General features: G+C 42.0%; 5 protein-coding genes across 21 annotated transcripts in view; 2 read left to right on the plus strand and 3 right to left on the minus strand.

Moving 5' to 3' along the window:
- Window positions 1-11,387: 11,387 nt before the first annotated feature.
- On the minus strand, window positions 11,388-326,167 carry c5h8orf34 (chromosome 5 C8orf34 homolog). 2 transcript variants are annotated; one of them, XM_048529761.2, is made up of 14 exons: window positions 325,715-326,167; window positions 218,359-218,497; window positions 215,546-215,677; window positions 210,726-210,854; window positions 188,333-188,358; window positions 154,222-154,379; window positions 150,915-151,081; window positions 90,439-90,574; window positions 70,468-70,559; window positions 49,266-49,339; window positions 43,288-43,408; window positions 40,203-40,678; window positions 26,606-26,681; window positions 11,388-11,780 (listed from the first exon to the last, which is right to left on the minus strand). In XM_048529761.2, the coding sequence occupies exons 1-14, from the start codon at window positions 325,778-325,780 to the stop codon at window positions 11,761-11,763; spliced, it is 1,812 nt and encodes a 603-aa protein (XP_048385718.2). In that variant the 5' UTR covers window positions 325,781-326,167; the 3' UTR covers window positions 11,388-11,760. The 2 variants fall into 2 exon arrangements, with proteins under 2 accessions (XP_048385718.2, XP_048385717.2); XM_048529760.2 differs by lacking the exon at window positions 49,266-49,339 and adding an exon at window positions 61,696-61,916 and having other exon boundaries at window positions 11,388-12,178.
- Window positions 326,168-340,025: 13,858 nt separating this feature from the next.
- On the minus strand, window positions 340,026-656,812 carry prex2 (phosphatidylinositol-3,4,5-trisphosphate-dependent Rac exchange factor 2). Of its 3 annotated transcripts, none has more exons than XM_048529759.2 (40): window positions 656,215-656,812; window positions 602,315-602,386; window positions 600,483-600,605; window positions 596,215-596,319; window positions 592,484-592,585; window positions 590,169-590,330; window positions 577,098-577,231; window positions 574,658-574,770; window positions 569,575-569,724; window positions 566,809-566,953; window positions 562,909-563,009; window positions 555,488-555,591; window positions 549,156-549,205; window positions 543,779-543,854; window positions 539,616-539,688; window positions 539,083-539,225; window positions 534,887-534,979; window positions 532,678-532,826; window positions 527,394-527,479; window positions 516,562-516,698; window positions 512,570-512,687; window positions 502,985-503,169; window positions 495,847-496,008; window positions 489,531-489,753; window positions 482,702-482,909; window positions 478,828-479,007; window positions 478,071-478,165; window positions 474,316-474,398; window positions 470,185-470,275; window positions 451,696-451,824; window positions 443,682-443,723; window positions 429,234-429,451; window positions 414,702-414,804; window positions 406,814-406,957; window positions 406,595-406,709; window positions 399,942-400,005; window positions 399,443-399,633; window positions 368,330-368,432; window positions 353,113-353,180; window positions 340,026-340,767 (listed from the first exon to the last, which is right to left on the minus strand). In XM_048529759.2, the coding sequence occupies exons 1-40, from the start codon at window positions 656,353-656,355 to the stop codon at window positions 340,725-340,727; spliced, it is 4,824 nt and encodes a 1,607-aa protein (XP_048385716.1). In that variant the 5' UTR covers window positions 656,356-656,812; the 3' UTR covers window positions 340,026-340,724. The 3 variants fall into 3 exon arrangements, with proteins under 3 accessions (XP_048385716.1, XP_059501867.1, XP_059501869.1); XM_059645884.1 differs by lacking the exon at window positions 656,215-656,812 and adding an exon at window positions 649,413-649,497; XM_059645886.1 differs by lacking the exon at window positions 602,315-602,386.
- A 39,787-nt stretch (window positions 656,813-696,599) lies between these two features.
- Window positions 696,600-772,032, plus strand: cpa6 (carboxypeptidase A6). 3 transcript variants are annotated; one of them, XM_048529645.2, is made up of 11 exons: window positions 696,600-696,932; window positions 705,222-705,297; window positions 715,819-715,943; window positions 729,528-729,639; window positions 732,909-733,010; window positions 733,091-733,195; window positions 741,513-741,623; window positions 741,942-742,032; window positions 749,864-750,066; window positions 763,158-763,242; window positions 771,592-772,032. In XM_048529645.2, the coding sequence occupies exons 1-11, from the start codon at window positions 696,826-696,828 to the stop codon at window positions 771,783-771,785; spliced, it is 1,311 nt and encodes a 436-aa protein (XP_048385602.1). In that variant the 5' UTR covers window positions 696,600-696,825; the 3' UTR covers window positions 771,786-772,032. The 3 variants fall into 3 exon arrangements, 2 of the variants coding, with proteins under 2 accessions (XP_048385602.1, XP_048385603.1); XM_048529646.2 differs by having other exon boundaries at window positions 696,600-696,923; XR_007247415.2 differs by lacking the exon at window positions 749,864-750,066 and having other exon boundaries at window positions 771,592-771,706.
- Window positions 772,033-781,013: 8,981 nt separating this feature from the next.
- On the plus strand, window positions 781,014-949,722 carry arfgef1 (ADP-ribosylation factor guanine nucleotide-exchange factor 1 (brefeldin A-inhibited)). 4 transcript variants are annotated; one of them, XM_048528690.2, is made up of 40 exons: window positions 781,014-781,448; window positions 817,244-817,274; window positions 826,754-826,910; window positions 832,812-832,958; window positions 841,172-841,351; window positions 845,463-845,736; window positions 852,186-852,299; window positions 861,894-862,001; window positions 862,448-862,629; window positions 865,417-865,550; window positions 876,116-876,350; window positions 876,667-876,766; window positions 876,866-877,005; window positions 880,404-880,512; window positions 890,075-890,276; window positions 893,844-893,955; window positions 897,934-898,139; window positions 898,250-898,334; window positions 899,889-900,054; window positions 905,239-905,390; window positions 906,566-906,694; window positions 910,092-910,250; window positions 914,727-914,877; window positions 916,737-916,836; window positions 920,380-920,420; window positions 920,514-920,683; window positions 922,071-922,222; window positions 922,682-922,854; window positions 925,686-925,846; window positions 926,200-926,330; window positions 928,504-928,633; window positions 928,850-928,985; window positions 932,059-932,197; window positions 935,474-935,546; window positions 939,878-940,034; window positions 940,888-941,027; window positions 943,758-943,926; window positions 944,399-944,537; window positions 947,215-947,332; window positions 948,202-949,722. In XM_048528690.2, exons 1-40 carry the CDS (start codon window positions 781,325-781,327, stop codon window positions 948,367-948,369), a joined length of 5,694 nt encoding a protein of 1,897 aa, XP_048384647.1. In that variant the 5' UTR covers window positions 781,014-781,324; the 3' UTR covers window positions 948,370-949,722. The 4 variants fall into 4 exon arrangements, with proteins under 4 accessions (XP_048384647.1, XP_048384649.1, XP_048384650.1 ...); XM_048528692.2 differs by lacking the exon at window positions 861,894-862,001; XM_048528693.2 differs by lacking the exon at window positions 852,186-852,299.
- Window positions 949,723-953,041: 3,319 nt separating this feature from the next.
- LOC125451959 (centrosome and spindle pole-associated protein 1-like) overlaps window positions 953,042-970,000 on the minus strand; it is a 179,300-nt gene continuing 162,341 nt past the window's right edge. For all 9 annotated transcript variants that reach the window (XM_048529772.2, XM_048529765.2, XM_048529764.2 and 6 more), the window contains 7 exons: window positions 968,855-968,994; window positions 964,426-964,560; window positions 960,093-960,124; window positions 959,389-959,446; window positions 959,191-959,300; window positions 958,212-958,335; window positions 953,042-953,633 (listed from right to left, as the gene is read on the minus strand). In XM_048529772.2, the coding sequence (XP_048385729.1) occupies window positions 953,470-953,633; window positions 958,212-958,335; window positions 959,191-959,300; window positions 959,389-959,446; window positions 960,093-960,124; window positions 964,426-964,560; window positions 968,855-968,994 (763 nt within the window). In that variant the 3' untranslated portion in view covers window positions 953,042-953,469. The remainder of the gene's footprint in view (window positions 953,634-958,211; window positions 958,336-959,190; window positions 959,301-959,388; window positions 959,447-960,092; window positions 960,125-964,425; window positions 964,561-968,854; window positions 968,995-970,000) is intronic.

Here is a 970,000-nt window from a genome sequence, read left to right on the forward strand (position 1 = left end):
TACCACACTTAACCAAGTCTAAGAGAGTTTCAGTGCAGCTTTGCTAGTGTGTACAGGCAGAGCTACAATTGTCATAGGTATGTCCATACAGTTTACCAGTTGGTCACTTCCATGAATTTACTGCATCAATCTGTAGCCAATAAGTTTCCTTCAGCCAGGATCACCTTACCAATTAGAGCAATGTTGTAGGTTCACCTGGAGCTACATTAGAAAAATCCAAACTCCAGCATCAAGTCTATTTGTCCAGATGATTCTTGTTTCCCAGACTAACTGGTCTTTCATTAACAGCGCTCTAAAGTATTGTGAATCTAACAAGCTTGGATTTCCGAACATTTAATCTGTATTGGATGGCTGATAGAGTTCTGTTCTTCCATCTCGTGTCATGTGGCATAGAAATCTCACTGACTTAAATTTCCAGAAGAAAGAATTTAGATTCATGCAGCTCCATACTGATGCCCCAAGCACTTGATAAACAATGATTTCATTTGAGCAAGCATGTGACAAATGAACAGCTGATCAGATATTCGATATTTGGTGGTATTGATTGAGGGAGAAATGCTGATTGATTGATTGGTTTATTGTTGTCCCACGTACTGAGGTGCAATGAAAAGTGGAGCAAAAACAAAGTCGCTGGAGAAACTCAGCAGGTCTGGCAGCATCTGTGAAGGAAAAAAACAGAGTTAACGTTTCGGGTTGGGTTCTGAGGAAGGGTCACTGGACCCAAAACATTAACACTGATTTTTCCTTCACAGATGCTGCCAGACCTGCTGAGCTTTTCCAGCAACTCTGTTTTTGTTCCTGATTTACAGCACCTGCTGTTCTTTTGGTTTTTATTTGGTACAGTGAAAAGTGTTGTTTTGTGTGCTTATACAGGCAGATTGTACCATACAAAGTGTATCAGGGTAGCAGAACAGAGTGCAGAATACGGTGTTACAGCCACAGGGAAGGTACAGAGAGAGAGAGAGAGAGAGAGAGAGAGAGAGGGATCAAAATTAACATTTGAAACATCCATTCAAAAGTCTGGTAACAGCAGCGAAGAAACTGTTCTTGAATCTATTCATACGTATTTTCAAACTTTTATATCTTCTGCCTGACAGAAGAGGGCAGAAGAGAGTATAACTGGGCTGTGAGGGGCTTTTGATCATGTGGTTCCTTTCCCGAGGCAGTGGGAAGATTAAGTCAATGGATGGAAGGTTGGTTTGCGTGATGGGCTGGGCTGTGTTCACAACTCTCTGTAGTTTCTTGCACTCCCAACTCTTTCCTATCCTTTTTTCCAGAAGCTTTGATGTGTACCAGCGAAAGCATCTGTGACCTTACCTGAATGGCTCATCTAAATGAAAGCACTTCCCACAGCACAGCACTACCCTGCTACTGGTTCCAGCTGAGACTGAATCTGCTGAAATCCAGAGCAGGCCACAACGATCTAACTCAGAGGCGGAAGGGCTATCAACTCAGCCAAACTGACAACAAAAAGAACACAACAGAGACCCGTTGTGGTATTGATTGAGGGATTGAGAGAACTGGAGAAATTTAGTAAAAGCTCAGCAGGTCTGACAGCATCTGTGGAGAGAAATCAGAGCTAGCCTTTCAGGTCCAGTAACCCTGCTTCAGAAGAAACATTAACACTGATTTCTCTCCAACGATGCTGCCAGACCTGCTGAGCTTTTTCCAACAATTTGTGCTTTTGCTTCTGATTTGCAGCATTTGCAGTTCTTTGAGTTTGTTTTAATCGAGTGGAATAATCATTGTTTGCACATTAGACACATCAGTAGCAAATATTTCAACTTTTGACCAGCAAACAGATCTCTTACACAAGCGTAACAAGCAGTACAACAGTTTATAGAACAGTTGAAGATACTGTCACTACCCTACTGACCATAACACATACATATCATATAACATTCCATTAGACCATAAGGTATAAGAGCAGAATTAGGCCACAATCCATGGCGGCACCTTGTCCCTAATATTATGGGCTCTTATATTATTCAGCAGCGTCCTGTGTGGCTCCTTGTCAAAGGCCTTCTGGAAATCTAAATCCATTAAGTTCCCCCTTGTCTAATTTGTTTATTGTCCCTCCAGAGAATTCTAACAGATGTGTCAGGCACAACGTCCCCTTGACAAAACCATGCTGACTCAGCCCTATTTGCCATGCACTCCCAAGTACTCCGCAATCTCACCCATAATCATGGATTCCAAAATCTTATCAATAACCAATGTCAGGCTAACTGATCTTGCTCCCTTCTTCAGCAGGTGCATTACATTAGTCACTTTCCAGTTCTCTGGGCACCTCTCTGACCCAGTCATTCCCAAAAATCACCACTAATGCCTGTACAATCTCCTCAGATGTCTCCTTCAGGACTTTGGTGTGCAGTCCATCTGGTCCAGGTGATTTTTCCGCTTTCAGACCTTTCAGCTTCTCAGCACCTTCTCCTTAGTGATAACTACTACACTCACCTCTGCCCCTGGATCTGTTGAAGTTCTGGTATGCTCCAAGTGTCTTCCAATGTGAAAACTGTTGCAAAGTGCCTACTCAACTCCTCTGCCATTTCTTTGTTCCCCATTACTGCTTCTTCAGCCTCATTTTCTAATGTTCCAATGTCCACTCTTGCCTCTCTCTTACGTTATAGATATCTAAAAAATACTCTGGAAATCTTCTTTTATATTGCTAGCTAACTTTCCCTCATATTTCATCTTCTCCCCAACGCCCCTTATTACATTTAATTATTGCTCTCTACTTCTTTTTACCACATTATATGCTTTTGCTTTTGCTTTTATGCTGTCCCTGACTTCCCTTATCAGCCAGGGTTGCCTCAGGCTCCCCTAAATGTGTTTGTTCTTCCTTGGGATGAATTTCTGCTGTGCCTCCCAAATTATCCCTAGATATTCCTGCCATTGCTGCTCCACCGTCTTCCCTGCGAGGCTCCCCTTCTGATCAGCTCTGGTCAGATCCTGCCTCATGCCTTTTTAGTTATCTTTACTGAATTGTAATACGATCACGTCTGATGCCAGTTTCTCTTTCTCAACCTGCAGAGTGAATTCTATCAGATTATGGTCACTGCCCCCTAGGAGTCCCTTCACTAAGGGTTTAATTCATTCCATAGGAGGTTTCTAAAGAGGACTGGGATATATATTTGAATGTGATGAATTTAGAGGACTACAGAGAAAGGGCTGAAGAATGGGACTAGCAGGGTTAGCACTTTTGGGAGTTGGTACAGATATGATGGATAGAATGGCCTCATCCTGTACTTTAAAATTCTATGATTCTACAGTTTGAAATTATTCCTCTCGATTAAAAGAAACCCAAAGAACACCGAATGCTGGAAATCAGAAACAAAAATACAATTTGGTGGAAAAAGCTCAGCAGGTCTGACAGCATCTGTGGTAGCTGTGCTGTTAAGTTCCAGTCCTAATTTTTTGCTGAAAAGTTGAATCACCAATTAATGTGTGCTGGTAGCAACCGTTTAAAGTTGTCAGGAGTTTGAAAGTGAACAGCTGTTTTCATTGAGACTAAAGACAGAGCCACCCAGCTCATGCAACAACTCACAGGCTCTCTCTTTTCCTTAACATTAACTTCTGGACATTTCATACTTTAATAACTAACATTATTTTGACCCCAATCTTTGAACCAATGACAAATATTTATAATGTCAGAATTGGAAGATAGCTCATACTGAGTTGCTAAGAGCATTTGAGAGAAAATTAAGAAGAACAGAGAATGTTGGAAATGACAGTTCCTAATATATTGCATGATACATAAAATACATAAAATGACCTTGCTGGATCAAAACTGGAGCCAGCTTTCTTTATGTTTGACTATTCAAAAGGTTTCCATTTCAAAATATCCCACCCATTCTAAAATAACATCTTCTGTACTTTGCTTTAGCATTGATTCAATCTATTGCACCGTCAAGTTTATATATTGTTCAAGCAATCTTAAGGGTACTTGTCACTCATACCTCAATGCTTTTCAGGGTAAGTCTCAGGGTTACTTATCTTTTACATTGGTCTGTCTTGGTTCAATCGGTCTCATTATTGTTAAATCTGCACCTTCCTTTTTGAAGTAAAATTGGTACTATTCAAGTAAGTAGTACAATGGTTAATCTTTGCTAAGCCATAGCCTGCAATCTTTTGCTATGCAAATTCATACAGCCGGTATTTTAGCAAAGCTTTAGGTCATCTGATCTAATAGCTTTATGTTATGGTAAGACTGAGCCAGCATAGTTCTGGGAAACCTCTCTCCTACCTACTTTTTCATATACTGTAAATATTAATGAAGGTTCCCATTCACTTATATGAAGACAAAGTCAAAAATCACACAACACCAGGTTATAGCCCAACAGGTTTATTTGAAATCACGAGCTTTCGGAGCGCAGCCCCGCATCAGGTGCACTATCAAGTGCCTCCACATCATGTATGAAGACAGACTTGTCTGCAGCCTTGGTATGTTATTATAGTGACATAGTTTAGTTTGTAATACCCCTGTGAAACATGCTGGGGCATTTTATCACATTATAGGTGCTATATAAATATAAGGTGTTGTTGTTCATGTTTACTAGCCAGCTGCTACAGCCCATATGACACTATTACTGTGGTGATGGCATTAAGAATCCTTCTGAGGCTAGGATTACAATTATTGAACCAAATATGAGTAGATGCACATGAATTGTATTGTTTAATTCCTTTTCACTCATGCAAAGAAAATCTATTTCTACACTGAATTTAGTTTAATTAGTTAGCTATAAACATAAGTAATGACAATCTGTGGACTCAAAAGGGCTGGTTTTAACTGTCAGACCTGATTGATTTAAGTTTTTACTATCACGTGTGCTCAAGAACAGAAGTACAGGGGTACAGTGAAAAGTATACAATGTCACCATACACAGTGCCATCTTAGATACAAAGGTACCAAAGTACAAAAAATCAATACAAGAAGTAGCACAGAGCAACAAAGTTAAAAGTGAAGCATTACTGTTGTTTTCAATATAAGTAGAAAAGTAAAGAAATAAAATGAAAATCTAATGTTTCAGTCCTTCATAGAAAGTGGAAAAGTGAGTTATAAAAGTTCAATGATTAGAGTGAGGGAGAAAGTCAATGCATCAGAAAGCTGGAACTTTCAGTAATGCCCTTATCGCTGAATGATTAATCCAACTCCTTGTGATTGCATCTGAATTCTAGTTCCCCAGCTACTTAAACCAGGTGACATTATGATAATCTGCAGCAATTTATGTTAGCTCCAGCATTTAAATGAGCTCTGTAAAAGACTGGATGAAATTATTCTTGAAATTTCAAAACAGTCATTGAATTAACAGGTAGGGTATTGACCTGGAAAGATTACACCATGTTCTTCTGATGGTGTGGACAGTAAATAGATACTTTGTCCCTGTGGATGGATGAGATAAAGCAGGTATGACTGGAAGATGCTGAGGAGCTTGGCCACAAGAATAATACAGTGTCAGCAGGTCCAAAGAGACGAAATACTGAGGCTCTGATGGCTGGAAAAAAGTACTAAGATTTATGAAATAACTCCAGAGAGGCTAGTATCCAGGCACCAAGTCACCCTTCATTTACAAGTGGGAAGATCTGACTCTAGTACAACCTCTTCAGAGCCAGGTCTCAGTGTGCCAGCAATCTCTGGCACTCCTCTTTTTATCTGCCAGCCAGGGCTCCCTGATTGGGCCAAATTAGCAGCACCATGAAAGAACTCATATTCTATGAGGTCCAACTGCCTGACCTCATTGCAGTCATTACATCACCCTCCCCCCACCTCATGCTGAGTCTGCAGACATGGGCTGTTCCTCTGTCTTGGAAATCCCCCTGGGGTATTTTAAGTACTGGGTCAAGCTCATCCAACTCGTTGTCCAATACATGCGGCATGTAACACACAGTATCATAGAATCCCTACAGTGTAGAAACAGGCCCTTCAGCCCAACAAGTCCATGCCGGCCCTCAGAGCATCTCACCCCCTCCCCCAGTCCCATGCCCCCCATGACCCTCCCAACTACACATCCCTGAACACTGTGGGCGATTTAGCATGGCCAATCCACCTAGCCTGCACATCTTTGGACTGTGGGAGGAAACTGGAACACCTGAAAGAAACCCATGCAGACATGGGGAGAATGTGCAAACTCCACCCAGACAGTCGCCCGAGGGTAGAATCGAACCCAGGTCCCTGGCGCTGTGAGGCAGCAGTGCTGACCACTGAACCATCATGCCGTGGAACACCTCATTTGAATTTCATTGTCTTCTTCTGGCAGCAAAAGCATCGAGGTGGCTACATCCATCCTGTCCATCTCTGATTTTGAGGGCTCTTCAATTCTTGGCAGAGAGGGTGAACCCATGAGCTCTGGCAGCCTTTCTGATTATTCTGAGTGGCAGGGCACATTTTGCCCCACACTGTTTGCAAATTTGCAGTACCTGCCCAAACGTTGTACATCACTGGTTCTGATTTTATGTTAACTATGCTTCTTACCCAAGCAGGGTTTGTGGTTCTTACATCAAATTTTGTCCCTTGAAGCTAACTGTGACTCTCTTGACAGAGTCTTGTGTCTGGCGTTAATTTTTCTGATGCCACTTCACCTCCCCCCCACACCCACCCACCCCAACTGCACCCCCAAACAAGGTCTGGGAAGATTAGACTTGACCTGGTGTGGAATCTTATCCCCATTAGCAACTCTGCTGGAGATATCCCTGTAAATCAAATAGGAACCAGGACCGTGTAGTATCTAGTGAAGCTGTGGACTGTTTTTTTTAAAATCTGATTTCAAAGTTTGGACTGCTGTTTGTGCCAAGCCATTGGATGATTGGTAGTACAGAGCTGGACATATATGACAAATACCATTTTACTTTAGGAAGCACCCAAATTCCCAGTTGGCAAGCATAGATCATAGAACATTGAACATAGAACATCGAATATGGAACATAGAACATGGAACATAGAACATAAATATAGAACATAGAACAGTACAGCACAGTAAAGGCCCTTCAGCCCACAATGTTGTGCTGACCTATTATCCTGCTAAGATCAATCTTCCCTGCATACCCTACATTTTACTACCCTTCATGTGCTTATCTAAGAGTCACTTAAAAAGTCTATAAAGTATCTGACAAACGATGGCCTGTTATCTGTGACTAATACTTCCAGGAGTCCGTGCATTACAAAAGATGCACACTGTTATTCTGCCATCCCCGTGTTTGACAAATGAACTCATGTACAGTCACTTTGAGTGGGTGCCTACAATGACTAAGAAATTGAACCCATGAAAGGACCTGCATAGTGGACATATGGAAATGTAACTGACATCAGGGATTACAGGGCCATTGCCACAAATGTGGGGGAGCTGCTGGCGGTAATCTTTGCCCTTGTTGGCACACTGGGCACTGCCCAACCAATGTGGCTATGTCTGCATCTAGTCCTGGCCACCGTTAGCCAAAGTCTTGGGTGCATACACTATTGGGCATTCTTCTCCACTTTGCCACTTTTGAACTAATACCACCCCAATGCCCTACGGGGAGGCATTGCATGTCAATACCAGATCTCACCCGGGATCATGGTGTACTTCCCTGAAAGCTGTGCAATCATTTCTGAGGCTGACCCTTTTCTAAGAGTTGATGCAAAGGTGCCAGGATGGAGCCCAGATTATGAATGAACTTCCCATAATAATTCACCAGCCCAAGGAAAGGCCTAAGTTGCATAGATGTGGAATCTGGGGCACCTTTGATCACCCTCACTCTATTTTCTAACAAGTGTAACCCAGTCTTGTTGACTCTGTAGCCCAAATGAGTCACTTGGTGTGCTTGGAAGACACATTTTTCCCTTTTAAGGCATATGCCCGCCTGGGAGTAACATCTAAGGACTATGTCCAAATCCTCTCAGTGCTCCTCAGTTCCCTGCTATTAGCAGGTCATCCAGGTAAATTGTGACCTGAGGCAGACCTTGCAAAATGTTCTCCAACATCCGCTGAAAAATTGCACAGGCTGACGATACCCACAACAGCAGTCTCATTATTTGATAAAAACCCTTGTAGGTACTAATTGCAGCATACCTCTGGGAAACCTGATCTAAACACAATTGCAATTAAGCGTGGCTCATGTCCAGCTTTGTGAAAGACGGCACCCCCCAGCCAGGGCTGCTCATAAATTCTCTGTGTGAGAGGTTGGGTATTTATCTGGCTGCGTAAAGCTGTTTCCATTGGTTTGAAATTCCTACAAAGGAGGACCAACCTGTTGGGCTTCTCAAGCAGTATGACCGGTGCTTCCCATTCGAAAATTGGGCTGATTTTGATGAGTTCTTCACTTTGCAGCATCCTGATTTCGGCCCCTACTTTTGCCTGCAAGGCCAATGGCACTGGACAAGAATTGCTTCTTGATCAACATGTAAGGTGGCTTTGGCTCCTTTGATGGTCTTAGACCTTCTTGAAAAACTGCTTCAGTCATTCCCCATATGTCCTGCAAGTGTTTCCCAGGAGCTAAGTTGGTAGCAGGATAAAGCCTCCTTAGAGGAGGACACTAACTCTCAGGATACACTGTCAGAAGGCCCGTGAGCACTCTCCATCAGCACAGACATGCTCCATGGAGCTGCCAAGTTAATACTACATGTCATGTTAGAAATGAATACATGTGGATGTTGGAAGGAATTACTACAGTATGGATACCCCATCAAAGGTCTCAGGGTCCTCCTAAGGAGTTCCAACTTAGGGGTGAGTGACCAGGCCCCTACAAAATTACACGGGTTTTACCGGAGCACTGAGTCGGGGAGCACAGAGATTTCAGTGCAATGACGTATGTGTGCTTGCTTGGGTTATTGGTGAAGTTGGGAATTAAATGCGTGGTTCTGGTTTCACAGCACTCCTGTTCTGAAGAAGAGTCACTGGACCCGAAACATTTTTCCCTCTGGTTTCATTCCACAGATGCTGCCTGACCTGCTGAATTTTTCCAGCAATTTCTGATTTTGTTTCCAGTTTTACATTCTTTTTCAGCTTCTGAGAGCGAATGAATGTTCAAGGCTTTAATGAGCAAGCAGGTGATTGTTCAGAGAGTTTTTAAGATGCTATCTGTCCAAATTCAGAAATTTAATGCACTATCAGCACATAAAAATACCACAGTAAATATGTAGTTTAATTCATTAAACTATTTGTTAAGATCTGAATATTCTTCCTGTAATATAATATAATAAACAGGAATTTAATGTTTCGAGTTGAAGTACTAGCTATCGTTATTCAGCTCTTCTGAAGCTTTGCTTGTTGAGATGTCACATTTTCTGAATCTTGTAGCCTGCCTTGTATGGATTATAATACCAAATTATTGGGCACAGTTGGATTGCCAAACTGCAAGAATGCAATTCTTGCTGAAGCACAGTTGATAAAACTGTTGCTTCTGGGTATGGTTGGATTGCACCATTGGATAATTGGACAAGGAGCTGTCAGCCATTAGTCCCTAGACATGGCCCCTTCTGCTGCAGGACAGTATGTTTAGGCTGGGTAGAGTTTATACATGAAACAAAGCCCTTCAGAAAATGCCAGCTCATTCCAAAGAATGTGGGATTGCCATAACATTCTTGACAGATCACAATAGGAGAGGACTGGTATCTCATATATGTTTGAGCCTCCTGTATTTAACATATGGAACGTATTGGACTAAAGCACTTGCAAAAACATGTTGTCTAAATATATTTTTGGCGACTGCACATCTCTGGTTATGGATTATTGGGAAAAAAGGAAGAGATTGGGAAACGCTAAATAGGCTGGGGTTATTTTCCCTGGCATTGCAGGCTGATGAGTGACCTGACAGAAGTTTGTAAATTCATGAGGGGCATGGATAGGGTGAATAATCAAGGTCTTTTCCCCAAGGTAGGGGAGTCCAAAAATAGAGGGCATAGGTTTAAAGTGAGAGGGGAAAGATCTTAAAAGGGCCGAAGGGGCAACTTTTCCATGCAGAGGGTGGTGCATGTACGGAATGAACGGCCGGGGAAATGGAGGTTGGTACAGTTACAACATTTAAGACATCCAGGTAGTTATATGAGTAAGGGTTTAGAGGCATTATGAGACAATGCTGGCAAATGGAAGTAAATTAATTTAGGATATCTGGCTGGCATGCATGAGTTGGACCGAGAGGTTGGTTTCTATGCTGTACATCTCTGTGACACTGTGACATTGGATTGTTCAGATGTATTTCCCTGGAGCCTCAGAGGTTGAGGTTCGTAAAATCACAAGGGCCATGGTCAGGGTGAATAGACAAGATCTTTTCCCAGGGGTACGGGAGTCCAAAACTACAGGGTATATGTTTAAGGTGAGAGGAGAAAGATTTAAAAGTGACCTAAGGGGTAGCTTTTGCACAGAGCGAGTAGTGCATGTATGGAATGACCTGCCAAAGGAAACGGTGGAGGCTTTTACAATTACAACAGTTAAAAGGCATCTGGATAGGTATATGAATAGGAACGGTTTCGAGGGATATGGGCCAAATGCTGGCAAATGCGACTAGTCGGCATGGACAAGTTGAACCAAAGGATCTGTTTCTACAGTGTACATCTCTATGAGTTTATGATCCTATGTGACAATAAATCTAAATCTAATTTGTGAAGCCCTGCAAGTTATCTGACATAAACCATTAATAAATGCGCTGCCAGGATTGCGGTTTCAACAGGGAAGGATATAACTTTGGAGTCAGATACCAGGGTGATTACATCTAATGCATGGAGCAGATTGACCAACCCACACAAAAAGCAGAATATCCCTCCTGCTCTAGATGTGGATGCTCCAGATTCATAGAGTCATACAGCATGGTACAGACATTCTGGCCCAACTCATCCACACAGACCAGGTTTCCTAAACCAAACTAGTCCCCTTTGTCTGCATTTGGCCCATATCCCTGATATTAACAGCAATTAGCCGGTTAATCTCTAAAGTCCAAGAAAAGTGTTGAATTTCATCAGATTTCAGGTAGTTACTCTTTAAACTATCTATTTACTTCCAAGACAGAGTAGATTTCAGTCTGAGGGATAATTAATCAATATTTCTACCTGAATACGAAGCTTAAGCCATTCATGTTACTTGAAATATATTTAATTCAATAGAACGAAAACTATTAAATGTACAATATCATTCAAATTTGTGTTAAAGCAAGTTAATAGAAAGGAATTTTCAATATTTAGCATCTCCAAGTTTCCGAAATTATTTCAAACAAACCCAGAAGGAAAGATACAACAATATTCAATAGAGCTTCACATCATTGATCTTAGTAATTTGCTTTCAATCCCGTTATGTAATTCTGAGTAACCAGAGAAACCACAATAAATGTCAACACATTTAAGTCCGTTTTTCTTTTGTTCTGAAGTTTTATTTAATCTTTACAAAAAAATTACAAATCTATTTCTTTAATTGATTCGATCTACTTTCCAATGTATACTTCCAATTATAGTCAAACAAGATCCCAACACATCATTTTAGCTGCAGTAAGTTCTAATTTGCAGATAGATCTGTTGCTTGAACATTTCTGTAAACTCCTGAAAGCAAGGATCTTCCACTACACTTGACAAAGATATATCAGTTTGATACTGATATTCATTTGCACAAAATTTTAAAATATATGTGTGATTGTACAATTAATATTTGTGACAAAATGCATTGAAACCTCATAGAGTCGCTACAGTTCAGTAAGATGCCACTCAGCCCATTGAGTCTGCACCCTCCCATTGCACTGCATCCCAGATAGCCAGACTCCTACCCTCTCGCCGTAACTCTGCATTTCGCATCGGCAATTCACTTAACTGGCATATCTTTGGACTGTGGAGGACACAGAGAGAATGTGTAAACTCCACACAGACATTTATCTATCGCTGGAATTGAACCCATATCGCTGCTTCAGAGCAGCAGTGCTAACCACTGTGCCACCCAAACTAAATGTTCAAATTTCCCCAAAGTAGATACATGGCCTTTCTAACACAATTTTAGACTGTATTATTTGATTGAATGATTTACCGCAACAGGTCATAATAAGTGCAAAGTAATATTCTATTATATTTATTATGCAATTTCTCAATATCAGTGGCTGTGATTACAAAAATATAAAAATTCTGTAGCTTTAATTCAGTGTACAGAAGCTATTAAAATCATCCCTTTGTCTCCAATTGCATAATCAGGTGTTGAGTCTATCTTGGATGTCTCTGCTTTAGGTTATAAACCTTGAAGAAACAGAAAACACAGATTATTTGTACTATACTAAATGTAGAATTCTGGGCAATTGTTGTGAAACTGCAAATTCATAGACACAAGTGCAGTGGTTACAACAGGATCAAACCAACTGGTATCTGATATCCCCGACCTAGCTGCTATCATTGCATAAGGCTGATAGCAGCTGGGCATATTTCATGTATCTGTCAGAGCTATTCTGATGCATCACAGTGTGGTATGGCAACGGCTCTCCCCAAAACTGAGAGAAAATAAAGAGAGTTGTGAACATAACCCAGTCCATCATGCAAACCAACCTTCTATCCATTGACTCCAACTACATTTCCCGCAAACTCAGGAAAGCAACCAACATAATGAAAGACCCCTCCCACGCAGCATCCTCTGTTGGGCGGAAGATATAAAAGTTTGAAAAAATGTACTAATAGTTTCAAGAACAGCTTCTTCCCCGCTGTTACAAGACTTCTGAATGGACCTCTCATATTTTAATTCTGATCTCTCTCTCTCTGTGACACTGTATTCTGCGCTCTGTTTTACTACCCTGATGCACTTTATATGGTACAACCTGCCTGTGTAGTGCAAAACAACACTTTTCACTGTACCTTATTATCTGTGACAACAATAAATCAAGTAAATCACCCACACCCCACACCTGTAGAACTCTACCACACTTAACTTCACATCAAATGTCCTCCCTGCCCTCTGAGCTCTGATGTTACAGCGTAATGATGCTCCCCGAGTCATCTAAGATCCCCAGTGGTGTACATGGTAGTTGTCACTGGCAATACCATCCTTCCTGTACCTCACTACACCCTCCAATGTGACTCCGCCAACCTCCTTACATAGAAATAGAGAACCATCAAAATTAGGTGCAGGAGTAGGCCATTCAGCCCTTGAGCCTGCCCCACTATTTAATATGATCACAGGCGATTTTTCATCTCAATGTCATGTTCCTGCTTTTTTCCCATGCCTTACTAATGTCTGTGAGATCAGAAAATCTACGTCTTTCTTGAAAATATTTACTGACTTTAAATCTGCAGCCTTCAGTGGTAGAGAATTCCTCAGGTTCATTACCGTTTAGTGAAGAAATGTTTTCTCACCTAAGTCCTAAATGTCCTACCCATTATTCTGAGATTGGGTCTCCTGATTTGGATTCCCAACCAGCAAAAATAACCTATTTGCATATAGTCTATCCAGCCCTGTTAGAAATTTCACCATTTCAATCAGATCCCCTCTCTTTCGGCTAAACTCTAGTGAATACAAACCCAATGGAACCGACCTCTCCTCATAGGACAGCCTTGCAATCCCTTGTATCAGCCTACTGACTTCCTGCTGCACTCCCTCTCTGGCAAATGTATCCTTTCTTAGGTAAGTATACTAAAACTGCAAGCAATGCTCAATTTGTGATCCTACAGAGACTCTGCGTTACTGCAGCAAAAGATCCCTACTTCTGAACTTCTATCTTCTTGCAATGAAGACCAATATACCACTCAGTAATTGCCTTCCTTGTTTGCTAATTGTTTGCTGCACTTACCTGTCTACTTACGCAGACTAAAACAGAAGGTGCTGGAAAAACTCAGCGAGCCTGGCAGCATCTGTGAAGAAAAAAGCAGAGTTATTGCTTCGGGTCCAGTGACCCTTCCACAGAACTCTGGTCTTCTTCAGTCCCCGAATCCGAGCAGAGAGAACGGACAAAGGAACATGGCCAAGCCACTGAACCAGTTCATAGTTATACTTGGAGGAATAGGAGCATGAGGGGTAGCAAGAGAGGGCAGCGGGGGTGCAGGGAATGATTAAGAGTTGGAGGTGAAGGGTTGGGTTGCCTGTGAAAGACTCGTAGTAATTGTATCTCCAATTTTGCATTTTACCGATAGTGTGACACTACTGAAAACAACAAATGCTGGAGATCACAGTCGGTCAGGTAGCTGCCATGGAGAGAGAGAGCGAGCTAATGTTTTGAGTCTAGATAACTCTTCATCAGAGTCATCTAGACTTGAAATGTTCGCGTGATCTCTCTCCATGGATGCTGGCTGACCCACTGTGATCTCCAGCATTTGCTGTTTTCAGTACAGATTCCAGCATCTGCAGTAATTTGCTCCTGTTTTCAGTCTGACACTTTATGTCTGCAGCCGGTCATTGCAGTGTCCACCTGACCATAGTAAAACAATAAAAACCTCCATGAAATAAACTTTCAAAAATTTTTTTTTAAATTGAAATCATGCCTTGTGCTTTTTCCTTTTTGCCATGAGCTTTAGCTGGATTGGTGCTACATAACAGTAGAATAGAATAGAACAGTAATTTATTCTCGTACGTACTTCTACAAAAAACATACAGTGAAAAGCTTTATACGTTGGCACATCACGGTACCTAATTAGTGACACAAGTCATAACGTAGCAGAGGAAAAATAGCAAAAGGTCATCACCATTCGTTTAATGGGTCCTGGGTTCGGGGTACACTGGAAAACTGGGTTAAAACTGCCACACCAGGCTAAAACCTCCACACCGGGCCAAAACCTCCACACTGGGCCAAAACCTCCACACTGGGCTAAAACCTCCACACTGGGCTAAAACCTCCACACTAGGCCAAAACCTCCACACTGGGCCAAAACTGCCACACTGGGCCAAAACTGCCACACTGGGCCGAGACTGTCATGCCATGCTGAGACCACCCCGCTGGAACTAGACCTTCACAGCAGGCTGACGAAATACCCAAAAGCTGCTGAAGAAGCTCCTCCTGGACAAGACTACCACACTAGCAGACTATCCTGCCACGCCTATACCGCAGGTCTGGGCCATTGGAAGCCACCTCATTGCTGGTCCAGGGCTGGGAAAAGATACCTTTCACCAAAGTGGTTAAAAAGTAGGCCGCACATTGAAAGGCTCCCGACATTCACTGGGTGCAAAGTAAATGCTCTCACATCAGGGTAATGGTGAGCTGCTCTGGGCCTCTGCTTTGGACTGTGCTATGTTTGTATCAAGGCTGTACTGAGGTCTACGGTTGGGTAATCAGATTGGGCATTGATTAAGAGCTTGCAGGAAAGTGCATGCTTCAGTAATACAGCTGGACGTTGTCAGGATCCACTGCATTTGCTATATCCACAGTCCTTCATGACTGATAGCAATAACTGGATTAATAGCTGGTTTATAAATGCTGGAAATATCAGGAAGAAGCTAACTTGCATCATTCACTTTAGTAGATCTGGCTGCCATTGGTTGCAAACATGTCGACCTTGAATCCTGCATTCACAAACTGCACACAGTCACATTTGCAGCTTGGAACACTCATGGAACATCATCGTCTGGTTAAATGTTTAATTACTCGTGGCTGCAAGTTTGGCATGTATGGAATAAATGGTTAACCATTAACTCTAATAATAACACGTGAACATGTGCGTAAGGAGGTCTGTCATTATCATGTCAGATCATGTGACCTTAAGGCATAAGCTTCTCAAACTTTATGTTTCCTCAGATCATGGTACTCTATAGGAAGCTTGCTTCTCTTGTTGTAAACTACTAGTTTAATAATAGCCCAGGCAGTATGGGCCTGAGGGCTGTCATTTTTGCATAGAATTGTTGTAATGCATGTATGTTACATTCTTCAATACTACGATATTCTCAGCTCTGAAGAAGGATTCACCCTGCTTTCTCTCCATTGATGCTGCCAGACCTGCTGAGTTTCTCCAGCAATTTCCGTTTTTGTTTCAGATCTTCAGTATTTGTGTTTTAATTTGTTTTATAATAATATTCCCAACCAGTTTCTTATACTATGGGAAATAATGTAAGTATTGTAATTAATTAATTAATGTAAGTAATTGCATTTGGACAGATGCCTCAAAATTCTTCGCTGAGGAGGGATCGGGGTGTCATTGTACGTGAGTCACAGAAAGCAGCATATGGGAGTATGGGTCTTACTGGCAGAGAAGCTTTGGTGGGTTAGTCAGCCGCTCCATATCAATTCAAGCCTTTAGGAAGGATCTCTTTGGCAAAAAAAAACAGCTGAACCGTAGATGTATGACTTTAGGATGGCCATGTGTAGTTGGCCATAATGTCAGGCCAATAGTAATTTTGTTCTGGTTGCAGACAACACTAATGTCAACAAAATACAACAAACCAAAAACAAAACGTGTAAGATATATTGTTTCCTGCACCTTCCTAAAATTGTCCAGCTTTTCTTAAAATCTGTAAAAATGTAGAACCAATGGAAATTGGACACAAGTGCAGGAAATTGGATAACACAGTTGCCTGGACATTGCCATAAAGAAAGGGGGAAGCAATGACCTGGTGATATAATTACTAGACTATTAATCCAGAAACTCAACTGATGATCTGGGGACCTGGGTTCAAATCCCACCACCACAGATGGTAGAATGTGAATTCAATTAAAAGGCACCTAGAATTAAGAACCTACTGATGACCATAAAACCATTGCTGATTGTCCATAAAGTTCATCTGGCTCATTAATGTCCTCAGGGAAGGTAATTTGACAACGTTACCTAGTCTGGTCTACATGTGACTCGAAAGCCATATCAATGTGGCTAGCTTGCAACTGCCCTTTGAAATGACCTAGTATTCATAGAATCCCTATAGTGTGGAAACAGGCACATCGGCCCAACAAGTCCACAATGACCCTTGGAACATCCCATCCAGACCCAACCCCTATAACCCTCACACCCCTGAACACTGTGAGCAATTTAGCATGGCCAATCCACCTAGCCTACACATCTTTGGACTATGGGAGGAAAGCGGAGCACTCAGAGGAAACCCACACAGACACGGGGAGAACGTGCAAACTCCACACAGACAGTCGCCTGAGGGTGGAATTGAATCTGGGTCTCTGGTGCTGTGAGGCAGCAGTGTTAACCACTGAGGCACCGTGCCACCCCTAGTAAACCACTAAGTTCAAGGGCTGCGAGGGACATGCAATAAAAGCTGGCCTGCCAGCAATGCCCATGAGTAAACGTGAAAAAAAATTCCTTCTCAATCTCTTCCCTCACCTGAGGCATGGTGACCCTCAGATTAAACCATCACCAATCATCCTTCTCTAATGGGAGAACAGCCTTATGGTCTGTTAGGGCAAAGGCCAATTTACCTTCAGTGCTGCCCTGTTGATTCCCCAGGTTCGGTACTCATTCTTAACCTGATGCTGCTTTTGGCACACTCTGCTATAGTCTTCAACAGAACCATGCTGGAGAGCCTAGAGTAATGGGAATGGGAATGAATATGTTGGGTTATAGCGTGTGGTTAAATATAACTCTGTTGCCAGTTGTTGTTTCAGCCAGAGGGTGGTAACTCTGTGGAACTCATTGCCACAGAGGGTTGTGGAGGCCAAGTCATAGAGTCATAAAGTCAATCAGCACAGAAACAGACCCCTCGGTCCAACCAGTCCATGCCGAACATAATCCAAAACTAAACTAGTCCCATTTGCCTCCCCCTCACCCATATCCCTCCAAACCTTTCCTATTCATATATCCATCCAAATGTCTTTTAAACATTGTAATTGTGCCCACATCCACTACATCATCAGGAAGTTATTCCACACACAAACCACCCTCTGTGTGAAAAAAATGGCCTCTTATGTCTCTTCTAAATTTCTCAAATCTTATCTTAAAAATGTGTCCCCTAGTCTTGAAATTCCCCATCTTAGGGAAAAGGCAACTACCGTACCTTTCATTACTTTATAAACTTCTTTCAGGTCACCTCTCAACCTCCTACACTCCACTGAGAAAAGTCTCAGCTTATCAGGCTTTTCCCAACAACTAAAACCTTCCATACCCGGCAACAGCCTGGTAAATCTCTTCTGAAACCTCTCCGGCTTGACAATATCCTTCTTATAACTGCATGGCCAGAACTGGACACAATATTCCAGACAGCAAGTGCATTTAAGACAGAGACAGTTAAACTCTTGATGAGGAAGGGGATCAAGGGTTACAGGGAGAAGGCAGAAGAATGGGGTTGAAAAACATATCATCCACGATCGAATGTTGGAGCAGACTCAATGGGCTGAATGGCCTAATTCATCTTGGTGATGGCCAACAGTGGTCAGTCCAGGTTTGAGCTGCTAAATCTATTCTGAATCTATATATTTAGCATAGTGGAAGTGCCACATAATATGATAAATGTTTTCTTCCATGTGAATGTAGGTCCACAGGTTGATATTGTGATTAGCTATCAATGTTGTCAGGGACAGTACAGAGAATCCCCAATTTATGAATGCTCGACTTATGAACACAGTCCCATGCAGGGGTGTAATTTCAATGAGCCAATGTATGAGCATTTACTTAGGGGCAGCTGCTTTATATTGTGCTGCTTTGTATTCTGACGTGCGAAGGGATTCAGGAATGGCATCCACTTAGAGCCTGGGGACTGCCTGTAATATGTTCTTAAAAGTAGTCCTTTCTTTGCCCTAATGAAATATGGTGGCAGCCATTTATAAAATGGTACAACTCCAATGTGGTATTGTAAGGTCCCTGGAAAGTAAGCATTAAGCTACTAGAAGCAACATGAATTATTGCAAAAATGAGTCATGTAAAGGAATACATGATGATGAATGCACCAGGGGCCAATGGTGCAGACTGTTGACCCAGCAATTCACCTGGAAACAGGAAGACCATCATTTCTGGTTAAGTTCCACTGATCCATGGAGAGTATTTGATGATGGGTTGACCTATTGGTGTTAAGATATTATGTCTTACCCACAGTTCAGGTGTGGGAAGGGATATTTACAATACCTGTTTTGATCTTTGTGTTATGAGTGAAGCTGACAGAACTCACAATGGGCCACTTGTTGCCAATATGCTACAAGCCCCTTTAATACAAATATTGAAACTAAACTGCCACCTTCTGTCACATCATTGCTGCAAAACCATTGCTTTTTCTGCTGCTTGGAAGTGTCGGTTCCACTTAGTACAACTGATTTGTGTAGAACTGTATTTTCAGCAAAAATAAATCATTAGTAAAAGGGAAAGGCCAGAGTAAACACAAGTCATTGAGTTTGTGTTTATTGATGATACCTTCATATCTTAACAGAATTGCCTAGCACTCAGACTAAACTTTACAACAAGAAAATGGTATAACATAATCATTACTGTTTGTTAAAGGGTATGACTACAGCTCATATAGAAAAATACGTGTTACAGCAATTTCTTTTAACAGACTGTGCGAAGCAGCCGTCAAAAGCAAAACGTCTAAAAACCTCTGGCAGAAAGAAGCAGATGAGGTTTTGTGATAATCCAGTTATTTCATTGTCAACATTACTGACGGTTACTTCATTCTTTTCCAGGTTTAGTTAATTGACTGATTTAGATGTTACCTAACTGCAACGGTAGGGTTTACACAGTAATTCAGTCTGCTAGATTACTAGTGCAGTAGCATAACCCCAGATGTTCTCCCCATTCTTTGATGGTCTACTTTGATACAACTTAGTGATTTGTTTGGCCATTTCAGAGGACAGTTTAAAAGCGCCACTTGTTTGACAGGAAGCCACTTATCAGTCAGACCAGGTGCGGCAAATGCTTTCCCTCCTATAATACATTAGTGAACTTACTGTGTTTTTCTTACATCAGTCCTTTATTTTAACTGATGCTGGCTTACTTTCTTGTTTGTTTTAACGGAATTCAAATTTTCACACCCATTAGGGCAGGATTTTAAAACACATTCTCTGCAGGATTGGTCACAGTGTGCTCTTTCTCTCCCCAACCGCTTCCATATGTGATATTGATCATAAGAATTTCTGCAACTGACTTTAGTTTTGTGCTCCTGAGATGCTGCTTGGCCTGCTGTGTTCATCCAGCTTCACACTTTGTTATCTTAGTTTTCCTTAAAGCTGTCTTTAAAAGGACTGCTGCAGGTGACAAAATAATCAATAACATTTTACTTTGGAAATTTATGCAGAGCCGAGGCAAGCCTGGACACCTGTTGCATATCACAGGCACTGCTATTTTCAAATTACCTCCTCTCTCTTTCATTCCCGAACCCTAACTCAGTTCCACATTGGAGGCTTCATATTCTACAACACCCTTCCCAGTTGCTTCTTTCTGCAAAATAGAGCCACAGAGTTGTACAAAATGAAAGCAGACCCTTCGGTCTAACTCGTCCATGCTGGCCAGATATCCTAAATTAATCTAGTCTCATTTGCCAGCAGATAGCCCGTATCCCTCTAAATTCTTCATATCCATCCACCACAAAACCCAGGCTTGTCTCTTACTGCCAGTTCTAAAGTTTCAACTCGCCCTTTGTCTGCGATCAGGCCTCAAAATGGATTGGGCCTCCCAGCAAAAGCATTGGTTAGGCAGTGCAAGAGTTGCTCATGTGTCCAAATTCCATGCAAAGTGAAAATCACTCTCAGTGCATGAGGAAGTGGGCTTATACCATATTTGTTAGCTCTTGGTACATGCCCATTACTATTGAGTTGGTTGCAATTATTGCAATATTATTCACTGTCACAATTTTCAGTGCTTTGATTGACGATAGCACATTTCTCTTGATGACTCATTCCTTTTAGAAACCTCTGCTCCAGCTACAGAGGATTTTAGTTCCCTTTTATTTCTCTGAAATCCTAATCATTTGGACTCTGCTGTCTTTTCTGTATTTGCCAAATATGATACTTATTGAATTCATTCCAATCTGATGGGTAGAACCATAATTCCCACAATCCATATGACATTTTGGCACTGATTCTCCTGGCATCCATCTACTTGGTGCAGGACAGGCACATGTTGTGTTAACTGGATCATGGGCACTACTGCCATAGGCCTGCCCCAGTATTTCCCCAATGCAGCAAAACAAGATGGAGCACATCTATATCTCCATTTACAGGACTAAGGTTTGACTCCAGAACCTGACACACCCCGAAGCCAAACTATTCCAGTTTAAATACCACACTTATATCCACCCTGGAATGTGGAAAAATGCCCAACTGTGTTGCTTTCACAAAAAGCAGGACTAATCGAACCCAACTAATTGCTGTCCCATCAGTCTACACTTGATTATTCCCAAAGGTATCACTGACAGTGCTATCAAGTGGTATTTCCTTGACATTAACCCACTCAATTTGGCTATTTCTTTCAAGTCCTGACTTCATTACTGTCCAAATATAGGCTGAAGAGAGGAAATAAAACTGACTGCACTTGTCATCAAGGCAACATTTCACCCAGAGTGGTATCAAGGAGCTGCAGCATAACTGGAGTCAATGGCACAGGGTGGGAGTGTGGGCCATTGGGGTGTTGGGGGAAGGTGGGGAGGGAGCTCTCAACTGCTTGGAGTCATATCTCCCACAAATATAAATTGTTTTGATCCTTGGATGTCAATCACTACAGGGTAGTGTCCTCGGCCCAACCATCTTCAGCTGCTCCATCAAATGATTTTCTCTCCATCATGAGGTCAGAAGTAGGGACTGAGGATTGCACAATGTTCTGTACCATTCGTGACTCCTCAAATACTGAAGCTGTCTCTATCCAAATCCAGCATCATCTGGACTACCTCCTGGATTGGGCTGATAAATAAAAGATTAAGATTTGCACCACACAAATGCCAGGCATTGATCATCTCCAGCAGCAGAAAATCTAATCATTTCTCCTTCGCATTCAACAATGTTGCTTGCAGTGAATCTCCCATTATAATCAGCCTAGGGGTTACTGTCGAGTAGAAACTGAACTGAACTAGCCACATGAGTACTGTGGATAGAAGAGCAGGTAAGGGCTAAGAATTATGCAGTGAGTATCACACATCCTGACTTCCTAAAGCCTGTCCCTTAGCTACAAGGCACAAGTCTGGGCTATCATGGAATATATGCCCAACTTGCCTGAATGACTGTAACTCTAAGAAAACAGATGAGCCTCAAAACCATCCACTTGACTGACATCTTCAAAATTCACTCAGTCCATTGCAGCTCTTTCTAAACCCAGGTCTTCTATCATCTAGAGTTATCAGGAACTGCAGATGCTGGAGAATCTGAGATAACAAAGCGTAGAGCTGGATGAACACAGCAGGCCAAGCAGCATCAGAGGAGCAGGAAAGTTGACGTTTCGGACCTAGACCCTTCTTCAGAGAAAGTCTTTCTTTTCTGAAGAAGGGTCTAGGCCCAAAACACCAGCCTTCCTGCTCCTCTGATGCTGCTTGGCCTGCTGTGTTCATCCAGCCTTACATCTTCTGTCATCTAGGTCCCTTTACCAACAAGAGCTATACCTACGTCCTTCTTGAACACACAATGTTTTGGCCTCACCACTTTCTGTGGTAGTGGAATTCCTCAGGCTCACCGCACTCTCTTTACCTCAGTCCTAATAGGTTTACCCCTTAACTTTAAACTATGTCTCCTAGTTCAGGACTCCCCAATCATTGGGACCATCCTTCCTGTATCTCACCTGTTTTGCACTCCCTCCATAGCATGAACATCCTTCCTCAGATAAGGAGACCCAAACTGGACACATTATTCGAGGTGGGGCCTCGCCAATGCTCTGTGTAATTGCAGCAAGACGTCTTTGTTCCTGTCCTTGAATCTCCTCGCTGTGAAGAACAGCATAGGGATTGCTTACTTGACTGCCTGCTGCACCTATGAGCTTGCGTTCAGTGGCTGGTGCATGGGCACATCCAGGTCTCATTGAACATTCCCCCGCTCTGCTACTGTCAGTCATTTGTGCTCCCTAAGCTAATTGCTCCAACATCTCCTTCAGTTCTAATGACATTCCTTGGCTGAAGTGTCAGTAGTAACAAGTTTCCTCCCCACCTCTAACTCTCAAAAAACCTTCATTTTTCCATTACCCAGAACTTGTGCTTCTGGCCCAATATGATTAGTCGACCAATTCATTGGTGATCAGGAATCCTCTTTCTCCACGGTTACTTCAGATATAAGGAATATGAACTGTGCTGAATGCCCTGGGGACTTGAGAAGCCTATAGATCCCCATTGTCTGGGATGATTCCCAAGAGGAAACAATTAGAATCAATTTGTCAACCAATCACAGGCTGGAAAAATCTGAATTGTTTTTACGAAAGTGTTGGAGGCTGAGTGGTGACATCATAGAAGCATCTAAAATAATGAGGGGCACAGATTGGTGAATAATCAGAGTCTGTTCTCCAGGGTGGAAATGTCAAATACTAGTGGTTGTAGGTTTACGATGGAGGGGAAAGGTTTAAAGGAGATGTATGAGGCAAGTTTTTACACAGAGTGTGACAGGTGCCTGGAATGCACAGCTAAGGGAGGTGGCAGAAACAGATACATTAGGAATGTTTAGACATTTAAACAGACACATGAACAGGCAGGGAATACAGGGATACGGACTACATACAGGCAGATGGGATTAGTTTGGAATAGCCTCATAGTCAGCACAGACATGTTGGATCAAATGGCTTGTTCCTGTGTAGTGCTGTTCTATGTTGCATTTTGGAAAGTAAAATCTAGGTAGGAGTTTCATGGTGAATGGTAGGGCCTTAAGGAGTGTAGTGGAACAGAGGGACCTTTCAGTTCAAGTGCACAGGTCTCTGAAACTGGAGTCACAGGTAGACAGGGTAATGAAGATGTCTTTTGGCACACTGGCCTTCATCAGTCTGGGTACTGAGGATAGAAATTGGCAAGCTATGTTGTGGTTGTGCAGGATGTTGGTGAGGCCACAGATCAGTTTTGGTCACCTTGCTACAGGAAGGTCGTTATTAAACTAGAAAGAATGTAGAAGAAATTTGCAAGGATGTTGCCAGGACTCAAGGGACTGAGTTATAGGGAGAGGTTGGAAAAACTAGGACTTTTCTCTTTAGAGCAGAGGAAACTGAGGGGGTCGTTTTACAGAAGTGTATAAGATCACGAGTTGCATGGATGGGGTAAATGCACTCAGTCTTTTTCCCGGCGTTGGGGAATTGAGGACTAAAGGGCATCAGATTAAGGTAAGAGGGAAAGAATTCATGGGACCCTGAGGGGCAACATTTTTACACAGAAGGTGATACGCATACGGAATGAACTGCCACAGAAGTGATTGAGGCGGGTGCATTAACAACATTTAAAAGGCATTTGGACAAATACATATTTAGGAAAAGTTTAGAAGGATATGGACCAAGTGCAGGGAAATGGGATTAGCATGGATCCATTAGGGCTGAAGGGCCGGTCTCCATGCTATAGCACTCTTTGCTCTACAGGCTGCCCCTCTGTGCAGGTTAGCCCTTTTGCCCCTGGCTGTCTTCCTATTCCCCCTATCACATTCCCACCTCATTATTCCCTCGCTGGTCCCTTCACTCCTCCCTTGCTCCCTCCTCCCTAACACCTCCTCACTCTTCCTCTACTACATCCCCAGTTTGCCTCTCACCTCCTCGCTGCCTCCTACTATCCCCTTCACTTCCCCTCACTCCCCTCCCTCACCCTCTCACATTCCCCCTCCGTGCCCTCCCTCTGGTCTCCTCCCTCCTCCCTTTCTCCTTCATCTCTCACTCCCCATCCTCCTCCCAAACTTACCGCTCCACTTTGCCTCTCATCCCCCCTGCTGCCTCCTACTCCCCCTTCACTTCCCTCTTACTCTCCCCTCACTCCCGTCCCTCATTCACTCCTCACCCCCTGCCTCACTCTTCTCTCACTCCCCCTTCACTCCCCTCTCTCAATACTGATTACTCCCCTCCCCCTCCCCTTATTACCTCCCCCACTGCCAATCTCACCATGTCATTGGGCACTGAGGCAGCAGATGATGTGCTGAGAGCTTTTTCTGAGCACACCCTGTGGTAAATGTTCTCTCATTCATTTCTGGGGCACCAAGCAACACAATGAAATAAACCTGAATTACTCAGTCGCTGTGTCATTGCTCGCAGTGACATCAAAGGGACTGCAGCTACCTGGTCTGAGTCCCACACAGACACATGATGGTGATAAAGCCACATTGAGGACTGTTAACCTATTGCACACAAATAATATTGGCCTCAGTAAAGCTTTATAGATCATACAGTACACCACACAGAAAATGTTAAGGCATAAATATTTTGAAACCGTGACATACATTTTATGAATTTTCTCAGTCTAATCACAAAACTACTCCAATATGAAGTGGTTAGCAATCCACAGAATCAATTCCTGGTCTGGAATCTGCTGACAATGTGAAGTGGGCTCCACAGTATGAGTTAATAAAATGTGAGGCTGGATGAACACAGCAGGCCAAGCAGCATCTCAGGAGCACAAAAGCTGACGTTTCGGGCCTAGACCCTTCATCAGAAAGGGGGATGGGGGGAGGGAACTGGAATAAATAGGGAGAGAGGGGGAGGCGGACCGAAGATGGAGAGTAAAGAAGATAGGTGGAGAGAGTGTAGGTGGGGAGGTAGGGAGGGGATAGGTCAGTCCAGGGAAGACGGACAGATCAAGGAGGTGGGATGAGGTTAGTAGGTAGCGGGGGGTGCGGCTTGGGGTGGGAGGAAGGGATGGGTGAGGGGAAGAACAGGTTAGGGAGGCAGAGACAGGTTGGGCTGGTTTTGGGATGCAGTGGGTGGGGGGGAAGAGCTGGGCTGGTTGTGTGGTGCAGTGGGGGGGAGGGGATGAACTGGGCTGGTTTAGGGATGCAGTAGGGGAAGGGGAGATTTTGAAACTGGTGAAGTCCACATTGATACCATATGGCTGCAGGGTTCCCAGGCAGAATATGAGTTGCTGTTCCTGCAACCTTCGGGTGGCATCATTGTGGCAGTGCAGGAGGCCCATGATGGACATGTCATCAAGAGAATGGGAGGGGGAGTGGAAATGGTTTGCGACTGGGAGGTGCAGTTGTTTGTTGCGAACTGAGCGGAGGTGTTCTGCAAAGCGGTCCCCAAGCCTCCGCTTGGTTTCCCCAATGTAGAGGAAGCCGCACCGGGTACAGTGGATGCAGTATACCACATTGGCAGATGTGCAGGTGAACCTCTGCTTAATGTGGAATGTCATCTTGGGGCCTGGGATAGGGGTGAGGGAGGAGGTGTGGGGACAAGTGTAGCATTTCCTGCGGTTGCAGGGGAAGGTGCCGGGTGTGGTGGGGTTGGAGGGCAGTGTGGAGCGAACAAGGGAGTCACGGAGAGAGTGGTCTCTCCGGAAAGCAGACAGGGGAGGGGATGGAAAAATGTCTTGGGTGGTGGGGTCGGATTGTAAATGGCGGAAGTTACCGTCCACAGTATGAGTAACTGCTTGGCAGTTTCATTATCTGACTGCAAAATCTGCCAGTACCTCAACAGCTTATTACAGGCCAGCAATGAGAGACTTGGGTTCCAATGAAATTTGACCTAAATTGTCCCTATAAGGGAGCAGGGGTGAACCAGCCACACTGTCCCTCTGGTAGTAAACAAAAATATCACTTCTTCACGTGGTGTTCCAACCTGCCAGATGCATGTGTGCTGCATCGCTTTTATTACACAGCTGCCATTAAAGATGGGACTAGCATCGACTATAATATAGAAGCACATATGTTCTTTGTGTGCCAGATTTCTGTTAACCATACTCACCTTTGTCCTGACCTAAATCCACACCTTCACTCTCAGTGTCACTTGGTACAGTCCATGGTTGGTGTGTAACTAACAGCTGTGGGAAAGATGCATCCAAAAGAAAAAGTTAAAATATATCTCAGAACTAATATTAAAACCAATCAAAATGATAAGACCATCTTTTCAAATTAAACAATTGCAGCCCATGGGAAATTTATACAAACAACTGTTAAATTTCAGAGATTTGCACAGAATAAATAGATGCTGCCAGACCTGTTAAGTTTCTCCAGCAATTTCTGACAGCTAGCAAGAACTGCCGATGCTGGAGTCAGAGATAACACAGTGTGGAACTGGAGGAACACAGCAGGCCAAGCAGCATCAGAGGAGCCAGAAAGCTGATGTTTCGGGCCAGGACCCTTCTCCTGAAATGGGGGAGGGGGAAGGGAGTTCAGAAATAAATAGTTGGGGGAGGGTGTCGGGCTGGGGAGGATAGGTGGGATGGTGATAGGTGAGCAAAGGCAGGCAGTGGTGGGGATTGGTCAATGGGATGGATGGGGTGGATAGGTGGGAGAGAAGATGGACAGGTTGTGCCAGGTCAGGGAGGTGGGGATTCGAAGGAGGGTTAGTCAGGGGGTGAGGCTGGGGATGGTGAGATTTTGAAACTGGTAAAGTCCACATTTAGGCCATCGGGCTATAGGATCCCGAGGCAGAATATGAGGTGCTGCTCCAGCAGTTTCTAGGTGGCGTCATTGTGACACTGGAGGAGGCCCAGGATGGACATGTCACCCAGGGAGGGGTAAGGGGAGTTAGAATGGTTGATGACTGGAAGGTGTTGTCTTTTATTGCATACAGAGTGCAGATGCTCTACGAAGTGGTCTCCAAGCCTCCGCTTGATCTCACTGTTGTAGAGGAGACCACATCGGGAGCAGTGGGTGCAATAGACCACATTGATGGATGTGCAGGTGCACCCCTGTCTAATGTGCAAGGTTTGATTTGGGCCTCCATTCAAGGCACAAAGCGAACCTGCCACATTAGTGAAACTGCAGGAAGTGCTACACCTGCCCCATATCTCCCCCCTCACCTCCAAAACAAACCATTTTCATCAGATAGAGGTTCACCTGCACACCCGCTAATGCGGTCTACTGCATCCGCTGCTCCCAATGTGTCCTTCTCTATTTAAATGAGGCCAAACAGAGGCTCGGAGGCTGCTTTGTAGAGCACCAGTACTCTGTTCATGACAAACGACAACACTTTCCGGTGTTTAACTCCCCCTCCCACTCCCTGGGTGACACATCCAACCTGTGCCTCCTCCAGCGTCACAATGACACCACCTGCAAACTGGAGGAGCAACACCTCATATTCCACTCGGGACGCTACAGCCCGATGACCTAAACACGGAATTCACCTGTTTTAAAATCTCCCCACTCCCACCCTCATCCCATGACTAACTCTCCCTCTCATCCCTGCCTCCTTGACCCGACAAAACCTGTCCATCTTCTCTCCCACCTATCCACCCCTCCCACCTTACAGCTCAATCCCCACCACTCCCTACCAAAGCTCACCTATCACCGTCCCACCTAACTGTCCCAACCCCACCCTTCCTCTCTCTATTTATTTCCAAATTCCATTCCTGCTCCCCTATTTCAGAAGAAGGTTCCTGACCCGAAATGTCAACTTGCTTGCTCCTCTGATGCTGCCTGGCCTGCTGCGTTCCTCCAGCTCCACACCGTCTTATCTCCAGCGATTTCTGTTTTTGTTTCAGATCTTTGGCATCTGCAGTTCTTTGCTTTATTATAAAACAAATATATTGTTACTTGCATTCTCAAGGCATGAAGGATTTTAGATACAGGAAAAGATTAGAGAGGTTGGACTTATTCTCCTCGGAATGGAGAAGATTAAGAAGTGATCTTATTGAGATGCTTAAAATGATGAACATTTTGACAGGGTAAAGAAGGGTATTCTGTTTCCGCTTGTTTGTACGACAGTAACTAGGGGTCATAATTTCTAGATTGTCAGCAGGAAAGCTAGGAGCGCGATAAGGAGAAACTTCTTTACTCAGAGAGGTGTTAGGATTTGGAATGCACGACCTCGGAGAGTGGTGCTGGTGGATCCCATGGGAAGTTTCAAAGGAGAGTTGGATACATATTTGAGAGTGATGAATTTAGTGGGCTATAGAGATTGGGCTGGAGAATGGGACTAGATCTTTCAGGAGCTGGTACAGACACAATGGGCCAAATGGACTCCTGTAATGTATGATCCTCAAAAATTCAGTTAATTTATTTCAGTTTATTTATTATAGACAATGATAAGAAATAACTTGATTTTTAAATTAATGAAGAAATAAAAGTATGACATTTACCTCAAAGTAAATGTTATACTTTTATATTTACCCCAATGTACTTTGCAATAAATGAAAAATACCTACAATGCAAAGATTCCACAACAGTAATGAGGCGAGTGTGTGATTAATGTTTCTCTGCTGCTACAGTTTGACAGATATATGTAAAAACCGAAACAACTGTGTACATGGAAATCAGAAAAAAAAACAGAAATTTCTGGAAAATCTCAGCAGGTCTGGCAGCATCTGTGGAGAGAAATCAGAGTTAATGTTTCAGGTTGAGTTCTGAGGAAGGGTCACTGGCCCAAAACATTAACTGATTTCTTTCCACAGATGCTGCCAGACCCCTGCTGAGATTTTCCAGAAATTTCCATTTTTGTTTTTGACAGAGAATTGTTGGCCAGCAAACTTTCCTACACATCTTTTAATAATATTGTGCAATCAGCCTCAGAGGACAGGCAGGGACTCAGTTTAGCATCTCATCTGAAAGACTGCACCTTTGATAATGCTTCAGCATTTAAGAGAAGTTCCAGCCTAAATTTGGTGCTCACATTTTGGAACAGAAATGAAACAAAATCTTATGAAGCCACGTCAGATACATTACCTTGAAGTATTATTTTTAAAATCTTCCAGACCCTTGCTGGAACTATGTTGACATCATTGCATTTGAATTATAATATTTTGGCAAAAAGAATATGGCAGTCATTAATTCCTTATCATAAATATGAGCGATATATAATTTTACATCTTATTTCAAACTGTGTTTCACAACTCATACAGGAAACAGACTCTTCAGACCAACCAGTTCATGCTGACCATTTTCCCAAAGTAAACTGGTCCCACCTGCCCATGCTTGGCCCATATCCCTTCAAAACCTTTCTATTCATGTACTTCACAAAATGTCGGAAAATCTTGTATTTGCTGAATGAAAAATCATACTACAAACATACAACGTAAGGGCAGAAGCAGGCCACTCAGCCCCTTGAACCTGCTGTGTATTTCATATGATCATGGCTGATCTGTTTGTGACCTCAACTCTATTTTCCATGTTTGACTTCCGATTGAGTTAAGAATCGACCACACTCAGCTTTATAAATGTTCAATGGGCCTACCAGTACTACTCTCTGGGGATGAGAATTCCTGAAATTCATGAAAAAGTAGGATCTGAAAGGAGAAAATTCACACATACCATCTGAAATACAAGAGCATCTTATTTTTAAACTACATTGCTTCGTTCTAATCTCTACGCTAGAGATAAATATCTTCTCAGCACTGACTGTCGAATCTCCTCAAGGGAAAGTGATGGCCTAGTGGGTACTCTGGCCAGACACCCAGGGAATATTCTGGGGACCTGGGTTCGAATCTGGCAATAGCGGATGATGGAATTTGAATTCAATAAGAATGTGGAGTTAAGAGCCTAATGACAATCATGAATCCATTCCCATTGATTGTTACGGGAAAAGCTCGTCTGATTCACTAATGTCTGTAAGGAAAGGGAACTGCCATCCTTACCTCATCTGGACAACATGTGACTCCAGACCCACAGCAAATATGGTTGAGTCTTAACTACCAGCTGTTTTGGGCAATAGGTGCTGGCCTAGCCCGGCAATGCCTCATCCGCAAATGAATTAAAAAATTGATCTTTTATGTTTCAATATGGTAGAGTCATAGAGATCTACAGCACAGAAAAAGACCCTTTGGCCCATCATATCCACACCAGTCGAAAAACAACCAACTAACTATTCCAATTGCATCATCTCTCGTTCTCCAAACCCCAATGGATACAGATCCAAGGTGTCCAAGGTTTCTACCTAAAGTAACTCCCTCATCCTAGGAATCAGTGGAATGAATCTTTTCTAAACTGCCGCTAACGCAATTATGTATTTTCTTGAGTGGGGAGACCACTTGCTTTAGTAATCGGTTGCTTGGCCATGCATATCAACTGTTTATGATTCATGTACATGGATACCCAAATTCTTATATACTGCAGAGTTCTATGATTCTCTTTCTGTTTAAATACTGCATTACTATTCTATTCTTCCTGCCAAAGCGAACAAGTTCACATATTTCCATGTTATGCTCCATCTGCCAAATTTTTGCCCTCACTTAACCTATCTATATTCTTTTGCAACTCCTGATGTTGTCTCTAGAACATACTGCTCAAACCATCTTTGTATTACTAGCCCATTTAGTAACTGCACACATGGTCCCTTCATCTCAGATATTGACAAAGATTGCAAATAATTAAGATTCCAATACCAACCCCTGTGACAATCCACAAGTTACAACTTGCCAATGTGAAAATGACCCATTTATCCTACTGCCTGCTTTCCTGTTTGTAATCCTCTATCCCTGTGAATATGTGTCCCTTAAATCATGAGCACTCAGTCTTTGATGTGGCATGGATAGGGGATTGTCTGATGGGCAGAGGGAAAAGAGCGGGGGTTAAAGGGGTCTTTTTCAGGATGGCAACTGGTGACTAGTGGAGTTCCCCAGAAGTCTGTGTTGGGGCCACAACTATTCAAGCTTCCTATTAAAGATCTAGATGGATGAACTAAGGGCATGTGTTAAGTTTGCAGATGACACTAAGATAGGTGGAGGGATAGATAGTGTTGAAGAAACAGGGAGGCTGCAGAAGGTCTTGGAAAGGCTAAGAGAATGCACAAAAATGTGGCAGATGGAATACAATGTGGGAAAGTGTGAGTTTATGCATTTAGGTCGGAAGAATAGAGGCACAAACTGTTTTCTATATGGAGAGAGGCTTTGGAAATCTGAAGCACAAAGGGGCTTAGGAGTCCTAGTTCAGGATTCTCGCAAGGTTAACATGCAGGTTCAGTTGGCAGTCAGGAAGGCAAATGCAACGTGTACATTTAATTTAAGAGGGCTAGAATACAAGTGCAGAGATGTACTGCTGAGGCTGTATAAGACTGTGGCAAAACCACATTTGGAATGTTGTGAGCAGTTTTGGGATCCATATCAAAGGGACATGTGCTGGTGCTGGAAGAGCTCCAGAGAGGTTTACAAGAATGATCCCAGGAATGAAGGCCATGTTATATGAGGAATGGTTGAGTACTCTGGGTATGTACTCTAGTACTGCACTGAAACGTTCGCTTAAATTTTATGCTTACAGTTTTGGAGTGGAACTGGAACTTTGACCCCTTGAACCTGTGGTCTGCCGATTCAGAGACGAGAATGCAAAGGCATGTGGTAACTCAGTTGTATGCTTACCACTCAGTACAAATCACTATCATGCAAACCAATAGCCAGGACAAAGTCTGCCTGCACTGGGTGCAGGTTAATTCCCATCTGTCCCCATTTTTATGTTCCTGTCCGATTTTGCAGTGTAGACGCAGTCTCCGGCTTGTGAATGTGCAATTTACAGACGCTAATACTTATGAATGCGATCGCATACAGGCATGTAATTTTAAATGGAAAACAAAAAATGCTGGAGATCACAGTGGATCAGGCAACATCCATGGAGAGAGAGCAAGCTCATGTTCTGAGCCGAGATGAATCTTCATCAGAGCTGAAGTGAAGTGTGGAGGGGACAGCATTTATGCTATAGCTGGGGTGGTGTTGGAGTACTGGGGGAGAAAGGATCTTGACAGTTCAGATTAAGTGATCAGAATATGAAAATGGCAGAACACTGGCGCGTATAACTGCCAGACTGGAAAGGACAGTCCCACTGGAGTAGGGGGAAGGGGAGGGAGGACAGACACAGAGACAGAGAATACAACCAGTAAAAAGAATGGGAAGGAATGGGAATGAGTTCACGATCTGAAGATGTTGAAATCAATATTAAGTCCAGAAGGCTGTAAAGTGCGGATCTGAAGATCTGAAGATGTTGTTCTTCCAGTTTGCGCTGTGTTTCACTGGAGCACTGCAGCATGCCAAGGGCAGACATGTGGGCGCGCGAGCAGGATGCAGCATTAAAATGCTGACTAAGGGAAAATCAGGGTCATGCTTGTGCACGGACCAGAGGCGTGCTGCAAAGCAGTCACCCAGCCTGTGTTTAGTTTCTCCAAGGTAGAGGAGGCCACATTGGGACTTGACATTTGATCATTTCCTGTACTTACAAACAGCTCTTTTTTATTGTAGTGCATTGTATTCCAACTTGTGTACAATTCCATTTGTGAAACAGATTCCAGATTGGAACATGTTTGCAACCCAGCGATTGGCCTCTATAGTCTGTTGTTGGTATTCTGACCAACTGGCTTCTTTTGCATTATGAAGCCAAATTGATTTGTCCAACCTATTTTTTTTTTGGTCAATGTGTAAATTGTTCGGCATCATTCTCAATGGGTTAAAGCATCAAAAGGTTTCCAAGTAAAATTGAAAACAGACACTGACGTGACTCAAACTTTACTTCGGGATATCACATCTGACTGCTTTTTCCCTCCGTACAAATTAACACACATGTTTCTGTTTTAAATAAAATCGCAAAGTCCTATCCCACATTAAATAACGCATGGGAAGTTTGCCTGTGAATGTTTGCTGAAGTTCTCTGCTGGAGTTAATAACACCAAGGAACCCACTGCCAAGACTACACTGAACTCTCTTTTAAAATTAAAAAAACAAAATAAAGAACTGCCCTCAGCGAAAATACAAATCAAATAACCAGCCTAAACAATGCATCAGTTATGAAGGGATCGGTACATGCAATCTTACATATGCAAAAATGAATGTTCCTAATACTGACTGCTCCAGAATCAATTATTTTCCTCATTAGGTTGTAATTTCAGTAAATTGCATTCAGTTTTCTATTTAATACATTGTTTCTTTCACAAACATTAAATCTACTCTCTTCTGTATACATTGCTACAATTATTTATCTGCTTGATTTAAAATAAATGTTGATTCTTAAGACCTGGAGTTACACACATCTTTCTTATTAAATTCAAATTCAAATTGTGGTAAACTGCCAACTATGAGAATAATTATTGATTATTTGACTGACATAATGGACAGCTTTTACGTATCATTGTACTGTTTATGGAAGTACTGCACAGAAACAGATTTATTTCCTACGCCCTCCATAATGTTTTATAGAAACTGATTTTTTTTGCTTCATAGACACAATTTTTGACCAGCAACAAAACTGAATTACTTAAATTTTTTAAAAAATCAACAGGAAATTCCATTTGAAACAGGTGAATGTTACTTTGCAGAATGGGATTGAAAATTGACAGCATCTATATTTTGGAATCAGTAACAGGAAGCATATAGTCAAAGCTCCAAAGTCTGTGAGGTCAAGAGGACATCCTTTCATTTTCTATAGCTTTACTGGGCACCTACACCACTCGGAGTCTATCTGGAGCAGATGCCTATCCACATGTTGAAGAGGACATGGTATTTTCACAGAATTTGGCAGCCATATATTTTGGTCATATACTCCATCTAAACTTCCTGCTGCTTCAGGAAAGCAGCCAACATAATCAAAGACCCCTCCCACCCCAATTATACTTTCTTCCACCCTCTTCCATTAGGCAGACGACACAAAAGTTTGAAAACACGTACCAACAGATTTATGAACAGCTTCTTCCCTGCTGTTATCAGCCTTTTGAACAAACGTCCCATATATTGGTAGTTGGTAGTAGATTCGCCAACTTTAGGTACATTTAAGTCGTCATTGGATAAGCATATGGACGTAAATGGAATAGTGTAGGTTAGATGGGCTTCAGATCGATATGACGGGTCGGCACAACATCGATGGCCAAGGGCCTGTACTGTGCTGTAATGTTCTATGTTCTATATCTTTAAGTTGATCTCTCTCTGCACCTTCTCTGTAGCTGTAACACTATATTCGCCATTCTGTTCTATTAGCCCGATGTATTTAAGTAATATGATTTGCCTGGTTAGCACATTAAAAATACTTTTCACCGTGTCGCAGTATGTGTGATAATGATAAATCAAATCAAATCAAATCATCCTAAAAGCAGCTGAAGCCCTCCTTGCTCCTCTTTTCTCTGTGTTAACAACAATATCCTCAAGATCCACACAGTTCCCCAAACCTGGACCTCAAAATACCGATTTCTATTCTGTCGTTACAGCGAGACTTCAGCAAGGCGTTCCACAAGGTTCCACTGGGTATGCTGGTTAGCAAGATTAGATCACATAGGATCCAGGGAGAGCTAGCCAATTGGATACAGAACTGGCTTGATGGTAGGAGACAGAGGGTGGTGGTTGTGGGTTGCTTTTTAGACTTGAAGCCTATGATCTTGTGCGCTACAAGGATCAATGCTGGGTCCACTGATTTTTGTCATTTATATAAATGGTTTGGACGTGAATATAGGATGCACATGTGCCGTTAATATCAAAACTGGTGGTGTAGTGGATAGTGAAGAAGGTTACCTCAGAGTACAATGGGATCTTGATCGGATGGTTCGATGGGCTGGGAAGTGGCAGATGGAGTTTAATACAGATAATTTCATTTGGATAGGAAAGATAGATGAGGTATTGCATTTTGGTGAGGCAAATCAGGATAGAATTTATATACTTAATGGTAGTATCCTGGAGAGTGTTGCCAAACAAAGAGACCTTGGGACGCAGATTCATATTTCCTTAGAAGTTCACTTGGAGCTTGACAGGGTAGTGTAGAATGTGTTTGATATGTTTGCCGTTATTGGTCCATGCATTGAATATAGGAGTTGGGGTTTTTTTTTGTTGCAACTGTACAGGACGTTGGTAGGCCACTTTTGGAGTACCATGTTCACTTCTGGTTTCCCTGCTATAGGAAGGATGTTGTGAAGCTTGAAAGTGTTCATAAAAGGGTTTACAAGGGTGTTTCCAGGGTTCGAGTGTCTGAGCTGTAGAGAGAAGCTCAATAGGCTGGGGTTATTTTCCCTGGGGCATTGAGGCTGAGGGTTGACTTTATAGAGGCTTATAAAATCATGAACGGCATGGATGGGGTGAATAGCCAAGGTTTTTTCCCCACAGTAGTGGAGCCCAAAACTAGAGGGCATAGGTTTAAAGTAGGAGGGGAAATATTGAAAGAAAACTTCGGGGCAACTTTTTCACACAGAAGCTGGTACATGTATGGAATGAGCTGCCACAGTAAGTGGTGGAGGCTGGTACAATTACAATAGTTAAAAGGCATCTGGATGAGTATATAAATAGGAAGCATGAAAAAGGATGTGGGCCAAAAGCCAGCAAATGGGGCTAGGTTAATTCAGGATATCACTAGCATGGACTAGTTGGATCAAAACATCCATTTCTTTGCTGTACAACTCTACTATTCTATTAGAGATAGTAAGAACTGTCAATGCTGGAGTCTGAGGTAACACAGTGTAGAGCTGGAGGAATACACCAGGCTAGGGAGCATCAGAGGAGCAGGAAACCCGGCTTTTCGGGACAAGACCCTTCTTCAGAAATACAATTCTATCTGCACTCAAGTAAAAATGGATGTCAAACCAAAGGGATGATACGTAGAAGTTTACTCAAAAGCCTATGCGTTAATGAGGGTCTTAAAAATGTTAAGGTAAAGTAAGATGTTTACAGAAGAAATTACAGAGGGTGGGGCCTAAATGATGAGAAGGATAAACACCAATGAGAGGCTTGAGTCGAAGAACAAAAGTCCTCGGCGTGGAGGAGTATAATGAGAGGGGCAAGACCGAGAAGAAATTTTAAAACAGGAATGAGAACTATAAATTGAAAGAATTGCAGGATTGGCTGCCCATGCTGCTCAGCAAGTCTAGCTGTGATGGGTGACTATTGCCCAATTTGTCACTGATTTTGGGGAAATATGTTGGAAGAGACAAAAACCCTTCACTTCATTTAGATGAAAGTTTTATTTGTCCGTATTGAGGCGAAGGTAAAACGCAATAGTTTGGAGAATTGCAGGACCCCGCAACACAGGGCAAGAAAATAAGGCAAATTGACTAGTGTTGACACAATGTGGGATGCATAGTCAGTGTCTGTTTCCCAAAGTGGAGAAGGGTGGGGGTGGGGAGATTTTGAAACTGGTAAAGTCCATATTTGGGCCATTGGGCTGTCGGCTCCTGAGGCAGAATATGTGGTGCTGCTCCTCCAGTTTCCAGGTGGTGTCATTGTGACACTGGTGGAGGCCCAGGGTGGACATGTCGCCCAGGGAGTGGGAAGGGGAGTTAAAATGGTTGGTTACCAGAGGTGGTGTCATTTGGTTGGCAATCGGAAGGTGTTTATCCAATATAATTTTGTGTGAAATAACAGAATTGCTACACAGGAAAAGTTGGGAAATAACAGACAATTCAGATTAGCAGCAACTTGCTCCCGTGAACACGAATTAAATTTCCAACCTGAAATGTCTTCCATGAACCAAGTCAACTCCATCCACGGCAGTAACAAAAAGGGACCCATGGACCCAACGCCTCCTCAGGCCATCTACTGCTGGAAAGCTCATCCACACTTTTATTACTTATTGCTTCCATGGTCTCCGAGCTGGTTACACATCTTACAAACTCATTGACTTCATCCAAAACTCTGCTGCCTGTAATCTAACTTGCACTAAGTTCCATTGACCATTACCTCTATGCTCATTGGATCTCAATTTTAAAATGTTCCTCCTAACTCCAAATCTTTCCATGGCATTGTCCCTTCCTGTCTCTAAAATCTCCTCCAGTCTTACTACAATGCCTTGCATTTATATAGCATCTGACGACATGTGTTTAGATTATGGTTGCCAAGGGACCCCACACAGATGACCAAGAGGAGGCAGCCAAGGCTAGAGTCGCATGGAAACCAGTGGAAACAGTGCAAAAGCCAGTAGAGAAGCCAACAACCTTTGTGCTCCTGAGATGCTGCTTGGCCTGCTGTGTTCATCCAGCTCCACACTTTGTTACCTTGGATTCCCCAGCATCTGTAGTTCCCATTATCACTGACGCCAAACCAACAGGATTCCCTGGTTACAATTAACAAGATCAGAAATGAAAGCAGGGAGCTGGTCGATAATGAAGAAGCATTGGAGGAGGATGGTGTCATCAACAATTTTAAAGGCCGCAGACAGGCCGAGAAAGATAGAGAAGGATAACTTATCACTGTTACAAAGAACAATTTTAGTGACTTTGATACAGGTGCTCAGTACAGAGACGGGGAGAAAAGTCTGACTGAATGATGAGGCATGAAAAAGTTGATAAATTATTTAAAAAAAAAATACTTTCTTGTATATTTAAAGTTAAACCACCACACTTGCAGATTTTCACACCAAGGATTGATTGTATGAACACTGTAAAATAGTGAGACAATAAGGGCGTAGAACTTCTGCCTCTGAACATGAACTGGTAACAAAGGGTCAGCTATCTACCCACATTATGCTTGCAGGAAGCTGATAGCTCCATCAATCTCTGAAGGTAGACAATGGATCCGAGTTCATTGAAAACCTAGAAACCTTATAATCGAATTGATACGTTGACCTTAACTCTTTAATGGGGCTAGCCCATGAAAACTCTGCGGGTCTTTGGAAAGTTTGATTATACATGTCTGACCATTTAGCTTAGTCTGATAAGAAACTGACCTGCGGCTCATACTATAGGCAAACTCAAGGCTAATAATAAGTTTGACCATGTTTTTAACATAAAAACAGAGAACAGTGAGTGACACCCACATCCAAATGTGGCAAGATCTGGACAATATCCAGGCTTGGCTGACACGTAACATTCATGTCATGCAAATTCCATGAAGTGACTATCCCTAATAAGAGACCATCCAGCCACTGCCCATTGGCCAGAAACCCACTGGATTTGCCACACAAACATAGTGGCTACAACAGCAGATCAGAGGCTAGGAATACTGAAGCAAATTCACCTCCTGATTCCCCAGAGCCTGCCAATCATCTACAAGGCAGGTGTCAGGAGTGCGATGGAATGCTGCCCACTTGCCCCGATGGATACAGATCAATAACACTCAAGAAGACTGACACAATCCAGGACCAAGCAACCCCTTTGATTGGCACCACATCGATATGTATCCACTCCCTCCACCACCAACGTTCAGTAGCGGCAGTGTGTACCATCTATAAGATGCAAAAATTTACCAAAGATCCTCAGACAATACCTTCCAAATATGCACCCCTCTACTATCTAATAGGTCAAGGATAGCATTTACATGGGAGCATCATCATTTGCAAGGTTCTCTTCAATCCACTCACGATCCTGACTTGGAAATACAGCACCATTCCCTCAGTGTTGCTGGTTCAAAATACGGGAACATTTCCCCTAACAGCATTGTGGGGTGTACCTGCACTCCAAGGACTGCAGTGATTCAAGAAGGCAGCTCACCACTACCTTCTCAAGGGAAGTTAGGGATGGTTAATAAATGCTGGCCCAGTCAGTGATGCTCACATCCACTAAATGAATAGAAGGAACTTAGAATGACAGTACTTTCCTCAATTGAATGCCGACTGCAATATAGAACATTAGAAACAGACTACAAGCTGTGCTATTTAAGGGCAGCTGATGGCTTAGTGGGATTATCTATTAATTCAGAGAACCAGGTAACGTTCCAGAGACCAGGGTACAAATCCTGCCACAGCAGATAGTGAAATTTGAATTTAATAAATATCTGGAAATAGAAGCCTAATGGTGATGACGAAACCATTGTTGATTGTCAGGAAACTCATTTGGCCCTTTGGGGAGGGAAACTGTCATCCTTAGCTGATCCCATCCTCATGTGACTCTACACTTAACTGCCCTCTTGGCTAAAAATGCTGGCCTAGTCAGCAACACCCTCAACCCAAGAATGGGCATTAATTTCCCACTTAAAGAGCACAATCGGCAGCAGGGTGGAAAGGGTGTAGGTACAAGATTCCTCCCTTTATGGTGATGATGCAAGTGTTGCATTTATGATCAAGTACAACAACACCAAGAAGGAAAGTAGCTCAATGAAGATTAAAGGTAAAGCAATTTATACTGATATTTATCATATTCCATTTGAAAATAAATACTCAGATTGTGTTTTCTTGAACCACTTTCTTTTATTGGAAATATTTTCTTCATTCAAGCGATCTGGGTGTTGCTGACTAGATCATCTACTCATCCCTTGTTGCCCTTCCTACAATGGCATTAGGGAGAGAGTTCAAGGACTTTTTTTGTAGGAAGATAACGCTTCTCATTAATATCAATTTAACCTAATTTCTTTTATATGAAAATACGATTTATCCAATTTTCCTGAATCTTCAATTATTTGCTGACAGTTTTCTCTGAAGTTAGTTTGTGTGGCAGAAAATTTAATTTTCAAATACATTTTGCAGATTTTCTTCATTTTTAAGTAAGTTACTACCAGAGATCCAAGTGATCTATATATTCTCACCTCAGACAAATGGCTCCGTTGCAAAGGATTGTCAGCATTTTTGCCAGCCTGTTTAGCTGGAGAACAATGTTGTCTTCCAGCATGACTGATCGGCAAAGCCATCCTATTTGAATTGTTGAAGATTTCTACTTTATTGCCAGGGTTGTTAGAAGGTGCAGTTTGAAGTAATTGACTGTTAGGAGTTGCAGGTCGGCTTCCTTGAGTTAATGGTGTTTGAGGCCTGTTATACTGGTTGCTGGGGAACTCCTCTCTCCTGTTCTGATGACTGAAGCTCAGTGATAATTTACCTCTTTGGCTCCAAGGTGGAATCTCTTTCCCAAAAAGACTTGGCGGTGTCTGAGGTCTTGAATTTTGACCCAGAGCTTGGGAAAGATCTCCACGGTAATTTGACATGGGTAACTTATTTTGCATATCCAAACCGCTTTGCATTTCAGAATCCGTTGCTAATGTCTTTGCAGCAAGATCCTTGTCAGGTTCTATAATAGAAAATTGAGTTCTATTTAGTTATCGCACCGGAAAACAGTAAATTTCAAAAAATACACAATGTGATGAAAATCTTCCAATTAAAATTGTTAGCAATGGGAGACAGATAAATAGAGAAAGGGGGTTCACATAAAAGAAGACACAGAAATAAATGTTGTCCTGAGTGATTCCAGTAGAGTTTAGTTAGTGTTTTAACAAATGTCACGTCTAGGATGTGCAGAATCCCAGCATATCATAAGATTTATTTTATTGGGCCACTGTTTTTGATAATTACCTTTACTTGGAATAATATATGATTTTGATGGAGTCTGCCTGCATGAACTGGGGTTAGTTTCCACCATTGAAAGCATTCTATCTGGATGCATCACAGCTTGTATGGCAACTGCTCTGCCCAGGACTATAAGAAATTACAGAGAGTTGTGAACACAGACTATCATGGAAGCCAACTTTCCATCCATTGAGTCCATCTACACCTCTCACTGCTCCATAAAAGCAGCCAACATAATCAAAGACCCCTTACACCCCAGTTATAATCTCTTCCAACCTCTTCCATCAGGCAGAAGATACAAAAGCTAAAACATGTACCAACAGATTCAATAACAACTTCTTCCCTGCAGTTATTACACTTCTGAACAGACTTCTCAAATTGTAAACTTAATGTTGATCATGCTCTTGGAGCATCTTCTCTGCAGGCATAACATTGTATTCCACGCTCTGTTCTATTACCCTAATGCATTTTGTATGATATGATCTGCCCTACTGCACGCAAAACAAAACCTTTCGCTGTACCTAGATATATGTGATAATAATAAATCAAATCAAATATGTAACTGGAGTTATCTGGAAACCTAAGGTAGTAACATTGTTGGATAGGGGTTCCCCAATTTATGAACTTTAGATTTACAAATTCTTGGATTTATAGGTATGATTACATAGAGGAGTACGATTTTAAGGATATGACACATAAACATTTTCTTGAACTTGCACCTGGCTACTTTACATTATACGGCATTGTGTTCCAATTTGCATACAACTCAACTTGTAGACAACTCCAAAATGGAACCTGTTCACAACCCAGGGACTGTATGCATATTCAAGTTCCATTTACAAACCACTTCCTTATTTTTCCAAACCAGCAATTCTGGAGTTCTTGATATAGATAGTTTAAGCAGTGTGAAACAGAGGTCAGAGTGTCAGAGTTGTCAGACAGGTAAGGGCTCAGGTGTTTCACAAGACTAATGGATTTCTGAGCTCTCAGAAGCTTGGTTGATAGCCCAGAAATCTATTCAGGGAAGGTCACTCATGAAGATGGTTGGACCTGGGACAGGACCCTGAAGATCATATGCACTGCTGTTCTAGGACTGAGATGATTGATATACAACAACTACTCTGGGATAGGCCATTGTCAATGCTAGCCATTGAAGAGTTTCCCTATGATTCCTATTGACTTCATTTGTCATAAGAATGCTTTGATGCCACATCCAGTCAAACACAGTAAGGGAGGGTGATGGTATTGCGACAATTTCACTGAACTAGCAATCAAGAGGCCAAGGTTATTGCTCTGAGGACATGAGCTCAATTCTCATGATGTTATCTGGTAGAATTTGAACTCAATTAATAAGTCTGGAATTTTTTTAAAAATTGCCACACGGTAATGGTGATCATGAAGCTATAATTGATTACCATAAAAACCTATTTGGTTCACTGATGTCTTTTCAAGAAGGAAATCTGCTGTCCTTACTGGCTCTGGCCTGAATGTGACTTTATGTTCACAGTAAATATGGCTGTCATCACCAGCTACAGAGGCCAATGCTCACTCTGAACCACTTCCAATTCAAACCTCCACAATCGATAAACCATTCTCACCTTTCATGGGTCACATGATTTTCCTACTTATCTAGTTTATGAATCATTTTCAAACTGCAGTTTCCCAATAATTATTTTAAAATCTTGTGTAAGATTGCTTCTTTGCGATAATCTGAGACTGCTAAATTCAAATATTTCTGCCATCCTCATGTATATTAATGTATTAACACCAAATTGACAATAATTGGCAGCACGGTGGTTCAGTGGTTACCACTGCTGCCTCACAGCTCCAGGAACCTGAGTTCGATTCCACTCTTGGGAGACTGTGTGGAGTTTGCACATTCTCCCCATTTCTGCGTGGGTTTTCCTCCAGGTGCTCCAGTTTCCACCCACAGTCCAAAAATGTGCAGACTAGGTGGATTAGTCATGCTAAATGGCCCCATTGTGGTCAGGGATGTGTAGATTAGGTGGGGATGGGTCTGGGTGGAATGTTCTGAAGGTCGGTGTGGACTTGTTGGGCCGAGGGGCCTGTTTCCACACTGTAGGGATTCTATTCTGTTCTAGTACTGCGGCAGGGTAAGCAGCAGCAACGGTCTCGTAGATAGGTAACTAAGATTTCTCAGAGTCAATCTCTTTACAAATGGATACAATCCCAATACTGTCTTTATGTAATAGTTCATAATTTACACATGCACATTTTTTCACAGTTATTAAAGCACTGATAGGTAAATATTACGAAAATTTTACCAGTGTATTTTATTGAATAACACTGTAAAGAGGTGGAATTTGTACATACTAGTGAGACGTTTCTCCACTGCTGACTGTTCTTTTGAGGCCATGAAATCTTTTGGCTGTTTCTGACTCAAAGATTCTCCACTTTGGTTAGGAGGCAGACATGTTTCCCAGAACGGCCGCCGCTGTATGTACAGAAAATGAGGTTATACATCTTACAATTCACTTTCACGCGTTCATTTAAATGCACCGTTTGCTGAAATAATCAAAATGGTCTTGAGAGGAACAGAAGGCAACGTGCAGAAGTTATGCTTCAATTGTACAAAGCCCTGGTTAGACCAGACCTGGAATGCAGACCACAGTGCTAGGTGTCATGTCTAGGAGAGGAAAAAATGGAATTGAGAGAATGCAACATAGATTTCCTAGAATGGTACCTGGAGACCAATGGTTGAACTACGAGGAGAGATAAACAAATTAGAATTTAGTAGATTAAGGGGTGATTTAATGGAAGGTTTAAAAATACAGAAGGGAACACATCGAGCAGTAACACAGAAACAGGAGTAAGCCATTCAGCCCCTTGAGTCTGTTCTGCCATTCAATGAGATCATGGTTGATCTGTATTTTAACTATATAGATCTGCTTGTGGCCATTTCCCTTTTTATGCTTGCAGGATGTATTCGGTTAGATTTAAAATTAACAACTAAATCTGCATCTACTGCTGATAGTGGAAACGGTTTGGTAAGCAAAAGTTGTTTTGTCTGTTTGGGAAATGTCACAGCAGCAGGGTATCATCTAAAAATTGAAGTCAGTCTTTTTGTGAGTGAAATTAGGAATAATTTATTCATATGAACATGAATTGTGTCAGACTAATTATTGAATTTAAAACTAAAATTGCTAGACTTTTGTCACTGAAAGATACTAAGGAATATGAGCAATGGCAGATATAAGACATTGGGTCACAGATCAACCAAGATCTCATTGAATAGTCTGAAAAGGATCAAGAACCTATTCCTACATTCCCTTCCTCTCAAGATGGGCACTGATTTATATTGAAGTACAATTCCACAAATGTCCATTCATTGATATTTGACTAATAGGTGAACCTACAGAGTGGGATTCTGAAATTTTATAGGCTTTTAATTAGTTTTCCATGTAACTCAGATGAGGGATAATTGAATACACAGGGAAATCAAATAAAGAATGCCTCCAGTGTGGAAGCAGGCAATTCAGCCTATTGAGTCCACACTAATCCTTCAAAAAGCATTCCACCCAGACCCAGGGCCCCAACCCTGCACATCCTATCGCAAATCCACCTAGCCTGAACATCCCTATTGCACACTGTGGGTAATTTATCAGGGCCAATCCACCCAAACTGCATATCTTTGAACTGCAGGAGGAAACTGGAGCACCTGGAGGAAACCCACGCTGACACAGGGAGAATGTACCAATTCCATCAGGGTGGAATTGAACCCAGGTTGCTGGTGCTGTGAGGCAGCAGTGCTGATCCCTGAGCCACCAAGCCACTCTCCAGCTTGCATGTTTGTAAACTGGGAATGCCAAAAGGCTATTTGACCATGTAATTGGAACTGAGGGAGGGTCACTTGACCCGAAACGTTAACTCTGATTTCGCTCCACAGATGCTTCCAGACTTGTGAGCTTTTCTGTTTTTCTTTCTGATTTACAGCATCCACAGTTATTCCAGTTTTTAATGATGACTGAGCTGATTTCTGGCCTTACATGTTGTCTTTCATAGATGAACATGACCTCGCTGGAGTCTTTCCCAAACATTGACTCCATTTGATCTGCAGCTTCCACCAATTTCATACCAGGGTTAAGGTGGGGAGCTAAGGGAACCTCTGGCCTAATTTTAAGGGATCTGCATTTTTCTGCAGGTAGCAAATAGGAAATGGTGTTTGCCCTTTGTCAATTTTGTTCCAGTTTTCTTATTCATCCTCCAAATCTTACATTAGAAAGCTACCATCAAATATCAGAAATAATACTATGGTAGGTTAATGAGAATACAACCAGTCTTCAACCAGTGTTTGCTTGGGACAGTGATCAGAGTATGTCCAGTTATATTACTGACATTTCATAAAGGTGCAGATTTGAAGAGATGCTAGCAACACCGTGTTACATGCAGTGGAAAATGATTCTAATGAAAACCGATAATTTGAAATTTATAATGAAGAAAAATGTGACGATTGAAATTCATTAATCAAGTAACTGGGTGAATAACAGAAGGAAAATTCTTATCAGTTTATTTTACAGAATGTTGGCCAAAAATATCCATCATTAATACACAACAGGCAAGTTCAAATTACAAATAAAAACAGAAATTGCTGGAACTGGTTCCAAAGGAGGATTTGAAATATTGACTCTTTCTCTTTCCACTCATGCTGCCAGGCCTCCTGAGTTTCTCCAGAATTTTCTGTTTCTCTTTCAGATTTTCAGCATCTGCACTTGGAGTCATTGGGGCACACAGCACAGAAACAGACCCTTCATTCCAACTTATCCATGCCAACCAGGCATCTCAAATGACCTAGTCCCATTGGCCCGCATTTGACCTATACTTCCCTAAACCCTTCCTATTCAGATACCATCCAGATGTATTTTACATGTTGTAATTGTACCAGGCTCCACCACTTCCTCTGGCAGCTCATTCCGTACACACACCACTCCATGCATGATAATACTATCGCACATCTTTTTTAAAGCTTTCCCCTCTCATTTTAAACCTATGCTCTCCAGTTTTGGACTCGCTGACTGTAGGAAACAGACCTTGGCTATTCACTCAATCGATGCTCCTCACGACGTTATTAAACTCTTCAGTCACCTTTCAGTCTCCGACACTCAAGAGAACACAGCCCCAGCCCGTTCGGCCTCTCTCTATAACTCTAACCCTTCAGTCCCAGCAACATCCTGGTAAATCTTTTCTGCACCTTCACAAGTTCAACAACATGCTGCCGACAGAAGTGTAACCAGAACTGAAAGCAGTAATCTAAAAAGGCTCTCTGATGAAGGGTCTAGGCCCGAAACGTCAGCTTTTGTGCTCCTGAGATGCTGCTGGGTCTGCTGTGTTCATCCAGCCTCACATTTTATTATCTCAGATTCTCCAGCATCTACAGTTCCCATTATCACGAATCTAAAAAGGGACCTCACCAATATCTTGTACAACCTCAACATGACAACTCCACTCTTATATTCAATAATGACTAATGAAGGCAAGTGCGCCATATGCCCTCTTCACAACCTTGTCTCCCTATCCACTCTCAAGTAACTATGCACCTGCATCCCTAAGTCTCTTTGTCCAGCCACACACCCTAGGACCCTACCAATTACTGTATAAGTCCATCCCTGGTTTGCCTTACCAAAATGCAATACCTCACATTTATTTAACTTAAACTCCATCTGCCACACCTTAGACCATTGGCCCATCTGATCAAAGATTAAATGCATTCCGAGATAATCTTCTTTATTGTCCATGATGCCACCAGTTTTGGTGTCATCAGATACTAACGATACATCCCATGCTCGCATCTAAACCATTTATCTTCTTTATGTTATCAAATTACAAGCAGCTTGACAAAGTTGGCATTCATATTGCTTTGAATATTTGGAATGATGAAGCAATTTAAAAAAATCAAAGAGAGTGTTGGGGTATATTGTCGGAGGAAAAGAATATAAAAGCGATATCCTCCTACAGACAGTAGGAAATTGTGAGTTGCTGAACAGGGTAAAATAGGGCGGTAGAACATTTTGCCAGAAACTTGTCGCAAACAAATTGGAACCATAATTTACCCAACATGTCAGAGCACACTAATGCCATTTAAACTAAACTTAGTCTGCTCCATATGAATAGATGTGAATGACCGTGGATATACTTTGAGATAGATGCTGTTATTTCATGGTCATACTTCAGTTTTTTTTTACCCAGGTTAGCTGAATGTTGGAAATGGGGTTTCATAAGGCTGCTATCTACATGAAAGACTTTGACTCAGAAAAAGATGCATAATTACAATATTTTGGGCTGAAATTCAACCGAATAGTTAATGCTGAGAAAGTCTGCAACAAAATGCAAGATGGTGTTGATAAACTTGCAGAATGGGCAGGGAAATTGAACATTAATTGATATGATGCTTTTTTATAGGAGTCAGACTGCAACCTACTTTCTGGGAGACAAGAGTCTGAACTGGGCGCAGAAACTGAGGTACCGAGGTATACAGTTCCACAGATAATGAAACACAGATTACTAAATTATTAAAAACATAAGCAAAACACTGGGGTTCGTATCTAGAGGGAGAGAATTGAAAATCAGTTATGTCAGACTTGTACAGAACTTGATTAGAGCACACACTCTGCCCAGTCTACATTTAATGGTGTACGTTTAACAGCCTGGATAATATCCTGGCTTGGGCCGACAAGTGGAAAGTAACATTCATACCACACAAGTGCCAGTCTATGACCATCGCAATAGGAAACTATTTAACCACTGCCCCTTGACATTCAATAGTGTTACCATCACTGAATCCCCCACTGAATGCCAAAAAAGATTTGATGGGCTAGATGGCCATTTTCTGCTTCTACGTCTTATGGTCTTACAGATCAAAATTTGGATTCTCCTGATGATCTCGCTGACATTTTTCCCCTCAGCCTACAACATTAGATTCTCAATCAAAGTATTTTTAATTAACATTTTCCTGAAGGGAATGGTAATTTAGCGATACTATCCACCGCAGCGATTGGTGGAACTTAAGTGCAAATTAATATCTGGTTCTTGCAATGCAAAGGCAGTGCTTGTATTTCTGGGTTCAAGCCCCACTTCCACTGAGGTGTGTCACAACATGGTATTGGGTTTATTATTCTTTTGTGGCATCTGGGCATCTGAACAACGCCTGTAATTGTTGCTCCTTCCAAATTACGCTGGAATTGAGTAACCTGATGGCCACTTAAGAGTGCAGTTCAGAACCAAACACATTTCTGTGGTCCTTGAGTCCAGGTAGTCTAGACCAGGTAAGGAAAGCAGCTTCCTTCCAAAATAAAAACATGAATGAGCCAACTGGTGTTTGATGGTCACCAATACTGAAATTAGTTTTCAACTTGAGATTTGTATTAATTTGATTTAAACTCAATCAGCTGACCTGATGGGATTTGAATCTATGTCCCCAGCACGTAAGCAAAAACAGAAATTGCTAGAGAAACTCAACAAGTCTGATGGCATCTGTGGAGAGAAAGCAAAGTTAACAATTTATTCCCTGAACATTACCATGGGCCTGTGGCTTGCTTCATGGGACTTCAATTCTAGTTATTCCTAATTAACCCATTCAGACACATGGTGTCACCTCTGAAGTAGATGGGGCCTGGATATTGATGTTTTATGTCAGAGGTAGGAACAATATCACTGTGTCACACGAGCATCTTTTAATTGAGTTTCTAAATTGTCCATTTTTTCCATGCCACGTTAACTATATAATTGCTGTTTGCACACCATTGCTGTTAATTGATGTTATATTTGCCAACAGTTCAACACAGACAACACTAAAAAGTACTTAACTGCCTGTGAGAACTTCGGAGGGTCCTCAGGAAATTAAAGGTGCCATATAAATGAAAGCTTTCTTTCATGTTCGTTTAGTTTTAAACACACATAAACAAAATTGTGAAAATGTTAGCCAAGATATCCACTTAGAATCGCAATAACTGAGGATACAACATTCGCTTGAAAAATTGCCCCACTTTTCTGTTGACAAAATAAACCGCAAAGGCAGAAAAGTACTCATTCTGCAAAACAAAAATATTTATTCTTCAATGATTCTGGAGATTCTCTATCAATTTCCTGTAAGTAAGCTGCTTCCAGCAAGTTGTTGTATCTGGGTGTTATTGATTTTATCATGCAAAAATAGGCTTGTATAATACCGGGGGTAATAACATTTAACCAAATATTCAATTCAAACAAAACTTCACGCTGGTAACGGATTTGGTAAGTAGGTTTATCATGACTGATCATCCATCACAATAGACAAGCCACCTGTAATTCAATCTACTTACAGGGCCTGACACTTGAGAAGCACTCTCAAATTCTTCTTCATCTTGCATCACTCTTTCCACCCCAAGCAATGGAGCTGTTCCAAAAGAATACATAACTCATTCTGAAACACTCATATCTTCTTTAAGCAATAATTAATCTCAAACAGCACATTCATATACATGTGTGTTAAATAAACAAGACTCACGTGTGTGTGCGCGTGTGTATTAGAGGAGATTTCAGTGCCAGCATCAGTCTCTCATGTCCTAGGTATGAGCACAAAAAGGCTGCAGGGGAGGGGACAACTGATCAATTTTGAGATGGATATATACCTACACTCCAAGCCAAAGCCTTCTGGAGCGATTTGCCACAGGTGTTGGAAGCTCCCACCAGAATCTGGCAGGAGTGTTTTTTTTAAAATATTATTTGTATAATGTTTAGGTAGTGATCCTAATGTTCTTTATGGTTTTTTTCTTGAGAATATGTTAATGAGAACCACATATAATGGGGATCCAAAGGTGCTGGAGTAAATGATAAGGGCTGAGTAAAATGATTCATTGAGCCTCCAAGGGCAATTTGGGTTGCATTTCTTTTTTCTTGGATTTTTAAGGATGATTTTCTGCTTCCGGCTAAACTCTCAGAATTCATTGATTGATTGATCGTCTTCTTCAGTTCCACTGGCACCAGCCCTCGACATTCCAACGGAACGCAATCATTTCCATCATATTTTTATTTACGAATGGGATGAGGGCAAGGCTGGCTAGGGCAGCATTTTATTGCCCAGAGGGCAGTTAAGAGTGAACCATATTACTGTAGGTCTGGCATCATATGTAGGCCAGACTGGGCGAGGATGGCAATTTCCTTCCCTAAATGACTTCAGCAAACCAGATGGGTTTTACTGACAATGGATTCATGTCATCATTAGATTCTTAATTCCATATTTTTTTCATTAAATTCAAATTCCACCATCTGCCATGGTGGAACCCAGGTCCCCAGAACATTTCCTGGGTCTCTCAAATAACTGTCCAGCAATAATACTACTAGGCCGTTGCCTCCCCATTTCCCTATCATTGATTAGATGCCTCACAGTCTCTTACTTCCCAGGAAAGCTGAAGACATAAGCAAGGTGAATGAAGGCCTGACAATGTGATGGATGCCTACTAGGGCAGCACAGTGGCTCAGTGATTAGCACAGCTGCCCCACAGCACCAGGGACCCGGGTTTGATTCCACCCTCGGGTGACTGTCTGTGTGGAGTTTGCACATTCTCTCTGTGTCTGTGCAGGGTTTCCCCAGGTGCTCGGGTTTCCTCCCACAGTCCAAAGATGTGCAGGTTAGGTGGATTGGCCGTGCTAAATTGCCCCATTGTGTCCAGGGACGCGTAGACCAGATGGATTAGCCATGGGAACATGCAGGGCTACAGGGATGGGTGGGATGCTCTTCAGAGGGATTGGGGTGGACTTGATAGGCCAAATTGCCTGCTCCCACACTGTAGGGATTATATTTCATGCATCCACCTCAATTCTGGAATAATAGGACCAATTGAAGTCAGCTGTACTAGACAAATATGCCTGAGCATTTGTTTTGTGCATCACTGTAGCCAAGGCTTTCACTGATGAAAATGGCGCTGGCATACATGACCTCCCAGAACAAATAAAAAATGAGCAGTCTTCATTGTCTGGCAGAAGACGCAATGACATGCGTCAAGAAGGCAGCATTTATAGAATCATACAGTACAGAAAAGGCCCTTCAACCCATTAAGTATGTTCGTCCAAAAAATAAACAACAGCAAACTCTTTACTAACAGGCACCTGTGGGACCAGGAGAATACCCATTGATCAAATATTCTAGTTGATCATGAGGTTCACATGATCAATGTAAAAGCACACACTAAGTAATAGAAATGTAATGCAGACTTACAGCATAAATCACTTATTTACAGTATAAATCACTTTAATAATAGTACAAGTTTGCCTTAAATAAAACCTACAGCTGAGAGCCTTCCCATTTACTAGGATACTGTGGAGATCACAATAATACAGTAAACGTATGATATTTGAGGTATATAACCTTTGCTGGTTTATCAAGAGTTTTGGTTCATAAAGTATCGGTTCAATTAAAAGTTTGCGATATTAACTGCACTAGTCCCACTTTCATGCACTAAGCCCATAGCCTTAAATGTTAGGACACGTCAGGTGATTATTCAAGTGCTTTTTAAAGGTTGTGTGGTTTCCCACCTCAATGATCCTCCCAGTCAGCCCATTCTAGGCTCTCACCACACTCCGGGTGTAAAGCGTTTTCCTCAAATGCCCTCTAAACCACCTTCCATTCACTTTGATGTTAAGCCTCCTTGTCATTGGCCCTTCAATCAAGAGGAAAAGTTGTTTTCTATTCACCTTGTCCATGCCTCTCACCTTTGCTTGATAGAGGTATGTTAGATTAAGCTAAGACCCATGAGATTGGTGGGAACGTATTAGCTTGGACTGGCAATTGGTTTAGGGACAGAAAATGGAAGTAGAAATAACCAGCCAATTTTTAAGTTTTCAGATTGCAAGCAGTAGACTGGCACAAGGATCAGTGCCTGATCCTCAGACACTTCCAAATTATATCAATGATTTCAATAAGGGGACTGGGTAATGCATACATGGTTGCCAATAATATAAAGCTGTGCAAGAGAATGAGCAGAAAGGTGGACAGACAGATGTTGTAATGGGATAGACATAAGAAAAGTAGACTGACAAGCATATGCCAAATACACTCCACTGCTATCCACTTTGATAGGGAAAGTAGAAATGCAGAATCATTCTAAATATAAAGGATGTGACAATGTTGGAACTCAGATTTTGCCATTGATGTGTGTGCTTTTTTTAATTCATTCATGGAATGAGGGCCTGGTTGGCTGAGCCAGCACGTATTGTCCTGTGGGCAGGTAAGAGTCAACCACATTTCTGACGGTCTGGAGTCACATCCGGTAAGGATGGCAGTTTCCTTTCCTGACGGACATTAATGAACCTGATGGGTTTCTGCCCTATCAGAGTTGACAATGGGTTCATTGCCATTGTTAGACTTGTAATTGTACATTTTAAATTAAATCAGACTCCACCATCTGCTGTGGCTGGGTTTGAACCTGGATCCCTAGCAAATTACTTGGGTCTCAGGACCAAGCCCAGAATCACAGCTCAGTGATAATGCCAGGTGTAATAATCACCTTCCCAAAATCACAAGGTGTTAACATGCATGGGCAGCAATCAATCTGGAATTCATATGGTGCATGAGCATTTATTTCAAAGGGATTAGTGAGTAAGACTAAGGAAGCTTTACTAAAGATATATATTGCATCGTAGGAACGAAGCACAAGTTATATTGAAATGATGGAAATTTTTGCAGAGGCTGTGAGAAGGACATGGTTGGTAGACCTTACTCCTTTGAGATCCTGTGCTGTCTCCCACCCTGTCCTTAACACATGATCATAGTGGGTGATACTTAATACACTCCTCAGATTACCCCTTTCAGGTCCATAACGCTTTATACAACAGAAAGAGATTGTGTAGACTGAGCTGATATTCTCTGGATTTTGGGGGACAAAGAAATGTACAAAATTCTTGAGAAGAAAGAAACCAAAACAAAAGACTTTGAAAAAGTCTTACAGGTGCAGAATATTGGAAAAGCACATATTGAGTACATTAGAAAAAGAAACGTCTTATACACATATATATAATGTTTACAGTACATAAGCTATCAAAAATCATGAAAGCTACAGTCTGCGTGAATGAATGTTGTACACAAATGTTCCACCTACATCACAAGGACTGCAGAGGCTCTAGAAGACAGCTCAGCACCATCCTCTCAACGACAAATAGAAACAGGCAATAAATACTGGGATAGCAAGGTGTGGAGCTGGAAGAACACAGCAGGCCAAGCAGCATCTGGCCAGCCAGTGACACCCATGTCTCATTATTATTGATTCGTTATTGATTCACTTATTGGTGCAGGTATTGTAATTCTCCTCTTGCACCAGGATTAATCTTCTTTCAGTTATAGATCCAGTCAGACTAATTAAACATGTTCCCAATGAATTTTCAGCCTGATTGAATAACAGATAAATCGCATATTTCATAGCCCTCTGATTGTAGATTTACTCCACCATTTAAATCATGGCTGATGGGCATTTCAACTCCACTTACCCGCACTCTCCCCGTAGCCCTTGATTCCTTATGAGATCAAGAATTTGTCGATCTCTGCCTTGAAAGCATCTAACATCCCGGCCTCCACTGCACTCCGTGGCAGTGAATTCCACAAGCCCACCACTCTCTGGCTGAAGAAATGTCTCCTCATTTCTGTTTTAAATTTACCCCCTGTAATTCTAAGGCTGTGCCCACGGGCCCTAGTCTCCCCGCCTAATGGAAACAACTTTCCAGCGTCTACCCTTTCTAAGCCATACATTATCTTATAAGTTTCTATTAGATCTCCCCTCAACCTTCTAAACTCTAATGAGTACAATCCCAGGATCCTTAGCTCATCTACCAGGGATCATCCGTGGGAATCTCTGCTGGACACGCTCCAGGGCTAGTATGTCCTTGAGGTGTGGGGCTCAAAATTAGACACAGTATTCTAAATGGGGCCTAACTAAAGCTTTATAAAGCCTCAGAAGCACATCACTGCTTTTATATTCCAACCCTCTTGAGATAAATGACAACATTACATTCACTTTCTTAATCGCGGACTCTACCTGCATATTAACTTTCAGAGAATCCTGGACCAGCACTCCCAGATCCCTTTGTACTTCTGCTTTACGAGTTTTCTCACCGTTTAGGAAATAGTCCATGCCTGTATTCTTTTTTCCAAGTGCAAAACCTCTCATTTGCTCACGTGGAATTTCATCCGCCATTTCCTGGACCACTCTCCTAAACTGTCTAAATCTTTCTGCAGATAATAAAATGTGAGGCTGGATGAACACAGCAGGCCCAGCAGCATCTCAGGAGCACAAAAGCTGACGTTTTGGGCCTAGACCCTTCATCAAAAAGGGAGATGGGGTGAGGGTTCTGGAATAAATAGGGAGAGAGGGGGAGGCAGACCGAAGATGGAGGGAAAAGAAGATAGGTGGAGAGGAGAGTATAAGTGGGGAGGTAGGGAGGGGATAGGTCAGTCCAGGGATGACGGACAGGTATCCACTCCCTACCTCCCCATCTATACTCTCCCCTCCACCTATCTTCTTTTCTCTCCATCTTCGGTCCGCCTCCCCCCTCTCCCTATTTATTCCAGAACCCTCACCCCATCCCCCTCTCTGATGAAGGGTCTAGGTCTGAAACGTCAACTTTTGTGCTCCTGAGATGCTGCTGGGCCTGCTGTGTTCATCCAACCTCACATTTATTATCTTGGATTCTCCAGCATCTGCAGTTCCCATTATCACTAAATCTTTCTGCAGCCTCCCCATCTCCTCAGTACTACCTGCCTGTCCACCTTTCTTCGTGTCATTGGCAAACTTCGCCAGAATGCCCCAGTCCCTTCATCCAGATCATTAATATATAAGGTGAACAACTGCGGCCCCAACACTGAACCCTGCAGGACACCACTTGTCACCGGTTGCCATTCCGAAAAAGAGCCTTTTATCCCAACTCTCTGCCTTCTGTCAGACAGCCAATCCTCAATCCAAGCCAGTAGCTCACCTCGAACACTTTGCTCAGCAGCCTCCCGTGAGGCCCCGTATCAAAGGCCTTTTGGAAGTCTAGATAGATAACATCTTGAGTGAACCCTTAATTACTTTAAACACAGGATCTGGCATAGGAATTGGCAGCTCCTGAATCAGTGAACATGACTTCGATAAGGTAGGCTCAGTGGCGAAAGCTGGCGTCAAGGGATCAGCAACTTCAACATTGTTTGGTAGGTGGCAGAGAAGCAGTGGAGGAAGGATGGCAGTGCAGGTATCATTAGTGATGAGCTGGTTCAGACCGATGGCCACTCTTTGAGTTGTATCTTTCTTTTTTTAATCCTTATTTTAAAATTATTCAAAATGATGCCAGATCATGGCAACAATTGGAAGCTTCTCATTGTATTTTGTTTTATTTATACTGTAAAATATGCAAAAGTAATATGATTTATTAATAAATATAAAATTCCCGGCAAAGTGATCCACTCATGGCTAACAAAAGAGGGAAAGGAATCATTTAAAAGAAGACAATGGTTATCAATTCTTATTGAAAAGATTTTCAGGCTAAAAACTATAACATTTGCCAAGTTGCCAAATAACTTCCCTGCAGCAAAAGAATTTGGTCACTTTGATAGAGCTACAATCCTGATAAGGGTTCTTAACATTTAAAGAAGAAATGTAAATGACAGAACTAAGCCACAAGATTTTACATTTCTTTGACAAAAATAAACTTTACCGTAAATAAAAAATTATTAAACAAAGGTAGGACTATTAACAATACAGCTGATCAACGTTTATGCTCTGAACCCAGTACCACTTTCTATTTCCTGCCAAGGACTTCTCTGTCTTAAATATTTAATGTTTGATGACTTTTTCTGGGCCCTGTGCTGAAAAGTGGCAGATGGAGTTCAATCTGGATAAATGTGAAGTATTGCATTTTGGTACAACAAACAAGGACTTATACAGTTAATGGTAGGGCCTAGTAGGGTAGTGTTGTAGAACAGAGGGAGCTAGGTGCAGATATGTGATTCTTTGAAGTTTGCATCACATATGGCTAAAAAGGCATTTGGCACATTTGCCTTTATGGCTCAGTCCTTTGAGTATAGCAGATGGGAAGTCATGTTGACGTAGTACAGGACATCGATGAGGCCTCTTTTAGAGTAGCGTCAAGTTCTGGTCACCTTATTATAGGAAGGATATTGTCAAGCTGGAGAGCATTCAGAAGAGATTTGTCAGGATGTTGCTGGGTATGGAGGATTTGAGTTATAAAGAAAGGTTGGATAGGATAACATTTTTCACTGGAGCGTAGGAGGTTGAGGCGGCCTGATAGAATTTTATAAAATAATGAGAGATATAGACAGAGTTAGTGGTAGTGTCGTTTCCTTAGAATTGGGGATTTCAAGATTAGAGGGTACGTTTTAAAGGTGAGAGGAGAGAGATTTAAAAAAGACTTACGAGGCGATTTTTTTTTTTACACAGAGGGTGGTTTGCATGTGGAATGTACTTCCTAAGGAAGTGGTATGACTACAATGTTTAAAAGACATTTGGATAAACACATGAATAGGAAAGGTTTGGAGGGGTATGGGCTAGGAGCAGGCAAGTGGGGCTAGATTAGTTTGGGATTACGTTTGGCATGGACTGAAGTGTCAGTTTCTGTGCTGTCTGACTCCATGGCTCTGCTGCTCCCCTGAATTCATTCTGGTTTCTCTTCAATATTCACTGAAGTACAAGATTTAACTGGGGTCCTTCCATTAACTTTGGACTAAGAATTCCTCCAATCTCTGTATGACCACACAACTCTTGCCTCCACAGCTTTAGCAAAGACCCCTTGTGTTGTGAGCGAAACATCAGAAAACCCTTGATTTACAGCATTCTACTGCTATGGTTCCAACCTGCAGCCCAGATGATTATTTCTACAATTCCAATGGCAATGAGGTTAACTGATGTTTATTGGGGATTAGTGTTAATTTCTTCCTCTAGTTTCTAGCTGAACAGTTCTTCCAATCATCTGTTTCCTTTCCAATATTGCCTTATTCTGAATACCAGCTCTTTATCTCAGTGTGTGTGTGTGTCGTAGACAATAGATCTAGTGCGTGCTGTATATCAGGTTTTGTTTTTATTTGTTTGTGGGATGTGGGCATCGCTGGTTGACCAGCACTTCTTGCCCATCCCTAGTTGCCCTTGAAGGTGACTTTAACTCTTAACTTCCAAGAGTTACAAGCTACACAAGACACAGAATTGACATAGTCTGTTCTCTTCCTATCCTAGCCTACTGGCTAAATCTAACTGCATTCACAATGGTTACTTAAAACAGAAATCTCACTAAGCTCCACCCATCTCTATGGCAATGTTACACACATGGTCTGTTCCCAAGCAGCAATGTAAATGAACTCTCTTCTGTTTCCAAAGCTTTCCCTAATTATGGAAAACCACATGAAATAACTGTACGTAGGCTGATATCCTGTGAGCAAGTCATGCATTATTTACAAGTGCACCGCACGTTGGCTGTAACCAGGCAGCTCGGAGTCAGTCCCTGAAGTAAGGAGATTCCCAATCCCCTGTTTCTATCTGTCATCCAGGGCTCCTTGATTGGCCCAGGTTAACAGCCCCAATCAGAAAACTCATAAACTATGAGATCCACCCAGCTACCAGTGTTCCAATCACTACACAATATGAATACATTGTATTTTTTGACACAAATAACGGCAGACATTATGTCCCCAGCTCTTTAGCAAAGTAGAACAGCCTGCTGTATTAAGCCTTTCACTCATATAGTCTACTATTGTCTGGTAAACATGAACTACCTTTTGAATTGATATTATCATTGAATCTCTGTGCTTTTTCTGTCTCTAGGTGTTCATCATGGTTTTATTCCCCCACCAATATTACATATACATTTCAATTATTAAAACTAAAACTAAAAGTTATACCTCTAAAACCTATGAACCTGGTCAGAAGTCACATGACGTCAAGTTATAGTCCAATAGGTTTATTTGAAATCACAAGCTTTTGAAGTGCTGCTCCTTCGTCAGGTGAAGTGCTCAGTAGTGTCTCATAGCTGGTCAGCTGTTTTCTGCGTGCAAGCTGAGAATATGGACTCTATTTTGATTTCAAAGTCATAGCAGCTACTGTAGAGCTGGCATACAAGATGGTTAGGGAGCATGCAAGATGTGTGATGGCACAGCCTCTCGGTGTAGTCAGTGTTATGGGTTGACTTGAGTAGGTTTGTGATCTGTAGTTTCCTTCAGGACCTTGCCTGTTCTCTTGCATCTCTGTAGAAACTTGACATCTATGTCTATGCGTGATCTTCTTGGAGATCCTCTCCACTTTGAGTTGGCAGTTTGCAGTGTCGATGGTAGCCACGAGGTTGGGTGACTTCACCAGACAAAGGAGCAGCACTCTGAAAGCTTCTGATTTCAAATAAACCTGGTGGACTATAACCTGGTATCAAGTGACTTCTGACTTTGTCCACCCTGGTCTAACACTGGTACCTCCACATCATGACTCATGAACATGAGAATTGCTGATAAAAGGACACGCTTTTGAAAGCTTTCATTTTGCACTCGTCAGAACAAAAGCAGGAACGTCAAATTTCGAAAGGAACAACAATTTATATTCAACGATCAAAGGGTGTCAACTGGTGGGTAAGTTGACTCCAAATGGTCAAGGTGTTACCATGAAAATACACCAGGCCACTAAGACCCCATGTGTTTGTTCAATTTAAAAAAAACACCCAGAAGTCCCTGCAAATATGAATATATGCAGCTTCTTGCAAGCATAAGTGATCTGCATTGCAAATCTCATTAGGAATCTAAAATTTGTTGTTGGTCTAATTCCTAGCAGACTCAGGATTATTTAGGATCATGGGTATATCAGAAACACATAAAGAGACATGAGAGTATTGTTGAATGGGGAATTAAAGGTCACAGTCTCATTTCTTCCTCCTGAAATGAGGCTACAATTTAACTTTTATGAAAATTTGTCAATAAAGCTACCTTTGCTTACAAGTCTAATGTTTACACCTATAGAATCCCTAAAGTGTAGAAGCAGGCCATTTGGCCCATCAGGTTGGCACCACCCTCCAAACAGCATCCCATTCGCTATCCCTGTATTTTGCATGGATAACCCACCTTACCTGCACATCCCTGGACACTATGAGCAATTTAGCATGGCCTATCCACCTGGCTGCACATCTTTGGACTGTGGAAGGAAACCAGCGCACCTGGAGGAAACCCACACAGATGGCCGCCCAAGGGTAGAATTGAACCCAGGTTCTCTGGTGCTGTAAGGCAGCAATGTCACAATACCAGGAAAATACTCTGATATACTGATGAACCAGAGCTATATGAACAGGGATATAGAAAATTGGACCTCAGATATGATCCCATATTTATTATGAGTTCAGTCAAAATAAAAGATCCAAATGAAACAGATAAGTTTGCCATAAAGAGAGTTGCTGACTCAGCATTCTAGAAGCCAGCACTTCTTTCCCAAGGAAGAAGAGAGATTAGATTAATCGCATCACTGGTAGTGAGGATTGTGTAAAGTCAGAGCATTCTAAAACAGACAGGCAGGGTTGGGCTATTTGGTAGACTGGTTATTCAAGGCTGTTAATTGTCAGCTATCTAAGGAATTACTCTTGAAACAATCTCACCAATTTACAGTCTCAGATGGTGCTGTGGTTAATGCTTACCATCTGCTAGTGTTGATTAACAGTGAACCACTGAATTTCCTGCCTGAATGTTGTTGCTTGTTTTGTTCAATCACGCTGCCCATTAATATCCTGCCACTCAACTACCAGTTAACTTTGATTGCATTTACGCATATCTAATAAATACTCACAATCACACCAGCTTTTAGTTATCGCTTGTAATTAATATGTAACATTTACTGAAAGAACTTGTGGTCTGGCTTTTATTTCTGATGCTCTAAGAGGAAGCGTCATATACTCACTCATCATCTTGACGGTAATAAAATTAATGGTTAATTAATTAACTTATCAAAATACACCACCAAAATACTTATCAAATATGTGGATAGGAGGGGTTTAGGAGGATATGGGCCAAGTGCATGGAAGTGGAATTAAAATGGATGGACATTTTGGTGGCATGGTCCAGTTTGGGCTGAAGGGCCTGTCTCCATACTGTAGGACTCTATGACTCTAAAATGAGCAGTAAAAGATATCTAGACATTGAGTCAGATGTCATCATCCCTAGGCCCTGGGAGCTAGATTCTCATATGTACTTTCATAAGGTGTTAAACAAGGGAATGAGGATTTATTTGATGCTTTGGGAAGTCATAAAACTCCAACCCATTCTTTTTTGACAGGTAAGAGTGATGAAGAGGTTCTGAGACTTATGCAGCCAATCAGAAGAAACTCAGAGCACAAGACAATCAGAATGCAATGTCAGCCATTTACATCAGTATTGCTACAAGGTTCAACAAAATCACTTCAGTCTCACTATGGGCTGCATTTTCAGGAGGAATAAAATTGAAGCTAGCCATACACTCCATTGTTCAAGTTTTAATTGGACCACATCTTATGGTGACTGCACATGCACAGTTTTACACACATTGTAGGAAGTTGTACTGTGGTAACCTGTACCTCTAAAACTTCACGACAATAACTTAGCAAACACAGTCAGCATTTATGGACATGGAAGGGCACAGAATTGCTGTAGTTGCAATATAGGTTCCCACTAACTTCACCAGAAAGTCTTACATCTTGTCCATTGTGAGGCAAATATTGTTGTAATGTGTTGATGGCTTGATATGATTTGATTATGGCCAAACAAAACTTTAAGTACCAAAAATTAACATTTGATTTGACTTGATTTGATTTATTATTGTCACATCTACCAAGAAACAGTGAAAAGTGTTGTATTGTATGCTATATAAGCAGATCGTACCATGCACAGTGCATCAGGGTAGCAGAGTGCAGAGTACAGTGCTACAGCCACAGAGAAGGTGCAGAGAGAGAAGGATTAACATTAACATTTTAGAGGTCCAGTCAAAAGTCTGGCAACAGTGGGAAAGAAGGTGTTCCTCAATCTTTTGGTATGTGTTTTCAACCTTTTATATCTTCTGCTTGACAGAAGAGGGTGGAACAGAGGGTAACCAAGCTGTGAGGGGCCTTTGATTATGTTGGTTGCTTTACCGAGGCAGCAGGAAGTATAGGTGGAGTCAATGGTTGGAAGGCTGGTTTGTTTGATGGACTGGGCTGTGTTCACAACTCAGTGTAGTTTCTTGTGGTCTTGGGAAAAGCAGTTGCCACTGTCAAGTTGCTATGCATCCAGGTTGGATCCTTTCTATGCATCTGTAAAAATTGTTACAAATTTTTATGGGCATGCTGAATTTCCGTAGCCTCCTACAAACAGAGACACTGTTTGTGCTTTCTTGTCTGGCGTATCGACATTGGGGGGTCCAAGACGGATTGTTGATGATCGATACTCCCAGGAACCTAACACTCTTGACCATCTCTACTTCAGCGCCATTGATACAGACTGGCACATGCCCTCCACTCCGCTTCCTGAAGTCAATAACCCTCTCCCTCATTTTGCTGACATTGATGGAGAGATTGTTGTTTTTAGACCATGCCATTAAACTCTCTATCTCTTTCTTGTACTCTATCTTGTTGTTGTTTCGGATCCAACCTACAACATCAGCAAACTTGTAAATGGAGTAGGTGTGGAATTTAGTTACAGAGTTGTGTGTATATAAGGAGTACAGTAGGGGGGCTGAGTACACAGCTTTACAGGGCACCGGTGTTGAGGCTTATTGCAGAGGAAGTGTTGCCGTTCATCCTTACTGACTGCGATCTGTGGGTCAGGAAGTCAAGGATCCAGTTACAGTGGGGCGAGCAGAGGTTTCGGTCCCAGAGTTTGAAGATGGATTTGTTTGGATTTATGGTGTTGAAGGCAGAACTGTAGTCAATAAGTTGGAGCCTGACATAGGTATCTGTGTGATCCGGATGTTCCAGGGATGACTGTAGGGTCAGGGAGGTAGCGTCTGTTGTGGATCTGTTGCAGCCTGGTGAAAAGCAAAGGATCAAATCAGGCTAGGAGCGTGGAGTTGATATGAATCATCACTAACCTCTTTAAGCACTCCACAGTTACGGAGGTCACAGCCACCAGGCTGTAGGCAATGAGGCATGTTGCATGTGTTTTCTCTGGCACTTTTAAAAGTGTGGAATCTTATTCCTTTAGGTTTCAAATATTGTTGAAATTTTACCTTTCAAAAATGTTGACTTTTCATGTATATATATTTGATTACTCTCTTTTCATCTCACTTTACTTCCTACTCTTTATTTCACTTCTGAACCTGATTTGGTATTGAATTAAGAATCTAATTGGCATTTCCTGATTCAGTCTCTGCACAGCTCACTAGTGATTCTTCGATCTGATTAATTGAAGGTAACTCTATAACTTGCCATATTTAGATCCTCTGCTAAGCATGCCGCGCTAATTTACAGTAACTTCCAGTATCACAGAATCATGGAATCCTTACATTATGGAAGCAGGCCAGTAGAAAGTAGAAAGGCTGCAAGCACAGCCAAGTGTAAGGAATGACTAATATCATTCATTCACCACAGAGAACACAATAATGCCCCCTAATGTTCTATTATTTCATAGCACAGAAAGTCAAGAACACTGCATCCATTATAAAGCCATAAAACAAGCAATGAAGTGTTCAATATGCCAAGTAATGTGTAAACATGCTTATTCTGTGCCAAAACCACACTGCACTATATATTAATGTAGGCATCAGATGAATTCCAGATGGTGCATACAAAACATTCCCGCCACATTAGCGCAAGACAATTATCGGCTCTAACAAGAGAGAATTGAACAATCGCTCTTTGATGATCAGTGTCATTGTCATCACTAGGTCTCCCACTATCACCATCCTAGGGATTACCAATGGTGAGAAACGGAGCTGGGCCAGCAATATAAATACTGTAGCTACAAGAACAGGTCAGAGAGGAACTAGGAATTCTGTGGGGAGTGACTCACATCCTGTCTCATCAAAGCCTGTCTGCCATGTACAAGGCACAAGTCAGGAGTGGGATAGAATAGTCTCCACTTAGAGTCATAGGGTCATATAGCATGAAAACAGACCCTTAGGCCCAACTAGTCCATTCCAAACATAATCGCAAACTAAACTAGTCCCACCTGCCAGCTCCTGGTACATATCCCTCCAAACATTTCCTATTCATATATCCATTAAAATGTCTTTTATAATTATACCCGCATGGGTGTCATTATAATTATACCCGCATCCATCACTTCCTCAGGAAGTTCATTCCACACATGAAACACGCTATGTCTAAAAAAATTGCTTCTTCTGTCTTTTTTAAATCTCTCTACTCTCACCTTAAAACTTGTCCCCTAGTCTCGAAATTCCCCATCTTTGGAGAAAGACAACTATCATTAACTCTCTCTGTGCCTCTCATTATTTTATAAACTTCTGTCAGGTCACCTCTCAACTTCCTACACTCCACTAAAAAATGTCCCAACCAATCCAGCCTTGCTTAAAAATTCAGACCTTCTATACCCAACAACATCCTGATAAATCTCTTCTGAACCCTCTTCAGCTTGATAATATTCTTCCCATGACTGGGTGATCAGAACTGGACACTGTATTCCAGAAATAGTAAGAACTGCCAATGCTGGAGTCAGGGATAACACAGTGCCAAGCTGGAGGGACACAGCAGGCCAGGCAGCATCAGGGGAGCAGGAAAGCTGACATTTCGGGCCTGGATTTTTCTTCCAAAATTCAGAAATTTCTGAAGAAGAGTCCCACCGCAAAACATCAGTTTTCCTGCTCCTCTCTTGCTGCTTGGCCTGCTGTGTTCCTCCAGCTCCACACTGTGTTATCACTGTATTCTAGAAGAGGCTTCACCAATGTCCTGTACAATCTCAACATAACATTGCAACTCCTATACTTAAAGGATTGAGCAATGAATACAAGCGGCCAAATGCCTCTTTAACCATGCTCTCTGTATGCGACACAAATTTGTCTGGATGGGCGTGGTTACAGTGAAGAAGTTTGACACCATGAATGACAAAGCAGCCTGCTTGATTAGCACTGCATCTACCACCTTCAACATTCACTCCGCTCACTACTAATGCACAGTGGCGGCAATATTTACCACCCATGTTTTTGCCTCAGATCAGGTCAAGAAAACTCTTTCTGAAGAACTTTGCACAGCAAAAAATTGGCATAAAACAGTCCTCAATGTTTGAGCTAATCACATATAAAGGAGGGCAGTGTTCCCACTTAAAAACGGGAATTAACAGCACAACAGGAAATGTGCCTTTCTTTCCAAGTGTGGTAGAATCTGACTATATTGAGTAGGGTGTTATCAATGTTGTGCTCAGTGTTTCAATGTGAATCATGTGGTCCTTCTGAATTAATATCCTTTAGGATTGCTTGAAAGTGGGGTATTTGCAGTCTAGTTGAATCAGTTTCACACAGGATCTTTCACCTGATGTACTACTTTAGATAAGTGGCATAATTTTAGTCATCGAATTCTTTGTTGATTTTGAATGGAAGATTTTACAAATGTGCTAAAATATGAAATGATGTGAATCACTTATTTGAAAGAGTACAGCACCCCTCCTTATAACTTGGAGTTGTTCGAACCTTACAGCTATTTGCTAACATTTGATCTTTAGAGTTAAGATGACCTCTGTATTAATCCCCAGGGGTTATAAGTAATCGGAGAAGCAGGCGTTCATTTTTTCAACATGCTTTATCATTCAATAAGATCATGACTCAGCTTCTCTCGCATTATTCGCTGTCCCTATAATGCTTGATCCGCTTAATATTAGACTCATTGAGCTCAGTTTTGATGATACTCAATGACTGAGCATTCACAGCTCTCTAGGGAAGAGAACTCAAAGATGCAGAGCGTTCTCATTCAGGAAATCTCTTCTCAGTTCAGCTCCAAATGGCCAACCCCTTATTCTGAAAGTGTGGCCTTAAGTTCTACACTCCCTAGCCAAGAGAAATATTTAAACTTTCAAGCCCCTTAAGAATTTCTAATGTTCCCATGATATCACCTCATTCTCCTAAACTGTGTGGAATAAAGGGCTAGGCTACATTCCTCGTCTTAGGAGAGCCTGCCATTCCCAGATTTCAGTCTTTTTGCACTCTCTAAGTAAATAATGTCCTCCCTTAGGTAAGGAAATCAAAGCTGCCTATGGTACCACACTGGTGGTCTCAACAAGATCTCTGTAATGTCTCATTCCCTTTGTAACTAAGGTGACAACAGCATTTGTTTTCCTAATGATGACCAGATATATTCAGTTGGCAGATCAAAGCTTTAAGAAATTGTGAACGTATCCTCAACCCACCCTGGAAATATTTGTTAACATTTTAATGGCAGAAGGTTTTGTAGCATACAGCTGTCTGAGTGCAGAGAGATGGGACACAGCATTAAGATATTTCAATCAGACCTGCATTACGTAGTTGAGAGTCTGATTAAAACCTGATCATTGCTGCAGAATTTCCCGGAGCTCAGGAGGTCTGAAAAGAGGGATAGAAAATATGAGTTTATGGTGATATGTGCTTCACAGGTCACTTGATTTGAGCAAGGAGCAACAAGAGTACTTTCACGTACCCTTAAGGTCACCTTTGGCTTCTTCTCCGCTTGTAGCAGCTTCTCTCTCCATTCTCGCATAATTGTCTAGCTCTTTTCCATTCGCGAAAGGCTCCTACTACCTCCTGTCAATTTCCCATGTCTCACTCCTTCCTCCCTCAAATTTCCAGCATCTATTCTCGAGGTTTCCTGCTACCAGTTTCCTTCTATGAACTGAAGCCAATGTGTCTGTCTGCTCAGCTGCTGTTTGGGAAATGGAAGAGGAAGTGTAGAATGGGGTCCTCCCATTAAATTCAGTGCGACTTCGATATTTGTCCTTTTTATTTTCCAAATGCTCCCCTCTCTCCCTCCTGCCCATTACACTCCTCACATTCCTAAAGTATCAAGGCTATAAAATCTGAGCTTACCTGAGTATCTCCTCCTTTCAGATATTAAGTCTAGACCTGTTTAAACTTTCCTAAAAACATAAGAAGAATGAAATAGGGACAGGAGTAGGCCATTTGGCCCATTGAGCCCAGCACAGTATTCAATATGATCATGACTGATCCTCTAGCCCAATGCTATATTCTCATGCTCTCCCAATTTCTGATTACCAATAGTGTAAAGGGTGATGGGGATATTGTGGATAAAAGGCATTGAAGTGTTCAATCAGCCATGATCGTGTTAAATGGAGGAACAGGCTCAAAAGGCTGAATGGCCTACTCCTATTCCTATGTTTCATGCCCCTTGACACTTCTGGCCTCTGAAAATCTACTTTACTAGTTCTCAAACATTTTCAGTGACTCCTCAATCATCTGTGGTAAAGGATTTCACAGGCTTATCCACTTTCCGGGTGAAAGTTTTTCTACTCATCCGTCTGAAATGGCCTGAGTCCTTGTTTTGGAACTCTCAGCCAGGGATAGCTTCATCCTCACATTTCATCTGTCCAGCCCTGACAAAATTGCATTGACGTGGATTTAAAGTCAGACCAAAAATAGAATACAGCGTTGGTCCCTTTATCTAAGAAAAGATGTATTGCAATTGGAGGTTGGGCAGAGAAGATTCATTAGGTCTATCCCAGGTGTGGAGGGAGTTTCTTAAGAGGAGAGTGAGTAGGTTGTGTCTGTACTGATTGGTGCTTAAAGTTGACCTGATTAAAGCATGTAAGATACTTAGTGGGCTTGACAAGGTAAAAGCTGCTTCCCCCTGCAGAACCAGGGGCCCTAATCTCAGAGCAAAGAGTTGCCCGTCTTAGACAGAGATGAGGAGGAACATCTTATTTTAACAGGTATTGAGTCTATGAAATTCCATGCTGCAGAGAGCTGTACAGGCTGGGTCGTTAACTATCTTCATATTATTAAGCTGGAGAAGGTTCATAACAGGTTTACCAGGATGTTGCTCGGAATGGAGGATTTGAGTAATAAGGAGAGGCTGGATAAGCTGGGACCTTTTTTCACTGGAACGTCAGAGGTTGCGAGGTGACCTTATTGAGGTTTATAAAATCATGAAAGGTATTGATAACGTCAATGGCGGGTGTATTTTTCCATAGGGTGGGGGATTTCAAAACTTTGGGGAGCACAATTTTTAGGTGAGAGGAGAATGATTTAAAAGGGGCTTGAAGGGCAACTTTTTTTACACACGTGTGGAATGAACTACCAGAGGAAGTGGGAGATGCATGTGCAGTTACAATATTTAAAAGACATTTGGATAAGTACATGAATAGGAAATGTTTGCAGGGATATGAACCAGGAGCAGGCAAGTAGGACTAGTTTGGGATTATGGCCGGCATGGGCTAGTTGAGCCAAAGGGCATGTTTCCGAGACGTCTGACTCTATGAGATAATCAGGTTTTTAATCAGCAAGGGAATTAACAGTTCCGAGCTTAAAGCAGGAAGGTGGAGCTGAGGATTATCAGATCAGTTCTCAAAAGGGAAAGGTCGAAGGTTCAGAAAGGGGGTGACAAAGCAAGTATGAGAAGTAAAGCAGAATAATGGAAAAAAGAAGGGATTGACAGCTAATGTCAAAGGAAATTTCAAAGTTATCTATATGCTTACATTTAGTGAAAGAATGGTAATAGGAGAAATTGAGCCAATTAGGGTTCAAACAGGGGATTTACACATAGATGCAAGAAACATTACTGAGGTGTTCAAGTGAAACACTGCGTTTGACTTTACTTACAAGGCAAATATTGCACAAGCAATGGGAACAGAAAAGAAAACTGTTACATGAAGGGTTTAAAATTGATAAGGACAAGTCAGATTGGGTCAACTGTCAGTATCCCAGGATACTGAAGTGAGTGAGTGTGGAAATTGTAACAGCCCCGGCAATAATCCTTTACTCTTCTCCAAAGTTGGAGTTTGTACTGGAGGACTGGAGAATTGCAAACATTAGGCCCTTTCTCAATAAAAGTTGTCAAATTAGGCCCAGCAATTACAGATCAGTCCATTTAACTTCAGCATTAGGGAATAATTATTCAAAATAGAATTGGTAGTCACGAGGAAAAATTGGAATAACTCACAAGAGCTAGTACAAATTTGTTTAGGGAAAGTCATGGCTAACTTGATAAGAGGAAACAGAGAAGGTCAATGAGGGCAAAGCTGTTGATGTTGTCTACATGGACTTCCAAGAGACATTCAATATAATGTCATCCAAGAGACTTGTGAGGGAAGTTATAGGTCATGGAATAAAATGGACAGTAGTCACATGGATACAAGATTGGTTGAGAGGTAAAATAAAGAAAGTTATTGTTCATGTGTCTACTTGGACTAAAGAAGGTTTCTATTGGAGTCCTCCATGGTTTGGGATTGCTTTTCTTGACATATAAATGATTCAGAGCATCGTGTTTACAGGACAGTTTCAAAGTTTATGGATCATGCAAAGCTTGCGAGAAGTGTAAACTGTGAGGCAGAGAGTGGATAACTTCAAAAGAACATTGGCAAATTGGTAGTTTGAGTGGCTAGGTGGCAACAAAATACAAAAGGTGGATGCAATACAGAACGCTAGTATACAGGTACTGCCTGTAGTTAGTATTGTGTACAGTTCTGCATGAGGATGTAAATGCACCAGAGAGAGGGCAGAAGACCTATTACAACAATGCTACCGGGAATAAGAAACGTTAGCATATGAATAAAGATTGGAGAAGTATTTTTCTCCCCTCTAAGGCTAAGAAGAGATTGGATAGAAATTTACAAAATCACAAAGAGTCTGGACAGAGTAAATAGGGAGAAACTGCACCCACTTGTAAATGGATTGAGAACCAGAGAGCACAGTTGTGAAATGATTTGCAAAAGAAGTAAATGCAAGATGAGAAAAGAACCTTTTCACACTGTAAGTACAGTGTGGAAATGAACTTCCTAAAGTGTAATGTACTGCATGAATCGAGGCATTTAAGAGGGTATTGGATGATTATTTAAATAAAAACAGTGCAAATGGTAACAGGAAATAGGCAGGAGATTAACACTAAGGTAAAACGTGAAGATACAGTGGGCCGCAAGTCTTTCTTCTGTACCTTAACAATTCCATAATCATTCTTTTGCCTCCAAAAATATTTAAAATTTAAGAGTGGCTTTGCTACTAGACATCAATGAAATTTGCATATATATTTCAGATTTCAGATTTCCCCATATCTCTTCATTGAATCCCCACTGTTCAACCCATTGAGTCCACACAGACCCTCCAAACAGCCTCCCTCCCAGACCCATTCCCCTACTCTCTACCTGTAACCCTGCAATTCCCATGGTTAATTCACCTAACCAGGCTATCCCTGGACACAATGGGCAATTTAGTATAGCCAGTCGACACAACCTGTGCATCTTTGGACTGTGGGAGGAAACTAGAGCACTAGGGGAACCCTGCTACCGGCACAGGAACAATGTGCAAACTCCACACAAATACTCACCTAAGGCTTGAATTGAATCCATGATAATGGGAACTGCAGATCCTGGAGAATCCAAGATAACAAAGTGTGGAGCTGGATGAACACAGCAGGCCAAGCAGCATCTCAGGATCACAAAAGCTGAAGTTTCGGGCCTAGACCCTTCATCAGAGAAGGGGATGGGGAGAGGGAACTGGAATAAATAGGGAGAGAGGGGGAGTATCTCCTCTCTACCTATCTTGTTTTCTCTCCATCTTCGGTCCGCCTCCCCCTCGCTCCCTATTTATTTCAGAGCCCTCTCCCCATCCCCCTCTCTGATGAAGGGTCTAGGCCCGAAACGTCAGCTTTTGTGCTCCTGAGATGCTGCTGGGCCTGCCGTGTTCATCCAGCTCCACACTTTGTTATCTTGGAATTGAATCCAGTTCTCTTGAATTGTGAGGCAGCAGTGTTAATCACTGAGCCACTATGACTCTTTGGAGAGACTAGCCCACTGATTTTAAAAGTTAAGGGTTGATGTCACCATAGCAGATGCACAGACATGGATTATGTAATCCAACTGTTAGTGTTGAGTTGCCTTAGTATAAAAGAATTTTAGGGCACATTCATCGTGTAGAACCTAATATTTGCGAAAGCACAAGAGTATTGTCACTAGCCTAGCAACCCAGAGATCCAGGAGACAGAGGCCTGGATCCCACCGCATGATGATCCTTGAATTCAATTAACAAAAGGCTAAAAACAGAAAAGTTAACTGATGTTTAGCACAAAAACATTGTTGTAAAATCTCAGCTGTATTACGAATATTCTTGAGGGAAAGAAATTGGCTAACCTCACCATGCTTGGCCCACTTACGACTCCAAACCCATGGTCATTTGGCTGAATCTACACTGCCCTCTGAAATGACCTAGCAAGCCATTTCAAAGGTAATTAGGTTTTACATGACCTGCTGGACTTGTCAACGATGCTCACATCCCATGCAACAATTGAAAAAGTTTTGAGGCTTAATTCTATCTCAGCAACAGCTTCTGGATGATTAGCATTGTAAGCTTGTAACTCACCTGTCAATCCAGAAAAACTTAATCGGAAAATTACTCACTTTTTCTTTGCAATACAAACATTCTTACTCACACACTGCGCGGGACTCAGGAACTGCTTGCTCATGGGGGTGTGATACTTGTGATCCATTGTCAGATTCTTCATTTAAACTATTTCCCTGGAATCTAGGCAAAGCAATATAAACATGTATTAATCATTTAGTGCCCAATTTAATGTGCTTTGGTAAGCCATAAGTACCAGCAAGTTAAAACCTATTGCGTTAATAGAACAGATCATGTAGATTGAATAACAATGGATTATGAGCGATACAAGAATACGAACACTTCCAAACTATTTTCACAATGAATTTTTTTTAAAAATCAGATAACAACGTTGCATGAAGAAAGCTTGTATACAAGTGGGCTGATACATTATCACTGCAGCAGTCTAAATTCAGGCAAGATTTGCATATAATGGTGATGTACATATTTTGGTTTGATTACCATCACTTTCTCAAAGAACATTAGGATTAACAATGAATATTGGGCAATCCGGATGCACCCACATCCCATGAATGGATAAAACAAGGATACTGCAGCTTATTGAAAGTCTTTTGATTGAAATCAAATACTCTAAACCCTCAGCAATGTGAGTGACTCGTAACTGCTCTCAAGGCAATTATGGATGAGTAATAAACACTGCCTAGCCACTGACACCCATATCCTATAAACAATTCTGAAAGAAAGATAAAAAATACCTTTCCTCTGTTATTTTCTCATTTTCTATTATTTATATCCGCATCCCACCTCAGGGATGCTTATGTCAACCACTTGGTTCTTTGTTATATACTTGTCAAAGCTTTTACTGTTCCATTTTATGCACCATATTAGTTTAGATTAGATTAGATTAGATTCCCTACAGTGTGAAAACAGGCCGTTCGGCCCAACAAGTCCACACCGCCCCTTGAAGCATCCCCCTATAACCTACACACCCCTGAACACTATGGGCAATTTAGCATGGCCAATCCACCTAACCTGCACATCTTTGGACTGTGGGAGGAAACCGGAGCTCCCGGAGGAAACCCACGCAGACACGGGAAGAATGTGCAAACTCCACACAGACAGTCGCCCGAAGCGGGAATTGAACATGGGTCCGTGGCACTGTGAGGCTGTAGTGTTAATCACTGAGCCACCGTGCTGCCCTATAATCTCATTGACTCCTCCTCTTTGTTACTCTTTTAGTTATCCTAGTTTCTAATGATCTTCTCATTTACCGCCAGAGTTTGCAGCATTGTAAATATTTTTATTTTGACTCAATACCATTCCTAACTTGTGATAATGGGAACTGCAGATGCTGGAGAATCCAAGATAACAAAGTGTGGAGCTGGATGAACACGGCAGGCCAAGCAGCATCTCAGGAGCACAAAAGCTGACGTTTCCGGCCTAGACCCTTCACCCTCTGATGAAGGGTCTAGGCCCGAAACGTCAGCTTTTGTGCTCCTGAGATGCTGCTGGGCCTGCTGTGTTCATCCAGCCTCACATTTCATTATCTACCATTCCTAACTTCCTTAGTTACCCATAGATGGCTCATCATAGATTCATAGAGGTTTACAGCATGGAAACAGGCCCTTTGGCCTAACTTGTTCACACAGTCCAGTTTTCACAATTAAACTAGTCCCATTTGGCCATGTTTTTGGTCCATATCCCCTCATACCTATCCCATCCATGTACCTGTCTAAATGTTTCATCAATGACAAAATTGTATTCACCTCCACCACTACCTCTGACAGCCTATTCCAGCCACTCACTACCCTCTGTGTGAAAAAAATTGTCACTTAGGGCTCTTTTGTATTTCTCCCCCCTCAAGGTAAACAGACGCCCTCTAATTTTAGACCCTACCATGGGGCAAAGCCGCTGGCTGTCTACCTTATCTATGCTGCTGGTGACTTTATAGACCTCTATAAGGTTACCCCTCAGACTCCTAAACTCCAGAGAGAAAAGTCAAGCCTACCCAGCCTGCCTTTATAACTCAAGCCTTCCAATCTAGGTGCACTTTTCTGCCTTTTTCTAGTTTAATCGTATTCTTTCTTTAGTAGGGCAACCATCTTGCTTGTCAAGCCATTCTTTCTAAATGGAGGATGCTGCCAGGGTCAAGATGACGAGCTGTGCCAGTCTGGATTCATAGAGGGTGAAGGAGTCATGGTGGCTGGCAGAAAAGTGAGTGCCCACATGAAGGTTGTGGTCCCAGTACAATTGGACAAAGGGAGACTGGAAACTTTTGCTGCTTATGAGTCTAACTGTACAGTTGCTCAATGATGCTCTGCGACCGGGTAAAACCAGTGATGGGCATGAAACCACATGTCCCTGGAATATCCCGTCTGCCTGGAATGTGTGGGAAATGAACAGCAGATCGTTGGAATGAGCCTGAATTGAACATCTTCAGGATCACAGTGAATTTGATGGTTACTGCTAAGGAATGGTAAGTAATACAGAAGCCAACCAGGGAACAAAAGAAGCAAAATTTACCAGGAGAGTCACAATCTCCAGCAGTGCAGGTTCCCAGTCACCTCCAGTTAGCTTTATCTCCACCGGTAGATTCTATAATCCTCTGTGTCCGTCCTGTCCTGATCCCTCTTTTCAGCTGTCCTGATGTCTAGGTCTCTGACCTTCCAGCAGAGGGATTCACCTCTGGGATTCTCGCATTCCCAGCTCCCATTTTCTTTGCACTGAGGTAGTTCCCACATTATATTCTGCCCCACAATGGCAAGAGTCTCACAATGCTCCAGCGCTTACCACCTGCTGTCTGTGAAAGAGGCTCTCTGCACCATTCACTCTCCATCGAGGGATCCACTTAACTGCCTGGCCCGCCTCATCTGGTTCCCATCTGTGTGGCTGCCTCCATTCAGCTGGTCCAGCCCCCATGATAGGGGAGCACATAACTGCATGCACTATCAAAATCAGAACTTGCATTTTCAAAAAAAGCTTTTTAACAATGTTTATTGGTTTTTTTAATGGATCAATGGGACTTGGGCGTCACACTCTCCAACCCCAGTGAATCTTCCCAGTGCCAGGAATGATGTTAGGAAATCAACATACCAACCAAAATTATCATTCCCTGCTTGCCTTTGTGCCTTTACCCAAACCAGTGAGTCCCAAAATTCAACTCTACAGCTTTAGCTTTCTTCTGCTGAAGGAAAAAGCATCGAAAAGCTTCAATACCTGGCCCTGTGGCATTTAACTTGCAAAATGGGTTACTGAGAAATGGTCAGTATGGACATTAAAGTCACCGTTTTCTACTCATTTGGGTTAAGGAGTTTGTTGCTTTGACATGTAAAAATAAATCCCAATATAAAGTTGAGTTCAATGTTGCACTCAAATACCTGCTTTCTCAAAACAACTTTCTGCTGTTTATATGCAACTATCATAGAATCCCTAGAGCGTGGAAACAGGCCCTTTGGCCCAATAAGTCTACACTGACCCTCAAAGCATCTCACCCAGAGCAATTCCACATAATGCGCCTAATCAATGCATCCCTGAACACTATGGGTAATTTTGCACGGCCAATCCACCTAGCCTGCACATCTTCCTGGACTGATGGAGGAAACCAGAGCACCCGGAGGAAACTCACACAGACACAGGGAGAGTGTGCAAACTCTGCACAGAGAGTTGCCAGAGGGTGGAATCAAACCTGGGTGTCTGACGCTGTGAGGCAGCAGTGCTAACCACTGAGCCACCGCGCTGCCCTACTACCTCGGGGAACTGGTGGCCAGGTGGTATTATTGCCAGAGTATTAATCCAAAGACCCAGGTGATGTTCTGAGGACCCAGCTCCAAATCTCACCTTGGCAGATGGTGCAATTTGAATTCAATAAAAATCCAGAATTAAGAGTCTAAAAATGACCTTGGTTCCATTGTTGGAAAAACATATCTGATTTACTAATGTCCTTTAGGGAAGGAAACTGCCATCCTTATCTGATCTGGCCTACACGTGATTCCAGACCCACAGCAATGGGGTTGGCATGTGGTTAACCCCTGGGCAATTAGGGTTGGGCAATAAATGCTGCCTAGCCAGCATCACCCTCATCCAATGAATAAATATTTAAATCTCGAATCACAGCTTTGAAAATCTTTATTCATTCTTGTGGAAACTGTCTTGCAAGTGGTGCGATTAAATCCAACCTAAGTGCACAAAACAAGAACCTTTCTGAATGAAATCAAACTACAGGAGAAACTGACTTTACTTCATGTTCTTTAAGATAGTGTCTGTAAACAGAATTCGAGGATTGCTCTGAAGATAAATGCTTTTCTACTGTCTGAGTAATGAATGGGAATGTGGCTGACTGCTTACAATCGATCTGCATCTCCGACACAGACTATCAAACTCTGGAATCAAATATTCAACTGAGCATGAACTAAGAGAACTGAACAGTATAGTGAATTGAAACTCAAATCTGTTTGCTACTGTATAAAGCAGGAAGCATCAGCAGTCAACCAAGGATCATTGATAGAGATAAAAGCAAAGTCTTACAGGAAACTGAGGAATAAATAACATTTCAAAACTGATTTTGACGAGGTACACCACAGGATGTCTTGTATGCAAAATGGGGAATTTTGTGAACTCTGTAAAACAACTGAGTAACAGGAGAAGAGAAATATTTATGACAACTAGGAGTAGGCACATGGGGTTAGTTTGGCTTGGGATTATGTTTGGTGTGGGCTGGTCAGACCAAAGGGTCTGTTTTCATGCTGTGTGGTTTTATGACTATTTAAAAATAATCTCGACAGCTGCTGGAGATGGAGTTTTACCTGAACAGGCCCACATGAAGAAGGCAGGCCAGTATTGGTCATGAACTCATATCTAAGTGAAGAGCGCTTTGCCACAGTTCTTTGACATTAACATCCTATTTCCCATTTTCCCAAACAAAAAAGGCAGGCAAGATAATGCACCAAATCTGTCAATGGAAACATTTGTATTTAAATTTATCCCAGCTGACTAAGAGAGACTCTCAGAGTAACTGCTGTTAGCACAAACCCTTCACAGAAGTTCTGCAATCTCAATCTTTAAAGATTTCCCAGCCACTCACAGCCCGCTCCACAAGCCACACCACCTTCATGACTTCCTACCATTGCAAATCCTACACAAAATTCACCAAAGATCCTTAGGTCTCACCTTCCAAACCCACAACCACTTCCATCTAAACGGACAAGGGCAGCACATACATGGGGACACCATCACCTGCAATTTTCACACCAAGCCACTCAGCATCCTGACTTGGAAATATATCGCCATTCCTTCACTGTCACTTGGTCAAAATCCTGGAATTCCCTCTGCAGGGGCAATGTGGGCCAATCTACCGCAGGTAGACTGCAGTTCAAGAAGACAGCTCACCACCACTTTCTCAAGGCACCTTGGGAACAGGCAATAAATGCTGTCCTGCCAGTGATGCCCATGTCTCACAAGTGAATTAAATAAAAATCCTGACCTAATCCCTTGGTAGTTAAACTTGTGACCTTGGTGATGATTTAATGGAAAGTTCTTTCACATTTTGCAACAACCTCAAACTGAATTTTCACAGCTTCACCATTCAAAATCACCATTTCATTTATCACCAGATAAAACAACCTTATAATCTGGTCTAACTGAATTATTATCAGCTTAACCAAAACATTATGTTTAATGTATGAACCTGATTTTTGAATTTAACATTTGAGGTGGCTATTTATCTTTCAACGTGTATCTAAAGTACTTTATTCTGCTTAATTAGTTAATAATCCAAAAGCAATTTGACACCTCTACCAATAAATATCAATTTCTTACTTTTTTTGGTCTAACTTGTTTTTATTAATGCACAGTAAGCTACTGGATAATCCTTAAATATTAATTTAAGTTTCCCCAAATTCCTTTGGATGCAAGGACAGGTCACATACCTTAATATCTTTACATTTAAATTCCTGCAAGACGTTTATCTTCTCTGTGTCTGTAACTATTTCCAGCCACACAATCTGTTTTCTCAAGGCTTTTCTCAAACCCACTGTAGATCACAGTTCCCAATATTTTCACTCATTGTCAATTGCTTGCTTTAGTGAATGTAAAACAACATTTGATGTTAATTTTCTCTGATAAAGACATCTGTTATGATGGTGCTACCAAGCGAGTCCGATCTCACAATGAAATCTGGCTTGAAAGATCAATTTTTAAATTTTAGTCATCTTGGTGGTTATTCACAGAAACACAGACATGCAAGGTTGGATAATCACGTTAGCAACAGAAAAGGCAAAAGCAAAAAACGAATAAATCAAGTATAGCTTGAACGATCTTAAAATATACACAAACTGAAGTCTCATCTCTTTTTTTTTCCATACTATCTATCGCAAAAATTCAACTCTAACTCATCTAAATCAGATCCTTGACTTCAAATAACTGATTATCCTCAGTTCTCTGGTCAACATGTCCACACAGGAGCAAAGTTCTAATGGCACACATCAGCCTGATAATTAACATCAAAGCAGATGAGCTATAATTAATACCTCCTCTGGATATTACTCCTACGTACCAATGACTCATGCAAACTGTGAAGTGCTCTTCCAGGACCACTCATAAAACTGATAGCTTAAACATTCTCAGCTTTGAAAAATGGACGAATTTCTAATAAAATACTGCTGGTCTGAAAGTTTCACAAATGAAACTTTTACACTGAAGTAACTGTACATCCTCAGGGCTATCTTGAGCTCCTTTCTAGCAGGCAAACTGGACTTTCTTCTGATTCCAGTCAGTTCTCCTCCAATCAGTCTGAAATGGTAAACCTTGGGGTTCCCTAAGCTAAAATAAATCCTTGATTATCCTGATCCAAGAACAAGCTAATGGCCTACAGTATTTACACTCCCAGTCATAAACCAGCACCTTTAAACTAATCTTCCATTAACACTCTGGGGGGGTCCTCACTCTCGAACATATATTGGGTTAGGTCATTATTCCCAAAGAACTATCTAACAGCACTTTGTCTGTTTTTTTTGGAAGGGATTGACAATTGAAATCAGGAGTGAATGCATTGGCATGCCAATCAGCATGTGTGGAAATTCAGAGGAATATTACAGTGCTGTGTAGCTATGCAACTTAGATGGGGCATTTCTGTCTGGCCTAGTTTCTTTATAGAACAACAGAGCAATAGAACAATACCGCGCAGAACAGGCCCTTCGGCCCTCGATGTTGCGCCGACGTGTGAACTAATCTAAAAACTCTTCAAAGCGGTAACCAAACCTGTGTGCCACTACTTTAAAATCTATACGTATCAGAGACTTCTGATCATACCTCCCACAAGGAAGAATGAAATCATCAAGAGGCTTTTTTTTTATTCATTCATGGGATGTGGGTGTCACCTGCTAGGCAGCATTTATTGCCCATCCCTAATTGTCCAGAGGGCAGTTAATCATCAACCACATGTAGGTCTGACCAGGTAAGGATGGAAGTTTCCTTCCTCAAAGAACATTAGTGAACCAGGTGAGTGTCTCCTGACATTCGACTATGGATTCATGTTCATCATTAGATACTTATTTCCGAATAATGTTTTGAATTCAAATTCCAAGTGCCATGGTGGGGTCCGAAGCTGGGTCCCCAGAACATTTGGCTCTCTGGATTAACAGTCCAGCGATAATACCAATAGACCATCACCTCCCCAGTTTGGAAAAAAAACTACTTCCAAATTAAGTTAACAGTAATAATATATTGGCATTAAACATTCAATGAGTTTCTTTTCAACCTTTTTATATACAAACCCACTTGCATCATAGCACTCATTTCCCTTCATGTGTGCTCTTGACAAAGCATCAGCTACAGCATTGGCTTTTGTTCCAGGCATATGAATGTTTGTTAAATTGTTTGGCAACAGGATTAAAACCAAAAAGAAAATCAAAGGTTTGTGGTCTGTGTACATAACAACTTCTTCTGCATTGCTGTGGTTTGGATTTCAAACTGATGCCCAGCCAATGTAAAACACAATGTCTCTTTCCCCAGCATTGATTATTTCTGATGACATGCATTAGTTCTTCAAAAGAAAAGGCCAAAAGTCTGCATGAGCTGGCACCTACATCAAACAGGTTGAATAGCTACTCAGAATTTGACGCTGCTAAGACTGCTGTGATTGTAGGTGCAGCTTGCAAGTTGTCATTCAGACATTCAGGTACACATTCAAATGTTCTACCTTTCTTTAGCAAAGGAGCCACTACAGATGCTCGCAACAAACATTCGGTAATAATCAACTCAAGCCAACGCATCACAAAACGCTCTGTTTCATCTCAGGCCTGGGAAAATCTAAAGTGGTCCTTTTTTTCATTTTCTAGGTGCTACTGGGTCTTGTCATACATTGTGGCCAAATAAGTCACTGTTGCTTTGGTAAATGAGCTTTAAACCAGATTTAGACCCGAACTGACTCTTTGGAGCCTATCAAAAAATTCAGTCAAGTGGTGAAATGTCCTTACGAGTTTGGCTAAGCAAGACAAGCTGTCAATGTAGACCACAGTTCTATATTGCTTCAATGGCTTTAATAGTTCATCAATGGAATATCACTCATCAATTTTTCATTCAGAGTGGCTTTGCATTGTTGACATCCATCTGTTTTACAAAACCTGATATTTCACTCGGTCAATCACTTAATGGAACTCGCAAATGTCCTTTTAGCCAGTTGACTTTGGTGACAAATCATGTATGTCCAATTCACTCAATGCAGTTGTTCACTCTTGGAATAGGATACAAGTCCACTTTTGTTCCTACATTGATGTTACCATAATAAATGCAGAATTGTTGTGATCCATCCAGTTTCAGCACCATCATAACAGATTAGTATGTTCAATAATGTCAATTCCCCCACAAACTGAATCCTTTTGTTCACTAGTGCTAATTCTTCAGGATTGAATCTTTGCAGATGTAATTTCATAGGTATCACATTCCCTACAATTGTATTAATAATAACCAAAGGTGTTCATCCTGGTCTATTTACAAAAATCAATTTCTGAATATGTAGTAGCCTTTCTAGAAGATGAAACAACATGCTACCCATCTTTGAAGAACTTCCTTAACATCCAGACTGATTTCTGATGTATCACCTTTTAAATTTTCAATTTTTGATTCATTCTCCATTTTTATCAATATTTCATTTCACTCCCCTTTTCTTTCATTGCAATAAATACACTTTTCTCCCAACTATCTCCCATTGTAAATAATTGTTTAACATATTACCTTTGCACATTTGCTGGCTTTACCACCTGTCTGAAATGCTTTCTACATAATTTATATCATTGAGTTCCTTTTTAATGATAAAGTCCAATAAATATTGATTTTAATGACTTTCCCTGACAGAGGTAACATAGTTTTCAGACGTTTCATCACCATTCTAGGTAACATCATCAGTGAGCCTCCGACGAAGCGCTGGTGTTGTGTCCCGCTTTCTATTTATCTGGTTAGGTTTCCTTGGGTTGGTGATGTCATTTCCTGCATTGGTGATGTCATTTCCAGTTCTTTTTCTCAGGGGATGGTAGATTGGCTCCAAATCAATGTGTTTGTTGATGGAGTTCCGGTTGGAATGCCATGCTTCTAGGAATTCTCGTGCGTAACTCTGTTTGGCTTGTCCTAGGATGGATGTGTTGTCCCAATCAAAGTGGTGTCCTTCCTCATCTGTGTGTGCTTCTAGGAATTCTTGTGCGTGTCTCTGTTTGGATTGTCCTAGGATGGATGTGTTGTCCCAATCAAAGTGGTGTCCTTCCTCATCTGTGTTGTCACTGATGATGTTACCTAGAATGGTGATGAAACGTCTGAAAACTAACCTTCCAGCTCAGCGAGCAAACTCACATCCAGAACCTCAACCTGAGCTACAAATCTTCTCAAAACTCGCTAGAGGTAACATAGTTAAGATGTCATCTCGAGCATCAACATTTTGAACCGTGGCATTCTTACCTGCACTAGTTTCTATGTTTGTTAATTTCAGTTCAGAATCTATTTGTTGAGGTTTTATTAAAGAAGATGTGCTCAGCATGTTAGCCTCACTCACTTCACATTTCATCCACTTTATTTAAATTTTCTAAAATAGCATCCAATACCTGAATTTCGAAGTCATCTCCATTTTTGAAAGAACCTTGCTCTTCCTGTCTAATTTTATGCTTCTGAGATCTCATTGAATTGCTACAGTGTGGAAGCATTTAGCCCATCGAGTCCACACAGACCTTCAAAACAGCATCCCTCCCAGATACCAATCCCCACCCTTTTCCAGTAACCCTGCATTTCCCATGGCCAACCCACACTATGGGGCAATTTAGCACGGCCAATCCACATAGCCTGCACATCTTTGGATTGTGGGAGGAAACCGGAGCACCCGGAGAAAATCCATGCAGACACCGGGAGAATGGGCAAACACCACACAGACAGTCACCCCAGGTTAGAATCAAACTCAGGTCCCTGGCGCTGTGAGGTAGCTGTGCAAATGACTGTGCCACTGTGCCGCCCTAGCCATAACACATTTAGGAAACAATCCAGATTTGATTTTTTATGCTTTTAGTGGTCATTCAACAACTCTGGGTATGGCCAATATTTTTGAACTAAAACAGTTATTTCCACGAGATAAAATCAATTTCTTCAGGATATATTTCACTATTCTAACTGCAATCTCTCTGCTTCCTAAATCACTCGGTAGTACAACGAGACTAATGTGTAACTTCCTTTTATACCTCCAATCTGTAACTTCTCCTTCACTACATCCTTTGTCAGACATTAGTATTATCAGGCAGCATTCCAACCTTTTATTCTTATAAGATCAATCTACCCGGCATATTTTACATTTTACTATCCTCCATGTGCCTATCCAAGAGTTGCTTAAAAGTCTCTAAAGTATCTAACTCCACGACCACTGCTGGCAGTGCATTCCACACACCCACCACTCTCTGTGTGAAAATCGTTCCTCTGACATCTCGCCAATACCTTCCTCCAATCACCTTAAACATTTTCCTTTGTACCAATGCCACAATCACCCTTCATCACATACTATATAAGTGCAAATTATATGATATGATTTGATTTATTACTGTCACATGAACCTAAGTACAGTGAAAAGTTTCATTTTGTATGCAGTTCAGGCAGATCATACCAAACAATGTACATTAGGATAACAGAACAGAGCGACAGATTCTATGTTACAGCTGCAGGGAAAGTACACAAAGAGCAAGATCGATATTAAATTTAAAGTTAAAATTGTTGTATGACTGGAAGATATTTAATGGATTTTTAAGGGTTATATTATCAAAGATTCACTCTAGAGACTGACTAATGCAGTTCTAACCAAAATTGAATCCATCTTAATAACCTGACCTCAACGCTACAATTATTTCCCACTGATCCATCCAAACCTGACCAGATAGGCTTTTTTAAAAGTGATTCATTTATGGCTTTAATGGCTAGATGTGCATGAATTGCCTATCCACTTCGCTCTTGAAAAGATGATGATGACCTGCCTTCTTGAACCGCTGCAGTCCACATGGTTCAGATATACTCTCAGTACTGTCAGGAAGGGAGTTCCAAGAGGTTGAGCCAAAGATAGTGAACGATTGTCAATTTAGAGAGAGTTCAGTTTAACCTTTCCCCCGGGTGTTGTTTCGCTTTAACATTATCAACGTATGAGGACCAGAAATCCCACTGATTGTCATGAGATTTATTACAGTATTGTTTTATTTGATACAATATCCAGCGTGATTGGCACCTTTTTATAGGAAGCTGTTTCTCTCAGACATGAGGCCATTTCTCATGTCACGCTGCTGCCTCAAGTCTTCACTGAGGGGTCTCCACCCACCCTTCCCCAAAGCTGTTGCTTATGTGCTTTCACTGAAGATGTCTCCTGATAGTATCCACCCAACCACCAACAACGCCAAGACCACTCGCTGACTCAAAACATTTCCACTCCCATCATATTTACTTCCTTTGGAAAATACCTTTAGGTTTGTGCCCTCTTGTTCTTCATTCATTTATGAGCAGGACTAGCTTCTCCATGTCTACTCAGTCCAGACCTCTCATGATTTTGAAAACTTCAATTAAATCTTCTCTTAGAATTCTCCTTTCTGAAAAAAAAATTGCTCCAACTTCTAAAATCTATCTGGAAACTCATACTACCAACTTACCAACTTATCAACTTCCTCAAAGTTCTGAGCAAGTGTCACCGCACCCAAAATGTTAACTCTGGTTTCTCTTCACAGATGCTGCCAGACCTGCTGAGCTTTTCCAGCAATTTCTGTTTCTGTTCCTCAAAGTTCTGCACTGTCCTCCTCACGGTTAACAATGTTCCAGATAGCTTAAAATTTATTTTGTTTGAACAGTTATTTCATTTACTTACGCAGGAATTTAGTCATTGATGCACAAGTTATTCTGTACAGCTATCAAATTAAAGGGCACTGGTTACATACTGTAATGGTTACATACTTGCTTGGCTAAGGGTAGCACTTCTGAACCTAAATCTACTTTCCAATCACTGTTTGTGCAGATATGTGGAATGCTCCTGAAATCCGACAGTGTCGTCACAAATGCAAGATGGTTGGGGGAAGACAAACCATGAAGCTGTTTCATGACAGTATTTGTTATATTCTATGATTTAAATGTCCAACACCATGAACAGCTACTTTACCATTCCTTTGAAAGGATAAGTATGTAAGGTAAATGAGGGATTAGGGAGCCAAATGGGTGTGGCACTGGAGAGCAGGGTTCCTGGGTACCAGGTGAATGGGGTGCAAGGTAAACCATTGAATATTTCTAGTAGGTCAAGAAGACCAGAATACCATAAGATATAGGAACAGAATTGGCCATTTAACACATTGAGTCTGCCCCACTATTCCATCATGGCTAACACATTTCTCAACACCCTTCTCCTGCCTCCTCCCCATAACACTCGATGATCCTTACTAATCGAGAACCTATCTACCTTAGTCTTAAAGACACTCAATGACTCAGCCTTGAAGTGTTGTCTAGGGATCTTTGGTGAATTTCTGCAGTGCATCTTGTAGATAGTACACACTGCTACTGAGCATTTTTGTATGATTTCAGGTGTGGTGCCAATCAAGCAGGCTGATTTGTCCTGGATGGTGTCAAGCCTCATGAATGTTTTTGGGGCCGCACCCATCCAGGCAACTGGGGAGTATTCCATCACACTCCTGACTTGTGACTTGTGGACAGTCTTTGGGGTAGTCAGGTGACATGAACGTGACTAGGCCTGGGTGGGGGTGGGGGGAGGAAAGTGGAGAAGAGGGCATCTGATACCAGGTTGTGGATAAATGTGAGGTATTGCATTTTGGTAAAACAAACAAGAACAGGACTGATGCAATTAATGGTAAGACCCTGGGTAGTGTTGTAGAAGAGAAAGACCTGGGGGTTCAAGTACATTGTTCTTTGAAATCTGTAGACAGATTTCTACAGAAGGCATTTAGCATGATTACCTTGGTTTCTAAGGCCATTGAGTGCAGGAGTTGGGGTGTCATGTTAAGATTGTACAGGATGTTGATAAAGCCTCTTCTAGAGTACAGTTCTGGTTGTCTTGCTAGAGGAAGGATATTACTTACTTAAAGAGTATTTACAAAAGATTTACCAGGATGTTGCCAGGAATGGAGGGTTTGAGTTATTAGGGGAGGCTGCATAGGCTGAGACTTATTTCACTGGAGTGTGGGAGGTTGAAGGGTGACTTATGGAGGGTTATAAAATGATGAGCAGCATGGATAGGGTGTATAGCAAATGGTTTATTTTGACTGAAAACAAAGATGCTGGAAATCACAGTGGGTCAGGCAGCATCCATGGAGAGAAAACAAGCTGAAGTTTCGAGTCTAGACGACTATTCATCGGAGTAATGGTGGAGTGGAGTTGGGGGTTGCAGGGATGTTGATAGTTTGGTTTAAGTGATTGGAATGAGAGAATGGCAGAACAATAGTGTGTCTAACTGCCAGACTGGGAAGAACAGACAGTCCCACTGGGAAGGGGGAGCAGGAGAGACGACATGGTGACAGAGGGTGTAACAAGTAAAGCTAAAAGAAAGAGAAAGAAGGGAGTGGGTTCACAATTTGAAGGCGTTGAACTCAACATTAAGTCCATAAGGCTGTAAAGAGTCTAGTCTGAAGATGAAATGTTGTTCTTCCAGTTTTCGCTGTGATTTGCTGGACCACTGCAGCATGCTGAGGACAGACACATGGGCATGTGAGCAGGGCAGTCAGCTACAGGAAGGTCAGGGTCATGCATGCACATAGACTGGAGGTGTTCTACAAAGTGGTCACCCAGTCTCCGTTTGGTTTTTCCAATGGACACGAGGCCACATCGGGTGCAGCAAATACAATAGATCAGATTGGAGGAGGTACAGGTGAAATGCTGCTTCACCTGGAAAGACTGTTTAGACCCTTGGATAGTCAGCAGGGAGGAGGTGAAGGGGCAGGTGTTGCACCTTCTGCAGTTACATAGGAAGGTGCAATTGGAAGGGGGATATGGTATCAGTGATTGAGGAATGGACAAGGTTGTCTCAGAGGGAAGAATCCCTGCGAAATGCAAACTGGGGGAGTGAGGGGAAGATGTGTTTGGTGGCGGCGGTCTGCTGGAGTTGCCTGAAATGGCAGAGGAAGATCCTTTGAAAGTGAAGGCTGGTGGGATGAAAAGTGAGGACAAAGGGGGATCCGATCACGCTGTTGTGAGTGATGGGAAAGGGCAAAGGTGGCAGCACGGATGATAGATGAGATGCAGTACAGGGTCCTGTCAATCACAGTGGGTAGGAAACCACGGTGTTGGAAGAAGGAGGCCAAGTCGGCAGCACTGTTTTGGAACGTGGCATCATCTGAACAGATACGATGGAGGTGAAGGAAATGGGAGAATGTGATGGAGTACTTGCAGGACATGGGGTGTGAAGAGCTGGAGTGAAGGTAGCCATGGGAGTTATTGGCTTTTAATGGATAGCAGAGGACAGTTTATTCTCCGAAGTAGAGACGAAGTGGTCAAGGAAAGGAAGTGAAGTGTTGAAAGTGGACAATGTGAAATTTCTCTATTTCTGGTCTAGACCTTTGCATTATGGGAGATTTTAATGGGTAAAAATACATACAAATACCAAAGTTCAAATTCAACATTTCCAACCAAAATGCACTAAAGTTGGAAATGCAAGGTCCTACAATATAACCTACAGACATGGCATTCATTTGTACTTATTGGGAAACAGTCCAAGTAAACAATGCTTGACTATTCAGTTATTAAAATAGAAGGATTAAATTTCGGGTCTTCATGCCTCGGTTTATCTGAATGACAAATGAAAAGTTTCTGTTTTCTTTTTATGAATGGTGTAAAGCTCCCTGGCCCTCTTCTTCCATAAGGAAACATGAATCCTGTTGTAGAACAGGGAACACAGAACAGTACAGCACAGTAAAGGCCCTTCGGCCCACGATGTTGTGCTGAAATTTTAACCTAAATCTAAGGTCTATCTAACCTCCACTGCTACCTTATACTATCATCCATATGCGTATCTAATAGCTGCTTAAATGCCCCTAATTAGGCCGACTCCACTACCCTCTTTGGCAATACATTCCACGCGCTGACCATTCTCTGAGTAAAGAACCTACCTATGATGTCTCCCCTATATCTACCTTCTTTCACTTTAAAACTATGACCCCTTGTAAAAGCTACCTCCACCCTAGGAAAAAGTCTCTGGCTGTCTATCTATACCTCTGATCATTTTGTACACCTCTATCAAGTCACCTCTCATCCTTCGTTGTTCCAAAGAGAAAAGCCCTAGCGCTCTCAGCCTTTCCTCATAAGACCTTCCTTCCATTCCAGGCAGCATCCTGGTAAATCTCCTCTGTACCTTTTCCAACGCTTCCACATCTTTCCTATAATGAGGTGACCAGAACTGGACACAATACTCCATATGTGGCTGAACCAGGCTTTTGTATAGCTGTAGCATAACTTCACTGCTCTTGAACTCAATCCCTCTATTAATGAAAGCTAACACTCCATACGTCTTCTTAACAACTCTATCCACCTGGGCGGCAGCTTTCAGGGAACTGTCGAGATGAACCGCAAGATCTCTCTGCTTCTCCACACTGCCAAAAATCTTTCCCTTAACCCTGTATTCTGCTTTCAAGTTTGTCCTTCCAAAATGAATCACTTCACACTTTTCAGGGTTAAACTCCATCTGCCACTTCTTAACCCAGGTCTGCATTGTATCAATGATAATGGGAACTGCAGATACTGGAGAATCCAAGATAGTGAAATGTGAGGCTGGATGGACACAGCAGGCCCAGCAGCATCTCAGGAGCACAAAAGCTGACGTTTCGGGCCTAGACCTTCATCAGAGAGGGGGATGGGGTGGGGGTTCTGGAATAAATAGGGAGAGAGGGGGAGGCGGACCGAAGATGGAGAGAAAAGAAGATAGGTGGAGAGGAGAGTATAGGTGGGGAGGTAGGGAGGGGATAGGTCAGTCCAGTGAAGACAGACAGGTCAAGGAAGTGGGATGAGGTCAGTAGGTAGGAGATGGAGGTACGGCTTGGGGTGGGAGGAAGGGATGGGTGAGAGGAAGAACAGGTTAGGGAGGCGGAGACAGGTTGGACTGGTTTTGTGATGCAGTGGGTGGAGGGGAAGAGCTGGGCTGGTTGTGTTGTGCAGTAGGGGGAGGGGACGAACTGGGCTGGTTTTGGGATGCGGCGGGGGAAGGGGAGATTTTGAAGCTGGTGAAGTCCACATTGATACCATTGGGCTGCAGGGTTCCCAAGCGGAATATGAGTTGCTGTTCCTGCAACCTTCGGGTGGCATCATTGTGGCACTGCAGGAGGCCCATGATGGACATGTCATCTAAAGAATGGGAGGGGGAGTGGAAATGGTTTGCGACTGGGAGGTGCAATTGTTTATTGCGAACCAAGCGGAGGTGTTCTGCAAAGCGGACCCCAAGCCTCCGCTTGGTTTCCCCAATGTAGAGGAAGCCACACCAGGTACAGTGGATGCAGTATACCACATTGGCAGATGTGCAGGTGAACCTCTGCTTAATGTGGAATGTCATCTTGGGACCTGGGATAGGGGTGAGGGAGGAGGTGTGGGGGCAAGTGTAGCATTTCCTGCGGTTGCAGGGGAAGGTGCCGGGTGTGGTGGGGTTGGAGGGCAGTGTGGAATGAACAAGGGAGTCACGGAGAGAGTGGTCTCTCTGGAAAGCAGACAGGGGTGGGGATGGGAAAATGTCTTGGGTGGTGGTGTCGGATTGCAGATGGCGGAAGTGTTGGAGGATGATGCGTTGTATCCGGAGGTTGGTGGGGTGGTGTGTGAGAACGAGGGGGATCCTCTTTGGGCGGTTGTGGCGGGGGCGGGGTGTGAGGGATATGTTGTGGGAAATGCGGGAGACGCGGTCAAGGGCGTTTTCGACTACTGTGGGGGGAAAGTTGCGGTCCTTGAAGAACTTGGACATCTGGGATGTGCGGGAGTGGAATGCCTCATCGTGGGAGCAGATGCGGCGGAGGTGGAGGAATTGGGAATAGGGGATGGAATTTTTGCAGGAGGGTGGGTGGGAGGAGGTGCATTCTAGGTAGCTGTGGGAGTCGGTGGGCTTGAAATGGACATCAGTTACAAGCTGGTCACCTGTATTCCGCATGCAGATGGCCTCAAGGCCCTCCGCTTCTTCCTGTCTCGCAGGCCCGACCAGTCCCCCTCCACCGACACCTTCATCCGCCTAGACGATCAACAACTTCTCTTTCGATTCCTCCCACTTCCTACAGACTAAGGGGGTGGCCATGGGCACCCGCATGGGCCCCAGCTATGCCTGCCTCTTTGTAGGTTACGTGGAACAGTCCCTCTTCCGTACCTACACAGGCCCCAAACCCCACCTCTTCCTCTGTTACATTGATGACTGTATCGGCGCCGCCTCTTGCTCCCCACAGGAGCTCGAACAGTTCATCCACTTCACCAACACCTCCCACCCCAAACTTCAGTTCACCTGGGCCATCTCCAGCACATCCCTCACCTTCCTGGGCCTCTCAGTCTCCATCTCAGGCAACCAGCTTGTAACTGATTCCATTTCAAGCCCACCGACACCCACAGCTACCTAGAATACACCTCCTCCCACCCACCCACCCTCTTGCAAAAATTCCATCCCCTATTCCCAATTCCTCCGCCTCCACCGCAACTGCTCCCACGATGAGGCATTCCAGTCCCGCACATCCCAGATGTCCAAGTTCTTCAAGGACCGCAACTTTCCCCCCACAGTGGTCGAGAACGCCCCTGACCGCGTCTTCCGCATTTCCCGCAACACATCCCTCACACCCCGCCCCCGCCACAACCGCCCCAAGAGGATCCCCCTCGTTCTCACACACCACCCCACCAACCTCCGGATACAACGCATCATCCTCCAACACTTCCGCCATCTACAGTCCGACACCACCACCCAAGACATTTTCCCAACCCCACCCCTGTCTGCTTTCTGGAGAGATCACTCTCTCCGTGACTCCCTTGTTCGCTCCACACTGCCATCCAACCCCACCACACCTGGCACCTTTCCCTGCAACCGCAGGAATGCTACACTTGCCCCCCACACCTCCTCCCTCACCCCTATCCCAGGCCCCAAGATGACTTTCCATATTAAGCAGAGGTTCACCTGCACATCTGCCAATGTGGTATACTGCATCCACTGTACCCGGTGTGGCTTCATCTACATTGGAGAAACCAAGCGGAGGCTTGGGGACCGCTTTGCAGAACACCTCCGCTCGGTTCGCAATAAACAATTGCACCTCCCAGTCGCAAACCATTTCCACTCCCCCTCCCATTCTTTAGATGACATGTCCATCATGGGCCTCCTGCAGTGCCACAATGATGCCACCCGAAGGTTGCAGGAACAGCAACTCATATTCCGCTTGGGAACCCTGCAGCCCAATGGTATCAATGTGGACTTCACCAGTTTCAAAATCTCCCCTTCCCCCACCGCATCCCTAAACCAGCCCAGTTCGTCCCCTCCCCCCACTGCACCACACAACCAGCCCAGCTCTTCCCCTCCACCCACTGCATCCAAAAACCAGTCCAACCTGTCTCTGCCTCGCTAACCTGTTCTTCCTCTCACCCATCCCTTCCTCCCACCCCAAGCCGCACCTCCATCTCCTACCTACTAACCTCATCCCACCTCCTTGACCTGTCTGTCTTCCCTGGACTGACCTATCCTCTCCCTACCTCCCCACCTATACTCTCCTCTCCACCTATCTTCTTTTCCCTCCATCTTCGGTCCACCTCCCCCCTCTCCCTATTTATTCCAGAACCCCCACCCCATCCCCCTCTCTGATGAAGTGTCTAGGCCCGAAACGTCAGCTTTTGTGCTCCTGAGGTGCTGCTGGGCCTGCCGTGTTCATCCAGCCTCACATTTCATTATCTGCATTCTATCAATGTCCCTTTGTAACCTAGAACAGCTCTCTGCACTGTCCACAACGTGGCCCACCTTCATATCATCCGCAAACTTACTAATCCACCCTTCCACTCCTTCATCCAAATCATTTCAGACTGGGGAAATAAATATGTATATGTGTAAAGTGATGTGAACAGGTACTCACGATGGCTTGGGAGAAGACAGCTGATGCACTGAATGAAATGGGATGATGTTTAGAAAAGAATTAGGAGTTAGATTGCTGATGATCCTCAACACCGAAAGGGATCAATTGAAAAGGGCTAAGATGGTCTCCTCAAAGAATTTTAGAACTGCATTTAGCCAAATTAAAAATGGTCAGTATCTGAAAGTTTATAACAGTCCACTGTTTGGAATTATTTCGATATGAATGTCTCTGCAATATTTGCTCACTGTAACATCTGAAATTAGTCCTTCAAGGATTCCTGAAAGGCTAACACTATAGAAATAAGACTGCAAAACAACACTCAGTGGCTGGGTCTTTTGACAGTTACTACAGAGCCATGTATGGGTAAAGATATCTTGTTTAAAAATAAAACTTGAAATGATTCCAGTGGAGCGTCAAAGCTCTATGGCTCCAAGTACAGAAAACAGAATGACTTCCATGTTTAGATTGCAAAGAGAATAGAGTCATAACATTTTTGGCAGTGACATTACCTGGCACACCTTGAGCAGATATTGAGTATAACTTTAGCTTGAGGTTCTGCAGAATACAAACTTCGACCTTGGCTAAACCTGCTACCTGAAGGCACATGGTCAGTGATGCCCTCCATCCTCAAGTCATCCAGGTCTTCTGCAATTCAAAGAGAATTTGATGATGCATCTTTCTAAAATAAATGTATCCGATTAAAATAAATTGCAACTTACCCAGCAAAGACACATCATTATATTTCTAACTCGTAGGATTCAAACCTTATTGGGACAGTCGTAGAGTTGTACAGCATGGAAACAGATCCTTTGGTCCAACTTGTCCATGTCGACAAGATATCCTAAATTAATTTCGTCCCATTTGCCAGCATTTGGCCCATATCCCTCTAAACCCTTCCTGTTCATATACCCATCCAGGTGACTTTTAAATGCTATATTGGTACCTACCTCCACCCTTCCTCTGGCAGCTCATTCCATACACCTTCCACCCTCTGCATGAAAATGTTGCTCCTTGGGTTCCTTTTAAATCTTTCCCCTCTCACAGTAAACCTACGCCCTCTAAGTTTGGACTGCATTACTCTAGGAAAAGCCCTTGGCCGTTCACCTTATTCATGCCCCTTACGATTTTACAAACCTCAGCCTCCAATTCTCCAGGGAAAATAGCCCCAGCCTATTCAGCCCCTCCCTATCACTCAAACCTTCCAACCCTGGTAACCTACTTGAAAGTCTTTTCTGAACCTGTTCAAGTTTCACTACATCCTTCCTATAGCAGGGAGACCAGGATTGAACACAGCATTCCAGTGGCCTAAATAACATCCATAGCAACACATGACACCCCCCCCCCCCACCCCCCACCACCAAATCCTATACTCAATACACTGACCAATAAAGGCAAGCATACCAAATGTCCTCTTCACTGCCTTGTCCACCTGGCACTCCACTTTTAAGGAAATATGAGCCTGCACTCTAAGATCTCTGTTCAGCAACACTCCCCAGGACCTTACCATTAAGTTTATAAGTCCTGCCCTAACTTGCCTTCCCGAAATGCAGCACCTCACACTGATCTAAATTAAACTCCACCTGCCACTCCCTAGCCCACCGGCCCATCTGATCATGGTCCTGTTGTACTCTGAGATAACCATCTTGGCTGTCCACCATACCCCCAATTTTGGTGTCATCTGAAAACTGACCAACCATATCTCTTAAGTTCAAATCCAACTCAACTAGAACTTTTTGGGATCAATTTCTGGGTTTTTTCGAATCAATTGTAAACTGCTGCAAAAATGGCCCCAAAAAAGGTGTAATGAATTTAAGTCATTTCAGCACAAATGACTAACTCACGTCTCTAGCATGTCATTAAAACATAAATGTTTATAGGTGGAGGGCTACCAATTCAAAAGACATTCAGAATGTCAGACCGCTTGCTGTATTTACAATTTCTGTTGCCTGTGTATTTATCGAAACTCAAATTTAATGGCTTACCGTCTGTAGATGTGAACTTAAAATGTAGAGGTGTGAAGGAACAATTTATCACAAGCAGGGGTGAGTGGTAGCCACTCGTTGTCCTTTGTGTAGCAAGGGCTTCAAACATTGTATCATCCGTGTCGATAATAAAAATATTGATTATAAGAATAAAATGATTGTGATGAGCAACATTTTAAACTAAGTGGGTCATTATCTTTGCACACTGCACTGTAAAGAGAAATTAAGGGAACTTCACAAACAAGACTCATGCTCATTCAAGTCTGTAGGCGCGATGTCACAGCTTGCATCAAGTGTTTAATTTCTTGATTTGTGTAAATTAGAATATTATCCTCAAATATTTCCAGTACAGACCTTTGCCCTACGGGAAATTTTAATGGGTAGAACCTACATAATTACTACCAAGTTCAAATTCAACATTTCTAACCCAGTTGCAAGAAAGCTGGAAATGCAATGTCCTACAATATACACCACGCTACCCTTCATTCGTGGTGTTTATTTATACTTGTTTGGAAACAGTCCCAGTAAACAATGGTTGAATATAAAGTTATTAAAATGTAAGGGTTAGCTTTGGGTTCTTCATGCCTGCCTTTATCCAAATGTTTTATCATATGTTAGAAACTGAGTAGAACCAACATAACTTTTTATTCCAAGGACCAGCTAGAGGCAAGTGAGTCTGGAGACCAACAGGACATCAGCAGGTCATCCTCCATTGCCAAGAAAGGGACACTGTCAACCCATCAGATTCAATGGGTGTCACCTTCTTCAGAAAGTTGGCCACCAATTCATATGGAATCCAGAAATTTTCAACCTTAGTTTTTAGTTTTAAGGTACCACAAAATCAAACTCATTAAACCTGCAAAGCTCACAGAATAAAGGACTAACTTAAACCTGTGATTTTCTCCTCGCCATTCTGTTATAACCTAAGTGCATGCTTTCTCTCCTGAATTCTTCTTTATTGGTGTTTTGGGAAGTGAATGTTTTCATTGGATTTCCACAGAGGAGGTGATGGCCTAGTAGTATTGTTGCTGGTCTGTTAAGCCAGAGACCCAGGTAATGGCCTGGGTTTGAATCCTGTCATGGTAGGTGGTAGAATTTGAATTCAATAAAAAATCTAGAATTAAGGGTCTAATGATGACCATGAATCAATTGCTTGGGAAAAACCAATCAGGTTCACAAATACCATTTAGGGAAGTAAGCTGCCATCTACACCTGGTCTGGCCTACATGTGACTCCGGACCCACAGCAATGTGGTTGACTTTTAACTGCTGTCCGGGCAACAAATGCTGCTCTAACCAGTGACGCCCTCATTCTGTGAAAAATAAAACTTCCGGGTGTCATACAAATAAGTATCAATTTTTTTCTTCTGACTTAAACTTACTGAAAAGGCTATGCTGTGTCTAATCTGTAAAGTCACAGTACTCAAGTGAAGTTTAAATACTTCTTGAACAAACATATACCCTGCTGTAAACAAACAAGAAGTGAGGAAAAAGGGGATAATTAAACCCACCACACTGCTCCGACCATAACAAATTGTGGCTCACTTTGGATTGGAAACCATTGTATGAGTATAAAATGTTGTGTATTTGTTGATGTTCAGCTAAAAAAGGACGCAGAACAGAAAGTGAAAGATCTGCTTGCTCCCGCGAGTCTGTGTGCATGGGTACGTTTGTGTCACTTTGTGCTTGTGTGTGTATGTGTGTGTGTGTGTGTGTGTGTGTGTGTGTGTGTGTGTGTGTGTGTGTGTGTGTGTGTGTGTGTGTGCGTGTTTGCACGTGCACATCAGTGTCTGTGTCTGCATGAGGTTTGCAATAAATCCACCAGTAAGCTTATCTTCAAGCATGCAGAACCTGTGGGACATCAGTAGTAATAGAAAAGCAGGCCAAAAGTTCACAAACCTGTACAACATCCCCGCAAGTAACATCACCAGATTACTTTACACTCAAAGTGGAAATACAATGAACAGTGTCAAATATAAGTCTGCATAATATCAATTATAACATGTTCTCAATAGTATTCAAGCTTCATGCAGGTTTTACAGTATTCACTATAAAGTATTTGATATGATTCTTAAATAATTTATCACTGTATTTGTTTCATTTTTGGGAAATGGTTTGTTATAAAGATAGTAACATTTACATTTCACTGTCTTCAATTTATGGGCCACACACAGGCAAGTGAGACTAGTTTAGTTTCGGAAACTTGGTTGGCGTGGATAAGCTGGACTGAAGGGTCTGTTTCTGTGTTGTATGACTCTAAGACTGCTACAAATGAGACAGGAAATCTCATGCTAAAGGAGTTAACAAAATAAACATAGAAAAAGTGTTTCCTCATGTGGAACAATCTAGAGCGAGGGGCCATTATTTTATGATAAGGGATTGCAGACATGAGAAGGAAGTATTTCTCTCAAAAGGCCCCGAATCTGCGAGATTCATGACCCTAGAGGGTTATTTTTTATTCATTCACTCATGGGATCAGGCTGTTTCTGGCCAGGCAGCATATATTGCCCATCCCTAATGGCACAGAGGGCAGCTATGAGTCAACCACATTGCCATGGGTCTGGAGTCACATGTAAGTCAGACCAGCTAAGGATGGCAGTTTCCTTCCCTAGAGGACATTAGTGAACCAGATAAGATTTGCAATAATCAATTTATGATCATCATTAGACTCTTAATTCTAGATTATTTTTTTCATTGGATTGAAATTCCAAGATCTGCTGTGGTGGGATTTAAACCCAGATCCCCAGAACATTACCTGGGTCTCTGGATTAACAGCCCAGCGATAATACCACTACGCCATCACCACCCCTATGAATGCTGGGATATTGGGTATATTTAAGGGGGAGATAGACGGAATTTTAATGGATTGAAGGTTATGGAAAGTGGCAGGAAATTGGAATTGAGGCTGAGATGAGATTAGCCATGATCCTATTGAATGACAGAGCAGATTTGAGGGGCTGAATAGCCTGTCCCTTTCCTAGTTCTGATGTTTTAATGATCTTGAACAGGTGCGAAAAACCCATGTTTAATTTCAACAGCTGTGAACGATCAGACAGCTGAAGGTGAAAGTGCCTGAAGAGAAGGATATTTATCTTTTTCCAGCTGTTACTCCTGTGGTATGCTTTCCCACATAGTTTAGTAGTTTTTCATCCTCAGTCAGGTTTGAAGGGGATGTAACAGTCATCTTATTAGCTCTTCTATTTGTGATACATGTAGTTACTCTACTGTGTAGTTCGGCTGGCAGTAAAATACTCCAATAAAACTAAGACATGGATCGAACAGGAAGCAAGAGTTAGAAACTATTTAATAGTGGCTGTTTAAAAAGGTCTGAAAATGATTAAAATCTACTGACATCCCCATTTATGCTTGAGAATAAAAGACATTGTCTGAATGTTACTTTTTTGACTAAATGTGAGTTGCATTGTGCTTTTTTAGACAGAATCTCACCATGAGACTCAATAAGATCTCTCACCGTATCTGAACAAATGTTCCTTATTAACATCCGAGTTCCTGTGGTCTCCCATATGTCCAATTTTCATCCCACCATACCATGCACTATTCCCTGCACTACTCGCTGCTCAGCGAAAAGCTGCCAAAAAACTTCCTTCACTGACATTCAGATATGCACGGGCATTCCTAAACTGCCCAGTTCAATGATGGATAGAATCTAAAATGTCAGAGATGGGCAAGATGGCACCACAGAGACCTGGGGGTTCTGCTGGTGGTACAAAGGACAGGCATCCTCTACTTGAAAGCCCAACAGTGAAGACCATGCCACCAGACCCTGGCAGCTGGGGCTGAGATTGGCACCCAGATCAGTGCTATCTCAAATGTTTGGAGGTATGGCCAGCAATACCACGAGGTCAATGACCTTCTACACAGGGTAAGTGCCACACTCTGCTACCTCATGCTCACTCTCTCTGCTCCTGCACAGACCTCTCACCAAGACTTACTTATGCCACCCTCATGATTGTCTGCAATATCTTTCCTCACCTGCTCTCACCCTTGCGTAGCTGCTCAATTCTGAACCACCATTCATGACTGCATATGGCAGCATTAGATCTGCTTAGATCTGTTCCAATATTTGTGGGATTGCTTAGTCTTACCTATCACATGTTGTTTCTTCTGTTTAACCTGAAAGTAGTCAATTTTGGTAGCTTCACCAGGTTGATATGTTTTTTTTATGTGGCTGGTGCTCTGCTTGCATGCCCTCCTGCACTTTCCATTTCTATTGGACCACAGTGCCTCGTGTATGCCCAGTTCTGAGTTGCTCAATCTGATTAGAGGCCATTCCATTATATAGGGTGGTGGTATCATACAACATGATGGAAGACATGATCAGTGTGAAAAATGAGATTTTGTCTTCACAAAGTCTGTGTATTGGTTCCTCCTGCCTATATATGCACAGGCAGATACAACTGCAACAGATAGATGGGAGGATACCAGACCTAATAATTTTCTCTCTCTGGTTCCTTCACCAAAGCTGCAGGTCCAGACTAGCAGATATGTTTCTCAGGACTTGGTAGCTTAGTCAACTTGGTACCTCAGTCAATATTGAGCTACTAAGCTCTCCTTGATGACTGACAATGAAGTCCCTACCCCAAATACATTCTGTGACTCTGCCACTTCCTCCAAGTGCTGTCGACATTACACATTCCTGATACATCAGTTGAAGGAGGGTGATATGAGAAAATCAGCAGCAAGTTTCCTTGCCCATGTTTGACCTGACACCATGACATTCAAATGGGCTCTGAAGTCAATGTCGAGGAGTCTCTAAGTAGCTCTTTGTAACTCTGGAGGCCAATGAGATAGGACATAGCTAGGGAACGGTGATGGCGGTGTCAGGGACATTGGCTATAAGATATGTTATTGTGTGCAGGATTATGTTAGGCTATATTTTGACAAGACTGTGGTGCAATTTTGGTGCAATCCCCCAGAGAGTAGTAAGGAGGGCTTGGTAGTGCTGGGTGTGCCAAAGTCATTTTCTGTGCCTAAGCTGTTGCCTGCCCAGTTTGATCCTTTTTATGACATTTCTGCATGTTTTGTACAACCGGGAGTCTTGCTGGTCCTCTTCAGTGGGTAAGAGTCGAGCACGTCATGGTTTCCAAGTCTGGCTTTCATGTCACGTGCACGCCAGACTAGGTAAGGATTTTGGATTCCTCCCTTAAAGGATATTTGTGAAGCAGACATGTTTTTACAACAACCTATGATAGATTCCTGGCACCACGATGAGATGAATTTTCAATTCCAGATTTTTGTTTAAGTTAAAAGTCATAATGAGATGTGTAGCCGGGATATTGGCAAAAGCCTCGGAATAAGTAACCAACTGACACTACCACTACTCTGCTACATCCCTTCATTATTTATACTATTGCTATTAGCTATTGCTGTGAAACTTCATGTACCACTCACCCTGACCTTACCAAAATTACCACACTGTTCTATTGCATTGACTTCTTTCATGATTTTGAAATCTTCTTTCATTGAACCTTCCAAACCCCAGCTCTTATTTATTTCCAAACAGCCCTAGTTTTACAACATATAGTCCATCTGACAAGAACATTTTTTAATGTAGCAGAGCAAAACTTGTGGGTACATATCTAAAGGATCATTTTGCTCTATATATGCCCTCTTCAATGGTGATTCATTGTGAAATCTCAGCATACAGACAACATTGAACAAAGAAATTTCTCTCAACCCAGTTGGCATGAAAAGTAATCTAACTACCTTTCAATGTTTTTACCAGGGTGCTGATCCCAGTCCAGTTTAAGCAGAGCCCATCCCAACAGGACAGCTCCCTCTTTTCGCTGAGTAATGATGCCGAGGGCCCCATGAATTGAACCCCTTCTTCCCATATTATTCTTTGTGCTATACAATTCTCTAAATTGCTTTTCCCTTAACCATTTGGGACATGGATCAGGTAACAGCCTGGAGATAATAATCTTTGGAACAAGAGTTATATCTTTAACTGCTCAATGGGAACCCTACTGGCTAAGGCGCCAGCACGCAAAGTTTGCTGGAACACGGTCATTTATCAAGAACAAGAATTTTGTGAAGTTTGTGGCTGTTACGATCGCATTGACTGAAAACATCTAGGCAGCACTGCATTAGTGAGCAATTCAACTAAGAACAGAGCTTGGAGTAAAACCGTAAAGATTTAAAATAACAAGTAATGTTTAACAGACCAGTTGGGTTTGCAAAACTTAAAATATACTCTTGAACGATTACAAAGTGACCTTTGCGCAATTAAACAACTAGAAATGTGTTAAAACATTAATAAAATGAAAATAAAATAGAAGACAAAAAATCTATCTTCCTTTAAATGAGGAAGTTTGGAACTAAAACAAGAAATGGACAATGAAGGTCAGGAGGGAGAGAAAGTAATGATTTAGGTGCAGTGACCCTTCCTCAGAACTCCACTTTAAAGGAAATTTGGGATGATTACTGTCATGCAACATTTAATTGCACCAGCTCTTCCTGGAACAGAAAGTTATGTGGACAAGTAAGAAGGCCATCTAATGGAATGTAGTGAACTAATGTCACTTCTTGGTATTAATTGCACTTTTCACTACACCAGCATTCATGAGTTCCCCAAACATGTAAATCTAAAGTAAGGTAACTATACAAAACCATTTTAAACACGCCAGGAGAGAGATGCTTTCAAAAAAAAGTGCATCTGACGAGAAAATATTTTTCAGGCTAAAACTTGTCTAAAAGGATCTTCTTTCTCAATATATGCCCACTTCAATGGTGATTCATTGTGAAATCTCAGCACAAAAAAATTTCTCTCAACCCAGTTGGCATGAAAAGAAGTCTAACCACCTTTCAATTTTTTTTACCCATTTTTATTTCTACAAAGCAGATTTTGCAGGTGTCTCCAATAGAGACAAATATATTTCATGAAAATCTTTGAAGTTCTGTCCTTACAGTGAGCTTCTAACAAAGGGTAGATGGACAGTGTGTATCCAATAGCTCACAAACAAATTAGAATGCATGCGCTTGAATGCCAATGTGTGGCCTGTTAACCCTCAAAGTTTCATCATGTCACATCACTGAGGCAGTCCAGAATCAACAGAAATAACAAGAACAACAGCAATATGGGTGGCATGGTGGCACAATGGTTAGCACTGCTACCTCACAGCACCAGGAACCCGGGTTTGATTCCACCCTGAGGCGACACTCTCTGTGGAGTCTGCACATTCTCCCTGTGTCTGTGTGGGTTTCTTCCCACAGTCCCAAGATGTGCAGGTCAGGTGGATTGGCCAGGCTAAATTGCCCACAGTGTTCAGGGATGTGTAGATTAGGTGGGTTATAGAAGGGTGGGTCTAGGTGGGATGTCTGAAGGTCAGTGTGGACTTATGGGGCCGAAGGGCCTGTTTCCATACTGTAAGGTTTCTATGAATATGAAAATAAGTGCTAACAATGAGGTGATAGCTCAAAATGTCCTGCCCTTGGATGGATAATTGAGGGGTTTGGAATTATTTCACTCTTCAGTACAAATTACAGCTAACCCTAACAGGTTTATCTGTTCCATTTGTCTTTTCATCTGTCTTCAATATTTTTTTCTGCCCTGGGAATCTTCCTGGTCCATTGATGCTGGTCTGGGAGGTAAAAACTCTGGCAAAGTGCCAGGGTAGAAAGTAAGGAGGGGTGCCCACCATTTTCCAACCCCATGGACAATGGCCAGCAGTGAGCATCTCAGGAGACCAGCTGAAGCCAGGCTGCCAGCCGAGGAACCGGAGGAGTAAATTAAGGGTCCTTACCTGGCCCTCTGGCATTTTGTGGTCTCCCAGCAGATTTCAGAAAGGAACCCTCCTCGATGGGCATGCCATCATCCACTGATGGGGCACAATTGTGGCAATGGACATACCTGCAGGTACATGCTGTCAATAATGTAACAACCATCTCACCCCACCACCACCCCAGCCCACACACTGAGCCTGAGCCTCCCACATAATCCTGCCCACCCTTCAACGACGTCGCTCCACTGAGGCACCTCATCCTGAGTCGTAATGTGACCATATTGGCTGTCACTGAGGCCACAGCCCTGTTTTCAGTGGTACTGGTGATACTCCAGCTAACCTATTGCAGAGTCATTCAGAGCCCTGCCCCAATTTGTCACAAGAATCAGCTGAGGATGACAATGAATATTTTTATTCTTTTATATCTAGAAGTGCTCTTACACAAAAGTGAATGCTTTTTTACTTCCCATCACCAAATCACCCATTTATCGCAACGAATGTCTTTTATTTATTAGCACTGTAACTTCACTCAACTGGTCACATTACAGTTATCAAATAACTAGGTGTTAGAAAGTAAATAAAAATCGTAAGAACTGCGGATGCTGTAAATCAGGAACAAAAACAAAGTTGCTGAGAAAACCCAGTTCTGAGGGAGGGTCAGCGGACCTGAAACGTTAACTCTGTTTTTTCCTTCACAGATGCTGCCAGACCCGCTGAGCTTTTCCAGCAACTTTGTTTGTGTTTGAAAGTAAATCTTTACTCAGCAACCAAAGTCACGATATTGAATAATCTGCATTATAATTCCTCTGATTTTTCCCATTTAGGCGTAGAAAACAAATTCCTGAGAAAAGATTTAATGGTTAGGAAATTCCTTGAAGGCGCTTTGACTACACCAGCATGACATCAGTGCAAGAGTAGCAATATCTGTGGATGAAGAGGCTTAGCTTTTCTTTCTCAACCTATAATGATGTGGTCACTTTAAAATGTTATTCTGTCATAGATTTTTTTTAAAGAGTCTGTACGACAGAGGAGTTGAACTGACTACTGAAGACAACTTAAGCAAACAACTTGTGAGGCCTTGAGGTGTTTTATTTTAAAGTTGGACAATGGAAGCAGCCAGAGTATGGCTAGCTCTCGAGGCTGGAGAGATGAAGCTATCTAGTTTTCATTAGCACCAGAAGCTATTTGGACTCTCAGAAAAGTTGGGAGCTTCAGTGAATGATTTCTAGCTGCCACACTCTCTGAATTTTCTCTTGATGCTGCTTCCTCCTGGATTGGAGAACTGCACGTATGAATCTGTGTCTGAATTTGTCTTTTTGCCAAAGGGTGTGTTTATGGGATGTTACTATATTGAAACAGTTAATTAGTGAAATGGTACTGTATCTATTATTTGGTTAATAGTTAAGACATTCTAATAGTTGTTATTCTAAATTCCTCTTTCTTTTGCTTGTATTTCAATGATTGTGTTTAAATAAATTGAGCTTTGCTTAATGTCAAGTAGTTTGACCAGTCACATCGCATCTGTAATACTTGCTTCAACATCTACCTTTAAAATAAGAAAAAGTTAAGTTCTAGGCTACTTTCTTAAAATATTTTGAAGGGGTCTGGTCTGGTACATAACAGCCTATAGCATCAGAAGCAGATGAACTAGATCATTTCTAAATGTCTGCAAATAGCTGTGATTTAGCCGATGCAAATATAATCACTGGAAATTAGATAAAATTAAGATGATTTGGTTACATAAGCTTTTTTTAACTTACAAATGCAAACGTCACTGACCTACAGGTCAGCTGTTTTGTTTTTAAGCCCACAATCATTTTGTAACTTGAATTTTTCTGACATTTTTTGATAACTCTGCTTTGGGAATGGAACAATATTCCAAATAAGCAGTGTTAGTTTTAAATTTGAAATAGACAATTTGTTTTTTTGTTAAGCAAAGTACTAAGGTTATGGGCCAAAGGCAAGTATATGGAGTTAGGCCACTGATCAACCATGATCTTATTGAATGGTGGAATGGACTTGAGGGGCTAAATGGCCTCCTCCTGTTCCAAAATGCATGTTGCCGTAGCAACTCGGTTTCCTTTGGGGTTCCTGTGCTCCCACGTGTCACTATGTGGCAAAACCCTCAACATCCCTGTGCGCTGAGCATCAAAAATAGTGCATGCACAGGATCTTCAAAGATTTGAAAGCTGTTTTCAATCAGATAAGGTTTGGTTTGACCATTTTTAATTCATTGTTCAACTAATTTATCAACATTAAATGTATTTTCTTTTCTATCGACACCTGGTGAACAGAATTTGTGTCGCGAGTTTCAAATTTCCAGAACATAAGTCCGGTTTGATCTGTAAAGAAAATTCAAACATCTCCATTATTTTGTTTAGTGGTATGCAAAAATAATAATTTGCAGAAAACTGTAGTTTCAAATGTCACAAGAAGGTGAACATTGGGATATTTTGAAAGCAGTCAGATAGTTAATGACACTGAGATGTGGACAAACTCATTTACATGCTGCAATTCATGGAAAAGCTCCATTCTCCCCACTCATATTCCTCAGTTCTAGGTCTTCCCTGATATAATTAGAAGGTTTAAATCTATGCAATGAACTCCTGCCTGTGGAAGTACTTAAAGTCCTGGAGATCTATAACATGGAAGGAGGCTTTTGGCCCAATTTGTCCATGTCGCCCAGTTATCACAATTAAACTAGTCCCATTTGGCCATGTTTTTGGTCCATATCTCCCCATACTCATCCCATCCATGTACCTGTCTAAATGTTTCATAATAGGAAAATCGTACTCACTTCCACCACTACCTGTTTCACCCTTTGTGTGAAAAACATTGCTTCTCTGCACTCATTTTTATCTCTCTCCTCTCATCTTAAACTGGTGCCCTCTAGTTTTAGACCCCCCTACCCTAGGGAAAAGCTTTTTGCTATGTCTTATATCTATGCCAGTCATGGTTTTATAGACCTCTGTAAGGTCACCACTTAGTCTCCTATGCTCCAAGGAAAATATGACCCAACCTATTTAACCTCTCCATATTACTCAAACCTTCCGGTCTGCGTAGAATCCTAGCAAATCTTTTCTGCACTGTTTCTAGTTTAATAACATCCTTTCTATAGTAGGGCTTGTTAAAGAATTGATTTTAAAAGTAAAAGAGTAACATCTCAATCCAAATCCTGAAATTTACTTGACTTCTTTCTGATGCAGCCTACAAGTACCAAGAGAACAAAGTTCTCAGTACAATGAGGCAAAACTAGCTACACTAACACACCTCCTCTGTAAGCCTCCTTCATCTTCAGTTCCCTACCTAAAGACAGATGTGTCCCACATCACCATTACTGTCCCCACAGCTAGGGAGAGGACACAAATTCTGAATCCAGCGCGGTCAGAATAGGATTGACCATTGTGCTTTTGGTATCAATCTGATCCCAACCAACTGAGCCAACCAACCACTCCACCAAACCCTGAAAGAAAACTGAGCCGTTGTGGCATCATGCATTTTTATACGCATGTTGTAGAATAGAATCACTACAGTGTGGAAGGAATCCATTTGGCCCATCGAGTCCACACAGACCCTCTGGAAAGAAACCCACCACCTACCCTATCTCCATGGGACTGCATTTCCCTTGGTCAATCCACTTAACTTGCACATCTTTGGACTGTGGAAGGAAACTGGAGCACCCAGAGGAAAGTCATGCAAACACAGGGGGAATGGGCAAACTCCACACAGACAGTCACCTGACACTGTGAGGCAGCAGTGCTAACAACTGAGCCACAGTGCCACCCCTATAGTTCAGAACAATGGGTAGTGAAGGCAGAAATGCCAATTTCTATATCAGCTTGTGGACTTGCAGGAATTTCTCCTGATCTTACTGTATGCTTTTGTTGTCAGGAGGATTTACAGGTTAACATACATCAGGTCTTAAGGTATGGCATGAACCTGAAGCTTCTGGCTTGAGGCAGTGGGGCCAGCAGTGCTACAAGACCTCACATGCTCTAGAGGAACTGTACACATTTAACACTATCTACAGTCCGCCCAAGCTGCAGAGTTCAAATGAAAAGTTAGGTGGAGCACAGCTCAAGGCAAAACTTTTTTATTTGAAAAGAAGTGTCGAAGAAAATACATTGCTTCAACCTGCCCTGGAGCAACAATTAAGACCATCAATTCTGGTCTGAAATGTATATTAGTGAAACTGGTCTTCTGTTGAGACCGTACATGTTGTTTCCTTGCTAATATATAATATAATAACATAACAGAGACAGGCATCAGTAATAATAAAGTCAGAGAGGTGTGGAGCTTCAGGACACTACTTCCATTTATGTTTTATTAATGTTCTGGCATGTTACTGTACAATGATTTTTGAATTCCAGCTGTCCAAATTTCATCACTAGCAGACCTTCTTTCAACTCATTAGGTGCCATAAACAATTCCCTACAGCTACCATCATTCCTTCAGCCAAGTTAGATAAACAGAAAAAAACACAAAATGACTCATCCTCCTCAAAAAAAATTCTCTTCACTTCATATATACTCGGATGATTGATTCCCCCCATTTCAACAACATGCTTTTGACGTCAATTTTTGATATTATTTAGTTTTGCCTTGTCTAAAAACTGGAGGCCAGATGAAGAAGATAAACTTTATTTGGACAATTCACAAGGAAACGGAGATGTTTTCTGGATCCCGCACAACAAGGGCTGGCATCAAACCCTGTGACTTTGCCAACTTTCCTGTTTCTTCTGTGGGAAGAGAAATAGCATTTGGTAAGGCCAACAGTGCTCTTCTTTATGATTAAACAATAGCCATTTTCAATAAGTCTGCTAAATTATACTTAAACAGGGGAGAATCTCTTCTAATATCATTTGTTCAGCAGAAATAGTTAAAGCAGGGATGTTAAGATCACACAACACACAGACTGAGATTTTGTTTTTGTTTATCGTAAAACCTTCTGCTCAAGTTAAATCTTTATTTGTAAAGTGTCTGTTTTAAAATATGCTGGGTAGTCTTACACTATATTCACTGCACAGTTTTCAGGTTTCTGAATAAAAGATACGCTGTGCTTATTATTTGAAATAACAATATTTTAGCACTAATCTCCCTGTCTCTACAATATTGCCTTTAAGTAAACTTTCTTCTCCTCCCAGAGAGGAAGTTGGCACGGTGGCTCAGTGGTTAGCACTGCTGCCTCATGGCACTTGGGACCTGGGTTTGATCCCAGCCTCAGGTAACTGTCTGCGTGGAGTTTGCACGTTCTCTCGGTGTCTGCGCAGGTTTCTTCTGGGTGCTCTGGTTTCCTCCCACAGTTCAAAGAAGTGCTGGTTAGGCTGCATTGACCATGTTAAGTTACACACAGCGTCGAGGTATGTGCAGGATAAGTGGATTAGCCACGGGAAATGCAGGGTTAGAGGGGAGAGGGTTGGGATCCTCTTCAGAGGGATCAGCATGGGCTCCATGGCCTATTTCCACATGAGAAGGATTCTACAGTTCCCTTCCTACTCCTTAAATCTACAGCCTCAGGTTGCCTGGGGCCCGTTTTTATATGGACCTAAAATTAGCCAGGACACCTAGAGACAGGGGCTATAAATGAGCATTGGAACCAACATGAGTGTAAGGTGAGTGGTTGACTGGAATGCAGTGTACTGTGACTGTGTGATTGCTTTGTGGCTGCTCATTGAAAATCTCCAACAGTCCTGTGTGGTTTTCTCAGGTAGCAGTAGTGCACCTTCAGAGATCAGTATTAAGTCATCTACCCAATGATTTTGTGGCAATATTTCTACCTTGCTGACTACTTTAAGTCAGTAAAGAAGATTGCTACAAATAAAACCATTGTGGAAGACCAGCCATGTGATAAGTCCAGACACCATTTGGCAACCACTTAGAGGAGGCTTCTATGGAATATACCAGAGCTGTCAGATTTCCAGAGGGAAGTAGTTACAGGCAGTCAGTGTCTGGAAAGTCACAAAGGAACTTACAGCTTTGCAGTGAATTCCATCACATTAATAAAGTGTTATCCAGAGTGAGGATGCAGCGAAACTAGAAACCATGCCATAGTATAAAGCCTGAATTCCTTTTACCCAAAAGTGACTGTACACACCAAAGTTTCATTCAGACAGAAGCACTGAATTCAGGCTACATTTATATAAATTCCAATCAATTTTCTGCTTCCTGGTTTGACATCAGACATTAATTTGATGACAACTTCTACTCTGCCTAGCAGACAAAGTGAAATTAATTTAAGCAATTTTCACTTGGCTTTTCTGTTTTCTTCTTTGTACTTTATGCATTTAGAATTTTGAATTCAACTAGAATAGCTGCAAATTGTGAAGAAAGGTGAACCAAAGTATAAACAAACAAAAAAAATGGCAGATCAACTCAAGCACTCAGTGAATGAAAATTAAGATGTGGAGGTGCCAGTGTTGGTTTGGGGTGGACAAGGTCAGAAGTCACACGACGCCAGGTTATAGCCCAACAGGTTTATTTGAAATCACAAACTTTCAGGGCACCCGAGCAAACCTGTTGAACTTCTGTGTGTTATGTGACTTCCGATAATAAATATTAGACTATTTGTAACACAAAAATCTTATGCATCTGGAATCAAATGACTGAGGCAGGATTAACCAATCAGACAATGAACAGCTGACAGTATTAACAATGATTAAGGCATAGAAAGATGTGAAAGACCAATTTCAGCAGAACTTTCACAGAAGCAGTGAGGACCAGGGCTCCAACTCATAGAATTTAGACATTAGATTTAGATTTTATTGTGACTCAAGTACAGAAGTACAGGAGTACAGTGAAAAGCGTATAATGTTGCCACACATGGTGCCATCTTAGGTACCAAGGTAACCAGGTACAAAAAAATCTTAGGTACCAGTAGTGAGAGAAACAGGAGTGAAAAACTGAAGCACTACTTCATAAAATAGTAGAAAAATACAGAAATGAGGTGATAGTTAATATTAGAGATAATGGGAACTGCAGATGCTGGAGAATTCCAAGATAATAAAATGTGAGGCTGGATGAACACAGCAGGCCAAGTAGCATCTCAGGAGCACAAAAGCTGACGTTTCGGGTCTAGACCCTTCATCAGAGAGGGGGATGGGGAGAGGGAACTGGAATAAATAGGGAGAGAGGGGGAGGCGGACCGAAGATGGAGAGTAAAGAAGATAGGTGGAGAGAGTGTAGGTGGGGAGGTAGGGAGGGGATAGGTCAGTCCAGGGAAGACGGACAGGTCAAGGAGGTGGGATGAGGTTAGTAGGTAGCTGGGGGTGCGGCTTGGGGTGGGAGGAAGGGATGGGTGAGAGGAAGAACCGGTTAGGGAGGCAGAGACAGGTTGGACTGGTTTTGGGATGCAGTGGGTGGGGGGAAGAGCTGGGCTGGTTGTGTTGTGCAGTGGGGGGAGGGGACGAACTGGGCTGGTTTAGGGATGCAGTAGGGGTAGGGGAGATTTTGAAACTGGTGAAGTCCACATTGATACCATATGGCTGCAGGGTTCCCAGGCGGAATATGAGTTGCTGTTCCTGCAACCTTTGGGTGGCATCATTGTGGCAGTGCAGGAGGCCCATGATGGACATGTCATCAAGAGAATGGGAGGGGGAGTGGAAATGGTTTGCGACTGGGAGGTGCAGTTGTTTGTTGCGAACTGAGCGGAGGTGTTCTGCAAAGCGGTCCCCAAGCCTCCGCTTGGTTTCCCCAATGTAGAGGAAGCCGCACCGGGTACAGTGGATGCAGTATACCACATTGGCAGATGTGCAGGTGAACCTCTGCTTAATGTGGAATGTCATCTTGGGGCCTGGGATGGGGGTGAGGGAGGAGGTGTGGGGACAGGTGTAGCATTTCCTGCGGTTGCAGGGGAAGGTGCCGGGTGTGGTGGGGTTGGAGGGCAGTGTGGAGCGAACAAGGGAGTCACGGAGAGAGTGGTCTCTCCGGAAAGCTGACAGGGGAGGGGATGGAAAAATGTCTTGGGTGGTGGGGTCGGATTGTAAATGGCGGAAGTGTCGGAGGATAATGCGTTGTATCCAGAGGTTGGTAGGGTGGTGTGTGAGAACGAGGGGGATCCTCTTGGGGCGGTTGTGGCGGGGGCAGGGTGTGAGGGATGTGTTGCGGGAAATACGGGAGACGCGGTCAAGGGCGTTCTCGATCACTGTGGGGGAAAAGTTGCGGTCCTTAAAGAACTTGGACAGCTGGGATGTGCGGGAGTGGAATGTCTTATCGTGGGAACAGATGCGGCGGAGGCGGAGGAATTGGGAATAGGGGATGGAATTTTTGCAGGAGGGTGGGTGGGAGGAGGTGTATTCTAGGTAGCTGTGGGAGTCGGTGGGCTTGAAATGGACATCAGTTTCAAGCTGGTTGCCTGAGATGGAGACTGAGAGGTCCAGGAAGGTGAGGGATGTGCTGGAGATGGCCCAGGTGAACTGAAGGTTGTGGTGGAAGGTGTTGGTGAAGTGGATGAACTGTTCGAGCTCCTCTGGGGAGCAAGAGGCGGCGCTGATACAGTCATCAATGTACCGGAGGAAGAGGTGGGGTTTGGGGCCTGTGTAGGTGCGGAAGAGGGACTGTTTATTTATTTATTCCAGTTCCCTCTCCCCATCCCCCTCTCTGATGAAGGGTCTAGGCCCGAAACGTCAGCTTTTGTGCTCCTGAGATGCTACTTGGCCTGCTGTGTTCATCCAGCCTCACATTTTATTATCTTGATAGTTAATATTAACTTGGTGAGTGTTCAGGGGAAGCAGTGATTTTTAGACAACTGAAAAACAAGCCCAGCCAAACAGAATGGGTATTAAGATTAATCTGTAAGGTAAACAGTAGAACAAGTTCGGAAAACAATGGAAAGTTCTGTACTAGTGTATTTGCCAAGTCAGGATCACCTTTCATCTGTATATTGAGATAAACAAAAGAGAAGGCGGCACGGTGGCTCAGTGGTTACGATTGCAGCCTCACAGCGCCAGGGACCCGGGTTCGATTCCCACCTCGGGCGACTGTCTGTGTGGTGTTTGCAGATTCTTCCCGCGTCTGCGTGGGTTTCCTCCGGGTGCTCCGGTTTCCTCCCACAGTCCAAAGATGTGCTGGCTGGGTGGATCGGCCATGCTAAATTGCCCGTATTGTTCAGGGGTGTGTGGGTTTTAGGGGGATGGGTCTGATTGGGATGCTTCAAGGGGCGGTGTGGACTTGTTGGGCCGAAGGGCCTGTTTCCACACTGTAGGGAATCTAATCCATTCCACCATTTCAGGAATACCCAAGTGAAAATTGGAATCCGATTCCAGCAAGTCTGAGTTACAGAAAGCGCAAAGTATTACAGTGAGGCACCAGGAGAGTCAAATTGACTATTTTCCAGACAACTGTTCAGGTGGAGGATTTTGCTGAAATCCCCAAACACATTAGGAGTGCAATAGACATTATTTATTTAAACAAAAACCATTGCAACCGTGCATTGAGGTGCAGTAATCCTTTGCTCTCAAATTCTAAATCTCTCCTATTGTCTCTACATTTCCTCTGCTTCAAGATGCTGCTTATGGCCCGTCTCTTCAAACAAAAGCTTTAAGTCATCTGTCCTCGTATATACTTCGGTGGTTCAGTGTCAAAAACTGTTCCTTTGATAGCAACTTTGGTCAGAGTTTGGGTTGTTTTCTTCATTGCAGGCAAAATGGGTGCAATTTTCACGTTTTTACAACTAAGCGTGGGGATGCAGTAGAAGTTGACCAACATACTAAGCCGAGGGCAAAGAATTTTTAATCATGCACCAACTTGTTAATAGCAGTCTGGTGGGCTTGGGTTAGTTTCTCAGCCAATATAGGCCTCATCAAAGATCAGCAAAAGCCAGTCAGAGGCCAACAGTATATTGGTCCTAAAGATTATCAGTCAAGGCCTACACCTCAGGGGATCCAACAGCAAGAATTTAAGTGTTTCTTTGATCTTCTTGTTGTGGGGTGGGGCTCATAGTGAGAAAGGGGGTTTTGGTGGGGGTGCACAGAGGTTGGCATTTAGATGTTACTGTCTTGACTCATGCCATCCAATATGGGGCAACTGGAAACTACCCCCTTAGCTGACAGGCAGACCGCCTGAGTTTCCAAGTTGGGAACCTAGTCACCTTCCCTCATTGCCAGGAAGACAGGTAATTGTAGTGGTCATGAGTTGAGGTCCTTACACTGCCTTTAAATTGACTACATAAGGTTTTTAACAGGTGATAAATCAAGCAAGTCCCCTTCTTGCCCAGAACCTAATCGATGAGGAGGAGAGTAAGGGATGACTATCTTTCCTGGACAGCTTGTCATCTCTCTCCATATCCAAGGAGGGGAAAATTCAACCTTTATAAATAAAGGCTGTTGTCATTCGGCAGGCTGTTGAGAAGTTAAAGTAAACCCCTAAAAAGGTTTTTGGTACCATATGCCTCTGAGGTTGACTGTGTACATTTGTGCCTGTTGGTATGAATTACCAAATGCTTTGCAAGCCCCTAACTGGGGCTTTGCAATGCTCAGTTTAAGAAGCCCAGTTTAATCTATAGTCATCACATTGCAATTTCAAAGATCTTTTCCAATCATTTTTTCCAGAGATAAGCAAGGAAAATACAAATTCTACATTCACTGGAATTGTGAGAACTACCACTGAAGGGCAATTATCTCTAGAGCTGGTGCAGTGACACTTGCTACAGGGAAAAACTCATTGGTGGCCTAGAACATCGTCATCCATTCGATCCCAGAGCCATCCAATCATCTTTGAGTATGCAATCACACTTGGACTTCAGAATTCCAGTGATTTTAGTCCTTCGCAGACAAGGCTACAGGCCCGGTGCAGAAAAGGGAGCTCATGTATGTAGTACAGTTGACAGTATGGAACTGATGGATGGAAGGGCCTCTCCTGGACTGTATGATTCTAGAATTTTTCTGAGGTCTGTCCAAGGGTCATTTTGAAATGCATTGGCCTATCCTTTCTGCCAGCTTCACTTCATTTAAACTCTTAAAGAAGGAAAGAGTTCAGAGTTTGCCTTGTTTTCATTGTCATTAATATTATTTCAATGTAATCTAAGTTACTGGCAACTGGTGTGAAACAATTGAAACCACCTCCAATAGACTTCAGCATTGTTCACCTTAAAAACACATACTTTCTGGAATGTTTTCGGGTTGTAATCTTACCTTAGAGTTCAGATGACAGTTGTAAATCACAATAGCTCTGGCACATTGTGACAGGTGGTTATTAGTTTGTAAGTAATTTGGACACTTTTATTCACAGCGAAAAGAAAAGCTTGTAAGTTACAAATTCCGGTTATCACTGACAATCAAGTGCATACAAACCAATTTATAAATCACACATTATTGGCAAGTATTAAGAGAGAATTTCATCACCTTTGCCAGAAGAATCAGAACATCAAATGAGCCAAGGAACAGCAAAGTTTCAGCAGTTGACAAGCAGCCAGCTGAACTGCTGAAGGCAGGAGCTGTGTAGCCATCAGTCTAATGTACTAGGTAGATCATAAAGCATAGGTGACCTCAATCCCAAAATCCAGCAGCTACTGCCCACTCAGCTCATATCGTGCCACTGATTTTTTGGCTCAGAAAAATAAACAATGAATGTCAAGATTTTCAAAGTTTTCACAAATTAAACACAATAGTCTTAAATGTTTCACCGAGTGGAATCTTTACAGAGAGGGGAATTTGAACGATAAAGCAGGTAATAAGTTATTTTAAAATAAACTTATGTAGTTTCTCGCAGTTTAATGAAGATGTGATGTGTAGTGATTGTAACAAGGTCAGCCAGGTAGACCTCATGGAATATGAGTTCCCTGATTGGGCCTGTAATCCTGGTCCAATCAGGGAGCCTGGGCTGACAGATATAAACAGGAATGTCAGAGATTCTGCTGTCTGAGAGCTGACTCTGAGGAAACAGGGTCAGTGTCACGTACCATGCATGTATAAATAAAGGGTAACTTGGAGATGGGATACCAGCCTCTGTGGAGTTATCTCTGGGTGCAGAACAAACAAAAAGAAGAAAGAGACACATGGATTGTGTGAAGAAGAATCCAAACATTGAACCCCCATCCAATGTCAAAGTTCTCCTACCTGCTCTCCTTATCAACCTCTATTCGAAGGGAATGGAGTATAGATAGTGGGGAATCTTACTAAAAATGTACAAGGCTTGAGTCAGAACACAGCTGGAATACTGTGATTAGTTTTGAGCCCCTTGTTTAAGGAAAGATGTCTTCTAGCTTGATATTCACAATTCAGACTTAAGACCATGAAACCATAACCCATAGGAGCTGAATTAAGTTGTTCGGTTCATCAAGTGTACTCCATCTTTCAATCGTGGCTGATATGTTTCTCAACCCCATTCTCCTGCCTTCTCCCTATAACCTTTGATCAACTGACCAATCAAGAACCTGTCTGTCTCTGCCTTAAATACATTCAATGACTTGGTCTCCACAGCCCTCTAAGGCAATGAGTTCTACAGATTCAATACCCTTTGGCTGAAGAAACCGCTCCTTGTCTCAGTAAAGACAAATAAACTACTAACATGGCTCAATATTTTCAAGGCCATAACCATGCATGCTCTCAAAATCCTTTCTCCAATGAAAGCTAGCCCAGCATTTTGAGTATTTTCTTCATAACTCCAGTCTCCAAGATGAAAAGAAAGAATGTTGTCCTCACGGTAAATCAATTCAATATATAGAGTCATACAGCATGGGGGGCATCAGTCCCTTCTGTCTGACCAGTCCATGCCAACTATAATCTCAAACTAAACTAGTGCAACATGCCTGCATTTGGCCCATATCCTTTCCTATCCATGTACTTAATCAAATGTCCTTTAAACATTGTACCTGCACCCACATCCACCACTTCCTCAGCAAGTACATTCCATGCATGAACCACTCTGTGTAGAAAGATTGTCCCTCATATCCTTGATATAACATGGTGTAGAGATGGATGAACATAGCAGGCCAAGCAGCATCATTGGAGCAGGAAAACTGACATTTCGGGCCTAGACCCTTCTTCAGAGAAATCATATCCTTTTTGCTTTTGAAGTTGACGTATTCACAATTGTCTAAAAGTTCCAAAGCATGGAGCTGATGGGGGGGTAGTTTGTGAAAGCAGGCGTAGCAGGGTGGGAGGTGTTGGGGAAATGCCTGCTGGCTGGACCATTGATGAGAGATCCACAGTGTCTCTATCAGCATTAAGTACCTTAGCCTCTTAAGTGGCCACCAGCATCCCTTCCACAGGATAAAAGAGGCAGAAATCTCACTGTCTGAGAACTGCTGCTCATTCAGTAGCTCATTTGCTCACTAGCATCACCCAGGCAGGTGATGGTCACTGTAGGAATGACAGCAGTTTGAGGTCAGGAATGAGCAGTTAACTCAGGTCACAGCCCAGGGTCATGACAGGAAGGGTTTCACACGGTCAGAGTCACAAGGTATAGATGGTTTTAAATGGTTTAGGAGTTCAGCAGCAAAGGTGGAGAAGTGAGATTCAGCCACACACGACACACACACTCACCATCTCCCAAACAAGGATTCCTGACCCTCAGGTGTGGCAGATCACAGGAACAAGGCCGGTCAGAAGGCAAGGCTGAAGGCTTCCAAGAAGGCCACTAAGAAAATAATCAAGAATGCACCGGCAAAGAGTGGCAAGAAGGGGATAAAGTAAGCCGTGCCAACTACATCTACAAAGTGCTGAAGCAGGTTCATCCAAATTCATCCATCAACAATATTTTCGAGCACATCACAAGGGAGGCTTCCGGTCTACCCTGTTACAACAAGTGCAGCACCATCATTTCCGGGAGATCAAGAGTACTGTGTGTCCGCTGTTGCCAAGGGATCTGGCCAAGAATGCCATGTTGGAAGGCACAAAGGTGGTGACTGAATACATCAGCTCCAAGCGAAACTCCATATTGAACTGAAAATACAAGATTGGTGAATTGATGACACAGATGGAAGTAAACAGTAAAGATTTTATTGTTATCATGGACACATGGCTGGGAAATGAGTAGTCAAGAGTGTTCAACATTCATGTAAAGATGTAATGCAGGTGGGATAACGCTGACATTCAGGGATGGGAATTAGTGAGAGAAGATCCTTGGCGAGCCCATACTTGGGTGGAGTTTTCATCCCAAGGAAGCATTAGTCTTCCATTGAGGGAGAGCAGTGGAGGTTCACCAGACTAATTCCTGAGGCAGCAGGATCGTCCTTTGAGGCGACTGGGCCTATAGTCCCCACAGTTTCAAATACTGACAGGCCACGTCATTGAAATGGATACAACTCTAATAGGAGCAGACAGGATGGATGCAGAAAGGAGTTTTCTCAGCTGAGAGAATCCAGGATGAGGAGATATAATCTCAGAATAACATACAAATCATTTAGGACTGAGATGCTGAGGAGCTTGTTCACTCAGAGGACAGTGAAGTTTCAGAATTCCTTATGCCAGAGAGTTATGGAATCTCAGACACTGAATACATTCCAGACAAAGACCAATAGAAAGTCAGAAAATAGGAGAACTTAGCAGTTTGGCATATTGAGCCCATTTCATCATTCCTCATGATCATGGCTGGTCCCTTACCTTAACATCATACCCTCATTCTCTCCCTACACCCTTTGATACCTTTAGTATCTAGAAAACTATCTCCTTCTTAAACATATTATAGGACTTTGCTTCCAGGGGTAGAGAGTTTCATTGGTTCATTACCCTCTGAGTATAGAATTCTCTCCTCATCGCTGTTCTCAAAGGCCCACAGCATCTCCTGAGAATATGACCCCTTGTTTCGAATCCTTGGCTTGGGAAAACATCATACCTGCATCCTATCTGTGCAATACTGCATGGAAGTTCATACATTTCAATGTAATGTTGACTTATTCTCTTGCTGTCAGTGAGTACAGGCCCAGTCAACCCAATCTCTCCTCATATGCCAAAGGTGTCATTCCAGGAATCAGTCTTGTGAATCTTTGCTACATTCCTTCTAAGCATATAGTTTCTCATGTAAGAATATGAGTACTGCACACAATACTCCAGGTGTGGTCTGACCAATGCCCTGTAGTAAATATCCTCAGGTAGTTAATGGTTAATGCCCTCACTGGTCATTAATTGCCCTACTTAAGCATCTCAATTGGCAGCTGGATAGCAGTCAGTAATGTCCCTTCCCAACTGGAACCTAATTTTGGAAAAGGCAGGAAGGTGCTAATACCCTCCTAACTGATTAAACATCTTCTATGAGAGAGAACATCTTACCCCAAGCCCCACTCCCACACAAGATCGACTGTCACTGCACAACTCAATCTGTCCAATATGGCTTAACAATACTGCATTATAGGCAACACCTGGAAAATTAATGAGCATTCTTAAAATATAAAAATGATACAATAGACGTCATTAGTGCTGGTACATTAGGTAGCTAACCGATACACCCAAGACTGCAGTCAGGTTTTTGCTTATTCCACACATCACCTGAACATTTAAAGGAGGATTTGTCCTTATGTAAGACATTTCACATTTCGAAAGCATTTCAGTGCGTTTTTTTTTCGAAAAAGGAAGTGCAATTAATGTCAATTCAAAGGGAATTATAAGTAAGCCAAAGTCACATTGGCAAACAACTTTTCTTTAAAAATCGGAGATTATTTGAATGAAATAATTAAATTGAACAAACGGAAAAAATAAAAATAGATTGCTGGAGAAACTCAGCAGGTCTGGTAGCATCAGTGGAAAGTAAAGCAGAGTTATTATTTCAAGTGAAGTGACCCTTCTTCAGAGCTGAAAAATACACCATTTCAATGTAAAAAGTGCCGACGTAATGACAAATTTGCTCAGAATTTGTTTTCGATATGAACTTTCCAAAATATGCTGACAAGATGTTTCATGTTGCATGAACATGCTCGTGATCTTACAACCTATTGGGCCTTAAAATGATGCCATGAAATATCAGTAACAAATGTATTCACGTCAATTCTCTCTTCACTACTTTAATGAGGGCATTCATTTGTTACAACAACAGGTTTGCTTTGCAAAATAATTTCATCACTCCCTCTTGTGGTAATATTGTGCAGTTATAAAGTTGAGCATTGAACATTATAATTCGCCAAGTGGCTGCATACACAGCAGAGAGCCCAGGTCTGCATGGACCAAGTGCAGATTATGCTTTAAATCAACATATGCCTCTAATGGGAGGCGCATACAAGTTGTGGCAACTGCTACTTTTCAGGATCCCATGGATTTCAGACAATGCTACCGACTGGGCAGCATCCCTGAAATAGGACTCAAAACAAATGCTCAGAATGCTGGAAGAACTCAGAAGGTCTGGAAGTATCTGTGGACAGAAACAGAATCAATATTTCAAGTCCAGTCACCCTTCTTCAGAACTGAGTTACTGCAGTATTTTTGATTTCAGGGGCCAAACTGTCCACTGGTTGGAGACATATCTGACACACAGGAAGATGGTTGTGGATGTTGGAGCTGCAGGACATCTCTGTAGGAGTTCGTCATGGTAGTGTTCTTAACCCAACCATCTTCAGCTGCTTCATTAATGACCGTCCCTCCATCGTAAGGTTGGAAATGAGCAAGTTTGCCAATGATTGCTCAATGTTTAGATCTGTTCATGGCTCCTCAGATACTGAAGAAGTCCAAGTTCTAATGCACAAGATCTGGACAACATCCAGGCTTGGGCTAACAAGTAGCAAGAAGCATTCTTGCCACACAAGTGCCAGGCTATGGCCATCTCCAATAAGAAACAATCCAACCGCTACTCCTTGAAATTCAATGGTGTTATCATTACTGAATATTCCACTACCAATATCCTTTGCATTACCACTGACCAGAAATTCAGTTAGCATAAACACAGTGGCTACAACAGCAGGTCAGAGGCTAGGAATACTGCAGTGAATAACTCACCTCCTGACTCCCAAAGCCTATCCACCTTCTACAAGGCACAAGTCAGGAGTGTGATGGAATACTCCCCACTTGTCTGGATGTATGCAGCCCCAACAACACTCAAGAAGCTTGACACTATCCAAGACAAAGCAGCTGCTTGATTGGCATGAAATCCACAAGCATCCATTCCCTTCGCTGCCAAAATCTTGTAACTTGTTCCCTAATGGCATTGTGGGCCAACCTACAGCACATTGACTGCAATGGTTCAAGAAGGCAGCTCACCCCCACCTTCTCAAGGGTAACTAGGGATGGGCCATAAATGCTGGCCCAGCCAGCTATGCACATGTCTCATGAGTAAATGAAACAAAAAACATACCAGATAAAAACCAAAAGAACTACAGATGCTGCGAATCAGGAGCAAAAACAAAGTTGCTGGACAAGCTCAGCAGGTCTGGCAGCATCTGTGAGAAAAAAAACAGAGTTAATTTTCTGGGCCTGGCTCGGTGAGGAAGGGTCACTGGCCCCAAAACATTAATTTTGTTTTTTCCTTCACAGATGCTGCCAGAGCTGCTGAGCTTTTCGGGCAACTTTGTTTTTGTTTTAAAAACATACCAGCCTCAGATTATTTCAGCCTTGTCTTGCTATTTAGTACCTACTCGAAGGCAGGAGGCTTGCCATGGCTGTCTGCTATCCTCAATCCAATACTAAGGGGACAGCCTTCACTCAGAGGGTCCGAGCACAGTCAGTCAAGGGCAGCACCCAATGCCAATCCAGGGTTTTGGCCACGGTCAGGCAGCCACACACAATGCTCAGAGTCAGGATGGTCTCTACATAAGGGTTGAGGAGCCAAATGCTGGGCATCCTAGCATTGGTCTTGCCTCTTTCTGCCGTACTGGGAACTGCTTTGCTCCTAGAGAGAGAGAGGCAGTTTGTACAGAAGGTGAACGTGGTTGGCGCTGCTATTATGGATGGTACAGGTGGGAGGATGTTCTGAACGAGGGAGTAAGCAGCACAGCGGGCACGCAGGGTTAGTGCTTTCGTGCTTTTGGGGGTGGGATGGGTGAAGGTGAGGGTAACTGGGTGAAGATGTTACAGGTTATGGTGATAGTGGTGGAGCATTAGCCTCGGTAGGAGGTGGGTCCAGTAGCAGATAGAAAGAAGATAGAGGCATGTTCACTGGCAGAGTGGAGAAGAACTTTGGCCCTTTCCTGACAAAGCAGGGCATTGGTCAGGCAGCTGCGACTGCTTCAACCTGGGGTGCGAGGGGGGTGATGGGGGGGATACCCGGGCCAGGCTGGGCATGGTCTGGTGAAGGAGGAAGTCCGACATTAGCACCACCCCCATCCAGCAGGAACTCCAGGTCGCTGCCCACAAAGTGGGACACCGATATCCCCCTGTCTGTCATGTCAGGAAGCAGATGGGGCAGCTCTGGACTGTCACGGCTTGTCCAAATGCACAATGGGACTTGTAAAGATGGGATATCTAGTGAGCGGGGAGTTGTCCTGGGAATGCCGTGTGGTGTAACAGGGTTAGAATCAGAGTAATGGGTGCCTCAGCATGAGTTTCTTTCTCATTCCTCCTCCTCCTTATTCATTCAAAGATGAGAACGTCACTGGCCAAGCAGCATTTAGCATCCATCCCTAATTGGCCCACATTGCTGTGGGTCTGGAGTCACATGTAAGTTAAGCCAGGTGAGGATGGCAGTTTCCTTCCCTAAAGGGCATTAATGAACCAGATGGGTTTTTCCCCAACAATTGGCAATGGGTTCACAGCTATCGTTGGACTCTTAATTTCAGGTTTTTATTCATTTCAAATTCCAGCACCTGCTATGGTGGGATTCAAAACCAGGTGCCCAGAACATTATCTGAATCTGTGGGTTAACAGTCCAGCAACAATACCACTAGGCCATTGCATTCCCATTAGATGAGAAAGTAGTAAATGAAGTCAGTTTGGTAAGATTGGGTGAGAAAACACATTTTCATGCACGGCAAAACAAAAACCCTAAAATAAATTCCAAGCAACACACATTTAGGTTCAAAAACATAAATTCATCTCCTCATGTCACACACTGCCCATTCTTTCAAATTTATCTCTTCCAGTTATTGGCACTACTGTCTTTGGAAACAATTTCTCATTATTTGCTGTATCATTTTCAAAAACCAATCTTGCACACATCCAGCAAATTCCCTTCCCAAAATCCCAGTTTCTACAATCAGGCCACATAAATGTGACTCTGCATTGCTACCACCATTCTAACGAATTTTAACTTCATCCTCTAGAATCTCCAATTTGTCCAGTCACCTTCAAAAATATTCCCATGTGTAAACCCAGAAGTTTCACTATTCCTGGGACACCACTAAAAATTGTATCCTTTGCTTTATATTGCATCCATCTGTTCTTACAACCAACGAGTCCTTCCACAGTGCTTTGTTTTACCAATGCTTCACTCTCTTCCTCCTTGTTTGCTAATGTCGAGAGTATCATGTCATTTGCACGTGTTGAAATGATGTTCTAAATAACCCAAATGACCCAAAAGATACCCTTCCAAAGCCTTCTTCTAATCTGAACAGCCGTTAGATTAACCGACATTAGTTGTCTTTTCCCTAGGATCGGGAATTTCAAGGCTAGGAGGCATTGTTAAGTGAGAGGAGAGAGATTTTAAAATGACATATATGGCAAATGTTTTACACAGAAGGTGGTTCGTGCGTAGAATATACTTCCTAAAGAAGTGGTGGATGTGGATACAACTACAACATTTAAAAACATTTGGATAAGTACATGAATAGGAAAGATTTGAAGGGATATAGGTCAGGAGCAGGCAGGTGGGACTAATTTAGTTTGGGATTATGGTTGGCATGAACTGGTTGAACTAAGGGGTCTGTTTCCATGCTGTATGACTCTATGACTCAGTAGCACGAGTGTGCGCGCTATCTACAAGATGCACTGCAGAAATTCACCAAAAATCCTAGGTTGCACATTCTAAACTCACAACCACTTCCATCTGGAAGGGCAAGAACAGCAGATAAGTGGGAACAGCACCCCCTGCAAGTTCCCCTCCAAGACACTCACCATCCTGACGTGGAAATATATCGCCATTCCTTCAATGTCGCCGGGTCAAAATCCTGGAATTCCCTCCCTCAGGACATTGTGGGACAACCTGTAGCACATGGACTGCACTGGTTCAAGAAGGCGGCTCACCACGACCTTCTCAAGGGCAACTGGGGATGGGCATTAAATGTTGGCCCAGCCAACGACACCCACATCCCACAAGAGAATGAAAAAAAACTCTTGCTTTCTGTCCAGTAGCAATTTTTCTAATGGAGCTATTGTCCCTTTCATCTCACAAATTCAAATTCTATGTGATAAGATTTCGTCATGTGCCTTTTAAAAGTCTATTAGCACAAGAAGAACCACACCAACCTGATTTAAACTCTCCACTCTTACAAAGTCTTCAATCAAGTTCATCAAAACAGTTTTCTTGTGTAGCAAATCTATTTTGGCTCTCATTCATCAAGCCTTATTTTTCAAAATGGTAATTAATTGTGACCTGTTCAAGTTCACCTATGCAACTAAGATAGGACATCTAATGGTTCTCATCATCAGTAATTATCTCTGATCAGAAAAATTCAGGTTCGAGGCATGTAGTCTTGGAGTGCTTTGACGAAGTTAAATGCTGTTGTTAATCCACCAGAGGGAGGTACTTCACTGCTGATTTAACAAACCATGAACCCAGTTTGATTCAGCCAATTTGAAAACTTCCATCAAATAGATTCCAAACAATTGTTTGTGTCAGGTTCCAGGAACTAATTTCTGGATCAGAGCATTAGTTCCTGACAGGTCAGTAACATGAAGATCTGCCACAATCTTGTACAACTAAATGAAACAAGGAAATGTAGGACTTTTAGCTGTGTGCTTAGTTGAGGTATAAAATACATCAAAGTTAGGGCTGTAGATGAACGTTTATGATGTGGAATAGATGTTAGAAGTTTTAAATTAGTATGCATAATTACGTTATACATTTTAGTAGACATTCTTCTAGATAATAACATTTTAGAGAACATAAAATTCATGGTGCAATTTCAGCTGTTTTTACTTGTAAGGGTACCCGAAACAACTTGTCAGCAACAGAACTTTCCATTGTGCAAGAGTCTTAGATTTATACAGCACGGAAGCAGACCCTTTGGGCCAACTCATCCAGGCTGACCAGGTTTCCAAAACTGAAATTGTCCCATCTGCCCGTGTGTGGCTCATATCCCCCAAAAACATTCCTATCCATGCACCTGTTGAAATGTCTTTTAAATTATTATTAATTGCTACTACCTCTGGCAGCTTGTTTCACATAAGCTTCAGCTTCTATGTGAAAAAGTTGCCCCTCAGATCCCATCTAAATCTTTCCTCTCTTACCTTCAACCTTTGCTCCTAGTTTTGGAATCACCTAACCTGGGAATAAAAAAGGCCTTTGGCTATTCCCCCTCCATGATTTTATAAACATTTATAAGGCCTCCAACATTCCATGGTTAAAAGTCACAACCTATCCAGCATTTTCTTGGAACTCAAACCCTCCAGTCCTGGCAACAGCCTTGTAAATTTTTTTCTACACCTTTTCCAGCAGGCAACCAGAACTGAATACAGTATTCTCATAGTGGCCTCACTAATGTCTTGTATAGCCGCAACACAGCATCCCAACAACTATAGTCAATGTTCTGCCCAATGACGGCAATTGTGCCAAATGCCTTCTTCACCATCCTGTCTACCTGCAATGCCACTTTCAAGAAACGATGTACCTGTACCCCTGGGGCTGTCTGTTCAACAATGCTTGCCAGGGTCCTACCATTAAATGTGTAAGTCCTGCCCTGCTTTACCTTACCCAAATGCAACACCTTATATTTACCTGAATTAAACTCCACCTGCCACTCCTCAACCCATTGAGCCAGCTAATCAAGATCATGTTGTACTCTCAGATAACTTTCCTCACTATCGACATTCCCACCAATTTTTTGCTTTTGAGCTTATTGGAAAATTAAAGTCATTTTTGAATATTGGATAGTTGTTCAAATATGATAATAAGCCTAATATGTTTTAATATCAATAAGTTACAGGCAGCCCCGGGGTTACAAACAGGCTCTATTCTGGAGCCCATTCACATGTTGAATTTTATGTAAGTCAGACCGCAATGCAGGACAATAATAGTAGCTGTCCATAAGTAAAATGAAATGCTCGTATGTCAGATCTTTAAAACGAATCCACACTTTGAGATCATGTATGTAAATCAGGGACCTCCCCATATCCTAAGTGATTACAATGGAGATCACTGATCAGGTGCTGAATAAGGATGCAAGGGCCATCCATTCGATTAGACCCTTTTGTCCTTAGATCCTTCGCACCTGTGAAATAGACAATGACTGTTACAAGAGCAAGAAGCTTTGAGTGAATTCCCTGCTCAAAGTTATTGTTTTTTCAAGTGACTAAATGTTCAATCAAAATTTCCTATCTGTAATCTATATTCAGTGAGCTTACATTAAAACAATCATCGGGATTATAAATGATAAAGCACTTTTTGATTTGATTTACTATTGTCACATGCACCCAGATACAGTGAAAAGTGTTGGTTTGCATGCAATACAGGGAGATCGTACCATACAAAGTGCATCAGGGTAGCTGAGCGGAGCACAGTGTTACAGCCACAGAGAAGGTGCAGAGAGAGAGAGGGCGATCAAAATTAACATTTGTGAGGTCCATTCAAAAGTCAAAAACAGTGGGGAAGAAGCTGTTCTTGAATCTATTCATATGTGTATTCAAACTTTTATATCTTCTGCCTGAAGGAAGAGGATGGGAAGGGTCTTTGATGATGTTGGTTGCTTTCCCAAGGCAGCGGAGTATAAATGGAGTTAATGGATGGAAGACTGGTTTGTGCAATGGACCGGGTTGTGTTCACAACTTCCTGTAATTTCTTGCTGAATTGGGAAGAGCAGTTGCCATACCACACTGTGATGCATCCAGACTGGAAGATTTCTGTAGTGCGTCTATAAAAATCAGTAAGAGTCCTTGTGAACATGACAAATTTCCTTAGCTTCCCGAGGAAGTAGAAGCGTTGTTGTGCTTTCTTGACTATTGCATCAATGTGGGTAGATGAGGACAGATTGTTGGTGACCGTCACTCCCAAGGACATGATGCTCTCGGCCTCAGCACGACTGACACAGACATAAGACAGTAGGAACTGCAGATGCTGGAGAATCTGAGATAACAAGATGTAGACCTGGATGAACACAGCAGGCCGAGCAGCGTCAGTGGAGCAGGAAAGCTGACGTTTCGGGCCTGAACATTTTTTCAGAAAAGGGTTAGAGGAGAAGATAGGTGGAGAGGACACAGACGGGTCAAAGAGGTGGGGATGGAGCCAGTAAAGGTGAGTGTAGGTGGGGAGTTAGGGAGGGGATAGGTCAGTCCAGAGAGGACAGACAGGTCAAGGGGGCAGGATGATGCTAGTAGGTAGGAGATGGGGATAGGTGGGAAGAAGGACAGGTTAGGGAGGCGGAGACAAGCTTGGCTGGTTTTGGGATGCGGTAGGGGGAGGGGAGATTTTGAAGCTTGTGAAGTCCACATTGATACCATTGGGCTACAGGGTTGCCAAGCGAAATATGAAATGCTGCTCCTGCAACCTACGGGCGGCATCGTTGTGGCACTGCAGGAGGCTCAGGATGCACATGTTGTCTGAGGAATGGGAGAAGAAGTTGAAATGGTTCACGACTGGGAGGTGCAGTTGTTTATTGCGAACTGAGCGGAGGTGTTCTGCAAAGCGGTCTCCAAGCCTCCGCTTGGTTTCCCCAATTTAGAGGAAGCCACACCGTGTATAGCAGATGCAGTATACCACATTGGCAGATGTGCAGGTGAACATCTGCTTCATGTGGAAAGTCATCTTGGGGCCTGGGATGGGGGTGAGGGGGGAGGTGTAGGGGCAGGTGTAGCACTTCCTGCGGTTAGGCAAAAGTGCTGGGTGTGGTGGGGCTGGAGGGGAGTGTGGAGCGGACAAGGGAGTCCCGGACCGAGTGGTCTCTCCGGAAAGCAGACAAGGGTGGGGAGGGAAAAATGTCTTTGGTGGTGGGGTTGGATTGCAGATGGCGGAAGTGTCGGAGGATGATGCGTTAGATCCGGAGGTTGGTGGGGTGGTATGTCAGGATGAGGGGGATTCTGTTTTGATTGTTATTGTGGGGAGGAGGTGTGAGGGATGAGATGCGGGAAATGCAGGAGACACAGTCGAGAGCATTCTCGACCACTGTGGGGGGAAGTTGTGATCCTTGAAAAATGAGGACATCTGAGATGTTCGGGAGTGGAATGTCTCATCCTGGGAGCAGATGCGGCGGAGGTGGAGGAATTGAGAATAGGGGATGGCAATTTTTGCAGGAGGGTGGGTGGGAGGAGGTGTATTCTAGGTAGCTGTGGGAGTCGGTGGGCTTGAAATGGATATTGGTTTCCAGGTGGTTGCCAGAGATGGAAACAGAAAGGTCCAGGAAGGAGAGAGAGGTATCATAGAGGGTCCAGGTGAACTTACGGTTCGGAAGGAAGGTGTTGGTGAAGTGGGCAAACTGTTCGAGTTCCTCGTGGGAGCATGAGACGGCGCTGTTACAGTCATCAATGTAACGGAGGAAGAGGTGGGGTTTGGGGCCAGTGTAGCTACGGAAGAGGGACTGTTCCATGTAGCCTACAAAGAGGCAGGCATAGCTTGGGCCCATGTGGGTACCCATGGCCACCCCCTTAGTCCGTAGGAAGTGGGAGGAATCGAAAGAGAAGTTGTTGAGGATGAGGACGAGTTCGGCCAGGCGGATGAGAGTGTCGGTGGAGGGGGACTGGTCAGGCCTGCGGGACAGGAAGAAGTGGAGGGCCTTTAGGCCATCTGCATGGGGAATGCAGGTGTATAGGGACTGGATGTCCATGGTAAAGATGAGATTTTTGGGACCAAGGAATTGGCAGTTTTCGAGGAGGTGGAGGGCGTGGGTGGTGTCACACACATAGGTGGGGAGTTGCCGGGCCAAGGGGGAGAAAATGGAGTTGAGATAAGAAGAGATAAGTTTGGTGGGGCAGGAGCAGGCAGAGACAATGGATAACCAGGGCAGGCGGGTTTGTGGATTTTGGGAAGGAGGTAGAAACGGATGGCGCAGGGTTGGGGAAGGATGAGGTTGGAGGCTGTGGGTGTGAGGTCACCTGAAGTGATGAGGTTGTGGATGGCTTGGGAGATGATGTTCTGGTGGGCAGGGGTGGGGTCACGATCAAAGAGGCAGTAGGGCGAGGTGTCGGAGAGTTGGCAGCTATCCTCGGCAATGTAGAGGTCAGTGCACCATATTACAACTGTGCCTCCCTTGTCCCGGGTTTTATGGCGAGGTTGGGATTAGAGCGGAGGGCTCCCCTTTCTGTGGGAGAGAGGTTGGAGTGGGTGAGAAGAGTGGGGAGGTTGAGGAAATTAATGTCGCGATGGCAGTTGGAGATGAAGAGGTCAGGGGAGGGTAGGAAGCCTTGGGGTGGTGTCCAGGAGGAGGGGTGTGTTTTGGAGGCGGGAGAAGGGGTTAGCTGGGGGAGGGCTAGGCTCACGGCTAAAGAAGTAAGTGCGGAGGCAGCAGAAAAACTGTTCAATGTCCAAGTGTGAGTGGTATTCTTTGAGGTTCGGGTCAAGGGGGTCAAAGGTGAGCCCTTTACTGAAACAGACATGGGCTTGTCCTCCACTCTACTTCTTGAAGTCAGTAACCAGTGCCTGCATTTCGCTGAAGTTGGTGGAGAGATTGTTGACCTTACAATGTGCTGCTTAGCACTCACTCTCTTTCCTGTATTGTGTCTCATCATTGTTTGAAATCCAACCTAAGACAATGAGTGTCATCAGCAAACTTGTAAATGGAGTTGGTGTGGAATTTGGCTACACAGCTGTGAGACTATAAGGAGTATAGTACGGGGCTAAGTACACAGCCTTGCGGGACACTGGTGTTGAGGATTATAGTGGAGGAGGTGTTGTCACCATTCTTAGCGATTCAAGTCTGTGGATCAGGACATTGAAGATCCAATTACAGAAGCAGGAGCCAAGACCTAGGTCTCAGAGTTGGAAATCAGTTTGTTTGGAATTAGGGTGTTGAAAGCAGAGCTAGAGTCAATAAATAGGAGTTCGACATAGGTATCCCAGTTGTCCAGATGTCCCAAGGATGAGTGTAGGGGCAGGGAGATGGTAAATTCCATGGACCTGTTGCGATGGAAGGCATATTGTAGTGGAACAAGGCAATGTGGGAGATGGAGCTGATGTGAGCCATGACTAACCTCACAAAGCACTTCATAATGATATTTGTCAGGACCATTGGGCAGTAATCATTGAGGCATCAGAGATAATGGGAACTGCAGATGCTGGAGAATTCCAAGATAATAAAATGTGAGGCTGGATGAACACAGCAGGCCAAGCAGCATCTCAGGAGCACAAAAGCTGACGTTTCGGGCCTAGACCCTTCATCAGAGAGGGGGATGGGGAGAGGGAACTGGAATAAATAGGGAGAGAGGGGGAGGCGGACCGAAGATGGAGAGTAAAGAAGATAGGTGGAGGGAGTGTAGGTGGGGAGGTAGGGAGGGGATAGGTCAGTCCAGGGAAGACGGACAGGTCAAGGAGGTGGGATGAGGTTAGTAGGTAGCTGGGGGTGCGGCTTGGGGTGGGAGGAAGGGATGGGTGAGAGGAAGAACCGGTTAGGGAGGCAGAGACAGGTTGGACTGGTTTTGGGATGCAGTGGGTGGGGGGGAAGAGCTGGGCTGGTTGTGTGGTGCAGTGGGGGGAGGGGACGAACTAGGCTGGTTTAGGGATGCAGTAGGGGTAGGGGAGATTTTGAAACTGGTGAAGTCCACATTGATACCATATGGCTGCAGGGTTCCCAAGCGGAATATGAGTTGCTGTTCCTGCAACCTTTGGGTGGCATCATTGTGGCAGTGCAGGAGGCCCATGATGGACATGTCATCTAGAGAATGGGAGGGGGAGTGGAAATGGTTTGCGACTGGGAGGTGCAGTTGTTTGTTGCGAACTGAGCGGAGGTGTTCTGCAAAGCGGTCCCCAAGCCTCCGCTTGGTTTCCCTAATGTAGAGGAAGCCGCACCGGGTACAGTGGATGCAGTATACCACATTGGCAGATGTGCAGGTGAACCTCTGCTTAATGTGGAATGTCATCTTGGGGCCTGGGATGGGGGTGAGGGAGGAGGTGTGGGGACAGGTGTAGCATTTCCTGCGGTTGCAGGGGAAGGTGCCGGGTGTGGTGGGGTTGGAGGGCAGTGTGGAGCGAACAAGGGAGTCACGGAGAGAGTGGTCTCTCCGGAAAGCAGACAGGTGAGGGGATGGAAAAATGTCTTGGGTGGTGGGGTCGGATTGTAAATGGCGGAAGTGTTGGAGGATGATGCGTTGTATCCGGAGGTTGGTAGGGTGGTTTGTGAGAACGAGGGGGATCCTCTTGAGGCGGTTGTGGCGGGGGCGGGGTGTGAGGGATGTGTTGCGGGAAATGCGGGAGACGCGGTCGAGGGCGTTCTCGATCACTGTGGGGGAAAAGTTGCGGTTCTTAAAGAACTTGGACATCTGGGATGTGCGGGAGTGGAATGTCTTATCGTGGGAGCAGATGCGGCGGAGGCGGAGGAATTGGGAATAGGGGATGGAATTTTTGCAGGAGGGTGGGTGGGAGGAGGTGTATTCTAGGTAGCTGTGGGAGTCGGTGGGCTTGAAATGGACATCAGTTACAAGCTGGTTGCCTGAGATGGAGACTGAGAGGTCCAGGAAGGTGAGGGATGTGCTGGAGATGGCCCAGGTGAACTGAAGGTTGGGGTGGAAGGTGTTGGTGAAGTGGATGAACTGTTCGAGCTCCTCTGGGGAGCAAGAGGCGGCGCCGATACAGTCATCAATGTACCGGAGGAAGAGGTGGGGTTTGGGGCCTGTGTAGGTGAGGAAGAGGGACTGTTCCACGTAACCTACAGAGAGGCAGGCATAGCTGGGGCCCATGCGGGTGCATTGAGGCATGTTGCATGATCTTTCTTTGACTCTGGGAAAATGGTGGTCTTCTTAAAGCGGATGAGGACTTCAGATCGTAGTAATGAGAGGTTGAACATATCTGCGGATACTGCCGCCAGTTGGTCCGCATGGGATCTGTGCGCAAGGTTGGGGTCTCCATTTGGGCAGGTTGCTTTCTGTGGGGTCCCCCTTAATTAGGTCGATCAAATGTCTATGGCAGTGACTATGGCTAAAGGTGTACCTAAGGTGGACGGGACAGATGATATTGTTTGACTGCCCTTCTGTACCAAGAAAGCGTAGAATGCATTGAGCTCATCAGGTAGGGACATACTGCTGCCCATGATTCTGTTCCACTTCGCTTAGTAGCTCATTATGTCTTGTAAGGCTTGCTATAAACAACAGGTATCCATGAGGGCCCAGCAGCATCTCAGGAGCAGTGGTCCTGAGATGCTGCTGGGCCTGCTGTGTTCATCCAGCCTCACATTTTATTATCTTGGATTCTCCAGCATCTGCAGTTCCCTTATCACAGGTATCCATGTGGGTAGTCTGAGTCTCAAGCTAAAGTGCTGTCTCTTGGCATCCCTGATGGTATCATCATCAACAATACTTCACCAAAATCATTACTTTGATTGGTTAAAATACAAGGCTCTCTGCCTGTAAGGCTGCGAAAGCCAGAAACATCAAAGAAGTATTTAGATATGCTCTTGCAATGCCAAACTAGACAAGGCTATGGGCCAAGTGCTAGGAAATGGGATTAGAATAGTCAGCTGGTTGTTTTTGACAAGTCTGGACTTGATGGGCTGAAGGACCATTTTCTGTGCAGTACCTTCTCTATGACTCTAAGACTATTTACACTGAACAACACTTAAAATAAAGGAAATGCTGCTCTTTCTCTCGTCCAGACTCTGTACACCTGAAAGACTTCAATGATGTGCACATAACCTTCTCTGAAAAATGTCCTACTGTGCCTCCTAATCACACGTCAGGAATGCAAAATTTGATCAAATAAAAGAATTAATATGTACCTTCGAGCACTAAATTATTTTCTTTCATGTTAATTGAATTTGTAAATGTAACATGACTATTGTCCAACCAGATCATAGGACTGCACTCTCATTAGAAAAAGATGACCAGCATGGTTTAACCTAAGGGTCACCATGTCTCAAGCAAGGGCCCTTCACAGTAACTTCAGCCGGAGCCAGGTTTGAACTCATACTGTTAGCAGCACTCCCTATCACAGATCAGTCACTCAGCCACCTAAGCTAATTGTAGGTGCAGATTACACAGATCTCCTCAGGCTGTTCATGCACAAGAGGGAAGGAGACATTCATGCAAAACATTTGAATGTTAACTGTAATGTCACTGGGGTTCACTCCCAACATCACGCTGCCTGCTGCCACCATTGCCTGAGCTCCATGGCACACAGAAGGTGTATCACCTGCCCGTTTACTTCCTCCCTCCTCACTATCCAAGGCCCAGGACACACCTTCCAGGTGAAGCAGCACTCTACCTGCACTACACTCGATCTAGTCTACTGTATTCACTGCTCACAGTGTGATCTCCTCTGCAATGGGAAGATGAAGTGCACACTGGGTGACTGCTCTGCAGAACATTGGGTTCTGTCTGCCAAAATGACCCTGACTTTCTGGTTGTCTGCCATTTCAATACACAACCATGTTCCCTGGCCAACACTTGTTTCTCAGGCTTGCTGTATCAATATTGAGTTCAATAACTTTAGAGCCTGAGCACCTTCTCCCATATCATTACTCCAACGCCAACACACCAGGCCTTGTCATCACCTGGGCCACTACCACAAACCACCCAGTGTTAGCTACTAATGCTCCCCATTAGCAGCAATTCATTCTCCTGGGATGACCTTTACCCATTCTTTTGTTTGGCCAAATAAAAACAGAAATTGCTGTAAAACCTCAGCAGGTCAGCAGCTGTGGAGAAAAATCAGAGTTGATGTCCAGTGACCCTTCCTCAGAAATTTATTCACCTAACTGCTTTTGTCTTTCTCTCTCCACTCCATTTTCAAACATCTTCCTGATCCCCTCACTCCTTCTCTAGTGTTTACATCAACCTTTTCTCACCTACTATCAGTTCTGAAGAAGGATCACTGGACCCAAAATGTTAACTCTGCTTTCTCTACCCACAGGTGCTGCCAGGCCTGCTGAGTTTCTCCAGCAATCTCTGTTTTTGTTTCTGATTTCCAGCATTTGCGGTTCTTTGGGTGTTTTTTTTTCAGTTGACGCTGTTCCTAGTTTTGTCACCTCTTGCAGGTGTTGCTTCACTGACTTGATGAGGTCTTTTCAGAAATTAACGTTTATGGATGAGAAGAGAAATATTATAAACCAATTACTGTCGCTGCCAATGCTTATTATCCTCAAAGAACTTGGCTGGAATACTGATTCTGGCCACTTGCGTTTATCGTAAAGCAAAGCAAACTTTTTTGCTCACTGTAGTTGTTCTTTTCTGCATTTTCATTATAAAGTGTACAGAGTGAATGGCACTGTGCGCTGTCTTCACCATTGGCAGTTCACTGTCAGCACAGACAGGGATTGGACACAAGAGCAGCTCTTTAAAACAGGAACAAAACCTAAGATTTGCAGATGCCGGGGATCCGAACCAAAGCAGAAGTCGTTGGGCAAAGGTTTCAATCGGCATCTGTCTATGACTCCATACGGCTTTTGTTCAGAATTGTGGAAGACCTGGAGCCCAGAGCTGTGAAATGAACTAATATGGCTTTCTTAAAATTTCTTTTCTTTTTCATTATAGTTCACAGATGGTTTGTTATTCTGAAAATGTTATTTGTGTATTTTTTCTCATTTACTACTGAGATTTTGTACTTCTGAAGGTCTGTAATGCTGAACTTTATTTTTCTACATTTCTCCAGAAGAATTTCTACCAAGAATCTGTACCTGCATACTTTTGTGCCTAAGATGGTACCATAAATGGTGACTTGTAAACTTTTCACTGTACTCATGTAAGTTAATGTGACAATAACGCTAATTCAATTCAATTCTGTTCTGAGGAAGGATGTCTCGATCCAAAACATTAACCCTGATTCCTCTCCACAGATGCTGCCAGACCTGCTGAGCTTTCCAGCAATTTCTGTTTTTGTTTCATTTCAATTCTTGTCTGGCAGCATCTAGAGAGAGAAAACAGAGTCAACATTTCAGGTTCAGTGGCACTTCTTCAGAATGGGAGAGTTTTGTCTGTTTTCTCTCCACAGATGACGCTAGACCTGCTGACTTCCTCTAGTGATTTCTGTTTTTGCCTGGAGCTGTTTCAATCTGGCTGACACCCAGGAAATAAAAATGCAACTTCTTGTCCTGAGCAGAATTCAATAAGTAATCTTCCTTGTGAGAATCTGAAACTTGGATACAGGATCAAGATGGCTTCTCGGTGCAAGTTAGCAACAAAATGGCTTCTAGCCTGGGAACTGTAAATTCTGCTAGAGCTGCTCTTTTAGCCTGGGAACGTTGAGTTTTGCTGGAGCTGCATAAATAACGCAGTAAGATAAGATAATGCAGTTCTAACCATTCTAGCTGACCTTCAGTAACAAATGTTATGGCGCTATATGGCGAGACAAAAAGTAACCTAAACATTGTGACATAAGTTGTTTACCAGTTAATAGTATTGGATTACGTAACTGTCAATGAAGCAATATCATGTATTGATTGGTAATTGTTTGAATGCACTATGCAATCACGCCATGTACCCTGCTTTAAGAAAAGTATAAAACCGTCTTCATATTAAGTTCTGTGTGCAGCTCCTCCGAGGAATACGGAAGTGCTCAACTTCTGTGTTTTCCGAATGATCTGTACCCGGCCGATTGAAGAAATATAGAGTACAGTCTTAAACAGCCGGACCGACTGTGAGTGTTCATTGACTGAGTGCGGAATCGAGAAACCCCACAGGGGGTCGAGATTTACACTTGCTGCTAAGGTTTATACTCATTACTGTATGAGGTATCCTCAAACTGTATTCCAGTCTGTTACATCAGGAATGTTCACCTACATGTTTGCCTGGTTCCCAATTAATTAATGGGGATTGACATTGTTTTCCCAGCACAGGCTTCAGGACCTTTGACACAACCTGCTTACATACATGGCTATAGAATGTGTACATAGAATTCTCATTCATGAAAGCTCAATATCCTAGAAATCAACAAGGCAACAGGCTATTAGTCATTGCCAACAAGCAGTTTCTAGTCTCTGTTAAAAGACTTGTCGATACAGGTTATCATGTTGCCACAATACTTGCGGTATGGTGCACATTTCCAACAATTCCTCTCTTTTTCATTCAGAAGATGACAGTGCTGCTTGCAAGGCCAGTAATATTATCCATCCTCAATTGTGCTGGGAAAGGTGAGAAGCAACTTTCTTGAACCAGTTCAATCTTTGCAAATAAAGAACTCCAGATGCTGGAAATCAGAAACAATAACAGGAATTGCTCAGAAAACTCACCAGGTCTGGCACCATCTGTGGAGACAAAGCAGAGTTAACATTCTGGTTGGAGAAACCCGACAGAGAAGGGTCTCTGGACCCAATATGTTAAAGCTTCAATCTTTGCAGTCGAGCAATACTCACAGTGCTGTGAGGTAGACAGTTGTAGGATTTTGTCTCCCTGACAGTGAACAAATGCAATATATTTCCAATTCAGGATGTCATGGTCCAGAGACCCTTCTCTGTCGGGTTTCTCCAGCCAGAACATCAACTCTGCTTTGTCTCCACAGATGGTGCCAGACCTGGTGAGTTTTCCGAGCAATTCCTGTTATTGTTTCTGATTTCCAGCATCTGGAGTTCTTTATTTGCAAAGATTGAACCAGTTCAAGAAAGTTTCTTACCACCTTCTCCAGTGTCATGCAATATATTTCCAATTTGGGATGCCATTTGGTCTAGAGAGGAACTTGCAAGTGATGGTGTTCCCCTGTATCTGTTGACCTACTCTTTTGGGTTCAGACGATCCTGTTGAAGGAAGCTTTGGGAGTTATAGCAATTCATTTTGCAGATAGTCCACAGTGCCTGTATCAGAGGTGACAAGAGTCAATGTTGAAGGTGGTGGATGGTGCAAGATTTGTCCTGGATGGTGTCAAGCTTCTTGAATGTTGTAGCTGCTTTCATTCAGGCAAGTGGGGAGTATTCCATTACACTCCTGACATGTGCCTTGCAGACGTCAGACAGGTGCTGTGTTGGAGGATAACTAGTCAGTTATCTACCTCAGAATTCCTAATCTCTATTTTCTAAGTGACATCACATAACCCCCTCAAAGTTTCATCCCATCACCTCCCTATCTTTTGATTTGAATTGATTTATTGTTGTCACATGTACTGAGATACAGTGAAAAGTGTTGGTTTGCGTGTCAACAGGTAAATCATACCGTATGCAAGTACATCAGGGTAAAAGAACAGAAGGCAAATTACAGTGTTACGATTACAGAGAAGGTGCAGAGAAAGATCAACACTAAAATGAGACCTCTGTTCAAAGTCTGATAACAGCAGGGAATAAACTGCTCTTGAATTTGTTGGTACATATTTTCAAACTTTCATATCTTCTGCCTGATAGAAGAGACTATGACCAGGGTGGGAGGGGTCTTGGAGTGTATTTTTTTTTCCCCAAGGCAAGGAAGGAAGGAGGGCTGATTTGTGAGATGGACTGGGCTATGCTCAAAGCTCTCTGCACTTTCTTCAATCTTGGGCAGAGCAGTTGCCATATCAAGCTGTGATGCATCTGGACAGGATGCTTTCAATGGTGCATCTATAAAAATTGGTAAGAGTCATTGTGGACTTGCTGCATTTCCTTAGCCCCTACTTCTTCAGGAGGCTATATCAGATGTTACATTAACTGGCCTATAGCTTTCTGTCATCTGCCTTCCTTGAAGATGAGCAACATTGGCCAATTTTAAATCTTATGGCACCTTTCCAGAATCTAAGAAATTTTGGAAATTGAAAGCCAATCCATCTGTTCCCTCAGCAAACACTTCATTTCAGACTCTAGCAGGAGGTCCATTAGACCCTAGGGTCTTGAGGGCTTTTAATTCTAAAAATTTCCTCAGTACCTTTCCCTGCTGATCCACAATTAATTTTAGGATGTTATTCGCATCCTTTGTGGTGAAAACAGATGCAAAGTATTTATTCAACTCACGCATCATTGATTGATTTTTTCATTGTAAGTTCCTGAAACTCATTCTCTCGCAGACCAACACAAACTTCACTTGTATCCTTCTGTTGAAATCTTTCTTTCCTACTGGATCATAGCTCTGCAATAAAGTTATGAAATATATCCCTAAATGTTTGCCATTACATCTCTATCAGTTCATGCCTTCACCTAATTTCCAAGTTCACCTTTGTCAGCTCTATCTTCATAATCTTAAAATTGCCATTTTTAAAACTCAATTCACAGTCTAAGACGTATTGTTCTCTTTCTATCTGAATTTGAAATTCAATCATGTTATGATCACTGTTACCTAAGGGTGCCTTTACTATGAAGTCATTAATTCCTCCTATTCTAAAAGTTACAAACAGATCTGGAGTAGCTTGTGGTCTTGTTGGCTTTACAATGGATTGCTGCAAGGAAATGTTCCCAAAACACTATGAACTCATCTTCCAGGGTGTTTCCAGTCTACACATAGATTAAAATCACTCATGGTTGTTTCAGTTTTTCTTTTAAGCCTTCATTATTTCTTCCTGTGTGCTTCATCTCACCATATGGCTACTGTTAGTAGACAGTCAAGGGTTAATTATATTTTTTACAGACAGGGTTGGGGGCAAATTGGACTTCCATTCTTCTCAGCTTCTCTCTGTAAACATTATGTTATAATTTTAAAAACGTTTGGAGTCATCTCCGAACCCCTTTTGTGAAGTGAATTCTTAAAAAAAAGACTCTCACAGGAAATTCTTGCTCATGTTTAAAGGGAAGGTGTCAATTGAAACCTAAGGTGGCCTTCTCATCTTCACACATGCACACAATGGGTTAAAAACAGAAAAGAAAGCACTTTCACAACTGGGAATGGATTAAAACAAAATGTATAAAGATTATATCATGTGAATCAAAGTCCAGTGAGGGTTCCTTTACCCATAAGTAAAATGATCTGGTGATTCCTGTTATATAAATTTTTCTAAAACTTTATGACAATATAGCAAAATGCTTCCCACAGACTTCCCAAAGGAAAATATAGGATTCTTTCTGGAAGTCAGGTTTGAGAGAGACTTTGGCTTAAAGCAGGTTTAGCTATTAGCCTGGCATTCCATTTGCTGTCCTCCGTTCTGGTGTTAAAAGCAGATTCAGATTTGAGGCAGGCTTAGTGTGAGCCTGACATTGTCTATTAAATTACCAGCATGTTAGATTCTTGACAGACTAGGACAAGACCTCAGAATGGATAATTAGAAATGTTTCAAAGACTAAAAGGATTTTTGTTTGTGACTGCTTGAACTTGCCAATTAGATTCTCTCTCTCTGCTCGAACATATTTTGTTGATCTTCAGAAGTAAATAGGGCTATTAACATCTTCTCAAGCATGTGCCCAGTAGCAGAGATAGCTATGAGTTTGGATAAGAGCTACAATCAAGCATACTGGGAATTTTGGCCAAGCTAGTTTAAACTTTGACCTCAGATAAAACTGCAGCCAGGACCTGTTGCAATCTGTCCTGTAAGCTGTGACTTTCAGGTTCCTGTCTGGACCAAATAAAGGAGGTTTCATGGTGGTCTGCTTGACATCCTGATACCATATTACCTTATATGGAGCTTGGAATGTGGTTATTTATGACTTGGTGAAAACATTTCAGAATTGTTTACTAGTAAACTCCATTGGCTGGGATTGAGCAGTCTGTTCAGGTCTGGTCAATTCATTGGCTGAGTGCCAGAGAAGTTTCTGGTGGAATGAGTACATTTTGGGACAAAAATTAGCAGCACAAAGAATTTCTCAGGAGGGACCAGAGACCAATATTTGAGAAAGATGTGCCCTGATGTTATCTTCAGGGAAGACAAAGAACTACGAGGCAAAATCTACGCTGAGAGCAAAGTTGCCTTTTCATTCAAATTGAGGTTGTAATTGCTTCAAGCCAAAAACTTATTGAGTTAGATTTAGGGTCAAACATGAACTATGTTAAAGGAAGTGAGTTAAAGTCAAAGTTAAGTTAGACGAAGAGGTAAATGTCACAGCAATAGATGTTTTATATTGAGTATTACTACTTAATAGACTAAGTAAAGAAGGAGGAACACAGCAGGCCAGGCAGCATCAGAGGAACAGAAAAGCAGATGTTTCAGGTTAGGGCCTTTTCTGAAGAAGGGTTCTGACCCGAAACATCAACTTTCCTGCTCCTCTGATGCTACTTGGTCTGCTGTGTTATTTCTGACTCCAGCATCCGTAGTTCTTGCTATCTCTCTAAATAAAAAAGGGTTTGTTTAATTAAAGTCTGAATCAATTTGCTGTCATACAAGGGACAAATACCGGGGTAAAAGGCTGGTTTAATCCTTTCGGGTAACACAAGGTTTCAAAATGTCTCACTTGTTGTTAGTTCAAGGTCGGCAACAGGAGATCTGTGCTTTCACTGTCTCCCTGTGGTTACAGTGACCACTCTATTATCGACACAGCATTTCACAATGCATTGTTTAGCTCTGTCTTCTGGAACTTCTACAACTGCAGACAACCATTGATTGTGTTATCTGTAATGGCTACTTTAGTCCAACAAAGTCATTTTTAAAATTGAATAAGAAATTATAATTATTTCAAACAACTTATGATCTTTCATGTTTTGGCATGACATCTTTGATCTTAAGAATGGCATATGTAAACTAAACAATGTCATAATGACCTCAAATCATAAAGTTTTGAAGAATAAGATGATTTGGCTAATTGTTCAAAAGGAACCTTTTATATATAGAGGATATGAAATTGAATAAAACGCGTGATCCTAAGTACATGCCACGGATAGGGGCAATTATAAATCTTGCCGTCAGAAATCTCTGCCAATAGATAAGCTGCTCTCAAGAAACATAGAAAAAGATCAGATCCATAGAAACAAAGGAAAAACCACTCATTACTCTAAAGAACATAAATAAAGGGCACTAATCGAAGACTGAGATGAGGATCAATTTCTTCGCTCAGAGAGATTTGGAACTCCTTGCCACAGACAGCTGTGGGGGCAGAGTCCCTGTGAATATTTAAGGCTGAAATAGATTGATTCTTGATCAGTAAAGGAATCAAAAATTACCAGGAAAGGGAAGAAAAGTGGATGTGAGGAATGTCGAAACAGCCATCATCCTATTGAATGGCAGACAGGCTTGAGGGGCTGAATGGCCTCTTCCTGTTCCTATTTCTTCTGGTTTTATTTCTGTTGAGCCATTTTTAAACATGAATTGTCAATGTACAACCTGCCTTTTCTGTTAAAATAAGTAAAGCATGTATGCTGTGCATCACTGTCAAGACCTATTAAGGAACACAGTATTAAGGAATCATGTCTATCCTCAGTTCCATTTCTTTACATTATTCCAGTCAAATCTTTTGTAATTTGAACACTTTCTACAGACAAGAACCACAGCACACCCTCCAGAATAATTGTACACAAGGCTCACAATTAAGAGCCCCTTCCCGTGGGATTGCCAATCAATTAGAGACAGCAGGTCGGTTCCAAAGATGGGAAGTGGATCCCAAGCCGTGTTTTCTGTCATGTCACAGTAAGAATTGATGGACAGGCTGGAGCAGCACAGAGCTGGTAAAGCAGCCTGATAAAGAGAGAAGTGCAACTGCATTTAGTGCCAGCACCATTAGAAACATCAATCTCCAGTCTCTTCTGGCAGGCTCTCTGACATGCGAATGCATCGATCACCGGCTCTCATCAGGAAACAATAAAAAAGACTTGAAATCTCACACAATTCAGACTTTCTGTTGTCCAGGTGCCTCTTTGGATTTGCTTGTTTGCTGACACAACAGGAGACCTGTGTTACACTGGCAAAATTGACGTACGCAGAGAAGAATTGATCTCGGGACCACCTTAATTGGCTTCCTGCAGCAGACAAAGTTTTGACCCTGGATAAGGTGGGAGCAAATCAGCAAACAAGCATGGCACATTTTCTCTGGACTGCCTTGAAACCAGTAGCTCCCTTACCCATTATAACAATCATTGATTTTAAGAAATGGGTGACCTACATTAACAAGCTCAATATTTGCATAAAGACAATTTTATCTATCAAACAGCTGCATGTGCTTTGTAGGTTAGGATTGGTCCTGAAACAGTGTTACAAACTCGGTTCGCAATAAACAACTGCACCTCCCAGTCGCAAACCATTTCAACTCTCCCTCCCATTCCTCAGACACCAGGTCCATCATGGGGCTCCTGCAGTGCCATAATAATGCCACCCGTAGGTTGCAGGAACAGCAACTCATATTCCGCTTGGGAACCCTGCAACCCAATGGTATCAATGTGGATTTCACAAGCTTCAAAATCTCCCCTCCCCCTACTGCATCCCAAAACCAGCCCAGCTCGTCCTCGCCTCCCTAGCCTGTTCTTCCTCTCACCTATCCCGTCCTCCCAACTCAAGCTACACCTCCATTTCCTACCTACTAACCTCATTCCGCCCCCTTGACCTGTCTGTCCTCCCTGGACTGACCTATCCCCTCCCTACCTCCCCACCTATACTGTCCTCTCCACCTATTTTCTCCTCTATCCATTTTTGGTCTGCCTCCCCCTCTCTCCCTATTTATTTCAGAATCCTCTCCCTATCCTCCTTTTCTGATGAAGGGTCTAGGCCCGAAACGCCAGCTTCTGTGCTCCTAAGATGCTGCCTGGCCTGCTGTGTTAATCCAGCTCCACACTTTGTTATCTTACATTGGTGAATCTTCACTGTCAACAGCTCAGCAGGGCTTGAGGTCATTATGCTTAGAAATGTCATTTGCTGTTTGCAAATGTATTTGCAACACATGGCATTCAGTTGCAGTATTAGAGTCCCGAGTTAAATGATATATAATATGGGTTCCTTTCACATTATATATGGAACATTGTTTTTATCCACTCATCGGACATGAGCCAGCATTTCTGCTTGTCTCTGGTTGCCCTTGAGATGATAGTGCTGAGCTGCCTTCTTGAACCGCTGCAGTCCATTTCATGTAGATACATCCACAATATTGAATGGAATTACACATGACACAAACCTCTGAAATTCCACTCAGAACCAAGGTTCTTTTAAAGTAATCTGCCACCCACTCTTGCCTTCCGGTTCCATAAGGAAAGAGCTCAAATTATCGTCAATTTCAGTAATTTCGGACAGACACACAATAACCCCCCACCCCCCCAACTCAACCTTCTATACTCCAATGAGTTTAGCTAGTTTGCTAGCATCCCCTCCTACGATGACAGTGATTTCTTGATGCAGCTACCCAGAGTACTGGCAGAAACTTTCCCCTCTTTAGAAAAGAGCTCCAATGCTGGCTCCATCTCAGGATCCATTACCTTAAGGACTCAGGACAATAATAGGTGATGTTTCCCAACAGCTGAGTGAATCTTCTTTGCCTGGGCCAGCTGCCCAGAGAGCCGCTTTATTATTAATCATACCAAAAGCCTCAAAGGTTCCTTTCCAGCAGCAGGAAATGCAGTCCCTGTGTTTCATATGTTGATCATTACAGAGCTGCAATGGATTTTTATCAGTGTCTACACAGAGATTAGTTTAAACCCCAATAGCATTCTAAAATAGTAATTAACCTATAAATAAATGTAAACTAAATAAATTCCCAACAAACATGCCTATTCACTTCTGTTAGGTTATTTTTTTGAAATGCCTAAAATGAAATTCCAGTAATAAAATACCTTAAGCTATCTTTAATCAGCCTTTTACCTGAATAGTGGAATCATCAGTAGCAATGTTATCCATACATCATGTGAATTGGCCACTGAAAGAATTCTGGTTCAAGTAAACCGCCTGAATGTTGTATCTCTGTTACTTAATGGCTATAATAACCCCTTAAGTTATTACACTATTGCTAAAAGTAATTCTGACTTTGATACCATCGTTACTAATTAAATAAGAAGGGGGCCGCTATTTGAAGGTATACTAAGAGCTGCTCCATGAAGTCGAAAAGTAAGTTAACTTCAGTGCAAATCTGCAACTTAAGAAGCCAAAAGATAATCTGACTTTCTTTTTATTTAGCATTTGAAACCTATTGAGCTAGAAGCTCCCTACCTCCTTCATAAAAAGATAAAAAACAAAGTTTCAGCCTGCTTCCTGGCATAAGAGTTAGAGATACAGCAGTCAAAATTCATAGAATGTGTAAGCAGGCCATTTGGCCCATCAAGTCCACACCGATCCACCAAGCAGCACCCCACCTGGACTCACACCCTTATCCCATCCCTGTAACCCTTCATTTTCCACAGTCAATCCACCAAACCCTGAATATCTTTGGGCACTATGGGGAAATTTAGCTTGGTCAATCCACATAAGCTGCGCATCTTTTGACTGAGAGGAAACCGGAGCACCCAGAGGAAACCCACGCAGGCACGGGGAGAATGTTCAAACTCCACACAGACAGTCATCGAGTCTGGAATTAAATCCGGGCGCTGTGAGGCAGCAATGCTAACCCCTGAGCCAATGTGCTTTCCTAAATTCTTACAAGCTTTAAAGTAAAATCAACAACAAAAATCAAAAATTGCTGGAGAAACTCAGCGGATATGGCAGCAGCTGTAGAGGCAAAGCAGAGTTTCGAGTCCAGTTACTCTTCTTCAATACTGGACATTAAAATCTCCACAGATGCTGCTAGACCTGCTGAGTTTCCCCTGCAATTTCTGTTTTTGTTTCAGATTTCCAGCACCCACTGTTCTTTGTTTTATTCCAATAACTAAAAAGGTTCTACAAGCTTATAACAAACATTGACGTTCAAAGGATGCTGTCATTTTGACTGTACGGCCTTCCTGTACAGAATATATTGCATTAAGCACTCAAATAAAGAGATTTAAAACCTAAAAATTCTGGTGTGACACTTTCATTGGGTATAAATTCCTTCTAGTGGCTGAAACCTGCTACTACAGGCATTCATCTTTTAAAGAAACACTCGGCAAAATTTCTTAAAGTGGACACAATTGTAGAAAATAAAGTAAAATAGAATCAAAAGAAGGAAAAATACAAGAATAAGGGGCAAAAGTTTTAGAGTAGAAGTGAGGAACATCTTTTTCTCACCCAGAGGGTGATGAGAATCTAAGACTCAACACTTGCAAGGGTGTTAGAGGCAGGAACACTCATCGTATTGAAGAAGTATTTAGATGTGCACTTGCAATGTCAAAGCTATCAGCCAAGTTTTGGAAAATGGGATTAGAATAGTTAGGTGGTTCTTTTCTTTTTGAGTGACACAGAGTCAATGGGCCGAAGGGCATTTTTCTACATTGTATGTCTCTTTGACTTTATGAGAGCAGTGAACCAGATAAAAAAAACAAACAAATAAGTCCTGCACTCTGCTGCAGTGAAACAAAATGCCACAGACTTTCAACATAAGAATGGAAGATAAACAGTTGACCATGGATTAGGCAGTGAGCGACACCTTATCTGAATTACAACTGTTTGGACAGCGCTTGACAGATTTAATAATCAATAACAGATCTTGGTGGCTATAGTATTGTCTGCACCTAAAATTTATAGCTGATGTTGGCCTGCCACAATAGCCTCAAGTCACTGGTATGACCCTTTGCCTTGTCCAAAAGATCTTTCTGGATGGTTTTGATCAGGATAGAGGTAACGGCCAACTCAACTAACCTCCCCAATTTCTTCTTCAGAAAGATCATGCCCATGTCCCTTTCTGTGGCATCGGGCAATAGGGTCTTCAATAGACTCTTGGTGTTTCTGTCATTATGATGCAAGCTGGCATTCATCTGTCTGGAAATTGGTTCTTACCTTGAGCTAGCCATTAGGCACTCTCCAGATCATCTCTGGCTCTTTTTAATCATCTTCAGAAGACAGGCTACAGATGTTAAAGTGATGCCCATCCCTCAGGATAAAGAGGAATTGGCAATATTACCTCGGATTTTTCGACTTCCTGTCATAATGTATTCCTAACTTTGGAGAGTTGCTCAATACAATGCTCCCTGTGTAAGACAAGATAATCACCAATGCGTCTTTGCTTTCCTCAAGCGACCTCTATTGACGAAGTTTTGCATTTTGCAATACTGCAACCATAGAAAAGATTTATAGCTTTAAATTGAGGGGTGAAAGATATAGGACAGATGTCAGAGGTAGTTTCTTTACTCAGAGAGTAGTAAGGGAATGGAACGCTTTGCCTGCAACAGTAGTAGATTCGCCAACTTTAGGTACATTTAAGTCGTCATTGGATAAGCATATGGACGTACATGGAATAGTGTAGGTTAGATGGGCTTGAGATTGGTATGACAGGTCGGCACAACATCGAGAGCCGAAGGGCCTGTACTGTGCTGTAATGTTCTATGTTCTATGTTCTATAAAAGACATGAACCTGGAAGGGGAAGCATTGCGAAAGTCTCAGGTACCTACTTTTTACAAGTTAAAAAAAAAACCTACTGTGTCTTCTCAAAGGCTCTATCATCTGCACAAATTAGCCATTTCACCGCAGTGTGAGACTTAGCTCTGGTATTGACAACATGCAATTATACACCTACTTATTCAGCAAGAAATTCACAGTTGACTTGGACCTTAAGGTCTTAGAAATGATCTGCCACAAACCACTAACAAATGCATTGCCAGGATTACAGTGCTAAGAGGGAAGGATATGATGTTAAAATCTGATTCATGCCAGATACCAGGATGATTGTATCTAATGGACAGACCAGAATATCCCTCCTGCTCTAGATGTGGATCTCTAGACTGTGAGATTGAAGATGTTCTCAAGATAGATCCGATAAATACTGGTCAATATGAACACTTAAAATCAGCAACTGCTGGAGGTCAGCAACAGCAATAGTTGCAAAAGATTATTTGGCCTGATGGCAACAAGGAAGTTCCAGTGAACTTGTACACATTTTGGCTGTATAGCGATGAACTCGGTGTATCACAGTAATTCATTTTCGAGGGCAAGCATTTCTAATGCTAAAAATACTACACCAAGATATCTTGCCTGTGTTACATCAATGACACAAGACTAACATGTAAATCCAACGACTTGTCACGATAAGTTTGATATCTGGTGACACGTGAATGATTGTGGGGCAGCAGAGGTAACATCTACATTCATACGATTTTCCCTCAATTGTTTGGACAAAGGACGCAATGAACTTACTCATGGTGAATGTAGAAAATTACATCCTTATAAAAGATTACCTCTCCATATTTCCCGTTGCTTGATAGTTTAGCGACATAATTGCAACCATCACCTAAACAACAATCATTACTTTCAGCTTATTCTGTGTACCAGAGTGAATAGTATCTGTCAATGGACTGCAGTTCACAAGACAAATGTGATCCATTTAATCATTCTGTTACACATATCTAGAAAAACTATGGCTATGTACCATCAAATCCAAGCTCATCATGTGCTGAGCAACAACAATTTTACATTACATTGCTATATTTTCATGCAATACCAATGGAGAAGGAATTACCATCCCCAGCAGAATTTATGCTCAGAAGGCAAGTGGAAACGATTCTGCCTAGAAAGCAATTGCAAATTATTTCAACACACAAGATATTCTTCTTCAATGCCAAAGGAGAACAAAAGACATATGTGACCTTTGTACAGTTACGGAACTACCACAACTGCGCACTGGGTAGACAGCACAAGTCAGGAATCCAGTCACAAAGATTGGGACCCCCGTGAAGGATTCAAAGTTGGGCAATCAGCCCAGGCCATGTGAGATAGTTGCCAATCACGGAGCTACATTGCCTAGGAAGAGAAGACAGCTCAGGCCAACGTATGTGATACCAAATATGGGTGATGAGAGTGAGGAAGAAAGCTCCAAAGCTGACTGTGGGATGAAAGTAAGTGACAGCAGCCAGCAACAAAAGAACTAAATTGTTAGCCAAGCGCCGCTGAAAATAAGACACATCTCTCCAGCTGAATGTAAAATCACCAGGTCAGGATGAGTTGCCAAACGCCTGACATGTTATATGAACATTTAAATTGTTAGTCCTGTTAACTTAGTTTTTATATGTTTGTATAATTGTTGAAATGACAGTGCACGCTTAGGTACAATGATGTATACCTGTTTGGGATTTCTTTGCATAAAGCGGATGTTACAGCAGAAAGGCCTTGGCCTTGCACAATAACCCTGATAAAGCATCTGCTTGGCTTAGAAGTCTTGGCTTTACACTGCAGCAGCTAGGGATCGGCAATGAGATGCTGGCATTGATGGCTAACAGCCAGACAAGAGCAAGGCTGACAGGCAACAGTGAGACATGAATATTGAATCTTGAGCAAAGATGGCATTGTTTGAGCTCTACTTCTCTCTCTCCTATTCTCATGGAATGCAACTCACCAATCCTAGTAATGAATTGATGGCCAGATTGTTGTAATATCCTGGAAAACCACTGAAAATGTATAATGGCAGAATCATAGAATCTCTGCAGTGTGGAAGCAGGCCATTTGGTCCATCAAATCCACACCAACCCACCAAACAGCATCCCAATCAGACCCACCCCATCTCTGTAACCCCACATTTCCCACCGTTAACCCATCCAGCCTGCGCATCCCTCGACTCTATGGGCAATTTACCACAGCCAGTCCACCTAACCTGTACATCTTTGGACTGTGGGAGGAAACCCACACAGACATGAGGAGAACATGCAAACCCCACACAGAAAGTCGCCTCAGTGTGAAATCAAACCTGGGTCCTTGGTGCTGTGAGACAGCAGTGTTAACCACTGAGTCACCCTGCTGTCCAAAATCTGAGGCTTATTGACAGCAGATTGAATTTGCATGAGAGCATTCTGAGTTCTTGTGATGGGGATGTCTGCTGGCTTTAAATGGCGCGGACATGCTTACCTGTCACTATTTTGCAATCCCTGTCTAGGCATGTAACCTTCCTAAGCTCAATGCACAGCTCAATCTTGAATGAACAGGCAGCCCAAAGTGTATGCACTCTGAGCATTTGAAACAATGAACATGGCATCAAGTACCATAATCCTGCCTCCAGGTCATATTGAATTTTGAGACCTTTACCTCAATTCTATGGACTGTTCAATTTTATTCAATGCAGCAATTTATAGACCACTTTGATTGAGGCCTTTAAAGAAATAGAACAAGATGAGCTGCAAACACTGAGGAAAAAGTCAGAACAGGGAAGTTAAACTGTATCCAACAATGTTAAACGTTATCTCTGATATTTTCTTCACAGAAGCTGCCAGACCCGCTGGGCTTTTCCAACAACTTCTGTTTTTGTTCCTGATTTACAGCATCTGCAGTTCTTTTGATCTTTAATTTGTTAATCTAGAGACCCAGGTAATGTTCTGGGGACCTGGGTATGAATCTCGCCACAACATTTGATAAAGATTGGAATTAGGAGTCTGATGATAGCCATGAACCCATTGTCAATTTTACACAATGAAACGTTTTGTGTGTAAAGTATCTTGCATTCAACTGTGCACAGCATCTTTGATGTCTTCATATAGCTAATTTTGAATGCCTCGATGCTGCTATCCCTTTAAGGTACTGTCTCCTAATGTAGCTGCCAGCTGGATTCAACATGCAATGCCTGCCTACTGGAGTCATGATGTGGAGGTGCCGGTGTTGGACTGGGATAGCCAAGGTCAGGAATCATACAACACCCGGTTGTAGTCCAACAAGCTTGTGTTTTCAAATAAACCTGTTGGACTGTAACCTGGTATCAGAGATAATGGGAACTGCAGATGCTGGAGAATTCCAAGATAATAAAATGTGAGGCTGGATGAACACAGCAGGCCAAGCAGCATCTCAGGAGCACAAAAGCTGACGTTTCGGGCCTAGACCCTTCATCAGAGAGGGGGATGGGGAGAGGGAACTGGAATAAATAGGGAGAGAGGGGGAGGCGGACCGAAGATGGAGAGTAAAGAAGATAGGTGGAGGGAGTATAGGTGGGGAGGTAGGGAGGGGATAGGTCAGTCCAGGGAAAACGGACAGGTCAAGGAGGTGGGATGAGGTTAGTAGGTAGCTGGGGGTGCGGCTTGGAGTGGGAGGAAGGGATGGGTGAGAGGAAGAACCGGTTAGGGAGGCAGAGACAGGTTGGACTGGTTTTGGGATGCAGTGGGTGGGGGGGAAGAGCTGGGCTGGTTGTGTGGTGCAGTGGGGGGAGGGGACGAACTGGGCTGGTTTAGGGATGCAGTAGGGGAAGGGGAGATTTTGAAACTGGTGAAGTCCACATTGATACCATATGGCTGCAGGGTTCCCAGGCGGAATATGAGTTGCTGTTCCTGCAACCTTTGGGTGGCATCATTGTGGCAGTGCAGGAGGCCCATGATGGACATGTCATCTAGAGAATGGGAAGGGGAGTGGAAATGGTTTGCGACTGGGAGGTGCAGTTGTTTGTTGCGAACTGAGCGGAGGTGTTCTGCAAAGCGGTCCCCAAGCCTCCGCTTGGTTTCCCCAATGTAGAGGAAGCCGCATCGGGTACAGTGGATGCAGTATACCACATTGGCAGATGTGCAGGTGAACCTCTGCTTAATGTGGAATGTCATCTTGGGGCCTGGGATAGGGGTGAGGGAGGAGGTGTGGGGACAAGTGTAGCATTTCCTGCGGTTGCTGGGGAAGGTGCCGGGTGTGGTGGGGTTGGAGGGCAGTGTGGAGCGAACAAGGGAGTCACGGAGAGAGTGGTCTCTCCGGAAAGCTGACAGGGGAGGGGATGGAAAAATGTCTTGGGTGGTGGGGTCGGATTGTAAATGGCGGAAGTGTCGAAGGATGATGCGTTGTATTCGGAGGTTGGTAGGGTGGTGTGTGAGAACGAGGGGGATCCTCTTAGGGCGGTTGTGGTGGGGGCGGGGTGTGAGGGATGTGTTGCGGGAAATACGGGAGACGCGGTCAAGGGCGTTCTCGATCACTGTGGGGGGAAAGTTGCGGTCCTTAAAGAACTTGGACATCTGGGATGTGCAGGAGTGGAATGTCTTATCGTGGGAGCAGATGCGGCGGAGGCGGAGGAATTGGGAATAGGGGATGGAATTTTTGCAGGAGATTGGGTGGGAGGAGGTGTATTCTAGGTAGCTGTGGGTGTCGGTGGGCTTGAAATGGACATCAGTTACAAGCTGGTTGCCTGAGATGGAGACTGAGAGGTCCAGGAAGGTGAGGGATGTGCTGGAGATGGCCCAGGTGAACTGAAGGTTGGGGTGGAAGGTGTTGGTGAAGTGGATGAACTGTTCGAGCTCCTGTGGGGAGCAAGAGGCGGCGCCGATACAGTCATCAATGTACCAGAGGAAGAGGTGGGGTTTGGGGCCTGTGTAGGTATGGAAGAGGGACTGTTCCACGTAATCTACAAAGAGGCAGGCATAGCTGGGGCCCATGCAGGTGCCCATGGCCACCCCCTTAGGTCCCCTGAGGTGATGAGGTCGTGGCTCATCTTGGTCCCCCTACAACCACACATCAACGAATACCAGTCACGGTTGGACATAGAGCAGTTTTTCCGCCGTCTTCGCCTCCATGCCTACTTCTTCAACCGGGAACCTAGCCCTCCTTCCACTGACCCCTTCACCCGCTTCCAACACAAGTCCTCCTCCTGGACACCACCCCCAGGCCTCCTACCCTCCCTCCACCTCTTCATCTCCAACTGCCGTCGAGGCATTAACCGCCTCAACCTCTCCACCCCTCTCACCCACTCCAACCTTTCCCCCGCAGAACGGGCAGCCCTCCGCTCCCTCCGCTCCAACCCCAACCTCACCATCAAACCCGCAGACAAGGGTGGCACAGTGGTAGTATGGCGCACTGACCTCTACATCGCCGAGGCCAGACACCAACTCTCCGACACCACCTCCTACCGCCTCCTCGATCATGGCCCCACACCCGAGCACCAAACCATCATCTCCAACACCATTCACGACCTCATCACCTCAGGGGACCTCCCACCCACAGCCTCCAACCTCATTGTTCCCCAACACCGCACGGCCCGTTTCTATCTCCTTCCCAAAATCCACAAACCTGCCTGCCCTGGTCGACCCATCGTCTCAGCCTGCTCCTGCCCCACCGAACTCATCTCCACCTATCTGGACTCCATTTTCTCCCCTTTGGTCCAGGAACTCCCCACCTACGTCCGTGACACCACCCACGCCCTCCACCTCCTCCAGGACTTCCAATTCACTGGCCCCCAACACCTCATATTCACCATGGACGTCCAGTCCCTGTACACCTGCATTCCGCATGGAGATGGCCTCAAGGCCCTCCGCTTCTTCCTGTCCCGCAGGCCCGACCAGTCCCCCTCCACCGACACACTCATCCGCCTAGCTGAACTCGTCCTCACACTCAACAACTTCTCTTTTGACTCCTCCCACTTCCTACAGACTAAGGGGGTGGCCATGGGCACCCGCATGGGCCCCAGCTATGCCTGCCTCTTTGTAGGTTACGTGGAACAGTCCCTCTTCCGCACCGGCACAGGCCCCAAAACCCCACCTCTTCCTCTGTTACATTGATGACTGTATCGGCGCCGCCTCTTGCTCCCCACAGGAGCTCGAACAGTTCATCCACTTCACCAACACCTTCCACCACAACCTTCAGTTCACCTGGGCCATCTCCAGCACATCCCTCACCTTCCTGGACCTCTCAGTCTCCATCTCAGGCAACCAGCTTGTAACTGATGTCCATTTCAAGCCCACCGACTCCCACAGCTACCTAGAATACACTTCCTCCCACCCACCCTCCTGCAAAAATTCCATCCCCTATTCCCAATTCCTCCGCCTCCGCCGCATCTGCTCCCACGATAAGACATTCCACTCCCGCACATCCCAGATGTCCAAGTTCTTTAAGGACCGCAACTTTCCCCCCACTGTGATCAAGAACGCCCTTGACCGCGTCTCCCGTATTTCCCGCAACACATCCCTCACACCCTGCCCCCGCCACAACCGCCCTAAGAGGATCCCCCTCGTTCTCACAAACCACCCTACCAACCTCCGAATACAACGCATCATCCTCCGACACTTCCGCCATTTACAATCCGACCCCACCACCCAAGACATTTTTCCATCCCCTCCCCTGTCTGCTTTCCGGAGAGACCACTCTCTCCGTGACTCCCTTGTTCGCTCCACACTGCCCTCCAACCCCACCACACCCGGCACCTTCCCCAGCAACCGCAGGAAATGCTATACTTGTCCCCACACCTCCTCCCTCACCCCTATCCCAGGCCCCAAGATGACATTCCACATTAAGCAGAGGTTCACCTGCACATCTGCCAATGTGGTATACTGCATCCACTGTACCCGGTGCGGCTTCCTCTACATTGGGGAAACCAAGCGGAGGCTTGGGGACCGCTTTGCAGAACACCTCCGCTCAGTTCGCAACAAACAACTGCACCTCCCAGTCACAAACCATTTCCACTCCCCCTCCCATTCTCTAGATGACATGTCCATCATGGGCCTCCTGCACTGCCACAATGATGCCACCCAAAGGTTGCAGGAACAGCAGCTAATATTCCGCCTGGGAACCCTGCAGCCATATGGTATCAATGTGGACTTCACCAGTTTCAAAATCTCCCCTTCCCCTACTGCATCCCTAAACCAGCCCAGTTCGTCCCCTCCCCCCACTGCACCACACAACCACCCCAGCTCTTCCCCCCCACCCACTGCATCCCAAAACCAGTCCAACCTGTCTCTGCCTCCCTAACCGGTTCTTCCTCTCACCCATCCCTTCCTCCCACCCCAAGCCGCACCCCCAGCTACCTACTAACCTCATCCCACCTCCTTGACCTGTCCGTCTTCCCTGGACTGACCTATCCCCTCCCTACCTCCCCACCTATACTCCCTCCACCTATCTTCTTTACTCTCCATCTTCGGTCCGCCTCCCCCTCTCTCCCTATTTATTCCAGTTCCCTCTCCCCATCCCCCTCTCTGATGAAGGGTCTAGGCCCGAAACGTCAGCTTTTGTGCTCCTGAGATGCTGCTTGGCCTGCTGTGTTCATCCAGCCTCACATTTTATTATCTTGGACTGTAACCTGGTGTTGTGTGACTTCTGACCTTGTCACCTCCTGGAGTGGCACGGCACTGCGAACTGGCATCCCCATTTCAGGGTAGCCTTGCGCATGTAATGCAGTTGCAGCGTGGTGATGGAAACCTGGACTTACTGGGGGAACAGGGTTCCCAACTGCATTTTGAAAATCTGACCCATTGTCCCTGCAGTCTGATATGCTTCTTATCACTTTTCTTTGCAGTCTTTATCTTTCTCAAACAGCAGGCAACAAAATAAGTAGGGTGGGAGTTCCAAAATTCTAATTGCAGTCGCTAAAAAATACTTCCAGTCCAAACTGTTCACAAACAACTTCAAATGCAAACCAACAAAACCAGCACTCAAAATATCATCGACAGAATATCTAACGCAATTAGGAAGTAAACTGCCCAGTGTGGAGCCTGTCTCAAAATGGCCCTTATTAAATACTGGCTTCCTTTCAAACCCAGAAGAACATGGGATGTCAATGAGCTGTGAACGTTTGTTTGATTTCAAGGTTCACGTGGGAAATTAAACATTTGGAAAGGTACTTTAAATTGTTTTGCATAAATGCTAGGCATGGAGAAACATTCTGCTAATTATGGCACTTGCACATGAATTACAGGAGCTGTTAACCAGCTGTTCCTGTCAATTTTAACCACTTTCCTCCCTGCTTTACTTCACCAAAGCTCTTAAATGCGTCCCCTTTCTGCAAGATTTCTAATGAAAACACCTTCATCAAAAATGTTGATCTGTATTTTTCAATTCCCAATGCAGGCAAAATGTTTTGAATTTCTTGTAAACTCTGAAGTAATCCGAGGCCATAGATGATACATAGAAGGCTGTAAAGAGGCTGGGTTGCACCATACTGCATGGCTTCATGTTGGGATGAAATTGGGTTTTTACAGACGAGTAAGAATGTGGTACCTGTGGAGCATACCCCTCACCTTTTTAGAGTCAATTACATGGGATACTTAAGGCCTAGTGGTATTATCAGTTGACTATTAACACAGAGACCCAGGTAATGTTCTGGGGACCCAGCTTCCAATCTTGTCATGGTTGAATTTGAATTGAATAAAAACTGGAGGATTAGGAATCTAACGACGACCATGAAAGCATTTCCAATTGTCATGTTAAACCTATCTGGTTCACTAATGCCCTTTAGGAAAGAAAATCTCCCATCTTTACCTGGTCTGACCTCCATGTAAGTCCAGACCCACTGCAAGGTGGTTGACTCTTCACCACCCTCTGGGTAATTATGGCTAGGTAGTAAGTCTGGGCCTGGACAGAAACATCTATGGCCCAAGAATGAATGGGAAAAAACACATTGAATAAAATCTGAATTTTGATGCTTGTGACTGCATTCCTATGTCACCATTCAGTGCCTTACCCAGCAATTCCATGGCATCGTCCTCATCCTCAATGTCTTCATCTGCCACAGATGGCACTGTGCTGTGCACAAAATCAAAGGGTTCCTGGGACAGCATTGCAGCGAGGAGTTTCTTGTGCTGCTGCTGTTGTTGTCTCAAGCCTTTACTCTTCTGCTCAAGTCTAGGGCTGCAAGAACATTTTAAAATAGCTTGTTAAATTTGAATAATCGAGCAAAACCCCCTGCCACAGATAATCCAAATCACCCGCCTCACAAAACTCACTTCTTAAAATTCTGAATCATTTGAATGAACGTATGAGAATGATTTAGTGCCCATTCAAATAGAATAGAGACACAGGGCTTCTCTTGAATCTGTGCACATTTCCCATATCTCCAGATGTCCATCTAGCTAATTCTGATGTTGTGTTAGCACCAAGCTACCTGGGGATGTGCCAATGGAAATTAGTGCCCAATCGAGACATCGAGGGTCAGGAAGTGGGAGAACACTGAGCATACCTCACTATCCTTGCATCTGAAGCCTCCCTTCCCTTTCCGCTTGTCAGAGACAATCCTATCCGCAGTCCCCTGGAAACTCCAAAGAAACCCAGCCCCCTCACCGCTTCTCTTTCTAGGGTCCCATGATTATTTCTGAATGACTCCCTGTGGTACAAGCTGGTAATGGGAAGCAAAATTCCAGGCAATGTCCAAACCCTGCCAGCTAGATGTCTGTTCAGTTTTTGAGGTGCACTTTTTCATTTTAAACCCTCCTCCACCATTGCAGGGATGGTGGTTTCTCATTGATTTGCCAACCAATGGGCAATGCCCACAATGGCTTTTTGGTAGTTTTTAAAATGTCAACATGGAGACAACATTCCAAGTGAAAACATATTAAACAGAATAAAGTTTTGAACAAAATTTGAACTTTCAAGTGATTGCTTGTGACATTAGATTGACGAGGAGGCTAGAATCTCAGGAGTGACTGTTAGTCCAGGACGGGAGCAGGGACAGGAATCAGTAACCTCAGTACCGCTCCAGCCCCTCCCCACCAGCCCCATCACCTCTGACCCCTGAACCCAGTACTGTAGCCACCGGCCATCAGGCACTGACACAGCCTCCTGCCCATGACACAAAGTTTGAGAGGATTCTGTTCCAGCACACATCAACACTGATCAAGACCTCCTCAAGAGAAGCATGCATAGACTTGTTGTGTAGGATCCTGGTTCTGAAAGGGTTACTGGTTGAGTAGTGCTTTGCTGTACCCAGAGGTAATGGGAACTGCAGATGCTGGAGAATCCAAGATAACAAAGTGTGAAGCTGGATGAACACAGCAGGCCAAGCAGCATCTTAGGGCTGTGCCCAGTTAGATGATGTCACACAGCCTCCAGGCGAAGAATCACTTGCACAGTTTGCTAAAAGAGACACACATACCTTCTCTGGTTTTGGGTGAGTTTTATTACATTTTATTATCTTGGAATCTCCAGCATCTGCAGTTCCCATTATCTCTCATACCTTCTCTACCTCTGGCTAGGAATTGTTGACATGCCTAATGTTGATGTAATCTAAGTACAGTTACTGAGAAATTATAAACTACATCTTATTATGAAACATTATAAGATGTATCCATGATAATAAAGTGTGAAGCTGGATGAACACAGGAGGCCAAGCAGCATCTCAGGAGCACAAAAGCTGACGATTCGGGCCTAGACCCTTCATCAGAGAGCATGTATCCATGGTCCATTCCTCCACCACAGACTACTGATGAATGCCTTAATCACACATAGGAAGGATTTATGGCTGCATTGTAAATCAACCACAAGCCACCAGTGGTTAGTATCTGAGCTTCACAGTGGGCTAATACATGGTATCAGAAATGTGCATCGTTGAATCTCTACAGTGTGCAAGCAGACTATTCAGCCCAAACAGACTGACTCTGTCCCATCCCCGAAACCTTTCATTTCCCATGGCCAACTCACCCAGCCTGCACATCCCTGGAAATTATGGACAATTTAGCATGGTCAATCCACCTAAACTGCACATCTTTGAACTGTGGGAGGAAACACGCGCAGACATAGGGAGAATGTGCAAACTCCAGACAGACAGTTGCCCGAGGGTGGAATCGAACCTGAGTCCTTGGTGCTGTGAGGCAACAGTGCTAATCACTGAGCCACTGTGCTGCTCCATAATTTAATTATATAATATCGCAAGATTAGCAGCCTGCAGTGCCGTCTGTCACTATTTCCCAGGACGTGCAGGGTGCTCGCAGAATGCCACTCTAAGGTGTCCTTCACAATTAAGTGATATTTTAGAAACCGTTTACAAAGAGAGTAACTTCTATTTCAAATCTCAGAAAAATTCTTCAGGGTTTGAAGATGAAATTTCTTTGCTCATGTTATACTGTTTCCCTGATTCAGACTTCCTTGGCCACTCCAATGTGTATATACTATAAACATTAGGAACAGAAGGAAAGCTGTACAGTCCTTTGAGTTTGATCTGCCATTCAATGAGATTGTAGCTAATCATTCACTTGACCATCATTCTACATTATCCACTCCAAGCTACAACCTGCATGCCGAGAAAGTTCAGTAAACTTAGGAGCTGAGATTCCTGCTAGAGACCCAGCTTTGTAGCCACTGTATTTAGATACTTTTACAATTGTGTACAAATCACTGGCAATCCTTAGGGGCTTCAGCAATGATACTTATGTTAAATTGTTAAGGGGAGATGGTCAGATCCTCATTTGATGGAGATGCTAACTGCACGGCATGACTGTAACTAGCTAATTTTCATCCCAAGCCCCAATTCTGTTCCAATCTTGCCCGGTGCATTGGTACCTTCAGTACCTGAGTGATTATAAATATTGAGATTGATAATTTGTTTGTTAAACAAAGGTATTAAGGCATATGGGCCAAATGCAGATATATGGAGTCAAGTCACAGATCGGCCATTATCTCATTGAATGCGTCAGAACAGGCTTAAGGGGCTGAATGGCCCAATCCTGCTCCTTCATACACACAAATATTTTGATCATATGCTAAAATAAAAGTCCACAACATACTCAAATTTCTGGAAAACATTTGTGTTTGGTAAATAATCTATTGTAGCTTGTTACATTTCATGTTATTTATTAGTGTTATGATTATGAAGTAATGTCGGTTTCATGACACGATAAGATTGAAACCTGAAAGGGCAATAGGGCATTTTAATGTAAAACCAAGAACTGTGGACGACCGAAATCTGAAACAAAAACAGAAATTGGTTTCTTTTTCTAGACCCTTGTTCAGAACAGAATAGAAAGTAGCTCAAACCCCTGGGTGTTCCTCATGTTTACCTGACTGGGATCGGGCTGTCTTCATTTGCATCTTGAATTCTGGGTACTGGAGGTTGCAACATCTCGGCAGCCAATGGATCGGCATCAGTTTCCTCACGACCAACCCACTCTCCAACCACTTTAGGTCTGACAAGTGATGAGCTATAAGCCCGTAGATCCTTAAACAAAAGGATTCAAATGTTATACTGTCAATGGCAGAGCCCTTTGTAGCATCAGCAAACAGAAGGATCCAGGCATACAGGTCCAGAGTTCCCTGAAAGTGGCAACACAAGTGGATAAGATGGTCAAGAACGCATATGAAGTGCTTACCTTTACTGGTTGGGGCATAGAGTGTAAAAATTGGCAAATCATACTGCTAATGTCAACTTTAGTTAGGCCAGATTTTGAATATTGCATACAGAGGGTTGTGAACACAGCCCAGTCCATCACGCAAACCAACCTTCCTTCCATTGACTCCATCTATACTTCCTGCTGCCTCGGGAAAGCAACCAACATAATCAAAGGCCCCTCACAGCTTCGTTACCCTCTGTTCCACCCTCTTCTGTCAGGCAGAAGATATAAAAGCTTGAATACACATACAAATAGATGCAAGAACAGCTTGTTCCCTACTATTATCAGGGTTTTGAATGGACCTCTCAAACGTTAATGTAGATCTCTCTCTGCACCTTCTCTGCAGCTGTGACACTGTATTCTGCACTACATTCTGCTACCCTGATGCACTTTATATGGTACAATCTGCTTGTCGAGCACACAAAACAACCCTTTTCACTGCAGAGAACAAGGCGTAGACCTGGATGAACACAGAAGACCAAACAGCATCAGAGGAGCAGGAAAGCTGACGCTTGGTCTTAGGCACTTCTTCAGAAATGTGGGAGGGGAAGGGGGTTCTGAAATAAATGGGGGGCGGATGGAAGATGGATAAAGGAGTAGATAGGTGGAGAGGAGACAGACAGGTCAAAGAGGCGTGGGTGGAGTCAGTAAAGGTGAGTGTAGATGGGAGTTAGGGAGGACATAGGTCAATCCAAGTTCAAGGGGGCAGGATGAGGCTAGCAGGTAGGAAGTGGGGGTGGGGCTTGAGGTGGGAGGAGGGGATAGTGACAGGAAGAACAGGTTTGGGAGGTGGGGATGAGCTGGGCTGGTTTTGGGATGCAGTGGGGGGAGGGGAAGAACTGGGCTGGTTGTGTGGTGCAGTGGGGGGAGGGGACGAGCTGGGCTGGTTTTGGGATGCAGTGGGGGGAGGGGAGATTTTGAAGCTTGTGAAGTCCACATTGATACCATTGGGCTGCAGGGTTCCCAAGCGGAATATGAGTTGTTGTTCCTGCAACCTTTGGGTGGCATCGTTGTGGCACTGCAGGAGGCCCAGGATGGGCATGTCGTCTCAGGAATGGGAGGGGAGGTTGAAATGGTTCCCGACTGGGAGGTGCAGTGTTGCGAACTGAGCGTAGGTGTTCTGCAAAGCGGTTCCCAAGCCTCCGCATGGTTTCCCCAATGTAGAGGAAGCCACACCGGGTACAGCAGACACAGTATACCACATTGGCAGATGTGCAGGTGAACATCTGCTTGATGTGGCAAGTCATCTTGGAGCCTGGGATGGGGGTGAGGGGGACGGTGCAGGGGCAGGTGTAGCTCTTCCAGTGGCTGCAGGGAAAAGTGCCGGGTGTGATGGGGTTGGAGGGGAGTGTGAAGCGGACAGGGGAGTCACGGAGAGAGAGGTCCCTCCGGAAGACAGATATGGGTGAGAAGGGAAAAGTTTTTGGTGGTGGGGTTGGATTGCTGGTGGCAGAAGTGTCGGAGGATGATGCTTTGGAGCCAGAGGGTGGTGGGGTGGTATGTGAGAACGAGGGGGATCCTGTTTTGATTGTTATTGCGGGGAGGGGGTGTGAGGGATGAGTTGCAGGAAATGTGGGAGACACGATCAAGGGGGTTCTCGACTACTGAGGGGGGGGAATGTTGGGATCCTTGAAAAATGAGGACATCTGAGATGTTTGGGAGTGGAATGCCTCATCCTGGGACCAGATGCGTTAGAGGCGAAGGGATTGGGAATAGGGGATTTTTTCAGGAAGGTGGGTGGGAGGAGGTGTATTCTAGGTAGCTGTGGGACTCAGTGGGCTTGAAATGGATATCCATTTCCAGGTGGTTGCCAGAGATGGTTACAAAGAGGTCCAGGAAGAAAAGAGAGGTATTAGAGATGGTCCGGGTGAACATAAGGTTGGAATGGAAGGTGTTGGTGAAGTGGACGAACTGTTTGAGTTCCTCATGGGTGCATGAGGCGGTGCCGATACAGTCATCAATGTAACGGAGGAAGAGGTGGGGTTTAGGGCCAGCCTAGCTACAGTAGAGGGACTGTTCCACATACCCTACAAACAGGCAGGCATAGCTTGGGCCCATGTGTGTACCTATGGCCACCCCCTTTGTCTGTAGGAAGTGGGAGGAATTGAAAGAGAGGTTGTTGAGAGTGAGAAAAAGTTCGGCAAAGCGGATGAGGGTGTCAGTGCAGTGTCAGGCCTGTGGGACAGGAAGAAGCGGACGGCCTTTAAGCCATCTGCATGGGGAATGCAGTATATAAGGACTGGACGTCCATAGTGAAGATGAGGTGTTGGGGACCAGGGAATCAGACGTTTTGGACGATTTGGAGGGTGTGGGTGGTGTCACGGATGTAGGTGGGGAGTTGCTGGACCAAGGGGGAGCAAATGGAGTCAAGATAAGTAGAGATAAGTTCAGCAGGGCAGGAGCAGGCGGGGTCAATGGGTCGACCAGTGCAGTCAGGTTTGTGGATTTTGGGAAGGAGATAGAAGCGGGTGGAGTGGGGTTGGGGAACAATGAGGTTGGAGGCTGTGGGTGAGAGGTAACCTGAAGTGATGAGGTTGTGGATGGTTTGGGAGATGATGGTTTTGTGCTCGGGGATGGGGTCATTATCAAGGGGGCAGTAGGAGGAGGTGCCAGAGAGCTGGCGTCTGGCCTCAGCGATGTCGAGGTCAGTGTCCGCGGGCTTTGTATCTGTGTACACATGACAACAATCAACCAATCAGTATTTCTGGTCACTGCACTATCAGAAGGGGGTGGAGGCTTTGGAGAGGGTTTTGAAATGGTTTGCCAGCATGTTACCTGTTTTAGAGGGTATTAGCTCCAAGGAGAGATTGCACAAACTTGATTTGTTTGCATTTGAACATCAGAGACTGAGGAGAAACCTGATAGAAATTTTAAAAATTCTGAGAGGCAATGGATAGAAGGTGTCGTCAGAGTCAATTTAGGAGACAAAAGTTCAAGGTAAAAGGTAGAAATTTTAAGGAGATGTGAGAGGCATGTTTTTCCTGCAGAGGGTAGTAAGTGCCTGGAATGCACTACCAGAGGAGCTGGTACAAACGGATACAACAGTAATGTGGTAAGGGGCAAGGGCCTAGTGGTATATTTGCTGGACTGTTAATCCAGAGTCCAAGGTAATGTTCTGGGGACCTGGGTTTCAATCCTACCACAGCAGATGGTAGCAGGAAGAAGTGCTCTTGAACTTCTCAGTGAAAGTGCCAATTTATAATTGCAAAGTTCTTTCTCTTGTTCTAGTGCACCACCAGAGGAAAGGTTTTGCTTTACCTATCCAATCCAATCAATTTATTCATTGCAGCAGATCACCTTGTAATCTTTAAGATTCAAGGGACTGCATGACTTGCTTGTGTAGTTCCTCATCCAAATTTAACCCCGTATTCTTATAAATGCACAGAACATATCCATAAGGTATAGGAGCAGAATTAGACCATTTGGACCATTTAGGCCCTGTATCATTCAATTGGGGATGATCTGTTTTTACCCCCATTCTCCTGCCTTCTCCACGTAACCTTTGATCCCTTTACTAACCAAGAGCTTGTCTATCTCTGTCTTAAACTGAATGATCAGGCCTCCACAGCCCTCTGTGGCAATGAGTTCCACAGATTCACCAGCCTCTGGCTGAAGAAATTCCTCCACATCTCAGTTCTAAATAATTGTCCCTTCACTTTGATGCTGAGTCTTCAGGTCCTCATCTCTCCTACTAGTAGAAACATCTTCTTTATAACCACTCTATCCAGGCCGTTCTGCATTCTATAAGTTTCAATAAGACTTCCCCCCTCATTCTTCCAAACTCTATCAAATACAGACCCAGAATCCTCAAGCCCTCCTCATTTGGCATGACCTTCACCCATGAAGCATTCTTGTAAGCCTCTTCTGGACCTTCTCTAATGCTAGTACATCCTTCTTCAAATACAGGGCCAAAACCGCTCACAATATTCCAAACACAATCTAACGAGAGCTTTATGCAGCCTCACCAGTACAACCCCTGCTCTTGTATTCTCGTCTTCTTGAAATGATACCTAATATTGCATTTGCCTTCCTAACTCCCAACTAAGCTTGCATGTTAACCTTAGGAGAATCAAGAACTAGGACTCCAAAGTCCCTTTGCGCTTCAGAATTCTGAAGCCTTTACCCATTGAGAAAATATTCTATGCCTCTATTCTTCCTACCAAAACGCATAGCATCACACTTCCCTGTGTTGTATTCCATCTGCCACTGCTTTGCCCACTCTCCTAGTCTGTCAAGGTACTTCTGTAACTTCCCCACTTCCTCAATACTACCTGTTCCCCCACCTTTATTTGTGTCACCTGCAAAAGTGGCAACAATATCCTTAGTTCCTTTGTCCAGGTCCAGTGGAACTCGACTAATCACCGGCTGCTATCCTGAGAAAAGTGCCCTTTATCCCCACTTTCTGCCTTCTGCTAGTTGGACAATCCCCTATCCATGCCAGTCCATTGTCCCTGACACCATGTGGCTCTTATCTTATTAAGTGACCTCCTGTGCAGCACCTTTTCAGCATTACATCCCCCCAAGGCCAAAATTTTGCTTCATGATTGTACATAGGACTGAATAGAATAGTCCAAATGAGGTCTTTACAGAACTTCACGTAATTTTTTATTATTAATTCAGGAATGTGCAAGTCTCCAGCTGGGACAACATTTACAGCCTGTCCCTAATTAGACTGAAGGCAGTTAAGAATCAATCACATTCCTCAGGGTTTGGAGTCACACACAGGCCAGACTCAGTAAAGATGGCAGATTCCAATCCCTAAAGGACATGAGTGAACTAGGTTGGCTTTTATGACTATCAAAACCATTACAGTATCATAGAATCCCTAAAGTGTGGAACCAGGCCATTCAGCCCATCAAGTTCCACACTGATCCTCCGAACAGCATCCCACCCAGCCCCACCCTATCCCTGTAACCCTGCATGTTCGCATGGCTAACTGACCCAGCCTGCACATCCCTGGACACAACTGGCAATTTCCCATGGCCAATCCACCTAACCTGCACATCTTTGGACTGTGGGAGGAAACCACAGCGCCCGGAAGAAACCCATGCAGACACAGGGAGAATGTTCAACTCCCACAGAGATACTCGCCATCCCCTTGATTTTTATTCCAGATTCTTTATGGAATTCAAATGCCATCGCCTGCCATGGTAGGATCCAGGCCTATGGCCCAGAACACTTGCCTGAGGTGACCGAATTACTAGCCCAGTGATAGTACAATGACACCTTCATCCCTTAAATGTAACTTCAATAAGAGTCCAGCATTTGTATTCCAGCCCTATTGAGGAACAATTTTCTACCAGCATTTTAAACCACATAGGTCTGAATCTGATAATTCGTTATTAATGATTCCTTGCTCGAACTCTGAAGTCTCCATACTCCCCTGCAGTTCTTAGCTTCTCATCAGTTGAGAAGTACTTTAATCTATATAAGGCTCAAAGTGAATAATCTCTCACAGCCCTACAATGAGCTCTATCTCTCAGAATTCAATTAACCTATTATCAACTCATGCCGAACTGGGAGGGGATCTCCCAGCCTGAAACCTAAAAACACATTCTAACTCATTTTAATCATCTTTGCATTCGCGTACACAAATTATATTTGGCATTCGTTATGACTGAACAGAGACAAACTAAGAGGGGTTACTGATATCAGTGAGGAGGAAATTGAACATCGGAGCATGTACAGTCATTAACTCAAGCTATTTTAGTAGCAATTATTTCACTCATGGTTGTTAATTCAGCACCTTTGATAGAGATGAATTAGCATACAGGCAAAATGTCAAGACCACTGAAATATTCTCAATAAATGATATATATTTATCTTTCTTCCAGATTGGTTCAGTAACTCTTTCCAGTCAGTCTTCACTCATTGAATAAATGCATCTCAAATTAGTAAAGAAAGTCAAATTATTAAAATTAATTTCTAAATGTTTAACTGGGTTATGAAAATTACATCATTAAAGTGTTGACAGGGTTGAAAATTAAATTGTACAAATATTGTAAAAACATATGCACACAGTTCATGCTGCAACAGAAGAAAACTTGTTTGAAGCTTATCAATGTGGCTGGCGAATGTTAATACTGGTTACACTATCCTTTCCAGGTACTCAAAAATACCACGGTTTAGGTATAGCCCAACCTGACAACTGAGAACTGGGCTTTTGCCATCAGACAGCCACTAGCGAACGGTGAAGATTACAGATGAACCTAGAAACTGTAATTCCTGCCCTCTGAGTATAATGTTTCCCTTATTCATGGAAGCACAAACAAGTGTTCGGATTGTGCATGTGGTCTTCATGAAATCTGCTGGTTGGGTGAGCCATCAGCTGTCTCCATGCATTTTGGAGACATTATTTAAAATATTCACTGATGGGATGTGGACTTCCCTGGTTGGACCAACATTTATTGCCCATCCCTGGTTGCCCTTCAGAAAGAGGTGGTGAGCTGTTATCTTGAACCACTGTAGCCCATGTGCTGTCAGTAGACCCACAATGCCTTTGGGGGGATGGGTTAACTTTAGGATGTTAAGCCAGCTACAGTGAAGGGACTTAGAAATATTTCCAAGTCAGAATGCAGGTGGTGCTGTTCTCATATATCTGCTGTTCTTCCTTGTTCAGGCGAAAGCATGCTGTCTCAGTGACCTTGGAGAATTTCTGCTGAGCATCATGTAATGGTACACATTGTTACTGAAAGTCAGGGGTGGAGGGAGTGGATGTGGTGCCAGTCATGTGGGCTGCTTTGTCAAGGTTCGTGAGGCTGCTGGAACTGCACTCATCCAGGCAAATGGGGATCACTCCATCATCCTTCTGACATGTGCCTTGTAAATGATGAACAGGCTTTGGGGAGTCAGGAAGTGAGTTATTTGTGACAGTATTCCTACCTTTGACCTGCTCTTACAACCATGTATTTATATTATTAGTACAGTTTGGTGCGGTCAACAGTAATTCCCAGGATATTGATAGTGGGAGATTCAGTGATGGTAGTGCCATTAAATGTCAAGGAGTGGTGGTTAGAATCTCTTTTGTTGGAGATGGTCATTGCCTGGTATTTGTATGACAAAAATGGTATTTTCCACTTCTTAGCCCAAGCCTGAATATTGTCAATGTCTAGCTGCATTTCAACAAGGACTTCTTCAGTCTTTGAGGAGTCACAAATGTTGCAATTATTGGTAAACATCCCCACTTCTGGCCTTATATTGGAGGGAATGTCATTGATGAAGCAGGTGAAGATGGTTGGGCCTAGGGCACTATCCTGAGGAACTCATTCAGAGATGTTCTAGACCTGAAATGACTGACCTCCAACAACCAACAACCTTTCTAAGTGTCAAGTATGCCATTAACCACCAGAGAGATTTCCCCCTGATACCCACTGATTCCAGTTTTGATAAGGCTTCTTGACGTCACAATCAGTCAAATGCAGCCTCAATGTCAAGGTCTGTCACTTTCATCTGACCTCTGGAATTCAGCTCTTTTGTCCATGTTTAAACCAAGACTGTAATGAGGTCAGGAGCTGAGTGGCCATAGTGGAACGCAAACTGGGCATCAGTGAGCAGGTCATTGCTGGGCAGGTACTGTTTGATCTCAACGTTGATGACACCATCCATCACTTTAATGATGGTCATGACTAGACTGGTGAGGTGGTAATTGGCAGATAATTGGTTTCTGTGTACAGGACATATTTGGGCGATTTTCCACATTGTTGGGTAGATGTCAGTGTTGTAACTGAGACAGCTTAGCTAGGGACAGCTAGTTCTAGGGCACAAGTCTTCTGTACTATTAACAGAATATTGTCAGGGCCAGTACCCTTTGCAGTATCCAGCATCTCGAGCCATTTTGTGATATCATATGAAGTGAGTTGAATTGGCTACGATGCTGAAGAACTCTGGTGGAGGTTGAGATTGACCATCCATTTGGTACATCAAGCTGAAGGTTGTTGAGAGCTGTTTAACCTTATCTTTTGTGCTGATGTGCTGGAGTTGGGAATTTTTGTGGAACACAGGAGCAGGAGTAGGCCATTCAACCCTCAAGCCTGTTCTGTCAATCAATGAGATCATGGCTGACCTGTAGCCTAACGCCATATGGTCATTGATCAGGATGCAGATTTTATGCTACAGTTATACAAAACCCTGGCTAGACTCCAGTTGGAGCACTGTGAGCAGATCTAGGCACCACACTTCAGGAAGGACAGATTGGCCTTGGAGGGAGTGCAATGTAGGGTTACAAGAATGATACCTTAACTTAAGGGGTTAAATTATGAGGACAGATTGTACAAATTAGGGCCTGTTTCTCCAGAATTTGGAAGGTTAAGGTTTAATCTGATGGAATTCTTCAATATATTAACAGGAAAAGACAGCATAGATAAACTATTTCCGCTGGTTGGGGATTCTAGAATTAGAGCTTTGAGAATTAGGGCCAGACCATTCAGGAGAGATGTTAAGAAGCACTTCTACACACAAAAGGCAGTAGATGTTTGGAACTCTCTTCTCCAAATGGCACTGGATGCTGGATCAGTTGTTAGTTTTAAATCAGAGGTAGACACATTTTCATTAAGTAAAGGTACTAAGGGATATGGGCCAATCTAACCTTCCTAAGGTGTGGCGCCCATATCTGCTCACAGTGCTCCCAATAGGATCCAATCATGGTTTTGTACAACCGCAGCATAACGTCAGCATCCTGATCATTGGTTGTGGAGTCACTTAACTCTATTTAACCCATAGTGCTCTTGCTGCTTGTTATGGATCAGACCAAATTCCCTCAAAACGTGTCAAGGAGACAGCCTGAGCCTTAACTTTTTCTTATTTTAAAAGCAAGTGTAATTCGATTGGTCAAACTACCAGGCCTGAAGTAAAGCACACTCTGTTCATGCACTATAGTTAAAATACAGCAATAATATGATTGCCCCCCTCAATGCCAATGTGAAAAGCGCAGTGTGCAGAGCATACTGTTTAAGAACAGATCTGTTTCTTTGCATAGCCATGATATTCTATTGGAGAGGTAAGGTACGCCATTGGATATAATCCTGGGACACCTTTCAAGGAAGGGTCAGGTCAGCTTTGGGGATATTGGTTGTCCTTTGGTAGAGATTAGACACCCTTTAGAATGGGAAAAAGTAGGTATGGGTTATATAAAGTGCATAAACACACTTTTTACCTTCTCTATCACTTTCTCAAAGACAACTGGAATTGATAATAAATGTTGGCTCAGCCAGAAACACCCACATCCCAATAAAAATCTAAAAAGCTGATTGGAACTGTCAACAGACCTGCCAGAATCAACTATCAAAAGTGTTTAAAAACAATTGCAAGAATGTCTGGTGAAAGGCAAATATCAAGGAGAGTGTGGTAACGCCTTTAAGGCCCATGGGGAATCACTAATTAATCTCATTACAGAGCTTGTTGAGTATAATTTCCCTTGGAAACAGGCAATTGCCTGCCCAACAGGAACTCATCACCTGAACCCTTTATGAAGCAGACCTAGGGATGAGTTCACAGAACTGTTTCTCTGGGGTAGGGACTAGCCCATGCGTGATTTTGGCATTTTACTGCTGGATTGACAACACCAAGAGATTATCGATTCTTTCGAGCGGGAATACAATTGAATCCCACTGAACGTTGTTATGAGGGATTGTGTACTTGAATAAAATTTTTGTTTCTATAAAACATCTTTGAATTAAAGGAATGAAGCAATTGAATCTTTAATGAATCTGTGTTTCTTTCAATATAGTGAAGCTTGCAATGCCCACTTATAACTTTATTGAATAGAATTTTATTTAATCTCATTCCTGCATGGCTAACAAAGGCTGCCCATGGTGGACATTCAATAAGTTGGCATGGTAGGTGTAAGGGCAAAGGGCAATGGGAGGGCAGTATGGAATGGCATGAGTTAACTCTGCATTGGCATCGGGGCTACATGGCTGTGGTGGTGGGCCAGGGGCACAAGTCATTATGGAGGGTATTGGAAATGTGGGAGCGCGGCACAGGAATCTTTGTTGGCGCTGAAGGGAATGAAAGTAGGTACATGGGGATAGAACAGAATGGAGGTTATGAGGAGACAGGGAGAAAGCAAGTTGTCTCAACATGCTTCTGAGGAGCTTTGTGAAACAACACTTAACTATAAATCACAGAGGAAGAAACAGGGCAAACGATCAAAAGATTGACCAGAGATGTCGGATTTGGATTGCAGTTTAAAACAGAAAAAGTATGATTAAACTGAAAAGTGATTGCTCTTAAAAGGTTTTGCATGTAAATCAATGGAAAAACATACGTGATTTACTGGTGGTGACGGTTAATGGATGATAGACTTTCCACGGATGATTTGGTGCTGGGTAAATAAAAAAAAAGAAAAAAGAAAAGAGAAACAAAAACTTCTGGATATGAGAAAAGAGATGATGAAGCTGCAAAGTGAATTAGTGAAGGAATGCTAGAACATGGAGCCTTCACAGCTGAAGGTGCTATGATCAAAAGTTGACTAATTATTTCAAATATATTTTTAGGGCAACAAGTAGAGGGGCAGATAACTTGGACGATAGGAAAGATGTTGTGAAATTTGAAAGGGCTCAGAAAAGATTTACAAGTATGTTGCCAGAGTTGGAGGGTTTGAGCTTTAGGGAGAAGCTGAGTCGGCTACGGCTATTTTCCCTGGAACATCGGAGGCAGAGGGATGACCTGAGAGATTTGTAAAATCATAAGGGACATGGATAGGGTGAACAGCCACGGTCTTTTCTCCAAGTTGGGGGAGTCCAAAACTAGACAGCACAGATTTAAAGTGAGAGAGAAAAGATTTAACAGGGGCCTGAGGGTCAACTTTTTCACACAGAGGGTGGTATATGTTTGGAATGAACTGCCAGAGGAAGTAGTGGAGGCTAGTACAATTACAGCATTTAAATGGCATCTGGCTTGGTACATTAATTGGAAGGGCTGAGAGTGACATGGGCCAAATACTGGCAATGGAACTAAATTACTTCAGGATATCTGGCTGGCATAGACAAGTTGGACTGTTTCCGTGACTATAAATGATTGACGTCGATCACAGGGATAGTGAGGTACGTATCCCAGAAGCACCAGTAACACCCCTCACATCTTCTCCTGATTTCAGAACCTACAATCATTAGATCTCAGTGTTCCTGTATAATCTTTCAAATCGTACCATGAATTTCATATTGCAGCCTTCCTTTCTTCCTACTAAAATGTGTCATGTCACACTGCTCTGTGATAAATCTTGGCGGTATTGTTTGAGATCATTGCATTCTGCCAAAGCCTTTTCAGAGTCTTTTATTATCCTTCTGACAGTTACGTATATTGCCAAATTTCATTTTATTTGAAAATCTTGAAAATACACTTTGGACACTCAAGGCCAGGTTGTTAATGTATATTTAAAAAGCGCAGCGTGGAACAGCATTATATAATTACCACCAGTCTGTAAAAAAGCACTGCTCTCTGCTTCTGTCCTCAGCCATTTTATGAAGTCTTTGTCCCATTAATTCCATAAGCATTTCATTTTGTCAAGAAGTCTTTTGTGTTAGTTTGTGAAAATAAATTTCGAAACTCCACATAAGTGTATACAGGCAGGATTACAATGTCCAGAAATCACTCAACACCTAATTCCTAACTCCAAGGTGAAAACCCAGTCTCATGTGTATCTAACTACACAACTGAATTTGGCTGCAGTTACAAAAGGAATGTACGGTTCTCAGGATCACATTGTTTTCAGAGTTGAAGGATGGTGACTAATATGCTTTACCTAACACTAAGTCACAGTCCAATACTGGATACTATTTTGAATTGTGGGAACTTGCCGGCTGGATATAAAATCTATGTTGGAGCCAAGTTGAGTAAATATAAGCAAGGAGATACAATTGTGCTTCGAGCTTTTCAAATAAAACTAACGACTAAATTAAGAAAGAGCTGTATATTTCAGCTGGGCTTGGTAACTCACACGAGACAACTAGCCTCGCCACCATTAGTGCCAATACAGATGATAAAAAAGCTCTATTTTCATCTGAAGGCAAATAAATCACCTTGACTTTTGAGGGAAATCATGACGAGTTTGAAAAAATCTCAGAATAAATTTAATATTTTTTGATCATTTTGGGCTGAAAAATTTTAGATTTTGACTTTAGCAATATTCACTTATCTCCATTACTGACACAGCTTAGTAAACAAATAATGGTGAGATTGTTTTCTTTTATAACATAGGCATATAATGTAAATATATTCTTCATAAAAGCAATTACAGCTGTATTCCAGCTCATTGCATGAATTAGAGTTCTGGTTTCTGAAAATGTGTTTCTTAATGCACTGCAAGGGTGGAAAGAAAGATTGCTGTTGGGTGGGTTTTAATTTGTTTTGATTGAAGCTGGAAGAAAAAAGAACACTTTTCAACTAATCAAGTACTGCCATGAGAATTCCAGGCTATCTGTAATAAGCTGCTTGTGTATTTTGTGAAATGTAATTATATTGAAACAGTAGAAATATTTGTTTATGCATCAGGTTTGGATGATTTGAAATGAGCTGCATGAAAAGTAGATGGAAATAAATTAATACCAACTTTCAAAAGTGAATTTAGTATACATATGCAAGGGAAACATTTTGGTGGCACAGTGGTTAACTATGCTGCCTCACAGTGCTAGGGACTTGGGTACAATCCCACCCTCAAATGACTGTCTGCATGGATTTCCTCTGGGTGCGTGAGTTTCTTCCCACAGTCCAAAGGTGTGTAGGTTAGGTCATGCTACATTGCCCATAGTGTCTGGGGATGTGCAGCTAGATGGATTAGCCATGAGAAATGTGGGGTCATGCAGAAAGGGAGGGACTGGTTAGGATGCTTTTGCAGGGATGATGTGGACTAGATGGGCTGAATGGCCTTCTTCCACGCTGTAGGGATTCTATATTCTATGATATGCAGGTCAATGGTGTAAGAGCAGAGGAGTGAGATTGTTTGGAAAACCATTTCAAAAATTCAAGCCCAGATGATTGAGGAGAATGGCCTCCTCCTGTGTTGTGTGATCATGTGTAGCTCAAAATTTGGCTCTGAAATCAAATAACGGGCCTTAGGAAATCTACTGGCTTGCGCATCTGTCTTAGGAACAGCTCATCCAAATGGTGCATCTTTGCCGTGGAGGGAACAGATGTGGGATAAACTGAAAACAACTAATGCTGAAGATCATAGTGGGTCAGTTAACATCCATAGAGAGAGAGCAAGCTAATATTTCGAATCTAGACGACTCTTCATAGCCTTTGATGAAGTCTCATATAGACTCAAAACGTTAGCTTGTTCTCTCTCCATGGATGCTGTCTGATCTGCTGTGATCTCCAGCATTTGTTGTTTTCAGTACAGATTCCAGCATCTACAGCAATTTGTTCCATCTAGATAGAGGACGGAGTCTGGCTGTATGACCTAGGACTCAGTTAGAGGTAGCCACAGGGGCTGTCGAGTGTCAAGGTAAGCTGTTAAAAGGTTTTGGGTTCTTTATGGCTTCAGCCAGTTCTTTTGTTAAACATTAGGCTCTCTATTCCTCACCTCTCCATATACACATCCAAGCCAAAGCATGCCCCCATCCACTCCCTGACCCCTCATACTCTAAGTCAAACCATTCCTATAAATGCACCACCATTTGCCCTGATGCTTCCATTGTCAACTCTCATAGTTGGGAAGACCTCAGGAATCATGAATCATGAATTTAAAGTTCTAAGAATTGATTATAGTCTTGAAGATATAAAAACTCCCATTAAAGAAAAGCCTATATAAACCATTCAATCACATCAAGTATTTAACCCCTTGTTAAAACAAACATATTCACAGCTTTGTATCAAAAACAGTTAATACTTTAATGGCTTGTTTGAGCTGTCAATTAAGCTATCAGCATAGGATGCTCTACCAAGATAAAATGGCAATTCAGAAAGTAGATAAAAATTGTTAACATAATGATCACTTTCGAATGAACATCAACAACAGCTATTATAAGTGCTATGACAAATATTTTTCCACTCTCCTTGGCACAGGCAGCCTACACTTTTTTTTCAACATCTATAGGGGTGATTATTTAAATATCTTTACAGACTGATAGTTCTAAAGATATTATCCATTGTCTAAAAATATTATGATTACTCCAAGAAGATTGTAGTTTAAAGCCTTTGTTACAGTGAAAATAGAATCTATTTGAACGCTGAGCTGCATTCAGACCCTGCTGAATTCTGCTTTCTTTAGTGTGAGTTAAACTGTGCTCCCTTTCCCTTACCAGCAATCACGTCATCTGCTAGAAGTGGGTGTGCAACATCTCCATGCAATGGCTACTCATTTTGGAGTTTCATCAGTGTACCCAGAGCCCACTAAAATCCAAGCCAATAATTCAGAAGCATGATTTATTTATTATTTTAGTATGAAGAAAATATCACAGAATCGTAAGATTTGATCATTTTGATGCATTTGGTAGAACCTAACAAACTCTTTGCACACTGCATTTGCATTATTGTACCCAAGTGAAAAAAAAGTAAATGTATGTAATGTGATGAAAGATGTATGCTATTGGATTTTTAAGTAGTTGCATTTGGAATTTGGGTGCTTTTGAATTTTTTTTGAACTATAATAGACAGTCCTTCTAGAATAGAGTCTTCATTCCATTTGAGTCAGAGAGCAAATGGCTCCAAATGCCTGGACTGTTAAAGGGGAATTACCTGTACTGTGCTGTTTTATGACAAATGGGCAAACATTGTAAGGAAATAATTTGTTCACATTCCATTCTAAATCGAGGACTGATTTGGGTTTAGAACACTCAGAGGTTAAAACTGTCAGGCAGTTCAGAGGAGAACTGACTAAGATCAGAAGCAATTTTAGTTTTCTGTCCTTATAGAAGTTTAAGGTTATTCAGAGAAAACATAGTCACTTCAGTAGAAAGGTTTAGCTTGTGCAATATTTTTAGCATTAATTTATGGGATGTAGACGTTGCAGGTTAGGCCCACAGTTATTGCCAATCCTGAATTTCCCAGAGGGTAGTTAAGAGTCAACACATTCCTGTGGTGATGGAGCCACATGTAGGTCAGACCAGATAAAAGATTCTTTTCCCTACAAGACATTTGTGACCTAGACTCTTGCCGACAGCTGCACAATCACCAATAGACAAGCTTTCTCCAAAATTCTGGATTTATTTCATTGAGTTCAAAATTTGCCATCAACTATGGTCTGAAAAGAGATGTTTCTTCATTACATTTATCTTAAAAATAACCTAAAATATCCCTGTTTGAACAAGAGACACACCGACAAGCTACAATTATTATGTGGACTCCTTTTTCTTCCTGTTGCTTATTGTCCAGACAACAGGATCACCTGATTACCACTTCACCAGAAGCCAGGTATTTTATCATATCATAGAATCCCTACAGTGTGGATTTGGCCCAACAAGTCCACACCAACTCTCCAAAGAACTTTCCAACCAGAGACACCCTCTCCCCATGGCTAACTGACCTAGCCTACACATCTCTGGACACTATGGGCCATTTAATATGGCCAAACCACCTAATCTGCACTTCTTTGGGTGGAAACTGGAGCACCCAGAGGTAACACAGACAGACATGGCGGAGAAAGTACAAACTCCACACAGGCAAATGCCTGAGGGTGGAATCAAACCTGAGTCCCTGGCACTGCAAGGCAGCAGTGCTAATCACTGAACTAATGTGCCATATGAGTATACCTATATATACTTTCAGAGAAAACTTGTTTTATAAAGAAACAACACCCCACCAAAAATAGAGGCTCTTTCTTCCAAAGTGCATGGGCAATTATTGTGAACATGTGCATGAAGTACAATCAAGATTGAATTATCAAATCTACTTGTGCCATTCTCCAGAAATAGCAAATCACCAGCACTCAAGACACCTTTTCCAGTTGAGCACATCCTCCACTGTACAATCCCATCTTGCTCATTCCTTTCTCCCTATTACCAAGCTGTCCCATTCTTGCTCAACCCTTAGCGAGTGCTGGCTCTCTATGTCAACCAATGATGTGGAGGTGCCAGCGTTGGACTGGAAGGACAAGGTCAGAAGTCACATAACACCAGGTTATAGTCCAACAGGGGCTTATTTGAAATCACAAGCTTTCAGAGGTGTACTCACTTCACCTGATAAAGGAGCAGCACTCCAAAAGTTTGTTATTCAAGGACTTTGACTCAGGTACAATGAAGGAATGGTTATAGAGTTCAAACTCAGGAATATTTGTGGCCTGGGTGGCTGTGCACTTCACTTCACTTAACCTGCCAAAGGAGCAGTGTTCCAAATGCTTACAATTTCAAATAAACCTTTTGGACTTCAACCTGGTGTTGTGTGACTTCCGACAATAAGGGCAGTAGATAGTGTTCAAGATATCATTGAATAGTGGAAGTGGTGTTTATCTTCCACTGAGAAACTGTGACAGGGAAATCCACACCCAATTCTGTGTGGTTCATCAGTCACATGGATAAAACTTTTTTTATGAGCTAGGCATTTGACAACCAGAGCTAAACTGGCATTTGCTGGACTTATTAATGAATGCACCAGCTGATCCCAAAAGCAGTGTGATCTGTTTAGACATGGGCTGCACTGACAGCTGATAGTACAGTGCTAAAGAGAGAGATCAACCAACAGAAAATCACTGCTTCATTTTGATAAGCTGATCTAGATGTTGCAATTTTCTGGCTTGAAAATGCTGTCCTCCAAGATGTCAGCGCCAGCTATGGAAAGATAAAAGCAACAATTTAAGTTCATAATTTCTTGACTGACTTGATTTAACATCCAGCTGACAGTGATGTGTGGAATATCTGTATGTGCGCTGAGCATGAAACAGCTACCGATAATCATGGAAGTAGCCATTTCTAACAAGGCAGCATTCCCAATATGCTTACAAATTCGCTCATGCTATCTACGCACAAAAGAAAACCTTTTATTGTATCTTTGACCTATGCCAAACACTTAAGAGCCATAGAGTGACAGAGATGTACAGGATGGAAACAGACCGTTCAGTCCCACTCATCCATGCTGGCCAGACATCCTAAATTAATCTAGTCCCATCTACCAGCATTCAGCCCATTTCCCTCTAAACCCCTCATATTCATATACCCATCCAGGTGCATTTTAAACGTTATAATTGTACCAGCCTCCATCACTTCCTCTGGCAGCTCATTCCACACATGCACCACTCTCTGCGTGTAAAAGTTACCCCCACATCCCTTTTAAATCTTTCCACTCTCACTTTAAATCTATGCCGCCTGGTTTTGGACTCTCCTACCCTGGGGAAAGCACCTTGTCTAATAGAAATGGCTACTTCCATGATTATCGGTAGCTGTTTCATGCCCCTATCCATGCCCCTCGTGATTTTATAAACTTCTATGAGAACACCCCTCAGCCTCTGGTGCTCCAGGGAAAATAGCCCTGAACTATTCAGTCTCTCCCCATAGCACAAACCCTCCAACCCTGGCAACTTTCCTGTACGATCTTTACTGAACCCTTTCAAGTTAGCAACATCTTTCCTGTAAGAGGGAGATCAGAACGGAGTTCAGTAAATTCAGTAAATTTAGAGGAAGCAACATGGAAAAATTGGCGAGGGGAGCAGTTTCAAAACCAGACCAAACAAAGATGTGTTCAGAGGAAAATACTGTAACAGGCCTAAAAGTATGAAAAAATAAACTATATTGTGGCATCAATAGATTACATTGATGAACAGCTTTAAGTTATAGGCTTCCTTGAGAAAAGCTAATGTGATGACTATTCACAATCTAAACAAAATCAATCAGTGAAAGTTAGCCCATAGTACATACTCTGCAACTGTAAGATCTACAGGTCACCACAAAAAATGATTTGTGGGTAAATCATACAAAACTGAAACACTACAGCAGAGAATCACCACCATCTGCAAGTTCTCATTCAGGCCACAAACGTTCCTGATTTTGAATTCTATAACCATTCCTTCACCATATGTGGGTCAAAATCCTTAAATAATAAGCTTTCGGAGTGCTGCACCTTCGTCGGGTGAAGACACTTCACCTGATGACACAGCAGCATTCTAAAAGCTTGTGGTTTCAAATAAATCTGCTGGACAATAACGTGGTGCTGTCTGATTTCTGACTTTGCCCACCCCAGTCCAACACTGGCACCTCCACAGCAAAATTCTGACCTTCCTTGCTAACAGCACTGTGGATGTACCTATGCCCAACTGAACTGAAGCAATTCAAAAATGCAGTTCCCTACACCTTGTCAAGGATATGCATTTGTTCAAAATGTCTTTGGCTGTTGATCTCTTTATGGACTCCATACTCTCTTAGATCTCTGGGCATTGGATATCCTTAATTACCATTGGGTAGTTCTTTGAGGCTGTTGTGCTTTTAATAAACTGCTGCTATTCTTAATTCCTACCATCCCAAAATTCATCCTAATCCTGTCTTACATTTTCCAGTATCGTAACACTCTATTTACAGACACATATTGGATATATAATAACATATATAGAGAGAGAGAGGTGAAATGATTTATTTTTACTGTTCTCCTCACCTCTCTATAACAGAGAGGGATTTGAATTTTCTCTTCCTTTCTAAAAACAAATTGTGCTGTGTTTCTCCAAAGCTCGTTTGTGAAGTGTAATTTAAAAATGACCCACAGCAAATTCTTTACTTATAGGGTTAATTGCTTGATTCAAAACCTGGGTGAATGCATTGAAGAAAGAAAAATGAAATTCAAAAAGGTGACACATTTCTAAAAATTGCAGATATCAGAACTGGTTCAAGTTTCTATGATCACTGTTGATATAAATACTGGGCAAAAGCAAAAATGCTGGGGAAACGCAGCAGGTCTGGTGGCATCTATGCAGAGAAGCAGAATTAACATTTTGGGTACAGTGACTTACCAGTGATAATAACAAACCAAAGGGAAAGGAAATCTTACAATGGGGACCATAAGTAGGTAAAAATAGGTTGACTTTGCTGAAAACAGCCCATATCATGACAGGATATGGAGTAGTGGAGTGGGTAAGGGACATAGAGGAAAGTGCTCAAGCCCTAAAATTGTTGGACTCGATATTGGGTCCAGAAGGCTGTAGAATTCCCAAGTGGAAAATGAGGTGCTGTTTCTCCAGCTCGCACTGAGCTTCACTAGAGACTGGAACAAGCTTGAGACAGAGACATTGGCCAGGGAACTGGGTGTCGGGTTGAACTGGCAGGCAACTTGAAACTCAGCGTCTTGTTTGCAGACAGAACATAATTGTTCTGTAAAACATTGTGAGCAGCGAATATATTAGACTAGATTGAGTGATGGACAGGTAAATCACTATATACCGAGAAGGCATGTCTGAAGGTTGGGAGGGAGGAAGTAAACAGGCAAATGTTACACCTTTAGCAATTGCAGAACTGGGAATGTCAGATCACACAGTGAAGGCTGACTTGTTAAACCCTAACTTTGTTCATTTTTAACTGGAGGTGGTCAGTTACTAAACACATCTATCAATAACTGCCAATGTACCTGTAATGCAAAGAATAAAACGTTTATCAAAAAAATTTCTTTTAAAAAATATATGGATTCTATTACACTAGACAAAAAAAGTTGGAAAGAGAATGAAGTGGCCATAGAGACACCCAAACACACTGTATACCGATAGCAACACCCTGACCAACCATATCTACGTGCCTAGGCTGATATATAAGATTGGCAGTTAACTGCTTTTGCTGCATCTTTGATTTGATTTTGATTTGATTTGATTTATTACAATCATGAGTACCTAAGTACAGTGAAAAGCTTTGTTTTGTGAGCAGTACAGGCATATCATAGCAAACAAGGATATACAGATCATAGGGTGCTTAGACAGACCGAGGCATATAAGGTTACACTACACAGGAGGTGCACAAAGAAAGATCAACATTATTGAAATTAGAGAGGTCCATTCATCAGTCTCATGATGGCAGGGAAGAAGCTGTTCTTGAACTTGTTGGTGCTTGTGTTCAAGCTTCTGTATCTTCCACCTGACGGAAGAGCATTACCTGGTAGAAAGGGTCTTTGATGATGTTGGCAGCCTTTCTGCAGCAATGAGCAGTGTAAATGAGGCCCATGGGTGGGAGGTTAGCTACCGTGATGCTCTGGCCTATGCACACAACTTTCTGTAGTTTCTAACAGTGCTGAGCAGTGCAGTTGTCATACCAGGCTGTTATGCACCCGGACAGTATGTTTTCAATGGTGCATCTGTAGAAGTTGATGAGGCACCTTATGGACATGCTGTACTTCCTTAGCCACCTGAGGAAGAAGATGCATTGTGAGGTATTGTTGTGCTTTCTTGGCTGTTGCATCTACATTGGAAGTCGAGGGCAGGATATCGGTTATCGTCATTCCCAGGGACTTGACAATTTCCACTCAACCTCTGCTCCACTAATGTCGATGAGGGTGTATTCTCTGCCTTTCTTTCTAAAGTCAATGATCATTGTTTTATCTTGCCTACATTGAGAGAGAAGTTGTTACTATCGCACCACAATACTAAGCCTTCTGTCTCCTTCCTGTATTCGGACATGTTGTTGTTTGATAACTGTCCTACCATGGTGGTGTCATCAGCGAACTTGTTGATGGCATTCATTCAGAATTTGGCAACACAGTTGTGGGCATACAGGGAGAGCAGCAGGGGGGTGAGAACACATCCTTAGGAATATTCAGTGTTGAGTGTTATTGTGGAGGAGGTGCAGTTACCTATCCTCACTGATTGCAGACTGTGGGCCAGGAAGCTAAGGGTCCCAATGCAGAGAGTGGAGCTGAGGCCAAGGTCTTGGGGTTTTGAAATCATTCTGGAGAGGCTAATGGTGCTAAAGGCGAAGCTGTAGTCGATGAGTAAGAGTCTGATACAGGTGACCTTGTTGTCCAGATATTCCAGGGCTGAGTGTAGGGCTAGGGAAATGGCATCCACTATATACCTGATACTTTGGCTGGCAAATTGTAGGGGATCGAGGTGAAGACTGGAGTTGATGTGGGCCATGACCAGTCTCTCGAAGAACTTCACAATTATTGAGGTCAGAGCCACTAGGTGGTAGTCACTAAGATACATTGCATGTGTTTTTTTAGCTACTGGGATGATGGTGGTCTTCTTGAAGCAGATGGGGACTTTGGTTTGTAGGTGGGAGAGATTGGAGATGTCAGTGAATACCTCCACCAGCTGGGTCTGCACAGGGTCTAAGTGCGTGGCCAGGGACTCTGTCCAGGCCGGTTACTTTCCTTGGGTTAATGCCTGCAGTAGTGACAGAGGGAACAGGTGTATCCAGGACTGTCGGGTTTAGGTAACATCGTGCTGTTGGGATTCTGCTCAAATTGAGCATAGAAAGCATCGAGCACAGGTAAGCATGTGTTTTTGTCCACTCTCTTGTTCTGCTTCATTTTATATCCTGTTATAGTATTTAGGCCTTGTCACAGGTGGCAGGTGTCCACATGGTTGGTTTGGGCCTCGACCTGGCCCGGCACTGCCTCGGTATTTCTGATGGCCTTGTGGAGGTCATATCTGAATTTTCTCTATGGGTCTGGGTCGGCCGACTTGAATGCTGCTAATGGTTCAACCAATTAGCACCCTTGCCTCATGCCATATAAAATGGTGCCTTGATTCATAGTTCTGAGGAGAATCCTTTAGGGAAGGAAACTGGCATCCTTACTTGGCCTGGACTATATGTGACTCCAGACCCACAGCAATGTGGCTGATTCTTAACTGCCCTCTGGGCAATTAGAGATGGGTAATAAATGCTGGCCCAGCCTGTGACACCTGCATCCCTTGAGTGAACTAAAAAAAACGGAAAGCTTCAATTTCTTGCCTCTGTTTAGCAACGTTTAAGTTGGAAATAACTCAGCATAAACTCTAGAAAAGGATTCAAGCACACATTACCCTTTTATCCCCACAATATCCTTACAAACACAAAAAACTCCAGTGATGAGTTGCCACAATTTGCAAATAGAATCACCTTATCTTTCTGCTTCCTCATGTGCTTTCCGAGCTGCCCAAGTTTCTCAGAGGTTCATCTATGTGCTTGTGGTAGACTGGTAACTGCAGTAGACTGTGATCTATCTCCTCTTTGCCACCCTGATCCACTCTTGTCCTGAAAGTGCATTAACCTATGCCTTGCACAGCACACAGGCGGTAAAGCAGCCATGTCACAATTTTCTGAGCCTAAATCTTCTATTCTCAAACATATTTTCTCATTTTAATTTGTTGAAATTCATGTGACTAATGCCTCACTGTCTGCTCTGACCTGGAATCTCGACTGCCATGAAATAATCCACAAGATTGTGATTCACAGGAGAGGAAGCAAAGGAGATTCACCCAGGGGTTGCCTGGGATGGAGCATTTTAGCAATGAAGATGAGACTGGATCAACTCGGGTTGTTTTGTTTGGAGTAGTGAAGGTTGAGGCGGAACCTGTATAAGATTATGAGGGGCATGGACAGGGAGGCTAGGAAGTAGCTGTTCTCCGTAGTCAAAGGGTTATTAACAAGGCATAACATTTATAAAGTGAAAGGCAAGAGGGTCTAGTGGGGGTTTGAGGAAGGCTTTTTCTTCACTCAAAGGCTGGTGGATGCACCATATGGCAGGGTAATTGACATTTAAAACTAACATTTAAGAAGTACTTGGATGAGCATTTGAAATGTCATAACATTCAAAGCTATGGGCCTAGTGTGGGAAAGTGGGACAAGTGGAGGTAGTCATGTCTTCTTGGTATAGACTTGATTGGCTAAAGGGTTCTGCCGTATAAAATGATTCTATGAAGGCTTTTACACCCCATTTAATGGCCAGAGCTTCTTTTTCATTTTTATCAAATATCTGTTGAGTTTTTGACATTGCTTTTGATATCAGGTTAATGGCTTTCCCTTTCCATCGTTCTACACGAAAAAAAGCTGCCAATGTATTCATAACACGAAGAGTAAAATACTTCATGAAAACGAATGTAAACAGATAAACCATTCTGGTAAATTAACAGGGGTTAGAATGAATTAGTATGCCTGATGAGAGAAGCTTTTCTTTAATCATCCAATCTTACAGTACAGAAGAGGTCCATTGAGTCTGCACCATCAGACGACAAACTACCCTGATTCGCACCATCCTTTCCAACACTACTTCTGAAAATATGTTGTTCATTCCTGACTTCAGTGGCATTGTTGGGCTCTCTTTAAAAGCTACCCTATGGGTTTGAGTGAGACTGGCTCAGCAAGGATTAAACTTCTCCATTTGGTTCACGTTTGTCATTGGCACGATTCCATAGTCAAAACAAAACTGCAAGTGTATCTGTTCAGGAAAGGAGGGAGACGGGAAATAGGAGTCAAAGGAGAGTTTGTCAAATTCTGTCATTGACCAAAGGCTGAGGTAGGAGGAGAGCATTTTAAAAATCATGATTGGCAGATTTATTAGAGCTTAGTAATCAGAGAATCCCTACAGTGTGGAAGCAGGCCATTTGGCCCATCGCGTCCATACCAGCCCTCTGAAGAGTATTCCTTCCAGATCCACACTCCCCCTATCCCTGTAACCCTGCATTTCCCATCTAGTCTGCACATCCATGGACACCATGTGCAATTTGGCATGGCCAATCCACCTAAACATGCACATCTTTGGACTTTGGGAGGAAACCGGAGCACCTGGAGGACCACGTAGACACGGGGAGAATGTGCAAACTCCACACAGACAGTTGTCTGAGGGTGGAAGTGAACCTGGGTCCCTGGTGCTGAGAGGCAGCAGCATTAACCATTGAGCCACCATGCCACCCCTAAAATGTTCAATACTCTCGAGTGGGGAACTGAACCCCAGATATAATAGGTAGAGATACTAACCCCTATCCGACCAAGTTCTTTGAGAATGTAATGGACAAATGGGACCCAGTAGCTACAGAGTACTCGAATTTGCAAAAGGCATGCTATGAGATGACATATAAATGCTTACTACATTAAATAAGAGCTCATGCTTTTTCTCCACAGATATTTGCCAGACCTGCTGAGCTTCTCCAGCTATTTCTAGTTTTGTTTATGCAATTCTTGGTTTTTATGCAAGAGCTCACGGGGTCAGGGTTAATATATTAGTATAGATACAGGACAGGCTAACAAACAGGACACAGAGATTTGGGATAAATGGAAAGATTGGAGTGTCACAGTGATCAGTGCTGGACCACACAACTATTGATATTAATAAAATGTGAGGCTGGATGAACACAGCAGGCTCAACAGCATCTCAGGAGCACAAAAGCTGACGTTTCGGGCCTAGACCCTTCATCAGAGGAAGGGTCTAGGCCCGAAACGTCAGCTTTTGTGCTCCTGAGATGCTGCTGGGCCTGCTGTGTTCATCCAGCCTCACATTTTATTATCTTGAATTCTCCAGCATCTGCAGTTCCCATTATCACTTATTGATATTAATGGCTTGGATGGAGACACTGATTGTACTATCACCAAATCTGCTGTCTGAAACATAGATAGGAAATCAACTTGAGAAGAGGGTGTGAACAGTCTGAAATAGGATAAAGAAATCTTTAGTCAGTGGACAATAACATGGAAGATAAACTATAAGATGGGAAAAATTTAAGGTCATCCATTTAGCAGGAAGGAGAACAAAGCAGAATATTAGTTTAACAGAAAGACACCGCAGGATGCTGCAGTACAGAGCGATCAGAGGCCTCTTATGCATCCATCACAAAACCATGCAGATTTTTTTCATTGGTGGGATATGGGTATTACTAGACAGCCCAGTATTTATTGCAAATCCTTGATTGCCCTGGAAAAGGTGGCAATGAGCTGCTGTCGTAAACAACAGCAATCCTAAGGGTGCTGGTAGGAGGTGCTCCCAGATACCTGCAGTTCTTGTCCTTCTAGGTAGTACAGGACTTGGAAGCTGCTACAGATAAAACCTGGATGGGATACTGCATGCATCTCGCATGTGGTACACATTGCCAATGCTGTGCATTGGTGGTGAAGGGAGTGAATTTTGAAGGTGGTGGCTGGGGCACTCATCAAATGGGCTGCCTTGTCCTCAACTGTACTGAGCTTCTAGAGAGTTGCTGGAATTGCACCCCTGGACGCAAGTGGAGAATATTCCATTATAATCCTGACCTGTGCCTTGTAGATAGTGGACAAGCACTGGAGAGGCAAGAAGTATGTTACTCACTGCAAAATTCCTAATTTCTAATCTCATTGTGCAGTCACAACACTTATGGGGCTGGTCCAGTTCGGTTTCCAGATGTTAATAGTGGTTGATTCGATATTATTAACGCTATTGAACATCATGGGGGGAGCCAGGAAAGTGGAGTTGAGGATTATCAGATCAGCCAAGATTCCAATGAATGACAGGGCAGACTTAATGGGCTGAATAGCCTATTTCTGTAATAATGGCAAGGGGTCTTTTTGTTGGAGGTAGTCATTACCTGATCTTTGTGTAGCATGAATGCTAATTGCCTCTTATCAGTTTACGCCTTGATGTTATCTAGAGCTTTCTGCAAATGGATACAAATTGCTTTAGTATCTGAGGAGTCAGAAATTGTGCAATCATTGTGGGGAGCAAGCCCACTTCTGACCTTATGACGAATGGGGAGTACGCTAGTCAGGCAGTAATTGGCCCTGAAGAAGGATAATACAAGAAACGGTGACTTCTCCTTTGCTCCAGATGCTGTCTGAGATTTGCTGTGTTCTTCCTGTCCTGTTTGTCTACCTTGGATTCCAGCATCTGCAGTTTTTGTCTCTCTCGTAGCTGGCCCTGTTGGTTGGTCCCATCTTTCATGTACAGGACATACCTGGTCAATTTCCACATTGTCAGATAGATACCAGTGTTGCAACTGCACTGGCACAGCTTGGCCGGGGATACAGTTAGTTCTGGAGCACTATTGTCAGGATGTTGTCAGGATTCACAGCCTCTGCAGTGCCCACTGTCTTCATTTTTTTTGACATCGTATGAAGTGCCCTGAACTGGAATTAGCCTGGTATCGGTGATGCTAGCAATCTTAGCAGGAGACTGAGATGGATCATCGACTTGGCACTTCGGACTGATTACAGGTATAATTCTTCGGCGATAGTTGGAACTGCCGATGCTGGAGAATCGGAGATAACACGGTGTGGAGCTGGACGAACACAGCAGGCCAAGCAGCATCAGAGGAGCAGGAAAGTTTGACGTTTCAGGTCGGGGCCCTTCTTCAGAAAATGGTCTCAATAATTCTTCAGCCTTGCTTTTTGCATTGTTGTGTTAGACACCTCTTCCATCGGGGAGAGTATTTCTGAGGGGTTTTGACAGGATATTGAAATGCTGAAAGAATGCTTTCTTTCTTGGGGGGGTGAGGATCAGGAACTTGGGGTCACAGTTTAAGAATAGGTTTCCCATTTAAGGCTGGATGAAAAAGAATTTCTTCTCTCAGGCAGTTGCTTGTGTTTGGAACTTTTTTTTTCTCCTGGTGTGCAGTAGGGGTTGTTTCACTGAGCGTAATCCAGAATGATCATCCTTCAGACAACTGCTTTGCAGAGCAAATGAAATACAAACAGGTGATTTGAAAATCTTTTATATCTAATTAACTTAAATATGATTCTAAATACAGAATGTATTCATGACACAGCATCTATATCATTCAAAATTAACATGTACAAATTAGGGGTGGCACGGTGTCTCAGTGGTTAGCACTGTTGCCTCACAGCGCCAGGGACCTACATTTGATTCCATCTTCGGGCGACTGTCTGTGTGTGGAGTTTGCACATTCTCCCCGTGTCTGCGTGGGTTTTATCCAGGTGCTCCGGTTTCCTCCCACAGTCCAAAGACTTGGTGGATTGGCCATGCTAAATTGCCCGTAGTGTTCAGGGATGTGTAGATTAGGTGGGTTATCGGGGAATGGGTCTGGGTGGGATGCGCTGAGGGTCAGCATGGACTTGTTGGGCCAAAGGGCCTGTTTCCACACCGTAAGGACTCTGTCATCTTCTTTTCTATGAGCTTTGACAAAAAAAATCATAATTCCTTCAGTAACAGTATGTGGGAAATATACTGTAAACAGATCTTTCCACACCAGCAGTAATTATCCATTCTGTATATCTACTAGAATATCAATAGGACGACCTTCAGGGGAACAACATTCCCTCTGTGTAAAAAACAAAATCTAATGCTCTTTGTTCTAAATCTCTGATTTTTAATATTTCATCTGTTTTACTGGAAACAGCAGGTAAAGTTAGTGTTGTATTAAATTGGGATGCCCGTTTAAAACAGTGTGTTTTTTTGTACTCATTTAACTGTTACACTAGTAACATTAGTAGCCTTCTGCAAGCAGAAACAAAATATTTCAGGTGCCGTATTGCCTATTATGTTTGCAGTGTTTTCAAAAATAAATGGTTTTGTTCTTAGAAGGAATGAAAACTAACTTTCAAATGGAAACCAAAAGTACTGCGGATGCTGTAAATCAGGAACCAAAACAGAAGTCGCTGCGAAAGCTCAGCAGGTCTGGCAGCATCTGTGAAGAGAAATCAGAGTTAACGTCTCGGGTCTGGTTCTGATGAAGGGTCACCGGACCCGAAACGTTAACTCTGATTTTCCTTCATAGATGCTGCCAGACCTGCTGAGCTTTTACAGCAACAACTTTCCAATGGAAGTGGGCAAGGGGTCAATGGGTCAAAGCCAATGTCACAAGAAGATGCCCCATGGTCATTGCCAAAAGGTCTCAGACAATTGGTCAGCACATTGTAAGCGTTCTGCTCCAAGAAATAGGGGATATCAACAAGAACAGAGTGCTTTCCTCATCAGGCAGCCTATTTAGGCAGCTATCCACATCAGGGGGGTCCTTGGCAGGCAGTGCTCATCAGACAGTTGTCAAAGAGTGGTCTTTTCCAGATGGAGGATAGATCAGAAAAGTAAGAACAGGGGATCATTTCCTAACAGCTTAGGTAGAAAGCAGGACACTGCTTTCATAACTTTAACAAAACCAACACACTCCACGCCAACAGCCCGTCTGTCCTGCGGTATCAATGAACCATCCCCAGTTGTCACGGTTACATACTTTACTTGATCTCATTCAGTAATGTATCTAAATTGCTGCTTCTTATCAGGCTCAATTAAATATTAGACAATTGATACAAATCATTGATTGTCTATGATAACTGTGTTCACCAAAGTCCCCAAAGTCAACAATATTTGTCATATTGCATGGGTCGCTCTCTAGCTGGAAATTGGGAACTCTGCGTCCTTCCTCTCCAAGTGGTCTTCTATCAATTTTTTGCAGATAACATTCATCAGGAGGTCTTCTGAGTTCGACCTGGCTAGTTTCCCAAATTAAAACCAGAAGAAATGAGGATGCTGGAAATTAGAAACAGAAGCAGAAATTTCTGGAAAAGGTCAGCAGGTCTGGCAGCATCTGTGAAGGGAATTCAGAGTTAATGTTTCATTCCAGTGACCCTTCTTCTAAACATCTGAACATCCCCTAATCTTCTAAATTCTACATAAAACAGGCCTAAAGTGTATAATATCTCCTCATAACCTATAAATAAACTTGTTGGACTATAATCTGGTGTTGTGTGATTTTTGGCCTTGTCCACCTCAGACCAACATCGGTATCTCCACATCATAGGAGGACAAGGGCAGCAGTTACATGGGAACACATCACCTTCGAGTCCCCTTCAAGCCACTCACCTCTCAGACAGGTCAGTACAGTCATAGAGGCATAGTTTCCTACAACCCTTCGGCCCAAATGGGTCCACGCCAACTAAAATGCCTATCCACACTAACCCCATTACCCTGCACTTGGCCCGTATCCTTCTAAACCGTTCCTAACCATATATTCATCCAAATGCCTTTTAAATGTTGTTAGTGTATGCCAGGACTCAAGGGATGGAGTTTTAGGCAGAGGTTGGACAAGCCAGGACTTTTTTCTTTGGAGCAGGTGGCTGAGGGGGAATTTTACTAAAGTGTATAAGGTCATGAGAGGCATGGATAGGGTGAATGCACTCAGCCTTTTTCCCCGGGTTGGGGAATAAGGACTAGAGGTATTAGATTAAAGTAAGAGAAAGAATACACGGGAACCTGAGGGGCAACTGTTTTACACAGAGGGTGATACGCATAACGAATAAGCTGCCAGCGGAAGTGGCTGAGGTGGGTACATTATGTGATGGAAATGTTGTATTTTATAAGCCACCCACAAAGCTTCAAACTTTCTGGTGTGGGGATGTAAAATCCCAGCATTACAGGTTCACAACTTCTCATCAGAATTGTTTTCTCAAAACTTGCTTTTAATATATATCATGTTCTAGAACTGTTGGCGTGGCAGGGTGTCATGACGTCATGGTGGCTCAGTGGTTAGCACTGCTGCTTCACAGTGTCAGGGACCTGGGTTCAATTCCACACTTGGGTTACCCTCTGTGTGGAACTTGAACATTCTCCATGCGTCTATGTGGGCTTCCTCCGGGTGCTCCGGTTTCCTCCCACAGTCCAAGGTTAGGTGGATTGGCCATGCTAAATTGCCCTATAGCGCCTAGGAATACTAGTGGGGTGAGATGTTCTTTGGAGGCTTGGTATTTGATGGATTGAATGGTATCCATCTGCACTGTAGGGATTCTTATGAACTAGCTGTGGCTCCCAGACAAGCTGCCCCAGTAAGTACAAGATTGGCACTAATTGGCAACATTATACATTGGTGAATTGTGTAGAGTCTACAAATAGCAGGGCAAATCACACTGGCTGATTATTGCACTCACAGTCTATTTGCATTCTTCTGCAAAGGAATGGAATGTTCATTAATAGTGCTATTGAGTGACACTTTCACATCAGTAACCTGCTCACTGACAATAAGTTTGTATTCTGCAAGGATTCTCCTTACAGTCCTCATTACAGCCTCAATCTAAACATGGACAAATGAGATGAACTTCAAAGGAGCTACGTTTTCCACTGGCTGGAGTCTTCCCTGGCACAAAGACAGATAGTTAGGGTTGTTGGAGGTCAATTATCTCAGGCTCCAGGATATCTATACAGGGTTTACTAGGCCCAACCATCTTCAGATGCTTCAGCGATGACCATCGCTTCATCATAAGATCAGAACTGGGGATTTTTCTTGATGATTTTGCAACGTTTAGCATCATTCACATCTCCTCATATACTGAAACGGTCTATGTGTCCTGTTCATGTTTAGCTAGATCAGACAGTATGCAGACTTGGGCTGCTAAGTGGCAAGTAGCTTTCATGCTACAAGTGCCAGGCATTAAATATCTTACTCAAGACAGAATATAACCATTGCCCCTTGATATTCAATGGCATATCATCACTGAATCTGCCTTTGCCCACATCTTGGGCATTACAATTGACCAAAATCTGGGCTAGAACAGTCCTGTCAATATTGTCAGTTAGAAGCTATGAATTCTGCTCCAAATAACTCACCTCCTGTATTCCCATTGCAATTTCAAAAACACTTGAAAAGCTCAACACTGTCTAGGATAAAGCAGACTGCTTGGTTGGCACTGAATCCATTGCCTTCAATTTTCACTCCGTCCACCATTGACATACAGCGGCAGCTATGAGTACCATCTATAAGATGTACTGCTGTTACTCACCCAGGGTTCCCTTAATAGCACCTTCCAAAACCACAGTCTCTACCAGCTAAAAGGACAAGGGCAACGGATGAATGGAAACGCCATTGAATGCAAGTTCCCTTCCAAGGCTGCACGCCATGTGACTTGGAACACTATCCCTGTTCCCTCACTGTGTCTGGGTCAGATATCTGAAAATTCCTTCCTAACAGAACTGTGGGTGCCCGTATACCACAAGGCCTGCAGCTGTTAAAGGTGGTAGCTCACTCCCACCGTAACAAGAGTGAAGGCATAACAAGCAGAGATAGTGGTGGCGTGGTAATGTTGTGTACCCTAATCCAGAGAGCCAGGCTAATAAACCGCTGACATAGGTTCAATTCTTAACTGATGCTGTTAAAAGGAAAATGTGATTGTTTTTAATTCATTTATGGGTTGATGAATATCACTGGCTGGGCCAGCATTTATTGCCTAGAGGACACTTAATAATAATACACATTGCTGGGGCTCTGGTATCACATGTAGGCTAGTTAAGAATTGCAGATTTCCCTCCCCAAAGATAATTAGCGAACACAATGCTTTCTCTTAAATGGTAATCAACAAATGATTACACAGTCACAAGTAAGCCAACTTCTTATCTCATGGTGGGTTTTGAACCCATGTCCCGTGAAATACTAGTTCAGAGATATCACCATGGCACCATGTCCTACTGTAAGTTGGGTACTAGAACACATTGTTTCACACATTGCTTAAGACTGTAGCCAGGACCTCAGGTTTTCACGTAGCACGTTGAAGATTCTTACAGAACAAGTCAGCAGCAGAAAGGAGATTGCGCTCTCCAGAGCTGGCTGCTCTGTGGGAATGAGGAGCAGTTGCAAAATACTAAATCCCAGAAGCTTTGCTGCTACAAGCTGGTAGGAATGCAGTAAGAAATCTCAGAAAGACTGCTAACGTTGGACTTCTTTTGTTTGCTGAGCAGTCCTGTACTACCTTGCTTTATTCCCAGCACTGTCGATTTGACCATCGTCTCCAACTTTTGATCTGTAAGCAGCAAGCTACTTCTCTGCACATCCTTTCACAGGGTTTCATATCTCGCACATCTTCTTCCACAGTTTCCCCATAGCAGTCGCTTCTTCCTCTGAATGAGCATACCGTGATAAGCTGCCTCACAGATCTTAACAGCAATTCAACAGAGCACACTCTCAAAATTGTTGGAAAGCAATTTACTCAACAAGGGAGAGTATTGTGTAAGGAATACGGCTTCCATTGATGCATTTGCTCACATCAAGGAAGTGGCATAATGAATATTATTTTCAGTTCAGTTCTGCGCAATACAAACCGTCATATCTGATCACATTTCATTTTTAAAATCTTAAATGATTATAATAATTTTAACAAACATTCAAATAAAATACAGTGGAAGACAATTATTCCAGTCAATAATATTAACAAAGCTCATTTTAAACTTACCTGTGCTTATCTCTCTCTAATGAGAAAGCAGCCCTATGGTCCTCTGCAATTATGCTGACTTCACTGATCTAATCATCGCTAAACTAACCACCGACTGATTTATTTAAAATGATAAAATGGTCAAACGCAAAACAAGTTATGAAGCAGATATTACAGCAAAGCAAGTGTGCGGCTAGCAAGCACAAAGCAGACTAAAGGCCAGGCAGAGTCACAACACTGTGTACACACAGCACATGGAGCTCATGGAGGTGAGTTTTTGTAAAGGTAAGGCAGACACCTGAGAGGTCCTTTTGCATCTTAATATTTGTGGGTTCTTTAGACCATAAAACCATAAGATATAGGAACAAAGTTAGACTGTTTGATCCATCAAGTCTGCTCTGCCATTCAGTCATAGATGATATGTTTCTCAACCCCATTTTTCTACATTTTCCCTGTAACCCTTGATCCTTCTGACTTATAAAGAACCTATCTATCTCTGTATTAAAAACACTCAATGATCTGGCCTTCACATCCTTCTCCAGCAACGTGTTCCACAGATTAACCACTGTCTGGCTGAAGAAATTCCTCCTCATCTCAGTTCTGAAGGGTTAGCCTCAGAGTGAAGGCTGGTGTCTTCAGGTCCCAGTCTCACCTACTAGTAGGAACATCTTCTCCACACCCAGTCTATCCAGGCCTCACAACATTCGGTAAGTTTCAAGTCGTTACCCCCCTCATCCTTCTAAGCTCTTTGAAATACATACCCAGAGTCCTCAGATTGACAAAGCCTTCATCCCCAGGATCATTCTTGTAAACCTCCTCTGGGCCATCTCAATTGTGAGGACTCCTTCCTTAGATATGGGTCCAAAGCTGTTCACGGTATTCTAAATGCAGTCCAACCAGAGCCTTACACAGTCTCAGCAGTAGCTCTCTGCTCTTGTATATGAGCCCTCTTGAAATGAAAACTAACATTGCATGTGCCCTGCTAACTGCCAAATGAGCCTGCATGTCAACCTTAAGAGAATCCTGAACTAGGACCCCCAAGTCCCTTTGTATTTCAGATTTCCAATGCCTTTCCCCATTTAGATAATAGTCTATGGCTTTATTCTTCCTACCTAAATGCAGAGCATCACATTCCCCACATTGTATTTCATCTACCACTTCTTTGCTCACTCTCCTAGCCTGTCCAGGTCCTTCTGCCTCCCATTTCACAAAGTTCTGGTATGCTGTTAGTGTTTTCCACTGTGAAAACTGATGCAAAATATCTATTCAGTTCCTTTGTTCCTCATTCGGACTTGGCCCATTAACACAGGCAAAACCTCAGTTACAATATGAGACCCCAGCATTCTGGCCAACCTGGAGTTTCTTTCGCAGCTAAGTATTTATGGGTTATTTTCTTAAACCATTTAAGGAAACTTAACAATCAAAGACTTGTTGAGAAAAATATTCAGTTATACCATTTAGATGGCAATAAAGTTGCTTGAGATGAATGAGGCGATCATTGATACATGTTTACAATGGTAATAATAACAGTTCTCTCTGATTCCTGTATCCGAGTTTAAGTTGGACAAAATAGCTAATGTAAAATTTGAAGCAGTAACCATTAATGCTGCTGTTATATGAACACAAGTATCATCAATCAGTTCCTTCCACAAAATAATTCGCTGCAATAATTAAAAGTATTATGCTTACAGTTCACAAAGGTTGTAGAGGATCAAAGCACAATCTTGTGTTTGAAACAGTTAGTCACCATGCTCCATGCTTATAAATTTAACAGAACTAGATCGAACCAGTGGAAATAATATATTCATGACAAAATGTCATCCCTGATGAAAGCAAGATGCAAAAATGCTTACCTGATCAAATTCATCAGTCGCAATACCTGAAAAAAAAAGGCAGGATTAAATAAAGAGTTGTGAGAGCATGGAATGCGTTGCCAGCAGCAGTTGTGGAAGCAAGGTCATTGGGGTCATTTAAGAGACTGCTGGACATGCATATGGTCACAGAAATTTGAGGGTGCATACATGAGGATCAATGGTTGGCACAACATCGTGGGCTGAAGGGCCTGTTCTGTGCTGTACTGTTCTATGTTCTATGTTCTACGTTCTATGTTTTAACAAGCAATATTGCATTACTCTGGATTCCAGATTATACGTAACTTCCTATTTATGTTAAACAAATGGGAACAAACTGTTACCGATTTCATTGGAATTTGTATTAATCCTATCAGAAAAAAATCTGTGATAAGTATGAATTACAAGTCCCAGAGCATGCAAAAGTTACTCTGCTTTTTATTTCAACATTTTGCTTTCCATGGACCTAGTTATTGGAATATTGAGAAGAAACTTCATACACACAAAAGGCAAAATTTAACTGCAAAACCAACTACTCATTTCTCGCCATTTGATTCAAGCCATTTTGCAACTTAAAATGACTTTAATGACTACAAATCCAAAACGACTATAATGTTTTTGATATTCATTCAGGAATGATTTATTTTCCCAGCATCTCTCTCCAACAATCCAGAGACCTTTTTTGGCTGTTTTCAGAAGCTCACAAACCATTAAATTAGACAGACTGCAACAGGAAGCTTTGAAAAGATGTTTACAGTAAGGCAGCTGGCGCTGTTCCCTTCAGGGAAGGCAAGGTTGAGAGAACATTTGAGAAGAGTATTCTGAGCAGAAGAGGTAGAGAGCATCCGTTCCCATTGGTAGAAGGGTCAAGATTCAGAGGACATCAAATTACGGTGATTGGCATGAAGAGATGACGTGAGGCAATACATGAGGGACCATCAGTTTGTGGTTAGGATCTGAAACTCACTGCCTGAGGGTGTGCCCCATAGGCAGATTCAATCGCTAATAGAAATTGAAACTGAATAATTATCTGGGCAGGATAAAATTTCATGGCAACAGGGAAAAGGGAAGTGAGTGCTGGAAGGCCTCCTTCTGGGTTGTTACCCAATCTATTACGTCTTTGTTTTATTATGGAATTTCACAGGATAATGGAAAGTCAATGAAGTGGATCTTGTTGTTTTGTTTACCTAGTAATTGCAGTTTTCCTTTGTAATGAATGTGATGACCATGAATTTTGTAAGAACAACAGTTTAACAGTTTTCAAAGCAGATGAAGAGTTTGCTCAGTACTAATGCTTATCTGTTCAATGACAACATAAAATGGAATGTAAGATGCCTGACAAAGAGCGTGCCAGGTCATTTTGAAGATGGTGATTATGAAGATTCAATTTAATCTCTTATGAGTAACCGTGATATTGCTGATCAACCTCAAGTTCCCGGATCTTAGAGCCATCATCAAACATCTTTTACATCTCACAGGTTAATTTGGTCCTGTCAGGAAATGTAGACATTTAACTCTAAGATCTAACCTTATTATTCCCGAACCCTGCACGTCCCATTTCTATCTCCTTCCCAAAATCCACAAACCTGCCTGCCTTGGTCGACCCATTGTCTCAGCCTGTTCCTGCCCCACCGAGCTCATCTCCACCTATCTGGACTCCATTTTCTCCCCTTTGGTTCAGCAACTCCCTACCTACATCCATGACACCACCCATGCCCTCCACCTCCTCCAGAACTTCCAATTCCCTGGCACCCAACACCTCATTTTCACCATGGACGTCCAGTACCTATATACCTGTATTCTGCATGCAGATGGCCTCAAGGCCCTCTGCTTCTTCCTGTCCCGCAGGCCCGACCAGTCCCCCTCCACCGACACCCTCATCCGCCTAGCCGAACTCATCCTCACCCTCAACAACTTCTCTTTTGATTCCTCCCACTTCCTACAGACAAAGGGGGTGGCCATGGGCACCCGCACGGGCCCCAGCTATGCCTGACTCTTTGTAGGTTACGTGGAACAGCCTCTCTTCTGCACCTACACAGGCCCCAAACCCCACGTCTTCCTCCGTTACATTGATGACTGTACCGGCACCACCTCTTGCTCCCCAGAGGAGCTCGAACAGTTCATCCACTTCACCAACACCTTCCACCCCAACCTCAAGTTCACCTGGGCCATCTCCAGGACATCCCTCACCTTCCTGGACCTCTCAGTCTCCATCTCAGGCAACCAGCTTGTAACTGATGTCCATTTCAAGCCCACCAAATCCCACAGCTACCTAGAATACACCTCCTCCCACCCACCCTCCTGCAAAAATTCCATCCCCTATTCCCAATTCCTCCGCCGCATCTGCTCCCAGGATGAGGCATTCCACTCCCGCACATCCCAGATGTCCAAGTTCTTCAAGGACTGCAACTTTCCCCCCACAGTGGTCGAGAACGTTCTTGACCGCATCTCCCGCGTTTCCCGCAACACATCCCTCACATCCCGCCTCCACCACAACCGCCCTAAGAGGATCCCCCTCGTTCTCACACACCACCCTACCAACCTCCAGAGACAACGCATCATCCTCCGACACTTCCGCCATCTACAAGCCGACCCCACCACCCAAGCTATTTTTCCATCTCCACCCTTGTCGGCTTTCCGGAGAGACCACTCTCTCCGTGACTCCCTTGTTCGCTCCACACTGCCCTCCAACCCCACCATACCCGGCACTTTCCCCTGCAACCGCTGGAAGTGCTACACTTGCCCCCACATCTCCTCCCTCACCCCTATCCCAGGCCCCAAGATGACTTTCCATTATTAAGCAGAGGTTCACCTGCACAACTGCCAATGTGGAATATTGTATCCATTGTACCCGGTGTGGCTTCCTCTACATTGGGGAAACCAAGCGGAGGCTTGGGGACCACTTTGCAGAGCACCTACGTTCGGTTCGCAATAAACAACTGCACCTCCCAGTCGCAAACCATTTCAACTCCCCCTCCCATTCTTTAGATGACATGTCCATCATGGGCCTCCTGCAGTGCCACAATGATGCCACCTGAAGGTTGCAGGAACAGCAACTCATATTCCGCCTGGGAACCCTGAAGCCCAATGGTATCAATGTGGACTTCACCAGCTTCAAAATCTCCGCTTCCCCCACCGCATCCCAAAACCAGGCCAGTTCGTCCCCTCCCCCACTGCACCACACAACCAGCCCAGCTCTTCCCCTCCCCCCACTGCATCCCATAACCAGTCCAACCTGTCTCTGCCTCCCTAACCTGTTCTTCCTCTCACCCATCCCTTCTTCCCACCCCAAGCCGCATCTCCATTTCCTACCTACTAACCTCATCCCACCTCCTTGACCTGTCCGTCTTCCCTGGACTGACCTATCCCCTCCCTACCTACCCACCTATACTCTCCTCCCCACCTATCTTCTTTTCTCTCCATCTTCGGTCCGCCTCCCCCTCTCTCCCTATTTATTCCAGAGCCCTCACCCCATCCCCCTCTCTGATGAAGGGTCTAGGCCTGAAACATCAGCTTTTGTTCTCCTGAGATGCTGCTTGGCCTGCTGTGTTCATCCAGCCTCACACTTTATTATCTTGGATTCTCCAGCATCTGCAGTTCCCATTATCTCCACTTAATGTACATATGTTTGTTGTTTAGAATGGTTATTTTAAAATAATGTTTTGTGTAGTGTTCAGTTGTTTAATGTTTGATTCTCTGTGTTATTGACTTTTGTCTTTTTTTGTGGCTCAGTGGTTAGCACTGCTGCCTCAAGCGCCAGGAACCTGGGTTTGATTCCACCCTCAGGCAACTGTCTGTGTGGAGTTTGCACATTCTGCCCGTGTTTGCGTGGGTTTCCTCCTAGTGATCTGGTTTCCTCTCACAGTCCAAAGATTGGGTGGATTGGCTATGCTAAATTACCCAAAGTGTCCATAGTGCAGGCTAAGTGGACTAGCCATGGATTTACAGGGAGTTACAGGGATGGGATGAATCTGGGTGGAATGCTCTTCTGAGGGTCAGTGTGGGCTCGATGTGCTGAATGGCCTGCTTCCACATTACAGGGATTCTATGATTCATTCATGGGATGAGGGCATCTCTGGCATTTATTGCTGGTCCCTAATTGCCCATAGGGCAGTTAAGAGTCAACCTCATTGCTGATTCTTAACTGCCCTTTGGGCAATTAGAAATGAGCAATAAATGATAGCCTAGCCAGCGATGCCCTCATCCCATGAATGAATTAAAAAAAATTCTGTGCCAAGGTAATCAAGGCACAGTGTGGTTACTGAGAAAGGAGAAGCAAGAAGCTGTAAGCATGAAAGCATTATTAAAACATTTAATACACTCCAGTAAAGAGATGGTCTGAATTTTTGGACAGATCGAAAGGGTCTCAACTTGGCCAAAATGCACCAATGCCAAAAAGGTCTTGCCTGAAAACCCAGCGCACACCACTTTTGCTGGGGATGGGATGTTTTTCTTTTATTCATTTGTGGGATGTGGGTGTCGCTAGCTGCGCCAGCATTTATTGCCTGTCTCTAGGTGCCCTTGAGAAGGTGGTGATGAGGTGCCTTCTTAAGCCTCCTGCTATGGTTTGACCCACAATACCATTAGGGAGGAAATTCCAGAATTTGACCCAGCAACAGTGAAGGAATGGTGAGCCAAGTCAGGATTGTGAGTGGCTTGGAGGAGAACTTGAAGGCAGTGGTGTTCCGATGTATCTGCTGCCCTTGTTTTTCTAGATGGAAGTCATCATGGGTTTTGCAGGGGCTGTCTGAGGATCTTTGGTGAATTTCTGCAGTACACCTTGTAGAAAGCAAATGCCATTGAGCATTGGTGGTGGAGGGAGTAGATGCTTGTGGATGTAGTGGCAATCTAACAGGCTGCTTTATCCTGGATGGTGTCAAGCTTCTTGAATGTTGTTGGAGCTGCAGCCATCCAGGCAAATGGGGAGTACTCCATCTCACTCCTCATTTGTGCCTTGTTAATTGACTGTTTGATTGATTGATTGATTTATTGTCACCTGTGCTGAAATACAGTGAAAAGTTTTGTTTATGAGCAGTACAGGCAGATCATAGTATGTAAGGATGCACAGGTCAAAAAGACTTAAAGACAGAGGCATACAGGTTACATTGCACAGAGAATGCATTCAGCCAAATCAACATTAACAAAATCAGGATAATAAAATGTGAGGCTGGATGAACACAGCAGGCCCAGCAGCATCTCAGGAGCACAAAAGTTGACGTTTCGGGCCTAGACCCTTCATTGGCCCCTCTGATGAAGGGTCTAGGCCCGAAACATCAGCTTTTGTGCTCCTGAGATGCTGCTGGGACTGCTGTGTTCATCCAGCCTCACATTTTATTATCTTGGATTCTCCAGCATCTGCAGTTCCCATTATCATTAACAAAATCGGTGTTATTTGAACTGGGCAGCCCATTTGTCAGTCTGATAACAGCCGGGAACGAGCTGTTCTTGAACCTGTTGTGTGTTCAGGCTTCTGTATCTTCTGCCTGACGGAAGAAGTTGTATGATGAGCTCATTACCGGGATGTGATGAATCTTTGATGATATTGGCCGCCTTACCACAGCAGTGAGCCGTGTAAATGGAATCCACGGATGGAAGGCTGACTGCTGTGGTAAGGCGGCCAATATCATCAAAGATGCGGTGCACACCACTTTTTGTCATTTTTTACGTTCCTGGGCAGAGCAGTTGCTGTACCAGGCCATTGTGCCCCTGGCCAGTTTGCTTTCTATGGTGCATCTGTAGAAGTTGGTGAGGGTCCTCACAAACATGCCAAGTTTCCTGAGCCACCTGAGGAAGTGGAGGTGCTGTTGCGCCTTCTTGGCTGTCACATTTACATGGGGAGCCCAAGACAGGTCATCAGTTATCATCACTCCATTTTATGGTCATCAATAGATTCTTAATTCCTGATTTTCTGAAGAAAGGGATGACCTTATTGTAATTTCTACAACAATATTTTACAGACTGGAAAACATAGCTGCCATCAATCATACCAACAACAAAAACAGAAGTTCCTTCAAAAGCTCAGCAGATTTGGCAGCATCTGTGAAGACAAATTCAGAGTTAACGTTTCAGGTCCAGTGACCCTTCCTCAGAACGTTCCTGCTCTGAGGAAGGGTCACCAGACCCGAAAGGTTAACTCTAATTTTCTCTTCACAGTTGCTGCCAAATCTGCTGAGCTTTCGAAGCAACTTCTGTTTTTGTTCCTGATTTATAGCATCTGAAGTTCATTTGATTTTTATTTAAACATACTAATTTCAATAGCAGGTTAGCCAAAACAAGATTCATGTGCTTCGGAAAGTTGAAGTAAAGTCAAAATTTGTCAGAATAATTTGAAGAGTTTTGTTATCCTTTTGGATTGGTTCAGGTAGCCCTTTGGAAGAGATAACATGCCCTTTAGAATTGGGAAGTGTAGGCATGAGTATGCATAAAATGTAGGCATGCTCTGTGAATCTGTTAAGTTTTTGATGTGTTTGAATATCTCACTCTTTAAATTTAACAAGTTTGCAATAACCAAGGAACAGAATCTAAAATTCCACTGTCTGTTGATTTAAGCCAGGGAACCATGATTAATGGAGTTGTACTGAATGAATGTCTCTAAAACTTATCATTGTTCAGTAAGATAGCCATCAGTTCACAGTCTAACTGACAGTGCCAAGTGTTTATAAAGTCTATGATGTAGGTCAATGAATACAAATACTTGCTTTAATTAGGTATTTGCTACTTGAAATTTGCTATTTGTTTTTTAAGGGATTAAGTTTACGAAGGAGCTTAGATGCAGTGAATTTGTTTTTCCTGAGTAAAATTTAAAAGATAAAATCTGCAACAGATGCATAAAACTTGAACTTATTTAATTTCAGTGAGGCTCCCGAATTACACCATTCTAGGCACTGGGTGAGCTGATGTGGCCAAGGTAAGGGTAAAGCCAATGATGGGAGCATGGTTATTGGGAACTGACAGTAGAAGCCATAATAGTGTATAATTTTATACAAATGGCGTGTGGGGCAATTGTGGATATGTAGACGGGCACAGGTTGCTATGGAGGTTATAAGAGTCTATGAGGGTGTGTGGGGCACACATTGCCATGGACAGAGCATTGTGAGTGAGTGCAGATGTAAGGGGACATGGTCGGGGGGAGGGAGGATGAGGGTAGATGGCTATTTTTGAACCAATAGAATCATGAGACTGACCTTTCTCATAGCTGACCTCAGTGGCCAATAGCTGGCTCGCACCTAATTCTGTGGAGTGAGGTCCTAGCTCCCACTAACACATTGAGAAATGTGGGAAGAGGGAGGGCGTAGTGACACTTCAATTTTTCCTTTCGAGTATCGACACAGGCAAGATGGGCTGAGTGGCCTTCTTTGGCGTTGCAACAATCTATGAACATTACACCAGACAAAATTGGAAATTAAAATTTTACCATCTTCTTTGGAGTTTGGTTTGTAGGGTCGGGATTATCCTTGATTCTGCACTTTCCACGCAAGAAAGAACAACTGGTTGTGCCATTTTTGCCCATTCACAAGATACAAGGCACAACACAATCTAGTTTTCAGTGGCCTTTCAAAGCCATTGTGAAGAGAAACCAGAGGCAGTGACATTTTGCAGTGATAGTGTGCCTTTAACAAGCTAAAATATCCTGAGGCACTACACAGGAGCATTATCATAACAGAGAAAATCTGCATCAAACATAAAAACTGACTGCAAAAGCTTCTAAAGATATGTGAAGTGAAAATGATTGGTGAAGATAAGCATAGGCTCCACACAGTCAGAAACTGGGGAATTTGTAACAGGAATAAAGAAGTGGGTGACTAACAGTGGGTGACAACTAAATACCTACTTTAGTTCTGTGTTCACAAAGGAGGAGACAAACAAGATACTAGAAATGTTCGGGAAAACAGAGTTTAGTGGGAAGGAAGGAACTGGAAGAAATCAGCATTCATCAGGAAATGGTATTGGGGAAATTTGATGGGATTGTAGGCCAATAAATCTGCAGGGCTTGATTGTCTACATTCTATTGTACTTAGGGAAGTGGCCTCCCCCTGCTGTTCTTATTTTCTATATTTCTATTTGACATACTGCATTGCATAATTTGGAATTAAAACAGGTTTTCAAAAAGAATTGTAGGATCAAAAGCCACCATTTCCACCACCTCCAGAGGGATGCCATCACCAGACCCTTCCTTTGTAAGCCTTCCGCATGTTCCGTTCCCTCCAGGATACCTTGGTCTATTCCTCCTTCACTCCCAACACATCCCCATAGCCCCATGGCACTTTCTATGCCATCACAGAAGATGTAACACCTGCCCATTTACTTCCTCCCATCTCGCTATCCAAGGCCCCAGATATACGATCTGGGTGAAGCAGTAATTAATCTGAACTTCACTCATTCTAGCCTACTGTAATTGCTGCTCACTATGTGGTCTCCTCTACAATAGGTAGACGAAGTGCAGACGAGGCGACTGCTTTGCAGAACAGCTACATGCTGTTCTTAAAATTGACCCTGAGCTTCCAGCTACCTGCCACTTCAACACACCAGTATGTTCCCTGGCCAACATCTGTCTCAGGCTTGCTGCAGTGTTCTAGCAAAGCCCAGTGCAAGCTGGAAAAACAGCCTCTCATCTTCTGTTTGGGTACCCTACAACTTTCAGGACTCAATAAGTGTAATTCATTAATTTTAGACCCTGATCACCTTCTTCTATATCCTTTCACAGCCCCACACCTATGTCCCTGTCATGACATGGGTTGCTTACAGTATAGTCAACACACTTATGGTCACTATTATGAGCTTTCCTTTCTCCCTGGCTACCATTACCAATCCCTTTGTCTGTCTGAGTTTCTTTCTCACCCCCTGGGCTCCTTCTACAATCTATTACTTACTTCTTCAGCCTCTCCCCACCTCACCAGCCGGCACACATAGAACCATTGCCCAGCTACTATCAGTTTGGAAGAAGCATAACTTGACTCAAAATGTTAACTCTGCATTATCTCCACTGATGCTGCAAGACCAGCTGGAGAAATTTGGGAGGCAATTACGATCTTTCGCACCAAGGTACCTGAAGGATGCAATAGAATTATGAAGAGGTGACAATGAGGCCATCATTGAATTGAAACACAATAATGGCATTGTTGAATTTTAGGTGTTACTGGTCTGGGAACCAGTGTTGGTCAGCAAACAAATTGGTATGTGAATGAGGATAACATAAGAGCATAAGAAATAGGAACAGTAGGAGACCATCTGGCCCATCAAGTGTGCTCCACCATTAATAGGGTCATGACTGATCTTTCCATGAATTCAGTTCCACTTACCCGCGCTCTCACTTTAACCCTTAATTCCTTCACTGTTCAAAAAGCTATCTATCTTTGCCTTAAGAAAAACAACATTCAACAAGGTAGCCTCAACTGCTTCTATGAGCAGGGAATTCCACAGACTCACAACCTTTGGGTGAAGAAGTTCCTCCTCAATTCAGTCCTAAATCTGCTTCCCCTTATTTTAAGGCTATGCCCCCTAATTCTAGTTTCACCTGCTAGCAGAAAGAAACCTTCATGCTTCTATCTTATCTATTACCTTCATAAATTTCTATAAGATCCCCTGCATGGTAGCTCAGTGGTTAGCACCACTGTTTCACAGCACTGGGGGCACAGGTTCAATTCCACTCTTGGGCGACTGTCTGTGTGGAGTTTGCACATTCTACCTGTGTCTGCATGGGTTTTCTCTGGATACTCTGGTTTCCTTCCACAGTCCAAAGATGTACAGGCTAGGTAGATTGGCCATGCTAAATTGCCCATAGTGCTCAGGGATGTTTAGGTTAGATGGATTACACATGAGGAAATGCAGGGGTAGGGGAATGAGTCAGAGTGGGCCGGTGTGGATCTGTTGTGCTGAAAGGCCTGGTTCCACACTGTAGGGATTCTATGATGCTTCTAAATTTCAATTAGTATAGTCCCAGTCTATTCAGGCTCTCCTCATAAGCCGACACTTTCAATTCCAGAATCAACCTAGTGAACCTCTACACCTCCTCCAGTGCCAGTACATCCTTTCTCAAGTAAAGAGACCAAAACTGTACACAGTACTCACCAACACCCTATCCAGCGGCAGCATAAACTCCCTAATTGTTAAACTCCATCCCTTCAGGCAATGAAAGACAATATTCCATTTGCCTTCTTAATTACCTACTGCACTCGCAAATCAATCTTTTGTAATTCATGCACAAGGACACCCAGATCCCTCTGCACAGCAACATGCTGCCATTTTTCACCATTTAAATAATAGTCCATTTTATAGTTATTCCTACCAAAATGGTTGGCCTCACATTTACCTACATTGTATTCCATCCGCCAGACCCTTGCCCACTCACTTAACCTGTCTATATGCTTCTGCAGACTTTCGGTGTCCTCTGCACACTTTGCTCGACAACTCATTTAGTGTCATCTGTGAACTTTGACGCACTACACTCGGTCCCCAACTCTAAATCATCTATGAAAATTGTAAGCAACTGCAGTCCCAATATTGGCCAATGATCGCCAGCCATTGTGAATTGGGCATAACACAAATTTGGATCTGGATTAAATCGCTTTACCTAAGAACGTTGAACAAGTTACACACAATCAGGTGGCATTAGTTTCCATGAGCTTCCCAAACATTATACACAAACAGTCTGTCAGAGGCGTGGAAGAATGAAGTGGAAAATAGAGCACAAAGAATAATTATGCGATGGAAGACTGGTCCCTTAGTGAGAGGGTCAATAACAAGAGATATAATTTTAAAGTGAAAGGCAGGAGGTTTCGGGGGATTTCAAGAAAACCATTTTCACCCAGAGGGTGGTGGGAATCTGGAATGCACTGCCTGGGAGGGTAACTGAGGTAGGAATCCTCACTATCTTTAAAAGGTATTTGGATCAGCACTTGAAATAACATAACATTCAAAGCTATGGGCTTAGCGCAGGAAAGTAGAGTAGTAGATAGTAGCATATGTTTGGCAGTATTGACTCAATGGGCTGAAGGGTCTCTTCTGTGCTGTAGGGTTTGATGATGGGAAAACATGAGGGCTAATCTGAGGTGATGGTATGGCTAATATGGCCACATCTTTTGTTCGTTGTGTGTGATTTCACATCAGGAGAGGAAAAAAAAGTGACATTTTGTCTGCTACAATGAACAGACACATAATTACATATGATTGCTCTCCAGTCTATCTTTCCCCTACCCCCCTTTTTTCACATCTGCTAGGTGATCAGAAATGAACACTTACATAAGGTCAATACATCTGGTTCATTGGCAAAGTACTGAACAGATGCTAAAAGAAATGGAATGACTTTGGAAGATCTATTCAGAGACAAATTGAATTTTCATATCCATCATGTGACGTCTGGCATAAAGTGAAAAACAGAAGGAATCCATCAAACATTATTCCATTTACCATTTTAAATCAAAAGGATACCTACTGCAATGTTTTCAGCTAATAGACAGGATGACCAAATGATTGCACGCACCTACTCCAGCAAATGCACCTCAAAAAGATCTGCTGAATGCCAAAACTGCTGACATTGATCAGTCACTCAATGCCAACTGGCAAGCTTCACAGATTTTGTGTGCCACCCCAACTGTTGATAGCGATGAGTGTAGTGACCGACAGGTCGATGAGAGATGCTGATTTCAGCATGCACTTGAAAAGGTGCCTGGTATTTCATGATTTCTGCAAGTCGTGTGTCAGAGTCACTGAGAACAGCAAAGCAAAAAGCTAAAGGCTGAAGAAGCTACAAGGAGTTGTGCATCGGCTCATGTCGATTGTATGCAGGCAATATCTTGAAGCAGCGACATTGCCAAGATCTCATAAGAAAAGCATACAAACAGTAATAGCCAAAGCAAACAGCAACAATGATTATCAGGTGGTTCAAGCTACAGTGAGCATATTCCACACTAATCATAACTACAGAAACATAATGTGCAACTTATCATATATTCCACAATGTATTTCATGAGCAGAAGTGAGTAAACTCTCAGTACTATCACAAATAGATAAGTACTAAAACACAGCTTTGGAGAATTCTGCAGAAGTGGAAGGTCAAATTGTACTAATGTGAAGCTTTAGACAAATAACGGCTCAGTAATGTGTGTTGGATTCATCATGCTAAAGTGTAAATACAACCAGGCAACCCCAATGTCACATTCATTCTCTGTGGTAGAAAGACAAAAAGCCCAGTGATTACAGGTCCATAACATCTTAAGGCATAGGAGCAGAAGTGGGCCACTTGGTCCAGCAGGTCTGCTAAATTTAAACTCCATTTTCCAGTGTATCCCTATAGCCCTTGATTGCTCTACCATTAAAAATCTATCTTGGCTCAAATATGCCTAATGACAAGGCTGTCCCATAAAAGAAAACAAGTTATTTGCAAGATAATAAAATGTGAGGCTGGATGAACACAGCAGGCCAAGCAGCATCTCAGGAGCACAAGTTATTTGCATCTACCTAGATAAGCTCTTGAAATTTTTTAAATGTATCACAAATGCCAATTCGTATTCATCTAAACTCCAACAAGTCCAAATAGGCTCAAATCACTCAACCTCATGTCATAAGAAAATCCCTTTGCACCTGGGATTAGCTTAATGAACCTTTTCCACATTTCCCTCAATTGCAGCATATCTTTCCTTAGATAAGGAACCAACACTGTTCACAGTATTCTGGGTAAGGTCTAACTCATGCCTTGTATAAGCAAGATTTCCCTACTTCTATATTTCTTTCCCTTTGAAATAAAATCCACTTGCCTTCCTTATTACCCGCTGAATTTATATGCTACTTTTTTTTGATTTATGCACAAGGTTCACAAATCCTTCTGTGCTGCAGCTTTCTGCAGTCTTTCTCCATTGAAGCAATATTCAGTTCCTCTATTGGCAAGTGCAAGTCCTCATGTTTTTCCACTTTATTTTGAAAACACATACCAACAGATTCAAGAACAGCTTTGTCCCTGTTGTCAACAGACCTTTGAATGGGCTTCTCAAATATTAAAGTAATATCTCTCTCTGCACCTTCTTTGTGGCTGTAACACTATATTCGGCATTCTGTTGTGTTAACCTGATGTACTTATGTACGGTACGATATGCCTGGATATCATGCAAAATGCTACTTTTCACTGTATCTTAGTATAATACAATACTACACCAAATCTGCCAAGTTTTTGCCCACTAACCTAACCTGCTTATATTGTTCTGCAAACTCTCTGTCATCCTCACTATTTGTCTTCTCACTTATGCTTGTGTACCTGTGTAAACTTGTCTACAGTACATTAACTTGCCTCATCTAAACAATTAATCTATGTTGCAAATAATTGTGGCCCCAGAATTGATCCGTGCAGCACATCACTAGTTACAGGCTACCATCCTGAAAATGACCCCTTAATCCTAACTCTCCAGTTAGTAGTCCTCTATTCCTGATATTATATGGCCTCTAATATCATGGGTTCTTATCTTCTTAAGCAGTTTATCATATGGTACATTATCAAATACCCTCTGAAAATCCAAATATATTGTATCTACTACTTCCCCTTTATCTATCCTACTCATTTCCTTTCCAAGATTTAAATAAATTTTTCAAGCATGATTTCTTTCCATTCAGTAAACCATCCTGAAGTTGCTTGATCAAATTATATATTTCTAAATGCTGTGCTATTATGTCCTTAATGATAAATTTTAGAACATTTTTCCAATAACACAGGGGACAGCAAAAGATCCTACAATGTAGTAACTATGGAAATTGCTTATAGGAAGGTGGCAAGGCACCATTCAGGATGTCCATGAGAACTTGAAACATGTTTAGGCTTATCAAAATAAACTATCCAAATCTTGGGGAGCCATCTTCCAAGGCAAGCATGCCAACAAACCAGAATCAACATAATGTTACAAACTTTGAAAATCTTCATCAGTTTACATATGGACATAGATATTTTAAGGAGATACGAGAGGAACAGCCAACTGACCAGATATGATTAATGAATTGCAGCCTCAGTTGTCAATATTTTGCCCTGAAGTTGGTAATATTGATTTTCATGGCAACAATAAATCTAGTGAGATTCTTTCCTTGCATCTGTGTACTGATGTGCATGACAGTTTTATTCATGAAGGAATTGTTGAAGGTATCTGTCATTGTACAGGACACATATCAAAAAACAAGTTCAAAACTGTTGTTAAATTAAAGAACCAGCTGAAAACTCTAAGGCTCATGGCATTTGCCTCAGCAACATGCAGTTTTATTGGCTCTGTAAATCTTGACTTATTGAATAAAAACCCAAGTGACTGCAACAGTGCACCAGCTGTTTACTGGGACAGCCAATTTGCGTGTGTCCCAGTTGGAAGCAGGTTATTAAAACCGTAGATGCTGAACCGGAGGGCACAAATAGAGAATTCTCTCTCGAGTTAAATGAGAGATTAGAAGCAATGTTATTATGGACTCCCAGCAAAACTAATTAATATAATGTTGATTTGGCTTTGAGGAAAAAGCTAGCATACAGTTTAAAGGGTGTTGGCATAACTAGAAACATAGACAAGAAAGTGCTCTATCATGGAAATGCATTTGTGGAGTATAGGTGGGCCAGTTGAAAAGAAATAATTTGTCTTAATAGATTATCATTGAGAAGATTTGTAGCTCAGGTTGAGGTTCTGGATGTGAGTTTGCTCGCTGAGCTGGAAGGTTCGTTTTCAGACGTTTCGTCACCATACTAGGTAACATCATCAGTGAGCCTCCGACGAAGCGCTGGTGTTATGTCCCGCTTTCTATTTATCTGGTTAGGTTTCCTTGGGTTGATGATGTCATTTCCTGCGTTTGGTGATGAAAGAACAGGAAATGACATCACCAACACAGGAAATGACATCATCAACCCAAGGAAACCTAACCAGATAAATAGAAAGCGGGACATAACACCAGCGCTTTGTTGGAGGCTCACTGATGATGTTACCTAGAATGGTGACAAAACATCTGGGAACAAACCTTACAGCTCAGTGAACCAGCTTACATCTCAAACACAATAAAGACCCACTCTCTTGTGGACTGAGAGGACGAGAGTGCTATCTTGGAGGTGAAAGGAGGATGTCGGGTTGGCTGTGCACCCTTGCGACCAGTGGATCTTAATGCTGGCTTCGGCCTAACGCTGGTTCAGGGGAGCAGCCAACCTGCAACGATGGCTGCGGCAAGTGCTCGTGCCCCAGGTCAGGGGGTCCGGAACACCATCCGTGTTTCTGTAAAGAAGGTGGATGAGGGTGCACCTGTGGACCGCACCTTCTTCGTGAAGAGGGTCCTGTTGGACTGTTGTGAGTTTGCTGCTGCGGATATTTACTGCCTGCAGGATTTCCCCGGAGGGGGTTTTTACGATGTGACCTTCCGGAGTGCCAAGCTTTGCGAGCGCTTCCTGGAGGTTTTCAAGGAGAAAGGAGGTGAGGGCCCCCTCTCTGTATTGACCGCTGTCCCACTGTTTGTGATGCCAGCGCAGAGGAGCCGTATGGTGACTGTACACATGTACAACCCGCATGTGCCAGCAGTTGATGTCCTGACCTTCCTCGGAAGGTACGTGAAGGTGGAAGGGGACCTAACTGACATGGTGGACCCCTTTGGCATCTGGACGAGTAAGAGGCAGGTCAAGGTGACGCTGAAGATGGGCGCAGACGGGAACGTCGCACACCCACCGTCCAGCTTCGCGATCGGCGGGAGCAGGGGCTACCTGACCTATGCAGGGCAACCTAAAGTCTGCCATGCCTGTGATAGGTCAGGTCACATGGCGGCCGACTGCAAAGTCACCATCTGCAGGAACTGCAGGGAGGAGGGACACCTTGCAAAGGATTGCCCACGAGAGAGAAGCTGCAACCTTTGCGGGGAAGCGGGCCACTTCTATAGGGCATGCCCGTGGCGGGGTACCACCTACGCCCAGGTTGCCGGCAGGGGAAATGCGGGGCCAGCCCCCCCGGAGGAGAGGAAGGCACCAGGCCCCAGCAAGGACCCCACTAATGTGCAGGAGGGCCAGGCCGTGCAGGAGGGCCCAGACCTGCAGGATGCGCCCGAGGCCAGTAAAGCACCCCTGCAGGCTCCGATCCCCCCCGACAAACCGGAGCCAATGGAGGCGGCGACAGGCAACCCAGGGGAGTGGACTACAGTCCGGAAAGCGAGGAGGAAGGTGCGTCGACGGGCCCAGGAACCGCAACAATCAGGAGGGAAGAGGCAGCTACAGGGGGGCTATAAGAGCTCCTCTGACGAGGAGGATTCGGAGAGGGCCCACCCGAAGCAGAAGTTAAAGGTCTCGAGGGGGAAGGAAAGCAGCACCCCGCTTCCAGGTGACGGGAGGCGTCCTGAGGCTCACTCCGACACCCAGTCAAGTGCCGCTGGAGCACTGGAGGGCCCCCCGGACCTTCCAGGCGGGAAGGAGGAAACAGCACGTCCCCAGCCTGATCCGGAGCCGGACCCTCCTGCCTCCGCACCCCTGGCGGGGGGATGCCACCCGGAAGGCAGCACAGACGGTTTCCTGAGCCCAGAGAGCGTCCAGCAGTTAGCCCGGGCAATGGGCATGAAGGGACAGATGGAGGGGCTGAACCTTGGACTTGGGGAGGGTACTGCGGTCACTGCCCAAAATGGGGGTACGAATTGCGAGCATTAATGTGCGCAGCGTCAAGTCAACCGCGAGATGTGTGTCCACGTTGGCCTACCTGACCACCATCAAGGCGGACCTCCTGTTTCTGCAGGAGTGCGGGATACCGCACCTCGGCAGGTACGGGAAATGGTCCGGCGCCTGGACCCGTGGGCCTTCGATCTGGTCGGGGGGTAACGACTGTCGCTCCTCGGGCCTGGCTATTCTGCTGCGGGGGCACAACTTCACCATCTCTCAAGTTCAGGAGGTGGTGGGGGGGCGCCTCCTAGTGGCTGACATCACCTACAGGAATGCTCCCCTGAGGCTGATCAACGTGTATGCCCCAGTGGTACGGAGTGAGCGGTTGGACGTCCTGCAGCGGCTTCCACCCCTGCTGGCTACGTCCAGGCCGGTCATCCTAGGCAGAGACTTCAACTGCATCATTGATGCAGATGGAAGATCCGGCGTGGGGACAGCGGGTGGGGGGATTCAACTGGACGTCACGTCCAGATTCCTGATGGGCACGGTGAAGGACGCCAAGCTGCTCGACGTCTTCAGCACCCCTGCAGACGGAGCGCAGCAGAGGTACACCTGGTCGCGGCCAGACGGGTCTATCCGCTCAAGGATAGATTTCCTGTTTGTGTCACGGACGTTCTCGGTCAGATCCACTGGTGTCGAGCCGGTGTTCTTCTCTGACCACTGCCTCCTGTTGGCCGACTGTCACTTACAGGACGACCAGCCGGCCGGCAAGGGGACGTGGAAGCTCAACACGACTCTGTTGACCCCAGAGAACGTCGAGGAGCTTAAGAGGGAGTACACCGGTTGGAGAACCGTGAAACCCCTCTTTGAGTCTCCAGGCGACTGGTGGGAGACGGTGAAGGAGAACATCAAGAGGTTCTTTGTCCTCAAGGGTGTTCAGAAGGCAAGAGAGAGGCGGGGAAAGCTGTCGCGACTCCAGAAAAGGGTGCAGAACCTGCTCCTTCTGCAGTTGATGGGGGTCGATGTCACGGAGGACCTCCGCGAGGTGAGGGGCCAGCAAGCCTCGCTCTTCGCCGCGGAGGCCTCCAGGATAATCTTCCGGTCCAGGGTCCGCTCTGTGGAGCAGGACGAGACGTGCTCGCGTTTCTTCTTTCAGAAGGTGCACAAAGAGAGCTCTGTGCTTAGCCGGCTGAAGGAGGACGACGGCTCGGTGACGTCGTCTCGGCCCGACGTTTTGAGGATCAGCAGATCCTTCTATGCCGGACTGTACGACACGAAGCCCACGGACAGCACGGCCTCCGAGTCGTTCCTGTCGTCTATCACGGAGGTCTTAGACGACGGCACGAGGGAGTGGCTGGACCGGCCGATATCCCTGGACGAGCTGGCCAGAGCCCTCAAGTCCTTGCAGAGGAATAGGACTCCCGGAAGTGATGGCTTACCGGTCGAGCTGTATTCTGCTCTGTGGGGCCTGGTCGGCCAGGACCTGCTGGAGGTGTACGATAGTGCGCTTCGGGCAGGGGAAATGTGCAAGTCCATGAGGAAGGGCATCATCACCCTCATTTACAAGAGGAAGGGGGAGAGGGAAGAAATTAAGAATTGGCGTCCCATTTCACTTTTGAACGTGGACTACAAAATCCTGGACAAGGTCATTGCCAACCGGGTCAGGTCTGTCCTGGAGTCGGTGATTCACCCTGACCAAACCTGTGCTGTGCCGGGCAGGAAGATCGCTGAGAGCCTCGCGCTCATCAGGGATACGATCGCCTACGTACAGGACAGGCGGGTGGACACCTGCCTCGTCAGCCTGGACCAGGAGAAGGCCTTCGACAGGGTCTCTCATGCTTGCATGAGGGACGTCCTCTCCAAATTGGGGTTCGGGGAGGGCATCCGCAATTGGATCCGGCTGCTCTACGCCAACATCGTTAGCGCAGTCTCGATCTACGGGTGGGAATCAGACAGTTTTCCTGTTAGATCTGGAGTCAGGCAGGGCTGCCCGCTCTCTCCTGCCTTGTTCGTGTGCTGTGTGGAGCCCTTCGCCGCCTCCATCAGGAAGGACGTGAGCCTGAAGGGCGTGGCTATCCCAGGCAGCGGAGGCCTTCAGGTCAAGACCTCCCTGTACATGGATGATGTCGCCGTCTTCTGCACCGATCGTCGGTCGGTGAGTCGGCTGTTGGACATCTGCGGCCAGTTTGAACTGGCCTCGGGTGCCAAAGTCAATAGGGGTAAGAGCGAGGTCATGTTCTTCGGGAACTGGGACGACCGCTCCTTCATCCCCTTCACCGTCAGGACAGACTACCTGAAGGTGCTGGGTGTTTGGTTTGGTGGAGCTGGGGCATGCACTAAGACTTGGGAGGAGCGTATCTCCAAATTTCAGCAGAAGCTGGGCAGGTGGACGCTCCGGTCCCTCTCCATCGCGGGTAAGAACCTGGTTGTCAGGTGCGAGGGGCTTTCGGTACTGTTGTATGTGGCGCAGGCCTGGCCTATTACCTGGACCTGCGCCACTGCGGTCACCCGGGCCATCTTCCACTTCATTTGGGGGTCGAGGATGGACCGGGTCCGCAGAGATACCATGTACAAAGACCTAGGAAATGGGGGAAAGGGCGTACCGAACGCCACCCTCGCCCTGACGGCTACCTTTGTGTGTGGCTGCATCAAGCTGTGCATAGATCCTCAGTACGCAAACACCAAGTGTCACTACTTACTGAGGTTCTACCTGTCCCCGGTGTTGCGAAGGATGGGCCTGGCCTCGTTGCCGCGGAACGCTCCAAGTAGTTGGACCGTTCCGTACCACCTGTCCTTCGTGGAGAAATTTTTGAAAGGAAACACCTTTGACCACAAGGCCGTCAGGCAGTGGTCAGCACGTAGTATCCTCAGGACCCTTCGGGAAAAGGAGAGGGTGGATCCCGTCGTGTGGTTCCCCACGCAGACTGCCAAAGTCGTTTGGCAGAATGCCTCATCGCCAGAACTTTCAAACAAGCACAAGGACATTGCTTGGCTGGTGGTGAGAGGGGCTCTGCCAGTGAGATCCTTTATGCATGCCCGGAATCTCTGCACCACCGCACGCTGCCCTCGAGGTGGCTGCGGGGGGGACGAGACTGTCGATCACCTCCTTCTGGAGTGTGCCTATGCGCAGGAGGTCTGGAGGGGGATGCAGTGGTATTTGTCGAGGTTCGTCCCGAGCAGCTCCGTGACGCGGGACTCCGTGCTCTACGGGCTGTTTCCGGGGACGCACACAGAGACCAACATCAACTGCGCCTGGAGGACCATCAATGCGGTGAAAGACGCTCTTTGGTCTGCCCGCAACTTGCTGGTCTGCCAGCTGAAAGAACTGACCCCGACCGAGTGTTGCAGACTGGCGCACTCCAAGGTCCAGGGCTACGTGCTGAGGGACGCGCTAAAGCTTGGGGCAGCCGCCGCCAAGGCGCGGTGGGGAAAGACCACCGTATGAGCCCCCTCGTCCAGAAAAGGGAAAAGAATACTATCTGGTAACTGGGCCCAGCTGGCGCCTTCCCCAACTGGTCAGGGGGCCAACTGGGACTGTGCGGGGTGACGACTGCCGGGGCGGTTTCTTTGCTTTGTTTTTTTTTTCTCTCTGTTTTGTTTTTTTTTCCCTTTAGTTGGTGTACGTACCCCCGGGTAACCTGGAGTGGCTTGCATGACTTGGTAGGTGTATAAATGTTTTATTTTTTGTACATTCTATGAATAAAGCATATTTTTTCAAATCAAAAAAAAGTGACGAAACGTCTGAAAATGAACCTTCCAGCTCAGCGAGCAAACTCACATCCAGATTATCATTGAGACTACCCGGAAGTAAGGGAGGCAATTCTCACTCTGCAAACGCATGTTATTGTGAGTAGAATGAACTGCCAAATGAAGTGATGGAGGTTGGTACAATTACAACATTTAAAAGGCATCTGGAAGGGTTTACGAATAAAGGGATACAAGCCAAATGCTGGAAAATGGGACTAGGTTAATTTAGGATATCTGGTCGGCATGGACGAGTTGGGCCAAAGGGTTTGCTTCTGTGCTGTAAAACTCTATGACTCTAGTCCATTCAATGTAAGTCATGCATAGGTATGCAGGATCACATTTACAGCTGAAGTATGTTGGCCAGTCACTGAAAATCCTCTATTAGTTTACAATATTCAAAACTGCTTTATCTCCTTGAATGACCTGATGGCACACGTTAAACACTAATGCTTAAAAATGACAAGATCTCGGTTTCATCTTGGAAATCCTACCTGGTAGGTTATAAAGGAAATGGGAAAGGAGAAGCTGGGATTCAGTGCCAAGCCAAGGTTCAATACCATATCCTTTCTGAAGTTGGCCTAGTGGCAGGATGTAGAGCAGGAATAGTGGGCTATTAGACTAACTGGCATGTAGTGGCTATAATGACCCTTGTTGGGATCTCATCAATTCACTACCTTTATTATCTACTTATTGGATGTGATAAAAAGGTATATACCCAAATTTACTAATTATACAATGGTAGGTGGCAGTCTAAGTAGGGGGGATGGGAAAGACTCATTACATAGAGATATGGATTGCTTGTATAAATGAACAGAGCTGTGGCAAATGGATCTCAATCTAGGCAAAAACATGCTTCTGTTGTAAAAGGAAAAGATAGGAAAGGGTAATTTCTGCAGGAAAAGTAGAGGGGCAAAAGAGGATTTGAGGATAAGTATACATATCATTAAAGATTCAAGAACAAGAACAAAAAACATTCCAAAAGGTGAATGGAATGCTGGCCTTTGTGTCCAGATGATTGAAATATAAGGGGTAGAAGTAATTCTGGGCATCACATCTTTGGAAGGATATTATGTCATTAGAGGGAACAGCACACAGATTGATAGCAATAATTTTAGATTCCAGGTCTGAAGACATACCTTTGCACTGTAGATAGGCAAAGAATGATTTTATGGACTATTTCAAGATACTAAGGGGAACAGGTAAAGATAAATAAAGAGGAGCCACTTTCACAGGTTCAGGAGAGTGGGGCCAGATGACATAGTCTAAAAATTAGAACCAGACTTTTAGAATGAAATTCAGCAATTTTTCAATACGGAACAGTGGTAAAAATTGGGAATTCTTCTCCACAAAAAGGCAACTGAATCTACTTCAAATGGTAATTTTAAATTGAGATTAACAGACAAAGATATGAAGAGATATGAGAAAAAGGCAGGTCTACATAGTGAGGCATACAACGGCCATGATCTCTTTTCACAGTATGGTTTGAGAAGCCAAGTGGGTTCTACTCCTGTTCTAACAAAGAGCTCTGAGATGTACTCTGCACCAACATATGAGATGGGTGCCAGTCAAAGTGGCCTGGCAGCAGCATTCAATTTGCAAGGTGTTGGTATAGTCCAAAGTGCAGCAATTTTGTGGGTAATTGTACTCTAGGTGAGTTGGAAACATGGTGAGGCTTGGAGCGTGTCCAGCACCAACCTCCATCAATAGGGGCACAGGGCTGTTGGCACCAGTGGAGTGTACCCTGAGATGTCATAGACTGCTGGCCAAGATGAGGGTTCATAGGAGCCAGCAGCCTGGTATCGACTCTGACTTAATGGCAGGAATTGTTGCTGTCGGTTTCTCACTGCCACATGGCAGATTAGCAAACCGCACACAGATGAGGAAAGAATAGGTCGTAATGCCATGCTAATGCGTGCAAATGGGCTTCTTGTCACACACCAGCAAGTTTCTCATCGCGAGGTTCAAATCTCGGCGGAAAATCAGAACTGGGAAAGTTTCGCCTCAATGATTTTAATTTCACTTTAAAAAGGTTGATCGAGACTTCCTGTCACAAAGCAAAGGATAATAAATCATACTCACTCCGAGACAGGGTCTCCAGGGCCTTGCCTAATTTCTTGCTTTCCTGAAGGATGTGATTCAATTCATCGAAGTTCTGACTTTCAGGTTTTGTTCGCCACTCCCATGTAACCTGTTCTATTGACCTTGGCACTGCAAAGATTAACGGAAATGTAATTTCAATTGAGCTGCCATTTGGCACTGAATCTCAAACATATTTTCTGATTTAAAGAGGGTTAACTTTGTATGAAACCATCCAAGACATAATTTAACTCAATCATGAGTAACCTGAAACATCAATCTCAATTGGAAAGATCTGTTTTTTAAATACATTTTGCCTATCTGTATGTATTTGCATGAAATCTGTCAATATTTACTTCATGATGTAAATAAGAAAGGATATAAGGGATTGCCTGCATTATTTTATCTGTTTGAATTGCTTTCATTTTATTTCAAGCACTGGAATGCTAGTTGTAATATTCTCATAAGTTTTATATAGAAGTCACTTTTGTTAGTTTTCAGACATCAACAATATAACTCAATTTTAACAGTAAATGATGGCTCATACATTGACTAATTGATTCAATTTTGGTATCATCATCATTATTAGTAATTTCAAGCCATCTCACATCATTATATTGTTCTGGAATAAAGCCAGAAAAGAGCCTACTGAATAATTGACAGTGAGAGACATAAGGCATGTTGAAATATTACATTGGATATCAAGAGATTGTCCAAATTGTCACAGGGACACGCAAATAAGGGAAGTAAACATGTGGCTAAAAGCGTGGTGCAGGAAAGAGAGGCTCCTCTTCATGGGGCATTGGCATCAGTATTTGAACAGGAGGGATCTGTAGCACTGGGACAGTCTCCACCTGAACTGAGCTGGAACCAATGTTCCAGTGAAAAGGGTAAATGAGCTGGTCAACAGGACTTTTAAGCGAAGGGCAAAACACTAAGCAGTATAATGGCTAATGGGAAACAAAGCAGCAGGTTAACATCTGTGGGAGCGGATTCAACTGTATGGAAAAGTATTTAAAAAATGAAAAGAAAGGAGAGATCAGAAGCGGTTATTAAAGTCTCCAGCACACAAAATAGGACCAAGTCTTTGAAAGGTTAGGAGTCAAACTTCAAGCACCACTGGATAAAGGGGTGACAGTGAGAAGAAGGACAGTAAATACAGGAGTGAAGGCATTCTATCTGAATGCACGCAGAATATGAAGTAAGGTAAATGAGCTTGTGGTGCAGATCGAAATTGGCAGGTATGATTTGATGGAGACGTGGCTGCAAGGGGATCAGGATTGGATGCTGAATATCCAAGGCTTTCCATCTTATCAAAAAGACAAGCAGGTGGGCAGAGCGGGTGGGGTTGCTTTATTGGTGAGAAATGAAATTAAATCAACAGCAAGATGTAATGTAGGATCAGATGATGTAGAATATTTGTGGGTACAATTGAGGAATCACAAAGATATAAAAACCATGATGGGAGTAATGTACAGGCCTCCAAGCAGTAGTTAGGAGCTGGGGTGCAAGATACACCAGGAGATAGAAAAGATGTGGAAGAAAGGCAAGGTTACAGCGATCATGGGGAGTTTCAATATGCAGGTGGCCTGGGAAAAAGGTCGATAGTGCATTGCAAGAAAAGTAATTTGTGGAATGTCTGCGAGATGGCTTTTTGGAGCAACTTGTGGTGGAGCCCACAAGGGAATTCTGGATTTGGCACTGTGCAATGAGGTAGGCTTGATAAGGGAGCTGAAGGTGAAGGAGCCCTTAGGTGGCCATAATCTGATAGAATTTACTCTGCAGTTTGAGAGGGAGAAGGTAGAATCAAATGTAACGGTATTACAGTTGAATGAAGGCAATTACAGAAGTATGAGGGAGGAGTCTAACTGAGAGAGGAGCCTCATAGGAAAGACAGGGGAAAATGCAATGGCAGGAGTTTCTGGGAATAATTCGGGAGACACAGCAGAAATTCATCCCTAGGAAAAAGAAGCACACTAAAGGCAGGACAAGGCAATAATGGCTGACAAGGGAAGTCAGGAACAGCATAAAAGCAAAAGAGGAAGCGTTTAATGTGGTGAATTCAGTGGGGAGCCAGTGGATTGGAAAGCCTGTAAGGCCAACAAAGGTCAACAAGAAAAGAAATAAGCACAGAAAAGATAAAATGTGACGGTAAGCTAGCCAGTAATATAAAGAAAGATTGTAATAGTTTCTTTAGATATATAAAGGGCCAAAGAGAGGCAAAGTGGATATTAGACCACTGGAAAATGATACTAGAGAAGTAATAATGGGGAACAAAAAAATGGCAGAGGAACTGAACAAGAACTTTGTGTCAGTCTTCATAGTGGAAGACACAAGTTATATCCCAAATATTCAAGAGAGTCAGCGGGGGGGGGGGGGGGGGGGGCGCAGAGGGGGATATGGTGGCCATCGCCAAGGAGAAGGTGCTAGGAAAACAGAAAGGTCTGACAATGGTCAAATCACCTGGACCAGATGGACTACATCCCAGAGTTCTGAAGGAGATGGCTGAATAGATGGTGGAGGCGTTAATGGTGATCTTTCAGGACTCACTGGAGTCAGGGAAGGTCCCAAAGGACTGGAAGATTTCTAATGTAACCCCTCCTGCCCCCATTTAAGAAAGGAGTAAGGCAAAAGAAGGGAAATTACAGGCCAATTAGCCTGACCTCAGTCATTGGCACAATTATAGAGTCCATCGTGAAGGATGAGATTTCTGAATACAGGTAATTCTGCAGAAATGCATGTTTCGTTAACGTGAATTGGCTGTAATGCTATTGATGAATAGTAGAAGCTGTTCTGGGTAACACGAACTTTCTGCTGTACAGGTATAGCATGAGAATGGTCCCAGGAATGAACGGCTTAACATCAGCCAGAGAGTGGTGAATCTATGGAATTCATTGCCACATAAGGTTCTTCATTGTCATGGGGACCAAAGGTTATGGGGAGAAAGTGGGAAAATGGGGTTGAGAAACTTTTCAGCCGAGATTGAATGGCGGAGTGGATCGGTGGACCAAATGGCCTACTTTCTGCTTCTCTGTCTTTTGTCTTATTGCAGAGCTGTGAAATTCATTTCTGAAACTAAGGATCAATTTTTTACTCCCAACTGAAAAGTACAGAATCAGTGCCACTGCCCACAGAAAAGGTAAGGAGACACCCCCACAAGGAGTGAAATGCGGATATCAGTGTTATAGAACATAGAACATTACAGCACAGTACAGGCCCTTCAGCCCTCCATGTTGTGCCGACCTGTCATACCGATCTGAAGCCCATCTAACCTACACTATTCCATGTACGCCCATATGCTTATCCAATGACAACTTAAACGTACCTAAAGTTGGCGAATCTACTACCGTTGCAGGCAAAGCATTCCATTCCCTTACTACTCTCTGAGTAAAGAAACTACCTCTGACATCTGTCCTATATCTTTCACCCCTCAATTTAAAGCTATGCCCCCTCGTGCCGTCACCATCCTAGGAAAAAGGCTTTCCCTATCCACCCTATCTAACCCTCTGATTATTTTATATGTTTCAATTAAGTCACTTCTCAACCTTCTTGTCTCTAATGAAAACAGCCTCAAGTCCCTCAGCCTTTCCTCGTAAGACCTTCCCTCCATACCAGGCAACATCCTAGTAAATCTCCTCTGCACCCTTTCCAAAGCTTCCACATCCTTCTTATAATGTGGTGACCAGAACTGTACACATTACTCCAAGTGCAGCCGCATCAGAGTTTTGTACAGCTTCACCATAACCTCTTGGTTCCGGAACTCGATCCCTCTATTAATAAAAGCTAAAACACTGTATGCCTTCTTAACAGCCCTGTCAACCTGGGTGGCAACTTTCAAGGATCTGTGTAAATGGACACCGAGATCTCTCTGCTCATCTACACTACTAAGAATCTTACCATTAGCCCTGTACTTTGCCTTCCAGTTACTCCTACCAAAGTGCATCACCTCACACTTGTTCTCCCCTCCCACCCCATAGTGAACAGATGAATACACTCAAAGCCCTTTAGTCCTCACCCTATGTCCTTTCATTCCTTACACGCTCCCCCATCATCTATCCATGCCTCCTCATGACTCATGCCCACCTTGCCAATTTGTGCCCCTCTCCCAACCCCATGTCCCTTTGTAGTCCCTTTAACAACTTACTGTAAATCAATCACAGACCATGACCCTTCCCTCATCCCTGCGGCTCTACAGCCTCTATGCTAAAGTAGTGCCAACTCATGCCAATCCATGAACCCGCAACCACCAATTTTTCCTCTCGTACCCTCCAAACCTGCATGCCATTCTCCACCATAGGCAGACTTCAAGAGTGATATTGAGATTAAATAAAGTGTAACATTTCGATTGATGACTTCACTATTTAAAAAACATATTGACGAAATGTTCTTTCCATACTTTTTAAATTCTATAATTATTTAATCCTGTATTTTTTGAAAAAAAGTATTCTTTGCCCCATGTCAAAAATCATAAATAATTTGGAGCTGTCAATGAAATTTTGAACTTATATGCCCTTCCTAACTGTAATAATGATTGGCTGTGGAATCATAAAGTTACACAAATGGATAAGGATCGCACTCAGTTTTCGACACAAGCCTAGCTATTAAGATTGCAAGCTCAAATGTCTAAAATTCATAAGGCATGTTTCGCATATCCACTAAAACAAATAAAACTAGCTTGAAGACAGTTTTAATATCTGCTGTGCTCAAGGTTGGGTTTCCCAAATCAGAAGCTCTAGCATCATTTTGATCTCTTTTATCTTCTCAAAAATTTGAGGAAAAGTAAACAGTTCAAAAGAAATGCATGTGAAAGAAATGGTGCTTACAGGACTTTGATTCTGGTGTTGGTGGTGATATGTTGGAGACAGCAAGGTCGCTCTTAGACTTCTTTGGTTTTTTGGCATTTGTGAGCCACGGCTTATCGTAACTTCTACAATCTCGTCGTGACCCTTTGTTTTCTGCAAGAAAGGCAAACGTTAAATCAACAAGAAGCAGTTGTAATCCAGGTCAATAAATATGTCATTTATTAACAAAACTGTGGCTATTTGTACATGCTTAATAAATTCTGAGGTTTTGGCATTAAATTCTTTAATGGGCCAACTGTATCCACAAACTAAATTAAAACTGAAAGAATGCAGATACTGTAAATCAGGAATAGAAACAGAAGTTGATGGTCTGACAGCGTCTGTGAAGAACAATCAGAGTTAACATTTCAGGTTTCGGATACTCGAAACAGTATCCACAAACTGTTCACTGTTCCAGCCACGTGTCACAAGAAAAGTTCTTTCTTACTTCAGATAACTTCAGCATATATGCCTGGATTCTACACCACTTGCTTGAGACATCTACCTGTACTTTTGAAACTGTCCCTGAGCCATTCTCAGGGGTTGTAGATGATTAAAAATGTGCAACAGAAACTGAGGGAAACTGGTAACGGGTGGCTGCAAAACATTTTGCCCTTTAAATGCCACTTATGCAGCACTGGAAGAGTTGATTCTTCATTTAAGAGGGACAGAAGAATTTTTAAGGCTATTAATTTCGTGACTTGAAGCCCTCAGTGGAGGCCAAGAACCAGAAAAGGTAAGTAGGAACAGGGGTGAATGGAGAGGGGATTTCTGCACATCATTCTTTCCCCTCTGAGGGATCTCAAACTGTTTCTGCCCCGTCCCAAGGTTAATGTCAGCCTCCTCCTAAGGTCCCCAGCATTTAATGTAATTGTTGATACATTTCTCTTCTTCATTTACACATTAACTTCTGGGCCCCTTACCCAGATGTAGAGGGTCAGCCATTATGTGAATGCTGAATGCCTCACTCGCCCTGGTTCCATCCCACTCCTGACTGTCATCTCTAATCAGGTGTAACATTGGGAAACTACATTGTCCCAAGCTAAGCTTTTTGGGTCAATCAACTCCTTCAGCACTGCGCCTCAACACTGCCCATGCCTCTCAACTCTGCTACACACATATTAAACCTTTTGTTTAAATCAGTAATGCTCTCTCTCCCGGTCTCCTTGCTTCAAAGTGATAAAAGAAAGTGTATTCGTACACAGTAGGGACAGTATTGCTATCATTATATCAAGCTTCACTGGCTTTCTGGATCACACAGACTCAACTTTAACAATCTTTGTCACTGAAACAGCCTTCCATCCCTTCTCCAATAAAGTCCAACCCAACTGACAGACCTGCTCAAAGTTCCAGAAGGATAAACCAAAACGAGTGTTCCAACTCATCTCCAATATGGAGGGCTAGTTTGGGATTCATAGAATGTGGGCATCACTGGCTAGGCTGGCCCTTTATCACCCATCCATAATTGATGTCAACTGATGCCCCAGAGGGTATTTAAGAGATAACATCATTGCTATGGGTCTGGAGTCAGCAGTTTGTTTCCTTAAATGACAGCAGTAAACCAAATGGGTTTTCCCCAACAATGGTAATCACTAGACTCTTAATTCCAGATATTTTATTCAATACAAATTCCATCAAGGTGGGATCCAAGCCCAGGCCTCTAGAACATTGCCTGGGTCTCTGGAGTAATTGTCTAGAGGTAATATCACTGCACCATCACCTGTCCATAAATCCCATGAATCATATAAAATAACAGTTCCACCCTGGGAGCTGTAATCACCACATCCCATTGCTTAACCCTCCAATAAGGACCAAATCAAAATGCACTTGCTCCTCAAGTGAAGTCATTAAACTATGCTTGATGGTGAACATTATCTATTTACTAAAAAACCCAGTATACTCATTTCCAAGTACTACTGTTTGTGTTTTGGTGCTTTTTCTATCTGGGATAATGAAATTTAAATTGCTTTGCATAGGGTGTTACGAGATCGATAATGTGGAGGATCTAAATAGCAACATTTAAAAGGCACCTGCATGGGTATATGATGAGGAAGGGTTTGGAGGAATATGGGCTAAATGCTGGCAAAAGGAATTAGATCAGTTTAGGAAAACTGGTCGGCACAGGCTAGTTGGGCCAAAGGTCTCTTTCTATGCTGTCCAAAAACAAAAAGGGTGGAGGAAATAGCCAGCCACTGTTTCAGACAAATGTTTACATGGGTGCAACAAAGTGCAGAAATAGAAGCTCTACAGAATGGAAGGCTCTATTCGGCCCCTACCAACCCACCAAAGAGTATCCCACTGAGACCCACCGCCTGCCCCCTCCCTGTAACCCTGTGTTTCCCTTGGTTAATCCACTTAATCTGCACATCCCTGAACACAATGGACAATGTAGCATGGCCAATCTGCCTAACCTGTACATCTTTGGACTGTGGCAGGAAACCAAAGCACCAGGAGAAAATCCAAGCAGACACAGGGAGAACATGCAAACTCTACACAAACAATCGCCTGAGATGGGAATTGAAGCCTTTGGTGCTGTGAGGCGGCAGAGCTAACCACTGAAGTACAACATATATTCCTGTTCTTCCAACAGCAGTACAAGAGATGTAATCATTATGACAATGTGAAATTTCAAGTCTAATGTTCCATTACAGAATGTAACTTTGCACTGAAGTCAAAAGATAGTAAGCCTGTTACACATGAACTAAACTGTTCTCTTCAGCAAAGGAAGGCATTTGAGAGTTACTATAATTAAGACTCGACTGAAAGACTGTACGGGAAACAATTTCTGCCATTACCTGTTTCAGCCCACAGTGCAGCTGAGCCTGACAGTGTTCTTTGGAGCTGGCTGCAACTTCCTTGCTTGTTTTGTAAGTGGCTTATTAAAAATGGAATTGGATGGTCTGGCGTCTCCGTTATCAGTTTTGTCATCATTTCCTGAGTGAACAAATAAAAAGGAGAAATGACTTCTGAAATATTCAGTATTGTACCATCACCCATATACATCTTTATCCACGTCATTAATTACTGAACATGAAAATTGCATCTATTGTTCAATAAACCCAGTAGCAATGCTGACCAATAAAATATGCTCACCAATATATTATCTTGACTACATTACTGCATGAACATTACTTATGTTAGCTCATAATGGAGGTTGTGCAATTACAATGAACACAATAGATGAAGAATCCAGTTGGGATCAGGGTAAATAAAAACCAGATTAATTGGAATCATAATTTAAAGTTGCAGTAACAGCACTGATCAGATTTATATGCAGCTGACATATTAATTGTTCCTTTATGAGAAATGCGGAAGAAAATATGGCACAAATATTTGTAATGTTTGAAGCTACTTCAGGGGCATCTATCCTCCCAGTGGCGCCAGTTGAGGGCTTATCTATAATTTAGATGGTAAAATGAAATGGCTCCTTCCTTGCAATGCCATATAATTGATTACTTTAAGACTGCACTTGCCAGACTCTAATCTGTATTACAGAACTGTACCTTGGGATGCTCGATGGGTTGATTTTGATAGTTGTATTGGTGGTGGTTTTGTTCTACAGATAAACTCATCACAACCTATTTCAGAAGTCCCTGAGGAGTTTGAAGTGATCAGGGCAGTTAACTGCCTGCAATTGAGGCTTAAAAAATAGAAAAAACTTAGAATATAGAAAGTAGGAACAGGAGCAGGCCATTCAGCCCAACAACTTTGCATTGCTGTTCTATAAGATCATGGCTGATCTGCCCAAAGTCTCAACTCCTCTTTCATGTCAGCTCCTCAAAGTCCTCAACTCCCTAATATTCCAAAACTTTCTCTTCTTCTCTTTAAATACCTTCAGTGATCTATCACTATAACTCCCTGGAGTAGGGATTTCCAGGTTTTAACTATCATCCGGGAGAAAATATTATTTGCATCAGCTTACCACCTTAACATAGAATAAAAATGATCATATTCTCTTGGAAATCATGGAATGACTAGCTATCTGGTGTGGCTTAGGAAAAAACCTGTTTTTGAAGTTTCAGTTGATTCCACTATCTGGAATGGTAAGCATTTGTTTTGAAAGTTGAGATAATTACGACTACTTGGCTGGGTGTCAAAGATTTTGGAACCACATAGCGCAGTTGTAGGGGATTGCACACAGTTTGATTGACAGTTTTTATAAGTCATTGATGAATTATTTATGCATGATGTGGTTTCTGAATAGATAATTGCTTTTACAACTGAACACCCCTTGAGGAATGTTTTCCACGTTTCTGGAGTTTGCTTTTCAGTGGGAAAAACTGTGTGTTTGAGTGACAGCTTTATTAGATTGTTATAGGTTTAATCATTTTTCATGGATATTTCAAACATTTCCTATTGCAATTAAATGGTTTTGATGTCTATCATTGTCTGGATAAGCAGGGTACATGGGAGTGGGAAGGGCATGATTCCTTGACATGAGAGGACTTAAGCACAATTTAGAGCTGAAATGATGTGCATAAGAACTGAGGCAGGTCTTCTAACCAATCCTTGTGCATCTGTTTTCCTCTGATGCTGTCTCAGGCCTACCTAGAGAAGAACAGATCCAAACCTTACCCACTCACATCTCTAAGAGATGAAAATATGGTGGGTATGGCAAGAAGGTGATGTATTCATGATGAAATGTCACAAACTCATGTTTTCTGAACCAGAGATAAAAGTTCAGCCTGTAACCTCATCAATAACTCAGAACATTCAGCAAAAGGTAGTACTTCACTGAAATGTGCCAGGGGTGTTAATTCAGAGTCACAGTTGCTACCAATGGAGCTGACTGGATGCCTTTTCTCACATTGAATTCATTCCTATAGATCAGTAATCCCTGAGTAATGTGTGAAAAGTGGGGATTTTTAGGCTGACCTATGGCACAACACAAATCTCTACATTGTTATTCAAAAAGAATAATGTTTGCCCAGTTTTATCCACAGCAATGTGTATTCCTATAAATCTCATGTTCCAATGCTCTACCTTCTTTTCTCAAAGTCAACATATTTTTCTCATATATCTTTCTTATTAATCTGTTTACCTCCACCTATTTGATTTTTCTTTTCAGCTCTTTACTCCAATATTTTCTTCTTGACCATATCATAGATTTCCCAATGAGATATTTCTTCTCCTTTTCCACGATGTTCTCTAAAAAATAATCACCTCTCTAAGTGCTCCCAATCACTGACAAAACGTGCCTGAATAAAAGGTTAACTCTCCTCAGGAAGGGTCACTGGACCTGAAATATTAACTTTGATTTCTCTACACAGATGCTGCCGCACTTGCTGAGATTTTCCAGCAATTTCTGTTTTCTTTTCTGATTTCCAACATATGCATCCATTTCGGATCTTAAAGGTTAATTCCATTTCTTTTACTATCCTCAGCATTTTCGGTTTTTAATTTAGACTTCTGAAGTTCACAGTGCTTTGTTTTTGCCTCAGTGTTATTGGCAGCTTCTCTCGTCCTGATGCCTATGTTGACTTTTCTCCCATTTTCCATTGTCTGCGTTCTAATTTGGCTCAATCTGATTCCCTGTTGTCTGCTATCTTCACCATGTGAGAATAGATAATGCTGCTTTCACATTTCAGGAGTAAATGGAAAAGGAGAGAAAAAAAAGCAGAAACAAGTAGCTGCTGAACGCGAGCAATAAGAAAACAAGAGCTGGCCACGCACACAAAGAATATTTATTTCAAACACTGCATCAACAATCTTTTCTCCCCAAGGGCAATCTCATAATGGAACAAGCTGCCAAATGAAAACGTCACATCAATTGAAATCTTTAGGGCCAATCTTTAGATAGTTCCAATTTAAATTATTCAATCGTCATCATCAGGACTACAATTTTAGCCAGTCATTCCTAGTTTAGCTAGCGTGACCCATACAAATATTGACTGCATGTGAATATTAAGCTGTGATACCAACATAACTAAATTAGAAGCAGAAACTGAAAATAAGACAGCAGACAAAAAAAAGTATGTAAAACATACCAGGCCATAAAGTCAGTGAATTTTAATTTATCATTAATCAAGAATCCATTTTTTATACCAACTTATTTAATATAGTTCAAGAGTACTGGTTAAATTGCATCTAATTCTCTGGAGTGGCTGAGGCTGAGGGGTGACCTTATAGAAGTTTACAAATTCATGAGGAGCATGGATAGAGTGAATAGCTAAGGTCGTTCTCCCAAGATAAGAGTCCAAAACTAGCAGGCATAGGTTTAAGGTGAGATGGGGAAGATATAAAAGGGACCTGACGGGTAACTTTTTCACGCAGAGGGTGGTTCGTGTTTGGAATGAGCTGCCAGAGGAAGTGATGGAGGTTGGTACAATTACAACATTTAAAAGGCATCTGGATGGGTAGATGAATAGGGAGGGTTTAGGGTGACAAGGGCCAAATGCTGGCGAATGGGAATAGATTAATTCAGGATATCTGGACGAGTTGGATCAAAGGGTCTGTTTCTGTGCTGTGTAATTCAAAGATTCGATGCACCATCAGATCAGAAAACGTCGACATTTGTTATTTAATTTGAATTAAACAAAAGCATCTTATTTTATAGTTTATAAGCAACATTCTATTAAATAAAATGAAGGTATTTGTATTGAATATAATGCTAAGCATTCAATGCCAACACAGTGAGACCGTCACAAATGTACAGTTACATGCTACTTAACCAACACAGCTTATTTTCCAGGTTGATAACTGAGACTTGCTGCTCAGTTGATTTGAAAACGTAAAGATGCAACTAGAAGTAGAACTAATCAGGTAATGTGTTTAATTAGAGCAACAGCAACTATAGCTTTTTTCTAAAGAAAATTTGAACAGTTACTGACTTGTCTCATTGGTAATTTATTAGAGTAACTAAAACAGATGCCATCCCCAAATCAGGATTGGCCATGATAAATAATTTCTTTATTTTGCACTGTGCTGAGCCTGTGAGGCCCAGTGAGTTATGCACATCTTGATGAAAACAGACAGTGTGTTTTTACAGCCTGCAATCATACAGTCCAAAACCTACATAATCTGTTGCAGCAAAATCTCTAACACTTACCGATAAACGGCAAAGGTAGCAAATCAGATTTCTGGTCTCTCAAGCCAATTTGCTCCCCTTCCATTTATTGTTTTTAAAGGAGATAACATGGTTATACATTTCCCACTGGAAGTAATTTATAAGAACCATGATTTCATACAGGCCAAAGGGTATTGTTAATGTTCAGGTTGTGCATCAGCTAACTTATCTAAAATAGCGACAGCTAAGCACTAAATCAGCAGTTCTTTAGCCAGGGAAATGGAGGTGTGTTCTTCCTTGAGTGGGATAGAGGAAGGAAGGACACAAGAAGGTTATTAGGCGGGGATGTGACATTAGGAGGATATGAGTCATTGACCCACTCTATCAAAAGAAATAACAACCTAACAAATTTTGACTTCAGGAAGAGATGTAGCAAATGTACTTACATGCAGTCAAAGTGCTGCAGTCACCTCCTGGGGTCTGGAAACTCATCAAGTTACTTGGAGTGAGGATAACTGACAACCTGTCCTGGACTTCTCACATAAATGCAACAGTCAAGAAAGCACAACAACGCCTCTTCTTCCTCAGGCAGCTCAGGAAATTTGGCATGTCCTTAAGGTCCCTCTCAAACGTCTACAGATATGCCACTGAAAGCAAACAGTCCAGGTGCATAACGGCCTGGTACGGCAACTGCTCTGCTCAGGGCCATAAGAAACTACAGAAGGTGCTGTGTACAGCCCAGTCCATCACAGAAGCCAACCTTCCATTCACAGACTCTATTTACACGGCCCACTGCCACAGAAAGGCAGCCAACATCATCAAAGACCCATCGTACCCTGGTAATGACGTCCTACAACCTCTTCCATCAAGCAGAAGATACAGAAATCTGAACAAATGCACGAACAGGTTCAGGAACAGCTTCTTCTCAGCTATTATTTGACTGATGAATGGACTCTCGACCTTCAAATAGTTCTGATCTTGTAATGTTGATCTCACCTAGCGCACGCCCTGTGCAATGGAACTTGTGTTTCTCCGTCTGAAGCTTGTTGACCTGTGCATCCTTGCTTACTATGATCTACCTGTATTTCTCATAAACAAAGCTTTTCACTGTACTTCAGTACACATGACAATGAATGAATGAAATAATCAAATTCTTAGAGTCTTGCAGTAGCAAAGATAGGGATGAACGAAGCTCACAGGCAAAGTTTTGCTTGTTATAGCAGTAGATGTTGTTTATTTGGATTTTAGTAGAGCCTTTTACAAGGTTCTGCATGGAAGACTAATTAGTAAAGTTAGGTCACATGGGAGTCAGGGTGAGCTTGCCAATTGGATACATAATTGGCTTAAAGGTAGGATACAGAGAGTAATGGTGGAGGGTTGCTTTTCGGACTGGAAGCCTGTGACTGGAGGTGTTCCAGAGAGTTCTGGGTCCTCTTTTGAACGTCATTGGTATAAATGATTTGGACAAGAATGTAGAAGGCACGGTTAGTGAGTTTGGGGATGACATCAAAATTGGTAGCACAATAAACAGTGATGGAGTTTTTCTAAGATTACAAAGAGATCTTGATCAAATGGGGCAATGGGCTGAAAAATGGCAGATGGAGTTCAACCTGGATAAATGTGAGGTATAGCATTTTGGTACAACAAACAAGGATAGGGCTGAAACAGTTAATGGTAGGGCCTTGGGTAGAACAGAGGGACCTAAAGGTGCAGGCACATAATTCTTTGAAGTTTGCGATATGTATAGTCAGGTTGGTTAAAAAGGTGTTTGGCATGCTTGCCTTCTTCGCTCAGTCCTTTTAACACAGGAGTTGGGAAGTCATGTCGAGGTTGTACAGGACATTAGTGAGGCCTCTTCTGGAATACTGTGTCCAATTCCAGTTGCCCAGTTAAAAGAAGGATATTATCCAGCTGGAAAGGGTTCAGAAGGGATTTATCAGGACGTTGCTTTGAGTTATAAAGGAAGGCTGGTTAGGTTGGGACTTCTTTCACTGGAGTGTAAGAGGTTGAGAGGCGACCTGACAGAAGTTTATAAAATAATGAGAAGTTTACGTGTGGAATGCACTTCCTGTGGAAGTGGTAGATGCAGGTGCAGTTGCAACGTTTAAAAGACATTTAGATAAGTACATGAATAGGAAAGGGATATGGGTCGGGAGCAGGCAAATGGGACTAGTTTGTTTTGTAATTATGTTCAGCATGGACTGGTTGGACCAAACGATCTGTTTCTATGTCATATGAATCTATGACTTTATAAGTGAAGCAGTGCACTAATCACCAAATAAAGTTTGCAAAGTCTAACTAGTGTGTAAAATAAAATACAATGACCCTAATCCTGGGGTTCCCAAATGTCCCTCACCCCTAATCCCAACCAATGGGGTGAGACAGAATGCATTACAGCTAGCCTCCCTTCATGCACTGTATGGACTGATAGATCGGAGTCACGGTGGCTCAGTGTTTAGCGTGCCTGCCTCACAGCACCAGGGACCCACGTTTGATTCTGCCTACCTGTGACTGTCTTTGTGGAGTTTGCACATTCTCTCTGTGTTGGTGTGGGTTTTCTCCAGGTGTTCTAGTTTCCTCCCACAGAGATGTGCCGGTTAGGTGGATTTACCATGCTAAATTGCCCATAGTGTCCATGGGTGTGTAGGTTAAGTGAATTTGATGTGGGAAATGCTGGGTTAGAGGGATAGGTTAGGGGAGTGGGTCTGAGTGGCACGCTCTTCGGTGGGTCCATGTGGACTTAGGCCAAATGGCCTGCTTCCCTACTATAGTGATTGTAAGAATCTGTGTGAGTATGAGGGGTGGGTACCATGTGTGAGTGTGTAATGATAATTTGGGAAGGACTACTACTGATCTCTGCATTCTTCTCATGGCAGATGCTGGTTAAGAGGAGGAAGGTCACTGTACCGCTGCAGTGCTGGGAGCAGGAGTTCCTGGCCTTGGAGCAGTGGAATGAGTCCTGGAAGAAGGGACAACAGCATTTCAATTACTGCCTTCACCCAAAATGAACTTGGGAAGACAGCAATGCAGTGAGAACAGAATTTAAATTAAGACAATAGAAAATGTGCATGTCTGAAGCTCATGAAAGAGAACAGATTTAATAACATTCTTGGAATTAAGATGGGAAGTTTTGGGGCAATAATTTTGAGAAAATACTGTTGGAGAGTATAAGGACAAAGGGTCTTAAACAAATCAATTCAGAGATAGTAGGAGCTGCAGATGCTGGAGGATCTGAGATAACAAGGTGTAGAGCTGGATGAACACAGGAAGCCAAGCAGCATCAAAGGAATTTTCTGAGGAAGGGTTCAGACCTGAAACATCAGCATTCCTGCTCCTCTGGTGCTGCTTGGCCTGCTATGTTCATCCAGCTCTACACCTTGTTCTCTCTTAGACAAATCAAGTTCTTTTTCCCAGATTTTTCTCAAAAGGAACTATTAGCAAAAACTCAAGCTAAGATTAACTACGATTGTATAAGGCATTCAAAACAAAATAGTTAGAAACAACAACTAAGCAGAGGTAAGACATAGTGATAATAATGGAGATAAGGCTGAGGTTTTGCCATGACTGGAAAATCACACTTCTAATTAAAACATTCTGAGAAGACTTGAAGTAGGGTTGATGCATTGACGAAAGATTCTAACACCTGGAACATTCAGGGGCTTTTTCTTCGTCTAATGGATTAGAATGATCTTGCATTTTAGCTTTTTACAATTTAACTGTCAACTGCTTGAAGTACAAATGGTAACACTCCATGCTGGTGGCTTAGTGGTTAGCACTGCAGCCTCACAGCACTAGGGGCCTGGGTTCAATTCCAGCCTCGGGTAACTATCCGTGCGGAGTTTGCACATTCTCCCTGTGTCTGCGTGGGTTTCCTCTGGATGCTCCGGTTTCCTCCCACAGTCCAAAGATGTGCAGGCTAGGTGGATCAGCCATGCTAAATTGTCCATAGTGTTCAGGGGTGTGTGGGTTATAGGGGAATGGGTCTAGGTGGGATGCTTCAACGGGTGGTGTGGACTTGTTGGGCTGAAGGGCCTGTTTCCACACTGTAGGGAATCTAATCTAATCTAATCTAAACATTACTGCAAGGGAGAAAGCAGGAACTGCAGACGCTGGAGTCAGAATCGATACAGTGTGGAGCTGGAAGAACACAGCAGGTCAGGCAGCATTAGAGGTGCAGGAGAGTCGATGTTTCAGGCTGCCAGCTCCACAATGTATCGACATCACTGCAAGGGAACTGGCCTCAGGACCTGTGTGAGCTGAGCGAAGAACTAAGAATTTGGCTGTACAAGGACAGAAATAGATGCCTTAACTGCTATGGATCAATTCAATGCCAAATCACTTCTAGAAAGACAGAGATTAGGAAAGGGGAACAAAGATCAATGTAAGAGACAAAAAACAAAGAGACAGAAAGTAAAATAATTGAAAATCTTGTACTTCCAACATCTCCAACAATTAAAGCTGAAGGAATGAGAGTTTACATGTCGATGAATTAATTTTTAATCACTGTGTTTGGCAGAAATTAATAAAAAGGTAGCTAGAATTCAATGATTAAGACTTAAATTTCCATGGTGAGTTTAGTTCAGGTCTACCATGCAAGGGCAGCAAATTCACACACTAATTGCATTCCAGTGGCAAGACAGAAAGTGCGGTTCTGTTTCTGCAAACCAAACAAAACAACTTGAAGATTAGCCTCTGCTGATTTGAGGTGGACTGTGCCTGAAGTTGCTGCACTATTGGTGCATAATCAACAGCATTACATCACCAAGGCTACGGGCTGCTTCCCAATTCTGTACATCTCCGATCCAGTAAGAAGCAATGCTTGGTTTAATTCTTGTAGCTTAAATGAGGCATATAATAAATGATAGTGTTGGTGAACAATTGGCAACCGTGACCACTGCATAGTTGGGTTCAGTCTAAGAATACAAAACACCAAAGAGTCAAATGGTAACTGGTGACCTGCACAAGATAATGCTCTGTAAAGTCAAATTTCACTTTATTATGTGTTAGCACATAAATCAGTGGGATAGCTGTAGACACTTTGAAATAGCAAAATAAATATTTTACAGAGAAAACAAGGTTTGTATCAAAGCAGAGAGTTTTCTGAATAAATAGCAATTAAACATAAACAGCAAATCAATAGAGAACACATGATATAATTTACAGTCCATAAACAATGGAGAATTCAGAAGAATATCGAAATATAGGAGGGAAATGAGAACAGAGATTAGAGAGGCTGAGAGAAAATTTTGAAGGAGTGTGCGAGGCTTTTTGTAAGTGCATTAAAAAAATTCAAAAGACTATTTAAAGAAGTGGTATGGCAGCACAGGACTGAACGATGAAGTAGGTTGAAGGTTGGTGGCAGCAATTTTCCTTAAGAAGTAAGGTGAGAATTAAGTAGAAACTGGAGGAACAAAAATTGGATGGAAAGGACACAAACCAATTCCATCTATTCAGTCTCCATTTCTTTATCGAATTAATTTGCAGCTGCCCTAATCCATCCCCACAGTCCTACTGCGTCTACTGAGGATACACTTGCTTAATTAACTGATAGCTTTGTTGATACCTGCCAAAATTTAACCTGATTTGTTCTGCATTTATTCAGAGCATATCTAACTCTTTAAATTCTAGCTGGCTTGTTCACCCAGTATCCTATTTGCATCCCACTGCACTTAACTGAATTTGTAAATGGTCTATTCTATATGAAGCCCAGTTACAACAGGTGCATTTACTTATTTAATTCAAGCTTGGTTGACTGACACCCAAAAGATTAGTTCTACCCATTCAAGAAATACTTCATTACCTTATAGCTTGCTTATTCCTTTGAAGTCCAGTATCGAATTGAGCATAAGATGTTTGCTTACAGACTATGTTCCAGATGTCACATATTTCACCTTAAAGAGGCCCAGTTCCAAAGCACATTTATTTACTTGCAATAAGCCCAACTCAGCTGAAATCTGATTCTCTAGTTCAAGGTGTGGAGCAGGATGAACACAGCAGGCCAAGCAGCATCTCAGGAGCACAAAAGCTGACGTTTCAGGCCTAGACCCTTCATCAGATGAAGGGTCTAGGCCCGAAACGTCAGCTTTTATGCTCCTGAGATGCTGCTTGGCCTGCTGTGTTCATCCAGCTCCACACTTTGTTATCTTGGATTCTCCAGCATCTGCAGTTCCCATTATCTCTAGTTCAAGGTTGTTTCACAAATTTGTGACCTCCCCCAGTCAACCTTTCACAGGCACACCGTAGAAAGTGTTCTATCTGGGTGCATAATGGCTTGACACAGCAAATGCTCTGCCCACGACCGTAAGACACTATAGTAAAGTATGGGCATAGCCCAGACCATCATGAAAGCTAACCTCCTGTCCATAGACTCCACCTACATTTCTCATTGACACAGAAAGGGAACAACATTATCAAAGGCCCTGCCCACCCCAGTAGTACTTTCTTCCAACCTCTTCCATCAGGCAGAAGTTACAGAAGCTTGAACATACGCACCAACATATTCAAGAACAGCTTCTTCCCTGCACTTGTTAGACTTCTGAATGGACCCCTCTAATTTCAAGTTTAACAATGACCTTGTTTTTGTGCATCTCCTGTGTAGTTGTAATCTTGTATACCTCGCTCTATTCAAGCACCTATAATCTGCATGTCCTTGTATATTATGATCTGTCTGTACTGCTCACAAAACAAAACTTTTCACTGTACTTAGGTAAATGTGACAACAGCAAATCAAATCAACATAATATCATCATACTGACAGTGCTCAATGCACTCTCCAGTATTAACTCTTCCAAATGCTTGTACATCATTGTCCCAGAGCTTTTTTTTCCAATGAGAATATTTCAATATTTGTCTATACAAGTACTTTTAACATTATCCCATCTCCCCAAGTCTTTGAGTTACAAGTTTAGGCAGCATGGAGCTTTTACTATTCTCCAAGAAAGTCTTTTCTCCTGACTTTGAAGATTGTAGATCACTTGAAGGTTGAACATGATTGACTTTGGAAGTTTTTTGATTTGATTTGATTTGATTTATTGTTGTCAAATGTGCCTTGCTGCAGGAAAGGTTTTGTTTTGTTGGCAGTACGGGCAGATCATAACATAGAAAGTGCATTAGGGTAATAGAATGGAGCAAAGAATACAATGTTACAGTTATAGACAAAGTGCACAAACAGTGAGATCAACATTAAATTTAAAATTTGAGACTTCCATTCAGAAGTCTAATTCCTTTACTGAGAATATATTTCTAAATAGAGCATGCAGTTGCTCCATTACAATATACAGAGGATCTTTATCACATAAAGATAGGTACTGAATTGAAGTAAGCATTTTCCTTTCTACAGGATCCTGGATCTCCAAACCAGGCTGCATCTTCTTGACTGTGTCCTGAATCTATTGGACATTGTTCTCCCAGCACAGCTGTGGCCTGCTAGATTAGCAAATTTTTATTTTGAACCTGCCATTAAATCCATGCTGAAGTGTACAGTCTCTTTAATAGCTCATCGCTCAACTTAGACGCATTCATTCACTCTTGGCAGTTGTGATATTAGTGCAACCACTTTCTCAGCCATGTTATTTGAAAATTGCTTCTTGCTTGGAATTATCTCAATCACTGGTACTGGTAATTCTTCCTAGAAAGATAACGAAATTAAATGAAATGTTCTGCTTGAAATTACGTCTAATATTGTGCTCAAATCTGTGTTCACTATCTCTTCATCAAGTCATGTTGAATTTACAGATTCGTCAATGAGTTTAAGTGAAATATGCTGCACACTGACAATCTGCTTGTGTTTCATTACAAATGTTGCTGCTTCTTGTAATCTGCACTCACTTCAGTGTATGTGGCTTTGGAAAATACTTCTGCCAAACCTGCACAGTTGCAGGTTTCACAATGCGTGTTTCAATCTTCGATATCCTTGGCGATTCCAAGCCACCATGTTGTCAACTGAGCTCTGGCCTTGCACCTGGTGAGCCATAATCTCAGAAACATTTCCCAAAGGGATGCTGGAATAATCAGTTTTCCATTATATACCACTTTGATTGTGAACTCATGTCACTGCTCAAAACACGTGATCATTTTCAACTGACTGGATCTAGCCATCCTTCTACACAAACTGAGGCACAAATTGTCACTCCCTTGCTTCTATCATATTTGGAGGAGCCATTGACATTCAATTGCCATTGTCTTTCATTTACAGCATCAAGCAATTTCGAACATGGCTCATTTCAATGGATTATGTTTTCCGTTTCGTTTCATTCAGGAGTCGAGAGTCATAACAACTGGCTGTTCGGCAACTGAATATTCTTTGACTTGTTGTTCCTTGACCAGTAGCTTCTTAAATGTAACTAATTTGACTCTTTCAGCCATTTGAAGATGATTCAGTTCAAAACATGCATTCATGCTCAAGAATCAAAACGCTTGATTGAGAAGTACATTTCAGCTTTTTACTGTTGGGTATTCTCGTTTTGTAGAGTTGCTTCGAGAAAAGCTGTAATATTATGTTCTATACCTCCTGGAAATTACAATTGCAGTGTTTGGTAAAGAAGTGTATCAATCATCATATGCTGTCGGATATTTCCGCAACACTCACCCCCGTATCAAGCTTAGACTTCGTGAGATGGCCATTGATGTAGGAGCGTTGGAGCAGCAGTAGGTCATACAGCCTGTCAAACCTGCTCTGCCAATCACAACTGATCACCCACTTCAAAGACCTTTTCACACCTATCCCCATATTCATTTATGTAAATTGGTATTTAAAAATCTGTATATCTCTGCTTTAAACATATCAGTGACTGAGCTCTGTGCGAGCGAATTCCAAAGAGTTCTTGGGGTAAAAATATTTGACCTCTTTGAAATCCCACATGGCTTCCCCTTATTCTGAAGTTATCTCTCCTGCTTCTAGGCTCCCCAGCCCGAAAAACATCTTACTTGCATCCACCATACCTATTTGCTTATGCATTTTTTAGGTTTCAATGAGACCATCTCTTGTTCTTCACACAGCAGTCTCACCATTCCAGGAACATGACTGGGTAAACCTTTTGTTTTACTCCTCCTTCAGTGGCAATAATATCCTCTTACAAAAGGGCCAGGACTGGATCACCTATTTACCTTAGGAATACATTTGGTTTTTCCTCTATGAGAGTCTTTTCTACCACGTGAGCCTCTTTGTGTAAATACTAATTTGATGACTTCTTTCCCCATGACTGTGATCTATAGAATAGAATCCCTACAATGTGGAAACAGGCCATTCGGCTCAACAAGCCCACATCGCCCCTCTGAAGAGCATCCATCCAGATCCATTCCCCTGCCCCTGCATTTTTGTCATGTCTAACCCACCTAACTCAAACATCTCTGGGCACTATGGGCAATTTAGCATGGCCAATCCACCTAGCCTGCACCTCTTTGAGTTTTTTTCTAAAAGTGACATTCTTTTTATGGATAAAATATTATTTTTACACCTGGGCACTGCTTGTGCCTGTGAGGTTTCCTTGTTCCGCAGTGTTGCCAACAACTGTTAGTGGACCTGGTGTCTGTCTGCCCTACTCCTATATCAGGCTCTCATGCGTTACTTAAGAGTTCAAGTACTCCTTACTACCAACCTGTAAACTGTGCTGTTTTAGAGTTTTCACCAGGGGTCTCAACTTTTTTCATGGAGTCTCTGATCTCCTTCACTCTTTGAACAAACTCAATTCAGGTCACTTCTGCCAACGGTCAAAACTTGACGCAATCTAACTTGGAGTCACTGATATTCCAGCTACAAGAAGTTTCAACGACTCCAAACACATCTCTGCCCAGGTCTGAAATGCTGTTTATTATTGATTGTAGGGTCTACAGTGTTGAATCTAGCCATGAGATCCTTATGTGTCAGGTTTTTGAAGATTCATCCCTTCTAACGGCTGACTTTCCCACACCACTATCCTCCTCAATGTTGTGACTGAAGAAATCATCAGGTCTCTAACCATTATCTGCCTTGTTCATGCTGGTGAATGGAGTCTGTTGTTATATGAATCTTTACCACTGCTCAGAATGTTGTTGGATAGACCTGCCCCAATCATTATTCTTTTCAGCAGAGAGCCACAGAGTCTAATGTAGTAGAGAGAATCACTTGCTAATCTAACAAGAGGTAGGCCCTGTTTTAAACACAACGTACCTTACTGTTCAATGGCAAGTATGTACAAGATACATTGGTATGGAATTCATTATTAATATGAAACATACTATTTTGCAACAACGCTTCCCAAGACCACAAGAAACTACAGAGAATCGTGAACCCAGTTCAGTCTATCATGTAAACCAGCCTCCCATCCATTGACTCTATCTACACATCCTGCTGCCTCAGGAAAGCAACCAACATAATCAAAGACCCCTCGTTCACCCTCTTCCATCTGGCAGAAGACATAAAAGTTTGAGGACATGATAATACAGCAACACTCTCCCCCGGACATGACTGCGGCATTTCAGTTGTTTCAGCAGCAGGAGTCCGGGAGGAAGCACGAGGGCAGCCTGGGAAGGTAAGGTTCCACCCAATAAATTTGGGAGTTAACTAATACCTGAGACACTGCATGCATGGTGTGGTGAGCAGGTAAGCTTTCTGCGTTGTTTCCCTCATCTCTTTGTTATCTTTCGGGGTGGTCACCTAGCCACCAAATCCTCTCAGAGCGGGTCGGAAGGCAAAGCCGGAGTCTGTTTGAGTATGTAACGGAGTAAACTTACTGGTGCAGTGAACACTGCGAAACTAAAGTAAAACTAATTAATTTTAAATAATTAACGAAGTAGAGATGGCAGGCCAGGTAATGTGTTGTAGCTGTATGATGTGGGAGCTAGACAATCCCATTGAGAACGGCAGTGACCACATCTGCAGCAAGTGTTGGCTGCTTGAGGAGCTCAGGCTCAAAGTTGACGAGCTGGAATCCGAACTCCAAACACTGCGGCACATCCGGGAGGGGGAGAAATACCTGGATCCTACCAGGCAGCCACACCTGGTAGGTTAACTAATGTTAATTCGATCGGTGGCAGGGACAGCAGTGCGTGACTGCGAGTGAGGCAGGTAGAGGGACCCTGCAGACAGGAACACAGGAGCTGCAGCCCTTGACATTGTCCCACAGGTATGAGGCACTTGCTCCCTGCGTGGATGAGGAACAGGGTTGCAGGAATGATGAGTCAACTGACCATGGCACCATGGTCAGGGGGCCATTCAAGAGTGAGGAGCAAAAAGACAGATTGTAGTTGTAGGGGATTCCATCATCAGGGGGATAGACAGTGTCCTTTGCAAGCAGGATAGAGAATCCCGCGTGGTGTGTTGCCTTCCTGGTGACAGGGTGCGAGACATCTCTGACCAGCTTGAGAGGATACTAGAGAGGGAAGGGGAGGATCCAGTTCTTATGGTCCACGTGGGCACCAACAACATAGGCAGGACTAGGAAAGAAGACCTGTTTCGGGATTATGAAAAGCTAGGAACAAAATTAAAAAACAGGCCTTCAAGGGTCATAATCTCTGGATTGCTGCCCAAGCCACGTGCAAATTGGCACAGGGAGGTGAGGATCAGGGAAGTAAACACGTGGCTAAAAGAGTGGTGTGGGAAAGAGGGTTTCCTTTTCATGGGGCACTGGCATCAGTTCTGGGGCAGGAGGGATCTATGTTGTTGGGATGGACTCCACCCGAACAGGGCCGAGTCCAGTGTTCTGGCGAAAAGGGTAAATAGGATGGTTAATAGGACTTTAAACTAGTAAGTAGGGGGGAAGGGAGAAGTGAGTGTAGATGGAGAATAACAATTAATGTGAGGCAAAGCAGCAGGTTAGCAGGTGACGAGGAAGCTTCAACTCCATTGAAAATTAGGAAAAACGTTAAAGGGAAGGAGAACTCAAGTGCTGTTAGTAATAGAGGTAATAGGGCCCAAAAAGAAGGTGCTAAAAATGGCTTAAGGGCATATGCTTGGAGCATTCAAAACAAGGTGGATGAGTTGACGGAGCAAATCATGTTAAATGCGTATGATTTAGCAGCCATTACAGAGACATGGTTACAGGATGGTGATGACTGGGAGTTAAATATCCAGGGGTATCAAACTGTTCGGAAGGACAGACTGGGAGGTGCGGTTGTTTATTGCGAACTCCCCACACTCCCCTCCAACCTCACCACTCCCGGCACCTTCCCCTGCAACCGCAGGAAATGCTACACTTGCCCCCACACCTCCTCCCTCACCCCCATCCCAGGCCCCAAGATGACCTTCCATATTAAGCAGAGGTTCACCTGCACATCTGCCAATGTGGTATACTGCATCCACTGTACCCAGTGTGGCTTCCTCTACATTGGAGAAACTAAGCGGAGGCTTGGGGACCGCTTTGCACAACACTTACGCTCGGTTCGCAATAAACAACCGCACCTCCCAGTCGCGAACCATTTTAACTTCCCCTCCCATTCCTTAGACGACATGTCCATCATGGGCCTCCTGCAGTGCCACAATGATGCCACCTGAAGGTTGCAGGAACAATAACTCATATTCTGCTTAGGAACCCTGCAGCCCAATGGTATCAATGTGGACTTCACAATCTTCAAAATCTCCCCTCCCCCCACTGCATCCCAAAACCAGTCCAGCTCATCCCCGCCTCCCTAAACCGTTCTTCCTCTCACCTATCCCCTCCCCCCATCTCAAGCCGCACCTCCATTTCCTACCTACTAAACTCATCCCACCTCCTTGACCTGTCCGTCCTCCCGGGCTGACCTATCCCCTCCCCACCTCCCCACCTATACTCTCCTCTCCACCTATCTTCTCCTCTATCCATCTTCAGTCCGCCTCCCCCTCTCTCCCTATTTATTTCAGAACCCCCTCCCCTTCCCCCTCTCTGATGAAGGGTCTAGGCCCAAAACGTCAGCTTTTGCACTCCTGAGATGTTCCTTGGTCTGCAGTGTTCATCCAGCTTCACACTTTGTTAACTATAGGTATCAATATGGATTTCACCAGCTTCAAAATCTCCCCTCCCCCCCACAGCAGCCCAAAACCAGCCCAGCTCGTCCCTGCCTCCCTAACCTGTTCTTCATCTCACCTATCCCCTCCTTCCACTTCACGTCGTACCTCCATTTCCTACCCACTAACCTCATCCTGCCTCCTTGACCTGCCCGTCCTCCTCGAACTGACCTATCCCCTCCCCACCTCCCCACCCATACTCTCCTCTCCACCTATCTTCTCCCCTATCCATCTTCAGTCTGCCTCCCCCTCTCTCCCTATTTATTTCAGAACGCTCTCCCCATCCCCCTTTCTGATGAAGGGTCTAGGCCTGAAACGTCAGCTTTTGAGTTCCTAAGATGCTGCTTGGCCTGCTCTGTTCATCCAGCCCCACACTTTGTTATCTTGGATTCTCCAGCATCTGCAGTTCCCATTATCTCTGGTAACTATAGGCCAGTTAGCTTAAATTCAGTAGTGAGGAAAATGCTTGAATCTATCATTAAGGAAGAAATAGCAAGACATCTGGATATAAATTGTCCCATTGGGATCACGCAGCTTGGGTTCATCAAAGGTAAGTCATGTTTGACTAATTTGATGGAATTCTTTGAGGACATTACTTGCATGGTGGACAATGGGAAACCTATGGATGTGGCATATCTGGATTTCCAGAAGGCATTTGACAAGATGCCACACCAAAGGCTGCTACATAAGATAAAGTTGCACGGTATTACAGGTAATGTATTAGCATGGATAGAGGATCGGTTGACCAGTAGAAAGCAAAGAGTAGGGGTAAGTGGGTGTTTTTCTGGTTGGCGGTCAGTGGCTAGTGGTGTGCCTCAGGGATCAGTGTTGTTTACAATTTATACAGGTTATTTGGAGTTGGGGACTAAGTGTGGTTCGTCAAAATTTGCAGATGACACTGAAAGAGCAAACTGTGCAGAAGACACTGAAAGTCTGCAGAGGGATATAGATAGTCTAAGTGAGTGGGCAAAGGTCTGGCAGATGGAGTACAATGTTGATATGTGTGAGGTCATCCATTTTGGTAGGAATAACAGCAAAATGTACTATATTTTAAATGGTAAAAAATTGCAGCACACTGCTGTGCAGAGGGACATTGGTGTCCTTGTGCATGAAGCCTAAAAGTAGGATTGCAGGTGCAGCAGGTAATTAAAAAGGCAAATGGAATTTTGTCTGCCAATTCTCGAGGGATGGAGTCTAAAAACAAGGAGGCTATGCTGCAGCTGTATAGGGTCCTGGTGAGGTCACAGCTGGAGTACTGTGTGCAGTTTTGGTCTCCTTACTTGAGAAGAGATATACTAGCACTGGAGGGGGTGCAGAGGAGATTCACTCAGTTGATACCAGAGTTGAAAGGGTTGGGATATGAGGAGAGACTGAGTAGACTGGGATTATACTCATTGGAATTCAGAAGAATGAGGGGAGATCTTGTAGAAACATATAAAATTATGAAGGGAATAGATAAGGTGGAGGCAGGGAGGTTGCTTCCGCTCGCAGGTGAAATGAGGACTAGAGGCCATCACCTCAAAATATAGGGAAGCAGATGTAGGACTGAGGTCAGGAGGAACTTCTTCACCCAAAGGGTTGTGAAACTGTGGAATTCCCTGCCCAGTGAAGCAGTTGAAGCTACCTTGCTGAATGTTTTTAAGGCAAGGCTAGATAAATTTTTGAACAGTAAAGGAATTAAGGGTTATGGTGAGTGGGTGGGTAGCTGGAGCTGAGTCTCAAAAAGATTAGCCATGATCTTATTAAATGGCACGGCAGGCTCGAAGGGCCGGATGGCCTACTCCTGCTCCTAATTCTTACATTCTTATGTTCTTATGCCAAAACAGGTTTAAGAACAACTTCTTCCCCACTGTTATCAGATTTTTGAATGCACCTCTCAAATATTAATTCTGATCTCTCTCTCTCTCTGCACCTTCTCTGCACCTATAACACTATATTCTGTGCTCTGTGATAATGGGAACTGCAGATGCTGGAGAATCCAAGATAACATTGTGAAGCTGGATGAACACAGCAGGCCAAGTAGCATCTCAGGAGCACAAAAGCTGATGTTTCGGGCCTAGACCCTTCATCTGTGCTCTGTTCAGCTACTCAGATGTACTTTGTATGGTACGATCTGCCTGTACAGCTTACAAAACAGCCCTTTTCATTGTATCTCGGCACATGTGACAACAATCAATCAATTATTACAAATACAGGGTGGCATGGTAGTCCAATGGGTAGCACTGCTGCTCCACAGCACCAGGGACCTGGGTTCAATTACACCCTCAGGCAACAGTCCGCCTGGGGTTTGCATATTCTCCCTGTATCTGCACAGGTTTCCTCCAGGTAATCGTCCCAGGATGTGCAGGTGAGGTGGGTTAGTCATGGGGAATGCAGGGATAGGGTAAGGGACTGGGTTTGGATGGGATGCTCTTCAGAGGGTTGGATGATGGGCTGAAGGACGTCTTTCTGTACTGTAGTGATTCTATAATTATTAGGGATTATGAAGAGGAGCCAAGTGGCAGGTCTTAATCTGTAGTTCAGCCCCAGCCAAGTGCACATGCCCTGACTGTATTGAACAGTGCTACTTTCATATTATCATTTCACAACATCTCCACTTTTAGGGTGTAATCCATGTTTAAAATACCCACTTATCTTGATTCTACTTCCTCATCAATTAAGAGGCAGATTCTTATGCAAGAGGTTTGCTACCCATGTGTTGTTAGTTTCTCAAATATAAACCAGTCTCAATAGACAGTTGGTTTATAAATCCCCTTAGTGGCTAATCTCTCCAACAGGCCAAAGTAGTTTTTTGAAAAAAAGGTTTTGCAGCATGTGAAAATAATTCACAAAACAGGCTTTAGAAATTCTGCTATTAATGGTGTATCCTGCGTCAATAGGTAGTCACACATTTACTAACCTAATACCCATGAATAGTGGAGGTGTTGAATGGGACAGGTATGTGGGGATATTGTTCTGTAGTTAAAGGTCTCCCGGAAACTGGACATGATATACTTCTGCTATCCTTCCTGCAGTCCTGCAATAGGTTCATGAATTAACTCTTTGGAAGTTGGCATCCCAATCACCCTTAGTTAACAAATGCATAACCTTTGACAATAGCACTGCTTCTCATTGAGTCAGGCATCCAGGAGGCTCAATATCCCTGACACTCATCCTTTTCTGTCAGCCAGGACTCTCTGATTGGATCAGATCAACAGCCCCAAAAGCAGAACTCATACTCTATGACATTCAGCTGACTGATCTCATTACAATCGCTACAGTTCACTGAATACCTTTAAAGGGAGAAAACTAATTTGGTCTACCCCTCATGAATCCAGTCCCACACGATGCGGTTGACTCATTGCATTCAGCAGAACAAGGTATGGAAAATCAATACTGGCAAAATCATTGAATTATTCATCCCATTCTGTGCCAGCAGTTTACTACAATTAAGCTGCAAGATTCAACTTTAAAAGCAAAGAAAATAACAGCTAAATTTGTTAAGCAAATCCTCCAATTATTTTTGGCTCCCCCAGCAGTAGTTAGTGCAGGAGGTTGCTGTTTTAATCATGTGGATCGATTGTTAAGTCATAGTAATGCTACTGGAAATCAATCGTTGTGCTTATATTGAGGATTGATTACAACTGTTATCACGTAATGCAGCTATTTGGGGCCTCAAATCACTACGATGATTAAAGCAGTAAACAATCCACAATCACCTCTCGTGCAGTACCACAGATTGAAAGCAAACAACTCACTAGCAGCTACACAGAAGATTAGAAACACAATGCATGACAAAGGACACCATCACACCACCCAGCCCCACACTTGTGCAGACTCAAAATGGTCTTTGGGTTTCACGCTTCTTTGCTGTTTTGTAGTACAGAATATACCATTTCAACAATTTTCCGGTATGTTCTTTCCCGCAAACTAGCAAAAAAAAAGTGAAACAAAACCCCACTGCAATTATAGTTTTATTTACCCTTTGCATCTTAGCTATTTATCCTCATGGCCACCCCAAGTCCCGTGCACCATTCTGGAATTTAATATCTTAATACAATGCCATTCAGTCCTCCACACAACACTACCCAGCTCAGGTTTTTTTTCAAGTTGCGCCAAAAGAAAATGCAAGCTTTCCTTAAGCAAATGTGTCATCACCATCTTTACATGTCCACACTAAATGAATGAATGGTACATTTTTAATGAACAAACTCTGCATTTACAAGAGTTTTCAATCACGTGTGCGTGCAATGGATTTAGACATAATCATTTGCTTTCTCCATTTTCTATCCTCATTCAAGAAAGCAAGCAAAAAAGCTCTGTTTGAATGGAACAGTTTCCTGTTGTGCTATTATCCTATTGTCCTAATATCCATAGTGCTGTTTCCTATTGCTAAAGTCCACTAGACTGTCTACCAGTTGAAGATATGCATCTTGACATTGTCAGAAGTCCCTTACAACACCAAGTTATAGTCCAACAGGTTTATTTGAAATTACAAGTTTTCAGAGCCCTGGTCCTTCAAGCTTTAAGTGAAGGTTGTAATTTCAAATAAATCTGTTGGACTATAACCAGGTGTCATGTGGCTTCTGATATTGTCGACCCCAGCTCAGCACCAACACCTGGGTAGTTAGTCGCAGTTGTACATTTTAAAAACGTCCTTAACAATAATTGTATCCTTGCTTGAATAAGTTTGGACTATTTACTACTTAAAGAACCCGACTGTCTTGATTCTGCTCCAAGCTACATCCAGTCTGAAATGCAATGTAACTTCTTTAATAAGAGTAAGCAGGCTGATTCAGTGGGAATCATTGCTGCAATAATCCTCCAAGCAGCTGTTTCTGGCACAAGCTTCAACTTGTTTAGCATCGCATGACACATTTGGGCTAAACTGATATTTTATCTTAAAATGCAATATAGCCTTCTCAGAGATTCTCTTATGTGTAAGTTATCAGAGAATATTCACCTTCACATGCCCTCTGGTGGAGGATGGGAGGAGATGAGCAGACAGGACACTCTATGGTCTCCTGCTTCTCCAATGAGATGATGTGAAGTGTCAGTCCTTCGGACTGATTGGCTGGTTGCTCTTGTCTATAACCTGCAGGTGAGGTGGGGATGATGGGGGAGCAGTACATTTTCTAGAATGTGTTACTGGTTCCACAGTACCTGGAGCAAGATATGAGCTGTGCACACAATGATTTGTACTAATCAAACGATGAGAAGCACACGTCATCCTCCTCCTTGACTCCACACACATCTTTCCATGTTAACCCTGCCTCCAGTCCAACGAGCTCCAGCACTTCTATCTCCATAAAAAATGGAAGCAGAATTAGGCCATTCAGCCCACTGAGTCTGCTCCACCCTTCAGAAATGACTGACGTGATTTTCAGTCTCATTTTCCTGCCCCTTCTCCCCTTACCCTTGATCCCCTTACTAATCAATAACCTATCTCTGTCTTAAATACAATTCCACAGCTTTCTGTGGCAATGAGCTCCACTGGTTCACCTTCCTCTGCTGAAGAAATTCCTCCTCATCTCAGCTCTATAGGGTCATCCCTTCACTCTCAGGCTGTGCCCCTGGATCCTGATCTTTCCTACGAGTAGAAAAATTGTCTCCATATCCACTCTATCCAGACCTCTCAGTATTTTATAAATTTCAATCAGAACTCCCCCATCATCCTCCTAAATTCCATCGAGTACAGACCTAGAATGTCCTCAACTGTTCCTCACATGACAAACCCTTCACCCCTAGGATCAGCCTTGTAAACCTCCTCTAGAACCCTGCCAATGCCAACACATACTTCCTTAGATACAGGGCCGAGAACCTCTCACAATGGATGGCCTTATACGGCACACTGCCTTAAATTCTCTACATTTCTCTTGTATTGTGAACTCTTTTCTCCCTCAGGCACACATTATTCCAATGACAGTTATCCAACATCTGGACACAATATTTTAGGAGCAGCTGACTCCATTCCAAATCTGTATCCACTATTACCTCAGAGGACAACAGAAGCTGACGCACAGAAATACCATCACTTGGCAAGTTATACGTTATCCTGTTTCAGAATTATAATTAAAATTCCTTCACTGTCGCTGGGTCAAAATACTGGACATCCTTTCTTAACAGCCCAGTGGGTGTCCTGAAGACAGTAGAAATCCTAGTCGGCTCACTACCACTTTTTCCAGAGCAATTATGGATGGGCAATAAATGCTGGTCTAGCCAGTGATGCCAACATCCCATGAACTGTTAGAAAAACAACCTCCTTGCTGTGCAGAAAAAATCAAGGTCAATAACAGGCAAAAATCCTGTAAAATGTTATGCAATGGACATAAGAGGCTGAGGGGTGAGCTGATAGAGATCTATAAAAGCATGAGGGGCATAGACAAGATGAATAGTGAAGGTCTTTTCCTCAGGTTAGGGGAGTCCAAAACTATAGGTTTAAGGCAAAAAGGGAAATATTTAAAAGGGACCTAAGGGGCAACGTTTTCATGTTGGGGGTGGTACGTGTATAGAAGGAGCTGCCAGAGAAAGTGGTTGAGACTGGTACAATTACGACATTTAAAAGACATTTGGACAGGTATATGAACAGGAAAGGTTTAGAGGGATATGGGCAAAATGCAGGCAAATGGATCTCATTCAGTTTAGGAAAGCTGGTTGGCATGGACAAGTTGGGCCACGGCAGCTGTTTCCATGCTGTCTATGACTGTCCAGCGTGGTGCCTTCTGCAAATGTCCAATCATCGTTGGCTGTGCAAGAGTTACCTCTGGTATACCTGTGGCCCGCATTGAGAAATGAACATGTGTCTGACAGTTAATGCTGATGGCCATGCACTTCCACTCTCAAGGTCAGCACCTCCTCCTATCTTTTCTCTTTTCACCTTCAGTCACATTTCATGCTTCCGGTTATGAGCTGTATCAACTTTGCCAGAGGTAGTGGTGTCCTATTTCAGCCCTGCAGCCAAGGCACCAGGTATTGGCATGATGGACTATGGGCATGATCCTCTGCAACCTCTATTCTCCTACTAGGAGACAGCAAGGACTGCAGATGCTGGAAGCCAGAGTCAATAAATGTGGAGCTGGACAAGCACAGCAAGTTAGACAGCACCAGAGGAGCGGGAAAGTCAATGTTTCAAGCTAAAACCTGGACGAATCGTTGACTCTTCATCCTCCTACTGTTCTGGGGACACAGAGAGTCCCCCCACCCCCATGTAGTCTGGAGGAGCATCTTCAAGAAGGCACTACTCAATCTTGAGACTACATTCAGTTGAAAGTAAGTTGGTGTACTAGCTGCTAAGGGCCATAAAATACTTCAGTCAGGACTGCTGCAATATCCTGTGTGCTTTTTATAGACAACAGCAGCAATTGACTATCTGGAAGATCCTGCCTCGTGTCTGTGTTAGTCGGCCCTAGTAATATTGTGTGGAAGATCCCAGGGACAGGAAAAAATATAGTGGGAATTCCACGAGCAGAGATTTACATGTCTGACTGCCTCCCAGGGCACCAGTGTGGAGGGAGTCGTAAAGTCAAGCCCAGTGGTAAGCAACAGCACAAAAGAGATTTGGATGTAAAGTCAACAATGGACAGATTAATTTCTAACAGAACGCAGCTCATCCTCGGCTGAAAACAAAGGATGACAGACTTCACCCTGTAAGAGGCAGCAATAAACAGAAATGGATTTATTTGTAGAGATGACGAAAATAAAACCTTTCCTCTTCATGCTGGCACTCATTGGAAACCGTCTAAAGCAAATATTTGGACTGTATAAAAACCAAATACTTAAAAATAAATTGTGAGTACCTTCAATAACTTGTTTCTCTGTTCAAAAGTAATTGAATGGAATGGATTTGGAGAAAGTATGGAAGAAGAATCCATCAATACAGGAAGACAAAAATACAGGAGAAAGTAATTTAAGTATTATGTGGTGTAAACAAAATTATGGAAGCCTCTTGTATTGGTTTAATGTTACATAAATTCCCTCACATTCTTGGATTAAGAAGTCATTTCCTTATATGAGGTAACTGACTACAAGCTACACAAACAAACAAAGAACAACAAATAAAAAAAGCCCTAAAGCAATTGACAGTAAAGCATATTAAATTGCTAATGGAGTTCATGCAACTACCAACGCATTAAGCAAGCATACATTGTATTTTCAGATGAAGGTTTTGATCAGAAGGTATTTTTGAGAAAAGCCATTCATTTATTCATTCAAGGCATACATGCCAAGTAATTTGAGGCATTGATTATTTGTTGTTATTGAAGAAAGCTAAAGCAATCATTTTAGAACCGTATGCTTACCGAGTCATCTCAAAGTGATCCGGAGAGTTATTGTGATGCAATTGAGAACATATTGAAGCGAGGATTGATAAAACAGAGTCTGGATGTAAACTTGGGAGTTGGAATGAGAGGGGATGTTAAGCCAAAGACAATCTTTGATAAATATCTAGAAGTAAACAGGAATATTTATAATCACAGTGACATGTTGATAGAGTTGTTAAGAAGGCGTATGGCATGTTAGGTTTTATTGGTAGAGGGATTGAGTTTCGGAGCCATGAGGCCATGTTGCAGCTGTACAAAACTCTGGTGCAGCCACACTTGGAGTATTGCATACAGTTCTGGTCGCCGCATTACAGGAAGGATGTGGAAGCATTGGAAAGGGTGTAGAGGAGATGTACCAGGATGTTGCCTGGTATGGAGGGAAGGTCTTACGAGGAAAGGCTGAGGGACTTGAGGCTGTTTTCGCTAGAGAGAAGGTGGTTAAGAGGTGACTTAATAGAGACATACAAGATGATCAGAGGATTAGACAGGGTGGACAGTGAGAGCCTTTTTCCTTGGATGGTGATGGCTAGCACGAGGAGACATAGCTTTAAATTGATGCGAGATAGATGTAGGAGAGATGTCAGAGGTAGGTTCTTTACTGAGAGAGTAGTAAGGGCATGGAAGGCCCTGCCTGCAACAGTAGTAGACTCGCCAACTTTAAGGGCATTTAAGTGGTCATTGGACAAACAAATGGATGATAATGGAATAGTATAGGTTACATGGGCTTCAGATTGGTTTTGACAGGTCTGCGCAACATCGAGGGCCAAAGGGCCTATACTGCGCTGTAATGTTCTATGTTCTATGTTCTATGGAGGTCTACAGCACAGAAAAAGATCCTTCAGCCCATCATGTCCATGTTGGTTAAAAAAAGACAAATACATAACTTGGCCCTTAGCCTTGAATGAATTTACCTATGTTTCCAAGACTAGGAAAAAGTATTCAATTATCTTCATTCCCAAAATTTAAAGGATGCATTGTTGAAATGCGACATTGACACTGAAGATGTAAGATTATTATAAAAGCTAACTACCGTAGCTGCTGGAAAACTACATAAAAAAGATACACCAGAGAAACTCAGCAGGTCTGGCAGGATTGCGAGAGAAAGAAATAGAGTAAACATTGAGCCTAGTATGGCTCTTGTTCCAAACTGAAAGGAGATGACTTTTTATACTGTTGACGAAGGGGAGGAGGCAGGTTATGAGGCGTCCAGAGCAAAAGACAAAGGCAGATATTGGTGGTGAATGTGAGATAGAGAAGCAAAACAGCGGTAAATATCAGATGTCAAAAGGAGGAAATGGCTCTGCTCTGTTGAGAACAAGGCCAACAAGACACAGTGTGGGGAGGGTGGAAGGTGTAAGAAAAATGGAGTACATAGATCATTCCCTGAAGTCATGGAACTCAATACTGAGTCTTAGAAGCTGTGAAGTCCCTAAGCCGAAAATAAGGTTACACTGAGTTTTGTTGGAACACTGTGCTCAAAAGGTGTGCAATCTGTGTGGGTAGAGTTGAGGAACCACAAAGGAAAAAAAACCCTGATGGGATTTATATACAGTCCCCCCAGCAGTAGCAAGATGTGGGGCAGGAAATAAATCAGGAGGCAGAAAAGGCATATAACAATGATGGGGAGTTTCAATATGAAGGTAGGCTGTGAAAATTCCGGTTGGTAGTGGATCCCAAGGAAAGGAATCTGTGCAATGTCTACAATGGGCTGCAAAGTAGCTCAGTGGTTAACACTGCTGCTTCACAGCACCAGGCCCTCCAGTTTCCTCCCACAGCCCAAAGATGCGCAGGTTAGGTGGATTGGCCATGCCAAATTGCCCTATTGTGTCCAGGGACGTGCAGGAAAGTGAAGCTGACAGTTATCAGGCTAACTATGATCTCACTGAATGGTGCAGCAGACTCAACCAAGTGGCCATCTTCGGCTCCTACATCTTATGATCATACTATAACAGCAAAAAGGACTAATGGAAGTGACATCCAGAAATGAAAATGCCAGTACTTTGGGTATTTGATCATTGCTGGAAAGCGTTAGGGATGTTTTTTGTTCGAAGAACTGGAAAGCAGTAGAAGGTGGCATCAACATTGGCATTGTAGGATAGTGGATGTCTTGTGCATGTCATGGTAGGATAATGAATGTCATTGGACATGTCACTGTAGGATAGTGGATGTCATTGGACATTCACAGTAGGACAGTGGATGTCATTGGACATGTCACAGTAGGATAGTGGATGTCATTGGGCATGTCACGGTAGGATAGTGGATGTCATTGGGCATGTCACTCTTGGATAGTGGATGTCATTGGGCATGTCACTCTTGGATAGTGGATGTCATTGGGCATGTCACTATTGGTTAGTGGATGACACTGGGCATGTCACTGTTGGACAGTGGATGTCACTGGAGTTGCATTCAAGCTACAATGGTTTGTGAGGATGATATAAAAGAGATGACATAAGAGGTGATGTATGGTAAATTATGACAGATTTCTCAGCACAGTTATGTAGGTATAAACAGCAACATTTATGAAGCTATAAAATTATGTGAAGTGCTTTCATGAGCAATAGCAAATATCTCATTGAGACTTTTGATAGACAGTGTTATATTAATCACTGTTATATTAATCTGAGGAAGTATGGCCTTGTGGTATTATTGCTGGGCTCTTAATCTAGAGAGCCAGGTAATGTTCTGGGGATCTTGGTTCAAATCCCATATGGCAAATGTTGGCATTTTAATTCAGTAAAAAAGACAGGAATTAAAAGTCTAATGGTGACCATGAATGAGATTGTAGACATGCTCACTGAGCCAGTGGCAACAAAATGTGAGGATGGATGAACACAGCAGGCCAAGCAGCATCTCAGGAGCACAAAAGCTGACGTTTCGGGCCTAGACCCTTCATCAGAGAGGGGGATGGGGTGAGAGTTCTGGAATAAATAGGGAGAGAGGGGGAGGCGGACCGAAGATGGAGAGAAAAAAAGATAGGTGGAGAGAGTATAGGTGGGGAGGTAGGGAGGGGATAGGTCAGTCCAGGGAAGACGGACAGGTCAAGGAGGTGGGATGAGGTTAGTAGGTAGCTGGGGGTGCGGCTTGGGGTGGGAGGAAGGGATGGGTGAGAGGAAGAACCGGTTAGGGAGGCGGAGACAGGTTGGACTGGTTTTGGGATGCAGTGGGTGGAGTGGAGGAGCTGGGCTGGTTGTGTGGTGCAGTGGGGGGAGGGGACGAACTGGGCTGGTTTAGGGATGCAGTTGGGGAAGGGGAGATTTTGAAACTGGTGAAGTCCACATTGATACCATTAGGCTGCAGGGTTCCCAAGCGGAATATGAGTTGCTGTTCCTGCAACCTTCGGGTGGCATCATTGTGGCACTGCAGGAGGCCCATGATGGACATGTCATCTAAAGAATGGGAGGGGGAGTGGAAATGGTTTGCGACTGGGAGGTGCAGTAGTTTGTTGCAAACTGAGCGGAGGTGTTCTGCAAAGCGGTCTCCAAGCCTCCGCTTGGTTTCCCCAATGTAGAGGAAGCCACACCGGGTACAGTGGATGCAGTATACCACATTGGCAGATGTGCAGGTGAACCTCTGCTTAATGTGGAATGTCATCTTGGGGCCTGGGATAGGGGTGAGGGGGGAGGTGTGGGGGCAAGTGGAGCATTTCCTGCGGTTGCAGGGGAAGGTGCCGGGTGTGGTGGGGTTGGAGGGCAGTGTGGAGCGAACAAGGGAGTCACGGAGAGAGTGGTCTCTCCGGAAAGCAGACAGGGGTGGGGATGGAAAAATGTCTTGGGTGGTGAGGTCGGATTGTAGATGGCGGAAGTGTCGGAGGATGATGCGTTGTATCCGGAGGTTGGTGGGGTGGTGTGTGAGAACGAGGGGGATCCTCTTTGGGCGGTTGTGGCGGGGTGGGGTGTGAGAGATGTGTTGCGGGAAATACGGGAGACGCGGTCGAGGGTGTTCTCGACTCCCTCGACCGCGTCTCCCGAACACCCTCGACCACGTCTCCCGTATTTCCCGCAACACGTCTCTCACACCCCACCCCGCCACAACTGCCCAAAGAGGATCCCCCTCGTTCTCACACACCACCCCACCAACCTCCGGATACAACGCATCATCCTCCGACACTTCCGCCATCTACAATCCGACCCCACCACCCAAGACATTTTTCCATCCCCACCCCTGTCTGCTTTCCGGAGAGACCACTCTCTCCGTGACTCCCTTGTTCGCTCCACACTGCCCTCCAACCCCACCACACCCGGCACCTTCCCCTGCAACCGCAGGAAATGCTCCACTTGCCCCCACACCTCCCCCCTCACCCCTATCCCAGGCCCCAAGATGACATTCCACATTAAGCAGAGGTTCACCTGCACATCTGCCAATGTGGTATACTGCATCCACTGTACCCGGTGTGGCTTCCTCTACATTGGGGAAACCAAGCGGAGGCTTGGAGACCGCTTTGCAGAACACCTCCGCTCAGTTTGCAACAAACTACTGCACCTCCCAGTCGCAAACCATTTCCACTCCCCCTCCCATTCTTTAGATGACATGTCCATCATGGGCCTCCTGTAGTGCCACAATGATGCCACCCGAAGGTTGCAGGAACAGCAACTCATATTCCGCTTGGGAACCCTGTAGCCTAATGGTATCAATGTGGACTTCACCAGTTTCAAAATCTCCCCTTCCCCTACTGCATCCCTAAACCAGCCCAGTTCGTCCCCTCCCCCCACTGCACCACACAACCAGCCCAGCTCCTCCACTCCACCCACTGCATCCCAAAACCAGTCAAACCTGTCTCCACCTCCCTAACCTGTTCTTCCTCTCACCCATCCCTTCCTCACACCCCAAGCCGCACCCCCATCTACCTACTAACCTCATCCCACCTCCTTGACCTGTCCGTCTTCCCTGGACTGACCTTTCCCCTCCCTACCTCCCCACCTATACTCTCTCCACCTATCTTTTTTTCTCTCCATCTTCGGTCCGCCTCCCCCTCTCTCCCTATTTATTCCAGAACTCTCACCCCATCCCCCTCTCTGATGAAGGGTCTAGGCCCGAAACGTCAGCTTTTGTGCTCCTGAGATGCTGCTTGGCCTGCTGTGTTCATCCAGCCTCACATTTTGTTGTCTTGGATTCTCCAGCATCTGCAGTTCCCATTATCACTGAGCCAGTGGGTTTGGTTGTAAACGTTTCATCGCCCGGCAAGGCAACATGGTCAGTGAGCCTTCAGTGAAATGTTGCTGTTCTGTCCTGCTTGTTATTTTTATGCCTCGGTTTGCTCAGGTGGTTGGTATCACTTCTGGCTCTGTTTTTCAGTGGTTTCTATACCGGGTCCAGTTCAATGTGTTTGTTGATGGAGTTCCACTTCACCGAATAGCTCCAGGAGCACAGTGTTTGATTAAAGCTGAGTTCGATAGATCCTTGATCAAGGGTTATGAGGAAAGCACAGGAAAATGGACACGAGGAATGTCGGATCAACCATGATCCTAATGAATGGCTCACTCCTGTTCCTATTTCTTATGGTCCTATGGTCTACAAGGTACACAAATATCTCTGTCCTTTACTATCAGTAAGTACCTGACTGATTGCCAAAATCAAAGACATCCTTTTGATGTCATGCAACATGGCAACCAAAAGGTTATCAGCTGGCATTCCAAATGAAATAGCCACTTATTTGATTCCAATCCTCTTTCTCCAGCTTTATCAAGTGTTCCTTGTACATAGGTCATCCACTTATTCTAAAAGTTAATCTTTACTATCACTATTGTCTTCCGTTTCAAAGATTTATCTGAGACCACAAGCTTTTGGAGCGCTGCTCCTTCGTCAGGTGGCCTCAGCTTTGAACAAATGATTTCTTAACCTTTAAATAGTAGGAGTCCAGTTGCTTTAGTTAGTTGATATAAAAGTCAAGTTTCTCAACCCTGATTGTTATCTTAGCGGATATCCCTTTCATGGTCCAACAGGTTAGAACATCCTGATATAATTCCTAAAGTAGGGTGACCCAAAACTGGGCACAGAATCAATAACCAAGTTCTTATCAAATCTGTACACTCAGCGCTCTCTCTCTGACTCCGATGACTGAGCAATTGTTCAAAAATGTGTCTCACCAATGGCAGGTCTACTAATCGCGGACAATTCAGCAGATAATATTGTTCTGTGTTCTACCTCTAAGAAGATCAGATCAGAAATGTATATTTCCATTCCACCTGGGTGCACTGACATGCTTTCATTACTAAGATGACCATGAATACATCTCATAATCTGCCATAAATTTCCAAATTCAGTCTCTAGGGCTATAATAACACAGGTGGGGGTCTTAGACAGCATCTGCAGATCAGATTTTGACACTGCTACATCCAATTCATTCTGCTGACTGCATCTTACTACAGGCTGAATTGATCTTGACGCATCTTGTATGCTTGGATATATACATAGAACACCACTGGGTTAGTCATTCTGCATATTATGAGAAAAGTGTGACAGAATGTTTGTTCTTTCAAAGTGTCTCCCATATTACAAATATTACAAATATATCATAATATAAATACTCATCATTGATTTCTTCCAACACAGATCAATCCATTTTATCATATTTAAATTATAATTTAATTTATAATTTAAATAAAAGATGCATGGCCCAAGAAAAGTGCAATACACATAATACAGGGTGTAATTTTTGGGTTATCTAAAAAATCTTTCCATAAACTATGCAGCATGTCACAACTTGTACAAACATTCTTTTAATGCAGAAGTTCAATGTAGGGGTGTTCCTGGTGGTGTCAATCACTGTGGTCAAGGTCTATCATGTCACCTCTTAAGGCACCCTGTCCTTGTCAGGCCTTGCGAACCTCAATAAAACTGACCAGCTTCCTCTTCAACTTCCAGCAGTCAGCTTTCAAGTTGCTGCAGTGAAAACACAAGGGTCTCCATCATCATTCCTCCAATCTGCACCTTCTTTCTTAAAGTCAGGAGAATTTCTTGTGCTCTCAGTTTTATTTCTCAGTCACCACGCCACATTGTCTAAAACTCTCCCATGTTCTGCCCTTTCTGCACCACTGGACATTATTAGGGAAGTGTTTATAAATAAGGTAATGGCTGTAAAGAGATAATGTTGGAGATAGCATAAAGCCATACCTGATCTGATGATGGCCTGCTAATTATAGGAGGGAAGATGATTTCTCAGGATCTCATGCAATGCAGAGCAATATTCATAGGTTTCCTCAGTCTCAGTAACAATGTCTAATAGATTAATGGAACATGCATCTTATTGCATGTGAGTGATTAGATGCAAATGAAGACAAGAGACTGCTCTTGGTAAGAGTCAGCAGATGTCAATCCTCGACCATCATAAAGCATTTAGATCCCTAGACCCAGTCAATGGAAAGATGATGAGAGGTAGCGCCCACAAATACCAAATATGATCAGTGTTGTCCATAGTTGCTGAAAACACCAAGATACATGAGTGAGAAAAGCCCACTGGGCCCAGGAGAAGCATTTTCTAGAAAACTGAAGGAGTTTACAACATTAAGGACTTTGCAGCTTTAAGAACCTCTCACAAAGACAGTGAGCAGTTGCAAGCAATCAGCAGGAACTCAGTGAAAGGCCAACAAGTGAGAAACAGCATGTCAGGCTAAAGCCTTGGGCTTTAAACCTCTCCTTACTGTGATGTGAGGTTCCTACCTTCTTCAAGGCAACCACTATCATCCTGGTGCCAAAGGTAAATCAGGCAGCACGCCTCAATGATTACCACCCAGTGGCTCTGACATCCGTTATTATGAAGTGCTTTGAGGGACTGGTAATGGCCCACATAAACTCCAGCCTCCCAGACTGCCTTGATCCGCTACAATTCATGTATCATTACAATAAATCCTTGGCAGACATCATCTCCCTGGCCCTGCACTCATCCCTGGAACACCTGGATAACAAGGACACCTCTCCAAATTATTGACTTTAGCTCTGCCTTGAACACCATAATTCCAAAAAAACGCATCTCAAACTCTGAGGCCCAGGACTCTGCTCCTCTGCCTGCAACTGGATCCTTGCCTTCGTGCTGGCAGATTGCAATCAATAAGGATAGGTGACATCACCTCCTCCACAATAATTCTCAACACTGGTGCCTCGCAAGGCTGTGCACTCAGCCCTTCGCTATGCTCCTGGTGCATTCACAACTGTGTGGCCACATTCCACACCAACTCCATTTTCAAGTTTGCTGATAACACCACCATAGTGGGTCAGATCTCAAACAATACTTTAAGGTTATAATTTCCACAGTATTAATAATTTACATTTATTTATTTAATCCAAGACTATAATTTTAGGAAAATGCACCAGGTAAAATAGTAATATCTGAAAACTTCAATGGCAAAGATAAGTTTTAAAAATAGGATTGAGCATCTTGGAGAAAACAGTTCCTAAGATATAGCAGGCATGTTCACTAGTTAAAAATATACTGTTGTATTTAACAGAACCTACAGTTGATAACACTGTAAATTGTCAAAAAAAAAGGGAAAACAGATAATTTCATTTTAAAGGACAGGCCGTTCAACCTGAAACGTTACCTCTGATTTCTCTGCACAGATGTTGACACACCTGCTGAGCTTTCCCAGCAACTTCCATTTTTGTTACTGATAATTTTGAAGGAGTTCTGCAGCGTCTATAATAATTGATAATTACGTTAACCTGAGAAAAAAAAAATTCTTCTAATAGCATGACTTCACTGAAACATTCCAGGTGAATTCATAAGTAACTTAATGAATGATCTCACCAGTTTAATGGAAAACTGCAACAATGGAGCTTTGAAATCAGAGTTCATTTGAGGCAGAAATGTTGTTAGAATTAATGATGACACTTCGTCAGAGTTATCACAGTCCAAAGAAGATCAGACTTCAGAGGAAGCTATTCAAAATGTGCTGGAAGCAGACACCAGGAAGAATCAGAAAGAAGTTGATGTGACAGAGCTACCAGTATTATAAAAATGTCCAGCGCATGGCTGCTAGAAATTGGTGATTAAAATGACTTGAGTTTGACAGAACCTGCTTATGTCAGTGGACATCTCATTGACTATAAGCTTGGTACAGCAGGAGTGTTATTGTCTTGTCAGATGGAATAACTCAGCTGAACAAACAGAAGTTCCATGCTACAAAGGTGAAATCACATGGCCCAGCACTAAACATAAGTTACAAGTAAAGAGTGAGAGAGTCACTTCATACTTTTGATACTACACACATGTCTAGACCTCACTATCCTTGTGGTAACAGAAGGTGTTCAACAAGTTACAACAGGTAAATAGATCAAAGAAAACCATTCAAACAAAGAGAAGTAAGTCGATGAACAACTGATCCAGGGACCATTTACTGTTGTCCAATTGATTAAGGGGCAACTATTGAGTTGCCTAAACTCCTGACAAAATCCAAAACATAGAAAGAATCTACTGGGTTAGCTATGATAGCATATCAGGGATATGGCAAGAAGTACTGGCAACCAGCAAATAAAATAGGGTTAAGCAAATTCAACAAGAAGAGGAATGGAATGTGCGAGCACTTACTGTTATTGTGTTGGAGAATAAGCCAAACCAAATCTATTGAGAGATTTCTGAGAATGTGTTATTTGAGAACCAACAGCATTTTACAGTCATAAATGACTTACCAGTGGATGATGGAAGATTAATTATTCCTGATTCCTATTCAATATGATGTCCTGAGAAACTCTTAGGTATCACAAGTAGAGCCAGGCTGAGCAAGTGGTGTGTTTGCTGAATATCTTATAAGTCATTGTGAATTCTGTGGTTATACAGGATTTTCAGAAGTGGAAACACTTCTAACATCCATGGAGAAAATCCAGATGATAAGCTGAGTTCAAAAGGAAAATGTCAATTCTTCATTTCCCAAGAAAGATTTACCAGTAGCAGTGGTAGAGCAGCAGCAATCCCCAAGTGGTATGACTGAGGATGTGAACATGTTAGGGTCACCAGTCAGGCAACACAGAGGATCAATAAAGAGTTGAAGTAGAGCATTTGTACCTTTCAAAACAGACAAATCTACAGATTGACAGTACAGAAAATTGTTCTCATAGATTTAACAGGACACCATGGGAGCTAATTTGGAATTGGGATAAACAACCTCCACAAATTCAGGATACAGAATCCTTACAATGTGGAAGCATGCCACTTGGCCCACAAATCGAGTCCACACCAACCCTCTGAGGAGCATCCCACCTAGACTCACCCCATCCATTTCATCCTGCATTTCCTATGGCTAATCAATCTAACTTGCATATCATTGGAGTGTAGGAGGAAAACTATGCAGATAAGGGGAGAATGCACCAACTCAACACAGACAGTCACCCGAGGGCTGTAGTCAAACCCAAGGCCCCAGCACTGTGAGGTAACAGTGCTAACCACTCAGCTACAATGCTGCCTACAAGCAAGAACTAGTTTCTGGTTCAGAAATCCAGGAATATTGCAATAAAGGATAAGACATGCTTCACCAGAACAGTCATATTCTATGAAAGGAACTTCATAGAAGACAAATGATCCTTCAGGTTATGTTATAGGGAAACTACCTGCTTCAACAGGGAAGAATTCCTCTGCAAAAGAAATTCAGGAAATTAAGGACCTTGCAGGTAAAGTAATGAAGCGTCTTCTTGTTTTAGCCAGAGCACCAGGTCAATATTCTGGGGACACAAGTTCAAATCCCACCTTAGCACATGGTAAAATTTGAATTCAATAAATATCTGGAAATATAAAGAGCTGGCCTAAGGCTAACTGTGTCACCGCTGTGAATTACCTTAAAAACCCACCTTGTTCACTTCTGGCCTTTATAGGCCAATCTTATGTATGAATCCAGACCCACAGTAATATGGGTGACCACCCACTAATCAATTAGGGAGGTAGGGCAATAAAAACTTGTCCAGTCCTTTAATAACAAATGCAATGGACAAATACAAAAAATAACCTTCAGATATCTCACTGGAGATCAAAAGTCACCTGCTTAATAGAGATAGCAGGAACTGCGGATGCTGGAGAATCTGAGATAACAAGGTGTGAAGCTGGATGAACACAGCAGGCCAAACAGTATCAGAGGAGCAGGGAAGCTTGACACTTCTTAAGGGTCCCGACCCGAAACGTCAAGCCTTCCTGCTCCTCTGATGCTGCGTGGCCTGCTGTGTTCTTCCAGTTTCACACCATGTCACCTGTTTAATGTTCAAACTCAAAGTAGATTTGAACAAGTGATAATGGGAACTGCAGATGCTGGAGAATCCAAGATAATAAAATGTGAGGCTGAATGAACACAGCAGGCCCAGCAGCATCTCAGGAGCACAAAAGCTGACGATCAAAAGATTTGAACAAGTTTCTGTTTTCAGTAGCCCTGAGTTTTTGACTGAGATGTTAACTCATATTTGTTTAGACTGATAATTTTAATTTTTTTCATAATCTTCACAGCTGTCTGCTGATATGGAATAAGCTTCATGGACTTGCTGCTAATTGGTCTTGCAAAATGAGGGTCAAGAACCTCTTTTGGCCATTGACGCAATTAACAATTTTGTCAAATAAGAAAGGCACTAGTCATGACTCTTTTAGACAGTGAAAGCTTTGCTCTGAATTAGAATGAGGATTTGAATTGCCTGTGGTATCTGTAATATTCACATGGAGTTTTTCCCTTTCTAGTTTAAATTGCTTGATCTCTTCCTTGTTTTGCATTTCTCATTCTCTTTTTTTCTATAAGGAACTCAAATTCATTTTCTGCATGGCAATTTCTTCATCCATTTAACATTATCTTATCAGTTTCTGGTTCCACGCTATTAATGCATCAATATTAAAATGACTAGGGAGAAGAATAACCATCTTGCATTTTCTTGCTTTCAGCCTTGCATTTACTGCTCGCCATTTGACAACAGCTTTTGGTTACTGAACAGGTAATGGATTTAATGCATTTCACATTACCTCACCTTTTTCTGGAAATGCTTATGAACTGGATTATGGCCATAAGTATTTAACACAGAGTCATCACAAACAAACTTGCTGACTGATTTTTTTTTCAGTGCTCAATTATGTCCTACACTTCTCTTTGCTGCAGAAAGGCTAGCAACATCATCATAGACCCCTCCCACCCAGTAACGATCTCTTCCGACATCTTCCGTCAGGCAGAAGACAGAGAACCTTGAACACACAAACCAACAGGTTCGAGAACAGCTTCTTCCCTACCGTTATTAGACTGCTGAATGGACCTCTCTAACTTCAAAATAATGTTGATCATGTTTTGTGCACCTCCTGTGCAGCTATAACCTTGTGTGCCTCACTCTGTTCAATCACCCTATGATCTGTATGTCCTTATTCGCTATGTTTTCCTGCACTGCTCACAAAACAAAGCTTTTCACTGCACTTAGGTATACATGACTACAATAAATCAAATCAAATCAAACAAGTGGTCATTATGTAATGTCTCAAATCAAAGACACAAGATCGCAGTCTCGTATAGACAGGGGAGATGTTGGAATTAAAACAGAAATTGCTGCAAGAGCTCAGTAAGTCTGGCAGCATTCGTGGAGAGAAATCAGGACTGAGGAAGGGTTACTGGCCCTGAAACGTTAACTCTGCTTCTCTCCCAACAGATGCTGCCAGACCTGCTGAGCTTTTCCACCAATTTCGGTTTTTGTTTCTGATTTCTAGCATCCGGAATTCTTTTGAGACAGTGGAAATCTTTCCCCTTTTTACACCTCCCATCTGATTGAAGACCCATGTATTTTGAAAGAAAAGTTTTAATCCCCACTGCTCTAAATCTAAAGGAACAGACGATCCCAGGTTTTCTCTATAGAATTTTAAAAAGGATAAGTATTTATTAGTCAACAAAAGAAATGCAAATGCAATAGGATCCACACATACAGTCATACAGTGTCACACAAGATAGCTTGCACCAAGGTCTTACAAGCCCAGGAATTTGTTATTATACTTGTCTATTTTGAGACTAAGACCTCAAAGTTTGCAGATCTGAGGTTCGCTTCTTGGTCCACTGATTTTGTAAGTTTACAAAGACATATTTGCCGCACATTATATTTTTCCAGCAGATTTCTCTTTCCCTCTGTCTTTATTCTAATAAAGGTGCAGTCAAACCCCTGCAGTAAAAGTCTGTTTTGACTCTTGAAGTAGATGAGTAAATGGCCATCTGAATTTTCTGCCTCAGCATGGATTTTAGTATGGCCTTTCGTTCTTTGCTGGTCTGGAACCCTCTTTCTACATGTTGCTGTCCAAAGTGTATTTCTGATTCTTTGTCTGTTCTCAGAAACATGATTTCAGTCACAGAGCAACAGCATCTGCGTTCCACTCAACACACAAGTTGTCTCTAATGGCTGGGCCATCAACATATAACAGTGTTTGACCTACACCCATGTAAATATCGCTGTGATAGGGTGGGGGTGGCCTCACTCTTATCCTTACTTTCTTACACAACCCTGCCATGGCAACTGCTGGAAGACATGTCAGATCATCGACATGGACGCTACCATCACACGTGGGAACACCACGTGTGTACTGTATGTACAGTACATGCTCATGTGAGTCGGCCAATATTGTCTACCTCACAGGCTGAGGCACAGTATGTTGGTGAGACCATGCAGACGCTATGGTAATGGATGAATGGACACTGCGTAACAATCACCAAACAGGAACATTCCCTCTCAGTTTGGGAACACTTCAGTAGTCAAGGACATTTAGCCTCCAATATTCAGGTAAGTGTCCTCCAAGGCAGCCTTTGAGTTACACAACAACACAGAATTGCCGAGCAGAAGCTGATAGCCAAGTTCCGTACCTGTGAAGACTGCTTTAACTGTGATCTTTGGTTCATGTTGCACTACATGTAGCCCCACCATACTGTTCTGTATCTGTAAAATCTTCCTTACTGTCCTGTTTTAACATCATCATCTTGATAAATTGTTGTAATCTCTCTACCTTAACTAATTTGTATAGTTCTGAATTATTTATTACTTTGGTTAGACCCTCAGCATGTGACTCTTATACCAACCATATTATTTCAGTCATTTGGTTTGTCTCCAGCACCGCCTTATTTTTAATTTTTTGTAATTATCTCTCTGCCCGATTTAATCAGATTATACCTCATTCCGTCATTTGTTATGCAGATGTTGACACTTTACTCACACTGACTGACACTCTTGATCACCTGCATGATTATTATTCAGCACTCCACTCACACCATTTGTATGACCTTTTGATCTCTCTGCTCATTGATCTCTCTGCCTCTAAATTCTGTGCCTGTGTGTCTCTCTCACTTCACCTGACCAAGGGGCAACACTTTGAAAGCCTGTGATTTCAAATAAACCTGTTGGACTATAACATGGTGCTGTCTGACTTCTGACCTTGTCCACCCCAGTCTAACACCGGCACCTCCACATCATCACGCTTACTTTGAAATTCCACTCCAGAGCCAAGACATCAGCAAATCTGTTACAAATGTGCTGCTGTAAATTTAGGGCCCTGTTGTGGCATTGTTGTCATGTCCCTATTCCCTGGCACAGGAGATACAAGCTCAAGTCCCAGTTTTTCTAGAAGTGTGTGTGATAGCAAATCTAAACAGGTTGATGAAAATACTTTCTTTTAGCTTTTGGAAAGGTCTGCTGCTTTTTAATATCTTCACGTAAACTACCCAAACTTTTGTGTTTTAATACCCTTTATATTTTAGCATCATGCGGGCTCATTTCCTGGTCCTAGTGTTCCACACAGAGTAAGAGAAAAGTTCAATTGACCTCCAAACTCCATTCTGATTCAAAATCAGTCCTGATTCTCCATTTGTTTTAAGGTAAATATTAATTTTGAATAGGTCCATGAGCACATAGTGTGGGAGCTTGAGAGCCAGTGAGAAACTCTGCTATTGGCTGCTCACTGTGCCAGAATTAAAACAGTCTTGCTCAACACAGTAATAAATCAATGAACTGTGGATGCTGAAGATCTGTCTGAGAACTCTCAGTTTTGAGAATGACTGGGCTCAAAATGTTAACTCTGCTTTCTCTCTCCAGAGGTGCTTCCAGACCTGCTGGGTTTCTCCAGCAAATTTCTGTTTTTTGTTCTTTGTCAACGTGGCTCATTTCCTACTCCAAGCAACAGCAAGAAGAAACAAAAAACGGAAAGGGATCTGTGGAGAGAAATCAGAGTTAACATTTTGGGTTTGGTGACTCTTCCTCAGGACAGTTATGAGGAAGGGTCACCAGACCCGAAACGTCAACACTGATTTCTCTTCATAGATCCTGTCAGACCTGCTGAGCTTTTCCAGCACCTTCTGCTTTTATTTCTGATTTACAGCACCCGCAGTTCTCACTGGGTTTTTTTTTAGAGCGGAAAGAAATTGGACAAGTTTAATGCAAACCTTCTAGGCCTAGAAAATAAGGCAGGAGCCCAATTCTACAGCTGAGCCCAGTGGCTACATGGACTGAGTGCCATTCTTACAGTCACTCCACGTGAACGGCCATATTGTCCCTCGGAATTCAGAGCTGGCAGGAGAAAGCAGTGGGACAGAAACTACTGGGCCGTACTTCCTGCTGCACAGAGCAAGGAGCATATCTCCAAATATTGGCAAGAATGTCCTGATATGGAACTAACAAAAAAATAATTCCAGTGTTTGACTTCGGCAGAGAAACTTCGGTTTATCTTCCCCAAAATACACTCTCATGGAAAGCATCACCTCCCAAAATAGAGGATTGTTTTTTTAATTGTTCATGGGATGTGGGCTAGGCCAGCATTTATTAACCATCCTTAATCACCCAGAGGGCAGCTGAGAGTGAACCATGTTAGCGAGTTTTGAGAAGGTTTGTAGCTCAGGTTGAGGTTCTGGATGTGAGTTTGCTAGCTGAGCTGGAAGGTTAGTTTTCAGACGTTTCGTCACCATTCTAGGTAACATCATCAGTGAGCCTCCGACGAAGCGCTGGTGTTATGTCCCGCTTTCTATTTATCTGGTTAGGTTTCCTTGGGTTGGTGATGTCATTTCCTGCATTGGTGATGTCATTTCCTGTTCTTTTTCTCAGGGGATGGTTGATTGGCTCCAAATCAATGTGTTTGTTGATGGAGTTCCGGTTGGAATGCCATCCTTCTCGGAATTCTTGTGCGTGTCTCTGTTTGGCCTGTCCTAGGATGGATGAGTTGTCCCAATCAAAGTGGTGTCCTTCCTCATCTGTGTGTAAGGATACGAGTGATAGTGGGTCATGTCGTTTTGTGGCTAGTTGATGTTCATGTATCCTGGTGGCTAGCTTTCTGCCTGTTTGTCCAATGTAATGTTTGTCACAGTTCTTGCAAGGTATTTTGTAGATGATGTTCGTTTTGTTTGTTGTCTGTATAGGGTCTTTTAAGTTCATTAGTTGCTGTTTTAGTGTGTTGGTGGGTTTGTGAACCATGTTGCTATGAGTCTGGAGTCACATGTAGGCCAGACCAGGTGAGGTTGGCAGTTTCCTTCCGTAAAGGACATTAATGAACCAGATGGGTTTTTCCACAACAATTGACAATGGATTCACAGTCATCATTAGATTCTTCGTTCCAGATTGTATTGAATACAACATCTGCCATGGCATGATTTGAACCCGGGTCCCCAAAACACTACCTGGGTCTCTGGATTAACAGTCCAGCAATAATACCACTAGGCCATCACCTCCCCTAAATATAAGTATATAGGGTAATCATATCAATTCATCATATCATTGAATATGTGGCTTTTTAAGATGGTTATGATTTACAGAACATAAACCTGGCTGAGAATCATAGAATCCTTACAGTGCGGGTACAGGCCTTTAGGCACATTGAGTCCACACCCCCACCCAAACAGTATCCCGTGTAGACCCCAACCCTGTAAACCTACACTTTCCATGTCTACTCCACCCAAAATACATTTCCCTGGACACTACGGGGCAATTGAGCAAGGCCAATCCACCTAACCTGCACATCTTTGGGCTCTGGGAGGAAACCAGTGCAAACCCACACAGGCAGAGGGAGAATGCACAAACTCTGCACAGACAGTCACCACAGGCTGGAATCAAATCTGGGTCCCTGGCACTGTCAGACAGCAGGGATAACCACTGAGCCATGATGCAGTACAGAACTATCTGAGAACCTTCGGCTTATAGCATTTCCCTAAATCAATTATTTTCTACACTGTAATAGAAAAAAATTGTACCAGCTCAACTGCAACTTTTTAGACAACATCTGCATCAAACAATGGCACAGCATGTTTGTAACTAGTGTGACATACTTTTTACCATTAATTATGCCACTCATAATACAAGCTCAGCTGGTATTGCTCCTTACTTGCTTGACATTAGCTACTGCTGAATAATGTCATCAATATTTATACAGAACGAATAAAAACAAAGAATGTAGGAAATATTCAGCAGAACAGGCAGCTTCTGAAAAGAAAAATGTGATAGTCGTTCAACAGTGTAACCTTTCATCAGAAGTGGAAGTAGTTAGTAATTTTAAATAGAACAAGAAACTGGTGTCATGTGACTTTTGTCTTGATTAATAAAACTTTGATTTTCAAATTTGCATTCCAATTACAATTCCCTCCATGGACTTGTCCCCTCCCCATCTCCAACCTACAGCTTCCAAGATTTCCATTCGCCTCAAATCCTGGCTTCTGAAGTATCCTCAATACTAACTGCTCCACCAGAAACAAGAAGTGAAATTGCAGGAGAAATTCAGCAGGTCTGGCAGCACGTGTGGAAAGAGAAAGCAGAGGTTGTGTTTGAGTGCGTTTTTTCGGAGTTCTGACGAAAGATCCACAAAAATAATGTTTCCACCGCAGTTAATTCTGAGACCCTACTGTTCAGGGTCGGTAAACCTTACTGTTTAAGGTGAGCACAGTAGGCAGTTTGCCCAGTAGCACATAAACATTTCTTCAGAGTACCCCATGTGGATAGTAAAATCCTGAATTAAATATGTTCATGAGATTCGCACCTGAATTAGGCAGCTGCTTCAGCTGCCATTGTACATGTAGAATGAAGACAGCATTGTGCCAAATAACTAACACCAGGTCCAACGCTCTGATTTTAACTCAGGCATTGCCTGGTTTCCACAAGGTAGAGTGAGTTAAAGCCCTCTATATGCCTTACACATCAGATGTCCTCAAGAAATTTCAAGTTCACTTGCTAATTGACAAAATCTCTTTGTATTGAAGACACATCAGCTTATATTTAAATGATGAAGGTTTGAAACCAATTAACATAATGAATCTTGAGTGCAGTGGGCTTTTGTTGCAATAAATCAAATGACGTTTCGAGACATGCTGCAACTATTCTTCTGCATCTGCTGTGCAGCATTTACCAGTTTCCTCTGTTCCAAACACATGGAAATACACCTCATTGCTTTCAGAAGTGTTAGTGATAACATATTTCACTTTATCTAAATGTTTCAACCATTTAATCCAAAAGTATTGTCTGTTACAATACTTTGGTCTGGATGTTATGGTGCACTGGGGCTAAAACTTTGGCTGGGGAGGGAAATTACCCATGATCCTAAATTCCAATGGCTGCCCATTGCTGGGAGTGCTTCAAGGTGAGATGGCTGTCCCTTTCTCAGATCAAGAGGCCAAGAGTTTAGAAGAGGGGCTTGTGATTCTGATGGAATGAAGGAAGGGGTGGGAGGGATCTGTAAAGGTGACCCCTTCCAACCTTGGTCCTACTGTGACCCAATGCTGACCTGCCATGTTTCATGCTTGGCATGAGTCAGCCCTCTGCTGTGGGTATAATTTCAGTGCAGGTTGGCAGTAAGTGGAAAATGCACCCATTGGGTTTTAGGTTTTTCTCTGCTTTCAAACACACAGCTGTTTCTTTTAGTATGTAATTTCAGCTCTCTCATTTAGATGATATGTTAATATGAATTAAAAGTAGGCTTTTACACTGCAAAAAAAAAGGTATCTGATGTGCTTTAAAGAAGTTTATGAAATGGTGGATACACACAGAGTTAGTAGTTGGTAACTTCTTCCTAGGATGGGCAACTTGAAGACCAGGGGGCACATTAGGAGCAGGCAGGTTGGACTAATTTAGCAGGAAATAACGTTTGGCATGGACTGGTTGGACCAAAGGGTCTGTTTCTGTGCTGCATGACTCCATGTCAGTGTTTCATTCAGACTGAGAAGCTCTGTTGATATTGCTGCTGATAGCAGTAAATCACATTCCAATTTCAAACATCAACAGCTTCACCTTTCACTTCCCTCATTCAAAACTATTTCACAAAAGGGCAGCTACATTAATTTTGGAAATAATGCCACTGTGACCTATGTACACTTTATTCACATTAAGCTACAGCAAAATAGCCAGGAAAGATTTGAATTACTCCCTGGAGTCATGTTTTTTTTTAAACAGTATAGTGTGCTGACATGACAGATTCTGACTTTGAAGGGTCTACAGCACTGACCCTCCAAGGACAAAATCCACATTTTTACATGTAGTTCAAAGAAATGCATACAGTTACACAATTCTGAATTATTTAAAAAGCAGTAAAAGTAGAAATTATGAAATATTATAAATCAGAATGAAGTTATCATACTGTCAGTAACTAAAATCAATATCATTGTCTGTGTGATTTTTTACATTAATTTATAATATTCAGAAAGCATTCTCATATACAGCAATTGCATTTAGTTTTTCTGTAAAATATGTTGAAACAAATCAATTTGCCACTATCACTACTCATTTAAAATATTGTCAGAATTATGAACATTTAAAATCTCTTTCTCTGGCCCATCATTAGTATAACGATTGTTTCAGAGATAGTGGGAACTACAGATGCTGGAGAATCTGAGATAACAAGGTGTAGAGCTGGATGAACACAGCAGGCCGAGCAGCATCAGAGGAGCAGGAAAGCTGACATTTCGGGCCGGGACCCTTCTTCAGAAGAAGGTCTGAAGATGTGTCTAGGCTGGAAACGTCAGCCTTTCTGCTCCTCTGATGCTGCTTGGCCTGCTGTGTTCATCCAGCTCTACACCTTGTACTCTCTATTGGTATAATGATGTTAGAATTACTGTTTATATAAATCATATATCCAGCCAATTTTGTCACTGGGAATCTTGTGAGGGAGATTAAGTAACACGAACAGAGTCACTCCAACTGAGGCAACTCAAACCTGTTTACCTGCCCAAGGCTCATCAACTCTTGCAAACTAATTTTTTAAAAGTCCCTCAGGGGTTCTGGTTGTTTCCTGGCTGGGGCAGCATTTATTGCCCACCCTTAGTTGCCATTGAGAATATAGTGATGACCTGCCTTCTTGAGCCACTGCAGTTCATGTGCTGTGGATTGACACACAATACTGTTAGGGAGGTAATTTTAGGTCCTTTAACATTGTTATCAACAAACATTTAAACAAAAAGACAAAATTATATGCATTAACAGTTGACTTGAGGTTTCAAGTTCACTTAAAAATATAAACATTAGACTTGAAATAACTCCACAGAGGCCAGTATCCCATCACCAAGTCGCCCTTTATTTACACATAAACAATCCTTGACTATAGTACTGCCTCATACAGAGTCAGGCACCAGAGTATCAGTGTCTCCATCAGCTAAAAATAAAAACCGAAAGAACTGTGGATGATCTAAATAAAGAACAAAAACAAAGTTGCTGAAAAAACTCAGCATCTGTGAAGGAGTTACGAGGAAGGGTCACCGGACCCAAAATGTTAACTCTGTTTTTATGCCCACACAGATGCTGCCAGACCCGCTGAGCTTTTCCAGCAACTTTGCTTTTGTTCCTCTATCAGGACTCCCTGATTGGATCAGATTAACAGCCTCAATCAGGTAACTCACATCCTATAAGGTCCAGATGGTTGACCTTGTTACTATTGCTACAATACTTACACATTTTCTCCCTCCCTGTTCATGATAGCATACTTGAAAAGCTGAATATGACTGCAATTTGGGTCAAGTTCATCCTAAGGGCACTTCAATTCCATCTAATCAGTTTTAAACATAATTGAAACCATTGGTTTTCAGTTTTCACTACACACTGACCTGAACTGTGGGAAGAGATCCCAAAAATCAAATGAAATTCTTTAAATCTGTTATATGCATGCAATTTATGCAGGGGTCAGTTAGCTGAGATGACTAGATGGCTGGTATGCATGCAGAATAATGCTAATAGTGTAGGTTCATTTCTCACACTGGCTAAGGTTACCATAAGGAATCACAGAATCCCTACAGTGTGTAAAGAGGCGAATCAGCCCTCGAAGCCCACATTGACCGTCTAAACAGCACCCCACCCAGACCCACTCCTGCACCTCCCATGGCCAAACCACCTCACCTACATATCCCTGGACACTACTGGCAATTTAGCATGGCCAATCTATCTAACCTGCGCATCTCTGGACTGTGAGAAGAAACCCACACAGCCACAGGGAGAATGTGTAAATTCCACACAGACAGTTGCCCAATGGTGGAATCGAACTCAGGTCCTGCACGCGGTGAGGCAGCAGTGCTAGCCACTGTGCACATCAATAGAAACTAAGTGCTAACTCTTTTATCGTGTGATTCGATGTCACATGGGGACCAGGTTCGAGATAGACCAGTCAGATAGACAAAATCAAGAACTGTCTACAGGCTGAGACTTCAAAGTAACAAAATTTATTGCATATTTTTAATAAATACTGCTACAGGTAATAAATATATCAGGCACTGACCATAGTTTCATGAGGTAAAAACTAATCTATCTTCTTTGTGTGTTCATATGAATGTGTTCTCAGGATGGTCTCATTTTAGAATGTTCTAGCGCTGCCCACATTGTGGTATTTAGTGATGTGCGCCTCCCAAATATCAACACAACACTGTTCCAGGGTCCCAAAGCCCTAACATAACAAACCTCCCACAAACTTCCTTCAAGGCCAAAGAAACAAGCATATCATAAGCACTTGTCTTTTCTGGGTCTGAGGTACTTTTGTGCCTAAGTTGACAAGATGAGATTAGATTTATGTTCTTTGTCTTCATCCAAGTTTTCATATTTTAATCAATAGAAATGCTAAATTCTTGAATAAAACTTTAACTTGTTGTTTAAGCTATTGAAATAGGAAATACCTCACTCCCTTTACTGTGAGAGCTCTGATGACTTCCCACTAAGTAACCTAACGGAGAAGTTTACAAATGGAATGAAAAATGCAAGCATATCAATAACTTGCCCTGATCTTTCAAAGTCACCCAAGAATTGCCAGAAATACTAGAAAAATAAAATCACGACCTTCCAGAATATAACAGGCAAGGAAATTAATAATGTTCTTTAACTGAATTGTGCATCAAGTTATGTTTATAGAATGGGATCCAGAAAAAGTGTCAATGAATTGTTAATCATCTATTCTATTGCCGAGTTCATAATTCTGAAGTATAACATACATTAATCATCAACATTCAACCCAGGTTAGCAATTTATTCCCCTAAAGTATACTTTGTCAATAAGTGCCAGGCCATAACATCTACTCACAATGAAATCTTCAGTGGGTCGTGTCTGGGCACAGTTGATACATCAGATTGCTTTTTCAAGAGCACTGTTGTTCTGCAGATAAAGCTTTTTTTTTCTTTATATTTCCTATTCTCCTCTGGATTGACATAATTTTAATGAAATCTTTTGGCAACTTTTGCTTTCATGATGTTTATTATTAATTTTATAGAAGGCAGTTTCATCATCATCGTTATTAATACTGCTAAATGTGCCACTTTGCTGTAGTTTCATAACTGACCAGAAGTGTCATTGTTGAGTCAGTGTTGGACAGATGACAGCCTGATAAGTTCGACACAAGTGGCTATTATTGTGATCAGGTCAAATGTTTGCAAATAATCAATTTATTCCAGTTGTGTTGCGCTTAAAATATACTGTGCTCTTCTATCACTAAAATAGGAAAACGTAAAATTGAAAGTTTGGCATTCAAAAACATTTCAAAGAGTTAAGAACTTGAAGGTTTGACAATACAGAAATAATGGGAACTGCAGATGCTGGAGAATCCAAGATAACAAAGTGTGAAGCTGGATTGACACAGCTGGCCCAGCAGTATCTCAGGAGCACAGCTTCACACTTTGTTATCTTAGGTTTGACAATACAGCTGGTTTTGGTACTAGTTTGTTTCACAGGCTATTCTTTAGGTTTGGGACTGTTTCAGGAACGTGGGAGTTCAATTATAAGGGTAAATTGAAGAAGTTGAGTTTGTCACCTATCGAATCTCTTCTCAACCTTTGTCTAAGACATGTTCAAACTCATGGGCGGTTTTGACAGAATTGATAATTAGACCTGTGTCCCAGCACTGGTACTGTCGTGAAACAGGTGGCACCAATTTAAGGTGAATGACAAAAGAACTAAAAGGTGACATAAGAAAACACTTATTTTTAAATGTTTATAAGTGTGGATAAGACCTGGGATGCACTGCCTGAGAGTGTGGTGCGAGCAGATTTAATTGTGGTTTTGGAATTAGACAAGCAGCAAAAGAGAGAGAAGTATGTACTGTTACTGGGGTAAGGTCATGGGAGTGGAATTTGACAAAGTGCTCCAGCAGTGAGTCAGAATAGACTTCACTGTCTGATTGTCCTGTTTGTTTTTTTGATGTAACCATTCTAGGATTAGATTTTAGATTTGGATTTTATTGTCATGTGTTCTAATGTACAGAAGTATAAGGACACAGTGAAAAATGTCTAATGTTGCCACACCCTGCGCCATCTTAGGAACAAAGGTACCTGCTTACAAAAAACTCAGGTACAAAGCAGTAAAAGACACAGAATCTAAAAGTTAAGCTTTGCAGACCTTCATAGAATAAGTAGAAAAATAAAGAAATAAGGTAATAACACGTCACTAAATTGAATGACTTCTTAAGGGCTTAGGGATAAGACTTTGTGACAAGCTTCATGGATAATTAATTCACAAAAATAGGGTTTCTGAAAGCAAATTGAGAGGTTAAGTGCAGGATGTAATTTTCATGAAGCTGATAGCAAAGTGGAAAGGTCAGTTATTCACATTTAGCTGTTAGACTGTTCGTTGTGTTTGCTGCTGCTCTATTCATCCAATAGCAATGATGAGTACTATTAGCTGTGCCAGTCCTGACTACTCAAAGTCATAGTGAACATTTTATGATTGTACGCAAGTGAAGGCATATGAACAAGTCCAAAAAGTTTAATGTTTATCTCCATTATCCAGTTCACCCCTGAGCCACAGAATGTCTTCTTGGTGCCTGGTCTGTTCAGAAAGATGTGAGCCCAGTTCAGTCACCGTTAGGGAAGTACACTAATCCTCAGTGCACCTGATCCATGAAGAGCAAAGATCAGCTAAAGATTAGTCTCCTTATGGTAACCATTCACTGACTTCTTTGAAAAGGCAGGTGAATGATTTTCTTCAAATGGTGACATTCTATTCTTTAATCAGTATTTCCAATGACATTATAAATATATTTTCTTCATTGGAGAAACAGGATCTAGAAATTGAAAAACAAAACAGAAAGGACAATTTCTATTGAACTTATGCTAGCTTAAAGCTGTTTTTGAAAAGTCCTCATCCCTTTTGCCAAAGCTCGTAGTGCATTATTAGCATAGAATCCAGGCATTTATTAGCCTGTTGAGACAGTTGCACCTAAAGGAAAATGACTAATCTTTCTTTACAATTTATTCTGCGTATTACATGTAAATTTTTAAACACAAAATAAAAGCGTCAACAGCTTATATTTTTCACATTAAAACTTTAAAGATCTGAAATATTAACATTTTTATAGGACTGAATTGCAAGGAGTTTTACAAAAGTCAAAAGTTTTGGAGGGATGACTAGGCTTTTGTTAGGCTTTCTCTAAACATGGAATCATCATGATGGATTCTTTAGTTTTATACAGAGGCAACAGCATGTGAATGGCCCAGGGAGTGCCTTGGATTAGCGTGGAGGGTACAGAGAACCATTATGGGGGTAGTATTGTTTGGTATAGGTTCTGAAGAGTCATCCCAGCATTGGTAAATACTTGCGCCTCTGGTGAGAGAGATGATAGGAAAGATGCCTCTACCAGTAGGAGAGACTCTGGCTCCTTTGATAGTGGCCAGGGAGTGGGGGCATGGCAGTACAGTGTGACAGTTAGTCTGGTCAAACTGTTGGCCACACTTGATATTGCAGGGAAAGAGGGGCACTCCATTGGTCAGAGTTCTAAAATGGCATGACACTAAGGATGGGTAGTATGTGTGTTCTTAAAAACCAATTCATTTATAAATTTGCACTTAAATTTATAACTAAGTGTCAGCCATGCCCCAAGAAGCATTTCTGTTTGGTTCCCCTCCCACTATGGGCATGGTGAAGCGTGATTCCAGCTGGCAAAGCTTGAAGGGGTATGGCTGGCCTTTAACAAAAACACGATACACGCTCCAGGGACCTGGAAACATCCTAGATATGCTGAATACTTCTGTCTATGGTGAGAGGGATGATAGGAAATATGTTTCAACCAGTAGGAAAGAATAGGACTCTAGCACATAGCCTCAGAGTGAATGGATGTCTCTTTATAACTGAGATGAGGAGAAATTTCTTCAGCCAGAGCACAGGGAATCTGTGGAACTCATTGCCACAGAAAGCTGTGGATACCAGTCACTGAATGCTTTTCAGACAGAGACAGATAGGTTATTGATTGGTAAAGGGATCAAGGGTTATGGGGAGAAGGCAGGAGAATGGTGTTGAGAGACATATCAGCCATGAACAAATGGTGGACTGCATGTGATGGGTCAAATGGCCTAATTGTGCTCCTAGGTCTCATGGTCTTATGGACAGGATGAGCAAGATGCTAGTACAGGCATGATGCATATGGTAATCAGATGAGTTTTAAAAAACAGTGCAAGAAATCTTGCTGAGGCTCACAGACAGAAACCCTTCACAAAACTCACCAAAATTGACACATCACCTATTTTTGTTAAAATTCAGCCCAGTCTCAGAGCGGGCCAGGTGTGCAGCTGAGGGTCATACAGTTCATGTCATTTACATGGATTTCAGAAAAACCTCTGACAACATCCCACATGAGAGAATGATAAAGAATGCAAAACCAGCAACTGCAAGGTATATGATGTATCTTCCAGAGAAACAGAGAGAAAAAAATGATAAAATATTGGTCTGCAGGGGTTAGAAAAAAAGTTGAGAAATATATACCCCAATCAGGCTCAATTTCAGTACAACAGTATAAGCACCAAAAACTGATGAGGCAGTTTTGAAGCTGGAATGTGTGTGTTAAAAATTTTCCAGAAATTTGCAATGAATCAGAGGATCAGTGGCACTATAAATCCTGTTTGTTCTGAAATCCTATAAAGTCAACAGTGATCAATTCAGTATAAAGTTAGTCATGCGAAAAGTGAACTACGTGTAACATTTAAATCTCACTGAAGCATTGTAGTGAAATTTTCAAGCATACTGTATCTTAACTCACTTTAGAAATGATTGAAATTATGATCTGTGAAGAGAACACAATTTTTCATTCTCCTTATTCCTTTGAAAGGCAAATGTATATAGATATAGGTTTTATTTTAATTTTATTTCTAATTTGGTGCTTTATTAACACCTTTTTTTGCCTCTGATTATTTGTACTGAAATTTACATTTTATGAATGCCTACAGTCCATCCGACTTTGTCCAAGTAATGCTCATGTTTTTGTTTAGTTAGCTCAGTTGGTTGGATGGATAGTTTGCAATGCAGAGTGACTCCAACCACATGGGTTCAGTTCCAACACCAACTGAGGTTACCATGAAGGGCTCTCCTTCTCAACCTCTCCCCTCATCTGAGGCAGAGTGAACCCCAGGTTAAGGAGTGGTCTCTCTTTAATGACAGCACTGCCCTATGGTCCTCTCAGACTATGTCAACTTTTAATAATTTTCATATTGCTGTACAACTCTCAAAATATAAGGGTCCAAAAAGCAGGTAGCTAATTAGAATCCCTTCAGTGTGGAAGCAGACCCATTGAGTTCATACCGATAGCCCAAAGAGCATCCCACGCAGGCCCCACACTCTACTCTATCCCTGTAACCCTGCATTTTCCATGGCTAATCCACCTAACCTGCACATTCCTGGATACCATGAGCAACTTACGATGGCCAATCCACCTAATGTGCACATCTTTGGACTGTGGGAGGAAACAGGAGCACCTGGAAGAAACCCACACAGACACGGGGAGAATGCGCAGACTTCACACAGTCACCCGAGACTGGTTCCCTGGCACTGTGAGGGAGCAGTGCCAATCACCGAGCCACTATGCCACCCCGCTTTAATTAGGCAAAATGAAAAAGGGCAACCAAGATTACACTGCTAGAAATGTTTGCAATTTTTAGTTGGAATGCAGGCCCTTGTAAAGTCTAGGAGTGAACATTGTCCAGAAACAGATTGAAATCACACCATTCCATCCATCACAGTCAAAAAAATGCTAAAGCTGCAATCACTGCTCCACTATGATAATCTATAATAGCTACACGGTCATGGTGTTTGTGTGCTGTGAAGTTTTGCAAAGGGCTTCAGAGGAAACTGCCATTCTTATAGGCACCCCTGATGATGGCAAAGGTGGTCTTTCAGGGCTTGAGGATCTCTTGTAGACCCTCAATCTCACAGAGTCGCCATTCTCAATGGATATAGCTCCTGGAGGTAGCCACTTTGATTAGATTCCCTACAGTGTGGAAACAGGCCCTTTGGCCCAACAAGTCCACACTGCCCCTTGAAGCATCCCACCCAGGCCCATCCCCCTATAACCCATACAACCCTGAACACTACGAGCAATTTAGCATGGCCAATCCACCTAAACTGCACATCTTTGGACTGTGGGAGGAAACCGGAGCACGCGGAGGAAACCCACACAGGCACGGGGAGAATGTGCAAACTCCACACAGTCGTCCGAGGTGGGAATCGAACCCGGGTCCCTGGCGCTGTGAGGCTGCAGTGCTAACCACTGAGCCACTGTGCCGCCCCGACTTAATTGGCCTCCTCCTGGACAATCACCTGCAAGTGATTGCCTGGCATCTCCAGGCTCCTAACGAGCTTTGGAATCAGGACAATGGAACAAAAATATAGCCAATAGCTTCTCTTTTCATTTTGGGCAAATTAAGTTTCCATCCTTCTTTGTGGATGCTGACCAGGCCACAAATGATTTGCAGCAACTGATTGACAGTTGCCTTGCTGATATTCCATTGGTCACCTCAGTCATCCCAATTCAACGTTTTCTGTTGAAAATCTACCTGCACAGATGTGAGGAGCGATCAAAGAATATTTTCCACTGAGCTCCACCAGGGAGCAGCAAGAAGAAACATAGCAACATGTTATTTTTAAAAGATTGCAAGTGATCGAAAGTATAAAACACAGGCTCAGTTTTATTTATTTAAAAATGTGCTCCACATTTTTCTATTAAGTTGAAGCTTTTCAGGGATTTACAGGGATACTCTCAATATTTTGTGTGTGAAAGAAAATTATTTTATTGAAGACCGTTTGACTCAAAGCATATATTCTCCAGGGACTTGCTTCAAAAGGGGCAAATAATATTAGACAGGAATAAATAGTGATTAATTAATACCTAGAAGGTCCAACTCAGTATTGTGATGGAGCGACTTCTGCCACAAGGTTAAGGAAAACAGGCCACTATCACCTTTCCATATGAAGCAGGCAGGACAGTGACACTGGCCTAGGTCAACCCAACCCCAACTTAAGAGAAAATGAAAACATAAGTTGAAAATATTACACAAGGAATTGAATTATGTAGCAGATGACAGCAAACAGCAGAGAACCAAGACATTAGAATTCACAATTCTAATGAGAGCATTATTTCTGCAGAACTGGTGAGTAGTTAGTGTAAAACTTATTCTTAATGACAGGTGTAATATCTAACCTAAGTATTAACAGACACATTTTTAATATCTGTGGTTGGAGACATTTTAGAATGCGTAATGTGACAATGTAAATTTCAGAACTTTAGTAACTTCATAGATTGAAAGAATCAGAATAACTGTCTGGAATAAACTATTTCTCGAGATGAAAGGGACAGGGAGAAGCTTTTATAAAGAAATTAAAAGCAATTTGCTCATTAGCCGTCCTTGGAAAGAAGTTGAAGCAACATAGATTTGCTGTTTCCTCAGAGAGAGGAGATAACACGACTTGATAATTTGGTGCTTCATGACAAATGGACAATTAAGACTGCCGGCAGAAGGAATGTCCTGAAATAAAGGGGTTAATTGCGGGAAAATCTGTATTTTAAACAGACAGCTAACCTCAAATGTAACAGGGAACAGGGGAGCTACTTCTGCTAAGAAGGCAAGCTACAGAGTTGAGGTCTCCAGGAAAGTAATTAATGTTGGGGATGAAAGGATCTAAAGGACAACAATAAAGTCACATCACAAACTTGAAAGAGAGAAAATTATACAAGGATCCAACACCACAACAAGTCAGCAACAAAACTTCAAAGAGCAACACCGCAAAAGGACTGAACGCCAGACACATCCAGAAACAGACACAGTTAGTTAGAATCTTAGCTAAATTCCACCATTAATCATGGAAAAGCCAAGTTGGGTTGAGAGGGTTAACTTGGCTATTCGAGGGGTTTTATTTTGAATGCTACATGCAATGAAGTTTAAATCATTGTTTCAGTGTATGATTGTCCGTGAGACTTCTCAATAAGCAGCTGAATTCGAGGTAACTTTTGGTAATTTACCCACAACAACACTTCAAGCTAAAAGTATTAACAAAAGGGACAGATAATAATTAGAAGTAAACAACATGGAATTCAGAAAGGAGTTCTCAGCAAATCTGATAAGAGTTCTTGGATGAAATGAAAGATAGACGGGGAAAATGCAGTGGCTGCTGTGTATATGGACATTCAGTAAGTCTTTGAAACAATGTTCACACTTGACACTACTGGAGAAAAAAGCAAGGGTATAAAATCCCATTTGTTTGGATAGGATGAAATAGGATGACAAGTTGTAGCAGGAAGGAATCAGAGGGTAGGAGCTGTACATAGTTTTTCAAAGTCTTTAGAATCTCCTGGCATTTTTTCACAGGGTTCTGTTCTTGGGCCTCCTCCATTCATGTATGCATCAATGAAAGACACAGACCAATATATTTTACAGTAATGTCCATATTTGTAGATGTTACTACACTCGGAGGTATGCTAAATAACTGAGTACTGTAGGAAACTACAATGGTACTAGCAAGACTGTGAAATGGGCAAAGCTTTAGCCACAATTAATTTGAAATGGTAAGTCTATTACGACAAAGTGAAAATAGGGGACATCTGTGCCACTGTGATAGTGCCCATATGTCTAACCTAGACTTTCTAGGTTTGAGTCCTACTTGCCATGTTTGAACAGGTTGTTTTTTTGAAATAACATAGTGTGCAGTTGGAGGAACACAGCATCAGAAGAGCAGGAAAGCTGATGTTTCGGGTCAGGACCCTTCTTCAGAATTTGACCCAAAACATCCGTTTTCCTGCTCTTCTGATGCTGCCTGGCCTGCTGTGTTCCTCCAGCTCTACACCTTGTTATCTCTGACTCCAGCATCTGCAGTTCTTACTATCTCTGAGCTTTTTTTAAAAACAGTTATAAATAGAATTTGTATGTTATACCAGGCTAATCTCCACGAAAGTAAAGAAGGCTTCAGGATTAATTTCTTTAACTGGTGACTAACTATCCCTCCGACAGTTCGCTATAGCAGTTTGCAAAATCAAGTAGTCTTTACTCCCTACTGACCACATGGAATTTCTGCTGTCAGTGTCCAATATTTGTTCATTTGTAGAGAAGCTTGTGACCACATCTCAAAAACTGCTGATTCTACCATTTTTTTCCAATGGGAACGAGATACACAAGTGCATACACACAGATAGGAATGCTAACCTTTGATCCTACTGTTTCATCTGAGATAAAAAGGTGTACTTTATATCACATTTGTTCACAACCCATTCCCTGCAACACTTCTGACATGTTGGGAGACCACACATTGTAAAACTCAAGTCTGTTAAAATTGTCTCCAAGTATAAGTACTTGCTTCAGGAAAATAGCCTCAGCTTTCCTTTGATCTCTAACAATATATAAAAAAACACCCAGGCTGACTGTCAGGCAGGTCTTAATGATTCCCTTCATTTTCTTAAATTCAAAGTTACAGTCTCAAACCATAATCTAATGCATAATTCTGACAGGAAAGATGAAACATTATTACCTTCCACACAGGGTAATAGAAACAGATTTTACACCACAATAATATTGCAAATAACAACTTAAAGTGAATAACGGGAATGTCTGGAGTGAGGTTTTTTTTCCAATTTTAGGTTACAGAGGGTGAACTTCCTTAAAAATGAATTACAAAATGGCCATGTATATATGTACACACACACACATATATATAGTTTGAGGTCAATGGAGAAAGATACCTTTTATAACTGACTTCATGGCTTGCCCAAGGGGAAGGAGGTGGTGGCACTGTAGTAACATCGTTGCACTAGTAATCTATAAACCCTGCTCGCGTCCTGAGGATAAAGGTTCAAATACCACCATCACAAATGGTGAAATATCAATTCAATATAAGTTTTGAATTTAAAAGCTAATCTCATAGCAACGACAATTGAATGTTACAAACACCCATCTGGTTCATTTGTCTTCTTTGAGGAAGGAAGCCTGCCAACCTTCCGATGGGGAGGCAATGGCCTAGTGGTATTATTGCTAGACTGTTAATCCAGAGACCCAGATAATGTTCCAGGGACAGGGGTTCGAATTCTGCTACAGCAGATCGTGGAATTTGAATTCATTAAAATATCTGGAGATATGAATCTAATGATGATTATGGATTTGTTGTCAATGTGGAGAGGGAAGCCATCTGGTTCACTAGAGTCGTATATAGGTCTGACCTCCATGTGACTCCAGTCCCACAGCAATGTGGTTGACTCTTAACTGGGGATGGGCAATAAATGCTGCCTAGCCAGTGACACCCTCAGCCCATGAATGAATAAAGGAAAAGAAATCCTTACCCCGTCTGGCCAACATGAGACTCCAGACCCATAGCAAATGAGGTTGACTCTCAACTGTCCCCTCAGCAAAATGAGACAGAGAGTGAATGCTGGCCTAGTCAGTGATATACACAAAAAGAAAAAAAAACCTTCATTGGCCTTAAAGTATTTTTCAGTGTGTACTGATCATTTGTAACACATGGTTTAAAGTTGTTGCATCTATCACGGATGGGTTTCAAGATGGAGGGTTGGTACATCCAGCAGGCAGTAATGTCCACTGTCTAGCTGCCATACCAGCAGGTTTTGTTTCCTGCACAGGAAGACAGGGTGCAGAGAAATCCTTTCTTCACAGGCTCTGTTGCTCTGACTTCAATAATCATGAAGTGACTCAACAGGATGGTTATGGTCCACATCGACTTCAATCTCCGAGCCCATCCTGATCCCCTGCAATTTGCCTACTGACATAACAGATCTATAGCAGATGCCATTTCCCTTTGCCCTGCACTCAACCCTGAAACGTCGGGACAACAAAGACAACTACAGCAGACCCCTGCTCATTGACTACAGCTCCGCCTTCAACACCATTGTCCCCTCCAGACTGATCTCAAAACTGAGTGACTTTGGTCTCAGGTCTGTCCTCTACAACGAGATCCTCAGCTTCCTGACCCACAGACTGTAATCAGTGAGGATAGGTAACTGCACCTCCTGCACAATAGCACTCAACGCTGGACTCCCCCACAAGGATGGGTCCTCAGCCGCCTACTGTACTCCCTGTGCACCTAAAACCGTGTTGTCAAATTCCAAACAAACGTCATCTACAAATTTGCTGACAACACCACCATAGTGGGACAGATATCTAACAATGACGAGTCAAAATACAGAAGGGAGATAGAGGGCTTGGTGATTTGGTGCAATGAAAACAAACTGCCTCTCAACGTCAGCAAAACGAAAGAACTGATCATTGGCTTCAGAAAGAAAGGAGGAGAACACACCCCCATCTACATTAATGGAACTGAGGTTGAGAGCGCAAAGAGCATCAAATTCCCTGGACTGACGATAACCGATGACCCGCCCTGGACTCTTCACGTAAATGTGACAGTCAAGAAGGCACAACAACATCTCTTCTTTCTCAGGCGGCTCAGGAAATGAGGCATGTCGCTAAGGTTCCTCATCAACTTCCACAGATGCACCACTGAAAGCAAACTGTCCAGGTGCATAATGGCCTGGTACGGCAACTGCTCTGCCCAGGAACATACGAAACTACAGACGGTGTTGTGCATAGAAGCCAACCTTCCACCTATGGACTCCATTTACACAGCTCACTGCCAACGTCATCAAAGATTCATCACACCCTGGTAATGATCTCAGAAAATCTCTTCCATCAGGCAGAAGATACAGAACCCTGAACACATACATGAGCAGGTTTAAGGACAGCTTCTTCCCAGCCATTATCAGCCAGATGAATGGACTCTAGTCACCGATATAACCTGTAATGTAACCTGTATGCCTCGTCTTTTTTGATCTGTACATCTTTGTTTGCTTGATCAGCACGTATCGCTCATAAACATAGCTTTTTACCGTATTTCGTTACATGTTACAATAAAACCAATCCCGTCCAATTGGTGTCCTCCTTCCAAAAGACATGCAGCAGATTTCTATCCTTGCTTCCAGTACCCCCACCTACAATCCCCCTTGCAGAGTGCTCAGCTTGGCAACCAAAGGGAAAAATTTGGTTATCTGTCCCAATATCTGAGAGAGCTGTCAGCCCCAAATTGGCAACGGTTTACCTAGAAGACCAGTGTAATAGCAACCATTTGGTTGTTAAGTAACTGCAAACAACACTGTCCGAATGAGGCACAGTCCCTGACTGGACAGCATTTGCAAACTAGTTCTGAGCATGCAAAGGAAAACACTGACAATAAATCTACGATTTCCAGTTGGGATTTCAGTATGTATGCTTATACACATTTAAAGCTACATATATTAAGAAACACAGTCTATTCATTGTAGACGCTGGAAACTAGAGTACACCTGTATCCCTCACACAGTGGGCCTCAAACCCTCCGCTTCTTCCTGTCCCGTAGGCCCACCCAGTCCCCTTCCACCAACACGCTCATCCCTTTGACGGAACTGGTCCTCATCCTAATATTTTTCCTTTGATTTCTACCACTTCCCTCCTCAATAACTACACCTGCACCATCCCTCACCTCTTTCTCCACCATGTTGATAACTGTATCGGTGCTGCCTCGCGCTCCCGCGAGTAACTCGAACCGTTCATCAACTTCACCAACATCTTCCACTGCGTCACCTTTCACCTGGTCCATTTCTGACACGTCCCTCCCCTTCCTAGACCTATCTGTCTCCATCTCTGGTAACCCACTCATCATTGATTTCCATTTCAAACCCACTGACCCCCACAGTTACCTCGACTACACCTCCTCTCGCCTAGCCACTTGCGAAAATTCTATCCCATAGTCATAATTCCTCTGTCACTGCCACATCTGCTCCCAGGTTGAGGTGTTCAATCTGGGACATCCCAGATATCCTCCTACTTTAGGGACCAGAGTTTCCCCTTCTCTGTAAATTAGGATGCCCTCAACTACATTCCCCCATTTCCTGTGCTTCTGCCCTCAAACCGCACCCCCCTAACAGCCATAAGGATATGCCCCCTTGGTCCTCACATCCACACCGCCAACCTCCAAACACAAAGCATTATCCTCTTACATTTCAACTGCATACAATCAGACTCCACCACCAAAAAGATATTTCCCTCCCCACATCTGTCTGCTTTCTGCAGGGACCTTCACTCCGCGACTCCCTCATCAGCTCGACACTCCCCAACAACCCCTCCACTACACCTGATACCTTTCCCTGAAACCCCAGGAGATGCTACACCTGCCCTTACACCTCCTCTCTCACTTCCATCCGAGGCCCCAGATAATCCTTCCACATTCGGGAGAGATTCACCAGCACCTCGTCTAACCTGATCTACTGTACCTGTTGCTCCCGATGTGGTCTCCTCTACGTAGGGGAGACCTAACACAGACTCGGGGACCGGTTTGTGGAACTTCTGTACTCTGCACACACCAGCCAACATGACCTTCTGGGTACCACCCACTTTACCTCTCCCAGTAACATGTCCATCCTCAGCCTCCTCCACTGTTAGAGAGTGAGGCCAATCAGAAACTGGAGGAACAGGTTCTCATTTTGATTTGGGAGCTTACAGCCCAGTAATCTGAAAATTGAGATAATAGGAACTGCAGATGCTGAAGAATCCGAGATAGTAAAGTGTGGAGCTGGATGACCACAGCACGCCAAGCAGCATCTTAGGAGCAGAAAAGCTGACGTTTCAGACCTAGACCTTTCATCAGAAATGGGGGAGGGGAGAGGGTTCTGAAATAAATAGGGAGAGAGGGGAGGTGGATCAAAGATGGATAGAGGAGAAGATAGGTGGAGAGGAGACAGACAAGTTAAAGAGGCGGAGAGTAAGGGAGTTAAGGAGTCAGTAGAGGTGAGTGTAGGTGGGGAGGTAGGGAGGGGATAGGTCAGTCCAGGGAGGTCAAGGGGGCGGGATGACGTTAGTAGGTAGGAGATGGGTTTGCAGCTAGAGGTGAGGGGAAGAACAGGTTAGGGAGGCGGGGACAAGTTGGGCTGGTTTTGGGATGCAGTGGGGGGAGGGCAGATTTTGAAGCTGGTGAAATCCACATTGATACGCGACTGGGAGGTGCAGTTGTTTATTGCGAACTGAGCGGAGGTGTTCTGCAAAGCGGCCTCCAAGCCTCCGCTTGGTTTCCCCAATGTACAGGAAGCCACAACGGGTACAGTGGATGCAGTATACCACATTGGCAGGTGTGCAGGTGAACCGCTGCTTGATATGGAAAGTCATCTTGGGGCCTGGGATGGGGGTGAGGGAGGAGGTGGAGGTGCAGGTGTAGCACTTCCTGCGGTTACAGGAGAAAAGTGGCAGGTGTGGGGGGGCTGGAGGGGAATGTGGAGCAGACAAGGGTGTCACGGAGAGAGTGGTCCCACCGGAAAGCAGACAAGGGTGGGGAGGGAAAAATGTTTTTGGTGGTGGGGTCGGATTGCAGATGGCGGAATTGTCAGAGGATGATGCGTTGGATCCGGAGGTTGGTGGGGTGGTATGTGAGGATGAGGGGGAATCTCTTTTGGTGGTTATTGCTGGGACGGGGTGTGAGGGATCAGTTGTGGGAAATGCAGGACATACGGTCGAGGGCGTTCTCGACCACTGTGGTGGGAGGGAACGTTGCAGTCCTTGAAATTGAGGACATCTGAGATGTGCAGGAGTGGAATGCTTCATCCTGGGAGCAGATGTGGCGAAGGTGAAGGAATTGGGAATAGGGGATGGAATTTTTGCAGGAGGGTGGGTGGAAGGAGGTGTATTCTAGGTAGCTGTGGGAGTCGGGCGGCTTGAAATGGATGTCGGTTTCTTGGTTATTACTCGAGATGGAGGCAGAGAGATTCAGGAAGGCGGTGTTAGAGGTAGTCCCGGTGAACTTGAGGTTGGGATGGAAGGTGTTGGTGAATTTGACGTCTGCTGTACCCGTTGTGGTCTCCCCTACATCAGGGAAACCAAATGGAGGCTTGGGGCCCACTTTGCAGAACACCTCCGCTCAGTTCGCAATAAACAACTGCACCTCCCAGTCGCGAGCCATTTCAGCTCCCCATTCCTTAGACAACATGTCCATCCTTGGCCTCCTGCAGTGCCACAATGATGCCAGCTGAAGGTTGCAGGAACAGCAACTCATATTCCACTTGGGAACACTGCAGCCCAATGGTATCAATGTGCATTTCACCAGCTTCAAAATCTCCCTTCTCCCAACTCTATCCCAAAACCAGCCTAACTTGTCCCGCCTCCCTAACCTGTTCTTCCTCTCACCTATCCCCTCCTCCCACCTCTAGCCACACCCCCATTTCCTACCTACTAACCTCATCCCGCCCCCTAGACCTGTCCATCCTCCCTGGACTGACCTATCTTCTCCCTACCTCCCTACCTACACTCACCTCTACTAGCTCCATCCCCACCTCTTTAACTTGTCTGACTCCCCTCCACCTATCTTCTCCTCTATCCATCTTCGATCCGCCTCCCCCTCTCTCCCTATTTATTTCAGAACCCTCCACCCATCCCCCATTTCTGATGAAGGGTCTTGGCCTGCAACGTCAGCTTTTCAGCTCCTAAGATGCTGCTTGGCCTGCTGTGTTCAACCAGCTCTACACTTTGTTAATCCAAATATTGACTTCACCAGTTTCAAAATTTCTACTCCCCCAACCTGTCCAGCTTCCTACTCACCTTTCCACTGTCCAACCACCGTAATCCTCTACCTGCATCCCCCTGTCTCCATGTCACCTACCCTTCCCAGCTCCACCGCTCCCCCCAATTTATTTCTGGGCTCCCCTCCCCAGTCCTGACAAAGGGTTTCGCTCTGAAACATTGACTTTCCTGCTCCTCGGATACTGTCTGACCTATTGTGCTTTTTCAGCTTCACATTTATTGACTGTATTCTTTGCATACCGAAAATCATGGATATATGTTGTGCTTGTTTAAATTTAACAATTTTTTTTCATTCATTATTCACAGGATGTAAGCATCACCATTAAGTCATCGTTTAAAGCCAATCCCTCATCAGTATTTGAGATCGTTTTCGGCCAGTATACCAAACTGGGTAAAGATGACCGTTTCCTTCCCTCAGAGATATTAGTGAACCAGATGGGACTTTCCCCCCTCTCCTGACAATTGGCAATGGCTTCATGAAATGCCTAACTCTGGATTTTTGATGAATTCAAAATCCTACTCCTGCCATGACAGGATTTGAACCCAGATTCCCAGAACAAGTACCCGCTCTCTAGATTAATAGCCGACATTAATGCCACTAGGTCACAATGTTTCCACGTTTTCTGGTTGATTTCTTAGGGTAAAGCCTTCACTGATCAGCATCAATCTGCCTGGTTTAAATTTAAACAAAGTTTGACAGTTAACTGTCAGACTGCATTTAAGTAGTCCATTCTCTAGCTTTATAAATCATTGTCCACTTATCAACCAATCAGCACTCCTTTGAGAGTGTAAAATGTTGTTCTCCTTTAACATTTTTATTCTTGTGAATGTCCTGATAACTACGAAACAAAACACTCATTAAAATGTTTCTTTTTTCAGCACAGGGACAGGAATACTCCATTCAGCCCTTCAAGCCTGTTCTGTCATTCAGTGAGATCATGGCTGGTTTATGGCTCAATTCCATATACCTGCTTTTCATCCAGATCCCTATATTCAAGTAGTCTTGATTTTGATTTGTTTTTGAAAACAAAAATTCTTCAAAATTGAAATGTGTCCAGATCTTAAGCACTAGGCACGAACAATCCTGAAAAATTAGCTGAAATTTTTCTAATCATTCTGGGCAAATAGCAATAAAATTCTATTTTGGTTCATTCAGTGTTCTCATTCAGCATTTTGAACGATTTTATGAATTTCCAGTGACCTAATTTTGTGGAGGTAGCTTTTCTCAGTGGTCACAGTTTCTGTCTAGATAACAAACTACATAGGCATGTAGATTGTAATCGGTGCTGGGCCCGCTTTCTTTAAAAGAAGTGCTGTTTTCTGGTACAATAATTCAAAGGACTATTTTAAAAACTAATTTGAAAGAGCAGTCTACCAGTAGAACATGTGTATTTTACCAGGGTGATTGCATAAAAGAAGATTTTGATTGAACAAATTTTCCAACAGCTGAAGAATTTGCACATCCACAGGCATTCTGCTATAAAAGGATTTCCAGGTCCTATAAGGTTATGTAAACTTATCTGTGGCTATCAACCTAGTCAGCCTAATTCAGGTTCCCCTGATCATTTTTTGTTTTGGCTATTCATAGTATAGGCTGGAGGACACATCTGACATCTCTTGACAGAAAGATGTCTGAATAGCACCCTATCACATTGTCCATGAGTCTCTCCAACTGCTAGAACCTTCCTCTTTTACCAACTACCATAGCAGTGGGCTCTGTAATTGTTGTTCCTGCAAAGAAGCTTCTTGTTCACTAACTGCTACAGAGGTGTACAAAAGCAAGATCAACATTACATTTGAAATTCGAAGGGTCCATTCAGCAGTCTAATATCAGCGGGGAAGAAGCTGCTGTTGAACCTGCTGCGTATCTTCTGCCTGAGGGAAGCATTTGGAAGAGATTATTACCAGAGTCGGAGGGGTCTTTGGTGATGATTATCTGCTTCTCCCCAGCAGAGAGCCAGTCTTGCTTAGGAGTGTCCAAAACTGACAGACCATGTGAGACTGAGGGAAGGAAAAGAGATGGCTGGAATAACATGATCGATATAAGAGTCACATACCGAGGGCCTAACCAAAGTAATAAGTAATTCAAAACTTTACATACTAATTAGGGTACGGAGATCATAACAATTTATCAAGGTGATGGTGTTAAAACAGGACATAAGGAAGATTTTACAGATACAGAACTGTATGGTGGGGCTACATCTAGTGCAACATGTTGTGTATTTCAAAGGCCGCCTGGAGGGTGCTTCCCTGAAGACCTGAAAGGAGCCTCCAAGCTTCGGGTAAGCGTCCTCCAAGGCGGTCTTCAAGATACACAACAATGCAGAATCACCAAGCAGAAACCGATAGCCAAGTTCCGTACCCATGAAGACAGCCTCAACCATGATCTTGGGTTCATGTCACGCTACACGTGTCCCCCCACCATACTGTTCTGTATCTGTAAAATCGCTCTTACTGTCCTGTTTTGACACCATCACCTTGATAAATTGTTATGATCTCACTATCTTAATTAGTTTTTACAGTTTGGAATTACTTATTACTTTGGTTCGACTTTTGGCATGTAACTCTTATACCCATCATGTTACTCCAGTCATTTGGTTTGTCTCCAGCACCACTTTATTTTTCATTTTTTGCAATTATCTCTCTGCCCTATTTAATCAGATTATAGGCCAGCCCTTCACTTGTTATTCAGACGTTGACACTTTACACACACTGACACTCTTGATCACCTGCAGGGACCCACTCACATCATTTGTATGGTCTTTTGATCTCTTGCCCATTGTTCTCTCTGCCTGTAAACTCTATGTCCTGTGTGCCTCCCTCTCACCTCACCTGACAAAGGGGCAACGCTCCAATATGTTGTGATTTCAAATAGGCCTGTCGGATTATACCCTGGTATTGTCTGATTTCTGACCTTGCTCACCCTAGTCCAACATTGGCACCTCCACATCTGTAATCTCAAGTATCATAACTGTTTATATCTATTTGTGCTTCAGGAAGATGGATGATTAGCAAACATTCTGCGCATTAAGATACAAAGCCTTTAGACTTGTCTTTTTCACTTTGTTAGTTGTCTTAGCTTTATTTTACATTATAGCCCTATTTGCTCTTTTGCCCTTGTTTTCTCTGCCTTTTGCTTTTGCTTCTTATTTTTTACTTGTTGATTTTTTTTTGTTGTTTCTCACTCCTCTGACTTCATACTTAGGTTCCCATCCCCATGTCATTCTAGTTTAAACCCTCCCCAACAACACTACCACACATACCCTCCCCTAAACAAACACATTGGTGTTGGTTCTGCTCAGACTCTTTCATTCCAATTTGTAGCTGTCCCACCCCTCTCAGAACTAGTCCCAATGTCCCAGGAGTGGAATTTCTTCCCTTCTACACCTTATCTCCAGTCATGTGTTCATCTGAGCCATCCTATTGTTAGCTCATATTCTCAAGCATGTGGCACTGGTGTGAATCCTGAGATTACCTTTCAAGTCTGGCATTTTAGATTTATGTCCTAACATGCTACATTCTGCCAGTAGAACTTCATTCCCCTTTTTAAAACCAGTGTCATTGGCTCTGACAGGTATCACAACTCTGCTTCACTCTCCTGCTTCAGAATACCCTGTAACTATTCCAAGAAATCATTGACCCTGGCACCAGAAAAGCTACATACTATCCGAGGGTCTGTCCTTCTTACTACTGAATCTCCTACGCCTATAACACTATAACCATACTTCTTTCTCATCCATTGTGAACCAGAGCAACCCAGGGTGCAATGGAATTGCACCCGCTGATATCCTGAGAATTATCCAAAACTGTACATGGGACAGCAGCAGGCCACCCCTGCCCTCCCTGCCTCTCTCTACTCTGCTTCGTGGTCACCCATTTCAGTCTTTACTGAACATGCATTATCTCCTTCTCTAATTGTTTCATTGAATGTGGGTAACTTATTTGGCCAGCATTTGTTGCTCACCCTGAAATGCTCTTGAACTGAGAGTGTTTTGCCAAGCCATTACAAACAGCAGTTAAGAGTCAACCACATCACTGTGGCCTGCAGTCACATAGATCTGAGCAGGTAGATATTGCCAGTTACAAGTGAAACACTGTGGGATTCTCTTTTACAACAAACGATTGCTTCCTGGTCACGATCACAGACTAGCGTTCAATTCCAGATTTATTCATTGAATGTATATCCTATTGCTAGCACCATGGTGGGGTTTTAAACTGCGTCCACACAGTATTGGCAACAAGAAACAAAGTGCTGCGGATGCTGGAAGTCAGGAACAAAAACTGAAATTGCTGGAAAAACTCAGCAGGTCTGGCAGCATCTGCGGGGAGAAGGCAGAGTTAATGTTTCAGTGAACCTTCTTCAGAACAGTTCCTTACAACCTTCCAAACCCTCAACCCTTACAGCAAGAAGGATAAGGGCAGATGTTGCATGCGAGCACCACCAATTGCAAGATCCCCTCCAAATCTCACGTCATATCGATTTTGAACTATTCTTTTGTTTCTTCCTGTTCTTTTTCAAAAATCCGGACCTGCCTCCATAACAAAACTTTATATGGACTACAACAGTTCAAGGAGGTCACTCATTAACAATTTACCAGGGACATTTAGGGTTGGGCAGTAAATCTGGCCTAGCCAGGGACAGTCGGATTCACAAAAGCAGAAAAATGAAAGAAAACAATAAAACCTCAGGTGAGCGTTAAAGCTACTATTCTTTAGAAAGACAGTTCAAAATATTCCTTCCTTTCTCACATAGAAGTGACTGCTTCTGAGAAAATCACAGAAATAAAGGATCAGAAAACTTGATGCTCTTTGCTGCTTTGCAATTTCAAAAGCATTTTTCACTTCATGTAATAGAAGCTGAAATGATTTTATTATGGGATGCACACACCAAACGACAGTGCAAATGATCAGTATGCCTTTTACAAATTTCACAAAATAGATGGGATAATGAGCAAATGCGATATGTTTGATTGTTTTTCTGGCACTTTCCAAAAATATATTCACTCATATTATTTATCACTTTATACTCTGAGTTTTTAATAGGATATACAGAAAATCACTTTGAGCCTACATTAGCTTTGCTGAATTGTACTTTAGTTTATTTGCAACCTTGTCACCAGCGCATTACTGCAGCAGAATATTTTTTGAGAAAATGATCTCTGGTGGGTTCCTGTATGCTTCTCCCTTACTTCTATTTTACAATTCCCTTCTCTCCTCTGCCAAATGGAGGAACTCATGCTGAATTAGGACTGGCCTTTGAGCATTAGATGCCTCAAGAATCTTACTCAAGTGGCAATTCTTCACAGTCACAAAGAGTTAGCAAGCTGGTAGTTAACAAGGGGAACTCTCTCTGAAGTCCAGCAGCTCGCTGTATAATTCAAGAATTCTTTATGATCTTGTGGCATCATTCAGCAGGTAGTGAATTCACACAAAGCTAATGGTGTAGCTCTCTGTTAGTTATTAATTCTATGTAGTTCCAAAGTTGAGTCACAGAAACTGGCAAAACAAAGCATTTCTTAACTCTAATATAATAAAATGCTTTGTTCTTTGAAATACACTATCGTTATAGAGCCATAAAGATAAAGAGCATGGAAACAGACTCTTTTAGTCCAACTCGCCCATGCTGACCAGATTCCTAAATTAATGTAATCCCATTCGCCAGCATTTGGCCCATGTCCCTCTAAACCTTTCCTATTCATGTAGCCATCAAGGTGCCCTTTAAATGTTAGAATTGTAACAGCCTCCAACATTTCCTCTGACAGTTCATTCCATGCACATACCACCCTCTGTGTGAAAACATTTCAACTTAGGTCCATTTATATCTTTCCCCTCTCACCTTCAACCTATTCCCTCTAGTTTAGGACTCCCCTACCCTGGGGAAAAGACCTTGGCTGTTCACCCTATCCATGCTCTATGATTTAATAAACCTCTGTAAGGTCACCCTTCAGCCTTTGAGGAAAATAGTCCTAGCCTATTCAGCTCAAACCCTTCAACGTCAGCAATATCCCTGTAAATCTTTTTCAAACCCTTTCAAGTTTAACAACATCTTTCCTGTAGCAGGGAGAGCAGAATTGAATGCAATATTCCAAAAGTGGAGTGACCAATGTCCTGTACAGCTGCAACATGACCCTCCAACTCCCATATTCAATCCACTGATCAATAAAGGCAAGCATACCAAAAATCTTCTCCACTACCTGTCCACCTGTGACTCCACCTTCAAGGAACAATGAAACTGCACTCCACAGTCTCTTTGTTTGGCAACACTCCCCAGGACATAGAACATAGAACATTACAGCTCAGTATAAGCCCTTCGGCCCTCGATGTTGTGCTGACCTGTCAAACTGATCTCAAACCCATCTAACCTACACTATTCCATGTACATCCATAGGCTTGTCCAATGACAACTTAAATGTACCTAAAGTTGGCGAATCTACAACTGTTGCAGGCAAAGCGTTCCATTCCCTTACTACTCTGAGTAAAGAAACTACCTCTGACATCTGTCCTATATCTTTCACCCCTCAGTTTAAAGCTATGCCCCCTCGTGCTCGCCGTCACTATCCTAGGAAAAAGGCTCTCCCGATCCACCTTATCTAACCCTCTGATTATTTTATATGTTTCAATTAAGTCACCTCTCAACCTTCTTCTCTCTAATGAAAACAGCCTCAAGTCCCTCAGCATTTCCTTGTAAGACTTTCCCTCCATACCAGGCAACATCCTAGTAAATCTCCTCTGCACCCTTTCCAAAGCTTCCACATCCTTCTTATAATGCGGTGACCAGAACCGTCCACAATACCCCAAGTGCGGTCGCACCAGAGTTTTGTACAGCTTCACCATAACCTCTTGGTTCCGGAACTCGATCCCTCTATTAATAAAAGCTTACCATTAAGTGCATAAGTCCTGCTCTGATTTGCCTTCCCAAAATGCAGCACCTCACGTTTATCTAAATTAAACTGCATCTGCCACTCCTCAGCCCATTGGCCCATTTGTTCAAGGTTTCATTGTACTTTAAGGTCACCTTCTTCGCTGTCCATTACACCACTAGTTTTGGTGTTAATTGCAAACTTACTAACCCTTCCTTTTATATTCACATCAGTTCTTGAAAATATTTCAATACATTTTGTTTATGAATACCATAGTGAAAATTTTGAAATATCCCAGAGCAAACAATAAATGGTATAGACTTACCTTGTAATTGTGTTTCTCTCTGACGCTCATCACTTCTGCGATACATATGAGATGCTCAATTAGTTTCTGTCAATTGGCATTTACATTTCTCGAATTTCTCTGAATTTCATAACGGAATCAGGCATATTTATTGCAGCCACAAGTTGTTAAATTTCATTTTGAAGCCAAGATATTTAATCTATAGTTTGGAGGTATGAAATTACCTTACAATCTCCAAGTATTGTTTTTATTTTTTTTTGCAGAATTGTTGCTGACAAAGAGGAACAATGTTTTGCAAGGCTTGGTGTTCAAACGCCACTCACAATAGTGACAGTCCTAATATTAGATTCGATTAGATGCCCTACAGTGTGGAAACAGGCCCTTTGGCCCAACAAGTCCACACTGCCCCTTGAAGCATCCCACCCAGGCCCATCCCCCTATAACCCATACAACCCTGAACACTACGAGCAATTTAGCATGGCCAATCCACCTAAACTGCACATCTTTGGACTGTGGGAGGAAACCGGAGCACGCGGAGGAAACCCACACAGGCACAGGGAGAATGTGCAAACTCCACACAGTCGTCCGAGGCGGGAATCGAACCCGGGTCCCTGGCGCTGTGAAGCTGCAGTGCTAACCACTGAGCCACCGTGCCGCCCTATGTTGCATGGAATGTGATATGTGCAGACAGCTATATCTGCTGAACTGTAAATAGTTACTTTTTAAATGTGTTCCTGGAGTGTGGGTAACACTGGCATTTATCACCATTGTTCAGCTTATTAAAATTGTTTTTTGTTGACAGATTCCTTGAACTGCTGCAGTCCTGCATTAATGGTGATTATGGTTTGGTTTTCACATAATTACATAACTGTTAAAACGGCAGAGGGAGACCATTCAAACCATTGTTCCTGCCCTAGATCCATTGCCTGGTGTACACTGTTGCTACTGAATATTGATGCAGGGCATGAATGTCGTGCCAGTCAAGTGGACTGCTTTGTTCTGGATGGTGTTAAGCTTCTTGAGTGTTGTTGGGGCTGCACCCATCGAGGCAAACAGGAAGTATTCCATCACACTCCTGACTTGTGTCTTGTAGATGGTGGTCAGGCTTATGAAAGGCAGTTGAGCTTCTCACAGCTGGATTCCTAACCTCTGACCTACTCCTAGGGTATCTATATGCAGTATTTATATGATCTGTCTCATTCAGTTAATGATCAATGGCAACCCTGCCCAGGATTTTAACACTGGGGGATGCAGCAATTGGAATGCTATAGATGGTGATTTGCTTCTTTCGTTGGAGATATTCATGGTCTGGTATTTTTGTGGCACAAATATTATTTGCCACTTGTCAACGCCAATCTGGATATTGTTCAGGTCTTGCTGTATTTGGATCGTGGGCGGTTTCATTATCTGAAGAGTCACACGTGCTAATGGCCGCACGGTGGCTCAGTGGTTAGCACTGCAGCCTCACAGCGCCAGGGACCCGCGTTCGATTCCCGCCTCGGGTGACTGTCTGTGTGGAGTTTACACGTTCTCCCTGTGTCTGCGTGGGTTTTCTCCGGGTGCTCCGGTTTCCTCCCACAGTCCAAAGATGTGCAGGTTAGGGGGATTGGCCATGCTAAATTGCCTGTAGTGTGTGTTCAGGGGTATGTGGGTTATGGGGGGATGGATCTGGGTGGGATGCTTCAAGGGGCGGTGTGGACTTGTTGGGCTGAAGAGCCTGTTTTCACACTGTAGGGAATCTAACCTAATGTAAAAAGTAATACAAATCTAATGTAAGTGGTGAACATTGCACATTCCCACTTCTAACCTTCCAATGCAGGGAAGGCCATTGAAGCAGTTGAAGACGGTTGGACCTAAGACATTAGTCTGACAAACACCTCCAGAGATGTCTTGGAGATGAGATGACTAATCCCCAACCGACACAACCATCTTCCTCCAACTAGCCAATCAGGATCTTTTCCTTTTGATGCCCACCAACTGTTGTCTTGCTCGTGTTCCTTTACACTACACTTCGTTTTATTAATTCATTCACAGGATGAGGGTGTCACTGACCAGGCAGCATTTCTTGCCCATCCCTAGTTAAGAGTCAACCACATTGTTGGGGTCTGGAGTCACATGTTGGCCAGACCAGGTGAGGATGACAGTTTTCTTCCCTCAAGGACATTAGTGAACCAGATGGGTATTTCCCAACAATCAACATAGTCATCATTAGGTTCTTAATTCCAGCTATTTATTGAATTCAAATTCCACCATCTGCCATGGCAGGATTCAAATCCAGGTCCCCAGAATGTTATTTGCATCTCTAGATTAACATTCCAATTCCACTAGACCATCACCTTCCCTGTTAAACATGTTATTGATGTAAATGATAGTGAATCTCCCTTAGCCTCTGGAATTGAGCTCTTTTATCCATGTTTGAACCAAGGCTGTAATGATGTCTGGAGCTGAGTGGCCCTGGTAGAACCCAAACTGGGCATCACTGAGCAGGCTATTGCTGAGCAGGTGCTGCTTGATAGCACTGTTGATGACACATCCCATCACTTTACTGATGATAGGGTGTAGATTCACAGGGTAGTGACTGGCTGGGTTGGACTTGTCCTGCATTTTGTGTACAGGACATAGCTGGGCAATTTTCCACAGTTTCAAATAGATAGCAGCATTATCGCTTGGCTAGGGCAGCTGCAGTTTCTGGACCACAAGTCTTCAGTGCTATTGCCAGGAGATTATCAGGGCCCATAGCCCTTGCAGTGTCCGGTAGCTCCGGCCATTACCTCGTACAACCTGTAGTGAAATAGTATTAGCTGAAGATTTCCCTCTCTGATCCTGGGGCTTTAGAGGACTTCCTCAATGTGAGGAGAGGACTTCATCTCCATGAGGATCACCCTCACCCATACTGTCATTAACAGATGGATCTGTGACAGAAAAATTGGTGAGAATGAAGTCAAGACTTTTTTTGGTTCTTGTTGAGTCCTGTCACCAATGATGCACAGTTCCGGTCTAGCGACCATGTTGTTTCAGGCTTTACCAGCTCGGTCACTAGCGCTGCTGATGACCCACTTTTGTTATGGGCATTCAAGCCTCTCGGCTACATTACATTCAGTGCACCAGCCACTCAATACTTCCTCAAAGCAATGCTCAACATAGAGCACCCTGATTCATCAGCACTGTGTGATCATCAGCAGGAAGTTTCCTTGCCCATGTTTGACTTCATGCTATGAAATTTCCGAGGGTCTGGAGTTGACCCTATTTGATGGTGATGCAACAGTAGTTAACACGGTAGTTTGTAATCTGAGAGTTTTAAGTATTTGTCAAAAAGCCCAAAATACACACACAGGCATATACAGGGCAAAGGAAAAATGGAGTTCTCTTGGCACAGATTCAGTTTGGTAACAATAAAACACTTTTGACCAATAAGACTTAGTTGTTGAAAGGAACCTGATAATTGTTAACCCTGGTAGGAGCCTACAGTAAACAAACACTTTATACAAAACATGTAGAGCCATCTCACCTAGACCCTCTCCCCTACCCTATTCCTGTAACCCCTACATTTCTGAACTAATGATATGGGTAGAATAATAACCCATGAGTTCAAAGCGTGTTACCTCAGTTCGTAAGGGTGATTCCAGTCTGATGAATAAATTGGGCTGCACATTCCAGTGGCAATCATACAAAGGAAAATGCCAGTAACCAGATCATGTTGCCTACTTGGAACCTGGGCAAAAAGGGATTGGGACCACAAATGGATACATAATGGATTAGCAATGCTGAAACCTGGCTAAACGAAGAGTTAATAGCAAGTAATAAAGAAATGACAGAATGTCTAAATGATTTGCTTCTGCCTTGACTATAGAAGATAGAAGGACCTTCCCAGTATCAGGAGGTTGAGGGAAACGAAGCACTTTGTGAAATTATAATCATTAGCTGAGTGGAATCATTTGGAAAGTTATGGTACTGTGGGTTAATAAACCTCTAAGCCCTGCTAGATTTCATCATCAGGCATTAAAAGAAGCAGCCTAATGAGATGGTTGATGCACTGGTTCATTTTCCAAAATTCATTTAATACTGGAAAGACCCCATTTGACTGGAAAGTAACAAATATAATGCCTCTATTCAAGGAAACTATAAAGCAGTTTCATCTCTGTCATGTGTAGAATCGATCAGTAAAGAAGGTTATAGCTGGGCATTTGGAAAAACTCAAGATAATTAGGAGGAATCAGTATAGTTTTGTCAAAGGGAAACCATATTGAACCAATTTAATGGAATTCCTTGGAGGAATAACATGCGATGTGGATAACACTTGAACCTGATGTACTGTACTTGAATGTCCAGAAGGCATTTAAAACGGTGCCATACGAAAGGTTATTGCACAAAAAAGGAACTCATGGCATTGGGGTAATAACTTTGATTAATAAAAGATTGGTTGGCTGTAAATTAAAATATTTACAGATGGGTTTTTTCCAGATCGGCAGAATGTGACAGGGAGGTCCTGCAGGCTTCTGTGCTGGGCACTCAACTTGTTACAATTTATACCAGTCAGATATCTGAGGGAATGGAAGGCATGGTGGCCAAGTTTGCAGATGACACAAAGACAGGTTGGAAAGAATGGTCCGAAGATGACAAAACAAGAATGTAAACCAAAGAAAAAAATGAGTGTGCAAAAAAATCTGACAAGTCGAGCATTTATTATGGGAAAGGTGAAATTTCTCGCTTTGGCTTGCGGAATTTAAAATAAAAAGCAGACTATTACTCAGAAAGAAAATGACTGCAGACTTCAACAGTGCACGTGGATCTGTGTGTTCTAGCTCACAAATCACAAAAGGCTAGTATGCAGACACAGCAAGTGATCAAGTCAGCTAATTGGATACCGGCCTTTTTAATAAGGGGAGTTGAATACTAGTGTAAGGATAATATACCTCTGTTATTCAGGATATTAGGGAGATCACATCTTGATGGCAAAATGCTCTCTTCATTCAAGGAAGGATGTAAATATGTTGGAAGTGATTACGAGGTGATTTACAAGATGGAATGAAGGCATTATCTTGGAAAGAAAGATTGGCCGGACGCCGTTTGTCTTCCCTGAAGTTTGGAAGAGTAAGAAATGATGTGATAAAGTTTTAAAAGATTCTGAAAGCTACTGACAAGTAGGATGAAATAACTCCACTGAGGCCAGTATCCCATCACAATCTCATCCAATATTTACGTGTGGAGAGTCCCTGACACTGGTCCAGCTCCCTCAAAGCCAGTTCTCAGAGCGAGCAGACACTCTGACACTCCTGTCTATATCTGTTAGCCCAGGCTCCCTGATTGGGGCTATTCATCTGGTCCAATCAGGGAAGTCATGTTCCATGAGGTCCATTTGGCTATGTTACAACCATTACAGTGTACATTGAAAGAATGTTTTCTCATTGGTGAGTCCAGCATTAGGGGCCACTATTTTAAGAATTGGGCTGACTCTTTTGAGACAGAGAGGAGGAGAATTCTTTTTTCTCCGAGGTGATTGAGCAAATTTCGAACTCTCTGCCTCAGACTGAAGTTGGGAGCAGGGCCATTGAATTTTTTTTAATTTAGAGGTGGATGGGGAATGATATCAAAGCTTGTCATTGGCAACATTAAAGTCAAAACACAAACTGAGCAGCCATGACCTCATTCAGTAGTGGAGCAGGCTTATATGGCGAAATTTTAAACTTTACATTTGGCTGCTATTGGAGCCAGAATGGAAACTGGGCACTCTTGGTATTATTCTGGACCACCTAAGCCCATCCAAGCACTCTTTTATATTTTTGTATTTGGAACTCGAGGCAAGATACAGAAAAGGAGATAATGGGAACTGCAGATGCTGGAGAATCCAAGATAACAAAGTGTGGAGCTGAATGAACATAGCAGGCCAAGCAGCATCTCACAAGCACAAAAGCTGACGTTTCGGACCTAGACCCTGGAGGATAGATTGCTCCCAAATCCACTCTCCCAAAATAGTCTTCAGTGACAGCAATCACTTGCACAGTGTGAGCAGTCCCTGCTTCTCTCGTGAGGCTGTCAAAGATTTGTCACACACAGCCAGCTTCTAAGCAAACCTGGTAAAGCCTGCTGCCAGAAAGGTGACTGGATTTCTGCTTCCTGAATGAGAGGGAAGGCATCGCTAATATCTTTTGCTGCAGTCACTCGAGCACCTGAACATTCATCCAAAAACCAAAACGCCAGACAGCAGCTTTGAATTTATGTTTAGCTGCAGTAAAAGTGATTTGTTGATGAACAAAACAGTCTGGTATATGAATGGGTTTCTGAAAGTCAATGATCTGTGGTCCATTGCTGTACATAATGTATGATCTTTGCTGACCTGTCATTCATTCATTCAGATGTGCTCTGTCCAAAGGTCCCAGGCTCATTGCCCGCTGATGCTCCCTTCTGAGCCATTACATTCACAGCCTTTTACCACTGATGATTCAGTCTCTTCTGCACTCAGGGGAAGAGAACGAAGCGACATCCCAAGACCTCAACAGCCAGAAGTGATATCAACCCCATTATGTGAGTTCTATTCTGAACCATGCTCTAGCCATCTAGTCCAATGTGAGGAAAAGCAGAAATGAGATGAGAAGGCATGAGATCAACCAACAGAATCCTCAAGGAAATGGTGGTTTAGGAAGAAGTCTTGTCCTATACAGATTAAACAACTATGTGCTTAACATTAAAAGAAACTGTTGGAAAGCCTTTGGTCAGGGAACATCTGTGAAGAAAGAAAGAGTTAACTGCTCACATATTGCTTCCCTAGACCTGCACACATGCTGGGTTCACTTTGATGTTGGAAGTACAGACACTGCAGGAATGAACCTTCCAGCTCAATCTTCCCAAAGGGAATCTGCCAGTTTGGATGACAGTGCAATGAAGGATGATGAGTCAGTCATACACATTAACATGCTAGTTACATGCTAACAGCGGCCTTCACAGTGGGGACAGTAAGATTTCTACAGAATTGGAAAGGAACCTTATGCTAGAAACAGAAACAAGAGTAGGAAGGGCTCCATCAGGTTTCAGAGTTGTCTGTCTGGAAGTCATAATGCAGGTGGTGAAGGTGTGGAGCCAATAGAACATAGAACATTACAGCACAGTACAGGCCCTTCAGCCCTCGATGTTGTGCCGACCTGTCATACCGATCTGAAGCCCATCTAACCTACACTATTCCATGTACATCCATAGGCTTGTCCAATGACGACTTAAATGTACCTAAAGTTGGCGAATCTACTACCGTTGCAGGCAAAGCGTTCCATTCCCTTACTACTCTCTGCTATTTATTGAGATGAAGATGAGCAGGAAAGTCAGTTAGTAGTCCTGGGTGAAGGGAGAGGGTGAGGTAAACATAACCTGGGTATATTCCATGGAGCACTTCAACAATATTGAGGGTTAGGAACAGCTGTCTGATTGCACTCAGCTTATAGGCATGACCATCCCACCTTCTTAGCACCTACAAAGGCTGAAAAACACACAGTTTTCACCAACATATGTATCTTTTCTGACAAGATACCCTCAACATTTATTCATTCCTGGGATACAGACACTGCTATGATGGCCAGAACCTTTTGCTGATCCCTCGTCACCTTTGAATCAAATTACTTGCTGGGCCATTTCGGAGTCAACTATATTGTTGTGAGTCTGAAGTTAGACTGTAGGGCAAACCACTGGGCAAGGATGGCAGATTTCCTTCTTTAACAGGTATTAGTCAACCAGATGGGGTTTTACAATAGTCAATGGTGATGGGTGGGGTCACCATTACTGAGATTAGCTTTATCTCCCAGATTTCATCATGGAGTTTAAATTCCATGAGCTGCCATGGTGGGGTTTGATCCCATGTCCCTATTGCATTGGTCTCTGGATTACTGGTCTAATGGCATTACCACTTTAGTAGCATCATATATATTCACTCTTAGACTTGGCAAAGGCCTCATTACTGTCACCATCTTATAATGTTAGACTTGTTCTGGGCAATTTTGGATAGATTCTCCTCCAACAATCTTGTTGATATTAATCTCAGCTGTCACTGTCATGTGGGGAAGAATGTTCACATGATATCATAGGCACAAAATAGGTCAAACTTGGTGAACAATAGATAGGCCAAAGATAATGGGAACTGCAGACGCTGGAGACTCCAAGATAACAAAGTGTGGAGCTGGATGAACACAGCAGGCCAAGCAGCATCTTAGGAGCACAAAAGCTGACGTTTCGGGCCTAGACCCTTTCTAGGCCCGAAACGTCAGCTTTTGTGCTCAACAGATAGGCCAAACATTGGTAACAAGTATTAAGGTGAGAAGGGAAAGATTTAAAAGGAACCTAAGGTGCATTTTTTTTTCACACAGAGGGTGGTATGTGAATGGATTGAGCTGCCAGAGGAAGTGGTGGAGACTGGTGTAATTCAAACATTTAAAAGGCATCTGGATGAGTATAGTAATAGGAAGAGTTTAGAGGGATATGGGCCAAATGCTGGCAAACTGGGCTAGATTAATTTGGGATATCTGGTCGGCATGGATGTGTTAAACCAGAGACTCTGTTTCTGTGCTTTAGAGCTGTATGATCCTAGAAAATACAGAACAAGAAGCAGAATCTATTTAGGGCAATGGTTGGATCCTCACTTTGTATCCTGATATGCCTAGAGTATCTGGAGTTATGAGTAAAAAGCTTCAGGTACTAACTTCCTTGTACGATATCTTGCTAAAGCTTTTAAATCCATTACCATTTTAGAAAAATTGCAGCATGTGGGTTAATCTATTTTCTGCCTCCCCAGAAGTCTCTGGTTTTCTAAAATGATCAATGAATTGGTTGGTTTGAAAGTCTGAAGTTTAAGAATGAAAAATTCAGGTACAGTTTCCTGGAATCTTGACAGGTGACCGACCTCCCAAATGCTATTCACTGATGATATCCTCTATCATTGATGTCACATTTGACAGTTTGCTTCCCTTGTGGGGTCCTGAGATTTGATCCCAGGTTAGAGAAAATAGTTATGCTTCAGAAAAAAATTCTCCTCCTTACGACCCTTAGAAAATAACTTTGCGTGACAGTCTTCCATACTCATTTAATTTTTTTTTGATCCCATCATTGTCTTATCAGGTTTCATTACGGACAATAAGGCTGACTGAGCTATTTTAGTACTGCTTTTTCTAACCAGCTAAATTGACTGTATTGAGAGTCTCCTGTTATTTTTGCACTGTTTAGTGTTGAAAACACTGGCTTCTCATTGATCTCACATCTTAGAAACAATTTCATTTGAACAATAAAATTATTTGCCCTTCAAAACTGAAATACTCTTCTGCATAGCAAATATATAGTCATAGAGATGTACAGCATAGAAACAGACTCTTCAGTCCAACTCTTCGATGGCAATCAGATATCCTAAATTAATCTAGTCCCAGTTGCCAGCATTTGGCACACATGCTGCTGAACCCTTCCTATGCATATACCTATCCTGATGTTTTTAAAATGTTGTCATTGTACCAGTCTCCACAGCTTCCTCTGGCAACTTGTTCCATATATGCACCACCCTCTGTGTGGAAAAGTTGATCTTTAGGTCCCTTTTCAAATCTTTCCCCTTTAGCTTAAACTTAGACCCTCTAGTTTTGGATTCCTCCACCATGGGGAAAAGACCTTGGCTATTCACCCTATTTATGCCCTTCATGGTTTTATTAGCACCAAGGAAAATAGCCCCAGCCTATTCAGTTTCTGCCCATCGTTCGAATCCTCCAATGGAAAAATAAATCTTTTCCGCAACTTTTTAAATTTCACATCTTTCTGAAAGCAGAGAGAGCAGAATTGAACTCTTAACTTGCCTCTGGGTAATTAGGGATAAATGCTGCCCTGGCCAGCAATGCCCACTTGCCTTGAAAAGACCAAGCTGGGAAGTGTAGGGAATGCTGGATGACTAGAGAAATTGAGATAATGGGCAAAAGAAAGAAGGAAGCTAATGTCAGGTATAGACAGCAGAGATCGAGTGAATCCCTAGAAGAGTACAAAGGTATTAAGAGTATACCTAAGAGGGAAATCAGGAGGGCAAAATAGAGATGTGAGACAGCTTTAGCAAATAGGGTTAAAGAACAATTCAAAGGAATTCTGCAAATACACCAAGGACAAAAGAATCACTGGGGAGAGAGTAGGGCCACCTATGTGTGGAACAGCAGGAGATGGGGGAGATGCAGAATGCTCATGTTGTATCGGTGTTTACAGTGGAGAAGGCTATAGAAAATAAAGAACGTGGGGAAATAAATAGTGACATCTTGAAAAACGTCCATATTACAGAGGAGGAGGTGCTGGATGTCTTAAAACATATAAAGGTGGATTAGTTCCTGGGACCTGGTCAGGGGAACCCTAGAACTCCGTGGGAAGTGAGGGGAGAGATTGCTGGGCCCATCATTGTGGTACTTGTCTCAACGATAGCCACAGGTGAGGTACCAGAAGACTGGAGGTTGGCAAACATGGTGCCACTATTTAAGAAAGATGGTAAAGAAAAACCGAGGAACTCTAGACCGGTGAGCCTGGCATCGGTGGTGAGCAAGTTGATAGAGGGAATCCTGAGGGACAGGATTTACATGTATTTGGAAAGGCAAGGACTGATCAGAGATTGTCAATATGACTTTTGCGTGGGAAATCGTGTATCACTAACTTGAGTATTTTGAAGAAGTAAGAAAGAGGATTGATGAGGGCAGAGCAATGGACATGATGTATATGGACTTCAGTAAGGTGTTCAACAAGGGTCCTCATTGTATGCTGGTTAGCAAGGTTAGATCACATGGAATACAGGGAGAACTAGCCATTTGGAAATAGGACTACTCAAAGGTAGAAGACAGAGGATGGTGGTGGAGGGTTACTTTTCGGATTGGAGATCTGTGACCAGCAGTGTGTTGTGCCACTACGATCAGCGCTGAGTCCACTGCTTTTGTCACTGATATAAATGTTTGGATATGAACAAAGAAATTGTGGGTAGTAAGGTAGCAAGAAGTGCAGGTGTTGGAGTCAGAGATAACAGACTGTGGAGCTGGAGGAACACAGCAGGCCAGGCAGCATCAGAAGAGCAGGAAAACTGATGCTTCGGGTCGGGACCCTTTTTCAGAAATGGCCCGTTTCTGAAGAAGGATCCCGTCCCGAAATGTCAGTTTTCCTGCTCTTCTGATGCTGCCTGGCCTGCTGTGTTCCTCCAGCTCCACACTTTGTTATCTTAGATGTGGTTAGTAAGCTTGCAGATGACACCACAATTGGGGGCGTAGTGGACAGCAAAGAAGGTTACCTCAGAGTACAACAGGATTTTGATCAAATGGGCCAATGGACTGAGGAGTGGGAGATGGAGTTTAATTTAGATAAATGTAGAGTGCTGCATTTTGGGAAGGCAAATCAGGGCGGGACTTGTACACTTAATGGTGAGGTCCTGGGGAGTGCTATTGTATAAAAAGAGACATTGGAGTGCAGGTTCATGGTTCCAGGAAAGTAGAGTCCCAGGTAGACAGGATAGTGAAGGAGGTGTTTGGCACGCTTGACGTTATTGATCAGTGCATTGAGTTTAGGATTTAGGTGGTCATGTTGTGGCTGTACAGGACAATTAGTTAGGCACTTTTGGAAACTACGTTCAATTCTGGTCTGCCTGCAATAGAAAGGATGTTGTGAAACTTGAAAAGGGTTCTAAAAAGATTCACAAGGATGTTACCAGGGTTGGCGAGTTTGAACTATAGAGAGAGGCTGAATAAGTTGGACTATTTTCCCAGAGTATTGGAGGCTAAGGGGCAACCTTATAGAGGTTTATCAAATCATGAGGGGCATAGATAGGGTGAATAGCCAAGGTCTTTTCCCCGGGGCAGGGGAGTCAAAAACTAGAAGGCATACGTTTAAGTTGAGAGGAGAAGGATTTAAAAGGGGCCTAAGGGACAAGGTTTTTCCTGAAGAGGACGGTGCATGTATGGAATGAGCTGCCAGAGGAAAAGGTAGAAGATGGTAAAATTATAACATTTAAAGGCACCTGGATGGCTACATGAATAGGAAGGGTTTAGAGGGATATGAGCCAAATGCTGACAAATGGAACTAGATTAATTTAAGATATCTGGTCAGCCTAGACAAGTTGGACCGAAGGGTCTGTTTCCATGCTGTACATCTCAGTGACTCTAAGAGTAAATGAAAGCTTTTCTTACATTGATTAATCAATGTATCTACAATTTTCACAATTTTTTGTTCACAAAGATTTGTTTCATGGCTTTTCCCAATATTTTAAACAATTGTAGCAGTATGCATTCACTAAAATAATATATTGTTTAAAGTCTTTTTTAGCTCCTCAGAATTTCCCTGATAAAACTAGAAAATTTTTTACCCTTCTGCGGAAGGACTTAACTCACATCAGGTATCCAATATCGACTGCTATATTTCAGGATTACAATTAGAATTTTTCTCTATGCAGCTTTAGTGACAGATTGAAAAAGCTGTGAGGAAAAGCAATGTTCTTTACAGTTTCCAGCTGATTTAGAGGCAGGTGTGGAGCTGCTATGACTCCTGCAGTTTTTACTGCTGACTGATATTTGCACAGAAAATCGACAAGCTTTGTGTTCTTTTAAGCTGCTGGAGATTTAAAGGTGCACGCTATTTTCTGACTGGAATTTTTTTTTTCTGATTTCAGCTACTTTGCCACTTAGGACAAAAATCATGCCTGATCAGATTATGGCCTTGACTCCACTATTCTGCCTAGACTTAGTAATCAATCAAAAATCTGAATACATTCAAGCTTGGAGATACACAATGATATAGCCATCACTGCTGTCTGCAGGCAAGAGGTTCAAGAAATAATGTGTGAAGAAATTTCTTTGCATTGCATCCTGATTGAATGAGGGTCCAGGGAGTGTTTAGTCTTGTTTTCCTTGTATTTTTTCTCCCAGTGAAAGTGCTCACTTTAAGCTCCTCACTTCATTCACGAATAGCTATTCCACAATTCCTGGAATGCTGTGTTTTCTACTCTGAAGTCAGATTCTCTATCATTTCCTGATCTCACTACAAAAGCAACTGTGTAATTCTTGGAAGAAACATTGGGTTTTTGCAAATCTAAATAATAATGGTGAAAGATAAATTGGACTTTAAGCATCAAGACAATCGTGGTCGTGGGCCAAAGCATTGTATTTAAATATTCCTGATCACATAAAGTAGCACCCTAATGCAAGTGATCAGCAAATTCTGCTATTTTGGGCGTGTATGTAAGACAATCAGTCGCTTGATATAGAGCTTGATACACAAGTACAGAAAGCAATTACTACCATTGCCCAACTTGTGAAATTCAAATGGGACAACACCAAATTGACACTTGGACTTTATAAACCATCAATTTGTTCTTACATTCCCAGCATCTTGCTGCATTGTTGTGAAATTATGGATGGCTTAGCAGGAAAAGCAGCTTAATAGTTTGGGGAAACCAAGCGGAGGCTTGGGGACCGCTTTGCAGAACACCTCCGCTCAGTTCGCAACAAACAACTGCACCTCCCAGTCGCAAACCATTTCCACTCCCCCTCCCATTCTCTTGATGACATGTCCATCATGGGCCTCCTGCACTGCCACAATGATGCCACCCGAAGGTTGCAGGAACAGCAACTCATATTCCGCCTGGGAACCCTGCAGCCATATGGTATCAATGTGGACTTCACCAGTTTCAAAATCTCCCCTTCCCCCACTGCATCCCTAAACCAGCCCAGTTCATCCCCTCCCCCCACTGCACCACACAACCAGCCCAGCTCTTCCCCCCCACCCACTGCATCCCAAAACCAGTCCAACCTGTCTCTGCCTCCCTAACCGGTTCTTCCTCTCACCCATCCCTTCCTCCCACCCCAAGCCGCACCCCCAGCTACCTACTAACCTCATCCCACCTCCTTGACCTGTCCGTCTTCCCTGGACTGACCTATCCCCTCCCTACCTCCCCACCCACACCTTCTCCACCTATCTTCTTTACTCTCCATCTTCGGTCCGCCTCCCCCTCTCTCCCTATTTATTCCAGTTCCCTCCCCCCATCCCCCTCTCTGATGAAGGGTCTAGGCCCGAAACGTCAGCTTTTGTGCTCCTGAGATGCTGCTTGGCCTGCTGTGTTCATCCAGCCTCACATTTTATTATCTTAATAGTTTGCAGTTCTGCAGCCCAGGGCACGTTATTGGTATATTTTGGGAGGGACAAAAATCGCACATGACACTGTCCTCACAAAAAGGCAGAGCTCCCAACTTTGAGAGTTCTAACCAAACCAAATTGTCTTTGGAAGATTGGGATGGTTCGAAAACAATCATGTATCCAACAATCTTCTATACAATGGAGGTAGCTGCTGCCAACAAACCCACTGGTGGAGCGTCCAATGATGCTTGGAACCCCTCAACATTGACCATCTAACTACCAAGAGGGAAATGACAACACTTCATTAGCAAGAACACACTCCCATGAGGACCAATGGCTAATGTAGCTTGGCAACAAGGATGAAAGTTGAATCCCACAACAACCTCACATAGGCAGTACCTGTGGTAGAAAGATGGGTAGGGAGGTAAGGGAACATTAGTAGATAATAAATTAACATTGTTTGGTGAAATGACTATGCAGAGATGTGACAAATGGAACATCATAACATCAGGTGGGAAGGCGAATGAGGCTGCTATTTGATCAGCTCGGTTTTTAATTCAGGTATTGGTGAGCCAAGTAAAGCTCAGGATGCTTCTGACCACACAGTGCTCTCCGTGGCAATGAATTCCACAGGCCCACCACTCTCTGGCTGAAGAAATGTCTCTTCATTTCCATTCTAAATTGATGCCCTCTAATTCTAAGGCTATGCCCACAGGTCCTAGTCTCCCCACCTAACGAAAACAACATTCCAGTGTCCACCCTTTCTAAGCCATGCATTATTTTGTAAGTTTCTATTAGATCTCCCCTCAATCTTCTAAACTCCTATAAATACAATCCCAGGATCCTCAGTCGTTCGTTGTATGTTAGGCCTATCATTCCAGGGATCATCCGTGTGAATCTCCGCTGGACATGCTCCAGTGCCAGTATGTCCTTCCAGAGGTGTGGGGCCCAAAATTGAACACAGTATTCTAAATTGAACTAATTGACTTAAGCCTTCTGTTAAACCCCAACTTGATACTCTAACCTCTTTTAATGATGGAACAAAAAAGTTAGCACTTTTATTCTTATCATTCAACTGGATCAATGGTTTTCATGCCATGAACCCATCGCTATTTAATAATTCAGTGGCATTATAAAATGACAGACATTTTTTTTGTCTCCAGATTCCTGGTGACATTCTACAAGCAAAAGAGAATATTCAATTAACTCAACAGCTTATGTACATCTTTTCATTGTCCGCTTAGTAAGTAATATGTGTCATGTCAGGGATTTTTAAAAATATTGTACAGGAAAATGCCAATTATTAGAATGACCCCTGGAATTTTAAAAATTCTGATAAATAATGTGTGGGAATTGATTACATCCATTAGCTGAGTTCTACACTATGGTTTGCACTTGGCTATCAGATGTGATTTAATTAATTGGATTACATTTCCTAGTAATTCAATAAAGCAATGGCCAAAACTTGTTTCAGCTTAGATAGTCTGGAAACATTTGCTTTCAGCAGAACATGATATTTCCCACAAATGATTTTTTTTAAAAGTCATAAATCTGCAAAGAATCCCTTTATTAATTTCTGCAGCGGTCTGGTTCCAAATGAAATCTCACAAGATTATGCAAGTTACTTACTAGGAAGCGAATAGTTGAGGCAATTTCATGTTGCTTTCCTCATCGCCCTCAAGGCTAATGTGCTAAATACAGCGTCCACTGGAGTTGGGTCAAAAAAAATTGGGTACCAAATGTTACTCTTCTGATACCTTCCTCATTACTTAGAGGTCATGCTCTAGTCTCCATCAGGATACTGATGCTCATACAAATTAGTTTTTGACACAAATAGTAGGCCAGTACCAAGTCAAGGCTCACGTGCGTATAATACACAACTATAGAATCACTCGCTAATGAGCTTGATTGTCTACCTCGGAAATTCCATGTCACTGGTCCTGGGTTCTGTTGGTCCTCAAGTGGCTGATGAGCCTGATCTGAGAGCCATATCTGCAACCATATACTGGGTTGGTGCTTCCACGTAATGGAAGTGATCCTTGGCCTTGAGATCATGCCATTCCTCCTTCAAAGAAAAGTGCCCTTTCACACGGGTCCTTCCTCCAAGTCAATTTCTTCTGAACAAGGGTCTCCCCCATATTGACATCTATCCTGCATTTCTTGGGGGAAGCCTTCAGGGAGCCTTGAAATTTTCTTTGTCCTCCTCTCATTCAAGAGTAGCATCAGAGAAAAGGAAAAGTTCCTTATAGAATCCCTACAGTGTGGGAGCAGGCCCTTCAGCCCAACAAGTCCACACCAACCCTCAGAGCATCCCTACCCAGGCCACCACAGGCAATTTAGCACGGTCAATCCATCTAGCCTGTATTTCTTTGAATGTGGGAGGAAACCAGAGCACCTGGAGAAAGCCCACACAGGCATGGGGAGAACGTGCAAACGCCATACAGCCCAAGGGTGGAATTGAACCTGGGTCCCTGGTGCTGTGAGGCAGCAGTGCTAATCACTGAGCCACTGTGCCACCCCATTTGAAGCAACACATCACAACTCATGCACCGAGCTCCACAAACAATTTTAAGCTCACCATTTTTTAGGCCTCTTCTACTGTACCTGCAGCATTGACCGGGCTATACACCAGTGGTGTAGGTATATTCTTATTGTCCTGTTCAGACATTACACACTTCTGGAGCAAGTGGACCTGGCTCAGAGACAGGGACACTACTATTGCACACAGGATTCCGGAGCATACAGTGTGTGCTGCCAGTAGGTCCCTAAACATGCATGTGGATCTCACTGAAAACAAACTGCCCCGATTTCCAAAATTAATCCACCTCCCATCTGATTCAAGAGGGTTCCTTTATTTATTGTATGTTGCTAACAGTTACTGACATGCAGATGAGAGACATTTCTTGAAGTTGAGCATAATGAGGGTTCTTGTGGCTGCGGCAGTGTACCTATCTCTGTATCAGGAGGGAAGCATCCAAGTCCCACCTGTTCCAGTCGTATGCTATGATACCATCAAATAGATTGATTGGAGAATATCTCTTGAGCACAATGAGGTTCAGAAGAATTGAAGAAGCTGTTTGCTTTATATGTTTGCAGATCCCTCTGAAGCATGTGCCTCAGATGAGCTAGTGGAAGGAAAATTACAGACCAACACTAACGCTGACATGCAGGCAATCTCCTTGAGCCAGAATGTAAAGATACTTTTTAATAACTAAAAACTCACGCATTGCCATTTGTTCCAAAACAAGCTGCTGGTTTTCCTGCTGTTTTATGCACTCTTCAGCTGACAAGCAGCAGATAGCTTTCATGCCACACAAGCATCAAGCAACAACCATCTTCATCAAGAGAGAGAGAGAGAGACAGGGAGAGAGAATCTAACCATTACTCCTCAGCGTTCAATGGCATTACCACTGCTGAACTCCCCACCATCAACATCCTGGGGCATACCATGGACCAGGCAGTTATTGCAGATTGCATTAGGAAATATTAATTTTATTATGCAAAAAAATTCCAGTTTTGTCCATGACTTTTGAACTGAATTTTAAGAGCTTTGTCCTACAGCTCCACATACTGAATTGAAACTGGACCAGCATTACACATACTATGGATACAAGAGCAGGTCAGAGGTTAGAACATCTGTGGTGACTAACTCACTTCCTGTGTTCCCTATGGAAGTCCATCATCCATAAGGCACAAGTCAGGAACATGAAGGAATATCTCCCACTTGCCTGGACGAGCTCCAACAACATTCAAGAAGCTTGACACCATCCAAGGAAAAGCAGCTCGCTTGATTGGAACCACATTCGCCATTTTCAACATTCGCTCCCTGCACCACTGATGCATGGTGGCAGCAATGTGTACCATTTATAAGGTGCATTGCAGTATCATACCAAGTTTCTGTAGACAACACCTTTCAAGCCCATAGCCTCCACCTCAAAGGACAAGAGCAACATCACCATTTACAAGTTCTGCTCCAAGCTACACATTATCCTGACTTGGAACTATAATCGCCTTTCCTTCACTATTGCTGGGGTAAAATTCTGAAACTCCCTTCCTAACAGCACTTTGGGTGTTCCTATAGCACAAGCACTGCAGCAGTCCAAGAAGACAGCCCACCATCACCAGAGCAATTAGGATGAGTTATAAATCCTGGCCTAGGCAGTGATGCATTTCCTTGGTGGTGCAAAAAATTGCAAAAAACCTGAAAGTGCTGCGAATGCCGGAAATCAGAAACTAAAACAGAAATGGCTAGGAAAGCTGAACAGGTCTGGCAGCAGCGGTGGAAAGAAATCAAAGTAAATGTTTTGGATCCAGAGGCCCTTCTTCAGAACTGGAAATCACATTAACTTTGTTGATCGTATATATTCAATTTCAGCTTAAAATCTCTGCTGTTAGAATTCAGTAAATCTGCATATATAAATGAAAACAGACCACGCATTTCTTTATCCTAAAGAAGCATATCTTACAATTGATTACTGAGTGCTGAGCTGACATAATGTTCCTAATTGTCTTAATATCCTCTGATGTCTGACCCACTCTCTCTTGAAACCAAGTGATTGTTCTACTTATGGCCCTTAGATTTATTGAACTATAATTATTTTAGTTAGAAACCATGAGAATTATGTAATACTCAATTTAATCATTTGCAGCACTTTAATATTTTGAAATATGTAATTTATAACTAATAATCGCACATCAAGTTCTTAAATGAGCACTTGTAAGAATTGCTTGGAAATATTTACATTTCACACTCCAGGAGATCTGAATTAAACCCTGCAGCATCTGTCTTACATTGGCACCCACACATGGGATCCAACACAAAAACATACAATTTAAAAAATAATCTGAACTGTTCTCGCTCTGAAACTTAGAAAACAGCTTGATTGGTGGCATCAGAGATACTGGGAACTGCAGATGCTGGAGAATCCAAGATAATAAAGTGTGAAGCTGGATGAACACAGCAGGCCAAGCAGCATCTCAGGAGCACAAAAGCTGACGTTTCGGGCCTAGACGCTTCATCGTCAGCTTTTGTGCTCCTGAGATGCTGGTTGGCCTGCTGTGTTCATCCAGCTTCACACTTTATTATCATTGATTGGTGGCATGGTGGAGTAGTATCATGGCTGCCACACAGCACCAGGGACCCAAGTTCGATTCTAGCCCTGGATGACTGTCTGTGTGGAGTTTGCCCATTCACCCTGTGTCAGGGAGATTGAATTAATTTAAACACATTAAATTGCAGAAAACCACTTGCAGAAACTTTCTTAGACTGACTCTCAAACAACAATACACTTCTGGAGAAAGGGATTAAAGGAAATGATGTCAAACTGAATGAATTTTGTTTAAAAAGGATGATATTGGATTAAAAAGACTCTTTTTACTATTGAAATTTTCTATGTTTCTAGCCCTCATTATGCCTTCAGGCAGTAGTACGCATGTACTTACTCAGCCGTATCACCATTCTAAACTATTATGCATGTCTTTTACCAATGTAAGGCACTATTGCTTCAGCATAATCTGAATGACTTTTCTTTTCACATCATTCAAAAACTACAATGTATCAAAAGCTATGTTGCAGGCATTGGACTGGGTAGACTGGCGCAGCTCCCAAAGCTTGGGGTTTCAAACAAACCTGTTGGACTATAACCTGGTGTCATGTGACTTCTGACTTTGTCCTAAACTGTACACTGAATACACAACCCCACTGTATTACTGATTGTATCAGAGATAATGGGAACTGCAGATGCTGGAGAATCCAAGATAACAAAGTGTGAAGCTGGATGAACACAGCAGGCCAAGCAGCATCTCAGGAGCACAAAAACTGACGTTTCGGGCCTAGACCCTTGGGACCCTTTCTATGAGTACAGAATAATTTCCTCCTTCTGGGCATGTTCCAGTCACCTCCACTTTAAGATGCACATGCTCGCTTTGTGTAGTACTAGGCTTGTCTTTGAGCCCTGCCCATACATGCAGCCGATGGACCCTGTTAGTGCTTTCTGCAAGGAGAAATCAATGATGTGTGGGCAGCATAAAGCTGAGCTTCTTGCCTGTATCATGATCAGTTCATGATCTTCACACTTGGGTTTTCCAGCGTTGTTCAAGTTTTGAACATCAAACTTTCCACCTTTCCTTTTGATTTTGTCTCAATATTCCCATTCAGATCTAAAACGTCATTCAACATTTACACATTCAAGTATATCAGTGCAAATTTTGAAGAAATATAATTGGGGATTAATATTCCGTGGCTGTGTATACTTGTCAGATTACCAAGAGACTTAGAAAGAACCAAACATTGGAACTATGCACTTCCATAGTCATCCTATGGCTGGCTGTTATGGAAAAGGATGCCTTACAACACCATGTTTAAATTATATAAAACCTCCAAAAAGTAGTCAGGTTTCAGACATGTGGCAACACATTGTGAAAGTGAGAGACCATTTCTAGTTTTCAGATGTGAACCTGTATATTTTTACCAGACGTTCCTGATATCCGTAGAAAGCAGATTTGTACCATCCTACACTCACTGCAAGAGAGTGTGTTCAAATGTATTGTGGACTGCGGAGAGTTACAACAGGATTAGCATGTGGCTACCTACTTTGAGACTGGGACTGTTCAATTTATTTTGTAACGAAAACAGAAATTGCTACGGAAACTCGGCAGGTTTGGTAGCATCAGTGGAGAGAGAAAGAGAGTTAACACGCTCAGTCAAATGGCCCTCCTTCAAAACTGACAGTAGCTGGCAATGTGGTACATATGCTGATGCAGGGAGGCTGTGTTTTGGAACAAGCGAGTGGGCAGGTGGGGACACAGCCCAGAGAGACGGAGACAAAGAAGCACAGACATAGAAGCAGGAAGGAAGAAAGTTTAAACAGATAAAGAGATGGCTAATGTAAGTCAGGAAGGAAGAAAAGCATGTTCTTATGAAAATGGGTTGGCTATGCTGAAAGCAGCCTGCATTATGGAAGGAGCAAGGGTCACCGGAGGCAAAACGTTAACTCTGTTTTTGTCCTTCACAGATGCTGCTAGATCTGCTGAGCTTTTCCAGCAACTTCGGTTTTTGTTGTTGAGGTTACGACAGAGCCTGGGTGTGGGGCTGGATAAAGGACATGGAGAGGGGTGTTCAGCTCTATATTTTGCACTCCAATTACATTGCATTTTAATAAACTAAAAATAAATGTTTTTTTTAAATGCTTGCACTTCAGATTGAATACTTATTTCCAAATCAAGTACGTTCACAAACATTTAAAAATTAGTTTGTGTGGGCATTATTAGGAAAATATACAGCACAGGTTGTCTTTCAGTTTCTGTGAAATAATGCCATTGCATTGCTTCTGTATTGACATCATCTGCATGTGTAAAGCAGATATAACAAATTTGTGTCAAATGTGGTTTGCGATGGGACTAAGGTGATCATGCAAATGTCAGAGGGTGATGATTTATTGCAGAGGGAAAGCGCAGAAGACAGGAGTGAAATGGAACATTCTTGATAAAAGTTGAATTGATGTTCTGAAATCAACATCTGGCAAATAGATTTGTGGTTCCTCAGAATTGTCCTCCCACTTACAATTAATTCAGAAGTTTAGAACAGAGAGTGAGTTTTGGCACTATCAATTTTGGCTGTAACTTGCAATGCAGCAGCACATGGTAAAAAAAAAATTGCAGTTGATTAACGTTTGCAGAACAGTGTTGTAAAACAAAGAAATACAGAAAATGATAAATGGTCGGCTAGTGCAACACCAGGAAAAACAATGTGGCTTTCACAATTGTGCATTATTATGGCTTTCAGTTGTTCAGGAATGAGCTTTAGCATCTGAATAATGATAGAATTTACACTGTGTAACCTTGTCAGCAGTTTTGCTTCTTTTACCCCAAACAACTTACACATTGCAACATTCAACACTGCAATTTTGTGGCCTGCATCTGCCAATTGATTGGCATCATAAATCAGGGATAGAAAAACTGTTGGAGAAACTCATCAGGTCTGGCAGCATCTGTTCACGAGAAGGCAGAGTTAGCTGTTTAAGCCCAGTGCAGGGCCAGACTAGCTGAGTTTCATAATATCGTACAGTACAGCTGTGACCCATCAACTCTGTACCGTGAAACATATTCTCCCAGCAATTTCTGCTTTTGCTTGTTTCAGATCTCCAGCATCTGCAGTTACTTGTTTCACACAATCAGGAATACTATTTTGGAATATGAATGCCACAAACATTGTTTATTGAATTTATTTCGAATGTAAAAGCTCTGAATGCTTTTGTTTTGTATTGTTAACGTAACGTGATATGGAAATGTATCATTCCAATTCAAGATCACTTTATAAGTATTTTTTAAAAAAACACACGAAACCTGGAAAGCATTGTGCTGGTAAATTCGAAGATTTATTTTAAAAAAGAAGTGAATAGCCACTTAGAATGCAACCTTAGAATGTCTGAGAAAGAACCTGGAACTTAATGAAGAGTGATGTCTAGCAGCTTCATAAATGTTTTCGTGAAGAGAGAAATTCAAGTGATTTAACATCAAATAAAGAGCTTCAGGCAATGGAGAGAAATGCATTGAATAATCGGGCAGGCTGTCAATTGAATGAGCAAACACATGACAGACATTTGCCTTTTCTGTATCACTGTAGGAATCCATATGTGAAGGAAATAATTAGAAGAGCTGTATTCTATCTGGCTGAATCAAATTATCCATTTTAATCACATTAGCAAACTAACATTTACTGCATACACACACTCACAGCCTAAGGAAGATCAGGTTGGGGTTGGATAGCATTTTTCCAAGAAAATGTGGAACTGAAATCAATCCTCTACTAGTTGAGGGCTTTTCCTGAAACATTCATGAACCATTTTCTTATTATGTTCAAAAATGAAACTCTCCCACGAGTGATAGTCATACAGCATAGAGTCATACAGCTAGGAAACAGTTCCACCAATCCATGCTGAGCATCATCCCAAAACTAAACTAGTCCCACCTGCTTGCTCCTGGTCCATTTCCCTCGAAACATTTCCTACTCATGTACTTATCCAAGTGCTTTTTAAATGCTGTAAGTGTACTCACATGCGGAACTTCCTCAAGAAGTTCATTCCATGTGGATGTCTCTGTGTGAAAAATTTGCCCCTCATATCTTTTCAAAACCTCTCTCCTCCCACCTTAAAAACATGGCCCGTGGTCTTGAAATCCCCTATCCCAGGGAAAAGACAACTATGATCGACGAATTTGATGTAAAAGTGTACTACTTTCAAGTAAATTAACAGCTTTCCAGAAACTTCAGTTATTGCTGGGAATTTACCCCATTTCCAAGGGTGCTTTTATACTCCATACTGATGTTTTGTAACAAAATTGAAGATGAAGACTAGCCTGAGCTATAGTATTCCATTTTTAAGCACTGATTTCCTGAGATTATCAAAATTATTCACTAAAGGCTGGATCACTGGGGAAGGAAATCTGCTCCTTTGACCGGGTCTGACCCACATGTGACTCCAAAGCTACAGCAACATGATTCACTGTCAGCTGCCCGCTAAACTGAAAGCCACTGATAAATTAGATCTTAGTATCTAACTGCTACAAAGCCCAGAAATAAATTGGAAGTAATGGTCTACCCAGCATTAACCTAGACAGACCAATCCAACAGTTCAAAGTTGCCCTTGTTAACATCTGAGGAACAGAAACAGAATGTAGAAGCAAATTATGCAGATGCCAGAATCTGTACTGAAAACAAAAAGTGCTGGAGACCACAGCAGGTCAGGCAGCATCAATCGATGCTTCCTGGCCTGCTCTGATCTCCATCATTTTTGTTATCACATCAAAGTCAGAAATCATTAGAAAAACTCAGCAGAGTCTGGCAGTGTCTCTGGTGACAGACACAGAGTTGATGTTTTGGATCCTTCTAAAGATCCTTCTTTGGAAGCAAAGGAGGCAGACGTAACACATGGGATAGGTCTTCCTATTTGGTTAGGGACAGGAGGCTATGATTAGGAGTGAGACAGGTTAAGAGGCCCAGAGTGCAGGAGTATCAGCCTCTGCAATTGTCCAATAGGTTAGAGGTTCTCTCATCTTGTTTGGATGCAAGTAAGTATAACACAGTGGAAGAGTAAATTGACCATGGCACTGTGGTACTGGAGGCCATTCAAAAGGGTGGAACAATAAGGAATGCAGCACTAATTTATGATAGTATCATGAGAGGGATGGACACTAAACTCTGCCTGGCGCCAAGGTTTAGAAATGCTGGAAAGGAACGTGTGGTGGGAGGGGAAGAATCCAGTGGTCATGGTCCATGTGGGTATCTAGGACAACTGTACGACTAGGATGTGGTTCTGAATGGAGGGTGTGGTGGGAATCATAGAATCCCTACAGCGTGGAAGCAGACCATTCAGCCCATCGAATCTGCACCGATCCTCCAAAGAGCATCCCACCCAGACGCAGACCCCCACCCTATCCCTATAACCCCACATTTCCAATGATCAATCTAGCTGGACACTATGGGCAATTTAGCATGTCCAATCCATCTTAACCTGCACATCTTTGGACTGTGGAAGAAAACCCACGCAGACACGGGGTGAATGTGCAAGCTCCTCACAGACAGTTGTCCGAGGCAGGAATCAAACCCAGGTCCCTGGTGGTTGAAGTAGCTGTGCTAACCACTGAGTCACCATTCCTGCACCACTCACCCAGCCCTACCACCTGCCCAAGGAGCTAGGCGCTAACATTTTTTTAAAAAAGCTATCAAATTGGAGACATTAATGTGTGCCTCAAAGACTTGTGTGGGTTTAATTCCAGGGGCACTGGGACCAGGACTGGGTCAATTGGGGGCAATACTGTTGGACCAAAAGGGGAAAACAGGAACACAGGAAAAGAGGGTCAGAGAATGGCAGGAAGTGGCAGAGAGAAAACAAGATGGAATACACCAAACAAAAACAGACTAGATGTAACAAAGAGATGAAAATAAAAACTCTATCTGAATGTGCAGAGCATTCACGAAGTAATAGAATTGATAACATATTAAAGTAAATAAATAAACAAATCAAATAGTTAATACAGACATTTGGCTGCTCTATGACCTGGATTGGGTCCTGACAATTGAGGGGCATTAAGTCATTGTAGTGCAACTGGGCCACAGCGCGACTCTCCCATGAGAGAGAGACGACTGGTTCACATCAGGTGAGGGGAGATGTTGAGAAGACTGTCCTTCATTGTAACCTCAACCAGTGTGGAAATGAAACATTTCATTCAAAATAAACAGGAAATTAGGTAAAGATGGATAGATGCTATCAAATTCCAACAGTTCACGCTGCTCTGAGTGGATAAAAAAGGGTTCTAAATGGTACCTCCTTAATTTCCAGTCTTCCCAAACACAGAAAACTTCCTACCTGGATCTACCCTATCCACTCCTTCAAGTATTTTGCAAGTTTCAATGGGATCAATGATCATTCATCAAAGCTCTAGGAAATATAGGCCCAGCTTGCCCAATTTCCCTTGATAGGGCAGTCTCACCAGCCTGGGAACAAATGAACCTTTGTCGCACTCCCTCATGGCCATAATATTCCTTAAGAAAAAGTGACGAAAACTCCACTCCACACAATACACCCAGTCACCAAACTTTCATACGGAAGTTAGACATCACCATTCATGTTATAGACTAACATTCCATTCGCTTTCCTAATGGCTTGCAGCAGCTGCACATTAGCCTTCAATGAGGACATGGAGGTTCTTTTGTACGTCTATACTTTCCAACTTCTTACCATTTAAAAAGCACTCTGCATTTCTGTTCCACATTCCAAAGCGGATAACCTCAAATCTCAAATTAACCTAATCTTGTTATCCCAGAGGAAAAGTTGATACAGGTGAGATGGAAAGTGTTTGAAGGTTTGTGCTTTTGCTCAGATTTTATTTTGAAAGAGAATGGGAGCTGTGAAATCAGCATATATTTACATTCCCATTTTGTGTTAAGGGGAAATACATAGACATTAGTTAAATTTTAGATTTATTCTGAGAATGGTATGGGATTTCTGGAGATTTGTTGTGTCATCAATGTAGTTAAGTCAACCACATTAGGGGCATTTAAACAGTCCTTGGATAAGCACATGGATGATGATGGGTTAGTGTAGGGGGATGGGCTTAGATTAGTTCACAGGTCGGCGCAACATCGAGGGCCGAAGGGCCTGTTCTGCGCTGTACTGTTCTATGTTCTGTGTTCTAAATCTTTCTACTTTGTACTCCATCTGCCGCGTACTTCTTAAAACTTCATGATGGCAGTTTACATTTTCCTCATGACACACATTCTGCACCCAACCTTGCATAATCCAGAGCTTCAGAATTATTGTTTTTGTTCCATCCCAAAAGAATTGATGTCTTTTGTGACCATCTGGAGTCCAAGTCCAGATCGTTGCAGTTCCCCACTGGTTGCAGCTTGCCAATGTGAGAATGAATAATTTCTTCCTGTTGTCTGTGTGTCAGCCAATCATTAATGCCTGACTTGAGATAACCTCCTTTGCTTTAACTTTTCTAATCAGCCTTGTATTGGACTGAGTAAGAAGTATTCTGGAAATCTAAGTCAGTTCTTTCACTGGATCTCCTGTTTGTCAATAGGGGCTTCAAAACAACTCCAAAAAACTTACAATAAAATGACTGAATTCCATGGTGAAGTGGGAATTAAGTGTTAGCTACAAGAATTACAAAACGTGCACCTTAAACAACACGTGACCAGGACAGGACGGCTAATGGGACACTATCACTCTTGACAAGCTTTATCTTATGTAGCCAGGGCCACAGTCCAGAGGGTTTTTCAATAGCAAATTCGCCGCCCTCCAACCCAGCCCTGACCTGTCATCAGCAAGGTCTAATGTGGGACCACCCACAATTACTCCACTTCCCTCAAGAGCTGCCTGGCACCTAGCCTCAAATTTGCAGGGCTGGACATCTGGGCAAATCACTCTGTTTGGGCTTTGGGCAGGAATGATGGATTCTTTCTTTAAAAAGTTCCCTTTCCACATCAGGTGTTGCTCTCAGCAAGGGCTGCCCCTGGCTGCTGCTCCCCGACATAGCCATCTGCCAACTCCCAAATGTCCCCTCCACGAGGCCGCACCAACTCCTTCTGATGCCCCCCATATTTACCTGGTCTCAGACTCCACAATTCAGAATTGGAGGCCCTCATTGTCTGAGTCTTGGCCACTGCTGCAGTTGATGCCAAGCTAATTGGCTGACAGCTTTTCAAGGCAAGGAATCCACCCCAGTATACAGCTTAAGCTTTGGCTCCAGCAATTAAACCCTCTTTCCAAGAATTAAATAGTAGTGAAGCTACTGATATCACCATGGATGTATTTCCTACTTAGCCCTTCCAGTAGCAGAGCATTCAATCCCACCTTCTATAAAATGCTGGCTTACCAGAAGGTAGAAAATATTACATAATACAAGTAAAATTTCTTAAATACAATGAAAATGAGTTTAAAGTTCCATGTTCAAATATCCGCCTGTATTAAATTCCTCAGAATGATTTTGCTGACAGTGAGATTTCTTTTCCATTGAATGACTTTGAGCAGTACCCTTCAACTCCTATTGGGACTAAATCTCCCAGTCAGAATTGCATCAAGTTCAGCTCAACTTGATCATCTCCGCAAGATTCATACAGGGTGTAATGACCTCTACTTTATATCTCCCTAGGATATTGGATTTCTTAGCATCAGTACCCCTCATTTGAAGATAAAATGTTTCAGCTTTATACCAGCTACAAATTAGCTCAAAACTAGAGATCAAGAAAATATTTTGGTGGCTGCATCTTGATTGGTGACTCTCACTTTTCGTTTACAGTTCCAGAAAGGCTGCTATCTCATGAGAAAAGGGATGAATGTTGGTGATTTAATCTGTAGACCACTGCACCTCAGGTAAGGAGCCAGGTCAAGAGAGTAGGGTATTTACGGTGAGTTCAGTCACTGCAGGAATTGGACCCCCCCCCCCCCCTTGTTGGCATCGCTCTGTATTGAAAAGCAGCTATCTAGCCAACTTTTTTGAAATTTGTTCAGGGAATGTGGGCATTGGTGGCTGGGCTGGCATTTATTGCCCATCCCTAATTACCCAGAGGACAGCTTAGACATAGCTGTGTGTCTGGAGTCACATGTAGGCCAGACCAGGTAAGGATGGCAGTTTCCTTCCCTAAAGGACATCAATGAGCCGGATGGGTTTTCCAAACAAATAGTCAGTGGATTCTTGGTCACCATCAGAATTGAAACCCCACCAAATCTGAAGTGGTGGGATTCAAACTCGCGTCCCTAGAACATTATCTGGGAATCTGGATTAATAGTCAAGCACTGAGCCCCCTAAATTATCAGCTAATTCTGTTGTTAAATTATTTACACTGTATTTTCCACTACGGCTGAGAATTGTCAGATCCAATTAAGTGCCTTCAGGATAAGTGCAGCCAGAGAACAGTAGATTTTCCAGGTGATAGAAAAAAAATTGGTGGTTATGGCAGAAGTGAAGCTCTATCCTACTGAAGATTATAAAAGTGTGAAATGTTAAGCTTTTATGAAATATACTAAGAGGGAGAAATAAGGATGGATAAGGAATTGCATTTCCTCATAAAAGCATCAGTCGGGAGAGGTCCTGACAACCTTAGGGAAAACAAAAAAGAGTTTGAACAGTTTATCAGAAAAAAAGGGGCACTCATTAACTCTATTGAGTAATCTATCGAGGGGCAGCCTGAAGGCAAAATCGTGGCATGTCAGGGATAACATTTTCAATCCTTGGGAAGCCAGGTTTATGTTCTTCAATTCATATCCATCTTAAAAAGCCAACATTCTTAAAAGTTAGCTCGAACTGTTTACTTTAAAGTAAAATGGAGGAGTGGAAAGAGAGAATTCCACTAATTCGATACAGAGACAAATATCATGCGCCATGCTGATGGAGAAAGAGGCTCTAACCCAGAATGAGCCTTAGCATTTGGACACAACAAAAAAAGGCACCTACTCTGTATTGCTGAAGATATTTAAACAACAACAGATGTTGCTTTGCCAACCAGAATAACAGAACTGTTTATCGGTTAATCACCAAATGAAAGGGTTAGAAGGATGGAACCTTTCCTTGAGAAATATTAGAGACCAAAGATTCTAGACAGAACCTTACAATGGTGGTGGTGGGCGGGGGGGGGGGGGGGGGGGGGGTGTCATACAGCATGGAAACAGACCCCTTGGTCCAACTAGTCCACACCGATCATGTTTCCAAACTATACTAGTTCGATTTGCTTGCAATTGGCCCATATCCCTCCAAACCTTTCCTATTCACGTATCTATCCAAACGTCTTTCAAATGTTGTATCTGTATCTGCATCCACCACTTTCTCTGGCAGCTCATTCCACACACTAACCACTCTATGTAAAAGAAAAGTTGGCCTCTCATGTCCTTTTTAAATCTTTCTCATCTTAAATCTATGCCCTCTACTTCTGAACTCATCCACCCGAGGGAAAAGATCTTTGCCATTCACTTTATCTATGCCCCTCATGATTTTGTCAACCTCTATGAGGTCACCCCTCAATCTCCCACATCCAGTGAAAGAAGTCCCAGCCTATCCAGACCACTTTTATAAATCAAAGCTTTCATTCTTGGAACATCCTGATAGTTCTTTTCCAAACCCTCTCCAACAGGGTGACCGGAATTGCACACCTTACTCCAAAACAGGCTTCACTGTCATCCTGTGCAACCTCAAAGTATACTCAAAAGGTCTCAGCAATGAAGGCAAGTGCACGAAATGCCTTCTGGGCCATCCTGTCGACCTGTGATGCACATTATGGTGATTTCTTTCCCTTGAGTGATCAGCACCATACCAAGCATTATTGTGTCTGATAAGTGCCAAGGTATATTTCCTTTCATTACAGACATATTCAAATTGTGCTTTACAAGAAAAGGCCTATAAAAGCTATTGTATCGCATTAAACACCTGAGATTGGTGGTCAATTGTCCGATCACACTAAAGGCCAACAGGAAATAGCAAACATGTGGTTTCCCATGATTTTCACAGTAAACGCCGTAAAATTGCATAACATGCCATCTACATAGAAACAGATCGATCCAAGTTCAAGGAAATCTCTGGTATTTCTATTGTGAAAACACTTATACAACAATCAGAAAATCCTTTGACCCCAAGATGATAACCCCAGTAAAAACATTCTTTTAAATATTATTGATTATTGTTCAAGTGTAAACCTTTTCAACCACAGATTGTAAAACGTACATCTAAAGGGAAATCACAGACTTTTGTTTGGATGATTAGCAGCTTTATAAAATATGCTTATTTTAAATATAATAGATAGTCTACTGTGGAAAGGAAAAACAACGATACTGTTTTGATTCTGTTACAGGCCATTGAAGTTTTAACAGGAAATGCAAGCACTAAGGAGTTAAATGAAAGGACTACATCACAAGATTTCACATCATTAAAAAATCTATGCTCTATATAAAAACAATTTAAAGAAAGCAAGCATCTACCTTACCATTACAATTTCTATAGACCTGTACCATTAACACAGTTTTAGATTCGATTAGATTACCTACAGTGTGGAAACAGGCCCTTTGGCCCAACAAGTCCACACCGCCCCATGAAGCATCCCACACAGACCCATCCCCCTATAACCCACACACCCCTGACACTATGGGCAATTTAGCATGGCCGATCCACCTAACCTGCACATCTTTGGACTGTGGGAGGAAGCCAGAGCACTCAGAGGAAACCCACATAGACACAGGGAGAATGTGCAAACTCCACCTGGAACCTGGATCCTTGGCACTGTTAGGCTGCAGTGCTAACCACTGAGCCACCATGCCGCCCTAATTGTTAGTTCTAATTGTTAGTTCACAAAATCTCTCCCCAAGTATCCCCTTACCTAACCAAACCTTGAAGGCGCATTGAGTTCTTTAGGGAACTACCAAAACATGTCCAAGTTTTGGGGAAGTCACTTTCATTGTGCCATTGTGCTCCAATTATTCTCAGAGGTAAGATTCTGTGGGTGTCCTTCCATTATCAATTTAATAATGCAACCTTTTTTTGTTTCCAGAGCTCAGGTATAGATGCTACAGCTCCTTGTTCATGTTACTGGCAATATCCAATGCTCTCCTACCGTTTTCCAAGCTAACGCAGTCTGCTTTCTGCCAGAAGACTCTGTGAGGAGCACTGAGCATTTCTTCCACTAGCTGAAAGCTAGATGAACTATTTCAGCTTCCTTTCCCCTCAAATTCCAAACCCTGCTCAAACCTCACTTGCATTTGTTGAATTGGATTAGTTTTATTGTCACATGTACTCAAATGAATACAGTGAAAAGTCTGTAAGTTGGCACTCACACTGCCATCTTAGGTACAAAGGTACCTCGGTACATTTCTTAGTCACAGATACAAACGTTATCTTACAGCTATACGCAGTGTAACCATAAGTCAGAAAAAGAAAGAAGCAAAGTTAAAACGACAAACATCACAGTCCCTCCAAAGGCCCTCTGCAGCAGACTGACACAGGAAGCTTCTATGTGGTCTGACTGTTTGCTGCTGCCGTGGTCCACACCATTCCAATACCCCTACTCCCGCTCTGGGTCACTGCTCACTGGTGTCCTCTGGTGGCCACTGGTGTCTCCTCCGATCCACCTTGGAGGTCGGGGCTGCTTGTCTGAGGCTGAGAGAACAATAAGAAGGGAGGAGAGAGGGAGAAAACAAAGAAAAAGAAGGAAAAGAACAGGCAGAGCAGATGAGTTCCAGCTAGAGTGTTCTACTCCACTGCAATCTTACTGGCAGTATGCAGTGGCAGGCAAAATTAGTATTTTCTCCACTTGAAATGCATGCCTGACCAACATTTGTTTCTTTTTGGCTCTCCCAACTCAGTGAACTGGAGGCTACCCTCTAGGTTAAAGCTGCAAATGCATTAGATATTTTTGCCTCAAAAACTGAACTGGTTGCTTCTGTCGGCAAACAACGCTATGGACCAGAGCAGACTCCTTCAATATATTTTAAGAAGGTAGCCAAAACCTTAAATTCTTCCTCTTTCTTAAAGGCAAATATGAAGTGCATATTCCAGATGCAATGCGGCTAGCCAAACCACTTGCCGTAAGTCAAACACAATTTATGTAAACACTGCAGTTAAAATAAACCAAAGAAAGAGGAATTTAGAATAACTTAACTCTGTTGGAAACTTAACACAATAATAGATTAGGTGCCCATTGCTAATTAACTGTTCCAATGTAGTAACATCCCATAAAAACACCCCTTGACATAAAAGGAAAATTCAAACACAGATTTTCACATGCAGTTCTCCAATCAAAGAGGGAAAACAAATCAAGAGAAAATTCAGAGAGAGTAGCAGCCAGGGCACACTGACTGAAGCTTCCAACTCTGTTGAGACCCCGATAGCTTCTGCTGCTAATGAAAAACCAAAACGCAAAACTCCTGATCTGTGAGAGCTGTCCACACCCATTCAAGCTGTTCAATTAAACAACTTAAGGCCTTCCAAACTGTTTATTGAAGTGGTCTTAACCAGCCAGAACTAACCTTTCATTCAATCTGTCTTTCATAAGATATAACCTCTTAAAGCTACTGCATCATCACACCGAACGTAGATAAATTCACCAAAGGAACTTTCTGCAATGTCCAGGAGATAGAGAGTGGCAATGTGCTGTGCTCATAAATGAATGTAATTTAATTATTTTATCTTTCATGCTCCTCTTTGATTTGGTTACCTGTATGAATAATATACATTATTAATTGAGTTTATGACAGATTTCCTGGGTCCAAAAAGATAATTCACATTTGCAAAGCTGTTTAGAGCTTCTTTTTATCTGACTGAATATACATCATTTAAATAGTCTGTTGAGAAAGGGCAAACCTTCTGTCTTTTATAAATTAAAATGGAAGACCTTCTATAGTTTACTACTTTTGCAGCTCTACCCTTTACTACCCTCACCAACTTTTACAAATGCGCCACAGAAAGCATTCTGTCTGGGTGCATAATAGTTTTGTACAGCAACTGCTCTGTGCAGGACTGTAAGAAACTACAGAAGGTTGTGTGCATAGCCCGGAGCATCACAGAAGCCAAACACCCATCCATAGACTCCATTTACACTTCTATGTTGCCACAGAAGGGCTGCCAACAGCATCAAAGACCCCTCCTAGCCCAATAATGCTCTCCTGCAACCTCTTCTGCCAGGCGGAAGATACAGAAACATGAACACATGCACCAACAGGTTCAAGAATCTTCCCTGCCGTTATAAGGGTGCCGAATGGACCTCTCTAACTTCAGGTAATGTTGGTCTTGCTAACATTGATCTTGTTGCGTGCACCGCTTGTGCAGCTATAACTCTGTATGCCTGGCCATGTCCAAGCACCCAATGACCTGTATGAGATAACAAGGTGTAGAGCTCGAAGAACACAGCAGGCCAAGCAGCATCAGAGGGCAGGAATGCTGACATTTCGGGTCTGGACACTTCTTCAGAAAATGCAATACATTCATTTTTCAAGTTTTACTGGTTTCCTTCTGCCTATCATCATGATGAATATATTTGAAACATTACAAATATATATTCAGCACCGTAGAAATTTAAAGTTTTAAAGTAGTAAAGAAGAGTTTTTGGAGAGTGGCGAAAGCAGTCGTTTAACTTGTGAATTTTGTTTCATGAAATGTTATCCGAATGGTTATATTTCTAGTTGTTTTAATATAATGTTAATGTTTTCATGTTTATCGATTAATATTATGAATGATAAACCAGATCAGTGCAGATGGATAGCACAAAGAACTTCAGATGCTGAAGATCTGAAATGAAAGCAGAAATTGGGGGCATTTACCTTTAAAGTAAATATAATTCAAACAAGCTTAGAATTAATTACACTCACAAGAATTAATTACGTTCAAAAATTGAAGTTTCTGTAAAATAGTAATTTTCTTAGATTTATTGTAGTCACGTGTAACTACATTCAGTGGAAAGCTTTGTTTTGTGAGAAGTAAAGGCAGAACTGTGGATGCTGTAAATCTGAAACAAAAGCAGAAGTTGCTGGAGAAAATGAGCAGGTCTGGCAGAAAGAGTTAATGTTTTGAGTTCAGTGATTGTTCTTTAGAATGTTCAGAGAAAGGGTCAGTGGACTCAAATGTTAACTCTTTTTCTCTGTTTGCAGATGCTGTCAGATCTGTTGAGTTTCTCCAGCATTTTCACTAGCATGTTTACCGTTAAGATTGGCAAGAAATCTTTTTTTTAATTGAGTCTCCAAGCATTTTACAACCAATAATTTGCCCCGAAGTACAACCCTTGCCTTTTACAGGCAAATAAAACAACCAATTTGGAAATTGCAAAGCATTGCAAGCAGTAATTGACCAGAAAATAAATATTTTTTAGTGAGAATGGCTGAGCCCAAAAGGCTTCTGCTAAAATAAAGTACTATTTAAACCACAACATAATATAGAAAATTTATTCAGCTTTTAAAACTACTTCAAAAGCTGAGTCGTGGTCCCGCAATGCATTTTCACAATATTGTTGCAAAAGCGTGCTTCATGATTTGGTGTTTCATGATTTCATACTTTAGGAATTAAACTTTAAAATGTAGAAATATGGGGGCATTTACCTGAAAAGCTGATGGGTAACTCTAAAGTAAATGCAATTCAAACAAGCTTGGAATTAATTACACTTAAAAGAAAAAAGGGAAGTTTCTGTGAAATGGTAATTTGCTTTGATTTATTGTAGTCATATGTAACTACTCACAGTGAAAAGTTTTCTTTTGCGAGCAGTTTAAGCAGAACATAGCAAACAACGATATATTGATGATAGATAGCAAGAACTGCCGATGCTGGAGAATCTGAGATAACATGGTGTAGAGCTGGATGAACACAGCAGGCCAAGCAGCATCAGAGAAGCAGGAAAGCTGATGTTTCGGGTCGAGACCCTTCGTCAGAAATGGGGGAGGGGAAGGGGATTCTGAAATAAATAGGGAGAGAGGGGGAGGTGGATAGAAGATGGATAAAGGAGAAGATGGGTGGAGGGGAGCCAGACAGATCAAAGAAGCAGGGATGCAGCCACTTATTTTACTGCTTGTTTTTCTCCATCACTGTAGATGACATTACTTTGATACAATGTGCAACTGCACATTAACTAGAAGTTCACTTTTATTGTGACTATGATTGATTATGATTAACTGTGTGTGTGTGTGTGTGTGTGTGTGTGTGTGTGTGTGTGTGTGTGTATGTTATTTACCAGTGACCCCAACATTGTAGAAGGCACAACAAAGGCTCTTTGTAATAAAGCACAGAACATTGCTGCAGACACAAAAATTTGATCATTGATTCATGAGCAAGCAAAGCATATTTCAATCTTTTCCAGAGGGCAATATGTCTACATTTTTATTGTACTCTCTTCACTCATAATTGTATACAATTTTATAATATTGATTGTCTTGCCATCATTTCCAAAAATATGCAATCATTCAATTCCCAAAAACTAAAATTGCTTTTCAAATTTATTGAGCTATAAAACTGAAAATTAGACAATTAACAATTTCAACCTCTAACTCCCACATTTTTGTTTCAGTTCCACAATACATGAAAATCTATTCCTTAAAAAAGCTCAGGCTGTGGGTGGCATGCTGGCTCAGCGGTCAGCACTGCTGCCTCACAGCACCAGGGACCCTGATTCGATTACACCCTTGGGGTGAATATCTGTGTGGAGTTTGCACATTCTCCCCGTGTCTGCGTGGGTTTCCTCCAAGTGCTCCAGTTTCTCCCCACGTTCCAAAGATGTGCAGGTTACCCATACTAAATTGTACATAGTGTCCAGAGATGTGCAGGCTAGGTGGATTTACCATGGGGAAATGTGAGAGTACAAGGATGAGGTGGGTCTGGGTGTGTTGCTCTTTGGAGGTTGGTGTGGCCTCGAGGGCCAAATGGCCTGCTTCGACACTGTAGGGATTCAATCATTCAACAAGGAAAAAGGGCGATATTGAGTAACTTTAAGTAAAACCTAAGATAACCAAGTGTGAAGCTGGATGAACACAGCAGGCCAAGCAGCACCTCTGATGAAGGGTCTAGGCCCGAAACGTCAGCTTTTGTGCTCCTGAGATGCTGCTTGGCCTGCTGTGTTCATCCAGCCTCACACTTTGTTATCTTGGATTCTCCAGCATCTGCAGTTCCCATTATCTCTGATTTCAGTAAAACCTATTTTCGTTACTAATATAAATTAACTTGGAGAGATTAAAAAAATCTGAGAAGAAAGTAGAAGCAAGGGAGAGAGGTCACTATGGGATTCAATATTTTTAATGGCAGTTTCGCTTCATCGCTTCTACAAATGACCGTGTCTGAACGTTTTCATTAATAAAATAGCACGTTCACACTGTGCTGTAACTTTTTCCTCGACATTCTGCCATTCTGAAAATACTCTCGAATACAGCCGGATGCATGGAGATTAAAGGACGTCGTTTTCATTCAGAAACGTCTGGCAAACCTTTTGTCAAAGGTATGCGTTTTCATTTCATTGGGATGACATTCGGCTTTGGAGAACAGTCCACTCTGGCAGGTTGTGCAATGGCAAGCCCGAAGAAACAACCGTGCAGTTATTTCAGCATAGCAGTGTCCCTTTAAGAGTGTGTGCCAGCCCAGAGCGGTGCCGCTGCTGAAGCACGCGTGTGCGCTTACACACAGCCACATCCTTCACTGTATTAGTGCTGGCTTCAGGTACACACGTTACCTGTTATATTCATGCTTAAAACAAAAAATGAAGGGCGCCGTGGTAGTGTCTCTAGACCAGGAGGCCCACTCCGTCCGGAGGCGTGACATAACATTACTGATCAGGTTGGTTACAATTTTGTTTTAGAAATGATTCATTGAGGGTTTTTTTTAAAGCACAAATGAAAACCACGGGAGTCGAAAAGATAGTTGATTGTCGAGAAATAATAGCAACTTGTAAAAAAAGGAGAGCCACTGGTTTTACTCAGAATTCCAGTCTCAGTCCTGCTGAGGTGTCTAACACTTGACCAGACAGCAAATTTACACCTGACCTATGTGGAAAGCGAATTTTGCATCAGTTCCTTTCGGAAGTTTAACATGACAGCCTGGGGGAGGGAGAGAGAAACTTAACCGCTGCACGATGTATTCACCATGAGTTATTTTAAAATGTCACAACCCGTAAAAGAACCATGACCAGTTTCCAAGCCAGGTTCTACAAATTAAAAAAAACCACCAGTCGAAACAGTCCCCTGGTATGGTGTCACCAGAAAGGTACTTTGCGAGACAGTGCACCTCATTTCAACACATCAACTATTTCCTAATAAAGATTCCCTTGGGAATCCGTTACATCTTGTATGGAAAGAGCTCCAACAGTCCTCACTGGTTTCACTTATTTCGTTACCTTTTTTTTAAAATTTGATACCTCTAGTAAACTCCAGCTGTCAGCTCTGTTCCCCCGCTCTCTCATGTGCCATTTCAGATTTGATTCGAAAACAGTCTCACCTCGAACAGAGAACCGATCTTGTTTTTCTCCAGGTAGGTTTGAATCCGAGATTGCTGAGACGCCATCAATAAAAAAAAGCCTCCTGTCTCGGTGCAACAATTTTTTTTTGATTTGTAGCAAACGAAATTGTCAAGAAGGGGAGAAGAGATAACTTTCTGGACAGCTGATGTTCCTGGAATGTAACTTGCAGAGGATAGACTTTGTGGTCTGCTAATGATGTGATGGTGTTGAAGTTAGAGGCAGCCGAGGAGCGGTCCCTCTCTCGAACACACAAACACACACTCACAGCCTTAAGTTGTTACTTGCTGTTTCCTAGCAAACACAGGGGCGTTGCGTCTCTCGATTACACCCTGGCGACAGGTTTCAGACAATGGAGACAGGGCATCTCGCCCGTTGGCCAGGGACCTGGTAAATCCACAGACAGCTTTCACTGGCCAATCTCCTCCCCATTCCTTCCTGGCCCTTTCTCTCCCCCCACCCCCGCCCCAATCTGATCCCACGCTGAGAATAAGGCAGACCCGCCTCCTGAATGTGTCCACTGGCCGCAATACAAACAGCGCCGCCGCTGTGCCCGCTCCCTCGCTCTGAAGTGAATGGAAAAAAAAATCCACATGCAGGGCAAACTGGGTACTAGAGAAGTGAACAATCCGTCACATTTATTTTCGAACTGCTTTCATTAAATTGTATGTGTTGCCCGCCCCTATCGGTGACATTAATTACCTCTAAACTGCATCATACACATGATTTCTCAGTAAAAATATTGAAGTGAAAAGGAAAAATTGACAACAGTTTTAAAAATATGTGGGGGAAAACTGGCTAATCCCCGTTCCGCACGGATTATCTGCAGTTTCTTACTTCGCTGAGCAATTGGTCCCGACCACCACAGTGGTGCTAACTTCGCGTAGAGTTTCACAAACAAAATCCGTAAAATCTTTAATTTTAACTTTATGGTACTTTTTAATATCAATTACTTCATTATAATAGTTTATTGGCGGTAGTTCTCACAGGGAAAACTCTGTAAAGGATTAGGGCTGATGATAATGAGGATGGTGATTTTGGTCTGCAGTTTCAGGAAAAAAGCCAAGGTTCAGAGGTGTTGGAGCTTTAGAAACATAGAAAATAGTAGCAGGATTAGGCTATTTGACCCCCTCTAGCCTGTTCCTCCATTCGATATGATCATGGCTGATCATTGAGTTTAATACCTTAATCCCACCCTCACCCCATGTCCGTTAATCCCTTAAACCACAAGAGCTATGTGCACCTCCTTCATGAAAACATACAATGTTTTGACCTTAGCCACTTTTTGTGGTAGTGAATACCACAGGCTCACCACTCTCTAGTGGAGAAATTTCTCCTCAATTGTAAAAGGTTTTCCCCTTATCTTTAAATTATAATCCCTGGTTCTGAACTCCCCCAACATCCTTCCTGTGTCTAACTTATCTAGCTCTGGTCAAATTTTATAAATTTCTATGAGATCTGGCTTATTCTTCTAAAGTCCAGGGAATACAATCCTAATCAACTCAACTTCTCCTCAGACATTAGTCCTGCTATCCGAAGAATCGATGTGGTAAACCCTCGCTGCACGCTGTCTATAGCAAGAGCATCCTTCCTCAGATAAGGAGACCGACACTGCACACAATATTCCAGGCATGGCCTTACCAATGCCCTGTATAATTGCAACAAGACATCCTCATTCCTGTACTTGAGCTATGTCAAAAACAGTGATTTAATAGCCATGATCTAAATTTTAATCTTCAGCGACAAATGCAGAACAGAACTGGTTGCAGTGTTGTAACTGAGATGAAAATGGAAAATATTAACTACTTTCAGAAAATGTCTCAAATGTCCAAAGAGTGTATATCTGATTGTATAGCCGTAATATGTGAAATCACTTTTTTTATACTGACTAGAATTCCTACCTCAGAGCTGCTCTTGTAGCCATAGAAATGAAAGCAGAAATTGCTGGAGAAGCTCAGCAGGTTTGGTGTCATCTAGGAGAGAAAAACAGTGTTAGTGTTTCCAGTCTGCTGACTCTTCATCAGTCTTCTTGTGGCTAGTCCATTTCAGTTTCTGGTCAATGATAAGCCCTAGAATGCTAATTGTAGGGATTCACCCCTCAAGCTGTGACACTCCAGTGAAAAAGTCCCAGTCTATCCAGCTTATTTTTATAACTCAAATACTCCATTCCGAACAACATCCTAATAAACCTTTTGTGAATCCTCTTCAGTTTAATAACGTCCTTTCTATAGCATGGCAGTCAGAACTGCACCCAGTACTCCAGAAGAGGCCTAACCACCATCCCGTACAACTTCAACATGACACCCCAACTCCTCTACTCAAAAAGTCTAAGCAATGAAGGCTAAAGTGCTAACTGCCTTCTTAACCACCCTTTCTACCCATTGCACAAATTTCAAAGTAAAATGTACCTGAACACCTGGGTCTCTCTGTTCTCCCACACCCTTTATACTCTTCAAGGAATTCATTTGATCCCAGTTGGCAATATCTAATATGAGTCTTTTTTTATTCGTGACCACTACCTCAATATCTTTATTCGTCTAATATTCCCCATCCTTACCAGCCATACCTTCAGTCTGACACAATCAACAAGGCATAAGTCAGAAGTGTGATGGCCTGGATGAGCACAGCTCCAAGAACACGTCTGATTGGCACCACAGTACAACTTCCTACACTCACTCCCTCTGTCACCAAAGAACAGTGATAACAGTGTGTATCATTTACAAATGCACCGTGGTAGTTCGCCAATGTCCCTCTCCCAACACCTTTCACGCTCAAAGCCTCAGAAGGATAAGTGCAGCAGATACATGGGAACACCACCACCTGGAAGTCTCCCTCCAATGTCATACACACCCTGGCTCAGAACTATCCTGTTTGTCCTTCATTGCTACTGGATCAAAATTCTAAAACTCCTTCCTTAACAACACTCTGGGAATTCCTATACCCAAGAATTGCAGCAATTTAAGAAGCTAGTTCACCACCACCTTCTCAAGGGCAATCAGGTATGGACAAGAAATCCTGGCCTAGATAGATCACTCTGTGTGCATTCTCAATGCCTCCGTGATGGAAATCAGATGGTTACTTCCCTCCTACTGCAAGTCCGCAGTCCTCCACGGGGACTGTTAAGGTCCTGCCTATGAATTTGAATTTGTATTATGTTTTATTATCACGTGTACTCAAGTTCGGAGATGCAGAAATACAGTGAAACATGTACAATATCGCCACTCACAGCACAGTCTCAGGCATAAGGTACCTAGATACAAAATCTTAGGTAAAGAATAGAAAAATAAAGAAATAGTTAAAAGTTCTAAATTCCAGTTCTTGTCAGAACAAAGTAGTAGATAAGAAATAAAGTTAAAAGTTCCAAATTACAGCCTTTCTTTAGCCATAGGCCTTCAGTTGCTCCATGCTGGGCATACCCAACGAGAGTTCGATCTCTGTCCGAAGCTGGGCTCGATTTCTCTCACGGACTGGGCTTGGCCCTCCTATCCCCATGCCTCCGCGCTCTGTCTTGTGTCAACGGCCAGACCACCAGAGTCCTACACTGATGCCACTATGGACCCCTACCTGACCCCACTGTGCTGCTGCCTCCAAGACCGAGCTCCCTTCAGAATGTAAGTAGAGAGAAAAAAAAACTAAAAGTCAACTTAGAAAACAGCGAGAAGCAAAAACAGTCGGAGCGGAGGAGCTCTGGCTCAGGAGCCTCACTGTCTCACAAGAGCCTTCGGAGTAATAAATTATTTTAAATTAGTCAGTCATATAACAGATAATATAATAATGACATAAGCTGAGCAGTCAGATTGAGATGGAGACTGAGATAGAAGCAAAACTGTGCACTAGACCGTAGTCGTGTGTGCTGTGAAAATAAAGAGGAATGACTTCACCACGCGACCATGTATATAACTGGTGGAGTAAATCCGATAAAGAGCACCAATCAAATCAGTACTAAGGGGACTGTGACAAGCCAAGATAAAAGGAAGGCTGCACTATGAAATAAAGGTTCCTTCTATGTACAACCATCATTCCAAACCTTGGGTGGCAAAAAAGCGACAGCAGTTAGAAGTATCGGATGCCAAGCAGTGAAAAATTGACAGTTGATAATCTGCAATTTAAAATAGCTGCTGTGATCCCCTGACCATGGATTTAGTCCAGGTTTAGCAAAATGCAGGGGATGGGGACAATCGAAATGTGGAGCTATTGCGTGTCCTTGACAGGTATGTCCCTGCCAGGCAGGGAGGAAGCGATGAGGTAAGGGAACCGTGGCTTACTAAAGAAATTGTATCTCGAGTTTAGCGGAAGAGGGAGGCTTATGTGACGATGAGACAAGATGGTTCAGATGAGGCAATGGAGAGTTACAGATTTGCGAGGTAGATTTAAAGAGAGAGTTAAGAAGAGCAAGGAGTGGACATGAGCAGACATTAGCGGTAGAATAAAGGAGAACCCTAAGCTTTCGATAGGTATGTGAGGAATAAGAGGATGACTAGGGTAGGAATAGGGCCAGTCAAAGACAGTAGTGGGAAGTTGTGTGTGGACCCTGTGGAGATTGGAGAGGTACTAAATGAATATTTCTCATCTGTATTCACTCAGGAAAAGGAGACTATTGTAGAGGAGAAGACTGAGTTATGGGCTACTAGAATTGAAAGGATTGGGGTTAGTAAGGAGGAGGTATTATCAATTCTAGAAGGTGTGGAGGTAGATAAATCCCCTGGGCCAGATAGGATTTTTCCGATGACTCTGTGGGAAGCTAGGGAGGAGGTGGTGGAGACCTTGGCCTTGATCTTTGAGTCTTCGTTGTCTATAGGCTTAGTACCAAAGGACTGAAGGATTGCAAATGTTGTGCCCTTGTTGAAGACGGGCAGTAGAGATGACCCAGGTAATTATAGACCTGTGAGCCTTACGTCTGTTGTAGGAAAAGTTTTGGAAAGGATTATAAGAGATAGGATTTATAATCATCTAGCAACCAACAATTTGATTGGAGGTAGTCAACATGGATTCGTCAAGGGCAGGTCGTGTCTCACAAACCCCATTGAGTTTTTTGAGAAGGTGACCAAGCATGGAGATGAGGGTAGGGCAGTTGACGTGATGTACATGGACTTCAGTAAAGCCTTTGATAAGGTTCCACATGGTAGGCTATTGGAGAAAATAGGGAAGCATGGGATTGAGGGAGATTTAGCAGTTTGGATTAGAAACTGGCTTTCTGTAAGAAGGCAACGAGTGGTGGGTGATGAAAAATATTCAGCCTGGAGTCCAGTTACTAGTGGTGTGCCTCAAGGATCTGTTTTGGGACCACTGTTGTTTGTCATTTTTATAAACGACTTGGACGCAGGCATAGGTGGATGGGTTAATAAGTTTGCAGATGACACCAAAGTCGGTGGAGTGGTGGACAGTGTGGAAGAATGTTACAGGTTGCAGGGAGACTTGGATAAACTGCAGAATTGGGCTGAAAGGTGGCAAATGGAGTTCAATGCGGATAAATGTGAGGTGATTCACTTTGGGAAGAATAATAGGAAGGCAGAATACTGGGTCAATGGAAAGATTCTTGCTAGTGTGGATGTGCAGAGGGATCTTGGTGTCCATGTACATAGATCCCTGAAAGTTGCCACCCAGGTTGATAGTGCTGTTAAGAAGGCCTACGGTATGCTAGGTTTTATTGGCAGAGGGATTGCGTTCCGCAGTCGTGATGTCATTCCGCAACTGTACAAAACTCTAGTGCAGCCTCACCTGGAATATCGCGTGCGGTTCTGGTCGCTTCATTACAGGAAGGATGTGGAAGCATTGGAAAAGGTGCAGAGGAGATTTACTAGGATGTTGCCTGGTCTGGAGTGCAGGCTCTATGAAGAAAGGCTGAGGGACTTGGGTCTGTTCTCATTGGAGAGAAGAAGGCTAAGAGGGGATATAGTAGAGACAGACAAGATGATCAGAGGATTAGATAGGGTGGACAGTGAGGGTCTTTTTCCAAGGATGATGATCTCAGCTTGTGCAAGGGGGCATAGCTACAAATTGAGGGGTGATAGATTTAAGACAGATGTCAGAGGCAGGTTCTTTGTTCAGAGAGTGGTAAGGGCGTGGAATGCCCTGCCTGCCAATGTAGTTAACTCAGCCACATTAGGGGCATTTAAACAGTCCTTGGATAAGCAATATGGATGATGATGGGATAGTGTAGGGGCATGGGCTTAGATTAGCTCACAGGTCGGCGCAACATTGAGGGCCAAAGGGCCTGTTCTGCGCTGTATTGTTCTAGGTTCTAGGTTCTATACAGAACTGACTCAATCAGCTGCATTGAAATTATCATTTCATGCAAAGAATGTGAAAGCCAACAGCTAAGTCAGTACCAAGGTTGCCTTTTATTTTATTCATTTGTGAGATGTGGGGGTTCTTGGCTGCACCAGCATTTATTGCCCATCCCTAATTGCCCCTTGAGAAGCAGGTGGTGAGCTGCCTTCTTGAATTGCTGCAGTCTATTTGATGTAGATTGGCCCATAATGCCCTTAGGGAGGGATTCCAGGGCCCAGCAACAGATTACTCCTGCAGAATATTCAGTTTGGGATGACAATGGAACCAGATTAGATAATATGCAAACAAACCATATTTTAGTAGCTTTCTTGGCAGTGCGGAGAGGCAAAAAGAAAATGGATTCATAACATCAGGATCTGAAAGGCTTGCATGCTCTCTCTGTCTCTCTGTCTCTCTCTCCCTCCCTCCACAAGAACTTGGCTAGCAGGCCCTGTCAAGGGAACTGAGAGACATCTAATGAGTCTACAGGATTCACAAAGGAATCTGCCCACCTTACCAAATACCAACTGAAGCCGTCAGGCTACCATCTGCAGTGTACCTCCCCCAGACCATTGGATAAAATAGAAGCACGAATGGATGGTCCTTTCAATTTCCCATCAGTTAGCCATTTGAGGGCTTCAGTGCTGACGGAGTGGGGCAGGGTGAGTTGGTGAGGGTTAGCTGTTGAGATGGCACGGTGGTTCAGTAGTTAGCACTGCTGCCTCACAGCGCCAGGGATCTGGGTCCTTTTCCAGCCCTGGGTCACTCTGTCGGGTTTGCACATTCTCCCCACGTCTGTGTGGATTTCCTCCAGTTGCTCCGGTTTCCTCTCACGGACCAGAGATGTGCAGGTGAGGTGGATTGGCTATGCTTTATTGCCCCGTCGTGCAGGCTAGGTGGATTAGCCATGGGAAATGCAGGGTTACAGGAATAGGGTAGGAGGACCAGTGTGAACTCAATGGGCTCAATGGCCTATTTCCCCAATGTAGGGATTCTATGATTCTAAAAGGAGGTAAGAAAGCATGGATTTACAACCTCTCTGCCTTCAACACTGCAGGGTTTTTTTGTATTTGGCAAGAGAAGGAGTATAAAATCTAATCCATTGGGCATTCCCTCTAAATATGTAACATAAATTATTATTTGCTTCTTTCATCTTTTCTCCAACTTGATGTCGATTTAAGAATTCAGAACAGAGACTACAAGTACAGACCAGTCAGTTTAACTTTAGCAGTGGGGAAGCTTCTAGAAACCATTATTCAAATAGAATAAATAGGCACATGGAAAAGGTGGGTTGATTAGGGAGAGTAAGAATGGAATTCTGAAGGGGTACTATATTTATCTATCTTGCTGGAGGTCTTGAAAATGTAACAGAAAAGCTTAATGAGAGCAATGCTGTGATGTGGTGTTCATAGAATCACAGATTTGCACAGATTATCCATGCCAACCAAGTTTCCCAAGCTAAACTAGTCCCATTTGCCTGCATTTGGCCCATATCCCTCTCAACCTTTCCCATCCCTGAACCTGTCTAAATGTCTTTTGAATGTTGTAACTGTACCTACATCAACCACTTCTTCTGGCAGTTCATTCCACACATGAACCACTCACTGTGTGAAAAAGTTGCCCCTTAGGTCCCTTTTAAATCTTCCTCCTCTCACCTTAAAAAGATGCCGTCTAGTTTTGAACTCACCCACCCTTGTGAAAAGACCTTTGCTACTCACCTTATCTATACTCCTCATTATTTTATAAACCTCTAGAAGGTCACCCTCAACCTCATATGCTCCAGTGAAAAGAGACCCAGCCTATCCAACCTCTCTTTATAACTCAAACCTTCCAGTTCAGGCAACATCCTGGTCAAATCTTTTCTAAACCTTTTCCAATTTAATAATATCCTTCCTATAGCAAAAGACCAGATTACGCATAATTACTCCAAAAGTGGTCTCATCAATGTTCTACACAACCTCAACATGATGTCCCAACTCCTATACTCAATGGAGTGAACAATGAAGGCAAGCGTGCTAAACTCCTTCTTAACCACCCTGTCTACCTGTGATGCAACTTTCAAAGAATTATATACCTGAACCTCTCAGCCTCTGTTCAACAACACTACCCAAGCCCCTATCATGAACAAGGACAGAACTTACACTGTTTATTTTACCAAAGTGCAATGTCACGTTTATCCAAATTGAAATTCTAAAAGGTGTTAGATACAAGATCACATAACAGACTTGTGAGATCGGTGGAATTATAGGTGGAATGAAAGGATCATGGAAACAAATTCAACTGAGTGACAAGAAACAGAGAAGTAGTAGTGAATGGATATTTTCAGGTGGAAGGCAGCTTTGTCGAGGAGCTCCCCAGGAGTTAGCATTGGGAATTTTGCATTTCCTTATCTTTAGTGATGATTTAGATCTACATTTTGGTGTCCAGAGGACAATTTCAAAGTTTTTGGATGACACAAAATGTAGGAGTGAAGAGGACAGTTTAGAACTTCGTAAGGACGTAGACAAGTTGGTGGAGAAGGCAGGAAGGTGGCAAACAAAGTTCTAAGATGAGAGGTTGATTTTGGTAGAAAAAACATGAACTGACAATACTAAATAAAATATATAATTCTGAAGGGGTTGCAGGGTCAAATGGACCTGTGACTGGGCACAGGTGATTGCAGGAGGGCAGCAGAGAGTGCAGAATACAGTGCCCTTGGCTTTATTAATAAGGGATTAAACTACAAGAGCGAGGAGGTAATGTTGAAATTGTGCAAGACACTCGTTAGGTGTCAGCTTGAGCATTGTGTACAGTTTCGGGCCGTGCAGAATAGGAAGACATTAGAGACAATGTGGGGAATTTACAAGAATGATTCTAAGGATGAGAAACTTCAGTCAGGACAATAGATTGGGACTGTTCTCCTTGGTGAGAAGAGGAGATCTAGTCAACATTTTCAAAATCATGAGGGGGCTGGATAGAGTAGATTGTGAAAAAATGTTCCCATGCGTAAAAGGGTCAAGAAGTAGAGGGCATAGATTTAACTGTTCCAAACCAGATGTAGGTGAACTTTCCATAGTGTGCACTCTCCTGGATAACAACCTGTGAGTTCTTTTATTCAATTCAGGTCCAGTGGGATTCTTTGAATGTCCCATGTCCACATACTAGCAGCAGCTGCAGAGGCCTGCCAGCTCAGATCAAGAAGAAAACTTTATCTGTTTCGCTGAGGGTTGGCTTTGTCTTTGTGTTTTGCTGTGCGCTGATCTAAAGTTCCTCTATTCAGGATATGTCCTGAGTGAGGCTCCATAATTGACTGAATTCAAGTGGTGTTCCCCAAACTCATTCGACCTGGTAAGAGTGTCCACTTCCATTGGAATACCCTGTAACTCATATGCTCCACTTGCTGCATTTTCCAATGTTAAAGACAGTTATTGTGTTTGTTTGAAGTCCAGTTGGGCTTCAGCTAACTGGTGCTTTTGCATGGTTATGTCATCAACCCCACACACCAAAAGGCCTCTCAGCATCTCAGTCAGGGTTAAACCAGAATCACTTGCCTCTGCCAATTATCTTAACCAAGTCAACAGTCCTGATATGGATTCCCCTGCTTTTTGAATTGCTGAGTAAAACTGATAGCATTTCAGAATAAGAGGAGGCTTAGAGTCATAAAATTCCTTAACTAAATCCGTCAACCCTTGAAAAGATTTAGTATCTGGTGCCTCAAGGAATGTTAGGCTCTGAATAATCAAAAAAGCTGAGAGTCCAGAAGCTGTCAGGAGAATTACTCATTGTTTTTCATCTGCCTCAATATTATTTGCCTGGAAGAGATCATGCATCTTTGTTACAGTCACTACAAATAGTGATGAACTTCAAGCTTTTGGAGGATTTTACTTACAAAATTTACAAAGAGGATTTGAAGGGTGTAGTACATTTAGGTTTTCAGAAGGCTTTTGATAAGGTCCCCATAGGAGGGTGGTCAGCAAAATTAAACTACATGAGCTGGGTGGCAATGTACTAGCATAAGTTAAGAATTGGCTTACAGGCATAAAAGAAAGTACGAATAAAACAGGTCATTCTCACATTGGCAGGCTTTGATAAGTGGCGTACTGAGTGGATCTGGGTCACAGCGGTTCATTATATAAATAAACCATTTGGGTGTGGTGGCCAAAAATAATATTTCCACATATGCAGATGAAACAAAGCTAAAGAAGAATCTGCATTGTGAGGAAGATGTAAAGCAAGTTTAGCAGGATTTGAAGAAGCTTAGTGAATGGGCAAGAACGTGGCAGATGGAATATAACATGGAAAAATGTGATGTCCATTTCAATCGAAGAAACAGATGTGTAGAGTATTTCTTAAATGGGAAGCAGTTGAAAAGTGTAGATATACAAACAGACTTAGGTGTCCTGGTCAATAATCCACTAAAGGCTAACATGCAGATGTAGCAATCTATTAGGAACGCTTATGGAATGTTAACCTTTATTTTAAGAGAATTTGAGTAAAGGAGTAGTGAAGTCTTTTGTTTCAATTGCATAAGAAATGGTCAGACCTGGAGTGCTGTGTGCAGTTTTGGTCTCTATTCCAAGAAAGATATTGTTGCCATAGAGCAGGTGCCATGAAGTTTCATCAGACTTCTTCCCAGAATGGTGAGACTGTCTTGCGAAGAGAGATTGGGAAAATTTGGCCTATATTCGCTAGAGTTTTGAGGAATGACAGATGATCTCATTGAAACCTGCAAAATACTTAAAGTACAAACAGGGTAGATGCAAATCAGATGTTTTCCCTGCTTGGGAGACTAGATCCAGGGGGATCCATTTACAATATGACAAAAAATTATTGGAGGGTTGCAAACATTTGGTATTGTCTACCCCAGAGGGCTGTGGAATCTCAGTCTTTGAGTCTGTGTGAAGTAGAGATTGATTGATCAATTTCTGATTACTGGTGGTAAAAGGGGTTATGGGGATAGTGTGGATGAAATGCATTGAAGTGTTTGAATATATGGGCAGAATGGCCTACTCCTGTTCCTAGGTTCCTATGCCCACATATCTCCTTCAAAGTCACTCACCTAAAATGCAATGTACAGTTCTCACAAGCCATTCAATATCAATGGGAATTGGAAAACTGTTAAACTCTTAATCATCTAAGAAGACCCTGAATTCAAATTCACTGTCATTAACTCAGAATTGAAAGATCCGAGGGGCAGAAAAATGAAAAGTTGGAATCCTTTAAGTGCCTATTAGGTCTGTAAACAAATAAGCCAGAAAGTGATAGGGCTGTGCAGCATGGAAACAGTTCCTTCTGTCCAACTTGTCCATGCCATAGATATTCTAATTTAATCTAGTAAAATCACATTGATAATAAATGTTATTCTAGGCTCAGTTTTAGAGTCCGTAAAACAACCTGCTGAGCTGTAAAATCTGAAGCCTAACCGAGCATTCACAATAGGGCAACTCTCGTAACAAGTGTTTCCAGCCGCACTGACAGCACAGAAATCTAAGCAGAATGCTTTTCAATTCATGGGAGGGGAATGGGTGCAGACCATTCTTTGCATTGATACTTTTTTAAAGAAAGGAAGTCAGATTTGCCAGTCCGATTAAATCAGAGCACAAATATATGGCAGCAGAGGACATTTTATTTTTGCACTTTTTAATCAAGAACTGTGAATTGTGAATGCAGTTATACAAATGCCAACATATCTTCATAAGCATCTCTATGATAAATCACTGCATGAAAATGCATCTAAATTAAAGTACAACACTTAAAAATATGACATTTGAAGATGTGAAAACATTGCACTTACCTTTCGGAACGTTTGACTCCTTTCAGACCTTTCATATTCTCCAGGAACTCTCAAACCTGACATTCTTTTCGTGGACTTCCAAAACCCTCCATTTGATGAAAATGTTGTGTTGTCAGGAAATCTGATTTTATCCTCCATACCATTTAAGATGGGGAGGTTTTGATGCATTTGCATTTTGCACACTCCTGAAGTGGAAAACGGACAAAGGAAAATGGTGCCGGGGTCAGGAGTACAGAGAAAAATCAGATTTCCTCCCAAAGAAATCAACGGGCAGCTTCATGTGCAATGACTTGGGCCATTGCACCCAAACAAAATGTGCCCCTTCACATATTCAAAGAAAACAAAACCATATGCTGTTCCACAAACACTTCAGACCCAACAAATGATACAAACAAAAAATGAGAAGGCTCCAGTCACAAGGAAGTACCAACTAATGATTATTCTTTTCATGCAAAACAAAAAGTACCTTCTCATGGCCCATCTGTAAACTTCCTAACACCTAGTCATTGTGGGGAGACAATGGATTAGTGGTATCACTGTTGGACAGTTACTCCAGAGACAGAGATAATGGACTGGGGACCTGGGTTCAAATCCTGCACCTCATAGACAGTGAAATTTGAACTCAGTAAAAAAAAAGTGGTATTAACAGTCCAATGATGACCATGAAACCATTGTTGATTGCTGGGGAAAAACCCATCTGGTTCACTGATACCCTTTCAGGAAGGAAACTGCCATCCTTACCTGGTCTGGCCTACATGTGACTCCAGACCCACAGCAATACAGTTGACTCTTAGCTACCCTTTGGGCAATTAGGGACGGGCAGTAAATTCTTGCCTGGACAGTGATGCCCCCATCCCATGAATTAATTTTTAAAAAACACCAGGAAAGGTTTTGTGCAGGTTCTGTCTTCCTTGTAGGAGATAGAATATCTTGCAGAAACTAAACTAGAGTTAAAAAGATCTGAAGATATTCAATTAATTCTATTTATGGCATTAAACCTTCCCTTTGTGATTCCATAAATCCCATGAAGAACAAAATGTTTAAGAGTGAAAGGTAAAGTACATAGATGGTTTAAGTAAGATAATATGATATAGCGTGTGATGAGTTACACACGATCACTCAGGTGACTCACTCATACCTGAGGGGAAATATAGTTTATTTATAACAATAATTTCCATAGAATGAAGAATATCTCAGTGGAACATAAAATTGTGTATTGGCATTTGCTTAAATATTGTTGGACAATTTTGGAAATGAACAGGAACTGGATTGAACTGGTCGGCTCTTGCAGAAAACTTATCACTAATGGAACGCAGACTTGATGAATCAAACATTTTGAACATTCACTGATTTGGAAATTGGCAATGGGTTTGACTGAACATCAGGATATATTATCAGATTATTTGAGTCTCTGTGCTTCTACGTTTGTGTGCGTATATTGGTAGAATCATAGACTCCCTACAGTGTGGAAGCAGGCCATTCATAGTAGAAATGTGGAAGCAAGCATTGGGCCCATAGAGTCCACACCAACGCTCCAGAGAGCATCCCATCCAGACCCAACCCTTACCCTGTAACCCTGCATTTCCCAAAGCTAATCAACCAACCTGTACATCTTTGAACGGTGAGAGAGAACTGGAGCGCCCGGAGGAAACTCACACAGATACAGGGACAATGTACAAACTTCACACAGTCACCCAAGGGTTGAATTGAACCCAGGTTCCTGGTGCTGTGAGGCAGCAGTGCTAATCACTGAGCCAGCATGCCGTCCCAATCATCCAGCTTCACACTTTGTTTCTCAGCTTGTCTGGTTAGCTATTCAGTTCAGAGTATTGTCTTATTGCAAAGTATTAAAGCGTTCTTTCCGAACAGGAGGGCAAAACAGTTTGAGCACATGATCAAGAAACTTAATATTAATAAGACATTCATCGTGTGTTTGCATATGCTTGTTATATGTGAATAAAAGTACTGAAAAAATATTATCCAATATTTCTGTTATTTATACAAATGTAAATGCTTACTCAATATAATCTAAAGAAAAGGCATAAGGAGAGTCTGCTTTAATTACATTCACATATAAAATTTATATCATTATAGGTGTATGAAAAGATGTCCATCTTTTCTCTGTTTAACGTCCAATAAAAATTATATCAAGATCTGTATTATGCTGAGATACTGATGCCATTTTTACTTTGCCTCTTTCCTATCACACATCACAAATACTGCCATTGAAGATTCCATACACAAAGGAGGAAACAGCAAGGCAGAAATCATTTATTGTGGTAAAGACAAATCAAACTTTATAGCATATACAAAACAACATATGATGGCGAATGCATGAAAGGTTATAATACAGTCACAGCCTTAGTACAGCAAGATTTAACAATGTTTGTGCTATATAAAATATTGTCTCAACTCCTTGGTTATATTACAGTTTTGTTGTATGCTCTTAATAGTAAACTGCTTAGGGCATCTTCTTACTGTGATATGCATTTGTAAATGTGCCTATATATGATAACAGTCAGCAAAAATGTAGGATATCATCTTAAATAGTGAGCAATTCAAATTTACAAAATAGTATCAACAAATTATACTTTAATAATGTAAGAAGTAAAGATTAAATATTTGTAATAATTGAGAGTAACTTCTTAAATTCATAGTTAATTAAATATTATGCTTCATAAATTTACATTAATTTTTAATTAATTTTATAAACAGCAACCCTAGCTTGAATCCATTCAATGTAACAAAAAAAAACAAATTCCAGTTGTGTCAGTGGTCAAGGTTTATATTGGTGTAGTTCATAAAGGCAAACACTTCATTTTACCAGCACTTCAAACACCTTGTGAACAAACCAGGAATATTCTGCTGTCAGCAACAGAAATGCTGTTTCAGTTGTTATTGAAGAGACTGCCACAAGATATCCCAGGGTTAAATGCTAGCAGGAATCTTCATGCATCTCCATCAGGGGGTGGCTGACATAGTTTGTACAATCTAGCAGAAACACATGGTAGATATGAGATTGAGTGGACAAAATGCATATGCAATTATCAGGTTTGTTAAGCATTCACAATGGAATATTAAAATGAAATAACAATAACTATATCACTGAAAGGTTTGCCAACAGTAAATAGCTCAGTGTACTTTACTATATTATATTACTAACAAGCTTTGTAAACTATATTATTGGATTTAAAACTAATGAACATCAGTGAATATTTGTTTCATGTAAATATTATTGTGGAAAATGCAACTTACGTAGGCCATGAAAATAAATGAGCTCTTGGAAAATTAACAAACTTCCTATTATTTTGCCCGACAGCCTAACAGATGTCTGACTGTCATTATTCTCATCGAATTCCTTGACCCTTGCTCACAACACAGTCAATTAAAGAGACGTTACTAGAAGTTACAAAGGGAGGCCCATTTTTAAAAAGATTTAATATATTTTCATGTAAGCAGCCTTCATTTGAACTAAAATGAAATACTAAGAAGTGTAATAGATTCTTGAGTGTTGAGTTATGTATTTAAAGGAGTACACAAGGGAATGAAATAGTGTCCACAGATGCTCTAAGTTACTCCCACAACTACATGAGTCACATCACCTTTCATTTACCATGTCTGTTTGACAAAGAAACCAGTAATTTTGAAATAAAGTAGTTGAAACTAAATTGAAGAGACACAATTAAACTGACTTCTGTGAAACTCAGTGCATAGCTGTTTTACACAGTATATTAAATTGAATTGAGTTAATTGAATTTAGCTTTATTGTCACGTGCACTCAAATGTGCGCAGTGATAAGCCTACAGTCACTACCATCTTCGAGGTACAAAAACTAGGTACAGAGATTTAAGATAAAATTCTTAAGAAACAAAAGAAATTAGAAAAGTAATGAAATAAATAAAAACCAAAAGAACTGCAGGTGCTGTAATCAGGAACAAAAACAGAAGTTGCTGGAAATGCTCAGCAAGTCTGGCAGCATCTGTGAAGGAAAGAACAGAATTAATGTTTCAGGTCCAGTGACCCTTCCTCAGAACTGGAGCTGAAATGTTAGCGAGATAGTAGGAACTGCCGATGCTGGAGAATCTGAGATAACACGGTGTGAAGCTGGATGAACACAGCGGGCCAAGTAGCATCAGAGGAGCGGGAAAGTTTGACGTTTCATGGTGGGACCCTTCTTCAGAAAAAGGGTCCCGACCTGAAATGTCAAACTATCCTGCTCCTCTGATGCCGTGTGGCCTGCTGTGTTCATCCAGCTTCGCACCGTGTTATCTCAGATTCTCCAGCATCGGCAGTTCCTATTATCTCGCTAACATTTCAGCTCCAGTTCTGAGGAAGGGTCACTGGACCTGAAACATTAATTCTGTTCTTTCCTTCACAGATGCTGCCAGACTTGCTGAGCTTTTCCAGCAACTTTGTTAGTGAAATAAATAGTCCAGCATTATAGGTCATAGGAATAAATTAGAAAATCAAAGGAGTAAAAACTTCGGAATATCACTCTTTCTGACCCAGTCCATGCCAACACCTAATCTTAAGGGAGACCTCCACTGCTTTGCCACTGCCCCCCAATGCAGGAGTCACCACACGTCGGGGACCATCTTTTTGCTGCTGGGCCCACTGCATGAATGCCACGTATATTAGTTGCAGCTGTTGATTTACAATATTTGTCATCAGTATGGGCTTAACTACTGTAACCTCATAAATGCAAGAGAAAAAATTAATGGAGATCAGTACATATTGGGAAAGGGACAAGTAGTGACTGAAAGTTGGCTTGAAAATAAGAACATAGAAAACAGATCCAGTAATAGAGCACAGGGTCACTCAACATTGTTCCACTTCACCCCACTTTTCTCCCACTCCCCACATGCCTTGATTCCTTTGATCACAAAAACCACTCTCACAACCTTAAATATATTGAACAATCTAACATCCATACCCTTTAGGGTAGAGAATTTCAATGCTTCACAAACCTTGAAGAACAAATTTATCTAAATCTCACTCTCAAATGATTAATTCCTTAACTGAGACTTTGTCCTTGCGAGTCGCCAGCCAGGGGAAAACAAGCTGAGAGTACCTAAGCTGTTCATGCTCTTCAGGTTGAAGTATTTTTCAATGAGATCATCTTTCATTCTCCTAAACTCTAGAGAGAGAAGTCAAATATCCTCAATCTATCATTTCAGGACAATCCTCTCATCTGAGGAACTAATCTTGTGAACCTTAGCTGTACAACTTCTGCGCAAGAAAATCTATCTTTAAATACAGAGGCCAAAACTGGACACGGTACTCCAGGTGTAGCAGAGGTAGCAGGAACTGCAGATGCTGGAGAATCACAAGCTTCAAAATCTCCCCTCCCCATACCGCATCCCAAAACCAGCGAATCCTGTCCCTGCCTCCCTAACCTGTCCTTCCTCCCACCCCAAGCCCCACCCCCATCTCCTACCCACTAACTTCATCCCGCCCCCTTGACCTATCCCGTCCCTCCCTCCCTCCCTCCCCACCTACACTCACCGGTACTGGCTCCATCCCCACTTTTTTAACCTGTCTCCTCTCCACCTATCTTCTCCTCTATTCATCTTCTATCCGCCTCTCCTTCTCTCCCTATTTATTTCAGAACTCCCTTCCCCTTCTCTGTTTCTGAAGGAGGGTCTAGGCCCAAAATGTCAGCCTTCCTGCTCCTCTGATGCTGCTTGGCCTGCTGTGTTCATCCAGCTCTACACCTTGTTATCACAGTTCTCCAGGTGCTGTCTCACCAAATTGTAGCAAGATTTCCTCATTGCTATATTCCAGTCCCCCTGCAATAAAGGCCAAATGCTATTTGTCTTCCTAATTGCTTGCCATACCTGCCTGGTAACTTGCAGTCTTCCTTATTCAATCACACCCAGGTTTCTTTGAACATGAACATTTTTAAATTTCCCACCTTTCAAAAAAATTCTACTTTTCTCTTCTTTCATTGGGTGCACCTGATGAAGGGGCTGCACTCTGAAATCTTGTGATTTCAAATAAGCCTGTAGGACTATAACCTGGTGTCATGTGATTTTTGACTTTATCCAGCCTAACCCAACACCTCCACATCATTTTCTGATCCTGCCACTTGCTCACCTTCTGTGTGAGCAAATCTGGGTGTGAAGCAGTAACTTGGGTAAGTGGTGCAGGTGGGAATCTTTCTGGTAGGTTTTTCATGAGCTATAATTTAGTTGGAAGACTCTAGTTCAGAACTTTAAAATTTCAGGCTAGTTAAGGAACTCAGTAAGCAGAAATTGTCTGACAATGCTAGTTACCTGTCAATCAATTGAAAGTGACCAGGTATTAATCACTGTCACTGGAGGTTTTCATTTGATTGGAAGTCACCAACTCTCTATAAATGTAAGCATGGTAAGAGGGGCTCTTGTAGTGTCCCTACCTCTGACCCAAAAGTCCTGGGTTCAAGTCCTACCTGCTCCAGAGATGTGTTGTAACATCTGTAATGGGTTGATTAGAAAATGTCTATAAAAATATAGACACAGTGAGGTTCTTGTAGTGGAGTGGTGGTGCCTCTACCTCTGAACCAGGAGGCCTGGGTTCAAGCCACACCTGCTCCAGAGGCATAGCATGTCCATGAACAGGCTAGTTAGAAAATTCTAGAAATGGAGACAGATTTTACCATCGCAGAGTATGACAAGGCCTGTGTATGAGTGCTATGCAGTGCTAATATTTCAATGTAAAGAGATGCTGCTTTTTATCGCTTACAGCCGCCAGTAACTGGTGAGTGTTCAAGTCTTTAATTGAGTGAGAACGTAGGTGATTGATTTGTGAGTTTTAAAGATTTTATCACTTTAAATGCAGGCAGTTGTTTAAAGCAGTACTAGAGAGCTAAGCATTACTTGAAATTTATAGATTAACTAATTAAAATAACTGCTTGATAGGACAACACTTTAAAACTGCCAAAAAGGAATACGAGCTTGAAGCTTTTCTTCACACCTTTAGAGAAGTAGCAACAGTATATGTTACATGAGAAAAGCATACTGATTGCCTGGCATATGAATATAGCAGGAATTGGTAACTGCTGACAGAATCACGGAAGGAGGCCATTCGGCCCATTCTCACTCTCGTTCTTTGAATGAGCATCATTGCCTAGTGCGAGAACCTTTGCTGGTTTTTCTTTATTCTCTCTTTATCAATCTTTGGGTCGGAGCAGGGAGCTGAAAGGTGACCTTTGGATTGTGAGCAGCAGTTTGTGTTAAAGAAGGAGAACAATCAAGTGGTTACTTATTTTTGATGCTAGGCCTAAAAGTTAATTGCAGGCTGGTGCTTGATCTAACTTTCAGCCCTGGAGTGGCAATTTGCTTAACCAGATAGCAGATGTCTGTCTGTCAGAGATCAGGACCTGGGAACTGATTCCAGCAAGTTTGGAAGAGAACATGATGATCAAACAGGGGGAGAGCCCGAAGGTCTTCAAACTGCTTGGAACTGGGTGTTTCCAAGAGAAGGAATTTGGCTATTGATGCTGTAGCATGAAAATTTAAAAGTTCCCTGCCTAACCTCCCAATATTGGCTGTTGAAAGTTCAGAGAATAGAATCTCTGTTATAAGAAGTTACATTAATACTTCTTGGGGTCTACTGGAAGTTATGCACAACTGTCATCAGAACCTAAGCAAGAAAAATCCCAAATGCCGGTGATGTTACGGATCGTGGAGGCTGCATAAATAAATTGGCCAGTTACATCTCATTTGTTTACCATTCTAATTATCCTTTTTAATTGTGTCTGTTTGCCTGTCAGTTTGTGTGTCTTTGTGTGAGAGAGGAAACTGAAATTAGAGGATTAGATTTAAATCTCAGACATTAATTAAATTAACTTGTTGTTTAACATAGCTCTGCTGAAATTACCATATTTCAAATTAGTAAATTGTTGACTCTTTTGATTGAGCTATAAAGCTGGTGGCTAACATTGATTATTCACAAAGTGGCAGCGGTTACACAAAAACATCTGGTTAAGAGCCATTGGAATCCATTTTGACAGTCAGTGAGTACAGTCATTTTATTGTGTTGTGAATATAGAGACAGAGAGGTTGATTTGATTCATTTGTCTGTCTCTGTGTCAGAACACTAGTGCCAATCTCCTGTGTTTTCCCCATATGTTTGCACATTGTTTTTGACCATTGTAAACATCAACCACCAACCTCACCACACCCTTCCCCACCACACCATCCATTTATTAATGTTCTGTTCATGTTCTAAATGTCCTCCTCACAGTTTACAATTTTTCCCAGTTTGTATCATCTGTAAACATTGCAGTTGAACCCTGCATAGCAAGATGCAAATCATTAATATATAGTCAGGGAAAGCAAGGGACCCAATACTGACATCTGGGTAACTCCTCCTTCCTGAAAATGTCGATTGGTCGTTATCTGTTGCCCATCAGTCGTGCAATTTTGTATCCACATTGCCACTGGCCCTTTTATTCCATGACCTATAACTTTCCTCTCAGGCCTGTTGTGTGATACTGAGTCAGACATCTTCTGAAAGTCCACACACATCACAGGTTTGTTTCAACCAAATTAGCAATCGGGAGGGGAATGCAATCAGTATTAATACAATGCATGATGGTGATGGGGACCAAAAACGAAGGTGTCAGTCTACCTAGGACAGGAAATCTTTACTCATTCGTGACTTCATGTGTCAAACTGGTAGTATTGAAAATTTGTAAATAACTTGATAACAGTCATACATGCGTGGCTGAGGAGATCATGCCATGAAGAGTGTACAGGGCATCATTGATTAAATCACGAACCATTTCAATGTAAGGCCTCTGCTGAGGTGAAATATTCCCATCCAGAAATTGAAATACCAGTGTGTGATTACCATTCAGTCGGTTAAGTATCAAATGAAAGAAAGCAACTGACAGATGTAATACAAATTATCAAACTGGGCTTCTGTTATGGACCAGACCAAGCGTCCTCAAAATACACTAAATTAGCTAAGACCCTAACTTCTTCTAATTGTAAAGGTAACTGTAAGGCGTTGCATCCAGATGCAATGTCTTTGGCCAAACTACTCACCTTTAAGCAAAACACACTTTATTTTTACACTACAGTTAAAATGCAGATTTCAAAAAAAGAATTGGCTTAACTATAACTCTACTGAAGTGCTTAACAACATAATACACATATAAACTACCTCTAATGAACTGTTCCAAAATAGTAACATCCCATAAACACACCTTGGCAAAAGAAAATTGTTTCACATGCAATTCTAGCAGCAGGAAGAGAACCCCAGCTTTTAGCTGTAATAGAGAGAGGAGTAAGTGCTTCCACAACTGGCTTCAAAACCCCAGCGACTGCAGAAAGCTAAAACTAAAAATCCTGCTTCTCTGGCAGCTTGGCCTCACCCATTCAGGCTGCTTCTATCGTTACAACTTATAAACTTAAGGCCTCACAAGATTTTCACTTTATTGGCTTTGAGCAGACTGCCCAATACCTCTGTTTCAACCTTTCTTCATAAAAAAAGAAGACAATACAAAGTCATAGTATCATTACATTTTTAATCCTTACTGAAAAATTGTGTTGTGAAATATTGCATTAGGATTATTGCATTTGGATGTGCTGTCTAAAAGGCATGAAAACCCCTCTTCCCATCATTTTAAAACAGGGGGAATGTTTTAAGTTTGGAATATGTAAAACATTGATTATTCGTGCATTCGTTATTGTCAAAAATAAATCATGGCTTGCACTAATTAAACTCCTACATATTCTAATTAATTTTAAAACAAACTCTTCTTTCATTAATACTGGAAGAATTATCATTTCACAATTCATTTTGTAAAACAAAGATCCTGATTTAGAAACATTTCCACTGAGGATGGAATGGCTCTTTATATTTTTAAGAGCTATTCAAAGGGGCAGCCATTCAGTCTCCATCCATGATGGGGTGTTCAGTGCAACCTCTATTAAAAAGTGTCTGATACTGAAAAATTGTATTCGGTGCTTGTTTCCTACGCTGTATGGAATCAAAAAGTCTCCTGTCATTCAATTCCTCATCCTAGATGGAAAATCTAGGTCTGAGTAATTGCTGTATTACACCATCATATGAGATAGAATTTTATAACACAGACACAGGCCTGTATTAGTGCAAATGCTCCAGGTGAATCACTTTCCATCTTTGCTCTCATGTCTCTTTTTTTTCTCTTCACTTGTGGGATCATGGCATAAACTGCTAGACGAGCATTTCGTGCCCGTCCCCAATTGCCCTTGAAAATGTGGTAAGCTGGAACTGCTGCAGACCATGTGCTATCAGCCCATCCACAATACCCTTAAGGAGGAACTTCCAGGATTTTAGCCCAGTGACAGTGAAGGAATGGCGATATTTTCCAAGTCAGGATGGTAGGTGGCTTGGGAGGGAGCTTTCACAGGATGATGTTCCCATGTATCCGCTGCCTTTGTGCTTTGAGATGGAAGTGGTTGTGGTCAAAAATGCTGTTTAAGAATCTTTAGCCATCTGCATCAATTTACTCTGTTATTGGTCAGATGGGTTCTTCCTCAAAAGTGGATCAATGGTCATCATTAGACTCTTAATTCCAGATTTTTATTGAATTCAAATTCAACCAGTTTCTACTGTTGGATTTGAACCCAAGTCCCCAGATTAACTGTCCAGCAATAATACCATTAGGCCACCACCTGCCCAAATATATGAGCTATTTCACTGGAATATACCATGTCATCCTTCCAGCTGTTGATTCATGTTCATGTTTGATGAATATGAACTGCACTCTCAACATGTTTTGTTACTGCCCTGAAAAGAAAGAAGTTTATATGATCTTCTCTCATTGATGTTGGCAATAAACAGCCAACGCAGTTCAAGCTTATATGATATAAAACAGAACTAATGGGGGATTTCTATCATCCCCTTGCAAGTGAGAGAAGGTCAGTTGTAAATGTAAGAAATCTGGACTGAGACCACTGCAAAGTGTTTTAAATAACAAGGGTCTCAGTGTATCAATGTAACCTATTCTGGAGAGGTGGGCCGGTAATGACAGTATAACAATGAAATAAGGGGTCAGTTTATTTCCGGTTCAGAGTGATGTTAACAGTGTAGGCTCAATTCCTATGCAGGCTGAGCAACTCGCTGGCCTGAAGGACTCTGCTCAATCCCTCCCCTCATCTGAGGCATGGTGACCCTCATGTTAAACCACCACCAGTCATCTCTCTCTAATGAGAGATCAACCCTATTCTCTGGTAAGACTATAGTGCCTTTACCTTTAATTATAGTATACACTGGGAACCCCATTCCTGATTGTTGGCATAAATTTGAATTTTAACCTCTAACAGATGGAAATCGATTTTGTGGATAGGTCATCAGTATTTTAGGGGAGTATTGATGATTAATCATTCATTATGTTCATTGATAAGACGGGAGATGCAGATTGGTCACTGGGTGCTGGGAATTTTCTGTTTAGCTCCAAAGAACTCTGCAACCCATTGCTTTAATAGATGGGTGGGTCTGATAGGTTTCCTATTGGTTACCCAATCTATTCTCCATTTTGGAAAGTTGTATAATATTAAAAGGCTGAGATCTTGAAGTTCAATAACAAAGTAATAGACAGAATCAATTGGGTGGCACAGCGCTCAGTGGTTAGCACTGCTGACTCTCAGCGCCAGGGACCCAGGTTTGACTCTACCCTCGGGCGACTGTCTGTGTGGAGTTTACACATTGTCTGCGTGGGATTCCTCTGGGTTCCCTGGTTTCCAATCAGTAATGGTTCCCTCTCTCAGCCCAAAGATATGCAGGTTAGATGGATTGGTCATGCTGAATTGCCCATTGCATCTAGAGATGTGCAGGCTCGGTGGATTAGCAATGGGAAATGTGGGCTTACAGGGATAAGGTAGTGTAATGCCCTTTGGAGAGGTGGTGTGGACATGATGGGCCGAGTGACCTGCTTCCACACAAAATGGATTCTATGAATGTAGGTGGTGTTGTCCACATGGTATTTCAAAGGGGATTTCTCCAAGTACCACATAATGGACTCATCATTAAAGTTAAAGCCATGGAATTAAAGGGCAACGACAAAATTGGCAAAGACGCATTGTAGAGAGGGTCGGTGAATCAATGTTTTTCAGCCTGGTGTCTAACAATGTTCCTGCTCCTCTAAATGGACATGTAGCAGCACAGCAACCTAAAAAGAGTCATGATGCCATGATAACTAATGCATCTGCACTTCTCTGCAAAATAAATTCAAGGTACTGTAACCTGGAAAAATGGATTCTCATGGGAATATTGTGGTCAATTAACTTACTGGAAAGAGATAACTGTGAGGGTTAGGGCTGCTGTGATACAATGTACATGGACTGCTAAAAGGCATTTGATTAATGATTTGCAACAGACTTGTGAGCAAAGTTAGAACTTGGGGAATAAAACAGGCAGCAGCAACATGAATAAAAAATTGGCTGAGTGATATGAGACTAAGAATAATGGATTATGGATACTTTTCAGACTGGAGGAAGGTTTGTTGTGGAGTTCCCCAGGAGACTGTATTGAGATGGTTGCTTTTCCTGATATGTATAAATGATCTAAACCTTGGCGTACGTGGAACATTTTCAAAAGTTAGGGACAATGCCACATTTAGAAGTTTTGGAAACCATGCCAGAATGGGTGCAGATGTTCAAAAGGACAATGGTAAGCTGGTCAATGGGCAAATAAATGGCAAAAGCAAAGTCATTATGGAGAAATGTGAGGGGATACATTTTAATGGAAAAAAACATGAACAGACAGTACATATTAAAGGATGCAAAAGCAGAGAGATGTGGGTTCATATGTGTGTAAGTCATTGAAGGTCATAGGACAGGTGGTGAGACCAGTTAATAAAGCATATAGTATCATAGGTCTTATTAATCAGAGCATAGAGTACAACAGCAAGGAGTTAGTGCTGAACTTGTACAAGACCTCAGCTGGGTCACTGTGTACATTTTCCGTGCCGCATTTCAAGAAGGATGTGAAAGTATTTGGGGGAAGAGTCAAGAGAGATTTACAAGAATGGTTCCAGGGTTGAGAAAACGCAGTTATAAAGATACATTGAAGAAGTTAAAACTGTTCTCCTTGGAGGAGAGAAAGCTGAGAGGAGATCTGACATAATTTTGCACATCATGAGATGTCTGGGGGAGAGAAAATGTTCCCACTCATAAAGTGGATGGAGAACAAAAGGATGTAAGGTCATTTGCAAATGAAGCAATTGAAAGATGAGCTTAAAAAAATTCACGCAGCATGTCATTAGGGTGTAGAATATAATAACTGAAAGTGTGGTCTAGACAGATTCAGTGAGATATTCAAGAGGGCACTAGCTGATTATTTGAATAGGATGTATGTGCAGGGAATTGGCACTAAATCATATTATTCATTTAGGCATGGTAGGATTGGAAGTCTCCTTCTCCACCATAACGAGTGTGGTTCTATGAAAAACTAAATTCTAAAGTAAACATTTGAGGTTTAGAATTTATTTTTCCCCTGGAGATATTGTGGGAATCAGTTCTTTTGATACATATTAAATTCCAAGATTTGATTCACTCTGTGTGATATCAAGAATTGGCAGAAGACACTGGATGTTGCAAAGGCTATGGGCCCTGTCCATATTCCAGCAACAGCACTGAAGACTTGTGCTCCAGGCTAGCCATATCGGTAGCTAAGCTGTTCCAGGACTACTATAACATTGGCATCTCACTGGCAATGTGGAAACTTGTCCAGGGGTGTCCTATCCACAGAAAGCAGGATAAATTCGACATGGCCAATTCAGCTCTAGTAGTGTACTCTTGATCACGGCAAAGTGCTGGAAGGGATCAGCAACAGTACTAACAAGGGTTATTTTCTCAGGATGAACCTGATCACTCACTGACGCACAGTTTGTGTGTAGATTGCATGCTCTGACCTCATTACAGACTTGATGCAAATATAGTCAAAAGAACTGCATTCCAGAGGTGAGGGGAGAGTGAAAGCCCTTGACATCATGGCCTCAATCAACTGAGTGTGATATCAAGGAGCCCTACCAAAACTGGAAGCAGGCCAAGGCTGATAAATGGGAGTTACTATTCGTGCTGCACAGCATCAATAGCCATCTCCAACGAAAGAAAAGTTAATCATTTCCCCATGACATTCAATGGCACGGCGATGCTGAATCTTGCACTATCAACATCTGGGTAAATTGCCATTGACCAAAAGCTGAAGTGCTAGTCAATTAATGTTGCGGCTACAAGATCAGCTTGGAGCCTAGGAATGTACCCAAAGCATATCCATTGTCTATGGAGCAGAAATTGGTAACATATTAGAATTCTCTCCACCTCCACCTCCACAACGGACAGAGCTTGATGCTATCTGGAACAAGTAGCCTGCTTGATTGGCACCACATCCACCAATCTTACATCTTCAACACTCCACCATTGATGGACAATAACAGCAGTGGGTACCATCTACAAGAGGCAGTGCAGCAACTCATCTTCCACGCAACTAACCTCACTGACTTAAAAAGATCAAGGGGAAGCTCCCGGCCAAGCTACACACAATCCTGACTTGGATCTATATCACCTTGACAGTTGTTGTATCCTCCTTTCCCACCAGCTCTGCATAACTACAGATGATCACTATAGTGGTTCAAGAAGGCAGCTCCTGAGGGCAATAAGTACTAAACTTCCCAGTGATGCTCTGTCCTGCAAATGAACTTTAAAAACATTTTATTACAAACTGTCTAGTCGTGCCACTTCAGGGCACTCTACCAACAACATGGTATTGTACTGATGATATGTATGGGCCAAATCATAGATAAATGTTACGTTTCCTTCCAAAGGGACATTAGCACATGGTCCAAGGCTTCAGTAATTATTCTGAAGTTTGCATGAGATTTAAAGTCCTAAGGTGAGAGTCACAAGTGCAATATCAGAATCACTCTGCACTGGGATGCTAATCAAACTAATAGTGCCCATTTACTCACAGTTATGTCAATAAGTGTGTGACAAATGGTACATATCACAATCAGACAGTAAGCATATTGTCACAGAGATAGTAAGAACTGACGATGCTAGAGAATCTGAGATAACACGGTGTGAAGCTGGACGAACACAGCAGGCCAAGCAGCATCAGAGGAGCAGGAAAATTGACGTTTCAGGTCGAGACCCTTCTTCAGAAAAATTTTTGTGAAGAAGGTTCTTAACCCGAAATGTCAACTTTCCTGCTGCCCTGGAGCTGCTTGGCTTGCTGTGTTCATCTAGCTTCACACCATGTCATCTCAGCAAGCATATGTTCTAGCTTAAAGGCTGCAGTTGTCAGACAGGAATAGAGAACACACTAATATGACATTTCATTACATTAGTTATGTAAAGCAGTTACCTTGGGGCTGACTGTGGTGTTCGGTCCCTCACTCCAAGATTCTTAGCTGAGTTCTGCACTCTTGCTCCCTGAAATAAGGCAAACACTTTCTCATTGACAGTAAAGCTAATCCAATTATTTTAATGCATAACTTGGAAGAAACTGCAATAATAAAAATGCCTCGTCAAATTTGTTACTCATTCATGACATGTAGGTTCTGCAGCATAGAGCTCATTGGACATCAACTTATTCCAACAGGGAAATTGTAACTTTACTTTGAAGAGGATACACTGCTGAATGTTAATGTGTCAAAAGAAAGAACATATTCATGTGAATCCACTTTATCATAAATGTCATAAACATTTGAAAGCCCTTAACCTGCAATTAATTACTTTTATATGCAATGACCATTGCCAAAACATGACAGATACTTTTCAGAGAATAAGATTACAATGACAATAATGAAATAAATGAGCAGTTTGTTTGTTTCTGACACAGTTTGAGAATGCTGGCCTTGGCACAGAAAGAGCTTAACAAGAAACAGAAAACATGACCTAGCAGCATTGGTAGATAAAAAGTGAATTCAGATTCAGAGCTGGAAAAGGTTGGAGATTAATAAGTTTAAATTGAGTACAGGGGCAGGAAAAGGAAAGAGAGAAGGCAAGAACAAAGGGAGAATATCTCTGATGATGGGCTGGGACATTGAAAAAGCAGAGAGTATGAATGAGTAAAACGTTGGTTTTGCAAGTCAAATGGAGATTATGGAGAAACTAGTAAAGAAACCAATAAAAAATGGATGCAGAAATGTAAATTGAATCAAGGATCATCACCAATGGTTCCTTTACAAAAGTGGAATGAATATAAAATCATGAGGGGCATAGATAAGATGAATAGTTCCCTTCCCTAGGGTTGGGATTTCAAAACTGGGGGCATATTTTTAAGACAAAAGGAGGAAGATTTTAAAAAGACATGAGAGGCAACATTTTCTTTCACACAGTGAGTGGTTCACACGTGGAATGAACTGCCAGAGGAAGTGATAGATGCAGGTGCAATTACATTATTTAAAAGACATTTGGATAAGTACATGAATAGGAAAGGTTTGGATGGATATGGGCCAAATGCAGGCAAGTGGGACAGGTAAATTGGGAGAGGGAAGTGTGCAACTAGTCCTGGGTGTCCTTATGCCCCAGTCCCTGAAGGTAAGCATGTAGGTGCAGCAGGCAGTAATGAAGGCAGATGGGATATTGGCCTTCATTGCGAGACGTTTCAAGTACAGGAGCAGGGTGTATTGTTGCAATTATACAGGGCCTTGATGAGACCTCATCTAGAATATTGTGTGCAGTTTTGGTCTCCTTTTCTGAGGAAGGATGCTCTTGCTGTTGAGGGAGTGCAGCGAAGATTTACCTGGCTGATTCCAGGGATGGCGGGTTTGATGTATGAGGACAGATTGATTAGGTTGGGATTGTTTTCGCTGGAGTTTCGACGAATGAGCGGGGTTCCCATTGAGACTTACCAAATTCTGACAGGACCGGACAGGGTAGATGCAGAGAGGATGTTCCAGAATCAGGGGTCACAGAATGAGGATTCGGGGTAGACCATATCGGGCAGAGATGAGGAAACATTTCTTCACCCAAAGAGTGGTGACCCTGTGGAATTCATTGCCACAGGAAATAGTTGATGCCAAAACATTGAGTCTGTGCAAGAGGTGGCTAGATATAGCACTTGGGGAAAATGGGATCAAAGGTTATGGGGAGAAAGCAGGATTAGGGTCCTGAGTTGGATGATCAGCCATGATCGTTATGAACAGTGAAGCAGGCTTGAAGGGCCGAATGGCTTACTCCAGCTCATATCTTCTATGTTTCTGTGTTTGGTTTGGGAACATGGACTGGTTGGATCTAAGAGATAATGGGAACTGCAGATGCTGGAGAATCCGAGATAACACAATGTGGAGCTGGATGAACACAGCAGGCCAAGCAACATCAGATGAAGGGTCCAGGCCCGAAACGTCAGCTTTTGTGTTCCTAAGATGCTGCTTGGCTTGCTGTGTTCATCCAGCTCCACGCTTTGTTACCTTGGTTGGACCGAAGGGTCTTTTTCCATGCTGTACAACTCTGAACACAAAAATTAAATTAATACAGTGGGGTGGAATAAACATTCTGAGGTTGTGAAATTTAACATTGAGTCTGAGAGACTGTATAAGTTTGTCATTAAAAGATGAGATGGTTTTTCCAAGCTAAGGTTCAGCTACCTAAAAAACCATGTCAGAAACTGATGGTGAAGAGCTCAAAGTGGAAATGGGCACAGCATTAAAATCAAAGGTGAGTATAAGCTCAAGGTCACATTTGCAGAGGGTCCAGAACTCATTTCCTTTGCTTGTATTCTTGCTTCAAATCTGTTAGCTGTTTTTAACATCTTTCCAATTATGTAGAAAGATCATCAGTCTGAAATATTAACTCCATTTCTCCACAGATGCAGCTAGCTATATTTTGAATTTATGTTTTCTAACTTTTATTTCAGATTTCCAGTTCCTACAATGTATTTTTTTTTGTGCAGGGAGAAGTGTTGTTCATCAGATATTCTTTTGAGTTTATGAAGACCACCATACCAGGCAAATGGAAACTTGGCTTTGCATTTGACCCAAAAGTTGGCACCTTCAATGTGTTCCTCCACCTTCATACTGTGTTATCTCTAACTCCAACATTAGCAGTTCTTAGCAGAGAAAGTGGAAACTGCCGATGCTGGAGAGTCTGAAATAACAAGGTGTAGAGCTGGATGAACACACCATTCTCCATTTCTGAAGAAGGGTCCAGACCCGATACGTCAGCTCTCCTGCTCCTCTGATGCTGCTTGGCCTGCTGTGTTCATCCAGCTCTTATACCTTTTATCTCAGCAGTTCTTACTATCTCACTTGTAATGTACTGGAGTTCAAAACTCAAGCTGTGTGCTTTTCCTGGTACAATTGGTGTGATTCTCTTGAAATATTTCCCCCTCAAGCTGAGAGAAGGTTCATTAATTTGATCCATGAGATAAGGAGGCTTGACAAGAGGCTGACTAAATTGGGTGTATATGTTCTGAAGTTTCAAAGATCGAAAATAATATGATTGAGACATACATGATTCTGGAGGGGCTTGCTAGAGCAGGTTTTGAGAAATTGTTTGTTTCTGCTTGTTGGGAAATCTCAAACATGGGCACAGTCTTAGGCTGACAGACTGCTGATGTAGGACTGAGATCAGAGAAATTACTGCAATTGAAGGGCTGAATCTTTGCAAATACTCATCCCAGACAGTTCTGGATGCTTCATTGTTGAATACATTTAAGGTCAGGTTAGACAGACATTTGGTGTCTTGGGGAGTTGGGGGAAGACTGTGACTGTTTGGGAAAGTAGTATTGAAGACCAAGATTAGTCATGATCATATTAAATTGGAGAGCAGGGTCTTAAAGTGCAAGTCACTTTAATCAAGAGGACCACTAACCTGTGCTTTCTTTAGAGTGGGATACAGCTGGTGTTGAGGTTAACCAGTGGGTAACCATGTCTCAGAAGGTGGAGTCTTCATGGTGACATCAGTCGTATAAGAATTGAACCCTCAATTGTAGCATCATGCTGTATGATAAACCAGCCAATCGGCAGGCCTGATTTTCCATATGATCTACTCCTGCACCTAATCCTTGTGTTCTTCCACACAGCTTTGAATGTTTTCAAGAATATCTCAGTCAATATGGTTTTGTAAAAGGAAACTTAACATTCCCAGCATAACAGTCAAATATATGGTTATAAAGAGACAAAATATTAGGAGCAAAATTGACAGTCAGCTTTGAAAGGTTTGTCAGAAATTTCATTTTTGCAACTCCTATATATTTGCACGCATAAAACCAGAAAAACTTACTGGATAATTTTTTAAAATTTTAAACAAAATAAGATTTTGATTAGTTTGTTTAAAACATGGGGCTAATGGAGAGTTACTGATTAACATTGAATTCAGCAGCAACAGTCCATTCAGTTTAAATGTATGAATGTCATTGTGAGATATTTTTGTTCTAACCTGATTTTTCACAAGTTTGCAAATTAAATAAGCTAATTATGGTAATGTACTCAACATATCATGAGAGCAGTAATTGAAATATTCATGACTATATTACATTTTCATCAAAAAAATTTCCAAATTTTTCATGTCCTAGACATTGAAAGTTAATTTGAGTAACAAAATGATTTTTAAAAATGTACTCATGACACAAGCAAGGCTTCATCTTGCCCTCCAACAATTTATATTTCTGGAGTCTATACCTGGCATCACTCTTTGCCTTTGGTTAATATTAAGTAATGAAAAGGGATTCTTAATTAAATAATGTGTTACAGTGTCCTGCCAAGAAACATTTTTCTAAAGATTATATACAAAGTACTTGCGGAAATGTAATCAATGTATCTGCAGTAATGATTAATTATTTGCAGCAAAGTATTCTTTGTAATAGCCATAAATAGATCATTATGGCATTAATAATCTTTCATAAAATTGAAAAACTGACAGGCCTATTCCTCTTCTATGCAAAATCATTACATGTTCATGTCTAACTTGTAAGAAAATAAATGTTTTCTTGATCTTCTGGGCTGCCTTTGAGTATACCCAATGTGGTCAGAGCGCTTTGAAGTGATCCTTTTAACCCTTTTACAACATCCACTGTTCATTTGTAAATTGAACATTCTTTTTACTATTATTTCAAACTTTACAAGCATTAGGAACCCATAGTTGTCCAAATTTGTTGATAAATTCATAGATTGAGAGAATGATCCCACCTATGCATGAGTTGAAACATTGCTTCTTAATAAAACTGTGAAAAAGAGCCAACCAAGGATCAAAATATGAATTTTACACCATTCTTTTCAGATCAGGGTAACAATTTTGTTTGCTCAGATTAAAACGAGCAGTGGTCTGAAAGCTTGTGATTTCAAATAAACCTGTTGGACTATAACACCTGCACCTCCACAGATGATTAGAATCATAAAAACCAAAAGAACTGAGGATGCTGTAAATCAGGAACAAAAACAGTAGTTGCTGGAAAAGGTCAGCAGGTCTGGCAGTATCTGTGAAGAAAAAAATCAGAGTTAACGTTTCAGGGCTGATGGCTCTTCTTCAGCATTGAGGTTTTGAGGAAGGGTCACTGGATACAAAACGTTAACTCTGATTTTACTTCGCAGATGCTGCCAGACTTGATTAGAATCATCACTGGTTTCAATTGTCAACAAGATTGGCACAATGGTTCAGTGGTTAGCACTGCTGCCTCAGTGCTTAGGGCCCGGGTTTGATTCCACCCTCAGGTGACTGCCTATGTAGCGTTTGCATTATCCCCAAGTGTCTGCCTGGGTTTCCTCTGGGTGCTCCAGTTTCCTGCCACAGTCCAAAGATCTGCAGGCTGGGTGGATTGCCCATAGTGTCCAGGGATGTGCAGGTTAGGTGGATGAGCCATGGGAAGTGCAGAGTTACAGCGATTGGGTGGGTATGCTCTTCAGAGTGCCAGCATGGGCCAAATGGCCTGCTTCCACACTGTACGGACTGTATGAATTGTGACATTAAATGCATCTTCTCCACGATTGCACTGGAATTTGGTTTTCATTTGGCTATAGTTGGTGTATATGCCAATTTGCCAGTAGGCACAAACAAAATAATTTTTGTCATTAATAATCATTTTAGGGTATACTACTGTTCCATGCTACATCGTGACAAAGTCCGAACTGTTTGCTTGAAGATCCAATGGATCACATCCACCCCAAAGTCTTAGGAACTGTAACCAAATCAATCAGTTAAATGTTTATAGTAAGCGCAATCATTTCTCTCTCTCCTACTTTTGTCAGAACTATTAAACACTTAATATCAGGACAACTATCTAGGATTTTAACATCGTATTTTGGTGCTACACCCTTTTCAAATCTAATCTATTTTTCCAAAACTTAAGGCTTGGTTTAAATCAATAAATGTTTTAATACTGCTATTTGCTATGATTAATGACCTCTATTTATGTAGTTTCTCCCAACTCAAGGGGAACTGGAATTTACAGAAAACCATCAAATCTTTGTGCTGGCATCTAGCTCACCCAGAGAGGCATTTGCGGTGTTGTAGTAGTGTTCCTTCCTCTGGGCCAGGAGGCCGAGGTTTAGGTCCCACCTACTCCAAAGTTTTGTCATAACATGTCTGCAAAGGTTGATCAGAAATGTCCACCTGTAACTTAAGCTGACGTATAAGACAACTCCATAGGTTTTTCATAGATTCAATGTGTACGTTGATCCTACTTTTCAGCCATGATAAATCACCGTAATGGCAATCTCTGCTTTACGAGAATGATTGTCCTCATAGGAAATTCTCTGTTACTGGTCCTGGGTTCTCTGTGTCCTCTGTGATTGATGAGCCCAATCCTACAGCCGCAAATCTGACCAGAGGTTTGGCAGGTGTTTCTGAGAGGTTGACGTGGTCCTTGGTCTGGAGATCATTGGCAATCCTTTCTCCAGTTCCTTTCCCCTACTTCCTCTTCCCAATGGTGTTCTCAAAGAATTGTGTCCCTTCGTACAGGAGTTTCCTCCAAATCTGTTTCTTTTGAATGAGGGTCTCCCATACCGCATTCTCTACTCCCCTTTGGGCGGCACGGTGGCTCAGTGATTAACACTGCTGCCTCAAGGCACTAGGGACCTGGGTTCGAATCCACCCTCGGGTGACTGTCTGTGTGGAGTTTGCACATTCTTCCTGTGGCTGTGAGGGTTTCCTCTGGGTGCACCGGTTTCCTCCCACAGTCCAAAGATGCGCAGGCTAGATGGATTGGCCATATTCTTCAGCGATGTGCACATGAGGGGGTTGGGTCTGAGGAGGGATGCTCCAAAGGTTGGTGTGGCCTTGTCAGGCCAAAGGGCCTGTTTCCACACTGTAGGGATTCTATGTTGATTCATGGACATCCATGTTGCATTTGCTGGCGGAAGCCTTGAGGGAGTCTTTGAAATACTACCTTTGCCCACCTCTTATTCACATGCCTTCCTTCTTGAAGAATAAGATTTGCTTTGGTAGTTGGAACTTGGGTATTATTCTCACAGTAGTCAGCCTCAGTGTCTTTGCCAACAAATACAGCCCCACATTTCTGAAGAAGGGTCCCGACTCCTCTGGTGCCACCTGGCCTGCTGTATTCCTCCGGCTCTACACTGTGTTATCTCTGATTCCAGCATCAGCAGTCCCGACTCTCTCTTAAATATAAGTTCTACTTATTTCATAACTGGGCACAAGTCATCAAGCAGGTGATGTAGGTAATGATGCTGGTGAGACCTTGTCTGGCGTACAGTGTCCAATTCAGGTCACCTGATATAGGAAGGATATTATTAAACTGGTGAGGGTTCAGAAAAGATTTAGCAGGATGTTAAAGGGAATGAAGGGTTTGAGATTTTAAAATAGACTAGAAAGACTGGGACATTTTCCGCAGCAGCATAAGATGATGAAGGGTGACTTTACTGAGGTTTATAAAATCATGAGGGGCATAGACAAGATGAATGACAAGGGTCTTTTCCCTAGGGTGGGGAGTTCAAATCTAGGGGCCATATTTTTAAGTGAGAGGAGAAAAATTTATAAAGGACATGAGGGGCAACTTTTTTACCCAGACTGCAGTTCATGTGTGGAATGAACTGCCAAAGAATGTTTGGGTGCAGGTACAGTTCCAACATTTAAAAGACATTTGGATGAGTACATAAATAGGAAGGGTTTGGAGGGATTTGGGCCAAATGCAGGACTGGTTTTGTCTGGGAACACGGTCAGCGAGAACTGGTTTGACTGGAGGGTCTGTTTCTATGACTCTGTGACTCTATGAGTGGGAATCTAAGATATGCCCACAAAAATCAGACACTGCACAGCAAGCAACTAAGAGAAATGAGTCTGTTTGAAAAACTAGAGAAGCACAATGCTGCTTTCAAGTTAAAGTTGTAGCCCTTGCTAATTTATCAAATAACTAAGCTTTAGTGAAGGAAAATAACTGTGATTTCTTTGGAATTACTCAATAAGTTATCCGAAAATTATTGAATAATTTTTTTTTCTGACAGCGTAATAGTTTTGGTATCCAGCTAATGAAATGTGGGTTGTATTATGAGCGAAGCATTTCTGGTTAATGCCTCACCCATTCGAAACATGTTGTTTCCACAGTAGACCAGGCACACACATTCTAAATTGCCTATAATGTAATTAGGGAAGAACTCATTGTCTTTGAGTTGGCTATGAGTATGAAATAATTAATAATTAAGCTTAGTAATTGGTCACTTGATGACAGGCATCATGAATTTCTATTAATCTACTTACTGAGGATTTCTTGAAATTTCAATAACAGCGCTGATGACTTCACATTATTTCATAAAGAATGGATCTGAGTATTAAAAAATCAATTGCCATATTCATTATCAGACAGATATAGAATGGAGAAAAGAGACAAGGAGTAAAATGTACTTACAGAGAGACAATCTGAGAAAAAGGGTCACAAATAAGTGGCTATGTAAGAGAATTTATGAGGGCGTAGAGAGCAAGGTTTATCATGAAACACCTCTGTCTGAAAAATACTTCCAAGATATTTTACTCAGTGCTCCTCCTATTCTGTCCACTTTCACAGTGATCATTTCCAACATAATTTTTGCACAGAATTTAAAATGTAAATTCCCGACGGGAGAAACGTCCTGGGAATTATCAAGACCCCAGCAAATACACAGATAATTACAATTCAAAAGGCAGCTTGTTTTCACTGAATAAAATCAGAATGACAAGGGTGAGAATCACAAAATGTCAGATGGCCTTATTTAGGTCATTCAAATGGTTTCCATTTGTTAATCTGTGTTTCCACCTAAGTACAAGCCATTTGTGTCATGTCACCATGGAGATGTCCAACAGGTTTGTGATTCTTTCTGCTTGTTCTGACGGCGGTGAGTACTGCAGGGTGGCTCAGCCGATTAACCGTGGCACCATGGTGTAAATCATTCAGCTGGTCGAGGTGGGGGGCAGCGAAAAGGACAGCAGTGATAGAATGGTGATGAGGATAACACTGGTCAGTGCAACCAAGAGACTGAGGTTGTGTCACCTACCTGGTGCCTGGGTTCAGGACAGATGCTCAAAGCGAGACCAGGAACTTGGAGCAGTAGGAGAATGATCCAGTTGTTGTGTCCCCGTGTAGGTACTGATGACGAGGAAAGAGGTTCTGCTTACAAAATATGAGTGGTGGGCACCAAATTGAAGAGCAGAGCCTTGAGAGTAATTGTGCCAAGTGTCTATTGGCTCATAGTCCGTAAGATTATGGGCGGCACGGTGGCTCAGTGGTTAGCACTGCAGCTGCACAGCACCAGGGACCTGGGTTCAATTCCAGCCTCGGGCAACTGTCTGTGTGGAGTTTGCACATTCTCCCCGTGTCTGCGTGGGTTTCCTCCGGGTGCTCCGGTTTCCTCCCACAGTCCAAAGATGTGCAGGCTAGTTGGATCGGCCATGCTAAATTGCCCGTAATGTTCAGGGGTGTGTGAGTTACAGAGGGATGGGTCTGGGTGGGATGCTGCAAAGGGCGGTGTGGACTTGTTGGGCCGAAGGGCCTGTTTCCACACTGTTGGGAATCTAATTAGTAAAATGTACATATAGCTTAAAAACTGGTGTGGGAGATGTGAGTACTAGTTCGTGAGCCATTGGTATCACAATTGGGAAAAAGTGGAGGATGTATCTTTGAGACAGTGTACACCTGAACTATGCTGGGACCAGTGTTCTGACAAATTATATAATTAAGGAAGGAGAGAAGGCTTTAAATTAACCAATGAGGTGGAGGGGTCCAGTGCAGGTGGATGTAACCAATCAGACGGTAAAGATGAGTCAGGAGAGCAGAATAGTAAAATGGAGAATCAATGTCAGAGAATGACAAAGGGACGGAGGAAATCAACCCAAGAACACACCAAAGGACTAAAGAAAGTGTTTCAAAGATAACAAAAAAGAAACAAAATTAATGTTATTGTTTCTGAACATACATAGCGTTTGTAACCAATTAATCATTAATAGTGCATGTTGAAGTACATAAAATAATGGGGGAACCAACACCTTAAAAAGTTTCCATTAATTAGGGAAAGCTAGCATGGATTCATGACAGGCAGCTCATGTCTGACAAACCTCATTCAATTTTTCAAGAGGTGACTGAGGTAGCCAGCAGGGGAACTGCCATGGATATAGCTTATATGGACTTCCAGAAGGCTTTTGATAATCATATGTAACAGAATGTTGACCAAGGTAGACGCCCATGGAACTGAGGGAAGATTACTGACATGGCTGAGAAATTAGTTGAGTGGCAGGTGAGTGAAAGTGGGGATAACGGATGGGTACTCAAATTGGCTGGATGTGACCAGTGGGTGTCCCACAAGATCTGTGTTAGGGCCTCAATTATCCACATTATTTCTTTAAAGGCTTGAATAATGGCATAGAAATCACATTTGCTGATGACACAAAGTTAGGCATCATTGTAGATGGTGTAGATGACAGCATGAAATTACACAAGGATATTGACAGACTAAGTGAATGGGCAAAACTGTGGCAGATGGAAGCAAATGTAAGATTATCCATTTTGGACTGAAAAAGGATAGATCGGGGCACTTTCTAGATGGTATGAAGTTAGTGGATGTCCAAAGAAGCTTTGGGAGTTAGGTATATAGATCTTATAAGTAGCACAAAAAAGTGCAGAAAATAAGTAATAAAGCGAATGCAATGCTGACATTTATATCTAGATGGCTGCAGTACAAGGATGCAGACATTGTGCTGCAGTTGTACAAAACCGTGATTATATCCCACTTGGAATACTGTAAGCAAATCTGGGCACCACACCGTCAGAAGGATATATTGACCCTGGAGATATTTACAAGAATAACACTGGACTTTAGGGGTTAAATTATAAAGAGAGATTATACAAATTAGCCATGACTTTCCATATTAAGCAGATGTTCACCTGCACATCTGCCAATGTGGTATACTGTATCCACTGTACCCGGTGTGGCTTCCTCTACATTGGGGAAACCAAGCGGAGGCTTGAGGACCGCTTTGCAGAACACCTCCGCTCGGTTCACAATAAACAACTGCACCTCCCAGTCATGAACCATTTCAACTCCCCCTCCCATTCCTTAGACGACATGTCTATCATGGGCCTCCTGCAGTGCCACAATGATGCCACCCGAAGGTTGCAGGAACAGCAACTTATATTCTGCTTGGGAACCCTGCAGCCCAATGGTATCAATGTGGACTTCACCAGCTTCAAAATCTCCCCTTCCCCCACCTCATCCCAAAACCAGGCCAGTTCTTCCCCTCCCCCCACTGCATCACAAAACCAGCCCAGCTCATCCCCTCCCCCCATTGCATCCCAAAACCAGCCCAGCCTGTCTCTGCCTCCCTAACCCTGTTCTTCCTCTCACCCATCCCTTCCTCCCATCCCAAGCCGCACCTCCATTTCTTACCTATTAACCTCATCCCACCTCCTTGACCTGTCCGTCTTCCCTGGACTGACCTATCACCTCCCCACCTATACTCTCCTCTCCACTTATCTTCTTTTCTCTCCATCTTCGGTCCGCCTCCCCCTCTCTCCCTATTTATTCAAGAACCCTCACCCCATTCCCCCTCTCTGATGAAGGGTCTAGGCCCGAAACGTCAGCTTTTGTGCTCCTGAGATGCTGCTTGGCCTGCTGTGTTCACCCAGCTTCACACTTTATTATCTTGGATTCTCCAGCATCTGCAGTTCCCATTATCTCTGATACAAATTAGGCCTGTACTCTTTATAATTTAGAAGATTGAATGTTGATCTATTTCCACTGATTGGAGATTAGGGCCAGACTGTTCAGGAAAGTTGTTCAGAAGCAATTCTACGCATGAAGGGTGGTAGAGTTTTGGAACTTTCTTCCATACCATAAATGACAGTAGATGCTAGATCAGTTGTAAATTGTACATCAGCTATAGATAAATTTATGTTAAGCATATGTACTGAGGGATAGGGCCAAAGACAAGTATATGGAGTTGGCCACAGATCAATTGTGATCTTATTGCATGGTGGAACAGGCTCAAGGGGCTGAATGGCCTACTCCTGTCCCCATGATTTGATAGTCATTATGGAGACACAGCTGAATGATGGCAGGGAATAGCACTTGAAGATTGAACAATACACATCACTGAAGGAGGATTGGAAGTTAGATAAGGGTGAAGGCGTGGCATCCTTAACCAAGGATGGCACTGGTGCAGTACAGAGCACTTGGTTCGGGAGTTCAGGATGTAGCATTACTTTGGATGCAGAAAAGGAATAGCAAGGTTAAGTTGTCAACGAGCTCCTTATAAGTAACCACAATGCAGGGCAAAGTATGTGATGGTGGATTATAATTTAGTAATTTTGAAAAGAGGTACAATCAAGATAATTTCTTGTTGCCTGAAAAATGCAACAAGCATGGCTGGTGCATCATCATTTGTGATGGAAGCCGGTTCCCAGATTAGAATGTTTTTCTCAAGCGCACATCTTTTGAATTCATCATAGGTATCGTCACCCCCTGTTCTCTCTTTAAGGGGCAGAAAGGTGAGAAGATCTCTTTAGTTATCATATCCTTAATAGCCATGTGCACATTAACAATCAGCATGGCTGTATTGGCCATGTAGATAGACTAATTTAGTTGCAATGTGAAGAATCATAGTCCATCAGGTCCTGCTGCAGGTAGTGAAAGACATATTTGAAGAAAGTTCTTCTTTGTTCTTAAAGTCTTTGAATATAGGGACACAGTCATTGCTTCTAGAACAAAGAACATAGAACATTACAGCGCAGTACAGGCCCTTTGGCCCTCGATGTTGCGCCGACCTGTGAAAACAATCTGAAGCCCATCAAACCTACACTATTCCATTATCATTCATATGTTTATCCAATGATCATTTAAATGCCCTTAAACTTGGCGAGTCTACTACTGTTGCAGGCAAGGCATTCCACACCCTTACTACTCTCTGAGTAAAGAATTCATTTGGCTACTGGCTTAGAACAAAATGACTTATCAGTTTTCCAAATGGCCTGAAGCTCATCAACTTCCTTTACCTGAAGTATGTTGCTCAAGGGTGAGCTGCCGTTCAATTGACTATGCCTTGTCATGTTCAGAGACAATGGGAACTGCAGATGCTGGAGAATCCAAGATAACAAAGTGTGAAGTTGGATGAACGCAGCAGGCCAAGCAGCATCTCAGGAGAACAAAAGCTGACGTTTTGGGCCTAGGAAGGGTCTAGGCCTGAAATGTCAGCTTTTGTGCTCCTGAGATGCTGCTTGGCTTGCTGTGTTCATCCAGCTCCACACTTTGTTATCTCTGCCTCGTTGTGTGCTGTCTTTTCCAAACTACCCTTTTTACTTACTTGATATCTTTTGTGACATACATGGAAACAGTTTCAAACAGAAATTCATTTTCTCATTCCACATGGAAGATGAACATTTTTGGTTTCTTTTCAGTTGGCCCAGGTCCATCACTCATCATTACTGCCTCACCTTGTAGTTCGTCATGTCAGCTTCCTGTTGGTCACATTTTAGGTATGCCTCTGAGATATTCAGAATGACACTGGGTGCTATCGAGGGTGGAGGCACAGGAGGTCACTTGCAGCATTTCCCATAATGTTTCTTTGTGCTGTGCAAACCTGAAAGGTAAGATCACTGCAGTCCTACCAGACCATAGGGCTGCTCTTCCATTAGAGGAAGAGACAACCCATGGTGGTTTAACCTGACAGTCAGCATGTCTCTGGTGAGAGGAGAGGTTGAGAAGGAGAGTCCTTCATTGTAATCTCACCTAGTGCAGGAATTGAGCCTATGTTGCTGGTTTCACTCTGCATCATAAACCAGCCACCCTGCCAACTGAGCTGACTAATTCGCACAGCCTTCCTATCCTGTTTCCCCATGAGAAAGAGCTGCAGGATAAAACACTGTAGGTCGATAGTGAATGGGAGGAGAAGCAGGACTAGCTGAGCTGTGAGTCCACATGGATATGATGGACTGAACAGCTTCCTATATTTCTAGTGTTCCAATATATTGTCCTCACACATTAATCCTTAGTATATTTCTTGTTTATTTCTCTGCAATGCCACCTCAGAACTTACATTATTCTGCAGCATTAATCTATTTGGACCAAACTGAAAAATGATACAACAAGCTACAAATCAATGAAAGTCATGCAGTTTTCTCAAGTTTCTGGAAGAGGAGGTCATGCAGTAGTACAGTGATCCATATGCATGGGGTGACAGAATATGATCATTTGGCTAGATTGATTGCCAGAGACTCTGCAAACCTGCCAATTAATCCTTATCTACACGTTGGAGACCATGTTGTTTGAGAAAATTTGGAGAGTCACCTCCCTAACACTAAAGGAAGGACCACCATGAAATCTTGTATCTCGGAGAACCACTGAGACATTGAAGAGTAATTAGAATAAATTCCAGAGGACTGTGATCGATGCAGGGAAAAAGTGAATTGATTTTCAAGATTTTCTTAAGGTAGGAGAACTCTTGACAGGGAAGTGAGTTCACAGCACAAGTTTATATAAAATAATGCTATATCACAGTGCTTGCTTTCTTTAATTTCTCTTCATGTTGACAATAAAGCTTTTTTAAAATAAAAGCCTGAAATCTCATGCTGTAGTTCTACCCATTAATTGTTGGGTGTTCAGACATTTTCTTTAAATATTAAATATCTGTGACAGAGTTGTAACAATCTGTTTCTCCTCACCAATGCAACCAATTGCTTTCATAATAACTAGAACAGAAGTGTTAATTTTGCCAAGAGAATTTTTGCCCTTTCAGAGGCAGGCAGCAAATCAAATTTTCCATTCTGCTCTACTGAGCAAAATCATAATAATTTACAAAAAGTGGACCACAGCAATATTGTAGGATCATCGACTGTAATTTCATATATTTAAAACATACATTGCTTCAACCAACTACAGTTTGAAAGCCTCAGAGCTAATTTGATATGTGCAACTTGGCGTTGTGAAACTATACGATAAATGGTGCGGTAGTAAACAGAACCGAATCAAGTCCCACATGGGGGCTCAGCTGGTGAGTCCGTTGCTTTTTGTGGAACAAATTTAAGAAGAAACAACTCAGATTCTTCAAACTCATTAGGATAAACCATTACATTTTGTCTGAAGGGATAAGTGATCTGCCAACACAATGCAAAATTTTGAATTTCAAAATATCTTGAAAAGCAGGACATTTTTCATTCAGTATACCTGTTTCCTCATCATGTCAGTAGCCTGCATTATGTACCGTGGAGGTAGTCCATGGCTTCTTGCAAGAACAATTGCTTGTTCTAAAGTGACACTTAGTGTACATCTGCAAGAGAAGAGATATATTAAGTCAAAGGTTCATTTGATGCATTTTCAGACAATTAGTTAGAAATGTTTTTACAATATTAGCAAACTACAGTTCTTCAGAGATTGCAATCTTAAAAAGGTATTCTGGAATTTGGAGTTCTTTCTCGTTTTTAAAATAATTTCTTTGCCATACTGAAATCACAATCACTGTGTAGAATATGTTCACCTTCAACTGGAAGAGTGTCAACCATTTTGTTGGACTTCTGAAGAACTGACTTGAATGTCCATTGCATTTAGCAGACATGTACTTACTAGCGAGTACCTTAAATGAAGACTATGGTCTAGATTTTCCATTGAGATAATAATGATGCTTCACTGCTCACTTTTGAATAAGAGTAAATCAGACAGCAACCTCTTGTGACCACTCTTTTGCAGTTGTATATGGACAGTAGGAAGCTGCTGTCCAAGATGTCTGCTTCTTCAGAAGTTGCATTATAACAGTATCTCAACCCAGATACTCAGCACTTGAATATCTGTGGGGTTTGACATTAGGTCTTTCACCAAAAAATTGAACAATTGAGTATTGAACGCATCAAATAAAGCATTATAAGTAATTTTCCCTGTAACAGCATTCAATGATCATTAGTGTGGAACAAACTGTCTGATATTGAAAATTAATTTTAAGTGTGGAGTCTCACTCCTTCAAATTACAATTTATTATTGAAAATGTAAAATCTAACTTAAAATCTTAACTAAAATTCTCTTTTACTTTTACTATATTTCTGTCTCTCTAAAGCCCAGCTTCTTTTCCTCCTGCTTAGCTTTAGCACAGGTTTTGGCAATGCACGAAATTCTGGGTTCTAATTTATAACTCAGCAAAACCAATATTCAATAGTCTCTAAAAATGCTGCAGCAACTGTGGTGTGTGACTGATTTATGCCTTTTGATTCTGAAGAGCAGTACCTTTTTGCTGCTTGCTGACAGGCACTATTGCTTCATGAGGTCAGTGATAAAAATGCTGGCAAATGGTTGGACCTCAGCATGGGACCTGAGTTTGTGCAAACCCAGCATCACTTTAAAACTATTTCAGAGATAGTAGGGACTGCAGTTGCTGGAGAATCTAAGATAACAAGGTGTAGAGCTGGATGAACACAGCAGGCCAAGCAGCATCAGAGGAGCAGGAAGGCCGACACTTCAGGCCTAGACCCTTCTAGGCCCGAAAGGTCAGCTTTCCTGCTCCTTTGATGCTGCTTGGCCTGTTGTGTTCATCCAGCTCTACACCATCTTGTTTCACTTTAAAACTAGCCTGCAGTGGTAAAGCTAGACTGTGATCTTTAAAAGGGGAGGTGCTTGAAGTAGGTGCTGGAACTGGTTGTGAAAGAGATGGCATGGTGGCTCAGTGGTTAGCTCTGTCACCTCACAGCACCAAGGACCTGAGTTCAATTGCAGCCTCAGGCAATTGTCTGTGTGGAGTTTATACATTCTCCTTGTGTCTGTATGGGTTTCCTCTAGGTGCTGTGATTTCCTCCCACTCTCTAAGGATGTGCAGGTTGGGTGGATTGGCCATACTAAATTGCCCATAGCACCCAGGGATGTGCAGGTTGGGTGGACTGGTCATGGGAAATACTGGGTTACAGGGATAGGGTAGGGTGATGGTTCTGGATGGGATGGTCTTTGGAGAGTCAGTGAGAACCTGATGGGCCAAATGGCCTGCTTCCACACTGTAGGGATTCTATGATAATTTGTGCAGGAAGAGGAGTGAATTATGGCACAACAGTGGACAGAGGGCATGGTCCAAGTTTCTCTTGGAGGTTTCATAGGATGTCTTGTGGAGGAAGTCGAGAGAAGCGGTGTAATCTGTTCACAGAGATCCAGGAGGCCCATCAAACAAACTTTGCTGAGGCATTGATTAAATATTGCAGTCAAAGACAGGAGTTAAGCCTTGACAACTGAATGGAATATTGGAAAAATGTCCAATAACCTCACTAATTGTGAAAATCGGTGAATGATCATTATGAGAGTCACTACAAAGATAAAGGGCATCATTGCAACATTTCCGAGACTGTATGGCCAATAGAAGCTATGAATTCATTGACAATTCTACCTATAGTTTGGACCAACTCAAAGATTACAGCTTTGAAGCATTGTGAAATCAGTAAGGCAATGATGAAGCAATCTATATGGGCTGACAAAGTTTACAGGCTCTCTGCTGTCTCACCTTTTGCACAGCAACCAATTCAACCAATCAGAGTAAGCCAAGCAGGAAGCTCTCAAACACACTGCCAGAAAATATTCAGCTTTCCACAACATTTACAAGGGATGCAAAGTACCAATGAAGGAGGCCGAAGTCAGAACAGATGGCTCAACATCACAGCAAGACACAATGGGACACAAATGTGTCACAAAAGATTCTTACCAAATTTTCTGGATGCACCATAGAAAGCTTTCATCATTCTTGCGTCACAGCTTGGTATGGCAACTGCTTTGCCCAAGACCACAAGAAATTACAGAGAGTTGTGAACACAACCCACTTCATTACACAAGACAATCTTCTATCCCATTGTCTCCATCTATGTGTCTCACAGCCTTGTGAACACAGCCATCATAATCAAAGACCTCTCCCTCACTGACTATAATCTCGTCCAACCTCCTCTATTGTGCAGAAGATGACAAAAGTTCAACACATGTACTAACAGATTCAAGAACAGCTTCTTCCTCACAGCTATTAAACTTCTCAATGGGCCTCTCAAATTTTAAATTTAGTGTTGATCTCGATCTCTGTAGCCATAACATCTGTTTTGCTCACTCTATTATATTACCCCAATGCAGTTTGTATGGTATGATTTGCCTGTACTGCACACAAAAAAAACTTTTCCACTGTACCTAGGTTCACGTGACAATAATCAATCAAATCAAAATTGTAATAAAACAAAAATCTGCAGATGCTGGAAACCTGAAACAAAAGCTGAAATTACTGGAGAAACTCAGCAGATCTAGCAGCACCTGTACAGAGAAAGGCTCAGAACAGTTCTAAAGAAGAGAATTAGGTTGAAAACATTATTTCTCCACTGTGGGGCACAAGACAGGCACAGCATTCAAATGCTTAAATATCACAAACAACAAGCCTATAACATGACCAGCCACACTGCAATGAGCAGGCATTTCAGACAGTCAACTGCAGGATGCATTGGTCTACCTGAATCATTTATCAACACTCACTTTTAACTCCTCAAAAACATGGGAGATATATGCTGTGATCAAAAATTGTTGCAGACGTGACTGATAACATCCTTCCACCTCACATATTAAAAAGCGCATAGCTTTGGTTGGGGCAAACAATGGCTAACCCAGCTCACAGCCTTCAATGACATGGAGATTTTCTGTCCCTGGGAACCATCACATCTGAATATTGCTGCAACAAGTCACCATGGCCATTCCAGATATTTACTGCTGACACCATGGGAGTAGCGGTCGCAAGCCTAATGAAACACAGCTACAGTTACTACTCTTAGCATTGGAAAGACAATGGTGGAGGCAGCAAACTCCAAGAACCATCTTATCAGCTCTTTGCCTGACCTAATATTATTCTTTCCACACAGACCTTGACAGGATTGGAAGTTTCAAATGGCAATGCAGTAAAACATATATGTGCAAATGTTATTCCTAACTTCAGTCAGCCACATAAACGGAATGCCCTTAGCCAGAATAACGTGGATAAAATGGTTACAATGGAAAGAAAGGTCATAACCTATAAGTCCACAATACATTCTAGAAAAACATTTGAGGCAATATGTGAAAAGTGGAGAGTTATTCACATCAATATCAAACTATCCCAAGTCTAGTAGCAAGGTAGAACCAATGTTACATTCTGTAAACTCATTAATTATACAATATCAGTAGACTAAACAAAATGTTCACATCTCGATGCTACAGCTTAGGGTAACACTGTTCAGGGCAGTGCGCAGAATTAATGTTTGGCAGGTGAGAGCAAACAAACATTCCCAGTCTTCATTTTCTGACACTTTCAGGAGTACAAGATTCTTAATGAAAAACAGGGGAAGGCGAAGGATGCAAGAGCAGAAATTGCTGGAGAAATGCAACAGGTCTGGCAGCATCTGTGGGGAGGGAGCAGAGTTAAGGTTTCAAGTCCAGTGACACTCCCTCATGAAGGTCCGGCATGCAAAATTACCCAGCTTAAATGTTGGACAAATCATATGAATGGAGTAGCCATCTGATCAAAAACAGCAATCAAACACAATCAATACAATCTGTCCAGAACCATGTTCCTGTCAAATATGAACAACTATTGGATGATATTGTGAATGAAGTGATGCTAAATCAAGGAAGAACCAGAACAATAAACATAATTCTATACGAGTAAAACATATTCTAAGACATGATTCAATCACAATGTTCCTACAAACAACCAATGACTATCTCAAACCAACTTAACCACGTCTGGCTGTATAAACAAATTGCCTTTCAAAGACTCGTTAGTATATCACTGACTGTTTTTCCATTTAAATATATGGGTATTCTTTTAATGTGATGTAAATAGTTCTGTTAATACTTCAATTTTATTAATTAGTTAAGGGTAGATTCTTAATTTAGAAGAAAGGGGTATGTTGAGGGTAATGATGAACTGCTGCTAGTTACCAGGAAGGAAATAATACACATTCCTCGTATAACCATGAAGTAGAAGACTGCAGCAGTCCTAACGTAATCTACCAGAAATTTTACATATATGGTTTATTCTTAAACAGAAAAAAAACTGAATGAGTTAACCATCCTTTGTGTATGTTTATGCAATGTAGAAAGCACAACAGATATGTCATAAACCAGCAGGACATTTAGTTGGAGTGCATAATCTAAGATCCAATGTTGGGAAAGTGATGTGCATACACTTATGGAATCTTGCAGTATGTAGAACCCGACAATCTCTATCAGCCAGTATAAAATTATGCTGACTGTCTGTCTCTGGCAGAGGAGAATGTAACATGCTCAGCTCTTTGAAAGCAGAGCCAAAGTGACCTCCCTTTTGCAACAGCGGATAGCAAATTAGTTAATGTTGCAGATCCTACTTGTTTTAGCCTGGGAGAAGTTAAATGCATAACAGATCATGACCCTGGTCACTTTCCCAGCTTTTGCAATGATATTTTCACCACCTGGTCAGGTTGAAGCTATGGCTGTAGCAGTAACAGATTTCAGTAAGGATGTCCTTACCAAAGGCCAGCCATCTTATCCAATGTCCCCTTGTAAGGTTTGAGTTGGAGAATTTCTCCCTGACCACTCTACAATGATAGTTTCTCAGCCAGAGGCCATTTCTCCCTATCCTTCTCCTCCTCCCTCTTCCATCAACATTTCCTGCACTGCACTTCCTCTGCTTAGCCTCCAAGTCAGGTTGTAGTCCAAGGTGAATGCAATCAACTACACCCATGTCCAGAGCAGATGATTTGTTAAAAATCCTTGAAGTCAGGATTGAACTTGAATCCTTGAACTCTCCGTAGACTGTAACATTTTGCAATAACCCCAGAAACCGCAAAAGAGTTGTAAAACCATAGCAATATGCAGTATAAATCAGTCTAGTAACTAGCCTGAAGGTAGATGATACTTCCCCACAATTAGCACCAGTGGGAGGCCTTCCTGTGGCTAAATACGTGTGCAGTCGAGCAGCTTTCAGAAATGATATCAGCGGGAGTACTGAGCTCTAAAGTAAGTGTTCATGTTAAATAAAGCCTGAATGTTGATCAATAGCACAATCAGTTCCTTCTACATACTTACAATGATTGTTTCCTGAGAACTTGCTAATGACGTCATCAAATTGACATCCAGTACAAGTCACATGTGAATCGTAAATGCTCATGGTAGGTGCATTTTGAGACAAAACAGCCCTCCATGTGCTGAAAGTCGAAAAGGAACAGAAGGTTTCAGTCTGCATGGATGACTGCAGAGTCTTCAATCTGATTGATTAAATATGCCTGCCCTGTATATACTGGTCGAAGGTCCCCAGCAACTAATTTAAGATAAGTACCAAAAGAACTGCGGGCACTGTAAATTAGAGACGCTGGAAAAGCTCAGCAGGTCTGGCAGCATCTGTTGACAGAAATCAGAGTTAACGGTTTGGGTGGAGTGACCCTTCCTCCGAACTGATGATAGCGAGGAAATTGTTGGTTTATGCAGAAGATAGTGTGGGGAGGTGATAAGGAGTGAACGATAGGGAGAGAACAGTTGGACAGACAAGGGAGTGGATAATGATCAGGCTAGGAGGGTGACTAGTTGTTATTGGGGACTGTTTGTGGCTAACATTGAGTGAAGTGTATTAGCAGACTATGTGAAAACAAGGATAATGGGAACTGCAGATGCTGGAGAATCTGAGATAACAAAGTGTAGAGCTGGATGAACACAGCAGGCCAAGCAGCATCTATGGAGCAGAAAAGCTGATGTCTCGGGCCAGAAATGGGGGAAGGGGAGAGTGTTCTGAAATAAATAGGGAGAGAGGAGGAGGTGGATCGAAGATGGATAGAGGAGAAGACAGGTGGAGAGGAGACAGACAAGTTAAAGAGGCGGGGATGGAGCCAGTAGAGGTGAATGTAGGTGGGGAGGTAGGGAGGGGATAAGTCAGTCTGGGGAAGACGGACAGGTCAAGGGGGTGGGATGAGGTTAGTAGGTAGGGAATGGAGGTGCAGCTTGAGGTGGGGATAGTGACAGGAAGAACAGGTTAGGGAGGCGGGGACGAGCTGGGCTGGTTTTGGGATGCAGTGGGGGGAGGGGAGATTTTGAAGCTTGTGAAATCCACATTGATAACACTGGGCTGCAGGGTTCCCAAGCGGAATATGAATTGCTATTTCTGCAACCTTCGAGTGGCATCGTTGTGGCACTGCAGGAGGCCCATGATGCACATGTCGTATAAGGAATGGGACGAGCAGTTAAAATGGTTCGCGACTGGGAGGTGCAGTTGTTTATTGCGAACCGAACAGAGGTGTTCTGAAAAGCGGTCCTCAAGCCTCCACTTGGTTTCCCCAATGTAGAGGTAGCGACAACGGGTACAGTGGATACAGTATACCACATTGGCAGATGTGCAGGTGAACATCTGCTTGATGTGGCAAGTCTTCTTGGGGCCTGGGATACGGGTGAGGGAGGAGGTGTGGCGGCAGGTGTAGCATTTCCTGCGGTTGCAGGGGAAGGTGCCGGGTGTGGTGGGGTTGGAGGGGAGTATGGAGCAGACAAAGGAGTCACAGAGACAGTGATCCCTCTGGAAAGAGGACAAGGGTGGGGAGGGAAAAATGTCTTGGGTGGTGGGGTCGGATTGCAGATGGCAGAAGTGTCGGAGGATGATGCGTTGGATCCGGAGGTTGGTGGGGTGATATGCGAGGACGAGGGGGATTCTCTTTTGGTGGTTATTGCGGGGATGGGGTGAGGGGGATGAGTTGCAGGAAATGCGGGAGACACGGTTGAGGGCGTTCTCGACCACTGCAGGGGGAAGTTGCAGTCCTTGAAGAACGAGGACAGCTGGGATGTACAGGAGTGGAATGCCTCATCCTAGGAGCAGATGTGACGGAGGTGAAGGAATTGGGAATAAGGGATGGCATTTTTGCAGGAAGGTGGGTGGGAGGAGGTGTATCCTAGGTAGCTGTGGGAGTCGGTGGGCTTGAAATGGATATCAGTTTCCAGTTGGTTGCCTTAGATGGAGACAGAGAGGTCCAGGAAGGTGAGAGATGTGTTGGAGATGGTCCAAGTGAACTTGAGTTTGGGGTGGAAGGTGTTGGTGAAGTGGATGAACTGTTTGAGCTCCTGGTGAAGTGGATCTTTGTTATCCCAGACATTTCATCTTTTTCAGCTGAATAACAGCTTGGAGAACAACGTTCTCTGTCACATTCCCATGGGCAATGCTTCACCTAGAGTTGACTGGCTTGAATTTACAAACCTCAAGAGATTATTTGTTTTCTAGTGCATTCTTCTTGGCAATACCTCAACCAATCATGCTCTACCTGCTAATCAATCAGCACCTCTTTTCTAATCCAGCATAAATTGACCTCCTCTTTGAAATTTGGAAATCTCACACTTCTGTCCAAATGACTGGATGACAATGTCAGGACAACATATCCTTTTTTTAGCAATACGCAAGTTCTGCACAAAACAACAATCAATTAGACGAGACATACTTTTGGATGTCTGGAATAGTTAGACAGGGACCGCAAGACACAAAGCCGGGGCACACGTCTCTCAGTGATGCTGAGGTTTTGAGCCACCATGTGACTAAATGCAATGCTTTTTATTGGAAACTGGAAGTTTATCTCTCTAATGGTTCAACCGAACTAATGGTAGAGATGGGACGAAGCATTTTTATCTTCCAGAAAATTTAATGATATAGTCAATTCTTACCAAAGGGGATAAAATCCCCTCAGAATGATGCATACACCTAGTCACGGCACATTAAATTACCATGACCCATTCGCTGAAAGCTCAGCAATTTGGACTTGGTATTATTCAGATATCATATTGCAATTTCAATTTATTTTTCTTGTTTATAGCTTGAATTTAATTCAAGCTCATAATTTGTTACTTTTTCATCCCCTTGTTCTCATGAAGAAAATTTTATCATTTATCCTGGATTTAGCATAAGCCTTCCCCTCTCTTATCCTGTTTCTGAATAGTATGATGAACTATGTTGATCCATTATGATACATGTATGTTGCTGTATCATTTCCTTTGTTTGCAGTTGAGGTCAAAGAGCCACTTGGGGGTAACTAACCTAAGACCTTCAGTGCAATTTCTTCATAGAATAAGTACAGTCAACCAGGACAGACTGTGACCCACAGTATTTTTGATTACAGAGTTAATCATGGCATGTAGCGTCCATCTGATTCTGCGAACCTCTGATCTCAACAGATAAAACAGTTCTCTTTTACTAAATACAATGTCATCTTATTCCTGGCTAGGCCTCCTTCAACAGAAAATACTTACTCCAGATATCAGAAAGTTATGTCTTGTCTAGCTGATTGGCATAGAACTTGAATATTGCTTAAAAGAGACAGTCATCATGTTGCAGTTGTAGAAGACAACATTTTTCAAAAACAACGCGCATTTTTCTAACACCTTTTAAATTGTCCCACGTACTTAAACTTTGCATGTGGAAGGACACATTCCTACTCGCTGTCAATTTACTGCAGAATGGAAGCAAACTGCATGATATTACAGAACTTGAGTCTACTTGCCATATTCTGAGCTGAAGGAAGAATAACTCTCAGATTTCCTCCACAATCAGCATTTTGTCAGTAGCCCTATAATCAGAACTGACTGCCTTTCTTCCCTGCTGGAGATTTAGCAACTAAAAAAATCATGTGCCATTCTTAAAATGATTAGGAGTCACCCTGATGTAATGTATTTTAGATTACAACAGACCCACGTTGTATCACATTGAAATAGTTGATGAGATGCCACATCCCATTCTGGTTTGACAGTGAACTACACATCTTTAATACTTACAGCCTATGGCTACTGTTAAAATATTAAAATGTTTTTAAATTTTAAAGTTATCTACCTTGCCTGCAGTCAACATTTCTGACTTTGTGGTAATTGGAAGAAAATAAAGGGACTTCTAGATAAACAATCAACTCGGGATTTAGTCTCAGAGATAATGGGAACTGCAGATGCTGGAGAATCCAAGATAATAAAGTGTGAAGCTGGATGAACACAGCAGGTCAAGCAGCATCTCAGGAGCCTCTCTGATGAAGGGTCTAGGCCCGAAACGTCAGCTTTTGTGCTCCTGAGATGCTGCTGGGCCTGCTGTGTTCATCCAGCCTCACATTTCATTAACTCGGGATTTAGTGTAATCTGAGCGCATTGGATTCAACTGTGAAGACCAATGTGTCTTTTTGATGTCTGTACAATTTTAACGTTTAATGGACAGGATGTGTTATGTAAATCACAAATCAAACACAATGGCCTCACAAATAACTTTCCAGCATTCATTCCTGTTATACAAAGCTCTGTGCTGGTTGCACTTTTTAATCATAAAAGGTATCCCCTTGATAGATGTGTATTTTTCTACAATGTGAACTGAATGACATTGGCTAGATAGGTGCAGTAATTAACTTAGCCTGTCAGAAGACAAAATTTTAAATACTTCACTGGAATAGATAATTTACTTGTCTTTATGTCAAACATTGCCTTCAAATTTATGTCCAAGCACTGAGAACCGTATATATTAACTGATTATCTTACTTCAATATTTCACATTAATCGCATACTAATAAAGGATCTGTTGACAGAGAAACTATTCATATTTTGCTGCAAATATTTCACTCAGTCATGATTTTTCATTTTCATAGATATGACCTTCAAAATGTCTCAAGATTACACTATGATTGTTTATAAAGCATCACTGAATTATCTCATAATAAAGCTGTTTATAGTTAACTGGGATGTAATGAAATTTTTTATGTCATCTGTAAATTAAACTAACATACAAAATGAATGCATTGCTTTCATAGAGAAACAATCACATTTAGGATGAGTGAAAATCATTTATTACCCTTATAGTGGAGGGACTGTGCTTCACAACTGTACAAGAACCAGCACCTGAACTCCCCACCAAAGGGCATTGTGGGCCAACTCACAGGAGTTGGACTACAGTGGCTCACGAAGGCAGCTCACCACCACCTTCTCAAGAACAACTCAGGACAGACAATAAATAAAAAGTGGAAAACTGCAGATGCTGTAAATCAGAAACAAAAACAGAAATTGTTGGAAAAGCTCAACAAGTCCAGTGGTATCTGTGGAGAGAAATCAGAGTTAACATTTTGGATCAAGTGACCCTCCCTCAGAATCCCTCTAAGGAAGGGTCACTTGATCCGAACAAAAAGTTAACTCCAGCTGAGCTTTTCCAGCATTTTCTGTTTTTGTGACAGACAATAAATGAGGGCCGGCCAGCGACACCCACATCCCACAAATGAATCAATTAAATAAAATCTTATCTCCAAAACCACTTGATTGTTGGCATTTTGATTCTCTTAGGTTGGTATTATATCATAGCTACATATTCTGACTGTCAGCATTGGGAAAAACAGCATAAAGAACTGGGTGTTTTTTTATCTGTTCCTTTCTTGTGGCCCCAGACTGGATGGCAAAATTTATTTTACAATCTGGTGAGGAACATGTAACTCATTTATCTAAAACAAAGATGGCATGTGAGATCAAGGGATCTTACTAAGAGAGCAAAATGGCAAAATTCCACAATTTTGATCAAACAACTGAAAGGGTTAAACGAGGCGTAATCAGTTTTAGTTAGAAGTACTTTTAGTTACAAAAAAAGAACGTGGACAGCACTGGAGGATCACAAATGTACAGACACAGGAAAAAGTTAAGGATAGCTAGGCACATCGTCAGCAAGAGTAATGATGGTGTTGGGTGAATACAAAAAGTGCCTTATGTATGTACTGCGGGAAATAAGTAAAACTAACACTGGTACATCTGCTGAACAAACAGTTCTATATGAATCAGATTAAGAATTTGATATGTGACTGGGGTGTATAAAAGTTGAGAACTTGTAAGATTTTGCAGAATTTAGTCTTAGAATTTTAAGGCTGACTCTCCTTACATCTTCTTGAATAAACTGTATTTTTTGATGGATTGTCAAGGTGGGTGACAATGTGACAATCAACTTTACAATACAATATTAGAACAGTAATGCAATCTAGAATATGTGTACAATTTGTATTCTAACAACCAGAATTAACATGTGATAACTATGGGCTACAGACTGTAAGTGAACATCCCACAGTGCTTATCAGACAACAAATGTAGTGAAGGCAGATCCCACAGATTCGTCTTCAACTTCCTCCAGGGGTTAATGATATAGTGGGGGAGATAACTGCACAGAGGCTGGTACGCCATCACCAAGTCACCCTTATTTACTTGGGCACAGTACACTGGCTGTAGCCAGCCTACTCAGAGTCAGTCCCTGAACTGAGGAGATTCCGAATCCTTTGTTTATATTAGTCGCCAGGGTTCCCTGATTGGCCCAGGTCAGTGACCCCAATCAAGGATCTTACAGTCAATGAGATCGATCTGGTTCCAATCATTACTATGGGTCATAAAACCTCACTAAATTTCACAAAGTTTACAATTCTTCATTTTTGCCAATCTGGGCCTCGAAACTCCCTCACACGTGGCACTTTTATGTACTGTCTCAGCTACTGCTCCCATTCAATCTCTCTTCTTTCCTAGGTATATATTTGGCTAGATTCTGAAAACAATGCCCCGGTACTTATTCAAAGACAAGCCTAACTTTACATGAATAGCTAGTTTCAGCAAAATACAACAGCCTATCAGTCTTCCCTGAGCTCTAGCTGTGTTTAGTTATATCAATTAAAAACAGCTTTTGAATTCTTACTTTCAGCTGTACTGGACACGAAGTGGCAACCATTACTTCTTCACCTCAGGTAGCTTCCAGAACTTTCCAGGAGCCCTGACTCAAACACACAGCTGCCAACCAACTCTTTGAACTTCTTCCTGAGTTATAACAGTACGAAGTAATCTAACTACTTTCAATAGTTAAAAGAAACAAAATAAGACACGGAGTCACAGCCTTTCTCAGCTCCCTGCAAAGTTGAAATGCACTTTAGTGATCCTTCAACTGTTTGAATGATCTATTAAATACCTTGTATTTGTTCTGCCTTTAATTTTAGACCAAATTACTCATAACTAATATGTTTGAACAATCAGATGTAGTAATCTTGGAACCAAGTGTGCCCTAAATGTTGCACCCTTTGTTTTATTCACTCATGGAATGTGGGCAATGCTTGCTGGACCAGCATTTATTGTTCATCCCTGATTATCTGTGAGGAGGAGGTGGGAGGCTGTATTCTGAACCACTGCAGTCCAAAACGCCATAGATAAATGGTGGACAGGCTCTGGGGAGTCAGTAGGTGAATTATTCACTGCAGGATTCCGAGCTTCTGACCTGCTGTTTATAGTCACAGTATTTATATGACTTGTCCAGTTCAGTTTCTGGCAGCAATATCCTCCAGGATGTTGAAAGTAGGAGATTCAGTGAATGTCACACCTTTGAATGTCATGGGATAATAGTTAGATTCTTTCTTGTTGGAGATGGTCAATGCCTGGTATTTGTGTGATGTAAATGTTACTTGATGTTGCACAGCCTGTCAGGGTTTTGTTGCAGTTGGACCTGGACTGCCTCAGTATCTGAGCACTTGGAAATGCCACTGAACATATGTTCACCAATGGTTGCACATCCTCAGATTGTGACCTTATTTTGGAGGGAAGGTCATTGATGAAGCAGCTGGAGATGGCTGGACCAAGGACACTACCCTGAGGAACTCCTGTAGAGATGTCCTGGAGCTGAGATGACTGACTTCCAAAAGCCACTACACTCTTCATTTGTGCTGGGCATGACGCCAACCAGCAGAGAGTTTGCTCCCTGCTTCCCGTTCTCAAGGCATGCTATCTTCTGCAGCACCAACAACATTTGCAAAAAGATTTATCAGACCATACAGAATAAAAGCCGTGTGCTTTTTCTTCAGTTCATATTTAAATTAGCTCTTTTACATTTGATTTCTTTAATATTGAATTGGGATTAGACTGAGTTATAGAATTATATGCCCTGATGCATTTATCCAGGAAATTAGTCTCAGAACAAGGACTGAGTAAATAACTTTCTTCCACTCGGAGACAGTCTTCAGGACAAGTTCAACAGTATTTACATCAGGATATATATACTTCAGTATTAAAGCAGCCTGCTATTGAAGAACACGTGACAACTTGAAGATGAAAGGCCTCATCCTCATCCCTCCTCTTGCATATCGTTATTCCAGGGAGCCAGGCTCAGATGTTGTCTAGACCACTCTGTCGCCCTGGGAGAAAGGGCAACTGGGGTAGGTTGAGGTTCCCCGTTGCCCCCTCGCCTTGCCATTAACACTGTGCATCAATGGCTAGGAGCATTGGAATGCATGTCTGTGCACGTATGTGGTAGAAACTGATGGTCCCCCTATCCATGGAGAAAGCTGGATGCATGCATGTTGGACCCAACATGGGATTGATAATATGGTTAGACTTCTCGATCCTTAGCAGCCAACTTACTGATCACCTCTGACTACCCCACCTGCTGTTCCTGTGCTTATCTGTGCATTTTACTAAGTATTCATGGCCAACACTACGAGATTGTCCTCTGCCCAGTGCGGAGAATGTATCTGGTCTCCAGCAGCTGTCTAAGTGTCAAAGATTCTGGACTGTTCCTACCTCGACCATGTGCAAAAGTGTATCAATGACAAGTTCACCAGAATGTGCTTCTGAGATTAAGCTACACAGGGATCCTACCAAGCCGAAAGTCTCTGAGTTGGTGGAGGGTGCAGGTGCAAACTTTGTTGGTGCATCCTCTGGAGGATCTGTGGCTTCCTCTCCCAAAGGACGAACAGAGGTTCTTTGACCTTGGCCACACTCTGGCAAAGGTTTGCTGGGTGCTGCTTGCATCTGTTTAAGAGAAGTGATTCGTTCTGATTAAGAATGAGTTAGTGCTGGCGTTAGTGGGAGAGCAGTGCAATGTAGTGCAGTACAAAGAAGCTCCTTGAGTTGGTTGGTGCTTGAGAGCTTCTTGTCATCACCCGAACGGGTATGCTCGTCTAGTCAAATTTCAAAAAAGCTACCCACTTCTTCTTTCAATATTTTTTAGTGGCCTAAACTCTACAACCCTCTGGCGGTAAAAATTCCTGACAATCCCTGCCTTCCGGGAGAAGGATTTCCTTCACATCTCAGTGTTAAATGAGTCTCCCCTTCTTCTATAACCACATCCCTAACTTTGAAACACCTCCACTAGTGGAAACATCTTCACGATATCTACCCAATCAAGACCTTTCAGAATCTATATTCTTCAATAAAATCATCCCTTGTCCTTCTAAACACTAACGAAGGCCTAATCGGTTTAACTGTCCTTGGCAAGTCAATCCCTTCATCCCAGGAATCAGTTTAGTGAATCTTTTTGAACTGTGTCCAAAATCAGTGTGTGGTTTCTTCATTTCAGGAGGGTGAGAATACAACAGCAGAAACGTACTAGAGACTACATAAAGCTCTGGTCAGACCACATTTGGAATATTGTGAGCAGCTTTGGGCCCTGTATGTAAAGAGGGGTTCAGAGGAAGTTTACAATCATGATCCCAAGGGTGAACAGCTTGTTAAATAAGGAGCAGTTAAGGACTCTGGTCCGTACTCAATGAAGCTTTAAAAGATATGGGGAGATCTCATTAAAACGTACAGAATATTCTGCAGGGTGGATAGAGTGGTTAGGGTGAAGGTGTTTCCTCTAGTAGGAGAGAGTAGGACCTGAAGTCACAGCTGTCGAATGAAGGAGTCATTCTTTACAACTAAGCGAAGGAGGAATTTCTTCAGCCAGAGAGTGGAGAATCTGCAGAGTTCATTGCCACAGGAGACTGTGGAGGCAAGTCATTAAGACAGCGATAGATAGGCTCTTGATTAGTAAAGGGACCAAGGGTTATGGGGAGAAGGCAGGAGAAGGAGATGGAGAAACATAACAGCCATGATCAAATGGTAGAGCAGGATCAATGGGCCAAATGGCCTAATTCTGCTCCTATATCCTATTGGTTTATGGTCCGTTTAATCTATTCTTCTTGAACATAGATTACCCTTGAATATGGAGCTCCCAGTCCTTGTCACTCTGCAACCAAGTCTCTGTACTTGCTTTCAAGTCATATTCATTTATTTTTACCTTTAACAAGATCAATGAGCTGGTATACCAAGTGTTGCATGCATTCTGATAAGGAACCATTAAGTTTTGACTTTTTAAGCATTATTACTTTTTCTTCTGCTGCACTTTTGTGTATATTTCTGCTCCTTCCTGTCACAATTTGATTAGCACCTCTTGACCTCCCTGCAGATAGCTTAAAGCCCTGTCTACAACACTTGTTATACAATTTGCCAAGACACTGGTCACAGCATGGCTCAAATGATGCCACCCCTACACACACAGTTCTCATGCCCAGTACTGGTGCTAATGCGTCATGAATCCATTTTTCTCATGGCAAGCTTTGAACCACACATTTACCTCTTGATTCTCATTTACCCTATGTGAATTTGCACAAGGGTCATTGGAAAAAAAGAAACAGAAATGCAATCGCCACAGATCAATAATAATAAAGGCAAAATAATCACAAAACACAGCAAAGTTCAGTGAGAAAGTACCTTGCATCGTAGTTCAATTTTTTTTTCCACAATAAGACAAAGTGAGGGTTGGAATATCATGGAAGTTGGTATGACACAGAGAAAGACAGCCAAACCAAATCAGACTTCTTCCCTCCGTATCGCAATCCAGTACAAGTAAATGCTGTGGAGGTGCTGGTGTTGGACTGGGGTAGATAATCACACAACACCAACTTATAGTCCTCACACACTCACCAACTTATAGTCCAACAGGTTTATGTGAAGACAGAAGACACAAACTTTCATATCCTTACTCCTCCTGACTAAGACTTGGGAAAGGAGTCAGGCTCCGAAAGCTTGTGCTTTCAAATAAACCCACAGTAAAAGTAAGTCATTGAAGACCCAGCTCATAGCTAATTATTCCAATGGTTCCTAATCAGACCTTTGAATAACCAGTTTTGGACTTCATGGATAATTAATTCCATATAACACTTTTGTATCTCCTGTGAAAGACTTAACTATTTACTAAATACCCAATAACTTTAGCAGGGAAAAAAGTAAACAACAAGGTAATATCTAGGATTTAAACCAGAGCCATTTATTTTCAGCTCCCCCATTCACACAAAAGACACTTAGACAAATACATTTAAGGGATAAATAAGAAATCAAACAGATTAATTAAATGGCTTTGCGATAGGTTAATTCACAGGCATAAGGTTTGGTTGCTTTTCTGTTCCTGTGAAGTGCCTTCATGAATGTTATGCATTGAAGATACTATATGAGTATCAGTTGGAGGTGTTGGTGTCTTGGAGACAGAAAGGACGGCAGATGCTAGAAGCTCAAGTCAATAAATATGGAGCTGGAAAAGCACAACCAGTCAGACAGCATCTGACCAGCAGGAACGGCAATGTTTCAGGCGGAAACCATTTGTCAGGACTGGTGGGGGGCCCAGAAATAAATGGGGGGGGTGGGGGGAGTAGGTGAGATGGAGATAGACATAGGAGGATGCAGTAGGGGGTTATTGTGGTTTGTCAGTCGGAAGGGTGGAGTGGCTGATACTTTGAGAAGACTTCAAAATTGACTGACAGGGTAATATAACAGGAATAACAAGGAATTATTTAATTAACCAGAGTGTGGGCCTGTGCAAAGAGTGTTCTGCACATTGTGGTTCACAGTAAGGAAAAAGAGCAGTCTTTAGAATGTTCTACAGTTTTCAGTTCAAGTCTCATTATACTTGTAAAATGGTTCTTCATTAGTCCTGTGCAGTTTGTATATTATTTTCATCAGGTTTGCCTCCACAGCGCAGATCAGCCACATCAAATGGACCATGATTGTTTGATTTCTCTTGAGTAAATTAGTTAATGTTTCCAGTCCAGTTATCCTTCTTCAGAACTGATACTACGGCTTTTTCTTCACAGATGCTGCCAAACCTGATGAGTTTCTCTGGCAATTTCTGCTTTTGCGACATGATACTATGCCAATCTACTTCTCTTTCACTGCCAAAAAAAGGCATTAGCTGAAGAGAACTTCTTCTTTATAGTGCACAGGCAATCGACAAGTGTGGTCCTAGGGATGAATAACTTCAGCTATGAGGAAGCTGGGGCTGTTCGCCTTGGAGAGAAGAAGACTTAGAGGAGATCTGATAGAGTCTTTTGCAATCATGAGCGGACTGAATGGAGTAGACAGGGAGAAAAACTGTTCCTGTTTGGAAAGAAAAAATCTAACCATTCACCTTAAACGTTCAATAGTGTCCCTTTTATATCAATATCCTGGAGGTTTTTATTAAATAGAAACTAAACTGAACTAGTCATTATAAATGCTGTGGATACAAGAGCAGGTCAGAGGATAGGAATCTTGCAACAATTAGCTCACTTCCTGACTCCCAAAAACCTGCCCACCATCTCTAAGGCATTAGTCAGGAACGTGGTTGAAGACTCCCAACTTGCCTGGATGAGTGCCGCTCCAACAACGTTCAGGAAACTTGACAAATTTCAGGAAAAACAGCTAACTTGACTAGTACCACATCCACAAACATTCAGTTCTTTCACCACTGACCGTTAATAGCACCAGAAGCACTGATGCACCTTCCAAAGCGAAAACCACTTCCATCTAGAAGGACAAGGGCAGCAGATAACTGGGGTCACCACTAACTGAAAATGTCCCTCCAAGTCACTCATCATCCTGACTTGGAAACATATGATCGTTCCTGCAGTATCACTGAGTCAGAAATCCTGGAATCCTTTCCTAACAACATTACAGATCTACTAAAACACAGGGACTTCAGCAGTTCATGGAAGCAGCTCACCAGCACCTTCTCAAGGACAAACTAGAGATGGGCAATGAATGCTGACCCAGCCAACGACGCCCACATGCCATGAATGAATTAGAAAAAATGGACCACACCCTGGACTACAATTACTCCTGCCGGCATCCTATTGAGTTGCTCATCATTGCAGATTGTGAGCTACAGCTAACTTGTGTGACATAGGTCTTCCTGGTTGTCCTGGGTCATGTTGCTATTCAGTTCCAGGATCTCAGCAGTGAGGTTCTCAAAAATAGTGAGCAAGGTGCTGTTAGGAAGCAAGTTCCAGGATTTGACCCAGCTGCAGTAAAAGGAACAGCAATCCAAGTCAGGATGATATTGAGCATGGAAAGGAGTTTGCAGCTGGTGATGTTCCATGCACCTGCTGCCTTTGTCCTTCTGGGCGGAGGAGGTCATAAGTTTGGAAGCTGCTAATGAAGGAGTCTGGCAGGTTGGGAGCTGGTGAGTTGATAGTTTTCATTCTTCAGGGCTTACTTCTACATTTAATTCCACTGCTCTCCAATGTGGCCACATTTATGTTGTTGACTACTTACTATCACATTTTTATGTCTTTATCCCACAGAGTTGGTCACCCTGGCAGTGTGCTGAGCAAAGCTCACCTTGGCAGTAGGGACAGAGAGGTCACTGTGGTGGAGTGGGCACAAGGGTGCCAGAGAACATTCAAAAGGCAGTGGGTCAGCTAAAGTGGAAGGAGTGAAGAAAACTGCTGGGTAAGAAGGTTTGAAAGTATTTGGTGGGATTTGTTTATTTTTATTAATATGGAGTACCAGTGGAGGAAGCTGCATTTGAGGTCTACGTGGGAAAATTTAACAAGCTTTCAAATACTTGACTGCTTCAGTGTGATCATCTATATTCAGCATTCATCACAATAGACAATAGACAATAGGTGCAGGAGTAGGCCATTTGGCCCTTCGAGCCAATACTACCATTCATTATGATCATGGCTGATCATTCACCATCAGTATCCTGTTCCTGCCTTATCCCCATAACCCTTGATTCCACTATCTTTAAGAGCTCTATCTATCTCTTTCTTAAAAGCATCCAGACAGTTGGCCTCCACTGCCTTCTGGGGCAGAGCATTCCATACATCCACCACTCTCTGGGTGAAGAAGTTTCTCCTCAACTCTGTTCTAAATGGCCTACCCTTTATTTTTAAACTGTGTCCTCTGGTTCTGGACTCACCCATCAGCGGAAACATACTTCCTGCCTCCAGAGTGTCCAATCCCTTAATAATCTTATACGTCTCAATCAGATCCCCTCGCATCCTTCTAAACTCAAGTGTATACAAGCCTAGATAATAAAATGTGAGGCTGGATGAACACAGCAGGCCAAGCAGCATCTCAGGAGCACAAAAGCTGACGTTTCGGGCCTAGACCCTTCATCAGAGGGTCTAGGCCCGAAACGTCAGCTTTTGTGCTCCTGAGATGCTGCTTGGCCTGCTGTGTTCATCCAGCCTCACATTTTATTATCTTGGAATCTCCAGCATCTGCAGTTCCCATTATCTCTGTATACAAGCCTAGTTGCTCCAATCTTTCAACATATGATAATCCTGCCGTTCCAGGAATTAACCTCATGAACAAACTGCACAATTCAATGTTGATTCAAGCCAGCTACACTTTTGAGAGTTTAATAGCAGGACCAAATGCTCAATTTAATTCTGATCAGGGCAAAGGTCTGATCTTTTGGGAGCCTGCAGCCAAATACTTGGATATCTGATTGAATGGGAGGGACCCATCGGCATCTTTCCTGTATTCCCTGTAAAATATCAATGTGCTGACAAAAGAGGATTTTCTCATTTCATTCAAGTTATTAATATGTACACGGACACTCAGTAATTAAATTTCTTTTATGTAACTTAATTTTGTACCTAATTCAGCTACCAAAAGCAATTCTAAGTGCAAAGTCATGAGCCCTTGAAAGGTGAAGAAAACATTAATTATTCAAAGGATTTACTGAAGTATCAGACATGGAAAGAAATGGAGTGCCTATAAACACAGCAGATCACTTTTCTGAGTACGATAGATGTGGACTTGATTCTCCATAAAATTAATTAGTCTCTTTACCTGGTGAAAGGGACCCAGCTGGAAGCTATTGGGTAGTGTCTATTGTAAGGTCAATCACATCAGTAGGAAGTTCACAACTGTCTATTAAGCAGAAAATGCTTGCTGCTAATAAATGTGCTGGACATACATTCAAGGAATATAAAAGTACACAAGAAAAGACCATAATGCAACATCAAAAACACATGGCAGTGCAGACTTGATCTCCTATGATGCAATTATTTGTTTGCTAATAAAAGGCGTGTAATAATGCAATGACTTTACAACTAGAACTTGTGTTCTCTCAGTCAAGCAAATTTTATTTCTTGTCATTGCAATTTGTGACAGCCATGGCCATTACAAATTCTTATACTAAAGCTATACTGAAAATGACTGTCTAAACATCTTTAATTATATCTACACCCTGACAGTTATATATGGTGGATCACAGTGGGGAGAGTGAAGCTCTTTTAGGTGAAAAATTTCCTTTATACCCGACTATGGTAACACCAATTCCTGGATTCATGATGGAGGAAGTGACAAAGGGCACTCAAAAGCAGTAGCATTGGGTCTGTGTTTCCTCTATATCCGAGAGAGCTTTCTAAGATCTTTCTCACCCACCATTCCATCACCAAGATTTTGAAAAGTCATCAGTTCAACATCTGCTTGGACCCCTGGACTGTGTCTCTTTTGTACCACCCTCAGTTCCTTCAACAAAACACAAACAGTTCTTTAAACTAGAATTTTTGGTTTTGTCATAACAGGCAAATGACTGGAAACTTTTACCGGCTTGGAGCTTGAGAAAGGGACTGTAACCTCACAGTAAAAGCGTACCACTTGAAAGATGATTTACCTAAAGCTGCAGCAAAACTTTGGACAAGGATAACACAGCAAATAGAAACTTAGGATGTGTGAAAACCTGATAACTAGCCAAAGGCCGACAGACTGAAGTATCAATAGAACGTGGAAGGTTCGGTTTAGAAATTTAGTTAGAAATATTTCTGGTATTGCGTCAATGTGCTTTCTGATGTGCAGATCAAATAATGGCCTCAGGCCAGTCATTAGTATGAAGTAGTTGCTTTACTTAATTATTAAACAATAAAATTATTTTACTTTAAAATGTGCAATATTGTTGTGATCTTTTTAACTAATAACTGGGTGTTCAAATTTCCCATTAAAGTCCACAGTCTTAATGGAAATTGTAACAAAGTTTACTTAAGACTTCCCCAGATTCATATTCATCATTAATGTTTGCACAGACGTGAAGCAACCCCGATTCATGAGCCCCACTGTCATTTTCTGTATTCATCAGGTCAATTGGTTAACGTATAAAAGGTTAAATGTCACATTGGATAATGCTGAGGTGATGAAAAATAATTCCCAACACATTGTCATTAAGTCAACAACAAATGAGAAATCTGCAAGCCAGCTTTGCAAAGTAATTCTCCACAATCTTCAAAAGGTATAACCTTCCATGAAGTGAAAAATCTAGGCCTTTGAAAAGGTAAGTGAGCTCAATGGCAACTGAGATGTTGTCCCTGACCCTCTTCTTGGTGAGTGCTGCTTGCTTTTCTACATTCCATGAGGAGAAATTTTCCTGCTCGCCCAATCACATCATTCTCACTCTTTCATCCCACACTTCCATCCCAGATGCCTAGCCTATTCCTGCAGAATGATTACCTCTCAACGAATCCATTGTTAGCTTTTCAAAGCTGGTGCTGGATCAAGCCAAAGTTTAAAATTGATGGATGACCAGTGCAACTTGCCAATGATGTATAGAAGATAGAACTGAAGTAGAACTTGGTAATATTATTGAGCAATAACACCAAGCAACTCATCAGCTTTCAGAGCTATTCAGTTGGTCGCTCCTCTGTTTCCTTGAGACAAATGGTGGTGCTTTGAAGTCTACTGCAGTTATTCATTATGAGGCTGATTTTATTCATGCTGATTGCAGTCACTTAAAGTTGAATGAACCATTTTGGAGCATTACATTTGTAATAGTTGAAGTGACACTACTAATTGAAGTCACCAAGCAAGTGTGGTGCAGATGTAGTGTCCTTACCTCTAGACCAGCAAGTCTAGGTTCAACTCCTGAATAAAAACTGAAAGAACTGTGGGTGCTTTAAATCATGAACAAAAACAAAAATTGTTGGAAAAGCTCAGCAGGTCTTGCAGCATGTGTGGAGAGAATCAGAGTTAATGTTTCAGGTTTGGGGACTCTGATTTCTCTTCACTGATGCCGCCAAACCTGCTGAGCTTCTCTAGCAACTTCTGTTTAGATTCAAATCCTACTTGCTCCAGATTTGTGTTGTAACATCTCTGGCATTTGAAGCAACCCAAGCTTTAAAGTCTTTATCAACTATAATATTGAACATGTTATTTGCTGTAATGTCACTGGCCCGTTTGTGGTTGCCCTTAAGAAGTTAGTAATGAGCAACCTCTTGCATGTAGCTGAATAGATTGTCAGGATAATTCAGAAAGCGGTGTTAACTGCTTTGCTGCAAGTCTTACTGCAGTGACATGTATACCAGACCAGGTACATTACCTTCCCGAAAGATTATGGGACAGATATAAAAGATAGAGCAATAGCATCTGAAATGGCAGCTAAGGTACAGATCAGGTCATAACATTAGGTGCTCAGCAGCAATATTCCATCTAAGCTGTGCCACAGTGCACACTGTAGCTGATTCAAGGTCCCATACACAGCAATCAGTGTCAGCACAACAATCAGCGCATTGATAGTTCCAGATGTCACCGCTCCTAAATAAAAACCGAAAGAACTGTGGAAATCAGAAACAAAAACAAAAGTCGCTGGAAAAGCTCAGCATGTCCGGCAGCATCTGTGAAGTGAAATTAGAGGTGACCTTTTGGGTTCAGTGATGCTTCCTGTCCCTAAATGAGCTGGAAGGGGGATCTCATTGACAAGATGGATTTAGTAAGGGCATGGAAGGATTATGAGCCAAGTAGGACTTTACAACAATCCTGTTGTTTCATGGCGACTATTACTGATCCTAGCTTTTAAATTCCAGATCTACTGAATTGATTGAGTTCAAATTTCACTGATGGGATTTAACCTCAAGTCTCCAGACCCGCAACCCAGGTTTCTGAATTACTCGTCTATAGTAAGATCCTGGCAGCAACACCATTTGCAACTCTGCGTCTGTCAGTTGCATTGTTAAAATCAATCTGATAAATACCAAGATTATTTAATGAAACACAGGATGATTACTCACTGTAAATAATTGATCAGGAATTCTTGGTTACAATAATTCCTAATAAAGCAAATGGGTGCAAAATAAGAGGTGCTTGGAAAGAAGTAACTTATACTTCCATTCAAGCAACCTTGTTTGTCATGGCTCAGTTGGCAGCACTCATGCCTCCGAGTCAGGAAGGTACAGTTTCGAGATCCATTTCAGGAACAGAGCACACAACACAAAGCAAGGCAAACACTCAGTGCAGTACTGAGGGCATATTGGGCTCTCAGACATGTTACTTTAGTTCAGCTGGCTTGATAACTGGCTTGTGGTACAGAATAATGCCAACGGTGTGGATTCAATTCCCACACTACCTGAGGTTACCTCCTTCTCCATCTTTCCCTGTGTCCTCACATAGGTTAATTTTCAATGTATTCTGATGGCGTGTAAAATAATGCAATCAAATTGATAACTGAAATATAAATCAACTATTGCCAACAAATGCTTCTCTTAAATACCATGGCACATTAAGTAAATTGACTTAAAATGGACAAAGTGATGTAGCTACATCATTTTGATCCTGCTGTTGTTCACACTGACTTGTTATCAATGATTTGTGTTGGTAAGCTGCCCAAGGTTAATAAAGAGGACTGCATCTGAAAGCTCACTTGAAGTTTAACTAGGAATCTGCCACTGCATTGCTCCAAGTCTCATCAAAATGTCAGTCACAAATAACAACTCCCGTTCTAGGATTTCAGTGGTAGTGAATACTATGTTACAAGGAGAATGCAAAACACACGGATATAGAAAAGACATAGTTGCTGGTAAGTATGAAAATGAAGGCAGATGGTCCCACATGAAATCAATAACAGGACATGCAGGGACAAAAAGGTAATTGCAAATATGTAAGTGAAACGTGAAGAGAAGGGAAATTACTGGAATTTATCATCGGAAACAATGTGACAAAGGTCTGGAATAAATTTTAATTGGCTAAAGAGAATGGATTTTTGAAGAGTAAGTCACATTTCATGAATCTGGTTGAATTATTTGAGTAAATGACTTGCACGGTGATAAGGAGCAACAGTGTGTACTATCAGCAAGATAGTTAGCAGAAATTCACCAAAGATTCTCCGACAGCACCTTCCAAATCCACAAGCCACTCACCATCCCAACTTGGAAATATACTGCTGTTCCTTCACTGTTGCTAGGTTAAAATGCTGGAATTCCCTCCTGAATAGCATTGTGGGCCAACCTCCAGCACAAGGACTGCAGCAGTTCAAGAAGGCAGTTCACCACCACCTTCTGAAGGGCAACTCAGGATGGACAATAAATGCTGGCCAGCTAGTGATGGCCACATCCCACAAATGAATATTAAAAAAATAAATGTTTATAGATATTGTCTGTATATATACTAGAATATACATTTTATATATCAGAAACTGCAAGTGGTGCAGTTCCACATAATAAATTATTTTGCCATTGGTTTGTTTCACGAATCCAACATGAAAATGCTCTCCCAGTCAGTAGCACACAAACACACAAGACAAGTAACTGATGGCTTATTTGTTATTCCTTGAACTTCACTTGAGATTGCACAGCAATGAGAATGAGAGGTTGCTAATATATGTGTGCCTCTGATTGGTTACCCAGCATTGCAGAGCGTCACTGAGTGCACCCAGAGAGCCTCAGACAACCATTTCAGATCAACGGTAAGGACCTCCATTACCTCAATGTGCAGCTGGTGTGCCACCACAAATGTGTCTTTCTGGAGGTGGGCACTGGACTTCCATGCAACTGAAATGATGCGTTGCTTTCATAACAGTCCAAAGCTCTGCTCTATTTGGGCTTACAAGCAGATTTCAGGGGTAACTGCTAAGAAATAAGGGGCACTCACAACCGAACACCCTTCAGAAACTTCAAGCAATGAAGTGCAACAGCACTGCAACAAGTGCTATTTCATTGGCCTTAATAGATTTGGTCACATTCTTTAGCAAAGCACAGTGAGAACCTCCTCAATGGTCAGGGTGTCATGTGTTGTGTGAAACACTGCTCCTAGGTGAAGGTTGGAACTGCAGGAGGAACAAGGTGAAGAGTTCACATCCTTTTCTTTTGGGATGAGGTTGTGCACAATGCACCTCCAGCAGCTTCCATTGCTGCCCAAGATACCAAGCATCCCTGGGTAATGCGAGGTTCATGAAGGGTGGCACGGTGGCTCAGTGGTTAGCACTATAGCCTCACAGCGCCAGGGACCCCGGTTCGATTCCAGCCTCGGGTAACTGTCTGTGTGGAGTTTTCACATTCGCCCTGTGTCTGTGTGGGTTTCCTTCGGGTTCTCTGGTTTCCTCCCACAGTCCAAAGATGTGCAGGCTAGGTGGGTCAGCCATGCTAAATTGCCCATAGTGTTCAGGGGTGTGTGGGTTATAAGGGGATGGGTCTGGGTGGGATGCTCCAAGGGGCGATGTGGACTTGTTGGGCCAAAGAACCTGCTTCCACACTGTGGAGAATCTAATCTTAAAAAAAAACAGAAGTTGCTGGAAAAGCTCAGCAGGTCTGGCAGTACCTGTGAAGAAAAAAAAAATCAGAGTTAACATTTCAGGTCCCGTGACCCTTCCTCAGAACTGAGTCATTGGACCCAAAACATTAACTCTGATTTTTCTCCACAGATACTGCTAGACCTGCTGAGCTTTTCCGCAACGTCTGTTTCTGTTCCTGATTTGCAGCATCTGCAGTTCTTTCAGTTCACGAAGACTGCATCAGGAGGTTCATGTCACAAGGAACTCCAATGGCAACTCTTTTCATCACCAGAAAGTGGTCCTGTAAACAATGAACCAACAATATCCTGTAAATGTCATCACTGATCCTCAGTTTACAAAGTATATGACCAACAATTAATTCTGTAGTTCTTCTTCCTTTGGACAAGGCTTTTTATTTCCTGAGCATGCATTCTTAATCCCACATGAGGGCAGGTATTGGGTATTTTCAGCTCTGCTCAGGCACCCATTTAATGTCAAAACAATAGAAACCGATACACTACTTTTCATCAATAGCTGGCAGAGTTGGTTAAAATACCAAGTAAACTTTATTAACTTTTTTTACTTTTGTGGAAGTAACGTAGGAAATTTACTGTTCATAAAGAAATCGCTGTGCCTGTGCTAGTGATAAATGAACCAGTCACTGCCTAAACACACTCCCCTGCCTTTGTCCATTTCCCTGCAGACTACAACATGTGAGGTGCAGACCGAAACCCCTTGTAAATGAGTTGAAGGTTTCTATCTCTATTATCCCCGTATTATCAGGCCGTAAGTGTCCAGATTCCTATCAGCTTCTGGGTCACCTTTCCTTGTGTCCACTTTATCCTTTCCACCAATCACTTTAAATCCATGCCTGTGAGTCACTGACCTCTCTGCTAAGGTGAAAGCCCTAGCCCAACATACCATAAGCTGCTCAAAAACACAGCCACTCCAAAGGTGCACATATGCCAATAAGTATGAGACTAGGACCTGAGGACACAGCCTTTGAGTGCAGGGAAGACCTTTTAAATTGGTGATAAAGAGAAGAGAAACTTCTTCAGCCAGAGGCTGGTGAATCGATGGGATTCACTGCCACAGAAGGCTGTGGAGGCCCAGTCTTTGAGTATATTTATGATAGAGATAGGCAGGTTCTTGATTGTCAAGGTGATCAAGGGTTATGGGGAGAAGTGGTGGAATAGGGTTGAGAAACTTATCTGCCGTGATTGAATAGTGGAGCAGACTCAATGGGCTGAATGGCCTAATTTCTGCTTCTAAGTCTTATGGTTTTATGGCTTGCTCCCTTTCTGTTCCATTAGTTGCTGTAGGGGCCAGAGAAATTGGACAGTCTAAACAATCTTTCCTCATATTCTCACTTTTCCACGTTCTGGAAACGGCCTCAAATCTTTTCTGTGCCCGATCTACTGAAATTGCATCCTTTCTGTGATGAAGTAAGTAGAACTCTACCCGGTGCTCAAGCTGTAGTTTAACTAATGATTTATACTTGCAGGATGACCTCCCTGCTCCCGTACTCTATATCGCAGTTAATAATGGAGCACATTCCATACGCTTTCTTCACCACCTTTATCAAGCTGTGTTGCAACTTTCAGGGATCTGTGACCAATTGTTGCAAGGACCCTTCCTTTCCTCACACATCTCATTATTGTCTCATTAACTGTTTGATTTTTTGCTTTGTTTGAAATTTCCAAACTCATCAATTTCATTCTTCTCTGGGCTGAAGACCATTTGCCAGTTTTCTGCCTATCTGGCCCGTCCATTTGTATCTTCCACATGGTCAATTTTTGTGTCGCCTGCAAACTTCGATTATACCTCCCTAATTTAACCCCAAATCAGTAACATATACCACAGATAAAAAACAGGGAAACTATCATTAAACACTGCAGAACTCCACTGGCAAAGGCCTTCTGGCCAGAAGAAAAGCAATTAACAATGACCCTTCTTTTCCTGCTGCTGAGGCAATTTTATATCCAGCTTGTTATATTCCCCTTGATCCCACAGGCTTTCAGTTGTTTTTCTCAACCAGTCTGCTATGTGGGATCTAGCCAAAAGTCTGCTAATATTCAAGTCCCACACCAACTGCATTGTCCTCATCAATTCTCCTTGTTACTGCTTCAGAAAATTAAAACTGGTTAATCAGACACAATCTTCTCATGACAAATCCATACTGATTGTCCTTTATGAATATGTATCCTTCTGACTGAATTTCCTATCCCTCAAAATTGATTTTTCCCACAATTTTTTTTTACTTTGGTGGAAGTAATCACAGGAAATTTACTGTACAGAAAGAAATCACTTTTCCCATCATGTCTGTGCAGGTGATAAATGAATCACTCGCTGCCTAAACATTCTTCCTTGCCTTTGTCCATTCTCTTGCAGGTTACAAAATGTGAGATGCATACTGAAACCCTTCGTAAATGAGTTGAAGGTTTCTATCTCCACTATCCTCTCAGGCCATAAGTACCAGGTTCCTATCAGCTTCTGTGTCAATACACTATTCCTTGTGTCCACTTTGACCTTTCCATCAATCACTTTAAATCCATGCCTGTGGGTCACTGACCTTTCCGCTAAGGCAAATAGGTCATTTCTCATCCATTCGATCCAGGCACCTCACGATGTACATTTCAACTAAATCTCCCCTCTATCTATTCATCTCTATTTTAAATGAACACACCATGTAGTTGACTGTCATCACAATTGACGAAAGGAGAGGACAAGTTGCTAAGAAGAGCGCTGAGGAAGCAGTGAACACACTGCCAGTGAAGAGCAGCAAGAAGAGGAAAAATTCCAGGAAAGGAAGCTACTCCATCCACATCTACAAAGTGATGAAGCAGGTTCATCCCTCCAAGGCCATGGACATCATGAACTCGTGCATCAATGAAATTTTCGAGCACAGCGTGGGAAAGGCTTCCAGCCTGGCCCATTACAACAAGTGCAACATGTTCGGCTCCTGGGAGATCTGGAACATGTTGCGCAGGAAGCTGGCCAATAAATTGGTAAATCCTACCAAAACACACAACAGTTGGCAGTAACATAAACTGAAATTCCTGGTCAACTATGTAATGAAAATGACGTAGAAGCTCTACTATCACTAGCCATAGCTCCACAATACTATATATGCTGTCATAACAGAAGTTCCCCTGTGTGATCTGAAATGATGCACCGCCACCATATTACGGCCATATTAGATAGCAGACAAATATCCCAAATAGGAGAAGTAAAACATTTGGCCCGTTGAGCCCGCTCTATCAATAAGATCATCACCAATCACTTTCGAATTCCACATTTCCATTTCTTTCAAAAACATTTTTCATGGGTTGTCGACATCGTTGCTGAGTCAGTATTTGTTGCTCATTTCTATGTCCCATGCCCTTGAGAAGGTAGTTGTCAGCTGTTGTCTTGAACCCTACTGTCCATGTAGGTACACCCACATTGCCATTAGGGAAGGAATTCAGAACTGAAGCAACGGTGATATATTTCCAAGTCAGGATGGCAAGTGACTTGAAAGGGAACTTATAGGAGGGGGTGTCCCCATGTTTTTGCTTCCCTTGTCCTTCTGGATGGTGGTGGTCATGTGTTTGGAAGGTATAGTCTAAGCAGCATTGAAGAATTTCTGCAGTTCACCTTGTAGATAGTACACCCTGCTGCTACTGAGCGTTGGTGGTGGAAGAAGTGAAAGTTTGCAGATGTAGTGCCAATCAAGTGGGCTGCTATGTCCTGGATGGCATCAGGCTTCTTGAGTGTTGTTGGAGTTGCATTCATCCAGGCAAGTGGGGAGTATTTTATCACACTCCTGGTTTGTGTCTTTTAGATGGTGGACAGGCTTTGAGAGTAAGGAGTTCAGTTACCCTCTGCAGGATTCCGAGGGTCTGACCTTCTCCTGTAGCTACAGTTTTTATACAGCTATTCCAGTTCAGTTTCTGGTTGATGGTAAATCCCACAAAGTTCCCAGTTCAGATTTAGCAATGGGAATGCCATCGAATGTCAAACAGTGATGGTTCGATTCTCTCTTGCTGAAGATGGCCATTGCCTGGTGCTTGTGTAGTGTGAACGTTACTTGTCACTTGTCAGCCCAAGACTGTAGGCTGTCCAGGTCTTTCATTCCCTTGCCTAACAAGAATCTCTGCCTTAAAATAGTCAATGAATCTATTTCCACCACCTGCTGAGGTAGAGAGGCCCGATCCTAATTTTATTACAATGGTCCCCAGTCTATACTCACAAAAGAAAACATGTTCATCTTGTCAAAACTACCCAGAATCTTATATACTCCAATCAAATCAATACTCATTCTAAAGCCCAGTGAAACATATAATCTTATATACTCCAATCAAATCAATACTCATTCTAAAGCCCAGTGAAACATATAATCTTATATACTCCAATCAAATCAATACTCATTCTAAAGTCCAGTGAAACAAGCCCAGCCTGCCCATGCTATCCTAATTTCCATCATCTTCTCCAGCAATAAATCATGGAAATGGTTTTAGGCAGAAGAAAACCAGTCAGGAGAGGTTGCACAGTTAGGTTTGTACTTCTACCAAACAAGATCCCATCATTCTACAATTACTCTTCTTAAATGACCAATTGCACATGACGTGATTTGCCACACAAATACTGAGAAGCTTCAAATACTGGTTTACAACTCTGGCATAATCAGTGAAACGACTCAGCTTCATTTGCTTCTGAAAATGGAAATATTAATTTACATCTCATGGGTTCAGAAGAAAAGGTGACTTTGTTAACCACAAAGTTTCTGATGATGTAAAAGACTCTCATACCGGTGAACTCCGCTATTGCACATCATGATGTGGCAGGCACCCAAACGACTGCAAAGCTCAGAAGAAACTGACATTAAGCCAACACCAGAGGCACTGCAGGCTGCATAAGCACAGGATGCTGTACGTTTTGACCTGATAAAGGATTCCATCAGCCGATGAAGTTCATCCAATGTATTGAAAGGCCGCATAAACTACAAGCAGAAGAAAGACAACGCTAAAGTCAATACGGTCTCATCGTGTGGGTTTGGGGCAGAAGTTATAAAAGGTAAGCTGAAGAAGAACATAAGTTAGTCGGTCACAACTGCATAAAACTTTCTGGACTGTGCAAGGAAATTAAAGGTATTTTTTTCCTTTAAAAATTTGACATTAGCTTCTACTTTTTAAAACAAACTAAACATTTCTGCAGCTAATAACAATTTTCCAAATGTTAATCCAGTCAGGGAATAAATGAAATTAATTTGGGTTTAAATATGAAGATTTTCATGTTTGTCTTAATTACCTTATCTATTGCAGCTGCTTTGGATGAATTCGGAGGCAAATTTGATTTGACAAGATAGAAAGCCCTGTTGAAAGAGTGAAGCCTTTAGAAACAGTTCCCAGAAAATGTTAAATAAACATATACACAGAGTAGATAAATTCAGGAGTACAGTTTATCAAGTTAAGTAAAGTACACTGCAAGTTCAGAATGTCCACCCTGTAGTTACATATCCTGCCACAAATTGGTACTTTTGTAATGATGCCTTTAACCTTTGTCACAGAACAGATAACCCTTCAACAGCAACCAACCCGATTAGTCATGAGCAGGATCCCCGATTCAATTATTTTGATTTTGCTAAGTTCTGTGGTGTCTGTAAAGTCTTCAAATTGAGCTCATTTTAACTTTGGAACTTAATTGAGAAGTTAATTTTGACCTGACTAAGTCCATTATCCTAAGTGATCAGCAATAAAATGCTGGCCTTTCAGATGATAGAAAGAATCCGAGGAAGAATTGATAAAATAAATGAGTTACTCCTTTAAGTTGTTTAAAATGAGTCTGTTCTCCACCTTCTCCAGCTCCAGACATCCTGTCTGTATTACACCCAGTAAATTTTGGTAATCCAATAGTCAACCATTTTAACAATCCCTCAGTGGTTAATAATGGCGGCTTCTGTGGGTGATTCTGCCATCCAGCACTCCTAGGGGAGAAGTGCACTTGCAAGGGGAGTGTGCTCCAGGAACTTGAACAATTTTATGATTCCCAACGGATATGATAGTAGACAAAACAGATTCTAGGTTGAAATATGGCTTGATAGATCACATTTTGCTTTGTTTGGTTTGAGAATGAGGTAGCTTCTCACCAAAACATAAGAACATAATGTCACTTTCTTTTAGCAACAGAACTGAAGTTTTGAAGCAAAAGAAACGAAGATAAAATAGACTAAACCAATCTATTCACTTATAGTTGAAACCTAAAGAGGTTGAAATATAAAGGTAAAGTATAATTGCAGTAACCACAAAAAAGAACTTCTTTATGGATCCCAAAAACCCTGTACAGTACCCAAAAATATCCTTCGTCACATCAGAAAATTCCTTTGTCTAACACTTAATGGGCTAAATTTGACTTCAACTCCCGGGCTGGTAGATCCGTTACCTTTTTCCTGGATTAAACATACCTAATTTAAACATACTCAGTTTCAAATAATCCCTTCTGAGTTTTATCAAAGTGCCTGCAGTCTCGGCCTATCACTCACTCCTTCTCCTTACTGTGTAAACAAATCTAACTATCTTTTCCCCTTTTCAGGAGCCACCTTACACTTGAAAACTTTTGCAAAACTGCAAATAAAACTCAAAAGGTCTCTTTCTCTAAGCAACTGGCATTCCTGCTTAGCTTACAAAAAAGGTAACAAGTCTAGAAAGTGTTAACAGAAACCTTGAAGCACTACTTTTTAATCTTGCGAATTTGCAAACATTTGTAAGGTTAAAAAAAAAATTGGTTCCGATTGTAGCTACAGGAACACTTGGGAAGCTCTGGAAGCCACTGTGTAGATTTTATTGAACAAATAGCAAGTAACAGTAGGAAGTGAAATGTGCCCAAGATGTACAGCAGGATGCCAGAGGAGGATCCAGGATCTCATGAAGGTAACTAAGTATCTGGGCTCTCTTGCCACTAATATTTGGTGCTATGCAAACCACCCACATTGACCTCAGCCTCCATACACTTGTTCTGCCAAGACACCTTGGTTTTAAGGGGCCTCATATCTAATGGGGTAACTTTGGGTACCATTCAAGAACATTCTACACTTAAAACAGTTTTGTCAACTTGGTTTGCACCACTTATTTGTCCATGGGGTGTTTAAGTTCAACAATTTTCATTATCTGCAAAGCGGAAGGTGATCTACAATCAGCAAAGAAATATAACTGGTGTAGGTCATGCATCGGTTATTCTGGAGTTTAAATATAAGGGAGATGGTGTATTTCATCTGATTATGAAATCCAGTCTTTGGTGTCAATGGTCCAGATTTTTGAATCAGGGTTGATTTGATTAATTGTTGTCACATGTACCTAAGTATGGTAAAAAGTTTAGTTTTGCAAGCAGTACAGGCAGCTCATAAGATACAAGGACATACAGTTAACTGGGTGTTCAGACAGAGTGAGGCATACAGGGTTACAGCAGCAGAGGAGGAGCACAAAAGCAAAATCAACATGAGGATAGAATGATCCATTCAGTGGTTCGAAACCCTCTCTCTTATCCCAACTGGGCAAAAATATGTACGCTTACGCCTTGATCAGTTCTGCCCCCGAATTTCCTGCTCAGATGCCTCCTGTTACAAAACAGCAGTGACCAATCCAGGAATGCTCACAGGGAGTAGTAGAGCCAAATGCAGAAATTACATCCACATTTTCAACTGCAGGTGAAGTATTCTGGAGTTTAAATGTCCTGTAGTCTCCGATACTATGACTGAGAAGAGCTGGGTAAGTAAGCGAAGTGTAAGGTCAGGAGGCAGCTGAGTGAGTGCATTTGGTTAAAGGCAAAGAATAACAGGTGGGTGAGCAGGTTTGATCCCATTTAGAGGCAGGATGTAGGGTGCCAACAGAGTGAGAGGAATAGGATGGCAGGGAAGTGAACGAGTGTTTAGGATAGATCAAGGAATTCAGTTGGGAAGTGTGGTGGACGGGATTTGCTTCTTACGGAGACAGATCAGGGAATGGAGGTGGAATTGGGTCGAGGGTGGAGTTTGTCATTTGTTTGAAGTGAAGGGTGGTTTTATGGGAAGAGTTGTGGTTACGTTCGATGAGGTCAGGTCAGCAGAGTATCAGCTCAGTGGTAGTATTGGGTTGGGATGTTATTAAGGGGATTGTTTGGTCAGGACAGGGGTAGTCATTAAACAGAAGATGTGGGGTTGTCAGGTTTTTTTGGGGGTGGGTGAGTGGTGGTATTGTCGGGGGTAGTCACTTAACAGGTACCCAGCAGTTTTAGTAGTTTTTAAATCCTCCAACATCTGCTTCCAAGTTTCAGTGAGTTGGAGTCCTCAGAGCTGTCTGATTTTAAGTGTCTTTTCAGAGGGGTATTGATGTTGGATATTTGATCCAAAGAAAGTTCACACAATGCCAACACACAACTCTAATCTACTAAGCTACAGAAGCTACCATGAGCCAATCATAATTTCTGGCCAATATTTTTAATTCAACTCAGAACTTTGAAAACTGCAAACCAGCCAGCAGTTCATCAGATTCTAATCATCAGATTCACCAGATTCAGCAGGATTGCTGAATAGGGAGTAATTACTGTAAGAGGGACACTGACTGAGTCATTGTAACATGAGAATTTAATTAGAATGAGCTCTTTGTGAAGTACAGAGAAAGAGAAGCTTAAAATAGAGTATGAGGTAAGTACCTACAATTAAGTACAGGCTAAGATAACTGAAGGACCAAAGAGAAAGAATTCTGATCACTAAACTGTGTAGCAGAGATTTTCCAACATCATTCAGTGTCCACTTCTGACGGAAGTGACCGGGAATGTTTTCTTAGTTTCTCTACAGGTGCTGCCTGGCCCACGTGTTCCCAGAGCTTTTTGATTTTATTAACATCCTGAACCTGGTGAGGTGCAGGATAGCACGTTTAGAGAACAATACCGTTTTGGTGAATCTCTGCATCTGGGAGCATTGCATACTAGGAGCCTGCCATAAGTACTTCACTACATTAATATTTAAATGAGCTACATTAATTACTTCTAAAAACCCTAAAAATAAACCAACTCAATTTATGACATAAATGGGAACAAATGGACACAAATGTGTAACAAAGACAGAAACTGCTGTATAAACTCAACAAGTCTGGCAGCATTTGCTGAAGGAAGGGAAATGTTCATTCTGTTTTCTTCCAATTTCTGTGTTTTTTTTAAACGGACCTCCAATATCCACAGTTCTTTGTTTTATTTGAGGTTGATTTGTAGGAGGTGTATTACATTTGCAGCATGTGGGGGTTTGTAGATAGCAATGTGATCACAATCAACTACTTCTGTGAGCAGTATCGGTAATTGAGAAACTTTGGCTCACAGTTGTTGGACTTTTTTAAAATTCATTCATGTGATGTGTGTTCTGAGGAAGGGTGTCTGGACATTAACTCTGATTTCTTATCACAGATGCTGCCAGGCCTTTTCTCTTATTCATTCATGACTGGATAGGCCAGCATTCATTGCCCAGCTTGAATTACCCAGAGGGCAATCTAAGAGTCAACCACATTGCTGTGGGTCTGGAGTCCTTGTAGACCAGACCAGGTAAAGATGGCAGTTTCCTTCCATAAAGGACATTAATGTACCAGCTGGGTTTTTCCAACTATCGACAATGGGTTCATGGCTATCATTTGACTCTTAATTCCAGAGGTGTTTTTTACTGAATTCAAATTCCACCATTTGCCTTGTTGGGATTTGGATCCAGGTCCCCAGAACCCCGATGGTCTCTAGATTGATAAACTATTGATGACACCATGAGACCACTGCCTCACCATGTTGAACTGTTTTTTTAATTCTTCGTGAGACGTGGGCATCGCTGGCTGTTCAACATTTATTGCCCATCCCTGGTTGCCCTTGGGGACCAAGGTTGCAAGACACTGGGGCAAGAAATGCCTTGACATTTGGCCTCAGCAGGTAGCTTCATTCATTAGGTTAGTCAATGGTTTAAGAGTTGGTTAGTTAGTTCGGAGTTGAGAAAAAGAAGACGTGACTGCCTCAGGCAAATAAGGCAAGTTGTGGTACAACGGCAGAGGAGCCTCAGTTTTCATCACTGTCTGACAGGTTTGAGTGTTTGGGGACATTTCCCAATGCCAGGTGTCTTAATTAAACACAGAGAGAGGCTTACAGCACTCCCCACCATCCACTCCCCCAACAGATACACCTCAGCCACAAGCAAACACAAAAGGAGGCTGAAGGTCAGAAAACCTCAGCAACTCCTCTCATTGAGTCCCTGAGCTCCCACTAAACTCCTGTGAGATCAGGGGTACTTGGGTCATTATTGATTTCTGGCATGGGTGGCTATCTGCTGCTGACAGAGCTACAGCAGAATGGCACACGATCTCTCCTGCAATTTAGCCGGGCCTGGTCACCATGGTTCCTGCCACACCAGGCTGCAGTAAATTCCGCCTGTGAAACCTTGCTGTCATGAGAAGGGTGTCACTTTGCTTGCCTCAGTCTACACCAGCTGTACGAAGCAATCCCACACAGGTACATTCAGGTTTGCCACCAGTTCAAAGCCAGAGGGGAAAGCAAGCCGAGAGATGGATGCCAAAAGACTGCAGATGGATATAAACACCTTGAGGTGAATGGGCAACGCCAGGTGCAGTACAACGTGAAAAAACAAATGTTAGACTACTCAAATTTGTAGGAAAAAGCGGAAAAGCAGGAATTTTTAGTTAAAAAGCTTAGATGTATAAATGTTGGTATTCAGAGGAATTTCGATGCACGAATCATAGAAAAGTAACATAATATACAGCAAGCAATTAGAAAGGTGATTAAGTTGGAACATGGAGCTCAGGGACTTTTGCTGTGATTGTAAAGGGCCCTGAGACCACATCTAAAGTACTGTGTACATTTTGGTCTCCCAATTCAAGGAAGATCCTTCCTGTGGAGCAAGTACAAAGAAGGCCTCCCCAGATTTGCTGATTCTAGAGGAAAAAAATGAGTTGAATCAGTCTAAATTCACTTGAAAACAAAAAGTGCTGGAGATCACAACAGGTCAGACAGCATCCACGAAGAGAAAGTGAGCTGACGTTTTGAGTCTAGATGACACTTCATCAAAGCTGTTCCTAAATTCACTTGAGTTTGGAATATTGAAGAAATATAAAACTGTCCAAATCTGATAGGGTAGATCCTGAATGGCTGATTATCCTGGTTACAGAGTAACAGAACATGAAGTCATGGGGTCATATTTCTGTACCTTAGGGAAGACAGCTTGAGATGGGGAATTTCCCTCTCGGAGCACCCATTTCAGGCAAGGGAGTCCAAATTGGCAACACTTTCTCTCCTGGAGGGGAGCAGAAGAGGTTTTGGATAGAAGGGATAGGGTGTGAAATAGAGTTGGTCCTGCGCCAATGAAAGCATAAAGTTCATGAGAAGCTCAGCAGGGCTGGCAACATCTTTGGAGAGAGAAAAATAAGAGTTAACATGTCATGTCCAATGACCCTTCTTCAGAACCGGTCCCATGCCTCTGCGGACAGATCGAAGGCAGCTATAACAGTAGCCGAGATGAGCTGTTTGAAAGGACTGCCTCGGTTCATCCATGAACTAGTTCCAGCTGTGTTCTCATCCTTTCGGCTGCTTGGCCCTCAGCCATCATCCGTTCCCCTTATAAACTCACACAACTCCACAGCCACCAATGCTCCTCATAGCCTCCATGGCAACTTGTGCCTCCATCTACCCCGTGGCCCCTTGTAACCTCTATGCCAACTGTTATTAATGATACAATGATATCACCTTGATATACGTCAACAAACAGCTTATAAAACAGCTACAATCAGTATTATGATGCAAGTTAGAGTTACACAATATGCTTTTCACTCTTTATTCACTGCTGAAAGGCTTGGCAAGCTATTCTGTTGCAAATGATCTTTTTTAAATATTAAAAAGTGCATATCAACTAGAAACATTCATCACAAAATTTAGGATGATCTTGTCCTTACCTGAGCTTTTGCACGTATCGTCTTACATTGTCAAGAGATGTTGCATTGATCTGTGCTTGGAATTCTTCCACGGACACATTGTCTGTGTAGTAATATCCTTCCATACTTTCCATTGCTAAATGGGAAAGACATGTTCATTTCTCAGATTTAGGAACTCTAAGCTATACCAGAAAAAAGGCAGAAATTGCTAAACTTTGATATGTGGGAAGTATCCAAGACCTTGTGTAAAGAGTACTGGGTGAACTTTAAGACCTCCTCCACTCTTTAATCTCTGAGGAAGCTGCACAAAATTGTAGCTCTCAAGGTGGAAGAACACTTTTAAGGCTTGTCGATTCCCTTCTACTTTGTAGATGATCGGATTATCTGCAGAAAATACAGCAAAATAAAAAGAGTAAATGCAGATCACCAGTAGCTAGGAATTTTGTAGCAACTAACTCTCCCAATTGTTTCCCCAAAGTTTGTCCAACATTAACAATGCACAGGTCAGATGTCTGATGGAATGCTCCCCACTTGCCTGGATGAGTGCAGCCCCAACAACATTCAAGAGGCTTGACACCATCCAAGAGAAAGCAGCCAGCTTGACTGGCATCAATTCCACAAACTTCCTCACTGGCGCACAGCTGCAGCAGTGTGTACCATCTGTAAGTTGTACCACAGCAGCTCCTGAAAGCTCTGTTGGTAGCAGGTTGCAAACCTGCAATTCTGCTAACCAGAAGCATAAGGAGAGCAGATATATGGAGCACGACCAGCTGCGAGATCCCCTCCAAACTGCATACCATCCTTCTTTGCAACAATATTGTCAGTGAGGCTGGGTCCAAACTCTGGAATTCCCTTGCTGACACCTCTGTTGGTGTTAGCCTAACAACAGCAGCAGCTCAAGTAAACAGCTCACCACCACATTTTCAAGGACGGTTAGAGAAGCATCATAAATGTTGGCCTCACTAGCCATGTCAGAATTTCATGGATAAACTAAAATACAACATATTTTCCTCACTTTGAAGGTACAACTTGGTTTTAACTCCAGTAAGGGGAACTGGCAAGCAGTGAACTATCCAGATCTCAACAGTGCAAGGCTCAAGATGAACAAACTCAACTAGCAGTTTTTGACATCTGAAAAGGTCAGTGGACTTGAAACATTAACTCTGTTTCTGTCTCCACAGATGCTGCGAGACCTATGGAGTTTCTCCAGCTATTTCTGTTTTTGTGGTAATTTTCATTGCTTGACCTTTACCATGGTTTGTAGCAGGCAGATAGAATCATAGACTCCCTACAGTGTGGAAGCAGGCCATTTGGCCTGACGAGTCCACACCACCCTTACAAACAGCAGCCTACCCCATTCCTTGAACCCTGCATTTCCCCATGACTAACCCACCCAGCCTGCACATCCCTGGGAACATAACAGAAATTGCCAGAAAAGCTCAGCAGGTCTGGCAGCATCTGTGAAGGAAAAAACAGAGTTAACGTTTCAGGTCCGGTTGACCCTTCCTCAGACACTGTTGGCAATTTAGCATGGCCAATCCACCCAATCTGCACATCTCTGGGCTGTGGGAGGAAACACTGGCACTGTAAGGCAGCAGTGCTAACCACTGAGCCATCATGCCACGCCAGGGTTAAAATATCGTTTGAATACTGTTGTAAGTAAAAGTTTCCATTCAGATTCCAATAATTTTTATTTCTTTTCCAAAGATGCTTTTCCACACCACAGCACAGAGTAGTTGCTGTTTATATTATCAGCAGTCACTACTGGTGTTTCATTACTCCTTTAATTGTACTATTTTTCATTCCTTTCACTGCTTATGTCCTTTTGCACTATGGTTTTCTAAACAACTGAAATGAAACAAGATTTTCAGGTTATTTGTGTTTTGCCATTTCATTTGACAAGGGACAAAGATTGTGATTGCACTGAAGGGGGTGCAGAGGAGATGTTGTCTGGGATGCAGCATTTCAGAAACAAACAGAGGCTAGGTATGCTCAGGTGGTTTTCTTTGGAGCACAGAAGGTTGAGCGGGGAATGGTGTATAAAATTATAATGGGTATAGACAGGGTGAATAGAAAGCAGCTGTTGTCATTAGTTGGACGATAAATTGAAGTTGAAGGGATGTCAGAATTTTAAAGTGAAAGGTGGTAGGTTTAGAGAGGATTTAAAGACTTTTCACCCAGGGGGTGGTGGGGCGCTGGTACACACTGCCAGGAAGAGTATTTAAGGCAGGAAGCCTAGCTGGATGACTGCTTGAAATGTCATAACATTCAAGGCAAGTGGAACGAATATAATCTGCGGTATGTATTTGACAGTACAGACTCAATGGGCCAAAGGGCCTGTTCTGTGCTATATGATTCTATGAAATGAACAGTCTGCATCTATAGCTTGAGTAGGCAATTTATAAAAATTATTGCATCAATAAGTATTGCAAAGCAATAAAAGAAATTGAAAAAAATTAGACATATTATCATCACGTAGGCAAACATTGAGAATTTCTTGGCAGGCAAACCTCCCAGACGGGAATATAATTTGACTTTATTACTCCTAGTTACTTCTGTGAGCAACTGGTTAATAACAGGTGCTGGTTACTCAGAAGATCAGTACTCATTTCAATGAATGAACATTTTCTTATGTTTGGATTAGAAATTTCAAAATCAACACTTTCATGATTCATTAAATAAAACCAATTTGGAAGCATGGACTGCTTCCAATATAAGAACCTCAGAAATAGGTGCAGGAGTTGGCTGTTGTTGTGAAACTGCCTGGATACATTCAGGTCACAAACAACAATATAGGAATTTTAACAGAGACAAATGAGGGCAGAAATGTTTGGGAAGTGAAGAGAAAATCCTGATGCTCATTCTGAAGAATCTGCAAACTCCTGTGATCAAGGAAATCCTTCCAAAAACAGAGTGTGGAGTCAAGAACATTACAAAAAAAGTTCCAACATAGTCTTTTTCACCAGGTACGCCAAGCAAGATACTGAAAACAACACCAAGAATGCTTCATTGCATTCATCAACTTGCCCAAAGCATTTGGCTCATTAAAGCATGAGGATTGTGCTCCAATGATTTGGATGTCAACAATACTTCAGCTCAGTCCTGCAAATGGGAGATCTGAAACAGATGCCTTTAAAATCCGGTCCAGTGTCAAGCAAGGTTGTGTGGGAGCCCACGTCCTGCTTGTAACCTGACAGTGGCTATTCTCCTTAAAGATGTTCGCCTCATCAAAGTCCACTAACATATTAACTGCTGTATAAGTAGAGGACTCTAACATTTCGTGCCAGACCTAAACTGACCTCCACCAAGATACATGATCTACAGTTTACAGATGACTGCAATGTCACTGTATAAGATTTGTAAGATACACTCCATCTCTTCATTTTTGCATACAAAAAACTTGGCTTATCCTTGAATGTTGTCAAAAAGAAACTCATTTATCACTGTAGCCTCCACTATATGCTGAAAGAGACACTCAGCAATATGTTGTGCATTTGCCGTAACTTGTAATTTGCCCCTTTCAAAGGGTGAACCTTGAGAAGGAAATCTGACATGGACCTGCTGGGCCAGCTCTGTCTTTGTCAAGTGACTGGAGCAACTGTTTGTCAAGAAACAATTACTGACAACAAATACTTCTCATGTTACAGAGCTTCTTAAAATGTGGATGGAGGAGGCAAGAGAGGGGAGTTTACAAAGGTGAAAAAAGCCAACAGGTTGATTTGCGTTCCACAATGACTTTCGAATAGTGATAAATAGCCACTGTTCCTGTGCTGCACTGAGACCTGAAATATACATCAGCAACACAGAAGAGTGCGAGAGAACTTCGATCAGTAATGTCTCAGCTGAACCTTCTGAATTCAATAGGAGGTGCATCGCGGAAATGACGTGTTGTTCTTGAATTCAGCTCCACAACCATTCAGGCAAAACCTCTTCCAAATGGACTGGATACCATCAGATCCTGTTCTCTCTATTGTCCATGGGCCAGCATTCCAGGGAAGATAAAGAAAACCTTTCTACAACAGCATGAATCTTCCTTGAAGTATGGTAACATTGGTGTTAGTAACTGGGAAAGAGCTTGCTACCAATTTCTCAAAATGACACGTCCATCAAACTGTTTCACCATTTACGTCCAAACTCCTTAACAATGACATGCAGTACCAAGAAGGAATGGAAAGGAAGCAGATTCTGCACTTAGAATCCCACCACCTCAGGGAGTCCCTTCCCATGTCTGTTGAAAGGCATCACGTTTTGTCATTTGAAGTTCCGATACAAATAGACTCACCCTAAAGCTCACGTTACTCACAAATTGAGGGACAACTGTTTATCAACAAGTAACAGGCTGTGAATGCACTCAAGGATGACACTGAGTATTGCTTTGTAATGGGCTTCAGTAGGATAGTGTCAACAGATGAGCTGCATTTTATAAAACACTGAGCTTTAGGCAGAATGGGGTGTACAGCAGGTGGTTTATTTTACAGCAATACAGCTGTTTACTTAGTGAACCAAACCAAAACTATTCACAGACTCCATGTAAAAAAAATCTACAAGTAACATAAAGCTAGGCTTATGAAGACTTTGCTGCAAATTCTTCCAAGAAGAATAAGATGATTTTTCCAGCAAAATGTAACATAGGTTAGCTACAAGTTTCATTGTGGAAGCAGGCCATTCAGCCCATCGGGTCCACACTGACCCTCTGAAGAGCATTCCACCCAGGCTCACCACCCCCCCCCTTTTACTCTATCCCTGCAGCCCTGAATTTTCCTGGCTAATCCACCTACCTACACACCTTTGGAAACCGGAACACCCAGAGAGCAGCACAGTGGCTCAGTGGTTAGCACTGCTGCCTTACAGTGCCAGGGACCTGGGTTCCATTCCACTCTTGGGTGGCTGTCTGTGTGGAGTTTGCACATTCTCCCTGTGTCTGCGTGGGTTTCCTTCCACAGTCCAAAGATGTGCAGGTTAGGTGAATTGGCCATGTTAAATTGCCCATAGCATTCAGTGATGTGTAGAAGAGGTGAGTTACAGGGAAAGGGTTAGGGGGTGGATCTGGGTGGGAAGCTCTGAAAATTGGTGTGGACTTGATGGGCTGAAGCCTGTTTCCACACTGTAGGGATTCTATGAAACCCACACACGCATCGGCAAACACTAAGGGTAGAATTGAACCTGGGACCCTGGTGCTATAAGGCAGCAGTGCTAACCACCATGCCACCCCACCACGCCAAGTGATAGGCATTAAAATCAGTCTCAATCACTTACAGCAGTGCAGTTTACAGACAGGCAAAATTGTCAGGGGGAGTTGATCATTTCAATTCACAATGGAAATAGTCGTATCATTTTATACACTCTACAAATATACCCAATCAGCAGAACCCCAGTCTGCCAGGACATGTAAGAGTTACTACTCAGTAGATGCAGAATAGCCACAGCCTTAGAGATTGGAGGCTGTACTTCGCTGGAAATGTTCTTTGCTTTCTTTAAATTAATTTATAGGAGGCGGGGCCGTCGCTGGCTAGGTCAGCGTTTATTGCCCATCCCTAATTGCCCAGAGGGCAGTTAACAGAGAGTTGCTGTGGGTCTGGAGTCACATGTAGGCCAGACCAGGTAAGCATGGCAGATTTTCTTCCCTAAAGGTGAACCAGATGGGTTTTTCCTGGCAACTGGCAATGGGTTCACAGTCAACATTAGATGAGTAATTCCAGGTTTTGTTTCAAATTCCACCATCTGCCATGATTAACATTCCAGTGATTATAACACTAGGCCATTGCCTCCCCCAGTGATGAACTCCACTCTTCCAGCAGCGTGCTATATGGTGTGGTCATGATCATGAAAACCATTTGAGATGCCTTGGATGGTGCACTGCTGTAGTCCTTGCCTGAGTTACTGAAACTGAACGGCGAATGATGACTCTAAGTCTTTGGCAGAAGATGAGCTCAATCTTGATCAACTGAACGGGTCTACGACTTAGCACTTACTAACAAGTTACATTGCATTGCAGTCTCTTGTGAACCATCAGGGTCAGTTTAGAATTAAGTAACATAACTGTTAGTTACATTGATCTTAGCACTGACAATTGGTCTTGCAATATGGCTCCCGGGTTAGCTCTTTCTAGGAACAGTCTCTGATAGGCTGTTGGACAGTACTTACCTCATGATGTCAAATAACTCAATCAGATATTAACTGCCTCATGTAACATCACCCTGCAAACTGGTTTCCTAGATTTTTGATTATTTATAAAATAGTTTTGTAAAACAATGTAGGTTTACCCCACCTCCCAAACAAGTCTCTATTTGTTTGGGTTGGAAATCTCAAATTCTCCCAGCTCAGATATTAGTGACTCTGAAAGTAATCCTCTCCATCTGCCATTTTAATGAGGTATGCTCTCATGTAATTCTTCCAATCTTGCATGGACACATTTGGAGTCTTACTTTTAGGTTAAATCTTTGACATAAAGCTAACTGTTGTTTTGATACTGCCTCTTCTGAACACCTGAACCTATTGGATCAAGTGTTAATCCCTAACTTGGGATGGTTGTGGTGTCAAGGATACTGATGATCAGTGTTTAAATATTTGTTTTTATTTGGAAGATCATGGAATAATTCTTCTACACTTGTGAAATCAGTTGAATCATCTTATGTCTCAGTCATGAGGAGTCAATGTAATTAAAATAATCAAAATAAGTCAAAATAATTAGTCTTGGATATTTTCTCAGGATCAGCAAACATTCTTCAGAAACCTATAACGTTTCCTGCTTATTGAGTGCAGTCACATTGATCAACGGTGTTGAGTTTCTGAGCTGACTCAGGCTTTTTCTTAATTTCACTCATAGGAATGAGCCTCACTGATTGGGCTAGCGTATTTAATAGCAAGTTACAACACATCTAAGTTACACGATCGGCTCTTGTGAGACATTAGGCTCAACTTAAAGCATGTGCAAATTTATTGATAGCCACATTATCCTAACACTGACGACTGGGACTATAACACTGTTCCTCCCAGGAACAGTCCTTCATATCCTGTTTGGCTAAAACTTCTCACGATCATTTCAGCTGTTAATTGTCTCATACTACTGAATTCAGACAAAGGAAGTCAGTATCAATTTTTGGTCAACAGACATTTCGACTGAATCCATTAGAATTTAGAAAAACAAGAGGTGATCGTTTTTAAACACAGCAGATGGTGAGAGCACATGATGGGGGGAATGCTGAAAGGATGTTTCCATAAATGAACCACTGTACGCAGTTTAAAAATAAGCAGTCTCCCCTTTAAGATGGAGATTCAGTGAATTTTTGACTGCAGAGGGTCGTACGTCTTTGGAACACTCTTCCCAAGAGAACAGTGGAGGCCGTCATATCATACACATACAAATAAAAGATTGGATACTAGCCTTCATGGAATTCTTTCAGGGGTGACAAGAGTCAGGTGCAAATGTGCCTACTAGCTGAAGGCCAACTGGGTTTCAAACAGGCACCACAACTGGCTTTGTCATTAGAAAATGCAACAAGTGAAGCTTATAAGTTACAGGATATAATGATGGAAGAGAACACCCTCACCATTCTGACTGAGCTTGGGGAACACTATTTGAGTGAAGGCAATTGCATAGCCTCACTCAGGACATAATCCCGAACAGAGGCACTCTAGGAACGAGCTAGATGAGTCGGTGTCATATAGTGTGTACGTGTAAATAAGGGACGATTTGGTGGCAGGATACTGGCCTTCGTGGATTTATTTCAGAGACAGTCTTATTGAACAATTTTTAAGGCAGAGGCAGAGAAATTCTTGACTAACAACAGAGGCTGAGGGTATCACAGAGATGTAGCGAAGTTGCTGCCTGAATCAAAGCAAATGTAGTCTTATTAATTAGTGGAGCAAATTCAATGGGATTGAATGACCTCCTCCTGCACCTAACAATATGCCCATCTATTCAATAGATTATTTATTATTTAAACAAAACTGTATGTCCTTAAGGCTTCACCTCAGCAAAGGAATCTCTTAAAACCAATACAAGTACTGTTTATGATTCAATAATATGGCTCCAAATGAGTCACTTATTTGAGCAGTAGTTGACCTCTTTGACAAGATTTCAATAGAACTGTAATTAATGTTGCATATTGGGATGAAAATGCCTTACTTGCTACTAGTAGCTCTTCTTCAGACTGTTGCAGATAGAACGTGACCTTCTCCAAGTCAGACAATGCAACCAGAGTGTCTTCCAACATAGCCTGCTCATCCATCTAGAAGACATTAACAAACAAACAAAAAAAAATCAGACGCTCAAACTGGCATTGCTCAGAATCAAAGCAAAAATTGATGGTAAAAAATACTGAGCAGGTCTGGCAGCAGCTGCAGAGGGAAATCAGAGTTAACGTTTCCTGTCGAGTGACCATTCTTCGGAACTGGGGTTGCTTGGAGTTAGGCGTCTACAAGCTCAAGAGCTCAAAACATATTTGCAGGAATTACAGCAGCATTACTCGTAATGCAATACTTCTGACATTTTTAAAAATCAAATATACAAGGATATTGTCAAAAAAACCAATGTAAATCATAAGGTGCAGTTATTAAGATAGGAAATCATCTTCATGGCCATTGAAACGGATAGTAACCTGTCCTGTAAAATGTAAAGAATCTCTCAGTTATTTTTAATCTCAGTCCTCATTTATTGCACGGTAGCTCAGTGGTTAGCACTGCAGCCTCACAGCGCCAGGGACCCGGGTTCGATTCCTGCCTCAGGTGACTGTCTGTGTGGAGTTTGCACATCCTCCCAGTGTCTGCGTGGGTTTCCTCTGGATGCTCCGGTTTCCTCCCACAGTCTAAAGATGTGCAGGCTAGATGGATCGGCCATGCTAAATAGTGTTCATAGGGGTGTGTGAGTTACAGAGGGATGGGTCTGGGTGGGATGCTTCAAGGGGCGGTGTGGACTTGTTGGGCCGAAGGGCCTGTTTCCACACTGTAGGGAATCTAACCATCTCTGGCCATGGGCCAAGTGTAGGTATATGAGATGAGCGTAGTTTGGTGTTTAATGGTTAGCATAGACTTGGTAGACTGTTTCATTGTTGTATAACTCTAAAGAATCATTTAATTTGTTCCTCCTGTTGTTGTAAAGGCTAAAATCAGACCACCAACTGTATTTGGTTTACAGTTTTACTGAGGCATTGTTATGTTTTAGAGTAACCACATCTTGTTATAAGGGGTTTTATGACATAGCTTTGATGAGATGAGGGAGCAGAAGCAACTCCTGAGAATTTCCTGTACTTTGTTAATCAGGTTATGTGAGTGGTTTTTGACCTCAACAACTTCAACATTACTGTAGCCTTTTTGTCAAACATGTATTTTGCTCTGGCATCTCAAGATTCATTCTTGACAATTCCATTATATTCTTCAAGATTCATTGCCACTAAATTTAGAGTATGCTGCCTGACAACCTTTTTTGCACATTTACGACTTGTCTCTGCCAAAGTATTCACATAAACTTTCAACTTTTTAATAGCATCTTATGAATACCATCCATGTAATAGATCATTGAGAAATCTTGGCAGACTTGCATCTTCCCAAGTAACTGTAAAGCAATCAAGGTATATGATATGTAGCAATGTAACAGTACAGTGACTCAGTAGTTAGCACTACTGCCTCATAGCACCAGGGGCCCAGGTTCAATGGGTGACTGTGCGTATATCTGCATGGGTTGCCTCCCACAGTTCAAAGGCATGCAGTTTAGGTGGATTGCTAAATTATCTGTAGGACTAGGGATGTGCAGGCTAGGTGGATTAGCTATGGGAAACATAGGGTTATGGGGTTAGGCTAAGGGTATGGACTGAGATTTTCTTGGAAGAGTTGGTGCTGACTCGATGTGTCAAATGGCCTCTATCTCTAGTGTACGGATTCAATGAATTTATTGCTAATAATATTGACGTGCAAATTGATATATGCAAATTATCTTTATTATTTGAGTATCTAAAGACTATCTTCTTTTTATGTGCAGTGATCCATCATGAAGAAAGACTTTATATTTAAAGATAACTCGCAAAAGCATACACCCTCTGTTAGGTTCTGGATGGATCTGGAACTCAACTTTCTGAGAATGAGAGGAATTCCTAAACACAACCCTTCAGAAGGAATACAAGCAGATTAAGGCTTATCAGGCCACCAAGCCTGCTCCAGCATTCAAGAAGACCACAGCTTATCATATTGTGACTTCAACTCCCTGTTGCTATGTGTCCTTCAAAACATTCCACTCCACTCAAAAACCTGTCCACACTTCACTCTGGAATGATTCAATGGCCTCCAGTACTCCGTGTGGAAGAGCATGCAGAAGAATAATGGTCTGCTACATTAAAGAGGAGACCTCTTTATTTCATAACAGTGCCCCCTTGGCCAAGATTTTCCCAGGAGACAAAGCATTCTCCCTGAAACTAACATGTCAAGCCTCCCTCAGAATCTTATATATAACAAGATCATCTCTCACTTTTCTCAACTTCAGTGCTATAGGCCTAACTTGCTCAATATTTACTCAGGGAAAAACCTTTCATCCAGGGATCAGTCCAGTCTACCCTCTCTGAATTGTTTCAATGTGAAAATATTACTCTTTGTGCAAGGCATAGAAAACCATAGACTACTTGGGGAGTAGTCACACCAATGGGCTTTTTATGGTTGTAGTAAGGGTAGGCCATCCTCCAGGCAATGAAGGCCAATATTACATTTGCATTCTTAATTTTACCATCTTTCTGCACCTGCATGCTAACATTGTGATCCATGTAGAGGGACAGGCTGTGCTGCCACATGATGAAATCGCTTTGAATGTAGTGTCAGCAGATGCATGGGAACAACATGACCTCTAACATCCCCACCAAGCCACATCCATCTCAAATTGGAGCTACATTGCCATTTCTTCAGAGCCATTGATTGTTTTAAATTCTTGCCTTCCTTTACTCTCTTGATTTTCTGCCATTCTTGACAAGTTTTCTATGTCTTCTCCCATTAAGACTGACACAAAATTCTTGTTCAAAGTCACTGCAATTACCACATTAAGTGCCAGTCTAAGAGGTCAGCAATTACTTTAGCAACAATCTTCCTTTCTACTTATTTGTAAAAGCTTTGCCATTCTAACAATGCAAGCAGTTACAAATCAAAATTCTATTCCTTTGAATAGTGAATGGTGCAGTGCAAATAATCAGAAAGAAAATGATCCAAGAGGTCACTAAATTGAGGTAATTGTTCATTCAAAATGATGGGGTTAAATTACAGGGGCAAATGGGAAAATGTGCACAGAAGGAGGGTCATTTTTTTTGTAACATAATCTTACAGGCTTTAATGATGCTTCGACATCCCTTTTTTTTCCCTTAATCAGACACCAGGAGTAATTCACAGTGTTAACAGTGATCATCAGTACTCGGGGAAGGAGCTGTTATAAGAATTTAAAACACACACACACACTTTTATTTGAAAACTACTGTGAAAAGCTGATTTGCCATGAAGACAGTCTACACATTCATCTCAGAGGGAACTTGAAAGCAGATATGGGGACAACTATGAGAGGGGGACAGTCAATGCAGGACTGAAGATGTTGTAAATAAATTCATGCAGTATACAGAACAAGGTCAACGAACTTGTTCCACAGATTGAAATTGGCAGGTTCAATGCTGGAGATATCATGGAGACATAGGCTCCCTTGTTAGAAAGAAATGAAATTAAATCAATAGCAAGAAATCTACATAGAGACAGAAGATCTAGAATTTATGTGAGTAGAGTTGAGGAACCATAAAGGAAAAGGACCTTGATGGGAGTAGAGTAGTAACCGTAGCCAGGATGTGGAGAGGAAAATAAGTAAGGAAATGGAAAAAGCACGTAAGGAAGGTGCTATTACAATAACCATGGAGGGCCTCTGTGTACAGGTGTACATCAGGGAAAAATCAAGCTGGTAGCAGATCACAAGAAAAGGAATGTGTGGAATTTCTATGAGATTTTTATTTGGAGCAGCTTGTGGTGGAGTTTACTAGGAATCATACAATTCTGGATTTGATGTTATGGAATGAGGCAGTCTTGATTAAGATGGTGAAGGAACCCCTAGAAGGCAGTGATGATAATATGATAAAATTCACCCTGCAGTTTCAGAAGGAGAAACTGGAATCAGATGTAACAGTATTACAATTTAGTAAAAGGTAACTACATAGACTTGAGGCAGGAGCTGGCCAGAGTCAACTGGAAGGGAAGCCTGGCAGGGGAGATGGTGGAGCAGCAATGATAGGAGTTTCTGGGGGAATTCAGGAGGCACAACAGAAATTCATCCCAAGGAAGAAGAAACACAGTAAGGAGAACATGAGACAACCATGGCTGACAAAGGAACTGAGGAACTGCAGAAAGGCAAAAGAAAAAGCATATAATGTGGTGAAGATTAGTGGGGAGCTAGAGGATTAGGAAGACTTTAAAAACCAGCAGAGGATAACTAAGAAAGCAATAAGGGGGGAGAAAATGAAATATGAGAGTAAGCTAGTTAGTAATATAGAAGAAGATTGCAGGAATTTTATTTTAGATTTTAAAAGGTAAGAGAGAGGCAAGAGCAGACATTGGATTATTGGAAGATGAGGCTGGAGTAGCAGTAATTGGGAACAAAGAAATGGCAGAGGAACTGAACAGGTATGTTGCATCAGTTTCCACAGTGGAAGACACTAGCAGCATACCAGAACTTCAAGAGAGTCAGGGGCAGAGGTGAGTGTCGTGGCCATCAGGGAGGAGAAAGTGGATAAGTAACACAGACCAGATGGACTAGAATCTACAGTGTGGAAGGATGATGTTTGACCCATCAAGCATGTACCAACCCTCCAAAGAGCATTCCATCCAGACCTGTAATCGCACATTTATCATGGCTAATCCACCTAGCCTGTACATCTTTGGACTGTGAGAGGAAACCAGAGCACCCAGAGAAATCCTCCACAGACACAGGGAGAATGTGCAAACTCCGCACAGACAGTCGCCTGAGGATGGAACTGAACCTGGGTCACTGGCGCTGTGAGGCAGCAGCACTAACCACTGAGTCACCGTGCTGCCCCAGGATTCTGAAGGAAATAGCTGAGACAATTGCAGAGGCATTGATGTGATCCTTCATGAATCCCTGGCGTCGCGAAGGGTGCCAGAGGATTGCAAAACAGCTAATCTAACAACCCTGTTTGAAAAGGAAGGGGGGCAGAAGATGGGAAACTACACGCTGGATAGCATGCCCTTGGTCACTGATAAGATTTTAAAGTCCATTTTTAAGAATAAGATTGCAGAGTACTTGGAAGTGTGTGGTAAAATAAGATTGAGTTAGAACAGCTTCATTAAGCAGCAGTCGTGCCTGAAAAGTCTGTAGTACCATATGTGAGGTGCATAATGTTGGTCACCATGAGGTAATACAATGGACGTTCACCACATTAATCCTTGAGATGACAAGATTGGTTTAAGAGCAGAGATTGGGTCTGTATTTCCTAGAGTTTCAAAAAAATGAAGAGAAACCTCATTGAAAAAAATCTTAATTCTTACTGGTTCCAAGAGGGTGGATGTAGGTAAGCCGTTTCCCTTAGCTGGTGAGTCTGAAACCAGAGATGATAATCTCAGGAAAAGGGGTAGGCCATTTAAGTTTGAGGTGAGGAGGAATTCCTTCACGCACAGAGTGGTGAACCTTTGAAATTATATACCCAGAGGAAACACAATCATTGAGCAAGTTCAAGGTAAAAATCAAAAGAATTCTGAAGACTAATGGAGATGGAGATAGGACAGGAAAGTGGCATTGAGGTAGATGATTAACTGAATAGCACAGCAAATTCAGTAGAATAAATGTGATAATGGGAACTGCAGATGCTGGAGAATCCAAGAAAATGAAATGTGAGGCTGGATGAACACAGCAGGCCAAGCAGCATCTCAGGAGCACAAAAGCTGATGTTTCGGGCCTAGACCCTTCATCAGAGAGGGGGATGCGGTGGAGGTTCTGGAATAAATAGGGAGAGAGGGGGGAGGCGGACTGAAGATAGAGAGAGAAGATAGGTGGAGAGGAGAGTATAGGTGGGGAGGTAGGGAGGGGATAGGTCAGTCCAGGGAAGACGGACAGGTCAAGGAGGTGGGATGAGGTTAGTAGGTAGGAGATGGAGGTGCGGCTTGGGGTGGGAGGAAGGGATGGGTGAGAGGAAGAACAGGTTAGGGAGGCAGAGACAGGTTGGACTGGTTTTGGGATGCAGTGGGTGGAGGGGAGGAGCTGGGCTGGTGGTGTGGTGCAGTGGGGGGAGGGGACAAACTGGGCTGGTTTTGGGATGCAGTGGGGGAAGGGGAGATTTTGAAGCTGGTGAAGTCCCCATTGATACCATTGGGCTGCAGGGTTCCCAAGCGGAATATGAGTTGCTGTTCCTGCAACCTTCGGGTGGCATCACTGTGGCACTGCAGGAGGCCCATGATGGACATGTCATCTAAAGAATGGGAGGGGGAGTGGAAATGGTTTACGACTGGGAGGTGCAGTTGTTTATTGCGAACCAAGCGGAGGTGTTCTGCAAAGCGGTCTCCAAGCCTCCGCTTGGTTTCCCCAATGTAGAGGAAGCCACACCGGGTACAGTGGATGCAGTATACCACATTGGCAGATGTGCAGGTGAACCTCTGCTTAATGTGGAAAGTCATCTTGGGGACTGGGATAGGGGTGAGGGAGGAGGTGTGGGGGCAAGTGTAGCATTTCCTGCGGTTGCAGGGGAAGGTGCCGGGTGTGGTGGGGTAGGAGGGCAGTGTGGAGCGAACAAGGGAGTCACGGAGAGAGTGGTCTCTCCGGAAAGCAGACAGGGGTGGGAATGGAAAAATGTTTTGGGTGGTGGGGTCGGATTGTAGATGGCGGAAGTGTCGTAGGATGATGCGTTGTATCCGGAGGTTGGTGGCGTGGTGTGTGAGAACGAGGAGGATCCTCTTTGGGCGGTTGTGGCGGGGGCGGGGTGTGAGGGATGTGTTGCGGGAAATGCGGGAGACGCGGTCAAGGGCATTCTCGACCACTGTGGGGTCCCCCAGACCTCCCATTAACTGAGGACGAACGGTCAGTCCTTAGTAAGGGGCTCACCTTTGTCCCCCTACAACCACACATCAACGAATACCAGTCACAATTGGACATAGAACAGTTTTTCCGCCGTCTTCTCCTCCACGCCTCCTTCTTCAACCGGGAACCTAACCCTCCCTCCACTGACCCCTTCACCGCTTCCAACACAAGTCCTCCTCCTGGACACCACCCCCAGGCCTCCTACCTTTCCTCGACCTCTTCATCTCTAACTGCCGTCGAGACATTAACCGCCTCAACCTCTCCACCGCTCTCACCCACTCCAACCTCTCCCCCGCAGAATGGGCAGCCCTCTGCTCCAACCCCAACCTCATCATCAAACCCGCAGACAAGGGTGGCGCAGTGGTAGTATGGCGCACTGACCTCTACATCGCCGAGGCCAGACGCCAACTCTCCGACACCACCTCCTACCGCCCCCTCGATCATGACCCCACACCCGAGCACCAAACCATCATCTCCAACACCATTCATGACATCATCACCTCAGGGGACCTCCCACCCACAGCCTCCAACCTCATTGTTCCCCAACCCCGCACGGCCCGTTTCTATCTCCTTCCCAAAATCCACAAACCTGCCTGCCCTGGTCGACCCATCGTCTCAGCCTGCTCCTGCCCCACCAAACTCATCTCCACCTATCTGGACTCCATTTTCTCCTCTTTGGTCCAGGGACTCCCTACCTACGTCCGTGACACCACCCACACCCTCCACCTCCTCCAGGACTTCCAATTCCCTGACCCCCAACATCTCATTTTGACCATGGACGTCCAGTCCCTTTACACCTGTATTCCGCATGCAGATGGCCTCAAGGCCCTCTGCTTCTTCCTGTCCCGCAGGCCCGACCAGACCCCCTCCACCGACACCCTCATCCGCCTAGCCGAACTCGTGATCACCCTCAACAACTTCTCTTTCGATTCCTCCCACTTCCTACAGACTAAGGTGGTGGCCATGGGCACCCGCATGGGCCCAGCTATGCCTACCTCTTTGTAGGTTACGTGGAACAGTCCCTCTTCCGCACCTACACAGGCCCCAAACCCCACCTCTTGCTCCGGTACATTGATGACTCTATCGGCGCCACTTCTTGCTCCCCAGAGGAGCTCGAACAGTTCATCCACTTCACCAACACCTTCCACCCCAACCTTCAGTTCACCTGGGCCATCTTCAGCACATCCCTCACCTTCCTGGATCTCTCAGTCTCCATCTCAGGCAACCAGCTTGTAACTGATGTCCATTTCAAGCCCACCGACTCACATAGCTACCTAGAATACACCTCCGCCCACCCACCCTCCTGCAAAAATTCCATCCCCTATTCCCAATTCCTCCACCTCCACCGCATCTGCTCCCACGATGAGGCATTCCACTCCCGCACATCCCAGATGTCCAAGTTCTTCAAGGACCGCAACTATCCCCCCACAGTGGTCGAGAACACCCTTGACCGCGTCTCCCGCATTTCCCGCAACACATCCCTCACACCCCGCCCCCGCCACAACCACCCAAAGAGGATCCCCCTCGTTCTCACACACCACGCCACCAACCTCCGGATACCACGCATCATCCTCTGACACTTCCGCCATCTACAATCCGACCCCACCACCCAAGACAATTTTCTATCCCCACCCCTGTCTGCTTTCCGGAGAGACCACTCTCTCCGTGACTCCCTTGTTCGCTCCACACTGCCCTCCAACCCCACCACACCCAGCACCTTCCCCTGCAACCGCAGGAAATGCTACACTTGCCCCCACACCTCCTCCCTCACCCCTATCCCAGGCCCCAAGATGACTTTCCACATTAAGCAGAGGTTCACCTGCACATCTGCCAATGTGGTATACTGCATCCACTGTACCCGGTGTGGCTTCCTCTACATTGGGGAAACCAAGCGGAGGCTTGGGGACCGCTTTGCAGAACACCTCCGCTCGGTTCGCTATCAACAACTGCACCTCCCAGTCGTAAACCATTTCCACTCCCCCTCCCATTCTTTAGATGACACATCCATCATGGGCCTCCTGCAGTGCCACAATGATGCCACCCGAAGGTTGCAGGAACAGCAACTCATATTCCGCTTGGGAACCCTGCAGCCCAATGGTATCAATGGGGACTTCACCAGCTTCAAAATCTCCCGTTCCCCCACCGCATCCCAAAACCAGCCCAGTTCGTCCCCTCCCCCCACTGCACCACACCACCAGCCCAGCTCCTCCCCTCCACCCACTGCATCCCAAAACCAGTCCAACCTGTCTCTGCCTCCCTAACCTGTTCTTCCTCTCACCCATCCCTTCCTCTCACCCCAAGCCGCACCTCCATTTCCTACCTACTAACCTCATCCCACCTCTTTGACCTGTCCATCTTCCCTGGACTGACCTCTCCCCTCCCTACCTCCCCACCTATACTCTCCTCTCCACCTATCTTCTTTTCTCTCCTTCCTCAGTCCGCCTCCCCCTCTCTCCCTATTTATTCCAGAACCCTCACCCCATCCCCCTCTCTGATGAAGGGTCTAGGCCCGAAACGTCAGCTTTTGTGTTCCTGAAATGCTGCTGGGCCTGCTGTGTTCATCCAGCCTCACATTTCATTATCAGCAGAATAAATGGTCTGTTCATAGTTCTATGTTTAAAAATCTCAATCTGGCATGAACCTTGCATGTCACTCACCTCTGCTCCCTGACTCTCTTGACATTCTGCTATGTTGCTAGTGTCTTCCGCTGTGAAAACTGATGCATCATACTTATTCTGTTCCTCTGCCATTTCTTTGTTCCCCATTACGACCTTTTTAGCCTCATCTTCCAATACTCCATGTCCACTCTTGCCTCTCTCTTACCTTTTAAAATCTAAAATAAAATTCATGCAATCTTCTTTCATATTATTAACTAGCTTACTCTCATGTTTCATTTTCTCCCTTCTTATCACTTTTTTAGTTATCCTCTGCTGGTTTTTAAAGGCTTCCTAATCCTCTAGCTCTCCATTAATCTTCCCCACATTACATGCTTTTCTCTTTAGCTTTCTGCTGTTCTTGACTTCCTTTGTCATCCATGGTTGTCTCATCTTCCCCGACTCTGTTTCTTCTTCCTTGGGATGAATTTCTGTTGTGCCTCCTGAATTGCCCCCAGAAACTGCTATCATTGATGCTCCACATTATTTACTGAAAAGCACCGCATTAATTTACTTATATTTTTGGCAATGTTCTTTTGCAAACCCTTTCCTTAATTGTAAATTTGTACAATAAGAGCACAATTTAATCAATCGATAACTTGCAAAGTGAAAAAGGAAATGTTTAAGCACAACAAGCAGAGTGGTGAATTTGATTCACTTCTACCAGTGTTAAAGGTCATATGAGTACATATCTGAAATACACGTTAGTAGTAAATCTGCAAAAATGTTAACATAACTAGGTGGAGTCCTTGCATCTCATGTGGCCTTTTGCACACCAATTTTCCATCTGATCATTCTATTCTTTGAAAATGTATTTATTCCAGGCATGGGAGGAATACAGCCCAGTGCCAGAGAAGAAAGTCAGCATGTATCTACTTTAAAATTCTCACACATGGGCTTTTACTTTTGAGTACTCTGTGTGATTCACATTCCACATGCAGTGTTTTTGTCAATCCATGCTATTCTTCAGCTCCTGATAGATTGTTAAATGTTTTGATGAAATGTACAATTCCATTTGAAATGATAGAAATCCCTGTGGTTCAAGTCTTTTCTCCTGAGACCCATGGCCATAATTGTTCCTCAACATGCAATGCTCCACATGAAACTGATGCCTAAAGACACAGCATTGAAAATGTAGCCTGTAATTATCATATTCTAATTTTGTCGGTGGTTTAATTTGCTCTGATATTACATTGGCCAGATTGTTGCAGTGGTGAAGAACAAAAGAAATAGGAACAGACATTCATCAATTTCTAAGATTACCCATTGATTGTCTCAATAGTGCAGCCTCTGGAAAAGTATAGAACCACAGATGGCATCTTGTGATTATCCATATTATTCTGTAATTGTGTGGACTCTGGAAGTTTGACTCCAGTAGAGTGATGAAATGACAGTGAAACTCCCCAGGCTTCCTGTCCATCCTTGACCTGTGATCCCATAAAATTGAAACTTACAGAATACTGAATGGCCTGGATAGAGTGGATGTTGGAAAGATGCTTCCATTGGACGGTGAGACGAGGACCCACGGGCACAGCCTTTGATAACGAGAAGACCTTTTAGATCGGGGATAAGGAGATACTTCTTCAGCCAAAGAGTGGTGAATCTATGGAATTCACTGCTACAGAAGGCTGTGGAAGAAAGTCACTGAGTATATTTAAGACGGAGATAGATAGGTTCTTGATTATCAAAAGGGATCAAGGGTTATGGGGAGAAAGCAGGAGAATGGGGTCGAGAAATTTAATCAGCCATGTTTGAATGACGGAGCAGACTCGATGGGCTGAATGCCCTAATGTCTTATGGTCTTACGGTCTTATAAAATGGTAGATGGGAAAGATAACCTCTTGGTTGCTCACCCTTCAGCTTGTTCAGGTTACATATGGCACTAATTTCAAACATAAAGCCTGACAAAGTCCTCAACTTCCTCAGTCAGAATGCCCGCTCCATTTCTTTAAGGACTTAGCCACTGATTTAGCAGCTCAGGGCCCTCAGGAACTACCCAGTGCACAGTTTGGCCAGAACTGGTCAATCGATTCTTTCAAAATGACTGAGGCAGTGTCAGCACCTTTTATCTATCATCACAGCTCCCAGGTACAACCTTTATATTCACGTTTCCTCAATTACTTTCACTGCACCATGAGAATCTGAGCTACAACAGGTGGACATCATTTTGTCTGGTTTTAATCAGCTTTGAATCTGAAGTTTCCATTTCAGTTTTAGATTTAGTTTTCTAAGAAACCTGAAGGTTCAAATTCTATTGCAGTCAGGGTCAGACCCTAAACTCCTACTTTGAAACCATGATTCCATTGCAATATGTTGCATGCTTTGGAATTGTTTGACTATTCTTATTTTAGTAATTTACTCACTAGATCATATGTTGAGATATAAATATGATAGGTATCATGAGGTTAGGTATTGAGCCAATTGGAGTTTTCCAGATTAAGATATGTGTAGTGGTAAGGTTATCTAGGTAAGTTGAAAAAAAGCAAGAAATGGATCTGGGGTGTAAACCAAGCAGAATTTAACTGAACTGCTGAGCAGGTCCAATGGGCAGAATACAGCAGAACCCCCCTGCCCCTGCACCTCCTCTCTCACCTCCATCCAGCGCCCCAGACAAACTTTCCAAATCCGACAGGGTTCAGCTGTATGTCCTCCAACCTGATCTACTATAACTGTTGGTCCCGATATGGCTGCCTCTACATCAGTGAGACTAAGCTCAGACTCGGTAGCTGATTCACGGTGTATCTGCGTTCTGTATGCTATAATCAACACCTTGCAGTTGTCAACTGTTGTATCTCCCCCTCCCAATCCCTGGGTGACATGTCCATCCTGGGCCTCCACCAGTGTCACAATGACGCCACCTGCAAACTGAAGAAGCAACACCTCATATTCCACCTCGGGAGCCGACTGCCCAATGGCCTCGACATGGAATTCACCAGTTTTAAAATCTCCACACACCTGGCCTCATCTCATTTCCAAACCTCCTGGTCATCTCCGCTTCCTTGATCTGACACAACCTGTCCACCCTCTTCCCCTCCTATCTGCCTCAACCTTCCCATGACCAATCCCCACCACTGCCTACCTGCACCCACCTATCACTATCCCACCAACCTTCCCCAGTCCTACCTCTCCTCCCTCAATCTATTTCTCAGCTCCATTCCCCTCCCCAGTTCTGATGAAGGATCTTGACCCAAAACGACCACTTTCCTGCTCCTCTGATGCTGCCTGACCTGCTGTATTTCTCCAGCTCCACACTTATCTCTAACTCCAGCATCTGCAGTTCTTGCTATCTCCCAATGGGCATTATATCCTACTTCTGTTCCTTTACATTCCAAATCAGAGCAACATCTGACATAGGAGATCCTACAACTTGTTATTCCACAAAATTCCAGGACAGTGTGGGTGTCTGCGGTTATATACTTTTTTCTAAGCAGTGACTTCTTATTCTTCTTTTTACCAGTTAAACTATTCAAATTATAACTTCATAACTTCTAAAATTTATGAGTTCTCTGTTTATTGGGTATTAATTATTGCATTGAATAACATTGTAATAACTGTATCATGGAATCACCACAGTGTCTATGTAGGCCCTTTGGCCCACCAAGTCCACACTGACCCTCTGAACAGCATTCCACCTAGACCCATTCTCTGACCCTAACCCTGTAACCCTGCATTGCCCATGGCTAATCCACCTAACCAACACATCCTTGGACACAATAGGCAATTTAGCATGGCAATTCACCTAACTTGCAATCTTTGGACTGTGGGAGAAAACCGGAGCTCCCAAAGAAAATCGATGCAGACAGGGGAGAACGTGCAAACTGCCCACAGTTACCCAAGGGTGGAATTGAACTCAAGTCAATGGCCCTGTGAGGCAGCCACTGCTCACCAGTACATTATGTCCTGATACTATACCTGAAGAGCTGAATTCCAGAGTTTGAGATGAGAATGACAGCCCTTCACATTGAGGCTGTTTTCCACCAAGTGTGACATCAAGGAGTGCTAGCAAAGCTGGAATCATTGGGAATCAGGGGCAAATCCTCTGGTGGTTGGAGTCATACTGGACACAAGGAAGACAGTTGTGGTTGTTAGGAGGTCAGTCGTCTCAGCTTCAGGACATCTCTATAGAAGGTCCTCGGGGGAGTGTCCAGGGTCCAACCATCTTCAGCTGCTTCTTTGACGGCCTTCCCTCCATCATAAGGTCAGAAGTAGGAATGTTCAGCAATGACTCCACAATGTTCAACACCATTTGTCACTCCTCAGATACTGAGGCAGTCCATGTTCAAATGCAATAAGTACTGGACAATATTCAGGCTTAGGCTGACAAATGGCAGTTAACATTTGCTCCACACAAATGCCAGGCTATGACCATCACCAAGAAGAGACAATCTAAGCACCACCCATTTTCATTCAATATCAGGACAAAGCAGCCACTTTATTGACATTGCATCCACCAGCTTTCACTCCCTCCACCACCGAAGCTCAGTAGCAGCAGTGTGTACGATCTACAAGATGCACTTCACCGAAGATCCTCAGACAGCACCTTCCAAACCCACGACCACTTCCATCTAGAAGGGCAAGGGCAGTAGATACATGGGAACACCACTACCTTCAAGTTCCGTTACAATCTGTCCATCATCCTGTCTTCTAAATATATGGCCGTTCATTCCCGTCACTGGGTCTAAACCCTGGAATTCCCTCTCTAATAGCATTGTGGGTTCAACCTACAGCAGGTGGACTGCAGCAGTTCAAGAAGGCAGCTCACTACCACCTTCTCAAGGGAAACTAGGGATGGGCAATAAATGCTGACGCAGCTAGCCATGTCCACATCCCATAAATGAATAAAATAAAGTACCTGCAATTTATAACGTACTTGTTTTTGAACCTGCAGGTGGTGCTTCTAAGCTGGATACATCTTAAATCAGTCACACCAATCAGATAAATAATATAAATTAGAAGTGATATCAGAACATCTTACCAGATTAGGAGACAGCAGTGACTGGAAGTTAAAGAGGATCCCTACATTGGCTATTTGCTCCAACCATTTTCTACTGGATTCCTGTGTCTCAGTTTCATATTGGCTGTTGGTGTCATACATCTGATGTAATGCAGCTAATAACTGTTCTGAGAAAGCGCAAACTGTAGCCACCAAACTTTGACAAAACACCATATCTTTCCTGAGTTGAATTTCAGTATCTGTGGATTAAAAAAACAAACAGTAAGTTTTATTTTCATTTTAAAAACAAGCTAACTTGCCTCCAAGAATTAAATTTATTCCAGTCTTACAATGTGATTCAATGCAATATTTAATTCTCTACAAGCAGAGAATCATTAGTAAAGTAATTAAATGGTAGTGGTCAGTGAAGAAGGTTATCTAAGATTACAATCAGCTCACGCTGATACACTTAAATATCAGAAATTCAACTTCCATGGGAATATTGATAGGCTGTCCAGTTTAACTTAGCCAAATGAGTCCACAACAAACAGTCTTTATGGAGAGATTTTCTACTGGATGTGAGTTTGCTCGCTGAGCTGGAAGGTTAGTTTTCAGATGTTTCGTCACCTTTTTGTTTGAAAAAATATACTTTATTCATAGAATGTACAAAAAATAAAACATTTATACACCTACCCAGTCATGCAAGCCGCTCCGGGTTACCCAGGGGGTACGTACACCAACTAAAGGATAAAACAAAACAGAGGGAAAAAAAACAAAGCAAAGAAACCGCCCCGGCAGTCGTCACCCCGCACAGTCCCAGTTGGCCCCCTGACCAGTTGGGGAAGGCGCCAGCTGGGCCCATTACCAGATAGGGTTCTTTTTCCTTTGGTGGACGAGGGGTTTCATACTGTGGTCTTTCCCCAACGCGCCTTGGCGGCAGCTGCCCCAAGCTTCAGCGCGTCCCTCAGCACGTAGTCCTGGACCTTGGAGTGCGCCAGCCTGCAACACAGGGGGTCAGTTCTTTCAGCTGGCAGACCAGCAAGTTGCGGGCAGACCAAAGAGCGTCTTTCACCGCATTGATGGTCCTCCAGGCGCAGATGATGTTGGTCTCGGTATGCGTCCCCGGAAACAGCCCGTACAGCACGGAGTCCCGCGTCACGGAGCTGCTCGGGACGAACCTCGACAAATAACACTGCATCCCCCTCCAGACCTCATGCGCATAGGCACACTCCAGAAGGAGGTGATCGACAGTCTCGTCCCCCCCCCGCAGCCACCCCGAGGGCAGCGTGCGGTGGTGCAGAGATTCCGGGCATGCATAAAGGATCTCACTGGCAGAGCCCCTCTCACCGCCAGCCAAGCAATGTCCTTGTGCTTGTTTGAAAGTTCTGGTGATGAGGCATTCTGCCAAACGACTTTGGCAGTCTGCATGGGGAACCACACGACGGGATCCACCCTCTCCTTTTCCCGAAGGGTCTCGAGGATACTACGTGCTGACCACTGCCTGACGGCCTTGTGGTCAAAGGTGTTTCCTTTCAAAAATTTCTCCACGAAGGACAGGTGGTACGGAACGGTCCAACTACTCGGAGCGTTCTGCGGCAACAAGGCCAGGCCCATCCTTCGCAACACCGGGGACAGGTAGAACCTCAGTAAGTAGTGACACTTGGTGTTTGCATACTGAGGATCTATGCACAGCTTGATGCAGCCACACACAAAGGTAGCCGTCAGGGCGAGGGTGGCGTTCGGTACGCCCTTTCCCCCATTTCCCAGGTCTTTGTACATGGTGTCTCTGCGGACCCGCTCCATCCTCGACCCCCAAATGAAGTGGAAGATGGCCCGGGTGACCGCAGCGGCGCAGGTCCAGGGAATAGGCCAGGCCTGCACCACATACAACAGTACCGAAAGCCCCTCGCACCTGACAACCAGGTTCTTACCCGCGATGGAGAGGGGCTGGAGCGTCCACCTGCCCAGCTTCTGCTTCAATTTGGAGATACGCTCCTCCCAAGTCTTAGTGCACGCCCCAGCTCCACCAAACCAAACACCCAGCACCTTCAGGTAGTCTGTCCTGACGGTGAAGGGGATGAAGGAGCGGTCGTCCCAGCTCCCGAAGAACATGACCTCGCTCTTACCCCTATTGACTTTGGCACCCGCGGCCAGTTCAAACTGGCCGCAGATGTCCAACAGTCTACCCACCGACCGACGATCGGTGCAGAAGACGGCGACATCGTCCATGTACAGGGAGGTCTTGACCTGAAGGCCTCCGCTGCCTGGGATAGTCACGCCCTTTAGGCTCATGTCCTTCCTGATGGAGGCGGCGAAGGGCTCCACACAGCACACAAACAAGGCAGGAGAGAGCGGGCAGCCCTGCCTGACTCCAGATCTAACAGGAAAACTGTCTGATTCCCACCCGTTGATCGAGACTGCGCTAACGATGTTGGCGTAGAGCAGCCGGATCCAATTGCGGATGTCCTCCCCGAACCCCAATTTGGAGAGGATGTCCCTCATGTAACCATGAGAGACCCTGTCGAAGGCCTTCTCCTGGTCCAGGCTGACGAGGCAGGTGTCCACCCGTCTGTCCTGTACGTAGGCGATCGTATCCCTGATGAGCGCGAGGCTCTCAGCGATCTTCCTGCCCGGCACAGCACAGGTTTGGTCAGGGTGAATCACTGACTCCAGGACAGACCTGACCCGATTGGCTATGACCTTGGCCAGGATTTTGTAGTCCACGTTCAAAAGTGAAATGGGACGCCAATTCTTAATTTCTTCCCTCTCCCCCTTCCTCTTGTAAATGAGGGTGATGATGCCCTTCCTCATTGACTTGCACATTTCCCCTGCCCGAAGCGCACTATCGCACACCTCCAGCAGGTCCTGGCCGACCAGGCCCCACAGAGTGGAATACAGATCGACCGGTAAGCCGTCGCTTCCGGGAGTCCTATTCCTCTCCAAGTACTTGAGGGCTCTGGTCAGCTCGTCCAGGGATATCGGCCAGTCCAGCCACTCCCTCGTGCTGTCGTCTAAGACCTCCGTGATAGACGACAGGAATGACTTGGAGGCCGTGCTGTCTGTGGGCTTCGTGTCGTACAGTCCGGCATAGAAGGATCTGCTGATCCTCAAAATGTCGGGCCGAGACGACGTCACCGAGCCATCGTCCTCCTTCAGCCGGCTAAGCACAGAGCTCTCTTTGTGCACCTTCTGAAAGAAGAAACGCGAGCACGTCTCGTCCTGCTCCACGGAGCGGACCCTGAACCGGAAGATTATCCGGGAGGCCTCCGCGGCGAAGAGCGAGGCTTGCTGGCCCCTCACCTCGCGGAGGTCCTCCGTGACATCAACCCCCATCACCTGCAGAAGGAGCAGGTTCTGCACCCTTTTCTGGAGTCGTGACAGCTTTCCCCGCCTCTCTCTTGCCTTCTGAACACCCTTGAGGACAAAGAACCTCTTGATGTTCTCCTTCACCGTCTCCCACCAGTCGCCTGGAGACTCAAAGAGGGGTTTCACGGTTCTCCAACCGGCGTACTCCCTCCTAAGCTCCTCGACATTCTCTGGTGTCAACAGAGTCGTGTTGAGCTTCCACGTCCCCTTGCCGGCCGGCTGGTCGTCTTGTAAGTGACAGTCGGCCAGCAGGAGGCAGTGGTCAGAGAAGAACACCGGCTCGACGCCGGTGGACCTGACCGAAAACATCCGTGACACAAACAGGAAGTCTATCCTTGAGCGGATAGACCCGTCTGGCCGCGACCACGTGTACCTCTGCTGCGCTCCGTCTGCAGGGGTGCTGAAGTCGTCGAGCAGCTCGGCGTCCTTCACCGTGCCCATCAGGAATCTGGACGTGACGTCCAGTTGACTCCCCCCACCCGCTGTCCCCACGCCGGATCTTCCATCTGCGTCAATGATGCAGTTGAAGTCTCCGCCTAGGATGACCGGCCTGGACGTAGCCAGCAGGGGTGGAAGCCGCTGCAGGACGGCCAACCGCTCACTCCGTACCGCTGGGGCATACACATCGATCAGCCTCAGGGGAGCGTTCCTGTAGGTGACGTCAGCCACTAGGAGGCACCCCACCACCACCTCCTGAACTTGAGAGATGGTGAAGTTGCGCCCCCGCAGCAGAATAGCCAGGCCCGAGGAGCGACAGTCGTTACCCCCCGGCCAGATCAAAGGCCCACAGGTCCAGGCGCCGGACCATTTCCCGTGCCTGCCGAGGTGCGGTATCCGCACTCCTGCAGAAACAGCAGGTCCGCCTTGATGGTGGTCAGGTAGGCCAACGTGGACACACATCTCGCGGATGACTTAACGCTGCGCACATTAATGCTCGCAACTCGTATCCCCATTGTGGGCAGTGACCGCAGTACCCTCCCCAAGTCCAAGGTCCAGCCCCTCCATCTGTACCTTCATGCCCATTGCCCGGGCTAACTGCTGGACGCTCTCCGGGCTCAGGAAACCGTCCGTGCTGCCTTCCGGGTGGCATCCCCCCATCAGGGGTGCGGAGGCAGGAGAGTCTGGCTCCGGGTCAGGCTAGGGACAAAACAACATTACCCACTATCACTCGTATCCTTACATACAGATGAGGAAGGACACCACTTTGATTGGGACAACACATCCATCCTAGGACAAGCCAAACAGAGACACGCACGAGAATTCCTAGAAGCATGGCATTCCAACCGGAATTCCATCAACAAACACCTTGATTTGGTGCCAATCTACCATCCTCTGAGAAAAAGAACAGGAAATGACATCACCAACACAGGAAATGACATCAACAACCCAAGGAAACCTAAACAGATAAATAGAAAGCAGGACATAATAACAGCGCTTCATCGGAGGCTCACTGATGATGTTACCTAGAATGGTGACGAAACATCTGGGAACACACCTTCAAGCTCAGTGAACCAGCTTATATCTGGAACAACATAAGACCCACTCTCTTGTTGACCGAGAGGAGGAGAGTGCTGTCTTGGAGGTGAAAGCAGGACGTCGGGTTGGCTGTGCACCCTTGCGACCAGTGGATCTTAATGCTGGCTTCGGCCTAACGCTGGTTCAGGGGAGCAGCCAACCTGCAACGATGGCTGCGGCAAGTGCTCGTGCCCCAGGTCAGGGGGTCCGGAACACCATCCGTGTTTGTGTAAAGAAGGTGGATGAAGGTGCACCTGTGGACCGCACCTTCTTCGTGAAGAGGGTCCTGTTGGACTGTTGTGGGTTCGCTGCTGCAGACATTTACTGCCTGCAGGATTTCCCCGGAGGAGGCTTTTACGATGTGACCTTCCGGAGTGCCAAGCTTTGCGAGCGCTTCCTGGAGGTTTTCAAGGAGAAGGGAGGTGAGGGCCCCCTCTCTGTATTGACCGCTGTCCCACTGTTTGTGATGCCAGCGCAGAGGAGCCGTATGGTGACTGTACACATGTACAACCCGCATGTGCCAGCAGTTGATGTCCTGACCTTCCTCGGAAGGTACGTGAAGGTGGAAGGGGACCTAACTGACATCGTGGACCCCTTTGGCATCTGGACGAGTAAAAGGCAGGTCAAGGTGACGCTGAGGATGGGCGCAGACGGGAATGTCGCACACCCACCATCCAGCTTCGCGATCGGCGGGAGCAGGGGCTACCTGACCTATGCAGGGCAACCTAAAGTCTGCCATGCCTGTGGTAGGTCAGGTCACGTGGCGGCCGACTGCAAAGCCACCATCTGCAGGAACTGCAGGGAGGAGGGACACCTTGCAAAGGATTACCCACAAGAGAAAAGCTGCAACCTTTGCGGGGAAGCGGGCCACCTCTATAGGGCATGCCCGCAGCGGGGGACCACCTACGCCCAGGTCACCGGCAGGGGCAATGCGGGGCCAGCCCCCCCGGAGGACAGGAAGGCACCACGGCCCAGCAAGGACCCCACTAATGTGCAGGAGGGCCAGGCCGTGCAGGAGGGCCCAGCCCCGCAGGATGGGCCCGAGGCCAGCAAAGCGCCCCTGCAGGCTCCGATTTCCCCCCCGACAACCCGGAGCCAATGGAGGCGGCGACAGGCGACCCAGGGGAGTGGACAACGGTCCGGAAAGCGAGGAGGAAGGTCCGTCGACGGGCCCAGGAACCACAACCATCAGGCGGGATGAGGCAGCTACAGGGGGGCTATAAGAGCTCCTCTGACGAGGGGGATTCGGAGAGGGCCCACCCGAAGCAGAAGTTAAAGATCTCAAGGGAGAAGGAAAGCAGCACCCCGCTTCCAGGTGACAGGAGGCGTCCTGAGGCTCCCTCCGACACCCAGTCAAGTGCTGCTGGGGCACCAGAGGGCCCCCAGGAACTTCCAGGTGGGAAGGAGGAAACAGCACGTCCCCAGCCTGACCCAGAGCCGGACGCTCCTGCCTCCGCACCCCTGACGGGGGGATGCCACACGGAAGGCAGCACTGACGGTTTCCTGAGCCCGGAGAGCGTCCAGCAGTTAGCCCGGGCAATGGGCATGAAGGGACAGATGGAGGGGCTGGACCTTGGACTTGGGGAGGGTACTGCGGTCACTGCCCACAATGGGGGTACGAGTTGCGAGCATTAATGTGCGCAGCATCAAGTCCACCGCAAGATCTGTGTCCACGTTGGCCTACCTGACCACCATCAAGGCGGACCTCCTGTTTCTGCAGGAGTGCGGGATACCGCACCTCGGCAGGTACGGGAAATGGTCCGGCGCCTGGACCTGTGGGCCTTTGATCTGGCCGGGGGGTAACGACTGTCGCTCCTCGGGCTTGGCTATTCTGCTGCGGGGGCGCAACTTCACCATCTCTCAAGTTCAGGAGGTGGTGGGGGGGTGCCTCCTAGTGGCTGACGTCACCTACAGGAATGCTCCCCTGAGGCTGATCGATGTGTATGCCCCAGCGGTACGGAGTGAGCGGTTGGCCGTCCTGCAGCGGCTTCCACCCCTGCTGGCTACGTCCAGGCCGGTCATCCTAGGCGGATACTTAAGGTGCATCATCGATGCAGATGGAAGATCCGGCGTGGGGACAGCGGGTGGGGGGAGTCAACTGGACGTCACGTCCAGATTCCTGATGGGCACGGTGAAGGACGCCAAGCCGCTCGATGTCTTCAGCGCCCCTGCAGACGGAGTGCAGCGGAGGGACACCTGGTCGCGGCCAGACGGGTCTATTCGCTCAAGGATAACTTCCTGTTTGTGTCACAGATGTTCTCGGTCAGGTCCACCGGTGTCAAGCCGGTGTTCTTCTCTGACCACTGCCTCCTGCTGGCCGACTGTCACTTACAGGACGACCAGCCGGCTGGCAAGGGGACGTGGAAGCTCAACACGACTCTGTTGAACCCAGAGAACGTCGAGGAGCTTAAGAGGGAGTACGCCGGTTGGAGAACCGTGAAACCCCTCTTTGAGTCTCCGGGCGACTGGTGGGAGACGGTGAAGGAGAACATCAAGAGGTTCTTTGTCCTCAAGGGTGTTCAGAAGGCAAGAGAGAGGCGGGGAAAGCTGTCGCGACTCCAGAAAAGGGTGCAGAAACTGCTCCTTCTGCAGTTGATGGGGGTCGATGTCACGGAGGACCTCCACGAGGTGAGGGGCCAGCAAGCCTTGCTCTTCGCCGCGGAGGCCTCCCGGATAATCTTCCGGTCCAGGGTCCGCTCCGTGGAGCAGGACGAGACGTGCTCGCGTTTCTTCTTTCAGAAGGTGCACAAAGAGAGCTCTGTGCTTAGCCGGCTGAAGGAGGACGATGGCTCGGTGACGTCGTCTCGGCCCGACATTTTGAGGATCAGCAGATCCTTCTAAGCCGGACTGTACGACACGAAGCCCACAGACAGCACAGCCTCCGAGTCATTCCTGTCATCTATCACGGAGGTCTTAGACGACGGCACGAGGGAGTGGCTGGACTGGCCGATATCCCTGGACGAGCTGACCAGAGCCCTCAAATCCTTGGAGAGGAATAGGACTCCCGGAAGCGACGGCTTACCGGTCGAGCTGTATTCCACTCTGTGGGGCCTGGTCGGCCAGGACCTGCTGGAGGTGTGCGATAGTGCGCTTCGGGCAGGAGAAATGTTCAAGTCCATGAGGATGGGCATCATCACCCTCATTTACAAGTGGAAGGGGGAGAGGGAAGAAATTAAGAATTGGCGTCCCATTTCATTTTTGAACGTGGACTACAAAATCCTGGCCAAGGTCATAGCCAATCGGGTCAGGTCTGTCCTGGAGTCGGTGATTCACCCTGACCAAACCTGTGCTGTGCCGGGCAGGAAGATCGCTGAGAGCCTCGCGCTCATCAGGGATACGATCGCCTACGTACAGGACAGACGGGTGGACACCTGCCTCGTCAGCCTGGGCCAGGAGAAGGCCTTCGACAGGGTCTCTCATGGTTACATGAGGGACGTCCTCTCCAAATTGGGGTTCGGGGAGGGCATCCGCAATTGGATCCGGCTGCACTACGCCAACATCGTTAGCGCAGTCTCGATCAACGGGTGGGAATCAGACAGTTTTCCTGTTAGATCTGGAGTCAGGCAGGGCTGCCCGCGCTCTCCTGCCTTGTTCGTGTGCTGTGTGGAGCCCTTCGCCACATCCATCAGGAAGGACGTGAGCCTGAAGGGCGTGACTATCCCAGGCAGCGGAGGCCTTCAGGTCAAGACCTCCCTGTACATGGACGATGTCGCCGTCTTCTGCGCCGATCGTCGGTCGGTGAGTAGACTATTGGACATCTGCGGCCAGTTTGAACTGGCCTCAGATGCCAAAGTCAATAGGGGTAAGAGCGAGGTCATGTTCTTCGGGAGCTGGGACGACCACTCCTTCATCCCCTTCACCGTCAGGACAGACTACCTGAAGGTGCTGGGTGTTTGGTTTGGTGGAGCTGGAGCATGCAGTAAGACTTGGGAGGAGCGTATCATCAAATTGAAGCAGAAGCTGGGCAGGTGGACGCTCCGGTCCCTCTCATCACGGGTAAGAACCTGGTTGTCAGGTGCGAGGGGCTTTCGGTACTATTGTATGTGGCGCAGGCCTGGCCCATTCCCTGGACCTGTGCCGCTGCCGTCACCCGGGCCATCTTCCACTTCATTTGGGGGTCGAGGATGGACCGGGTCCGCAGGGACACCATGTACAAAGACCTGGAAAATGGGGGAAAGGACGTACCGAACGCCACCCTCGCCCTGACGGCTACCTTTGTGTGCGGTTGCATCAAGCTGTGTGTAGATCCTCGGTACGCAAACACCAAGTGTCACTACTTACTGAGGTTCTACCTGTCCCCGGTGTTGCGAAGGACGGGCCTGGCCTCGTTGCCGTGGAACGCTCCGAGTAGTTGGACCGTTCCGTACCACCTGTCCTTCGTGGAGAAATTTTTGAAAAGAAATACCTTTGACCACAAGGCCGTCAGGCAGTGGTCAGCGCGTAGTATCCTCGGGACCCTTTGGGAAAAGGAGAGGGTTGATCCCGTCGTGTGGTTCCCCACGCAGACTGCCAAAGTCGTTTGGCAGAATGCCTCATTGCCAGAACTTTCAATCAAGCACAAGGACATTGCTTGGCTGGTGGTGAGAGGGGCTCTGCCAGTGAGATCCTTTATGCATGCCCGGAATCTCTGCACCACCGCACGCTGCCTTCGAGGTGGCTGCGGGGGGGACGAGACTGTCGATCACCTCCTTCTGGAGTGTGCCTATGCGCATGAGGTCTGGAGGGGGATGCAGTGGTATTTGTCGAGGTTCGTCCCGAGCAGCTCCGTGACGCGGGACTCCGTGCTCTACGGGCTGTTTCCGGGGGCGCACACCGAGACCAACATCAACTGCTCCTGGAGGACCATCAATGCGGTGAAAGACGCTCTTTGGTCTGCCCGCAACTTGCTGGTCTGCCAGCTGAAAGAACTGACCCCGACCGAGTGTTGCAGACTGGCGCACTCCAAGGTGCAGGACTACGTGCTGAGAGACACGCTAAAGCTTGGGGCAGCCGCCACCAAGGCGCGGTGGGGAAAGACCACCTTATGAAACCCCTCGTCCAGAATAGGAAAAAGAACCCTATCTGGTAACTGGGCCCAGCTGGCGCCTTCCCCAACTGGTCAGGGGGCCAACTGGGACTGTGCGGGGTGACGACTGCCGGGGTGTTTTCTTTGCTTTGTTTTTTTTTCCTTCTTTTTTTTTCCTTTAGCTGGTGTATGTACCCCCTGGGTAACCCGGAGCGGCTTGCTTGACTGGGTAGGTGTGTAAATATGTTTTATTTTTTGTACATCTTACGAATAAAGTATATTTTTTTCAAAAAAAAAGTGACGAAATGTCTGAAAACTAACCTTCCAGCTCAGTGAGCAAACTCACATCCAGAACCTCAACCTGAGCTACAAATCTTCTCAAAACTCACTAGATTTTCTACTGTGAACAAGCATAGCGCAATCCGGTAACAAAATCAAGTTAAGAAGTGCATTAGAAATAATCCACTGCTATCAAAAGTGTTGGACATGGTATTTTGTGGCAATATCATCGGAACAACTTCAGAACTGAAGCCATACTTCACCCAGCAGCTAGAACTATCCATACAAACAGGATGTCTCCTATGGGTGAATGAGGGTCATCATCGCAAAACAGGTAAGGAAATGCTTTTTTTCCTCTTTATTCATGCATAGAATGAGGTCATCACCTACTAGGCAGCACTTAATGCTCAAACCTAATTGCCCAGAGGGCAGTTAAGAGTCAACCACATTGCTGTGGGTGTGGAGTCAAATGTAGGTCAGACCAGGTAAGGATGGCCGTTTCCTTCCTGAAAGGACCTTAGTGAACCAGATGGATTTTTCCTCTAACAATCAATAATGAATTCACAATCATGATTAGGTTCTTAATTTCAGATATTTATTGAATTCAAATCCCACTATTTGCCATGGCAGGACTAGAACCCAGGTCCCCAGAATGTTATCTGGATCAACAGTCCAGCAATAATATCACTAGGCCATCACCTTTCCAAATTAAATCAGTTTCACGAAGGACACTGTGTTACTGTCAGAATGAAGGTGACAGCCACAACTTATTTCTGGTTGTCACGGCTTGACTCTGAAATCAAGGAGAAGGTGAGAGTATGTGTAGCTTGCATAAGAGTTCATGACATACCTCCAGGAGGAGGCAAAGGCCCAGAATTATTATCAGTGGAGTGTTAACCCAAAGACCCAGGCAATGTTCTTGGGACCCCGATTCAAATTCCACCATGGCAGATGGTGAAATTTGAATTCACTAAAAATCTAACAATGACAATGAATCCATTGCTGACTGTCAGGCGGAAAATCCCATCTAATGTCCTTTAGGAAGGAAACTGCCATCATTACCTAGTCTGGCCTACGTGTGACTCCAGACTCTCAGCAATGTGGTGGATGCTTAACTGCCCTCTGGGCAATTAAGGGATAGGCAATAAATGCTGACCTAGCCAGTGATGCCTTCATCCTGTGAATGAATAAGAAAAATTAGTGATGAACATCTCTTTAATAAATCTCCTCCCGTTGTTAAACACTTCAAATCCAGTCCTTCTTGAAGCCTAACAACACTATTGGAGAAAATTGCACTCTACTGGCTCTGCTTAGATTCTTCACATTTTGGACTACCTCTACACCAGATTTCCATTTGACATATCCTGAGGAGAACAGCTCCACCATCTGAAGTTTATCTACCTAGCTGAAGTCCTTCTTTGCAGCAATCATTTTTGCAAACCATTGCTGCAGCTTCTCAAAACCTTTTACATCCTTTTTAAAAGTGCAACGCCCAGAATTAGATATTACTCCCCAATTGAGACAAAACCAATATTTTAATACAGTTCACCATAACCTCATTGCTTTTGTACCTACATATAAAAAGCCTGTAAGCCTTTTTACCTCATTTCTCAACTTGGTGATTTTCTCAATACATAAAACGGAAAGCATATCAACAAAGAAAAGAAATGTGTTTACTTTTATTTGCTATTTTAACCTTTAATCTAACCTCCAACCTTTACAAATAAACTTCTGTTGGCACACAGCTATGTTATATAGCACAGTGTCAACTTCAATTAGTTCACATCATCTAATCTTTTGCTTTTTCGCTGTTTTTGATTTTTCTTTTTGATATTTGCATTTTTTTTCTGTTCTTTGTTTCTCCTCTTCTGTTTCTCAGTTCTTGTTTTTGTCCTTTTCTTCTGCTATTGCTTTCTCAGTTTCTTTACCAATTTGTTCCACTTGCTAATGCCAGTGTCCAATGATGCCTGTCCTGCGTATTTTATGAGTTTGCCACCTTATCATCCCGGTCTTAGCACTTGATCCTCTTTTATTTTCAGCTTACATTATGTAAGAAGTGTGTCAGAGAAAAAAAAATGCACCAACCTCTGAAAACTCAAAACTGCACTGACAAAACCAAAAATACCACATGTGCATCAGCATTGCTGCAACAGACAACTATAGCAATAAAAAGATATCATTCATCAGAATCAGCTCCATGGAAAATCTATAAACCACATTGTAATTTGCGCTTCCTATCAATTTATATTTGCTCTTTTGATCACAAAATATACATTATATTGAACATCAAAATAAAATAAAATTGTGAGTTGCAACTGAGAATTAGTGCATTTAAAAAAATACAAACTGCTGACTCCTGGGCTAGCATCAGTGAACATGGTTGAGAAGAAGCACTGTCCAAGCTCCTTAGGCATTATTTGTTGGTTCTGAATAAAGTGCCTGATTTTACACTGCAGCAAAACTGAGTATCCCCTCCTCCCTTCCAGCATCAGTCCTTCTTTTACTTCCACAAGGAATTTAGACAGGAAAATCAGACAGATTGAATTACAGTAACTATTCAAGGGATCAACGGTACAAGGATTTTCCATGGCACCCTAAGGGCCAATAAATTATAGCAGTTCTGAATGAAAGCATTGCAATAGTTGAAAGCAACAGAAGCAGCACTTGAGAAATAACCTGCTAAAATGTGATAAGCTGGTTCAGCACTTCTGCAAACACAGTGAAAGAATGTGCGACGAATACCACATTTTTGTATTGAAAATCATAGTTTCATTATGTCAGTGAGAGTAGGTTCAAAAACAGAAATTGCTGGAAAAGCTCAGCAGGTCTGGCAGCATCTGTGGAGAGAAATCAGAGTTAATGTTTTGGGTCAAGTGACCATTCCTCAGCACTGTGCATTATACAGTTGTATCCAAAATGAAATGAAAAGTCACCAAACTCAAAACATTAACTCTGCTTTCTTCCCACAGGTGCTGCCAGATATGCTGAGCTTTCTCCTGCAATTTCTGTCTTGGTTTCTGGTCTCCAAACTGTGAGGCCTTTAAGGAAGCCAAGTTCTGGAACATGAGGACACCCTCTGATCTTGATTCTCTTTGAGCTAACCTATTGACTTCCCTCAGCAGAATGTTGCTACTTCCTCAACAATCAAGAACAGATCAACCTGTCACTTTTTTTAAAATCAGAATTTTCAATTATTTAGTCTAGTACCACAAATCCTTCTATGGTGAAGCTTTTAAAAGATTGTCTTCCATGATTTGTCAGTGTCAAGCAGAAGTAGCATTAGAATGCCTCCTTGGTTACCAGAATTCAATAGATTGTAATGAAATTCCCCAACAATCCTGCAGTTTTGTATCACATTTTGATGCAGCTGTTGAAGTACACTGTGCCAATAAGCTGCTATTATTCCTGTTCCTTTAGTAGGCAGAGGGATTTGGGAGTCCTTGCACAGGAATCACAAAAAGCTGGTATCTAAGTTCAGTAAGTAAGAGGGAGGACAAATGGAACGCTGGTATTTATTTCAAATGGAAAGGAGTATGAGATTAGGGAGGTTTTTCGAAAACCATGCAAGGTACTAGTCAGACCACAGCTGGGATACTGTGAACAATTTTGTGTCCCCTAAGGAAAGCTATCCTGGCATTGGGAGCAGTCTAGAGAATGTTCACAATGTTGATCCCAGGTATGCAGAGACTGTCTGAAGAGGAGAGGTTAAGTTAGACCTCCACTCATTGGAGTTTAGAAGAATGAGAGGTGACCTTGAAACATAGGAAAATGCGGAGAAGTTGTTTCCCCTGTGGGAAAGCATAGGACCGGCGGGCATAATTTCAGACTAAGGGGTTGTCCACTTAAAAGAAATTCCACCTTATTTCTGTTTTGAGTGTTGTGCAGAATTCTTTACCACAGAGGGCTGTTGAGGCTGGATCATGATGTATGCTCAAGACAGAGACAGACTGATTTTTAATCAGCAAGGAAATCAAGGGTTATGGAAAAGAGCAGACAGGAAGGTGGAATTATCAGATTTCACTGCATGGCAGAACAGACTGGATGGCCTGAAGTGTTATAAGATTTATTTTAAAAACAAACTTGCATCCCAATGTGGGATCAAACCAAAAGGTCTGGAAATAAGGCTCCTGTTACATTCCACTCTTCAGGCATGATCACCACTTATAGGAGCATTAAATTACTCTGATACTAACAGGATGTGCCTTACCTTCAACATGTATAAAAGACATTTACAACCTGCTCTATGGCACACTCTAATTTATCTTAGTTGTGATACATACATCCTCTCAAATAACTTGTTTCGACTGAATGAGTTATAGCATTACCTGTATGTTCAAGGAGAGCCAGGAATACTCGTGTCTTCACCTCTGGAAGAAAAAACAATTTGATTCTAAAAGGCACTTTGGGAGAGAATCATTACAATCCTCATACACGCCTACACACATTGCAACATAACAAACAGGTATCTACACAAATCTCCCAATATTTGGGAACCAACAGCCTAGTGGTATTATCACGAGACTATTAATCCAGAAACTCAGCTAATGTTCTGGGGACCTGGCTTCAAACCCTTCAATTTGTTGCTCACATCCCATGAGTAAATATATCTCCTGGGGTGGAGAATCTAAACTCCCTGTCTGTAATGGTCACAGAGGCAGAAATCCTCATCATATTGAAGAAGCATTTAGATGTGCACTTGTGAAGCCAACACAATGGGCCAAGTGCTGAAAAATAGAATTAGAATAGTTAAGTGGTTCTTCTTGACCAGCATAGATTCAATGGGCTGAACAGCCTTTTATGTGTTGTGGACCTCTCTGACTCTATGCCACATTCTCCCTGTACCTCGGACCCTGCTACTGTGTCAAAGTTTACAGAATTGCTTTTAACTATTTCTAGCTCAGAAATCTGTCAACCACTAAGAAATCTCCCCTCAACCTCTTCTACTCCAAGTAGAAGACTCAAATCTCTCTATTTTGACATTGTAGTGACAATCCTTCATCATTGGAACCAATCCAGTAAAGCCACACATTTTTACTGGGAAAGCTCACCAAATCTGTGGATCAAACTACACCCCTTTGATTATGGAAAGATAAGATATTACATGAAGGTATGATAACTGGTTAACATAAAGTCAGTAAATTCCTTCTAAAAACCTAAAAATACAAACATAAATGCATTTTAATAAAATGGAACTAAAATAGATATATTTTTCTGAACAGGTGCACTGTAAGAAAAGAAATGGCATGTAGGTTACTCTTGTAAGCGAAAAGGATAAGGTGTTAAATGCTCTGAAGCTGGAACCTATCACAAAGGCCATCTCTGGAGTCTTGACAGATGGAGTTTGCTCAGGAAAAATGATATGGGGAAGTTACTGCAATCACTCCTCCAGGAGAACCATTAGGTTTCATTCTCAACTCACTAAGAGAATTTTTCAGAAATAAGAAAGACCAACTCTTCTGCTCAGACTCACTGTTCCCCAAATAATTCTAGGTTCCAGAGTACTATCCTTCCGTCTATTGTTTAAACAGCTCCAGGCAAGGTCTGCAGCCAAACAAGGGGTTAATCTACATGATTTCTACGCAGCCATGTTAAAACAAAATCTCCAATATCCATACTGACCATTCAAACAACACTTTTAAAGACACCAGTCTAAGTATATTCACAAACTGGTTGAGTAAAATAGCTCCACAACTATATAGAATGTAAGCTTTCCAAGAGTGATTAAATATGAAGTATCTTTGTAACAAACAATGTCAGGAGAAAGTAGGTTGGGCTGCAGCAAAGTTAACCAGTTCAGGAAAGCGGTTGGAGGCTGCTAAATGGACAGCTGGATGTCAGGATTGGATACTTTAAAAGGTCTGCCTCTGAGCTATAGAGTTTTGCGCATTTAGACACTGACAGCTTCAGTATCTGAGGAGTTTCAGATGGTGTTGAACATCCTGCAGTCATCAGAAAACATCCCAATCTCCAACCTTATAATGGTGGGAAGGCTATTGATGAAGGAGCTGATGACAGTTGGGCCTGGGTCACTTCCTTGAGGAACTCCTGCAAAGATGTCCTGGAGCTGAGATGACTGATCTCCAACAACTATGACCACCTTACTTTGGACAAGCTATGACTCCAAACAGCTAAATGATTGCCCAGATTCCCACTGATTCAAATTTTGCTTAGGATCCCCTGCCACACCTGGTTAAACATGGTCTTGATGTCAAGGGCTGTCACTCTCCTACTGTTCTCCTGAGATTACCAGGGCTCTCTCCTCATAGCAACTGAGGATCCAGATGTTCAGCACCATCCCCATGATTATGAGCAATTCTGCCCGGTAACATACTGTCATCTCCTAGACCCCCGAGAGTGAGGAAGGGCAAATATCAGTCTTTTTTGGCTTGATGGATTCAGAAATATTTACGGCTACATTAAAAGCTCTGATATCCTCCCACATCCAAAGATGTGAAGGTTAGATGGATTGGCCATGGTAAATTGCCCACAGAGTCCACGGGTATGCAGGCTGAATGGATTAAATATGGTAAACATGGAGTTACAGGGACAAGGTTAGGTCGCATGGGCTGCCCTTCCTTGAGGGTCGGTACAGACTCAATGGGCTGAATGGCCTTTTTCTGCACAGTAGGTATTCAATAATTCAATAATTTTGGATGCAATGCTGTTCTTTTCAAACTTTCTTTTCTCTGTAGAGACCAAGATATAGTTTTTTTTTGGTATCTCAGCCATATATCTATTCAAGCATAAACATAGACAGCAGGTAATTGGGTCTATTTGAGTGAGATAGTATCACATCTGAACTTGAAGTTATAACTCTGTTGTATGTAAAAAAAAATTTTCCAACACCTGACTCAGAATTGCAATCATAAGGGGCTGCTTTTAAGCTTCTGTAGCCTTACTCCTGGTCTGAGACCAGTTATATCATCCCTAATGCCACCTCTTCGCACATTCACTTAATCAGCATAGACTGAGGACTGAACCTAGGCCCTCACAACCATCCACAGTATTTGTTGAAAAGCATGTTCTAAAATCACTCAAATGTAACAAGGCAAATCAATTTGATCTTTCTGATGGATAATCTTTGAAAAGGCGGCATCATTTCAGATTTCTATTTAATCCAAGATCAAAGGGTTGTACATTTTTCAGATCTGACTGTAGCACTAGTCAGAATAAATGAATATGTCTATTCTTTGAACACTGATTTGTAAATGTCAGCCAACATAGAGATTACAAACACCTAGTACAACTTTATATTTATGTTTAGTTGCTGTTTAAAAGCAAAATATCTCTTCAGGAGCTTCAACTCTATGGTCTAAATCATAAGGAAAATTCAATCCATTTAAAATTTGAATTCAGAATAAGTACAACTGGTTACTCTGTGAAACAGGGGATTTTCATTAAATTGTAGATGGGTCACATTTAAGATCATTATGCTGTTAGAGTTGCTCATGTCCAATAAGACATCATGAATCAAACGCTTTCTATTTTGACCTCCAAGTCACACTTAAATATAATGCATACATTTACAGCGTCTACCTCACAAGTGACTAGTAATAGTCTCCTGGATGGGAAAATCACCTACCACGTGCACAGCAGACACTCCTGTGACTCTGCCAATGTTGTCTGTCTCGTACACTGCAGGCAAAGATGCCCCGGGGCTTGGTACATTGGCAAAACCATGGAGATGCTGTGACAACAGTTGAATGGACACCTCACAACAATTGCCAGACAGGAATGTTCCCTCCCTGTGGGGGTGCACTTCAGCGGTCAAAGACATTCGGCCTCGGATCTTTGGATAAATACCCTCCAAAGCAGAATACAAACAATGCAGAGTCACTAAGCAGAGGCTGATAGGCAAGTTCGGTCCCCGTGAGGACAGCATTTACTGGGATCTTGGGTTCATGTCGTGCTACAGGTGACCCCACCGCACTCTCCACACTGTCTCTCTCTCTCTCCTTCTCACAAACACACACCCGCACTTGCACACTTGTACACTCTCTCTCTCGCTCACAAACACACTCTCACACACTTATAAATCTATGGGGTTAATTTGCATTTGCAGATACACTCAATTTTGTTCAAAAAACACACAGTTTGTGGATACAGTCAGTCAGTCAATGCAGCATTTTATAAATTCCTGCTTTGGAAATAAAACCACAAATACAGACAGATACTAAACAAGGCCTCACACCAAAAGGCATTGTCTAACCTGAGATGTCACCTCTTGTATTCATTGATAAAATCTTTAGTTATCTCTGAACATTGACTTGAAAGACATTCAGAGAGTTACACATTAATCAATCGAAACTTGCATCTCCTTTTTAACTGATTAAGGAATTTACAGGAGGGAGTGGCCAGACAATTCAGAGCTATTAAATACATTCACATCAGTTGTATAATCACTTGATCTTTTACTTATAAATTTTGTGCATTGATACTTCATCTCTCATACCTGAGGAAGGGGCAACACTCTGAAAGCTTGTACGTTCAACTAAATCTGTTGGACTATAACCTGGTGTCATGTGATTTTGACCTGGTTTAAAATGGTACATCATTAGCCAAGAATACATGTCTCAAGGTGTCAGGCTTGGCAGTCCAGCACCTTCTGGCATAAGTGTAAAGTAATTTGTTGTCAATATCAAGAAATGCACAATGAGAAGAGAAAATAATTCTGCAACCTTTGAGTGGTATTTATATTCTGTGAATGTTTTGTTAGCCAATGTGTCAAATGGAGGAAAGGCAATGATTTTTTCATTTCTAACACATGCATCAACTGTAAGCTGAGGTGGCATAAATTTTGAATCTTTTTCTCATGAACTGAACTGGAAGTGACTTCCATGTGTTTAAAATGATACAGATTCAATAAGATAGAGACAGCAAAACCCTTTTCTAAGGGAGGAATCAAAGTCAAGATGGCATAATTGTAAAATTAGAGCTGGGTCGTTTAGGAAACCAGCCAGCATGGATGGCACGGTGGCTCAGTGGTTAGCACTGTTGCCTCCCGTTGCCAGACACCCAGGTTTTGATTCCTCCCTCAGGCGACACTCTTTGTGGAGTTGGCACATTCTACTCATGTTTGCATGGGTTTCCTCCCACACTCTAAAGATGTGGAGGTTAGTTAGATTGGCTGTCCTAAATTGTTGAGGAATGTTTAGGAAAGGTGCACTAGCCATGCAAAATGCAGAGCTACAGTGATAGGGTAAGGCAGTCAGTCTGGGTGGGATGCTCTTTGGAGGGTTCGTGTAGACTTGATGGGCCGAACGGCCTGCTTCCACACTGTAGGGACTTTAAGCACTTTTGCACATGGATGGTTTTGGAAATCTCAGACGCACTGCTCCAGAGAGTCTAGATGCTGGATCTACTGAAATTTTCATGACTGAAATCAATTTTGTTCCGGGTAAACACACGAAGGGGTGTGGAGTAAAGGCCCTATACTGGTGGCAAACCTCCAACATTACCCCTTGCTGTTTTTAGCTTTCCCTCATGTCTGTCTGAAATTAGATGTGAGTTAATAAATCTCCAAAGACCAGCACTGATTTTAAGATCACTTCTACTAACTTGAGCACCACAATATAATTTTTCTAATTCATTGGCAAATTGACCAGAAGTCCTTCCAGGATTGTTGAACATGACAGAATTAAACAGTGGTTGTTTTTATATTTAGCCCTGTTACAAAGCTGGTGTTGGCAAGCTCAGTGTCTGCAAAGCTGCGGTTCTATGCTCCCCAATCCCCCTACCAATGTCATTGGCTTACTTGGTCACATTTACACATTAGCTCAGCGCTGCAGCCAGCCAAAATTCAGAAGGCTCAAAATTCAATGCTATTATTACAATGAGGTGCATTTCCTCTTGATCCCCAGGCCCACACCATTCACTCCCTGCTCGCACTCAAGGTCTGGTTTAAACAAATTTCTCAAGAGCAATATACTTCAAAACTATATGCAAACATAGAAGGCATCAGTTGAAAGCTGCTAATTTCCTTATTCTACTCCTCCACTGTTATGCCATTTGGTAGAGGAAGTGCTTCAGTGCTACCCAAGAGGCCTCACTGGTGAAGTGCAGCCTTCTCACAGGCACCTGGGAAGCACTGGCCCAAGACTGTCCAAGGTGGAGGAGGAGCATCCAGGAAGGTGTCGAATACCTCGAGACTGACCTTCAGGAAAAAGCGGAAGCTGGGCCCAAACAGTGTAAGGAGTGCACTGCCACACCAACGCCCCTCCCACCCCTTCCTGCGACTACCTTCTGCCCCAAGTGTAACAGAGCATTCAAAAGCCGCATCAGTCTGTACAGTCATCTATAGACTCACCCTGAGTGAGTCATCCTCGTCTGTGAGGGACCACAATGAATTTTTAAAAATGAGCAAATTTTACAGAGTGATCTACCTTGATACCAGGTGAATATTTGAATGGTAGAAAAATGCAACATTTTCAGTCTGACAAATAGTCAGAAATTAAACTGGGAATACAGTCAGAGGGTTCAGGAGTTTCCAGAGAATATGACAATCATATTGATTCAGCGATATGCTCAACAATAATATTTACAGCTAGGTAGGAGAGTACTGCATTCAATTTTCCTTCTCTCTTCATGAGGAAACATTTTCTACTCGACCTGTTGAGTGACGTTATTATATACCTCTAAAGTAGTTGGGACTTAAACCCAGACTTCATGACTCAGAGATAAGGACACTTACCACTGCACTGAAAGAGCTTTTTCTTTGTCAGGAGTGTAGGTGTGAGAAAGTATATAATCAAACTATCTCCTGCAAGATTATTTATTTTGAGTAAAGGCATTATTAATTCTCCACATTGGAAAACATTGTGTACACAAAGCAGATGAGTGTTGTGCCTCAAAATCTTCATCACATGCATGTGTTATTTTTATAAAATTGCGAATATTTATTTGTACCTTAAACTATGGAGAGACATGGATACAGTGGATAGTCGGAATCCCTTTCCCAAGGTCGAAATGTCAGTTACTAAGGGGCGTAAGTTTTCAGTAAAAAGAGGGAAAATTGAAAAATAAATGAGGCACGTTTTTCACACCGAGGGTGGTAATTACTTGGAATGTGCTTCCAGAGAAGGTGGTAGAAGCAGGCACAATAACAAACATTTAAGAGGCATCTTGATAGATCTATGAATACGTGGAGAATAGAGGGATGCGGACCATGTAGAGGTAATAGGTTTTTAGTTTAGAAAGGTTCCATGTGTCAGTGCAGGGCTGAACGGCCTGTCTCTGTGCCGTACTGTTCTTGGTTCTTTGGACCTGCATTTGTGCATCAATTTCAATATTGCTGAAAAAAGGTACTTGAGTATCATGGGGAGGAGATGGCCTAGTTGTACAATTGCTGGACTGTTAATCCAGAGACCCAGGCATCGTTCTGAGGAAGGATCACCGGACCCAAAACGTTAACTCTGTTTTTTCCTTCACAGATGCTGCCAGACCTGCTGGGCTTTTCCAGCAATTTTGTTAATGTTCTGGAGACGTGGGTTTGAATCCTGCCATGACAGATGGTGGAATTTAAATTCAATTTTAAAAAAAGTCTGGATTTAAAAATCTAATGATTACCACGAATCCATTGCCGATTTTTGGAAAAACCATCTGGTTCATTAATGTCCTTTAGGGAAGGAAACTGCCATCCTTATCTGATCTGGCCTACATGTGACTCCAGACACTTGCAATGTGGTTGACTGTTAACTGCTCTCTGAGAAATTAGGGATGGGCAATACGTACTGCCTGGTCAGTGACACCCTCATCCCATTAATGAATAAAAGAAAAACTTGAATAGTTTCCTTCATCAATACTTAAGATCTGTGCTCCCAAACAATAAGACAGTCTGTCGAACTAAATCTTTGAATTTTGATTTCAGAATGTTGTCATAAAGAACACAAGCTGGATAAAAATTGAATGACATGGCTTGCATTGAATACTAAGATGCACATTAAGTCAACAGTAAAATATGAGGCCAGATGAAAGCAACATTTTTGTACGAAAACATCTCAAATATCAAAACTTTCAATGTTAAAAATCAACCTTCTTAATGTGTAAGTAATAGCAAGATAATTTTTAAATTTGCTGTTGCTCCTTATAATATACGTAATATGATGTATTAATTTTACATATAAAATTATATTATGATTTTTCTAAAAAAAAAAGTTGCTAAAGCCTGAAATGAAATCTGTAGAAGCAACTTATTTTACCGGATGAAGTAACAACTGACTTCAAAACAAATCTCTTTCCCATATTTGCTTTGGGACTTGAAGTCATCTTGTCCCCCAAAAAATGTGTTTATTTTATAACTAAGATAATAAATTTCAGAATCTGTTAGCGCATGTCACAAACCTTCTACAAATCTTGTAATAGCCTGGATGAGGTTGTGCACATTACTGGGGATGTTCCATGGATCTCTCTGCACATGAGTCCGTAGCTGTGCTGTACAATTGACCTCCGATTCCATTTCGTTCTTGAATTCTGTCCAACAATGAAAGGTTAAGAACAGTTATACATTTTTTATTAGTGGAAATTTTTGGATTATATCACATCACTTTGTAATGCAGCTGTAAGCCACACTGTTCTTGTTACTGATAATGACACCTTGTTCTCTTCTCCTCAGATTTTCACAATCTTATTACTCAGCAAGCCAATTAAATGTCCAGGAGCAAATAAGGGAAAAGAATTAGATACCCATCTACATATCTACTCCCTACCATTTTTAACTTTTGTTAATTATTTCATTTCATTACAATGATATATTACATTAATATATAGGTGCCAGCTGCGGTTCAGTGATAATGATCTTGTCTTTGGATCAGAATGTGTGTTCAAGACAGCCAAGATTGGGGCACGTGATTCTCGCTGTCAGTGTAGTTAAGGAATACAATGTGAGAATAGGAAAGTGTTGCTGTATTAGTGAGGCCACATCTCAAGTATTGCATGCAATCTTGGGCTCCTTACTTGAAGAGGGACGTAGTTGTATTGGATGCAGTTCAATGGAGGTTCAGTTGATTGGTTCCAAAGATGAAGGGTTTGTCTCATGAGGTGAGATTGAGCAGCTAAGGCTTATACTGTCTGTTGTTTAGAAGAATGAGAGGAGATCTACTTGAGGCAAATAAGATGTTAAAGGGGATTGACAAAGTAGACGCAGGGAGGATGTTTCCTGGGGGCAATCTAGAATGAAAGGTTACAGTTTTAGGGTAAGGGAGTGGAGATTTAAAGCAGAGATGCAGAGAAATTCCTCCCTCACAGGGTCATGAATCGGTTGAATTCACTGGTTCAGACTGTGGAGGAAGTTGGGACATGAGGTAAATTTAAGGAGGACATAGACAGGTTATTAATGAGTAATGGGTTGAGGGTTATGGATAGAGGGCAGGAAAGTGGATTTGAGGCCAAGATGAGATCAGCCACGATCGTATCAAATGATGAGCTGAAAGGCCCACTTCTAGCCCTAGTTCATTATGTGCTTCTGCTGTGCTGAGGAAGGGCTGTTTTTCAGTTGAAACATTAAACTGATTTAAACATAAACTGCTGAGCCAAAGCCAAGATAGATTTTTAATCTGGAAGGGAATCAGAGATATTTTTGTTTTATTCACATGTAGGATATACACATCACTGGCCGTGCCAGCATTTATTGTCTACACCTGGGAATTAGGCAGTGAAGTGAAGCTGAGGATTATCAGATCAGCCACGATTGCATGGAATGGCAGAGCAGACTCAATTGGCCAAATGTCCTACTTCTGCTCCTTGCGTTTCGGGCTCACACCATTGAAGTTCCATATCCCTTGCACCATTCCCATGATTGTCTGCTGCACACTCTCTAAAATCCTCATATTTTCCTTTGGCATAGATATAATATATCAGGTGAGCACTGTCCTTAAAAAGTTTATCCTTAAAAAGTCTAGCATAACTTTCTTCTTTTCTAGTGTATACCCTAATTAATAAAGCTTAGCTCACAAACAAACAAAGAGACTCAGAAAGCTGAAAGAATGGCAGATGCTGTAAGCCAGAAACAAAGACACAAGTTGCTGGAAAAGCTCAGAACTGAAGAGGGGTCACCGGACCCGAAACGTTAACTCAGATATTTTTCTTCACAGATGCTGCCAGACCTGCTGAGATTTTCCAAAGAAACTCAGATTGGCAGCATCTGCGGATATTTCAAGACCAGTATAATTCTTCTTCAGAACCCACCATCAGAGGGAGTTAGAACTTTATCAATAAAGTTCTGAAGAAACATCACAATGAGCTTGAAATGTTAACTATGTTTCACTCTTCACAGAACAGCTAAGTTTTCCAGCATTTTCTGTTTGGATTTCAGATTTCCTCATCCACTCCTACTTTAATGAAGTTTAGGATTCTACATACTTAATCATTAATCTCTCCTGCCACCTTCAATGATTTCTGTGAATACGCATCCAGTCTAGCAGGTCACAAGAACCTTATTTGCATGTATGAGAGTCTTATTAAAACCACAAAATGAATAAATTAGGTTCACCATTCCAATTAGCTTCTACCCAATTGAGATACTCAATGCTTCAGAGACTTGGCTGCATATAGCAGCTGTATGTCAAGCAGATTGAAGTTCTTCCTAACTTCGGGGTAATTATAATGTCATTACCGAGGACTGTAGCAATTCAAGGAAGCAGTTCACCAACTCCTTCTCCGGGGAATTTAGGGATGGGCAAAATATGCTGGCCCAGTCTGTTGTCCCCACATACCCTGAACAAATAAAATTAGATGTCTCTAAGTATCTACCAGAAAGGAAGACAAATAGAAGTAAGCTTTTTAACTATCGGACAAACTGCATTTATCCAAAGTGTTGATTTCTCTAGTCATTCATCATAATTTATTCCACTGATAGTACAGCTGAGTTTTGTTGTTGTCATAAAAACTTGTTGGTGTGTCATTGATCTGAAGTGACCGGTGCAAATTAGTGGCTAAACCCAAATCCAGTGAAGATAACCAGAGAAAATATCAGAAGATCAACTGAACTTGTACAACTCCAAGTAATTACTGCCAATCAGTTTTGTAACTAAGGGTTCAGACTGCCATCTAGTGCACTGAATGCAATAGTATTCAAAAGCCACAGTTATCAAAGTAACATTAAGAATCCTAAAAGACCATCGTCACAAAATTAATTTTATCGCAGTGGCATTTGAGGGCCAAACGCATCATAAGGGTACATAGCACATGTTAAAATTGATATTCAGTCAAAATTGGTCAACAAAAGGTCACATTACATTCTGATATTTTGTTTGAAAAAAATCACGCATTCTTTGTTAGTCCTTTAATATTCTGCATGAAATTATTTTCCTATCTCAGGTCTGCGTATTGGCATTTGAAGTATATTCCAATCAGATTTGCATTCAGCTATTAGTTTAATTCATTTATGGCCTCAGAACTGATTAAATTCTATTTCTTCTCCATCAAATTATACTGCGCAAACCAGCAAATGGTGAATATTGTAACCTTCAGAGAACAGGATGTAAAATTGTGCCACATTTAATACTGCCAAGCGTGGTTGAGGTTTCCAGTAGGTCACTCTGAACAATTCAAAGGTTACTGTCAGCTTTAGTCACTTAATATGAGTGAGATAGAGAGGTAGAGATAGAGAGAGAGATAGACAGAGAGAGAGATAGACAGAGAGATAGAGAGAGAGAGAGAGAGAGAGAGATGGAGATGGAGAGAGAGATAAAGAGAGAAAGATAGATAGACAGAGGTAGATAGATAGATAGATAGAGAGAGACTGAGCTGGGAGCAAAGGAATAAACTCCATGCAGGAAATGGACTGCTGTAAAGGTAGCAGAGGTCACTGGCTGTGTAGTTGGCACCTGGAAGAAGACTCAAGAGCTATTTGTTAGCTCTGTGCATTGGAGCAGCCAGAGGTGCAGCTAGGGTCATGCATTGAAACAGGAGAAGACTATTTTGCTGAGCATGCCTGCTCCACCATTCTGGCTATCTCTTCAATGCCACTCCTACAATATCTCCATTATCTTAATGTCATTGGAGTCATAGAGTCATACAGTATGGAAACAGACCCTTTGGCCCAACTCATCCATGCTGACCATGTATGCCAACTAGTCACACATTTGCCTCTGTTTGTTCCATAACCCTCTTTCCTACACATGGACCTGTCCAAATGTCTTTAAAATGTTGTAATTGTGCCTGTCTCCATCACTTTCTCTGCCAGCTCATTCCACGCATGCCTCTGTGTGAAAAAGTTGCCCCACATGTTAAGTCTCTCCCCTCTCACCTTAAACCTATACGTTTTAGTTTTGAACTGCCCTACCCTTGGAAAAAGACATTGGCTATTCACCTTATCTGTAGCCCTCATGACTTTATAAATATCTTTAAGGTAACACCTCAGCCTCCGATGTTCCATGGAAAAGAATCCCAGCCTATACTGCGTCTCCTTATAACTGAAACCTTTCAGTCTTGGTAACATCCTTGCAAATCTGTTTTGCACCCTTTCCAGTTTAACACCATCTCTGCTATAGCAAGGCAACCAGAACTATACTCAATATTCTAAAAGTGGCCTCACCAATGTCCTCTACAGCCATAACATGACATCCCAACTCCTATAATCCGACCAAGTGTACTTTACAACTTCTTCACTATCCTATCCACCTGCGACTCCACTTTCACGGATATGCTGAGCCAAAAACATTCAGGCACACTTGCCTTGGGAGCTGAAAGCCAAGCCTGAGTACCAAGAGCAGAAGGAACATATGCTCTGATTTATTAAGTGGAAGTGGCACTGTGAACAAACTGGGTCAGAGTGACTCCAAGTCTGTGTGAAATAGTATGTGCCAGTTGCCGAGAAATGTGTTTTACATCGACAACATTGTATAATGTGGAAGTTGGTATCTGATGTGCGCTGGCACCATGAAAGCAGGACATTTCTTGATTACCCCCATGATCATGTTACTTATTCATGTGCTTTCGCATGAAGATGGAGCTGAGATTTAAACAGCAGCAGATGGACTCCCGTCCTTTATAAATATTACAGGTTGCTGACAGACTTAGATGTGTTTGGCAGACAAAATGCAGGACTCTTATGCTAATTAATTGCATGGATGTTATTGGCAAGCAACAGCTAGGTTTGGTCATCAAAAGAATGTCATACATCAAACAGACCACAAGCTGTGGTCTTTTCCTGAGAAGAAAATGTACTTGCAAAACTCCAGAATTGCACAGATATCCAACTGACTGGGGGAATCAGATAAGGACACTAAACAGACATTTACAGTACAGTAAGAGGCCTTTCAGGTCATTGTGTGTCAACAAAGATCTGACTGTACTAGTCCATTTACCAGTTAGAGCAACACAAGTGAATGAAGTTCAGACAGTGAGTTTCAAACTCTGTGCAAACAAAATTTCTCAACTCTCCTAACCTTCCCCCTCTTACTTTAAATCTTTCCACTCTTGCTACTGATGCCTTCCTATCTATCTTCTCAGTAAACCTCATTATTTTGTACACCTCCAGTAGTCCCCTCACAATCTTCCCTGCTGCAAGGAAAACAACCCCAGCCTATCCAATCGTCCCTTATTTCACAGACCTTCCAGCCCAGGCAGCATCTTAAAACCACCCAACGTCAACTAAGGCTCTGAGAAATGACAACTGCAGAAACAACCCTGTAAATCCTGCAAAATCTTTCTTACTGATTTTTGTTTTTAAATTCATTTGTGGAATATGGCTGGGCCAGCATTTATTGCCCATCCCTAGTTGGTCTTGAGAAGGTGGTGGTGAGCTGCCTTCTTGAACCACTGCAGTAGCTGTTTGGGTTTGGAAACTTCTATACGTCTCTCCCTGCTATAGCAAAACACTTCAGTTCTCTCTTTCTCTCTCACCCTCACCACCACCCCAAATCTCTCCCTCTCTCTCCTCTCTCTCTCTCTTAGAGAGAGTTTTCTCTTGATGTTCTTTCCTCCTGGACTGAAGATTGCAAAGGAGACAATCTATTTTATTGTATGTGCCTGTGCCAATGGTGTGTTGATGGGATGTTTCTGTATGGGAATAGTTGCTGTTTAGTAGTTAAATGATCTATTATTCTGTTACACTTTCCAATATAGTTAAATTAGACCAATTCTTCTTTCTTTTGTTGTATTTTAACAATAATGTATGAGAATAGAATGTATTTTGCTTCAAGCCTCACAGATTGACTAATCAAATTCGAGTCATAAAGACATAGAGTCATTGAGTTGTACAGCATGGAACAGACCCTCCTGTCTAACGCATCCATGCCAACCTTAATCTTAAATTAATCTAATCCCAATTGCCAGCATTTGGCATGGTGGCTCAGTGGTTAGCACTGTAGCCTCACAGCACCAGGGACCCAGATTCAATTCCAGCCTCAGGCAACTGTCTGTGTGGAGTTTGCACATTCTCCCCGTGTCTGCATGGGTTTCCTCCGGGTGCTTCGGTTTCCTCCCACAGTCCAAAGATGTGCAGGCTGGGTGGATCAGCCATGCTAAATTGCCCGTAATGTTCAGGGGTGTGTGGATTACAGGGGGATGGGTCTGGGTGGGATGCTTCAAGGGGTGGTGTGGACTTGTTGGGCCGAAGGGCCTGTTTCCTCACTGTAGGTAATCTAATCTAAACCCTTCTTATTTACATATCCATCTATATCCCTTTTAATTGCTGTTATTTACCAGCTCCCATCACCTCCTCTGGTAGCTCATTCCATACATACACCACTCTCTGCATGAAGAAGATTGCCCGTTAGGTTCCTTTTAAATTTTTCCCCTCCCACATTAAACCTATGCCTTCTAGTTCTGGATACCCCAGGGAGAAGACCTGTCTATTCAACCTATCCATACCCTCATGATTTTATAAACCTCTATAAGGTCACCCCTCAGCCTCCAATGCTCTAGGGAAAATAGCTCCATCCTAACCAGCCTTTCCCTATCGTATAAACATAGAACATAGAACATAGAACAGTACAGGCCCTTCGGCCCACGATGTTGTGCTGACCGATTACCCTACTAAGATCAAAATACCCCGCATACCCTACATTTTACTATCCACTGTGTGTCTATCCAAGAGTCTCTTATAAATCTCTAAAGTATGACTCCACTATCACTGCTGGCAGCACATTCCACACGCCCACCGCTCTCTGTGTAAAGAACCCACCTCTGACATCACCCCATACCTTCCTCCATCTTTTTTCTTCTTTAGCATTAATGTAATAAAATCTGAAGAGAATCTTTTCTGTAAACAATAACGATTCTGAAGATTCACTTCCCACACTAGTAAATTCACACAAGGAAATCAATTTCTTAGAATTTCACAATTTCAGATAAGTCTGCATTCTTGTCGCAACATGTGTTTGGAAAAAATGCATATTTTTAAAAACACATATTTTGGGAGAGGTGAAGGCCCATTGGTATTATCGCTGGCCTATTAATCTAGAAACTCAGGTAATGTTCTGGGAGCAGTACAAATCCTGCCATGGTAAATGGTGGAATTTGAATTCAATAAAACAAATCTGGAATTAAGAATCTACAGATGACCATGAATTATGTCGATTTTCGTAATGTCCTTCAGGGAAGGAAATCTGCTGTCCTCACCTGGTTTGGCCTGCATGTGAATCCAGACTGACAGCAATGTGGTTTGGCAGTGAATGGCAGAACCCTTAGGAATATTGATATGCAGAGGGATCTGGGTACAAGGTCCACAGATCACTGAAGTGGCAGCGCAGGTAGATAAGGTAGCAAAAAAGGCCAACAGCATGCTTTCCTTCATTGGAGGGGGCATCAAATATAAGGATAGACAGCAGCTTGATAGAACTTTATCCAGGACACACCTGAAGTATTACCCACAGTTCTGATCACCACACTACCAGAGGGTACAGAAAAGGTTCACCAGAATGTTGCCTGGCATGGGAGATTTTAGCTATGAAGACAGGTTGGATAGACTGGTTCTGTTTTTACTAGAATGCAGGAGATTGAGGGGTGACCTGATAAAAGTTTATAAGATTGTGGATTGCATGGATAGAGGGGAAAGTGTGATGCTTTATCCCAGGGTGCAGAAGTCAATTACTAGGGCGACACTGTATCAGTTTGCGGGCATGGGGCGAAGTTTAAAAGAGCTGTGCAAAGCAAGTTTTTCACACCGAGTGGTGAATGCCTGGAACATGCTACCAGAGGAGATGGTAGAAGCTTACACAATAGCAACATTCAAGAAGCACCAGGACTGATACATGCATAAGGAGGGAACTGAGCGATATGGATCTGTAGGTGAGTCAGTTTAGTACAGAAGGGTAAAATATATCAGTGCAGACGGAAGAGCCTGTTCCTCAGCTGTATAAACCTTCCAACAGCCTTGCAAATCTTTTCTGAACCCTTTCAAGTTTCACAACTTTGGCAGGGAGACCAGAATTGCACACAGTATTCCAAAAGTGGCCTAACCAATATCCTATACAGTCACAACACGACCTCCCAACTGCCATACTCAATGCACTGACCAATAAAGGCAGACATACCAAGCACCTTCATCACTATTTCATCAACCTGCGACTACACTTTTTAAGAAATATGAACTTGTACTCCAAGGTCTCCTTGTTCAGCAGCACTCCCCAAGATCTTACCATTAAGTGTACGAGCCATGCCTTGAATTGCCTTTCCAAAATGCAGCACTTCACATTTACCTAAATTAAATTCCATCTGCCAATCCCCAACCCATCATTTCCAGAAGACAATATTTGCCTTTAAAAATAAGAAGAGTTGGTTTCTAAGCTATCTTCTTAATATATTTTAAGTGAGTTTGATCTGGTGTATAATAGCAGTTAGAACTGAACTCACCTCCTAAACTTGTCAATCTTCATAGTTAACAAGGTGTCGAGCTGGATGAACACAGCAGGCCAAACAGCATCAGACGCAGAAAGGCTGACATTTTGGGCCTAGGCCCTTCATTTTCTGAAGAAGGGTCTAGGCCCGAACCATCAGCCTTCCAGCTCTTCTGATGCTGCTTGGCCTGCTGTGTTCATCCAGCTCTACACCTTGTCATCTCAGATTCTCCAGCATCTGCAGTTCCTATTAGGTCTGAAACAACCTTCATTGTTACTCCAGTTATTACAGTAACAAGACAGAACATTCCCTCTAACTTTGAATCTGCACCTAAACCACAGACCTATCCATATAACACTTACCACATGGCCATTCATTTTCAATAGAATGAAAAGGTTGTTAATGTAAGTGCAGTTTTCTTCCTCATAGATTTTGCTAAATGCAGAATTACTTACCTCACAGAATTTTTACATTTTGAAGATTGAACAACTGATGTCAAATTTATAAAGGAAGCCTCCCCCAGATTAAGATAGGAAATACCTATTTTAAATGCTCTGCATTTTGTCACTTTCTGCCTTGAAAACATGAACTCATGCTGAAGGAGTCCACAGGCAGAAACACATCCTTGCACCGCTTAAACCTATGCCCCCCATGGACATTTCCATCCTGGGGAACAGACTCTGACTATCCATGCCTCTCAACGTTTTATAGACTTCCATCACATCACCCCCTCAGCTTACTATGCTCGAGTGAAATCAATCCAAGTTTGTCCAACCTCTCTTTATAGCTAATACACTCCCATCCAGGTAACATCCTTGACAACCTCTTCTGCACCCATACAAAGCCTCCACATCTTCCTTCCTAAACATGGCCTACAGCCTTAACCCTTACCCTAACCCTAAATTAAACCCTAAACGAAATTGTAACCCCAACCTCCTCTAACCTTATACACCAGGGATAAATCAAGGTAAGCTTCTCTTTTTTTTTACCTTCTGTTTAGGGGATTAGCAGGGATGGCAGTGCAGGTAGAGGAATGTTCCTCCTGCATGATGTATGAGGTGAGGGACACCATTAGCGTCCCATTCAAATAAGTCTGCAGGAAGTGCACCCAACTCTTGCTCCTCCAAGGCCGCGTTAGGGAACTAGAGTGGGAGCTGGATGAACTTCGGATCATTCGGAAGGCAGAGTCTGTGATAGACGAGAGTTACAGGGAAGTAGTTACTCCTAAGCGTGAAGAACGCTGGGTAACTGTTAGAAGGGGGGAAAAGCAGTCAGTGCAGGGATCCCCTGTGGTCATTCCCCTGAAAAACAAGTATACCGTTTTGGATACTGTTGGGGGGGAAGACTTACCAGGGCCATGCAGTAGGGTGCAGGTCTCTGGCACAGAGTCTGTCCCTCTTGCACAGAAGGGAAGGGGAGATAGGAAGAGAGTGATAGTTACTGGGGACTCAATAGTTAGAGGGACTGATAGAAGGTTTGCCAGGAACGAAAGAGACTCACGATTGGTGTGTTGCCTCCCAGGTGCCAGGGTCCGTGATGTCTCGGATCGTGTCTTTGGGGTCCTGAGGGGAGAGGGTGACCAGCCCCAAGTCGTGATCCACATAGGCACCAACGACAAAGGTAGAAAGAGGGATAGGGATGTCAGGCAGGATTTCAGGGAGCTAGGGTGGAAGTTGAGAGCTAGAACAAACAGAGTGGTCATCTCTGGTTTGTTATCCGTGCCACGTGATAGCGAGGCGAAGAACAGGGAGAGATTTCAGCTGAACACATGGCTGCAGGGATGGTGCAGGAGGGAGGGCTTCAGGTACATGGACAATTTGGGCTCATTCTGGGGAAGGTGGGACCTCTACAAACAGGACAGTCTCCACTTGAACCAGAGGGGCACTAATATCCTGGGTGGGAAATTTGCTAGCGCTATTCGGGTGGATTTAAACTAGCTCAGAAGGGGGATAGGAAACTGAAGTGTGGTCCTAGTACACAGGAGGATGAGGAGGGACATGATAGGGAGGACATGGTCAGGACCTCACTGTCACAGGAGTGTGCTGGCAGACAGCAAATCTGGATTGAAGTGTGTCTACTTTAATGCCAGGAGTATCGGAATAAGGTAGGTGAGCTTGCAGCTTGGATAGGTACCTGGGACTTTGATGTTGTGGCCATTTCGGAGACCTGGATAGAGCAGGGTCAGGAATGGATGTTGCAGGTTCCAGGGTTTAGATCTTTCATTAAGGTCAGGGAAGGTGGTAAAAGAGGGGGAGGTGTGGCTTTGTTGCTCAAGGACAGTATAACGGCAGCTGAAAGAACCTTTGATGAGGACTCGACTACTGAGGTGGAATGGGCTGAGGTTGCCGAGGAAGGTTTGTCGACTGAGTCAGTATGGGTGGCAGTTAGGAACTGCAAGGGAGCAGTAACCTCACTGGGGGTTTTCTACAGACCCCAAATAGCAGTAGGGAGATCGAAGAACTCATTGGCCGGCAGATTGTTGAAAAGTGCAAACGTAGCAGGGTTGTTGTTATAGGTGACTTCAACTTTCCCAATATAGATTGGAGCCTCCTTAGTGCAGATGGTTTGGATGGAGCCGTTTTTGTCAGGAGTGTTCAGGAGGGTTTCCTTACTCAGCATGTGGACAGGCTGACGGGGGGGAGGCCATTTTGGATTTGGTGCTTGGCAATGAGCCAGGACAGGTGTCAGATCTCGTGCTGGGAGAACACTTTGGTGATAGTGACCACAACAGCCTCACATTTACCATAACCATGGAAAGGAAAAGGAGCAGTTACCAGGGGAAGATATTTAACTGGGATAAAGGAAACTATGACGCTATCAGACAGGAGTTGGGAAGTACAGATTGGGAGCAATTGTTCCACAGAAAGGCCACAGCAGACATGTGGAGGCTGTTTAAGGAGCAGTTGTTGCGAGTGATGTATAAATTTGTTCCTCTGAGACAGGTAAGAAGGGGTACGATTAAGGAGCCTTGGATGACGGGAACAGAGGTGCTTCTTGTCAAAAAGAAAAAGGCAGCGTACGTAAGGTGGAGGAAGCAAGGGTCTAGCACAGCTTTAGAAGATTAGAGGCTTGCTCGGAAGGACTTCAAAAGTGGACTGAGGAGGGCCAGGAGGGGGCACGAAAAAGGCTTGGCAGGAAGGATTAGGGAGAACCCGAAGGCATTTTACTCATACATGAGGAATAAGAGAATGATCAGGGAGAAGGCAGGGCCAATCAGGGATGGCATAGGGAACTTGTGTGTGGAGTCTGAGCAGATAGGGGAAGCCCTAAATGAGATTTGCTTCGGTTTTCACTAAGGAAAGGGACCTTGTTGTGAATGAGAACTTTGAGGAGCAGGAAAACAGGATTGAACAGATCAAGATTGAGGAAGTTGATGTGGTGGAAATTTTGGCAAACATTAAGATTGATAAGCCCCCAGGGCCAGACCAGATTTATCCCAGATTGCTCCGGGAAGTGAGAAAGGAGGTTGCTAAGCCACTGGCGAAGATCTTTGCCTCCTCACTCTCCACGGGAGTTGTACCGGAAGATTGGAGGGAGGCAAATGTTGTTCCTCTTTTCAAGAAAGGGAATAGGGAAGTCCCTGGAAATTATAGACCAGTCAGTCTTACGTCTGTGGTCAGCAAGGTTTTGGAAAGAATTCTGAGGGATAGGATTTATGGCTATTTGGAAAAGCATAGTGTGATTAAAGGGAGTCAGCATGACTTTGTGAGGGGCAGGTCATGCCTTACAAATCTTATTGAGTTCTTTGAGGAAGTCATGAGACAGGTTGACGAGGGTCGAGCAGTGGATGTGGTGTACATGGACTTCAGCAAGGCATTTGATAAGGTTCCCCATGGCAGGCTCATTCATAAAGTCAGGAGGTGTGGGATACAGAGTGATTTGGCTGTCTGGATTCAGAATTGGTTGGCTGACAGGAGGCAGAGAGTGGTTGCAGATGGTAAGTATTCTGCCTGGAGGTCAGTGCTGAGTGGTGTCCCGCAGGGCTCTGTTCTTGGGCCTCTGCTCTGTGTAGTTTTTAGAAATGATTTGGATGAGGAGGTTGAGGGGTGGGTTAGTATGTTTGCTGATGACACAAAGGTTGGAGGTGCCATTGATAGTATCGAGGGCTATTGCAGGCTTCAGCGAGACATTGACAGAATGCAGAGCTGGGCTGAGAAATAGCAGATGGAGTTCAACCTGGATAAATGCGAAGTGATGCATTTTGGAAGGTCGAACTTAAATGCTGAATATAGGGTTAAAGGCAGGATTCTCGGCAGTGTGGAGGAACAGCGGGATCTTGGTGTTCAAGTGCATAGCTCCCTCAAAGTTGCCACCCAGGTGGATAAGGTTGTTAAGAAAGCATATGGTGTTTTGGCTTTCATTAACAGGGGGATCGAGTTTAAGAGCCGCGAGGTTATGCTGCAGCTCTACAAAACCCTGATGAGACCACACTTGGAATATTGTGTCCAGTTCTGGTCGCCCTATTGTGGGTAAGATGTGGAGGCTTTGGAGATGGTGCAAAGGAGGTTTACCAGGATGCTGCCTGGACTGGAGGGCTTGTTTTACGAGGAGAGGTTGACTGAGCTCGGACTTTTCCCTCTGGAGAGAAGGAGGAAGAGAAGTGAACTGATCAAAGTGTACAAGGTAATGAGAGGCATGGATAGAGTCGATAGCCAGAGACTTTTCCCCAGGGCAGGATTGACTGCCACGGGGGGGTCATAGTTTTAAGGTGTTAGGAGGAAGGTATAGAGGAGACATCAGAGGGAGGTTCTTCACCCAGAGAGTTGTGAGTGCATGGAATAGTTTACCAGTGGTAGTCGTGGAAGCAGAGTCATTAGTGACATTTAAGCGACTGCTGGACATGCACATGGACAGCAGTGAACTGAGGGGAATGTAGGTTAGGTTATTGTATGTTTGGATTAGGATTATTCCACGGCACAACATCATGGGCCGAAGGGCCTGTACCGTGCTGTACTTTTCTATGTTCTATGTTCTAACCCTAACATGAAAGCTTACACTTAACCTACCCATAACTGCTGTCTCAACATCTGAGTGAATGGACTGACAAAAGGGAACTCAAAATGTTACCTTGACATTTTGGGAAGAACAGAGTATGTTGAAATGCTGGATTCATGTACTTGTTAGTAGCATGGCATAACATAAGCATGGAATGGACTTACTGGTTGCTTTAATTGATTTACAGGGAATAAACATTTTCTATAGCCTATTTCTTACATACTAAGTAATGTTATGTCTATGTTGATTTTTGTGTGTTTGGTACAGTAAAAGTATCAAACTTACGTATCAAACTTTCTTGTGCGATCCTATCTAACAGTCACTGGGAAATCCCTGTCACTTCAGGGACTCTTGTGGAATATGAATTCAGAGGCTGTAAAACTGATACAGTGGAACGTTGCAGAATTTTAACAAATAGGAATGCAGCAACTTTCTCTTCATTTACTGACAATGTCAGCATAGTTATCTTCAACGCTCAGACTTGTCTGTTAATATCTTGCAATGTTAATAAAGATCATTTCGACAGCTGTGGCAGAGAAGGTGGGAATTGACTTAAAAGTCTGGATGGAAAAAGAAGAGATTGTTGAAGGACATTTATATAAATGATTTGGATGTGAATTTAGCAGGAACGGTCAGTAAGTTTGCAGACATTGGAGGTGTTGTGAATATTGAAGAGGGTGATCTCAGAGTATAGCGGGACCTCGATCAGATGGGCCATTGGGCAGATGATGTTTAATTTACAAATATTTGAGTTATTGCATTTTGGAAAGGCAAATCAGGTCTGGACTTATATAGTTAATGGCAGGGTCCTGGGAGTGTCTTCAAGCAAAGAGACCTCAGTGTGTAGATTCATAGTTCCTCAAAACTGGAGTCATAGGTGGGCAGGGTAGTGAAGGAGGTGTTTGGTATGCTTGCCTTTATTGGTCAGTGCATTGAACATAGGAGTTAGGAGGTCATTTTGCAGCTGCACAGGACATTGATTAGGTCAATTTTGGAATATTGTTGTTCACTTCTGATCTCCCTGCTAGAGGAAAGACGTTGGGAAACTTGAAAGAGTTCAGAAAATATTTACAAGGATGTTGCCAGGTTTGGAGGGTATGAGCTATAGGGAGAGGCTGGATAGACTGCGGCTATTTTCTCTGGAGCATCGGAGGCTGAGGGATGACTTTATAGAGGTTTATAAAATCATGAGCAGCATGGATAGGGTAAATAGACAAGGTCATTTTCCCAGGGTAGGGGAGCCCAAAACTAGATGGTATAGGTTTAATGCAAGAGGGGGAAGATTTGAGAAGGGACCTTAGGAGCAAATTTTCACGCAGAGGGTGATGCATGTATGGAATGTGCTGCTAGAGGAAGTGGCGGAGGCTGGTACAATTACAAAGTTTAAAACGTGAGTACATGGGTATATGAATAGGAAGGGTTTAGAGAGACATGGGCCAAATGCTGGCAAGTGCGACTGGATTAATTTAGGATATCTGGTCAGCATGGACGAATTGGACTGTTTCCATGCTTCACAACTCGACGACTGTATGACTAAGAATAATTCGTTCTCATGAGAACTTCAGAGTGGCATTCCTCATGGTCGTTAGTATGTAGCAGATAACATCACGTGTTTCCTCTTAAATAACATTGAGCCCTCTAATCCAGAACAGGAACCAGTGTTTGTATTTGGTTTATTGATTGATTGATTGATTGATTTATGGATTTATGATCATGTGTACCTAAGTATAGTGAAAAGTTTTGTTTATGAGCAGTACAGGCAGATCATAGTAAGCAAAGACGTACAGATCATAGGGTGCTTGGACAGAGCGAGGCATACAGGTTAAACTGCAGAGGAAGTGTGCAAAGCAAGATCAACATTATTTGAATTTAGAGAGGTCCATTCATCGTCTAATAATGACAGGGAAGAAGCTGTTCTTGAATACGCCATCCTCTGTTCAATTCATTCTTGCAGATGCCCGCACACTGAAGTGACAGTATTTAACACAAAATTCACAAATAGCCCCAGTGGTAACAAAACATGCTGAAGACTCACCCATGCCTGAGAACTCAGAGAATAATCTTGACTCCAAGTGGTTCATGACAGCGCAAAAATTAGAATTAGAATTAAGTGTTATTGTCACACGTACCAAGTACAGAAATAGAGGAGTACCATGAAAAGTTTACAATGTCACCTCTCATTAAGCCATCTTTGGTACAAAGTACCTTGGTACAAATCTTAGACACAAAAAGTGAAGTAAAGAAGAAAAAAGTTGCATTACCTTTCAGTGATACATAGTATAAGTTAGAAATAAGACATTGTTAAAAGGATAAACATTACAAGGCAACTAAATACCACTGGCATTCCTGCTGCTCATGTATTTCCACAGAACAGCACCTAAAAAAAGTAGCCCATGGGGATATCAGTCTAAGCATAGCAAGTTTTGGATATACTTCACAGCGAAACATCTTCTCAATCCAGCAGGCTGCCAGTTAGGAAAAACAGAGGGAAAATATTTGTGAAGTTCTGCTGCCAAAGGATTTCTAATTAATCAGCATTGCATCTACAACAAGCCCCACCCTTCCACCCACTCTGCCCCACCAGCTGCCAAAAAAAAGGCTAACCTCTCCCTTATAGAGCTTGTTTGGCACCATCTGAAGGTGCCACTTCGGGCACTATCTTGTATCTATACCATGTATTTTCTTCCTGCTGTGTCTCCAGTGAAAGAACATGCATAGGTCTGCTCAAACTGAGGCTAATGCAATGGCTTTGATGATAGAACGCACTAGTGCAAAGTCTGTTTGACAGACTAAACCGCTGAGCAAAGAGTGGCTGAATTCAATGCTACACGAGCAGAATACTTTATTTTCCACTGGCTTAGGGTCTAGGGCCATTCTGTTTTAAACATGTGAATTTCATGCACAGTTACTTATTCCATAACTTCACACACAAAGGCATTTTGAGGGGGAGCATGTCTTTTGACAGCACCCAGTCGCATCAGAATTAGCATGAACTCAGAATGGACAGAACCCGAACCTATCTGATTTGTGAACCAATTACTGATCCTCTGGGATGCTTTTCCTCAAAACCAAAATGCTGAGAAGGAAGTTAACATACTGAACAAAACTATAGATGCGTTTCAGTCTCTGGGAATTACTATCAAATAAGAGTACAAGAAAAAGATACTATTAAGTTAGGGAAGATTCAGAAGAGGCTCAGGTTTTCTCCCACAGGCCAAAGATGTGCAGGTTAGGTAGATTGGCCATGATAAGTTGCCCATAGTGTTCAAGGAGGTGTAGATTAGGTGGCTTATAGGGGGATGGATCTGGGTGGGTTGCTCTGAGGCTCAGTGTGGACTTGTTGGGACAAAGGGCCAGTTTCCATGCTGCAGGGATTCTATGATTCTATGTTTCTGTGATTCAAAGGTTGGATAATCTGGGAGTTTTTTTCATTTGAGGATAGGAGGTTGAGAGGTGACCTTACAGAGCTTTATAAAAATAATAAGGGGTATTGACAGGGTTAGTGATAGATGTTTTTCTCTCCAGGATGAAAGATTTCAAAACTAGGAGGCATACTTTTAAGGTGAGAAGAGAGAGATCTTAAAAAGATGAGCGACAATTTTTTTATATAGCGAATGGCTCACATGTGGGATGAACTTCCAGAGGAAGTGGTGGATGTGGGCACAGTTACACAGATAGAAAGATAGTGTTCAGTTGCCCACCCATTCTCTGCAGTGAAACCTGACATAAATCTAGAGACAGTCAGTTTATCTTCCCTGTAACAATTGCTTTTAAGCTGTAACTTTTACTTGATTAGTCAGAGGCTATTTGTAATGGAGCCAATCACCATGTGTTTCTCATTAACTAGTAGAAGCATCCAGAGAAAGATGACTGAAACAGCTGGCCAGCAGAAGAGTCATCAGCAAACTTTCAGCACAGAACCTGCAACAAAGGCTCCCAAACGCTTTCCAGTTTTTCACTCTGCCATAACCTATTATTTTAAAATCTGTCTCTTAAAAGGAGAGTTTTAAGGAGATTAGATTTTAATTAGCAGTGTTATATGCTGATGGTTTTCAATTATTTACCTGCTGCTAAAGCCTAATTATTTGTAATAAAAAGTGATTATTGTTTAGTGCAGAAGGCTGGTCCATGTTTCCATCAATCTGGGTATGAAAATCAGGTAAATTGGGGGAATCTTGCATACTTTATAAAATCTTTAACTTTTGGGATGACTCAAAGAATAGAGGGGCTTAGTTTTTAACATATTACTGCAATGAGTCCTAACGTTTCAAAGAAATGGTCATATTCAAAACTGATCTGTAGTCTGGAGTAAAAGTAATAGGAACTGCAAATGCTAGAGAATCCGAGATAACAAGGTGTGGAGCTGGATAAACACAGCAGTCTGATGAAAGGTCTAGGCCCGAAACATCAGCTTTCATGCTACTAAGATGTTGCTTGGCCTGCTGTTTTCATCCAGCTCCACACTTTGTTATCTCGTGTAATCTGGAGTCTCTGAATTTAGCTATGAACAAAACCTCCTGCAAATTCATTCACAAGATAAAAGAATTGCTGGCTAGGCCAGAATTTATTACTGTGGTTCTGGAGTCACATGTAGGTCTCATTAGGTAGGGATAGCAGAATTACTTCCACGAAGAACACTGGTGCATCAGATGAGTTTTTATGACAATTGACATTGATCATTGAATGTAAATTTCACCATTAACCTGTGGTGAGATTTGAATTAATGTTCCCAGAACATTAAACTAACCTGGGGTTTGAGATTACTAATCTAGAATAATGCCATAACACTGTTGCCTCCCCTGAAATAATGCAGCACCTATAACTTATTCAAACACATTTGGAAAATATTTACCTGATTGTAGAGAACAAAAATATCCCAGTCTTCCTGGCTTTGCTACATTAAAGCACTTGAAGTTCCACAAAGAAATTCTGCAGAAGCGCAAATTAAATAATATGTACAAAAAAATTTATCCTTTGTTAAAGCTGATGATAAACATTATCCCTCCAACTTAACAAAGGCACCTGCAGCTTTTCATAGTTAATACAAAATGTTACCTTGGAAGCTTCGCTTTGGGATTAACTTCTTGGTTTGTTCAAATGCTTTTGCCACGGCTGGTCCCTTCAGAAGATTACTGACTGCATCTACCTGTAGGGATAAAGCAATATCACTCACAAAGCAATATTAGCACAGACTTAACAAACTGCTGACTTGAAATGGGACTGGCTTGTAACTGAATGGATCTGGAAGTGTTATCTTGTAATACGTTCCTTTACTTTAATGAGTTTAGATGCAACATATTTAGGATATTGACCTAGCGCTCACCAGCCGCAGTATGTACTATCTACCAAGATACACTGCAGAAATTCTCCAAAGATCCTCAGACAGTAACTTCCAAACCCATAACCACTTCCACCTAGAAGGGCAAGGGCAGCAAATTCAAGGGAATATCACCACCTTCAAGATCACCTTCAAGCGACGTACCATCCTCACTTGGAAATTATCATAGTCCTTTCACTGTCACAGGGTCAAAATCCAGGACCTCCCTCCCCAACAGCATGTGGACTACAGTGAAGGTAGTTTGCAACATCCTCAAGGGCAAATGTGCCAGCCAGTACCACTCATGTCCCATGAGTGACTTCTATCTCCCGATTTGAAATAGGATTGGCTTGTGACATAATGGATCTGCAGTGTTATCTTATGAAATGTTCCTTCACTTTAGTGAATTCAGATCCAAAATATTTGTAATTTTGCACCAATGAGGAGAAAGCCTTACCTCATTAGAGGGGTTCTCTGGGCAGTACAACTGAGTAAATGATCTGAGAACACATCACTAACCAGGACTAACAGAAAATCAAAAGTGGAATTACTCACACCCTCTCTCCACTTTATTAATGGACTGATTTGATTTATGCATGTTCCATAGTATTCTCCACCATCAGCTCAATCAAAAACAACCTCCCCAGCCTCACTTCCACCTCTTCATTATCCTAGATGTGGATTTTTGTTGTTCTGTAAAGTTGGTGTGGTGGGAAAGGAAGTAGCAGGAAAACGTGTTGATGCGAAGCCTATCTGGCACAAAAGGAACTTCTGCCTCTGCCCACTTGCCTGGCATGATCTTCATAGTTTCTCTCACTTTGTCATCATTTCTGAAATACTGCTATCTGACCCAAGTATAACATTGAAAAGTTTTCTGTGTTTGAGTGTGCGAGTGTGTGTGTGTGCGTGAGAGACAGTGTGTGTGCGCGAGCATGAGAGTCTGTGTGTGAGAGTGAGAAAGAGTGTGTGTATGTATATATATATATATATATATATATGTGCGTGCGTGCGTGCGTGTGTGTGTGTGTGTGTGTGTGTGTGTGTGTGTGTGTGTGTGTGTGTACATGTATATATGCATATATGAGTGTGTGAGCGAGAGAGAGAGGAGAGTGTGTGTGTGTGTGTGTGTGTGTGTGTGTGTGTGTGTGTGTGTGTGTGTGCGAGAATGTGTGTGTGAACATGAGAGAGTATGTGTGTGAGCACTGACAGTATTTTGTGTGAGCGTGAGCGTGAAAGTGTGTGTGTGTGTGTGAGCGTGACAGAGTGTGTGCGAATGTGCATGGGCGTGCATGTCATTCTGAGCATTTTAAACAAATTTTAAATATATCAATAATTATTAGCAACCCTGGAGTTATTTTTGCCTTTTCAGATATTTCCTAAAACAGTAATGCAGGTGCCAACACAGCTTCGAAGTATTCAGCCCGAAGATACACTGGAGGTTAATTCACTCTTCACATGCAAATAATGTCTCCATTCATCTTTATTCACATTACACCAACATAGATAACTTCACTGGACCAAGCATTTCTGTGATAATTTCACTGCAGGCTATAGAGTGCTGCCTGGGAAAGACGTACAATGTAGAAGTCGCTTAGGACTACTGCACACATGCACATTGATACCTAAATAAGCAGTAAGCCATATGCTGTGTTGAAGAGTAATATTACTAGTTCTGCATCCACCTTCTATAAGAGGTTGAAATTTCTTGCAACAGGGCAATGAATGGCAGCCTCTATATAGCTGTTTGATATTTTGTGCCACAATTTGCTGGTACAGCAAGTTGATGGGTCCAGCTTCTCTTGCTATGACATTGAATAAAAAGGGAAAGCAATTGTAGTTCCGAAGGAGGACCACTGGGCTCGAAATATTGATTCTGTTTCTCTCTCCACAGATGCTACCAGACTTGCTGAGAGTCGCCAGAATTTCTGTCTTTTTGCAAGGAACTGTACATCCCCTAAACAGATCCAAAAATAGGATTACGGAGTGAATGGAGGTAGAAGTCTAAATTAGAGTCGGTGGTTTCAATACAAAATCAGATGCAAAAAGAGACAGGGAGGGAAGGCTGACAAAGAAACCAAAAGCTTGAATGAACTCTTCACAATACAAAGTGAAACTTTAAATACTGCTGTTTGAGACATTGTTGTATGTAACATTTGGCCTGAATGGACTAACTTTGAAGTTTGGGAATAGTTCTGTCCACTCTGGGAGCAACTAATCAGTTTGTCGTTAGTTGTTACTCAGCTCTACACTTCACAGCCACGTAGCATGGATCCAATTACTATCTCTAAGGTGGCTGGAGTGCCTCTCACCTTGTGTTAATATGGTTAACAAGTACTAAAGTAATGTAACCCGTTATCTTACTATGATGCAATAAACTAATTCTTGTTACTCAAGAACACATTTCTTCTGCCAGCTAATCCTTCACTTTTCTATAGATAGGCTCCACAGGTGAGCATTACAAGAAAAGTTGGTGGCAGCAAATCTACTGAAATAACTAGGCAATAGCTGCAGGCATCTCTTCCCAAAATAAATCCAACAGCTCAAATCTAAGGAAGGGTCATTGCACCCAAAACTTTAAGTTTTGATGCTGCCAGGCCTGCTGAGTTTCTCCGTAATTTCTGTTATTGTTTCACATTTCCTGCATCTGCGACATTTTGTTTTAGCACGTTATTGTAGGTTTGAACTAATATGACAGAGCAAACAAGGGCATACTTTACTTTAACACGACCATTAAAATACAGACAAAATAAACAAGGTAAATTAAAAGAATTGGCTTAACCGTAACTCTATTAAAATGCTTAACAAAAATAATAAACTACTGCTCAACTGTTCCAATATAGTAACATCCCATCAGCACACCCTTGGCAAAGGCACATTCGGTAAAACAGATTGTCTCAAGTGTAATTCTAGCAGCAGGAAGAGAACCCCAGCTTTAGCTCTAAATAAGAACAGAATAAAATCTTCCACATGCAGCTTCAAGCCTTCAGCAACTGCTGAAAGTTAAAAACTAAAACTCTGTTCTGTGGCAGCTTGATCCCACCTATTCAGGTTGCTTCTATTGTTCCAACTTTAAAATAAAGCACACCCAAGGCCTCACAAGCTGTTTGCTTTATTGGCTTTGAGCAGACTATTCCATACCTCTGTCTCAACCTCTCTTCATTAAAAAAAAAGACAAACTACACCTTTTAAAAGTCATAGTATTGTCACAGGGCACAATGTCATTCCAGTCTGCTGCTGCCTTAGCTGAGGTGATATAATCTTAAACTAGCCCCTCAAGTCACATTGCGTTGGAGAACTAAGAGAGGTGAAATTACACTTGACAAAGGGAATGGACAAAGTTGACTTGCTGGATTTGTTCTTTGTCATACATGAAAATGCAAAATAACATATTCCTGTAAGTGCTTTAGAATGACTCAAATAAAGTCCACAAAGTGAACGGCACAGTTTTATCAACTCAGTTGTAATGAGCAGCGAAATTGCAAATAATGCTAGCATATTAAAGTAGGGGTCAGTGAGCTGGAGGGCTGGCTTGTGACACAGAGTGATGCGAATGGTGTGGGTTCAATTTACATACCAGCTGAGGTTACCACAAAGGACTCTCCTTATCAACTTCTCCCCTCAGTTCAACCACCATCAGGTGCCTCTCTCACTAATGAAACTATGACAACTTCATAATGGGAATACAATTGGAGCAAAGATACTTATGAAAGAAGATGAAAATATACCGGAAATGCCTCATAAGAATCCCTGTATTATCATGTCCTTGAAATAATACCTTTTTTAAAACTGTAACTTTTGACCAGACAAGAAAGGACAGAATACTAACCATCATTTTCAAGTAAAGGTGGATTTGGTTTACTTAAACTCACCTGGCTAAAGAGATGTTCTAAACAACCATGCAGTTTATCTTGTTTATCATGTGAAATATGAACATTGCAGGGTAATTCATCACCTATTAGAAACAAAAGAAAATAAAGACACCGGCTGTTGATTCACCATTTCAAAATATTCATTTTAAATTGAATAACTTGTATTTTGTTACAGCTCCTGGTCATATCTTGTTAACCTTTTGAGCTTTTACTCAACAGATAACAACTACTGATGTGATTTTTAAGGTCCAATTTAAAACATCGCTTTGCTAAAGAGCAGTTAGTATGACAAATGTTCTTTGCCAGTTATTGAGTTCCTTCTGGGTTAAAACACATGAATAATTTTATACCAAGGTTGCATAAGGGAAAGATTTTTTAAAAATTCTAAGAATGATAAACTCAAACCACACGTTTCCAGTTTAGACAGGGACAGGTCTGGGAATGCAGTGGGTATGCAGATGACTCAACAGATTTTAAAACATACTTGACGTGACACAACCTATCCATCTTAGACTTAAGACACAGGAGCAGAATTTACGACATTCAGCCCACTGAGTCTCCTCTGGCATTCAATCATGGCTGATAAGTTTCTCACCCCCATTTTCCCACTTTCTCCCCATAACCCTTGATCCCCTCGATGGTCAAGAACCTATTTGTCGCAATCTTAAATATACTCAATGACCTAGCTTCCACAGTCTTCTACGGCAGTGAACTGCACAGATTCACCATTCTCTGGCTGAAGAAGTTTCTCATTATCACCATTCTAAAAAAGGTCTTCCCTTTATGCTAAGGCTGTGCTCTCGAGTCCTAGTCTCTCCTACCAATGGATGCATCTTCCCAACATCCACTCTGACCAGGCCATTCAGTATTCTGTAAGATTCAATTATATCCCCCCTCATCCATCTAAACTCCAATGAGCATAGTCCCAGAGTCTCAAACGAACCTCATATGTTAGGCTTTCCATTTCTGGGTCCATTCTCGTGAACCTCCTCTGAACCTGCTCCAGGGCCAGTACGTAGATCCTGAGATATGGGCCCCAAAACTGCACACAATACTCCAAACATGGCCTGACCAGAGCCTTATAAAGCCTCAGTAGTACATCCCTGCTTTTATATTCAAGTCCTCTCAAAATAAATGCCAACATTGCATTTGCCTTCCTGACTACTCACTCAACCTGCAAGTTTACCTTGGGAAAATCCTGGACTAGAACTCCCAAGTCTCTTTGCACTTCAGACTTTCGAGATTTCTCCCATTTAGAAAATAGTCCATGCTTTTATTCTCCTTACCAAAGTGCATGACCTCACCTTTCCACATTGTATTCCACCTGCCACTTCTTTGCCCACTCTCCTAGCCTGTCCAAACCCTTCTGCAGCCTCCCCGCCTCCTCAATATCACCTGTTCCTCCACCTATCTTTGTATCATCTGCAAACGTAGCCAGAATGCCCTTAGTTCCTTCATCTAGATCATTAATGTATAAAGTGAAGAGTTGTGGTCCCAACACTGATCCTTGCAGAACACCACGAGTCACTGCCTGCCATCCTGAGAAGGACCCTTTTATCCCCACTCTGCTTCTCCCACCTCACTGACCAATCTCCACCAATGCATGCCTGCACCCATCTATCACCATCCCACCTACCTTCCCCTAGCCCACCCCTCCTCTCTATTTATTTGTGCTCTCTTCCCCCTCCCCCATTTCTGAATAAGAATCCCGACCAGAAACATCAACGTTCCTGGTCCTCTGATGCTGCTTAGCATGCTGTGATCCTCCAGCTCCACACTGTGTTATAGTTGCTCATTTTAATTTTTTTTTGTTTATTTATGAGATTTGGAAGTGACTGGCTCAGCCAGCTTTTATGGTCCAAATCTGATTACCCTAGAGAAAGTGTTGATGCTGTCTCCCGGAACCACTGCAGTCCATGTGGTGTGTGGATACTCACAGTTCTGTTTGAGATGGTGTTCCAGTATTTTGACCCAGCCACACAGCGACAGAGGGTGACATTGAGCGAAGTCAAGATGGTGTGTGGCTTGGGGGGCCTTGCAGATGGTACTCCAAAGCATCCACTATCCTTGCCCTTCCAATTGATAGAAGTTATAAATTGGGAATGTGCTAAGGACACTTACTAAAATGTTACAATGCAACTCGTAGATGGCACACAACACTGCCACTAAGCATTGGTAGTGAAAGGATTAAATGCTGAAGATGTTAGATGGGATGCTAATTAAGCCGGCTGGTTTGTCCTAGATTAAAGTAACCTTCTTCAGTTAGGGACAGTAAGAACAGCAGATGCTGGAAGGTAGAGATCAATAAATGTGGAGCTGGAAAAGCACAGCAGGTCAGATTGCACCAAGGAGCAGGGTGGCATTTGCAGAGTCCTCCATCACATTCTTGACTTCTGCCTTGTAGATGATGTAGCTTTGAGGAGTTAGGAAATTAGAGGCATCAGGGTTCCCAGCCTCAGGCTTATTCTCATGACCACAGCATTTATATAGCTGCTACAGTTCAGCACCTAGTCAGTGGTAACTCTAAGATGATGACAGTTTGACCATAAGATATTGGAACAGAACTATGCCATTCGGTCCATCAAGTCTGCTCCACCATTTGATCACAGCTGATATGTTCCCAACTCCATTCTCCTGAAACCCTTGATCTCCTTACTAATCAAGAACTGACCTATCTCTGTCTTAAATATATTCAATGACTTGACCTCCACAGCCCTCTGCAGCAATGTGTTCCACAGATTAACCATTCCCTGGTTGAAGAAATTCCTCCTCATCTCAGTTCTAAAGGGTTGTCCCTTCACTCTGAGGCTTCGCCCTGGGATCCTTGTCTCTCCTACTAGCAGAGACATCTTCTCCATGCCCACTCTGTCCAGGCCTCTCAGTATTATGTAAGTTTCAATTCGTTCCCCACCCCCTCACCTTTCTAAACTCCATCAATTACAGGTGCAGAATCCTCAACCACTCATGATGTGACAAGCCCTTTATCCCCAGGGTTATTCTTGTAAACCTCCTGTGGACCCTCTCCACCACCAGCACATCCTTCCTTAGATTTAAGGTCCAAAACAGCTCACAATTGTGCAACTATGACATGAAACAATATCTGCACAACTCAATATAGCTATCACAACACCACATATCTACCTGAATATTTTCTACTTTTGCCAGCGAAACATGCAAAGGCATTTAAGTTTAGTGTTTTTCTCGACGTGAGCTTATTCAAGTAAAGTTGAATGGAAGAAGAGAGGGTTGCAATCACATTGTTGCAGCCCCTACAAGATCATATTCACACTTTTATCAATTTGTACAAAACTAGTACATTAACTGTGATTTTATTTTATTTGTAAATCTTATTTGGTACTTCAGGTTTTTTTAAAATTTGATTCCTAAGTTACATATTTGGATTGCCATGGCTGTATGTGTTTTATTTAAAGTTGTTTTTACATATTTTTATCTTTATCATTTGCAATCCATCATAAAACAATGTTTAAAATATGAAAGTAAAGGGTACACAATATAAAATGCACAAGACAAAGTAAATATTTAGAACATTTAAAGAAGTTAAAAAAGGCAATGACAAAGGTTGGACCAAAATCAGGTTTTAAAAAATTGTTTTAAAAAGTTGAAGATGACCTTTGTAAAGCTTCATTTTCATTACAACCTCTGTATTTTGCTCATGTTGAATTTAGAGAGTTCACTAATCGTGATCTGGATCATGCACACACACTCACACTCACAGAGTGTTATATGGAGCTTACCAGAGTCCATCTCATCACTGTGCACGTAGAAATCACAGTGGCTGCTGCAGATACTTGTAAAGGAAGCGATGGAATTCCTGTTACTGTTACAGTCACTGAGGAGGAGAGAAAACACGTCAAGTTTCTTAAAGTCACTGAGTCATACAGCACAGAAACAGACTCTTCCGTCCAACCAGTCCCTGACTGCAATCCCGGACTAAACTGGTCCCACCTGAAGGTTAGCAAAATATCAAAACCTGGGTTTACAGGTTTGATGACAGAAGGAGGAATAAGATGAAGGCTCTGTGGTGTTAATCACCACCCCATAACTCTGACCCCTACACACCCAACTTTAGTCCAAAAGTCACAGATTGGACTACAGTTAACAGGGAGTTGAGTGGAAAAGGGTGTGCAGTGTGAGACTCTTAGAAGTTCACAAGGCATCAGCAAGGTTTGTCAGATTTTAAGACTAAGGTAAGCCACTTGCAATTCATCCCCAATATTATTCTGCTCTCAGTCCAAAGGGGTTTTAGTTGCTGTGGACAGAAAGTGACAGGGAATGTTCCTAGAAAAACCTAACAGGGCAGATTAAGAGGCTTAATATAAGTAAAGAAATCAGTACATAAAGTACAACAACAGGCACAAATAAAACTTAAACATCGGCAAAATAAACACACTTAAGGAAAGTTATACGCTTAACTTTTTAGTCCTCCTAAATTCATTTTAAACTGAATATGGAGTATGGCTATGTTGAAGAGTAATGTAAGGTATATTATACCTGTAAGAATCCCTGTTGCTTATTGTATCATGACCAGAATCTTCCTGGTCATCTCCAGATACTACAAAGCAAACTTTTTTGCTGTTCCGCTCTGCCTTATCAGCAATATTGTCCCCAGTTATCAGTGACTCATCTGCCTTGGTCCCTGATGTAGATGGATGTGTTATTGATGACAGGAGGCTATAAAATGGAAAAATAAAACAACTAGTTCAAAGTAATTAATCTTTTTTACTGAAGAAAATAATACAACAAGTTCTTTTTTCACCTACAAACAAACTGAAATAGTCAGGGCTACATTATAATTTACAGTAAGAATTGTTTTTGTGACTGCATGTGTTTGTTTGTGTATCTGCGAGTGTGTGCATGTGTATCTGTGCGTATTTTGTGTATGTTTGTCTGTTTGAACAGGTATGTGTGTGTGTGTGAGTGCTTTTGTGGACGTGTTTTTGAGTGCACGTGTGTTTTTGGGTTAGTGCTTTTGTATGGTATTTTCTTGTGTGTGTGCATGTCTACATGTGTGTGTTTTTGGGTGTGGGTGAGACAAAGACAGAGAACCGAAATTTGACAGCATGTCTAAATGACCAACATCTATTTTATCACAGGGGTTAGGCTATACAACCACAACTCCCTCAGGACCTTAAATCCAGGAGAAGTAGGTGATTTCTAACCCATTAACAGCTGAATATCCAATGTTAGATACTTTCCAAACTTAGAGTTCATCCAGATTATTAGCGCAAGAGAAAACTGTTTGGGGTCAGCATTGCAACTTGTTGAGCAAACTCAGTTTTAACAACATTCAGTGACCATGGGCTGACAACAAAACTGTATGTTGCAGTGATGAACACATTTGGAAAACCACTCCTAGGACACCACATTTATTAAATTCCTAATCTTTAACAAGAGGATGCTGTTCAGGACCAGCTTTTATCGTGCATCCTGAAGTGTCCTGAATAAAATGATAGTGGGTTCTTTAAGAACTGCTATCCACCTCAAGAACATTCAGAGGGCCAAGGGAGGGAGTCAGGATTATAATCCTGGGACCGTGAAGGAATAACAATAAACCTACAGTTCAGATGAGTTTTTGCAACATTTTGGTTGCTTCACGGTCAACGTTGCTGATATTGCCATTCTATTCCAGATTTATTTCATTAACAGAATGCAATTTCTCCTGGAGTTTGCATTTACATTTACAAATCATTAATCCAGGCCTGAAACCTACTAATCCAAAGATGCCGGTAGACCTGTTGAGTACTGTCAGCATTTCCTGGTTTTGTTTCAGATTTCCAGCACCCTCAGTCTTTGTATTATCAATACAATAATCAAACCAAGCATCATGCCTGATTACAGAAGACTCCAGGATAGTTCTTTTTAAAAGGTGATCAAATTTTACAAAGTGCTTTTTTCTTTTACATATATCCGTCAATTTTGGCATATATTGACTAAAGCTTTTGAAATCATATTCCATTTAAAATTATGAATATGTTTTCTACTTTGATGTTTATAATTTAACTGCAATAACAGAAATATTTCTAAATTGCTACAGTTTTCGTGAATTGGTAAGTTCTCTCCAAAATGATAAATTTAATGGGAATTGTTACAGAATCCTTTCTGGTCAAACGGATATTACTCATACAGCAACTTCAGAAGAGCTGTCTCATTAACATGGTCCATCATTCATTTTCACACATTTAGTGAGGTCTCCAAAAATCGATGTATCACCAGCACCTTTATGTGTCAAGTCACTTTTATGAAGATTGCTTCACTTTTAAGCAGGAGTTATCAGCTTCTTATGAAGCTCAAGAACATCTATTCACCTCTTCAAACTGAAACAAAAACTCAAGACATTTGTGCAATAGCAAGTTCTACTGCCCTTTCCTTCCTCACCATACCATTAATATTCCTTTTTTATTCATTCACATGATGTGGTTGTCCTGGGTTAGGCCAGTATTTATTTTCCATCCCTGATTACCCAGAGGGCTGTTAAGAGTCGACCACATTGCCGAGAGTCTGGAGTCACATGTGGATCAGACTGGTAAAGATGGCAGTTTCTTCACTAAAGGACATTAGTGAATCAGATGGGGTTTTTTTTCATGAGAATCAATGCAAAACCATTAGCTCACCATTTTATTCCAGGTTTTTAAATTTTAATGCAAATTCCACAGTGAGATCTGAACCCGCATACCTAGAACAATTTCTTTGCGCTCAGGATTAGTAGCCCACAGACATTACCACTACACCATTGTCTCCCTTTAAAAACAAACTGTCCCTGGATCCTTTAATTCATTATTGTTCATATATTCACCAGGCTGAAGGGATTGTACATTTTTCATTTTGTGATAAGTGGGCGACTCAGTCACTTCAAAGTATCATAACCAGGATACCAGCCCACCAAGACAAGTAAACCTTCCCACTAAGTCCCTCTGTGTCATCTTGGCCAGTGCAGACACACTAACAGCAGAAATTATGCTGAAACATTTGGTCACACTTCTATTTCCTACCCTTCATTCCTGATCTTCAAAGGGGAACAGCACAGTGAATTAGAAATTAAATCAACTTGAACAACATTGAATTAATTTTGATTGAGTCCCCACTGGGCTATTTTGATGTGTTCATATTCTGATTAATCTCTTGCTTTCATGACCGGAGATTATGGTTTTAATTGCTTTGTAGTATTTTCTTCAGTGTTGACTGCTGATTTTTACCTTGAAGCTAGTAAGTAGTTTTACACCAGTTTTTGCTTTAAGGTATATTTGATGCCTCCCAATTGATAAAGCTGATAGAAACTTTTCCAGTATAAATATTGCATAAAATGTGTCAGAGATGGTATGCACACTGTTCCAGGGAGACAAGAATGGCTACCGGATGATGTGCTATCAGTGTTATCTCAGTGTCTGATTACTTCAGTAGGTTTGTTAAACAGAAAAGGGAGAAAGGAAAACACTGGTCACATTTAGGACAGCACAGTGGCTCAGTGGTTAGCACTGCTGCCTCACAGCACCAGGAATCTGGATCCAATTCCATCTCGGGTGACTGTCTGTGTGGAGTTTATACATTCTCCCCATGTCTGTGGGGGTTTGCTCCAGTTTCCTCCCACAGTTCAAAGGTGTGCAGGCTAAGTGGATTGGCCATGTTAAATTTCCCATAGTGTTCAGGGATATGTAGATGAGGTGGGTTATCGGCAAATAGGTCTGGGTGGGATACCTGAGGGTCAGTGTGGACTTATCGGGCCAAAGGGCCTGTTTCCACACTGTAGAGAATCTATGTTTAGGGTAAAACAGGGCGTGTCATGGTGGGTCACAGGGCCAGGGACCTGAATTCGATTCCAGCCATCGGTAACTGGGTAGAGTTTGCATCTTCTTCCTGTATCAGTGTGGGTTTCCTCCCAAAGTCCAAAGATGTATAGATAGATGGATCGGCCATGCTAAATTGTCCATTAGTATCCATGGATGTGCAGGCTTGGTGGATTGGTCATGGTAAAGGACAGGTTGCAGAGATATGGTGGGTTTGGTTCAGATGCTTCTCAGAGGGTTTGTGCAGACTTAATGGGCCAAATGGCCTCTTTCCACACAGTAGGGATTCTATGATTCTAATACCAAGTGGGTTCACTCTAAGTATCAAAGTTTGGAGCTGGATGAACACAGCAGGCCAAGCAGTATCTCAGGATGCTGCTTGGCCTGCTGTGTTCATCCAGCTCCACACTTTGTTATCTTGGATTCTCCAGCATCTGCAGTTCCCACTGTCTCTGAACACTCTAAGTATCAACACGTTAAGGATTATATTTTATAATAATTAATGGAAGTTTACTTAAACATAATTGTCGGTTGGGCCTACACATCTTGTCCAGTGTTAAATAAGAAATTGCTGATGTACTCACTCATCTATCTGCGCAGTATAGATTTCCAGTTCTCTCACAACAGTCTGCAGCTTATTCAATAGCTTCTGATATGCATCTTGTGTTTCCATGTCCTTTTCCTTCAGGAGCAAGTGCAGACCTGGTCCATTTTGCTGACCCAAACTATGCCCAGATGGAGCTGCCATGGTTGTAATGCAGTGATGGACATATTCCATTGGGTCCAATTCATCTATGAAATATCAAAATGAAGTGTGAAATACTAAATTTTTTTCACAGGAAAGAGTACTAATAACAGTATCAGACAATACTTAACTGCATACCCATTTGAAATGCAAGTTGTCCACTAAGAGTATGTTCCAATTATTTAACTGTAATTTATTTTTCATCTGTCTGATTAAACAATCACATGTAAGTCAAATAAAAACAAAGTGCTGGAGAAACACAGCAGGTTTAGCAGTATTAGCAGAGAAAGAAACAGCACTAATCAGTACATGAGACAACAAGGTGTAGAGCTGGATGAACACAGCAGGCCAGGCAGCATCAGAGGAGCAGGAAGGCTGACATTTCAGGTCTGGACCCTTCTTCAGAAATGGGTGGGTGGAGGGGAAGGGGGTTCTGAAAAAAATAGAGGTTGGGGGAAAGACAGATGGGAGGTGGATAAAGGAGCAGATAGTCGGAGAGGAGACAGACCGGACAAGGAGGCGGGGATAGAGCCAGTAAAGGTAAGTGTAGGTGGGGAGTTGGTCAGTCAAGGGAAGACAGACATGTCAAGGAGGCGGGGATGAGGTTCGTAGGTAGGTGGTGGGGGTGCGGGTTGGTCAGTGAGGTGGGAGGAGCGAATAAGTGGGAGGAAAGATGGACAGGTCAAGGAGGCAGGGGCAAGCTGGGCTGGTTTTGGTTTGAGGTCAGGGGAGGGGTGATTTTGAAGCTTGTGAAGTCCACATTGAAACCATTAGGCTGCAGGGTTCCCAAGCAAAATACAAGGGGCTGGTCCTGCAGCCTGCGCGTGGCATAGTTGTGGCACTGCAGGAAGCCTAGGATGGACATGTCATCCAAGGAGTGGGAGAGGGAATTAAAGTGGTTCACAACTGGGAGATGCAGTCGTTTGTCATGAACCAAGAGTAGGTGTTCCACAAAATGGTCTCCAAGCCTCTGCTTGGTTTCCACAATGTAGTGGAGGCTGCAGGAACAGCACCTCATATTTCATTTAGGAAACCTGCAGCTCAATGGTCTCAGTATGGACTTCACAAGCTTCAATATCTCCTCAGCCCAGCTCATCCCCGCCTCCTTGACCTGTCTATCTTCCCTGCACTGACCAACCCCAATCCTAACTCCCCACCTACACTCACCTTTACTGGCTCCATCCCCACCTCCTTGACCTGTCTGTCTCCTCTCCACCTATCTTCTCCTTTATCTATCGTCCATCCGCCTCACCCCTCCTAGTCCACTTCCCCTCCCCCATTTCTGAAGAAGGATCCAGAACTGAAATGTCAGCTTTCCTGCTCCTCTGATGCTGCTTGGCCTGCTGTGTTCATCCAGCGCTGTAACTTGTTATCTCAGATTCTCCAGCATCTGCAGTTTTTACTATCTCTCACTAATGAGTACTTTCTGATTTATTTCCTAAAAATCTTTTTGTCATTCTGTTGATACTGTCAGACATGCTGAGTTTCATGAGCACTTTGTTTTTATTCTAGAACTTCAGTATCCACAACAATTTATTTTTATTATCACATATTAGATGATATTACCAATGAATGCTGCAAAACCCCCAGATATAACCACTTGCCTCTGTCACCCTAATATGGCAAGGATTTTTTGCTAGTAGATGGTGTTAACTTCTTGTATGTATTTTTTTGTGCTCTAGGATTAAAAGACCATCAAGGCAAATTACAAAAACATCTACATGTAAGATTCTGCCAAAACTTTAATGAAAGGTGGCATGGTGACTCAGTCGTTAACATTGCTGCCTCACAGGGACCCAGGTTCAATTCCAGCTTCCGTTGACTGTCTGTGTAGAGTTTGTATACTCTCCCCATGTCACTGTGGATCTTCCTCCAGGTCCAAACATGTGCACTTTAGGTAGATTGGCCATGCTAAATTGGCAATAGTATCTAGGGATATGTGGACGAGGCGGATTAACCATGGGAAATCTAGGGTTACAGGAATAGGGTTGGGGGCATGGTGGTGGTTGTGTCTGCGTGGGATGCTCTTCAGATAGTTGGTGTGGACTTCTTGAGCTCAATGGCCTTGTTCCACATTGCGGGGATTCTATGATGATTAAAGGCTAGTCAGTAAATTATCATCACGCAAAAGGAGTAATTTTGCAACCTGGTCTACCCTAAAGAAGAAGAGAACTTGTTATGTCTTCTTTAACTATGCAAACAGCCCGTCATTTTACCACAAGTTCCTCCTGATAAGCCAAATTAAAATAGTCATCTGTGTGACCCATTACAAACTCATCTGTAAAACTTCTCTCAAACATAAAGATTAAAAACTGAGCAGAACATTGGAGTTTAGCAATTTTGTGGCCATTCTTTCTATTCCTTCATCAAAATCACTTTTATAAACTGTAAACATTTGAGATCCTAGCACCAAGCATGGGACACACCATTTCTTACACCTTGCCAAAATGAACAAAACCTGATTATGCCCACTATCTTCTTGTCGTTAGCCACCCATTCTTTGATCTGTGCTTGTATATTACACACTTCATCATGAGATTTTATTTTCCATATTATACTTTCATGGGGAATTTCATCAAACATCTTTTGGAAATCTAAGTACAGTATATCCACCAACTTCCCCAGCATCTTGGGTCTTCAAAGAACACCAACACATTGGTTAAACAGAATTTCCCTTTTACAAAACCATTGACTCTGCCTGATCGCTGTGAACTTATCCAAGTGGCCTGTTATAACTTCTTTCGTAATAGTTATTATATTTTCCCTAATGCTGGTGCTACATCTCACTGGCCTTTCGTTTCCAGCTTTCTGTCTCCCTCGATTTTTTAACAAAGGAGTTACATTTGTTATTTGCCGATCTAATAGGACCTTCAATTGAACTTGAGAGCATTAAAACTATCATGTCTCTCACTAGCCACTTCTTTTAAGACCCTAGACGCTTAGAAGGCATCTGTCAGCTCATAGCTCCATCAATATACACAGTGCCACTTCTCTGATGGTCGTAATTTTGATTTTTGTAATTGAGTTCCTCTCTCTATTCCACTTCGTGATATTATAGTTACTTCTAGAATGATGCTTGATTCTTCTACAATAAAAGACTGACATAAAATGTCTGTTAAATTCTTCTGCCATATCCATATTACCCATTATTAATTCTCCAGACTCACACTGATTAAGGTCAATGCTCATTTTGTTAATTTTGTTTCCATGTCAGGCACATTAGCTGTCATCAGGTGAAAGAATTCTCTTTGAAAAAAGTAGTCCCATCAGGAAGGTGAATTCCAGGCATATCACTTAAGCTTAATTCTGACTCTGAGTGCCCAATAATCACCAGGATACCAGATCTGATGCTCTGATTCTCTCCAACTGATCTCACCTCAAGCTCAGTGTTCAATGTGTCAGTTGTGAATACATAGATCTGATTAGAGATATCTTTCTCAGAGATAACCAATGTGAATATTCCAGATATTAGACCTACCACAAACATACTGTGTTAACCATTCTCACATGTTGTGACATTGAAGAATTTTGTTGTGTTCCCCATTTATCTTCTTGGATTACTTAAAATGGTCTTCAGCACATACAAGAGAACCCCTACAGTGTAGAAACAGACCCTTCGGCCCAACAAGTCGACACCGACCCTTGGAGCATCCCACCCAGACCCATCCCCCTCTCACCCACCTAATCTACACATCCCTGAACACTACAGGCAATTTAGCATGGCCAATCCATCTAGCCTGCACCTCTTTGGACTGCGGGAGGAAACCGGAGCACCCGGAGGAGAGCCACGCAGACCCGGGGAGAATCTTCAAACTCCACACAGACAGTCGCCCGAGGGGGAATTGAACCCGGGTCCCTGGCACTGTGAGACAGCAGGGTCAATCACTGAGCCACCATGCCACCTACGGCAGGGTAGATAAAGATAAGTTATTTTTGCTGGTTAGGGCTTCCAGAACAATGGGGTACAGTCTGAGAATGAGGATCAGACTGTTCAGGAGAGATGTCAGGAAGTGCTTCTACACACAAGAGGATGGGAGATGTTTGGGACTCTCTTCCATAAATGGCATTGGATGCTGGATCAGTTGTTAATTATAAATCTAAGATAGATGCATTTTGTTAAGCAAAGGTAGTAAGAGATAATGTTGAAGGTGGGTATATGGAATTAGGCCACTGATCATGCATGATCTCACTGAATGGTGGAAATATCTTTTCCATGTCCACTCTATCCAGTGTTCTCAATATTCTGTGATTTCAGTCAGTTCCCTCTTCATCCTTCTAAACTCCACCGAGTATAGAGGAAGCATCATCAACCACTCCTCATATGACGTTCCCTTCATCGCTAGGATAATCCTCTGGATCCCTCCAAGGCCAGCACATCCTTCCTTAGATACAGGGTCCAAAACTGCTTGCAATAATCCAAATGCGGTCTGATCAGAGCCTTCTACAGCCTCAGGAGTACATCCTGCTCTTATAGTCTGGCCCTCTCAAAATGCTAACATTGCATTTCCCAACTGTAATTGCCTTCCTAACTGCCAACTGCACCTGCATGTTAACCTAAAGAGAATCTGGAATTTGCACTTGTTAGTTCCTTTGTGCTTCAGGTTTCTGAAGCCTTTCCCCATTTAGAGAATGGTCAACATCTCTATTTTTCCTCTTAAACTGCACAGCTTCAAATTTTTCCACATTATATTCCATATGCCCCTTCTTTGCCCACTCTCCTAGCTTGTCCAAATCCTTTGCAGTCACCCTACCTCCTCAACACTACCTGCCCCCCCACCTATCTTTGTGTCACCTGCAAACTTTGTAGCAATGTCCTCAGTTCCATTGTCCAGATTGTTAATAATAACATGAATACTCCAAGACTCAACATGCAGAACTCTACTAATCACCAGTTGCCACTATGAAAAGACCACTTTATTCCATTTTCAGCATTCTGTCAGTCATCCAATCCTCTATCCATGCCATTACCTCGGCCCTAATACCACAAGCTCCTGTCTTACTTAGCAGCATCCTGTGTGGCACTTTGTCAAAGGTCTTCCGGAAATCCAAATAGATCACATCCACTGGCTCTTCTTTGTCTAACTTGCTTGTTACCTCCTTAAAGAATTCTAACAGACTTTTCAGATGTGACATGCCCTTGACAAAGCTCTTCTGACTGAGCCCTATTTTAACAGCAGTTCCAAATACTCCGCGATCTCATCCTTAATCATGGATTCCAAAATTTTACCAACGACTGAAGCCAAGTTAATCGACCTATAATTTCCCATCTTCTGCCTCTCTCCCTTCTTAAAAACAATTGCTTTTTTAGTCCTTTGGGACCTTCCCTGACTCCATTGATTCTCAAAGGTTTGCCACTAAATGACTCTATAATATCCTCTGCTATCATGTTCAGAATCGAGGAGTGTAGTCCATCTAATCAGTGATTTATCCATCTTTAGACCCTTCAGCTTCCCCAGCTCCTTCTCCTTATGATAGCCACTACACTCACCTCTGCCTCCCTGACTCTCCTGAAGTTCTGGTATGCTGCTAGTGTTTTTAACTGTAAGAGTGGTGTAAAGTACTTATTCAATTCCTCTGCTGTTTTCTGTTCCCCATTACTATTTCTTCAGTCTCTTTTTCCAGTGGTCCAAAGTCCACCCTTGTTTCTCTCTTACCTTTTTATAAATCTAAAAAAAGTTCTTACCATATTCTTTTATGTTACTAGTTTTTTTACCTTTATATCTAATCTTCTCCTTCTTTATTTTCTTTTTGTAGCTGTCCTCTGCTGGTTTTTAAAGGCTTCCCACTAATCTTCATCAATTGTCCGTTTCTTTCATATTTCTTTTTTTTTATTCATTCACAGGATGAGGGCAACATTTATTTCCCATCCCTAATTGCCCAAGGGCACTTAAGAATCAGCCACAATGCTGTGGGTCTGGAGTCACCTGCAGGCCAGACCAGGTAAGGATAGCAGTCTCCCTCCCTAAAGGACATCAGTGAACCAGATGGATTTTTCCAACAATCAACAATGGATTCAAAGTCATCATTAGATTCTTAATTCCAGATATTTATTGAATTGAAATTCCACCATCTGAATTTCTGCTGTTTCTTGAATTACCTCCAGAAACTTCTGCCATTACTGCTCCACCATCTTTCCTGCTCTCCTTCCAATCAACCCCGGCCAGTTCCTACCTCATGTCTTTATTGGTATAAATTAGTGATTCCTGGTCACAGTTACTGAGACTAGCTTTCAATTCCAAATTTAATTAATTGAATTCAAACTCCCCCACATATTGTGATGAGATTTGAATTTACATCTATGGAACAATAGCCTGGGAGTGCTCAATTAGAAGCCTAGAAACACACTGCCACTAGTTTCCCTATCGAAAGGAATGAAGAACACAGGCATCAATCCCGCTGACTCTCACATGAAAAGCAAGAGCTCTACCAGTTCAGATAATTTTCCTCACCAGATGAATTTAACTTGTTAGCCATTATCTTTGATGCTGTTACAATTGACATTATCATCATGCAAGAATATTGGATGTGAGATATGTAAAATATGCCTTCTCTCATTTGGTGAGTAAATCATTTTGTACCTTGCACATCGCCTACTTTTGAATTCACCCATTCAAACTTCCATTATTTATTTCAGCAAAGTCAATGAAAGACAAAATCAGAGGTCATACCACAGTTTAACTTTTGGGGGTTAACATCAGTGCTGGGCTGTCTCCTACTGTCCAGCTGTACACCAAATGCACTACCCAGCGATGCAACATTTTTAGGATACGACACTTCCATCACATTGAAATGGCAATTGGTCGGGCAGAAGTCACTGCTATGCAATGGAGAAATCTTGGACTTGGCTTGCTTGAAGGTTGGCCAGGCTCGGTTTTTCAGAACTCGTGAAAACTAAACCGAAAATATGGTCAAAGTCACAAATCATACTGACTGATATGAAAGCACTAATGTCAATCCCAGTACAGTTAACAACAGTAAAGACAAAAGAATGATGACTGGATTGAAGACTCCCAACTCAATGACTCCCCTGTGCAGGGACCGTCTTCATCATTTCTATGACACTGACATACAAAGACTTTGACCTGGACATCAAAGATATTCCTTTCCCCGGTTCCTTTTCCATGCTTGCTGTTGCTGACAGATGCTCTTGAAAAAATGTATCCTTCATATAAGTGTTTCCTCCAAGTCAGTTTCTTCTAAATGAGCATCTCCCATACATTGACATCTATGTTGCATTTCTTGATGGAGGCCCAGAGGGAGCCTTTGAAACCCCTGTATTTTCTGATTTGCTATATCTCTTCCTCAACACAAAAGGCTGATTAATTTGTCAATTAACAACACATTTACCATTCCGAACTACTCAGACGTCATTCTATACTCAGCAGGGTTTACTTGCATTTTCTTGCGATAATCTGTGTTCATTCAGCTGTTATCTTTGATGCTGCTGCATGATTAATCATGATCTACTAAAATCAGTGATCCTTCACTGAAATCTCATTGCACTCAAATCACATTAATTGCAAATATTTATTTGCCTTGAAAACAGTCAGCAGCATTCAATTAAGATAATTAGAAATCAACTGACATGGAATTAAGCTGAAACAAAAAACACTAGAACAATTCCGCAGTATCGACATGATTAAGCATTAAACTAACTAGAGTCAACAGAGGTCTCAGCTATTTTCCCAACTGCATGCATGTTTCACAAATCATTCACAACAGTGATCATGAATGAATTGTTAGTATTAACAGTATCAATTAAAGGTGATTAAAAACTTCCCTCTAATCTTCACCACATTGCATGTTTTTTCATTTATGCTGTCCCTGACTTCCTTTGTCTGCCATGGTTGCCTCATTCTTGTCTTAGTATATTTCTTCCTCCTTGGGATGAATTTCTGCTGTGTCTCCCGAATTACCCCGAGAAATTCCTGCCACCCTCCCCTTCTGATCAACTCTGGCCAGTCTCTCCCTCATGTCTTTGTAGGTTTAAATTGGTAATTCCTGGTCACCATTACTAAAACTAGTTATCCATCCCAGATTTAATTAACGGAATTCAAACTCTCCAACATGTTGTGACAAGATTTGAAGTTAACCTCCAGAGCATCAGTCTGGGGCTGCTGGATTACAAGTACAAAGCTATAACCTATCTGCCATTACTTTCTCCATCAGGATGCAGCTTTGATCCCACTACTTCTGATGTGAAAAGCAACTGCCACTTCTCTAATACTTCATAATGCAACACAATACACTTACTGTAATGATACATTATTATCGACCTGCCCATCCCTCCATAGCTGCTCCCTGAATCCTCATTGTCCCATCCCCTTCTCAGTTCCCCACATTTTGCATTCTCCCTGCTCCTCTTGTCTCCCTATCTTCTTCCTGTGACTCTGCTCTCTCCCCTCTCACTGTCTCCCATTTCAACTTTCCTCTCTTTATACCACCCATCTCCTCATTCCTGCACCAGTCATAACTGGAAGCTATGCTGGGAGTTTATTCTAGTCTAGTCTAGTCTGTTCTGAGAACCATGGGGATGGATGACAAGGGAAGGAAGAGGGATGCTAAGTGGGTTTGGGAAGTCATCAGGGCACAAGGAATGGGATGGCACAGGGAGACAGGTAATAGGTTGCAGATGGGGGTGTATGCAGATGCATTACCTAGCTCTCCCCCTGTGGCAACATCCCAAGTTTTGGGAATGAAGGCTCAGGTACATAGAACATAGAACATAGAACATAGAACATTACAGCACAGTACAGGCCCTTCGGCCCTCGATGTTGTGCCGACCTGTCATACTGATCTGAAGCCCATTTAACCTACACTATTCCATGTACGTCCATATGCTTGTTCAATAACGACTTAAATTTACCTAAAGTTGGTGAATCTACTACCGTTGCAGGCAAAGCCTTCCATTCCCTTACTACTCTCTGAGTAAAGAAACTACCTCTGACATCTGTCCTACATCTTTCACCCCTCAATTTAAAGCTATGCCCCCTCGTGCTCGCCGTCACCATTCTAGGAAAAAGGCTCTCCCTATCCACCCTATCTAACCCTCTGATTATTTTATATGTTTCAATTAAGTCACCTCTCAACCTTCTTCTCTCTAATGAAAACAGCCTCAAGTCCCTCAGCCTTTCCTCGTAAGATCTTCCCTCCATACCAGTCAACATCCTAGTAAATCTCCTCTGCACCCTTTCCAAAGCTTCCACATCCTTCTTATAATGCAGTGACCAGAACTGCACACAATACTCCAAGTGCGGCCGCACCAGAGTTTTGTACAGCTGCAGCATAACCTCTTGGTTCCGGAACTCGATCCCTCTATTAATAAAAGCTAAAACACTGTCTGCCTTCTTAACAGCCCTGTCAACCTGGGTGGCAGCTTTCAAGGATCTGTGTAAATGGACACCGAGATCTCTCTGCTCATCTACACTACTAAGAATCTTACCATTAGCCCTGTACAGGGGAAGAGCTGGGGCTTATAGGGAATTGTTCCATTTTGTATTGTCTGGACTCACAGCAGAGAAAGTGGGCTTTGTAAAAAATTGCAAATTGTAAACCACGATGCTGTCAACTTAGGCCACATGCCTGCTGAAACAGTCTCCCATCAAAAACCTTTTATTCACAACATGTTTTTAACCTTTCTCTTATCTTGCCCCTTTAGGTGAAGCCTTCACCGGGATAACCTGCTTCTTTGGACAATATCACAGACTGGGCATCACAGTAGGACTGCACTCTGGGCAATCCTGGTGACCCTGTTGAGTTCCCTCTGATTGTGAATGGTCAGCTGCGGATGGCAGGTGGGATTTATGTGATAACAAAGTGTGGAGTGGGATGAACACAGCAGGCCAAGCAGCATCTCAGGAGCACAAAAGCTGATGTTTCAGGCCTAGACCCTTCATCAGAAGTCTTCTTTGTCATCCAGGTCACATTGCATGCTTGATCCCCAACTCCAGTGCCTCAGCAGTCAATACTGAAGAATAGTGGCCAGAGTAGCTGGGATTTGCTGGGAAGACCCCTGCATGTTTTCATCCAGCAACAGTGAGGTACCGGCAATGTCGTTGCAAGTCAGGATGGGGTGTGGCTTGGAAGGGAACTTGCAAAGGCTGCTTCTACATTATCTTCCAGGTGGTAGAGATCACCTGAAGACCAAACCCAGAATGTTAACCCCGCTTTCTCTCCACTGATGCCGCCAGGAGTTTCTCCAGCAATTTTGGTTTCTATTTATGATGGAAATCATGGGTTTGGCAGATGTCAGTGAAGGAACCTTGTGAGTTGGTGAGTTTCCAGCTTTAATTTTAAATGGTATAGTTTTGAATGTATTTTAACTGTATTCTTATTAATCCCAATGTTACTTTATTTACAAAATTGCTGGAGAAACTCTGAAGGTCTGGCAGCATCTGTGGAGAGAAAGCAGCGTTAACATTGTGGGTCCGGTGACTGTTCTTCAAACCTACTAGTAGCTCGTCAAAGGTGGTATATTTGCTGAAGATGGGAGCTGGGGTGGGGAAGGAGTAAGCGTATCGAGACATAGGCCAGCAACAGAGGAATGTAGTCAGGAGGACAAAAGGTTGGATAATGGTAAGCGAGGGAGAAAGACAAGCTGATAATGGGAAACATGAATAGGTAAAAATAGATTGGCTGTGCTATTTTCACTGACTTCAGGTCCCCATTATCAGCTTGATTATATCTGGCTTGATTTGGCTCATTGTAGTCACGTGTACTTAAGGACAGCAAAAAGTTTTGTTTTGTAAACAGTACAGGCAGATCACAGCAAACAAGGAATCACAGATCATAGGGTGCTTAGACAGAGTGAGGCGTTCAAGGTTACAGCTGCACAGGAGGTGCACAGACGAAGATCCGATTGCAGAGGACGGAGCTGAGACCGAGGCCTCGCAGTTTTGAGATCAATCTGGAGGGGACTATGGTGTTGAAAGTGGAGCTGTAGACAATGAGAAGGAGCCTGATGTGGATGTCCTTGTTATCCAGGCGTTCCAAGGATGAGTACAGGGCTAGGGAAATGGCGTTGGCTGTGGATCTGTTACATCGGCAGGTGAATTACAGAGGATCAGGGTAGGCTGGGAGACTAGAGCTGACGTAGGCCATGACCAGCCTCTCAAAGAACTTCACAGTTATAGGGGTCAGAGCAACTGGGTGTTAAGTCATTAAGGCATGTTCCCTGAGCTTTCTTTGGCACAGGGTTGATGGTGGTCTTTTGGAAGTAAGTGGGGGGCTTCAAATTACAGATGGGAGATATTGAAGATGTCAGTGAATACCTCCACCAGCTGGTCTGTACAGGATCTCAGTGCATGGCCAGGCACTCCATCTTGGCCCATTGCTTTCCTCAGGTTTACTCTCAGGGACACGGTTATGATGTCTGCAGTGGCTTTTCTTTCTCCCTAGCTTCCCATCAACCATCCTTTGTCTGCTTAGCTAACTTTCTCTCTTGGGCTTCTGTCTCCACCAATTCACTCACTCCTTCTCCAACCGCACTTCCATCTTCAGCCTATATACTACCTTTTCCTAGTTCATAACACTTCTGAAGAAGGGTCACTGGACTCAAAATCCTGACTTCTTCTCTCTCCACAGCTGCTGCCAGACCTGCGATTTGTCTCAAATTTCCAGCATCTGCAGTTCTTTGATTTTATTTTAGGATTTACTGACATGGACCTTTTGGCTTGTCAGGCCCAGCTACTCCCTAATCTTCATTCTGCAAGTACTTTCACTTAAAAGAGGCACATTGTGACTGGACCTTCTTACAACATATGTGACTAGCTGTTAAGAGCTACAGCTTACAATAACTGGTAAGGGGGATTAAACTAGCTTTCTTCAGGTTTGAGAGGACTTTTTTTTAGTGTAGGAAAAAGGACAGCTCCTTCCTTTTTGACGGTTTGATGGCTTCGTTCCAAGCATTTCCACCCACAAGCTTTTCAGCGACCTGGGAGCCAATCATATACTTGAGGGCAGGCAGAAAACAGTTGTCTTTGACAATGGGTCACCATTCTCCAGCAACTTGTTGCCAGGCAAATCTCCATTCATATTCACAGCCTGGTTCCAGCTCATCTGCACTCTCCTCCCCAGAGTTTGAACAAACAGTAGTATAAGGAGTATAATCAATGTCAGGTGACATGTTTTTAAACAGTGCAGCTATTTTTTCCATAATCCTTAGTTCAAAAGAGGCCTTTTTGCTTTTCGGTTCGAAGTCAAGAATAAAGAATAATATAAAGATATGATCTGTAACAAAATTTTCTGGTAGACTGCTGCTCACTTGCTGTTATTTTTCATAAAAATTCTGGGCCATCATATAGAGACAGGCTAATCAGAGTTAACTACACCGCATTTTAAGCATGGCTGCTTAATAACAAACATATTGAAGGATATTCTTACACACTTACTTCAAATTTTATTTACTTTGGTTGAAGTCAGATGGCCTCAATCAATGAAAAGATCAAAATTGGCATCTTACAATCTCTATTTAGTTCAATAACAACTAGGCAATTGGACATTTATAGAGAACGTGACTGAAGGAAGAACTGATGTGAACATCAGTTCTTAATTCTTAATTCAATTCTTAGAAGGCAACCTTATCCACATTTTACATAACCACTCACATATGAGCAGACATATGTTAGCACTGAGATTTAGAATGAGACAATGATTGTACCTGCATTAGGATTCACAAAATAGCAGAAGTTCCCCATTGTTACAAAATAATATGAATTGGTAGAATCATCTAAGATCAGTAAATTTTAATCAGAGGTCAAGCGACAGTAGGTTATAGCTCCAAAATCTTGTGATTTCAAATAAACCTGTTGGACCAGAACCTGGTGTTGTTTGATTTCTGACAGTGACCACCCTAGCCCAGCACGTCCACAACACTGTAAATGTTAGCCATCATTAAATGGTGTTGTGTTTTCATTAAGTTTTCCAGGAAATATCCGTACTTATGTAGATGGAAGCTAGCTCCTCAAAGTCTCAGTAACTGCTTACCTTCTTGTAGTTTGTGATCCTTCGGTTAATTTGCTCAAGCTTCTCACTGCGCATAACGCTGAATCTAGAATGCAGTTCTGGAGATGTCACTTCATCTAAGCAGCTTAATCTGCTGCAGTATTCTACAAACAACTCATCATTCTCAGCGAAACATTCAAGGATCTATTAAAGAAATAGTTGATTGTAAATTGTCATTTGGAGCACATTCCAAACTGAGGAATGAAGGAAGAGGGAAGACATAGAACATAGAACATAGAACAGTACAGCACAGAACAGGCCCTTCAGCCCACAATGTTGTGCCGACCATTGATCCTCATCTAACAAAATTATATGCAACATGCTAAACCCTTGAGATATAAGAGCAGAATGTTTCCAAAGATTCTCAGTAAGTGAGCTTTCATTATGCAACCAGTCAGTACAGTAAGAAGAAGCCACGTCAGTGCACCCACATATTCCTAGCATTGGTGCAGAGGGGAAGAGGTGCTAATTACTTACTTTTTTGCCTCATTGTTTGGAAAGTTTTTTCATTCATTTGTGGAACATGGGCATTGCTGGCTGGCCAGTATTTGTTGTCCTTGCCTAGCTGCCCCTGGCAGGTTTGGGCATTTTAGAGCGCATTTTAAGCTTTAAGCTTCATGTTTATTGGATTAATCAAATTGGAAAGGGTAGTTATGAGAATTAATTCACAGAGTGTATTTGATGTAGATTCCTAAAGTAGTATGTCATGAAGTCTACCAGGGATCAGGCTATCTTGAATATGATAGTGGGTAACAAGGCAGGTTTAATAAATGACTTCAGAGTAAAAGATTCTCCAGGAAGTAACGATCATAATTTGACTTTTTTCACTGAAGTGTAAGAGGTTGAGAGGTGACCTGATAGAAGTTTATAAAATAATGAGGAGTATAGAGTTAATAGTAATTGTCTTTTCACTAGGGTGGGGATTTCTAGACTAGGCACATTTTTAAGGTGAGGAGGGATTTAAAAAAAGACATCCAGGCAAATGTTTTACACAGAATGATTTGCATGTGGAATCAGCTTGCTGGCGAGTAGTGGATGTGGGTACAATTATAAAGTTTAAAAGACATTTGGATAAGTACATTATTAGGAAAGGTTTGGAGGGATATGAGTCAAGAGCAGGCAGGTGGCATTAGTTTAATTTGGGATTATGTTTGGCATGGACTGGTTGAACCGAAGTGTGTGTTCCCATGCTGTATGACTCGAAGACAGAATTTAATATTCAGTGTGAGAGTGAGAAATTTGGGTAAGAAACAATTGTTTTTAACTTAAATAAAGGAAACCGCAACAAAATGAGGATAGAATTAGATAAAATAAACTGGGCAGACAGATTGGCAAGAATGACAGTGAGCAAGCAGTGGCAGACATTTAAGGAGGTAATTCATGACTTCCAGCAAATACACAACTTTGTAAGGAGGAAACACCATGGCCAACCAATGGAGTTCGGAAGAGTATTAACTTGAAATAAAACATTCATAAGGAGGTTAAGGTGAATGATAGCCCCAAAGACTGAAATAAATTTAGAATCAAACAAAGGAGGATTAAAAAGATAGTAAAGACTAAGAAAAGAACAATGGGAGCAAAAATGAGGAATAAAAGATGCTAACAGTTAGAGCTTCTTCAAATATATAAAAAGGAAGGGAGAGGTCAAAGCAAACATAGACTCTTTGGAAAATGAATCTGGGGAGGTATAAATGGCAGAGGAGTACAACACATATTTTGCATTAGTTTTACGGTAGAAGATACTTTGAACAATGCGTAATGTTAAAGTATTTGGGGAAAGAATTACGTTCCATCACCATCACTATTACTAAAAAAAATGATACCAACTAACAGGGCTAAAGGCAGTTACAATCCCTGATCCTGATGGCTTGCATCCTAAGATCCTAAAAGAGGTAGCTCAGAGATAATGGATGCACTGGTTATGACTTTCCAAAAATTGTTGGATTCTGAAGAAGTACCACAGGGTTGGAAAACTATGAATATGACACCCCTTTTTGAAAAGGGAGGAGGAACTTAAACTGTCAGGGAGTTGACAGTCTTTGGAACACCTTGCCGCAGACAGCTGTACATTTAAGGCTGAGATGGATAGATTCTTGGTCAGTGAGGGAACCAAGGGTTCTGGGAAAAAGGTAGGAAAGTGGACATGAGTAATGTTGGATCAGCTGAGATCCTACTGCATGGTGGAGCAGGTTCAAGGGGCTGAATGGTGTACCCCATTCCTATTTCTTATGGTCCTTTGGTGCCATAAACATAGATGAAGTATTGGTTACCTTGTGATGTAGAAGCCATTGTTAAATAAGAATGAAGAGAAAAGGAAGTTGTGACAATAGCCTGGAGGCAATGGTTTGGTATACCACTTGATCAATTCAATGACCTTCATCGCTGGTGAGCCACAAGGATCTGTGCTGGATCCACTGCCTTTTGTCATTTATATAAATGATTTGGATGTGAGCATATGAGGTGTGGTTAATAAGTTTGCAGTTGACACTAAAATTGGTAGTGTGAAGGGCAGCAAAGAAAAGTTATCTCAGAGTACAATGGGATCTTGATCAGATGGACCAATGGGCCGTGGAGTGGGAGTTGGAGTTTAATTTAGATAAGCGTGAGGTGATGCATTTTGAAAAGGCAAATCAGGGCAAGACTTATATTCTTAATAGTAAGATCCTGGGGAGTGGTGCTGAACAAAGAGACCTTCGAGTGCAGGTTCACAGTTCCTTTAAAGTGGAGTCGCAAGCAGATAGGATAGTGAAGAAGGCATTTGGTATGCCTGCTTTTATTGGTCAGTGCATGAGTAAATGAGATGGGAAGTCATGTTGCGGCCGTACAGGATATTGCGTAGGCCACTTTCAGAATACTGCATGCAATTCTGGTCTTCCTGTTATAGGAAGGCTGTTGTGAAACTTGAAAGGATTCAGAAAAGATTTCCAAGGATGTTGCCAGGATTGAGGATTTGAGCTATCGCAGAGGGCTGGATAGGCTTGGCTTATTTTCCCTGGTGCAGCAGAGGCTGAGGGGTGACCTTATAGAGGTGTATCCGGTCATGGGGGGCATGGATGGTGTAAATAGACAAGGTCTTTTTCCCAGGGCAGGGGAGTCTAAAACTAAAGATTATAGGTTTGAGGTGTGAGAGAAAGATTTAAAAGGGGCACACAGAGGCTGTTGCATGTGTGAAATGAGCTGTCAAAGGAAATAGTGGAAACCGGTACAATTACAACATTTAAAAGGTATCTGGTTGAGTAATGTGACTAGGAAAGGTTTAGAGGGATATGGGCCATATGCTGGCAAATGGAACTAGATTACGTTAGGATATCTGGTTGGCGTGGGCGAGTTGGACCAAAGGGTCTGTTGCCATGCTGCATAGCTCTATGACTCTATGGCTTTTTGAGGACTTGGAAAAGTCAGAAATGCATCATGATTTAAGTACGGGATAAAGGGGTGAATGCAGAAAAAGAATATAACGGAACATTTGTGCCAGGGCAGGAAATAATAGATAATTGTTTTCTTAAGCAAAGGTATTAATGGAAATGGATCAAAGGCAGCTGTATGTAGTTTGGCCACAGATCATCCAAAATCTCATTAAATGGTGGAACAGGCTCAAGGGCTGAATGGCCTACTTCTGTTCCTGTGTTCCTAAATGACAAAGGAAATGGTAGTTCTTGAGCAAGGTACTGCAATCAGAAATGAAATAAAAGATGTGGCTGGAGGAGGTATAAATGACAGTATTATAAACAGCTGCAATATTTTTTTAAAAAGTATAGAGACAAAACCCAAACGTGCAAAGGGAAAATACACAAGATTTGCTGCCAAGATTTTGCATCGATTTTGTTGAACTCAGTGCTGATTTTAGAATGCTCCAAAGTAGCTTATCATTGCAATAAAACAACAACACATTTTTATTGAGGTGTGAGATTCTGTGGACCATTATAAATGGCAGCTGTGAGCTAGATCTGCAAGTGCCACCCCATTTCGACAGTGGAGAAAGGGGGAGAAGTGTGATTCACAGATTAGGAAATGCCAAACTCAGCTGAATTATTTGAAATCCATTTTGAGTTGAAAGTGGAAGGTGTCTGGGAAAAAAAAGCTTAATTTTTTGATTAGTGTTTCTGGTCACTTGTTTCAAGAAAAATTCTAAAATGTTAAGTAGTTGCAAATGTTCTTTCAAATGTTTGTTTTGATTTATTGTACTTAAATATAGCAAAAAGCTTTGTCCTGTGAGCTGTATAGCAGATCATAGCAAACAAGGGCATACAATCATTGGGTGCTTAGACAGTGAAGCATACAAGGTTTCGGCGACACAGGATGTGCACAAAAGCAAGGACAACATTAGCAAAATCAACGTTATTTGAGGTTAGAGAGATCCATTCAGCAGTCTAATATCAGCAGGGAAGAAACTGTTCTTGAAGCTATTGGTGCGTGTCTTTAAGTTTGTATATCTTCCGCCTGATGGAAGAGGTTGGAATAGAGCATTACCAGAGTGGGAGGGAGCTTTGACAATGTTAGCAGCCTAGAAGTTTAGATCTCTTTTCAAATTTATTGGTCTGGGCATGGAAATCATTAGAAAAATCATTAATATTTTTCATCTTCTTTGGAGAAAAACAATCTGGCCTCTCCTTTGATGTCTAACAATCAAATGTCACAGGCTTACGTCAGGCAGACCACAAAGCAGGCAATAAGATCCTCCACATTTATTCTACATTTGAAGATGTAGTCTCAGACCATAACGTAACCTTATAAAACTTGATTGTAACAACAAATTATTTCTGGTCCAGAAATCTCTCAATTTCCCATGATTAATTTCAACACTCCCACATTATTCCCACACTTCCAGGATATTGCTTCATTTTTTACATTTTCAATTATGGAATATTTCAGTAATTCCCCAGCATATCACTACTTCTTTACATTATCTTTCAAACAGACAAATGGATGCACAGGCTTTCAGCCGAGAGTGCTTAATGAAGTTAGGTTGAAAGCCCAAACCTCCATTAGAGCAGTAAAACAGCTGAACCCCAGGGAAAACAAAAAAGAGAACAGAACAAAAAAACAATACAGCACAGGAACAGGCCCTTCAACCCTCCAAACCTGTGTTGGCACATTTTGCCCTTCCATACTAAAACTGTCTTCACTTATAGGATCCATATCCTCCTGTTCACTTCCTATTCATATATTCATCCAGGTGGTTCCTGAATGTTGCTATTGAGTTTACTTCCACCGCTTCCTTTGGCAACACATTCCAGGCACTCACCGCCTTTTGTGTGAAAAACCTGTCTTGCGCATCTCTTTTAAACTCTGCACCCCCCACACCTTGAACCTGTGGCACCAAGTAATTGGCCTCTCCACCATGGTAAAAAGCCTGATACTATCCACTTCATCGATGCCATTCACAATCTTATAAACTTCCATCAGGTCGCTCCTCAACCTCCTGTGTTCCAGTGAAAACAAACCCAGTCTGAAAAAAGGTCTAAGCCCAAAACATCAGCTTTCCTGCTCCTCGCATGCTGCTCGGCCTGCTGTGTTCATCCAGCTCCACACCTTGTTATCCCAGTCTATCCAACCTTTCTTCATAGCTAAAATTCTCCATACCAGGTAAACCTTTTCTGTACCTTCTCCAAAGCATTATTTGGTTGCAAACAAACACAGAAAGAGCAGGAAAAATGTAGTAGATCTGACAGTAGCTGTGGCGAGAAAGCAGATTTAATGTTTTGGGTCCAGTGACTCTTCAACAGAACTACTGAATTTGATTGACAGGTCTGGCTCTCTGATCTCTGCTGTCAAATATGTCATGTTTATTTACAGAAGCAAAGAGTGGTACAAGACATGAGGAAACCATTCTGCCCATCATGTCTGCACTGGCTCTGAATGAGCACTTCACTTAATAATTCCCTCAAATCTTGCTTTCTTCTGCATGCACCTCTGATAGCCATGCACGGCTGTAACTTGTGAGGCCTGAAGTCAATGCTAAGAGGGACGTGTAGACCTATGGAGAGGATGCTTGGCCAACACATCTTAGAGGGAACAATGATTAGTGCTTTCTTTTGTTATTGCTTCATGGGATGTGGGTGTCATTGGCTAGATCTCCATTTATTGTCCATCCTTAATTGCCTTGAAGATATGAGCTGCCTTTTGGAACCCTTGTGGTGTAGTGGCACCCACAGTCTCATGAGGAAGAGAGTTCCAAGATATTGACATAGCAACTGTGAAGGACTGACATATATGTCCAAGTCAGGATGCCGAGTGGCTTACAGGGGAACTTGAAATGGCGCAGTCCCCACATATCTGCTACCCATAATTTTCCAGGTGGCCGAGATTATGGTTCCGGTGGTTGAGGTTCAACTGACCTATGCTGAGTTGACACAATTTATCTCATCTACGTAAACCTGACATATTGTTAATACCTTCTGAACCAGCAGCATAGTATTAGAACATGGAAACACACCCAGCAATATCACAACACCTTGCCTTTACACTTCTCAGGATCTGGATAAGGAACTTTTGTACTCGAACAAACTTCTGTGCTTCCCAAATTATTGGTACCCCTGTGGTAATCTACCTGTACAAGCATCATAAACTCATAATACTAGACTCCTCCCAACTAAATGATGAAACCAGTCATTTAATCTGTGCATGGACATATGAATGTTCCCAGCCTTCTCCACTAACATAACTCCTTATATCTCCCCCACTATTCTTATGAAAGTTGTACCAATTATTTCAGGCATCCTATATATCCATCAATGCTGGGTACCAATCTCCAGAAGAGCAGAGAAAAGAATAGATTTGCTGCCCAACTGCACATAATATATAGCCACTGAGGGCTGTGAAGCCCATGTCATTAAGTGCCCTTGAGGCAGGGATAGATAGGTTCTTGATTAGTAAGGGGATCAAAGGTTATGGACAGAAAGCAGAAGAGTGGGGTTGAGAAACATATCAGCCATGATCAAATGCCGGAGCTGGCTTGATGGGCTGAATGGTCTAATTCTGCTCCTACATCTTATGGTCCTATAGTCCATATGCCCATTTTTCATATTAGTTGTTGACAAGCTAATTTTTCTTGAAGAAGTTTATTTGTTAGACGCACATGAATTGTTACAAATGTTTTCATTAATATTTCTAATCATACCTTTGCAGTTAGGTTGAAAAATCCCTTCGGCTCACTCATTTTTTCCAGAACATGGCACTTTGTTCCTGCTGTGCTGTCATATTCATATACAACACCATATTCCAAATGTACATTATCTACTGTTAGGCTCACATGGTCATTCTTCCCATCAATTAAAGCCATTGTATTAAACTTATCGAAGACTTCTAGAGGAAAAGCAACATTATGTCAACGCAACATCCTTTTACTTCAAGATGAAACAAAATGGAGAATCTACTTCAATTAAAACATCAATGCATATCAGTAATATTCTTTCTGGTTTTATAAGCAGTCAAATCTGCTTGTACTTTTACAATACAATTAACATGTCAGAACAACAATGTAAGTTCTGAGGAAGGGTCAGCAGACCCGAAACATTAACTCTTTTCTTCCTTCACAGATGCTGCCTGACCTGCTGAGCTTTTCTGACAACCTCTGTTCTTGATCCTGATTTACAGCATCTGCAGTTCTTTTGGTTTTGACAATTAATATGTCTCTAGATTTTTGAAACTAAAACTGAAATTGCTGGAAAATGAGCAGATCTGGCAGCAATCTTTCTTCAGAACTGATGGAAGCTAGGAAAAGGATGGATTTTACAGAGAAGATTGGGGGGGGGGAGCGGAATACAGTGGACTAATTGCTTATGATGTGGTCTCCTCTACGTAGAGGAAACAAAGTGGAGACTGGGTAACTACTGGCAGAACATCTACATTCTGTCTGCAAAAAAGATCCTGAGCTTAACACACCACCCTGTTCCCTGGCCAAAATCTCTGTCTCAGGCTTGCTGCAAGGTTTCAGCGAAGATCAGTGCAAGCTGGAAGAACAGCACCTCATTTTCCGTTTGGGAACGCTGCAGCATTCTGGACTTAATATCGAGGTCAACAATTTTAGGCGTTGATCATCTTTCCCCATGCTTTCCCCAACCCCCTACAGGCCTGGCCTCGTCATCACATGGGCTGCTACCGCACTTTTACCCATTGTCAGTGGCTCAGTGGTTAACACTGCTGCCCCACAGCACCTGGGACTTGGGTTCAATTCCACCCTCAGGTGGCTGCCTGTGTGGAGTCTGCACATTCTCCCTGTGTCTGTGTGCGTTTCCTCCGGGTGCTCCAGTTTTCTCCCACAGTCCCAAGATGTGCAGGGTAGGTGGATTGGCCATTCCCGTTTGCCCATAGTGTGCAGGGAAGTGTAGATTAGGGTGATGGGCCTGGATGGGATGCTCTGGGGGTCAGTGTGGACTTGTTGGGCCAATGGGCCTGTTTCCACACTGGAGGGATTCTATGAATAGTCCCCATTAGCAGCTATGTATTCTCCCAGACTGACCTTAAGCAACTCCTTTGTCTGTCCAACTGTTCTTCTCTCTCTTTGGGCTCCATCTCACCACATAGTGCGCTCTCCCCCTTCCCCCAGCCCATCTTCTGCATAAAAACCATCCTTTTCCAAGCTACCATTGGTTCTGAAGAAGGATCACTGGACCCAAAACATGAACTCTGATTTCTATCCATAGATGCTGCCAGAGCTGCAGATATTTTCCAGCAACTTCTTTTTTTGTTTCTGATTTCCAGCATCCGCAGCCCTTTGAGTTATTTTTTTAGCCAAAACAGAATCATGGATTTATGGCTTTATAACTGTTTTAAAGCTCAGGATAGAACAAACATTGTGGTCAAGAGACATAGTTTTATGAAAGAACGATTATTCATCCTGACTCTTTGAAGCGAAGCGATTTGGTTTGAGGCTAACTTAGTTTCTTAATTTAGTACTTAAACAGAAAGTTACTTTTCTAAGAGGTCTGTATACAGCAAAGTACTGTAATTAGTCCTGTGCATAGCTACATATTTATTGAATGTATTACATTGAATAATTTGTGTATATTTTGTTATCTCAGTTTTAACAGACCAGTTGTCTGCTGATTTTTAGACAGAATGTGCTTAGATTTTTATGTTGGAGCAACTGCACTCATTATTTTTAGTTAACTTTTTTCAGGGGTCAGTTTCAGGCCTCTGAATCTGAATGGAGCCACACATTGACAAATCATTCTTTTAGATAAGATCTATCAGTGGTTTTTTGTTCTCTCCAAAACAGCTGATGCGTCAATTAGACATTCAGGACATGACACTGCATATTCTTTTATCTCAAGCAAGCAGACATATAAATTACATAGGTGGTGTCCCATTATCTTAGTAGAAATCCATAAAGTTATCAGGGAAAAAGCAGGATAAGGAGATGATCACTTGTGTGACTGACATTATGGGGAACCAGTCAGGAAATAGCCAGAAGTGATATCACTCAGACGATCATCACTCTGAGCAAAACCTATCAGGAATTGGACACTCACCGTTCAGCCAATCCAGGACTGATCATGCGTTGTGCGTATGTTGGTAAGCCATTTAAGTTCAGACATGCCACTGACCACATGCTAGATTAGTGCCAGCAAGGGTTAACAATCATTGACTCATAGCAGACCAGTGCACAACAGAAAGAAGTGAGTTAAACCTCGGTGAATGTGACATAAAGAAAGACAATCACCAGTCAGGGGAAGTCAACATCTGGTATTCCAATATAAATCACTGGAATCACTGCCTTATTAAGTATAATTTCCGATGTACGCATTTTGTAAACTTGATTAATTCTGTGAAACTTGTTCAACAAAAAAAGGATCTTGATCCAAAACGTCAGCTTTCCTGCTCCTGTGATGCTGCTTGGGCTGCTGTGTTCATCCAGCTCTACACCTTGTTATCTCAGATTCTCCAGCATCTGCAGTTCCTACAAATCTCTGTAACAATCATATCCAGAATGATTCTGTGCTTAGTCAAACCTAGAAGGCCTTTAGACTAATTGTCTTTATTCACTTGTTATTTGTAACTAAATCTTTAGTCAATTAAAGTTAACTCAAACACTCCAGGCTGTACAATTCCTTATGTAAGGTTGGCCTCCTTGGAAATTGACCACATGCCATTTGCACATTATGCAAACTTAATGTCATCATAGGGTGCATCAAACTTGTCCTGTGGGATAATGGATACCCCAATGAGATCACTGCACACTGTTAAGCATGGAAACTCAAGAAAGGGTCTAAGGCTGCCACTTGCACTCCTGAAAAGTGCTGCATCTATCTACCATGGAAAGGTAAGGCATTTTAAAGATTTGAGCAACAAATTTGAAAATACTGCACAGTTGCCAGTATCCCATCACCGAGTCACCCTTTATTTACATGTTCACTGTACATGGGCTCTGACCAGCCAGCTCAGAGGCAGTCCCTGAAGTGAAGAGACTCCTAATTTCATGTTTTTATTTGTTAGCCAGGGCTCCCTGATAGTCCAGGTTAACAACCCTAATTAAGGGTCCCATAATCAATAAGATCCAACTAGTTCAATTCACAAGATCAAATTAGCCATTTCATGTTGGTCAACACAAATGTTATTTTCACGTAACAAGGCTCTGTCTCCAAGTGAAAAAGGCATCCTGTCTACCACACAAATGAGTAATGTGATATATCCATTTCAGTGCCAGTGTGATGCCATGTATTTAGGCGCTAGGTTTGGATGATAGGTGCATGGCATCAAACAGCATGTCCCTTCAGGATCTGGAAGCAAGAAGATTATTGATTGTACTCAACTAGCCCGTGTTTGCAATACTCACAACATGGTGTTTCACATGAGATATGATTCTGTGCACAGACATTTGCTAAACAATCCTGGCTGTACTAGAATAATATGAAGATTATTCACCAGGCTCAGTTGCAAGTGCTAATAGCTACATATATTCAAAATGTAGGATCCTATCCCTTTCAAGTAGAAAGAACATGACATGCAATGTTACCTTTTGAGATCTGGTCCTCCTCTAATTTATTTTCTGCAAATTCATTAACAGTATGAGGGAATCACTGTCAAGCTGGTCCGTCCCTAACTGCAGTTAAGAGTCAGCCACATTGCTGTGGGTCTGGAATCACATGCCGGCCAGGCTAGATTAGGAAGGCAGTTTCCTTCCCTAAAGGGCATTTACCAGATTTTTTTTTTCCTCCAACAACCTTTTCACGGTCATCATTAGACTTTCAATTCTAGATTTTTGTTGAATTCAAATTCTACCATCGACCATGGCAAGATTTGAATTCAGGTCTCCAGAACTTTACCTGGGTCTCCGGATTAACAGTCCAGCAATAATACCTCCAGGTCATTGCCTCCCATTGTCCCAGTAGTAGAGGCAAAAAAATCAGAGTCATACAGCATGGAAACAGACCCTTCAAACCAAGTAGTCCACATCAACCAAGATAACAAAGTTTGAAGCTGGATGAACACAGCAGGCCACGCAGCATCTCAGGTGCACAAAACCTGACATTTCAGGCCTAGACCCTTCAGCTTTTATGCTCCTGAGATGCTGCTTGGCCTGCTGTGTTCATCCAGCTTCACACTTTGTTATCTTGGCTTTTCCAGCATCTGTAGTTCCCAATATCTCAGTCCACACCAACCATGTTCCCAAACAAAACTAGTCCCCACCACCTGTGTTTGGTATGTATCACTCCAAGCCTTTCCTATTCATGTATTTATCCAAATGTCTTTTAAATGGTATGACCCTATCTGCATTTAACATTTCCTCTGGCAGTTCATTCCATGCACAAAACATGGTTGTGTAAAAAATTTGCCCCCATGTCCTTTTTGAAACATCCTCCTCTCACCTTAAAAGTATGTCCTCCTAGTTTTGAACTTCCCCCACGCTAGTGAAAAGCTCATTGCTATTTACCTTATCTGAGCCCTCCATGATTTATAAGCCTCTATGAGGTCACTCCTCAATCACCTACGCTCTAGTGAAAAAAGTCCCAGCCTGATGCTCCTGTTTAGATCTGTCAGCCAGGGTTCCCTGATTGGACCAAGTTAATAGCCCTAATCAGGGAACTCATATTTTATGAGATCCACCTGGCTGATCTTGTTACAATCACTATGGTATCCAATTGGCAAGCTCACCATTAATCCCAATTGATCAAACTTTACTAATTAGACTACCATGTGGAATCTTGTCAACGGCTTTACTAAAATCCATATAGATGACAATGTTTCAATGATGCAATATAATGCATGTCCCCAATACGTGTTCTAAGACAAATTCTGGCAAGAATTGTCACATGTTGTAAGTACATTTTGAAATAGGTTACAAATAAAACGCATGTTTACACTAACAGAAATTCCAATTTTATTATTTATATTCAAATGTTAGCCTTTCATTTAAAGTACACTCACATTTAACTTTTATAGTTATTTAATGGAGCAACTTTTCTATTCAGTAAAATCATTTCTTAAAACCGCACGACCCCATATATTTTCCAACAAAATGGAAAGGATCTGTCACCAGCAGGGAACTGAGAGTTGGCAGGAATATCAAAGTCCTAGTTAATCTGATAGCAGAAATTAATTATAGTTTGTTGATTTCTCTTCCTTCCCTGTAGCCAATAAGCTGTGAGACTGGCAGTGCGGTGCCCAATGCTGTGAAACATGGAAGTTTGAAGACTGGGAAGTGATTTGGATGGGAAAATGACGTTCACAGCATGGCAGCAATAAAGGACAACAGGTCATAGAGTCACAGAGGTAATCGGCAGATGCTAGGTGTTGTCAGGAAGATGTAGGCCTAGGAGGTTCTCAAAGTGGGGACACATCATCTCGAGGGAGGGGTGGTGAGCCAACAGCAGTGGGGTAGTAGTTAGCTGTGGGTTGTGTAAGGTGGAGTGAGATAATGGGAAGTCGGGGGAATGTAAGGCTTGGTGAGCCGTCTAGATATTCCATCACAGGGAGAACGAAAAATCACAGCACACACTTCCTCAAATGACGTGGAGGAGTATTCCTTAACTTTCTAGCTCCGCAACTGCTGGGAAAACAAATTCAATTTATTATCATTGTCATATACACCCAAGTACAGTGAAAAGTTTTGCTTTGTATGGTATGGGCAGATTCTAACATACAAAGACACAAAGATCGCAGGGTGACTGGACAGAGTGAGGAATACAAAATTACAACTGCAAAGAAAGTGCACCAAAACCACAAGCAACATTTTGAAATTTGAAAGGTCTAATAACAGCAGGGAAGAATGTGTTATTGAACCTTTTGGTAAGTGTATTTAAACTTCGGTACCTACTGCCTGATGGAAGAGGTTGTAAGAGATTGTAACCAGGCTGGGAGGGGTCTTTTGTGATGTTGGGTGCCTTTCTGCAGCAATAAGAGGAATAGATGAAGTCAATGGGTGGAAGGTTGGCTTGCGTGATGGACTGGCTGTGTTCACAACCATCTGTAGTTTCTTACAGTCCTGGGCAGAGCAGTTGGCATACCAAACCGTGATGCCTCCAGATAGAATGCTTGACCTGCTCCTCTTTAGCAGCTACATCTTAAAGCTGCTGCACAGTCATTAAATTGCCACTAAAATTTGAGGCAAAGAATCTGTTTACTACCACCGAATTATTTCAGATTGGATTATTCATCTGTCTTGGCTGAGCCTGAAGCAGGCAGACTGGTTCCAATAGGAAGTCACTCATGTAAAATGATATTTTCTTTTCTGTCTATAGCTGCTATCTCATCTGCTGAATACTTCCAGCATTTCTGAGTTTTATTTCAGATTTCCAAAAGCTACAGTGCTTTGCCTTTGTGAGGAGATAAGGGTTGGATTACCAATTCTTAACAATTTTATCCCCAACCTCAGTTGGCAGGGATTGGGCACTGTTTAAATTGCCCTCAGTGCCAATATATTTGAAAATTAGCTGCTATTGCTCAGTTCCTGCTTTTCACTCAAAGTTTTGGAATGAGAAACATATACTGGTTTTATTTAAAATATTATTTTCCTTCTTTTAATCTGGGACATAATCAATTAAAAATAAAATGATGATCTGTTTAATTGTGTAACTCTGACTTTGCTGGTACATTTTGATAGTTGTTGGATACCCAGGAAGTTATGATAACCTAACATCATGTACAATGAAACAATCAGTTCAACAAAGTCACGGCAAAAGTCACTGAGGATATAGCATTAGGCAGAACAATGCAGATATTCAACTGAATGCAAATACACAAATTCAATGTGTTTGTCCTTGCTTGTACATGAAATCTAAACAGAAAGTACAACATTCAAGAAAAAAGAATTATCTTTTCCTACTGGTGACAGATCTAAACAAATAGCAAAATGGTGTGAACTTCACAAAGTAGCATATTTTACTTACTGTTGACTCAATTTTAGTATCTATTAATTTATGCTGCAGTTTGAACAGGGGAAGTGAGGACAATTACAGATTTATGAATCAAAATGGTATGTTTGTGTTATGGCTCAGGGTCAATTTCTCTTACCAGGAATGCTTATGATATCAATAATGCATCACAACATGCACTGTTGTGCATGTTTAAAATCCTCTTACTCCATCTTACCACGGATCACTTGAAGAATGACACTCTAATAAAAGCTGCCTTCCATTGCATACTCATAGCTTGATATTAGACCAGACACTGTATACCAGAGGAAAGTAATGTTTGTACATAATAGTTTTAATGAATGTCTTTTGGATTCTTTAATACCATAATAACCAAACCCAAATATCTTGTGTTTTGGAAGATAACATAAGAATTGCTCATCAATTAAAACACCACATTGGAAGGGAACTCACATTAGGAACATAACACTGCGTCTGCACAATAACTTTTTTTAAGAATCCCTACAGTGTGGAAGCAGGCCATTCGGCCCACTAAGTCCACACTGACCTTCCAAACATAAATCACATCCCCTCACAATATAATATTGCATTTTCCATGACTAATCCACATCTCTAGACACTATGGCCAATCCACCTGACCCACACATCTTTGGACTGAGACAGGAAATCAGAGCACCTGTAGGAAACCCACACAGCTACAAGGAGAACGTACAAACTCTACCTGAGGATACAACTGAATCTAGGTTCCTGGTGATGTGAGGTAGCAATGTTAATCACTGAGCTACCATGTCACCCAGGCTCAAACCTGCAGGAGCCTGCGTGACAGTATGAAGTAGATTCTGAACCATGCTGTCTGGGACATCAAACTAATGATAATACTGAAAGCAATCATTCTCTATCTAAAAATTTATGTCAGTAGTTAAGCTATTAGAAGATGGCCACTATTAAGATAATTCTGTTCATCAACTGCCATACTATATAAAGATAGCAATAAACTCAAACTGCAGATGCACATACTCGTAAATCTGCATTCAGTGCAATAACAAGACACTTTGAGACCTATAACTATGAGGCTGAATTCCTTTCAGTGTTGCTCATTCATTAGCAGCATTATCTAAGGAATGGCAAACTTCACATCAATTGCCACTTGGCCCTTCCTTTTCTTTAACCATAGAAGTGAGCTCTGCATTTTTATGACAGGAGAGGCCAATTGGGTCAACCTAAATGCAGAGAGGTACACCCAATCTGTGAGGTCTCTCGAAGAGGAAGGCAAGCTCCTTTTTAGATATTAGTCAGATCGGGAACCAGGAGGGGTAGGAGGGCCAGATGAATAGAATGCCAGCTGGGGAGGGGACAAGGGCCAGAGGTGGGTACTGGGAGTGGGAGATGGGGTATCGCTCAGGGCAGACTCAGCAGCAGTAGTGGGAGCACTCTCGTTCTGGTATGGTGTTGAGCAAATTGGAGATCAGAGGTTTATGGCCTGGTGAGTGTGGGATCCAGGGATGGGGACAGGAGGTCAAAAGCAGGGAAGGGGGGGCTTCACCTCCAGGAGGGTGTCAGTGGTCCACTGGAGATATACTTAGGTGTGTGTGAGAGGTAAGTATGTGGTCATTTTAATGGTTACTCGGGAATTAGACAACATATTGAATAATCTAAAATTTCCCAAGTGCCTATATCACATAATTTCAGCAGAACCTTCTGATGTCTCCGGTTTCAGAGGACATTTTGGTGGGTTCCCAATCTGGAGGAAATGCCCAGTGGAAAATTCATTTTCCCCACAATTCCTTCCAAGAGTGTTACAATGGGGATTCCATAGGGTCCCCACGCACAACTGCCAGCCACACTGAAATAGTGATTGTCTGGCCATTGGAAATTCTGGGACGAGACCTCAGAAAGGACTAAATACAGAAAAACTGCAGATTGGCAAATTGGCTCAGTGGTTAGCACTGCTGGCCCATAGTGCTAGGGACCTGTGTTCAATTCCAGCATCGGCCAATTGTCTGTGTGGAGTTTACACGTTCCTTCTGCATCTGCATGGGTTTCCTCTGGGTGCTCTGGTTTTCTCCCACAGTCCAAAGATGTGCAGAATAGGTGGATTGGCTGTGGGAATGCAGGGATAGGGGTCAATCCGGGTGGGATGCTTTTTGTCGGATTGAATCACCTGCTTCCACTCTGTAGGGAGTCTATGAATACTGTATCTGTGAAGAATGTCATTTATTTGCACTCACATTCATTTTATTTAAAACAGAGATGAAGGATTACTTCCGCTAGAAAAACTGTGAAGACATTTGAGTTAGATTTGACATGTAACAAAAAATTCACATTGTGCGAACTAGAAGCAAGAGTGCCTTTAAAGTGTCACCCACAAATAATATCTAAATTGGACGTACCTTCACTAAATCCATCTTGTTCCTCGCTTTCCCCAGAGGGTGGAGTCTTTAAAATGGTTTTCTGCAGCTCCTCCTGGGCACTTTCTGTGTTGTTGTAAACCCATTGAACAGAGTCTTGCTAATATAACCAGAAGAGAAATAGAACATAATTGCAATTCCTTTTATCACTTTTATTCCACACTTCACGATTGATTGTTGTTGCAAGATAACACCTTTAAAAACAGAGAGGCTGAGTGAAAAAGGGGAAATCTGCATTCTTCCTTTTGCTTAACTTGTGGCAGTGTGGAAAATGTTCAGGACAAATACATTCACTTTCCATTCACTCTGTTTTTCATGTAAGAGGAAAGCCTGTGTTATCATGAATTATTTTCCAGTTGGTAACTCATAGTGCCATAGAGTTGTACAGTATGGAAAAAGATCCTTTGGTCCAACTCAGCCGTGCCAACCAAATATCCTAAGTTAATCTAGTCCCATTTGCTAGCATTTTATCTATATGCCTCTAAACCCTACTGTTCATGTACCCACCCACATTCAGTCCACCCTAACTCAGCTCAAGTAAAAGTACATCTCAGGAACATTGGCACGCATTCATCTAAGTATGCAACCTGTTGAAAGGAAAGGAATATTAACCAAAGTTTCTGCATTTAAGAGTCAATGGTCTTCATCAGGCTTCCAGTTGATCAAGGTGCACTGTGAAGATTTTTTGATGGGTTCTATGTAAATAGCCTTATACGAATAAAAATTGTATTTAGTATTTTGGACTGAATGAGCAAGGGGCATCAGATGCATTCCCTATTAAGCAAGTAGATAAAACATTCCTTGCATTCCTTACCTGTTCCACTAAGTACAACTTGTACATGATATTGCACATTGCAATAAAAATACTTAACATGCCCAGAAGGAAAATAAAGCACAATGCTTAAACACCATCATGTTTTCTGCCTGATGCTGTTTTTCTTAATCTCTTTACAGTTGTAACAGTATTATGCAAAAACCTCAAATTAATAGTTGCACATTTGAGGTAGTTCCTTTCCAGTTCTGTTTCCTGCAACAGGTGCTCTAACAAAATAATAAGGTATCTTTCATGTAATCTCCAGATAAATTTTTCATCATTTACATCTGTAATTTATTACCATTCCCCATTCAGGATATCTCAAATTGTCAAACTCCCAGGTGATGAGGGGCTGAACTGTCTCCCTTTATTTGTTCACCCACCTTCTTGGTTGGTCGCAACAAGGTTAATTTACAAATTGGCACTACCCCTGTGGTGCTTTTCTCCCAGGCCACGTGCATTTGTGCTTTAAAAGGAGATGATTAAACCATGGCTGTCTTCAGTTAACGAAAGAGAGAGTTCATTAGTTACTAAATGCAATAAGGAATAATTACATAACACAGATTAGAAATGAGAAATGAGTCCAAAAGAAAGATAAATCTGAAAAAAATACACGGATCAGTCAACAGGTTGTTAATCAAGACAATTTTACGTCTTTGTGGGCAAGAATATTGGGTAATACACATAACATCAGTAGCTCAGCAGTCATTTTCGTGATGCTTGGCTTTTCAGGTTAGATGAAATTCTTTTATCTATGACCTTCATAGCATAGAGGAGTCCAGTAACACACATAAACACATCAGGATTGTAATAAGTTTTCAATGCCTATTCTTGTGTATTTCTAAAAGGGGAAAACATAATATGTCTGCAATTTAGGATATAGTCCACAGGAGATGGCTCTCTGTACAAGTCTGGGCAGAAGTAGAAGGAGGCGAGAATGGGGACAGTGGCAATAGTCTGTAATCACAGGAGATCCAGGTGGTAATAAAATGTGAGGCTGGATGAACACAGCAGGCCAAGCAGCATCCCAGGAGCACAAAAGCTGACTTTTCGGGCCTAGACCCTTCATCAGAGAGGGGGATGGGGGGAGGGAACTGGAATAAATAGGGAGAGAGGGGGAGGCGGACCGAAGATGGAGAGTAAAGAAGATAGGTGGAGAGAGTGTAGGTGGGGAGGTAGGGAGGGGATAGGTCAGTCCAGGGAAGACGGACAGGTCAAGGAGGTGGGATGAGGTTAGTAGGTAGCTGGGGGTGCGGCTTGGGGTGGGAGGAAGGGATGGGAGAGAGGAAGAACCGGTTGGGGAGGCAGAGACAGGTTGGACTGGTTTTGGGATGCAGTGGGTGGGGGGGGAAGAGCTGGGCTGGTTGTGTGGTGCAGTGGGGGGAGGGGATGAACTGGGCTGGTTTAGGGATGCAGTAGGGGAAGGGGAGATTTTGAAACTGGTGAAGTCCACATTGATACCATATGGCTGCAGGGTTCCCAGGCGGAATATGAGTTGCTGTTCCTGCAACCTTCGGGTGGCATCATTGTGGCAGTGCAGGAGGCCCATGATGGACATGTCATCAAGAGAATGGGAGGGGGAGTGGAAATGGTTTGCGACTGGGAGGTGCAGTTGTTTGTTGCGAACTGAGCGGAGGTGTTCTGCAAAGCGGTCCCCAAGCCTCCGCTTGGTTTCCCCAATGTAGAGGAAGCCGCACCGGGTACAGTGGATGCAGTATACCACATTGGCAGATGTGCAGGTGAACCTCTGCTTGATGTGGAATGTCATCTTGGGGCCTGGGATGGGGGTGAGGGAGGAGGTGTGGGGACAAGTGTAGCATTTCCTGCGGTTGCAGGGGAAGGTGCCGGGTGTGGTGGGGTTGGAGGGCAGTGTGGAGCGAACAAGGGAGTCACGGAGAGAGTGGTCTCTCCGGAAAGCAGACAGGGGAGGGGATGGAAAAATGTCTTGGGTGGTGGGGTCGGATTGTAAATGGCGGAAGTGTCGGAGGATAATGCGTTGTATCCGGAGGTTGGTAGGGTGGTGTGTGAGAACGAGGGGGATCCTCTTGGGGCGGTTGTGGCGGGGGCGGGGTGTGAGGGATGTGTCGCGGGAAATGCGGGAGACGCGGTCAAGGGCGTTCTCGATCACCGTGGGGGGAAAGTTGCGGTCCTTAAAGAACTTGGACATCTGGGATGTGCGGGAGTGGAATGTCTTATCGTGGGAGCAGATGCGGCGGAGGCGGAGGAATTGGGAATAGGGGATGGAATTTTTGCAGGAGGGTGGGTGGGAGGAGGTGTATTCTAGGTAGCTGTGGGAGTCGGTGGGCTTGAAATGGACATCAGTTACAAGCTGGTTGCCTGAGATGGAGACTGAGAGGTCCAGGAAGGTGAGGGATGTGCTGGAGATGGCCCAGGTGAACTGAAGGTTGGGGTGGAAGGTGTTGGTGAAGTGGATGAACTGTTCGAGCTCCTCTGGGGAGCAAGAGGCGGCGCCGATACAGTCATCAATGTACCGGAGGAAGAGGTGGGGTTTGGGGCCTGTGTAGGTGCGGAAGAGGGACTGTTCCACGTAACCTACAAAGAGGCAGGCATAGCTGGGGCCCATGCGGGTGCCCATGGCCACCCCCTTAGTCTGTAGGAAGTGGGAGGAGTCAAAAGAGAAGTTGTTGAGTGTGAGGACGAGTTCAGCTTTTGTCAGTCTCTCTTTAAAATGGTGCAGAATGATGTTCCCTTGACACCATCAGGTGTGACAGTCCAGGGTTCTTCTTAAAACACAGCTACTGAATTTACACCGAGTCATTTTTGGCTGTACATTCTCCTTCACCAAACCACATTTTGTAATTCAAAGTTTAATCTGTCTGCAATACCTCAAAGTTCTGATACACCACCAAGACACTTCTAAGTTATAATTTCATTCAATCCTTGTGATTGTATTAAATTTTCGATGCACTTAATTTGCTAAATTTTGACTAGAAGACCAAAGTCTATTAGGAACAGCTAAATATTTATTAACTGACAATGTACAGAGTTATATGTGATCCCAGACCTCTACCATACAATGCCTATGTTGCTCACAAAGACATAAAATCTCTCTTCCCAAAATGTAAAGAGAACCCTAATATCCTTAGTAGGCTTTCTTTAATTAGTTTGCTAAAGATGTTAAGATGATGAAGTGACTTACTTGAGACGGGCGCTTGTATTTGCGACAGGCTATCACATGTGCAATAACACTTGCATGGCTCTCTTTGCTGACATTAATCCCATTTACCTTGATGATGCATTGTCCAGGATGCAGGCCAGCAACAGCTGCCACGGTTCCTGTGCATTAGCAAATAAATGACATTTGAACAAATGCTGCTCATAGCTGATCTTGGTGCCTTTTTTTCTCAGACAAATGAAATGAATATTATCAGCCATCATTTCTAGATGCCAAAACAGGAAACTGTCAGCTTCTAACTGATAGCAAATTCTGACATTCGTACGTGCAATGGCTAAAATCTAGAAGGTGTCTCTTTCTCTACATGGTACGCTGTTGCAGTCTTTGAAGTTAATAGAATCTCCAATTCACTGAATAACCCTATTGAATAAGGTGTAATTGGGTTTTTAGACGTCTACTCTGTTACAGCTCTTACTGAACAATCTGTCCTCAACACACTAATTTGAAAAGTCTAGAGTTCACTCTATTCCATGAGTAGATTCCATAGATAGCTAAAAAAATTAATTTTTCTTTTAATGTATTTTCTTATAGGTTTTTGGTATTTCAGTTGCTGCCTCAGCCTGATAAGTATTTGACAATCTTCTATTTTCCTCTCTGAAAAAATGACTAAAAAGCGAAAGATTCTTACATTCTGGTTTGCTGCCCATTAGAATTATTCAGTCTTTACGGCTGATCAGTACATGTTTGTCATCAGCCTGTTTGGATATCTTATAATACATCTCTGGGGCAGTGCATCTAGAACCTTTTGCCCAGCAGTAGGGACACCAGCATTGTGCTACCAATTCCTCTGAACACCTTCTTTGATGACTCCAGTGTTCCTGGATAACAAAGATCCCCAACAGATTGATTCAGGACAAAAGTGACATCATAATATTGGGAAATCAATGCCAAACAGCCAACTATATTTGTGAAAAACGTTTTTCAAGCCAACAGTAAGCACCATCTTTTCAAAACTGACTGAAAAATTCAAGGCAATATACATTTTTTCTCTATCTGGAGAGAATACTAACTGTAAATGCAATATTATACAATGATTTAATGAATATCATTCCTACCATCTTATCAACAATAAAATGCGAGTGCTAGGAACTTACAGAAGGCAATTCACTAAGAGCGAGCATTTAGAAAACTTATGCAAGATTTATATTAATACCAACATAATTCTCTTTCTATCGTTGTTGTTTTCACAACAATTACAATACCTTACATTCCTAAAAAAAAAGACTAGATTATAAAGATAGAGGATGTAAAGAAGGTAACAAGTATAAAATTTCAACTTATATCCTAACCACAAGCCTTGATAAAGCAGAGAGGGTCAGTCATTCTGGTCAAATGTAAGCAATGAAAATGAACTTGTTAATACTATTTTAAAAATCTGGTATAGCTTCATATAAAATGGCAGAATTTGATAGTGGAACGAGTGGGTGAGACAACACAATACAGAGACTGACAGTTACCTAAAAGGCAGGAACATAAGGAACATAAATAATCAGAAGCTGATTAAAAAGCCATTTCATCCATCAAATGTGTAATTATGCAAAGTCTAATCAGAGATGGTAAAGGAAAGAAACCACAATGTTTGAAAAATAGATAATAGAAAGCATGCTTTTCATCTCAAAATACATTTAGTGTCAAATTTTATCTGATTAGACTTTTCTGTCAAGCATCGAAGGACGTATTGTATAATAAGAATGTAGTTTAAATGCAAATTGTTGTTACTATTTTGAATAGACTGAGAGGAGCTCTTGGAACTGTTCGTGTTGATCGAAATGACCATTTGTACTTCAATCTGAGTAGTTACAAAAAAAATGATGTTTTCTAATCAACCTGCTCATAGATGTTATTACACACCTCTGGAACACACGGTACTTGAATCCAGGCCTCCTAGCTCAATATTACCACGTCATCACTGATTGCAGATTTACAAATATGTGCATCAGATCTGATGTAATCAGACTCTGATGTGATCTGCCAAATTAAGACTTGATTCTTGGCACTATGCACCTTTTTCTGCCTGTTCCTGCAGGATACACCACTGAAGAGAGGCAGAAGGTCAGGGAGTGAGTGAGATTCCAGTGCTTTGTTATGTCATGGACTAAAGTCTTATCCCTGAAGGTATGCCTTCAGTCCATTAGCTGATAATGTTTTAATTGGAGCTGACAGTCTTTGAGACTGCACAGCCTCACACTAATATCAATGTTAACCAACCAAACCTCCACCACCACCATCACCACCCCAGCCCCCCAGATCTCCTCTGCGCTGTATTCATCCGCCTCCTTCATACCACACCAACACATTCGTCCAACTCCACAGCCTGACCTCACCTCCCTCGCCAGCCAGCATTACTTATACCCTGGCTCACCCCACAAAAATGCTCGGCAGCCACCGCCTCCCCCCTGCACCACGTCCCCCATGTCGTACACCTCTTGGAAACACTGACTTTCCAACATCAGCAGGCAAATGGGACTAGTTTAGCTTGGGAAACCCAGTCAGCATGGATGAATTAATGAAAGGGTCTGTTCCCCTGCTTTATGACTCTAGGACTCTATCAGGCAGACAGCACGGATTCTGGAAGATTGTAGCGTGATGCCATCCAAGGTGTTGAAGAATTGCACACCTCAAAGAGGAATCCAAACACGCAAGGAGCTAACTCTAGTCAAAGCTATCCTGCATGACCTAAAATCATTCGACACCTTCCAAAGGAATAGACACTAAAATGATACCAACCAGGGAAAGGCAGGTCAGTGGCGCAACAAGTGTTCACACATTAACCTGGGAGCCTTGGTCAAGGAGATGTAGACAGACAGCTATCATCTATTCACAAGGCACCAGGGTATTTCAGAGTAACTTAAGGTTGGAGAAGCTGAGAATTTGTTGAAGTCACTCCAAGAATTATGCGTCTTCACATGCTGCCATTTACTAAGTGCTAACCACGTACACTGCTCAGTCAACTACAATGCAATCATTCATTAATCAACAACTGGGATTTAACTTTGATTTATCCTCACACAAGTAACATTGCTAACACATATGTACCCCAACAGATCCAACTGCACCTCCCAGTCACGAACCATTTTAACTCCACCTCCCATTCCTTTGACGACCTGTCCATCATGGGCCTCCTGCAGTGCCACAATGATGCCACCCGAAGGTTGCAGGAACAGCAACTCATATTCCGCTTGGGAACCCTGCAGCCCAATGGTATCCATGTGGACTTCACTAGCTTCAAAATCTCCCCTTCCCCCACTGCATCCCAAAACCAGCCCAGCTTGTCCCCACCTCCCTAACCTGTTCTTCCTCTCACCTATCCCCTCCTCCCACCTCAAGCCGCACCTCCATTCCCTACCTACTAACCTCATCCCGCCTCCTTGACCTGTCTGTCTTCCCTGGACTGACCTATCCCCTCCCCACCTCCCCACCTATACTCTCCTCTCCACCTATCTTCTTTTCTCTCCATCTTCGGTCCGCCTCCCCCTCTCTCCCTATTTATTCCAGAACCCTCTCACCATCCCCCTCTCTGATGAAGGGTCTAGGCCCGAAACATCAGCTTTTGTGATCCTGAGATGCTGCTTGGCCTGCTGTGTTCATGCAGCTCCACACTTTGTTATCTTGGATTCTCCAGCATCTGCAGTTCCCATTATCTCAGATCCAAGTTTAGGTTCTGCCAGCACCGCTCAGCTCCTGACCGCTTTACAACCTTAGTACAAACATGGACAGAAGACCTGAATTCCAGAGGTGAGGTGACAGTGGCAGCCCTTTACATCAAGGCTGCATTCAACCAAGTGCTGTCAAGGACAACTGTAAAACTGGAATCAGCAGGTATCAGGGGACAAACTCCCCACTGGTTGGAGTCATATCTAGCACATAGGAAGATGGTTGTGGTTATTGCAGGTCAGGTATTTCAGCTCCAGGACATCTCTGCAAGAGTTCCTTAGGGCTGTGTCCTTGGCCTAACTATCTTCAGCTGTTTTATGATGATCTTTGCTCCATCATAACATCAGAAGTTGACACACGTCAGTGATTGCACAACGTTCAACACCGTTTGCAACTGCTCAGATACTGAAGGAGTCCATGTTTAAATGCAACAAAATCTGGACAATATGCAGGCTTGGGCTGACAAGTAACAAGTAATATTTCTGCCACATAAACCCAGGCAAGGACATCTCAAATGACAAGAACCTAAACACTGCTCCTTGACATTCAACGGCATAACCATCACTGAATCCACTAATATAAATATCCTCAGGATTACCACTGACCAGAAGCTCAATTGGACTTACTACATAAACACTGTGGCTACAAAACAGGTCAGAACCCAGGAATACTGTGGCAAGTAACTCACCTCCTCACGCTCCAAAGCCTGTTCACAAGCTATTAGGCACAAGACAGAAATGCTATCGAATACACCCCTCGTACCTCGATGGCTGCAGCTCCAACAACACTCAAGAAGCTTGACACCATCCAGGTCAAACCAGCCTGCTTGATTGGCACTACATCCACAAGCATCTACTCCCTCCACCACTTACACTCAGTAGCAGCAGTGTGTACTATCTACAGAAACTCATCAAAGAACCTTAGGCAGCACCTTCCAAACACCCGACAACTTCCAACTAGAAGGTCAATGGCAGCAGATACACGGGAAAACCACAACCTGCAAGTTCCCCTCCAAGCCACTCACCATCCTGACTTGGAGATATATCGCTGTTCCTTCACTGTCACTGGGACAAAATCCTGGAACTCCCTCCCTAATGCATGTGGATTGCAGCAGTTCAAGAAGATGGTTAACCACCACCTTCTCAAAAGCAACTGGGAACAGGCTATAAAAATGCTGGCCCTTTCAGCAATGCTTACTACCCACGAATGAATACAAAAAATGGCACAGAAGGTCTTTTAGCCATTGAGTCTATGCCTGCAATAAAGCATGAAAGTGATATTTCCTTACTAGGCTTCACCTAGTAAACTTGTTGCTAGATAACTTCACCAGATCCAAGTCAGGTATCTGAGAGAACAGAAGGGTGTGGTATGCCTAACAAGTGATAACTGAAGTGGAGCAATATCTGTGTACAGCAGAATTGTAGAGCATTTGAATCAAATAGCCTGTTTCTGTGTTTTAGATTTAAGATATTAATTCTCATGAACAAATAACTATTCTAACGTATTTCTTTGCACAAAGCCAAAAATCCTTTAGATAGCTACAAATAAGTATTTGCCATTATGCACACAACACTATTAGAATACCAGTAGTGTGCCAGAGAATCATAAAACAAATGAATGGTTCATCTCTCTTGATTGTGGTTAATTCTTTCATTTTGTATGTATTTTGCACTGCAGGGGCCAGCTCTTAATAAAGATATTCTTTCCCAGGGAACAGACAGTTCCAGAGTTGCATTATTTTAAATCCAACCATTGGATGCAACATTTTGTTTTCCCAGGGATTAGAGTGTTGTTATTCTTCTGTCAAGGTTTATGCCAATCCCTAGCAGCTGGGGGCAAGTGGGTACAATTAGAACTCAGGAAACAAACCCAGTGGCAGTACTGGCTTGGTGAAGTCCACTATTTGTGCTGAAAGCTTTAGTTTGTGACGGAGTGCGTGTAGTGCTCTCACATATATTGTGTTGAATCCAGGAGTGCATAGGCCCAGCCAAGGAAGGTGAACCACCAAAGCATGAGCAGTCTTTGAGGCAGTCCATGACAGAGCAGCTCTCATTGAAATTCGAAAGCCAGGATGTCAAAAGTCAAGAATATAATCTCTTGTGACATTTCAATGAGATTTGGTCATCCACACTGTGGGGGACATTGCTGAGAAATCCACACATTTGTTTTGGCCATGTGTCATGTGTGCTATGGGGTGGTACCTATATTTGCCTCATGTTAAGTTTGGAATGTTAGAATATAAGTTATATCCATCTTGTCAATAATAATTGCATACTTGCTTGAGTATGTTTTATTGCATTGAACTAATTATTTTTGCTGACTTAATAAATCTGGTGGAATTTTTTCCGAACTAGATGCAGTCTAAAACCGATACAACTGACCAACTCATCAAGCTGAATACATTTAAAATTTGTTACAAACAATGGCGGAGTGAGGCAAGAAAGAAATTGATGCAGCCCTCCAAATTCACTCATAAAATGATGAAATGTCACTAACTGGAAATATTAACTCTGCTTGTCTCTCCACAGATGCTGCTAGAACTAAGTTCTTCCAGTTTACATTTCAAATTCCAGCTTCTGCAACTTTTTGCTTCTCTAGTCATCAACCAAATGTAGAATTATAATAAAAACATCTTTTGGACAATGTGCTATTCACAATTTAATTCACCCTCATCAATTCCCTATTTATTTTATTATAACTTTATTTTGCTGTCATAGTAGTTTCATTTATTACCAATTTCCACCATGCATTTCTATCCAAAACCTTCCAATCAATTATATGATGAAAGTAAATTGTATGATGGGTTCCTGGTTATTCTGATCAGCTGAAATCATCTTTGTATTGCAAATCACGTATCTAAAACTTCTATTCCAAATGGGTTTGCTTAAATTGGTTTTTCAAGGAAAAACGCAACTCCGTGTTCGTGTATTCATATTTTGTCAATTTATAAACCAACTTGCTTCATCTGAAGATTGTACAGCTTTGAGCCATTGTATTTAGCACCCAGCAACAAATCTCAAAGTTTGTTACACCATATACCCTCTTGGCCACTGTATCCGGCTGAACCCAACAGCCACTCTCTGTTTCTGATTTTGTTGTGTTGTGAAATTAGCAATGGTGTATGTGTTACCTATGCTTAACTTTTCAGAAGAAGGCAGTGAAAAGCTACTTCCATGCAGTGCAGGAACACCCATGGTGCTACTAGGAATGGAATTCGAGAACATTGACCCAGCGACTGTCAGACAATAGCAATATTTCTCCAAGTGAATGGTGTCTGGCTTGGAAGGAAACCTTCCAGTGTTGGTGTTCACATGTGTCTATTCCCTGGTGCTTCAAAGTTGTAGAGGTGTGCAAGGCACAAGGAAACTTAGCAAGTTGGTACAGTACATCCTAGATATAAAATGCACTGTTACACTGTGCACCAGTGCAGGGGAGAGATGCACTCATGCAAGCAGTGGCAGGCAATCCATCACACTTGACTTATTGTATATTGATGCTGGGGAGTCAGAAGGTGAGTTCCTCAATATTCAGTTCATAGCCCCTGACCAATTGTGATAGCCACATTCTTTATAAGGCTCATCCAAATAGGCTTCTGGCTTATGCAATCCCAAAATGTCGGCAGTGAAGGATTCAGCCTGGTCATCCTATTGAATATCATAAGAATATGGTTGAGATGCCCTGTTAATGGAGATAGTTGTTGCTGGGCACGAGTACCATGAGTGCTACTTGTCATTTATCATTTTGGATAACTAAATTTATTATGCGGCTTCCTCCCTTTGGTTAGTTGCTAACTTTCTATCACAGTCCCCAGCTGGTGTGACAGGCCTTTCGAGCTTTGATCTGATATTTAATTACGGGATTGCTTGTCCCTGTCTATTGCATGCCAGCTGCACTGTTTAGCATGCATTAGGTTGCCAACTCAGCTTTATGTATGAGAGATAATGGGAACTGCAGATGCTGGAGATTCCAAGATAATAAAATGTGAGGCTGGATGAACACAGCAGGCCAAGCAGCATCTCAGGAGCACAAAAGCTGACGTTTCGGGCCTAGACCCTTCATCAGAGAGGGGGATGGGGGGAGGGAACTGGAATAAATAGGGAGAGAGGGGGAGGCGGACCGAAGATGGAGAGTAAAGAAGATAGGTGGAGAAGGTGTGGGTGGGGAGGTAGGGAGGGGATAGGTCAGTCCAGGGAAGACGGACAGGTCAAGGAGGTGGGATGAGGTTAGTAGGTAGCTGGGGGTGCGGCTTGGGGTGGGAGGAAGGGATGGGTGAGAGGAAGAACCGGTTAGGGAGGCAGAGACAGGTTGGACTGGTTTTGGGATGCAGTGGGTGGGGGGGGAAGAGCTGGGCTGGTTGTGTGGTGCAGTGGGGGGAGGGGATGAACTGGGCTGGTTTAGGGATGCAGTGGGGGAAGGGGAGATTTTGAAACTGGTGAAGTCCACATTGATACCATATGGCTGCAGGGTTCCCAGGCGGAATATGAGTTGCTGTTCCTGCAACCTTCGGGTGGCATCATTGTGGCAGTGCAGGAGGCCCATGATGGACATGTCATCAAGAGAATGGGAGGGGGAGTGGAAATGGTTTGCGACTGGGAGGTGCAGTTGTTTGTTGCGAACTGAGCGGAGGTGTTCTGCAAAGCGGTCCCCAAGCCTCCGCTTGGTTTCCCCAATGTAGAGAAAGCCGCACCGGGTACAGTGGATGCAGTATACCACATTGGCAGATGTGCAGGTGAACCTCTGCTTAATGTGGAATGTCATCTTGGGGCCTGGGATGGGGGTGAGGGAGGAGGTGTGGGGACAAGTGTAGCATTTCCTGCGGTTGCAGGGGAAGGTGCCGGGTGTGGTGGGGTTGGAGGGCAGTGTGGAGCGAACAAGGGAGTCACGGAGAGAGTGGTCTCTCCGGAAAGCAGACAGGGGTGGGGATGGAAAAATGTCTTGGGTGGTGGGGTCGGATTGTAAATGGCGGAAGTGTCGGAGGATAATGCGTTGTATCCGGAGGTTGGTAGGATGGTGTGTGAGAACGAGGGGGATCCTCTTGGGGCGGTTGTGGCGGGGGCGGGGTGTGAGGGATGTGTCGCGGGAAATGCGGGAGACGCGGTCAAGGGCGTTCTCAATCACCGTGGGGGGGAAGTTGCGGTCCTTAAAGAACTTGGACATCTGGGATGTGCGGGAGTGGAATGTCTTATCGTGGGAGCAGATGCGGCGGAGGCGGAGGAATTGGGAATAGGGGATGGAATTTTTGCAGGAGGGTGGGTGGGAGGAGGTGTATTCTAGGTAGCTGTGGGAGTCGGTGGGCTTGAAATGGACATCAGTTACAAGCTGGTTGCCTGAGATGGAGACTGAGAGGTCCAGGAAGGTGAGGGATGTGCTGGAGATGGCCCAGGTGAACTGAAGGTTGGGGTGGAAGGTGTTGGTGAAGTGGATGAAGCTTTATGTATGCCTCAGATTGACCCTGGCATAATCTCCTGAACACCTCATTGAGCTAAAGTTAATCCCTGCTTGCTAGGAATGATACCGTCATAGAGTAATACAGCATGAAAACAGGCCCTTTGGCTTAAACTGACAATGGTGCCCACTCAGCTAGTTCCATCTGCATGCATTTGGTCCATATCCCTCTAAATCCTTCCCATCCACGTACCTATCCAAATGTTTTTTAAATGTTACTATTGTACCTGCCTCAACCACTTTCTCTGGCAGCCCATTCCATATACGCACCACTCTCTGAGTGAAGAAGATGCCCCTCAGGTCCTTCTTAAATCTGCCCCCTCTTGTCGTTAAACCTATGCCCTCTAGTTTTCAATTCCCTAATATGCATTCTACATTGCGAGAATATTCTATTCTATATGCCTCCACGTTGAGGTGCCAGTATTTGATGCGCTGGACCATGAATTGTGCTGCTGTTGCTGATGGCCCACACCACTTCATGGGTTTATAGCTGTTTGACTTATTTCATTTAGCACAGTGGCTGCCCCACACAAGACAATGGGCAGAAATCATGTCTGAGGATAATCGATATTACCCATAGTTCAAAAATCAGATTTCTTAGCCATCCAATGTTTCTAGCAGCTTATACAGAATATATATTAAAAAAATCAAGTGCTTCTTTCAAGGAAGTAGATCAATGAAGTCAATTTTTTGTGGAAAGAGATTGGAGGACATCTCTCTGCAGTCTGCCGTTGTTTGCAAGTTATAATTGACAATAACGCTTTAAAATGATTGTTGTGTTTGTGGCTAATGCCACCGCAAGGTGGGCAGTATGTGCATGTGAGGAAAATCACAACATCATTACATCCTCTGAATTTCTGTAGCCAGAATAAGATTTCTGCAAGAGGGATTCTTTGAGAATATTCCAGTGATCCCACTTGGATTAATGGAATACTTAGAGAATACTGCATTGAAATTTTGATTTGTATCATTAAACAGTTCAAGTAAGACTAGCAAATGTCACACCTTGCCAAAACTTTCAGTGCCAGTATGTTACTGTGACGCTCTCAGAACCCTCTCTCTGACATATTTATTTACATTTTACAAAAGGAAACAAATAGAGTATTTTCTTGTTTGTGCTAAAGCAAAACAACCTTTTAATTATTGATTTGAGGGTCCGCAATCAATGGCAGTCAGACTGCAGTCTATAGCCACCTTGTGATTGGCAAGGCAGTGATTAAAATGTGTCAATTTTCTTTTCTTTGGATAGCGTGGGATAAAATGGGACAGGTGGATATTTCAAGCCCTGTTACCCTCTGTAAGTCTGTAAACTGAATGAATGAATATAGACAGATGAGTATGCATGAAGATCTACTGCCTGCTCCATTACAATTCCTAACATGATCAAGATACAATCAATGTCACAGAAATCAATTGCATACACATGAAGAACTCCTCAAGTACAGATGGCTCTGGGCCACCATTCCAGAGTTGTAACACACTTTTCACCATATTCATTAATGGTTAATTGCATGCACCACATTCACAGAACATAAATTGCAAGTTTAAAAGCACAGCATGTGAAAGAAAACAAATTGACTATTGAGAATATGTGACAGGCTAACAGTAGCTAAAAGTGATTAACCTTTAACTGGAACCAGGGCACAACTGTTTGATGGTGTTTGCAAGTAACTAGCTTTAAACCTTTCTCGATTTACCTCGGCCAACCGCATGAACAACTGATGGGCCATACCCTCGGATCTGGAATCCAAGACCATCTGCAGAGTCTGGAATCTTTATTGTCCTGTTAAATAAAATCCATTTGCTCTTTATTACAGTTTTCTCACAAACACTACACGACTGAAACTTTTCAAAATAAAGGAATCATTTTAAAAGTGGTTTCTAACAATCTAATTAGGACACAGATTAACATAAAACATTGGTCGAGGCAGCACAAGCTAATTTTGTGTATGTAAATTATGTAAATGAGAGGACACTATAGTGCATGTACAAATATCTTCCTTCATGTTATACTGCTTCTTTGTAAGTCCCATTGCACAAGTCAGAATGAAAGTAGTAATTTGTTTGAGGCAAACATGAACATTTGGGAGTTCAACCAGCATTTCTGCTGGCCTTTTCACACCTTAAAAGCGACCATTCAGAAGAACAGAAAACTAAAAGGCAAACACGTTTATTAACACAAAGAGGGGACAAAGAAAGAAAGGAAATCCAAATGTTTTTGTGATATATACATCCTGGAGTTACACTTTCCCCCCAGCAACGCACTGGACTGGTCAGACATTTCAAAACTAGAACTGGGGTGATACTTCCGCTCCTAAAGCCAAATGAAAAGAAAAGTGAAGACCACTACACTGCTATTTCCCAAACTGCAAGTCAAAGATTGCGGGGGGGGGTGGGGGGGACAAATTATACTGTGGATAGATGTGGAATTTATTCAAAATGTAACAGATGTTAAAAAAGATAATTGTTGAAAATAGAGAAAATACTCAAGAAAAGAGTGAGTGCAATAAATTGCATGGCACTGTTGTCAATGTGATAGATTCTCCCTGCTAATAGCATTTAGCATTCTCCAGTCTACTTTCCCAATCTTACTCAAATCTTGCATTCTGAACTTGACATTTTTTTGTCATCAATCCTGCCCTTCATAACGTGAAGTCTTCACAATGCTATAAACCAGATTGCCATATTCTAATCAGACTTTGACCACCTTCTAATTATTACAAAAGTTTCAATTCAGTGCACCAAAAATGTTTAATTCCCAGGTTGCAAAGACAAAGTGAATCTGCTGAGCTATTGTGTCAAATATTCATTGCCAGATGCTAGTCCATCAGATGGGGGCTTAGGTCTTCACAGACAAAATAGGAACTGGTTTATGACTTCAGGAGGCAGAACCTGACAGTTGGCACTTAAACGAATCAGGAGAGGATGATCATCGTCATCCCATTCTCATTTCTCTTAGTATGCTCAGCAGTCATCCAAAACAAGATTAATCAAAATAGATGGAATGGAGCTCACTCTGAGGAGCACTTAAGGGTCAGCTGCACTGTAGATCCCAATTGTAGGTCTTGCCATGAAACAAAGGCAAATATCCCAAGTAGGAGGTTTGAGTGGCCGCTTCACTTGTAAGTGCATCCGGACCATAGGAGGTTTAGGGGTGATTTTTTGGGGTTTTTAAACTCATGAGGGGCATGGATAGGATGAATAGCAGGTGTCTTTTCCTTATGGTGGGGGATGTCATGACTCGGAGGCATATTGCTAAGGTGAGAGGAGAAAGATTTAAAAAGGACAAGGGGAAGCTTTTTTACACAGAGAGTTGTTCATGGGTGGAATGAACTGCCAGAGGATGTGTTGGATTCAGGTACAGTGATAACATTTAGAAGACATTTGGATTAGTATATGAATAGGAAAGATTTGGAGAGATATGAGCCAAATGCAGGCAGGTGGGATTAGGTTAGTTTTGGGCCGTGGTCAGTGTAGACTCATTAGACTGAAGGGTCTGCTTCAACGCTGTGTGACTCGATGACTCTGTTTAGTGAAGAGCCAAAGAGAAAGAAAGTATAATTCATATATAACAGGTTGTGGCATTCATTTCCCTGACTCATTGAACTAATTGATTCTCCTGTGATCACATTTTGATACTGTGATGTATTTGAAGAATAATTCCAAACTGAAGAAAGTTTTACACTAACAAAACTACGCAGAATATGTCCTTATTATTTGGCTCTACAAAGCATGAAAAAAATCAAATGAGAATGATAGCCCAGAAAAAGATTTAAAGTCATGATGTGGAGATGCCAGTGTTGAACTGGAGTGGATAAGGTCAGAAATCACACAACACCAGTTTATAGTCCAACAGGCTTATTTGAAAACACAAGATTTAAAGTGACAAATTGCACAAACGTTAATTAGAAAAATATCTCCCTTCTGTTGAATTTCAAGTAGAATTATCGCTATGGAGCAAACTGTTCATTTTTGTCAGGAGTAAACTAACGTGTTTTCTCAGGGACATGGTCTTTTCTTATTTAAGTGAAAATAACAGTTAGCTGGGTCATAGATTTCAGCAAATGACAGGCTTAATTGACTAGAATGTTCTAGACTGGAGCTCAGGAATCAATCACCTCCGTTTATCTTCTACTGTTGGCATTTTCCCTGGCTACACAGTTCAGAGCACAAACATGATGGGCACAAGCTCACACACCACCAGTTAATGCTGTCACTTGGTGCTCTAAAAGGATAGCTGTATAAATTCCAAAGTAATCACACCATGCATGGCCACCCAGCTAATGTCAGCACCTCCATGATCCTAAGGTTGGATATCATAACCCTATTCCATTGGATAAAATATCCAAAAGTATGAAATCACGTACTAATACATTGTTAGCCTGTTACCAGATTTATGAACAAACTCCCATAGATTAATCTTTCTCTGAACCTTCCCTACAGCTGTGACAGTATATTCTGCATCTGTTCTATAATCCTGATATACCTAGGTTACCCTGCAGCCATATGGTATCAATGTGGACTTCACCAGTTTCAAAATCTCCCCTTCCCCTACTGCATCCCTAAACCAGCCCAGTTCGTCCCCTCCCCCCACTGCACCACACAACCAGCCCAGCTCTTCCCCCCCACCCACTGCATCCCAAAACCAGTCTAACCTGTCTCTGCCTCCCTAACCGATTCTTCCTCTCACCCATCCCTTCCTCCCACCCCAAGCCGCACCCCCAGCTACCTACTAACCTCATCCCACCTCCTTGACCTGTCCGTCTTCCCTGGACTGACCTATCCCCTCCCTACCTCCCCACCTATACTCTTTCCACCTATCTTCTTTACTCTCCATCTTTGGTCCGCCTCCCCCTCTCTCCCTATTTATTCCAGTTCCCTCTCCCCATCCCCCTCTCTGATGAAGGGTCTAGGCCCGAAACGTCAGCTTTTGTGCTCCTGAGATGCTACTTGGCCTGCTGTGTTCATCCAGCCTCACATTTTATTATCTTGGAATTCTCCAGCATCTGCAGTTCCCATTATCTCTGATACTTAGGTCAGGTATGATTTGCCTGGTTAGCACACAAAACAATACTTTTCACTGTATATCGGTACATGTGACAATAATAAACCAAATCAAATAAGAAAATAAAGATATTGATTTTCCTTTCCTCCCATGACCTCAACAATAATTGATTTCTGAACTTTGTCACATGGCACGGTTAGCACTGCTGCTTTGCAACTGCTTTGGACTCAGTATCAGGCTAGGTATTGCTGATAAGCAGTCGGTGTCCAGGCCCATTTCTACCGAAAAGGAGAGAAACAAGCCTGAGACCATCAGAGGTCACTGACAGACAGCCCAATGCAGCGACCTTCAGTGCACAGTTCACTTGTACAATTCTTGGGACAGACATCATTCAGGGAGGTTGTCAAAGAATGGCAGTAGCATTATCACATCATCTTTACCTCATTGAAATGAAACAAAATTTGTCTGTCAGCTTCTGACAGAGTTTCCCATGAAATCCCTGATGCATAAAAGGAGGCAGATATTCAGGAGTAGTGATAATGGGAACTGCAGATGCTGGAAGGGCCTAGGCCCGAAACGTCAGATTTTGTGCTCCTGAGATGCTGCTTGGCCTGCTGTATTCATCCAGCTCCACACTTTGTTATCTCAGATATTCAGGAGTACTTTTTTTCTGGTACATTGGTAATTTGTGAAAATGGAGCAAGTTTAGCCTTGTTGTATCTTTACATATTCTCTGCAAGTTCAGCAGTTTTGGAGTTCACAAGAGTAGGATTAGACCTGTGGTATCTTTACAGCTTCTGGAGCGAGTGTAGCAGTATTGGCATCGTGGTGGCAACAGTTGTAGGCTCATTGCAGTGTCAGTTGGAGGTCTGGTGTAGGGGAGGAGCTGAGGGCTCAGTGCATTGTCAGATGGATGTCCAGGCTGGGGAAGGGGCTGTGGGCCTGGAGCTGTGTCAGTTGGAGGTCTGGTGTAGGGGCGGGGCTGAGGGCTCAGTGCAGTGTCAGATGGATGCCTGGTCTGGGGAAGGGGCTGAGGGCACACAGCAGTGTTGGATGGAGGCCCTATGTGGGGAAGCAGCCATGACCCTGAGCCCAACGTGGTTAGAACAAGCCTGGTGTGTCAGTGAGAGAAATCCCCGGGCAACTGCAGCATTAGGAGCAAGAAACTCCAGGTTTCCCAGAGAGCAGGCCAAGGTGGAGGAGACCAAGGCCTTACACAAAGTGCAATTAAGAAAGAAATCAACACAGTGTGGAACTGGAGGAACACAGCACATCAGGCAGCATCACAGGAGCAGGAAAGTCAACGATTAGGGTCGGGATCCTTCCTCAGAGCTCCACGCTGTGTTAGCTCTGACTCCAGGATCTGCAGTTCATGGTATCTTAAGAAAGAACTTCTATTGAACTGTTACCTTCATTCCTTTATTTTTCCACTTTATACCAGTAAGGACTGTAATGTTAACTTTATTTCTTTATTTTTCTACGTATACTAAGAACGACAATAATGCTTTACTTTTAACCTTGTTTCTCTATGTTACATCTTGTACCTAAGTTTTGTACCTGGATACTTTTGAACCCATGATGTATGGTGACATTGTAAAATTTTCACTGCACTCCTGTACTTCTATAATTGAGTACAGATGACAATAATGCTTAAATCAAACACATTCTCAGTACATTGAAGTTTTATACTTTCAGCTGAGCAGCAGGAACTGCTGGAATCTGACACTAAACTGAGAAACAGCATCAAGCCACTCATTCTGAACTGGAAAAACACCAATACGTGCTGAGTTTTAAAAATATACTCTTCTGTTATTGAATCGTTATTTGAATTGGATGGATAGCATTTTACTTGCGGAGACCTGGTGCTGATGATAGCACAGCAGCCTCCTGAACCAATTTTCCCACAAAGAAAGCCAAAAATTAGTTATTTGGGGCGGCAATTCAATCATTAAATGCTTATACGCCACATCACTTACTCTCGTGGTTTCGTGCTCAGAAGCACCCTGAGAGGCCTCTTGCTACTGAAGCACTGCTGCAGGAAACATTCGACTTCCTTAAAGGGTCGGAGGAAAACCACATCTCCATTGATAGCAAATATTTTCTTCCCAACCTCGAGACCTGCCATCTGCAAATGAGGTCACACAAAATGTAAAGCACAGATGATTTATACACAAACTAAGAACTGTTAAATAAACAATGGAATACGTTCAGTGATAACAGATTGAAAAGGTTCATTTAAAGTCTGGTTATGAGTACTTCCATGAGTGTAGACAGTCATTTGTTAAACATCACCCTGCAGTGAATGAAACTTACCTGTAAAGTCTACACTTGCCATATTAGAAGCCTCCATATTTTTTTCTAAACATCAATTACAGTATAGGATATTGCTCTTATTACAGGAATTTTTTTTCATTTTCTGAGCACTTTCTTAAATTAAATCTGCACATTCTTTTCATGCTTTTGCTTCCAACAGTATGCTCAGTAGCTGGGTCATCCACTTCCATCCTTCTGCCCAGCTCTTGCAAAACTGAACCTCCAGAGAGCAACCCATTGTAATTTTCATCCAGGCTTTCCTGAACCCAATGTGGGGAAAGCCTCCACCCAAAGTTCAGCGTAAGTGAACTCACAAAGTAAACTGCATTGGAATTGCATACAATCCCCTGGTGGAATAGACTCCCCAGTCACCTTTTGGAAGAATACAGACTTCCAAGGCATTGACAGTCAGAAACTTCCTTGCCCAAACAGATGCTGAATAAAGGCAAGTAAAAGGTACAAATTCTGTAACACAGAATGCAAAGAAGCTCCAATTCCACTTGTCCCATGCCTGCATTCTCATTATTCCTGAAGTACTTCCCTGTGAATTTCTACAAGAACCATATTAAAGCAGTATTTGAGACAAGCTCAGTAAAATGTCGTCACTAATCCCAATAGACTGCCAAAGTATTAAAAGATATCAATATTTCAGTGGAATAATACTAAACTTTGTGAGCAGTACAGTATGGTACCTACCTAGAATACCGATCTGCAGCTCCTGAAGCCAATATAGTTATTTCCATCTTGTTTTACTTACATGTCCCTTCTGGCTGTCTGCCATTCTCCGCCTGACATGCACATCCTTCTGCATCCCCTCATCCTTCCTTTTCATTGCCTCCTCCTTCCTTCCTCATTTTCATATCCCTTCCCTTTATTAATGTACTTCACACGAACATACTTATAGTCTTCACTCCCCATTTGCAATGCCACCGGAGATCAACATATTGGACAACAAAAAAATCTGAGCAACTGAGCCATAAAATAGTTTAATATCCTACTACAGGATTGAAGTTTCAATGGGTGGCAGCACTGAAGCTCAATTTCCACTTCAGTCCAGCATTATAACATTTGTGGCTATTAATACAGAAAGGTACAAATCCTTTGTAAGACCATAATGCCAATAAGAAATGGGAACAGGAATAGGTCATTCAGCGCCTTGACTCTGCTCCACCATTCGATAGGATCATGGCTATTCTGATATTTCTCACATCTGCTTTCCTGCCTTAGCTGTATAATGCTTGATTCTGATCAAGACTCTATCTCAGCTTCAAGTATGCACGTGCACTCTGCTCCCCCATAGGCTCAAAACCCCCACAGAGAATAAACTGGTACCCTGTCATTCTAAGATTATGCCCTCTGGTCCTGGGCTCTCCCATGAGGGGAAGCATTGTCTCAGCATTTACTCAGTCAAGCTGTTCAAGAATCCCAAATATTTCAGTGAGATCACTCTCATTCTTCTAAATTCCAGTCATTAGAGTCCCAATCTGTTTAGCCTTTCTTCATAAGACATACTGGAGATCATCTTAGTGAATATTCTCTGAGCTGCCTTCAATGAAACAATATATTTCCTTAAATAAGAAAATAAAACTGCTCGCAGTGCTCCAGATGTGGTCTCACCAACACCTGGTACAGTTGCAGTAAGACTTTGCTCATCTTATAATCCAACCCCTTGAAATAAGGGCCAACATTCCATTAGCCTTCCTGATTACTTGCTGCCCCGTGTGCTAGCTTTCTGTGTTATATGCACAAGTGATTAAGCAATGCTACAATTCTGCAATACTTTGCAATAGTTCTTGCCAAATTATAGCAATTCAGAATTTCATTTGGCAACCCCAAGCACAATTTTAAAGAAAATTATTGATTGCATGTTACCTCAGCAAAAGATCCCTTCTCGACGGATTTCACAATAGGAAGCTTGTTTTTCTCCTCCAAAGTAAAACCATAGCTTCCATCTTGAGCTTTGATCTAAGAACCATAAGAAGCCATAATTAAGAGGACCATAGTTACAGTCATTTATTAGATAATTAAAAATTTTTATTGCCTGACACCAATGGATCACATATATTGTTTTCCTACATATGGTACATTGAACAAATTATTTTACCAATTGTTAAAATAAGTATGCATGCACATCATGCCACTATAATCACATTTAAATCTATTTTAACATGCTCGAGTAGAAAACCTAAATTTAATTTAAATGTATTCAATGTCTTATTTGTTTTTTTTCTATTCATTTGTGGGATGTGGGTGTCACTGGCTGGCCAGCATTTATTGCCTATTCCTAGTTGCCATTGAAGAGACAATGTAGCAATTGATACAACTTGCTGGGATATTTCAAAAGTCCATTGAGAGCCAACCACATTGCTGTGGGTCTGCAGTCCCATGTAGAACAGGGCAGGTGAGAATGGCAGATTTCCTTCCCTGAAAGCTATTACTGAAACAGATTGGGTTTTCTGATAATCTTCAATGGTCATCAGTAGATTCTTAATTCCCATTTTTTAAAAAAAACTCAAATTCCACCATCTGCCATGGAGGCATTCAAAACAGGTCCCCGGAACATTAGAGACGGTAGGAACTTCAGATGCTGGAGAATCTAAGATAACAAAGCGTAGAGCTGGATGAACACAGCAGGCCAAGCAGCATCAGAGGAGCAGGAAAGTTGACGTTTCTGGCCTAGACCCTTCTTCAGAAATGGGGGAGGGAAGGGAGTTCTGAAATAAATAGGGAGAGAGGGGGAGGTGGATAGAAGATGGATAAGGGAGAATGTAGGATAAGAAAGAACATTAGCTAAGTTCTGGATTAATAATTTAGAGATAACCACTCGGCCATTGCTTCCCCCCAGTTATTCATCATGCCATAATGTTTTAAAAACATTGGGCACAACGAACTAAGGTTTTACAGCAATAGCAAAATGGGGAAGTGAGCTGCACAGAGAGCAGTTTTACACTTTGCAATTGCTATTGCCAAGAACACTGTATTGATTCTATAATTCAGTATTGAATTTCATTAAATATTGAATATTGATTTCATAAAGATTTATAATTTCTAAGCCTCTCACATCTTGTGAATTACTTGAGATGCAGTGAGTCTTGGATTCGGACATGCAATCATTTAACTCAGCAGCCTGCAGAAAGTGGGTTTCTGGTGTTTGCTTTCAATGTTTAAAGGTGGGTGTCAGTTATGCAAGAAAGGCTACTATTGTTAACTTCTGCTTGTCACCAAGCTAAATACTGTGGTGTCCAAGAAATTAATGCTTTTCTTGCATCCTGTAGCATCATTTTTAATGAAGCAGGGATGAACATTGACAACACAGGTGAAGTCTTCTCATTCTGCTTCTGAATGAATTCAAATACTCCACATGTTGATGCAAATAAAGATGCCACTTAATAAAGGAGTTAGTAGTGAAAATGAGAAAGATGCCAATTAAAACAAAAAAGAATCACCATTGATAAAATCTCAAGAGTAGCCATCCAAAGAATTATTTTGACTCCTGACTTATAGAGCTCATTTGTATCGTCAAGACGGCAGTACAGTAGGATGCTCCATCCGGAGGTCCTCTGCTCCTTATGTTATTTTTCGTTTCCTTCTCTTTCTTTTCACTTTTGTCCTCTTTTTATCGCTCTTTTTGGTGCTTTTCCCCTCTTGGTGTTCATCTCCCCATGGCAGGTCTTGGCCTGGTCTCTTGGCGGCTCTCAGCCTGGTCTTTTGGCGGTATGTCAGCTCTTGGTGGCTCATGGTGGTATCTCAGTTTGGCGTGCAAGTGGATCCTGCCTAGACATGTCTGTGAGGCACTGGGAGAGATCAGAGAGACAGCAATTCCAGCAGCAGCGATGGTACCTGTGGCAGTGGTACTGAGAACAGACAGCTGATGTCTCCCCAGAGACTGAGGTAAATGGAGTGCTCATCGAAGACTGTTGAACTTTTAACTTATTCCTTTATTTTCCTAGTTTAAACTATGAAGACTTTAATGTCAACTATTACTTATTTCTTTATTTTTCTACTAATGCTTAACTTTTTAACTCTTGTTTCTCTTACCACTTTGTACCTAAGTTTTTTTTTAACCTGGGTACCTTGGTACCTAAGGTGGTTCCATGTGTGGTGACATTATACATTTTTCACTGTACTCCTGTACTCTGTACTTGAGTAGATGTGACAGTAAAATCTAAAATCTAAAAAAAACCTATCTTCTCACTCAGATCTGGATATAATCTGCATGATCTATCAACTCTTTATCAGGAATATCTCTCAGTAGCCTGCATCTTCCTTAGCCAATTTCTCACTTGCCCCTCCTTCCTGTTTCCTTTGTCTTCCAACAAAAAATAAGGTAAACAAGAGGTAATAGGAACTGCCAATGCTGGAGTCTGAGATAATAGGTTGGTCCAGCTCCACACTTTGTTATCTAAGCTAAACAAGAAAACTCCTGAGAGAAATTCATGTTTAAACATCAGAATTTCTTACCTTCCTTGAAGGCAGAAATTTCGAACAGAACTCACAGATTCAGTCTAACAGATGCATGTCTATCTCTGTGGGTCACTAGTGCAAGCAAAGGTTTCAAACAATTCTTTCTTCAAGTCCAGATTTTACACTAAGCAGGTTTTCCAGGCTGCAGAAAATTCAAAGCTTTCGCCAAAGCTAACTGTACAGATGCAGTAATGTTACTTTTTTATGTGTCTTTACATTGGCTGCATGTCATACTACATTGTCAAAACATCTCCAAACTCTTCACACAATCAATGCTTTATAAGTATAATTACTATTGTTTTCTTCGCACTTTTTGATCACTTTGTTGAAGGACTGAAATTTTACAATAGAGGATCTATTTAGAAAAGGAAATGTAGAAAAGACATGAAACAACTTCAATTACAACTGAATTTAAAAATTTTAAAATGCCATGCCGTAATTTAGTTGTTAACTCCAGCATAGCAAGCTATCACTTAGATTACAGGACAATGCTACTAGTCTGACAGTCAAAGCACCTGAGCTGGGACACCGTTTTCATTTCTGCCAGGATCCATCTCCAGAGGTCAAATGAAGACCCAAAAGCTTCCCTAGAGGAAGTTTCCCAATCTCAGAGTGGATCGCTTTCTTTGTCCAACATCAGAATGAAAGGCAAAGACCTTAAATATAATTTTTTTTTAGACTTGTTTAACACTGGGCAGACATTAGGAAAAGTGACAAGGCACTGCTCCAGCTTAGCACGGTGGATTGAATCAATTCTGACTGGGGTAGATATCAATAATTTGCTTACAGTCTCTGGAAGGATACAAATAACACTGTACCCACAAATTAGGATGCGTTCTTCAACCTGGAGTGATCACAGATGTGGAGTAGTGAGACAAGAGACAGTAGTGATGCTGATCATTATTTTTCATTTGCTTAGCAAAGAAAATGGTAGTTCACAACTTAAAGTCTAATTGCATTCAATAATGGATAAAACAGGCAAAAATGAAACCAAAGAGTCTTGTGGTGCAGCAGACTCTACCTCTGGACCAGGAGTCCTGGGTGCAAATCCAGAGGTGGGTAATAACATCTTGGAACAGGTTGATTAGGGGGAAAAAAAGAGTAAATATGGAACCATTAAACTAACTGTTGCAGATCCTCCTCAGAATTCCTGCAGCAAACATTCTGCACCAGGTCCAGTTGCTAGTCATTGGCTGGGGCTAACCCTTTGCATATACTGCTGGAAGGCACGGATGGCAAGGAGGCAATATCCACGATATTCAAACTCATTGACAGTTCAAAATGCTTCCCTTGTATTTTCCGAAATTAATTAAATCATCCTGATTTTCTATCAATATGCACTGAAGTTAATATATTGTAACCAATTTTAAAACGTTACAGTAAATGCACAGCCATCAGACTGACTGTGATTTCCTCTCTGAACACACTTCAGAAATCCACTGACAAATATTTTGAATACTGAGACTAAGGAGTTTACAATGATTTATAAAGTATCCTTCTGAGAAAGCAGAGATTTTCTTAAAGTTACATACAATAACTATTGTTTCAGTTACATCCAACTACCCCACAATTAAAATCATCTCTCATGCATCAATACCACTTACCAGCAACGATTTAGCTATGACATTTTCAACAATTTTCAAGTCATGTCGCAGGTGCCTCTGCCTTAAATTTGAGCCTTCTGTTTCCTCATCAGCAAAAAAACGAAATAAAAGGGGTTCATCCTTAAATTCACTCTTTTCCAGTACTATAAGGAAAAACAAGATGTTTTGGGCCTGGATAAATCTCAGATATAATTCAAAGTGCAATATCCATTGCAACAGTTAGCCTTCATTTATCTCAAATAAAGTTAAACAACAAAGTCATTGATATTTCTTGACTAAAGAACGCCTACTGTCTTTTACCACAGTAACTTTAGATAAATTGTGAATTATTTGGAGAGATGGTCGCAAGAACGCAGGACTTTGAAATACCATGCATGTAAAATTACAATTCACAACAAAAAAAGCAACTTAATTTTTTGAAATCACAGCAACTAACTTATGAAATTCAACAACATAATTTTTCACCATTTCACTGCTCTGAGAAGAACTGAAGTCAGAAGGATGTTTGAATAATGCACTGAATTTAACCTTACCGTGGTGCATAAAACCATTGTCACAAAGTTCCACACCCAGGATTATTGCTTCCTCTCTGGTTCTACAGTCTCCCTGGTGACAAAGTAACAGACATTCTACATTGCATGTTCTAATAATACAGAAACTACCAATTCCTGTTTGAGTTCTTTCAGTATCTTGTTCATAAAGTCAAACAAATTGAAACATTTTGAAACACTTTAATGTAACAAATGGAGTAATTCCATAACCTTGCATTGCCAGCAGATAAAGCCTTACTCAAGGGTAACACAGGATTGAGAAATGTTACGGTTGTGCTGTAATCCTGATTCTCTGCTGTAGTGGCTTGTATTTACGGAATACCTTCAAAATAATAATATTTCCCAAGATACTACATATGAGCATTAACAAACAAAATTTGGCACCGGGCCACAGAAGGAGATGCTAAGGCAGACAACCAAAACTTTGGTCAATGAGGTATTTTACGAAGTGTCTCTGAGAGGTAGAAATGTTTTGGGATGGAATTCCACAGCAAATACCTTAACAACCATTTAAAATCAGGACTGTGTAAAGGAGCAGAATTAGAGCATCAGGATATCTTGGAGGTTTGTAAGGCTAGAGTTGGTTAGAGGTGGGGAAATGAGGAGATTGCAGAACAAGGATGAGAATTCTAACAGCAAGGATCTGCCCAAACATTATGGCTGAATGGGACCTGCTACAAGGTTTAGACACAGGTAGGAGTGTTTTGGATGCCTTTAGGATTATGGGGGCTGGATCTCAACAAGAGCAAAATTGGAAAAGCCATGTCTGAATTAATGAAGACAATGACAAAGTTTCCAACAACAGATTAGCTGAGGTAGAGGCAGGCTCAGGCTGGGGAAGGAAGTGGGGTAATAGGGACATTGTGGACGTGTGGTCTGATACTCATCCCAGATGAAATGCATCATTACATTTGCCAACAGTCTGGTTTGGACAGTTGTTATGGAGAGGAATAGAGTCAATGGCTCAGGAATGCTAATGGTTGAGGTGCCAAAGAGAACAGCTTTGATATTACCAAAGTTTATTTGGGAAATATTTCTACTGATACAGTACTGGATATCAGGCAAACAGTCTGACAACTTAGACACAACTGCAGTGGAAAAGAAAGAATGGAGCAGTGAGACAAAGCTGGATGTCAGACATGTTTTCGGGTGATGTTGTCAAGGGTGGCATGTAGATAAGAAACAGGAGGGTATAAACCTGGAGGAGTCCACAAATAATGGCACAGGAATCCTAACAAGTGATTCTGTGACTACAACTAGATAAATAAGAATTAAACCAGGTGAGGGCTACTCCACCCAGCCAGATGACTGGAGAGGCACTGGAGGAGGACATTGTGATTAATTGTATAAAAGACCAGAGACAGATCAAGAAAAGACAAGATTAATAGTTCATCATATCCTTACTGGCAGCACAGGATCAAGAAATTACCCTACTAAACACAATAATTCATTTATCAGTTTTCATCCTTTAATGCCATCAGGTTTTTTTGTATAAAAATAAAAAGCATTTATTCAGGAAACTAGCATATTGTAAGATATTTATTTTAAAACTTTGCAGAAAATGGTCAGTAACTAAGATACCAGCATCTTTTCAAAAAGACTGATTTTTTTTAGTGAGGTGCTTTTGTTCCTTTGTCATATCACTTTCTAGTTCGAATCCAATCTAGACTGATAGGTGAAAGTCCATTTCCTGACGGGTTATTAGTCCCAGATGAGTTTAGAAACTTTCAGCCTAATTCCCCATGGATAATGATCCACAGCCCAAGATTGCCCAAATTTAACAAAAACTAGCGAGCAATTGCCAATCTTATTGCTGCTGTAGTGTTTGGCTCAGAAAGCACTTAATGAACTCCTGAACTTTCACAGATCCCTCACCTGTTTTATACAATGTAATGTCAGCCTAACATATTGCAAAAATCACAAGTTTGTTTCAATAACTTGGCACTATTAGTGGGAAAAATAGAGGGACAGAACGAGTCTACCCCGAATGATTTATTAGTGAATCCTAATCACACAAAGCTGTCACAGCCTCCACAGTTCAATTTACAATAAAGAATTATTAGGCAAGTAATTTAGATGAGTGGCACTTTAGAAATACAAAGGGAAGAATTTGCAAACAAAGACAGAAATGGATCTCATTGCAATTACACTTTGCGAGGCATTTTAAGTATAGGGGTTGGGACATCATGCTGAGGTTGTTCAGCACATTACTGAGGCCTCTTAGGGAGCACTGTGTCCAGTTCTGGTCGTTCCATTATAGGAAGGATATTATTAAGCTGGAGGGGATTCAGAAGAGATTTACCAGGATGTTGCTGAGAATGGACAGCTTGAGTTCATAAAGACACCCTGGAATAGGTTGGAACTTTTTCCCTGACATGTAGGAGATTAAGGGATAGCCGAATAGAGTCATACAGTCATACATTCATACAGCACATACCCTTCACTCCAACCAGTACATGCCAAACATAATCCCAAACTAAACTAGCCCCACCTGCTTGCTCCCAGCCCATATATCCAAACCTTTCCTATTCAGATATACATCCAAATGCCTTCTAAACATTGTAATTACACCTGCATCCACCACTCAACAATTACAATGTTTAAAAAAAATTTTTAATAAGTACTTGAATACAAAATGTTTGAAGGGATTTGGGCCAAGTATAGGCACTTTGGACTAGTTTATTTTGGGATTACAGTTGGCATGGGCTGGTTGGGCCAAAGGGTCTGTTTCTGTGCTGAAAGACTTTATGACACTATGAGAAGAGGCGGAACCAGAGTTAAATTTAGAAAGGTGCAACTGGGGTTGCTCCTCTAAATGATGAGATTAAGACACAAAAATATAACTTAAATTAAAGCAAATTACTCTCAATGCAGAAAATGTGAAGCAAACACAGAGAGTGTGGGAGAAATCAGCAGGTCTGGAAGTACAATCATACCAGACCCGAAATGTTAACTATGTTTCTCTCTCCACAGATGCTTCCAGACCTGTTGAGTTTCTCCGGAATTCCTTGTGCGTGTTAGCGTAAGTTCTGCATCTGCTCCGAGCTAACGTGACAGTGCCTGTGGGTGGGTGCCCAAAGTGGAAAAAAAATGCTTATTTTCCACTTTATCACCGTACTCAACGCAAAATTTCATCAGAGTGAAAAATGTTTGATAGAAAAATATATGTTCTGACTTAAAAAACTCACATCGAAATTTTGTGAAGAACATTAGCTTCTAAAAAGTATCAAATCTTTATAAATTAAACCATAAACATGGACCATTAATTGCAATTTAGTGAATGGAGGGTACAATCTCTGTTAACATGATTTAATATTCAATCACCTGTGATACCTTCCATCTCTCAAAGTGTGAGAGCCAGCTCTAGAGATGTCAACAAGGTGGCTTTATGATCAGCTTCCAGGGAGCTTAGCTCCTTGGTTAGATATTCAACCGAAAATCTTAAAGATTCAACTACAAAATGAAGAATAGGACTTGGTAAAATTACTTTGTTTGCATTATATTTTATCATTTGCAAAGGCCATATCAATAAATTTAGTGTTTTTAAATAAATTTCGTAACTATGGTGTAACAGATGACTAATTTAAAGCAGTACTTAACTGGTTCCCAAAGAGACTACAATCACCTTGTACAAAAAATTCACTTCTCTTACTGAACATTGCAATTTTTTATTCTCAATGCATTATTCCAAAGGCCTGAAACTATGTTGGTGTCAGCACCATGTCTCATACCAGATGTAACACATTAAGCCTCCTGCCTCACGCATCTACTCCATATTCCTCAAATCACTGACTCGTCATAACTAATATTTACTCTCTTTTTTCTTCTGATCCCGTTCCCTTTGACTGCAGAAGCAAACATCCGGACTAAACAATAGACTAATCTGGATCAGAAATCACTAAAACATGGATTTGTGGTCTCAGTACGATAAATGATTTCAGCTTTGTGAATTAGTTCACATTCTTTTTAAGGCTTGATTTATGCATAAAAACACACTTTGGTTCGTACTGGACTATGTATCTTTAAATTATATTTCTACTGTATTTCGACTAAAGAGGCAAAAGTCCTTATCTAAGATAGTTCAAACCTTACAAACAGATTAACCCTACTAGCGGAGTTAAACATAATGTTTTTTGTTACGTTACCTGTGCAATTAACCAATCGGTCAGCTTGTTTGCCATGACCACTGACTTGTAGGTTCTTAGGTGATAATCTTTATCCCTAGATATGAAAATTTGTATCAGCAAACAATATGTTATAAATGAAAACCAAACATAGAATGTGCTCCAGAAATTACACATTTCAGTCTAATAAATGTAGCCTGAAAAAAAGACTTTCCAACTATATCAGATAGAATATGCAGTGGAATCTCCTAATTTCCTGATATCATCTCTGCAAAAAACTCAGATGGACATGTGTCTCCATCCTAAGATACAGTAACGCAGTAACTATGTAAAACTTCAATACACTTATCGATTTTTCTAATCAACCTGTTTACAGACACTATTAGACACTTCTGGAGCAGGTGGGGCTTGAACTTGGAACTCCCTGTTCAGAGGTAGGGACACTATGACTGACAAATTCAATCACCAATAGACTTTCAGCCCAGGTCCCCAGATTATTCGCCCCGCAACAATATTAATATACCACCACCATTCCATCGATCCACATGTGGACTGGAAAAATCTGATGAGCATCAATGCCAAAGCGGATGGATTCCTAGAACACCTATGAGGTTATTTACTAGAGCAATATGCTGAGTATCAAACTAGGTAACAGATTATTTTCAGAGATAATGGGAACTGCAGATGCTGGAGAATACAAGATAATAAAATGTGAGGCTGGATGAACACAGCAGGCCAAGCAGCATCTCAGGAGCACAAAAGCTGACGTTTCGGGCCTAGACCCTTCATCAGAGAGGGGACGGGGTGAGGGTTCTGGAATAAATAGGGGGAGAGGGGGAGGCGGACCGAAGATGGAGAGAAAAGAAGATAGGTGGAGAGAGTATAGGTGGGGAGGTGGGGAGGGGATAGGTCAGTCCAGGGAAGATGGACAGTTGAAGGAGGTGGGATGAGGTTAGTAGGTAGGAGATGGGGGGTGCGGCTTGGGGTGGGAGGAAGGGATGCGTGAGAGGAAGAACAGGTTAGGGAGGCAGAGACAGGTTGGACTGGTTTTGGGATGCAGTGGGTGGAGGGGAAGAGCTGGGCTGGTTGTGTGGTGCAGTGGGGGGAGGGGACGAACTGGGCCTCCTGCAGTGCCACACTGATGCCACCTGAAGGTTGCAGGAACAGCAACTCATATTCTGCTTGGGAACCCTGCAGCCTAATGGTATCAATGTGGACTTCACCAGCTTCAAAATCTCCCCTTCCCCCCTGCATCCCAAAACCAGCCCAGTTCGTCCCCTCCCCCCACTGCACCACACAACCAGCCCAGCTCTTTTTGTTCAATCCAAAAGCTCCTGGGTGCCATGTTTCCTTTGAGTTTGCACATTCTCCCCGTGTCTGCACGGGTTTTCTCTGGGTGCTCCGGTTTTCTCCCACAGTCCAAAGATGTGCAGGTTGAGTGGATTGGCCATGCTAAATTACCCATAGATCCAGGGATGTGTGGTTTAGGTGGATTAGCCATGGGAACTGCAGGGATAGGGTAGAGGGGTGAGTCTGGGTGGGATGTTCTTCGGTGAGGCAGTACAGAGTTGTTAGGCCGAATAGTCTGTTTCCACACTGTACGGATTCTATGTTTCTATGATTCTATGAAGATTTGGACAAATTTCCTCAGAACATTAGTCTAGGGATCCAGATTACCAGCCCAATGACATTACTACTGTGCCACCACATCCCATCCTCTTCATGAAAGGGAGCTCGTGTTTACAACAGGCTATACTGCATGAGGTTAGATTCTCAGTCTTTCAGTATGATCCAACATAGGAAGTTTATAAAGAAAACTACAGTACACTGGATAACGGACAATATGCAAGAATAAGGTAGGATGATGAGGGAAAAAGTAAAGTTTATTAAGAGGAACAGTGGTAATTTGAACTTGGAGCCTGAAGATGTAGGTAGATTTTGAAATGAATACTTTATGTCAGTGCTCACTAGTGAGATAGCATCCTGGGCATAGCAGTCAGGATCAAGGTCTGTGATACAACTAAAGAAATTAGCATAGCAAAGGTGTCTCTGAGATGGATCTCAGGTTGTTGAGTAAGGAAGGGGAAGAGAAGAAATAAAGGGGCACTTGCAAAAAATTTCAGTTCCACTCTGGCTATAGGAGAGGTGCCAGATGACTTGAAGACAACCAATGTGGTTCAAAAAGGGAGCAGTGGATAAATCGGGAAAGTACAGGCTGGTCAATCTAACCTTGGTATTGGGGATACAATTTGAAGTAATTCTGAAGGACAGAATTAATCTGTGTTTGAGAGGCAGGGATAAATCAAGAACAGTCTGCATGGTTTTGTTAACGGGAAATCATATCTGACCAAATTAATTCAAATTACTGAAAAGGTGACCAGGTATGCAGTTCACAACAATGCTTCCAATATTATCTCCTTGGACTTCAGTTTGGCATTTGATAATGTCCCCTAAGGGAGACTGACAGCAAAGGTAAGAGCCTGTGGATCCAAGGAAATGTGACAAATTGGACCCACAACAGGCTGAGTGCCAGGAGGAAGGAAGTGATGATTAGAGGCATTTTTCCAACTGCGAGTGTGTTCTGTGGGGTCTTACAGAGGGTCAAAGTTCGGACCCTTACTGCTTGTGGCTTATATAAGTAAATTAGGCTTGAATGTAGGATAATTGAGCAGTAAGTTCATGATGATAGGAAAATTGGTGGAATGATAAATGTTGAGGAGGATAGCCTTAGATTACAGGAGAATACAGCCAGGCTGGTCGCAAGGGCTGAGCAGTGGCAAGGGGAGTGCAATCTGGAGAAGTTTGAGGCGATGCATTTGGCGAGGGAATACATGATGAATGGTAGGAGTTTGGGAATCTCAAATTTCAGAGGGATTTTGACGTGTTTGTACACGATGCCTTCAGCTATCAGGTCAGATGGATAAAGTGGTTAAGGTGGCATATGGAATATTTGCTTTTATTAGTTGAAGCATAGAGTTTAAGAGCAGGGAGTATTGGTTAGGCCACAGTGAGAGGTCCACATTATAGGAGGGCATGATAGCACTGGAGCAGAGGAGATTTTACTAAGATTCTGTCTGGTCTGGAGAGTTTCAGTTACAAAGAAAGATTGGAAAGACATGGGTTGTTTTCCTTTAAGTAGAGGGGGGACATGATTGTGATGTCTATAATTATGAAGGGGTGACAGGAAGGAATTTTTCTCCTTGGAGATATCAATGACTGGGGACATAACTTTAAAGGTAAGAGGCAAAAGGTTTAGAGGTGATGAGAGGTGAAACATTTTCACTCACAGGGTGATGGGAATCTAGAGTTCAATACCTGTAAAGGTGGTAGAAACAGAAACATTTCAGAACATTTTATAAATATTTAGATGTGCATTTGCAATGCCAAGACACACAAGGATATGGGCGAAGCGCTGGAAATTGGGATGAGAATAGTTGGATGTTTTTGACTCGTACAGAGGCCAAAGGCTTTTTTTCTGTGCTTTAGGTCTCCATGAGTCTTTGAGTATCTTGGATTGAGGATTGGTTGAATAAGAAAAAACAGATAGTAGGAATAAATGGATCATTCTTGAATTAGAAGATTGTGACTCAGCACAAGGAGCAGAGCTGGTGCATCAGTTATTCACAATCTGTACCAATATTCTTAAAATGGGGACCAAAGGTAACATCATTAAATTAGCATGTAACAAAACTGGTGAGAATGTGTATTGGGAGGTGAAGAAAAGAGAGTCCAAACAGACTTGGACAAGCTGAGTAAGTGGGGATAAACATGGTGAACAAACTGTCATGTGAATAAGCATGAGGTAACTGACTTGGGAGAAATAGCTATACAAAAGCCTGGTTCGGCCACATCTGGAGTATTGTGTCCAGTTCTGGTCACCTCATTACAAGAAAGATGTGGAAGCATTGGAAAAGGTGCAGAGGAGATTTACCAGGATGTTGCCTGGAATGGAGGGAAGGTCTTACGAGGAAAGGTTGAGAGACCTAGGGCTTTTCTCTTTAGAAAGACAAAGGATGAGAGGTGACTTGATAGAGGTGTACAAAATGATCAGAGGTACAGATAGAGTAGACAGCCAGAGACTTTCTCCTAGGGTGGAGGTAGTTTTTACGAGGGGACATAGTTTTAAAGTGAAAGGAGGGAGATATCGGGGAGACATCAGAGGTAGGTTCTTTACTGAGAGAGTGGTCGAGGCGTGGAATGCATTGCAAGAGAGGGTAGTGGAGTCAGTCTCATTAAGGGCATTTAAGCGGCTATTAGATAGGCATATGGATGCTAGTATAAGGTAGTGGCGGAGGTTAGATAGACCTTAGGTTTAGGGTAAAAGTTTGGCACAACATTGTGGGCCGAAGGACCTGTACTGTGCTGTATTGGTTTATATTCTGCGTTCTATGTTCTAAATAGAGGTGTGGGGTATTTCTTAAATGCTGATTGTGTGAGATATCATAACTAGTTACAGCTTTAAGGCAATCCAGTCACTATTGAGAAAAGATTTACAGAGCTTGTCCAGTAATTACCACGGTTATCGAGTCCACTACATTAATTACCATGCTACAATCAGAGCTCACTATTTGTCTCATCTGACTTTTCACCCATCCAGGTGATCAATTCAATGTTGAAATTTCATTGATTATTGTAAATAGCAGGCCAGCATGACAGAAGGCTAAAATCTAGAAATCTGAAACAAAGTGGTTTAACATGTCAGTTTTCTGAAGAATTAGTTCAACATGATTTTTGTAGTGTTTAAAACATCTATTATTTTTATATAATGGGAATATTCTGCATTTATTAGGTTTTAGGTTGAAAATACTTATATTCAATGACTGCAAAAATAAGCCTTTATGTTGACAGAATTCCAGATAGATATAATGCCAAAGTTTAATGTGGCATGAACTAAAAAGCTAACCCAGATGAAAATTCAAACTTACTATTCATGTTAATTATTAAGTAAAATGCAACAAGGAAAAGATACAGGGAACTAGTTCTAAAGAAGGCAGCAAATAAGTGAGATTTCTATTGTGTTTCAACTCGCAGCAAGCAGCAGGTTCTGTTAGATTCACAGAGGTCTGAAGCATAGAAAAAGGCCCTTCAGCCTATTGAGTCTGCACAGATCAAAAGCAACCACATAGCTATTTAAATTTTATTTTCCAGCTATTAGCCTATAGCTTTGTATGCCTTGGATTCTTTTAGTGTACCCTATCCATGCCCCTCAACTAAACACATCTCAATCATGTCCCTCCTCTGTTCCAAGGAAAACAATTCCAGTCTATGGAATCTCTCTTGACAACTAAAACTCTGTAGCCCAAGCTGGTAAATCTGCTCTGCACCTTGTCCATTGTCCTCGCTTACAATGAACTTCAAGTTAACACTGTCACTTAAAATAATACTTTACTTTACTTACTTAATCACAGGAGTAAAGAGACTGTGGAGCCGACAGTAAAGCCTCACCCCCTGTGGAATTAAAGAAAACATTAACCTTTCTGCTAGCAATGGATCACACATCATTTAGCCATTCTAACGAGCAGGCATCGCGTTTTTCAATCCTACTCTTTATACTCTGCTATCATTACAGACTGTATCAGAAGTTACATGACACCTATAGACCAACAAGTTTATTTGAAATCACAAGTTTTTGGAGCGCAAATAAACCTGTTGGGCTATAACCTGGTGTCATGTGCCTTCTGACCTTGTCCACCCCAGACCAACACTGGCATTCGCACATTATTGTAGGCTGTTATTGTGGTCTTTTAATTTGTGGTCTGATCATATTTCTGTAACACAAAGCTGGATTTCATAAGGGCACGCATTGCTGATCACTACCAATGGACCAGACCAGGAGACACAAACACATAAGAAGAAAATAGCCTAGACCCTAACTTTTATATTTATTTAAAGGTAAGAGGAAAGTGCTGTGTCCCAGACGTGATTCGATTGGTCCACCACTAGGCTTTAATCAAAACACATGACATGGTGAAAATGCAAAACAAAGTGTTAAAATAACTCCATTGAAATAGTTAACAAGTTGATCTATTACTTAACCACTAATCATCAACTGTTTCAATATAGACAGCATCTCATCAACACGCTGTTGGCAAAACTATTCAGCAAAACAGATAAGGTTCTCATGTGCTGCCTCTCTCTGTTCCAACAGAATAATAAACTGAAAGAAACATAGCCTGCCTGTTTTTATTTCTAAGAGAAAGCCTCTCTTCTAAGACTCTGGCAGCTGAGAGCTCAAGCTGTTAGCTCAGCAGCAGCAGAAACCTTCTCACTAACTGAAAACAAAACTACAAACCTACCTGGGTCTGTGTGAGCCCTGACCCAGCTCACTCAGGCTTCTTTTGCTGAATTTAAAAATAAAAAACACCCAACTATAATTCCAGAGATAACCAGGTATAGACCTGGATGAACACAGCAGGCCAAGTAGCATCAGAGGAGCAGGAAAGCTGACATTTCGGGCCAAGACCCTTCTTCAGAAAATTTCTACACAAAGTGGCATGGTAGCTCATGGGTTAGCACTATTGTCACACAGCGCCAGGGACCTGTGTTTGATTCCACCCTTGCGTGGCTGTCTGTGTGGAGTCTGCATCTTCTTCCTGTGTCTGTGTGGCTTTCCTCCAGGTGCTCCGGGCTCCTTTCGCAGCCCAAAGACGTGCAGGTTAGGCAGACTGGTCATGCCAAATTGTCCATAGTGTCCATTTGTGTCAGCACTAACGAAGCACTTTACCTGACAAAGGAACAGAGCTCAAAAAGTTTGTGTTTTCAAATAAACCTGTTGGACTATAACCTGGTGTCGTGTGATTTCTGACTGTATAGGCTAAGTGAGTGAGAACTTAAATGGAATATGATTTGAAACATCCAGTTTGTTTGGAAAATCTGGGCATTTCTTAGACAGTAATCGATAGAAAGTTTTGATAGAGTCATACAGCACTGAAGCAGCCCTTTGGCCCATCATGTCTATGATGACTGACAAACACCAAATCTATTAATCCCATTTATCTGTTCATAGCCCATAGCCTACTATGCCCTGGCATTTTAAGTGCGCAACCAGATGCTTCTTAAATGTTGTGACAGTACCTGTCTCTACAACCCTCTCAGGCAGCACATTTCATATGTCTTCTGCTCTTTGGGTGAAAAAAAATTTCTCTCAGATGTCCTCTAAATTACTTACTCCTCATTTTAAAATGATGCCCTCTGGTCTTAGACATGTCTGCCACAGAGAACATATTCTCACCAGCTACTCTGTCTATGTCTCTCATAAATATTGTAAACCTCAATCGCATCCCCCCTCAGCCTTCTCTGCTCCAGGGAAAGCAAACACAGCCTATCCAGTCTCTCTTCATAACTGAGCCTTTCCACCCCAGGCAACATCCTGGTGAATCTCCTCTGCACCCTCTCCAGTGCAGTCACATCCTTCCAATGGTGTGGCAACCAGGACTGCACACAGTATTGAATTTGTGGCCTAACCAATGTTTTATAAAGTTGTAACAAGACGTCATTTTTCCTCTATTCCACAGCTAATGAAGGCAAGCATCCTCTATGTCTTCTTCACTGCCTTTATCTACCTGTGCTTACACCTTCAGGGATCTATGGACTTATGCACCAAGGTCCCATTGTTTCTTAGTACTCCCTTTGGACCTACCATTCATTGTGTAAATCCTTCCCTTATTAGACCTCCCAAAATAATCACTTAGAACTTACCGGGATTAAATTGCATCTACAATTGCTTTGCCCAGTTTACCAGCTAATCAATATCTGACCATCCTCCTCACTAACAACACCACCAATTTTTGTGTCATCTGTAAGCTTACTAATTATACCTTCTACATTCACATCCAAGTTAATATGCATAACAAACAGCAAAGGTCCCAGCACTGATCACTTAGAGAGAAATGACTGCTGGCAGTTTAACTTGAGGGTCACCATGCCTCAGGTGAGGGGACAGGTTGAGAAAGAGAATGCTTCATGCTAACCTCAGCTAGTGCAGGAATTGAACTCATTCTGCATTACAAAACCAGCCATCCAGCCAACTGGATTGGAAATCCTAAGATGCTGTTTGGCCTGCTGTGTTCATCCAGTCCCACACTTTGTTATCTTGGACTGGAAATCCCAGTTGGTCTTGTCAGGAAAACTCTCATCTCATTAACAAATGCCAAATGAAAGACTGCATTGTCATGCCTTCCCCATACTGCTCGAAATCCTCAGGTATCCTATTTCGTAATTAATGAGATTTGGTTGGCACTGACAAACTAGCATTTATTACCTGTCCTCACTTGCCTTTGAGAAGGTAGTGGTGAGCTTTCTGCGTGCACCATTGCAATCCAAGTGGTAAATGTGCTGCCAGAATGTTGCCGGGTACCGAGTTTCTGAGTTTTGACCCAGGAATAATGAAACAACAATAAAAGTCCAATGACGTATGACTTAGAAGAAGATATGCACTTCAATCTATTTGCAAGAGATCATGTACAGCAAACAGTTTTATGGATTCCATTCAAAATTATATCACAAGGTATCTAATAGCTTTGTGGTATCCTCAGTGACTCCTAAAAAGAACAAATGGATATCCAGGATATCACTCCTGAAATTATTCAATTCTGATCAGTTGCATTTCACTGGTAACAATAATATGATTGCAGCTGTATTTTTTAGCAATCCAGGACAACAGTTATCCTTAAAAGGGTAATCAGATTCTAAACCAGCCATCCAGTTTACATTTAAAGGACTTATTAGACAATAAAGTCACCATAGTCCTACTCTCTCATTAGAGTCACACATAGCTGCTGGTGAATTTAACCTGAAGGCTACCACTCCCCAGGAGAAGGAGAGAAGTTGAGATCTTTACAGTCAATGTAGGGATTGAACCCACACTGTTGGTTTCATTCTGCATTGTACCAGCCTTCCAGCCAAATGAGCTAACCAACTTCTGACATCGACTGAGCAAACGCAAAATATTTTCTCTGCTTTCTTTCCACAGATGCAGTCACACCTGCTCAGTTTCACAAGCAATTTCTGTTTGTGTTTCAGAGGTAACCAACTTCCTGCTTACAAATTAGCATCAAGAGGCCAGCAAATTCATATACTGTATACAGTACTCAGTGATGAAAATAAGTGCTCTCATTAATTCTGCTTGATGCTAATTAATTATGCATTTACGCCCTCTAATTCTCTCATCTAAATTCACACGCACAAAAGAAATTTGAAGGTTTAAACTACAGTAAATTTATAATGAAGGTGCCTCCAAATAATGTGATAAAATTACCAAATCTATTCTAGAATATTTTAGTTTAAAAATATCTGAAAAGCTTAAGACCATTCAGAAGTTTCACAACAGTAAGCCCTTGTCTCCTGCAAATGTAAAATTCTTAAGAGTTTTTTTTGTTTGTTCATGAAATGTTGCCGTTACCAGCTAAATGGGCATTTAATGCCTATCCCTCATATCTGAAGGGCAGTTAAAAATCACCCACATCTGGACAACAAAGAAAGCAAAGGGGTTATGTGCAATAATCTAGTGTTTGATCCACTGACATTTAACAAGAAAAAATGCAGAATGATTACAGTTGGTTCCAATTAGTAATCAAAACCAAAGAAGTTGGAATGACAAAGGGAAAGTTTACAGCATTTGAGAATAGTTAAGTTGCTTTTTAAAGCTGAATAATTCAACAAGTTATTTCTCCAATAGCAATGTATTTATATTAGAACCATATAAGTTTTCTTTGGTCATTTTAAATAATGACATTGGAAAATCGTTTAAATAATCTACTTTTGATGATACATACAAATTAGCTCAAAATATTGACAAATAAGCTTACATGAAAGCATTTGTGACATGAATAAACAGATCAAACATTCTATTAAAGTTATATTAAAAATGAATCATACTGCTGGCAGATGCTGAATGTAATTATTTGGCAGTAACTTTATTCTTAATTCGGAAGTTAATTTTAAATCAGACATCATGTTTGAGATGGAGGAAACTGCATGTTTTCTGATAAGTAATGCATGCATTTCAAAGGAATCTCATCAAAGCAAATCTGCAATCTTTTATGAGATGTTCTCACATAAAACAGGCAGTTATTACCCAGTGATACATAGCAGTGGCATGGAAATGCCTGTGTTGGACTGGGGTGGACAAAATCAGAAGTCACATGACGCCAGGTTATAGACCAACAGGTTTATTTAAAATCACAAGCTTTCAGAGCTCTTTCATGAAGTATTTTCCAAATCACTGTGAAAATGTCAACATGAGGAATAGAATAATATTTCAATTTGGACATTTAGGAAATCCTTGCATCTTGCATGAATGTCCACAGCAGCATCCATTGATTTATTTGGCTATCAGTTGACTTCCCGAAGTCACACATCACCAGCTGAAAAATCAGCAAGAGCTTGTATTTCATACATCATAAAGGATGCATCCTGCTCAAACAATGCACACCTTCACCCCACGTCCAGAACAATATCCAGTATTAATTTGACTTCATGTCCGTTTTATTAGCATGATTTTGTTCCTGCCAATTTCCAATTTATTGTCAAATTATGGTTACTTTGTAACGCCCATACCACAACGAGAAAGGTCAATTAAAAAGTGCCAAATTATTCAGTGCAGAGCGATTAAAATCAGCAGTGAGTGCAGACTTGAATTCGATCATCCTGATCATAATAAAATACAGGACTCAGAGATGAAAGTGTGATGTGTGAATTCCTGTGACATCTGGTTCCCTTTACTGAACATTCTCTTCCAATAATCACATATTTATTGCAAGTCGGATGATCAAACCCCACTCATGACTAAAACTGTTTTGAAATGTGAGGCTCAGTATGCAGGATTGAAATGGCTGCCCAATTTACCCACTAAATTTCAGTCACTGATTGACCTAGTACATCACCCAGTAAAGTAGTAGAGTGCTACATAGTGAGAGAAGTAAGACACATACCTCACAGTAAAGCTCAGCACTGGAACTTACAGAATACAGTATTAAAAGCAATTGGAACAACAAAGCACTTCCCATTGCTTGTTAAGTATATTGGGCTGATCTGGCTGGAAAACTAACAGAATGTTAAAGGTTCAGAGATAATGGGAACTGCTGATGCTGGAGAATCTGAGATAACAAGGTGTGGAGCTGGATGAACACAGCAGGCCAAGCAGCATCAGAGGAGCAGGAAGGCTGACGGAGTGATTCAGTGGCTAGCACTGCTGCCTCACAGCACCAGTGAGCCTGGGCTCAACTCCACCTTTGAGTGACTGGATGTGTGGAGTTTGTATGTTCTCCCAGTGCCTGCGTGTGTTTCTGCTGGGTGCTCCAGTTTCCTCCCACAATCCAAAGATGTGCAAGTTAGATGGATTGGCCATGCTAAATTACCCTTAGCGTTCAGGGATGTGTAAGTTAGATGTGTTAGCCATGGGAAATGCAGAGTTAGGTGGATGGGTCTGGGTGGGATGCTCTTTGGAGGGTTCACATGGACTTGTTGGGCCAAATGGCCTGTTTCCACACTGTACAGATTCTCTTCTGTAGTGGGTAACCAGAAAATTAAACAAAATGTCAGCTATGTCTCTTCATTAAGCTCAAATTATACAATTTGCGTGCGGGAACTTATAGTTAAATCATTTCCAAAAATAATATTCACCTTCACAAAATACCACATATGAATTCTACCTTAGCTTCAACTCCTTCTGTCTCTGTCCTGTATAAAATGCACTAAAGCAGTCACAATAGCTTCGTAATGAGGTATTACCTTGGAGATAACATCTTGAATTTGACTTCTTGGATGGTATGTTCCATCGTCATATCGAAATCTGTACAGCATATGATCAGGTTTAAACTGGTGTTTGTCTGTTACTGAATACCAAAGTACATTAGTCAAAAAGGGGCAGCCATAGGATAATAAGATCATTTCAAAATTGAGCTGAAGTATTATTAAATACTTTCAACAATTTTAAACAGTTTAACAAAGGCAAAGGAATTCATTATGAATATTACATTTTAAGATTAATGTAGATATAATCCAATCTAATTTTATTGCCATAACAATTTCTACTAGGCAGATTAATATGCTCATTAATAAAGTTTGAATGCTACATTTAGACACAGGGAAGATAAGTCTTGATCACTGTGGTCAGTTCACACATTAAAATGAACACAGTTAACATTTAGACGCTGATACATATCATCACACAGTGAACATCTCTGTAATGTGTCAGTTATCAAATCTATTTCTAATTTAATTCAACCTTTAATTGCTGTGCACATAGCTACTGCAAAAGTCAAGAAATTTCATACATTGGAAGAAAATACAGAACAGAAAATACAGAACTGTACAGAACAGGAACAGGTCCTTTGGCCCATGATATTGTGCCAAACATGATGCCAAATTAAACTAATGCTTTCTGCCTGCCCTTGGTACATATCCCTCCATTCCTTGTATATTTATATGCTCATGTCAAAGTCCGTTAAATGCCCCTATTGCACCTGCCTCCACACCACTCCTGGCAATGCGTTCCACACTCCTACGACTCTCTGTGTAAAAAAAAACTTGCTCCTCATATCTCCTTTAAACTTTCACAACAAATGTATGCCACCAGTATTAGACATTTCGACTCTGGCAAAAAGATTCGGACCATCAACCCTATCTATGCATCCCATAATTTGAGAGACTTCTGTCAAGTCTCCCCTCAGCCTTCATTGCTCCAGAGAAAACAACCTGAGTTTTCCTAGCTTCTACTTATAGCTCATACATTCTAATCCAGGCAACATCCTGGTAATAAAAGGTGAGGCTGGATGAACACAGCAGGCCAAGCAGCATCTCAGGAGCACAAAAGCTGACGTTTCGGGCCTAGACCCTTCAGCAGAGAGGGGGACGGCCCACGGCCGACGACCTCATCGCTCCGCCCACAACCTCCACAGCCAGCAACCCCAGAGAAGACAGCCACACTGAGCCCTGCCGCATCTTCACCATCCCCCCAGACCTCCCACTGACTGAGGACGAACGGTCAGTCCTTAGTAAGGGGCTCACCTTTGTCCCCCTACAACTACACATCAACGAATACCAGTCACGGTTGGACATAGAGCAGTTTTTCGGCCGTCTTCGCCTCCATGCCTACTTCTTCAACCGGGAACCTAACCCTCCTTCCACTGACCCCTTCACCCGTTTCCAACAAAAGTCCTCCTCCTGGACACCACCCCCAGGCCTCCTACCCTCCATCGACCTCTTCATCTCCAACTGCCGTCGAGACATTAACCGCCTCAACCTCTCCACCCCTCTCACCCACTCCAACCTCTCCCCTGCAGAACGGGCAGCCCTCCGCTCCCACCGCTCCAACCCCAACCTCACCATCAAACCCGCAGACAAGGGTGGCGCAGTGGTAGTATGGCGCACTGACCTCTACATCGCCGAGGCCAGACACCAACTCTCCGACACCACCTCCTACCGCCCCCTCGATCATGACCCCACACCTGAGCACCAAACCATCATCTCCAACACCATTCACGACCTCATCACCTCAGGGGACCTCCCACCCACAGCCTCCAACCTCATTGTTCCCCAACCCCGCACGGCCCGTTTCTATCTCCTTCCCAAAATCCACAAACCTGCCTGCCCTGGTCGACCCATCAACTCAGCCTGCTCCTGCCCCACCGAACTCATCTCCACCTATCTGGACTCCAATTTCTCCCCTTTGGTCCAGGAACTCCCCACCTACGTCCGTGACACCACCCACGCCCTCCACCTCCTCCAGGACTTCCAATTCCCAAGCCCCCAACACCTCATATTCACCATGGACGTCCAGTCCCTATACACCTGCATTCCGCATGCAGATGGCCTCAAGGCCCTCCGCTTCTTCCTGTCCCGCAGCCCCGACCAGTCCCCCTCCACCGACACTCTCATCCGCCTAGCTGAACTCGTCCTCACCCTCAACAACTTCTCTTTTGACTCCTCCCACTTCCTACAGACTAAGGGGGTGGCCATGGGCACCCGCATGGGCCCCAACTATGCCTGCCTCTTTGTAGGTTACGTGGAACAGACCCTCTTCCGCACCTACACAGGCCCCAAACCCCACCTCTTCCTCCGGTACATTGATGACTGTATCGGCGCCGCCTCTTGCTCCCCAGAGGAGCTCGAACAGTTCATCCACTTCACCAACACCTTCCACCCCAACCTTCAGTTCACCTGGGCCATCTCCAGCACATCCCTCACCTTCCTGGACCTCTCAGTCTCCAACTCAGGCAACCAGCTTGTAACTGATGTCCATTTCAAGCCCACCGACTCCCACACCTACCAAGAATACACCTCCTCCCACCCACCCTCCTGCAAAAATTCCATCCCCTATTCCCAATTCCTCCGCCTCCGCCGCAACTGCTCCCACGATAAGACATTCCACTCCCGCACAATCCAGATGTCCAAGTTCTTCAAGGACCGCAACTTTCCCCCAACAGTGATCGAGAACGCCCTTGACCGCGTCTCCCGTATTTCCCGCAACACATCCCTCACACCCCGACCCTGCCACAACCGCCGTAAGAGGATCCCCCTCGTTCTCACACACCACCCTACCAACCTCCGGATACAACGCATCATCCTCCGACACTTGCGCCATCCACAATTCGACCCCACCACCCAAGACATTTTTCCATCCCGACCCCTGTCTGCTTTCCGGAGAGACCACTCTCTCCGTGACTCCCTTGTTCGCTCCACACTGCCCTCCAACCCCACCACACCCGGCACCTTCGCCTGCAACCGCAGGAAATGCTACACTTGCCCCCACGCCTCCTCCCTCACCCCTATCCCAGGCCCCAAGATGACATTCCACATTAAGCAGAGGTTCACCTGCACATCTGCCAATGTGGTATACTGCATCCACTGTACCCGGTGTGGCTTCCTCTACATTGGGGAAACCAAGCGGAGGCTTGTGGACCGCTTTGCAGAACACCTCCGCTCAGTTCGCAACAAACAACTGCACCTCCCAGTCGCAAACCATTTCCACTCCCCCTCCCATTCTCTAGATGACATGTCCATCATGGGCCTCCTGCAGTGCCACAACGATGCCACCTGAAGGTTGCAGGAACAGCAACTCATATTCCGCCTGGGAACCCTGCAGCCTAAAGGTATCAATGTGGACTTCACCAGTTTCAAAATCTCCCCTTCCCCTACTGCATCCCTAAACCAGCCAAGTTCGTCCCCTCCCCCCACTGCACCACACAACCGGCCCAGCTCTTCCCCCCCCCGCCCACTGCATCCCAAAACCAGTCTAACCTGTCTCTGCCTCCCTAACCGGTTCCTCCTCTCACCCATCCCTTCCTCCAACCCCAAGCTGCACCCCCATCTACGTACTAAACTCATCCCACCTCCTTGACCTGTCCGTCTTCCCTGGACTGACCTATCCCCTCCCTACCTCCCCACCTATACTCTCCTCTCCACCTATCTTCTTTACTCTCCATCTTCGGTCCGCCTCCCCCTCTCTCCCTATTTATTCCAGTTCCCTCTCCCCATCCCCCTCTCTGATGACGGGTCTAGGCCCGAAACGTCAGCTTTTGTGCTCCTGAGATGCTGCTTGGCCTGCTGTGTTCATCCAGCCTCACATTTTATTATCTTGGAATTCTCCAGCATCTGCAGTTCCCATTATCTCTGATACTATTTTAACATCCTGGTAAACCTCTTCTGCACCCTCTCCTAAGCTTCCACATCCTTCCTGTAATATGGCGACCAGAACGGAACATAATACTCTAAGTGTGACCTAACCAAAGTCTTATAAAGCTGCAACATGGCATCCTGGCTCTCGTACTCACTTCCCCAGCCAATTAAGGGCAAGCAAGCCATATGCCTTGTTTACCACATCTGCCTTTTTTACCATATATTTAAAAATATTTAAAATATATTTAAAAAGTACCCCTGCAAACCAAATAGCAAACCGATGTCATTCCATTGTACATTGCCCCAAGAGGTGGGCTTGTACATCTGAAACTACCTTGCAGCAAAGTCCCTCCAGTAGTGTAAACTGAAACTAAAGATAAACACAAAGACTCTAACTCGAGGGAGTCAGGCAGGGATGTCCTCTATTAACCACAGATACAAGATGTCGAGCTGGATGAACACAGCAGGCCAAGCAGCATCAGAGGAGCAGGAAGGCTGACATTTTGAACCTAGACCCTTCTTCAGAAAATTTTCTGAATTTCCTTTCCTTATTTCCTCTTTTATCCAACATCAATTGACTTCCTTTAGATTAACTACCATCCCTTTGTAATCATTCATGACCAAAAACGAATCAAGTTTCAGCAGAAATGAACACTGAACGACCAAGTGGTCAAACTGTGATTACTTTGCACATAAAATATGAAGTAAAGGTGGCAGCAAAATCTTGGTGGAGAGAGAAACAGAGTTAACATTTGGAGTCCGGTCTGACCCTTCTTCAAAAGAGATGTTCTGATGAAGAGTCATATCAGACTTGAAACGTTAACTCCGTTTCTCTCTCCTCAGATGCTGTCAGACCCGCTGAGATTCTGCAGCTTTTGTTGTGTTTGTTTCTGATTTCCCATATTTGCAGTGTTTTGCTTAGATTCACTAATAATTCTCAGTAATAGCAGTGTGTACTAGCTACAGGATGCACTTCAGAAATTCACCAAAGATCCTCAAACAGCACGTCCCAAGCCCACAACCCCCTCCATCTAGAAGGACAAGGGCAGCAGATACATGGGAACACCACCACCTCCAAGTTCCCCTCCAAGGGGAATCACCATCCTGACTGGGAAATGTATCACCGTTCCTCCAGTGTCACTTGGTCAAAATCCTGGAATTCCCTCCCTAATGGCATTGTGGGTCAATTCACAGCAGGTGGGCTGCAGCAGTTCAAGAAGGGAGCTCACCACCACCTCCTCAAGGGGCAACTAGGGATGGGCAATAAATGCTGGCCAGCCAGAGATGTCCACATCCCACATATGAATATAAATAAAGAAATAAACAAACAAACAATGGCTTCTACCACCCAGTTTCCCCTTTATATAAGCAAACTTAATTGCTCTAGCTCCCAATGGAGTTGAAGAACTTATCAGTCATGACTGAATTGTGGAGCAGACTCGATGGTCCAAACAATTTCTGCTCCTATGTCTTATGGTCTAACCTATTATTCCTACACATGTTCACAAAGTGAAATGAGATTCAGGGATGGTTGGCTTAGGAAACTTGCTCTGGATCCTAAGGCACCTGAAAGAACCAAGTGTGAGGCAACCAGATTCCAGCAGCACCTCTCCTGCGCAGTCAAAGACGTGCCAAGGCCAATGTTTGTTCAAGCACTGGAGACAGCCTGAACACAGGTTCATTGTCAGTTTCCGAAGAGAGTAGTTGGATTTTTGCACTAACTTCTAACAGCCCAGTGGTGCCAGATACAAATGGTGAGGTGCTACAGGTTCATGGAAATGTTAGTGTGTTGCACTGTTTGTTGTCATTTCAGAAAGCACTGATGGTTGTGGAAACTCTTCCCAACATTAGGAGCCACAGGCTGTTGTTGTCAACACTGTTTATTGTGGATTATATGTGGATTGTTTGCAACCCATTGCAAATTTCATTTCTTTTTATTTGCACATCATTTGATCTATGCAAAATTCTCACCACCATCTCCACATCTGATCAATGTTCCTTCACCAAAACTGTTGAAAACCAGGCTACATAAATCACGTCCTCAGCCAAGGCTGATCGTTCAGCCATATACCTTAGACAAAGAACATTATCCTCCTCTTTTACCCTCTGAATCTCACTGTAGGCCAGTATAATGTCAAATCAAATCCTTTTAACAACTTCTTCCTATGTAGCTGGTGCCAGGTCTGAGCAAAGTGATTACTTGTGAAGATAATCCATGAATGTTTGAAGAAACAATACTTCAATACAGTGGCTTTCCATGGCAGTCAATTATTGAGAAAGTGGTCCTCTCAGTGGTACAGGAGTCAATTCAATATCTATGCGCATCCAGGAGAAATGATTTTATCTCCCTCTACATTCTACACCATAAGCAAAGAGTAGAAGAGTTCCCATTGAAAAATCCATATTTCTAGTCAACAAAAACTATACTTGCTGTACAACACTTAAAACTAATCGTTTGGATCAATCAAACCAAGCTTTTGGCTGTAGCAATCAACATAATCTGCTCAACAATGAATCTGCCTTAACAGTACCATTCCTGAGCTTATACCACCACATGGATGGTGGTGCTTTTAATTTCAGGAAGGTGCAATAGGTGCTGAGTGGGGAGGAACGTTTTAATGACACTCATTCACATGTAGCAAAATGTCTAATGACTGAGCCAGAGGGTATAGCTGCATTTCCAATGAACAATCCAGTTTCCTGTATGGGGCTTGATTTCAAGTGGCATCAATTGCCGGCCCGTTTCACTCAGTTTAATGGCTGAAGGCCATTTCACATGGGTGTGACGTTGAAGGAAAGTCCAACCCTTGGTGAGAACAGAAATATCTGCACACTGAAAAACAGGAAGATTGCATTACAATGCTAGAGGGAAATTTAAACAGAACCAATCAATTTCCAATTTTCCAACTCAAAAGTAGATCCAGACAAGCACACTGCTGTAAATAAATGAGCAATTATGGATGGGAATTTGAAAATTTGTTTGTTTATTCTCGACGCTACGGTTGTCAAATTAACTCCTTCAGACAAACTGAGATTGCAATCAGTAGTAGAACTTCATGTATTGTATCACATTCAATTTATTTAATGTTTTGCTATTTTCCCCAAAATTTCAGAGGCTGAGGGGTGACCTTATAGAAGTTTATAAAATTATGAGGAACATGAACAGAGTGAATAGCCAAGGTCTTTTTCCCAAAGTAGGGAAGTCTAAAACTGGAGATTATAGGTCTAAGGTGAGAGGGTAAAGATTTAAAAGGGACCTAAGGGGTGACGTTTTCACACAGAATGAGCTGCCAGAGGAAGTGGTGGAGGCTGGTATAATTACAACTTTTAAAAGGCATCTGGATGGATATGTGAATAGAAAGGGTTTAAAGGGATATGGGCAAATGCTGGCAAAAGGGATTAGATTAATTTAGGATATCTGGTCAGCATGGATGAGTTGGACCAAAGGGTCTGCGTCTGTGCTGCACAACTCTATAATTCTATGTCATTCCATACATTTAGTCAGAACAACTATTAATCCCACAGTCACTCACCATGATGGATGATTCCATTCTCCAGCAGTGCCTGACCAAGATGTACTCCTTCCTCTGGTTTACTGATCTCCTTAATTTCCAGCAACCAAGCAACAAATTCACTGAAGTGTCAAAGCAATAAAAGAAAGAAATAAGACTTAAATCCTTGTTCTTATCAAAAGTAAGTTACTTAAAAACAGTGCCTCTGTAGTCGCTCTCTTTCTAAATTGTAACCTGTCAGAACTTCCATAATTCCAAATTTGCCATAACTGTGATTAATTGTCACAGGATTCACTATTGCAAATGCTTTAAGTTTGACAACTATATAATTTGCAAACTTATACTGTGATAAATGAGGACATTATAGCTTGGTTTAATATTATGGGAGAGTCTGGATTTTCATTTACCACTCTACCATATGTACCCAGTTCTAATTTATTTATATATTTCATCATAGCATACCTACAGGGAATTTCACTTAGAGCCATCACATGTCCTCTGCATTTAAACACTAGTAACAGATGAGAAGTGGGCTTTCTACCATTTCTCTTCCGCCCAAGGAGATCCAGGTAAAGGGTACTCGGATGCGGACAGACGGTGCAGTTCCAAGGTACAATGTAATAGCAAACTTAAGGTCTTCAGGCTCCTTCTTTCTCTTTGCACTGGTCCCCTTCTTTACTTTTACTGCATTAGGACTCATTAATGTTGGACACTGAGTTCACTTTAACACTGAAATTTTCTCAGGTTTCCTGTACAGCATAAGGTCTCATGTAACTGCTGTTACAAGGTCAAAAGAAAGATATAATAAAGGCCACAAGGATCATGAGGCCACGACAATCCAATGAACTGATATCAAGGAATTATCTGGTATTACATTTATTCCATTGTCAGAGCAGTGTTCAGGAAATTCAAAGTCCTTTTCCCAACCTGAATGAAAATCAGCCAGCAGATGAAATGTGCAAAGAGGCAACTGTTATCCTGACATTTTAAAGAGTTGCCTCATCTGTGCTGGGTAGAAGAATTCCAACAAATGATTGATACAGTATAGATTACCAGCCTCAAAACTGAGATTTATCAACGAGAGCTCAGAAACAGAGCACTCGTCAGGTGCTTTCTCCTTCAGACCGATGATGGACAAGGAGAAATTGAGGGAAGACGACGTGAAGTGTTCCTTAACACCGTGGCTAGACAGCTGGATGCTGCCTTCATGTCTTTACAAGATCTACACATTCTCTACAAACTGCCTGGTCATCCTCTGGTTTCAATGAGCCATCAATTGTCAGTGATCATTTACAATAACTATTCCATTAAATCTAAACTGCTGCTTCCGACTGTGAATAAACTATCAGTCATGTTCTTACAAATGGTCTATTACCTATAAATGTGGTGCCAAACCCCAAAATTGAACAAGAACAATAGCACACTGCATCACAGTGACATTGACCCTAGCTGGCTTTATAAACTGGGTCCAGGAGCACAATTGGGTTAGGTTGAAAGTGGGATCTGATGTACATATCCAATTTTTCAGTTAGCTTCAATCACTTTGCTCAGTGTTTGTCCTAATTTTTTTTAAAACAGATTAGTGCGTCAATCTTTAATTAAAGTATATCGCTCATATCTGCCTGCTATCAAAGTAATCTGCTTTAATTATTTATTGACGATAGAGTTTAGTTAATGTTGTAAGCCAATTTCTGAATGCAGACGGTGTTCACAAATCTATTTACATCCACACAATCCATGCCTTCCAGCACCTGAAAAAACTCAATCTGTCCTGCCTTTTCCTTTTAGTCAAAAACAGCATTTTAAATCATTATGGACCTTTAAGAAGGTAGCCTCAACCCTAACATTTTCATATTTTTATGGTAAATGTAAAGTGCTATGCTCCAGATGCAATGTGACTGGTCAGAGTACTAGGCATTAGCAAAACGCAATTTATTTAAAAACTACAGTTAAAATACAACAAAAGAAAGAGAAATTTAGAATAACAACTCTATTAGAAAACTTAAGAGAATAATAGATGTAGTCGCTCTTACTAATTAACTGTTCCAATATAGCAACATCCTATAAACACAGCCTTTGGCGAAAAGGCAATTTCAGAAAAACCAGTATTTGTCTCATATGCAATCTAGGAAGAAAATATCCAGCTTTGGCTGTAGTTGAGACAGTGTAAAATAGCTCCCACTTTTTTAAGCCCATGACATCAACTGCTGAATCTCAAAGCTAAATAACTAAAAACTAGAAATCCTGGTCTGGGAGAACTGGCCACACCCAGCCAGGCTGCTTCTACTGTTCCAACTTTAAGAAAACTCAAGGTCTCACAACGAGTTTACTCTCGTGGCATTGAAAGACTACATGAGACCTCTACCTTATAACCTCTCTTCAAACAAAAAGACAAAAATAAAGTCTTTAAGCCATAGCTTCATCACAAATGTTATGTTCATAAAAAATTCCAATCACCAATTTGTGTTAGCTGAACAACATCACTCTCAACAAAAACAGATAAAATCTTGAACAAATGGTTTGGGTCAAAACAAATTAAATAGCAGGACGGCTCCAGAACATCATTTTAGATTCTTGAATGTGAAACATCTAATTGATGTTATGTGAAATTTTCTAGTTTTACATTTTCATGTTGGGCTTTCTGTGCAAAGATACATCCATTGAATAGTGTCGGTAATATATAAATGGACACTGAGCCTGGAGATAGATTTCTTGTCTGATATTCTCAGCACACCCAAATACAGACAGACTAGTCACCCATACCTGAAGATTTACACTAAGGGATTTTCCATGATGCAAATCCTGTGCTTCAGAGATAAAACATCAATTCAGAGCAGAGATCCTTTACCCAGATGGCAATCAACATTCTATCCTATATCCCAAGTTATTTCTAATGTGTTATGTGTAAATGTTACTCAATAATACTGGAATAATTAGTCCATCTGGATAAAGGGGAAGCCAAAGTGACCCCTGAACCTTTATACAGAAACAAAATTATTGATCCAGGACTTACATAAGCTGTACAAACTCCAGAAAAGTCAATCCATTTGACTAACCTTTGCCAGGGTAGTGTTATACTGTAGAATTTGTCCCAGAGCTCAGTAAAGGAAAAACCATGCTTATTTCCTGTTCCTGAATACCAATCCCCACTGTAGAGGATTTCCATAAGGCTAAAAGATACAGGACCAGAATTAGGCCATTCTGTCCATTGGGTCTGCTCTACCATTCTATCATGGTTGATATGCTCCCAACGCCATTCTCCTGCCTTCTCCCCGTAACCTTTGATCTCTTTACCAATCAAGCCATAGGTTTTGAGTAAGGAGTAGTTTAACTTCAACTATGATACCAGCTATGACTTACTGTCAAGGATCAGGTATTAATATGAAGGTACCAGAGATAATGGGAACTGCAGATTCTGGAGAATCCGAGATAATAAAATGTGAGGCTGGATGAACACAGCAGGCCAAGCAGCATCTCAGGAGCACAAAAGCTGACGTTTCAGGCCTAGACCCTTCATCAGAGAGGGGGATGGGGAGAGGGAACTGGAATAAATAGGGAGAGAGGGGGAGTATCTCCTCTCTACCTATCTTGTTTTCTCTCCATCTTCGGTCCGCCTCCCCCTCTCTCCCTATTTATTTCAGAACCCCCACCCCATCCCCCTCTCTGATGAAGGGTCTAGGCCCGAAACGTCAGCTTTTGTGCTCCTGAGATGCTGCTTGGCCTGCTGTGTTCATCCAGCCTCACATTTTATTAATATGAAGGTACCAGTCTGATCCCCTAACTACACTAAGTGCTACAAACATCTTATCTCAAGAACAGGTTCAAGAGTTTTAGAACAGAAGGGAAGTGCAGAAAATTGTCTGAAAATTTGGAACAAAGAAAATGCTAGTATGTTAATTAATGTTGAACCTAACAACCTACCTGCCCAAGAAACATTTTGGAAAGGTGCTGAGTTTCCGTTTCCTGTCCTTGATTACATTTTCCTCTTTACATAGCATATGGTAGAGCTTTTCCCCTTTTTCAGAGATCATCAACCAGGTATCTTGCTCCACACCAAGCTTCAAACCTGGTCAAAAATGAAATCACGTCCTTATATTATTCAGGAAGTTGCTGTCTACAAACTGTAGGGGTATTCTGTATTAAGTGATTTTTGTACTTATCTGATAAAAGAATAAATTTTCTGGAGATTTTCACTTTCTCGATCCACATCAGTGTTTATTGTGTTACACTGGCAGCTATGTGGACAAATCAGTGGTACCCAAGAGAATCTCCACAGTCATCTTTAAAACCTACTAGTGCTATGGGATTCAAGCAATTCAAAACTTAACATTCGACTCAGGCACAGTTGAAGACTCAGGTGATAGGGTCATATAGCACGGAAACAGGCCATTCAGCCCAACTTGTCCATTCCAACGAGATTTCCTAAACTGAACCAGTCCCATTTGCCTATATTTGGCCCATATCCCTCTAAATATTTCCCATCTCCCTCAAAACATCAGAAACTCTCCCACTTTACAGAGAGTGCCAATATTAGGGAAAGTGGTGACCCACTGCAGAGAAAATGGTGTACATCGGGAATCAGCAGGTCATGCATTCATGCACATTGTCACTTTGGCACCTTGACACAGGTTGGTTGGCTTAAGAGGCATGAATTGCGTGCCTTCAATTTAAGTAGAGTTTTACACCATGATTCACAGTTATCATAGAAACCCTACAGTGTAGAAGCAGGCCATTCAGCCCATCAAATTCACACTGACCATCCAAACAGCATCCCACGCACACACACCTCATCCCTGGGACCCAACATTTATCTTGACTAATCCAGCTAGCCTGCACATCATGGACAATTTAGCATGGCCAATCCACTCTAGCCTGCACATCTTTGGACTTTGGGAGGAAATTGGAGCCCCAGGAGGAAACCCACGCAGACGTGGGGAGAATGTACAAATTCCACACAGACAGTCATCCAAGGGTGGATTCAAACCCGGGTCCCTGGCGCTGTGAGGCAGCCGTGCTAACCTCCAAGCCACCATGTCACCCTAATCTGCTACAGGAATTTTTGAAATGTTATTGTTATCGGAATGATGTTATTAAAATGGAAAGGGTGCAAAAAGAAAATTTACAAAGATGGTACCAAGACTGGAGGGTTTGAGTTATAAAGAGAGGCTGGATAGGCTGGCACTTTTGTCCCTCCATAGGACGCTGAGGGATGACTTTACAGAAATTTATAAAAATCATGAGGGGCATAAGGTGAATAGCCAAGGTCTTTTCCCCAAGGTAGGGGAGTCCAAAACTAGAGGACATAGGTTTTAAGGTGACAGGGAAAGATTTAAAAGGGACCTGAAGGGCAAATTTTTCAAACAGAGGATGGTGCATGTGTGGAATGAGCTGCCAAAGGAAGTGGTAGAGGCAGGTACAATTATAACATGTAAAAGACATTTGGACAGATAGATGGATAAGAAATGTTTAGAGGGATCTGGGCCAAATAAAGACGAAGGTGACTAGTTCAGTTTTGGAAGCCTAGTTGGAATGGATGAAGAGTCTGTTTCCATTTTGAAAGAGAGGATAATAGACTGTATTGTTTGGAGAAAAATTTCAGTTTTAACTCACATGAGGCAAACCATTGATCTGTTTATAAGAACGGGGTTTAATCAATCTTAATTCTTAAAAATACTTGTATGTTACTATTATTTAAAAGTACAAATCAATGGCCCAGTTTGTTGTCGTAAGCAGAAATATTTACAGTCACAAAGTGCACAATCTCTATAACACACACAAAAACAACACCGGAGCATAGATTTGTGAAATAACAGAATAATAAAACATGGGCATCAAGTTCCTCGGAGGGACAATAACCGGCAATCTGTTCTGGGCTTCCCACTCAGATACGGTGGTCAAAGAGGCAAAACAGCACTTTTTCTTCCTCAGGCAGCTTAGGAAATTCAGGATGTCCATAAGGAACCTCACCAACATTTTACAGATACACCACGGAAAGCATACTGTCTAGGTGCAGAACAGCTTGGGACGGCCACTGTACTGCACAGGACTGTGACAGAAGGTGGTGTGTACAGCCCAGACCATCACAGAAACCAACCTTCCATCCATGGACTCCATTTACACTTCTCGTTGCCGCAGAAAGCCTGTCAACATCAAAGACCCTTTCCACTTTGGTAATGATCTCCTGCAACCCCTTCGGTCAGGCGAAAGATACAGAACGTTAACTTACACGCCAACAGGTTCAAGAACAGCTTCTTCCCTGCTCTTATTAGAGTGCTGAATGGACTCTCTAACTTCTAATAATGTTGATTTTGCTTTGTGCACCTCCTGTGCAGTGTAACCTGTATGCCTCACTCAGTGATCTGCATGTCCTTGCTCACTATGATCTGCCTGTACGGCTCACAAACAAAGTTTTTCACTGTAGTTGGGCAAATAAATTGAGACATTATGTTCCCATCAAAACTAATGGGAAAATGCCCAAGTTATATTGGTCAAGGCTCTAAATACTGAAAACTCCAGGTTTGCATAAAATACTATTAATCCAAGAAATTCTTCCACACGTTGCAGCTTGTGTTGCAAACCAGCTAATAAAATGATGGTGACATTTTTGCAAGTGGAGGTCAATACTACCATAACTTCATTTTTCTCAATGGCAGGGATAAGCAACGTGCATAAATCATGGTATCTTACTCTTTCTTCGTTCTCGTTCCTTTAGAAAGGCCTCTAGCCATTCCTGCTTGTCCTCTGATGTTTTTGCCATGCAGACAAACCACTTGTTTTTGGCAGTATTGTGTATTTTCCAACCGTTGATAACTGTATGACCACTGCTGTGATAATCCGCTGGAATAAACCACAATTCTAATTATGCTTATCAACACCAATCTATTGTTAAACCACAACAAATATATTTTTATTGCACATGTGAGAGAATAAAACGTTCCAAGGCATTCCGCAAAAAGCTTACACAGCAAATTTTGACAACTGGAGATATCTGGTCAGATAGCGAAGTGAGGGAAGCTGTGGCCTATTGATATTTTCACTAGACTATGAATCCAGAAAGCCAGCTAATGTACTGGAGATCCGGGTTCGAATCCTGCCATGGTAGATGGTGGAATTTGAATTAAATAAATACCCACGGTGACCATGAAACCATTGGTGATTGTCCAGCAAAACCCATCTGGTTCACTGATGTCCCTGAGAGAAGGAAACTGCCATCCATACCTGGTCTGGCCTACATGTGACTCCAGACCTACAGTAATGTAGTTGACTCTTAACTGCCCTCTGAAATAGCCCAGCAAACCCCTCAGCTGTAACAACTGCATTGACCAAGGCACTGGTTAAAAAATAATAGCCACATGCAGCATCGTGAGTCTATCTCTGTCACATGGACTGCAGTGGTTCAAGAAAAGAGCTCACCACCCTTTCTCAAAGTCAACTAAGGATGGGTAATAAATGCTGGCCAGCCAGATATGTCCAGATTCCATAAGCGAATTGAAGAAGTAAGCTCTCGATCAGAGAAGAAGGTTTTAAGGAGCATCTTAAAATAAAGAATGCAAGATAGAAAGGCTGAGAGTTTCGGGGAAGAAATTCTGGAGATTGGGCTTTGACAGCAGAAGCCACATACACAAATAGTGGAACAATTTATATAACAAATCTTCAGGAGTCCAGATCTAAATGAGGATAATTTCAAAGGTCTATACCTCCATAACTACAGCAGAATATAGAGGGAAAGGTCATGGAAGGATTTGAAATCAAGGATGAGAATTTCAAAATTGAGGTAATCCTTGACAGGGAACCAGACCAGATTAGGTGCACAAGGATGATAACTGAGCTGAACTTGGTGTGAGGAATGATGTAGACAACAGGGCTATCAATAATCTCAAATTTGAGGATTTTAAAATGCAGGAGTGTAGACAGGAAGGAGTAATGAAACAGCCAGGTCTCAACATGACAGTGGCATGATTCAGGGTTTCAGCAGCAGATGATCTGAGAATGTTTGAGAATGGTATAGTGTTTGTAATCAATGGTCATAGCCATGGTGTAGAACGCTCTGAAAGGAGTAATTTGAGAAATACCACGAACACTTTGAAAAGTATGACATTGTGATACTTCTTGGAGCACCCACAAACTTATGTCAAGCTACGAGAGATGCAACACTGAACATGAGCAATATTCAAACAAAAAAGGATTTGGAAAGGCTTAATTCGTTTGTTCAGTTTGCAAAATAGGATGTATGTGAAACTATACTGAAGGTGAGTGCCTGAATCACCTTGAGTAAATCATACACGGCAGAGACTGCTGCAGTTCAAAAAGCGATTTCACCAATACCTTCTTAAGGGCAACTTGGGATGGAAAATAAATGCTCACCCAATGATTTCCATTTCCCACGAGAGAATAAAAATAAAGATTACTCTGCCCATTATACATTAGAGTATATAATGCTGGTTAACATCAATATGAAAATTAAAATCTAACTACTGCATCTTTTAAACACTATCAGATCCAAATGTCCAGCTCTATACAAAATTACATGCACCTTGAAGTTGATGACATCTGAGCTGTTTATTCTTATTCAATAAAATGTGAGGCTGGATGAACACAGCAGGCCCAGCAGCATCTCAGGAGCACAAAAGCTGACATTTCGGGCCTAGACCCTTCATCAGAGAGGGGGATGGGGTGGGGGTTCTGGAATAAATAGGGAGAGAGGGGGAGGCGGACTGAAGATGGAAAGAAAAGAAGATAGGTGGAGAGGAGAGTATAGGTGGGGAGGTAGGTTTCCCCAATGTAGAGGAAGCCACACCGGGTACAGTGGATGCATTGGCAGATGTGCAGGTGAACCTCTGCTTAATGTGGAATGTCATCTTGGGGCCTGGGATAGGGGTGAGGGAGGACGTGTGGGGGCAAGTGTAGCATTTCCTGCGGTTGCAGGGGAAGGTGCCGGGTGTGGTGGGGTTGGAGGGCAGTGTGGAGCGAACAAGGGAGTCACGGAGAGAGTAGTCTCTCCGGAAAGCAGACAGGGGTCGGGATGGAAAAATGTCTTGGGTGGTGGGGTCGGATTGTAGATGGCGGAAGTGTCGGAGGACATTTTTCCATCCCCACCCCTGTCTGCTTTCCGGAGAGACCACTCTCTCCGTGACTCCCTTGTTCGCTCCACACTGCCCTCCAACCCCACCACACCCGGCACCTTCCTCTACATTGGGGAAACCAAGCGGAGGCTTGGGGACCGCTTTGCAGAACACCTCCGCTCGGTTCGCAATAAACAACTGCACCTCCCAGTCGCAAACCATTTCCACTCTCCCTCCCATTCTTTAGATGACATGTCCATCATGGGCCTCCTGCAGTGCCACAATGATGCCACCCGAAGGTTGCAGGAACAGCAACTCATATTCCGCCTGGGAACCCTGCAGCCTAATGGTATCAATGTGGACTTCACCAGCTTCAAAATTTCCCCTTCCCCCACTGCATCCCAAAACCAGCCCAGTTCGTCCCCTCCCCCCACTGCACCACACAACCAGCCCAGCTCTTCCCCTCCACCCACTGCATCCCAAAACCAGTCCAACCTGTCTCTGCCTCCCTAACCTGTTCTTCCTCTCACTCATCCCTTCCTCCCACCCCAAGCCGCACCTCCATCTCCTACCCACTAACCTCAACCCACCTCATTGACCTGTCCGTCTTCCCTGGACTGACCTATCCCCTCCCCACCTCCCCACCTATACTCTCCTCTCCACCTATCTTCTTTTCTCTCCATCTTCGGTCCGCCTCCCCCTCTCTCCCTATTTATTCCAGTTCCCTGACCCCATCCCCCTCTCTGATGAAGGGTCTAGGCCCGAAACGTCAGCTTTTGTGCTCCTGAGATGCTGCTTGGCCTGCTGTGTTCATCCAGCCTCACATTTTATTGTCTTGGATTCTCCAGCATCTGCAGTTCCCATTATCACTGTTTATTCTTATCAGTCACTTTTCACTTTTTTGACTGATTTCACTTCCCACGTTAGATAGCTATTGCAGATTGTATTTGGAAACTGTTGATTTTTGCAAAAAAAAGTCATTATTTTGTTCATGATTATTGGTCTGAATTTTAAGATGTTTGTTTCAATAGTGCACTTATTTGATGGAAACAGTTCTTTATTTTATTTTAGTTTACTAATTCACACTTTGGGCAATCAAACCCACAGCACCACATCTCTTTTTATAAGCATAATACAAGCCCAAATAATCCTTAAAATAGTCGAAAGCCCAAAATAATCCTTAAAATTGTCAACTAAATTACTCCCATCACTGATCCACATTGGCTCTCTTTAATCAGTTCATATTTGTTTAGGTTTCAGGTTATTCAAGTAATTTCAGGTAATTTGTCCCTATTGAGAGATTCTGGTAATGTCTGTACAACTGGCCTCAGACTGACCAGTCTATAGTTAGCTGAAGTCTCTTTCCTCTCCATCTTAAAATATAGAAGGGTAGTTACAATTTAATTAAATCAGAAAACAACTGTACATTGCAATTAAAGACTACAACATTTACTTGTCAACAGGGCACACACCAATCATTTTGGGTGTCCCTGTCATGGCAAATTTTATGAATAAATTACATTGGATCAGCATAAGAAGTGCTGAAATTAGAAATCTCCTTGTCATCACATCACTACCAAAATATCTCAACTTTGGATCTCTGCCACTGATCCACAAATGTATGTGAGGTTGATGAAGCATCACTGAATTGCTATGTTAAGAATGAGCCATGAAACCATTAGCGAAGTATGTTGACCACCTGCTAGATCCAGTATACTGAATAAACAGAGAACACTGCTTTCAGCCAAAGAACAAAATACTAGGTCCGTTTTCTTCTCCTATCTCTGAATGTTGCTATGAAATTTATCTTTCTAATATTTTGTTGGAGGTCAATGATGACTAACCTGGATTTTATGTTCAGCAAGAAAGCAAAATCATTAACAGTCCTTCAAAACCATCTTGATTTTAATTGTTCTATATCTTCTCAAAATCTAAAAGTGCATGTGAACATCAAATCCCTTGCAATATTTTTAGTATTTTGCTCTTTGTAACCTTCCTACCAAAAGGTATATCAATTTATGTTTGTCTTTGTTGGTGTTACTGTATTTCTGAATTTCATATTATCTGCAAACTTTTAAATTATACTGTTATTATTTGCAGGTCATTAACATATAATTTAAAAGGACCAGTGATTTCTTTTTTCCCATAGTAGGGGAGTACAAAACTAGAAGGATAGAGCCCACAGAGAGAGAAGAGAACAATTGGACAGACAAGGGAGTGGATAACGATCTGACTCGGAAACATCTATCCCCATCTATCATTTACTCCTCATCCCTTCCCCCGACCATGTCTTCTACACGTAAACCAACATTTTCCTAGCTACCAGCAGTTTTGAGGAAGGGTCACTCAACCCGAAACGTTAACTCTGATTTCTGTCCACAGATACTGCCAGACCTCTTGAGCTTTTCCAGCAATTTCTGCTTGCGTTTCTGATTTACAGCATCAGCAGTTCCTTTGGTTTTTAAAATCATGAACAACATTGCAGTTTATCTGTAATGCCCAATCCTACTGGTACTGAATGTGATATAAATTGATTAACCAGGAATTATTTATTATTACATTTGAAATTTATATATTTACTGCGTAGAATGAACTATGTCATTTTTTGTTGATTTACCCTCAAAAGGCATCTTCTTTATACTTATGAACTCTTAGAATCCATCTCACTAATAATAAGTTTTCATTTGGTCAATTTGAAAATGAAATACCTGTTCCATCGTCTACATTTTCCACTTCCATGACCTCTGTATTAATTCTGCCACGAAAAAGATACCGATGTCCATCAGCCACTTTTTTAGGGTGTGTAGTATTTTTTAATCGTCTAGGAGTTAAGTAACAAGGACAACTGTTTATTCAGGTCAGAAACCAAGATTTGTTTATTCAGTGAATTTCAGTCATATTAACACTGTGCCAGGGTTCAATAGGGTTAGGGTTAGGGTTAGGGTCCAGCCTTGTGTAACTGACTGTCTGGAGTTTGCACATTCTCCCAGTGTCTATGTGTGTTTCCTCCATGTGCTGCGGTTCTCCCCCCACAGTCCAAAGTTGTGCAGATTAGGTGGATCGGCCATGCTGAGGTGTCCTGGGATCTGCAGGCTAGGTGGATTAACCATTGGAATTGCAGGGTTACAGGGATAGGATGGAGGGTCTAGGTCTGGGTGGGTTCTCTTCAGAGGGTTAATGTGAACTCGATTGGCCAAATGGCCAGCTTCCATATTGTAGGGTTTGTGTGATGCTGTGGCAGCATATAGGTCCTTCCATTTTACGTCTCATAAATGGCACTGCTTTTCAGTAAAGCATTGATCATGAATACACATCTGCCTCTATACTGCACTGGATTGTCAGCCTCGGTCTTATATTCAAGTCTCTGGGTTTACAACTTTCAGACTCGGAGACAGTGCAACTGAGCAATGGCTGAAACCCATGGAAGATGACTAAATGAAAAGTCTGAGGTTACTAAGAAAATTAAATTCAAGGACCATTCAAACAATAATCTGCCTTCCTGTTTTTGCTGCCAAAGTGTAAAATCCCACATTTACCCGTGTTATATTTCATTGCATTCATTTTCTCAATGTAAGGCTGTACTGGCGTAGAAACCTTAACTTATTTACTGATCAATATTCCAGAAAATTGTCATCTGATGAGAAAAATGTCACATTGTTATTTTGTTGCTACATTCAGATTTAACATTCTACGACAGATTCAATTTGCGATGCAGGGTGAGTAGAATTTCATGCTAAACAAGTAAATGATGCATTTCGAGAGGTCAGTCTGGGTATTAGATCTTGCAAGGATTAGCTTACAAAAGATCTCACAACAGTTAAAATTATGCTTTGGCTGTAAAGAGTGACAAGCGAAACTATGGATGGAATCTTTCAGTCCTGGAAGTGGTGTATGTGGAATTAGAATGGTAGCATAATGAGGTGGGGTGGTGACATCCCCGAACCCCAGCAAGTTCCTCCCACTACCAGAAAGAAATATGGGTGGGAAAATTCAAAGCCTGCCACTGACTGAGGCCCTCAAATGTTCAAGTAGTAATCATTTAAGGACCCATTCCCACCTGGGCTACCACTGCTCCAGTTCCAGGCAGGAAAAATCAGAGGTAACTATCATCCTCGGATTGACCTCTGTTCTCTAAACTATGCAGTTCGAGAAAGCTGCATTGAGTCTGCTCCCCCATCCCCAAATGGTCAGCACATGTGCCATGTCATCTTCTCAACATACCCGTGTGACATACCCGATAGAAACAAAGGTCATCCCCAATGACTGCTTCTATCAAATGGAGGCTATCTAAACTGTTCAGAGTGATGAGCACTGTTTTTAATCAACTAATTGCATAAGTTACTGCTCAGTGAGTTGGGAATTAATGGGCCAAAATTTAACATCTTCACCAAACAAAAGGTTGAAGAGAAGATTTTTCAAGATTTTTGTTCTATGATGTCAGAGAATGAAACAGCACGATTACAACCCAAGTGAAGGTGGTTTTTAGGGTCCCAATAAATTTCACAATGAAAATAGAGATTAAGCCTGCCACCTACTCCACCTTCATACTCCCAGAGTGCCTAAAGGTGAATTCAAACACTGCTGACTGCAAGGTCACTCATTTCTCCTTCACCCAGGCCCCAGCCCTTCTAGCCTGTTCTGTCCTTCTTTTAGGAGCTTACCTTTCAGCAAGGTCTTCCGCTACAGTAGACCATTTCAGCCAGTAACCCAGCAAATCTTACTGTCACAGAACATTCATTCTTGAATTATGAATTGCAAGTGAAGCATAGTGCATTTCAAAGCAGTTGCAGATTTGAATTACAGGATCCCTACACTGTGAAAGCAGGCCATTCAGCCCACTGAGACCACACCAATCCTTCAAAGAGCATCCCACCTGGACCCATCCCCCATCCCATCCCTGTAAACTTGCATTTCCCATGGCTTTTTCACCTAAGCTACACATCCCTGGGCATTATGAGCAATTCAACATGGCCAATCAATCTAATCTGCACATTTTTGGGCTGTGGGAGGGGACCAGAGAGCCCAGCAGAAACCCCACAAACACAGGCAGTCACCCAAGGGTGTAATCAAACCTGGGTCTGTTGGTGCTATGAGTCAGCAGTGTTAACTACTGAGCCACCATCCCACCCCAGAAGCAACAACACCCACCTATGCTTCTTTTTGCAGTAGACCAGCAAGTTATCAAAGAGGAAGAAAACTCGTTCCTGGATGTTCCCAGCTGAAATTTTCAATAAAGTTCCTTGCATCAGCATTTCAGTGCATGAATCTGTTATATTGGAGCCCTGAAACAAAACAGAAATTAAAATAAGAATGATTCTCAGCAGCATTAAAAACCTTTTTTAAAGGGTCCTTTGTCCATCCAAGTTAATTTTTGAAAAGCTAATAAATCACGTCCATCCAATCAGACCTATTTTGCTTTTCAATAAAAACTTAATAAGTAAATACATTAACATTTCCCTGCTGTTCCCCAGTACAATTAGCAGAAAAGCCAGAAAAATTGAAGAAAAAATATTATTAACATAATTTATGCCACAAAAGACCTAGAGAACCCCCAAAGAAATTCACCTCCAATTTATCAGTGTCATGTGGAAATCAGATCAACCCATTTCTTACTTAGTCATAAAGTCACAGAGCATGGAAACAGACCCTTCAATGCAATTCGTCCACATCAACCAGATTTCCCAAACTGAAGGAGTCCCATCTTTTCTTTTCCCAGAACACAAGGAAATCAGCTCCAACACTGAAAATACCTCAGAAAAGGAGCAGCTCTTACAGTCACAATTTTTCCTGTACCCATCTTAGATTACCCAGAATCCGTACCTCTGCCTGCATTTAGCCCAAATCTCTCAAATTCTTTCCGATCCATGTACCTGTCCAAATGGCTTTTCAATATTGTAAATGAACCCACCTCCACCACTTCCTCTGATAGTTCATTCCATACATGCACTACTCTCTGCTTGAGAAAGTTGCCCCATGGTCCCTTTTAAATCTTTCCCCTCTCACCTTAATCCTATGCCCCCTAATTTTAGACTCCTTGGCTGTGGCGTGGTGGAATGAGCATTGACATGAGTGGCATACTTCACACAGACAAGTATCAGCAGCTCAGAGGAATAGTATGATCATCATGGACGAGTGGCCTCATCAACTGCTGAAGTCACGAAGAAGACTTATTCAGCAGATCAATGACCCAGGATGGACTGTTGTGCTGGGAAGGCCAATTGATGGCTTTTGCGAGTTTGTAAGTGATGATTTTAGATTCTCAATGAAAAAACTTCATAAGCCTTGTGCTTTTTCTCTGCAGCTGTGTGCCCAGAATAAAACCAGAACCCGGAGATTGTAGCCCAGGCAAAGGAATGAGCTCTAAAAGTAACTTTAATAATATTGCAAATGCTTAATATGGGGAGGCAGTGGTCTAATGGTATTATCACAAGGATTGTTAATCAAGAGACCCAGGTAATGCTCTGGAGACCTGGGTTCAAGTCCTGCTATGGACAATGGTGGGAAGTGAATTCATGTGTTTTTTTTAAAGTCTCAAAATAAGATTCTAATGATGATCATGAATCCATTGTTCATTGTCAGGAGGAAAAAAACAATCTGGCTCACTAATGTCCCAGTGGGAAGCAAACTGCCATCCTTACCTGGTCTGGGCTATGTGACTCCAGACCCACAGCAATGTGGTTGACTCTTAACTGAGCCGTTAGGGATGAGCAATAAATGCTGTCTAGCCACTGATGCCCTCAAGAGATGAATGAATAAAGGAAAAAAGAAATTGTAAAGATCAAAAATTAAAGAACAGTCAAACATTTGCTGAGTTTTATGATCTATTAGGCACACACTCAAAAGCAGAAAACTGAATTTTGATGGGTGCATGCATTGTCTTCATCTCTATGTGGAATTCACCATGATACATCAATCCATTTTAGCAAGTAAAAGTCATAAACTCTAACCAAGCTACTGGGAAGGATGAAAATAAGCTTTAATTCTTCCTTACACATTCAAGAATGACAATTTTGTATTATAATTACATGATGTTTTGTTTTCATTTTTATAATTTCAATTTAAAACCATCTTCTACTGGCTGAAGAGATACCAGGTTCTGTTCCTGTGCCAGCATTAAAAACAATGGCCAGAGTTTTGTGAATCCTTTGCACAATTGTCCCTTTCTAGTGCTTTATTTATACCTGCTTTATGTCTGTACTGACTGTGAGATCTTGTCCTGTGCAAAATCACAGGTGTACAACCCTTCCTTACAATATTAACTACAATTTGTAAATTGTGCATGGCAATAAAATGCTTTCAAAGCCTTTCTTAGCTCACAAAAGGCACTCTAAAAATGCAAATTCATGCTTTTTTTAAACTGCATATCAGATCCAACAACAGCCTAATTAACCATCAACTTCAGGATAGTATTTGCAAGGTGCCCCATACTTTAAGCAAAATGCTACTTTCTCTGCACAGCAAATTAATTTTTATACGAACCTGCCATTGTCATTTACAGCCAGTCTATGCCCATCTCATTTTTGTTCCTGTTTTCCATGAACCATCACCCCTTTTGTCATTTAATCTCTCCTTCCTTCCAACCCAACACAGGTCATCCCCCTTCGATTCCCTACAGTGTAGAAGCAGTCCATATGGCCCATCAGGTCCACATAGACCTTCTGAAGAGCATCCCACCCAAATCTTATCCCTGTTACCCTGCATTTCCCATGACCAATCCATCTAGTACTTTGGGCAATTTAGCATGGCCAATCCACCTCACCTGCATATCATAGGTCAGCAGGAGAAAGCTGGAGCACCCTGAGGAAACCCATGTAGACATGAGGAGAATGTGTAAACTCCACACAGACAGTCGCCTAAGGCTGGAATCAAAGTCTGGCGCTGTGAGGCAGCAGTGTTAACCACTGAGCCACGGTGCTGCCTTAAATACAGTGCTATTTGAATTTTCAAAAGGCACTCAATAAGGTTATTAGACAGTAATGGGAGCATCTCAAACCTGGGGGCATAGTTATGGAATGGGGGAGAGGGGAGCAGAAGGGTGGGCACTTATTTAATATTGAGATGTGAAGAAATTTCTTCTCTCAGAGGATATCGAACATCTGGAATTATTAGCCCTGAGAATTGTGGGGTCTAGATCACTGAAAGTATTTTAAAGTATAGAGGTAGATAGATTTTTCAAACATCAGGGAGTTGATAGCTATGCTGAGCTGGCTTGAAAGAGGTGTTGAGGCCTGGGCTATTTCAGCAACAGGTAGGCTTGAGGTGCAGAGTAGCCTACTCCTATTTCTTGCACTCTTGCATTTGGGCAATTGAAGAGCTCATGTCAAAAGCCAGTTATCCCCTTTTGTAGATGAGCAACTGCTTTCACTGTTGACAAGCAGAAGTAATCAAGATCCTGAAGCAAGGCCCACGAGAGGGACCCTCCCTTTTTCTGTCGCTCCATCCAACTTGAAAGTTGTGAGTCATGTCTCCTGCTGGACTATCGATGCACCACAGTCAGAAAGGAAAGAATCAACCTAACAATCCAGCATCTTATGTCTCCGCGAAAAGAGATTATTCAACTATACCTTCACTGCCTTGATTGCAAGCCCAGAGGGATGGGTGAGTTCAGCGTGGTGCCAACCTTCAAAATCTATATGTCCTATTAATACGCCTGGCATCAAAAATCGCTTACTCTACCCTCACACTCTGTTACAACACGACCGTGTGAGAGAATTCCATAATTCAAAAATATGTGAAAATTAAGGTGGTTTTGTTATTTTACTTCAACCGGTTTAATCACAAGAAAAATTGTTCACTTTTCTTTCATAAATATTTAAAGAATGCTTGAATACCATGTGTGCTTTTTAAAGTCACAGTATGTAAACAGTTGAACATTCAATAAGCAAACATATCCTTCTTTAAAAACCTTTTGTGCTAAAACAAGGAGTGGGACCAGCCGAAAGCTATCCTGCCCGTCCTCTCCTGATTATAACAGAGTCACACTGTGACAACACATCTGGCAGAAGTGTGGAATTAGCAATATCAATCATCCAGTCACCTTGATCAAAATGCTGAAGCACATTAAACTTAGTCTCAAAATTAACGACAATCACAGATGTTGAAGTAGACTGTTGCTTAGGCATGATTACGGTCAATTTGATGCAGTACTTACAACACATGTAGTTACAAAATGTTAAATGAAAAATTAAATATGTGAAAATAATGCACCTGTAATGCACAATCTTCCACGGAAAGATGGTTCAGCAAAATAACAAAGTAGGAATGTTTAAAAACATTTAAAATACATTTGGATAAGTACATGAATAAGAAATGTTTAGAGGGATATGGGCCAGGAGCAAGCAGGTGGGACTTGTTTAGTTTGGGATTATGTTTGGCATGGACTAGTTACATAGAAGGGTCTGCATCCGTGCTGTGTAACCAATGACTCCATCACTATGACTCTATGAATGTGCATCTTAAATATCTGAAGCTCTTGACCTTCCTTCCATTTCTGCCCCTATCCTCAGTACCTCTTCCACACCTTCATCGTCCCACACAAACCCTATTTCCTGTTCCTGGCTCTATCTTTAAAGTCCCCAGTGTCCATTGCCATTGCCAGCAAATGTCACTGCTCTGCTCTTGGCTGCCATTCTGAGCTTGCACTCAAGTCCTGGATTCCACCGGGCAGCAGATATTGATCAGAGCAGGTAATTTAAGGCTGGACGTACTTCCTGCAATGACCAAATTGTGGCATTTGATGGAGCCTGGTCAATTAGAACAATTAATACAATAAAAAACCTTCCAAGTTAATTTTAAAGAGTATTTTAATTTATGAATGTTGGCACTTAGAAATGTGCAATTTTCAAGTTAAACATCTCATAATTGTTAGCTACAAAGACCCAAGTTTTGAAGTATCTAATTTTATGGTATTCCTTTCATATTTAGTAAATTATATTATTTTGCTCTGGAATATATGGTACTGCAAACATGCAGCGCAGTTCTTTAACCTGTACAATACAGCCACAGCTTTAAGTGGGGTCTAGCTATACTGACACTGGAATCTTGGTATATGCAAAGACCGGAACAAGAGAATTTCACTTTACTGAGCAACCTTTGGCAGTTTTCAACACTTTGCATCCAATCAATCATTTTGAATGGTCATGAGAGCATGAAGGAGCATGCATCTTGGAAATGTTACAGTTAACTATGATAGAGTAAACTCTAATAAATGGCCACGAGTCAGCTAACCATTTCAAAAAGTTTTGGTGCTCTTAGCTGAGGGATAAATGTTGCCATCAGAAATGATGTTAAACTTATCACAGCAATTGGAGGAATAGTAATAGTCTGAAGATGCGCAGGTTAGGTGGATTGGCAATGCTAAATTGCCCATAGTGTCCAGGATAGGTGGGTTGGCCATAGGAAATGCAGGGTTACAGGAATAGGGAAGGGGCATGGGTTTAGGTGGATGGGTTGCTCTTCGGATGGTCGGCATGAACTCAATGGGCTGAATCACCTGTTCCCATGCTGCAGGGATTCTATGATTCAATAAGAATCATCGTCAGGCTATATGGCAAGCTTTATTTGTTTTCTTACAGAATAACAGAATTGTGGCAGCATGGGAGGAGTCCATTTGGCCCATCATGTCTGCATTGGGTCTGCAAATTAACATTTCACTTGATGGCATTCCCCACCTCCGTCTTGTAATCTTGATCAATTCCCTCTTGAATGTTCACATTGATCCTGCCTCTAATCACACCCTTAGGCTGAATACTCCCAATTCGTCCACACACCCTATGAAAATCTTTGTCTTCATGTTTGGAGTGCTTCATTTGTCAACCATCTTAAATCTGTGCCTTCTCATTCTGGCTCCTTCCACTAATGGGAACAGTTTCTCCCTAACCACTGTTTTTGGACTCCTCATGATTTTCAATCCTTCCATCACATCTCCACTCAACCTTCTCTTCTCTAATGAAACACTCCCACCTTCTCCAATCCAGTGACATAACTGAAGTCCTTCACCCCTTGTGACCATCTTCCTGCTTAGGTTCTGCACTTACTTGAATGTCTCCAAACATTTTGATTATCCTCATTGTAGTGAGGACCTCCCTCATGTGACCCCCACATCCTACACTCTTGTTTAACCCTGCACCAAACTATAACTGTACTTTGATCCTTTGCCAAGTCTAAAAATAACTAACCCACTTCCTCTCAAAACCCAGCCATAAGCCAAACATTTTCTCTGGGGAGAAAATTGCAGGCATTTTCCTTTCGTATGTCAGCTGCTTCACACAGGACCAGATGTGTGCATGTTTTTAAAGACTAAAACCATGGCAGAAAGTTTGGGACTCCATCTGATGTATAATAGACATTTGGCAGAAACCTTAAATAATTTGTGCTGTTTGTTCAGCGGTCAGAAAAATGCTCCACTTCCTGTAAAGTGAACTTTAGTCAGTTTATAACACACTGAAGCTGGACGGAAGCCCTTCATAAGTCATGTCTTTCGGCAAGTTCAGCCGTTTCAGTGTAGACAGGCCCCTTGCTGTTTCAAACACTTACTGCACTGTATCTTCAAAGGATTTGGTACTTCTCAAGAGAAGGGACAAAAACAGAGAAGTTTAATACCAATTTAAAAGCAACCTGCAGTAAAAGGCTGCTCATCATGTGGGAAGTGTTCCTGTGCTTCAGGAAACTGTCTCTGAAGAAGGGTTCAGGACATGTTGCTAACTGCTGTTGTTTACAAATGCACAGCATGGCTCACTTTCCCCCATTTCACCAAGTCATGTTGTTATGGCAGGATGCTGGATAGGTTAGTCATTAAATGCATCAAATATCAGCAACACATTCTTTCCAAGTGCAAGTTCACACACTCACCTAGGATACCAGCTGTACTTTTGTCTAATCTATCTCTCACTATCCTTTGTTCATGGCTGTTTCTGGGAGAAGGCAGTCATTTTACACTCATCCTCAAACAGGTTTGAATGTAGAGAGTGTGTCGAATCTGCCAGGTGGCCTTTCTGCAGCCAACATGCCTACATTTTCACAGTCATCATGAGGATGTGGGGTGCTCAGACAAGGCACTGAGGCTCTTACAGCCAGTACCAATTAATAACCATTTAAGGATGTCATCTCCCTACAATCCATACCTTACTTGCGACAGCAAGAGGTCCATGTCATGAATGAAAACCAGCTGCAAGGATTGCAAACATAATCCAATCTGATTTCTTTACAAACAAAAAAGCGCAATATAAGTTCTGATGTAGAATTACGGGCTCAAAAGATTACCTCTGTTTTCTTTCCACAGATGCTGCCAGATCTGCTGAGTTTCTCCAGCAATTTCTGCTTTTGTTTCAGATCTTCAGAATCCACAGTTTTCTTTTTGTTTAATAATCTGGTTCCTTGCAGATCAGAGGATGCCCATCATGATAAAGAAAACCATTTTTTATTACAGCAGACCCTTACACTCCAGATAGCTTTAAGTCAAACCGTCCAGATGCATAATGGTACATCTCTGGAGCAAGTAGAACTTAGCATGAACCTTCTGGCTCAAAGGTGAGAACACTACCACTGTACCACAGGAGACCTTGACCTTTACACTCTACATTGGCTATAAAATCACTGAATTATGTACATTGCTAACCTGCTGGTCCCTCACAAGAATATTCACAAGCTCTTCATATTTACTTTGCTTCTCAGTCAATTGCCATGTGCTGCAGTTCAGCATCTCCTAAATTCATTTACTGCGGCTTTAAGCTGATTCTTTGTAATGTAAAAGATCATGTCAGAAGAGTTCTGAGTGAATAAATCTATCTCTGATCAGCTAAATACAATTACAACACACAACTGGGCAAAGAATTCAATGTAATTATAAGTTTTAAAAACCACACAAGAAAGAAAATAACTTTTGCAAATGCCCTCATTATAGTTCGATCACGAGGCATGAACAGAGTCAAGGCAAGATTTCCCCTCCATTAATATCAATTAGTATTACCCAACAATGTGCTAATTAACTAAACAATTGATGATCAAAATGCATTTTTCTTTGAGTGTGTGGGGATGTAGCATTTGTTTGATCAGTTTAGACTCTACTGGTGTAAAGAAAATTGCAAAGAGCATGCAAAACCCATGGTTCAAAATAATCCCACTTGGAAGCATACCATATTCACTCACTACAAATCTAGTCTTTTCAGAAAATACTTATATTCGCTTATAGGCTATGTCTCTGAGCATTTATTACTTATCCAAATTTGCTCAGAGGGCACTTAAGAGTCAATCACATTACCATGGGTCTGGAGTCACATGCAGACCACAGTAGCTAAGGATAACAGATTTCCTTCCTTAAAGGATATTAGTAAACCAGGTAGGTTATTCCAACACTCAACATTATTCGACCCTTGATTCCAGATTCTTTACTGAATTCAAATTCCACCATCTTCTGTGGTAGTGTTTGAACTCAGGTCACCAAAACATTAGCTGACTTTCTGGATTAATAGTCTAGCAATAATACCACTAGGCCATTGCCTCCACAAATGGCTGTTCAGTTCTTCACTTTCTAACACTAACTACCTCCACCATCCCCCTGAACCATATGTTTATCATCTTCTAAATGATGCAGAGGCAGTAACTTTATCTTTTATTCATGACTGTCTTAAATGTATCAAAGTTTGGTTTAACTCAACTTAATTACAATTCTTAAATAAGATTGCTCCAAGTCATCATTTATTGGGATATAAAATCAAACTACTGCAATATGTTGCAAGAGCGCAAGTGTCAGGTGTCAAATCGCCATTATTAGATGGTCTCCAGTTTCCCAAACTTCCATAAACCCACACATCCAGAGCACAGTCCAGTAACTAGAACTGACTACATCCCAGCTGTGGTACTTAATATTTCTGTTCCACAACTAGCCATATCTCCAGTCATGTGTTACGCAACAGCTCCAAGTACAACATCCGAGTAAGTGCAAAATTTGCTCAGTTTTGTTCACTAAGGGCAGAACAAATCCAAAAGATCCAACTACTGCCCTACTATAATCCATTAACAAAGTGATGGAAAAAGCCATCCATTGTATTACAACTAATAACCTGCTCACAAATGTTTGAAATCTTTTTCACCAGCAGTACTCTGCTTCAGACCTCATTGCAAGCTTAGTGCAAACAATAGCACAAACCATGGTAGTGTCATTGTCAAATTCCCTACAAATAGCCATTGTATGATCTCATGAACTTGCCAACTATAACAGTGGAACTAGTCAGAAGTCACACGGCACCAGGTTATAGTCCAACAGATTTATTTGAAATCACAAGCTTTCATAGCATTGCCCCTTCATCAGGAACATTTGACTATAATCTGTCAATGTGTGACTTCTGACCTTGTCCACCACAATCCAACACAGGAACCTCCACAACACTGGAAGTGACATTTATCCTTGGTGATGAAATCAAAACAGTTGGAAGATGAGCAATGTTAATGGAAAAGATAGTTAGGTGAGATGGATAAAGGGCAGCCAATTTCCAATTGCCTGTTTTACATCACAGGTGAAATTGAGTTTACCTTTCTTGCTGTCAAATTACCACCAAACAACAACAATAAATCATTCATATAACAACTTATGCTTTTATCAGAGGAAACAACTGAAGATGCTTCGCTTGAGTATTCTGCAACAAAATTTGACCATGACCAACGGACATATTAGGACATGTGAGTAATAACCCTTAAATAGCATCTTATAATAGGTGACACAGTTAGAAAGGTTTAAGGTGGGAAATCCAGGGCTTCAGACCAGTGAAGCTGAAAGCATGGCTGCCATTGAGGAGCTATTAGAATAGAGGTTACATGGAATGTCAAAATCAAAAGCGTTTTATGGATTGGAGGAGGTTGCAGAGAAACAGGGAGACTTAAGGTCACAAAAACAGCCTGAATATTTTTAAGTAAAGAAACACCACTCAGGAAAATGGCCAATGCTAATGTTTTACCTACTTCGCTCTTCAAATTAAGTAGTTCATGGAAGTTAATGATGATTAGGGGGTAGCCTTGAGAGTCTTTGCTGGTCTCTGTTTGTGAAGTGGGAGATATTTTCTAACCGAGTTGGAAGCAAGAGCTCTATGTTAGAAAAGAGTGTCAATAAGCAGCACATGACCCTTTGGCTTTCTAAGTGGCAGAGGGTTTTGAAGGTGCTTTCAAAGGAGCAGTGCATCTGAAAGAGAGTGGAATGTCAATAGTGGGAAAAGTGAATGGTTAAGGTCTTTAACCAGGACACCAGTGAGTTGCTTTGTCTTGGATGGTGTCAAGCTTCTTGAGTATCAATGGAGTTGCATTCACCCAGGAGAAACTTAGCAGGTCTGGAAACATCTGTGGAGTGTGAAAAATGCTCGAGAACAATGACTTCAGGACTGAGGAGTCATACTAGGCTTGAAATGTTAACTCTGCTTCCTTTTCCACACATGCTGCCAGACCTGCTGAGTTTCTCTGGTAATTTCTGTTTTTGCTTCAGACTTCTAGCATCTGCAGTAACTTGCTTTTAATATTGCACTCATTTGGACAAGGAAATAGTGTTCTATTACACTCCTGACTTATCTTTAATAGAGTGCAGCTGAGTTTTAGAGAATTAGGTAGGGAGCATGGTGACCAGCTGTGAGCACCATCCCTTTGGAAAAAAAATCAACAACTTAAAGACAGGCTTCATTAAGGATGGAAGTGATTAGCTATTTCAGGAGGTGACAGAGATTCGAACTATTCCAGTTGCTCTCTTCAGACCAGAAAAGATCAAAAGGCAGTTTGACAGATGGTTTAAGTCATGAGGGTTTTAAGTGCAGTAAATTAAGGTAAGAGAAATAATTACAGTGCTATGGAACAAAAGCAGTGAAGTGGAACTAATTGGGGAATTCAATCAAAGAGAAAAGTCATTTGGACTGGCACATGGATAGAGGTTTAGAGGGATATAGACCAAACACAGGCAAATGGGACTAATTCAGTTTGGGAACCTTGGTTGGCATGGACGAGTAGGACTTAAGGGTCTGGTTCCATGCTGTATGATTCTAGTTGGCACAGACACAGGCAGAATTCTATGGTCTCAATTCTCCAAGGGACCACAACCACTGCTGGATCGTTGCTCCACTCTTACTTTTACACAACACAACAGAACTCTACATTTCCAGCCAGGTCTTCTGATGCTTAAATTCAACTGCTTCCTGTAGCACGGTGTCATGGGAGGAGCCATTGTCCATTTTACAGTGCCACCTTATGTAATCTGCTAGGGGTTCACTAATACATTGAAATGCTTTTGGGCATTTGAATGAAGGTATGAACGAATATGGGTGTGTAATTGGATAAAGTGATGTGAGGTAACTAGGTAAATGGGAAGGAGACAGGTGAGTGAGTAGGCAACTGGGTATAGTGGCAAATGGGTGGTGTATTGTTGGATCAAATCAGGAGGGGTGGTCAGATTAGGAGATAGGAGGTGAATAATAAGACTTTCTGAGGAAGTTGGGAAATGAGGAAGGAGTAAGGAGGGAGTCAAGGTGTTTAAGGTAAGTCGGGGTCACAGCAAGGGTCAATCCGAGTTGAGGACTGGAATGAAGGAAGAAATGTGAGGTTAAATTGTATAGTTGCCAAGGACTTAGACTGGGAATTTTCTAACATTTTTTTGGTGTAACTAAAGATAAGTAAGTCAGAACTGTCTTCAGCCTCCATGTCTAACTCAGACGCAGAGACTTCGAGGGTTCCAGGGCATTCAGAAGTAAAAACCTGCAGGAAATTCTCATGAAGTCAGAATGTCACAGATTGTGACATATATCTTAGGTCATACTGTAGTTCCCAATGATCCAAAGACCTGAAGATCTGGGACTCTGACTCAAGAAAATATTCATCCTTTAAAAGTTAGAAATCATAAAATCATATAGTACAGAAGAAGCCCTTTGGCCCATGAAGTCTGTAACACCAAAAATACCCTACTACCTATGCTGGTCCCAACTCCCCAAACTAGGTCCATAGCTTTGAATGTTATCATACATCAAGTGCTCATCCAATTGGGGTGGTATGGTAGCTCACAGCAACAGGGACCTGGGTTAGATTTCACCCCTGGGTGACTGTCTGTACAGAGTTTGTACATTTTCCCTAAACGGGAATGGGTTTCCTCCAGGAGATGTGGCCACCTTCCACAGTCCAAAGATTGCCAGGTGAGGTGGACTGACCATGCTAAATTGCCCACAGTGCGCAGGCTAGGTGGGTTAGCCATGGGAAATGCAGGGATGGGTTAGGAGGTGGGTGTGGGTGGGATACTCTTTCGAGGGTGGTATGGGCCGCTTCTGCACTTTAGGGATTCTATTGAAATATTTTTTAAAGGTGATGAGGTTTCCTGCCTCAACTATCCTCCCAAGCAAATGCATTTCAGGTCCCCAACACCTTCTGGATGAAACAGCTTTTCTTCAAATACCCTCTAAGCCTGCTGCCTTTCACTTCAAGTTTATTCCCATTTATGTTGCCATATTTCATCATAAATCAATCATTTCTAAATCTTCAAAATCTTTAATCAGGAAAGCCAACAGAATGCTACAATTTCTCATGAAAGAAATTGAATGTGAGAATAGTGAGGTTATGATTCAATTATGCACAGCACTGGTGAGACCGTATCTGGAGTACAATGTGTACAGTATAGGATGTTAATACTTGGAAACCGTTCAGTGAAGGTTTGCTAGACTAATCCCTGGAATGGATGGACTGCCTTATGCGGAGAGGCGAGACAGGCTGGGCCTGTACATTTTAAGTTTAGAAGAGTCAGAGGTGATAAATCGAAACATAAGATCCTGAGGGGACGAGAATGGTGGATGTGGAAAGGATGTTTCTTCTTTTGAGAGAATCTAGAATTAGGAGTCATAGATTAAAGAGATAATATGGTTTGTCCATATAAGACAGAGATGAGGAAGCTTGTTTTTCTGAGGGTTGTAAATGTTTGGATTCCCCAAAAGGCTGTGGATACAGAATCTATAAATATGTTTCATACAGATGTCAGTAGATACTTGATGAGTAGAGATTATTGGGAAGAAATATAGAGTTGAGTTAAAATCAGATCAACCATGACCTTATTGAATGTCAGATTCTGTTCAAAGGACCAATTGACCTACCCTTGTTATTATCTATTTGCTTGTACACAGTTACGAATTCAATCAGGAAAGCATGTTTTGGAACCTGCTGACAGGATTGCCTTCAGTTCAGAGCGTTAAACATTTATAGTAATACTATTACCTCCCATCCTTCTACATGAGACTGCCATTCTTCCAGAACTTCTAGCTTTTCCATTTGTCTCTTGGCTTCATTTATGGTGGAGCACACAGTTTTCATGGCCTGTAGAGCCTCAATTACTGCTGCATGGTCATTATGCCTTTTTGGTGTCCTCTTCATCAGTTCCTAAATGAATGTTAACATACATTTACTCAAAAAAACAACATTCTTAAAAATGTTAACAACTTTGAGATATAAGTGGAAACAAGATGGCTTTCTTCAGGGAGTTGACCTTTTTTTTATTTATTCGCAGGATGTCGGCACGTCTAGCTGGGTCACCATTCATGGCCCATCCCTAATTGTAGTTAAGAGTCAACCACATTGCTGTGGGTTTGGAGTCACATATAGGCCATACCAGGTAAGTGTGGCAGACTTCCTTCCCTGAAGAATATGGGTTTTCCCCCAACAAACAACACCATATTCAGGGTCATCACTAGACTCTAAATTCCAGATTTTTATTGAATTAATATTCCACCATCTGCCATTGAAGGATTCAAACCCAGGTCCCCAGAATGCTATCAGAGTCTCTGGGTTAATAGTCTATTGATAATACCACTAGGCTAGCACCTGTCCTCATGTCTCTTTAAGAAGTAACATTTGGTAGCCATTTTTGAGTGGCAAGGTTAAGAAGATAGCATCATTTCATCACAATCACTTTGACAAGAGCCAATTATGAATTTTGACACAATTCTCCATGGTTTGTGTTAATAAGAAAATGGTAAAGGTTCGGAGTCTTTTTCCTGAAGCTCATAGTCAATTGATTTTTCTTAAAATCTTCATTCACAGGACGTGCATACTGCTGTTCAGATCCTCGTTTTCTCTCCATTCTTGCTCGTCCTCTTGAAGACAGCAAGGAGTGAGAATTATAAATTGTCAGGAGGAGAGGAGAGTAGACATTTCAAAAGGGCAGAAACAAGTTTGTGGAGTGGGCAGGTGGCAAATGAAAACTCAATGCAGAGCAGTGTGAGGTGATACATTTTTGATAGGAAGAACAGCAACAGTAAGTGTGCAATTCTAAAGAAGTTTCAGGAGCAAAGGGACCTGTGAGTATTTGTGCATACATCATTGCAGGTGGCAGGTTGAGAGAGAAGTTAGGGAGTGATCAATAAAGCATAGCATTCTCCAGATTTTATCAATGGGGCATTAAGTACAAGAGCTAGAGGGTTAAATTGAAGATCTCTGAGACATGAGTTCAACTTCAGCTAGTGAATTGTAGTCAGGTCTGGGCACCTAATTTTTGGAAGAATGTGTGGGGGTTGCAGGAAGGGCTTATGAAAATATTTCAGGATGAGGAATTTCACTGATGAAGATACGTTAGAGAAGCTGGGGCTGTTCTACTTGGAGAAGTTAAAACTAAAAGAAGAACTGATTGATGTACTCAAAATCATGAGAGTTCTTAACAATCTAAGGTAGGGGGAAATGTTTCAACTTGTGAATGAATCAAGAATGAAAGGGCGCAGATTAAAAATAACTAATAAAAGCAGTCAAAATGAGTTTAGGAAAAGCATTTTCATGTAGCAAATGCTGAGGGTCTGGAATGTGGTGGGGTCAGGTTCAATCAAGGCATTCAGAGGGGAATTGGATGGAATAAGGGTTATCAGGAGAAGACAGAGAATTATGTTAGATGACTTGCCACTTTGGAGAGCTGGTGCAGATATGCTGGGCCAAGTGGCCTATTGCTGCACTGTTATAATTCCATGAAGAATTCTGTGATTCTGATGCACGTTATTGCATATAAGTTCTCAGCCAGAATCATCATGTAAAACATTTTTTAAAAATGAGCTAAGTATAATTACTTAAAGACTTGCATGCCTTGATATGAAAAATAGACACTGGCTTACAAAAATATATACTTCCCTAAATAATTCCAAGGTCTTCAAAGAAACAATTTGTTGTTCTTTAGGAAAAAACAGATTGTTCCATTTGTTACTCATCACTTTTGGAAATTTTAGACTGGTTTAGTTGAACCACAGTCTAGACAGATGAATCCACAACATTTTTAATGTTCTCTTTTTCAGTAGAGTTGCATAGGCTGTAGATTTATGAATATTCTGGTACAGTATACACAACAGCGCTGCCAAGTAACAGGGAAATCAGGCTGTGAAAAAGACACAAAATTAAGGAACATACTTTCAAACCAGCAAAGATTCAATGAAAGATTTCAAAAGGGTCAATCCCAATCAGAACACTGCTACGTTCTGTTGATGTGGGAGGGGAAGCAGGTCTTTGACATTTACATTTCTGTGGTATGTAACAACACATGTCCTTATTTGAAGTACCTTTAACAGAAGTGGATACTTGCATATCCTTTGTATTGGAGCAACGAGATATCCTTCGAGTGGAACATCAGGGTTCTTCCGTCCTGCCAGCACCATGCAACCCTTGTGTTTCAAAATAGGATGTGAATAATTAGATCATACATATACTGATAACTGATAATTATGCAATTATAAAATAGATCCTGTACTGGTAAATCATTTTAACTACATTCACATATAAATGAAAGCAAAAGTGATTTAATTAATAATATCCTTTCTCTCTAGGCATCCTTCTTAATTTCCGTAAGTCATGTTTTTGGTTACAAGATACTCTCACAACATCTTTAATGACACACACAAGTGATTTCCATCAAGCCTTTTCTCTTGAAGGTGATATGCTTTGATAATTTACAACTCAGCAAGGAGAGCTTTAAAATTAATGCCACTTTAATTGGGGAACAAAAGACTCTAGAACAGGATGTTTATATAAATTGTGAAGATGATTCAAAAGGCCAAAATCTGGGCAATCTCTCACCAATTATTATAGATGCACCACAGAAAGCATTCTATCTGGATGCATTATTGCTTGGTTTGGCAACTGCTCTGCCCTGGACCATAAGAAACTACAGAAAATGTGAACACAGCCCAGACCATCATGCAAGCCAACCTTCCTTCCACGGACTCCATCTACACATCACAATGCCTCAGAAAGGCAGCCAACATCAACAAAGACCCCTCCCTCCCTGGTTATAATCTCTTCCAAACTCTTCAGTCAGGCAGAAGACACAAAAGCTTAAACACACATAGCAACAGATTCCACAACAGCTTCTTCCCCGCTGTAATTAGACTTCTGAATGGACATCTCAAATTTCACATCTAATGTTGATCTTGCTTTTTGTGTGTCTTCTTTGTAGCCATAACTTTGTATTCCACACTCTGTTCCATCACCCTGTGGTCTTTGTAAGTTATGATCTGCCTGTACTGCATGCAAAACAAAGTTTTCACTATACTCAGGTACATGTGACAATAAATAAATAAAATCAAATCAAAATGGAAGGAGGTAAGGAATTCTGCAGCACTTTTGTAAGAGAATAAAAAGAACACAAGAATGTTTGTTGAATTTTAATTTGGCATGAGTCAGAATGTAGGGAGGGTGAAAAGTATGTAAGATAGCCAACTTACATCTGACACAAACTGGAATTCAATGAGCAGGGTTGAGGAGAGATAGGAAAGCTAGCTAAAAACCAGAAACATGGTTGACAAAAATTAGTGAGTTGATTTGGAGTGTTTCATGACCCTATTAGTCCATGTAAAAGAAACTGCTCTCTCACATACTATGGGAGTGAAACTGATCTCCAACAGCAGGACAAAATGAGTCTGTAGGACATCAGTAGCATATAACAACTTCAATTCTCCGTTAACTTATATTGTTGTGATTTTTAAATTCGAACTAGTGTCAGTGACAGGAAATGAGTTAGCGTGAAGAGATTGAACGATCAGTATCCAAACTCCAAAGGAAAAAAATGTCAAGCAGTGAAAAACCCAGGTACCAGTTCCTGACAAACCCACTGCGCCCTAATGTCACAGAGCAATTTTACTAAAGTGTGGAATCACCAGCATAGAGAGAGTAGCCAATATATATTTGATACATATTCACTGCCTTCTATTATTTTATATATTTTTAATATATATATATTAATAAGTACATTGATATAGTATCAAATTCAATCATTTTAGAGCCTAAACATTTCCTTCCATGTCCTTTAGCCATGTCCCACACCTCAGGACCTGTCATCACATGGATTGATTTTAGCACAGCCAACCCATTATCACCCACCTATAACCCCCTTTAACACCCCCCTAGCTCTTCTCCTTCCCTAGCTCACTATCAATAATCCTCTTGTTCCCCTCTCTCACTGGGCTCCATCTTCACCTATCTGCTCACTCCTTTACAAATTACAAATTATATTAAAATATATCACAATCCTTACCTCACACAATTTACAATTTTAACAACATGCAGAACAAAGCACTTGTCTGGCACTCTATCCACAATGGGTGCTCAGTGACTGCAGTCTGTGTCATCTGAAAGATGGTTTAACAACTTGCCAAGACTTCTTCAACAAGCTCAGGGCCTCAACCACCTCAGAAAACATGAATGCCACCATCTGCAAGTTTCCCCAAGTCACACTGCTATTTTAAAATATATTGCTGTTCTTTTATCAGCATGATAAACTGCCATGAGTCAAAATGCTGGAATTCCCTACTTAACTGCACTTGGGATGTATCTCCAACACATGCGATGCAGCAGTAAAAATAGACATTTCACCACAATCTTACCAATGACTATGAGGGATGAACAATAGCCCACATCTAAGGAACAAAAAATGATGTAAAGATTCAGTGAATAAAACCAGTGCATGGTGCAGCAATAAATATATGAAAGATGATGTTACAAGGTCAACATTTGTTTTCTGTATTTGGGAAATTGAATTACCAAGATTTGTGGTGCCAAAATAAACTTTTTTCTTTTTTATATTATGGTGGAAGCGCGCTATTCTGAACTTTTTATTTGTTTATTTTTCTAATTTGTTTTTCTGATTGAGTACTTCCAAATTTCAGTAATGCTGAACCATTTATTTATTTATTTTTCTAATTTTTTTTGCCCCTAAGGATTTGTATTCAAGAATCCGTGCCCACATATCTAATGTAGCTAATTCAATTCAATTCAACTCAAAAAGAATCTGAATTATAGGCTTACAGAGGTCTTCTGTCCCTGTTCTATCAGTAAATTCGAAAGGAAACAACACATATTCTGGCCACCCATGGAATCAAAAGACACACTTTTGGTGTATCATCTGAAGTAGCAAGGACTCTTGGAATAAAAGTTCAGACAAATTGTCATCCATGTTTCCTACATGTGTTCAATTCCAAACTATCTCGAGTGTTAAACTCTAGAAAGATGATTCTGTCTCTGGTCTGCATCAGCACCACAAAATCAATTTAAGTTCTCAACAATTAATCTGCTTACTTTGCTTGCAAAAATTTTATATTTTATTTATTAGTTGCTTGCTTTGAGACTTGGAAGTGATTTATTTCATTCACAAATAGATCATTATAATTAATGTGGTCCAATAATGTACTGACAAATATGCAAAGTATCAATTTTGATATTGAAAATCTGCAACATGTAAAGTTGGAGACATTCAGCAGGCATGCAGGCACACAGCATCTGTTAAGAAAACACAAGCCACTTGACAGTGCAGGTGCAAATCCTTCTGTTGAACTCTCGTTTCTACCTAATGGTGTTACTTTGCCTCATGGACAGCCCTATCTGACTCCTGGTCTCCCAAGGTAATGCAATTGCAGTGCAATTCAAGAACAGCATTGTGTATATATTGTGCTACAGTTCTGGAGCATGTTATGTGTAGTTCAGGCAGGAGGTTTATGACAATGAATAACTAAACATTGATCATTTTGCATCCACAAAACATATAACACCAGTAACCTACAATTTTAAAGAATGATTTTACTGAGCGAACCCAGATGGGCAGCAAGTCTTACCTGTAACTTTTTAAATCAATTCCACCCACTCATATATCAAGAACACCTTATCTAAAATTCATATTTATTACTGAATGTGTATCAGTGAATGTGAATCACTAACACTGCAGAAAAAATCTTTTACCACGTCTTGATTTCAAACCATTTAGCTAAATGTTTTCAGTTATGAAGAAGGAAAGAGTCTTTACCAGTAAAAAGGTCCGCACAGTCTGAATTTTGTTTAGTTCCAAAAGTAGCCTTTGTGCTTTCTCCTGATTACTACAGTACTCATCATAGATAGAAAATCGATGTCTCTGTATTTCCAAGAAAAAGAACACTATAAGCAACTCTTATGAATTGTTCGTTAGTGCTTTAAAATATCCTGGTTAGTGTAGATAAAATGTCTGAACATACCATTTGCAACAAAATAGGTAACATTGCCACTTCGCCAGAGAACTGTGTGTGGAGTCTGAGGAGGTAAGGGAAGCCCTTAATGAGTTTTTTGCTTCTGTCTTTACGAAAGAAATGAACTTTGTAGTGAATGAAGCCTTTGAAGAGCAGGTGTGCATGCTGGAATGGATAGAGATAGAGGAAGCTGATGTGCTGAAAATTTTGTCAAGCATTAAGATTGACAAGTCGCCAGGCCCAGACCAGATTTGTCCTCGGCTGCTTTGGGAAGCGAGAAATGAAATTGCTTCGCCACTTGCAAAGATCTTTGCATCCTCGCTCTCCACTGGAGTCGTACCTGAGGACTGGAGAGAGGCAAATGTAATTCCTCTCTTCAAGAAAGGAAATAGGGAAATCCCCGGCAATTACAGACCAGTAAGTCTCACGTCTGTCGTCTGCAAGGTGTTAGAAAGGATTCTGAGGGATAGGATTTATGACCATCTGGAAGAGCATGGTTTGATCAAATACAGTCAACACGGCTTTGTGAGGGGTAGGTCATGCCTCACAAACCTTATCGAGTTTTTTGAGGATGTGACTAGAAACGTTGATGAGGGTCGAGCTGTGGATGTGGTGTATATGAACTTCAGTAAGGCATTTGATAAGGTTCCCCATGGTAGGCTCATTCAGAAGGTCAGGAGGAATGGGATACAGGGGAACTTAGCTGCTTGGATACAGAATTGGCTGGCCAACAGAAGACAGCGAGTGGTAGCAGAAGGAAAATATTCTGCCTGGAAGTCAGTGATGAGTGGGGTTCCACAGGGCTCTGTCCTTGGGCCTCTACTGTTTGTAATTTTTATTAATGACTTGGATGAGGGGATTGAAGGATGGGTCAGCAAGTTTGCAGACGACACAAAGGTCAGAGGTGTCGTTGACAGTATAGAGGGCTGTTGTACGCTGCAGCGGGACATTGACAGGATGCAGAGATGGGCTGAGAGGTGGCAGATGGAGTTCAACCTGGATAAATGTGAGGTGATGCATTTTGGAAGGTCGAATTTGAAAGCTGAGTACAGGATTAAGGATAGGATTCTTGGCAGTGTGGAGGAACAGAGGGATCTTGGTGTGCAGATACATAGATCCCTTAAAATGGCCACCCAAGTGGACAGGGTTGTTAAGAAAGCATATGGTGTTTTGGCTTTCATTAGCAGGGGGATTGAGTTTAAGAGTCGTGAGATCTTGTTGCAGCTCTATAAAACTTTGGTTAGACCGCACTTGGAATACTGCGTCCAGTTCTGGTCGCCCTATTATAGGAAAGATGTGGATGCTTTGGAGACGGTTCAGAGGAGGTTTACCAGGATGCTGCCTGGACTGGAGGGCTTATCTTATGAAGAGAGGTTGACTGAGCTCGGTCTCTTTTCATTGGACAAAAGGAGGAGGACAGGGGACCTAATTGAGGTGTACAAGATAATGAGAGGCATAGACAGAGTTGATAGCCATAGACTATTTCCCAGGCAGAAATGGCTAGCACGAGTGGTCATAGTTTTAAGCTGGTTGGTGGAAAGTATAGAGGGGATGTCAGAGGCGGGTTCTTTACACAGAGAGTTGTGAGAGCATGGAATGCGTTCCCAGCAGCAGTTGTGGAAGCAAGGTCATTGGGGTCATTTAAGAGACTGCTGGACATGCATATGGTCACAGAAATTTGAGGGTGCATACATGAGGATCAATGGTCGACACAACATCGTGGGCTCAAGGGCCTGTTCTGTGCTGTACTGTTCTATGTTCTATGTTCTATGGTCTCTCATTAGAGAGAGGCAGTAATTTAACTTGAGGTTCATCACACCTCAGGCAAGGCAAGGAGGAAGATTGCGATGGTAGAAGGCATATGTTAACCTTAGTCAATGTATAAATGGAAACTATCCTGTTGGTGTCTGCATCACAACAGTCGTCCAGCCAACTCAGCTATCCAACCTGCAACCATTTACAGTGCAACAAGGGCAGCAGAATTCACGAATTAAATAATTGTTCAATAATAAAGGAATTCAAACAAGAACACAATTTGGTACTGCTTTTTGCTGGAAGTGATGTAGCTAGATCATGCAGTGAAAGGAAACAAAATTCAACACAGCCAGTTGGATCTTTTGACACACCAAAATTCATGGGTATGGAGTTGTGATGGAGTGAGTGAACAACGACATTGGCACTTAGGCAGTTCAAATCCAAAGAGATGTCACTTGCTTTCTAAAATGCAGAACTTATTTTCAAAAGGGGATAGTAACATAGTGATTCAATTTTGCTTGCCAGAATGACATACACACTGCTGCCTTTGTGGATTTATCTCATGTACTAATAAGGCCCGAGATAACATCAAGCTTCCATTCTGCTCCTCCAAACACCAGTTCCAAAGAACGGTTTGGGAAACTGATCAAACCTGTCTAAAACATGTTAACCTGGGGCAGGCAGTGATCCTGGCTGACAGATATAAACAGGAGATTCAGAAAGTCCCCTCTCTCTCAGGGCTGTATTTGACCTGGGAGGGGGTGGGGGAGGTCAGAACCCATATACTGTGCACATACAAATCAAAGGGCACTTAATGACGGGCTATCTGCCTCTGAGCAGTCTTTTTTCACTCATGAGCTCCAATACTGTGACTGTCATTTCAATCACAGTACATTACTTCCATATTCTGTGCAATTTTCTACATAATACACAGCTGGAGCCTTATCTTCCAGAAGATATATAGAAAATTATCAATAAAAGGGACAAAGCATAAGTTATTGTCATGTCACATGCTTAATATTCAATAAAACCAATCAAAAACAAAGATTGTCACTGTCTTCCATCATCAAATCAAACTATGTTTAACAATAGGGAAAATTCACAAAATTTAATCAGGATATATTCATCACTCACCTCAAGATAATCAATACCTGCATAAGGGTCATATTATTTTTAAAAGCCTGGAAGGCACTTAACAGGAATTTGTTTCTACAAAGCACAAGCTATAATTTTGAGGTAGAATTTATTTCCTGCCAGTATGACTGGTTGCAAGCACAGAAACCCCTGCTAATGACAGCAACCTACTATATTGTTGTATTAACTTAGAAAAGTTATGCTATACTCCTCAAATGGGAGACTATAATCTTTACTTTTATACAAAGCATGATCAATTATTTATCTGCAGATTTTATTGAACATTTCAATATGCACAAAATAAAAATCAATTGTTTCTTTTTATGTTATTTTCCTTAACTAGTGATTTTTTTTTTACTTTGTCCATGGAATGGCAGGTACAAAGCACATTTCTTTCAGAGTATATTAGCTAAGCTAGAGACTTCCAAGGGGATTGACAGCTTCTAATATTTAGGTATTTAGGGGCAAAAAATCGCAGTTACGTATGTGACTGTAACTTTGATGTCCAAGTAAGGAGCAGCTGTCAAACACTTACAGAGTTATAGAGTCAGACAGCTGTGCAGCATGGAAACAGACCCTTCAGTTCAACTCGTCCACGTGTACTAGATATCCTAAATAAATCTAGTCCCATTTACTGGCATTTGGCCCCTAGCCTTCTAAATCCTGTCTATTCATAGACCCATCCAGGTGCCTTTTAAATGTTATAATTGTACCGGCCTCCACCACATCCCCTGGCTGTTCCTTCCATACATGTACCACCCTTTGCGCGAAAAGGTTGTCCCTCAGGTCCTTTTCAAATCTTTCCCCTCTCATGTTAAGCCTATACCCTCTAGTTTTGGACTCCCTTACCCTTGGCTATTCTCCCTATCCATGGCCCAAATGTTTTCATCATTACTGAACTACTGAATGCAATCAGCAGCTGTGTACAGATTTTTATGCTTTAACATGTCCTGCATCATTTATTGTTGGCCTTTTAGCAAAGCAAATGAAGCAATGACATTATTCAATACAGTTTTACATACACACACATATATACAGAATGCATAAAATATGTTTTTTCCACTAACAATACTGCATATTGTAATTAATCTACCTTAAATAGGAAACTATGTTTTAACTACTAGCTCAATAACAGAAGAAAATATTGCAGTCAATCAGTACAGCCAGAGTTACCAATACGTACAAACTGAAGAAAGCAGCTTCCCACTTCTTGATGGGCACTAGGTTCTGGCAACAGACGCTCCTCAATATTACTCAGGAATTCTTTGTGCACAGCAAGTATGTCCTCAATATTGGAGAACAATGTCTGGAAGTAGACATCAGAAATCACATCATGAACAAAGTCAAAGTGGTGGAAAATTATCCAATTGTATTATCAAATCTGGGTTACTTTCTGTGAAGACAAACCTCTAACAAAAGTCCCTAATTTTTCGTAACATTGTAATCCCATTGTCCTCACACAGCCACCCCACAGACACGTTTCTTCCGAAACTTCACTGCAGACAGGAACTAATGTTAACATGCCCCATCAGTTTTCAAGCACACCACAGGCATAGTGATTCTCACTTGTAAGAACACAGTCCACTTGTGAACGCAGTGGGACTGATCCTATTCACATTAGAAACACATTTCAGTCTTTCAATGAATTATGAAAAAAATAGAAAAGGAATCCTTGGGTATGTTTCTTTATACCTCCCTAGCCCAAAAGCTTCAAAAGATATGTTTTTGAATCTATACAGCTGCCTCAGCTCACGTGCATTCACTCCACATTGATAATAAGAAACCAATTAGAACCTTATTGTGATCTTGAGTTCCTCTAATGCACTCAGGTGAAAGTAACTTGAGAGCCATAGTCATGGTGATATGTGGCAGAGAAACAGACCCTTTGGTTCAACTCATCCATGCCAGCATTTGACCCATACCTCTCTAAACTCTTCTGATTCACATAGCTATTCAGATGCCTTTTAAATGTTGTAATTGTACCAACCTCCACCACTTCCTCTGGCAGCTTATTCCAAACATACACACCCTCTGCGTGCAAAGGCTGCCTCTTAGATCCCTTTTAAATCTTTCTCTTCTCACCTTAAACCAATGCCCTCTAGTTTTGGACTCCCCCACCCTGGGAGCAGGCCTTGTCAGTTTACCTTCTCCATGCCCCTCATGGTTTTATAAATCTCAACCTTCGCATCTCTGGGGAAAAATGCCCCAGCCTATTGAGCCTCTCGCTGCAGCATAAACCCACCAACACTGGCAAAGATTTTGTGTATCTTTTGTGAGCTCTTTCAAGTTTCACAACATCCTTGCATGCAGCATTCCAGACGTGGCCTAACCAATGTCCTGTACAGCTGCAACATGACCTCCCAACTCCTATGTTCAGTGCACTGATCAATAAAGGCAAGCATACCAAATGCCTTCTTCACTATATTACCTGCCTGGGACTCCAGAACCAAGGAACTATGAACCTACACTCCAAGGTCTCTTTGTTCAGCAACTCTCCCCAGGACCCTACCATAATGTATATAAATCCTGCCCTGATCTGCCTTCCCAAAATGCAGCACCTCACATTTATCTAAATTAAACTCCATCTGCCACTCATCAGCCTATTGGCCCACCAGATCGAGATCTGTACCTCAATTCTGGGGATGTAGGCCTGAGAGAGATAATTGATATTGGAGCTTGTACCCTGCCAGTGGATTTACAAGATGTTACTGAAGTTTTGCTGGAGTTACTTCTCTAGGGACCTGAGATGCATTGCTGTGAATTGTTCATGTCAATGGCTGAAACAGAAGGACAGGCAATACTGTAGGTCTAGCTCATGAGCTTGGTGCCAGGTGTGAGATCTTTTCAGCCAGCACACTATTCCTCATATGGCCATTGGCTGCACTGTAACAATGGGCATGATCTTGAATTTCATTGTAAATGTATTTAATATCTACTCTCACTGAAAGGAGGCCGCCAAGGTATGAAGTATAAGGGCTGATTAACTTTTCACTATTCCTACTTATGCACTCTTACCTTAACAGTTTCTTCAGTCACATTCTTGTCAACTTTAGAAGCAACATGCTGCATCATTCGCTGCATAAATGCCTGATAAAAATAATATATTTGTGTTACATTATCTTGTCGTACAAATTGGAGACTGCTAAATACCGAGTCAGGTTCCTTCAGAAATAGCTGGCCTGTAAAACAACATGACTGTCGAAATGCTGTGCTGTACATGTGCAACACAACTTTTCTAACTGAAACAGGTTGCAAAATTAAACGAATCACTAAGTATAAAAGATGCTCAATACAGCTCTGCAGCAAACGCAACACTCAGTGCTGTCAAATTGTCAAAACTCCACCTATTGCAAATAGTGTCTGTTTCAGGGATCTGCTGGGCCTGGTCAGCTACTTGCACTGACTGACCTACATGACATGTACTTACAAATTAGGAACACAATTAGACCATTCAGCCCTTCGAGCCTGTTCCACTTTTCAAAAAGATCTGAATCTGCCTAGACTGGATAACCTTTTCAACTCTTGTCTGTCAACAACCTAGCTACCTCTGTCTTAAAACTTCGAAAGAGTGCCCCGAATGCACTGCAGCAGCACAGTGGCTCAGTGGTTTGGCACTGTTACCTCACAGAGCCGGGGGCTGGGTTCAATTCTGCCCTCTGGCCAATAGCTTGGGTGGAGCTTGCATGTTCTCCCCACATCTGCATAGGTTTCTTCTGGGGTCCTCTGATTTCATCCCACAGTCCAAAGACAGGCAGGTCAGGTGGGCTGGCCATGCTTATAGTGCCCAGCGTTGTGTTAGCTGTGAGGAAAATGTTGGGTAGTGGGGCAGTTATGGGTAGGATGCTCTTCAGAGGGTTGGTGTTGACTTGATGGGCCAAATGGCCTGCTTGTTTGCTGTAGGCTTTCTGATTTTAATGCCCCATTTGCCAGCATTTGGCCCATATCCCTCTAAACCCTTCCTATTCATACACCAGGCCAATCAAATAACTGAGATTGTAGATTTGCTTGCCAAGTCACAGTGTTTAGTTGTAGACTTTTCATCACCCTGCGAGATAACATCTTCAGTGTGCCTCAGTGTGGTTACTCCTAAGCTGCTGGCTACAGGTACTGGCTGACAACCAGAAGTGGTAAATGGGGATGGTGCAGGGTTCCCCTGTGGTCATTCCCCTCTATAATGGGTGACCGTTCAGGGGCGAGGAGCAGCAGCAGTCAGGTCAGTGGCACTGTGACCAGCTCTGAGGCTCAGAAGGAACGGATGCAGTCAGACAGAGTGATACTAATAGGAGACTCAACTGTGAAGGGGACAGACAGGAGATCCTGTGCCAAACAAGAGTCACCAGGATGTGTGTTGTCTCCTCGGTGCCAGGATCAAAGATGACTCTGAGCGGTTGCAGAACATTCTGAAGGGGGAGGCTGAACAGCCAGAGGTCATCAGTACGAATTACATAGGCATGGGGTCCTGCGAAATGAGTACAGGGAGTTACGTAAGAAGTTAAAAAACAAGACCTCAAGGTTAATGATCTCCCAATTACTCCCAGTGCTACATGGCAGTGAGGATAGAAATAGAAAGTTAGGCCAGATGAATGTGTGGCTGAGGAGCTGGTGTAGGGGACAGGGTTTTCAGTTCTTGGATCATTGGGATCTGTTCTGGAGTAGAGGTGACCTGCAGAGGGATGGGGTTGCATTTGAACCAGAGTGTCCAATAGCCTCGTAGGGAGATTTGCTAGTGTTGCCTGGGAGGGTTTAAACTAGTTTGACAGGGGGTGGGACTCTGAATAAGACAGGCACGGTCAAGAAGTCAGGGGAAAATATGTCAGTCATCAAGAGCAAGTTTACTATTCAGGATAGCCAGGAGAAAAAGTAAAGGGAGGGAAAAGACTTCAGGTTTAAAGTGCATTTATTAAAATGCAGGAGGCCTGACTGGTAAGGTAGGTGAGCTCAGAGCATGGATTGGATCTGGGGACTGGGATATTATAGCCAGAACAGAAATGTGGCTGAGAGAAGGACAGGACTGGAGGCTCAATGTTCCAGGATACAGAAGCTACAGGTATGACAGAAGTACAAGTGAGCAAAGTGGTTGGGGGGGGCAGGGGTGGGAGTTGCCCTTTTGATAAGGGAGAACAAAACAACAGTGCTCAGAGAGGATTTTCTTACGGGGTCATCAAGTGAGGCTATATGGTTAGAATTTGGAAACTCGAAGCAGATGATCACTGCAGGGACTGTATTATAGACCCCCAAATAGCCAGAGGGTACTAGAGCAGTAGATGTGTAGAGATTGCAGATACCGGTAGGAATAACAGAGTAGTGTTGGTTGGAGATTTTAAATTTCTCTGCATTAACTGAGTATAAAAGACCCAGACAGGGTGGAATTTCTCAAAGGCAGTTTCCTAAATCAATATGTAAAGGGCCCTACTCAGGAAGGTGAACACTGGGCCTCCTCTCAGGGATAGAGGTTGGGCAAGTGACTGAAGTGTCAGTCGGAGAGTACTTTGGGTCCAGTGACTATAACTCTTAATTTTAACATAGTCATGGAAAAAGATAGGACAGGTCCACAGGTCAAGGTGCTAAAGTGGAGCAGGGCCAATTCTGGGGACGTTAAGCGGGATCTAGCAGAGGTCAATTGGGTGGGTCTGAAGAGAAAGGAATGGCTGGCAAATGGGAGGCTTTTTTTTAAGTGTGATTTCAAGAGTCCAGGGACAGTATGTCCCTGTTGGGTGAAGGGAAAAGCTGGCAGGTTTAGGGATCCCTGGCTGATGAGGGATATTGAGGTTCTGGTCAGGAAAAAGAAGGCATACATTGGGTTTCAGCTAATCGGGCTCAAGTGAATCTCTATCTGACTATAAAATGTGTAGGAGCGCACTTAAGAAGGAAATCAGATGAGCAAAAAGAGGGTATGAGACAGATCTGGCAGATAAGGTGAAAGATAATTCTAAAAAGTTCTATAGTTATATTAAGAGTAAAAGGGCAGCTAGTGAGAGAATAGGGCTCCTTAAAGATCAGCATTGCTGTCTATGTGTGGCCCACAGGAGATGAGGGAGATTTTTAATGAATATTTCTCCTCAGTGTTTTACTGAGGAGAGAATCATGGACGCTAAGGAAATAAGGGAAGCAAATGGGGATGTTTTGGGCCTCTTGCACATTACAAGAGAGGAGGTGTTTGGAGCCTTAAAGTGCATTAGGGTGGATAAATCCCCAGGGCTTGATCAAGTCCATCTTCTGATGGTATGGGAGGCTAGGGAAGAAATTGCAGAGGCCCTTACAGAGATTTTTTGCTTAATCCTTAGCCAGTGGTAAAATTCTAGAAGACTAGAAGTTGGCTAATGTTGTTCCATTGTTTAAGAAATGCACCAAAGACAAGTCAGGGAACTACAGGCCAGTGAGCCTGACATCAGTGGTAGGCAAGTTATTGGAGAGGATACTGAGGGACAGGATCAAAGTCTGATCAGGGATAGTCAGCATGGATTTGTGCATGGTAAGTCATGTCTGATAAAACTTTGACAGTTTTTGAAGAGGATGGATGAGGGTAGGGCTGTGGATGTTGTCTATATGTACATTAGTAAGGCTTTTAGACAAGGTCCTGTGAGTCAGGCTAGTCATGAAAGTTTGGTTGCATGGGATCCAGGGAGAACCAGCTAATTGGATTCAAAATTGGCTCAATGGTAGGAAGCAAAGGATGATGGTTGAAGGTTGTTTCTCAGAATGGAGGCCTATGAATGGTGGTCTGCCATGGGGTTCGGTGCTGGGACCTTTTGTTATTTGTTACTTACATAAATGATCTGGATGTAAATGTACAAGGCACGATTAGCGAGTTTGCGGATGACACAAAATTAGCAGGCATCATTGATAGTGGAGAAGGTTCTTAACCATTAGAGGGATTTTGATCAGATGGGGAAGTGGGCTAAGAATTGGCAAATGCAATTCAGTACAAATAAATGTGAGGTGTTGCATTTTAGAAAGTTAAACCAAGGTAGGACTTACACAGTAAATGGTAAGGTCCTGAGGAGTGTTGAGGAATAGAGGGACCTAGGAGTACAAATACATAGTTTGTTGAAAGCGGTATCACAGGTGGACAGGGTGGTGAAGAAGGCATTTAGCATGCTGGCCTCCATGTGTCAAGGCACTGAGTATAGGAGTTGGAAAGATATGTTACAGTTGTATAACTTATTGGTGAGACTGCACTTGAAATATTGTGTGCAGTTTTGGTCACCCTGTTATAGGAAAGACATAGTTAAACTGGAAAATATGCAAAGAAGACTTCAAGATGTGCCAGGACTAGTAGGCCTGAGTTATAGGGAGAGACTGGATAGATAAAATAGGGAGAGACACAGATAAAATTAATGCATATAGTCTTTTTCCCAGAGATAGGGAATTGAAAACTAGAGGGCATAGGTTTAAGGTGAGAGGAGAAAGATTTAAGGAGGACCTGAGGAGCAACTTCTTCACACAGGGTAGTGCACATATGGAATGGGCTGCCAAAGAACAAGGTTGAGGCACGTACAATAGCAATAGTTAAAAAACATTTGGATAGGTGCATGAATGGGAAGGGTTTAGAGCGATACTGACCAGATGTGGGCAATTCGAACTAGTTGAGTGAGCACCATGGTCAGCATGGACCAATCTGGGCCAAAGGGACTGTTCCATGCTGTATTACTCTGACTCTATAAACAGACCCTTTGATCTGACTCATCCATGCAAACCAAGTTTCTCAAACTGAACTAGTCCCACTTGCCTGTGCTTGGCCCATATCTCTCTAAACCTTTCCTATTCACGTATCTATCCAAATATCTTTTAAATGTTGTAATTGTAACTGCACCTACCACTTCTTCTGGTGATTAATTCCACATATAAACCACTCTCTGAGGAAAAAGTTGCCCCTCAGATCCCTTTTAAATCTTTCTCCCCTCACCTTAAAAAAAAAGCCCCCTAGTTTTAAGCTTCCTACCCAAAGGAAAATGACTTGGCAATTCACTTTCACTGTGCCCCTCAAAATGTTGTAAACCTCTATAAGGCCACCCCTCAACCTCCTACACTCCAGTGAAAATAAGAGTCAGCCTATCCAGCCTAACCTTATAATTCAAACCCTCCAGTCCCAATTACATCTTTTCTGAACCCTCCCCAATTTAATAATATCCTTTCTATAAAAAGGTGACTAGAACTGTACACAGTATTCCTAAAATGACCTCAATGTCCTGTACAACTTCCGCATGATGTTCTAACTCCTGAACTTCAACGGTCTGAACAACAAATGAACATAGATCTCCATAACGGCTATCAGATCGTATTCATAGAGATCTACGACACAGGAAAAGGCCTTTTGGCTCAATGCATTTGTGCCAGTATAAAGCAACCATCTAATGAATCTAATTTCTGAAGAAGGGTCTAGGCCCAAAACGTCAGTCACCTGCTCCTCTGACGCTGCTTGGCCTGTTTTGTTCATCCAGCTCTGCACCTTGTTATCTATAATGAATCTAATACCAATTTTCCTGAATAGCACACACTTAGGTACAGAACCTTTGGTTTTATCTAATTGTTGTCTTTGCAATATCCAGTCTTGACTTTTGGTGTATTCCTAGGTTATTCTCTGTCCATTCCTGCCAGGTCCTCGTGGATCTTCACTTCCCGTATTACTATTTTGTTTCCCTTTCTTGAATTCCCTCTGGATTTGCTCTATCTACCCACACTTGATCCTTCACCCCTGTTGTTTAGTTTGGAGTCCTCTTCACTTTTTCATTTGCATGGTTACTAGAACACTGGTCCCAACATTGTTCAGGTGCAGGCTGTCTCAATAATATAACCCCTGTTTCCCTCATGAGCCGGAATCCACCTCCCACACTAGGCTTTGAGCCATGTATTCATTTCACAAATTGTATGGGCCGTCTGCCAATTGGTACATAGATCAGGGAAATCCAAAGGCTATTACTCTTGAAGTACCGCTGTTCAATGTGGTGGCTAGCTCCTCATACTGAACGAGTAGAACCTTTTTCTCCCTTGTCCTGTCTGGGTCACTGGTACCCACATGGACCATGACCACTGGATCTAACATTTCCCACTTCAAGTTTCTGTCCAACCCTATGCAGATGTTCAGAATCTTGACCCCAGTAGGCAACAAAAATTGGGCCATCAATTATTCCATACTGTGTATACAACTTGTACCAGGATATTCAGGATGCACAGTATGTAACAAAAACCAAAAGAACTGCACATACTGTAAATCAGGAGCAAAAACAGAATTTGTTGGAAGCTCAGACGTCTGGCAGCATCTATGAAGAAAAAATCAGAGTTAACTGTTTCCCAAAACCATGGGAAATGCAAAATTACAGGCACAGAGTATGGGGGCGGTGGATTCTGAGTGGATGCTCTTTGGCGGATCAGTGTGGGCTCGATGGGCCAAATGGCCCACTTCCACACTGTAAGGAGTCTATATACTGGAAATGATCATCTCACACATGAAAGCCACAAGGAATCCTCTCCTTTAAAGATAGTAATAGGTTGATACCAAATGACGATTCCCAGCCTGGTATATGCATTCAGCAGGAATAATGGAAATGCAGTTTTATTTAAAATACAAGGATCACCACTCTCTGAGCAGTCTGGGATTTCAAAAGCTCAGCTCTAAAAGCTACCAATGACTTCTTGTGTGAAGCAAGACACTATGGGTACCCTGAATATCTTGACACAAGTTGTATCCATCAAGAGTCAAGACCATTTGCTACAAAGACGATAAAAGGACAAATCTAAAGGATCTGTTAACGGACTGGTAATGTAGGAAGAATGGTCTAGGGCAGGGGTTCAAATCCAGAAACAGAGCTAGTGGCATATAAGATGCTTCAACTGTTAATTCATACTCCATGCTGAATACCATTTGCAAACAGCAGGTTTCGGGAAGGTAACTTTTTTTTCCCACTTTAAAAAACTTACCTCGAGCGGGAGCGGTCTTCATTTATTTGGGCAGCGGCTGATAGAGCATGAGATAGAGGTACAAATATGTAAACAGATAATGGAAAGGTGTAGGAGAAACAGGGTGGTGGTGATGGGAGATTTTAATTTTCCCAACATTGACTGGGATTCACTCAGTGTTAGGGGCCAAGATGGAGCAGAATTTGTAAGGTGTGTCTAGGAGGGTTTTCTAGAGCAGTATGTATGTTGTCCAACTCGGGAAGGGGCCATACTGGACCTGGTGCTGGGGAATGAACCCGGCCAGGCGGTTGATATTACAGTAGGGGACTACTTTGGAAATAGCGATCACAATTCCATAAGTTTTACAATACTCATGGGCAAGGATGGGAGTGGTCCTAAAGGAAGAGTACTAAACTGGGGGAAGGCCGACTATACCAAGATTCGGCAGGATCTGAGGAATGTAGATTGGCAGAAACTGTTTGAAGGTAAATCCACATTTGATATGTGGGAGATTTTTAAGGAGAGGTTGATTAGCGTGCAGGAGAGACATGTTCCTATGAAAATGAGGAATAGAAATGGCAAGATTAAGGAACCATGGATGACAGGTGAAATTGTGAGACTAGCCAAGAGGAAAAATGAAGCATACATGAGGTCTAGGCGACTGAAGACAGACAAAGCTTTGCAAGAATATCGGAAATGTAGAGCAAATCTGAAACAAGGCATTAAGAGGATTAAGAGAGGACATGAGATATTGCTGGCAAACATGGTTAAGGAAAATCCCAAAGCCTTTTACTCATATATAAAGAGGGTAACTAGAGAAAGGATTGGCCCACTTAAGGACAAAGAAGGAAAGCTATGCGCTGAGTCAGAGAAAATGGGTGACATTCTTAATGAGTACTTTGCATCGGTATTCACCAAGGAGAGGGACATGACAGATGTTGAGGTTAGAGATAGATGTTTGCTTACTCTAGGTCAAGTTGACATAAGGAAGGAGGAAGTGTTGGGTATCCTAAAAGACAGAAAGGTGGACAAGTCCCCAGGTCCGATGGGATCTATCCCAGGTTAGTGAACCAAGGACTTTGGGTCGGCCACATTTGGAGTACTATGTACAGTCCTGGTCGCCACATTACCAAAAGGATGTGGATGCTTTGGAGAGGGTGCAGACGAGGTTCACCAGGATGTTGCCTGGTATGGAGGGTGCTAGCTATGAAGAGAGGTTGAGTAGATTAGGATTATTTTCACTGGAAAGACAGAGATTGAAGGGAGACCTGATTGAGGTCTACAAAATCATGAGGGGTATAGACAGGGTGGATAGCAAAAAGCTTTTTCCCAGAGTGGGGGACTCAATTACTAAGGGTCATGACTTCAAAGTGAGAGGAGGAAAGTTTAAGGGAGATACGCATGGAAAGTTCTTTACACAGAGGGTGGTGGGTGCCTGGTACGCGTTGCCAGCGGAGGTGGTAGACGCAGACACGTTAGCGTCTTTTAAGATATATTTGGACAGGTACATGGATGGACAGGGAGAAAATGGACACAGACCCTTAGAAAATAGATGACAGGTTAGACAGAGGATCTTGATCGGCGCAGGCTTGGAGGGCCAAAGGGCCTGTTCCTGTGCTGTAGGTTTCTTTGCTCTTTGTTCTTTGTTCTTTCGCAAGTGCATTAAAGATACGTTGGGTTGGCAACTTGAAGACATAAGCAAGAGTTCCTTAGTACCACCACTCCTGAGGAACCTCCCCGACAGACTGGGCTCGTCAGTGCTGAAGGAACCAACAACAGGAGAAAACCTCCTTGAAATTCTCCTCACCAATCCACCATCACAACCATAACACTGTCCTGATAGAAACTACATTCAAACTGAGCACGTGCTCAATAGCATTAGTGCTGGACAAACTGAGGGATTCCAAATACATCTATCATCTCAAAACTGTACATCTATGAGAGACTGTTAGCCATCAGAATTCTGGTAATTCACAATCTTTAGCTACATGCCCTGGTATATTCCTCACTCTATTATTAAGTCAGGGAATCCTAATCTACTCAACCTCTCTTCATAGCTAGCACCCTCCATACCAGGCAACATCCTGGTGAACCTCGTCTGCACCCTCTCCAAAGCATCCACATCCTTTTGGTAATGTGCCGACCAGAACTGTACACAGTACTCCAAATGTGGCCGAACCAAAGTCCTTGGTTCACTAATGTCATCTAAGTAAACATGCCAAAAGCAACAGCAGGTGTATCTTTAAAAAGTACTGAGCTGAAGCTACACCACAAGTGTAATTTGCATGCTATAAAGCAGAACAGGACACTATAAAGGGTAAAGTGTTCCTACAAGCAATGCTTCACACCAAAGCTCTACCACTCCTGTTGTATCCAGTCATGAATTTTCGTGAACAATTAAACAACTCACTGAGGAGGAAGGACAACAGATATAGTTGCAGAAATCTCCAGGTTGAGAGCTTAGTTTGGTCAAGCCTGTAGTTGTGAGAACTAAAAGGAAGTCCAAGCTGTGATAACTGGGAAAAAAATCTATAGGCCATCAAAACTGGCAAAACAGATTTTTCATGATCCATCTATGTTCTGTCTGTTTCTATTGTTTTCAGTCAATTATTAATCTTTTTTTGAAAAAATACCTTGGGCAACTGAAATAGATGCAAAGAAAAATCCGCGTTTTTTTGAACTTCATGAAATATTAAATTAACTTTTGCTGACATCTTTTTTGATCTTTTGCTGTATTTGCTCATTAGGGCGGAGAGTTGGAAGTTCTCAGTATGTTATGATTTGTCTGCTGTACTCCCACAGTCATAGCACGCACATATTAGTGTTAATGATTTGTTTTCCCAGTATGCTGCGTATTTCTGTCTATAAACAATTTTATTTCTTTACAGTTCCTCTTAGCCCATTAAAGTCAGATATTGAAATACAAATCCCTATGTGCTGTTTGCTTGTTTATTCTGAGCTCAGAATCACAGATTTGTTACAGCATAGAAGGCCATTCAGCTCATAGTGCCTGCACTAGCTCTTCAAACAAGCAGCATTACCCAATGAAAATTTCCTGCTTTTTCCAAATACCCTCACACACTATTCAAATTAGCATCCAATATCCTCTTGAATGTATCAGTTGAGGCTGCAGCAGCCCCCCTTAGAGTCATAGAGACATACACAAATCCTTCAATCCAACTCGTCCATGCCGACTAGGTTTCTAGACTAAAGTGGTCCCATTTGCCAACATTTGGCCCATATCCCTCTCAACCCTCCCTTCTCAAGTATCTGTCCAAATGTCTTAAATGTTGTAATGGTATCAATTCCTCTGGCAGCCTGATCCACACACAAACCAGCCTTTATGTGATAAAGTTGCCTCTCAGGTACCTTCTAAATTCTTCCCCTCTCACCTCAAAACAATGCTCCCTAGTTCTGGACTCCCATACCCTGGGCAAAAGACTTTGGCTATTCACCCTATCCTCGTCCCTCATAATTTTATAAATCTCAATAAGTTCACCCACAGTCTCTGACACTCCAGGATAAAAAAGCCCCAGGTTATCCAGTCTCTGCCTACAGCTCAAACCCTCCAGTCCCAACAACCCTTGTAAATTTCTTCTTTACCCTTTCCAGTCTTCCTTATAGCAAGGTGATCAGAATTGAATCTGTATATACATTGTAAGCAATGCATTCCATATCCTAACTGGTCACTTTGTGGAAAAAAAATTCCCACATTACCCTCGTTTCTTTTGCACATCACTTTATATCTATGCTTTCTCATCCTTGTTTCTTTTCTGAGTCCCTGTCTACTCTATCCTGCTTGCTCAAGATTTTGAATACCTCTATCAAATCTGCTCTCTGTCTTCTTCCCTCTAAGGAGAACAGTCCCAATTTCTTCAGCCTACCATTGCAACAGAAATTTCTCATTTCTGGAACCTTGCACTGTCTCGATTCACATCCTCCCTATAATGTGACACCCACAACCAGACACCACACTCCAGCTGAATGCTCAAGCAAGTGTTGTGTAAAAGTTCCTTACTCACTACTTTGCTCTTGTACTCTGTGCCCCTATTAACGAAGCCAAGAATTTTGGATGCTTCCCTTACTGCACTCTTCATCTGTCTTGCCATCTGCAATGGTCTGTGCACATACACATCCAGACCCCTCTACTCTAGCACCCCTTTTGGAATCATACTCCCTATTTTGTACTGTCTTTGCTCATGTGTGAATCCTGAAATAATGTAAATTGCCTGTCAGTTTTGTCTCAAAAGTTCAAATCATAGAATTTTACAGCATAAAAGGAGGCCATTCAACCCATCATGTCTTGCACAGGCTCCTAAAAGAGCTATCCCACTCTCTATCCCTGTTTCCATAGCCCTCTAAACTCATTAGTTTCTAATATATATCCAGCTCTCTTTTGAAACCTCCCATGGAATCTGCCTCCACCACCCTCCCAGGCAACACATTCCAAATCCTAAAACCTCTCTGTGTAAGGAAGTTTATCCTCAACCCACTCCTAGCTCTCTTGCCGACAAACTTAAAATGTGACTCCTAGTTACTGACATACCAATTAGTGGAAACCATATATCTTTCTTTACCCTGTCAAAATTGTTCATAATTTTGAACACCTCTGTGCGGTCACCTCTTGATCTTCCCAACTCCAAGAGAATCAAGCCTAATCTCTGATCTTTCTTGTATCCTTAGGTACCCAGAACTGAACACAATGCTCCAGATGCGGTCTGACCAATGATTTGTAAAGGCTTTGCATTATTTCCTTGTTTTTTACTCTATGACTCTATTTATAAATCAAAGGATCCTATAAGCCTTCAGAACAACTGTTTCAACTTGCCTTGCCACCTTCAGAGAACCATAGACATGAACCCCAAAGTCCTTCTGTTCCTGTACTCCCCTCAACGTTGTACCATTGAACCTGTAATGTCTCCATTTTTCTTCTACCAAAATGCGTTACCTCCCATTTCTCTGCCTTGACATTCATTTGTCAGGTGTCTGCCCATTTGGCCAACTTGTCAACACCCCTCTAAAGTTACTCAGTGAGATCCTCAGAGTCACTATTCTCCCAAGCTTGGTATCGTCTGCAAGTTTAGAGACGTTGTACTTAACGCCCATTGCAAATTGTTTATACCAATCAGAAAAAGCAAGGGAACCCCACCTTCAATATGTTTCCAGTCCAAGAAATACCTAGCCATACCAACCCTCTGTTCCCTATCTTTCAACCAGCTTCTAAATTGATGCTGCCAAGGTCCTATCAATCCCAAACATTTCTAATTTGATAACCTACCAGCCATGTGACAAAGTATCAAATCTTTTCTGAAAGTCCAAATATATAACATCTCCAGCACTACCCTCATCCACTGTCCTGTGTCAACTCATCAAAAAAACCAATTAGATTTATCAAACATGGCCTACCCATGACAAAGTCATGTGGACTGTCTGTTATTAATTTATTTTTCCCTAAGTATATTGTTATCTTATTCCACATTATGGCCTCCCTCAGTTTTCCCGCTATTGATGTTGAGCTGATAGGTCGGTAGTTTCCTGGGTTCTCCTTTGCCCCTTTCTTAAACAATAGCATTGTATTTGCAATCCTCCAGTCCCTGGGATTAGTCTTGGGTTCAGAAAGACCTGGAAAATTTCTGTCAACAACTCCACAATTTGTTTCCTTAGCCCTCTCGGTAATCGAGGATACATCCCATCCAAACCTGGCCTATTCTCTACCTGGAGTGCTGCAGTCTTTTTAGCCCCTCTTTGTCTATCACTATATTACATAGTTGCCCATTTTCAACTGGGCTATTGTCACCATCTTCTAATTTAGTAACAACAGAAGCAAAGTATTAATTTAGCACCTCTTCCACACCCATTGCTTCAGTGAACGTCTTATCCTACTTGGTCCTCACGGGCCCACTCTATCTTTCACTAATCTTATACTATTAATATGTTGTCTTCTACACTCTCCAGCATTTGTTCTTGCAACAGTTGCTTGAGAGTTCACTTCAACGATTCTGTGAAAAAAATCAACTTTTATCTTCCAGTGTCATATTTTGCCTCAGTGCTCTTGCCAGCTAATCTTTAGATTTTCTGCAAATATTTCAATATGATCCTGCTCTCTGCAGCCTCCCAAGAAGAAGCTAAAGATTTAACTTAAAGTCAAATACTGCGGATGCTGGAGATCGAAAACAAACACAGAAATTGCTGCAGTCCTGGCAGGTCTGGCAGAATCTGTGAAGAGACAAACAGAATTAACGTTTAGAGTCCAATCAAGCTTCAGCAGAAATGGATAATGCTCCCTATTGATGTAACTATCCATGTCACATGGATTTGCTTCTTTCTGAAGTCAGTTTGAATGGTGATACATTTCCCAGTCAGGATGCTGAGTGGCTTGGAGGGGGAATAACAGGTCATGGTGTTTCCATGTATCTGTTGCCCTTGACCTTCAACATGGAAGTGGTCAAGGATCTGGAAGGATCTTTTTCTGCAGTGCACCTTGTACATGGTACACACTGCTGCTACTGAGCATTGATGGTGGATGGAGTGGATGCTTGTGGATGTGGAGCCAGTCAAGTGGGCTGCTTTGTCCTGGATGGTGTCAGCCTTATGAGATTTCTTGAGAGCCCAAACTGACTAGATTGGGAATTGTGAACCTGAACACTCAAAATCTAACTGAGGTCAATAATGATGTTCAGCTGCAATTATGAAGTAAGTACACTGTAAAAGAGTCCATTGTACATCATCCAACATGGTGTAACAATTTCAAGGATTTTGGCAGCGAGCCTGTTCTGAAAAAAGGCTGAATTTGTGAGGGTCATGCAGCAGGTGAAGCCTGTAACAACACACCCAAGGGGGAATTGTACAACCACCATCAGCAATATCTAGGTTTCTGCATTGAGTGAGCAGGTGCAGATTTCAGAAGTTGCTGTCAGTTTCAGAAAGCAGGTGAAGCCAAAACATTGTGTTTTCAAGATGGAGATAGATAGAGCTCTTGTGGATAAATGGATCACAGGATAGACAGTGACGGCAGGATTAGCATATTGTGCTTGATAATCAGTCACGATCATATTTTTTATCTCACTTTTGAGGGGCTGAATGGCCTACTCCTGCTCCTATCTTCAATTCTTTGATTTATATATGAGTAACAAAGAAAATATATAACTTTGTGATCCTAGCTGCTATTGTTTTACACCCTGCCTTGTAACCAATCATGAGGAACAATGTGATAAAAACATTGTGGATTCAAATCACAAAATCAGTTGTGCTTAGTTATAATTTTAGTTTGTCCATCATGGCATCAAGCAGTGTGCTGATAAAAACCATCACAGAATATGGATTGCCTATCTCGCAAGATGCTGAAAGCCATCATGAATATTTCAACAAAAATGTGGAAAAACAATTGATTTCCTTTCACAGCAACAAATTCAGCCTAACAAACAATGACATTTGTTTCAGAAAAAATCAGTTGTAATCTCATTTACCTATTGATCCTCTTTATATAACTGCCCTACTGACCGGACTGCCATGCCTGAAAATATGGCTTCACCTGGGACCCTGGATCAATAAACACGCAATCTGGTTTTGAACAAATATCTTAGCAAGCAACTTGAAAAACATCTCCTTCTGGAATTTTCATATATAACAGGTGATCAATCTACTCACACCTTTATTACATACCAGCTAACATTGGAAATTGCCAGGTTTCTCTTTGGGTGCACAGCCATCATTGAAAGCACCTGTATTTTTCTGCATCAACACTAGCTAAGTGGCTCATTTACTGCCTCAGGAGCGATAGTTAACTCTCTCATTTCCAGCTGACAGACGCGCAAGGCTTTAGACCCAATTCTCTGACCCAAACTCCATTAAAGCACAGCGCCACACTAGAAAGGAAGAATTCATTCCAAGATAGATGAATTAATGGCATAAATAGTTTGAAATAGTAGTCATTACTGGGACATGGTTACAAGATGTGCAAACCAAAAATTCAGGACATTGGATTTTTAGAACAGATCGGCAGAATGGAAAGACTGTAATGATGGGCTGGGACTTGCATTGTACGAACTTATGAGGTTGAGGCATGACGTTATAGAGGTTTATCAAATCACGATGGGCATGGATAGGGTGAATAGAAAGGGTATTTTTCCCAGTGTAGGGGAGTTCAAAACAAAAGGACATAATTTTGAGGTGAGAGGAGAAAGATTTAAAAGGGACCTGAGGAGCAATTTTCTGACGCAGAGGGACATCAAAATGAGGAATGAGCTGCCAGAAAAAGCAGTAGATGCAAGTACAGTCACAACATTTGGAAGATGTTTAGATAGGTACATGAATAGGAAAGTTTTAGAGGGATATGGGCCAAATGCAGGCAAATGGGACTAGCTTTTTTGAGAGATCTGGTTGCCATGGATGAGTTGGTCTGAAAGGTGTGTTTCCGTGCTCTATAATCTATATAAAAAGGCCTCTCTGTTCCCCACCTTCAAACATGCCCATCAAGCCAAAACTCCCACAAAACACCCATCCCCAACCCCAATCCTGAGCGTCTTTCACGCTCATTCAGTCTCATAGCTCACCTTAACAGAGAAACAGCACCATTCCCACTTGCTGACCACCAAACTGTCTTACATGACCCACTCACTATTTAATATTGTTGATCATTTCTACCAAAGCATATCACTCTCTTTTCCTGAAACACATTTGATTCTTACTCTATCTCCAAATCCATCCTTTTAATTCATTAAATGTACTCTGATCAGCCAAAAAAACAACTCTATGTCTGAATTTCTCCAATAAAGTTAGAGCCTTGCTACAGAACCGAACACTCCTAATCAAAGTGACAAATAACTTTGTTTCTGACTGTGCTGTACCCACTGCCAAGTTTCCCTTGTCTGCCCTTGACACAATCAAGCTTACATTCTTCATCCAATGCATTTTCCCTATTGCCCAGCTTTGAAAGTTTGTGCCCAATGTAATAACACAATCACAGTTAGAGAATCTCCGATAAATTTTCTCTGGCCATTGCTGTACCATGAAGCATGATTTTTCATTGAAAAATCTATCACATGTTCTCAACTCTTTTTCACTAGGTGTGCAGCTAGAACAGACAGTGAAGATGGCGAATGGTACATTGTACTTCACAGTGAGAGGATTCGAGTACAGGAAGAGGGATATCTTACTGTAATTGTACAGGGCCTTAGTGCCACGACACCTGGAGTATTGCGCGCAGTTTTGGTCTCTTTATCCCAGGAAGAATGTTCAAACTATGGAGGGAGTGAAATGAGAGATACCAGAAGGATTCCTGGCCTGGATTGATGTATGGAAGAATTGGATTGGTTAGGGCTTTATTTTCAGAGTTCAGAAGAATGAGGGGGGGGATGTCAAAGAGGCCAATAAAATTCTAATAGGGCCAGGCAGGGCAAACACAGGAAGGATGTTCCTGATTACAGGGGAGTCCAAAACCAGGGGTAACAGTCTAAGCACAGAAGGTACACCATTTAGGACTGGGATGAGGAGACATTTCTTCACCTGGAGAGTGTTGAGTCTATAAATTCTCAGCCACAGAAAAAGTTGAAACAAGTACAATGAATGTTCTCAGGCATGTGTTAGATGTAGTTAGATACAGGGAGCATAAGAACTAGGAACAGGGGTTGGCAATTTAACCACTCGAGCCTGTTCCACCATTTGATACGATCATGGCTGGTCTCATCTCAAAAGGGATCATAAGTGTATGAAGAGAAAGCGGGAATAGGATACTGAGTTGGATGATCAGCCATGATCTCACTGAATGATGGAGCAGGTTTGAAAGACTGACTGCCCTACTTCTGCTCCTGTTTCTATGTTTCCCTTTTGATAATATCATCCCTAATCATGGAGTCAGTCCAGTCTCTAAAGTATTCTCTACCTATCCCATATCTGCCTCAGTGCTCTGTCTACGTTGTCCATCTCCGAATTATGGACGAATTATATTTCCTTCAGCTAAACATTGGGAAGACAATAGTAAACATTTTCAGTTGCAACATGAATTCCAAAACTTGAATGAATTCCATTGTCTATATTCTGACGTTAGACAGAATTGTTTTGCACCCTCAGTACGTTATGAGTTTCTGACCTCATATGTTCTTTATCTCGGTTCCATAACTTGACCATTTCCAATCCGCTTCAGAAAATCTACTGATGAGGCTCTTATCCATTGGTAGGTCACTTTCACTTGTCACAAGATCCTCAACAAAGCCAAGATGTGTTGCAATGAGATTATCAGTAAAATTTTGCCATTCTTCACAAAACTAGAGGGCATCGGTTTAAAATGAGAGGGGAAAGATTTAAAAGGGGCCTGAGGGGCAACTTTTTCATGCAGAGGGTAGTGCGTGCATGGAACGAGCTGTCAAAGGAAGCAGTGGAGGTGGGTACAATTACAACATTTAAAAGGCATCTGGTTGGGTACTTGAATAGGAAGGGTTTAGTGGGATATGGGCCAAAAACTGGCAAATGGGGTTAGATTATTTTAGGATATCTGGTTGGCATGGACGAGTTGGGCTAAAGGATCTGTTTTCATGCTGTATGACACTATGACTCTAAAGGGAACTCACTACAAAGCCCACCATTTAAAACCTTCAAAAACACTTACATTTGGGCCATCAAACCAGATCAAATGTTTGATAAGATTCACAGTTGATGAGATTCTGGGCTTCAGTTTCTATTTATACCCTATATGTTTGCCGCCTGTGACTACCAAGAATTTTTCAAACACAGCCTTGAAAATAGCTAACAAAACTGCTGCCACTGCTCCCTCAAAAAGGAATTACTTAGAATTCCCCACCACCAACATCCTAGGTGTCACCATCAACCATAAACTGAAGTTGATTAGCCATATTAATACTGCAGCCACAAGAGCAGGTCAGACAGTAGGAATTCTGTGATGAGTAACTCAACTCCTGACTCCCCAAAGCCTGAGCACCATTTCCAAGGCACAAGTCGGGGTGTGATGGAATACTCCCCACTTGCCTGGACGAATGCAGCCTCAACAACACTCAAGAAGCTTGACACCATCCAGGACAAACTAGCCTGCTTGATTGGCACTACATCCACAAGTGCCCACTCCCTCCACCATCGATGCTCAGTAGCAGCATAATGTACTATCTACAAGATGCGCTGCAGACATTCACCAAGCCTTCTTAGACAGCACCTTCCAAACCTACGACCACTTCCATCTACAAGGGTAGCAGATATATAGGGACACCACCACCTGCAAATTCCCCTCCAAGCCACTCACCATCCTGACTTGGAGATATATCACTGTTCCTTCACTGTCGCTGGATCGAAATCCTGGAATTCGCTCCCTTACAGTATTGTGGAAGTACTGATACCAAATGGACTCAAGTCATTGTCACCTTCTCATGGCAACTGGAGAAGGGTAATAAATGCTGGCAAAGCCAGTGATACTCCTTCCGATGAACGAATGAATAAAAAAGCTAACAACTCAGACTGAAAACATTTCTCCACATCTATGTTCAACATGGGAAACCCTTCATTGTTAAGCTGCAGTTTACATAGTTCCATAGTCATAGCTTCTGAAAAAGGAACATCCTTGCACATTCACCTTGTCAAGCCATTCGACTGAACTTCAACAATACAGGCCCAACCTGCACAATGTTTCCCCATTAGTCAACCCTTTCCATTCTTGGAATCAGTTGGCTGAATCGCCTCCTCACAGCTACTAATGCAAACATATCCTATTTTAAATAAGACAACCAAAACAGTACCTACATACAGAATGCTCCAAATGTGGCCCCAACAATGCCCAATGCAGCTGTAGCAAAACTTCTCTACATTTGAATTAAATTACCCTTGGTAATAAATGATAACATTCTATTTGTCTTCCTGATCACTTCCTGTACCTCCACATAAGCTTCTTGTGATTCATGCCCAGATCCCTCATACCTTAGATTTATGCAATTCCTCCCTATTTAAATAAAAGTGCTGCTTTGTTCCTATTCTTGCCAAACTGGACAAGTTCACATTTCCCTAACATATATTCCATGTGCCAATTTTTTACCCATTCTATATCTTCGCAAATTCCCAAGGTCCTCTTCACAGCTTACTCTCCTCCCTATCTTTGTGTCATGAGCAATTTTAGCAACCATATATTCAGTCTCTACATCCAAACCATTGAAACATGTCAGAAATGTTTGAGCTCTTCACACTTATCTGTGTAGCATTCCTCAAGGTGCATTCTCACAAATCACAAATTACTCCTGTCAGTTAACCAATTCCCTATGGATGCTAGATAACAAAGTGTAGATCCGGATGAACACAGCAGCATCTTGGGAGCACAAAAGCTGACGTTTCTTTGTTACACCGCAACACCATGGGCCTTTTCTTTGTAGTCATCATTGATGTGGCAATTTGTTTGTGATTTTACATGCTTAGCTTTCACAATACAACCCATCCCACTATCAACTGACCCCAGCCCTTCCCCACCAGGCCCTAAGTTTTAAGAGATAATGGGAACTGCAGATGCTGGAGAATTCCAAGATAATAAAATGTGAGGCTGGATGAACGCAGCAGGCCAAGCAGCATCTCAGGAGCACAAAAGCTGACGTTTCAGGCCTAGACCCTTCATCAGAGAGGGGGATGGGGTGAGGGAACTGGAATAAATAGGGAGAGAGGGGGAGGCGGACCGAAGATGGAGAGTAAAGAAGATAGGTGGAGAGAGTATAGGTGGGGAGGTAGGGAGGGGATAGGTCAGTCCAGGGAAGACGGACAGGTCAAGGAGGTGGGATGAGGTTAGTAGGTAGATGGGGGTGCGGCTTGGGGTGGGAGGAAGGGATGGGTGAGAGGAAGAACCGGTTAGGGAGGCAGAGACAGGTTGGACTGGTTTTGGGATGCAGTGGGTGGGGGGGAAGAGCTGGGCTGGTTGTGTGGTGCAGTGGGGGGAGGGGACGAACTGGGCTGGTTTAGGGATGCAGTAGGGGAAGGGGAGATTTTGAAACTGGTGAAGTCCACATTGATACCATTAGGCTGCAGGGTTCCCAGGCAGAATATGAGTTGCTGTTCCTGCAACCTTCGGGTGGCATCATTGTGGCACTGCAGGAGGCCCATGATGGACATGTCATCTAAAGAATGGGAGGGGGAGTGGAAATGGTTTGCGACTGGGAGGTGCAGTTGTTTGTTGCGAACTGAGCGGAGGTGTTCTGCAAAGCGGTCTCCAAGCCTCCGCTTGGTTTCCCCAATGTAGAGGAAGCCACACCGGGTACAGTGGATGCAGTATACCACATTGGCAGATGTGCAGGTGAACCTCTGCTTAATGTGGAATGTCATCTTGGGGCCTGGGATAGGGGTGAGGGAGGAGGTGTGGGGGCAAGTGTAGCATTTCCTGCGGTTACAGGGGAAGGTGCCGGGTGTGGTGGGGTTGGAGGGCAGCGTGGAGCGAACAAGGGAGTCACGGAGAGAGTGGTCTCTCCGGAAAGCAAACAGGGGTGGGGATGGAAAAATGTCTTGGGTGGTGGGGTTGGATTGTAAATGGCGAAAGTGTCGGAGGATGATGCGTTGTATCCGGAGGTTGGTAGGGTGGTGTGTGAGAACGAGGGGGATCCTCTTAGGACGGTTGTGGTGGGGGCGGGGTGTGAGGGATGTGTTGCGGGAAATACGGGAGACGCGGTCAAGGGCGTTCTCAATCGTTCTCAAAGTTTTAAGAAGTAAGTCATAAGTTGATCATTCCTGACTAAGTGGACCTCAGCTGTAATACATTGTATGGTTCTGTCCCTTGTTGTTAGGTTTCTATTCATCTATTCAGATGGAACACAGCAAAGCCAAAGGCTAGATTTTTAAGTTACCCTTCCCCCAGTCCTGCTTTCACCCTACTGTTAAGTGCAAGCAGATGTAAATTGTAAAAAAGCATTTGCAAACTGCAGTTTAACTGGGGCAACTTTAAAATATAATTCCAAAAATACATGTAGCAGTCTTACTTTATTTAAAAAATCAGTTCTTGAGACTGGACTTTGTTGTACTTTGGGTGCTTCCAGGAAATAGCAATTTTTAAGGAATAATATCAATAAACAATACAAGTTTAAATCGTGCTTTCAGCAGGCTGGGCATTTTAAAACTAAATGATCAGACATAGACTTCCAGCACGGGCTTGGTAAAAATTTAGCCTGAGAAAAAAATGAAACAGGATCTGTACCATTCTGTACCAGACGCTGAGAGATTGCCCCAGATCTCCACAAACAGACCCTCATTCCAACCCTGACTCCTGTGATATCCCAATATCTCCGCAACCACACTGGTCAGACCCAGGACGTCGCTGCTGGAGTTCCTCAGGGTATACATTTTCCTAATTAATTTGTTCAGAGATGTTATTACACATCTCTGGAGTGAATGGGACTCAAATCCCGGTGTTCCGGTCTAAAGGTAGGGACACTACCACAGTGAAAGTGTGTTTAACTAAAAGCCTGAGCATTGGAGTCCATTCCACATTATTATAGGCTCATTAAGACACTTATTAATTAACCTGCTCGGACCTATTAATGAGACACTGAAAAGAACAAATGCTGGAGATCAGTGTGTTAGGCAGCATCCATGGGCAGACAGCAAGCTAACGTTTACAGTCTAGATGACTCAGGATTCTCACGGTGATATTGTTAAATGCTCAGATCACCTCTTCAGTCCTAGCGAAGAGCTGACCCCCTCCTGTGCTATTGAAATGCAGAAATCTCCAGTGCTACCAAATGCAGAGCTAGGAACATCCAGGTTCAATATCAGCCATACCACAAACTCTGTATTTACAAAGCTTTTAAGTGAATCGTGCAAAACAAAACCTGTTTTCCTTTCTGGAAACTGAATTTATTCATATTTTATATATGTATATACATGAGACACACATTAAACATATAAATAACATACATACAGACAGGGAAAGAAAAGGAAATATAAATGTGAAATTGCTTTTGATTTGCTTCAAAACCAGCACTGAATTATTCTTCACAAAGCATGTTTTTGGCTCACAGGAGAGAGCTGGCGCCAATGAAAGAGAAAGGATTATAAAATCTGAGCTTCATCAGGAGTTGCACTGAAAAGATGTACTGACAGAACTCACAGCTAGAGCCTGGGCACAGCGCCATCTGAACGCCTGTGAATGAAACTGCAGCTCACCCTCCGACCCTCACTGTTCAGGCAGCCAGTGAATCCAGCAGCTTCCTGCTGTGAATGTCATGGAGTAGTGTGTTTGTTCGTGGGATGAATGTGCCCCAGCTCGACCAGCCAGATTTCTTCCCCTTGGTCTGTCAAAGAGGTCTTGGCAGTGGTTCCCATACTGGCTGTTGCAACTACGCAACGTTCCTCGAATGGGTTGTGAACTGACAACCATTTGCTTCTAAATTCTTCAAGTGAGGAAATAGTTCATGCTTAATAAGGCCCCCTTTTCCTTGTCACCTACCACTGGATCTGAAGGGAATACCTGCAAGAACCCACGTGCTTTTGATTTCCTCAAGAAGTTTGCACTTGGCCTATCGTCTTTGATCAATGGTTTGTATGAGCATCTATTACCTCCAAACAGCCCTTCACTCAAATATACAACAGGCTGATACAATGAAGAGAAGCTAAAGAAAGTTTGGCACGTTACTTCATTGCTTTTTAGTGGGAAATTTTTGAAATTGGCAGCTTCTGCTTAAACGATTGCCATCCCTCATTAGCATTTTGAGTAAAGAGTAGTTAATGTGCCGCATGATTTGAACAAATACTTATCCAATTATTTCTGTACAGCAGGTCCCGGTACTAGCTTCCAAACAGCTGTTGCATTGATGAACAACGTGACCAGCCCAATCAATCTTATGAGAATTATTTTCATTCAAATCAGACCCATCCCTTCACAAGGGCAAAATTTCAGTCCTCTCTGAATCAAACTTGCCCATTTGCCTGCCTGCTTCTATAGTATAACAGTCACCACAGTGAAAAAGTCTATGATTGAGGATGCTCGAGCTCATGGAAGTGCTGTGGACAGTCCTCCATGATTGGTGGGAGAGGGGCATGTGAGGGCTCAAAAATGCAAATTACACCCCGACCCACTCGCCATTTACAGAGCCCAGTTGTTGATGGTCTTACTGTGAAGAGACAGGGTGCGGCATTAACGCGTTTGAATTGGCTCCCACATTACATATGGTTATAGTCATACACATGGAAATAGACCCTTCAAACCAACTTTTCTGTGCCAACCAGGTTTTCCAAACTGAACTCATCCCATTTGCCTGTGTTTGGCCCTTATCTCTCTAAACCTCTCCTATCCATCTCCAAACATCTTTTAAATGTTGTAATCAGACCAGCTTCCAACACTTCCTCAGGCAGCTCATTCCATACACGCGGCTATGTGTAGAAGTTGTCCCTCAAGCCCTTTTAAAATCCTTCCCCTCTCACCTTAAACCCTCTAGTTTTGGACTCCCCTACCATGGGAAAAAGGCCTTATCTATTCATCTTATCTATTCCCGTCATGATTTTATAAACCTCTGTAAGGACACTCCTCAGTCTCCGATACTCCAGGGAAAATAGCCCCAGCCTATCCAGCCTCTCCCTATAGCCCAAACTCTCCACTTTTGTAACATGCTTGCAAATGTTTTCCATACCCTGTCTAGTTTAACAACATCTTTCCTATAGCAGGGCAACCAGAATTGTACACCGTATTCTAGTGTGTTATCACCAATGTCCTGTACAGCTGCAACATGATGTCCAAACTCCTATACTTGCCAGCACTTGCTAGTCTGATCTAAATAGTTGCTGTTAGATCTGCCATGGTTCAGTTATTGTAACAGTGAGCTACCAGCAGCATCACCCAACAGCCCACCTCACCAGCACTTACCCCACCCACCACACCCTACAATCCCCCTCCCCCGCCCCAACCTAATTTAGTTGTCTTTTACAGCATTCCTGGCAGGGCATGAGAAACAGCTTGATCTGTCCCTCATAGCAGCCTCTGGCTGTCCCACTACCAATCCCAGTCACTCTCACCCACTCCAGAGGTGTTTTCAGCTCTTCAGTATATGGCCCATTTGGCCCAACATGCTTCTGTCCTGCTGCAAAGATGTCCACAATGGAGGAGGCAGTAACACCATGGTATTGCCACTAGACCAATATTTTAGATCCACACACATGGGGAGGTACAGTGGCTCAGTAGTTAGCACTGCTGCCTCTCAGTGCCAGAGACCTGGGTTCAATTCCAGCCTTAGGTGGCTGTCTGTGATGAGTTTGCACATCCTCCCTGTGCCTGTGTGGGTTTGCTCCAGGTGCTCTGGTTTTTCTCCCACGGTCCAAAGATATGCAGGTTAGGTGGATTGGCCATGTTAAGTTGTCTCATAGTGTCCAGGGATGTGCCAGCAAGGTGGACTAGCCATAGAAAATGCAGGATTTGCAGGGTTAGTGAATGGGGATGGGTCTGGGTTGGGTGCTCTTCAGAAGGTCAGTGTAGGCAGAATGGGCCAAACAGCTTGCTTCCACACTGCGAGGAGTCTATGATTCTATGAATGATTTGAAGCCCAAGATTCACAGCAGATCTTGAATACAGCCGAATTCAATAAAAAGAAATCGGAAGGAGAAAGCCAATCTATTGAGGACCATGTAGCCAACATGGATTGTCATAAAAACCCAGCTGGTTCACTAATTGAATCTTATCTGGTCTGGCCCAGATGTGACTCCAGACCCACACAATGTGATGGATTCTTAAATGCCTGTGAAAGAAACCAAGTAAGAAACTCTGTTGTGATATTTGCCTTCAGCAGAGTAGTTTACCTGATGCAGAAATTCTTACGTCTTCTCCCATGACAGAGGAAACTGAGCATGAACATTGTTGCATTGAAAATGCCAATGCATGTTTATTTTAGCTCATAATGATGTACAAAGATGATATTATAACACCGCAGCATTAATTCTGGTAGCATGTCATGCTTCATGAGGTCCTGCAGTATCATGTAGTATGAGACATGAATACCCTCGGGTGACATGTTATGATACAGTGAGAATGTCATCAGCATGTCTCTTGATGATAGCTTGGCTATGACACATGACAGAAGTTGTGCCAAAACTGTGACAAGGAATGAACCACATGGATAACTCAGCTTTGACAGAGCCATTGGAAACAAAAATGGAATACCTAGCCTTTTTGAAAAGTCTTTCATACCAACATTTGAGGACTTCTGTCAACATTAGGAGTGCTGTCCTACAAGCGTCTCAAGCAACACCTTGATAATAATCATGTTCAGAGGAGCAAACCTGACAGGCAGGATCACAGACATGAGTATCACCAACCCTGGCTGTGTCCTGCATGACATGTTAAACACCAGAGGTTGGATGTTGGTTAGACAATATCTAGATACATGCTTTTCTGATCACAGTCTTATTGCAACTCCCACCTCACAAACTGCAACACCATTGATTACCTGTCCCTGAGGCACACACAGTCAAGTTCCCATCCAATTATTATCAATTAACATGTGTCAGTTGTTGCTTAGTTCCACTTGGCCTCAGGCACCCTTGCCAGACACTACAGGATAATAACAGGACAGATCTACAAGAGTGGTGCTGTAGTGGTATACAGTCAGGGGGGAGCTGCCTGACAGTCTTAAACTTTGCATCCAGTCCCCATGATATCTCATTGCCTCAGGTCAAATGTGGGCAAGGAATCCTCGTGGTCATCACTGACCATATCCACCACTGCCTTCCCCTACACTGAACACAATTAGGAAGGAGAACTGTTGATGGCAAGGGCAAGACAATTTATTCCAGATGAAGATTTTGACGTTCACCACTAGGAGGGGCCCAGTAGCTAATGGAGCTGGTTAAATTCTCAATATATCAGATACTAATCTGAGTTTGCAGCAGGTAGTGAGGGAACGAATAACAGGGTGAAATTTACTTGATCTTGCTCTCACCAAATTATTTGTCGCTGATGAGTCCGTCCATGACAGTCAGAGTGGGCAGTGTACCATTACAGTGGAGACAAAGTGCCATCTTCTCTTTGAGGACCTGATCCATCATGTTTTGTGGCTGTGCCACAGTGTTAAATGGAATAGACAAGGAAGAGATTTATCAGCTCAAGACTGAACACTGACGAGGAGCTGTGGGCTATCAGCATCAGCAGAATTATGTTCAATCATGTTCAGCATATTCCCCCATATACCATTATCATCAAGCCAGGGGATCGACCCTGGTTCAAAGGAGAGTGCAATATGGCATGTCAGGAGTAGCACCAGGCAGAACCTAAAACTCAGTTGTCAAGCTGGTGAAGCTACAACAAAGTTGTACTTGCATTTCAAACAGCAGCAGCAGTACAGGATGGACAAAGCTAAGCAATGTCACAACCAAGAGACCAGATCTAAACTCTGTAGTCCTTCCACAGAGTTGAATGATTGTAGACAATTGAACAATTCACTGGAGGAGGAGGAGAAGGCTGCACAAATTAGGTGACACAGTGGCTCAGTGGTTAGCACTGACGCATCACAGTGCCAGAGACCCTTGGGTAACTGTCTGTGTGGAGTGTGCACATTCTCCTTGTGTCTGTGTGGGTTTCCTCCTACAGTCCAAAGATGTGCAGATTAGTTGGATTGGCTATGGTGAGTCGACCTTAATGTCCAGGAACGTGCAGGCTAGGTGGATTAGCCATGGTAAATGCAGAATTACAGGGATAGGGTAGGGGAGGCATCTGGGTGGGATGCTCTTCTGAGGGTTGATGTGAATTCGATGGGCCAAATGGTCTGCTTCTATGAAATACCCACATGCTCAAAGATGGGGGAAAGCACGTCAATGAAAAAGACAAATAATGAATTTGCGTTCATCTTCAGCCAGAAGGACTGAGTGAATGATCCATGTCAACATCATCACAGATGCTAGTTTTCACCCTATTTAATTCACTGCACAAAATTTCAAGAAGAAAGTCTGAAGGTAGAGGATAATGAAAAGGTTCTGGACTTGGACAACATTCCAGCAACTTATGCTCCAGAACTAGCCATACCCCTCTCCAAACTGCTCTGGTCCAGCAACAACACTGGCTTTCAGCAATGTGGAGATTTGCCCAGCTATGTCCTGTAAACAAAAAGTAGGATAAATCCAAGCTGACTGATGACCACCCTATTAGTTGGCTCTTGATCGTCAGCAAGGTTACCAAGGAGACAGTCAATAATGCAATAAGTAGCACTCATTCAACAAAAACTTGTTCGCTGATGCTTAGTTCAGTTTCTGCTCCAGCCTTCATTCCAGCCAATTGCCAAACATGGGCAAAAGGGCTTAAATCCAAAGGTGAGGTGCCTTAACATCAAAGCAGCATTAAGTAGCCTGAGCAAAACTGGAATCAGTCGTACGTAAGAACAGAACTTTTCCAGTGGTTGCAGTCATACCTTGCATAAAACAAGAGAACTGTGGTCCATCTCAGGCAACCAGCTTGTAACTGATGTCCATTTCAAGCCCAGCGACTCCCACACCTACCTAGAATACGCCTCCTCCCACCCACCCTCCTGCAAAAATTCCATCCCCTATTCCCAATTCCTCCACCTCCACCGCATCTGCTCCCACGATAAGACATTCCACTCCCGCACATCCCAGATGTCCAACTTCTTCAAGGACCGCAACTTTCCCCCCACAGTGATCGAGAACGCCCTTGACCGCGTCTCCCGTATTTCCCGCAACACATCCCTCACATCCCGCCCCCGCCACAACCGCCCAAAGAGGATCCCCCTCGTTCTCACACACCACCCTACCAACCTCCGGATACAACGCATCATCCTCCGACACTTGCGCCATCCACAATCCGACCCCACCACCCAAGACATTTTTCCATCCCCACCCCTGTCTGCTTTCCGGAGAGACCACTCTCTCCGTGACTCCCTTGTTCGCTCCACACTGCCCTCCAACCCCACCACACCCGGCACCTTCCCCTGCAACCGCAGGAAATGCTACACTTGCCCCCACAGCTCCTCCCTCACCCCTATCCCAGGCCCCAAGATGACATTCCACATTAAGCAGAGGTTCACCTGCACATCTGTCAATGTGGTATACTGCATCCACTGTACCCGGTGTGGCTTCCTCTACATTGGGGAAACCAAGCGGAGGCTTGGAGACCGCTTTGCAGAACACCTCCGCTCAGTTCGCAACAAACAACTGCACCTCCCAGTCGCAAACCATTTCCACTCCCCCCTCCCATTCTCTTGATGACATGTCCATCATGGGCCTCCTGCAGTGCCACAATGATGCCACCCGAAGGTTGCAGGAACAGCAACTCATATTCCGCCTGGGAACCCTGCAGCCATATGATATCAATGTGGACTTCACCAGTTTCAAAATCTCCCCTTCCCCTACTGCATCCCTAAACCAGCCCAGTTCGTCCCCTCCCCCCACTGCACCACACAACCAGCCCAGCTCTTCCCCCCCACCCACTGCATCCCAAAACCAGTCCAACCTGTCTCTGCCTCCCTAACCGGTTCTTCCTCTCACCCATCCCTTCCTCCCACCCCAAGCCGCACCCCCATCTACCAACTAACCTCATCCCACCTGCTTGACCTGTCCGTCTTCCCTGGACTGACCTATCCCCTCCCTACCTCCCCACCTATACTCTCTCCACCTATCTTCTTTACTCTCCATCTTCGGTCCGCCTCCCCCTCTCTCCCTATTTATTCCAGTTCCCTCTCCCCATCCCCCTCTCTGATGAAGGGTCTAGGCCCGAAACGTCAGCTTTTGTGTTCCTGAGATGCTGCTTGGCCTGCTGTGTTCATCCAGCTTCACATTTTATTATCTAAGAGAACCGTGGTCGTTGTTTTGAAAGGGTGACACTGATCTTTATGTAGTGACCACTGGTGTTAGATTCTCCCAAAATAAAATACATCATACAGTCTTAGAGTCATAGAACTGTACAGCATGGAAACAGACCCTTCGGTCCACCTCATCCATGCCAACCAGATATCCTAAATTAATCTAGTCCCATTTACCAGCATTTAGCCCATATCCCTCTAAACCCTTCCTATTCATATACCCATCTGGATGTCTTTTAAATGTTGCAATTGTACCAGCCTCCACCACTTCCTCTGGCAGCTTGTTTCATACACGCACTGCCCCCTGCATGAAAAAGTTGTTCCTCAGGTCCCTTTTAAATCTTTCCCTTCTCACCTTAAACCTATGCCCTCTTGTTGTGGATTCCACCACCATGGGGAAAAGACCATAGCTATTGACCCTAACCATGCCCCTCATGATTTTATAAACCTCTACAAGGTCACCCCTCGCTCTCCGATGCTCCAGGGAAAATAGCCCGAGCCTGTTCTGTCTCTCCCTATAGCTCCAACCCTTCAACCCTGGCAACATCCTTGTAAGGTGGTTGACTTACTCTCTGAGCTGGCTTGTTTTGTTAGACATTTCGTCACCATGCCAGCCGACATCATCAGTGGAGCCTCCGATAAAGCGCTGGTATTGTACTTTGTAGAAGGGTCACAAGGGAAGAAGAAGCCAACAAGCAACTTCTGTTTCTGGATGTTAAGGTAGAATGACTGACAAACAGGGAGTTCCGAACCTCAGTATGCTGTAAAGCAACCCCTACAGATCAAATCCTCAACTTCCACAGCCACCACCCCAACGTCCACGAACAAAGATGTATTAGGATTTTATATGGGCCAGGACACACTGCAACACTCCCGAATTATGCCAGGGAGAAGAAGAACACTTATACAAGATCCTCGCTATAAACTGATATCCCCGCAACTTCATCCACAGATGTCTACAAAACAGACAACAGGAGGACACAGTACAACCTAACAAACTTACCACACTTCCCTACATCAGAACATATGGGAACTGACAACAAGACTCCTAAGGCCACTAGGAATCATGGTGGCCCACAAGCCCACAGCCACTCTACGACAAACACTCACAAGGATTAAAGACCCCATTCCCACAATATATAGAAATGACGTGGTTTGCAAAATACTGTGCAACAGCTGCCATAAATATTACATTGGACAGACTGGAAGGAAACTAGCCATCAGAATATACAAACATCAGCTAGCAGCAAAACAACACGATTAACTCTCCTTGATATCAGTACACTCAAACAGGGAAGGCCATCAGCTTAACTGGGACAAAGTAACCACACTAGTCTAAGCCAACTATAGGCACGCACAGGAATTCCAAGAGTCATGGTTGTCCACCCAGACTTCAATCAACAGACATATAGAATTGGACCCCATATATAAACTCATACAGATCAAAACCAGAAATGACAGTGCCCACCATAATGGACCGGACAGTGTGAATTCCAAATGGAGTAGAACAACATCACTTCATTGGAGGTTCCACTGATGATATCACCTAGCATGGTGACGAAATGTCTGAACAAAAACAAGCCAGCTCGGCAAACAAGTCAACAACCTCATCCACAACCCGAGCTATAGATCTTTGCTAATACTTTAAACATCCTTGTAAATTTTTCTGAACCCTTTCAAATTTCACCATATCCTTCCAATAGCAGGGAGACCAGAATTGCCCGTAGTATTCCAATAGTGGTCTAACCAATGTCCTTACAGCCGCAACATGACCTCCCCAACTCCAATACTCAATGGATTGACCAATAAAGGTAAACATAGCAAATGCCTTCTTCACTATCCTGTCTACCTGTGACTCCACTTTCAAGGAACTATGAACCTGCGCTTCAAGGTGTCTCTGTTCAGCAACATTCTCCAGGACCTTGCCATAAAGAGTATAAGTCCTGCCCTGATCTGCCTTTCCAAACTGTAGCCCTCACAGCTATCTAAATTAAACTCCATCTCCCACTCCTCGGCCCATTGGCCCATTTGATCAAGATCCCGTTGTACTCTGAGGTAACCTCCTTCACTGTCCACTAACCTCCAATTTTGATGTTATCTGCAAACTTACTAATCATACTTCCTATGTTCACATCCAAATCACTTATATGAACGTTGAAAAGAGTGGACCCAGCACTGATCCTTGTGATACACCCACTGGTCACAGGCCTCCAGTCTGAAAAGCAACCCTCCATCACCACCATTTGGTCAAGATTCTGCAGGATCTTGAATGTTTCAATGAAGTCACCTCTTAGTCTTCTAAACTCCAGTGAATGCAAACCTAGCCTTTCCAAACTTTCTACTCAAGACAACTCTCTTATTTCTGGTATTAGTCAGATAAATCATCTGAACAAAGTTATTTACACAGAACTTCAGATGAAGCCCTGTATTACTGAAGCATATGTCTCTGTTATATTCAATTCTCCTTGCACTTTCTCCACATTCACTGTATCCAGGCCTCTCAATATTCTGTAAGTTTCAATCAGATTGTCTGTCATCCTTCTAAACATCTTTTGAGTATAGACCCAGAGTCTTCAACTGCTCCTCACATGACAAGCTCTTCATCAGCCATTACCCTACTGAATTGGTAAAACTGGTTCAGGAGTTGATTGCACTATGACTACGCTGAATTCATTTGTTTCAATGTATCATTGCACCTGCCTTATCAAGGAATAGTTCATTCCTATCACCACAAGAGCGAAGGTTGTGGTAGATATACAGTCAGTATACAGTCTTCAGTGCATTGTGAAAAGCTGAAGCTTGTGTTTAGAATTTTTATAGGTTTGATGCTTCTCCATTGACTGTGGAGCTGAAAGAACTCATGCATGTGTGAGATGTTGGTGCTTGGGAAGGTAGAAGATTTTTTCATCTCACAGGTCCAACCAGACTTAGTGTTTGTGCTTTCAGTATCTTCAGGATGTGATGGAGATCTGCTAACAGAGCTGTTACCATTCATCCTTTTGTCTTTGGGAAGGAAGAACAAATTGAAGAACGGTGGAAAAGTTGTGTCAGAAAGGTCTACAGCAAGAGTAGAGTTCTTAAAGATTTTGACTATCACTTTACCTGTACCTAGCAAGTTGATGTGTGGTGCTTTAACGGACCTCCAGGCCAGGCTGTGTGGAGCCTATCAAAGGCTAAGGCAGTCATGACATCTGCCCTGCAAACAGAATGAGTTATTCTGACATCAGCCGATTCCTTCTGTCTGACAGGCACATAGAGAAGGAAATGGCAGTGCTTCAACGGTTGATGCTGCCAGATTGTCTTCTATTTCCCTTTGTGGAGTAGTGTTCATTACAGCAAAGTCAAGCTTAGCACATAACCAACAAAGGAGAAATCTATCTGAACTTTCCTTTCCAACTCCACATGGACTGGAGATGTCTACCTGTCTGATGTCATGTTCGACAGTGGCAATGAGTATTTCTGCCCATGAGGATAACTGAGATGTCTTTCTGCAGCTCTATGAACTTCATGACCTCTCGACATGCATCCTACAATGTTATCAAACACAGTTTGACATCTGAGTCACATAAAGAACACCCTCACTTAACATCCACTACATCACAACCTCTCTTTCCTTCATTAAGACACTCCCTCAAATCTATTCGTTGGCCAAGTGTGTAGTTGTTTTCCTTAATATCTCCTAACATGGCCCTACATTAAATTCTGGTTGTTAACTCTCTTGCAAAATGCATTGCACCATTTTGACAAATTAAAGACACCACATTGTTATTACTGTCACATTGCTGAACTGCCGATATCAGGGGATCCCAAACTCACTTTCCTTTTGTGATTTGCGTGACTGCAGTTAATGAATTGCTGGTGCCAGCCAGGGGCATAAACCATTCAGACATTGTGGGGGCACAGAAAGCCTGCCAGCTTCTCTGCCCACTGGTCAGTAGCTTAGGCCTGGAACGGAGGAATGTTATGACCCCATTATAATTTCTAAATTGCAATCATGGTTCCACTGCACATGGAGCCAGATTTGGAGACTTACGCACTTCCGGGTTCAAGTCAGCTGCCACTGAGATGTTTCCAAGATAGTAGGAACTGCAGATGTTGGAGAATCTGAGATAACAAGGTGTAGAGCTGGATGAACACATCAGGCCAGGCAACATCAGAGGAGCAGGAAGGCTGACGTTTCGGGCCTAGGCTGTACCTGCCTGGGAAACAGGCAATCCCAAGTTCAGGGCTGAGCATTACCTACCTTGAGGCATTCTTATGGAACAGCGGTAGTGTCCCTACTTCTATGCTAGAAGTCCCATTTGTCCCAGAGATGTATCATAACACATCAGAATATTTTGGTGAAAAATAATTTACACAGCTGGCTTGAACCCGGGACTTGTGGCCCAAGGGTACAGGTGCTACCACTGTCTGCTTCATTCTGTTCTTTATGTTTAAGACAGAGCTGCAGTATTTTTCTGGGAGGCACACTACTTTTCTAATGGAGTAGTTTGGACAATATCAACTTCATTTTTGAAATTGTATTTGAGACCTGTCTTTTTTTGATGTAAAGAACAAGAGTGTGGAGGAGGAAAAAAGGGGAATGGAGGCATGTTCTGCCCACTCCCTGTATGCCCAACCTGTGCCTGAATTTCCAGTGTGCCTGCATTTGAATAAGGACCTGTGTGTTATGGGTGGGAAAATGTGTACATCTCCCAATGTGGCTCCATGTGCAGAGGCCAGTATCTAGTCACCAAGTCACCCTTTATTTACAGCCAGAGCTCTCTGTTTAGACCAGATTAACAGCCCTAATTAGGAAACTCATATTTTATAAAGCCCACCTACCTACCTCATCACAATCACTACAAGGTCCAGGCCCATTCTTTCAAACATGCAATCTGATTACTTCTACAGCCCAGTTCACTCCCCTTAATTTCTTTTTCCAACATTTATTTATTCCCTTCTAAACTCTGTTGAATCTCTAGCTGTCAGCGTATCAGGAAAGGCATTTCAAATGCAAAGCATGCGTTAAGAAAATAATGGTTGTGTCACTACTTCTGTTGCCAATCGCTTTAGATCCGTGTCTACTGGTTAACATTTCAGCCACTGAAAACAGAGCAAACAATAAGAAATTGATTTTAAATGCCTCTATTAAATATCCTCTTGGCCTTTCCTTTCTAGTAAGAACTCCAACTTCTTAAGTGCATCTACATAATTATGCTCCCTCTTCACTGGAATCGTTTGTTTCCATTGATAATTTCAACTGATTCACATCTTAAACAAAACACACTACCTTAATTTCCATTTGCTTCATGTCACTAATGGCATTATGATGAGGAATGCTTCAATAGTCTCCAAGTTTAAATCATAGGAAGTGAAAGGAATATGTCCAACTCTTTGCAACCCAGATGTTCCAAGATTGCAGGAAATGGGTTTGGACTGAAACAAACTTTGAAAATACCCACAGCTCATTCATCTTTACATGTTTTGGAATTATTACTGGCCATAAGTATAAAACCAGATCAACCAAAATAGCAATGTCAAGAACATTTTTCACTGGAAAAGTACCATTGATTACATCATATGAACAAATCTAGGGAGAGAATTACGATTGCCAGTGTGTTCTATTTGCTTAAAGCAGAGCTTTCAAACTAAGATCATGCGCATTAAAAATCTACAAGTGGACCTGAAGTGATCATGGTAATCTATAAATTCTGTATTTGCTCCCTTGTCAGCGTATTAGTTGTTACCATTTCCTATAATAATGATAATTATTTTTTCTTTTCCAAACGTTGGGGCTGGTGATTCCAGGAGTGCATTTATAAAACTTAATCTGTGCTTACTTCTGGTAAATTTGGCTGTAACATTTTCAAAGGGATTCTTACAATATTTTCAAGAGTGTTTAAAATGTATGAAATATTTGCAGTGGGTCTCCCACATGTAAAAGTGGAAACCAGCTGATTCAAAAAGTGTTCCAATTTGATTCATGCGATATAGGTTTGCCTGGCATGACCAGATAGTTCACCTTCTTGAATACAACTGAGTGACTTGTGCTATTTTAAGAATCAACCACATTACTTAAGTCTTGCATCACAAATGGACATGTTTGGAAAATAGAGAGTATATTCCCTTTCCTCAAAGACACTAGAAAACCAGATGTATGTTTTATGGCAATTCTGTGTCCATATTACAGGTACTGGACTTTTGTTCCATTCTTGATTAATTTAAGTAATTAACAGAAATTAAATTCCTCAACTGGTTATTTTGCAGCAGTACAGGTCAGTAGTTAGCCCACTTCTGCAAAACTGTGTTCAATTCTGGTCTCCCTCCAATAAGAAATATGTTGTGAAACTTGAAAGGGTTCAGAGAAGAGTAACAAAGATTTTGCCAGGGTTGGAGGGTTTGAGATATAGGGAGAGGCTGAATAGGCTGGGGCTATTTTCCCTGGAACATCAGAGGCTGAGGGGTGACCTTATAAAGGTTTATAATGAGGGCCAGGGACAGGGTCATTTCCCCACAGCAGACAAGTCCAAAGCTAGAGAGCCTAGAGTCATAGATTAATGAAGCTGTGCAGCCTGGAAACAGACCCTTCAGTCCAACTCACCCATGCCGACCAGACAACCTAAACTATTCTAGTTTCATTTGCCAGCATTTGGCTCATATCCCTCTAAACCCTTCCTATTCATATACACATCCAGATGCCTTTTAAATGTTGTATTTGTACCAGCCTCCACCACTTCCTTAGGCAACTCATTCCATATACGCAACACTCTCTGCATGTAAAAGTTGCTCCTTAGTTCCCTTTTAAATCTTTCCCCTCTTACCTCAAACCTATTCCCTCTAGTTTTGGATTCTGCTACCCTAGCGAAAAGGCCTTGGCCATTCACCCTATCTATGTCCCTCATGATTTTATAAACTGCTACAAAGTCACCTCTCAACCTTAAAAGCTCCAGGGAAAATAGCCCCAGCCTATTTAGCCTCTCCAAATAGCTCAAACCTTCCAACTCTAGCAAAATCCTAGTAAATCTTTTCTGAAGCCTTTCAAGTTTCACAACATCCTTCCGAAAGCAGGGAGACCAGAATAGTGGCCTAACCAATGTCCTGTACAGCTACAGCATGACCCCCCAGCTCCTATACTCAAAGCACTGACCAATAAGGACAAGCATACCAAATGTCTTCTTCACTATCCTGTCAACCTGCAACTCCACTTTCAAGGAACTATGAACCCTCACACCAGGATCTCTGTTTAGCAACACTCCCCGGGACCTTACTGTTAAGTGTACAGGTCTTGCCGTAATTTGCTTTTCCAAAATGTAACACCTCACATTTATCTAAATTTCACTAAATTGTCCACTACACCTCCAATTTTGGTGTCGTCTGGAAACTTACTAACCATACCTCCTATATTTACATCCAAATAATTTATATGAATTATAAAAGGCAGTTCACCCAGCATCGATCCTTGTGGCACACCACTGGTCAGAGGCCTCCAGCTGAAAAGTAACCTTCCACCACCATCCTCTGTCTGCTACCTTTGAGACAGTTCTGTATCCAAATGGCTAGCTCTCCCCAGCGTGCCATGCGATCTAACCTTGCTAACCAGTCTCCCAAGAGGAACCTTACTGAAGTCCAGGTGTCCGTGTAGGTTATATCCACTGCCCTGCTCTCTTCAGTCTTCTTCATTACTTCTTCAAAAATCTCAATTAAGTTTGTGAGACACAATTTCCCATGAACTAAAGCATGTTGCCTATCTTTAATCAGTCCTCGCCTTTCAAAATACACGTAAATCCTGACCTTCAGAGACCTCTGCAACAACTTGCCCACCACTGATATCATCGGTCTGTGGTACCCTGGCTTTTCCTTCCCACCTTGCTAAAATGCAGGTAGTTCTGCGATAATGTGTGTTCCATTAAGGAGAATTGGCTGTAATACAATTCATGAATAGTTCATGAACTGTTTGGATAATGCAAACTTTCTACTGTACAGGTATAGCCATTTTCTACAGTGATTTCCCTACAACACGATACCTATAGCACGAGGCCACATGGGAATGCAAGTATCACATTATAGGAAAGCTCCCTGAAGTTGCACCATTTTGCCAACCTCCAGTCTTCGGGTACCTCACCTGTGGCTATTGATGATACGAATATCAAGGGGCCCAGCAATCTCTTCCCTAATTTCCCAAAGAGTTCTAGGGTACACCTGATTAGGTCGCAGGAATTTATCCACCTATATGCGAAATAGAACGTTCAGCACCTCCTCCTCTGTAATATGGACATTTTTCAAGATGCCACTATTTATTTTTGCAAGTTGTCTATCTTCCATATCCTTCTCCACAGTAAACACAGGCAAAATGTTCATTTAGTATCTTCCCCATCTCCTGTAGTTCCACACGTGGGTGGCCTTGCTGATCTTTAAGGGGCACTTTTCTCTCCCCAGTTATTGTGTATAGTTCTGGTTGCCACACTACAAGAAGGTCATGGAAGCTTTGGAGAGGGGACAGAAGCAGTTTACCGGGATGTTGCCTGGTTTGGGAAATATTAGCTATAAAGAGGGGTTGGACAAACCTGGTTTGTTTTCACTTGAATGTCAACGGATGAGGGGCAACCTTCCATAAGTTTACAAAGTTATGAGAAGCATGGACAGAATGGACAGTCAGAATCATTATCTCAGGGTGGAAATCTCACTTACCAGGGGTTACAGCTTTAAAGGTAAAAAGGGGCAAGTCTAAAGGAGAAGTGGAAGGCAGAGGTTTACACAGTTGGTGGTAAGTACCTGAAATACACTGCCGGAGGAGGTGGTGGAGGCAGATACAATAACAACAGTTAAGGGACATTGTGACAGATTTATGAATAGGCGGGGAATAGTGAGATACAGAGCATGTGCAGGCAATAGATTTTTAGTTTAGAAAGGTATCTTATGTGACACAGTCCACTTGACTGGATAAGCCTATTTTTGAAAACTCAACACCACCCATGGTAAAAGTCATAGCAATTAGCACTGTCTATCTTCAAGTGATTTATATGGCAGAGAATAAACAGCAGCTGCCTTTCTGAAGATCCAACTGTTTCTCCAAAAACATTCACACTCCCAAGCTGTTCGGTTCCCTGAGAGCCAATCACATATCTGCTGGCTTAGAGTCAGAAGTCCTTTGTCATTGGTAACTGGTCATGATTCCACAGGCCAATCAGCTACTTGTTGCCAGCAGAAGTTCCATTCACTCACACCCCTTGGTCCCTGTCTCTCTGCTATCTCCATTATTGCTTGAACAAGCAGCTGTGTAAACAGTTTGAAAAGTGAGTGTCTGGTTATTTGGGTGTTTAAGTGTATAGACTTTCGTCTGTCTGCTTTTCAGAGATAAGAGCTTTCATCACTTATATGAAGGGCTACTGGACCTGACACATTAACTCTGTTTCTCTCTCCACAGGTGTCGCTGGACCTGTTGAATTTTTCCAGCAATTTCAGTTTTTGTTACATGCACAGTTGATCTTTTAATCTCTAGACGGGTTAGGGTTTTTTTATGTTTATTCATAAGCTGTAAAAATCATTGGTCGGGCTAGCATATTTGCTAATTCCTCTGGGAAAGATTTATACAGTCTTATATTGTACTACATTCATCTCTTTCTCTTTTGTTGGTTCTAATGCAAGAATTTGCCACAGTACCTTGACAGTGCTGTACAACTGTCATCTTCCCCTTGGGCATTCTCCTCGATCTCAAGCATTTTAGGATCATTATTTCTTCATTGTGCTTTGCTTAGAGTTGTCCAAACATTAGTAACCAAAGGAAAAAGCTGAAGAAATGAACTGAGTGCAGATGGAAGCTGGAATTAATAAAACAAAGAGTTGCGGATGCTGGAAATCTGAAACAAAAACTTCTTTAGAATTTCTCAGAGATAGTAAGAACTAAATTTCTAATTTTGCAGAAGTCTAATTTTGTGAAATTATTTTATAAAAATCACAGCTGAAGTGGAATCCATAAATTTATTTAAAAGGAAGTTAGATGGTTCTTTGAAAGAAGACAAGGAGTGGGCAGGACAGTGAGAGATAAAATGCTCAGTAGAAAACATTAATAGAATCCCAAAATTATTAAATAATCAAGGGGCAAAAGGAGAGGAAATAAATGCAGTAACTAATTCTGCAGAAAAGGTGCTCAGGAAACTATTGTGGCTAAAGATAAGACCCCTCGACCTGATCGATTGTGTCCTATGACAATAAATAAACTTGCTTCAGAGATATTAGATGCATTGGCAACAGTCTTTCAAGAATTCTGGAAAAGTCTCCGAAAACTGGAAAAATGTGAGATTATTGACATTGACAGAAAGGATAGAGGAGCTACATATTATTTAAATGGCCAAAGACTACACACAGTTACAACACAGGGGGATTGGGGAGTCCTATTTATCACAGATGACTGCAGAGGCTGGATCAGTAGGTATATTCAAGATTGAGATCAACAGATTTCTCATCAGTAAAAGATTCAATGATTATGGGGAAAAGGCAAGAAAATGGAATTGAGGATTGCCAAATCAATAATGATCTCAATTAATGGTGAAGCAAACTCGATAGGCTGAATGGCCTACAGTACTACTACATCTTACAGTTGCACTAATACAAATTGGTAAGTGAAATACTCTATGTTTGCACCAAATTTTCTACAATTCTGAACACAATGAAAATGCATTTGCTTCTGCAGGAATGTGAAAATAGCAATAAATATTGAATGATTATGTTCAGCATACAGTCTATAGAGACTGATAAATGCTATCCTGCATAAGATTGGATGGAAGGAGCATGAAGGCCCTGTAGATTAATTTGCTGCTGGCCCCACACCAGCACTAACTGATCTGAAAAAAGTTTAAGAACTGCCGGCACAGACAAATCTCTCCAGCATGATGAACAAGTGAGTCCATGCTGGTCAACCTAACTCTGCTGCACCATGCAGAATCTAGACATTTCAACGTAGCCTAAAAGCATTCTTATAGTAGATGAATGGCATCATCTAATGTGGTAAGGACAACTCCTCTGAAGTTCAGCTGCCATGTCTTCAGTTTTGTAAATATAGTTCTCCAGCGGGCAGCAGGAGCTACCAAGAATTGCTATATCATTTCTCACTCAGGTACATTGCCTCCTTTACTAATGCCATCCTTACATTTGGAAATTGGCTACTTCATATGCTGCTTTAACTGAGGGGTCATTGCTTCAGTCCTAAGGGGCAGCCATTCTAAATGCATCTTGAATTGTTCATTATGTTTGGTATTCGATTAATAATAAGACTGCATCTGGGGATGAATCATAGAATCCCTAAAGTGTGGAAGGAGGCCATTCAGCTCATTAAGTCCACACCAGCCCTCCGATGAGTGTCCCACCCAGGCCCACTCTCCTATCCTATCCCTGCATTTCCCATGGCCAATCCACCAAACCTGCACGCCTTTGGACAGTGGGAAGAAAAGGGCACACCTGGAGGAAATGCACACAGATGCAAAGAGAATGTGCAAAGTCCACACAAACAGTCAGCTGGAATCGAACTAGGTCCCTGGCACTGTGAGGTAGCAATGCTAACCACTGAGCTTTCATGCCACCTAAGATGAGGATCATTAGGCTATTTTCTTGGAATACCAGAAACATATGAACCTTAATCATTTGAGAAAGATCTGCAAGATTTAATGTGTATTCTTAGCAGAATATAACGCTTGTATTCTCTAAAATATCAAATAAATATTAATTAATCCTATAACTGGCTGGATCAACAGTTAATTTTTTTGGAAACACCCCTTTCTAAAACCAACCACACTAGCTACAGCAGCAGAAATATCACACTTGCTGAGGATGCAAGCTGCTTTCGTGGGGTCTGCACATTTTCAGACATAGGTCAAATTATCTAGTTTGTGGGTGTGAAAATATTGGACCTGTAAACAGAGAGAGCTAAGCACAGCACAACCTCCCTCTTCCCTTTCTTTCTCTGAATTCCCTCACAAAGTGAGAGATAGCAGAAAACTCACAGAAAGGCCTCATTGCTGCAAGTGGAGGGTTCTGAAAGGAGAAGTCTGAATCTACACCAGCCTCTACAACAAGAGAAGTCAACCAAACATGGGAGAAACCCAATTTGAAACCTTTTGCTAACAACCTATCTATCTTTGCTCATGTAATTATTTTGCAATAAACTAGTTATTTATTTGTTAATTTCAGGAATCTGGCTGATGTGTTTCTGACACTGAACTGTATACAATCCAATATATAACTGGGAATGTCACTGCGCTTTTAATTTCATATTACATTGTGGTCAGTGGAGGAGTTTAAGGTTACAAATCAGTCATATCACTTGGTAAATATACACTGTATTAAGACAGCAATAGAAAAACCTAACTAAACAGCAGCAGGGTCTGCTGCATTGTCAGCATTACGTTTGTTTAAGGCTTTACTTTTTATTCCAAAATGTCTAGTTTTATGACCTGTTGATAAAATTGATGGTCAAACTCTAGCACAGTGTTGAAATAACTCAATCCCATTACCAAGTCATCCTTTATTTACATGTGGAGAGTCCTCAACACTGATCGGCTTCCTCAGAGCCAGCTCTCAGAGTGAACAGAACCTCTAGCACTCTTGTTTACATCAGTCAGGCAGGGCTGCCTGATTTGACCAGATTAACAGGCCCAGTCAGGGAACTCATATTCCACGAGGTCCATCTGGCTGACCTCATTACAATGACTACAAGGGTATCATGGGTTGAATTATTTTAAGAGGCTAACTGCTTTATTTACCCAAGTGCATTGGTGTTGTGATCATGAGATGGATTCAATTTATTCTTAACATCAAGTTAATGTTAAATTTAACAAAGCAATACCAGTGAAGCATTGATTAAATGCAGAACTAATACATTTATTTCCTATGGCTCTTTCATATGGTCTCTATCTCTGAGCCAGGAAGACCAGGTCAAGTCCCACCTGTTCCAGAGCTGTGTAATTGTGACCCTGAACAGGTAGATTAGAAAATATCACCACTTACTTCTTACTAACATCCTCAGTGAATCAAAGCTGAGCAATCAGCTGCACATCCACTTCCATTCCCTTGTTAACCATATTGTCAAGAGCAATGAAATGGATCTCCAAATTCATCATTATTCACCGACCCATGCTGAATATGCAGATGTACAGACTTCCTGATGGCATGTCTATGTCAGTTTGGGATCTTGAATGATCAGTTAGCCAGTTGGCTAAGATTTCATTTCCATGCTCATATTTAAAGGCTGGCTGGGCGTTCAAGTTAAACACAGGGGAAACAGCATTTGTGGAATCTCACCCAAGCAGCTAAGGCTTTTAAGAGTGAGAAGGGGATTAGTGAGAAGGGGAGAAAACTTCAAACACAACAACATTAGCGATTTTACTAATACATTCGGGAGTGAATTGCTTTGGACTGTTCTGTCGACAAAGAGAAACTATCTTAATATACATTAAATGCAGCACACCATAAAAGGAAATCTTCCTCTGTTGGGACCGAGTGTGGACAACTGTAGCTTCAACCAATAAAAAGACAATTTTTTTGAAAATATAGCTGGGTGTGTACGTAGTATATTTAACAGACACTGCAATATTTCCTAAGACATTATTCACAAATAGTAATGGAACCTTCAATACATGGTGTGTTTACATTGGCTATGTTCCGAAGTTGAGGAACTCCCATTCCTAAAGAGGTTCCATGGTTATATCCACACTCAAACACTGACAGTGCTCTCCTGAGTAATTCCCAAGAATTAATCATGAGGATGGAGAAAAAGAAAGTTCAGTAAAGAGGAAGAAAACAGATGTTAACAACATACAATGATCTTTCTAAAAATAACTTATTCTCAAAATATGATTGGCAGTGGCAGAGTCATACTAATTGTCAGTGTCTAATCCTACCAAAAAATTGTGGTATTCCTTATTCTTAAACATTGCTTTTCCTTTAGTGATTATGTTCAGAAGAATGAGAATGCCAGGATTTTGGCCCAGTGATTTATGAAAAATTCCAGGATTTTAGCCCAGTGATTTATCAAGAAGCAACAAAATGTATACAAGCAATGATGGAGGGATAAAAACAGAAATAAAAGTCGACAATGCATCTGTGGAGAAAAGTGGAGTTGACATTTTACCAGAAGGGTCAACATGACCTGAAACATTAACTGTCTCTCCTCACAGTTTTGTCTGACCTGCTGACAATTTCCAGCATTTCCTGCTTCTATTTTAGTGTTCCAACATACTTTGCTATTCACGAGTAAATGGTTCATGGACAGAGGGCCTGTCAAAGTAAGCTTTGTATGTCACTGCATTTGCTTCCTGCAGAGAGTTGTATTGCAGTCACAATGCATCAGTCTTGCATAAAAATGAAGGCTAAGTCAAATGCTAGACATATTAGTCAAGCAGATTGTTCTGTCTTTAGGCGTGCCCAACCTCTTGAATCTTGTTGCAGCTGTGCACAAAGCCAGTGATTCAGATGTATGCCATTATATTTGTGCATTGTTCAATGTTTAACTGTTTCACTGGTTCATAATTCCCTGAAATTAGAGTTGCAGGTGGGCAGGATAGTGACAAAGACATTTGGTATGTTTGCTTTTGTTGATCAGTGCACTGAGTATTGGAGTTGGGGGGGGGGGGTCACATTGTGGCTATACAGGACAATGATCAGGCCACTTTTGGAATACTGTGTTCAATTCTGGTCTTCCTGCTAAAGGAACGATGGAGTGAAACTTGAAAGGGTTCAGAAAATATTTTTAAGTATGTTATCAGGGTTGGAGGGTTTGAGTTATAGAGAGAGGCTAAATAGGCTGGGGCTATTTTCCCTGGAGCAGTGAGGCTGAGGGATGACCTTATACAGGTTTATAAAATCATAAAGAGCAAGGATAGGGTGGACAGATAAGGCCTTTTTCCCCAGGGTGGGGGAGTCTAAAATTAGAGGGATTAGGTTTAAGGTGAGAAAGGAGAGATTTAAAGGGACCTAAGGGGCAACCTTTTTGCGCAGAGGGTGGTGCGTGTATGGAATGAGCTGCCAAGTGAAGTGGTGGATGCTGGTATAAGTACAACATTTAAAAGGCATCTAGATAAGTTTGTGAATTGGAAGGATTTAGAATGATATGGGCCAAATGCTGGCAAAGAGACTAGATTAGTTTAGGATATCTGGTCAGCATGGACCAGTTGGACCAAAGGGTCTGTTTCCATGTTGTACAGTTCTATGACTCTATGATTCTATGATCCCCTAAGGAAATGAAGATGGCATTCACTGTAATAGTGCCAAAGATCAGTGGGAGATTGTTGAGGAGCAAAAATGAAGTTTCTGGAAAAGCTCAGCAAGTCTGGCAGCATCTGTGAAGGATAAAGCAAAGTTAATGTTTCGGTTCTGGTGACCCTTCCTCAGAAGTGGCATGTTAACAGAGTTCTCCTGAGTCATTCCCAAGCATTAATCATGAGGATGGAAAAAAAACTCAGCAGAGAGGAAGAAAACAGATGTTAACAACATACAATGGTCTTCCTAAAAATAATTTATTCTCAAAATATGATTGGCAGTGGCAAAGTCATACTGAATGTCTGCGTCTAATTCTACCGAAAAATTGTGGTGCTCCCCATTCTTGAATATTGCTTCTCATTAATGATTTAGTGATGAACTGAGTTCTGAGGAAGTGTCACTGAACCCAAAACGTTAACTCTATTTTCCTTCACAGATGCTGCCAGACCTGCTGAGCTTTTCCAGCAACTTCTGTTTTTGTTCCTGATTTATAGCATCCGCAGTTCTTTCAATTTTTATTTGGGAGATTGTTGAGTTTAGTTTTGGAGGAATCATCACTGGATGGAACTTACTTTGGGTTTGGGTATTACCTGTAATATCCCAATCTAAGCCTGGGTCTTGTCATCAATCGTGTTGCTGACTGATGGAGGCTGCTTCACACTTGAGCTGTGGAAGCATCATGGAATGTCCCATTGTATCAGTGATAATGGGAACTGCAGATGCTGGAGAATCCAAGATAACAAAGAGTGGAGCTGAATGAACACAGCAGGCCAAGCTGCATCTCAGGAGCACAAAAGCTGACGTTTCGGGCCTAGACCCTTCATCAGAGGGGTCTAGGCCCGAAACGTCAGCTTTTGTGCTCCTGAGATGCAGCTTGGCCTGCTGTGTTCATCCAGCTCCACACTTTGTTATCATGGAATGTCCCGTTACCCATTTTGTATCTATTAGGACTTTTCCCCATTGGACTAAAGAAAAATGAGAAGAGGTTACATTGAAAAGACTGAGAAGGAACTTTATTTGATATTGTTTGTGGAAGCAAGAACCCTGGAATCATGGATGACTTGGAGAATAATAGAGGCAGAAAGCAGAGTATGAGGGAAAGCTGGCTCATAATATTAAAACAGAAAGAAAGGATTTATTCAAGTACTTTAAAAAGAAAAGAGGAACTAAAGGTTGTGTTTGTCCTCGGGGGAGAGTGAATTGATAACGGAATATAAAGAAATGGCAGACACTTTGAACAGGCATTTTGGGCCTATCTTCATGGTAAAAGATTGTAAAAATTTTCCAAAGATAATTGACATTCAAGAGGTTATAGGGAGGGATCAGATTCAAATAAATAATCAGCATGGAAAACAGTTGGAATTGGTTGTACCATTGTAACTAACCCACACACGTCAAGGTAGTTCCTTTTCCCTTGTTCAGTTTATTCCTCCTTTCCATAGCAATTGCCATAAAAAAGCTCAGTATTTGTCCCTTTACAAGATGGGTTTCCAATTATACAACATACTTCATACATTAATGACGTTTACTCAACAAAATGCTACATACATCATATGAACTTATAAATTACGAGCACGAATAGGCCACCTGGCTCCTACAGTCCTTGCTCTACCATTCAATAAGATCATGGCTGATCTGATTACCCATGTTCCCGCTGATTCTTGAGAACCTTTCACCCCCCTTGCTTGTCAAGGATCTATTACCTCTGTGTTCAAAAAAATTCAAAGAGTTTCCTTCCAATACCTTTCAAGGAAGAGAATTTCAAAGAATCATGACCTTCTGTGAGAAAAAAATATCCTGCATCTCTGTCTTAAAAGAGTGACCTCTGATTTTTAAGCAGTGACTCCTAGTTCAAGAATCTTCCACAGGAGGAAACAGCCTTTCCAAATGCATCCGATCCAGGCAGCTCAAGATTCTACATATTTCAACAAGTCACCTCTTAGCCATATAAATTCCAGTAGGTACAAGCACAACTTGTCCAAAATTTCCTTGTAGGACACCTTATCCATTCCAGGTCTTACTCTTGTAAATTTTCTCTGAAATGCTTCTGACGTATTGACATTTTTACTTGCATAATACTTACATACTGTACATAATACTCCAGATATAATCTCACCAATGTCATATAGATAAAGCATAACTATTTTTGCATTCAATTCCACTTAAAGTAAACTTTCTTAATCACTTGAAAAAATCAGTAGGTCTGACAGCATCTGTGGGGAGAAATCAGAGTTAATGTTTGAGGTCCTTCTGAGGAAGGATCACTTGATCCAAAGCATTAACTCTGATTTCTTTTCACAGATAATGCCAGACCCGCGAAGCTTTTCCAGCAATTCTCTTCTGATTTACAGCATCTGCAGTTCTTTCAGTCTTTATTTCTTAATTAGTTGCTGTGCAATATATGGAAATAATTCTTAAAATATGTAAAGCAGCTCAAGAGCCTGGGAAATGTCTGTCAAGATAAAACAAAAAAACTTTCAATGCAGTTTGGCTCGTAGTGGATCTCATTAAATCACTAATTTTTAATGAGTGTAAAGCCGTACATAAATGAACTGGAAACTTCAAAACAGCCAACATAGCACAAACATTTCTGGATTATCACATACAACATTCAAAACAGGAGGTAGTAACATGGTTTGACAAATTGCTTACATAAATATGCAAACATTATCAAGACAGACACTTTATTTTTAACTATTTAACCTGAAAATAAACATTGGTGTAAACACATAACTAACTTGACAGACAAATGCTAAGTTTCACATTCTAAATTTTATTGAAATTCCAGTTATTGTAATTCTATAAACAATTTGTCATCATAGTTTATCACAAATATTTACGTCTTCTCTTGACAATACACAGATACAGATAGCAAGTCAGGACAGCAAGACAATCTTAAGGTTAAGCAGGGTCAAAGGGCAGGGATCATTTCAGACAAGGTTGAATACAACTATGACAGCCAGAATGTTGGAAATAGCCACAGGAGAAATAAAGGAGCAAACAGAGTGTTGTAGTGGAAGGTTTGGACAGTGGTTGGAGCAAAAGCAACAGGGCGTAGTGTGGTGTAGTGGAATTTTTTGAAAAATGTAAACACCTCATTACAAAAATACATGGAGAAATCTTCAGTCAAGTTAACTATTAACTTTCAGAGACCATGCCACCACTTATCAATGTTTAGACATGATTTACAACAATGTCTTTTTTTTAACTATGTCAGAAAGCATTGTTACCCGGAAGTATTTCCATAGGAGTTCAATGTCTTCATGCTGTAATTTCAATTTGCCATCGTCTTCTCCCAGTGCAATCATGTCATAATCTAAGGTCAGTTTGCAAAATTACTATTCTTCAGGCTGCCATGGACTGGGAACCTGCCTCTTTGTCTTGCTTCTGAGAGCAGAAGACAACAGCAAGCTACAATACAAAAATGTTGTGGAAACTTAAATTGCTGGCACAACTCAGCAGGTCTGGCAGCATCTGTGGAGAAACACTTCTTGATTATAACCCCAATTACTAATATATACCTCAAGCAAGAGGTCAGCACCAACCCACTGCAATCAGATTTCCAGCCAGAGAAACACCCTTCTATCAGCACCCTCTGCTACCTGGCTCAGGCAATTTTGGATCCAATTTGTCTAGGACTCTATCGTCTCTTACTTTCTTGACCAGTCTGCCATCAGGTACCTTATCTGAAGCTAGAGTTCATGCAGACCAGTTTGGAAGCATTTCCTTCATCAGTATCTGCTCAAAAAAGATGTTCCCTTAATAAATCCGTTCTGACTATCCCTCATTAAGCAATATCTCAGAAGTACATCCATGTTCTGTCCCTCACAGTCCTTTCTAATAAACTCCCCAGGATGGAGGTTAGACTGGCTTACCTGTAATGTCCTTCTGTTTTTTTTAATAGTGGGGTATTAATAATAGGACTGCTGTAACTGATCGATATTGCAAACCCCTCCTCTTCTATACCTCTCTCTTTCTCATTTGAATACAGTTTCCCTAGGAGTGTTGAGCTGCCAATCCTGCCCATCTTTCAGCTGAGTTTCAATCACAGCTATGAATCATCCTGCTCACTGTCGTTCAGTTTGGGTCCTGCAGGGTCACTCACTTGGTGACTTCATAACAGCCTGGATTCAAGGATGGATGATAAAGCTAAATTCCAGAAGTGGGGTGAGTTGTAAATGACTGTTTGATACCATGGCCACATTTAACAGAGCGTGGCACCAAGGAGCCGTAGGAAAAGTTAAGTCAATGCCAAACTTAAACAGGGGTCCAAACAGTTATCAGACCCTCCTGGTACCTCAAATGCATGTAGATATATTCCTATATGTGTAAGAAATGTCATTGGTTTAATTGGTTGGAGTTAAACTCCAATGTTGTTTGTTCCCTTGATATACAACAGTACAGAACCAAACTGCATTTGTGACTATGTATATTACAAAGATATTTTTTATGAATAAAGTATATTTTTGAAATTTAAAACATTGAGTCAATGGGAATCAGGAGAGAAATCTCTGCTGGTTGGAGTCAAAACCAGCACAAACGAGATGGTTGTGGTTGTTGGCGGTCAGTCGTCTCAACTCCATAACTTCTGCGGAAGATCATTAGGGCAGTGTCTGAGGCCAAACCATCTTCACTTGTTTCATCAATAACTTTTCCTCTGTCATGAAGTCAGAAGTAGGACATCCACCAATGATTGCACAATGCACAGCACCATTTGCCACTCTTCAGATACTGCAGCACTGCAATAAGACATGGGCAACATCCAGGCTTGCGCTGACAAATGGAAAGCAACATTTATGCGACACAAGTGTGAATTAATGACTATCAGCAACAAGAGAGAATCTGACCAGTGCCCCTTGACATTCAATGGCATTACCACTGCTGAATCCCCCACTATGAACATGCTGGCAGTTACCATTGACCAGAGACTGAACTGGACATACAAATACGATGACAACCAGAACAGATTCAGAGTCCTGGAAATCCTGCAGGCAGGAACTCACATCCTGATTCCACAAAACCTGTCCACCATCTGCAAGTCACAAAACAGCAGTTAGCTGGAATACTCTCCACTTAGCTGGATGGCTGCAGCTCTAACAACACTCAAGAAGCTTGACATCATCCAGAACAAGACAGCCTGCTTGACTGGTGCCGCACTGATCCATAACCTTCAATATTCAGTCTCTTCACCAGCAACTTACAACAGCAGAGTATGCCATTCACAAGGTTTCTTCAACAGCTCCTTCCAAACCCACAACCTCGAGTGACATGGGCAACAGATTCATGAGAGCACCATCATTTCCACGTTCTCCTATAAGCCAAACGTCATCCTGACCTGGAACTATTTTGCTATTCCTTTACCATCATTGGTTAAAAATCCTGTGACTTCCTTCCGAATATCATTCTGGGAATCCCTGCACATGAACATTTCAGAAGGATGGCTCACCACCATGTTCTCCAGAGCAACTGGGGATGGGCTTTGAATGCTGGCCTTACTAGAAATGCCCACATTTCATGAACAAATAAGAAACATCAATAATAAATCAATGGTTTGTTAATGAAGACACCTGAAGCTTTGTTTGGTGGGAACAATAACTCTGAATGTGTACACTCTTGTCAGCCCTCAATGTTGGAAAACAAATGATTTGCACCATGGTGGCCCACACACTGTTAAATATCAGATTCCCTGTTTTAGCTCAGCACCACCACTTCTTCATCACAGTGTGTGCCACATTTACTCAGAGCAAGACATTAATGGTGCCATCCATTTTCTCTGGACCCTGTTGTCAGCCAGTTGTGCTTTGTATCTCCACTTGCTTCTTCCAGTACCTCTGGAATAGTGGTAGAGCTGAGGATTTGATGTATTTTACAGACCTCAAGGAAAACCAAGTAGTTGATGAAAAAGGAAAATTGTATAATGCATGTACACCAACAAGTAATATAAAGACAAACTGGTGAATACTGTACAAGAAAATAAAACAATTTTCATTCACGTGTTTGGGAACTTCGTCTTCCGACTGTTACCACATGCAAGATTTCCCTCTGTTTTCATGTTTATTCTTGGGCATCTGCCTTAACTTAGTAGAAAGCTTCCAACAATCCCTAACATTCTTGTCAGATGTTTTCAATTCTCAAGTTGCAGCTTTACAACCTCAATTAATTCTCAGATTAAATTGGGCTATGGGTCTACCATTCCTTATTGATATCATGTGACCATATTAGAGAGGAGTATTTGTGGGAATGCCGCACATACAAGAGAGGCTGTAGCATTACCATCACATATGGACGTACACAGATGCAAGCAGCTGCCTTCATTGGTGTGCTGTTTTTAATTCTATGAAGTAGATTTACACCAGGGCAAGTTTAGCCTCAGCAATGGGTGGTTGGTAATTACAAAGCGTTTGGCTTTTTGGGTTAAACATCAGGGGGCAACCTATTGATGAGATCTATGAAAAATGAATGACTTTATGGCCAAATGTTAGGCTCAACTTTTAGCTGAAATCAATTGTTACTCAGGTAAAATAACCTTAAGGTCTAACCTTGAGCTTTGGTCACATTTACTCAAATCCAAACAGATCTTGTTGCATTTGCATGGCTTTTAGCTATATATCATTTATTTAATTAACTGTAAATATCTCAGCCTTGTTCTTCCTTTGATCAGTTGATCAATAGCAAACATCCAATTTCCTTCACATGCCTCTCTACAGGATTGCCACATTTTCCACATACTCAGTTTATCTCCATGTTATTATCAAGCTGGATTTCTGTGATACTGAGAATATAATAGACTCCAACAAATACCCACAGATGAAGGAACATAAATAGAATTAAGCCAGTCATTTATTAAGCAAGTTCCACATTTCAGTCAGAATGTGGCTGAGTTATACCTCTTTCTGTCCTGCTTTTGATCTTGTGCTGTACTCTTATATGTTTTATGATCCATTTCCATCAACATATTTACTTAACAATAATTAATTAAATTCATCCAGTCTTGAACATTTCAATTGACTTAGCATTGACAGCATTTGGAGAGAGAGTTTTCTGCTTTCCATTAGCACTTGTGTGACAAGGTGTTTTCTGATTTCATCCTTAAATGGCCTCACTCTTAAGATTTACTTAAGATAAGAGTACACTGTTTTATTCTGGAATCCCTTCTCTGTATCCCAAATGTTTAATTTGAAGACCTTGAATCAATCACCTTTAACCATCTAAAATTTAGGGAAATACAAACTCAATGAATGCAACCCATCCACATCGTTAACTGTGGATACTATTTAGGTGATCGCATTGTGTTCCTCCAAGGCCACTCTGTCTTCCCCAAGATTCAGTGTCCAGAACTGAATGATGGGGCCAATTTTTCCCATCTCAGATTAGGTCAAAACAAAGATGGGTCAGAGAAAACAATATCCGCTTCATCACACAGCCAGTAGTCCCATTTCCTTTCTCATTACCAATTGCTTTCAGTCAGCAAAGGGGAGGATGGGCCTTTCAAAACTGGCTCACAGCAATAAACAGAACGCTTTAGCGAGTGTTGGGCTAAATATGTGCCTAGCTTTCAGAAGTTTTGGAGCTCTCAACCTTCAAATAGTACGAGGGAAGATGTTAACATTAAGATCGGAAAAAAGAAAACTTTCTGAAGGTTAGTGGCATGGAATAAGATGATGAACTACTTCTCTTATCCAAGAACATAAGGGTTTTTGAAGATGGCAGGAAGTGGGGGCACTGGTGGTAGTTCAGCAAGGGGGCAGATTTTTTAATGCAAAAGACGCTTGATTAAAAAAAAACTTTACATACATTCATAGCAACTAAAGCAGTTCTGTATAGACATTGCATATCAAGAGAAGATATTGGAATTTGACATTCCCTGCATTTACAAAAACTAGTGACATATCGTACTCAGGCAGTGCACAATTTACATGCATTCAGGCAAAGATAGGGTCTGATGACTGAATGGAGTCTCAATGTATTTTGGCAGAAAGACCTTAGACGCTGGTCTTTCCCCACTAGTCCAGTTAAGGAGCAGAGACAAGAACTTAGAAAGAATCTGCATCTGGCGGGAGAGATTTGACACAATGCTTTGTTACTGCAGCACCACCACTAGCAAGTGGGTCTAATTACAATGTGACTTAACACTGGCATTTTCCATTATAATTAATCGTGGCAATGTGTCATGAGAAACTGGTGGGAATCATGTGCCAAGGTAACTTCATTTAATGATTAAGATTTTCTGGCAAATTTCCCAAACAAAGCCTGGTTACCTGATTGGTTAGTTAGGTTTTGCTTAAGCAATCAACAAGTTGGAAATAAGTCAGATCCTAGTCCCAACTGCAGAAAGAAAATAATGGAAATCTGAAATTATACATTGGGAAATCCTGGAAATATTCAGCTGGCAGTTGGAAAGGAATCAGAATCACCTGAAGGTGGTGGATCTGAAATGTAACTCTATTTCTGTCATACCACTGAGGCTGAAAATCTACTGAATATTTTTAGCATAATCTTAATTTGTCTCTGCTTGAATCTGCTGCCAGATATATTTGCGGCACAACTTTCAAATACACCACTTTGCAATGCTGTTACACATCAGTTTGTTAATATGATTATCACACTTTTGCGAATAAGTTAGTTTAACAAAAAAAGTTGCTGGAAAAGCTCAGCAGGTCTGGCAGCATCTGTGAAGGAAAAAAAATCAGAGTTAACGTTTCGGGTCCGGACCCCCTTCCTCAGAATTCAATCCGGACTTTTTTTTTCTTCACAGATGCTGCCAGACCTTCTGAGATTTTCCAGCAACTTCTGTTTTTGTATAAACCGAAAGCACTGCGGGGAACAAAACCAGAAGTTGCTGGAAAAGCTCAACAGCATCTGTGAAGAAAAAAAATCAGTTAAAGTTTCGGGTCTAGTAGGTTTTTGTTTCTGATTTTCGGGATCCACAGTTTTTTTTATGAGGTCAGTCTAACAGTTGTGCCAGTAAAGTCAGTTTAACACTACAACTTGAGCGATGTGCATGGAACGTCTGAACGATCAAGATTAAAATCTCTTTTCCTCTCTTTGATAAGGCACTCTATAGCAGTTTTTTCTTTATAAAAAAAGGTTCTTTTGTAGCATTTTTCCTTCAGGATACCAACTATTCCGCTACCTATCGTCTGGTCTCTTTCCCAATCCCTTGGGGTTTCCTTAAGGAAATAAAAAGATTGTATAAATAGGCACTAAATTCCCGGGAATCGCGTCATTTCCTCTGTAATCACAGAAAAGCCCAAATCGCCTTTTCCCAGCGTTTCCCGCAGGGCAAGCTTTCTCACCGTCTGCAGAGAGGCTACTGAGAACACACGCTCTTTACCATTTTTTCGATCGATCTCCAGCAGGAGCCTGAACTTTTATTAGATTTCGAGACCGAGCTGTCATCCTATGGAAGAGCAATTCTGCTCTAACTTAGAAACCTGCCTAGATCCTTCAATCTCAAAGCACTCGGCAATGTAATTGCAAAATCCCAGTGAAGCAATGAACGAAAACAAAACCTTAATTTATCAGAGTGAGAAATCCGGACTATACCAATCTTGTAATTGGCGCTCCGAACCAAACTCAGGGAGAGATCTGTGCCACTACATGTCCAGGATATAATCTGCATTTTCCAGGTGCCGCTATATATGAGAATTCCGAAAAATATGCACGCTAACATTTTGGTGCAATACTTAAAAGTCGCTGGAATGGTTTTAGAAATAATTAAAATGTGGATAGATACCGATTTTGCTCATATTGTTACACGCTACATGTAGGTGAAATTGAACGTGACATTTTATGGACCCGAGGATTAATTTCTCGGAAAGAACTGAATAATGTAATAATCGTCTAAATAAAGGAATCAAAACTTTCTCGTGGTTTTATCAATAATTCTATAGCACCACATTGCAGCGAGCTATTCTTTAACCGGAAACAAACTTGACCATCCTAACTTTGGCATTAACTGGGGCCGTTGTGAATGAAACAGGTCCATGAAACGTGGTCAGTAGCTGGTTTAAAAACGTCCTTACAACTTACAGAGACGACAAACTCCAGTGTATCCACATAATCCCTCTCGGTTTTCAAGATTTCAGTCAGAACACAAACTCGAAGGCGTAGCTGTTTCTCCAAGTCCTTGCCGCTAATTTCCCCTTTACTGTCCGACTTTTCTTCAGTCATTGTAGATCAGCGATCCCCGTTTATTTCATCCACTGCCAGCAACAGGCATCAACACTGCCCTTTCCCTTCATAAATTAAACGGCGTTTCTCTCCCTCCCGTCATTTAACCCAGTAGAAATAAACACTGCTTCTCTCTCCCATTTGGGCGACTTTCAACTTAAATGTTGTAGAGGAGGAATGGCGATCTTTTCCGATTTGAACGCGTAGGGAAGGCAAGGAGAATCCCGGAGGCACTGCGTCTTGCTGCAGGAGAACAGTCACATGGAACAAAAAACTGTGGGAAAGCCACTAGACTCACACATTCACCAAACACCTCCAGTGTCCCCTGTCCGCTACTCCCACCCCTAACAGAATCAAATGAGAGGAAAATAAATCGATCTTCGAAACTGCAGCGCGCAACACGTGTGTCATTCAAAACACCGTGGTTTGCCTCGTAATATTGTCCCACATTCCAGAGCTTTGTCACTTCCCATGTTGGTATGAAAACAGGCATTATATGCTCGCCACCCAGCGACCCCCAGGGCCCACGGGTGAATGAAAACATAAAAAACTTTTCCCTTTTCCTGGCTTTGAGTTACTATATGTTAGAGATATCCCTGAACCTTCCCCCGAGGAAAGGAAACGAGATTGTTGACACCCATAGGGATTGTCGTGCCATTAAAAATATGAAGGAACGGATGAACCCACGATTTTAACATCGACTAAAGTGATCGGAACTTTAGCATGCTTTCCATGCATGCTACCTGACCCATTGTGATCGCGAGCATTTTTTTTCGTTTTCAGTCCTGGAAAAAAATTTGTGTTTGCAAAGATTCCTGGACAGGATTCCCAGCCAGAAAGGCAGCGATTATAACTGCATCAGAAGTGTCAAAGGTGGTAACGTTTTGCAGTCCACAGTGACCTGGAACGGGTCTGATCTGTAGTACTTGGAATGAGCACTTATAGTGTCATTACGTTCAAGACTATGGGCCATGTAAGAAAGTGGGACTAATTTAGGGTATCTTGTATTTTTGGTGTTATCAACTGTACGGGCCCAAGAGCCTGGTCTTTTACTGCACAATTCCATCATTCTATGAGCTGATGGTGAAAGTTGTTCCAATTACAAATTTCTAAACTTGATTGGAGGAGAGTGAAGCTGCTGCTGTGTGAAAAGAGCAAGGGGTGGGGGGGGGCAAAACTCTTTTCAAAAGGATAGACACAATGGGCCAAATGGCCTCCACCTGCACTATACCATTTCACAGTTCTATATTTTACAAGAGTTTAAACTTATTTTGTTAACAGAAAGGCTGTAGTCCAACATAATTAAATCATAATATTTTCCAGGACTGAAAACAAAAAAAAATGCTTGAGATCACAATGGGTCAGGCAGCATGCATGGAAAGCATGCTGCAGTTCCAATTACTTTAGACAATGTTAAAATCACGGATTCATTCAGATTTTTAATAGGCACGAAAATCCCTATTGGTTTCAAATAATACACTCACAGTGGCAGCACTGGGGATGGTCCAGCGAAGATTAACAAAAGGTCAAGGACCTATCCAATTGCTGAAAAACTTGGATTGATGGCAAAACCAATAACTACGATGCAGCCAAGTGACAGCACAATGGCATCAGAAACTCCAGGCTCCTCATCATTTGCACGCCAGGTAACTTAAGCAACTTTTGTTTGGAGCTCTGGTTAAGCTAGTCTTTGATGTTGACCTTCACTCCCAGTCACTTGCTTTATTTCCATTAATGTTTCAGTGATGATTAATCCCATTCCTTCTGCATTAATAATGTTTGACATACAAATTGGAAGCAGGAGTAGACCATCTGATCCCTTCGCGCCCACTCCAGAATTTCATGAGGTCACAGCTTTAGAGTCATAGAGAAAACATGTAGCAGCACCTCACATTAATCTGAATTAAACTCCATCTGCCACTCCTCGGTGCATTGCCCCATCTGATCAAAGTTCCAATGTACTGTGAGGAAACTTTCTTTGCTCTCCGCTGCACCGCCTGTAGTTGGTTTGATTGTGACTTCAAATCCAATTTTCTACTGCGGCAATCTTCTTGTACTATCTGTATGCAACACAAATTAAAAATGTGGAACCCATGACAATATAAACATCACAACTTTAATAGTTCTGTGGTTTGATAGAATCAACAAAGATAAACAGTTTAACACAAAAGAATGAGCAATATCTTTCTGGAATAAACTGTTTCTTGAGATGGAGGTGGCAAGGAGAAACTGTTAAAAGAAACTAGTTAAAAGCAACACGTGAGTTAACCATCTCTGGGAAGAAGTAACCTAAAGTGCACATTTCCTGAGAGACAGCAAGTAACAGCTGCTTGATAATCCGCTGCCTCACGACAAATGGGCAAATAAGATTGCAAGCAGGAGCCATGCTCTGAACAAAAGGGTTTAATTGCAGGAAAAGTTGTGTTTTAAACAGATAGCTAACTCCAAATGTAACAAAGAACAGAGGAACAACTTCTGATAAGAAGGCAAGCTACAGACCTGAAGTCTCCAGGAATGTAATCAATGTTGGGGATGGAAGAATCTGAAGGATAATGATATTGTCACTGCACAACCTTGAAAGAGAGAACATTATATGAGGATCCAACACCAGAACAAGTCAGTAGCAGAACTCTGAAAAACAATGCTGCATGAGGATCTAACCCTGGACATTTCCAGACACAGACCACTGTTGGTTGAAACCCTGGCCAAATTCCACAGTTATTCAGGTAATAGCCAGGCTGAGTTGTGAGAATTAACTTTCTTAATAGAGGGATCTTATTTTGGTTGCTACATGCAATTAATGAACATTTAAATTACTGTTTCAATACTTGGTTATGTATGAGATCTCTTAATAGGTAGCCCAAATAACTTGTGAGGTTTCCCACAACAATTCTATTTACTTGAAGACTTCTGACAAGTTTGATTACATTTATTAAATATTACAGAATGGTTTCTCAACATAGCTTGTGTCCAGGGTGCCACTATCTGCTGCCCTTGTCCTTCTAGTTTGAAGTGTTTGTCGGTTTAGAAGGTGCTGTCTAAGGATCTTTGGTGAATCACTGCTGTGCATCTTATAAATAGTACACACTGCTGCTCCTGAGCACCAGTGGTGGAGGGACTGGATGCTTGTGGACTAAGCAGCTCACTTAGTCCAAATACTGTCAAGTTTCTTGAGTGCTGTTGAGCTGCACCTATCCAGGTGAGTGGGAAGTATTCCTTCACACTCTTGACTTGAGCCTTGTGGATGGTGGATAGGCTATGGGGAGTCAGAAGGTGAGTTACTTACTGCAGGATTCCTAGCCTCTGAATCTTTTAGTCCTTGTATATATTTGAAGTCATAGAGATATACAGCACAGAAACAGACCCTTCCTTCCAAGTTGTCCATGCCGATCAGAAATCCTTTATAAATCTAGTCCTATTAGCCAGCTTTTGGCCCATATCCCTCTAAACTTTTTTTGATTCATATTTCCATCCAGATGTCTTTTAAACATTGCAATTGTTCCAGCCTTCACCACTTCCTCTGGCAGCTCATTCCATATGTGCACCACCCTCTGCGTGAAAAAGTTGCCTCTTAGGTCCCTTTTAAATCTTACCCCTCCCACATTAAACCTATGTCCTCTAGTTTTAGACTCCTCACCATGAGGAAAAGACCTGGTCTGTTTATGCTATCCATGCCCCTCATGAAACTTCAAGAAGGTCACTCCTCAGCCTCTGCCACTCCAGGGAAAATATTTCCAGCCTATTTAGCCTCTCTCTATAGTTCAACCCCTCCAACCTTGGCAACATCCTTGTAAATCTTCTCTGAACCATTTCAGGTTTCACAACATCCTTCCTACAGGAGGGAGACCAGAACTAAATGCAGTATTCCAGTAGTGGCGTAAACAATGGCCTAAACAGTTAATACATGACCTCTCAACTCCTGGATGTGTGAAGCTCTTGCAAAACTCGTAAAGGTGACACAATCCAGGAAAGAAAGCACTCGACTTGTTTGGCACCTCAACCACCACCAACATTAATTCCCCTCACCATCAGTACAAACTGGCAGCTGTACGTCTCCTCCTTGTAATACTCTGCAGTAACTCAGCAAGGCTCTCCCAACAGCACCATTCAAACCCACAACCTCTGCTGCTCAGAAGGACAAGGGTTTCACAGGAATGGGAGCACCACCACCTGTAAGCTCCCCTTCAAGCCACAAACAAACATGATTTGGAAGTGTATCACCATTCCTTCACTATGGCTGGATAAAACTCATGCTTGCGAATAGCATTGCAGGGCTCCCTCCACTCCAAGGAGTCCAGTAGTTTTAACAGGGTAGCTCACCTTGACACAATTTCAGGCCCAGTTAGGGATTGGCAATAAATGCTGGTCGATCCAGCAACACCCACATTCCACAAATACATTTTAAAAATTGCCTTAGGGATAGTTGGAACTGCCGATGCTGGAGTCTGAGGTAACAAGGTGTGGAGCTGGATGAATACAGCAGGCAAGGCAGCATCAGAGGAGCAGGAAAGCTGACGTTTCGGGTCTGGATCCTACTTCAGCCAGTGTGTTCATCCAGCTCCACACCTTAAAAATTGCCTTCGCGTGCAGTCTGTGGGACGTCACTTAAATGGTGCCAGACTAGTGCAGGTGAAAATGTGTGATCTTTCGAACCAGTGAGAGAGCTGGCTACTGTGGTAAAGACAGTAAGAAATGCCCAACTGAAACTTGTATGTTTTCAAAGTTGTAAGAGAGCCAGCCACTGAGGTCATGTATGAACTGTTTAGGACATTGTTTACGAACTACAAGGAAAAAGAAAATAGAAAGTGCAAATTGTTCCTTTGAAGTGAAAAAGTAATGGAAAAAATATATCTCCTGAAGGCATGGGTATTAGTCCAGTCTAAAGAACTACTCTTCTAATAGCAAAAAAAGATGAATGAAGCCAGAAGGAATAATAAACATGATTGATAAAATCAAGGCAAAATGGCAGAAAGCCAAACTTCACTTTGATAAAGCTGCCAGTTCATTGCTAGAGCTGGGTACTACAGAACAAGGTGGAACACAAATGTCCAATGCCCTCAACAAAAGTCAGCACACATATGTACAGCATTTGTCACCTCAATCGCAGACTGTGTATGTGAGCAACCAGATATTTAGCTACAATGGCATACACTTATGTAGAGCTACAGTGGTTGTCCCTGATTGCGGAGAGCAAATCAGGAAAATCTCACGACCTGCATGGAGTATAAAAGAACCATCTCCCAGGGGTCCACTGTTCATCAGCAATAACAATCGATAAGGAACAATAATTACTGTAGCAACATCACTTGCCACAGGAATGATATTCCTTAGAGAAAAAACATCATCAAGGACTAGCAGATACCAAGGGAACAGTCAACAACAATGCGCACGTGCACCATTAGGTTACCAGCACAATTTAAGGATTGTCTATAATGCATGTGCATGGCTGGCAAAAGTGGAATTGACTAAAGTTAGCATACTGTTTTGTCCATGAATTATCGATTTCTTGGTGACGAAATATAGTCATAGAGGTTTACAGCACTGAAACAGTCCCTTCGGTCAAAAGCATTCATGCCTACCAGATATCCTAACTTAATCTAGTCCCAGCATTTGGCCCATATCCCTCTAAACACTTCCTATTCATGTACCCATCCAAATGCCTTTTTAATGTTGTAATTATACCATATTTCCACCACCTTTTCTGGCAGCTCATTCCGTACTTAGGTAACTTGCATCAGCAAATGATAATGCACACAATTTTTTTTCAGGAAAGGGGGATGTTTGGAGAATTGTAATTGTTTCATTAGTATAGTGAGTGGCTTGTTTGCATAGTTATGTCACCTCTACCTTTGACAGAAATGCATTTGTGTGCAATCTGTGGGAGACACCATGCAAACATCATTTCAAACACTCTCCTTTCTTGTAGGACTAAACTGGAGACAGACATTAATTTGATTTTGAGCCATAAAAGGGTAAGATAAAGAAGTCAATTCAAGATGCAGTTCAGCTGTAGCAACATCATAAGAAATTTACTGGTGCAGTCAAGGTAAGACATCTTTTCTATATTATACTTTGTCACAGCACTTTCTTCACCAAACACTCCCATTTCCCAATTAACAACAAGCACGAAATCTGCCCTCTTCATTCTTCACCTTCAGTTTCTATTTAAAACATACTAAAGCACCAATGGCACATTCTGCCATCTTGTCACAAATTAATGCATTCTTATCATTTACAATAAAGAACACCCTGCTACCACATCCCTGTTCTATGACATCTTTTTAGCCTGCATGATGTGCCTAGTGAAAATATTTCTCAAGCCTTTGATGTAGCTATGAATTAATAAGCCTTTGATGCCTTCTTTTTGGAAGCAAGAAGGATCACAGTTACTGAGAACAAGAGTTGGATCAATCTGCATCAAGTCCTCAATTCCATTCAGCACAATCCTTTGGAGATATTAGAAAATGAAGGGCAATATAACTTCATAGAGTTATACAGCCTGGAAACTGACCCTTCGGTCTGACTTATCCATGCGAACCGTGGTCTCAAACTAAAGTAATCTCACTTGTCCGTATTTGGCCCATATCCCTCCATACCTTTCCTATTCAAGTAATTATCCAAATATCTTTTAATGGTCGCTACTGTACTTGCATCCATCACTTCCTCAGACAGTTCATTCCACACACAAAACACAACCTGTATAAAAAAGTTGGCGCTCCTGTCCTTTTTAAAACTTTCTCTTCTCACCTGAAAAATATGTCCCCTAGTTGTGAACTCACCCAAGCTAAGGACAAGACCCTTGCTATTCACCTTATCTATGTCCCTCATGATTTTATAAACCTCTGTAAGGTCACCCCTCTGCCTCCTAAGCTCCAGTGAAAAAGGTGCCACCTTCCTTGGGAGAGTGTAATGCTCTTCAGAGGCTTAGTGTGGACTTGATGGACCAAATGGCCTGCATTCACGCTGTTTGGATTCAATGATTCAATTCCTTTAAAATGCAATAATACTGTATCTTATATGCTGGTCCAATGCATATACAAAAACCCCTGCATTATCCCAGCTGCATTTACAACCAGCTCCTAACAGCTACCCACTATTACCATCCCCACTATCCAATGTGGACAGCAGCAATTCCATCAACCATGCAGAAGCCATAAAGACAAAAGCACAAAGCAGCAATAGAATGGTTATACCAGCATTTAGAAATGCACTATTGGGTAACACAAGTGATTATGTTGTAAAATGGAAATTTGAATGCTTCAAATAACACACAAGGATAAGGGATATAAGCAGGGGTCAACCATTCAGACCTTCAAGTTGATTTTGCTGATCAACATCATCTCCATAGTCGGTACTGTCCCACATATTCTTTAATTCCATTGCTATCCAAAATCTGCCAATTTTTGTATTGTATACACTCAAGGTAACATTCACACCTCTCTACTAGAGAAAATTCCAAGGAATCACAGCCATTTAGATGAACATAATTTCTTCTACTCTCAGTCCTAAGTGATTGACTCATTATCCTGTGACATGGAACCTTTTATTTTTGTTTGCAATGGTTCCACATGATCATCAGAGTTCAGTGCCAAATTGTTATTTGGATACAGAGGCATGGTTTGATGTACAAATGGCTGGATTTAGGTTTCGTCTAAAAGTAACCCATCTTCCTTTATATTCTCATCTATATTTTCCTCTGGATCTTTTGAAGGTTGGGAATGCTTAGAGTGCAAAATATACACCCATTCCCTCTGAGGTTGGAATTCCCATTTTAAACATGGGAACATGGTTGGATTTTCTCTCATGCCCCATTTTCATCTTGCAGTTTGGGGTTTTGAAAAACTATTGCAAACACATCAGGTTTGACAGCTTGTGAATAAAATGATAAACCTGGTCAGGAAAATCTGGAATATTGTAAAAGGTACGTATAAAACATCTCACACTTGCAGATGTCTCAATTATGAAGAGCATTTTAATGTAGATGCGTTTTCAAAGCATTGATTTATCATAAAGATCCAACCTTTAAATGTAAGTTGACTCTAATACTGACCAGGCTTGTACATTTAATGACATGCATTACAGTATTTTCACAATGGAGAAAGAACTATAATGCAGTGGAAAATGCTGCAAAATACTCTGTCAGACTGTTGAGTCAACTTTTCCACAGTGGATTAAGTGTTGATTTAAATCAGATTAAAAATGGATTTTGCCAAAACCATCACTTGAACTGAATTTAGCCATTGGCTCTATTACATTGCTTGACAGGCAATCTGCTTTGAAATGAATTGCTCGGTATTCTTCCATGCCAAAGGGTAATCTTTGGGCAACTGTAACTATTGCCAATGCACAAACTAGGTTCAGGTGCTGAAAGGATTCAGTGCAGGAATTATTCTATTCATCTCAGAATGAATTATAGTTTCAAAAAGTTATAAGAACAGATTGTCCCTATCAATGATTTCTTGTTTGTTTGCACAAGCTCATAATATTGTAAAAATTTTGCCACATGGCAAAGATCTTTTTTTTCTCAGCCTTAAATATGTGACAATTTTTTTTGGATATTGAAAGCTTTATTTTCTGACAGGAATGTAAGATATGTTCTACTGATCGAGCTTGGAAGCTGAAGACTGTACATAGTGCTTATGAGGTGAGGGGCATTAATATGAGGTAGAGTATACTGGACCAATTCACAAGGTCATAAGTTGACAAAGGAAATGTTTTGGTGAGATAAGCTTTAGAGAGAGCTGGGATAATGTGTTCTAACCAGGCTGTTTCAACACCCACATTCTTCATCTACACCAGCATAGCTCATAAACTGGACTGCAAACTCACCTCCAGTGTCAAAAGACAAATATTTTGTTCGAATTTATACAGGATGGAGGTATAAATTTTCAAGTCATTAAAGTATGATGGTTGAGTTTTCCTAACAGCAGAAAAGCTGGGTCTTGTTTCAGTTACGTATATATCACTGATGATGCTAATTTCATTTGCAAGGTTTGAAAGGTTATTGAAGAGGAATGCTGCAACAGAACTTGTGGTTGACTTCTGAATCATTCCTGCTCAGCATACCTTTCCTTGGAATCATGTGCAGTTTCCACACAGCCAGTGTTCATACTGTTGTGACGCAGACAACAATATTATGCTACATGCAGGATTACAACAATTTGTTATGGTTTGTATTGGGGGACACCCTCTGAATGACATTATTTGTTATGTTTCTGAACACTAATCACATGCAACATTGCAGCACGGTGCATGCTGCTGCTCTAGTTATAGTGCTGTCTTTCTGGAGAGCAAGGGCTACCAACAGGTTTACAAGAAATATTTTCCGAGGATAGACCATGCTGCCAGCAGTCACCCAAATACTTGTTAATCCTGTTGGAAGATCGATTGCACTTTTGACACAGTTTGGGGACACTGAATTTTCCCCAGAATGCACACTCATCCAATGCAGATTCTCATGGAATAATCCAATGAAGACCTGTTCAGGAAGGCTGCCAGTTCTTGAAAGATGCTTTAATGGAGACACGAGTGGAATTACCCGCTCCCTGGGCTTTGCTGAATCAAGCTCAGCCAGCGCATGCTGACTCCTGCTGTCCGTGGGGATGCAAAGGAGAGATTCAAACTTTGAAGACAGCTTTGAGGAAAAGTTGATCTTCAACATCAAAACACAAATTTTAGAAAAATTACACATAAAACTGCCTCCAGGATAGCTGTATTTTGAAACTAATAAAGTATGTTTGAAATGCAGTCACAGTAGCAAATGGCGAGTAAATATAGTGACCAATGTACTCAAAAAGTTGAACAAATATTAAATCAAATAATTGGCAAGGCAGCATCAGAGGAGCAGGACAGCTGACGTTTCGGTTCGGGACCCTTCTTCAGAAATGAGGGAGGAGGAAGGGAGCTCTGAAATAAATAGGGAGAGGAGGGGTGGAGCCCAAGGCCTCCTACCCCAACCCAGGGCCTCCTACTGTACCTCGACCTCTTCATTTCCAACCGGCGTCGCAACATCGATTACCTCAACCTCTCCACCCCTCTCACTCACTCCAACCTCTCCCCACGGAACGTGCAGCCCTCCGCTCCAACCCTAGCCTCACTATCAAACCCGCAGGTAAGGGAGGTGCAATTGTGGTATGGCGCACTAACATTTACATCACCGAGACCAGGTGCCAACTCTCTGACACCTCCTTCTACTGCCCCCTTTATCATGACCCACCCCTGACCACCAAAATATCATCTTCCAGACCATCCATAACCTTATCAACTGGGGTGACCTCCAGCCCACAGTCTCCAATCTCATCGTTCCCTAACCCCGCAACGCCCGCTCCTATCTCCTTCCCAAAATCCACAAACCTGACTACCCTGGCCGATCCATTGTCTCTGCCTGCTGCTGCCCCACTGAACGTATCTCCGCTTATCTCAACTCCATTTTCTCCCCCCAGGAACCAGGAACTCTCCACCCACGTCCAGGACACCTCCCACACCCTCCATCTCCTCTAAGCTTCCCATTCCCTGGCCCCCAACACCTCATCTTCACTATAGATGCCCAATCCCTGTACACTTATTTTCCCCAAGCAGATGGCCTAAAAGCCCTCTGTTTCTTGCTGTCCTGCAGGCCCAATCAGTCCCCCTCCACCGACACCCTCATCTGCTTAATGGAACTCACCCCTACCCCAACAACTTCTCCTTCAACACCTCACACTTCCTACACACTAAGGGTGTGGCCATGGGAATCAACATGGGCCCCAGCTATGCCTGTCTCTTCATAGGATACATGGAACAGTCCCTCTTCCATAGCTACACTGGTCTCATCCCCCACCCCTTCTGCCATTATATCGATGACCGTATCCACTCTCTCCATACCGCTCTCTCCTTCCAGAACCTCTCTGTTTCCATCTCGAGTGACCACCTTGAAACTGACTTCTACTTCAAGCCCACCGACTCCCACAGCTACATAGAATACACCTCCTCTCACCCACCTTCCTGCAACAATGCGCTCCTCTACTCCCAAGTCCTCTGCCTGCACCACATCTGCTTCAAAGATAGGAGGTTCCACTCCAGAACATGTCCTCTTGTTTCAAGCACCGCTACTTCCCCCCTTCAATGGTCGAAAATGATCTCAACCGCATCTTTTACGGTTCCCACACCTCTGCCATCACATCCCATCCAGCAACAAAACAATCCCCCTTGTCCTCACATATCACCCCACTAACCTCCGGATTCAACATATCATTCTCTGCTACTACTGCCATCCGTCAATGTGTTTATTGTATCTGCTGCTCCCAATGTGCCCTCTTCTACGTCGGTGAAACCAAATGGAGGCTTGGAGACCACTTTGTAGAGCACCCCTGCTCTGTACGCGACAAACGACAACACCTTTCTGTCATGAACCATTCTAACTCCCCCTCCCCCTGCATGGGCGATATGTCCATCCTGGCCCTCCACCAGTGTCACAATAACGCCACCTGGAAACTGAAGGAGCAGCCCTCATATTCTGACTTGGGAGCCTGCAGCCCAATGGTCTCAATGTGGGCTTTACTAGTTTCAAAATCTCCCCAATACTCCCTCTCATCGCCACCTCCTTAACCTGTCTGTCTTCTCCTCCACCTATCCGCCTTCTCCACCTCACTGACCAATCCCCACCACTCCCTACCTGCACTCACCTATCACCATCCCATCTAGCTTCCCCAGTCCCACCCCTCCTCTTTATTTACTTCTGAGCTCCTTTTTCCCTCCTCCATTTCCGAAGAAGGGTCCCAACCCGAAGCATCAGCTTTCCTGCTCCCCTGATGCTGCCTGGTCTGCTGTGGTCCTCCACCCCCCACACTGTGTTATCTCTGACTCCAACGTCAGCAGTTCTTACTACCTTTAAATCAAGTAATTGAATCACGTTGAATCACAGATGATTTGTTTTGGATTTGCAAGCACAGGTTAGTTAAATACAGCCTGCACTCTGCCTAACGCAAACAAGCAAAGGAACAAGTTGTCTAACTTAATGAGCCAATCACTAGGATGTACATCTATGTTCCTGGCATTACACTAGCCCGGAAGTTTTTTTTTGTGACAGGCAGAGTATTTCTTGGACTGAAAGCAGCTTCCTGTTCATGGAAAATACAAGTTGCACTGTTTCTGCATAGTAAGCTTTAATTAAAACTTGTGAGATTTTCTGCTTTTTCAGGATAATTTGAGATAGACTGGATATTTGACAGGCCTAAAAGTGGCAGCTTTTGGCCCATTTGAGAGTTTGTGCAATGCGCAGTGCATTATGCTCTGATTAGAGCACCAGTTGTCCCACAGGATTGTTTTGATACATTCTATTTCTGTGTCAGGACACATAGTGGCTGGGGCCCTACTTAAAAGACTAATGATAAGACCACTTTTATAACATGTGAAGCTGTACAAATCCCAAGTTGGATTGCAGGTCAGCTTGTGGTTGGCATTATTGGGAATGTATTTATGAAATTCCCTACTACCATGACAAGGAAAATCAGGAAAGCTAATAGACTATTCTGGTTTGCAGCAAGATCATGTGATATAGGAGCCAAATTAGGCCATTCAGCCCATCGGGCCTGCTCTGCCTTTCGATCATGGCTGATAAATTTCTCAACCTCATTCTCCTGCCTTCTCTCTGTAACCCTTGGTTCCCTGATCTAGCAAGAACCTATCTATCTCTGTTTTAATTACGCTCAAGCACTTGGCCTCCTCAGCTCCCTGCAGCAATGACTTCCACAGATTAGCAACCTGAAGAAATTCCTCCTCATCTCTGTTCTTAAGGGTCACCCCTTCACTCTGAGGATGCATCCTCAGGTCTTAGACTCTCCTACTAGTGAAAATATCTTGTCCAATGTGCAATCTATTCAGGCCTCATAGAATTTGATAACTTTCAATTAGATTCCTCCTCATCCTTCTAAACTCCAGTGAGTATAGACCCAAAGTCCTCGACCACTCCTCATGTATATCCCCAGGAACATTCTTCTGAGCTTCTTCTGGACCAGTCCAAGGTCAGCACATTTTCCATCTATATGGGGATCAAAACTGCTCATAATATTCAAAATGAATGTTGACCAGAGCCTTATACAGTCTCAGCAGGACATTTCTGCTCCGTATTCTAGCTAATATTGTATTTGTCTTCCTATGTGTGCAAAGAATTTAATGAAAGAATAGGGAGAGTATGGTTTGGTTATACATTGTGTTTGTGAGACCGTATCTAGGGTACTGTGTACAGTACTGCTCACCATACTTATGGATGGATGTTAATGCATTAAAAATAGTTCAGAGATAGCTATAGCAACTAATGCCTGGAATCAGTAGGTTACCTTGTGAGGAAAGGCTAGACCATCTCGCCCAGTATGCTCTGGAGCTTAGAGTCAGAGGTGACTTAATTGACTCAATGGATGGATGCTTCCTCTGTGGTGAAACTAGAATGAGGGGTCATAGTTTAAGAATAAGGGGCACACATTTAAAATATGGATAAAGGAACATTTCTTTTCTCTCAGGGGATCAGGGAGTCTTAAGAATTCTCTTCTTCATAAGGCAGTGAATGCAGAATCTCAGAGGTAGGGAGATTCTTGATTACACAGGAGATGAATGATTATTCAGGATATGCAGGAATATAGAGCTGACGTTAAAATCAGATAAGGCATGATCTTACTACATGGTAGGGCAGGCTCAGAGAGCTGAGTGGCCTACTCCTGTTCCTTGTTTGTATGTTCCTAAGGAAAGGAACCAATTTGACTGCTACATCTCAAAAGTGAATCTGGGCACAGAGTGGAGAATATTAAGTTTTGTTAGAAATTCCTTCAGCTGCCTGAAGATTCAAAGATCACACAAATGTATCAGTGATATGCATTCGGTTAGCTCATTAGGGCTCATTCCATTTCTAGTCTAATCCAATGTGAATGTTAGTGTGTGCTGGATCTAGAGGAATCTATAGCTACATTGTGAGATGGCACTATGGCTCAGTGCTACCTCACAGCTCCAGGGATTCAGGTTCAATTCCACCCTCGGGTGACTGCTGGTGTGGAGTTTGCATGTTCTCCCTGTGTTACATAGATTTCCTCCCACAATCCAAGCCTGTGCAGATTAGGTGGATTGACCGTGCTGAATTGACCATCGTGTTGAGGGATGTGCAGGCTTGATGGATTAGCCATGGGTAATGCAGGACTACAGGGATGGGTAGGATGTTCTTTGGAGGGTCAGTAAGGGCTGAATGACCTGCTTCCACACTGTAGGGATTCTATGATAATCTTTCTGGACATACTGCATCTAGCATCATTAAATTGAACTTGGCTGTGTCTAAATTGTTGTGGCCATTTCAAATTTGGCATTCTCATTTGGACGAATGAATGCAAGATGAAAATCGTCATCAATGTATCTTTCTTTGCTGCAACTTTCAAAAGATAAATCAAGGTCTGACAATTGGAACTGGACCTCACTTGCAATCTAGTGCAAGGGAAATTTAAAACCGATGTCAAAACAAAGAATTAAAACAAAGAATGATAAAGATGTGGAATGAGCTTCCAGTTAGTCTCATGATACCAAACAGTTTCAAAATGATTTATTGGAACTCAGCATACTCAGTGTAATGGAAAAAAAAATTAGCTCTTTCTCACTGGAGTTATCCTGAAGTGTCTAGTTGCATTTTTGCTCCCAATGTGACAGTAATTGTACTCTATGGGAAAATCTGCAGCATTTTGTTTCACAACATGGATCTCTAAAGTCTGTTTGGACTAAGAAGTAGCCAATTTCTATTTCGTCCTTCTGCACTGTGCCCGCAGAATGAGGTTTCTTTTCCCCTTTCACCTTATCAACAAAATGCCCCTCTTCCCCCGCTTAAAGGTTCCTCTTTGCTTCACACATTATTCCAAGTCAACATGTATTCCTTTCCTCAATCTCTCTAATCTACAATGATATCTATTCTGGGTCATGAGTTTTAACATGGGTAATCATGTCTCTAAACAGGCCAATTCTTGGCACATATATCTTTGGACAGAAAGGATCGCACATCCCTTTTCTTTCTTGCTCTGCTGTGTGTACTGCCTCATCATGAAAATGTTGGGACACAAAGCACGAGGCAGCTTGGTGGTCAGGTTGTCACCTCTCTGAATGATTAATAGTAAGCAGCTCCCAGCCATTCATGCCAATGTTGCTCTGCTTCAAGGAAAGCTTCAGGTTATTTGTGAAGTCTCCTCTGTCCCCATCAGAATGTGGCTATTTATAAGTTGAGAGAACAAGGACTGGGGGGGTATCAGTTTTTAGCCAGCTGCACTCTGGATCCCAGCCATTGAAGCTAATTTTTCAAGAACTTTACCTAAATGCTTGCAAGCCCGATCTCAAAAAGGACTTTAAGCCTTTGTTCTATGATTTTTCCATTAAATCTGGATGATGTGGTGGAGGCATCGGTGCTTGTCATCAAGCATTCATTGTTGTAGCTTATCGAGTGCGCCATAGTTTACAAGACTATGCATCAAATACTGAAATACTGGAAAATATGGCCAGAATAGATACGTCCTTGATGAACGGCCCAGCCAAAATAAGCTGAAGAGACCCAAAAGAACTGTGGATGCTGTAAATCAGAAACAAAACAGAAATTGCTGAAAAAGCTCAGTCGGTCTGGCAGCACCTGAGAAGAGAAATCAGAGTTAATGTTTCGGGTCTGGCAATTTCTGTTTTCCTTTATAAGCAGAACAGCCTCTTTCCATGTTGAAAAATTTTGTGTCTGTATGGTTGATTTGGTGCAGCTAATCTAGCTTTGGATGTTCTTGCCAGTAATGGTCTTTTGAGAGAGGTAGTTTTCAGGCTACATATTCCAGAGTTTCTCCTTCAACATACTTCAGAATATTTGATTTTGATTTGATTTATTATTAGTTTTTAGGGTGTTGGATTGCTTGTTACTTTGCTTAGACCCTCATTATGCAAATCCAATACCTACTCATGTTATACCAGCTATTTGGCTTGTCTCAAGCACCATTTTATTTTTTGATTATATGTAATTATCTCTGCCTTAATTAATCAGTTCATAGATCATCCCTTCACTTGTTACTCAGTTGTTGGCACTTTACTCACACCATTTGACACTCTTGATCGCCTGCAAAGATTTGTTATTTAGCCTGCTGACACTCCACTCAGGACTATTTGTACTTAACTATTGACACTCTCACTTACCTGAAATTACCTTGTCATTATCTCTCTGCCTATACATTCTGTGCCTGTGCACTTCCCTCCAGTTCATCTGACAAACGTGCAGTGTGCCAAAAGCTTGTGATTTTAAATGAACCCGTTGGACGATAACCTGGTGTCATGTGACTTCTGATCTTGTCCACTCCAGTCCAACACTGGCATGTCCACATTATGATTTATTTTTGTCACATACTGAGATACGAAAATATTGTTTTGCATGCTAACCAGGCAAATTATACATTATGTAGTGCATTAGGGTAATAGAACAGAATAGAGAATATAGTGTTACAACTTCTGAGAAGGTGCATGGAAAGATCAACTCTAATATGTGAGGGGTCCATACATAAGTCTGACAACAGCAGTGAAGAATCCGTTGTACATGTTTTCAAACATTTGTATCTTCTGCCTAATGGAAAAGGGTGAAAGAGCGTATAACAAGGTGGGAGGGGTTTTGACTATGTTGGCTCCTTACTCCATGCAGCACGAAATGTAGGCAGAGTCCACAGAAGGAAGTAGTATCAGAGATAATGGGAACTGCAGATTCTGGAGAATTCCAAGATAATAAAATGTGAGGCTGGATGAACACAGCAGGCCCAGCAGCATCTCAGGAGCACAAAAATGCTCTGATGAAGGGTCTAGGCCTGAAACGTCAGCTTTTGTGCTCCTGAGATGCTGCTTGGCCTGCTGTGTTCATCCAGCCTCACATTTTATTATCCATAGAAGGAAGGTTGGTTTTTGTGATGGACCGGGCTGTGTTTGCAACTGTCTGTAATTTCCTGTGATCTTAGGCACAGCAGTTGCCATACCAAGCTGTGATGCATCTGGATAGAATGCATCTGTAAAAATTGGAAAGAATCATTGCGGACATGTCGAACTTCCTCAGCCTCCCGAGGAAGTAGAGGTATTGGTGTGCTTTCTTGACCACAGCATCAACGTGGATGAATGAAGATACGTTGTTGGTGACATTTGCTCCTCGGAACTTGCCACACTTGGCCACCTCTACCTCAGCACCACTGGTACAGACAAGGGCATGTCGTCCACTCCGCTTCCTGAAGTTGATGACCAGGTCTTTCATTTTGCTGATGTTGAGGGAGACCTGACCTGTGGTGGTTTAAAATGAAACTAAAACAGAAATTGCTGGAGAAACTCAGCAGCATCTGTGGAGAAAGAAAACAGAGTTACCAATTTGAGTCCAGTGACCCTTCTTGCCAACATCCTCAGTTCTTTGTGTTCATTTGTTTAGTGGATTCATATGAGTTATATGTGGGCAGCATTCAAGGAGATCCCAAGTTTCCTGTCAGCAAAATTGAAGAGATTGAGAATCACTTGTAAATTCATCACAGGAACAGGGCCTCAGTACAGGGGAACAAGTGGGAAGTTTGGTTTTGTGAACAAGGAAGCTAGGAACTTACAGATTCAGGTGAACAATGCATGAATAGGGATGGCATGGTGGCTCAGTGGTTAGGACTGCTGCCTCAGAGTGCTAGGAACCTGGATTCAATTCCACCCGTCAGTGTGGAGTTTGCATATTCCCCTTGTGTCTGTATGGCTTCCCTCTGGGTGCTCTGGTTTCCTCCCACAGTCCAAAGATGTGCAGGTTAGGTGAATTGGCCATGCTAAATTGCCTGTAGTGTCTAGGGTGGAAAATGATGCAGGTAGAGGGTGGGTCTGGGTGGGATGCTCGTCAGAGTGTTGGCATGGACTGAATGGCCTGCTTCCACAGTAGGGATTCTATAAATAGTCTGGATCATTAATTTTAATGACAAAGGCATCTGTGAGTTTTTTATTATTGAATGGAATGAGACAAAACGGTTTGAGGATAGTCAGCACAGAAAACAAACTGAGTAATATTATTCCTCTCTTAAACAATCCTGGAGTAAGCACATAAGAGTTGTGAGAGCATGGAATGCGTTGCCAGCAGCAGTTGTGGAAGCAAGGTCATTGGGGTCATTTAAGAGACTGCTGGACATGCATATGGTCACAGAAATTTGAGGGTGCATCCATGAGGATCAATGGTCGGCACAACATTGTGGGCTGAAGGGCCTGTTCTGTGCTGTACTGTTCTATGTTCTATGTTCTATAAGAATGTTATTGGGCAGGGTTTGTGAAAGACGGGGACACCATACAGCACCTAATGTGGTCCCAAGCAGATCTGGTAATGAAAACAACAAAATATTCTCTAATGCAGTGAATTGTTTGGATTTCCCTACCTAAAAGGGAAAAAAAAAAATTTGAATTATTTTCCACTGAGATTGGGGCAGAGAGAGACATAAGACACAAGTTAACAAAACAGCATTGAAAAAAGTAAGCTATCAGAGCACACATTCTCGTTTAATTTGTTGGATGAATTTTGTTTGGAATAGCTTTTTTTTAAATCTTGATGAGAGTTTAAGATTGAAATCATTTGGGAATAGGACAACAGCGACGGTGAGGTTCAAAACCTTTGAGCAGATGAAGCATTGGCGGCACGGTGGCTCAGTGGTTTAGCACTGCTGCCTCACAGCACCGGGGACCCAGGTTTGATTCCAGCCTCAGGTGGCTGCCTGTGTAAGGTTTGTATGTTCTTCCTGTGTCCGCGTGGGTTTCCTCCTGCAGTCCATACATGTGTGGGTGAGGTGGATTGGGTCTGGGTAAATGCAGGGTTAGGGTTGGGGGTTGGGTCCCAGTGGGCTGCTGTTTGGTTGTTTAGTATGGGCTGAATGGCCTGTTTCCAGTTTCAAGCTTCTACATTTGTTTGAAGGTTTGATCACTCTGAATATGAAATGGGAATTGTATGGTCTTTTTAAAAGTTGACAGTCTTTCAAAAGGATTTGCGTTGTCCACGTTTTATTTTTGCTAATTATAAACAATGAGGAAAATATGGAATCTGTGGGGAGCTGCTTTATGGTTGGATTTAAACGGCATTACACAAAGTAAATCTATCGCCCTCTTGTGGATATTTAGAAGGAAGAATGTAATTTGAAAAAGTATAACTATTTCTTTTCTGTGTATTTCAGTCAAGTATTTGATTATTTTTCAAACTTTCTTGCCATTTTTATTAAATTCACAGAATCACTCCTCCTGCTTTTTGTCACTCCTTTCAGTGAAATTTACATTGTTAAAGGCACTAAATGCACTACCAAATGGTCAGTTGTGGGCTGACCAACTTATTACAGATGCATTTTGAAGCTATAAAAATGCAAGTATGGTGTTATTTTGAAATTGCAAGCTAAGGGTAGGTGAGTGTTCAATTATTGCTCACTGGTAGCAAAGCACCAAACAAACAAAATCACTAAAGCTGGAATCTTCCGTGGAGCATCCAGCTCAGCTACAAATTTTGCTCACTGAAATTCTCACAATTTGTGCAACTCATTTGCAGCACTGCAGCATTCAGAGGATAGAGCAGGGGTTAAAGATGAGCCAACATTAGCTGCTATAGATAAACTTACATTTCCAGTGTAAGTGTTAGTGATTGGTCAGGGTGATGGGACTCATAGGTGGGTCAGGAATGTGGGTAAGCAAGGCATTGGGTAAGCGGATCAGATCAGGGTGCTGTCAGGGTAGCAGGGGGCAGAGGGCTCAAAGAAGGAGTCAGGAGGGGCAATATGAGTGATTGAAAGATCAATTCTGTAATTATCCAAGAATTAGGCTTGATTTTAACAGGGGATGGCAAGAACTGGAAATGTGGGAGTCAGAGTCAATACAATACACTACATCGGTGTGACCAAGTGTAGACTCAGAGACTGTTTTGTAGAGCATCTGCACTCTGTACGTGACAAACACCACCACTTTCCGGTCGCGAACCTTTTCAACTCCACTCTCACTCCCTGGTGACATGTCCATTCTGGGCCTCCTCCAGTGTCACCACCCATAAACTGGAGAAGCAACACCTCATGCTCCGCCTTGGGAGCCTACAGCCCGATGACCTAAACATGGAATTGAACAGTTTTAAAATCTCCCCAACCCGCGGTCTCATCCCATGCCCAACCCTCCCTCTCATCCCTGCCTCCTTGACCTGACACAACCTGCCCATCTTCTCTCCCACCTATCCACCCCATCCATCCCACTGACCAATCCCCACCACTCCCTACCGCACTCATCTATCACCATCCCACCTACCTTCCCCAGCCCCACCCCTCCTCTCTATTTATTTCTGAGCTCTCTTCCCCCTGAAGAAGAACAAGATTTCTGAAGAAAGGTCCCAGCCCAAAACGTCAACTTTCCTGGTCCTCTGATGCTACCTGGCCTGCTGTGTTCTTCCAGCTCTACACTGTGTTATCTTTAGATCATGGACTTGCTGTTTTCTGACTGAAGATGGATGCAAATGCTTCAGCATTCTCTTTTACATGGTGTGTCAGGTTCACACATCATTGAATATGGGAATGTTCGTGCAGCATCTCCTGTTCATTGTTTACCTGGTGTGTTTATATTTGAGTTAAATAAGAGGGATAAACATTTATATTTTCCTATTACAAGCTAAGTGTGTTAACCAGTTTTGCACCTTTGTGGAATAAGTATGGTTTTACAACTCAACATTTTGTGTTAACTAAAGACCCATGATGCTCAACCTTTCTTCATTTTTCTTCATAAATCCTTCGACCTCGGAATGAGTGAACTATTTTTGAATATTTCCAATGCAATTATATCCTTTATCAATGAGGAGACCAAAACCTTGCAAAGTAATGTAGATGTGGTCCCATAAAGCCCTTTATAGCTGAAGTAAACTTCCCATAACTGTCTTCAGACACAGAAGCAGCTCACTCTGGACAGCATCCAGACTTGAGTTGATAAGTGGCAAGTCACATTCATACTGTACAAGTGCCAGGTGATGACCATCTCCGTCAAGAGAATCTAACTGGATGTGAGTTTGCTCGCTGAGTTGGAAGGTTAGTTTTCAGACGTTTCATCACCATTCTAGGTAACATCATCAGTGAGCCTCCGACGAAGCGCTGGTGTTATGTCCCGCTTTCTATTCTAACTGCCTCCTCTGATGCTGCCTGACCTGCTGTGTTTCTCCAGCTCCACACTGTATTGACTCTGACTCCAGCATCTGCAATTCCAGCTATCTCCGACTGAATACCCTCTGGGTGAAAAAAGGATTGTCCTTGAAATTTGAGCTAAAACACACCCATTAAGAGAAATCTGGGGAACCAAAACAGCAGAAGAGAAGATTAATGGGAAGTAAAGCAATGGAAAGCTGTTGAGGGCCACAGATACACATGCACAGTGAGGAAATCCCTAGGGAGCTGAATGCAGCTGCCATCTTTAATCCAATCCTGTTCTTACTGAAAAACAGCTACATCCCTAACTTTTTCCAGTTTGGGTAAAAAGCCATCAAGTTGAAATGTTTACTTTATTTCTCTCTTCACAGAAGCTGTCTGGCGTTTTCATTTCAATTACAGTGCAACTTGAGGTGCTGAATTTTCAGTTTTACAAGGTTCTTTGCATCATAGTCCACTCAGTGGTCTTGGCTTAAGGGCTGGTGCCAGGTGTTAAATGTTGGACCTGCCTGATGTAGATGAAAGCCTGCATCTTTTGACCTGTGACAGAGTTACTTCCAAAACTCAGCAACACTCAGCCAAGTCTATTTGGTTATTCACTGGTCATCTGTGCAAGACCAGAGCTCAAAACTCTACTGTTGCAGAAACATTCCTGTGGCTGTAATCTGTAAACAAGTTCTACAGTGGAATTTCTGGAAAGTGGGAGTTATTTCTAAAAGCTTCTCTGTAAATTTTGCAGTGAAGAAATATGATGAATTGCAAAACATGATCTTGTTGATCATCCAAAGCACAAATACCTCAACTAAGTAATCAAAAAACATTTGGTAGGTAAAACAGCCTTCTTTCTTACTTACATGTTAAAACTTGCATTAACATGAACAAGAAACAACAGTAAATATTGCAATTCTACCCTCTGTATGAAGAATTAACCACTGAGTGCATATTTATCAGTTGAACGGACAAACCCCATTACTCTCCATTCGGAATGCCTCCACATCAGGAGTGTTAAACTGAAAAATTAAAATCAAGCGGCTTAAAACACGATTGTACACGTACATTACACAGGCAAGCATGTACACATACATGCACTTTCAAAATAGCTGATGCTAGTTTTGCAAGCATAAAGACCTACAGTTATTTACAGCACAAAAGAAGGCTATTCAGCCTTTTGAATAGATTTCACTCTTTGGCAGAATCCAGTCAGTCCTTTCCCCTGCAGTATCCACAGAACCCTGCAGGTTTACTTTCTTCAATGCTCCAATTCCCTTCTAATACCACTGGTCATCTCTGTTTCTATCACTCCTGTGGGCAGTGAGTCCTAACTCCTAATCACTCACTGCGTAAAGAAATTACTTCTCGTATCTTTCCTGTATTTCTTGCCTGAAGCACATATCTTTCCCTTTTAGATTCTGTCAGTAAATGGGAACAAATTTTTCTTGTCTTCTGCATCCAACCCTGCCACAATTACAGAGATCATGATTAAATCACTCCCCAAATTTCCTTTATTCCGGGGAGAACAAGCCCAAACTTTGTGATGAAGGGTCTAGGCCCGAAACGTCAGCTTTCCTGCTCCTAAGATGCTGCTTGGCCTGCTGTGTTCATTCAGATCTACACCTTGTCATCTCTGTATCCAACTTCCCCATTCTCTGCTTTTATACTCAATGCCTCTACTTCTGAAGTCCAAAATCCCAGATGTTTTACTAACCACTCTCTCTCAACATATTCTGTCACTTTTAAAGACGTATTTACATGCACTCCAAGATTGCTCTGTTTTAGCTCATTTTTCAGAACTGTTTTACTCCAGTCTGCTCTTCTGTCCAGATTTATGACTCTTGTCTGCATGGAATTACATCTTGCATTTGCCTGCGTCCTATTGCAGTTGATTAGCATCATCCTCACTGTTTGTCACTCCTAAAAGGCTGCAAATTTTGAAATGCTGCACTTTATTCCACACAACAGGAAAAGCAGAGACCTTTGGGTCCTACTAGTGTCTACATTTGTCCTATGACAAGCTGGTTAGTTTAGCTCAGTGGCTGGACAGCTAGCTTTCATTACAGAGTGATGCCTATAGCATGTGTTCAATTCCTCTGCTGGCTGAGGTTATTGTGAAGTATTAAACCTTTGTGGCCCCCTTGCCCCAAACATTTTCTTAAACTCCCACTTAAACAGTAGGCATTCCATTTAATGATCCTGACACATCACCAAAAATGTCCTTAGATTTGTCTTTTCCGAATGATCTATCTTTTAAATATCTGAGGTGTCTATCCTTAATTAAGTCAAACCTTTCCTAGTGCTGTTTTTCTTATTGGCTGGTGCAGTTTTAGTGCCACTGGATAGACCAGCATTAATTGCACAAAAGGTAGTTAAGAGTCAACCGCATTACTGTGGATCTGGAGTTACATGTGGGCTAGACCAGATAAAATCAGCAGATAAAGGACATTAGTGAACCAGATGCATTTTGTTGACCTGTAGTCACAATTAGGTCAATGTTCTAATTCCAGATTTTCTACTGACTTCAAACTTCACCATTTGCCGTGGTGGGTTTTGAATCAATTTTCCCGGAGCATTACTGAAAACAACAAATGCTGACAATAGATTCAAAATGATAGTTGCTCACTCTCCATTGATGCTACCTGAACCTGCCGTAATCTCTGGCATTTGTCGTTTTCAGTAGAGATTCCAGCATCTGAAGTAATGTACTCCCTGGAGCATTAACTTGGCATTCGGGATTACTCATCCAGTGATTTGCCACTATTCACCTCCCTTATTTATAATTCTTACCAACTACTGCTGATAAACTAGCTAGCCTGTAGGTGCTGTGACTACCCTTATGGACGTTGGTTGGCTCAGTTGGCTGGACAGTCAGTTTGCAATATAGTAGTAGATTCTAATAGCAGTAGTTCATTTCACACACCAGCTGAAGGGATTTTGCTTCCCTTGCTTGAAGCAAGGTGACCCTCAGGGTCAAGTCATCTCCAGTTAACTAGACCTGTGGTAACTTTATTTGGAGTCATAGAGTTTTACAGCATGAAAACAGGCCCTTTGGTCCATGCTGACTCAATGTGCTAAATAAATTTAGTTCAATTTGCCAGCATTTAGCCCATATCTCTCTAAAACCTTCCTATTCATATACCCATCCAGATGCCTCTTAAATGTTGTAATTGTATCAGCCTCCACCACTTCCTCTGGCAACTCATTCCATACACACACCACCCTCTGTGTGAACAAATTGTCCCTTAGGTCCCTTTTAAATCTTTCCTCTCTCATCTCACACCTATGCCCTCTGGGCAAATGACCTTGACTATTCACCTTATCTATGGCTCTCGTGACTTTATAAACCTCCATAAGATCACCCCTCAGTCTCTAACGCTCCGGAGAAAATACCCGAGCCTATTCATCCTCTCACTGTAGCTCCAACCCTCCAACCCTGGCAACATCCCTGTAGACCTTTTCTGAGCCCTTTCAACCAGCCCATCTTTCCCATAGCAGAGAGACTAGAACTTAAAACAGTATTCCAAAAGTGGCCTAACCAATGTCCTGTACAGCCGCAACATGACATTTCAGCTTCTTACTCTAATTACTGCCAATGTCTCTCAGGATTGTTTTGAAGAGCACCCAAAATCAGCACCTGTTCATTCCTGCACATCTGTCTGATTTCCACAGACTGGCTCCTCTTTTTCACACTGTTCTGAGGCCTACAGAACCCCCTACAGTAGTGTAACCAAACAATTTTCAACTTGAAACAAATAGATTCTGTCTTTGTACTCTCAAGGCCAGGGTCGACAATACCATTACCCTCAAATATTAATTGTCCACTATTCATCACTTTTAAACTGCTTTCCTGCTGTGGCCATCCATCATTCTCCCACATGTTATTTGCACTTGTAGCTCAGACTTATGTACATTTTGAAAACTTAAAAACAACGAGGTAGTGACATTGAATTTATGTTAAATGAAGCTCCAAAGTTGTCAAGGACTCGACGCAACCTGGTTTTGCACATGTGTGCATTATGTCAAAAATATAAAATAGTAACAGTGACACAGTAAACCCGTGAACACTGTCTTTATTTTCCAATCTTTTTAACACCTTAGAATAAAAGGTACTATTATACTTTTCAGAAAAGGTACAGACAAATGGTCAGTGTTAGCTCAGAAAAAAGAAATTCAGTGATCTTTTTCTGCTTAGTCTCTAATATCTGCTGTCAATGCAGTTAAACATTTACATAATCCCAGAGTGTTTATTGGGCCTATGTGGATTCAGCCATGGCTACGGACAATATGAGCAGGTGAGGATTCATCAGGCTCCCCAGACTGCTTGGTTGAAGGACATACTGCATTTACAATTCACTATTCTATCATTGTGCAGTGTATACCCTCATCCACTTTGGTGTTAGTGTCTGTGGTTGTCGAACATATGAAATAAGAGCAGAAATAAACCATTCGACCTATGAAGCCTGCTCTGCCAGTCAACAAGATCCTGGCTAAGATAATAAAATGTGAAGCTGGATGAACACAGCAGGCCAAGCAGCATCTCAGGAGCACAAAAGCTGACGTTTCGGGCCTAGACCCTTCATCAGAGAGGGGGATGGGGTGAGGGTTCTGGAATAAATAAGGAGAGAGGGGGAGGCGGACCGAAGATGGAGAGAAAAGAAGATAGGTGGAGAGGATAGTATAGGTGGGGAGGTAGGGAGGGGATAAGTCAGTCCAGGGAAGACGGACAGGTCAAGGAGGTGGGATGAGGTTAGTAGGTAGGAGATGGAGGTGCGGCTTGGGGTGGGAGGAAGGGATGGGTGAGAGGAAGAACAGGTTAGGAAGGCAGAGACAGGTTGGACTGGTTTTGGGATGCAGTGGGTGGAGGGGAAGAGCTGGGCTGGTTGTGTGGTGCAGTGGGGGGAAGGGGACGAACTGGGCTGGTTTAGGGATGCAGTGGGGGAAGGGGAGATTTTGAAGCTGGTGAAGTCCACATTGATACCATTGGGCTGCAGGGTTCCCAAGTGGAATTTGAGTTGCTGTTCCTGCAACCTTCGGGTGGCATCATTGTGGCACTGCAGGAGGCCCATGATGGACATGTCATCTAGGATGATGTGTTGTATCCGGAGGTTGGTGGGGTGGTGCGTGAGAACAAGGGGGATCCTCTTTGGGCGGTTGTGGCAGGGGCGGGGTGTGAAGGATGTGTTGCGGGAAATGCAGGAGACGCGGTCAACGGCGTTCTTGACCACTGTGGGGGGAAAGTTGCGGTCCTTGAAGAACTTGGACATCTGGGATGTGTGGGAGTGGAATGCCTCATCCTGGGAGCGGATGCGGCGGAGGCGGAGGAATTGGGAATAGGGGATGGAATTTTTGCGGGAGGGTGGGTGGGAGGAGGTGTATTCTAGGTAGCTGTGGGAGTCGGTGGGCTTAAAATGGACATCAGTTACAAGCTGGTTGCCTGAGATGGAGACTGAGAGGTCCAGGAAGGTGAGGGATGTGCTGGAGATGGCCCAGGTGAACTGAAGGTTGGGGTGGAAGGTGTTGATGAAATGGATGAACTGATTGAGCTCCTCTGGGGAGCAAGAGGCGGCGCCGATACAGTCATCAATGTAACGGAGGAAGAAGTGGGGTTTGGGGCCTGTGTAGGTGTGGAAGAAGGACTGTTCCACATAGTGTAGGTGCGGAAGAGGGACTAACCGAACTCGTCCTCACCCTCAACAACTTCTCTTTCGATTCCTCCCACTTCCTACAGACAAAGGGAGTGGCCATGGGCACCTGCATGGGCCCCAGCTATGCCTGCCTCATTGTAGGTTATGTGGAACAGTCCCTCTTCCGCACCTACACAGGCCCCAAACCCCACCTCTTCCTCCGTTACATTGATGACTGTATCGGCGCCGCCTCTTGCTCCCCGGAGGAGCTCGAACAGTTCATCCACTTCACCAACACCTTCTACCCCAACCTTCAGTTCACCTGGGCCATCTCCAGCACATCCCTTACCTTTCTGGATCTCTCAGTCTCCATCTCAGGCAACCAGCTTGTAACTGATGTCCATTTCAAGCCCACCGACTCCCACAGCTACCTAGAATACACCTCCTCCCACCCACCCTCCTGCAAAAATTCCATTCCCCATTCCCAATTCCTCCACCTCTGCCGCATTCTGCTCCCACAATGAGGCATTCCACTCCCGCACATCCCAGATGTCCAAGTTCTTCAAGGACCGCAACTTTGCCCCCACAGTGGTCAAGAACGCCCTTGACCGCGTCTCCTGCATTTCCCGCAACACATCCCTCACACCCCGCCCCCGCCAAAACTGCCCAAAGAGGATCCCCCTCGTTCTCACACACCACCCCACCAACCTCCGGATACAACACATCATCCTAGATGACATGTCCATCATGGGCCTCCTGCAGTGCCACAATGATGCCACCCGAAGGTTGCAGGAACAGCAACTCATATTCCGCTTGGGAACCCTGCAGCCCAATGGCATCAATGTGGACTTCACCAGCTTCAAAATCTCCCCTTCCCCCACCGCATCCCTAAACCAGCCCAGTTCGTCCCCTCCCCCCACTGCACCACACAACAAGCCCAGCTCTTCCCCTCCACCCACTGCATCCCAAAACCAGTCCAACCTGTCTCTGCCTTCCTAACCTGTTCTTCCTCTCACCCATCCCTTCCTCCCACCCCAAGCCGCACCTCCATCTCCTACCTACTAACCTCATCCCACCTCCTTGACCTGTCCATCTTCCCTGGACTGACCTATCCCCTCCCTTCCTCCCCACCTATACTATCCTCTCCACCTATCTTCTTTTCTCTCCATCTTCGGTCCACCTCCCCCTCTCTCCCTATTTATTCCAGAACCCTCACCCCATCCCCCTCTCTGATGAAGGGTCTAGGCCCGAAACGTCAGCTTTTGTGCTCCTGAGATGCTGCTTGGCCTGCTGTGTTCATCCAGCCGCACACATTATTATCTTGGATTCTCCAGCATCTGCAGTTCCCATTATCACTGAAACAAGATCATGGCTGATCTGTTTGTGTTTTGAATCCCACATTCCCGTCTACCAATGATAATCCTTGATTCCCCGACCTAACAAGAACTTGTTTTAAGAATATTCAAAGACTCACCTACCCGGTTTCTGAAACAGGAAGTTCCTAACTTTCTACGTCAAAAAAATTCTCCTCATGTCTGTCCCAAAAACAACAACCTCTCATTTTAAAATAGCGCCACGTCGGACTGACCCACAAGAGGAAACATCTTTTCCATTTCTGCCTTGTCAAGATCATTCAGGGTCTTACAAACTTCAATAAAGCCAATCATCACTCTTCCAAACTCCAATGTAAACAAACCCAGCCTGACCAGCCTGTCTTCACTAGACAAGCGACTCATTCCAGGTATCAATTCAGTAAGCCTCCTCTGAACCATTTCCAGTGCATTTACATTTTCTGCAAAATATATTAAAACAGTACTCAGGATGTGTTCTCACTAATGCCATGATTAACTGAAGCATAGCGTCCTTGCTTTTATTTTTAATTCCTCTCACGATAAAGACGCTATTTCTATTATCCTTTTGATTAGGTGCTGTATCTGCCAGTGGAGATGGCATAAATTTTTGCAACTTATGTACCTAATTATGCAATACAGTGCAATACAATACAATACAGGAGCAGGCCCTTCAGCCCGCCAAGCCTGTGTCACTTCCTAGTCCTTATTTAGAGCCACTACTTATTACCAATATGCGGTTTCTATCCCTTTGTTCACCTCCCATTCTCAAGATATGGCTTAAATGCGACTGTGCCTGCTTCCACCATCTCCACTAGCAGCGCGTTCCGGGCACTCACCACCCTCTGTGTGAAATATTTACCCCACACTTCTCCCCTAAACTTCCCCCCTCTTACCTTGAACCTGTGTCCTCTTTTAGTTGACATTTCCACCCTGGGACAAAGCCTCTGACTATCCAGCCTATCCATGTCTCTCATCATTTTGTAAGTATCTATCAGGCCACCTGTCAGCCTCGATCTTTCCTGCGAAAACAATCCCAGTTTATCCAACCTTTCTTCATGCCTATAACCCTCCAGACCAGGCAACATTCTGGTCAACCTTGTCTGCACACTCTCCAAGGCATCCACGTCCTTCTGTTTGTGTGGGTATCGGGACTGCACACAATATTCCAAATATGGACTAACTAAAGTTTTATATAGCTATAACATAATTTACCAACTTTTATTTTCAATGCTCCGGCCAAAGACAAGCATGCTGTATGCCTTCTGGACCACCTTATTCCCTGTGTTGCCATTTTCAGGGATGTGTGGGCCTGATTGCCTCGATTCCTCAGTAAGAATAACTGCAAATTATTGCATAATTCAATCTTCCAAAATGCGTCACCTCACATTTGTCCAGATTAAATTCCATCTGCCAGGTGTCTGCCAAAATCTGCAATCTATCTAGATTCTGCTGTCTCCTTTGACAATCCTCCTTGCCATCTGTAACTCCACCAGTTTGGAGTCATCTGCAAACTTACTAATCGGATCACCTTCATTATTCCTCCAGCTCATTTATATATGTTACAAACAACAAAGGTTACAGCACTCATCCCTACAGAACACCATTAATTACTGATGTCTATTCTGAAAAGCACCCTTCCACCACTACTGTCTGTCTTCTATCACCAAGCCAGCTTTGTATCCATTTAGCCAGATCACGTCAGTTTCCATGAGACTCCACCTTCTCTACCAGCCTGCCATGAAGAACCTTATCAAATGCCTTAGTAACGTTGAAGCACCTAAATCTCTCTCTGAAACTCACAGTTCTGCAGATGTTCTCCATTTAATAGTACTCTGCTTTTTTATTCCACCTGCCAAAGCAAATAACTTCACATTATCTCACATTACACTCCATCTGCCAGATTTTTACCCACTCACTCGACCTATTTATTCTTGCCCACAACTTTCTTATGCCCTCTTTACAACATTCTGTCCTACCTATTTTACTGTAATCTGTGAATTTAGCTCACGACCCTTCACTCACTTTGTCTAAGCTATTGACACAAGCTGTATAAAGTTGTGGCCTCTGTGCAGACCCTTGTGGGACCCCACTTGTCACATCCTGCCAATCAGATGAAAACCCTTACCTGTAGACTCTCCATTTTCTGCCAGCCAGCCAATCCTCTATCCATGTGATCCAGCATCATGAGTTTCTACTTTGTGCAGTAACATTTGATGTGGCACATTATCAAGTACCTTCTGGAAATCAAATTTCGGTCTGGCAACAGGGTCCCTTTTAACCACAGCACACGTTATTTCTTCAAAGAACGACAATAAAACAGTTAGCAAGATTCCCTTTCACATGTTCATGCTGATTCTTCCTGGTTATGTTGCAATTTTCTAAGTGCCCGGCCATAACCTCTCCAATGATCTACCCAATGACAAGGGCCAAGCTAACCTGCCTCCCATCCTTCTTGAATCGCAGGGTTATATGCGCCACTTGCCGATCTGATGAGAGTTTTCCTGAAAGTAGGGAATTTTGGAAAATTAACGCCAATGCATCCACTACCTTATTAGACACATCTTGTAACTACCTAGGGTGAAATCTAAAAGGTTCTCACAAAAATTCCAAACAAGTTAGACACATTAAAACCCTCAAATAGGCCTTTTCTGCAGAATAAAAACCAAAAGAACTGCAGATGCTGTAAATCAATAACAAAAACAAAGTTGCTGGGAAAGCTCAACAGGTTTGGCAGCATCTGTGAAGGAGAAAACAGAGTTAATGTTTCAGTTCCAGTGACCCTTCCTCAGAATTGATGGTGGCTGGGAAAACGTCAGTTTATATGCAGAAAATATTTTCTCAGCTTTTTCCTGGTCACATTATGACACATAACATGAAATACTTATGTGTCCTCTCATCCAAGGCAGCATCCAATATCCAAGGCAAAGCTGAGATCTTCAAGTGATAGCAGCAGATAACTGGAAGAAAGTATTTTGTCAAATTTTCATTTGTCCTTCAATCTGGTTGATGCTAGGTTTCCTGATCCACAGAACAAAGCTCAAATCATAGAATCATAAAATCCCTACAGTGTGGAAGCTGACAATTCAGCCCATTGAGTCCACACTGGCCCTCCGAAAAGCATCCCACCCAGACTCACCTCCTTGCCCTATCCCTGATCCTTTGGCTAATCCATCTCGCCTGCACATCCCTGAACATAATGGGTAATTTAGCATGGCCATCCACTGGCTCAGTGGTTAGCACTGCAGCCTCACAGCGCCAGGAACCCGGGTTCAATTCCAGCCTCGGGTAACTGTCTGTGTCGAGTTTGCACATTCTCCCCGTGTCTGCGTGGGTTTCATCCGGGTGCTCCGGTTTCCTCCCACAGTCCAAGGATGTGCAGGCGAGGTGGAGAGGCCATGCTAAATTGCCCATAGCGTTCAGGGGTGTGTGGGTTATAGGGGGATGGGGATGACCCTGCGTGAGATGCTCCAAGGGGCAGTGTGGACTTGTTGGGCCGAAGGGCCTGTTTCCACACTGTAGGGAATCTAATCTAATCACCCAACCTGCACATCTTTGGTAACAGCAAATGCTGAATATCACAGTGGATCAGCCAGCATCCATGGAGGAGGAGCAAGCTAGCATTTTGAGGCTAGATCACTGTGGATCTTGACTCAGAATGTTAGCTTGCTCCCTCTCCATGGATGCTGTCTGACACACTGTCATATCCAGTATCTGCAGTAAATTTCTCCTGTACTTCTTTGAACTGCGGAAGGAAACTGGAGCACACAAAGGAAACCCCCACGGACAGTTGCCCAACAGTTGGATAAAACCCAGGTCCCTGGAACTGTGAGGCAGCAGCACTAGCCACTGACCCACCACACCAGTGGTCTGTTGGGCAATATTCAATCTCTACCACTAATCTTCGCTATTTGCGAATTTTCTCCTTCACCGATGCTGCCAGACCTGCTGAGCTTTCCCAGCAAATGTGGATGTTGTTGGTTAGGCCATCACTCATTGCCTATCCCTAATTGCCCTAGAGAAGGTGTTGGTGAGCTGCCTTTTTGAAGTACTGCACTTTTTTTGTATTTATTGTGCTCTAGGTGCTAGCACCAATTGTTTTTTTTTGTTATAACTGCAATTTTTGAAGGGACTTTTTTTTTGAAAGAAGTGATGCCAAATCTAGTTTTTGGACATATATAAGCAAATAATTGCAATGTGTTATAATTGTGACAAAATGGCAGATGGTTTTCTCCCTGTTCCTTGTTCCAAAAAGGCAAGCCAAAAATGTTTCTATGATGATGGCACTTCTGTTTGAAGTTACACGAATTCAGCCAAAGCAAATCTGCTGCAAGTTATGAAGGAACAAGAATATAGCATTTATATAGCACCTTTCATGGTCTCAAGCATCTGAAAGCACTGCAAAGGCAATAAAGGAAATGGAAGTGTAATCGCTATTAAAACACTAGGAGGAACATGGCTGCTGGTTTATAGAAAGCTCATCCTACATGTGAGATAATGAACAGATAATGGTTTGTTTGAGATATAAATAGATCATTCAGAGGAAAATACAAGCAGCATTTTATTAGGAAATTAATTGTTAGTCTGGGCTTAAACCAATAAAATCTTCCAAATGGATTTTCCTGTAAATTGTTTATTTTGTCGATCCATCAATTATGACAAAAAGAGTAAAATAACATCCTTTTTTTCTGAAATAAACATGATTGATTTATACTAAATTCACAACATAATTAAACAACACTGAAGCAAACAGGTCAAAGATGGCGCAACAATGGCGCCCACATTGGGGCTCTTCTGGTTCAGCAATCTCCTGAAAAGAAATCATGTGGCACAGGGAAGTGTGCTTGCCTGTTTTCCAGAAGCTCCTGCCAAAGTCCCACTCTAGATTTTGATGGCCAATCAGCGTGCATAGAAAACACGTTCTCACAAGCTGAGAATCAACTTGCAATTCCTTCCAGCATGGTGAATGATAACAGTATGTTAGATTCCTGGTCAACCACGTCATAGAAATAAGTTGGAGCCTGTAGCATCACTGTCTGTAACTCCAGCCAACAACATGCATGTAAAAGAGTGTGTCAATGCAGTAACTCAGATTCCGTGTCGGGGCTGTGATGTTGAATCGATAGATAGTGGGGATCAGAGCGGTTTCGACAGTATCCATCACGTTGCTCTCAAATCAGCTGCAGGGAGATTGAGACTATCACACATCTCCTGCTGTAATGTACCTTTGCAAAGCAAGTCTGGAGAAAGACGCAGGACTCTATGCTCCATGGTCCACTCCCCGGGACGCACACCGAGACAAACGTCGACTGCAACTGGAGGACTATCAAAGCGAGGAAAGATGTTCTTTGGTCTGCCCAAAACTTGGTGGCTTTCCAGAGCAAGCGATGGGCCTTGACTGGGGGTTGCAGCCTGGCACATTTCCAAGGTCCAGGACTACATGCTGATGGATGAACTAAAGCTTGGGGCAGCTGCGTCCAAGGTGCAGTGTGGAAAGATCACTGTCTGAGGTCTTTCTACTTAGGTTACTTGGGGGTCCATTTAGTTATCGAAACCTTCTGGTGCATGTAATATAGTCTCGTATAAGTAAAAGATGCCTTTGTTCCATTTGTTGGATAGAGTCAGACTCCAATTTTTGCTTCTTTTGTTTCATTTGGAATTGTATAGAACCAAACTGTGTTTATGACTAAAATAACAAGGTGTAGAACTGGATGAACACAGCAGGCCAAGCAGCATCAGAGGAACAGGAAGGCTGACGTTTTGGGCCTAGGCTCTTGTTCAGAAATGGGGCAAGGGATTCTGAAATAAATAGGGAGGTGGGGAGGAGCCTGGAAGATGGATAGAGGAGACGATAGGTCGAGAGGAGACAGACAGGTCAAAGAGGCGGGGATGGAGCCAGTAAAGGTGAGTGTAGGTGGGGTGTTGGGGAGGAGGTAGGACAATCCACGGAGGACAGACAGGTCAAAGAGGCGGGATGAGGTTAATAGGTCAGAGATGGGGGTGGGGCTTGAGGTGGGAGGAGGGGATAGATGGGAGGAAGGACAGGTTAGGGAGGCAAGGAGGAGCTCCCACAATAAGACATTCCACTCCCGCACATCCCAGATGTCCAAATTCTTCAAGGACCGCAACTTTCCCCCCATAGTGATCTAGAACGCCCTTGACCGCGTCTCCCGTATTTCCCGCAACACATCCCTCACACACCGACCCCGCCACAACGGCCCAAAGAGGATCCCCCTCGTTCTCACACACCACCCCACCAACATCCGGATACAACGCATCATCCTCCGACACTTCCGCCATCTACAATCCGACCCCCACCACCCAAGACATTTTTCCATCCCCACCCCTGTCTGCTTTCCGGAGAGACCACTCTCTCCGTGACTCCCTTGTTCGCTCCACACTGCCCTCCAACCCCACCACACCCGGCACCTTCCCCTGCAACCGCAGGAAATGCTACACTTGCCCCCACACCTCCTCCCTCACCCCTATCCCAGGCCCCAAGATGACATTCCACATTAAGCAGAGGTACCCGGTGTGGCTTCCTCTACATTGGGGAAACCAAGCGGAGGCTTGGGGACCGCTTTGCAGAACACCCCCGCTCAGTTCGCAACAAACAACTGCACCTCCCAGTCGCAAACCATTTCCACTCCCCCTCCCATTCTTTAGATGACATGTCCATCATGGGCCTCCTGCACTGCCACAATGATGCCACCCGAAGGTTGCAGGAACAGCAACTCATATTCCGCCTGGGTACCCTGCAGCCTAATGGTATCAATGTGGACTTCGCCAGTCTCAAAATCTCCCGTTCCCCCACCGCATCCCTAAACCGACCCAGTTCATCCCCTCCCCCCACTGCATCACACCACCAGCCCAGCTCTTCCCCTCCACCCACTGCATCCCAAAAAGCAGTCCAACCTGTCTCTGCCTCCCTAACCTGTTCTTCCTCTCACCCATCCCTTCCTCCCACCCCAAGCCGCACCTCCATCTACCTACTAACCTCATCCCACCTCCTTGACCTGTCCGTCTTCCCTGGACTGACCTATCCCCTCCCTACCTCCCCACCTATACTCTCTCCACCTATCTTCTTTACTCTCCATCTTCGGTCCGCCTCCCCCTCTCTCCCTATTTATTCCAGAACCCTCACCCTATCCCCCTCTCTGATGAAGGGTCTAGGCCCGAAACGTCAGCTTTTGTGCTCCTGAGATGCTGCTTGGCCTGCTGTGTTCATCCAGCCTCACATTTTATTATCAAGGAGGAGCTGGGGTGGTTTTGGGATGCAGTAGGGGGAGGGGAGATTTTGAAGCTTATGAAGTCTACTTTGATACCATTGGGCTGCCGGGTTCCCAAGTGGAATATGTGTTGCTGTTCCTGCAACCTTCGGGCAGCATCGTTGTGGCACTGCAGGAGGCCCAGGATGGACATGTCATCTAAGGAGTGGGAGGGTGAGTTGAAATGGTTTGCGACTGGGAGGTGCAGTTGTTTAGTGTGAACCAAGCGGAGGTGTTCTGCAAAGTGGTCCCCAAGCCTTTGCTTGGTCTCCCAATTGTAGGGGAGACCACAACGGGAACAGCAGATGCAGTCTACCACATTGGCAGATGTGCAGGTGAACATCTGCTTCATGTGGAAAGTCATCTTGGGGCCTGGGATGGGGGTGAGGGGGGAGGTGTAGGGGCAGGTGTAGCACTTCCTGCGGTTGCAGGGAAAAGTGCCGGTGGTGGTGGGGCTGGAGGGGAGTGTGGAGCAGACAAGGGAATCCCGGAGAGAGTGGTCCATCCAGAAAGCAGACAAGGGTGGGGAGGGAAAATGTTTTTGATGGTGGGGTCGGATTGCAGATGGTGGAAGTGTTGGAGGATGATGCGTTGGATCCAGAGGTTGGTGGGGTGGTACGGGAGGACGAGGGGGATTCTGTCTTGGTTGTTGTTGCCGGGAGGGGGCTTGAGGGATGAGTTGCGGGAAATGCGGGAGACACGGTCAAGGGAGTTCTCGACCACTGAGGGAGGGATGTTGCGGTCATTGAAAAATGAGGACATCTGAGATGTACGGGAGTGGAATGCCTCATCCTTGGAGCAGATGTGGCGGAGGCAAAGGAGTTGGGAATAGGGGATGGCATTTTTGCAGAAAGGTGGGTGGGAGGAGGTGTATTCTAGGTAGCTGTGGGAGTCGGTGGTCCTGAAATGGATATTGGTTTCTAGGTCGTTGCCAGAGATGGAGACAGAGAGGTCCAGGAAGGAGAGAGAGGTATTAGAGATGGTCCAGGTGAACTTGAGGTTTGGGTGGAAGGTGTTGGTGAAACGGATGAACTGTTCGAGCTCCACGTGGGAGCATTAGGCAGCGCCGATACAGTCATCAATGTAACGGAGGAAGAGGTGGGGTTTAGGGCCTGTGTAGGTGCGGAAGAGGGATTGTTCCACGTAACCTACAAAGAGGCAGGCCTAGCTTAGGCCTATGCGGGTACCCATGGCCACCCACTTTGTATGGATATTGGTTTCTAGGTAGTTGCCGGAGATGGAAACAGCGAGGTTCAGGAAGGAGAATGCATATCGGTTTCTAGGTAGTTGCCGGAGATGGAGACAGCGAGGTTCAGGAAGGAGAATGGATATCAGTTTCTAGGTAGTTGCTGGAGATGGAGACAGAGAGATCAAGGAAGGAGAGCCCATTGACTCCCACAGCTACCCAGAATACACCTAGAATTTTTCAGATAATTAGATATGATGAATGAATTGCTTCTTCAAAGTTTTTTAATACATTCTATTGTCACCACAGGGTTAACAAGGTGTACAGCTGGATGAACGCAGCAGGTCAAGTAGCATCAGAGGAGCAGGAAAGCTGATGTATCAGGCCTAGGCTGGCTCAATCAATTTTCTGGCTGGGATCCATTGAAGAACTAGTTCCATCTCCACCATACACCATGTGGGTTGTTCCTGCCTTCACGCAGAGAACTGAAGACAAAGATTATTCCAGTTATTAGTAAAACCGAACTTTATAATTATGGCAGGATCTAATTTTCAAGCATCTGAAATTCACTGAAACATTGCAAAATTTCAGAAAGCAGGAGAAACTGATGATCTTAAATGTTAGATACTCTTTTTTTTAAGATTCCCTACAGTGTGGAAACAGGCTCTTTGGCCCAACAAGTCCACACTGCCCTTTGAAGCATCCCATCCAGGCCCATCCCCCCATAACCCTGAACACTATGGGCAATTTAGCATGTCCAATCCACCTAGCCTGCACATCTTTGGACTGTGGGAGGAAACCGGAGCACCCAGAGGAAACCCACGCAGACACGGGGAGAATGTGCAAACTCCACACAGACAGTTGCCTGAGGCAGGAATCGAACCCAGGTCCTTGGCGCTGTGAGGCTGCAGTGCTAACCGCTGAGCCACCGTGCCGTCCCTCATCTGAGCAGGAAACATTACTCCCCCTGATGGTTCAGTAAATAAATGTAAAGCCCAGAGCAGAATTCAAAACTACAGATGGAACAATTTCTGTTTCAATTCCTACTCTGCCAGCTTACTAGTAAGTCTTTTACAATTGCACTCAATGCCTGAAAGCTGCAGAAGTAAATGAATCTAGTTTCCAGATAGTGATTGTTATTCAATGACTCTTGATGAAACCTGAGCAGGTGAAGGCAGCATGAGACTCACTCGTCACACGTAAACAATGGCCATCAGTGTAGGGAAAACCTTTCCTCAGCTGTAGTCAGCATTCATGACTACAAACACATGAATTACCACCATTAGCTTGCTGTGCTATCAATTTGATTATGGTGTATCTGTAACTTACTTTTACTTCCTTTGTTCGTTCATGGGATGAGGGCATCACTGACCAGGCAGCATTTATTGCCCACTCCTAATTGTCCAGAGGGCAGTTAAGAGTCAACAACATTGCTGTGGGTCTAGAGTCACATGTAGACCAGATCAGGGAAGGATGGCAGTTTCCTTCCCTAAAGGACATTCGTGAACCAGATGGGTTTTTCCAACAATCGACAATGGATTCACAGTCTTCATTAGACTCTTAATTCCAGATATTCATTGAACCAATCTTTGTTCTGACATCTTCAACATTTCCCTGCTGAATTAAAATCTATCACTCTCAGTTGTACTTACAATGTATCTAGCCCCACCAATTTTTTTTGAGGGGAAGACAGTTCAAAACTTTCATGTGACCCATTGTGTGGGCAAGTGCTCGCTGCCATGTCTCCCTGATAGCCTCGTTCTAATTTGAAGGTTTTGCTACTTCATCTGGACAGCAACACCCATCCCCCACCCTCACAGAATATAGTTTCTGCCTTTCTCTTTCCTATCAGCTTCTTTGATGCTCATAAAACACCTGAACAAGATCATGCCTCTATCATTTATATTCAAGGGAACGCAAGCATGTTTGTGATTTTATCATTTTAGCTGCAGGTATATTGCTGCTCAATTGCACAGCACCCCTCCAGCAACATACATTCTTCCTGAAATACAATGCCTCTAACTCAGCACAGTCCTCTGAATGAGTTTGAATCAGAATTTCATGTAACTATCAGAAATCATCCCTAATTCAGGGATTTACATATACATATTAATCAACTAAAACCTTCCAACTGATTCATGATTTAACTGCATCTTAGGTTTGTTTAATACATCCTCATCAGTGGTGTGACCCTTTGATTTTTTACTTATAAATGTCGTGTCTGATACTACCTTTCTCACTAATACCTGAAGAAGGAGTGAGGCTCAAAAAGCTTTCAAATAAACCTGTTGGACTATAATTTGGTGTCATGTGGCTTCTGACCTTGTCCACCCCAGTCCACTTCCTGTAACTGTAGAACAACATTCACCTGTTTGTATTTCAGACTTTCGTCAAATAAATTACAACATTTTTTGAGTCTTAGAACAGTACAGCACAGGAACATACCCTTCAGCCCAAGATGTTGCACCAAGCATAACGCCAAATTGAATCAATCCCTTCTCCCTGCCCATGGTCCATTTCCCTCCATTTCGTGCCTTTTCATGAGCTTATCTAAAAGCCCCTTAAACCCCCTTTCAGATCTACCTCCACCACTAACCCTGGTAGTGCGTTCCAGGCACCCACCGCTGTGTAATTAAATTATTTGTTAAATCATTTTTATTTTTTCTTGTATTTTCTACACTGATATCCCTCAATCACACACACCGTAGTGGTTGAGGAAGGCTGCTCACCACCATCTTCTCAAGGGCAACTAGGCACAGACAATAAATGCTGGCCCAAACAATGACACCCGCATCCCGCCAAAGAATTTAAAAAAAGATTATCCACAGATCCTAACTTTAAAACTTTTACAAAATACACTGGTCACACTTAAGTCCAAAATGTTTGACCTCACACGTCCTGCCGTTGAACTCCATTTGCGTTTATTGAAGAGGTGACAAGTGAAGTATGGTTAAAAGAGAATTCAAGAAGTCGCTTTTAAAATTCCACATGCCAATGTGTTTTTGTGAAACTGCTTTGTCCACGGTTTTGGGAAAAGTTAGCTAATTCGGTGAGTTCCTGGGAACCTGGTCGGGCACTTAAGGGAAATAAACTTACGTGGCCATTATAGAGCAGAAGAAAGGGGTTGGGTGGATTGATCTACACCTACCCAACATGGACCCGATGGGCCGAGTAACCTCCTGCCTTGGCTCAAATTAAATCAGTGGAGGCTTTTACTCAAATCTTGCCGCCAAAATAATTTGACAAGATCACGCGAAGCGTCTGTACAGAAATACTGATGCGACATAAAACAGTCCAAGTAATAAACATGAAAAGAAAGATGTTTAAAGTGTTCTTTGTCCAACGGTTGACGGGCAACATAGTAGTAGTTTTCAACGAAGAATTGGACCACTTATACTGACCGTGGGTGTGCTCCAGCAGAAATAATCAAATCAGTAAAACAACTTCAATGATTCTCCATCATCCCAGACATGATTTCTGCTGCACATTAGCTCCAGGTCTGAGGTCGCCCGGTCATCAGGACGACCTCCTCTCCCACTCTCAGACCATGTGTTTGTGCCTGCGTGAATGAGTTCTCCTCCCTCGCACATCTCTCCGGCACCCTCCCCAGCAAACCCCCTGCCCGCCAGTGTCACTTCTTCCCTCCGCAGGAGCCGCTCGCCTCCTGCTCCACACCGTTGGAACCAGCCCCCGCTGTTTTCACACCCTGCTGCCAACTTGGATGGAGTTCACAAGTTGCTGCTGCTCAGTGCTGAAGACATTCTTTGTCATCGCTACCTCCAGCTGCAAAATTTCCTCAGAAATCAAGTGGGAAAAAGGCCCCGCTGAAATCTAAATATTAGGGCGATTAATATTTAGATTTAAAACGCCTTTATCCCCTAGACCTTCACCATGGAAGGAAATGGACGAATTCTAGCAGGCTCTCTGATATTCGCTTCAATTATTATTTTGGTTCGAAGAAGTGTACAAGGCCTGCTGTACAATAATCGGTACGATGGGTAAGTATTTTGTTTTGAGTGTTGCTGAATTGTCGTTCAGCGTTCTTCAGTAGTTACTGGCTATCCCGAGTTACCCTAGAGAAGGTGGTGGCGAGCTGCTGTCTTTTTGATCTGCTGAATTCCAATAAGTATTTTAAATTGTAACTGAATTTTTGGAAGGTTTTTTTTCATGACAGTCTGTATACGATAAATCTGTGAAAACATGCCTGGTCACTGATGGAAATATAAATTTAGGCGTGTCATTTAAATTTTACGCTTGGGAAGTGCCATTAAGTCGGCAACCTGAGCTATAAGTTTGGATGTTGTCATTAATTGTGAGACAGTTATTTGAGTTTTTAATTTCAATCAAATTATGAGTTTAAAATTGAGGGTATCTTCATGTGGTTGACTTTTTCTCAATTTGGTGTTGGTTGGGTCAGCAATAAATATTTAAAAATACTTCAGTTCGCTAGCATTTCCGGCAGGGATGTTTTGCTGCTCTTGTATCTCTGAAATTAATCAGCCTAATAACTGAGAAGTAGCAGAAATGCATCCCCAACATGTTATTTTCACTGCTACAAAAATAAGCAACTTATTAAATAACTAATTAAACAACAAACATTTGTATACGTCACATAATGATAAGTGAGGAATGCAGTTGTAAAAATACATTTGATTTCATGTGTTACAAGTTGGAAAATATGTAAGAAAAGTGTCTAATATTTACATATTGAAATTTTTAAAAGGCATCAGAGTCGATTAAATGTGTGACAAAGATCAAACAGAGGTTAGGAGCTACAGTGGATGAATCCTCTTTATGAACATCTGGGGGCTTGTGCCAAAGTTGGAAAAGCCATTCCACAGTCAAACCTGATGGCTGACATTGTAATACTCACAGAATCATACACTATAGACAATGTCACAGATTCCATAATCATCATCTCTGGCTATGTCCTACCAGCAAAGCAGACCTCAAGAGGTAATTAAATTGTGATACTCATTTGAGAGAGAGTAAGAGTTGCACTGGGAAGCAAACACTAATGTGAAGATGCACTGAATGTGGCAAGGTAACAGAATGTACTCTCGGTATGGAACCTCAATCTCAATCACTGAGTTTGGCTTGGTAGCATCTTTACTGATTGAGCTGATTGAGTCCTAAAGTACATAACTGTTTGAATTGGTGTTTTCCATGTGGTGAGTGATCCAGCAAGGACAATACTTGACCTTGTCCTCACCAATCTACCTGTTTGAGCTACATCTACCCATGATGGTATTGACTAGAGAGACCACTGCACCATCTTTGTGGAAATGAAGTCATATCTGCGCATTGAGAATGCCCTTCATTGTGGCTGTGTGGCAATATCACTGTGCTGAATGGTATAGACTTTGAACAGATGGAGCAACTCAAACCTGGGCATCCATGAGATGCTGTGGGCCACCAACAGTAACAGAACTGAGTTCAACTACAATCTATGACCCTGTGGCTCAACATGTGCCCTATTCTAGCATTGACACCAAGTCAGGAAATCAACACTGCTTCAATGAATAAAATAGGAAGGTGGAACCAGACAGGCCTGTTTATGCCACAACTCAAGACTACTTTAGTGCAAAGCAGCAGAGGCCGCATGAGATAGATAGAACTAAATCATCCCATAACCAATGGTCAGATCTGTGCTCTGCAATCCTACTGTGAATGTTGCCAAGCAGTTAAATAATCAGCAGGAAGAACATGCTCCACAAATATCCTCATCTTTAATGATGGGAGAGCCCAGCATATCAGTGCAAAACACCAGCTTGAAGTACTTGCACCCACCTTCAGCCAAGTGCTGAGTGGATGCACCATCTCTGGCTCCTCCTATAGCCCCCAGCATTAGCATGGAATCAGATCTTTTGGTCCAACCAGTCCATGCCAACCAGATATATTAAATTAATGTAGCCCCATTTGCCAGCATTTGGCCCATATCCTTCCTAACCCTTCCTATTCATGTACCCACCAATTGCCTTTTGAATGTTGTAATTGTACCAGCCTCCATCACCCCCTGTGCCAGCTCATTCCACACACATACCAACCTCTGTGTGAAAAAGTTGTCCTTTTGGTCCCTTTTAAACCTTTCTCCTCACACGGAGCCTGTGCAAAACTGGAGTCTATGAGGAATTTGGGGTCAAACTCCCCACTGCTTTGAATCATATTTATCATGATGGCTATGGTTTTTGGATGTCAATCATCTCGTTTCCAGGGCATCACAACAGAAATACCCCAGGGTAGTACCCCAGGCTCAAGCATTTTCAGCTCCAATGGCAGAAGTGGGGATGTTTAATTATAAGATAATGTTCAAGACTGTTTGTGACTTCTAAAAGACTGAAGCCATCTGTGCTTATATACAGTAAGGCCTGGACAATGTACAGGCTTGCGCTGATAAGTGGCAAGAAACATTCATACCAAACAAGAATCAGGCAATGCCCACCTCCAGAAAGAGAAAGCGTAACCATCATCCTTGACATTGAAAGACGTGACTGTCACTGAATTCCTCTCACTATCAACATTCTTGGGTATCATTGACCTGAAACTGAACTAGACCAACTACATAAGTATCGTGGTGCCAACTGCAGGCTATATTTCTGATAAGTAACTCACACCTTGACTCCCCGTCTATAAAGCACAAGCCAGGAGGGTGATAGAATATTCTCCAATTGCCTGAATGGGTGCAGCTCCAATAATACTCAGGGAGCAAAACACATCTAGGACAAACCAGCTTGCTTGCTTGGCCCCATCAACATATTGTACCGCAGCAACTCTCCCAGGCTCCTTGAATAACGCCTTCCAAATCCATGATCTCTGAAACCTGGAAGGAAAAGGGCAGCAAATGCTGTCACATGACGTGACTACTTTCTGAGAATATTCCTGGACTTTCAATTCTGTGATCATAAATCTCTCTGATTTAATTAACAGTAAATCAGAAACTTCATTCCACTATAAGAGACACATTACAATGAACTTGTTACACAAGTACTCAATGTTAGACAAAAACAAGTTTTTAAAAGAGGAACTACACATTGGAAAGATATGGGCTGCTAAGATGACCCTATTTTAAATTGATCCTTTTTGTAAGACTGCAGCCTAATTTCTGGCAATTAGATACATCCTGAGGTCAGTAAGTGTTCAGTTGCTGATGAGTGATGTTTCTATAGATTGACAGAGATTTGTAAAACCCAAATTTCATTTTTTTATAGAAGATAGTTATCTAGGTCGGAGGAAGCCAAAAGAAAGTAATGGTTTGCTTTTCTCTATTGAAAAAAAATGTAAATTATGCACTTAGTAGCTTCCCTCTCTGTTGTCTGAATTCCCTTGAGAAGTGATTGTGTTTTAAAGGACTTGTTGAGGAGATTTTGAGGGATTCTTTTTCTGGCCAGGTGAATCTGGAAAACAGACACAATCTCAGGAGAAGTGTGTAATAAATTAATGGTGAAATGAAGAATTTCTTCACTTAACAGGTTTGAAATTCTCTACTCCAGAGAGATGTTGTAGATATTCCATCATTCGGCCTATGTTTTTTTTAACATAGAAAGAGCAATGTATACTTAGATTTAAAGTTCTGTTGCTTACAAAGCAACAAAAGCACAATGGCTGGAAACCTGAAAGGAAAACAAAATATTTTGTATATGCATACCAAGATTTTCAAAGAGAAAAGACCAATTTGCATCTCATAATTCCAAAATATGCACCCAAATAAATGTCATCAGTTTTTTCTCTTTTCATAATTAGATATATGTAGGAAGTTCAGGTGTGTTTGAAGCCAGAAATTTTGAAGAAACAACCGGAATTTTGTATTCATGCTAAAGTGACTCACATGGGATCACAGAGGAAATCAAATTAAAATTAAAACTGGTTGAGTGTTGCTGTTAATGGGTATGCTCAAAGCAAATTTACTTGTAGCACTCCACATTTTGTTCTATGTAGCATGTAAGGCTGTATTTAAGGAATAATTTTCAATTTTTTTCAATAAGCTTGACTTAAGTTCATTGTGTGAATATTTGAATTTCTCAACATGAGGTGAACTTTTTTTATGTTAGAGACTTAACTGAAATTTACTGTAGGATGTGTTTGATTCAGTAAATAAGTGGTATCAGTATAAACAGAGTTCTTGGCTAACGTGGAATGTTTTAGGAATAGCTGCATTGGGTGTGCATTTATGGTAGAAATAATTTTCAATCCAAATGTGAAGCAGCAAATTTTCTGCCTGTTCTTAAACTTCAGCAGACAGGACAAATTTTAGTTCAGCAAACCTAGTAGAACAGAGCAGTGGCAGAATTAAAGTCAAGCTGCTGAACTTGATTGTTCGTTTGATTTCTAGCCAGGTGCGAAAAACTGTTGCATAATTGCCAAAATGGCGCTGTTATCTCTTTGGCAGACATCTAACTGTTGTTAACCAGCCCAAATAACTGCTATATCCGTCACATTTTCCTGGAAGATACTGCCCCAAGGTGTCAACACACCATGAGAAGCCTTAACAAGCTGAGAGTCAGACTTCTGCCACTCAATATACAGAAGTCCAACCCTCAAACACTGCCAAGCAATCTGATTAACCAACAGAGATAATGGGAACTGCAGATGTTGGAGAATCCAAGATAATAAAGTGTGAAGCTGGATGAACACAGCAGGCCAAGCAGCACAAAAGTGCTCCTGAGATGCTGCTTGGCCTGACTGACCAACAGCCTTTGCATTTCCAGCAGCAGAAGTGGGAGCTACTGGAATTGCAAGCACCTCCATAGAGAAATGTTCCAGATACCCAAGATGGGTAAATCCTGGGCTTTTGGGGCAGGGTGGGGGAATGGACCCTGCACCTTAGGGAGAACAGAAGGGTGTTGGGTTTTGAAATCCAGGCAGGGAAGCACAATCAAATTTAAAGGATTGATGCTACAGGTGTACACAAAAAGCCCACCAAAATGATGTACTTACACTTTTACACAGTTGGGTAACAAACAATGACTTTCTCACTCTCACCCATCTTCCAGTGCCCAGCATATTATAGCAGTGAGACAGATTGACAATCTCTGTCCACGGTGATTGGGCAATTATGGGCCTCAATAGGCCTGTGGGTAAGCAAGCTAGGGGGTGCATCACCCAGGCCCTTGAACCCACCATTCAGTGAGATTATGTTTGAGCTGTGTTTGAACTCTATGTTCCTGCCTTTGGCCCATATCGCTTAATATCTTTGCTGCACAAAAATTTGTCAATCTCACATTTAAAGAACAGATTTGGCATCATTGTCATTTCTGAAAGAGCATTCTAAACACCTACCTGCCCTTTTGAGTAAAAATGCCTCCTAACATCTCCCCTGATTGGCCTGGTCCTCATTCTCAGACATTCCTCTTAGTTGTAGAATCCCAGTTTATCTTTGTCTTCCCTGCCCTTTCCTGTTATTCTGCACACTGCAATAAGGACATGTCACACCTAATCACTTTAGATTAAATTGTAGCATCCAGTTAAATAACTGATTACATAGAAGGCAAACGTTCTTAGCTAGAGCCACAGAGTCATATAGCGCAGAAACAGACCCTCCAATCCAACTTGTCCATGCCAGCCAGATATCCTAGATAAATCTCGTCCCATTTGCTGGCATTTGGCTCCTATCCCTCTAGAACCTTGCTATTCATACATTCATCCAGATGCCGATTAAAAGTTGTAATTGTACCAGCCTCCACCACTTCCCCTGGCAGCTCATTCCATACACTTGCCAACCTCTCAATGAAAAAGTTCCCCTTAGGTCCCTCTTAAAACTTCCCCCCTCACCTTAAACCGATGCTGTATAGTTTTGGTCTCCCCTACTCGAGGGAAAAGACCTTGCCTGTTCACCCTATCCGTTATCCGTGTGATTTTATAAACCTCTATAAGTCACCTCTCAGCTGCCAATGCCCCAGGGGAAAGTGTCCCCAGCTTATTCACCCTCTCCCTATAGCTCAAACCCTCCAACCCTGGCAACATCCTTGTAAATCTTTTCTGGTCCCTTTCAAGTTTCACAACATCCTTACTGGTGATCTTTTTCCAGAATGAAGGAAGAAGAAATTTCAGGCAAAAGTGAAATGAATAGCTATACAATATGAAATCATGGAGAATAAACCAGGAGTACGTAATGGAGTGTCTTCCAACAACTCTTCAATTTCATGGATGATACAGAATATAGAACATAGAACAGTACAGCACAGGAACAAGCCCTTCAGCCCACTAGGTGTGTGCAAACATGATGCCATTCTAAAATAATCCCATCTACCTGCACATGGTCCATATTCCTCTGTTTCCTGCCTGTTCATGTGTCTGTCTTAAGTACACCTTAAAAGTTGATATCATGCTGGCGTCTACCAACTCCGCAGCTGCACCTTCCAGGCATCCATCACCCCCTGCATGTATAAGATAGATCTGCCGTTTCTTGTAAATGCTTCCTGCATTTTTCACAATGCTCATGGAAGTGAACATTGTGGATCCAAATTAAGGACAAGTGGTCCAAACCCACTTTTACATTCCATTGCTTTAGAGAGTATACAAAAAAGAAAATAAGGCCCAAAGATAGAGGAGCAGAAGTCGGTCTTTTGGCCCATCGAGTCTGCTTCCCATTCCCATTTGGGGCAGCACAGTGGCTCAGTGGTTAGCACCGCTGCCTCACTGCACCAGGAACGCAGGCTCAGTACCTGCCTCAGGAGACTGACTGTATGGAGTCCCTGTGTCTGTGCAGGTTCCCTCTGGGTGCTCCAGTTTCCTCTCACAGTCGAAAGGTTTGCAGGTTAGATGGATTCACCATGCTAAATTGCCAAGGGTGTGCAGTTTAGGTGGATTAACCAGGGGAAACACAGGGTTACAGGGACAGAGTGGGTCTGGGTGGGATGTTCTTCAAGGGGATCATTGGGCCAAGTCGCCTTCTTCCACACTGCAGGGATTCTATGAATCATTGCTGATTTTCAACCCCATTCTCCTGTTTTCTCCATACAACCTTTGATCCTTTTATTAAGGGACAAACAATGTTTGAAGTCATAATCGTCAAAAGCATAAAATAGATATGAAGAACGTTGCCCTATTTAGCATTTCAGGGAATAGTCTCAATAAGAGAGATTTAGTGACATGCCTTGAACATGCCTGAAGCTTGGAATGAAAAACTGACATGCCTTTCCCAGCACCTCACAATGTTGTCCTTGTCTTGCAGTTTGGATGCCAGTCAGGTAGCAAGGAGTGTAATTCTGCCATGTATTTCCTTGTTAATTGAGAGCCTTAGGATATGGAGCTCATGGAATAAGTCAGTTTATGTGCTGTCCTTTTGCATATGAGTCAGTGCATAACTGTTATGCTGTCTCGTCTGTCGCACATATTCAGATGCTGATCCTCCTCTTCGCCCAAGAATTCAATTTATAACAAAATTCACAGTCCAAATTTGTTAAGGCATAGCAAAAATGACAAGTGCACAAAATCTTTTGCAAAGGAATGCCAAAGTGGGCAACATTCCTTTTTTCAGAAAATGCACTGAGTGTTTACAAAGTCCTCTTCAAATACAGTATTCTGTGTTCTTGTAAATCAAGGTTATTGCATCCTCAGAATCATGGATGTCCCTTTTGTGTGGATCATACTGGCAAACTCGTGTTGTTAAAAAAAATGGGCATCATGATTATCATAAGAAGGTAATCTTTTCTTTCTTTTAAGCGCTTCCGGTGTTTTCCATGATTTTCAATGGAAGTGGCCATTCTGGGCAGAAATCCAGTCCAAACAATTTGTACCCACTTTGTCACTCCAGTGGAAGCGCACAAGGCAGAAAACCTATATTTGATATTATTACTTATCAGGAATAGTTAACACTCTGAGAGATCAAAATAAATAACTGCAATGTGATAAATAGACGTACACTGCAGGATTTGTTTTTTTGTCATGAGGATTGCTATCTACCTTATATTGAGCACTAGAAATTGTTAATCAAAACATAGTTTAAAAAGTGAAGCATACTCAGCAATGTTAGAATAAGAGAAATTTCTTCACCCAGAGATCCGTGAGACTGTGCGTTTCAGTAAGTGGTTGAGGCCAAAACATTGTGTTTTCAAGAAAAAGGTAGATATAGTTCTTGTGGCTAAAGGCATGAAGACACATGGAGGAGGATAGAATGAGGATGTTGAGCTCAATGATCAGCCATGATCATATTGAATAGTGGAGCAGGCTTGAGGGGCTGAATGGCCTACTCCTGCTGCTATACTCCATGAATTTGTATGCTCCTGTTTTATGATGTACTGCCCACTTACAATTTCCAACAACATAAATTTTCCTTTTATAAAATCTAGAGATCAAGTAATTCGAATACTTCCAAAAACCGAACGAGAAGTGGAGGCATTAAAAAATATCCATGAACTGGTCAAGGTAAGAGCTAATTTTTCAGATATATTTCAATAAATCCTGAAACGGAAAGAATCTTTTGATATTTGTATTGAATTTCTTTTACCAATTTGAGTAATCAGCTAACAGACAACTTTTCATGGCAATAAAAATAAACTTGCGTACATCATATATATTTCAGAAAATTCAACATAAAAAATGCGAAATATTGTCATCAATAACCTATTGCAATGTTCACTGGGAATTGAAACCAAATAGAATAAAGCAGGGTTAAATGACGGCAGATAACAGGGACAAGGTGCAGATGTATTTTAGTCCCCCTTTTTGAAGTCACACATTCTGCTTCCATATTTAGATGCTTTTTGAGTTTTTTTATCGTTAGTGAATATCTAATGGCTGAGACCCAGTGCTGCTGTCAGGCCATGAAGGGCTAGAAGTTGAGAGTAATATTTGTAAATCAGCAGACAAACTGGGGATCAAAAAAACCAAAGTGGCAGGAGTCAGGATGATAGGTAAGGGAGAAGAAGGGCGCAGAAAGATTAAGATGGGAGAAAGTAGGGGAAAACAGATCAAAGCATAAAAGGCACGAGTGGTACATTTCCAAGTTCTGTCACTGCAGACACAAGCACCACAGTTAGATTAGATTAGATTACCTACAGTGTGGAAACAGGACCTTTGGCTCAACAAGTCCACACCGCCCCTTGAAACATCCCACCCAGACCCATCCCCGTATAACCCACACCCCCTGAACATTACGGGCAATTTAGCATGGCCAGTCCACCTAGCCTGCACATCTTTGGACTGTGGGAGGAAACCGGTGCACCAGAGGAAATCCATGCAGACACGGGGAGAATGCGCAAACTCTGCGCAGGCAATCGCCCAAGGCTCGAATCGAACCCGGGTCCCTGACGCTGTAAGGCTGCAGTTCTAACCACTGAGCCACCGTGCCGCCTCAAATAATAATTAAGTTAAATAATAAGTTAATAATAGCACTTGCTGAATTCATCAATTCATACAGCTCGGAAAAGGCCCTTTGGCCCATCGAGCCTGCACCGACGTAACTACCAGTGTGTTAATCCCAGTTTCCTGCACTTGTCCCATATCCTTGAATGTTGTAATGCATGGAGGAGGAAGAATTATATTTCAACCCGGCCACATCCATCCTGGGAAAGAAAGCATTAGCCAAAGGGACAAATATTGACTGCAGCAGGCATCTTGAAATTAGGTCCACGGGTAATCTTGAGAGGGATAGATAGAATGGATAATCAGAGACTTTTCCCCAGGGCAGAAGTGTCTATTATGAGGGGTCATAACTTTAAGGCAATTGGAGGATGGTACAGGGGCAATGCCAGAGGCTGGTTCTTCACACAGAGAGTGGTAGGCGTGTGAAATGCGCTGCCGGCAATGGTCGTGGAGCCAGATACTTTAGAGACTCTTAAGCGACTGTAGGATAGGCACATGGAGGATAGTAAAATGTAGGGTATGCAGGATAGTTTGAGCTTAGTATTATAATAGTTTAGCACAACATTGTGGGCTGAAGGGCCTGTACTGTGCTGTACTGTTCTATGTTCTATGTAAGAAGAATTATAGGCCATAGACGCAGGGGTAAGCTATCTGAAGGTGATGATAAGAAATGTTAGTGATTTTTTATATAATTAAAATAAAAATTCAAGTTAAAATATCTTTGAAAGTCATTTTACAATTCCTTCTTGTTTTTTGTTTACTTACCTTCACTGACATGACGGACACTACTGCAGTTTCAAAGCTTAAAGCAGCTTCATAACAACACTGATTAGCCCAAACCTATAAATACAGGTATACTCTTGTAGTGCAATGGTATTGTCTCTACCTCTGAGCAAGAGGCCCAGATTTAAGTCCCACTTACTCTGGAGGTGTGTAACAATATCACAGAATAGCTTTATTCAAAAATCCTGATAAATGCATGCAGGTTTACCAATTTAAAAAAAATCCTGTCTTTTAACTGATCTACTAGTTAGGGACCAAATAGTGAGCATCTGACTAGAAGAAGGGCATAAGATAGTTTTAAACTACTGTTACTAAAATTATTCAATCTGTGCACAGAACAGATACACATAGAATTAGATGTGCATCTAGTGGTTAAATCTGGAGTCACCACCTCTAGAATCAGAAAAGGCCTGACAGAATATCATGGATCAAGTAAAATCTAGAAATTTAGAAATAGGTTGAGAATGAACATCAAAAGGACAACAATTTTTTTTTAGAAGGAATGTATTCTTTGGCAGAATCTTTTAGGGGTATGAGTGATGTAGGCCACGGCAAGATTTGTCGCAGAATCAGATGGAGGGGAAATTTGTTGTTGTTGTTAGCAGGCCTCAGTCAGGTCAGGGCGATCATCTTCATTCGGGAGGCACCAGCTCAGTGAGTCAAAGGGCAGCTTGGGTACAGTCAGACAGCAACTCTGAATTAGGAGGTTCTCTACACAATGAATGAGGACCTGAATGTCAGACTGCCCATTGCCAATATTGAGTCTTTCTGCCCCTATAGGGACTACTTTTCTCTGGGAAGCAGAGAGAGAGAGAGAGAGACAGGCAGGGAATAAGAGAGGAAGTGTATGACGCAGCTGTTAGATTTGATAAAGATAGGGAAGTGTCCCAAGTGAGTGAGTTGGCAATGCAGAGGGCACATGTTGTTAGTGGTGTTGTGAGTTGTCTAATACCGATCGCCAATATTGATAGATGTTGGTATGGCAATATCCTGGATCATGACATTTGTCTTCCTGATGGACAAATCAAACCCTTCATGGGTGTGGGAACAGCCCCTGTCCATTTCTCACTGAAGGCATTCCTTGGTGCAGTACAGCTTATTAGAAGCATAGAAAATAGGAGCAGGAGTAGACCATTCAGCACTTTGAGCCTGCTCCACCATTCAATGTGATTATGATTGATCATCCAAATCAGTCCACTGCGCTTGTTTTCTCCCCGTACCCTTTGATCCCTTTAGCCCTAAGAACGATAGTTAACTCCGTGAAAACATTCAATGTTTAGCTCTCCACTGCTTCTCGTGGCAGAGAACTCCACAGATTCACCATCTTTGGATGAAAAAATTTCCACTTATTGCAGTCCTAAATTGCTCACCCCATATCCACAGAGTGTGGCTCTTCCCTGCTTCCAGACTCTCTGGTCATTGGGAATATTTTTCCTGAGTCAACCCCACCTAACCTTGTTAGAAATTTTTTAGGTTTCTGTGAGATCCCCCTCATTCTTCTAACCTTCAGTGAATACAGTCCTAACCAATCCAGTCTCTCTTCATACTACAGTCTAGCCATCTCAGGAATCAGTGTGGAAAACCTTTGTTGCACTCCCTCCATAGCCCAGGACATACTTCCTTGGATAAGGAGACCAAAACTGCACACAGTATTCCACGTGTGGTCCTATAAAGGCCCTGTTGCAGCAAGACATCCCTGCTTCTGTACTCAAATCTTCCTGCTATGAAGGACAATGTACCATTTGCCTTTTCCATTGGCTGCTACAGCTGCATGCTTCCTTTCACTGACTGTTTACAAGGACACCCAGATCTCATTGTACCTTCTGCTTCCCATTACTATTCAGAAAATAATCTGCCTTCCTGCTTTTGTTATCAAAGTGGATAATCTTACATTTATCCCCATTAGGCTTCACCTCCCATGCTCACTCACTCAACTTGTCCAAATCACACTGAGGCAGCTCTGCAACCTCCTCACAGTTCACCCTCCCACCCAGTTTTATGTCACCTGCAAACTTGAAGATGTGACACTGAGATTCCTCGACTAAGTCATTAATATCTACTCTGAATATCCTGCTAAATCCCAGAAGTCACTGGCTGCCACTCAGAAAAATACTCTTCAATGCCTTCACACCATCCTTCCTGGATTACAGCATTCAGAACTGGATGCAGCACTCCAGGTGAGGCGGAACCCATGTTTTATACAGTTCAACATAATCTCCTTGAATTTGTTCTTCTATGACCCAATTAGTAAAGATTTGGAATCAGTACGTTTTATTAACTGCTCACTCAACTTTTCCTGCTTCATGCGTGTGTACACCAAGTTGCTGCTGCCCCTGTAATTGTTTTTGAGTTGTGTCCTTTTATTTTATATTGTCCATTTATATTCTTCCTACCAAAATGAATCGCCTCACAATCCTCTACATTGACCTTCATCTGCCGCCGGACTGCCCATTCCACCAATCTGTCTGTAACCTTTTGAAGTTTCACACTATACTCCTCACTCATCACAGCGCTTCCAAGTTTCATTTTATTTTCAAACACCACTTGAACACTGAGATCAGAGAAAGAATTAGTCTCATTACTGACGCTTAGCTTTCTCCACTTTGAGACACATCCATTAAGCACGACTCTGTTTCCTGCCACTCAGCCAATTTCATCAGAACTAGTAGTAGGAGTAGGCTATTCAACAGCTCAAACCCATTCCACCATTCAATACATCTCATCTCAGCCTCAATTCCACCCGCCTGCGCCTGCTCCCCATAACCCTTAAACTCATTCATTATTAAAAATCTGTCTATCTCCTCCTTAAATTTACTCAATGTCCCAGCATCCACTGCACTCTGTGGGAGTGATTTCCATAAATTCATGACCCTTTGAGAGAAGCCTTCATTACTGTTTTTAATCTGCTTCCCCTTATTCTAAAACTATGGCTGTCATTCTAGATTGCCCCATATGAGGAAACATCTTCTCTGTGGCTACTTTGTCAATCCCCTTTAGCAACTTACATACCTCAGTTAGATCTCCTCTCATTCTTCTAAACTCCAGAGTATATCAGCCTAAACTGCTCAATCTCTTGTTCATAAGACAAATCTCTTACCTCTGTAATCAATCTAATGAACCTTCTCTGAACTGCTTCTGATGTAAATATATCCTTCCTCAAGTAAGGGAGCCAAAACTGTAAACAGTACACTAGGTACAGTCTTACTAACGCTTGTACAGTTGCAGCAACATTTCACGACTTTAATACTCCATTTGTTTAGCAACAAATGCCAAATTTTCATTTCCGTATTGCTAATATCCCTTTTTGTGCTATAAGCTATAACTTTACTCATAGGTCTGTTGTGTGGCATCATCTCAAATGCCTTTTGAAGGACCGTGTTCACCAAATCAATAGTATTGCTCATCACTCTGTGTTACCTCATCAAGAACATGCAGAAAATTAGTTGAACATGATTTTCTCTTGTGTCCATGCTGATTATCTTTAAAGAAGCTGCATTTGGCAATCTATTTTGATTCTGTAAATTTAAAGGGTTCCAGCTCATTTACTTTGTTAGCTTGCCATAAAAATGTTAATAGCTGAGGAACCATAAAACTGAACCCAACCCAACACAGTCACCAGTGACACATCCCAACTCTGACCTATACCAGCCTCTTACCTCCCACCAAAACATCCTCACACAAATTTTTTTTGTGCCTTCCTAAGATGCTGTGCAATGCCTAATGCTCAACATGATGCCCACACATGTTTGTACCATCTGTTCCACTCCCCTACTGCCCCTTTACTCACTTCACCCCACTAAGTTGTCCACTCACATACTTGCCTTCTTCTAGCCCGATGTCTACTTCCTCATATTCGCCATGCATGTTCCCACTTCTGCCCTGCTACCCTCTCATGCCAGCTGCTTTCGGCCCAACAGCCTGCCCTCACTTTATCTGCCCTTACATCGACCAGTTCCCTCCAAATGCATGCCAGAACCTCATGCAGACAAGGCTTGTCCCCTCAGCTAACTTGTCAAAGTGGCTCTGGGGCTTGTGAACCCCAGAGTACATCAGTTAGTGTCATACCAAGGTGGTGTGCCTTGGTCTGCAATAATGATCCTGTGCTATGATCCCAGAACAGTTGGAAACTATATGCCTGAAAAGGCCCAATTCTGAAATCTAGAAATGTATAGCTCCAGGGCAAAGCGGAACAGCAACCTGATAAAACTTATTCCTCAGCACTCCCCTCAAAAGATTCAATGCATCGTAGTTATGAAAGGAGTCAGTTAAAAACTATTATGGCGTAATCCTCCTCGCTGCATAATGGGCAGTATTTCAGAGATGATGGGAACTGCAGATGCTGGAGATTCCAAGATAATAAAATGTGAGGCTGGACGAACACAGCAGGCCAAGCAGCATCTCAGGAGCACAAAAGCTGACGTTTCGGGCCTAGACCCTTCATCAGAGAGGGGGATGGGGGGAGGGAACTGGAATAAATAGGGAGAGAGGGGGAGGCGGACCGAAGATGGAGAGTAAAGAAGATAGGTGGAGAGAGTGTAGGTGGGGAGGTAGGGAGGGGATAGGTCAGTCCAGGGAAGACGGACAGGTCAAGGAGGTGGGATGAGGTTAGTAGGTAGCGGGGGGTGCGGCTTGGGGTGGGAGGAAGGGATGGGTGAGAGGAAGAACCGGTTAGGGAGGCAGAGACAGGTTGGACTGGTTTTGGGATGCAATGGGTGGGGGGGAAGAGCTGGGCTGGTTGTGTGGTGCAGTGGGGGGAGGGGACGAACTGGGCTGGTTGAGGGATGCAGTCGGGGAAGGGGAGATTTTGAAGCTGGTGAAGTCCACATTGATACCATATGGCTGCAGGATTCCCAGGCGGAATATGAGTTGCTGTTCCTGCAATCTTCGGGTGGCATCATTGTGGCAGTGCAGGAGGCCCATGATGGACATGTCATCAAGAGAATGGGAGGGGGAGTGGAAATGGTTTGCGACTGGGAGGTGCAGTTGTTTTTTGCGAACTGAGCGGAGGTGTTCTGCAAAGCGGTCCCCAAGCCTCCGCTTGGTTTCCCCAATGTAGAGGAAGCCGCACCGGGTACAGTGGATGCAGTATACCACATTGGCAGATGTGCAGGTGAACCTCTGCTTGATGTGGAATGTCATCTTGGGGCCTGGGATGGGGGTGAGGGAGGAGGTGTGGGGACAAGTGTAGCATTTCCTGCGGTTGCAGGGGAAGGTGCCGGGTGTGGTGGGGTTGGAGGGCAGTGTGGAGCGAACAAGGGAGTCACGGAGAGAGTGGTCTCTCCGGAAAGCAGACAGGGGAGGGGATGGAAAAATGTCTTGGGTGGTGGGGTTGGATTGTAAATGGCGGAAGTGTCGGAGGATAATGCGTTGTATCCGGAGGTTGGTAGGGTGGTGTGTGAGAACGAGGGGGATCCTCTTGGGGCGGTTGTGGCGGGGGCGGGGTGTGAGGGATGTGTCGCGGGAAATGCGGGAGACGCGGTCAAGGGCGTTCTCGATCACCGTGGGGGGAAAGTTGCGGTCCTTAAAGAACTTGGACATCTGGGATGTGCGGGTGTGGAATGTCTTGTCGTGGGAGCAGATGCGGCGGAGGCGGAGGAATTGGGAATAGGGGATGGAATTTTTGCAGGAGGGTGGGTGGGAGGAGGTGTATTCTAGGTAGCTGTGGGAGTCGGTGGGCTTGAAATGGACATCAGTTACAAGCTGGTTGCCTGAGATGGAGACTGAGAGGTCCAGGAAGGTGAGGGATGTGCTGGAGATGGCCCAGGTGAACTGAAGGTTGGGGTGGAAGGTGTTGGTGAAGTGGATGAACTGTTCGAGCTCCTCTGGGGAGCAAGAGGCGGCGCCGATACAGTCATCAATGTACCGGAGGAAGAGGTGGGGTTTGGGGCCTGTGTAGGTGCGGAAGAGGGACTGTTCCACGTAACCTACAAAGAGGCAGGCATAGCAGTATTTCAGTTTGATTTGGCTACTGCACATCTTTCGCTATAATTTTGTTGAAACATTTTCCCCAACTTGGCTATGTACCTTATATCTCGAAACTGGAAAAACCTCTATTGACTGTCAGTCAGCCTTTAGTATGTGCATGAGAATTACGTTTCATACTTTTGTTTCTGGACAATTCTGAAGCATTTTGAAGTGCTGTTGCAACATGAGCGTCTATTGTATGGCATTGTAACAGCAACCTGTTAGGTTACTGGGCCAGGAACTAATATCACGGGACTTTTTAATTGTTGATATTTATATTTTCCAGAATCCTGTAGGAGCAGTCTTAATTACCTTATTAATAAATCAGTCTTATTATCTATCAAGTCTTGTCTTAATATGGTGAAATGATTTTTTAACAAACAGTTGTACGTGCTTTCATTTAGTGATCACAGAAATAATACAGGTTAACTTTAAGGGTGAGGTGAGGAGAACAGGTTAATATTCAAACACTAACATGGCAGATGCATTTGACTTCAGTAAAAATCTAATAATGACCATTGTCCATAATCATAAAGTCCTTACCTGGTCTGGCCTACATGTAACTCAAGACACACAGCAATATAGCTGACACTTAACTGCTCTCTGAAATGGCCTAACATGCCAGTTGTATCAACCACTAGAGAGGAAAAAGGGAATGGACTACCTGGTACTAATTAGGCACTGGAAACTAGCAAAGCACAGCCCCCATCCACCCTGCCAAAACCTCCCTAGTAACATGTGGGTGTGTGGACCAAAATTGAGTGTGGAATCTCAAAAGACTAGTCACGGAGACTTACTTTACAGTGTCCCAGACAACACCATCACCAACAGAGGTGGTGACACAGTGATGTGTAGTTGTGAGAGAGTTTCTCCAGCAGTTCAACATTGATTTTCTACGCCATGGTGTTCATAGCATCAAGTTATAGAAAAACAAACTTCCTGCTGGTTAACATCTACTGCTCCCCTAGGTTGATGATTGAGTTCCAACTCTATGATTCCTCTATGACAAACACCAACTGCAGGAAGCACTGAAGGTGGCATAGGTGGAGGTGGTTGGTGGTGGGGAGGGGGTGGGTGCTTCAGTATCCTCACATTCCAGCCCACCAGTCTCCACATTCTCCACCATTTCTGCCACCTCCAGCAGGATGCCATCAGCAAGCTGTCTCCCCCGCTATCATAAATCCATAAGGACCGTTCCTTTTGGTAACACACTAGTCCATTCCTCCATCACTCCTAAAGCTTCCTCACTCCACCATGGCACTTTCCCATGCAATTACGGGAAATTCGACACCAGCCTGTACACCTCCTGACTCCTCACCATCCAAAACCCCAGTCACACCTTCCAGGTGGACCCATGTTTTACTCGTACTTTTTTCAATCTGGTCAACTGCATTCGGCGCTCAAAATGCGGCCTCCTTCACATCGACAACACCAAATGCAGACTGACTGCCAGTTTATCAAACACCCTTCCTGCCCCTACCTTCTACCTTCCTGCTCCTCCTCACCCTCTGCCAAAAATATGAGAAATTTGTTGATTTTCTTCTCACAGAAGAAAACATTCAAGCTGATGTTCAAACATAATGAGCTCCCTTTTCATAACAGCAAGATTTCGCTGGGTTGTTACTGAACCAGCACTGTTGTGCTGGCAGAAACAATGATCAGCAAACTCAGAATTCATAAAGTCAGCTGGCTCCTTTCACTTCTGAGTAGCAGCTGTATTCTAATGCAGTGAAACAAATGTTGACAAGAATTTTATTCTGACTGATAATAAAACTTTATTCATCATTCAGATCCCCATCTAATGAAAGGCAAAGGATAGGTAGAGGCTGAATTTTAAAATGTAACCTCCCTTTCAGAAGACAAAATGATCCAATCCCCAGTTATTATTTGTATTTGCATGGACGTATAAGCATATGTTAAAAAAATCATACGTTTTAACACAATTTTGTGTTTTTTCATTTATTTCTTAAATTTAAGAGTTCATAATAAACCTTATCAATAAGGTAAGAAATTCAGGCATGAAAGTAGTTGTGATTCTTCACTGAGGTTGAGTGTCTTCACAGGAAAATGTTATGTTATTCTTTTTGCTGTTTAAGATAATATAATTTCAAATTATTAACAATGCATATTTAGTCTTTTCTTATTCTTTTGGTTAAAAACATTTGTTATTTTCTTAAAAGTACCTTGACAGCCTCTTGGGAACATGTTCTCAGTGACTGACCAGAATGATAAACAAATTACACAAATAAAACTAATGGTCTATTAAGCCAAGTGTCAATCTGGGATCTGACTTGTACAATAGAACCATCAACAGGGATCACGACACAGTCATGTCTGAAATCACATCCGGAGGAAATCTCTGTACTGTTTAATGTAATAGTCCTGATGAGCAGGAACAAACATTTTAACGAAGCATTGCAGCTCTGAATACATCTTGTCGATAGTTTATTGGTCACACTGTTGTGATTGGTAACTCTGAAGTTATTGTCATTGCCAGTTTAAATTAAAGTAGATTTTAAAAAGCAAACGGAGAAAGGAAAGGAGTCTTACCAGTTAGGGAATAGAAGTAGTAATTCGCATGTATATAGCAGTGTACAAGTGGCCACAGAAGTTAAAAGGATGAATGTCAAAGTGAAGCTTAATTTTCCCATGGATAAGATTCTTCTAGAATTATCGATCTATTTCAGAGATGCTCACTTCATGCATTTTAGGTATCAGCGAATAAATTATAAATTATCATACATTTATACATCATAAGAGCTATATATAACTGCACATCACTTTAAAATTTGAACCAAAATACCTAAGAAGTTACAGACTGTTTTCTGCCTGCAGGTGGATTTCTGGCAGCCCAGCAGTATTCTTTCTGTTAAACCTGGTGTTCTTGTAGATATACATGTGCCCAGAAACTGGTCTGAAAGATTCTTTCAGTCACTTCTACAAACTGGAATTGACTTTAAGTAAGTTTACAATTTATCTTTTAAACCTGCACATTCCTCTTTGGTACTTTTATTTCATTTCAACATTGCGAACATCAAACTCAGTAACATAATAACTGAATAACATATTTTGTACTTGTCAGCTTTAGGATTTGCTCTGGTAGGGCGGGTTAATTTACTCTCACATTTACCCCAATGTGGCTTTGTAATCAAAAACCAAGGATTGACCAGTCTGGTTTGTCCCTTCTTGGAATATCTCTCATTTCCCATGGAACACTGATGAAATTCTGATCGTACTGGAGGGGAGATGGTGCACAATACCGTAGACCTATTATTCACTAGCAAAGTCGAAAGTACCCAATGTCCACACACTTTACTCCCATTTCTACTAAACTGTTCTATCCCATCTTCTTGCTCGTCCCCATAATAGTTGACACTGTTCATGGTTCATTCCGCTCTTTTTATCTCTTCATGGGATGTGGGTATCAAATTGCCTTTGAAATGGGTGGCTTGCTACGCCCTTTTAGAGAGTAGGTAGGAGTCATCCACATTGCTGTGAGTTTGGAGTCACATAGATAGGCCAGGCCAGGTAAGTTCAGAAGATTTTCTTCCCTCAAAGACAATTAATGAACCACAAAGGTTCTAATGACAATTGACAGCAGTTCAATGAATGCTATTGGACTAACTATTCTGGATGTTTATTGGATTCATATTTCACCATTTGCCATGGTGGGGTTCTAACCCATGTCCATACAGCATTAGCCTAGGACCCTGAATTGCCATGAGCATGATGGCATCACTTCTTCCACTACTGACCCTGTCCTTTCATAATTGTTATTAGCACAAACTCTATGAAAAATAATCCTCAGCCCTCTCTATCCATGCCAACTACTGCGCCATCTTCAACTTCACTTTCCTTTCCGAAGCTCTTCAGGGTGCATTCTGCAACTCCACATTTGAATCCGATTTCCAATTGAGTTTTCTCCCACTGTACAGCACTGGAATAGTTGCAAACAGTCAGTCACAAGTGAGATCCTATGATTGTCATTTTGGTTTTGTTCTGTACGCTGCTTCTTCTGCCTGCAGTCTATACCAAAGTTTACTGCACACCCATTTTTCTCAAATGCCTTAAATTCTCCATTTAGTGGAACAGCTCTTAGTTGGTCCAGATCTACCAGAACCTTTCGGTCACCTCTCCTAATGTTTTTGCTTTCAGCATTGTGTTCATTTTTGTTCATAGTGTTAGAAGTTACCTCTGCTAGTTTAGTGGTGACAATACCAGAAGAACTAGATTTCATACACGTAAGTACAAAATGGCAACTAATGCAAAAATCATTTAGACAGCATTCCATATAGCATTCCATAATACAATTCCATGATTTTGTATTTATAATTTTAAAATGTTTAATTTTCTGATGTTTATCAGTTTAGAAAACTAAGAGACTACAGAGCAGTATCTGGATTTATTTAGGCAAAGCCATTTTTTAAAAGTGTCATGGTGGTTTAAGAAAAATAAAACTTCTAAAACACAGTTGAGTTCAGTGGGTTACAGGCAACCACATTCATCAGTGCATCAGCCAGTGCGTCAGAGCAACAAAAGTGGCATTGGGAACGCCAGTGTTGCAGTGAAGGGTCTTTTCTATATGACTCTATGATGATATAGCAGAGTGAAGGTCAACAAATAGAATGACACAAAGAGTCTGCAGAGAGATACAGACAGGTCAATCAAGTGGGGATAAAACTTGGCAGATGGAAAATAGTGTAGAAAAATGTGAGCTTATACACATTAGCACGAAGAATAGAGGTGCTGACTATTATTTAAATGGAGAAAGACTGCAGAAAGCCACAGAACAGAAGATTTGGCAGTCCCTGTGCAGAAATCACAAAAATCTAGCACCCAAGTTCAGTGGGCAGTAGGGAAGGCAATGAAATGATTACCTTTATTTCAAAAGGAATGGAATATAAAAGGCAGGGGGAGGTGTTTGCTAAAACTATACAAGGCATTAGTCAGACCACAGCTGGAATACTGTGAACAGTTTTAGGCCCCCCATCTAAGGAAAGATATATTGGCATTAGAGGCAGGTCAGAGAAAGTTCACTAGGCTGATCACAGGTATGGAGGAACCGTTGTATGAGTAGGTTGGGCAGAATACTAATTGGAATTTAGAAGATTGAGAAGTGATTTTGGTGAAACACGTAAGATTCTTAGGGGACTAAACCAGGTAGATTCTGGAAGATGGCATCTCCCTGTGGGAGAGTTGAAGACCAAAGGGTATGATCTCAGAATAAGGGACTGCACATTTGAGAGAAAGCTGAGGAGTAATTTCTTCTTGCCGGAGTTGTAAATCACAGAAACGAAATCATTAATTATATTCAAATCTGGGATGGATAGTTTTTTTTTGGTCATTAAGAGAATTGAGGGTTACGGGGAAAAGGCAGGAAAGTGGAGGTAAGGAATATCAGATCAGCTATGATCTCAATAAATAACGGAGTTAGGTTGAATAGTCTATGTCTACTCCTACAACTTGAGGCTGGAAAAGGAATCTCCAAAACTACCCCTCCCTCAGTGATGGAGGAGCCCAGTTCATTAGTGCAAAAGATAACACAGAAGCATCTGAAACAACTTTCAGCCAGGAATGCCAAAAAGATGACCATCTTAGCCACCTCCAGAGATTTCTAATGTCACAGATGCCAATTTTCAGCCAATTAAATTCACTCCACATGAAATCAAGAAACAATTGGCAGCACTGGATACAGCAAAGGCTCTGGCCCCAACAAAACTCTGACAACTAAATTGTGCTCCAAGTTTGCTGCCCTCCCTAGAAAAGCTCTTCCAGTACAGGTACAATGTTGGCGTCTACCCGACATTATGGCAAATTGCGCAGGTATGTCCTGTACACACAATAAAAGGACAAATCCAATCTGGCCAATCACTGCCCCATCAGTGTACTCTCAATCATCAGTAAAGTGATCAAGGGTGTCATCAACAGTGCTATCAAGCAGCACCTGCTCAGCAATAATCTGCGCAGGGATGCCCAGTTTGGGTTTTGCCAGGGCCACTCAGTTCCTAAACTCATTACAGCCTTGGTTCATACAAGGACAAAAGAGCTGAATTCCAGAGGTGAAGGGAGAGTGACAGCCCTCAACATTAAGGCCGCATTCTACCACATGTGGCATCGTGAAATCAGTAAGTATCGCAGGCAAAATCTCCACTGGCTGGTATCTTACCTGGCATATAGGAAGATGGTTGTAGTTGTTGGTGGTCAGTCATCTCAACTCCAGGACATCTCTGCGAGAGTTTCTCAAGGTAGTGTCCTCAGCTCGACCTTTATCATAAAGTCAGAATTGGCAATGTTGACTGGAGATTGCTCAACATTCAGCCCCATCCATGACTGCTCATCTCCTGAGGCAGCCAGTGTCAAAATGCAGAACGACCTGGACAATATCCAGGCTTTGGTTGTCAAGTAACATTTATGCCATTTACTAAGTGCAAGAGAGGATCTGACCATCAGCCTCGACATTTAATGGGTTTACCTTTGCTGAATCTGTCACTGAATGTCCCACTGTCAAGCTCCTGGGAATTACCATGAAACAGAAACAAAAGTGCACCAGTTGTAGAAATACTGTGGCTACAAGAGGGGTAGAATCCTGCAGTGAGAACTCATCTCCCAACTCCTCAAAGCCTGTCTGCAAGGCACAAGTCAGGACTGTGAAGGAATACTCTCCACTTGCCCAAATGGGTATAGCTCCAAAAACACTCAAGAAGCATGACACCATCCAGGACATAGTAGTCCATTTGATTGGCACCCAGCCAACACCTTCAACATTCATTGCCTTCAATACCCATGTACAATGACATCAGGCTGTTACCATATATAAGATACACTGCTGTAATTCATTAGCTCATTTGACAGCACCTTCAAATTCCATACCTCTACCACCTAAAAGAACGTGGACTACGACAGAGGCATCAGAATGCACCACCTACAAGTCACACACCACCCTGACTAGGATTGGTATCGCAATTCCTTCATTTAACCTGTGTCAAAATCCTGGAACCCTCTAACAATGTCCCTAGGTGTTCCTGTACCCCAAGGACAGCCGGAGCTCCTAAAGGCAGCTTCCCACCAACCTCTCTGTAGCAGTTAGGGATGGGCAATAAATGTTGGCCTGATCAGTAGCGCCACATCCCATGTACAAGTGAAGAAAAAGGGACCTTCTGTTATTACAGACCAGTCTTCTACCTTTCATTGATTGGGATGAAGCCGATGACAAAATAGAGTCATAGAGTTGTAGAGTTGTACAGCATGTAAACAGACCCTTCAGTCCAACTCCTCCATGCCAACATCCTACATTAATCCAATCCCATTTGCCAGCATTTGGTCCATATCCCTGTAAACCTTTCCCATTCATGTACCCATCTAGGTGCTTTTTAAATGTTGTAATTGTACCCGCCTCCACCACTTCCTCTGGCAGCTCATTCCATACACACACCACCGTCTGCAGGAAAAGGTTACCTTGCAGGCCCCTTTTAAATCTTTCCCCTCTCCCATTAAACCTGTGACCTTTAGTTTTGGACTCCCGCTACTCTGGGGAAAACACCCTGTCTATTCACCCTATCTACGCCCAATTTCTATGAGGTCACCCCTCAGCTTCTGAAGCTCTGGAGAAAATAACCCCAGCCTATTCAGCCTGTCCCGAAAGCTCAAACCCTCCAACCCTGGCAAGATCCTTGTCAATCTTTTCGGAACCCTTTCAAGTTTCACAATATCCTTCCTATAGCAGGGAGACCAGAATTGAATGCAGTATTCCAAACCAGTATCCACAACATGACCACCTAATGCCTATACCCAATGCATTGACCAATAAAGGCAAGTCTACGAAATATCGTCTTCACTTTCCTAACTACCTATGATTCCACTTTTAAAGAATTATGAACCTGCACTCCAAGGCCTCTTTGTTCAGCAACACTCCCCAGGACCTTACCATTAAGTGTATAAGTCCTGCTCTGTATGACAACAATAAGTTACAAACCGTACATGGTCAAGAACAGAATCAGGGTTAATAGTCCTCAAGCCAAAGACCTACTACTCATCAAAATCTGAAGAGCACATGCTCTGGAAGAACAGTGAATCCTTCAGGTTACTTGAATTTATACAATCAGACACTTGTAAAGGGAAGAGCGGAAGATGTAATGTACGAAACATATGAATGCATACATTTTAATAATGGGAAAACACCTGGTTGAAAGGTGGAGATTTTTTATATGCTCATGATTCTTCGAGTTTTAATATTGAAGTCTGCAGTAAGCTCCATTGAACTTAATACTGTAGGGACTCAAATGGAGAAAATGCAGAACAACTCGGGGCTCTTGAAGAGGACAGACCTGTTACTTTAGGTCTCGTAATAGTCTTAGTAACAATATCTATGTTCTTGCAGCTTGCATCTGGTTGTTTAGCTCAGTTGGCTGGATGGCTGGTCTTTGATGTCGAGTGACCCTAACAATGTGGGTTGTATTCTGGCCCTGGCTGACCTTTCCCTTGAAGGGCTGTCGAACTCTCAGCCACCTGCATGAGGTGTGATGGCTCTTAGGTTAAACTACCACCAGCCATCTCTCTCTAATGAGAAAGTGAGATTGTGGTGACTTGAATTTTACCTTTTACTTGATTGCTATCGAGTTTAAGGCAACAGCCTCTTCACATTATAGTGGTTTTGCTCCGCCATTTTATACCAGGCAGACCCTTTCAGTCCAAGTAGAAAAGGAAATGGTGACAGCAACGTACCCACCCACACATTGACTATGTCTGCCACTGCATGGCCACATATGGCCAAACTCCACCATTCTCTTAAGGTGAGAGCTCCAAAGACCTTCCCCATCTCTGGAAGGGTTGAGGTACCTCCTTTGGGGTAATGAGGGTGGTGGGGAGATGGGGCTGTGCCCTCTGCTCAGCAGTGGCACCCACACCATTAAGATCACACTAGCTCCTTAATGCCTCCCAGCTTGGCACACCAAACATCTCCCATGCCCATCCCTAGTGCACATGATCCATTTGTATTCAAAACCCTGGGACTTTCCTGAGCCTGGTGGCAATTTTTGATCTTTGTGGGTCCCAGCAGGACACAACCAATCAGTCAAGGGTGGGACTTCCTGCCAGTGAGGAGTGGAATTCTAACTCTGCCTCTTCAGGACACTTGGAAGTTTTCTCAAGTTAGTTTGTTTGTGCCTGACTTCTCAAACGGGACAGCGATCAAAATAGCTTCTTGCTTCGGCAACCTCCTGACATCTAGACAATGTGTCCAGTTCACACATGAGGTGTTTTCTGTATTTTGTGTACATTAGCTAATAAATTAAATGAAATAATCTTTGCCTGCCTGAGCGACAGTCAGTCCTGCTCTATTCCTACACCATTCTACAAGGAGGAACATGGGCCTTGCATCGACTGATGTCATTTTTTAAAATCATTCATGAGATGTGAGAATTGCTAGACAGGACAGCATTTATTACCCATCCAACTTTCTCTTCAAAAGGTGATGGTAGGATGACTTCTTAAACCATTGCAGTACCTTACTGTGGTAGAAGTAACTGGTTTGGAAGGTGATGGTAAAGGAGCCTTGGTGAGTTGTTGGCGTGCATTGTGAAGATCTTTTATTCATTCACAAGAGAAAGGGCATTGCTGACCAGGCAGCACTTATTGCCCATCGCTAATTGCCCAGAGGGCAATGAAGAGTCAACCATGTTGCCGTGGGTCTAGGGTCACATATAGGCCAGACCTGGTAAGGATGGCAGTTTCCTTCCCTAAAGGAAGATTGTAAGGGTGAAGTTGTCATGGGCATGCCACATCATAGGGCTGTTCTGTTCATAGAGAGAGATGATTGGTAGTGGCTTACCTCAGGCAAGGAGAGAGGTTGAGAAGGAGAGTCCTGCATGGTGACCTCAGCTGGTATGGGAATTGAACCCAAGTGTTGACATCACTCTGCATTACAAACCAGGTGTCTGGCCAACCAAGCTGCCTAATCCCCTTGTGAAGGCTGTAGGCATAGCGAACACAATGTCTAGTGGTGCAAGAGGGCTAGCATAGTGTCTGGGTGGTGCAAGGAGCAAATGTTTAAGGTGGTGAATGGGGTGCCATACAAGCAGGTTGCTTTGTGGCTTGTGATATTGTGCGCCGTGAATGTTGTAGAGGTACCTGTCCAGGCAAGTGGAGGCTCCTCTCAGACTGATGTTGTCATGTTCATGACCATGGAGTTGGGTTGGAAAGTTTGTAATATGATGCAGAGCTTCCCAGTTTAACTAGGAAGCTCTTCTCTAACCTCCATATGGCAGCAGCATTTCCAGCTGGTGGCAGGTTATGCCTGTTGTAGAATCACCAGCACTTTGCATTTGGATTGTAACTGTGTGGGAAATTGGGAAAAAAAACAGCAGGGAGGAAATGCCCCACCATCAAGAATGTCACGTCACTAACAAAATTTCATCCTTTGTGTTTCAAAGTATGATTGTTTCAAATTTCTAGGAACCACAACACATAAAGTTGCCAACATGCATATATAGTTGTGAATATAACTTGACATAATCAAATTGGAAATCTTTTATTTGGTCTCACCTTCTCTGGCATCCTTAGTTCATCACAGCACTATAGATTCACAAGATTTCACTCCAGTATCTCCCCAGCTTCATTTTTAAATAGCAGCACCAGGATTTACAATCCAAGCTTGTGCTGGTGAAAAATTCAGTTCCAATTTAATAAGATGGTGTGAGATTTCAGCTGTGTCACAGCCTGGCACAAGTCTGTCCAATTGCATTCCCAACAATCAACAAAATCTAGTCAGTAATATTTCTGTAATGTTGTATTATGCCATTCAGATAGAGGTTCTGAATTCACTAAAGTTGTACCAAAATAATGATATTCACCATTGTTCATGAGTAAGTTTCTGGCTAACAAATACGGGTCAGTAATTGTAACTTCAGTGATGGGGAAGCTTCTACATACAATAGATCAATAAATCAAGACATGGTGTAGGAGCAAATGGTAGGTGCAGGCATAGTTACAATGTTTAAAAGACATTTGGATAAATACATGAGTGGAAAGGTTTGGAAGGTAATGGGCCAGGAGCGAGCAAGTCGGACAAGTCTAGTTTGGGATTATATTCACGTGCACTGGTTGGACCGGAGGGTGCGTTTCTGTGTCGTATGACTGCATGTGTTAGTTCCTTGGGCAACGATAGATGAATTGAAGAAAGTTAGCATGATTTCTTAAGGGAAAATCATGCTTCACTAACCTGCTAGGGTGTTTTTAAGAGGTAACAGAAGGTGTTGATGGAGTATAAGTGAACTTCCAAAACACATCTAATACAGTGCCACACAACAGACTTGTGAGTGACCCTGTAGCACGTGGAATAAAAGAGGCAGCAACAAAATGGAAATGTAATTGGCTGAGAAACAAGAAACTGGGTGTTATAGTTAAAGATTGTTTTTCAGACTGAAGAAAGCAATCATAGTAGGATTCCCCACATGTTAGTGTTAGAACTCCTGCTCTTCCTGATGTATATTAACAACCTAATCCTTCATGCGCAGAACACAGTTTTGAAATTTGTAGGTGACACAAAATCTGGCAGTATTGTGGACCCCCTCTCTGTTTCCTGCCCATGAGCCAATTCTCCATCTGTGCCTGTCACCAAATCCATGTGACATAGTTACACTGCATTAGACACTCTTTAGCATTAACTCTCTCAGAACCCTATTTAAAAAAGGGCACTCCGAGCTGGAGCTTATAGCCTCAAAAGAGATGGACAATGAGCATAACCTCAACAATTCAAGAAAAGGGGGCAGTCACTTTCTCCTGTCTGAAATAGTTCCTTGGGCAAATAATTAATGATTTATATGCCTCTGAGGTTGTTTGCATTTTGCCCGAGCAGTTTTCCTATCTGCCTCAGCAGTGCTATCTCTCTTGGTGCAGCTGCCAAGGCTGTAGGGCTGGCAGTATTGGGAATACACTGGAGGTGGCTAAATAGGAAACTACTGGTGTTGTCACAAAGTATGGGCCACGGCGGCCCTATGACCTATGAGATCCAAACATTGGGACCACAAGAGCTATGGGAAAGCTCTGCCCATTGTGTGAGGGGGGAAAATGCATTGAAACTATATGTAGTGTGGGGAGGAAGGTGAGAAAGTGAGAATATGCCAATCTATGAAATAACCTACTGGTCTGCTTAGTCTGTCTCACAGTGGGGATGCCATATACATCACAATATATCCAGGCCCAATCCACTTTAAACCATTTAATCTCCAGGCAGAAGAGAGGGGTTAAAACAAATTAAAAGTCAAAGCCAATCGTGGAATAGATAAATTTAAAAATGCTTTTAATTAAGCTTTTGAAACGAGTTCAGGAAATTATATTGATTCTGATTTATATTGGAGGAAGAGAATTATGAAGAGAAACCAAAAGTAAGCAGTGATCAGAAAATAAGAATTCTATGTAGGTAAATTTGTGTATGGGTGAAGGATGACTGCACATTAATGTTTTTATTTGTACTAAATATTTGGGTAATTCCAATCATCATGAGCTAAATTTACATATTTTTCACCATAGAAAGTATCAGTGATGTTCCCCAATTAAGCTTTGCCAATGTAATTATCAAAGAGTTAAACGACCATCATTCTATTTTAGTCTCTGTTTTTATCCATCTATTTGCAATTAGAAAATTCATCAAATTTCACACATTGCTCATCTGAGCTAGGTGCTGTGCTGCACACATTTTGTTGTACATTTTGTGCCAGATAGCAGTTAATTTCGACCTTCTGTTAAATTTCTTGCAGATTGACTTCTGTCCCTTGCCTTGAATCCTGTTTGTCTCGTCAATTTTGCTTGCTTGGTGATCTTATTTGCTATATTCAAAAGTTAGTACTGTATAAAGTCATTATTCATTGGGAGTCAATTATCATCCACATTGAAGACACATAATTTTTTTTCTAACATCAAAAGATCATTCATTTTGGTTATACATGTTAAAATAATATCTGTTGTAGAATAATGGTGGCCTTAAGAACAATCTGAAAATATTACTAACATTTCCAGCACACTTGGCACATGCTTGTGTATGAAGTCTTAGATTCACTATCGTTTAAATTCTTTCTAAAAATTAAATAATTTTACTAAAATTTAATAGTCAGCCAACGTTGAACTGCAATAATTACCAGATTTCAAGGAACACTAAAAAGGCTTGCCATTAATATGGAGTTTAATTCTGACACAAATTTGACCCATTTGTCATATAAGAAAAATCAGAATTACATTGAAAGATGAGCCTTGACCAACAGATAACATTTCTGCCCCAAGCCAGAAGATGGTTTGGTCCTGACTCAAGACACTGTTGGCAGATAACATCATAGATAATAGAAGGCTGAAGGTTGAGGGGGTAACTGATAGAGTAGTATCAGATTATGAGGGGTATGCTCAGGGTGGATAGAAATCAGCTGTTCCCTTTAGTTGAAGGATCAATAACAAGGGGGCATAATTTTAAAGTGAAAGGCAGGAGGTTTTGAAGGGATTTGGGGTAAGTTTTTTTTCACTTAGAGATTGATGGGGATCAGGAATGCATTGCCTAGGAGGGTAGTTGAAACAAGAAACTTCACAACCTTGAAAAGTGCTTGGATGAGCACTTGAAGAGGATGGTTACATGTTGGTCACATTCCTGTTGGCCTGAAGTCACATGTAGGCTAGACTGCATAAGTTTCCTTGGCAGTTTCCTTCCTTAAGGATATTAGTGAATGAGATGAGCTTTTCCCAGCTATCAATAATGGTTTCATGATCATCATCAGAATCTTAATTCAAGATTTTTGTTAAATTTGATTTCCACCATCTGCTATGGTGGGTTTCAAACATGAGCATCCAAAACATTAACTGGGTCTCTGGACTAGTAGTCTAGTGATAATGCCTGTAAGCCATTCCCTCTCTGCAATTGGACATTATAGTCCAACTGCAGTCTAACAAATATTTTAAAGAAGTTCCAGGTAACTTTGTTGTCTTTGTATTTGTTTTTTATTCATTCGAGGGACATTGGCATCACTGGTTGGCCAGCACTTATTGGTCATCCCAAATTCTTAAGGAGGTGGTGATGATCTGCCTTCTTGAACTGCGGCCCATCTGCTGCAGGTAGTTGCACAATGGGCATAGGGAGAGAATTCGAGGATTTTTGCCTGATACACTTATACTTGTAAAGCTTGTGGTGATAGAAGTGGAGTGGTGACCCCACACTGTAACCTGAAAATTCTTCTCATCAGGAATTATGGCTCAAGGTAAGAAACTGTCCACAGGAGGAAGAACTTCAGCACAGAAACAACCCAGGCATTTAATCGGTCAATTTAGAGCAGTGAACAAATAAAGAAGAATTACTTGCATAGAGTTACAATCAGAGGCAAGGAAAAATAAGACATTGAATTAAAATTTTTATGATTATGGAGACACAAGTGTACAAGTTTATAACTCCTTATTGCTCATGCATTATAAGTTGCTTTTGAATTAAATAACTTGGAGTTTCTCTTTTAGCTTTGTTGTGGAAGTGCCAGTATTGGACTGGGGTGGACAACGTCAGAAGTCACACGACACCAGGTTATAGACCAACAGGTTTATTCAAAGTCATAAGCTTTGACTACACTCCAAAAGCTTGAGATTTCAAATAAACCTGTTGGACTATAACCTGGTGTTGTGTGACTTCTGACTCTTTTACCTTGAGAAGTGAAAAGGTGCTTGTAGTATTGTAATTGTTTCTTAATAGGAGTCTTCTAGCACACCAATAGCAAGGAGGAAGAGCAGTAAACAGTATTGCTGCTCCTTCTTAGGCAGTCCACTGGAATTAAAGATGACCTGTGTCCACTGTTCAATGTATGATCTGCAGACTGTGCTACATGCTTGGAAGTTCTAGTCAAGGTGCTTGGAGGTTTTTGAGTGCTCTCTAATGCATTGACTTTATCTTCCATTGCATAATCGGGTGTAGGTGTTCGGCAAAGCGGTGCTGTATTGGCGCCGCCTCGTGCTCCCACAAGGAGCTCGAACAGTTCATCCACTTCACCAACACCTTCCAACCCAACCTCAAGTTCACCTGGACCATCTCCAACACATCCCTCATCTTCCTGGACCCCTCTGTCTCCATCTTGGGCAACCACTTAGAAACCGATATCCATTTCAAGCCCACCAACCCCCACAGCTACCTTGAATACACCTCCTCCCACCCACCTTCCTGAAAAAATGCCATTCACTATTCCCAATTCCTTCGCCTCCACTGCATCTGCTCCCAGGATGAAGCATTCCACTCCTGCACATCTCAGATGTCGTCGTTTTTCAAGGACCGCAACTTCCCCCCTCCACCTGCAGTGGCCAAGAACGCCCTCGACCATGCCTCCCACATTTTCCACAACTCATCCCTCACACCCCATCCCCGCAATAACAACCAAAAAAGAATCCCCCTCATCCTCACATATCACCGCACCAACCTCCAGATTCAACGCATCATCCTCTGACATTTCCTCCATCTGCAATCCAATCCCACCACCAAAGGCATTTTTCCCTCCCCACCCTTGTCTGCTTTCCGGAGGGACCACTCTTCCTGTGACTCCCCTGTCCACTACACACTCCTCTCCAGCTCCACCACACCCATCACTTTTCCCTGCAAACGCAGGAAGTGCTACACCTGCTCCTATACCTCCCCCCACACTCCCATTCCAGGCCCCAAGAAGACTTTCCACATCAAGCAGATGTTCACCTGCACATCTGCTAATGTGGTATACTGTATCCGCTGTTCCCGTTGTGGCCTCCTCCTCATCAGGAAAACCAAGTGGAGGCTTGGGGACCGCTTTGCAGAACACTTACGCTCGGTTCGCAAAAGGCAACTGTACCTTCCAGTTGCAAACCATTTCACCTCCCCCTCCCATTCCTTAGATGACATGTCCATCCTGGGCCTCCTGTAGTGCCACAACGATGCCACCCAAAGGTTACAAGAACATAATTCATATTCCACGTGGGAACCCTGCAGCCCAATGGTATCAATGTAGATTTCACAAGCTTCATAATCTCCCCTCCCCCTACCGAATCCCAAAACCATCCCAGCTTGTCCCCTCCCCCTACTGCATCCCAAAACCAGCCCAGCTCGTCCCCGCTTCCCCTAACCGGTTCTTCCTCTCACCTATCCCCTCCTCCCACCTCAAGCTGCACCCCCATTTCCTACATACTAACCTCATCCCGCCCCCCTTGACCTGTCCGTCCTTCCTGGACTGACCTATCTCCTCCCTACCTCCTCACCCACACTCACCTTTACTGACTCCATCCCCGCCTGTTTGACTTGTCTATTTCCTCTCCACCTATCTTCTCCTCTATCCAAATTCGATCCGCCTCCCCCTCTCTCCCTATTTATTTCAGAGCCCCCATGCCCTCCCCCATTTCTGATGAAGGGTCGAGGCCTAAAACATCAGCCTAAGATGCTGCTTGGCCTGCTATGTTCGTCCAGCTCTACACCTTGTTATCTCACAATCTTAACAAAACCAGTTGGATCAAATGCTGCAGATTTGTAGCGGAAGTTTCTTAAGTGCAGAAACCTATTGCCCTTTTTTCTTTAGGATCCTTGTTTCTGATCTTCAGGGATTAATAGAAATTCAAGGTGTCTCCAGAACTCGTGTGCGCCGTTCAACCCCTCCCTACAGCTATGAAGTCTATCATTCTTTAGAAGAGGTATGTAGATAAAACCTCAAGGCTTGTAACTGCATTGCTGTTTGCCCTTTATATGATCACTCTGCCAGTAAACAATGAACTGAACCTTGGGTTTGAGATTCAAGTCCTCAAAAATTCTTTTGCTTGGTCATTTGAAGACTGAACTGATACATTGCGGCAATGATGAATTTTAAATACTGACATGGCGCAATTGATTATGATTGATATTTAAATGTACATTTAGTAGCTTCAGAAGAAACAAAACGTAGCTATGAGCACTTTATAAAAGCATGATGGGATATGTAGCCAATTCTATGGGAACTTAGCCAAGAATGGAAGTTGGCAAAACTTCACAAAGCTGAACAACACACTTGGGATAAGAAACCAGACAGGAGGGAGATATACAGTCACAATGATAACATCACTTCACAGAACACAAAAGTGCTATATAGCCCAGTTTATTGATAAGGGAATATTCTGTAGATGGCAGGATGGTCATTGACAAGGGAATGTTAAAACTTTGTAAAACATTATAAATTATTATGCTGACTGTGTTTCCAGGAGATAGTTTGATGGACTTTGTGCAAAATATGTCTCCGACATATGTTTGAATATAGTCAGTAATAACTGTGCCCAAGACACAAGGTAATTTTTAAACTACCACAACAGTCATCGATGTCTGATCAAGATGAGATTCCCAAGATGTGGAAAATGGCCCACCTTTTCCAGGATCTTGATGTTAATCAATATTGGATTTTGCTGTGGGAATTGGTTGGAAGAGGACTTTCATTTCCAGATGTTTATTGAAAGATCAATTTTCTCAAATTTCTCTGTCCGAGTTGACTGTTGCCTGGTTTTCAGTTTCTGAATCAACACACGCACCAACATCATCTGTATAGTGGAGCTCAGTAATTGATATTTAAGTGACCCTGGTTTTGGATTGATGGTGATGTGAGTGGAGCAGTCTGCTGACAATTTGCTGATTCTGTAAATTGTGGGTAATTTGCCAGAGGTGAGATGCAAAAACTCAGTGAGATTGTACAATATTCAGCACCATTTGAAGGAGTCAGAGTCTATATGCAGCAAGATTAGTGTAACATTCTGGTTTGGGACAATAAGTGGCAAGTAACATTCATGCAATACAAATGCAATGTGAAGACACCTCCAATAAGTAGCAATATAACCACCACCCCTTTGCATTCAAGAACATTACCATTGTTCAGACACCATTATCTACGCTTGAAAGTTACCAATGATCTGAAACTAAACTGAACTGGCGATATGAATACAGTGGTTACAGCAACATTTCAGGGGCTTGGGATTAAGCAGTAAGTAACGCAACACCTGACTGCTCAAAGCCTTGCCACCATCTACAGAGAACAAGTCAGACGTGTAATGGAGTACTCCCCACTTTCCCAATGAGGCAGCTCCAGCAACACTCAAGGCTTAATACCATCTCCGAGATAGTAGCTTGCCACCATACCCACCACCTTCAACATTTACTCTTTCCACCAGCAACACACAGTGACAACAGTGTTTCATATCCACAAGAAGGACTGCAGTAACTCACAAAAGCTTTATCAACAACACTTTCTAAACCTGTAACCGTGACTATCTAGGAGGACAAAGGCATCAGATACATGGAAGCACCGACAAATACCTCTCTTAAGCCACTTGTCATCCTGACTTGGAAATATATAATTGTACCACTACTGTTCCTGAGTCAAAATCCTGCAACTTCCTTCTTAACAGCACTGTGAGTATAGCCCCTCCACACTGAGGGCAGCTGTTTAGGAAGGTGGCTCACCACTGCGTTTTCAAGGGCAATTATGGATTGGCAATGTATGCTGACACAGCTGGTTGCAACCACTCCCTAGAAAGAACCGTTTTGTCAGCAGCTTTTGTCAATGCCTGTTTGTCAGAACCTTCTGTTCTCAGGGACATGGTGAGAACTCAGGTCCCAAATCTGTGTGACCCAGAACAGAAACACTGCTGGCATTATTGTGAACCAGCAAGTCAACTGACCTCTCTCCAGGTTGGAATATCCCTCTGATGTTTGCAGCAACTAGGTTAGGAATCAGAAGGTATCGACGAACAGTGGACCTCCATCTCTGCAATGCATCCAGGAGAGGAAGAAAGATGGATGTTCATCCAGCTTTATATATACAGTCTAACACCATTGTTGCAGACTTCTTGAGTTCTCCGATCAATCTATGACCACTCTGTACTCAAACACTGGATATGTAATTTCAACAGCTGAGATCATGACATGCTTGCGCTGGGCCAGGATTAAGTTTACAGTCTGAATGTATTTGAACATTTGGTTTCTCACCAGAACATGTCATGGAACAGGAATTGATCATTCTGTTAGACCATGACCAGTCTGTATCTCAACTCCATTGACAGTTTTTCTCTGTGTTTCTTGTTACTGACCGAGCACAACTCATCAGTTTCAATATTGAAAATTTCAACTGTCCTTAACCGTTTTGCAGCGAAAGAGTTTGAGGTTTCTGCTAGACTGTCACATATTCTCATCTGCCTAAAAGCATCAATGGGTTAAATTGAAAACGGGCAGCTTTGAAATTCTAATGTAACTCTCTCTCCTGAAGAAAGCTTTCATGCCACAATGAGGATTTTCAGTTGTGGGTGAGCTCATATTATGCAGTGTCTGACAACAATTTGTCATTTGATGTTGTGTAAAGAATAGCACATTGTGTCATCTTTAGTCTTACAAATACGTTTAAAATTCATTTTGGCCTATTTATAGTTACTAATTATCAAATATTTGGGAATGATGCATCAGATTTAAGTGACTTTTGAACCTCAGCTTGTAAATGTGTTCTGCGCACAGTGGCTCAGTGGTTTTGATTCCTGCCTTGAGTGACTGGTCTTTGCGGAGTTTGCACATTCTTCCCATATCTGCATGGGTTTCATCCGGGTGCTCTGGTTTCCTCCCACAGTCCAAACCTGTGCGGGTTAGGTGGATTGGCCGTGGGAAATTGTCTATTGTATCCAGGGATGTGTAAGTTAGGTGGGTTAGTAATGGGAAATGCAGGGTGGGAGAGTGGGTGTGTCAGGGTGACGTTCTTCACAGCTTCCACACTGTGGGGATTCGATGATATTCAATGCAAATTATGAAAATACACTGTTTGAATCTATAGATGGGGAACTACACAGCAGGATCAAGTGCCTGTTTAAAGAATTTTTCATATCCTCACCTTCTCAAACACTGTTGCATAAAATCTGACACATTATTTTGAGATCTATATTTTTAAACATTTTTTTTTCAGATTCAAAACTGGATGCACCAGATGAATCAATCACATTCTCAGCTCCTTTCTCTTTTTTCCATCGGAAAATCCTTTGAAGGACGATCTCTCCTTGTTCTTCAGGTAGCCTACACTGATTGTTGAAAATCGCAATATGAGTCATCGGTCAAATATTTTTGTGTTCACTCTAATTTTTATTTCAGCTTGGCAAGAGATCAAAACATTTAAAGAAAGCTGTATGGATGGACTGTGGCATTCATGCAAGAGAATGGATTGGTCCAGCATTTTGTCAATGGTTTGTCAAGGAAGTAAGTATTCAAACATAACCATTTGGCTACATTTTATCTTTGCAGTGTTGAGTTGATTTGAAACATTTAGTTTTATTTAATGAGTTGATGGAGCTGCAAGGCTGTTATTATTGCAACAACAACTTTTGGTGTAATCATCCATGAAGTAACTGCACAGGGAGAAACAAACTTACTTGATATTTTTATTTTGCACTCATGAGATGTGAACTTCACCATCATTTATTGCCCATCCCTAATTGCCCAGAGGGCAGTTAAGAGTCAACCACAATGCTGGAGTCACATATAGGCCAGGCTGGGTAAGGGTGGCAGTTTTATTCCCTAAACAGAATGAGTGAACCAGATGGGTTTTTCCACCAATTAACAACGGTCATTATTATATTGTTCAATGCAAATTGTTTTGGAATTCAGATTCCGCCACCTGCTGTGGCAGGATTTGAACCCGAGTGCCCAGATCATTACCTGGGTCTCTGAATTAATGATCTAATAATAAAGCCACTTGGCCATCACCTCCCCAATTTTATGGCAAGAACCTTTTCTTCCCGGTGCAGCATGGTCTTGTGTTGGAAAAAGACAGAAAAGATTAAAGTTAACAGTGAAATGGAGTGGAGAAACTTGAGGAAGTAAGGTCTGACCAATCTGCAGGCTCTTGTACCCTATATCCTAGGACTCTAAAAGAGATAACTGCAGAAATAGAGTTGATGTTTTGGCTACGATTTTCCAAAGTTCTGTGGATACCAGAATGGTTCCGGCATGTTGGACATTGGTAAATGTGACAGTGCTATTGAAAAGGTAGGGGAGGGAAAATTGGTAACTACAGTTAGATTGGCACCAGTTACCAGGCAAGCACTGGAATCTAATATTCAGGAAATATTAGCAATGCACTTATAAAATCACAGTATGATCAGGTAAAGTTAACACATTTATACAATATGAAAATTGTGTTTGACAAACTTATTAGACTATAAGACTATAGATACAGGGGCAGGTGTAGGCTATTCAGTCCATTGGGTCTCTTCTGCCATTCAGCAAGAATTTTGGCGATCTGATCATTCTCATCTCTGCTTTCCTGTCTTTTCTCCATTACTATTAATTCCATTACTGATTAAAAGCCTAACTCCGCCTTGAATGTACTTAATGATCCAGCCTCCACAGCCCTCTGTGGTAAAGAATCCCACACATTCACTCTGGTCTGAGGGAAGAAAATCCTCCTCATCTCTGTCTTACTCTCTAGCCCTTGACTCATCTATAAGGGGAAACAAACTTCTAACATTTACCTGCCAAGCCCCCTGAGAATCTTATGTGTGTCAAAAAAGGTCAGAGGACACACGCACACAGAGGATGACATAAACCTAAATACTAGACAAAGCAAACAAGCAAAATCCCTTATATGTACATAGAGAAAGAGAGTGCAAGATTAGACACAGAGAGACTGAGATAGAATTAGTGACCAGAAACTAGACCCAGGGATCCTAGCTATTGAGTTAAGGGGATCCAGAAATAGAAGGACACGTGCACTTTAGTCCCAGTTCATCAAGTCTCCCCTTTGATAAAGATCAAAAACTTTCTCCCTCACACCATCCACATGCTCATTGCCTCTTACACTGATTTTTGATTTGATTTATTATTGTCACATGTACCTGGGTACAGTGAAAAGTTTTGTTTTGCATGCAGTACAGGCAGATCATCATAGAATAGAAGCCCTACAGTGTGGAAACAGGCCATTTGACCCAACAAATCCACACCAACTCTCTGGAAAGCATTCCACCCAGGTGCAATCCCACACCCTGTTTCTAAAACCCTGTGTTTCCCCATGGCTAATCTACCCAGTCTACACGCCCCCGGATACTATGGGCAATTTAACATTATGAATCCACCTCACCTGCACATCCTTGGACTGTGGGAAGAAACCAACGCAGACACAAGGAGAACATGCAAACTCCACACAGTCACCTGAGGCTGGAATTGAACCACGGTCCCTAGCCTTGTGAAGTAGCAGTGCTAACGTCTGAGCTACCATGCAACCCAAACCAAATCATAGTGCGCAGAGTTCATAGGGTGATAGAACAGGGCGAGAAATACAGTGTCATGGCTGCAGAGGAGGTGCGCAGAAAGCAAGCTCAGCATTAAACTTGAAATTTGAGAAATTGTTATGGACAGCCTATGAATGTGAAGAGAAAGTAACTACAGCCTGTAGAAGGTCAGGAGACCAATGGTGTTCCACACCCACCAGAAAGTGGGGGTTTCATGCAGATATTTGAGGAACTCGGTGTCCAATCCTTCCAATGAGTTACAGATTTAAACACAAATATTTGTTCATACGAGAGTCCTGTCATCCCAGGAATAAGTCTGGCAAGGCTTTGTTTCACTCACTCCATGGCAATAATATCTTCTCTGAGATAAGGAAACCAAAGCTACAAACAATATTCCAGGCATGGGCTAACTAAGCTCCTCCACAATTGAAGCACTATATCCGTTCACAAAACCACACACCAAAGTCGTGCTCCCCCTGTGGTCATCAGGCTGAACTGTTTGACTGGTCCCAGAGATAATGGGAACTGCAGATGCTGGAGAATCCAAGATAACAAAGTGTGAAGCTGGATGAACACAGCAGGCCAAGCAGCATCTCAGGAGCACAAAAGCTGACGCACCCTGATGAAGGGTCTAGGCCCGAAACGTCAGCTTTTGTGCTCCTGAGATGCTGCTTGGCCTGCTGTGTTCATCCAGCGTCACACTTTGTTATCTCATGTTTGACTGGTCCCGTCCAGTTTAAGTATCAGAGTACCAATACAGTGAATAGTTACCTTCTGGAGCCCTTGAGGAGCACCTTACCTTCTGTGTTTCAGTACAAACAATGCGAAAGGGCATCGTGGCCATGTTTAGTGACATCTGTAAACTTTGATTTAGCTACTTTTGTCAAAAGTTTGGATCTTCAACTAAATCCCTGTGAAAATAAATTACTCCCTATCACTTAATTATAAATATAACTTTCATTAATCCAACCAAATGGTACAATATTCCCCTTCACCTGATCAAAAATGTAGTGATTTAAACAACTCATATTTATTTCCTTTTTCTTTCTCCTGGAAATAGTCCATATATTCCAGCCCTAGCATTTTTTTCTCTGATAAAGCTATAATAAACATGTTCTGGTGCAACAATATCATTTCAGTAATGGAGCATACCAAGTGATGTACACAACTCTATAACTTACATTTTTAATCAAATACATCATTGGTTTGTTATTCTCACATTACATTTTATAAAACCCAACATATTACTTTTTTTAACAATCTGTATGCACTCACAGTTTAAAGGAATTATGTATGTCTACACTCTTAGGTGTCCAAAGGAAAGTGTGACCGTCTCCTGTCTCCTGCCTCATACTCCTTCTAACTGTTACCCTACCCATCTCCCACCAAACCTCATGGCCTACTGTTCATGCTACTGCATGCAACATCTTTTTTTCAATGATCCTCACCAGACCCATCCCCTAAACTACTAAACCTCCCTGCCTCTGCACTCCCTACTCATTTGCTCGGAATACTTAACACTGCCCTTGACTGTGGAAGGAGCAATCCCTAACTCAGTCCTCTGTTGTTTCCTGACTGACTTCCAGTAATTCCCAGAGTGCAGGACTGACCAATCCTTTCAACTGAGATTGGTTGATGACCTTTACTGACCGTGATAGTCCTCCCAGAATGACCGTGGTCTCCCTGGTCTGGACTGCGGATTTCTCCCCTTAGACTTGCAGGCATAGCCATTTGGTTGACACGCATGCAATGTCGTTGCTGCATGAACTGCTGGCATAAGCGCTAGATGTGACATTGACATAGCATGGTGGCATACATGAAAGAGAGGTGATGACCCAGCAGTCTTATAGCTAGACTATTTATTCCAAAGACCCAGGTAATCCTTTGGGGACCTGGGTTCGAATCCCAGATGATGGGATTAAAATTCAATAGTAAAAAATCATCTGTAATTAAGAGGCTAATTGTAACCATGAAACAGTGTTGACTGTCTCAATCACTAATGTCCTTTAGAGAAGGAAACTCTCTTGCCCTTACCTGGTCTGATCTACATGCGACTCCAGACTCACAGGAATGTGGTTGATTCTCATCTGCTGTCTGGGCATTGAAGAGATGGGTAATAAATGCTGACAGTGCCAGCAACACCTACATCCTATGCATAAAAGAAGATATCTGACCACTTCACCATTCACTAAATGACACTGAGGAAGCAAGCTAAGAGTCCTGAGAGCCCTGGCACTTTGATCCAGTACGTGTGATGTGTTCCTACCCCTTTGTGCAATGAGGCCTGGCTGTAGTATTTCAATGTAAAGTGCTGGTCAGCTGCAAAGTGCAGGACTGAAGAGCCAAACTAGATTAGAATTTATTCGAAGGTGTCTTGTGAAGGTGAGGTCCGGCTCATGCTTTGCTGATGCCAAGCTCCAGGGACAGAGGTTGCAGGTGGTCGCTGCCTATTGAGCATGCCCTGAGGTGTTGAGGAATAATACTCAGGATGGAGATACAGAGAAGATGCTGGTGAACTGCAGGTTGCTGCACCAACTTTCATGTCAGGAATTGGCCCATCCATACCTCATGCTTACACACCTTGAACTGCATCTTCAACCTGTCGACCTATCCCTGCCTTCTGGTGCTATATTTGAGTCCTCATCACTTCAACCCCATTTTTCTCCCTGTCTAGGCAGAATTTTGTGGAGGTCTTAGGAATGGAAAGCAAGCTGGGCAAAGGAACTGAATTGTTCAAGAAGACAGAATTCAGAATTTTATTTATTCATGGAATTTGGGCATCAATGACAAGGTCAGGCCAACCCTAATTGCATAGAGGTCAGTTAAGATAAACCCACATTGCTGTGGGTTTGGAGTGACATGTAAGTAAGGATGGCAGTTTCGTTCCCTAAAGGACATTAGTGAGCCAGATTGGCAGCACGGTGGTGCAGAGGGTGGCACAGTTCAGTGGGCAGCAAGTTGTCTCTGTGGTTAGCATTGCTGCCTCACAGTGCTAGGGACCCAGGTTCAATTTCACCCTCAAGCAACTGTCTGTGTGGAGTTTGCTGGTTCTCTCCGTATCTCCGTGCTCTGGTTTCTTCTCACAATCCAAACATGTGTGGGTTAGGTGGATTTTCCATGTTAAATTGCACATTGTGTGCAGGTAAGATGGATTAACTAAAGGAAGCGTAGGGTTACAGAGAAAGGGTAAGGGTTTGGCTCTGGACGGGATGCTCTTCAGCGGGTCAGTGTGGATTTGAGGGGCTGAATGGCCTGCTTCCACACTGTAGGGATTCTATGGTTCTAGATGGGATTTTACAACAATCAGTACTCACTCCCCTTTGCTATCCTCATCTCTTAGAGTTCAAAGTGATTTTGTTTAAATTCCTGATTCAAGATACTTCTGAGGTAAAAAAATTCTGGCTCAGTGAAATCAACAAAGAAGACCTAAATTATGTTCAAGATAACACTATTTCATTTTAGAAAACCCTGGCATACTACTTGATAAAATTGCCCAATGACGTCCTGACTGCAAAAAAAAACCCATCCATCCCACCTGGGACCACTCCTGGGTCTACTCTCAGTTAGCAGAAAATAATGGAAGGTATTGTCAACAATTTTGACAAAGGATAATAACCTGCTCATTAATACTCAATGTGGGTTGCACAGTAGACACTTGGCTGCAAACTTCCAGACAGCATTGGCCCAAACTTACATCGAAGAGTCAAATTCAAGAGATGTGTTACAAGTGGCTGCGTTGGGAATTCGGATAGCATTAGAGCAGGTGTGACATCAATGAGCTTGAAAAGTGAATTCAGACATCTACATTGGATCAATTTTTTACAAAGTCCTTCAGAACTCTAGTTCACAAAGTTATTAAATGTGAAGCATCTTCATAATGCAGCATTCAGGTTTCGGTTGTTAAGACGCAAGTAACTATTGTACCACACAAGGGTCAAGGCAATAGCCATCGAGAGTCTAAGCTTCTTCAATTGCATCGAATCCCCGACTAACAAAATCCTCAATGTTACCATTAGCCAGAAACTAGTGGACCAGCTATATGAGAGATAATGGGAACTGCAGATGCTGGAGATTCCAAGATAATAAAATGTGAGGCTGGATGAACACAGCAGGCCAAGCAGCATCTCAGGAGCACAAAAGCTGACGTTTCGGGCCTAGACCCTTCATCAGAGACCAGCTATATGGATGCCTTATTTACAAGAACAGGTCATAGGCTGGGAATTCTCAATAATTCGTCATCTAATTCCTCAAAGCCTGCCCACCATCTATAGAAACTAAAACAAAAGTTGCCATAAAAGTTCAGCAGGTCTGGCAGCACCTGTGAAGAGAAATCAGAGTTATCATTTTGGGGCTAGTGACCGTTCCTCAGAACTAATAGTAGTTAGAAAAATGTTGGTTTATTTGCAGAAGGTAGGGTGGTAGGAGGAGTAAGGAGTATACAATAGGTGGGGTTAGAGACCAAAGAGAGAGAAGAACAGTTGGACAGACAAAGGAGTAGTTAATGATCTGGCTAAGAGGGTGAATAGCTGTTAATGGAGACTGTTAGTGGCTAACAATAGGTAGTGTGTAATAGCAGCCTATGTGACAATAAGGCCTGGTGTGTTGTTTAGGGGTCTAGGAAATGGGACAGTTCAGGCCCTAAAATTATTGAACTCAGTATTGAGCCTGGAGGGCTGCAGTGTCCCCAATTGGAAAATGAGCTGTTGTTCTTCCAATTTGCACTGAGCTTCACTGGAACAGTGCAGCAAGCCAGAGACACAGATGTCAGCAGAGATGCCCTGGGTGGCTCAGTGGTTAGCATTGCTGCCTCACAACACCAGGGACCCAGGTTTGATTCCAGCCTCAGGCAACTGTCTGCGTCGAGTTTGCACATCCTCCCCGTGACTGCGTGGGATTCCTCTGGCTACTCCAGTTTCCTCCCACAGTCCAAAGATGTGCAGGTTAGGTGGATTGGTCATGCTAAATTGCCCATAGTGTTCAGGGAGGTGTAGATTAGGTGAGTTATAGGAGGATGGCTCTGGGTGGAATGCTCTGAGGTTCAGTGTGGACTTGTTGGGCCGAAGGGCCTGTTTCCACACTGTAGGGATTCTAGCCATCTACAGAGCTCAATTCAGTAGTGCAGTAAAATACTGTCCACATGACGAGATGGGTGCAGCTCCGATAAGATGCAAGAAGCTCAACACAATCCAGGTCAAATCTGTCTGCTTGATTGGCACCCCATTGATCTACCAACTTCAACATTCAGCCCCTTCACCACTGACCTGTTGTGGAAGTCTGTACCACAGACAAGATGTACGGCAGTTACTCACTAAGAGTCCACCAACTAAACCCACAACCTCTAACATTTTGGAAGACAACGGCACCAGATGCATTGGAATATCCCCATGACCAAGTACCCCTGCAAGCCGCACACTATCCTGACTTAGAACTAAATTGCCATTCGTTTACTGTCACTCAGTCCAAATCCAGTAAATCCCTTCCAAATATCAAATTAGGGTAAGAATAGGAGAAGTCAGTCAGATGCTCTCTTTATACGTTGTTATATATTGTCTCATGGGTGTCATTAATTAGAATACTTATACTTTCAAACTGATGTAATTAGAGACTACCGATTTCAAAACTTAACTTGTGCTAATTTTTTAAAAATAATCTTGACTTCGAAGCAAAATAAATCCCACAAACCGTGAGGCCAATAACAGATGTTTTACTTTTCATCAGACAATAGATCAGATTGAGCCTATCAGGTCAAGCTGAGCAGAATTCTTAGGCCATGCAAGTAGTGTTCCCCAAGTGTAATTAAAGTTTTCTGATTTTATTAATGGAAATTATTTAATTATGCTGATGTTATAGAGTGGTTGCCTCAAACCTGACTGATAAGCCTGCAGTCTATCCACAAGAGTTAATTAGTTAACTATGTTTTCCCAAACATGCTACTATACAGTTCAATGATATAAAAAAAATGTAGTTCTAAATCCAAAATACCCATACGCAAAGCAGATCTTTCTGTGATCATTTTTATAAACATGCTCATCATTTACAGTGTACACGTACAGTTGAGACATTCAAGAGGGCACTGGATGATCATTTGGAGAGGAAATACTTTGCTACGATGTGGGTAGAAAGCAACACTAGATGATGATGGCGACTGTTGAAGAGCTGGGACTGGCATAATGGGTGGAATGGCCTGATTATGCACCGTGACAATTCTGTGATTCTGAGTTACAACATACGTTGGAGTTTAGGAAAAGCATTGGCGTAGATTAATTTGTGCTTCTTTTCTGTGTAAGGCTTTGCAAACATACCATAGTGATCTTTCGATGCGACGACTTCTGAAACAACTGCATTTCTACATCATGCCTGTGTTCAATGTAGATGGATACCATTATAGCTGGACAACTGTAAGTGAATCATGTTTAAAGCAAAGGCCAATTCTAATTCTAGATTTTGTTTCTGGACTTTTTAAGTAAAAAGCTTGAACTCATGCAGGTCTATAGCTTAATTCATTAACAAAAATGTTTGAAGAAAAGGGAATCTTTTATTTTTAATCATATATAACAAAAATAAAGCAGTGTAGGAAGTATAACATGATGACATTCCTTTATATAGTCCATTGACCTATTGTTTTATCTGTCATTACAATAAAGTTGGAGAAGCTCTTCAGAAAATTCAACTCTTATTGTATTTTGAAACATGAACAATCTTTGCATCATGTTTAGGATCGTTTCTGGAGAAAGACACGTTCCAACAGTACCAACTTCAATTGCCACGGAGTTGATGCCAATCGTAATTGGAAGGTCAAATGGTCTGGTAAGTTCAAATGTGGGATACCATTCAGCTAACTTCTGTATTTTTAATAAAAGTTTTGAGAAAAGAATTGTACTATTTGGTATGACATACTAATTCAGGCAGGTGTAGATCATTGGCCTATTTGATCTACATACACATTTCCCACAGAATATCCAGACCTGTTTGTTTAGGGATTATATATCCTAAAAGTAAGGTCACCATAGTCCTATTGCACCATGTGGCTGCTCTGTCATTAGAGAAAGAGAGATGACTGGTGGTGACCTGACCTTGGGGGTCACAACACCTCAGGCAAGGGAAGAGGTTGAGAAAGTGAGTCCTTTACGGTAGCCTCAGGAGTGGGAATGAACTCAGTGTTGGCATCACTCTGCATTGCAAACCACCTATCCAGCCAACTAAACTAACTGACCCTCTCAGGATTGTATAAGAAGGACAAAACAAAAACTGACCATTTGAACCAAACTGTCCAGATCCCATGTTTATGTTCCACTTGAACTCCTCCCATCTTTCATCGTCTCTATCTGTCATTAATGTTGTCTGTTCCTTCTCCTTAATTCACTTGTCTACTTTCCCTTTAAATGCATCCATATTGTTAGCTTCATTTGTTCTCAAGCTCCAAAATTTAAAACAATTTGGAAAGGTACGTTTCTTGTGTCTCTCCAAGTGGATTTCTTGCTAACATTCTCTAGTTATGCTCTTCCCCACATAAAGAAACATTTTCTCTGTGAGTCGTTTAAAATGTTAAATGTCTGTTTTTGCTGGGTCTGTTTTTGTTATGTCAGCAACACAATAATTTTACTGCCAATACTTTTATTTCACTATGATATGGATGACACTATGATAATGATCAGTTTAAAAATTATTTTTTGTATGTGCTGTGGATTGAGGTATAAATGTTGGACAGGACACTAGCGATAGCTCCACAGCGCTTCTCGAAATAAAGCCACGGGCTCTGATACAGACAATACATTAATACAATACAGTACAATATAAAACAGCACAGGAACAGGCCCTTCGGTCCACAAAGCCTGCACCGATGCCTACTTCTTATTTAGACCTGCTACTTATCGCCCACATGCAGTAACTATCCCTCTATTCGCCTACCATTCATGTGTCAAACAAGATACACCTTAAACATTGCTAATGCGACTGCTTCCACGACCTGCACTGGCAATATGTTCCAGGCACCCACCACCTTCTGGATGAAAAGCTTTTCCTGCACTTTTCCCTTAAGCTCTCCCCCTCTCACCTTGAACCTATGCCCTCTTGTGGGTGACCTTCCCACCCTCGGAAAAAGCCTCTGACTATCCACCCTAACTATGCCTCTCAGAATATTTTAGGCCTCTATCAGGTCACCCTCTGCCTCTGTCTTTCTAGTGAAAACAATCCCAGTTTATCCAACCTGTCCTCATTATGGAAACCCTCCACTCAACATCCTATTGGAACTCCAGTGTGAAGCTGGAGGAACACAACAGGCCAGGCAGCATCAGAAGGAGCAGGAAAGTTAACATTTCTAAAGAAGGGCCCCGAGCCGAAACGTCAACTTTCCTCTGATGCTGCCTGGCCTGCTGTGTTCCTCTAGCTCCACACTATGTTATTCCTGACTCCAGCATCTGCAGTTTTTATTTTCTTTGAGTGAGTTATATCCTACTGGAAGAGTCAGCTAAGGTCTAGGTCTTAATCCAAAAGACAGCCATGCTTCAGTTATAACAGTAACCCCTCAGTCTTCTTTTTTCCAAGTGAAAAGAGGACAAACTTGTTAAATCTTACCCTAGTATGTTATAGCAGTCTGCTTGTGGCAATATTCATCCAAGCCCTCTCTGTACCCTCTACAGTAACTCGGTATCTTTTCATAAATGCTGACCGGAGCTTCATACAGTACTGTGTTTAGTTTGCCCAGGCTTGGTACTGGTTTAGCATAACTATCCTACTTTTTAATTCTAAACCTGCTGACATAAAGCTGACATTTAAAGGCAGGATAAGATTCATGTATTTTCATCCACTTCCTAGTTAATGGGCAGAAAGGCCTTAGGTACCAGGTCAGAGGCCAGCGTTATAGGGTGAGGAACTTGGAGGAGGAAGAATCAAATTTTGGATGTATGTTGGTTGTGGGGAAGAGATTATGGAGTCAGATTAGAATTTAGAATCGGGGAAGGGTTGAGGTCACAGCTGGTGGTGGCAGAAAAGGAATCAAGGGATCAGATAGACCGGAGTGAGTTGGAGTGGAGGTTTATGTGGACGATTGGAAAGTCAAATGGTGAGAAATTGGAGCATGGGGGACATCTTTGTTTTGAGATGGGATCATAATGGTGGATCAGCAACAGGGGAAGTAGATTAGCTTGATGGGCCAAACGGCAGTGATGATGCTACTTCTTGCCTATAAGCAATACTGGGGAGCTAGTTCCCTCCTGACGGATTCAGTCCTCTCCTCTGTTCACCCATTGGAATCCAGGTGATTCATGTTAAATTTAAAATAGAGGAAAAAACTGAAGCATGCAGCCATATTAAGTTATTTAAATGTGCACTGATCTCTACATCACCGAGGCCAGGCGCCAGCTCTCTGGCACCTCCTCCTACCTCCCCCTTAATCATGATCCCACCTCTGACCACCAAAACTGCATCTCCCAGACCATCCACAACCTCATCACCTCAGGTGACCTTCCACCCACAGCCTCCAACCTCATCGTTCCCCAACACCGCACCACCGTTTCTGTCTCCTTCCCAAATCCCCCAACCCGACTGCCCTGGTCGACCCATTGTCTCCACCTGCTCCTGCCCCACTGAACTTATCACCACTTATCTCGGCTCCATTTTCTCCCCCTTGGTCCAGGAACTCCCCACCTATGTTGGTGACACCACCCATGCCCTCCACCCCCTCCCAAACTTCCGATTCCCTGGTCCTGAACACCTCTTCTTCACCATGGATGTCCAGTCCCTATACACTTGCATTCAGATGGCCTAAAGGCCTTCCGCTTCTTCCTGTCCCTCAGGCCCGACCAGTCCCCCTCCACTGACACCCTTATCCACTTAGCCGAACTTGTCCTCACCCTTAACAACCTCTCCTTCAATTCCTCCCACTTCCTGCAGACATAGGGGATGGCCATGGGTACCCGCATGGGCCCAAGCTATGCCTGCCTCTTTGTATATTACGTGGAACAATCCCTCTTCTGCACCCACACTGGCCCTAAACCCCACCTCTTCCTCTGTTCCATTGATGACTGTATCAGCGCTGCCTCGTTCTCCCACGAGGAGCTCGAACAGTTTGTGCACATCACCAACACCTTCCACCCCACCTTAAGTTCACCTGGACCATCTCTAATACCTCCCTCTCCTTCCTGGACCTCTCTGTTTCCATCTCTGCCAACCACCTGGAAACTGATATCTATGTCAAGCCTCCCGACTCCCACAGCTACCTAGACTACACCTCCTCCCACCCACCTTCCTGCAAAAATGCTAACCCTATTCCCAATTCCTTCACCTCCCCCACATCTGCTTCCGAGATGAGGCATTCCACTCCCAGACATCCCAGATGTCCTCGTTTTTCAAGGACCGCAACTCTGATCAGAGGATTAGATAGGGTGGACAGTGAGAGTCTTTTTCCGAGGATGATGACTTCAGCTTGTACAAGGGGGCATAGCTACAAATTGAGGGGTGATAGATTTAAGACAGATGTCAGAGGCAGGTTCTTTGCTCAGAGAGTGGTAAGGGCGTGGAACGCCCTGCCTGCCAATGTAGTTAACTCAGCCACATTAGGGGCATTTAAACAGTCCTTGGATAAGCATATGGATGATGATGGGATAGTGTAGGGGGAGGGGCTTTGGTTAGTTCACAGATCGATGCAACATTGAGGGCCGAAGGGCCTATTCTGCGCTATATTGTTCTACGTTCTATGTTCCTCCCCTCAGTGATCGAAAATGCCCTCGACTGTCCCTCTCGCATTTCCCGCAACTCATCCTGCACACCCCTTCCCGCAATAACAACCAAACCAGAATTCCCCTTGTCCTCATGTACTACCCCACCAACCTCCGGATTCAATGCATCATCCTCCACCACTTACAACACCTACAATCTGAACACACTGCCAAAGACATTATTCCCCCCTCCCCCCCCCCCACCCTTATCTGCTTTCCGGAGGGACCACTCTCTCCGTGACTCCCTTGTCCACTCCACTCTGCCCTCCAGCCCCACTACCTCCGGCCCTTTTCCTTGCAGCCGCAGGAAGTGCTACACCTGCCCCCACACTTCCCCCCTCAGCCCCATTCGAGGCCCCAAGAAAACCTTCCACATCAAACAGGCGTCCACCTGCACATCTGCTAATGTGGTATACTGTATCCGCTGCTCCCGTTGTGGCCTCCTCAAAATTGGGGAAACCAAGCGGAGGCTTGGAAACAGCTTTGTGGAGCACATACGCTCAGTTCGCGACAAACAACTGCACCTCCCAGTCGCGAACCACTTCAACTCCCCCTCCTACTCCTTGGCTGACATGTCCATCCTGGGCCTCCTCTAGTGCCACAACGATGCCACCCGAAGGCTGCACGAACAGCACCTCATATTTCGCTTGGAACCCAGCAGCGCAATGGTCTCAGTGTGGACTTCAAAAGCTTCAAAATTTCCTTCACCCGACCTCATCCCAAAACCAGCCCAGCTTGTCCCTGCCTCCTTGACCTGCCCATCTTCTCTCCCACCTATCCGTTCCTCCCACTTCACTGACTAATCCCAACCCCACCTTTTACCTACCAGCCTCACCTCCGCCTCCTTGACCTGACGGTCTTCCCTTGACTGACCACCCCGTCACCCTAACTCCCCACCTACACTCAACTTTACTGGCTCCATCCCCGCCTTCTTGACCTGTCCATCTCCTCTCCACCTGTCTGCTCCTTTATTCACCTTCCATCCATCTCCTCACCTCTCTATTTATTTCAGAGACCCCTACAGCTCCCCCAATTCTGAAGAAGGGCCCAGACCCAAACCATCAGCTTTCCTGCTCCTCTGATGCTGCCTGGCCTGCCGTGTTCATCCAGCTCTACACCTCGTTCTCTCAGATCCTCCAGCATCGGCAGTTCCTACTATGTCCTAGGAGCAGAATGTCTGACCCCCTTCATCCCTCCTTTTATAACATCTGAAAAGTGTGAGAACATTTTACTGGTTTGAGACTTTTAACATTTTCATATGTCACCTGAACCAACCTTACCTTGTGGGTCTTCCTAAACAGCACAATGCCTTCTTTTATGTGCTAGTTCTGCTATTTATATGCCTAAAGAAGACTTTGAGATTTCCCTATATGTTAGATGCCAATCTTTTTATCATTGTATTTACTTATTCACCACGACTGTGAACCTTCTGCATGGTTAGTTCCTATTTGCATTTTCTAACTGGCACTTGTCATCAATACACTTTATCATCTTTAGTTTAGTCTCAAATAGCTGACAATCTCCTTTGTCAGCGAGAGAGCTCTGGACTTGTTTTGTCTACCTATTCCTCCAAAGGGGAAGTTCAGGCATGATTGCATCATGAATGTGAATAACAATTAGTAACATTTGAAAGGCATTCCTTCATCGTCCATATTGACTTGTGAATGTTCTCCAACTCTATATGTTTGATCATATTGACCCATGAACATAAAATACTCACAACCACTTTATCCAAATGCCCTTTCTTTTGAACATCAGGATTAACACACTAATTGAACAAACCGGAAATTCTGTGTACGTGTATCTAAGCCAATTCTTTTACTTTTTTATTTAAAGCAATGGCAGCATAAAATCAGCATCCCTCCCAAACTATGTTGAAGAATATTAATAAAGTCCTGTCAAATACTTTTGGATGAATTTTGACAAGACACGTGGGACATGAACTAACTTATAATTTAATTTTAAATATTTCCCTTCTGATATCGAAAGTAAACGGCATAAGACCAAATGTAGAATTCAAGGAGAAAATAAGAGAGGTTAAAAATAACGCAGTGACTAAATACACAATAAAAAACTCCAAAGTAAATTGAATTAGAGTATTGCTTACAGTCATAGAGGTTTACAACTCGGAAACAGGCCCTTCAGCCCAACTTGCTCCTGCCACCCAGTTTTCACAATTAATCTCCTCTCATTTGCCCGCATCTGGTCCACATCTCTCTGTACCTACATCCCATCCACATACCTGTCCAAATGTTTCTTAAATGACAAAATTTGTTTTGTTATTTTTGCAATAGTTGCTGATAATTTTGGTAAGAATTACTTGTTAACCTCACATTCAATGAATTGTGAACACATCAGAATCATTTTCTTTCAGCACAGACAACATTACACGACATGCAACAAGCTGGCCATTGTATCTGCAATGAAACCACCAGCAAAAATGTAACCCAGTATATAAAAATGCAATAAAATGTCTCTCAGAAACATATTTAAACATTAAAAAGATCAACAAATATGTAGGATAATAGAATATGTTGATGATGATGTTACTCTGACATCAACAGAACAGCAGCAGAGTAGAAAAGCATGTAAAAGAGCAGAACTTGGATTCAGTCAGTAATCTGGGTGGCACGGTGACTCAGTGGCTGGCACTGCTGCCTCACAGCATCAGGGACCCGAGTTTGATTCCACCCTCAGACGACTGTGTAGTGTTTGCACAACCTTCCTGTGTCAGCATGGATTTCCCCTGGGTGCTGCAGTTTCCTCCACAGTCCAAAGATGTGCAGACTAGGTGGATTGGCATGTTAAATCACCCATAGTGTCCAGGGATGTGCAGGTTAGGTGGATTATCTAACTGATAAGTCAGGAAAAGGCAGGGTTATGGGGCTAGGGTGCGTAGAGATTCTCTTTGGAGGATTGGTGTGGACTGAATGGGTCAAATGGCTAGCTTCCCCACTGTAGGAATTCTATGATGATTCTATGAATCTATAAGTCTAGAAACATAAGTAAAGGGCACTACAGTACTGAAAAGAATGAGGGAACCATATTCTAGGATAAGGACATACTAGAGATACCAGAGACCAAAAAGATTGATAAAACTAAAGAAAGGAAACAGCTTCTAAAGATGCATGAGGAGACACCCAGCACACCAAGATACAAAGAAATAGTGTCAAAGTGTGGTAGCTTCAGTGCTTGTGTAAAGGATTAGACAAAGGATTAGATTCCCTACGGTGTTGGAAACAGGCCCTTTGGCCCAACAAGTCCACACTGCCCCTTGAAGCATCCCACCCAGACCCATCCCTCTATGCCCCACACACCCCTGAACACTACAGGCAATTTAGCATAGCTGACCCACCTAGACTGCACATCTTTGGCCTGTGAGAGGAAACCGGAGCACCCGGAGGAAACCCGCACAGGGAGAATGTGCAAACTCCACAAAAGCAGATTAAACCTGAAGCAATAATAAAATGTGAGGCTGGATGAACACAGCAGGCCCAGCAGCATCTCAGGAGCATAAAAGCTGATGTTTCAGACCTAGACCCTTCTTTTTTGTGCTCCTGAGATGCTGCTGGGCCTGCTGTGTTCATCCAGCCTCACATTTTATTATTTTATTGTCTTAGATTCTCCAGCATCTGCAGTTCCCATTATCACCGATACAATTTAAACTTGAAGCATTGAGTGAATTTTCTTTTCAATTTTTGATTTAGGTTTCTGGTATCGATGGGTCTCTATACTTCAAACACCATGAAACTGATTTCTAGGTGTTAATATCATCTGCAAGGTTCAAGTAATATTGTTTATTTAATATTGTCTTTTGGTTCATTGCATCACCGCTATTCCTCAATAAGTTTAATGATTTTAATCACTTCTAGGCCTTGCTTTTTCTCCAGCTTTTATTCAAAAATTTTTCCCTAATTCATTAGGTGAAGGTGCTTCATTACATCCTTGTGCTGATACATACTGTGGACCTGTACCAGAATCTGAGCCAGAAGTAAAGGCTGTTGCAAGATTTCTTCGTAAACACAAGAAACAAATTCAAGCATACATTTCATTCCATGCATATTCACAAATGTTACTATACCCATATTCCTATAAGGATGCAATCATTCCCAATTTCAAGTGTGTGGTAAGTAGAATTAACCTGAATAAGTGATTTCAATTTATTAACTCTAAGTGTTGTCAGATAGTGTCAGTTTCTGTTCAGCTATGAGCAACATGATTATGTAATTGCTCCTGAGAGACTTGAATGCAATGATTTGGCAGAAACGTATGTTGATATATTTGTTGGTTACTTATTAAGCAATGATTAATGGCCATGACGCAAATTCACACAGTAGTTATTTGATTTGTATGTTGTTAATTTCACAGAGTTGAAACTGCTGTAAAAGCAATGAAAGGAGAAAATAATAGTCTAGTACTAAGCAAAACTTGATAGTTTGTCAAACTAGTGTTTGAGGAGTCTTTCAGTGAAGATTGCGTAGGTTTGGAACTATCATTTGTGCTAAATATATTTTTGGAAGAGAGGGAGTATGGACAGTAGGATGTCACAGTCCAGAAATTCCAAAGCAGAAATTCAAGATTGTCACTATCCATTACACCTCATATGTTGCTGGTGAGGTCCTGGTGCTCTATTTGAAGAGAAACCTCTCAAAAGGTATATGAATTCAGACCTGAATCCAGTAATGTGATTCTGACATTGTCAAAGACCAGTGACTACAATATAATTTTTTTTTACATTAGTGGCTGCTTCAAGATGTTACCAGCTGTCTGGTGTGACAAACCAGGCATGGACATAAACCCTTCACCTACATATTTTGCCCATAGGCAGAGGAACAAGGAGCGATTAGCTTAGGGTTTTGATAGAGCTGAGTATCAACAGCATATGGGACTAATCCAATGCTTCCACACAATATAATTTGCAAATTGTGAAGTGGTAAGTTTGGGGATAAAGCCTTGTATTGTAGCAATGTAGAATTTGTAATACTGAACCACAAACTCTGTTCAGTACTACCCCTGAATGTTATGAAATAAAGCTTTGAGCTACGTGATGCCATAGTACCTCATTCACTAAGATTCATTAAGATGTTACAAAAACGAAGTTGCTGGAAAAGCTCAGAATTTGAGGAAAGATCACTGGACTCAAAACATTAATTCTGTATTCTCCTTCACAGTTGCTGCCAGACCTGCTGAGCTTTTCCAGCAATTTTGTTTTCGTTCTTGATTTACAGCGTCCGCTGTTCTTTTGGTTTTTATTTTGTTCATTAAGATGTTACATGCCATTCATTTCTGCTCTGGCCTGCTAATGATTCCATTCCACACAACATGATTGATCTCTAATGTTTTCTGAATGACCCATCAGAGGGCTCCATTGTAAACATGGGATTGGTGTTCACATGTGGTAAACTGTCCCACAGATTAGTAAAAAAAAATTGCATGATAATACTCCCTGGATCGTTATCTAACAGCAAACCTTCATCACAATTCTTAGGTTGGCTTGAACTCATTGACATAATGGACTCTCCAGAGGGAGCACTGTATTATACTTGGCATGGGAGATAATGGGAACTACAGAAGCTGGAGAATCTGAGATAACAAAGTGGGGAGCTGGATGAACACAGCAGGCCAAGCAGCATTTTAGGAGCATAAAAGCTGACATTTTGGGCCTAAATGAAGGGTCTAGGCCTGAAACATCAGCTTTTCTGCTCGTGAGATGCTGCTTGGCCTGCAGTGTTCATCCAGCTCCACACTTTGTTATCTTGGATTCTCCAGCATCTGCAGTTCCCATTATCACTTATACTTGGTATGGTGTAGCTTTGGCATTTTCGCATTGACAGTGGCCTTAATGGCTTCAGGTTGAACATAGCTAAGGCAATATCTTGCTGATGACCAGACACTTCTGTTCCTTGTGTTTCTGACTCATTAGAACCATTTCATGTTCAAAACTAAAATTGCACCTGAATTTTGCAGAGAAATAGACCATTTGTTCCTGTAGCCTGTTGCTTATGTTTCTGTTCCACACTGGCCACTTCTCATCTTACTTCTTCATGTCCCATAATGAAATCTTTTTATTCTTTTTTCCTCTATGTACTTACCCAGCTTTTTCTTAAATACATTTGTGCTATCCAATCATTGCCATTCCCCATCCCTGACTCTTTGCTTTCCTCAGTGTGTTTTTGTCAAATTTTGACTTCTAAGATCCTGGACTTTTCATGGCATCAGAATAATGTTTCTCCTCTGGATTTCACCCTAAAACACAACTACTTTGTCTTTTTTCTGTTGCTTATATTTTAATGTAACTTTCCACCACCACTTCAGCTCTCTGCTCAACTTGTTATGGTTTTTCAGCTTCAGCTGCAGTAACATTCTACAAAATGATTTAGTTTCTTGGACTAAAATGCATCTTTATGTCACCTCCCCACTTTATAGTGATCTTGAACTGCACCATTAGTATTTACTGTCCTGTGACCAATTCTGTATACCTCCTGAACTGCTATTTCCACAGGTATATCTTCATTAGTACATCCTCCAATAACTGACCATCTAAATATCTTCTGTACTTGAGTCTTACGTTAAACCAGTCTCTAAATCTGTGTAAAAATTCATCAATATCAATTCTATCTGAATGACATCCATTTTGTCTCATTATAGCGCATCCAACTTTAGCATTTGACATCCTCCTAGTGTCTCCCTCCCCTTTATTTACCACCAGGATAAATTCATCCCAATAATTATTATATTACCAAGTGCAGGTAACCTGAGTCTCCTTTGTTTTATGAAGAAAGGTCTCGACCCAAAACGTCAACAATTTTATGAACAAGGGTCTCGACCCGAAATGTCAACTTTCCTGCTCCTCTGATGCTGCTTGGCCTGCTGTGTTCATCCAGCTTCACACCATGTTATCTCAGTTTTCTTTGGGAGTACATTTTATCTGTCAATCCAGACAATAGACCATATCCTTTAGTTCTGCCTTTTTTTTTCTGTTTTTTTGCTTACTACGTTGCTGTTCATCCCTCCTGGACAATGTTTCCTTTTTCTGTGGCACCTTACATTCTCCCCAGTTGCTAACTGTACTTTGTCATATTTTCATACCTCTTGATCTTTCTGCTGTCCTGCCACTGATCTAAACTACCTCTTGCTAAGCCTATAGCTTCCTTCCCCTGCTTTCCATTGAAGTGATTACCACGGCACTCATTACTGTTTCTTTAGCAACCACAGCCTCAACCACCCTATTCTGCTCCCTTGCTCTCCTTCACATTCTGGCCAGGGCAATGCTGTGTTCTGCATCAGCTGATCTTCACTCAGCCAACTTGTTCTCACCAGCGTGAACCCTGTGGCCTCCACCAGCTGATGAGCTATCACTGCCCTTCTCTGTCTCTGCCTGCAGAAAGTGCATTCATTTGAGAACAAGACTGTTTCAATCCTTAAATAATAAAATGTGAGGCTGGATGAACACAGCAGGCCCAGCAGCACCTCAGGAGCACAAAAGCTGACGTTTCGGGCCTAGACCCTTCATCACAGAGGGGGATGGGGAGAGGGTTCTGGAATAAATAGGGAGAGAGGGGGAGGCGGACCGAAGATGGAGAGAAAAGAAGATAGGTGGAGAGGAGAGTATAGGTGGGGAGGTAGGGAGGGGATAGGTCAGTCCAGGGAAGATGGACAGGTCAAAGAGGTGGGATGATGTTAGTAGGTAGGAGATGGAGGTGCGGCTTGGGGTGGGAGAAAGGGATGGGTGAGAGGAAGAACAGGTTAGGGAGGCAGAGACAGGTTGGACTGGTTTTGGGATGCAGTGGGTGGAGGGGAAGAGCTGGACTGGTTTTGTGGTGCAGGTGGGGGGAGGGGACGAACTGGGCTGGTTTTGGGATGCGGTGGGGGAAGGGGAGATTTTGAAACTGGTGAAGTCCACATTGATACCATTGGGCTGCAGGGTTCCCAAGCGGAATATGAGTTGCTGTTCCTGCAACCTTCGGATGGCATCATTGTGGCACTGCAGGAGGCCCATGATGGACATGTCATCTAAAGAGTGGGAGGGAGAGTGGAAATGGTTTGCGACTGGGAGGTGCAGGTGTTTATTGCGAACCCAGTGGAGGTGTTCTGCAAAGCAGTCCCCAAGCCTCCGCTTGGTTTCCCCAATGTAGAGGAAGCCACACCGGGTACAGTGGATGCAGTATACCACATTGGCAGATGTGCAGGTAAACCTCTGCTTAATGTGGAATGTCATCTTGGGGCCTGGGATAGGGGTGAGGGAGGAGCTGTGGGGGCAAGTGTAGCATTTCCTGCGGTTGCAGGGGAAGGTGCCGGATGTGGTGGGGTTGGAGGGCAGTGTGGAGTGAACAAGGGAGTCATGGAGAGAGTGGTCTCTCCGGAAATCAGACAGGGGTGGGGATGGAAAAATGTCTTGGGTGGTGGGGTAGGATTGTAAATGGCAGAAGTGTCGGAGGATGATGCATTGTATCCGGAGGTTGGTGGGGTGGTGTGTGAGAATGAGGGGGATCCTCTTTGTGTGGTTGTGGCGGGGGCGGGGTGTGAGGGATGTGTTGCAGGAAATGCGGGAGGTGCGGTCAAGGGCGTTCTCGACCACTACGGGGGGAAAGTTGCGGTCCTTGAAGAACTTGGACATCTGGGACGTGCGGGAGTGGAATGCCTCATCGTGGGAGCAGATGCGGCAGAGGCGGAGGAATTGGGAACAGGGGATGGAATTTTTGCAGGTGGGTGGGTGGGAGGAGGTGTATTCTAGGTAGCTGTGGGAGTCGGTGGGCTTGAAATGGACTTCAGTTACAAGCTGGTTGCCTGAGATGGAGACTGAGAGATCCAGGAAGGTGAGGGATGTGCTGGAGATGGCCCAGGTGAACTGAAGGTTGGGGTGGAAGGTGTTAGTGAAGTGGATGAACTGTTCGAGCTCCTCTGGGGAGAAAGAGGCGGTGCCGATACAGTCATCAATGCAACGGAGGAAGAGGTGGGGTTTGGGGCCTGTGTAGGTGCGGAAGAGGGACTGTTCCACGTAACGTACAAAGAGGCAGGCATAGCTGGGGCCCATGCGGGTGCCCATGGCCACAGCAGACAGGGGTGGGGATGGAAAAATGTCTTGGGTGGTGGGGTCGGATTGTAGATGGCGGAAGTGACTCTTTACCACATCTGCCACAGAAGTCTGGAATTGAAAGGTAGTCTAATGGCAACACTATCAATTATTGTGAAAAACCCATCTTTACGAAAGAAAATCTGCCATACTTATCTACATATGATTCCAGACCCTTAGCTCGGCGATATCATTGCCTCGTAACTGCCCTCTGAAATGGCCTAGCAAGCCACTCAGTTCAATGGCAATTAGTATAAATAAATGCTTGCCCAGAAAGTAATAAACAAATTTTAAAAATGGATTTTGGCTCCAGCATCGTTACCTCTCGTGTTCGACAAATATCTGTCCTTGGTTCTCTCCTGTCTCCTGATCATACAGCATCTTCTTTTTAATCATGGGATATGGGATTTGCTGTGAAGGCCAGCATTTATTGCCCATCTCTAATTGCCCAGAGGGTAGCTAAGAGTCAATCACATTGCTGTGGGGCTGGAGTCACATGTAGGCCAGGTAAGGATAGCAATTTCCATCCCTAAAGGACATGAGCGAACAAGGTGGGATTTTCCTGACAATCAATTCATGGTTATCATTAGATTTTTAATTCAAGATTTTTCTTGAACTCAAATTCCACCCTCTACCAAGGCAAAATTTGAACCCCGGTCCCCAGAATTGCCTTTCCTGAGGCCATGTCAACCAAAACTAATTTTCGTATGGCTTTCAACACAGCATCATTTACAGCAACCTCAGTTCTTTTGGTTTTTATGGTTGACTCTTAACTGCCCTCTGAAATGGTCTAGAGTACCAGTGAGCAGCTCAATATCAGTACAGAAGAACTCCAGAATAATAAAACAGGTCAGACCAGCTGGCAGCTGCTTAGACACCAGAAACGACAAATGCATGACTCATCTCGTTGACGCTGAAAAGTTGTCCACACAGCATCTGAGGACTTGTTCCAAACGTCGGAGATTACCCACAAAATAGTCAAGAAACAGCTTTACGCAGTAATCATCAGTCAATGTGATTTTAATGGCAACGTTCCAGACACCACCATCATCATCATCAGACCACAAGGTGTAGGAGCATTAGTGGGCCATCGAGTCTTTTCTGCCATTCAGTGAGATCGAGTCTGATCGAATCATCTTCGACTTCAATTTGCTGCCTTTTTCCCCATAGCTATCAATTCCGTTGCTGATTAAAAAGCTGTCTGTCTCAGCCCTAGATATATTTAATGACCCAACCCCAGCAGTCTTCTGTGGTAAACAAATTCCATAGATTTGCTACCACTGAGGGAAGAAATTCCTCCATATCCCTATCTTAAATGGACAACATCTTATTCTGAGATTATGCCATCTGGACCTGGATTCTTCCAATGCAGGGGAAACAACTTTACTGTACCTACCCTGTCAAGACCACAAAGAATCTTGACAATTCAATAAGGTGACCTCTCATTCTTCTAAGTCCCAATGAATGCATGTCCAACCTATTCAACATCTCCTAATAAGATAACCCCATCATACTTGGGATCAGCCTAGTGAATCTTTTCTAGATTACATCCAATGCCTGTTCATCTTTCCTCAGATAAGGGACATATATGTTTTGTCATAATGGCAGGACAGAAACACCAAAGTGGTGGCACAGTCATATACACCTGGATGTGGGCCACCTTGTGAATCATCAATATTAATTCCCAATCCCATGAAGTCTCATTGGGTCAAACATGGACAAGAAAACCTCATTGCGATTATAATCTAGCACTGTTCCTCAGCTGATGAATATGTTTCCTTCATGTTGAATACCAATTGGAAAGAATGCTGAAGATAGCAAAGTCTCGTGATGGAATCTGAATGGGGATCAGCCATCAACCACAATGGCTCAGTATCACCAGTACTGACTGATGTTCACCACAGCTTGAAGGACATGGCTGCCATACGGCACCTATGGCTTTTGGTGAGAGGAGCACAAAAGGGAAAGCCTACTTGACTGTGTTCTCACTAGTCTGCCTGTTATAGATGCAATTGCCAGTGACAGTATTGATGGAAGTGAGCATCCCTCACTTCCTTTGAAGACGAGGACCTATTTTCACACTGAGGACATGTTCCAGTTATACGTAGTAAATGAGGTAGTTTCAGAACAGAAGTAATAGCTCAAAACTGGGCATCATGAGGCGCCATCAAGGATTTCAGAAATGTATTGAATTATGGACTGAAACCTCATGGCCCAGCATATTCTATGCACTAGCATTGCCATCAACTTAGCAGACTCGCCTTGATTCAATGAGAAGTGCCAGGGAGAATGTCAGGAACATCTCCAGGCAAACTAAAAATGAGATGCAAACCTGCTGAATCCGTAACATGGGAGAACATGTAAGCTAAACAATGGAAAAAGTATGCTTCAATTAGAAGAGAACAAATCTGCAGGGATTCTGGTTTGTGATCAGTAATTTGCTGATTTTAAAGTGGTTTGAATCATTCCCAGATCCCTGGTTTTAACATTGGATGTAATTTAGGAAAGTGAAGTGAAGAAGGCAGTGGACAGGTGTTTCAGGACAAAGAATCTCTGTGTTTATTAAATACAAAGGTGAGTATGTCGCAAGAAATACAAAGCAAAGGTAATAAACGGGGAAATAACACAAAGGTGAATAAATTACAAGAGATAAAAAGGTAGTACAAAAAATGAAACTGACAATATCAGTTATTAACTTAACACAGCTAATTACTATTAGAAACTAAACAGTAGTTTCAAACACAGACATTTTAATTAGACTTCTTGATCTTGGGGTGTCCTACACAGTCACTAACCGACCTTCCTCTCCCTGCTAGCTAGATTGAATACTTTTGGTCTCAAGGATACTTTGGGTCTCTGGGGATTAACGCATTTTGAGTTATAGCTGGCCATTCCCGCTTTCAGAAGTTGCTGCTTTGCTGAAAACTTTGGACAGTGTAGGCCTTCAATCTTGTTGAGACCTTGGGTTTTCTTACTTTGTGAGAGATAGTATGAACAGCAGATACTGGAGTCAGACATAACACAGTGTGGAGCTGGATGAATGCAGCAGGCCAGGCAGCATCAGAGGAGCAGGAAAGTTGACATTTTGGATCGGGACTTTGTGGTGGTTTTATGAGCCAGTTTTCCCCTCAGTGTGGGTTTGAGGCCTGGTCAGTCCATGCACGCTTCAAAAACTTGATACTACCTGGGTTTTCAGAGGTCGTGGTTGGTTGCGTTGGGTTCCTGTGGTACAGAACAGGCCTGTGTTGGGTTGGTAGGCCTCAGGAAGATATCTGTGCAGATAGTTCTTGGGGAGAATGGCTGTCTGGGATCCCTCTTCTGAAGATGGCTGTGGAGATAGGTCTGTCTCTCTCTCTCTCGCTCCCCGCACCCCGCCCCCCAGAACAGGGCTAGCAAATATAAAGAAAGTTGACTGTCCTGCTCCTCTGATGCTGCCCGGCCTGCTGTGTTCCTCCAGCCCCACACTGTGTTATTTCTGACTCCAGCATCGCAGATCTTACTATCTCTTAGCATGTATGCAGACTGTGTTATCTGTGTTATCCTCTGTGTTTCTGTTGTCCCCTTTGAGGTGAGTTGGCTTCCTGTTAGTTCAGAGTAGGTGTAAATGCATTTTAATTAAGTGGAATGTCCAGTATTTCTGTGAATGAGTATTAATTGGATTTGAATGTCTTGGTATCTGTGAAGAATCCATAATGTCTGGGTTAAGTTGGTTCCTTAGGTCTGGATAATTGTTCTTTTACAGTTGAGGTGTGAATTGGATTTTCAGGCTGAACAATGGTTCCAAGCAGCTATCTCTGTCTCTGTAATTTTCCCAGAGCATAGTCCAGCCCCTTTTTTTAACTTTTAAAAGTCGTTTGCAAAGTCCAGGATTTTGCTCCAGTATTTCAGAATATGGGGATTTTTGCTCAATCCTACATCTCAATCACACCCGCACTCTGCAGTCCTGTCACATCTGGGTGAGAATGATAGTAGACACTTCAGCAACAGGAGGAGGAAACTGCCCAAACATCCCCATCTGTAATGAAAGCAGAGTCCAGCTTATGAGTATAAAAGACAAGGCTGAATATTTACCAGCTTCAACAGGCATGCTGAGCAGATAAGCTTTCCTGCTGACTGTCTCTTACTGAGATCACCAGCATCACGGTTGCTTGTCTAAAGCCAATTCCATTCACTCTACAGTGTCTCAAGAAAAAGCTGAATGCAGTGGCTACAGAAAAGCTTATGGGTCCTGACAATACTCTTGCAGTGATATTGAAGATTGTGATCCAGAATTAGCTTCACCCATAAACTGCTCCAGTGAGGCTGCATCACTGCTGTCTACCTAACAATTTGGAGAATTGCCCAACGTATACCCTGTCCACAATTAGAAGGAAAATTCCCATCTTACCAATTAGCTCCCACTAGTCTCCTCACAATCATTAAATAAGTGATGAAACACATTGTTGCTTTGAAGCAGCACTTATTCAACAGTTACCTGCTTATTGATATCCAGCTTGGGTTTAGCCAGACCACCTCACTCCAAATTTCATTGCAGCCTTTGTCCAAACTTATACAGAAGTTCTGAATTCCATAGCATGACATGAAGGCAGAATTTTCCCAGCCATGATAATAATGAACCTGCGTAAAGTTGAAGTCAGCGCAGATCAGGGCAATCTCTCCACCACTTGGAATTAGACCACATCAGAAAGGTTATGACTTTCAGGACAGTGCTTACCTCAGCCCCAGGACATCATTATTTTATAAACCTCTATGAAGTTACCTCCTTCTCTCAGGTAGGGGCTTGGGTAGCTCTGTGGAACAGAGGGACCTAGAGATTCAGGTACATAATTCTTTAAAGTTTGTGTCACATATAGACATGGTTAAAAAAGGCATTTGGCATGTTTGCCTTCTTTGCTCAATCTTTCATATAACAGAGTTGGGAAGTCACGTTGAGGTTGTACTAAAGTCCAATGTCGATCGCTCTGCCCTCATCAATCTTTTTGATTATTTCCTCAAAACTTAATCAAGTTTGCGAGACATTATATCCCATGCACAAAACCATGCTGACTATCCCTAATCAGTCCTTGCCTCTCCAAATGCATGTAAATCCTATCTTTTCAGAATCACCTCCAACTTATCCACCACCAATGTCAGGCCCACGGGTCTATAGTTCCCTGGCTTCTCCTTATAGTCTTTCTTAAATAAAGGCGTAAGATAAGCCATCTTCCAGTTCTCTGTGGCTACAGATAATACAAATATTTCTGCTAGGGGCCCCGCAATTTCTTCCCAAACTTCCCACAAAACCCTTGGTGAACTTTATCAGGTGTTAGACATTTATCCACCTTTATGCTTTCAAAACATCAATAATTATTTCCCTCAGTTCTCTAGCCTCCATTTCTTTCATCACAGTAAAAGGTGACACAAAGTATTCATTTAGTATCTGTCCCATCCTGAGACTCAACACAAAGATGGCCTTGTTGATCTTTCAGGAGGTCCTATTCTCTTTCTAGTTGCGCTTTTGTTCTTATTGTACTTGTGGAATCTCTTTGGATTATCCTTAACCTGCCAAGTCTATCTTATATCTCCTTTTTGCGCACCACCACCACCAGCAGCAATCACCCCCCGCCCCGATATCCCTTTTAAGAACACCCTGGGGACTACCATTGACAAGAAATCCAACTGGGTCAGCCATTTAAATACTGTAGCTGCAAGAGCAGGTTCAGAGGCTACGAATTAAGCCCCACTTCCCTGGATGAATGTAGCTCCACGCACACTTAAAATACTTGATACGACCTGGGCAAAAAATAGCCTGCTTGATCTCCCTCTATGTTAAACATTAGTCATATCCTCCACCACCAATGCACAGCATTGCGTACCATTGGCAAGACATCCTGCAGCAATTTGCCAAACTCCTTCAGCTGCACATTCAAGTGTTTGCTGTCACCCAAAGGGTTGAGGGCAGCAAGTGTATGGGAATGCCACCACTCGGAAATTACTGTCAAAGTCACACACATCATGCTGACTTGAATGATATCACCCTTTCTTCCCTATCAATAGGCAAAAATCCTGGAATGTCTTGCTTTACTGCACGTTGGGTGCAACTGCACCACACAAACTACCACAGCTCAGCAGCAACTTTTTGAGGGCAAATAGCAATCACCGAATCTCAGATTTGTTGTGTCACGGAGGCCACTTGGCCCATTATGTCTGTGCTAGCTAGTGCATTTTAACTTTGTATTAATTGCTTGCCTTTTCCCTGTAATCCTGGTCATTGTTTCTGTTTAAATAATTATCCAGGGCTCTCTTGTGTACCTCAGTTGAACAAGGCTCCAGTACTTTTCCAAACCGTGTAATCCATATCCTAATTACTCGCTGTGGTAGAAGTCTTCTCAGCTCACATTTGCTTCGTCTTTTCCAAAACACTTTAAAAAATGTGCCCAGAGATAACGGGAACTGCACATGCTGGAGAATCCAAGATAACAAAGTGTGAAGCTGGATGAACACAGCAGGCCAAGCAGCATCTCAGGTGCTCCTGAGATGCTGCTTGGCCTGCTGTGTTCATCCAGCTTCACGCTTTGTTATCTTAAAAAATGGGCCATTGGTTCTCGACCTGTTTATGAGCAATAAATGTGAGTGATAGTCATATTCCCATGAAGAAATAACAAAAAATTCAACTCTCTTCCACCAACACTCCTCGCACCACTTTCTACTTGACTGTTACTTCACTCACCTTTGGGGTAGTTTTATATTGTCTACACTGCACACTTTGGTTTAAGGTTTCCTAAGGAAATCCATTTTTATGGTTAGATGTGCCCATCTCTAGTTTGGAAGTTGGTCATTCTCTCGTTCTAGATTCCAGAAGATGGCAGATACCCCTTTTCAGTGTTGTTATATTGTCAGACTGTTTGTTGAAAATGCAGTCCTACATGAACAGAATTTCTTCAAATTAAATGCTGGAAAGGTAACACCTCTTGATTGCACTCCCTACCACACATTGTTTTCAATGTTGGTGTTCTATTTTACCCAGAGATGAATGTCTAACCACAGCAGCACCATTATAGAGACCTATTTCTACCTCTGTAACATCACTTGACACTGTCCCAATTCAACTCATTCATTGTTGAAACCATTATCTGTGTCTTTGTTACATATAGACTGAAATGGTGAGATACATTCCTGCTTGACCACCCAAGATCGACCCTCCTTAACCTTTAAATAATCCAGTCTCTGCCAACTGTGTCCTCACATGCACCAAATCTCACTCAATCATCATCCCCATGTTTGCTAGTTAAGTTGTTTTCCAGTCAAGCTATGTTTAATTTTAAAAGTTCTCATCCTTCTTTTCAGGCAATATTTTAGAACTGAGTTTATCTTAGGAATTTTAGGAATACAAGGAAATTTTGATCTTTAGCTTCAGTATAAAATTACTTCAACAAGTTCACATGGCTGCGGGAGTTATTGATGGCAGTTGTTAATGGCAGAGACTGTAGTAAAGTCAGGAACCTGTTATCTTAGGATAGGAACAAGCTAATTATTTAAATGATTGTAGGATTGGACATGCTTTCTGAATATAGCTGGTATTGTCCAAAACTAAAACAAAACAATGCAAAAATAGAGATAATGGGAACTGCAGATGCTGGAGAATCCAAGATAACAAAGTGTAGAGCTGGATGAATACAGAAGGCCAAGCAGCATTTTATAGAAACAAGATTAAAACAACCCATTAAAATCAAAACACTTCGCGTTGTGGAGACCTGGCTATACCATAGGAGCAGACATAGGCCATTCAGCCCATCGTTTCTGCTCTACCATTTAATGAGATCATGGCTGATCTGATAAATCTTAACTCCGTCTAAAACCAAAACAGAAAATTTTGGAGAAACTCATCTGGTCTGGCAGCATGTGGGCTAAGAGAAACAGAATTAACATTCTGAATCTTATGACACTTCTGCAGAACATTGGATTAAACTATTGCTTATGTATAACCCCATGAAGTGAAATTATTTTAATTTCATGAATTATAGGATGATCTTTAGTATCACTCATTAGTGCTAATAGTATCACATTAGTGCTAACAGCTTCACCAAACAATGCAGACTTTTTATTTAATGGAGGCTGAAATTCTTTTAAGTAACTAACTGTATCTTTTTTGTTTCATTTTTCAGGAATCGGCAGCATTTAATGCTGTCAATGCTCTTTACTCAGTGTATGGTATCAAGTACAGACATGGGCCAGCTTCAAGTACTTTGTGTAAGTTTTTATAATTAATAATGGGTGAGTTTGACTCAAGACCTCGAGCACAACAGTACAGGCAGCATCAGAGGAGCAGGAGAGTTGATGTTTCAGGTTGGGACGCTTCTTTAGAACAAAGAGGGTTCTCAACCAAAACGTCAACTTTCCTGCTCCTCTGATGCTGTAAGATAGATATCTCTCCCCAAAGTAATATAAAAAGGAAATACAATTTATCAAGTAAACCGAAAGCTATTAATACTCCCTGAGTGATAATTATTTCTGGTGAAAACAAAAAATGTCAAAATTACGAAAGTTTCTTCAGCATGCATAAAGAGAAATTATAGGTAATCTTGAGGTCTGCTATCAAAATTGATTAAAGGAAGATACGTGAACATTTTAATAGAATGAACAAAACATATTTGAGTGTTAGGGAAGAGAAGAAGAAGATGTATTCAAGGATCAGGAATTCCAAGTGGTGTTAACATAGAAACACTGAAAATAGGTGCAGCACTAGGCCATTTGGCCCTTCAAGCCAGCGCCACCATTCAATATGATCATGGCTGATCATGCAATCTCAGTATCCTCTTCCTGTCCTCTCCCCGTACCCCTTGGTTGCTTTAACCACAAGGACCACATCCAGCTCCCTCTTGAATATATCTCATGGACTGGCCCCAAAAGCTTCCTGTGGGAAAGAATTCCACATGTTCACAATGCTTTGAGTGAAGAAATTCTTCCTCTTCCTGAATGGCTTCCTCTTATTCTTAGCCTGTGACTCCTTGTTCTGGACTTTCCCAGCATTGGGAACATTCTTCCTGCATCCAGCCTGTCCAGCCCCATTAGGATTTTATATGTTTCCATGAGATCCCCACCTCATTGTTCTAAATTCCAGCAAATACAAGCAATCCAGCCTTTCCTGGGAAAATGATCAGAAAACATGATTTTTGAAACTTTGGTAAGATTAGAACAGGTGAGGAGACATAAATATCTTGGAGAGACAATGAAAAATCATTCAAAATAAGCAAATGGGGTCAAAGTGTCATCAGCAAATAAACAGCCAGCACCCTGCTGTTAAAGGAGATAGTAAGAACTGCCGATGCTGGAGTCAGAGATAACACAGTGTTGAGCTGGAAGAGCACAAGCAGTACAGGCAGCATCAGGAGAGCAGGAAAGTTGACATTTCAGGTCGGGACCCTTTTTTAGGACAAAGAAGGGTCCTAACCCAAAACGTCAACTTTCCTGCTCCTCTGATGTTGTCTGTACTGCTGTGCTCCTGCAACTCCACACTGTGTTAACCCTGTTATTAAAGCTGCATTCTGATAAAAGATACGTAATTAAAACACCAGTCCTCCTCACTACAACCCTTTTTCTTCAACACTTCTCCTCTGTTCCAGACAACTTGTATTCTGTTTTCTCATTCCGTACAGCTTCAGATTGGTTTCACAGGTTGGTGCAACATTGAGGGCCAAAGGGCCTGTACTGTGCTGTAATGTTCTATGTTCATATTGTCGCAATGTAAATGGTGGGGCAATCAAGCGAAGAACTGAGGACGCTGAAGATCTGAAACTGAAACAGAAACTCAGCAGGTCAGGCAGCATCTAGTGTGGAGAGGAAGCAAAGTTAACATTTCAGGTCCAGTAAGACTTCTTCAGAACACTGAACCTGGAATGTTAAGTCTGTTTTCTCTCTACAGATACTGCCAGACTGGGTGAGTTTCTTCAGTAATTTCTGTTTTTTTATAAATTGTAGTGCAAAATTCAAGAGTAAAATTGTTACTTTTATTTATTTGCGGCATATGGGTGTTGCTCGCTGGCCAGCATTTACTGCGCATCCCGAGTTGTCCTTTGAGCTGCTTTCTTGAACCACTACAGTCCACCTGCTGTGGGTAGACTCACAATTCACTTTGGGAAGAAATTCAAGGATTTTGACCCAGTGACCATGAAGGAACAACAGAATATTTCAGAGTCAGGATAGTGAGTGGCTTGGAGGGGAACTTAAAGGTGGGCGTGTTCCCGTATATCTGTACTTCCAAATGTAAGTGGTCATAGGCTTGGAAGGTGCTGTCGAAGGAGTTTTGGTGAATTTCTGCAGGGCGTCTTGTAGATAGAGCACACTGCTACTACTGAGCGGCAGTGGTGGAGGGTGTGGATGCTTGTGGATGTCATGCCAGTCAAGCACGCGGCTTTTTCTTGGACGGTGTCAAGCTTCTTGGGTGTTTTTGGGGCTTCACTCATCCAAGCAAGTGGGGAGTATTCCATCACACTCTTAACTTGCGCCTTGTATGCAATGAACAGGCTTTGGGAAGTTAGGAGGTGAGTTAATCGCCACAGAATTCCTAGGCTGTGGCCTGCTCTTGTAGCTATAGTGTTTATGTGGCAAGTTGACTTGAGTGACTGGTTGAGTGATGTCGATAGTGGGGGATTTGGTGATGGTGACACTATTGAATGTCAGGGGGCGGGGGGTGGTTAGATTATCTCTTATTGGTGATATTTGTAGCCTGGCATTTACAAGGCACAAATGTTACTTGCCATTCGTCAGCCTCCAAGCCTGGATATTGTCCAGATCTTGTTGAATTTGAACATGGACTGCTTCAGTACCTGAGGAGTTGCAAATAGTTCTGAATATTGTACAATCATAGACAAACACCCCCACTTCTGATCTTATAATGGAGGAAAGACCATTGTTGAAGCAGCTGAAGATGGTTGGGCCAAGGACGCTATCCTGAGGAACTCCTGCAGAGAAGTTCTGAAGCTGAGATAACTGACCTCCAATGACCACAACCATCTTCATATACGTCAGGTGTGACTCAACCACTGAAGAGTTTTCTCCCTGATACCCACTGATTCTGCTTTTGCAAGATTCCTTGATGCTACACTTGGTAAAATGCAGGCTTGATATCAAGGGCGGTCACTCACCTCACCTCTGGAATTCAGCTGTTTTGACCATGTTTGAATCAAGGCTATAATGAGTTCAGGAGCTGCTTCATTTAGGGTGTCATCTGGGGCCAAACAGATTAGTGACTGTAGCAGTGACCGTAACATGTAGTGGGGCAGTGACTGTCGCAGTGAGTATAGCACCTAATGGGGCAGTGGCTATCGTGGTGGCTGCACTATACTAAAAAGACCACTGTGCACCTGGGCACGCACTGACTTTCTGCATGTGCTCTACTCAGTCAAGGACCTTTTCTGAAGATGTTGCAAGGGGGAAGGTGGCTTTGCTGTTCTCCTACAGGGATCTGGTATACTGGGTGGTGTGGAGAAGCGTCCTCCTGCTGGAGGACTGGCAGAAGAGGCTGTGTCACTGGTATCCGGCAGCCTGTTCTCAGGTCATCCCTTGGGTCAGTGCCTTCTCAATGGTGAGAAGGAATGGCTGGCAAGGCTGGAAGAAAGCCTTTAATCTATTCCACTTCCCTCAAGCTAAGTGCTACACTCTTGCTTCTGTGACTTCACTCACACCTGACCTCTGCTCCTGCATCCACTTCCTACTAAGGCCCATGTTTGTATTCTTAGGCTGAAAGTATCTCGTGGGTTCTTTAAGGTCCAATCAAAATGATTTCAAGAAGACACGTGCACTTTAATATGTAGCAAATTTCTTAACTTAATCTACTTTATTGATATATAAACTATTGAGCCAACCCATTAGCTTAAACTAGTTTATACGGATGCAAACAAATGAGTCTCACTGCCTTGTCTTCACACCAGAGATCTTGATGGATGGCAGTGAGGTCTACCTCAATTGTATGGTACTAGTCTTGTGAACTTGGCCCAATGAGTGGGGCAGAGACCCCAATTTAAGTACTATTCAGAATCTAATGTTACATGCATTATTGCCATTTCTGATCTGAGTATTTTTCCCAAGTATTCTTCTTTGAAAAAACAGGTCCAGGTGTCTCTGTGTTAAATGCACAATAGTCTGTTTTCCACGAACCTGGCCAGGGTCAATCCAGCCAAAACAGGCTTTTTTTGCACTCGGCCACATAACTCTCCACTTTCTTTAATTGCTCATTGTCATGTCCAATTAGCTGTTAATGATTAACCCTTATGATCTGGTTTGGAGATATCATTTTTGAAGCTACAAAGCTTTACTACTCTCACAGTTGCTTTTAACATCCTCCCTCTCTCACTCTCCTTGCCTCCATGCATCCTCCCACACTGCCAACCATGTATGACCTCTGCCCTGCCTCATCACTCTGCGGGAACCTCGTGACATTTCAATGGGTAGAGGGGTACACAACATTAGAATCTTCAGCCCTGACAAGAAGGCTCAGTGATTAGCACTGCAGTCACACAGCGCCAGGGACCCGGGTTCGATTCCAGCCTCGGGCGACTGTCTGTGTGGAGTTTGCACATTCTCCCTGTATCTGTATGGGTTTCCTCCAGGTGCTCCAGTTTGCTCCCACAGTCCAAAGATGTGCAGGCTAGGTGGATCGGCTGTGCAAAATTGCCTGTAGTATTCAGGGGTGTGTGGGTTATAGGGGGATGGGTCTGGGTGGGATGCTTCAAGAGGCGGTGTGGACTTGTTGGGCCGAAGGACCTGTTTCCACACTGGAGGGAATCTAATCTAGGAGAATCCTGGCCTTACAGGAGAAGATTTGGACTGCTGTTGTGAGGATCCATCTCCTGCTAACTGAGTAATTACCAGTTCTCTGGGTTCTCATGCTAATCTCACTGTCTGAGTCATAGTGGTGCACAATCAGTAAGACTAAGGGCAATGTCTTCTCTCTCCTTAGTCTTGTAGCCACCATGATGAGATACCATCTCCTTAGCTCCTGAAGTGGGAGTATGGAGGAAATAGCATTGAGATAGCATGCTGCCTTTTAGCAAGTTTTTTTTATTCATTCACAGGATGAGGGCATCACTGGCTAGGCCAGCATTTGTAGCCCATCCCTAATTGCTCATAGGTCAGTGATGAGTCAACCACACTGCTGTGGGTCTGGAGTCACATGTAGGCCAGACCAGGTAAGGACATTAGTGAACCAGATGGTTTTTTCCGAAAATCGACAATGGATTCATGGTCATCATTAGACTTAATTCCAGAGACTTATTGAATTCAAATTCCACCAACTGCCATGGCAGGATTAAAACCCAGGTCCCCAGAACATTGACTGGGTCTCTCCAACGATAATACCACTAGGCCATTGCATTTCCTAATGTACAACCCTTGACCGAGGGCTGTTGACCAGCAAGGCAAATTGCCTGGTTGCCATGAACGCACTAATTGGCATGGCGAGACAAGGCAGTGCAAGAAGGTTGTAATCATGCAGGTAGGCGTTAAGTTAGCAAGCTCTAAGAGAGTATGTAAGCAGCCCTGAGGTGCAGCCTGGTTCAATCCATGAGCTCAGTGCCTGTCCAGAACACAACGGGTCCTTACTACATCCATTTGATGCGAATTGCCCAATGCTCCCTGCAATAAAACTCTGAGGTTCCTAAGTGGACTGCGATTGGATTTGAGAGGTGCCATAATTGTTATGAGAGCTTGACAAAGGTAGGATGCCAATGTTCACGAATGAAAGATGCGCGTAGCTGGTGCCCATGGATTGGGCCGTGAGATGATGCTTGGCCTTCAGCAACATGGAGGCATTTCAATGGTGAGCTGAATTTGCCAAATACTGTGACATTTCGACATTAGGCTTGTGCAGCACATTTGCTCAGACTGGAAGCCAACAATTAGTGAGGTGTGCTGAGCTATTAATAAGGCATTTAGCAAGCTATAACACCCCCTTAATTGGCAACTTGCACTGCTTTGTGAAAAACTGACCCTGCCATTCCGCAAAAGCGTAAAGGATAGAGCAAGATACTCCTGACATCATTATGGACGTCATTAGATTTCTGTCCCAATTCTGCCACAATTCTCACTCAGACCTTTGTAATATTCAACCCATGTGACTGCAGTGAAAACTATTGTTTCCTTGAAGAAAAATTGAGTAAATCATTGAAAAAATAGAGGATACAGTGCTATGGGAAGAGGCCAGGGAAGTAGGATTAGTTTTGAACAGCTAAAGAAAAATGCCAACACAGGCTTTAGGGATTGAAGTGCTTGCTCTGTTGGAAATTAGACGACAAGATATAGGAGCAGAATTAGACCACTCAGCCATCGAGTCTGCACCACCATTTGATTATCGCTGATATGTTTCTCAAATAAATTTTTCAGAATTTTTAGACGTAGATTTTATTGTCATATATACTGAAATATAAGAATACAAGTACAGTGATAAGTGTGCAAAGTCGCCAACCTGGTTATAAAACTGGAATCTCAAAAAAAAAACAACAGCAGAAATAAAAGAAAACAAAGTTGAGAAAAACATCCAGATCTCAAAGTCTAAGTCTTATCTCCGTAAAGGTTTTTGGAACTACCAATGCAGGCCCTTGGGCCTAGCCACGGCCTGAAATACTTCTGCCTTTTCCCCATAACCCTTGACCCTCAACTAATCAAGAACCTAACCATCTCTGCCTTAAATACACTCAATCTCTTGGCCTCCACAGCCCTCTATGGCAATGACTTCCTCAAATTCACCACCCTCTGACTGGAGAAATTCCTTCTCATCTGAATTCTAAAGGATCCTCCTGAGAGGCTATCTCCTCAAGTCCTAGCCTCTGGAGGACTTATCCCAAGATATTCTTTACATGTCGTAGTTTTTAAAAAGGGGAAAGACTTCCTCCAAAACTTCTGATTCCCTGGTCCTCAATATCTCTCTTGCAGGCCCGACCAGTCCCCCTCCACTGACACCCTTATCTGCTTAGTCGAGCTCATCCTCACCCTTAACAACTTCTCATTCAACTCTTCCCACTCCCTACAAAGGGGCTGGCCATGGATACCCACATGGGCCCAAGCTTTACAGTCCCTCTTCCGCAGCTACACTGACACCATCCCCCACCTCTTCCTCCGTTATATCAATGACTGCATCGGTGCCATCTCCCACTCCCACGAGGAGCTTGAAAAGTTCATCCATTTTACAAACACCTTCCACCCCAACCTCAAGCTGATCTGGACCCTTTCTGATACCTCTCTCTCCTTCCTGAACCTCTCTGTTTCTATCTCTGGCAACCACCTGGAAACTGATATCCATTTCAAGCCTACCGTCTCCAACAGCTACCTAGAATACACCTCTTCTCACCCACCTTCCTGCAAGAATGCCATCCTCCCTTCCAAATTCCTTCGCCTCCGCCGCATCTGCTCCCAGGATGAGGCATTCCAATCCCCGGCATCCCAGATGTCCTCATTTTTCAACAACTGCAACTTCCCCTCCACAGTGTTCGAAAACAGCTTTTGTGCTCCTGAGTTGCTGCTTGGCCTGCTGTGTTCATCCAGCTTCACACTTTGTTATCCTTGACCACATCCATCAAGTTTCCTGCAACTCATCCCTCACACCCCCTCCCCGCAAAAACAACAAAGACAGAATCCCCCTCGTCCTCACGTACCACCCCACCAACCTCTGGATTCAATGCAATCCTCCGCCACTTCCACCACCTGCAATCTGACCCCACTACTGAGGACATTTTTCCCTCCACACCATTCTCTGCCTTGTGAAGGAACTGCTCTCTCCGTGACTCCCTTATCCGCTCCACACTCCCCACCACACCCAGCACCATTCCCTGAAACCGCAGGAAGCACTACACCTGCCCCGACACCTCATCCCTCACCCCTATCCCAGGCCCCAAGAAAACCTTCCATATTAGCAGATGTGCAGGTATTCACTCGAAGGTTGCAGGAACAGCACCTCATATTTTGCTTGGGAACCCTGCAGCCCAATGGTCTCAATGTGGACTTCACCAGCTTCAAAATCTCGCTTCCCCCAACCTCATCCCAACACTAGCCCTGCTCAACCCACTTCCTTGACCTGTCCATCTTTTCTCCCACCTATCCGCCTCTCACCTCACTGACCTACCCCACCCGAACCTCCTACCTACCAGCCTCATCCCCGCCTCCTTGACCTGCCCATCTTCCAATGACTGACCAACCCCCACCCTAACTCCCCACCTACATTCACCTTTATTGGCTCCATCCCCTGCCTCCTTGACCTGTCCGTCTCCTCTCCACCTATCTGCTCCTTTATCCACCTTCCATCCGTCTCCCCGCCGAACACTATTTATTTCAGAGTCCCCTTCCTCTCCCCCATTTCTGATGACCCAAAATGTCAGCATTCCTGCTCCTCTGATGCTGTCCGGCCTGCTGTGTTCAGCCAGCTGTACACCTTGTTATCTCAGGCTTCTGCATAATGTACTTATAGTGAAATCCTTGGAATCATTTAAAGTAAAATTATGCCTGTTTGACTTATTGTTTAGATTAATTCAGTTGAGTCAAATGCTCATCATTATGCTATGATACATTGAAAAGTCATTTCTGATGATGGATTTCTCCTTTTCCTTTCAGATGTCACTTCTGGTAGTTCTATGGACTGGGCCTATAAACATGGCATCCCATATGCATTTGCATTTGAACTGCGAGACACTGGATATTATGGATTTCTTTTACCAGAATCCCTCATAAAACCCACATGTACAGAAACAATGTTAGCTGTAAAAAATATTACAAACCACATTCTTAAGAAATGCCCTTTGAGTTGAGCTAGTCACCTTCACCTGATGAGAGTTTTTAAATTTAATTCAAAGCATTTCAAAGTATAACTTTTTGCTTAAGTTAACTTAACCAAACATTTACATCCCTTTCTACATTCTGGCTTCATATGAAGTGTGGGATAGATAATAAATGATAACTTTCCCAGTGACAATTAATCAATTTGAAAATAAATGTAAGTATTTTGGCAACCATAAATGACAGACATTTATTGCCATAAGCTTCATACTGTTACACAATATCACAAGAATGCAGAGTTTCACCTCCATCATGTGGGGTGAATCAAATTGGTTGGAGATTAGTATCTGCGATGCTGGGGACCTCTGAAGGAAACTAAGATGGACCACCCACTTTGCACTTTGGCTGAAGATTGTTGTGAATGCTTCAGCCTTATGTTTTGCAGCGATGTGCTGGTCTCTCCCGTCATTAAGGATGGGATACTTGTGGAGACTCTTCTACTGGTGCATTGTTTAATTGTCCACTACCCTTTATAACTGGATGTGGCAAGGCTGCATAGCTTAGTTCTGATCCATTGAATGTGAAATCACTTAGCTCTATCACTTGCTGGTAATGTTGTTTGGCATGAAAGTACTCCTGTTTTGTAGCTTCACTAGTTTGACACCACATTGGTAATTATGCCCCGCTGGCATGCCCTCCTGCACTCTTTTTATAAATGACCTGGATGAGGGCGTAGAAGGATGGGTTAGTAAATTTGCAGACAACACTGAGGTCGGTGGAGCTGTGGATAGTGATGAAGGATGCTGTAGGTTGCAGAGAGACATAGATAAGCTGCAGAGCTGGGCTGAGGGGTGGCAAATGGAGTTTAACGCAGACAAGTGTGATGTGATGCACTTTGGCAGGAGTAACCAGAAGGCAAAGTACAGGGCTAATGGTAAGATTCTTAGCAGTGTAGATGAGCAGAGAGATCTCGGTGTCCATTTACACAGATCCTTGAAAGTTGCCACCCAGGTTGACAGGGCTGTTAAGAAGGCATACAGTGTTTTAGATTTTATTAATAGAGGGATCGAGTTCCGGAACCAAGAGGTTATGGTGAAGCTGTACAAAACTCTGGTGCGGCCGCACTTGGAGTATTGTGTACAGTTCTGGTCACTGCACTATAAGAAGGATGTGGAAGCTTTGGAAAGGGTGCAGAGGAGATTTACCAGGATGTTGCCTGGTATGGAGGGAAAGTCTTACGAGGAAAGGCTGAGGGACTTGAGGCTGTTTTCATTAGAGAGAAGGTTGAGAGGTGACTTAATTGAAACATATAAAATAATCAGAGGGTTAGATAGGGTGGATAGGGAGAGCCTTTTTCCTAAGATGGTGATGGCGAGCACGAGGGGGCATAGCTTTAAATTGAGGGGGTGAAAGATGTAGGACAGATGTCAGAGGTAGTTTCTTTACTCAGAGAATAGTAAGGGACTGGAATGCTTTGCCTGCAACGGTAGTAGATTCGCCAACTTTAGGTACATTTAAGTCGTCATTGGACAAGCATATGGACGTACATGGAATAGTGTAGGTTAGATGGGCTTCAGATCGGTATGACAGGTCGGCACAACATCGAGGGCCGAAGGGCCTGTACTGTGCTGTAATGTTCTATGTTCTCCATTGACTTGATCGTAATGGTTGAATGGGGGATATGCTGAGCCATAAGGTCACAGATTGTGCTGGAGTACAATTCTGCTGCTGTTGATGGCCCACCGCGCCTCAGGGATACCCTGTCTTGAGTTGCTAGATCTGATCGAAGTCTGGTTTCCTTGCCAATGTCTGATCTGATGTCATGAAACTTCATGTGGTCCAGGGTCAATGTTGAGGACTCTCCCGACAACTCCTTTCTGACTGAACACCACTGTGCTGGGTCTGTCCTCCTGGTTGGACAGGGCAAATCCAGCAAAAGTGATAGTGGTAATAAAGTGTAGAGCTGGATGAACACAGCAGGCCAAGCAGCATCTTAGGAACAGAAAAACTGACACTTCAGGCCTAGACCTTCATCAGAAATAGGGGAGGGGGAGAGGGTTCTGAAATAAATAGGGAGAGAGGAGGAGGCAGATCAAAGATGGATAGAGGAGAAGATAGGTGGAGAGGAGACAGACAAGTTAAAGAGGCAGGGATGGAGCCAGTAGATGTGAGTGTAGGTAGGGAGGGGATAGGTCAGTCTGGGGAGGATGGACAGGTCAAGGGGGCAGGATGAGGTTAGTAGGTAGGAGATGGGGGTGTGGCTTGAGGTGGAAGGAGGAGATAGGTGAGAGGAAGAACAGGTTAGGGAGGCAGGGATGAGTTGGGCTGGTTTTGGGATGCAGTAGGGGGAGGGGAGATTTTGAAGCTTGTGAAATCCACATTGATACCATTGGATTACAGGGTTCCCAAGTGGAATATGAATTGCTGTTCCTGCAATCTTCAGGTGTCATTGTTGTGGCACTGCAGGAGGCCCAGGATGCACATGTTGTCTGAGGAATGGAAGGGGGAGTTGAAATGGTTTGCGAGTGGGAGGTGCAATTGTTTATTGTGAACCGAGTGTAAGTGTTCTGCAAAGTGGTCCCCAAGCCTCCGCATGGTTTCCCCGATGTAGAGGAGGCCACAACGGGTACAGCGATGCACTATACCACATTGGCAGATGTGCAGGTGAACATCTGCTTGATGTGGAAAGTCATCTTGGGGCCTGGGATGGGAGTGAGTGGGGGCAGGTATAGCACTTGGGTATGGTGGGGTTGGAAGGGAGTGTGCAGCGGACAAGTGAGTCACGGAGAGAGTGGTCCCTCCGGAAAGCAGATGAGGGTGGGGATGGAAAAATGTCTTTAGTGGTGAGGTCGGATTGCAGATGGCGGAAGTGTCGGAGGATGATGCGTTGGATCCGGAGGTTGGTGGGGTGGTACGTGAGGAGGAGGGGGATTCTCTGTTGGAAGAATTCTCTGTTGGAGAAGTCTGCACCAACATAACTACTACCAGAGGTGTGATAATCCCAATTTCTTGCAAGTGTTCTATATCTTTGACTGTTACGATATCTGAAGTACTCATCCAAATATTTTTTAAAGGTTATAAGATTTCCAACCTCCAATACCTTCCCAGGCAGTGCAATCTGGATTTCCCAACAACTGCTGAGTAAAAGGTTTTTTTTGCAAATCCTCCCTGAATCTCTTGCCCCTCACCCTAGATCTATGCCTTCTTATGACTGATCCCTCAACCAAGGGGAACAGCTGCTCTCTATCCACCCTGTCCATAGCCCTCAATCTTGTACAACTCAATCATGTACCCCTTCAGTCTTCTCTGCTCTAAAGAAAACAATCCAATCCTATCAAGAGATAATGGGAACTGCAGATGCTGGACAATCTGAGATAACAAAGTGTGGAGCTGGATGAACACAGCAGGCCGAGCAGCATCTTAGGAGCACAAAAGCTGACGTTTCAGGCCTTGATCCGAAAGATGCTGCTTGGCCTGCTGTGTTCATCCAGCTCCATACTTTGTTATCTCCAATCCTATTTAGGCTCTCCTTATACCTCACTTTCTCCATCCCAGGCAACATGCTGGTGAACGTCCTCTTTAACCCCTCTAGTGCTTTCACATCCTTCCTGTAGTGAGGTAACCAGAACAGCACACAGTACACCAGTTGTGGCTTCGAACCCATTTGAACTCATATTCCCAGACATTTACCTTAGTCTCTCAATTATTACACTAGTGATGATACCACCACAGCACCATCTCCCCTCACTCACCTGTTCATGCACTTGACACTTCAGGTTGAAGATGGTTGCGAATGCTTCAACTTTGTCTTTTGCACTAATGTGCTAATCATCCCACCCACCCGTAAACCCCATCATTGAGGATGGAAATATTTATGCAATTTGCTCCTCCAGACATAATTCAAATTCCACCACCTGCCATAATAGGTTTTGAACCTATGTCCTAGAACCTTAGGCTGGTCTTCTGGATTGCTAGTACAGTGGTATTACCACTGCACAACCATCCCCAGTCAGGACCTCTCAATTGCCATTCTATATTCATGTGCCCTTACCAAACCTTCAGCTGTAGCCTTTTCAATTACTTAACCCTTCACAGTCCAAACTCTCTGCTCATTACTGGCAGGAGAGGCAGAGAACCATGGGTGTAGCTACAATAGGTCACTTTAACTTCAATGCAGCATGAATGGATAGTTGCCATGGTTGAACAGTTGCTGTTGGAAACATGGTGCTGGCTGACAGTCACAAATGAAAACATTAGTTATTATGTCACGTCTTCCCCTACATCTAATATTAATGCCTGTCACCTGCAGCTGCAATGTCAATGTTATACCAGGAAGTGATGGAGAACAAAGTAATGGTGGTATCACATTGGACATTCCACCCATTGACATTCTTCTTGGTTTTAGCCCTCTCGAGGATCTGTGCCAACTCTGCAATTAAAAGTTTGCCCAAGGAGTTTCCAAGTCTTAATTATAATTCTTCTGAAATAGGATTACATTTTTTATTTGTTCATGGGATGCGAGCAGAAAGACACTTTGTTGCTCATCCCTAAATTCCCCTTGAGAAGGTTTTTCTTAGCAGTTAATTTGAATGTGCAACAGTCTATTCAGCATAGGTACTCTGCATTATGAGGAAGAAAATTTCAGGATTTTGACCCAGTGAAAGAAAAGTGTCTAATCCTAAGTCGGGATGGTGTGTGACTTGAAGGGAAATCTGTAGATAGTAGTTTTCCCCTGCATCTGAAGCCCTTGACCTTCTAAATGGCAGAGGTAGTGATTTTTGGAGCAAATACAGAAATGCAATATATGATAAAGCAGAAGCACAAGTCGAGACTTATAGAGCAGTATGCAATTTTGTAACTTTTTTAAAGCATTAGATGAAGTATTTTTGAACAGGGCAAAATATACAGCTTTATATCAACATCAACCAAATATTTATTTATTGGTAGTTCTACTGTGTATTTTACACTTACCATGAGAATTCATTATTGTATATTTCTAATAATAGCTTTGAATCTTGTAATTGACCAAGAAGTTGAGCAAGACAGAATGCCCTTTTAAAAAAAATTAATTATGTGAGTAGTACATGGCTTTAAACTAATGCATTTGTTAATTTAATATACATTCCCAGATAAAGGACCATAGTGCTTCCTTATTTCAGAGTTTGTTTAGCTGCCTTTCTATTTCAGCAATGATGCTGCTGCCTTGCTGGTTGGAGTGACACCTGCTGGGAGAGAACAGCAGAATTGTCATGACATTGATAAAGTTGATATTTACTATAAGTTATGTTTACAAAGGTATTCATTGATATAATGAAGGCAAAACACTGCAAAAGCTGGAAATCTGAACGAAAAGCATAAAGTATCAGAAACTATTATTATGTGGGATATACAAGGAAGAAATAGGAATTGCAGGTTGAGTAACATTGTGGAGAACTGAAAGAAATTGGAGATTGGGGTGCTCTCAAACAAGAAAAGGTCGAGCAGGCTGGATTGCTTTTTTGATACGGAGGGTAGATTTAATTCAGATGTATCCATTTATGAATGGCCTAGATAAAGTGGATAGCAATAGTAAATAACTAGGGGTATGGATTTAAAGTAACTGTCAGAAGGATGGCAAGGGAGTTAGGGAGAAAGTCTTTCATCCAGAGGATGGTAAGGATACAGAATCGGTCAACATTAACACTGCAGCCTCACAGCACCAGCAGCTGGGTTTGATTCTAGCCTTGGGCGACTATCTATGTGGGGTTTGTATGTTCTCCCTGCGTTTGCAAGGGTTTCCTCCCAGAGTCCGAAGATTTGCAAGCCAGGTGGACTAGTCTGTTATATGTGGGTTAATGGGGATAAGGTAGGGGGCTGGGTCTGGATGGGATGCTCTTCAGATGGTTGGTGTAGACTCAATGGGCTGAATAGCCTCTTTTTGCACAGCAGAAATTCTATGATTCTGTGATAGGTGACTTCCTCAAAGGATGGTTCATGTGGAAATTCATGACATTAGTAGAAAATCTGATTCCGATGTCACAAATGAGATGGGCTATATGGCCACCTCTTGTGCCACAGAGTTCCTAAATTTTAACAATCTGTACTGGAAGTGATTTCATTAACTTACTATAATCATTGATGCTATTATTTTGGATGGGAGGTGTAACATTTCTCCTATTACCATTTTCAGTGGCTGCAGGCCTATTTTCATTCCTTTACTTGTCCCTTACTGCTGTTCCATTTTGTTCCTTCATTCATTTTATTGTTTAGTAATTCCTGGCGTCCATCATATTGCACCTTTTGTTCTTTTCTATTCTCCATATACTTGTTCATGAACTGTTTAACTTTCAACTTCTTGCAGCTTTGACAAAAGGTCATAATCAATCTGAAAGACATTCAAGTGAGCTAGAGTGGGATATAAATAGGGTGAGAGGAGTTGCATTACTGATTAAGGAGGATATAATAGCTGTACTGAGAGTGGAAATCTAGGAGGGTTCATCCAGGCTATATAGGTGAAACTTAAGAATAAGAAAGATGTAATCATTATAGTGGAGTTACACTATGGGCTTCCCAATAGCCAGCCCCGGATTGAGGAACAGATATGTAAGCAGATCAGGGAACGATGTAAAAATGTTTCGGAGACAGTAGGAACTGCAGATGCTGGAGAATCTGAGATAACAAGGTGTACAGCTGGATGAACACAGCAGACCAAGCAGCATCAGAGGAGCAGGAAGGCTGATGTTTCAGGCCTAGACCCTTCTTCAGAAATGATTTATAATATAAAGGCTAACCAGGGAATGGAAAGTTCCACTCAAGGACAAAGGAGAAGCTAGAGGAAATGGGTGAGGTCCTTAATGAGAGTTTTGCCTCGGTATTCACTAATGAGAAGGACATAGATCGTGGTATTAGGAATGGATACGTTGATACATTGATATTCTGGAGCATGTCAATATTAAAAAGGAGGAGGTCTCCGATGTCTTGAAAAACATGGAGTGGATAAGTTGCAAGGGCCTACTGAGATTTATCCTCAGGACTTGATGGGATCTATCCCAGAATGCTAAGGGAGACAGTGAGGCAATTGTTACAGCCTTGTACAAAACCTTCGTATCCTCTTTAGTCCTCAGAGGACTGGAGAATGGCCAATGTGGTTCACTTGTTTAAAAAAGAGCGACAGGGATAATCCAGGAAATTACAGGCTGGTGACCCTTACATCAGTGGTAGGGAAATTGGAGAAGATTCTTTGAAATAAGATTTACTCACATTTGGAACAAGATTGACTCACATTTAGAACAATATAGACTTACTAGTAATAGGCTGCATGACTTTGTGCAGGGAAGGTCATATCTCAAAAAATTGTTTGAGATTTTTTTTGAAAGGGACAAAGATAATTGATTAGGGCAGGGCAGTAGATGTTGTCCACATGGACTTTAGCAAGGCCTTTGACAAAGACAGTCTCTCATAGCAGGCTGATATAAAAGGTGAGCTGGAAGATGGATACAGAACTGGTTTGGTCATAGGAGACAGAAAGCAGCAGCAGGAGGGTGTTTTTCCGAGTAGAGGTCTGTGACTAGTGATGTTCTTCAGGGATCAGTGCAGGGACTGCTGTTGTTTGTAATGTATATAAATGATTTGGAGAATAATGTAGGTGGTGTAATTAGTAAGTTTACAGACAACGCAAAGATTGGTAGGGTGGAGGAGGGTTTATTGTGGATAGATGAGCAGTCCATGGTGACGCAGGCGATGTTTCCAGAGAGCAGTTGGTTAAGGTAGGATGAAGCGGTTAAGGGCCATTGAATAGCGTGTGCCTTGAGTTAAAGTCCACAAACCTCAATGACAAGTGTGTGTAGCTACATGAGTGAAAGGGGATGGCAACATATAGCCTTACAGAGCACAGATGGTCATTAACCTCCTTCCCATTGTTGTACTTTGCATTTCACCTGGGACACTATCTTGGCCCAACCTGCTTATTCCTCGTGGTAGGACCTCCGTTGCTAATCAGCAGGATACACTACTCCACCATTCCTACTTCAGGTTCCTGTTGACAAACCAAGGATAGTCTTGCCTCCCCATTTCCTTGGGGATATTGGTGCAGGACCACAGTGTGAAGAGCAGCTCCTAGTTTACAGTGTCTAAGTTGTTGTGGAGTTGTTCTTTAAAAATGGTGCGGATGTTACATCTGCTGGAAACTGCTAGCAGACTCCTTCCTCTTTGCCACACAATTCCACAATGGGTACTGTAGAGCCTTGATGCACATTTAATAAGTTGAAGAAGGTGTGAGAAAAGTTGGAACGTGCCATGTCAGACTGGGCAATGTGAATCATACTTAAGAAAATATTTTGCCAAAATATGGGAAAGTTTTGCCCAATATTGGGTCTGACGGTTACCCCGGTTGTTATCCCGGTGGTTATTCTCAGTTCTGACTGTTATCCTGGTGGTTATCCTGGTTCCTGTCCCAGCTCTGACAGTTATCCTGGTTGTTATTCCTGGGTTAGACGGTTATCCTGATGGATATCCAGGTTGTTATTCCTGAATCTGGCAGTTATCCCGGTTGTTATTCCCAGGTCTGACGGTTATCCTGGCTGTTATTCCCAGGTCTTACGGTTATCACAGGCCTGACGGTTATCCCGGCTGGTATTCCCGGGTCTTACTGTTATCACAGGTCTGATGGTTATCCTGGTTGTTATTCTCGGGTGTGACGGTTATCCCGGTTGTTATTCCCGGTTTGATGCTTATCACAGGTCTGACGGTTATCCCGTTTGTTATTCCCGGGTTGATGGTTATCCCGGTTGTTATTCCTGGGTCTGACGGTTATCCTGGTTGTTATTCCCGGGTCTGATGGTTATCATAGATATGACGGTTATCCCGGTCGTTATTCCCAGGTCTGACGGTTATCCCGGCGGTTATTCCCAGGTATGACAGTTATCCCAGGTCTTATTCCCGGGTCTGATGGTTATCCCGGTTGTTATTCCGGGTTCTGATGGTTATCACAGGTCTGACGGTTATCCCGGTTCTGACGGTTATTACAGGTCTGACCGTTATCCCGGTTCTTATTCCCGGGTCTGACGGTTATCACAGGTCTGACCGTTGTCCCGGTTCTTATTCCCGGGTCTGACGGTTATCACAGGTCTGATCGTTATCCCGGTTCTTATTCCCGGGTCTGACGGTTATCCCGGTTGTTATTCCGGGTTCTGATGGTTATCACAGGTCTGACCGTTATCCCGGTTCTTATTCCCGGGTCTGACTGTTATTCCGGAGCCGCCCCTGTCCGCTCGCGCCTAGCCCCGCCCTGCCGCCTGTGACGTTGCTTCCTCCCAAGATGGCGGCCGTGTCTGTGTAATGGAGGAGTTTGGCTTCTGGCTTCACCCTTGTCCCGGTTAGAGCCGTCAGAATTCACCAGTCCCTCTGGCAGGCAGGCGGCTGTAGCTCCCTGCTGTTGTCCGGATTATCCTCCTCAGTCCCTCACCTTTGCTGTCCGTGCTCTTCCTGAGCGGTTAAAGAGGAGGAAGACGGAATAAATTAATAAAATTCGGAAAATCCAGCAGGAGCGAGTGTGTGAGAGTACCTTAGGCCGCTTCGAGTCAGCTGCCCCGTCATGTATGAAGGGAAAAAGACGAAGAACATGTTTCTCACTCGGGCGCTTGAGAAGATTTTGGCTGATAAGGAGGTGAAGAAGGCGCACCACTCTCAGCTGCGCAAAGCCTGTGAGGTGGCACTAGGTGAGAGGCATCTTTCCTTTATTTACAATAGACACAGGGCACGGAGGTTTCAATTTACAAGGCAATGTGAGAATGAACAAAGCAATTACTAATAATTTCAATACTGTCAATCCTAAAATACATGAAAACTGTAGTTGTGTCAAACAAGTGCGGGGCTCAATTCATCTGGCATAAAATGATTTCAAAGTATCGTATTCACAAATGTGTGTTTATATTTAACACACAGAATCAACAGTGAAGTTTCAATGTATTTAAAACACTTGGAAAAAAATTTAAAAAGTTGAATGCTGGATGGGGGCAAATTCAGACCGGATGATACTACAAAGAAATAAGAATGTTTCATATGTGTGTTTGCATGTGGGATATGCATGGCCATTGGGACATGACTTGTAATTTTAAAGGCATTGTGGTGATAATAATGGATGGTATGTGTCCCATTACTCTACATGTGTTGTGGGGAGGATAAGAATAAACGACCAATACTGTCAATTGATATAGGGGTAATGCCTGGACTAGGAGACGAATCAACAAATAAGAAACTAATTTTGTTTCACGCAAAGATTATCTCTAAAATCTTTTCTTGATTTAATTGATACTGACACATAAGCTGAATGTCTGACATACTGTGAAATGAAGTGTCAATTTAACAACACTTTGACATTAATGTGTAAGTAATATGATGTTAGATGTATTTATTTCATTTAAGGTATATGTTAAATTGATATAGAATCTTGTCTTAAAACATGAAGATGCTACACATTTGCATTTTTTAATTTTGTTCTGGAATTTGGCATTGCTTTTCATGTTGTGGTAATAGCTATCCTAGCTACTTGAATGATTTGAATTATTACCTCAAGTAATAGCTATGATTGGGAGAAGTTTCAACTGATAGTAAGGAGTGCAGCTATATTTGAAACAGTGAAAGATTCATCCATGACATTTTACGTATTATACTGGATATACCCACATGAAGTCAGAGTGACTCATCTGATTGTGTTTCTCTTTCCATTTCTGCAGAATTCTAGTTGAATTCATATTGTTGTTGATCACATTTGTAGGCTAGATTCATGATCATGTTAACTTTTGTGAAACAGTGTGGATCATTAACGAAGATGTCACAAAAGGCAAAATATTTATTAAGTACACTAAAATACTCATGTTCGTTCTTTTTCTGACTAATGAAACAAGAGTGACAAAAGATCTTGGAGTAATGAATTAAACCGACTAATCCCTGAGTAGGAAGGCCTTAGTTATATAGTTATTTTTTGGTGTAATAAGCATGTTCAGTACACAGGATCATAATGCAGTTGGAGCAATCTAGGCATGATATTTCAATGGGAAGAGTTGTTTGAATGGATTAGTTTGATTTTGGAGATCAACTGAAATTGAATGTACAGGTTATATGATCAAAATGCTGAACTAGTATACAGCATCTGGAACCTGCAGTTGATGTTTCTTAAATTAATTATTCATTTAATTAACGCTTCAATCTAACACCAGAACATTGTATAACATGGTAGAGTTTGTGTCAGGTGTGTTGATTGCTTCCCTAATCTAAAATTTTAGGTTTTGCTGAAATTGTTTTTCTTTATCACCACTTGTACAAAACCACAACGGGGCAGTATATTAGTGAGATTAGTGTTTCGCAATGTGATTTATTTAGCCTAATTTTCATCATTAGGTTTCTAGTCCTATAGTTTTGAATTTTTAGTTGTATTGAAGGAATCCATTTGATTGTGATAACAAATCAAAATAAAAACAGCTATTTGTTGAAACAATATTTTATTGCACTGAGTACTGTTTTTGAAAAGTAATCATATTTCATGTTCCACCTTAACTATGTTGAACGTGTAGATCTAAATTCTCATGTTACAGGTGTATTTGCTGTCTCTTAATATTTCTGCATGTTCTGATTTTGTAGCTCAGAAACATTAAAACTATGGTGAATTCTGCTGCAGTCAGGGGGGAACCTTGTCCATTCAGTGTAATTTATTTGCTTTTATGTTGTTGTAAGTGACTCCTTTTGCTAACAAAGACCCTAGTTTATTAGAATGAATAGCTTTTCTTGCTAATTTTTGAGTGGGACTATTTCTAGGATTCCTGGAGCTAAGCAGATAATTATGCATTGTCGTGTAACTGATGGTGAAGGAGGGCGAAGAAGCCTGGATGTGTCTGCAGCAAATGGTCTTGTCAGAACAACGGCATGCAAGTGTTTTGAACTGCATTGTCTGTAAATTAATTCTGATCTAAAGCACTTGTTTAAATGTAATATTTTATTAATTGAAACTGTACAGCGGAAGTTTTTTGTGGTTGATGTTGGTGAGTCTCTATTTAAAGCAGGAGCAAGTAAAACAGTAGAATATAGATTAATTTAATTGATTCATGTTTTATTTCCATGTGTAGCAAACAAAAAAAAGGAAAAACCTCAATTTGGCTGTTTACTGGATTATTTGTTTTCTGTCATTTTGTTCGACAACTAGATTATGTAGATTCATGTATTTTCCTTTAATCTACCTACAATTGTTAACATCATCATTGCTTAATATTGTGTTATGCACAAATTTATTCATTTCTACCATAATTTGATGCAATTGTGGTTTATTAACATGTATGTACAAAGGTAGGGTCTTTGCCCATGTAGTGTTAGAATTGCCAAGAAAACAATTGCTTCAGTGTGGTTTTAAAGTTAATAGCAACACTACTGATTTGAGTTGGCTGAGGCGACAAAGCTGCTAGATTGGGTCTGTGATGGGTGGTGAGGGAATCATCAAAAAGGAACAGCTTGAATCAACCTCAGCCTTACCACTCTACCTGTCACATCCTCTGCTCGTTACGTGCTCAGTAGGAGTCACCATGGTGCAGTGATTGTGGAGACCAAGTCCGCTTTTCACATTGTGGATACCCTCTGTCACATCATGTACACTACCACTTTTCTAAGTATGACAGGCTTTGAAAAGGCCTAGCAAACAAAAACAGCACTCATGAGACTAAATGAGCCATCATCAGCATTGGAATCATATTCAGCTGCAATCCGAAAGCTCATGCCCAGCATATCCATTGTACCATTACTATCTAGCGGAAGATTAACTCTGCTTCGATGAAGAGCACAGATCAAGTGCCCTAGTAGGCTTACCTAAGAATGAGTTGTCAAACTAGTAAAGCTACTATGCAGGATTGCTTGGAAGCCAAACAACAGAATGAATGAAGTGATGCCACAGTATTTAAGGCAGATCTAAGCTCTGCGCTCCTGCCACACTCAGCTGCGAATGAGAGTTGACAAGTAAACAGCTAATAGGTGGTTGAGCCCCCACATGCATCCCCATCCCCCACATGCATCCCCATCCCCAATGTGGGTGAGCCCAGCAAATCAGTGCAAAAGTTAAGACTGAAGTATTTACATTCATCTTCAGCCAAAGTACTTAGTTGATGATCCTGAACTCCTTTTGCAATCTCCAGTATCACAAGTGCCATCATTCAATCAATTTGATATGAAGAAATGGCATTTATCTAGCAATGTGGAAGATTTTCAGCCATGTCCTCGTCACAAGAATTCAGGAAATTCGCAAGACCAATTCACACTGACCAGTTATAGTGCCAGCTGGCTGCTCTTGATCATGAGCTAAGTGATAGGGATTTTTGAGGGTGACTATAAAGTGGCAAAGTGTGGAGCTGGATGAACACAGCAGGCCAAGCAGCATCTCAGGAGCACAAAAGCTGACGTTTCGGGCCTAGACCCTTCATCTCTCTGAAGAAGGGTCTAGGCCCGAAACGTCAGCTTTTGTGCTCCTGAGATGCTGCTTGGCCTGCTGTGTTCATCCAGCTCCACACTTTGTTATCTTGGATTCTCCAGCATCTGCAGTTCCCATTATCACTATAAAGTGGCACTTGTTCAGCAATAACCTGCTTATTAATGCTCAGATTGTGTACAGCTAGGCCATTCACCTCCTGACTTCATTGCAACCTTGGTTCAAACTTGGCAAAAGAGCTAAACCCCAGAAGTGAGAGGAGGGGCTGCCCTTCCCATCAAGGCAGGATTTGGCTGAATATGACATCAAGGAGCAAAACTGGAGTCATCTGAATTTTTGGGGGAAAAATCTCTGTTTTTTGGGGCCAGACCTTGCACAAAGGAATATGGTTGTCGTTGTTCGAGGTCAGTCATTTCAGTTCTAGGATGGGCCAGTGACATCCACATCCCATGAATAAGTTTTTTTTTAAAAATCACTAAAGCAGGCCCTCTGGGTAGTAACCGAGACTCAACCATCTGCAGCTGCTTCACCAATGACTTTCTTCCAACGTCTGGTCAGAAGTGGAGATCTTCGCAGCTGATTGGTGTTGAACATGATGCATTCACAGCTCCTCAGATACTGAACCAATCCATGGCCAAATGCAAGACCTGGATGACATTCAGGCTTGGGCTGATAAGCAGCAAGTGTGATATTTTAGAATTTGGATTTTGAGTTGGGGCATGGGTGTTTTGGTCTGTTTGTAGGGGGTTTCCTGATTAACTTGTCAGTACTTATTAGTACCATGATCTTTTTTAAAGCTCTGTAAGGGAATGAGTCCCTGGGGTGGTAATGGCAATTTGTTTGCATTGGGAGAGTTTCATGCTTGGATAGAGTAAACATTTAAGAAACAGTAACTGTTTAGAAGGACCAGTATTATTTTTGCTTAAGGGCAAAATCCTTAGCTTGGAAAGCTTTTTTTTCAATTTGCAGCAGTCTTCATTGAAGTTATATACGGGATCAGGAATGGGCCATTTAGCCCTTTGAGCCTGCTCTGCCACTCAACTAGATCATGGGCGATCTGTGGTCTATCTTCATATGCTTGTTTAATCTTAAAAAAAAGTCTCTCTCATACTTAAATGTAACATTTGAATTAGTATCAATCGCTATTTGAGGGAAAGGTCCAAAACTTCTATACTCTTTGCATTTAGAAGTGTTTTCTAACATCTCTCCTGAATGATCTGGCCCCAATTCTTAGACTATGACCCCAGTTCTAAATCTTCAAACGACAGAAATAGTTTATTTTTATCTACTCTGCCTTTCCTTGTTAATATTCTGAAGACGATTTGTAGCTTGGGTGTTGATAAGATTGTACACTTGCTCATCAACCCGGCATGTTTAGTTGCAGACGTTTCACCACCCTGCTAGGTAACATTGTCAGTGTGCCTTCAGTGAAGCGTCGGTGTTCTGTCCCGCTTATTAGTTAGGCACCTCGGTTTGCTGGGGTGGTTGGCATCACTTCCAGTTCTGTTTTTCAGCAGTTTGTATAATAGATTTGGCAGTGATGCCAACCACCCCAGAAAACTGAGGTGCCTAACTAACAAGCAGGACAGAACACCAATGCATCACTGGAGGCGCACTGACAATGTTACCTAGTAGGGTGATGAAATGTCTGCAGCCAAATACACCTGCTTGGTGAACAAATCTACAACTTCATTCTAAAGACCTTGATAGATCTAAATTCTACAGAATAAAGGTTGAATTTGTCTAATCACTCAGTCGTCCCTGAAGTCCAGGTGTCGTCCCTGTAAACATGTGTTGTACTCCCTCTTAAGCCAAAACATCCTTTCCAAGGTGTGGTGCCCAGATCTGTTCTTTATAGTCTAAGTGTGATGTGATTAGGTTTTTGTTTAAAAAAAGTATAATTACCGCATAATGTCTGCATTTGTATACTGCAGCCCTTTAGATATGAAGACCAGCATTCCGTAAGCCACCTTGACTATTTTCTGCGAGGTAGTAAGAAGTGCTGATGCTGGAGTCAAAAACAACAGTGTGGATCTGGAGAAACACAGCAGGCCAAGCAGCATCAGAAGAATAGGAAAGTTGACATTGTGGGTCAGGACCTTCTTCAGAAATTGGGGTGGGGGGGGTGAAGGGAAGGGAGCTCAAATAAATAGAGGGGGAAGGGAAATCAAATAAATAGAGAGGAGGGGTGGGGATGAGGGTGGTAGGTGGGATGGTGATAGGGTGAGTGCAGATAGTGGCAGAGATTGGTCAGTGAGATGGGAGGAGCAGATAGATGGAGAAAAGATGGACAGGTTGTGTCAGGTCAAGGAGGTGAGGATGAGAGAGAGGGTTGGTCATGGGATGAGGCTGAGCGGTGGGGAGATTTTGAAACTGTAAAGTCTACACTTAGGCTGTGGGTTGTAGACCTCCAAGATGGAATATAAGCTGCTGCTCCACCAGTTTCGGGGTGTCGTCATTGTGACACTGGAGATGGCCCAGAATGGACATGTTGCTGTGGGAGTTGAGGTGATTCGTGGCCAGAAGGTGTATCATTTTCGCTCTACAGATGCTCTACAAAGTGGCCTCCAAGCCTCTGCTTGGTCTGACCAATGTAGAGGAGGCCACATTGGAAGCAGCAGATGCAATAGACGACATTGACGAATGTGCAGGTGAACCCCTGTTTGATGTGGAAGGTTTGTTTGGTGCCTTGAATATAGGTGAGGCGGGAGGTGTAGCACTTCCTACAGTTGCAGAGAAAGGTACTGGGTGTGGTGGGGCTATTGGGGAGTGTGGAGCAAACAAGTGATTCGCAGAGAGAGCAGTCCCTACAAAAGGAAGGGGTGGGGAGGGAAATGTATCTTTGGTTGTGGGGTCACATTGCAGGTGGTGAAAGTGGTGGAGAATGATATGTTGGACGCTGAGATGAATGGGTTATGTGTGAGGACAAGGGGGGATTCTGTCTTTGTTTTTATGGGGAGGCGGGGGAGAGTATGTGAGGGCAAGAGATATGGGAAACGCAAGAGATGCGGTCGAGAGCATTTTGCTCTACCAAAGCAGGAGATGTTGCAGTCCTTGAAATAAGAGGACATCTGGGATGTTTGGGAGTGGAGCGCTCCATCTTGGGAGCAGATGCATCGGAAGTGGAGGAATTATAACTAGGCATTCTTGCAGGAAGGTGGGTGAGAGGAGGTGTAGTGTAGATAGCAGTGGGCTTCAAGTAGATGTTGGTTTTGAGGCGGTCACCAGAGATGGAGACAGAGGTCCAGGAAGGAGAGAGAGGTACGGCAGATGGTCCAGGTGAACTTGAGGTTGGGATGAAAGGTGTTAGTAAAGTCGATGAACTATTCAAGGGCCTTATGGGAGATGAGGCAGCACGATACAGTCATTGATGTAGCAGAGCAAGAGGTGGGGGACATTGCCAGTGTAGCTGCAGGAGAGGGACTGCTCCATGTATCCTGCGAAGAGGCAGGCATAGGTTGGGTTCATGCAGGTTCCCATGGTGATCCCCTTAGTCTGTAGGAAGTGGGAGGAGTTGAAGGAGAAGTTAACAGTAAGCACGAGTTTGCTTAAGTGGATCAGGGTGTCAGTAGAGGGGGACTGATTGGGAAGGGTGGGATGGGTAGATGAGAAGGAAGATGGGCAAGATGTCAGGTCACGGAGGTGGGGTGAGGAGGAGGTTTGGACATGGAATGAGGCTGGGGGTGGGGAGATTTTGAAGCGAAAGAATGCTATGTTGAGCTTACAACATTGGGTTGTAAGCTTCCGAGGTGGAATGTAAGGTGTTAGGCCACACGAACATTGGAGGAACAACTGTGACATTGGAGAAGTACAAAGAACTTATTTCCTTGGAATTTACTGAAATGGGAGTCATTGCTTAGGACGGTCATGAGAGTTCTTATTCAAAGTTTAACTGAAAGTTCTAAGTATTTTATCACAAAAGGTTAAGGTATAAAGGAGATAAGCCAACAAAAGCATTGAGAGAGACTGGAACGAATCAGTCGCTGATGCCACCTGATGAAGCTATTTGTCTTGCACAGGGGTTAATGAAGAAATTAATATGAATTGGAGGTATAGAAGGGGAGTACAAACCAGTCTCATTATACAGCGTTGAACTAAAGCACTTAAGGAAGTTGAAGTGGGATTAATGAAATAAATTCCTACAGAAGGAATTGATTTATATTTTGGATATGATGTCGTAGGTCCAAGAATATTGGCCCCTCTAGTGGAGATGAGAGAAACTGGCATGTTTCATGACTACATCTCTGGCCTATGTAATTAGACAGCAAGAAAAGGAGTCAGTGAAACCATGAGATGATTTGGAAATTTGTTTGCAATACAGTTCTTGAAAAGTTATCTAAGCAGGATGAAGGTAAAGACAGTGAAGCTGATACGTTTCTCTTGCGTGCTTGAATAGAATTGCAGCAAATTGGCTTGGTTTGGAATTGAATCAAAAAAAACTTCCTCTTGGAATTTAATCAGAATCAATACCCAAGTGTCATTACTTGAAAACGAAATTTTAGTGAGGAAGTAGTGACAACTTCAGTGGAATGGCACTTTGAGGAATGGGCAATTATCCATTGGTGGCAGTCGCATCTGATCATCGTAATGAAATTTTGAGTAGCTCACAAATTCCAACAGCAGTTCACTTGGGTTTGAAGAAAAAAAACAGACTAGATATTAAAACATTTTTATTGGCCAAGATTGCATAAAGATGGGGTCAAATTTTGCCAGACATACCATATGTGTCAGATAGTGGGGAAACCCTAATTTGCAATTAAATGTGCACCTTTAATGTTGACAACCGCCTTTTAAAAACTGTTTGGCAGGGTCTTAAAATATTGTCAGATCCTACCTGAAGCCCTGAATGGTAATCTAATCTTTTAATGTATATGGATGTTTCCCCAAGATTTCCTCAAGCATTACTTTTGGAGAAAAAAATGCGCAGACGTGATAGTGGAAATGACAATTCAGTTTTTTTATCTTGAGTATGGATTACCCAAAAAAGCAATCCAATCAAGGTCCATATTTTACGTCACAGATGTTCAGAGAAATGATGTCTAGTTTGGGAATAAACTAATTTAATCATTTCCTAATGACCCATAATCAGAAGGTGCATTTGAAAAGTGGCATTAGACTTGAAGACTGTGATTCGAGTTTATTGCCAAAAATGCCCTAATGATTGGGATAAGTGAATTCCTTTGCTACTGTTTACCATGAGGGACACTTCCAATGAGTCCGCAAAATTTAGCCTTTTTGAACTAATCCATGGACATAACATGAGAGCTCGCTTAAATTAATTTAAGAGAAATTGATAAACCAATGAACAGCGTCCGTTCCCAAACAATAATTTGACTTTAAGAGACACTGACCAAATTTTGAGAGTTGGCTAAACCGCATTGAAAGGTGTTCAACCAAAGTGAAAAATAGAGCCAGTCAGCCCAAGTTCAAAATTCAGTTGCCTGAGATAACGTGCTAGTCTTGTTACCTTCCTCTAGGAAACCATTAAAAGTAACGTTTGCTCACTGGACCGTATCAAATCAAAAAGAAACTGGTACATAAATTATGGAAGAAAGCAAAAGTTGGGGCTGGTGACTCTCCTTCAGTTCTGATTCAGTCACTGGATTGGAAATGTTAACTGTTTTCTTTCCATAGATTTCTGTCTTTCTCGAGCAATTTCTGTTTTTGATTCTGACGTCCAGCATCTGCAGTTCTTTGTTTTATTTTTATGTAAATTATGTACTGATTACTCCAGACAGGAAAAAGAGTCAGCACATCTATCATTTTAACTATTTAAAGAGATGACAGGAATAATAGTTGGGAGAAATGTGGTCTTATGCAATGAAAGAAAAAGGAAGCAAAATTTTAAAAAAAAACAGAACAATTGAAGAATGAATCAGAAATACAAAATATGAAATTGACCTTCCAGTGATTTAGGCACTATGCATCAACAAATCTAAGAGAATGGATTGCATCATGCTTTATCTTCGAGAAAGTTACTGAAGCGACTTATGAAGGCTATTAAATAATTATAAGTCAATTTGTGGGAATAGTCCAGAAAAAGTGATTTTTGTCTGTTTATGTGAGAATACATTAAAGAAAGCAATATCCTTACAGATTCAGTCCAGGGAAATTAACTTGTGAGGTAAGAGATTGAGTTCATGTTGGACAATGACATTATTGGGTGAAGATTACCTATTGTGTAAGCGATGGCGTAGTGGTACTATCACAAGACTATTAATGCAGAGACTCGGGTAATGTTCTGGGGGCCTGAGTTCAAATCCCACTATGGAATTTGAATTCAATAAGAATTTGGAAATAAGAGTCTAAGGATGACCATGAAGCCATTGTCGAAACACATCTGGTGCACTAATGCCCTTTAGGAAAGGAAATCTACCATAAGTTTGTTGATTTGCTCACTGAGCTGTCTTGATTTCATTCAGACGTTGCGTCACCATGCTTGGTAACATCAACAGTGAGGCTTCCGATGAAGCAATATTGTTCTACTGCACTAGGCATTTATACTGTCTGGTCCATTATGGTGAGGAGTATCATTTCAAGTTTTGTTCTGTATGAATTTGGGGTCCAATTCTCTGTTTGTTGATTACATCGTGGGTTGTGAACCATGCCACTAGGAATTCCCGTGCATGCCTGTATTTGGCTTGGCTACTATAATAACGTTGTCCCAGTTAAACTGATGAACTTCATTGTCCGATTGTACTGGTATTAAAGAAAGTTTGTCATGTCGTTTTGCTAATAGCTGATGTTCATGAATTCTGATGGCTAGTTTCCTTCCTGTCTGTCCGATGTTGTGCATGTGGCAGTCGTTGCAGGGTATTTTGTAAACTAAGTTGGTTCTGCATGTTTTGGGTCTGTGGTCTTTAATCCTTATGAGTGTTTCTTGTATGGTGGCTTTTCCTTGTGTGCTACCATGATTCCCAGTGGTCTCAGGAATCTTATTGTCAGTTCTGATGTGTTCTCGATGTCGGATAGCGTGGCCAGTATGTTAGGGCACACTGTATTCTCTTGTCTATTTAGTAGACATCTGTGGATGAAGTTGCGTGGATATCCAATTGTAGTGAAGACTTTGTGTAGGTGCTCTTCCTCTTTCTTGCATAGTTTTGGAGTGTTGCCGTGAGTCATGGCCCATTTAAGTAGTGACCTAATGCAGCTTTGTTTGTGGACTTTGGGGTGATTGCTGTGGAAGTTGAGGATGTGGTCATTGTGGGTTGCTTTCTGATATAGGAATGACCACATGAATGCCAGGAATGACACACTGACCAAATCCTCAATGTCCACAAACAAAGGTGAACTTCAGTTAGCAGCAAAACGACACAACAAACTTTCTGTACTATCAGAACACTCCGGACAATGAAGGCCATCAGTTTAACTGGGGCAATGTAATTATGGTAGCCCAAGCTAAACATAGACCTGCATGGGAATTCCTAGAGGCATGGTTCTCAATCCATAATGCAATTAACAAACATATAAATTGGACCCCATACACAAACCCATACAGAACAAAACCAGACATGACACTACTCACCATAACGGACCAGACAATATGAATTCCAAGCAGAGTAGAACAATATCACTTCATCTGAGGCCTCACAGGTGATGTTACCTAGCATGATGACAAAACGTCATAACGAAAACAAGTCAGCTCGGTGATCAAGTCAACAACCTCACCCATGACCTGAGCTACAAATCTTTGCTAAAGCTGGAAATCTGCCATCTTTACCTAGTCTGGCCTACTCCAGACCAACAGAAATGTGGTTGACTCTTAACTGCCCTCTGGGCAAATAGGGATGGGCAATAAATGCTGACCTAGCTAGTGACACCCACCTTCCATAAATGAATTTTTAAAAAAGTTGTGATGCTGCCAAAACCAGATGACTGCCAATAATAGTATATTGATTATTGCAGTGTCATTATGGTAACAAAAGTGGACTCGTATCCTATTTTGAGATTGGAGTCCTGAATTGAACAAATTGGATATGACATTCTGCATCACACAAATTGGCTTACTTAAAGTATTAATAAGTTTTGTTTTCTATAGCCATAGAAAGACTAGCTTTTGTAATACTGGATAGACTTTTATCAGTTGCAGATGGTACCACTTCACATGGAAAATGTACTGTCAACATTCCGATGAAGAACCAATAAAATAATTGAAGACTTTGTGACTGTTAACTTCAGTAATTTGTTTTTTAGCCTAACGTGCGAAGAACAACATTCAGATCACTTAACTGATCTGTTTGACTGACACATAAACCAGTTTGGCTATAAATTTAAGCAAGAATAAATTTACCAAGCTATTTGGGCCATGCTGTGGGACAAAACCAAGTAGCATGTAGTGAAGTGCAAGTAAAGGCTATTTTGGATTTTTCCATGTCTAAGACAAAATGTGACATTTTGTTATGTGGCTTTTATTGCACGTTTGTGCAAACCTCAGCGCAGTCGTTGCATCTTAAACTAATACATTTTTAAAAAAACAAAATTTGAATGGCAGCAATAGCCTCAGTGTTTTTGAGAGTTCTGATGAAGAGTTGTCTATATTTGCAACATTACCTTGCTCACTCCTTCAATGCTGTCCAACCTCTTCAGTTTTGGCTACGCCGAATGACAAGAAGCCATTTCAACTGTCGTCTGATGCAGGAGACATCAGTGTGGGACTTTTTGACTGCAAGAAGACGAAATGGGATTTAAAAACCTGTAATTAATTTTTCAAAGAAGTAAACAAGATGCCAATAAATATATTCAACATTTGCGAAGGAGACGTTGATTTTTGTGTTGGGTCTACATTGTTTCGAACTCTTCATTACTAAAAATGTAGAAAATACTGTGATTATTCTTTGTTTTTGAAAAAAATAGTCAAAATTTTGGTTATTTCAGTGGATCTTAATTCTCCAGCTGTACAATTTGGTAAACATTTGTGTGCCTGGAAAATAAACTGTTTTAGCAGGCACTTTTATCAAGAGCACACATGAGGTGCCAAGTGCTGTCGTGTCCATTGACTTAAGTAAAATGTAGTTGCTGTGTAACCCATTGGACTTCTAATGTGAAAATGTTACTATTAATGTGACAAAGACATAGTGTTAAGGTAATTGTTAATGTGTAATGAGTATACCACTTAAAGATACATTTTCATTAATAAATATTTATTTTCGATTTTAGATTTTTAACTAGCTGTATCTAGTTTATATCTGTTCATGAGGGGGTTTAACAATTAGCCTGTTAGTGTTTCTGGAACCATGATAATTTTACAAGTCATTGTGAGAGAGGGAGGACTTGTGATAATGGGAAATGGTTTGCATTAAGAGAGTTTCACAAGTATTTAGAGTAAATATTGAGGATAATTAGCTTGCTTTCTGTTTTGAAGAATGAGGACTTTTTTTTGTTAAGTATAATTTATAGCGATGTGTTTTTTAGTATTCCGTTCATGCCGCATGAGCATTGTAGGGGAAGCGGCAGTTATTAATGACCTTGAGTCGTGCTTGAAAAGATGGTGAGCTTAGTTGGTGCCTCAGTTGTCGATGCGGCATAGACGCGCACGCATTGTTTGGGAGGCAGTTCTGGACTTTTGTACAGCCATGATGAGAGAATGATCATGTTTTCAGGTCATGTTTAATGTTTAAGTCATGTTCCAAGTGATGTTTAAATTGAAGGGGACCCTGCTGATCATGGTGTTCCAATGCCTTTGCTTGCCTTCATTTTCTTTGTGGTAGATGTTTCAAGATTGAAAAGTGAGTTTGAAAGACCTTGATGAGATGCCGCACTTCATTTTTTTAAGATGGTACACATGGCTGCTCCTGTGCACTGGTGCAAGAAGTAAATATTTAAAGTGATGGGTTGATCTTAAATCAAACTTCACAAAGTTTTGTTTGCATACTACATTAAAGCATTTATTTGCCATTTTTGTTTAAATACAAAAATATACAGCAACTGTTCGTGAATTGAATAACGCCGATCAGAAGCAGAAGTGTGCCAAATGGTGTGTCAAATATGTTTTCCCTCTGCTCCACTTTGCTGCTTGCTCCCCATAACACTTCATTCCCTCAGAGGCCAAATCTCTGTCTACCTTGATCTTAACTGGATTCAACAGTGAGAGCTTCTGTAACTCTCTGGTAAAGAATCCCAAATATTCAGTACTCTCTGAAAAATTTTCTTCATCTCTGTATATAAAATTTAAACTGTGCAATGTGTACTGAATTCTCCAACCAGGTGAAACAACTCCTCTATTTCTGCCTTGTCAAGTTTCTCCACAGTCTTGTATGTTTCAGCCACTGTTCTAAATTCCAGAGTATATGCCTTACTCAATGAACCTGTCATCCCAGGGACCATTTTAGTGAATCTTGTCTACGCCACTTCCAAGGCAAATTTTTTGTTCTTAGATTTGGAGACCTGAACTGCACACAGTATTCCAGATGTGGTCTCTCCAAAGCCTTGTACAGTTTTAACAGGAGTTCCTTTTCTTGTACTTCAATTCCTTGGATTAAAGACTATCATGCAATTTGCCCTCCTAATTGCTTGCTTTAACAGTGTGCTGACTTCCTATATTCCTTATGGGAGTTGATCCAAAATCTGTTTGAACATTGTTTGAAAAGTGTGAAACTTTTAAATGGTAAAAAATGGTTTCTAAACTTACTACCAAAGTGACTTGCCTCAAATTTTGTGCATTATGCTCCACCTGTCGCCTAGTTGCCCACTCACTCTTAATCTGTCTATATTTCTTTGCAGCTTCTTTGTGTCCTGGTGACAGCTTACATTTCCACTGAGCTTTGTATTGTCAGATACAAGAACATTGTACAGTATGTCTGTGTGACATTTGTCTATTGTTAAACAATGAATATTGGTGGCTGAGATAACACAGTATGGAACTGGAAGAGCACAGCAGGCCAGGCAGCATCGGAGGAGCAGGAAAGTTGACATTTCAGATCTGGACCTACCTTCAGAAATTGGCCTGCTGTGTTCTTGCAGCTCCATACTGTGTTATCTCTGACTCCAGCATCTGCAGTTCTTGCTGTCTCTGAATATCGGTGGCCTCTGTGTTTAATATATGAGGAGAAAGCTGTGCACGTAGTGTCGGTTGGAATCAGTAAGTATTACTATTACTTGATTTGCTGTTTGTGCTATGAAAATACAGATTTATGTTTCAAAGTATGACTGAAAATAAATTGAATCTTAGTTAAGGCTCTTTTTGGATGTAACCATTTTGACTTCTACTTTAGTGATAATGGGAACTGCAGATGCTGGAGAATCCAAGATAATAAAATGTGAGGCTGGGTGAACACAGCAGGCCCAGCAGCATCTCAGGAGCACAAAAGCTGACGTTTTGGGCCTAGACCCTCCTTCAGAGAGGGGGATGGGGTGAGGGTTCTGGAATAAATAGGGAGAGGGGGGAGGCGGACCGAAGATGGAGAGAAAAGAAGATAGGTGGAGAGGAGAGTATAGGTGGGGAGGTAGGGAGGGGATAGGTCAGTCCAGGGAAGACGGACAGGTCAAGGAGGTGGGATGAGGTTAGTAGGTAGGAGATGGAGGTGCGGCTTGGGGTGAGAGGAAGAACAGGTTAGGGAGGCAGAGACAGGTTGGACTGGTTTGGGGATGCAGTGGGTGGAGGGGAAGAGCTCGGCTGGTCGTGTTGTGCAGTGGGGGGAGGGGACGAGCTGGGCTGGTTTTGGGATGCGGTGGGGGAAGGGGAGATTTTGAAGCTGGTGAAGTCCACATTGATACCATTGGGCTGCAGGGTTCCCAAGCGCAATATGAGTTGCTGTTCCTGCAACCTTCGGGTGGCATCATTGTGGCACTGCAGGAGGCCCATGGTGGACATGTCATCTAAAGAATGGGAGGGGGGAGTGGAAATGATTTGCGACTGGGAGGTGCAGTTGTTTATTGCGAACCAAGCGGAGGTGTTCTGCAAAGCGGTCCCCAAGCCTCCGCTTGGTTTCCCCAATGTAAACCAAGCGGAAGCTTGGGGACCGCTTTGCAGAACACCTCCGCTCGGTTCGCAATAAACAACTGCACCTCCCAGTCGCAAATCATTTCTACTCCCCCTCCCATTCTTTAGATGACATGTCCATCATGGGCCTCCTGCAGTGCCACAATGATGCCACCCGAAGGTTGCAGGAACAGCAACTCATATTGCGCTTGGGAACCCTGCAGCGCAATGGCATCAATGTGGACTTCACCAGCTTCCAAATCTCCCCTTCCCCCACCGCATCCCAAAACCAGCCCAGCTCGTCCCCTCCCCCCACTGCACCACACCACCAGCCCAGGTCTTGCCCTCCACCCACTGCATCCCAAAACCAGTCCAACCTGTCTCTGCCTCCCTAACCTGTTCTTCCTCTCACCCATCTCTTCCTCCCACTCCAAGCCGCACCTCCATCTCCTACCCACTAACCTCATCGCACCTCCTTGACCTGTCCGTCTTCCCTGGACTGACCTATCCCCTCCCTACCTCCCCACCTATACTCTCCTCTCCACCTATCTTTTCTCTCCATCTTCGGTCCGCCTCCCCCTCTCTCCCTATTTATTCCAGAACTCTCACCCCATCCCCCTCCCTGATGAAGGGTCTAGGCCTGAAACGTCAGCTTTTGTGCTCCTGAGATGCTGCTGGGCCTGCTGTGTTCATCCAGCCTCACATTTTATTATCTTGACTTATACTTTACCTCCCTTGCACTTTTTAAAATTGTAAATTGCTTTGATTGCACTGCTACATTGGTTTATATCAACAATGGAGCAGACCAAAGCAGTCACACTTGACGAAAAATTAAATTTCTGATAGAAAGCAGGTAAGGAGAAACATTACAGAGTATTTTTCTTAAAGCCATTTGGCATCTTGTGTATGTGCATTATATTATTTTTTAACTTTGCCTCTGTTATTTTCAATCTCTATGCACACGAGGAATTCAAAGAAAATGCTGGGTTTCAAGGGATGGACAATAAATGAAGCTTTTTTTGAACACGTCTTCATCCCTGGAATAACCAGACAATAAAATATATTTCTTGTGCAGCTGAATGATACAATTGTGGCAAATTAAGTTCTTAACGCTTAACGGTATAAGCTCACTTTTTATTTTGTAACCCAAATTTTATTGTGTAATTGAATGAAATATATTATTTCCTCTAATCAAAAAGTGAAATGATTGTCTTCCAATAATTTGTACTGTATGATGTATTTGAAGGGATTTTTTATTTGTAAATTAGGATATTTTGGCATTTGGTTGTAGTAAAAATTTGCATGTGTGTACAATACTATATTTATCATTTTTTAAAAAATCAAGGCACCTTGCAACTGGATATGAATAAATAAATAACTAACATGTCATGGAATGTCAAATTAGAAAAGCTGAGCAAATATCTCCTTCCAAAGATTGTTTAAACATCTTCCCATAGCCAAATGTATGGCGGAGAGATACATTGATTTGTGTGCAGGATAGAGTGAATTCTGGAGCAATAGACTAAAGTTAGCATAGGAATGACCTCCTGCGCTAGGGAATCAATTGTTGATAGGTTCACACAATCATAAACATGTACAGCTGGAGACCACTGCAGAAGATGCAATGAAATTGGAAGAAAACAACGCACCTTTCTTTACCTCAAGATGTCCCAAAGTGGTTCACGGTTAGTGAAATATTTTTAGTGGAAGGAAATTGGGAACCAATTAGTGCGTAACTGGGTAAGACTTATTTGTTCATGCCCATCAATCCCTTTATAATAAAAGCTAATAAAATATTTGCTATCTTAATTGCTTTTTGTAACTAAATGTTAATTCTCTGATTTGTGTCCAGAGGCACCCAGGTTCCTCTGAAATGTGAACATTTCCTAGTTTCTGACCATGCGGAATATTTTCTGTTTTTTTGCTCTGTGTTGTCATATTCTTACTCTCTCATTTAAATCTATGTACATGCTGCTGCAACATCTTTGCATTGCCCTCACTGCATAGTTTCTTACAGTGGTGTTTCTTTAGTCAAATTGCATGAATTACATTCCATATCCTTATCTAAGTCATCAGTATAGATTGTAAATATTTATGTTCCAAGTATTGATCCTTGTGGCTTTCTGCTAGATGCAGGCTACCTGAAAATGTGCCATTAATTCCTCCTCTGTTTCGGTCCATCACCCGATGCTATCTATTATGTGATCTATAATAACTTGTGTGTTAACTTGCAAACTGCTTTTAAAAAAGGTCTGAATACCTAGCATCTACTGGTTTCATTCTACTCATTTTCTACTATAATGTCCTCTGAATAAGCTCTAACAAACATGCAAAAAAAAATTCATAAATCTAGTGACTGTTTAATCTTATTATGATTTCTAAATGCATTGTTACCATATCTAAAATAATCAGTGCTAGCATTTGCCTATTACTGATGTTAAGCTAACTGGCTGATAAACTTTTTTTTTTGTTCCTCCATGCTTAAACTGTGGGGCCTTGTTTCCTCCCTCCCTTGGAAGCTGTTGCCTTTGTTATTTCTGCAGCTGTTGGTTGAGTGATAAATGTTGATAGGACATGGGGTAAGGGTTGGACCATGTAACCAGGGCAATTCAAATGATAATGTCAGTGATGTGAACTTAATGCAAGACAGTTGTATTTCAGACATACATAATTTTTGTAAGATATGTCTGGGCTACCTTCATGGAAGGCACTTGAGAAGAACACGGGATAGGTGAGGGGAAGAACAGGTTAGGGAGGCAGGGATGAGCTGGGCTGGTTTTGTGATGCAGTGGGGGAGGGGACGAGCTGGGCTGGTTTTGGGATGCAGTGGGGGAGGGGGAGTTTTTGAAGCTTGTGAAGTCCGCATTGATACCATTGGGCTGCAGGGTTCCCAAGCGGAATATGAGTTGCTGTTTCTGCAACCTTCGGGTGGCATCATTGTGGAACTGAGGAGGCCCATGATGGACATGTCATCTAAGGAATGGGAGGGGGAGTGGAAATGATTTGCAACTGGGAGGTGCAGTTGTTTATTGCGAACTGAGCGGAGGTGTTCACCAAAGCGGTCCCCAAGCCTCCGCTTGGTTTCCCCAATGTAGAGGAAGCCACACCGGGTACAGTGGATACAATATACTACATTGGCCGATGTGCAGGTGAGCAGGAACAGCAACTCATATTCCGCTTGAGAACCCTGCAGCCCAATGGTATCAATGAGGACTTCACAAGCTTCAAAATGTCCCCCTCCCCCACTGCATCACAAAACCAGCCCAGCTTGTCCCTGCCTCCCTAACCTGTTCCACCTCTCACCTATCCCCTCCTCCCACCTCAAGCTGCGCCTCTGTATCCCGCCTCCTTGACCTGTCCGTCTTCCCCGGACTGACCTATCCGCTCCCCCCCCCCCCCCTCCCCACCTATACTCTTCTCCCCACCTATCTTCTCCTCTATCCATCTTCGGTCCGCCTCCCCCTCTCTCCCTATTTATTTCAGAACCCTCTCCCCATCCCCCGCTCTGATGAAGGGTCTAGGCCCGAAACATCAGCTTTTGTGCTCCTGAGATGCTGCTTGGCCTGCTGTGTTCATCCAGCTTCACACTTTGTTATCTTGGATTCTCCAGCATCTGCAGTCCATATTATCTCTGATCACAATTTTAACCGTGGTCTAGATAATGGTTTTAGGATAACGGTTTTAGAGGAGGAGCTGAGGTAATGACAGAAGTGGGACTGACTACAGAGGTCGAATTGCATGATTTTAAAGGTGGGGGTATGGGATTTGAAGTTCCATGCAGGGCTGAATAGAATATCGAAGTTTATTTTCTGAATGACGAAACTCTTCAGAAATCTGAAGCACAAGCTTGTGTGTTATAGTTCATGTATCTAAAGGTTCATTTGGCAATTTGGAAGGCTAACACAGGTTTGCATTCACTTCAACAGAGCTAGAATACAAGAGCAGAGATGCACTGCTGAGGTTGTATAAAGCTCTGGTCAGACTGCATTTGGAATATTACGAGCAGTTTTGGGCCCCATGTCTAAGGAAGGATGTTCTGGCATTGGAAGAGGTTCAGAGAAGGTTTACAAAAATATGCCTTGGATGAAGGGCTTGCCTTATGAGGAGCATTTGAGGACTCTAGGTGTGTCGTCAATGAAATTTAGAAGGATAGTGAGGTATCTAATTGTAACTTACAGAATACTGACAGGCCTAGATAGAATGGATGTGGAGAAGATGTTACCACTATTAGGAGAGAATAAGACCTGATGGCACAATCTGAGTGAAGGGACAGCCCTTTTGAATGGAGTTGAGAGAGAATTTCTTCAGCTAAAGGTTGGTAAATCCTTGGAACTCATTGCTACAGAGGGCTGTGGAAGTCAAATCATTGAGTGTATTTAAGACAAGTCCTTGATTGTTAAGGGGTTCAAGGGTTATGCTGAGCAGGCAGGAGAATGGGATTGAGAAACATATCTGCAATGATCAAATGATGGAGCAGACTCAGTGGGTCACATGCCTAATTCTGATCCTATATATTCTGGTCTTGTGTGGTTAAGTTCACCTGACAGATAACTTTGGCAGGGACTTAACTGATTAGCAGTTGATTCTCCTAGAATAAGGATCTAAAATGGTGACTCAGTTTAGTTTCACATGAAAAATGTTTATCATGTGTTTTGTGTATTGCCAGATTTTTATGTACAAAGTATAGAGCTTGAGCTTTACTTTGCATCTCAATACATTTGTTAAAATGTCACTTCATCACATTTGACTAATTTTTCTTCCTGGGTAACTTCACTGACGCTTTGTTTTCAGTTATGAAATAACCAAAAGTTCATTTCGGAATCAAAGATGCATTTAGAAAACTGTTGCTTTGGTGAGTTGGGTGCTCATTTTCCTCAGCAAAAATAATGTACCTTGTTTAGTTCATGCATCAATTGTTTTATACAGCTGAAACACAACTTGTCAACTCTCTGATGAAGGGTCTAGGCCCGAAATGTCAGCTTTTGTGCTCCTGAGATGCTGCTTGGCCTGCTGTGTTCATCCAGCCTCACATTTTATTATCTTGGAATTCTCCAGCATCTGCAGTTCCCATTATCTCTTGCCAACTTTTATATCCAGTGCCCAGACTTACAAAGACAAACATGCTGTATGCTGCCTTTACCACCTTATCCAGTTGTGTTGCGACTTCGTATCCCCAAAATCCCTCTGTAAAATAGTGCTCCTAAGGGTCCTCTCATTTACTGTATACTTTCCTCTTGCATTTGACCTTACAACGTGCATCAGCTCCCAATTGGCTGGATTGTCCATCCAACTGATGTTTTTCCTGCGCTATAATTTAACCAATTTCCTTAATTTCCACGACTACACCAATTTTTGTGTCATATGTGAAATTACTAATCAGACAATGTAAGTTTTTGTATTTATTAAAGACAAAGATCTGTCTGAGGCCGCGGGTAGTGAGGAGAGAGGAAGTATGTGAAGCAATGATTTCCCTGTACTTCACTCGATCTAGTCTGCTATATTTACTGCTCACAGTGTGGTCTCCTGTACATTGCGGAGATCAGCTCAGGCTAGCACACTTATGTTCAGTCCTCAAAAATGATTCTGAGCCTTAGTTGCCCGCCACTTCAACACCACTGTGATCCCTGTCCAACATTTCTGTCTCCAGCTCGCTGGAGCACTGCAGTGAGCCCAAGCTCAGCGCAAGGTGGAAGAACAACTTTTCATTTTTAGCTTGAGAACCTTATAGCCATCAGATCTCAATGTCAAATTCAATAACTTTCGGGCCTGAGCACCTTTCTTCCATGGCCACCTTCCAATCTGCACACATCAAGGCTTGTTATCATATGGGCTCCTGCCATAACCAACTCAATGTAATCTACTAATGGTCCCCATTAGCAGTCATTGATTCTCCCAGGCTGGCTATTACCCATTCCTTTATTTGCTGTTCTCTCTCTCTGGGCACCATCTCAAACCATTATTTATTTCCCCCGGCCAGTGTCTTCATACATACCAACCTTTTCTCAACTACGGTCAGTTCTGAAGAAGAGTCACAGGAACTGAAATGTTAGTTCTGCTTTCTTTCCACAGATACTGCCAGACCAATTGATTGCAACCAATAGTATTATCACGGTGCTTCCTAATTTATTTTCCAAAATGACCCTAAATGTGAAACGAAACAAAATAAAGGTGCATAGAAATATTCTGCATATATTCATTAAAGTTTGTACATTCTGGATCAATATAAATCATGAATTTTGGCATATAAGATCACCCCAATGCTTCTAATGATTTTACATGACTTCTCTTCCGCTACAAACCACCAAGCCCACTGCCACCCCATTACCATTTCTTTTGATCTAGTTGCTACAATCTGTGAAACAGTCTCAGCCCAGGGAAAGGGACCTGAGAACAAGCAGACGAGTGGAAACATAGCAGAGTTTAAGCTGCCTATTCCGAGGTCAGCCGTGTGACTTCCCCCTGCATACAATTTGTACCAAGTCAGTGCATGACTGTGCCAGCCTATGTGGCTCTCACCAGTCGAAATGTTTCATGGGGTACTTTGGATTCACCATCCATTCCTTTGACCACATCAATCCTGTGGATCCAGGTTTGTTTCTACAGTGTCTCCTCTCTACTGGCCCCCTCGCAGCCTTGGAGGAGGGGGAAGCTCATGATCGCAAACTCCGTGACCCTGATAGGGCTGCAGTCCCAATGTCCTATTTAGGAATCTCCCATTTAAGAATACAGGCTTATGTTGTTACATGAAAAATAGAAAAAGTTAGTAAAAGGTTCATTTGTATTTTCATTTTAAAAATACAACACTCATGCTGTTGCCTACCCTGATCAATGTGCATAGGAGTTTCGACAAGATATGCCAGCTGGCAATCAGACAAGCATACCCTCTTAAATGTACGGGCACTCTTAGTATGACCTCTTTTCTTTCTCTGTCTCTCTCTCTCTCTCTGTCTCTCTCTCTCTCTCTCTGTCTCTCTCTCTCTCTGTCTCTCTCTCTCTCTCTGTCTCTCTGTCTCTCTCTGTCTCTCTCTCTCTCTGTCTCTCTCTCTCTCTGTCTCTCTCTCTCTCTGTCTCTCTCTGTCTCTGTCTCCCTCCCTCCCTCCCTCTCTCCCTCTCCCTCTCTCTCTCTCTCTCTCTCTCTCTCTCTGTCTCTCTCTCTCTCTCTCTCTCTCTCTCTCTCTCTCTCTCTCCTCTCTCTCTCTCTCTCTCTCTCTCTCTCTCTCTCTCTCTTCCCCCCCCAACCTGCTTCTTTGGAAGTACTCTGAAAGTACTCAACATTCTGAAACTATTGCATTTTTAAACTTAACTCTCCACATTAGTTTGGCTTTTGTTTCTTACATCACTATCAATTTCGAATTTTGACTTAGAACATTTTCATGTGTTCATCCTTGCCTTGAGATCAAAAGCACCTGGGTAAATGAGCAAGAAAACCCGTTTAGCAATTGTCCTGTCTTGTAACTTTAATAAGGTTCCATTTAGTCTTAAGATGTGGTGTGGTAGAGCATCATGTAAGACAAATTTTAACTAAAGCTACTGAGTTAATTTATTAGTTGGTGCTTGAATAATAATGAGGCTAAGGAAGATAGAATCAACAGATAGGTAGCTGGCAGGAAGGTAGAGTTCAAGCCAAAGCTCTGCCCTGGTCCTAAATGGTGGAGTAAACCTGCTGAGCCTACGATTTACGCCTGCTCCTGTTTCTTCTTGCTGTGTGCTGTAATATGGTTTTGTACTTGCAGTGAAATGTTTTGCTTTGTTGATTTCATAAGCAGGCAAAATAATAGAATAAAGTCCCAGAAATGAGGTGATCCTATGTAAATGAAACGGTGTTCTTCCTTTCACAATGATGTATCAACTGGTTTCTTTTGGAATTTTTAGACCCCTTGGAGCCTGTGGTTTTCAAGCTGCTTTTCATGTATTTTGAATGGAATAACTTTTATGCTGGAAATAAGAGTGGAACATCCATGTGCTAAGATTAAATATCTTTTTGAATGGCTAATCGAAGCTGTTGGCCATTGTTTTGAGGTACCTTCCCATCATGCATTTAAATGACCTCTTCTCAGCTTGTGGATGGCCAGTTTAAGAACGGAATGTTGAGAGTGGACCATGAGCTTTCAGCAATGCTTCTGGTTATGTTGGAGCTGTACAGAACCTTGGTTATGCCAAAGCTGGGGTCCTGTGGACAGTTCTGGTCTCTGCAGGAAGATGGAGAGGAGATTCACCAGGATGTTGGCTTGAAAAGAGCAGTTTAGCTATGAAAAGAGGCTGGATAAGCTCGGATTGTCTTCAGAGCAGAGAACATTGGTGGGGGTGGGGTTAGACACTTGAATATAAGATCATGAACACGGACAGGGTGAATAGGCAGCAGCTGTTCCCCTTAGTTCAACGGTCAATAACAAGGAGGCATAACTTTAAGGCTTAGAGGGAATTTGAGGAAAATCTTTTTTTCCACCCAGAGGGTGATAAATGTCTGGAATGCACTGCCTGGAAGGCTGGTTGAGGTGGGTGACCTCACGGCCTTTAAAAAAGCACCTGCATGAACATTTGAAACATCATAATGTTGAAAAGTTTGGGATTAGTGCAGTTTTAGCAGTACAGATTCAATGGCCCAAAGGACTTGTCATGTACTGTATCGTGCTTTGATCTCAGCTGATGGTAATACTGAACAAATCACACCCCAGAATGGAACCTTGCTGACAGATGATGTTTATTTTTATTTCTATTGTAGAGGTTAGTTACTGTAGATGGTTAGAAGACACTACCAATGTACATTTAACAAAGAAACACAAGGCTATTACACACAAAAGAAAAGTGAGCCATGTTGCATTCAAGAACTTCTAAAATGGTCTTAATCAATCTTTCTACCTACAGAAGAACCTTACAAATGTTCAGTTTTCCATGTTCGTTCACCCTTGCCTCTATGAAAAATCTCCTTGTTCAGCTGGCAATGCTCTGTGAATTCATTCAATACTTATTTCTCATAAATTCACATCTCTGCCTGACACCCTTGAACAAGCTACTAATTCAGCTCACTACCAGATACGATTCCTTAAACTCACATTTCAATCGGTCTTGTAAGATATCCTTTTTTGTGACACCCTCATAGACTTCTTCCAGATTTTTTTCTGAGCAACTCAACAGATCTTTGCTTGCTATGTTTGCTCAGGCAACTAATTACAATATCTCCATTGTTAAGGTCATCTGTTACTGGATCTGTTTCTTTTTGAATTAAGAAATAACAAGGTGTAGAGCTGGATGAACACTGCAGGCCAAGCAGCATCAGAGGAACCGGAAAGCTGACGTTTCGGGCCTAGACCGTTCTTCTTCCAGCTCTCTATGCCTTGTTATCTCAGATTCTCCAGTATCTGCAGTTCCTACTATCTCTTTTCAAATTAACCTGCTTTTGGGCAGTTATCTCCCTGGTGAGCATGTTCATCATTGAGCTAATATCACATTCTTTGGAAATGTTGTCCTTAGTCCACTGTTCAAAAATGACTTTCTGAACCCTTTCCTTGGAAAGAAAGGTCAGTTCTTCACAGCACAGAAATATAAAATCCCTTTCTCTCCCATGTTAGAATCTAAGCTCTCAATAATAATGCGTAATGACTCTTCATAGTTCTCCACAGGGGAAGAAATTGCAAGATTTCTTTTAGAAGTTTCTCGTTTTTGATGACAATTTCTTCTTATTACTGTTTCTATTTATACAAATTTTATTTGGTTTGTGACACCACACAACTGGAAGAATGCGGAGGCTTTGGAGAGAATACAGAAAAGGCTCTCCAGTATTTTGCCTCGTTTGGATGATATTAGCTGTAAGGAGAGATTGGACAGATTCGGTTTGTTTTCACTTGAATGTTGGAGCTTGAGGGGCAACTTGATAGGGGTTTACAAAATTGTGAGGCACAGATAGAGTGGATAGCCAAAGTCCCTTTCCCATGGTTGATGTATCGATTATTAGGAGACATAGGGTTAAGGTAAAAAGGGGAAGTTTAAAGGAGATGAGAGGCAAGTTTTTTTTTATAGTCCCTGGAATGTGCTGCCAGAAGACATGGTAGAAGCAAATACAGTAACAGCATTTAAGAGGCATCTTAACAGGTGTATGAAAAAGTAGGGAATAGAGGGGTGCAGACCACAGAGGCAAACATTTGTTTTGGCTTAGGAAGGCATCATGCATTAGCACAGTTCTGGTGTGCCAAAAGGCCTACTCTTGTGTTGTACTATTCTTTATTCTTTGACTTTTCATAACCATCACATTCCACACTAGCCCAATTTGACCAGACAATTACCTTTTTGTATTTGTTCTTGATAAATCATCTACTATGATATTTTCTTTTCCTATTGTGTAAACGATTAGCAAATTCAAGGAAATGTCAGATTTTAATAATGCAGGTTTGCTAAGAAAATTAATGGATTGTGGTCAATATAAATGACATTTCCTCTTATTACTATAGTTGTTAGAGTTGTTAGACTTGAAAATGCTGCAAAGCAAATACCAATCTGAAAGTCCATCTTCCCAGTGTTGACTGTTTCCATTGGCATGCATTCAACTTGTGTGAAAATAAATAACTGGTTGCTTGATTCATATCTGGTCTTCCTGCAATAAAACTCCACCAAAATTGACATTGCTGACATCAGTACAGTTTAATTGGTTTTATATAATCTGGTGCTCCTGAAATGGTGCAGTTATCAGTACAGTTTTCAAGTTATCAAAGGCACTCTGATGTTCCTGCAACTATTTAACTTTATTTCCTTTAACGAACTTGACTAAGGATCTGTCGCTTCTGAAAATTGGCATGAGTCTCCAATAAAGTCCACTTGTTGATTATGTGGCAAATTTTCTTGTTTCATCTTGGGTGCTGGAATTTCCAAGAAAATTCATACTTATGCTTCTTTTTGTGATACTTGTGCTCCTCCCACAGTGGCCCAAATAAGTTTTTGCTTTGGCAAGTTGATTTTCGGCCAAGTTACTGAGAAAATTAGGGCTGTGTAACCAAACAAGCAATTCATTCAAGTGTTGTAAATGTTCTTCACATAATTGTGTAACTGTGGTGATCTTGTTAGTTAATCATTAAAATGCCATTGTTGCTTTTTCCATTCTAAACAACATAATATTACATTTATTTATCAGAGGATTCCTTTGGCTGTGTGAGTTCATGGAATTTGCTAATATCCCTTCGATTTAGTACATTTTTAAAAGAAACTGCTTGTCCAATCCTTTTAATATAAGCCTCCAATCGCGGTGTGAATCTGCATTCATTACTGTGTTGACTTTATACACAGTCAGTGTGATTCATTTGGTTTCACCACCCTCACAATATATAAACTCCAGCAACAGTTACTCAGTTCGGTGATGTCATTGTCCATCATAAACTTGCCGTCTTCCTTCAATTAGGCTAACTTGTCTGGCTACTAATGTTGCCCTATGGATGGTGTAACCTTGATATTAATATCATTTATGGTCGAAGATGCTTTGCCTAGTCTGTGGTTGCTTTTGTAGGTTGTATCCCAGAAAACTGATACTCCAAACAATATTTTAAGCAACTCTATATTATCCTTTCTGATTTACTGGAAAGTCACATTCAGAATCTTCAAACTCTGATTTCAAATGACTAATAGTTGTATTTCACTCTATTACTTCAACCACAACAGACGTCTGTTCTGACTTTCTTCCATTTTTAATATCACTTCAACAGAATAACATGACACACTCGCTACATACTTTACATCATTGCATTTATTTGTGATTTGACAAGGTCCAATGAATGTCACTTTGGAATGAATGAACCTGGAAACAAGGGTTTCTTTTCCATAAAAGGCCCAAATATGGTGTGTCTGCAGAAGCATTTGGATCCACTTTTGAAAAGAACCTTTGATTTTTAGGTCCTTTCAGTTTTTGGATGTGCTGGTAAAGAAAACATGACCTGTGGCCGACCCCAAAACTAATTAATGTGTCTATCAAAAGAAGCGAAGTAAAAGAAAGGTATAAATTATATAAATAGGAGTATCTTTCTTCTAAAGTAGGTACCATAGTTTCTTCTCTAGTCCTGGATAACTATTTCAGATGTATGTAATTTACAGTTGGTAAGTTAACACTTGAATATGCAGAAATGTTTCTGGAGTCTTGCTGGTAATTCCAGTGCTGCTACTCTCTATTGCTGTAAACTATTACAATAAGCAGCATTCCTGTGATGGGGAGCTCCCACCCATTTTACATGATCTGCTGAAAGTGTTCGCTAAAACAGCCCACAACTAATAGGGGAGAAAAGATCTGGGTGTAAATGTCAGTCAGCTACTCATCATGGAATGTCTCACAACTGACCCCACTTGTAATTCCTATGGCTGAGCAGAATTAACTCAAATTCACCTGGAGAATAAAACTGGACCATTCTTTTTCTCAACTCTTTTTTTATCTTAGGCAGCTGAGTCATTCAGGAAAGACTGCTATATTTGTACAGATAGCTGTGGCTGGTGAAAAGAGTTAATTTTCAATCTTTGTTCATCTCCAGTTTTTGGAGGACAGAGAACGCACATGCTTTCACAGCACTGTTGAACATTCATAGTTTTGAATATGAGAGCCGGTTCAAGGGCAGTATAGTTGACACCTCCTATTTCTAATGTTCTTATGTAAAATTCTAGTTAAAGTAATCAACAAATGCTTACATAGTAGGTCAGTGACAACAGCAAAGTTGGAAAATCTTTAAATATTTTGGTGGTTTTCTAGCCTATTACAGCATCACTAATTCAATAGGACCTGAGTAATCAGGTAACATTGTTTTTAAATGACATGTGATTTGCTATTTAGACAGTACTTTTTAAAAAATTCATCCATAAGCTGTGGATATCGCTGGCCATGACCAGCATTTATTGTCCAACCCTAATTGCCCAGTGGGCAGTTGAGAATCTATTGCACTGCTTTGGTCTGGAGTCACGTAGGCCAGGCCAGGTAAGGAATACAGATTTTCTTCACTAAAGAATGTTAGTGAACCAAGTGGGTTTTTCCAACAACCAACAATGGTTTCATGGTCATCATTTAGATCCTTAATTTCATATTCTTTGTTGAATTCAAATTCTGTTATCTACCGTTTGAACCCGGGTTCTCAGAAGATTAATTGAGTTTCGAGATTAAAGTCTAGCTGTTAATACCACTTGGCTATTGCCTCCCCAACAACTTTTACTTTGTAGAAAAGTGAAACTAATAAGCTTTAAAGATTTTATATTTAGATTAACTTCAAATAAAAATCTCAGCACGTTAGTTCCATTTCATTTTATAAAAAGGCAAGTATTCTGGACTAATTACATAATCATGTCGCATTGTTAATCATGCTAGGTATGTTTTATTCCGGACCAGCTTCAAAATGTGAAAAATGATGTATTTTAGCCCAAGTGTCCTATCTTTATAGCTTTGTAGCTTTTCACTGATTTTCATATGTTCAATATTTTTAGTGTTGAGTTTAAAATGGTATTTTTGCGGTATAGTATTCAGCGTTGCCGTAAGATTTCAGTTATGGAGAGTTCTTTCTGTTTGCCAGACAATTTAAGTACAAAATTTGACCATGGAAATCATGGCATATATTTTGCAGTTTGTTAATCAGTTAAATTACAAATGAGAATTGCTATTCAATTCTGATGCTTCTGTTAGGTATCCCTGTCTCTCTGTTGCTGCATGAATTGGAAAAGGATTTTTCAGCTGTGGTACAGATTTCTGCACATGTTCATTTTATTAGTTCCTGCAATTTAATCCTCTTGGTAGCAAATTTCTTGGCTCAAGTTGGTCTTAAATTTGCCATTGATATGTAGTACTTGAGCACACTGTTTTCTGCTGAAGCAGTATTCTTCTTGAATTGAATTTTTTCTTTTGCCCTCACCTGTATTTAGTCTAAAGTCAGGACATTTCCAGCAACAGCATTCTCTGCATGATAAGCTTGAGTGTCATACTATCCACATCCTGGGTAATTATTAATGAGAAACTGAATGGGATCAGCTATATAAATACTTCAGCAAAAAGAGGTGGTCAGAGACTCTGAATCATGCAAGTAGGAGTTCACTTGTTGACTGCACAAAACTTTTCTACCATCTGTAAGGCTCAAGTCAGGAGTTTGATCATTAAACCTCCTGTCTTTTGTACCAAAGAAAAAATATTAGAAACTTACTTTGCATATGAGTATCTGAAATTATTGTGGAATAGTTAAAGCTAATAAAACTTAAAATTGTAAATCTGTCATGTTCATTAAAACCTCTGCAGTAGTAATGTAAAAGCAATCATGGAGCTTTCAGTAGGTAGCTGATGAGTTTAGCAAAAGATTACATGTCAGATGGGTATATTGAATCATTTGCCTTGTTGTGATGCTGATTGTCTTGCGTTTGCCATCAGAGATAATGCGTGAAGGATAGCATTCTGATTTGGTATTATAAAAAATAGCGAACTGTCTATCTACTTGAAACCACTTAACAATTAGTTTTAATTATTAAATTAAGTTACTGCAAGTGATGTTTTTTTTCTGTTGGTATTCAATGACATTGTTACCATGGACGTGCTAAACTCATAAATAATGAAACAGAACCTTTTCCATTGAGTAGTTTATCAGATAATTGGACCACTGAAATGTGTGCTGTACAAGTTTTAATGGTTTATGGTTGCTTTGCACGTAGCTTTCTTTTTGTGCTTTACATGTTCTGCTTTTGAAATTTTGTTTTTCACTCACTGTTTTGGTGGTGTTGTCTTTTTTGTATTTCTTTCAAGTATAGCTGTCATTGCAAGGATACAATTCCCATTTCTGTCTTGAATCGCAGCATCAGTGGTTTGTGTTGAGTTGTTTCAGATGTTATGATCTGCAATAATGGTGAGGCTATCTTCACTTGTCAGCGTAGCTGTCAGATTTACCCTTCTCATGTCTTTGCAGGTGTGGTTAACCTCACATCTAGAATTTGCTCACCAGTAGAATGGTCGCTGAAAATTTAACATCGTTTGAACCTGTGGCAATTATCCACCACTTTCACACTAAAAATTGCTAGGGAAATGCATTCAGAAGTAAGTTGGGTGTTACTGGCTGCAGGCTGACCTCCCAAGATTGGATGATCAATAAGCTGCAAGACTGCCTGGTTGATTGAGGTGATATTTGCTCACATAAAGTGTAGAATCAGAGAGTCCCTCGTGATTAAATTTATGAATAAGAATATAAAATCTTTTGAAAAAGCTAGAATATCTGGACTACCTTCATGCAGTGGCAATCCCTCCATAAGATGACTAGTAACCATGCTGTGGCCTGGCAGTTTCATCGATGGGAGAGGCATATCCCTTTGGGGCTTGAGCACCACTAACCTCCCCCTCCAAGTCTGCTGCCAAGAGACTGCCACTGTCATGCTCTGGCTGCTATGGGATTTCTGACTGCCGTTTGGAAAACTCAAGTTTTTATTGGCCCTTTTAAATGTCTTATCTGGGTCACCATTCAACCATCGACTTTTGAAATTATCTGGAGGCAGGAACATTCTGGCAAACGGACATCACTCTGCGGCCAGCTTCTCAGCCCTCCTGCAGGGATCCATTATTCTGAACCATTTCTTTGACCTTTCTGTTATTATAATTGGTGTTAGTGCAGCATCTGGTAACATGGAGACAGTGATGAATTGAGAGGGATGGTGGTGTGTGGAGTTGATGAAAAGCATGGGACCAAATGGCAGTGCACTGGTTCAGTGGTTAGCACTGCTGCCTCCCACTGCTAGAGATCCAAGTTAGCTTCTAACATTAGGCAACAATCTGTGTGGAGTTTGCACATTCTCGTCGTGTCTGTGTGGGTCTCCTTCCACAGTCCAAATATGTGTAGGTTAGGTGGATTAGCCATGCTAAATTGCCAGTAGTGTCCAGGGATGTGCAGGCTAGGTGAATTAGCCATGAGAAATGCAGGGTTACAGGGATAGGGTAGGTGGGTGTGTCAGGGTGGGATGCTCTTCAGACCTTCAGTATGGACTTTTGGCTGAATGGCCTGCTTCCACACTGTTGGGATTCTATGATTCAAATGATTACAGTCATATTGGAAGATGTTGAAGAGGCCTTGGAGGAGTATGGTTTGTTAAACTGTTAAAAGGCCACAGCTATGGCTTTGAAAGACAAGGGAGGGACAGTTTATCTTTATCGTAGTCTTATAGGATGTCATTGGTAACTCTTAAATGCGAGCTGCTTCTGTGCTATGGCAAGTGTGCTAACCTGATTGGAGGGTTCCAGTAAAGATAAGCGCAGACTTGGGAGGTGACAGCATGTTGTAGGATTTTGGAAAGGAAAGGGGAGCTGGGGATAGGATCTATAGTTTGCATTGTATTACGGATTCTTTATGTCGAGAGGGATGAGAACAGCAAGTTTCAAGGAGACAGAAACAGAGGACAGAGAACCCTTAACATTCATACATGGTTAGATAGTTAACAGTCAATTGTAAATATTTGCAAATATGTTGTTTTGCATCACATTAGTATTTTGAGCACAGTAATGCAAATAACGTCATGTCATTATCTAGTATGTAGGAATTCAGAGCTGATGACTATCGTTGTTTAGAACTGTCTTTCTCATGTAATTTGTGGAGCACCATCAATTGCATTTCCCTGTATTTTTTAATTGTAAAGATAGAGTTCTTCTGTCAGGTGTGTGCCATTTAGCCAAGTAAATCAGGAAGGACTGTTTGAGTAAATCATGGTGAAGAGGTAGTTCAGGTGTTCTAAAACATCCCAATGTCTCTGAGTTCCGACATACTAGATAATGACATGATGACAATGTTTGGGTTTATCTGTTTGCCTCAGGTTCAAATATATTCATTGACAGGGCATCCACAAGCTTCTAGAGCAAACAGCTTTAAAGATTCAAAACATTTTGTGAAGAAGTTTCATCTGAATCCCAAATGTGAATTCCAGTTCTAAGTATGAAAGATCATATTTCTTATTTAATATTGTTTGGTGTAGCATCTCTTTCCATGGCATCAATATCATGATCTTTATGCTTTAGAAAAATACCGGAATTTTTCACTTTATCAACCACTTTTGAATTGAAATAACAAATCGTTGCAAATATCATTTCAGGTCAGGGTCATCTGGAATAGTAAGAGAAGTAACTGTAATATTGTTTTAAAAAAAACTGCTTCCTTGGCTGATGATTTTGGCCTCAAGTGTTTGAGTTTCTTAATGTCTCAGAGGAACTGGGTGACTTGGTTTACTTCACAGAAAATCTTTGCAGTGATTTGAGCATCATATAGAATTATCTCAGCGAAGTATATCTGTAATACCACTCAAACTCTGTCCGATGCATCTTGGAATAGATCCTTAATGGAAATGCTGCTATACTATTGCATGTAGCATCTCTCATTGAATTCCTCTAGAACCACGTCGAGCATCCTCTCCATCCGCAATGTCAGTGCCAAAGTGAATTGCATGTCTACATGGATAGTAGAAGGCAAAGTTATTATCCCAGACCAACACAGTTAAGAGTGACTGTACTGTGTTCTTGACCTCAATCTGCCCCATTGTACACTGCATCAAAATACTTTGCACCTTGCTGTAATGGCCTTCACAGGCACATCATCTTGATACTAATTTGAATCTAATAGTGCACATGGTAACTGGGATTGTCTACTCAAAACCCTTCTTTCTCCTGGCTTTCTGTTCTTGCGAACATCGTTCCCTTGCGTATCTGCCAGTTGATGGAAACCCATAAGCTGGTTGAAACCATTCAGGTCTCTCCTCAGGACTTGTTAAATCTACCTACTGTTATCTTCTAGCTTGGTGTCTATTTTTTTTTGAGGAACTTTTCAAGATCGACAAGCAGGAATCATTTGGATGTTGAATGGGAAATAAATCTGCCAGCCTGTTCCTTTCTGACAACTCATATTTTTCGAATGGCAGGCTGTATCCTGCCATGGCAAGACTAGTCCTTGTTCAGTTTGTTCAGGGCAGGCCAAGAGCCTTGCACAAGAAATCTTGATGCTTGGGCCTCACTAAAGACCTTTTAGGCTCTAAGGAGCCTGTACATGACAGACCACCACAAATTCAGCAAATAAATAATACTTAGTTGAGGGTCATATTGTACAAATCCAGTCCCAGACTGAAAGCCAGGTTTGTTAAACCATAAGTTTTATTTTTGTAATTTGTTGTGATGAGTTACTGAAAATATTCAATATGAGCCTGTCAGTGTACTTTTAAAAAACAAAATCATTGTTCATTACCCTAAAGAAAGGCAAAATAAAATGTACTATTTTACATTATGCAAGAACTGATTAAAACCGTTTTAATACAAATACCAGAAATAAAAATTCACCAAACTCCATGAAGACTCACCTAGCTTCCGCTTGTAAGTTCCTTGTTTAATCGACGCAACTACAGATTTCTTTTTCAACATTCTGCATTCACTTGATGCCATCCCCTGAGGAGCATAAACATGCTGCTAACACTGCTCACTACTTAATATGGGTTTCTTAAACTCCTTTTCTATGCAGTTCTGTTTATGCAAATTTCCAGATAACCTGTTACCATTCTCAGGTCTCAAAGATTTAACTGAAGCAGGTTCTCCCCTTCTTAACATACAATGCAGATAGTCCCTGGGTTGCAAACAGGTTCCGTTCTTAACTATGTTTGCAAGTTGATTTGTACGGAAGTAGGAATGCAGTGCAGGACAATACAAAGTAGCTGTTCATAGGCATGAGGGAATGTTCATATGACGTTGATATTAATTTTGAAGATCTATGCTTTTATGGAATCCTCCCCCATAAGTACAAGCATTCACAAGTCAGAAGTTCGTAAATTGGGGACCACCCTTTATAGATATACAAATCACATATCAAACTATGCATGGTTCTGGCTGCTCTTCAACTCAAGTTTACAAACAATAATAACATGAACCTTCATGTTATTAAGCACACTGTTAAATGTTTGAATTCCTACTGATTTTTATAATTAAAATTTGGTACAATCAGAACTGTTTCCAGTGCATAATAACTCAGCATGGCACACCAAAATCAATTCTTAAAGCAGTGTATTACATTGGTTTGAACCTGCTTCATTCATTGGTCAAAGGTAACTTTAGGATGTTTCCTGAGAAATCTAGCTTCACCCACAAGAATCAATATATTGAACAGACTTCCATATACAATAATTCATGCAAAACCCTATGGCAGCATTTTTACCAACTTGTATTTCTTAGTGTTTGCAAAGAAAAGAATCCCAAAACATCTCAGACAAATTGAAAATATTGGACTCTGGGCCAAAAATTGAGTTCTTGGACGGTAGAGTCAAAGATTTGTTGAAGGTGTTGCCATTTCATGAAAGATTTTGAAAAAGGAGAGGTAAAGATATTTAGGGGAGAGGATTTCAGAAAATCTGACTTAAATGGCTGAAGTTACAATTGCTGACAGTGAGATGGGGGTGCCAAACAAGAGGTGAGGGCCAACATTTAGTTTTTTCAAGAAGGTTGCACATCTGCTGGCAGTAGACGGGAGTGATGGATTGCAAATTGTAGGCAGAATCTTAAGTGATGCTACAGTGTCTGGAAAATGGGCAATTGACTAAGAGCACAAATTTTAGTGAAACTTGAAAATTACAGTGATGTAATTGAAGATTTTAGCTGCAGGTATATTCCAGTAGTGACACGTATACACAAATGCTGAATTTGAGAGGTCTGTACTGCATTTGTGGATGTTTGAATTTAGCCATTTATACATTTTACTGGTTTTTCTCTTGACTCCATTTCTTCCTTAACTTCTGTCTTTTCCTTCCTTCCTTCAGCTTTTTACATTTTGGAAATATTGTGCAAGCATTTTTACCAAAGTCACAGCTCTCTTGCTGCCATGTTTCACTTGTTATTTCTGTTTTTTTAAATTAATTGGAATTTTAAATAAAGTTGACTATGTGAGGACTCCTCATTTCTTTTTTGTTCTGGCAGGTCCTCCAACCTATCACAGGCCTTTCTTTTGCTCTTGTCTTGTCCTATTCACCCCTTGCCTAAAACCTATTTCATCTCTTTTAATAGTTCTGATGAAAAGTCAGTGACCTGAAGGGTTGATTTTAGTTTGGATTAATTTTAAATATTTGTCATCCTTTGCTAAGTCTATCATAAGGTTGATGTAATAAAATGTTGATGTTTACTGAATTCTCTTTTGTTTTAACAGAGGAGATAAAATCAGAAACTGAGAAACAAAGGTAAGCTATTGTTTCTTTAAAGCTTTTAATATTTGTTCTAGTTTTCTTTCATTGCATCTATATGCAGTATGTCAAAGCAAGATATTTCCCATTATATAAGATCTAAGACTCCGACGTACCTGTAACATTAAAGTTTCAACGTACAAAACAAATAAAACCATTTTAAAAAAAACTTCACATTTAAGATTTTGTTCCTTTACGTGCCAGTTGTGATCAGATAAGTCACAAATTGCATTTTGCCAACTTTTAAAAGGACTCAACACAAAGTTAAAGAATTTCAAGCCATAATCTCATTTGTTTCTTCCCAAATTTATTTCCCCTCATTTGCATGTGTCAGTCGTAATATATTTGTAACTTCTCCCAGTTTTGATGAATAGCTGTGTTTTTTTCTTGATAGTTGCTACCAGAACTACTGATTATTTACAGCCTTTTCTGCGTTTGTCTTATTTGATCCAACCTGCTTTTCTGGTTTTAACCAATCTTGTATCCTTGATACTATATTAGTTACAACTCAGTGAGCCCTAGTTTTGTACATCGGCATTTCTTGTGGGAGCTTTTCAAATGTCTTTGAAAATCTAAGTATATTGCTTCCGCTGGTTTCCCTTCACTTCGCTGTTACTTCCCTAAAAACCTAAATAATTTGTCAAATGAAATTCTTAACATCATTTTAAATGTACCCAATCATGTTGTCACTTTCTTTGTTTTCTGTCATAATTTTCTTAACCATGAATTTCAGCTTTTATTTTGATGAATGTTGTCATTCTAACTGGTCTGAAATTTGTTCTCTCTCGCCCTCATTTCTTGAATAGTTGGATTTGCTGTCTTCTAATCCAATGTGGCCATTCTCGAATTTGTTAAATTTGGAACACCGTCACCAGACATCCTATGTCTCTGCAGCCACCTCTTTCAAAACTCTGTTGACTGTCAGGCCAAATGATTTTGTCAGCACTTAGTTTCATCAATTTCTCCAGCCCTTTGCTTAATTTTTAAAATTAATTTTTTTCAGCCGCCTTAGATTCTTGATGTGCTTATTTGTGGTCTGTGTTTTATGTGTTTCTCCGCGATGGCAAGCACAAAATATTTATCTAATCTCTACCATTTGTTACTCTTGCCACCCATGTGGTAAAGATGCTCAGTAGATGTAGCAGCATCTGTGGAGAGAAAGCAGAATTAATGTTTCCAGTCCAGTGACCTTTCGTCAGTGGACCGAAACATAAACTGTTTTCTCTCCACTGATGCTGCCAAGCCTAGTGAGTTTCTTCAGCAATTTGTTTCGTTTCACATCTTCAGCATCTACAGTTCTTTGTTTAACTTGGGTAGGGACCTTTGTCTGCCTTTCCTGAGTTGCTGTATACAATTGCTGAAGGCAGCTGTAATGTGAAACTCCAGTATCTGTTTTTGTTTTCTTCAAGCTATCATCCCATGGCGATTTCAGCTAGAATATTAATTTCTCAGATGTCTAATGACTCCAGAGCCAGGAATTCCAATTGCACCCCCATCCAGAATTCTCAATGGCTTTGATTTGGATTTCATGAGAGAGCTCCTTAAACAGAAACATTTGCAAAACATGCAATTCATCGCAAAACACTTATTGGCAATAATCAAAGCCTTCTATTTTACAGCATTGTTATCCTTAACTGTGATTGTATCATTTTTCCCCTTGACTTTCCATTTTGAATGGAATGTATTTTTTTTATTTGCTCATGGGATGTGGGAATCACTGACTAATCCAATTTCTGTTACCCATCCCCCAAAGGGCAGCGGAGAGTTAACCATATTGTTGCAAGTCTGGAGGCCCATGTAGACCAGATCAGGATGGCAGAGTTCCTTCCCTAAGGGACGTTGGTGAACTAGATAGGTTTTTATGACAATCAACAGTTGTTACACAGTTGCCTTCAGATTGACTCCATTACACACCAGATTTTTTTTTTCAGTTTAAATTCCACCACCTGCTGTGGTGGAATTTGAACTCCCCTCCCCTCCGTGTTAGCCTGGGGTACAAAACTGACTCTAGTGATATTACCACTACACCCTTGTTTAATGGTAGAGAATTACAATTTTTAGAAGAAATGTTGATATTGTTTATCCTGCCTTTTTAATGTGATTTTCCAATCAATAAGATTTTGGAGTTCACCTCAATTGTGACATCTATGTTAATTATCATTATAAACTGAGTTTGAGAGCCAATTCAAATGTTTCTTGGTCCAGGTTAGCATAAGACTCATTCCAAGTATCAATATGTGTGGGGGAATAATTGAGTCAGGAAACCTCACAACCTTTAAAAAGTGCTTGGATGGGCATTTGTGATGTCACTGCATTCAAGGCTATGGGCCAAGTGGTAGAAAGTGGGGCTGGCCCAATAATGTCATTTATGGAGTTCTGAGGGAGGGTCACTGGACCTGAAACGTTAACACTGATTTCTCTCCACAGATGCTGCCTGACCTGTTGAACTTTTCTGTTTTTGTTTCTGATTTACAGCATCCACAGTTCTTTTGGTTTTTAATATAGGCCATTTATGGTGTCTGCCTTGATTTTACGCAGTGTCACCTAGTATTTAGCTGTCATCCCAAATGTCTCAACTGATGCATCTAAATGTTCAACATCTATCAGTATGTTTTAGCTAATAGAATTGTATGTGACTCTGAAATAACTGTTGATAACTAACAAGGCTCAAATTAACCGTACAAAGTTAATATACGTAAGCTTGTTAAATACTTTGTTACAAGTCTAAACCATTTAAAACAGGTATTTTACTCAGATGCAACTGTGTTCACTTCAAAAACATTTTCAACATTTGTTAGCTTAAGCCATTAAACTGCAATAAAACCACAATCCAGTGGCCTTACTTTTAACCTGGGGCATTCTGCCTTAGAGAAATTGTTTTATATCTAACCAGAGTTAAACAAAATCTAATTTAATTCCTTACTTGCTGAATTAAGTCAAAATAATTCATTACTGAAAATTAACTCAATCCTACAAATCTACCATAGTCAACTTGTCATAATTATATCATTTGCTTTTCTGAAGTTTAGCACTCTAGTTATGCATGCCACCATTCAACTTGAGGTGAAATTTTAGATTATGATTGCTGTTCTCCAGAGGATCTCGTAATATGAAGTTACTAATTAACACTGTTTAATATGGAACCAGAATGGGAAGTTATGATGTTATAAGACCATAAAATATAGGAGCAGAATTAGGCCATTTGGCCGATCAACTCTGCTCCATCATTTGATCATAGCTGATATGCTTCTCAACCCATTCTCCCTCCTTCTGTCTTTAAGCCTTGAATCCATTGCCAATCAAGAACCCTTCTATCTCAGACTTAAATACACAAAATGACTTGGCCTCCACAGACTCACCACTGTCTGGTTGAATAAATTCCTCCTCATCTCAGTTCTACAGCGTTGTCCCTTGACCCTGAGACTATCCCCAAGGATCCTAGACTCTCCTCCTAGTGGAAACATCTTCTCCATGTCCACTTTATCCAGGCCTTTCAGTAACCTGAAAATTTCAATCAGATCCAATCCCCTCACCCCATTCTTCTAAACTCCATTGAGTGTCAACTCAGAGTCTTCATCTGCTCCTCATAAGACATGCCCTTCATCCTCAGGATCATTCTTGTAAGCCTCCTCAGGACCCTCTCCAACACCTTAGATATGGGTCCCAAACTGCTCATAGTATTCCAAATGCAGTCTGACCAGAGCCTTGTGCAACCTCAGCAGTACATCTCTACTGTTGTATTCTAGCCCTCTTGAAATGAATGCTAATATTGTGTTTGTCTTCCTAATTGCCAACTGTACCTGCATGTTAATCTTAATGAAATCCTGAACTAAGACTCCCAAGTCCCTTTGTGCTTCAGATTTCCAAAGCAGTTTTAAAAATAGTATGTGCCCGTATTTTTCCTACGAAGTGCATAACCTCACATTTTGCCACGTTGTATTCCATCTGCCACTTCTTTTCCCATTCTCCAAACCTGTCCAAGCCCTATGCAGCCTCACTTTTTCCTCAACACTACCTGCCCCATCGCCTATCTTCCTGTAGTCTACAAATTTAGCAACAATACCCTCATTTCCCTTGTTCAGCTTGTGAAGAGACTGGGGGCATTCTGGCGAAGTTTGCCGATGATACGAAGATAGGTGGAGAGGCAGGTAGTACTGAGGAGGTGGGTAAGCTGCAGAAAGATTTAGACAGTTGGGGAGAGTGGTCCAGGAAATGGCTAATGAAATTCAATGTGAGGTTTTGCACTTTGGAAAAAAGAATACAGGCATGGACTATTTTCTAAACGGTGAGAAAATTCGCAAATCAGAAGTGCAAAGGGATCTGGGAGTGTTGGTCCAGGTTTCTCTAAAGGTTAACTGGAAGGTAGAGTCCGTAATTAAGAAAGCAAATGTAATGTCGTTTATCTCAAGAGGGTTGGAATATAAAAGCAGTGATGTGCTTCTGAGGCTTTATAAGGCTCTAGTTAGGCCCCATTTAGAATACTGTGTCCAATTTTGGGCCCCACACCTCAGGAAGGACATACTAGCCCTGGAGTGTGTCCAGCGGAGATTCACACGGATGATCCTTGGAATGGTAGCTTTAGCGTATGATGAACAGCTAAGGATCCTGGGATTGTACTCCTTAGAAGGTTGAGGGGAGACCTAATAGAAACTTACAAGATAATGTATGGTTTAGAAGGGGTGGACGCTAGGAAGTTGTTTCCGTTAGGCAGGGAGACTAGGTCCCGTGGGCACAGCCTTAAAATTAGAGGGGGTAAATTTAAAACTGAAATGAGGAGCCATTTCTTCAGCCAGAGAGTGGTGGGCTTGTGGAATTCATTGCCGCAGAGTGCAGTGGAGACCGGGACGTTGGATGCCTCCAAGACAGAGATCGACAAATTCTTGATCTCAAAAGGAATCAAGGGCTACTGGGAGAGTGCAGGGAAGTGGTGTTGAAATGCCCATCAGCCATGATTTAAATGGCGGAGTGGACTTGATGGGCCAAATGGCCTTACTTCCACTCCTGTGTCTTATGGTCTATGGTCTTAATGTATAATGTGAATAGTTGTGGTCCTAACATTGACCCCAGTGGAACTTCTCTAGTCATTGGTTGCCCATCCTGAAAAACACTTTCTCCTTTATCCCTAGTGTCTGCATTCTGCCAGTTAACAAACCTTCTATCCATGCTAGTGTCTCTCCCCGAACAACTTCCCTTATTTATTGTTTTTGAGGTACCTGTCTCCAGTGCATTTCATGAGCAACTCCAATTTTATTTGTTTGGTTTGACCTCATTGGCATCCCAGATTTCCCATGCTGTGGAATTCCTTCCGGATATCTGTCTGTTCATAAGGTGATTCTTAAAGCCAGCCTTCTTGACCGTAGTTGGTTTGCACGTTTTTCCTTTTGCGTTATGTTTATGAAGAGATGGATGTTTTTGTGCATTAAAAGCAATATGTAAATGTCGTTCATTTCATAGGGGTACTCGATTTACAAACATTTGACTTACGAGCACTAGCAGCAGAAATGAAATAATATCGAGAATAACCTAGAAGTAGCCTTACCACCTGCTCTTTCTCCTGAGAATATGTCGATAGAGAACAATAGAGAGAAAGTGATGTCTTTGTTTAAGAAATGCATGTCTGAAATACAACTCGCCTATGTTGTACAGAGTCTGATGAGTCACTGCTGTCAATGAAATATAATCAGGGAGTAGCTGGTTGTGAGAGATAATGGGAACTGCAGATGCTGGAGAATCCAAGGTAATAAAATGTGAGGCTGGATGAACACAGCAGGCCCAGCAGCATCTCAGGAGCACAAAAGCTGACGTTTCGGGCCTAGACCCTTCTTCAGAGAGGGGGATGGGGTGAGGGTTCTGGAATAAATAGGGAGAGAGGGGGAGGCGGACCGAAGATGGAGAGAAAAGAAGATAGGTGGAGAGAGTATAGGCGGGGAGATAGGGAGGGGATAGGTCAGTCCAGGGAAGACGGACAGGTCACGGAGGTGGGATGAGGTTAGTAGGTAGGAGATGGAGGTGCGGGTTGGGGTGGGAGGAAGGGATGGGTGGGAGGAAGAACAGGTTAGGGAGGCAGAGACAGGTTGGACTGGTTTGGGGATGCAGTGGGTGGAGGGGAAGAGCTGGGCTGGTTGTGTGGTGCAGTGGGGGGAGGGGGCGAACTGGGCTGGTTTAGGGATGCGGTGGGGGAAGGGGAGATTTTGAAGCTCGAGAAGTCCACATTGATACCATATGGCTGCAGGGTTCCCAAGCGGAATATGAGTTGCTGTTCCTGCAACCTTCGGGTGGCACCATTGTGGCACTGCAGGAGGCCCATGACAGACATGTCATCTAAAGAATGGGAGGGGGAGTGGAAATGATTTGCGACTGGGAGGTGCAGTTGTTTGTTGCGAACCGAGCGGAGGTGTTCTGCAAAGCGGTCCCCAAGCCTCTGCTTGGTTTCCCCAGTGTAGAGGAAGCCACACCGGGTACAGTGGATGCAGTATACCACATTGGCAGATGTGCAGGTGAACCTCTGCTTAATGTGGAATGTCATCTTGGGGCCTGGGATAGGAGTGAGGGAGGCTGTATGGGGGCAAGTGTAGCATTTCCTGCGGTTGCAGGGGAAGGTGCCGGGTGTGGTGGGGTTGGAGGGCAGTGTGGAGCGAACAATGGAGTCACGGAGAGAGTGGTCTCTCCGGAAAGCAGACAGGGGTGGGGATGGAAAAATGTCTTGGGTGCTGGGGTCAGATTGTAGATGGCGGAAGTGTCGGAGGATGATGCGTTGTATCCGGAGGTTGGTGGGGTGGTGTGTGAGAACGAGGGGGATCCTCTTGGGGCAGTTGTGGCGGGGGCGGGGTGTGAGGGATGTGTTGCGGGAAATGCGGGAGACGCGGTCAAGGGCGTTCTCGATCACTGTTGGGGGAAAGTTGCGGTCCTTGAAGAACTTGGACATCTGGGATGTGCGAGAGTGGAATGTCTTATCGTGGGAGCAGATGCGGCAGAGGCGGAGGAATTGGGAATAGGGGATGGAATTTTTGCAGGAGGGTGGGTGGGAGGAGGTGTATTCTAGGTAGCTGTGGGAGTCAGTGGGCTTGAAATGGACATCAGTTACAAGCTGGTTGCCTGAGATGGAGACTGAGAGATCCAGGAAGGTGAGGGATGTGCTGGAGATGGCCCAGGTGAACTGAAGGTTGGGGTGGAAGGTGTTGGTGAAGTGGATGAACTGGTTGTGCCCATTTTAACTTGTTGCAACCAAAGACATCAGCGTGCTACTCTTGCACTTTAAATAGTAGTGTAGTGCACTAAACTAAATTGCTGAAATCTACACAATGAAAGCAGTTTATCCAAATACACTGACTTGAAATGCTGGATGGCTGAAGTAATAGCATATGCATCACATTATTTAAGTAATCTTTTCATCATATAATAATCAAGTCCAAAAGGGGGCCACTTTGCCCAAGTGGAATATGCTGGAACTGATTTTTTTCCATCATGTATTTATCCAAATTCTCTTTTTTCAAGATATTAGCCTGGATTTGGTAGTTGGTGGCTAACTAGTAGCAATTGGTATTGATCTAAAGGGAAAACTTCCCACCCTTGCAATATGGATATCTCTCTTATGAATGTTAATTTTATTTTGGCACCAATTATTAGGCATCTCTAGCATTTGGTAACAGTGTTGTTATTGAGCAAACAGCACACAATCTCTTGAGAAATTATATCAAACCGCAAGGCAAGAAGTAACAAGTAGGATTAATCATTTTTTTAAAATAGCTTTACAGAAAATGAAATAAAGATTGGGATTATATACCTGGGTTTAAGGTAGAGGCAATATATTCTTTGCAGTTTATCACTTGAAACATCTGTGAAATTTCTTTGGCCATGTGATGGCAAAATTCAGCATTACATAAATACCACGAGCTTTTTTGGGCTGACTTTAAAATGCTAAGACAAAAACAATTCATTACATTCAACAAGATGTAAATGTTTAAAGGTTTTTTACACTGAGCAGTATTGTATACCGTGCTTTTTAATTAGCTTCCATTAGTCAGGATTTCAGCAGCGTGTCCTGTGAAATCACTGACAGCAACATGAGATTTCCCTGTGTAACTCTGCATGTGGATGTCAAAAGTTGCTATTAGTTGTATGGAGTTATTATAGTGAAAGATGAATGTTATGCTGTCACTACAAATGCAAAATCCAGGACCCAACTAAATCTGCTACCACTTCCAGGCCTGCATTTCACATCATCCCTTGCTTTATCAATTTTGTTGTCCCATTTAGTAGCTAATTCATTAGCTTACATCCGTTGTTTTACCAACTGTACTGCTATATTTCTCATTTTTTCTCTATGAAGGAAGACTTACCATCATATTTGCACTATCAGTTCTCCCTTTGCCTTTCTTCAAACAGAAAAGCCTATGACAATTTCTCTTGTCTGACCATGTATTTGAAGTCATCCCTGATGTCTTTCTCTGTATTCTCTCTGAGATCAAGATATTATTCTTAAACTGTGATATTCAGAGTTAGATCTATCAGTCCAGCTGGGTCTTAAATGATACTTTGTAATACTGTATGCTTTTTCTCTTTATAAAGCCAAGTATAGATTGTTAACAGCTTTCTCAACTTGTTCCTGTATATTGTACCATTTAGTTTACATTGCCTCTTCTGATTTATCCCACAAAATGAATGACATTTTAGGTGAGAGATAATGGGAACTGCAGATGCTGGAGAATCTGAGATAGCAAAGTGCGGAGCTGGATGAACACAGCAGGCCAAGCAGCATCTTAGGACCACAAAAGCTGACGTTTCGAGCCTAGACCTGAAACGTCAGCTTTTGTGCTCCGAAGATGCTGCTTGGCCTGCTGTGTTCATCCAACTCCACACTTTGTTATCTGAAGTTTTAGGTGAGTTTAACTCATGTAAGATATGATTATAGCCCATGCAACACGGGTCTTTATTTCAGAATATGAATATTCACTGCATCAAACATGTAAATTACACTTCTGATCATTACTTTTGAATGTATTCCATTAAGTTGCACAAATGAAGTAGTCATAGCTTTCATTTTCATTGTGTCTTTTTAATGCTACAATTGAAGTTGCCAAGGGCTGCACGCAAGCTTCTGTTGCTGAGTGATTCTTTTACTAATTCTAAATGTTGAAGCATTTATTTACTTTTCCCTTTGGGTAACAGCTGTTCCAATAAATGGTATTAGTGACCACTCCAGACAGGCTTTGTCTTGTAACATTGTCCTTTCAGTTTACTTTTTTTTCTTTCTACGGGGGAGATGTTAATAAGACACAGGCAAGGAAGGAAAGCCAGTCATGAAATAAAACCTTTTCAGGCCACCAGATTTTTTTTTAGAAGGAATCTTCCTTTAAAGTATGATTTTACAAAGCTGAAATATAATGTGGACTAATACTGTGGTGCATCTGAACATTCTTACAGCCCTTTTTTTGGAAACAATTGTTGATAATGAATAATGTTTGTGTTTCATGCAGCCCTCCCCATTCAGAAGGAAAGGCTGTTTCTGGGACCTTGCCTCCAGTCAAGTCCAAGGCAAACTTTATTGAAGCAGACAAATATTTTCTCCCTTTCGAATTGGCATGTCAATCGAAATGTCCCCGTATAGTCAGCACATCTCTTGACTGTTTACAGGTTTGTATTGCTGTACTTGGGTGTGAAATGCAAATAAGTAATTTAGTTGTAAAGAAGCTGTAAATAATGGCTCGTAAAATGAAGTTTTTTTTATTTACAAATTATATTGCAACATTTGAAGCAGAGTAGCTATCTTTCATTATTACCTGTTAGGAATCACTGACGAGCCACAAGTGCTAATTTTAGTAGAAAGTGCTATGCATGCATTTTCAGGTATTATGTATGTTTATGAACAGATAATTAGCACTAAGTCTTTGTCTTTTTCTCTGAACCATTGTGTAGAAATTTAGTGTGAAATGGTTTCTCTCAGCACACTTGAATGCATCTTGGGATTTTTGGATCTCGTTAGCGTGATCATGCAGAATGTTGACTTGATAAATCAGTCCTGCGCTTGTATCCCATCAAGATCATGGTTGTATGCTGTTTGCAATTTACCAATCCACAGCCTACTTGAGCTCCTTGTAGATGGGATAATTAATTACCCTAGTCAACTGAGAGTCCTCAAAATATGCGTTCTACAGTACATATGGAGGCAACTCAACCCATTAATACTGTGTGCTGCCTCTTTGAAAAAGCTAATCCCATTCCCCATCTTTTTCCAGAATCCAGATTTTTATTTTCCCAAGTACATATCCAATTTCCTTTCGTAAGTTAGTATTACATCTGTTTTCAACATCTTTTGACATATTCCAGATCAAAACTAGCCACATGAAATTAACTCTCATTTCTGCTGTGGTACTTTGCTAATTTATCAGAAAAACAGTGCCCTCAGTAGCATCGTGCTCAACATAGTGACATTGCCTTAAAGTAAAGAATCCCAGTTTCTGAAATCTCTTGACAAAGCAGAAATTCTACATCCCTGATACTGTTATAGTAAACATCCTCTGCATGTTTTTCAAAACCTTGAATTGCACACAGTGCTCCCAGCTGAGGGTAACCAGTTTCATGCAACATGGAACTCATTTGCTGGGCTGAATATATATGCATGTTGTATTAGATGTTTTCAGTTGTAAACTTAGGGTAACAATAGGAAAAGAGAGGATACTTAAAAAGAAAAATTGGCACTTCTATGCACTACCATATTCCCTGGCCAATATCTCTGCCTCAGGCTTGCTGCAGTGCTCTAGTGAAGCTCAGTGCAAGCTGGAAGAAAGGCATCTCATTTTCCACTTGGGGATCTTTTATTTTATCTATCTGTTGCTCTTGCTCTCTGCTCCCGCCCGCTCTTGGCTCCATCACCACCCATCATCTACTCCCGAACGTTCCACTCTCCCACCCTGCCAGCATTTTACGAATTACAATCAGTTTTGAAGAAGGGTTACTGGACCCAAAATAGTAACTCTGCTTTCTCTCCACGGGTGTTGCCAGATCTGCTGAGTTTCTCTAGCAATTTCTGTTTTTGCTTAAAAGACTAGCACTATAAGGTGTTACCAGAATCCCTCAAGATGAAAGGGGTGATGGTTCTAATTGAGGAGGGTCCCCACCATCATTTTAAATTCTCTTTAAATTTGGGACTGTTGCCAGAGGAATGCTCTATTTAACAGAAACAGAAAGGTTTGTCAATTACAGCCTAACGTCAGTGGATGGAGAATGTTTTTATTTATAAAGCTATCCAGGAAATATGTAGTTAGAAGATCAAAGGAAAGTCAGCACAAATTTTCTGAAGGCAAATTGTGTCTGACAAACTTGGTTGGGTGTGTTGATGAGATAATGGAGAGGATTGATCAATGTAATTTGGTCGATGTGCACAGGAACTTCCAAAAGCTATTTTTACCAAAATAGCCCAGTATTGGGGTATAAACAAAATTGAAACTCATGGACTAGTGGACTTGTTGGGCTGAAGGGCCTGTTCCAACATTGTAGGGATTCTATGAAGGGACAGTGGCTGTGTGGATAGAAAGCAGAGCAATAAATGAGGAGGACTGCTATTTTTGAAACTTTAATGACCTAGAGGTGGGAGATACTGCATAGTATTAAAAATTGTTGATTAAACTAAAAAATTTAAGCAAGATATGAGTAGACCTTAGAATGGAATATTTAGGTTGTTGAAATGGGGGAGCCCCAACAAATGTAAACTCTCAGGGCAAAGTCTAAAGTGTTACATCTCCATAGGAACAATAAGGAGAGAGGCAGTATGGAATGAGCAATGGAACATTGAAGTGGGTACAAAGCCTGTATGTGTAAAATTCTTATAGTTGCAGGACAAGTTTAGAAATATTGTTTTTACAAAGCACAAATGGGATCATTGACTTTATTAATTAGTCTATATTGTACAAAATCAAGTCTATTTTGTTAAATATTTCTCAGTGACAGTTTTGGCCTTGTCTGGAAGGTTGTGTTTAATTTTGGACACCATATTACTGGAAAGATGTCAAGGCCTGAGAGAGGATGTGTAAGAGAGAGAATAGAAACAAAAGCAAAATTCTGCAGATACTGGAAATTTTCACTTAAAGCAAAGTGTTGAAATTAGCAGCGTAAGAGCTTCAGATATACTAAGGTAATAAAGTTAGGACCTTTGACACTATGGCATGATGTCAGGACAATTTATTAAGTATACTTAACAAATCAGGGCAATTAGTGTCCTAGTTCAGATTACTCTTGCCATTAATTGTAGTGGCAACAGACAGCTTGCAATACTTTCATGTTCTTTCCTTATGTCTTTGTCCAATCTAAGCAACAAATGTCTCTCCGTGCATTCTGTTTCTTTATCTCCTGTTTTTATGGCTGTCAGTTCCTACATTAGGTCATCGGTTATCGTCATGACCCATGACACAGTATCATTGATCTCTTAGCCAACCATCTGTGTGTATGATTGGAAAAATTTGAGCCATGTGAGCAATACTCCCTCAGATCTAAGTTAACCATTAATCTGCCAGGAGCTCATACAAAATAGCGGGGGGGAGGAAAAAGAAATTTGTAACTCGTGGAAAAGGTTTAAAGTACAATAAGATTCACATTACCCCACAGCATGTTGGCAGCATCAGTCAAGAGAGAAACTGTTAATGCTTCAGGTTGATGACTTGCAAAAAATATGGTTCCTTTTGATAAGGCAATTGACTTGAAATATTTGCTTGGTTTCTCTTGCTGCATATGCTACCAGACCTGCTGAATGTTTTCAGCAATTAATGTTCCTACTTAATATATAGTACTTGAGACAAGCAACATCAGTTTTACAAATATACTAGAGAACTTGGGTGTTTCCTTTGTGAAGTAAAAGATATTAATAGGTGATGTGGTCAAGGTTTTGAGATGATGAAATCTTTCCAAAGCATGAATAAATGGAGCTGGATCCAGTGGAAAAATGGTTGCTAACAAAAGAACTGTTAAGGTGACTATCAAGAGAGCTTATTCAATCTCCATTGAGACCAATAACAATTAAAGCTGTGGTCTCCCAATATTTTTAGGCACAAGATCACTTTTTCAGTTTAAATACAACCTGGAATCTACCCTGAAAGAAAATATAAAGTGAGTTTATTTTTAGTACAATTACTGTTACTCACCATTCGGAGGTATTGAGTCTCCTAGGTTTACCATTTACCTATTCCTTTTGTCTGCCCAATGCTGTTATCTCACTCTTCCTCAGCTCCATCTCTACATAGTGGCTACTCTCCCAACCACCACCCCCCCCTCCCAACCCGGAACTACTTCATATATATATATATCAACCTTCTCCTAGCTACAACTGTATTGAAAAAGGGTCACTAGACCCAAAACATTAAGTTTGCTTTCTGTCCACAGATGTTGCGAGACCTACTAAGTTTTTCCAGCAATTTCTGCTTTTGGTTGCTAGAAATTTCAAGCGCAGTGCTAGAAATGGTCTTTTTTTATTGCTGTGTCTTGGCCTGACTTTCAGCTCAACTTCCTTTTACTTAGAAGTTATCTCCATGTCAACTTTGCAGCTTGTAAATCATACACCAAATGTAAGTTGGTAGCCAACCCACAAATATCTACTTGAAGGACAGGATTTGAGACACGTGATTTGTTCCGTCGCAGCACATTTCTGAAATTACCTGTTGAATTACTGTGATAACTTCTTCAGAAGTATACAGATGTTTTCTGGGTGGAACCATTTTTGCTTGTGTTTAATTTTTTTCCTGAGTATTTTCTGCATACTTGGGAGGTGTGACTGTATTTTGTTACTTAATTGGGAAGACTAGAGATAACAGTCTCAATTTTTTCTGCATTCACAAGGGGATCAGTGGTTAGAGGGAGGAGGCAGAAGAGTAAGATTGATAAAGATATCAGCCATGATCAAATGATGGAGTAGCCACATTGGGCCACATGGCCTAATTCTGCTCCTGTATTCTACGGTCTTATAATCTAATGCAGTTCATCTGTGGGAGGCACTAATGGAGGAAAAGTTAAATGGAAAGCTGTCATCGCATTCTCACTGCAAATACCATTGAAAACATTCTATAAAGTTTAGTAGAAACTAGTCTCTGTAGCAAAAGATCAGCTTTTTTTAAAAATAATGATGTGAATTCCCTATTATTTATTGAAAGTGATGTGTTAAGATTCCTTATTTATAAACTTTTTCTGTAACTCATGTAAAAAAAAAACACTCACCTACACAGATTTCTACTTTTGTAGCCAAGTTATACTTTTAAAATATGGAAATAAGCTGTTTCTTGTTACTTGCCATGTCTCTCCACCACCTTACTGCCCTACTGTATGGTTCCTATAGCAAATAGTTCAGTTATTCCTAACTCCCAATAAGTTGCTTCCCTGTTTTACTTTCCCAGCCGGGTAACTGCCAATACCAGAACAGCCTCTCGTGTAAGGATTATCCTGTAGATATTTTAGCCTGAATTCCAATTTAGGAAGACCTTCCAGCCTCCTTTTAACTTCTTTATGAATTCAGTCCGAATGTGAGCATCCACCTGTGTTCTACACGATGAATGTTTGAGTCAGTATTTACTCTGCTCAAGTTGTAGACCTGGCTGCTTGTGTCCATAATTCACAGTTGGATATAGACAAGGTAAGCCAAAACTGCAACTGATGTCTATCTCGGCTATTCCTGTGTTTAAAGGCAGCCTATACTCTGATCCTAATGCCTACCTATACTGTTTTCTTCATGGCCACACAAAGCATGTTGGTTTTGCAGCAGTGTTGATCAGTTTTACTCAATGCTAACTCCCATTCACCATAGAAGTTAAAGGGTCTTCATCATAGCTACTAATAGTTTACGGTCCAAAACACCCTTCTGAACTGAAGAAGGGTCTAGGCCCGAAACATCAACTTTTGTGCTCCTAAATGCTGCTTGGCCTGCTGTGTTCATCCAGCTCCACACTTTGTTATCTCGGATTCTCCAGCATCTGCAGTTCCCATTATTTCTGAGCTAAAGACTCAGGACATACTTGCCTTTCTCCCCAAAGAACTTTCACTTTCCTGTCAATAAGAGAAAAAGGCTCGAACTTCTCTCTGATCTATAATGAAAGCCCAGGTTCATGTCATGCCTTCTCCTCTGTGTGTCGGGAAAGGTTTTGGAGCCTTGTGGAACAGCGGCAGTGTCCATATCTCTGAGCTAGGAGGCCTAGTTTCAAATCCACCTGTGCCACAGGTGTGTAGTAACATCTCTGAACAGGTTGATTAAAAATACTTAAAACCACCTTTGTCTGCAGGCAGGCCAACTCTTGCATAGGTCAGATGACTCCTTCCATCCACCCGAAATTCACACCTCTGAAATGTGTTAATCCTTTAAACCAAAATATACTATTGCAAATAATATATCTTAAACCTCATAATTCTAAAAGTGATTCTCTTACTAAAGCAGTGAATTCTGTGATCATTACAGTAACTAAGGGTACTTACTATAGGGGCTGTATATTTGTTGAAATCAGTAAGATACTGAAAAATGTGATTTGATCTAATGCTAGTTTGTCTTTACCTTCTTTCATGCAGAAATTAATTGCTTATGGACATCTCACTGGCAATGCCCCAGACAATACAACACCTGGCAAGAAGTTAATTGATAGAATCATAGAGACAATATGTGGCTGTTTTCAAGGCCCTCAAACAGATGAAGGTGTTCAACTGCAGATAATTAAGGTAATGTTTTAATATTTGAACTTCCGCAAACATTTAGGTGTGCTTCTATGAATGTTTACTGCATTAATACAGAGGATTGCTCATGTGCTTTAATTTGTAACTGCTTGGATATAATTTAGTAAACTCATTCAAGAAGTTGAATCAAGTATTAAGGTGGTTAATAAACAAATAAAGTGAGTTCGCTTAAAAATTGAGAATGTTCTCTCTAGTCAGGTGGGACAAACACCTCTTTAGTACAAGTTAATTTGAAAATCCCCCCAAATTATTAATTAATAGCCAACAGGGTGTTTTCAGTGTCTTTCCGACTAGTTGTATCCGAGATAAGTGATGAATCCAGTTCATAATTATTTTTACAGAGGCATTCAAGAGTTAACTCTTCTGATTTCATGGACAATCTGACACTGATTCTAGTGTCCAGATTTACTCCACGCAATCTTAGAAAATGTCGCAAATTTTCAAATGGAACATAATCACGACCAGGCTCAAAAAAAATTGCACTATTGATATTGAAAAATGCAAGCATTTTTTGGTATTATTGATCATTTCCTCAGAAAACCTCCTTCAGATTCATGCAACCTATTTCTACCTGCTCCAGAACCTCTTGATGCTGAGTCTAAAAATATTTAACTGCCCTTATGGCCAGGTAATATTTGTTTAAAATTCTAGTGTGAAATATTTTAAATATTAGAGTCACAGAATCATATAGCATGGAAACAGACCCTTCAGTCTAACGTGTCCACACCGACCAGACACCCTAATTTGACCTAGTCCCATTTGCCAGCATTTGGCCCATATCTTTCTAGACCCTTCCTGCTCATATACCCATCCAGATGCCTTTTTAATGTAATTGTATGCACTTCCACCAGTTCCTCTGGCAGTTCGTTCCAAATGTGTAACATCCTCTGCGTGGAAACAGTTATCCCTTATTTAGGTCCTTTTTTAAATTTTCCCCTCTCACCTTGAACCTATGTCCTCTAGCTTTGGGCACCTCCACCAACCCCAGGTAAACAGACCCTGGCTATGCACCCTATCCAGGCACCTCATGATGTGTGCAGGTGTGGTCTCCTTTTCTGAGGAAGCATGCTGTTACTGTTGAGGGAGTGTAGCAAAGGTTTACCAGGCTGATCCTGGGAATAGCCGGTCTGACATTTGAGTAGCGATTGACTTGGTTAGGATTGGAGCTCAGACAGATGAAGGGTGATCTCATAGAGACTTATAAAATTCTAACAGGACTAAACAGGGTTGATGCAGGGAGGATGTACCCGATAGTGAGTGTGTCAAGAACCAGGGGTCACAGTTTGAAGATGCGGGGTAGACTGTTTAGGATGGAGATGATCCATTTCTTCACCCAAAGAGCGGTGAGCCTTTGGAATTCATTACCACAGGAAGTAGTTGATGCCAAAACATTGAATGTGACTAGATATAGCTGTTGGGGTGAATGGGATCAAAGGTTGTGGGGAGAAAGCAGGATTAGGGTATTGAGTTGAACGAGCAGCCATGGTCGTGATGAATCATGGAGAAGGATTGAAGGGTTGAATGGCCACAACCTGCTCCTATCTTCAATGTTTCTATGTCACCTCTCAGCCTCCAATGCTCCAGGAGGGAAAAACTCTAGCCTGTTCAGCCTCCCTATAGTTCAAACCCTCCGACCCAGCAACATCCTTGTCAATCTTTTCTGCACCCCTTCAAATGTCACAACATTCTTCCTGTAGAAGAGTGACCAGAATTGTACACAGTATTCTAAATGTGGCCACACTATCCCGTATAGCTGCAAAGTGGGGTCCCAACTACTATATTCAATGTTCTGATTAATGAAGGCAAGCATGCCAAACACTGCCTTCACCACCTTGTCTACCTGTGACTCCAGTTGCACCCAATCTCTTTGTTTGGCAACACTCCCCAGTGCTGTACCATTTACTGTATTGGTCCTGCCCTCGTTTGTCTTACTAAAATGCTACACTTCACATTTATCGAAGTTAAACTCCATTTGCCAGTCCTTGACTCATTGGCCTGACTGATCAAGGTCCTTTTGTACACTGAGATAATCATCTTCACTGTCCACTATATCACCAATTTCAGTGTCATCTGCAAGCTTACTAACTATAATTCCTATATTCACATCCAAATCATTTACATAAATGATGAAAAGCAGTGGACGCAGCTTGCTGCTGGTCACGGGCCTCCAGTCAAAAAAGGAGCTCTCTCCTACCATTTGTCTTTCTCCTAGCTTTAAGCTAATATTGTATCCACTTGGCTAGATCCCTCAGATCTCATGTGATCTAACCTTACTAACCAGTCTACCATGTAGAACCTTGTCAGATACTTTGCTGAAGTCCATATAGACAATGTTGACCACTTTGCCGTCATCAATCTTCTTTGTCATCTGTTCAAAAAAAACTCAATCAAGTGCTTACCTTTCCAAATGCATTCTTTGTTTCCTGTAAATTTTGCTTTTGTTTGCAGTTATTACCAAACTAAAAGATTCTCCAATCTTCCATGAATCCAAGAAATTTTGAAAATTTAAAACCAAGCTTAATCTATCTCCCTAGCTGCCACTTTTAAAACTCTAGGCTGAAATCTGCCAGGACTCTGACTCATCAGCCTCTAGCTGCAGCAATTTGGTCAATACCACTTGCCTGAAATTGAAATTTTCATTAGGTCCTCCCTCCCTTCCTTTTCTTGAATTACAGTTATTACTGGAATATTGCTTGTATCCTCTATAATAAAGACTGATGTAAACATGAATTACAATCGCTGGATCTTTCAGTAAGACCTCCAGTAAATCAATTTCAAGATGTCTTGCCTTGCTGCCAGGAAACTAACAGAGAATGACGGGATCTTGGTCCTCCTAAGAATGTTTTTTCTGCCTCTGATTCCCCAACAAGTAGCAAGTTACACTTCACATCTTCCTCCTCATCCTGTCATTGAACAGTCTCCTGTCACAAGGTGCCATAGTCGATATTTGACTATTATTTCAGCTCTCACTCTCCATGTTGACACAGAGAACGTGTGCCTGCCCTATTGAATAAGGTCAGAATCCCCATTCACTGTTTCACTTAGGTGACCCTTACTTTGAACACCGTCTCGAACTCCAACCTTGTTTTGAACCTGCTCTTCTGTACAAGGCATAGCATAGGTTTGCAGCAAGCTTTCCAGACTCTTAGTGCGGCCCGGGCATATAACATGTCCTGCTACATCTTTGTCAAGATAATTTGCATTATTTTTATTTTTTTTTGTTTGCTAAAAGCTTTCTTTCCCTTTTAACAGAGTAACTTACACTCAGCATGAAACACTGGACGAAAATTTCCAGCATCCAGTGGATTCAAAAATAACTGAGTCACTTTTGCTGTTGCATGTACTTTGTAAAAAGCTATTTATTGATGCTTCAAAAGGCCACTTACTTGAATTTTTGAATGTGGCAGCATATCAACTAGAAAGCACCATTATGGAATGTGCATTTAGTACCAAATTGTGGAATGGAATCCCTAATTTTTCTTCATGGAAGCCCTTTGATTAAACAGTGTATGTGCGCTGATTTTAGCTTTATTTCTTCACATCGTGTCATACAGACATCAGTTCTTCAAAGATAAGAAAAATGTGAAAGAATACATAGTTCTTAAATGCCTATTTACCCATCAAAACGATTGCAAATTAAACCTGGTGGCAGTATTGGGCATTTTCAGCTGTTGTGACAAATGGTGTGAGAGAGACAGGGGTAAAAATGGGAGTGTAATTTTCACTGTGCTGTCATCAACAGACACAAACTTACAAAAAGCAGAGGTCTGCACCTGAAGCCACTAAGCAAGCATTATAGTTAATAGGAATAGGTTTTCTGGTGTCATTCAGGAGATTATTTTTGGGATGTGTTGATCCTGATGCATGTTGAAATTGGAATTGGCCAAGCTGATACCACGGCAGATTTAAGGGAAAAATGAAAAAGTATAATGCCAATGTCGGCTTTATCCAGGACAACAAAGCACCCATGTGAGAAGGAAGTTTAGAGTGTTGAGAGTATGGTAAATAAATTAAGCTTTGTAGGAAAAGCAAAATTATTTGAATGTTTATGTAGCTCGGACATCAGATGAGCTCAAGTGAAGATAAAAAATTTTTGTGTTCAAGTTAGTTTTGTGTTGCCAAAATCTGCAGGTTTCATAGATTTCAGAATGAGCCAGTTTAGTTAATCAAATGGGAAAGAAGTCCTTTATTGTACAGTGATTGTAATGCTGTTTTATTCAATGTTTTGTTTGAAAGGAGACACTTAACTACCTGATTCTTTATATGATTGGCAAATTTTAACAGGAAGATGCAGAGATGACAGCAAACTGATCAAAATTGTTATTGAATAAAATTACTGATGAACAGTGGAAGTGTTCAAAAAAATAATTTAGTGTAATACAGGGCAAGTATGTGCACCAAAGAGCAAAGAATTCTACTTAAATATAGTAGCCATGGTTAACAGAAGAGGTAGAGACATTATAAATCTAGAACAAAGAGCATAATAACCACTAAAAACAATCTAAGGGCCAACAGAATATATGAAGAACAGAAGAAAAGTATGTTTGAAGAGAGCAAGGGCTCCCAAAAAGGAATGTGAAAAGGGAGTTAGCTTGCACCTCAGCAAGCAGGAAGGAATTCTTTATAAGGAATAATCTCTGGCTTTCTCCTGTAACCATATTCAAATAAGAATAAAAATAGAGAGAATAAGTAGATGTATGTAAGTCAGGAGAGAGAATGCAAGAAGGGGATGCTTTGAACTCTTGGGATGCTTGAGATCCTTTTTGTGGAAAATCACACTTGTGTAGGCTGAATAATTTGGACCTAAACAGCCAGGATTTCCTTATGGAGTGACTTATTCGTACTTTTTGGACCACATTTAGAGTGCTGTATATAATTCTGGTCTCCAGAATTTAGAATATATTGACTTTAGAAGGGGTGATTTGTTTCATATTTGTAAGATTTAAAAGATAATTGATGGAGTAAATAGGAATTTGAAACTGCTGATAGGGATGTTCTGGACAAGTGGACATGCCATAAAACCTAGTTCGTCCGCTTATGACAAGTTAAATAACACTGATTCATATAAACAGCATTAGAAGTTGTGGAATTCCTTACAAAACATTCGAGATGCTGATTGGATTATGGTTTTTAAATTTAAGATGGGTAAGTTTTTTTCAACAGGAGAAAACATTCAGTGACCAAGGCACTGTAAATGGGTGAAGTTGAGGTTGTAAGTCAGTGATCTCATTGCCTGATAGCAAAAGAAACTGAATAGTCTGCCTCTGTTCTTACAAAGCAGTCAGGTTTCATGGCAATAGAAGAAAAACACACACAATTCTTGCATTTGAATAATTATTAAAAACCACATGGAAAGGGGTATAGATCAAATTAAAAAGCAAATAACAAGCATGCAAGAGTTTTGTGGGAGAAGCAGTTGCATCTTAAACAAGTTTCCTCAAATTTAATGGTATATCAATATGGCTTATACTTTTCAGAGATGTAATGACTTCGTCTTGAGTCAGCTGTTAGACATTTAGTACACTAGGCCCCTGACTGCTTGCAAAATGTCAATGAATTTTCTCATTTATTTACTGATTATAATTTATATCCTTGGAATAATCTAAAATGTTTTGTCAAGAATAAAATGTATTTAAGGTTTCTTGATGTTTAACATTTCCATTTAATTTAGTTTTGGTCAGTTAATCCTACTATAGTGTACTTGTAAATAAGGGCAACATCTTCCAAAAATAACTGGAAGTGCCATGAACTAGAAGGTATGGCAGTTTCAATAGAGAATAAAGATGCAGGCAGATTTCAGTATGTTTCTGGCACCTTTTTGTTTTTATGCCAGTATATATTCTGTGTTTACTTTAATTTTCTGCAATTTAATTATCTCTTTTTTAAAAATGTATTTAATATGGTCAATATATTGTTTCCATGCTGTATGATTTTGTTACTCTAATATTTAAAGTATTTCCAACATAAACTTGTACAAGGCATTTCATGTACAGAGAAAACCATCTACCAAAGGCTTAAAAAGCAATCTTTGGACTGGATTAATGAAATGCCCCTCCTACAATGAAAAAAAGAGTATTGACCCCAGAAGTAGGAATAGATATGAGTAACATAATCAAGTTGAAGCAACAGAAAACCCAATTACATAAAACAGCTGCCAGAACAAAGCCTAAGCTTTGGGAACAAAATCAAAGTTGCTGGATAAGTTCAGCCTGTCTGGCGGCATCTGTGATGGAAAAAACAGAGTTAACGTTTTGGTCCAGTGACCCTTCCTCAGCTTTGGGAAGCCTGGTCAGAACATGAAGTTTAGTGCCTTCAAGTGTTGACTTACGTGGCAACTTGGCCTCTGTGTTGAGCAGTTCTCCCTTCAATGGTATGCAGTGAACATGCTGTCGCAACTGTAGGTTTATAGGGATAAAAAGAGTAGCAGTTTCTTCACTGTCAGCTGTGGATCAGAAGTGACCTCAGCACCTGCACAAAGACAGAACATCCATCACTCATAAAGAGGTACACTGTTTCCCAGCAATGGCAATGGATCAGCAACCGATTGCGAACAACACTCCCAACGAAGGGGCGTCATTCTTTGTACAAGCAGATACCAGAGAAACATCCAGTGACAATTTACGTTCATACACTTTTTCTTATTGGCATGATTTAAAGGCAATGTATGCAATGCATATGCAGAGATTGATGAAAGTGGATTTGACTAGAAGTAAATTGCCTTATTGCATGATAAATCACTTTATGACTGTATAATGGGTAACTTGCAAGTGCAACTAGTGGTGCACACACTTTTTTGGTTTATTTTTTGTGAAGAGGATGTTTGGAGATGCAAAAGTGTACATTGTATACTGACTACATTCTGTAGTCACATGGCATCTATGCCTGCACATTGTATCTTTGCATTCACTGTGTATCTGCAATTACACATAGACTTGAAACACTATCCACTTGCTTGGGTGAGTGCATTTTCTTAGAAGACTGAAGATGTTCAGCACCATCCAAGGTAAAACAACTCCCTTGATCAAACCATCCAACATCTAAAATACGTGCACTGCCCATAAAAGCGACACAGCGTCATCATCCCCCATTTATGAAATAAGTTGCAGCAACTTGCCAAGCCTCCTTTGACAGTATGTTCCAATTGTACAATCTCTATCTCCTGGAATAATACTAATTACAATGTAGGCTTCAACACACTACAACTACAAATTCTGCTGAAGTCGGATGTGATCTTGACTTGCAACCAAGTTGCAAATGCTTTATAGCTGGGTCAAAAACCTGAAACATAGTTCCATAATTCTATTAGGAACAATCAGACCACAGACCACAATTGCTGCAAAAGGAGACTCCAGTCCACTTTCTAGTCCCGAGTGGTCCTGACCCGAAACAACGTCAAGCTTTCCTGCTTCTCTGCTGCTTGGCCTGCTGTGTTCATCCAGCTTCACACTGTGTTATCTCACAATAATGGAATAGAATTGTTTGGTTTGGAGGGAACAATGTGTAAGCTGCCCTTGTTTTCCTAGGTGCCGTTGAATGAGCTTTGGTGAGTGGCTGCAAACGACAGATGATATCGATTGGATCTAATGAATGTTTGTAGGGAGAGTTCAATGTTTAAAGCTGTGGTTATGGTACCGATAGGGCAGATTGCATTTCCCTAGATAGTAGTAAGCTTTAGTGTTGTTGTCATCTAGGCAAGTGGAGAATATTTGTTACACTTAAGGTTTCCAGATCATTCAATATTATCATGGTGATCATCCAACTCAACACCCCTGTTCCCACTTTTTACCCAACTTCTCTGTTCTCTTCAGCCTTAAGAACTATACCTAACTCCTCCTTGAAGGCATTCAATGTTTTGGCATCAGCAGCTTTCTGTGACAGAGAATTCCACAGGCACACCGCAGCCTGGGTGAAAAAGAAATCTTTTTTGCTCTGCAACCACGGAACGGCTGCCTGAGCTGAGTTTCTGGTCAATGGCAGTTCCCAGGGTATTAATGCCACTAAATGTCAGTAAGAAATTATTTTTCTCTTGAGGGTGCAAATGTTACTGGTCATTTGTAAGTTTAAACTTGCATATTGTCTAGGTCTTGCTGCATCCAGGTAAGGACTGTTTCATGAAAATACCATTTGTGATTTAAATACTGTTATCAAAGTGTCTTGTGGAAATGCTTATTTTATTGTTTACTCCTCTCTTATTGTAGGCCTTGTTAACTGCAGTAACGTCTCAACATATAGAAATACATGAAGGAACTGTGTTACAGGCTGTTAGAACATGCTACAATATTTACCTGGCCAGCAAAAACTTAATAAACCAAACTACAGCCAAGGCAACACTAACTCAGATGTTGAATGTTATATTTGCACGAATGGAAAACCAAGCAGTGAGTATTGAATTTAAAGTTAATTCAGAGTTTTAAAAGAATCTTTGATATGAAAAATAACAAAATAACTGATCAGTTATTTTATCAGAAAATGTAGATATTAAAAGTTAACTACGTGCGAGAGCTTCAATATTCGTAATTATAGAATTATATACATTAGTTTATTTCTGTGGTTGTGGAGTTTGAGAATAAATTTGTTAGTGACACTAAATATGTGATAAAGATTTACATGTATACCATTACAATGTAACAGATGGATTGATTAAATTTAAAGTTACTATAGAAATTATTTTTTCATTTAATTTTAGTGCATTAGTGTATTAGCGAAGTCACCAAAGGGTATTCTGTGCGATTATGTTTGTTGTAACCAATTCTTTTTTTCATTGACAAAACTTGACCAAATCATTGCAGGAGTAAATTATTGCAGGTGCTAGAATCTGTACTGAAAACGGCAAATGTTGGAGATCACAGCAGGTCAGACAGCATCAGTGAAGAGGGAGTGCAAGCAGTGTTTCGAGTCTAGATAGTGCTTCATCAGAGCTTCAGCTTGCTGTCTCTCCATGGATGCTGTCTGACCTGCTGTGATCTACAACATTTGTTGTTTCGACTAAACCCTGTTCCTCCAGTGCCTTTGCATTGTTATCTGTCCAGGTGGAATAGTCTTGCCTGGTTCCGTTTGTTTGTTCAGTTGGAGCCAGAGAACCACCTGCAATTGCTTCTTCCAGTCCGGTGCTATTTGGCATCCTTGGGCTGCCTCCTTTTTCCCCACCACTCGCAGCCACGTGGTGACATCATCTGAAAGTAAGCTCACCTTTCAAGTTTATGCTGATGAAACCAGGTCTAGCTCAATGCCTTTTGACGCACCCTCTACTACCTCCTTCCCTACAGCCCAACTGCCCTATCATCTCTTACTTATATTGCTTATTGATAAATAGTGCTGCGTAGGCATACATTTTCTCCAACTAAATTAGGAACACCAAAGCCATTATCTTCTGTCCCAGCCACAACCTCTATTCCTTAACTACTGACTTTCTTCTGCTGTTTGAAGCTGAGCCAAAAGTTTAGCATCTGTGACCACTTCCTTGATCTTGAGCTGGACTGCAAACCCCATAATCGTTTCATCAGCACTGGCTCCTTGCAAATTGGTAACACTGCTTGTGGCTGCCACTGCCTCAGCATTATTGCTGAAATCTTCATCTGTGCTTTTGTTATCCCTGGACCTGACGAACTGAAAGTTTTTTTGGTTGGTGTCCCACTTTGTACCTTGGTAAACTTGACCCCTTCAAAATTTTCCTGCCAATACCATAAATCTCTCAAGCTGAATTTTTGTGTTCCTCTGATTATCTCTGTCTGGCTTTATTGCGCACTCGCTCAAAATCTCCCTCTGGTAAAGTTGTTGGTCATGTGCCCAAATGACACCAGATGTGGTTTTGTGTTAAATCTTGTATACTGCACTTCCTCCATAATGATGGGCAGCAGGCCGGAAGCTCAAATGTGATATAGAGAATAGCAAGGAGTGATTAATATTTTCTTCCTCATTGTTGTGTTAGAACATGGGAGAAGGCTGGCTGGAGATAGCAAAACATATGGTAAGTATTTAAAAAGGAAAGGTTTCAGTAAAGTGAGCATTGGTTCTCTACAGAGAAAGGAAGATCCAGGGAATTGTGAAAAATTAATGCATAGAACTGACAATAAACGTCAGCGTTTATTGCCCACTCTGCCATTAATAACAACTAAAAATTGTGAAGCAGCAGAGAGGGGACGGATTATTGTATTGTGGTATTGTCACTGAACTTATAAACAGAGCCCCATGATCATCACTGATTTTTTTTTATTATTTATTCATTTAAATAATCAATTTCTTGTTTTGAAAGATTTTTCTAATGCAGTCATAGCATGTTCCATTTTGTAAAATTTGAATTTTTTTGAAAAGGTCTTATGCTGAAACCTATTTGGTTAAGAAGCAAGAGTGAAGGGGGTTAAAGTAATACTGATCTTGGTTCCTGTCTGGTTTCTATAATAGCACCACCTCCCAACCCCTGGATTGGCATTCAAAAAAAACAGTCCTAACAAACTTAATCTCTCCTCATACCATACCAGGCATCAATTTGGTAAACCTTCACTGCAATTGCTGTATAGCAAGAATGTCTTTCCTCAGATAGAGACCACAACAATATTCCAGATGTACACTGTATAATTGCAGCAGGACAAATCCTCTTGCTGCGAAGGCCAACATCTAGTTTGCCTTCTTTGCTGCCTACTGCATCTGTCCGCTTACTGTCAGCGAATGGTGCATGAGGGCACCCAGGTTTTGTTTAAACATTCCCCCTTCTCAATTTACTGCCATTCAATCAATGATATGCCGCCTTATTTTTGCTACCAAAGTGGATGACCTCAAGTTTACCCACTTTATCCTTATTACCCACATTATAATTACAATAAAAATGTATAGAAAATTTTCCAAGTTGATATTTCTAATGGGAAAATGTTTTAAATATATATATGATAAGTGCCAACTCAGTACCAAATAGGACAGTAGGGCTATGAGAAATCTATTTCAGCCTGAGACAATGCATAGGAAAGGGAGTGGAATTGGAGGTAGTTTGACAAATTTGTTCCGGAGGAACTTCAGCCAATTCCTTTACAGTTTCCAATATTGAACTCCAACCACTTTAGAGTTCCCTTACCTTTACCTCTGCAACTTTGCATCATATCCCTCCTTGAACCCTTCTGATGTTGAAAATCTCATCCTTGCCATTGTCTTCTCTAGTATCTCCTTTCGTTCATGCTTTTCTGGTCAGTCTCTTGGAGCTTCCAAAATACTTGTTCAAAATCCCATGTTGGGTCCTTTTTTGATCCAATGGGAGTAAAACATACTATGACTTACTCAACTTTTATGCTGATTCTACTTTTGATCTCTCTATTCCCTGCATGTTACCACCAAATCCCAACAACTCGAGCAGCATGCAAAGGTGGCATCAAAATAGCATGGAGGCAAGAAGTTACAATTCTCTTGGTCACTCCTAATTGCTGCTGTTATGATCATATGGACCACTTAAACTCTTTCAGACACTTTTTTTTAAAAACTATAAACATGGTTCTGTATACAACACAGATCCCAGTTAATCAAAACAATTACTCTAGCTTTTTCTCCTTGCCTCAGTTCAGCTTCAAAATATGTTCCAGTTCAACAGAAAGTTGTCTTATCCCCTCACGTAACAGTCCCACTATCAATCATGTCAACAAGACAGCCTGGTAGCATGGACTCCTTCACGAACGATACTAAATCCTACTCACTCAACACCCCTGATGTCACTGATTTATATTGTCACTTGTCATAAACTTATGCTTCTCACTCTTCAGGTTTATTCATGGCCTCACCCAATCCTACCTCTAACATGATCTGTGTTGCAAACTCCCAAACTGTGATTTCCTCCAACATTGGTGTCTTCTGTCCCCATCTTTCCTCCTTCCCTACCATAGGCATCTGCGATTTCAGCCAGCTGAAACCCACTCTTCGAAATAAGAGAGCAGTGGAGGAGTTGGAGACTTGATGGGGAGACGTAACTCAGTGTTATGAGTGTACATGTGGAAAGTAACTTTACATTTGTGGATGTTAGCACTGAAGACAGTTGGGAAAGGGGAAGATACGATGCCAAGGCTCAAAATGTCTAGGAAAGCAGGGATCATGGATTGTGAGCAGGCATTATTGTTGATTCTCTACCTTCCTGTTTGTGTTTTATCTTTCCTCTCGTGCTCCCATTACTTGTCTTATCCATGAAACTCATTTCTTTGATCTTATTCCCATAAAATATAGACAATCCAACAACCCCTCTTGGCTGATGTTCTAAAGGGATCCCTTTTAGGTACTCTGTCGCTTCCTCTTTGAAGCCATTATAACCTTGGGGGGGAAGGGAAGGAAATTTTCTCTCCATGAACCAATGCAGTCCTCACAAATATCCCTTTCCTGTTAAATCCTTGAGCATGTTTCTAAAATCTGTGCCCATCTTTCCCAAAACTCATGTCTGAGTTAGAAAGTTATCAAACTTAAGACCATATTTTTCAGAGGTGGGAGCCTGTGTCATGCTAAGCCCTGTCTTTATGCATACAGCTGCAGGAAGTAAAACAGATGGAAAAGGAGAGACTTCGGCAACAGCACCAGCTACAGCAACCCAGTGTGAACCAGTATGAACCTGAATCCCCACAACTGGGTCGTCTTGAGGAGCAGCCTATTCCTGAGGTAGCACAGGTGTCTCAGTTGGAATCAGGCCCCATCAATGAAGTGGACAAGCATACTCAAGAGGATACAGAGCCAGAAAATGGAATTGATACTTGTAGCACAGAAAATGAACAAACAGAAGTTGACCAGGCTACAGCAGCTAAAAGTAAATGAATTTCTTTACAGGTTCTATATATAGAGTTTATGACTTAGGAAAGAAAACATTCACTTAAATAAAGGAAATATTTATTTAATTGTTCTTCAAGTACCGACTTTATGGTCTGTAAACTTTGGTGTTTCTCGGTTCAGTTTCCATATATGGTAGAATGTTGGCCACTGCTTCCTTTGAAAGTAATTCTGCTGAGCTTGATTAGCATGCCTTGCTCCTATTTGTATTTCATATTCTTTGCTTTCGTTATCAGCGTCAGATCCCTGTAGCATTTCATGCAATGGAGTAATCTGAATAAGCACTTAATCTGTTGAAAGATGATACTGCTAGCCAGAATATCAAAAAAAATCTTGCTGCAGGTGCAATCAGTAAAATGAAAAATTAGCTTTGATCAAATAAAGTTTTCAAGATGATTATTTTAAAAGCTCGCAATGCAGGATCTTGCACTTGGTCACACAGCTGGAAGGGTGCATCACTGCTTGTTGTCCAGCCGTCCATTGGTTTTAAGTCAGTTTTAGCTTCCGGTTCAATCATGCGCAGGTTGCTGACCAAGACAAGCAGTTATCTTCAGATTTAATTCTGATGTGGAACTCTAGCTATAAGTGTGACAGTGTTAGGATTTTAACCACAGACTGGCCCTTGTTATTTACATAATGATTGTATCTTCAGCTCTTGGGAACCTTGATCAGGGGTTGAACAGGCTTTGATCACCTCCCTATCAGCAGTATGGAGCCTTGATTCAAGTGTGATTGAGACCCAGCTTAACTTTTCCAAGGTATTTAGTTACTTCAGCACCATTGATCTGGATTATTACATCATGATGGACTGAGTTGAGGATTAAGGGACTGGACTTCTTTTCAAAAGCTTGTTCCAAAATTTAACCATAGCTCTAATCTAAAAAGGCACTTACTAAGTACAAATCCATTGAATTCAGTTGAACTGTTTCACAATTAGAGTGTGCGCTTCGGTTACTACTTGCAGCAAGCAAGGGCATTGTAAACTGTAGCAGTTCTGCTATCCACATCTGAAGTTTTTAATTTCACCACCCAAATAGGAATCATAGTGACTACCAGCAAAAAAGGCTATGTTCCATTCATTGCAGTGGCTCCTAGACCAAATAGGAAATATTATCTGGTCCAAATGGCTCATGTTTTCAAAACCACATGGTGGATTTTTTGTGTTTACAGATCCAAATAAAAGAGAGTGAGTCACAAATATGTGCAGCATTACACTTGTTGATCATGAAGTTTTCAGAGTAACTTCCTTTGGAGTAAATGAACAAATGCATCTTGCCTGCTCCAAAGTTCATTTAAAACATGCTTTGCAAGGCACCGGACAGTCCTATTATATTGGTTCTTACCAAATTGTTGTGAAGAATCAAGTAGATTTCTGGTAATAGCTTATTGTTAGTCAAGTAGGAAAATTATTCTAAGTTTTGCTGAAAAGGCCCTCAATAAATAAATTAGGATGGCTACTGAGCTAAGGATCATCTTTTTTTTGTCTGATATTTAGAAAGGGTTGGCATTTTGTGCTGTGTGTTGTTTCAGTTTTAAGATGAAGACTTGGTCAAATTTGAAATTCAACAAAAAAATACAATCAAACAATCTTATTAAAGCTTAAAGATGTCACAGATTTGGGGCTCTCTCCAAATGCATTGCTGAACTTTGTTACATGTGTTTCTGCAATCAACTGTTTCTGACTGTAAATACTTGAAGGGAGGATGCATTTTATTTTCATCAATGAAAGATTTAGAAACTGTAAATCTCCGTGATCTAGTGACCAGCATTTATTGCCCATTCCAAATTGTCCTCAAACAGGTGGTGATGAGTTGATTTTTCTTTCTTTTGGACTGTTGCAGTCCATATGACTGAAAGAATGATGATACAGTTCCAAGTCAGATGATTGTGATTTGAAGGAGATTTTGCGGGTGATGTATGCTCCCACAGCTTTTCAAGTTATTCATGTTGATATTCGAGAAGCTGATGTCTCTCTGGAACGTGGCAAACATCTTGACTGTTGGTGTGGTGACAGTCAGGTAAATAAGGATATTCCATCACACTCCTGACTAACACCTTATAGACATTGAACAGGCTTTGAGGAGTCAGCAAGGGAGTTACTTGTCTCAATTTTCAATCTCTAACTTGCTCCTGTAACCACAATGTTTAGATGTCTTATCCATTTCCCATCAATGATGATTCAAGGAAGTTGATATTGGGGGAACTAAGTGGCAGTAATCCCATTGGTTGTCAAGAGGAGGTGGTTAGATTTTCGCTTGCTGGAGATGATCATTACCGGGCATTTGATTAGTAAAACTCTTGTCTGTCATTTATGAGCCCTATGCATATATTCCAGGACATGCTGCTTGTAACCATGAATTACTACAGTATCTGGGAGTTGTGAATTGCACTGGAGACTGAAAATGATGCATCCATCAATGAACATTCCTACTTCTGTCATTATGATTGAGGACCGTTCATTATTAAGGCAGCTGAAGATGGTTCTGCCTAGCTGTCTCCTCTGATGAATTGGGCCTTTGAAGTATCTTGTTGGACATGCCATCAAATGTTCAGGGAGCCTGGTGCAATAGTGGTGTTGTCCTACCTTTTGAGCCACAAGGCCTGGTTTCACATGCTTCAGAATGACATGGTTGAACATGTTGATTTTAAAAAAAATCGAAGAATGCTGAGGAATTCTTGTTGCGATGACCTGGGGCTAAGGTGCTTTGGTCTCCAACAAGGAGAAACGTCTGTCTTTGTATTTGCTATAAATCTAAACCATGGGATTCTCCTCTCTTTCCACCACCACCCACCCACCACCACCACCAACCGCCCCCCCTTCCCAACCACCGATTTTCATTCACTTCAATTTTGTTACGGCTGCTTTATACTACACTCAATCAGATGCTGCCTTGATATCAAGGATAGTCACTTTCATCTTGCCTCCAGATATCAGACTTTTTTTCCATGCTTGGATCAAGGTTACAATGAGGTCAGGAGTCCTGGTGGAATCCAAACTGAGTGTGGTGAGCATTATTTCTTTTCAGTGTTATTTGAAAAAACTGTCAATGACACTTTACATTATATTGCTGATAATTGAGAGTAAATTGACAGGACAGCAATTGGACAAATAAATGAGTACATCTACCTTTTGTGGAAAGCTCACATCTGGGTAATTTTTGATCTTCACTTTATCCAGTAGATGTCTGTGGTGTAACTGCACTGGAACTGCATGACTTTCAGGACTAAATCTGAGTTGTCACGATTGCTTCCAATGCCTTCAGTCTTTTCTTGGTATCTGCCAGTGGAGGATTGTGCCATTTATTTTAGCACATATAAATATTGGATGAAGAGCATTTTTAAGGAAGTTATAACTCAGTCTAAATGAGCTGGTATTCAGTTTTTGGGCCAACCTGGATTTCTTGAGGGTGTCTTCAAGGCAGCCACGTAAAGAGTCAGCGTCCTTTCTCTCAGGTACAATATGCTGTTCTGAGTATTTGGGGCAGCAAGGGATTTGCTGCAAGCTGCTGTAAAGATTGAAATCTTCAAAAACCCAACTAGAAATTCTTTCACTGCATTTTTATATACACAGGATTGAACACAGGAAGAAATTTCAATTATTTAATTTCAACACTGTTCTCATTTTGTTTGAAATACAGGCTATGCATACAAAATTCATTCTGCATTTTGGAATGCATTATTTCTTTACGTGAGCAGATATAACTTTTCCCATTTTCCCATTATTTTTGGTTTTCAATGCTCTGTTATTTTCAAGATCCTAATCCTACTTTCTTGGGCTAAAAGTCTAAAGTGATTATTAAAACAGTAGGAAAATAAAACATAAAAGCTCAATTGGGCAGTTGCTTGAAGGGCAAGTACTCAATCTTTTCTCAAGGTTGATGGACTGCAGCCTATCATATGTGGAAGCTGAACTTAAAGATTAAAAAAGACTATCCTGAAGGTATGATCCTTTATTGTTTTGTCTGAGTTTTTTACAATATTAAGATCAAAAAACCTTACATCAGTGATAAGTCAATCAAGAAAATGTATTTGGCAGTAGAAAGAACTCTTCTTGATGTTTTGAATATATTCAGAGATTAATGGAATTTTTGCCCATATGTTTTAAATAATTATCATAGTAAAGCAAAAAGATTTTCATAAATTTAAAAAATCTAAACCACTAATAAATTCCATGAGGTATGCTTCGAATGTTCTTGAAATGCTTTGATTTATCATCTTTACCAGTAATTGATGCACTGTGCCTGTGGAGAAAATCTGGTTCTTCACTTCACTTAATGCTACAATACATTAATTCATTGTGGAAGCTACAGTTCTTGTGAATTAGTCTGAGAAGACTTGGAAACTTTGTGTCTTCACTGTGCCACAGAACTTGATGCATTCTGCTCCATGATTACTTCTTTCAAATAGAAAATTGTAGGAAGTATATGTCTGAATTCCAGCTATGTGTTTCCAAAATACAAAGTTATATGCTGGTAAAACTGCTGGAAAATTTATTACCATTTCCCCATCTTAGAGGGGATCAGACCTTGAATTTGGGATTCAGAAATCTCTTGTAGACAATTACAGTTTATGTTCAAATAACTATTTTTTGCCGAAGATTTGTGACCAATGGAGTTTTTGTTGCCTGTACTCTCACTAAAGAGTTCTACAGTGGGAGGTTTTGGAATCGTATTTAGGTAACTTCTATTAGAAATGAATAAAATACAATAATTCAATTGAAAATCTTGAGGGACAAGTGGAGATCTAATCCAATAATCTGAATGGTAATCGTAGATGATGTTTCTTTCTTCACGCACCACTATAATGTCTGTTGTGTTAATTTCGCAGTTTTTTGTAAAATTGTTGAATAGGAGACATTTTCTTTAATGTCAAGGCAGATGCTCGACTTGACTTGGCCTGTAAGCTCTGTTGTTCATGTTGCTAAGATTTTGCATTTCTCATGTGAAGGGACTTCGTCAGCTCAGTTGGCTGGACAGCTGGAATGAGGTCAACATCTTGAGTTCAATTCCTGTACCAACTGAGGTTATCATGAAGGTTTTCTTTCTCAACCCTTCCCCTTGTCTGAGGTGTGGTGACACTCAAGTTAACCGCCAGCAGTTATTTCTCTCTAACAAGAGAGCAGCCCTATAGCCCAGAAGGGCTAAGCCTTTACCTCTTATGTTTTCCTCGTTCATCAGACCTCCAAAATCTCCACCCGTACGACTTTGATGCACAATTTAGAAAAGGAATTGAATGTTGCACTGGTAGCATATGAGTATATGTTTACTGTGGCCCAGATTTTGTCATATCAACAATGAAACCATGAATGCTCACTGTTGTTAAGGACTAATTGGACAGAAATTGTTCAGCGTCTTGTGCAGTTAAACATAGAAATCAGCAAGTTTGTGTCATTTTTCTTCACCTTCTACAATAATTTTTCCCCTTAGTCATTGAGTCACACAGCACAGAAACAGACCCTTCAGTTCAACTCGTCCATGCCAACCAAGTTTCCCAAACTCAACTAGCCCCACTTGCAGTATATGTCCACTAAATACCCAGTAAACTGCGAGAAAAAAGTACATTTATATCTGATATTTTAATAGCGTGATAACTCTTGCTGCCAACAATTTCTCTCGAACACAAAATTTAGTTTTATTAGCTTGGAGTCTGATTATTTAGATTTTAATTTTCATTGAAGACTTTAATATTTTATAAAATATTTTATTCGTCTAATTTGTCTAATCCCATATCCCTTTGTCTTTATTACTTCTTCCAAATATGGTCTAAAATAAGATGCTGTTAACTTTTACTTCCCAGAAAAGTTTGCTCACTTCAGTAAGCATACTTCAGTCTAATGTATTGAAGAGACATGTTTACTGTGTATCCCATTCATATAGGTTCCAGGTTATGTGCTACATCTGACTCCTTACATGCTGTACAAAAGCCTCCTAAAGATGTAGGGCGCAGCGCTAAGTGTAATGATTGATGAGCGTTCGCTGCTGTCAGCAAAAGCCAGTGCACTAGTTGCCTGAACTCTTCATCTGGTCTTGTGAAATTATGTAACTGAAGATGAGTGAAAATTACCTCATCTTCAAATTGATTGCACGAAACAGTGCATCAATTTATTGTAGGAAAAGGAGGAATATGCCTTAAAAAGGTTTTCTCCAAAGGCACTTCATATGCATTAAACATTTTGGTCCAGCAAATTAAGGTAACTGAAAGCGTATTCTGTGTATCATATTAGTTACCAATATCACTTTTATATTCCTTGAGGCATATGTACATAGAATTTAAACACTATTGAAATTTCATAGCATAAAACCATTCTCAAAACATCATTTTCTATTATTTGAGATAAAGTTGAGGCATGTTTTGTTCGTGTTGTTTTCTTTATTTTAGTCCTGGCTGTCTGATTTGTTCTGAGCATTTTATATTTTGTCCTTACACAAGGTTTTGCAAAAGGGATTGCAGGCAGAAGTGATGGGGAGGGTCTTGAATTTGAGGATAATGTACATGAAATTGTACAGAACATTCTACAAGAGTTGGTGTCCACTGTTGTTGGAGGTAGTGTACTCATTTTCATCTGTTCATTTAGCTTCATGATTTTTCTGTGCATGTGTTAATCCTCATGACATTTTTTTGCTTTTCTGTGATTTTCTTTGATCGCATGAGATTTGTTTGTTTGTTATTTCCTCTTCCAACCAGCATGAGCTTTAATTTGTTTAGTAGAGCTACAATGTTAATAGCTTGTCATCGGTCCTTTTAAACTACTTTTGTTTGCAGTTGACTGTACATTTTACAAATCTAGTCACAGGCAAATTGGCAGCAGGTTGTGCATTGCCATTATGTAATCAGTATAGTTCAATCAATACAATAATGTAATATTGCACCAAAGAAATGCCATCTACTGTAAACAAATTTAAAATTTAGGGCAGCAAAAGAATTATAGCACAGAATTACCAGGGAATTTACATAATGCAGAATTATTTGTCAGTTTTAGAATTTGCCATTGTGCAGTGGGAACAAAGGCAAGTTACAAAGAAAATGGGATATGTATTTCAAAACAAGCTTCAAACATAAATGACATACAGTATCACTTTTATCTACCAGTTTGCAGAGCTAACTGAATCTTGAGTTTTTTTTAAGATTACCTACAGCGTGGAAACAGGCCCTTCAGCCCAACACATCCACACCATTAAATAATGATTCATTATATCTTGAAATTATTGCATATAACAACTCATTATCTTAATGCTTGATTTTTCATGTTGGATTTAGACATTTTTCTTCCACAACACAATTAATGCAATATTTGGTAATCTCTTGTTTTTCAAGGTGCTAATGAGAAATTCTAGGTAAACAAATAGATCAAGTTTAGGACAATTTGATTTTTTTTCAGTAACATACAAGGTGCATGCTGCGGGCTAGCCCAACATTTATTGTCCATTCCTATTTATTCTGGAGAACAAGGTAGTTAACAACCTTCTTGGTATACACTAGTCCATATGGTGTAGCAACACACACAGTGTTGCTACGAAGGCTGTTCCAGGATATTGATCCAGCAACAGTGCTGGAATGGTGTTATGGTTCCAAATCAGAATGGTGTGTGGCTTGGAAGGGGAATTTGCAGGAGGCAATGTTACTTTGCAACTGCTCCTCCTCCTCCTCCTTCTAGGATTGTAGAAACATGATCAGGTGTAGGCCATTTGGTCCTCTGGCCTGTTCCTCTATTCAAAGCAAACAAGGCCAGTCTCTGATGTAAAGTTGTCAATTGCCTCGTGCAACTTAATGCTTTTGGTTAACAAAATCATATCAGTCACAGATTTAAAATTGAGTTGATCAAGTATCTATTGCCATTAGTTACAAAATCCCAAGTGTTTTCCTTCCTTTCATGGAATGTGGATGTCCCTGGCAAGGCCAGCCTTCATTGCCCGTCCCAAAATGGCCTTGAACTGCGAGCTTACTCAACCGTTTAAGGAGACAGTTAAGAGGCAACCACATCCGACCCCACCACCCAAGACATTTTTCCACCCCCACCCCTGTCTGCTTTCCGGAGAGACCACTCTCTCTGCGACTCCCTTGTCCACGCCACACTCCCCTCCAACCCCACCACACCCGGCACTTTCCCCTGAAACCGCAGGAAGTGCTACACCTGCCCCCACACCACCTCCCTCACCCCCATCCCAGGCCCCAAGATGACTTTCCACATCAAGCAGATGTTCACCTGCACTTCCGCCAATGTGGTATACTGCATCCACTGTACTCGGTGTGGCTTCCTCTACGTTGGGAAAACCAAGCGGAGGCTTGGGGACCACTTTGCAGAACACCTACGCTCAATTCATAATAAACAACTGGTCCTCCCAGTGGTGGACCATTTTAACTCCCCCCTCCCATTCCTGAGACAACATGTCCATCCTGGGCCTCCTGCAGTGCCATAATGATGCCACCCGAAGGTTGCAGGAACAGCAACTCATATTCCGCTTGCGAACCCTGCAGCCCAATGGTATCAATGTGGACTTCACCAGCTTCAAAATCTCCCCTTTCCCCCACCGCATCCCAAAACCAGCCTAGCTCAGCCCGCCTGCCTAACCTGTTCTTCCTCTCACCTATCCCCTCCTCCCACCTCAAGCCACACCTCTATTTCCTACCTGCTAACCTCATCCCGCCCCCTTGACCTGTCTGTCCTCCCCAGACTGACCTATCCCCTCCCTACCTCCCCACCCATACACTCCTGTCCACCTGTCTTCTCCTCTATCCATCTTTGGTCCGCCTCCCCTTCCCACTGTATTTATTTCGGAATCCTCTCCCCATCCTCCTTTTCTGATGAAGGATCTAGGCCCAAAACGTCAGCTTTTGTGATCCGAAGATGTTGCTTGGCCAGCTGTGCTCATCCAGCTCCACACTTTGTTATCACGTAATTATGGATTGGGTATCATTAGTAAGCCAGACCAGGTAACGATGGCAGTTTCTTTGCCTGCAGAATATTAATGAACCAGGTGGTTCAAAACAAGTCAATGATTCCATAGTCACTACTAACACAAGCTTAGTTTTTGATACCACACTTTTCCAATTCAGTCTAAATCCACCAGCTATCATGGTGGGATTTGAACCTGTGTCCTTAAAGTATTAGTCTGGTCCCCCTCTTGCTTTGATATCCAGTGACATTACTGCTACACCACTGTCTCCTCATTTTCTGTGTAGAAGTGCTTCTTATTTTGATTCATAAAAGATCTGGCACTAGTCTTTAAATTTTGCCCCAAGTTCCTCTGAATCAATGGAAAAAGATTATTTATTTCTAACCTACCTACTGTCATTAATATCCTCGAATATGCTATGACATTACCGTGTAAGCATCTAAATTCCCAGGTATACAAACCTGACTTATGTAACCTTTGCTCATAATTTAACTTTTGAAGTCCATATCTGTGCTGCGTTCCTTTCAAGACAGTATACCTTTACTGAGCTGTTGTGCACAGAACCTATCTTCGTACAATAGGTGTGGTCTAACCAGAGTTTTGGATATCTGAGTCATGTTATTTTAATCCATCATGAACAAGTCTGTGCCACCTGAAGTTTGTACTCTTGAGGTACTAGCTTTCTGTGTTCTATTTTCTCTGCTCTTAATGCCGACCATTTGATGCTGAAACCCTCTACCTCACAAAGTAGTCGAGGAGGAGTTATAGAATGATTTTAACAGAGGTGTACATAGTTTCTTGTTCAGCAAGGGAATCAAAGGCTACCAAAGATAGTGGGGAATGTGTCCAGTCCAGTCCACCTGTCCTTAATTATGCACTCTAATAATTTCCTGACAATAACATTTCATCAATTGGTCTATAATTCCCTAGTTTCACTCTCTCTCCCCTTCCTAATTGAGGACAGGTACAAATTTATAATTTAACTGATTCTCAAATGGACAGAACTTTGGATGCTTATCAGCGCATCTGGAAAGATCTTACCTCTTCGCCCTGAACTGGGACCTTCTGGTCCTTTGGATTTGTCACTCCTTACTGCCATTTTCATTACAATTGATTTGCTGACAATTTTTGTCAATTATTGTCCCTGCTGCAGTTATTGTTTTATTATCATATCCAGCACAATGATCTCTTTCTATTACTGTGTCTTCTGCTATAAAGTAAATGTTTAATACCATGAGAGATAGTAGAAACTTCTAATTCTTGATTCTGAGCTAACAAGGTGTGGAGCTGAAGGAACGCAGCAGGGCAGGCATCAGAAGAGCAGGAAAGCTGATATTTCGGGCCTGGATCATCCTCCAGAAGTGGGTGAGGAGAAGGGGGCTCTGAAATACATAGACGGTAGGGGGTCAGTGACAGGTGGATAGTGGAGCAGGTAGGTGGAGAGAAGACGGACAGGTCAAGGAGGTGGGGATGGAGCCCGTAAAGGTGAGTTTAGGTAGGAAGTTGTGATGGGGGTTGGGTCAGTGAGGAGAGAGGAGCAGATAGGTGGAAGGGAAGACGGATAGGTGTAGGAGGCGGGGAAGGGGTGGGTGCTGGTTTTGGGATGAGGTCGGGGATGGGGAGATTTTGACGCTCTTAAAGTCCTCATTGAGACCATTGGATTGTGGGGTTCCAAGGCAGAATATGAGGTGCTGTTCCTGCAGTTTTTGGGTGGCATTGTTGTGACACTGGAGGAGGCCTAGGCTGGACATGTCGTCCAGGGATTGGAAGTGGGAGGGGAAGTTGAAGTGGTTTGTGACTGGGAGGTGCTGCCGTTTGTCACGAACTGAGCGTAGATCCTCTACAAAGTGGTCTCCCCGATGTAGAGAAGGCCACATTGGGAGCACTGGATACAATGGACCACGTTAGCAGATGTACAGGGGCAGGTGATGGTCAGGCAACAATGCCCACATACCACAAAAAGTTTTAAAAAATCATTGCTCAATTTCATAAGCTGTGCTCCTTAGACATATTGCAGGAAATTATCCAAGACCCATCAATGACCTTCCCTCCGTCATCAGGTTAGAAGTGGGGATGTTCACCGACGTTCAGCACCATTTGCACTCCTCAGATACTGAAGCACCCGTGTTCATACGCAACAAGATCTGGACGCTATCCAGGCTTGGGCTGATCATTGGCAAGTGACATTCACGCCACACAAATGCCAGGCTATGACCATCACCAAAGAGACAATCTAACCTGACATTCAGTGGTGTTATCATCTCTGAATCCACCACTATCAACATCCTGGGGGCTATCAATAACCAAAAACTCAACTGGACTCACTACATAAACACAGTGGCTGGCAAGAGCAGGTCAGAAGCTCGGTATACTGCAGCGAGTAACTCACCTCCTGATGACTCAAAGCCTGTCCTCCACCTACAAAGCAAAAGTCAGGAGTGTGATGGAATACTCTTCATTTGTCTGAGTGCAGCCCCAACAACACTCAAGAAGCTTGACAGCACCCAGGACAAGGCAGCCTGCTTCATTGGCAGCACATCCGTAAACATCCACAAGCATCCAGTCCCTTAACCACTGATGCTCAGTGGCAGCAGTGCGTTCTATGTACAAGATGCACTGCAGAAATTCACTAAAGATCCTGAGACAACACCTTCCAAATTTATGACTACTCCCATCTAGAAGGATAAGGGCAACATACTATGAGAGCACCACCACCTTCATGTTCCCTTCCAAGCTACTCACCCTCCTGACTTGGAAATGTATTGCTGTTCCTTCAGTGTTACTGGGTTGAAATCCTGGAATTGCCCCCCAGTGGCATTTGTGGATCAAACTACAGCAGGTGGACTTCAGTGATTCAAGAAGGCAACTCACCACCACCTTCTCAAAGACAATTAGGGATGGGCAAGAAATGCCGTCCCAGCCAGCAATGTCCACATCCCACAAAAATGAATAAGGGGGAAAGAAACAATTCACTACACTCTTTAGGGTGCTGCTCTGCTTGTCTCAATTGAATCAAAGTTAAAATTCACTATAGAAACAGTTTTCCTTTGCTATATGTTTGTTTAATGTCTGCATTTAGACAATATGCTAATTCACAAAAACACTGACGGGCTTATCTACAGTTTGCACAACAGGCTTTCTCTATTTGTTACTTTTACATGTACATTCTCCATTGTTTCCTCCTCAGAGGATATCATGTGTTATTTCATCGTAATCAGCAAGTTTCCGCCTCCCATTCTGTCATGTTGCCCATCTTTCCTACACGTCTCATCATCTGACATATTTAGTTTTCAGCCGTGACTGTCTTGCAACCATGTTTCCTTAAGGCTGTTTTGTCAATTTTGCAAATCATTCAGCTTATTTGTGTGAAGATCGCTCATTCGGCCGATGAAACCTGACATGTTCTTCTAATTTAATGTTTTGTTGAGATGTTTTCTTTTCTCTCAGTTTAATTATTTTATATTATGCTTCTCCTTGTGCCTGAGCATGATTTTTAACTGCTGATCTACTCTCTGCTTGTCTGTTTGTTTTCAGGTTGTTAATATGCTGTCATTTCACCTCAGCTTCCTTCTCCGCTTAGTATTCCAAAGTCTTTGTGATGACCATGTTTATCATTTCTGCTGAAAACTTGGTCCCAGCCTTGTTCACATGATGCCAGTTCTAATTCTGTAGTTCTTTCCTATTCTAATACTGGTGCTTGTCTCCCATGAAATGGAATTCCTCTTTCCCACAGTGGTTCTTGAGGCACTTGTTCATTTCATTAAACTGTCTGTTTATTTTGCTTGTGATTACGTAATAGTCCAGAAATTATATTGTCGTATGTACTCATATATCAGTCAATGTTGAGTAAAAATCAATACTTGACTTGTTGCCAAAAAAGGTCATTAATTTTAATAAATTTAATGTATAGGTTAACCACTGATTTTTATCCAAAAAACCTAAACTCCTCCTATTTGTCACCCTTTGGTTACTGAAGGCAAACTTTCACTGGTGCAAACTTGCTTATGAAAATATCATTAAATAACATATCACGGAAGGTAGCGGTTCAGTTCCTGATGTCAGTGCAATTAACTTTGACTCCGTTTTGCACTATTTTTGGTGGGGCAGCTGTGTGTGTGTGGTCAGCAAGAATATTTGACGTAGTTTCCTCAGACTTCAGCAAGGCTTTTGATAAGCTCCTGCACAGGAGATTGATAGTGAAAGTAAGAGCCCAGAGGACCCAAGGACATTCAGTTAATTTAACCGGGCCCAGAATAATCTGAGTGGCAGGAAACGGAAGGTGATAGCCCAGTGTTGGTTCTGTGACTGGAAACCTGTGTCCAGCGAAGTTCTGCAGAGATCAGTGTTGGAGCCTCTTGGGGCCCGTACTACTTGCTGTTTGTAAAAAAACAGCTTAGAATTGAATATAGGAAAGTTGATCAATGAGTTCACACATGATAGGGAAATTGGTGGGGTGTTAAATAGTGAGGAAGATCTGAACAAGCTGAACAGTGTCAAATGGACTTTAATCAGATAAATGAGAGGTGATGCACTTGGGCAGGACATAAAACGCAAGGGAATACATCGTGAGTCATAGGATCTTGGGAAATAAGTCCACCAATTACTTAAGGCAGCAGGACAGATAGTAAAAGTGATAAAGAAAACATTTGGTATACTTGCCCCCGTTAGCCAAGGGTTCGAGTTCAAGAGCAGGGAGGTAACAGCGCTGGACTTGTTTTAGCTTGTTAGGCCACAGCTAGTGTGCAGTTCCGGAATCCACATTACTGAAGAGATGTAATTGTGCTGGAAAAGGTGCATAGATTTACCAGAATATTCCTGGTCTGGAGAGCTTTAGTTATGAAGAAAGATTGGATAGATGGGAACAGAAGACTGAAGGGAATGGGTTCATGGTTGAGTTGCAGAAACGTTTCCTGCTGATGGAGGGATCAATGACCAGAGTGTGTAAATTTAAGGTAAGGGGCAGTAGATTTAGAGGGGATCTTCTTTCATCCAGAGGTTGGTGAGAATCTGGAACTTGCTTCCTGTAAGGATGGTAGAGACAGAACCCTGCACTTAAGACACTTAAGTATTTAGATGTACATGTGTGATGTCAAGGCATAAAAGACTGAGCCAAGTGCTGAAAAATTGAATTAAAATAGATAGTTGGCTGTGACTCGATGGACCAAAGGGCATTTTTCTGCCATGTAGACGAGTAAAACTCAAAAAGTCAACCCGGTGCCTTCTGGTTGAAAAATTAGACTTGTAAGCTGGACGTTTATACAGCACATATACAGTAATTCTGAAAATGTTGCTTTCTAATGTAGCTCCAATTCCAGAAACCCTATGAACTAATCTTTTGCTGAGCCCACTATATTGTTGATCCCACCGTAGATCACAACAGTTGGATCTTTCCACTTCTATCTCTAATGTCCTTTCAGTCTTGCTTGAGTTGTCTTTCGTACCTATACTAGGTAAGCAGCACATTATTTGAAACTCTGGATTCTTTCACGAATTGACTGCTCCACAACTGGCATGTTAATTTTTCTCCACCTGCTCCTTTTCCTCTATTTCTTTTCCCCTTTAGTCAACCTCCTGTCAAAGATGCTCAGATCACATTTCAGTTGCCCTTCTTACAGTCTTTATCCTTATTCTCCCCAGACAGAAAACATCTTGTCTCTGCTGCGTTCTCTGTGACAACATTCTGACCAATCAGAGATCAGTGTATACTTGCATTGGAGGCATGACAGCAGAAGTTTACTCAGTTTGTCCCTGGAATAGTGGTGGGGGTAATGGAGTAAAGAGAGAAAGCGACTGATAGGTGGGGGTGTGTTTTGGGAGGTATTGTCTTAGGATAAGTGGTCAATCATTTAGGACTGAGATGAGGATAAACTAATTCAGTTAAAGCGTTCATAGTTCATAAAATATCTGTAGTGTGAAAACAGGCACTTTGGCCCAACAAGTCCACACCGACCCACACAACACCGCACCCAGACCTATCCCCCTAATCTACACATCCCTGAATACTACAGGCAATTTAGCATGGCCATTCCACTGAGCCTGCATAGCTTTGGACTATGGGAGGATACCAGAGCGCCCATAGAAAACCCCCTCAGACACAGGGAGAATGCACAAACTCCACACAGACAGTCACCCGAGTGCAGAATCAAACCAGAGACCCTGGCGCTGTGAGGCAGCAGTGCTAACCACTGAACCGCCATGCTGCCATAACGATGTGAAATTTAAAAATTCTCTGCAACAGAGAATTGTGAATGTTCCATCAGTGAATAAATTTAATGCTTGGAAAGACAGATTCTTGATGTCTCAGAATCAAAGGATATGCAGCGTGTATAGCAGTGTGCAGTAAGAAGCCGAAGGTCAGCCGTTATTGTATTAATTGGAGGAGCAGGCTCGGTAGGCCATATAGTATACACTTGCTCCTTATTCTTGTGTTCCTTGGTTTGTGTTGAATTGCTTTTGACAGTGGTCCTTCGATGTTTGGCAACACTGCATAGTTCGTACTGTTCCCACATAGCTGCCACCTTCTGAAGTGTTACAGCAGAAGTGTTCGGATAGACAAAGCTAGCAGTTTGTGGTAGTGTTGCCATCTTTGTCTTTAGTGGAAATTAGTGGCTCAGTTGCAATAACACTTGTACCTTTTTTGCAGGTGGTTTCTTTGGCAATACAAATCCTCAAGTGTATGTCAAAACCCAGGTTAAATCTGTAACAGCTGACAGGTGGTTTGAACGCACATGTCACTTTTTGGGAGAAGGTCATATTTATTATCCAAGTTGTGTGGTATTGTACATCAGCAAAGGTGGTGGTGGATAGAACATCAATTGAAATTTTACATTACTGCAGCCAGTTTCATAAGTAACTTCTGACTATAGAAAGCATCTGCAGAAACAGAATTCATTCAATACAAATTTCTGCCTATTAGAAAGAAACTTTTCATGTTATTGAGGTTTGAAAATGCCTACACTTAATGTTCTATAGTAACTTGCAAGTTACAATTTGTCTGTTGTGTGATGTTTTCCAAAGCCCACCTTTCCAGATGGTACAGATTGTCAGCGTAGCTTTGTTTTTGAAGCAGAGGAAAATCTGTTTTATCCATTCAGAATTTAGGAACATAAGTATTTGTGATATAATTTTAACTTGAGCAATGGAGAGGTAGTGTTGTAGGTAAAGGATTCAGTCTTAATATTTTGCCAAATAATTTGTTTTATTTTTGATTTTGTACCCCGCTGTTTTCTTCCTTCCTTTAAAGGACCTCTCCCTACCACACATCTGGGAGGATGGGGCGATGTGGGCTGTGGACCTCCCCACTACCATCCTCAATGCTGCTGTGATTGGCCTGTAAAAAGTGCAATTGAAGGTGGGTGAGGCAGTGTCAGTTTTTCCTACCCGTCCTTCAAGAAAATGTTTTAGGAAGAAAATCTGAGCCTGAAACTCGTCCACAGATTTGAGCAAAAGGCAGCAGCCTTCAAACCATGAAATTGTGTTTGCTGCTCTTGACCTTCTAGTTGGATTTTAGTTTATTGACTATTTTTGAGAGTTTTATTTGTGGTTGGCTTAAATATTTAGAATCGCTTTAAATTGTTTCACACTATTTTAGCATGTTTTAAATTTTATGTTTTAATCTGTGTCTGATCTTTGAAGTATACATTGTTACTAATTTTAGTGCTATACAGTAATTTTGTGCATTACAGTTGCTCACTTGCTAAATTCAACAGACATGAACTTTCGTCGAAGTGGTGCCCAATGTTTGAAACGTCTTGTTTTGTGAACTGTTTTACTGAAATTCTTATCTTCCAAATTCAGGAGAGAAGCCAGGTGGGAATGGTTCGCCTGAAAGTGCTACTGGTCCCCTAGAAGATGAAACTGTGGCAGTGAATGACGCAGACAATGTTCATTCTAATGGAGTTCCAGGGACTCCAATCTCTGTGTCATATACCCCATCATTGACTGATGACAGATTGTCAGTTTCATCCAGTGACACTCAGGTGATGTCGAATAAAAGAGATTAAAATCATCCCTTTTTATAATATTTATGATATGCATTGGCTTTTTAACTTAATGTTTTGGAGCATGTTGTTGTATTTTGCTTTGTGATAGTTTAAATTAGTCAAGTATCAACTTTGAATCAATGGTAGAAAATAGACTTCTCATTTATAAAATCACTGGTGTCCTGCCAATTATGTGCAGTCAAGTTTTTCTGTACCTAAATCTGTCTACTTTAGAAACTTAGCATGTGGCTAATTAACCATATGGAAGTACAGGACTCTAGCATTGTTGAAAAAAAACCTGTTTTTTGGCCTACATTCTTGCCATCAATTTGCAAAAATTACCAAGGTAAAACAACTTAGTATATGAGAGGACATTTCTCAGGGCAGTTCCTTTACAAATCAGTTGTTATGGACCAGACCAGACCCCCTCAAATATATTAAGATGATATCTTGGACCCTAACTTTTTTTTATTTTAATGGTAAATATGAGGTGCTGTGTTCCAGATGCAATTCGATCGGTCAAATTACTCGACATTAAACAAAACACAAGTTATTCAAACACTGTGCTTAAAATACAACAAATGAGAAAGGAACTTTGAATAACTTAATAAAAACCGAAAGATATGCAGATGTTGGGAAACAGAAACAAAAACAGAAATTGTTGGAAAAGTTCCAACGGCTCTGGCAGCATCTGTGGAGAAATATCAGTATTAACATTTCAGGTCCAGTGGTTGCTCCACAGAATGGTTCTGAGGAACAGCCACCAGACCCAAACCGTTAACCCTGATTCTTTCCACAGAAGCTGCCAGACCTGCTGAGCTATTTCAGTAGTTTCTGTTTTTGTTGGATTAACTTAACTGTGTTGGAAGACATTATAGAAGAAGAGATTATTTCACTACTGAGCAGTAATCTAGTAATATCCCAAAAATACACCCTTGTTAAAAGGCAAATTCAGAAAGCAGAATTGTCTCACTTGCAAATAAACATCAGCAGGGATGGTACTGGGCAGAGACAGAATAATCATCAGCAGGTACTGGGCAGCAGTGGGGGGAAAGAAATCAGAGAAAACTCAAACAATGTACCATCTGGGGGAGATTCAGTGCCTTCCAACCCTGCTGAGACCCCAGCAACACTTATGAAAAACTAAAAATCCTGGTTCTGTGAGAGCTTGACCATACCCATCCAGGCTGCTTCTGTTGTTCCAACTTCTTTAAAAGCTCAAGGCCACACAAGCTTTTTACTCTCATGGTTTTGGTAGACTGCTTTTGTCATCTCTGCTTTAAAACCTCTCTTCAAAAAAAAGGATGAAATAACCTCCTTAAATCCACAGCAGCATCAGAGTCAATCTGCCTTATTTAAAATTTAAACATAGCTCGTCGGTTAGCTGTTAATCATCCTCTAACTGTTGCAGCCTTCATTGTGATGCTTCTATCAATCTGAGTCCACTTGGCAAACAATCAGCATTCTCCTGTCATACAGATCAATGCAATTTTCCCTTTTATATTGATAGTGCTTATGAATTATCCTAATTTTTCAGCAGTACCGAAATCACTAAAAAGTTGAAACGGTCATAAAGTAAACTGAGGAACTTCAAAATTTAAGACATTTGTATTAACTGTATTTGTAAGTCTGGAATTCCGTTAGCTTACACTTTTGGGGGTGATTTAGACCTTGTTTCAGTGATTACTTCCAAATGCAGCTCAGATATGTTCTATATTATAAATTACCAAAATGAATGAGTTAAAATGCTGAATATAGTTAGTATAATTTTTTATTGTAATTGCGAGTTTAAGAGGATGAAGTTTGTCTAGTAATGACGACTTTTGTTATAAGAAATTTGAAACAGGCGCCCGTGCTAAATTTTGGTAAAATGAATTAGAACGTCTGACCATTTGAGCCACGGTTTATGTCCTGTCTGAACCTCCTCCCAGCCAATTGACCACTTCCCATCTTGTCTTCAAGATACGGTCTTCCCCCTGCTTTGTTATTCATCCAGTCTCCCGTACAATATGTCAAATAGGAAACAGCACCGGATGTTTTCACAAAACATTAATATGCTTACCAAAAACAAAGTTGGTGGAAAAACTCAGCAGGTCTGGCGGCATCTGCGAAGGAGAAAACGGTTAACGTTTCAGGTCCAGTGACCGTTCCTGAGAACTCAGTTCTGAGGAAGGAACACCGGACCCGAAACATTAACTCTGTTTTCTCCTTCGCGGATGCTGCCAGACGTGCTGAGCTTTTCCATCAACTTTGTTTTTGTTCCTGATTTAGACCATTCTCAGTTCTTTTGGTTTTTACCAGTACACTTAATATTGGAGCTGGAAAAGAAACTCATGTAATCGATTGTATGTGAGTGAAACTGAAAAGTTCTGGAAGGACTCCGCAGCTCAAGAAGCTTCTGTAGAGGAAGCATCACAATACGTGTGGAATGCCCTTACATCAGAACTTTTCCTTTTGTATGCCATATCTAAGTATCAGCATGGCTGGGTATTCTTTTGCATACATGGCAATAAATATTAATTCTAATAGAGAACTGTTTTACATTATAAATCCATGAAGAAAAATGCTTGTTTTATAACACAGCTGGAATTTTGTGTACAAGACTGATAAATCACAAAATCTATTTTTAGAAGTTCTTAAAAAATAAGGCATGAGAAAACTTTGTGCACAGTGGTCCCCAGGCTTTGTTTTTCAAGATATTTATTAATTAAATATAATTGTGAAACTATGGAGTATAAAATACTTATGAAACAAGTAGTATGATACTGTACTTTTGTTTTGTAGGAATGTGGAACCACTCCAGGAGGTGGTTCCAATGCCAAGTTCTCTCACATTCTGCAGAAGGATGCTTTTCTGGTTTTTCGATCATTATGCAAACTTTCCATGAAGCCACTTTCTGATGGTCCCCCTGATCCAAAGTAAGTTAGGCTTGTGAAAGTGCTAAGCCAGAATGTAAGATTTTGAAATTGTAAACAATTGAAATGTGTCCTTAAAAATAGATTTTAAGTTTTATTTAGATCAAGTGATCCTTAAAATATATTTATTTTTTCAGTTGGTTACCTGTGTTGCATTTCAGATTCGGAAGTAACAACTCCTACAAATTTAGAAAGTCAATAAATAGAATCACCAACACTTTTTGGTACTAATGCATTGGGTACCTAGGTTCAGCTACAGTATAATGCCTTTTTGTAAGATTGTCAATCTCATTTTCTCAGATTCTTTGTGAGATCCTATACCCTTTTTGCTTTTTTTTCCACATGAATGCAGTCATTATGATTGCTCTGTCATGAGGCGATGGACTAGTGGTATTATGACTAGACTATTAACATTGGGGAATGACAAGTCATGTTCCGGATCTGGGTTCAAATCCCACCGTGGCAGATAGTGTAATTTGAATTAAAAATGAAAAGTCCAGAACCAAGAGGCTAATGATAAGAAGGTGTTGAAAAACTGCTATCTGGTTCACTGACATCCTTGAGGGAAGAAAATTGCCATCCTCACTTGGTCTGGCCAGCATGGCAGTAGAAGAAGACACGAATTCTGGAAATAATAGGAATCACCAGTCTAGCAAGACTGAGGAACCTGAAGAAGCCAGCACAAGTAAAAAAGAAAAGTCTGAAAAATTAGTGGTATGAAGTTGTGGCAGATTCACAGCCTGATGGCCTGTATACTGGAGATAGTGAATGCATTGGTTTTTGATTGTCTAGATTCTGTTTGTATCTAGAAATCACCAAGAATTAGAAGTTAGCAGACCTAACCACAGATTTCCGTGAAAGTGAAAATGAAGAACTGCACACCAGTCACCCTATCATTACTTGTAGACAAAATGCTAGATTCTATTATTAGGGGTATGGTGAATTGATGAAGCAGAAGGAAGAAGGGTCAAGATGAACAGTTACGGCTTATGAAAGAGAAATTGTGTTTGACAAATTCCAGAAGGATAGAAAAGTAGCAACTGGCAGGTGCTGTGTATTTGAATTAAAGAAAGGGTATCACATATGCAGAATTAGGATTTGTGGAATTGGGCGTCATATATTAACTTGGACTGAGGAATGGATCGTGGACAAGAAATATGTAACATTACCATAAATGGGCAAGTGTGAAGTACCTATGTTGGCAGGAAAATTATAAAGTAGAATACCTTTTGAATGGTGGAACACTGGGGGATTTTGAATTCGGAAGTCTTTGTAAATGATGGAAAACTAACAGGTAAGAGCAGCAAGCAATTCAGAAGGTATATAGTATGTTTGCTTTTATCATAATAATCTTGGAATATAAGAGTGAAGAAGTCTTAGTGCAGTTATAAAGGGCATCGGTGAGACCACACTGGAGAAATGTGCACATTTTTGGTCTCTTCATCTGATGAAGGGCATAATTGTCATTTAAGTAATGTGTTACATAAGGAGATTGTCCTGAGAGGAGAGATTGAACAAACTGGCTGCACAGGTTGTATCTCTAATCCCACAGCCTTTGAGTGGCCTTTGCTGGGCAATTGAAGATTGTCTATTTAATGCATTAGCACTTCAAAACTATAGATCTCATCTTGACATAGCAAGCACATGCCAAATGAATGATTTTTCCAGTCTGACTCCAAAATAAGATTTAGGGTATCCAAACCAGAGAGAGTTTTCTAAAAAAGTAATATTACTAAAGACCAACGCCAAACCGTTGCAGGGAAAACTGAAGGTACTCTGTGGGTAGTGGATCGCAGAGATGATGGACCAGCGAGTTCCAAATTAGGGTGGTACAACCTGTATTATGCAAAGTTGAGAGGTGGTCTCATTGGAAGTTGTAAAATACTTAACGGGTTTACAAAGTAGATGCTGAGAAAATGATTTCCCTGGCTGGGTAAACTGGAGCATCAGTTTACATTCTAAAATGCAGGAATATCCATTTATGGTGAAGATGAGAAATTTCTGAACTCAATGGATTACACATTTTAATAAATCTGTGCTTAAGAAAACTGTGGACTTGCAGTTGATTTGTATGTTCAAGACCGTGAATAGCTCTTGTAATGCTTATAATTAACGTCAGTTGGAATTAAGAGAAAGGTGTCAACTGGTTGAAGTCACGCCCACTGCAATAGCTGAAGAGAGATCACCATTGCTTTTTCAAGGGCAGTTGCTGGGAACCAATAAATATTGGAAGCAGCATTCACATCAGATGAAGGAAAAGAACAAAGAATAAATTCAATGTCAAAGCAGGTAGAAAAAGTGATGATTAGGTGCAAAAACAATTAGAGGAGACAAAAATTTGTTTTCATAAGAAGTATTTTAAAACAATCAGTATTTTAATGCTGGAAGGATTACTATTATGGAAAATAATTCCAATGTCATAGTTTCCATATGAATGAAGGGTACTGAACTGGAAAAGGCAAACTTCAGCAGTTTGTGGTAAGGTTATTTTGTATTTTTTTTAACTCATTCACAGGATATAGGCATCACTGTCTGAGCCAGAATTTATTGCCCAACCCTAGTTCCCATGAGAAAGTGGTTGTGAGCTGCACTCTTGAACTAAAGCAGTTCATTTGCTGCAGGCAGACCCGGAACATCTTTCAGGAGTAAGTTACAGGATTTTGACTCAGGAACAGCAATAGTGTTTTAGGTCAGGATGGTGTCTGACTTGTATCTGCTGTACTTCACCTTCTAGATGATGACAATTGAGAGTTTTGGAGGTGCTGTCTAAGTAGCATTGGTGAATTTCTGCAGTACATCTTGTAGATGGTGCACGTGGATCTAACTGTGTGTCTGAGGTGGATGGAGTGAATGTTTAAGGATGGTGTCAGTCAAATGGGCTGCTTTGTCCTGGATCGTGTCTTGTCCTTCTTGAGTCTTGTTGAAGCTGCATTCATCCATGCAAGTGGAGAGTATTCCATTATATTGCTGAAATGCTCCTTGTTGACAAGTTTTAGGAAGTCAAGTGAGTTACGTCCTGCAGAATTCTAGCCTCTGTCCTGTTTTTGTAACCATAGTATTAATGAGGTTGTTGACTTGCTCGCTGAGCTGGCTTGTTTTCATTCAGATATTTCATCACCATGCCAGGTTACTTCATCGGTGAGGCCTCCGATGAAATGATGCTGTTCTACTCCGCTTGGAATTTTTGCTGTCCAGTCCGTTAGGGTGTATATTATCGTTCCCGGCTTTGTTCTGTATTGGTTTGTATATGGGCCAATTCCATATATTTGTTGTTTGCATTTTGGGTTGAGAACCATGCTTCTAGGAATTCCCATGCGTGTCTATGTTTGGCTTGGGCTACTATGGTTACATTGTCCCAATTAAACTAATGACCTTAATTATCTGAGTGTACTGGTATTAAGGAAGGTCTGTTGTATCATTTTGCTGCTAAATTGATATTTGTGTATTCTTATGGCTAGTTTCCTGTCTCTGATGTTATACTTGTGGCAGTCGTTGCATGGTATATTGTAAACTACGTTGGTTCTGCATGTTGTGGGAATGGAGTCTTTAATCCTTGTGTTTGTCATCGAGAAACACTGGCCACATTACTAGAGGAAGCAGGAATGCTGACCAGCAGCTCCATCAGCAATGACAACATGTGCCTCACCACACACTTTGATCTGTATACTTGATCATTTAAAGACAATGGCATACCCATGGGGTCACCTCTCTCAGGACACATTGCCAAGGCAACCTTGCAAAGACTGGAACATGTTACCTTCCCCCTCATTCAACATAAAGTCTGGATTCGGTACATGGATGACACATTTGCCATTATTAAATACATCAAACTAGAAGAGACCCACCACCTCATCAACTACATATTCACCGGGATTAGATTCACAAGAGCAGAGAACAGCAATCAGCTTCTGTTTCTGGACATCAGATCTGAATGTATGACCAACGGCGAGTTCCAAACCTCGGTGTACAGTAACGCAAATCTTGACTGGCCACGCCCCCAACTTCCACAGCAACCACCCCAATGTCAACAAACAAAGCTGTATTAGGACACTCTTTAAATGGGCCACCACTCGCTGCAACACGCCAGAACTATGTAGGAAAGAGGAAAAGTACCTCTACAAAATCTTCACTATGAATAGATATCCCCGCAACTTCATCCGTAGGTGCCTACTAAATAGACAACAATGAGTACACAGTACGCCCTAACACAATGACCACACGACCCCAATCAAAAACATAGCAGAACTGACAATGAGACTGCTATGATCACCAGGAATACTGGTAGTACACAAGCCCAAAGCCACTATACGACAAACATTCATACGGATTGAAGACCCCATTCCCACAACATGCAGAACCAACGTAGTTTACAAAATACCATGCAACGACTGCCACAAGCATAACATCGGACAGCCAGGAAGGAAACTAGCCATCAGAATGCATGAACATCACCAAGCAGCAAAACGACACGACAAACTCTCCTGACTACCGGTACCCTTGGACGATGAAGGCCAGTTTAACAGGGACAATGTGGCCCAAGCCAAATAAAGACATGCAAGGGAATTCCTAGCATGATTCTGAACCCATCTTGCAATCAACAAACATAGAGAATTGGACCCCTTATACAAACCCACACAGAACAAAACTGGAAATGACACTCTTCATCAAAGCAGACCGGCCAGTATGAAATCCAAGCGGAGTAGAATAACATTGCTTCATCGGAGGTCTCACTGTTGATGTCACCTAGCATTATAAGGAAACGTCTGAATGAAAACAAGCCAGCTCAGCAAGCAAGTCAACAACCTCACCCACACCCCGAGCTACGAACCTTAAATAGTATTAATGTGGCTAGTTCAGTTTAGTTTCTTATCAATAGTAACCCCCAGGCTGTTAATAGTGGAGGATTCAGAGACTGTAATGGCATTGAATGTCAGCAGGTGATGGTTAGATTCTGTCTTGTTGGAGATGGTCATTGCTTGATACTTGAATCGATCATGTCAGTAATAAACTTCATGTTCAGTAACTTTAAATAGAGAGCCAGATGGTGAAATGTTACTTCTGTGCAGCTTACAGGGACCATGCATCTTGGACTAAACCTCTGAATTTTCATGTTTAACTGTGTATGTGCGCTTCCCGGACATGTAAATAATGATAAACATTAAAGACCTTGCCCGGGTGGCAGTTTTTTGTGATTAATGGTAGGGTCAGCCTGAAGACTATTTTCCAGTAAATCACTAGACACAAATATCAACTGTTTTCTTTTTCCAAGCAGAGTACTTAAGATCAAGCATCTCAGCACAAACCAGAAATTAAATCTATCTTACAAGATTGTAGGACTCAATTCCAGCAGTAAACTAATTAAAAAAAAACATGATTTTCTTAATTTTTTTGTATTATGCTTGAATTCGTTATAATTGTGTTGTCTTTGAGTATACTGTTGGACCGAACAGCCTCTGTGCTGTGCATTCTCCAATTTATGATGACAGCTAAGTTAGGCCAGAAATTTCCAGCCTGTCGTCTTATACTTGTGTATCTGAGGAGTTTAGTTACACTCAGACTCATTGATTGCTGTTTTGTGGATCATCTCTGACACAGATGCATCGACAACGTAAATACTGAATTTGACAGTCAGCTGCTAGACTTTGCAGTTGTTGTTTTGTGTTATTGTTGCTTCCTATAGACATTGCAGGTCAGCTTACATTCTAGCATCATGTTCTGTCTAACTGGACCCAGGAATCAGATCATCATGATCCATTTGATATATGACCAGTGTTCCCTCAAAACTGTAATTGCTTGGAGGTCCCATGCATGTCAGTCAACATCCCAGCACTTTGACTTCAATACGCACAAACCTCAGACCTCCACGCAGCTGTAAAGAAGACCAGGAGAACACAGCAGATGACTCCATCCGGTCTTTCTCAGATATTTGGCATTGCAAGCTTTCCAAGACTGATGCACAATAACAGAATCTGTTGAAACAAAATCTTCATTGCACTATTTGGTAGGTTATGTACATCCTGGGTTCTCTGAGGGATCATTACCAAAAAAACATGATTTGCATGTAGCTTCATGAGGCTTACCCTCTTGTCCAATTTAGCAAAACTCTCATCCACAGACGACATAGAAGTGAATGCAAAATTCATTGCTTTGTCAAGCTGTGTAAGATCGTAGATTCTGATAGTTCTGTTGGATTTTGGTATTGGGACCATCCCTAAGTATAAATTTGATTGTGTTACACATGAACTATCTCCTTGCATCAACATAATTGATTTTGGCTAGAGTGATTGAGGAATTTTCTCAGTGTGAACAGATACTCCGACGTCTTCAGGACTTAGAGTGATGTGTGGTATGTTATCATTGGCTTTCCTAGTCCTGTGAACACCTGTGGCAATTCAGCCGTGAAAGTTTTAGGCTGAGCTTACTTGCCTTCCAGCTCTTCTGGTCTCCAAATCAGATGTTAATGGGTATGGCAGTTGCACCTTAAGAGAAACAATTCTGGTTGAGGATCCCATATAAAGTTTGCTTTCTCTCTCTCTGTATATTCTGAAGGCATGCATTTAATTGCCTGATGACCTTGACTTCAGAACTCCTGGCCCTGTAGTTTCGTGTATGATGGTTGAAGTGAACTTTTCTCTAAACTATGGTTCATTGTCAGAAAGAATCAAAACTGGTGCACTTGTTTAAGAACTTCAACTTCAAGCACATCTTGTTTCTGTCTACTAAACTATCAGCACTCTCCTTGCTTGCGGTTGGATACTTGTCCTTATCAAGGAAAAACATCTCCACGTAGAGACATAGAATGCCTACAGTTTGGAAGCAGACCATTCAGCCTATCTAGTCTACACAACCCTCTGAAGAGCATCCCACCCAGACTTACTCCTGTACCCTAGACACTATGGGCAAATTAGCATGGCCAGTATACCTTTCCTGCACATGTTTGTATTGTGGGAGAAAATTGGAGCAGATGTCGGAAGAATGTGCAAACTGCACACAGACAGTTGCCCAAGGGTGGAATTGAACCCACATCCCTGGTGCTGTGAGGCAACAGGACTAACCACTGAGCCACTGTATTGTGATGTATTCTAAGTCCTACTCCTTAACAGATTTTGATGTCTTTTTTCTTCTATACAAACTCCTTGTTTTAACAAAAGGCTTGAATGTAGTCCTCCTTGTAAAAATGACATTTGATCTCTATTGCAAGATTATTTTTTGTATCTGGCTTTTCCTACCATACTGTTGACAGCTGGAGCAGTGAGTACACACTCTCCCTGTCTTCTTTGTTTTTGTGCAGCAACCTTTTTGCTTTTAGACTTCCACCAAAAGATTCAGTGGGGCATGTTTTAATGATTCGGTTCTCCCCATCTCCCTGAGTCATTAAGCAATTTGACCTCAGTTTGTCTTTACAGACAAGTTGCCTTTGTTAATGTTAAGCAATCCTACTGCAAATGGTCAAATGCTATAAACTCCAACAGTAGCTTTGTTCCTGATCTATAGTTGCCACGTATCATTGTTTATTGAATTTAACTGGATCATCAGCGGAATTCTTTTTCTTGGTTAAGCACGTGTCGTGTTTTTGATACTTTTTCAAATCTTCAGTGTCAATTCAGCCAAACTTCTGATTAGGACCAGCAGCCTGCTTAAAGCTTTCTGGTATTTGCAGAAAGTTTTCCATATAGTCCTTTCACTGATAGTCAACGTATAATATTCTGGGTCACGTTGTGCTGGTAAGGAACATTTACACAGTCAATTGAGATAACAGTGCTGGTAACATGCCTAATGGTGACTTAAATATTGATGTGTCAGCATCTCACCTTGACCACGAGAGAGCAAAATCTTGTGACATTGCATCACTTCCTCTGATGGTTCATATTGTCTTATTAACAATTATAGTCAGACATAACTCCTTACACTATGAAATTACTAATATGCTACCCAAGGGGTCAGAAAGAAAGGAGCCGAGAAATTTGGAAGAGATTATAAAGCATCAGCAGGCAAAGCCTCAAGAGATTTCAAAACCGTGCTGATAATTTCAAAATCAAGACTCCAATTAGACATAAATTGCACAGCTCCTTAAGCATGGGTTAAAAAGAGTTAGTACATAAGTAGCAATATTTTGGATGGCCTCAAGTTTACAGGTAACATTCATATTCTGTGAAACCATTCTTCTGTCCTTCTTCTGCCACATGTTTAGGCTGCTGAAGAAACTGCCACAAAATCCGACACAATGAAAGCCAGCTGAGATTTCATTTTAGCTTGATTTTTGTTCACCTTAATTCTAAATATGGGTATCAACTTTGGGGGAAAAGAATTGGTACCTGAGGTTGCATATAAAACATGCCATGCAGCTAGGGAGAAACCGTTCCTGTACAGAAAAAGATAGAGACAAAGAAGGCACTGATTTAAAGCAAACGTAGTGTAAGAAAAGAAACATTTCACTGAGTGGTTTGGGTCTGTAATGTGGTGGAAACACATCTTAACTGACACATCCAAGAAGGTATCAAATGATTATTTGACTGGAAACAATTCCCATGGATGTTTGGAAAGGCAGTTGAATGACAAGTCATAGTGCTCATTGGATAGTTGGTGCAGACACAATGACTAAAAGGTGGCTTCCTGCACGTGCGATACTGTCCTCCAGCCTCTAAGTTCTGAAATCATTCTTCTATCCCTGCACTATCTCAATCAGACTCTGTTGTCCCATTGACACCCAACATTGGTTTTGGGACATTGAAACATCTGTTTTAAATTGTTTGTTTATATCTGTTGTGTTACCAGTTCCTAGTTTGCATTCTCCAGGTACTCAATACCTTCATTCACAGAATCATAGAATACCTGCAGTATAGCAAGCAGCTATTTGGCCCATCAAGCCTGCACGGACCCTCTGAGGAAAATCCTACCTAGACACCCCCCCTCCCCTCTCTCTCTCTCTCTCTCTCTCCACCCCCCCCCCCCCCCCCCCCCCAATTCCTGGAAATCCTGCATAGGATTTATATCATGGTTAACCCATCTCCAGACACTACAGATCAATTTTTAGCATGGCCAATCCACCTAACCTGCACATCATTTGGACTGTGGGAGGGACCTGGAGCAAATCTCTGGCGATGGGGAGATCATGCAAGTCACCTGATGAAGGAGCAGAACTTTGAAAGTTTGTGATTTCAAATAAGTTTTAATCTATAATCTGGTGTCATATGATTTCTGACCTTGTTCGCCATCTATCCAACACCAGCACCTCAACATCTCAAATTAGATGGGTGAAGAAGTAATAAGTTTGCACATAAAGTAACTAGCTCACAAGGTACAGTGCACAGTTTGGATGTCTCATGAATATTGATTCACCAGGATGGTGCAAACAATGGAAACAGGCCTCTTGTGCCTGTTCCACCATTTATTCTGATCATGGCTAATTGAGCATTTCAATACCTTTTACCTACAAGACCCCCATAACGCTGTATGCCGTTGTAATCATTAATCTGTCAACCTCTAATTTAAGTATACTGAAAGACCAAAATTCCATAGCCTTCTGGAGTAGAGAATTCCCAACTTGGCAGTTTAAAAAATAATTATCTTCATCTTAGTCCTAAATGACACCACTCCTTATTTTTAAATTGTGCCCCTTGTTCTAGTCTCTCCAAACAGTAGCAATATCTCACTTGCATCTACCCTGTCTATCCCTTTGAGTATTTTGTAGATTTCAGTGAGATCACCTCTCTTCAAAACAGGTCTGTTTTGTCCAATCTCTCTTCAAAGCACAGCCCTACCGTGGAGAAGCAAGGAAACTGGTTACGAGCAAATCACTAACTCGGTACCAGTTCATGGTAGCATTCTTGTCTGAGTCAGAATTTTAGCTATGAACGAGGCTCACATTTCTTCCAAAGTACTGATGGACTTCTTACATTTTTAAGGTTCAGTTATTTGGAACATTAAATTCATCAAGCAAATTTATCAAGGTTTAAAGAGAGAAAAATCCTTCCATTCAATTTGGGTGTCCTGGCCAATGCTTTTCCACAACCAGAAATATTTGAAACAAATTAGCCAATCATTCATCACCATTTTTTTTGTGGGAGTCAGGTCCAAATTAGCTAGTGCATTTATCTACAAAGAAATGATTAAGCATTTGATTGTTTAACTCATTTATTGTAAACCATTTGAGTATCACAAAGATGTAAAAACCTTTGAGTAGTAATCATTTTTTCACTAGAGCAGAGAAATCTAAGTTGTAATTTGGTGTCAGTTTTAAAATTATGAAATGAGCGTTTACTCTGTGGGTTTAAAATGTAGTTCTCAAGGCTGCAACAACTTAATGTTTCTATGCATTGAGTTGTTGGTGGATGGAAATCTACAGGATGTTTACAGGCTTGTTTTGGAACAAACCTGCAAAGGACAACTTTTTTTTTTGGCTTCATGTTGAAGGATACTAACTGCTGCTTTTCTCAAACATCAAGTGCATTAAAAATAATGATAAATTAGATATGTCATTTTATGCCTGCTTAATTACATTAACAGTTTTGATTCATGCCTCCCAAAAGAAAAATGTTCTCAATTTCACTTTTTTACCAATATTATAGGTCTCACGAATTACGCTCCAAGATCCTTTCACTACAGCTTCTTCTATCAATTCTGCAAAATGCCGGACCAATTTTTCGAACTAATGAAATGTTTATCAATGCAATAAAACAGTACCTTTGTGTGGCTTTGTCAAAAAATGGTGTCTCCTCAGTGCCAGAAGTGTTTGAATTATCACTTTCTATCTTTCTCACTCTATTATCAAACTTCAAGACACATCTTAAGATGCAAATAGAGGTAATGTAATAAATTCTGCAGTTTTCTGATGCAAATTTAACTCCTTGTAGATTAGCAACTTGACTTCAGCGAATTCTTATATTTATTGATATTGAAATCGATAAATGTCCTGTATCTCGAGCTTTTCAAAAATATATTGTAGTCTACCTTAGCAAGATGGAATTTTAACTGTTCTAGTTCCCAAGGTTTGTCTTCCGTAGTTGGATGCAATAAGTTGTATCCTTTTTGGGGGTGCTATTTAATTTTTCATTTTCTTTCTGCCTTTGAGTTAATACTAACACTATCACAAGCTCAAATTTTCCTTCTGCTATATTAGGTATTTTTCAAGGAAATCTTTCTTTATATTTTGGAAACATCGACAAGTTCGTTTGATCACAAATGGATGGTAATTCAGACTCTGACCAGAATCTGTGCAGGTATGATGATTTTTAGTTGGTTACTTTACCAGGGCATTTAATGTCGAGCAATTTAATATCTATTTTAATTATTTAAATTAACCTTCATTAAACTTACAGATGCTCAAAGTGTAGTGGACATTTATGTAAATTACGATTGCGACTTGAATGCTGCTAACATCTTTGAAAGATTGGTGAATGACTTGTCAAAGATAGCCCAAGGTCGAGGTGGTCATGAGCTGGGAATGACACCTGTGCAGGTACTGTGAAACAACTATATATGTATATTCATGAAAGTAAAAGTGACTGAATGACAGTAGAACACAGAACCTTTATGTAAATTAGCTTTAACAGAATTTACTTGTTTGATTTGGCTTGGCTTGGCTTCAGATCTTCAGGAACTGCACCAACTGAATTTCATTGTGGTGGAAACTCAGTTGGTGTAGTTCCAAACTGCCTGAATTTGACAAGATTGTCAATCTTGCAATCAAAAACTGTTAGTTCTTTTGGCACATAGAGAAATAGAGCATGACTCTTTATTCTAGCCAGATCTACGATGCTACTTGCAGCAGGATTTTTAAAAGCAAGTTCTTGTTTCTTCCAAGGATGCATCAGCCATTGTGCCTAAAATATCATTGAAGACTATTTTTAAATTGACTCTTGGGCAGCTTGGGGCCCAAATATTAGAGTCTTGGGTAGGGTCAGAGTCATACAGCGTGAAAACCGACCCCTTTGGTCCAACCAGTCCGTGCTGACCATAATTCCAAACTAAACTACTCCTACCTGCCTGCCTCGGCCAATATCCCTCCAAACCTTTCCATTCCATGTATTTGTCGAAATGTTTTTTAAACATTGTAATCGTACCCACATCCATCACTTCCTCAGGAAATTGATTCCACATACGAACCACCCTCTGTTTAAAAAAAAGTTGCCGATCATATCTGTTTTAAGTCTTTCACCTCTCGCCTTCAAAATGTGCCCTGTGGCCATAAGTCATAGAGTTGTACAACATGGCAGCAGACCCTTCAGTCTAACTCATCCATGCCAACCAGATATCCTAAATAAATCTAGTTCCATTTGCCAGTATTTGGCCTGTATACCTCTGAACCTTCCTATTTATATACCAATCCAGATGCCTTTTAAATGTTGTAATTGTACCAGCCTTCACAACTTCCTCTGGCAGTTCATTGCTTACACACACCACCCTCCGTGTGAGAAAGTTACCTTGCAGGTCCCTTTTAAAATCTTTCCCTTCTCACCTTAAACCAATGCCTTGTAGTTCTGGATTCCCCCACCCCAGATAAAATTTCTTGTCTATTTACCCTATCTATGCCCCTCACAATTTTATAAACCTGCATCAGGTCATTCCCTCAACGTCTGACACTCCAGGGAAAATAGCCCCAACCTATTTAACCTCTCCTTATAGCTCAACCCCTCCAACCCTGGCAACATCCTTTTCTGAATCCATTCAAGTTTTACAGCATCTTTCCTGTAGCAGGGAGACCAGAATTGCATGCGGTATACCAAAACTGGCCTAACCAATGTCCTCTACAGCTGCAACATGACTCCTCACCTCAAAATATTCAATGCACTGACTAATAAAGGCAAGCATACCAAACACCACCTTCACTATTCTGTCTTGAAATTTCAAATTCTAGGAAAAGACAACTACCACTGACTCTATCTATATTCCTCATTATTGTATAAACTTGCATGCCGTCACCTCTCAACCACCTACGCTCCAGTGGGAACAAAGGTCCTAGCCTATCCAGCATTTCTTTATAACCCAGCAACCTCCAGATAAATCTGTTCTGAACCCTCTCCTTTACTGGGCAGCCAGAACTGGACACAGTATTCCAGAAGAGGCCTCACCAATGTCCTGTACCTCAATATGACATTTCAACTCCTATATTCAAAGTACTGAGCAATGAAGACAAGTGTGCCAAATGCCTTTTTAGCCACCCTGCCTATAAGTGATGTAGAACTTTAATTGCAAGTCTCAACACTGAATCAGCTTTGAATTTGTAGGCTTTCTCTTTCAGTTTGTTAGATCTTAAATAAGAAGCTGTATACATAACAGCAGTCTGCTATAATGAATAAAGGCATATTGATCACCTGAATCTCCTGGTGATGATGTTCCATATTCAGTACGGCACAAGCAGATGTGCCAGTAGAAAGCCTTTTTGCTGGAAGCAGATCCTTCTCCCCAACTGAGGAACTTAACTTAAGAGCCAATGCAAAACTGGTAGAAAATCTGCTGGAATAAGCAAAGGATAGCATGTAACATTTTTCACCACATAATTACTGTGTTGATCTGATCTACTTTATGGAAATAAACAATGTGATGAAATGCGTTCATTAAAGGTAAACTCACCATACTCCCAGAGAACGACAGCATTGTGCTGCCTTTAGGGAGAGGGACAACTGGTGTGGTTTAACTTGAAAATCTTCATGCCTCAGGCAAGGGGAGAAGTTGAAGGAGAGACAACCTCAGCCGATGCAGAATTGAACCCACGTTACTAGCATCACTGCATTGCAAGTCAGCTGAGCTAACTGGCCCCATTTAGTATTAGAGCCATAAAGTCAGAGTTTTTACAGCTTTGGAAAATGGCCCAATGGTCCATTTGTGGCCCTGCCATTCATAAATCACCAAACTATTTTAATCCCATTTTTGAGCACTTGGCCAGTAGCCTTGAATGCTATGATGTTTCAAATACGCATATAAAACACTATTTAAATAACTTCAGGATTCCTGCCTTGAACATCCCATTAGCTAGTGAGTTAGAGATATAACCACCTTATGGGTGGAAAACTTTTCTTTACCCCCCTCTGATCCCCTCCAAACCTCCTCCTCATTACCTTAACTTGTGCTCCCTGGTTATTGACCCCTCTACTAAGAGGAAAGGTTCCCCCGTCTTCCCTATCTATGACCTTCATAACTTTGTACACCTCGGCCTGGTTTTGTCAACCTTCACTGTAACAAAATCAACTCAATCCTATTCAATTGCTTTTCATAGCCAAATCTCTCCAGCCCAGGCAACATCCTAGTGAATCTCCTCTGCACCTTCTCTAGTATAATCCTATCCTAACAATAGTGACAAAAGCTGACTTATCTCACATACAGCTCCACATACCTTCTATCTTCTTGCATTCAGTACCTTGACTAATGAAGGCAAGTGTCCTGTATGCCTTTGTACTCACTTTATTTACCTATCCTGCTGCTTTGAAGAATCTATGGATATGCACGCCAAGGTCGTTCTCTACTTCCTAACAGTCCTGCCTTGCCCATTTGGTCGTCTGGGAACGCATGACGTCTGACTTTTTAGGATTAAATTCCAGTTGCTACTGTTCAGCCCATCTAATAATAGACTGTAAATAATTTTGTGGAGTTCTTTCTCACTGACTATAACTAATTAGAAATTGTATGAGGAGATTTCTAATGCATTCAATGTAAAATGTAAATAAGTACCTTTTAATATCATAATGAAAGATGCACTGATGAGGAACCATTCATTGCTATATGGTAAAGAACTCCTTTTAACTAATGCATTATAGCACTCTGAAGTATGTGTCTCCGTCAACTCTGTTGAATTAACATGTAAGTCTTGATTTACTCACTTTCAAAATTTGATAAACCTCCAACTTTTTTGGTTTTAAGGAGCTCAGTCTTAGGAAGAAAGGCTTGGAGTGCTTGGTCTCAATTTTGAAGTGTATGGTGGAATGGAGTAAGGATCTGTATGTAAATCCAAACTCTCAGACTAGCCTTGGTAAGATATTTTGACTTTATTCTGATAGTAGGTTTATGACTAGGATCTTAAAACTTTTGTCTCCATTTGAAATGAGTTGATAGAAGATATTTGACTAACTTATACAAGCAATATACTATATACACCGACTCGAAACTGTGTTAATAAAATTTTAAGTATTAAGTTTGAGAATTTTGGAGCTAAATTCTGGAAAAGCTTTGTGGAAACTCATTATGCTTTTGCCTTTTTACTAAATCTGAAATGACATTTTAACGTGTGGTAGCTTTTTAAACAAATGTTTACAAGCAAGGAAGCAGAAGGCATGTATATAAAAACCTCAGTTGTTGCAGTGCATCTTGCAAATGTTGTACATAGCTGATTGTGTATCAGTGGTTGAGGTACTGAATGTTTACGGTGGTGAATTGAGTCTTGTTCAAAGGGTTGCTTTCTCGTGGATGCTAGAGCAGCACTCATCCAGGCATTTGGCAAGTATTCCAGCATACACCTGACATTTGTCTTGTCGATGTTGCACAGACTTACTCTTTGTAGGATTCCTAGCCTCTGACTTGTTCCTGAAGCCACAGTATTCACTTGGCTATCCAGTAACACACATCTGATCAGTTGTTTAAATTTCATCCCCCACTGCCCCAAAGGTGGAGAATGGAGATTTTGTGATATTGCCTGGCATGCTGTATGAATATTGTTATTCTATGGAATGTTGTCACCAAAATCCCTTCAACCTTCTGTTCACTTTTAAGATCCTTCTATTGCCTTTGATTAGCTACCCAAATACCATCTTCAACTTGGAATCCATTTTGCTGTACTCTGACTTGAACCTGTTACTCCTTGCACTGTTTCCAGCTTTTCCCAGTGACAGATGGTAGATTAACCTCTTTCCAACACTGCAATGACATCTTCCTGAAATGTATACCATCACGTGTGGGGAACTAGTTGACCTTTCTTCCCATTGATTTACTCGTTTTTTTTGGCGTCGTGATTAATTTAAGTTCTTTCTGCCCTTCTGTGTTTGATTTTCCACTATTATTGGGATGCTTTAGTGTTGTCTTCCATGAAGACAAAATGCTTATTCAAATCTCTCATTCCTGTTTGCCATTATCCATTCTCCAATCTCCTCATCTAAGGGAATGACATTTATTTCGGCTAACTGTTTTAGTACTTGTGGAAATTCTTATTTGTTTGTACATTTTTACTTGTTCATTCTCATTATAATTTCTTCTCTTTTTTTAAACATATCTTTATTGTTTTCTTATATTATTGCAATCTTTGAACCTAAAACTAATTTTCTCAGCATTTAATGTCTTCTTTCACTTTTATGCCATTCTGAGCTTGCTTAGTTAACTAGTGACTTGCTTTTTACCATCTTCCTTTCTGGATGGGGAGAATACATACATATGCATATATATATATATGTATGCTAAAGACCACGTTATATAAATTCAGGTGTTCAAGGCTACGGAGGGATTTGAATATAGGATTCAGGTGTTTGAGGCTACGGAGGGATTTGAATATAGGATAAGAATTCTAAAATGGAAGCATTTATGGACTAGAATCCAATGTCGATTGAATACACGAACAAAACGTCAATGTTAGAACACCAAACGTTTTCCATACATGTACCTGCTTTCCCCTCTTTTCAAAAACCTTGGAACATTCAAATATGGTTATTGTCAACAATATTAATAGAATATGTTGGTATGATCAGTGGGATGACAGTGTAAGCGTGGGAATCCACTTGTATGTGTATTTGTTGGGGAAACTGAAATTTCTGCAGTTATGGTAAAGAATATAAAAGAATTTTGTAACTTTGGGGAATTTTTGTATTTCTCAAGATAACAGCGAACAAATTTTCTGAATTACTGAGCTGCAGTTTGAAGGCTAAGTTGCATTTTTTGGGGTGGAGTGGATCATCCCAAAATGTATAATTTGTTTTTTTTAATCCATTTTTACATGTTTCTCTGCACTAAATGAATTGCTAATTGAAACTGATGTTTTCAATAAATATATAATTGTTCTAAGGTAAAATTTGGGTTTCTAGATCAGAGGCCGTCAACTTTCAAATATTTTGTAATGAATTCAGCTTTGTATAATTGTTTTTTAACCTGATTTATTATTATCACATATACCCAGGTGAAGTGAAAAGTTACATCTATATTTGGTAGAGTCAACAAATTCTACTGTAGTTAAAACATGATGCTGAACATACTGAGAGCACAGAATCTAGCACTTGCTCAATATTTTAGAGCTGTTAAATCTTAAATAGTGGTTATTAATTTTAGCCTTTCATTATAATCCTTTTAGAAATTTTTCATGAACTGCTCTTACATTTGCTCCTTTGCCTTGCTGCTGAATGGAATTGAGTTATTCACTTAAACGAAATTAATGAATTCTGTGAACTCAAGTGAGCAAAAATTACTGGAAATCTTAAGAATAGCGTTTTTCTTTTCAACTTGATTCTGGAATTTGCCGCAGTAATAACACGAGTTGATGAACTCGATATTATGCTGTTACTACTGGGTAAAACAGATGGCAGCTTCTGGTCTCTGCACATGCACAGTTAAAGGTAGAAACCTGGAAGTTGCTGTCAATTGATACCATGCTCTGTCACAGGCTGCCATGTTGCTGTCTTTGCCAATGGACTCCTCAAAGGGATTTCAAACATGGTATGAGCTGATAATTGTCTACTTTTTATTGCACTGAGGAAGGTTGAAAACTTTAGCCAGTTCAATCAGTAAATTTTTTTTTTAAACTGCAAGGTATGTCGTAATTAATGCTGAACAATCTGCCTCGTCCTGAAGTATTAGTTTGAAATATGGAGACTTATTCCTTCAGAGGGAAATTAATTATTGTTTTTTTTAAATGTCCTTGCTTAAAGCTTGTACACTTGAAATAATTTTCTCCTGTAATCCCATTTATATGGCTCAGTTTTCCCTTTCATTTCCTGCTCAATTGCTTAAACATAATTTTATATTTTTTGGTTTTTGCTTCCTTTACTGTTTGTGAAGTCTTCTCAATCTGACCAGTTGATCAACCTCCCTGCTGCTTGCCATTTTCAATGATATCCTGCAAAGTGGCCCAAATTTAATCTGAAGCTAGAAAACAGGAAGCTTATCCTCTAAAATAAAACAAAGCATAGCGGATGCTAGAGATTAGAAACAAATTGCTGGCTAAATTCAGCAGGACTGGCAGCACCTGGGGCGAGAAAGCAGAGTTCATGTTCTGAGTCTAGTGACTCTTCTTCAGAACTAATCAGAGAGATTAAAATCTATCCTCTAGAACTCAGCAAAAGATGATGGGCAACTTTTTTTTTCAGGTGAACAGTGAACAGTGTTCCTTCACAACTGACTACAAAGTCCAGCCCATTATTTTTTTGAAGGTTAAAGGATCGCAACTGTGCAGTGAATAGAAGCTGGTCTTTCACTTATGGAACCTAGCTAAGAAGGTCGCTTTTGAAATAGCTTTTGTCAGTTTCAGGAAGGTTCGTGCTGACCGTGAATTCTCAGAACAAAACTGCCTTAACTTGTTTTTGACGAATATCTGACATACAAGTTCAGTTGGGATGTTGTGTTTTCTAAGAAGGGAAAGCTTATTTGCAGATTGTGTTTTCTGAATTCTCTACTGTTCCCAAGTTTCTTAAGCATTTCAATTCAAGCATTTTTTTCATTCACTTTGGTCAAATAGAAACAAAAGATTGATAAGCAAATATATAATCTGATCCAATTTAAGAAATTGGCGTGAATTTTGCAATGATTTTTGTTCCTTTTGTGTACTTTCGTACCTACTTCTGATTTGCTTTTAGTGTAATTTTTACTTTGAGTTTGTGTTTATCTCTTGAAGAACCTTTCTGAAGAGGCAAACTTGTATAATGTTGTGCCAGAATATTCAGAATTTCCATAATATGTTAACCTGACAACTACAAGTTAAAACTGAATACTCACAACATCTGCAATGTTGTCAACATCTACATTGCTTTAAGTTTGGAAGATTGACTCAACTTAAACATTGAGGTACCTCAGCATGTATCATGTTTTTGTCTGATGGCATATTATTAAAAAAAACTGAAAAAAGAGTTAGATTAAACTCAAAATTTTAACTCTTTTTCTGTCTTCACAAATGCTGCCAGACCTGCTGAGTTACTTTAGCATTTTCTGTTTTCATTTCAGATTTCCAGCACCCAGTCTTTTTATTTTTGAGAGCGTCTTATGGGTATTGCACAGTAATATTTTCTTGACTCCTCAGTTCATTTTTCAGCTGCTGACTGAAACATGTTGAGATATTAAATCCTTCTACTTGACTATTTTCTGAAGTTTCTGAATTGATGATACATTCTACCATAAAGAACAGGAATGATTTCTCCTTCTAGAATCAGATTGTGGATTGGAATTGAAATCATGTAGAGTATATACCTCTTCCAATGCTTAATGTGAAAACAAAATAAGATTATTTCAGGTTAAAAGTCGGGGACGTGATGGCCATGGTGGAATTTGAATTCAATAAAAAATATCTGGAATTAAGAAGCTAATGATCATGAATCCATTGTTGATTGTCAGGAAAAACCCATCTGGTTCACAAATGTCCTTTAAGGAAGGAAACTGCTATCCTTACTTGGTGTCGCCCACAGCAATGTGGTTGACTCTGAACTGCTGTCTGGACCATTAGGGATGGGCAGTAACTGCTGCCTGGCCAGCAACACCGACATCCTGTGAATGAATAAAGAAAAGAAAGTCATAGTCATACAGCATGGAAATAGACCCAGCAGTCTAACTAGTCCACATCAACCATGTTCCTAAACTAAATTAGTCCCACACGCCTGTGTTTGGTTCATATCCCTCCAAAACTTTCCTATTCATGTATTTCCAAATGTCTGTTAAATGTTGTAACTGTGCCTGCACCCGCCACTTGCTCAGGCAGTTCATTTCACACACAAACCACTGTTTTAAAAAACATTGCCCATTGTGTTCTTTTTAAATATTTCTCCTCTTCACCTTAAAAATATGCCACCTAGTTTTGAACACCCAAGCCTAGGGAAAAGACCCTTTGCTATTCACCTTATCTATGCCCCTCATGATTTAATAAGCCTCTATAAGGCCACCCTCAACGTCATGTGATCCAGTGGAAAAGGACCCAGTCTAGCTGTAGAGATAACGAGGTGAAGAGCTGGATGAACACAGCAGGCCATGCAGCATCAAAGGAGCAGGAAGGCTGACATTTTGGGCCTAGATCCTTCTTCAGAAAAAGTCTTCTCCAGTCTAGCCAGCCTGCTTTATAACTCAAATTGTCCATTCCCGGCAACATCCTGGTAAATTGCAGATATTTATTGAATTCAAATGCCACCATCTGCTGTGATAGGATTCAAACCTAGTTCCCGGGAATGATATCTGGGTCTCTGGATTAACAGTTCAGCGATAATACCGCTAGGCCATCACCTCCCCTAATTCTCAAACGCATTTTCTTGCCTTCTCCGCATAACCCTGGATTCCCTTAGTAATCAAGAACTATCTTAAATACACCCAGTGACTTGGCTTCCACAGCCTTCTGTGGCAATGAGGTTGACAGATTCACCACAGTGTGACTGAAAGAAATTCCTCCTCATCCCACAAATGAATAGAAAAAAAATTCTCAGTTTTAAAGGGTCATCCCTTCACTTTGAGGCGGTGCTCTCCAGGTCTTCGTCTGTCCAGTTACTGGATGCATCATCTCCATATCCACTCTACCCAGATTTTTCAACATTCTGTAAGTTTCAATCAGATACCACACGCCCCCACCCCACCCCCATTCCGTCTAAATTCCATTGGATACAGATCTAGAGCCCTCAACTACTCCTCATATGACAGACTCTTTGTCGCTGGGATTATTCTTGTGAACCTCCTCTGGACCCCCTCCAATACCAGCCCATCCTTCCTCAGATACAGGGCCTAAAACTACTCTCAATATTCCAAATGCAGTCCGATCTGAGACTTTTACAACCTCAGCAATAACTCCCTGCTGTGGTATTCCAAGTCCTGTCAAATTGTATGCTAACATTGTATTTGCCTTCCTAAATAGCAGCTGAAACTTGCATTAACCTTGAGAGAACCCTGAACTAAGACTCCCAAGTCCCTTTGTGCTTCAGATTTTCAGTCTTTCCCCACTTCAAAAATAGCCTATGCCTCTATTCTTCCTATCAAAGTGCATGACCTCACACGTATATTCCATCTACAACTTCTTTGACCACTGTCCAGCCTGTCTCAGTTGTTCTGTGAGCTCCCGACTTCCTCAGCACTGAGCTGTCCGTTTACCTATCTTTGTGTCAGTTGCAAACTTAGCAACAATGCCCTCATTTCTCTCCTCCAGATTGTTAATGTATAATGTGAATCGTTGCAGTCACAACCCTGACCCCTGTGGAACTCCACTAGTCACTGACTGCCATCCCACTCTCTGCCTTCTGCCTGTCAGCCAACCCTCACTCTTTGACAGAACTTTATTTAGCAACCTTTTGTGCAGCACCTTGTGAAATCCAAATTAACAGCTCTCTTTTGTCTAACTTGCTTGTTATCATCTCAAAGAATTCTAACCGATTTGTCTAATATGACCTCCCCTTGATTAAGCCGTGCTGCTTCAGCCCTATTTTACCATGCACTTTCAAGTACTCTACAATTTCATTTTAAGTCATTAGCAAATAGGATTATGGAGAATCCCAAGGCATTTTATACACATATAAAAGGTAAGAGGGTGGCCAGGGAAAGGGTTGGCCCACTCACGGACAGGAGAGAATGTATGTGTGGAACTTGAAGAAGTTGGTGAGGCCTTGAAGGAATACTTTGTATCAGTATTCATCAAAAAGGAGGATTTGGTGAAAGATGATTTCAGGGAAGGGAATGTCAATTTTCTAAGCCAAGTTGTGATGAAAAAGGAAGATGTGTTGCACGTCTTAAAAAGTAATAAGATAGATAAGTCCCCGGGCCCTGTTAGGATCTATCCTAGAGTATTGACAGACGTCTTTGTATCCTTCTTGGCCACAGGTGAGGTCTCAGAGGACCGGAAAATAACTGCTGTTATCCCATTGTTTACAAAGGGTAACAGGGATAATCCAGAAAATTGCAGGCCTGAGAGTTTCACATAAGTGATAAAGAAATTATCGAAAAGAGTTCTCAGACTCAAGATCTATAAGCATTTAGAAGCATATAGACTGATTTAACAATAAGTAGCATGGTTTTGGGTGGGGAGATCGTGCCTCACTAAACTGATTGAATTTTTAGAGGAAGTGACAAAGATGATTGAGGGAAGAACAGATGATGTTATCTTACATGGACTTCAGTAAAGCCTTTAACAAGGTCCCTCATGGCCGACTGGTACAAAAGGTAAAGTCATATGGTATCAGGAGTGAGCTGGCAAGATGGAATCAGAACTGGGTTAGTCATATAAGATAGGGTGGAAGGATGCTTTTGAGAATGGAGGACGGTGATGAGTGGTGTTCCACAGTGCTGGGACCTCTGCTGTTCATGATCTACATAAATGATTTGCAGGAAAACGTAACTGGTCTAATTCGTAAGTTTTTGCAGATGATACAAAGGTTGGTGGGGTTGCAAATAATGAGGAGGACTATCAGAGGATACGGCAGTACACAGATCACATGGAGACATGGGCAGAGAAATGGCAATAGGAGTTTAATCTGGACAGATATGAGGTGATGCATTTTGGAAGATCAGGTACAGGTAGAAATTATGCAGTGAATGGCAGAATAATTAAGAGTATTGATATGCAGCGAGATCTGGGTGTGCAGGTCCACGGATCACTGAAGATTGCAGCTCAGGTAGATAAGGTAGTAAAAAATGGCCAGGACATGCTTGGCTTCATTGGAAGAGGCATTGAGTATAAGGATAGACAAGGTATGCTGTAGCTTTGCAGAATCCTCTCTGCATTTATAGCCATTTTTAAGTCCTCTGGGACCCTCCCTGGCTCCATTGATTTCTGAACAATCACCACTAATGACTCTATGTTCTCTTCAACCGTCTCCTTTAGAACTCTGGGGTGTAATCCATCTAGTCCAGGTGATTTATCCACCTTTAAGGCCTTTCAGCTTCCCCGCCACCTTCTCATTAGTGTTGATGACAATACTCACTCTACCACCCAACTCTCTTGAAGTTCTGATATGCTATTAGTGTCTTCCTCTGTGAAGAATGGTATAAAGTACCAATTCAATTCCTGTGCCATTTCTTTGTTCCCCATCACTACTACTCCAGCCTCATTTTCCAGCAGTCCAAAGCACACTTTTACCCCTCTCGCTTGCTTTTTATATGTCTTCAGAAAAAACTCATGAAATCATCTTTTAGATTGCTAGTTCGCTTATTCTCCTATTTAACCTTCTCGCCTGGCCCACTCCCCCCTCCCCAGATATACTGTTACAGTTGCCCTCTGCTGGTTTTTAAAGATTTTGAATTCTGTGGATTCTCAGTGGTCTTCAACACAGTGATGTATTCTCTTTCGCTTTTATGCTGTCACTGACTTACTTCATCAGCTGTGGTGGCCTCAACCTCCCTTTGTATGTTTCTTCTTCCGTGGATGAATATCAGCTGTGCTTCTCAAATTAGCACCAGAAACATCTGCCAATGCTGCTGTACCATCTTACCTGCTAGGCTCCCCTTTCAATCAGCTCTAGTCAGTTCCTCCCTATGTAGTTGTCCCTACTCAACTGTTACATCCGATTCCAGCTTCTCCCCCTCAGACTCGTATTGTGATTACTGTCCCCAAGGGTCACTTAACCTTAACCTATCTGATCAAGTCTACCTAATGACAATTCGCCAGATCCAGAATTGCTGCTCCCTCAAAGGATCAACACTAATCAGAAGGTGGTGGTGAAGCTGCAAGCTGCTCCAAAAAAATCAACTGGTAGACATTCCTCAAATTTCTTGGTATCAGCTGCCAATCTACATATAGAAGTCCCCCAAGATTACTGTAACAGCGCCTTTCTTACATGGTTTTTCTGTCTCTTGATTTACTTTCTGCCCCACATCCTGACTATTGCTTGGGGTCCTGTTCAAATTCCCATTGGAGTCTTTTTTGCCTTTGTCATTCCTCAAGTCTACCCATACAGGTCCTACACCGAATGATCCTATTATCACTTATTGCTGTCAAATTGATTTCATTTATTACTGACGAGGGCAACATAGTTCCTTTGCCCATCTTCCTGACATTTCAATAGGATGTGTGTCTTTGGATATTTAGTTCCCTGTCCTGATACCCTTCCAGCTATGTTTCTGTGACGCCCACAACAGCATATCTGTCAATTTCAGTCTGCACTCCAAGCTCATATGCCTTATTTTTTTTACTGCAGGCATTTAAGTGCAGCACATTCAGTTCTGCATTGACTGCCCCCTACTCATAGTTATTCCCTTCTCTACTGTGCCTGACTCCTGACCCTTTCTGTTTAAAAAAGAAATCTGATCAACAGTAGCAACCCAAATAGCCTACAGCCTGTAGAATAGTTCTGTATTGTGTTCTACTGCAGTTTGTATAAATTCAACTCTCCTAATCTTGTGTGTTTTTTAAAACTAAATGACTTCTAACGTCTCTTGTATGAATATAGGCCAAGAAAAGACTTCAGAACAAGACAACAATGAAAATAAGTATCCTGACACAATAAACCGATACGGGAGCATAAATTCCTTGGATTCCACAGCATCATCAGGGATTGGCAGCTATAGCACTCAGACATCTGGTGCAGACAACCCAGAACAATATGAAGTTTTGAAGCAGCAGAAAGAAATCATAGAACAAGGAATTGAACTGTAAGTCAGAATCCTAAAAAAACAGAAGTATGTACCGTGTTGTTTATGGACTTGGAAGTTAATACAATCTACTTTGTTGAAGCAATTCCAGTTACTTTGTAAGGAGTAAGAAAATTTGTTTTTTCATTTTGTATTTGCTCCACTGTTGAATAATTTGTGTAGTATAAATTGCATCATCAGCTAGTAGAGCATTACTGATTTAAAGAAATGTTCCTAGTTGTATTAACTGGACAGTTAACCCAGAGACACGAGTAATGGGTCTGGTGTCCTGGGTTTGAATCTCACCAAGGTAGCTGGTGGAATTTGAAATCAATAAAGATACAGAATTAGTGATAACCACAAAACTATTGCCAATTATCAGAAAATCCCATCTGGTTCACTAATATCTTTTAGAGAGAGAAACTTCCATCAGTACCCAGTCTGGCCTACGTGTGACTCCAGACTCATAGAAATGTGGTTGACTCTTAACTGCTTTCTGGGTTGGGCAATAAATGCTGGCCTAGCCAGCAACATCCTTATCCTGTGAATTAATTTTAAAAATGTTTTGTATGATTGATTTTATTGTTGTCATGTACTGAGATACAGTGAAAAGTGTTGTTTTGCATATGATACAGGCAGATCATACCAATGTGCATTAGGGTAGCAGACTGCAGAATATAGTGTTACAACTGCAGAGAAGAGAGAGAGATCAGAGTTAATATTTGAGAGGTCCATTCAAAAATCTGGTAACAGCAGGGAAGAAGCTGTTCTTGAATCTATTCATGTGTGTTTTCAAACATTTTATACCTTCTGTCCAACAGAAGAGGGCGGAAGAGTGTATTACCAAGGTGGAATGTGCCTAATTATGTTGCTTGCTTTTCCAAGGCAGTGGGAAATCTCGATGGAGTCAGTAGATGGCTGGTTTGTGAGATAGACTGGGCTGTGTTTACGACTCTCGGTAGTTTTGTTCAGTCTTGGGAAGAGCAGTTGCCAAACTACTCTGATGCATCCTGATAGGATGTTGTCTATGGTGCATCTATAAAAATCATTCTCCTTGTATTACTTTTAAATTCCCATGTGAAGATGTTAGCTGGCAAGCTGGCTCCCTGCACTTTTGAAAAGGAATTACATCTGCACTCCCTTCTTATGGCCCCAACGGTGTTAGACACAGGTTGTAAAATTCTTCAGACCATTGTCATTCTCAACCTACTGTGCACTACTTATGACTGGAAATCAAATGCAATGGCGGAATTCAAGACAGCTATTGACACTGGCGTAATTTCTTCTCCAGAGGCCACTAGTGTCTAGTTAGCATCTTGGTGCTGCAGAATTCTGCTAGTGTCAGAGATAGTATTTGTGGTATTATTTAGTTTTGAAAAGAAAGCTAAGCAGTCTTAAAAAGGACACTAGGTGTCTTGCAAAACGGATTTCAGAAATTTCATACTTGTTTGACTGAATTCACCTGGTCTTGAGGCAACAATGTCAAGAAGAAATCACAGGAGTCCTTTTGAAAATCTTAAAACATTTCCAAGAGTGAAGAGAAATTCATTGACGATGGTTTCCCTGAATCGTCTTTTCCCACCAAAATCCTTACAGAATAAGAGCCATCAAGCTACTGGGTGAGACAGTTAAGAAGTTACCTGATCTTTAAGACCATGGTTGACATCTGTGCAGTATACTTGGCCTAAATCAGAAGCTAGTATGAAGCATAATTTGACATTTTAGGATAGCAGTCATTTTTAAGGTCGGAACTGCATTAAAATCTGGCTGAGAGAAGTCATTTTATGCAGAAGTATCAGGAAAACTTCAATATCTTTGGTGAATCACTGAATTAAAGAACACAACGAGGCCATTTGACCCATCATGCTGGATTAGCTGAATTATTTAGTGCCCACATCCAGCCTTTTCCTCATATCCCTGCACACCATGACTATACAAAAAACCCAATGCCCTTTTAACTGCCTCAGTTGAACCTGTCTCCTCCACAGTTCCATTTTGCAGTACATTTCCATACCCCAGCAACTTACTGTGTGAGGGAGTTTTTTTTGCACATCACCCTTGCTTCATTTGCATATCGCTTCAAATATATGCCCTCTTATTCTTGTTTCTTTTACAGTGGAAACAACTTCATAATGCCCAGTCTGTCTAGCCTGCTCATGATTTTGAAAACCTCAATCAGATTTCCTCCCAGCATTCTTCTTTATAAGGAGAACAGTCCCAGCTTCTTCAGTCTTTCCTTATAACTGGAGTTTCTCTATCTGGAACCATTCTCGTAAATCACTACTGTGCTCTGTCCAAAGAATTTGCATCTTGCCAATGACATGGCACCACAACTGTCTGCAATACTCCAGCTGAGGTCTAACAAGTGTCTTGTAGAAGTTTAAGATCACCACCTTGCTCCTGTACACTCTACCTCTATTAATCAAGCCAAGAATGCTGTTTAATTTAGATCTCTGTATCTGTCCTGCCACCTTCAAAGATCTGTGCACGTATACACCCAAAACTGTCTGCTCCCCCTTGAGAATTGTGCCATCTATTTTGGCTTTAACAGCACCTTCCAAACCCACAACTGCCATTACTGAGGACAACAACTAAGGTATGTGGCAAGTCCCCCTCCATGCCACTCACCATCTAGACTTGGAAATGTAGCACTGTTTCTTCAGTGTTACTGGGTCAAAATCCTGGAACTCCTTTTCCTAACGGCATTGTGGATCTCCCTACAACAAATGGACTGGAATGGTTTAAGGCAGCTCACTGCCACCTCTTTCAGGATAACTAGGGCTGTGCAATATTACAGGCCCAGCCAGCAATGCCCACGCCCTGTAAATGAAAGAAAAGTCTGTATTGAACCAGGCTTCTAAGAGCTAAACTGTAATTCAGAGCAAAAGAAAGAAGCCTTCACTCATTCTCAGATCCGTTCTGCTTATTTCACCTGTGGGAACAACCTCCAGGTATTCAATGTACAGAAGTCATCACAAGCAATTGTTTTTTTTTTATGCCGTTTCATTTCAGAAGAAAAGTCTTCAAGCAAGCCATGACTGCAGTGACTGTAGAAATGATCTCATTTTCATACCTAACTTCTACTTTTTCCCTTGCATTAAGTATTATACTGTACTTTAAAAAATGGCTTTTTGATCTTTTTAGTTCAAAAACCTTTTAGCAATGGTTGTGTGCCAAACTAACCTTTTATTGTGTTTGAAGTTAGAGTAAAGCTGTGTAACTAATTATTTTTAAGCGCTCAAAATTGAGGTCTAAATTATTTATATTTATTATATAAATAATAAACTTACATTAATTAACAGTTTACAGCCCATTCTGAAGACCTGCTTCAGTGTGTATTCTGCAGATTATGGGAAATTGCCATAATATATGGCATGCATAGAGTGGATTAAAACCACCCAAATGTCAGTTCAGCCAGATGTGTGGAAATCTTTTACCACTGTCTACACACGAGATTGCTTTCTTTCAGTTACCCCATACTAATCTATCGTTACTTGATCTAATGATAACATGAAATACTGTTTATAAATAAAGCAATCAGTCACCTAATTGCTAAGAAATTGAAATAGCTTTTTCTTTAAAATACAGATTTAACAAGAAGCCAAAAAGAGGGCTACAGTACCTACAGGAACAAGGAATGCTTGGGACTACACCTGATGATATTGCTCAATTTCTACATCAAGAAGAACGATTAGACACAGTAAGCGATTAAAAGACCATTTTTCACAAAAATGGATAAAACTATTTAGTGTCTTCACAATGTTCCCATTTATTGGACATTTTTGAAAAACTGTACTTTTACATTAAACTGTTCTCCATTACTGTTTGTGATGTATCTTTCCAGTGAGTTGAAGATAGCACACATCTCCTGCAGTGAACTAAAAGTTACAGGATTAAAGTTGCTAATTTAACATAGTCATTGGCCTAAGTCCCAATGAGCCTTGTGGTCAAGTGTAACATTCTTTTGAATCAAAAGGGTTAGCAAAAATTGAGTGCAGAAAGAAACCCTTCAACTCTTATTACCTGTTCTTGGTCTTTAATGGAAAAACATGCTTCGTCTTTACATCCTCCTTAACAAGACAAGTTATCTTCTCATTAAGTATTTGGCCAGTTCCTCCTTTAAAGGCTTACTAGTAGCCCTTGACTTTTAGTGTGTTTAATGAAACCTTAACTTCTCAAACATTCACCATTTAGCCTCCTGTGTAACTGAATTACTTCAGTCATATGTTTTCTTTGAAAAGTTGTTTTTATTTCAATGTTCAAAATTACTTTCTGACCTTTATTACTAAAAGGTTATTGTAACAGAACTGAACTCTAAAATCAATTCTTCTCCACTTTCGAATCCAAGTTTCTAAATAATAATAATATAATACAAACCTACATCACAATATTCTAATTAGAAAGGTTTTATGAGAAGGATTAGATGCCCAAGTGTGGAAACAGGCCCTTCGGCCCAACAAGTCCACACTGCCCCTTGGAGCATCCCACCCACACATCCCTGAACACTACAGGCAATTTAGCCTGGCCAATCCACCTAACCTGCACACCTTTAGACTGTGGGAGGACACCGGAGCACCCAGAGGAAACCCACTCAGACACTGGGAGAATGTGCAAAGTCCACACAGACAGTTACTCGAGGCTGGAATCGAACCCAGGTCCCTGGTGCTGTGAAGCTGCAGTGATAACCACTGAACCACTGTGCTGCCCCGATGCTTGACCTTGTAAAAAATGAATATTAAAAAATCTCTTGATAACATGAAAATAAAGGAGTGAAAAGAAGAGAGGAATTCAAAGCAATTATGAACACTGGAGAAATAAAAGTGATTGGAACTAAAGGCTCTCACATTTCCGGGACATTATGGCTTGCATCCTAAGGGTCTTTAAAAGTAGTTGCTGCACTAATAGTACATATGTTGGTTGTGATCTTCCAATGTTCCCTAAAATCAAAGGCACTGAGAATTGGGGAAACTTTTCCACTGTCTGTAGTAATGCAAGGACTTTCTTGATGTTAAATAAGTCGCTCTCACTGACCTCAGCCCTCAAATTTAGCTGTCTTGTCCATGGTTGGATCCAGCTTGTAATTGGATCTGGAACTATCGTCCTGGCAAAAGTTAAATTGTGCATTGGCAAGCATCTTAGTGGTATATAAGTGCCTCATAATAAATAGCACCGTTGCTGGCATCAGTGAGAGTAGAATGATGGGGCAGTATTTGGAATTTTTTTGGACATTACAGGCTGGGTGATTTTTTTTCCATTTTGTTGAGTAGATCACTATATTGTAGCTTTGATTTGAGGTGTAGGAAGTCCTGGAATGCATGTTCTGAACTGAAAATGCCTTGAAATCCACAGTTCAAGTTGTATTTGCTGAAGCCTTTGGTGGGAATCTCAGGAAATTTGATGAGATAGACTGGCAAGTTTAAACAATATTGAGGAGCTAAACATAGGCAGTGAAGGTTCTTTCAAAATGTCCTACTCAAAACAGCTGTAGTAAGTTCATTTGGTAGGTAGTTCAGTCTAGATTTTTTTTAAGCCAGTAGTGCTGATTCATTGTAAAAATTGAGCTAGTATAAATACAGATGATTGCACTAAGCATGCAAACTAATCAAGCCTGAAGACATCTGCTCATCATTGAGTGCAGGGAGCTGCAATGTGTGAACTAGGGAATATGGTGAGTAAGGAAATTCTGTGCCACAAGGCAGGTTCAGTCTAAACAACATAAAAACAAAAATGATAAAGTAGCAAAAAAATAGTTTTCAAATGAATAACTGATGAGAACAGTGCAATTTCAGAAGGTCCTTCCAATGTGACAGACAGAGAGCTATCCACTATTCAGTCTGGTCCTTAACTTGAAAAATCAAGATGTGAGATCACTCAACAACAGTTAAATAATTGATTGGTGAGTTTTTGCTCATCTTTCAAAACTTATGCAAATTTTTAGTAATTGTGAGGAAGGATACGTCAAAAAAGAATAGTAATGTTGTGGCAGGTAATGGTTCTGAAACAATGCTGAAGACTGTCATCACAACTAGGGTTGGGACCAGCACGACAGCTCTGGAACTTGAAGGAGATAAAGCCAGCAGCTGGTTCCCCTCAGTCTTTGTAACAAATCCAATATGCCAAAGTAGCTAGTTCCTTATTACAGTCATGTCATCAATTATAAAGCTGATATTTTGGGCCTAGACCCTGCATGAGAAAATCCTTTTCTGAAGAAGGGTCTAGGCCCAAAACGTCAGCTTTTGTGCTCCTAAGATGCTGCTTGGCCTGCTGTATTCATCCAGCTCCACACTTTCTTATCTCTGATTCCCCAGCGTCTGCAGTTCCCATTATCTCAAAGCTAGGTAGGAATGTGTTTCATGAGGGTCATCCGAAGAAGGATTTGAGATGACTTGAGAGAGACTGAGTGAATGAGTAAGAACAATGGCACATAGAGTATGTGAGATTGTTTACTTTGGTAGAGAAATCGTAGGCATAGAGTATTTCTTAAATAGTGAGAAATTGGAATGTGTTGATGTCTAAATAGTGTCTTTTTTTGTATGTCATTAAAGGTTAGCATGATTTGTATTTTTGTGTGTGTACAGGCAGGGTGGGGGGAGACATGGTCTTACACAAAATCAGAGAAAATCTTGTCTGGAAGCATTCAGGGAGCAAAATGATCACTTTTTGTAAGTCACTAAAAGTTAGCGTGCTTTCCAATTACACATTACAACTGCAATTGATATGCTGATCTTTATAACAAGAGGTTTGAAGTGTGTTTATGAAAATGTCTTTGTTTAGTTGTTGAGCAGGACGACAGTGAGACTGCAGCTTTGGCTCCCTTACCTAACAAAGTATATGCTTTTCCATAAAAGGAGTTGCAGCTGAGGTTCACCAGCCTCATTCCTAGGCTAGTGGGACTGAGAGGAAAGAGTGGGAGATTCGGACTATATTATCTTGTGAAAAGTTTTATCAAAGGGCAGAGTACAGATGATAGTGGAAGCGTTCAAGAATAAATTCTTACAGGACACCAGTGGTAACAATATGGGAGCAGAAAGAGTTCTTTGCTCGTGATTCTCAGTCTCCTATTAAATGGATAAGAAAGAACCAAGAAGGAACTGTGCAATTTCTTTTGAGAAGGATAATGTGGTCAAATAGTTCCAAAAAGGCAATTATTTCTGAGTCACCCAGGAGCTATTTCAGTTCTGTGGCAGGGTGGAAACCCGATTGGAGGGATTCAGAACTGTAGTTACAAGTAAGGTGAGAATAGGTTTGACAAGTGATGACATATCCTACAGACTTTGAAGAGAAACAAGCGGTCTGAGACTGCACAGTGGTTTGTGGGAATGCTAAGATTGAGGATTGTTTTTTGAGTTGAGGGATGGTGACAGCAGATTTAAAGAATTGTGTCATCAGCAATATCATCAGGATAAGACATTGGATGACCAGTGGTTTAATGGGAACAGCACTGAGATGAAAGAAGACAGGTATTATGGATGAGATTACTTTAGAGAGGCAATGAGGTGAGTTAGGAGAAAACCTAGGGAAAGATAGGTATTCACAGATAACGTGGAGACAGTATTAGAGAAATATGGTAAAAAAGAGAACTTCTCATGAAAAATGTACTGGTGAAAATCACAACAATGTTTTAGTTACTGATGTGAACTTGTATACAAAATATTAATTTAACTTTTCATATTTTTAGACACAAGTAGGTGAATATGTAGGAGATAATGACAAGTTTAATAAGGAGGTCATGTATGCCTATGTGGATCAGTTGGACTTTTCCTCAAAGGATTTTGTCTCCGCTCTCCGTATGTTTCTGGAGGGTTTCCGTCTCCCAGGAGAAGCTCAGAAAATTGATCGATTAATGGAAAAATTTGCTGCCAGATATCTGGAATGTAACCAAGGGTAAGCAGGTGTTTTTATCATGTATGTAAATTAGTTATGTTGAGTAAGACTGCTCATCAAATCATAAAGCTTTGGTACAATTGATTTTCTTGTTGCTTTTCTGTCCCCAGGCAAACACTTTTTGCCAGTGCAGATACAGCATATGTTTTGGCATATTCTATCATAATGCTGACAACAGATCTTCACAGCTCACAGGTAAGCTCATATAAATAAGAAAACGTGACAGCTTTTAAAAAGCATTTTGGGATGATTCAAAATCGTAACTTACTATGGCATTAGAAAGTTTAATATCATCTAAGTTTTGAAGAATATATTTATTTTTCTCCTTAATAAATAGTGCTGTACATCTGTTGTAAATATTTATGTGGGTATTTGTGTTTAAACATTTAACATTATAAATCAAATTAATTACATTACCATCCCTAATCCATCCTTCTCTTTTGGAGTTTTATTTTAATAAAGTGGTGAATATTGATTGATTTGCTAATTTTGTGTTTTTGGTTTAATTCCTGCACTTCACTGGATGTACTAGAGAGAATTTATAGTGTTGAAGTGCCATATGAAAAATAAGTAAAATAGGAGGGGAAAATCATCAAACATTAATTGGCTTCCTTTTGGTTATTAGAGGATATGGTTATCACTGACTGGGCCAGCATTTATTGCCTATCCCTCGTTTCCCTCAAGAAGGTGATGGTTAGCTGCCTTCTTGAACTACTGCAATCCATTTGGCGTAGTTAGACCCACAATGGCATGGATGATGGAGTTCCAAGAAGGAAAGTTTTTGAATAGCTTTATTTGAATTAATGAAACTCAAAGACTATCTGTATTTAACTGTCAATTCAGTATATATCCCAACCATAACTGATGGCTTAAAAATGTTTTTTTTTTAAATTAGGGGATGTTAAATTAGGTAGCTTTGGGGATCTATGTCCTTAAATGGATTTTCATGCCAGTTCATTTCAAGGATAGATGGTACACTACTTGTTGGCAGTGATCAATGTTAAGCATTTGAGTGGCGTGAAACATATGTTATAACAATTCCACCCAGGTATTTTTCATTAACTTGAATCTTTGAGCATTACATCCACAAAAATGCTTTGTGGCATTGCCATAATGCTAATCTAGTTATTTTCCTGAATTTATTCTGTTGATCTCACTGCAAAACAGGTACATGCTATAAAGTGATTCAAAGGTCATTGCCAACTGTTTAGCTTCAATTAGTCCCATCATTGTTGTCTTCCCCTTGATATTTCTTACCTCCACCAAAATGAATTCTACATCTTCCACCCTAAGTTCATTCATTGCTATTGTACTTAGTCCATCTCATTCTAACAGAGTTACCTCACCTTCCTTTCTTGCCTGTCTTTTTGGAAGGCCACATACTACGACATATTTAGTTCCCAAGTTTGATCTCCTTGATCCACCCCCCAAATTGCTGCTCCTTGCAAGCTTAAACAATGTTCATTTGTGATTTGATCCAAAGGATGTTGCAGCTCAGCTTAATTATTGATCTCATCACTCACCACCCAAACCCCCCTCGGATCAGCCTATGTTTATCTTTTTCTTCCATTCTGTCTTGTTTTTCGTACTCTTGCATTCATTGTTGAAATAGTGCCTCCCTTTTCTGCAAATGAGTCAGTATCATAGAATAAATTCAGGGATAGCATTGTGCCTGATTGGTATATATTGCAAGCAAAACTTCAAAAAAATTATATGAATTATTCTCTTCTGCTCATTGATTTGAAAAAGGTTAAGAATAAAATGACAAAAGACCAGTATATTAAGATGAATAGAGGCATCAATGACAGCAAAGATCTACCTGAAGAATATCTGTCAGCTATCTATGATGAAATAGCAGGAAAGAAAATTTCAATGAAGGAAACGAAAGAGCTTGCAATCAAGTCTTCCAAACAAAGTAAGTGAAATAATGACCCTCGGTTCTAAATTATTCTGCTATTAATGATTCTCACAATAAAGTGTCTTTACTAAAGTAATAGTAGAGAGTTGTAGTCTTTCTCCATTGAAATAATATCCAGTTCCTCCACTCTTCCTGCCAAAGTGCATAAATTCACATTTCCTACATTATATTCCATTTGCCAATTACTCAACCTGCCAACTTCCTTCTGTAGATTTTTTGTGTTCTTATCATTGCTTTCTTTCCCACCTACTTTTGTGACATCCAAAAACCTGATGGTAGTACATTTGCCTCCCCTACCCAAATCATTCATATATATTGTAAATAATTGTGGTCCAAACACCAACTCCTGTAGCACTCCACTAGTTACAGGTGGTCACCCGAAAATGCCCCTTACCCAACTCTTGTCTTCTGTTATTTAGCCACCCCTGTGTTCATGATAATATACTAACCCCAACCATGGGCTCTTATTAAGTAGCCTTATCAAATGTCTTTTATGTTTTCTCATTTCCCTTTATCTTTTCTGCTTGTTAGCTCCTACAAAGTATTGTGATAAGTTGGTCAGACATGATTTCCCTTTCACAAATCCATAACGATTATGCTTGGTGTATTATGTATTTCTAAATGTTGTGTTATTGCATGCTTTGTAATAGACACACCGAATGGTCAATGTTAACCTAACTGGACAAAAGTTACTACTTTTTAGTCTCCCTTGCTTTTTGAAGAAATGTTACATTGACAGCTCTCCAATTCTCTGAGACTTGTCCAGAACCTAAGGATTCTTAGAAGATTATTACCAATGCATCCGCAATCTAAGTGGCTAATTCCTTTAATATCCAAGGATGTACCCAATCAGGTCTGACAAACAGTTAGCCTTTAATCCCGTTTGTTTCTAGTGATAGTTATTTGAATTCATTTCCTTCCACCTCCCCCTTAACCATTTTGCCCTTGATTCTTTAGTATTTCTGAAATGCTGTTGGTGTCTACTGCAGTGAAAAATGATGCCAGCTCGTCTGCCATTTCCTGATGCCCCAATGTTATCTTCAGCCTTGTTCTCTGAGGGAGCCTTTTTAAACATATTTTTATGATTTGCTAACTTACTCTCAAAGTTTATTTTCTCCAATTTTTGGTAGCCTTCTGTCATTTTTTAAAAAAAATTCCACTACTCCAGACTGCCAATAATGTTTGCCACGTAGAATGATTTTTCTTTCAATTTAGTACTAGCCTTAACTTCCTTGGTTAACCATTCTTGGTTTATCCTTTCCTCCTTCCTGACCGGGATGTGTCTTTGATGTTAACAGTGAACTATTTGCTTAAATGTCTGCCATTGTTCATCCAGTTCACTCCAGCTATCTCTACCTCAGTAATTACCCTTAATTAAGTGCGGCATAGTTGTTTCCAGTCTAAGTTTCTCATTCTCAACCAGAATGCTAAATTCTACTGTGTTATGGTTGCTGATTCCTGGGTATCTTTTACCCAGGTCCTTTATTAAATCTACCTCATTACACATTAGCACATCAACCTGGGGAGGCAATGACCTAGTGGTATTAATGCTGAACTGTTAATCCAGAGACACGGATAAAATTCTGGGAACCCGAGTTCAAATTCTGCCATGGCAGATGGTGGAATTTGAATTCAATAAAACATATGGCTGACAATGAACCCATTGTTGATTGTCCAGAAAAACCTATCTGGTTCACTAATGTCCTTCAGGGAAGGAAACTGCCACCCTTGCCTGGTCTGGCCTACGTGTGACTTCAGAGCAGTGTGGTTGACTCTGATCTGCCCTCTGGGCAATTAGTGCTACCTGGTCAGTCAGCCCTCATCCTGTGAATGAATGAATAAAATAAAATCTAAAATAACTTGATCCTCCATTGGACCCACAGCATCATGTTCTACGAAGCTGTCCCTAATGCACTCAGTTCTTCATCGTGGCTACCTCTGCTAATTAGATTTCCTTGTTGACTTGGAGATTAAAGTTATCAGTAATCAATGTACTGCCTTTTTTGCATGCACTCATCTCATGATTTATTCTTTGTCTTCCGGTCCCACCGTTGTCGTCTTTCTCCTTGATATTTCTTGTTTCCATCAATATGGATTCTGCATCTGTAAAAAGGCCATTTCTTGCTCTTGTATATAGCTACCTCACTGCCATTTCTTTCCTGCCTGTCTTTTTAAATGATCTCATACCTCTGGCTATTTAATTTCTCGTTCTGGTCTCCTTTCAGCCCTTGTCTTTGTAATAGCTATAAGATCACAGCCATTGACCTCTGTAAATGTTGTTAATTAATTCATTTTGTTCTGAATACATTGAGACCACCTTGTAGACTGAAGCAAGCTTGCACCTGGAGGGTAATAAAGCTAAATAACCGACTCAAGCTGGTGACGTACTGTTGAAGGGAGTACCGTTTGCTTTCCTGGGACATAATCCTTTGCCTGCTGAATATAATTAGGATTTTGACAGGTAGTTGAGATCTGTTTGGAAAATAAACACTATAAGAATTGTCTAATGAATGGGTGCCAGTTTGCAATTTTTTTTGTCTGTTTAAATCAAATGAATTAGTGATGATCATGTCACTAATCCAAACTGTACTAGGAAAGTCATCTTGGCAAACTCTGTTCAGTGCTAAGTTATCTGATTTGTGAAAAAAACATATATATTGACATTCAAGGAAGATGTTTTAAAAGGTTAGACTCTTTATTTGGCAGTTGACTTCCAGGGAGGATTTCACACACAGTCTCTCAGTTGATGCCAAAACCTTCTAAAACAGAATTTGGGTGATATTTAAGTCTTAATGCATGTATATATTCTTTGCTTTCCTTATTGTAGCATAAAGACGACTACAGCAATTCATTAGGATCACAGTGGACACGGCTGTTGTCATTTCATGTTAACAGTTCTTGCCAGAGTTGTGTCTGAGTTTCTCTTGTCTGAGAAACCAAAAGCCACAGAAATCTACTTTTACTTTAATAAAATATCCCAGTGCCTTTGTGGGGAGATTTATAAGCTAACACTTTATACCCAAGCCAAAGAACAAGATTGTCAGCCAGATGACCTAAAATGTGAATAAAAAGTTCAATTTTCGCTAGTCTCTAAAAGAGGAAAACGAAATGAATTCCTGAATTTGATATCTAGGCATGACGACAAATGGTCAAACAGTTAGATTCAGGGAAGCTCAAAAGACCAGAATTAAATGAACACAGATATTGTGGCATGAGCGAGGTTATTAGTGGCAAGATGAATCAAAGTTGAGCACTACTACGGAAATTTACGTGCTTGACCTTGCTGAGGCTCCAGATATATTGGAGTCTTTATATCTAAATTAAACACAGCACGACATTTAATCTTGCACAGTTGTATGGAGAGGGATAGCATCAGTAACTAGGCAATATTGTTTGGAGTAGGACAGAAGCTAATGGGTTTTAGTTTTCCCAATGTTTAATTGGAGAAAATTTCCATACATGATGATTTTGCAGCAACGGAGGAACCAAGGAGATGGTAGAATCGTGAACATACATGTGAAAATTAATGCTGTGCTTTCAGATGATGTGGTCTAAGAACAGCATGTAGATGAGAAATAGGAGAAGACCAAGGATAGGTATTTGGGGGACACCAGAGGTAATAGTGCGAAAGCAGGAGGCAAAGTCAGTGCAAGAGATATTCTGGCTTAGCTAGCTAAGAAAAGGAACCAGGTGAGAATCGTACCAGCCAGTTGCTGAAGTATGATCCATCACTTCATGTCCTTCTATTGAAATGCAGTTTTTTTGTGGTCAGTCTTGATGTGTTGACATCTGAGTAATATTTTGTAGAGGCTGAACAAATAAAGAAAAATAGTTGTTTTAAATGTTTATTCATTCTTGCGGTGTGGACCTTACTGGGCTGGGCCAGCATTTATTGACTGTCTTTACTTATCTTTTAAAAGTGCTGGTGGGCTGCCTTCTTGAACCACTGCAGTAAATTTAGTGTACGTAAGTTCACAGTGTCATTAAGGAGAGAGTTTCGGGATGGCCAGTACGCTACCTAGTCAGGTTGGTGAGTGGCTTAGAAGGGACCTTGCAATTGGTGTTGTCTTGACTACTATGGATCAAACATCCAGCTTTCTCAATGTGCAAGTATGTTCACATCTGTTAGTCGTATTTTAACAAGAGTTGCTGACAGCTCTCATTATTGAAAAAGGATCAGAAGTGAAACTTTATACCATGCGTATTTATCAGGAAATTGTAATTTGTAAAATTGGCATTCCTTCTACATTCTTTCTCTGATAAGTAGTTGCATGATAGCAGGTACTCCGAAAAGAAGGCATATAAATAGGCTTGTCACCAGCTTTGATAACTGCAATGCAGCCAGCTAAGACTGAATTTTACTAAATTTGTGTCATAATGTAATTCAAAAGCTAGAGAAGATGCCAGTGGAATTGCTTAATGATGTCAGCTACCCAGATCTCTGCATCTTGAGGTCTGAAGTTGCAAGTTGCAAGTCTCCTAGAAACAAATATTTTGAAACTAAAGCAGCAGAGATCAATGAAGAGTGTGTTCTGCACTGTAAGCACTGCTACCCACTGTTTGTTCACTCATTCTGAGGAAAGTGATGCTATTTGATAAAGGCATGCAGAAAATGGGGAAAGTAAAAGTGACACATCTTTACCAATATCTTGCCTTCTGTCGTAACATATTGCAACATGTTCACAAGTTGTTTCTCTCTTCACACTGTATTTTGCAGCTTTGCGAAAGGATATGTATCACATTGTTTATGAAATAGGATTTTTTTGTTGCACCTCTCTGAAACTAGGATTTATTCTGACTATTAATTCTCAGTAATCTATTAATAAACTTAGCAGTTACATCACCAATCTCAATATGAATGTTAACATTCAATCTACAATACAACAGCAATTGGATCTCAACATGGTGCCATGCCATGAAAAGAATTCTAAAAAATGAAAGCAAAACTCAAGGGGGTGCCGACTTTAAAACACAATTCTAGAATGAACTTAAGGCTGTAGTGTTATTGTAGGATGCTATTATATGCTATGCAAGCTTTTCATTTTTGTTTAAGATCCAAGTTAAAAGACTGGTTATTGTTTTTAAGAGTAAATAATCTATAATCCCAATCAGAAAATTTAGTAATTACATGAAAATTATTTCTTAATAAGTAAAAGCTTTTACCCCTTTCCATAATTGCAGATGTAGCCAGTGAGAAACAACGAAGACTTTTATATAACCTAGAGATGGAGCAAATGGCGAAAACTGCCAAAGCCCTCATGGAGGCTGTAAGCCATGTGCAGGCACCTTTTACCAGTGCTACACACTTGGATCATGTTAGGCCAATGTTTAAAGTAAGTTATTAGTTGGTGGTAGAAATGTATTGATGATCTTTTAATGTCTTGAATAAACCTTGCCTCTTTCTTTTATGACAGTATGGTTTTTAAAGCTATGCTTCTCTTCCCCACTCTCATCATCTGTACAATTTATTTGCCCAGCATCCTCGTCAACAGACTTATTGATAATTTCCCCCTGTACTGACAGGAGGGAATTATTTGTTAGTTTGTGTATGTTTTAAAAAAAAACTCTAAATGGATCCATTCCAAGGAAACCTGTTCCAGAGATAGGATATGGTCTAAGGAAGAAATAATATATTTTTAGCGAAGACCTGATTCATGGAATCTTTTAAAGATTGGATCTTATTAATATTGGGGGATGGGCTGAATTGAAGTTTTTGTCCAGAATGTTATAGGCTCTTTTCTTGTGAATACAGGTAGTTCTCCTGTAATGTGATCCCCCTTGTGTGAAAGTTGTGTTATAGAGAAATCACTATACCTATACAGTTGAAAGTTTGCGTTATCCAAAGTGTCCACTATTCATTAATCATGGCACAGCCAATTCTCATTAATGAAACACACATTGTAGCAGAACTACTTATACTGCTAATTTATTCAGATTGTAATGGATTATATCTGCTGCTGTGGTGTAATTTGTCACAGCTGTCAAAATGCGAGCAAAGTTTTGGGAGAAGCTTTGTGATGTGAATTGGCCTGAAGCCGCCTCAGTGAGATGAACACTTAAGTTTCTGTTTTTTTCTGGAAAAAGGGTCCAGACCCAAAATGTCAGCCTTCCTGCTCCTTCCTGCTCCTCTGACGCTGCTTGGTCTGCGGTGTTCATCCAGCTCTACACCTTGTTATCTAATGACGGGCCAAGCTTTGATTATTTTCCAGTCAAGTTGCCTGTCTAATTCCCATAACGTTTCTACATCTGTCCATTTTGTAGCATTTTAAAAAAGTGAATTATGTCTGTTAATCTTCTCTGCAGACACTTTGTAATTGATTTCAAACAGTTCAGTTTCTAACTTATGTGAAATAAGAACCATAAAGAAGGAGTCACTTTATTGCGGTGCCTTTGCAAGGTAAATACCTCACTGCCTTAGTGATGAAAACAGTGCAGTGGAGTGATAGCTGGGGGCCGTACTCTTTGTTTTCTCATGAAAGTTTTTAAAAGGAAAATTTCTGTTTCATAGTTGGCTTGGACACCATTTCTGGCAGCTTTCAGTGTCGGTTTACAAGATTGTGATGATACAGAGGTGGCTTTCCTTTGCCTGGAGGGCATACGGTGTGCTATCCGGACTGCATGCATTTTCAATATTCAGGTAATACCTGCACCCTTGTATGAACCAACTTGTTTTGGTCCAAAAGAATTTAATGAAATAGTTTTGTAAGAGTAGGTTTATCCTAAATCTATCCAGTCTCCTAAATCTCCATAGATTGGATTTAAGTTGAACCAGACAGAAATGTATGTCACAGTGTTAGTGAAGTTTTTGGTGTTAATTCATATAGGTAGTTGTATAGCCCCACTTAACATTATTCATTGGGACCTGTTTCTTGATTTCGAGTTGCCATTTTTGTTTTAGCGTCCAGTATAGCAGTGTCTGTCCTACATACACACATTCCTTTTTCTGGCTATGAGAGAAGTGCCTTTTTTAAATATTCACTCCTGGGATGTGTGCGGTGCTGTCTAGCCAGTATTTATTGCCCATCCCTTGTTGCCCTGCCTGCCTTTCAGCCTTACTGAAGCACCCAGACGAAACCCATGCAGACACAGGAAGAATGTACAAACTCCACATGGACAGTTGCCTGAAGGTGGAATCAAACCCAGGTCCCTGGCACTGTGAGGCAGCAGTGCTAACCACTGAGCCACCATGTCACCAAACTGGGGACCTTTCGCGTGTGAGGCGAGCATGATAACCACTACACTACAGAAACAGGTAGTATTGGGGACTTCAGTTGCACTGATCAGCCTGTGCCATTAGATGGAGCCTGGCCAAACTACCAGTACTGCAGAATAGTATATTATTTTCTTTGATATTTTAAAACGTATTTTCTTTACCAAACGTGAAGTACAGGTGGTACTGTATTTGAATTTGAACATACAGGCATAATGTTTTAATTGCATTTCCTCTGCTAAAGAAACCTTTGCAGAACCTAACTACTTTAATTGATTCCTATGGAAATCAATGCTTTATTTAAAGCTTTTTCCACTCAAAAGTCACAATTTTCAGGATCATGATCCTGACAATTCGTGAGGACACCAGCTACTTATGTTCAGCTTTTTAAAAAGTCACCTGTATGAAGTATATTTGTTCTGAGTATGTCGCGGCATGCCCACATTTATTGTTGGGGAGAATTCATGTTCTTGTATCTGGTATTTTCTGGAATAATGCATCACTTTAATTTCTGAAGTTGCTCAAAACCAACTTAAAACGTTGTCAGAGATGATGGGAACTGCAGATGCTGGAGATTCCAAGATAATAAAATGTGAGGCTGGATGAACACAGCAGGCCAAGCAGCATCTCAGGAGCACAAAAGCTGACGTTTCGGGCCTAGACCCTTCTTCAGAGAGGGGGATGGGGGGAGGGAACTGGAATAAATAGGGAGAGAGGGGGAGGCGGACCGAAGATGGAGAGTAAAGAAGATAGGTGGAGAGGGTGTAGGTGGGGAGGTAGGGAGGGGATAGGTCAGTCCAGGGAAGACGGACAGGTCAAGGAGGTGGGATGAGGTTAGTAGGTAGCTGGGGGTGCGGCTTGGGGTGGGAGGAAGGGATGGGTGAGAGGAAGAACCGGTTAGGGAGGCAGAGACAGGTTGGACTGGTTTTGGGATGCAGTGGGTGGGGGGGAAGAGCTGGGCTGGTTGTGTGGTGCAGTGGGGGGAGGGGATGAACTGGGCTGGTTTAGGGATGCAGTGGGGGAAGGGGAGATTTTGAAACTGGTGAAGTCCACATTGATACCATATGGCTGCAGGGTTCCCAGGCGGAATATGAGTTGCTGTTCCTGCAACCTTCGGGTGGCATCATTGTGGCAGTGCAGGAGGCCCATGATGGACATGTCATCAAGAGAATGGGAGGGGGAGTGGAAATGGTTTGCGACTGGGAGGTGCAGTTGTTTGTTGCGAACTGAGCGGAGGTGTTCTGCAAAGCGGTCCCCAAGCCTCCGCTTGGTTTCCCCAATGTAGAGAAAGCCGCACCGGGTACAGTGGATGCAGTATACCACATTGGCAGATGTGCAGGTGAATCTCTGCTTAATGTGGAATGTCATCTTGGGGCCTGGGATAGGGGTGAGGGAGGAGGTGTGGGGACAAGTGTAGCATTTCCTGCGGTTGCAGGGGAAGGTGCCGGGTGTGGTGGGGTTGGAACCTTCCCCTGCAACCGCAGGAAATGCTACACTTGTCCCCACACCTCCTCCCTCACCCCCATCCCAGGCCCCAAGATGACATTCCACATTAAGCAGAGATTCACCTGCACATCTGCCAATGTGGTATACTGCATCCACTGTACCCGGTGCGGCTTTCTCTACATTGGGGAAACCAAGCGGAGGCTTGGGGACCGCTTTGCAGAACACCTCCGCTCAGTTCGCAACAAACAACTGCACCTCCCAGTCGCAAACCATTTCCACTCCCCCTCCCATTCTCTTGATGACATGTCCATCATGGGCCTCCTGCACTGCCACAATGATGCCACCCGAAGGTTGCAGGAACAGCAACTCATATTCCGCCTGGGAACCCTGCAGCCATATGGTATCAATGTGGACTTCACCAGTTTCAAAATCTCCCCTTCCCCCACTGCATCCCTAAACCAGCCCAGTTCATCCCCTCCCCCCACTGCACCACACAACCAGCCCAGCTCTTCCCCCCCCACCCACTGCATCCCAAAACCAGTCCAACCTGTCTCTGCCTCCCTAACCGGTTCTTCCTCTCACCCATCCCTTCCTCCCACCCCAAGCCGCACCCCCAGCTACCTACTAACCTCATCCCACCTCCTTGACCTGTCCGTCTTCCCTGGACTGACCTATCCCCTCCCTACCTCCCCACCTACACCCTCTCCACCTATCTTCTTTACTCTCCATCTTCGGTCCGCCTCCCCCTCTCTCCCTATTTATTCCAGTTCCCTCCCCCCATCCCCCTCTCTGAAGAAGGGTCTAGGCCCGAAACGTCAGCTTTTGTGCTCCTGAGATGCTGCTTGGCCTGCTGTGTTCATCCAGCCTCACATTTTATTATCTTAAAACGTTGTCATATGGATGTGATTGTGTAAAACATAAAGAAACTTGAATAACTGATATATGCTTTACATTAACTTTTGGTTTGTTTTGGGGTTCGAAGATTTATTGCAGGCTTTCCAAATAACTTGATCTGATCGGTAAAAGTGTGTTCATATTAGATGACGGTATTTTCAGGATGAAAATGTTCAAATCTCTGATTTAAAAACAAATACTGACTATGCTATGAATCAAAACACTGGGTTTGGTGCTTTAATCAAACTCAGTGAGCCGTTATCTAGATAATGTTCATCTGACAAGAAAGCACCGTTCTCTTTCTGTACAGAGAAACAGTCTTAATTTAGGGGACCAGGAGCTACGTGTTCTATTTAAATTAGTTTTCCCATGGGACTGTGAACACTGTTAGTGAGCTATGAACATTTGGGGCTAAGCAATAAAGTATTATAGTATCTTTTATTGCATTTTTAAATGACTTTAATTACAACAATTATGTTAACAGCTCGAAAGAGATGCCTATGTGCAGGCCCTGGCACGATTTACTTTATTAACGGCCAGTTCTGGCATTACTGAAATGAAGCAGAAGAACATAGATACCATCAAAACACTTATCACGGTGGCTCACACAGATGGGAATTACCTTGGGACCTCCTGGCATGAGGTATGAAATAATATTTACTGCTGTGCTTCCTTTCTGAGACTGGCATAAACTTGTTGACTTGTGTTGAGAATATAAACCTTTGAGATGGAATTTTGAAGTATTGTGTTGTGAATTGTTTCATTGTGCATTAGGCAAAATGTTGAACCCTTGGAGTATTATCAAATTTATAAAATGGTGTCCTGGCAAATATTTGAGATATCTTCATATTTCAGACAACTGTAATCACATCATTGTTTCGAAAATTAATTTGCTTGTCCTGTTTAGGGTTTTTGTTTAGGGTCATGATTGGCTGAAATTTTGTTTTCAAACCCTGTTTAATCATTTGTTCCAGAAGTACAATGCAATTTCAGAGTTTACACTATTTCTGCAATACTTGTTAACATCATAAAGCTTGATGGTTACACTGGATTATTGTCATTCAGGAATTCAACATCCTTTCTTACATGAAATTTCCAGCAGATAACCAAATTAAAAAGGTTAACGATGTTTCTCATACCTGAGAAAATGCTTTTTTAAGTTTGCATTGCTGCCAAGTACCTAACAATTGATGTATTGACTAGAATTTATTCTCAGGGCCCCAATATTACTAGAGAGAAGGGAAACCATTCTGTAGCATGGAAACTGGAAGCAAAGAGGGTTGGTTAGATTATATGGCAGGCCCTGTTTGTGATTTTTGAAATATGATTTCTTGCCATGTTCATAAATACCAGGCCATTAGGAGTAGGAGCAGAAGTAGACCATTTAGCGCATGAGGTCTGCTTAATTAGATCATGCCTGATTTGATAATCCTCAGCTCTCCTTTCCTGCCTCTTCCCAAAATCCTTGATTCCCTTACTGACTCAAAATCTATCTCCATCTTTGCATAAACTGTACTACCCAGCCTTGTCAGCCTTGAGTGGGTAAGGAATTCCATAGATTCTCTATTCTCTGCAAGAAGAAATTTCTCCATGTCTCTGTCCTAATTGGATAACCCTTCATTCTGACGTTATGCCATCTGGTCCTATACGCTCCCACAATGACAATAAACTATTCTAAACCTTCAAATCCTCTAAGAACCTTGTATGTTTCAATAAGATTGCCATTTGTTCTTCTAAACACCAATGACTATAGGCCCAATTTATTTAATTTCTCCTCATAAAATAATCCTTCCGTATCCAAGATCAGCCAAATGAATCTTCATTGTCAGTTTGTCTTTTCTTAGATAAGTAGACCAGAATTGTTCATGGTATTTCAACTGGAGTGGTCAAGGGGAACATGACTAGTACAAGAAAGTTCAAAGAAACACAAAGGGTGGTAGAAATAATGTAGGGAATTATAGACCAGTGAGTCTCGGTGCTGGGAAACCACTGGAGAAAATTCTGAAGGAGAGCATTTATCTCTACTTAGAGAGGACACATTAATCGGGCATAGTCAGTGTGGCTTTATCAGAGGGAGATAACTAATCTGATTGAATCTTTTTGAGGTGGTGACCAAGCGTGTAGAGAACGGTTGTGCAGTTGATGTGAATTTAGTATAAATTACAGCACTTAAGAAGATTCCACGTAGTAGACTGATTAAAAAGATAAAACACATGGGATCCCTGGTAACTTGGCAGGTTGGTTCCAAAATTGGCTTAGTGCTCTGTAACTGAAGGTGATGTAAGAAGGCTGTTAATATGACTGGAGGTTGGTGTTCCTTATTCTTCATGCTGTATATAAAACATACAGAAGAAAATGGAGGAGGAATGGTAAGTTTGCAGATGACATGAGGTTTGGCTGGGTGGTTGACAGTGCAGAAGAAGCTCTTAGGTTACAGGATGACAGACAGATTGATCACATAGGCAGATCAGGGACAAATGGAATTTAACACTGAGAAGTGTGAGGTGATGCACTTTAAAGTTTCGAGCCAAGGGAATACTCACTGAATATCAAGGCAGTAGGAAGTGCATGGACCCATGAAAATGGATATGAGGTTAATATGATAGTCAAGAGGGCAGGCCATAGGAAGAGTGTTGTGAAACTTGAATACCAGTTCAGAAAAGATTTACAAGGATGTTGCCCAGGGTTGGAGGAAGGGTTTGAGCTATAGGGAGATGCAAAATGGGCTGGATAGGGTGAATAGGTCTTTGCCCCGGAGAGTCCAAAACTACAGAGCATAGGTTTAATGTGAGAGGGGAAAACTTGAAAAAGGACCTAAAGGGTAACTTTCACACAGAGGGTGGTGCATGTATGGAACAAGCTACCAGGGGAAGTGGTGGAGGCTGGTACAATTACAACATTTAAAAGGCAGAGATGGTAAGAATTGCAGATGCTGGAGTCAGAGATAACACATTGTGGAGCTGGAGGAACACAACAGGTCGGGCTGCATTAGAGGAGCAGGAAGGTTGATGTTTCGAGTCAGGCCCTTTTTCAAAAACTCCAAAATATCAACTTGCCTGTTCTTCTGAAGCTGTCTGACGTGTTGTGTTCTTCCACCTCCACACAAGATTTAAAAGGCATCTGAATAGAAAGGGTTTAGAGGGATATGGGCTAAATGCTGGCAAATGGGACTAGATTGATTTAGGATATCTAGTTGGCATGGATGGGTTGGACTGAAGGTTCTGTTTCCATGCTGTACATCTCTGTAACTGTATAAACAGGACACCTGACTTAAAAGCCACAGCATAAGTTATAAAAGCAAGGAGGTTATTTTGAAGTTGTATGGGACTTTGGTAAAGCTACAGCTGGCGTACTGTGTGCAGTCCTAGTTTTCAAACTATAGGAAGAATATGATTGCACTAGAGGGGGTGTGGAAGAGATTTACCAGGATGTTACCTGAAATGAAGCCGTTTAGCTATGAAGAGAGGCTGGATAAACTCGGATCGTTTTCTTCAGAGCAGAGAAGACCGAGGAGGACCTGAAAGTGATTATAAGATTGAGGGGCATAGGCAGGATGCATAGAAAGAAACTTTTTCCAGTGGCTGAAGGATCAATAACAAGAGAGTATGAAACAGACCTACCTCAGCCCTGCATTTCCCAGGGCTAATTCACCTAGACTGCACATCCATGGACACTGTAAAAAATTTACCATGGCCAATCCACACCTAACCTGCATGTCTTTCAGAAGAACAGGCAAGTTGATGTTTTGGAGTTTTTGAAAAAGGGCCTGACTCGAAACATCAACCTTCTTGCTCCTCTAATGTGGGAGGAAACTGGAAGACCCAGAGGAAACCAATGCAGACAAGGGGAGAATATGTAAACAGCTTTCTAAGGCTGGAATCAAACTTAGGTACATGGCACTGAGACAGCAGTGCTAACCACTGAGCCACCATGCCATGCAGACTCGGCAACTGTTGTGCAGAATGCCTACATTCTACTCGAAAGGTCATAATGTTCAATAGTATGGGCCATGTCTTGGAAGATGGGAATAAGATTTAAAGTGGCTTTGTTAGTGCAAGATCGATGTGCTGAAGGGTCTCTTCCGTATTGTATGATTACAATGATTTCTAATATTTTAAGTACTGGGGCTGTTTAGTATAGCACCTGTAGTGAATGTAATTCCCAGAGAAAAAGTGAAATCTGGAGAATCATGGGCTAAGTATTGAGAATTTATGAGGGTGTCCTAAGAGATCAGTGGAGAAGGGCTTAAAATAGCGAGGGACATGTGGAGGTGCATGGAGCTGCGAACATAGCACATGCCTTGGTGTGCACTGAATTGTAAAGTGGAGAGTAGTGCTACTGCTCTTGGCCGTCAATAGAACATACAGCAAGAAGCGGGAGTAAGCATTTCAGCCTCTCAGGCATGTTCTTCCGTTTAATAAGATCATGCTGATGTAATCATAATCTCAAATCTACATTCTGGTCTACCCATGATATCCTTTCACCTCCTTGTTTGCTAAGAATCTAACATCTGCCCTAAATTGTATGAGATTTCTTAAGAGTTTGGCACCAAATGAAATGCTTGTTCAGAGAGCCAGTGCTGACACAATGGGACAAATGGGCGCCTCTTGTGTTCTAATAGTTCTGTGCCTTAAACCTTTACATTATAGGTGACTGAAGATAGATTTCAACAGTTCTTTAATGACCTATTGCCTGCTGTAATCTCTTCTGTTCTAAGATATTAGTTTGACACTTGTAAAACATGGATTATCGTTATTTTTTCTTTTAGCTTAGTTTCTACGTTCCTCAATTGTAGTTCTCACCACAATTTCAGTGTCGGGCATTCATTTTAGCAAGGGCATTTTAGCCATGTTTGCTTAATGTAAAGTCTCATCCTGTATGTGTGTAACATTAATTACTTTGATCTATGATTTAATAAACATGTCAGCTGTATTTTATAACAGTATAATTCAATTGACTTTGAGGTGAATTATTCAAGAGTGACAGTATAAATCTTCAGAAATTATTTCAGAACATTTCAATGTCCTTAATTTAACTTGTTTACTTTTAGTTCTAATTTTGTCATGTATTGGAAATATTTTGTAAATTTGTCCTTTCTGGTACCTGTAAATGTTCATAGATCTTAAAATGCATCAGTCAGCTGGAACTGGCCCAGTTAATAGGGACTGGAGTAAAAGCACGTTATATTTCTGGAACAGTTAGAGGTCGGGAAGGATCAGTTTCTGGATCCAGAGACCAAACAGCTGATGAATTTTTAAGTTTGGGCCTGGGTAAGTTGATTTTCTTTGTCAGTTTATGCTTGGAATAAATTTGCACCATGGCCACGTCTTGATGTTTCCTTTAAAATGTTATTGCTGTGTGAAGCCAACTTTTTCAATGCTCAACAACTTTAACTCTGTGTACTTGCCTGCGGTCACCATATTTAACATGGAGCAAGACTTAGAGGCTTCTGTATGGCCCAGTATCTGTGCAGGTTCTTGGGAATATGGATTATGGTGGGTCCTTTACCTATCAAATTCAGCACACTGAAACAACATACGTAATGCAACCCTCTGCGTTTTTAGTGGTTGTCCATCACTGGTTCACTGCCTAACATTCCAAGTTCTCATTTATTTTCATGTGCAGCCCCTTCTGGAGTAAATCCCCAGGCACCAAAATCTCATCCGTGCTCTCTTTTTGTTTTGTCTTGGCCCTCAACATTCATGCCTTCAGTTAGTTTTCCTATAAACAGTGACACGTGTCATTTGATACTAGAAATCATAAAAGAGGTTTCCAGTTCATTCCGTCAGCATGATTTCTGACAAACCAAATATTAGACAGGAAGTGGAAAGTGGGAAAAGGAACTGAATTGGAGGAATGGTTCAATAAAGTAGCGTGAAAGAAAGGCGTGCATTTGTGCAGCATTTTCTTAAGTGTTTAGGCCATCCTAAAGTCATCCTAAAAGTGCTACCAGATGGAGTTTAATTTACACAAATGTGAGGTGCTGCATTTTAGTAAGGCAAATCAGGGCAGGTTGCATAGACTTAATGATAAGGCCCTGAGGAGTGTTGCCAAACAAAGCGGCCTTGGAGAGCAGCTGCATATTTCCTTGAAAGTAGAGCCACAGGTAGACAGCATAGTGAAAAAGCAGTTTGGTATGCTTGCCTTTTTTGGTCAGTGCATTAAGGAAAGGAGTTCGGAGGTCATGTTGCACCTAAGCGGGACATTGGTTTGGCTACTTTTGAAATGCATTGCTCACATCTGGTCTCCCAGCTGTGGGAAAGATGTTGTGAAACTTGAAAGGGTTCAGAAAAGATTAACAAAAATGTTGCCAGAGGATTTGAACTATTTAAAAAAAAATCTGAAATAGGCTGGGGCTATTTTCCTTGGACCGTTGGAGGCTGAGTGGTGAGTTAGAAGTTTATAAAATCACGAGGGGCATGGATAGGGTGAATAGTCATGGTCCTTTTCCCAGGGTAGGGAAGTCTAAAACTAGAGGGCATAGGTTTAAGGTGAGAGGGGAAAGATTTAAAAGGGACCCAGGGATCAACTTTTTCACGCAGCGGGTGGTGCCTGTATGAAATGAGCTCCAGAGGAAGTGGGTGGAGACTAGTGTAATTCCAGCACTTAAAAGGCATCTGGATGAGTATATGAAAAGGAAGCGTTAGGGGTTATCGGTCAAATGCTGGCAAATTGGACCAGATTTACTTAGGATGTCTGGTTGACAGAGGAGTTAGACTGAAGAGTCTGTTTCCATGATTCTATAACCATTCAGTTGCTTTAAATTTTGCAGTAGAAACTATTTAACATGCATAGGGAATCTGCAGCAGAGAACATACATTTTTGCATGTTTAATTATGTCCTGTTGACATTAAAACATTTAATCTGGACTTGCCTCATTCTCCTTAGATTTCCTCTGAGCAACCCAAATTGAGGCATTTAAAAATTTCCATTCTGGCTATTAATTCTTAAACTTAACATTTTCATTTTAATTATATTGTTTTTTGCAATTCTCTGTAATTGCTTCTTCTGTCTAGAATTGTTTACACATACAGATTGCATCTCGTGTTACAATCTGAAAATTTGCACTAGTGCAAATAAAAACACTGAAAAAATTAATCCAGTAATGTTTGTTTCAATGCCTACTCAGGCACTCTTGTCGGTGGGACTGTGGACCGAAAGCAAATAGCCAGTATCCAGGAATCTATTGGTGAGACGAGCTCTCAGAGTGTTGTTGTTGCAGTTGACCGGTAAGATCAATTTTATTTCAAATGTACATTTTGTGGTTCTTTTTGGTTTACTTTGTCCAACTTCTGCTTTGACCTTAATTGACAATTTCATGTTGCTTTATTGTAGGAGTACCCTGTCTTTACCTAAAAATAATTTATTTAATTACTTAATTTAAGTTGCATTTTTAACATCATAAAACAAGGTCCTTCATTAGATGTTATCAAACAGAATTTCACTAAAGCTGCAGCATATTAGGACAGATCACTAAAAACTTGGTCAGAGAGACAGATTTCAAGGAGCATCTCGAAAGACAAGGGTGGTAAGAGTAGCAAGCTATTTTGAGATGGATTTACAGATCTACGTCTGTTGAGGTTTAGGATGTATTTTTGGTAATAATGTAAATTTTGGCATCAACGTGGAAAAGCTACAGCACAGGATTACTTGTGCTCCAAACAGAAGAGGAGGAATGCAATAGCTAGGGTGATCCCTCAACTAATAAATCAGGTCAAAGCTCTGAGGTCTGTTTCCAGTCATGCGTGGTGCTGTACAGCTAAACAAAACACTCGAGGAGGATGCATACTAATATTCTCATCCTCACTGACGGAGCCCAGGAAGTCAGTGTAAAAGACAATGCAGAAACATTTGCAAATGTCTTCAGTCAGAAGTACCAAGTGGATGGTCCATCTCTGCCTTCACCGGAGGTCAACATCATCAAAGATACCAGCCTTCAATCAGTTCAGTTTATTCCTAGTGATACCAAGAAAAAAAATTGAAGGCAATGTTTTAGTATTTGTACTGAAGACATCTATTCCAGAACTAGTTGTGCCCTTATCCAAGCTGATGTGAAAATTTACTCCAGTTTGTCTTGTCCACAAAAAGCAAATAACTCCAACCTGGCCAGTTACTGCCTCGTACATTTACTCTGTCATCTGCAAAGGGTTGAAACTGTTGTTGACAGTGCTATCAAATGTCATATGTGTTCTTTCAGATGACTGAATACCTGATCTCATTACACCCTTGGCTCAAATATAATCAAAAGTGCTGAATTTAAGAGGGGAAATAGGGAAGATATCAAGGCAGATTTGACAGGACGTGGCATCAAGGACTCCTAGCAAAAGTAAATGGGAATTGATGACAAAACTCTCTCTGCTAGTTTGTATTATAATGAACACAAAGGATGTGGCCTTAAGGACTCCTAGCAAAAGTATAGTCAATGGGAATTGATGACAAAACTCTCTGCTGGTTTTAGTTGTTGGAGTCGTCTTAGCCACAAGACGTCACTGCAGGGTTGATAAATGGCAATTGACATTGATGCCACATGGCTGCCAGGTAATGACCATCTCCAACAAGAGAGAATCCAACTATCAACCTTTGACATTCAATGGCATTGCCATAGCTAAATCCCTACTCTCAACAACCTGGTAATTAATAATGGGCAGAAACTGAACAGGACCAACCATGTAAATGCTGTGGCTACAAAAGCAGATGAGAAGCTGGGACTACTGCAGCAAGTAACTCGCCTCCTGACTCCCCAAGCTGGTCTGTCGTCTGCAAGACTGAAGTCACCAGTGTGATGGATTATTCCCCACTTGCCTGGATGACTGCAGCTCCAACAACACTTAAGCTCAACACAATCCAGGAGAAAGCAATCTGCTTAAGTGGCACCTTTTCAACTCTTACAATTTGTATTCTGATCACCACAAATGTACAATGACAGCAGTATGTACCATCGGCAAAGTTTGTTGTAAACCTCACCACGACTAATTAGACAGCACCTTTCAAACCTGTGACCTCTACCACCTGGAAGGACAAGGCCAGCAGATACATGGAAACGGTACCATCTGCAAGTTCTCCTCCAAACTACACACCATCCTGACTTGGAGCTATATCACTCTTCCTTTACTGTTTGGAAGTCAAAATCCTGAAGCACACTCCCTACTACAACTGTGGGCATCTTTATACATTGTGGGTGGCTGTGATTCAAGAAGAACTAAACTGCTATTTGGAGGGCAAATAAAGGTAGCATTGAACTCTATTGTGTGAATGAACAAGTAAAAGAATAATACAGAACAGAAGGTGGCCATTCTACCTGTTGTGGGTGCTAGCTTTTTGAAAGATGTACCCAGTAATTTCATCAATCCACAATTCTGTCAAATGCCTGCAGTTTTCCCTATTTCACATAATAAACCAGCTTTCTTTTACTATTGAATCTGATTCCACTATAATGCGGTAGTGCAATCAAGTTTCTGAACGTTTAAAAAAAAATATTACTCTGGAGGTTCAGCCTTTGAGCAAGATAACATCAATAGACTTCGACATATTAAAACCGTTAGTGAAAATGGGAATAGTGCAGCAACATGGTTAAGATGGAGGAGATCAACCATTGCCTCATTGAAAGGTCGGGCAAACTCAAAGGGCTAAATAGCCTATTGCTGCTCCTACTTGCCACACTTTAATGTTTTCATTTCACTACTGATTCTTTTATTTTAATTCTCTGTCCACTGGTTACCAACCCTCTGGTTTTTCCTCTTTATGTTCTGTCACAATTCTCCATGATATTGGTCACATTACCTTCCCTGCTGCAAGAGCAACTCCAATTTCTCTCATCCTATCAGTCAGTGAGTTGTTCATACCTAGTAGCATTGTAGTAAGCCTTCTTTTTGTTATATCTAAGTTTATTGTCATCCTTAATGTTTGACATTCACAATTAATCACAAAACAATACAGTCAGCCAATTTTTGCTAAGAGTTCTGAGGAAAGGTCACTGGACCCGAAACGTTAACTCTGATTTTTTTTTTCTTCACAGATGCTGCTAGACCTGTGGAGCTTTTCCAGTAGCTTCTATTTTTGTTCAGTGTTTTATAAAGGTTTTGCATCTCTCCCTTTATTTGCTTAGTAACTTTACTTGTCAAGTCAAGGGCCCTTAATAAGTATTAATAGGTTTTGCAATTTGTCTTGCTGCTTTCAAAGATTTGTATGCAGACATTCTCTTGATTCCCTATAAGATTGTACCATCTATTTTCTACAGTCTGTCCTCATTCCTTGTACAGACGCTGCAGAACTCAGTTTTTCCAAAACTTTGTTTTTATGTCTTCATTGTTTTTGAGTTGGAAACATAATAGTCAAGAGGTTAAAATAAAACAAAACAAAACAAAGAACTGCAGCTGCTGGAAATTTGAAACAAAAACAAAAATTGCTGGAGAAACTCAACAGGTCTGCAAGAAAGCAAAGTTAATGTTTCGAGTCTGCTGATTCTTCAGCACGAATAATTACCAGATGCGAAACATTAACTCTATTTTCTTCCCACAGGTGCTGCCAAACCTACTGAATTTTTGTAATCAAGGAAGTTCTCTTGTATGAGTTTAAGGAAATCATCCACTTCTTTTCCTATATATTTCCTCAGCCAATATTAGGTCAATTAAAGTCAGTTAACACCATAGTGAACTTTGCCTGCTGTGTCCTTTTTCCAGTATTTGATGACCTTTGATGCACGTGATTGAGAGCCATGTGTATTTCATGTGTAATGTTCAAAATGAAAAAATCCACCTTTTGTTGCATTCTAGAATTTTCACAGGATCTACAAGACTTGATGGAAATGCTATTGGTATGTGATGACTATTAATATTTTTAATATTTACGTGTCACTTTACTCAATTGGCACATTAGCTAACAAATTGTAGTTATTTTTGATTTGCAGTTGATTTCGTACGCTGGCTTTGTGCTGTTTCCATGGATGAGTTAGCCTCACCAACACATCCACGAATGTTCAGTCTACAAAAGATAGTTGAGATATCTTATTACAACATGGGGAGAATAAGGCTACAATGGTCCAGAATATGGGAGGTCATTGGAGACCATTTCAATAAGGTAATTTCCTGAAAGTAATTTGATCGATCATGAGCTTATTTTAGGTCTGCTTATTTACTAATCCAAATGAAGAAATATTTTAGGATGTTTACATAATTATTTACTACTTGTGGTTTCTGAGCTCAAATATTGATGCGAAATATTCACGTTTTAAATTATATTTGAGCATGGTCATTTTTTTGCATAGATTTTTGAACGCCAGTGTTTATACAATCAGAAACAGCTACTGCTGGTCTTTACGCTTCACATTTATAAATGGTGTCGAGGGGAAGCTTTGGCTGCTTACTGTGTCTTACGTTCCCTGCCCAGAGTAACCTGCTGATTCCCTAATAATACTTGATATTTAATTTTAAGACTTTTTAGGTTTAATTAAAGTAACCAATATTGAAAATTGAATTTTATTTAAAGTTTTTTGTTCCTCAGAGCTTTTGACCTTTTTGTCACCTGGCCAGTCACACTTGCCTGTGGTCATTCATAACATACTTTTTTCTGTTACGTCCCCCATTGAGACCTGTAATTTTTAAAGAGATAATTGATCTTGCAATTATAAAAGAACAGAAGAGCTAGGAGCAGGTGTAGGCATTTTAACCCCTCGAGTCTGCTCCACTATTTAATACGATCATGGCTGACCTCATTTTAGCCTCATTCCCTTTTACAGCCTATTCTCCTTAACCCTTAAACCCATTACTCTTGAAAAATTTGTCTATCACCTTAAATTTAGTCAATGTCCTGACATTCACAGCAGTCTATGGTAGTGAATTCCACAGATTCATAACTGAAAGAATAACGTCAATTTTAGGCCTACAGCTGTTCATAGAATTCTAGCTGTGATCTGACTAATGGTTTGTGTAGTTTTAGCAAAACTTCTGTACTCTTGTACTCCATTCTCTTTGAAATAAAGGCTACCATTCCGTTTGTTTTACTATTGCTCACTGCTTTTAAATGCTGTCTTTTTGCAATTCATGGACAAGGTCTCCCAAATCCCCCTGTTCAGTAGCTTTTTGATTTTCTATTTATAGTAAGGCAATTTACCATCATCGCCACCACTCAACTTTAGCCCCAGAATTTTTTCTTTTCCTTTTCCTACTGCTGCGTTCTGCCATACATCGTAATCTACCCTCTAGTGAACAGTTCTCCTCTACCCTGGTCCATTACCTTCATCGTTTAACTTTCAGTTGAGTTCGTTTGCAGTGTTACAATAGACTGTTTAATCAGATTAAAATATTCCATGTCATCACTGAAATGCAAATTTATTTTGTTCAACATATTTAATTTTCTCATATGGGTTTATAATGTTTAGTTGATGAAATCAAACCTCTCAATAGACTTTGATTAAAGTGAATTTTTTTATAGTGTAATGAATTTTGTATTGCCTGTCTGTTATTAGGTTGGCTGTAATCCCAATGAAGATGTTGCCATTTTTGCAGTAGACTCTCTGAGGCAGTTATCAATGAAATTCTTAGAGAAAGGAGAACTTGCTAACTTCAGGTTTCAGAAGGATTTCTTGAGACCATTTGAACACATAATGAAAAAGAACAGGTAAATTTACAAGCAAACAAGATCTTTTTAAAAAATAGAGTTTCCTTACTGTAGTCAAATTTCAATTTCATCCAGAAATTCTATAGGAACTATTGTAAAAGATAGGCAGTAGTAAAAATGTCTCCTGTTTGAAAAGTCCAGTGTTACATATTTTTATTTGCTGTATAATTTCTAAATAATTTAACAAGCAAGACAAATTGTTGAGGATGGTATTTTTCTTATGATATTTGTATACAAAAATCGTGCTCACGTTCTGTAATTTTCAGCAAAGGTGTTTTAGATTATGTATTTGGGAATCGTTTTGTAAAAAATAGGGTAGATATTTAGGTTAGTTTAAATAATTTACAGTTCAAGCAATTTATATAAGAATGTATATTCATCATACGCATGTTGACTTTACAGCTATTTATGTTATGTGCATTCATTTGTATTCTTAAACTTTTTCTTTTAAACCTGAAGATCACCAACAATCCGAGATATGGTGGTTCGGTGTATAGCTCAGATGGTTAACTCACAGGCTGGCAATATTCGTTCTGGGTGGAAGAATATTTTCTCTGTCTTTCACCTGGCAGCCTCCGATCAAGATGAAAGTATCGTGGAACTAGCATTTCAAACCACGGGACACATTGTCAGTGAGTATATTTTCAGTATAATGCAGTGTATGAAATTTTGAAAGTGTGATTCATTTAACCATGATTTTTTTTAAAAATAAATTCTGACCCCCTCAATCTAAAGTTAAAGTTAAAATGGACAAGAGTGCATACCTTTTTTTGACCTGCGCTATTGTAAAGGAGAACCATCTAGGATAAAGACTTATTGTTTACCTCTCACAGTCTTGTACCTTGTCTAATAGCAACGTAATTTTCTATGCCCTTTCCATGAAAACAAAGTATCATGGAAAGTTTATGTTGGGTGAATGAAGTCACTTTTATCTAAGATCTAGACCTTGATGCACATCGTGTTGATCCCAGTTTGACCAGAGTACAACTTCACTTTTGAAGTGTATCCCTCATTTACTGCATACTGCTGATACCTGTTACAGCTGTGCAACTTGTTCTTTAAATCTAGGGAATAGCAATGCAGAGAGTTGATGCAAATATTAATCTTAATGAAAATCTGACTTCAGCGATAAACTCATTATAGAACATAAAATTACTTGTATGACGTGATAGTTTTTGATTGTTCATCAGTAATTCTTTGTAGTTGAATATTCAGCAAACAATTCAGTAAATGTGTTTGTATTTCTTATCAGCAGTATTGGACCAATTTAAACAGTCCAACTCTTCACTTTTGAACTCTTTGCTTCTGTTCATCACTTCTTTTAGTATCTTAACTCATGGGAATCTCCAATTGTTGTTGCCATATTTTGGGAATTGCTGATGTAGTGGTCATGTTGCTAGACTAAAATTTAAAGGACCATACTAATGTTCTAGAGGCATAGTTTCAGATCCCTCCATTGCACCTATTGGAATTTAAACTCAATTAATCAATCTAGAATGTAAGGCTGATAATCATGACCGTTACAAATATCACCAATCACTATTCTAGTTCTGTCACGTATTTTATGAAATCTGCTATCCTTGTCCAATAGTGCATACTTGTGACTCCAGATCCTCAGTAATGTGATTGACTTGAAACTGCTGCCCCCCTAGTATGCCAGTACGGTTGGGGATGAGCAGCAAATGCTGGGCTTGTCGGTGCTACCCAAATTCCATGAAAGAACAAAAGACACAATTGTATAATAAAAGAACCATTTAGGAAAAAATTGCTTACAATATATATCTATATAACCCAATATAATTATTAGCTTGTGTTGATTTCATACCTTTCCAAATCCCTGTGTCCACATATGTAACTTGTCACGTTGTAATTTCCCCAGCCGCAAGTTGCTCTCATTTCTGATCTTTGCAACAAAACCCTCTCGTTACAGTCACGTCCATTTCTGTACTTTACAAATCGTTCTAGGTTTTGGTTAAAGTATAGTACAAGAATGGAATATGTACTTGAAAATAGGATCTTAGGCTCTTACATTTGTCTGTGGGCCCCGATCTAAGTATGCCGTATCTTTTAACTCCATGCTTTGCCTGAGGCCTGCAATCAGATTGAACTCTATGCAGTCGGATTTTTCTTTCTTTTTGAAATGGAAATTCTCATCTTTTGAAATGTAAAATTTGAAATTCATTGTTATGTGCCATTATGAAATGCCATTAAATGAAATGTTTAATCTAAAAATTATAGTTTAATTGTTAATAAAGCTTCAGGGATCTTGTCTTAAAGCAAATTTAATTTGGGATAGTAACAGACAATTAGTAACCAGGATTTAAAATTTGACCTCGTTCACAAAGTAAACTCAGAAGGCTACCAATGGAGAATACATTACAAATAGGATGGATTATCACTGTAGTCTTCTCCAAGTAATAAACAATGTAGGCTTCAGCTGTGTATCATAAAGTCCAATCATAAATCAGATTTAATGAGAAGCTAAGCAAAACTTTAAATAAAACTTAGATTTTACTCAACTCAGTTCCTTCTTAAGAATACAACTGTTCAAAGTTCAAGTAGATCGCAAGGGAACAGATTACAGCAGATATTTATGGGGTAGAAGTTATATCTTGCCCTTGGAATACATCAATGTATTGATGTTCCTCAGTTAGTTAACTGCCTTCTGAGGTAGTAGGTACTTTAGTAATTTTGATATTCTAACTTCTCTTTACTTTAAAATTCAAACTTGGACTGGTGAAGTGCATCTCAACAGCCCAGATAATAAAGGTAGTGCTCAAGTGAATTGATTTGGTTGATATAATAGCGAAAAATGTGATGGATAAATATGAAATGGAAAAATATCTGTAAAGCAGAAGTTAAATACAAGTCAAGTGCAACCAGTATGGAGATAAAAAATATATTCAGAGGTGTGACGTTCTGGCACTGTCTTGCAAGAAAGCAAATATTTTCAAATGTGCATAGTTGTTTGATACAACATTGTATTGCTAATATGATGAAAGCATGCCTGCAAATTGTTTTGCAGAGCTAGTTGTTAAAATGCATTTCATGTCTGATGATTAGAATCAAAGGAGACTGGTAATTAATATCCTCTGTGAATGGAGGGTGATAGACATTGTGACATTTTGTTTTGCAGATGAGCTAACGTTAAGCCATGATGATTGGGTTTATTGAATTAGTTGACACATTTTGAAGATTAAGAAAAGTTTATACAAGCTGTTTCTGTTGATATATTCAATGTTACTTTTAATCCTCAGAACAAACAACAGAAAACTGTTGTTTTCTTTGCAAGTGTAATCAAACTTTTAATTCACAATGATTAAGCTTTAGTCAATATTGACTGTTTAGATCTTAACGTGGGTTTCCAATCAAAAATATCACTTGTTAATTCAAAATTCTGTTAATAATGAGTTTTAATATACTTCATCTTTACAAATTTTATCTTTTGAAATTATTTTCACAGTGAATGTATTTGCAAAGTATTTTCCAGCAACAATAGATTCCTTTCAAGATGCAGTGAAATGTTTGTCAGAATTTGCCTGCAATGCTGCTTTTCCTGATACAAGTATGGAAGCAATCCGCCTCATTCGTCATTGTGCAAAATATGTTTCAGAGAAACCACAGGTGAAACATTGGTTACTATATATGTAGATCTTTTATATATTTCTGGTGGAAATGTTGAAACATAATCTATTGAAAATTGCAATATGATGTAACTAATCATGTGAAAATATTCAACATTGCATCAGTGAGTTCGCAGTAGTTATTCCATCTTTTTTATTAGATCCCAACTAAGGAAGATGGTGTGGATTTCGGGACTAATTTGGAGAGGGAAGTGGGAATAGAATAGTATCGTTGAAAAGATATTCTTTCACATTACCATTTTTCAATGTGTTTGGAGAGCAAAGTTTCCCAAACATTGTTCAGGATTGGTGTTTTCACAAGTAAATTTATTTTAATTTCAAAATATATTACAGGCATTCAAAGAATACACCAGTGATGATATGAATGTAGCTGCTGAAGATAGAGTTTGGGTGAGAGGATGGTTTCCGATTCTGTTCGAGCTGTCATGCATAATTAACAGATGCAAATTAGATGTAAGAACTCGGTAAGAATCTGTCTTCCCTGAGTAATGAAGCAGTATTTTCAACAGTGCTGTGTGCAATGAAATAATGAAGTCGATAGCATATATTTTTCATTTCAATGTTTTATAGCTATTTACATGTTTTATTGTGGATTTTTGTTTTTTGTATACCTAGCTTGTAAACTGCTTTGTGTATTTTAATCAATTTTAACTTTCCCCATGACTTCAATTGTCAATATTGATTACCATTTTAAATCATATTATTACAAAGAATAAAAATCAAACAGCAGAAGTAATGTTAACCAAAGTGGTTTTGAATTATACCAGTATTTGAAAAGTTGGGCCTTTTTCTCTGTTTCAGAATGTTTTGCTGTCCTGCCTCAGAACTGTTCTTGTTCAGCTGAGGTATTGGAGGCCATGTAATACAGAATTGGAATCTCACAAACTTAATATAAACATTAGCCAACTGAAGCTGCTTTCGTAGTTGTGCTGGTGGAATGTGCTGTTGCTTCTTGAAATTGTTGGTCTTGGGCACCTTCCAGATTCTGTGTGGATACTGTCCACATAGACTTTGTTTAAAACTGGCAGCCCAGTTTTTGTTTAATGAGTGCAGCATGTTTTTTTACTGGGGTTTTTGCCACCTCTACAAGGGAGGGGTTTGTGTCTTTTTAAGTACAGATCAATTACATAGGTTTTGGAAAATTAAGGTCAAGTTTAGTACTCGGGCTTATTTGTTCGGAAGCATTGTGACCTGTTTAAGCTGTCAGTAAATGTATAGGTTAATGTTCATTTTGAATCCGTGTTAAAAGATACCTTATGAAAAGTATTCAGTACATAATAAATACTTTTATTTACGATAATGTTTGTTTGGGATTCGGTTAAATATTAAATGTAGACCTGATATTATACCATGATCCACTTGCACTATTTCAAAGGGCCGGAGACATTGCAGCGGTATTATCTCTGGACAAGTAATCCAGAGTCTAGGTAATGTTCTGGGGACTTGAGCTCAAATCTCACTTCCGTATGATGGTGAAATTTGGGCTCAGTAAAAATTTGGCATTTAAAGCTTAACAATAACCGTGAAACAACTATTGATTTGTTATTAAAACAAAATTCTAGTTAATCTGTGTCCATTAGACAAAAACTGCTGCTCTTACCTACTGTGGTCTACATATGCCTCCAGACCCGCAGCAATTGGCTTAACTGCCCCCAACAAGTCATTCAGTTGTATTAATTTCTTGAAGGCCTCAAAAACAAAAATGAAACTGGGCATTTCACCTGAGTCAACCTTAGTGCTGGAAATGATAAACTCAGCCCTGTCATTCCTACAAAGTCTTTCTTAAAGATATCAGGGGACTAGAGCCAAAGTTTGAGAGCTACCTCACATACTAGAAAGAGTGAATTGCCCTAGGTATCCACAGCTTGTCTCTGGACCCCATGAGGACTGATGCCATTAGAAAAAAAAAAGCTGGGGTGAGGAAACCTCCTGTTGATTTCCTCCATGTACCCTCACCCCCTTCGCCATCCATGCCGTCACTGCACCCCCGTGTTGAAACACTACTTGGAGGAAACACTGAGAATGTACTGAGAGAGATTGCAGTGTCTCTCATCAAGAATGACTGCACATCACTATTACTGCTTGAGCCGATTGATTTCCAAAGGTGCTAGGCTGGGTTGCTGACAAACGAGGGTAGAATGTACGTGACCTTGTCTTCCCCAGTCTGCTTCCCACAGTGGCATCTGTCCACAAAAATACTGGTAATAGTGACACTACACAGTAGTTGTGGAGGTGAATTCCCATCTTCCCATTGAAGATTACCCTCCATTGTGTGATCTGGTACTCAGACCCTGTTTACTGCAGTAATGAAGACTGGCCTAGCCATATCATATGAATGGATTAAAAAATATTTTCCTTTACAAAATACTCAAATTGGACAGGGAGGTTGTTTGATTTGGAAGGGTGGTGATCTGAGGCTATTAAACAATAAGCCAATGGCTATTAGCACCATCAGTATTATAGCTTTTTTGTAGATTCTGCTGCATTGTTCTTGCATGACATACGGGATGCACAACTAATTTTATTGCCATATATGATGATCGCTCTCTAGTTAAGGTCTCTTACACAGATAGAAGGATATTGCTGAGAAATATTCAGGATTGGCATGATGCAACCTGTTGTTTTATCCTGCTGCAGGGGATTAACTGTGATGTTTGAAATAATGAAAACTTATGGTCATACTTTTGAGAAGCACTGGTGGCAAGATCTCTTCAGGATTGTTTTCAGGATCTTTGACAATATGAAACTTCCAGAACAGCAGACTGAGGTAAGGAGTTGCAGTTACTCCTGAGTGTAATGAAACTGAGCTGCACAAGATATTAGATCAGATGATTAAATGTATTCATTTTACAATGGTGATCTATAGGGATAACCATTAATAGGCAGGTACAATGCAACAAGTACAGCGAGATATTATAGTTGTGGGCGACTGTTTGAAGTTCGAGTTACAATATTAACATCAGAACACTTCTTTATTTTTCAGAAAGCTGAGTGGATGACCACCACTTGTAACCATGCACTTTATGCTATTTGTGACGTATTCACGCAGTACTTTGAAGTACTCAATGACATCCTCTTGGATGATATATTTGCACAGTTATATTGGTGTGTACAGCAAGGTAAGGTTGAGAGAAATGTTTTAACAAGTACAAGCAATGCAGTTTTTGCTACCTTCCCTGCTCAGATTTTGTTTTAAATGAACAAATATATGTTAAGATTTTATATAATACACAGTAATACAGCACAGCACAGGAACAGGCCGTTCGGCTCACCAAGTCTGCGCCAATTCCCAGTCCCTATTTAGACAAGCTACTTACTACCCATGTGCACTTTCTGTCCCTCAGTTTGCCTCACTTCATTCTGACTGATTAAGATGGCCATGAAGTTGGTGAAATTTTGCAGGTGACCATCCATAAGACCATAAGACATAGGAGTGGAAGTAAGCCCATTCGGCCCATCAAGTCCACTCCGCCATTTAAATCATGGCTAGAACATAGAACATTACAGCACAGTACAGGCCCTTCGGCCCTTGACGTTGTGCCGACCTGTCATAGCGATCTGAAGCCCATTTAACCGACATTATTCCATGTACGTCCATATACTTGTCCAATGATGACTTAAATGTACTTAAAGTTGGCTACCTCTGACATCTGTCCGATATCTTTCACCCCTCAATTTAAAGCTATGCCCCCTCGTGCTCGCCATCACCATCCTAGGAAAAAGGCTCTCCCTATCCACCCTATCTAACCCTTTGATTATTTTATATGTTTCAATTAAGTCACCTCTCAACCTTCTTCTCTCTAATGAAAACAGCCTCAAGTCCCTCAGCTTTTCCTCGTAAGACCTTCCCTCCATACCAGGCAACATCCTAGTAAATCTCCTCTGCACCCTTTCCAAAGCTTCCACATCCTCCTTATAATGTGGTGACTAGAACTGTACGCAATACTCCAAGTGCGGCCGTGCAAGAGTTTTGTGCAACTGCAGCATAACCTCTTGGTTCCAGAACTCGATCGCTCTATTAATAAAAGCTAAAACACTGTATGCCTTCTTAACAGCCCTGTCAACCTGGGTGGCAACTTTCAAGGATCTGTGTACATGGACACCAAGATCTCTCTGCTCATCTACACCACCAAGAATCTTACCATTAGCCCAGTACTTTGCCTTCTGGTTACTCCTGCCAAAGTGCATCACCTCACACTTGTCTGCATTAAACTCCATTTGCCACCTCTCAGACCAGCTCTGCAGCTTATCTATGTCTCTCTGCAACCTACAGCATCCTTCGTCACTATCCACAACTCCACTGACCTTAGTGTTGTCTGCAAACTTACTAACCCATCCTTCTACGCCCTCATCCAGGTCACTTATAAAAATGACAAACAGCAGTGGACCCAACACCGACCCTTGCGGTACACCACTAGTAACTGGTCTCCAGGATGAACATTTCCCATCAACTACCACCCTCTGTCGTCTTTCAGCAAGCTAATTTCCGATCCAAACTGCTATATCTCCCACAATCCCATTCCTCCACATTTTGTACAATAGCCTGCTGTGGGGATCCTTATCGAATGCCGTGCTGAAATCCACATACACCACATCAACCAGTTTACTTGCATCGACCTGTTGGGTCACCTTCTCAAAGAACTCAATAAGATTTGTGAGACACGGCCTACCCTTCACAAAACTGAGCTGACTATCCCTAATCAATTTATTCTTTTCTAGATGATTATAAATCCTATCCCTTATAACCTTTTCCAACACTTTACCAACAACTGAGGTAAGGCTCACTGGTCTATAATTACCAGGGTTGTCTCTACTCCCCTTCTTGAACAGGGGAACCACATTTGCTATCCTCCAGTCGTCTGGCACTATTCCTGTAGACAATGACGAGTTAAAGATCAATGCCAAAGGCTCGGCAATCTCCTCCCTGGCTTCCCAGAGGATCCGAGGATAAATCCCATCCAGCCCAGGTGACTTATCTCTCTTCACACTCTGTAGGATTTCTAATACCTCTTCCTTGTGAACCTCAATCCCACCTAGTCTAGTAGCCTCTATCTCAGTACTGTCGAAAAATATTCATTTAGTGCTTCCCCTATCTCCTCTGACTCCATACGCAACTTCCCACTACTATCCTTGATGGGCATTTCAACTCCACTTCCCTGCGCTCTCCCTGTAGCCCTTGATTCCTTCTGAGATCACGAATTTGTAGATCTCTGCCTTGAAGGCATCCAACGTCCCAGCCTCCACTGCACTCCGTGACAATGAATTCCACAAGCCCTCCACTCTCTGGCTGAAGAAATGTCGTCTCATTTCAATTTTAAATTTACTCCCTCTAATTTTAAGGCTGTGCCCACGGGTCCTAGTCTCTCTGTCTAACGGAAACAACTTCCTAGTGTCCACCCCTTCTAAGCCATACATTATCTTGTAAGTTTCTATTAGATCTCCCCTCAATCTTCTAAACTCTAATGAGTACAATCCCAGGATCCTTAGCCGTTCATCATACGTTAAATCTACCATTCCAAGGATCATCCGTATGGATCTCCGCTGGACACACCCCAGGGCCAGTGTGTCCTTCCTCAGTTGTGGGGCCCAAAATTGGTCACAGTATTCTAAATGGGGCCTAACTAGAGCTTTATAAAGCTTCAGAAGCACATCGCTGCTTTTATATTCCAACCCTCTTGAGATAAACGAAAACATTACATTCACTTTCTTAATCACAGACTCTACCTGCAAGTTAACCTTTAGAGAATCCTGGACCAACACTCCCAGATCCCTTTGTACTTCTGCTTTATGAATTTTCTCACCATTTAGAAAATAGTCCATGCCTGTATTCTTTTCTTCCAAAGTGCAAAACCTCGCATTTGCTCACATTGAATTTCATCAGCCATTTCCGAGACCACTCATCCAGCCTGTAGGTGAGATGCATTATGCCTCGTGGAAAATAAATTCTTGGGTTGAAGCCTGAATTTACACAGCAACTATGTTGTCAGTTCACAATGTTATCACTTGGACCAAAGCTAAAACAGTAATGTTAATTCAGAGTCAGTACCTAATGTTGCTTTGTAATGAATCAATATGAAACTTCCTGTTTCCTGTGCTTTTTTGTAGAGGTACTCAAATTGCCTTAAAACTCAGCTGTATTATTAAATTGCTGAGAAGTCTTTTATTAATAGTAGCATGTTTTTCCCCCCTCAGATAATGAACAGCTAGCTCGATCTGGTACTAATTGTCTGGAGAATGTTGTCATTCTCAATGGGGAAAAGTTTTTGCCAGAAACTTGGGACAAAACGTGCAACTGTATGTTGGACATCTTCAAGACTACAATTCCTCATGCGTAAGATGGAAAAAAAAATTCCTTTAATTTTTATTCACAAAGCAATATGTGATAAATTTTATAGTAAAACTTTCAAAATTAATAACGCATTTGTAACATACCACTGCTTAAAGGTTCCAAACAATATTAGGTTCCTATGATATTTTAGTAAAAGAAAATGTACTAGTACAGTCTCAAGTGTCGGAAACCGTTAAATGTTGGGCTTTACAGATTTCACTGTTTCTCTGCAATTTACTGTCCTTTCCACTTCTGAATAAGTCAGTGTAATGGATATATGTCTTCAAGGCGAAGATTGATAAATTCTCGATCTCTCAAGGAATTAAGGGTTACGGGGAGAGTGCAGGGAAGTGGAGTTGAAATGCCCATCAGCCATGATTAAATGGCAGAGTGGACTCGATGGGCCGAAAAGCCTTACTTCCACTCCTATGTCTTATGGTCTTACATATTGTTCAGGAGCATCAGTCTCCATCAGCTAGTTCATGCGGATGTTATAGCCTAGTAGTATTGTCATTGGACTGTAAATGTAGAGACCCAGATAATGTTCTTAGGGGCAGCTCAGTGTTCACTGCTGTCTCAAAGCACCAGGGACCAGTCTTCAATTCCAGCCTTGGGTGACTGTGTGGAGTTTGCACCGTGCCTGTGTGCATTTCCTCCCACAGTCCAAAATGTGCAAGTTAGGTGGATTGGCCATGTTGAATTGCCCATAGTGTCTAGGGATATGCAGGCTAGGTGGATTAGCCATGGGAAATGTGGGGTTGCAGGAAAACAGTCGGGGTGAGTCATCTGAGTGGGATGCTGTTCGGAGGGTCATTGCAGACTTGATAGCTAAATAGCCTCTTTTTGCACTGAAGGGATTCTGTGATTTAACATCACAGAATTGTTATGGTGCAAAAACAGGTAGACCACTTGGCCCATTGGCCTGCGCTGACTCTTCGAATCAGCATCATTACCTCGTGCCAGTGTTCTGCTTTCTTTTCGCACATTATTTGAAATCTATACTGTCTTATTCTCCTACAATAAAAAATGAACTATGGACGCTAGAGATCTGAAACAAACAAAAACAAATTTCTGGAGAAACTCATCAAGTCTGGCTGCATCTATGAAGAGAAAGCAGACTTAGTGTTTCAAATCCACTGACCCTGAAGAAAAGTCACTGTCGAAACATTAGTTCTGTTTCCTTTTACAAGTGGGAACAGCTTCTACCCCTCTATTCTGTCCAACTCATTCATGATTTTAAAAACCTTTATCAAATTTCTCCTGAGCCCTCTAAGCGGAACAGTCCCAACATATTCACTGTGCTGTCATAACCCAAGTTCCTCATTCCTGGAGCCTGTAGCTGTTCACCCTTGATGTAAGCAGTTAGAGTTGGCGCTTTACGCAATCATGGTTGCTTCTCAATGCTGCTATCAGTGTACCTTGGATTGAACTTTTACACTTTCTACTTTTTTTGCATGAAAGTCATGAGCCAGTTTTCCGGTACCTAACCCCAGATGTTTTCGGGTCAGTTATAGAACCATTATCCCCAACTAGCTAAAATCAAGTTACTCAGCCAGGGTGGGGATTGAACCTAATATTGCTTTGATCTGTAGATCAGATCCTCATTGGAATGCCTTATGTGAATTTCATTGTGATAGGACATACAGCCTGCCTGACTACTATCAACTTGTAAACAATTGAAAGGATAATATATATTCGGTAGAGTACAAACTGCACTCAACCAGCCCCTGTTGGCAAAACTCAGAACAAACTCCAGTATAATGTGCAACATTAAATGTGCTGAGCACTTCTGAGTATGATGAGAATTACCCTAAAAACCAGTCATTCATTTAACTTGCTAGATAAACACACAAATGCAGAGAGCTATCCTGCACAGGAGAAAGGAATATGTCCAAGCATTGTGCTTTTTTTCTCTAGCTAAACAAAAGCATGAGGGCAATGTTTCCATGATCATTCTCTCTGGCAGCACCTCAACCGATCAGAGTTGAGGGAGCAGTCAACACCCCTTTTATGCATTTAAGTCATTGCTCCCTTTGAAACATAGGATTCTTGCAACTGTCATGAATGAAAGCAAGAAGTTTTGACCACATGTCTGTTTGTTTCAGTAATATTAAAGTTCTGTACTACCAAAAAAATTTTACTTTGGTGAAATGGTGCAACCCCAACCCGTTGAAGGTGCCAATTGGATTTGATGCGTGCTGCTTGCAGTATAGTCACCTGAGCTTAATGGTTGGTAGAAGCAGGCTGTGAAGTTTTACACAGTTGTAATTTGACCTTAAGCAAATTTGCAAAATTTTCAATGTATTTCCTGATTTAATCCACATTTTGCAAATTGATTTGGGCAAAGTTTATGAATCCTAAATGCTATAATACATTGGAATATCAATACAGTTTCATGGCATGTTTGGATCCAGGTTGATTTCCTCTTCTCTGATTATATGTTGATAGTTTCCACCCAGTTTATTCTGCCAAGTGTGGAAATTCTTGTTGGTGTTGGAGAAGGTTGACCTCCCTAAGAGGATGGGTAAAATGAGGGAGAAAATTAATCTGATAAAGGTTTACATGCATGAGGCTAATACTCTTCAAATAAAGCTTTAAAATATATTTGCAAGACTTCATTTTGTGTTGTTTCCTCCTTTCAAGTCTGTCAGCGTTAAAGCTGGTGTCTGCATTGCCATCTAGGTAGTTTATCTGGATAACTCAGTGTTAAGTATTCGAGTATTAAGAGATAGGGCCTTACTTCTTTGTACAGCTTAGTGTCACACCAGCTAGTTCATTTACCCATTGAACTATTACTGCATCCTATCTCAAATAGGACATATCATTGCTGTTAGAAGTTACTATTTGCCAATAATGCATTACCTGATAGATGTGACATTTTGGCTAACAGTCAATTAATTTCCAGTTTGATCATATCCATTCATTGAATTTAGTAGACAAGTTAAATGGTGGAACATCAATTTGCATTTCACTTTGATTTGGAATTTTGCAGGAATGACAACATTTCTATAGGCAGCAACATTGAGTTTTACTGTAGCATGGCCTTAGAAATATTATGACACAATTGTGAAAATTCCTGTGTTTCATGATTCAGATTTTGTCTAAATTCTGAATTTTACATTTAAATCATATAACATTAATTTGAATAAATAATGCTAAAATGCCAGTTCATATTGTACGTGAGCTAAATAAACAAGTCTATTTCTCTTGTGGGAGCATTGTTTAAAATTTATTTTTCAAGTGCAACAGAATTCATTTTCAATAATTTATGTATTTTAGATTGTTATCATGGCGACCCTCTCACTCTGAAAGTGATTCTTCTTTACATGCTGATGCTGGAGAAAAACAGTTGGTATGCATTTCATTATTTCCTTACTTAACATACTAGTTTGAACTCGGAAAGAGAACGTTGCTGATAACCAATTTTTAAAATATTGACATGGGCTGCAGCTCCCCTTAGCCCCACATCTAGACCTGAAGAAGGGTAACACCCAAAATGTTGCCTTCTCCTTTCCTACAGATGCTGCCTGGCTTGCTGTGTTCTTCCAGCCTCCTGTTTGACTACCTTGGATTCCAGCATCTGCAGTTTTTTGTCTCTTCAAAACTATCTTGGGTGTTTTGATAGTAATGTAAGAAAAAGAACAGGCCCCTGGGCCCACTGTACTGTGCTGAAAGAATGTCAGAGGCTGAGGGGTGACCTTACAGAAGTTTATAAAATCAGAAGGGGCCTGGGTAGTGTGAATAGTCAAGGTCGTTTTCCCAGAGTGGGGGAAGTCCAAAACCAGAGCGCATAGGTTTAAGATGAGAGAGGAAAGATTTAAAAGGAACCTAAGGGGCAATGCTTTTGAAGATGGTGCATGTATGGAATGAGGTGCCAGAGGAAGTGAAGGAGGCTGGTACAATTACAATATTTAAAAGTTACTTGGATGGGTACATGAATAGGAAGAGTTTGAGAGAGATATGTGCCAAATTGGACTAGATTTATTTAGGATATCTGGTCAGCATAGTCAAGTTGGACTGAAGGTTCTGATTCTGTGCTGGTAACTTTGACTCCAAGTAATATTAGACAAATTAATGGGATAATGATACCTGGCCCTGATTGGCTTACACTGCACTACCAGTGGTGATGGTGGAAGTAGGCATATTAGCAATTTTTAAGGCGTATCTTGATGGATGCATGGATGGGAGGCAAATAGAAGGATAGAAATTGTATGGGCAATTAGTATGGGTCGAAACAAGAATTAGGAGTTGGCACAGGCTTGATGGGCCAAAGGGCCATCATTGTTCTTTGTTCTGCTAACATGACATCCCTATTCACAAAAGGAGGAAAAATTAGCCTAACATCTATTGTTGGAGAAGCATTGGAATCAATTATTAAGAAAATCATAATTTCATCAAAAAGATGGTTTCATTAAAAGGGAATTATGTCTGAATAATACATGAAAATTTTTTGAGGAAATGTCAACCAGAGTGAATGGACGGGAAACCAGTGCATATGTTATATTTGGACTTCCAGAAGGTGTTTCACAGTACCTCTCAAAACTAAGTCATAAAGTAACATCCCATGTTTTTGGAGGTAGGATATTGGCATGGATAGAGAATTGGCTGATGGGCAGGAAATAGTGAGGGGAGGTGATAAGGAGTTCTTTTACATGCTGGTGACCTGCTAATAGGGTTCCACAAGGATCAGTGCAGGGACTGCAACTGTTTACATTCATAACTTGCAGGAAGGAAGCGCATGTACTATAGCCAGATTTGTAGATTTCATAAAAATAAATGGCAAGCCAGGTGTCAGAGGGATGCAGACAGTTTACAGAGAGATAATGTTACTTGGGCAAAAATCTGGCAAAGGGAATGTTACGTGGGAAAATGTGAAGTTCCTCATTTTGGAAGGGAGAACAAAAGAACGGTACGTTAATTAAATTGAGCAAAAGTGCCGAAAGCTGCAACATAAGGGATTTGGGGGGTAATTGTGCACAGTGTACCAAGCACAAAGCTAGCTCAGGCGCAGCAAGTAATCAAAAGACTAAAGGAATATTAGCCCTGATTTCAAGGGTTGACGTATAAGAGCAGGAAAGTCTTTCTTCTTCTGTTCAAGGTGCTGCTGTGACCGCATCTGGAATACTGAGAGGAGTGTGGCCCTCTTATTCAAGGAGAGGTGTAATTTTATTGGAGGCAGTTCAGAGAAGATTCACACGGATGATCCCTAGTGTGGAGGGATGTTTATAAGCAAAGGCTAAACAGGTTGGGTCTCTACTCACTGGAGTTTAGAAGAATGAAAAGCGATCTCTTTGAAGTATGGATGATTTTCAGAGGCTTTACAGGATAAATGCTGAGAGGATGTTTCACCTCATGGGAGAGTCCAGGACCAGAGAGCAGAGTCTGAGTTAAGGGGCACCAATTTAAGACTGAGGTGAAGAGAAATTTATTCTCTCTCAAAGTTGGTGCTTATTTCCACAGAGAGCTGTGGGGGCAGAATCTTTGTATATACTTAAGGCTGAGGTAGATGGTTAACCAGTCAGGGAATCAAGGCCTGTAAGGATAGAGCAGGAGAGTGGACAGGAGGAATTTGTTAGATCAGCCATAATCCAGTTAAATAGCAGAATAGGCTCGAGGGGCCGAAAGGCATATTCCTGTTGCTATTTCTTAGAGACTTATGATCATGCAAACTACTGAAACACCCCATTTACACTCTTTTCTTCATCAGAGTTCATCAACATGCTGTCACTTCACCTTCAGCACCATCAATTTTAGAACTCCATGTTTGAATCCCTGCAACGATGTTTCAACCCTAGCACATTACTGAAATGGATTTCACAGAAGTCACAAATCATATCCATTCTGACTGTGGCAATCATAAATGATCACTCCCTGTCCATAAAATTTGGCATAGTTGGTAGTATCTTCACTCTATGCTTCTCCATCCAAGACCGTATTCACTTGGTTCCATTCCCACCTGTCCAGAGACGTAGAACGAATCACACTTGCTCCAGCTAATAATGTTAAACACTATCATATCTCATGAATCTATTCTTCCTTATACCAGCTGTATCTCACCATCGCCTTACTCAACCCATCTACTAGGTCATCAGGCTCTACCTGATCTCCAGTACTGAGTGAAAAGAAACTTGCTCTGACTGTATGGTAAGACTAAAGCCCATTGCCTTCGGTCTGCCAAAAGGTTTCCTTCCCAAGGCACTGATTCCTTCCCTGTCCTTGGCAACTGTCTTCAGCTGAACTGGATTGTTTGTAACAAAGTATCACACTTGACTTTGAGATTCTGACCTACATATCTGGGCAATCACTGAGACTACCTGTATTCACCTCAAACATAACCTGTTTCCACTCCTACCTGTGCTCACCTCTGGACTTAACTATTCCCATATGGTTCTGGCTGGCCTTGCCTTTTCTAACACCTAAAACTTCAGGTCATCCAAAGAACTACTACAATGTCCTCCAAACGCTCAGTCGTGCCCCATAGTAATTAATCTGCTGCTCAACTGTGCACCTGTGTCACTTGCATCATTTTTAATCATCCTATGCACTCTCCACACAGCCCGCATTGATTTTCTGCAAGGGCTGGTTACAGCAGGCCAAAAGCCCAACTTTTACATATTTCTCCCCTCCCTTGCACTTTTGTTTCTTCTGCTAAAAGGCATATTACCCTTCAAAATGCATTTTTAAAAATGTAAACATTAGGCAACTTCCTTTCTTATTCTATCTGCCTTCCTTCCCCTGATGTTTATCAGAAATTCATACATTTACAGTGGCATGCAATTAGTGCTCACCAATTTTTAGCTCATACATCTGCACGTAGTTAGTTTTTTCAAAATTCACCTTAAGAAAATGCATTCAGTAAGGTTAAATAAAGATGCATTGTTTTATCTCTGACTTTATTTTTCTCTCTTCCCATTTTTCTGGCCTTTCTCCTTTTTACCTCAGCTTAATAAATTTTCTCAAGTTAACAGAAAAAAATCTTCAAGTTCATAATCAGCAAGCATTGTTGATATGTCTGACTGTTCATACAGCTTTTCTGTCTCTCAATGTAACAGAAGTTTTACTTGAACAAAGTTTTTAATTTTTTTTTTCATCCAGCTTTTCTCCAAATAGCTGAAAAATGTTTGATCAAGAAATTAGGAAAAATTATCACGTTAGCAGCCCTGGCTGAGTCTGGGGAAATTGCAGAGGGTCAGGCTGCAAAACGCTCAGGTTCACAGTTATCGGCAGAAATGTCAAGTCCAAGCACAGTTTAAAAAATTGTAACGAAAGCCTTAATGCAAATCACTGTTATAATGAAAAATAAAATTGACAAAAGTGTGTTTATGTTTTTACTTTGCTGGTTGGATCGCAAGATATATCTCGTGAAATATAATATATAACGTGCAATGAGGTCATCTCACAGATAATCAAGATTATTCAAGCATGCAAGTCTCTGTGCTAAACTGTTCAAAAACCATTGCCAGTTGTTTCAGAGAAGATAATTTGTTAATGGTAAAGCTGCTGAAGATCAGCTTATGCAAAAAAAATTATACAAGACCTGAGTAATAGTTATGTATGACATGAAGTAAAACAGTTTCAAATTCAAACGTAATAAATTGAAGCTTGGAGTAATATTGCTTCTTTAGTTCTTTAATATAGAAATCCAGTGATATTGATTTTGCACTTGTCTGTCTCCTTTCCTAGGATGCCATTTCTCAAAAGTCAGTTGACATTCTGAGTAAAGGTGATGACCAACAGTCTGTCACCAGTGCAGAGAGGAATCTTTCAGATTGGCAGCAGAGCCAGTTTAGTCTAATATCCAATTCTAGTGATGATGCTGCTAAAGCTAAGACACCGTCAAGTAAGTTTTTGACAACTAAACAGATCACACTTTTCCAAATACTTTACAACACGTTTCTTGCAGGATATTAAAATCAAAATGCATACAAATCTGTGTCAGTTTATGACATAATTTGCAGTAAGGATATGAAAGTAATTTTTCCGGACTAATTTTCTGTTCATTTAACTTCACTTTGACCAGATGCATTTTTCCGCCATCCCCAAATTAGGAATCTATTTTACCAAAAGGAAATTCCTGAAAATATAATTGTATGAAATGCGTATTGCAATATGTTTATGTAATTCAGAGTTTTTAATGTGTAAAAATTGCATGTTCTTAGGAATATGAGTTCACTTGCTGTTTTGTGCGAAGTTGGTGAATCCTCAGTTAGCTCAATGTACAGACACAATGCATGTGATCTCATCAGTCCCAGTTTGAATAACTACTGTTCAGTTATCCATGAATCCCTGTTTATGTATAGAATATGTTGTGTTTTGGCAAGGGCAGGATCAAACCTGTATTATGTCACAATCCAGCTCTCAATAATTGCTAGCTGTTCAGATTCAAGGATTGGCAAAAAAAATTAAGAATCATTGAACTGAGAATAAAACTGATGAGGTTAGTGACAAAACTGAAAATTGCTTAAGCTAATGAAATAATTATAATCATCCATATATGGCTATAACTGTTTGAAACAAAGGATCAAATACTCATAGAATTTACCTATGTTAAGCCCTGTGTTACTGTTGTTTACATAAATTTTACGATTCACTTTGTTAAATTATCTATATAGTTAGTATTTTTAAGTTGTTTGTATTTTGAATTGTACAAGTTCAAAAATGACAATGATCAAATTTTCTTTATTTCCTTTCAGAACTGTCAGAGCAGAAACTGTTTGCTGCACTTCTCATTAAATGTGTTGTCCAACTCGAGTTAATTCAGACAATCGATAACATTGTGTTCTTTCCTGCAACCAGCAAAAAGGAAGATGCTGAGAACTTGGCTGCAGCTCAGGTATTGGCCAGTTATGAGATTTTTGCAAAGTGCAAAGCTTTTTATTATGTGGATTAAATTAGTGTCTTTAAAGTTTTACAGCAGTTAACCTCCAAGCAAGCATTTTAAGAAATTCGACATTTGTTAAAAACCTGTCTTAATACCTTCCAGTTTTAAAGCAACACTGCAGTTTAATCACCAAATATGTACTTTTATCTCCAATTCTGTGGCAACATTGTTAGTTAAGGAAAGTATATACCTAGGCACAGAGACTGGCCATTCAGTCCACTTGTTCCTTGTCAACTGATCTGTGGACTCATGACAATTATATATGGCAGATACCTTCCTTGCCTGCCAATTGTGTGATTGGTTCTTGGCTGAGTGAACAGCTTGGACCTGGGTACAGGTTACAGAGAGTGTTTAATTCTTCCCCAGCTTGGGAGTGTTCTCTCTGACCTGAAGAGCACCAATTTATCTTGCCTGTGACAGTTGTTACCAGTGGATTTCAACTGACAAGTCAGAACTTTTGAGTGAACCAGCTACCAATGAGTGTAAGCATCCCGAAAAAGATGACTAATACAACTTTCTGGCCAGCAGAAGAATCGTAAGGACTATCTCAACAATAGAACCTGGGAACAAAGACTTTCCTTTTTTAGTCTCTCCAGTTTTCCCCTGTCTGTCTGTATGTGTGTAAGGGAGAGTTTATAAACTGATTAGAATTGCAATTAATAGTGTTATATGCGAGCAGTTTATAACTGCTTACATGTAGCTAGAGTCTAATTACTTGAAACAAATGGTGATTCTTGTTCAGTACAGATATCTGGCCCATACTTCTATTAATCTCATTCTAAAAGTAGGTAAATTGGGGAACTTTGCACACTATATAAAATCTTTAAGTTTTGTGATGGCTTTGGGAATAGTGGGGTTCAAATTTTAACACTACCCCAGTAAAATGTTACTGTGAGAAGGCACGCATTTCATTAGCCATTGTGATTATTTTCGGTAGTAGATTCGCCAACTTTAAGTACATTTAAGTCATCGTTGGACAAGCATATGGACGTAGGCTAGATGGGCTTCAGAACGGTATGACAGGTCGGCACAACATCGAGGGCTGAAGGCCCTGTACTGTGCTGTAATGTTCTCTATGTTCTATATGAACTGTTTGATAGCATTGGAATGATTCAGTATTCCTTAATATCTTTTGCTATCAAAATTTATCAATCTAATTTTAACATTAATGATTTTACTGTTGATTGCCATTTGGAGAAGTGGATTCCAACCTTCTGTGCCTGTTTGAAGAAGTGTTCCTAATTTCACCCCTGAGAATTTTGGCTCTAAAATTTTGCCTTTTGCTGTCAGCCCTAGACTTCCTAAATAGTTTAAAATAATTCTACCCATTTTGCCTTAGTATCATGAACATTTCAATCCAATCAACCTAAGCCTCGTACATTCTCGGGAATGGAACCGTACATGTTCTAATTTCTCTGTGATTTAACCTTTTTTAGTCCAGGTGTCATTCTGGTAAACCTGTGCTGCATCCCTCCAAGGCCAGTATACTCTTCCTTGGGTACACAGTGCCCAGAAACTTTCATGGTACACGAGCTATGTTTGGACCAGGGCTTACAATTTCTAAAGTGACTTAAGTAACCCCCACCCCCACCCCCTTCACTATGCATCTCCAAAAATAAGGATTAGTATTCCATTAGTCTGTTCATTTTCTATGCATCTTCAAGGCATTTCTCTTCAGAGTTCTATTTCCAGCTTTTCCTTATTTAGAATTCTGCACTTTCCATTTTCAGGTCCAAAATGAGTAACATCACATTAGTCAGCCTGTTTTCCCAACTGTCACTTTCTGAACAACAAATTTCCCGACCACTTTCCTGACTGCTGCTTCCGCTGGTAATTGTTATCAAATAACTTCTGAGAAATTTGTGAGCAACTTGGTTTTATCGAACCACTGGTAACTATGTTGCGTATGCAGGGTATCAAACAAATGCAAAGTTCAGAATTTGCTTGTTCAACTTTGCAAAACAATGTACATGGTTAAAGTGTACACGTCAAGAATCCTAGTTCCAGTCCCTTAGCCCATGAGAACAGTAAGGTTTCCATTCAATCAGTTGTAGAAAAAGTCTATTTAATCAGCTTTGGGACATCTTGAGGATTTGAAGAATGCTTTATATATTCAAGTTTTTATTTTGTTTTATTTGTATGTTTTTAAGTTGTTATTGGAATGCTTTCTGCGGCCATACCTCCAACTCACATTACATCAAAGGTAACAGTAATGCCCAGATTGTTAATAATTGGTCAACTTAAATGTCACATTCTGACACAGCTAGAATTTGTAACTTTTCAAGAACTACTAGCTGTTCAGATTCTGTATTCTCTTTCCATTCTGCTGGTCAAGTTTTGTAGGTAAGCATTTCACGTGGCAATAACTTATTTAAGTCAAAATTACAGGAACAGCAGCAGTGATCGAGAAATTTGGCATGATCTCATTGAGTATGAGTATAGGTCTTATGAAATAGCTTTACATTTTTACCCACCACACCTGATCCCCACCAAAATCATGGTCTTAGCTTTCATTTTAATGGTGTGACTGGTGTATAATAAAGGCAATGAATACTCCATTCACTGATACATCTTAATTTCTGTTTGTATTGCCGTTCAGGCTTGCAATGTACTCTATTAACATGTGAGGTCAGAACCAGTAATGACAATACACACATACAGCAATTCCTTTACCATTTACAGAGAGATGCAATCAATATTGATGTGCATGTTGAAAAACAAGATCAGGGAATGTATCGCTACCTAACTTCAAAACAGCTTTTCAAGCTCCTAGACTGCTTACTTGAGTCTCATCGATTTGCCAAGTCCTTCAACTCTAACAATGAACAGAGGACCGCATTATGGAAAGCAGGTATGTGTCTAATAATTGTCATGTGGTTAGCTATACGGGACTACCGTCACAGGCATCGTAGAGAAATTCATCTACACCGTGGTCTGCAATTCCATGTTGAAAGCCATGTTAAGGCAAAATGTTTGAAAACAAGAGTAGTCGTCAGCATGTCAGGCACGTCAATAATAATAATAATAATAGTAAATTGTTGATTTTTTTTCAGAAGTTCTTTGTGAAATAAATTTCAATCAAAATCAGTTTTCTTTGATTTATAATTGTGATTCTCTTTACAAAAATGTTGCATGTTGCAAGTAGAAGTAACATGGTAAACAGCATGGTCTTTGTACAAGAAATATTGACCACAATAGGACATGTATGAAACATGAGCTATGTGGATGGAAAATAATGATCATCTTTTCAGAACTGATTTTTTTTATTGACAATTTCAGAAGGTTTGTTAAAACAAGTGTTTATTTTCCTTCTACCTGTCCAGGGTTCAAAGGTAAATCAAAGCCGAATCTTTTGAAACAAGAAACCAGTAGTGTTGCTTGTGGCCTGCGTATTTTATTTCGAATGTACACAGATAAAAACCGTCGTGATGCTTGGGTGGAAGTTCAGCAACGATTACTAAAGTAAGTAGCAATTCCTATGAATGTAATTGAATAAGCCTGCTGTCTGTGAGCTTTGAGGCTTGTTGTTCGAATGATAATACGCAGAGAGCTAAAGGGAGATTCATCAAGCTGAACAGTTTGATTTTAACATTATCAAGGTATTGCATTTGTAATTTTTGGGTTTCCATTATTTCTTTGAAGATTTGATATCAGGGATGATTAATTTTCAGCCAGATTGCAACCAGAAGTTGATTAGGTACTAAAGGAGGAAGATATTTGAATGTTTTTAGTGCAGTTCTTCATTAATTCTCCTCCAGATATTGATCAGCTTGTATGTTTTTCAGAACTTTCCATTCTTTCAAAATTTACATTTCTTTTACTTTAACTTTGTGTTTCCAGAGATGAGATTTTGCAGAGAAATTGTCATCCCAAAGTAAACCTCTAACTTTCATAGTGGGGATGCAACTCAATAGTGACCATACATGTTCATTGCATTTTGTGTTTTCTGTATGATTGTCCATCCTATCCATGTCTTTGTCATTTTTAGACTCAAATTTTCCAATTATCTATGTGTTGACTGGTTCCTCAGCCTCTATCCTTTGTCATCTTAAGTTCCCATAAAATTCTTCTGCCAGTTTCACATCTCTCACCAAATCAAATTCATTCATCATTGATGTCCTTGAAGATACTTTGGCTATTGCTTTTCCTCAGTGTAAAAATTTCCTTGGCATGCCTAAATCTCTTCATGCCTTCACTTCTGTGTTTCAGTAATGTCACCCAGTTTAACAATTTGGTGGTGGGAAGATAAGTGCACACTTACTTTAGCTGATTCCCCAAAGCTTTGTATAACGATACTATTATTGACTAACATGTAACATACTCATCTACCCTTATACTATATCCCTGTCTTCATTGCACCAAGTACCATCTACATTTGAGGATATTTGCTAGTATCACCTAATATTTCTAGCCCATCCAATCTGGTTTTAATGCATTTGATTTTCCATGTTCCAGACTATGGACCAATTTCTTATCAACCCTAATTACTAATTATTCTATTTATGCTGTCCTTCAGATTGATGGAACAACTTGCAAATCTTCCCATTTTATAATCAATAAAATCACATTGGAAATTTAAAAGTAAACATTTACTTAAGGGTCTCTATGCAATTTAGGATTCAGTTCTCTATCCCTTGAGTATATGTGGGACTAATTTTAACAGTTTCTCTTCCGTTACACTCAGTATTTTCTAAATCCAAGTAAATGATATTCAGCTATGTTGATGATTTCTTAAACTAGGCCAGATGTATTTTCTGAAACCATGGTTAAACATATCTAGTAACCCCAAGCAAGCTAGGTACTTGTCATGTATTTTCCTGTTCTTAAGATCAGCAATCTACAGTCAGCAAGAAATGATATAAGTTTTTCAAAAATCAGTGAATCTGATGATCCAGCATTTTTCGAATACTCCATAAAGTGTTAAAGTGGTTACTGTCATTAAGAAATTCAACTATTTTCTTCTGTATCCGTGGATAAATTCAATCTGTCCTTTGTGTTTTCTCCCCCAACTTTTGCGTCCCTTTTAATCTGAACAATTTCTGCTGAAATGTTTTAGCGAGCCTGTTTTGTCCATTCTACAAGTGAGCAGATTCCTTTCTCTCACAGTCTGAATCAAAATCTTAGTTAGATTGTTATCTTGCAATATTATGAGAAAAGGGCAAAGATGGATGTGTGAAGTTAAGTTGCAGATCACCAATGATCTTACTGAATGATTTTTCAGAATAAAGGAGTTAAGTATTTTTTTCCGTGTTTTTAACCTGCTTTAACAAAAGCAGAAAATACTTCACAATAATTTAGCTATCATCAACTGCCCTACTTTCTAAAATTGTTTTAGTTGGTCAATTATTGCTTTTCATTGATGCAAACAGCTTTATGTACTTATAAAGAACTGCTAATCTTTTTTCACAAAGCATAAAGCAATTTTTCTTGAATACAAGTTTCCTGTGTTTTCACACAACCGTAGTGAGGGCTATCTTCCATCACATGTAGAGAGTGTCTCTGTACTTGAAGGACTGCAGTGGTTCATGAAGGCAGCTCATCACCACTTTCAACAAAGCAAGACCCCATCCCCATGAACGAATGGCGGGGTGGGGGGGAAGCACACACTCCCCCTCTCAGACATGTGTGAGGCTTCAGAGCCAATCCGGATCTCACTGGAAATTGTTCCATGTCCTTTGTCACAAAGAAAAACAAACTGCTGGAATTGTTGCAGTTTTTTTTATCTTTCAAACCTCTACAACCCCACATTGCAAACCTTCTGAAAGATACGTCTGAGTCAGTATTGCTCCCTCCCCACATCATCCACCAATTGTAGTTTGTTCAAACAAACTATTTTTAAGATATATTCCCTCCAGTTTTAATTTTCAATAGCAGATATTGACTCTGTTAATCAATGGAGTATCTGATGCCTGAATATCAGCTACTTACTATATAGTGTTTGGCGTGAGGAGGCTTTGAAGATAGGAGGAGAAAGCAAACCTTTGATGTTAAAATGGTGTACAATTTGACCCAAGATGGTTAAGCTCAAGTTAAAGAGCTAAAAAAAAGTTAGGTTATTAACTAGGTTGTTTATATTTTTCTTCCAAAAATACAGTATACTGATTTGATGTAACTGACACCAGCAATTTTCTTTCAATAGTGTTTGCAGTGAAGCTCTCAGCTACTTCCTGACACTTACCTCAGAGAGTCACCGGGAGGCCTGGACCAATCTTCTTCTTCTTTTTTTAACTAAAGTCCTCAAAATAAATGATGAAAGGGTAAGGTTTAGAATTAAAATTGCCTATGTGTGCAAGGGCTAGCGTGAGTTATTTGTTTGTATTGTCTTTTTAGTGGTTGATCACAAGGTGGAGGTTATTGTCAATTACAAATTAAGCTTTTTTCTCTGTGTATATTTCTACTGCTGAGCCCCATCTGTTTTATGATTTTTTTTTTTTATTTACACTGACCACAAATCATAGCTGTTCTGAGCAATTTATTTCCTTTTGAAATAATTTTTAAATGCCTAAATTATTATCTAGCAGAGTCGTCCTTGGAAGTGAAGTGCCTTTGGCTGGGGACTTATAAATTTTGAAAACTCATCCTGTTATGCAATTTTGAAGTTTCAAAGCAGTTTACAGTATTTCACAGTTGAGTTTCTAATAACACTTTGCACGACGTTATGTCCAGCTCAGTAATAAATACGTGATACCGTTTTCCAGAATTACTTCAGTCTTGTAAATTCTCATTAATAGGAAACCTAGTGCGTAATGCTTCCTCAGTGAACTAGAATAATTTTGATAAAACCAGTTTATTAAAATGCAAGGTTAATAGGATCTAAAATGCCCACATACCAAAGTACCCATAAAGAGAAAATGTACAAAATATAAATGCATTAAAACCAATGTAGTTTAGACGGAAGGGGATGATCAGAAAATCTGGCATATGTTAGAAATTAGCATGAGGTATAAATATATCAGACTTTATTTGAAAGGAAGAAGCTGCATTTAAAAAGGAAAACAATGGTAGAGGTTCAGTGATGGTGAAGTATTGGGGATGTGGATTATCTCTGCTTAAAATGTGGATGATAATACCTTGCAATCTTTTATTTCAATATTTTAATTATCCTTTTGTTTTTATTTCTTTCTAGTTCAAGGCCCATGCATCGAAGTACTACCCCCTTTTGTGTGAAATTATGCAATTTAATCTGATTCCAGAATTGAGAGCTGTTCTACGCAAATTTTATCTCCGCATTGGTGTAGTCTTTAAAATATCTCATCCTTCAGATCAAGAGCCTGGATCCAACAAGCTGCAATGACGACTCAGGTCTTGGCTAAGGCATTCTGTTTATAAATCGGAAAAGGACTAGGCTGCAGTTGGTTACTTTGACTCACTCACTCACTCCTGCCTCGATCCTTTCTTGATCTTTTTGTAAAGGATGGTGCTTTAATTCTGTTGGTTTGTAACCTGCCTAAAAGATGCAGATGACTGAGCTGTAATATTAGTTTAAAATGCTCTCTTTCGTTGAATTAGTTATGCGAATGATTCAAGGTAATGATTAAATGCTGACACGTGCTGAGCATGGAATCAGCATTTTGTGGTTTGGTCACTGTTTGAAATGCAGTTTAGTGTGGAGAACACTGACTCGAACACAAATGTGGACAGGATGCAGTGCATATTGTAAAGTAGAGAAAATATTTAAATGAGTACTGTAGTTTAAACTTCTGGGCAGAAGAATTTGGCACCAATATGCTATAAGGGGAATCTAATCGTGTAGCATCTTACAGGCAGGTTGGAAGATAACTAAATTACAATTGTTACAGATACTAGCAAAGATCAGTTGAACATTGTTCAGTAACTATTTTATTGTTTGCACAGCTGATGACCATTAAAATTACAATGACCATCCTTCTGTGAATCTGTTGTACAGAAATATAAATCTGTAAAGTATATTAACACTATGTAATTCTTACACAATGGGTTTCTTTTATTGCAGTATTTTATGTTGATTTTCTCCGGTTACAGCTATTTTATTGTTCATTGTGTGCACTGGGTTGTTTTGCTTTTGACTTTGTGATTTATTTTAAACTTACTTTAATGTTGCTTGTGCAGTTGTAATGGAAGCTGGGGTGTGTGGACAATTATTAGAGGGAAGAGGCACTAAGATTGTTGTGTTCATGTAATTAGCAGAATGGTTACCCTGTCAATAAAGGTAGGTTTTCCCCTAACTGTATAATACAGACTAGGGCGTGTTATTTAAAAAAAAAAATGGATTGACCTTATCAACTGGAACTTGAATCACTGCAGGTTGATCTGAGGTGCATTTACACTGACATAAAACTGTCTCCATGTTTGATGTAGGTTCTACTGTCTGTGTATAAAATTTGATGTTAAATTAAATATATTGAATAATGAATCAGTTTAGGGTTGGGATGATGACATATACTGAAATCTAATTATTAAGAAGCTGTGAAATGGGCTTTAATTAAAAAAACGGACAGAGTTCCAAGCATTCCTAGTCACTGTGGATGTAGAAAATAAATATTTGGAGAAGGTTAAAATGTATATGGTACAGACATGTAAAGTTTTCTATGTAAAAAATGTACAACTTTCTGTACAATATTGGTTATCATCTGGCATATTCTAATCAGGTCATGGCTCAATAAAGTTTTTGAACTCTCTTTTACCAGTGCAGTGGTTCAATGAAAAGTGCAGGAAGGCTTGCCAGGAGCAGCACTAAGCATAGTTAAAAATGGGATGTCAACCTGATAAAACTGCAACATCTAACCAATCAGCATTAACAGCAAGGGATAAACAGGCTAAGCAGTTTCTCAGCCAATGGATCAGTTGATCAACACTTAAACAAATCAGTGGAGGAGGTTGCCCCAAAAATATCCCCTTACTCATTGATCAATGAACGCAGCATGTCAGAGCAAAAGATACGTATGTAACATCTGCAACAATCTTTAGCCAGAAGTGCCTAGTGAATAACCAGTCTCTGCCTCCTCTAGTGGTTACCAGCATCGCAAATGGCAGCGTTCTGTCAATTTTATTCACTGTGATAATCAAGAAACAACAGAAGTTACTGGATATTGCAAAAACTATAGACTCTTAAAAACCTTCCAACAATAGTGCTGAATATTTCTACTACAGAATTTGCCACTCCCCTGGCCAAGCTGTTCCAGTGCATCTACAACACTGACGATGTGGAAGGTTTTTCAGGTATGTGCAGCACACATACAGCAGGACAAATCCAACCTAGCTAATTACTGTCTGATCAGGATAGACCGCATCTGGAATACAGTGTGCAGTTCTTGTCTCAGGAAGAATGCAACAAAGGTTTACAATACAACACAAAATGCTGGAGAAACTGAGCAGGTCAGGCAATATCTATGGAGAGACAACATTAACACTTTTGAGCCTGGTATGATTCTGATTAACTGGTATTGAATTGGTTCATTCTGCTTGTCCCTGTTATATGAAGAAAAATCAGATAAACTGCATTTTTTAGAATTTCAAAGAGTGAGAGGTGATCTTGTTTAAAACTTACAAAATGGTTAAATGGATAAACAGGGTAGGTGCAGCTTAATTTCTCCTGGCTGGAGAGTCTAGAACAGGAGTACAATGTTGGAGATGCCACTTGGAGTCAAGATGAGGATTGGAAGTCTGGAATTCTGTACCCCCGTGGGCTGTGAAAGCTCAATCTTTAAGTATGTTTAAAGGAGAGATTGATAGATTTCTGATTACCAGTGGAGTAATGGATTATGGGGAGAATATTGTCAAAAGGTATTATGGTAGTCTATCAGACTGTTCCTACTAAATGGCAGAGCAGGCTGAATGATCTAAATGTCCTATTCCTATGTTCATCAATGCCCTTCCCCCAACTTAAAGCCAAAGTGCACAAGTTTGCTGATGATTTCACAGTGTGGGAACAGGATGTGGTGGGTTTAGTGGGGAGTATGGAGCAGATTCATCACCTCACCTGGCACCTTTGTCTGTAACTACAGCAAGTGCTACACCACCCTCTGTTCAAGGCCCAAAAGAAACCTTTCATATCAGACAGGAGTTCACCTGTACATCCACCAACTTGATCTACTGAATCCATTGATCCCAATGTGGCCTCCTCTACATTGGTGAGACCAAGCAGAGACTCATAGTTTTGTAGAGCATTTGTGCTCTGTGACAAATGACAAAACCTTCTGGTCGCCAACCATTTTAACTCTCTCTCTCTCCCCCCTCCTCCTCCCCCCCCCCCCCCCCCCCCCCCAACTCCCTGGGTGACACGTCCATCCTGGGTCACCTCCATTGTCAAATAATGCCACCCGCAAACTGGAGGAGGAGCAGCACCTCCTATTCCACCTTGGGAACCAACAGCCTGATGGCCTAAATGCAGAATTCGCCACTTTTAGAATCTCCCCACTCCCGGCCTCATCCCACATGCAACCCTCTCACTTATCCCTGCCTTCTTGACCCGACCACAACCTATCTACCCAACCCATTCCCGCTACTCTCTACCTGTACCCATCTACCACCATCCCATCTACCTTCCCCAGCATCACCCCTCGTCTCCATTTCCCAGCTCCCTTCCCGCTCCCCATTTCTGAGGAAGGGTCCAGACCTGAAATGTCAACTTCCCTTCTCCTCTGATGCTTACCTGGCCTCTTGTGTTCCTCTGGCTCCACACTGTATGATCTACTTGTATTACTGTGGCTACAACAGCAGGTACCAGAGGTAAGGAATCCTGTAGCCCAAGTAACTTACCCACTGATTAATCAAAGCCTGTCCACCATCTGCAAGATACAAGTCAGGAGTGTGATGAAATGGTCCCCGTTTGCCTGGATAAGAGTAGCTGCAATACTCAAAGCTTGACACCCTCCAGAATAATCCAGTCTACTTGATTGGCACCATATCCACAAAAATTCACTCCTCAAATCACAGATGGACTGGAACATCGATGTGTAACATCTACAAGATGCATTGCAGAAATGCACCAAAGCTCCTAAGAGAACACTTTTGAAATCCCATGACCATTTTCATCTAGAAGGTCAAAGGCAAAAGATATGTAGGAAGACCACCACTTTGGGTTCTCCAAGCCATTCACTATTCAATCTTCAAAATCTATCTCTGTTCCTTTACTATCACCAGGTCAAAATCCTGGGGAAGTTCTCCCTATCAGCATTCCTCTTCACAAATGAACTGCAGTGGAACAATAAGGTAACTTACCACCACCACCTTAAGGGTAATTTGGAATGGAAAATAAATACCAGCTAGCAAGTGACACACACATCTAAAGGAACAAACATTCTCTCTTTGATTACCAGTACCCTGATCAATTATTTGTATAATTTTAAGCATGAATTTCATTACCACCTTAATGAACAATGTCAGTTTATTTGGTGGGAAGAAAGAAATAGTTTGCTCATTTCAAACAGATTTAAAAGAGATTCCTTATTATAATGTTCCACTGCCATCTTCAAGGCCTTCACTATTACTCATCAGTCTTTGGTCACCATTTCATTTCCCTTGACATTGCAAAAATCTGGTTCATGGTTTATGAATAAGACTTTGAGTTTTAGCTGTAGATAAATCGGGGCATCTGAGAAACTGATGTGCAATCCTGAGGCTTCTGCCTAGGTTTCCATGCGTTTCTCTCTAATTTCACACATGCTGTGCTGTTCATACCCAGTCAGGAGCAGTTTTGTGACATTAATCGCAAGATTGCTCAATGGTCATAAAGCTGGTACACAATAAAATAAGCTTGCTATAAAGCCAGAAGGAACTTGGAACTTATACTTCCAGCTGACATAATTTGTGCCAAATCTGCTGAAGGTATTACCTTTCCCTTGGTTTGAATTGTAGGTGCCCTAGTTTAGTGAAAGTCTTAAAATGTACAATTGTCTCTTTCTGGGGGCAAATGCCATTTTTACTTTTACATTTAAAAATACTCAAGATACATAGCTAAAAACACAACTTTATTATATTTTGCACAACTGTATACAAATCTGGTAGCCAACAATCAATAAATTTGCATGTGAATAACAATTATACATAAATAATACATTCAGCCTGTCAGCACTGATTAGTGCTAGATCTAGCAACCAAAATGCAAATTTTGTTTCAACTTTTTCCAGTATTACTTTGAAAAAGTGATTAATGTGATAAATAATATCACACAAGTATTAAACAAAAGATCCAAACTAATTTATAGGTTTTTTTGCATTTTATTTATTCAAGGCCACATGCTGGTTTACAGACAACATCCTGAATTGAAGTATCTAAATGACAAAGTGCATCAAGTATTTGTAATAAACATTTTTCCTAGTGAAGGCACAAATAATCTTTTATTAGTTCTACCAATTTGGTCACAGGCTGTGGAATTACCTTGCTTCCAACTAAATGCTCAGTTAGCTGAAGATCCTCAGTAAAATTGCGTACGATCAGCCATAAACCTTTTTAGTGTTTCTGATGTCCCTGGTCGCAGCCAGGCCTCTGTTGCCACCGTTTCATCAGAGCTTGGTCTTTCCTGATCTCTTGAAAGGAACTGGTTTAGAATATCAACATTTTCCATTGTGAGGTCATTACCTGGCAGTGAAAACTAAAAGTCAATGTCATACATCACAATTAAATCTTTTCCACAAATTTAGGAATTTAATTCGTGAGAATTATAATTAATTGTTCCTGAAGGAAAAGGCCAGGGATGAAATTAAAGAATGGTACCACGATACAAGATTTATTCCTTCCAACCATATATCCAATGTTATTACCAAGGTTAGGGGATCATAAGTTTCAAAATTTGTACCAGAGTGATGATATGGCTAAATGTATTGATCTTGGTGTCTGTTTTATTATGATAAACAATTCAGCTTGTTCTTTTGTCAAAACATAATTAGTTTCTTGCAATCAAAAGGTTAATCTAGGCAAATACATGACATTTTCTAACAACCAAAATTGGTGGTACAGTGAACAATGAAGAAGATTATCTGAGTACAGAGTGGCAGATGGAGTTTAATTTAGAGAAATTTTGCAAAGGCAAATCAGGGCTGGACTTAACTTATACACTTAATGGTGTGGTCCTGGGAACTGATGCCTAAACAAGAGATCTTGGGATCACACTGACCTACTTCCCCCAAGAGAAAATGCAAACAGCAAATGTGATCAGGACAGATTTCTCAGCAACCCTCCCTAGACATTAGTGACATTGTGGGTCACCAAATCATGCTAACATTTCATAAAGACAGTACAAATTTTTGCTTTCAAGGACCTGACTTTGAACTCTCTCAAGAGCTGCTCCATCATAGACCTCCTCAATACTGGTCATATTAGGGAAGTTCACCTTCATTTCCTGAGACTACATTCCCTAGAATCTGGAAACAGCACTTACACATAGGAAATAAACCTAAGGGCAGTACCAGTGGAAAAAGCTTGAGTTCAGCCCAAGGTCTAATCCTATTCAGTTGCACTAAGCAATTATTGTTTATGGGATTCCTTCATTTTCACTGTTGCAAACCAAACTAACAACAGCACGTGGTTTCTACCAGACCGCATTGCACCCAAAAGTTTTTGATCCATAGTTAGATTTGGCAAAGTCACCACAGTCCCACAGGACCATAGCACTACATTTTCATTTGAGAGAGGCAGAAACAATTGGTGGTGTTCAGCCTGAGGTTCACCATACCTCAGGCAAGGGGAAAAGGCTGAGAAGGAGAGACTTCATGCTAACTTTTGCCAGTGAGCTGTTGGCATCACTCTGCATCGCAAGCCTGCCATCCAGCCAATGTAACTAACTGGCCCCCTGCAACAACTGACTCCTTACCAACTCCTAGAACTTTTTCCTGAATACCGAACCAGTGACCCAAGTCATTGCACAACTTAATTCTTTTCTGCACGGAGGCGGTCTCTATTACGATTTGTCTTCTCCAATTAACTGTGACCCTGGAACTATTCTGAGTAGCCTGTACTGAAAACCTTGCCAGAAGCCCTGCCTGTAGACCGGGACAGTATTTAATATTTCTAATTTTCTGGAATAATGGCAACACTGGATACTATATGTCTGGTCCCGAAGGATAAATACCACATCTACAATGCTTAAACTGTTTCTAAACTCTTAGACTGTAGAAGTATATATAACTGCCTCTATGTCCCAGACACATCACTCTGGCATCAATCACATTCAGCTTATAGGAAGTGCCATTAAACAACGTGTTTTAGTTTCAACATGTTCTACTGTTGCCTTTGGATAGCCACTATTCATCATTTTGCCATTCATACATCCTCTGGAAAATGGTAGTGACTTTATCCATCTTATTACCACCTCATTTGATCCTGCACCATCAATCCTTTGACAGATGCACCCCACCCTTTGACCTTGCTCCTATCTTCCCAACAGTCACTTGCTTAAAACATCTCATTTTTAAATTCTCCCATCTCTGTTGCTTATTTATCAATCTGAGCAATGAACTCACTCTCTCCCCAGATTGGGGGAGAAGGAACGACATCAGGCACCTTGAATGTTCATAACAAATTGCTTTGTTTGGATCAAAAACAAAGCACTGGAGAAACTCAGCAAGTTTGGCAATATTTATACAGAGAGAAACAGAGCTGACAGAGCCCAGCGAGCTTTTGTCAGGTCTTTGTTTTCTATGGAATTCCTTCAACAGTTGGTTCCTTAATATACTTCAGTTAGGTGTCATTACATCAGCTTACTGGTAAAAAGAACATGCTAAAAACGAACAAGAGAAGTAAGGATACTATTGTTCAATTGAGCAAAACGATTTCTTTTCCCTTTAAAATGAATTAAACATCAACATACATCATCAGTAGACTCCCAGTTTTAAATTATCAATCCATTCACCCATTTTTGATACTTAACCCATAGTTTAGTGCATATATGTACTGTGGTAATTTAACTTGATAAACAGAGCTGTTGTGAATTTTTACAATGTGCTTTAAAGAGACTTGCACTTAAATTCTGACAATTAAAAGCCAATGCTCATGACTGTTTAAAATTATACATGCCCTAAATTAGTAAGAACCAATGAAAGTTTAATTCAAGTTTACTGACCTCTCAACCACATCAAAAAAAACCTCAAAATGTTACTGTTCAAGTATAAATTAATATAGATCCAACACTGTGAAAATTACTAAAGGTGACGAACAGCACTAACCAAATTGTGTTATCCAGCTTCAAACTATTAGATCTGCTCTGAATCTATTCCATTCACTATCATTGTGATGCCACACAACTTGAAGGGGATGACTTCATTGTGAAGACAGGACTTTGTCTCCACAAGTACTGTGCATTTTACCTAGCAGACTATTCTTGCCATTTTGCACAAGTATGTTAAGTCCCTTGTTTCGGTTCTCTCATTACACGGTGGGATTTCAGTCTGGGATTTATGTCCTTCGGGACTCAACTTGCTGGGTCAGTAGCAATACTAATTTAGGTGTACTAGTCTTTGGGTGACAGACACAAAAACAGAAGTTGTTGAATTTGAGGAGTGGTACTGGATGTGAAATGTTAACTGATTTCTCTGCACAGATGTTGACAGACCTGCTGAGCTTTTCCAGCACTTTCTGATTTGCAGCATCCACAGTTCTTCTGTATTTTATCTAGGTGACAGACATTGAAATTCCCTACTCAAAGTACATTTTATGCCCTTGTAACCATTGTTTCCAAAAAAGTTCATTTTAACATAGGGATAGGCTAATGCATCAGCTGAGGAAAAGTGTAAGTCATCATCAGTACATTGTTTGCTTGCTCATGTTTAACAACATGCCATGAGATTGGTAAGGTCCAGAGACAACACTGAAGACCGGATAGCCAATTACTCCCTCCCATATAATCACTATTCTGTAACTTCTGGTAGATTTGGCAACACAACTGTACAATCACGGGATGCTAATGGAGCAATCTGGGACACTGGCTGAAATATATGACTATAGTTTCTAATTATGTAGAGTTAGGCTGCAGCGGGACATTGACAGGATGCAGAGATGGGCAGAGAGGTGGCAGATGGAATTCAACCTGGATAAATGCGAGGTGATGCATTTTGGAAGGTTGAATTTGAAAGCTGAGTACAGGATTAAGGATAGGATTCTTGGCAGTGTGGAGGAACAGAGGGATCTTGGTGTGCAGATACATAGATCCCTTAAAATGGCCACCCAAGTGGACAGGGTTGTTAAGAAAGCATATGGTGTTTTGGCTTTCATTAGCAGGGGGATTGAGTTTAAGAGTCGTGAGATCTTGTTGCAGCTCTATAAAACTTTGGTTAGACCGCACCTGAAATACTGCGTCCAGTTCTGGTCGTCCTATTATAGGAAAGATGTGGATGCTTTGGAGAGGGTTCAGAGGAGGTTTACCAGGATGCTGCCTGGACTGGAGGGCTTATCTTATGAAGAGAGGTTGACTGAGCTCGGACTCTTTTCATTGGAGAAAAGGAGGAAGAGAGGGGACCTAATTGAGGTATACAAGATAACGAGAGGCATAGATAGAGTTGATAGCCAGAGACTATTTCCCAGGGCAGAAAAGGCTAACACGAGGGGTCATAATTTTAAGCTGGTTGGAGGAAAGTATAGAGGGGATGTCAGAGGCGGGTTCTTTACACAGAGTTGCGAGAGCATGGAATGCATTGCCAGCAGCAGTTGTGGAAGCAAGGTCATTGGGGACATTTAAGAGACTGCTGGACATGCATATGGTCACAGAAATTTGAGGGTGCATACATGAGGATCAATGGTCGGCACAACATCGTGGGCTGAAGGGCCTGTTCTGTGCTGTACTGTTCTATGTTCTATATGTCAACTTATCTGTGGATACCTCCCAATATTGGCGTAAATCCCCAGACATTATTGAGGAGCGCTGTGCGGGATTGAGTACATTTAATGTGCCTTTACAATGCTGGTGGCCCAAACACTTTTATTGCTGAATTTTGTGGCTTGCTAGCCCATTTCCAATGGCTGTGGAATCTGGGCTCTCACTTCGCTAGAATAGGTAACGATATCAGATTTTCTTCCCTTAAAGAACACAAGTTTAATCAGTTGAGTTCTCATGAAAACCTAGCAGTGTCCAAATGGCTAAATGCTTTTTAATTCCTGATTTTATTTAATTTTGAGAGAAAACATTAAGTAAGATTTCATTTTATTTAAAATAGAGAAATAGTATACCTGAACGCTGAATATCATCCAAACGTTTCATACGCTGTTCATTCCTGGCTCTTACTTGATCTACATTAAAACTGGATGCAGAACGTACAGAGATGGTATCTGGTTGTGGTACTGGTTGTATGACCTTCATCAATTAAAGAAAAAATGATTAGATTTTGTTATCAAGTAGCATATGTACATACTGAAAAATATTAAACTGCTTATCAATTGCCACAAAGATGAAAATAATTCTCAAAGCCCACAAAGCTAAAGTACACAGATTTCAAATACAATATGCACTCTACAAAGTGCAATTATCAAACCTTAAAGTTAATTTCTAAACAAGATCACAATTAGTAATTAGGAATTAATTTGTGTCAATATTCAATTCTTTTGCAACTAAATGAAACGTCTAATTTGTAACTTAGCAGAAATTTGCTAAAACAACAAAAAGTAACTACCATTCAAATTTTTCCCCACAGTATCTATAAAGTAAATATTCTTATGATTTTGCATTTAAATTGTCCCCAATCTCGCTATCATTTGTCAGTTGATGATTTATAGTAAAACCTATCAATGGGCTACACAACTTCAATGCCCAAGCAACTGTGTCCTGATGCTGACTTAACTTCTAGCAAGCCAAGAATAATTGCCTCATCTCTCTCATGTGATATACGTCTTAACAAGAGTGCAAATTTGAGTGAATACATAGGAATATTGTCTACAAAAAATAACAGAAATAGACTTATTTGAGATGCATATCATCGAAATGATAATACTTTAAATTACACATACATTTCAAAAATAAATTAATGATAATATGTTTGTTATAAATAAGATTTTTTTTTGCAAAATTATACCATACTGAACAATGAATCTGCTCGAGATAGATTATCGAACACTTGCAAACATTGCTGCAATGCACAATGGGTTCAATTCAAACTTCTGTTAAAGAAGAGGAATAAAGTAAAACAAGGCAATAATAAAACAGGCAACATACAGAATCAAGGTCTAATCTACTATTATTTTGGCGACGTCTCTCTCGTGGAGGTAGTTCAGATGTTGTTGTCCCAACACCCACTGGAAAAGGGAAAGTTTCTCCATGGCTTCCTGTTCAACAGAGGTTTGAATAACTTTAACATGGACTCTGAAAATGCACCTTCGCAAGAATTTCAGAGATTATGAATATAGCACTAACCTAAAAAGGCACTTTCGGATTCAAGCAATGAGTTCTTCACCAAATCATCATGTGAATCCTTTGTGGGAGAAATTTCCACATAACTAATATAGGAAACTCAAATATGGCAGGAAACATTACATGTGCAAGTGCAACAGAACGAAAAATATTCTTTGTTCACATCAGCGTACTGAATCTCTCAATGCAATTTTCAAAAATAATAAAAGAAAATGGCAATAAATTTTCTTTCACATCTGGAGATAAAATTGTAACTGCATATACCATATGCAAATGTACAATTTTATTTGGAAAGGACAAAAAGAAGTCTTCTTTCAACCTCCTGTGAGGCACCTGAAATTGAAAGTGCAAGTGAATTCAGTTTATTTGGGTGAAATAATTGGATAGCATTAAGATGCTGAACCATTATGAGTGTGGGACAGGTTAACTGATTAATATTTAATTTTATAATCTTTTAAAGCAAAAAAATTTAGAAACATTTCAATACACATATTAATTTAGAACCATTTTTGCTAGAAAATAAAAAGTTAATTCAATGTGAATGAACAGAAGATTTGAACTGAACAACCACAAATAAAGAGGAGTAGGTGGTATTTGTTTATATTGAAAATATTGCTGTTATCCACTTATCATCAGTCTTTAGAGTTCTCAAATCCTTTTGAATAGAACTACAGGTGCAAATTTGTTTACAGCAAGATTTTCCTTACCGGCCCAATATCGTGTGGATTCATACGAGCAACTAGTAAAGCATAGAAAGAGAAAAAAAAATTAAAATTTCACAACATTTGGTTAAAAAATATAAACTATTGGGGCATTAATATGCAAAGATCATTACAGAATTGTCCTTTCCAATTTTAAAAATTAACAGAATGTCCAGAATACAAAGAAGTCCAAGTCACCACTGCCACAGCCCCATTTGGAAAAACTAAACACTCAGTTACTAACCAGTGCTAGTCCCCTAGCAAAATACCTTTTTCTTTGAAATAAATTCAATTTCCACATATATTGATGTCCAAGCTCAATCTTAAGAGTACAATGGGATCTTGATCAGATGGGCTAATGGACCAAGAAGTGACAGATCGAGTTTAACTTAGATAAATGGTGAGGTGCTGCAATTTGGAAAGGCAAATCAGCGCAGGATTTATACACTTAGTGGTAAAATCCTGGGAAGAGCTGCTGAACAAAGAGACCTTAGAGTACAGGCTCTTGTTCCTGGAAAGTAGAGTCGCAGGATTGTGAAGGCGGCGTTTGGTACGCTTGGCTTTATTGGTCAGTGTATTTAGTATAGGAGTTGGGGGAGGGGGTCATGTTGCAGCTGTACAGGACATTGGTTAGGCCACTTTTGGAATACTGTGTGCAGGTCTGGTCTCCCTGCTACAGGAAAGATGTTTTGAAATTTGAAAGGGTTCTGGAAAGATATACAAGGATGTTGCCAAGGTTCGATGGTTTGAGCCATAGGGTGAGGCTGAATACATTAGGGTCCTTTTCCTTGTAGGGTCAGAGCTGGAGGGGTGATCTTACAGAAGTTTATAAAATCATGGCGGACATGGAAAGGGGAAACAGACAAAGTCATTTCCCCAGAGTGGGGGAGTCCAAAACTAGAAGGCATAGGTTTAAGATGAGAGGGAAAAGATTTACAAGGGACCGAAGGGGCAACGTTTTCACACAGAAGGTAGTGCATGTATGGAATGAACTTCCAGAGGAAGTGGTAGAGGCTGGTATAATTACAACATTCAAGAAGCATCTGGATTGGTATATTAAAAGGAAGGGGTTAGAGGGATATGGGCCAAATGCTGGTAAATGGGACTGGATTTATGTAAAATTATCTGGTCGGCATGGACGAGTTGGACCGAAGGGTCTATTTTCATGCTGTACATCTCTATGACTCTATAAGGCAATGTATCTCCAATATATACAAACTTGTTTGGTGGCTTCTAGATAGGTCAGTTTCTTGCCTCTGTTTGTTACTGCTTAAAGAACATCTTGACAGAGCACTTTGTGCAGGGTTTAAACTCTCAAAATATATACAGTAAGTAATTTAGCATTCTTAATCAGTTCTTTTTTAAAAGTAAGTATCTATTGAGGATGAAAATCAGAAAATGCTGGAGAAACACAACAGATCAGTGAAATATGACATTATGTTTTGAAGATCTGCCAAAGACCTTTGACCTAAAACGTTTTCCTCTCCTATGTTTTTCTCTCCTGATGCTGCTCAACTTGCTGCAGATTCTCAGAATATTCTAGCTGTTATTTTTAATCAGTTTGAAATTAAATTAGGATTTTACCAAGATTGTAAATGTTCTTGTGGTGGCACTCAGGTGTAACAGGTTGTCAGAGTGATTATTAAAGCAATGCTGTACCTCAGATCAGGAGGTTCAGTTAAAATGTATATAATAAAAGCAAGAGACAATTTACATAGATCAATTATTTAAACTGCAAAGGTTTGGGAGTAGGACCAGCAGCATGTAAGTGTAGAACTACGTTGTTAGGTAGTTGTTTCTTTCCTCCCAAGTGAGTAGTGGGCCTAAAACAGTTGCTGGATTGGGTGGTGAAGTCAAATAAAAACCAAACCTATTTCTAGTGAAGCGGAGAGCACAAAAAGGTACATGGATATGTCATTCTGGAAATAATAAACTACGTGATCTCCTCTTGATTCAGAGGTCTTTTAATCTGTTTTGTAATGTCTACCAGGCAAATGAATGGTTCCAGGCTGGTAGGGAAATGTACAACTGAATAAAGTACCATAACTTATGGACAGACTGTCCGGACCAGTAGGTGTTTTCCTGTGTGTTTTTTCTGTATATTCATTTGTTCTCTCCATGGAATTGGTGCAAAAAAGAAGACTGAGCATATGACAATGCAACGACAAATGAGGCAAGTAAACATAAGCCCGATTCATTTTACTGAAAATAGTTGCAAATAAGAACAGACAGCTTGGAAACATGAAGGTGCCCATCATTAACAGATTGTTCCACAATAGTGCATAGTATAGATGGATTGGAAAGAAATTATGAAGATGAAAACATTTTAAAATTGTTATAATGGGGAAATTTTAATTATTTTGATATAGATTGATCACCATAAAAGTGGCAGAAGCAGCAAGCATTTCTGGAGAATTTTCCACAGCACTGTGTTACCAATCCACTGAGGAAAGGAGGAAGACTGGACCTGGCTCTGTGAATGCAGTGGGTCAAACAGATTGAATGTCAATGAAGGAACATTCAGGCAACAGCAATCATAAAGTTTAGATTTGCTAAGTAAAACGACAAGAAGTAATCCAGAGCTTTAATAAAAGGATATTTGGTAGAAGGTTAACTTAAATGTAGCAAGAATGAATCTGGCTAAGGTAAGATGGAATCAAAGTTAGCAGAAATTATAAAAGAACTAGGAATAAGCTGTTTATAAAGGAGAAACAATTTGCGAGTAGTCCCTGGATGACAAATGAAAGCGTGTGAATGAAGTTGAGAAAGGGTAGATATGACATATGTCAAGTAATCAATATAATTGAGAACCAGTAAAATATTAAATTCAGAAAAGAAAAGAAACAATTGCAAAACAAAGAGACAGTATAAAGAGACTAGCTGCTAACAGAGAAGAGAATCCAAAACCCTGCCATAGGTTTATATGTAGTTAAAAGATGGCAAGAGGAGCGGGGCTGATTAAGAACCTAAAAGAGGATTTAAGCAAGGGATGCACGCAAGGGACTAAATGGGTATTCTGCACCTGCCTTTACCAAGGAAGAAGATGCTGTCCAAGTCATAACGGAAGTAAAAGAGGCACTGGCAAGGCTAAAAATTGAAGACGTGGTGGCATTTGAGAGGCTGCCTGTACTTTCTGGCTGTGCTGAATGAGATACAGTCAACGATACTGAAAGAAGCAACAATGGAAATTTCAGAGGCACTGACCATTATGTTCCAATCTTCCTCGAATACTGCCATGCATGTTTGTTCAAAAAATGGTAGAAGGATAAGAACTGCAGTTATAAACCACTTAGTTTAAGTTCAAGTGATGAGAAAGCTTTTATAAACTATACATTGGGACAAAACATATCATCACATGGACAAATGCGGATTAACTAAGTAAAGCAACAGACTTGCTATGGGATCAGAGATAATGGGAACTGCAGATGCTGGAGAATCCAACATAACAAAGTGTGAAGCTGGATGAACACAGCAGGCCAAGCAGCATCTCTGGAGCACAAAAGCTAACGTTTCGGGCCCAGACCCTTTGTTATCTTAGACTTGCTATGGGCTAATTTTGTTTAATTAACGTATTTGAATATTTTAGCAAGTTAAAAGAAGTTACAAAAGTGACACTGTTGATGCGGTCTACTTTTCAAAAGACATTTGATCATAACAGATTTGTCAGTTAAGACACAGCCATAGAGTAAAAAGTATAGTGCAGTTCCTCAGGGGTCAGCATTGGTATCCTGGTATATTAGTGACCTGACAGGTGCACTGGTAATATGGAAAGCAAAGGAACTAACTTGCATGCAGCACAGTCCCATAAACAATAATTATATAATAACCAGGCAATCTTGTTTTTAACCATTTTGATTTGAGGCCAGGTTATTGGGGAGATTTTCTATGCTCTTCGTCACCATATTTTATGACTATCAGATAGCCTATTTACATGTCTCAGGTGGTAGAGTATTCCCTGAATCTTTGACTGAATTAATAAGCTAATTCTGCTCTTGTCCCTGGAATGAACTTGATATTGATGAAAGGTCATCAATCTGAAACATCAACATTTTCTCTTATAGCTACTGTTTTTATTTCAGAATTCCAGCATATGGGGCATTTGGCTTTTGTACAATGAACATGCTGTTCTTCTTCCAGCAGCTTCTGACACAATAACTAATTATGCCAAAAAAACCTAACCACAAAATCCACCAAGTGCAACTATTTTAATCAAAATTAATTTGTAAATAACGTGCTTTTTTCTTAAATAAAACAAGCAATTTTGAATTTCATAAATATTATGCTTAGCTCATTGTAAAGTAAATAGTACTATTACTGGTTAATATTGTATCATACTGACCTGTTTCTTTCCTCTTCATTGTGTCTAGTTTTTTTTTCTGTTCTCTTAATAATGCCTCCTGTTGAATCTCCAATGTATTACTATCATTTGGCGGATCTGGGTACACTTGTCTTATTTCAGCTCGTGTTGCTGAATCTGTTTATAGTCAAAAAAGTGTTATAAAGTGAACATCTTAGTTACAAATTTACACAGTAAACACATCCTCCATTTAGAAATAAATCATTCTGACTTTAAAGACTCTCAGTTACAGAGTCAATAGATTTGCTTAATACCCTTTTAAATCTCTAAATGATGACAATTACTTACCACTTCAATTCCCACATCACATTTTAGATGTTACTAAAAATGTTATTAATCCAGTAAAAGCAATGAACATGGACTAAAACTACTCTCCTTCAGGGAGAGAAAATGAATCAAGTTACATAGGCAAATCTTAATTACCAGGGTAAGTAGTGTAGGAGCCACTAATTTTGGACCGCACTACATTCTCCACAGATATGGATGCACATCACTGTGTCTGCTGAAATAAAACAGAATCTAGATATCCTGGTGCCAGTATTCCTGACAACACCTACATTGTCCATTACTTACAAAGAAGAATGAAACAGCAAAGTGGGTTCTATTATTTAAAGTATTACACATCCCAAACTCAGAAAAGCAGATAAAATTGTTTAAAGAAGTAGGTATACTTATGAGCAGGAATGATAATGGTAGAAGAATGATCAAATGACGCCACATGATTTGAAAAGAACTGAAAAAATATAACACTACTGAATGTGTGCTGTAAAGGCAGTCTGCGAGTTGTAAATGAGTCCCATTCAAGAATCTGTTCACAAATCAGTTTGTACACAAGTCAGAACATTTCACATGAAAATATTAAGTGGCGAATGGTAAGCACAGGAAATGTCCATATGTTTAAAATTACACGCATTCATTAGTCGGACTTGTGTAAGATTGGGGACCCCATGTACTTTGGTCAGAGCAAACGGAAGAACAAATCTCACAGATGAAAAAGCAATAATGATTATTTCACTACCCCAAAACTGTTATAAGATTAGTATGAAAAATACAGAACAAACAAATTTCCTAAAATGCATTTAGGTGCACTTTTGCTAAGCAAATACAAAGCAAATCCAACAGGAGAGAGGGAGGCTCTAAATCTAGATGTAGAGAATGAAGCTGGGTGGGAAGAAATAGCATCAGTTAGGAGCTCTTTTGTGAAACTGAAAATAATTCACTTAAGTTTAGCATAATTATGGAAGATGGAGCATCATAGTCACAAAAAGTAGAACAAATCCAACCTGACCAATTAGTGCCCCAATCTACTATTAATTAGCAAAGTTATGGAAGAGGTCATCAACAATGCAGTCATGTGCACTTACTCAACAAGTGAAAGTTATAGCTCAAAGGTGCTCAATTTGAGTTCCACCAGGGCCATTTGTCTCCTGACCTCATTTACAGTCTTGCTACAAATGTGGACAAACGAAACTAAATAAAGAGGGCAGATGGAAATGACTGCCCCGGCATCAAGTAACATTTGACCAAGTGTGGTAGAAAGGAACCCTAGCAGAACCGAAATTAGTGGAAATTAAGGGAAACTTTGTGCTGATTGGAATCATACCTAGCACAAGAACAACATCTACAAGTTTACTGATGACACCACTGTAGTGGGACAGATATCAAACAATGACAAGTCAAAATACAGAAGGGAGACAGACGGTTTGGTGACGTGGTGCAATGAAAACAATTTCTCAACGTTGGCAAAACTAAAGATCTGATCGTTGGCTTCAGAAAGAAAGGAGGAGAACACACCCCCAGCTACATCAACCAAATTGAGTTGAGAGAGCAAAGAGCATCAACTTCCTTGGAGTGACAATAACTGATGACTTGTCCTGGACTTCCCACATAAATGCAACAGTCAAGAAGGCATAACAACACCTCCTCTTCCTCAGGTGGCTCAGGAAATTTGGCATGTTCCTAAAGTCCCTCACCAACTTCTATAGATGCACCACTGAAAGCATACTGTCCAGGTGCATAATGGCTTGGTATGGCAACTACTCTGCTCAGGACCGTAAGAAAGTACACAGAGGTGCTGTGCACAGACCAGACCATCACGGAAGCCAACTTTCCATTCACTGACTCCATTGACACGGCCCACTGCCGTAGAAAGACGGCCAACATCATCAAAGACCCATCGCACTCTGGTAATGACCTCCCACAACCTCTTCCGTCAGGCAGAAGATACAGAAGCCTGAACACACACACAAGCAGGTTCAGAAAAAACTTCTTTCTGGCTGTTATCAGACTGTTGAATGACTCTAGCTTCAAAGAGTATAATCTGTATGCCTCAAAGTCTTTTTGATCTATACATCCTCTGCTTGCTGTGATCTGCCTGTACCACTCATAAACAAAGCTTTTCACTGTATTTTGGTACACATGATAATAAAATCAAAGTCAAAGGAAAATAGCTGTCCTTGTTAGAAGACCATTATCTCAGTCCCAGGTATTGCTCAGGGTGGCATCCCACACCCAAGAAGATGTTTCAATGATCTTCATTTCAATCATAACATCAGAAGTGGCAATGATACATAAATTTCAACATCGTCTGTAACTTCTCAGATATTGAAGCTGTTAGTACCAATAGGGAACACAGCCCGCAAATCATTCAGCACAGATGGATGAGTGTAAAGTAACATCATGCCGAACAATGACCATTTCCAAAAATAGAAAACTTAGCTACTGTCTCGAGCGGAGTCCCTCACTATCAACATCCTGGAAGACTGACCAGAAACTAAATTGACCAATTATGTAAACACAGAAAAGATTTTAAAAAATGGAAATTCTGCAGCAAGTAATTCAACTCATGACTCCCCAAACCCAGTCCACAAAATACAAAGTACAAGTCAGGAGTGTGTCAGCTTTCTTTCCACCTGTCTGGGTGGCTGCTGCTCCAACAACACTCAACAAGCTCAACATCATCTGGGACCACATCAATGACCAACAATGATACACAATGGCAACATTTCTGCAGGTCATGCCCATTGCATGCAGAGGTCATTTCAGAGTTTGAGAACAATAGATCAATGCTTGGGGGGGGGGGCGGTGTACAAAATCTGAATCAGAATAATTCGGATGAGAAGGGCAGACAAGTCGTTTTATATTTTAGCCAACTTAAGGGGTTAAGTTAGTTAAGCATTAACGCTTTGGCCATTAAGTCAATAATAAGCAAAGCAAATGGGAACTACTGATGTACAGAGAAATGAATAACAAACAAAGCATTCAGCCTGTTAAGGCTAGAAACACTGAGTCCATACTATCAGAGGGCTGGAGATGGGGTTATTGAATATGTTTTAAGACAAGTGTGAACAGAGTCTTGTTAAGCAAGGGAATCAAGGATTATCAAGGACTAGCTAGGAATGATAAATTGAAAACACAAGCAGATCAACCATGATCTTACTGAATGATCCATCTCCTCTACCATTTTGTATGCTCATATGAATAGCTGGTGATTCAATGGAAGCCATCTGCTGTTTTCCTTTTCCTCTAGACTGCATCTGTTCCTCTTAATTCTCATCAGGAGTCCAAAGTAAAATTGCATAAACTGTTCTGACGCTACCTTAAAAGCATACAGCTAGAAAATGCAAATCAAGGGAAAGAAAACCTGATGTAAAGGAAATGATTTTGAAAGCAGTGAAAGCCCATTCTCAGAACAAGTCCTGGGAGGAAAGGTTTTTCCACTTGAGCAAAGAATAGATATGATGGGTGATAATGGGAACTGCAGATGCTGTAGAATCCAAGATAACAAAGTGTGGAGCTGGATGAACACAGCAGGCCAAGCAGCATCTCAGGAGCACAAAAGCTGACGTTTCGGGCCTAGACCCTTCATCAGAGAGCTCTCTGATGAAGGGTCTAGGCCCGAAACGTCAGCTTTTGTGCTCCTGAGATGCTGCTTGGCCTGCTGTGTTCATCCAGCTCCACACTTTGTTATCTTGGATATGATGGCTTGGTTTTAAATGCTCAACCTATCAACTTCATAGTACCATCAATCTCAAACAAAACTGGAAAAACCCATGCAGATGCAGTGCAAGCTAAATATGGAATTAAATCCTCAATTAACTGCTATTTTACATACCTACATTGCCTACTGTCCAGTCCCATGAGAGTCATGCCATGAAATTTGTAGTGTACAGCAGTTTAAACTGAAAGTAGGCAGGTTAGCATAAAATTGCTAGCATGCATCTATATCTGTCTCACACTTTACAAATTCACATTCCTCTTTACATATCTGATTGGTATATTGGTATACTTCCTCAATATCAATAATTCAGCATGAATAGTGGACCAAAACTCTAAAATCAAATAAGATATTCACAACCAAAACTGAAACTGTTACTTAGCAAGATATCTAGTTTATTACATTTGGGCCTACCTCTGTATTTCAAGTCATTGAAATCTCTAATATTTTGTAAATTAACAAAATCTCTCTCTTTAGATGAAGGTCTGTGTACCAAGGCCTGGATTCGTTGTCTAGCCAAATCAAAGACATCAACATGATTCCTGTCTCGTTTCCTTTTCAGAAACATTTGAAAATAAAGAATATTAGCACAAACATATTTAGTATTCACTTCATATTTCACCCCAATTAAATTTACAGATTCATTTATTATTACTATCAAAGTAAAAATAGTCTTTCCCAAAGCATATTTGCTCTGACAAGTCTGCACCATTTAATTACTACAATAAACGACAGCTACTTGCAACAAAGTCAAATTTTAAAACTAAATGTTCACCAAATTATACAGAAAATTACTGGTTCTGGAATACAGAACTAACTGATAACCTCAAAAAAAGGAATGTAAAGCACATCCATTCATGCATACTCTCCGTTTTAAAACAGCCAGCCAATCTTCTATCCATGGTGTCAACGTGGATTTCACAAGCTTCAAAATCTCCCCTCCCCCGAACGCATCCCAAAACAAGCCCAGCTCATCTCCGCCTCCCTAACCTGTTCTTCCTCTCACCTATCCCCTCCTCCCACCTCAAGCCGCACCCCCATTTCCTACCTACTAACCTCATCCCGCCCCCTTGACTTGTCCATCCTCCCTGGGCTGACCTATCTCCTCCCTACCTCCTCACCCACACTCACCTTTATTGGCTCCATCCCCACCTCTTTAACTTGTCTGTCTCCTCTCACCTATCTCACGGAGAGAGTGGAAGAGGGATTGTTCCATGTATCTCTTCCAAAGCTATACTCGCCCTGTCCCCCACCTCTTCCTCAGTTACATTGATGACTGTTTCGACGTGGCCTCGTGTTCCCACAAGGAGTTCGAACAGTTCATCCACTAACACCTTTCATCCCAACCTTAAGTTTACCTGGGCCATCTCTGACACCTCTCTCTCCTTCCTGGACCTCTGTCTCAATCTCTGGCATCCACCTGGAAACTGATATCCATTTCAAGCCTGTGATAATGGGAACTGCAGATGCTGTAGAATCCAAGATAACAAAGTGTGGAGCTGGATGAACACAGCAGGCCAAGCAGCATCTCAGGAGCACAAAAGGTGACGTTTCAGGCCT

This window comes from Stegostoma tigrinum, chromosome 5 (assembly GCF_030684315.1).
Source record: "Stegostoma tigrinum isolate sSteTig4 chromosome 5, sSteTig4.hap1, whole genome shotgun sequence".
Taxonomy (NCBI): Eukaryota; Metazoa; Chordata; class Chondrichthyes; order Orectolobiformes; family Stegostomatidae; genus Stegostoma; species Stegostoma tigrinum.

What these genes read in the sequence shown, in the direction of transcription:
- arfgef1 (XM_048528690.2), top strand. Translation starts at nt 781,325, where the DNA reads ATGTATGAAGGGAAAAAGACGAAGAACATGTTTCTCACTCGGGCGCTT. An exon ending in AATCAAGTCTTCCAAACAAA is followed by an intron (nt 900,055 to 905,238) that starts GTAAGTGAAATA and finishes CCATAATTGCAG; the next exon opens with ATGTAGCCAGTGAGAAACAA. An exon ending in ATATTGGTGTGTACAGCAAG is followed by an intron (nt 928,986 to 932,058) that starts GTAAGGTTGAGA and finishes TTCCCCCCTCAG; the next exon opens with ATAATGAACAGCTAGCTCGA.
- prex2 (XM_048529759.2), bottom strand. Translation starts at nt 656,355, where the DNA reads ATGACTGAAGAAAAGTCGGACAGTAAAGGGGAAATTAGCGGCAAGGAC. An exon ending in GAAGCTGCTTTCTTCAGTTT is followed by an intron (nt 596,320 to 600,482) that starts GTACGTATTGGT and finishes TTGGAAATACAG; the next exon opens with AGACATCGATTTTCTATCTA. An exon ending in CAATGGTTTTATGCACCACG is followed by an intron (nt 539,226 to 539,615) that starts GTAAGGTTAAAT and finishes TTTTCCTTATAG; the next exon opens with TACTGGAAAAGAGTGAATTT.
- c5h8orf34 (XM_048529760.2), bottom strand. Translation starts at nt 325,780, where the DNA reads ATGGCGTCTCAGCAATCTCGGATTCAAACCTACCTGGAGAAAAACAAG. An exon ending in AACACCAGAATCAAAGTCCT is followed by an intron (nt 210,855 to 215,545) that starts GTAAGCACCATT and finishes TAATCTTTGCAG; the next exon opens with TGCCAAGGTCAATAGAACAG. An exon ending in CCTGGAGACCCTGTCTCGGA is followed by an intron (nt 188,359 to 210,725) that starts GTGAGTATGATT and finishes TTTTTTTTTCAG; the next exon opens with GTATTGCGACTGATGAATTT.
- cpa6 (XM_048529645.2), top strand. Translation starts at nt 696,826, where the DNA reads ATGGAAGGAAATGGACGAATTCTAGCAGGCTCTCTGATATTCGCTTCA. An exon ending in TACAATAATCGGTACGATGG is followed by an intron (nt 696,933 to 705,221) that starts GTAAGTATTTTG and finishes TATAAAATCTAG; the next exon opens with AGATCAAGTAATTCGAATAC. An exon ending in GTCAATGGTTTGTCAAGGAA is followed by an intron (nt 733,196 to 741,512) that starts GTAAGTATTCAA and finishes TTTCTGTGTAAG; the next exon opens with GCTTTGCAAACATACCATAG.